The sequence below is a fragment of the Panthera leo genome, chromosome D3 (assembly GCF_018350215.1).
Source record: "Panthera leo isolate Ple1 chromosome D3, P.leo_Ple1_pat1.1, whole genome shotgun sequence".
Taxonomy (NCBI): domain Eukaryota; kingdom Metazoa; phylum Chordata; class Mammalia; order Carnivora; family Felidae; genus Panthera; species Panthera leo.
The window spans coordinates 71916808-73070240 of record NC_056690.1 but is presented as its reverse complement, the minus strand read 5'-3'; the positions used below and the strand labels follow the sequence as shown (position 1 = coordinate 73070240).

The 1153433-nt window shown below is 37.0% G+C and overlaps 1 protein-coding gene, 1 long non-coding RNA gene, 3 other non-coding genes and 1 pseudogene across 5 annotated transcripts; 3 read left to right on the top strand and 3 right to left on the bottom strand.

Moving 5' to 3' along the window:
* Positions 1–55741: 55741 nt before the first annotated feature.
* On the bottom strand, positions 55742–55872 carry LOC122204307. The gene has a single exon (XR_006195603.1). It is a non-coding gene; the product is annotated as a small nucleolar RNA SNORA44 (small nucleolar RNA).
* Positions 55873–164196: 108324 nt separating this feature from the next.
* Positions 164197–164538, top strand: LOC122203881 (annotated as a pseudogene).
* Positions 164539–222934: 58396 nt separating this feature from the next.
* LOC122203983 lies at positions 222935–295052 on the top strand. The gene is made up of 4 exons (XR_006195422.1): positions 222935–223069; positions 255074–255201; positions 286028–286084; positions 294939–295052. It is a non-coding gene; the product is annotated as an uncharacterized LOC122203983 (long non-coding RNA).
* A 16318-nt stretch (positions 295053–311370) lies between these two features.
* On the bottom strand, positions 311371–1077722 carry DCC (DCC netrin 1 receptor). The gene is made up of 29 exons (XM_042909706.1): positions 1077698–1077722; positions 1046345–1046665; positions 925078–925362; positions 907205–907355; positions 905537–905673; positions 752312–752466; positions 749617–749737; positions 652906–653062; positions 634215–634369; positions 607201–607349; positions 605392–605530; positions 598227–598276; positions 508962–509103; positions 497051–497161; positions 474521–474715; positions 438765–438860; positions 433080–433252; positions 428197–428335; positions 423206–423313; positions 416481–416675; positions 411561–411593; positions 388699–388764; positions 376462–376624; positions 368878–369104; positions 364515–364631; positions 350546–350701; positions 340758–340970; positions 314490–314632; positions 311371–312068 (listed from the first exon to the last, which is right to left on the bottom strand). Exons 1-29 carry the CDS (start codon positions 1077720–1077722, stop codon positions 311979–311981), a joined length of 4212 nt encoding a protein of 1403 aa, XP_042765640.1. The 3' UTR covers positions 311371–311978.
* Positions 506503–506606, top strand: LOC122204285. The gene has a single exon (XR_006195588.1). It is a non-coding gene; the product is annotated as a U6 spliceosomal RNA (small nuclear RNA).
* On the bottom strand, positions 655357–655460 carry LOC122204318. The gene has a single exon (XR_006195613.1). It is a non-coding gene; the product is annotated as a small nucleolar RNA U13 (small nucleolar RNA).
* Positions 1077723–1153433: the final 75711 nt, after the last annotated feature.

Genomic DNA, 1153433 nt, shown 5'->3' with positions numbered 1-1153433 from the left:
CCCTTCACTGTTTTCATCTGTTTTATTTCTTGAATTCTACATATGAGTGAAATCATTTGTCTTTCTCTGACTGACTTACTTCACTTAGCGTAGTACACTCTAGCTCCATCCATATCATTACAAGTGGCAAGATTTCATTCTTTTTGATGGATGAGTAATATTTCATTGTGTATATATACTGCATCTTCTTTATCCATTCATCAGTCAGTGGACCTTTGGGCTCTTTCCATAATTTGGCTATTGTTGATAATGTTGCTATAAACATTGGGGTGCATGTGCCCCTTTGAATCAGTATGTTTGTATTCTCTGGGTAAATACCTAGTAGTGCAATTGCTGGGTCATAAGGTAGTTCTATTTTTAACTTTTTGAGGAAACTCCATACTGTTTTCCAGGGTGGCTGTACCAGTTTGCATTCCGACAAACAGTGTAAGAGGGTCCCCCATTCTCTGCAGCCTCACCAACATCTGTTGTTTCTGGTGGTGTTAATTTTACCATTCTGATAGGTGTGAGGTGGTGTCTCATCTTGGTATCTCATCTTTTCATGTGTTCGTTAGCCATCTGGAAGTCTTCTTTGAATAAGTGTCTATTCATGTCTTCTGCCCATTTCTTAACTAGGTTATTTGTTTTTTAGGTGTTGAATTTGAGAAGTTCTTTACAGATTTTGGATACTAACCGTTTGTGAGAGATGTCACTTGCAAATATCTTCTCCCATTCTATAGGTTGCCTTTTAGTTTTGTTGATCGCTTCCTTCACTGTGCAGAAGCTTTTTATCTTCACGAGATCCCAATAGTTCATTTTTGCTTTTGTTTCCCTTGCTTCCAGAGATGTGTCTAGTAGGGAGTTGCTATGGCCAATGCCAAAGAGGTTGCTGCCTGTGTTCTCCTCTAGGATATTGATGGTTTCCTACCTTGCATTTAGGCCTTTCATCCATTTTGGGTTTATTTTTGTATATGGTTAAGAAAGTGGTCCAGTTTCATTCTTCTGCATGTTGCTGTCTGGTTTTCCCATTTATTGAAGAGACTGTGTTTTTTCCATTGGATATTCTTTCCTGCTTTGTCGAAGATTAGTTGGCCATGTAGTTGTGGGTCCATTTCTGAGTTTTGTATTCTGTTCCATTGATCTGAGTGTCTGTTTTTGTGCCAATAGCATACTCTCTTGCTGGGTACAGCTTTGTAATACAGCTTTAAGTCTGGAATTGTGGTGCCTCCAGCTTTGTTTTTCTTTTTCAAGATTGCTTTGGCTATTTGGGGGTCTTTTGTGGTTCCATACAAATTTTAAGATGTTCTAGCTCTGTGAAAAATGCTGGTTGTATTTTAATAGGGATTGCATTAAATGTGTAGATTGCTTTGGGTAATATAAACATTGTAACAATGTTTGTTCTTCCAATCCATGAAAATGGAATATTTTCTATTTCTTTGTGTCATCTTCAATTTCTTTCACAGTATCCTATAGTTTTCAGAGTACAGCTCTTTTTCCTCTTTGGTTAGGTTTATTCCTAGGTATCTTATGGTTTTTGGTGCAATTGTAAATGGGATCACTTCCTTGATTTCTCTTTCTGCTGCTTCATTATTGATGTATAGAAATGCACCAGATCTCTGTATGTTAATTTTGTATAATGTGACTTTACTGAATTCGTGTAACAATTCTAGCAATTTTTTTAATGGAGTCTTTTGGGTTTCCTACTTAGAATATCATGTCATCTGCAAATAGTGAAGGTTTGACTTCTTCCTTGCCAATTTGAATGCCTTTTGTTATTTTCATCCTCTGATGGCTGAGGCTAAGACTTCCAGTACTATATTAAATAGTGATGGTGAGAGTGGATATCCTTGTGTTGTTCCTGACTGTAGGAGAAAGGCTCTCAGTTTTTCCCCATTGAGGATGATATTAGCTGTGGGTCTTTCGTATATGGCCTTTTGATGTTTAGGTATGTTCCCTCTATCGCTACTTTGTTGGGGGTTTTTATCAAAAATGAATGCTGTAGTTTGTCAGATGCTCTTTCTGCATTTACTGAGAGGATCATATAGTTTTTATCCTTTATTTGATTAAGGTTGTATATCATATTGATTAATTTGCAAATATTGAGCCACCCCTGCAACCCAGGAATAAGTCCCACTTAATTGTGGTGAATAATTCTTTTACTGTACTATTGGATTTGATTTGCTAGTATCTTGTTGAGAATTTTTGCCTCCATGTTCATCAGGGATATTGGCCTGTAACTCCCCTTCTTAGTGGGGTCTTTGTCTGGTTTTGGATCCAAGGTAACGTTGGCACCTAATGAGTTTGGAAGTTGTCCTTCCACTTCTGCTTTTTGGAAGAGTTTGAAAAGAATAGGTATTAACTCTTCTTTAAATGTTTGGTAGAATTCCCCTGGGAAGTCATGTGGCCCTGGACTTTTGTTTGTCGGGAGATTTTTGATAATTGATTCAATTTCTTTATTTGTTATCAGTCCATTTAAATTTTCTATTTCTTCTTTTTTCAGTTTTGTTAGTTTATTATATGTTTCTAGTAAGTTATCCATTTCTTCTAGATTGCCCAATTTATTGGCATTTAATTCATCATAATATTCTCTTATAATTGTTTGTATTTCTATGGTGTTTGTTGTGATCTCTCTTTCATTTGTGATTTTATTTATTTGGGTCTTTTTTCTTTTTTTATAAGTCTGGCTAGGGGTTTATCAATTTTATTCTCTCAAAGAACTAGGTCCTATTTTCATTAATCTGTTCTACTGTTTGTTTCTGTATCATTTATTTCTACTCTAATCTTTATTATGTCCCTTCTTCTTCTGGCTTTAGGCTTTATTTGCTATTCCTTTTCTAGCTCCTCTGGGTGTAAGTTTAGGTCACGTGTTTGAGAGTTTTCTTGCTTCTTGAGGTAGCTCTTGATTGCTATATAGTTCTCTCGTATGACTTCTTTTGCTGCACCCCAAAGGCTTTTTACTATTGTGTTTTCATTTTCATTTGCTTCCATGTATTATTTTAAGTTTCTTTTTAAATTTCCTGTTTAACTCACTCATTCTTTAACCTCCATGTATTTGTGGTGTTTCCATTTTTTTTTTTTTTGTGGTTGACTTCAAGTTTCGTAGTGTTGCGGTCAGAAAATATGCCTAGTTTGATCTCAAATATTTTGTATTTGTTGAGGTCTGATCTGTGACCCAGTATGTTATCTGTTCTGGAAAATGTTTCATATGCACTTGAAAAGAACGTATATTCTGCTGCTTTAGGATGAAATGTTCTGAATTTATCTGTTAAGTCCATCTGGGCCAGTGTGTCATTCAAAGCCATTGTTACCTTATTGATTTTCCACTTAGATGATCTGTCCATTGTTGTAAGCGGAGCATTAAAGTTCCCTACTGTTATTGTATTATTATCAATGAGTTTCTTTATGTTTGTCATTAATTGATTTATATATTTGAGTTCCTCCAAGTTGGAGGCATAATTATTTGCCATTGTTAGATCTTCTTGTTAGCTAGACCCCTTTATTATGGTATAGTGCCCTTCTTCATCTCTTGTTACAGTCTTTGGTTTAAAATCTAGTTTGTCTGATGTAAGTATGGTTACTCCAGGTTTCTTTTGCTACCCATTAGCATCATAGATGGTTTTTCATCCCCTCACTTTCAGTCCATAGGTGTCTTTACATCTAAAGTGAGTCTCTTGTAGGCCACATAGAGATGGGTCTTTTTTTTTTTTTTTTTTTTACCATTTTGATAACCTATGTTTTTTTTGATTGGAGCAATTTAGTCCATTTGCATTCAGAGTGATTATTGATAGGTATGAGTTTAGTGCCATTGTAGTACTTTCAAAGTCATTGTTTCTGGAGATTTTCTCTGTTCCCTTCTAATATTTGTTGCTCTTGTCTTTCCCACTCAAAGAGTCCCTTTTAATATTTCTTGCATGGAGGGTTTAATAGTCATAGACTCCTTTAGTTTTTGTTTTTGTGTTTTTTTGGAACTCTTTATTTCTCCTTCTAATCTGAATGACAGCCTTGCTAAAGAAAGTATTCTTGGCTGCATATTTTTCCCATTCAGCACGTTGAATATATCATGCCACTCCCTCTGGCCTGCCAAGTTTCTGTGGATAGATCTGCTGGTAACCTTATTTGTCTTCCTTTATAGGTCAGGGGTTTCTTTTTCCTTGCTGCTTTCAGGATGTTTTCCTTCTCTCTATATTTCGCAAATTTTACTGTGATATGTCTTGGTGTTGGCCTGCTTTGGTTGATTTTGATGGGAGTTCTCTGTGCCTCATGGGTTTGGATGTCAGTTTCCTTCCATAGATTAGGGAAGTTTTCAGCTATAGTATTCTCAATTAAACCTTCTCCCTTTTCCCCCTCTCTTCTTCTGGGACCCCTAGGCATCATTTCCTTTAGAAATTCTTTTCATTCCTCCCAAAGTTAAGTACCCTCCCCCATGTTTTCAGTGTGATATTGTAGGAAACTGTGCACAGAGTTGGCACCAGACTGTTATTGTAATTATTTGTTTAAATACATGCTCATGAAATCATATGAAAGCAGAGACTATACTTAAAAAAAATACTTATACCCCACAGTTCCTAGATCAATACTCAGTGGATAGTAACCCAACATAAAGTAAGCACTTTTAAAAGTGAGTACAGCATAAGGCCATTGTTTTTATTTTATGGAGAAGGAAGCTGTGGCTCAAACAGTTTAAGTAACTTGTAATGGGTATTTTGTGTTGCTTCCCTCTGTGTGCTAGAAGCTGGAAGCCTAGAAACTACATTTCTTAGATGTACTTGCTAAGAAGTATGGCTTCAGTTTAGGTTCTTTCAACAGGAGGCTCTTGCTTGGGATGGGAAGGCAGAAGGAGAGGGGAAGCTATTCTTTTGACTTTGGCAATAGCCGTGGCAGAACACTAATGCAGACTTCCATGAAACTTTTAGGGATGGCAGTGAGCAATGTGGGTTCCTGCAACAGGGGTAAGGTGGAAGGGGCCCCTTGGCAGAAGCTTGGCTTGAGGGCTCTGGCAGCAGCTGTAGTTGTGCAGAGGTGAGTGGCATGGGCAATGGTGTCAGGCTTCCCACTGTTCTCGAGGGCTGGATAGTACCAGCTTCCCTCCCCTCTCTTCTACTACTCTAGCCCTTTTAATAATTTTTAAACCTAATTTTTTCCTGCTTAAATGCTTAGAATGGTTTTGCTTTTCCTCATTAAACTCTGATGATATACTTTTGCTTAAAGTCATACAGTAATTAAGCGGTAAAGCAGTAATAGACATTAGCTGGACTGATTGCGAGGTCCATGTCCATAGCCTTTGAGCACAGTGCCTTCCTCTACTTGCAGGAGGAAACTGTCCTCTGGGAAGAATTCTTCTTTGTGCTCTTTGTAAGGAGACTTAGGTTTCAGTAAAGAGGTGAAAACGTTATATTGTAGAAGGAAGGACCCTTCTTGCAGATGGTAGCTTAATCTTCACATACACAAAGTCAGTCCTGTGTAGTTTTCTCATATTTTGGGGGGAAGAAAAGTTTACATGCTCTTTTGGGGAATCAACACAGAACTGGTCTCTGGTGAATTACCAGGTGAAGACCTTCTCTGCCCAGCAAGAAAATCATATGAAAACAAATCAAGGTAAGTGAGCAACTTAGACATCTGATACGAGAAAGAACCTCAAATGGAATGTTTTTTACACATCAACTTACACATGAATATGGCACTTCATTCACAGAGGCAAAGCCAAAGCCAAAGCCAAAGGCAAGGAGAAACCAGGCTGCGCAACTTAAGAGGCCTCCCTTAATAGTCAGAGCAGAACTTTATCCACTCACCTCCAGGTAGATCAAAAAGGGAACTTAAGAAGGAATGTATAACACAATTAGTAGATGGTATAGTGAGTGCTTCTGAGCTGTTTTCTGTGGTTGTAGCGTGTGTAAATGGGAGGGGATGGTGGTGACCTGAATTTGTTATCTAACTTGTCTTAGTTTCAATCTCCTTATTACAGAATGCATACCTTACCAGATTGTTTGGAAGAATAAAATGCTTAGTTGGTGTCGGCATATAGTAGATGCTTAATTAATTTGTCCACCTAGAGTCAGTTACAGTATTTGTTATTTCCTTATTGCGAAAGATTGTACTAACTGCTGTGAGCAAGACAGAGTATCTGCCATCTAAAAACTGACATCTAGACTACACTGCTTCCATTTTTAAAAAATTACCCTTCCCTTTCTTCTACAAAACTTTCTAGATCCTGAATTGTCTTAGATCCTTCAGCAAATTAAATATCAGTAGAATGGAGGAGAATCAGATTATGAGTTGTGATATCTAGTATAAAGGACCTTTAAAACACACAAGAAAGAAGATATTAACAAGGGGGCCGTTTGTGGCCTCTTTTCTAGAATTTGTAGAAAGCAAGCTGAGTGAATCATGAAATATGAGGATATGAGAAAAAAAGTTATCTTAAAAATTCTTAATTATTTTGTTTTACATGTGTCTTTACCTTGGAGTCTGTATGTGGGAGCATCTCCTGACACCAAGGATTGAAGTGATTTTTGTGGTATTCAAGAGGTATTTTGGAATACGGTGATGCCGGGCAGGTGCATTGAGAATTGCCTTTCTGGTGCACTGAGGCAGAGATTACAGCCGACATGTCTGAGTTGAACATGTTTCTTACTTTAGAGGGAAGTAGAGAAATCTTCCATTTTTCCAGGCAGGATGTTTTTGGTTTTCATACTTTGGCAAGAGTGACCAGGTGTTTGCTAATGAACTGCCAAGCTGGATTACACTTAACTCCAAGTCCTTTCTTTTCCTTATTATCAAATAGCATTTACTGTGGTTTCCTTCACACTTCCAGGCTGCACTATATCACACATCCAATTTAACCTGATTCAGGGCAGTGAGAGGCCTGTTGGCACCCACTGTAGTGGAGGTTGCTATCAGCTTCTCATGTAAACGAGGACTTCCCCAAATTATGTCATTTAGAAGCTGGCTAGATATTAAGTTTTCCAATGTCTACATTTTACAGCAAATGAAACATGTCTACAGAGTTAAGGGGCTAGCTCATTCCTTTGTTTTATATTTGAATTGGTTATGCATTTGAAGAAATTTAGATACAGCTAGCTACCCTTTAGGTAGGCATAAGAAAATGGAATTATTTTTATTCTCCATTAAACACTGGCTTTCAGGAAGTATGTATGAAATCCATAAATCTCTGCTTCTGTGGATATCAAAACTGAGCCCTAGCATCACCAAAATTGCACATCTTGGTGTTTTTCTTTTTTGTTTTTAAGTTCACTTATTTTGAGAGAGAAAGCATGAGTGGGGAGAGGCAGAGAAAGAGGGAGAGAGAGAATCCCAAGCAGGCTCTGCGCTGACAGTGGATGTGGGACTCCATTCGGAGTTTGATATGAGGCTTGACATGGGGCTAGATCCCATGAACCTATGAACCATGAACTCAGGTCAAAATATAGAGTCTGATGCTTAACCGAATGAGCCACCCAGGTGCCCCATCTCATTGTTTTTTAAACTGCCTGTGAAGATTGTATTTCTAATATCTTAGAATGATAACTTTGTAAAATTATTTATAAAATGCATTAAAGAAATTAAATAAGAAAATGCAAAGACATACAAAACACAAATTTAAAAATGATGTTAAATTCAACAAACGTAAAATTGATCTGTCAAACTGTATAAAAGTTTCTAAAGATGGCCCCTCAATTTCTCTACTTGCCATGGACCAGTGACAATTTGCAGGTTGATGTTCTCCTGTGGGTCACACTGGGAATAGCACTATGCAACTAGTTCTATCCCTCAGCTTTTATCTGGTTGTGCAGACCAGATCAGCAATCGCATGTCTGCGATTCTGTTCCTTCTTGGTTTATATTAACCTCATAGCTCTACCCATCCCAAGCATCCTAGAGAGCAGTGCTTCCCAATAGAAATACATGAGGCAGGCCACATATATAATTTTAAATTAAGGTGGCCACATTGAAAAACAGAAATGGCTAAAATTAATTTTAATAATATATTTTATTTGAGCTGACATGTCCAAACTATTAGCATTTCAACATGTAATCAATATAAAATATTTTGAGATGTTTTACATTCTTTCTCTCATAGTAAGTCTTGGAAATTTGGTGAGCAGATTTGCTTACCGCACATTTCAATCTGGACTAGTCACACTGTAAGAGCTCAATAGCCACATGTGACTAGTGGCCGCCATACAGAACAGTAAAGCCATAGGCCTTCCTCTGAGCTGTCCTCAAGCAAGTAAGACACATCTAAAACATCATCTTGGAAGAAACTACCTCCCTGAAAAGGAAATGCCAAACTCTTTTTGGGGGATATGAAGGTATGCTGGACACATTTAGGAGACATCTGTGGCAAAGGACCCACGCTTTTCCTCATCTGTCTGTGGTAAAGTCATCTTGAAGTAGCTTCAGCTCAGCATTTCTGGAATCTCAGTTTTAAATATTCTGATTTCTTGTCTAGGATTTTTCAGCTCTGTTATACTCAGCCTCTCTGGGCCATATTCCAAGTCAGGATCAGAGTTTGTCTCTTACATGTCTCACAGTTATTTGAAAATCATAAAAGAGATTTTCAGAGATATTAGTGTATTTTTAAAGTATTCTTGTGGGCTTGGTCTTACCTTTGGTCTTCTCCCTCCTTCAGGTTTGCTCTACAGGGATGATGTCCTTAAAAATCTGCCACTTCCGTATTGATTGTTGTTGTTGTTGTTCTGGAAAAATAATGACCAAGCGGTCTGATCTGGCTGTGAATTATGTGGGAGAAAATCTCTGCTGCCCAGTGGAAATGCATTCATGTGCATTTCATCTCCTTAATGACATTCACAGTGACAGTTTCAGCTCAGTTCCTCATCATCAATCCTCTTGACTCTGTTTCAAGTTATGTCCATGGGGGCAGAGGATAGGAAAATACCTCTAATCACTCATTCATAACATTTTGAGAGCCAAATATTTATAGTTAACCTGTTAGCTTTTTCTTTACAGTAAGACATAAACAACCATGAAGTGAGCTCTACTTTCTTCCAATTTAGTTACATTCTGGGGGGGAAAAAAAGACAGATCCAAATTATACTTGGTCAGAGAAAGATGATGGGTTAGATGATCCACCTTTATTTCATGAGCTCTGAGCAGAGAGCAAGGTGCTGAGTACGATAGCTGGATTTTCTATATCCTGTCTCTCCAACCTTAGTCTATCTTGAATATATCTCTGGATCATATTGTCATAAGGGGGTCTTTAGAAGAAGATGAATTTTGCCAATGCTAAATCTAGGGTGCTTAATAAAAGGATTTAAGTTTTATAAGAATGTAGTCAAAGTGAGAGTTTCAGTGCAAGACAGTTGTGAACATGAAGAACTCAGGGAAAAATGAAATCTCAGTCTGTTAAGGAAGGCCAAAGTTTGAACATGGGACACCAAGAGCCCAGACTAAGTATAAAGGCTAGAGGAGGATGGGAGTCTCGGGTGGGGAATAAGGAAGGTAAAAGTGTGGTCTTAGGTGATTGCCACAGACACTGGTAGGTGTTGTGCTTCACCTTTATGAAGGATGGTATCTAGTGCAAGGACAGGGCTACCGACTCAAAGGGCCAAGAACCTGAGGCAGGCCTGGTATCATTCCTACATGAGCCTTCTGTCTAGGCAAAGTGGAGTCAAAGTCTCCTGGGACTCTGATGGTAGCTTCTGGTTTTAGTGGAGTGTTACCAAGGTTAGAGAGAAGATCCTAGGATTACTCCTCCATCCAGCACCGTTCAACGCATCAGAGAGAGATTGATAGTGACATGGTGTCCTTTGAAACATGATATTTACAACCCCCCATTTTAGGGAGATATGTGTCAGGGGAAGATGCAGCAGGAAGTGAAAAGGTTCTGTATATCTACATGACGTAGGACACTTAGAGAAGGAATTTTGTGGCATTATGTTAAGGGTTTCATTTTATTAGATGGGGAAAAAGGGAATTATTGTTAAAAGCAAACTATAAGTCATTGTTCTTGGTATTGTTGGCACGCATATTGCTAGGGCTATGAGAAGCGATAAAATATAAGTAACATAGACCCAGCTTTAAGAAACTTACAGGTAAGAAGGGGGGCAAGTACATATAAACATCTGCACATCTTCTGGAGTAGGTACGATGATAAAAATACCCACGAGACAGGTGATGATCATTATTTTACTTGTGGTAGGAAGTGACACTGGAGCAGCATGGTCAAGGGGCATGTGTGAACCAGCCTGCTGTGTTAGGAAATACCGCATAGTGTATTGGTGCTAGAGTGGAGAAAGCAAGTCGTGGAGAATGGTGAGATGTTACTTCCAAATTATCTCAACCCTACCTTCTGTTTATCTCCAATGGCACCATTGTAATGAAGGTATTCTTTACTGTTACATGTACTATTCCAGTAACTGGTGTTTGGGTATCTAGAGGCAGAGAGGCATACCTTGGAGATATTAGGCATTTGGTTCCAGACCACCTCAATAGAAGCAAATGTCACAACATAGTGAGTCAAATGAATGTTTTGGTTTCCCAGTGCATCTAAAAATTATGTTTACGGGGCGCCTGGGTGGCTCGGTCGGTTGAGCGTCTGACTTCGGCTCAGGTCATGATCTCACGGTCAGTGAGTTCGAGCCCCGCGTCAGGCTCTGTGCTGACCGCTCAGAGCCTGGAGCCTGTTTCGGATTCTGTGTCTCCCTCTCTCTCTGCCCCTCCCCTGTTCATGCTCTGTCTCTCTCTGTCTCAAAAATAAATAAACGTTTAAAAAAAAATTAAAAAAAAAATAAAAATTATGTTTACACTACACTGTAGTCTAGTAAGTGCCTTATGTCTAAAAAAGTACATACTTTCATTAACAAATATTGCTAAAAAGTGCTCACCATCATCAGAGCTTTTGCGAGTCATAATTACTGATTGCAGATCACTGTAGCCAATATAGTAATAATGAAAAAAATTGAAATACTGTGAGAGTCACCAAATTCTCTTTGACACAAGAGACACGAAGTGAACATATGGTGTTGGAACAACGAGGCTGGTAGTCTTGCTTGACGCAGGGTTGCCACAAACGTTTAATTTGTAAAGAACACGGTACCTGCTATTGTTTTATAGAACTTCATTTTATTGTGCTTTGCTAGTCTCTGGATTTTGTGTACAAAGTACCTGTGGCTTTTGCAAATCTTCAGTAGGGTTTGCAAGGGTGGTCATTTAGGATTGGCCTGGGCTGCGGCTCCTCGCTTGCCCCTGAACTATTTCTACACATCAATTTATCCTTGTCTAAACTGACCAGAAGAGAAATGAGGAAGACAGAGGCATGTGAAAGGAAAACCAAAAAGAAAATCAGTATGTATGCTATTTTTGGCACTTTAAGAAGGTTAATAACCCAAGGGATATATTTATAATCTCAATAATAATAATAATAATAATAATAATAATAATAATAAAGATTGAACAGACTTCTGTATTCTATCCTCAATACCCCTAAAATCCGGATGCAAGTTTGTCTCTCTGAGTGCATGTTTATCTGAGAAAGGACCAAGAAAGTGTAGAAAGTGCAAAAAACCATCATCTCCCGCAGGTCCCTCAGGGCCCACATAATAGATGTTGCTGAGATTTGAAAAATGCCATGCATCTGCCATTTAAAAGTCACATCTAAATATACTTGCTACCTTCTAAGTAATCTTTTATTTTTAATTGTAATATTATTTATGAGTTTTTACTCACTAGGAATTCTGTGTTGCTTGAAAAGCGTTGGTATGAAACACAATACATCAGGAGAAAGACATGTGCGGATGAAATATGGTCCTGAATGTCATCATTCCGGTGATGTATATTAGAATAGGAATGGAAGAGCGAAGTTGAGGGATGAGTCTGTGTGCTGTGCATTCTTGAATAATCCCCATGAAAACTGTAATAGAATTATTATCCGTGTTTAGCATCATGTAATCAGAAAGTATTTGCCTGCAGAGGGAACCATTTTGCAAGGTAACTAGGTACGTACCCCACCAACACACTGGGCCACATCCATTTTAAAGGACGAAAACCAAACAAAGCATGAGGGGAAAAAAATCAAATACATTGAGTTTGAATAAAAGCAATCCAAATCCCATCTTTATAACTCAAGTAATTTCTGACTACCTAGATTTGATGGGCTGGTAGGGATAGGTTGTGTGTGCAGTACTAGTCGTTTAGAAAATTCTGTAGGTAAAGTTGAATTCTTAGCTCTGAGAAAGCTGGCTATAATGTTTCTGTAATTATGCAGTGGATTTCTCACACATCTTCGTATTCATAATTACCTGGTATTTAACTTCCAATAACGACATTATTAAATCTGAGGTGACAGCCCTTCACTTGTGACATTTAATTTGCTTTTCAATTTTCCTCTCTTCTTGGTCCTTTAAATGGTTCTTAAAGGCAAACAACTGAAGAGGAACTGTCAATACCTCAGAACATCAGCCATGATGATTTTCTTGATAAATATCTTCCAAATAAATCTCCAAATCTAAGTTTCAGTGAATGCCTTCATAGGCAATATACAGTTATTTCGAAATAGCACAAAATAACAGTGATCTTTCTCTGAGTTGTTTAGGAGAGAGTGCTTTTAGGGTACGCTTGCAGCTGGTCATGCCAAAGGCCATTATTTACACAGCAAATGTCCTTACTTTCTGCTCTTTCCTGATGGTAAAGCCACAAAAGTTTACCATTTTCCATGAAGGTGAGCTGAAGAGCAAATCTCACGTACTTATTTACTTTACCACAGATAAATCTTTTCTTCTGGCTCTTTTGCACACACTTAACAATTAAGAATGCCCACTATTATTTTTCAAATCATGAAAATATATTTTTTATGTTTATTTATTTATTTTGAGAGAAAGAGAGAGGCAGAGAGAGAATCCCATGCAGGCTCTGCACCATCAGTGCAGAACCTGATGTGGGGCTCGATCTCATGAACCATGAGATTATAACCTGAGCCCAGATCAAGAATCGGACCCTTAACTGATTGAACCATCGATGTACCCTAAATAATGAAAATATTTTTTTAAGAACTGTATAAAATGAGTATGGGAACATAATTTATGAGACTTTGGGGACTTGCAAAGTGGGAAATTGTATTTGGGAAGTCATTAAATTCTAGTGAAATCAAAGCTGGATATAGAAACAAGTATATTTCATGATTTTATGAAATGTATAAAATACTCAGTGGTAAACATTATTGATGAGCACCCAGGTAATATCTTTTGCACAAACAATAACCCTCTGTGATGCCCTCTAGAAGTTTTCTTTCTGCCAGGAAAGTTGTAAATGTTCATGCAGTTGGCACCATTCCTTTAATTAGCATATTGTTCAATGTGTCTTTATAAGCCACTTATCTCCTATTGTACAGAACTCATTTTAAGGTGGAAGAAGGAGAATGTTACTTTGGGGACTCAATGCCAATGACTTTTTATTTTTCTACTGGTTAATATAATAGAATATTGTTGTTGAAAGGACAATTAGAGGGCATGCTCCTCATATCAAACATAATGTAGGGATCCAGTTTGCATTATTAACTCCTAGCTCACTTGGCTTCCAGGAAATCACCCTCTCTTCATTTTCTCCCCTCTTTCTGACCAGTCTGTCCTGCGATAGAGGCTGCTCCCTTGCCCTTATGGCCTACGCACACTGCATCAGGTCATGTGCCCCAGCAAACCTTCAACTGTCAACATGGGAGCTTTCACTGGCTACGGGAACCCACTCAGACCACAATCATGGGAGGCTCCAAGTATCACAGAATTAACGCCTCCTGGGAGCTGCTCCCACTTAAGACAGATGGCAGCTGGTATCTACATATCCTAGTTTCCTTTGTTTTTGGAAGGATACTTTGAGGCATGCATTCTCCATTGGTCTACAGAGTTCTCCAAGGGAATTAAGCTCCAATTGTGCATGATGACAAACTTGCTTGATAATGCACGCTTTCCTGACTGCCTCTCCTCTGTCTTGTGTTCTGATTCCACTATCATGTTTCCCGGGGTCACCTTCCAAATAAACTATTATATTCAAATACCTTCTTCAGCGTCTACTTTTGGGGAAACTCAAAGTAAGATACTTCTCTGTCGCTTTTTCTTGATCCTTATTTTCTGGACATCAAAATGTTAAAATAAGGTGAGGGCTTAGTCCTTGGAGCACTTCTCTTAACTAAACTTATTTCCTAGAAGAATTAATCCAAACCTAAGATTTCAAATATCATCCAAAATAATGCCTCAAGCTTTGCCTTCTTTTCAGAACCTGAACTATTTTTTTTAAAACTTATTTAAATTCAAGTTAGTTAACATACACTGAGTGTAGTATTGGTTTCAGGAGTAGAATTCTGTGATTCATCACCTACAAATAACACCCAGGGCTCATCCCAACAAGTGCCCTCCTTAATGTCCATCACCCATTTAGCCCGTCCCCCCCCAGTTTACATTTCCCAAACTAAACTCTTGAATTTCTTCTTCAAGTGATTGGGAACTGAATATCCTATGTGATATTTAGGTTTTTATGTTGAATACATTGGTCCTAGATTTGTCATAGGAGACATCTTAAAATATTTAAAGAAAATATGGGGTGCCTTTGTGGCTCAGTCGGTTAAGCATCCGACTTCGGCTCAGGTCATGATCTGTGGTCCATGATTTCGAGCCCCGCGTCGGACTCTGTGCTGACAGCTCAGAGCCTAGAGCCTGTTTCAGATTCTGTGTCTCCCTCTCTCTGACCCTCCCCTGTTCATGCTGTCTCTCCCTGTCTCAAAAATAAATAGACGTTAAAAAAAAATTAAAAAAAAAAAAAAGAAAATAGACATGCCTCTTCCTCTAGTGTTCTCTAGGCTCCAGGTTCAATAAACCTACTTCACTCAGATGTCCTCACATAACAGCTTTCTTAGGTTTGTCACATTCTTCTCTGTAAATATTCAAGTTTTTTGTTCCTCTCAAAATACAACAACTAAAATTAAGTCTGACAATTCTAATATGGTATAGCAGATAAGGAATATTTCTCTCCTTTCTTCCCTCTCTCTGACACACACACACACACACACACACACACACACACACACACACACACACACACTTTATCAGGTTATATGCATCTCTTGCAAGTTCTTGTATTGAACTTCTTTGTACATGTCAGTAGTGTTATTGTTTTGTTGTTTTTCATATAACTGGACAATCATAACTAGAAAAAACCCAACACATCTTGACAGATTTTCACAGAGCAGTCTGAATTTTAAAATGTAATTTTAAGATACTTTCTAAATTCAGGAAAGGCATTGTGAGAGGATCACAAGAGCAGTATCAAGCTATATGAAGACAAAGAATGCTGTGGTATGTATTTTGAGTAGTTTTATTCTTTGTGCCATTTGTCTCCATGGCCCATTGGCCTGTTCAACGTTTATGTGGGGGAATCTGCAAGTCTGAGTGAGGTGTGAAATTTCAAAGAAAACAGAGACTACTTTTTTGTTGTTAGAATGGAGAAACTCTTTATTCCCCTGTCAACTAGACTTAGGTAAGCAACAATTGTTCTTTTTACTTAAGAAGATGGATTTATTTGGGTTTGGGAATTGTCAGGCTTTAACAGAGGAAAGTTAATTCAGTCCTACTGAGAGAATAAGAGATATAAGGAAGACATGCCGTTAAGTACAGATAATCATGTTGTTAGATCAGCCACTTTCCAGTGTTAGTGAAAACAATAATAATCTTGGGTTTTTATATATGTGCGGCATTTATAGTTTTCAAAGCACTTTCGCATACTATCTCTTCCCTCCCTTCCTTCCTCTTTCCCCTCTTTCCTCTCTCTCTCCCTTGCTTCCTTTCTTCCTTCTTCTCAAGTGCTTAACACGTGCAAGGAGCTGTGCTGGAAACAAAATAATAAGATATTCTCCTAACTACCAGGGGAAGAAAATACAAGACCGCCTTTATTACAGCCCTGATGACATGGCAGTGTGAGCATTAGCTCACTCATAAGGTGACTGCTGTAAACTCCATGAGAACTCACCCATGTGCACAACAAAGCTGTTTTCTTGACATCTCCCTGCAAGTCAATAGGTATATAGACAATCCAAAGTGCCTTTCAGATATAAACCAGTTATTCCTCAACTGTCTCAGAAAATGACTGAAAGCAATGATCCTCATCACAATTAAAATCAGAAAGATGGTATAAAAACTAAACTAAACTCCAAACACACAATACAGAAACTCACCTCAGCATTCCAGGGATTGAAACTGATGTTTTAGGCAAAATTCAATTCTCAATGAGAATTCAGTTAGAAGAGACTCTGTCTCAATGCTTACCATGAAGATAGTTGCCCAACGTGGAATAAGACTAGCAATGAGAAATTGGTTTGTAAAATTAGCTTTGTAAGGCAAAGAGTTTTAATATGATGATATTGACAGAATATGAGTGTTGGTTATAAGTTCAAAGGGCGCTAAAATTACTAATGATGTCTGAACTTTTTAAAATCTGTGCAATTCACTGACTCCAGTCCTATGATGTGGCCAGCTGAAAATCGAGCTTTCACCATTATTAATTTTTAAAAACTGCAGAAGAATAAGATAATAACTTTTTCATGTATATTTGAGGACTTTAACATTGAGATGGCAAGAGCTGATATAACATAATTTCAAAATTAATGAATGAGGCCACATTTGAATGAGGCTTTTTAGATTGAATTGTGAACCCAGCTGTTTCAGGGAACTGTTATTTTTATCTCAGTCTGACCAAAAAAAAAAAAAAAAAGGCAGAAGGATAATATCAATAACCCAAGGCAAGGGTGGAAGTCCTGTCCACTAGTATATCTTGGGGCTATTTATTTGGGGCTTTATGGGTCACTTAATGAGAAAAGAGGCCATTATTTTCAAATTCTAAGACGAATGGAATTTTTGAGTTTCTAAGGCTCATTTCATGGTGTGAACATTTATAACCTTTAGCTGCAGAAATATGGGACTTAGCAGGATCAGCATCATTTTAAGGAAATCATAGCCAAGCATTAGTAGCCAGATTTATTTTCCTCATCTAACGATGTGAGAATCGAAATGGGTTTTAATATCCTCTTTTCAGTGCTAACATGCTGTATTACCTGTTTCTGTGGGCGGTGTAGGAGAGCATGTCATGTCTATTTGATGTATGATCACTGTCTCTGGGAGCTTGGCTTATTAATTACTAGACAGTGAAGATGTAGAGATAATTGAAATGTGATGGGCTGTGATGTTCTTTCAATGGGCGATCCCTACTATATCAGGCTTCCAAATGTCTTAAAGCTTGAAAGAAATGCGAAGGGTTTGGGTCAATTCATTATGATGCCTTTTTGTTGTTTTTCAAAACTATCAACCAATTTGGATTTGTGGAGAGAAGCACTGTTGAAAGCATTCGATGTAATTCAACAAATATTCGCTATGCCTCCTGTGCTATTTCTAGCATTAACTAACCAGGATTGTGAAAGCAGAAACCTTGAGTCCCTCCACTGCTTTGAATTGACCATGTGCAAATAGTTAAAAATAATTTTAAGCTGACTACCAAAATCAAAATGTAGGAAATGCTTTATTAAAGCAAATATGTTCAATCAGAGAAGAATTTGTTTGTATAATATGACCACTGTCTAGGTATGGGCAGCCTGGCATGGTTTTTATAGGTCCCATGCACTGGATTCTGACTGCCCAGGCTTAAATCCCTCATCTGCATTGACTAGCTCTGTGGCTTTTGCCAAGTGCCTAGTGGTTGAATTGCAACACTGGGTGGTCATGTGGATTAATAGGTGAATTCTTTTAAAGCACTTAGAGCAGTGGTCAGTGTAGTGATTACCTTTATTGCATCCCATTCTGGGATGTTGCCATCACAATTGGCTTGTTCCTTATTTACTCTCCTTTTGCAAAATATATCAAAACGCCATGTCTGGCAGACGATATATGAAGTCAAGTTTAGCTTTCTTGGAGGCTGGGGGTGGGGGCCATACCACATCTGATCTTAGAGTTTTCAAAGATAATATTTATATTTGTCTTTATAATTTTTTCTGAATGTAAAAGTAATATTTGTTATTGAAAAAAATGTTCAAACAGTCTAGAAATATCCTAAAGGCAGATCTTTGTGGAAATGTAAATATTACCATACTGATCAGGATTTTGCCTTTCATAAAAAGCAGCTTTATTGAGATATAATTTATATATCATAAAGTTCGTGAAGTGAATTCCATGATTTTCAGTAAATTGATAGAGTTAACTGCACTACCATCACCACAATTGACTTTTAGGATTTTTCCATCACCTTAGACAGATTCCTTAAGCGCGTTTGCAGACAACCTCTGTTCCCACCCCAGCCCCAGGCACCATTGATCTGTCCGTCTCTATAGATTTGCTTCTTGTGAATATTTCATATAAATAGAATCCTACAATGTTTTTTTGCAGCTGTCTTTTTAAACTTAGTATAATATTTTTGAAGTTCAAATGTGTAGTATGTATTAAAATTTTACTTCAGTAGCTTAATATGTCATTGACATCTTTCTATTTTGATATATATGATTTAACTCATTCTTTTTAGTAGTGACAGATTATTGTATTTTATCAGTTTGTAGTTTTAGGTCAGTCTCTTAAAATGTTTTCAAGTTGTTTAGATTATTTCCAAATCTTCACCGTAAATAGGTCTACACAAACATTTTTGGGTAAATGTCCTAGTGAACTTGTATTAACACTTCTGCAGGATGAATTCCTTAAAGAGGAATTTCTGAGTCAAAGGGTACAATAAATTTTAGATTTTGGAAAACATTTCTTTCAAGAGATTGTAACAATTTACTTGCTGACTGATAATATGTGAGTACCTATTTCCCAACGTTTTCACATAGACATATTATTATTTAAAAAATCTTTGTTTATATGATATGTAAAAGTGACATCTTTGTTTTACTTAAATTACATTAATATTCATTTGACTTTTAGTAAAGCTAAGCATCTTTTCATGTTTGAATGAGCCAGATGTTTTTATGATTCAGTGAATTACCCACTCATGGTTTTTTGTTTGTTACCATTTTCTTTTTCTTTTTTAGTTTTTTTTTTTTTTCATGGAAGCATATTTTGTTGATGTGTTACATGTTTGAAACCATTTTTTTCTATCATTATGTTGTTCTACCTTATCTATTGTATTTGTCAAGTTAGTTTTGTTTTGTTTTTTAGGGCTGTTAGACCTGTTAGTCATTTCTTTAGCTTCTGTTGGTGACATTAGGCATCTCCCCAGCCTAATATTTATAATACATTTATCTGTATTTTCTTTTAGTAATTTTTTTGCATTAAATCTGTGTAATTCGTATGAATTTAATTGGCAGTTTAAAAATATTTTTTAAACATTTCATTTTTGCATTCTTTAGGTGAAGTAATCTGGCTTTCTTTTTTCTTTGATCTCTCTCTCTAGTTGTTTGGAAGTTTTACATCTTTTCCTATGCTTATTTAAAGAAACCCACATTTTAACATTTAGAGATAATTTTATAGTTTTTACACAACCTTCCCCAAATACAACCTTTAGCTTTATTTTGCTTTTTTCCTGCTTTATTTATCCAATCTACCCCTACTAAATCTCGTTTTATCTAAATAATTTGGAATTTTAGTGTTTATTGGTTTACTTACTACTATTTTCTGATTGTTAACTCTCTTTTTCTTGTAGCTATTTTTGTTGGTCTCGTTTCTTTTTATTTTGGCTGGAAGTTTTCCGTGAGTATTGTTCCCATAGGAAATTGATTTTTTATCATATCGTTTCTGAGTGGTATGTGTTTCAAAACTTCACACTATACTCTCTCACACAGCAAATAGCAAGTCCAAAATCCCGAAGAGAGCTTATTACTAGAGGATTAGAAAGGTTCACAGGACCCGTGTGTAGTGAGGGAGCTGGAAAGCAAGGCAGGTGTGGACGGACAATCATGTGGATGTGGAGGCCCTAATGAGAGTGTTTGAGTTGTATTCTCCGCCAATGGGGAGCAGAGACGGTGCCAAGCTTCTCTGTCCCCTTGGCCTCCTTGACCACTTTGGGCTTTTTCACTCCCAGCAGCTAGCACCTGTGTCTGTTTTCAAGGGTTGTCTCACCTTCCAGAGCCTGTCTGGACTGCTTGTTCTTAGAGCAGGAGGGGCCTGGGAATCTTTGTCCCCCTGGATGTACTCTTAACTAATGACAGGCACAGGAGTATGAGTACCCCAGCTCTCCTGTTCTTTTTTAATAAAAATTTTAAACTTTATTATATATATATATATATATATATATATATATGTGTGTGTGTGTGTGTGTGTGTGTGTGTGTGTATATATATATATATATATATACATATATATATATATATTTTTTTTTAGAGACAGTGCATGTATGTGGGGGAGGGGCAGAGATAGAGGGAGAGAGAGAACATCTCAAGCAGGTTCTGCACTGTCAGTGTGGAGCCTGATGTGGGGCTTGAACTCATGAACCATAAGATCATGACCGGAACCGAAACCAAAAGTCGAACACTCACCTGACTGAACCACTCAGGCACCCCTCCTGCTCTCCTGTTTTAACAGGGGTGCCTCTGAGGAGTGGCCAGCACTGGTTCTCCAGCCTCCCTGTGGGGTTGCAATAAAGTTACCATCTGTGGGACTTGATATTATACTCTTGTTTGGCTTTCATTTCTTCCCAGTGCCATTTTCTTACTCTCCCCATGTTTTCCTGGGGATACTTTCAAATAAATCTGTTTTACATGAATTCTCATCTTGGAGTCTAAGGAACCCAAACCTAAACCCACTGAAGGACTGAAGCGGAAGACTGGCATATTTGTTGGTGTTAGTTGAACTGAACCCCATTGACTTTTTTCTTTTTTGTGTATATTTCAGTGTTACAACAGGATTTTTCTGTTTTGCCTTTTTTTTTTTAAGCCAGCGCTTGAAACCAAGCCAGTCGGTTGGTCTCTTAAGATATGTGCATGCACATACCAGATTATATACCCTTGGGATACTGGTCTTGGAGAAGATCATTTTGATGTTGATTAGTGGAGTTGGTGAGAAGTGGTCAGATCCAAAATAAATTTTGGATTTGCTGCTGGATCTGCAACTTTGTGAGAAAGAACAAAAGGAATTACAAATAACTTCTAGATTTTTTTTGTTGTTGTGCGGTTAAGTGGATAGTGTTGCTGACTTTTGACAAATTGGATTTGGAACAGATATTAAGAGTGAGAAGAGAGATCAAGACTTTTAGCTAGGCTTTGTTAAGTTTGAGGTGTCTATTAGACATCCAAGCATGTAGGTCCTATAGGCAATTGGATCCATAGGTCCATAGGATCTTTGGTCTAGAGGGAGATCAGGCTGGTGATATAAATTTAGAAGTCATCAGGATATGAGTAAATTTGAGGTCACAGGAAATAAGGAAATTATCTAGGGAGAGGTTGCATATGGAAAAAAATGAGGCACAGAACTGAGTCTTAAATGTAGAAGACAGACAGAGACTAGGATCCAGCAAATTGGTGTGAAGAAGAAATCAGAAGAACATTTCCCAGAATTGAAAAAAATACAATTGTTCAGATTGAAAAATCTCAGGAAGTGCCAAGCAGAACAAACATGTAAAGGGACACCTACAGACATAATTGTGAAATTTTATATCACAAAAGATAAGGAAAACATCCCAAAAACTGGGTCATGGAGAACTTAAAACAGAAGTTGCCTGCAAAGGAGGGAGGTTAGATTTCTTACTAACAGCACTATATACTTAAAGATAATAGCCAATAAGTCAAAGGTGATAGTAGAGTAAAAACATTTTCGACCCACTAAGATGCTGAAATACCCTTTCACTGAAAGTTTCTTGAGAATATGCTCCAGAAAAATAAGACAGCAAATAACAATAACAATAAGAAGAAGAATCATAAAAAGATTCCAAAATGCAGGAAACAGGGTATCCAAAGCAGAGTGCAGTGAAGGGAATCCTGTAGGCCAGGCCTAGAAAGCAACTGATCCATATTATGGAAAGAGAAGGAAGACCCCAAAAGAGAGGTCTTGGAAAGGGCAAAAAAGGAAAAAAAAGAAAGGATAGATAATATTATATGAATCTAGAAATGTTTGAGAATATGCTAAAGAAGTTGGCAAACTGTAAAAAGTAGAATCCAATGGAACCAATTCTAAGTTATCTCCTACTTTAAGTGGCCATCCTGATACTGGAAAAAGAAATGGAATCATAGCTGATCACATAGCTCATTGTTGACATGGCCACAGTAAACGAAGTATCACTTAGTGGTTTTTATCTTTTAGAATCAGTATTTGGACCAATCATGGAAAACTGTACTAAGACTATAGAACAGATTGTAACCAGTAGCCACCTTGTTATTAAAAGTATAGATAAAGTAGACAGAGATGGGAGATGCTCCGGAAAAATAAGATAGCAAATTATTATTATTATTATTATTATTATTATTATTAGGAGGGGAGAGAGGAGAAGGATAGGAACTTTATGTCTTATCGTCTTATGAAGTGGGTAACTAAGATGCATTGTTCATAATTTATAGACCAAGAAATGGAGTTTTAACAAATTTTGTTGTTATTTCAGAGACCTGCAGAGGACAAACTATGGTAACAAGTTGTATAGTTTTATATACAGTTGTGGAGGTAGGGAGTTGTGTTAGTGAGCAAAATCCTCATTGACCACAGCAGGAGGCCAATAGCAAAGAAGCAGAGGTGCTAATTAAGTATCTGGAGGTGAGCCCCAGAAAAACAAAAAGTAAGCGGTTAAAAGTGTTAGCCTGTGGGGCTCCAGACTCTGTGGGTAGGGAAGCATGGAGAGAATTCTTAGTTTTCTTTATAAATTCTTCTGTTCTTTTTGCTTTTTAAACCATTTGCATTTATGACTTTGAATAAAAAATGAAGAAAGTTAAATGAAAATTTAAATTATAAATAGGGCATTGTTATAAAATAAAGACATTAATTAGGAAGATATTGGAAAGAAAATTTAACATGAAAAATGCACAGGAAGCCCAGAGTCCCTGTTCAAAACTATCACAATGGGAAGCTTAGATCTAGACAAGTTCTTTAAATGGAAATCCTACAGGACTAATTTGCAACGAGACAATTGTAAGCAAAAAAAGAAAAAAAAAAAGGGGTTTGAAAATGAAATGAGGAAGACGGAAATATGGCAAAGTTGAAGACCAGAATTTAGCATATTGGCAGACTCCTCCCCACCCCATCTCCAATGCCAAAGCCAAAGACTTCAGAACCGATACGAGTATCCCTACTTTTCGAATTTGCATTAGGCCACTTCACTTTTACTAACTGAAAGAAATCTGGAGAGGAGTTTTGCTTTTACCAAAAAGGTGAAAAGCAAAGATATTATTCAGCATTTGGTTGCGGCGAGCTGTCTAGGGGCAGCACACAGTGGACCAGTGAGAGTGGCGCCACCCGGCTCCTTCCCAGGGAACCACATTTGGCATCTCAGCATCCAGCCGCCAGAGCTTTGAACTATCTAGGAGCATCTGTGCTTTATCTTGATTTATATTGTGCATCTGTTAGCGAGGAACCTAAAAGAGGTTATTTTTTGGGTTTAAGAATGCTCAAAAAATTTTCACTATAAATTAATGGCAATTGCTTCTTGGCTTTGTGTCATTTTGGCTTTTCTGGGAACGCTCTACTTTGGGATACCAGGGGAAAACTGTATTAAAAAATAATTGAAACATGAAAGGCAAAAAAAAAAAAAAAAAAAAAAAGAAACCACCAAAGAATTAGTGGAACTAACTGTAGGTCATGGATAAAAAAAGAGATAATATACTAGATAAAGTGTTTCTTGGGTCTTTATTGAAGAGGTGATTAAAGAGATTCTCACTCTTTAATTGTCTTTTGAAGCAGTTAGATGAAAAGGAATGGATCAAATAGCAGCAAATAAGGAGGGGAAATTCAGATCACGGATGGAAATATTTGGCACAAGTTCTACCTAATCTCTCCTCCTGTCCCCATATGGCTACAGGCTCAGAAATTTCTTATACAGTTTTCTAGAATCTTCACTATGATTGCTATGTGAAATGAAAACTATGATCTAGGTTAACCTAACTGGAAACAAGCTGTAACTAAATCACTTGGCTGCTGTTGAATTTATTTAAAAATCAGACCAAAACTTGACAGATTTAAGAGAAAGAACATTTCTTTGTATTTGGGTGGTTCAAACAAGGAATATCTTCTAAAAGAGGCAAGAAGGGCCTGGAGCATTAGTGGAACTACTGACCTTTGAGCCAGGGGCTTATCCAATGACCTAGATTCACCTCGGGTTACTAGACCACGGTCAGTGGCTGGGTTCAAGTGAAACTTGAGATAGATAGAAAAAGCATTAATAATTCATTATACAGAATAAATAAATTGAGGTTAAAAGATGTTAAGTGATATATCCAAGATCAGAAGTTGAGTTAATAGAAAATCTGACCCTAGATCTCAGGTGCCTGGTGTTCTAGTCTAGAGCCCTCACACTAAATTACACAGCATTCATATTATAACACATGAAATCCATTTGAGATCTAATGCTAGAGGCATTTATTTATTATTATTATTATTATTATTATTATTTATTTTTTATTTTTTAAAAAATTTTATTTTTAACATTTATTTTTGACACAGAGAGAGAGAGAGCGAGAGAGAGCGAGCTAGGGAGGGGAAGAGAGAGAGGGAGACACAGAATCCAAAGCAGGCACCAAGCTGTCAGCATAGAGCCTGATGCGGGGCTTGAAACTCAAAAACAGTGAGATCATGACCTGTACCAAAATCAGATGCTTACCCGACTGAGCCACCCCAGCACCCCTAGAGGCATTTATTTTAAGGAACCAATTGTGATAACTGAAAAATGTCTACATTGGACACTGTTATCTTTATATGCATCCAATCCCTAAAGAACTGGTGGCCTTTATATTATTCCGTCAGATGGCACATACTACAGAATTAGAAAATGGAGCAGAGATTGTTAAGTATCCGCCGATATTAAGATGAACCCATGTCCTGGTTTCTCTGGAAAAGTCCTCATTCGTGCTTGCCCCAGTATGATTAGTAATAGCCTCCTGTGTCTTTAATAGTGTCCTATGTTGGGAGACAATCTGCTATGTGTCTCTCATATTTCTGAACATCCCACGAGTGAGGCAATAGCTTCTTTGTTCTGGACTATCTTTTTAAGGATGTTTATATAGTTAATAGCCTCGGAAGACAGAAAATGTGCCTCTCTCCAGAGCAAGAGGCAGACAGACATGTAAGGCTCTTTTAGGATTTGGGTTCAAATTTCCTCTTCTGTAACACAGCTGGTTCTGTGTGTAGGTATCGATCCAAGCCCCTCAGCATTGCCCTTGTGGGACTTCAGAGGCCAAGGTAAACTGATGCAAATATGGTGATGCACATGCTATCTGCAGAGCCATGTGTAGTAAATCTTTGTCCCTGACCCAGGGGTCCTGTGTCTTTTGCCAGTATCTGTGAGCCTGTGCCAGGTAAACTTGTTATTTTGCAAGTGGCATAAAATCTCAGACTCTTCAGAGTTCTTAACATTCTAGTTAGTGCCATAAATTCTGTGGTCTACTGGATTAAACATTCTTTCTTTAAGGAAAGTGCACCTGAGTTTTGGTTGGTCACTGTGGTAAGAGACTACATTTTTCATCATCCTTTTCATGGCCTTGTGATCAAGTTCTGGCCAATGGAAGGTGAGCCAATACTTCCAGATCATGATCATAAAAGGAATGGATATGGACTGCCCTTGACCTTTTCTCCTTCCATCTGCCTAGGATACAGACGTAATGGTGGCAGCTTGAAAAGACACTGTAGACTCAGAATAGAAGCCATCTGTTAGGTACAGCAGGACATCCTACTAGCCTTAGGCTGGCTACCTCTGGACTGTAAGGGGGATATAAACTTTTATTTAAATCAACATATTTTTGGCTCTGTTGAACGGCAGCTTGAATGAAGAAGTGAATTTAGAAATCCGTTATTATTTTTAATAAGTGGAGAAATTGAGACCTAAAATCAAAAAATGACTTGCTCATAATTACAGAGTTAATAAAACTAAAGCTAAAACATGAAGTCGATTCTCTTCTCTCTTGTTCCTCACATTGCCCGCATCCAGTATTACCAGATAATATTGAATATACAAACACAAGGTGTCCAGAGAATTAGGGGCCTGGGGAAATTTTTACAGTGAGTAAATGTATGATAACTGATATCAATTATCCAGCTACAGATGAAAAAATGCATATAGAGATGTAATTTGAGTTTCATGAGCTGACAATCAAGGTAAGACTGACAAATTGCAAGGGTAAAAAGTACCCGGTGGAGGATAAATGATTTATACTAAAGTGATGTGGTCGGCAGCTTCTTTCAATTTTCATTGTTATGTCCCTGAAGTCCAATTCACTGCCTTTTTGGAATGGCTTCATTAAGCAAGTGAAATTTGGAGAGGGATCTGAGAGAGTTGAAATAGTTCTCGTGGCAAATGGGCGAGGGAAAACTGGCTAGGAACTGACTTCATAAATCAAGCGGTATCTATACATAGGACACTTCGTGAAATGCTTGAGGGTGTGGTGGAGACACAATGATTTTTTTAAGGCAATGTCTGTAACCTAGAAGAATGTACAATTTTGTAGGGCTTACAATACCAGCATTAAACAAAGCAACACAGTTTTGTAGGGAGGAAGGAAATAGGCAGTTTCATAGAGAATATGAGGCTTGAGGCGTGCCTTGAAAAGATAGAATGTTGGGAAATTGAAGTTTTGTTAATAGATGAATAATTGCCAAGTGGTTCCTCATTTAATTAGAATGTCTTAATAACAAGTGTTTTGTTATTACTGTTGTTTTTAAAAATTTCTTGATGAGATTACTAAAACTCCTTCCCTAATCTTTTCTCCTTGGAATCTTATTGTTTTATAGATTGGTGCTGGGGTGTTCTTAAGGCATGAAAGTGAAATGGCAAAACTTTGATACAGAAGGTTGGATTTGGGATGGGCATCATTCAAAATTCTTAGGTGCCATATATATTGAATATTAAAATGGGAAAGATTATTATGGGCTGGGATACATTAGATATGTCCGTCCTCTTGGAGCAAATGGGGAATTAGATAAGTCTTTAAAGGAACTGAGAATAAACATGGCACAAAGAAGCCTACACCTCTGCTACTGTGCATTTTTTAAACAAAATTTAACTGTGGTAAAATATACATAAGATTTACATCTTAACCTGTTTTAAGTGTACAGTTCAGTAGTGTTAAGCAAATTCACAGTTGTGCAATCCCCAGTTTTTTTATCTTGCAAAACTGAAATTCTATATACATTAAATAACAACTCCTCCTCCCTCCCCCTTCCCCTGGCAACCACCATTCCACTTCCATAAATTTGACTACTCTAAACACCTCATACACATAGAATCATACAGTATTCGTCTTTTTGTGACTCATTTATTTCACTTAGCATGATGTCCTTAAAGTTCATCCATGTTGCAGCATGTGTTAGAATTTCCTTCCTTTTAAAAGACAGAATAATATTTCACTGTATGTGTATAGGACATTGTTTATCCTTTGATCCACGATGAACACTCAGGCTACCTTTTGGCTATTATAAATACTGCTGTTCTGAACATGGGCATACAAATATCTCTTTGGGACCCTGTTTTCCATTCTTTTGGATATATATCCAGAAGTGATTTCTGTAGCTTTGTAGTAAGTTTTGAAATCAGGAAGTATGAGCCATCCAACTTCATACTGCTTTGGCTATTTAGTGTCTCTTAAAATTCCATATTAATTTTAGGATTGATTTATCAATTTCTGTAAAAAAATGCCATTGGGATTTTGGTAAGTATTGACGTAAGTATGTAGATCATTTAGACTAGTATTGACATCTTAATTTTAAATCTTCCAATCTATGAACACAGTATATCTTTCTGCTTATTCATGTCTTTACTTTCTTTCAGCAGTGTTTTGAAGATCAGTGTGAAACCCTTCCACCTTTTCATGAAGTTTATTTGTATTTATTTTTTAAATGCTATTGTAAATGGAATTTTTTTGTTTCCTTTTTCAGATTAAAAAAGTTTTCGGGGCGCCTGGGTGGCGCAGTCGGTTAAGCGTCCGACTTCAGCCAGGTCACGATCTCGCGGTCTGTGAGTTCGAGCCCCGCGTCAGGCTCTGGGCTGATGGCTCAGAGCCTGGAGCCTGTTTCCGATTCTGTGTCTCCCTCTCTCTGCCCCTCCCCCGTTCATGCTCTGTCTGTCTCTCTCTGTCCCCAAAAAAATAAATAAAAAACGTTGAAAAAAAAAAAATTAAAAAAAAAAAAAGTTTTCTTATGTTTATTTATGTTTGAGAGACAGAGAGACAGAACACAAGCAGGGGAGGGGCAGAGAGAGAAGGAGACACAGAATCTGAAGAAGGCTTCAGGCTCTGAGTACAGAACCTGACATGGGGCTTGAACTCACAAACCGTGAGATCATGACCTGAGACAAAGTGGGATGCTCAACTGACTGAGCCACTCAGGCTCAGGTTTTTTATTGTTAGTGTATACAAATGCAACTGATTTTTACCTTTTGACTTTGTATTCTGCAACTTTGTCAAATTTGTTTATTTCTAACAATTTTCTAAATGCAATTTTTAGGGCTTTCTGGGGATAAGATCATGTCTGCACTTAGACTTATGTTAAAAGAGAGTCTGCACTGATAAAAAAAAAATAGTCTTATCTTTTGATGCAGTTAAGAGGAATGTTGTATAATTTGCCAAGGAAAATTTTATATTTTATTTTCTTCAACTTAATCTACCCACTTAATAGTTAAAGAAAGGCCCAGAAGATAGGCATGGCTACATCATAGTTAATGAATTGATGATAATGAGAAGTGGCCAGAGTCTCTAACTCTTGGGGCAATCGTCTTTCAATAACCCTTAAGTACTTCTACATTTCTAAGAGTCTGTTGTAATTGTCAACTGAATTTTGTTGTAAGCAACCCTTACACTAGATGGATTAGACTTAGCGCTCTCCCTCACTTCTTGCAGTGAATTCTTTTTTCTCTCTGACTCTGATATACTGATGTCTTCTTTATGTTACTATCTCTTCTTTTTTGTTAAAGTTTATTTATTTATTTTGAGAGAGAGAAAGATAGCTCAAGAGGGGGAGCAGAGGAGAGAGAGGGAAAGAAAGAAACCCAAGCAGATTCCATGCTGCCAGCACAGAGCCTGATGCAAAGCTCAATTCCACAAACTGTGAGATTGTGACCTGAGCCACAACCAAAGGTCAGACACTTAACTAACTGAGTCACCCAGGTACCCCAAACTATCTTCTCTTTAAAGCCTTTTCGACTCAAGACAAGGATGACCACTCTTATCACTTTTATTCAACATAGTACTGGAAGTCCTGGCCACAGCAATCAGACAAGAAAAACAAATAAAAGGCATCTAAATTGGTAAGAAAAAAGTGAAACTTTCACTCTTTGTAGATGACATGATACTGTATATAGAAAACCCTAAAGACTCCACCAAAAAACTACTAAAAGTAATAAATGAATTCAGTAAAGTCACAGGATACAAAATTTATACACAGAAATCTGTAGCATTTCTATACATTAATAATGAAGTAACAGAAAGAGAAATTAAGAGAACAATTCCATTTACAATTGCACCAAAAATAATAAAATACCTAGGAATAAACTTAAACAAGAAGGTAGGGTGCCTGGGTGGCTCAATCCATTAAGCATCTGACTCTTGATTTCTGCTCAGGTAATGATCTCATGGTTGTGAAATCGAGCCCCACATTGGGCTCTGTCCTGGGTGTGAAGCATTCTTAAGATTCTCTCTCTCCCTCTCCCTCTCCCTCTCCCTCTCCCTCTCCCTCTCCCTCTCCCTCTCCCTCTCCCTCTCCCTCTCTCTCTCTCTCTCTCTCCCTCCCTCCCTTTCCCTTCTTCCCTCCCTCCCTCTACCCCTCTCCTGCTTATGCACATGCTCTCTCACTTCCTCTCTCTCTCTCAAAAAAAGAAAGAAGGTAAAAAACCTGTACTCTGAAAACTATGACATTGATGAAAGAAATTAAAGGCAACAGAAACAAATGGAAAGATATTTCATGCTCATGGAACCAGTATTGTTAAAATGTCAATAGTAGCCAAAAAAATCTACATTTAATAGTAGCCAAAAAAATCTACAAAAAAATTACATTTAATGTAATTCCTACCAAATTCCAACAACATTTTTCACAGAACTGAAACAATCCCAAAATTCCTATGGAACCACAAAGACCCCAAATAGCCAAAGCAATATTGAGGAAGAAAAACAAAGCTGGAGGTATCACAATCCCAGACTTTAAGATATACTACAAAGCTGTGGTAATCAAAACAGTACGGTACTGGCACAAAAATGGACACATAGATCAATGGATCAGAATTCCAATGGACATATTTTCTAGAGCTGAATTTATGTTATATCACAAAAGTTCTAAACTGTATAGTCTTTAGTCTCAAGAACTACTTATCTCACATGATTGTTCCCCTACATTTCTTAACTACAGCTTTATATTGGTGGATTAAAAATCTGAAGTTAACATACAAAAACATCAAGAGAACAAAGTATCAAATTAATCAAAACTGGTATTTCCACACTCCATTTTATTTTTCCTTTTCTGTTTCAATTTTTAATTTAAATTCTGGTTAGTTAATATATAGTGTAATAATAGTTTCAGGAGTAGAATTTACATATAACATATACATATAACACCCAGTGCTCATCACTACAAGTGACCTCCTTAATATCCATCACCCATTTAACCCATCCCCTATCCACCTCCCCTCCATCAACCCTCAGTTTGTTCTCTAAAGTCTCTTGTGGTTTGCCTTCCTCTCTCTCTTTTTTTCTCCTTCTCTTATGTTCATCTGTTTTGTTTCTTAAATTCCACATATGAGTGCAATCATATGGTATTTGCCTTTCTCTGGATGACTTATTTTGCTTAACATAATACACTCTAGCTCCATCCACATCGTTGCAAGATTTCATTCTTTTTGATGGCTGAGTAATACTCCATTGCATGTATATATACCATCTCTTCTTTATCCATTCTTCAGTCAGCGGACATTTGGGATCCTTCCATAATTTGGCTATTGTTGGTAGTGTTGCTATAAAGATCAGCGTGCATGTGCCCTTTGAATTAGTATGTTTGTATCCTTTGGGTAAATACCTAGTAATGTAATTGCTGGGTCGTAGAGTAGTTCTACTTTTAACTTTTTGAGGAATCTCCATACTGTTTTCCAGGGTGGCTGCACCAATTTACAATTCCACGAACAGTGTAAGAGAGTTCCCCATTCTCCACATCCTTGCCAATATTTGCTGTTTCCTGTGTTGTTGATTTTAGCCATTCTGATAGGTGTGAGGCGGTATCTCATCTTGGTTTTAATTGGTATTTTCCTGATGAGTGATGTTGAGCATCTTTTCCTGTGTTTGTTAGTCATCTGTATTATTTCTTTGGAAAAATGTTCATGTCTTCTGCCTATTTCTTTACTGGATTATTTGCTTTTTGGGTGTTGAGCTTAAGAAGTTCTTTATAGATTTGGGATACTAACCATTTATCAGAGATTTCATTTGCAAATATCTTCTCCCATTCTGTAGGTTGCCTTTTGGTTTTGTTGCTTATTTCCTTCATTGTGCAGAAGTTTTTATCTTGATGAGGTCCCAATAGTTCATTTGTGCTTTTATTTCCGTTGCCTCTGGAGACATGTCTAGTAAGCAGTTGCTATGGCAAATGCCAGAGAGGTTGCTGCCTGTGTTCTCCTCTAGGATTTTGATGGTTTCCTATCTCACATTCAGGTTGTTAATCCATTTTGAATTTATTTTGTGTATGGTGTAAGAAAGTGGTCGAGGTTCATTATTCTGCATCTTGCTGCCCAGTTTTCCCAAAACCATTTGTTGAAGAGACTGTCTTTATTCCATTGGATATTCTTTCCTGCTTTGCAAAGATTAGTTGACCATTATGGGTACGCCTCTGGGTTTTCTATTCTTTTCCATTGATTTATGTGTCTGTTTTAGTGCCAGTAGCATACTGTCTTGATGACTACAGCTTTGTAATATAGCTTGAAGTCTAGAATTGTGATGCCTCCAGATTTGCTTTTCTTTTTTAGGATTGTTTTGGCTATTTGGGGTCTTTCATGGTTCTATACAAAATTTAGGATTGTTCTAGCTCTGTGAAGGATGCTGGTGTTATTTTGGTAGGGATTGCATTAAATGTGTAGATTGCTTTGGGTAGTATAGACATTTAACAATATTTGCTTCTTCTAATTCATGAACATGGAATGTTTTTCCATTTCTCAGAGTCATTTTCAATTTCTCTCATTAGTGTTCTATAATTTTCAGAGTACAGATATTTTTCCTCTTTGGTTAGGTTTATTCCTAGGTATTTTATGGTTTTGGTGCAATTATAAATGGGATCAATTCCTCAATTTCTCTTTCTGCTGCTTCATTATTGGTGTATAGGAATGCAACAGATTTATGTACATTGATTTTGTATCCTGTGACTCTGCTGGATTCGTGTATCAGTTCTAGCAATTTTTTTTGGTGGAGTCTTTCAGGTTTTCTACATAGAGTATCACGTCATGAAGATTTGACTTCCTCCTTGCAGATTTGGATGCTTCTTGTTTCTTTTCATTGTCTTATTGGTGAGGCCAGGACTTCCAGTACTATGTTAAGTAATAATGGTAAGAGTCTTGTTCCTGACCTTAGGGGGAAAGCTCTCAGTTTTTTCCCATGGAGGATGATATTAGTGGCAGGTCTTTCATATATGGCCTTTATGATGTTGAGGTATGTTCCCTCTATCCCTATTTTGTTGAGGGATTTTTATAAAAAATGAATGGTGTATGTAGTTTGTCAGATGCTTTTTCTGCATCTACTGAGAGGATCATATAGTTCTTATCCTTTTTTTAATTAATGTGGTGTACCACATTGATAGATTTGCAAGTAGTGAACCACCTTTGCAGCCCAGGAATAAATCCCACTTGATTGTGGTGAATAATTCTTTTACTGTACTGTTGGATTCGATTTGCTAGTATCATATTGAGAATTTTTACATCCATTTTCATTAGGGATATTGGCCTGTAACTCCCCTTTTTGGTGGGGTCTTTGTCTGATTTTGGAATCAAGGTAATGCTCACCTCTTAGAATGAGTTTGGAAGTTGTCCTTCCCCTTCTATTTTTTGGAAGAGTTTGAGAAGAATAAGTACTAACTCTTTAAATGTTTGGTAGAATTCCCCTGGGAAGCCATGTGGCCCTGGACTTTTTGTTTGTTGGGAGATTTTTGGTAACTGATTCAATTTCTTTGTTGGTTATGGGCCTGTTCAAATTTTTAAATTTATTTCCGTTTGGGTCTTGGTAGTTTATATGTTTCTAGGAATTTATCCATTTCTTCCAGATTGCCTGATTTATTGGCATTTAATTGCTCATGATATTCTCATAATTGTTTGTACTTCTATGGTATTGGTTGTGATCTCTCCTCTTTCATTCATGATTTTATTTATTTGGGCCCTTTCTTTTCTTTTGATAAGTCTGGCTATGAGTTTATCAATTTTGTTAATTTTCTCAACTGCCACCTATATTCATGGATCTGTTCTACCATTTTTTCTTGTTGTTGTTTCTATTTTTATTTCTGTTCTTTTTAATTATTTCCTTTCTGCTGGCTTTAGGTGTCATTTGCTCTTCTTTATCTAGATCCTTTAGGTGTAAGGTTTGGTTGTGTATTTAAGATTTTTCTTTCGTCTTGAAGTAGTCCTATATTGCCATATATTTCCTTCTTAAGACTGCCTGAGGTTTTAGACAATTGTCTTTTCCATGTATTTTGTATGTTTTTCCATGTGCTTTCCATTAATTTTTCCATGTATTTTTAAAATGTCTTCTTTAGGGGCACCTGGGTGGCTCAGTCGGTTAAGCGTCCAACTTCGGCTCAGGTCATGATCTCACAGTTCGTGAGTTCGAGCCCCACATCGTACTCTGTGCTGACAGCTCAGAGCCTGGAGCCTGCTTCACATTCTGTGTCTCCCTCTCTCTCTGCCCCTTCCCTGCTCATGCTGTGTCTCTCTCTGTCTCAAAAATAAACATTAAAAATTTTTTTTAAATGTCTTCTTTAATACTCATTTATTTTTTGGGGCACCTGGGTAGCTCAGTCTGTTGGGTGTCCGACTTCGGCTCAGGTCATGTTCTCACGGTTTGTGGTTCGAGCCCCATGTCGGGCTCTGTGCTGACAGCTCAGAGCCTGGAGCCCCCTTCTGATTCTGTGCCTCCCTCTCTCTGGCCCTCCCCCGTTCATGCTCTGTCTCACTCTCTCTCTCAAAAATAAATAAACATTAAAAAAATAAAAACAATCCATTTATTTTTTAGTAGTATGTTCTTCAACCTCTGTGTATTTGTGGTTTTTCCAAATTTCTTCTTGTGGTTGACTTCAAGTGTCATAGCATCTTGGTTGGAAAATATGCATGGTATGATCTCAATCTTTTTATATTTGTTGAATCCTTATTTGTAACCCAGTATATGGTCTATTCTGGAGAATACCCCATATGCACCCCATATGGAAAAAATGTGTATTCTGCTGCTTGAGGATGAAATATTCTGATTATATTGCTGGTGTCAGGGGGCTGTAGCATTCAGAAGGAAGGGGGTGGGCCCACCCTTCAGACAGGATGAAACCCCCGAGTCACCTTCTCTGCAGACCTTCCCATTTTATTCTTTAGTAATGGTTTTGAGAACATATTAGCAAGAGTATTTTCTTTATTGTGTATGTTTCTTAATTTTTTAATTATATATATAAAGTTTTTTTATATATTTGACTATAGTAAAAGTTATCAGCTATCTCAGTGAACATGCTGCCCAAGCAAACACTGTTGTTTTGCTCAAAGTTTGTATGCACCAAATTTAAGTTCTACAAGATGAAAAGAGTTATGGAGATGGATAGTGGTGATATTTGCACAATAATGCGAATGTAGGTAATACCACCGAACTATACACTGAAAAATGGTTAAGATGGTACATTTTATGTGTATTTTACCACAATTAAAAAAAAACGTGGAAAAAAAACTTGCATGCTATTTCTGATCCTCAGCCTAACCTCTTTGTTTTTGTCTAGCAGTGGTAGTAAAGGCCCAGGATGCTGTGCAGGTCACCTGGTTTCCAAAATAAAAGAAGGAGGAGGAGGAGGAGGAGAAGGAGGAGGAGGAGGAGGAGGAGGAGGAGGAGGAGGAGGAGGAGGAGGAGGAGGAGGAGGACGACGAGGAGGACGAGGAGGACGAGGAGGACGAGGAGGACGAGGAGGAGGAGGAGGAGGAGGAGGAGGAGGAGGAGGAGAAGGAGGAGGAGAAGGAGGAGGAGGAAGAGGAGGAGGAGGAGGAATTGTCATTTTTCTTTTTAGGGCAAAATGCTCATGTTCACACATATGCAGTTTGCCTTATTTAGGGCAAGTCAGGATGTTATAAGAAGTACATGAGCAAAATACTCTTTAATAAAGAGTATTTGAAAGGAAAATATGCCAATTTCATGCCCTAAGCTGCTTTTGATTAGGAAACAAATAACAAGTAACAAATTGCATTTATTTAACACCCATTACTTAGCCCCCACCAGGGATCTCTAAAAGAGGCTGGTTTGTGCTACAGGAGGATTGTCCCACTGCATATGGTCTTCTGGAAATGTTAGAAGAATGTCCTAAACAGCTACTTTGAATAACTGGGATCATCTCTAGGCCTCTCTCTGAAAATTTTCTTTTGCTGAGAGGTGAAAAGTGCTAGTGGGGAGATTTCTCTTGACAGGTTTCAAATTTATCATGAGTCGAGGACCTTAAAACAAGGAGGTCTTTCATGGTCCTTATTGGAGGAACAAAGCTGGAAAGTGGAGATTTATTAGCTAACACTTATACTGTGAGGATGCAGAAATGTTTTGGATTTCCAACAGACCCACATTTCTTTGCCCCAAACACACCCTCTGTACTTATATTCGGTAGTAAACTATGTGAGCAGAGTGCTGTGGAAGACACACAGTTTCCTACCCATCTGTGCTGTGCTACCAATCACTGCCTGCAAGCACAGAGAGTGCCCCCTCAAAGATGAAGAGTGCTTCATCTTAGAAAGGCTGCCACAAGCACTGTTGCATGTGGGCATTTGAATAGGAACAGAGTGGTAAAATTGTAATTTAGGAAAGGGGCTAGGGAATCGGTTTTATGGGCTCCATAGGTAGAAAACAGAAGAGAACTCACTGGGATTCCCAAATAATTTTTAACCAGCAGCCCAATTTTATGTATTGGGCCCTCGGAATTGGCCATGAATCACCCGGCCTTCTTTATTTCCTGCCATTAGTGAGATTATGTGTATTCTGATATCATGTGGCCTAAGCTTCTGCAATTTCCAAAAGGGAAAGAGGGGGGTTATACCTTTCCTTTTTTTAAAAATGAAATTTATTGTCAAATTGATTTCCACACAACACCCAGTGCTCATCCCAACAGGTGCCCTCCTCAATGCCCATCACCCACTTTCTCCTCCCTCCCACCCCCCCCCCATCAACCCTCAGTTTATTCTCAATTTTTAAGAATCTCTTATGGTTTGCCTCCTTCCCTCTCTGTAACTTGTTTTTTCCCCTTTCCCTCCCCCATGGTCTTCTGTTAAGTTTCTCAGGATCCACATAAGAGTGAAAACATATGGTAGCTGTCTTTCTCTGTATGACTTATTTCACTTAGCATAACACTCTTCAGTTCTATCAAAAGGCCAGATTTCATTCTTTCTCATTGCCACGTAGTATTCCATTGTGTATATAAACCACAATTTCTTTATCCATTCATCAGTTGATGGACATTTAGGCTCTTTCCTAGCTCTTTTCCTAGCAGTGCTATCTCTGGGTCATAGGATAGATCTATTTTAAATTTTTTGAGGAACCTCCACACTGTTTTCCAGAGTGGCTGTACCAGTTTGCATTCCCACCAACAGTGCAAGAGGGTTCCTGTTTCTCCACATCCTCTCCAGCATCTATAGTCTCTTGATTTGTTCATTTTAGCCACTCTGACCTGTGTAAGGTGATATCTCCGTGTGGTTTTGATTTGCATTCCCAGATGAGGAATGACATTGAGCATCTTTTCATGTGCCTGTTGGCTATCTGGATGTCTTCTTTAGAGAAGTGTCTATTCATGTTTTCTGCCCATTTCTTCACTGGATTATTTGTTTTTCGGGTGTGGAGTTTGGTGAACTCTATAGATTTTGGGATACTAACCCTTTGTCCGATATGTCATTTGCAAATATCTTTTCCCATTCTGTCAGTTGCCTTTTAGTTTTGTTGATTTTTTCCTTTGCAGTGCAGAAGCTTTTTATCTTGATGAAGTCCCAATAGTTCGTTTTTGCTTTTAATTCCCTTGCCTTTGGAGATATGTCAGGTAAGAAATTGCTGCGGCTGAGGCGAGAGAGATTTTTTCCTGCTTTCTCCTCTAGGGTTTTGATAGTTTCCTGTCTCACATTCATGTCTTTCATCCATTTTGAGTTTATTTTTGTGACTGGTGTAAGACAGTGGTCTAGTTTCATTCTTCTGCATGTTGCTGTCCAGTTCTCCCAGCACCATTTGTTAAAGAGACTATCTTTTTTCCATTGGATATCCTTTCCTGCTTTGTCAAAGATTAGTTGGCCATACTTTTGTGGGTCCAATTATATGCCTTTCCAATATGTTGGAGAGGGATGGTCCCAAGGAGTTGTAAGTGTACTGATATAACTGATGTTTATTAAGTTATGGTAAAATCAAGCATCAGTGGAAATGTCATATTGAGATCATAATGGCATGGATCTGAATAAAGGCAATTTAGGGTTTTGGGTTTTTGGGTTCATCCCCACCCTCTCACATCCACAGGGTCATGGGTCTCTCCTGGATGCACTTAAGATTAAAACACTTATACAAGGGAACTATAAAAATGTTATAACTTATAACTTGTTACAGTACGATATTATATAACTCAACAATTGGTAGTTCAGATTTCAGCTAATCTAGATTTTTATTGTTTGATAAAAGTGAAGTCTCTTCAAGACTGGACTTTCCTAAGAGGGTCCTTTGTGGATATACCCTTTACCAGTTAATGAATTTTTCCCCAGAATCTTTAGTGACTTCTTCAAGTCACTCTCTGGTAAAGTCCAGCTGTACGCAGATAGAGTTTCTAGGCTCCTCTCTGAATCTTTATGTCAAGTGCAGCCCTGGGCTGTGGTCAGATAAGCCCCAGGGTCCACTCTAAACACTTCCAAAGGCTTTGGATAGAGGATAGGATCCAGTCAAGAAATGATGGTACAGGTAGGCCCTCAAATTCTTTTCACATATTTCTACCCATTATTGGGGTGAGGCTGCTGTTCATCTTTCTAGGGAACCTGACAACTAACCATGTCACTAGGAACTTTAATTTTTCTCATAAGCTTCACAGCCTAATTTTGTATTATTGGGGTAATATTTCCCCTATTAGCAGGACTATGACACTGTCTTATAGGATGATGTGTTTTCCTGTTGCAACAAGGACAGTTGGTTTTTTTTCTGCTCCAGCTGAATTCTGGTGGCACAAGGGAAAAAACACTGTTTTTTACTAGATTTTCTTCTTATTTCTTAAGGCTTGACTCCAACTTCTATAAGCCTATTTGGATTGAGAGTCTCCCTTCTGGAGGGGGTTTCTCTCAGTAGCATCTGTGACGTGGAATTGTCTTTCCTCTTAACAACCAACTGTCTGCCAAGTATTCGTTGTGCTATTGCTCAGTTGGAGGCAATCTTTTAAAGATCTCTTTAAAAGATTTAATGCTATTGTGAAGTTTTAGAGAGTCTTGGAGGCAATATCTTGTCCCTCCAGTTGGAGGGGTTCTGGTTTTCTTGACTTTAGGTGGAAAAACCTAGAAGCAACGCCCAGGTGGCTTCTCCTCTAATGGAGTGGGAACCTACCTATCAGGGGCCAACCTGACAACTGCAACATAGTGGTGTTCTCACCGCTTATGCGTCAGTGGTTTAAAAATAAATTTACAATTCCCACAATGACTTTCTGTTGGCAGCCGTGCTAAGGTATGAGTGACAGGGGACTCATTCCTCCAAGTAGCCTGGTCCTAGAATAGGGGTCAGATAGATCTCTCTTGTTCTTACCTATTCTGAACACCTCAGCCTCTCCATGGACAGTGGGACAACACTAAAAAGTCCACTGGGAGACTGAAACATACTTACCTATCTACAACAACTTAAGTCTATCTCTAGTCTTAGATAAGATGTAAACATGGGAACATTTCCTCTCAGTTTTGGCTGAGTTACAGGCCTGATTGCTCCCCACATTCCAAAATGAGACTCCAGCGTATCCTTACGTGGGATGTGACCCTTGTCTCCTCATCTGCCTATGACTCTAAATTGGTTAACGTTGTAGAGGCTGAGAGTGCTGAAGATTAGAGAAATTTAGTTATTTGTGCTGTTCCCTAACCTCAAGGCTAATTAGAGGGGCTTCAAGGACAGCATTTGAAGGCCTATCAGGAGACAACTTGGAGAGCTTTTGTGTAATCCCCTGTGCTGGAGAATGGTAGATTACAGTCTGACTCTTGCCTGAGGAATCTAAAGAGCAAAGGTGGGCTGCGGCCAGAGTGCAGAACCCAACTGCACCACATTCCTACCAATCCTGGGCTACAGATGTGTGTTTCCCAGGGACCAGTTTCAGTCACGGAGAGAGAGCCAGCATGCCAGGGGTCTATGGTCATCTTGCATGGACTCTTCAAAGAAGGCTTCCTGGAAGGGAATGGAACCCATGGAGAAAGAATCTGTGAGAAAGAGGGCTACAGAGAGCCAGGAGCCTAGAAGGGGTAAGTGGGGCCAGCAAGAATTCTATCACGTGGAAGGAAATGGCCGGTGAGAGACCACAGCCCTGAGGCTCAGCAAAATGCCCAAAGGTGTCGAAGAGAGAGAGAGTCTTAAAGTCATAGCCAGACAGATGTAAGTCCAGATAATTCTAATTAGGAAAGACATTCTCCGTACTCTTATCTCTTTACCCCTTTCTCCCCATATCTGCTAGAGAGGGATTTTCAGACACTTCAGTTAGAAAGAGTTCCAAACTAACTATTTCTTCCAGCTGCCAGCAGGCTTGAGATAAACCTGGAATCAAGTTTGGAGTTTTGATATGGCATTGCACAAAAACTTTTATTATTCAACTGTGACTACTCAGGGACTAAAGTTAAGGACAGCAGTTAGTTATCAGAATGTATGCACATAAGTTGAGGAGCTTGCCTGGGTTCTTAAGCAGGGGTAAGGGAAGAACGAGGCCTGCAGATTGGGTTTGAGAAGGTCATAAAGAAAGAGAATGCAGGAGTCTCTATTATATACCAAGTCTAACTTATTCCCTGTGTTGATTACAAAAGGGTGGGAGCTAAGTAAGAAATCTGAGCTTATTATTCAATCACAGCCTCTGTCCCCACACTAACAGATGCTGCTTGAGCCTAAACCCCTCCTAAATGCAAAGACCAGAATGCTACAGGCACCCTCCCATGTTCTTCTGCAGTGTAGGCTAAACACCTAAAAGGAGGAACTCTTTGATGTGAAACCTATTAAGTGACACCTGCTGTTTTGGAGGTGGCCAAAATGTTCCTGTTTATAAGCTCTGGCTTCTTCTTCAGTCTCCACGCTCTTACTCTGGTCCCTCTTATTTCAAGCTCTTATTCTGGTCATTGCCTGTTCTTTCAAGACCTGACCTTGCTGGTTCAAGTGAACTGATCCCTATTGCCTGCCCAGGCCTCAAATTCTATGGCCAGTAGGTAGCAGATCTCCTGAGAGCTAACCCTGACTCTTAGGAATCACCCACACTAAGGAATTGCAAAGAACCCTCTTCCTTTTCAAGTCCAGTCACCGTGACCTTTTGCTTTTCCTTGGACGTCTGCTTGCTAACACTTATCTGACCATGACTGGCATTGCTCTGCTGCTTGGAATTGATACACCAGTGGCCTGCCTGAAACTATTGCCCGCGAATCTACCAACCCTATAACTTGTCACACCACAGGGCAGTTGTTAGCTTTCTCTTTGGGTAAAATAAATGTATGTAGAAAATTAAATTCAGAGAATATCCTTGGATTAGTATAAAATCAGCCCAACATCCATACCTTCTTCATTTCTCAATGATGTTGGGCCATCAAATAGACCTCAAAGATGATCTTGAGGTTGGCAGTGAGATTTCACTGTTTAATGGGTTTCATTTGCTAATAATAAAACAACGACTCCTTTTTTTTTTTTTAATATATGAAATTTACTGTCAAATTGGTTTCCATACAACACCCAGTGCTCATCCCAAAAGGTGCCCTCCTCAATACCCATCACCCACCCTGCCCTCCCTCCCACCCCCCATCAACCCTCAGTTTGTTCTCAGTTTTTCACAGTCTCTTATGCTTTGGCTCTCTCCCACTCTAACCTCTTTTTTTTTTTTTTTTCCTTCCCCTCCCCCATGGGTTTCTGTTATGTTTCTCAGGATCCACATAACAGCGACTCCTTTTTAAATAATAATATGCTTCAGACACCTTGCTAGTACTTTGCATATATTACCTTTCAGATACCTGCAAAGGCAAGGTTTATTTCCGGCTTTGTACAACTGAGGAAATTGTAAACCTTCGTGGGCTGATTCTAAACCCATGCATTCACTTTACCTATGACCCTACTATGTCACACTTTCTTCTTGGGAGTTGTGCAGTACTATATATCTATCTATATCTATATATCTATATCTATATCTATATCTATATCTATATCTATATCTATATCTATATCTATATCTATATCTATATCGGCAGTGGTTTAAAGTGGTTTAAGGCAGTGGTTCTCAACCAGGGGTGAGTTTTGTCTGCTAGGGGAATTTTGCAATGCCTAGAAACAATTTTGGTTGCCATGCTTTGGGGAGAGCCCTAGTGGCATCTAATGAGTAGAGACCAGTGATGCTGTAAACAGCCGACAGGGCACACAAGAGCCCCTAAAGCAAAGATTTATCCAGCCCCAAGTGTCAGTAGGGCTGAGGTAGAAAACTCTGGTTTAAAGCAATTTTCAAAAGCAGTGTATATGACTGAATAGAACATTTGGTTGTGTAGTTTTAGCTGACTATGCTGCCAGATCATTGAGTGCCTGGTGTAGGATTTTATAAGAGAAAATACAAAATTAATCTTACCTTGTGAGACTCCAAGTCCCCAGATGTGTTACAGATTTTTAAATGTTGGTAAATATGGGGCCCTGTGCAAGAAAGATCCTCCAGGAACCCCTACAATCTGGAAAGGATTTAGGTAAGAATGGTCATGTTCAGTGGGCTCTGATTCTTTCTGGCTCATACAGAATGTTGGTGGGTCAAAGAATCTGCCATGAGGAGCCTAGCAGATTACACAGCACAATAACCAAACCCTCTGCTAGTTGAGATTCCATCAGGTGCTCCTGGATTATTTTCCAGAGTTTTTACCTCCCTACTTTTCTTAAGGTCTTTTAAAATCCCAAACAAACCTCATAGTACAGTCCTGAAAAGCCAGGTGAGTATCTTACTGCATTTATTTTTATAATAGGAAAGTCATCCAAGTTTGCTCACTGGAACAAATTACCCACTTATTGAGTCAGGAAAGTACAATATTACTTACAAACTGTTCTCTGCTGGTCCTCTAGCAGAGGATCGACTGTTCTAGCATAATGTAATGGCATCCAAAATATTATAGCATTAATTCAAGTAACCAGACAGTAAGGAAAAAAATAGCAGACCCTGAACAGCAGTAATGTTCTGCTCCTGCAGCTGATTAGCTATTTGAAACACAAAATAGCAGAGAAACCTAGAGACCAGAATGTGAAAGCAGATATAGTAACGATTTAGAAAAAGAGGTTGGAAAGGGCGAGGTGGTCACCTATTGGCCAACTTAGATCTTGACTTTTAAAATCAATTGCAAGTGGGAAGAAACAAATTTCCTTTTAATGTAACAAAGTGAGCCCAAGTCTAATTCTTAATGATACCGTCCAAACTGCAATCATATTGTTGCTGCTGCCCTGAGAAGTATAAATGAATGCAAACATCTGTGCATGCCCCATGCATTTGTGCACAACATGCTCATGCTGTAAAGAGCCCCATAAAACAAAGCAGCCTGAATATTACCCAGACTTATTTTATAATGCTGCCTGGATTTGAAAATGTATAGAGAGGGTTATTATGTACTCGTAAATTCAGGCCAATTAGGCAGAGAAACATTCCAAGCATAATGCCACATGTTCCTGCATTCTATCACCTCCTTTAGGTGCTATTCTGTGGGAAGAGGAAGCCTCAGAAGAACTTTACACATAACTTGTTTTCCTGGCAAGTAGAGAACGCACATTTGTAGGATTTGGGCTGACATAAATCTACTCTTTCCTATGGGATGATGCCCATTAGCTCCTAGGTTAGCTCTGTTTCCAACGGGTGGAAAATAGTGCAATCATAGCTTGGGCGCGTAGTTACAGAGACTGAATTAAATGATGAGTAATTGGTGAGGGACAGACTATTCAAATGTGGAAATTAAAAATGTTAGAGGTAGAGTAAATGTGAACATCCCATCATTCTGGAATTTAAAGCTCTATCTTTGAAGCTTCAAAAAGTTAAAAACTGATTTCAGGAAGTATCAACTCACAAGGAGTTCGTAAACCTTAGTTCAGCAACTATTTAGTTATTAAGAGTGGAACTCAACTTACTAAGCACCCATTATGTGCCAAGTATTATGCAAGGTGCTCAGAACATAAACTTAAGAGGACACACACCTAGCTAGAGTTGATGGGAAATTCAATTTACCAAGGGTAAACACAAACACACACACACACATACACACACACACACACACCACGCACGCACACACACAAACACCCCTTAAAAACAAATATCTTGATGCAAGATGATAAATGCAACTAATTAAATCTATGAAGGAGATGAAGATTAAAGATTTATTAAGACAGTGGCTGAATCAGTTATTGACTGATTCAGAGTAGGTGTTGAAGGAGAGGTACCCCTCAAACATGTCTACTAGCCCCCCAACACATGGAATTAGATGGATAAAGTGGCATGAACCAAGATGCTGGTTGGTGGTGCAGGAAAAGAACAGAAACTAGTTTTGAAGTGATGCTGTCCAAGAGTTAAGTTTTTGAGAGATTTAATTTAAGGTTTCTGAATATTCAGGTGGAAATTTCCAATAACTAGGAAGAAATATGTGTTTGGCTATTAGGAGAGAGTTCAGAGTTGGATTCAACTCAACCCAAATATAGATTCAAGGAACGTTTAGTTTAAGTAAACCGTCACATTTTGCTGCCTTTTTATGGGCACCGAGATGGCTTCTGGTTTTGTACCATTTCCTTTCTGGACTGCAAGCTTCTCGAAAAGCACCATGCTGGAAAAAAAAAAAAAAAAAAAGAAAAAGAAAAAGAAAAGCACCATGCTGAATATGTGGAATATATTTTTGTTGTTAACTTAAAAAGTATCTATGGCTGAAGATCAATTGCTGAATGAGTTGTTGTATAAGAACATATCTCGGAGCACCTGTGAAGCTCAGTCTGTTAAGCACCTGACTCTTGATTTGGGTTCAGGTCATGAAATTACAGTTGTGAGATTGAGCCTCATGTCCAGCTCTGTGCTGGGTGTGGAGACGGCTTAAGATTCTCTCTTCCCCTCTCCCTCTGCCCCTCCCCTGCTGGTGTGCTCTCTCTCTCTCTCTCTCAAAAAAAGAATGTATCTCAATAATGCTGTTATAAAAATGATAGGAAAAAACTAACTGATGCAATTTTTATCCAAAGTATTTCCCATAAGAAGGAAGAAAGGAAAGGAAGAGGGAGGGAAGAGAGGAAGGAAGGAAAGAGGGAAGGAAGAGAGGAAAGAATGGAAGGGAGGGCAGGAGGCAGGCAGGAGGGAGAGAGGGGGGGAGGGAGGAAGTCAGACAAATTTACAAATGGAATTCATGGAATGAATGAGCTGGAAGTATCTAAAAGATCATTTAATTCAATCTCTTGCTTTTGCTGATGAGGAAACATAGACCAAAAGAGTGAAATGTGTTAATTTAGAGTCATTCACTCAGCTACCTCTGGCACTCAGGCCTTCTCTGGGTCTCTTGTGTTTTGTTTGTTTTGCTGTTGTTGTTTGTAAAATAGGTTGTCAGTAAAAGCAAACAGAATAAAGCAGGGACCTTCCCTTCAGGAAGAGATTCAGAATGAGACATAAGGAATGAGCAGGCTGGGCCTAGACCACCATGGAGAATCATATATTCAGGGAGGCTGATTTTCTCTGTTTCTATTTTTAATAAAGCCCTTGAGTTCTGGCAGCAAGTGTTCAATAAGTCCACTCAGTATTTGTCAAAAACTTAAGGTACTTAACTAATTAAACATTCCTATCTTTTTGCATTTGACATTTTCATCAGCTAGAAACTTTCCAGGCTAAATTACTGAGTTTGAAATAAAATTTTATGTGATTAAACATTTAAAAGTGAATACTAATGCATTTCAAGTAGAGAGCCAGCCTTAAGGAACAGAGCATAACCTCATTTTAAAGTGGACCAATTAACAATTGAGAGCTTCAAGAGCAACTTGTTTATGATGCCTAAAATGAAATAAAAACTTCTAAGTGGCTGAGTTGTCAAACTGAGGAGCCTATGAAATTTACATGTGCCACAGGATTTCCATTTTTCATTACCCTGCCTTCAAACTCAGTTTTCCTACGTAGGCATCTTACTGCCATCACGTTGCTTGTAACTGTGAGAGTCTGTCTTTGGTCACTTGAAAAATAGTAGCTCTAAAAAGTAAAGTTGTAGACCGGTGGTGTCTTCAAGAACTAAGAGGATAGTCTCCTCTCTTTCATCTTTTCCCTTTTTTTCCCGATGAAGTACACTTTTAAAAATTGACCCCATCTATGTGTCATTTACTCTTTTAAGTGACCATTTCTTTTTCTTAGTCTGTGTTCAGGGAGATATCTGATTTCAGGGGAATAATTCTGAGCCTGCACCTTTCTTAGCTTAGGGTATAATGTCTCGTAGAGAAATTTTTAGCTACCATGCTAGGCATCACAGTTCAATGACTATCCAATAAATAAATGAATCAGTGAAGGAGATTCTTGGCTGCTGCTTTGGTAAATAAGCATGTGTAGGCAAATGGACTTTTTCTTTTTCAGTTAAAATGTCTAGACCAGTTGACATTCTCTTTTACAATTTGTATAGCGCCTAAAAAAGATATCATGGGTCATTGGTTAGCCCATATGGCAATTTGGTGGATAAGTCAGTCCGTTGCTAAGGAGACAGCTGTGATTAGCTGCATATTTGACTCCAAAGTGTTCCATGCATTTTACAAGTCTGTGCCTTTGGAAGACAGGGCAAAACAGTTTTATTGTATTATACTGGATATGAAACGGTTAGAGCAATGAAATTCTGATTTCTACAACCAGAAAAAAATGTTTCATAATATTAACATATGAAGTAAAATTCTGATGTTTCTGACTGCCAGAGGATGGCATTTTAAGTTTGGATTTTAATCTGGAACTTTAAAATGAGAGAAAGTTGGAAACTGGATCAACGGTAAATCAAGTAATGAATGCAGAGATGTGTAGAGCAGGTGATGTCTGACTATAGAAGAGAATACGTGAATATAATGGAAACATCTTCAGGAAGCAAAGATGACATCAGTATGAAGGCTCATGAAAACCCTAACTGCTGCAGGGCAGACAGAATTGTGAGGCAAGTTGATTAACAGGCAGAGTATTGCAATCAGAAAACTGAATTTGCAGAAGCACAGAAAGTTCAAGAGAAGCCCTTCCCCACTAAGAGACTTTGCAATGGATGTTGAAGGAAAGCTCTGTTTTCTTACCAATAAAATTAACACTCTATCTAAAGACGGTTTTGTGCACATGCGGTGACTTCTATAGCATATGGCATAAAAGCATATGGAGGAAGCTTAAGAACAGTACGTAGATAAGAGAAATCTGGGCCGAACAAAATTCCTTGCCTTAGGCATACCATTTCACCCCTGTGGGTGAAGAATTGCAAATTGCTTGACATTATTTTCAGTCTGGTTGATCCAAGTGTGCTTCATAACTACATCATAATTGCTAGTTATCATTTTGTGGGTTCAGTCATTTACCACCTGTTAGAGACACAGAGACATTGTCTCTATAAATCCCCAAGTCAAAGAACCACTGCCAGTATTGCAATAGATACGGATTTGAAGTGGGCAAAGAGTCACTGATTTGCACCCAAGATAGCAGTGAATATGTGGGCATCCCTGGGTAAGAGTGTTGCCATAAGCAGACTTGCTTTTACCTGGGGGTACTACAAATACATCTCCTTACTTGAAAATAACCCATAGCTTGTATTCTACTAATGATGTTCCAGCAATATTATCGTTCGGCAAAAAGCTTATCTGTGGTTTGACCCTAATGCTATTCTCAGGCCTTGAGAATATTATGATTTCATCCAGTTCGTACAATGCCACCCTGACGAGATCAAGAGTACAATTCAGAGCTTTGAAAAATCTGTCTCTGAGGCTTAGCATCCTTTATCAATGCTTTTATCATGGCATTCCCTCCCTTGATAACCTACAACTGTTTCACACAGTCGTTGTGCCAGGCCTAAACTAACTGGGCGGTTTTCACGACCTTCCCTAATCTGACACCAGCTTTGCTTTCTGAAGAGGTTTCTGCTTTATTCACATATTCTCTCCTCTGGGAGACCTCCCCTGCTCTGCACGCGTCTGCATGCATTACTCTATTTACTCTGATCTTTTTACCAGGAAGTCCTTTTGCTCATCTCTGCCTCACAAACAATGGTTTCCCACATCTTAAAGCACTACTGTGCCCACAGGTCTTCCCCGTTCTCAGCATGCACACTATGAATTTGAGATACCACATAGTTTATCATAGAACTATATACTACCTTTCACATCTTCTAAATTTAATTTTGTTACTCTCCTCTTTCCAACTGAAATTGATTTTCTTAAAAAATTTTTTTAGTGTTTTTATTTATTTTTGAGACAGAGAGAGACAGAGCATGAACGGGGGAGGGTCAGAGAGGGAGGGAGACACAGAATCCAAAGCAAGCTCCAGGCTCTGAGCTGTCAGTGCAGAACCCAACATGGGGCTTGAACCCACAGACTGTGAGATCACGACCTGAGTTGAAGTCAGACGCTTAACTGACTGAGCCACCCAGGTACCCCTGGAATTGAATTTCTTGAAGGCAGATGCTTTCTCGGTGGCTCCATGGCACTCAGGTCAGGGATGAATAAATGATCAGCCTCAAATGATTTTAATCCTATCTTTTTTTAGTTCTGTTTAAAAAAATCTCCTCGATGGAAATGCGCTTCTACAGAATTGCGATGCTCTGGTGTTTAGTGATCCTGAGCCTTTTCATTTGTTCACGTTGTAGCCACTTTTTTTCATCCCTTACACTACAATGGCAGGCCTGAAAGTAGCATATGGATTCACTTTGAAAATTAGGATGAATTTTGTTTTGAGAACTTGCAGCATCCCTTAGAATATAATTAGCATTTTTTCTTTTTTTTTTTAAATTTTTTTTAACATTTATTTTTGAGACAGAGAGAGACAGAGCATGAATGGGGGAGGGGCAGAGAGAGAGGGAGACACAGAATCGGAAGCAGGCTCCAGGCTCTGAGCCATCAGCCCAGAGCCCGATGCGGGGCTTGAATTTACAGACCGCAAGATCGTGACCTGAGCTGAAGTCAGACACTTAACCAACTGAGCCACCCAGGCGCCCCAAATTAGCATTTTTGCAAGTCATTGCACAGCTTGATTTGGGAAACATTCTTGAAATGACCAGCAGAGCTCGTGTGATACATCGACATCAACCAGTGTGCATGAAACTCATTGGCAGCTATGGTCACAAAGTGCCATAAATGTCACAGTTTAGGAGAACAAGGGGTCTGGGTACAATTAATGGTTTGAGGCACCTGGAGAAAGCCAAAATGAAAGACATTTGACAATGGTGAGGCACCACACAAATGTTAAACGGTGCTAAGATCATTACTAGTATTTTAGTAGTCTGATCATTATGGTATCGGGAGCTCAGTAATAGTCAAAAGCCACCATTTGTCGGCTTTTGGAAGTGATATCTCCTATGTTCTATTGCTTGTCATGAACGTGATTTGAGAGTGGGAAAAATTTTGCCGCATTTAATTAGTTAATTGATGTTTAAAAATTACCTGTTTTATTTCCCCATACTGTCATAATGAGTGTAATGTTTTTTAACTGTAAGAACATTTAACATGATATTTACCCTCTTGACAAATTTTTGAGGGCACAATACAGTATTGTTCACTCTAGGCATGATGTTACACAGCAGATTTCTAGAATTTATTCACCTTGCATGACAGAAACTTTATATCCTTTCAACAGCAGCTCCCATTTTGCCCTCCCCTCAAAGTGTAATTTTTATTAACGCTCCAGATAGTCCCCAGATGGTTATATTATACCAGAATATCAATTTTATTTATTATCTTTTTCTACTAATTCATGAAGTCTTATGTTGCTAAATTATTCACTGGCTTAACATTTCATTAATCTAACATTTAAGTCTACAATCTTGTCACATTATTAAAAAAAATCTCTCTCCAAATTCTGGCTCATTCAAATCCTCATCCCTTCTTTTTTTTTTTTTTTTTTTTAAAGATGGCAATCTGCACTTTCTAAAAGAGTTCTGGGGCGCCTGGATGGCTTAACGGGTTGAGTGTCTGACTCTTGGTTTTGGCTCGGTCAAGACCTCATGGTTTGTGAGACTGAGCCCTGCATGGGGCTCTGAACTCACACTGTACAGCCTGCTTGGGATTCTCTCTCTCCCTCTCTCTCCACCCCTCCCCCTGCTCTTGTGTATACATTTGCTGTCTTTCTCTCTCTCAAAATAAATAAATAAACTTAAAAAAAAGAGTTATATTGGTCACCAGTCACTGTTTCCACAGGCAGAAACTCAAAATGCTTGTTAAACTTTCCTGCTTCAGAGGTTTTCAGTTCCAATACTTAAAAAATTCTTTTTTGTTCTCTTTATCCTGAATGCCTTTCATGCTTAGAGTCCTTTCAATATGTTTTTGGGATATTGTTTTGGAAACAGTGTCTATAATATCCAAAAACATCATTATGTATGTGGAGCTGTCATGTTTCTATTTGTACTACTTATCAAAGGCATTTGCCTTTTAAGAGTAGGAGAAAGGCAACATTCCAGATTGATCTTCATTGATTGCAGTCTGAATGAGTCATTATATTTGAGACCATGACTTAGCAAAACTGTTCCATATGATTGTTTATTTTGGATCTTTGCTGTATTCTGTATTCTTTCTCATTTGACCTTCATTGTATTGATTTCACACCATTTCTCCAATTTACCAACATGGTATTATATTATAAACCAGTCTTTTGTAGCTTTTTGAAATCTTTCCCAGGCATGAAATGCCTGCATACTTTAATGGTGGTTTTAAAGCAGCCTTTGGATAAAGCTGACACCTTCGCAGGTTCTCTGTCACAAGTCCCTTCTCTTTTATTGTAACACCATGTGATTCAAATTGTACTTTAATTATAGATACGTTAATTAGGAGTTCATTTTGGATTACTTATTAATCATACTTTACTTCCTGTTTGAGTGTGCTATGTGCAACTTTTGTTTTTCTGGTATGTCACTTGAAATCAGGACTTGAAATAATAAACTGTCCAGGGGGCAAGGCTTCTCCTAACATGGAATGTCTGGTGAAGAAAAAATTGCCTGTTCGTATAATTTTAGAATCCTAAGAAGACTCTTGGGTCTAAAATATGTTTATTCAGGGGGTAACTGATGCTGAAAATTCTATTACTGCAGATTTGGGTTTTATTTATAGCTCAAGTGTTTGATTACTATTAAAATGCAAATCACTTGGAAGGATTGGTGCTCAAGCCTTTTCAGTGACTTGCACTTAAAGGTCAGCTAAGGTAGGAGAATCTTGCTCTAAAGAAGTTTTTGCTAGAAGGCAAGATCATGAAGGTACATGCACTTGGGAAAGATTAGGGCCAAGTAGGACAAATGAGAAAGATGTGGGGGGAGGGGGAACCCTGAAGATAAACATTGTAGGTGTTTTATTTGTGGCAGAATGAATGATAGTTTGATATGAAACTACGTGGTTTTCTTACTCTTTGTTTTATTTGTACTTCTGATGAGATATCAGGGAGAGCCACCAGCAGAATTTTATTATAGAAAATACAAAGTGTGAGAAGCAAGAAAATGTTCAACTTTAGTATTTTAAGGCTGATCAAATAGTTTGGAGTGCTGAGGCATCTGATTTGTACAGGTTGGGTTTTTAAAGAAGACTTTGTAATTTTTAAAAGCTTGGAGGATCAAAATGAAAGCCCTAAGGGAATCAATTCAGAAAATCTGTGATATGTGTGTGCAGTACCAGCACTGGGAAGAAATCATACTAGTGAAAGCAGTACTTTTCCTCACCCTTGACTTGATATAGACTGAGGGATGGGGAGAGGAGGAGGCTGAATAGGGTGCATATCCCTGGTGTAGGGAGCCTGAATGTACCATTCAGCCAAGTCTTTGGGGAAGAGCATGAGAAGACTCTCTAGATATATTTTGGACATCTAAGAATAGGAGGGTCCCTTGTGAAGAACCTGGGGGATATTAGTAGAAGTCTCCAGTGTCATTATAGAGCAAAAACAGAGAAGACGGCTGCAGAGAATGGGGAATCCCAAGGGAAAGGAGGATCTGAGGCAGTTCATCATGTTTCCCTCAACAGCAAGTGAGGGAAGCTGCAAGAAATTTATTTGCTTCTCACAGGGGAATTTCTCAGAGAGGTCTCTCAAGCTGGAGGTTCGCAAGTGGGGAGAAGGAGGTTTCAGTGAGCATAAAAGTATGATTGGAATTGAGTTTGTGTTTCGATATCAAGTCCATCCATGAGAAGGGACCCGAAGGTGGGTGGGACACCTCAGCTACTCTATTGAACTGAGGTCACTCTCAGGTTGTGGTACATCCTTCTAGCAGCTTCAGGATCCACTTCTGATTAGTTTTGTAGTGCAACTACGTAATCACAAGCTATTTCCTCCTATCCTTCTGCAGTTATTTTGAAGACCTTATTAACCTGAAGCACAGTTCAGGGCACATTGAAGGGTTCATGGAAATGCTTGTCACACATCTGGATCTCTCTTCTCTCCCTAGACCCTACATACTCTTAGGAGTTGTTTACTACATAAGAGATCTATATAGTAGGGGCATCTAATTGGATGGCTCAGTTTGTTAAGCGTCTGACTCTTGATTTCAGCTCAGGTCATGATCTCAATGTCATGAGATCAAGCCCTGCATCAGTCGGACTCTGTGCTGGGCTTGGATTGTGCTTAAGATTCTCTCTCTCCCTTTCCCTCTGCCCTTCCCCTCCACATGCGCACTCTCTCTCTCAAAACAGAAAGAAAGAGAAAGAAAGAAAGAAAGAAAGGAACCTACATATTAAAGTAATTCTACATCACTTAAACAAGCTTAATTTTTCAATTAATGTTGTTTTTTTTTTAAATGCCACACACACCTACCTTACTTCACTTTAATCTTCTTATTGGCACTGTGGGTAAATTTATTGAGATCATTGTACATATAAAGAAAATGAAGCTTAGCGAGTGTATTAGCCAAGGTTCTCTAGGGAAACAGAACCAATCAAATGCTGGTATATAATATGTACATATTATATACTCATGTAATATATTTACTATAAGGAATTGGCTCATGTGATTATGGAGGCTGAGAAGTCCTGAGATCTGCACTTGGCAAGCTGGAGATCCAGGAGAGCCGATGTGTAGTTCTCGTGTGAAAACTTGCAGGCTCTGTTCAAATCTGAAGGCTAGAAAAAAAACCAGTCTTCCAGCTCAAGGCAGTCAGGCAGGAGGAGTTCACTCTTCCCTGGCTGTTTTATTCTATTTAGGCTTTTAATTGATTGGAAGAGGCACACCTACATTAAGGAGAACAGTGTCTTTTCTGAGTCTACAGATAAATATCAAGTATTCATCTTCTCCAGGAACGCCCTCACAGGCAACCCAGTTGTTTGGACACCCCATGGCCCAGTGAAGTTGATACATAAAAGGAATCATTACGGGGAGTTTTAAGTAAATGTTTGTGATCACACAGCTAGATGGTGGTGGGAACTGGAATTTGATCCTGATCTGTAAAATGGGAAAGTCGTTGCTTTTAATAACTATGCTACATTAGTGGTATTTCCATTCATGTCCAGTCAGATATCAGGATCTTCCTTTGCAATGCTTCTTGCTTCCTTTACATTTCTACGACCATCTGCATTTAGGGCTTCTATGTCTCACACCCACACCATTGAAATGATCTGCACACTGGTAACCCTTCTTCCAGCCTACCCCCCCCAACTTCACCTTTCCAGCACATCTCTTTCAAAGTCACCAGGCTAATTTTCTTAAAACACATTTTGCCACATCACTCACTTGCTCAACAATCTCCACAATTCCCCCAAATTATAGACAAAATGTGAACACCTCCATCTGTGTCATGCTTCCACATTTCCAGCTCTTGCTTCACCTGCACAGCTGATGGAGATGCATTTTACCTGCAGCAGAGATTTCAAAGTCTAAGGTGTAAGGCAAAAATTGCAAGTGGTCAAAATTGCCCTTGAAAATCCTAAATTTTTCTGTAAGGTATGGTATACATAGTTTTATATTTGTAATGCATTTTAAAGTTTATAGCAAGTAATTCTTATGTGTACTAACATTTGACACACCCTGACCTAGACTGAAGAGATGAACTAAAGAAGAGTCTGCAACGGAAGTTTGGGTATGCCAACAAATGTGTTTTGAAATTATTGTTAAGTCCCTGGTAGTGAATTGGGTATCAATGGAGAATTCTGAAGTATTCCTACTTGCTTCATGGGTATATTCAACTTGTTATATTTTCAGTCTCTTTAACATTAATACATGTGAAAAGACTTATTTGTTATTGTGAATATTAAATGATACAGTGGAGTTCCGTGTGTGTGTGTGCGCATGCGTGCATGCGCAAATGTGTGTGTTTTGGGGGGAGAAGGGGGGCTTCTTTAAAGTCATATGTGGGGCACCTGGGGGGCTCAGTCAGTTGAGCGTCCGACTTCGGCTCAGGTCACGATCTCACAGCTTGTGGGTTCAAGCCCCGCATCGGGCTCTGTGCTGACAGCTCAGAGCCTGGAGCCTGCTTCGGATTCTGTGTCTCCCTCTCTCTCTGCCCCAACCCACTCACATTCTGTCTCTGTCTCTCTCAAAAATAAATAAAGATAAAAAAAATAAAAAAAAAGTCATATGTAAGTGCAATATACTTAGGACATGATCCCATTCTGCTGCTTCATTTTAGCTATTTTTGTGTACAGATAGTATATATCCTTTCTCAATTGCTCAAGAGAACAGTGACACAGTGCTGCCTCATGACCCTCCTGATTCCTGTGAATCTCTCTGCCCATAAGAAAGTATTTTGATTTTGGTATGAACTAAATATCTCAAAGGAGCCATTAATAGTGGGATTTCTACTTCAGTAGACAAGCCGGTTCAGAGGTGATGTCCAGGGACTTTCCAGAAACTCTGCATGTATAATCTCAAAATTGCTCATATATATATTTTTATCATCAGAAGTCATTGATCACATTTCATCTTTCCTCATCAACTGACACTTATTAGCACACCTCATTGTTTCCTTATTGGTGATAAGGAAATCTAAGTCTAAATAAATCTGAATAGTTTGACAAAATAATATTTTTTGAGAATGATCTTAGTAAGGTAGGAAAAAATCCTTGGACGATATTAACATTACTTAAGGAAGATAGAGCACGTTTTTAGTTACAACTAAAAGCTAGTTAGCCATTGTACTTTGTGCTACAAAAGAGCCATTGAGTAGAGACATTCTGTTTCATGCTCTGCCACTAACTTCCTGGGGAGACCTTGGGAAAATCATCCACTCCCATTTACCTTTAATTTTCCAGTTTTCATGGAAGAAATAGTCATTCTCCAAGGTTCTTTCCCATTGTTATGTTCTGTGATGGCAACACATTCATTAACAAGTGCAGCAGATGGTAGGGTGTATCTTTTGCCTCTCTTACATTCAGAGAATCACCAGCATCATTCTTGTTAGAGAAAGCAGTGGAAAAAGATGTGATGTTCTCATACGCCTTTTTAGAGCATTGGAATGTCTATATCACAGTGTTGGCAAGATTGGCAATATAGTACGGTTCTAAATGGAATTACAAATGTGAATATCTTGTGAATATGTGCACAAAGTGGTGTGTGTGCGTGTATAAAATGAATTTCTGGATTTTGACTCATCTCACCGATGATCTCCAGCTGGGAAAGATTAGTCTATATTTCCCTGCTTTAGCCCATCCAAAACACACTGAACACAATAAAACCAGAGTAAGAGCCTTCTGCTCCTGTCCTTGGCTCTGGACTTAAAATGGCTCCTCAAGAATGGATAAAGTAACCATCCTGAGTTTATTTTTAGAGTATCTGAATGAAACCTTCTTCTTGTTCAATGTAAACAGGTCTTTTCCGCAAACTCACAAATGCCTTTTTTTGAGTTCTTCTATCTATGACTTTAAGAAATACAGGGAAAGAAAAGAGAATAAGGATACGGAAGGCCCAGAGATGATATCCTGACACCCATTCCATTTAATTAACAAAAAAATTAATTCAGGAAATGAAAAAAAAGTGGATCAGATAGAAACAAGGTCATTCATGAGTAAGCCAACTATCTATTTGAAGGAGGATGATGTAAGTAAAATAGAACTTTATTTTATTTATTTATTTATTTTTCTCTAATCCAAAAAGTTGATTCAATACACCCATCTACTTGGAAGTTTATGGAAATGACTGGACTCAGGTAGGCGGCATCCAGCCCAGGTCCTGAGTTGTTATAAGAAAGGGGAGTGACAGCTGTAGGTATCATGCTGACCTGTGTTGTCAGAGTCTCTTCAAGTTGCTCTTGCATGCAGGTGGAGATCCCATGGCCACAACTGGCCGCAGCTCTTGGAACCATGCTGAATAGAATTTTATTTTTATTTAATTTTTTTTAATGTTTATTCATTTTTGAGACAGAGAGAGACAGAGCATGAACAGGAGAGGTCAGAGAGAGAGGGAGACACAGTATCCGAAGCAGGCTCCAGGCTCCGAGCTGTCAGCACAGAGCCTGACGCGGGGCTCGAACTCACAGACTGTGAGATGGTGACCTGAGCTGAAGTCAGCCGCTTAACCGACTGAGCCACCCAGGCGCCCCTAGAATTTTATTTTTAAGATTAAAGAGTTTTCATGTTCAGGGAGAGGTTTAGAATTTCAAGAAATTTTAGTCTTAATTTGTATACTATTTTTAAAGTGATAGATAAGGAAGGGACTATTATATGAAAGTAATATAGTACCTTATAATGCCTTATAACGTCCTTCAGAAGTTCAAACATCTTACAATCTAATCCACAAATATAAGGGAAAGTTAAAGTCTAAATATAAAGGAAAATGATAGTAATTTACCCGTGCTAATCCTTTCTTTCTCTTTAGAGCCATGAATTTGCTCAATATATTTTTCAGTTAGAAACAAAAATCATTTCATTTCTTACTCTCATATTTATTGTACTTTTCAATGTTAAAACAATACAACCTTCAAAATGCCAAGCTGTGCAAAGAAATATTGCTCCAAAATAATTAGAAAATATGTATGAGATACTAAAACATCTGGATGAAAAAAAGAAACATTAAATCAACTGTCAAACAACTGTTTTATTTCTCCAATGTTAAATATCTGTTTTTTTGAAACATCTGGATGTTTCCTGGATGAAAAAAGTTGCTAGTGGTGGAAGGATCTTTTATGTTGTATCTAAATGCATCAGGATGGCTTCTGTCTAGGATCAGGATTAAAAGACAATGACTGCTCTGATAATGAGGTTCATCTCTGAGCAAAGAAGTTAGGCAAGAAGGGCTTTCTAGGTGGTTTGAGATAATTAGAAACACCTTGACAATCATGCACATATATCTGTTCATTGACTTCTTGCTTTTCCAGTCAATTCATTCTACTCCTTATCCCCCAACCCCAATCCAAACACACACCTTTAACTTTGTTCTCACTGCTGGGCCTTAAATGAGAAAGCTAATTGGTGTATGGAATCCATTTTAATCCCAAAGAAGGAATCTGTCTGCGGGGGTGTCAATGGTATTCACCAGGAAGCCTCCCAGGGGAGGGGGATGGTATTCAATTTCCTGGGAAACCATCACCAGGATTCTGTCACCAGGAAGACACAGTATGAAACCAGCAGGACACATCATAGACCTCACCTTCAGAGAGCCAGGGGGCCTGTAAATTGTTCTTCTGTAGGCAGTTACCTTCAGGAGACTCATTAGGGGTGAGTTTCACTGGGCGTCCTGACTACCAGCCCAGTGCAGCAGGAGTAGGAAAAATTAACACACCAGAACCAGGAGGAAAAAACCTTCCTCCTCCCAGCTCCCTCACATGTCCTCTATTGACAAAGATTAGCATTGTGCCAGCTGGCAGGGGAGAAATGTTTCAGTATCGCAGTAGACAAGGAAAGGTGGATTTGGGACTGAGAGGCAATGAGCTGATAACTAGCACATTTTTGCTCCTGGTAGGTGCTGGAATCAGGTTTGAATGTAATGGAATCAAAGAAAGGTAAATCACAAACCAGGGTCATGCAGCCTTACAACAGTGTTATTCAAAAGATCATCCAATCTTTACTGCTTCTGTTATTTAGGTTATAAGATGTTTATAGGTTTTCTGTATCTTTGGATATCAGATATCACCAACCCAAGGACAAACCACTAAGGACCATTATGGTACCATCTTGATAGAAAATCAATGTCAATTAGACTAAGACATGGCATTGATTGGAATTTGCATCCTAGTTTCTGAGACACTCAAATGTAAAATAAGATCTTAGGAATTTAAGGCCTTTATTGTCTTAGAATCAATAAAATACAACTTAAAAAGATTATAGTTTTGGGCAGTAACCTCAGCAAACGGTCTCTCATCTCCCTTTTTCCTTGCCCTTCTGATTCAAATCTTTTTTTAATTTTTTTTAATGTTTATTTTTGAGAGAGTGAGAGACAGAGCATGAGCAGGGAAGGGGCAGAGAGAGAGGGAGACACAGAATCTGAAGCAGGCTCCAGGGTCCCAGCCGTCAGCACTGGGCGAGCCCGTGCTCGACGCGGGGCTCGAACTCACAAACTGCAAGATCATGACCTGAGCTGCAGTTGGACGCCTAATGGACTGAGCCACCCAGGCGCCCCATCTACTAATTCAAATCTTAATAATCTTTCTATATGTAGTATTTCTTTCACCTCCATGAAGACTTTGATAGTTTGTCTTTCATTTTTCTCATTCCCTATAAAGTTGTCTTCTGAGTATACTTAATTATACTAACTCATATTATTCCCTAATCATTTCATGTGTATTAGACTCATCTCACCACTTCCATTGTTAATTCCTTGAGGAATATTATTTGCAACTTTTATACATTTGTATAAAAAGTTTGATTCAATCCATAGCTGTGGTCAGCAAGGTAGAAACATTCTCAATCTGGGGATCTGGGGATTAAAAATAAATAACCCAATCATGTCAACATTTGTGAAGATACCTATTTCTACTTGACTTCATACTTCAAAGTGTGTTTGGTTGAGAAATTTTCATCATCAAAAATATTTATGTTTAATTTGCACGGAATTAAACTTTGGTTAATATTTAAAAAAAAAAGCCAGAGCATGATAGTATAAGATGAACATATGTTTGAACTTGGGCTAAATTTAGTAGCTCCTTTAGATCTCCCACATACACTTTTGCTCGTCTCTGGAATGTGTATTGGTACCTTTGAAATAAATTCAAGCTCATTGCATCTCCCTCTTCCTGAGATGCAGGTCAAAGGTAATTTTCATCAGCCAGCAGGTACTACTTGATTGACACCAAGGTCATTTTGAGCATCTCTGTTAGCAAAGACATTTCCAAAGGCAAGGAAAGGAACTGATATGTGACTTTTCTCACTAGAGAAATTACTTGCAACAAGTCACATTGGATGAAATTATATTTAAAAAGATATCATTTTGTAAGAACAAATTTCAAGCATTTGCAGGGGTGACGGGGGGAAGGTTGTTTTGCAATTTAATTTCCAACTATAAGAGTACAGCTTAAAATCTGACAACTGTACATAAACCTTAGAAAAGGTCTTTTGGACCGCAAAAGATAGTAAGGGAGCAAAAGAGGGAGAAAAAAATCATCAAGTTTTTCATCTCAGTAGTGAATTAATCTCTTGAATTACCTTCCTGCAGAGGCAGATCGTAACTCTGGGGTAAAGCTGGTATTCTTGTGTTGCTCTCCTATTTCCCCCCATTTAATGTGTTGTTAATAAGGGTGGTGAATTCGAAGAATTAGGGGTGGGTATGGTACCCATCTTCCTTCTTTCTGATCATGTTGTTGGCAGCCCTATCTATATCCTGAGAGAAGAGGGCTAGGAAGTATAAGCACGTCTAATGCTATTTTGATTCCTTTAGACTGGGGATTTAAAGAAAAAAATTTTTAATGTTTATTTATTTTTAAGAGAGACAGAGACAGAGTGTGAGTGGGGGAGGGGCAGAGAGAGAGGGAGACACAGAATCCAAAGCAGGCTCCAGGCTCTGAGCTGTCAGCACAGAGCCTGATGTGAGGCTGGGGCTCACAAACCATGAGATCATGACCTGAGCTGAAGTCAGACACTTAAGTGACTGAGCCACCCAGGCTCCCCATAGCCTGGGGAGTTTTTTAAATAAGTAATTTGAACAAGCTTTATTAGAATTTAATTTGGGGGATACAAGATTAAGGATGGTGAGAAGCTACCAAAGCAAAAATGATCCCTTCATTTCCTTCCAACTTGAATTATATGAAAATGTTAGCTTTGAAATTTAAGGAAAAGTTGTTGGTAGAAGATTGGATTGTGAGAGAAAGCTCATTGAGAAATTTTTCCAGGTTGTTTATTCTAGTTCAACAAAATTTTATTTTTTAAACTTGTGGTTATATTCTGGGCTACAGAGTGGCCACAGATGATGTGATTGTTGCGAACTATGATAGATCTTTGAGTCCTTATTAATATTTTAACTAGTATATCTATGCCTGAGATGGCCAATGTCTGACACCTATGTGATCATTCTCCATTCATAATGTCTTCACATAAGGGCTATTACTGTATTTTCCCTCAGTGCCTGGGTGTAGTCTCAGAAACTTTCTCCACACAGAGTCCCAGCAAGCCACTCCTGATTGAATGGAGCTGGTGGGCAAGATGACACTTGTTAGCTACTTTTATAGTATATAGTGAGGGATCTTGGGCAGGGTGGCTGTGGCTGTGGTCGTACTGGTCACTGTAAACACTGCAGAGTATAATGTACTCTCACAGATACTATTACATTTAATGAAGCCAGTCTCTAAAAGATGTACAAATGAAGAGCTGAAGTATGTATGCTTTGTTTAAATTTACTCAAACACAGGACTTTAATCCCCCCCCCCCCCCCATTTTTACACCTTTTTCTGGTACTTTTGGAAACTGAGAGACAAAGCAATCTTTCCCAGAGCTGCATGTTCAGGCCTCTCCCTAATAGGCTGGAGAAAGAAGGGGAAATTTCTGAAAAAAATAGAACCACTGTGTCTCCTCCTTTCTGCTCCTCAACATGTATTTGACCAACACCAAATAAATATTGCTTTAGGAAACAACACAGCCTATCAAAAAGGTCATTGAACAAATTGGTAAGATGTAGAAATGCCAGGACACACTGGGGACCTTCAAAAGTTGAGGGCCAAAAAGTATTTCCCTTTTCCAGTTCGTTTAAATCGATGGGGGCAATCGCTGTGTTCAGTGGCAGGCAAGAAGGATCCAGAATCAGAAGCTCTGGCCTGCAGAACATCCACCTCTCACTGAATCTCTCTCAGAACTCGTAGATTGCAGTGCACAGAAGTGGATATCGTTCCTCATTTATATTATTCAATGAAACAATATTTTGTTAAAAAAGGAAACCTTCTTTGTAAGCTCTAAATTGCTATGAAAATGTTAATTATGCTTTTTGTGTGGTTTGTTTGGAAGCATCAGTAAATTATGCTTTTCTGCTTTGTACTCCATCTCTTGCAAATAATTCTCAAAACCTAGTAAGAAAACTATTGTCACAAGATCTAGCATCAGTTAAAATATAGTGTCATCTATATTTACATGAGAAAAGAAGATTTTTCCTATTAATTTCTCATTTTCAAAGAAAGACAATTCCCTTTCAATCTACCCTCTTCTCAAAAAATCCCCCCTCCCATTTCTAAATATGTCACTTATGCTGTCTCATGTATCACGTAGTGGCTCTAAAACATCTTCACTTAGATTAATGGTGCCTATAGTGTTTTCCCGAAGAACACTTGGTTGGATAGATAACCCATACTTCCAGAGAGCTGGCTTAGAGCAAACTAACAGTAAGTCTCAAAGAAATCTCCATTCTAGAATATGGAAAACTTTGTTGCTTCAAATGATAGGCTTTTAAAGTTTCTACAGATTAAGGTTTCATACCCTGAGTATTTCAGTTTTGAGTAGAATATTCTGGTATTTAGTCGCCTATCTTTTGCTTTCATACCATCCACTTTACTGAGTTAAAAACATTGACCTTAATTTACACCCTTTTATGTAAACAAACTCCAGTGTAAGGAGCATAGGGCTTAGAATAAAAAAATGTGGATTTAAATCTCATCTTTATTGTCTAAGAGGAGTTTATTGAGAGAAGTGAATAGGTTATGGGACAAAGCTCTCTCTACATGCTAAAACTCCTTAATTCTTAGTTATTATTATCTGTGATAGGTAGATTAGAAAATTACTGTAAATGAAAAATTAGAGAGGTCTTTCAAAGCACTTATATGGAAAGACTCTCTATATTCCTACCCATTACAGGAAATACAATTCGGAGCTTGTAAGGGCAGCTATCAATGTGAGCAATTTTGCATTTGACCTTTAAAGATATAGCACATTCTCACAGAGAAGTTGGGGCATAAAATATCCAACCCTGAAATAGGAAATTATATGGGTGATGATGCTCAAGTATAATCTATGTAAAGTTCAAAAAGATACAACACACGTGTGGTGCATATGAAGCTATTTTCATGCTTTCTAAATCTCATTGCAGTATTTGGGCTTGTTGACTATTTGTAAGGCTGTATCCTTCAGGGATAAATAGGGAAGTACTATGAGGCAGTGTTAAATAATCCTTCTTGGTTTTGTTATTCATAATCATCAAATGGTAGTGGAATCTGCTACTCAAAACGTAAGTAAGATCAATCCACTGAGTGTGCTGCCAAAGTGCTTTCTAGAACCATAGGACACAAAGACAATGTCATGCAGAATTGTGAACAGCCATTAAATTAATTTCCCCAGTGATGAAATCAAATGAGTCACCAGCAGCAGAAAGACAAATCATTTTGGAAAGAAAAACAATGTTAGCTTCACAATGAATATCCCTTTGAAAGCCATCTTTAGGTTATTTCAAGACAGGTATATCTGAAAACATATCCGTGTGTGTGTGTGTGTGTGTGTGTGTGTGTGTGTGTGTGTGTGTGTGTACACAGTAAGAAAAAGGGGAGAGAGAGAGAAATGGGGGGGGGGGATGGAGGGAGAAAGAAAGAATGATTTCTCCCAATGTGTAACCATATACACGCGTGCACACACACACACACACACACACCTTTTGTCAGCAGTCCTCCTAAATTTCTACATTAAAACTATGTTCCTCCAATTACTCATATATTCTGCTTAAATTACGGTTTCAGAAGTGGAGGTTTTTAGGAGATAATGTGATGTACTAATTCATGGTAACATTATCCATTTCTGTCTCAACCCCTTTCCTTCTTGTTTCAGAGGTTAACATCTCATAATAGAAGGAATCATCAGAAGGTTTAATATTAACATGTCTAGAGAGTATCCAGATTGTCTAATGAATATTTTTCAAGGGTTATTATTTTTCTCCATGATAATAAGCCTACCAGGAGCCAAGTAGCTTAAAGAATAAAACCCCATGATGATCAACTTCATGTTCAAGACCCCAAGGTATCAAGATTCCAAATAAATAATCTTATAGAGGCCAAGGGCTGGTTTTAAGCATCAAAATGGCATTATCTGGTATACATTTAAGAGATCAGTGTGCCCTTTGACCAACATCTTGTCAGTTTTCCCACTCCCCAGTTCCTGGTAACCATCATTCTATTCTTTATTTCTATGGTATTGGCTTTTTCAGATTCCACTTACAGGTGATATCATATAGTGTTTGTCTTTCTTTGACTTATTTCACTTAGCCCTCAAGGTCCATCCATGTTATGACAAATGGCAAGATTTCCTTCTTTTTCATGACCAAATAATATCATATATGTATGTGATATTATCATATTATGGTATTATGTGTATGAGATGATATTTTATATATATATATCACATCACATCTTGTTTATCCATTCATCCACTGATGGAAATTTAGCATTTAGCTATTTCCATTTTTGGCTAAACATGAGAATGCAGATATCTCTTTGATATTCTGTTTTCATTTCCTTTGGCTCTATACCTAGAAATGGGAAAGGGGGATCATATGCTAATTCTATTTTTAATTTTTTAAGTAACTGTTTTCCGCAGTATGTGTACCAACTTACATTCCCACCAACAGTACAAAAAGTTTTCCTTTCTCCACACCTTTGCCAGTACTTTTCATTTCTTGTCTTATTTATTATAGCCATTCTAACAGCATTTTACTGATAATTAGTGATGCTGATCACGTTTTTGTGTAACTGTTGTCCATTTGTGTACCTTCCTTGGAGAAATGTATATGCAATTCCTCTGCCCATGTTTTAATGATTGTCTTTTTGCTATTGAGTTGTTTGAATTCTTTATATATTTTGAATATTAACCCCCTATCAGATACATGATTTGTAAGTATGTTCTCTCATTCCATTGGCTATCATTTCATTTTGTTGATGGTTTCCTTTGCTGTATAGAAGTTTTCAAATTTGATGTAGTCCTACTTGTTTATTTTTGCTTTTGTTGACTTGACTTTTTGTGTCATATCCAAAAAAATTGTTGCTGAGACTAATGTTAAGGAGCTTATCTCCTATGTTTTCTTCTAGCAGTTTTATGGTTTCAGGTCTTATATTCAAATACTTAATCCATTTTGTCTTGATTTTTTGTATGGTGTAAGATAGGCAGTTTCATTATTTTGCACGTCACTGTCCAGTTTTTCCACCATCATTTATTGAAGAGACCATTTCTTCCCCATGGTGTATTCTTGTCCCCCTTGTTAAATATTAGTTGATTGTTATGTGAGGGTATTTTTGGGCTCTTGATTCTCTTCTATTGGTCTATGTATCTGTTTTTGTGTCAACATCATACTGTTTCGATTACTATAGCTTTGTAGTGTAGTTTGAAATCAGGAGCTATGATACCTCCAGCTTTGTTTTGCTTTCTCAGGATTGCCTTGACTCTTCAGCATCATTTGTGGTTCCATACAAATTTTAGGATTGTTTGATTGTTTTTTCTATTTCTATTTCTATTTTTCTATTTCAAATACAATTGGAATTTTGATAGGATTGCATTGGATCTGTAGATGGCTTTGGGTTAGTAAGGACATTTTAACAATATTAAGTCTTACAATCCATGAGAATGGGATATCTTTCCATTTTTGTATGCTTGTGTGTCTTATTCAACTTCTTTCATCAAATAGTTGTAGTTTCCAGTGTGTAGCTCTTTCACCTCCTTGATTACATTTATTCCTCTTTTATTGTTTTTGATACTATCATGAATAGGATTGTTTTCTTTCTCTTTTGGTTATTTCATTGTAGTTAGAAGAGGAATCAGTTTTGTGTATTTAGTGCAACGCATTGTGATTGTAGTTAATGATAATGTATTATATATTTGAAAGTTGTTTAGAGAGTAGCTCTTAAATGTCCATATCATAAAAAGGAAATGATAATTATGTGACATGATGGAGGTGTTAGCTAACACATGGTGTTAAGCATATTGTGATGTGGAAATGAATCAATTCAACACATTGTACAACTTAAACTTACACAATGTTATATGTCAATTACATCTCAATAAATCTGAAAGAAAAAGATCATTGTGGCCGCTTTGTGGAGAGTAAGCATTAGAGGGAAAGAGGCATGGCAAAGAGAACAGCTAGGAGGTTTTTGTATTCTAGTTGGGAGACTCAGACTTGAATTGAGTGATGCACATGAAACTGATGTGAAATCATTGGATCCTGAATAATTGTTGGAGGTAGTGCTGTCAGGACTTGCTGATGCGTTGGAAGTGGAAAATAAGGGAAAGGGAAGAATCAAGATTGACGCTTAAGGTTTGGGATTAAACAACTGGATGGATGGTGGTGCCATTTATTGAGATGGGAAGAGCTTTATGGAGAGGGATGGATTGGGTAGGGTAAGCGGTTCTGTTTGGTGACATTAAATTTCAGGTGTTTTTAGACAGCAAATGGAAATGGCAGTAGGCAGTTTTATATCTGATTTCAGTGTCTCTTAGAATTCTGAACTTTCACTCATTGCTTTATAAAAATAGTGTTAATTAAATTGGGATCTGGAAAATAGAAAGTAGTTCACAGCTGGGTAAATTCAAGTTCTTAGATTAGCATTCAAGACTTCTCTTTGTCTACTTTCTTAGACTCTTCTATCTATATTTTTCTTTCATAATTGATCCTATAACCATATCAAGCCATTTGTAGTTCCCTGGATACATTATGAAGGCATATATTTCCATGACTTTGCTTGTGTTCCAAATTGCAATTCCCTTTTCCCCTCTTTCTATTTGGCCAACTCCTAACTCATCCTTTAAGACTATTTTGGTGCCATGTCCACCTTGAAAATTTCCCTAACCATCCTAGAGGTTGATAGATTCTTTTGCTACATATTGGCATTCAAGACTTCCTTCAACTATAACATTTGTTATGTAGTACAATGATCATTCAACTATCTGCCTTCTAGACTAAACTGAGAACTCTTTATAGTCAAAGTTGTCTTTATTTTTGTACCCCTAGCAATCAGAGTGATTGGAATTAATAGATGATCAAACTGGTTGTTGAATGAGTAAATATTTCTTTAAGAATCTTAAGCCTCTCTGAGAAAACTGTAGTGTAGAAAAATCTACACAGTTTAGGTTCTTGGAAATTCTTTATGAGTAGACAGGACCAGGGAAGGACAGTTAGGAAGACTACCTCTTACAGAGAATGATTTAATTGTCCAGAATGTCTCCTAGTACAACCTTTAGTGATTCATTTCTTGAGGGTTATACATTTCCCTCTTACTTAGGTTCTTTTGAAAAAATGTGCATTTGGGGGAGAGAGAGTAATTTATTAAATTATTACATAAAAGGTAAGGTCTTACAGTAGAAAGAAGAGAGCCAGGAGTCTAGAGTTGTGGGCTATGTTTAGTCCCAGTTCTCTCCCTACCTTGATGTAGGAACTCAGCCTAAGTGAGTGGCAAATGTGGGGAATACTGTACCTCTGCAATGTCAGCAAGGAAATTAATTGCTCAGAGAGACAAAGCATATGATAAGTGGCAGAATTATAAAATATTCCTGAAAGATGTGAGGTAACAGTAAGAAGGCATGCAAAAATAGGCTGAGAGGAAACAATTACTATTGAGAAAGGGAAAGATGGTACAAGTGATTCTACTGGAGAATTGTGTTTGAAGAAAAACAATAGTTCCATTCCAAGCAGCAAGCCATAGAATAGAGGACATTATGCTGTGAAAAAGGCAGTCATGATGATGAGAATTTCCCGTGTTCCATGCTCTTTGGTTTTCAAGGGAAACCTAGCCAAATGTGAGGTACAGTTTCCAATCCCCATGCCTAATTGATAACTTTGACATGGATTGTATTCTGAGTTTCCTAATAATCTCAGGGAGGATTTGTTCAAATCATTCAAATTTCCATGCCCAAACTGATCTCCAGATGCCGAAAGCTTAACAGCCAGCCCATTCCTGTGCATTTTGAGACAAAGTTGAGTATTATTAGTAGTAATACCATATAATGGAACCATTAAGAGTCTTGGCACCAACCTCTCATTCATTTTTAATGTCACAGGAGGGAGATTTATTTGAATGCCTGCAGAGCTGCCTAAACCCTGCATCTTTCTGAGGGAGGCAGACAGATTGCTCTAATGCTCTACTCTATAGTGAGTCTGTGGTGATCTCATGAGCAAGACCTTAGCAAAGCCTTTTAGCCTGGGCACTTGAACCTGTGTTATAAGACTATTCATGTTTCTTAGTTCTAGTAGCACTGGGGAGCTTATATGTGTCAAAATATAATGACTGGAGCCTTATCCCCAGGGGAATGAAGAGGGAGCAAAGATAAGCCCTTTCTGGGATGCAGAGGCTGAAAGAAGGAAAGAGAATTGTTTGTTTTGCCTGGTATCCAAGATCTTGCCTATATTCCAAGTCTGGTCTCATTTAATAGCTTTTTCCTCTTATTGCCTTCCTACATGAATTCTCTACTTTAGCCAGGTTGGTCTCCTCATTGTCTCTCAAATATAAATTTTCAGTTCTCATCTTTTAGCTTTCCAAATGCTATCCCACTTACCTGAAATGTATTTCTCTTTTCTCTCCATTTATTTAAAATCACTAAATCATTTAAGAGCTGGCTCTTATTCCATCTTTTTTTTTTTTTTAACGTTTATTTATTTTTGAGACAGACAGAGAGACAGAGCATGAACGGGGGAGGGTCAGAGAGAGAGGGAGACACAGAATCTGAAACAGGCGCCAGGCTCTGAGCAGTCAGCACAGAGCCCGACGCGGGGCTCGAACTCACATACGGCGAGATCGTGACCTGAGCCGAAGTCGGATGCTTAACCGACTGAGCCACCCAGGTGCCCCCATCTTTTTTTTTATAAGTTTATTTATTTATTTTAAGTTTATTTATTTATTTATTTTATTATTTAAGTTTATTTATTTTAAGTTTATTTATTTATTTAAGTTTATTTATTTATTTATTTATTTATCCCTCCCCCAGTGCAAGTCGGGGAGGGGCAGAAAGAGAGGGAGGGAGGGAGGGAGGGAGGGAGGGAGGGAGAGAGAGAGAGAGAGAGAGAGAGAGAGAGAGAGAGAGAATCCCAAGCAGGCTCTACACTGCCAGTGCAGAGCCCGATGAGGGCCTTGAACCCATGAAGCTGTGAGATCATTACTTGAGCTGAAACCGAGAGTTGGATGCTCAACTGACTGAGTCACCCAGGTGCCCCTCATTCTATCTTCTATGGAAAGTTCTCGTTTCCTGAATTTAACAATCTACCAAACCCCTCCTCTCTGCTACCTGGAATCTTTTTAAGATAGTGTTTACTGAGAGCTTACTCTGTGCTAGACTAGTGATAAAACTGAACAAGTCAGACAGGCCTTTCTCTGCCCTTAAGGAACTCTCAATCTAGTGTGTTGCGAAGCTGTTAATTAGTTATCAAATGATAGCTAACATTTATAGTGTTTACTATGTTCCAGGAGCTTCTTCTGGTCGGATTTTGGTTAATCCTTAAAACATCTTAATCCTTAAAACATCTTTAAGGATCTTGTGTTAGAGTTTATGAGATAGCACCTTTTACTTTTTCCCATTTAACTGATAGGAAAATGGAGGCTTAAGGGGATTAAATACCTTGCCCAAGGCCATCCAAATGTTGGAGTGGTTTCTGAGCTCAGGAAGCCTTACCCACTAAGCAATTCTTCCAGGCCCCCAAGTATTTTACCTTTACCTTTACTTTTCTTGACTGCCTCGTGTCGTAATGGTCTCCTATGTATACGTACATTACCTCCTCAACTACATTACAACCCAATGCCTGTGGGGAAACTGACGGTGGCTTAGGGACCAGTTAGAAACACAGGCTTTAGAAACAGACCTGTATTTAAAACCCTGATTCCCTGGCTAAGTGTGACCAAGCAAGATTAATCTCTCTGATCTTATATTGTCTTATTTGTAAAATGGGCAAAATAACAACCATGAGGAGGTGGTGAAGGATTAGCTGAGATCACATTTGTAGAGCCTTTGCACAGTGCCTTGAACATGTGTAGCCTCAGTAACTGGTGGCTAATATTATTCTTTGGAGACTCCACCCTTTGACTGTCGGCACCATTGTTGACATGGCACGTAAACATTTTTCTTAAATAATTGAATGTAGTGGAAACTTGAGAACATACTTTGATATAAAGTTAGTGGTCAATAACCATTTATTCTTAGTGCATAATACGTTTGAATATGTAGCATGGAAAAAAAGATTCTATAAAGTAATTTTCAGTTTGTATTCCATTGATACAGAATTATTTTTTGAGCACATAGTATGTGCGATATGCTTGGGAAACTTACAATTAAGCATATATATATATATTTATATATATAAATATATTTATATTTATATATATATTTATAAATATAAATATATATAAAAATATATAAATATATAAAATATATGAAATATATAAAAAATATTATATGTGTGTGTGTGTGTGTGTGTGTATTTATTTATTCTGGTCGATTTAAAGTTCCCAGGTTACTAAATTCTGAGCTGAGCTTGAATTTTATTCTGACTCTGGTTGCCTTCAGATTTCTCTGCCGTTATTTTGTCCTTCTTTATCATTATCTTATGCTTAGGCTGGGGACTCATTTGCTGGGAATTTTTTCTAAGTCTGTTTCATCCTCATCTTTAGGCCTTCTCTTTATATCTGCCCCTTGGAGAGTTTTTTTTTTTTTTTTTTTTTTTTTTCTTCCAGGCTCATGATCCTCTCTTAGCAACAGACTGCTGCTGGTGGTGACTCAGTGCTTGTGGCCTGGTAGGGAAGGGGGATTGGCTTCCATTGTCCCAGCCTAGCCTCAGTGTTCAGCAGACCCTATGTCGCTGGTATCTGGCATGGGACTTTTTCAGTGATCTTGTCCTTCTCCGTCTTTCTCCGGGGTAAGGAAATTTTCCGTTTTCCCTTCCCACAGCCACTGTGGGTCTTCATTTGGTCCTGGCAGCAAAAAGCTTTGAAGTCCTTCCTCCAGCAACTTAAGGCTTTTGTATCCTAATGGAAAAGGATCCAGACAGGGCTTTGTGCATTTTCTAGAGACAGCCACTCCCCAGACCCAGGCCTGCACTACAGTGGAGGCTTTCTCTTGCTCCTGATCTTTCTTGAGATCACTGGTGCTGGTCCTGCCAGTAGGTTTGCAGCTTCCAGATATTCTGTAATCTCACACTAGCTCACATTCAGTCTTCAGCCATTAGCTAAAGCTTCTTACTCTCCTGGGGGGAAGCCCCATTTTCCTTCTGTGCTGCGAGTCAGTGCCTGTCTCCCAGTTTTCTGTCTATGGAGGTACCTGTCTAACTTAGAATTCAGGTGTGACTTTACCTGCCTGGTGGGTTCAAGAAAAGTTAAGATTTTGAAGATTATCCATATTTTTCTTGCTGTCAGAGTGAGAGTGATACTCTTTTAAGTTTACCTACATCCTAAGGGGAATGTCACATTATTTAATTAAAAGAAACATAAAATTATGCAGCCTTGATGGAAGGATTCCAGTTTAATAAGTTCTATGAGGTAAAGAAATATCTTAGAATTAGAGTACCGGGTGAATTTGGTTGCAAAATCTGTAAGAGGAATGACAGAAAATAAAACTATGCTTTGAAGATGAGCCAAATAATAAGAAACAAGCATCAAGAAACCTGAAGGGGGTGGGGCATAGGGCTATTGTAAGATGTCCTATTGTCCAAGTGAGTCAGCAGTGGTGAATGGGGGGAGGAAAGATTAAGAATATTTTTAAATGGCACATCCATGTGTTTAAGTACATTGATGCCCATAAGGAAAAAACACTATGTTTCAAGTGTGAGGAGACTAAAAATAAGGGATTTAAGAGACTCTCAGGAAGGAAATTCCTATTGCTATTCCTGTACAACTCAGACTTGGTACTTAGAATGTACGGATATGAAAGTAGAAAACAAAAATCAAACAAAGCAAACCTCTTTGTAGTTCAAAAAAGAATCAAATACTATATCTGGCTGGTGACAGCATGCATGAATGATAAAACTGCCTCTTATAATAATCACATAGTTAATACTATTATGTCAAATGAGATACTATATGAAAACTACTCCATCAAGTGTAGAGTAGCATAAAAATGTACAGTATTAGGATTATAGATATTACTTTGTTGAGGGATAACCACAACCTGGTATATGTCTCAGAATGAACTCAGGAAATGTCCACATCTGAACAGATATGGATAATATGGGCTTTATGAAAATCCTGATCATGCTGATTCTAGTTTTGGTAATTTAAATTATTCCCAATTGACTGGTTGATGTTCTGCCTCCTCCACGAAGCTTTCCCTGACTCCTTTGACCAGTAGTGATGATGTCCAGTTTCTCTGAATTCTTCTTGAGCTGGCACCCCTTCACAGAGCAGTAAACCGTATGCCATGTGAGAGGACAAGGGTTTGAATATTATGTTCTCTCTGTTCTCCGTTGCATTTCTCCCCTCTGTCCGGACAGACATTAATCATCCACTGCCTTAGGGAAAGTCTGTCACAGGAGACACGCAGAACAGAAGTGTCAAATTCTTTGAGCTTTAAAGTTAGTTTTAGAAAGTATTTGGAGCAATACCTGAACTAGTTGTCCGTCCCTTATGAGAGCTTAGTCTGATCCTGGAGTTCGTCTTGTCTGCACTTGGGTGAACCAGTCTTTACTTGAGTGAACACTGTTATGTCAGCTGTGTCGGTGGCCTATGTTGTCATTGTCATTGTCATTGCTGATCAGTAAGGACTGCAGCCAGGCCGTTCAGTGATTATCCAGCAGGAGGCACACACACGTTGGCCTCAGGATTGCTCAGCTTACTTTTTAAACTTCTCCAAGTGGACAACTGTGTTTTCAAGTGACCAGAGTCCTTGGAAGACCCAGGAAAGCAGAATGTGCTTTGGACACCCAAAATGGTAACAGTGTTATGAGAATTTAGATGATCTAAGCCTCTCCTCCAGCCCACATTTCCTGATCTATATGTCTGGGCAAGTTGGAGCCAGAGAGAATGAGCTCTAGATCCATTCCCTCCTTCCCACCCGCTCAAGCCAGAAAAGCAATCACCACTGTTGATTATAACTTTGCTTCATACCAATTAATGATCCCTCCCATTTATTTTCTTGAGGTTAGTATCTTATATTTTGTTTGACCAAATAAGTACATTGTATAATGCGGGGCATTCAAGTACTTAATAAATATTTGGCACACTGATACTGCTATAACTAGTGTGGTAAATATACCGGAAAGAACACAGTGTTTCATTGAGGATTAAATCAAGGTGGATATATTTCAGTCATCTGTGACTGTGTGCAACCCACCCCCAAATTTAGTAGCCTAAAACAAAAATCATTTTTCTGCTTATGATATCTGCTGACATCTAGTGGCTCAACTGGGGGCGATATGGTCCAAGATGGCCTCATTTTTATGTCAGGTTGTTGTTACCTATTTTTCTCTTTCTTTTTCAGTCTGTCACTCTCTCTCTGTCTCTCTCTCTGTCTCTGTCACTGTCTCTATCTCCCATCCTTCACTTGGTATTTTTTTTTCTGCCAAGAAACTAGCCTTGGCTTGCTTGCTTTTTCTTTCTTTCTTTCTTTCTTTCTTTTTAAATTTTTTAATGTTTGTTTATTTTTGAGAGAGAGAGAGAGAGAGCACATGAGCGGGAGAGGGGCAGAGAGAGAGGGAGACACAGAATCTGAAGCAGGCTCCAGGCTCTGAGCTGTCAGCACAGACCCTGATGTGGTGCTCGAACTCACGAACCGTGACATCATGACCTGAGCTCAAGTTGGACGCTTAACTGACTGAGCCACCTAGGTATCCCACCCTGGCTTTATGCGTGGTGGTCTCAGGGTAGCAGCACTGAATAATGGTAGCTACAAAAGTTGTAAGACCTCATGCGACTGAGCCTCAGGAATCACAGAAAGTCACTTTTCTCACATTCTATTGTCTAAAACAATACAACATCAGACTAGATTCACAAAGAGGAGAAAATAACTCTGCTTTTGATGGGAAGAGTGGCAAAGTCACACTGCAAAAGGATGTTGTGCTCATAGATACTATGTTTTGCAAACAAACAATAGTATGCATATAAAAGCATTTAGAATAGTGCTTACCTTTATCTTCGTAAGCAATGAATAAATGGCGATGATGATGGTGATAATTTTAATAATGAATTAATACTGGTAGCTTCAGCAGTTGAAGATTCAATCCTTGTCTTCAATATCAAAATCAGCCTCCATAAGACCAAGAAAAAATCATTCACTCTTTCATTATGTTACATTGTTGCCTTGCTATTAATCTAATACTCCGAAGGTTTTCTGAGCAGTCAGCAGTATGATTTAAGATCCTAAATTCATTGCTAGAGGGTCAAGAGGGTAAGAAACAACAATAACTTAAAGTCCTTATTGTTTCTGAGGTTGTAGTACAGTCCTAACAACTTCAAGACTTAAATGCACACATGTACCAAATATTGGATTAAGGAGTTCAAGGATATTTTATTGAAATATCTCTTTAAATATATTGAGGATAAGGCAGTGCAGTAATCAGTTTTCTTCCAAAACTCAACCTATTAGCAAATCCTCAGAGAATATCTCTGGTTTTGGTGTTTGAGGCAATAGAATCTTACACTTTCAGTGTTAATGCTATATGCCCAGACCAGCTTTTATGAAGGCAATTATCTGTAAAATGTGCCATTTTAAAACAGATTAGAATATTCATTTGTTTTGATGGTGAGAAATGGAAATGTAGGAGGTGACACAAATATGTGAGTTGCTTTGTTGTTGTAACTATAACTGAGAATTCTCTTAGTGGAAAACAAAACACAACAAAGACAAACTTAGCTTTGCGGGAGTGATGGGAGATAAAAACTGCCAAGGGCCAATGAGCAGCATGGCGCACTGAATTAAACAACATCCCAAATTACTCAGGGCTGGGGTGCCCACCGCTCCAGGTGGGCAGTGAAAGGTCTGCATTTGTGACCCACCTGTATCAATAGACCCATCAGGGTCCAAGTGAGACCCACTGATTTTGGTGTGTCACAAGAAATGGTTATTAATAGGGGGTGGGAGGAGCTACTTTTGGGAAAGACATATTCTTGGCACAAGGAAGGTAGTGGTTGAGTGATCATTTATGAGGAGGAGAGACCCGTCTTGCTCGAAATTAGTTGAATTTTTGGTCCACGGTGAGGCAGCGTATATCTGACAATATCAGTTTGCAAAAATGGAATGTTGCTCAGGGTGAAGAGCGCTTCATTTGTCATCTGAATTCCTTAGGGAAGCGTTTCTTTTTCTGTATTTGAACAGTAAACCTTTTATAAAACAGGCCCTGAAATTCCAAATTGGAAGCTGTTTGCTTCTAAATATTCACACCTTGTTATATGCAGGCTTTATTCAGATTCTCTATTTGAGCCAAGATAGGCTGATTACAGAATTAATCTTGAGGCAACTATATTAATTGACATTTAACTGACGGACCTGTTAGGTGCACATCAGACTGAATTGTTCTAAACCCAATTGATTAAGTACAGCCAGTTTTACATGGTCTATGTCTACACAGGCAATGAGCAGTGAAGAGTTAAGCGGAAAACCTAAATTACCCCTCCATGAAATATCACATCACCCGCTCTCTTACTGCTATTACCAATAGCAATAAACTTAATAAGTCTATCTCAATTGAACTGATTGGTTATATGTGTTGTTTTAAAATTAGAAGTCATTAATTCCCCATCAACCACTTCCTTAACTATAGAGGATTGCTTTCAATATTATCCCTATTAGCTGAGGTTATTTTCCAGTGTTTTCAGAGAAAGATATTAAGAAACCACAGGGATTGTCTAAACTAACACTCTCATTTGACAGGAAAAGACTTGCTGAAAACTATTTTAATATTTTACTCAAAGTTACACAGCCAGTTAGTAGTGGAGCCATGACAAATTCTAGTCTGAAGTCCTTGCCAATACTCTATGATGTTATTTAAAAAAATTTTTTTAATATCTGTTTATTTTTGAGAGCAGTCATGAGTAGGGGAAGGGCAGAGACAGAGGGAGACACAGAATCTGTAACAGGCTCCGGGCTCTGAATTGTCAGCACACAGCCCAACATGGGGCTTGAACTCATGAACTGTGAGATCGTGACCTGAGCCGAAGTCAGATGCTTAGCTGACTGAGCCACCCAGGCGCCCCATCTATGATGTTATTTTAAAGTACATTCCATCATTTTACTATGATTGCATTTCAATGCTTAGCAATCCTCATTGGGTAAAGTGTTTCGTCACACATTTGTTTGAATGAATTCACTACGGACTTCTTTAGTTCATTTCCCATTGGCCTTTGAGGATTCCAACCTAAAGCCAAACCTTAAATCATGACCCTAAAGCTGAATTATATAAAATTCATGTCATAGTTTAATTCTTCAATTTCCTTAAGGACATATTTGATTTCTCAATTATTTCTTTTCGAGTCCACATGTAATGAGTGACGTGTCCTGCCTACTAAAAAAGTGCTTTTTTGTACATTGTTATTCTAAAGCCTACTTCTACACTCTACTAAGTGAAAAAGTAAAGGCAGACGAAGTCAATCTACTTTTACAGTTGAGTCATTAGAGGGTCACATGGTCTTAGGGGATTTGGGTTGTAGTACTGAAAAGAAATGCAAAACCAGAAAACATTCCTGCTCTCATCACGATGATATTCTAAGATAGAAGACAGAAAATAAACTAATTTTTAAATATATAATATGTCAAGTGGTGACAAGGACTATGAAAACATAGAAGACAGGACAAAGGAACTGATGGTAGCAGGAAGGTGTGAATTAGGGCCATCAGGGAAAGTCTCTTTAAGGAGATCTGAGCAAAGGTACAAAGGCAATGAGGCAGTAAGCTATGCAAATATCTGGGAAAAAGGTGGGTATAAAATGATATAGCTACTTTGGAATGTAGTCTGGAAGTCCTTCAAATGTTTAAACATAGATTGGTCATATGACTCAGCAAATCCACTCTGAGGTATATACCTTAGAAAAACTAAAACATGTTCATGCAAAAACTTTTAGTCACATGTTTATAGTGACATTATTCATAATAGCCAATTGGTGAAAACAACCCAATGTCACTTAGTGGATGAATGGGTAAATATAATGTAGTTTTTATTACTTGCCCGTAAAAAGAAATAGAGTACTGATAGATGTTAAAATATAGATGAAATTTGAAAACATTACACTAAATGAAAGAAACTATTTACAAAAGACCACATATTATATGATTCCATTTTTATGAAATGCCCAGAAAGGCAGTTCTATAGAGACAGAAACTAGATTAGTGGTTGCTTAAGGCTGGGGTGGATGGGGGTATGTAGGGAGGGATTATGGGGTTTCTTTTAAAGGTGACAAAAATATTCTAAAACTTACTGTGGAACACAAAGAAATAAAAGGCATCCAAATAGGTAAGAAGGAGTCAAACTATCACTCTTGCAGATGCCATGGTATTCCAAAAGATTCCATCAAAAAACCGCTGGAATTCATCCATGAATTCAGCAAAGTCACAGGATATAAAATCAATGCACAGGAATTGGTTGCATTTCTATACACCAATAATGAAGCAGCAGAAACAGAAATCAAGGAATCGATCACATTTACAATTGCACCAAAAAGCATAAAATACCTAGGAATAAATCTAAACAAAGAGGTGAAAAATCTATACACTGAAAACTATAGAAAGCTTATGAAAGAAATTGAAGAAGACACACACAAAACAATGGAAAAAGATTCCATGCTCCTGGATTGGAAGAGCAAATATTGTTCAAATGTTGATACTACCCAAAGCAATCTACATATTCAGTGCATTCCCTATGAAAATAACACCAGCATTCTTCACAGAGCTAGAACGAACAATCTTAAAATTTGTGTGGAACCAGAAAAGACCCTGAATAGCCAAAGCAATCCTGAAAAAGTAAACCAAAGCTGGAGGCATCACAATTCCAGACTTTAAGCTGTATTACAAAGCTGTAATCATCAAGACAGTATGGTACCGGCACAAAAACAGACACATAGATCAATGGAACAGAAAAGAGAACCCAGAAATGGACCCACAAACGTATGGCCAACTAATCTTTGACAAAGCAGGAAAGAATATCCAATGAAATAAAGACAGTGTCTTCAGCAAATGCTGTTGGGAAAACTGGACAGCAACATGGAGAAAAATGAACCTGGACCACTTTCTTATACAGAAAAATAAACTCAAGATGGATGAAAGACCTGAAGGTAAGACAGGAAGCCATCAAAATCCTAGAGGAGAAAGTAGGAAAAAACCTCTTTGACCTTGGCTGTAGCAACTTCTTACTCAACACTTTTCTGGAGGCAAGGGAAACAAAAGCAAAAATGAACTATTGGGACCTCATCGAGATAAAAATCTTCTGTACAGCAAAGGAAACAGTCAGCAAATCTAAAAGGCAACAATGGAATGGGAGAAGATATTTGCAAATGACATATCAGATAAAGCATTAGTATCCAAACTCTATGAAGAACTTACAAACTCAACACCCAAAAAACAAATAATCCAGTGAAGAAATGGGCAAAAGACATGATTAGACACTTTTCCAAAGAAGGCATCCAGATGGCCAACCGACACATGAAAAAATGCTCAACATCATTCATCATTTGAGAAATACAAATCAAAACCACAATGAGATACCATCTCATACCTGTCAGAATGGCTAACATTAACAACTCTGGACATGACAGATGTTGGCAAGGTTGTGAAGAAAGAGGAACCCTTTGCACTGCTGGTGGGAATGCAAAGTGGTGCAGCCATTTTGGAAAACAGTATGGAGCTTCCTCAAAAAATTAAAAATAGAGCTACCCTATGACCCAGCAACTGCACTACTAGGTATTTATCCAAAGGACACAGGTGTGCTATTTTGAAGGGTCACATGCACTCCAATGTTTATAGCAGTGCTATCAACAATAGCCAAAATGTCCATTGACAGATGAATGGATAAAGAGGATGTGGAATATATATACACACACACACACACACACACACACACACACACACACACACACAATGGGGTATTACTCAGCAATCAAAAAGAATGAAACTTGCCATTTGCAACAACGTGGATAGAAACTAAAGGGCATTATGCTAGGTGAAATTAGTAAGAGAAAGACAAATATATATGACTTCACTCATATGTGGAATTTAAGATATAAAACAGATGAGCATAAGGGAAAGGAAGCAAAAATAATATAAAAAGAGGGAGGAAGACAAAACTTAAGAGACTCTTAAATATAGAGAACAAACTGAGGGTTGCTAGAGGGGTTGTGGGTGGGGGTATGGGCTAAATGGGCAAGGGGCATTAAGGAGGACCCTTGTTGGGATGAATCACTGGATTCTGCTCCTGAAATCATTATTGCACTATATGCTAACTAACTTGAATGTAAATTTAAATACATAAATAATAAAATGAATAAATGAATGAATAAATGAATAAATAAAATTGACTGTAGAGATGGGTGCATATAATCTGTGAATATACTAAAAACCATTGCACATTGGTTTAATAATAAATAGATTTGATCTTTGTCTCCAGATCCTGACCCAGAGCTTCTAAATCTTGAATTTCCGGAGTGATAGGAGTGTTATTCATAAGGAACCCCTTTTTATCACACCTGAGTTTATGCTAATGAGGTGAATTAGGGTGGGGCTTCTGGATAGCGTCAAGATAAGGCTGATCACCAGAAAGTCCAAGTGATTGGAATTCTGGAACTTTCTACGCTATCCACTGACTGCTAGGAAGTGAAGTAAGCTCTGAGATGAAAGCTCTCTAAAAATTCTTGAATGAGATTTGATGAGCTTCTGGGTTGGTGAATGCATCCACATAATGGGAGGGTGGCATACTTTAACTCCATGGAAGGGCAGAAGCTTCTATACCTGGGACATTTCTGGGCCTCATCCTAGGCACCTCTTCATCTGGTTCTTCATCTATATCCTTTATACTATCCTTTATTATAGACCAGTAAATGTCTATTCCCTGAGTTTTGTGAACCACTCTAGCAAATTATCAAACCCAAGGAGGGAGTTTTGGAAACCTCTGGTTTGTAGCTGGTCAGTCAGAAGTATAGATGGTAATCTGGACTTGCACCGACATCGGAAGTTGGGGAGCAGTCTTATGGGACTCAATACTTAACTTGTGGGATCTAATGCTATCTCTAGGAAGATAGTAGAAGAGTTGAATTGAAATGTTGGACACCTAGTTGGTGTTTGGAGACCTGAGAATTGTTGGTGGCGATGCATATCACCCTAGACATTGTATACATTAAATGAGTGAGTTGTACTATATGAATTACGTACTATATGAATTACATCTGAATAAAACTGTTTTTTAAAAAAGAAAAAAAACTAGAGAAGTTTGGTGCCATGGTCTCGATTCCTGCTCAGGCGCCCATATTTTACTCACAGTTATTTTTGTACCACCAATACAAACGTGAACACAGTGAAAATAAATAATTTGATATTATCATGAAAATGGTTTTGACCTCTTGGGACACCTGGAAAGGTCTCAGGATTCCCTATCCATCTAGAGACTAGGTGGTATAAGGGAATAAAGGTGTTATGCAGAATAATACTCACATCATGCCATATCACACTTCCCCTGGAGAGAGCTTCATAAGCAAGTTTTCACTTGGATCTCATTCAAGGATTTGAATCTCTCAAGGAGCCAAATGCCATTTTTATAAATTGTTTTCACCTATAGTACTGTTGAGTGTCATGGGTCCCAAGAGAGGAAGACAAACAGATCTCTGGTGTATTTCATTTTCAGTGTGGAATTGTACCAGTAACAATAAATATTTGTTGTGAGTGAATCCATAACCCCTTACAAATTACTCTTTGGTTGCATTTCTGATTGTTTGTTACAGGCAATAAACACTGCCATACAGAAGACCTCTAATGCTTTTTAATCAAATAACAGAATCCTAAAAAGGTCAGAACTATAACTTAAAAAAGCACTTTTCACTGGCTGTCCCCAAAGGAATTAAAGATCAAAATGTGAGTGATTCCCTAAGCAGAAATGCCATCCAAACATGAGAATCAAAAATGCATTGCTTCAAAGTAGGACAGCATCGACAATAAGTTGGAAAAAGACAAATAAATTTCTCCTGGGCCCTGGACCACCTTCTTCCATTTCTCTCTTTCATCTAGGTTTGAGAAATTAAATTATTTTCATGGATTTGAGAAATCCAATCCTCATATCAGCAAATGGAAGGAACCATTGTGTTACCAATCAGTTTAATAAAACAATTTGGCCCATGCTGTATGGAATTTATTTACTTTTGTCAGTAATTTCCCTCAGGATAGTTATAACTCTGACCATTCATTGCATGCAATTTTATCTGGGAAATAGAATCAAAGACAGGGCGGTAACTTCGCTTGATCTTGAGGTCTGGAGCAGTTGCCAAGGTATATAGTTTTATTGGTGTGCTGTTTGGCCTTATCAGCCAGCTTCCCTATTTAAATATAATTTGTCACTTCACATTCATTTATTTTCTGACACCTTATACAATATTTGAGCACTGATTGTCTGGGAATAAATACATATAGAGAAGAGAAATTGGCAAACTAAGTATAAATGTTCAAGAATTTAATGGCCACAAAAGAATGAATAGAGATAGTTTAAAGCCTTACGTACCACACTAGCAACAATCTCTACAACTAGAAAGGAAGTAAAGGTAGAATACGTGTGCAATAAGAATTTCCAAAGATAACTATTTGTTTTTTTTTATTCAAACCTATACATTTAAATAGTTATGTAGTTCTGTAAGGTTTGATATGAAAATAATCACTGCCCCACCATTTCCCACTTCTCAAAGCAATTACTTTCAGTTTTTTCAGTGGATTTGTTTGATATGTACCTGTGTATTTATGAATAGCATGCACACATTACTACTTTTGATTTATCAATTTTAAGCATCACCTGTTTGCTCCTTATGATGGAAGATGAAAATTTAACTTACTTTTACCCTTTTACACTCCCTAGGCTACATGTGTGTATTTCCTGTCCGTGGCCCCCTACTCCCAGGATATTTATACCATGATTTTAGTATAAATATTGAGAATATTATTCAGTGTTTATGTAGGTAAACACTATACCTGGCTGAGCAGGTAGTATATTATGCTTATTGTTTCTTTACTATGCAACATCCTTCTGTTTTTCAAGGTTAATAATTGTTTGTTTACCTAATTCTCTATATAATGTGAACTTTCTGCCAGTATATTAGAACACATTAGATATTTTATCAATTTTATTGTACTGGAAAAAAATGTCTTGTAGGGCCTTCAGATCTGTTCCTGTTTAAATTAATTGATTTCCAGATATGTTACATAGCTGCCATCTTGAGAGGTGGTTTTTGTTGTTGTTGTTGTTGTTGTTGTTGTTGTTGTTGTTGTTGTTTTAACCATCAGCCTAGAGATTCCCTTCATGTATCTTTAGTGATAGAAACTTTATTTCCTGGGTCCCAGTTCTTCATATTTGGTTTACTTCCTCATTTTGGTAGAGCATGCCTTCTAATATCTTCCTAAACATTCATGCACGGGAAATATATTTTAAAAGATCTTTATTCTATCCTCCTTCATAATTAAGTTTGTCTGGGCAAACATTGTAGATTGTAAGTTATTTTTCTCAGAACCTTGAAGCTGTTTCTCAATTTTCATAACTTTTAGGAGAAGGTTTTAGAGAAATCTGATGATATTTTGAAACTTATCCTTGTGTAGTATCTGTTTTATCTGTTTTCCAAAGCTTGTGTGATCTTTTCTTTGTCCCCAGTATTCTGAAATTTCACAATGATGTACCTTTGTGTACATTTTGTCCATTGTGTAATTTTATCCATTGTTCTGAGGACTTTGTAGGCTTATTCATTTTGGAAATTTTGGGATTTATTTTTTGCTAGTATTTCTTTGATGATATCTTTTTTTTCCAATTTTATCTTTAACATTTATTTCTGGGACCCCAGTATTTGGATTTTCAACCTCTTGGGCTGGTCCTCTAATTTTCTGATTTATTTTCTTCCTTTAACCTTAGGAACTTTTTCTGGGATATTTCTTGACTTTGCCTTCTAAACTTCCTATAGAGTTCATTAGTTCTTAAAACAATGTTTCTTAGAATATTTATCTTTTAAGATGGAACTCTGCTTTTTTAACTCTGAGGATAGTGATAATTTTATATCTATGTTTGTTTTTTTTCCCTCTCTTTCTGTATCATCTATGACTCCTCCAAGTTGATTTTTTTTCTGTTTTGTTTTGGTTCCTGACTTTCACATTAGATGGTTATCTCGAGTGCCTGGTGCTCCAGGGTAATCTGATCATATTTAACAGCAAGATGCTAAAAAGACAATTGAAGCTTGTGTATGTGAGTGCCATTAAGTAAAGGAAGGCCTAGGTCTTAAGTTTTCAGCTTCTCCTTTCTTCCTCTTGGAGTTCCAAACTATCTTTTAAAGAGTTTGTGTTACCATGGTGGAGACAGAGGTGGGAGGGAGTGGGGGAGATGGCTAGCAAGGCTTCAACTGTTCCAGCCTTCCTACCAGCTGAGGTCAGATGTGTGAGTGAAGCCATCACGGAGTTCCAGCTCGGGTCCAGCCTCTAGATAACTGGAACTGCATGCGTGACTCCAGGTAATGCATGCAGAAGAATCACCCAGTTGAGCCCAGCCCAGATTGCAGAACCATGAGAAAATGCATAGTTATTTTCAGCCACGAGGTATTGGAGTAGTTTGCTGGCTGGAAAAGTCCAATAGAGAGGAAAAAAATGTATGATACGAAATGAAAATCACTGAAACAATAAAAAATGGGGGAGGAACTATTAGAAGAGACAGATGAGGACAATATAGGGAATGCCACAGGTGGGATGTCATTTCACAACCTTTCTTGCTTATCATACCACCATGGACCTTCTTTGTCCATTAACAGGGCTAATGTGTTCATAGCCATGGTGACAGTGAAGTTGAACGTGGGGGCTCTGCTGGTGCTCTAGTTATGAAAATTCATGGTAATCCTACAGCAGCAAGTCCCAAGTAATAGAACATTTCTGGCCCTCAAGTGTCCCTCTATTCATACAGAGGAAAAGTATATGAATAGTTGTCCAGCAGCAAAGACACTACTAAAATGCTTCATGGAGAAAATATGAAAAAGGACTGAACCAAGACAATGATGCTGGAATAGAGAGCTGTGAAAAATAGTTGTGAGGTGTCATTTAGAGAAATCAGTGACTGATTAGATTCATAGATAGAGAGGGAGAAACAAAGGATGATGCACAGATTTCTGATTTGTGCAGATAAGTGGAAGGCATTTTTCTCTGGGATGGAGCAGGGAAGTCCATTAATCCAGTTTGGAAAATTTTGAATCCCAGGTGCAATTTTTTTCTAATTAGTATTATCATATCTGGTACTAGTATGCACAATATTATCTAAAATCGACTCATTTTGAATGTGAAAAATGTATAAGAGCCTACACAATGACCACCTTGGAGAGGACTTGGTCTTTCACAGAGTGAGTAGTGTTGCTCTTTTGGGGAAACAGAAAGGGCAAGGAATTCAAGTGAAGACAGAGCTCTAACATTTGAGGGCCAGCAGGTTGCTCAAAAGGAAAGCTCTCCGCCTTGGTCCTTCACCATTTCTGTTAGCACAAATGATGGAGTGACCATGTCAACCTGAGTCTAGTTTTCCTTGACTGGAGAAGAAAGTTATGAAATGATGACAAATCGAAGTTTTAAGCAGTGAAACACTGTTTATTATAATAAAAAAACGAGAATTTTTAGTATGTTTCTTGATTCATTTTAGACATATATTTTTCATTTGATCCCCGCCCCATTCTGCATCAAAAACATTTGGATGGAAATCTCTGTTCTGCTGTTCACATTATTCCTCTGTAACTTTCTTTCCTTTTTTTTTCCAGCCAGAGGGCTAGTAGCACAGCTGTCCCTCTGTGGGTGCCAGGATCTGTCTCCTGTAGTTTGATGATGTTCTCTGGACAGGGGATGCATCTTCTCACTCGCTGGAGGAAATTCATTCCATACCTGTCCTGTGCCTAGCATGATGGGTCCAATGTGGCTCCATAGAAGTGCTAACACACCTTTTTCCTAAGTCTTGCTGTTACTGGGCAGGGGGTAGGGGAGCAACTTGCCTTGTCTTTCTCTGTATTTCAAAACCTTGGGCCACTACCTAGAGAGCTATAGGATTAGTAGAAACAAAACCAAAAAAACCTCATAATTCTAGGACCTACAAAAAATGTTAACACTGAATTTGGGTATATTGGAAAAATGTTTCAATAATGATGGCCAGCGAGCTTCCCTGTGGACCTGCTGACAGCTCTCTCGGTAACAGATGGGCCGTTCTACAACTTTGATTCTGCATTGACAACACAGCCCACCCAGTAACAGCAGTGTGCCCTGTTAGAAGTGAAAGTACAAAGCTTAGAGAGTATTTACACCCAGTTGGTAGCTCTTTCTTGCTATAAATGTAAAATAATTGGATATTTTGTCATGCTACTTTTTCCGCTTTTTTTTTTTTTTTTTTTTTTTACGGGCAAATATGGTAATGATGTGAATGACTTTAAAATCAGTCAGCATGTACTAATGACCTGATGCTCTGGAAAATAGAATCCATCTAGATGGTCAGATAAAAGACAATAGATGAATAGATATGAAATCTCAAAAAAAATTAGAAACAGGTTAAAACATTTGGCCATTCCAAAGTTGCATTCAGATCCATCTTTTTATTGGCAAGATCACCTGTTTGCATTTTCTATCTCATGGGATATTTTTCCTTCTCAGTCTGACAATATTAGCATGTGGTGCTGATGCTGAGATAATTATGTTTGTAACATCTTTTGGTCCTTCAGGATGCCAAGTTATTTTCTCTGTCAACATATAATTTGATATTCTTATCCTGGGCCAAATTCATCAAGAAAAATAAAGGGCAGAGAGGTTTCTCCTTCTTCTAGTTCTATCCACCAAATATAATTTCTATTTACTGCCAGATGAAAGTAGCTAAAATAAAGGATAGTTCTGGTGATGAATTGTTGAATTTCAATATTTATTATAGCTGGCCCACAATTCATGGAGAGAATAGCACTGTTTATTATTTGTGAAGTCTCAATTTTCTGCAAATATTGACATTTTGTTATTTAAAATGACTATCAATCCTTGTTTTGAAGCCATAGCTTCTCTTCAACCTAATTACTTTCTTTTGCAGCTTTAAATTGAGGATAACTTCAGAATTCTGGTAGCTTCCTTTATGACCTGCATGGTTAAAGTTCCATTATGAGTGGAGGATGCTATTTATCTGTATTTGAATTTTAATGAGTAAGAATGCCATTCATTTGTGAACACTTGAATAATAAGAAATACCTTAGCATTATCTCTTTGATTAATCCTGTTTATCACTTACAAATATACTGCATATACAATATGCATGTAAATATATTGCATTTTAGTTTAATTGGAATTTGTTCGAAGACACATTTCTTCTAGATGACTTTAAAGGTGCTATTAGAACCTTTTGGTACTAGCTTCTAGGTTTTCAGATCACAAACTTGGGTCTGAGGAATAGTCCTTTCATATTCCTGGAAGCCAATGGAAGTTGATGGGAATTATAAATCATTTGGAGGAAAAAGGAAAAGCTATAGAAGGAAAGAGAAGCAAGGGGGATTGAATTATGTTTTTTCACCAAGGTTAGAAAGGGTATCAGTGACAAGGGAGCCATAGGTCAAGAGTATGTAACATGAGTTAAGCAGGCTGCAGGGGTTTTGTGATCATAACTTACTGGAAACAGAAAGTAAAAAGATTCAGGGACATCCAGGAGTTGTGGGGAGAGGTGGCTGAGAAGAGAAGTGGCTGTTCACTTAGTTCTGAGATTTCCTGGCTGCGTTTGTGTTGTGTGTTAGGGCTCATCCTAGGTAAGAGGAACTCTGTCTTAGTGGCTTGGTAATGTATTCCATATGGGTGTTGTTGAGTGTAAAAGTTTATGTAAACAGCAATCCCAGAAAAGTGTTCTCTGAAGAATGAAAATTGTGCCCTTAAAATACTTCCATTCCAGCTATAGAAAGGGACAAATGTCAAGGATGGCAGGTGAAAGATGTGGGTTTTTAGACTGGGATCACTCAGGTCTTTTTAGGGTTTCCTTGTACTTTGCTCACTTAAAGTTTGATATGATAATTTTACAGTAATTAAATTCTTTATAAAATTGAGTTCAGAATGTTTGTCTGCCATTAATAAAAGGTAAGAAGAATGGAGACAATGATTCTGGTCATGTGGGGGAATCCTTTAATGTTGTGGAGGATGGTGATGGTAGCTGTTGACCTCTAGGGGAAGGAAATTTCTGGATTTTCTTTACCTCTCATGCTTTCCCTGACTCCTCTCTGGCTTTTTCTGAGACTGGTCCAGGAGCATGTCCTACCTCCTGAGTTCTCTTGGCATTCTCTTTAGTGTGTCAATCTTACAGTCTCAGCAACCTGGAGAGCTGAAGCCAAGCCCCAGTTTGCCCTTTCTCCCTTCCAATTTCTGTCTCTTTGTATGTACTATCTACTACATTACTGCCAATATGCTCATGAAATTTATGTTTCCATTTTCTGATGCTTATTTTCAAGTAACGTCTTTGTAATCCTTTGAAATGAAAATGTGAAATTTGATATATGCTGGGAATTGGACCTGCCTCACCCTGATCACTTGATATTATATTTTGTTCTATGAAGAGCTCCTGGGTGAGTAATACATAATGAATAATGCTTATGACTCCACCTTGACTTTGGAGTTGACAGTTCATCATTATCTCCTACTGAGTGAATCTAAGTCCTAAGTGTAACCTCCCTTCCTAACATATATCCTATATGTATATGTATGTTGCATACAGAACTCTCTTTCTCACACACACACACACACACACACACACACATGTTTCTAACTGAATACAAATATGTAACAAATGTAATTATGTTTTTATTCTAGATTTCACTGAGCCATAAAATTAGTGATCATGCATATTATGAAACTCTTAAATTACCGATATACTTACATCATCTTAATTTCATTTAATTTGGATATCCTTGAAAAAGCCCACAGAAACTCCTCCTTTGTCTTTATCTTCATTATTTAGATGATTCAATAATTTGAGTACTTGTCTTCATTTTGCTGTTGACCTTTATCTCAATACTCCTTTCTTACACGGGTTACTATGAGAAGTATTGAATGAGAAAGTTTATACTCTGATTCTCCTTTCCTACTACATTTTTGTGACTTTGATGAAATTAAATTAACCAATACACATAATCACACATTTCATTTTTTAAAATGCTTTCTTGGGCATGATTTTTATCATGAGCTTATTCCTCAAACTATGACACATCTCAAGATAAACAGATTTACATAAGGAGCTTGGTGGGGAATAGGATAGGCCAGACCATGGAAGACAGCAAGGTTGGACCTTCCATAGAACCAACAGTGGATAGGGTCTGGAAAAAGAGAGGTATCTAAAGATAGATTTGCATCCAGGATATTTTTGAGTGGAAAAACTAATTAATATATCTAGAAAGCTGATAGAAGTTCAGCAGTTCAGTCCCGAAAAAATTAAAAAAATTAAAAAAAACAGGGACAAGTGGGATGGACCTGAAAGAGCTAAATGTGTAACAAAATTTGTGCCTTCCTTTTCTTAGTAGAGAATGGTTGCTAAGAAACAGGTTACCAGCCAGGAGCTGTGCTTCCCAGCTTTCTTTCATCTAGGTAGGGTCATGTGACTAGTTCTCACCAATGGCGTATGACTGGAAGCAAAGAATGTCACTTCTAGGCCAAGAAGCTTTAGAAGCAGGTGGGTTTCTCCACTTTCTTCTTTCTGAAGAATTGTTTCAGATGAGCACAGCACACTTCGAAGGGTCCATAAGGTGGAGGAAGCTTGGTCTCCAAATATCTCTTTCACTAATCACTAGTCATTAATCACTGTGTACTGATTAGGAGCAGCTGTTTTTTAATTTCATAAGTGAGAAATAAATATAAATAATATATAATAAATATAATAAACATATGTTTATAGTAGTTAATATTACAGAATAATATAGTAAATGTGGGAAAATGAATGGTAGAAGTCTAATAAATACCACTTTGTCCAGTTCCAAGTGGTCAGGTGGAAGAATTAGTAATGTCTGGGGAGGAGCTGCCGGGAACCAGAGGTTAAGGGCTAGACCCCAGGAGTCTGGGAAAGTAGGACAGGGTCTTGACCAAAAGGAAAGTTGAGCTCTACCCTATCAAAATTTTCTCCTAATGCTGAAAGAGAGAATTTCAAAAATTTTCCTATACTAAATGGAGGGCTGGCTTCAGAGATTGGTGTGAGTTGAATATAATAATGGGTTTTACAAGGTTTAATTACCACAGTTAGATGGTTTGGGAGGGGAAATCAGATAGATCATCTCAAAACATAGTTAAAAATCTACTGAGAAAGCAATGGGTAAAACATTCTATTAGCAATAAATATCAGAGTCTATGTAGTTGCTGAAATGTTCTGTAAAGAGTTCAAATGTGACCATGGCAAACAGGAGAAACAATTTTCATTTTGGCCTTTGGATAAATTACAACTTAGAACATTTTGTAAGAGATGGTACACTTAGTGAGAATGTCTCCGTGGATTATATGCCTTAGTTGTCCCAAGAAATTGAGTCATATTGTTAGTGATAAAAAGTCGATTTTCCCTTAATTAATTAGATTTTATTCTAATTTTATTCTAATTCTCTGATGTCTTAATGATTAAATTAAGTTTAACATCACAGGAGACACTGGATCTCATATTAGGCTTACACTCTTCTTTGTCCTTCTCTAGAGAATCCCAAAGAAACTTAGTCCCATCACTGACCTTGCTAGAGAGAGATTATAATTATTACTGGGAGCATAACTTCAACTTTTGGAACATTCTATTGCAGTCTATATTAGAAATAAGTGTTATGTTATTTGAAATTTACATTTCTATTAGACATGACTTTGTTCCTTGGTTATTAAAGTGATATTGAAGATAAGTTTAAAGAGATATGACAGAAGTTGAACGAAGCCATACATTCTGAGTTAAGGGTACTTATTATCTCTTTAATTTCAGAGATATTGTCTCCTACTATACATCCTGTGTGTATAAATTATCTAATATTCTAATGAGAAGATTAAAAATAAGGAGATAATTTATTCAAAGATGAATAGAGAGAGACTATGTCTGTATTATGTTACATAAATAAATCTGCATGGGTAATACTTGCCCAATGACTAATATGTGATAAATTGAGCTGTCGACTAAAGCTTAGATGATGTATCTATGCCAGTTGACTTAAGGAGTGACTTGAAATTATTATTCAGATTATCTGAACCAAAAGAATTATTCACTTAAAATTCCCAGATCATTGACATTGTGGATTTTTTTTTTTTTTTGGTTTTGTTTTGTTTTTAATTTTAATGTGGAAGGTTACAGAGCAACATGGATAACAGTACAAGAGGTATGGTCAGGCAGTATGTGTTTGATAGTCAAAGAAGGTAGTGAATACTATCAGTTCAGAAGAGGGAAGACCACTGTGGTCTGAGAGTATTTCATAAAAGGAAGGACTTATACTAGAAATTATAGTTCAAGGAGAAGGGGCTTTGGGTAGGCAGACAAAAGGAGGGATCGGTGTTCTACAGAAGAAAATAGAATATGAAAACAAAGGTAGGGTTATTAAGGCATATTTGGGTGACAGTGAGCAGAGAGCAGAGAGGTTATAAAGTTTCAGCAGGAGATGAGGTTGAGAATGTAGATAGAAGACTGCTTGTGGAGGCTCTTAGTTATCAGCATAGGAGGTTTAGATTTTCTTCTAAGGGCAATTAGAGATTTTGCAGATTTTGAAACAGAGAATGATCTTTGGAGAAGGCATATATCGCCTGTGGAAAAGGCTAGAAGCAGGGAGTCCTTGAAGAGAAAAATGTAAGATGATACAACAGCATGAATGAGGAAATCGCTAGCTGAGATTAGAAAAATAAGATAAATGGATAGAGGTCTCATCTAGGACAATGTCAGAAGGCTTGGATCAGAATATGGAAAGCCTTAAATAGAACTGAACTTTTAGGCCATTGAAAAATGTTATGGCCAGAAGGAAAAGATCAGAGCTCCTCTGTGAGCAAGTTGATCTGGTGATTACCAAGAGTAGCATGAGTGTAAGTAGCCTGTAGGTAAAGGACTTCTGACTCCCTTAGCCTTAAAGGTAAAGAGGGCATTTCAGTAGTCAAAGGTTAAGGTCTAGAACTTGAATAGGTCTAGAGGGAATAGAAACAACAAAAGGCAAGTGAGCAAAAACTTGGTGTTGATGGGATAGGGAAGTAAAGGGGAGGAGATGAAGGTATGCATTGCATTTATCAGTGTGTGGTCATCAGGTAATCTGCATTAGAATTGGTTGGATATTAAACAAAGGAAATCCCTACTGAATCAGAATCTGGGAGGGAGGAGTGTCCTGGGAATATGAATGGCAAGGAAACTTCCAAGAGGATCCATATACAAACACTTAAATTGAAAACTGGCATAAAAGAAATAACATGGATTTGTAAGTCGGTGAGGTCTAATTCATACACTCTTTATTGCTTAATCATTTGTTTTAAAGTTTATTTACTTATTTTGAGAGAGAGACAATGCCTAGCCATTGTCAGAGACCAAGGGTTGGAAGGCAAAACAATTGATTCACACTTAGGGAGTTTTCAAATGCTTTATTGTCTTTGTGGCTCCTCTCCTTGATTTAAGTAAATCAGACCACACCACACTTCAGCATCACTGGATTCCGTGCAGAAGCATGGGCCACGATGCCCTAAGACTCCTCACAGCCCTCTGAGAAGTCCATAGACAAAGCAGCCCCACTCACACAGCATTCTCTGGTGACAACAGCAAGAAAGAGCCTGGCAAATTTTCCTCAGCCGAGACTAGGCCTAAGAAAGCAGACTAAGGGAATGCAGGAAATAGCATTCAACGTCCAAAGGGGCAGGATGGTATATGACCCCTGGCTGCCATAACTGAAAGGGCGGGCCTACGCCGGCCGACTCCATCTTGTTCTGTGTCCTCCACCGTGAGTGACTATGTCCCCGACATGACCCCTTTTCCGGGAAAATCGCAGAAACCTCAGACCGTGCCTCCTCCCCTTGAGTAACCTCCCGCTCACCCGTTCAAACTTCCTGATCAAAACAGCCCAGCGACCTGCGTAAGAGGACTCCAATCCTTCCCCAGCCAATCGGCCGAGGCCACGACCCTTCCCCAGCCAATCGGCTGAGGCCACAGCCATTACCTCACCAACTGCCCCTAGACCCCTATAAAACCTTTGTGCTTTTGAAACTCGCTCTCTCTCCCTGGTATCTCACCCTGTGTCGGTGCAGGTAGGGGATTGAGCTCGAGCTAGCTGGAATAAAGGCTCTTTTGCTTTTGCATCGGACTCAGCTCCCTAGTGGTCTTTGGGGATCACGAATTCTGGGCATAACAATAACAAAGCACCACAGGTTGGGTGGCTTACACAATGGAAATTAATTTTGTCACAGTTCTGAAGGCTGAGATGTCCCAGATCAAGGTCAGGAAGGGTCAAATTCGGGTTAGAGTGCTCTTCCTGGCTTGCAACGGCCACCTTCTCACTGTGTCTTTATGTAGCTTTTCCTCTGTGTGTATGTGCGTACAAGCACAGAGAACTTTCTTCCTCTTGTTAGAAGGTCACCAATCTTATTATGAAGGCCCTACCCTCAGGACCTAATCCAACTCAGATTACCTCCCAATGGCCCTATGTCCACCACCCTGGGGGTTAGGGCTTCAACCTGTGAATTTGAGGGGGACACAAACATTCAGTCCATAACAGGCAGGGATCAGACAATCTACTTGGCACGTCTCTTGTATTTGGTGTATTTGAGTCATATAATGAGAAGGTTATTTCAAGGAGACTTAAGGAACACATATGCAAACCGTCTTCCCAGACAAATGAGAACCAGAGGTTCTCGGGTCTGGTCCCAGGCTGGGTTGTACTATCTCAGGAATTTGGACCAGAGTGGGGCAAGGTGCCCATAAACTTCATTTCAGTAGAAGAGGTGACTACATATGTGACAATATCCTGGGAATAAAGTGGAGATGAAAGCCTAAAAGACTATATAACTAGACATTGGTTAGAAAGGACTTGGTAGTGAGCATGCTTCTCTAAGTGAGACAAAAGACCTGAAACCTGGGAAAGCATTTGAGAATGGGGTTTCAAATTTGTAGTGGAAAGAGGAATATGGAGAAATTACTTGTTAACAGGTGGAGAATTTATATCTATGCCCAGGGCTGTGAGGGGGCTATTGTGGGTGCACAGCCCACCAGATACAATCGGAACAGGAAAGACGCACTGGCTCTGGGGACAGAAATCAGCAAGAATATGGCGGAAGGCGATGAAGCAGGCTGTATCCCACGACCAGTGTTCGGCCCACGGAGCCATTAAAATAGGAACTAGGTACTAGCGAATGTGACTGGGTACCTGTGGTAGGGATTTGCTAAGCAGGATACAAGACTAGTGTTCACAGTGCTTGGAGTTCAGCTTACTCTTGACAAAGCCAACTTCTGAAAGGGGAGCAACAGGCAGTATTTCCATCCCAGGCTCCGTGAGCCCGCAGGGACAAAATGTGAGGAATAAAATGTGAGGTACCGAGGACAAAAAGCACTGTTGGCCATTTCCCTTGGGGTGGTCTTTGCAGCTCCTACAAACATTTACAATGACAGAACTAGAGGCCCAATTTTGTCTAAATTCATGAGCATTCATTTTAGAAATGCATTTATTTGCCTTTGTGAACAGCTGGCTCCCTTTTGCTGTTTTTTCTGGGCATGTAGTCCAGTTTGATTAAACCCTTATTTGTTACCACACGCAACAATCTGCATCTTTCCATTCCCTTCTCTTCTCCTCACTCCTGCTTGCTTCTTTTAGCATTGGCCTCTTTGTTTGGGATTATTATTAAATGAAACAGAGTGTGCAGGTAATTAGTATGTGGATATGACACTGAAGAAGGAGGCGTAAATGGGAAATTCAGAGGCAGCAAGCTGTGATAATTCCATTATAGGCTTTGCTTCAGTGGGGCCTTTGGATTCCAAGGACATAATGAGACAGTAGGGGGTCTGCCATTTCACTGACTGAGGGTCTCTCTATGATGTGCCAGGCTTAGTGAATTAGGTTTGAGATCCATCATTTTATTAGTAACATTTTATCAGAGTAAATTAGTGCCCAGACACACAGTTCCGCAGGTTAAATCGATGAGCTCACCCGGAATGGCTTTACCATCCCTAATCAGCAGTACTTTTCCACAGAGTTCTAATTTAGTTGAATAATATTGTGTTCCTGTTAACTTCTCCTTGCCTTCACCTCCTTTTCTCCCAGTAGCATTAGAAACAGGCATGATTTAAATATAGAGGCAAATTTAAAGTAAACTAAGCCACTAAATGTAAAATGCAGTGATTGCGATTTCTCCTAACAGGAGTACAGGCATAATTACTGTACTTTTCCCCCTGTGGTAAAGTCCCCGGTTCATATTCCAGCTCGAACAAACTGGAGCTGAGAAGTGGAAAGTTCCTTAGGATTAGAGATACAGGATAGAAAAAAAAAGTATTTTCAGAGAATTTTATTAAGTCAACAAATGCACTGGCTTAGCCAGTAAGTATTCGTAAATTGCCCTCGATGTGCTCAGTGCCGTGTAAGTGTGTTCTTTCAGCTGAAGTAATATATGGACTGGTTTGGGAGCACTTCAATGTGAACTTTCCCCCTTGGAGACTATGTCTGTTATTCTGTCGGGAGGATTGGGAGAAAACTTGCTCTTCTCATTTTGTCTGAAGATCAGCACTTGCTCTGCGGTTCCTTGCTTAGCCCAAGGTTGTGTTTATAATGAATATAAGAGAGGCAGGATCAGGAATCTGGCAGGGGAACAGATGGAAAGATTGGAAGACAATTAATTATTGAAAGGCCAGGGTACTCTGCAAGAAGGTTCGATAAGCCAGGTGACAGTAGGTGGATTGTAGGCACATAGAGGGGCAGTTCAATAGGAATGGTCTGGTTTCTTGTGTCGGGAACTCGAGAGGCAACGCAGCCCAGTGAAAGGGCAGGAGCTGAGATGGAAGTTTTTTTTGGTAAACATTACTGTTGAATATAACATACACTGAATAAAATGTAGTGATCTTAAAGGCACTGCTTGATGAAGCTTTGCAAGCCAATACATCTGTGAATCCACTACCCGGATCAAAATGTGGGATATTATCAGCACCCCAGAAGACTCCCTTCTGCTGCCTGCCCCCTCAACATCCCTCACATGTAACCACTATCCTTTCATTTCTATAGAATCAGCCGAGTTTTGAATGATATTTAAAGGGAATCATATTGTTTTAATGTTTATTTTGGTTTTGAGAGAGAGAGAGAGACAGACAGACAGGGAGAGAGACAGGGAGAGAGGGAGACAGAGGATCCAAAGCAGGCTCCAGGCTCTGAGCTCTCAGCTCAGAGCTCGACGTGGGACTTCAACCAGCGAACCATGAGATCATGACCTGAGTCAAAGTCGGTGCTTAATCGACTGAACCACCCAGGCACCCCTAAAGACAATCATATTTTATGTGGTCATTTGTGTGTGGCTTCTTTTGCTGCTGCTGAGATTTCATCCATCTTGTTGTGTGTGTAGTAGGATTTCCTTTTTTCACTGCTTATTGTATGGTTCCACTGTAGTTCTTTTATTGTCTTCTGTTGGTGGATGTTTGAGTTGTTTCCAGTTTGACTATCACAAATAGTGCTGCTATGGGCATTCTTGGTGCATGTATGTATTCATTTCTGAGGAGTGTATACCTGGGAGAGAAATTGCTATATCATAGGGTTTGTCTGTTTTTAACTTCAGCAGATACTGCCCAACTGTTTCCTACCAAAAGTATATGTATGTTTCAACTGGTTCATAACTGAATTGATATTTGATGTTATCAGTTTTTCTTTTACTTTTTTATTATTAGCTATTCTAGTTGGTGCATCGTGGTACCTTATTATAGTTTTAATTAGCATTCCCCTGATGACTAATGATGTTGAGGCTATTTTAGTATTCTAATTGGCCATTTGAATATTCTTTCTTGTGAAGTGCCTATTCAAGTCTTTGACACAGTTTAAATGGGATCATCTGATTTTATCTTACTGACCTGTTAGATGTCCTTATATGTATTGAAGACATGAGTTATTTGTAAGGTTTATGCATTCCAAGTATCATTTTCCACACTATGGTCTGCTTTTTTACTCTTCCTCTGAGTCTTTTGATGAACAGCAGTTCTTGAGTTTAAGGAAGTCTAATTTTCTATTCTTTTCCATATGGTTAGTTATTTTTTTATGCCTTACATATACAATTTTTCCTTATCTAAATGTCATATAGGTATTTTCTGATGTTTTCTTCTAGACACTTACCTTATCCATCTGGAATTTTGTTAGGGTGCATGGGGACATAGAGGCTAAAATTCCTTTTTTTCTCTCACACATGTAGATTGATGTGATCCAATATCACTTAGCAAAAAGATCTTTCTCCTTTTTCTGTTTTAGTGGCATCTTTGTCATGAAGTAGGTGACATTATATGAGCTGGTCTGTTCTGGTCTCTCTGTTTTGTTCTGTTGGTCTATTTATCTATACTTGTGACAAAATACACTAAATAATGTTTGTAGTTTTATAATAAGCATTGATATATAGTAGTGTTGTTATGCAACTTTGTTGTTGACGATTGTTTTTTATCTTCCTGGCTGTTGGCATTTTTATATATTTTTAGACTCAGTAGCCATACATACTCACACACACACACACACAGATCTTGCTACTGTGTGTGGATTGGATTTTGATCTGTCTATAAATCAATTTGGAGAAAATTGACATCTTTACAATATTGAGTATTACAATCCATGAATATGGTATATTCCTCCATTTATTTGGGTCTTTTAAAGTTTATATCAGTACTTTTTACAATTTTTTCAATAGACATCTTATACATATTTCATTAGATTATTTATAGATATGTAAGAGCTTTTTATTCCTATAAATGCTATTATTTTCATTATTTTTATTTGAGAGAGAGAGAGAGAGAGAGAGAGAGAGAGAGAGAGAACACCAGCAGGGGTGGGGAGGGGCAGTGGGAGAGAGAGAATCTTAAGCAGGCTCACACTCAGTGCAGAGCCCAACACGGAGCCTGATCCCACGACCCTGGGATTATGACCTGAGCTGAAACCGAGAGTTGGATACTCAATGGACTGAATCACCCAGGTGCCCTAATACTATTATTTTTAATGAAACATTTAAAGTGTTTTTTGCCAGTATATAGAAATATAATTTTATTTTCATAAATTGGTATTTTATTCAGAGATCTTGATAAAGGCATGTATTAATTCTAGCAGTTGATCTCTAAAATCTTTTGGATTTGCTCATACACAATCATTTTATCCTCAAATAATGAGAGCATTTTTTCTTTCATTTTAAATCTTCACATTTTATTTGTTCTTTTCATTTTCCTCCCTCTCATCCTCTCTTCCTCCCTGCATTTCTTCCTGTCTATTCTTTTGTTGCTTTTTTATTTTTGCAAAGGGTAGGTCTTCCAATATAATGTTGGATGGATTTGGTGATAATTGACATCCTTGTCCTTTTTCTGGTCTCAATATTTCAAGGCCAGCCTCACCATTTCCAGTAACTATTTAGATATTTCTTATTCTCTGCTCTTTTTTGCAACTCCAATTTCATTTTTTTTTATTTTAAAAATTTTTTTTTAACGTTTATTTATTTTTGAAACCGAGAGAGACACAGCATGAATGGGGGAGGGGCAGAGAGAGAGGGAAACACAGAATCGGAAGCAGGATCCAGGCTCTGAGCCATCAGCCCAGAGCCCGACGCGGGGCTCGAACTCGCGGACTGTGAGATCGTGACCTGAGCTGAAGTCGGACGCTTAACCGACTGAGCCACCCAGGCGCCCCTCTCCAATTTCATTTTTATTAGACCTTTATACTATGTCCCATATTTCTCTTGCCCTATATTCGCTATATTTTATCCTTTTTATCTCTGTACTTCAGTTTGACCTATTTTCTAGCTAATTAATACTCTTTTCAGGGCACCTGGGTGGCTCAATCGGTTAAGCATCTGACTTTGACCCAGGTCATGATCTTAGAGTTCATGAGTTTGAGCCCTGCATCAGGCTCTGTACTGACAGCTCAGAGTTTGGAGCCTGCTTCAGATTCTGTGTCTCCCTCTCTCTCTGCAGCTCCCCTGTTCATGCACACACACACAATCTCTCTCTCAAAAATAAATTAAAAAAAAATTCTTCTCTTGTGTCTACTTTGCTGTTAAATCCATCTATCAAATGCTTAATTTGTTATTTTATTTTTTAGTTTTAGGACTCCCACTGATTTTAAAGATATATTCCAATTCTTGAGTGAAATTTCCATTCTTTCATTTATTTTCTTTAGCATTTAATCCATAGTTATTTCAGTGCCCACATATAACTGAATCACTGTGACCTTCTTTCTTTTATCTGTGTTATTTTTTCTCTCATATTTTGCTCATTTGGTGTTTTCTGGCATGCCTGTGGATATTTTGACCAATTGCCTGAATTGGGTGTGAGAATTTGTAGAGGATCTGGATGGTATTATTTATTCCAGAAAGGATTTAATTTTTACTTATTTATATTTTATTTTATTAATTAAGTAATTAATTTTCTGGCAGGTAGTTAGACTCTAGGTCATTTTGATCTAATCAATATGCATCTATTTTAGGCTTTCCCTGATTCCTTGAGGGTGGCCCTCAGTGGTACAACTGAAAAGCTGGGACTGTTTTTAGCATTCCTCCTTTTTGGCAAATTCTGTATTCCAGTTTTGTTTCCCCAGAACTGTGATGCTGAGAAATATCTACTTAGTTCTTCAGCCTCTTAGCAGCTATGCTTTGTTTGGTTTTTTATATATTGTGCCAGAATCATTCTCTGCCATGAGTTGGCAGATATCTCAAGGGGAAACTGTGCCCAGTATGTCAAGCTTGCTTCCCTGGAGTTCTCTTTTCTCCAGAGGTTGGCCCCTTAAGTCCTGGAAGCCTGGATAATCCTGATTTTCAGTTTTTGCTTTCACAGCCCAGCAAGACTACCAGAATCTCTTAGCTTCCATGCCCTGCTGTGATATTGGCATAAGACCTGAGGGGTAAAAATAACAGCATTCTTTTTACCTTGTTTTGTGGGTGTGTTTGTGGTGAGAATATTTAAGATTTACTTTCTTAGCGAATGCTGAGTGTATGATACAATATTATTAAGTATAGTCACCTAGATCCTATTCATCTTTAAAACTAAAGGTACTTTTCAGCACCCCCAACCTCTGAAAACCAACATTTTACACTCTAAAATAGCATATTTTGGACTTGTCTCAATGTCTGAATATCTTGGTTGCTCTCCAATGCCTTCATTTAGCTGGTCTGAATTTCACTCAGCTTTTACAGTTGTTATGACAGGAGATTTTTTATGATACCAGGCATTCCATCATAGCCAAAAGTAGAAGTCTGGGATAGGGATTTGTCTTTTCTACCGCTTGGCTTTCATACTGGGCAACTTGTTGAGCTTTATGAAATGGAGTTTGTTCATTTCAAAATGGATTGAATACAAACTACCTAAATGTTAGATGGAGTAAATACAATATGCACATAGAGTTGGCATAGTTCCTCACATTTCATAAACCAAATATTTTCATATTCTTTTTACTAATGATAACGTTATTCAAATAATCATCTGTCTTACACACTTGTTCCAGACAGGGTTGCAAGAATGTTCAAGGTATTGGGTATAGTACAATGTCCAAGAGGTTTTATATTAATATTGCTCAGGCAGGTAGTAAATAATGGAGATTCAAATAGACTACAATATAGTACAATTGTAGGAAAACACAGTTGAGGATGCAGTGGTTAGGAGTCTTAGCAGATAGGTAGGTGGCCTGTCTACATGAAAAAGTCATTTATCCAAGCTTCTCTGCTGGCCATAGGGTATGGCAAAATGTCATAATACAGGGCTCTTATTTCTAGATGTGGACTGGCATGGCCAAATGAGGCCATGAGCTTAACAAGTAATGTTTAAATAGAGAGGATATAGAATTTTTTAAAAAACGCTCAAGCACATTATTTATAGCAGCCAACTTATGGAAAAAATAGCCCAAGTGTGTATCAATTGATGAATGGATGAAGATGTGAGATTATCTCTCTCTCTCTCTCTATCATCTCTATCTCTATCTCTATCTCTATCTCTATCTCTATCTCTATCTCTATCTCTATCTCTATCTCTATCTCTATAATGGAATATTACTCAGCCATAAAAAGAATGACATCTTGCCATTTGCAGTGGTGAGGGTGGAGCCAGAGATAATATGCTAAGTGAAAGAAGCCAGTCAGAGAAAGACTAATACCGTATGATTTCACTCATGTGTGGAATTTAAGAAACAAAACAAATGAGCAAAAGGGAAAGAGACAGAGAGAAACACAGAGAGACAGAGAGAGAGAGAGAGAGAGAGAGAGAGAGAGAGAGGCAAACCAAACTAAGAAACAGACTCTTAACTATTGAGAACAAACTGATGGTTACCAGAATGGAGGTGGGGATGGGGATGGACTAAATAGGTGATGTGGATTAAGGAGTGCCCTTGTTGTGATGAGCGTTGGGTGATACATGGAATTATTGAATCACTATATTATACACGTGAAACTAATATTACACTGTGGGGCACCTGGGTGGCTCAGCTGGTTAAGTGTTTGACTTCAGCCAGGTCATGATCTCATGGTTCATGAGTTTGAGCCCTGTGTCGGACACTGTGCTAACAGCTCAGAGCCTGGAGTCTGCTTCAGATTCTCTCTCTCTCTCTCTCTCTCTCTCTCTCTCTCTCTCTCTCTGCTCCTCCCCCACTCATGGTCTGTCTCTCTGTCTCAAAATGAATAAACATTAAAAAAATTTAATATTATACTGTTTGTTAACTAACTGGAATTTAAATAAAAACTTTCAAAAACAAAGGGGAAGAAAAGCTCAATCCATTATTAAAGGTAACCAGAGAGAGTGAAAGCCTTGGAATTTGGGCAGAGGCCAATTGCAAGGCTCTAGCTCATGTTTAATTGGGCTTTGACAACTAACCATGATGATAGGCCCAAGTACATGGAGTCAGAACTTCCTCAAACATCCTGGCTCAAAATCAAGATGGGGAGCTGGTAAGGGACTGAACTTGTAAGGGGCATTGTGAATCCCAAACAATGGAAAGATAAAGGATGCAGAAACTGAAAGATCAAGGAGGGAGCAGCGGTCGAGGAGTCATGGAAGTAATGTTGTCTTCAGCCCCATACTCTTATGCCATGGCTCCACGTCTACAGACAGGTGTAGTAAATGACAGGGACTATTGGATCTCTGGCCTGTTTTGTATCACTTTTTGGGGATGGGGGATCATGATCCCAGAGTATTAACCATGGAGAGAAGAAAACCAGAAACCTCACATGCATGAACACTATATTAAAAGAGGCATAGTAAGCAAGTGTTCGTGGGGATAATCTACTTCCCCCAGGTCTGCTACCATTGAATATAAATAATAGAACTTGTCTTTTGTTCTCTCTTATTGTCATTTTTTTTGGACATGAACATGTTGAATCAATTAATTATTCAACATAGATTCAGTGGTACATATATATGCTAGACCCTGTATTTAGACATTCTTTGATATAACCCCAAGGACTCCATTTATAAGCCAGATGAGCCTCACCTGGCTATCTTACATCTTTGTAGTCCTGTTTCCTAAATACATAAAAGGATGATAATGACAGTACTTATTTTATGGGGTTGTTGTGAAAAACAAATGGTATGCAGAGTGCTTAGCACCTTCTCTCATGCATATTAAACATTCCTTGTGATATGTTTCAGTTATCTATTGCTGTGTAACAATAAGTCACAATAACAAAAATGTTATTCTAAAACTTGAAGGCTAAAGACAGTAGCATTTATTCTGGGGCAGGGTATGTGGGTCAGGTTTTCAGATGCAGCTTAGCCAAAGGTTCCTCCCTCCTGGGGTCTCTTGTGAGGCTTTAGTCAAGGTGTCAGCCAGAGCTGCTGTCATCTCAAGGCTCAACCTGGGGGATCTGCTTCTGAGCTCACTCACCTGGCTGTTGGCAGTGTTCTCCTCCTTGTGGCCTCGTGGTATGGCAGCTAGCTTCTGATGCAGCAACACAATCCAAGAGAGTGAGGGGAGAGAGCATCGAAGACAGAGGACAATCTTTTTATAACTTCATCTCAGAAATGACATCCTATCACTTCTGCTGTATTCTGTTCGTTAGAAGTGAGTCACAAGGTCCAGCCCACACTCAAAGGAAGAGAATTACACAAAAGTGTGAATGCAAGGAGGCAGCTATCATTCGGGCCACCTTAGAGGCTGAAAGCCACATAATTTTATATATTTGTGAAATTTGTGGTGAGCTACATGTTGGCCAGAAGAAGGCACACACACTGTAGATGTCACTTCAATTTCATCAGGCAAGACTGACATGAAATATACAAAACAGAAGCCTATGTCATTGTCAGATAGCTTCTTTGGTCCCAAGTTCCTGATTGAGGGTGGGGGACTCCAGTTGTATAAAAAGGTGAGTATGAAGGGGTGGTCAGCTGCTGGTGACACTGTGCATGTGATCAGTCTTATCAGATCTGAGAAGCTCAATTTCTCCCTACCTGACAGCCATTCAATACCAGGGATTTACATTGGGATCCAAGGGTGGTGGTTAGTTGCCAGGGTTCTAGATCCATGCTGATCATATTTAAATTCTCCACCACTCACCAGCCAGGAGATCTTGGAGGAGTTAGCTAACCTTGATGCATGTTAGTTTCCTTAAATGAAAATGGGAACAAAAATAGTGACTACTTACGTGGTTGTTGCGGGAATGAAATAAGACAGTCATGTAAAGTACTTTAGAATAGTGCCTGCCCCACAGAAAGTACTCAATAAATGCTGGTTATTAGTATTTCTATAAACATAAAGGAAGACATTGCATTATCAGTTTATCCACTTCCCTTTGTGGGCATGTTAATACAAGTTGCAATTTCCAGGTGCTTGGACTAGACTCAGAGTCACAGAGGCCTCATCCGTCTACAGGGAGAAATCAGAGTTACTGTCCGGGTACCTTTGAGCAGGGTGTTACTACTGCTCACTTTCTGGGGTTAGACTGCCTTAAGGAAATCCGTTTCCCACATCCTAAAAGTGCTTGAGCCATACTAGCCACTCAAAAACTATCAGTTACCTTCCCATTTCTCCAGTTATTCCTATTTACAGTGAAGTAGAAGTGAAAAGATATCTCTATATAAAATGGAACTGGCAGTAGAAAGCCACAACCTGCTGAGTGAGTGGTTCAGGTGGTATGTGTTCTAAGAACCCAGAGGAGGAAATGATTTCAGGGTAAGGTACTCAAGAAACGGATTGGTAATTATCAAGGGAATTGAGACAGTGACACCAACCAGAAAAGATAGTTGAGGGTTGGTGCCAATTTTCTCTCAATTACCTAACAACCTAAGGTGAAATCTGGCCGTTTGAAATGTTCTCATATTGGAAACTCTGTCCTCCTATTGCCTCATATATCTTTGACCGTTTGGATTTTCTCTTGGGGAAAATGGTGTTAACTAAACCTATTTTCTCCCTCAGGCTGATGATCAGTATCATTTACATCTTTGCAGAGTTTTCAGGTCCTCAGAGGCAAGCTCTTGACAAATAAAAGGAAGTTCGCCATTTTAATGATCATGTGAATTAACCAGGAAGGGAAATTATTCATTGCTGTGGTAACTGCTAGTCAACTTGAGGCAGTCCCTATTGCATTTCCATGAGAAATAATTCTGTTAAAATAGGTAACCTGCTGTATTAGATGTGAGAATAGGTGAAGGTGGAATTATGTGTATTTCACAATTATGCCACTTAAAGAGATAGAGATCACTAGAACATTAATGTTTCCTCTCAATTTATTAAGCATTGAATGAGAGAAAGTAAGAAATGGGGATAGGATTTTACCTTTTCAGGAAAAACCTTAGCAGAATGGAAAAGGATAGATTTTCAATTCAGAACAAAAAAAACTTGAAGTGAAACAAACTAATGGAAGGTTCCCAGCTCAACAATTAAAACTATTAACTAGATAAAATCTTTACAAATTAGATACTGGGGATGTAATATACAGCATGATGACTACAATTAATATTGCTGTATGGTGTATTTGAAAGTTGCTAAGAGAATAGATACTAAAAGTTGCCACGAGGAAAAAAAATTGGGCGTAGTATAATCATATGAGGTGATAGATGTTAACTAAACTTATTGAGGTAATCATCTTGCAATATATGTACGTCAAGTCATTATGGTGTATACCTTAAACTCACACAGCGCTACGTCGTAATTATACCTCATAAAACTGGAAAAGAAGTATTTAATAAATTATAGAACTTAATTATAATTTGTAATGCCCTTCAGTATTCAAAATATCTGTTGTGAGCTGTTTTTGGTATGGGTTTTTAACTGAATTGTTGTGTCTTCAAAGAGGTACAAAAACTGTTAATTATATGTTATTTGTAACTTGTTTTGTAAAACTGTGTTACATAGAAAATACTTATTAGCCACAAAACATACTATTAAGGGATATGAGTTCCTTTTAAAAAAATTTTTTTTATAGCAATCGTGACTGTAATCCTAGTTTCCAAAAACAGTTTTCTGTGGCTGAGACATGAGTCGGTTGACAGTTTGGAGCAATGTTCTCTAGTGCAATGGACACTCACATTTTTCTGGAGAGATAATGGGCAAATTTTGGTAGCTATCAAATAATCTAAACCTAAAACAAATTACTTACACAAAATAATAAAAAAAAGGTTTTATTCTTTTCCCAGCTCCACTTCAAAATTGCAACATATCACAGAAAACAGATTTGCAATAGCATCTCCTCTCCTCCCCAAACTATCCTGATTTTCTCTGATGAGGGAAAAATGCTCAAATTAAGAATGATATGTTGCATTGATCTCTGAGTAGCAATCTTCTGGACTCTGCCAATAAGTGGTTATTATTTAGTATAAATTTTTCATCAAATTTTATTTTAAATTGAAAGGAAGATTATTATTTCACAAGAAAGACTAAGGAAATGTGTCTCTTCCCTGGCTTTTGTATTTTGATTTAAAGCACCACCATTTTCCCAGGCTTATAAAACCTTGATTCACTGTATGGGTTTTCTATTGCTGCTGTAACAAATCACCACAAACTTAGTGGTGGCTTAAAACAACACCTGTTGATTATCTTACCGTCTCCATGGATCAGAAGTCTGGGCACACACAGTGTGGCTCGACCGTTTCTCTGCGTAGGGTCTCAGGAGGCCAAAATCAAGATGTTGACAGAGCTCTATTCACAACTAGGGACTCTGAGGCAGAATCTGCTTCAAAGCTTGTTCAGGATGTCGTCAGAATTTAGTTCTTTCTCATGCTTTCCATGTGGCCACTCCAGGTTTAAGCCAGCAACAGCAAGTTGAGTCCTTCTCGTATTTCTGATATCTCTGGCTTCCGCCTCTGCTGTGTCTCACTGCTTTTAAGGGCTGCTATGACTATATTGGCCCCAGACGGATAATCCAGGGTAATCTTTCTATTTTATGGTCAACAGGTACCAAGGATGGAGTTCTAAAATCTAACCCTCATGCTATAATTTTGAGTGAATATATTAATTCCTGAACCAATAACTGCCTATGGGGGATGGAATATTCTGCAAGCTTCTGCTAATCAAGGCCCATTCCTGGAGTTGGGGTAACTCAGTTCAGCCTAAACCACCTGGTAGAAAACCCAGGGACCTGTAGGAATGGGGAACAGGGGCTAGCGTGGCGATTAACAAGTATCTTCTAACAATTTGCAAATAACTTTATAAAAAAAGGAAAAAAGTGCAGCACTTTACCATCCTAGCACCAGTACTGTAAATATTTAAGTTTGTTTTTGCTTTGATTTGTGTCTTTTTCCCTGAGACAAGAGCTTCATTTAACATAGTTGTAAAAATAGTGTATTTATAATTTTATGTCGTGTCTTTTTCATTTGATAGTATTTCATATCCTTGATAAATTCTTGAAACTACACAACATCTCATGGAGTAGAACACACCATACTTACTTAACCAAACTTCTAGTACTGAACATTTAGTTTACTCCTTCCCCATTATTTTTTGCTTCTTTTGTTTGTTTTGGTTTATTTGTTTATTTTCTATTATGTATTCTATAAAGGAAATCTTCATGCTATTTTAAGTTTTCATCTAAACATGTCTAAAAAATTATTTAGTCTCAATGCCTATATTTATTCCACTATATCAACAAGATAAGAGATGGCATTTACATATCTAAAGTATCTAACTCTCTCATTGACTTCAATACCTTTTTCTATCTGCTAATTTATTTAGTCAATCAAATTAAGTGCTTAATGTTGTCCATGCATAAGAACATGCTGTAGCCTCCCCTAAAAACTTAGAGATGTGGGAAATTAGGTTGCCTTCTTCAGATTAAAGTAGGGAAATCTCTAGGCACATTTTCTGCAAATATTTATTGATGCCCAATTTATGCCAAGCACAGTTATAAGCACTAAGTGATAGACAAAATAGACAGAGTTCTTGCTCTCATGGATGGATATGATTAATCATCCATGAAATTAATTAAAGATATTACTTACTGATGATTGAGTCTGGCATTTGGGACAATGCTAAGCTTCAATCAAGACAACTTGGTTATCATTTTAGGGATTAAGTATCTGAATGAATAAATTAGAAATTGGAAACCTAAATGATTATATTGCATCCATTTTGAAAATTGAATACGAGAGGCATAGAATTGAGATAATCAAAGAGATAAAATGATCATTGTCCATCTAGTAGTGTAAGGAAGAGACTCCCCAACTCTGTGGATTCATGAGATCTGGTACCTATGAAAAAGTCATCTGTGCTTGATCATGGAGCCATTTTATTTTGTTCTGATTTCACACTATTAACTGATATTTATCTTTTAACTGATATTTATCTTTTTTTAAGTTTACGTATTTATTTTTAGAAAGAGAGCAAGCGAGGGAGAGGTAGAGAGAGAGGGAGAGAGAGAATCCTAAGCAGGCTCTGTGCTGTCAGCACAGAGCCCAACACGGGGCTCCATTCCATGAATTATGAGATCATGACCTGAGCTGAAATCAAGAGTTGAATGCTCAACCAACTGAGCCACCCAGGAGCCCCTACATGACTAACTGATATTTCTACAATAGATTGATCTCCTCTGGTTTGACCACCATCTGGTTTGGGGTGTATCTTTCAGGCACACCAGATTCCCTGAAGAGACTTAAAAATTAGACCTGCCAGGCAGTACCTGGATCCCACTAGAGCAGAATCTTGGAGAATCTTCTGGCTTTTCTCTTTTTGTTTGAATTTAACACTGATCAATGCAGTCAGACAATTAGTTAATTAAAAACTATCAAGCTAAGGACAGGTGGGTGGCTCAGTATGTTGACTGTTGATTTTAGCTCAGGTCATGATCCCAGGGTCTTGGGATCGAGACCCATGTTGGTCTCCACACTGAGCATGGAGGAGCCTCTTCAAGAATCTCTCTGTCTCTTTCCCCCTCTGCCCCTCTCACTTTTTCACCTACTTATACTCTCATTCTCTCTCTAAAATAGAAAAAGAATAAATAACTATCAAGTCAGTTTTGTGAATGATTTAATAATTAATTTTCCAAATTAGCTATGCACAGATATCAACTAGAGTACTTCTTAAAAATTCATATTTCATGCATCTACTCTTAAAAATTCAGGTATTTTGGAGTGAGACCTGGGACTCAGAGAGTTAACCAAGGGCCCCAAATGACTTTGATATAATCAATCCAATAAGTCTTGAGTTTGGAAACCATGGTTTGGATGACAAACTCATCACAGGGAGGAACTCTTTTGTCTACTCATTTGAGGCACTGGGATATCTGCACCGTCAATACTTAGGTGTTTTAGGTATACCCATAAAACTAGTGGAAGATAACTTGCAGAGTATGTGAAATTTCTCAAGGGATGTAGAACAAATGCTGTGCTGTAGAGAACAAAATGATGTCTTTTCCTTAAGGATATCCTTAAGGATACAAGACCGATTTTTCTCAGAACTTGACATGGTTAACATTATGTTGTTTCTCATCTTTTATCAACAACAACTTGGGGACTTAGAAGAATATGTGATTCTCTAAAGATAAATATCTAGGTTGAATATAACTGAGATGCTAAGCCAAGGAATTGATATACAACAGGCACTCCCATTTATTTAATTTTTTTTTCTGCTTATGTGATCAGGTTGCCATGGGAAACTAAAGACTAAAGGCTGATTTCCTACATATGAATGCACAATGCTATCAATTTTTAAATGAACACAAAAAACTTGCAAAAGATCTGTTCAGTTTACCTTGCCTTCAGAATGATAGCACTTTATAAAAACTAACAAATTATTTAACTGTCGACAAGTGTTTTAATGTAAATTGATAAAACTCTAAACTGGTAAATAACTTTTGGTTTTGGAAACTTAAAATGATCTTTCTTCATTTGAATGTTTTCCTCTAATAATTTAGATGCTGCTGTATATAGTTTTTCAAAGAACGGTGACATTTAAAATATGTAATCATGTAATTTGAAGAGATACTGGCAGTAGCTTTGCAGGACCTTGTGGTGGGTCTAGGCAATACCCCACTTTTTGACTGGGATATGGGGAAGTTCTGTGAATGTCAGAAGAGCTGGTATGACTAGAGGGGGCAAGGGACATAGAGAATTCAAACAGAAGACATTTTCCAACTAGTTAAAAAAAATCAGTATTTTAACACATTTACAGTCAGTGTATACTGTCTGTCTGATTTCCAGTCCTGCTTCAAAGGGACTTTTGAGCTTTTGATTCCAGACTGAAGCTGAGGCCAGTAAGGTAGCAATTAAGTGTTGCTAGAAGACTGTAGGTGCAGTTTAGAATAAGAAAATATAAAACTGCATAAGATAATCAGCGTGATTTTTCCTACAAGCAAAAAAATTGGGTTTGCATTAAGCAAACTGATGATTTGCTCATTTAGGACCCCACTGATATATGCATAGAAACACACACAGTTTCACATGTTTGCACATATATAGATACGAAAATATACTCATGTGTGGGTAAAAAGTTGGAGGAGTCTCAAATGAGAATGAATAACTCAGGTTTCTTTTTGTTTTGTTTTGTTTTCAAATAAATAGGTCTAACTTTGCTTTGTCCAAACCCCTTCACCAGCAGACGGACATTAGCAATATGTCAGTCCAATCATGGTAACTATAACCTCATTTCTCACCATTACCTCCATTAGAATAGGTGTGTTTTGCTTGTTCCCAGGAGCTGCCTGTGGAGTTAAAGGGTCAGGCAGGTGTTGTCTTTGTCTTTCTTTTTGAAGGCTACAGGCTATGGTCCACAAACACCCCAACAGGGAGAAGGTCACAATCATCCCTTCTGGCCCCAACACAAACAATCAAAATAACAAGAGGGCCCTCTCCTCCTGCCCTCCTGCTGCAGTGAGGAGAGAGATGGCTGCCTAGTCACAAACTCTGTGAACCCCCAAAAGCGAATCCCTCTCCCCCTCTCTAGGACGTTTTACATTAAGTGGGGAGGGAGATGTTCTACAAAATTTGAACAGGTAGCTGATAAAAAAAATAGGCTTTCCCCAAAATACAATGAATAAATTACAAATCATAACAAGGAGATATTATTTTGGCAAAAATTACAATCAGATACGACTGAGTGTGGGTTACCAGACACATTTGTGCACTCTTATGACAGTGAAAATTGGTCTAATCTCTTTGGAGAAACTTTTTGGCAATACCTTTTGCAATTATATACTCAAACATACTCAAATAGATTTCTTTTAAAATTAATTTTAAAAGATGCACATATCTTTTAACCCTTGATTTTAATTGGTAGGAATTTACCATTCATTCACATTGCACAAATCCAAAGGTGATTATTGCAGCATTAATGTAATAAGAGAGAAGGACCGAAAACAATGTAAACACCCTTAAAAGAGCACTCCTCTATTATGTTGTATTATGCATATAACAAAATACTATAGAATTTAAACAAGTTGAAATAAATCTATACATGCTGATATAAAAAGATCTGGGAGAATATGTTCCCCAAAATTCCAAGGCACAGAAGTGAGTAATACATAATATGGGGACATTTTTGTAAGTGATAACTACGTATACAATTTGTTCCTTTATGTGTCCTTTTTACCAAATCTATTTATTTTGTGCATGTCTATACAAATTCTGAAAGTGTGTATAAGAAAATATAAACAGTGCTTATCCCTGTGAGTGGCACTGACGATTGCTGGGTGTGGAGGTACTTTTACTACTCAATTTATATACTCTCTATTGTTTGAATGTTTTTAAACTATTTGCCTGCATCACTATTATAATGACAATAAAATAGTAGAAAACGAAAATAATTCCAGTGTGAAGAATGGAGGTTGTAACTCAAGCATTAGTTTTTCTTGCTCCTCTAATGGTCATCAAACTTAGCACATTGAGAAAAGGGACTCCGGTTGGAGGTGGGGAACCTGTTTTCTGGCCCCCTCCCCTGTTGTTCATTTGGCAGTTGCTGTACCTTGTTAGGAGGCCTGTGCTGTTGTCCCTGGTGCTGATACTCCCCTACTCCCTGCAAAGCCTCCCTACCTCCTGCTCATATTACTGCTGGTCACTGTTGTAGCTCCTGGACAGCACAGTCCCCTTGAATTAAGGCCGTGTCCAGGTGCCGTGTTGCAGGGAGGATGGGAATAGAGTTTGTGAAATAGCATCTGTGTCTCTCACACTGACTCTAGCCAGAGTTGGCTATGTATTTTCCTTTATTCTTTAAATGCCACTGTAAAAACTACATGATGAAAGGGAATTATAATTGTAGGGTAGAGAAAAATGCCTAGAGCTGGAAGCCATACATGGCTTTTCCTCCAGTGCAAGGGAAGCACAGCCAAGAATTTAAACCCTTCTCTGGGTATCCCTTGTGTACATCCACTGTTCCAAAATTGGCTCTGTTGCCTGCTTTGCACGATCCCTCCTTCCTCTTGTGCATGGTGCCAGCTTCTACCAACCCTTGGGAAAACTCAGTCTCTGTTCAGTGTGCCCGAGAATACTAATTGTTAAGCAATAATCATCCCCTCTTTCTTCCTTAGTGATACAACCCCGAATTTATTTCATGTGGTATTTTGTCCAGCTGAAGAATTTATATTTCCTATACATCCACCACCTAGAATGGCCAAGGAGAGAGGCATGTTGGATGGGACTTTGGGTAAATATTTTTAGGGATGACTTAGATAGGTGGTATGTGAGTTTTGGCTTTCTTCCCTTCTGCTACTACTTGTGTAGTGCTCAGCTGTGATGGCTGGAACTTGAGCAGTCATTTTGGACCATTGTGGGGACATGAGGAAGAAAGCTGACATTGAGAATAGTAGATTACAAGATTGAAAGCACCAGATACTGTGAGGCTACCCTATCAGTATGGCAACCTGCCTCTAGTTCATTTTACTTGAGGGAAAAATAAACTCTTCTGTATTTAAACTGTGATAATTCTCTCTATTGCAAGTAAAACGTAATTCTAATTACCTGAATCCACCTAACAAGTTCCAGTGTATTTTCCAAGTGTGAGTTATTTAGCAGCGAAAAGCACGAATACCTTGGGTAGGTCGACAACTGGTAAAGAAATAGAGCCACGGGCCTGCTTTGGTTTTCCAATTTCTATAGATAATATAGGTGAGCATAGTTTGGTTCCCTTTGAAAATCTCTCTTCTGGAATTTGTTGGAGACACATTATTTTTTCCTATTATAAAGCAGTACCTTAAAATATTTGTTATGGCTACTGTCTTAATGGGATGCTTTTGGGTTACATGCATTTTGCTCACATTAGCTCAGTTCATCCTCACACCAGCCTTATGAATAACTTATGAATAACAGTGGAGATTGTTTCACCTTGCTATGCAAAGCAGTACTGATTTCTTTCGTTTGCAATTCTTCCCTCCTACTTTTTAAATTATGTGATTCATGAATTGATGGCGTTTAAAAATATGCCCAGTCCTGACCCAAGTGATAATGATCACTCACCAGACCTAGTGATAAAATTATCTGTTTTAAAAGAACTTGTTTCAGTTCTTAGGCAAGGTTGATGGCTTGTCCATAATCTCTGATAGTGGTGGGGCAGGGTGAGTGGATGAATTTCATACTTTCAATTGCAGATAAAAGAAACAGTATTTCAAGAATGGGGTGAGTCATTTGCCTTTACCCTTACCAAGCACATACAGATGTTAAATATGTGTGGCAAATGTTCAAAACCCCCTTCAAGCATCCAATAAAAAGACAGTTCTCTATGACCACAGGAAACTCCTTGTCTCTCTTTTTTTAAGTTTATTTACTTATTTTGAGAGAGAGTGTGTGAGAGAGAGAGAGAGAGAGTCCATGTGCACAGGAGGGGAATAGAGAGAGGGAAAAAGAATCCTAAGCAGGCTCCACTCAGTGTGGGCCCCTACATGTCACCTGATGCAGGGCTTGAACTTATGACAAAATTGTGACCTGAGCTGATATCAAGAGTTGGGCGTCTTGGGTGGCTCAGTGGGTTGAGTGTCTGACTTGGGCTCAGGTCACGATCTCAAGGTTCATGGGTTCGAGCCCCGCATTGGGCTCTGTGCTGACAGCTCAGCACCTGGAGCCTGCTTCAGATTCTGTGTCTCCCTCTCGCTGTTCCTCCCATGCTCATGCTCTGTCTCTCTCTGCCTCTCAAAAAGAAAGAAACGTAATAAAAAAAAAAGAAAAAAGTCAGACGTCTAACCCACTGAGCTACTCATGTGCCCCAGAACCTCCCTGTCTTTGAATGTCTTTCTACCAGTTATACCCTGTAATCCGAGATTTCCACAGGACACATTAATTTGAGTTAATTAAAGCTTTGAGACCTCTATAAATAATTACATGTCATAGGAAAGATATTAAAATGTTAAATACTTTGATCCATAAACTGGACATTAAAAGTCGAGCTGTCAAGGGGCACTTGGGTGGCTCTGGCGGGTAAGCATCCTGACTTCGGCTCAGGTCATGATCTCACATTTCGCGGGTGTGAGCCCCACATCAGGCTCTGTGCTGACAGCACAGAGACTGCTTGGGATTCTCTCTCTCTCCCTCTCTCCCTGCCCCTACCCTGCTCATGTGCTCTGTTTCTGTCTCAAAATAAATAAATTTAATTTTTTTTTTAAAGTCGAGCTATTGATTTCTTTACAGAAGATAGGTGTCCATGGGAATGGCCGGGTAAACTTTTATTTTGGTTTGTAGTAGTGAGAACATTTGGTACTTGCAATAGGTCTAAAGGGTAATGGCATATAAAATTCATGATTTATCTATAAATTGGCCCTACGTATACTTGTATGGACTATGTTTTCAGGAGGTTTGAGCCCTGTGTTTCTTTAGACTCCAAACAGGGTTATGTAATTTGACAAAGAAAGTATTTTATTAATAATTTCAGAATGCATGCCCATTGATACTTATTCTTTAATATTTTTTATTTCCTTTAATATTAGAAATTATTTTTTAAAAGCCATAAGATCCAACTTTAGGAATAAAGATTTTTTAAAAATGTGTAAGCTATTGTCTTCCCTTACTGTGCAGGATGAATAAATATTCCCAAATTCACTTTATATGTTTAATGTTTTAAATGCATACAATTCAATCTTGAGTTACCTGTTAGGGCATTATTTCTGGGTAAAAGACTTAAAATTGGATGTTACAGGTCACAGATCTGTATTTATATAGCAATTTCATGCTTCAGAAAAATAGCTTCTTATAATACTTGATTACCAAATTATGTTGTGTATAAAAATACATAAATGTGAGTGCTAGTGTTGTTTCAATGCCTGGAGAAAAGAAATTGGACAGCCTAGAAATGAGACACAAAAAGCACAATCAGTATCAATTTTTTAAGGAGAATCATTTGCCTATTTTAAACCATATTGATAACTAAGCCAACAAGTGAAACTTCTAAATTATGAGTCATATAATAGTCACACGGAGAGTTGATTTCTCTAATCCAGAGCCTTTTAAATAAGTGATTTGTAAAATGATTGCGACAGGGAGGAGGCTTCAGTGGCGTCACTGCTGGTATCTGTGTGGGTGGGATGCTGAGAACATCTTTTGTGGACGTAAGTTACAGGGTTTAAGTACAGTCACGGAAGAACAAAAGGACCACAGATAACAATGAAACTGACTTGAACTGGAAGAAACAACAGAAAACGAAATAAAATTGCTTCCTGATTTCAGTTTGCTTTGAAAAATGGTTGTCTATGGCTAGTTGCACCGAATGTATAATAAAATAACTTGTTTTTCCTGATGAAGAGTGTTTTATGCTTCTGGGAACTGTGTTGGACAATCCACAGGCCTGTTAAAATAGAGCCTGGTGCACCCTCGATCTTAAATTATTTTGGTCATATTTTGCTGACATGATCCTTGAAGCTTTTGCTGCCAGAATCTATTAGAAGAATAAAATAAGTTTAGTGAGTACCCAAAGAGAAAAACAAACAAACAGACACATATGCATATCAAAATCAATATCATAAAATGGCAAGCACCCCCATTTGCCCTGAAGTTTCTCTAGGTTTTATCACATGCTATACCAGAGAGCTATAAAGTGGTTTACTCTGCTCTCATTTGGGGAGATTGGGGAGAGAGCTATGGATCAGATACTCATGGAACAAAGGGAAAATGGTTCAAAAGTGAGGGAAGAATGAAGAGCTGAAAGAATTTGAAGAGAGTGTTTGGGGTATATGTATTTGAAAACAGAGCCCAAGGCAAGCTTTATATTTGCTCTGTCAGAAAGTTCTGGTCTCATGGAAGGGATTGGTGTTAATCCTGGATTCTACTCTAAGGAGTTTAGTGCTCTCTTTGTTCCTCTGTTTCCTCCTTTCTGAAAGTGTGACCCACTTTGACCACAAAGTGTGACCTTGTGAACTGGTTTGAACAGTGTTTACCCCCAACTTGGAGTCCACTCAGGACCTAGGCATGTGACCTTATTTGGAAATAGAACCTTTGCCAATGTGATCAAGCTAAAATAAGGTCATGCTTGGTTGGAGTGGGTTTTTTTTTCTCATTTCTTCTAAGATTCTTATATTTACAAAAATTACAAGAGCACAGGGTTTCCTGCAATTGTTTTAAGATGCATTTTCCTATATTTTAATTTTGTTTTTTTCAACCACTTTATTGAGATATAATTGACATACAAAAAGCTATACATATTTAATGTTCACAAACTTGAGGGGTTTCAAGATAAATATACATTTTGAAGCCATTACCACAATGTAAGCCATAAACATATTCATCACCTGCAGTTTCCTCGTGGCTTCCTTCTTGTTCTTCGTTTTTTGTTGTTGTTGTTGTTGTTGTTGTTGTTTTTGTAACAAGAACACTTAACCTAAGATCTACTGTCTTAATAATACCATATTGTATACTTAGAAATTTGCTAATTATAGGCACTATGCTGTATTTCTAGGACTTATTTATCTTGTAGGACTAAATTTTATGCGGTTTGGCTAATACTCTCCTTTTCCCCTCTCCTCAGCCCCAGGCAACAACTACTCTACTCTCTGCCTCCATGATTTTTACTCTTTTAGATTCCTCATATAAGTTGTATTATGAACTAATTGTCCTGTACCTGGCCTATTTCACTTAGCCTCCTGGTTTATCTATGTTGTCCCAAATGAAAGGATTTTCTTTTTTTTCTTTTTAAGGCTAATATTCCATTGTATGTATGTACCATATTTTCTTCATCTATTCATCCATCACGGACATTTGGGTTGCTTCCATGACTTGGCTATTGTGAATCATGCTGCGGTGAACAGGGGAATACAGATAGCTCTTTGATTCTGATTTCAGTTCCTTTGGATATATACCCAAGAGTGGAAAAGCTGGATTATTTCATAGTTCAGTTTTTTAATGTTTTGAGGAATCTCCATATGGTTTTCCATAGTGGCTGCACTAATTTGTATTTCTACTGACAGTGTATGAGGGTCCCCTTTTCTCTGTATCCTCGCCAGTACTCATTATTTTTTCTTTTTTGTAATAGCCATCCTAACAGGTGTGATGTAATATATCATTATAGGTTTGATTTGCATTTCCCTGATGATTAATGATGTTGAACATGTTTTTATATACCTGTTGGCCATTTGTATGTCTTCTTAGGAAAAATGTCTGTTCAGTTTCTTTGCTCATTTTTTTAATTGGATTTTTTGCCCTTGAGTTATTCAAGTTACTTGCATATTTTGGATATTAACCATTTACCATTTATATGGTTTACAAATGTTGTCTCTGATTCCTTAGGTTGCCTTTTGATTTTGGTGATTGTTTCCTTTGCTGTGCAGAAGCTTTTTAGTTTGATATAATACCTCTTGTCCATCTTTGCTTTTGTTGCCTGTGCTTTTGGTATTACATCCAAAAAACTATTGCCAAGACAAATGTCAAGAGCTTTTACCTTATGCTTCTTGAAGGAATTTTATAGCTCTAAGTATCAGTTCTAGGCAGAGATTCCTTGCAAGCCAAGGAATCCAAGAATTGCCAGCAACCACTGGAAGCTAGGAGAGAGGCATGGAACCTGCTCTCCCTCAGAGCCTCCAGAATGAACTAACCTTGCCAACACTTTGATTTGAGACTTCTAGCCTCCAGAACCATGACACAATAAATATCTGTTGGGTTAAGCCACCTAGTTGATGCCACTTTGTAAATGGCATAAGAAATTCATACACCAATGTTACACAAAGAGTAGAAAATTAGAGTGAGATTTAAGAGTCCAACATAGGGATGCTAGCTAATGTATATAGAAGATTATCTAATGAGATTCAATGAGAAAAAAGGGGAAGAAGGGATACGCTTTTAATTTGTAAAATCATTAAGTTAAGATTAAGATTCCCCAATGTTTTGCAAGTCTGATTTCAGAAGGAGGCTCTGATGTAGCTTCCACTCACCACAAGCCTTTATGGGAATCCTAAAACCTGGAAGAGACTACTATGGTAGCAGTAACCAGTTTAAAGACCTAGTAGGTGAGCCTGTGAAATGTATAAAAATATCCAATGCTTGGGCGCCTGGGTGGCTCAGTTGGTTAAGCATCCGACTTCGGCTCAGGTCACGATCTCGCGGTCCGTGAGTTCAAGCCCCACGTCAGGCTCTGGGCTGATGGCTCGGAACCTGGAGCCTGCTTCTGATTCTGTGTCTCCCTCTCTCTCTGCCCCTCCCCCATTCATGCTCCGTCTCTCTCTGTCCCAAAAATAAATAAACGTTAAAAAAAAAATTTAAAAAAATCCAATGCTTATGTATCTCTTTTACATGAGGATTAATGTCTTAGATGAAAAATATCTTAATTATCTGATGCAAATGTTAATTAGAGTGGAAAAGAGAAAAGAGATCTAAGTAGAGCTTTGATCTAGGCAATGGAGTATTTACAATAAAGGTATTCATAAAATTTCCTTTGTACTCCTTAGCATTGTGATGCAAACCTCGAAAATCTTACCATAGTGTGATTTTTCTTAGCTTCACTTCCATTCAGAAAAGAAAATAACAACACATTGCTTGTTAATATGTGTGATATAATATAAAGCAACAGATTAATCAAATTAATGTCCTGACGCTTTTCTGGCATATGTTTAAATTTGGATGCATGGGAAACATCAACATTTTTTGTTTTCTGCTTTGCAATTAAAAAGTTGATGTCTGGTCTTAACAATTATACTTAAAGATCTTGTGTCAGAATCACTTTGCAGAGAACACTGCAAAGCTGCGGAAGACTTGGAAATGGTTTAATCTCTGAGGGAAGGATACCAGGGAATAAACAAACTGAAGGGAATAGATGATTTCCAGGCAAAGACTAGATCTATTCAACCATGTTAAATTTGGAAGCAGAAATGAAGTATTTAATGAGGCTGGTTTTCTGGGCATCAACTTCATAGGAATGATAAATATGCTTCTGTATCCTGCCATGCTTCACGATGAGCCAAGTCAAAGAGATTTACTCAGCCCCATTCATGGAGCCTTTGGGTGCTCAGTTTGTTTGGTCTGACAAAACTAACAGTTCTCTGTTGCCCAGCCTCTAAACCTAACCTCAGATTGCAATTTAAAGCCATTCTTTAAATGTTATTGTCTGATGCAGGGTGGATGACCTGGCCCTTTGAGATAAACCAGTTCTGTACCCACAGACCGGTTCAGACAGGTACAGACCTGCACACCAACTGTTGTTTATGTGTATCTTAGGAATCCTATGGCTAAGTACAGTAAAACCTTGGTTTGTGAGCATAATTCATTCTGGAAATATGCTTGTAATCCAAAGCACTTGTATACCAAAGCGAATTTCCCCATAAGAAATAATGGAAATTCAGATGATTTGTTCCACAATCCAAAAATATTCATATAAAAATGATTATAATACTGTAATTAATATAAAATAATAAAGAAAACACAAAATATAATGAAAATAAACAAATTAACCCGGACTTACCTTTGAAAACCTTTGTGGCTGGTGCAAGGGAGACAAGAGACAGGAGGGTTATGGTATAGGATCACTTTCACTATCACTAACAGAATCACTACTATCTTATTGGCTCAATGGAATCTTTTTCTGCATCAGGGTCATTGTATATGCTCGCATGGATGTTGACTACAGTATGGTATTAATAAACTCTTGTCATATACTGTATTTAATGGAACTGACAATAAGGCAGCAGAGGAAAGGATCTATATCTGCAGGTAGCCTGACCTAGAATGAAGCAAAGCATTCTTAAGCTTACTCTTGTATGGAAAAGCAAAGGACTGTCCATAGGTGCTTTGAAGTGACAAAAAATACACTAGTGCCAGTTGTGGGTACTTTCCAGTGTTCTGAAAAATCATGGATTTCTTCCAAACACCGCAGCCTGAGACCAAGCATCCAAACAGAGGAGATGATGATCCACAATCCTGCAGCTAGAGAGATAGAGAGAGAACCATTGGATCAGTTGTGATCCTGTGACATTCAGTATTATGCACTACTCATATTGCAAGACATCACTCATTTATCAAGTTAAAATTTATTAGAAATTTTTGCTCATCTTGCAGAACACCTGCAGAACAAGTTACTTGCAGTCCAAGGTTTTACAGTAATTCTCTTTTTCTTCTCATTCTCTTGTTACTCGGTTGCAAAATAAAGAAAGAAAATTAACCAGCAAATGTCAACATTTTGGTCCCAGATATCTAAATGTCTGGCTGTTCTGCTTTCTTCCTGCCTTGTTGCCTAAAGAGGAAACATATACCTAGAATTCGATGGTGTTTGCAAAGACCTACAGAGGTTAGGGATTGAGAACTTTGATCCTTTCAGGACGATTTAGAAGAGTCCTAAATGCCTGAGATCATTGATACAGATATAGAAAAGAAAGGGCTCTGGATAGGATAGGTATGTAGTTTCTGGTACCTGAAAATAGGGCAGAAAAGAGCAACCTGAAGAGATTTCCTCTTTCAATGAACGAATCTGGCCTTTTAATTAAGGATGGCGTGGAAGGGGTAAAAACTTCTACTTATGAACTATTTGTGTTGTTTTCTAGTTTGACTTTAAGTCAGGCCTTGTCTTAATATTGACACAATTTGAATGTTTCCTCTGGACCAAGTTACCTTAAGCCAATACTTGACTAGCTGGTCATTACTGACGCTTTTGCTAACATTGGATGTAGTTACAAAAATTAAATGGAAGTTTTTTCAAACTTCAAATGTCTACCTTTTTTTTTTGGCAAAATATTAACTGAAATACAGCTGAATCAATTAATCTTAATAGCCAAAAGAATTCCTGTCTCACATAATTTAGTGTTTCCACAAACATAGATTTGTGCTTTTAAATTCCCCAGTCAACAGTAATTGAGTGAATAAATCAATGAATGAATGAATGAATCAATGGATGAAGAAATTAGGAAGATTTTATGGATATGTGTATTCCAAATGCATTTTAGGATACATGAGAAGAAAAATTGTAAATGACATAAAAATAGACCTTTGGGGGGGTTGCCTGGTGGTTCAGCCAGTTAAGCCTCTGACTTTGGCTCAGGTCATGATCTCACAGTCCATGAGTTTGAGTCCCACGTTAGACTCTGTGCTGACAGCTTAGAGCATGGAGCTTCGGATTCTGTGTCTCCTTTTCTCTCTGCCTCTCCCCTGCTTGTATTCTGTCTCTCTGTCTCTGTCTCTCAAAAGTAAATAAACATTTTAAAAAATAGACTTTTTGGAAGTTTTTATGCCCTTAAAATTGAGCTTAGGTCAGAATATTTGAGTATTCACCACATAAAATCATCAAAAGGAAGATAAGTATAGTCTCAAAAGATTTCATCTAATTAATTGGTCAAAGAGTAAAAAGGAGATTCAAGCAATTTATAAAATACATATTAAGAAAATATCCAAGGAGAGTAAGTGGTACAAACTCAGAAAGTTACAAACCAAATTTTACTGGGAATAAAAGAATGTTTTGATACATAAGGTCTATTGAACACATAAGAAAAAAATTTCTCTTTTGCTTGTCAAACTCACTTAAATTTTCCATTTGCCTAATTTGATAAAATACAATAATCCAAGTGAAAATATAGTATGGTAGAATACAGAATTTAAAAGAATTAAAAGTTTATTTAAGGCATTCATTTTCAGTAATATTCTGGATTATGTACCTAGGTAGACCTCCATCTCAGGAAGAATCATCTTGGATAAATATTAAATGGACTGATGAATTGCACAAAAGTTTTAAAAAACTAATCAAAGGCAGGAACCCAAAGAATTAAAGGAAACAGTGACACTGGATTTCACATAAAGGCATTTGCTGGGCCTCTGAACCTTGGCTGTATTTCGTGGAACTCTCAAAGTTTGGGAAAAAGAGGCAAAATCCAGGACCTGTGTAAGGTGGAGGATGTAATGTGAAAGCTTTATGTCTTAAAGCTGGTACCCTAATGGGTATATAATAGTCTAGAAATCATCTTCTCTGCCACAGTCAGAGTGGCAGTGGGACCACAAGAGAAATTAGTTATCTAAAATATGGCACTGAGATGGGGAGGTGGATATCATTAGTAAACATTTGGAAACACCAGACTGACCCCATGCAGCTTGGAAGCCTAAATTTATGTTGCCTTTAAGATATAAAAATATAAGTTAAAATGATTGCTGACTGATAATTTCCCCAGGTACTTGGCAGACACGAATGCATAACTTAAAGGAACTCATTTTCCTCTTAATCATCTCAAAAGTTTCCCACAATAATCACCAAGGACAGAAAGAAACAAAATTCTATGGGTAAGAACCTTCAGAATATCCTCAGGGCACCTGATGGCTCAATTGGTTAAGCATCGGAGTCTTGATTTGGGCTCAGGTCATGATCTCATGGTTGGTGAGTTCGAGCTCCACGTTGGGATCTGCACTGTCAGTGAGGAGCTTGCTTGGGATTCTGTCTCCCTCTCTCTCTGCCCCTCCCCTGCTTGCTCTCTCTCTCTCTCTCTCTTAAAATAAAAATAAATAAATAAATAAAACTTAAAAAAAACCCAAGGTCCATAAGCATCAGATATTGTAATTTTCAGATGCAGAATATGAAATATGTATGCTTACTATAGTTAAAAATTTTTTAATGTTTATTTTTGAGAAAGAGACAGAGAATGAGCAGAGGAGGGGCAGAGAAAGAGGGAGACACAGAATCCAAAGCAGACTCCAGGGTCTGGGTTGTCAGCACAGAGCCTGACACTGGGCTCAAACTCATGAACCCTAAGATCATGACCTGAGCCAAAGTCAGACTCTTAACCGACTGAATCACCCAGGCTATGTTTACAATACTTAAAGAAATAAAAGACACGCTTAACATTATGTGCATCACACACACACACACACAAAACAATAAAGAATTATCAAACATTTTATAAAGAATAAAGCAGAACTATTAGAAATAAAAACAGTAATATTAAAAATAAAAATCCATTGGAACAAGGGAACATTATAGAACAGAAACAAAAAAAAAGTACACTGAGAAATTATCAACTAAAATCATGCAAGATTTAGCAAAGAGAGATAAAGGTCTGGAAAAAATAAAAATTAAGTTAGGGGATTTGGAGGATAGAGTGTGGATATCTATCAAATGTCTAAATGGGGTTCCAAAGGGGAAAAGATAAAGAATGAGCTGAGACAGTATTTGAAAAGATAATGACAGGAAATTCTTCAATAACTGGGAAGACACCAATCTTTAATATCTAGGAGTAGCCCAAATCTTAGGCAGATAAATTAAAAAAAAATGGTAACCAGACAAAACAGCAAATGTAAGATGATTTTAGAAGCAAGCATTGAGGAGAGACTGAGAAATACATCTAACTTTTTCTTAGCAACAAGGGAAGGCAAAAGACCATGAAATGATGTGCTAAGGGAAAGTACCTATTGATATAAAATTGCATAACCAGCAAACAATGTCTTTAAAATATGGTAGTGCAATAAACGCATTTGCCAACTAGAAAGAAACTGGAGATAGTTTTTCACCATCAGACTTCCAGTAAAAGAAACCCCAAAGGATATACTGGGGGCAGAAGGAAAGTGATATAAGATGGAAAGTCAGAGATTCAAGAATAAAGAGCACAGAAAATAGCAAACATGTGTGCAAATCTATATAAACATCTATCACATAAAACAGAAGTAATAATGTCTGCTCCAAGTGAATTATAGACCTTTTGTAAAATCCAAAGCTATTAAAGTTTTCAGAAGTTGATATCCAAGAATATCTTCATGACTGCAAGACAGGAAAATTTCTTTTTAAGTCACAAACCCCACTAACCGTTAAAAAAAAGATTACTAAAATTATTATGTTAAAATTATGATTTTCAAAACTTCTTTTAAACTAAAGGTACTATAGAGGGGAAACAACAATCACAAGAGGAAAAAAAGCCAGAAACTGGGAAAAGATAGATAACCGAGGAATACAAATACCCAGAATATATAAGGAATTCCAAAAAAAATCAATAGAGAATGGCAAAACTCAACAGAACAAACTCAACAGAAGACTTAGGTACTTCACACACGAATAAATCCAAATGGTCATTAAACTTACAAAATGACGTTCAAGCAGGCATGCACAGAAATGTTTATAGCCACTTTTTATTAACCAAAAAAAAAAAAAGGAAATATCTGTCCATTATGAGTAGGTTAGATGTACCTTGTGATATATTTACACAACAAATATTAGGTATCTATAAGAAAGAAAGTTCTAGCTGTGGGCATCATCATGGATCTTAGACATGTAATTTTGAGTAAAAGAGGTAGGTCGTGGTTTTATTTATACAGATTCAAAAAGTTGTAAAACTAAAAAGTGTATTGTTTGGGAAATCTACGTTGAGAAAACTATAAGCAAAACCCTGATAATTAATATACAAGTCAAGATGTCAATTACTTCTGGCGCAGAGGCAGAGAGATTAGCTAGAGGAGGTTACACAATTTTTTAAGTTAGTGGCAATTTTCAATTTCTTATCCTGAAAATGCTGGTTAAATGGGTGCCTGTTTGTCTGGTGCTGAGCACAGTACCCGGCTCAGAGCAGGAGCCCAGTGAATGCTGTGGAATAAATGATGGATCAGTCTCTCCTTCTTTGTAGTCAATCCTTTATCTTTCTTTTTAAATGGTTTGTAAAAAGTCTTCCTTTATATATCTTTCTCAGTCACCTTGGCCTGCTATAATGGCATACTGTGGACCCAGTGGCTTAAACAACAGTTTATTTCTCACTGTTCTGGAGGCTAGAAAGTCCAAGATCAGGACCCCTGCAGATTTGGTTCCTAGTTCTTTTCCTGGTTTGCAGGCTGCTGCCCTCTTGCTGTTGCCCTTACATGGTGGAGAGAGGGAGAGCAAGTTCTACAATGTCTACTTACATGGGCATTCATTCCAGCATGGAAGCTCCACCCCTATGACCCCATCTAACCCTAATTCACCCCCAGGGGCCTCACTTCCTAATATCCTCACATTGGGGGGTGGGGTTTCAACAAACGAATTTTGTGAAAGCACAAACATTCAACAAAGTTAAAAACTTTGAATTAAGATTCCTCTTGAAAAAAGACACTTGAAGCTGATTTTAAGGACCATTTTCCAAATGCTGACTTTGGGTAAGGACTATATCTTATTTTCTTCTTTATTGCAGTGTCTAACATAAGGTCTGGTATCTGCTAAGTCTCAAAAACGATTAACTCGCCAAAATAAATGAAAAAATTATTTTGGTCAAGATATTGCCCTTTTAATATAATGAAGTGAAAATTCAACAGCTGTTTTTTTGAAAACCGGGTCCCTAATTACAAACCTCTGTTATCTTCACTGTAGTGTGTGGGTGTTTGCTAAGTAACCATCGCTAGGATTAGCAGTTCATCTGGGGTAACAAGCTAGTTCCAACCCCCAAACAGCCCATCTCTAGAGAGTTTGTAATGGTGATATTCAACAGTCGTTTCCACCTTAGCATGCATTAATATAACTAGATAATTAATCAGCTGATGATAGGGACTAGAGAGAAAGGAAAGGGACAGTGAGCTTTCAAAAATGATTGAGTTATGCCATCACCTTTAATTTTCCCTGTCTGTTCCAGGGATATGGGTGTCTTTGGTGGGTGATTAGAAGCTCAGGGCCACTAGTGTGGACCCAGGTAAGCACAGAAGCTTACACTTTATGTGGACACACATCTCTTGACCATCACAGTGGTTTTCTAAGGGCTCTGAACCTAATGTATTTATCATTTTCTCACACTCTCCTTTCCCACCTCTTGGATTTTAATAATTTGTCCTTTGAGGGGGCCTGATGAGGTTTACTGTCTTACTGCCTCACCAAAGTAACCATCTGAAGAGATCTCTGTTGTCATCAGATAAAAAGGAAGTGAACTTGTGCCAGTAACAAGGCTGGGACTGAGTTAGCTGGATGTGGCCCTGGAACTTGAAGTTAACAACATTTTCACTTTGAACATGTTGTTGGCATAAGAAGATGTTAGGCTTCTAGAAATGCCATAAAGAGGCTTAGTCACTGCTCAAAAGTACTGGTGCATTCAATAGTCTCAGAATATCAATGAGGATTTTTTTTTACCATGTATAATATTAATGAGCTCATGTATAAATTGTTGCTTAATAAGATAATTTTTATTTTGATGCTCATTCATTAATCCTTGAAATCATGATGAAAGTGTAACACTTTAGAAAAATTTAATGTTTATTTTTGAGGGAGCGAGAGAGAGCGAGAGAGAGCGAGAGCATGAGTGGGAGAGGGGCAGAGAGAGGGAGACACAGAATCCGAAGCAGGCTCCAGGCTCTGAGCTGTCAGCACAGAGCCCAACGTGGGGCTCGAGGCCACGAACTGTGAGATCATGACCTGAGCAGAAGTCAGAGGCCCAACCAACTGAGCCACGCAGGTACCCCTGAAAGTGTATTTAGGCTTCCTATAAGTGTAACACATATATGTTATATATATAATTGTATACATACATGTGCGAGTGTCTGAGTGTGGCTCCCTGTAAGATAAACATAGATGTACAGATGTAGATGCAGATGTACATGTAGGTGTGAATGTATCTCCCTGGGCAGGATTAGAAGGAACAGATACTTTTTGCCAGGTGTGTCTAGGGTTTCCTTAGGATGACTTTTTGGTGGAAAGGAGAGATGTTCAATGACTGTGTGTAACCTCAAACAAGAGTTTGTCAACTTCCCTAGTGTCCCAGAACTATCAGCTCTGTTTTAAATGTTTTGTGGCGTTTTAGGAGGACCAGGATCCACTTTTTACTAAGTAGGCTGCTGTGGGCTTCTAAGGCCACATTAAGGAAGGCAAAGTCTGGCTTGAATTACAATCTTAGGAGAATGTGTTAGTTGCGTCTTGTTTGTGGGGAAATTATGGAAATGAAAGTGTGAACATTTACAACTTAGTAAAAAAAACCTTCAAATTAGGCCTTGGAGCCTATTGGTAGGTCTCCTGGTAAGACTCTTGGAAAGGTACAGGTAACTGACCACTGCTGTACTTGTGCCGTATAGTGATGAGAGGTGTACTCGCAGTCAACTGTGCTGAGCTAATAAGGCTGAGGATGATAAATGTGAACGTTGATTATGCTGAGTGAACTGTACTGAGCTTTGTAATCCATTCAGGTATTGATCACGCAATTCTGAGATCGATGCGATAGATGCACCAGCTCAGACGGGCTGATTGTGGTTCCAACCCAGATCAGCCTGTGTGCAATTTTGGTCTGGACTTAATGAAAAATGGTTGGGCATCAAAAAACCTGAAATGGACCTTAATCACACAGACAGTAACCTTTACAGATGTGTATGCCAGGGGATCTGTATGTGTATACTTGGGGATATGTATACCTCCTGGTCCTAGAAGCTAACATGCCCACATGTCTCTTCCATAGGTCCTGATTACATTAACCTTCCTCCATATTTTTACATATGTAAATTTTATTTAATTTTTTCTGTTTAATTTATTTGGAGTCTATGTAGTCATTCTATCAATCCAAGTCCAATATTGTTATTATTTATATGGTGGTCATGTTTTTCACTCCTTACAATCCCTTTCTAATTTTGGCTCTTTCCTAAATAAAAAACTCATTTTATATGATAGATATTACGGGACATAATGTCAAGAAAAATGGAAAAAATCAGCTTACCATCGGGGTCTCTGTTTGTGATGTTTGATCATCATCCCCTTCCTGTTTCTCTTTGAGGACTCTCAACATCTAGGTATACTTAGCTGTAAATCTGGCCTTTTAATTCTTACTCTGTGTTCTTCATCAATAGATGAGGGGGACAGAATGACATACACGTTACCTATCTAATGGGGGAAAAGTGACAATTATAAGAAAGTGGAGGTTTAAAAAGGACTATTTATTTAAAAGATAAGGGAATGCAGGAAAGATAGTTAAATTAATGCTTAACCTTAACATCAACCTCAAAGCTATGGTAAATAAGGGCAGATGAGATTATTACCTCCAAATTAATCTTTAATAGAAATTATACATTAGCTATACAAAACAGAGGCAAAACACCAAGGGGGGAAACAGGAAAAATAAAAAAGAAAATCACCACCAATCTTACTTAAACCAGATGAATTTCCCTTAGATTTCCTTTAATTCCCTTAAAATATTCCAAATAACCAGTTTTCTTTTTCCTTTTAGCCTCCAGGGGTGCCCACCAAGTCTGTGCCATTGTCTAGGACCACAGAATTTTCCATCAGCCTTCTCTTCCCCAGTACCCCCTAGATTAGGTATAGAAGGTGTTTTCTCATCCTTTCTGATAACTCTGGAATGAAAGGGATCATAGTCATAAGCATCACAGTCTTTAAATATCCACATGACAGAACCATAAAGTTTGGGCACTTTGTCAAAATAAATTTATAACCCTTAGAAATGCTTTATTTTTCTTCACTCTCTAAAGCATTGGTATCATTTTGCAAGGTTCAGTAGCAGGCCTGAAAGATTAGGAAAATGAGCTTATGGCCCTAACATAGCTCTTAGTTCCTGGGTATCTTGGAATCATGGTGATACCAATGCCTTCTTGAAACAAGGCTGTAAATCTTTGGCACAACTAATATTTTTATTGTTGGGTGCTATAGATTCGTAGAGATTGCTTAGTTATGACTGATCCACTTGCTTATCACATAAAACATCTTGAAAATACAGCATCTAAAATGTGAGAACCTTTAGGGTTTCTGGAGGTAAAATCCCCTAAAACTGACGCCCCCATGAATTTCTTGCTCTCAAGCCAGTCTGCACTCTGCCTCCAAAAATTCTTGAAAGCTGTCATGTAACTGTTTCTGTCAGTTTATGGCTCCAGGTAAGCTGATCTCAGCTGTGACTCTCTGTATTCATCTATCTCTCCAGATTGAAGGATGGCGGTTTGCCCTAGTAGTTTGCCTCAATTCTCTGTGGAGTCCAAGAGAAATCATTGATTTTCAGTTTGTTCAGCTATTTTCTTATTATAAATATGGGAGTGATAACCTGCAAGCTCTCTACTTGTCAAAGCTGAAATTGGAATAGCTTCCTGCATGGTTTGTAGAAAGGAAAACATCATTACTGTATCTTGCATGTGAGTTGTTGCTAGATAATTATTAATTTCTGAACTCCATCATATTGCATTTGCTTTTATTGAGCCCAGTTTTCCCCATTTTGTACTTCTACGGTTAGAGTTTTAAACCCTGGAGCAGGATTTTACATAGATATCTTAAACTATAGATATTCTAGGTACATATGAAGCAGTAGTCATTACTATAGGTAATGAAATACAGATCCGCATGGAGCTTTATGCCATAACTCAGATTTGGCAAATGGTACATCAGGGAGTTAGGGGGCTGAGATCCAAAGGGAAGAACAGTGCCTGATAGAGCCAGAGTATGGAGAACCAACATGAAGATTAAGTCAGATGCAAATTAGAGGCTTCCAGAAGAGATGGGTTAATGATAATATTTCTTGAAACCAAGGAACAGTGGAAGGACTAGGGGAAAGAAATTATGACAACTATTTTAAAATATTACAAGAATGTTAAATAAAGAAGAGATTGAATTTGTTTTTGTGTCTATAGAAGTTAATCCCAGAGCTCATTGGATGGAAATTTAGAAGCAGACATGTTTTAACCCAATACAGGAAATAACTTTCTAATAGTCAATATTCTCTGAATATGAGCATAATAGACTATTGAGGCCTTCTAAGTTATTTATAAAAAGAATATGGCCACAAACTGGGAATTAGTCTAGATGATTTTAAGCCATAGGCTTTTGTTATTATAGGCAATACTTACATATGGTCTTACATGTTGTTTTATGGATGTTTTCAGGATTAATCATGAGCCCAGACTTAAGTAGTTCTCATGTTATATCACAAATAAATTTTATCTCCCAGCTTTTCAATTTACCTAATTTTGATTTTTGTATGTATGCTTGTGTTTAATATAAATTCCTGTTAAGAAAGTTTCAACAGATAAGAATGGATTATAAAAAGAAAACAACAACAACAACAACAACAAAAGAACAAAGGCTCTGAACTGTCACATAGCACCCATATTTGCCATTGGAACCAAAGATAAATGATGGTTTAGAATAAGTCTTTGTGTATTTTTGCTCAAGCACCTCTTTAAAAAATTTTGAAAAATTCTCTGTATAAATGACACCTACAATTTTTCACTGTAAGCTTAAATAGTTGCAAAAGATATGGGTGAATTCAGATGAAGAGAAAATATCAACATTTTTATTTTTTATTTCATTAAAATTTTTTTTTTTAATATTTATTTGTTTTTGAGAGAGAGACAGACAGAGCACGAATGGGGAGGGGCAGAGTGAGAGTGAGACACAGAATTAGAAGCAGGCTCCAGACTCTGAGCTGTCAGCACAGAACCCCATGTAAGTCTCAAACTCACGAACTGAGAGATCATGACCCGAGCCGAAGTCGGACACTTAACCAACCGAGCAACTTAGGCACCACTCAACATTTTTTAAATTAAACTATTTGTGGGCAGAGTTTTCAGAATAGTGGAATAAGAAACACAGAAAATCCTTTTGCCAGAAGATAATGATAAAATTCAACAAAATTGTTAAAAACAACCTCTTTAACATGCTGAAATTGATCATAGGCTTTATATAAGAGCCAAAACTATTAAATTTAGAAGAAACAATAGGAGAACATATTTTTTTATTACGAAATTTATTGTCAAACTGGTTTCCATGTAACACCCAGTGCTCATTCCAACAGGTGCCCTCCTCAATGCCCATCACCCACTTTCCCCTCCCTCCCACCCCCATCAACCCTCAGTTTATTCTCAGTTTTTAAGAGTCTCTTATGGTTTGCCTCCTTCCCTCTCTGTAACTTTTTTCCCCCTTCCCTGCCCCCATGGTCTTCTGTTAAGTTTCTCAGGATCTACATAAAAGTGAAAACATCTGGTATCTGTCTTTCTCTGTATGACTTATTTCACTTAGCATAACACTCTCCCGTTCCATCCACGTTGCTACAAAAGGCCGTATTTCATTCTTTCTCATTGCCAAGTAGTATTCCACTGTGTATATAAACCACAATTTCTTTAGTTCATCAGTTGATGGACATTTAGGCTCTTTCCATAATTTGGCTATTGTTGAAAGTGCTGCTATAAACATTGGGATACAAGTGCCCCTATGCATCAGCACTCCTGTATCCCTTGGGTAAATTCCTAGCAGTGCTATTGCTGGGTCATAGGGTAGATCTATTTTTAATGTTTTGAGGAACCTCCACACTGTTTTCCAGAGTGGCTGCACCAGTTTGCATTCCCATCAACAGTGCAAGAGGGTGCCCGTTTCTCCACATCTTCTCCAGCATCTATAGTCTCCTGATTTGTTTATTTTAGTCACTTTGACTGGCATCAGGTGGTATCTGAGTGTGGTTTTGATTTGTATTTCCCTGATGAGGAGCGACGTTGAGCATCTTTTCATGTGCCTGTTGGCTATCTGGATGTCTTCTTTTGAGAAGTGTCTATTCACGTTTTCTGCCCATTTCTTCAGTGCATTATTTGTTTTTCAGGTGTGGAGTTTGGTGAGTTCGTTATAGATTTTGGGATACTAGCCCTTTGTCCGATATGTCATTTGCGAATATCTTTTCCCATTCCGTTGGTTGCCTTTTAGTTTTGTTGATTGTTTCCTTTGCAGTGCAGTAGCTTTTTGTCTTGATGAGGTCCCAATAGTTCATTTTGCTTTTAATTCCCTTGCCTTTGGAGATATGTCAAGTAAGACATTGCTACGGCTGAGGTCAGAGAGGTTTTTTCCTGCTTTAGGAGGACATCTTTGTGTCATTGGGTTAGGCAAAAATTCCTTAAATAAGATGTGAAAAGCATAAACTATAGAAGAATAATTGGCAAAATGGACTTCATCAAAATTAAAATTTTGCTCTTCAAAATTCATGGTTAAGAACATAAAAAGACAAGCCATAACTTGGAAGAATATTTGCAAAACATATTAGATAATGGGCTTGTATTTAAGATACATAGAAGACTCCAACAACTCAATAATACAAAGACAAACCAATGTAAGAAGGGCAAAAGGATTTGAACAGACTCTCATAAAATAGAATACACAGATCATCAGGAAAAAAAGAAAGATGGTCAGCATCACTAGGCATCAAGGAAATTCAAATTAAAACCAAAAACAGATGCTACTACATGCCTGCTAGAATGGCTAGAGTTAAAAATGCTGTCAATGCCAAGTATTGGTGAGAACGTGAAGCAACAGGAAATCCCATTATTGGTGGGAATGCAAAATGGCAGAACTATTTTGGAAAATGATATGGCAATATCTAATAAAGTTAAACATACACTTAATATTGGACCTAGCAATACTACTCCTAGGTATCTACCTAAGAGAAATGAAAGCATATATTCACCCAAAGATTTGAAAATGAATACTGCAGCACTGCCCATTATATCCTGGTTGGAAACAGTTCAAATGGTCTTCAGTTGGGGAATGGAGAAACATACTGGTATTCTACTTAGAATTGCAAAGGAGCGATAAAACATGGCTGGATCTAAAAACATTATGTTAAGTTAAAAAGTCAAACACAAGAACTACATTCCATTGAAGATTCATTTATATTAAGTCCAAGAGAGTATAAAACCAGAGCGAGTAAAGCAGACCAGAGGTTGTCTGGGTCCGGGGATAGGGGAGATAATGGACTGAAAATCAAAGAAGAACACCTTTTCCTGTGATGAAGTCTTCTATACCTTAATTAGAATGGTGGATATATGTTTGTGCACAATTACCTGTATACTTTAAGTGAGTGCGTTTTATTATATGTAAGTTAAAACAATAAAACTAAAACTAAAAAAAACCCGAAGTATTCTTTAATAATATAAAATATTCATTTTTTTCCATTTCTCTTGAAATTGTTTATTCATCCTACTACACACAGAGAATTTTATCCTAGTGTAAAATATATTTATGCTTGTAAGTCTTTTACTAATCATCCTAACATATTTCTCAACAAGGCAAACAGGAAAATACATTGAAATATATATTTCTTATATATTACTAATACTGCTACACAAGTCTTTAAGTGTTATTTTTCTTCTTGATTGAGTGATCTCTATAACTATAATTAGTATACAATTGATCAAATTGGTATAAATATATTTCAAATTTTGAAAAATAATTATCTAAATTTAATAACTAAGGATATCTCTTAATGAGCTGGATGGAGGTTATACTCCTTAGGACAGTGCATCATAGCTAGAAGATTCTGGATGGGTATGAGGGGAGCCTTTGAGAAGGTGGCTGTGAAAGAAAATATGAAAGAAGTTCATCCTTATGCCTCAACCCCCATCATATTCTCAGGCATTCAGTTTTCAAAGAGAGTATAAATGGGCATTGTGCATCTGGGAAATGAAAGACAGTTCTTTTAAAACTCTCCATGACTGCCTTCCCTTCTTCCTTCCTGAGTGTGAAAACCAAGGTCTAGGGTGGTGATTACCAGTCCTGGCTGCTTAAAAAATATATTGATACTTAGGCTCTACAATGGACCAACTTGATCAGAATCTCTGAAGAAGTGCCCCTGGCACAATATTTTTTTCAAAACTCTGGTTAATAAAATGTGCAGCAGCCATGATTGGGAATCTCTGGTCTAGGACCTAGTTTGAGAAATCCACTTTTTATTTTGGAGGGCAACTGGCAAGGATTTACCTATTTTCTGAATTTTATAGAGAAAAAAGTGAAAACTAACAATACCAAGAGTCTCATCTGGTGGTTTGGATTTCCTGTCTTCAGAAGAAGAAAAAGAAAAAAATATAAAACAGGAAAGAAAAGAAAATGGGATTGTCCCAAGTATTTCTAAAACTTAAAAAAAAAGTAGTCATAATCCACAAATGTAATTAATACAGTTTCATAAAAATCTTTTTTTGCTTTTCATTTCCAGGGATTTGAAAATTAGAAAACAACTCTACTGTAGAGTAGTCAAAGCCAAGTAAGGTAATTAATACTCTTAAGCAATATATTATACTTCTGATTAGTTGCTTGCCAAAATATAGGACTCATATCCAAATAAACTTTTTTTCCCCTCATTTACTGTTTTGTTCCCATTCCCATTTATCTACTCTAGAAAACAATTTTTTTTAAAGGTCACCTATTCTTGTCATACAGGTTTTACTAGAAATTAACAAAATATGCTTCCTAAAAACATTGGCTATTACTATCTATCCCAGAACTTAAACTTATTAATACATATAGCTTATGCCACTGTAGTTATTTTATGCATTACTGGCACTCTCCTAGAACTTACATGTGTGTTGTAAAGTCATAATTGGTAGCAGATTCTAATTTTAAGACCTCAGAATTTATAGGTGTAAATGTTTCTGGGATGTCAAGGCAGATTTCTTCAAATAGATGGATTTTCTTCCATGATTTGGAGCAGTTTCCAGTAGAGCACAAGTCGAATGTTAGAGGGAAGGGATTATTCGTCATGAAGCTGCGGCTGTCTTTGAACAGACAAGTAGAAATATCAGCAGACTCCATCTTTTGTAAAGGTATCTTCTGGTATTCTGGGAAAGCTATAATCTGTGCCACGTAGCAATTGGATCCCATCAATGCAATTTTTTTTTTGTCTGTTAAAGAGGAAATAAAAATGATTTGCTGCAGACTTGGTTTCCTAAGTGTATTACCCATCTTCTTATTTACCTATGTATCTATCCATATCTTAAATTTTCTGTACAGTATTTCTACCAACACTTCATTAATCTTCAATTATTAATCTAATTTTTCTATTATGTATAGTAGACATACATGTTCACCTATCATCCATTGATTTATTCTTTTTTCGTCTCTTTTAATATGCTATCTAAACTCTCTGCTTATCTGAACTCTATCCATGAAAACTATCTAAATTATCCCTCCCTTTCCTTCTCTTCCTTTTTATAAGTATCTTCTGTATTTGGCTTAAAAGTAACTAGCAATGTTATGTGGTCAAGATTGCTAAATTGCTTATCTCAACATGCTTTATTTTCCTCCATCTCAAAGTTAATAGCCCTCAAAATCTTATATATATCCTCCCATCTCTTATCAATTGTCAGACTTTTCCGTCTGACTATCGATGTAAGTAAAATATCCTTATTGGAGGTCATATTGTGAATGGGCATTGTAATACTCTGAATACACTGCAGCTTACTTTGGATGGACCAGAAGAACTTGATCCTTTGTTTTCTTGTTTCTCCATTTTCACGTGCCAAGGAGACATCTCATAAAGGCTTATTTTTGAGTGTTAGTGAGATAAGTGAGGTACCTGAAAGTGTCTTGTCATCAAGATATAATTCCCTTCTGATGTTTCTATTACAATCCCAACCCAATGTGGAGAGTGAAGCCCACACACCTAGTCTTGCAGGAGAGATACTTGGGAGATGTGTATGATTTTTGCTTTTCCTTCACTCTATATCTGATTTCTGATACTATCTGTAAGTTTCAAAGTTTCTTTTCTTGAGGCATCTATAAGATTTAATTCTTGCTTCTCATCTACATTGGTACCTTCCTAAATTCAGATAAACTGTTCACTACATGAAAATGCCCAACAAATGTGTGAAAATAATACATTGTTGTATATAGACACAATACATTATTCTATGATGATATAGTTGTATAATTTGTTTGCATGCATTTATATATTTATATGTGAAATACATGAACAAGTGGAATCAAGTAAAAATAACACTATGCTAATATTTAATGATGATTAACGTATGGTAATTAAGCAATACATTATCACAATAAGCATAATATTGCAAATAGTATATTATCACTTTTACATGGACAAACAACATTTTGAGTTTTTCTGGTCTATGTTATTCCTATAATACATGTAATTTCTGCTACTACTGACTGTTCTCCTATAAATGGTACTCAATGGTACTCAATGTACCATTTATACTCCTCTTTGCTACCCAGCACCCCTAACACACACACATACACATTACAGTGTAAAGAGCCTCACCTTAATTTTCTCCACCTGGAGCCTTCTTGCTCAGTACTTCTCTGTTTTGCCCTTACAGTTCTCATTTCTCACTTGAGGGATTTTTGAGTAATTGAGTCCTTCCCCACCTGGTGCCTGTAGTTTAGGAGACCAGAGAGATGGAAACAGTGACCTGTTTGCAGTGGCAATGACTCTGGAAGTGGCTGGAGGAGGGAGGGAAAATGGACCAGCCTGGAAGAAGAGATAAAACAATAACTGTTTTTGAAAAGGGAATAGAGGGAGGAGAAGAGAAAATTCAGGGTTGAAAGGAGAGAGAATGAAAGAGAGAAAGGGGCCTACCTGAGCCATTCCTGCTGGCAATTCTAACCCATTTCCCAGAATTAACTCTAGAGCTAGCTAGGGCTAATAGCAGAAGTTCAAAGACAATCACGCTCAACAGGTATTTTCGGGGCACCCTTCACTTGCCAAGCACTGTGCTAGGTACCTGCCATAAACAGTGATGGAGATATAGGTCTCACTGTTAAAATTAGGTCGCTCAAGGAGAGAAGGAAATGAGCGTTGAAAAAAGATGTGGTTAGTATCCAAATGGGGGAAATTACTTCTGTGCTATTGGAAAGAATAGGACGGGAGGGGATCTAACTCAGACTTGGGGGCTTCAGGAAGGCATCCCAGAAGAAATGATGTTTTCACAGAGACCTACAGTGTGGGTTGAAATGAGCTGGGCAATGGTGAGGTCTGTACCATGGAGGGTGCAGGAGAGAAGCAGGAATGCAGCAGCTGTAAGAGCCAGTGCCAGCTCCTGGGCATCCAATCAGAGCACAGATGGAGTCGGAGGCGAAGTGTCCCTCTGCACTCTTCCCATCCTCCTCTTCTCCCAGGCCTCATCCCTGGCCCCCAAACACATCAAATCTGTTCCTGCTGATATTGCCTGAACTTGCCGAAACAGTTGATAAGTTACTAAGAGATCAAAGGTTTTAAAAAGCAAATCTCATGGAGAGTTTGTGCTGGCGGTACTGAGTTTTAGTCAAAGTATAAATTGCAATGTAAGATTCCTTCCCATCTTAATGTAGAAAGTGCCTAACAAAGTCGCCCGATGCTTAAATTCAGACAGAAACAGAAGTGAGTATAGACAGTTACACACACTCAGCTTATTCTTGGACTGAATGCATCTTAGAAGCTGCTTAAAAACAAAAAGGAAATACTGTGATTTATTCTTTTTATAGGATATAAGATATCAGTGGGTGTTAAATAAGAGCATATTTGGTTTTGTAGACAAATGATTTTCAAAATTCTAGAATTAAAAGGCATTGAGAGAGAGAGAGAGAGAGAGAGAGAGAATTTCTTCACTGTAGAGTTTCCCAAAGCTTTAGTATGCCAATAGTTTGTGACTCTCTCAGTGGGGATGACTGGGCCCCCTTTCCCAAACTTACTGTCTATGTAGCCCTTTTATCATAGAATCCCTGTTAACTTCTTACTGAATTTGTGTTTTTCAACCGGGAAGAAACACCGCATATTTGGATTTTTCCCTCAGTGATGTACTACGTTGAGAATTGTTTTAACTTGACATGTAGTCAGTCAATGTGTATATTTCTGTAAAACTTTGTAATTCCCCTTTGAGGATGAAGAATCCTTTTCGTGTGCAACTCTTCTAGGAATAGAGAATGAACTATTTCTAGAGTCTGATAGGTCCTCTTAAGATTGTGGGTCACTCCTTGTTATTTAAGAAAAAATAGGTTGAGATAGTGTTCTGAAGTCCAAGTGTGTTTTGTGTAATATTATAGACATGAGAAGTTTCCCAATATGACAATCCTTTCTCTTGCAACTTTCTCTCACAAAAAAATTTATTTTTTATTTCCCATCAACTAAGTATAATCCAAAAACCTTTGGGATAATATATTCTAAACTTGTACCTAAAAGGCCCAGCAAAGATTACTGAACAAGGACATTTTTTATGAAGACATTTTTTCCCCCCAGGGCCAAGACATTGCAGTAACATGTTGTCTGGTATAAATAAAATCTACCAGGTAGTGAGAAATTTCTCCTACTCCCCCATCCACCCATTAGTTGAGCATATTAAGCGAACTTGTAATTAATCATGTTGGATCAGTTTACTTTAATGAGGAAGGCACTGATGATATCTGTCCTCAAATTCTGGCACAAACTATTTCAGGCACTGAGATAATTATGTTTGTGAGGCCTTTAATGAGGAAACTGTCCCAGCTCAAGACTTAGTTTAGGCAAAGGGATTATTCTGAAGGCTTAGACATGGTAGTTATGCAGATCTCAGCTCCTGGAATCTTAAATGAATGTGAAAGAACTAGCTAATAATCAGGACAACTCACATGCATGCTCCTTCCCTTCTCCTGTCTTACAAAAGCCAAAAGGCTCTTATTCTTAGCTAGATTTGTATACATACATACCTCAACTACTATTAAAAAGGAAGCATTTGTAAATATTACATTTTCATATGGTATTTCTAAGAATGTTTCACATTTACTAGGGGGAGACACTCGGTCCCGTGTTTAGGGATTGAATAAACTCGGCCGCTGAGCCCGAGCCTGGCAGCAAAAAAAAAAAAAAAAAAAAAAAAAAAAAAAAGAGAATGTTTCACATTTAAATGCAGTTTTCAATATTTTAAAAAAGAAAAATCATATTTATTAGAAGGAAGGCAGCTGTTATGGGTGAATTTTATCTCTTCCAAGAAGATATGTTAAGATCCTAATCCCTAGTACCTCTGAATATAATCTTATTTGGTGATAGGATCTTTTACAGAGGTAAACAAGTTAAAATGAGGTCATTAGGTTGGGTCTTAATGTCATACATCTGGAATAAAGAAAAAAAGGAGAGAAACAGAGACAGACATGCATACATGAAGACACCCAGGGAGCAGATAGTCATGTGACTGGAGTGATACATCTCAGAGCCAGGGAAAGCCAAGCGTTGCTGGAAGAGACACGGTGAGATTTTTTTTCTGAGAGCCATCAGAAAGAGACTGTGTGGTCCTGCTGACACCTTGATGTCAGATGTCTAGTCACCAGAGATGTGAGATGATGAATTTCTGTGGTTCTGAGCCACTGAGTTTTCTGTACTTTGTTTCTGCAGCCCTAGAAAATGAATATGATGACTCTGTGGTTGAAAGCACAGGCTTTAGGATGTTGGCTTCCTAAAATTATACTGAAGAAACTTCTGAAAGGGGAGTTCCAAAAATATTTATGAATTTGACAGTTTCAGTGGGTTGGGGTTTTTCAGCCATCCCATATAACAAGATGAAAGAACTAATATTATTTTACAAAATTTTATATACTCATTGTGTGTGTGTTTGTGTGTGTGTGTGTGTGTGTGTGTGTGTGTGTATGCTGTTCTTCTCTGCTTCTCAGTAAAACTACAATCTTAATGGGAACCTCAGGAGAAGAGATGAGAGAGGAATCAAGGGAAGAAAGTAATTGATAATGCCTTGTGGGAAAAATAAATTTATTTTAAAACAAAATGTGAAAGTTGTGGGGAAATCGGTCATTTAATCATCTCCTTGAAGAAGTTAGCGTTTTAAAAAATACGTTAGCAAGGTACTGTCACTTGATCACAGTTAATCTAGATTTGTGAGGTATAATCTGCCTTTTGCTGCATGGAAAGATCTTTGTGTCCAGTGGCAGTCAAGCTGTCAAAAGCAATGAAAGTGACCTCTGAATTAGTAAACATTCATTTACTAAAGGAAATGGGTATTCTTCATTTGTTCATTTGTTTCAGTGACCTCCCCACTGCCTCAACCACAAAGTATGCAATTTCATGAAGAAATCTATATTTAATGACCAAGACTTTTGCTAAATATGACAGACCGTATACAGATAGCATAGCTTCTAATGATTCTCTTTATGAATCATGTCTTGATGAAGGAAGATTTGGCCTCAACCTAACTGTGTTACCAGTGACTAAGCAGAAAAAATGTGCATTGAGTATTTTCTGTGTGCCAAGCAGTACACTACGTTTCTAATATAGGTATCTTATTTAATCCTCATGTAACTTTCTGAAGTGGATGTCTAGGTTTTACAGGTACAGAAATTGAAGATGAGAGGTGAGAAAATTGCCCAAACTTCTGGTTCTGATAGGAGCCGGATAGCGACTCCATTCCTACCTCTTACCACTTACTACTACCGAAGCAAAAAAAAGAAAGAAAAACCCGTAGAATTCATATCTATGGAAGGTAAGAGAAAAAGGAAAACTCATAAACCCCAAATTTTATATAAGTATGGCCAAAAGATCATAACAAACAGAATATGCTTACCACTCAATGCCAGAACACAATGGAAAAACACTAATAAGGTACTCATGAGAGTGTGAACTAATCATTTTAGATTCCACCAAGCTGTCCCTTAAATAAAAGACTATAGATAAATAATTTTAAACATAGATTAACTGAGGAAACATCCCCATGGATCCTTTATGAGAAATCTACTAACAGGTAAGGGATAGTCATCAAGAGATAATCAGTCAAATTTTAGCAAAAAGACTAGGGGTAAATCTTGACTATATTTATCTTTAAACTAAAACAAAGATGGAAATTACCAAGAGAAAGCAGAGCTCAGGATGTTGATATTAGACCAGACAGCCAAGCCAAGAAAGTATTAAGTAAGACAAAGCATGGTCCTTTGTAATTGTTAAATTCACATTAAAAATATAAGATTTGTGAGCAAATATTCTTCATATTCTTCAGGTCTGGCCATAATACTCTTAAAGCTTCTGTAAACAAAGAAAAAAATGATTTCTACAAACTAAGAACAACTGCTCTTCAAGTGCCCCTAGATGTTTATAAAAATCGACTCACAAAGAAAATGCCAACAAATTTCAAAAACCAGATTGTAGACTATAATTTGTGACCACGAAATAATAGACTAGAAACTGTCATATAAAATAAATACAAGAGAAACTCCAACCTCGTGAAAACATCTTTGGAATTTTAACATTTTATTTGAAAACAACCTGAAACTTACAAAAAAGCTGCAAAAGTAAGAACACATAGAATATTCATGCATTTTTCTACCCAGATTCATCTACAGTGAAGATATTCCCTATTTGCTTTATTTTTCATTTGTGTTTGTTCTGCATGTGTGCGCATGTGTAGGTATATATATATATTTTTTCCTGATCATTTGAGAGTTAGTTCATATATCGAGGCTCTTTACTTTTTTACATGACCATCAAATACCTCAGTATTTCCTAAGAATAAGCAAATTCTCAGATGTATCCACAGTACGATTATCACCTTCAGTGTCATATTAACACAATGTTTTTATCTAATCTACCATCCATATTTCCATTTTGTCAAGTATCTAAATATTATCCTTTACAGCATGTTTTTCCCTCCAGTGGAGGATTCATTCTAGGATCCAACATTGTTTTTGTTTGGGATGTCTCCTTTGCCTCCTTTAATCTGAAATGTTTCCACAGTCTTTGTCACTGATGACATTGCTGCTTTTGAAGGGTAGTCTCTCTCCACCTTTGCTTTTAATGTGATGATCTTTATTGGCCTGCCTGATGTTTCCTCATGGTTAGATTCAGATTATACATTCCAGGACCGAATAATACATTAGCGATGCGGTCTCCTTCTCAGGACATCTGCATCCCGATGCACGCCAGTGTCCACTTGCTCTTCGTTAGTGATATTAATTTTAATCACCTGATTAAGGTCTACATTTTCCCACTATTTACTGTTTATTTTTTTCCATTGTAATTTAAAAAAAATTAAAAAAAAATTTTTTTTAACGTTTATTTTTAAGACAGAGACAGAGCATGAATGGGGGAGGGTTGGAGACAGGGAGACACAGAATCTGAAACAGGCTCCAGGCTTTGAGCTGTCAGCACAGAGCCTGACGCAGGGCTCGAACTCACGGACCCTGCAATCATGACCTGAGCCTAAGTCGGCCGCTTAACCGACTGAGCCACCCAGGCACCCCTAAAAATTTTTTTGGGGGGGATCCTGGGAAGATGGCGGCATAGGAGGATGCTGGGTTCACCTTGTCCTGCTGATCACTTAGATTCCACCCACACCTGCCTAAATAACCCAGAAAACCGCCAGAAGACTAGCAGAAAGAGTCTCCAGGGTCAAGTGCAGACAAGAGGCCCATGGAAGAGGATAGGAAGGGTGGAGAGGCAGTGTGCGCTCCACGGACTGGCAGGAGGTAGCCAGGGCGGAGGGGCGGCCCGCCGGCCAAGCAGAGCCTCCGAGTCTGGCTTGCAAAAGCGGAGGGGCCGGACGAGTGTGTTCTGACAGCAAGGGGGACTTGACATCTGGAAGGTTATAAGCTAACAGCTCTGCTGAGAGAACGGGAAGGCTGAGGACAACGGGAGGGTGAGTTGTTGAGCCCCGGAGGACAGAGCTCAGCTTGGCGGGGAACAAAGGCGCTCGCCAGCGCCATCTCCCTCGCCCATCCCCCAGCCAAAATCCCAAAGGGAACCAGTTCCTGCCAGGGAACTTGCTCGCACCACGCAAACAGTGCTTCTGCAGATCCATCCCTCTGGTGGGTCTGACTCCCTCCCGGTGCTGCAGGGCCCCTCCCGAAGTAGATCTCTGAAGGAAAAGCGAGCTGAGCCTGCCCCTCCTGCCCCTGTGCACTTTGCCGATCCACCCCAGCTAATACGCCAGATCCCCAGCACCACAAGTCTGGCAGTGTGCAAGTAGCCCAGACAGGGGCCACACCACCCCACAGTGAGTCCCGCCCCTAGGAGAGGGGAAGATAAGGTACACACCAGTCTGACTATGGCCCCAGTGGTGGGCTGGAGACAGACATCAGGTCTGACTGCGGCCCCACCCACCAACACAAGTTACTCCAGACAGCACAGGGGAAGTGCCCTGCAGTTTTGAGCCACCCCAGGGACTATCCAAAATAACAAAATGGAATAATTCTCCTCAAAAGAAACTCCAGGAAGTAGCAACAACTAACAAATTGATCAAAAATGATTTAAGCAATATAACAGAACAGGAATTTAGAATAATAGTCATAAAATTAATCGCTGGGCTTGAAAAAAGTATAGAGGACAGCAGAGAATCTATTAATACAGAGATCAAGGGACTAAGAAAGAGTCATGAGCAGCTAAAAAATTCTATAATGAAGTCCAAAATAAAATGGAGGTGACCACAGCTCGGATTGAAGAGGCAGAGGAGAGAATAGGTGAACTAGAAGATAAAATTATGGAAAAAGAAGAAGCTGAGAAAAAGAGAGATAAAAAAATCCAGGAGTATGAGGGGAAAGTTAGAGAACTAAGTGATGCACTAAAGAGAAATAATATACACATAATTGGTATTCCAGAGGAGGAAGAGAGAGGGAAAGGTGCTGAAGGTGTACTTGAAGAAATAATAGCTGAGAACTTCCCTGATCTGGGGAAGGAAAAAGGCACTGAAATCCAAGAGGCACAGAGAACTCCCTTCAGACGTAACTTGAATCGATCTTCTGCACGACATATCATAGTGAAACTGGAAAAATACAAGGATAAAGAGAAAATTCTGAAAGCAGCTAGAGATACATGTGCTCTAACATATAAAGGGAGACCTATAAGACTCGTGACCGATCTCTCTACTGAAACTTGGCAGGCCAGAAAGGAATGGCAGGAGATCTTCAATGTGATGAACAGAAAAAATATGCAGTTGAGAATCCTTTATCCAGCAAGTCTGTCATTTAGAATAGAAGGAGAGATAAAGGTCTTCCCAAACAAACAAAAACTGAAGGAAATCGTCACCACTAAACCAGCCCTACAAGAGATCCTAAGGGGGATCCTGTGAGACAAAGTGCCAGAGACCTCGCTACAAGCATGAAACCTACGGATATCACAATGACTCTAAACCCATATCTTTCTATAATAACACTGAATGTAAATGGACTAAATGCGCCAACCAAAAGACATAGGGTATCAGAATGGATAAAAAAAACAAGACCCATCTATTTGCAGTCTACAAGAGACTCATTTTAGACCTGAGGACACCTTGAGATCGAAAGTGAGGGGATGGAGATCTATCGTGCTACTGGAAGTCAAAAGAAAGATGGAGTAGCCATACTTATATCAGACAAACTAGACTTTAAATTGAAGGCTGTAAAAAGAGATGAAGAAGGGCATTATATAATAATCACAGGGTCTATCCTTCAGGAAGAGCTAACAATTATAAATGTCTATGCGCCGAATACAGGAGCCCCCAAATATATAAAACAATTACTCATAAACTTAAGCAACCTTATTGATAAGAATGTGGTAATTGCAGGGGACTTTAACACTCCACTTACAGAAATGGATAGATCATCTAGACACATGGTCAATAAAGAAACAAGGGCCCTGAATGATACATTGGATCAGATGGACTTGATAGATATATTTAGAACTCTGCATCCCAAAGCAACAGAATATACTTTCTTCTTGAGTACACATGGAACATTCTCCAAGATAGATCACATACTGGGTCACAAAACAGCCCTTCATAAGTATACAAGAATTGAAATCATACCATGTATACTTTCAGACCACAATGCTATGAAGCTTGAAATCAACCACAGGAAAAAGTCTGGAAAACCTCCAAAAGCATGGAGGTTAAAGAACACCCTGCTAAAGAATGAATGGGTCAACCAGGCAATTAGAGAAGAAATTAAAAAAATATATGGAAACAAACGAAAATGAAAATAGAACAATCCAAACGCTTTGGGATGCAGCGAAGGCAGTCCTGAGAGGAAAATACATTGCAATCCAGGCCTATCTCAAGAAACAAGAAAAATCCCAAATACAAAATCTAACAGCACACCTAAAGGAAATAGAAGCAGAACAGCAAAGACAGCCTAAACCCAGCAGAAGAAGAGAAATAATAAAGATCAGAGCAGAAATAAACAATATAGAATCTAAAAAAACTGTAGAGCAGATCAACGAAACCAAGAGTTGGTTTTTTGAAAAAATAAAATTGATAAACCTCTAGCCAGGCTTCTCAAAAAGAAAAGGGAGATGACCCAAATAGATAAAATCATGAATGAAAATGGAATGATTACAACCAATCCCTCAGAGATACAAGCAATTATCAGGGAATACTATGAAAAATTATATGCCAACAAACTGGACAACCTGGAAGAAATGGACAAATTCCATTTAAACACCCACACGCTCCCAAAACTCAATCAGGAGGAAATAGAAAGCTTGAACAGACCCATAACCAGCAAGGAAATTGAATCAGTCATTAAAAATCTTCCAACAAATAAGAGTCCAGGACCAGATGGCTTCCCAGGGGAGTTCTACCAGACGTTTAAAGCAGAGATAATACCTATCCTTCTCAAGCTATTCCAAAAAATAGAAAGGGAAGGAAAACTTCCAGACTGATTCTATGAAGCCAATATTACTTTGATTCCTAAACCAGACAGAGACCCAGTAAAAAAAGAGAACTACAGGCCAATATCCCTGATGAATATGGATGCAAAAATTCTCAATAAGATACTAGCAAATAGAATTCAACAGCATATAAAAAGAATTATTCACCATGATCAAGTGGGATTCATTCCTGGGATGCAGGTCTGGTTCAACATTTGCAAATCAATCAACGTGATACATCACATTAATAAAAGATAAGAACCATATGATCCTGTCAATCGATGCAGAAAAGACATTTGACAAAATTCAGCAACGTTTCTTATTAAAAACCCTCGAGAAAGTTGCGATAGAAGGAACATACTTAAAGACCATAAAAGCCATTTATGAAAAGCCCATAGCTAACATCATTCTCAATGGGGAAAAACTGAGAGCTTTTTCCCTGAGATCAGGAACACGACAGGGATGTCCACCCTCACCGCTGTTATTTAACGTAGTGTTGGAAGTTCTAGCATCAGCAATCAGACAACAAAAGGAAATCAAAGGCATCCAAATTGGCAAAGATGAAGTCAAGCTTTCACTTTTTGCAGATGACATGATACTATACATGGAAAATCCGATAGACTCCACCAAAAGTCTGCTAGAACTGATACATGAATTCAGCAAAGTTGCAGGATACAAAATCAATGTACAGAAATCAGTTGCATTCTTATACACTAACAATGAAGCAACAGAAAGACAAATAAAGAAACTGATCCCATTCACAATTGCACCAAGAAGCATAATATACCTAGGAATAAATCTAACCAAAGATGTAAAAGATCTGTATGCTGAAAACTATAGAAAGATTATGAAAGAAATTGAAGAAGATATAAAGAAATGGAAAGACATTCCGTGTTCATGGATTGGAAGAATAAATATTGTCAAAATGTCAATAATACCCAAAGCTATCTACACATTCAATGCAATCCCAATCAAAATTGCACCAGCATTCTTCTCGAAACTAGAACAAGCAATCCTAAAATTCACGTGGAACCACAAAAGGTCCCAAATAGCCAAAGTAATTTTGAAGAAGACCAAAGCAGGAGGCATCACAATCCCAGACTTTAGCTTCTACTACAAAGCTGTCATCATCAAGACAGCATGGTATTGGCACAAAAACAGACACATAGACCAATGGAATAGAATAGAAACCCCAGAACTAGACCCACAAACATATGGCCAACTAATCTTTGACAAAGCAGGAAAGAATATCCAATGGAAAAAAGACAGTCTCTTTAACAAATGGTGCTGGGAGAACTGGACAGCAACATGCAGAAGATTGAAACTAGACCACTTTCTCACACCATTCACAAAAATAAACTTAAAATGGATAAAGGACCTGAATGTGAGACAGGAAACCATCAAAACCCTAGAGGAGAATGCAGGAAAAGACCTCTCTGACCTCAGCTGTAGCAATGTCTTACTTGACACATCCCCAAAGGCAAGGGAATTAAAAGCAAAAATGAACTGCTGGGACCTTTTGAAGATAAAAAGCTTCTGCACAGCAAAGGAAACAACCAACAAAACTAAAAGGCAGCCAACAGAGTGGGAAAAGATATTTGCAAATGACATATCGGACAAAGGGCTAGTATCTAAAATCTATAAAGAGCTCACCAAACTCCACACCCAAAAAACAAATAATGCATTGAACAAATGGGCAGAAAACATGAATAGACACTTCTCTAAAGAAGACATCCGGATGGCCAACAGGCACATGAAAAGATGCTCAACGTTGCTCCTCATCAGGGAAATACAAATCAAAACCACACTCAGATATTACCTCACGCCAGTGTGAGTGGCCAAAATGAACAAATCAGGAGACTATAGATGCTGGCGAGGATGTGGAGAAACGGGAACCCTCTTGCACTGTTGGTGGGAATGCAAATTGGTGCAGCCACTCTGGAAAACAGTGTGGAGGTTCCTCAAAAAATTAAAAATAGACCTACCCTATGACCCAGCAATAGCACTGCTAGGAATTTACCCAAGGGATACAGGAGTACTGATGCATAGGGGCACTTGTACCCTAATGTTTATAGCAGCACTCTCAACAATAGCCAAATTATGGAAAGAGGCTCAATGTCCATCAAGTGATGAATGGATAAAGAAATTGTTGTTTATATACACAATGGAGTACTATGTGGCAATGAGAAAGAATGAAATATGGCCCTTTGTAGGAACATGGATGGAACGGGAGAGTGTTATGCTAAGTGAAATAAGCCATACAGAGAAAGACAGATACCATATGGTTTCACTCTTATGTGGATCCTGAGAAACTTAACAGAAACCCATGGGGGAGGGGAAGGGGAAAAAAAAGGAGTTTAGAGTGGGAGAGAGCCAAAGCATAAGAGACTGTTAAAAACTGAGAACAAACTGAGGGTTGATGGGGGGTGGGAAGAAGGGGAGGGTGGGTGATGGGTATTGAGGAGGGCACCTTTTGGGATGAGCACTGGGTGTTGTATGGAAACCAATTTGACAATAAACTTCATATATTGGAAAAAAATAAAAATAAAAAAATAAATAAAAAATAAAAAAAAATTAATGTTTATTTATTTTTGAGAGAGACACACACACAGAGTGTGAGTGTGAGAGGGTCAGAGGGAGGGAGACACAGAATCCAAAGCAGGCTCCAGGCTCTGAGCTGTCAGCACAGTGCCTGAGGCAGGGCTTGAACTCACGAATGGAGAGATTAGAACTGAGCTGAAGCCAGACGCTTGATCCACTGAGCCTCCCAGGCACCCCTATTTTTTCCATTGTAGATAATAAGTAATCTTTGGGGAGATTTACTTTAAAATGGTGTACATGTCCTATGCTCATCAGAATTCCCCCCTACACTTAGCATAAATTGATGAATCATCTCATAACTAATTTTTACTATGATGGCTACAAAATGAAGATTTTCCATTTCCAGTATTCTCTTCGTATTTACCAGTCAGTAATTGGCATTCTACTATAAGCAAGGCCGTCCCTTTGTTCCTCCTCATTCATTTACTTACCTGCTGTAAATGAAGTCAAGGATTCCAATTTTTAAAAATATCTTTAATCAATTATTGCACATTAACTGGGTCCTCAAATTGTCCCAGATTTGGACAGTAGGAACCCCGTTATTAAACTGGCTCTTGTCACTTTGGGACATGCCTCCATCTTTTTTTTTTTTTTTTCCTTCCTTCCTCTCTTTCTGGCACAATATGTCCTCGGCTCATTGCGTTCTCCTCTAGAATCAGCCATTTCTTCAGGGGTCTCTGGTTCTCTTCATTATATCTCCACATTGAGCATATTCATTCCTACTGGTGTCTTTGCTTCTTAGACCTTTTGCACACAGTGCTCATGAAAGTGTAGGAGAAAAATACTTACATGTCACTCTTTCATCAAAAATAACCCCAAAGCCTACTGACTTGAACTTCAAGGTATGTTTAAAAAGAAAACAAAAACTCCATCTAAAGAAAACCTACTTGTCAAAACTTATGGAACACAAAATATTATTTGAAATCAAATGTCTAGCCTTACGTGATTTCATTAGTAATAATGAAAGAATGAAAATAGAGGAACAAACCATTAATGTTCACCATAATAAACAATAATCACAGAGACCTATGGACAGCCAAAGGAAAGCAAAGCAGAATTTATGACTTAGAAAACAAAGGTTAGAAATGTTTGAAATATACATACAAACAATAAAATGTAGATAATTCTGGCAAGTCCATAATTTAAAGAAAATATATTTGGATACATTTTCCTTTATGGGCCTGAAGATTCCTTTAATACTTATATATATTCTAATTATTTACTTTCTCTATCTTCTTGGAAAAATATGAAAATAAAAATTGTGACTGTTCACTCCTTTTTTAAGTTGTACAAGTTCTACCATGACTTGCATGACTTGCATAAGTGATTCACATTACTGCAACCAAAGATACGTGCAATATTTATAATTTCCTAGAGGAAATTTTGTATAAGATGCATACTAATTTACTCTTTAATGTTGGTGCTAAAGAAGAGAGAAAGACCTGCCAATTAAATCTACTTTGCCATGGAAATGCTGCTAGGATAAGTAATTTCTGACCTGAGAGTGGTCATATGGGGTCTGGGATCCTCCTGCGAAGAGGGTACTTGAATGCAAACAAACTCCTCTTCTCTCTGCTTGCTGAAAAGCTGGGTGATCTGTTTTGGCAGATGATGGTTTTGTGGGGCTTTTATATAATTCGGAGGGATTCAGTTAAGGAAAGAGGATGCAAAATGATGTAAACGCAATTTGGGAAAAGAATAATTGTTTACTTAGAATGAGAGAGGAAATCATGACCTCCCACTGAAGGCTTAGAGACTGAAGTCTCATCTGACCCTCCTTCAGGCCCTTTTCCACTCATGCTATGTAATTTCATTATTCTCACCTGGCCTCCCTCTCAGCACCTAGAATACTGAACACTTTCCAACAATTCCCAGTACTTGCAAGGGATCCACGTCAAGTGAGGGGAGTGAAGGTTATGCCCCATTAACTTCACAATCAATCTTCCTCTGGCTCCGACTTGTGAAAAACATCTACCACCTGCCAGGCATTATTGTAGGTGTGAGGATACAACCCTGAATAAAGGTGCTGTGTTTATAGACTTTATAGTCTAGTGGTGGGATGGGATAGAGAAAGTCAGTAAGGCAAATATGAATATAAATATGCCAAGATGGTGATAAGGGCTATGGGGAAAAAGTTGGTAAAGGGAGAGGGTTCTGGGGAGAATTTCTAGATACAGTAGTCAGGGGGACTTCGCTGAAAGGATGAATTTGAAGTTGAGATCTGAAGGAAGTGAAGGAGTCAGTTACACATGTAGGGACACGATTTCCCCCCCCCCCCCCCCCCCCCGGAAAGAAAACAGGAAGTAAATGGCTCTGGCATGGAAGGGTATTTGCCTTACCAGTCTGACTGGAATAGAGTGAATCAGGAGAGTTGTGGAAGATGAAGTCAGAAGTTAAGGAGGGAAAAATCACGCAGGATCTTGTAAAGTTTTTGGCTTTGATGCTGACTGAAATGCTTTTTGGTCAGAGGAGTGTTGTGATCTAGCATGTGTTTAGAATGGAGGGAGGGCAGGGGTGGATAAAGGGAGACAAACTAGGAAGCTTTTAAGTAGTGGTGATTTGGACTACTCAGGTAGGGAAAGATGTAGTGACAAGTGGTAAAGGTTTCAGTGTATTTTGAAGGTGGAGCTGGTAAGATTTGCTGGTAGATTGAGTCATGGGAGAGAAATAGAGGAGTCAATGATGAAATCAGTGTCTTTGGCTTGAGTAACTGGAAGAAAGAAGTTTCATTTCCTAAGAACAAGAAGTCCCTTCCTAAGAACAGGAATTCCTTGGGGGTGTTCCAGGGGCTATGGCAAAGTGTGCTGATGGTTGAGATCTGGAGTTCAAATTTGAGCTTATTGACGCCCAGGTGGCTGTTGGACATCCAAATGGAGATGTTGGTGCTATTTAATGATCTGGTGCCTGAGGTTCAAAGGAAGCATTAGGACTGCAAATGCAAATTTGTGTCACTGCATATAGATAGGCTTTGCAGCCATGGATTTATTAGATTACCTAAGGAATGAATTTATAATGAGCCTGGGGCACTCAAAATTTTATAGTTTGAGAAGATGAGGAAAACCAGCAGAGCTTGAAGAAGAACCGAGTGAATGGGTATCATAAAAACCATGAGAAGTGTTTGAAGAAGGAGGAAATAACTTTGTCAAGTTCTGTAGATAGGTGGAGTGATATTAAGATTATCTAAATGTTTTGTAATGTATTTGTAGAGAATATAGGGCCAGTAGAATAGCAATTTAACTGGTCTCTGGGTCCCTTGGTATCTTGAAACTGCTGCCACATTGCTGACATTAAATATCCTAAAATTCAAGTCTAGTCTAGAGAAAGTAGTCAGCTGTCCACAATGTGGTAACAAGGCAGGAACAGGTAGAGTATAGTTTGGGGGCCTCAGCAGATTTTATAGCATTGAGCTGCCCAGATAACAGTCCAGGACTTTCTGGGGAGGCAAAAAACAGGGAATAATATTAAATCGAAGCCTTCTCCTTCTCCTCCCTCTCCTGGGGTTTGTGGAACCTTGCGTACAATTGCTGGCAGACAAAGGCAGGGAGAAAAACCTGGCTAGCTTTTCTCCCTCTCTTTGTTTTCTTTCATTTTGCTTTTAGCTGAGGAAGAACGTATGTTTTAGGAAAGGTAATTCTTTTTTAAGTGGAATTATTAATTTTTTTAATGCACTAATGGCCAAAACTTGTTCCAGCAAAAATGTAAAACCTTCTTTAACTTTTTTTTTAAAATGCAAAAATATTACTGTTCTGAATGAATACATGTATAAAGGTGACTAAGCAAATTTTTGAAGGATTGTTACCTTTATTTTAGATAGATTCCAATCAGTCAACTTGAATGGAGTCAAGAAATTAAACTGTGTTTTAAACCAGTAATTTTGTTTTTCACTATAACTTTACACTCCAAATGAAATTTAATTTCTGAATAGCTAGTCTGGAAATTGACAGTCACTTTGAATTGGTTAGTATACATACTATGACAGCGTGCTTAGAATATAGATGATGCCTGACTTTAACGCTTTTTCCACCCATTCCCAAGATTAAAATGTTAGGAAGCGGGGGCGCCTGGGTGGCTCAGTCGTTTGAGCGTGGCACTTTGGCTCAGGTCATGATCTCGTGGTTTGTGAGTTCAAGCCCCATGTCGGGCCCTGTGCCGACAGCTCAGAGCCTGGAGCCTGTTTCAGATTCTGTGTCTCCCTCTCTCTCTGCCTCTCCCCCGCTCATGCTCTGTCTCTCTCTGTCAAAAATAAAATAAACATTAAAAAAGTTTTTTTTAAATGTAAGGAAGGAAACCAAAGTTTAGGTGTAACTTTAGTTGTATTTGAGCCCTAAGTGAGAGACTCCACTGTCAAACCACTTCTTTGGTAAATACAATGGAAATTTATGTTGAAAAGTTCTGGTTCCAAACTTTTGGAAATTGACATTAAAATGAATATTAAAAATATATGTATTTAACAAATTTGAAAAATTTGTTTCTTATTGATTTGAAGATTTCCTTAACTCAGGCTTCTAGAATAAAACAATAACATTTCCATTGGTAATTTAATTTTTTTGGAGGACTCTTAATTTTTCCAGATTATCTGCATTTCATTATTGAAGGGGCATTTGTCACTGAATGCAAAACCAATATGACATATTTTAATCCTTGAAGACTCAGACTGTTACATAAAAACTAAAGTTATCAAAGATGCTATGGTTGTCACTTTGAAATTTCCCTAAACTAGCCTTTATACCAAAATTCTGAAATTTACCATTTCCTTAATTGGTTGAAGTATTGGGTGTGTGTGTGTGTGTGTGTGTGTGTGTGTGTGTGTAAAATGGACTGATTTTACAATTGATATGTGTTCTAAATCACACATACACACTAACATATGCATCCTAGTCTATATTTTGTGGCAAAGTGAAAACTTAATGGAAGATGTAGGTATATCAAAGAACTGAATACACTTACTCTCCCTTTTATTTCTTTTCTCTATTAAGAGTATGCTGATGCTGTCTAAAATGTCATGTCTTTGTATTTTCCGATGTATTCCTGAGAGAGGATTTCTTTTTCTTACTGAAGGATACAATAGTTAGATGAGAATAATAGCAATTGATTTCCTACCTATGTTCATGTGAAACAATACGAAGTGAACCCCTATCACTCAAATTTTGATTTTTAATATTATTTTCCAGTAATTAAAACTAGAGCTTTTCAGGGTATACTTCAATTCAAGAAGAATTTTTATTTTCCTGGCCAAATGCTTTTGAAAGTATCTGAGGGTAATATAAAAGGGAGAGAAACAGAATTCAGATTTCAAGTGACCAAGCAGTAATTATTAGATCTGTAGATAAAGGAAACAGATGGAATCTGTAAAGGCTGTTTGCCCACTATGATACTCTAAAAGGACAAGTATTATAAAAGGTCCTAAAAGAAACTCATATGTGAGCTTCTGGCAGTATTTACTAAAATGCTACATGTCGTTCCATAAGTCATACGCTAAAATTTGTGTAACACCTAGGGTAACACACACAGAAGATATATACAAATCTTTTAAAAATGTTATACTGGGGGCACCTGGGTGGCTCAGTAGGTTGAGCATCTGACTTCAGCTCAGGTCATGATCTTGCTCATGGTTTCGAGCCCCATGTTGGGCTCTGTGCTGACAGCTTAAGCCTGGAGCCTGCTTGGGATTCTGTGTCTCCCTCTCTCTCTGACCCTCCCCTGCTCATGCTCTGTCTCTCTTAAATAAGCATTAAAAAAAATAAAAATGCTATACTTATTGTTAGTTTCATCACTTTTATATTAAAAGTATTATGTTAGTGTTATGTAATAATGAATTTAAAATACATTGCCTACCCAGAAATTAAAACCTGTAAAAGCCAGGTAAAGTCATCAGATTTGTAGCATTGGTAAAATAAAAAAGATATGACAGTTTCATTCACTGAACACTAAGGCTATTCTTCACATGTAAAAGTTGACTATTTGAGCATATAAATTCCTCCCATCTACAAAAAATAAAGCTTTGAAAAATAGGATAGGATAGGATAACCCAGATATAATAGTAGATTAAAACAACAATTTGAGAGAAATAGTCACTTCTGACTAGAGATAGTGTGGCTGTGGGGACCGTGTACAGGCTTGTGGCTTTGACTTATGCTGCTCAGGCTGTTGAAAACCAGACAGGCTATCCTCCATGCTACCCATGCCCCATATCTAGGTGGGAAATTGAATAAAAATAACAAAATAATTTATAATCACCTTGGCAAATCTAGAAAGCTAAGAAAATTTAAAATTATAGCATAGAGTTAAATAACCATGTATGTTCATTTAAGTGAATCAAGATCGGTAACTGTTAGAAGAAAGGGAGTCTCAGAACACAGGATACAAAGATCCTAATTAGTAGTAACACTTATTACTTAAAACACACACACACACACACACACACGCACACACACACACACACACACACACAGTCACTCCTTTTGTGAGTCAAGTGTCATGAGGGCCAAGAATATCTTTCCTGGGCCCAGCAAACAGAAACATTTAAACATGTTGGACTTTTAAACATTTAAAATGTTGGGCACCTGGGTGGCTCAGTCAGTTAAGCATCCAACTCTTGATTTTGGCTCAGGTCATGCATGATCTCATGCTTAGTGAGTTCGAGTTTCACATCGGCTCTGCACTGACAATGTGGAGTCTGCTTGGGATTCTCTCTCTCCCTCTCTCTCTGCCTTTCCCCTCCTTGTGTGCTTGCTCTCTCTCTCTCTCTCTCTCTCTGTCTCTCTCAAAATAAATAAACTTAAAATATTAAAAAAAATAAAATGTTGGACTTTATATTAAAATGTGAGCACAAAAAGAGACTCAAAATTATAGGTCAAAGTTACGAAGTATCATTTACACAAGATGAGTAAGTTATAGAGATCTAATATACAGCATGATGAGTGAGAGTAGTTAATGATGTTGTCAGATACTTGAAATCTTTATGGAAATATTTTGATTATAGATTTCCAATGGATCTTAAATGGAATCTTCTCTATACACCATGTGAAGGTGACAGATATGTTATTTAGCTTGATTGTACCGGTCTTTTCCCAATGTATACATATACCAAAATATCAAGTTGTATACCTTAAATGTATACAATTTTTATATGTCAAAAAGCCACCAATAAGGCAAATGTATATTATACTATTAATGATCACTTTTTACTTTTAAATGGTGACATACAAGTTGTAAAAGTAAAAGGTAGCTTCATTTCACAGCTTGAATTTCTTTTTCTTGTGAAATCATATCTTACTATTTCAGCAGATTATTTACCATCCAACCAAACTCTTTCAAAAAAGCAGTAACCGGTCACCATTCTTTTTTGGTTTTAGTTTGCTTGTTTATTTATTTGTTCATGCACGCATTCATTCACACAACGCATTCTTATTGAGTGCCATATGCCAAGCACAGTACTATTAAGTGGGGATCCATTACTGAACAAAGCTCCCCTAATCCCTGCCTTCACAGAGCATTCATTTCAGAACATAGAGGCAGACAATAATCATCAAACTTATTAAATAAGTGTACTGTTGGCTATATTAAAAGATAACAAGGGTTTTGGGGAAAATACATCAAGGTAAGGCAGATTGGGAATTCTGGGTACCAGGTAAATTTTCATGGTGTGGTCAGTTTGGACTTTATTAAAAGGTGACATTTGAGCAAGGAAGTTAAAGAGGAGGGTAGGTTAGAGAAGATATATATAGTGGAAAAGTGTTCCAGATAGAAAAAAAAATAGCCAGAACAAAGAAAATGCTATCACTATGAAATATATTAATAATTGATTCCCAATTAATAAGAAAAATATTGATGTGGAGTTTTTCAATAAACGTTATTTAAATTGCCCTTAAGGCCTGAAGAATCCCTAATATTTCTAGCACATTTAGTAATAAATTTGTTTCTCTTGGGAAGATGATAGCAATAAAAAGCAATGATAAACTTTTGTCCTCAAGCAGGTTTGACAGTGATCTGTGTGAATGCTTCTGAAAAAAAAATGACTTTTATGGTATTGAAACAACTGAAGTTATAAAATGTTTGCAAAGTCCTGATGACAAATCTATATGCAAAATCTGTGCCAGATTAGTGTTTACTGCTGCAGCTGAAGAATGGCCTGTCCATTCTTTTCTCCTCAAAGGCGGTAATGAAGTTACTATCGGAAGTCATCACCACAATCACTGCCATCATAGGACAAGCCTGAAGAAGGGTCTGGAAGCTACACGCTCTTGAATCAGATGGCCTAACAGGAGGCAAGAACTCCTCAAGGGTCTGACTCACAGACTGGGGGAGGTCTAGTTTATATTATACATGTGGAGAAAATTTCAATCCACAAACAGAGTTGAAAACATATGAGAAATGCAGACAGCAGAAGCAGTTTGCCCAACAATGTGTTGTATGATATTTGGTGTAAGCAAATAGAGAGTATCAAAAGAATCCTTTGAATAGAGGTGACCTATGTGCCTTTTGCCTATTAAAAAAGCCTGAAAATTTAATCTAGCCTTAGTATTTTATTTGTTATTATTTTTTAATGCTATTTGTTTTTGAGAGAGAACGAGAGAGCATGAATAGGGGAGGGACAGAGAAATTGAGGAGACAGAAGATCTGAAGCTCGTTCTGTGCTGATAAGTGGCTAGTCCTATGTGGGGCTTGAACTCACTAACTGTGAGATCATGACCTGAGCCAAAGTCTGGCACTCAGTTGATTGAGCCATCCAGGCGCCCTAACCTAGCCTTGAGTATTTTAACTCAACCAGCCATTCAGCAGTGCTCAAAATATTTTCCTCTCCCTAATCAGTTCTGTCTCCCATTTTGCGCGCACGCGCGTGTATGCGTGTGTGTGTGTGTGTGTGTGTGTGTGTGTGTGTGAGAGATAGAGAGAGAGAGAGAGAGACCTAGCACTTAGTCATTAGGTGCTTAGAAAGGTAAGCCTGTTTTCACTAGAATTTAGCTACTGAGTTTCCATTTGACAGTTTCCAGACCATTTGTTTCTATGTTGGTGATATCAACACATTGAAGGAATTATTATTTTCACTTGGAAAAAACTCTCAAGTTTCATTTCAGTATTGAGATGAGCCCAGGTTTTGGAGGAAAAGGTACCAGATCATTTTTTTCCTGATGACTAGGGACAATCCCCTCCTTATACCTTGGTGTGTGGAGCTCAAAGGCTGCTGGGAAAGAGGGTAGGTGAGTTTTCACAATAAACCAAGAGGACTGTGGGAAGAAAAGGATTAAGACCTTGACACAATTTTTTGAGGGAGGTGGGGGTGGTGGAGACTGAATGTTGGAATATTCCGAGCACAGTAAACCCTTAGAGACCAGCAGATGGGAAAGGCCACCCAGCAAAATCACCTAGACCCAAAGAGAAACTAACTATGAAATCAGGGCTTAGGTTATCCTACGAAAGAGCTGGTTGTGGGCATGACGTGAAGCCAGTGGAGAGACACCCTCTGCCCACTCAACCCTGGAACTTTGGTCTAAGCCTATGCATGTATTCCACACCACAGATCAGAGAACACACGATTCGATCTGCCGGTGAAGCAGATTGAATGTCAAGACTTGTAAGGGAGCTTTTAGAAGAAATTGCTCTCTTGCTGGTGGTGTTGAGATACCGTGAGCCTGAAGGTAAAAAGGTACGTGATCAGCCAGCCAGCCTTGTGGAAGCAGAACTGAGAAATGTTTTCTACCGTTCTTTCATCCCTTTCTTGGTGCCTTCTCAAATATCATTTGCCCAGGGCATCTGCAGACTTGATGGAAAAGGAATTCTCAGTACGAGTGACCATGTAAGTGTGTTTGGTGTGGCTCCAGTAACTCATGAGCCGCATCTGTTTCAGGAAATAAGGTTTCATTCATAGGTCACTTTTTGTAGTTCCATTTTGATCTTATTCACATCTTCTTATATGTTTTGTTTGATGAAAACTGTGCCCAAGCCAGTGGAGACTTAAAACTGATGTTGTTCAGACCTGGTTCTACTGACTTGTCACTCCCGATAGTGCTGTACACAGTTGGTTGGCTACCATCGTTTAGTGGCAGTGATGATGGCCTTGGTAGTGGTGGCTATAGGTTTCTTGTGGAGACCGGAAGCAGAAAGTTGGAAATGCATTATTGGGTGATGCTTTATTTTTAAAAGTAGCTGAAATACGTTTTTGTTTTCAAGGTGCCTGAGACCAAAAGAAATGTCCCTAGCATCAAATCCCATATACATGCAAAGAAATCCTGCTAATGCTTTCTGGTAAATAAGTCAAACAACACTGAAACTTCCAATGTGTTCTCCACTAGAATGCCTCACCTTCTCCATTAGTTTTCATTTCACCTGTGGACTCAAATTTCTCCCATTCATTTTGAGAATTCTGGAGAGAAGTTTGTGGCTTGATAACAAGCAAATAGGCAGCAGTGCTCTGAACCTTCAACTTCACAGGATGAAGAGGTCCCGATGCTCCAGGGATAGCAAATGTTTCATGGGATATGCTGTTTGATCTAATTCTTCTTTTTTTTTAAGCAAAGGCTCTCTGAGGTGAAAACAAATTTGTAATTGGTGATACACATGGTGGCAAGTTGACTCTTACCATTGTGAATAGTAGGGAAAATTAAGAATTTAACCAAGAGCTGGTGTTAAAGAGAACTCAGAGGTGAAAGCATTTCTGTCTCTCTCTCTCTCTCTCTCTCTCTCTCTCTCTCTCTCTCTCTCAACTTCTCTTCCCTTCAATATACACTGAACAACCAAGACTTTACGCTGCCTCTTAGCTCATTAGGATGCCATGCTGAGCCGTCTTCATTTTCACACTTTTGCTGTGATTTCTCTTTTCTGCCTTTTCTTTTTTTAAATCTTCTTTCCTACTATGCCCAAAACCAACCATTCTTGTCCTATATTCCATTCTCTCAGAGTGTTTCTGGGGTCCAGAATGAATCTCATAAACTAAGGTATTGCTGGATAATTGCTATAGTTTCCATATCACAAAAAACATTTGCATCTTAAAGGAGTAATTCTGGAGGTGGCATGCCATATCCTAAATTAGAATTTTCAATTCTGGGATATTCAGTTCTGGAATAAAGGTTTTCGTAGTCCTTCTTGGATAATATTGCCTGGGTACTCTGCTTATATTGTGCATATATAAATGGGCATGGAATGTGTAGCTATAAAACTCTGGGCCACTGAGCCAAGTTTCAAAGTGTAGCTATACAGTGAGTAATACAGATAATGACTTTTACACAGTGCATAGACTTCTTCATATGGCCCTCAATCTTGAACACTTTCCGTACGAAAAGTTGAGAAATATGTACTATTTCAGCAACAGCAACAACAATAAAACCTGCATGGGGCTTCCTAACTTTTGTGTTGGGAATAGATTGCAGATGTTCCCTGAAATATTGATCCCTTTATCCTGTTGACTCTCAAACTTTAGCATGAATCAGAAAGCCTAGAAAGCTTGTTAATATACAGAGTTTCTGTCTCAAGCAGAGCCTGAGAATGTACATTTCTTGTAAGTTTTTAGGTGCTGTTGCTGCTGCTGTTGTTTTGGGGACCACATTTACAGAATTGCTTTAGCCTTCGGGGCACTTAAATTGAGTCATCAAACAAGGGCTCAAGGAGCCCGATCTGGCTTGCTCTCACATGCCTGCTTAAGCACTGAGGAGATGCTCTACCTTGTGGAAATCTACTTTAGAATCCAGTCCAGGCTGCTGCTGGAAGAGTTTACATTCAGAACACAGCATACAACTCAAGGTGAATTGCACAGGGGTGAGGGTCAGAGAGGCCACAAGAAAGGTCCTGGAGGGTGTTATTTTAGGACTGGGCTCCTCAAGCTGTTTGTGACATGTTTCATTAGTGCATACAATCTAGCTTCAGTATGACCATTCTAAAAATGGATGCATTTTCTGCAAATTAGATGTTCTCCCTTATTTTGGAATATCTCATCTACAAAAGTTTATTTGGATTTGAAATCCATTTGCATTGCTATAAGAAATTTCAACATTACATTGGTAAAGGAGAGTAAAGGAAGTGCTTTTAGATTTTTTTAAATATAACTTCATTTGGCTAGTTTTTAAGCAGCTATAAAATGGGAAAATGGTTTTAAAATTTTTTATTATCTATATGTGAACAAAGTTTTTTACTTGATGTGACTCTTAAGGATTTGAAGAAAGATCACCATAAAAATCACGATTAGGAAATGCTTGTAGTCAGCTTAATCATAAAATCAAACATAAAATTCTATTTTCATAAAAGGAAGCTCAAGTTTCTCATTAAAGAAAAAAATGAAAAGTCTTTATTTTGAAGTTTTATATAAATTCAATAGTTAATTCTCTTTCTATCACTTTTATTTGACTTTTCTAACATTGTTATCTTACATCAAGAATGTAATTTTTTCCCCACCAAGCGCTATATAGATATTCCCAAATCCATTCCAGTTTATCCCAGTTCTGATACAAATATAATAATTTTGTATGTCTACTCTAACTGGAAAATGGTTGGGAGACACTGCCATGGTCCCCACTGAATGTGAATCAGCCAAGTAGTATTTAAAATGATGTCCCCAGGGTGCCTGGGTTGCTCAGTTGGTTAAGCATTTGACTTCGGCTCAGGTCCTAATCTCAGTTTGTGGGTTTGAGCCCCATATCGGGCTCTGTGCTGACAGCTCAGAGCCTGGATCCTGCTTTGGATTCCGTGTCTCCCTCTCTCTCTGCCTCTCTCTTTCTTTCTCAAAAATAAACATAAAAAATTAAAACTAAAATAAAATAAAATTATGCTCCCCACTTCTATGTCTAGAACTGTAGAGTAAACCCCCTTAGAGCAGATTTGTGCTATTATGGGACAATCAATTGCATTATCCCTCTTATAAATAATTTTAAGGTATGTAGGTACCCATTGCTTTAGGGAAAATATGAAGCAGCATCTATTTATGGTTTGACAAAGACACCAGTTTTCCTCAATTATACAGAAATGAGCATGGGAATGAAGTAGATAAATCTGCACAAATGACAAGGATCTTCCTGGGAAGCAAGTGATAAAGACACCAACCATTTTCCTTTTGAGATTCACTGTTATCACAATGAAGCTCTGTGGTAGATTAGAATGGCTCCAACTAAGGCCCCCAGGGATCCCCAGAAAAGAATTCATCTTATAAGAAATGAAAAATTCTGATTGGTAGCTTGGATTTATGGCTGTCTATGTCATGAAAGGAAGAATTATTTAGGAATAGCATTTTTCAAAAGTGAGAGATCTCTTTCTAATTCAGATACTCTGACATGGAAGCCAGAATAATGAATACATTTTGTGAATAAAACTAAGTATGATTTCAAATTTATCTGTAGTTTATGTGGCTATTTTGGGGCTAAGTGGAATAGTGCATATAAAATACTTAGAAGAGTTAATGGCCCATGGTAAGTGCTTAATAAATGCTAGTCACTGCTAATGTCAAAACAAATTAAGTATGAATCCTTACTTAGGAACTGAATATTTGGGAGCCCAAGTAGAATACTCCCTTAACTGATCATAATATTGAAAGCAATGAGGTTATTTTTCCTCAAAACAAAACAAACACAACACACACCAGGTTCAGAAAGAACCTCTTCAAATCTTTGTGAGATTAGTTTTCAATGACAATAATTGTAGCCTAAAATGGGGCCCAGTGGTGATGGATCGGATTCTTCATTTGTTTCCTTGGCATTTAGAAACAAGGATGATTTTTGTTGTTGTTTGTTGTTGTTGTTGTTGTTGTTGTTGTTATAAATAAGTTTCTTTGTCCTTCAATAATTTCAGTGGGCAAAGGAAAGATAGAAATAGAGAGGAGGGAGGAGGTGGGAGGAAGAAGGGGAAGAAAAAGAGACAGACTGAGAGAGAGAGAGAGAGATTGCTGTCAGATAACTAACTTGGCCACGTAGAGGCTTGAGTAATGAATTAAGATATTATAAGGAGGTTTGACCACAAGGTGGTGAAAGGTGTCAACTGGATGTTATAATAATAGACCTATATGAGAAGCATTTTTAGAATTAGAGAGCATTGTGGAGGAGAGTGGACATCTTTACATTTTTTCATTACAGGAATTTCTAGCTTGAGAGGCAATTTAGGAAATCAATAACTAGAACTTTAGAAGAATATTTGAAGGACACTGAGAATAATGTATGAACTTTAAACAGTTGTACACAAAAAGATTTAGGATAGAAATGCCTAGAATGAATCCACATACTTAAATGCATGAAGGTGAACATGTAGATGCAGAATGATAAGGATTAGTGGAGTTGACACACTTAATACACAGTGCAAAAGGTGGATGATGTACCAAAAAAAACCCCAAAAAATAAAAAAACAGGGAAAATCCACAACAGAGATACTTCCTACAACCATTCCTAAAGATGGATTAGAATTAATACTGTCACTACCAGTTTAATTTTCTTTTTGCCGTTTCAGATATTTATCTCTCTCTGTCTCTGTCTCTCTGCATACAGACCCATGTACACACATATACACAGGCATGTGGTTGTACCTTTTTACATATGTGCACATGTATGGTATCTATGTTTACCCTTAGTTTTATTGGTAAATAGAATGTGGCTTATTTTACAACAGGTTAATTACTTCCCAGTGAATTTTTTGCCCATTTGTTTGTTTGTATTAATCACATGATATCGAGGTAAGAAAACATCTTACTGGATCCCAAGATCCAGAGAATCAGCACCTTTCAAATAGTGTCGCCTTTGCCATTCCTCTCACTATCACTAGGTCATATTTTATATTTATGCCAACAATAATGCCAAATGTAGCCACGCTTGACTATATTCTCCTTATCCCTGCATATTTCAGGGAAGAAAAAATGATAGAGATGTTGTACATGCAAATTTTGCACTTGGGTTGTAAAGGATGGGTTCTTTTCTCTGAGAACTTCTTAAAACCACAAGTATCAATTGCACATAACTACTGCACTCAAGGGGAATTTGGAAGTATGTGAGTTCATTACAGTGTAGACTTGGACATAAAGTCTTCATCATCAACATACCCAGTTTTGGCCTAGGGTGGGAAACTGTGTGAAAATATTCTTAACATTCTTAATCAAGGTCAACCCTGTAGCTATGACCACACAAAAAATTGAACTCAAAACTTTAGCACTTATCCTTACCAATTTCATCAATACAAATGGCTCTGAATGATTTAGAAATGGACCTTTTCTTTTTCCTTCAAAGGCACATTTTTAAGGAATGCCACGAACACTTATCAATCATTCCAGCTTGGATTTGGAATTAATAATCAATAAAGTATTCATAATTTTCTCAGTTGTTTTTCCTTCTAGATTTACTACTAAATGTATCCTCCCTATTTTCATTTTGAAATGGGAAGAGCCCAGCCTTAATCTTTCCAGGATACTAGTATAGCATACATCAAAATGATGCATGAGAATATTTGGACTTATTTTTGAGTTTATATATTTATTTTGAGAGAGAGAGAGCAAGTAGGGGAGGGGCAAGCAAAGAGAGCAGGAGAGAGAGAATCCCAAGCAGACTCCACGCTATCAGCGCAGAGCCTAACGTGGGGCTCAATCCCACAAACCATGAGATCATGACCTGAGCCAAAACCAAGAGTAGGATGCTTAACCATTTGGACTTTTAACAACAAATCTTCCATTATTAACAGAGATTACTTAGATTTTCAGAAGAACACAAACGGTTAGCAACCTATTAGATGAGTCTGGCAATGGGAAATAGCAATGCAATAATTTAGCCTAGAATTCCCTTCTTCCCTTGATTGTTGCCATTTCCATCTTGAGTTGTATAAAACATTGTAGATATGTTTACCTGGTCTAATAAATAGGGAATGTAATAGAGTTGTGCCAAATTGTCAGTGTAAATTGTAATGCACATGTTTTCTAAATCTGGGAGAGTTCTAATGTGAGGTGGGAGTGGGGAAGGGTCTCCCTCTGACTCACACATAGACTCTCAATTCTTCCATGTTTACCGCTTGCACACTACAGGTTTTATTTTAAGGACAGGCATCTTCCAATGCACTTCCATCAAACATACTTGGCAAAATTATGTTTTCTGAGATATCCCAGCTCAAATTTATCATAACTTACTTCCCGCCTCCATGTGAACATAATTTATAGTAGAGAAGAACAACAGGAGAGATAGATGGGATCATTGTTCTTTCTTTCGAAGTCTTAGAGTCATGGGTAAATTATTCCTGGAGTCTTTCACTATTACCTGAAGCCCTGGTGTTTTGTTAATATAACCAATATTTGAAATAACACTCAGAAATGAAAGACAAATTCTGAAAATAGGCTAATCCCTAGGTTTTATTATTTACAAATATAAAAAATACAAAAACATCTCTCTATCTACCGATCATCTATCAATCATCTATCATCTCTCAGTCCGTCTCCATTCTAACAATCTTCATCAGCTGTTAAAACTTTTATTTTTATTTAATTTTTACCATTTAAACTCTATGGTTCATATTCTTGACTATCAAATTGTTTCATTCTGGCAACTATAGAAACATTAATATACCTTATAGTATTCTGCTGGTTATTATCTTTAGCAGCCATTAACTCCCACAGGAAGTGAGGAAGTTATGAGTTTCTTTTTTCTTGCACATTTCTAATATGAAAAAAATTGAAAATAATCCTAAAAGAGGAATAAAAATAAAATTATAATATGGTAACTTGCTGTATTATGTTCATGTACCAAAGCTGAAGGAACATGGGGAAACCTAAGTGACAAGTAATTTTGCATTTTTATAGCTTGAGAAAAGAACATTTTACCAATTTTATTGGAATATGAGCAACAAGGAGGGTTAATAAAGAATTTTAAATAGAAAATTATGTTAATCTTAATTCACATTACAAAATAGTAAAGTCAGTAGACAGACAAGCAGTCACACATACATACAGTTTTTTTTTTTTAATGTAACAGAAGCTATAGGACTGTAGTCTTTTCTGTAAATGGATTTGAACACCACAAGTACCAAATACTGCATTCAAGGGAATATAATTAGAGCTGAAGAGTTGAGAACTCTCAAAATACAGATGAAACTCGATACTCCCAAAAGATTGTACTGGCTGAAAGTTTAAATGGGTTAAATAAGGGTTTAGATAAATCCCTGGATGACTGAGCCATAACCAGTCATTTAAAGGCAATTAGAGATTTAAAGGTGAAGGTCTTGGGAGGATTATGTCACAGCAAAGGCAAAAGTCCCGGAGGGCACTTTAAGAGCCAGGATTCTGCCCAATTCTTTCACTCTTAAACAGAAGCCTTAGATACCTCATTCTCTGGGACTTTATATATATTTGAGTGTTTGGTCTGGTCCCCAGGAAACACAGTAGCTACTCCAGGTTAAACCTAAAGTAGTACTAGGTGATCTCATCCTAACTAATGAATTCCATTATCTATCTAGGAAGATAGAAAATCATTCCTAGAGTTCCTTTTGTAAAAAGAAATGTAGGTTTGAGATTACCTCTCCATTCTTGTTTGCATATTTTTTCTCCCTAATTTCCTCCATTAATATTATACTTAATTGTAGAAGTAATTCAGATATAATTACATTTTACAAGTAAGAATAAAGGGGAAGGAATCATGTAACATGACTGAAAAGAAATAATTTTGACCATTTCCATTTCTGTTACATTTCAAGTCCCCAAAGATTTGAGTATGTGATCAACTGTTTGCAAAACTGTCCCAAGTTCTTTATCTTTACCTCTACTTCTACCCTTTGCAATGTAATTTGCAGTTCTTCCAATCAAAGGGTGGTCTATTTCCCTAACTCTTGTTTAGTCTGGTCTTGTTACTAGCTTTGGCCAATAAATTCAACAGAAATGATGGTGTGCCAATTCCAGCTGTGGAATGGCACTATTTCAAGCTTCTTTTTGAACCTCAGCCACTGACACAAGAACAAGCCTGCTGGAACATGAGAGGCCGCATAGAGAGAAACTGATCATCTTCAAGGCTAACTAGCTCACAGATGATCAGCCAGCTGATAGTAGATGCATGAGTTAGCCCATCTGAAATCTTAATAATTGTGCACATGATTTACATATCCATAATTAATAACAGATGCTTATTTTATGATAGTGCATTTTGCTGTGGATTGTTATATAGTAATAACTAAATAATAAAGGGATGAAGCATGTAATTGAGTTACTTGTTAGCTATATATTATCATAATAAGTATGTGGCTTTGTACTCTCTTCCCTCAGTATTTCCTTGGTGATATTAAATGATTTTGAAACATGTGGCCACATATTAAATCCAGGAGAATAAGGAGAAAGCTAGACACCAAACCTAAGGAAGTGAATCTGACAAAAAATATTATTCTTTCATTTAATGGATTATCAGAAAAATACAACTGTGTACTTATATGTACTAAATAACATGTCCTTAAAATATATAAAAAACAGGGGTTTGAAGCATGGCGGACGACGTGGACCAGCAACAAACCACCAACACCGTAGAGGAGCCCCTGGATCTCATCAGGCTCAGCCTGGATGAGCGAATTTATGTGAAAATGAGGAATGACAGCTTCGAGGCAGATTACATGCTTATGATCAGCATTTAAATATGATATTGGGAGATGTGGAAGAGACTGTGACTACCATAGAAATTGATGAGGAAACCTATGAGGAGATATATAAATCAACAAAACGGAATATTCTGATGCTCTTTGTCCGGGGAGATGGTGTTGTTCTAGTTGCCCCTCCATTAAGAGTTGGCTGAAACAAAGAATTTATCATGTTATGGAATATAGGAGACTTTGTATGATTGCCTCTTTAAATGTAGAAGACATTCAAAAGAGAAACCTGCGTTAATTTCGACATTAAGAAATGACCAAGGATTCTTGCACTCCTGAAATGAGTTGATTTGCAGATAACTCAAAAATTCTTAAGCTAAAGAGTATTTTTATTTTTTCCAACCCTTTCAATAAATGTGATCACCAAGAAAAAAATATATATATAAAAAACAAAAATGGTAGTAAATTAATTATAATGAGTTGCTTTAAACACTCTACTTTCAATAGTTAAAAGTTACTTATCATTTGAAGAACAAAATTACCAAAAAAATGATTATCAAAACCAACTTACTAGAATATTCCACTCAACTGCAGAAGGCTGGTTTTTTCCCCCCCAAGCACCCAGAGGATATTTATAAAAACTGACCACAGATTGGGTGATAAAGCAAATCTCAACAGACTTCCAAGAATTAGAATCATATGGAATAGTATATTCCTTGATCACATGGATGAATTCATGCGCACACATATATATAGGATAAAGTAGGGCATTACATAATGATAAAGTGGTCAATTCTTCAAGAAGGCATAATATGCATGTGCCTAAAAGAAGCATCAAAATATGTGAATAAAAATGCATTAGAACTACAAGGAGAAACAGATGAATCCAGTATTATTTCTGGATATGTCAACACCCTTTCAGATATGGAGAGATCTAACAGGTAGAACATAGTTTAACTTAACAATACCATCAATCAACTGAATATAATGGCCACTTATAGGCTAATTCATCCAACAACAGCAAAATACACATTCTTCTCAAGCTAACATGGAGAATTTACCAAAATAGACCACATCGTGGGCCATAAAACACACCATAACAAATTAAAAAGAATAGAAATCATACAATGTCTTCTCTCAGACAACAGTGGAATTTAGATCTCAATAAAAGAAAGATATCTAGAAAATACAAAAATATTTGGATATTAAACAACATATTAATTTTTTTTAATGTTTATTCATTTTTGAGAGAGAGGGAGAGAGAAACAGTGTGAGTGGGGGAGGGGCAGAAAGAGAGGGAGACAGAATCTGAAGCAGTTTCCAGGCTCTGAGCTGTCGGCACAGAGCCTGAGACAGGGCTCGAACCCACAAACCATGAGATCATGACCTTAGCTGAAGTCAGACGCTTAACCCACTGTGCCATCCAGGTGCCCCTAAAGAACACATTTTTAAATAATGCATGAATCAAAGGAGAAATCTCAAATTAAAAAAAATATTTTAAATAAAATGAAAATGTAACATCAATATTTGTGGGATTTGAATACATATAAAGTAAAACCTTGGATTGTTAGTAACTTGTTCTGTGAGTGTTCCACAAGACAAGCAAACATTTCCAATACATTTTAACTTGATAAATGAGCAATGTCATGAAATACAAGTAGTACCTGATGCTGAATGTCACATAGTCAGAATTGAGCCAATGGTTCTTGAAATTCACTTTGATATACAAGTAGTTTGAACTAGAAGCATGTTTCTAAAACAAATTATTCCCGTACACCAAGGTTTTACTGTATTCAAAAGAATAAAGATCTAAAATCAATAAGCAAGATTCTACCTTAGGAACTAGGAGAGCAAATTGCATTCAAAGTAAGTGAAAGAAGAAGAGGAAGAGAAAGAAGGCAGAATAAAAAGTGGAGCAGAAATGAATGAAATTAAAAATAGGAAATCAATAGAGAAAATCAATAAAACCAAAAGCTGGTTCTTTGAAAAGGCCAATAAATTGATAAGCCTCTAGACACATCTGATAAAAAAGAGAGGACACAAATAACTAATATTAGAAATGAAAGAAAGAATATCATTGCAGATTTCATGTACATGGAAATGATAATAAAGTGGTACTCTGAACAACACCCACAAATTTGATAACCTTCAACCTAACATCTACAATTATAATGTTTCTAGAATAAAACATAGAAGATTATCTCTGTAAACATGAAATAGGCAAATATTTATTAGACTTGACTAAAAATGCACGAAACATAAAAATGGATAGGTGGTTTTTAGTGGAGATCGACAATGATGCTTTTTGAAAGACATTTAAAAAATGAAAAGGCAAGTGAAGAACTAGGAGAAATATTTACAGTACATATATCTGATAAAGCATTTATATCCTCAAAAATTATAATAATATGGAGTTCTATGTTTATAGTCCATGCACTATTCCGTCTGAGAATTCAAGTTCCTAATGAAAGGTTAAAACAAACAAAAAAAAAAAAATGGCAAAAATCTTACAAGTTTCCAGCACATGTTTACCCTGGCAAATATTAAAAAAAATTTTTTTTTTATTTATTTTTGAGAGAGAGAGAGAGACACACAGCACGAGCAGGAGAGGGGCAGAGAGGGAGACACAGAATCCGAAGTAGGCTCCAGGCTGTGAGCTGTCAGCACAGAGCCCAATACAGGGCTCGAACCCATGGACTGCAAGATCATGACCTGAGCCAAAGTCAGATGCTTAACCAGCTGAGCCACCCAGGTGCCCCCTAAACTAGCAAATACTTTAAAGAGAGCTTCTGGCATGATACACAAATGTGTTTCTGCACAAAAACAGTACCCTTTCACGCTGGATTCATCAGCTGTTTGCCTTCATACCTACTATATAAACACAGCCTCCCTTTACAAAACAGTAGAATAAAATAGAAATTTCCCAGAGAAATTTTTTCATAGAAAATAATCAGGGAGCATAGAACAAGCTGGAAATATATATTCATTCTTATATACATATACACAGGCATACAGATTTTTTTTTTTTTTTAAGTTCCAATCTTTGTGTTACTTTTTATGAAGACGTTGTTGTCGTAACTCCTTCTCAGAACATGATAAGCCTACGGGATGTCTGAGATGCATCACTGGTGAGGTGCCCACAATTTTCTTGCATCCTCCATAACCCTGGAGGAGAAGGCCATTACTGTGTCCAGTCATTTAAGACTCAGGAGAGCCTTGTTTCATGGCATACTGTTTAAAGGTTTCTTGATTATAAGTGAATTCTATGGATGTTTCATTGGCAGTTTAAAAGGAAAATTTAATAGATATCCCTGTATACATAAGGTTTTGGCTGATAACCATATTGAGCATCCTGTACACTCCTATGTTTTTTCTGAGTCCTTTTTGCTTCCAAAGATTGTGCTAACTGCTGTTGATGAAACAGAGGCCATTCTCACCATGGAACAACCTACTGCTTTTACCTTCATTGATTTTTGAATTGTGCTGCTCACCAGAGAGTAATTGTTAGAGTCTCTTGTGGACCGGGGAAATTCAAGCCCAGTTCACACAGCTTCTATTGCCCAAGTAACTTGCAGAAACTTTTTATAACCTAATTGTACTCATTTTCAAGGAAAGAAGATATTTTGTTCTTTTGGTAAGAAAGGAAAATTTACCTAAATAGACTCCAAAATTGCAACACCGAAATGTTTATATATTCTTTTAGTTTAGTGTTTCTTTAATTGAAGAGAGCTATATTGATATGGTAAACAACTCGAACAGTATAAGAATATGCACAATGAAAATCAAAACTCTCCCACACCGTGGGACCTCTAATCTTTAGTGGTCCTCTCTGAACAGTTTCTTGCATACTGCTGGAAATGGTTCATATACATGTATAAGCATGTGTAAATTTTATGATCTATATATTTTACAGGTATCATATATGTATAAATAAAACACTAAGGGAAACATATGATATATATACTCCTCTGCATAATATGTTTTAAATTTATTTTTAATTTCCATGTGATAAAATTCACTCTTTTTGATGTACGGTTCTATGACTTTTGACAAATGCATAGAGCCATGCAAACAACATAATTTAAGTACAGAACAATTCTATTATTCTTCTCCCCAAAAATGATCCCCTAAGATCTCTCTCTGTCTTTATTGTAATTTTCAGTAGAGTTAACATACAGTGCTGTATTAGTTTCAGGTGTACAGTCCAGTGATTCAACAATTCCATATACCAGTGCTCATCAGGGTAAGTGTCCTCTTAAACCCCACCACCTGTTTCATCCATCCACCATCCACCTCCCCTCTGGTAACCATCGGTTTGTTCTCTATAGTTTAAGAGTCTGTTTTGTGGTTTGTCTCCCTCTTTTTTTCCCCCTTTGTTTGTCAAGTTCTCCCTCAACCTTTCTTTAACTTGTGGAGTTCACTAATTTGTTTTCCTCTCTAGTTTTGCCTTTTCCAGAATATCATATAAATGGAATCATAGCATGTAACCTTTTTAGTCTGACTTCTTTCACTTAGCAATATATATTTGAGATTCCTCTGTGTTGTATATGTTGATAGTTCGCTTCATTTGATTGCTAAATAGTATTCCATTGTATGGATGTATCACAGTTTTTCTATTTCCCAGCTGAGGGACAGCTGGGCTGTTTCCAGATTTGGTGATTAAGAACAAAGCTACTGTAAATATTTCATGAATAAATTTTTGTGGGAACCTGGGTTTTTATGTCACATGGGCAAATACCTAGGAGTGGGTGCATATGACTTTTAACCTAATATATTTTGAGTATTATTTAATATTAGCATCAAAAGCACACACAAACACACTCCACAAACATACTTCTCCAGAGAGGATGTAACTCAGACTCTAGTACCTCTGTCAATGCCCAGAAATATTCCATGGTGTTAAGAGAGGTGTGAGTTTAATTTCTGTTCCTTTCTTTGTTATAATTTTCTAAAATGAATTATGTATTATCTATCTACTAAAGAAGAAAACAATAGCAAACATTAATCAGCTCCAATTAAAAAATGACTCTAATTTAAGTAGCTCACTTAATTACTTTAATACTTTTTAGATTTTGTAACTAATTTCAAGTAGCAGTTTCTCAAGTCTGTTTTGAGTTTATAGACACAAACTGCCTAACTGTTGGAACATTTTGCTCATTAAAGCTTTCTGCTAATGCTATTGTCCCATGTTTATATCTGAAGAATTCACTTATTAACCAGGTTTGCCAACGTCTCTGACTTGACTGGTTACAGAAATTTGAAAGCATTTAAGTCAGTTAAATAATTGGTTATATGGACCAATGACAGGAAAGCACTCTTTAGATGTTTAAGCATCGTGTAAATAGCCATTGGGTGATTTCCCCAAGGAAAAAAAATAATTATGAACAGAAATGGAAGTTCAAGTTCAGAGAACTTAAATAGAAGTTGATAAAGTTTTTCAGCACCCAACTCTGTCAGATTGCTTCTCCTGTAAATATACGTGTGGGAGGGGATCTCAAGGCACCTGGCCCCTTTGATTTATAGATACTATAGTAATAAGGTTAATTTAAGACATTTACCTTATGTATTCCCACCACATTTTTACTTTTAGGGAGTAGGGGGGTCCTTGTTAAAGAAAATTCCTGACATACATTGCCTTCTTGGGTTTTTCCAAAATTCATATGTTGAAAACCTAGCCCTCAGTTTCTCAGAATGTGATGGTATTTGGAGATAGGGACTTTAAAGGGGTATTTAAAATTTAATGAGATCATAGGGCAGGTCCTAGTCTAATATGACCGGTGTCTATATAAATAGAGGAGATTAGGATATACATGTAGAAATTAGGTGACCATGAGAGGACACAGCTGGAAGGTGGTTATAAGCAAGCCAAGGAGAAAGGCTTCAGAAGAAACCAAACCTGCCAACATTTGATCTTGGACTTCTGGCCTCTATAACAGTGAGATGTAACCTCTACTGCTCAAGCTACCCAGTCTGTGGCATTTTGTTATGGCGGCCCTAGCAAAGTAATACATTTGTCACCATGGAGGACTGTTTCCACTTCCTGGTAGAAAGTGAAATATCACAGCCTGAGCTTTTGCTATGAAGACTTTGCTTAGAAAGAAATAGGAAAATAACAGTTACTTCCATGGTTACAAATAATGCTAAGCAAGTACAAATAGATTTGAAAGTTCTACTTTTTTTGAAGACTTATAAACAGATGATTACAATAGGATTTGGTAGTAAATAAACCTTTGTTCTCTCCTTTCCTCATTTCCTGTCTTCCAGAAATGCTTATTTCTCACTATGAAATATTTTTTTTGCCTCTTGACCTCCTTTACCCATTTTCCATCCCTAGCCCTTCACCTCTGGCAACCACCAATCTGTTCTCTGTATTTATGAGTTTGTTTGTTTGTTGTTGTTGTTATTTTTTGCTTTTTAGACTGCACGCATAGGAGAGATATGGTATTTGTCTTTCTCTGTCTGAATTATTTCAGTTAGCGTAACGCCCTCAAGGTCCATCTATGTTATCACAAATGGCAAGGTTTCCTTCTTTTTTTTTTATGCCTGAGTAATTTATTTTTTAAAAGTTATTTTTATTTAGGTGTAGTCAACACACAATGTTATATTACTTTCAGATGTACAACATAGTGATTCACCAAGTATATACGTTATGCTGTGCTCACCACAAGTGCAGCCACTATCTGTCATCATACAACACTATTACAATATCACTGACTAAATTTTTATGTTGTACCTTTTATTCCTGTGACTTACTTATTCCATAACTGGAAGCCTGTCTCTCCCACTCCCTTTCAACCATGTTTCCCATTCCCCCACTCTGCCTCCCCTCTGGCAACCATCAGCTTGTTCTATGTATTTATTTATAGGTGTGATTCTGTTTTTTGTTTGTTTATTCCTTTTTTTTTTAGATTCAACATATGAGTGGAATAATGTGTTCCTCTTTCTCAGTTTGCTTTATTTCACTTAACATAATACCCTCTAGGTCCATCCATATTGTTGCAAATGGCCTGATCTCATCCTTTTTTATGGCTGTACAATATTCCATATTGCATATAACACATCTTTCTTATCCAGTCTATTGAATACTTTCTTTTTTAGAAAAATATGTTTGTTTATTTGTTTGGAGAGAGAGAGAGACAGCGCGAGAGAGCGTGCACAAGTGGGGGAGGGTCAGAGAGAGAGGGAGAATCCCAAGCAGGATCTGAGCTGTCAGCACAGAGCAGAGGTCAAACCCATGAACCGTGACATCATGACCTGAGCTGAAATCAAGAGTTGGACACTTAGCTGATTTAGCCACCCAGGCATCACTTGAATAATTTCTATGCAGGCAACCTCTACATGGGAAGAATACATAGGTCAGCTTCCACCCTATTTACTTCAACAAACATTTATTGGGTCCATGATAAATAGACTCTGGTGATTTATAGATTCAAAAGTCCATATGCACTCATCATTATTCTTATGAGGCCAGCCAGGGAGATATCAATACTAAGAAAATAACCACAGAAACATATTTTCAGTGCCGTGACAGAAGCACGAATGGGTATAATAGAAGCACACACAGAAGGTCCCAATCTAAAAGCAGTGAGCACATGAGTGAGGGAGTACAAAGCATCAGAGACTGATTTTATGAGAAATCAATGTTTTAGTTGAGATTTAAAGGTAAAGAAAGTAAATTTTTAAGAGCAAAAAGGATCTTTCTGGCAATAGGAAATGCACAAGAAGAGGCATGATGGGAGAAGCAGCATGAAAAAGTTAAGGTATTGAAAATAGTTTGGTTTCACTAAAACATTACAGGAAGAATGCAGGAAGTTGTGAGTTTGGGAATGAGCAGGTAGGCATATGCAGGATATGAAGAACTTTGTAAACTGTGCTAAAGGCTTTAAGTTATTATTTAAATTCTAGTTAGTTAACATACAGAGTAATATTAGTTTCAGGTGTACAATGTAGTGATTCACACTTCCATACAATACCCGGGGCCCATCACAAGTGCCCTTAATCCCCATCACCCACTTAACCCATCCTCCCACCTGCAACCAAAGACTTTAAATTCTACAAATGAGAAATGAGGGATAGGGATTTTTTTTTTTTTTTGAGGAAACTGGCACAGACATATTTGCATTTGTAGAAGGATCCTTCTGGCTGCAGGACTGAGAGAAAATCATACAGGGTTGAGACCAGGAGCAGGAAGAACAACAAAGAGGTCATTGAGTTTGTTCAGAAAAGAAATAAGGTAATCCAGAAGTGAGGAAGTCATGTCGGAGAGGAAGAAACAGAAATTCAAGGACTGGGAAGACAAATAAGTTTCGTCTCGTGTATCAACTCCAGTCACCTGGTGGTTGATGAGGGACATTGTTTTGAGGAATTATGTGGAGGTGAATTCAGGATTAGCTGGAATGGGTATTGTGATTATTTAATTATGTCTGCACAGGCTTAGCAGAGGAGTGTATGTGGTAGGATGCTTTTCATGCATTTGCCGGCCATGATTTCAAGGGAAAAACTAGGAAGCCTAGAGAGAAATTGGATGTTGGAGAGTGTGGGAAAGGAAGCCAGAGGTGAAGGTGACTTAGATTTCTGGCTTGACTGGATGGATGTCCTATTGGTAACCCTATTGATAAAGGAGATATAAAGGTTTTGCAGTGTGTGTGTGTGTGTGTGTGTGTGTGTGAGAGAGAGAGAGAGAGAGAGAGAGAGAGAGAGAGAGACAGAGAGAGAGGACATTTGTGCCCTAATGTATCTATTTTGGGGGACAGTTCCAGTTTGAGTATAGTGAGGTAGAATTTCCTACACAACATTTAGGTAGAGTTAGGTAGAGATGTCAATTAGAAAATTGACTGCATTGGGGTGCCTGGGTGGCTCAGTCGGTTAAGCGTCCAACTTCGTCTCAGGTCATGATCTCACGGTTGGTGAGTTTGAGCCCCACATCAGGCTCTGTGCTGACAGCTCAGAGCCTGGAGCCTACTTTGGATTCTGTGTCTCCCTCTCTCTCTGCCCCTCCCCTGCTCACGCTTTGTCTCTCTCTCTCTCTCTAAAAAATAAATAAACATTAAAAAAAAAAAAGAAAAGAAAATTGGCTGCATAAATTAATCTGAAGCTAAGGGAGAGCTGGAGAATCATTATTTAAGAGTGATTAGCTCTTCAGTTTAAAAAAAATCAGGAAATGTAGAATGAAACACAATGTGAAAGATTTTCTCAATATGTCTGTTACCTTAAATTTCTTAAAATAGCAAAGGGCAGAAGTCAAATCTGTAGTCTATTTTAATTCTCTGGCATCCTCCAGGGAAGATAATTAATTTTCCTTGGGCTCAACATTTGTACATCCGAAATAGAAATGATATGACTTGTCTTTTACTTTTATCTCAGCAATCTTGAGCCAGATCATTCCAGTTCCTAATCTTCTCATTAATCCCCCTTGCTATTGGGTTAATTCTTCCTAGATGCTTAGTGAATGTTGTCTTAACAATTCACAGCCCTAATTGATGACATATTTATAAAAGTTCCTACAGGCATGCCTGGGTGGCTTAATCAGTCAAGCATCAGACTTTGATTTCATCCCAGGTCATGATCTCATGGGATCTTGTGGGTTCAAGCCCTGTATCAGCACAGAGCCTGCTTGGGATTCTCTCTCTCTCTTTCTCTGCACCTCCCCTGCTCACTTGCACTCTCTCTCTCTCTCTCTCAAAATAAATTAAAAAAATAATTAGGGGCATTTGAGTGGCTCAGTCTGGTAAGCATCTGACTTTGGCTCAGGTCATGGTCTTGAGGTTCGTGGGTTTGAGCCCCTCATCAGGCTCTGTACTGACATCTCAGAGCATGGAGCCTACTTCAGATTCTGTGTACCCCTCTCGCTCTGACTCTCTCTCTCCCTCTCAAAAATAAACAAACATTTAAAAAATTCATAAAAAAGAAATAAAAAAAGATCCTACAAACCCTAACTTTGTTTAGAGAGTAAATGTACCTCTCATAATCAACAATCTGATCAGACAAACCAGACATTAAGGATAAGAATTGGCTCTCCCTGCCTCCAGTCTACTTCTCAGTTTCCCAGGATTCTCCTTAAGACAGAACATTTTCTCCTTTGCTCTCATTAGATATCTTCACATCAGGGATCATTTTCAAAACTTCTTGGACCACATATAGGATTCTCATCTGTCTTATGTATCCTGCGCATGCTGGTCTATGTTTCCAGAACTTGCTCTCTTTTCAGAATTTTGATAAACTTTCCCATTGATCAGCTCACTCTCATTTTCTCAGAATATGTCTTTTATTAGCAAATACGAGGTGGAAAATAAAACCTTTTGTTGTGACAATAATGGCTTGATCTTATATTTTGTTTTTTATTTTGTATTTGTAGATTTTTTTTTCTTAATAAGCACTTCTCTCAACTATTGGAAACTCTAATGTCTACAAAATGTTATAATTATTAAGGTACATGGAAGCAGTGTATTTGTCTAATGCTTTTAATATTGTTATGGTTTTCTAGAATATCAATGTAAGAATTAATTATATTGTCCAGATATTACAGACCTGGGCAGGGAATGGGGTCAGATAAATACTTAGGTGATCAAGTCTAAGAATGAATAATAAATTGATAAACAGGAATCAGTGTGATTTGAGGTTTAAATTTAAGGGAAAAAATGCCTTGCACCTACCACTGGAATTAAACATAAAAATGTTAATGATGGTGTTCTTAATGATCTAATTCTAGGATATTCATGTGTGTGTCCTGTAAACCAGGGGGATTAATCATTTCAGTGGAGAAAGACTAAATGACTCTGACAGGTGACACATTTAGTCTGTAAATTTAGTTCCTTGAGTGACTACCTGATAATTTATCAGTGAAAAAATATATCTCTTTTACAATCAGAAGAAAAATAAACATGGCCCTTAAAATTAAAAAGAAAAAGCCTTATCAGTAACAGCTGGCATTTCAATATGGATCCTCAGTTGTGATTATAGGTAAAACCTAAATAATCCTTTGTTTTTGGATTGCAATTGGCCATAAAGAGCTGTAAAATAAAAAATCCATTAAATAATAATGGATTCAAATATGTAGATTTTTCTATTCCAAGAGAAGATCCAAAATCTCGATGATGGTGACATTAGAATTATGAGACAATGGGCCATTTAACAATAGAGTTAGGTTTTATGTTCTCAGAGAAATCACTAATATTTTTGTAAACGTGTAAATAGTATTTCTGAAACCAGTTAACTTGTCTTATCTCAAATTTATGTTGCCCTTTTAAACTATAATTTTAAGTGTAATCAAGGAGATAGTTGAAAAGCAACAATCCAATGTGGCCCTGACAGGTCCAGATCATAGGTTCTCGTTTTAGCCTAGTCTTCATTCATACAGACAGATATCAGCCATGACTGTGGTTGCCAATGGTCAAAGACATTGCCATAGTGATATGAGCATGAAACATGGGAAATGAAAAACATAATCTAAGAGAGGAGGCAGCCAATTCAGGACATTTGTGAGATACCTCAGGGGACTCCCAGGACTATTTGGGAAGAATGTTTGAGAGGCTGGAATTAGAAAGCAGAAGAAGCTGAGACAGAGGAATATCCTTATTGTCACTTTTCTCTTACTGCCACCAATGTCAATTTCCACTCCTTTCTTAATTTCCTATTTTTAAAATTGTATTTTCATTGTCATCATAATCTCAGGCCACCCTCTTTGCTTAATTTAGTTTTGTCATTCTAGCAAATGTTTTCTACTCTGGCTACATATAAAAATCACCTGGGTAGCTTTATAAAACCACAATACACAGGCCCAACCTTAAACTAATCAAAATAGAATCTCTGGAACTGGGGCCTGGGCATCAACATTTTTAAAAGCTTCTTAAGCGATTCCAACATGAGGCCAAGGTTAAGAACTATGTCAGTAAACGGGGACAAATTATGGTTGGTTTATGGGCCTGTGTCATATAAGGAAACACTGGCTTTGAAACTGGAGTTTGAATCTTATCTGACATTTACTAGCTATAGGACTTCAGACAAGACACTCTAGTGCCTAGATTTATTGTAAATTAATATAGATTTATATATGTGTATGTGTATATATACACATATATTTATCTATAATATGCTTAACACTTACGCATATTCATTTATAATATAAATTGGATAATATTTGTTAAATGAATACATGAATGTCAGGAACTATACTAAATGTGACACCATGTTAAATGATAGTGATAAAATAAAGAGGAAAGCAAACATATTTGCTGCCCATGTGCAACTTCTACAGTGGGGAAAAAAGACATTAATCAAACAAAGTCTCCCAAAATGTGATATTGAGGAGAAAGAGTGCTATAAAATTCTATAATGTTTTTACTCAGTCAGAAATGTTCTGAACCACTTCTCTAACGAAGTGATAAACACTGTGATAAAGAGCTGAGATCAGAAGGATGAGCAAGAGTTATTGAAGGAAGGTGAAGAAGGAAAAACACTCTGGAAAAAGAAACGGGCATATGCAAACCCCAGACTGTGAGAGAGCACAGGAATCCTGTACTGAGGAATCCTGCCTTCATTCTGAACACAGTGGAAAGCCACCCAAGAGTTTTGATCAGAGATAGTCAGGAAATGAGGCTGGTATGTTACCTTGGGACTTGGAGAGGTGCCAGAGTAGATGCAGATAAATGAGTGAGTGTGCTATTTGCAGTCACGTAAAAGACTATGGTGGTTTCCTTCAGAGTGATGATGACAACATGGAAAGGTATGGCTAGATTAAAGAAATGGGTGATAAAACTCATAGGGCTTGGTGAGGGAGAGTGTGAAGGAAACCAGTGATGACTCCTATGCTTCTGGTTTGTACAGTTGGGTGAATGGTGAACTATTTACTGTGATGGAAAACTCCAGAAGATAATCATGTTCAGAGAGGAAGATCAGGAGATTTGGTGTTGACCTTGTTTACTTTGACATTTCTATGAGTTATTGAAGAGGAGTCACAAGATGGCATTCGGATATGCAGGTCTACAGTTGAGGAAAAAAACTTAGGATCAAGATAGATATTTGGGAATTATGTGCAAATGAGCAGTAATTAAAGTTGCAGTTATAGATGAGATTTCTCAGGGACAGAACATTGGGTGAGAAGATATGAGAAGTCAAGGCTGACTCCTGAAAAACTCCTAGCCTAGGCAGAAGAAGACAAACTTGAAAATTTGGCAGATTATCAGAGCAGTAGGGAAAATATCTACAGAGTATTTATCAAGGAACCCCCCCCCCCCAAAAAAAAGGTAATTATACTTAACAAGAGTGTACTCAACAAATTTGAATGTTGATTATAAGTAAGGTGAGATCCATAGGCTTTAATGACATGTAGGTCATTGGTGATCCATGGAAGAACACTACAGGGAAATAAAAAAAAAAAAAACACATAAAACCGGATTGAATTACTGAAGAGTGCATGGAGAATAAGAAATTAAAATGTAGGGTGTAGATGAGTGTTTTGAGAAATACAGTTGTGAAAGGAGACTGTTTCCAAATGACATTGAAAGATTGAGGGATTTTTGCTGTACTTTCTGTTTGTTTTAATGGGACAAATTGAAGTCATTTAACAACAGTGAAAAGGAACTCCATGGGAAGGAGAGGGTGAATTATAAGAGTAGCAGTGCGTGTTTCTGAGAAGAAACTAGATTGGTCTTGGGTAGGAGCTAGTTCTCATCTGAAACAGGAGAGAGACTAGAATGAATGCAGATGAAGTAAGTTCGCATGCTTGGTCTCAGGGAAAGTTTCTATTTTCCTTACAAATCATCTCCTGAATGGGTAGTAGAAAGAAAATGGTCAGAATTTTGAGAAGAGGGGGAGATTTGCAACAGGCATGTGGAGAGTTTAAAAGGAGAGACTGAGTCAACCAGAACCGGACAAACACAATAGGACTTCTAGGTATCATGAAGGCCTCAAGTAAGGTTGCTGTTTTATCAGAAGTTCTAATCTTGTACTGTGTAATGTCCACAAAGCTCAGCTGTTCAGGGCAGAGTTAAACTCACCCAGGGTTGGAGGGGAAAAGGAATGAGCTTTGAGGAAATTGTGCTTATACAAGAAATTATGCTTATTTCAGAATTTCCCCTCCCCACAAAGTTCTAATCCATCTCTTCCTTCCACTACCAGCTCAGAAGATGAAAGCCCCTCCTACTAAGAGACATTTCCCATTTCCCTGAGACCAAACATTCGAGTTAGTGATTCCCATGGAATATGAACTTCATAAAGAGAAGAGTGAGGAAATGAGAGGGACTGATGGATTGCAGTTCCCATTGTCCAATTTGTTTTACATAAATATTCATAACCTCATCAAATTTCTATAAATTGTTTTTAATATAAATATCCCATTGCCATAAATAATTAGAAAATTCCTCTACTATTATTTCTATTTGTTTTATTTGATCTTTCACTGACTTCTTGTAATGAATTTTCATGGTGAATAAAGAATGCTTCCCAATAGCTACTATGTGGTTTGGACCCCCCCCCCCCCCCCCATTGTCCTAGAGTCATGACAGTGGCTGCATAGCTCACATGTTTACAGAATGATGCTAATGAGGTTTGCTTAGTGTCTTCCTCCCTGGCTTCAAACTGACCTCTACTTTCTGCTGTTCTACTCGACAATCTCACAGAAAGAGATCATTAGTCCCACAAAGTGAATGGGGGTGGGGGGGGAGAGTGGAACAAATGTGACCATAATCACATCAACAGTAGGGTAAGAAAAATACAGTTCTCATGCTTTCTTGATGGACTGTTCCTTATAAAAGAATAAAATATCTTCATAAATGGATTTATTGTTTTCAAAGTGCCTTCACATCTATTATCTGCCAAAATTTTTAGGTTTATTTATTTATTTTGAGAAAGCAAGAGAGAGAGAGAGAGTGCATGAGTGAGGGAGGGGCAAATAGAAAGGAAGAGGGAGAATCACAAGCAGGCTTTGCAGCATCAGTGTAGAGCCTGATGTGGGGCTCGAACCCACAAACCATGAGATCATGACCTGTGCTGAAATCAAAAGTCAGACACTTAACCGACTGAGCCATCCAGACGTCCTGAGAAAAGAACATTATTATCTCCATTTTTCAGAAGTGAAATCTGAGATTCAGTGATGTCAAGGGCTTACCATCAAAGCAGCTGAATTAACCATGTGTTTCATTTTCTGTATTGCTGATGCTTTGAAATCTGGGGCCTTGCTGACCTTGGAGGCCCTCCAAGGTATTAACAATTCCTAGAGACAGGAAATAACTCACTTGTGAGTGTGCCCTTCAAATACAAACCAGCCCATCCAGAGCCCACACCCCAGGCACCACCTCTATCAGGCTCTCATACTCAATGCTACTATCCTCCAGCCCTAATGACCCCAGGGCCAGGTACCAGAAAACTAGAAATAGCCCCTATGTTCCAGGGCCTGTTGAAATTGTTCACATTAACCAGTCGTAAGCCTGTGTACCCTATCTCCCCATTCCTTCCGGCAGAAACCACAATAAAGGGTCCTGCCCACAGTTTTTCCTTCTCCTCGTACCTCCTCACCAACCTTGGTGCATCCCAATGTGGCTCCCCATGGCATGTCTTGCCTCTCCCCTCGGGAACTTTGAGTAATAAGCAATCTTTTAATGGCTATCATCTTCTGATCTGTTGGCTTTACAATACCTCAAGTTTTTTTTATATCAATGCACTATTTCAGAATAGTAGTTTGGCTTGAAAGTGGTGAAACCAGGTTTAGAATCCAGGTTTGGATTCTTTCCATTTTACCACTCTACTACACTGTGGGTGGTGGGGCAAGAAAGTCACATCTACTGCTAACTGAATTCATTCATACATCAAATATGTATATTTGGAGCACCCATACCATGCTAAGCAATTGCAAGCACTGGGTATATATGTTGATAAAATAAGTTATAATAGACAAAGTGTGGAGACAGAAAATAAACAAGTAAATAAACATATGGGTATATAATTACAAATAGTGACAATGCTGTGGGTGAAAACCAGAGCATACAACTCTAACGTACGGCTTCAGATTGGAGGTCTGAAGAGATTTTCCGAAGAGGTTATATCTGAACTATGACCTGAAGGAAATGAAGGATCCAATCAAGTAAAAAGCTCAAAAGCCCTTAGACAGGAGTCATCTTGGTTTCTAAGAGAATGGAAAGAAAACTACAGTAGATAAAATGTAGGAGAGATTGGTACAACGTGAAATTGAAGAAGGAAGGAGAAGTCAGATTATTTCAAGGTTCTGTGGGTTATGGAGTTTGAATCATTTTTCCAGGACAATGGAAAGATATTGAAGGGTTTTAAGCAAGGGAGTGACATGATTCCTTTCATGTATGTAAAATTCACTTTGGCAGCTGTGGAGAATGGATATAAGATGGATAATAATAAAGGAAGGAGTTAAGAGGTTATTTTAATAGATCAAAAAAGATATGTTGACGGTGGCTAGGTCTAGGGTGATGGCTGTAAAGATGGAGAAAACCAGGCAGGTTTAAGATATATTTTGGTGATGGATTGATTATATGTGTAAGGGTGAAGTGAGAGAATCAGAAAAGCAACTTGAAGGACTTTGGCTTAAATAATTAGTCAGATGATGATGATGCCATGTGCTCACATGGGGAAGTCTGAGGGAGGAACATGTGTGTGTGCATGTGTGTGTGTTTATGCACGTAATAGGGGTGGATGAGGTGGAAATTGAGGATCCCATATAAAAACCACATGACAAGTTTGTCATGTCTCCGAACTCTTTCAGTGGAGTAGCAATAGATGGTTGCCTATGAATCTGAATTTCAGATCTCAGAAGGCTGAAGATATATTTAGGAAGAAAATGCACAGAATTAATATTTTACAATTCATGACAGAATGAGTTCATTTGGGGCTGTATATATAAGAGAGAAGTAGAAACGTCCATAACCCATTTCTGAGAAGTTATGGCACTTATAGGTTTAGGGGAAAAATACTGGAGAACGATAACCAGAAGTGGCCAGAGAAAAATGAAACCAAAACATGTGGACCACTATTTAATAGACTCAGAAGCTAATCAGCTAACAAATGGTAGAATTGAGATTCAAACTCAATTTGTCTGACTTGGACATTTCTATTCTTATTGCTCTACAAGCTTTCTTTCTGAAAACAGTGAGAATAATTGAGCACCACATACTCTCAAGGTTTTCCAAATTGACAGGTTAGAAGTGTCTCCTGGCATTTTTATTAAAAAGCAGATTTTCTAATCCTTCTTCTGATTAAATAAAATTCCTTTTTTTTTAAATCTCGTAGCTACAAGCTAAATATAGGTTGATATAAAAATTAAAGTAGATAATGTAGTTTTACCCAAACTTGCTAGAATCAGTGGTTAAATGACCTGCCCAAGGTCACACAGCTAGAAAGAGTTGATGTATTACTTAGGGCCATTTGTCTTCTGTGTTCTACTTTCTTGCTCTGCCTCCCCAGTATGCATATAAACACTAATCAATTCCCATGAATGTGTAATGGCTCCCTTGGCTGTGTTGAAAACCCATCTAACCTCCTTTAGATTACATACATTTTTTTTCTATGAAGCTTTAACTTTGATGCTTTTCCCTTCCTTTGGATGCCTATAGTATTTATTATCTCTAATGTTAAATTATTGCTCAGCATATGTTCCTTTGTGTTGCTGTATTCTGTCTCCCCTGGATTGTAAATTCCTTGTGGTCATGACTTAACATTTTGTGACGGTCTCTTAGCTAACCACCAAAATCCATTTTCTCTTTCTTCCTAGTTACTGAGACTAAATTCTCAGCTGCCCTTGCACTTCAGTGTGACTTTGAACCAAAAGTTCTTCTAATGGACTGGAAGTTTAATATGCCTCTTCCAGGGCTAAGCCATAATAATTTCCACGAGTGCTTCACCATGATCTCTCCCCCTCTCTATGTGCCAAAATGGTAGTAGTAGTGTTAAGTATGGTGGAGACACTACCAGCCCGGTTCCCTGAAAGACTGCATGGAGCATAACTACTTGCCAACCTGAGATGCTCTAAAATGTATGTGGAGAGAAGATAAGCGTAATAGTATTTGAACCCTCACACTGAGGGGTTGATATATCTTTGATAGTTTACCATACCCTAATACACAGTATCATGTCTTTTGTGCTCTATCACATTATACAATATTCAAGATGTGACAAATGCTTAATGACAATGGTGATGAATAGATTAAAAGCTGACTAATGTGAAAACAGGCAATTCTTGTCCAAGTTGTATACCTCATCAAATACTGCTAAGTTTTAGTTTCAAGTTTATTATGATCATTCACTTGATGTCCAGTTTTTGAAAAAAATCCTGTCTTCTCATATTCTTTTTTATTTTAGGTCAGTATTTTGATTATAAATCAATATACTGATATTTTATCATCTGATAAAAATGTTCTATTTCTAGTTTAGCTCAGGTGGGTCATCAGAGCTAAAAATTATTGGGTAATGTCAGCTTCACAGAACATATCAGTTGCAATAGAAATGGTGGGTTTAAATATTGTTTTATAAGAATCAGGGGAAATATTACTTTCTATCATTTATATAATTTATTTACAAGTCCATTTTTTTAAAGATTAGAGTATCTACAGACCGAGCACTCAGATCCCTCTCATGAATAATAGATCATCCTCATTAATACTTTCAATAATATATTAATAGTAGCATATTAATACATTAGTGATTTATTACTGGTTACAGCTTTGAAACAAAAGTAAATCTTGAATTACAAGATATATATTACAACAAGCATAATATTTTTATAAGGCAGTTAGGGGAAAAATATACTTAAGCTATAGAATCAACCAACCAAAAAAAGAAAAAAAAAAGATTTTCAAGTTTTAATGACATTATTTGGAGAAATAATTAAATAAGATATAGAAAAGGCATTGGAGTAAATGTTTTTGTCATTTTTCTTTGAGATGTAAAGTGTGTTAATTAATAGGGAATAAACTAGAAAAAGAATAAACAATTTTGTTCTGTTGACTATCAACTAAAACTTGATTTAACTGAAAGAGTGATTATTTTGATTTGTATTGTGTATTGTAGTATGAAAACAGTAGGTGATTGAGTTGACTGCTAGAGCTTAATGTGATGAGTATATACATTATCCCTTGTGTAATTTGTAAGATCTCAGAAAGTGGCTGAGGGAAAGAAGGATTCAAAGATTCTTCTCCCTTCTGTTCCCATCTAATTCTGATTTATTGCTCCTTCAGAGGCAAATATCTTCTGGGACCTATAGATAACTGGGTACAAGTGGGACCTTGGACTGTTGTAGGAAGTTCCCACCAGAAGCACTGGCTCACAGCTTTCTAATCCAAAGGCTGGATGAGTATCTTCACCCTTCTTTCAGAAACCCCAGGAGCAAAGGTGATTGGATTCTAGAGCTTTATCCACATATAACTGAGGCTCTCTGGGAGAAGATTGACAATGGATAAATATATGATCTTTCTGGATCCCAAGTGTCCAGACAAGCAAACTGGACAAGCCAAATTCTTTTCTCTTGGAAACTGAGACAAAAATTAATTATCTGAAATTGGAGAAAATTCTTTTAGGTAGTTTAGCAAGGAGGTGGCTGGCTATTTGTTTCTATACTGCCAGCCTTCTAGAATAACATACAAGTTTATTTTCCCCTATTTGTAGGGCAACCACCACTCAGAAAACTTTTATTAATCAACCTGAGATCTAATGACCAGAAAAGAAAAAGAAAGAAAAAGCTGCTTGCATAGTATCCACAATAGCGAAATGTAATTGCTGAAAAAGACCACAATCTGAATAAGAAAATAACAAGAACACTTAGGTAGAACCTTAAGTGAAGCAATCACACACACATATAAACAACTTTGTTAGCTTATTCTTAAAAATCCTCAAGTTGTCCATGAGAATATTTAAGTTTTGAATGTTTAGATCAATAATCAGACTCAATACAAGCATATACACAATCACATGGGAAACTATCTTAAAAGAGAATACAGCTCAAAGTGTCTGTATTTTCATTTGTATTTATGATCATGATGAAACTTTTAATGGATTAATTTATTATCACCTGCCAGTAAGACAAAATTAAAGGGTAGGTCTGATAATATTTAATGGTTCACTAAATGAATTCTATATGAAAAAGTTTTGCAATAAATTAAATGGGAAATACCACTTTTAAAAATGAGTCATCAAATGATGCAGTGTAGAATAGATCAAACCCAAAATATTCTGTACAATTTCCTACTCAATACAATATTTACATTGTAGATGGTAATGTAGATATAGCAAAGTATTGCATATAACATTAAATTGTTATTTATTTGATTTTTATTTGTTTTGTTGCTCTGTTTTTAACTTATAAATTTATGTTTACAATTGCATAGGAATTAAAAATATAAGTTTAGTTTTATGTTTGTGTATATTTAATTTATACTACCAATATTAGTCTACTATATTTTCCCTTTATAAGGGGTGTGTATATACTCAGATTTGAGAAATATTGTTTTATATATATGTGTGTGTGTGTGTGTGTGTGTGTGTGTGTGTGTGTGTGTATAAAGTATTTTATTTCTCATCCTTGGTTCAAAATATCTTGTTTTCTATTTTATATTTATATAATATCTCACTCAAGATATTTCCTAAATTGCATTTTCCTACATTTAATCTGTAGGCTTTAGAGACTTTTTTTTTTTTTTGGTAGATAAGGCAAAAAAAAAAAAAAAAAAAGGTAAAAATTTCTTGGATTCTACATCCCGGGATTCAGAATTGTGATGTCAAATCAATATATCATGTGGCTATTAGCTTTTATTCCACATGCAGACACACTGTCACATGTTCCAACAACCCATAATACAATAGGCAATTCAAGAAATGGAAAAGCATTTTCTGGAGTCCAGCTACTGTGGGATCAAAAAAATCTCAGTTACAACCAAATTTGTGATTGTTGACAAAATACAATGAAAGGTAATTCTTTAGAGATGAGGTTTACTGTCATCTATTCAAATAAAAATATCAGGAGACTATTATATTTAAATGAGAGGTGAAGGAAAAGCAAGCAGTGCTTAAAATGGTGTCTTTAATCAGACTTCTTCTCATGCCTACATTGTCCCTTAATAATAGATTACAAAAATGTGCTTTTCCAATTCTTTATTATTCCTCTAATAAACAAATAATGTTATTATGTGTTTGTTTTCCATTATTATTTGTATTTCTATTCTTGGCCTCTGCCTTCCTCAAAAGTCCTGAAGATTCTTCTTGAATGGTTATCAAGAGTCTCAAATGTGGGTCTAAAGCAGACCTAATCCTAGTGGCAGTAACTGCAAATGTGCCCTTTTCAATATATTTACCTTTATTGAGACCAGCTGGGAGGGAGGAGAGCCTAATTTTGACCATAATTGCAGGATTATATCCTAATACCTTGCTCATCAAACATCGGCCCACTGAATGTTAGATTGACAGGAAGCAATATATGCTCTCTTTTAAGAAATACTTTTGAGTGGTTGCCATAATAGACTTGAAAATAGAATTCCTAAAAACAACAGCAAAGAAATCATCTCAAAGGAGCGCATCCGAGCTGTCACTCCAGCTCCCAAAAGCTTGATTCTCCGTTGACAATGTTAACTTAGGCCATCTGTAACTTGTTCCTATCTCTTCTCAGTCTCATCTGGCCACTTAATATGTCTTGGGTCTGACGCTTCAAGAGTCTTTGTTGTGTATAAAAAAATTGATACATCTTGATTCAGCTGATGGGGCATAAGATTGCTCTTATAGATATACTGCAAGTTTTCAAAAAAAATTTATGGGACTTCAACAGAATAGAAGACACTATAAATTTTACACAATGAAGGAAACATGTTTTCTCAGCTCTTTTCATTTGGTAGAAAATTATGTATAACGCATTTCAGAAGGTGCCCACACTTCACGCGTCTATTTGATAGCTGGTTTCATTTAGCTGGTGGGGAAGGGATAGAGGAGAGCAGAAATGCCACTCATTTGTTCATCTTTCACAAGAAAATCTGAGACACTTACAAAAAGCAATTTAGTTCTTTTTTTTCTTCTTCTTTATATGAGGTTTTGACTTATGGCTTAAAGTAAGAACCCCGTCAGAACCCAGCAATTCACAGGGACTTATCCTTGGGCACTTTTTGATTGCCACCTACTTAGAGTAAATAAGTGGATACTTCCAGGAAATCTATTTCCTTTCAGTGCTATAGGATTCACACTATATTATGAGATAAAGAGGAATACTGTGGGAAATACAAACTACAATGACAAAGAAGAATTGCTCAATTTAGTAGAGGAGAAAGATTCTTCTTCAAAAATGTAAAAGTAGACAATATACTGTTCCGGTGTGGTTTCAATTTTCATTTATATGCAGCTTTCAAATGGAATTATTTCAAAAAGAATTAAAATATGAGGCTATTCTCTCATATCTTAAATGAGCTGGTTCTGAATTTTTTTTTTTCCTGCAGGAATTTTTCTTATTTAATCCTACCTGACTTGCCTCACTTTCATGCTCATAATACTGATGGAGATAAGATTGTTGGCTTTTGTTGGGTCCCTGCTGAATGAGTTACTTGCTTTCCAAGGATTTCGGCTTGATTTCTTCCACTAGATTGGCAGCTCTTGGAGGATCAGTGTGTTGTTTTATGATTGTCACTAATCTGTTTAGCCCCTCTTTACATGTCAAAGAATTCAGAAAATGTTAGGGCATGATCACCTGGATTGGTTTACAGGTAGTCTTTGTCCTGTCGTGCATGCTCAGTGCTGCCTACAAGAAGCTACTACTCACTCCTCATTGTCTTTTACCCCAGTTTTCTGTTCATGAGAGTGGAGCGTGTCCCTTTGGTTACAGGCAATAGTGCATAGCTGATGGGCATTTTTTGAACCAATATCTTGGTATTATCAAGTGAAGAAATTTGGTCTTTATGAATGTCAAGAGCACTTCAGGATTATGACCTCAGAGAAGTAGCACTGTCTGTTTCACTACTACCCATCAGGTAACACTGCAAAACATTGGATGGTAAAAATGGAACAACCTGTGTACATGCTAGGTAAGTCCCTAAGATTAAAACAAACAAACAAACAAACAAACCAACAACCTGAAAAGTTGCTTCTATAAGGTGTATTCTGGACTTGATAGAAGCTTCTTTGGTATATTTAGATAAGACATTTTGGTTTTGAGGAGTTTAATAGAGAAATGATCACTTGTTACTCTTTCAGAGAAATGTCTTAGGGATTGATGCGTTGATTTGGGTGTGGGGATTTGAAATGCTCAGTAGTAAAGCAAAGCTCTTATAGAATAGTAACTACATATTATGTGACACGAGGATCTAGAAATGAGATGAGTTACAAGTGACTGAGTGTATCTGCCCTATTCTCTTCCCATTTTTGCTTCTTGGATTTACTTACGGCGATTGTTAATTTATATGTCAACCTGACTGGGACACAGGGTGCCCAGATAATTGGCTAACTCATTTCTGTGTGTGTGTGTCTCTTTCTAGGTGAAATTAGCATTTGAATCAGTGAACTAAAAAAAGCAAATTGCCCTCCCCAGTGTGGGTGGACCTCACCTGATCCCCTGAGAGTGTGAATAGAACAAAAATAAGGAGGAAGGATTGGCTCTTTGCCTGACTAGTTGAGCTAGGCCATTGATTTTTCTCTTGCCCTTGGTGCTGCTAGTTCTAGAGCCTTCAAATTCAGACCGGAATCTGTACCATGGGCTCTCTCTGCTCTCAGGTCTTCTTAATACACCATGGGATTTTCTGGGTCTCTACTTTGTAGACAACAGAGTGTGGGACTTCGAAAAGCTCCATAATCACATGAGTGTGAGTGTGTGTGTGTGTATGTGTGTGTACTCTATTGGTTCCGTTGAACCCCAACTAGCACCCTTATGTAGCAAATATTAATCAATGTTTATCCTCATTTAAAATTTAGAAATCAAAAGCATTTTTAAATTCTCAACTCTTATGAGATAAATATAAAATGTGCTTAAGCCAGAGAGAATATATTGGAGAATATAAAATCATTCTCAGGGCGGCTGGGTGGCTCAGTTGGTTGCACATCCGACATCAGCTCAGGTCATGATCTCACAGTTTGTGAGTTCAAGCCCCGCGTCAGTCTCTGCTGACAGCTTAGAGCCTAGAGTCTGCTTCGGATTCTGTGTCTCCCTCTCTCTGACCCTCCCCTGCCTCTCTCTCTCTCTCAAGAATAAATAAACATTAAAAAAAATTTAAATCATTCTCAAGGCTATAATGAGTGAAATAAGGACTTGAATGAACACGACTGAGAATTGGAATAACTATAATATACTCCTGGCTCTGCTTCTAACTATAGGTACAAATGTGGTGATGGCCCCTTCTGTTTCTGGATTTTAGACACTTTATCTTCAGATGAGGAGTCTGGTCTGTATCAGTCGGTCTCAACTTGGAGCAGTTTTCCTCTTAGGGTACTGTTGGCAATGTCTGCAGACACTTTGGTTGTCACAAGTGGGAGTGGTGGCAATGTTTCCAGATGATCTATCATCTTCCTGAGCTGCTAACTCAGGAAACCAACAGGTGAGCCCTGGCACTTTTGTGGCCAACTGTTCCATTCTGGGGAATCCTGCTGGGGTCTGGACAAACCCAGAGCACAGCTCCTGGCTGGGTTGGCCAACACTGTTGCCAAACAAGCTTGGATAAACTCATTGCAAGAGAAGCCAGTAGCTCAGGAGATGAGAGTTTGGAAAAGGGAAAGGGATAAATTTCGGATGTTGGCAACCAGGGGAGGGGGTAGACTCAAGACTTAACTGCCTTCTCTACCTGCAAGATGGAGACCTAGAGTTGTATAGGGAGGGGTTGGGGAAGAAAGCAGCAGGGAGTGCATGATCATGTGTTGGTGGGGGGTTGGTACGTGTTCAGCTTAAGATCAGAGACAGGGGAGGGGATTTGTGTTGTGTGGTCTTCTAGGAATTCTATTGCTATCAGACTGGCAGTTGGAATGTTCCAGTCATTGTCAAAGCCTCAAGAAAGTTCAATAAGAAATAATTGTTGGGGTCTATAATCGATCAAGAAGGCTTGCTGACAGTAATACTGGCATCTCATTAGTAAAGGCTAGGGATGCTGCCAAACATCCTACCATGCACAAGACAGAATTATCCATCTCCAAATGTCATTAGTGTCAAGGTGGAAAAATCCCCACTTGAGATTCTTTCTCTTACAGTCCTAATCTTTTGAATCTATCACTCTGCTCTGATTGTTTCAGTTAAAGTAACAAACCACAAGAGACTCCTGATAGAGAAAAAACTGAGGGCTGATGGGGGGAGATGGGCGTGAGATGGCTGGATGGGTGATGGGTATTAAGGAGGGCACTTATGGTAATGAGCACTGGGTGTTGTATGTAAGTAATGAATCACTGAATTCTACTCTTGAAATCAGTATTGCATTGTATGTTAATGAACTAAATTTAAATAAAATTAAAAAAAATATTTGAACTTTTGAGGTTTTTTTTAATAAAAAGAGCAAATCATGGTGCATAATTAACATGAAAGGAAATTTTATTAGTAAGAAATATAGTCTCATTTATGAAATTCTCCCATGGATTTTTTAATATAAAGGAGAGGATCAATACCAACCACCTTCCCCCAAGAAATACCTTCTTTCATGGATCTCTATTCACACAAATTTTTAGCAAAACTAAGTTAAGGAGGAGACTGAGTTCTCTTTGTCTGTTAAGCTCTTTTTGTATTTGTTACTGGTGACACACACTGTCAGAAAAAATTTGAAGAGTAGAGAGAGGCTCAAAATGACTAAATGTCTGAAAATCCCCTTGCTTAAAAATCTTTTCCAAACTACCTCTAATTGAGAAGTGTAGTCTGATTAGCAAGCTCTTCTTGGAAATGCAGATGGTCCCTGAGAATGAATGAATGTTATTCTCTGTTAGTAGGAATCTCCATAGTCAGAAAGAGGCCTCAAGGGCTCAAGAGTTTTGTTTGGAAATAAGGAAATTCAGAGGTGGTGCCTGCAGGGGTGAGGCTGTTTGAGAATGTGACTCTCTGGTGGGCAGGAAAGAGAAGGCAATGGATTGAGGGTGATGGGAAGAGGGAGAATGAAAGAATACTTGGGTCTTTGTGTTTCTGCTTTTGGGAATCATCCAGTGGTGTATGAGTGCTTTAGGAAAGATAAAGAGGAAGAAACCCTGAAATTTCCAGTTTGGACATCCCTTCTCCATAGCAGATTTTTCTCTAGTTGTTTCCACCAAATGTTCCAGACAAGAAAAGGTATGAAACTTACTGTGAATTCTTTCTTTCCTTTTTGTTTTCTTTTTATTAGTAGTAGATTTTCATTTTCAGAGGGCCTTAGAAAATGTTATCCAGGAATGCAGGAGGTTTATGTTTGAATTTATGTAACAATCAAAGGTGACTTACCTGTCTTTCTGTTAGTTTAGTGAGTCACCTGACTTCCTTCAGCTTATGGCTCATTATCCTCAGCTCATGGGGGTGGGGATACTGTTTCCAACTCAAGGGTTCACCTGTGAATATAAATTATTCTTTAAATATAATATTAATATTAATGATTTTACATATTGTGTATAATTTATTTATAATTAATAATTGTATTGTAATTATAACAATTATAATTATAGCATAATTATATAATTATACTATAAATATATGTATATATACATATATACACACACACACACATATACATATATATGTGTACATATATATGTATATATACATATACATATATATGTACACATATATATGTATATGTGTGTGTGTGTGTGTATGTATATATATATATATATATATATATATGTTTTAACATGTAAAATTCTGATCAGAACAAGGTCAAGTGGGCATTGTTTTGATTGCCTGGGACAGATCTACCGGTCCTCAGCTGGTAGGATGACCTGGCTTCCCCTTTCAGCAGTGGATTTACTTTTGAATGCCTCTCCTTTTTGAAACTTACATTAAGGTGTCAGTGATCTATGGGCTTTCAAAGTTTCCTTTCTATGGCATTTAGAGTCTGTTTACTAGCAGGCAAAATTAAAATAAATTAAGCATGAGTTAAATTTGTCGAATTTCAGATATTAAGAATGAACAGTTGAGGGGTACCTGAGTGGCTCAGTTGGTTAAGCGTTCAACTTTGGCTCAGATCATGATCTTGTGGTTCATGAGTTTGAGCTCCATGTAGGGCTCTGTGCTGACAGCTCAGAGCCTGGATTCTGCGTCTTCCTCTCTGTCTGCCCCTCCCCCACTCATCTCTGCCTCTCTTTCTCTCAAAAATAAATAAAAACATATAAAAAAATTTAAAAAAAAGAATGGATAGTTGAGCTATAAGGGGCTTTCTAAGGCTCCTATTACTGACCTTTTGTTCCTAAATTTAGCTAACCAGTGAGTCTTTTCCCTTTTCATTCCAGAGACTTCTAGCTCTGTATTCCATAGAATATACAGGTCTACTATACCTTATCTGAAACCTTAGAGCTTGATGTTTTTCAGAATTCATTTTTTTGGAAGAGATAATACAATGAACAGGTGGAACACAGAGGATTTTTAAGGCAGTGAAACTACTCTGCATGATCATTTCATGGTGGATACCTGTCATTATGTATTTGTCCAAACTAATAGAATGTACAATGCCAAGAGTAAACGCTCATAAAACTACAGACGTTGGTAACAATGATGTGTCAGTGCAGGTTCATTGATTGTACCACTCTGGTGCTGGATGTTGATAACAGGGGAAACTATAAATGTGTGGAGATAGGGAATATATGGAAAATCTCTACCTTCTACTCAATTTTGCCATGAACCTAAAGCTGTTCTAAAAAATAAAGTCTATTTTTTAAAAAGGTAATACAGTATAATAGCCATATCTATTATAACATCACTAGTAGAGTCTGAAGCAATACCCAGGAAGCAAAATAATATTTATAGTGAAAATTATGCTCATTTATGCTAAGTGGGATAAACATAGTATCTAAATAGTATATAAATAGCCTCAAGTCAATTCAGGTCAGATTTTGCCTCCAAATGAGTTTGCATCAAACTTGCAAAAAAGAAAAATAGCAATAATCGTTTTTCTGAGATCTTTGGATTCTGACATTATGGATAAGAAAATTCTCCACTACTCTACCCTATTTGTATTGGCCTCAGATAATCAGCCAGTCCTTAATAGCAGCTGCTCTTGTCTGGTGACAAGGCTTGTAACTGCCATCTTGGGAAAGTTATTCCATGTTCTGGTTCCCCTGTGCCAGTGTTCTCCATGTCCCAGGCCCCTGGGGAATGCAGAGCTGCAGGTGGTGGCCAGGGGACAGTAGGTGTAACAGAAGAGGATGACCTTCTCCTACCCAGGCCCTCTCTCTTATAAATCATCATAAAGCTGCCACTGGATTTCAGAGACAGCAGTTCACTGTTGTTCTTCCTCGGTCTCTGCTCTCAGAAAAGGGCAGCTTTATCCACACGTTTTTTGGCAAATAAATGTGCTTTGCTCTTGGGCAATCCTGAACTTTTCAAAAAGACAAAAATCACAGTTGAGTTTTTGCTGATCACCAAATGACTCAGAAATTAAAACGCCAACTTTCTGTATTTTTATATTCTTACTTCCAAGTCCTGATCTATTTCTTTTGAAAGTGAATACCTACAAGTGTCCCTTCTTTTACGAAGCTTGTTTCACCAAGAGCAAGTTTTTAAAATGTAAACATACCTGAGGAGTATGCTACTCACATAAATCCCTCAGTGATTTTTTTTAAATAACAAGTCTCAATTTAACATTTATGTTCATTGTAGCAGAAATATTTTAGACTGGAAATTCAGGGGCAGGTCTGATTTCTAGTCCAATTTCTGCTGGTAACTACCCATTTCACTTGAGACAGTTCCCTCTGATTCCTCATTCATAAAATGGGGATGTTGAATGTAAGACCATCTCAAAAGTTTATGTCCATAAACTTTTTCAGATGGGCTTCAGAAGGTCTGTGAAACCACTGTTAAGCAAAAATGCATATGTGTGTGTGTGTGTGTGTGTGTGTGTGTGCGCGCTCGTGTGTGTGTGCACGCGCGTGCATACGCATGCATGCTTGTACATAGGAGCTTCGGATGAAAGCAGCATAGCTTTCATGAAATTCTAAAAAGGATGCATTCATTTTGCCTTTAAAGTTTTATGATTTGATAAGTATAAATTTTCATATATCAGGTTGGCTTAAATCAGGTTATATTTGCAAACATATAGCAGCCTTAGGTGGACATTTATTGAGTCAGTAGGGCTCCAGAAAGAAACAGGTGGCATACTCTGGAATGTGTAACAAGGAACTATTTACAAACGTATAGGTAGAGTTGAGGAAAGTAAAAAAAGTAATGCAGCACCCAGGGACTAGTAATAGGTAAGGAGGAGTTGTTACCTCTATTAAGCCTGAAGAGGCAATGGGAGAAAGCTGTTACTAAAATCCCAAGGAGAAAGTCATGACCTTGAAAGGAGTGGTGAATTTTGGTCCGGGGTTGCAGCTATTCTTACGTGACCTCTAGAAAGAGAACTGGGAAAATAAATGCTTCAACCATCATCTCCTCCATCCCTTGGGTTTCTCTCTATTGCTCTGCAATAGCCAAATTCAAATGTAAGACCGAGGCAAAGGAATCCGCTGATGTAGGTCAGCATCCTCAGATAGAGGAGAATGGATCCAGACAGGCAAAATGAGGCTACCCAATCAAGCAATGCAGAGTAGATTAGGTGGAAGCAGCCGAATCGGTCTTATCCCTGCTCTGTGACCCAGACCTTCCATGTGGTTCTGTTTCTTCAACTGTCATCTAAGGTGATAACATGAATGTACCCTGGAGAATTGTTTTCAGAAATGACCAATAAAAATGAATATTAAACATGGTGCAGATATAAAGTCCCATATGGATGCTCAGCATTTGTGGTAATAGGTTTTAAATTCCATAGGAGGCATGCCAAAAGGAGAGGTGGCATGTGCACTGGTCTGAATGGCCCTGAGGCTCCATCTGGGACTGGGCCAGCTGTGGAGAAGGACACACTGGCAGCTTTATGGACATTTCTGCAGGGTGAGATCTGTCCTTTATATAGTTCAGTCAATGCATAATATGGCTATGGGATACTAGAACAACTAGTGGATTCGATGACAATATCAATAAAATACTGGTCAAGTCAGCCATTTATGTCTCCCAATTTAAAAACTTCCGGTTTTAACCAATTGTGTGTAGTACTGGTGATTGGCAAGCCAAAATACAGATTCCTAGGCCATGGGTCTGGAGATTCCGACTCTGCTCATGGGGCATAGATCCTGGTAGTTCTACAACAAGCTTCCCCTGGAGATTTTTATGACTGGGTTGGTTGGGGGACACATTACACAAATGTGGGAGGCCTTACTATGTCCATTCATTCCTTTGTCACAAAAATGAATGATTGGGAAAAAAGAAGGGAGGGGTGGGGGGTTTATTTATTCTTTATTAAGGTAGCTTGGCTTCCTAATCCAGACTATTGGCAGAAGTCAGTAGATGTTTTGTATTATCTGGAGGTGCTAAAAGCCTGCTCAAAAATGCCTCCCTCACTTCTCACCGCCCCCCCCCCCCAAATCTCACATCACTCATCCTTTTGCATTAGCCATTAAAGCTTCATGTTCAAATGCAATCATTATCTATGAGCCAACATGGCAGACTGGAAAGGTCATTGAACTGGGAGTCAGAAAACCTGGTACTGTGATTTATTTCTCACCTCTTATTATCTGTCTCTAAGACTTTTGGAGCCTTAGGTTGCTTCTTTATGAAGAGGGAACAGATGAGATTAGTGGCTTTCTGGAATATTTACTTATTAGTGGAAATCTTTTGTCAAACTAAAGCTTGCAAAAGGTCATGATATGTCAAATAAGCAAAAATTGAGTCATTTTAATGAGAAAGAGGGCAGAGAACTTAGAAAGAAGCCTGTTCTCCTTTTCTCTTGCCCCCTCACTGTTTCCATTGTCATGTTTCCCGAGAACCCTAGGATTCTACCACCCACATTTAGAAAATTACTGGAAAAAATGGAATCTAGACTTTCTTCATGTCTAAAAAATTGTATTCCAGTTGGATTCATATTAAACTATTAATAACAATTATATTTTGAGCCGTCAATTCAAAGAAGTTTCTCAGAAAACGTAATCATCTAAAAATATCCACAGAAACTAGAACATTTAATAAATATATTACGATGAAGCACAGAAAGTAGGAAAGGAGGGCCAGGCTCTAAAGAGAAGGACCTGAGCAAGGAGCAGGGTAGAAGAGGCTGAGACCTTCTGCAAAGTGTAAAATATGAAGGCTGAGGCATTCTGCAAAGGGTAAAATATGAAAGCTGTGGCCTCTTTGTCAAGGGAAGGAATTCTAAGGGGAAATGGGAATAAATAACATGATAATAATAATACCATAAATTATATAGTTTTATGGATTCTCAAAATATTCACATTCTTTTCCCTTTTATCTTCTAGTAAATCCTTAATACAAGTAAGGCTGGTTGAACCCCTCCAACCTCCATATTAGGGTTTCTCAGTCTTGGTACAATAGAAATGTTGGCTTAGATAATTTTCTTTGTTGTAGGGACTGTCCTGTTCATTGTAGGATGTTTAGCAGCATCCCTAGTCTCTACCCACTAGACACCGGTAGTAACTTCTCTTCCCAGTTGTGACAACCAAGAATGTCTTCAAACATTTTACTCCACTCCCAGGTAAGAACCATTGGTCTACATGAAATAATTGAGATGGAGAGAAACTATGAGGCTGGACTGCAATGACACAGCTGTTGAGTTAGGACCTTTGTTCCCATCCCGGTTCTTTACCTGTGCAGTGCTATTTGAAAAGGACCATTTCTTTTCTCTATATTTTACTTAATTTTATATCTGATCCTGGCAATAATTTTATCTCCCAACGTTCCATACCTTTTTCAAGAAATATGCTTCTAACACATGTTTTTTCTAAAAAGAGAAAGTCCTGAGAGTGGGGAGCAAATTTAGGAAAAGGAGAGAATGAGGCAGCACTCCTTGCTTGAAGGAACATCTGCTTTAGAATCGAGCCCAAGGCTTTTAGGGGATGTTGGTCTTAACAGTGGATGTGTTTATAAGAGACATCCTTGGTCCATTATTAATTCAGCTGTCTATAAGACATGATGCTTTCTGTATGTTCCCTCTTTAACATTTTCTGTTGAATCTTTAATAGCCATTTAGAAAAATTAGCCATTAGTTTTCAAAAAGCTCATCAGGCTAATGAATTTCTATACTCAGAAACTGATATCATGGTCTATAATTTTAAGCCTTGATTGGACTGGTATTAGAAAAGGAATTTATTGCTTTGAAGAGTTAAAGAATCAATGCACTCAGAATAATGTGTTGGGTAACCATGCCAACACAACTTATATACAAGGCTGGAGGGCAAAGTGGTTTTAAAATAATTGACAGAAAGATAATTAAGTCTAGTTGTGACAAGACATAAGATAAATGATGATTCACTTGAAGCCCTCTGGTATTTCTTTAGCTGGAGAAAAAATAAGGCTAGCATAGCAAACATGAAATCTAATAAATGATTCTCTAAACAAGGTTTCCAGAGTACTTCCCTAACAGAATTTTCCCTTATTTTGTGTTTCCCCTTTCACATTTGGGCTTATTCCATTTAATCTCTTCTCAGAGACTGCAAGGAACTCATTTGTTTCCTGTTTAGGAGCACAAAATGGATAAACACGCAGGGAAGTCATGGCAATTAGGGTCATATGTGATCAAATCGTGATGATGGTTGAGTTCTTTGTTGGTAGACCTTCTTCCTGTTCAGCACCACTCTCCTTTCTCAATCTTTTTGTATTTAACATAGTCTTCCCTTGCTATCAAATATTCCCAACAACAAAAAAATCTCCAGAATGCTTTCCTAGACTGCAGGCTATGCCAACAGTTCAAACTGAGGTATTCTTATCTCTGGGAGTGCATAAAAACTCTCTTAGAGGTACTCTGGCATGAATAATATTAAGTCAATCAATTTCCAGAATTTCAGTTTCCATATGATTTGCCCAAAGTATCTGGAATTGAGATGTCAATCAATTCTTCTCCACATTCCGTCTTACTTTTCCCCTTTCATCTCACCTGTCCAGAATCTTACTATGGTTCATTGCCCAAAGATACTTAAAAAAAAAAAGTACAAAATAAAGGGATAATTTAACCCTCCCCCCTTAATCTAATCTCTACTTCCACTCACACCATTAAGAAAAGCATTTCTGATTCTATTTTTGGCTTAAAAAGTATGTATCATTTATTTGTTTTGAATAATTGTATACTAACAATAATTATAATAAAACTCAATCCAGATGAAATTTTTATAACATCACAGAGCCTCCGGTCACAGGAAAAAAAGATATATATATATAGTTGTTGTTGCAAAGAAAAATGATATTGTAGGTGCCCCAAACACTTTCAAGTATAAATAGTATATTAGAACAGAATTTTGTGGAAGAAGTAAAATGAAAATATGATTTTTAAAAAATGTTTATTTATTTATTTTGAGAGAGAGAGAGAGAGAGAGAGAGAGAGCAAGAAGAGAGTGGGAGAGAGAGCCAGAGGGAGAGGGCCAGAGGGAGAGAAAGAGAGAATCCCAAGCAGGCTCCATACTATCAGCACAGAGCCTGACACAGGGCTCCATCTCATCGACAGTGAGATATGACTTGAGCTGAAATCAGGGGTTGGACGCTTAACTGACTGAACCACCCAGGCACCCCCAAAAATATGATTTTGAAATGTACAAATAAAATATAAAATTGTTCCTGCATTTATTTAAAATGGTTGATGGTGAGTATCAAGTTCCTGCATTTATTTAAAATGGTTGATTGTGAGTATCAAGTTACTATGCTATTTCCATTCTATTGAATACATTTAGAGAAGTGATACAATGACTTCAAAGCCTTAATACATAGAATATGCTGGAAGTTACATTCTCAAGACGATGTATAGGGGCAAAATGTTTCAAGCTTATTACTATATGCCATGAACCACTTCTCCTTTCAAAGCCTGCCTGCCTGATCGCTTCTCGGCCTTTTGGCTAAGATCAAGTGCAAAGCCTGCCTGCCTGCCTTGTGACCTCCTACTATATTTGATAGATACAACTGTTTTCTTAATTAATGTCAACTAAAATATTAATTACAGGTGAAATGTAACATACATTTGCCTTATAATAGTGCTTTAACTTGAACCTTTGAAATCTTATAACACTTTTTTCACTGGTAGGAAGGGTGAGCATTTTGTTTTTCTTCATATCATGTATAATTAGCTCACTACACTGTCAATCCTTGAAATGTCCTATGAAGGATCAAACAACTCTTCAGAAAATGTGTCGACCCTAATTTTTATTTTTAATTTTAGATGCCGATGTTTTAACTTTACAGTATTACATTTGTTTTAATTTTTAGAATTTCCCATATCTGTAGACTGTATTAATTGACTGAAGTAAGGTAAAAAGACATCCTACGATACTGTGTTTTCTGTTTCTTCAGTTCTTGAGGGAACTGTGCAATTAATAGAACTTCTACAGCAGAGTAAAGACGGGGGGGGTTATGAATTAACATATTTTTGGGAAATGTATATTGAATTTCAGTTGTCTTAAACGTGTCCAGGTAACTTGGAAGACATTGATCCTATCCAAGCATAACTAGTGGTTCTAAGTCATTTCTTTTCTTTTTTTTAATTTTTTTTTAACGTTTATTTATTTTTGAGACAGAGAGAGACAGAGCATGAACGGGGGAGGGTCAGAGAGAGAGGGAGACACAGAATCTGAAACAGGCTCCAGGCTCTGAGCTGTCAGCGCAGAGCCCGACGTGGGGCTCGAACTCACGGACCGTGAGATCATGACCTGAGCCGAAGTCGGACGCTTAACCGACCAAGCCACCCAGGTGCCCCAGTCATTTCTTAACTGTAGCTAGGGCTTTGTTTATTTAATGATGCATTCAAGTACCTGATATAATGAACATGGCAATAAACATTTTTCTTCTATCTTTTCAAGATATTTTTATTTCTGTAGAGAAAGGAATAGAAGAAAAGAATGTCTATACGTGCAGCAATACATTTTCCCTCTTCTCTTTAATCCATGTCCCTGAACAATTAAGACAGTTACTGTCTTTAAATCACATGTCTCTATGACTTCTCTAAACATTTACTCTTGGATATACAGATGCTCCCCAGCTTAAAACAATTAAACTTACGAATTTTCGACTTCACAATGGTGCAAAAGTGGTGTACATTCAGTACACCATACTTTGGTGTACTTTGAATTTTGGATGAGGGTCTTTTTTCTGAACTAGGGATATGTGGGAGGGTCCTCTCCTGTGATGCGGGGCAGAGGCAGTGGCTGCAAAACCCAGTTAGCCACAAGCATGAGGGTAAAAACCTGGTAAACTAACAACCATCTGTACCCACACACCATTCCATTTTTCACTTTCAGTGCAGTGGTCAATACATTACATGAGATAGTCAATGCTTTATTTTAAAACAGGCTTTGTGTTAGGTGATTGTTTCCAACAGTAGGTTAATGTAAGTGCTCTGAGCTGTTTAAGGTAGACTAAGCTATGATGTTTGGTAGGTTAGTATACTGACTGCGTTTTCAACTTACAGTATTTCAACTTATGATGAGTTTATTAGGGCATAACACCATTGTAAGTCAAGGAAGATCTGTCTACAAAATATGGAATTGAGGACTTATACAAATAACCCAGTAGACACTGAGCTACTTGGAGAAAGGCAACATCTTACAAATCTTTGTATTCCTTGTGCTTCACTCATTAACAATTTCATAGTAGGCAATAAATAAAGTTGTGTTCAAAGCAATCCTAAAATTCATATGGAACCACAAAAGGCCCCGAATAGCCAAAGTAATTTTGAAGAAGAAGACCAAAGCAGGAGGCATCACAATCCCAGACTTTAGCCTCTACTACAAAGCTGTCATCATCAAGACAGCATGGTATTGGCATAAAAACAGACACATAGACCAATGGAATAGAATAGAAACCCCAGAACTAGACCCACAAACGTATGGCCAACTCATCTTTGACAAAGCAGGAAAGAACATCCAATGGAAAAAAGACAGTCTCTTTAACAAATGGTGCTGGGAGAACTGGACGGCAACATGCAGAAGGTTGAAACTAGACCACTTTCTCACACCATTCACAAAAATAAACTCAAAATGGATAAAGGACCTGAATGTGAGACAGGAAACCATCAAAACCTTAGAGGAGAAAGCAGGAAAAGACCTCTCTGACCTCAGCCGTAGCAATCTCTTACTCGGCACATCCCCAAAGGCAAGGGAATTAAAAGCAAAAGTGAATTACTGGGACCTTATGAAGATAAAAAGCTTCTGCACAGCAAAGGAAACAACCAACAAAACTAAAAGGCAACCAACGGAATGGGAAAAGATATTTGCAAATGACACATCGGACAAAGGGCTAGTATCCAAAATCTATAAAGAGCTCATCAAACTCCACACCCGAAAAACAAATAACCCAGTGAAGAAATGGGCAGAAAACATGAATAGACACTTCTCTAAAGAAGACATCCGGATGGCCAACAGGCACATGAAAAGATGTTCAACGTCGCTCCTTATCAGGGAAATACAAATCAAAACCACACTCAGATACCACCTCACGCCAGTCAGAGTGGCCAAAATGAAGAAATCAGGAGACTATAGATGCTGGAGAGGATGTGGAGAAACAGGAACCCTCTTGCACTGTTGGTGGGAATGCAAATTGGTGCAGCCGCTCTGGAAAGCAGTGTGGAGGTTCCTCAGAAAATTAAAAATAGACCTACCCTATGACCCAGCAATAGCACTGCTAGGAATTTATCCAAGGGATACAGGAGTACTGATGCATAGGGGCACCTGTACCCCAATGTTTATAGCGGCACTCTCAACAATAGCCAAATTATGGAAAGAGCCTAAATGTCCATCAACTGATGAATGGATAAAGAAATTGTGGTTTATATACACAATGGAATACTACGTGGCAATGAGAAAAAATGAAATATGGCCTTTTGTAGCAACATGGATGGAACTGGAGAGTGTGATGCTAAGTGAAATAAGCCATACAGAGAAAGACAGATACCATATGGTTTCACTCTTATGTGGATCCTGAGAAACATAACAGAAACCCATGGGGGAGGGGAAGGAAAAAAAAAAAAAAAAAAGAGGTTAGAGTGGGAGAGAGCCAAAGCATTAGAGACTGTTAAAAACTGAGAACAAACTGAGGGTTGATGGGGGGTGGGAGGGAGGGCAGGGTGGGTGATGGGTATTGAGGAGGGCACCTTTTGGGATGAGCACTGGGTGTTGTATGGAAACCAATTTGACAGTAAATTTCATATATTAAAAAATAAAAAAATTAAAAAAAAAAAACAAAAAAAAAAACAAAGAGTTCCCATAAAAAAAAAAAAAAAAAAAAAAAAAAAAAAAAAAAAAAATAAAGTTGTGTTCAATTTCCTAAAGCAGTATTTTCACTTCCAGGACCAGTTTTAAAATATTGAATGCATGTCTACCAATGTATGAACTACCCAAATAATTGATAAAAAAAAAAACCTATCAGAACCATTCGTATAATTGCTCTAGGATCCATTTCCAGTTTTCCTAGATAGCCTCACCTCTAAGTTCAAGATTATTGCAAATACAATTTATAGCTTCTTAAAACAAAGTACTTAGTGACATGTATACAGTTCAGCTGCCTAAATAAATTCTATTTATCCAAGCTGGCAAATAATTCACAGCCAAGGACAATGGAAAACAATCAAGGTTTTAATCCTTAACATTCTACCTGGACCATTTAAAATGAGGCTGTAGTTCCCAGAAAGATTGAAGCAATTATATATATATTTATATAATTATAAATATATAATTTAAATATATAATTATATATAATGCAATAATGGTGACATAATTATTATAATATATACTCCATATATAGGGAGGGAAATATCTTCTATTTGTCTAAGTATAAGTCTATAATATATATGAGATATATATATCTCATATAGAGATATATATATATAGAGAGAGAGAGAGGGAGAGGGAGAGATCTATTTGTCTAAGTCCTGCTTGTTCCTAGTAAAGAAAACCACTATCTACTCTGAGAAAATCTAAACTGAGATGGTTGGAAGAGGGGAAGAAGCATTGTAGAATGCGTGCTACTGAGAAGAGAGATCTTGTTTGCACCTGCTTATTTTTTTAAGAAGACCTTTGTTTGTCAAAACATATTTTCTTGAGTTGTCATAAGGTATACTGTATAATGGTTTTGGTCCCAGGTTCAATCTGTAAACAGTATGCTCACAGCTGGCAAAGCTGTTACATTTTGCTTCTGGCTTGTAGTTTTCATTTTATTCAAGAATAACATCAGCTCAGAGCTGGCACTGGGGCACACACTTGAGAAACTCGGTACACTTGAATCCATAAACCTATAATCTGAACTTGCAAACTAGATGTGCTGAGTTCTGAGTTTTGCTGCACACCCCTGTCCCCAGCCCTGAGGATGTGGGTGTGTGTGCACACACACTTATTCTCTCAAATGGCCATATGGGCCGAGTTAGCTATTACAACTTAATGGTAGTCAATAACACAATAAAGTCTGAGTTTGATTTATGTTCTCCTTACTTAAAGAAAGCACACTGTGTTCTGTATAATACTTATGTTGTAAATAATAATTGCAACCACAACAAGAAAATCCTCTATAAGGAAGTTCTCATTTATTGTCTGGGAGCAAAATGAAGGTCTGGAAGACAAGAGTTTCAGTCCTCAAGAACTGGGATCTGGAAGCTCAAAGCCATTTCTGAGGATCCAAGATGAGCCGATGTCCTGAAAAGAATGGGGTTGTGAGTTAGTTCTCAAATTATACCAAAACAGGCCCAGAAGTGAAGAAACTCTCTTCGGTGGTGTCATAAAAGGTGCTGCTAGAAAACATGAATAGACACTTCTCTAAAGAAGACATCCAGATGGCCAACAGGCACATGAAAAGATGCTCAACGTCGCTCCTCATCAGGGAAATACAAATCAAAACCACACTCAGATGTCACCTCACGCCAGTCAGAGTTGCCAAAATGAACAAATCAGGAGACTATAGATGCTGGAGAGGTTGTGGAGAAACGGGAACCCTCTTGCACTGTTGGTGGGAATGCAAATTGGTGCAGCCACTCTGGAAAACAGTGTGGAGGTTCCTCAGAAAATTAAAAATAGACCTACCCTATGACCCAGCAATAGCACTGCTAGGAATTTACCCAAGGGATACAGGAGTGCTGATGCATAGGGGCACTTGTACCCCAATGTTTATAGCGGCACTCTCAACAATAGCCAAATTATGGAAAGAGCCTAAATGTCCATCAACTGATGAATGGATAAAGAAATTGTGGTTTATATACACAATGGAATACTACGTGGCAATGAGAAAGAATGAAATATGGCCCTTTGTAGCAACGTGGATGGAACTGGAGAGTGTGATGCTAAGTGAAATAAGCCATACAGAGAAAGACAGATACCATATGTTTTCACTCTTATGTGGATCCTGAGAAACTTGACAGAAACCCATGGGGGAGGGGAAGGAAAAAAAAAAAAGAGGTTAGAGTGGGAGAGAGCCAAAGCATGAGAGACTCTTAAAAACTGAGAACAAACTGAGGGTTGATGGGGGGTGGGAGGGAGGGGAGGGTGGGTGATGGGTATTGGGGAGGGCATCTTTTGGGATGAGCACTGGGTGTTGTATGGAAACCATTTTGACAATAAATTTCATATATTGAAAAAAGAAAGGTGCTGCTAAACACCATCACCCTGTGGGTTTTGCAGAAAATCTCAGACTGCCTTTTTAGAGGGCATGCACATCTGTCAGCCTCACATGTCACACTTAAACTGCAAAACGGCAAAGGGGCTGAGCTCAGTCTAATACGAAGACATTAGCAGGGCTAGCTGAGTACCAGATTTCCAAGCTTTTTCTGATTCCATTCAAACTAGAAAGAAAAAGAACAAATAAATATCACTTAGCAAACACCCACAAGTATGTGGCATTTTACCCCTGCTGCAGGGACTGTAAACAAGTTTGCTGTGTCTGACCTCATAGTTTACTGTTCAGATGCAGAGAAGAGATGTGCATACATGAAATGGTAGCAGAAATATATGCACACATAAAGTAAAAAAGATGAAAAAGGCCGGAGAATGTGTTATTAAATTCTAGACCACATACAACAAATTCTGAGAGTAGGCATTGCAGGGCAGAGAGATCAACGAGGGCACCACGATGATGGAAAATGTCATGGGTCTTGAGCAAAGTCTGTAAACATACACAGCGTATAACAGGCAAAATGAAGAAAGCAGGACTCTCTGGTTGGGAAAAAAGAGCCAGGGGCTGGTATGTTTGAGGTTTGGTAATGAGACACTGCTGACCTTAGCAGAGTGTACTTGAAATGTTTCTTTTTCTGTTTAAGTTTCACAACTTTCCCTTGGCAGGACACAGCAGGATTTAAGGGGATGTGGATGTCTGGACAATGAAACCAAAGATGGAAGTAAGTTTAATGTGGAGTAGGCATCCTGATGAACTGAATGTCCTCCAGAAACAATGGTAGTTACCACCTACTGTTTACTGTGCACCAGTTATATTTCTAAGTGTTTTACGTGTATTAACTCCTTCAATTTCTCAATAAATCTATATGATAAATCCTCCCATTTTATGCTTTACAGATAGGGGAACTCAGGCACAGAGAATTTAAGCAACTTGCCCAGAGGCAAACTGGGTGAAACTAGAACTCTGGATAGACTCTCTTTCAGCCACAACCTTTGCACTCTAATACAGCTCCCAAAAAGACCCTGGAAAATCTCACATGGGCCTCATAGAACTGTCTTATAATATCATCTTATGATATCATCTTATAATACCTTTGTACCCAAATCATTGAAGATAATTTTTTTTAATTCTTTTTAATATTTACTTATTTTTGGGAGAGAGAGAGACAGCGTGTGAGCAGGGGAGGAGCAGAGAGAGAGGGAGACACAGAATCTGAAGCAGGCTCCAGGCCCTGAGCTGTCAGCACAGAGCCTGACTCAGGGCTTGAACTCACGCACTGTGAGATCATGACCTGATCTCTGAAGTCAGATGTTTAACTGACTGAGCCACCCAGGCACCCCTATTTCTTTTTATTTATTAATGCAGCTACTAGAAAAATTTTTTATAATTTTTTTAAGTTTATTTATTTATTTTGAGAGAACGAGTGAGCAGGGGAGGGGCAGAGAGAGAGGGAGAGAGAGGAAATCCCAAGCAGGCTCCATGCTGTCAGCAGGAAGCCTGATGCAGGGCTCAAACCCACAAACTGTGAGATCATGACCTGAGCTGAAGTTGGACACTCAACCGACTGAGCCACCCAGGTGCCCCACATTAAAGATAATTTTTTTAAAGATGTATACTAATATATATGTGAGGCCGACAGTTTGCTCACCTAAATCAGATGGGTATATGTCTGTTATATTCTTCCCTTCTCAGTACACATCATATCCTGAAAGAGTGATTTGTAATCCTTGTGTAACAATGATAATGTTATGATGAAGGAGTCCATGCCAGTGTTTAAGGTGGGAAGAGTTATAAAATCACAGTGCCTACAATTAAATCTTGCCCCATTCCTCCCATTTAACTTTCTGTATAACCTTGCACAAATTACATAACTTTTCTGTGCTTCAGAGCTTTTTTTTTAAATTTAGTAAATGATGTAATATAACCTATTTGACAGAGGTGTTAGGAATATATTTATAAAGGAGTTGGATAGGCGTGGCACCAATGGTAGTCACCACCACCACCACCAATAACAAGGACAAATGATAACAATGAATGTTAGCTACTATTATTTTGTATTTTTATTAGAAAGCTGCTGCCAAAATTATCTCAAACAGAACTGACTCCTCTCGAGATTTAGACTATATTTATAACAAACACTTTTATGCAAAAGTTGAGATCTGAAGACATAGCTGTAAATGGGACCACAACCAAAAAAAAAAAAATTGCTAAGCTGCAGGACCCCTGGGTGGCTCAGTTGGTTAAGCGTCTGATTTCGACCCAGGTTATGCTCTCATGGTTTGTGAGTTTGAGCCCCATATCAGGCTCTCTGCTGTCAGTGAGGATCTGCTCAGTGAGGACCCTCTGTCTCCCTCTCTCTCTGCCACTCCCCTGCTTACACACTCTCTCTCTTGAAAATAAATAAACATTAAAAGTACATAAAAGTGAAGGAATTTGTTTTTTGGTATGAGTAAGATATAAGAGAGAAGATGTGAAGTTATTAATAAAGTGAGATGAAGGGCCCTAAGAAATTTTCTTATTTGATTCAGAAGGAAGCCAAACAAAACAATAAAAACAATCAAATCAATCCATCAGGTATTTGCATTCTTCATGACAGTTGTTCTGGTTTCTTCAACAGATGAATGCTGTCGTAAAAAAAAAAGGAGGGGCTCCTGGGTGGCTCAGACGGTTAAACATCTGACTTCAACTTAGGTCATGATCTCCTGGTTCAAGCCCACATTGGGCTCTGTGCTGACAGCTCAGAGCCTGGAGCCTGCTTCAGATTCTTTGTCTCCTCTCTCTGCCCCTCCCTGCTCATGCTCATGCTCATGCTCATGCTCATGCTCATGCTCATGCTCATGCTCAGTCTCTCTCTCAAAAATAAATGAACAACAACAACAACAACAAAAAACTTAAAAAAAGGTTTTTTTAAAAAAGGAGGGGAGTTGGAGCTACGTTAAAAGAGACTTGAGAGTATGGAACTATTAATATGATGGCTGAAGACTAAATTATAATCGCTCCATATAATTTCAATAAAGCCATACTCCATGACTACACTGTAACTAAGAGAAGAGAATACTGGGAAATTAAATTCACATGTTGGAAGAAAACCGAGTGTCCTAAACCAGGAGAATGATCTCTGCAGCACGTTTGGCAAAGAGGCAGCAACTGTGTTGAAGACAGGAAAGTTTGGTGAGGTTCTAATACAACACAGATAACACCAACCAGAGTTCATTCCTAGGAAAAAAAGGACCTACCCTGAATCTGAAAAACTTCAAGAACAATTCTGAGATCCAGTAAAACAGTGTACTGGTTCCTAAGGAGAGCAATAGAAAGGGGTTTGGAATTATTGAGCAGACTGAGTGGTCCTGAAAAATACCGCTTCTGGCGAAAAGGGAGACATCTTAGAAAAAGGAGGTGTCTCTTGAAGGGAAGGAAGAAAGTAATGGTAGTCAAAATCCATAGTAAAAGAAGACACTAAGAATCAGAAGAATGCAGAAAGAAATAAAAGAAGATACTATTTTTAATAAAATAAGTTTTACTTTATAGAAACAGAAGATGCTCTTAAACAAAGAAATCAAATAAGTCATACCAACCCCTCCCTTTGAAATGCCTACTATTCCAATAAAAGGTAATTATGAATTTAAATGAAGAGAATTCAATACACATATGGAATTTATATAAGAAGAAAATACATTATGAAACTCAAAATTTGCAGGAGACAAAAACACTAATAATAACAACCACCAAAGGAAGGCATGAAAAAAAAGCTGTAACTCAACACTATTAACTAAATATAATTAGATAAATCATAATAGAAATAAAAAAACAGAAAGATATAAGCAGGGAGATAATCAAATTAAAAAAAAGCCATAGGAATATATTACAATATACACTAACTTATATTAATTTTATTGTATTAAATGACCAGGGGAGAATAGCTATGATTAAATTATAATTAGTAGCATAGACAATAGCAATGCAATAAAGTATATACAATTCCAATAAAAAGAGCTTAAGTTTAACATAAAAGAAAAGATAGCAAGGATCACATTAAAAGTTATTAAGAAAACAGGCAAAGATCGAATGTGTATATAATTGGAGAGGCTGAAGACTAAAACAACAATGACAACTAATATTTAAAAGGATAGTTAAACTCTTTTAATACAATTAAAGGATATAAAATAAGATCTGAATAGATACATTCAGATAGATAAGACCTATTGGTCAATTCTTTTTATTTTTAAATTTTTAAAAAAATTTTTAATGTGTTTTTTTATTTATTTTTGAGACAGAGTGCAAGTGGGGGAGGGGCAGAAAGAGAAGGAGACACAGAATCTGCAACAGGCTCCAGGTTCTGAGCTGTCAGCACAGAGACTGACATGGGGCTTGAACTCAGGAAATGTGAGATCATGACCTGAGCCAAAGCTGGAGGCCTAACCAGCTGAGCACCCAGGAGTCCCCCCATTGATCAATTCTGAGATATATTCCAGTAAAATCAAAACTAAGTAAAATAAATTTAAATACAATTTAAAGATAAAATGAAGAAAATATTCCTCTGTGCATCAAAGATAAAAACAAGCAAAAAATAAAAATCCAAGTAACTTACAAATGAAATCATCTACCTATTTGACATAAGACTTCTCAACAGGAACATACAATAAAGGGCATAAAAGGGCAACATTTTAAATCTAGGAAAGAAAATAAAGAGCCAGGGATTTTAAATCCAGACAAGTTCACCTTACAGTATCAAGGCTATTGAAAAATCAGTTTAAAATTGGCAAGAATATTGTAATCATAAGCCTTTCCCAAGGAGTTAACTGGAAGGTGAGGCTGATTCAACCAAATGATTATTGGGTAAATTGGCAAGAGAACTGTGGGGTATTGAATATGTTCTGCAAGAAAGCTAAGCCTAAAGCAGAAGTGGTTCTAAGGATGGAATAGATGCCACATGCTCTTGAAGAAAGGAAAATAACACAACTTAAAACTGGGAAAAGAAAGGAAAGAGGAAAAGGGAAAGCATAAGAAACTCAGTGATTGCTGGATGGGTGGTGCAAGAGGATAAAAATACCATTTAATTGCTAACAAATGGAGTAATACAGGACTAAATAAGAAAAAAGGTGAGTAGGAATGTTATATACAGTGACTAGTAAAATATTATTTAAACAAACATATATATGTTTTAAGATACCAAGCAAAAAAATTTTAAAAAACAGAAAAAAAACCTGTAGTGAAAAAAGTAACAAATATAATGCACTCAAAATATCCAAAATAGAATAATATAATAGAGATGAGGCTAAATGTATGAATTCTATCAATACAAATGGGCTTAATTCACTTAATTAAATGATAAGATTTTTAGAAAACTCCCCAAAGCTCAATTCATTGCAATCTACATGAGGGATACCTAACACACATTCGTTCAGAAAGATTAAAAATTTTATAAATTCACCTTTACAGGGGTTGTATATCTTTGCATTCTTACTATCAAGGTATGAAAGTCTCTTTTTTCACATCTGCTCCAAAAAATGTATTGTCAAACTTATACATTTTAATCTTCATTTCTTTTATCATAAGGGAAATTGGACATTTTAAAATATGTTTAAGTAGAGAGGGAGAAAAATGAGCAATGTTTTATATATTCAAAATATGAATAAATTCAAACAGGAGGAAGCAGAACACATAACTTAAAAGAAACAAAAATAACAAAACTATATATAAATTTGGTAACATAATCACAGAGGAAAAAATAATTCTGAGTTACCTTTAACTCTAATAGTAGTTTCTTACTGGGATATATTCTAAGGGGAAAAGTTGAACTCACTAGTTTCATTGCTACTGGTTTTATTTGTCTAGTTAATTTGAAACCATTTTATAAATACTTTAGGGTAAAAATGTAAACATGATTATGTTATCAGGATCCAAAAATTTGGGGACAAAATATTTGGAAGAAGATAAAAGTGATTAGAAATTTTAATATGAATTTGTAATTTTTAACATATGTTTCCTAGGTCTGCCCTCTGAAATGGCCTATGAAAGAATGACACTCCAGTAGTGATGACCACATCTAATTCCTACCAGAAGGAACTAGGACTTCTTGGAGAAGTAGGCAATCGTCAGTCTGGTGCAGGTGAGCCTAGGATCTCTCATTTCAAAACAACATTGAAAGCACTCAAAGACTGAACTTGCGGGATTCCCACTAGCCAAATTTGTGATAATTCGGATATCAAAAAGAATAATGACTCTAATTGATTGTAAAGCATTGAGCAAATTCAAATCTATGAACCCAATAATGCTAATCAAAAGAATAAAACTCATTTACCACCCTTGGAGTTAAATCTTCCACTGAATCTTTACTGTGAAAATTGCTAATTAAAGGGAAGGAATGAATCATTTACTTTGTCTTTTTGGCGAGGAAAGAAATTTCAGCTCAAATTGATAATAGAAAGCTCTTTTTTTTTTGTACAGGAAAAAAAAAGACAGTTAACAAATACAGAAAAAAGAAGGGAATTAGAAATCAACATTTATGCAACCCTCCATGATGTGATTGGCTGAGGCAAGAGATTATTGGAGTATGCATAAAGTAGTATGGAAGAAGTTGTTGGAAGGTACAATATTTACATCATACAATTATGGCTTTACAGGTTACTCACTGCAAAGAAGAAAATGTACCTTTTACAGGAGAACTATCAGGAGATTACCACCTTAACCAAGGGATCAGCCTTAAATTACTTAGAATGGAATAACTTGTCCTAATGTGCCCCTGTTGTAATGCAAATATGAAATATAGCACAGCATCACTCTTGAAGTAATCTTGCCAAAATATCTGAATCTAAAGAAATCTTTTGACCTTACCTTCAGTTTACAGGAAATGCAGGGGCTAAGCATTCTATAAGAACACCTGGACTGAACTTTTCAAGAAGCCAATGTTATTAAAATAAAAAGTAGGGAGAAGGCAGCTGTTCTAAAGTAAAAGAAACTAAAAAAACATAGCAACCAAAACCAAATGCAATATGTAAACCCTGGTTGGATCCTTTTTTTTTAAAGTATAAAAAGTATAATTCTATGCAAAATTAGGATTGCAAAAAAAGATATAAAAGGAATTTTGTGTTTAATTGAGGAAATGTGAGTACAGAGTATTAGGAAATATTCGGAAAAATGTTCGTTTTCTTAGCTGATAATGAAGTTACAGTTGAGGAGGAAAAATTTTTTTTAGGTGATGCATGCTGAAGTATTCAGGGATAAAACATCATGGTGTCTAAAGTTTACTTTCAAATAGTTTATCAAAAAAATGTGGTACATAATCTATACATGATAAACACAGCAAAATATAAACAAATATTGAATCTAAGTGGTGTGTATACTGGTGACCACTGAACTATCCTTTCGACTTTTCTGTATATTTGAACTTCATGATGAAAAATTGAGGGGGAATGACTTAAGAGATGTCACAATTCTATGGTATATGCTAGATAGCTAGTTTGTGCAAACATACCCTGAGTGACCCTGTTAATCACTTTCTTGAAAGTGTAAAGACCCTGTCCTCCCTCCATATTCCCATCAAGCATCATGTGCAGAGGAATGTGTTGTTCAGTGTTCAAGGTCAGGGGCCCCAAGGATGGCAAACCCAGAGCATCTCCCTTTTAATGAAAAGTGTCCAGGTGCCTGGCTTTAATCACCTTGGAAATGCTGGCCATGCAAACGGGTGGAAGTGTTGCAGGATTTTTTACCTCGGTACCAGGGTTTGTTGTCTCATCACTCTGAAGAATGAAGAAGTGGACACAAAATGAGCAGGAGGCAAAACTTTATTCGAGTATAAGATCAGAAAGGAAGAATAGTATGAAAGCTCTCTTTATAGAGAGGGGACATTCAAAAGTGAATGCCCTTGACCTATAGTCAATAACTATATACATATAGTCTATAATTAGGGTCTTTGTTTTATAAGCTTCTGGTCAGCCCATCCTTCACCCTTGCCTTCCTTCCTTCCCAGGGCCTACCCTTATAGGCTTGATAACTCTAGGTGCTGGGTTGTCCATTCTGATTGGCTCGATTTCATTGTACGAGGGGTGGTCTATGGCCATATCATTCTTTGTGGGTCATACATGTTATGGCCTACTACTTGGTTTTAGTCTTTAGTAAAATTCTTGCAGGAAACCTGAAGGGGAGTAGGTGGTATCTGTTACATTCTTAAGGGGAACTTTATGCCTGAGAGGGTTTGCCGTGGTCAGACACTCCCAGCCTTGGTGTTTTTCCCCACCCAGGAATCTCAGGTCCTAATCTTTCCCTCTCTGTCTACTGAAGCCTATCTTTTCCTATCATAGAAGGGCCACTGATAGTTACTTGGTTAAGTTGCTATGCTATAAAAACTGGCTGCAGAGGATTCTTTGTCAGGTCAGCTGCTCCCAGAGTCCCTGTATATAAGTTCCCCCTAATTGTCCTATGTCTTGATTACTGTCTGGGGGTCTTTTCTTTGGCCTCTCTGGACCATCACTCACCTGAGGCTTAGAGTCTGCTGGGCTGTGTCTCTCCAATATATGGCCCTAAAATGTATACTGAATTAGATAAAACATTTGTTTATTAATTTATCATTTGGGGAAGGTTAATGATGACAAAAATTAGTTTTTAAATTATTTTATCTATAATGAAGTTTAAATTCCCTTATAGTTCCAAAGGGTCATGATAATTCAAGACCTACAGTATTGGTGAAGTTTTGGGGTAATGGGGGGTTTGTAGAGTCCGGAGCCAATGGCCAAGAAAGAATTCTTGAAGACATCTGTAGTGCAAAATGGTGATTTTAATAAAGCATGGGGACAGGACCCTTGGGCAGGAAGAGCTGCACTGGGGTCATGATAGGTAACTCATTATATACTCTCAGGTTGGGAGGGGGTCAGGGATTGAGTAAATCTCTAAGGTTTTTTGGAAGCAAGATTTCCAGGACCTTGAGGGGCTAGCTGTTGGTAGGGAAACATCGTTTATCACCATTTAATCAAACCTGTCATGGGACCCTTCAGATGCATGTGGTGGTGGAGGGACATAAACTTGGAGCATGATTCTGGGGCAGTTGAGATAAAGGAAGTAGACTTACAGGATCCTCAAGATTGGGACAATGTTAAGCTAAGTTTCTCTTTTGCCCCTAGCAAAGTGTCATCCTTGAGGTAGCTGAGCTCCTAGAGGGAGGTCACTCTGCTGGCCTCAAGGACTTGTCAATAGGCTATAGGCAGTAAGAGAATTTAATTTTTCATTTGCCTTAGTTTCCCACATTACCATGGCAAGCACTTAAACCCCTTTCTTTTGTTCTTGGGTAGCTAGGAGTGTCCAAGGAATATCACACAGATCCCACCTGGGGTGCGGTGGGGTGCTAGCTTCTGTTTTTGCCCCTCAGTCTGCCTCATGCTCCCTTATCAGTATGGTATGGTCAGTTTGGCCTGAGTGGACATCTGGTTAGAGATAAAACATCCAGAGTGGTTGGCTCACATCTGCCAACTGAATGTAATAAGTCTCTGCTAAAGGGTTTCACTTAAGGTGGACACTTGAAAGATATCACGCATGGACATCCTATGAGTGCTACAAGAGAACAGTAAAAGATAAGATATCCTTTAGGCATTATTAAAAGGCCTATAGGAGGTGAGGGTGCACTTTTGTGATATGCTAGGATGATAACTAGATCACTAGGTAATAACTCAAGAAATCTTTGTTTACCTAGCCTTGTGATAGCTATCTGTATAGAAATATGAAACTTGATATATTTAGTATATTTGGTGTAATGTATTTCTCCTGTAAACCCAAATAATCTGATTTTATTTTCATAAATTACATATAATAAGAAAACTGTCAATTCTGTAGAATCAACCAGTTTACAACATACTTTTATATACAGTGAAGAAGGCAATGAAATAGTTTTTAATCTCATTTTATACATGAAGCAACAGGTACAGAGACTAAATTATTTGCCTAAAGCCAATGGCTAATAAATACAGAAGCTGAAACTTGGGTAAGCCCTACAAATTCCCCCTCTTCCTTCTCTTAAACAACTGGATCCCATCAAACTCATGTGTACTTGACAATCCAGGCTAGGGTTCAGGTTGACTAGTGATGAGGGGAGAACCTACACTTCACAATAATGAATTCTCTTAGCCTGATGTGCTTTACAGGGTAAGACATGGCCAAGTGTATGTTACAGGTTGCAAGTGGCTGTTTGCTCATGGAGATATATTTTTAGCTTCTTTTTATTTTAATGATGCTGGATGACTCAATTTCTTTTCATTTCACATGAGAAGCGTGGTGATATTTTCCTGTTTTACTTCACTTGAATATAAAACACCTTAATGAGCTGTGATGCTGGGTGGGCTAGTCTGCCTTTGTTTGCTTCTGAACTTCCATGGAATGCTTGGCCCCAGTAGAGCTTTCTCAGTTCATCGCTCTTTTTAAGGAATTGTTAGAGGAGCCTGAGGGCTCTTGAACTTTTGATGCCAATGGGTAGTGAGACACTCTCTTGGCTTAATAGGTTCTTTCCATAATTGCTAGACTGTATTTGTTTTTCAATACCGGCAGGCAGAGATATCTGGGGCTGGGGGGTGGGGATCTTTGGGTATAATGCAGAAAACAGTTTTTTCTTGCTTGTTTTAGTTCTGTTGCTTTGTCATTGTTGTTGTTTTTCCATTTCAATTTACTATCTGTGCATAAAACACTTAGTGTGTTTAGCTAATGTATTAGAATGGAAGCTGAATGAGTATTTTCAATTTTTTCTTTCCTTAACAGACCATGATTTTCCAGACCAAGAATTCTGTAACAGATTAAGTCAGGGGTGCATCTTTGTACCTGCTTTATTTACAGATTGGACACATTCACCCCATTGTAATATCCACCTATGACTCACTTGTAGTTTATGTGTGTGTGTGTGTGTGTGTGTGTGTGCGCGCGCACCCACACACACTCATGTGCACATGTACTATCTAGTTTACTTCATAGACTAAGATCTTTGATTCACTTGTGGTTTTTAGTTTTAATTTTTTTTAACATTTATTTAACAGAGCGCAAGTGGGGAAGGGTAGTGAGAGAAGGAGACACAGAATCTGAAGCAGGATCCAGGCTCTGAGCTGTCAGCACAGAGCCCAAAGTTGGGCTCAAACCCACGAACCATGAGGTCAGGACCTGAGCCAAACTCAGATACTTAACCGACTGAGCCACCCAGGCGCCCCTGGTTTTTAGTTTTAAAAGAGTAGCTGCTCAAGTATAATTTCTCTTTTAAAAGTAAACAAATTAAGTTTAAAAGCCTATCGGTATATGTAATATTTTTTACTTGTTTTTGCCAAAAGAGATAATTTCTTCTCTAATTGTTCTAACAAACAGTGTGAAGACTGCTCTTACAAAGGAAGTAGTTGACAAGAATTACATGTGTGTGTGTGAAGAGAGCCAATTTTTTGATAGCAGACTTTTAAAAAAATTATAGTCTATATTAACAAAGTGAAATTATGATAGGGAAAGATAGGATAAAATAGTCAGAGAGGGAAAGTTAGGACCTGAGATCTCTGGGTGGGGAAAAACACATATTTTAAAACAATGCTGGGAGCATCTGACTAGGAGCAAACTTCCTCAGGCTTAAGGTTCCTCTTAAAAATCTAATGAACACCACCTACTCCTCCTCAGGTTCCCCTCAGGATTTTGACAATCAAAATACCTAACTAAAATACATAAACCATAAAACTCATGTTGTAAAAGGGACAGTATGACCATAGTCTGATTCCTCACGCAATGAAATCAGCCACTCAGGAATGGACAACCCAGAACCTAGAGTTATCAAACCAATAAGGGTAGGACCTGAGAAGGAATGAGGGGGAAGGGAAGGGAGGGTGACCAAAATCCTATAAAACAAAGTCCCTTGCCTATTGTCCACGGATATTCACTTTCGAATGCCCCCACTCTGCAAAGAGTGTTTCCATACTATTCTTCCTTTCTGATCTTATACTCTAATAAACTTTCGCCTGCTGCTCATTTTATTCTGTGTCCACCTCTTCATTTTTCGAAGTGGTGAGACAATGAACCCTGGGTGTTGAGGTAAAAAATCCTGCAACAAATTGGAGAGGACAGGATGTAGGAGGGGGAGGGAGAATGGGAGAGAGGAAGTGTTATAAAAGATCATTTATTAGTAGAAACTTGAGCTATAGTTGGACCAATAGATTAGAAAACTACTGCCATTGAAAAGATAGTTTCTCGTTCAAAGGTCCCAAGAGGTAAGAACACACCAGGTCATGGAGGTATCTACACAGGGAAGTATCGCTATCAGTTAGGAGATGGAAGGAGAGGGAAAACTGTGGGCAAGAACTTTGTTATGGTTTCTTCAGTAGAGTGTGCAAGGCAGGATAGGCAGGTTTAGGACTGACCAGTTTGAACAATTTCAGTGTATAAGGTCTGTCCTTACTTGTCTGGCACCTAGCCTATGGTGATTAGGGTAGAGAGTTAGCGTCCCAGAATGTGGCAGTGTGATAGAGCGGGTAGTTGAGCTCTGGATTGGTTGATTTGTATTTGCAAAGTGCACTCTTGGGTGAGTTGTTTCTTATTTCTGGGAATTGGCTCCCCTTGGAAGGGGTGATCCCCCTGGGGTCAGCAAGTCTCCAGATGTCAAAATATCAGAATGTGTACAATAGAAGATATGGTTAATACAGAGAGAAAGAGAAGGAAGGGGGACTGGAGATAAATTAAGAAGAAAGACACATAAAATAGGCTTGAAACTAAAATGATGTTTCAGAAATTTAATATCATAGTATAGGTGAAGAAAACAAGGTTTTCTCTGATGTATTCATGTTGTGTGTAAGTATTCTCTCCACTTGGCCTTCCACAGAGCATTTTAAAGTTTCTACTACAACAATATTTATCACAGTGCTTCAATTCTTTTTTTTTTTTTTTAATTTTTAAAACATTTATTTATTTATTTTCGAGAGACAGAGAGAGACAGAGCACAAGCAGGGGAGGGGCAGAGAGAGAGCGAGACACAGAATCAAAGCAGGCTCCAGGCTCAGCACAGAGCCTGACACAGGAGTCAAACCCATGAACCATGACCTGAGCCGAAGTTGAATGTTCAACCAACTGAGCTGCTCAGGAACACCCTCAGTGCTTCAATTCTAATTATTTTGTGATATCTGTTTTCTCCACAGGACTAAGGAGTCCTGGAAGTCAGTACTTTATTATCTCCTCTATGTACCAGCTCTAGCACATTCCAAACCCTTACAAACCTTTGAAGAAGGCAGGGAAAAGAAGACAAGAAAAATGGAAAGGAAGACAGGAAGTGCTAGAGTTTCAAGGACTGCTAGCATAAGAAGGGGATTTGAATACTCAAATCATAAAATTGAAAATAAAAAAAGAAGGGGACTTGAGGCTAATCTCCAGGGAAACACCAATGACAGAATTATTTTGTAGGGAGGAGGCTAGCAACGTATGTCTTATGCAGTAAAATACATAATTCAAACCACTGGCGCCATCCAGCTTGGATGATGCCTGTGTCACTACCCTCACCTTATGACTCACCTGCAGATTAATACCTGACTATAATTGTTGGGGAGCAGCAAAATGGAAAATGAACATGAAAAGAAAGCCATCATGAGCCAAAATGCTCAAATCATGTATAAGATGTAGGAATAATGAGCCTACATTTTGAACCTGGGTGACTCAGTCAGTTAAGCATCTGACTCTTGATTTTGGCTCAGGGCATGATCTCATCGTTGGTGGGACTGAGCCCCATATTGGGCTCTGTGCTGACAGAGCAGAACCTGCTTGGGATTCTCTCTCTCCCTTTCTCTCTGCCCTCCCCCATTCATGTGCGCTCTCTCTCTCTTTCTCTCTCTTAAATAAATAAATAAACAAACACTTTAACGTTTATTTATTTATTTTTGAGAGAGAGAGAGAGAGAGAGAGAGAGAGCGAGCAGGGGAGGGGCAGAGAGAGGGAGACAGAATCCCAGTCAGGCTCCATGCTGTCAGCACAGAGCCTGACGTGGGGCTCGAACCCATGAACCATGAGATCATGACCTGAGCCGAAACCAAGAGTTGGACGCTCAACCAACTGACCACCCAGGAGCCCCAACAAACAAACACTTTAAAAGAAGATATAGGAATAGTGATACTTAGGAATGAAAAATGAAGATAAGATCATAATTATGAGTTGAGTGCTATGCAATAATATCAAGAAAGAAGTTTATAAAAGTAGGTACCAGCAAGTCAGGATAGATATTTATGTTTCTCACAGTTCAAGAGATATGCTGGTGTGCTGGGGTGCCCTGTGCTTCGGGGAGAACTTATCAGCAAAACGGTGATACAAGGCTGATCTTCAGCAATATCTGTCAACATCAGACACAGTCTGACTGTAGTTTGAAAGAAAAATACATATGAAGGGAAAATACTAAATTTGAAATTGAGTGGTTGTAGAGGAGGTGGTCTCCCACTGTGAAAAGCTAAATATAGATGTTGACCGATTAGGAGTTTTCAAATTTACCCACTTAACCATCACTTGAGTTCTTCCTATTTCAAGTTTCCTAGGATACTACTCAAAGACCCCTGCAGAAGCCTCTGTGGGATCGGTAATAATTGTTAGAACACCAAACAGGCCTTAAACCAAAGGTGATGTGAAACCAGTAAAAAGCTGTTTGTGAAAACAGAGAAAATAGAACTCATATTCTTTCCCAGTCAGGTGTTTGATTTACTGGTTCTTCTAGCTTCTGATCTCTGTGGTATACAATCAATTATTGATAATCTAAGTCAGTGGTTGCAAATAGGTTTAAACTTGCCTGTCAACTCCAATGGCTTAGTAGAAACTGACTGGAGCCTTGTATTTAATAATTAAATAATTCAGAGAACACATACCAGCTGAGTAGTAAAGAATGCTGAGCTCAGTTAGCAATGCCTGCCGTGGACATAGCCATTTGTGATTTGTGAGCCATTCCACGCACCCTCCCCACTTTATTGGGTAGTTTAAGATTATATTTGCAGGCCAAGAAATGGATATAATGGTTTCCTATGCAAGTCCATTTGATAATAGTAAAATAAAATATATTAAATTTGCCCAGACCTCTTTATATATATTTTAAGTCACAGATTTAAAGGATCTATGAGCTACATGAGAAATACTAAAAGGTCACTGTAGCCCCACGCAAAATCTGAAAATCCATGTGAGCAACCACATTATCTCTAATCCTGATTTTGTTGCCCCTCACCTTCTGCCTTACTCCACTGACACAAAATGTTCAAATCAATTCTATACCAATATAAATCAGCCATTTAAAAAGGCAGATCATTTGTCATTCATCAAGATAATCTGTGTGTGTTTTTCTGCATAAAATGAGATTTCAAAATACATTATGGTCTTTTTCTAAATCACTCAAGCTTCCACTCATTTTCATTTCCTTAAATTTTATCCTTGAAAGTATTGGGTAATGTAGGAGTCCCTGGAGTCCTTTATAAAAGTAGAACAAAACAAACATCTAATCAACCAACCAAATAAACCAATACATAGCCCAAGCCAGTCTAGTGTTACTTAATATTGGGTTCCTTTATAGCTCACGATGGCCAATTTGTAATGGATCACTGACCTCCAGTAACACTTTTCTTGATTTAATTTATTCCATTTTCTTTCTGTAGTTAGTAAAGGCTATTTTAGATAAAGCTTATTCCCCCAAAGTAGAATATTTTTAGTACAGAACATTTTCATAACTGTATTTGTTTTTATTCTTTTCTTATTGCTATGTATTCACTCTTTTTGATTTTATACCAGATTGCCTGTCTGTCCCTTAGTCTTCTTTTGCATATGTTATAGAGAAAGAAGTAATTAAAACTGAAATTGGGAGCATGGAGGTTGTGCTAAAAGTAAAACAAAGAGTAGATCAGTAAAACATCACTTTCTTTTGGTGTTCATTGCAAATATCAAAAAAAAAGTGACATTTAATACAATGTACTCCCCTTTAATAGTGATTGGGTATCACCAGCTGGTATCACCAGCTACTCTCTGTACATTTCTCTACATTCTCTACATTCTACAGTGGAAGGGAATCACTCTAGAATTTTTTGTATGTGTTTCAATAGAAAACTGTGCATTATCTACAACATATTCTTCTAGGTTATTAACTCTGGCCCTGCTTGTTGTCTTTGAAATGGTTTGCAGTTAGTTATCAGTTATAGGTAACTAATGGATAGGTAAATAATGTCTTGTTTGGTAGTGATTTTCATGATTTCATCCCTTCTGGAAAATCCAGTTTTGTTCCTATTTGCAATTTATCTTGACATTCCTTCACATCATAGAATTTTGTGCTCTTTTGGTTTCTCTTTTGAATCAGTAATAACATGTTTGGTTCCCTCATATCAAATAAGTAAAGTCTTTAACACATGATTATTATTATTATTTTTTTAAATTTATTTGAGAGAGAGCATGAGTTGGGAAGCGGGGCAGAGGGAGAGAGAGAGACTGAGACAGAGACAGAGAATCTTAAGCATGATCCATGCTCAGCATGGAGCACAATGCAGGGCTCGATCTCATGACCACGAGATCATGACCTGAGCCAAAATCAAGAGTTGGATGCTCAACTGACTGAGTCACCCAGGCACCCCAACACATGATTATTTTTATATCTGCAGGAAACATGATTTACCATTTCCTTAAACTAAGGGAAATAATTAATCTAAAGACAAGACAAGTTGGGGGTGCCTGGGTGGCTCAGTTAGTTGAGTGTCTGACTCTTGATTTCATCTCAAGTCATGATCCCAGCATCATAAGATTGACCCCCCCCCATCAAGCCGTGCATTGAGCTTCATGCTGAGCATAGAGCCTGCTTGAGATTCTTTCTCTCTTTCTCTCTCTCTCTCTTTCTCTCCTTCTACCCCTCTCTCCTACTCTCTCTTGTTCTCTAAAATAAACAAAAAAAATTTAAAAATGAAAGTAAGACAAGTAATTTTTGAAGCAGTTTAGACATTTACAAATTTTCAAATAGACTATTACTCCTTTCTCCTCTTCTTCTTTATTAACAGGATCAATTACGTTGGGCAGATGCCTTCTAGTGTAGTGACAGTGTTAGAATCAAAGAAAATATTTTGTTTAAAGTAAGAGCACTATAAATATTCAAAAAGTGTTAAGTTGCTGCTGATTTACTTCAGTAAACAAGGGATTTTTACATCGTAAAGTTGGCTATAATTTACGTGATAGAGTAAAATGCTAAATTACCTTGACAGGCAAATGGTCTGCCAGTTTTGTGTCTTGGGTCCCTTTCCAGACTTCCAATGCCTGCTCATCTCTCTAGGGAGAAACTAAACAGATTTCTCTAAGAGAGAGAAAAAAAATTTGGGGTTTAATTTTAAAATATTACTAGGGAAAAAAATAAAATGGAATGCCTATTCAGAAGCCGAGAATAGACAGAAGGACATAACTTAACAAAAATACCAACACAAGAAAAGGGCCAAGCCATCTTTTTCTTCTCACATCTCCTCACAAGAGAAATACAGGATCATTCTTGCCATTTGAATTTCATGGTTCTGCTTCAATGGTGAGAAAACACTAGCTAGGTTTGTTTTTGTTCTTGTTTTTAATAAGCTTTGCTATTTATCTCCCAACTCCTTCCCCTTTAAATGTTAGGGAACTAGGTAGTCCTGACTTTTCTCAAAGTTTGATTTTTTTTAAGTTAATGTTGCTTTATATAGTTTTTTTTCATTGAACTTGTTATTTGTTTTTCCTGCCTTCCCATATCTAATATGATAAAAATTAGGCTTGAACATTTTAGTTTAACTGACCAATTTTTTTTAAGTTATGTATAGTAGAAAACTACTTTTAAAATGTATATTCATAATTAAATTTACCAAACATTATTAAACACATGTTATGAATTGTTTAGGGGCTGAGAACATATCCGTGAAAGTTTAAGGCCCTTAGAGCATAAATCATTAGCAACAATTTCCACAAAAGACTGGAGGCACAGGGGATTTACATTTTTTTTTTTCAGTTCTAATTGTATTCAAGATTTCTTGATTTGTGGTCCATGTACTCACAAAGTAGTATCTTCTTTAAGATAAAGAATCTTCTGATAAATAAAAATGCTGAGGTTACTTTAAGGCTGACCCAGTAAAAAGCTCAGAAAAGTGATATTGGCGACAGAGAATAATGTTCATGAAAAGACAAAATCATGATTCATATAGATATAAAATATTGTACTCGTATGACATGATATTTTACTCAGGGAACTAAGAAAATGTTTAAACTGTTCAAAGGAAAAGTCAAAAGAGCACACATTTATGTAGAATAAAGGAATGTTGCAATAAATTGCAAATAGAGACGAAACTGGATTTTCCACAGGATAGAGAAAGTCAATTAAAATTGCCATCAGTTGCCTATAACTTATAAAGATTTGACAAATGAACAATGAATGAAAACAATCAACATGGCTAGAACCTAATAACTGAGAATGGTGTGCTATAGATGAGGCATAGTTTTCCATAGAAACACAATTTTTTTTTTAAAATAAGGAAAAAGTAGAACACCAGATAAGCTCATTAAAACTAGTTAATTTCTTCAACTCATTTCTCCTACTAACTCAGAGTGCCATGTCCATGCCAAAATGGATACAAAGAGACATGGTCAAAGGCAACACAAAGTATAAGAAACATCTTGGTACATCTGCCCTGCCCCCTCCCCACAGGGTACCACCCTGAACCATGACCCTGGCACGTTGACCACAGATGGTAGACCAGAGGTCAAGTGCTGACCCAAACTAAGTCAATTAGATCCTCTCTCAAGAATTACAAACTTTGAACTTGATTCCAGTCCCTGTCTGGGTTATCACCTGCTTGTGAGAAACTTGTGGGCTCAATTGTGACAATGTTTAACCATGTGCATTGTGAAGCAAGCAAAAGTAATCTCAGAGAAAAAGAAGGAGGGAAATGAGTAGAGAGAAGCAGAGCCTAGGGACAGGTCTGGGTTCCTGATGAACTCCCTGTTCTGAGTTCCAGTTCATCATGAAGTCTGGTGTTGGTACCTGTTCAAACAAATAATAGAAGGCCCCTCTTCGAAGAAAAATAATGTGTAATCAGAATGGTGAGTCAACTTGAAGAAGGAAATTAGACTTCAAGTAAGGGAAGCTAGCATCAATTTTCTGAGATCTCAAAGTAATTTGTTTATTCATATACTGTGCTGTACACGTTTCCTTTCTGATACAAATGTGAATTTATGACCAAGTAATCTATAGTGTGTAGGGCCATCAGGTTAAAATAAAGGTTTTAAGTAAAGTCATATTTGGCTATGCTATATTATTATAGTTATGGATTGCTGTAGCAGTTTCCTTCATTCTTTGTAAAGAAACAAAAGATGTTCTTGTTGAAAAACTGTTTTACTCAGAATGTTTTGACCCATTTAAGGTAGTAAATCTGCAAGAAGTCAGAGTTTGTGAGACATTCTTAGTTAATTGTGAAACATCACAATGCGTGGATAGTGTGAGGGGTAGTGATAGTCCACGAGTTATTTTCAATGTCAGTCATGTCAGACTGAACTGATCTTAAATTCAACTGCAAAGATTTTGATGATCTTTAAAATTTTTCCATTTCATTTATCATGACTCTTAGCTATGTACCCAAAGAGTTGACCTTGGCTGATAAAGCAAAAAAGAAATGTACTAAAAACATACTGACATCTCTGGCTTCCACCGAAGGTGTAGAAAGCTGGAAAGAGCATAGCCTCCACCTAATCACATAAAACCAGCCAGATAATGTACAAAATCATAACTTTTCTTGAACCCATTAAAAAGCTGAGTTTTCTGTGCATCCAACTAGCCTGAATTCTTAAGATGTGCACCATCAAAGACAGGTGGGATGTGAGTACCATTTCTCCTGTGGGGGTGGGAAGCAGACAATGACTCCACAGAATGTGTAAGAAGATAAAAAGGTTTTCAAATAGATAAAGTCAGAGTGTGGGCTACCATGAGGGCACAGAACTGTTTGGACATTAACTCCTGAAGGAAATCTATACCTGACCCCAGGTTTTTCTGGAAGTTTCTGGCATTCAAGAGCGAGAAGGAAGGTGAGCAGGAGAAGACAAAGCCTCCAAGCAGAAGTGCACTTGGCTCCTTTTTCCTGGAGGAACAAAAACCTTAGTTGCTAGGGGAAGGGCAGTATACCTGTAGCCACCCATCCACCCCCTGGGGAGGGGTGGGCACAAGTAAAAACTCATTGCACCTGGGGCAAGAGTGTAAGAAAGTCATCCTATACTCCTGGGGAAGGGTTGGAAAGGGCTCTCAAAACACTAGAGAAGGGACTGGATCTCTGAGAATCCCCACCCTCTAAGATGCAGCATTCAGTGCCAACAAAAATGGGGGTGGATGTCAATTACATGATGCTTTGTGAAAGAATCCAGACTCAAAAGGCTAAACAAACTGTAGGGCAGAAAACAAATCAGTGGTTTCAAAGGGCTGGGGTCCCGGGAAGAGGACACTAAAGGGGCATAGTTATGAAGAAATTATTGGAAGTGATGGATCTGTTCTATGTTTTCACTGTGGTGGTGGCTACATAACTGTACGCATTTGTCAAAAATTATAGATTGGTGTACTGTATAAATTGCGTGTGAATTATATCTCAGTAAACTTACTTAAAAAGATTAATGTAGGATTCTTGGACTGTTACAAGATAATCACAACAGTATAGATTTTGAATCTCCCCAAATTCCTCTTCTTATAAAAACATGCAGAGAAACTTGATTAGCAAATCAAAACTCCACAGATAACATATGTATCCTCATTAATCCCCAATTTTCAGTAGATGGAGACAAATCAATGACAGCTACAAGACATGCATGGTGTCAGTATCTGTATAGAAGAAGCACCAGGGTAGCTATAGCCCAGAAAATCCTAAAACAGCCATCAGATCCTCACTGAAATGCTAAGAGACTCAGTTTGAGAACAATAGCTAAAACTGAGAGAGCTTCTGCACACTGAATAAATGCAAGTCTTCAGAAATGTCAGAATGGGCTTGCATAGTTTCTGCCCTATGAGTTCTCAGAATGAACCAGCAAAAGCCCCCTTTCAGGACAAAGCCCACACTAAGAGAAACTCGAGGGAATAGAATTTAAATTAAGTAGCTCAGGGAAAATGGAGACAAAGTGGGAGAGAATGTCCAGGTCAAAGTTGGGGAGGTAAACCAAGTCAAAATGTCAGCTGCCGTATTTTGTTTTTTTTTCTCAACGTTTTTTTTTTTTTTTTTTTTTTTTTAATTTATTTTTGGGACAGAGAGAGACAGAGCATGAACGGGGGAGGGGCAGAGAGAGAGGGAGACACAGAATCGGAAACAGGCTCCAGGCTCCGAGCCATCAGCCCAGAGCCTGACGCGGGGCTCAAACTCACGGACCGCGAGATCGTGACCTGGCTGAAGTCGGACGCTTAACCGACTGCGCCACCCAGGCGCCCCACGTATTTTGTGACACTTTGGGAAAACATGACCAAAGAGAACTATACAGCTGTGAGTTTTGAAATGCTATCTAGAACCAAGTTTTCACTGTAGTTCAAGAAAACTAAGGTCACATAAGAAGAGCAACAAAAAGGATTGAGGTCACATTCCTTGGAATGTGATTAAAAGAAGATGGTGTAGCTGGGGTGTAGCGGTACAAGAGCACCTGGCTCCGGGGTCCCAAACACACCGGATTCGACCACTCCCCGCTGACAAAATCCAAAGCTGAGAAATGAGCGGAGGTGAAACAATTTATTTCTTTTAGGTCAACACCAGGAAGACAAACGTCTCCAAAACTGTCTCCCAAGTGCTAAAAATACCTCTATGTTTACCTAAGGAAACTGTTGGACAAAGGTCGGTGGGTGCATGCACGTGGGCAGTAAAGGTCTGGTCGAACATTGTCTTGGGTTAGTCATGTGGGGTCTTGCTGGCATCAGGGCGGAGTCCTTATTTCTTGATGGGTTAGTTTTGGTTTCTAGCTGGGGATGCTTTGCCCTCAGGGTCTTTTGCCTGAGTTAAGAGATAAGCTGGGAAGAATTTAATTGGAAAGTACAGACAGAGGTCAAGATGGAGGTAGCTGATGTTCTCTTTCAAGAAGACTAGCATCCCTAGTCAATGTAAAAGCATGCCATAAAGACGTTCACATAAAGATAACAGTACAAACTATCATTTCAGAATTACTTAAAAGATATTAAAATGAAACCACATGTGAAAAAAACAACGTAAATCAGAATTAGAAAATTTAAAAAATGAGATGATAATTATTAACAGAAAATAGATACATAATAACTAAAAATTAAAATAATTGAAGCCTAAGTTGGGACATCTGAATAAATGAACTCAAAGATAGTGAAAGAAAAAATTGAAAATAAGATTTCAAAAAAGCAAGGTAATAAAAATATTTGAGAGAGAAAAGATAAGCCCAAAAGATCCCAGAGTGTGTATGATAGTAATTCTCCAGCTCTCACTGTCCCCAGAATGGAAGAAAATGGAACAGTTACATTTAGTAACTGTTACATCAGCTATATTTAAAACAAAATCCTAAAATTAAAAAAGAAAAAAATTAAAATTACAGTTAGAATGGATACATTAGTACTGGAGAAAACTGACCAAGAACAACCAATATCTGGATATATTCTAGTAAAATTATGGCACATTAAAGAAAAAGGAAAAATAATTATTAAACATCCAGAAAAAATACCCAGCTACTTACAAGGAAAAGAAACTCAGATTGTCATCAGCTTTTAAATAGCAAAACTTTATACCAAACTAATTGGAGTATCATATTCGAGATAGTTATGTAAAGGGCATCTGGGTGGCTCAGTCAGTTAAACATCCTACCCTTGATTTCAGTTCAGGTCATGATCAATTGGGTTCTGCACTGACATCTCAGATCTTCGAGCCTGCTTGGGATTCTCTCTCTTTCCTTATTTCTCTGTCCCTTCCCTGTTCATGCACACATATGCTCTCTTTCTCTCAAAATAAATAAATAAACTTGAAAAAAAAGGCATTTAAAAAGATATTCATGTAAAGAAAATGTAAGACAATCATTAAACCAAGGCAATTTGACTTTCCAGTATAAACGCCACAGGCAAACTCTTACCTTTATGCAAGAATTCAGGAAATACCTGTTTGCTAAGCTCCTCCTATGGAATTTAAACCAAATGTCCTGAGACATTAATATAAAGACTGGGGTAAATATTCATTATATATTTGCTTACACAACTAATACAAAATAAGGACTATAAAGGAAAGAATATACTATGTAATGTGTATATGTTCTGACAATGTAAATAAGCAGAAATGGAGAGAGAGTGGGGAAAATATAAGCAAAAATGTCCAACTCCTTTCAATAGTAGCTTTGATTATGTTAATATTAGCATTGTTATTCTTCTTTTTTAATGTTTATTTTGAGGGAGAGGAGAGAGAGAGCGAGCGAGCAGGGGAGGGACACAGAGAGAGGGAGAGAGAATCCCAAGCAGTCTTGATGCTGTCAGAGCAGAGTGCATGGGGCATAGTCTCACCAACTGTGAGATCATGACCTGAGCCTGAGCCAAGAGCGAGAGTCTGATGCTTAACTAAGTCACCCAGGTGCCCCCTGGCATTGTTGTTCTGAGGTTGCTGTGAATGTAATGTGGGATTAAACAAATACGGTTGACCCTTGAACAACAGAGATTTTAACTGCATGGGTCCACTTATATGCAAATTTTTATAATTCTGTAAATGTATTTTCTTTATGATTTTCTTAATAACATTTTTCTCTTGTCTAGCTTACTTATTCTAAGAATCCGTAATATAATTCATATAACATACAAAATATGTGTTAACTGACTGTTTAAGTTATTGGTAAGGCTTCTGGTCAACATTTGGCTATTAGTAGTTAAGTTTTGGGGGATTCAGAAGTTATACTTGGATTTTCAACTGTGCAGGGAATCAACGCCCCTAACCCCTGCATTGTTCAAGAGTCAACTGTATATAATTATGTAACAGTTTACTTTACTTTCCCAGTGATCTTGAAAACCAGCTTCTCAGGGAAGAGACATGAGATACAGATATATGGTAGACAAGTATAAGTCAATATCCTGACATTCTAAATTAAATTAAAAGTATTATGGTGAAATCACAAGATGCTTTATCTTTAAAAGTGTATGTGTGTGTGCGTGCGTGTGTGTGTGTGTGTTCTAGTAATGACCACTAAAAGATAAAAATAATGACTAGTCTAATAGCAATGAACATTCCTGGAGCTCAGATGGTACTTAGTATACATGATTTCCTTCTTAAAAGAAGCAAGCAAACAAAAGTGTTTGGGGAGTAATGTCTGATTCTAGGGGCCTGGGTCAAAAGTGTTGAAGATAATTATCAGAGATCGTGTCACTGCAGACATGAACAGAGTTATCAGAGACTACAAGGGTCAAAGCCAACTTAAAGAGGCTCCTAGTGCCTATAAGATGTGGAAATTTATATGTCAATAAATGTAATAACTATAATAGTTTGAAGACATCAAATATATTTAAATATATGAATGAGTTCAAAGTACTACTTTATAAAGAAATTAATTGTTCAGTTTTGGAAGGTAGGAAAACAACTCAATATTTTAGAGCCTGGTAAAGGAAGGAAAAGGTCTAAGTATTATCCTTTATGAGTTTTTTTACTGGGTAACTACAAAGTACATGCAGAGAAATGTCTCTTTATAGATGTATTCCAGCTAATAATGGAAGAAGCAATGGGTGAATTAGAATAACACCATTTGCAAAGCCTAACAGGCTTTGGAAGAACATGACACAAACTCTGAGGAAATTCTTTTTTAAAAAAATCATAGAATATGACCAATTCTTTATATGTAACATGACTTTATAGGAACTATAGGGAAAAGTGCAGCATGTGAAACTACACCATGGAGATAGAATCAGCAAAACCCATACTGTGTTTTGTGAAACTCGAAGGGCTTAAATAAGCCAGCTATGTAACATACAAATTGTAGGGAGGGAGGAGAGAGAGAGAGAGAGAGAGAGGGAAAGAGAGAGATGGATGGAAAAAGGAAGGGGTGGGAAGATTTAGAAGATATATTTGTCAAAACGGGTACCTGTATTATTTCGGGGGTGCACATTCCAGTAATAAAACTATAAAGAATGCAAAGAAATAATAATAATTATTTTTTAATGTTTATTTATTTTGAGAGAGAGAGCATGCTCGTGAGCAAGGGGAGGGGTAGAGAGAGGGAGAGAGAGAATCCCAAACAGACTCCATGCTGTCAGCACAGAGCCAGTAGTGGGGCTCGATACCATGAACTATGAGATCATGACCTGAGCCAAAATCAAGAGTTGGGCACTTAACCAACTGAGCCACCCAGGCACCCCATAGGAAATAATTATTTTAAAAGTCAGATTAGTGGCTCCTTTGAGGCGGAAGGAGGGCTGGTAATTGGTTTTTAGGGAAAATGATAAGTTCTATTTCTTATCCTGGGTAGTGATTACAAAGGTTATCCTTGTAATAATTCACTAAGTTATGCCTTGATATGAATTTTTAAGAATCTATGTTACATTTCACAAAAGAAAAGTTTAAAAAAAAAGATAGTAAGTGCCTCCCAGAATTTTGAGAATAGTAGAGGACTAACTGGAAGTGAAATTCCCTACTCCCCACCCCACCAAAAATGTTAAAAGCACACCACGGAATCCTCTGATAGGGAAACTGGTGTTGCTACTGCTTCTTACACAACCACAGGCTAGATGCAATAGTTTGTTCTGCTGCTTGTGAGTCTACTTTATGGCAACTATAAATCCCGCCAGCACTGATGCTACTTCGCATCAGACCCCTGGCCTTGACAGACCATTTCTTGCTTCCCAAACTAAAGCAAGCAGAATGGATTCTGTGAGATTCTCCTTCCTTGTGTTGTTTACTTCCATGTTGGAGTCTCAGGGTATGTGAATAGTGGAGCCTAATATCAGAGAGGTGGGCATAATCTTTGGGAAATGATTGGCAGGTTATGTGACAAAATACCTTTTTATCTTATTTTTAAAGTGTAAGGCTTATGCTCTATTTTCATGTTTATTTTTATTATAAAGCTTATACAATATAGACATACATGACAAGTATGTTAATAATCTTATGTTCTCCACCCAGAGTTAATGAATATTCATATTTTGTGACTTTATATTCAAATATGTTACATACAAAAGAGATAAAATGGGAGTCCCTCTCTCAACAAGGAGTACAGGGTCCTCCTCTGTTCCTGTCTCAGAGGGCTCTTCTTCAGCAGCATACAGTGACTCTGAACTATACTATACTTCTCTGTGACTTCAAGCATGGCCATATGAGTTGATCTGGGCAATGGAGTATTGTGCTGGGCCAAGATGGCAGAGCAGCATGGAAGTTTTCTGCTTCTCTTGTCCCTGAAATGCAGCTAGATCAACACCTAACCATCTTGCACACCTGGAAAATTGGTCTGAGGATTAACACAACAATCTGCATTACTTGAGCCACAGAAAGCAGCAGGTACATGGCACAGAGAGGTGAACTGGGGGAGAGAGAAGTCACGGAGGGTAGGGTGCTGTTTTTGCTTATGGAGAGAGGACAGAGACAGGGTGGGGAGTACAGGAAAAGCACTCCCCCCAAAAGCAGCTGGAGAGAAAGAGGAAGAGTGGAAACACCCATAAGGGACTGAACAAGAAAGGGAGAAAGGAGAAAGGAGAGGGTTTCAGTACCATTAGGACTCTATAAGCAGAGGACTGCAGAGTCTGAGACTCCACAACTTGATACCTGGCAGAGCTCTGGTGGGAAGGATGAATCCTCAGGAGCAGGCAGTGAGGTCTGAGGGGTCCGAGAGGCAGTTCCCCTGCTGAGAGGATATTTGGTAGAGGCTGTACAGCCTCCTGACTGGCAAAGGTCTCAGTGGACCCTGGAGAACAGCAATGTTTGCTGGTATTGGAACAAGGACTTTAGGGAAATGGTGAAGCCTAGGGTGAGATGTGTGTTGTGATTTACCACACTCCCTGAAATGCTGCTGCTACATGATTGCATGAAACTTTTCTGGGGTGGGCTGGCATCTGACCCCAGTCTCTGGGCATCTGTAGCAGCATGGTCACACCAATGTTCCTGGGGGTGGGCCTGCACCTGGCCATTGTTCTTTGAGACCCTCACCCAAGGATTGGAGTGGGTCAAAGGCACAGGGCCCTCAGATGTGAGGGTTTTGAAAACATAGCCCCATCTGAGATAAAACTTGGGAGGGAGGTGCCGCCTGAGAGGCTGACTACTCAATCCTGGACAGTGTAGAAGTGTGGAGTGGATGGAGAAAAAGGAGGAGTGCTTGATTGTTGGTGAGTGAGAACACAGAGTCCTGAGGCTAGAGACTGGGTAACACCAATTTTCACCTCTCTGGCCCATGTGCATACACGCACACATGCCACAACGATCCACCCCAGTAAACTAAACAGTGCCATCTAGTGGAGAACAGAGCTGTTACACCAAGCCCCATCTAACTGTGCCAACCGCGTTCTAGAGGAACACCACAAGTCTCTGCCTGCTTAGTTTATGGACTATAAAGTGCTTCATAGTTTAACTTCTAGGGGAAACTGGATGTAATTTCAATCACATTTAATTCTGTTTGCTGGTAGATCTATTCAATTTTTTTTTCTTTTTCTTTTTTTATTTTTGAATACAGAAAGAGAAAAATATTTTTATTTTCCGTTTTTATAAAGAAGATATTTCTTTAATTTTATACTATATTCTTTATATTTTTTGTAAAATTTTTAATTCTATTTTACCTTCATCATTTCATTTTATTCTATTTTATTGTGATCATTTTTTAAAATTTTCAAACTTTTTCCTGCATTTTTTTCCTTTTCTTTTCTTTCCCTTTTGTTCTATGTTCTATCAAGCTTATTTCAACAACCAGACCAAAACACACCAAGGATCTATCATCCTTTATTTGATATTTTTGTGTTGTTTTTAATTTAAAATTTTTATTTTATTAATTTTTTTCCCCTCCAAAATGACAAAATGAAGAATTTCATCCCAAAAGAAAAAAAACAGGAAGAAATGAAAGCCAGGGACTTAATCAACACAGATATAAGAAAGATGGCTGAACCAGAATTTAGAATCATGATAATAAGAATACTAGCTGGGGTTGAAAAAAGCATAGAATCCCTTTCTGCAGAGATGAAAGAAGTAAAATCTAATTGGGACAAAATTAAAAATGCTATAACTGAAGTGCAATCTCAAATGAATGCCACAGAGCAAGGATCGATGAAGCAGAGCAGCGAATCAGCGATGTACAGGACAAACTTATGTAGAATAATGAAGCAGAAAAAAGGAGGGAAACTAAGGCACAAGAGCACAATATAAGAATTAGAGAACTCAGTGACTCATTAAGAAAGAATAGCATCCGAATCATAGGGGTCCCAGAAGATGAAGAGAGAAAAAAAGGGGTAGAAGTTTTATGTGAGCAAATCGTAGTGGAAAACTTTCCTCAACTGGAGAAAGACACAGACATAAAAATCCAGGAAGCACAGAGAACTCCCATTAGATTCAACAAAAACCAACCACCAACAGGCATATAATAGTCAAATTCACAAAATACACAGACAAGGAAAGAATCATGAAATCAGCAAGGGGAAAAAAAATCCTTAACCTACAAGGGAAGACAGATCAGTTTTGCAGCAGACTTATCCACAGAAACTTGGCAGGCCAGAAAGGAGTGGCAGGATATATTCAATGTGCTGAATTGGAAAAATATACAGCCTAGAATTCTTTATACAGCAAGGCTGTCATTCAAAATAGAAAGAGAGATAAAGAGTTTCCCAGACAAACAAAAACTGAGAGTTTATGACCACTAAACCAGCCCTGCAAGAAATTTTAAAGGGAACCCTCTGAGGGGAGAAAAGACAAAAAAATAAAAATAAAAAATACCAAAAGTCACAAAGACCAGAAAGGACCAGAGAATGCCACCTGAAACACCAACTCTACAGGGAACACAATGATAATAAATTCATATATTTCAGTACTCACTCTAAATGTCAATGGACTAAACGTTCCAATCAAAAGACATTGGTAACAGAATGGATAAGAAAACAAGATCCATCTATATGTTGTTTACAAGAGACCCATTTTAGACCTAAAGACACCTTCAGATTGAAAGTAAGGGGATGGCGAACCATCTATCATGCTAATGGTAGCCAAAAGAAAGCCGGAGTAGCCATACTTATATCAGACAATCTAGATTTTAAAATAAAGACTGTAACAAGATGAAGAAGGGCATTATATCATAATTAAGGTGTCTATCCACCAAGCAGACCTAACAATTGTAAACATTTATGCCCCCAACATGTAAGAAGATGAATATTTAAATCAATTAATCACAAACATAAACTCATTGACAATAGTACCATTATAGTAGGGGACTTCAACACTCCACTTACAGCAATGGGCAGATCATCTAAGCAGAAAACCAACAAGGAAACAGTGGTTTTGAATGACACACCGGACCGGATGGACTTAAAAGTTATATTCAGAACATTTCATCCTAAAGCAGCAGAATACACAGTCTTCTCAAGTGCACATGGAACATTCTCCAGAATAGATCACATACTGGGACACAAATCAGCCCTCAACAAGTACAAAAAGATTGAGATCATACTGTGCATAATTTCAGACCACAACACTATGAAACTTGAAATAAACCACAAGAAAAAATTAGAAAGATAACAAATACTTGGAGTTTAAAGAACATGATACTAAAGAATAAATGGGCTAACCAAGAAGTTAGAGGGGAAATTAAAAAGCACATGGAAGCCAATGAAAATGATAACAACACAGTTCCAAACCTCTGGAACACAGCAAAGGTGGTCATAAGAGAGAAATATATAGCAATCCAGGCCTTCCTAAAGAAGGAAGAAAGGTCTCAGATACAAAAACTAACCTTACACCTTAAAGAGCTGGAAAAAGAATAGCAAATAAAACCCCAAACCAGAAGAAGATGGGAAATAATAAAGAATAGAGCAAAAATCAATGCTATTGGAATAAAAAAAAACAGTAAACAGATCAATGAAATGAGGAGATGGTTCTTTGAAAGAATTAACAAAATTGAGAACCCCCTAGCCTGTTTGATCAAAAAGAAAAAGGAAAGGACCCAAGTAAATAAAATCAAGAATGAAAGAGAGATCATAACCAACACCATAGATATACAAACAATAATAAGAGAATATTATGAGCAATTAGATGTCAATAAACTGGGCAATCTGGAAGAAATGGACAAATTCCTAGAAACATATAAACTATCAAAACTGAAACAAGAAGAAATAGAAAATATGAACACATCCATAACCAGTAAAGAAATTGAATTAGTAATCAAGAACCTCCCATAACACAAGTCCAGTGCCAGATGGCTCTCCAGAGGAATTCTACCAAACATTTAAGGAAGAGTTAACACCTATTCTTTTGAAGATGTTCCAAAAAATAGAAATGGAAGGAAAACTTCCAAACTCATTCTATGAAGCCAGCATTACATTGATTCCAAAACCAGACAAAGACCCCACTAAAAAGGAGAATACAGACCAATTTCCCTGTTGAACATTGTATTTCAACAAGATATTAGCCAACTAGATCCAACAATACATTAAAAAAATTATTCACCACGACCAACTGGGATTTATACCTGGGATGCAGGGCTTTCCATGTCTGCAAAGCAATTAACGTGATTCATCACATCAATAAAAGAAAGGACAAGAACCATATGATCCTCTCAATAGATGCAGAGAAAGCATTTGACAAAATACAGCATCCTTTCTTGATAAAAACCATCAAGAAAGTAGAGATAGAAGGATCATAACTCAAGATCATAAAGCCATTTATGAAAGACCCACTGCTAATATCACCCTCAATGGGGAAAAACTGAGGTCTTTCCCCCTAATGTCAGGAACAACACAGTGTTGTCTACTCTCACCACTGCTATTCAACATAGTATTGGAAGTCCTAGCCTCAGCAATCAGAAAACACAAAGGAATAAAAATCATCCAAAGCGGCAAGGAGGAAGTCAAACTTTCACTCTTTGCATTCGACATGACACTATATATGAAAAACCCAAAAGATTCCACCAAAAAACTGCTAGAACTGTTTCATGAATTCAGCAAAGTTGCAGGATATAAAATCAATGCACAGAAATCAGTTGCATTTCTATACATCAATAATATGCAACAGAAAGAGAAATCAAGGAATTGATCCCATTTACAATTGCACCAAAATACATAAAATACCTAGGAAAAAACTTAACCAAAGAGGTGAAAAATCTATACACTGAAAACTATAGAAAGCTTATGAAAGAAATTGAAGAAGAGACACACAAAAAAGGAAAAAAAGATTCCATGCTCCTGGATTGGAAGAACAAATATTGTTAAAATCTCGATATTACCCAAATCAATCTACATATTCAATGAAATCCCTATCAAAATAACATTAGCTTTCTTCACAGAGCTAGAACAAATAATCCTAAAATTTGTATGGAACCAGAAAAGACCCAGAATAGCCAAAGCAATTCTGAAAAAGAAAACTAAAGCTGGAGGCATCACAATCCCAGACTTCAAGATGTATTACAAAGCTGTAATCATCAAGACAGTATGGTACTGGCCAACACCAGACACTTAGATCAATGGAACAGAATAGAGAATCCAGAAATGGACCCACAAACATAAGCCCAACTGATCTTTGACAAAGCAGGAAAGAATATCCAATGGAATAAAGAGAGTCTCTTCAGCAAATGGTGCTGGGAAACCTGGACAGTGACTTGCCAAAAAATGAACCTGGACCACTTTCTTACACCATACACAAAAGTAATCTCAAAGTGGATGAAAGACCTAAATGTAAGACAGGAAGCTATCAAAATCCTCGAGGAGAAAGCAAGCAAAAACCTCTTTGACCTTGGCCACAGCAACTTCTTACTCAACACATCTCTGGAGACAAGGGAAACAAAAGCAAAAACGAACTATTGGGACCTCATCAAGATAAAAATCTTTTGCACAGCAAAGGAAACAATCAGCAACACTAAAAGGCAACCAATGGAATGGCAGAAGATTATTTGCAAATGGCATATCAGATAAAGCATTAATATTTAAATCTATAAAGAACTTATCAAACCCAATACCCACAAAACAAATAATCCAGTGAAGAAATGGGCAAGACATAAATAGACACTTTCCCAAAGAAGACGTCCAGATGGCTAATAGATGCATGAAAAAATGTTCAACATCACTCATGATCAGGGAAATACAAACCCAAACCACAATGAGATACCACCTCACACCAGTCAGAATGGCTAAAATAAAAACTCAGGCAACAACAGATGTTGGTGAGGATGCAGAGAAAGAGGATCTCTTTTGCACTGCTGGTGGGAATAAAAACTGGTGCAGCTACTCTGGAAAACAGTATGGAGGTTCCTCAAAAAGTTAAAAATAGAACTACCCTACGACCCAGCAATTGTACTATAAGGTATTTATTCAAAGGGATACAGGTGTGCTGTTTGGAAGGGGCACATGCACCCCGATGTTTATAGCAGTGCTATTGACAATAGTCAAAGTATGGAAAGAGCCCAAAGGTCAATTGACAGAAGAATAAAGATATGGTATATATATACAATGGAGTATTACTCGTCAATCAAAAAGAATAAAGTCTTGTCATTTGCAACAATGTGGATAGAACTAGAGGGTATTATGCTAAGTGAAATAAGTCAGAGAAAGACAAATATCACATGACTTCACTCATATGTGGAATTTAAGATACAAAGCAGATAAACATAAGGGAAGGGAAGCAAAAATAATATAAAAACAGGGAGGGGGACAAAACATAAGAGACTCTTAAATATAAAGAACAAACTGAGGGTTGCCGGAGGGGTTGTGGGTTGGGGGATGGGCTTGATGGATATGAGGCATTAAGGAACACATTTGTTGGATGAGCACTTGGTGTTATATATAGGGGATGAATCACTGGAATCTACTTCTGAAATTATTGCACCATATGCTAACTAACTTGGGCGTAAATTAAAAAAAAATAATAGTAATAGAAAAGAAAAAAAAAGATATAAAATGTAATCCTCCGTAGTCTCCCTTGTTACTTTCACAAGTTCCAAAGTTCTGTGTTCCTTCCAGAGGTACCACTATGACACATTTTATATGTATTCTTCTAATTCATGTGTACTGTTCATGAGCAAGAGTTTGCTAAGGAACTACAATTGGTAGCATTTTAAAAATCATACTGAAGCACAGTGTCTACTTCTATAGATACAGCCAAATTTTCCACTAATATGGGTGGACCAACATTTAAGATTTCTTTTTTACCATCTCTTTGCCTGCTTGATATTTTTAGACTTCTCAATTTTTGCCAATTTGACGACTGTTAATTAGAATTTCACTTTTAATTGCATTTTCCTGATGTTCATTATAGTGCCATTTGTAACAGTGAATTATCGGATTTTTTATTTTATTTTTTAAGTGCAAACCATACTGTGATCTAAAGGGATACACAGATGCTGAACTAGGCCAATAGCACAGAAGGCATGCTGATTTTGTTCACTTGCCAAAGAGTAAAGTATCCACTCAGATCATTATAGCAGATGCACACCAAATCAATGGTAGAAGCTTGACCTGTGCTGATTTTCTGGATTTTCATTTGCTGGATTTCTCTCTGTTGGAAATTGAGAATTTGAACTCATGGGCCTCCGATTTGAGAACTATATTTGGAAGTTGATGTCAGAAGTGCAGCTGCATATTTGAGCAGCCATTTTGGGAGTTGGGGAGAATAGAGCATGGTGGTACAGAAACGATCAGGAAAATTGAACATGCTATGACCCCAGAGTCAGGAGAGGCAACTTCAGGTTTCGCTCCTGCTTTCCAATTCCAGATCCAGGTCAAAGTGAGACCCAGCTGCAGTGCTTGCCTTTATAAGCTCTGGAAAATCTCCCCTGAGTGTTTTATAATAAATCACCTTTTGTTCATGGTATGTCAAGTGAGCACTTACCTACATCCAGCAAATGCCTTGTTATTTTATTGGTTTAGATATAGCAATCGTTTTTGTCAGTGGAGACATTTTTTCCATTATGGCAAATAAATGATCAACACTAAGGATCAGATACTTTTGTACCTATTGGGAAAAGTTAGACAAAGACTAAGTCAGCAGATGTTACCAGGCAGAGTGGAAAGTAAAGTGGACTTGGAGTTGAAAGGTAGGAGGCAGACTCTATGCCACTTTCTAGCTGTTTGAATTCAGGCAAGGAACTCTTCTGAATATAAATTACCTGTGAGTAAAGACAATACTATCTCAGGATTGTGGTAAAGAGCTAATGAGAGTAACTAAGATAAAAGATGCAAATGGGCTTTATAAAACTTGTCCCATAAAATAGAGTACAACTTGAGAACAATCAGAGTAAGACAGTCAGCAGAATAGCCCAATTTTCTTACCTATTTGTGTTCCTTTTACCTTTTCTGGGTTAGATACACACAGCTAAATTCCCCAGGGCAGTTTAAACTCTGTAGGAGATGTAAACTTTTTAGCAAGGCTTCTTTCTTGGCTAAGCCTAATCTCAGGAAGTAAAGAAGCAAGTCTGAAGCACAAATCATGCTTAGTGGCATTTTATTAAAACTGTCTTCTTCTCTCCCACTCTCCTTTCTCATCGCTACTTGTTTTTTATTCAACGATAACGTTGCTATTCAATGATAGCAGCTTCACATAGAACAGTAAGAATTTCCTAAAGGAAGAGACATTCTTTGCTGATCTAGATGAAAAGTAGCTTTGCCCCTGATTGCTGGGAAACCTGGAAATGTTAGTATGATAGTGCATTTGGTAGGAGATTGGAAATGAGGTTTAAAAATTCTTTTTTCTTTTCTTTTCTTTTCTTTTCTTTTCTTTTCTTTTCTTTTCTTTTCTTTTCTTTTCTTTTCAAGTTTGTTTATTTATTTGGGGGTGTGGGGAGAGAGAGAGAGGAGAGAGAGCGAGAGCGAGAGAGAGAGAGAGAGAGAGAGAGAGAATCCCAAGCAGGCTCTGCCCTGATAGTGCAACAACTGTGAGATCATGATCTGAACTGAAATCAAGAGTCAGATGCCACCCAGGTGCCCCAAAGGTGATTTTCAAGTTTAATGAAACACCAGCAATAGACTTGGATTCGATGGGCTCAATGTACACATGGAGGGGGAAGGGCATAATCAGGGACTTTAGTGAGCTAGTAGTTATTAAATAATTCATTCTGTTTAAAAATATTTTTAAATTATGATAAAAAGTCCAAAGTATAAAATTTACCATTTTAAGCATTTTTATGTGTACAGTTCAGCAATTTTAAGTACATTCACATTGTTGTGCAAGCACCAATCTCCAGAATACTGTTCATCTTGTGGAAGTGAAACTCTATACCCATTAAACAATAACCATTCTAATTATTATAGAACTTCTTTCTCTTGAATTGTTTGGTAAAGTACATATTAGATCAGAAGCAATATACCCTGTGCCTTGTGTTCATGTAAGTATGTCATTCTTAGATAACAAAGGCCTAGAGAACTGGCACAGGTTCAAAGCGTTTGTATACATTTTAAAGCAACATGGTTAATAACTAAAAGGACTCTGGTGATAACAGTGATGTACTTCCAAATATCAAAATCTGACCTCGGATTTGATCTAAGGACCATATTTGATTTGATTTAGTTCCTTTTGCTGGATGATGAAACTGTTTCTTAACGATGATAAAAAAAATTGGAGGTACCTAGGTGGCTCAGTCACTTACGCATTTAACTTCAGCTCAGGTAATGATCTCGCGGTTTGTGAGTTTAAGCCTCACATTGGGCTCTGTGCTGACTGCTCAGAGCCTGGAGCCTGCTTTGGATTCTGTCTCTCTCTGCCCCTCTCCTGCTTTGCTCTGTCTCTGTCTCTCAAAAACAAACATTAAATTTAAAAAAAAAATGATAAGAAAAATCATCCTCATTAGGATTTTAATTTCATGGGAAAACTGATTTGGATAGGAGCCTTACTCGGCTAAGGTTCATGAGCACTGGCCTCCTCAACTTATTTTTGGGTGGTAAATGTGGACTCTCAGACCTATCTAGAGCTGCACATTTGCACATTATTGATTTTTCTCTGCAGGAGACTTTAGCTGACATTTCCTCCATGACATATGCTTATATGGCAATAGAAAATTGTCCACGTTCATTTTTATGCCTACTTCAAGCAATTGTCCAAAAATGTCTCTCTGACTCTCCAACCTTAACACTCAAAACAAGTTGGGGTTAAATCAATTTCACAATACAGCAGCCTGTTTGGAAGGAAATCAACTGGAAGTGCAAATGACAAAGGCTTTTCATTGTCGTTTTTCTTAGATCTAGAAAAACAACTGAAATTTAAAAAATCAAATATAATTGATAATATAACATTTCTTATCTGTAATCAACTTATTAGATTTTAAAGTTTTAATAGAGGTAAACGAGGTCCTGAATTACTTGCAAGATGAAAATGAGCCCATGATAACCGATGTACATATTCCTCTCATGCTAGAGCTGCAGAAAAGCTGGAGGGGTTTTAACAGATGCCGCTTGTCCTAGCATGACATGGATTATTATTCCTATTATCATTTACTCTTCCATCTGAGGGGAACGGGCAGAACTGTCACAGCAGGAGAAAAAGAAGGAAGCAATAAAAATGAATGTTCTTCCCCAGATGACAAGAATTTATCTTGCAATGTTTGAAATACTATTTAGGTGGAGTAAAAAACAGAATAGGTCTGAAACTGTTCAACCAAGGCACTTCCTGGAGATTACCATAAATTAGTTAAGTCTTCCATAGACACCTTTATGAAGAAGAGTTGAATGCAAAGTGTTTGGAGGTTTAGTAGAAATGATTTAAACTAACCTTTTTTTTTTCTTAATTAAATCATATTAATCTTCTGAAAATAAGATGCCATAATGTAGTGTCAATTTCACTACATTGAAAGTAGTGAAAAATGTACTGTTATGAGTAAGAAAAGAGCTCCTGCCAAACACTTATTGGAAATAAAAAATTATATGCAATGACATGGATGGAGCTACAGAGTGTAATGCTAAGTGAAACAAGTCAGTCAGAGAAAGACAAATGCCATATGATTTCATTCATATGTGGAATGTAAGAAACATGATCAAAGGGAAGGGGAGAGGGGGAGAGAGAGAGAGAGAGAGAGACAGAGAGAGAAAGAGAGACAGAGAGAGAAACAGAGAGAGGGGGAAAGAGGGAAACCAAGAAACAGACACTTAACTGTAGAGGACAAACTGATGGGTATCAGAGGGGGGGTGGGTGGGGGAAGAGTGAAATAGGTGATGGGGATCAAGGAGTTACAATTGTCATGATGAGCACTGGGTGATGTATAGAATATTGATGAATCACTATATTGTACACCTGAAACCAATATAGCACCGTATGTTAACTAATGAATTAAAATAAAAACTGGAAAAAAGAAAAAAATATTACATGGCAGTAAATATTGGAAATAAGAGAATAAAGGAAATTAGCTACTGGTTCCAATACCCATTTATTACCCATCATATTTAAGGCACTCATTTTATATCCTTAAAGGCAATGCATTAAAATAAAGGTACTTTAAAAACATATATTGCAAAAGAGCAGGATCACATACTTGACCATTTATGGAAGGTTGCAGTGAAATAATTTTGATAGTAGTCATGCTTTGTGACGTTATTATTCATGCAAAAAGATTTAGAAACTAGTATAATTCTGTCAAGCCATGGAAATAAATGAAGACCAACCAAATGCGAACAAGCATAGGCTATTTATTCTGAGCGTGCTGGATCAAGAGAGCCAGCCACAGTCACTTGCCTTTTGGCAAAGACTCAGAGACAAGCAGAGGAGTAGGAAAGCTTTCTAGTGGAAAAAGGAAAAGCTTCAAGTATGTTCTGATTGGAGGCTGTTGCCATGAGGAGAGTGGGCCACCTAGAGGCAGGGCATCCTGCATGACAAATTAGGGATGCATATTTGGCTTTCTCTTGTTGGTCCTATACAGGAAAAAGGAACAAAAAAAAACCGACAGGAAAGCTGTCAGTTATTAATCAAGTGCTAGCCATTTGGAGCTGGTTCTTACAGGGGGTTATTGTTTGGCTTCCTGAATTGTTGCTAGCGATAACAGTCTGACTTCTTACACGTCTGCCTTAGAGCAGGCTGGCTTCCTGGGCATACTATTGCAGAGAACAGGTCGGTTCCTGGGACAGGTTGCTGCAGGTTATGGATCTGAGGTCTATTTTTGTGTAGGGTTTGGTCATGACCCTTTTTTATATTCAATCTCTCAAAACAAACCAGTGTGAAAGATAAAATGCACGTAGAGTTGGGTCTGCCTTTGCATTACTCATATTTACTGAATGGAGATTGGACTTTATAGGGAAGGGGTCTTTTGCTGTTAGCTCCCATAATGTAAGGGAGTGGGGTTATTTCTCAACATGTGTTGCCTTCTAGGAGCACAGGGCTGTTTAATATTGTCACAGGGGATTGTTTGAAACAAGTCAAATGCTTAGAAATAATTAGTTGTTTGATCTGATGTTCCTTCTTGGCATTGTCTATCTACATGCTGGCTCTAGCCTGAACACATTCCATGATGTGTTTGTATGAGAAGTCTGTATAAGCACCATCACTTCTGACAGGAGCAATTTAAGAAGACTTCGTGGATATGTATTCACATTTGAACTGGACTTTGAAGGATGGCTAGGATGGGAATAAGCATTGCAGGTGGATAAAATGGAATGCAACATGATCCAAATCATGAAAGTAGGAAAGCCTCAAAGCTTCTTGGGTGGATTGGCAAGCTGTCATGCCCTTTTAAGGGCACTGTGTGTGGAAATCTGGCCATGTTAATCTGCAAAAGTAAAGGGGGAAGACAGATCACAAAAGGTCTGAGGAATTTGGATATGATTTTGCAGACAATAGGGGGCTAGGGAAGATCTGGGCCAAGGTAGTAATGTGTCAGGATGATACTTTAGGAAGAGCAACATCTTAAATGCAGTCTCTTCATCAGGCAACGTAAAGGCTGTATTCTTAGAAAGATACTAATGAGAAATTGAGGAAATGTCAAAAAATAAAGCACTGAACTAGAGGGTGACAGTGGTTTTTGAGAGGAACATGAGGACTACTGCTTGTCCAGTTTGTATTTCACCTTCCTCCAGTCACTGCACATCGGATTTCCTTTCTCTTCAGCTGAATCTTCCTCTCACACTGTCTTGTGAAGTTTAGACTTGTTTATTTTGAGATGCCGGTGGGATAACCACATGGGGATGTGCAGAACATAGTTTATTATTTATGTTGAAAAGTTAACTCATGTTTTTGGCCCCAAACTTCCTCTTTTTCTGGCTTGCCCTGTTGGTGAAAGTGGTCAGCTTCCATCAAGATATCCATAGAATCCTGGAAGGTTTTTTGACTCCTTTCTCTCCTTGATCTCACAAATTCAATCAACAATGGAATCTTATCCATTTTACTTAGTAAATCAGATCCAAATCCATCCTCTATGCTCTCTTTCCCCACTACTACATTATCTTAGCCTGACCTTCTCATCACCTTTGAATGGGCTTCTGAATACCTCCCCAAATGCTCCACATTCCTCCCATTTTTCCTGGATCCAAGCCCTGCATTAATACTGAGATTTTTATAAAAAATGCAAATATTGTCATGTAATGCCTTTGATTGCTCCTATTTTCTATTACCTTTAAAACAAAGTTCCAATCGCTTCTCGGCCTTTTGGCTAAGATCAAGTGTAAAACAAAGTTCCAAACTCTTTCACATGGATTACAAAGCGTCATGTGACCAAACTCTTCTATATCATCATCTTTTTTTCTCAAATCTACCCTTTGTCCAGCTATGCTTCAGTGAGATCGATCTTTATTTAATTCTTTGGATATACCTTTTTTATTTTGATACCCCAGTTTTTAAAATACGCTTTTATATCTTCTTGTAATTTTCTTTCCTTCCCAGATACTCTTCCGCCCACAACTCTTCACTAATTATTACTTATCCTTTAGATATTATCTCATATTTTGTTCCCTTCATGGGGACCAATGAGCCTGAATCTGGTCAGGAATAAATGTATGTAGTCCATAGTGAAAACTGAAAGCAGATGGGATTTTTTAGGGAGAGCACATGAAGCAAAAGAGAAAATTGTCTAAGGTGGTTCCTTGGGAAGTACTAACACTTAATAGAGAGGCAGACCAAAATGAAAAGTTGAAGGTAGATAGAATAGGCTCTGAGGAATGGGATTCAAGACAAAGCTAGCAATCAGCAGAATTAGGTGCATCATTGAGATCTGTTAGGGTTAAGATCCTAAAAATGTTTTTTGGATTTGCCATTTAGGAATTGGCTGGTGATTTTTAAAAGAGTAGTATTAGCACAGTAGTCGGGATAAAAGTCAGGTGGCAGTGAGTGAGTTAGAGTGCCAATGAAGTAGACAAAGCAAGAGTAAAATAGTCTTCTGAGAATTAAGGATGACAGAGAATGGAAAGGAAAGAAATTTTTAGCATTGTAGCTTTAGGGGAATGAAAATGGAACAAGGGCTTGTGCAGGTATTATGAACTGGAGGTAACTAAGAGGCCAAGGAAAAAAGAGAAGATTAATTTCTTACTATGTGCTCATGCTTTGTCTTGGAGGTGATATCTTAAGGCATGTAGAAAATGGCAGTATGAGACTACAATATGGCCAATCACAGGTAGAGTCTATAATAATCTTTTAATTGGTTTTGGAAAAGAAGTTTTATTACTATTAGTACATGGTTGTTTACAATATGATGAACATTTTATTTACTCTGTGATTGTTTTGAAGGTTTGGGCCTGTATTTGTCAAAACAATCTGAATAGAAACCATGTATTTTCTTCCTTAAGTGACCTCAACTCCTTCCTGCAACCTACTCTAGGCTAGGGAAGGAGAGTTTGTGAATCCGACTGGCATGAAAATGTAGCTTAATGCAACCATCATTTTCCTTCTTCCTACAGCAAAGATTTGGTGCAAAGATAGAATAGGTTGCCTCAGGGAGTAGTGAATTCCACATCACTGGGATTGTTTAAGCTTTTAAGAGTCATTCAGATTGATGACAGGCCTAGATGATTTTTAAAGGCCCTTCCATCCACAATAGTCTATGAATTTCACATTTCTAAATGACTCTAGAGTTTGAATGTAAGCTACAGTCAAGTTAAGAATAAATAGATGTGAGCTGTTAACAAAGTAAGCAGTGAAGTGGAATATTGTTTTTGCTGGTGAGATTTGCCAAAGATAATCTTCTTTAAGAGAACTGAGAGTTTATTCTATTAATGTTCATTGTTGCTCTTTTTAGACAAACTTCCATTTGTGCTTAACTTCCAAGTTGTATTTTCAAGAAGAATATGAAAATAGGATGAGAACCTGGTGATAGGATATCTGTCTAGATCCTGAATAGTAAATAAAGCTTTGCATTCATAGAGAGCTCTGAGGAAATTGGCGTAGTTTACTTTCCTCCCATTTAAGTGTGGTTATCATCTTTTTGCATCATTTCCTTGTCCCTTTTATCATCCACCCCCTTTCAGATGAGGAAACTGAACGAGAGCCATTGCACATGGTCCAAGGTCATGGAGGGAAATGATGGAGAGAAATCACCATGTACGTTAAGAGAAAACATCAATAACGGAACAATCAATGATAATTCATCAAGATCCTGTCTTGATGCTGACATTTGGCCTTATGCTTAGCATTTCTGCATTCCCAGTTCTCCGGGCATGTTTTTCACTCAGTACAAATTGAATTACTGCTGATGCCGACACATTATTACTTGCAGAACAACTCAACAAATATTAGAAATAGCAAAAGTCAAATTTGTATTAGAAGGCTGATGTCTCCTGCCAAAATATCTGAACATTGTCTTTACTAAAAATGAATTCCTTAATATTTTTGTTATTCAGAAAAAGAAGTATGATAATGGACACAGAACCATGAATTTGAAAAAAAAATTACCTCAAATATTTTCTAAGCTTTGTGCTTCATTAAAGTCTGCAAGAGAAGAAGCCACTACAAAGAGACACAATCTTTCTGTGAGTTTTATATATTTGACAGGAAAAAGAATTAATAAAACTATTCAAAAATGTATTTCATGAATGCAAATGGTGGAAAACCTATGCTAATTTGACTTAGGTTTTATTCAGATAATTCTATTTTTTACTTCTTTTTCTGAAGGAAGAATAGTTTTAAATTTTTATTCTAGGCAACTCTTATTTTGTTTGAAAAAATTTTAATGTTTATTTATTTTTGAGAGAGAAAGAGAGAGAGACAGACAGACAGAGCATGAGTGGGGGAGGGGCGGGGAGAGAGGGGGACACAGAATCCAAAGCGGGCTCTAGGCTCTGAGATGTCAACACAGCCAGACACGGGGCTTGAACTCGCAAACCATGAAAACATGATCTGAGATGAAGTCAGAGGCTTAACTGATTGAGCCACCCAGGCGCTGCTAGGCAACTCTTATTTTAAAATGAGATAGAGGGTGCCTGGGTAGCTCAGTCAGTTGCGTGTCTGACTCTTGGTTTTAGCTCAAGCCATGATTTCAGGGAGGTGGGATCAAGCCCCCCTCCACACTCAGCGTGGATCCCGCATGGGATCCTCTCTCTCTCTCTCTCTCTCTCTCTCTCTCTCTTTATCCCACTGACCCTCTTCCTCACTTAAAAATGAGATACTTGAACATAATCAAATGCTCAATTAAATGTAATATATTTGTCTCAGGTAAACATCCATGAGAGAATAGAAAGTCCTTTTCTCTTTCCCATCCTTCACCTGAGAGGATTTCAATGGAATTTAATCTAACAAATATTTATTGAATGTCTACTGTTTCAAACACTAGTATAGGCATTTGACACAGGGAAATGGAAGATATAGTCACTGTCTTCAAGGACACATGACTCATGGAGGAATTCACAGCCCTATGAGACCATGTTTCTTAAGATACTGAGTCCCATAGATTCCCATTGGTAAAGCCATTTCTGTTTTCAAAATTGCGTTCATTCTTATTAGTTTGGTTGAAGCATCTCAACCAGTTCTGCCCTCTCAATTTTCATAGAATGATATGATGGATCAGATCTGAAAATGTCTTGATGAAAGGCCCTGGCAATATCCTTAAATACACAATGTCTATCTTACACTTTGAGACTTGTTAGTGGAACGGACGCTTTCCCAGGCTCCAGCTTTTCTCAACTTGCTTAATGTATTTGCATGCATTTTGATGGAAGCCTTATTTTTTAGTTAGTCTGCATCTTTTCCTATAAAGAAAATGCAACAGAATATCAGAAAAATCAATAATAAAATGAGAACAAAGACTTCAGATTTAGAGTTTCTAGTTACCTTCTCACTAGTCCTTATGAAAATTGGCTGTGCATGTGGGAACAACAACAAAAATAACTGATTAATTTGTAGGAAACAAAAAAAAAATTAGAGAGTTTCAGAAATCCAAGGTAGTGTGTTTTTCCTACTATTAGAACAGGTAATTAGAAGTAATTGAGTATGCCTTTCTCATAAATCTCAGACATCAGTATTTCACTATACTGCATATCAGCTCAGTGGTTTTTTTTTAAATATTTTTTAAATTTTTATTTATTTTTGAAAGAGAAAGAGACAGAGTGCAAGTGGGGGAAGGGCAGAGAGAGGGAGACACTGAATCCGAAGCAGACTCCAGGTTCTGAGCTGTCAGCACAGAGCCCGACATGGGGCATGAACTCAACGAATGGTAAGATCATGACCTGAGCTGAAGTCAGATGCTTAACCGACTGAGCCACCCAGGAGCCCCTCAGTTCAGTGTTTTATACTGCATGATTGTGAAGCCAACGACAAATAACAGGTTAGGCAGTACTTTTCAAATTTTAAGTTACAGCTGACCCAGAGGATTTTGTTAAAATGCAAATTCTGATTCAGAGTTTGGGATGGGAACTGTTCTATATCTGCTTTGTCCAATACTGTAGCCACTAGGCATATGTGGCTACTGACCACTTGATATATGGCTAGTATGATGAAATTTTTAATTTAATTTGAACAGCCGTAAGTGGTGAGTGGTCTCTATTGCACAGTGCATGATCAGTGTATCAAGAAAAGTCAGACGATTGACAGATCATTAACAATCTTTATGATCTCTCTGACAGTTTTTTCCACTTTTTTTCTTTTTCCTATTTTCTAGATAGTGGTCTGTTTTGCTTATTTGATTACCTTGAATTTCCTGGTAGAATCTTTGGAAAGCATATGGTACTTTTTTTGGTAAACCTATAGAGCTCTGGCTGAGGAAAGAAAAATCAGTGAAGTACGACATTTTTTTGGCTTTTCCATCAGAAGTATACCCCACAAAACACAGGATGCAGAGCACATTAAAATGCTCAGTGAGAGCTAATACACTACATTCACTCATGGCAAAATCACTTCGGGTGCCGGATATTAGAATAAGGAGATTTACTTTGAATATATTTTATATTTTCATTTAAATTAAAAGATTCTTTATGTCTCTTTGTCTTCTATAAAAATGAAAGTGTAAGATACTTTGAAAAATACTGGTTAGCAAACACAATCAGTAGGTAAATCATCTAATTAATACTTACTCTGAATCAACTTTTAAAGCCCATTCCTTTGAGTGATTTATCCTGAAAAATAAATCTTCCCTAGGTGCATAAACAAAATTTGTCAACTTAGCACATTAAATAGGCTCTGACTGAGTTGACCACACTCCCATAAACTTTTCAAATAATTACTATTAATACATATTTACATAGTATTTATTATATGACAGGCCTATTTTAAGTGATTCTAACTAATATTTATTGAAACTTCATGACAATTCTATTAGGTAGTAGTATCTCTCCCATTTTATAGACAAGGAAACTGGAGCACAGATAAGTGGAATAATTTGTTGAAGGTCAAATGGCTAACAAATAGGAAGCAGGTCTGAGAACTCCCAGAGCCCATGCTCTAAATTCCTGTACCATGCTGGGTGAATCATTCAGTATTGGCTTAGTATTAACGGATAGGCTTGCTCGTGTAAGACTTTTTATTTTCAGAATATTTCAGGAAGCACTAATTAATATGCAGTCTTTAAAAGATAAATATGTTGTAACCATTTTTATTTCTGTTTTTCCTTATGGTCAAGCAGTTGAATTTTGTATTTGAATATGGGAAAGCTCTGGAATTTAATGCCCATCTCTGTCTCATGGCACTTGTGTCACTTGGGACAAAATTCTTCATCTCTAAACTCTGACTTTCTCACCCCTCATTGTAGTCAATCATAAAGCTTATTTCACAATGTTTTTGTTAGAATAAAATGAGAAATATGTAATCCACACCAAATACCTTGATTAAAATGTTAATCAATTCCCCAGGAAAAGTTAAAGCAAATAGAAATTTAAACCAAACTTATTTATGTGAGTAAGTAGTATTGACTGAGCCTGGTTCCATATAATAAAAACAAATACAAAAATTGCCTGAAAGTTGATGAAGTTTAAACTTTTAAATCATACCTGTGCACTAAAGTAGAACACTTTACTAAAACTGTCTCTTGGAGAGGTGCCTGGGTGGCTCAGTCAGTTAAGCATCTGACTCTTGACTTTGGCTCAGGTCATGATCTCATAGTTTGTGGGATTGAGTCCTGTGTTGGGCTCTCCACTGACAGCATGGAACCTGCTTGGGATTCTCTCTCCCTCTCTCTCTGCCCCTCCACTGCTCATATTCTCTCTCTTCTCTCAAAATAAATAAATAAACCTAAAAAAATTTAAAACTATTTGGAGGGGCGCCTGGGTGGCGCAGTCGGTTAAGCGTCCGACTTCAGCCAGGTCACGATCTCGCGGTCCGTGAGTTCGAGCGCCGCGTCAGGCTCTGGGCTGATGGCTCGGAGCCTGGAGCCTGTTTCTGATTCTGTGTCTCCTTCTCTCTCTGCCCCTCCCCCGTTCATGCTCTGTCTCTCTGTCCCAAAAATAAATTAAAAAAATGTTGAAAAAAAAAATTAAAAAAAAAAACTATTTGGAAAATAGAAAAAAAGCAAATGGATAAAATGCTTAGTTTCTTCATTCCCTATATGAATATTATATAATGTAGAAGATATAATCTTAAGTTTTACTTGTGTTTGATTAATACACATTTTAATGGAGACTTGCATATAAAAACGGGTTCATCATACTCATTCCTTTTAAAAAACATTTAGCACTTTTGACATCAAAATATTACCATGAATAATTGAGTCTACAAAATAAATCATGTGGTTGAAGGGTACTTGGGACAAACATTTCAATTGATTATACTGTATATAGTTAACTTTCAATGTATGTTTTTTGCTTTTTCCTTCTCTTTAAAAGCTTAGTGGGGAGTACCTGGGTGGCTCAGTTGGCTGGGCATGTGACTCTTGATTTCAGTTCAAGTCAAGATCCCAGGGCTGTGGGATCAAGCCACACATCTTTCGGGCTCCACTCAGCATGGAGCCTTCTTGGGATTCTCTTTCTTTGTCCCTGTCTCCCACTCATGTGCACTCTCTCTCTAAAATAAAAGAATAGAATAGAATAGAATAGAATAGAATAGAATCTTGATGGTAAAGGTTGAAGTATGGTTATAAGGAAATATGATTTATTCTTTATGTTTATTTTTATTATTATTTTTAAAGTAGGCTTCATGGATCAGCATGGAGCCCAGTGCAGGGCTTGTACTCATGACCCTGAGATTAAGACCTGAACTGAGATCAAGAATCAGGCACTTAACATTCTCAGCCACCCAGGTACCCCTATTCTATTTTTTAAAATATTGTTTTACATGTCAGTTATCTTTAGCCTTTAAAAGAGGTCATTTGGAAATTTTATTTTTGTTGCAACAATGCTGCCAGGATCCAAAGTATTTTTGAACTCCTTTTTGAGACTTTCTTTATATTCTTTGATACATTCCTAAGAATTTAGCCACTGTGTTCATTCTTCACCTGTTTGAAAATGGATTTGAGTATTAGCACTCAAAGTCATTCAGAACAAAATCTATAGAATAAGGTGAATGGTTAAAAACGCATAATATTTTGATGACAAAAAATAGAGTTGACATACAATTATAACACACAATTATAAAGAAATGAGATGTTGCCAACACACCTAGGCTAATAACACTAGTGTCAACAAGAACTTGCTAAAGTTCTAGACTTTTCCAGCCACTCTATTAGGTACTTACTTCATACTACTTTATTTAATTTTCACAGAAACTCTGTATTATGTTTTCCGTAATTCAAATGAAAATAATGAGAGTCAAAGCTTTTGTAACATTCTCAAGGTCACATAGCAAGAAGTAATACAACATTTCGAATTTAAGATTGCATAAATCTAAAACTCATGCTCTCTCCACTACTTACATATTTCTGAAGTCATATTTTCCAAAGGTTTTAATCATCATGAATAAGGGCAACATTAAGGACCAAGTGGATAATTTATCTAGGTAATGAAATTAAGGGCAATATTTATTTGGATGATATATTTATAAAAGTAACTTCCATTACTTTTAGGACACAGTACTATATTCTGGTAATTTTACAAATTCAAGTGCAAATCATTAAGTAGTGATTTTATCTAATATTATGTTGCGTCAAATATTTGTTCATCTAAGTGGAACTGGACTAGGAGCTATTGGATTGGTTAAAATGTAATGTATTTTAATATATATATAGTTTGTGCAATGATTAAGTTAATGAAAATCTTGTAGAAACCTTAATATTTATTATTTCACTTACAATTTCAATGACTTAAAGAAAGCAGTCTTTTAAACATGCTTTATTAAGTATGTATTTATTTTTATCACTCCCTTTTCTCTAAAATTCTCAACTGCCTTTGCTTAATAATACAAAAAGCTACTGATTTCCCTTCTGCTTTTTAAAAATGTTTATTTATTTTTGAAAGAGAGAGCATGAGCAGGGAAAGGGCAGAGAGGGGGTGGGGGACAGGTGATCTGAAGCAGGCTCTGTGCTGACAGAAGCAAGCCTGATGTGGGGCTCAAACTCAAGAACCATGAGATCATGGCCTGAGTCAAATTCAGATGCTCAACAGCTTGTGCCACTCAGGTGCCCCTCCCTTCTGCTTTTCTTAATGCTTATTCTCTAACTCCTTTGCTAATCTTTTTTTTCCCCTCAATTTGGCTCTTTAAAATCGATAATGCTTGGTTCTGGTATTGAATCATCTTTTCTTATTCTTCTTGTCATCGGATTCACGCAGGTACCCGCAAATATCCTGCAGGCACCTCAAAGTAATTCAGCTTGCCCTAACCTGAAGCTCCTTTCTTCTCAAACTCGCCCCTGTACAGCACTTGCTTTCTTGGTGAATGCTGTTATCATACAGCAAATCATTCAGAATAAAAAAAACAACCACACTCAACCAGGAAAACCCAGAAAACCAAAACTCAGAGTCATCTTTGATTTCTGATTTGGAAGTCACTGTGCCACTCTCATTAGACCCAGCTCCATGTTCATCATTTACCAGGACAGCATTTCTTATTGGCATTGCATATGTGGGTAAACTTTCTCTAGGTATTATGTTTCAGCTGTCCACTTAACAAAGAATAAGGGGAAGACTCTACCCACTGTGTGGATAAAATAGAAAAGTTTCTCCCTTCGATGCTTTGTTCTCCCCTAGCTTGGTGTTTGCTCTTCTCTGTGCTCACTGTCATTTTGGCAAGCAACTTGATGAACCAATCCTTGCTAGGCTAATAATAATAATAATAATAATAATAATAGTAATAATAGTAATAATAATATAATTAATAATAACAAAAATTATAGCTGATGTGTTTGGCTAACATATACTAGTCATTTGCTGAGCACACTCTCTATATAATAATCTTTAGCTTTATCAACTTCTCTGCAAAAAGAATTCTTCCTGGATTGAGATCAGGAGATAGAGGCTTAGAGGGTCACAGTGACATGTCCAGGGACATGCAAATGATGAGACGCAAGGCAAAATCTAGTCTATATCAGGAATATTTCAAAGTTGGGGCTCTCTTCCCTATCTCATGTTGCTATGGCTTAATGTTTGTCTCTTCCAGAATTATTTCCATTTAAACAGAGAGTCTGTGGAAGCAATGTCTTCAAGCCAATGAGAATATCTCTAAGGCCAGACTTTCAGAATACAGAGGTTTTATTTTATTTTTTTTAAGTTTATTTAATTGTTTTGAGAGAGAGTGAGTGTGTGCATGTGCACGTGCTCAGGGGCTGGAGAGGGGCAGACAGGGTGGGAGAAAGAGAATCCCAAGCAGGCTTCATGCTGCCAGTAGAGCTGACATAGGGCTTGATCTCCTGAACCATGAGATCATGACCTGAATCGAAATCAAGAGTCCAGCATTTAACCAACTGAGCCACCCATGCGTCCCCTAGACTACAGATTTAATTTGCGTTGTTGCAATTATCCATTCTCCCAACTAGATGTCACTTCTTGCTTTCCTCTTTTCCAAGAATTCTCAGATTTGTTGGGGCAGATGAGAGACCCAATGGACTCCTTGCAAACTGTCAGCTCTCCCCTGTACTAAACATCATCATGCTCCACATGACCTAACTTGCCACCACATCGACTTGCTATGAAGTTTTTTAAAGATGCAATTATGAGAGAAAGCTATTTGCAAATAGTTTAAATAAACACAAGTTTATTCTCAGAAAATTTTTGAGTGTAGGCAGAGATATGGCTGGTTTCACAGGCTCACTACATTCAATGAAGGGCCCAGACTGTTTTCTGGTCCTCAGTTCCCTCCATCCTTAGGACCTGAATTTTCACCTCATGGTTGAAATAAACTGTTGCAGTTTCAGACATCAAAACTTCACTCAGGAAGAAGGAGGAAGGAAAGACTCTGGCTACATCTATTTTCTTTTATCAAAAACACAACAGCTTTAGGGGCCCCTGGGTGGTTCAGTCGGTTAAGCTGCCAACTTCGGCTCAGGTCATGATCTCGCAGTCTGTGAGTTAGAGCGCCACATAGGGCTCTGTGTTGACAGCTCAGAGCCTGGAGCCTGCTTCGGATTCTGTGTCTCCCTCTCTCTCTGACCCTCCCCCACTCATGCTCTGTCTCTCTCGCTCTCAAAAATAAACAAAAAAAAAAATTTAAAAACAAAAAAACAAAAGCAAAAAAACCAGAAGCTTTCCCAGAACCCCCCAGCAGACTTTCATGCACGATTCTCTGGTCAGACTGTGTCACATGGCCACTGCCTGGTGTTAGGAGATGCCAGGCCAGCAGAGGTGTTGTGCAAGCCTGCACATTTGGCTGTTGGACTCGATTCATCAGGTAGAAGGGGATGGTGGATCTGAGATGGGCGGCTTGTGGCACCTGGCACACCTTGTCAGTTACACACATTACCTTCTTATAACCCCAGGCATGAGTCACTCCCTTGTATGTTGGCAGAACCTTTGTCTTTATCATCTTTCTATTTCCATTAAGTCTCACAACACCTGGCCTTTTATAAGTGTTTAATAATTTCTTGCTTATTGAATACCAATGTGAAAATAAAAATGCATTCATGTATTCTCCCCAAATCATCCTTAAAAAAAAGAGCCTTGAATGGGAATTGGAAGAACGAGAAAAGAATGAAAGGAAGCAGAAGAGGAGTGAGGGAAAATGGGGAGAAGAAATGAAGAACATTAAGTGGCTAGGCATCCTGGAAAGAAAAAAATTAAAACTCTGAGCTAAAGAATCCTAGTTCAAAGAGAAAAAAAGTCATCTTGACTTTGTAGCCCTCGGGTCTCTGCCATGACTGTGGGGACCACTCAGGGGTCGCCCACACAGGCCTGTGCTGCACTCAGTGTTGGGATGGGCATGGGGGAGTGCCATGGATTCTGTCAGGGTTCTTTTCTAAGCTTTGTTCTGGAAGCCTGCAAAAGTCAGGAAGCTTGAAGGTCAGTTGTTACTTCTCCAGTGAGGAAGTACGCCGTATGTTATGTGTGTTCTTCCCCCCAAATACAGAAGGTTTGCCTGTTTCCCTACTAGTTTAATTTATGCCATGCCTTTTAGGAAAGAACTAGGTAACCTAGCGCTCCTAAGAAAAAATAAATTTCTGGACGGAACCGGCATGAATATCCAAAGTGAAGATTATTTTGGCTTTGCAGCTCAAATTCTCTTCCCCTTTGTTTTCTTGCTTTTTCCACAGGTGGTAATCAAGGCACTCTGTATAATCCAGCAGAGTGTTCAAAAGCGGGAGGTGCCTGACAACAGGGTGGCAGAGAACACGGTTTGTATTTGTGCGTCACAGGAGCCAGACTGCTGCCAGCACTTCAGGTGAGGACGGTAGGCTGGCCTGGCTAGTCCCTTGACTGCTCTGCCACAGTTCCCACAACCACTAAGCCTATTAAAGTGTAAATAGCAATATGACAAGTCTCCATTCAATTTATAGTGTTTTTATTGCAGGCTGTGGCAGCAAGGGATTTATCTAAGGTGGAATTCTCTAATGACCACAACCAGCCCCAATGTACAGGCCAATTTAAAACCAGTGCTTACAAATTGCAAAATACTTGAAAACAAAATCAAGAAAGATTGATTCTTTGGTTGTAAATTTAGTTAGTTCCCAGACACTAAATATATGGATTTTTAAATAGCCATATGGCTTAAACAAAATAAAGCAAGAAAATGCTCTCCCAGTAAATCACATAGTAGAGAAATGCCTTGGCTTGAATTATCTTCCTTAGGGCTTGATCAAATAGTAAGTTTCCAAGTCTATTGTTTTCCAATAAGACTCTTTTCCTGCAAACTTCTATTTGAAATATTTATGCCAATGCTCTAGTGGTTTCTTTAATGGGGTTTCAACATTGAGAAGTGGGGAGTGAGTACTGCAGATGGTGTCTGAATTTTGAGCTATGATCTTTGAACAAAACCAGCTGATTCACCCTACTCATCCTGCCTTGAGAATTCCTTTTCTCTCATTACCAGCCATGGCAGAGCATACCTGTAGCCAGGCAATACCTATGGCCAGAAATTGTTCCACATTCAGGGGCCACTGGGGAAAGAGTTCCCATTAAGTCATGGCCCAGAAAAGTAAAAGTTAGTTATTACTGAATCACATTTAAGCTTCTTGCATAGCTACATACCTGCCCTAGAATTAGGGGATCTCAGAATTTCGGGGCTGGAAAAAAACCCATGAAGCACACAAAATCACAAAACTGCCTCTTGAAAGAGACTCATATTGAGAGCTTGGTAGCAATTTGCATTATGGGAAAAAATATATCCATGGGTCTGGAATACCTAAATTTAAGGATGAAAGAATGGTTCAACTTGACTAGGCAGAATTATCCTGCAACTAGATTCTAGCTTGTGCCTTTCATAGGTCAGCTGCTACCTGGAGGCCACATGGGATATTTATATTTTAAAGTTGAGACAAAGTAAATTGGGAGAAACATCAGAATATTACTCTCTAGAAATGCCTGTGGTCTTTTGGGAATAAGGGCCATTTTTAGCTTTCCCTTACGTTAAACTTTTCGCAGGCATGGAACAAACCTGACTTAGGTTTTAGCTCTAGAGTCTCACACATTCATTCTTTAACAAATATTATTGAATGCCTGTTATATGTTAAGCCTGTTTAGTCACTGGGAACATAGCAGTTAACAAAAGAGACAACAATCCCTGTTCCATGGAACTTCTATTCCAGTGAGAGAAGACAGATAAGAAAGAAAACAAACAGTAAATCATGTAATGTATTAGAAGGTGAAGTGTACCAGGTTAAAAAAAAATACAGGAACGGCAGAAAGGTAATTGCAGTTTTAAAAATGGTGGTCTAGAAAGGCATCCCTGAAAAGGTGACATCTCAGTAGATTGAAGGAAGAGTAGGAATGGGATATCTGAAGGAAGGCCATTTCTGGCACAGGGTGTACAGATGGCAAAGGGCCTGAAGTGGGAACGTGCTGATCCACTGAAGGAACAGCAAGGATGCTAATGTCACTTAGTTCAGTTTGGAGAGAGTGTAGGAGAGAGGTCAGGGAGGCTAAGGAGTCTGGATCACAGAGAGACTTGTGGGCTACTATAAGGTCTTGAGTTTGTATTCTCAGTGAGAAGCTGTTGTAAAGTTCTGAGAATAGGTGTTTTAAGATCTCACTCGTGATTCTCTGAAAGTGGACTGCAGGTGGACAAGAATGAATGCAAGGAGACCAGGTAGGAGGTCATTGTAACAATACAGGTGAGAACCCATGATGGCTTGGAAAATGATGAGAAATTGTCAAATTTGGATATATTTTAAGGTGGTTATAAGGAACTTTGCTGATGCATTAAATGCTGTAGATAGTTGATAAGAGTCAAAGATGATACCAAGATTTTGGTCTTGGCAATTGTATAGATGTGTGTGTGTGTGTGTGTGTGTGCGCACGTGCGCATATGTAATTGCCAGTACAGAGGTGGGAAAGACTACAGGTAAATTAGAGTTGTGGGATAACCATAAAATATTTTCTTGGATATGTTCAGTTTGAAATTAGACATCCAGTTGAAAATGTTGAAGAATAACTTGGATGTATACATTCAAGACAAAAATGAGTGCTGGAGATTTAGGTCTAATTTTATGTTTCAGATGTTAACTTAAAAAGGGGGAATTTTTGGTTTCAATTGAGAAGTTTAAGTATTTTAAGAGATTTTTATCTTTTGGAAATCAAATCTCTTCCTAACTTCATATCTACTCACATTTTCACTTATTAAATAATAATTAAGCATTGTTTATGTACCTGGCAATGTCCTTGTATGTTCATTGATTAATGTGATAGGCTTGGTCTGTGCTCCTACAGGGTTCATGGGTAAGAAAGGAATGAGGGAAGACCCAGACCATCACAATACTTGGTATCAAGTGCAAGTTATGGGCTGTGGAGTGTTGTATGTGAGTAGAGTGTGGTGGCACCTCACATAGTTAATGTTAATGACTCAGGGAAAGCTTCTTGGAAGAAATTATGTATTAAGTAGATCTTAAGGAAATAGAAATGTAAAGACAAAGGGGAAAACTATTTTAGGCAGATCAAAACAATCTATGGAAGGGCTTAGAATTGAGAGAGAGCACATTGTATTTATAAAATGTAAGAGTTCAATTTGCTTGGACATAAGGTACAAGGTTGGAGTGGGGTGAGTTAAGAAGGACTGAAAATGTAGAGAATCTTTTAAAAGATTGTGAACTTTATCTTAAGAGCAAAATAATAATAACAGTAATAAAAACATTAACAAGTATTTGTTTTACCCATTCAATGTTCAACAATCAAATATTTCTTTTCTCACTAAAACTGGGTCCACCATGTTTCTCATTTTGAAAGAATTTTCCTATCAGATCAATACCAATTTACTATTTTATTATACTTGATGTGCATATTTATTTTTATTAAAGTATCTGGTTGTTTCACTCAATTGCTAATTTTTTGTTCAGGTTTTGATGCACATACAGAGATAATTTTGACTATCTGAACAAGTCACACTCATGCTTCTTCAGATTGCTGAGAAATCAATCCTATGTGTTTCAGATAGTTATAAATATTGAAAAAAGAAACAGACCTAGGAACTGAATGGTAGAGATACAGGTATTGTTCATATGGAGTTTGAAAATAAAAAAGGGTTTAAATATTCAAGACATCCCAGTTTCCTACCATCTGTTGGTGGCAATTATTGGAATACACAGTCAAAATTGAGTGTCCAGTAACTTAATGACCATCCATGGTGACTCCGGAAGTCTTTGCCAGAAATATGTTGAATGGCATCACTCAAGAGGCCAAAAAGTGGGATGAATGAGAAGACATGACAGAGAAGAAAGCCATGAATAGAGGCAAACATGGATATTAATGCCATGTATCTGTTGTAGAAAAGAAGGCAAGAAGAGAAGTTGAGACATAGCCTTTAATCCAAGGTCAAGATAGTGAAATTTGCTCTCAAAAGGAATGCTGGTCCCAGAAGGGAGGTTGCCAAGGTGAAATGAAATAGTTCAGACTACCTTTCAAAGCAAATTTATCAGGACCCCTTCACTCAGCCATGTACATAGGCAAATGCCACACACAATGACAAGCTACTAATGTCCTTTTAGATAACCCAAAAGTTTCAGGCAATTTGTAGTTAGTGAAACTTAGGGAATAAAATTCTATTCTTCCTGAATTCATTGAGCATCATTGTAAGGTCAAAACTGGCTATGGGTGAAAAATGGCATAATCTCATTCAACTTAAGAGTGAGCTTTCTTCCCAATATGAAAGATAGTTAATATCAGCATATAACTTTTATGTTATAACATTAAAGTGGATAAATGGTGTTACAGAGCAATTAAGAAATTCACTTATTTGGTGAAGACTACTTGTTCTATCTTCTAAGTTTTAACACCCTATCTTTATATTAGTTTCCATTGCACAGTTCAACAAATGGTCTCAAGAGAATTTCAGGGGACTATAAGGAAGTAATAGTCTAAAGTGATGGATTCTTTCTGTGGATCAAGGTGGTCAGAAGTTTGCAATTTCCCATAAGAATTGTGAAGTTTCTTATCAAGGCCACAGAGGCCCCAAATACCCATTTACTTAAGAAGGTCAAAATAGCTATCTAATAAGGACATAACACATAAAATTTGGGAAGTTTTACATTTTAAACAAAATATTGTGTCTATGTGTGTTCTTATTTTTTGGATTCCCAAACTAGCAAAGAGGATTGAATGGATTATAGTCAGCACAGCCTTAGGAAGGAGAAATGTCAGACCAATCTAATTTTCTTTTATGATGGAGGGACCAGTTTTGTAGATGGAAAAAGCAATAGGTATAATATATCTTTCTTTCAGGAAGGCTTTGACTTTGCTCCCCAACATATGCTCATAAACAAGCCAGAAAAAATATTGTTGTTTATTTATGTCAGATGTCAGATGTTTGGAGGTCCCAGAGACTACTTATCAATGATTCAGAGTCAATATACCAGAACCCATTGAGAAGCTCTCTAAGTGTGGCTAAAGTTCAAATTTTAGAACAATGTCACATCACAGTCACTTAGAATTTAGGAAAATTTGCTGATGACTTAGCAAAATGATTGACCTGAAACTCAATTGATGAAGTTTAAGTAGGATAGAGTCAATTATTTTTGGAATAATAGTTTTACAAAGTTAAAGAGGAACAATTGTTTTAGGGAGGAAAATAGAGAAGAATCTAGATTACTCTTATGAGTTGAATTGTGTACCCAAAATGATGAGTTGATGTCCCAAACCTCAGTACCTGTGAATGTGACCTTATTTGGAAATAGTCTTTGCATATGTAATCAAGTTAAGATCAGATTATAAGAGTGGGTCCTAATCCAATAAAAGTATCATCCATATAAGAAGAGAAAAATGTCCTGTGAAGACAGAGACACATAGGGAAAATGCCTGTATGGAAAGAGGGAGAGATCTAATTGAAGCCAAAGAATGTCAAAGATTGATGGTCACCCCCAGAAGCTAAGATGAGCAAAGAAGGATTCTACCAAAAGTCTCAAAGGAAGCATGGCCCTGTTAACACCTTGATTTCAGACTTTTGGGCTCCAGAACTGTGGAAAAATAATTCTTATGTTTTAACTGACCAAGCTTGTGGTATTTTGTTACAGCAGTCCTAAGAAACTAATAAAATGACCAACAGCAAATGTTCCACCAAAGGAAGTTGTGAATATGAGGCTACAGAGCACCAAAGAGACCAAAGGACTCTAGAAATAATGCAAGAACAGTTACTCACTAGCTTTGACAACAGATATACAATTTCACTCATTGCGATCTTGGCTCCCTAAACTTTTATAAAGGAGAGACACTGGTGTAGAATGGAATTAGACCAGACTTTCCTGAATAGTATTCTGTCAGACACATCTTTCCATGGGGTAAAAAAAAATTATTTAAAAAAATTTTGCATAACATTTTAGGGATTTCATAGACATCTTTCAGCCCAGCACATGGTCCTCAGTTTAGATCCTCTGCCTTTATTTTATTTTTTTTAATTTTTTTAACGTTTATTTATTTTTGAGACAGAGAGAGACACAGCATGAACGGGGGAGGGGCAGAGAGAGAGGGAAACACAGAATTGGAAGCAGGCTCCAAGCTCTGAGCCATCAGCCCAGAGCCCAACGCGGGGCTCGAACTCGCGGACCGCGAGATCGTGATCTGAGCCGAAGTCGGACGCTTAACCAACTGAGCCACCCAGGCGCCCCTAGATCCTCTGCCTTTAAACAATGCTTGCCTCTCTAAAAGCAAGCCACTGTAAGATGATATTCTTCATTGCCTTATCATGGCAGTAGGGCAATTTCAGTCAGCCAACTATCTAAAGGGAAGAAAGAGTCCTTAATGTATTTCGTCTTATGCCCTCTGCCATCCGTCTACCTACTCTTTTTCCCAGTACCTGCACAAGGTGTATTACCTCCATAAAACTTCTTGTCTACCTTCTTTCACTGCCTTCTCCCCAACAGCCATCATCTGAGGTTCATGGCATAACACTTGATCACTTGTATATTCAGTGACTGTTTAATGGCTTCCATGACTTTTCAAATAGATTATAAAATAGTGCTCCTGGTTAGGAAAGGATGAAAAAACGACAACAACAAAGTGCAAGTAATCCTCAGCACCCATAGTCATTCACCATGAGAACTGCAGTGAGGATTTACATTTCAGCCTCAGTGGTGGTGAGGGGTGGTGAATCAAGTCAAGTGTAGTGACAGAGATAGAAAAAAGAAAGGAGGAGAAGAAGGAACTTGTATATTGTGATCAGTTGTTATCTATAACCTCCAAAAAAACAATAAGAGGACATGGGGTAAAATTTTTTTTGGGGAATTTGGAAGGTTATAAATACCATCCTCGCTATTCATGGCTTAACATTTTTAAGTAGATTTCTGGTTGGATGTCACACATGAGCTTTAACAGCAGGCTTGATAACTATCAGTGAAGAAGATGAGAACACAGGCTTCACCCCTGAAGTCCTTCCAAACCAGCACTGCATGAGAAAAATCATTACACACTCAAAAGTCACAAAGCCAAAACAAAAGTCTCAAAGATTGAGCAGATAATTCCATGGAGGCCCATTTAGAGCACCTTCCTCAGTTACAGTCAATTTCCTTCCACATGATGTTTATTCCGTTGTCAGATATTTATAGTCCTAATACCAAAAGTCCATTGAACATCAACCATTGATACAGTAACATAAAGCAGATTTATATATTCAGCTTGTCTAATTCTCCATTGGGAAGAGAAGGCATTGCTCAACCTAATAGCCTCCTTTCTTAAGAGGTATTCATTTTAAAATGTTGTCTTATAAATACAAGATGGGTTGAGACTTGTGTGCTCTAAATATTTTAAGGGATTTATGTTTGCATTAACTGTCCTTTTAATCAAACTTCAATGCATTGCTGGCACTGCAGAGGTTTCAAGGAGAAAAATACTACTTGCCGCTTCAAAGTTAAAAGTTTCCTAGTAAAAAAAAGAAATCCAAAAAGTTCTTAAAAGAAAATATTATGGACATATTGTCAGACTCATTATATATAGAAAATATTCCTACATAAATCAGAGTTGTGGATTCAAAAAAAACCAACTTTCCTATTCTTTTTTATCAAATAATACCTTATAAAAATGCTCCAGACTTGTTTGTCTGCATTTTTGTGGTGTTAAAAAATACGCAATATCTCTACCTACTCAATCTCAAAATGCACAAATTTCCTCTTTAATTTGGTGTATTTTAGTTTCTGAAATATCAGTAGTGTCTTTAAGGCTCTGTCTTCAATGACTAGAATATCTGGAATTCATTGATGTTGGACCTCACTCCATTGGTTATTTCCTCCCTCTGGAACCATCCCTTTTTTCCATTCACTGTATTTGCCCCTCAACCTAGAAACTCAGCACAGAGCCCAACACAGGGCTTGATCTTGTGAACTGTGATGTCATCACCTGAGCCGAAATAAAAAATGGGACACTTAAACCTACTGAGCCACCCAGGAGCCCCTGGCTACTTATACTTCTTGAACCTTTTCTAATAACTCATCAAAAAGAAGTAATTAACATTCTTTTCTCTTCTTTACTGCTTCTGTTGTGAAACTTGTGAAATGTGAGATCATGACTTGAGTCGAAGTTGATCACTTAACTGACGGAGCCACCCCAGGCACCACAAGTTGTTGTTGTTTTTTTTAACAAAGCCAACAAACTCAAACTCTTCTTATTCTTAGTATCTACCTACCATGTGGCCCAGAGAATACCTGAGCGACCAAGCCAATGATGTCAAGACAAATAACAAGGTGGGTTTTAAGAAAGAAGTTTGAGAACCGGGAGAACTATGTAGAAGCCAGAAAATCATTAAGTGTCTACACGCTAAAGCCAATTTTCTGGAATACGTGTAAGGAGGAAGTAAGCAAAAAAATGAGGAAGCTGGTTTTATGTGCCCAGTAGGGCATTGTCAGAAGTTATGATGGCAGTTCATTTCATACTACCTACTTCGGTGTTTTTCTTCCTTCCTCATTCAAACCCTTCAATCAACTGAAGTCTCACCTAGATCATGCAGTTCAAACAGGCTGCATTATGATTTAATGGACGTCTTCTTCCACCCAAAAATATCAAAAATTATATTTCATTCATGCATGTTCTGTGTTTTCACAGATTCTGTACTTACCTATTTGGCATCCATTCATCACAGAGCCAATATAAGCACACCTCAGATACAGGGGTTCAGTTCCAGATCACTGCAGCGAAGCAAATATCTCAATAAAGTGAGTCAAATGAATGTTTTGGTTTTCCAGTGCATGTGAAAGTCATGTTTATACTATCATATGGTCCATTAAGTGTGTGATAGCATTATGTCTAAAATACAACGTGCAAACTTGAATTTAAAAATATTGCTATAAAGCGCTAGCCATCATCTGAGCTTTCAGTGAGACATAATCACTGATCACAGATCCACCATAACAAATAAAATAATAATGAAAAATTTGATGTATTATGAGAATTACCAAAATGTGACACAGAGACACAAAGTGAGCAAATGATGTTGGAAAAATAGTGCTAATGCTCGCTAGATGCAAGGTTGCCACAAACCTTCAATTTGTAGAAAATGTAATATCCGAAAAGCACAATAAGGCAAAGTGCAATAAAGTGAGATGTGTATTATTATATTAACTACCCTTTCTTATTTACTCTTGGTGCTCTGGCATTTGGGAGACTTACAGACCCAAAGAGACACTGCTTCTCCCAGAGCCAGCCGATTCCTAAAACTAATAGCAACAAACCGGCCAATCCCGAATCTCTACACCCAACTACTTCCTTATCTAACTTTCATACACCAAACCAACATTTCTCTAGTCTTAGATAACCCAAGGGCCGGGGATCAGGCAACTAGAGACCACCCCTACAGCCCAAAGCCTGCCAGCATTTCAAACAGGCCAATCCTAAACTGTTCACCCTGCCTTGCCTTGCCTTGCCTTGCCTTGCCTTGCCTTTTTCCCCCCTTCAGAAACCCCAGTAAAGGCACTGGCCCAGACTTTCTCCTTGCTCCTTTCTGCTTCCTGACCAACACTGCCGCTTTCCCCTTTGACCCTTCATAGTACGAAGGGACCCCCCCCCCCCCCCCCCCCCCCCCGCCAACCCGGGACCTATTATATAATCAACTTCTTCCAAGCTTTGTTCTTATTTCTGCCTGTGCCATTTTACCATATTCAACATTTACATTCTTAGAACACTGAGTTAGCATAAAGACAAATGTATTGATATTATACATTAAAATTATTCAAAAGCTCCTTTTTTTCCGATTTCAAAAGAAATTAAAACATTTTTGTATGCTCCTAAAAGTATCATGGACCCTTGTTAGATACAGTATATCTGGTAGATTATTTAGCCCTAAAGCCAGAGACTGCCTGCTCTGACTGACACCCTTGTAAGCTCCTGAGAAATTGAGTTATAAATAGACATGGCTAGTTCATATATAATCAATAGAACTGTGACCCACAACCTCACAAGGTATCAGTTAAAACCTCTTCAGCAATTGGCCCCAAATGGTTATGAGTTGGTCAATGACTATCAGCTTCCCTATCTTTTATCCTTGCTTCTAATTCAGAACCAACCAGAGAAAGTTAGATATGCTCCCCAAATCAATCACATGAGATGTGTCATTTCTAGTTAGCCCACTTCCAGTGACTCCAGCAATGCATGCCAGTGACCTGGATCAGAGCCTTCCTACAAATCTTCTCTTCTGTCCACTAAAAAGCTTTCCCACTGCCTTGTCTGCCTTTCAGTTTCTGCCAAACACAAGTGGTAGTGACTGACTCTCTTGTGAGAGCAGTCTCTTAATAAATAGCCTCTGTTTGTTCTCGTTTGGGTGGTTTTTGCTTATTTTTACACATCCCATCTTCCTTGTAGTTTTTAGATAAGATGCTTTCTTCTCACCAAAAGCTACCTGTCCAGTACATCTTCTAAGAAAAAGGTTCGTTGTGCTTTCCAAGATGACAAGCAGATAATTTGATGAATTAATCTATGCACATATGAAGACAGAAGATTCATAAATGCCTTTGCCACTTTCTCAGATAGAATGCTTATATTGAAACCAGAAACTCTTGAATCTCATTTTCTAAAGATTTTCTTTATCCCCAAGGAAATATGAAAAAAAGCTAAATAGATTTAAATTTGAGCTAGCACCAGCATCACCTGGAATCACATTTGAAATGCAAGTTTCTGGGCCTCATCCCAGACTACTTTGAGTGATCTTGCTGCACTCTGAAGTTTGAAAGCCATTGGTCTAAACCATGCTCTCCTGGACAAATTCTCTGAACGTTACTTTCTTCCTATATAAAATGTACTTATGGTCTCCTTTCTTCCAATTTTAAAGGATTATTGTGAGGATCAAGCTTTTAATGGACTTGACAATTTAATATTTTCAAGATGCTTTCTCTGAAGAAAAGAAAAATGAACTCTGCTATGTAATACTTGAGAAGTCTTTAAGAGAGGAGTTGTTTCTACTTTAGACAAGAAATGGGGATAGCTAAGAATTATGTAATGTAAAAAAAAGGGGAAATGAAATTTTAGGCCAGGAGAGTAGAGGTTGTCACTCACTACACTTCCTTTACAGCTTTACTTAATACTGGTTCTGGGCTACATTTGACAATGATCCTGAGTTTAGTCCCATTCATCAAGGGATGAGTCATTTACTGATAGGACTTATTTGATCAGCCACTTAATAGCTGTGCTTCAATGAACATGTTCCCTGTCCTGTTTGAGATAGTTTTCTTATCTGTCAAATGATAATGGGAGTGAAAATATTTACCTTAGAGTATAATAGAAAGCAGTAATTAAGATAATGTACATAACATATTCTTTCCCAAGAAATATCAACTGGAAATATAAGAGTAAGATATTAAATCCATATTTTCCTACTTCACTACCATGCTTTGAGAACTATAATTTGCCTTGAGGTCCTTCCAGAGAGTATTCTGAGAATATTCTGTAATATTTGAGTTGTGCACCAATAATTAGTCCCCAGGTTTAACTCTGAATCATCTGTCACTTTTCTCTCCTCTTAGGTTGTTTTGTTTTTGATAAATGTCCAGGCTAAACAGTAGTGAGTGAAACATGAGTCCACAATAATCAAGCTCTTATCCTGGTTGGTGTTTGATGTCTACATGGGCGCTGATTACACCTAAGACCAAGGGAAAAAATGTCTGTCCAAAGGCCCTCATCCCTAATGTGGAGGTGCCACTGGTGGCTCTCAGTGTAGTCACCAGTCTAATGCTCTTGTTCCAGTGGCACCTTTATTGGCGCTTCTATTATTGTCATTGCTGATGCTTCACATTCTAAATGTCCCGTAGAGATTTAAAAAAATAGCTTTCATTTTTTCTTCACTCTTTTACTGAGATTCCTTAAGACTTTTATTAGGTTCTGAAGCAATGGACTAGTTTGAATGACATTGCTATGGTATTTTTATTTTTTATGAAAAATTTAAAAAAATATTTATTTATTTTTGAGAGAGAGAGAAGCAGAGCATGAACAGGGGAAGGGAAGAGAGAGAGGGAGACCCAGAATATGAAGCAGGCTCCAGGCTCTGAGCCTGATGTGGGGCTGGAACCCACGGACCACAAGATCATGATCTGAGCTGAAGTCCAGTGCTTAACCAACTGAGCCACCCAGGCGCCCTGCTATGGTATTTTTAAAAATCATCAGTGCTGTCTAGTTGTCCTTGGGCCAAACTCAGAAGGCTCCTTCATCCTTCATATAAATGGCTCCTTGAAGGTTCTGTCCTGCTAATTCTCTGAGTATACTCAGAACTTCCTGAGTCCTAGACTAAACATAACTTAAGCTTGTGTTGGCTCCTCTAATATATGTATTCATAGAAACAAATGTGTATGTGAAGAAATTTTAGAAACATAAAGCACTGTCAGAACTATGTAATAATAATCCATCATTATTGTCATTACTACAACCTTGGTATGGTGGACAGACTTTAAGGTGAGCCCCATGACCATCACTTCTTAGTATTCATGCCCTGTACAATCCCCTCCCTTATGACTTGATTTTAAACAATAGAATATCAAAGGTTATGGATGTCACTTCCATGATTGTTACATTACATAAAACTCCATCTTTCTAGAAGACCCACAATAGCAGTCTCCTTTCACTCACTTTGAAGAAGCTGTCATGAAGTAAGTGGCCATATTGGAGAAGCCTTTGTAGCAAAAACTTCAGAATTCTCTATAAGCTAAAAGAGACATCCAGCAAGAAATTAAAGCCCTCAGTTATATGACCTCAAGGAAATGAATTTTGCCACAAACCTGTGGGAGTTTGGAGGTATAACCTTCCCTAGTTGAGTCTCTGATGAAACTGCAGCCCCAGAAGACACGTGAATTGTAGCTTTGTGAGATCCTCAGGTAGAGGACTCAACTAAACATGGTCAAATATCTGACCCGCAGCAACTGTGAATTAATAAATGTGTGTTGTTTTAAGTTGCTAAGTTTATGGTAATTTATTGTGCAACAATAAAAACCTAATATACCAGGTTAAAGGAACAAAATCCAAAGGGAGTCATTTTATTATGAGCTCCCTAAAATATATTAGGTAAAAATGTATTTACATGATTTTTTTACACACATCAATTATTATGACTATGAAGTAGTACAGTTTGCTTTATTACTATTTCTATTACAGAAACAATTAACAGTTTATGCCTAATGAAATTATGATGATATAGTCTAAGACATGCAGCTCTCATAGTAAAGATTTAAGGACTTCTAGTCAAACATGATTAAATGAACATATGTTTTAATGTTTGCTTACTGAAGAAACTCACTAAAATAATAATTTTTAAAAAACAGGCATAAATTCCAAGGGGAGCTAGAAAATGAAACAAGTGACAGTACTAGATCAAATATTCCAGTAAAATTTTTTATATTGGGAATGCAAATGGACAAGTATCAAGGTAACTCACATGAGAGAGTAGTGAAGAAAGTTCATATCTAACTGCCAATGGAACCTCAGAAAAGCTAAGGAATTCAACATAGCAGTAACCTGTAAAGTTGGCAGTGTAGGATGGAATTAAAAACAGGAGATTCTAAGTCTCAGTAGGAACCATTAAGTCTTTATATATCTTCATTTCTCCCAGGCAACTAACCTGTCAACAGAAATAGAAGTTTGCTTTGTAAGAGAGTGTACCTTAGGGGTTCTGGGCTTGGAGTAGATAGGAAGCACGGTAGAACAATAGTTGGATATTGATATGTGGGCGTTTTAGAATTCCTCACTATCCCCCAGCTTCCTCCAACTCAGCTCCCACAACAGAATATAGATTATGACTTTCTGGGAAAACTTGTAAGTCCAAAAGAGAAGCTCTCTAAACAGTTTGGGTATTTAATAATAAAATATCCCAGCCAGATATTTTTTCCTGAGAAATAGCCCCCTCTTTCACATTTGCATATACAGAGTTTCCACTGAGGTTCATTTTCTCTTTTTTAAGTTTGTTTGTTTGTTTGTTTATGTATTTATTTATTTATTTAGAGAGAATCCCAAGCAGGCTCCACACTGGCATTACAGAGTCCATCAACATAGTGGCTTGAACTCATGAACTGAGAGATCATGACCTAAGCTAAAATTAAGAGTAGGCACTTAACTGACTGAGCTACCCAGGCACCCCTCCACTGAGGTTTTTAATGCACTAAACTTAAATACAGATTCGAAGGTTTCCTATTTCTAGTAGTGATGGGCTACATGTCTTTCACTTAATACAACTGCAAAATCCTGGAAAAATGTTTTTAAAATTCTATTTGAATGCATGAGAGACCCATAAGATAATAAGATATTATGGGTCAAAATCTAATATAAGGAGGTTTTCAGCATTTTGGGTCCTGTTTCCTCTAGAACAGAAGTTGGCTACCTTTTTCTGTAAAGGTCCAGATAGTAAATATTTTTGGTTTCGTGGTTTATATGGTCACTGCTTCAACTAATCAACTCTGCTCTTGCAGCATAAAAACAGCCATATGTAAATAAATAGGCATTATTATGCTTCAATAAAATTTCATTTACAAAAGCAGATATGACTCCTGGACCATAGTGGCCTGACCTCTGCTCTAAGTATTTGTGAATTATGGAAGAAGTAGCTGACAAATCAAGGAGACTTTCCAATATATCCATGCTAGAACAAAATGTAGAGTTAAAGGTCCATGAAGAAGGGTAATAAATTTTTGAGGCTTGGGTTTGGACCCTAAGTGGCTGTATCTTATAAATAAGGGTAAAGTAGATGGGGTACCTGGGTGAGTCTCAGTCTGTTGAGGGTCCGACTTTGGCTCAGGTCATGATCTCACAGTTGGTGAGATTGGGCTCTGCGCTGGCAGCTTGGAGCCTGGATCCTGCTTCAGATTCTGTGTCTCCCTCTCTTTGCCCCTCCCCCATTCACACTCTGTCTTTGTCTCTCTCAAAAATAAATAAAGATTAAAAATTAAAAAAAAAGAAAGAAGGGTAAAGTAGAAATAGACTAGTTCTCAAATAGACTAAACTCCAGCTTCAAACCATCTCTACCCCAATTGGATTAAGTTGATCTGTCATAGCTCCTGCCATTAGCCTAGCTTTCTTGAAGCAAACATAAATTCTATCAGGAGGATAATATGATCATTCACAGCCTCAAATTAATGCTTTAAAAAATAAATATAAAGTTTCCTGAACTGCAGAAAGGGACAAGGCTAAATGGTGCAAAATCAAGAGAAACTAATGACAATATAAACAGACCTGCAAAAAATATAATAGAATAATAATAAATCAGTTTTAAAATATGTTCCAAAAAATAAATGTTGCAGAAAAATAGGATATACATTGAGAATTTTAGGTTGAGAATGGTAAGTTATATAAAAAAGTTATAGAACTGAGAAATGAAATAACTGAAATTGAGAACTCATAGAATGGATTCAACAATAAAATATACACAGCTGAAGACATGATTAAGACTCAAAAACAATTGGCGGACAGTAGATACAAATGCGTATAAGATGTATGACATAGTAGAAAGGTCTAACATGTGGTTAAGAGGAGTCTAAGAAGAAAAGGAGAGAGAGATAAAGAGCAGAGTTGTTACTTGAAGAGGTAATGGCTAAAAATGTTCCAAAAGGACAAAATGATATCAAATCATAAACTTCAGAATAACTACATACTCCAAATAGTTGAAGAAGAAAATAAGACAAAAAGAAAAATGATAGTAAAATTGCAGAAGTCAATGTGGTGGAGGTCTAACAGCAGCTAGAGAGAAAAAAGAAAAAAGCTTACCTTAAAAGAAATAGTGGTGAGACTAATAGCTACTTCTCAAAAGAAACAGTGTAAGCTTAAAGACAATAGAACGGTATTTTTAAAGTGCTCAAATACACACACACACACTCACACACACACACACACACACACAACAAAACAAAATAAACAAAAACACAAAAAAACCAAAAACCACCTCTAACCTAAAATTGGGTAAATTTATTATTCTAACAAAGTGGTAAGTGGGGGATTTCCAGCTTATTGTTCTTTTTAAGCAAAGTTTGTTGTTGTTGTTGTTGTTAACAGCCAAGCTCATTCATTAATCTATTATCTATGAATGTTTTCACACTACAAAAAGAGTATTGAAGATATGGGATATTATAAGTCAAACCTAAAAAAAGAATTCTATTTGGCTCTTTATAGAAGAATGCTGGTCTTTCTTCTAGAATAAAGATAAAATGAGGCATAATTTGTTAAACAAAAAGTAAGAGAATTTTTTTGCCAATAAACCAGTTAAAAAAGGAAGTTTGAAGCTTAAAAACAAGAAAGTGAGCAGTAGAACAAGCTAATAAATTAGTTACAGTAAATAAATTATATAATGTCATCATCATATTTTATGGGTTTAAAATGTGTTTAGAATGAAACTACACTACAACAAAAGCATATGATTCAAGATAGAGATACTTGGAATTAAATGTTCTAATATCTATGCATTGTTTGGTAAGTGGCAAAAGTACTAATTTATATCACATTTGATACATCAAAATGACATTTAGAAAAATCTGGAGTAAACATTAAGAGAATAGATTTAAAAAAATACTACCAAACTAGTAAAGTGAGAAAAAATGGAAGAAGAGGAAACCAAATCCAAAGGGAACAACAACAACAACAAAAAGACCATAATGTTATCAAGCAAATGAGAAGCAAATAGTAAGATGGAAGTCTTAATCACAAACATATCTTTTTTTTATTTATAAATTTTATTTAAAATGAAGACACAATATTTAAAATATTTTTAATCACAATAAAATTATATTTGGTTCTTTTTTTGAAATTCAAACTTGTCTTTTTTTGTTTTAATATGAAATTTATTGTCAAATTGGTTTCCATACAACACCCAGTGCTCATCCCAACAGGTGCCCTCCTCAGTGCCCATCACCCATTTTCCCCTCTCTTCTATCCCCCACCAACCCTCAGTTTATTCTGTTTTTAAGAGTCTCTTATACAAACATATCTTTAACTACATTACATTATATATGAATAGAATAACTACTCCAATTAAAAGTTTGAGTGTTAGAGAAGATTACAAAATAAGAAGATCCAACTATATTCTGACTCTAAGAGCCACACTTCAAATATAAGCATATAGAAAAATTGTAATTAAGTACATGAAAAATATTATATCAAACACTATCCAAAATAAAGCTGCAGCTCTATTAATATCAGACAAATATCAGCGGGCTTGAAGGCAAAAACATTTGAAGTTAGAGGAATATTTCATAATGATAAAAGGCTTATTCCATGAGGAAAGCGTAACACCATTACAAAACAGAGAACTAAGAGGAGAAATAGTGGGAAATGTTAGCCCATTTTACTTAGTACATGAAAGAGCAAATGGACAAAACAGTTCTTAAAGATATAAATTTGTATGACATCATTAACAAACTGGGCCTGATTTACATTTAAAGAACACTACACACAGTAACAGCAGAATACATATTGGTCCTAAGCACACAAGGAGCATTTACAAAATTAACCAGAGACTGGGCTCTCTGGTTTCAAGTTTCAAAGGATTCAAGTTTCAAAGGATTAAAACCATACAGAGTAGTGTACTCCTTGAACATACCAAAATTAAAATGGAAATTAATAACAAAAAACTATAAAATCTTCACGAGTTTGAAATTTAAGAAGGTTACTTCTAGATAATCCATGTGTGAATAAAAAAATAAAAACGAAAACAAAATATTTGTCATTTGGTTATAATAAAAATACTATATATTGAAACTTGGGGGGATAGAGCAAAAGCCAAGGCTAGAGGGAATTTATAACAAATGCAGATATTAAAAAAGAAAAAGGCTGGCGATCAATGATCTAATTTTTCATTTCAGTAAGTTAGAAAAATAACAACAAAACCAATAGAAAAGAGAAGACAACATAATGTAAGTACAGCAGATGTTAGTAACAAAACACAAACCTACAATAGGGTATACAAAACTGAAAATTAATTCTTAGGAAGAAAAACCAAATTAACACCATCCATGAAACCTTACTGAGGGGGAAAAAGAGAAACACACACACAAAATCAGTAACACTAATGAAGCAGAGAATATGATACCAACTGTACAGATTTTGAATACATTAAATATTATAAATAAAATTGAAAATATAGAAGTGGACACACACACACACACACAACTTACCAAAACTTAAGCTAGAAGAAATCAAAATTTATATGAAGTTCTAGTTCTTTAAGAAATTATATCTATAGCTTAAAAACAAAGCATAAAGTGGCTTCATCATAAGCATCAAATTAATACAAACACTTCCAGGGAGTAGAAAAAAGGGGGCATATTTCCTAACTGCTTTTAACCTAGTAGAGAAATGGACATGGGACTTGGAAAATATTTCACAAAAGAAGATATCAAAATGGCCAATAAATATATTAAAAAGTTTCCAAATTATTAACAATAAAGAAAATATAAATCAAAGTCACATAACATAAAGACTTTTAATGCCAAATTTGTTGAGGATGTAGAAAATTTAGAACTCTTATAAATAGCTTGTGAAAGTACAACTTTGGAAAACTCTTAATCTCTCTTTACTGAGGTTGAACATTTGCATATCCAGTAATCAATTATTTTTACTCTGGATGTATAGCCACAGAAATGCATGCTTATACACAACAACATTTGGTATAAAATTGTTCACATTTGCATTATTCATAAAACCTCCACACTAGAAGCCAAATGCAAATTAGCAATAGAATTAAATACTATTGAGTAATTAAATGAAGAACTATAGTTACATGATATAGTGTGGATAAATACTACAAATTGAGAAAAAAGCTGGACATAAAATAATACCTACTGCATGATTCCATTATACACAGATTTTTTTTTTAAGCAAAAGTAATCAACACTGTTAAAAAACTAAGTAGTGATTTCCTCCAGACAAAAAGAAAAGGTATAGTGATTGCAAACAGGCAAAGTGGGGGTTTTGGGGTGCTGATAATGATCTATTTCTTGACCATAATAGTTATATAAAGGTATTCTATTATAATATTTGTTGTTATAAGTTTATGCATTTTCTGATGATATGCTTCAATAAAATATATAGAAGTTAAAAATGCTAAAAATATAAACAAAAAACAATGATTATCAGATATTATAACAAAGCTTCTAATAAGGAAGATTTAGACCAAAACAAAGTGATAAGAGAAAAAAAAACGGCGTAAATAGACGATGCAGCAAACAGAAGAAAACTCCAATAAAATTCACTAATCTCTTAAGAGTGTAAAATAGTCTATTGCATTCACAAAATCAAAAGACTATAAAAAGTGAACTTGCAGGGATTAATAAGATATTTTCCAATTAAAAAGTTCTAGCAGAAAATTTTTTAAAAATGTGGAAGATGAGTTTGAGAAAATATCTTCAAAATAAGAACAAAAAAATAAAAAGCTCAAGAGAATGAGAAAAAAAGTAAGCTATTTTTTTTTTTCTATGATATCCAACATACAAGTTAGCCTTTTACTATTTTGAGTCTCTTATTTTGAGGCTCCATGCTTTCTCTTCTTATAAAACAGGAAAGGTAAAATGGAGAGCCCGATTAGTTTTAACCTGCCCAGTAAACTTTGGGATTTGGTGAAAGTCCACACCAATCAACATCTCTTCACCTAGCCCTATGTTTTTACTGCCTATGGCAGAGTTTTCTAAACTTTTCCAAATTAAGTATTGATTTTAAAATGTTACTCATAGGTATTTTATGTAGTGAAATTTGGAACCCCTCTGTATTTACTCAGTGAAAAAAATGAAAATTGCAAAATCTGTTTAAATTCATATACAATTGTCAAAAAGCTTCTGATGAGTCATTTTTCCAAAAAATACATATAGTATTAAGGCTTAAATATTTGGATCAAGAGTATTAAAATCATATGCAAATAATAAAGGACAATCAAGTTTCAGGTATTACACCCATAAAATGAGGATGTTCTAACTCATAGCATCACTGCAAATATTTCACATTGAATTGAGCTGATATAATTCTATTACAAAACAGAAAAATTTAACAGTTTATCTGACAGAGGCTTATTTTGGCTAACTGCTCGATTTCTGTTCTACTTTTTCAAATAATGAAAATAGATTCACTGACTCATGTTACCACTTTTGTAATTCACTCCTAGTCTGAATAACCCAGCTTGGGAATTATTTGCTTAATTAAGGAAATCTTAAAACCTACTTTTACATTTATGATGAATAGAGTTAGAATAGTTCCTCTGTTTTTCGTCTTTCTGTTATTTAAACAAAATACAATATGCTTTTATTTTCCAATTTAATTTATGTTTTTTTTAGAGAGACAGAGAGAGAGATAGTGCAAGCCAGGGAGAGAGGTAGAGGAAGAGAGAGAGAGAATCTTAAGTAGACTCCATGCTCAGCGTGGAGCCTGATGTGGGGCTTGGTCCCACAACCCTGGGATCATGCTAATCTGAAAGCAAGAGTAGGACGCTCAACTGACTAAGCAACCCAAACACCCCTCCAATGTTTTTTTGAAGCTAAAATTAAACATATTCAAAAAGAATCTTGAATAATAGTAAAATTATTTAGACTATGATTTAAATTATAAGTGATTTACAGAGATGTGTAGAATCATTTCTCTGGCCCCTAAAATTATATACATAAAATATGACTAAGTTAATGCATCTGATATGTAAAGTGGCATGCTAGGTGTTCTACCAAGATCCTTGTGAATAATTTTTTAACATTCATTTATTTTTGAGAGACAGAGACAGAGCGTGAGCAGGGGAGGTGCAGAGAGAGAGGAAGACGCAGAATCTGAAGCAGGCTCCAGGCTCTGAGCTTTCAGCACAGAGCCCCACGAGGGGCTCAAACTCATGGAACCATGAGATCATGACTTGAGCCACACTGAGCCACCTAGGAGCCCCGCTTGTAAATAATTTTTAAAGAGATTATTTTTCGGGGCGCCTGGGTGGCTCAGTCGGTTGAATGACCTACTTTGGCTTAGGTCCAGATTTTGAAGTTCGTGAGTTTGAGCCCTGCATCGGGCTCCGTGCTGACAGCTCAGAGCCTGGACCTGCTTGGGATTTGGTGTCTCCCTCTCTCTCTGTTCCTCCCCTGCTCTTGTTCTGTCTGTCTCTCTTTCAAAAATAAACATTAAAAAAATAAATAAAAAAGAGATTATTTTTCAAAGACTTCAAGGAAATGGGGGAAAGGAGGAGGGATAGAGGCTTAAGCTGTAATTAGATTTTAAATTAGTTATGAAGATAAATGCTCAAATGAGAATGATTTAACACAGAAATGGGATTTTCGAGGAACCATCTTTTCTAGAGATTTTAAGCAATGCTTTCCCAGGGGCTGGAGATTTCTATATTCTATTCTTCACTACCTAACCCACTCTTGAGCCTTCCAGATACCAACTTAAGTCATTTTCTAACATTCCGGATGCTGTCACCATACCCTTTCCAATCATTCTGTATGAAGGAGTTGTTCAAAACTCTGGTTTATGTTACTGAGATGACCTCACCTGAGAACCTTTGGAATACATTCCTGGAATGGTTTAGGGCCAAAGTCTGACCATTGCAAGGACCAGCCAACGTCTTACGGTCCCACCCATCCAGGCAGTCCTAGGCTAAGTTGTTTTTGCTGATGTTTATTTTTATAATGAAAAGAAAGAAGCTCTCAAAGGAAGGAAGACCCTTTTGTTGTCTAGATTCATGTAATTTTGCCATTTGCCACCTAGTGGATTTCCACCATAACTGCAACCATTAGACAAATTCTTAGTGGACAAGAATATAATTTCACCACAGACTTTCAAAGAAGTCTTGTGATTTTGATGAAAAGGAGGCAAACATATATAGTTCTCTCTCTCTTGTATCTATCTTTCCTATGTGAGGGATTTAAACATCTAAGGACAATCTTAATATTGACAGGATGTTTTATGATACCAAGGGTCCTACAGGAAATCTAAAAAACTGAAGCAGACAGAGGTTACCATATCAACAGATGTCATAAAGACATTGCTACCTGATGGTGTGTGTGTGTGTGGTGTGTGTGCGTTTGTGTGTGTGTGTGTATGCAATGGATATTTTTGCATCAAAAAAACCTAGCCTGTGAAAGTGTTCTGACCTACTCTAGGAACAAATTAAATAATTGACATAATTAGGAATATCTCTTTATGGATAAAAAAAATGAATATTTATATCAAAATGCCTACTATCTGAGCAATGACTCTAAGATATTTAGTAAGACACAGACATTATCTATTTCTCAGCAGGGATCCTGAAATATCTAAGTTATGGTTAAAAAGGAGGCTTAGCTAACTTGAGATCTTTAGAAATTCATGGATTAAGTGATCTTTTGTTTCACCTTATTAACTGCAGTATAATACCATAGAAATAACCTAGACCATTTGAATTCAGTAAATTAGAAACCTCCATTATCTCCTGGTGTCTTATAATTTTAAGTTCCTGTTCATGGGGGCTAATGATTTTACACAGAGTGAAAAAATGCAGCTTTGAAACCTGGAATTCCTCTGGGCTTCTTCAAAGTGATTCTTTCTTTTAACCTGTGAATCCCTCATTAGTAGGGCCATCCTTCAATATTTGAAATGCCTGATAATATACCACCTACAGTGCCTAAAATCCCACCATTTGCAATTCAGACAAACATTCTGTTTGTCTGGAAGAGGAGAGAGAGAGAGAGTCTTGGAGGTAGTAAGGGGAGAGAGGAATATGAAGATAAATTTTGTTGTAGAACCTGCAAATAACTACTTATGACTGTGGGATGCCCTGGAGAGCAGAGGATCATGGGTGGTACCTCCCATTTATATGTTCAAGTATTTGCACCTACATAGGCTAGTATCAATTTTTATGTCTGAAAAACACTTTATGCCTGAAATACATTTCTTATTGATTCATTTGTTCACAAGAATGATTTTAATAGGAAAAACCAAGGAATGCATGTGCTGAGTGGGGCCTTAAGTGTCTGTTTTGACATTGTCTGTCACTTGGAGAATCTTCAAAACCTCTAAGCTAACCTATTATTCCATCCTACTGACTCCAGAGATGCTTGTCTCCAGTTTTCCAGGCCAGTGAATGAATTCCCTACTGATTGAATGCATTAGGCTCTATCACACATTTCACTCAGGAATTGGTGATATGTTCTCTCTTATTTTCTAACTTTGACTTGTATTTCAAGATTATTTTTAATTTTTCTGTGCTATAGGGCCTTGTATAATTGTATTTGTTCAGTGCACCTGCCAAAGACCAGCAGAGAATTTTTTGAGTAAATATTCCCAGTGTCTCATCTTCTAACCCAATCATGGTGGACAAAATGGTGGATGCTGCGTTCTTGCAGCCTTCATATTAGGCCATTGTTGATGGTGCAAAGGTAAGTATCTGATACAATAGGACCAGTCATAGTTGCTCCTTGGAATATTTGAGCTTGGGAATATGAAGAGAATATAAATCAGTTCCTCTCAGGTGATGAGCACTGTGGGAAGTCATATTTGGGAACTGTCAGTCATCATATTCTCTAGCACATGAAGGAAACCAGTTTGCAACATGAGAATATAAGGTTGATCTGTGGAGACAAAAGAGATGAGAATTTTTCAGCAGTTAAGTCCTGGATTTCAGTAGATGTTGAGGTAACTAACCGTGCTGTCACAAAACATACCTCTAGTATATTACATATAAATCCTTCAAATATATTTTCTCTTCTATGTAACAATTTAAGTTGATGTCACTTGGAGCCAAGAGTTCTGAGTGACACATAGAGCTCTTTCCAAGTGTGGTATGTTTCTACTCTAGCAGTTTTCTCATCCACATACATTGTAGAGAAGTCTTTCTAAGTCTATGGCTTCTGACCACGGAAATGTAGCCCCTTGTTTCCTCTCAAGGAGACTAACAAAGACAGAAGAAAGTTGGAGACTGAGCGCATAAAAGGAGAAAGAAAATAATGACATAAGACAGTTTTGAGGACGATGGTCAGGACTAGTTCCCTAGGACTTCCCAAAGACTAATTATGCTATGATAATCAGTACTAATGTCCCCCTAGGATCTCTTGTCTAAACTGACTTAAGAATGCAGAGTTGGGGCATCTGGGTGGCTCCTCTGGTTAAGCCACCAACTCTTGATTTTGGCTCAGGTAGTGATTTCAGGAGGTCATGAGATGGAGCCTGCTTAAGATTCTCTCCCTCCTTTCCCTCTGTGTGTCTCAGAGGGACCGCATGTATTCATTACCTTTAATTATTGAAAGTTTATTTCTGGGGCGCCCGGGTGGCTCGGCCGGTTAAGCGTCCGACTTCGGCTCAGGTCATGATCTCACGGTCCGTGAGTTCGAGCTCCGCGTCGGGCTCTGTGCTGACAGCTCAGAGCCTGAAGCCTGCTTCAGATTCTGTGTCTCCCTCTCTCTCTGCCCTTCCCCTGTTCATGCTCTGTCTCTTTCTGTCTCAAAAATAAATAAACGTTAAAAAAATTTAAAAAAAAGAAAGTTTATTTCTGTTTGTTAAGTACACACAAACATAAACCTTACTAGGACTTCTCTTCTCATCAGACAGCAATGATACCCAGCTCAAGGGGTCCAGAATAATTCTTATTTGACATCTATGCTGGAATCAAAATGTAAATTTGTAGTGAACCTATGCAATTTTTTTATTTCTTTGTATTAAAAACAAATTGAGCCCAAATTACTCACTTTTAACATTTAGTACTAAATGCTGTGACTTCACTGTTATTCGTGATGACTCAATACCTTTTCTTTCTTTTTTTTTTTTAATTTTTTTTTCAATGTTTTTTACTTATTTTTTGGGACAGAGAGAGACAGAGCATGAACGGGGGAGGGGCAGAGAGAGAGGGAGACACAGAATCGGAAACAGGCTCCAGGCTCCAAGCCATCAGCCCAGAGCCTGACGCGGGGCTCGAACTCACGGACCGCGAGATCGTGACCTGGCTGAAGTCGGACGCTTAACCGACTGCGCCACCCAGGCGCCCCGACTCAATACCTTTTCAAGGAAAGATTGCTTTCAGTAAAGAAGGTGGTTGAACTTCTTAACGTGAGCAATTCAATTGGTGGCAGAGTATATTCTGTAATTAGGAAAAAATGCAAGAAAGAACTCCCGCGAGTCCCATATATATTGGGGGAACTGAATATCTCTGTGAATTTATAAGAAAGTCTCATAAACACCATTGTAGAAATGAATGGATCAGGTGAAATAAGTGCATTTGAAACATTTTTTTCTCCACTCAGTAGAGGTGAACATGCTCATGTTTCTCACCAGCTCTTTGACCACTTCTCCCAAGAGCCTCTGCAGGATGCCCAGGCCCAGAAAGGACAGCAGGCCTTGATGTCAACAGATTCTTCACAGTGAGATTTCTTTCCTAAGTATTCTGATAGTTGGAGTCCATTTTCTCTCTGAAACCTCATATTTCTGTAACTCTGACATATTTCTCAGTGTCATTTATGGCAGCTCTACTGACTTTCAAGTCACTGCTATAAGATCACTTTATGTATTTAATGATTTATTTACATACAGTTGCAATGGGAAGGAGTCATGTTACATATCGGTCTACTTAACCAGTTTATCAACAATATCATTCTCTTCTAATAAAGAGGGATTTATTTGATTTGGTAAATATCTGCCACACCTATGTTTATCACCCAAACTGTGGTAGTATTGAGTGAAAGAGAATACTATTTATCATTACGCTAGAGCAACAGGTGTAAATTATAAATTTCTTAGGAGAGCAGGACATATGGTTTCCCAAATTCAGTGATTATGATTTTATTCATACTTCTATTGGATAGAATCTTTTGGGTTACCCATCTAGCTCGCATGTTTTTCTCTGAAAACTACTCTTTCCACATTCTTTTCTGTGGTTTATTCTTGGAAAATCCTGAGTCATGGCCCCTGCCCTTTCCAGCCAAACCTACACATTGAAGTGGACTCAACTAGAGGTAGATTTGGACCCAAAGTGGGCCAATCAGATAATTTATTTACAAAGCAATTTAAAATTGGGATTCAGAGATTCTGGCTAGAATCTGTTGGCATTTTAAACTGAAAGGTTGTGTAAAGCAAGACAATGATGATCATGTCACACAGGTAGACACAAGGAATGGTGCTCTGCTGATGAAGAAAAGAAGACACGTAGAGCAAGACAGAATAGTAATTCCATCGGCTCTACCTGGTGACAGAGATTGGCTAGGCTTTGGACTCCTTCTGCTTCTGGGTTTTATGATGTACCTGGGATCCCTGATGTATTTGAATACCCTTATAATGAAGACATCTTTTTGCTTATGATGGTGTGTGTTTCTTTTGCTTATAACCCAATATTCTCTGACATAGGTATATATTTGCTTAAGAGGTTCTCTTTCTCTAAATCTATGAATTTCAACAAAGTTAGCTAAGCTTTGGTCTCTGCAATGAATTGTAATGTAAGAAAATTAAAATTACTTATTAAAAGTAAATATGCTTTAGTTTCCTTATAGTCTCTAAAGACCAATTAAAATATGTCTTATTTTTGAATCGACATATAATTAGTGTTGATGGAAGAAACAGTAACAGAAATCTAATTTTCTGCTTGTTCCACCTTGCTTCAGAGTTTAGCTACTATTTGCCTTCAACAGACAAGAAATACTAATGAGGTAGGAAGGCAATTGGCATATTCTCTCTACTTCTTTGGCCTCTTTTTATGTTTTCAAGCCTGAATTGCCTATTCCAGTTTCATCAATCTCCTTTAACATTTGAAACATTCGCTTTCAAGGCGCTGCAGGTGCAACATTCAAACAAGCCAGGTTCTCAAGATTTAAGTAACAAAATGAAAGAGAGTAAAAAAGCTCACTGGCCAAATTCTAGATGAGGGGTGAAAATGAAGGAAAATACACTTGTTTACATAGACACAGACCATCAGTATTAATGGGACCATCTAAAGATCTGCTTACCTTGTGGGGCCATAGTGGACAGATGAGCTTTGTCAGATAGCAGTGTAATACGCTTTCATTCTTGGGGGGATGTCTTGCTACAATCAGAAAGAAAATCAGCCATGGAAATTTAGTGTTGATTTTTAAAAATTCAAAAACTCTTGTACTGTTAAGTGATTACTATTCCCTTCCAGCTTCAAGCTAATAATTACAGAAATTAGAATGATTTGTAAATACTGGAACCGGTCCTGCCTAAAGGAAGCCTAGTATGTCAGTGGCGATGGGTCACCTGAATTTCTTTTCTCAGTTTACAATTATAAATATACCCCACATTTATTAACTGATCTATTCATGCTACCAAAGGGTATCAAATAATGGAGTCTGAGCTTAAACCTCAATATTTTGGTTAAATCAGAGGGCTATAACAACCACATAGTTAGAAAGTTTATGTATCAGGTTACTATCTCCTAGGCATTAACAGACATAACCGTGGTTAAAAAAAAGAAGGTTTCATCTATCTTCATAAGGTCACATTTTTCCCATAATTAGAGAAATATGTTAGTTGGCTGGATTCAGAAATACTGAATTTAATAGATTTAAATATTCAGCAGATTGCAGGTAATCAATCATTTCTAAGATTTTTTTTTTTCAAAGTATGCTAAATAAGCGGTTTTTTATACTTCAGGCCCCATATTAGTGTAATAAACTGGACCAACCTCAAGTTTGATTTTTAAATAGGGATTTTTAAAAAAGATATGGGATCAGTCAGCATTCAATCAGAGAAGCAGAATCAGTAGGAGATATATATTAAGAGATTTATTGCAATGAATTGGCTTACACGACTGTGGGGCTGGCTGGGCAAGTTGGAAATTGGTAGGTTAGGCCATCAAGAACAGGCTGGAATTCTCAGGCACAGGTTGAAGGTGCTGTCCACAGGCCCAATTTGTTTCCTTTCCAGAGAGGCCTCGGCTTGGCTTTTAAGACTTTTCAATTGATTGAGTCAGGTTCACCCTTAACAGAGTGTAATCCTATCTACAGAATACCTTTACAGCAATCCCTGGATTAGTGCTCAGTTGAATGAGTGGGGGCTGAATGACTGGGGACTGCAGCCTAGCCAGGCTGATACATGAAAAAGATCATCACAGATGTCTAAACCGTGGACCAAGCCTTAAGGTAAATTTCAGGTGTAATTATATTCCTCAGTGTTGTACCAAATTTGATTAACTCCTTCATGAATCAAACAAATGGTGATTCCAAGAGATCAAGTTGGAAGAGAAAACTTTTTTGTTCAACTATCCATGGAATTTATGAAAAAGAAATGAAGTGTGAGTGGTAGAGAGAATATTCTAGACAAACATGATTTCCACTTTGAAAATAAACATCACTGCTTTCCCTTTTTTGATTTGAAAAAATTCTCTATTTCAGTATTACTGTAACAGGAGGTAACCATTATCCTGCACAAACGTTGCATTTCCCTGACATTATCTCTAAAGGATGATCCAAGGATAGATCTGAGAATGAGTTCCAAACTACCACTTTTCTCTCTGTGTTTCTAAGACCTTGGGAATTTTACTGGAGTATGTCAGAAGGGATTAATGAAAGCATTTTCTATTATATCACATTTAAACACAGAGAGATATGATGTGAGAATAAACTAACTAGTGATAAATAGCATGTGCTAAAGCTTTAGCCTGAATTTAAAATGGTGGTTTCCTAATAAATTTATCTTGGGTTGGTGTTTTATTGGTCAAGAGAGGATATTATATTTTATATACAAAAAGATGGCATTTCTCCTCAGCGCTAATAAATTTTATTCATTTCAGACATTCATGTAGCCAAATGATGTGAATTTTGTTTGAGTAAATCAGCTCAGAGATAAAGATGACAACAAGATAGTGCTTGTTACTATCTTCTGAAATCTGACTGGCTTCAAGGGTGGGGAGTTTGTTCAGGCCTGGTCGCTCTGCAGTTTCTCAGCCGTTTCATGTATTATTTTTCTAATAACTTGCATAAAATTTTCATTTTTATTCATGTGCGTGGCTTGACAAATTTGTATATTCCACATAATTTCTTTCCTATTTTAGAGCAAACGTTAGAACTGCATGTTAGAAGTGTTCAATGCCTCTGCCTGGCAGGGAAGGCATGGCTTCATGGCTTCATGGCTGGAAGAACTTTGGCATCAGAGTTCTTTTTCTTTTGTTTGTTTTTGTTTTTTCTTATTCCATAGTACAACCACAAAACCAACAATTTAAGAGCATTAGCTATCATTTACTATCTATTATCTGCTACTTATCATGCTAGGAGCTTTATAATCATCTCTTTTCATCCTGTGTAAACATTTCTGCATGGTGGTTTCCATATTGTAGATGAGGAAACTAAGGCTTATGGAAGTTAAATACCCGGCTTATGATCTCAGAGCTTCTTGGTACTATGCTGGTGTCTGCCTGTTTCCAAACCTCAATTCTACTCTACTATCTTATCTGTCAATTTAATTTGTTATTTGGCCACATGTAAAAATGTGTATTCCAAAGAAATGGTAGCTCCGAAAGGGTGAAACTTTGTCATCTTTTCCAGATTGACAGCTATCTATAGAAACTGTCTTCATACAACTTATGTGGAAATATCAACAATAGTCAGAATCACCATGAACCTCCTTAATTCTGACCATTATGAAACCTGGACCTATTGGGTATTGGTGTAGAGAATTTATTTAAATTATACAGAATTCACTTTTATGCTATGTGTGCATTTAAAATCAAATGATATCTAAGCAAATTAATTGTACAATTAAGATTGTAGGGCAAATGTTTAGCCTATTTTGTAGGACTGGCTGATTTAAAGGACTTTAGAAGTACCATTAACATACATATAATTGCTGTGCTCCTTTGAAAGTAGTCTATTTATTATCCATTCATTAGGCCGATCATCAAAGAATTCTGCTTGACAACAATTTGTTAACCTTCTTCAAGTTACTATATTTACTTAAAAGTCATTAACCTGCACTTTTTTAAAAACATTACATAACTGCTTTGGTTTTATACTAATCATGATGGTTTCTTCCCAGTGATTTCAATCAGTGAATTTTTTCTATATATAGAATATACTTAGGTCATATGCATATGCATTTTTTTCTTCTCAAAAAAAAACCTTATTCATGTTTTTAGGGAGAAATAAAATGTTTAACTATATTCAGAACTGACCGTGGGTGAATGTTTTGATTAATTTCTCTTAATAACACAAGGACTTAGGGTTGTAATGGCCCTTGGGAGCCTTGGGACTACTTATAGACATCACAAAACAATCAATAATAGTTATTTTGGAGTATTGTAATTATTACCCCATGTAGGGACGTTCATAGAGTGAGAGCTCACACCCATCTCAAAAGTCTTCATTAACACAGAAAAAAAAAAACTTAATTGCTACATTAGGAGCCCTCTCACTTCAGCCCAAATTATTATCATGTTTCCAAATCCTGTCTTGCCACTTCAAAACAGATATACATCTCATCACATGGTATCAGAAGGTGCAGAAGTAGAAAGAGGAATGTTATTAGAAGAAGGAAGAGTAGTAAGAAAACGTCCCCATAGATTAGGTAATATTTGTTCTCAGAAGACACATTTTATTTTCTTTGTAATCTCTAAGAATTCCTCCATAGACAAGGAAGGATATCTCAGTTACAAAGGTATGGTTTAGGACCTTCCTCATGCCAGATACACTCCAAAATTATGTAGATTCTATACATTAACTAGTGGAAAGATGAAAATCATTTTGAGGCAGTAGAACAGGGATGGCACCCAGTTTAATAGGTAGGGAAACACAAGATTTACAATACTGCTTAATGTAATTGTCAGAAAACTGAAATAGTGCCTCGTGAGAAGAATATGGAAAAGGAGATTTTAACCAGAGGATAGTCAATACCATTTAGGCACAGAAGCCAGAATAACTACCTAATTCTACATTATTTTTCTCTCATAGAATAAACTTTCTATTCTCTCCCATACTAGTATTTTTATGTAGATATTTCCACAAGCATGCAGGTGTTTGTTACACTCATGTGTGTCCTGTGGCAAATTAGTCCCTAATGATACCCTGTTTTGATCTGCACCACAATGAGATGAAAGAGAGATTGCTGTCTTGCACTGTAGCTTCTATGCTTTTTGTTTCTTAGGTAAATAATGTTGAACTTGTTACTGCTAATTTTCTCTCGACATCAATTAAGTACCCATATTGTGGGTTTGTTTTTGACATGAGAATTTAGGTTGGTTTCCTTTTATGTTTCAGAAATATGTCAACATAAGATTAGCTCAGAAAAAATACGTCATGAGCCAGAGAAGACAGGTAAGTGTGTACGTTGACTAGAAACTTCTCATCTATAGAATTATTTAAAAGAAATGAAATCAGATTACCTGTCTATAAGTGAAAAACCTTTTGTTTAAAGTCCATAAAATGGCAAATATATATATATATATATATATATATATATATATATATATATATATATATATTTTAGTCAGTGAACTGATTTTTTAAAGAAAAAAAACAACACATTAACTGGTTTTCTGCCATTCATAATTCTGCTTTTCCTAATTCTGCCATTATGCTTCTTGAGAGACATGACAGCAACATTTTTTTGATGCTTTGCAGTAGATTTATTTCAGGATAGGTTGTTCTTCTGGGTACAGTTTCCCCCACTCCTTTAAAAATCTAACAAAAGGCACTCAGGCACACATATAGCAGATTGTGAATAAAGTTTCAATGGATCATAAACCCATTTCCTGACACCACCAGCCCCAACCCCACATAAATATAATCATCAATACCTGTATTCTGGACTCTGTTCTAAAAGTATACCATTCTCAAGAACTGTGATATCATCTTAATCAGGTTTATATACTTCAGAGAGCCTGATATAATGCCTTGAATATAAGGTGGTTCTTAAATATTTGTAGAATTGATGAGCATACAAATAAAGGAGGGTCATTTTAACATGTTCATTGTCAAGACCAATTACATTAAAAAAAAAAAAAAAGAAGAAAGATATCCTGACCACTGACACAGAATAGAGAGTCCAAAATGGCCTGCACATATGTAGTGGATTGATTTCTTAACAAAGGTATCAAGGTTAATTAATGAAGAAAGTATATTTTTAAGGTAAGTGTTGCTTTAAGAATTGAATATCCATATGGAAAAAAAAGCAAATCTTGAACATAACTCATACCACACATAAAAAATAAATTTAAGTGGATCATAGAACTAAATATAAAGCTAAAACTATGAAACTTTTAGAAGAAAACAGGGCTTAATAGCCTTGGGGTAGAAAAATTTTCTTAGGGCATGTATTAGAAACACTACTGGAGGTGGGGGTGTGTGTGTGCCTGGGTGGCTCAGACAGTATCCAACGTGGGCTCAGGTTCAGGATCTTGTGTTCTAGGGCCACCTTGGGCTTGGAGACAGCAGGGAGCCTGCTTCGGATCCTCAGTCCCCCTCTTTCTCTGCCCCTCCCCCACTCACATGCATGTTCTTGCTCTCAAAAATAAATAAGCATAAAAAAAGAGAACACTACCTAATTTTCCCCTCTTGAATTAGACAAAACCTCAGTCCCTACCTCTTGTGTGTCTCTCCTTTATTTTTACACATAATACTTCTGACACTTCTGTTCACCACATGGATGTGGGTTTATGCCATACCAAGCAATTCTGCATGACACCAGCTGAGTGTCCTACAATTTGACTCAATTCTGACACCATCTACTTGGAGATAGCACCAGATCTCCAGGTTAAGGGCTCAGTCCCACAAGACCACCCTCACCCTCATCCTCATCAGATGCAAGTCACAAGTCCAGACTGTCACCTCTGCTTCCGACTGGCTAGAAGCTAGAGGTCCCAACAACCCTCTCCTGGTTCAATTAATTTTCTAGAGCAGCACACAGAACTCAGGAAAACAATTTATTGGTGTGTACTGGTTTATTATAAAAGGATATAAAGGATACATACAGATGAACATTTAAACAGAAGAGATGCGTAGGGCAAGGTACTTGGGAAGGGGCACAGAGATTCTCACTCCAGCTACTCGCCTCTCCAGCACCTCCACGTGTACCCAGAAGCTTTCTAAACCCTGTACTTTTGTGATTTTTATGGAGGCTTCATCACCAGGTGGGATCAATCATTAATTCCATTTCAGCCTTTCTTCCTTCTTAAGATAAAAAGGCATGGGGTTGAAAATTCTACACTTCTAATGGTGGCTTGGTCTTCTGGTGACCAACACTTACCCAGGAGCTGTCCAGGAGCCTACTCAGAGATACCACATTAGAGCAAAAGACACTCTTATCACCCAGGAAATTATAAGGGCTTCAGGAGTTCTGTGAAAGAAACTGGAAGCAAAGACTAAATATTACAACAAAAGATCCTCCCAGTGCTCTTATTAGGAAATTCCAAGCGTTTCAGAAGCTTTGTGCCGGGAAATAATTTTATTTCCCATTTTATTCCCATTATTACTGGGAATAATGATTAATATATATATATATATTTTCTATTACCTCACAGAACATGAAATGCATAAACAATAAATGAAAAGCATTGATAAATTAGTTTTATCAAAATTTAAATCTTTTGATTTTTGAAATACACAATTAAGAAAATAAAGGGAAAGCCAGATGTTGAGAAAGTATCCCAGTACAGATCTTTCTTGATTTATGATGGGATTATGTCCCAATAACTGAAAATATCTTAAGTTGAAAATTTATATGATATATTTAGCCTACCCAAAATCATAGCTTAGCCTAGCCTGCCTTAAACAAGGTCAGAACACTTACATTCACCTATAGTTGAGAAAAATCATCTCACACAAAACCTGTTTTATACTAGAGCATTGACTATTTCATGTAATGTATTGAATACAACACTGAAAGTGAAGAACAGAATGGTGTATGGATACAGAATGGTTGCCCATGTGTCAGTTGTTGTCATGTTACACCATAGTAAAGCCAAAAACCTGTAAGTCAAACCATTGTAAATCAGGGACCATCTGTACATATATCTCTGACAAAGTACTTGATGCAGAATTTATAAAGAACACTCACAACTCAATAAAAAAAGATAGCCCAATTAAATAAATGAGGAAAAGATTGGACAGGGACTTCAAAACAGAAGACGTGCAAATGGCACATAAAAGATATTCAACCATCAAAACATGAATATTAAAACCACAGTGATATACCATTACATATCCAATGGAATGGCTCAAATTAAAGAGGCTGGCAATATCAAGTATATATAAGGAGGTGAACAACCAGAACTCTCAGACATTGCTGATGGCAATATAAAATAGTACATCCATTTTGGAAAACAGTTCACCAGTTTCTTATAAAATTAAACATGTAAGTACCATATGACCCATATGATTTTATTTTCCTAGAGATCTAGGAAATATCTTCCTAGATTCCTAGACATCTGAATTTCCTAAGAGAAATGAAAACACATGTACACCCCAAAAATTTGTGTTCAAATATTTATAGCAGCTTTATTCATAATAGTCCAGACAGGAAGAACCAAAATTGTCTACCAACAGGTGAATAGATAAGCAAATTGTAGTATTTCCATGCAATGGAATGCTACTCAGCAATAAAAAGGAACAAAATACTGCGACATGCAATAGGGATGGACCTCAAAACCACTGGGCTGAATGAAAGAAGCTAGACAGAAAAAAGTACACACTATGTGATTCCATTGATATAACATTCTAGAATAGACCTAATGACATGAATGCAGCCAGAAGTTTTCTGAGGCTGGGTGTGTGTCCGGAGGGCTTTGGAGGGATAGCTTTAGAAGGGACAAAGGAGAACTCTTTAGGCTCCTGAAGATATTCTATATCTTTATTTTGGTAGGGATTACATGGTGTATATATTTGTCAAAACTCATTGGACTGTACACTTAAAACTGGTGCTTATTATTTTATGTAATTATATTAGTTTCCTAAGGCTGCCATAACAAAGGACCACCAACTGAGTGGCTTAAAGCAACAGAAATTTATTCTTTCATAGTTCTGGAGGCTTGAAGTTCCAAAGCAAAGTGTTGTAGGACCCCACTCTCTCTGAAGGCTGTAGGGAAGGATCTTTCCTTGGCTCTTACAGCTCTAGTGTCCATAGGCAATCTTAGGGATTCCTTAGCTGATGGCCACATAACTCCATTCTGCTCCATTGATACATGGCATTTTCCTCTCTGTGTCTCTGTGTCCAAACTTACCTCTTCTTAAAAGGATACCAACCATTGGGTTAAGACCCATTTCACTTTAACTTGATTATGCCTACAAGGACGTTATTTCCAAATAAGGTCATATTCTGGGGTTTTGGGTAGACATAAATTTTTGGGGGGATACTACTTTTGGGACAGTACTCAACCCAGAATAGCAATATACCTCATCAAAGTTGATTAACAATAAGTGGGAAAATAAAAGCTATCATCTTGAAATCTATTAGTACTTTCAGAAAAGTCATGCATGTTTTCAGAATATATTACCTCAGAATTGCAGACAATGCCACATCTACATACCAACTTCCATAGTGGAAGCATTTCCTTTTTTTAAGGTCTACATGCCAGTTCTCACAGGAAAATCAAATTTAGATTCTTTTTTTAAGTGTTATTTATTTTTTGAGAGAGCGTGAGTCGGGGAGGGGCAGAAAGAGAGGGAGACAGAGGATCGAAAGTGGGTTCTGTGCTGACAGGCTGATAGCAGTGAGCCTGATGTGGGGCTCAAACACACGAACCATAAGATCATGACCTGAGCCGATGTCAGATGCTCAGCAGACCAAGCCACCCAGGTGCCCCCATATTTGGGCTCTTGAATTGCTAATTGCACTGCCCAATTAAGAGCAATAACTTGAATTTAGTTACTAACAAAAATTATATTTAATAATAGCCACAGGGTTGCTGAAAGCACAGTAGCTTTTTGGGTTCAAATGTGCCTTATTAGTGCATGTGAATGGCCACTCTGGTACCCAGCAGACCTCCTGGTAACATGCCAGCCTACAGTGCACAGGTGGTCAGAGTCGTTGGGAGACCCAGCAGCCTTTATGTCGGCTGAGGGGGCACAGGGAGACACAGCCATGGAAAGGTCAAGTAGGGCCCTATCAACAAAGTTAACAAGATATTTAACAGAGCCCTATGTTTACTTGCTTTGCTTCCTGGCGTTGGCTGAGCCCTTTCCCTCTTCACACTGTATATGTGACCCCACAGGGAAGTTCTGCCCAAGTAACACACATACGCTTAACAGAAGGCAAGAGGCTGGAGCACATGGTTACTCAAATCCCATGACGCAGGTTACTAGTGTGATAGGCTAAGTGGGGCTGATAAAGTTGGTAGATCAGAATGACCTACTGTGAGGAGAATGGTTGGGGAACCTTTTGGTTCACGAAGGGATAGAAGATTGACCTTTTATGAACAAGCACCATGCAGAAGAAAGGGAAGAAAAATTAAATACTTCAGAGGTATAAAATGGTATATTGATAATAACAGTAACACACCCATGATGTGTATAGCATTTTATAGCTTGAAAATTGTTGGTTTTTTTGTGTTTTTTTTTTTTTTAAGAGATCCTTGCAATAAACCCACCTGGTAAGCAGGGGTTATTGGCTGCATTTTATGGAGAAGGGAGGTGGGCTAAGTAACTTGCCCAAATTATTGAATGAAATACCTGGCACTCAATGTAATGCTTCTGGAATGCCTGTTACTGCTGTTACTATGATTGCTAAGATGACGGTAGTGTTTCCACTGCTTCCTGTGGTGCCTCACACAGAGAAGCTGCTCAACAAATATTAAGTGAATGAATGCACTGTCAGCAATAGTCACCATATTTTATTTCCATCTTGAACCAAACAGCATTTTGGTCTAGGAAATCCTGATCAGATAAACCAAGCTTCATTCATAAGTGCCATATATATGGGACTCATGTTGGAGGTTGAACAAATGCTTGTTAAATGAATGGCCACGTCTCAAGTACCCTTCTCTTAGCCACATTTAGAGGATGAAGAGTATAGAAATGGTGCCCTATGTGTGTTATCATGCTTTCCTCTTAAGCCAACTCAAACCTAGTACTGAAAATTTGCCAAAGTGACAAATAGTTACATGTTTCAGTATCCCTTTCGTCTCCTATGCGAGATAAAGCTACGTTTAACACAGAACTCATCATATAGTTTCGGTTTACGTGTAACATTTTATGCAATGCCTTCCATGACTCTAAGTCTGGGCCCAGTAAACAGAAGCTCCATGCATTCAGGACAGTGTCTGTCTCAGGTAATCAAGCACTCCCAGAGCACACAGTGGATAATCAGGAATGAATTCCCCAAAGGATGTTATGTCGAAAGGCTCATGGGGTTAGAATAGTGAATACAGCACTTTTGGCAGTAGCATACATGCAATGACTGGAAATTCTGAAATCAAACTGTTCCTCTACTGGCATTTACCATTCAAGTACTGAAGAAAAATTCATGAACACAAAGCATCAATAAATTTTTTATTCTTTCATGACAGTTGATGCTCATTTTGAATGAGATTTGATTGTTCTTAACACTCTGGGGAATGCCAACCCCTAACAGGGAAATTTACTAGAAAAACAAAAGGACCTCTTCCGGACACATTTCCCTGACTGTTTAAGACCCCTTTGTCACTTCCATGATGCAGAAAAATAAATTCTAAATGGAAACATTTTCTCTCTCCTTTATATTAAATGTGTGGTTCAACACACAAATCTATGTTTTATGATTTTTTCTCATTTATTTTCACAATTTATTTAGGTATTTTTCTAGTCTAAATTAGACTTGAACATGTAGAATGCTGAAGTGGACAGTGTTGAATTTTTCTACTCCAGAACACTTTCTTCTAGAAAGAGGACTGTCTTGGAGGAAGGGCGTGTTGTACAAAGGGCACCTCTCTGTCCCTTCACCCACGCGGTTTCCCCTTCCTCCCCTCCTCATCAGTGACCCCGCCTGCCCATGTTGCTTTGGTTGCAGGTGCCAAGCCACAAGGCCTTCTCCCCAGGCACAGGTGTGGTCACTTGGCCCAGACGAGGCCACCTGCCCACAGTGCTCGGTCCGAGTAAAAGTACATCCCTCAAAGTAGATCAAAGAGCTCTTCCCGCAGATTGTTAGCTACAGCTGGTGCAAGCCTCCAAGGGTGCAGTCCAATAGCAGCTGCAGATGTAGTCCAGTCTTGTTGGAATGGCTAATTTGGGGGAGCACTTTTTGTGCCTGGTTTGTATATGTGGTTGCTAATGCTTTTGTAGTTTGATTATATGAACCAATAAACTTCCCATTTTTATTCAGGTTCAGCTTTAGTCCCTAGAAACTGAAAGAGACACCATTAGACTACCAGAAGCCTTAGCATTCTAATCACATGTTGGACATTCTTTTTTATAAATTAAATTAAATTCGGGGCACCTGGGTGGCTCATAGGTTAAGGGTCCGACTTTAGCTCAGGTCATGATCTCGCGGTTTGTGGATTCGAGCTCCGCATTGGGCTCTGTTTTGACAGCTCAGAGCCTGGAGTCTGCTTCGGATTCTGTGTCTCCCTCTCTCTCTGCCCCTCCCCAGCTCTCACTCCGCGTCTCTCTCTCTCTCTCTCTCTCTCTCTCTCTCTCTCTCAAAAATAAACATTGGGGCACCTAGGTGGCTCAGGTCATGATCTCACAGTTCTTGAGTCTGAGCCCTGCATGGGAATCTGTGCTGACAGCTCAGAGCCTGGAGCCCGTTTCAGATTCTGTGTCTCCCTCTCTCTGCCCCTCCCCTATTCATGCTCTGTCTCTCTCTAAAAACAAACATTTAGTATGGAAACCAATTTGACAGTAAATTTCATATATTAAAAAATAAAAAAAAAATAGATTTAAAAAAATAAACAAAATAAAAAAAAAAATAAAAACAAACATTTAAAAAAAATAAACATAAAATTTAATTTAATGATTTTTTAAACCTCAGATTAATTTATTTTTTCTTAAAGTATAATTAACATAGTGTTATATTAATTTTAGGTGTACAATACGATGCTTCAACAATTCTATGCATTTCTCAGTGCTCATCAGTGTGTGTACTCCTAAACCCCTCTATTTTACCCAAATTTTATACATTCTTGAAGATTGGTCTAGAATAGCTCAAAGTCACTTCCTATTTATTCCATTTTATGGTCCTTCTTGTGTTTTGAGGAGAAAAGTGTTACTTTTCTCATTTCTTTTTTCATATTTGGATGATAAAATTATTTTGTATAATTCTGTATTAAGATGCAGTATTTGTCAGTATCAGAAGGAGCAAAACTGAAAGATGTTTAGAAAGTGTGGAATGAGTATTCTGAGGTGTGGGCACATTTATAGATCTAAAGTTCAAAAGTAGCTGGCAAATAGCTGTCATTTTCCAACTTTTACACATAAAGAAACATGTTCAGGGGCCCTTTTTTTAGTGGCTTAAACTCTGAGGTTCATCTGTGTTCAAAGTAATCACCTGAAACAGTCTTTCTATTCACTCCTTCATCTAGTATTAACATTAAAATATAAGCTAGAAAGGAAGGAAAATTATTTAACTGGGGTGCTTTACATATCCATAGATATTTATAGTTATTTATAACTCATGTTTGTAGCATAGTCTTAGCTACTATCCTTTAAATCACACTTATCAACATTGAATTAAATGCCTATCTCAAAAGATGCTTATGGAGGGGTGCCAGGTTGGCTCAGTCAGTTAAGCATCCAACTCTTTTTTTTTTAATGTATGAAATTTATTGTCAAATTGGTTTCCATACAACACCCAGTGCTCATCCCAAAAGAAGCATCCAACTTTTGATTTTGGCTCAAATCATGATCTCACAGTTTGGGGGTTCAAGCCCTGCATCGGACTCTGTGCTGACAGCACAGAGCCTCTTTGGGATTCTCTCTCTCCCTCTCTCTCTGCCTCTCTCCCACTCACACATGTTCTCTCTCTCTGTCTCTCTCTCTCTCAATAAATAAATCAACATTAAAAAATTAAAAGGTAATAAAAATAAGACATTTATAGAGAAAAGTAATGTAAGATTTTGTCTTATATAAGAAATCTTGAGATGTCTTTAGAGAACTGTATTCTAGATCTGCTTTCTTTATGACTTGAAGAAAAATATTATTCGATAGCTTTGTTCAATATGTGAAAATTATTATTTCTTCAGTGTTTTCTGTACCTCCACAGGTGCAAAGTAGAGTTGAAGAACAAGGAACAGATGAGACAACAGCCATTTCAAAAAGAAGACGAGAACAATGAAGGAGAGCAATATATATCATATATACAATAATGAAGAACAATAATATTGGCTATGGTTTTTCTCGGGATTCAGAACTTCTGAGAAAAATACTCTGATATCCCTAAAGTTTTGAAATGCAATTATAGCTAAAGAAGCTGCAGAAATCAAATGGGTTCTTTTTGGGTTATCTAAACATGAAATTTTGGAGTCTAATACATCCTTTGCGATTAAAAGAGTCATTAAGAAACCATTTATCTACAAAAGTATCAGGAAGAAAGCACTGAATCCAGATGGTTATCAAGTTATATTTTGGGAAATATTCAGTGATAAAGTATATCCAATTTTAAACAAGAATTGCAAATAGGCAGTAAAGCTATTTTATCTTAATTTAGTAAACATTTTCCTTCTTCACACTGAAGCAAAAAACTCCAAGATATGAATTTCCAAAAAATTGGCTTTATAATTTAACATGAATTCAGTAAACTTTACTCCAAAACTATAGGATTATTATTATTTTTTTACTATTTAAGCAAAAAAGAGTTGAGAAAGACTTGTTTTGCAAAATGAGAGGACGTATTTTGGTCAATTTCCTTTCTCCCTGCATTGGATAATACAATAAGGTCATCTCCTTCAGACATGAAGATGATATGAATCATGCTGATGGTTTTGTTGTAATCTGTCTGAATGTACAGGTTTGGAGGACAAAACCTTAGCGATTAAGATACCCTGGCTATGATAAGGAAAACTTGCCAGTCATATGATTTTGATAGTTTCTTAAAGCAGTTGACAGTCTATTCTTATAACTTTTAATTCTACCTAGGGAAACCTAGTGTACATTTGTTATTTTTGCCACCTAGCATCCACTTCTTCCTTCTGATAGTGATCAATTGTACCCTCCCCTATTCTCTCTCACTTCATGGGCTTCAATTGACCACCCCCCCCCCCCACCCCGGGCCTTGAAGAAGGAGTAAATAAACAGTATTAAGAAAAGAGCAAATTCTATCCACTTGATCACAATGCTTGGTTCAGGAATGGACCTATAGGATCGATATCCCAGCCAGAACCAAGAAAAGTCAATTATGGAACTATTGGTACAATCTGACAATAAAGACGTGTCTAAAGTTAGTCTACCCTAAGTTGTTCAGGTATCTAAGCCAATATGCTTTCTTTTTTAAAATTTAAGTTAGGAGTTCATATTGGATTTTCTATTGAGAGAAGCAGAGTTCTTATTAATATGTGATATGAGAATAGAAATCAATTGGGGAGGTGGTTAAAGTTACAGACTCTCAGACCTAACCCAGACCAACTGAATCAGTATCTCTAGAACAGGGCTCTAGGATTTATTATTTTAACAAGAGCTCCAGGTAGATTTTACAATCACTACAGTTTATGAAACACTCCATTAAGGAATTTCTTAGAACTAGCCATTGAATGTTATTCAATTTGGTGATAAAAAGCACATATTTTAGAGCTGACAGAAGTGTGTTTAAGACCCAGCTTTTCACTAAATAGATGACTTATGGCAAGATACATCATTACCCTAGTTTCAATTTTCTCATCAATAAAGTAGCAATAATAGTGTTTCAGACATCAGAGTGTTGTTTTGCATAGTAAATGAGATAAAGTATAAAAGGTTCTTGATATAGCATGTTGTACATATAAGGTGTTTAATTTCATTAGTGTTTATTATATTATTGAATTTATTATTGGCATAAGTCAAACTCTTGTGAAACATTGAGAAAAAGCTCAAATTGAGGAAACTTTACTATTGAATGTAAATCAGATAGAATTGAACAAGAGTTCTACCCAACATTGATAAATATGTTAATTATGTTATTTAAAAAATATTTGGCTCTTAATTTTATACAGTACTTTATTTTTCATAGTCAATGAAACAACAAATTAAATTAAGTCCATTCATTCATTCCATAGATTCGTTCATTCAGTCAGTTTGACTTCTCTGTGCATGCTCATAATGAAGAGGCCTTTGGTCTACAAAATACATTTGAGAAGGGTAAAAAGTTTGAAAGGAATCGCCTTTCATAACTTCAGCTTCAAGGAGGGTCCCAATTTGATCCAAGATAATCCAGAGGAAGAGCAAATATTGTTTCTTGCTCTGAAGTCTGGCCTAGAATTCTTCCCTCACACTTAGATAACTGCAAGAAAACTGGGGTAAAGTTTCCATTTTATTTTACCATATTGCGGGGTAAGCAAATCAAACCCAGAGAAATTAGGCATCTATTCAAAGCCCCGTGGCCAACAACCCTGAAGTTAATGCTTTTGACTGGGATCTCATTCCAGATTCATCTTCCCAGTTGCTGAACCTGGAAGGTCCATAAAATCCACCATAACTGTGAGCTGATCTTCTGGACGATCGTCAAGGACCCTCATTTACACCATACTTTTATACAGTAAACCCAACCTGTCTGTGTGGTAACATTGAAACTCTAGATTCCATCTCCTTTTCTCCACCAAGGTATCTCCTCTAATCTCTTTGGACTTGGCATTTGTCTTTTCAATAATTTATTTGTTGCATTTTAGACTTCATGGTCTTGCGTGGACTGAGCTTTACTCAGTCCTATCATATCAGTTTCTTCTGGCTACTATAACAAGTTACCACAAAGTTAGCGGCTTAAAACAACAGAAACGTATTCACCCACAGTTCTGCAAACCAGAGTCTGAAATGGCGATTGCAATCAAGGTGTTGGCAGGCATGCAGTCCCTCCAAAGCCGCTAGGGGAGAATCCATTCTCTACAGCTTCCAGCTTTTAGTGGTCGCCAACATTTCCTGGTTTGTGGCTACATCATTGCAATTTCTGCCTCTGTGGTCACATTGTTTCCTCCTCCTCTGTTTCTGTGTCTAAACTCCTTCTGTTTCCTTTATAGGGACGCTTGTGATTGCATTTAAAGCCCATCCAAATAATCTAAAATAATCTCCCCATCTCAAAATCCTTAAATTAATCACATTGACAAAGACCCTTTTCCATTTCATATAAAGTAAAATTTTCAGGTTATAGGTGTTAGGATCTGGTATAGGATCTGGTGGTGTATTAGTTACCATTCTATCAGCTTATTACACTCTATCCTCTTGTATAAAGATACTGCATGCCCCTTTGCTTTTGGTTCTGGAGAGTCCCATTTCTGACTCTAAACCAGGGCAACCCTTCACTGTTATGCAACACTCTCTGGAGTGTTTAATTATTGTACCTCGCCTGAAGTTCTTTTTCTTAAATCATACTGCTATTCATTCTGAGAATTTATGACACAGATGAATTTGATTTGGAAATTGCTCAGTTTTCTAGAAGAATCTTTCTGAGTGATTTTATAGTTCATTTTTGAAAGCACATAAGATCCAGTTACCCTTCTAATTATTTCCCATGTTTCTTCTGTTCTTCATAATACAACTTTATCACAGTTATTGCACATGCATTATATTTACTTCATATGTTCTCATTCCATCTATGATCCATTATAATCTGACTTCTACCTCCATCCCTTCACTGAAACTGCTCCTGCTTTAGTCACGGGTAACTAGTATGACCATAAAAACTATCATCCAAATGAGGATATTTTGAAAGTGAAAGTAGATACTATATTATGGTAACTACTATTCTAGAAACTACACGAGGGCATGGGACATAAACTAGGGTTATCCCAGGAAAACTAGGGGACTTAGTTACCCTTTGTATGATCTTCACATTGACAAATTCAATACACACGATTTTGTCTTTGTCTTACTCCGAATGCCACCAAGTTCTTAACACAACTGAGCCCTTCCTCTGTTTACAATGCTTTTTCTCTTCTGTCATACCAATGTTTTCCCTAATTTTTCCCTCAGACAGAAAACTCCTGTATTTTTTCCCCATTTTTGCCTGACATTGGCCACCCTTCCTAAGCCTGCTTACTTGGTTGCTCCTTCTCTACCAATTATCTATATTCTAGATTCTCTCAGGGTTCAATTTAGGCCCAACTTTTCTCTCTGTCATGTATATTCTTGTGGCTTTAGATGCCACTATATGTTGGAAACTTGAATTTATGTCTCCAGGCAAGACCTTTCATACGTGTTCTCAGATTCAAATGTTCATCTACATTTTGATGTCTCCTTTTAGATATCACACACCTCTTTAAATGTTATATACTTTTATTTCCCTATACATACCATACCAAAACTGTTTCTCTCCCAGTCTACTGTATCAGAGAAAAAGTTACCACCAACTTGAAAGTGTAAACCAGAAACCCACTCCATCCTATCCATTTGCATCTGTGCTTATTTCTACCTCTAAAACACAGTTCAAACGTAACCCATTCATTTCCATCTCTTCACCACAGTTGAATCAACTATCAAACTTTTCCTGCAGCTTTTTTTTTTTTTTTCATTTTTGCTACTTGGAATTCATTCTCTACACAATAGCCAGAGTGATTTTTAATGCACACACATACACACACACACACAGACACATCTGGTATATTATTTTTATAAATATTAAATTAATAAAATGTCTATTCTTTTTAAACTTTAATGCCTTGTGGCTTCATAACCATTGACCAAATGGTTTCAGGGAAATTAAGATATTAATATAATGCACAAATAGTGAAGATTTCTAAGATATGACATGAGGAGAATTTTTGCCAGACCTCAAAAGTAAGCAGAAAGTTTCTCTTGGACAAAACATGGCATATCAACAGACACAAGTGTGCAAGGAGAAATGAAAATATTTCTAAGTTAGATATAAGGCTTCTGGCACATCTCCATGGAGTAAAACCCTGGGGTGAAGAGGCAAAGGATGATAGAGAATCTAGCTAGGTAAGGAATGAGGCCCAAACCAGGGGACTCTGATTTGTTGTGGCCTACAGCATTCTTGGAAAGGAACATCCTAGAAGGATGAAAAGAGAGAAAAGTGGTGTCGTGTTGTCCTCAACATAAAGAGCACTGGAAATACCACCTGTATATGGCAAGTAAGGGATCCAGTTATTCCCGCATACTCTCAGCAGGGCATTTGGGAGAGACCTAAGTTGAGAGTTGAGTCTACCTTAGGATTATCATGGCAAAGGAGAAGTGACTTTTAAATAGAGGTTGCATAGTAGACGGACTAGTTGGGGGTCAGGTGTAAAACAAGGCTGAGACTCAGGGATTTAATAGTGAAAAAAAAAAGCTCAGATTGGGCCAAATCAGTGAGGGGATGAAGGGGATGGAATGAAGGGTCATTTGCTGAAAGCAGAGAGGATCCACATTTGGTGAAGCATGACATGAGAACATTTGTGCTTCCCCAGAGCCATCTTGAGGACTGGCAATGATAGGGAACTTTGGGAAGAGAAAAAAAAGCTGTAGTGGGGAGTTAGAACTCGATTTTAGTGACTTTATCCAAAGAGTTAAATAGACAGAAGCTGCTCTAAATGAAATGACAGATTCCTTTTATTGAAAAGATTGAGATTTGACTCACTACCCAATAAGAATTGGGAATTGTGAGCAAGACAGAAGCAATTATAGAAGATAAAGAATGATACATAGTCTTGCACATCTGAGGTAGTGTGCACACTTTTCAAAAATCTTGATACACACAAATCAGATTTTAACTCTCTTTTTGCCTTCAATTGGCTATTTACTTTTGAATCTAAACTCAGTAGCAAGTACTGCAGTGTGTAGCAGGATATGGCCAATTCTAAATCCTTAATTTCTTCATTCTATTTTTCCTCCTGCTCAATGAAATGCAACTGCACTAACCATCTGTCCAGTCCTTTGATAAGCCAGGCTCTTTTCCCAACCTGGGACTTTGCCAGTTTTCCCCTCCTTCTGGAATGTTCTATAGTGCCAACATTCACATGGATGGATTGTTAGTATTCTGTGGTTTTAGTTTAAATGTTACCTCTATGAAGAAGCATTCCCCACCTAAAATAAGTGTCTCTACTGCCCCTCAATAATTGTGGATAATTCCTAAAGATGCAATATTTCCATATCATAATCTTAGTTTATAGCACTCATTACAATTATTGTACCTATCTGTTCTTTGTCCCCACAAGTGAATTATGAACTCCATAAAGGCAGAAATATTCATACTGGTCACTGCTGTTTTTCCAGTGCCAGCTCAATCATTTGTACGTGGTAAATATTCAACAGACATTTGTGAATGAAGAAATAAAACTTGCATATTCAATGGTTCCTTATTAGTAACCAAATTAAATTAAATATCTTAGATCACCATTATATAACTTTGTAATACAACAGTCACTTTCCACTGACTATAAAGTCAGTGGAAATATACTTCCTACTTTCTTCCACAATCCACATACTTTAAAAAAAGTCCCAAGATAATTATTAGTTCCATTTTTTGTCCTGTAAATCCTTGCCATTGTATCTTTTTGATCATATAACTTCTTTGAGCTGACTAGCCCTTTTCAATCTCTAAATATTTTAGTCTTATTATTTAAAGCTCTTCTCACACAATAAAAAGAGGTTAGAGTGGGAGAGAGCCAAAGCATAAGACTCTTAAAAACTGAGAACAAACTGAGGGCTGATGGGGGGTGGGAGGGAGGGGAGGGTGGGTGATGGGTATTGAAGAGGGCATCTTTTGGGATGAGCACTGGGTGTTGTATGGAAACCAATTTGACAATAAATTTCATGTATGAAAAAAAAGCTCTTCTCACATACCACCTTTCCTATGAGGCTTCCATCAACCTTAGTTTGATGCTCTGTAGTCTAGTGGAATTTTGTCTTTACCTATGTAAAGCTACCTGTCTCATCCAAACTATCCTCACATAAATACATATACATGTATACACACACTTATCTGTTAGTGTCTAAATAGATAAAATGTATGGCTTTATCCTTTGATTCATTGGTTCCCTTAGTACTATGTCTTTCATGTGAATAAAGGCACTAAATAAATACTGGATGTATATGTTAAGGAAAAAAAACTATTTTACAATAGTACCATGCTTTTGAAAACTTCTTTCTACATCTGCATGCATGTTACAAATAATATCTATAAAGTTAGAATCACTCCCAAACCACAAATTTGCTAAATTTCCATCTATACTTTTTAAAACATGAAAATATTCATAAATGTTAAGGGGAAAGATTGAGTGCAGAAATGGTGCAGAAGTAGCATTCGTTAGGCTTTTGCCAAGTACTAGAAATTATACTAAGAGGTTTATTTACATTGTCTAATTTAAATTTACTATCTACAATATCCCTATGAAGTAAATGTGCTGATTTTTCAAAACATCAGACTTAGGGAAGCAATGGGAATAATCCATGACAAATAAGGACTCACATCTACAAAATTAAAATGCTACCATTACTAAAAGAGTTCCACACCAAAGGACAGTTTTTAGTTGAATAAAAAGAAAAGTAGCAGAGGGAATCCACCACAGATTCAAAGAGTAGTTTAAGAATTAAATCCTTAAGAAATATTAAGAAGGTGAAAAATTGTTCTACTAAAGGGTATTTTGTCAAACTTACATAAAGAGTCAGAATAGATATTAGCAAAGACAGGGAAATTAATTTATAAAGAATGTTAATTAAAACGTGAAAGAAATCTGGGAAAAATTACTTCTCTTATTTATTTCAAGAAATCTTTTGAACTGCTAATGAGAACATTTGGATTATCTCAGGAATAATTGCCTTAGTATTTATTGTATCAAATTATGAGTTTCTAAAATTAAGGTGAAGGAGAGAGCTTAGTTGCAGATGAAAGAGAAAATAATGTAGCAACACAGAAATAAGAAATTGGTAAACAAAATATAAGTTAAGCTTTGACTTGTGCAAATCGAAAGTAGGATAAATCTTCAGTGCTTTAAAAAAAATATCTAGGGTTCAACAATTACAATGGCATCTGGAAAGTTGCCCCTAGCAGTCCATCCCACTTTCCCATTATTATATCTAGGGATTCAGAAAACAGATATTTGAAAGAGAGAGGAAGACGACAGAATCCAGAAAGTTTTTTTTTTTTTCCACCAACTGTAAGGTCAATAAATCATTAAGAAAGCATAATTGAAGGCCCATCCTCACCATGTTGCCCATGATCTCATGCAAAGGATCTTCAGGACACAAGTGAAAAGTTTATACCCACCAGAAATCCAGGCCAGTATCACTCTGGCTGCCTCAAAAAAGCATCACGCACACAGCAGTTATGTATTCCTCCCTCGGCTCTCTCTCTCTCCACTACATTCATTTGTTTAGTACAAACTGTCAGAGCAGGACTGGGCAGAAAGGATAAGAGAGGAACGAATGAACTTGGGTACATCTCACCTCTCTACAGCATTCTAAGTAGATGTAGAAGTAGAGATAGGAGATGGGGCATGTTTCTTCTTGAGTTTTGCTGATTTTCATGTGTTCTGGTTGGCAATCTAAGAGCCAGAGAGATGAAAAGGAAGACACTGCATCAATCCAGCAGATTTAGACTAGATGAAAGCCAATGAGATAGTGGAGCCTCTGCTGGGATCTGTGGAGAACAACCAGTTGGCCATGTGTGCCTCAGGAAGCAGTCTCACAGAACACAAGGGGTCATAAAATGGGGCCGTGAGCAATTCACATGGACAGAGGGTTGACACACAGTGACCTGGATGAATTTTCCTTCATTTCAGAAGAAATGCATATATTAAAGACACTTAAGTCTAAAATTAAGAATAGGCTAAAGTGGGTGCCTGGGTCGATGAGTTGGTTAAGCGTCCTACTCTTGACTTTGGTTCAGGTCTTGGTCTCTTGGTTTGTGAGTTTGAGCCCTGCATCAGGCTCTACACTGACAGCACAAAGCCTGCTTGGGATTCTCTCTCTCTCTCTCTCTCTGCCCCTCCGCCACTCATGCCCATGTGTGCTCTCTCTCTCTTTCCCTCCCTCTCTCTCTCTCAAAATAAATAAACATTAAAAAAATAAAAAAAATACATTAAAAAGAAGACTAGGTGAAGTAATGAGACATAACAGGCTTACAAGATAATTCTTTTACAAAAGCAGAAGGAGTTTCAAAGAAAACTGGCATTTTCCAAGTGTATAAAGAAATATCGACTCTATGAAACAGAATTGGAATATAAAGAAGAGAGAATGGGATGGGATAAAAAGACAACATAATGCAATAAAGGAGATGGGTAAGAAAAGGAAAAGTCACAAGGAAATTACAAGTGCAATTGCAGAATTAAAACCGTTAGTGGAGGAAAGACAGATTTAGCTTTACAAGCATAGAGGTGGTATGTGAATGCAAATGAGAGACTGCAAACAATGTTTAGGAAAAGAGTGATGCATAAAAGAAATGAGGAAGTGGAATGATGGGCTGGAGATCAAGATGTATTAATAATTTTACGTACACCTTTAAAACACATAAATCTAAATGAACTGATGAGTGATCAATGAATTGAAGAAAATTTCCATGAAAGAGAGGTGATGTCCACCTTTCTGGATTTCGGCTCTGGGTAGACCTCTCTTTCCACTTTCCATCAGACCTATTAAATTCACCTGCATGCATATTAATACAATTTTGTATCTACCCAATTCTAGCATCATAGGGTATTTAAGATAGCAACTATCTCATTCTTCGAACAGTCCAAAATCTCTTCCATAACAATATTTGCAATGGAGAGAGTAAATTTTTTAGTCTTCTCCTCTCTAGGTCAGACACCAGCAACCTATTTTACTTTTCTTCAAATAACCAGTTTTCCGTGGAAATGATCATCTGTGACAGCCTTTTCTGGTAGCACAACATTCTTTTGTTAAGATATGGTTACATCAGTTGAATATGGTAGTGTAAAATGTGTGAAATAAAATAGACTGTGGTAAATATGTTGTTTCTATTTCTTGCATATCAATCTCCTTTAACATTTTGGTGTTAACATAGTTACATTTCATAAATTATAGAATAAATATTAGCATTTACAGAAGATGGCTCTGGAATATCCTTATTTGGAGATGTTTAAAAATTGTGCTAAAATATACATAACACAAAAATTTCCTTTTAAATCATTTTTAAGTTCAGTAGCATTAAGTATATTCGTGTTGTGCAGCCATCATCACTATCTATCCCCAGAACCCCTTTCATCTTCTAAAACTGAATCTCTATACCAATTAAACAATTATTCTCCATTGCTGTATTTTCCTAGCTACTGGCACCCACCATTCTACTCTCTGTCGCCATGAATTTGACTCTTCTAGGTACCTCACATAAATGGAATTATATACTATTTGCTCTTTAGTGACAGACTTATTTTACTTAGCATAACGTCTCCAAGTTTCATCCATGTTGCAGCATGTGTCAGAATGTCCCTCATTTTTAAGGTTGAATAATATTCCACTGTATACATACACCACATTTTATTTATTCATCTGTTGATGCATCCGCAGATTGCTTTCATCTTTTGGCTATTGTGAATAATGCTGCTGTGAACATAGGCATCCAAATATCTGTCCAAGTCTCTGCTTTCCATTCTTTTGGGTATATGCTCAGAGTCAATTTGCTGGATCATATGGTAATCTGTGTTTAATTTTTGAGGAACCATCATGCTGTTTTCCACAGTGGCTGCATTAGTTTACATTCCTACTGATCAGGCACAAGGATTCCAATTTCTCCAGGTTCTTGGTGATTTCTTTTCTCTAGATGGAATGAGTATGAGTTGAGGAAGACAGGGAGATCTAGGTGATCTTTAAAGCCCAACCTATCTTGTCACCTGTGATGCATTGCCTTCAAGAAAGAATTTAGGTGGTTCTCTACTTGCCCCAAAGGGTTAATAACACTTTTATTAGCACATGACTTTCTCTTAGAGAAGAGATTACATGCCCAACTTAATCTTTCAATACTCACAGCAATATATTGTTGAATGCATATGCATCCCCATGTTCTACTATTGATAAGAATGAAATATCTGGAGGATGGAGAGAGCATTACATTTATTTGGTATTGGTGTGCTGAAATGGAAATAAAAATAGAGGGGACTTGCCTCGGGGTATATTCCCCCAAAACAGACCCTGACATGAGAATCTGTGTAAAAGTGATTAAGAAGTGCTCCCAGGAGAGACCATTAGGAGAATGGGGAAGGAAGGAAAGAGAAATGACACAAGCCAAATAAGGTACTATGTCTAGGGTACAATATTTTGGAGCACTGTCACTCCTCAGAGTCACTTTGGCTAGGTCCTGTAGGGGAACTTTAGAGATGACTTGGGTTACACCTCAACATTGTTCCAGTTGGGGAAAACAGGCCAAATTACTGACCAGCTATTGGTGAGGTGTGGTCAGGGATTTCCAGCTCTCCTTTGCATACAAAGTGAGTTCTGGCAGCTGGGGGCAGCCCTCCAACAAAAAGACATGGGTGTTTGCTGTTGGGATTGAAGCCACACTGGGCATGTGCATGAACATAGTATAAGGATCCGAAGGGATATGGCAGAGCACTCCAGCCTCCGCCACAGAGGTCAAAATAAGGCAGTATGTATCCTGAGTATAATAGACAGGCAGGGATTAGAGTTGGGTGCATTTAGTGTCAGCCATTTAATATAAATAGCTTGGAGCGCCTGGGTGTCTCACTCGGGTGAGCATCCGACTCTTGATTTTGGCTCAGGTTGTGATCCCAGGGTTGTGGAATTGAGCCCTGTGTGTCGAGCAAGGAGCCTGCTTAAGATTCTCCCTCCCTCCCCCTCCCCCTCTGCCCAACTCCCCCGCTCACATGCTCTCTCTCTAAAATAATTATATATATATATACATATATATATATATATATACACATAAATAACTTGAAGAAAGAACTTTGTATCAAAACTTTATTTATTAAACAAAAAATGCACCATTGGAATAACATTTCTATAAAAAATGAATATGAGACTGTTCTACAGTGATTACAAAACCCCCTTTTTCCTCGTGTGGTAGTATACAAGATCGAGTGTAGAAACAGTCATTGTTTTAAACTGTAAGCAAGTATCCTTTCTCATAGAACAAGATTTACACTTAAATATTGCAATCACTAGTCTAATTTGGTTAACAATGCTAGAGTCTTGACAATTTAAAGAAACTCTTTGTAGGCTCAAAATACCTTTGTTTGTTTAAAGGTGTTTTGTAGCAACAAAAAATTTCTTTTTCCACTAAGGCTAGTTAAAGCTGTAGTATACCCATTTCTACCAAATAAACCTACCACTAGCACACTAACAATTTGAATTGCAAAGCCCTTTGAGAGAATGAGTAGCACTGATCTGCAAAATGCTGTCAGAATATTTTAGATTTGGTGTTATCTTGTTTGAATGACCCTGGAAAGGGAGAAGGTGGTAACGATGAAGCTTCAGTGGAGGCTTTGCCTGGACTTATCCTCATACTCAGCAATGGACAGTTCATTTCCAAAGTGGTCCCTCTGAGATATGGAACACTGCAGCTTTAATAGCCGTATCTAGATTCCCAACCAGATCTCCCTTTTTATCATAAATTATCCAAAAAGAAGCCACTCTAAATAATAAATTAAATATTACTTATAAAAAGTACACCCCAGACCCACCCACCCATCCCCCAAACAAGCTGACAATTCACAAAGTTCAGAATTGTCAGGTTTACCCTACAATAATAAAAAACAGCATTTCTCCTCCTCTCCAACATTCCTTTCTTGCATCTGAAAATACGCTTTCAGCACACAGTGAGATCCCTTGGCCCATGCATCTGTGACATCTTGCAGAGTTTTGCTGTTGCTCTCCAACCAACAAAAAATTATAGGATGGCAATGTACAAAGGCTCTCTACTGAGAGCAGGAGAAGAAATCCTTCAGAGTGCAGCCAGAAGTCGCCAAGTGAACGTTACCCAACAGTGGCAATGCAGAGCGCAGGAGTAAGATGTATTTGTGGATGTGGGCGTGGTATTTGGTCTCCTATATAACCTCACTGACCAGGAAATACTCAGGCATTTATTTTCATCGTTACCTTTTGGACGTAGGTATTTGGATAGCAAAGGACACTGAAACATGGGAATGTGTCTTTTTTTCATTGGAATGGAATATCACACAAAATGTCTATGATTTTCTAAGTATCTACAGTAATTTAAAACATTGGAATCAAGCGAAAAGCTTTTCTCTGCAAGATTTAAGTGATTTCTGAAATTCATGAAATAGACATTGAGTAAAATGTTGCTCTCAAAGAAATTTTTAAAAGAGAGAGAAATGGTAGATGTGAGTATATGCCTGCTTCTGCAGCTCTAGAATGTTGTGGGATCTGTGTTGTATACATGGTAATGAACGGGCTAGGATACTAGCCTCTGGCCTTAGGACAGCGTGCAATTGCATGAAGTAAACTAGTTGATTGAGGGAAGGAAAACAACCTTGTTCCACATCTATTTTAAGGTTCAGATGATTTTGTTTTCTGTAAGCATAACTAAAACTAGGGAATTTTTTCTATTTGTCTCTGTCTCATGGACTAGAGATGGAAATTCTAAAACCACAAGTTTGAGTCTGGGATCCAATTTCATCTGAAATGGCACGGTGATTTCTTTAGAGGTGACATTTTTTTGTTGGAGTTATAGTTCAGCTGCCATATATGAAACCCTCTATTAAATTTGGAGGAGATTTTAGTTATTTCTCTAAACAAAATCAAAAGACGGATGTATCAAAAGGGTGGATAAGAATGAGTAATCATCTTCCAATACAGACTATGAAGGTTTCCAGAAAAACCTACTTAGACATGCTTTATTGGAAAAGCCGGTGAGTGCCAAACTTTAAAGTTTCCAAATATTGTTTGGAGCAACACACTAATGCAGGGTATCTCTCCGTTTGTAGCTCCTACCAAGGCAGAGGACGAAACTTACATGTCGTTTTGACCACTCCTTATTTTGAAGAGAATAATGTTACATCCAATCTCTCGTATGAAGTTTTAATAAGTTCACCTCTTATATCCCTGGCTTGATCTGTTTTTTCTCTCTCCCTCTCTCTTTTTTTTCCCCCCAGATTATTCAATTGAGTGTGCATTTTATAATACCCAAATGTAAAGTTCCATTATTTAAATATTCTAGAAGCTTATAGCCCTATTCTACAAAGAGGTAGCTATGAGTGTTTTTTTATTGAATACGAATCACTAAGAAACATTTAACTTTTGGCTACAGCATCCTCCAAATACGCTTTATGCATTTTGAGCTATCTGCATTTTTGTGCATTTAACAAGTGCAGAAATTTCTAGAGGAAAGAAAAAGAGCTTTCTTATCGGTATGAAATACAAAAGAAAAGTACCAAACTTTTTCAAGAGGAGTTTCTGGCCTGACAGTTCAGTGCAGTGTAGAGGAGGACTGAGCAGGCCCTGCCAAGTTTTATTTTCTTCTTTTTCAGGGAGAAATGAGCCCTGGTGGCAGAGCTGCTGGTTGGCTGTCAAACATCACCCTATGGGAGTCAGAGAGATTTATGAGCTTAAAGAGCCCTGGATGTTATGAACTAGGCTCGAAGTAGGAACAAAATAGAGGGCATCTTGCAGTGTTCACAGATTGCTTCTTGTCAAGAGATCAGAAGACTGGGAAATTAAAAAGTGACCTGAAAACTTGAGCAGGCAGTTGTATACATAGGTGAACTCTTTGAGATAGTGGGGAGCAGAGTTTTACAAAAGCTGTGGTGAAGTCACTGCGCACTAAAACCATTGGGTAAAGGGCACGAGAGTCTCTTAAGAGGATTTAAATGGATTCTACTATATCTTCAAGGCATGAAGCAAAGCCTTATTAGCATTACGAATTACTAAAACAAACCATTGTATTTCTTTAATGAAGAAAGTTTTAAGAGCATGCACCAGAAATATACCTCTCACCGAAAACAGATAATGCATATGTTCGTGTAGTTTTACAAATTTTTATTTGTTAAGGTCAGTGACTTTGACTAGAGTCAACTAGAATTTTGTGAAATTCTAGTTCTCTTGATTGTCCAGATACAGTCTATAGATTGAAGATGTGACTCTATCTGAAATTTGAGACTTGCAGCCTGTTTCAAACAGAGCACTCAGGATGTATTCTTTGGGTAGAGAATGCTTTCAGAGAATGTTCCTTGTTTATGAGTATTAGAAAGGGGGGGCATTCTAGGACCTCGAGTGGTAAAGCTAGCCTAATGAACATTTTCTGAAGTAATGAATTATTTCTGCAATATTCGGGATTATGTTAGGAAATGCCTTGTTCCCGGTCAGCGGAAGGTTGTCTACCTAAGTGCCCAGATTTTGAACAAGAATAATCTGCCCTATAGAATAACGTCACATAGCTCTTCAGAAGAACTTCAAGAAAATCTTAGTATATTGAAGAAGCACTCTTGTTGAAGGAACAATTTCACAAATGGACCGGACTTTCTAATGAACCATTTGAACAAGCCCTCTCTTTGACATCAGATTTCCTTCCCGACATAAAACTGTAAAAAAATAATCTGAATTATTACTTCTGTTACAGTGCCATTTTGCTCAAAATATTTTATTCAGGGATTCATATATAATTACCCACCTAATAAAAGGAGCTATTAGGTTGTAAAGATCCTATCCCTTCCATGCTCTTTTAAAATTATGACCTACTCAAGCTTGAAATCAAAGACAGAGCTGAAAGGAATAATTCAGCTGAAACTCTCTTATTGGGTTTTCAAGTCGCCTAACTGATAAATATGCAAATTAGCTCCCTTTTGGCGATTCAGCTGCATAAACAGGGATTAACTCCAAATGCAGCTGAAAATTCAGAAATGAAAAGGGTGCACGCAAAATGTTCTTAATTTCACCTAGTTCCAAGCTGTAGATAAACATGGTGATAGGAATTTAAAATTCTAGTTCACAATGAAGATGCAGCTCTGAAAAGCATCCACTGGATTTATAATGTGTCAGAAGCATCAAGAGGCACCTTCCTCTCTGCATCTCAGGCAGAGTGTAGGTTCCCTTGACAACAGGGCTTGGTGGTGGCCACTGACCAAAACTGCCCCCTCTGAGTCAGTGAGGAGCCTGTCGTGGGAAGTGACATCACTCAAAGGCAGGTACTGTGTGCAACTGCCTTCCATTTTACTTCCCTTCCTCAGGGCCTGTTCTCAGGGAGTCTGCCATTTCCACAGAGGGTGACAGGGATGTTGGTCAGGAGGCCAAGCAGTGTGTAGGAGCTGGCCACCTCAGCCAAGGCTGGCAGCCATGGAGAACTCAGGAAGGGACAGGACGGAGGGGGGGAAACACTTCCGTCCAGACTTCTGAGGAAGATGGCCTTGGTGAAGCTTTGAAATGTCATCACAGTGTGATATGGCACAAAAGCCACCCAAATTGAAACGTGTCCTATTACAAGCTTAAGCACGTAATTACCGTGTGTCTGAGAAGATTGCATATTGTATCCTCTTTCAGGAAACAGACTGCTACTGGCAAGACACCACTAGTTGCAGATTTTTACATTCCCGCTCTTCAGACACAAATATTAACCAAATACTTGCAAAGATGGGTGAATTTTATAGCCGCTTGCTAATACCCACCACTGGTGCAAGATGAATGTCTGAGTTACAAAACATAAGCCTTCGCTGCCTTTTGTTTGTTGACTTATTTACTTTTTGTGCTGTCAAGAAAACATCCAATCCTTTGGTGCTATGTAGTAAGAGAATTTCCGTGGGCGCTTTGTACTTTGAAGTTGAAAACGAAATAATGAGCTCGCACTGATTTGCCACAGGATGGGACAGGCTTCAATAATGCACTTGCATTTTGTGAGACTAGACCTACAGGAAAAGGAAATGACAGGCCTCGATGAAGGAAAACATAAGCATTAGTTATGACGGTGTGGTCACTGCAGTGGCAAAGACCCAGGACTAGTCTAGCAGCTTCAGCTTTGACACTGCAGTGAAGACGTTTATTTACTTTTGTTTAGGGACCCCATAGTAATCATTGTGAAATTCCTGATGCCTATGAAAGAAGGGACACTTATTCCTTCTGAACCGCTTCAGGATCCTCCGTGAGTGGTCCTGATTGTTGACCTGTACACTGGTTAAGAGTTCTTGGACACAGGTGTGCTGTTTATGGGTAATTGGTATGCTGCAAAGTTCCCGGAAAATACACCTCATCAATTGGGTAATACGTGTTAAAAGGCCGAGCCTGTGATGGCATTAAGTTGCTTCATTAGCCCTTCCAAACTTGCCATTTGTTCACTCAAATCATCCTGTTCATACACCTACAGAAAGAATAAAAACAAAAGTTAGGACAGGTGAACATCAATACATTCCCTTTATGAAGGCAGTGGCCATGTCTAGTTGGTTTCCTCTGTATTCTCAAGCATGACACAGTGGCTCATAGCCATAGCGAGAGGCTGTGCTCAGAATAGAAGCATTGAATGAAGATGTCAATAAAAGAGGTGGTGAGGAGAGCAATGATTGTATACTGTTTCACTAACTTCATCCCTGTGTTCAGGAAAAAGCTTTAGAGTGAAAAGAAAAAAAAATCTCATTTCACACTGTCTAGCTGTGTGGTCTCAGTTAAGTTAGTGAGCCTCTCGGATATACAGTTCTTCTCAGCTACAAAATGATGATTTCTATTTCATAGGCTAAGTATCTTGTAGCATGTTTAGTGACTATCACAGTGGCCAGGACATGGTTCATATTCAATATGTTCTCCTTTTTCCTTCCCATCTCATCCAGCAGGATATGAACACAATGTATATCACGTTTCTCTTCTGCATAACACAACATAGGTACATTTTTGTGTGGGAGTTTGATGGGCTTTGCCTTGATCAGTGAAAGGTCTGAAGATTATGGCTTTGTTTTGCGGGTGGAAACAAAATTCTCGCCCCAAACCAGAGTTGGCTATGTGCATGCACAGCACAGTAGTAAAGGCAATCTTATAGCCACCAATATGATTGGTGGGTAAAATGAAGAGGTCAACCTGCAGAAGTCTTAATGAACATATTCTCTATAACAGCTTTTTTCTTTCTTGTCTCAACATACCCTTTATTTTGACTAATGCAGATCTGCCCTACTTGATCATTCTTGGCCATTCATTTGATTAAGTTATTGGGCTAATGAGGCCTGAGTCATGATTTCTAGTTCTGTATAGGACAGAAAGCATTACTCACTACCTGGTCAGAATGTGTATCTAATCCTGCCAAATACTGTTGATCCCAAGAGAACACTGGTGGAGCTTATATGGGGGGTAGGTCCTCACTCACTCTAGCGCCAAGGAAACAGCTGAAAATGCATGGTATTAAACTAGTTGAAAATGGTATGTCTTACAGAAATCTCAGCATGTCAGTGAATGATTTGGTCATATACCATATAATCTCCAGAGCTGAATGGGAATTGAAAAGTGGACAATTTGGCTCAAAAGACTGGTCTACATATGAAGAGTGAGGTTGAAGGGAGGTGATTAGTTGATAACTCATTTCCTAACATGTTTGTTGATAACTCATTTCCTAACATGTTTGTTGGTTGTTTTTCTTGAATTATCTAGGTATCATTGTGTAGCACAGCAATCACTAGCCACATGCAGCTATTGGATTTTTGAAATGTGACTAGTCTGATTTGGAATGTGTTATACGTATAAAATACACACCAGATACTGAACACTTAGTACAAAAAATGTAAAATATCTTTTTAACATCTTTTTAATATTTATTACACGATGGTAACATTTTGGAAATATTGGGTCAAATGAAAGATATTGTTAAAATTAATTTCATTTATTTTTACATCTTTTAATGTGGCTTCTAGGAAATTTAAAATTACACATGTAGTTCATATTATATGTCTATAGGACAGTGCTGATCTAGATTATTTGCCCTGTGTCTCTATATCCTTTAATGTGTAATTTTACTGCTTTTAATATTATACCTTTGGCTATCACTCCTTAGAATCAAACTTAAATGCATATTGGTTCATCTGACATTACAAGATGAGCTATATTACATAAATTTAGGAATCTGATCTGACTTGAGATATGGCCAACCAACCCCGAGACTAAACAAATATCGTACTAAACAGCCAAATCCTGAAAAGTAGTGCAATGGATTCCTATATATTTGAATCTTTTTAAAGCATACAAAAAGGTATGTTAATCATATAATATACTTGTGCCATTCACACACATACACATATTCAGTAGTTTCCAAGTAGTTAAAATATCTTATTGTTTGCAGTACCGAAAACAATAAAGTTAAGAAAAAAAATGTACATTCAAATGAGATGATTCTAACCTGTTATTTCATCTTTTTTCCCCCTTTCACTGTGATTTTTCAAGGCACATATGTCAGTTTTTTGCTCTCCTTTCAAATGCTTTCCCTTGAATTATATTCAGAAACACTCCAGAGTTTTCTAAATTTCTGCTTTTAGGTAGCATCTTTTCAAATCTCCCTTACAATGCATTTGGGGAGAACTGTTCTGCTCTCAAAATTTAGATTTTTGGTCTCCACTGATTTTCTTTCTGAGTTTTCTAATGTGATCACTTTCTAGCTTTTTCCTCTAGCTACAAACTTTTCCTCTCAAATAACTAAATAAAGTCACACATTCTGTAGTCATCTGCTTGTGTTTTTAAGATTGCTTTTTGAGTACAGCAGTAGTCACTGCTTCACCTGATGCAGCATAAATTTCAAGGATGGCCTTACGTTGGCTGGATCCTCTGTTGCTTTGTGGCTTTCCTCAGATACTTCAGGAGCTGTTGGCACAGATACAGGAAGCAAAGGAGATCTTGCCTTACCAGCCAACCCAAGAGAGGCTGTTTTAACATGAGTCTTGGGAAGAGCAGGCCCTGAAATAGAAAACACAGAGTGATGAAAGTAATGTATAAAACATTCTGGGGAAAAATCTCTCAAGTGTGTAAGCCAATTCCAGTGGGTTGGCATTGATTCTAGGTTATTGTTCATTCTGTAGTATAGAGATGGATTATGACACAATAAATGGGCTCATTTTATTTCTATTGAATGGAAGACAAATTCTGATTAGGTCTCTTCAGATGAATCTTCACCAGTCACATGTAATTTCAAGTGGATTCCGAATCATGCTGTGAAAAGGTTGCCTGGGCATTCCAGACTGTTCATCACACCCTACAAAGTGTCAGTGGAACTCATTTGGTGCCGGTCTCAGCTTTGGGCCAGAAAGCCCTGTGTTAGCCCACCTAAATGAAGCCTAAATTGTTGAACAGTACCGAGGGATATTTGTGCAATTAAAAGGTATGGTCACTCTTGGTCTCCAAAGAGTATTAGATGTTATAGTAAAACAAAATCCTTCATGGCTAAACTGATAGAATCTCATTATTAATTCTCTTTTGGGGGGGGAAAAAGTTATTCTGTCTTTACCAGTATAGCTTCTCTCAATAAAAGAAATTCTAATGTTCATGAAAATCATTTGTGGGAACTGCTGAGTTTCTACTAGATGACATTTCTGTTATAAACAATGGCTATCTTTTCTTGGGGGATCTGAAATTTGCCTTATAAATCCTGCTTAGCTTATAGCAGTGATATAATTTGTCCTTAGAGCCTAAAATAAAAGTTTTATGAAGGCTTACTGAATCAGCTAGTATACCTCACATACCTAAGGACTTTGTCATTCTTAGCTTTGTAACCAAAACCTCAGCATAGAAGGTATTGAATTAAACCATGGAAAGAAGTTTGCCCAAGTTGTCTTGTATCATCAATAATGACATTTGAGTTCTAATGATCCTAACAGTGTACTAATGCAAAATCTGGGGGGAAATTTTTTGTTTTGATCATACTTTGGTACACATAATCCTAGTTAATAAAACTCAGAGGTTATTCTACAATCAAAGAAATAGCGCACATTAGCTTATTGGGAAAAAATAATGCAAACAGTCTAATAGGCCAGCACTTGGGTATATGCTAGGCAAAATAGCATGATAAATCATAACAAAGAACCTTTTCTCATCCCTTCATATTTATATGGCTTGACATGAATTCCTTCATACTTGTTTTCTTTCACTCTTAAACTTCAGGGATCAAAAGTTTGCAGTTGGAGTGATTTATCACTAGAGGGTGATCTTAAGTTTTTGGTAGCTCAGATGAAAAGAAGTACAGAGACAGGAGTATGAATCATTTTCTTTAAGAGAGAATATAATATTAACTGAATGTCTACTAAACTCTAGACCTATGCTAAGTACTTTGTCATTTTAGGGAAAATAACATAGTGGGGAGAATTTGGGATTTATCAGTCTAATCTACATTCAGATCCTAGAAAGCTCAGCTGTGTACTAGCCATGTAATCCCTTGGTTAACTGACTTAACTTCCCTTGCCTGTTTAGTCTTCTGTAAAAGGGGAATGATAATTTGTGAGGATTAAATAAGATGAGGTAATTCAAGTGGTTGGTGCCTATAACTTGTTCAAAGAGGGCAAGCTATTATTAATATTTAATTTTGAAAACAATTCTACCAAATGCCATTATTGTCAGTTCATATATGAGAATGCCAAAGTGGAGAGAAATTAACTTACCCAAGCTCACGCATTTAGAGAAGGGCAGGCAGAGGAAAGGTTTGTACCAAGATATAACTAACTCCACTGAACAAATTAAGGTTCTATCATTAATGTGTTGATCTAGCCCATCCAATATAACTAACTTGAGGGTAGAAACTATTTACTGTATTATGGTTTCTCATGGTTGAATTGAGTTTTAACATAAAGGGGCAAACAAAATTCTAATAAACCTCTGCATGAATTTAAACTACTTTTATTACAATTCTATTTAAATATATATAAACATAACACACAGCATAGCTTTTATAAACTTGTAGTTCTTACACTGTGCTATTAAACCAAAACACATTTGAAATCAAATAGCAAAGTCCTATAAAAATAGCACAATTTAAAGTTACATCATTTATTTAATATGACGGATGAGGTAGTTTGGATAAAACAAAACAGCCATATAAATGTGGTACTGACTGCTATGTCAAAAGTCATTTTGGATTTGTCTTATATGCTCAGTTTTCACTACCAATTTCCTCTGGTTGAACAAGAGGCAAACCTTCTTTCTTCTGCAGAATGTAATGCCAGTTAGTCTCCATTGGATATGAACAAAATATTTGTACATTAAATCTACCTCTTTCATTTTTCTCTTTAGACTATGACTATAAATGCAGTGTTCTTGGAGCCAACTTAGTTGTAAACTCAAAGGCAGGAACTAAAACCCCTGGCAAAATGATGCTATAAAATGGCTCTCCAGATGCTCCAATATGTGTGGTCGACAATAACATTGTAGATAATTAAGTGAAAGCACAAAGTTTAAAGAGGAATTTTCATAGAGGGCTGGTGAACCTTGAGAAGGTAGCTATTGAACCCCTACTTTGAGTTACAGTTTCTGGATTATGTTTATCTTCCCTTCTAGAATGTTCACCATGCTTTGCTTAAATCTGAGTTTAGCTTTATTGCCACAGAAAGCTGCTTCTCTTAGAACATCCCACCTCTTCCTTCCCTATATTTAAGAAGAGCCACCTCTTCCTTCCCTATATTTAATAGAGTAGGTGCACTTTAAAAACTAACACGGATTTCTGTACATATCCTTATTTATCTTTTATTTTTATGTCTAATTTTGACTTAGGTTTTCTTGATTATGAAATCTACTTATTTATTTTTAACTTTTAGCTTTAAAATTTTTAATAAACTAAACTATGTCTGAAAAATTTACACTTCAACTCTTAAACATATGCAGTGTGTGTCTAATGCATATTGGAAATCAATTCACTTTAACATAGATATCTGCAAAGAGAATGACACAAGAAAAAGTAACAAAAGCATAGCTTATTGTGTAGGAAATTCAAACAAGCTGTGCCTGTTTCATCCTAGGAAAGATACAAGAATAAAGATTATTTTAGAATTTATTAGATCGTTCTATAGAATTCCCTAATATTTATTTGAGTACTTTTTTTTTTTTTGGTAGTTTTGCATGTGGGGAAATTATAGTTCTCACTATAAAAGTATATTTTGATGGTGTATTTTCTGCCCTGGATCCTAAACACTTGGGGAGATCCACAGTGTATTATACTGCATCTAAAATACTTATATTACAATATGATGCAAGTATGCCTAAAGAGTACCATAATTCAGACCTATTATAAAGATCATTATAATAATTGATTTTCTCTAGTGTCCAGGCAACAGTTATACATTCAGAACCTACTGAGTGTTGAACAATATACAAGACACTGCATTTTACAAAAGGAACTAAAGACATTGTTTCAGCTTCAAAGACCACACAGAGTGTTTAAACCTCAAGTGACTGCCTTTTCTCAAGTAATATTCACAGATTCAAAGAAATTCAGAATGCTGGCCCCTTGAGGGCTCTTGGAGTTTATCTAGTGACCTTCCCTTTATTTTGCTGAACAGAACACTGAGGTCCCTGGAGATCAAAAGATCAAGGTTGAATTAAATTCCATGAAATTCCAGTGTAGGTGAAGAATCTGAACCCTTGTTTAGAGTTCACTGTTAATAGGGTTTGTCTGATGTAGTTTATGGCCTTAAATATTTTTCTTTCCCTTTCCTGGATGGGAATTAAGAAAAGACTACAAGGGAGATTTCTCAGGAGAGATTTTCCAATATCCAAAAAGACAACTTGGGTCCCAAAACTGCCCTTTAGTAAAGGGGAGCAGATATTGTAAGACAAAGACTCCTATGAAAACATGCTATATTTGAAAGCGGATGCTCATGTTCTTACATGTGCACTAGCTCTGTTGCTATGTTATATTTGCATTTGGATAGATTCAGCATTTTCTACTCTGAACCACCGCTGTTTTAAGCCTGGACACTGGTGAAACTTGGGTCCTTACAAGCTCACCAAGTTGAACCTCTTCCCTTATTTATGTACTCATAGTTCACCATGTGTTACAGGTTCCTGTCTGGATTTTCTAGTGTGCATCCTTATCCTTCCACAGGGCCATGAGACATGCCTTTAATCCTTTACCTTGTGGCTTACTCCAATGGTTAAATTCTGAATTCATTTTCTACACCATTCAAACCAAACAAACATCTTTATATGAAATCACCAGTCTCATGGCATCAACTGTGTTCAAGTGAGAAAGCGGCATAATCATTTAGCATTTGTATTAGAAAGTGATGGCTGGGAGCTCAGTCCAATCTGAAGAGGACACTGGGAGCCATCTTGCTGCTTCTTACCTACTGAGGAATTCCAGTTGTTGAGGGACCATTCCTTCATACTGAAGCTTCCTAGATTTCAGTAACGGGGGGGGGGGGGGGGGGGGGGGTGTCGCCACACTTCCTCCACTGGGGTTTGGCCTTTTCTACACTGCCCTCAGAAACCAGTTTAAAAGCCAGCTTTGTTCTTGCAGCCCTGGTCCCCCCTATTCTCTACTCATTCTTCACCCTCGGCTGCCTTTGCGGTACCTGGGGGTATTTGGACACACTGAAAGAGAACCACAATCCTACTCTCCCAAAGAACTCATGGAAACAGTAGCAATTAGAGAAACCATTTACATTAGGGTATTGAACTTCTGTTCTTCAACGTTGAGAATGACAGAATTTTTTTTAAATTTTTTACTTATTTTTGAGACAGGGAGAGACAGAGCATGAACAGGGGAGGGTCAGAGAGAGGGAGACACAGAATCTGAAACAGGCTCCAGGCTCTGAGCTGTCAGCACAGAGCCCGACGTGGGGCTCGAACCCATGGACCGCAAGATCATGACCTGAGCCGAAGTCAGCCGCTTAACCAATTGAGCCACCCATGTGCCCCGAGAAATGACAGAATTTTTGATAGCTTTTCCTACTTTTTGTAGATCTAGGGAGTAACCAAAAGAAAGACAAAAATTAAAAGAATTCTTTTTATGGCTCTCAGCTACTAATCTAATATAACCTTAACCTGGTAGTCAAGATTCTCTGTGATCACTCCCAAATATGAAGGTTGACTTTCAGATGTGAACAAGAAAACCCATGTCACTTTCAGAGAGGATGTGAACAAAGCTGAGGGGGGCAGAAGTGATAAGAGGGCTGGCACTGGTGCTCTGAAGAACTGTCTCCCTACAGACTGGCCTCTGAGAGATGAGAGGTTCCCAATCCTGAAGACCAACCTGGTCTTCATGACAAAAGGTTTCTGATTTCTTGTATGACTTACTTTTTTTCTTCTCATGAGAGTAAAATATGTATGATCTATACAATAAATTCCCAAAACAGAATGTGTGTTCAAAGAAATAAATATTGAAATTGAGTCCTAACTTGGGACTTAGGAGTCCCAATTATATAGTTTTGTGACTGTCGCTCCACAGCCTACTCTTTTGGTCTCAATTTCTTTGTTATCTATAAAGGTCTAACGATCTAATCTTAAGCGATTAACTAAAAAGTATACAAGGAAGGAGAACACAGCTGTTCTACCTGTACTTAACTTTACATTTGGATTTCTTTGCTCTCCATAAGATTCAGGAAGCATTAGTTAATCCAAGGTGAAAAATGAATCCAAAGAAATCTCTGGCAAGTATATCCTTAAAATTCAATTACTATAATGTAGGAGTTGAACTGGTGCCTTCCACAAGAAAATGTTCTATTATTTTCTCTTAAAATTATTAATGAGAAACCATAACAATTCTGGTTGTTTCGCTGTTTTATTTCAAATAAACAATGGACAATTCAACTAAAAATAGGCAATGTTAAATTACTGTGAGTTTACATTACCCATGATTAATTGAAAAATTTAAATTTACAAATGCTCAATCTGAAACCACTATAGATTTCCCCCTACCCAGGGTGCATGTTGAAGAAGTGTTTCAGGCGACCCTTAGGTAGAACACATGATGCTGATGTGCTAAATAAATGGGCCTACAACGATATACAACTAATTAAGTGAGCACTGCTTTGGTTTTAATGTTACTTTCCTCAGCAGGACCCACTAAGGGGATAAAATACAAATGAAGCTGAAGATCTCAGATGGGCCAGCCGTGTGCATCAGGTGTAGATAAGCAGCCTCAGCAGGAATTTACTGTTTTAAGCTTTATTGTCACAGTACAGTTATTAAACATTTCATTTGCTCATTAAGTACATAATGTATGACTGCCAGGTGCAAACTCCTGCTAGCATCTTTCTGCAGAGGGTTCTCCCAACTCAAATGATTCTTGGTGAGAAATGTGAAATTAGGCTGCAGCAGGAATGGAGTGAGCAGAGTCCCATGAGTCAAATCAGAGGCCAGTGGGGAGCATGATTTTGATTTCAATATTAATTTTCACATCTTTGCCTACTTTTCCCCATTTTCTGTCTCATTTTCCACTTCCTCACCCTTAAGAATACAGACAAAATGGGTAGTTTTGAAGAGGCTTGGGTTCACATCTCCACTTGGTTTCTGACCCATTCTGTGATGCCTGACAAATGAAATGGCCTGTCTTGGTCTAGTTTCTACGTGAACCATAATTTCATTCTCACATATATTTACTATTAAGTAACTACTTTGTTCTTTGGGGGAAAATGGACGTATCATACAGTCATACACACGTCTCACATGCAAAGAGCTTTTGAGGCTTTGGAAGAAATAAGAAACATGTACACAGGAAATGTGTAATATTCTCTAGCTTTTCATGTTGACAATATATTGAACAAAAAGTGAGTGGCTGTATTAATCTCGATACAATAGCCTCAGGCATTCCTCCTGAGTGATCGAATTTCAAGCATGTAAGCTTTGGCATCAATCTTAAAGCATTTAGTCTACCATGTGTATTCTATTTTAAAGGTGAGAAACATACCTAAAAGTCACTTCTGGGCACAGAAGCTTTGTGCTCTTCTAACCTCCTCTCTCTTGAAAAATAAGGGAAACACCAAGGGTGTGTTAATGAGGTGCTTCTGCCTACCTCTCTACCCCTTTGTAACCCCCCCCCCATGTAAGTTGCAAAGGAGGGGCTACTGTGAATAACAAGTAAGGTGGCTTTCATTGAGCTACCTCTCTGTGGAAGGTGAGAGGGTGGGACTAATATGCTAATGGTCACCTCTCAAGTTCTTAAACCTGCCTGTGCTCTGACTCCTAATTCTTTGGCCTTGAACTTTCTGAAGGCTGCATTCCTTAAGCAAAGAAGGAAAGGCCCTAACTTCAGCAGGGCAAGTAGGTCTCTACTGTCTGTTCTAGCTCACAGCTCATGGGTCCAATAGTACTGCAGCCAGGGAGGGAGGAAGAAGTCTCCCAGCCACTACTACCCAGTTATTCCAGAGTTATTACATGATTTGCTAGGATCCCTGATTTCCATTTGGTTATCAGCATTTTTTTGTCTATTATATCCATGAACTAGAACCCAGAGAAAGAAAGGGTAAAACTCAGGGGTCCTCTCCCTGTCCCAGAGGTACATAAACTCCAGTAACACATCTTCACCTACATCGTCTTATATACTCTTTAAAAATAGGCCTTTTAAATAATATCTTCATTACTCATGTCTTGGAGATGGGAAAGTCAAAGTTCAAAGAAGATAAGGGACTTGCTCAAAGCTATTCAACTGGTAAGTGGGGGTTGACTACTATATTCTTAAAGTATATGCTTTTTCTTAGACAAAAAGAAAAAATAAAATTCTACAAAGTAGGCTTTGAAGAAAAGCAGAGTGAAGTGGACAAGAGATTGTTATGCTGGAAAGAGAAGGAGAGTGTGGGCAGGAGAAAAAGAGAGAGAAGACAAGTTACAGTGTGAAATGGTGGTGGTGGTGGTGATGGAGAGAGTAGCAGAAGGAATAAATCAGCATATTCCTGCTCTCTTCCCTATCTTGATCCCAGTTAGACTCATTTCCAGCTAAGCAGTGAAACAGTGTGAACATAAACATCATAGCATCATATAACTGAAATCTCCTGATGCCTTGGAGAAGAATCATAAATATGGTTTATTATTAAGTAGATAGTTTGAGTTTGCCTTTGTTTGAATAATGCAAGGGTGAAAAATGTCTTTGAATATCTTTCCTCTTTTGTACCCCTTTTTCCTTTTGGGATGCCACTCCCCTACACACTGCCCCTATACCCTTCTTCCTGGATACCCAAAATGAAACACCAAGAGTCATCATACAGCACTACATCCTTCCCCATAAGAGAAAATGATCCAATAATTTAACTATTGACAAACTGTTAGTAGCTTATCATCTTTCCCTTCTTGGGTTTATTTATATTTTTTACAGTTAAATATTAGAAAGGGCAACATTTTGGATGCTTTTATTTTACTAATGAGTTTTCTTTCACCATTGCACCAGGGTAGAAGAGATGCTCTTGCTTCCTAGGAAATCCCTCAAATCTGATGTTAATATTTTTCTGTCTTTTTTCTCTAGGTGACAGGTGTCTAACTTATGCTTGAAGTACTAAATAATAATCCAACAGGTATGTTAATTCCTTCTCTGAGGTAATACCAAGATCTAATAGCCCCAATTAAGAAGACATGCTTTCTTAGTTCTACCTATTTGTGTTCTGTTGCACATTGGAATCTAAGTCCTGAATTCACTGGGCCAACAGTAACTGAAGAAAATAGCAAAGTTTCCAAAATACTGGAGGGAAGAAAGTGATCAACTGTGTTGAAGACATGAGTTAAATATTGTCCCAGATGGCTCTGAATCCATTAAAAACCCTGTATACAAGGGAGGTGTTTATTTTACATTTATAATGGGTAACGGAGAGCTTTCCAGAACGATTTAAAGGGATCTAGAAATAGTCGTTCTATAAAGTTTATGTTGGAAAATAGTTACTAAGGATGAATAAAAAGCCCTCAAGGACAAAAACACTATCTAATGTGTCTTTTTGTCCTTAGGACCTACAGCAGTGCCTAATCAATACAGAGTAGAGCTGACATCATACTTTGTGGAATTTATTCCTGAAAACAAGCTAACAATAAGCAGAGGAGGCTGCAGAGATTCTGCACTCATAATTCAGTTTGTTTCTGCTTCTTCTTGATTTAGGTACATTCTAGAATAAGAAAGGTTTCAGGAAAATCATCAATGATCATGAGAAATAAATTCACCAGAACACTTCTAGATCTCCCCCTTTCTTTTGATGCTTTTCTGAGGTTTCCTGATCACTTATTAACAAGAAAGAAACTACAAAATCAAAACTAAACACCTGAGTTGTTTATTGGCAGGCTCCCACAACTCAAGTTATATAGGTCTACTCTGACTTCCTATGTTATTTTGCATATAATGCCCAAGTCAAGAGGCCTCTCAGTTAATTTCCTGGATATTTCAGATCATTTTTAGTTTGCTATTAAAGGGATATTTGTAGCTTCCTCCCAAATTGATAGTTTATTTTTTTCTAACTTTTTCTAACTCTATTTTCAAGAAGAAACAACAGGTTTGAGCTCTTTGTTTATGTCAATTCATCAATTCAGATAGTTTATGCTCATAGGAGAAAAATTGTCAATTATATTTTTTATGAAAAATAGGTTTAAAAACTTTTCTGTATTACCTCATTTTTGCTATTCTAGTGATCAAACTTCAGAGAAGCCACATTTTGACTTCATAAAGAAATAAGTGACTCTGCATAAAATTTCCATATGGTTTCATGAAAACCTCAGAAAAATGCAGAAACAATGCAGAAATCCAGACATCAGTCTCATACAACTTTTATAATTATGTACTCTGTGGGGAATGCCATCATTCTAAATTCATCCGCATTAGTATGCAATAGATTAAATTTCTGGTATATTTCACATGATGTATAAATAGAATGATTTTTACTCTCCAAAAATCAATTTATTTTGTAAATATTGGAAATATCTCCTTTTATAAAGACAATTAGCCATAGAGGATTCTGTTTTTATAGTATAACCTTGATTATTCAGAACAAGATTTCTTAATATCCTGTAATACTTGATTTTTAAAATCTGGTTTTGTTCTTTAATAGAAGTCACCAAATCTCTCTTTGTCTCTGTCTCTGTCTCTCTGCCTCTCTGCCTCTCTGCCTCTCTGTCTCTCTCTCTCACACACACACCCATACACACACACACACACACACACACACACACACACACACACAAATGGATATCTAGACACTGTGACCATAAATATAACTTCCAGATTATATTTTGGGGTTAGTGAACTATCATATTAACCCAATCTCTTCCAACTTTTACAAGTATACCTCTCAGACTGACCAAAGCACAACATGAATAGTATTCATGTCACAAGAACATTTTAAAACCTTAGAGAAACTTAATTAGTTAATGAGGCGATCATATAAGTCAATGACCATATAATTTAAAAATATTTTTGGGGCGCCTGGGTGGCTCAGTCGGTTGAGCGTCCGACTTCGGCTCAGGTCATGATCTCGCGTTCGTGAGTTCAAGCCCTGGGTCGGGCTCTGTGCTGACAGCTCAGAGCCGGGAGCCTGTTTCAGATTCTGTGTCTCCCTGTTTCTCTGACCCTCCCCTGTTCATGCTCTCTCTCTCTCTGTCTCAAAAATAAATAAATGTTAAAAAATTTTTTTAAAAAAATAAAAATATTTTCAACTGTCAGAGTTAAACGTCATCACTGCTTCCACCCAAAAGAACATGTGTACCATTAAGGAAACCAGCTAAAGCGAGCATTTCCATTTTCTCCATCAAGAAATCAACTTCTTTTCTGTATTTTGCTGCCATATTTTTAGGGGTGGTCTATCTTGCACATTACCTATTTATTTATTCACCATGGCTCTCTCAGACATCTGGCTTTTGACCTCACCAATCTATAGAAATGTCAGATATAAAGGTCATAAATACTATCATAATTTTTCAGCCTAATAGGTATCTTGCCTTGTAAACCTTTCTACAGGATTTGTTGGTATTATGTTTTCTCAGTTCTAAGATTCATAGAAATATTCCTGAAACCAGGATACTTCTTACAATTGATTCTGTACAAATACTATAGTTTTTATTTTTTCCCTTATGATTATACAATCAAATCAATGGAATACTCCAAACACAATAGCATCTTATACACTTGCTGAAGTATTTAGGGGTAAAGTGAATGGATGTCTGCAATGTCCTTTGAAATGAGTCAAAAATTAAGGTGGATGGATAGATGAATAGATATATAAGAGGCAAAAATAGAAAAAAACATGTTAATGATAGAATCTAGGTAGTGGGTGTAGGGAAGTTCACTGTAAAATTTTTCTGAGCATTTAATATTTTTATAATAAAATATTAGAAGGGAAAAAGAACTATGGGAACTTTGCATCAAGGAACCATTGTATTTAAAACTGCCTTGTCCTTGAAATTCTTTCCCTTCCTGGCTTCTAAAAATTATACCACCATTGTTATCCTACCTGTGGTACCTCTTTCTTTATTCCCTCATAAAATGCAGATTTACTTTAAATTTCATTTTTCAAATTTCTTCTTTTCCTTCAAATTCTTTTTCTGGGAGTTGTCATCTATCTATGAGGCACTAAAACTTTCACCTCTCTGAAAATGATTCTAGGATCCACTTTTCAGTTGTGACTCCATCTTGAATTCCTACCACTTCCCCACATCCACAGTATATCTGCATTTAGATGTCTCCTGCCCCTTCGTGCTCAGCAAACCCTACTCTCTGACTCTCCCTTTCCTCTCAGAGAGTACCGTCTCACTCACTTCCCTCTTTCCATTTGTTTATAAGTGTGGTCCTCAAAACATAGGATTCAGACAACTGAGCCACCTTGGACTTCACTTTCTCCCTCATTCTTCATAGCCAATTATTCACTCAATTGCCTGTTTGTTCTTTTGGAAGATAAGTCCAGCCACTGTCTCTTTCATCTATTTTCACTTCCATCAATCCACATTACACACTTTCCATCTTAATCTCAGTTTTCCATTTGATCCTCCTAAGTCACTACTCTGCCCTTTTCTAGCTTATTATCTTGTGATTACTCTAGGAATCATCTTCTTTAGCAAAAGAGATTTACCTGTAGATTCTGAAAACATGTTGTACTTTCTCATCCCTGGGATTTTTTTACTCACTTTGGTCCTCCTTCCTGGTATACTTTTGTGATCCTCCAGCAATCAGGGAAAGAATATTACTGCCATGCAGCCGTACATCCTGTCCCTGCACATTAGTAACTGTGACCTTGGAGATGTCATTCAACTCTTCTACACTCTGGGTTCATTCCATAGAAAAGACATGGCTACTTTACAGAGATGGTGTGGGATTTACGGACAAGGCCTGTGCAGAATGGCATCTCCACAGTCCTGAGTTTATAGCTATCATAGAATTTCTAACTGATAAACATTTTTTTATTATAAAATAATTTGTATTTTACCCTGAGCCATCCAGAAATGCAATTTCCCGAGAACAGTCTATTCCCCAAAGCTACTAGTTAATTGAGATTTTATTCTTTATTTATAGTGGAACAAAATGTCAATGAAAAATTCTGATGAATCTTTGTCATGCTGGGCCAAAAAGAAGATCTCTTCAAGCCCATATATGGGAAATTATTTATAAGGAAAATATGTTCCTAAGCAATGTTTCATAAAGTTTTCAATATGTGACATGTTCTACAGCATGAAGTTTCCGAATATCTCATATCTAGAAAATGATTAGAAGCTAGTTCCAAAAAATGGGCTATAGGATATCTTGTAATAGGCTAAGAAATAAGCCCATAGCAGTATCTCTGGGTTTTGACATCTATATAAATATTTATTTTAGTCTCCAATGAGAAATAAACTTTCTCTGGTTGGATGTGTTGGGCCAATTCAAGTATGAAAAATATGTAATCAATACATAATTGGAAAGGAAAATGAAAAAAATGTGACAAATGCCAACGGAAATATAAATAATACACAGAGAAAACAGAAATTTAAAAGGTCCTTTTTTTTTCTTTTCCTCCTGTGAACATATCTGGAGTATTGTGTCATCGAATAGTATTAGCATATCTCTGGAGAAAATAACCTTTCTCTCTCTTTACATGTTAAAGAAGATGCTAAAATTGTTGAGTGTGTATATTTGTGACATTACTAATCATATAATCATTGGCCCTTTATGTATATGATTATAATATAGTTGTTCAGGAAAATAGGCTTTGGTTTCAGAAAGTCCTAGGTTCAAATCGTGGTCCTGCCATTTTAATACAATGTAACATGCAATTAACTATTTTATCTTCTTTGATCCCAAGGTTCCTCATAAGTCACCATGTTCCTCTTTGTGTTTCTGTGAAGATTATATGACATAGCAAATTCATGACTAAGTGCTTGCTAATGGTCACTGTCAGACATATCACCACGCAAACATATCACCATGGTTAGAATCAGTTCATTTTCTTCTTGAGTATCTACTGACTGGGTCCCAGCACTTATTAGGCTTTATGGTGCTAGTAAAGAATACTGAAAAGTGGTGTCTATTATGATCTTAAATGTCGGTTTGCATGTGTGAAATATTTTGTTAGAATCATACTACATATAGAATAAATAAAGAGATCAAATCTGAGATTAAATGCATTAATTTAATTAGGAAGGGACTGACTGTATGGCATCTGGAAGACAGTGAGAGCAGAGGAGCTGGAGCAGGAGAGTGGGACAGAGCCTGCGTAGCAGATGTAGCCCTCACCTGGCAGGGGGTTAGTTCTCAGGAACTGGGTCCTGCACCATCTGTCTAACCCGGGAGCACAAGGAGAAAGGTAAATATGTGCGGAAAATTCTAAAACATTAAAAATTTTTAAGCACTTTTCTCATGGTACTTCTCAATATTCTATCATTATTCCTCTCTCTGATCTGCAATTTCTCAAATACTCACGAACTGGTAGGTGCTTGTATAGGACCTGTTACCATTTAAATTAAGAAGCTGTGATGGGGGTGGGGCGGACACACCACCAGAACCTTCTAATACAAAAGAAAGAGAAAGAAAGAGGCCAGGAAGAGAGGAAAATGAGAAAGAGGGGGCACAGAGGGATGAGACTAATTGCTCATTTATTGGAGAAACGGGTTCTTTTTCTTTAAAAACTCCCCTCTTTCCCACCTGCTCTGTACTATCATAAAGCCTTCTCAAACATATATTTACTCCTTAGAATTATTTAGTACCCAAGAAATGATTTGTGATGATATTTTTCAGGATATCATATAATACATCCTCGCTACTCAAATAAACATTTCTTTTATTACCTCCCATTCTCTGTGATTTATATTACCACTGTTTATAGGTTCGCTTACCCTACTACCACCAAAAAATTTTGTAAAACATTTTTTATAGGTTTCATATGCTAGTCATCCTGGTATGACACTGGCTGAATCTGAAATCTTTATTGAACGACGAGTCACCGTTTGAGGAAATGTGTGTGTAATCATTCGGTCTCTGCTGAAGTGCTTTCTGTGGCACAGCAGAAATGTGGGATGCCACGGACAGATTACGATGACCTCCTTAAAAGACAACACACTACGGTTTCCCACAGAACCTCCGCTTCTGGAGAAAATTCATCACAGACAGTTATGAATCTTATCTACCAGTCTTCATTTAAATAACGACAAAAGAAGAGAGAGTTTCAGAAGCGGGATCTCTTTTAAGATAGTAAAATATTAATCTAATTCCTCATTAGGCACTGACAGATATGCACTAAGGCCCCAGGTGTTTGTACAAGAAAGTGAATCACTTAATTTTGCAGAATTTCATTTGAGCAGGGCCAAAACGTTCAGCTCCTGGCCTGAGACTCCACAAAGTTACTCCACTAAAGGCTTTTGGATTGGTCTAAAACACAAAATGAAGCAAAACAATAACACTTTGTGGTTTACATCGAACAGCTGAGCCTAAATGCAAGATGATGACACAGTGGCGGGTTAAGTGGCCCTTAACTTATTGTAGATCATGAACAGTTTGAGACTAACAAAAGCTATAAACCCACTCAATGGGAAAAATGTATGTGCACGTGCGAGGGCACACACACACACACACACACACACACACACAGGTGAATTTAATTTCATGTGTGCTACCAGACCCAGGAGTTCTTCCATGAACTGCAGGTGAAGGACACAAGATATGTTCTAGAACCTCAGTACTCAAAATGTGAGCTACAGAGGGGAAGCATCAGCATCTTCTGAAACCTTCTTAGAAACGCAGAATTGCAGGCTCTCCTTCAGAGTCACTCAGTCAGAAACTGCATTGTAGTAAGATCTGCAGGTGATTCCCAGGCATATAAAATTTGAGAAGTACTTTTAGATAGTCATGTTTATGGAGAGTTTACAATTAAAAACTGACATGTCAAATCACATTTAAAATGGAATCCCACTACAGTGTTCCTAATAAGATGAAATATATTATTTGTAAATAAGAAGACAAAGGTGTCAGTAATGTTTTACATATGTTCAGTGAGAAATAACTTCTTTTTCCCACTTTCAATAGCTCAGCTCCTGCTCATTTCTTTTATTTATTTATTTATTTATTTGGAGAGAGAGCGAGTGCGAGCAGGGGAGGGGCAGAGAGAGAGAGGGAGAGAATCCCAAGCTGGCTCTGTGCTAATGAGGGTTTTGAACCCACAAACTGTGAGATCATGACCTGAGCCAAAACAAAAACTCAGACACTTAACTGACTGACCCACCCAGGCACCCAGCTCATCCTCATTTCTTACCCTTCCTTGTCCTGTTTTCTCTTTACAGAGGGTTAGTGCAGGGAATAGCGAAGTCAGATATTAATAGCTGGGATCTGGGAAATTCCATAGGCTTTAGTCACATTAAACTGGGAAGGAATTCAGGAAGTGTAGTGTTTCTAAGAGAGAAAGTCAGGCACATGACCATCAAATCTACCTTTTGGACATAAATCCTTACTGGGTTTGAGGAATGGGCCTTCATAAGAGTTGGTGGAGACACAGATTAAGAAATTGGAGGGGGAATGCTATTTGATGCAGTTTCATCATTTAAAGGGGCTGGTGGGAGCTTCCTGGATGTCAGATATATTTATAATTTGAGAACAAGACCTGTGCAACTGGAAAGGCCGTGCTTCTCTCTAGACTCAGGAAATGCTATTCAGGCAGCTCTGAGATGCCACTCTGCTCTTTTTTTTTATTAATGTTTATTTTTGAGAGAGAGAGAGAGAGAGAGAGTGAGTGGCAGAGGGGCAGAGAGAGAGACACACACACAGAATGTGAAGCAGACTCCAGGTTCTGAGCTGTCAGCACAGAGCCTAATGCGGGCCTCAAACTCACGGACCGCAAGATCATGACCTAGGCTGAAGTCAGACGCTTAACCAACTGAGCCACCCAGGTGCCCCTATGCCACTCTTGTTTGTTCACCATTCTGTCTTCATGCAAGGGCTCTCAGTTCACTGGCTGCCCTTTCTCTGTTGCACACACTTGTGGTGAAATATAACATTCAGGAGTTAGATCTTGTTTCACCAGCCACGAAACCATTAAAATTTACTTTTAACCCCGCTTCCACATGATCCTACAGCTTCTGAATTTAAGTTGTTGGCAACTTCACAGGCCCAATTTATAAGGCAATGTGGTCTCCAGCTCATATCAAATCAGAAGCTGCTGGATTCAGTGCTAACATTTTTAACTAGTGTAATTCATGTTTACATGAACAAACCCTTTCCAGAATAGATCTTATTTCAGCCATTTATAGTTGTGAAAAATGGAAGCATAAAGAGGTTAAGTTACTTATTTGAAGCTAACCCAGCCAATGAGCAAGGAAGCTGGGTCCTAGAGTTTTCTTATTTTCTTCCTGTAAATGCTTTTTCAGTTGCATTTGGCTCCAGCCAGAGAAGAGACCTGGAAGACTGGAGTACACTCCTCATCACATGACACCACTGTCCTGCCTTTTGTCCTGCACTAAGCAGCCTATTTCTATGAACTTACTGACGCACCATTCCAGAGAGCTGAAAAGAGAATAAACAAAGAACTACAATTTTACATGCAACACCAACTGAAACTCAAGTTTAAACTGGCAATCTCAGCCTTGAAAGGTAGACTAGGTCAAGACATTACTATAGTTTGAAATATGCTGTTTCTACTAAAAATCATGGCTCAGGTGACCATAGAAGTACAGAGATACAAACAAGTGGGTAAGAGAATGGGGAATGTGGAAGAAGAATGTTTAAGGAGGGCACTTTGGAGTAGGTGTGAAAAGAGCATCCTTGTAATTATCATTACTCCTAATTCCTATAAGCCTCTGTGCAATTATGTCATAATATGTCTCTTGGTTTCAAATCAATAGGGCTTGCTTATCATTGTTTTTCACAAGAAGAAGAAGGAGGAGGAGGAGGAGGACGACGAGGGCAAGGGGAAGGGGGAGAAAGAGGGCAAAGAGAAGAAGGAAGAGGAGGAGGAAGAGTACAAAGAGGAAGAGGAAAGGGGAAGAAGAGGAAGCAGTGGCAGCAGCTTGTTAGAATTCCTTTACCACAAAAGATAAGGGCATTCTTTACTGAGAGTCTTGACGTTCCAGTAGATAAACAGACTGGCAATAAGAACATCCACCCTAGCTATGAAATACACAGGCTGTTTAACAGGCCACTTGAATTCTGTTAAGTTCCTGCCAGTAAGATAAACATTATAAACATTCAGAAGGAGTAGAGCTCTAGATGATTTTAACAATGGTTTTCTCACTTTATTTTAATATCACAGAGCTTTTGCTTTCAGCGTGCTAGATTTTTCACAGCACATTTTCAGTCGTCCATCAACACAGAGGTTTATGTGAACACTTTTCATTTGTTTCAAAATTTCCCCTGGCTCCTGAACAAAGCAACTGGAAGCTGGTATTAATTGATGAACTATAAGGAACTCTGTCAAATAACTTAGAATACTTACAATGCACACTATGCAGTTCAGAATCCATTTGAGTGAAAAACTTTCTCTTACTCATACTTTTTCACAAAGCAAAGAAAAAGAAAATACAGAGAGAATATCCATCCTTATGTCTGCAGTAATTAAGACTTATTAGAATTTTGTATGTTTCATTCTTCTTTAAAGATGAAAGCCTATCAAATTTCACAGATGAGAATAAATAGGATTCAGGGGAGCAAAATTATACCCAAACTGACATAATGGAAAGACTCAGGACTCTATTTCCACTGATCTGCACTCCTGCTTTTTAGGAACAAAGCAGACGTTATTCTCCACCGTGTATGGATGTTAAATTAATGAATACTTTCCAGGGGTGGTGCCTTCATTATTGTTTTCTCTACTCTATGCGATTTAATTCAGTGTTAGAATAAGATGTTATTCAGAGTTCAGAACATAATGTTTTATGAACAAATGACTGTGATTTTGGAAATGATTTCAACTTACCTAATCCTTAGGTAAGGATTATGCCAATTCTCAAGTTGCTTTGCTTCACCTACAGTCATCATTCGACTTGAAAATGAAGACCTGAAATCACTTTCTGGCTCTTACCTTTATTGTTCTATTCTGATCAACTCAATAAATATTTATTGAGGGCTCACGGTGGTTTATGTAAAGGTCCCAAGGATAATGACACATGAGCCTCGAGAAGTTACAAGTTATTCAACCTCTCTGAATGTCTATCTCTTCAATAATGGTGATTATAGTTACTTCTCCGGTAGGCATGAATTCACTTGGAAATGTGAAACTATAAAGTATAAAAGGTGGCAAAATCTAAAGCATTAACTTTTTAATTTCACATAAGCTTATTTAATTTTTTAATTTTTGAGAGAGAGAGGGTGCAAGTGAATGAGGGGCAGAGAGAGAGGGAGACAGAAAGAGAGAATCCCATGAGGGGCAAGATAGAGATGAGAGAGAGAGAGAGAGAGAGAGAGAGAGAAGCAGGGCTCACCCAACACGGGGCTTGAGCTCACCCAATGTGGGCTTTGAACTCAGGAACCATGGGATCATGACCTGAGCCAAAGTCAGATGCTTAACTGACTGAGCCATCAAGGTGCCCCTCACATAAGCTTATTTAACAAATCACTTTGATCCTCAAGATATTTCATAAATAACAAAATTTATACAGTAGTAGTTAACCATGTGACCTCTGATGTTCTTAGGAAATCTGAAAGGTATGTTTCCTGCTTTGAAAACAACCTATTGCTATCCTTTCCCTTGTCATTCTCTGGCACTCATGAGGCCACCCACTCCCAGCAAAATTCCAAGGACATTCTTAAATTATGTGTTTCAAATTATGTAGTGTACTTGGTAACAAAGTTTTGAAAATAGATTTTTTTCATTTTGTCTTATGATTATGTAGGTGGTAACTCAATATTTTAACCCCAGAGTTTAATTGTATTAGGTTTATAATTAACCTCAATTTTATATATGATATAACCACTTCTGGTGCAATATTTTATTTTTTTTTAAGAGAGCAAAAGTTTGATCGAATGAACTCAAATTTTGACTCAGCTGCGGTCATTCACCCCCTCCTGCCAATAGATTTTTGCAATTCTAAAGAAATGCCAACTGTTTGTTTTTCATTCTCATGGATGCTCACATTCTCTAACCCCCATTCTGAGTAATATTCTCATGTGTTTTAACTTTTATCTTCATGTTACACTTCCTTTTATTGTTCTTTATTTTTATCACTGGACTCCAAAGTCCTGGCTATCTGTGATGTGTGGTACAGAAAACAACAGATATCAGCTCCCTGGTTCCTTACCTCCCTGAAAAGGGACACTGACAGGTTGGACAGGTGAGTTTGAGCAGAGAGGAACTAGTCCTCCGTCTCTGGTGGACACTACTCTTGCTAGAACTTCTTTCCTCCCTCTAGCCTACATGAAGGAATAAAACATTTATTCAAATGCTAAGCTAAATAACTCAAACTACCTTCTATAAAACAGTTCTTTCTTCAGGATATTTAATAACTAGCATCATCCTAAAGGCCCTCTTATAGGGAAAAAAGAAGTTGACCTAAGAATAACTATTCTTAGTTAAATAAAGTTAAGTAAAATCCTTTGTTTCCCTTCAATGTTCTATTTCTCTGAATTCTTTAAACTTGGCCACTAGCTCAATTGTTGACCTTGGGCAAACTGCTTAACCTTTTAGGACACGGTTTTGCCATTTATAAATGAGACACCAGTCACGTGACTTACTCCTAGTGTTTCCTCTAGCAACCATTTTCCTCCCTTGGAGGCAATTAAAAAAGCTCTTTCCTATTTAAATAGTGGAACCCCATTCTAGAATAAATAGTACTTTATTAAAACACCAACTAGGCTCCAGAGTCACAAACATTAGTGATACATAAGGCAAATTTGACTTACATTTTACTAAGGGATAATTAAGGATGACTAGACCAAATCAAATCTGATTTCATCTATTAAAAAACAAAATCTGTTAGGAATGAGGACAGGGCAATTTCAAGGAGCTACCTGCAAAAACAAGCAAACAGAAACAAACACAGATGAGTTTACATACGAGATGAAGTTTAACAGGAGTGAGTGTAATTTTCCTCTCTAAAATGGACTGGTATTGACTCCAATAACTTCAAATCAACACATCTCTCCTACTTAGCTGTGCAAATGATTTATTTGACCTGACCGGCCTGAAAAGTGACCCTCTTGTTTCACCTGTTTAAGAGTGTCTGATCTCCCATGACCTCTGCCTGTGACCAATTCCAGCAGAATGGAACACTCATGTGGTATCCTTGATGAACACCCCCAATGGTGGCCTACAAGTGGCTCAGGGAATGCAATTGTATTAAGGTATTACAGTAATTTATTGGCAGTTTTGTGTGATAGCATATTTACTGAAATGAGGCCTGTCAAAAAGATCAGGTTATGGCAGGAACACATGATTTCCCAACCAGCCATAAAATATAAATCAAATGCCTTTTCTGTCCACTGTCAGCCACCTCCACCCACTCCTTGTCCTCTGTCCTCAGACAAATTGAAGCACATGCCACAATTTGCAGAGGAAAAATCAAACTCAATTTCGTAGTACAATGAAGTGAGTTTTGGTCTTGTCATGTCCACTGACATATTGATTCCTAGAAGATTGAAAAGATCAGAATGTTCTAGGTTTTTGCTTTGTAAATAAAAGTGTGTAGAAATGCAATGTGTAAATAGGGGCCAATAAAGTACATGTACCCCTTTATGAAGATACAAGAACTCCAGGGGGCTAATGTTGGAAAACAGTTACTGTTTAGTATAAAAGTCACTATTTAAGAGGTCAGATTTTCTTTCTCTTTAGAATTACAGCCTCAGAAGACAAATGGTCTAATCCAGGTTCATTTAAAGTGCAGCTGATCACTTCACAGCTAAAAGGCATTTTTAACTAGTGAAGAAAAAAAAAAAAAAAACAACCCTATCTTGGCCCTTTGTAGAATTTATGTCAGATCTATAATGCCATAAGCACAACACTCCATCAAACATTTTCTATTTAACCTGAAAGGGGATGAAGCCAAATCACTTATATGTCCACATCTGTGATTTGCAAAGTGCAGTGATTGTAGCCTTCCTGAAATGTGTAAAGACCGCACAGTTATTCACTGTGGAGCATTAAAAAAACGGAACCACTTTATCACGAGGTGATGATGAAATTGTAAGAAATGCCATAAAATACTCTAGCCTAGTAAGCTAAATTTCTAACACGGCAGGTGGAAAGGAAAAATAAATGAAGGAATGAATCGGTGTTTTCAGGTAGGCAGAATTTCAGTCGTTATGACAAGATGACTTTCTAATTACCACTCACTATAAAAATACTGCAAAAGTCTCCCCAACTCCGTGGAGATGGTTACTCATAGTATGTGCTGCTGTATCCTTCACATCCTGCAACCACAACTCTGTGTGCCTTACTGGAAGTCAAACTGAGGCACAGATCAACCATGCTGCCCTTTAGAAAACACACACAGGAATATGAGTAGGGAATGAGTTTCTTCCTTGATCCTAATTTCAATGGTTTCAAAGCAGAAGGAGCTTCTCATTTGGTGTGATCTTTAAAAATTATGGCAATGCCTCACATTATCATATTCTGAAGTAATTACTCGCAGTGAGTAAAGATAAATTCATTAGAAATTACACAGTCCTTTATTGTGAAATCCAGAGTAAAATTATTTCAGGTATTTTTTTTTTTAAGCCGACAAGAGAATGACTTTACTTCATCAATCAGTTTGACTAAAGTAATGATTTTCTTAGAATTAAAATTTGTTGAAAGCTCTAAGTATTTCATCTTTTAGGCTAAGAAGCATGTAGTTAATGTCACAGCTAATACATTTGTCAGTCTGCTAATTTTCTTTTTCTATTAGAATAAGTAAACATCAGCCCTTTCTTAAAAGCATACTATTTACCATGTGTCAGGAGCAATGCAGGAAGAACTTATTTGAAAATCATGAGGTAAGACATTATGAAATGAACAGGAATCACAGGGAGACAATGAAGGAGAAACATGAAAAGGAAAGGCATTTAATAATTCCAAAGTGATGGCAGGGTATGCCTCGAGGTGAGGGGGCGGGGAGGGTGACATTTAAAGGAGAACCATGAAAATATAAAATCAACCAAAAACTCCAAGATATAGGAAAGTATGAAAGAAGAGATGGTTTTTAAGAAATCATCTAAATAAAAACAAGAACAATGGTTTAAGAAAAAAGAAGGCTCTTAAGTGTACAATGGAAATAAAAGAAAACGAGTTCTTGCCCGCATGGCATTAGATCAGAGAATGGTTCTCAGATATGCTTATTATTTGAGAGAAGAGGTGTAGAGAAAGCAGAAAGGACTCTATTTCCCATCTTTTAAAGACATAATACACTTATTTATCCTTCATTGTGTCAGACTTTGTTTAAGGTCGCTTTGGTAATATTGTAACTGGAAGAAAACAATAAAGAGTAAATAACAATGCCATTGCTTTATTCTGTCTGTTGTCAGATGTTCTTTCTAAAATTAGGGTTCTTTGTCACCATATCTCTGGAGCATGGGTTGTTTCCCAAACATTGTATTCCAAGCCAAATATTTCTGCCACAGTAAATTTTCATGTGAAATAGACTTCAGAATTTTATTTTCGTCTTCTTTTCAACGTGAATCTTTACTTAATTGATCTTTACTTCCAACTAGAGAGAATAGTTAACAGTATAAAGTGCTTTGGCACATTAGTTTTTTTGTGTTATAAAACTGGTGTTCTTTTGCATAAAACAGTTAAACCTCTTATGTTTCCTCATTAAAATGTGAGTGAAGAAGGCTTGTGAGGAATTGGTATTCCTCAACTCAAAATTATTTCAGATTTTTTTTTTTTTCTGTTTAGCAGTTTTGGCCTGATTTGATGTAATAAGTTTTTTTAAAAAAATTACCTTTGCTGTTGTCATTAAATAAGTTAGACACAAGCTAAGACGTACAAATGAGTTCCTAAAATTTCAGAACTCATGCTTTCTGTAGTCAGAAAAAAAAAAAAAAAAAAACGAATGGGAGAAGATTCATCACTCAGTAGTTGTGCACACTTAACTATGCTACTTAAATTATCTGTGTCACAAATTCTGTATCCATGAAATGCGGTTAAGAAAGTAGCTACCTCACAAAGTTTTTCTGAGGATCAAATGTACTGTTACAAGTCTTCAGAAGCATGCCAGCCATATAGCACATGTTCACTAAAGAGTTAGTTATTGTTAATAGTTGCAGTTTACCTGCTATCTATCCTGAATACCAGTCCTTCCAAGGTCTATTCTCTTGGTTGGTATTGCAGTGGGGAACATGCAATCAGAAATCACCAGTCAGTGTGCTCTTGATGCAGGAATTTCATTAAATGAATTCACTTCCTTTATACTTGTCCTTGTCTCAATTAGCTAAGACCTCGTAGTTTCAGGGCACTATAAAGTAGAAGACTCTCCCCATAATGTGCATGGAGTGCATAGATGTGGGGGATGGGAGAGGGGATTGGGCAATACAAATCTGCTTTTAATCCTAGTGTGGGCTTCGTTTGGATTTGAAGAGCTATTTCCTGTGAAATGAAGTCATGACCTCCATTGAGCCTATGTATCAGAGAAGACCTCATCCATACATCCCAAGGGATTGAATCCTTCCTGTGCTCCAACCCACCTCTCAGGGTCTGGTAGCTGAGCATCCACACCACATATCACAGGGAAGGAAGAACACCAGAGGGCATGAACACAAATCAATTTATATGGTACCAGGAACACAATATGTTCTTAATACTAAGATAACAGTCATAATCACAATAGTATTTTTTTCTAGTTTTGCAGTCATCATGAGGCTTATAAACTAATGTAGTGACTACAACTACTGTAGGTATGGATCTGAGTAACTGAAACTTAAACATACTTGCCAAATAGCAGGTTGACCAATCCAATTGTGTCTATTAAGGGGGCCACCTCTAATTACTTGGAACCATTAAACTTTATTCTCTTATGCTTGATATATTGGGGCTGTTAAGAATTATTCCAATAGCTCAAATACTTTTAAGCACTACATAGTTCTTTATCTTTATGTATCTACGTATCTATTTATTGGCCTATCTTTCATCCTGTCTGTTGATCTTCTTCTTTCTTCTCCTTCTCCTCCTCTTCCTCCTTCCTCTTCCTCCTTCCTCTTCTTCTTTCCCTCTCTGCCATCCCTTATCCCCCTTAATCCCTAACAGAAACAAAAAAGAGCTCTGGATTAGCACCACTGGATGCCAGACGAAGTGATAAACTGAATACTGCATTGGGAATTGGGGGCTCTGGTTATCATCTATGCTGATTGATTTTATTAGAAAGGCATTCTTTAAGGTTGGTGTTCCCTAATTCCAGTGTTGGGTGTGTGTGTGTGTGGGGGGGGGGTCCCCCCACCAACACTAACCAATTCTTAGGCACCAATAGAGTATCTAAGAATTCTACTCAGTTCTGACATGATCTATCCAGAAATAGTATCAGATTTCACAGGTTAAGAATTCAGCCAGACAGGACTGCCTCCCACTCCTGACTTCAGATGCCAGTCACAAGCTCCAGGCTGCTATCTGTGCTTCTGAGCTACAGGCTACAGGTGGTTCCAACGACCTCCTCTTTAGGTGTGATTAATTTTCTAGAGTGGCTCACAGAATTCAGGCAAACACGTTTGCCAGTGTATTAAAGGGTATGATAAAGCCAGATGAAGAGATACATAGAGCGAAGAATGGAGAAAGGGCATGGAAGTTCTATGCCCTCTCCAGTCACATCATTCTCCCCAAATCTCCACATATAAACTAACACAGAAGCTCTCCAAACCTTGCCCTCTTAGGTTTTTATTCAGGTTTCATTGCACAGTCATGATTGACTAAGTCATTGGTCATTGGTAGATTCCACCTCAGCCCCTCTCTCCTCCCAGGAGGTTGGGAGGGGGACTGAAGTTCCAACCCTCTAATTATGTGGTTGGTCCTCCTGGCAACCAGCCCCCACCCTGGGGGGTATCCAAAAGTCATGTTCACAAAAAAAATGTCATGTTCATCAACATAATAAAAGACACCTTTACCCCCTTATCAGTAAGGAAATTCTAAGGGTTTGGGGAGCTATGAGCTCCAGAGTGCCCAGAAACTGTGGAGGAAGACCCAATATATATGAGAAATATATTTTGGCCATCTGAATGACCACATGTGTATTTCTCATAAAGCACAATATCATAGGCACCACAGAGATGCTACTTGCTACCTAAGTTTTTCGGGTTTTTTTATTCGTAAAATTAAGAAGTTGGACTCTACCCTCGTTCTGATACTCCTTTCTGGCCCTGGAACAGTGATATAAGAACTTCCAGAAGATGACTACTGAAAGGCACAAAGCAGAATAATGGGATTACATGCCTATCTCTAAAAAAGTGGCTTTTCAGACCTTTGTACCTTTACCTCTAGTCTTGGAGTCTAGCCTTAAATTCTAGGATCCATGTGGCAGACTAATGAACCAGAAAATTGTCCAGCAGGGTTCAGGATCAATGAACAACTTTTCAAAGGAATGAAGGGCACCTACAACCATCCAGTTGCTTGCCAAGGCAGGTACTTAAGAGCTGTTCCATAAACATCAGTAACAGACAGGAGCATACTGGGCATGCAATCAGTGGTGAACAGATATATTGCACCCGGCCTTCTCAGGAACCCTCATGCACTTAAGTAGAGGCACCAAGGATAACAACTACTTAAATATGAACAAATGAGCATTTTACCTGGCTGAGACAACAGTGGTGTGTAAGGGACTTTCGGTTCTATTGCACTCATTGGTGGAGGTAGCAAAGGGTTAGCAAAGCTGCGGAGTGGGTGGGTTGGTCGAACACAGGCCGTGGGGATGGTTCTGCTTGGTGCCTCTTCACTGCTGGGATGCTCAGGCTGTGCTGGGGGCAACATGGGTGGCTGCTGGGTGGTTGGTCCTTCACTCACCGCTGCAATGGAAACAAGAAAAGCCATTCATTATTCCAGGACAGAGCTTGCTTCCCCTAAGTCAGCTGATGGGCCTCTGAATGAATTCAGAGAAAGAAGTCAGGATCTGGACAATCTTTTCTTTTAGTTATGAACATTCTCATTCTCTCCCTTCATACATTTCTGGGATATAGCAGCCCCACCCCTTTAAACAGTGGCTATAGATCCAGCAGGACAGGGATCTATCTTGCAGGAAGAATAGTAAAATATACACAGCATTGACTCTATTGCCTGAACTGGTGGGGCCCTGTAATCATAAGTGATGAAGCAAGAAAAAAGAGTTATTTCTCCTTTCACAAGGAGCAATGCCAGTGAAATTCAATATCCCAAACCCAGCTACAGCTGCATTATTATCTGCCAGCCAATATGCCAATTTTTTCTGCGATTTAAACATGCCATGTCAACTGTCAAACAAATCAGAGTTACCAGGTGTTCAAGGCATTGCTAATAAAATGATACAAATAATAGCCACTATCATTGTCTTCCAAAACAAAAAAGAAGCACATCCAGCTAAAAAGTTATATGAGAGATGACTTTGCTGGAACAAGTTGCCTGAATGCAGGATTGTAATTTTTCCTCTTTGGCAGCAAACCTCGCAATTTTCAGTCAGATTACTATAGTTGAAGACGTTTCACATAGTCATTTGCGACTGCCGTTGGGTATTTGGACACTTTTTTATACAGAGACACACCTTTTCTCCAGAGACCACAGTTGAGTCAGACTAACATATTGGCAAGACAGTTTCTTATGCTAGGGACACTGTGACTTGACTTTATCATTCATGTTCAAAATCACCAGGTCCAGGTGAAACTGTAAATGAAAAGAGCTGGATAGGAGGTATAAGGTTGATGAAATAAGAGTATTTCTGATGACTTTTTTTTTTAAAGAAAGCTCTATTGGGTAAGTGGGAAAAATGCAATGATAGGAGATAATATCTCACTTTGAAAGAGAATTTTTAACCAGGAAATATTTCAAGATAATTAGTTTGCAAGATAATTTTGAGACAACTCTCTGGGAGGCTCAGTGAGGTCAGCAAAGGGCAGAGGAGCTAGAAAGAAAACTTGATAATGCTGAAGGGAGTAGAGATTAAAGATGCCAAAGATCAAGACATTATATTAAAGATATGCAGAAGTGAAATGTGCCTTCAGAGGGTATTTGATATTAAAACTCATTTTTCTATATTCGGAAAGGTTAGAGGTCTTCTGGGTCACTGAGAAGCCTCCAGGCTTACCCCATTCAAAGATGGAGGCAGGGAGACATAGGGTTGGCTGAGGACAGGATGTAGCCATAAAGCAACCAGAGCTAGTAAACAGGCAAAGTTGACAAAAGATTTCTTCAAAGAAAATGTAATCAAGACAGCAAACTGGAGAGAACTCTGGGGGTAAGAGGAGTTTGAGGAGAAGTGCTTCCTCTTTAAGCTAGGAAGTCCTATCATGGAGAGGAGGGGTGCATGCATCCAAAATATCAAGATTAAAAGGTGGGGCTGCAAGGAAAACATTAAGGCAAATCCTTGGTGATGTGGATTCTCACAAAAGGGCAGAAGGGATGGAGACTTCAGGCAGGTGTTTATTAGGAGCTAAATTGTTTGTAGGAACATAAAGGAGAAAAGGGCACCTGCCTGGTTTAGTCAGTAGAGTATGTGACTCTTGATCTCAGGATTGTGAGTTTGAGTCCTATATTGGATATAGAGATTACTTAAAATCTTAAAAAATATATATAAAGGAGAGAGAAACAGGTGTTCTTGTATTCAAATTACACAGTCTTGATTGAATACAAGAACACCTGTTTCTCTTTCCTTCATATTCTTAGGAACCCCTGGCTGGCTCAGTTGGAAGAGTATGTGACTCGATCTCAGGGTCCCGAGTTTGAGTCCCACGTTGGGCAAAGAGATTACAAACAAACAAATAAATGAAAACTTTAAAAACTGTGTAATTAGATGGTTGACAGTATAGAGACAAAGAAAATTATGCTTGTTTTACTCTGGACTCATTTAATCTAAAGGAGAAAATGACCAATGGTCAATATCTGAATAAAAATATAGTATCTCTTAGCTTTAGATCAGAGAGAAGCAGACGTAGGAGCCCAGACCTGGGTCCATCTTCATCACCAATGGGCTGGTTTTTATTACAGGTCCATATCTTCCAGGGAAAGAAATTTCATAATTTTCCTTAGAAATCTGCCTTAAGTAATTCTATTGAAGATGGATTGTAATAAATCCATATATTTTATTTTTTTAATTTCTTTTTTTTTAACATTTATTTATTTTTGAGACAGAGAGAGACAAAGCATGAACAGGGGAGGGGCAGAGAGAGAGGGAGACACAGAATCTGAAACAGGCTCCAGGCTCTGAGCTGTCAGCACAGAGCCCGACGTGGGGCTCGAACTCACGGACCGTGAGATCATGACCCGAGCCGAAGTCGGACGCTTAACCGACCAAGCCACCCAGGCACCCCAAATCCATATATTTTAAAAACTGCTTTAACCATTAGAGAAATAATAATATATTGTGTGATATGCTTCTATATTCCATCCTTCATATTTTCCTGTTCTATTGCTTCTACATTTTTGAAATAAAAAAGATCTATGTTAAAATATTATTGTGACATTAAGTTTAATAAAATTTGCATGCACTTTTTTAGTCTTCTAAAATTTAGTTTCTCAAAATCCTCAGGCTTCACAGGAATTTTGGTGACATCGCGGAATGTTCTGTGGCCACTCCCATTCCTATTCTCTTTAGTGCCATTGCTCATTGGCATCTCTAAAATTGCAGATTCTCCACAGGCCCCATCCTCCATCCCAGGTCTTCAGGTGGCCACCACGATTTGCACCTGGAAGATACCTGAGGGAAGTAGTGGGAGCTCCACACAGATAGAGAAGAACTTGGGGAAATCAATCTCCAGCACCAACCATTATGAAAAGGAAAGTGCCTAATCTAGTGCTAGGTGGAAATGGGAGAAAGAACGCATCACTAATCCACAAGGGACTATTTCTGTTTTGTTCGAAAATGGCAAGTTTGCTTAATACCTAGTACAATGGGCAAGGTACAGATTGTCCATAGACAATTCATAATTATTTTACGTGGAGCAAAAGAAATGCTTTCAGAACTGGTTGACGTTTGAGGCAGTCCAAACTCTTGATGCAATAGCAATGGCTCCATAGGAGAAAAGCCCTCATGTCAGATGAACCCATTTGGCCAGTTCAGGCGCCAGCTTCAAGACACCTGTGTGAAACAAACTGGCTCAGTGATATGATATGGAGATGTGCGAAGAGCTCTGAAAGCAAAGAAAACCTCTCTTTTCCCAGGAAAGTATAGCCACCTTGCAATTCAGAAAGTAAAGTGAGACTCAAATATGTGCTGGCAAGGCACTGGTTTTCAAATGATGAAGTAGTGGGAATGCATTGTACACATAGCATACAATTACACAGTAGAGTCAAATTTCAAGGCACTTTATAATAATTAATGTCAACACAGAAATAATTGCTACAGAGTATCTGGCAAAAATATTGCAAAAATGGAAATGAGGATTTTTCTTCTATCTAAAATTGCAATATTTGAAGGAAATGTAGCACACCAATAACTCTACACAAAGACTTTGAGACACGAATGCTTAAGGAACCCAAGTCCCTCATTAATCTCAGAGCAACATCATGCAAAATTCCTTAGTAACCCCAGTTCCTTCCTCACAGGGTGGATTCTTGCAAAGACCCTAGAGAAAAAGTCATTAGCTCCATTGTGTCTGTGATTTTATCTAGGTCAAGTCCCATTATATGATTTCCAATTTGGGGGAGAGCTGCCACAGAAAAATAACATGGGTGAAGGTGACCAGCCTTCTCATTAACAATGACAATACACAAACTAAAAGGAATGGTAAAAAAATCATCTAATCTCTAGTATCTACCTGTTTCAAAGATGAGAAAATAGTGGTGCCGATTTTATAGTGACTTGCAGAAATGGGGCCTGAAGACTATCTACTGGTTGAAGTTTTCAAAATATAGCACTGTTTCTTCTTTCCCAGGGACAGTTTGCCTATTGAAGCTAAGAACAGGACTACAATTTATTAGTAGGAAGAGGAGATATTTGTCTGTCACAACTATATATAAATCTTTATCAGTGGATCACCAAATGTGTGTAATGCAAATGTACTATATCCTGTATTTTTCTTTTCCTTGTGGTAGGAGAGAAATTCAGCTTCATTTTTTGAGTTCAGAAAGCAGCAGATCTTTGAGGGCAGAGTTTTAGTGATTCATTTCTTGTGCAACTCGAAGGTCTTTCAGAAAACTTTGGAGGAAGGAGAGTCTCCACATTTGGCACAGATTTTTCTTTTCCTATGTGTGACTTGTTGTTTCTCAAGGTGACTAATAAGACATCTCCAGCCAGAGTCATGAAATGTTTTCTGCTTGAGAAAGAACACGGGTGTTTAGTGTTCTCCAAGGCATTTAGAAGCCGATACTGAATGGCTGGAAGTTAACTGGTTCTGACAGTGATTTAGAGAATATTTAGTTTCCTACAAAAGAGGGTGCTTATTTTTTTTTCTTTTCTAAGTAATCACTTGGAAACACAGATCTGTTCCTATTCCTTTGGCACTGCACATTCCTTTTGCTCCAAAACCACTTGATGTATGACTGAATGTGTATTTTATTTTATTTTATTTTATTTTTTTTAATTTTTTTTCAACGTTTTTTTATTTATTTTTGGGACAGAGAGAGACAGAGCATGAACGGGGGAGGGGCAGAGAGAGAGGGAGACACAGAATCGGAAACAGGCTCCAGGCTCCGAGCCATCAGCCCAGAGCCTGACGTGGGGCTCGAACTCACGGACCGCGAGATCGTGACCTGGCTGAAGTCGGACGCTTAACCGACTGCGCCACCCAGGCGCCCCTGAATGTGTATTTTAAAAACCTGTAAAATCTTGCCCAGGAGTGGTATGTCCATGCCTTTTGATTTTAGATCAAGTTCAAAAATTACTATGCTAAGCACTCTGTTAGGAATCCTTTTTTTTATATAACTTAATATAATAGTTATATGTTTTATATTTATATTATATATTATAGTTATCTAATCACCCTTATTTAATAATACTTACTTTAAAATAAATTAATAAAATTTTAAAAATTATTGAAGAGACTAAATGTTTCTTTATTTCATTCATTTATTTACTCATTCATTCATTCATTCATTCCTTTATATCTAGTAGACTTTATTTTGTAAAAGCATTTTTGGTTCACAGCAAAACTGAGTAAAAGGTACAGTGATTTCCAATATGCCCTCTGCCCCACATATACAGCCTGCTCCACTATCAAAGTCCTGAACCAGAGTGGTACATGAGACTGTAACCACAGATATAAACCAATCTGTAGTCCCTAAGCACAAATAAAAACATATTTTGTCGTAGTTCACTTAATGTTCTTTGGATTGGCATGCATCACTCCAATCTCTGCCTCTGTTGTCACATAGCCATCTTCTCCCTGTGTGTCTGAGTCCCTTCTCTTGTAAGGATACAAGCCATATTAGATTAGGACTCACCCTAATTCAGCATGACCTTACCTTAACTTGATAACATCTGAAAAGATCCTATTTCTAAATAACATCTCATTCACAAGTATTGGAGGTTAGAACTGCAACATATCTTTTTGGGAGACACAATTCTATTCATAAAAGTCTGCCCTCTGGCCCCCAAATATTCATGCCCTTAGAGGTCTGGGTCTATACAATCTCTTCAGGCAGACGGAAGACAGCCATGTGAGGGAGGCAGATATTGGAGTTACAGAAGCCAAGGGACACCTGGGACTACCAGAAACTGGAAGAGGCAAAGATGGATCCACCCCTAGAGACTTGGGAGGGAACATAACCTTGACAACACCTTGATTTTGGAATTCTAGCTCCGGAACTATGAGAGAATAAATTGCTATCATTTTAAGCCACCTGGTGGCTTTAAGCCATCTCTATCCCATTGGTATTGCGTTTCTCTGCGTAACTTATTTTGGCTGGTGGGGAAAGAGGAGAAAATTATACTAGATTATTTATTATTTTTGCTTTCATTGACATTTAACTTTTGGAATGATTATCCCTGTGATTCAATGAGGCAGTTTTGCATGTTGCACCAAATCAAGAGAAAACACAAAGAATAAATGGGATGCTGAATTCTCAGAAAGAACTATGTCTTTAAAAGAGAAAAAGAAACTACAGGAACACATCATGAATCAAATAAAATAGTTAACTTCTTAAAAATAAATGAAGTGAACTTTGGCTTGTCTTGGTCTTGCTATGGTGGAGAGAGAAAGGTCATTTTACACATTCTTCTCATGCTTCATTTTAAAGTCAGAGAATATAGATGAAATCAAAAGAAAACACTAGACAGTGATATGATGAGGGAAAAGCTAGACTAAAATTATAATCCCCTCTTTCTTTCTGGGGAGAGTACATTTCAGAAGCAGAAGAAGGGCCTTGTGGCTTCTGAGTTATTTGACTGGAATTCTTTTCCTAGTTGTCCTGGGATTTGGAAATTTTTGCTTCCTAGACTTCCCATATCTTCCTCGTTTAGTCCCCTTTGATATGGTTTGGGGAATTATTTTTCCTTGAGTTTTTGCACACAACTCTATTACGTAGACATGATGTGCAGTGAGAAAAGGGAAAATAAATCTAATTCTCTCTTGGCAGATTTTTGATGCCTTTTAATTCTAACCTTGCTACATCTAGACGATTTATGATTTCTTAGCGCTGTCCCTGTTGGGTTGGAAAAAATATAGCTTACCTCACAAATATATTTTATTGCTGTTACCATCTTATCTATTACAAAACATCCTATCTCACATGAGCTGCTGAGTCACCTGTTCCTAACTAAGGGAAGAAAGCCATAAAATCGATTTTAAACTGCTGTGCTTGAAGAAAAAAAGAAAAACAGTCAAATGGTATAGGAGAAACCACCAGGGTGTATACAATAGATTGAGAATCTCTCTCCATACCTACTTTCCTTAAAACAAATGAAATACTATCCTTAGGATATAAAATCAATATACAAAAATCAGTTGCATTTCTATATGCTAACAATGAGCTATCAGAAAGAGAAATTAAGAAAACAATCTCATTTACAGTTGTATCAAAAAGAAAAAAAAGCACTTAGGAATAAATTTAACCAAGCAGGTTACAGATCTGTACATTGAAAACTATAAGACATTGACAAAAGAAATTTCAGAAGACATAAATAAAAGGAAAGATAGTCATGGGTAGAAATGACTATGCTCGTGGGTAGAAAGAACTAATATTGTTAAAAATTTCTGTACTACCCAAAGTGATCTCAGATTCAATGCAATTCTAGCAAAATTCCAATGGCATTTTTCACGGAAATAGAACAAACAATCCCAAATGTGAATGGAACTAGAAAAGATCCCAAAACAATATTGTTAAAGAAGAGCAAGCTGGAGGTATCACACTTTCTGATTTCAAACTACATTACAAGGATAAGATAGTCAAACAGTATGGTACAGGCATAAAAACGGGCACACAGATTAATGGAACAGAATGAAGAGCCTGGAAATAAATCTATGCATATATGGTCAATTAATTTATGCCAAAGAGCTAAGGATATATGGTGGGACAACAATCTTCAATAAATGACGCTGAGAAAACTGAATTGCCACATGCAAAAGAATGAAACTAGATTTCTTATGCTGTACACAAAAATGAACTCAAATGTTTTAAACACTTGACCTTAAGACCTAAAACTGTAAAATTCCTAGAAGAAAACAAAGGGCGTGAGCTCCTTGACATTGATTTTGGCAATGACTTTTTGGATTTGACACCAAAAAGCAAAGGCAACAAAAGCAAAAATAAACTGATGAGATTGCATCAAATTAAAAAGCTTCTGTACAGCAAAGAAAACCATCAACAAAAGAAAAGTCAACCTATGGGATGGGAGAAAATATTTGCAAACCACATTTCTGATAAGGGGTTAATGTCTGAAATATATAACAAATTCATGCAATATAATAGCAAAAAATTAGATTAAAATGAGCAGAAGCATTGAATACACATTTTTCCAAAGAAGACATGTGAATGGTCAACAAATATGTGAAAATACACATATATGTGTATTCACACATATGTCAAAATATGTGACCTTACTAATCATCAGGGAAATGCAAATCAAAACCACAATGAGATATCACCTCATACCTGTTACAATGGCTATTGTCAAAAAGACAAGAGATCATTGTTGGAAAGGATGTGGAGAATAGAGAACCCTTGTGCACTGTTGGTGAAAAGGTAATTGGTGCAGCTACTATGGAAAACAGTATAAACGTTCCTAAAAAAATTAAAAATAGAACTACTATATGATCCAGCAATCTCACTTCTGGGTATATATCCAAAGGAAATGAAAACAAGATCTCAAAAAGATGTACATACTCCCATGCTCATTGTAGAATTATTCACAATAGCCAAGATATGGAAACAACCTAAGTGTCCATCAGTGGATGAATGGTTAAAGAAGATGTGGCCTATATACAACGGAATATTACTCAGCCTCGAGAAACAAGGACACTTTTTTGCAGCAATCTGGATGGACCTTGCAGGCATTATCCTAAGTGAAATAAATCAGGCACAGAAAGACAAATACTAAATGATATCACTTACATGTAGAGTCTAAAAAAGACAAACTCATAAAAAAAAAGACTAGAATGGTGGTTACCTGGGGCTGGGGGGATAGAGAGAAAAAGAGAGATGTTGGTCAAAGAGTACAAACTTCCAGTCATAAGATGATTAAGTTCTGGGCATCTAATGTACAGCATAGTGATTATAACTAATAATACTGTATTATATACCTGAAAGCAAGAAAGTAGATTTAAAACATTCTCATTACAAAAGGGAACCATTCTTATGTGACATGAGGGGGGTATTAGCTAACTTTATGGTGGTAATCATTTTGCAATAAATAAGTATCTCAAATCAACACAATGTATTCCTTAAATTTACATAATGTTATATGTCAACTCTATCTTATTAAAACCAGAAAAACAAACAAACAAAAACAAATGAAATTCTACTCTGGAAATCTTTTTCTCCAACAATCATTACTTAAACATGAAACGCTATTGCTTAACCGATTTAACCAAAGAAAGCTAAAGCATTCATCTAAGTACTGGTTCATCAGGAATCAGTGAGACACCTTTAAATACATCCAACAGACACTTACACATAACATGTTGGAATATAGTCACTCGATTATTAACTTCCTAGTTGACAGCAAGTATTAATTTCAAGCACCTGGCACTTCATTGTTTTACTGAACTGGTTAACCTTTGTTTCCACACAACTTCCCATATTGTCTGCGGAGCGTACTGTGGAAAGACTCCTAGAGAATCAGTTTAAAAGCATGTGGTAGGATCCGAAGGACTGACTGTGCTCTGATTCTGGCCCAGGGCAGAGGAAAGTCAATTTTTCCAAGGGATGATAATGTCAGAATGCTATACATTTAACAAGACATCCTTGGTTATTATTCATTCGTTCTTCATAAAAAGAAAGGAAAATGCATCACACTGACTTTTTCCTGCTCCAAAACCTCGGTCCACAGACAATGTTGGGAATGGCACAGGCCGGAGGGTGAACTGTGGGTGGGGGTATCCACACGTGGGAGATGGAAGGATTCCTGGGTACTGGGCGCTTTCCAGGGTTGGCACAGGGATGGCACTCACGACAGCTGCAAAAACAAAGATGTTGTTTTTATTATTATTTATCTTATGTTGTCACCTACGAAGCAGAAAGGAAATGGCTAAACTTTCCCATCTTCAAATCCATGCATGCTCTTCATAGTATCTTGTAGGTTCCTTTACTTACCTCTCTTTCCACAAAGTCTCTCTTTTAAAAAGCTCACGCCTCCAGCACCTTACTATAGAACATTACTCTGAGATGTCAAACTTCCCACGGTATCAGTTAAAATTTTTTTTTTTTTTTTCAGAGAGTGAGGGAACAGGGGAGCGGCAGAGGTAGAGGGAGAAAGAATCTCAAGCAGGCTCCGCACTTAGCGTAGAGCCTGACTCGGGGCAAGATCTCACGACTACGAGATCATAACCTGAGCTGAAATCAGTAATCAGATGCTCAACTGACTGAGCCACCCAGGCGCCCCCCAAATTTCCTATGGTTTCAAAGAAAGAAACAATGAATCAAGTTACTATAAAAGCACATTAAGGCTTCCTGGTGATTTTTTTTTTTTTTTTTTTTTTTTGCCTTTTATTTTCTCCTAAGCAAGAACCCAAGAAATGTTCGGTTGTTCAGAACTGAATATATTGGGTAAAGTGGGCTAAGGAAATGGGAATTTTATGTTAATTCTGTGAAAGATGTAATGCTCTTGAGAGATGATCAGGTATTGATAGGTATAATCTCATAATCATACTTAGGATTTTTATTTAAATAGAAAATGTCTTCAAATAGCAAAACGGTACAGCTTAATGACAGATTAATTTAAATATAACTGAATGTTGTCTGGGAACACCAATCATTTTTTACTTATACTGGCTTAAACCCACAGATCAATATCTTACACAATATCTCCTAGGTGTATTAAGTGTTATTCAATTCCATTATTCAATATCTATTAAATTATATCACATTATAAAATATTTATTCTAATTGTAGTCAATCTTCATCTTACATTATCTTAGAAAATGTTTTGTATTTTCTACCTCTTTTTAATAAAAAATAAAATTTTAAGCTAGCTCCTGGAATGATCTTCAGCAGTATATTTTTGTCTATTACATTACTCAAGTTGTTTCTACTATATGCATTAGTTTTATTTAATTACACCCTAATGCCAATCCTGGAGTTCAACATGCATGCGCATACATATTTACCAAAGAAAAAGCTTTCTCTTTATCATATTCCTCTTACATAAGTAACTTCATAATCATTGATACAGATTACTTTGTATTATTTTAAGTTAGTTACAAACAACATGTAGATTTAAAGCATATTTTTTAACCTAAAATGCAGATTAATTATATTAAATACACAGAATTTTAAATCAAAAGGGCTGCTTCTAGTAAAATAGCTTTTAAAATTACACTCTGGAATTTATTTCTCAGGGTATTTATAATGCTCCTTGAAATGCATATTAACAGGCTTATTTGAATTGAAAAATAAAAAAAAATTGGTTTCACAATAAGACTAATTCTTTTAAGTAGGTGAAGTGATGGGTGTTTTCCACAAATTGAATTAAAAGCTGTATAGATTTTAATAAAAACATTTTTCAAAGAATTATATTGTGATGGTATAAGTGATATTTCAATGCTTCAAATCCTGTCTTAATATATTGTTTTATGTAAAGTACCTCCTAGTGAAAAAAGTTTGCAGATGTATCTTATAATTACTCTGTAAGACTTGGTAAAGCTTTTTATAGGTGCATCTCTTAAAAATGATGAAGTAAGTAACTTGAATGAGTAACAAATACTTTTGAAAGTCAGGCAGTTTCTAAAATTTATACTTGCAGTATAATTGGAGGACAATATCTAGTTGTTACTTGAAACATTATAAAAAATAACTTCAGGTGAGAAGTAAAAGTATGGGATTCTGACATATAATTTGAAAGTTCAAATCATTGAGTGACTGCTATAAAAATCTCATTGTGACAGCCACCCACACATAAATGCAAACAAAGTTTCGTAGTGTTTAGATAAATTAAAAAAATATTGGAATAGAGTTTATGCAAAAAGCAACATCAATCCACAGATCTATGCAGTAAGTGTATGGAAAAAGCCTCATTCATGTCATTAAGTGATAGAATTCTAATCAAATCTTTCTTTACACACAATTGTACAGAAATACTAAGTGTAGTGTTAACTCAATTCAGAAGAAAAAAACCCAGCAGTTGAAAACTTATGCTCACATACGTCGATAAAATAACATATAATTTCAGTTTATAGAAATACTATGTTGCAAAGAAATAAGATAGGTGATCAATAAAAGACATAAAGATACGTGACATTTGTATATTATTCTGTAGGGAAATTAAATCGCAGGTACTAGTTCAAGGAGAAACAAGTGTAAATTTTTGTCAGTGAAAGAGAAGCTTCCTCACATATTTTGTAAATGGATGGTGGTGGATATCAAATTGTATAATTTTTATGCATTTGAATTTATTTAAGAGAGTGGTATATGAAAAAAGTACATTTTTCACAGGTATTTATAACAGCTCTTTTAAACGTTAAATTCAGAATGTTTCAGGTGATACAAAGTTTTCAAATTAGTTTTGGGACGCACTGAATGAAAATTTGAGAATAAGTGGTTTACAGCGCAATGTCTTATAAAGATACTTTAGAAAGAGTAAATTGGGATATACAAACACATGAACAGACTCGAAAAGAAGAAAAAGAAAAAAAAGGACAGAGAAAATGGTAAAAAGAATCAGAGATTCAAGCCAGATATCAGCTAAAATGACTATAAATTCCTCAAAGAAAAGAGGTTATAATTTTGTAATCTTTGTGTCTCTCACACTATGCTGATAGAGATACTTCTGATTTTTCAAGTGAGTTAATAAGAAGGATTTTCTAGAATATTTAAAAATCTGCCATTTCAACCCACTGCAGACTTTTTAAGTGGTTTGATGTATTATTTAGTTTCTTACGGTTTATAGTTACTATAGGAATAATGGTAGTGATAATAGACTTAAATACATTTGTAAATAAGAACCATACAATAATATAAAGTCTATTTTCAGAAAACTTAAACTCTCAGTCTCCCAGGTAGTCAATTTAATGATATCATCTATCTTACTGATCAAATGGGATCACTGCATAGTCATTAATATAGATTGCCAGGTTGTAAAGCTATCCCTGTGTTGACAATTTTTACCCATAAATAAATGTGACAATGATAGTTTCGCTTAGATACATAGAAGGTACCCACTCCACAAATTGTGCACATTTCCTTATCAATATTATTATTTGAACTTAACCAATATCTTATAATACACTTAGAAAAAGAATTTCATACATATCTCTTGGTTGGAGCTGAATAAATTTGAATGGAGAAACAAAAAATAATTTGGCAAGCCACAGAATATAAAATCAGAGAGCTGAGAGAACCCAAGAGATTAAATTTATATTGCAGTTCCAAGTCTTTCATTATTGAAGAAAGAAATTTTCCTTTCTAAGAGTTTTGCATTTTCACTACTGACCTGGGTACAAATGGCTTGCAAATAATAATTCTTTAAAAAATAATAAACCTATTGTATGTTTCTGCATTTCAGCAATTCCCATAGTTCTATTCCCTGACATAGAATAGTCTGTATTCCAAAGCTTTGGTTCTGAAGTATTTTGATTCATGATTCATTTCTAAAAGGGCACAGAAGTCTACACCTACTTGTAACATAGTTGTTGCAGAAATGATCATTCTAAAGTAAGTTGGATACAACACAATGTATTGAAATGCTTTTTAGTATTTTTCTGCTACGTGTCAGTTTTTTTTTTTTTTTAATATATGAAATTTACTGTCAAATTGGTTTCCATACAACACCCAGTGCTCATCCCAAAAGGTGCCCTCCTCAATACCCATCACCCACCCTGCCCTCCCTCCCACCCCCCATCAACCCTCAGTTTGTTCTCAGTTTTTAACAGTCTCTTATGCTTTGGCTCTCTCCCACTCTAGCCTCTTTTTTTTTTTTTCCTTCCCCTCCCCCATGGGTTTCTGTTTTAAAAGCCAGAAACACACATCCACATCCACACACACATTCTCTGTCTCTGCCTCTGTCTCTCTCTCTCTCTCTTATTCACACTATAGTTCAAAGCATTTGCTGCACTATGTTTATGTAAAACAACTCGGAGAGCGATATCATCAAGAATTTTCAATAAATCTCTGCTCTGTGGCCAAAGATGACAAGAAATCTGCTCTGACACAGCTTGCTGACAAGTGAATTTATATCTCACACTGATGCACAAAGAATTTTCAAGTTGAAATTTCCTCACCAAATTACTTAGCTCTCTGAACAGGGCACACTGATATCTGAAAGCTTTTACAACATTCTTAAAAATGTTAGCAATAAACACAACCTATAGGAAATCTGAAGTAGAGATTTTTTTAAGCTATAATTTTAATAAATAAAGCCCTCTGTAGGTATTTTTCAACATGGTACTTGACATAGTTGAGAGAGGTGCTGAAGAGGAGAGGCAGAAAAATAAGAGTAAAGATAATATTTCGAAGTGGAAAGAATTTATGTGAAATGATTTCTCATTCTGCCTCTCCTTACCACATCTTTTCTGCAATGACCGATATATCAGCTGGACTACTTGGAAATTTAGTGCCTATGGCCCTTGATAAATATGTTTTTTATCTCCTTCATATTTTCAGGTGTCCATTGGCAAACACTTTTCATGGAATATACACGAAAAAGTCCACCAAAAGTCCACCAAAGTCCTCTTTAGGAAAAGTGTGAACATTCACAAATATGTGTTCTGTCGTTATTCTCCATATCATGCTAAAGAGCCCAAGCACTGAGGTCAAACTGCCTGGGTTCATTATCTAGTTCTGCCACTTTAGCACTGAGTAGGTGTCACAGCCAGTATCTAAGATGCCTCCCATTGAGTATCACTGTGATATTCACATCTTTGGGGAGTTCCCTGCCACATTTCACCAGGGTTGGTCTGGTGACCAATGGAATGTTATAGAAATGCAGAAGAAATTCCACTTCCCAAATCAGGTTTAAAAAGATTGTCCTGGAGGGCACTTGGGTGGCTCAGGTGGTTAAGCATCCAACTCTTGATCTCGGCTCAGGCCGTGATCTCATGGTTTATGAGATCGAGCCCTGTGTCAGGCTCTGTGCTGACAGTGTGGAGCCTGCTTGGGATTTTCTCTCCCTCTCTCTCTGCCCCCCTGGTTGCTCTCTCTCTCTCTCAATAAATAAATAAACTAAAAAAAAAAAAGATTATCCTCTCTCTTTTAGATCACTCCCTCTGGGGGAAGCCAGGAGTCACGTCTTGAGGACATGCTGGAAAACCTGTGGACGTGATAGAAGCTGTTGAGAAAATGAGTGCTTGTTTTATGTTGCTTCATTTTGGAGGTAAAGTGTTATGTAGTAATGGATAATTGCTCATTAGCTTGGCAAGTGATTTAAGGTCACTATTTCTTAGTTTTCTCTTCGTAAAGTGGAGGTGAGAATAATACCAACTTTGTGGAGTGGCTATGAGGATTTGAGAGATCTTCCTTAGTACAGAAGAGAGGAGCGTCAGGGGTCAGCCCTTCGAAAAAGCTGGTTATTGTTATCAATCTCCAGGGATCCAACAGATCTTAAGATTGTTTGTTTGTTTGCACTCAGTAATCCTAGGAAAGCATTCTTGGTCGGATGTAGGCATTCACAGGGGCTACAGGGTGATAGAATGAATGCCCAGTTCTAGAACCTGTTAAGCTGGGATCAGTCTTAGGATACTGGCTTCTTACACCATGAATGCAAGGTTCAGGCAAGGATTCTGAATTGGAATCAAATGTTTTAGGGGTTGGAATGATCTTCATATCAGTAAAAGATGGAATTCTGGTAGTACAGCACCTCAAGCCAACAGAATTCTAGTTTTTAAAATCTGCTTCTTCACTTCTCAATAGCTTCTCCAACCCATTGTTTGAGTTCTGCAGTCAAGTTACTAAAGCAGATGGTGGGAGTGGGGAAAAAAAGAGTTGGCTTTCACAGTGAATGTTCTAGAAAGCCCCAAACCAGTGGTCATAAGCAGCTTCTAAGCTATCACAAAAGCAAAACTGTATGCCTTCCTTTGCCTTAGTCTTTTTACTAGATACTTTCAGGCCACTTTTTCAGACTTCTTTTTTTCCCTTAAAAGCTGGGATTGCATTTTTTTCCCCTTAAAGATGTACAGGGAAACAGAAAAAAATGAAATTCAGGAGGCTCCTGCCCAATAAACTCTCATACATTTAATTATCAGAATTTTATAACTAATGTAATCTTAGAGGTCACCTGCTTCGATCTATATCCCTCCCATTTCTGCTTCCTCGCCTTTCCTCTAGCATTTTACAGAAGAAAACACAGGTTGAAAATGGAAGGGGGAAACAAGGTCAAACAAATACTTATGTTCCATCAGGTAATAAAATACTAGAAATGTAAGTAAATCTTTATCCTTCCAGGAATTGCCCTCAGCCAAAGAAGTTGCTTGCCCAAGATTACACCCCACTTTGCAGGGGCAGCCTGCATCATACTTGAGACAAAGTCCAGAAACCCACCTCCCTTGCCTCCTTTGGGAAAACGCTAAGGGCAAGCCCAGCACCAGAGCAACCCATAGGGTCAGCTGCAGCTCCCATTAAACTATGTCACCAGTTCAATTTCTCCCTCCTCCCAGTCCTGCATCCCTTACCCTCACAAGTGTTATTCCAGAAAGCACTTGTTAATAAATTGCCTGTATTCTAAATTCTGTCTCAGAGTCTGATTCCTGAAAACCCAGCATATGACCCTTAAATACCCTTTAAAAATTCAGGAAAGTTATACTTGATGCTTCTGATTTCTTTTTTTTTTAAGTGTATTTATTTTGAGAGAGAGAGAAAACAAAACATAGTGGGGGAGGAGCAGAAAGAGAGACAGAGAGAATCCAAAGCAGACTCTACACCATCAGCACAGAGCCCAACTGGGGCTCCATCTCATGAACTGAAAGATTATGACCTGAGCTGAAACCAAGAGTCAGATGCTTAACTGACTTAGCCACCCAGGTGCCCTGTTGCTTCTGATTTTTCATAAATAATTTCACTTATAATAAGAAAAAACATTTAAAATAATTCTTTGGTCATTCTAAAAATAGTCAGCCTTTGCTACCATTTTAAAACAAAGTGCTCGGGATTGGAAAATCAAAATACGTGGGTATTTTTGCCTGTGCTTTCAGCTAGTGTGTTTCTCATGAGCATTAGTTTACTTTGTTGTGAAATGTGTTCAGGGATAGGAGCAACAGAGGCCACATAATGTTTTCAACCAATAAGTTGACAAACCTTAGACAAATAAACAGATGTTGCACTCCAATGAAATTAAATGCATTTCCCCATGGATTTTAAGAACAAAAAGCCACTTCAGATAGTCTATATTTGATCTGCTAATTTACATTTTATAAAGCATGCTGAGAAATGTCAAGGAAAAGGGGAAAAGACAGTCTAACAAAAATAGCGATTCTTAAGTGGAACAGCAAACATCTTCATACATGTGACTAGAAATCAGTGCGATGCTACGATGTAGTTTATAAGACTCAGTAGATGAAAGACTTGATAAATCTAAATAATACTGCAAGTGGGCCATCAGAAAATGTATCTACTCTTCTGAATGAAATCATAGCTCTGCCAAGATACAGATTTACAATTTGTTCAGCAGAGTTATCGAAGACCTATCAATCATGTCAATTGCAAAGAGTTTATTTTATTTATCAGAAAGCTTAAGAATTTATTTTAAAATCAAATTTGATTATATGTTGAAGTCATTTCCTTTCGTTAGATAGAGTTTTACCAACACAGAGCTTGGAGGTAACAAAGAATATGATATGACAAAGTTACTTCAAAGATATATTTTCTATTGAGTCTTCATTTCTCATAGAAATTTTATTTAGGTATAATATATATCTTGAAAATTGGAATATCCAAAGTAGTGCTCAGTGATTTTCCAAAGTGAAATGCCTTGCAACTATCATCGAGGGCATGAAATAGAACATTATCAGAAGTTGCCCTATGGTCTCTTCTGGTCACTGATCATCTCCCATCAAGAGTAACTGCTCTTCAGAATTCTGACCCAATAGATTATTTTGCCTGTTTTTAATTTTACATAAATTGAGGGGCACCTGGGTAGATCAGTCGGTTAAGCGTCTGACTCTTGATTTCAGCTCAGGTCATGATCTCAGTCTCCTGAGTTCGAGCCCTGCGTGGGGTTAGGTGCTCACAGCACAGAGCCTGCTTGGAATTCTCCATCTCTCTGCCCCTCTCCCACTCACACTCTGTCTCTCCTAAATAGTGTTAGAAACTTAAAATAATAATAAAATTTATATAAGTTGAATCTCATAAATGTGTTAGGTTTCTGTCTTACAACATTTTATCTGTGAGATTCTCCCTATTGTTTATGGCATTTTAGTTTGTTCAATTTCATTGCTGCATTATATTCCACAGAATATAATGAATATGTTACGGTGTAATAAAGATATGATATGGGGAACGGTACTGCCACACATATTCTTGTTTGGGTCTTTTGGCGAATACATTATGTATCTCTGCTGGGTAATTTTACCCAAGGTTAAAACTGGTATAAGATTGGGATTGCTGTTGGGGTGCCTGGGTGGCTCAGTCGGTTAAGCGTCCGACTTCAGCTCAGGTCACGATCTCGTGGTCCGTGAGTTTGAGCCCTGCGTCGGGCTCTGGGCTGATGGCTCAGAGCCTGGAGCCTGCTTCCGATTCTGTGTCTCCCTCTTTCTCTGCCCCTCCCCCGTTCATGCTCTGTCTCTCTCTGTCTCAAAAATAAATAAACATTAAAAAAATATATATAAATAAAAAGATTGGGATTGCTGGGTCAGAATATTCTTATACATTTTATAAAACTATTTAACTATTTAAAATAATGTACCTGCATTATATGATAATTTTTAAGATAGCAACAAAATTAGTTGCTGGTCATTTTACGGCCCCCATTCATGTAGAGTAGGACACCAGGAATAAGGAAAGGTTTGCTGTTTTAGGCAAAGAGCAAGTTGGAGCTCCAGGTGACAACCTGAGGTGACACAATGCAGTGGACGGATCTAGCACAGGTTTTGGGTTCCTACGCTCACATTCCTAGTTTCCATAATTGTAAATTGGATGGGCTACTGTCAAAAATCTTTTTTAAAAGTATATAAATAATATAAGGCATGCAAATCATCTTAGCCCTTGGAGAAGCAGAATACCAGAGGTTCAGAGGTTGTCCAGGTGTGTCCTGAGGTAAGTCAGTAAGCTGAGTCTCTTATCTTATCTGAGTCTCGCTATCTGTAAAATCAGGATAATCTCACCACATGATAATATTATGAGGATTCACTGAAATAGTAATTAGCAAGGCATTTAGCAAGTGAATAATATTCAGAAATTCTCAGTATTTGTTAGGTTTCATTTCATTTTTCATTCTTTCTAAGCTCATTATTTCCTTTCCTATTTAGTAAAAACAATTTTAACTGCCCTTAATACATCATAAAATCTTATTAGAAGATATTCTAACTATAACTGATTTTAAGAAAGGTCCTTAAACACTGGTGTGTTACAAACACAAGGCAGTCTTATACTGCATTTACTTATTCATTCATTCATATGACAGACGTTTAGCAAGCACCAGTTTTGTGCTAGTATTGAGCTATACAATGTATGAATGCAAAGACGAATTAGATGCATTCCCTCCCTATCATGAAGTAATTCACAACCTGTTAGAAAAGGACAGATTTGGACTGGAATACCTAAACATATGAGGCAGTACATAATTAATGCCACGAATATAGTAGAATGAAATGCTATTCAAACATGAGAAAGGAAGCCATCATTTTCTGGATACAACATTCAGAAAAGAAAGAATTTATGAGAGCATCACTATCTGCTCTGGTCTGTGAAAAATGCATACAACTTTGTTAGGTAGAGATAGCCACTGAGTCATTCCAAAAAGAAAGAAATGTTCAGAGGGAAAAAACAAAGAAAAGACCATGTATTTTTATGGACAGGCAATTTAGTCTAGCCTTGCAGGAATCTACAATATATCTCTCTCTATCTCTATATCTATCTACCTACCTACTTACCTACCTAACTACCTACTATATCTATCTAGGCATAGGAACAGGATACTAGAAATGTAGACTTAAATGTGAGATGCTCAGCGGTTTGTAGGTGTTTTTTTCTTGGCAGGCAACGGGGAGCCTTTGGAGAAATTTATAGAATGGAATGCCATATTTAAGTTGTTTTAGGAACACACCTGTCAGGCAGGATACATATGAATCTGGAAGATGCTAGAAGGGGGGAAGACTCCTTATGAAGCTGTTTCGACAGTTCAGGTGTGAGGTCATAAAGAAGAGAATTAACATATGACTCCAGGGAATGGGAAGGTAGCCAGGGATTCAAGATATTGTGGAAGGAAAATCAACAAGATATGAGAACTTATTGCATAAGATGGTTGTACATGGAACACAAGGGTCCACAAAGGATTTTTTTTGGGTATAGTTGACACAGAAGAAACTATAGAAGACTGGCACCACTAGAACTTTGTTACAAGAGGAAAGTAGCCGGAGGGGAAAAGTGAAACAGCTCAGCGTAAATGTCTCTGTATGTAATGAAAGAAATGAAAGAAGGACAATGGCTTCACAGGGCACCTCTGTAGGGAGCTTAGTGATTAGGAGCTCAGAACTCTGAAGCCAGACCTTGTGAGTCCAAATTCTGGTTCTGCCACTTAGATGCTGTGTGACTAAAAGCTAGGTACTTAAACTCTGCAACACTCAGTTTCCTTATTAGAGAAAGAGGCATAATAATTGTATCTATCCCATGAGTTGAAGAGCTAGAATCCATTATAAATTCCATAAAAGCTTTTGTACTTATTAGAGTAACACTGAAAGCTGCAATGGAGCATGGAGGAAACATGACATATAGTAAAGTAGAGAGAAGCAACTGTTAATTCATTCACCTAAATTATCTTGATTGAAGCCTCCCAGGCTCTGTTCTGAGTATTGAGGATATGAACTGATCACAGAGACAAAATCTCTACCCTCATAGAAATTACATTAAAATACAGGAAACAAATAAACAAATACAAAAATGTGAACAGGATGGTCATACACATTAATAAAGAAAAACAAAGCACAATATATAGAGCAGAGAGTGAGCACAGATGCTATGTGTGACATTTGTCAGGGAAGACCTATAGTGGGAGCTGTTGAACACAGAATTGAATGAAATTAAGGAAAAGCCATGTAAATATCTATGAAAAGAGATTCTAGGGAAAGAGAAGAGCAAGTGAAAAGTCCTTGCATTTGAACGTGTGTTATTATCCAAAGAACAGAGGGGAAGGCTATGAGGCTGAAAAGGATTAGAGTAGTAGCAGGAGATGAAATGAGAAATGAGTCCAGAGGTTTTATCACATGGGGCCTTGTAGGACATGGTAAAATCATGGATTTCACTCTATATGTTACGGGAAGTTAAGAGGAATACCATCATCTAATTCATACAATTGAATGGCTGCTCTACAGACAACTCGCTACAGGGGCAAGAGCTAAAGAAAAGAGACTAGTTACAGGTTTAGAACTGTGGTCAAGAATCTGTAACAGATGGTGGTGGCATGGGTTAGGACAGAGCAGTTGAGATGGGAAGGAGTGGTCAGATTTGGGACCAAATCAGGTATTGTAAGCAAGAACTGTAGTACTGATGAAAGACTGAATTTGGGGTGTGATGAAATTTGGATTAAAGAGTATGAAACTAGAGTTTTCAACAAGAGTAAATGGATGAACTGTGGTAACATTTATTGAAATAGGGAAAGAAGTAGGAGGACCAAGTTTGGAGGTGGGAAAGAGAATCATGAAAAGTAGGATCTCCATAGCTGAATTGCCTATTAGACAGCCATATGGAAGTATTGAGTCAATGGTTGATATGAAAGTTGATATGGGTTATAAGAGATTAACTTAGAGATAAAATTTGGAATTTAGTAAGATTTAGATGGCGTTAAGGCTCTCAGAACAAAATGACATCATAGAAAGATCTAGGTAGGGAGAAGAGAAAAGGCTGAAGACTGAGCTGTGGGGCATTCTCTGACTTAGAGACTGGGCATAAAAGGAGGAATAAGTAAAAGATACTCAAAAGGAGCAGCGATGGGAAAGAAAGAAAACCAGGATCATTTAGTATACCATAAGGCAAGTGAAGATAGTGTTTCATGAAAAAAAAAAAAGGGAGAAGCTATGTCAAATTTTGCTGAGCATCTGAGACTTGACCATTTATTTTCACAATGTGGAGATTATTGATAACCTTGAAACTCTGGTTTCAGTGGACAGAAACTGTCTCATTAAAACTAATAAGGAAGATTACAAAGAGGGAAAAGCCAGTATAGACAACTTTTAAAGGAGTTTTTCGGGAAGGGAGAGGAATAGGCTGTCATTGGCGGGGAAAGTAGTACCCAAAGATGGTATTTAAAACAGCAGTTGTGACAGAATGTTTGTATGCCAGTTGGAATTATCTATGAAGAGAGAAAATGGATGATACCAGAAATGGAAGGGATACTTACAAGATTCCCCAAGTAAGTGAGAAGGGATGGCAACAGGGGAAAGACTTGGCTTGAGACAGGAGCACAAACACATTAACTAGATTTGATGGAAGGATAAGGATACCAATTCTCAATGCTTCTCTCTTCTTGGTAATGTAAGAAGCCAAATTATTGGCTGAGCATGGGGAAAAAAGAGAGATTTGGGGAGTCTGAGAAGAATAGATATAAGACATTCATTTTATAACCCGAAATAATGAATGAATGGAGAAATGAGTGGCATTACCAAACACCACTATTTGGTGGTATTTGACTGCTAATACCTGGCAAGGAAGTCATGTGTTTTCTCCAGATAAATCAGCTGTTAGTAGAGTGGAGCCAATTAAACAGGGCTGAGTTTTTTTCTGGTGAATATGATGGGGAAGGAGGACCAACAGAGATGAGGGTGTTTGCAAGGGACTGAGGATGATAAATGACTATGACTTCTCAGTTGAGTTTGGAGGCTAATCAGGACAGGAAGCAGATGAGGGACAGTGGGAAGGTGTCAGAGTTAATGCACTGGAGGTCTTAGTGGGATTGAAGAATTGTTGGCAAGGGGGGAATAAAATAAGTGAGCAGGAAAGCAACAAATAGAAAAAGGGATGATAGAAACTGGAGATTATAAGGGTTACAATGATTGGTTTAGTGCATGACACAGACTTGATGAATTGAGGTGGGAAGGAGCCAGCATCATTGTAGGCACCATAAAGGGACCAACATTCTACTGTCATTGGATGAATTACCTACATGGAAATTATAATTACCAAGATTAATCACAGAGGTAACTAGAAGGGCGGCGATCCCCAGGTGTGCTAATATCTTCAGTAAATGTGGGAATATGACAGAAAACTTCAAAAATAAGAGGGTAGTAACTGGATATCTGTTAACACTTGCTTCAAGGGTGCTAGATTATTTAAAACTGGAAATGGGACCCATTAAAAAAGTAAAAAAAGAAGAAACCCAACTATGAATGTGATCATTAGAATAAGATCAATAATAGTGACAGAAATTTCCATTCTTTTTATATGAATTCATATTTTTTTTTACAATTCCTTAACACTGTAGCCATATGTTTTGCAATTGGATTATATACAAGAGAAACCACAATAGCAGTGTATGTTTGACTTCAAATTATAAATTAGGGTTTTAGTCATTCTTCATTTTGTCCAGATGCCCAGAAAATTCAGGGGAAACTCTAAATATTTTTGATAATTTGATATAGAAAAGATGAAAACAGAAAACCCTTCATTTCTTCATTGTGGTTCCAATCTTTACCCACCAGGATTGTTGGACTGAGCATCCATAGGAATCATAAGCTTGGCCCGAGGGGCTCGGCGGGCAGCCAGTGACCTTTCCAGAGTAGACATGGAACTCCCTGCTTCTTCAGTGTCTTGACCTACAAGAAAAACAATACTGAGAGATACACCTTTTTCAATGATGCAACACTTTGCATAATTTCCAGCCAGGCATGCCAATGCCTTTTTTATTTTATTGATATTTAAATAATAATACCTACTTTTTTGTTACCCAATCAATATACTCCCATTGCACAAACATTAATAAAATGTATCATAACCTCATTACTCAGAAAGAACTATTGTTTATATTTTGTTCCTTATCAGGTTTGCTTACGTGTTTATATGTGAAAGTGAGAAGGTATATATTAACATACATATATATATATTTACTAAAGTTGCATTATACCATATATATCATTTTGTAAACTTCTCAGTAATATGAATGTCTTTCTCTGTCAAGTCAGTGTTATTTATTTATGTATTTAAAAATGCTCATGTTTCTAAGTTTATGAGCACCATCCATTTTATTTTATTTTATTTTATTTTATTTTATTTTATTTTATTAAGTACACTGTATGCCCAATGTGGGACTTGAATTCCTGACCCTGAGATCAAGAGTCACATGCCCTACTGACTGAGACAATCAGGTGCCCCGGTTTTATCATTCTTTAACAGTTCCATTAACATCCCATTGTATGAATTTACCATAATTTATGCAACTAGTACTTAGAACCCAAAGACATTACATCTTATTATAAAAACTCAGAAAATAAACTACATTTTTTAAAAGTAAGTCTAGGCATAGTTATATACATCTATTATAATGCCACAAAATGTCATTCTAAAGAGTCATTAAAAGTGGTAAGAATGGTTTGTGTAGATTTAAAATGTATATAAAAAATACATTTGAAAGGCACCTGGGTGGTTCAGTCGGTTGTGTCCAACTTCGGCTCAGGTCATGATCTCACAGTTCATGGGTTCTAGCCCCACGTGGGCTCTGTGCTGTCAGCCCAGAGCCTGAAGCCTGCTTCGGATTCTTTGTCTCCTCTCTCTCTGCCCCTCCCCTGCTCGCTCTCTGTCTCTGTCTCTCTTTCTCCAAAACAAATAAACATTTAAAAAAAAATACATGTTGAGAACAATAAAACTGAAGTTTTGAATAGTATGTGTATCATTTGTGTAATATACATATGAAAGCATATTATATATACATACACATTTGTATGTGTATAAATATATAAATGTAAATATATCTGTATATTATATATTATATATGTTGTATGTGTGTGTGTGTGTGTATATATATGTATATATATATATATTTGTATACAAAGGTTACACACAAAATTCTTAACATTGCCTTCCTTTCATGAAAGGGATAAGGAATTTGGGGATGGGGAAAGGCACTCATACTTTTTACTTCCTTTGGATATTATTTTCACAACTTTTTGTACTATTTTTTTTCTTTTAAAATTACATGCACATATTCTTTTTTCAAATTAAAATAGTAGTTAATAAAATTTAAAATACTGATGGGGGAAATTTCTATGCAGCCCAGATAATGGCAGCTGCCTAGATTTGTATCTGTCCACACATCCTCCAAAAATCTATACAGAACTATACAAGACAATAAAGCTATGCAAGATGTACCCTTTTGAAACGACTAAAGGAGAAAGAACAAACAAACTCTGGATTTCCTACAGGCACAAAAATAAATAATATTTTCCAGCAAAGCTATGACTCAAAGTTGAATATTTGAAAAAACTACACAAAAGACAGAAGAGGGGAATAAGACTCCTAAGACTGACCTAAAATCATTCAGAAAAGTCTACCCCACGGAAAATGTTTTAAAAGTTTCCTAGTAGACCAGAGCACTTAAAAGTATACTATTTATTGACATGGAGTTTTGTTCTTTTAACCAGGAGAGTACAGAGAATGCTTACTATAATGGAAAATATAACCAGCAGGATTTTGAGTTCTACTTTCCTTTTACAATAGAGTTGGCAAGTAGGTCCTCAAATTAAAAACAAATAGGCACAAGAACCCTCTCATTCTAAAAAAAAAAAACAAAAACAAAAGAAAAAAAACAAAAAAACAAAACAGCCATCACTTGAAGTTAAGCTTCTTCCAGGACTTACTAAATGATCAAAAGTAGTCTGGCTGTCCCCACTCCAAATGCCATTTTAGTATATAAATGAGAAAGGGAAAAATAAAGAAGGAGGAATCCTAGAAATAATTGGCAAAATCTTCTGCAGGCTGAGAAGCAATTCTGTCCCCTCCAGTGGGAGGCAGAGGTATGCTCTCTTCCTAATGCCCCACTAGGAACCAAAGCTGCCAGAATAAACACCTGTAAAGTGTGGAGGTTCCTGCAAAAGAGGTCTACCTTTCATTCACTCTCCAGATAGTAGTCTCTTCAGGCAGCTGGCTTGCTGGTCTACCCTGTGTATATTTAATCGGAAGAGGTTATTGAAGAGAGCAAGACTGAAAGAGTGACAGCAGTGGAGTATAAGCTCTCTCATCATTTGGCCTGGAAAAGAAGTAGGAGCTTCTTCTGGGTCAAGTGGGCACTTGAAAAGTTGCTCAAGCTTGAGTCTTCTTGCTGGAATTCACCCAAGTGCACCTGACCCACCTAAAACAGTGAGGGTGACAGAGCTGTTCTTGGTAGGAGTGGGGTAAGCCCTGACTTGATATCTCACATGGTGTAATGAGCCAGGGGAAGAATCCCACAGGATCTCATAAAGAATTCGTACTTGTGTTTCACAAGAGACCCAGAATTTGGATGTTGCATGAGGACAGTCCATGTGCTCACAAAGCAGCACAGCCCTTCAAACTGTCCTTTCTGCCCTCTCTCCTTGCCTCTCTCCTCATCTCCCTTCCCCATCCTCCTACAAAGCCAGGAAGAACAAACAAGTAGGAGGAATAAGTAAAGGTGTTTCTGAAACAGACTGTGCCCCCTCCTTCTGTCCCATCCCCACCTCTCCTCCAAGGTGCTGGAAGCTTTAAAGAACAAATTACAGCCCTAGTCCTCAGAGTCAAAAGTCTAGCTGGCCATAAGGAAAGGAGAACCTTTAATTTAGATTTCAGGTGGCAGTTTTGGACAGAACCTGAATGCAGTTTAACCAAATGAAAATGATGGGAAAGTTAAGGAATCTGCTTGATATATTCTTCAAGAGCTAGAAAAAGTATACTCAACAACTCATGGTTAAAAATCAGTAAGCGAATTCCTTGTTTAAACAATTCTAAGCTGAAAAAGTCTAGTAAGCCAGTTACATATTCCAATACCTAAAATATTTTAATTCAGTTTTAAAACAACGGCTACTCATTCTGCAAACACATGAGTAGACCAAGAGTTTTGTTTTGTTTTGTTTTTTTTGATGAGAGTACTTGGTTTATTTTTCTGTTTTCCATAAGCAGTTCAAAAATATGATGACTAACAGAAAGTGAAATATCTTACAACCAATTTTTAGATTTTCTTAGTTATTCCTAGACATGGATTGTTCTGTGCCTATTTATTAAACAGTAGGCTTTTTTCTTCTGATCACGTTGTATGTCAACATTGCCTGCAGACAGACTCGATCAAACTAGGCTAGTGATCATATAATGTGAATACACAGGGACAAAAGTTGATCTTTACAGTAACCAAGGCTGAAATAACAGGAGATGTTATGTTATTATCTTCACATGCCATGTGACCCTAGTGTGATTTTTTTAATGCAATGAATTGAGAGCAAATTTAATTTTTTAAAAACATTTTATTAGTTTTTGAGAGACAGAGAGCATGAACAAGGGGGGGGGGGGCGCAGAGAGAGGGGGAAACACAGAATCTGAAGCAGGCTCCAGGCTTTGAGCTGTCAGCACAGAGCCCGACACAGGGCTGGAACTCACGAACTGTGAGATCATGACCTGAGCCAAAATCCGATGCTTAACAGACTGAGCCACCCAGGTGCTGTGAGAGCAAATTTAAAATCAACTTTCAATTATCCATAGACATAAGGAATGAAAAAAATGTACAAATACCTTCACATTTTGACAAAACTCTCATTCAAGATTTAACAAAAAGCAGTAAGTTCATTTGGCTTTCACATTTTAGTATTTCCCAAATGTACCACCTGTTACCTCTTAGAAGTTTTAAGTAACGTTGCAATTATAAAAGGCACGTAATAGGATGCTGGAAAAGAAACTAGTTAATCAACCAAATTTACATCAGATTATTTTAACTATTGGTAAATGACCCACAGATTGAAGGGAAAGATGTCTCCATCAAAGAGGAGACAAAGAGGAAACTTTTTGTAAATAAAGTTTCAGAATGGTGGGGGGTTGTCCTGATGCCTGAGATGAGAGATTTACCTGAATGAGAGGTGCTTTTGCTCCCCAGCTGGGTTTCTGACTGGCTGTGGCTGACTGGCGTGAGGTCTTGGCAACTTTGGATGGGGGAGTCCCTTCCCGTAGGGTCAGTACCTGATGGCTTCTCAATATTTTTCATCTCCATTTCTTCATGATGTATCCAAAGATCAGGGGGCCTGAGGTCCTTCTGGCTGCCCTTCCTTTTGCCAACACTGTGGGTGGCCCGTTTCCTATGGAAGAAAAATTAGAGAGCAAATGTGAATGCTTCTATTCAGTGGTCCTTCCTCTCTTTTCTCAGTCAATTCAAGTTAGAAGCAGAGAAGGATAGAAGAGGGCTCCCAGGAGGAAACCTGTGAAATCCAGGAATTGGCAGGCATGTCTTGGCTGCCTTTCCTCGTCTCCCCTGGAGATTCACCACATTATAGGAGCAGTGGTGCTGAATCCCCAAGGCCTCGGCTGCCTGCCAGAGAGTGCCTGACTCTAGCTTCACCAGCTACAAATTCCCCACAAGGTGACAATGGGTGAGATGGAGCCATATGCCAATCTTTGGAGCCAGTCATAAGATACTTCACTGCAACATCTGTTTAGGAGATAAATGAAGGAGTCGTGTTGAAAGGGCAAATGGAAATAAAAAGGCCAGAATTTGTGCCAGCCAAGACTGGGGTTTAGAAGAAAGTCTATAGCTCAGCTGTATAATTTAATGTGCTATTTGAAGACAAAAGGCCGAATGAGGACACTCTAAGGAGAATAAAAGCACTTTTGCCTTGGAGTTACTAAGTATCTGGATGAAAACACAGTAGGATCCATCCTTTGAAAAGAGAAGAATACAGTTCAGAAGTATGCTTCAATTATCTCCTATTTTCCTCAATAAGAATTTAGCAACCATAAATTCATTTTTCAGTGGTAGTCTGTTTTTGGGGCTAGTCAGATTCAAATGCTCCCCTTAGGCTAAGTAAAGTAGCATGATACTCGTGGCTAGTCATTCTCTACAGTAGGCATCAGTAAAGTATGGCCTGCAGACCAAATCTGCCCACTGCCTGATTTTGTAAATAAAGTTTTATTGGAATCCTACTGAACCCATTTATTTTCACACTGCAGTGTGTCGAGTGGTTGCAACAAAGAATGTATGACCCACATGTCTCACAAAACCTCAAACATTTACTATTTGTCCCTTTTCAGAAAGTTTTCAACCTCTGCTTTACAGTTCTAGTTTTTAAAATCTCTGCTTGTATCTTCTATTGGTAATAATGTCTCTTCTAAGACAGAATTCAGATGGTTTAAATCCAACATTTTATAGAGCCCCAGAGAGAAGTAACTCCCGCTCACTTCCTCCCTTGCAACAAATGGTTTATGAGGATAGCTGTTTTCATGGTTGCTAAATGACTCAAACAAACCACTTCAGTGAAAACTCTTTGTAACCTGTACAGGCCACTGAGAGCGGCTTCATTTTCCAATGCTGAAAATAACCTTTGCATTCGTCAATTAATACATGTTTAGTGATGTGACTTGCTGAATTTTAATATATTTTTATCTTTTTTGAAGTGTGCTGATAAGGACAGGAGACAAAGAATGCCAGACTTAATATTTATCAAGTAGTTTAGTACAGAAATAATGCAGTATTTTCTGTTCTAATATTTTCCCTACAGCTCCCGCATTTTGCTGATTTCTTGGCAACAGTCCCACACTGACTCTGACAATGGTCTGTAATAACCTTTAGATCATTTTCTTATATCTAAGATAATAACTCTCTGCTAACCATCCATTCCCTGAATTCATTTCCTTATACTTCACCTGCCCAAATGTACTAGTCCGCAAATGACACACAGCTCGCTATGTAATCTACCCCTGGTCACTTCTTAGAACAATCTAATGTCATTTTCAGACTTGGAGATTTCACCCTGTTATCTTTCTAACAAATCAAAATGCTAAACCACTTTTTAATCCCAGTGTCTATCAGACTGAATACAGAGAAGTACCAGTTCCCAAATCCAGGATAAGATGGCCAATGTTTTCATAATAACTCAATATTTAAATAGGTATGGGAGGGAAATGTGTCAAATAATTTTTTAAACTAAAAATAAGTTATGAATTCTGGTTTACTCTTGCTTACACACATGCCTCATTCATTCATTCATTCATTCATTCATTCATTCATTCATTCATTCTTCATTCACCAGCCCCTATAATCTCAGTACCAAGCATCCACAAACATAGTTTACTTAAAAAAAAAAAAAAATTCCAAATCTGACTGAGGTAGAGCTTTTTTGTACGGTGTGATTTATAGCCTCCGTCTGGGAAAAAATTATCATTCTTCATAAAATGCATACACATTTTTCTGATGGATTTTAGTTAGATTAAGGCCTTTTCTGAGAAGCTACTCATCCACTTAGCTGTCAGCCAAGAATCTAAAGACTCTAGGGGAGCCTGGGTGGTTTAGTCGGTTAAGCATCTGACTCTTGATTTTGGCTTAGCTGGCAATCTTGCAGTTGGTGAGTTCGAGCCCCAGGGCTGGCTCTGCACTGATGGCACTGAGCCTGCTTGCGATTCTCTGTCTCCCTCTCTCTCTGTCCCTCCCCTGCTTGTGATCTCTCTCTCTCCCCCCCACCTCTCTGTCAGAAAAACATAAAAAATAAACATTTAAAAAAAACTTTAAAAAAGAATCTAAAGATTAAATAAACTTTATTTCCTTTTTGTATATATTCTATGAAAGGCCATCTACTAACTACTTTTGTTTTCTATCATGTCTCTTATCAAGAAAGATCTTTGACCTTGGAAAGGCCTCCCTTCCCTGCGGGTGGTAGTAGCCCAGCCACCAGGTACAGCAGGTTTTGTAATAAAACTAACATCTGCTCATAACTGAACTGTCTGAGATTTGTCTTAAAACCTGCAGGAACAGTTGTCATCTCAGCCTTCTGTCCATCTGCTGGTTCTCTGATACAGGACCCACTGTGGTCCCCTCGATCCTCTGTCTCATCATTGGAATCTTCAAAATTTGTATGCAGATGAACCTGTGCAATGGGTCCTGAGGTGTGGTCCTTGGACCAGCAGCATCAGCATCACTTGGAAACCTGTTAGAAATGCACGTTCTCAAGCTCCACTGTAGTTCAGAAACTTGCAGATGGGGGGTGAGAGGGTGCAAGTGGGCAGGAGAGGGTGGGGCCCAGCAGTCTGTGATTTAACAGCTCTCAAGGGAAATCAGATGCACTTCAAGTTTGAGAAACACCACCTTAGTGAATTTTTTTTTTTGTTTTTATTTTAAACCTAGTTTTTGCATTAGATATACAATATGTCACATGTTTGTCCCTCCCTACATGCACCCTTTCTCACAGGTACCAGTAATCTTCCAGTTTCCAAAAATAGCCATAGGATGCCAGGGTCTCTTCTCACCCCATGGGCTATTGAATAAAGGCAAAGCAAGCATTCTTTCAAGGCTCTCTGCTGTCTCTTTCTCATACTGGGGAACAAAGTTTTCACAGCATAATCAAGTGTTAGTGTTTTTTGTTCTCTCTCTCCATCTCCCTCCCTCTCTCATTGTACTTTTGCCCAGAATGCCTTCACAATCCTGTTTACTTACAAACTACTGACTCTTGAAGATTTTCTTCAAGCCTCTCTTCTTCAGGAAGCCTTCCTGACCATGCTAGGTCAGTGTCATCTTAACATACCTAAAGCATTTCCCTTGTCTCTTTACCACTCACCTTGCATTGATGACCGTCTGTCTTACTGAGCTGGCCAGATGCTCCCAGTGTGTGTATTGATTTCCTCCCGTGAGACTACAGCAAATTCTGTTTCTTTCACTTATCCAACATCATCCGTTGTTTTGCAACATGTATTCATTTATTTATTCAGTGACCATTTACAGAATACTGAGTATGTGCCCCAAAAATGTGCTAAGTACTAGAAATGCAAAAGATAGGCGAGACATTGGGAGCTTGATAAATGAATGGGAAATGGCATGGCTACTCTGAACTTCTGCATTGTTGGAGTCATGAGCAGGCAATGGATCATGGCAGTTGGTAAAGCTGAAAAAGTGGAGGGACCAAATCACAGGAGGCCTTGCCTCCAACAGAAATATTTTTAATAGTATCAGGAAGTCAGTGGGGAATTGCAGGAAGATCTTTAGCTCAAGAGTTAACATTAATCAGATCTGTTATTTTCTGTAATGCAGATTACTAACTGAACACATAGTAATTACTTGAATTAAATAATAAGAATTTTTCATTATTGACTTGGAAGTATTTTTTTTGGCAAGATTCTCTGATTTTTTATTGGCTTCTGTGTTTCTTACTTTGCACGTAACCTAGTACTGTAAGAGAAGTTTGTTTCCTCAATCACTTTTAATCAGTATGCTTAGGATGTGAAAGGGTAAAAGCCAACATTGGTTTAGTATTTTAATGTAGTCAGACAAGCTGTTGATAATCTACCCAGGTAACTGCCTTTAAAATGTGATAACCATGCGTCCTGGATTTCCAGCGTATTCTCAATGTCAAATCTTTTGTCTTTAGTATCTACAGATACATTCTAACTTATCATAATCCATATTCTATGGCTTGGCCAGGAAAATGTCATTACTTTATTAAAAGGCACAAAGCCCCTCGCCTACTCCCCATTAATTTAAGCTTTCACAGACACATTTTTTCCATCTTAGGATATTCTACTATGATTTCACTAATTCAAAATGTGTAAGGGGAGTCCCTCTTCAAAGTAGTAAGCAATTTTAAATTAATAACCAAAAAGAAATACAAAATTATTTTTTTATTTCATATTAATTTGATGCCACATGTTACCATGTGATTCTACAACTTGATAGCATTCCATGGGGAGTTTCAGGGTTCTGAGGTAGAGAACATGACAGAATGTATTTATCCCTGTTTCTCATTTGAGGAAACTGACATTCAGGGATTAGGTTTCATTAACCACCACTAATTTAATTCAAGAAGTGGGGAATCAGAACTAGAACTTGGGTTCTACCTTCTGTTATTTTATATCGTAAAAACAAAACGTTACCAACTAGAATGTGAATCAATCAGATAACTACCTCATTATTAAATATATATGTGTATACAAAAAACCGTACAATAAAATATATGGACATTAACTTGAATGATGTACTGTGAACAGTGCACATAAATATGCTTCAAATCCGTTGGATGCAATTCAAGAGCCCCAATAAAACACAAAGACAATTTACAGTCTCCAGCAACAACAGGTAAAGAGATATTGAAGCAGCCCATGAATGTGTTTCCTATTTCACTTTATTAATTACATGAAACTCTCATTTTTCTGAGGGTTCTGTAAGGGACATTACTCCTGTTTTAGATTGGAATTGATTTTGCTTTCATCTGCATCATTTAATTTGTTCAAAAAGTCTCAGTGATGGTGGTATCAGGAGGAAGGATCCTCAGTAAAATCAAGAAAAGTTAAATTAAAACTCAGGAATATCTTGAAGGAGAAATTTTTATTTTTCACATTTTCTCTGTTAATATATACAAACAGAGAGGCCAGGATGAAAGGCAATGGGTCTGTTACAGAAGAAATATAGATGAGGAAAAACTGTGAAAATATGCCAAGTAAATATTAAGAGATTTTGAGTGAAGGCTGAGGAAAAACCAAAGTGGCAGTAGGACAGAAGCTATAAATTCACCTTCTTTGGTTTTCAGTCATTCATGGAGTGATTTATTCTTTCATTCATCTCCTAATTTAAAAATGAGTTCTATCGAGGGCTCAGCCTCTACTCTTTCTAAATAAAACCTTCAAGCTCTTAAGAAGTGCTTAGCATGGGATTTAAGACAATTTAAGAGTTTCTAAAAATAGCATGAAATGCCACTTTTGCACATGGAGAAGACTGGCATTTTCTCTGTGAGGAAACAAAATATGTCCAAGAATCCAATTCATCAGGTCCATATAATCCGCCAACATTCTTCTCAAAAGGATGAAAATGAAAAAACCAAAACACCCCACTACAGGTGGTTCCGATGATTAAACTTAGTTTAGTGAACACATTCATGTTTTTCAAGCCATCATGAAATAGGCCAAGCTTGGTTTTGGTGCCTTCCCCACTTCCCTTCACGTGAATATTTCTCAGCTCTACTTCAGCGGCCTGTCACATAGATGTCTTCCCATTCTATGTCTCTGCACAGCCCCATTCCTGGGATTATTCCACCAAGAGACTGTCGAATGCCTCACCCCATTACAGTTCTTTTTTCTCCAGAGCCTCACTAAATGTCCAGCACACTGGAAGTTCTGTGTAATTATGATTTCCTAGAATGCTCACACATGAGAGTAAGTTAAGCTCAGTCTGCCTGGCTTCTTGTTTAAGCACAATGGATTAGCACATCAGCTGTCACTAACTCGAAGATAGCCCAATTTCACACATGCGGCCAAATATAAAATTTGTCCTGCCATATAAATAAATTAAATACAAAGACTGCATCTACACTCATATGTCACTTTCTTTAGCTTGTACGTCTTCCTGTATCCTATTTCTAAATACCTCATTTCAAAAGGTTGGAAGATACAATACAGATCAACAAATGGGTCATAGGATTTTTAAAAAGAGAAACTAAGGTATTAGCAAGGGAAGAGAAACAATGATTTGTTAGAGAATCTTCCTCTGACACTGTGTGTAGCATATAGTTGTCAAATCAGCCACCTATAGGCCCAATGCCTCAGGCTTTCAGAGCCGGCACTATGCCTGAGGCCAAAGGGAAAAAAAAATCAAGGGAAGATCTTATCAGAGCCAATTCAGTGAGAGAGTACAGCTGAAAGGGACATATCAGGCTGGATTTGAAAAGTGCTAGACAGGCAGAGAATAACCAGGAGATTATTGCTGATTCCCACAACTTCTGACACAAGGTTAATATGCTGGTTATGGATGTTGCTAGAAGGGGATAAACTGAATTAAAACCATCTTTCCATTCTAAACTTTGACTTTGATGTACCATCCTCTGCATGGGCTATAACCTAGAATTGCATAATATGGAAAAATTTTTTAAATCCCTCAAAACGTTGAATTTCTGAGAATCAACCACAGCTGGGAAATCCGAACATTGTGAATTTCTAGGATCTCTCTTCTATCCTAAGTACTGTCTCCAAACTAAATACTCCACTGTATTATAACTACATTGAGTTTGGTAGTCATTCGTGCAACAAGCATTGGTTAAATGCCTACAGGCCTCCTTGCCAGAATTGATAAATACTTTCAAAGGAACACACATCTCCAACATTTTACACATAATTGCAGACAGGGCCATGAATTGGGACATGGTGAAGTCCATTTTCTAAATGTTGCTAAAGGAACATGTGCCCTCCTCTGAAAGGAAGGATCTGGCCCAGAGAAGTCAAGTCGAGCAGAAATGCCACGTGGGTCTCCAGGTGGATTCTATTATTAAGTCTGCAAGCCTAGCCCTCACTCACTCAAGTTATGGGCCTGAAATGAACCAAAGGCAAGGTTTTGCTCAGGTCAGAGGCTAAGGAATATGTGGTAAATTATGAAAAAGAACACCGGAAGAGATTTCTCAAAAATATAACTCAAGAAGGTGATAGGTCAAACCGTGACCTCTCTCCTCTCAGGAACCAGCCGTTACCTACTTTCTCTGCTGGGCTGAAGAGCGCCGGGTGCAAATCACAGCCACGATCACTACCACCAGCACTGTGATGACGCCAACGGTGACCACAATGATTACAAGCAGGTTGCTGTTCTTTTGAGGAGTGACACTGCCGTGTGGGGGGTGCATCTGGCCAATGGGTGGCTCTGGGAAAAGACAGGCAAATGGAGATCAGATTTAGGGGTTGTGACAGCTCTGCGTTCATCAAGCTGTTAAGGATGTGAATGTTCCTATTGTTCTGGGCATTCTTGAAGCTGGGGAAAAAAGCAATGAAAAATGAGAGGAAAGATCTATGTTACCTCCCCAAGAAGAAAATTAAATATATGTCCACACAAAATCCTATACGGAAACATTCATAGCAACATTATTTAGAATAGCCCAAAGTGGAAGCAACCCAAATGCCCATTGACTGAATGATGGATAAACAAAATGTGGGGCTTCCATACAGTGGAATATTACCCAGCCATAAAAGGGAATGAGGAACTGATACATGCTATGGCATGCATATGCCTTAAAAGTGTTACTCTAAGTGAAAGAAGCCAGACACAAAAGGTTAATATTGTATGATTCCACTTATACAAAATATCCAGAATAGACAAATCTGTAGAGACAGAATGTAGATTAGTGTTTGCCAGTGGATGGGAGGAGTGAATGGGGAAGGACAGCGAATGGGTACAGGGTCTCCCTTGGGGATGGTGAAAATGTTCTGGAATTAGACAGTGGTGCTGGTGGCACAACCTTGTGGATGTAACTAAAAACCACTGACATCGTACACCTTCAGAGGGTGAATCTGTAGCACGTGAATTATTTCTCTCTCTCTCTCTTTTTTTTTAAAGAATTAACCTGTCATATTGAGTAGAAAGTGGGGACAGGAAAGGCTACTTTGTACTACGAATATTCCAGGGTTATGAGAACCACAGGAGGCTATGCTTTATGAGAAAACACTATTTATTTGAGGGTGTGAAAGACAAACTATTTGACTCTAATCACTTACAGTTTATTTCCATTTTTTAAGGAAGCTATCTATAAAGTTTTAATTTTACATTTAATTTTCAACCTATTAAAAGTGCATGAATCCCACTTAAAAGCTGTCACTTGGTTCAAAAGAGTGTCATAAAATCCTGATATGAATGTTCTCTTGTCTTGCAGTAGTACCTCATGGTAGACAATATTTAGGTGAAAATAACAGACAAGACATTTTTTGTTATAATTTGCTTAGGTAAACAAGAATGGCTAATGACACCTTAAATTGCTTTCTTTAAATATTCAGTAATCAATTAGAAATATTATGTCCTATGTTATGTTATTCATTAGAAGTAACAACGTTTTAAAAGGTAAACAGTAGCTTGTTTTATTTATAAATTAATTTAAAGGGGTGCCTGGGTGGCTCAGTCGGTTAAGTATCTGACTTTGGGTCTGGTTGTGATCTCACCGTTCATGAGTTTGAGCCCCACATCAGGCTCTCTGCTGTCAGCACAGAGCCAGGTTGGGATGCTCTGCACCCCCACCCCCACCCCCCGGCCCCTGCCCCAACCCCCTCTCTCTCCCACTCTCTCTCAAAAATAAACAATTAAAAAAAAAGAAGGGTGCCTGGGTGGCTCAGTTGGTTAAGTTGTCTGACTTCAGCTCAGGTCATGATCTCACCGTTCATGAATTTGAGTCCTGCATTGGGCTCTCTGCTGTCAGCGCAGGGCCCAGTTTGGATCCTTTGTCCCCCTTTCTCTGTCCCTCCCCACCTCATTCGTTCTCTCCTTCTCTCTCTCTCTAAAATATAAACATTTAAAATATACACATATAGGGGCGCCTGGGTGGTTCAGTCGGTTAAGTGTCCATCCGACTTCAGCTCAGGTCATGATCTCACAGTCCGTAGGTTCGAGCCCCAAGTCAAGTTCTGTGCTGACAGCTTGGAGCCTGGAGCCTGCAGCCTGCTTCAGATTCTGTGTCTCCCTCTCTCTGCCCCCTCCCCGCTTGTGCTCTCTCTCTCTCTCTCTCTCTCTCTCTGTCTCTCTCAAAAATAAATAAAAACATTTAAAATATATACTTAAAAATTAATGTAAAAAGTCACAGAAAGCACTGATTTTGGATATTTTCCTAGACCTAAGTTTGAATGTGCTTCTTTAACAAGCTATGTTAGCTTTTTATACCTCCTGAGTGAAGTATTTAGGCCTTTTACACCCTCAGTGACTTTGTCTGCAAAATGGAAATAAGAATACTTATTTTTACAGGTATTGTCAGAATTAGAGAAAATACATACAAAATGACCATCTCAGCACCTGACAGGGAATAAATCAAAATCAAAACCAAAACACTATCTTTTGACAAGTTATCTAAGAATCATTGTTTTTTTGAAACAATTATTGCTGATTCATTGTTATTGGAAAAATATTAAGCACTTCGGATATAACTTGAATCTCAGGGGAGGAACTCATCAAAAGTGTTTAAATAGCACTTTCTGTTAAACATTCTCTTATAAGTGAAAGAAATAAGATATCCTTGAAGTAATTTTTACATTTACTACAAAGGAATGAGGCAAGTAATAAAAGGTCAGAACTTTCTGTATCATAGTTTCACTTACAATTTAAAAAGTCATTTTACAGTAGTATCTCAATATGCCCTTTCTGTGCTTAATAAATTAATTGATTGGAATAAATTAACCTTTTATGTGAGAACTTACAGTGAAGACAGTTGGAGATATCGTGGATTTTTATTAGCATGACTTCAATTTAACAGTTCACCATTTCTGACAAACTTAGTTTCAGTCATACAGAGCAGTACACCTAATGAACATTTTTAAAACCTTGTAAACTAGAATTTTTCAAATTTCTACTCATTTCTTTTTCCTCCCCACCCAGAAAGGCATCATGTTTCAAGTCTGAAAGTAATGACTCTGGACTTTGCTGAACATGAATGAGATTATATCGATGCCATTTGCCTTAGAGAGTTAGGAATCATGAGGACTCCCATTATAAATCTTTGATACCAGGCCTTTACGCCTTCCTCATAAAAGTTCCCATCAGTTTGAAAGTTGATATTCAAGGTCTTTCATTAATTTCCCAATCTCAATTCAAAGGCTGAACAATCAGAATATTTGACATCAATGGGCAGTTAAGAAAGTCAAGTGGAATGGAATCTTTTGATGTCGCTGACCCTCATTATCTGCAGTGATTTGTTCTGTAGAGTTGCTGTAAACACTGAATTAAGGAATACTAAGTATTGCTGCTGGAGGCAATGCAGTGTTAGGTTCCTGGGAGCCTCTGGTTACAACATTTTTATCAATCAATATATAACCTTGTTTTATGTGTGTTTCTTTTTAAACACACTTTATTTAATACATAATGTTCATTCATTGACATTGAACTCACAGTCAACAACATCATAACTCATGCTTGAGTGAAGCTTAATTAACACACACATTTTCTCCATAAGCTACAGCATACAGCCTTTTGCGTGTAGGAACAGTAAACAGCACTTCAGCACTACATTGAAGGCCACTTTAAACCCTGAAACCACCACTAAAAAATGCACAAAAATGTAAAAAAAAATGGCACTACATACACTGTAGAAAGGACGCTTGTTTACACTGTGAGAGCTGAAACAATAAGGCAGAGGGTCATCTTGTTTATTTCAGCTGAGTTCGTGAGCACTGGGCTACTCAAACTTTTGGCTGCTCTGCGCATGTCCACAATGACCATAAAAGCACTACAGGTATTGATTTTGGTGGTTAAAAATAAATTCTAGCAGTAAGTGAATTCACAATAACAATCTGCAAATAATGACAATCAACCATATATTTGAACACATCAAAAGACTGTTGCAAATTAGGAAAAATGTTAGAGCTCATCAATCTAGATCACTACAGATAAAAGTTCTGGAAGACAGCCTGACTCCAGAAGAGGCAAGATGACATTTACTATCTTTTGGGCTTCAGAGGGGAAACTTCATGATGTAATTCAGAGATTTGCAAATATCCTTCTGGACACTGTGATTATTTCATGAGATAATGGATGCAACACACTGGCCACAGGCCCTGACACAGGGTTGGCTCTCAATAGACATTATGAAGCGCTTCAATATTCATTCTATGTGATCTTTCCAACTTAAAGAAAAATATAGTGTCCTGATACATCTGTTCCTGTTGTTACTACAATAGCTTGGGTATCCAGTGTCTTGGTAATCAAAGACTTAGATGTGTTTCATTAAAATTGGTGAGAAGAGAATTAAGTTTTGAAAAGTCACATGGGCATTCCATCCACTTTTTATTTTCATAACATTTGATTGCCATAAAATGTTTCAACCTTTTTATACTACATTTAATAAAAATAAATATATACTTCATAATCTTATGGGCCTAAAGTCTCAAGTAATAATTGGAAAATTGGTTTCATGAAATAATAATGTCTTTAATTTTTAGAGTATTTGGGAGAGAACAGATCCAATGATTGCTTGGGACTAAGCTTCTTTCCTACATTTGCAGTCTTCCCTGATAACAATTTTGTTATTATAACACTTTGAGCTCAACATATGTCTCAATAATTTTACAGGTCTTTGAATTTGAACAGAAATTCCTATGGCATTGAATATTTCAAAGCATCTCCCCCTGAAATAAAGTGCTATATAGTCAACCAGCTGGAAGAAACTTTACAGATAATCTAGCCCAATGTTCCCTAAAATGAAATATTAATCAGCATTATGGGGTTGGGAGGAAGTTCCTTTGGTCAATTAAGTTGGAAAACATATTTCCTTTCTCAAATCTCAGAATTTTGAACATGCTAATGTGAACTGTGAATTGCTAGGAGAGATAGGGCAGGCACAGTAAAGAATATACCCAATTATTCTAGAAAAATGTACTGAAGATCCAGTTAGGTGCTGGGGATATGATGCTGTGATCCGAACATGGATGGACCTTGAGGGCATTATGCTAATGAAATAAGTCAGATATAGAAAGACAAATCTACATGATATCACTTGTATGTGGAATCTGAAAAAGCTGAACTGATAGAAACAGACAGTAGTAGAATGGTGGCTACCAAGACTGGGGGTTGGGGGAAATGGGGAGATGTTGGTCAAAAGGTATAAATTTCCAGTTATCAGATGAACAAATTCTGGGGTGACAATGTACATCATGGTGATTATGGTTAATAATACTGTACTATATACTTGAAAGTTGCATGGATTATAAATCTTAAATTTTCTCATTACAAAAAAATAAATGGTAATTATGTGATGTGATGGGGATGTCAGCTAACACTATGGTGGTGATTGTTTTACAGTCTATAAGTTAGCAAATTAACACATTGTACACCTTAAATTTATACAGTGTTATATGTCTATTATACCTCAGTAAAGCTGGAGAGGGGGATGGTGATGGGCAGAGAAAATTCATGAAAGGATTCAAGCAGCCTAAAAGAAAACTATAAGAGGTATATACATACAGTTGTGATGTAGCCTTCAGCCTGCCCAACTAGTTAGAACAGAGGAAAAAATCAATATATATTAAATGGCCTATCTTTTCCATTCCTAAAACATGTACCTTGTCTGGGTCATTTCTCACCTGGGATCAACCCATAGCTCTTACAAGGAAGAATGAAAACTCCATTTCTGAGCTATTTTTCTGGAAGAACAGAGAGGGAGCAATAGCCAGGCTATCGAACCACTAAAACGTATTTATAGGGCCATGCTTATATTGTTTCATAATAGTTTGTATGTCATTGTCTTATATATTGTGTGGTCTGAGAACAGTTTCCAAATTAGAATTGGAAACTACTGGGGAGGCGCCCGAGTAGGAGGATCCTAGGCTTGCCTCCTCCCAAGAACACAACTAGGTAAGTATCAAATTAGAATATTGTGATTGCTCCCCCTCACACCCCTCAAAGAGGCATGATTGTTGACTTCATGGAGGTTACAACTTACTGGAAAAGATGTATGAAACAGATCATGAAACAAATATAAAATTAAAACTATAATTGGTATTTTTAAAAAGTAGAGTTCAAAAGAAAGATGCAATATGAGAACATAACAGTCCTTGGAGGAGAAGAGAGGTCATGAAAGGCCTCATTACAGAAGTAACATGGAGGCAGAATCATGGAGGATCCTAGGAGTTAGCTCCTCTTTCTTTACAAAGGAACTGAGAGAAGATCATATGTCTGGAACATTGGGAGCAAAAGGGAAATGGCACAAAATGAGGTTGGAAAGAGAAACAAGACCCAGTTCATTCAAGAGCCCTGTAGGTCACATTCAGTTATTTTCAGTACAATCACAGACCATTTAAGGGCTTTCAGGAAGGAAGATGTTGCTGGTGGAAGCAGAGAGACCAGCTAAGAAGATGTTAACAGTCTCCAGGTGAGAAGGAGTGATAACTTCAACTGAAATGGTGGCCATGGCAGTCAAGCAAAGTAGACAGGTGCAAAACACAATCTGAGAATGAATAATCAAAAGCAGATTGCATATGGAGGAGGAAAAAAGGAAGCATCGGGCAGGTTTAGACTTAAGTGATTGTCCTATGTCTGAGATGAGGGAGAGGGTGAAAGACCAAGAAAGGAAAAACAAAAGCTCAGTCTTGACTATCTCAGGGTTGAGATCTTATGATAAATTATAAAGAGGCAGCTAGAAGGTCTGGGTTAGAAATATAAATTTCGGAGCTGGCACACAGATGGGAGTGGACAAGGTCACCGAATCAAGAGTATAGAGTTAGTGGAGATGCTTTCTCAAGACTAACACCTCTAGTATTCAGGTAAAAGGGGAGAACCAGGCAAAAGAGAAGTGAGTGGCCAAAGTTCCCAATACTTATGTGACCATGGACCATTTTTTCTCAGAGCTTCTCATGGGACCCATTTACCTTGGAACAACCTTTGGGGAATTGGTGATCTAGATCAGTGGTTTTTAACTGAGGAGATTTTGCTCCCTAAGGGGAAATTTGGCAAAGTGTAGAGGTATTTTTGGTTCTTAAAACATGGTAGAGGGGAAATACCCTTGGCATGTAGTGCGTAAAAGCCAGGGATGCATAGGAGAAGCCCCACAACAAAAAATTATCCAGTCTCAAATAACAATAGCTCTGAGGTAGAGGAATCCTGATCTAGCTTAACATTTTCTATGTTCAGATGAAAAACTAAGATCCCAAGAGTTTAAGTGACTTGATTCACACAGTTCTAATCCTTGGCAAAGTCGTATTAGAACCTGGGGGTTGGTATTAGTCTGGGATCTTTAAAATCATTTGTGATAGATAATGGTTGGACGGCAGGTAGGCAGAGCCCCTTATAGACTAAAACTTGAGACCCTGGACCACTCCAATTACCTTTCTATGAATGATGTAAAGTTTTATTTCTGGACCTTTCCTTTGGCATTAAGGTGTCTGTTGAGTGCTCACCAACCTCAGAATGATCATTTCATGCAAATATGGAAGAGCTTTTATGTCTATTTTATTTATATTAGTTAAAATATTACTGCATTCTGAAAATAATAAAACAAAAGTTTTTAAGAGTAAGGGTCAAATCATGATCTTTTCTCCCAAACACACAGTGTAAGGCATATTTTACAGAACACCTAATATGATTCTGAATATCTAAAAATTAATGATATTGATTTTTAGAAATATTTCACCAAAGCATCAACCTATCAAAGTTAATTTGGGTTTTAAAGGTTGAGATCAATACAACCACATATTTGTAGGGATTATAGATCTCTTAACCAAAATTACTAATTTTATAAATTACACACAGATCCATCAACAAAAAAAAAATTGCTGATTTATCTTTCCCAATGAGAACAGCAAGATTGAAGTGATTTTCAGTGTTGTATTCATACAAATATAAACTACAAAATCACATTTTCAGAAGTTGAAGATTTTCCTGCTTTGAGAATGTGGACCACAAAATTGAATACACCATAAAAGTAAAATACTGCCATATCAGTACCTATTAGCTTTGATTCTACCTGTCATAAGAAAATAATTTAGGAAGCCTCTTCAGTTTCCTCAATTTAATTAAGGGCTTACAACTACAAGAGTAAACATGAACTATAGCTTTGTTTTTATTTGAATTCCAAGAGTGCATTTTTAAAGAGTGGCATGCTGTAAGAGAAAGTAAGTGACTAGTGAGGTCTAAATTTATTTGCAACTAGCTTGAGGATCCCGACAATAAGCCATTATTCTATTATAATTCTTTGAAGGATGAATACAGGAAGTGTAGAGAGAGATAGGAAAACTCTAATTCAGTCATTCTAAGAGGAGATATATGAAAATTTCCTGGTGTATGAGGTTTAAAAGCTCAGATTTTAAAATGTTTTTGTTGACTCAGCCTAGGTTGGGTGGGTTTGGAGTTTTATCAGTCAAGGTTTTTCATTTGTACATTGGATTGGAAATTATAACCCTTCTTAAGGCATAATAAGACATTAGCAGAACTTTAATTAGAAAGGTAGGGTTTTTCAGATGCCTTTGCTGATTTGCTCGTAATAACCTAAGCTAAAGTCAAATTACATATTTACCATCATTTATCAGTTAGAAAAATAGAATGGGAAACAGATTGAGTTTGCTCTCCACCATCCATGTCTCTTAGAGGTTATCAATTCAATCAAGTAGCCTGTAATAATTTGTGATTCCAGTAAAGATTCTAGAAATGATTCAGGTGCTTTGTTCATCCCATTCATTTAACATGAAACACCTAAAACATCATTATGTGTTGCAGAAAATTGAGAAGGGGTGATGGGCAATGATCTATCTAAGCTGGTTCAAAGTCACTGGCTATTGTTCCTCTATTTTATCTTCATGACTTTCTCTAGTGAGATAATGTATATCAGACTAAATTTAATTGCAATTATTTTTCTGACTAGGAATCTTAAATGGCAAAAAAAAAAAAAAAGAATACAATAACATGCATTCCCATCAATTACTATAATTCTCTTCATCTGAGATCTGACTCCTGTGAAAAGTTCTTGTTGACTTAACCTGTTAGCATCGAATTTGGTGGTCTGGGGTTTCTTTTCAGAAATCTCACTTTATTTTGAAGGGCAAATTCAAATAGTCAATACCAAACTTTCAAACTTGATCCAAAATTAGGACTGCTATATTGGCTCAATCAAATTTCAGTTATTTGTAGTCACTTGTACATGTGCACCTTGAGATGCATACATACTTTGAAATGGAAATTTCGTGCAATAGTTTCCTTTATCTCATATATATAGGTGATTAGAAACGATTCAAATTTTCTGGCCTCCTGTATTTTTACTTGCTAAACTTGAAAATTCTATTCAAACTTAGAGTTCTTTAGGACATGTCGTTTAAGAGAATGCCTAGTTTTATGTTTGTGGCTTACACTGGCTCCACCCTTAACATGCATGACCACTGCTTATTAGAGGGTAGAAACAGTGAAGGGACAATTGTTCCTTCTCAATTAACTGTTCCGGCTCTTTCTTAATTTCTTGGCACTCTGTCTCTTCAAAAAACACCATCCTGTGCCAGTATAGATAGTCAGCCCTTAGCTGCGGATGAATTCCATTTTGAAACTCTCTGTAGAAACCATATCTGAAAATCAGCTCTGCAGGATCACTCTAAAAAGGGGATCATGCTAATTCTTGGCATGGACTCTAAACCTAGAACCCATCTCAGGGCAAAAAACACTACAATGTTATTTCCCCACACGATTTCAATGATGACCTTCTTTTACCCTCCCTCATATCCCTGGGATTTTTCTCACTCTCTTTCATCTTCCTGAAGTGTATTCCTCTGCCTTATCCACCTGGGTAATTCCCCCTCTTCATTTGTTGTTCCTGTGGAGGTCTAGTTTTCAATCTGTGTGCATAGTATAGCAAGCACCCTGCACACAGTGATGGCTTAGGGGCATTTCTAACTGATTACTTGAATGCATGAAGTGTGTTTGGCATATTGTTGACTCTTGACATAAAATTTGAAGCAAAAGAATGAGTTGATGAAACTTGCACAGTTTTGGGAAGGGAACCATCATTATCTAAACCTATTGAAGGAACATGCCCTTTGTCTGTTTTCAGTCCCAACACATCCCTCCTCTCAACTTTCTGTTGTGAGCTTCCTAAAGTGTCCCTTGTGTGTCTGAGAGCCTGGAAACTATCAGATCCAGACACCAGCTATAGAAGGTGTCTAATTTTCAAATACCTATAGGAGATAATAATGTTACTTGATGTGGGTAGAGGATGTGTGTACAAGACAATAGGACGTGGTGAGGACTGTAGCAACCTGGAGAGAGCATTCTGGGTATAACCTTAGACAGGTATGATTGGAATATATTTAGGAAGCTTAAATGTAAGAATTTATACTTATCTGGTTAAGTAAACTGCATTAATAGCAGAAGAGGGTATGCCTGGTAATTAGAAAAGAAGTCAACAGGTAAATATATGTTCCTGAATCCAATACTGGACAGAGGAGGGGAGGCTGAGCCTTTAAATGGAGCATCTGGTCTACTGCACATACATATATGTCCTCGTTGAGAAAATAGATGCATTAGGTTATCATTACCTATAATAGGAAATAATCACTTAGCTGAACCCCTTATTTCAATTTCTCACTCAGTAAGCAACTTTTAGATTGCAATTTGGCTTCCCATATGGATTTTTATTTTTATTAAAAAATTTTTTTAAATTTTTATTTATTCTTGAGAGAGAGACAGAGCATGAGTGGGGGAGGGGCAGCGAGTGAGGGAGACACAGAATCTGAAGCAGGCTCCAGGCTCTGAGCCATCAGCACAGAGCACGATGTGGGGCTCAAACTCACAAGCTGTGAGATCATGACCTGAGCCAAAGTTGGAAGCTTAACCGACGAAACCACCCAGGTGTCCCAACCCATATGGATTTTTAAATAGAAGACCATTCAAATGAATATTTATCTATTCAGAAATCAAATTTTTCATGAAAACCTGCTAAAATTGTTGCATAAACATATTGTGTTATTTTCATAAAATAAAATACTAGGAGTATTTGTAAACACACAGATGAATCTTAAAAACAAAATTAAAGATGAATGCAAGATGCAACAAGATACGTATCCTATGATGCCATTTTTATAAAGTGATAAACATGTATAGTAATATTATAACGTTTAGGGATATATATCTATATAGTAAAAACCATATTTGGGAGAGTGGTTACATCAATGGGGAATGGAGGAAATGGTGGAGAAGCATGTGATGAGGCAGAGATATATAACAGATTTCAATTATATGTTGAATATTTTATATTTTAACCTTGCTGATGAGTACACAAGTTTTCATATTTGTGTTTTAACTATATGAACTATATATCTAGCAAACCAAACGAAACAACAGCAACTGAACAAATGTTTAAAAACCTATGAAAGGAACTTATCATATATACATCAGTCCCTTAGAAGTTTGGCTTGTATTAATCCATTCTCCCAAAGTTTCTATTTCAGCAAAACTGAGGACAAGATCTTAGAAGACAGCTCCAACACTAACACCAACTGCTTCTTCTGTGCAGTGCTAGAAATTATTTCTGGCCGACCCCAAAGCATATGAATGGTCCATCAGGATGAGCAGAAATAAACATTTAATCCTTAGAGTGTGAAGAAAAATTAGCAATAAGTTGCTAAAGGATTCTGAAGAGTAAATTCTCTAAGCAAAAATTCTTAGTGACTTCAGTTTAGGAAACTAAGTGGGTTTCAGTTCAATCTCCCTTAGAGATCACCTTTCTCTAATAATATTAAATTTTTGGAGACATTTTATTCCTTTATTTTTTTAATGTGAGAGAGAGAGAGAGTGGGAGAGGGACAGAGGGGAGGGGACAGAGGATCTGAAGCAGGCTCTGTGCTGACACAGTGAGCCTGATGTGGGGTTCGAACTCGCAACTCGTGAGATCATGACCTGAGCTGAAGTCTCAACTGACTGAGCCACCCAGGAGCCCCTGGAAACCTTTGAAATACATATAACACTTTAAAATGTAGGTATTATATTAGTAACAACTCTGAATCATTTATAAAATTTTCCATGCTTGAACTTTTCAACTGACTATTTTGTGCACTCAACTCTCATTGGCATTATCTCCTGGTAGAATGTACTACAGGTTTGCTAATAACTTCATATTTGTTTTTTTTATATATAATTTAATACTTCTATTACCCCACTAAAATCCTAGGTCTGGGATTCTTAACACTTTCAGTAAGTAAAAATATTGCCTCAGACACTCTAGAATTAACCATTTAATTAATATAACTAATCCAATAGAATCTAATTGATAGACTTACCATTGAGAGTGCTTCTATCAATCAAATTAGTATCAACTGGCCAATAACCTCCATCTCCATGACGACCTATTTGTTGGGAAAACATATCAGCATGTTAGTGGATATACACCATGAAAGCATAATGAAACAGACAAAAATAATAAATATTTTAAAACACACACACAATTGAACAAGGCATTTTGGCTACTTCAAAGAAAGTCTGAGACTATTAATACCATTATGTTTTGTGAAAAAATGTTATTTTCTATGTGTCAAAAAATCTGTCATGAAAATAGACTCTTTTTTACAAAAAGCTAAATTCAATTCCTCTTTGAAAAGTTGTCCCCACTTTTTTTTCCTTCCAATCTCCTTATAAAAGTGTCCCCAGAAGGTACAGCAGTGGTTTGAGTCCCAGTGTAACATCTCAGAATAGAAAGGGTGCCAGCCATGGCTCCTAGAGAGGCAGACGCCCACCTCTTTCATGCTGCAAGAGGTCCATCCATCTGACACGACTTTGTGGCAAATTATCATTATTACCCTACAAGGGGACTGCACATTTTGTCTTATAACTGGGTTTTGAGCAGTCCTTGTGGTATGTGCAAAATAGGTGCCTGGGAATGAGAGATACAGAGTCAAGAATGGGGTTATGGCACAGCTCACATACCTGTTCTGAATTTTTCTTAAAAACACAGCAGGGAAGAAAGAAGGCTTCTTTAACACCACATTATTGGAAGCACTGCTTTCCAGTAGGTGTGCAACAGTTGTAAAAGCAGTATTGAAGAGAATTGAGCCAGAAATAACCAGAATTGTGCTATAATTGAAATTTAAGTAATGATATTTCACCACAGGTGATACCTTTTTCTATTGGTACATTTGTGGAACTGTAATTAGTTTTTTCAGATTTTGAATTCTAGAATGTCTATTAAGTAGAAAATTTATAAGAACACATTTGGGAGTTGAATTTATATGCAAACACATAGAAGAATACAGCTAATATTCCATTTCTTCACTTCAGAGTTATTTCTGTGAGCAGTTAGAATCAGTGGATGACGTAGAGGAAGCCACCTGAGGCACTCAGCTACAATAACATAGGATGTTTTCTCACATTGCTTAGATTTTATTTTTCTTCTTTTAAGTCCTGCTCTTGTGACATTCTTTGGCATCCCAGACACTCCTCTTGCTAAAGCTTTCTCAAGATCCCATCATTTTATTTGCAAAACAGTTGTGAGCAACAAACCCAAATCTTGTTAACAGACTATACGTTCAGAATTTTAAAAATTCCTTTCATATCAAGTCCGAGCTGAAGTTAGGATATCAAGCTTCCAACAAGCAGTGCATAAATTAATCCAATCACACCATAATCTGTTTTCAGCATCAATCGGTAAATTTCAAATCTGCTGGCCAGTGACTGTGGTCTCCCGTAAGGGTAGGCAGGAGAGAAGCAAATGAAATAAGCAGCCATTGGGAACATTTTGGTGGGCTGACTAAAATGTGCACAAGCCTTTTCCCAAACACCTTCCTTGTGTGACTCTGATACATTTGGGTTTCAATAAGCAGAGGATAAACTTTGCCCATGGGACACGGTAAGATCAATGTTGGAAGAAATGAAGCGAGACAGAAGTTCTGTATGAATATTAAGGTAGCTTTTCTCACAGCTGAAAGCAACTAGATTGCAAAGCAATCAGCCAAAGTGCCATCACTTAGGCCAGTAAAGCAATAAATGATTCCTGGTGGGAGTAATCCTGTATTGGCTGGAAATTAGGTAAATAGTCTGTGGAGGATTTTCCTTTTCCTCTAGCATCCTGACAAATGTCTTTTTAATGAAGTTTCTCAGACTCCCAGCTAGTTTGTGGGAAGATGCAGAAACAAGCCCACAAGCACATCCATATATTACTCAGACATAAAGCTCTATGGGTACAGCACCCCCTGGATTTAGCGAGGCTATTGATTACACTGTGAATTTCAAACAGGTAGGAGAAAACCAGATGTTCTATGGTTAGGCTCCATGTCAGATAAAGGAATTCAGGACATCTTTCTAAATAAGAGAGGGCAGCTTAAAACTTGAGCATTCTACCCACACAATCTAGTATATTGACATTGCTTAACTTTTTGTTGGTTATAATTAGATTGATACCAGAAAAGAAAATTAAGTAACTCTTAACAAACCCAACAGAAAGTACTTTAAAGAAACTTGATATCATCAACAAGCAAGATTGGATTTATGGTAATGTAAAGTCTTAGAACCACTTCACTAAGGAAACACAAAACTCATTTCTGGGATATTGGTGAGTCTGGGGATCTCTTCATCTAAAGACGTGAGAATCAAATTTTAACTTTGTGTGCGGGTATGCTTCTCCTTTCTAAAATATGTCTTTTAACTTCCAGAAAGGCTTCCTTTATGGATAAATAATAAGCTAAAACAAAAAAGATTCTCCCACTTCTTTAAGGCAAGAACCACAAAGTTGTCAAATGAGGGGACACTGAAGACCAAGAGGACCCTGAGTGCTATTGCTTGCACATCAAAGCATTTTTAAGGGCTTTTTGATGTGGATCAAATGCTAAATGTGTTTATTTTACTTGGTTAATTTCATAAGCACCGATCTAGGGAAACAGAAGATGAATGGGAATCTTCAAGATGGAAAGTCAGTTGATGCAAAAGTATAAAGTACTGTCTGATCCCAGAGGTCTTAGTTTTATTAATGGAGCATAAAACAGGTAACAGTTCATTCAGAATTTATTAAGGGCCTACTAAACATAAGGCACAGTCCTAGGTCCTTGAGGAAGTGGTAATATAAAAAAAAAAACATGTATTAGGTAAGGATCCTGCCATGACAGATCAAGTTGGGTCACTGTATCCAGATCCTATATAGAATCTAAAAACTAACTGCAGATGGTTTTAATTCGTACTGGCCTTAAAGATTTAAGAACAAGTTATCCCATCTTTTGCTATAACAATACTATTAGGTCTAATTTAAAATGGTTTTTTGTCTAATATTATTAAAAGAACTACATGCAAATAAAAATAATGTATTATTTTCAGTCTTACATGTTCTGTACTTATATTTTCCATAAAAGTTCTAAGTTTCTTTTTTTTTCCATACTGCCCTAAATCTCTAACATTTCTCACAATTAAAAATTGCAAGTAAGTAAATAAATACATGAAATTTAAATATAACATTTATAAAAATAATGTTAGTAAATAGCAATGTATAAAGGCTTTTTGTATTCAAATGAGGCTTAACATGGTTCAAAAGTTGGAAATGGGTAGTTTCTTCTTTCTTTTTTATAGAATTAGTAGTATCATGACTTTATGTGACACAGTAATCAGAATGTGCTTTATGAAGAAAATATACATTCTACAGAATCTAAAGAATTCTTGTGTGACTCTGTACCCATATTTTCTTTGTAATAGAAATGAGGGGGAGGAAAGGAATTGAGATGCTGAAGAGTAATGAATTTATACACCATTTAACCAAGTAGGCATTTTATCCAGATAATTTTATCCAAAAATCACTTCTTCCAGAAATTTTTGATAATTAAAACAAATGTTTTCTACTTTTCCTTAGGTTTTGAAACCAGGAAATGGTGCTTTCACAAAGAACGATAAAACAAAACAAATGAGCCCATGGTTAACTTTTAAAAAAGGAAGTGTATGGCTATTTTAGAGTTATTCAAAATTATTTATATATTTTAAAATTTATTTTATTTAGGTACTTATTAAGTAGGTCCAAACCAGAAATTTCTTATTCCTCCCCTTGAGGAGGAATTTTTACAATATGATACGCTATGAAGTCATTTAAAGAGCGAACATAAGCAATAAAGTCACTTAAAGAGTAAATAAAGTTTATTTATTTTTGAGAGAGAGAGAGAAAGAGAGAAAGAGAGAGAGAGAGAGAGAGAGAGAATAAACAGGGGAGGGGCAGAGAGAGAGGGAGACCCAGAAACTGAAGCTGGCTCCAGGCTCTGAGCTGTTAGCACAAAGCTGGATGGCAGGGCTCAAACTCATGAACCACAGGATCATGACCTGAGCTGAAGTCAGATGCTTACCTGGCACCCCAAGAGTAAACTTTTATATTTTATTCAAAGGATTGATCTTCTCTTCCTCTTTTTTTTTTTTTTTTTTTTTTTTTTTTGCAAGAGACAAATTCCTCCTTGGGCAAAAGCTAAAGTCTCCATGATATTCCTGTTGTTTGCTCTCTGGATTGAGGGGGAAAGTGAACAGAGGCAGTATGACTTCCTGTAGGAAGTGTGCTTATTGTTATATTCCTTGGTGCTTACTAAAATGACATGTATACTGTGTTCTCAATGCCTGATGAGTGACTAATGTGAGTTAGAATGCTCAATGATGTATTGTTAATATGAACAAAAGTTTAAGTTATTATACAAGTTATTTTCTATGTTCTTATTCTTACATATCACTTAAAATATTACTTTTATATTTTTATTGTGGTGTGTGTGTGTGTATGTGCGTGTGTGTGCATGTGTGTGCGTGTGTGTGCAGGATGAAACATTAATGTTTACGTTATGTCCCTACTTTTAGCAGACATGGGCAGATGGAGAATATTTCCAAGATAAAACATTTTTCAGCCCCTACCAAAGATTAATTCAACTGGGATTTCTAGAGTCTGGCTTTTTTCAGAGTAGATGTTTCTAAGTTTACAGAGGAGTTAATGGAAAATTAATCTGCAGAGGACATGGAGAAAACTGGATGTGGTAGTTCTGATCTATTCATTAATCTACCTTCTCCGAGTGAGGACAACAGAGAGTCCTCCAGAATGGCACCCATGCCATTCAATCAATTTGAAGAAAAACATATGGCCCATAATCTAAATCGAATGAATAGATTGGTCATCTAACAAATGTTTAATACACATCCTCCCAAGGATGCAGAGCACTGAGGTATCTTCTTGATCTTAGAGTTGATTTTCTGAAAATAATTCTGGTGATAATGATGGAAATTGAATTGATTTTGTGTCTTATATACCAGTGGATAAAGGATATCTATTAATGACACCTGAATAGAGTGTTACAGTCCAATACACAGATCATATGGAGACCTATTTTAAAGCAGATGATTTTTCAGAGGCTGGAAAAGTGTCTAAGAGATCAATTTATCATGCAGTTGATAATACTGCTGACTTTGAACAAAGGCATCAGGGTATCTAAAAACCAGGAAGTGAAATCATAACTCATGCCTAGGATATTTCAAAAATATATTAATGGAAAAGAATTAATCAACACATTGTTTGCAAGTAAACATGAAAGAAAGCTCACTGATTGAATGTTACTACTTCAGATGTAAGGAAAGCTAACATGCCTGCCACATATTCAGACTTGGTGCTCAACAAATCCTTCTTACTTTCCTTCCTTCAAAACATCTCCTTATATTTATGAGCTGTGGCAAGTCTAAGAGCAGTAATTTGTGGCAATGGGAATGTATTTGATGACCTATTCTGAGTCAGACACAGTGCACGAGAACCAAATATGCAATTGTCCATCTTTTCCTTGACTAGGAGAGGCACTATTTTTTTGAAGTTCCAATTTCTGATCATATGCAATAAAATATGAACAGAGTAGACTACAATAAAAGCAAATTCATTTTAAAACAATCTTTAGAAGTGAATCTAAAATCTAAGATTATTTTTTATATACAAATATTATGAATTGGGTGATCATATAATTTTGAAAATCAGGACACTTTAAGATGGAAGAGGGTGCTATTGTCAATTTTTCCTGGATCTGCATATTAATCAGGACACTCCTGGACAAAATAGAAATTATAGTCATCACAGACATGAACAATTTAAGTAAATGGCTCTTGGTTGACATTTCAGTGTGATTTGGGGTCCTAAATTCCTGAGGCATATGTGTAGTCTTTTGCAGTTTGGCAACAGACAGGTGAAGAGTTGCCTGACAAATGTTCTAAGGTAGAAAAAAATTACAAACACTGCATTCTTTTTCTTTTGCCAGCACCAGAGTAAAACAGCCCTATGCTAGACTAACTGGTATCTGGATTTCTGAACATGATGATACATGTCAGCCAATGAGAAGAAAAGAAAAAAAATACATACATACATATTAATAATATGGTGATTATGGGATTTTCTCCTCTCACCAGAATCTCCTTGTATGAATCCTTGCTGTAGTATATCTGCATTAATGGCCAGTATATGGGTCTAAGACAACACTTTCAGATGCAGCCTTGTCTTTATTAGAATCTAAAAACCCTCCTGTTCCTCTAAATATGGGCCCTCTCCTGGATGACTAGATCTCCCCAAGAGCTAGCTCATTTACCAGACTAAAACATGGAGAATGAGGAAGAATTTCTTGTGGATTATAAAGGAGCAGCTGTTCTTAAAAGCCACTGAATGATCATGAAATTCTCCCCTACCTCGATGGTCCACAAGCTTATCCCAAAGGCAGTGTGAGATATGTTTGTGTCTGAATGAAAGTTACCAAGCAGTGCAAGAAGTAACAAAAGAGCATGGAAGCTCTTTCTTCTCCAAGTGACTGCATGTTAGCAAGCTGCAACTACAGTATGAAAACACTAGAACATAAGTATCACACTGACTTCAGTGCAAGTATATATAAACAATGACACTGTTGGGGCACAACCTTTTTTTCATTCATGTATCAGCCCATGTTCCATTCATCTAGTCAACAACTGTATTGAATGGACCCATTATTTAAGTATTAGGGATATAAAGTCACTACTGCAAAGGCTCATAAATTAGCGAGGGGGAAAATGTTAAGGGAGTATTACAAACTACATTGTATATTCAAAGTTTTAAGAGTATTATAAGTAGGTGCCACAATGGAAAAATAGGATGATTGACTATGCCTAGTAAAATGATGGAAATCTTTTCAGGGTGACATCTGAGTTGAGAATTAAAAGATGAGTAGATCAGGTAAAGAGTGAGGTGGGTAAGCTTATAAAGACAGGAAGACACGAAATAATAAAAGTCCCTATATGTTCTACCAAACACTCTAAAGTTTCTCTTGCAGAAGACAGGGGACCATTACAGATATTTATGCAGAAAAGTGACTTAATTGAATATGTATTTTAGACAGAGTATTGTGGCTGAGTGTGAAGAAAAAATGACAAGAGACTGTTGTAATAAGTAGCATGAGGATAATATTAATTATGAATCTACAAGGCAGATATTATCAGCTCCATTTTATAGGTGAGTAAACTGTGGGTCAGAAAGACTAACTAATATACTCATTTTAACCAGCTGAATAGGCTTGACTCTGACGACGATTTTACCATTAGTAGGTGAATTAAAGGAAGGATGGGAGAGAGAGTTGGACAGAAATTAGAGCATCTCTCAGAGTTGATCCTGGTGTGTGAGTGTGAAAGTTCAGATGTGGGAGTGTGACTTGAGGCGGTAACTCCATTTTCAATAGGACACACAGAATACCACAGACTTAGGAAGACAAAGGAAATAGTCCAGTTTGTAACCATGCTGAGCAATGGGGCCAGTAAAGGTGACAGTTCGGAAAACACATAGCAGAAGTGGACAAATAAGGCTAGGGAAACTCTTCAAACATGAGGGATACTTAGGCCCTATTCCTACTCCTACTCCTATGCCTGTTCCTATTCCCATTCCATGTCTTCCTTTCCTTTCCTGCCCCATGGTCTCGCACCCCTCTCCCCAAGAAAGAAATAACTGGCATCAGCAGGCAAGAGTGAATGGGGTTTGCAGGGATCTGCATACAAGCTAGCATGCTGATCTTCAGTGGACAGTGTAGACAGTAGATACTTGGTGTGTAGAAAAATAGGAAAGCCAGAGAACTACTGTGTTAGAATGCAGAGAAAGAACAAAATCCTCACCAATTTCTCTCTCTCTCTCTCTCCCCCCCCATGGTGCACTATTCTGCATAATGGTTCCCTAACTGTCCCTTGAATGTGGCTTGCAATCCTCATTCTTTGAGCAGCTTCTTGGCATCCTGATATTCCCATTCTAGGATTTCTCTAAATAAAGGTTCAAGTAATCTTTCCCTCTGCAATCATTTGTGTCAAATCAAGTTCTACTCATATATTAAAAGTTCAATCTTGGGTTTAAGGAGTCTTTTCTGCTACTATAGATAGTGATTTCTGATCTAAAACCCTATCATATGATATACATACAAGATGATACCACTTTTTTAAATGTTTCTTTCTTATCTTTTTTTTTTGAGGGGGGGGGGTTTGGGGCAGAGAGAGAGGGAAACACAGAATCCGAAGCAGGCTCCAGGCTCTGAGCTGTCAGCACAGAGCCCGGTGCAGGGCTCAAACTTGCAAACCGTGAGATCATAGCCTGAGCTGAAGCCGGATGCTTAACAGACTGAGCCACTCAGGCACCCCACAAGATGGTACCACTTGATTTCACATTTCATATTTTTCATGTTGGGCTGGGAGTATTTACATACCCTTCCTAACTATATTTCATGCTTCTTAAAAACTGACTCATGGAACTGTATTCCTTTCTTATGCTTCACCACACCCAGCACAGTGCTAGGAACATAGTTACCAGCAAGCTGTCAAAAGTGAGTCCAGTCCTTATCATACTGCACGTTTGAAATTTCAAAAACTCATCAACACCCATTAGTTTTTATTTTTCTCCTTTCTATACTCAGAATTACAAGCAGCAGGGGAAATGCAAGAAAAACAAATTTTCTGCTAACAAGAAATGACAGGTAGGGTAGAGATCAAGACAAGTGCACAGGAGGTCAGAATCGTCTACAAATGTAACCACCATTTCCTAAATCAGAAAGAATGTGTTGTTTTCCTGTTTGGCTTTAACTTCATAGATGAATATTAAAGATATTTTTGTCTTATTGGAAAAATATTTTCACAATGTTTTCATCTTCCCCAAGATCAGTAACATACACTAATTACCCACAGCCTTGAGTATTATTTGGGTCTCCAAACTATACTTTTGATCAGATGGTAAAGTCTTTCTTTCCAGATTATTCTGTGACTGTTTCCCTAAAGATGTGTGTCATAAGTCAGTTCAATAGACACTTTCCAGGCAACTCTAACATGATAGAGAATGGGAGGTGGGGATGAAGAGTGTCAATCAGACCAGTCTTCTGCCATCAAGGAGTTTACAACCTGGCCCAGAGGATGGGAATATAAATAGAAAACTATAAGAAATGCAGAACAGGGCAAGGGATAAGTTGGGTGTGATGGACATGCAGAAGAACCAAAGCCTAGAAAGGTGGGAATGTCTTCTTGGAAGAAAAGCAGAATTGCAATGGGAGTCTTAAAAGATGAGGACCTACCATGGAAGTTTTTTGTGTGTCTTCTGTCCGTGAAATACAGCCAGACCAACACTAAACCATCCTACACACCTAGAAAACTGATCTGAGGATTAACATAACAATCTGCACAACCTGAACCACAGAATTCAGCAGGTATGTGGCACAGAGAGGTGAACTTAGGGAGTGAGAAGCCATGACGGGCAGGGAGGTGTTTTTGCGTGTAGAGAGAGGATGGAGATGGTGGGGAGAATATGGGAAAAGCACCCCTCCCCAGAAGCAGCTGGGGAGAAGGTGGAAAATTGGAAACAGCTGCAGGGACTGAACTAAAAAGGGAGAAAGGAGAAAGAAGAGGGTTTAAATTCCATTACGACTATAAACAGGGGGAGTGCAGAGTTTGCAACTCCACAACTCGATAACTGGCGGTGCTCTGGTGGGAAGGGCGAATCCCCAGGAGCAGAGTGGGGTCCAGCAGATTCTCAGGCCACACAGGGAGAGGTGGTTTCACTGCTGGAAGGACATTTGGTAGAGGCTGTGAGGCAGCCTGGGCCAAGCAGACCCCAGAGAATGGCTGCATTCACTGATGCTGGAACAAGGTCCTTGAGGGTGAAGCCTGGTGCCAGATGTGTGTTGTGATTTTCCATAATCCCTGAAATGCTGCTGCTACACTATCACAAACTTTTTCAGGTGCGGGCTGGCACCTGGCTGCAGTCTCTGGGCATCGGCAGCAGCACAGTGACATGAACTTTCCTGGGTGCGGCCAGCATTCGACCATTGCTTGGTGAGACCCTCCACAGAGGGGTGGAATGGGTCAAAGCCGCAGTCCTTCAGAAGTAAGGAGTTGGGGAAAACAGCTACATCTGAGACAAAGCTCAGGAGAGGGGTACTACCTGGGACTCGGTCGCAGACAGTGTGGAAGTGGGGAGTGGACGAAGGCTGAAGACAAAGGATGGGTGCACGATTGCTGATCAGGGAGAACAGAGTTCGGATACTAGAGACTGCGTAGCTGGGTGATGCCATTTTCACTGCTCCAGTGTATGTGCATAGGCACCTACAAATGCCACAACAATACACCCCAGTAGGCTAGCAGCGCCATCTAGTGCAGAACAGAGGCATTACACTAAGCCCCGCCGAACTGGGTAAACCTCGCTCTTCTAGAACAGAAGTCTCACCGCCTGCTTTGTCTATGGACTATAAAGCACTTCATAGTCTTACTTCTAGGGAAAACTGAAGTAATTTCAGTTGTATTTCAGTCTGTTAGCAGTTCCAAATATCCAATTTTCTTTTTCTTTTTACTTTTTTCTTTTTAATTTCTTTTTCTTGAGTACAGAAAGAGAAAAAATAATTTTTATTTTCAATTTTTATTAAAATATTTTTAATTTTTTACTATATTTTCTACTTTTGTGTAAATTTTTTCAAATTCTATTTTGCTTCCATCATTTTATTTTAGTCTACTTCTGTGTATTCATTTTTTCAAATTTTCAAATGATTTATTTTTTTTCTTTTTCATTTCTTTTCTTTTTCTTGAATATAGAAAGAGAAAAAATTCATTTTTATTATTAATTTTTATTAAAATACTTTAATTTTTTCTACTATATGTTTTACTTTTGTGTAAATTTTTTTCAAATTATAGTTTACTTTAATCATTTCATTTTAGTCTACTTCAGTGTATTCATTTTTTCAAATTTTCAAATGATTTCCTTTTTTTCTCTTCTTTCCCCTTTTTTCTCTAATCTGTCAAGCCACTTTCAACACCCAGACCAAAACACACCTAGGATCTAGCATCATTTATTCAATTTTGTGTGTGTGTGTTTAATTTTTTAATTTTAACATTTTTTAAATTTTAATTGTTTTAAATTTTAATTGTTTTTAATTTTAATTATTTATACCTCATTAATTCCTTTTATCCCTTCAAAATAATAAAACAAAGGGATTCACCCCCAAAAAAAGAGCAGGAAGAAACGACAGCCAGGGACTTAACCAACACAGATACAAGCAAGATGTCTGAACCAGAATTTAGAATCACAATAATAAGAATACTAGCTGGAGTTGAAAATAGAATTGCTTTATGCGGAGATAAAAGAAGTAAAAACCAGTCATAATGAAATAAAAAATACTATAACTGAGCTGCAATCATGAATGGATGCCGCAGCGGCAAGGATGGATGAGGCAGAACAGAGAATCAGCAACATAGAGGGCAAACTTATGGAGAATAACGAAGCAGAAAAAAAAGAGGGAGATTAAGGCAAAAGAGCATGATCTAAAAATTAGAGAAATCAGTGACTCATTAAAAAAGGAACAACATCAGAATCATAGGGTTCCAGAAGAGGAAGAGAGAGACATAGGGGTAGAAGGATTATGTGAGCAAATCATAGTGGAAAACTTTCCTAAGCTGGGGAAAGACACAGCCATCAAAATCCAAGAAGCACAGAGGACCCCTGTTAGATTCAACAAAAACCGACCACCAACAAGGCGCATCATAGTCAAATTCACAAAATACTCAGGCAAGGAGAGAATCATGAAAGCAGCAAGGGAAAGAAAAGTTCCTAACTTACAAGGGAAGACAAATCAGGTTTGTAGCAGACCTATCCACAGAAACTTGGCAGGACAGAAAGGAGTGGCAGGAGATATTCAATGTTGAATCAGAAAAATATGCAGGCAAGAATTCTCTACCTAGCAAGGTTGTCATTCAAAATAGAAGGAGAGATAAAAAGTTTCCTAGACAAACAAAAATTAAAGGAGTTTGTGACCACTAAACCAGCCCTGCAAGAAATTTTAAGGTGGACTCTCTAAGGGGAGAAAAGATGAAAATATAAATAAATAAATAAATAAATAAATAAATAAATAAATAAATACCAAAAGCAACAAAGATTAGAAAGGACCAGAGAACACCACCAGATACTCCAACTCTACAAGCAACATAATGGCAATAAATTCATATCTTTCAGTACTCACTCTAAACATCTAAGGACTCAATGCTCTAATCAAAAGACATAGGGTAACAGAATGGATAAGAAAACAACATCCATCTATATGCTGTTTACAAGAGACCCACTTTAGAGGTAAAGACTCCTTCAGATTGAAAGTAAGGGGATGGAAACCATCTATCATGCTAATGGTCAACAGAAGAAAGCCGGAGTAGCCACACTTATATCAGACAATCTAGACTTTAAAATAAAGACTGTATCAAGAGATGCAAAAGGGCATTATTCCAAAATTAAGGGGTCTATCCACCAAGAAGACCTAACAACTGTAAACATTTATGTGCCAAATGTGGAAGCACCCAAATATATAAATCAATTAATCAGAAACATTAAGAAACTCATCGGTAGTAATACCATAATACTAGGAGACTTCAACACCTCACTCACAGCAATGGACAGATAATCTAATAAAAAAATCAACAAGGAAACAATGGCTTTGAATGACACACTGGACCAGATGGACTTAACAGTATATTCAGAACATTTCATCCTAAAGCAGTGGAATATAGATTCTTCTCCAGTGCACATGGAACGTTCTCCAGAATAGACCACATACTGGGACACAAATCAGCCCTCAGCAAGTACAAAAAGATTGAGATCATACCATGCATATTTTCGAGACCACAATGCTATGAAACTCAAAATCAACCACAAGAAAAAATTTGGAAAGGTAACAAATACTTGGAGACTGAAGAACATCCTACTAAAGAATGAATGGTCTAACTAAGAAGTGAAAGAGGAAATTAAAAGTATATAGAAGCCAATGAAAATGATAATACCACAACCCAAAACCTCTGGGACGCAGCAAAGGTGGTCGTAAGAGGAAAGTATACAGCAATCCAGGCCTTCCTAAAGAAGGAAGAAAGATCTCAGATACAAAACCTAACCTTATGCCTTAAAGAGTTGGAAAAAGAACAGCAAATAAAACCCAAAAACAGCATAAGACAGGAAATAATAAAGATTAGAGTAGAAATTAATGCTATCGAAACCAAAAAACAAACAAACAAACAAACAAACAAACAACAGTAGAACAGATTAATTAAACCAGAAGCTGGTTCTTTGAAAGAATTAACAAAATTGATAAACAACCAGCCAGTTTGATCAAAAAGAAAAAGGAAAGGACCCAAATAAATAAAACCAAGAAGGAAAGAGGAGAGATCACAACCAACACAGCAGAAATAAAAACAATAATAAGAGAATATTATGAGCAATTATATGCCAATAAAATGGGCATTCTAGAAGAAATGGACAAATTCCTAGAAACATATACACTACCAAAACTGAAACAGGAAGAAATAAAGAATTTGAACAGACCCATAACCAGTAAGGAAATCAAATTAGTAATCAAAAATCTCCCAAAAAACAAGAGTCCAGTGCCAGATGGCTTTCCAGGGGAATTCTACCAAACATATAAGGAAGAGTTAGCACCTATTCTCTTGAAGCTGTTCCAAAAAATAGAAATGAAAGGAAAACTTCTGAACTCTTTCTATGAAGCCAGCATTACCTTGATTCCAAAACCAGACAGAGACCCTACTAAAAAGGAGAACTATAGACCAATTTCCCTGATGAACATGGATGCAAAAACCCTCAACAAGATATTAGCCCACCAGATCCAACAATACATTAAAAAAATTATTCACCACGACCAAGTGGGATTTATACCTGGTACACAGGGCTTGTTCAATATCTGCAAAACAATTAACGTGATTCATCACATCAATAAAAGAAAGGATAAGAACCATATGATACTCTCAATAGATGCAGAGAAAGCATTTGACAACATATGGCATCCTTTCTTGATAAAAACCCTCAAGAAAGTAGGGATAGAAGGACCATACCTCGAAATCATAAAAGCCATATATGAACAACCCAAAGCTAATATCATCCTCATTGGGGAAAAAATGAGAGCTTTCCCCCTAAGGTCAGAAACAAGACAGGGACGTCCACTTTCACCACTGTTATTCAACATTGTATTGGAAGTCTTAGCCTCTGCAATCAGATAGCACAAAGAAATAAAAGGCATCCGAATTGTCCAGGAGGAGGTCAAACTTTCACTCTTCACAGATGACATGATACTCTATATGGAAAACCCTAAAGATTCCACCAAAAAACTAGAACTGATTCATGAATTCAGCAAAGTTGCAGGATATAAAATCAACGCACAAAAATCGGTTGCATCCCTATACACCAACAATGAAGCAACAGAAAGAGAAATCAAGGAATCAATCCCATTTATAGTTGCACCAAAAACCATAAAATACCTAGGAAAAAATCCAACCAAAGAGGTGGAAAAATCTATACACTGAAAACTATTGAAATCTTCTGAAAGAAATTGAAGAAGACACACACAAAACAATGGGAAAAGATTCCATGCTCCTAAATAGGAAGAACAAATACTGTTAAAATGTCAATACTACCCAAAGCAATCTACATATTCAATGCAATCCCTATCAAAATAACACCAGCATTCTTCACAGACCTTGAACAAATAATCCTAAAATTTGTATGCAACCAGAAAAGACCCCGAATAGCCAAAGCAATCTTGAAAAAGAAAACCAAAGCAGGAGGCATCACAATCCTGGACTTCAAACTATACTACAAAGCTGTAATCATCAAGACAGTATGGTACTGGCACAAGAACAGACATTCAGATCAATGGAATGGAATACAAACCCCAAAATGGACCTAAAAACATATGGCCAACTAATCTTTGACAAAGCGGGAAAGAATATCCAATGGAATAAAGACAGTCTCTTCAGCAAGTGGTGCTGGGAAAACTGGACAGCGACATGCAGAAGAATGAAGCTGGACCACTTTCTTACACCATACACAGAAATAAACTCAAAATGGATGAAAGACCTAAATGTAAGACAGGAAGCCATCAAAACCCTGGAGGAGAAAGCAGGCAAAACCTCTTTGATCTTGGCTGCAACAACTTCTTACTCAACACATCTCTGGAGGCAAGGGAAACAAAAGCAAAAATGAACTACTAGGACCTCATCAAAATAAAAAGCTTCTGCACAGCGAAGGAAACAATCAGCAAAACTAAAAGGCAACAGACAATGGGAGAAAATATTTACAAATGATATAGCAAATAAAGGGTTAGTATTCAAAATCTGTAAAGAACTTATCAAACTCAACACCCACAAAACAGATAATCCAGGGAAGAAATGGGCAAAAGACATGATTAGACCCTTCTCCAAAGAAGACATCCAGATGGCAAACTGACACATGAAAAAATGCTCAACATCACTCATCATCAGGGAAATACAAATCAAAACCACCTTGAGACACGACCTTACACCTGTCAGAATGGCTAACATGAACAACTCAGGCAATGACAGATGTTGGCGAGGATGCAGAGAAAGAGGATCTCTTTTGCATTGGTGGGAATGCAAGCTGGTGCAGCCACTCTGGAAAACAGTATGGAAGTTCCTCAAAAAACTAAAAATAGAACTACCCTAAGACCCAGCAATTGCACTACTAGGTATTTATCCAAGGGATACAGGTGTGCTGTTTTGAAGGGGTACATGCACCCCAATGTTTATAGCAGTGCTATCAAGAATAGCCAAAGTATGGAAAGAACTCAAATGTCCACTGACGGATGAATGGATAAAGATGTGGTATATATATACAATGGAGTATTACTCGACAATCAAAAACAATGAAATCTTGCCATTTGCAACTATGTGGATGGAACTGGAGGGTATTAGGCTAAGTGAAATTAGTCAGAGAAAGACAAATGTCATATGACTTCACTCATATGAGGACTGTAAGAGACAAAACAGATGAACATAAGCGAAGGGAAACAAAAATAATATAAAAACAGAGAGGGGGACAAAGCATAAGACATTCATAAATATGGAGAACAAACAGAAGGTTACTGGAGGAGGTGTGGGGGAGGGATGGGCTAAATGGGTAAGGGGTATTAAGGAATCTACTCCTGAAATCATTGTTGCACTATATGCTAACTAATTTGGATGTAAATTTAAAAATAAAATTTAAAAAAAATCTTTCAATGGACAATAACTATCAAGTATGAAAAGATACCTAATAAACCTAAATTCCTTTGCTAAAAAAAAAAAGAAAAAGGATGAGGACCTGACTCGCTAGAGAAAGGAGCAAGTCTTGCTAAAGGTAAGAGGATGGTACCAGTTAGCAAACAGAGTTGGAAAAATGCACCTTTCCCAGAGTGATTTGTGCATTTTTGCTAATTGGCTGTGGCATATGTGGAGGGATGTACTAGTTGTGAAGCTAGGAAAGGGCAGCTGGTGTCAGGCAGCCAGAGTCTGGATGTCAAAGAACTGACTTTATTTCATAAGCATCAGTGAGCCATCTGAGTTTTGGGAAGAGAATTGAGGAGGCAGAGTCCAGGACTAACAGAAGTGGGCAAAAAATGAAGCCAGGAGCCTGGTATTTGGCTACTGTCTATAGCAAAGAAGAACTTGTTTAAGAAATCGTTTTGAGGGCTTGTTAACAAACAGGTCTATCTTTTGGGTCTGAGAAACTTAGAATTATGCCATGAATCACATCAATTCTTAAGAGTACTGAGTATGTGTTTTCTTTTGGAGTTACCTACTGAAACATAAAAGCTCTTGAGAGGTTTTTAGGCAGCTACTTGACTGCTTGCTGGGAACATGAGAAGCACCTCAACACTTTATCAAAAGCTCACTACTCATTTCTCACCCCTACTTTTACACCAGAATCATAATTTCTAGAATTGCAAAATTTGGACCTGAGAAAAGCACAGGTGAGAATAGCTCTTTCAAGAGGGTGTAGCAAGCAACTGAATAATAAAGTAGTTGAAACTACACACAATAATAAGGTAAAAAGAGGTTATAATTTTCAATTAAATAGCTCCCATCAAAAGGTGCTAAAGGCTTCAATTTTTTAAACGGCACCCTGGCTGCTGTAATCCAAACCCTGCAAAGTCTGGATTACATTAACTAAATTCCAAGCTTGACTAGACTGCCTTGAAAACCCTACTTCCTTGAAATTGGAAACAATTAATGTTCTGTTTATTCATGATATTAAACCTACTGAGGTGTAAAATGGCAGGTGTAGTGTTAAGTACTTTGCCTGAATACCCTACTGAGGAAAGACAAAGAACTTTCAACTAGGTGAATGTATGGTGATGCCATTTAGGCTTCACTTTTTGGATAACAGAGTAGGAACCAATTAACGCACTGCATTTCCAGAAATGATACAGTGGTTAAGAGCAGAGACTCTAGATTTAGTTAACCTGGGTATATATCTTAGCCTAACCACTTACCTACTGTGAGTGTTTTCTGGCAAGTTTTAGCATCTCGGTGTCTCATTTTCTACATCTGGAATGTTATGAGGATAAAATATGATAGTACATGGACAGTGCACAGATACCTACTGGTATCAATCATTCTTCTAAATGTGAATTTAGAAGAATGTGAAGTGGTACACTGTGTGAAGATGCTATGCTTGGGTATTTTATCCCAATACCAATCTTTAAGTTCAATCATCTGAAATCATGAAAGAAAATAAAAGATAATTTGGGCTAAAGTCATCATTTCGCAGGTGAGGATGCTGAGAGATGTCAGTCACATGCCCAAAGTCACACAGGAGGTCACGGTGGCAAGATGGTACTAGAATTTGAGGTATCTGATCCCATTCTTGGAGCACACACTAAGTGCTGATGGGAAAGCCAGAGCTTTATCTGCCATTACCATAATTCAGAGGAGAATAATTCTCCCTCCTGGTGGGAGGGCAGTACTCAGCACCAGGATCTATAAACTGGCCTATGAATTTCCGCCTCCTTTGTTGATGTGGTGTTTTAGATCACCTCTCTGCAGGCTACGGAGAGTGAAAAGACACTTGAGAGTGCTCAAAGCAAGCATTTTCTTCCTGATTCATCTCAGCAATGACACAGATCATTTCATGAAGAGTCCTACTCTCTTTAATGCACTGTGACATGGCCCTAGCACCTCAAAATGCCCCAATGGGCAGACAGGGAAACACACATGACATTGTAAGCATTTGTAGTCATGCTAAGAATGATCACTTTTTACACATAGACACCTCAAGGTGGAGAACAATATTTGGGGGTTAAACAAATATGAGGATGTAAAAACAACCCTTTAAGATTAGAAGTTTGATCTGATAATCGCTTCTGAGAATTGGTCATATTTTATAGTTACAGCTACCCTCCATTGCAACCCCAAGCAGAGGCTTTTATAAATGTTTCCAGGAGAAGCTCTAAATGGTTTAAGCTCATTATAGAAAATCAAAGAGCCAAATTTTTCATACACAGAGCAATAGCCTATAGTGGACAGGCTACACTCTGGGAGACAGAGAGAAATGTGTCTGCCCAATACTGCCCACAACTGCCTTCTGCCTCCTCCTCTGAAAAACTGGGGAGATAATCTGTGGGAGTGGAAGAACAGCTTTCTTTTTGAAAGTGGATGCTGTGAAGTTCATTGTGCCCCCCACCCCTGTGCCCCAGATTCATATGCTGAATTCCTAACATCCAACGTTAACCTTTACGGAAGCAACTAAGGCTAAATGAGGTCACAAGGGTAGGGCGTTGTTGTTCTGTTGGGAAGAGACAGGAGAGAGCTGGCCCTCCCTCTGCCCTGAGAGGACATGGCAAGCAGGCACCTGTCTGCAAGCCAGGAAGAGAGCTCTCACCAGAAACCAAACTGCCGGACCTTGATCTGGGACTTCCAACCTCCAGAACTGTGTGAAACAGATTTGTGTTGTTTAATCCACCCAGTCTGTTGCATTTGGTATTAGCAGCCTGAGCTGACTAAGACGGTGGAATTAGTACCATCCCTGTGTTTCCTGAGATAAAGGACTGTCAGTATCACATAGTTAGTGCTGTGACATCCCACTAACAAGATGACCCCAGACTGAAAGCTGCTTTATGCTTTGTTCTTTGTGGACTATTCACAGAGATGGGGAAAGGGAGGCTGATATTGGCGAGATATCCATACACAAACTTTAGATACAGCAACCTTATTGACATATGTTGAACACATGGTGTGGGGTTGTGAATATATACATATGCAGGATGAACATACTCTGTGGTTAAGAACAGGGTTTGAATCATGGACTTGCTACTTACTAGCTGTGTGTCTATGGGCGAGCACTTAAGCTCTGAGATTCAGCTTCTTCTTGCTAAAGTGGGAACAATAGTTGTATCTCACAGTATTGCAGGGAGGGTTAAATGAAAATTCTCAGAACAGTGACTGGTGGTAGAGCCTCACGAGAGTTCGTTTTACCCTCACAATGGTCCATATACACACAAACACATTCACAGGGTTCTTACAAAAATATGAAATATAAAAAAAGGAAAAAATAAAGCACAGCATTTCTATGCCCTCTGCACTCACTTCACATAGCCCATAGAATTTCCCTATCCTACCTGACCTTCCTAAATATTAAACTCTGTGGTTAATCTGTAAAATCTCATGATTACCTTCAAACTTATTGGCCACTTGTGCTTGGCAGAGACTAGAGGAAAAAATTAGGATGTGTAATAAGAGATAAGGGGCTGCAAAAACGGGGAATTACAGAGTAGGCTTAGATTAGAGGGATAAGAAAATGCTAGATATAATCATTTTATAACTACACAAGCTAAAAAAAAAGAGTTCCATGTAAATTGTAAATTGAAATTTAATTTTCAAACTACTGCTATTACTCAGAAGAAAATATTTTCCTCAAATCACAGCTGATTCAAATAAATAACTGAATTTTTGTTTTCACATTTATGCACTGCAAGGCGTACATTAGACTCCAAGAAAAAGTAACTGTGACAGAAGTCTGCAAAGATACTTCATTAAACTAAATCAAAACTTTTCTTACTCTCTCTCTCATAAGTCAAATTTGACCCCATGCTTTTCCATTTAGGATTCATGTTTGTAAGGTTAACTCTGACCCAAGGTGTTGAATTTCCTCTCAACAGAAATTCAGCTCCTGCCATAGATGTTACTGTGGCATCACTTCACCATGGGAAAGAACAAGTGGGTCTGACAGTGGGCACAATAAAACATATTAAACTGATGTGCTTTGTGCTGAGAGTGGGAAGATTCAGAACAGCTTTCTCCTCTTACTTTGATCAATCTTTGAAGAATCTTCAACCTTGGTTATTTTTCTTCTATGTGGTCATGGACTCAGAAGACTAATTTTGTTTACAAAGAAATTTTGATGGCCAGTAAATTTCATATGCTTTCTTTGTAAGAATTTAAAGATCTTATTTATAACCACTAAATCATATGCTGTCAGTTCCTCTCAATTTTACAAGTGATTTGAGTTTGATGTAAAATTTAGAACAGTCTGAACAACTCTATACCAGCTGTGATTGAATAAGGCATCAAGTAGCATAATATGTGGCAGAATCTTTCTAAGTAGCATTAGATGAAGAAAAAGAACAATTGCCCAAATATGTTAATAGACTCAACCACTGGCAATAATTCTTGGGAATTCCTTTCTTCCCCTGATAATGTATTTGATTTCATTATTGATATGACAATCTGAGAAAAATCCATGGAAAGTATGTAGTCAGAGACACTGGGGAATCATTTATTCTGTTTTCTTTTATAAAAGGACCAGTTTACAAAATATTTTTTGGTAGCTTACAGTAATATTAAACAGGGGTGCCTGGGTGGCTCAGTCGGTTAAGCGTCCGACTTCGGCTCAGGTCATGATCTCGCGATCCATGAGCTCAAGCCCCACGTCGGGCTCTGTGCTGACAGCTCAGAGCCTGGAGCCTGTTTCAGATTCTGTGTCTCCCTCTCTCTCTGACCCTCCCGCATTCATGCTATGTCTCTCTCTGTCTCAAAAACAAATAAACGTTAAAAAAAATTAAAAAAATAATATTAAACAAAGCAGTTAAGTGAAAAATAACAGCAAAATCCATTTATTAGAAAACTTAGGCATGTCATCACCTAAGTTTCTAACAATGTAAGATTTCATCTGGTTCACTTAAAAATTTTTTGGAGGGCGCCTGGGTGGCTCAGCCGGTTAAGCGTCCAACTTCGGCTTAGGTCATATCTCATGGCTAGGCTCGTGAGTTTGAGCACCGCATCAGGCTCTGTGCTGACAGCTCAGAGCCTGAAGCCTGCTTTGGATTCTGTATCTCCCTCTCTCTCTGCTCCTCCCCCACTTGTTCTCTCTCTCTCTCAAATATAAACATTAAATTTTTTTTTAAATTTTGGTGTGTTTTCTGTCTATTTTTCTAAATATAATTTCAAAAATTAGGAATTATCTGCCTATTTATTTTATAAAACCGCTTCTGCTAATCAATTATTCCAGCTTTGGATCTGGCCAGCACTAATATTTAATTTACCTGAGTAAATGTATGCTAACTGATCAGTGTTCATCATTAGTAGTTTACAAATATTACCATTTAGTAGATATTGATCTTTCAAAAATATTTTAAGTGGAAATAAGCAGAAGTAAGTTTAGGTGATTAATGGAAATGTTAACTCTAGGTAGACATTTTTATATATTGCTTCATTTTTATTCCTCCATGTGTGTAATGTCCAGAGCCATGTTCTCTGAAGCAGAGGCATGGTGGGAAGACTCAGAAGAGAGAAACCTGAAGACCGAATCATGAAATAAAATACTACTATGTGGACAATCTTATGTTAATGTTAACATTCAGATGCTCAATACGCAAACATTAAAAAGCATTCTTGTCGAAAGAATGTTTTCCTCCAATCTTACGAGATGGTGCCTTCTGAGACATGATGCCTGCACGCAGGTTCTGCTGACAGTAGACATCCAAAGCAAGACACAGAATATACAAACTGTAGACTCTAAGCCAGCAAATACTAACATCACTGACAACCAGTTGCAAAAACTTCTAAACTCCCCCTTTCTTTAAAGAATATAACATGCTAAAGAAAATACAACACATAAACTATTCTTGTTCTCCTCTAGAATTCTACTAATTACCTTTGGGGTAAAAATAACGGAATCCTAATTTATCAGTCTGAAAATCATGGTAATAGCAAATTCATATCTACCTGGGAATTGATGGATAACTCTTATTTATCTCCATTTTCCTTTGTGTAAAAACCATGCCTGTTTCTCTACATGAATCAGCTTTTAGCAAAAGAATGGAAGGAGAATAAAATACTCTGAATCAAACCAGCATCTGATTCATGGAATGAAAGCTTTCTGACTTCAAAAAGAACAATAGTAATGCTCTAAGAAAGTTGTCCTAACTTTGTTTTTATTTATTAAATGAAGCTTACCGTAGAGAAAAAGCTCACATGATTTATGGTTTTTCTCTGTAGAGCTACAGAACTTTAATCCATAGCTCATGAAAGGGTGTAAGAGCAGCTTGAAAATTATGCTGAGCTTAATTATACTTAATGTGAATTATTCAGAAGTGCAGACAGAGACTAAAAATTTATTTCATACAAAGAAGCTTGACATTTTAATTGGTCCTTCAGAATAGAGACAAAACAATTTCCTCTCAAGAAAATTTACATCTTCCCCAACAGACCTGCAGCTTCAGCCAAACAGAACTTCATTAACAAGATTAATTATCACGCCAGTGTCTGCTTCATCAGGTGTATGGCCCAGGTGATAAAAGGAATACAAAATAATGACTGACATTCCTAACAGATAGAATTGATTCAAGGAGAGAAAGGATGACAGATTGAGCCACCATACCTTGGTCATTAGCCATTTTGTCAGGGTGTTCTACTGCGGGGGAGAAAGAAATATTATTAGACATTGACACTTCCTAGCAAGAAAGCTGACACTTCAAATCAACAGTTTTGTTAGCAAGTTTTCGTATCAAGGCCAAAGCCCTGTTGAAATAAAGTTGATAAGGAACCATGGTTGATGTGATTATTTCTATTAAATAGTAGAGGAAAATAATGAAAACACTGGTTTTGCTAGGCGTGTTCTTAAAAATATGTGATTTGTTTTATTCCTCTACACCTCAACTCAAGAATGATTATCATGTGAGCTTAATTAAAATACAATACATACAAAAAAATGCATGCAATTACCAAATACTTATCACCCATATGTTTTAAATAAGCTAAAGAAGCTATTTTTTGTCTTCAATTTTTTTTCAACAAGAGAACTTAACTAATTTCCACATGGATGGAGTAAAATAACAGAATATAATAAATATGTTTTAATCTAAATGATTTGATAAGTTTTTAGACCTTGTGGAGAAAACTCCTACTGCTCACAACTTCTGGCACATTATGAATACCGTTCTTGAAAATGATTTTTTTTTTCAATTTAAAAATATCCCTAAATTTTTTAAGGTGGCTTCTTTTCTATTAATAAAAGATAACTGTGTAGGAGGTAAGTCCATGGTATCATTACTTTAATAAAATTGTGATGTGACATTTTGACCAATGTCAATCATTGTCAGTCTCCATCAATTAGAAGTATTTCCCCTATCCTGGAGTTTCTTTGAGCTTCCAGTCTTCTGGGTTTATTGAGCTCAACTGTACTAAAACTTGACATGTAGGCTACTACCCTTGCTGTTTGCTTCTTTATATGTCTCAGTTAAACTCACACAGAGAGAAATACGATAGTGTTCCTAGGGCAGCAACCTATAACCCAAGCACCCTAGTTCTCACATTCTGGGTAGCTAGCAGTCTCCAGCAATTCCATCATCGTTGCTTGAAAAATAACTTAAAGCAAATATCTTAGAAGTGGTGGCCCTTCCTTTCCTGACTGAAGGTACACAAATCATTGACCAAAAGAATATATAGAATGGAAATACTTAAAAGCCCCTTTCAGATGAATAGGGTTTATGAATGTCACATCATAGAAGGACAAATTCCTAAACTCAGTTACAAATTTCTATCACTTTTAAAATAATTTCCTTTCTTTTATTTAAAATTAATATGTAGACAAATTCTATGAAAAAAGGATAGACCGAGAAACATATCTTAATCTGTAATAGACTTTGAACGCTGAATGACTCTTTGGAAAATGTACACACACAAGAGTGCTTACTATATTAAGATTCTACCAGCTTTAAATAAATTTTATAAATGTCATTGTAGCTCCTCAAGATTTAACAAACATTTTTTTTTAATTCACCAGGTTGTCTAACCTAATCTTTCCTAGTCTAATCATCACAACTTAATTTTTTTCTTAATTTTCTCTCCAATTTCCCATTAAAGACTAATAACCTCTAAGGATACATTTTATTATAGTATTAGGAGACTGTTGATGAAAAGTGCTTTCGATAGGCAACTGCATTATCTAGTTTATAGACAGGGATAGGATTTTTACCGAGATCCTAATGTAGTTTTTGAGACACGACACTATGTTGTAGGAAGTGCCACACCAGGTCTCTGGTAAGAATGAGGAGGGATGTGTCAGGATCATATGTGACCACGCAATCCAGAAAGGGTGAAAGTCTGGCATCCAGAACAGGACACACTTGAGACACTACCCTAGTCAGCATCTCATATTTAGGGGACATATGTTTGGGATAACATCAATAAAAGGGAAAAAAACCAATTTCATCTCATTTTCTTCATTTCTCCCCTTTCTTACATATGTATTACCTAGTTTAAGGAAATTTTTATCAAGTGACAAGTAAATATATGTTATGGGCAACAATGTCATCCTATTCTTATCTTCTGGATTTGTTTTACTTTTAGTAATTTGGATTGGATATAACTTGAGAAATTTGAATGTCTCAAGAAAAATTATCAACTAGAGTATTTCCCAACAGTGATAAAATATATCCTAATAGTTACCTTTTATTAAAGACAAATAATGGCTTAAAAGTGTCATAATTTGTGTCTTGACTTTTTATTTGCCCCTGTCACTTGTCAAGAAAACCATGTATTTCGTCAAAAATAATTTGTAGACTAAAACTTTTTTGTATTCTGGTATGGAACTTTCAGTTCTATATCCTTAGATGGGAAAGATGCTCACTTCAGTATGATGATTAGGGATGCCCAGAGAATAGACCATACTTTAGTGCTGTTTCATTGCCAAAGACTCGGCTTTTTTGTGTGTAGGTGACTCCACCTCTTCACAGAATCCCACTTTGGTCTGTTTTGGAAGAAGCATCCTGTCTTCCTATTTCTTGACAGGCCAACACGGAGAAGCTTAGTTTACTGGAGAGGACAACACATGTGATAGGCAGAGATTGACATGCATCTTGTACCTCTTCCAAGGGTTTAACAGGGTATGGGTACCCTAATGGAGAGTATTTGGGGAAGCAAGGGGTATAACTGCAGAGTCCTATGTGGTTAGAGAATCAAGTTCAAGGTTCTTTTAATTAACATTCCAAAGAAACAGTCAGATGCACCACATACATGCATGTACACAAGGGTATTATAATTTAATCCCTTTTTAATTATAGATGCCATTTTCATTAGTGATTACTGATTGAGTTTCTTATACCTCTCTTGCTGGTGGCTAAAACCAAAGACAAAATTCTAGTCTCTCATAGGAAATGCTACTCTCATTGCAAAGACTGTGTATGAAAGAATGAAGTTTGTAGACACCTGCCTGGGGCATGATTTGCAATGAAACACTTGCCTGTTACCCAGTAGACTACTGAGAGCTTTCTCAGCTTCAGGACAACATGTGAGCCTTTCTTGCTGTCAAACAAAGTTACATTCTGATGAACAGAGACCTTATGTTTTGAAGCAGCTTTGGAAACTAAAAATCTTAAATCAGAGAGCAGAAGCATGATTTGATGTCTTTAGGATAGATTTGGTTCATTGTGGCTTTAAATCTCTTATGAGTAATTTATTTGATGTAGAATATTTGTCATTGTAACATGTAGGATACATGCATGTACAATGTCAATTATTGATAAAGATAGGCAAGATCCATATTTCTAAATAATTTAGAATGCAATCAAGACACCTAAACCTTAGTTTACTATGTGACCAAGATTTGTTTTAAAATTGAATTGACTATTAATTGAGCATGACCTATTGAGGACAGACAATATTAAACATTCAAATCAAGATATTAGAAATAATGCTTGTGGACAATTATAACAAATTCCTGAATCTGTTCTCAGTTCTGAACATCATTTCATAGATGAATTTAAGGCACTTAAGGTAAATGGTACCAAATGAGATACAGATTTCATTAAATAATCTACAGGACGGTTATCAGTGTGGGTCTGTAAATCCTGTGATCACTCATCACTCTGCTGTTTAATACACTTGGATGCCTTAAATCATCTTAAAGCCTCCCTGAGATCTCTAGTTGGCACACGATGTGAGCATGAAATTAATTTGGCACTTGTCTATAGATAAAGACGAAGCATTTGTGAAACAGTATCTAGTTACATTTCATGCTCCCACAAAATGAAGAACCAGTTTCCTTTCAGTTGCTCATTTGGAGTGAAACCTGATTTAGACATGAAGTCCTAAAAACCCAGAGAGATGAAGATTAACTCATTTCCTCCTGCCTCCCTCCCTCCCCAACTTCTCCTCTGTCGCTAAGAACTGTCACTAAGGCTTAGTCTGAATGCTTGTTTGTGTATTCTTGGCAAACTTTCAGATTTAGCTGTTACCAAGTCCAGCTTTGAAAGGCTAGCTCCTTCACCAGAATTCAAAAGTCTACTATTTTATTAGGGTACCTTTCCTAGGGGAATTGAATGACTATACAATTATTCTAAGACTCTTCTTTCAATATGTCAACCAACTGAGTGAAAATGTCAACCATCCTCATGTTTCTAATTTTTCAGTTGTTTTCCATCATGTATTACCAAGTTTTCAGCCACATGTACAGACATAATGTGGTCACAGGTTTAAAAGAGAGTACCTGGCTTTAGAACAACACACATCATACCTAAATGTACATCTTTAAATATCAGCTATGAAGCATTCCATTTTTTTTCAATTGCTAAATTACAGAGGCTCTTGAAACCATTTGTCTCCCAGAAAAAATAATACTGTTCTAAAATAGTAAGGACTAACATGAAGTTTATTTTGATGTAGTCACTGTTCTTGGGCCTTACCATTTTTCTTTATGAAGATATAACTATGCTTGAATTGAGTAGCTATTTTTACTCTTGCAAGCATGGGGAGTTTTCTTCTAGTAATCATACTGTAAGATTTTTTTTTTCTTGTTGCTACCCTAGGTCTTAAAATAAACACATTCATTTTGTTTGAGATTTTCTGTCTTGCCATATCAACTTTTCTTTTTATATATAAGGATAATAGTTCCTCAAAGAAAACATTTAAAAGGGCAGTAGTATGGCATTCACATAATTCAGTGCTTTTTAATTTTTACTTCCTTACATAAAATGGCAAAAAAGTTTCATTATATTTTGAATAGAACCACTATACATGAAATCAATACAAAATTCCAAAAGGATTGTAAATGAAAAAAAAAAAGTCAAGCTAAATATTCCTGCCTTGTGCCAATGGCAGAAAATGTGATAACAAAATAGACCTTTCTTTGACATGCTGGCTTTCAGCATAAAAATGTACATTTAAATTTATTTTTAATGTCCATTGTAGTCATGCTGCCAACAGACATGGCAAAGACAGTTCCTAACTCAGACTCCATAACTATTTTACAACAATCCCACAGAAAAAGAAAGGCTATACTGTACTAGAAAATGATTCAAACCTTTCAGAGTCCTGAAGAGGATGGGATCAGACAGGGGCCCAACTCCTTTTGCATTTCGTGCTTGAATTCGAAAGTAATACATAGTGTCAAGGTTGAGATCCATGATTTGATGAGTAAGCCGATCACCACTGATTGTTTCCATAACCCAGTCATCAATTGGTATGTTCTTATCCAAGGTATAAAACAAGATGTAAGCTGCATAAATAGATGAATTTAACTTTGTTTAGTATACTGACTGCATGCTATACTTCTGTTTCTAAACACTCATGTTTCCCAAATATAATTTGCAATGATTTTTTTTACATTCACAATCTATAACCTACAGTATTCACTTTGGCAAGTAATGATTTTTTTTGATATTGCAAAGATCAGACAAATAATTGCTTCAATGTACAGAATCTGAAAACTGAATAGACCATTTGAAACAAAAATATCTGCCATATTTAAAAATACAAGGTTTCTGCTGCCTATAAGTCCTGTGCATGGATTCCTGACTGACAGAAACACTGAGATAACAAATGTGTGTTGTTTGTGGTGATACCGTTACGCAGCAATAGACAACAAAATAGGCTAATGGTGACCTTGGCAATCTGCACTCCAGGTGATTTCTGTATTCAAACAAGTTCAGGAATCACTGCTTTAGTTGATATGTGGAATCTGTGCATTTTTGGCATCTGTTGAGATGTTGATGAGCAGATATGAATGTCTTATCATGCAGAGAGCTCAGTAAAAGATGAAAGACCCAGGTAAAGAATTCTGAAAAACTTAGAAAGACTATCTGAAACCTCCTTCTGGTTCATATTAAAATTGGAAGACCATAATTCAAAAGGGATTGGGAAATATCACTGGGCAAAGAAGTTGTTTCTGACTCATTTATAACAACCCCCATGATCAATATCAATACAATCTTCTAATATTTCTTGAGTCAGAATAGTCTCCATTCTTGTCCTGAATAGAAGACTCTGGTATTTTATTTATTTATTTGTTTGTTTGTTTGTTTGCTTGTTTTTAGCTTTTATTATGTGCATGTCTTATCTTTTCAAAGGGATACGAACATTCCTTTAGTTCAGGAGCCATATCCTATATTGCTTTTTATTCTTCAGAGAAACCAATAAAATCAACTTCACATAATAGGTATTGAAACTCAGTTATTGAATGAAATCTTCTGGCCAGTCAGCACATAATGTTTTACATTCATGACATTTAATGCAATTGTAGAGGTATTGTGGGCTGTTGTAAGTGTTCAATGACACTGAAAACTTGGAAAATTGTATTCTCATCTCAGGTCAGCCATATTTATTCCTGATTTTGTTTACTTATCAAATGAGAATAAAATGTTTGCCTTCCTTGTGTTTTGGGGATTTTTTTTTTCGTTCGTAAAAAGGATTCAAGCAAGCATTTAAAAATGACAATTCTGGCATCAAATAAGTAGGATTAAGTGTGTAAGCATCAGCTTTTGACAATTCCCAATTTTATTTGAAGTGATTCCCTGATACGTATGGGGAAGTCTTTTTTTTTTTTTTTTTTTTTTTTTTTTTGTAAATTTGAGACCTGAGATGGAGAATAGAAACTTACTGCTACATCATTCTCTAATCATCAACTCTAAATTTCGGCCTTAGAGAAACCATATAATTTCATTTGGATGTATGAGTTTGGTGTGGGACTGAAGTCTTAGCATACGGATTTCCACACAGGTTAGAACGAATCCGTTTGTTTCCCAGAACCTTTTTGTACCTATATGTTCATTTCTCTGTGTCCAAGTTTTTTTCTTCATCCTTTTTATTACTTAAAAAAAGTCATTTTAGAGAGAGACAGAACATGAATGAGGGAGAGGGGCAGAAAGAAAGAGAGAGAGACTCTCAAGCAGGCTGCATGCTCAGCGTAGAGCCTGACACAGGGCTTGATCCAACGACCCTGGAATCATGATCTGAGCTGAAATCAAGAGTCAGACGGTCAACTGACTGAGCCAGCCAGGTGCCCCTCTCTTACTTTTTTCTACTTTCTTTTTGTCTCTTACCCACCATAACCAGCCAAATAATGAAAACTATATCCTGTGTTGGGTGATAAGACCTGGGATTGTTAACACAAGTGGGCACTCCTGCTAGAATCACATTTGTCTAAATACATATAAAATGTAACATCATACATCTGTCATTTTGACTAGTTATACAAATAGGTAGTTGTAATTCCAAAAGGAAAGTGTCAGAAAATGTGCAATTCCACCTTTCTCCTCTCTTCTGTCTTTTTCTGTACTTATTCCTACAGACCAATGATTCCCTTCCATGGGTCACCTGCTAAGTATCAGGAAGACCAAGATGATTCCTACTAGCAAGGAGCTCAGCCCAGTATGAGCTCTTCCTCTTTCAAAAACTGATTCTGATAATCATGTATATCAATAGATATATAATGGTGGACTCACTTCTTCCTTCTTTGTGGTAAAAAAAAAAAAATACTAAAAAAACAAAAACAAAAATAAAAAAAACCACCAGGCTATGGATTCAGGAAGACCTGACTTCAAGGTCTATCATTTCCTGGCTTTGCAACCTTGACCAACTTGCTTAATCTAAGTATGTCTCAATATTCTCATCTGAAAATAAGTTGCTATGAGGTAATGCATTGTAGGAATCTAATATAGGTGGGTATTCATATTATAATATCTTATATATAGTGACTACGTAGTAAATGCTCCATCAATTCATTTTTTTCTCTCCTTCCTTCCTTCCTTTCTTTTTTCTTTTTTTCTTAATATTAGTAAAGCTTAAGGAAGTGTCATATTTGGAAGAGCTAGAACTTTGACTTCGAGTCAAACAATAGATTTAATAGCAATTCAATGATTATTCTACTCGATAAATATTTATTAATTAACTACTAAGTGTCAAGAATATTGCTACTGAAGACAAAGTATTGATCAAAATCTGAAACCTGTTTTTATGGAATTTTCAGCCACATAATAAGCGTTTAGATTTTTCTCTCCTGATTATATGAGAAGGGGAGGTGGAGGAAGAAGTCAAGATGGCTAAATTTCCAACTTTGCAATGGGGTGAGCCTGAAAATTTTTTAAATGATGGGAGTTAGAATATTTAGACACGTCTGACTGTAATGAGTGCTCAGTGGGGCCACAATCCTGGACGGTCTTACAACCTATTACAGAATATAAGAATGCATTATTTGGCTGGTTATGGTGGGCGGTAGACAAAAAAAAAAAAAAAAAGAACAAAAAGAGAAAGAAGGGAGAGAGAGAAGGATTGGGGAATAGTAGGAGGTGCCAATAAAACAGGCAAGTGGAAATGTATAATATGAAGTAGGATATGCATGTTTAGAATTCCTTGGATGGAGATGCAGATTTCAGAGACATGAGTTTGTATTCACTGAAGCCCTGGCTATACTATACACACTTTTTCAGATAAAGTAACAAAGAGAACGAAAAGATCTATTTAAGAAACGGCAAATAAAATGTCTGCTAATAAGACTGAGAAGCTCTAGCCTGAAATTGGAAAGAAAAGTGGGTAGGTGATCTTACAAAAGTCAAGAGGAAAGAGAATTTAAGAAAGAGGAAAACAGGACTAGAACATCAAATGACACACAAAAAAGATAACGTAGTCTTATCCATTGGATAGTACTGATAAGGAAACAATCTCTGAAGACCTAACTTTTTTTTTTTTTTTTAACTATGTTGGTCTCTGATGTTAATGTTGGATGCTGCATTTATTTAGATCAATGTTTCAAAACTCTAGCTGTACATTAAAATCACTTGGGGAGCTTTTAAAATATAGCATGCTCAATCCTTTCTCAAATAAATTAAAACATAAATCAGTTGAGAATCACTGATTTGAACCAGTTGAATACTAATAAGCTGGAGCAAAACGTAGTGTAATAGTGAAAAGTATGAACATGAGTTTTAAATCCTAGCTCTGCTACTTCTTGGTTACTTGACTCTGGGAAAGTTATTTCCCCTAGAAATCTCTCGTCTCCTTATTTTGAGGTGGAATAATAGGAAGATGGAATCCCTTATAATACTAAAGTGCTTAGCATGATGCCAAGCATATAATAAATTCTCTCCATTCTCTCCTGAAAATCTCAGCACAAATTCCTAAGCTGCCAGTTTATGATCAAGGAATCTAGGCATTGGCATTATCTAGATCTCCTTCTTTGTCCTCTTTTTTTGTTTAATCTTTTTGAAGTATATATATTTACAAATTGATGCTCGGTTCTATGCAGAGTACATGAGTAAAGCCACACCCTAGAATGGATTTCAAATGGGAATAATAACAGCTGATTTGTTTTAGTTCTCACTGGACATCAGAGACGTTTCTCAGCAGTTTATTATTACATTCTACAAAAGAAGTTATATTACTATCCTTATTTTTATGGATGAGAAAGTGACCTTAGGAAAGTTAACTTACCCAGGTATCTCCCTCAGAAGCTTAGGGTCCTAACCACCCTGCTCTACTGCTGTGTGCATGCAAGGACTTGGGAAACAAAAGAAACATAAAGGTAGGATGTGAGCACATTCTGCCACATTGGCACATACACGCTCTGACACTTTGGAAAAGAGCTCACATTTCCTTTGTACTTTAGAGAAAAACACAGCGTAGTAAATCTGGGCCCTCTGCTATATGGTGTTTTGGATATTTCGGCATCCTGTTTCCTGGAAGTAATTTCACTGAAAGAATCAATATGTATGGAATAGAAACTATCTTAAGGGTTTTGCTCCCTGTTGAGTTGAGTCCAATTATCTCAACTTGATCATAACAATTTTGTTTCAATAAATAAACTAGGCTTTTGACGGTAAAAAGTATTTCCTCCCATACTTTTATCTTACCATTGTGAGAGATTGGATACCGAACATACAACTTTTTTTTTTTTTTAATTTTTAACGTTTATTTATTTTTGAGACAGAGAGAGATAGAGCATGAACGGGGGAGGGTCAGAGAGAGAGGGAGACACAGAATCCGAAACAGGCTCCAGGCTCTGAGCGGTCAGCACAGAGCCTGACGCTGGGCTCGAATTCATGGACTGTGAGATCATGACCTCAGCCGAAGTCGGATGCTTAACCGACTGAGCCACCCAGGCGCCCCAGAACATACAACTTTTAGTAACATATGTGGAGAAGGTTTCTTATACATGCACTGTCACTTTGGCACACAGAATTTTATTGCTTAGATTAATTTGCATTTCTTAATATGGAGCAGACTTCCATTTTTTCCCTGAAAAAGCAAAATTAAGCTTCCTTTCAGAGTTGAAAACACATTCCATTGTTTACATTGACTATTTGATGAGATTCATTTCAATAAGAGTGGAGAATTTGGGTAGTATATGACTTATTTTATCCCTTACCAAAAAATATGTACTTTTTCCATCAGAACTTGTTTTTACTTAGACAACTTCTATTCTGTTTTTTTCTTCTTAAGCTTATTATCTATTGATTTACCATATGCTTATAAATAACTGTTTATAACATAATAAAAAAGTCATCATGTAAACAAATCAAAATCTAAAAAAAGCACTGAAATAGAACCAATGAAAATATATCATAACACTGAGGGGAAACAGAAAGAGAAAATTAGAATGAGCCAGGCTCAGTTTTAGAAAGTCAGGCAGAGTGACAACTCAGCATATAAGATTTTGGGGAGATTTAATATCCCTCTTCTTTTTCTGTATTTGTCAGCTCAAATGAAAATTCTGTTTGCTATTGCACTAAGAGCAATTTCCTAGAGAAAACAAGTCTTCAACTTAAATTTAAATCTCATTTGGAATTTTCACATTATCTTTTCATTTTGGAAAATTCAGAAAGTAACTCACACAAAGTAAGTGTGCCATCTGAACTGTAATTTCCAAGCTTATCTCTGTTATCACAGAATGACTGAATTACTTTGCTAATTTATAATAGTGCTATCCACTTGTATGAAAAAAAAAGAAGAAAAAGGAGTGACTCTTACATGTGCCTAACCCAATGGTTCAAGTTAATTAGACTATAATGTGCACATTTTTAGTTATACAATATTTTTCATAATAATTATATGCTATGGAGACATCTATTAAAAGCCTAAAGTGATCATTTAAATGCAAAATCCCTGATAGAACTCCATTATATTTTTCATACTAAATTAACATTACAGGCTTCTAATGGATGCTTTAATTAGGCATTGATGTTATCAGCAATATTTGGCAAAATAAAATGTGTCACTGTGAAATATTCATTAAGTTCAATTTCTGTCAGTCAATATTAAGTATTTTATGAACCTTATGATTTAAGTAAGAAGCTAAAAGCTAAAGTGAGGAACTAAAAACCTCTTTTGTATGTGCCATTCAAAAATACATGGTCATTAGGTGTCTTTTGTATTTTATAACTGCCAAACAACCAGCTTCTTGTTAGTCATTTATGCTCAGAGACATTCCATTAGAAGGTTGTCCTAATGCTCCACAAGATGAAAGACAAAAGGTCTATACTAATTAAAATACACATCCTTCAAGAAGCAACTCAAGTGAAATGTGTGTGTGTGTGTGTGTGTGTGTGTGTGTGTGTGTGTGTGCATATTTGTAGGCACCTTTAGAAGAAATTCCATGGTCAGTGGGGGGCAAGAAGAGACAACCAGAAAGCATCAGGGAGTACACTGAAATTCTGGGACGGAAAACAAATACACAAAAGGCATGGACAGTACACACGAGGTAAGCAATCGCAGGGCAAGCAGAGCAATGCTGGGAATGTAAGCAGAGATGCTTACCGGTAATTTTCCCATTGGCTTCCAAGGGAGGCTGCCAACTCACAATGACAGCACGAGGCTTCCCTTCTCGAGTAATGACTGTCAAATCCTTGGGAGCAGAGGTCGGGGCTACGAGAAGAAACAAAGACAAGGCCTTGTCATTGGATGTGAAAGAAAACAGACGTTTATGAGACTTCTAATCATGATGTTGACACTCAGAATCCGTCGTGCAGTATATCATGTTTATCCTACCAGTTTCGATTTATTTCAAGTGTTTTAATTAAACAAGCAAACAAAAATACAGAAATTAATGTTTTTTCCATGGAAGTCAAATGACTTCCAATATGGAAAAGAGAACAGAGTATGTGTGAATACAGAGAAGAAAAGTATAACGGATATTTCCAAGTGAGCACCACACTAAACATTTAAGAATTATTATAAGAACAAAGAAATTCACACATACTTAGTGAGACTGATGGCTACCTGTCTCCAAGAGACAGAATTCTGTACCAACTGTAGGATTTATAAATACAAATGTCACCTAATTCTATATTTTCTTAAAAGCAAGAAGAAGAAAAAAGAAAAGAATGTACTTAAATGCATTAAGATGTTTTAACCATCTTGCCTAGGTAAACATACTAGGTTATCTCCTAACAAGAGGGCAAAAAAAATATTTGAAAATAGAAGAGGTATGGAATCTATGAAGGTCTTAGTATCAGCCTGGCGTGGAATAGGAAGGCACGAAACTCTGTCTTTCTTAGAGTTACTTTTCCTACATGTTGTTGAGGGGGGGCAGAATTTATCACCCCAAAATATGCCTCTTTGGCCTAAAGACTATTTTAGGCTGATTATTTCAAGACCACAATAGACATCGGAAAAGCTCTGCAAATTTAGTAGATGTTACCCTTTTATAAGAGAAATTTTATTTGTAAGAGTGTCTCCCTCTAGGTACCAAGAAGAGAATGACAAAATCTCTAGAAACTTTTATTAAGGAGAAGGTAGGAACTTAATTCTGCATTACAATGACACTCTTGTTTCTTGTGATTTGCCTGAAAACCTCCCATAACTGGCTTCCCACCCCACAACATACTCTTTTGTTTTTAGTTGGAGATTGTATATAAAGTGACGGCTTGGGACATTTTAGGGAGTAACACAGTTTTCCTGGGCATCCTCCATGTATACAGGAGGTATACAAGTTTTTAAACTCCTGTTTGTTTTTCTCCTATTAATCTATCTTTTATTATGGAGGAGTCTCAGCCAAAGACCTAGAAGAATAAAAGGAAAATTATTTTCCTCTCACATTGTGCTCAACAAAATTTTAAATATATTTTATTTTATTTTTAACGTTTATTTTTTTATTTTTGAGACAGAAGGAGACAGAGCATGGGGGGAGGGTCAGAGAGAGAGGGAGACACAGAATCTGAAACAGGCTCCAGGCCCTGAGCTGTCAGCACAGAGCCCGATGGGCTCGAACTCACGGGCCGGCGCAAGATCATGACCTGAGCCGAAGTCGGATGCTTAACCGACTGAACCACCAAGGCGCCCCTGAATATATTTTAAAGGTGGCAGTACACTGGCCAAGCCAGTCCACTGTCTTCCAGGCTTCTTTAGACCTGCTTTTTCACTGTCTATGCTTTGAAATGCAGTGAGTTTTCCTTCTAGGCAATGCACAATGCTCCAAGTCGATTATTGATAGTCTCTTTTAGTCACCCTCAGTTTGACCTGGGAAATTTCGGAACATATCTTAAGTTCTATGAATGGGTTCTAGAGGTATTTCCAGATCTCTGCATAAGAATGCTTGTGTATTACAAGAGAGGTACAGTGTGGTCCTAATTCTGAATTCTTCGCTTTTACCATTCTCTTTGGCACTTCTGTTGGCCCTGTCATGGGGAATCTGAGTTACTGTACTTCCAGTTTCTCTTCCCGAATATAATTTCAAGTGAAGGAGACGCCAAACATTTCCATCTAGCATAACATTTATTTCCAATGCCCTAGTTCTCAAAGCCACTAGTATTCCAGGTTAACCAAAGCTGCACCTTATTATAATATCCTGACAAGGTACTTAATATATTTAAATTAAAAAAAATGAAAACAGGAAGAGAATACATAGGTCTAGTGTAGTTGAACCCTGAGTAAAGAAACTACATATGTATATGGTTTAATGAACCAAGAATGAGGCCATTCTTGCAAGAAAAGTTCTGTTACAGCAAAATATCAAAGAGGCAATACTCTCTTAAAGATGGATTAGTCTCATAAAGAGTTCATTGAAGATATTTTCTAAGCCAGAGATAGGAAGGTAACATATAGTCACAAATTGACTTAGAGTATTATACCAAGCATAATAAGGAATTTTCTGATTATGGAAGCAATTAAAAGATCTGTCTTTCTAACTACTCAGAATAGTGTGTGTTTTCTTAACTGGGTTAAAATTCAACTTGATGGCTATTTAGAAAACAGTTAAATGGTGATGATTAGACTGCTTTACTGAATCTGTTACTATTTTCAAAAAAGATAAAAATGACTTCAACTTTACCTAACAAAATAATACACTGAAGAGGTGGTTATTTTTCAAAAAAAAAAAAAAAAAAAAAAAAAAACAACCCAATAAAACTTTTCTAACAGCCAATCTATTTCAGGTGTTGTGCAAGTTTTTCTTTTTCCTCAAGCCATGTGAATGTTGGTGAATAGCGATTCTGGTATTGCGATCAAGAGCTTAAATGTTTAGGATTATCATATAAGCTGCACACTGTTTGGACAGGAATGTGGCTCTAACAACTTCAGGGATGTGTACTGAATCCAGCAGAACATCTCTGGTCTGTTCCTCTCCAATCTCACAGGTTCCGCCCAGAGGAGACCTTTTAGAAATTCTTCACTGACTACCCATCTTCTTTGGATTAAATGTAAATAAATAACAAATAATAAATACCAGGCCCTGATATTTACACTTCACTTTCTTTTACAGCCTCATTTCCCCTTGTTGCCCCATGAATCTTGTGGTCCAGTCGCTCTGAACCATTCACAAGTGTCTCTAGAAGACATCTTTCTGATACTTGCTCATGTATTTTTGTACATGCTGCTCCTTTCCTTGGAAGTTCCTGGAATAGGTACCTGATGATCCTCCCTGGCCATAGTTCAATTATTATTTCTTTTGTGAAACTCTCCTTTATTTCTCTAGACAGAATTTATATTTGGCTCTGTTTGTTCAGATTCTAACTTGCCCAACACTCTATGGTTGTATTTCTTATATTATTTCAGTTTATTTTTTTGCATTATTTCATTATTTCAGATGTCCTTCCAATTATTTATATTTTACTTAACTAGAATAAAATTAAGGATTTATCACCTGGACAGAATGAAATGTTTTATTTCAAGGATTTACCAACCACTCTTACCTTTGTCATAAACAATTCCAGCACAAGAACATAACTATGTGGCCCTATACAGTCTTTAATGTTACTACAGAATTAGAAGCAAACGTAGTGTTATTTCATTCAGTTCATTTCCTTCTCACAGTTCTAAAGGTCTGAAGACACTTGTGAATTATTTCTTGCTTCTCATCATCACCCAGAGATCTCATCCACATGCTATTTACACTTTTGTCCAGATCATTATCTGTTTTGACAATCACCCTGCCTAAAACCACTCTCTAGCAGTTAATATCTTTTTGTCAGAAATGGGTCTCACTGCTAGTACCCCTACAAGGCTATGCAGTTGATGAAAAATCAAGAGAATACATTTATCAATTCAGATTTTAGGGTGTATTTTATGAAAGGGAAAAATGAATGAATTTGCTTGCTTTAAGAGGAAATTACTACTCCTTCTCTTTCATTCAGGGAAGACCTAATGTCTTACTGGTTTATGTTTAACTCCTTTCATTTCCTTTTAAGTAAAAAGGAAGAGCAGGGCCTTTATTCTCCCCATGGTACATAATTCATTCAGCATGTCTCATTCTTCCTTTGAAGCTGTGAACATTGGCATCTAGGGCAGAATTCTAGGAGAAAGAGTTAATATACGTAAACATGTAAAACAGAAGAAGATGAAAAAAAAAGAAGGATGTTGAAATTAAATCCGACAAACTAGAAAACTTCTTATAGAAAGAAGTATCCTCAAAAATGTAACAATATTAACAGCAGACTCTCTGAGTTAAAGTAGTAGCTTGGAATAAGGGTCACAATTGCAATGCCACGGGACAAATTCTAATGGAAAAAGAAATTCAACTTACCTGAGAGTTTTATTGGTACAGCTTTATTTTTAATTTGGAAATGTGTGGTGTAGTTTACCCCTAACTAGAATACCATGAAACCAATCCAAAAGCATGTTGATTCCCTATTCTTCAGATGTTGGATTTCTGTGAACTATAAAAGCCAAGTGTACTGCATGTCTGTTAAGGTTATGAATTCAACGTTTATGATCCATAGTAAATGTGACTGGTAAAAATTTACAGTGAGTTACATTTTCCTGCGATTTGAACTATTTCAAATTGCATGAAGGTTTTTCCATTGTGTTGTCTTATTGCCAAGGAGTGAACATAACCACAAGGAAACTTCTTCCCATACCCAGTTGTGGTTATTTATGGTAAACATTACAATGTGATCATGGCTGTAATGCAATGTTTTATTTTGTATCTAATTTCTTTCCAAAAAAGTAAATGCCCACCATGACTACTAATCAAAGACTCAAGTGTTTTGGACAGAGTTCAGTGCATGGATTTCTGCTTTCACTTAAAGGAATTGAGAAAAAAGATTTATATTCATTTAGATCCCTGGAGTTAACACCCAGATTAAAACCAGATTATTCAATGTATTGAGGACTCATTTTCTTCTTTTGTAGAGTGGAGAGGATAATACTAGATATGAAAGTACTTTGAACTACAAAGAATAAACTATTTCCTGCGGGACGAGGTGGGACTTAGACATCATAGTGCACATATATTCTGATACCCACAAAACCTGGGAAATACCGTTACCAAATGCCAAGAGTCAAAATTTCGAAGCAAGCCTTTCTTCACATACCTGCTTCATATGTGGTGGCATGGGCAGTCATGCTCCATGTACTTGACCTTCTGTTTTTTGTTACCATGACCGAGAACTCATACATCGTGTTGGGTTTGAGGCCTGTTGCTGTGTAACTCAGAGATGTTGTGTCTTCTGACTGTACAAGTGGGACATAAGCAAAGAGAAAAAAGATGAACTCTATCAACTTGGTAAATCAAAACATGTACAGAGACTACCAAATAACCAAAAAAGAGTCTATTTCCAAACAGCATAAAAGCTGTGACACAGAACTGGCTCTACTTCCCTTCTGTCAACCAGTTTACACTGGCTGATTATATATCTAAAACACGGTGGATAAAATCAGATGTGACGTTGTCCAGAGGGGCGGCCAGCTGATCGATTTTCCAAGGAGGGCAATAACCAGGAGGGCAAAAACTGTCAGGACCAGTTCTGTTTGCTTCTCAGTTCCGTTTTTAAGGCAATCTTCACTGACTTTAACTGTAATTTGTTTGTAATAATCAAAATCTTTTTTTTCCAGAAATTTTAATTTATGTATTTTAAGTAGCTCACCATGATTGTTTTTCACAGTAATAAAATTAGTTTTTAGAGTTCTACTACTTGTGATTTAAAAAAAAATCTTTAGAGGACAAACTTTTAGTGATCCCAGAATCTATTTTAGTATTATAAAGAAAAAAGACAAAAGCGATGTTGTATTATGTGGTTTTCTTTTGTCCAGTGTTCACATTAAACACACATTTAAGTATGGTCACTGGAGCAACTGATTAGGAAGGGAATGACAAATTGGGTAAGTATTAAAAGATTATATTAGTGTTAATATTATTTGTCTCTTGAAACCATTCTTTTTCAATTAAATAGCAGGTTAAAGATATTTTAGTAGAAAGTAAATTATCTATTTTTATTGCTTACTCAAGAAATCAAGATGGTAATGAAAAAAATACGTTAATCTTCCAGGTTAATGCATATTTTCCACATGATCAGGCAAATTTAGCCCATTTATGCCTCTATGATACTTGTAAGTATCAGGTTATGCTTGGTATTTAAATCTTGACCCTCCTCCAAAGTTTCATATTTATTTCTACTTTTATATTCACTATCTTTGTTATATATCTATGTCTAGAAAATCAAGGAAAGATCTTTTTCCCCACCTATGTCACACCTATCTCCTCCCATACTACTGTAGTGTGGTATATCTTTTTTATTGTACTATGAATCCTTAGATTATAGCTATGAAAATCCTACATTTCATTACAAAACCAAATAAATATTTAACTGTACTAATAACATTTTGATGATGTGCCCATCCATCCTATTAAAGTGATAACCTCATAAACATCTATCAGAAGCTCTTCTTTAAAAAAGCTATAAAAACATGGGCCCTAAGTAAATGTAAAAATACATTGTAGACTCAGGAAGATGGAATCCCATCAAATAAAACACAACATAGGCAGCTAGTATCTGACATGCTGAAATATAACTTCCAATCCTGTCTTCTTCACTATCATGAACACTTGTCTTACAAATGGAAATAAGGGGCGAAATGGGATGATGATGATGAAATACTTCAGTTGGGACAAAAGGATCATACTTTTTATAAAACTAGTCTCTCTGACAATAAAACTCACTGGTGTTTGGGAGACCACTAAGTAATATTGTCCTTGTTTGCGTTTTAGAATGACATACTTGCATTCTGTAAATACCATGAATTCACTGTTTTCTCGGGAACTTCATGGAAGGTCGTTGCTCAGAATAAATCATTAGCCTAGAAGTACTTTGGAAATTCACGGTCAGCTATTTTTGTGAGCATAGACTACCCAGGTACTACCTCTCTGAGCCTCAGTTTGCTCATCCATAAAATGGAGATAACTGTAGCACTGACCTCCTGGCATTATTTAAAGTGTAAAGTAAAACATAGTATCCAACCCAGGGAAGCTTTAGATAAATGTTAGCTACAGTATTTCATGCATTGTCTAATGTGATATTTAACTTTACAAATGCATTAGGTTCCCTATTGGGAGGGATATCTTGAGGGTGAAACTGAGTCTTGAAAAACTCTGTACCTTCTGTAATCCCCATGTTATATCTGGTAAGCACTGGTCAATACTCAATGAATGGGTTTTGAATAGAAATTTGTATAAAACATCATGTGATTAATCATTTTAGTAGAAACTAAATTACAGAACATTGTTCCTTCTGATAAGGAAAATCAAAACAGAGCTTTAGACAATCAAAATATAAATGTCTGGATTATGGCTTGATATGGGATTACATGAAGTAGAAGGGTACTCCCGTGGAGATAGCCTAGAATAATGCCATAAGGTCATGCAAACTCTAGCTGTAGTTTCATGGGAAATTGTTTTTCAAGTTATACAACCTATCTGTGTCTTCATAAAGGGATCTACATACATGCTTAATTACGGAGGAGCTTATTTTTTTTACAGTAGGTGTGAATAATCTAGTCATATAGATGACAATGAGATTGAGTAAATTCAGTGACATGACAGGACACAGCAAAACCAATGCTTGTGCCCGTGGCATCTGACTCCATGTACTGATTTTTCTCCCTCTATCTTGTGCATGCTCTGCCTACCTTCTAAAGCTGCACTGGGGAGTGAAATGAAGTAATGGGCAGGAAAGTAGTTTGAAAAGCTCACAATGTAAAATCAAAGCATTCCATTACCATTATTTGTAAAACTTAAGTTTATTGTACTACTTTCTAGGGGACGAGATACGTTCTGTATTTATCTTTGCTACCCAACGTACTCCACTCTGTCCTCTAACTCTCTTTTTCACAGGGTGTAGATGTAGAGCATGGGTGCGTAAGAAGGGGGACGGAATGTTAGTAACTAAAAGCCTTAGGTCAGGGAAGATGGTGGGAAGAGGAACATTTAAAATCTTTGTTTTCTATTCCCAGATATCAATCCATGAGAGAAATCAGCCTCCACTTACAAAATAGCTTTTGGGTTGAGTCTGACTTTGCAGGCATTCTTTGTGAGACTCAATAATTCTGTGTCTGCTGTATTAACTATTCAACTGAAATAATTTGCCTCCAGAAATTTTGGAACTTAAGCCATTATGCAGAGAACACTCATTGTCCCTCAGAACATTTCACATACTGGCAAAGTACCCATTGCCATTCTGTGAAATGAAGGTATCGAGAAAGTACAGCCATTATGAACATAAAAATTTTAAGGTAGTCTTTTAAAAGCAAACTTAGAATCGGGCAATCTGTATATAAAGAGAGACTTAAAAAAATGTTCTCATGTATTTCATTGGTTGTCCTATCTGATAATGTTATCTTTATTTATAGTTCTGCTGAGTCTTAAATCTAATACTGCAAGGAGATGGATAGGGTACTTACAACATATGTTATATCAATGATACTATTTGGACTTGCCTGGAGAGTGTTTCCAAATACCTGACCTAGCAGGGCAGCAGTAACAAAGAAAGCTTTTTAAAATGTTTTCACCTAAAAACTGATATATGATGAAATGTGAGTTTTATGCCACTTAAAATTTCAAAAGAGACTAGAAGGAGATCCAGCATGGCTACAGGAAGAGAGAGGCAGATTTAGAATATTATTGGTGGGATTTTGCTTTATCTCCAGGTTCTTTAGAGTCTGACACTCCCAAAGGATACTGTCATCCCTGAAATCACCACTGGCTAGAGGCAGGATTAAGCAAGATGGCAGTTTAGTGGAAAGAACACTGGATAAAATATCAGGAGGTTCAAATTCTGAGAGCTATTGCAGTAGAGTGGTAAAGAGAAGGCACCTAAGGGTCATATGAAGAAGCAGGAGGACCAGGATTGAACTATTGGTTCCTTGGTTATTTGGTTATTGGGTACCATGTATGATCTTATTTTTAAAGCTACCTTCTTGATCCCAAATCCTCATCTTGTAAAGCTTTATATTTTAAAGGAGCATTCATATATTATCTCACATGAGTAGCTTATGAATTTGAAGTGTAGCAATGGAACTGAGTGTCTCACCCATTGCAAAGTTATAAATTATATGTTAAGTAGCGACAGCTAAGCTGTGTTTAACTGCCTCTATAATCTAGTGCAGTTCTAGGAGCACAGTAGGTACCTGATAGTCACCTGTTGCTTTTCTCATTTGTGTCTACATTTTGTGTACTGTTTGTATATACTAATATTGTGGCAAGCTTAGGAGGTAACAAAGTTGTGCCCATATGTAACTATTTGTTGGAGTTACTTAGGCCGGCTGACAGAGATTTAAAAGTAGTGAAGAAAATGCCTCAAATATCTATCTCTACAGAGCTCTTAACAGAGTTATGGGATGAGTCAGTGAAAGGGGTTGGTCTCACTCATATTAGTCAAACGGGAGTGTGCACTGTGGTTTTCTTTACCACATGAGGGTGTTTCAAGGCTAACTGAGGAAGTAGATGCCAATGGCTTCGAGTGCTTTCTAAAGACCTTGTTACAAAATCTTCTGTGTTCCCAGTCATATTCGCTGTCAAATGAGTCTCTGTAGCATTAATAGGGTTGCCTTTGGTGTCAATCTAGAGTCCAAATAAAAAGAAAGACACCAAAATCTATCCAGAAAACTGATGTGGAGCCCTGCTATTTTCAAAGAAAAATGGCATTCCCCTGTACAGAATCAAATTATTTATACAGACGCAGCATCTGGTGGAACTCAAATAACATTTTGCATTTCTTAATGTTTTTCTACCTTGCCTTAGAATTGTTTCCTAAGATACAATTATTCCCATTCTAATTTTAGATATTGAGTTATTAAAATGCCTTGTCTTCCACTTAGTGCCACTGTAGCAAAATGACTCATGACAGCCCAGGAAGCATTTAAAACAATGTATTAAGCAAATGACAGTTCACTTCAAATTTTACACTATCAATTAGAACTTCACCTTGTATTTCGCATTCGCAGAAAAGCTGGTCCTCCACCGGACAGTGTAAAGTCGCACTTCAGATGTTTTTTGGTTCTTAGGGACAGAGTTGTCTGCCCAGCTGACCCTCACAGCATCGTGGGTAAGAGCCACAGCCTGTACACCTACTGGTGGGAGCATGGGGGTGGAGACATCTGGGACCGAGGTGGGGAAATCATCAAGCAAAGGATAATAATCAACTGGGTCAGTGGGATCTGGGTTTAAAAACCCGCCAAATGAAACAAACAAATAAATACATAAATAAAAGAGTTAAAAAAATAAATATCAGTGGTAACACATCACAATGAGTTAAATGCATGGCAATAATGATGAAAGGGAACATGAGAAGAACAGAAAAAAATACAATTAATTCAATCGGAAAACTCATTAGAAACAGTATTGCTATATTATAAAAATAACTGACTATTTTCTATAATTCACTCATTTCCTTACAGTGGTTTTATCAACTCCACTTTTGGTGGTCACTTCTAGTTATATGTTTTAAAAGTTCATTTTTTCTTGGAGTGTTGCACATTGCTTCTTAAAATGTTTAGCATAGAACTTAACAGTTTTATAAATACACAGATAAAATAACAAGATCCAAAGGAGCATTTGGTTTATTTCCTGCCGTAAAGGAAATAAATGCCTATCTAATACCTGTTTGCTTATGTTTGTTTATTTTTCTCCCTTTCTAACTTGATTTGGTTTCCCTAACGCTTTCATTACTGCTTAGCTTATATCTGCATAAGTATTGTTTAAGCAAGAAACAAACAATAAAGACCAAAGGACCCTGCAGTCCTTAGCACTCTGTCTATGGCTATGATTGCATAAAACTAAACTGGCCAAGTCCATGGTCCACATGGTCCAATGATATGTTTGATAACTAGGTTTCTTGTAGCACTTGGTACAGCAGGTTTTCTCAGATCGAAATCCTTAAAGAAAGCATGGAAGTGTCCGTTTTACCCACATTCTCACAGAGTAATTAGATAAGTTTTTAGACTTTTAAGGCATACCTAGATTCTATATTACTTGTTCCAAAGTGTCAGGTTCCACGGAAAGACTTTATGTTATTGACGGGGAGACAGAACGAACTGTGTGAGATACACACATGCTTTGATCCATTAACATAATCAGAACCTGCATAATGCTGTGTGTGGTTTTATAAAATCCTCTAGAAAAATGTTGTACTCTTTTTACGGTGGGGGTATCAGAATCAGAGGAGCTTATTTTCTGACTGTAGTAAGGGTCCAATTTTGAGTCTTTGATTTTATACCTAGGACTTTTACATTTTTGAAATTTTACCTTTAAATCATGTAATATTGTATTCTCACTAAGAAAAAAGAGCCTTCAGGCTGGGCCTATGATGACCTGGTAAAATGTGGAATATCTGAAGCAGTATACATACAGAGCTTATATTTTTAAATAGCCTAGTTCCAAGCACAGCAGCTGCTGGCTGGTTTTGTTGATTACTTCACTTTGTCCACTGTATTTCAAATGCCTATCCCCTACTCATTGCTCTGTTTTCCAATGAATTATTTAGTAGTTTACTGGGCTGTGGTCTTTGGAGCAAAATATAAAACCCGAAAACAAAAACAGAACAAAAGGAAAGGGGAAAAAAAAAGAGAAAGAGAGAGAAAGAAAAATGTGTGTTTAAAATTTAATGACAGAGCCCAGGCTTTCCATATTTCCTTTGATGTGTCTTTTTATTAAGGGCTCCTTTAAACCCAAATGGATTTATGAAATGATGAAAGGGGAGCTGAAGAGCATCAAGGAGGATCCTGATCAGTCATCAGGTTGGTGCCCTGGTGGCAGGTGTTTTGGCCAAACTGAGGCTGGTGCTGCCTCACTTGTTTCTATTCTTAGCCGACTTTCCAAGAAGAAGGTTATACACACAGGAAGACTGCTCTGAATCACAAACTTCTTTGTTGACCGACCGATATAATGTGTTATACCTGATTTGTTGTTTCTTTGCTTAATCTGGCTCTTAAACCTATATGAATAATAATAATCTTCCACAGGTGCCATATATGAGGTTTTGAAAAGTAGCAATTCTACTAAAAGAAATGTTAGCATTCAGCCTGGCTGTTTTTGGATTGTAGAATACTATATTTTTCATGACTTGTGGAGTTTCTTGGAGTCTCAGTTCCAGAATGCGTTCCCTAAATTTCAAGTAATGTTGTTTATTGGAATTTATCTATGGACTTACATAATTTAAGAATTTCTATCTCTGGCCAAGTTTTTCTTGACTTTTTTAAGGCAATTTGTTTTCAGGCATGGCTTGTCACTTATCTCCTTTAAGTTGGAAATTTGTACCATCAAATACAAGAGCCACTAATTACATGGGCAATTTAAGTTTGAATTAATTAAAATTAAATACAATTAAAAAATCACTTCTGTTGCACTAGCCAATTTTAAGTGTTCCATGGCCATAGAAGCCAATCTATCATCTTGGATAGTATAGGTATGGAAATTTTCCAATAAAGCAGAATGTTCTAGTGGATGGCAAGCCCTACACTAAACACATAAATGCCACATACACTGCTAATTTTCTTTCTCTCAGGAGAGAAACTGCTTGAGTAGTTAAGTTAAAAATATTCTTTTGTTGCTGAACAACTTTTTCCGGTTTTCAGGTGCCTTATATGCTACTGATTTGCAGTGGTTATATTCAAGAGTAAAAACTAAATAAATCAAAAATTAAAAGGGCAAAACATAGCCTCAAAACTTTTGCTAAAAAGAGAAGCCTATTTGGTTCCTAATAGATGTTTTGGTAAGAGTTCATGAATTTTTGGCTAACACGCCAAAGTTCAAAGCAAGCTTTGAAAATAATAACATAATTTTGCATCTGGATTGTACTTCATTCAGACATTGATGAAACAGTTGAGAATAAACAAGTTCAAACGACACACCTCTTTATTCCTTTGCCCTCTTCCCTTATCCAGGCCCAAAATGTCTTGTTCTTGCAACAATAAGAAATAAAAAGCTCTACTGAAAACTAAAAACTCTTCACATACCCATTTGAAACTTTCCTCAGCTCTAATACTAATATATTCAGGATGAAATGAGGCTCCAGAGTGTGCCAACATCTAAGAGCATATACTTGTAGAAAGCACCATGGCCTGATACTTACTCCAGCCTGATGCATTTATTGCCTGTGATTTTTTACTTACTTTATGCTGTCCTCTTCCAAGTCTTCCCAAGGGAATACTTGGGAGAAGCTCAAAGACAGAGAATGTCTTCTCTGTGGCATTATGACACATTTATTGACAGAATTTCTCCCAGAGCCTTAACCTTTGATTCCATTTATTTGTCCTTTGTTCTCCATGATGTGGGGAAACACAATAAGTCTGCCACATCCAAGAAAATTGTATACTTTTCCTCTGGAAAGAACTGGTTTTATTCATTCCTCTTCAACCCCTTACTGACTCTGCTTCATTTAGAAAATGCCTCACACAATTTCTAAGTTTTGGTATCCATTTACTTCCCAGATCCATTAGGATTAGAGTCCAATCAGGAAAAAAAATAGTCTTATGGATCACTGGTATTTTAGAAACCACTCTGGGAATGCCATATGCTGAGGATTAAACAATGACAATAAATGTGAAGGCAGAAGTTAATGTCCCAAATGGTTCTTTTTGAGCAACTTATCTTCAGTTTATCTAAACTCTATTTTTACTACTACTACTACTACTTTCTGCTCAAAAATTGATTTTTTGGGGGGTGGTCATCTAAGTGTCCCTTCTTTGTGGGCTCTACTTTTGATACGAAAATAGTTTGAAACGACTAGTGACAGTATAATTTGTGTGGCCTGACCACAAGCTCAAAGTCCTGTTGATGAGCCGGTGCTCAACATCTTTCACCAGAGGCAGGAAAAAGATGGACTAAAAAAAAAATTATGGGAAGGACAAGTACAGCTAAAGTAGCTCGTTATTTCCCAAAGAGTCCTGCTGCTGGCAGAATAAGAACATAAGGGGAAATGAAAATTCTAGATACCTCCATCACATTATGTTTCCATTCTGGACCTCCACATGCTTCATCTCTCTGTGTTTAGAGATCGTATGTTTGACAGTAAAGATTCTCTAAGGTAATACTTCTTATGTGCCCTTCTGGGGAGACATGAGTCCCTTGGGTAACACAATTAGAGACCTAAACGGTCTCCCCAGATAAATGAATCTATTGACACATACCCCAAATTTTGCATACCACGTTAGGCAGGTCATAGACCTTGAAAGATTCAAGGAGACTGTGGAATAACAACTTTGCCTTACAAGAAAATCTGGTTGAAATCAAAAAAGTGATGGTATATTCTGGGAACCATCATATGAATTCATTTTACAACTGTGTATTCTTAAGATAGTCTATGAAAGGAGATCGTGAGTTTGGAAAATAAACTGTACAAAGTTTACATACATTTAGGGGGTAGCAAAGAATCCCACTATTTATTCTATTTTGATTTATTTCTCCTTGTCAGGAGGCATCTAGTAATTTTCCACGTCCTCCAGTTCTTGCTATGAAATCCTGCTCTCAGATCCTTTATTCTCATTAAGGTGAAGATAGCTGATGAGTTAAATGAGGTCTGAGGCTCGTGAGTTTTGAAAGGGGGCAGGATCGAAGTGTTCATTAAAAAGATGGACCTCTTGAGTTTTACTTTCAGATTTTAGACATAAGGCTCTTGGAGGTGCTTGTGTGACTTTCTAGTGACTCTGAACAGCTCCCCCCAGAATCTAGTGATTCTGAACAGAATAAGGGGGTACTTAATTCTATTTTTTTAAAGCAGGTTTCATGTCCAACATGGAGCCCAATGTGGGGCTTGAACTTACAACCCTGAGATCAAGACATGAGCTGAGATCAAGAGTTGGACACTTAACCCACTGAGCCACCCTGGTGCCTTGTACTTATTCTATTTTTGAGTAAGTCCAGCCTTACTCCACAAATAGTCTCCATAAATGTCCTGGATCTCACTCCTTTCTGAGTTCCCTGGGCTCTTTTTCTCTTGTGTGCTGCCTTTACACTCCAACTCACATAAGAATTCCCAGAGGTGTTAAACCTCAGAAGCAGCGAGTACTTCCAATGTCATGATGCTCTGGGCACTGTTAGAGTGACCTGTAGTTCCTGGTTCAGGGAAAGGCCACCTGTATGACTCAGCCTAGTCCAAACCAGTCCCAGGAGGTCAGTCCTTCCTTGTCATATTGGCTTGAAGGATCCTCTGTAGAGAAGCATGTGGCCATCTGGGCATTTGGTGGCTTTTATGTGGAAACTTTCCTGCCTAAATTGTGCTGATCTGCAAGATGAAACAAAATGCTCAGGAGAATGAAGAGTGGTATTGGGGAATCAAAGTATGAGCTATTGAAGAAGACAGAGAAGAAGAGATCCCTATTCTCGAAGCCCACATACTAATTTATAGACTGACTTCCTCTCAATTTTGAAAACCAAGAAAATAATGAAATATGTGTGTGTATATGTGTATACATGCATATCCAGACACACACACACACACACACACACACACACACACATACATACTCATAAGGCTCAGAACATGACTACATACATTTTGGTTTTTTTCTTTGTATTTTGTTTTATTTTGCTTTAGGCGTTTGGTTTTGTTTTTGCCACCACAACTCAAACACTGACTACCTTGTCACGAGAGGATTAACTATTTTAGCTTACCTGTTATAGATCTGGTGGTGGCACTTTCATAAAGAGGAACTCCTTCTCCTGCATTGTTAAAAGCTTTTAGGGAGATGACATAATGGGAACTTGACTCTGAAGAAAAACAGAAAGAAAATAAACATGTTGATTTATTTAGTGTACTGAAATATCCAGGATAAACATTTTCCCCCAATACAATTTAATATGATCTATTAAGTAAATTGTTGCTTAAAAATGAGTGAGTTTGCTTCTGGGAACTAGGTGGCAGTGGTGACAATACAGTTTTTGATCTTCCTGAATCTCCACAAAAAAAGAGACTGAATGGGGGTGCCTGGGTGGTTCAGTCAATTAAGCATCTGATTTCTGCTTAGATCATGATCTCACGTTTCATGAGTTTGAGCCCCACATCCGGCTTTGTGCTGACAGCTCAGAGCGTGAAGCCTGCTTTGGATTCTGTGTCTCCCTCTCTCTGCTCTCTCTCTCTCTCTCTCTCTCTCTCTCTCTCTCTCTCTCTCTCTCAAAAATAAATAAACATAAGAAAAAGAGAGAGAGAGACTGAATGACTAGATAGAAAACCAAAAGCATCTGGATAATTACAGCAAAAGTAGGTGATATGCTGTATATACTCTCAAACTCTGAAATACAACTGGATGTGGACAAACCACTACCAACCTTAGGACTTGCATGTTATCAGCAGCTATGTAGGAGAAATCAGAGGGAAGCATCAAACCTGAAAACAGGGTAATTCTAAAATAACCATCACCTAATGCTAGAAAATGCAGAAGACCAATCTGATAACATAACCAATCTGATAACCAATCTGAGTAAATACAAATACTCAAAAGTAGCTTGGAATATCTCCTCTCCAGAACAGGACTTATGCTGGAGACAAAGTACTGGGTACAGAGTTACAATCTGAGCAGACAGAAGTAACAGAAATGAAAGGGAAGAGAAAGTCTAGATAAAAGTAGGGGAGAGGAATAATCATGAAAACTTAGAAAGCAAGTTGCCATACAGTTTTCAGTGTGTATCAGGGGTTGGCCAACTTGTCTCATAAAGGGCCCAGATAGCAAATTTTTAGCTTTACAGATCGCATTGTCTCTGTCATGTATTCACCTGTGTTTGTTTGTTTGGTTGGTTGTTTACAACTCTTCAAAAATGTAAAAACCATTGTTAGTTCAGTGGGGTCCAAACAAAAATAGGACCTGGGCCAGATGTGACCTACAGGCTCCAATTTACAGAGTCCTGAGCTCTGGCCCAATGAAAGCAACAGAAGAAGGAGCTGTGTGGATTTAGAAAAGCACATTAAACAGGAACATAGGGAACATAGGAAAACAGGTCACATGAAAGCAAGCAAGCAACAAAAGTCTGTTGAGGTTAAATGCCTTACAAAATAAAATGAGGAGAATGCCACTTCTATAGACAAGCACACTCCCAAAAAGGGATTGAAAATACACAAGGAAAGTAGGTCACACCTGTGATTGACTATTTCAAAATGAGCTAAACCACATTAAGAAAATTAGATGCCAGATATTCAAGAGTAACATAAATTAGAATTAGAAAAAAAATAGAAGTGAGGTGGCATAACTCAAGAAAGAATAGGTAAGTAAAAACACAATTTTCAAAATAAAGCGTGACTGATGAACAAACAAGCTCAAGGAAAAACAAACACAAAACAAAAAGAAACGAAGAGAGAGTAAAATAGAATTCAGGAGAGAGTGATGCACAGAAGGAAGTTCTAACTGATGAGTAATGCAGTTCTAACTGATGAAAAAGAAAACCAAAGAAAGACAATGGAGCAAATACAAAAGAGTGGAATTCAAGAAATGTTTGGGGAGTTAAAAAAAATCTTTTAGGCATCTGGACAGAAAGAATACATGACCTATCAGAGGACAATTAAATTATGATCAGACTTTTGCACAGTCCCATTTTATGCCAGAGGGAATTGAAGTAATTTAGTTGAGATATTCAAGGTAATAAAATGTAATTCAAGGATTTTATAGTTAGCAAAAGTTAACTTTAAACATGATGGCACACCCAAGCTGGTATCAACATATATGCAACCAGGGAATGTTGCTTCCTTGATCCTGAGAGCTACTAGAAAATGAGCTTTCGACATCCTAAATGACCAAGGGAGATGCAACCCAATAGTTAACTGGTGAACGACAAATGCTAGGAACGAAGACGAGGTGAGAGTTAAAAGGAGAAGATTTTATTTTTGTAATGGCTACATGTTCTGACACTGTAGCTAGTCTATAATCATAAGTCAAAAATAAGAGAGAATAGGGGTACTGTATGCAAAAATAAATGTTTTGATAATTATTATTCCTGATGATACCATTATTCTTGTTAAGCTGAGACTAATGCAATATTGGATAAAGCAAATGAATAATCATGAGAAATTATAATCCTATCATCCCGTGTCCTTAAGAACCAGAAAATTAGTGTGGATTAAAGGACACACTGATGTAAAATAGAAGAAGTCTATAAAGTCTTATGTTTCTAAAATTTAATTGGAAAAACTCAGTTTAAACTCAAAAGGCATTTTCTCTCTGTTGTAGTTCTACCCACTGAAGAAGTCTAGAGATATTGTCAGTAGGGGTGCTTGTTAGCACCCCTAATGTCCCGATTAGGATTTTGAGAAAAATACTTTTTTGCACTTCAAGAAACAAGGGGTCCTTGAAAACCTGGTTGATTCCTGGACTGAGGTAGGATGCATATCAATTAAGCCTGAAACATGTTGATGTAACCAAATAGGAAGCAACCAAAGACTAATAGGCTCATGTCAAATGGATTCAGGAATCAAATTGAAGAGCCTCCAGCAGACCAAAGATGAAGACAATCTGAGATTCAATAAAGGTAAGAGTTTCAGTGAATTGAAACCCAGCAAATACATGTGAATGTATGAATTCATAAAGATATTTTAAAAAGTAACAAAAGTGGGGCACCTCAGTCGGTTAAGCATCTGACTCTTGGTTTCGGCTCATGTCACGATCTCATAGTTCATGAGCTTGAGCCCCCTGACAGGCTCTGTGCTGACTTTGCAGAGCTTGCTTGGAATTTTCTCTCTCTCCCTTTCTCTCTGCATCTCCCCTGCATGTGCACGCTCTCTCTCTCTCTCATAATAAATCAACTTAAATAAATAAATAATAAATAATAAAAGTTGGTGACTTCTGAGGTTGACAGAGAACCAAATTGTTGTCTTGAAAATTAGGTAAAGGATCAAATATTATGTGTTTCTTAAATAAACTCTATGACTGTGTAACCAACAGAGTGTGAGGGGAAGCATCCACTTATAATCTCATTCCAACTAACAAGTAAAAACCCAATGATAGAATTCAAATATTACTATTTTGCAGCTCTAATGAACAAAAGGATATGGGCATTAAGTATTTGTGATGGCTAAGATAAAATACAGATATCTAGGCACTATGTATCTCCGAATAAAAGAACTCCCTCCCTCTAGAGTCTTGCCAAAGGATGGAATCTACTTAGTCTGATCAAACCTCTAGATTCAAATGCCAGTTTGCAGGAATAGAGCAAAGAAACAGTTTAAGTCTAACTAATGATAATTCACTAAGCTATATATTTGTTGCATGTAGTTTTCTTTATCTGTCTTTTATTTAACGATTAAAAAAAGCTTTAAAAATGAGTGAATTTAGGGGCACCCAGGTGATTCATTCAGTTGAGTGTCTGACTCTTGGTTTCGGCTCAGGTCATCATCTCATGGTTTGGTTCCTGAGTTTGAGCCCTGCATTGGGCTCTCGGCTGACAGAGGAGAGCCTGCTTGAGGTTCTATCTCTCTCCCTCTCTCTCTGCCCTTTCCCAGCTCATGTTCTCTCTCAAGATAAATAAACATTTTAAAAAAATAAGTGAATTTATCTCTGACAGTGTTCTTTGAAAATTGATTAGATGACTTTTTCTTCATGAAATTTTATGTAACCTAAATATTAGCATTCAAGATATTGACATTCCAAACCACAATGAGCCACAATATAGCAAGAGGGATAGAATAAAATTATGTTTAATGTAGTCAAAAGTCTTCAATTAAGTGAATTGCTTCCCCTACAAAAGAGGATATTTATTTATTAATTTTTGCTGTGAACCTAGTTTACTAATAAGAAAGTAATCGGTCAACAGTGATAAATACTCTTGGAGATACAAGATTATTTACAAAAGATAGACTTCTGTTGTCAGTTTGCAACCATAATTCTGGGCAGAGAAAACAATGAACAATGAAAGATTGCATAAAATTAAGCAGTACAGTATATGACACTACTTGTGAATGCTATGTGAGTTTAGAGGACTGGAAAATTAGTGATGGACTGGGTCATCAAAGACTTCTTGGCAGATAATGGACTTGGAACTAGGGCTTGAGGATATGGGTAGGATTTAGAGATAGAAGGATAATAGAAAATAGAAAAAAATCTCAGGAAAAAGGCGTATGTTAAAAATGCAGTTAGATGTGTCAGCAAAAATACTTTTCTAGTAGGAAAAGCATCCTTTATGGTTATTGAAATGGAGACGACGTCTGATTTCATACACATGACTTATCTGCACAATTACAATGTAAACAATTACATTATGTTCAAACCCTATATAATTGCCTTTTTGTGGGTAAAATTGCATTTGGTTTTACATTATACACATATAGTATATATTTGCATTTATCTATGTATTTATCAAGAGAGTGAGGAAGAGGTTAACAATTCCAAAACTCATGTGCTTGGGAATTAGGGTTTTGATTCTTGTTTGGTTTGGCTTGGTTTGACTTTTTAAATCTGAGGGAGAGAGAAAAGGAGAAAGGCAGAGAGAGGAGAGAGAGAGAGAGAGATTTAGTCACAAGGTGTGAGATACAATAGGGCAGAGAGGATGCTTGACAGTAATACATCTAAGTAATTCACCTAAGGAATGGAGCCACCACTCTAAGCTGTTATTAGCATGTGGAAGGCAGTCTTCTAGCCTATCAGCGTATGAAAGGTAGGCCACAAATCTATAAACTCAGATTCCTATATATACAACTACATGCAAATCTACACCTATTCATGGAAAAATAAATGATGAAGTCTGGGCTTCCTTAGTTAACATGTCAACCATAAGATCAACAGCAACAAAGTAGAAACTATACTAAGGAAGTAAGGAGTGTGAAATAAAATAATAAAGCAAATCTCATTTATGCAAAGTGATTAGGTATGATTGTTTTATGTTGACTTCTCCATTTGGAATTCAGAGTGAAGGCTGTCTGACTTGATCAGAGGCTGTTCACTTCCTGCTCAGAGTTAACAGCTGAAGCTGTTAGCATGGTTTTTGGGACATTGCATTCATGCCTTCACCTCTCGGTCCCCACCTCCCAACTACCCAGTTAATACCTCCTTAGAAAACATACTCCGAAAGCCTCCATAGCTTTTGGGCACCATTGGCTTTCTGCCTTTTGGAGTGCATATGATGTCTCATTTAAGAGAAAAAAATGCATCTTACTTGGTTCATTCTCAAGTTTACTGGTTTGGATTTTTATCTCAATCTGAATTATAACAATACCAGTACCTCATCTAGCTGCTATCTGGCTTTTGAGCAGTACTCATCATTTCTTAACCTCCCCCATAGTAAATGTGACATAACTGTCATTTCAATACTGACACTTGCTTACAAGTCTCTGGTAATCTGAGTAATGGCAACTTCCCCACTTAATGTCTAGCCATGGATATGCCAGCAAAGAGTCTGAACTTTTATAATTTCCTAGCTGTTGGATTAATGAATTACAAAATTGCCAATTTCCACAGATCCCAACTATGCTGTGCACATCCTAGGGGATAGCTAGCTTAAATTTAAGTAAAATGTGGTAATGGCTTAGCCTTGGGAGAGGTAAACAGATTTGCAATGGAGTTGTCACTGGCATAAGAATATAGTTCAGAGCCAGCAGTCCTGGAGAGGATTTGGTCTGGTCTTTTCCTGTTTTCAGTTAGCAATTTAAGGACCAGGTAAGTTCACTGACTTTTATAAAGTAACAAAGAAATAAAAGACCTAGGTCAACTCCACAATCCTTTTTGTCTACTTTTTTTTCTTTTAATGAAAAAACCAATATTTCCTTTATTTTCCTCATATTCTACCTGCTCATTTACATCTTTTGGACTGTCTCTGGTCTCTGTATAGTGCTTTTATGAAACTGCACCTGGATCTCCTCAGGATGCAATAGGAAATTTTCATGCCCCCACAAATCTTGATCCAAAACTGAATTAGCCTGAACACCAATAACAAAAATATTCAGTTATTGTTTAATAGTGGATAGTGGGATATAATGCCTTGATCCCCTTTTCCATTGTGATACTGGCATCTCCTTTGAGTTTGTGTTGAGGAGAAAAGATGCTGGGAGCAACAGAGAAGGGTTTTCTCCCCATGCAAAAGGAGAGTGCCATTTACTAGTGCACCACTAGAGGGCAATGTGGAGCTATTTTTCTGCACATGCTCAGAGCTCTTACACTTTAAAACCAGTAAATCACAAAAGAATTGCCTAGAATTGCTCCCTCTACAGAAGAATGAAATGAGTTAAACACATTTAATACCATAATGAATTGCAAATGAATTAACCATTAATTGTGGTCAGACCCCATTGTTAAGGAATACATTTAATGACAATTATGACAGCAAATTTATTTTTTGGCTTTATTGAAATGATGCAGATACATGGCTTGAAAATGTATCAGTTGCCTCTGGAAAATAAAGTATAGTAGTATTTTCTCATTTCAATTCACTTTGATCGAATCATACTAAAATAACTTGGATTTTGGTGGATATCCATGGGAATTATTTTTAATTATGGAAAATTTGAACGGTTACACAGATTTCAAATTGTTGATCAGATTTTTATCACTATTTGGCCAACTTTTCTTACAGAATACATTGGATTGGGAAAAAGAAGGCTGAAAAATACTTAATAACTCTTTGAGAATCTAAAACACATGGCTACTAACCAGTGTCTTCGTTGTGGCTTCAAAAAAAAAGTGAATAAATGCACATTTACTGATTATAAGGGTTGTAAAGAAAAGGGATGGGTAATAGAGAGGATTCTTGGTTCTCCTTCCCTACACACTTGGTAGGTGAGAGACCCATTATTCTAAGACCTTTTGTTGAGGCCTTCCTGAAGGTAGTGAGATGAATGGCTCTCTGGGGCTGAGGGACTGAATCAAAAGATCTGTGGAAAGCTCCTCAGGGACTAAACCAAGATGCTGTACTTGGTAACAAAAGCCAGTGAGAAGAACATCATTATTTTTAATTAATATTTGGTGTGAATTAAATGCCACTGGCACGTGCCAGATTGACAGGTTGCAGTCCTTCATTCATTATAGATTATGTACTTCATCAGTGGACCTATCCATGCCAAGTGCTTGTCGGGGCCCACTCTTCATGTTCCTGCATCTTTTGCCCTCCCATTAGCACTGCCAACAAGTCAATTAGAGAAAATTAGAGTGGTAGCTGTTTTCCTAATGCAGAAGCCTGCTCACTGCCGTGAACCAGGCTACCACATGCATAGAGTACAGGCCACTGGATTGCTGTCAGATGGTAAATGTTATTGGACACCTTTGACCCCACTGGACCGGAACCATTTAATTAAGTATAATGGGTGTATAGCAAATAGAGCTGATTGCATTGATCTGTTAAAAGGATGAGTAATTCATATTCGAGAAAGATGCAATTTATATAATATATTCAATACTCAATTCTACTTCATTACATAAACTTCTTTGCAAATTTAATTAATAGCTAATCTAACCAGCACCCTTATGAAGATTTTGGTTTGTTTCATTTTGTTTTTCCTTTTCTAGTAACATTGTCCAAAGAATGGTCAGATTATACTATGACTTGCTTATTAACCAGTCTTGTAATACCAGATACTCAGCTAGTCTGTGTGAGTATTTGAGTCCAAAAAGAAGAGTTAAGAGAATTTTTTTTTTAACCTACCAAAGTCTATCACCAGGAAAGAAGTTAGGTAAAAACAAACTTTGTAGGAAATGTTTTCTTGCTTGGCAGATAGAAGATGCTTAACAAAAATTTGTTGAATTGATGAATGTATGAGACACAGCAAGGTTACATTACTTCATGAAGTCTAAACAGCAAGCCCTTAATCAATCTCAATGTAGAATTCAGATTTCTTGATTCCAACTTGCATTTTCTGATACTTGCAGGTTTATGAAAAACTAGTCCAAAGAGATTGTGCAACAATTCCCCTTCTCACTTGCAAATTCATATTCAATTATTCTTCATTCATTCATTTATTCATTTATGAATTATCACTGAGCATCTTCTGTGTTTAAGAGACAGTTTTAAGTTTTCTAGGTATACCCTAGAAAGATTATGGAAAGATGATGGAAAAAAAGCCCTTATTTGCATTGATGACTTTTCTTCTTTTTTCCCATTTTATTAAGAAGTAATTGATACATATTATTGTATAAATTGAAGCCATATAGCATGATGACATGACTTATACATATTGTGAAATGATTAACATATAGGTTCAGCTAACATCCATCTCATATATATACAAAAAAAAAAAAAAAGAAAAAAAGGAAAATAAAATCTCCTTGTGATGAGAGCTCTTAGGGTTTATTCTCTTAACGACTTTCCTGGATATCCTACAGCAGCCTTAGTTCTAGTCATCATGTGGTATGTAACATCCCTAGTACATATTTATCCTATAACTAGAAGTTTATACCTTTTGACCATCTTCTTCCAATGCCTCCTCCCCTACTCTTTTCCTATGGTGACCACAAGTCTGATCTCTTTTTTAAAATTTTTGTTTAATGTTTATTTTTGAGAGAGAGAGAGAGAGAGAACGAGTGGGAGAGGGGCAGAAAGACAGAGAGAGGGATACACAGACTTGGAAGCAGGATCCAGGCTCTGAGCTGTCAGCACAGAGCCCAACGTGGGGCTCAAGCTCATGAATGGTGAGATCATGACCTGAGCCGAAGTTGGACGCTTATCCAACGGAGCCACCCAGGTGCGCCATCTTTTTCATGAGCTTTTTTTAAGGTTCCAAATATAAATGAGATCATACAATATTTGTCTTTGTCAGACTTCTTTCATCTAGCATGTCTCAAGGGCCATCCATGTTGTTGCAAATGGTAGAATTTCCTCATTTTTTATGGCTGAATAATAATATGGGCACTTAGATTATTTCCCTGTCTTGGCTATGGTAAATAATGCCATTATGAACATGGCAGGAGGGGGCAGTAAGTAATGCTATTACATAGATTGTTTTGAGTTAGCGTTTTCATTTCTTTTGGGTCTATTCCAGAAGTAGGACTGCTGGATAATATGGTAATTCTATTTTTAATGTCTTGAAGATCCTCCATTCTGTTTTTCATTGTGGCTGTACAACTGACAGTCCTACCAACATTGCAGAAGTATTCCCTTCTCACCACATCCATGCCAGCATTTGGTATCTCTCGTCTTTCTGACACTGGCCATTTGAGGAATATTGTAATGAAGAAGCTGTGTTGGAAGCTTAAAAACCATCACAGTAAAGTGTTCTAGAATCAGAGAGGCTTTGCGGAGAAGACGACAGTCTTGCTGAATCTTCTGGTGACGAAAGGTTGAGAAGAAAGAGTGGGATAAACAAGTGCAAGCTCATAGTGGTTGTAGCATCACACACTCTAGGAGCAAAGCTTAAAGACAGCAACGGTTTCTTCTCTTCCTGGTACTAACATTTATTGGGTGCCTAATTAGATGCTTTCTTGACTGACCCACATCCCTTGTTTTATGTAATCTGTACCTTAATCCAGTGTCTGACATGTAGTAAGTACTCAATTAATATTTGTTGAAAGGAAGAATAATTATCCCCCTTTTATAAGTATAGGGGAGAATTTTTAATTCCAAAGTTCAGCCTCTTACACTCTGCACTACTTGTCTTTTACAAGAAGAGGTGGCAGCTTGAACATTTTTTACACATTTTGAATTGGGCCGTTAGGGATATTAAATCCTTAGAACCATGTGGTCCAGAAAAGATGAAAAGAGGTTGAAAGTGGGTATACCTCAGACGCTACTGTAATTGTCCAGACAAAAATCACAAGGGCCTGGCCTGGAGTGGTTTAGTACAAATGAAGAGAAAAAAGATGGGTGTGAAGAATATACTTTGTAGCTGTGTTTGGAGGGGTAGTGGGGAAAGGGAAAAATCAAGAATGACTCCAAGATTTTGAGTCTGACAGTGAGATGAACTTATTGCTGGGACTAAGAAGTCAAGGAGGGAGAGAAAAATTGCTGTTTCTGTCTTGTTTGGTATAGGGAGGAAGTGGCATCACTGATAAAACAGATTGGATTTGGTCTTCGTGTAAGAATTGTATATAAATAACCTGTGGTATGGTGAACTCTTACCTTAAGTCTTGGGAAAGCAGTGCATCTACTCCTCCAGATACTCTCCCAAATAACTGGTTTCCTATTTTTTCCCCACTGAATTAACTAGTTGTCTTGAGGTTAATTAGGCTCATACTAGACTTTATCTTCTTAGAGTTATTGGCTGGCTCTACCTTGGTGAATCATAGCAAAGTTATGCAGTATCTTGCATCACACTGAAGAAAAGCAAGCTGTTTCATGTATACAGTGCTTTGATTTTAAAAATATTTTTTTTAATCAAGTAGTCAGCAATATCCCAAAGTGGATAGGGCAGGGGCAATCATTTCCATTTTAGAAATGGTGAGGCTGGCGTCCATTTGCTTTCATCTCAACCAGAGACGATACAGGTGGAGCTGCATGTCTTCCACGTGCTCAGGCGTGCTCCTCCATAGTGCTCGGGCAACGAGGTCTGAGGTTTTCTGTGACCATTCTGCAGGGCAACTTCCAGTCACCAACCAGAGCAGAATAAACATTTTTCACCTGCTCTAGTTAGCGAGGTCTGCTTTGGCAGAGAGCACTCAGAGTTGGAGAGATGATGGAGCAAATGCTTAGGTTATGAAGCTCTACCAGCAGCTTACTAATGGAGGACTTAATGAAATAGTTTCTCAACAAAGCTTTACATTAGGAAATTTCCAGAGACAACATAGTCAAACACATAAAAGTTTTCTTCTTGGTGTTCATATTTCTTGAAGAAAAGAATGAAGTAGATAAAAGACAAGTAGTTAATATTGTATGACCACCTAAGGACTTAAAAAAACAAAAATACTGTTCACCTATTAGTTAATTCAAGGAAACAAATCATTACTTTGGTTTAAAAGTCAAACTGATTCCCTAGCATAAATAAAGAATAAAATACATTAAAGTTGTTTTTTGGTTAGGAACTGAAAGAGGAAGCGTATCTTTCCCTTTTACAAGTGCTTGCCATTCCTTCCTCTCTTCCTACTTCCTTTCTCCTTTTTCTTTACTTTCTGGGCTCATTCTCTTCTGACTCTCCTGATTCATTCCTTTGAGTTCCAAGGAAGGGTGAAGGGAATAAGGAAGTAGAAAAAAATAGAAAACAGAAGATATGAAGAGAAAGGCTGATAAGCATATGAATACACAGGTGCTGGGGAAAAAGAGTAGGTGTTACAATAATGCCTTGAGTCCTGGTTTGTGAGCATTTGGTGCAGGGGATACCAACCTACCATGCTCTATCATGCTTATCTTCACAGGAACCCTAAGAGATGGATACAGTGATGTCCCCACTCTAGAGATGAGAAAGTTCAGGTTTAGTGATGGTCATAGAACTCATTAAGAAACAGTGCTTAAATTCAAAGCCAGGTCTGTCCTACTGTCCATGGGTCACTGCAGGATAAAGACTGAATAAGACAGGATGGGCAAGAGGCTCCAAATAGTTCGCACTCTCTTTGAAATGGAAAAGTAGAAATAAAGACACAACCAGAAGTAATTTTGGGACTTCACCATGCATCATTTTAAGTAGAGCCCAAATTAAAATTTTTACTTTTTAGTGAGGCACATCAATATCATATAAATACCATTTGATTTTCCCCTAACATGGTACACTAGCATATGTCATGGGGACTGTTATTTTATATTTTGATTTTGCTTTTTCATTCAATAAGTGTCTAAGACTGTGTGTGTGTGTGTGTGTGTGTGTGTGTGTGTGTGTGTGTGTGTGTCAAAGTAGCCTGCTCAATCTGTCAGGTTTTATATTCACTCAAGTTTCTGCCTTCATCTGGGTAATGTCTTTTGTTATCTGAATGCTGCCCTTTAATTACCCAGTATACCAAATAGATGATACTCAAACACTTAAGTGACATGCAGCCTACATGCATTAGTGAAGTATTTAGTTACAACCACAGTTATCATTTCTCCACGTACTGTTGCTTCTGGTTTCTTCATTATCTCAGACCAAGTGCCATTTAAGGTAACACACAAAGTACTATAAAACAGCATTGTCCAATAGCACTTTCTTTAATGATGTAACTGTTTCCTACCTATACTATCCAGGATGGTAGTTACCAGTCACATTTGGCTATTGAGCACTTAAAATGTAAGAGACTGAGGAACGGACTTTTCTCATTTTATTTAATTTTGATTAATTTAAGTTGAAAGAGTCATACATGGTTATTGCTTTCCATGTTGGACAATATACCTATGTAGTAGCTCTGTTTACCCTCCTCTCCAGTGGTGTTGCCATGGTTACCAGGGGCTTGTGGGCAATGTAAAGAGCAGATGGAGCAGATTCATCGCGAGCGCTCCTGCTGCTATTTTTCTCTTCAAATACGAAATAACACTACCTATACATACTCTGATTTTATAGTCTGGGCTGAACTTTAATTTAATAGGTTGCACACAAACATTACACTTAAAGGTAAGTATAAAGCGTTGTTTTGTATATGACTCAATATCTCATATACATCTTAATTAATTTCTATGCCCATGGTACTAAAATTACCATAACTAAGAAACTCTTAAGTCCTCATAATTTTCAGTTCTGTCCTCTAAAATTTGGACTTGTTGCTCATTTCGTTACATACTCAACTCAAGAAAATATGACTAGATGGAAAATAACTTTGTTAATAATAGAAAGGAACATTAAATTAATGATAATTCTAAGGTAACTGTAAAATTGAACTAATTTTTTAACCTCTTGCTTTAATAAAACATAAAGGAATAAAGTCAGAATAACTAGGTAAGAATAAAGACCTGGTAAATATAATAACTACCAATGGTAAATGGTACAAGGAATGCAGCATTAGACCCTTTGATCACAAATAGAGTTTCTGACCTAAGTTCCCAAGAAAATCAACTAGTGTTTTAGTTACCCACTTGGATTGTCTTGGGGTGAGTGGGTAGGAGAGGGAAGGAAACAAATTAGACAAAATCAAATGGATTTACAATGAGCTGAGCCAAGAGTCAACTGAATGTCAGCATTAATGGTAATATTCAGTAGATAGATGGGAAAAGTAAAATAATGCTGTCACTATCAAGAAGGCAATGAAATAGGAAACGAAATAGACTCTTTAGTCCCAGCAAAATATATTAAATTATATTACTGATATAGAAATGGAGCATAATTGACAGTTTTATACATGATTGCTTTAAATGGACCTTGATTGTAATACAACTTCATGTTCGGAAAATTCTGAAAGATGGTAGGCAAAGGGAAATAGTGAGTAACAACCTATCCACTTGTGGGGAGACAAGCATGTGGTTAAGCTGCTTTCTTTGACATCTTGTTTAGTGACACCCAGGAAGAGGGTAACTATGTATAGGAGAACATTTAGACATGTAAACTCTAAAGGGGCTACAGACCTAGAACGCGGCTGGATATAACCTTACTGAATTCACAGAGCCCCTAGCTTTCAGTGAGAACCACTGAACTCAGAGTTAAGGCTAAGGACAGAGTTCTTCCTTCTAGGTCAGATTTCACCCTAAAAAGTGAAATTCAGAGTGGTAAGCTCATGGCAGTCGGATTAGGCATACCTGAGTTTAAAATGAGTTTGATTACTTAAACGGTACATATTCTTGACCAATTTTCTAAGCTCCATTTTTGTTTTTTTAATCTGTAAATGTCAAGTGTAATATCTTTATTTTACATATGTATTATTGATACTGTATTTTAAAATTACTAGATACTGGTTTGACATTCAATCAATGGTGTTTGTTTCATTATTTTAACCTGTATTGATTGCCACCTCTTATAACTATTTATTATATATTTAATTAAAACTTTGTTCATGTTTTTTTGGGTCATAACTTTCTCTTTGATGCCTATTCTGTCTCTTAAAAGTCTGCAAGATCATCCTGATGGTATAGCTGTGAGCAAAAGCATTTCTATTTCACCGCTTCTAGGACTATGCAAAAACATTGAGAATAAAAACTAATCTGACTCTGTAGATTAAAAAAGAAACACAAGCATTCTTCCAGGACTGGTCACTTTCTCTCCTTCTGACACCCATCAGTGCCATTTCCTTTGAAAATCGTAGACTGGGATTATACTTCAGACAAGGTGGCCTAACCCCGAGGTGACTTATAAGGCAAGAGATATCTCTGGTCTTTGCTCCTGGATATTTGAATATACCATTTATGGGAGAAACAAAACTTAAAATAGAATGCAAGTACAAGAATAATCTCACCATTTTCAAGCTTTTCTTTATTCATCTGAAATATTGCTTTATAATTTATTGTTCATCTTATATATAAGATTTGGCCTTGAGTCACTGTTAATTGGTATATTAAATTATATCTTCCAATAAAATTTTCTATCAGTGAAGAAATTCAAGAGGACATGCTGTACTTTCTAAAAGAGATTTCAAAAGATACTTCTAAAAGACACTGTCAACATCAATATCACTATCTAAGTGTTTAAAATCCTAAGGAGTCACCCAGATAAGGAAGCACTCACTTCTTTCTATAAATTTGATTCTGTTGGTTAAACATCATAATATGCTGTGTACTCCTATCAATGCTACACAGCTAAAAGGAATATTCTCATTTTTATGTTATATTTATTTCAGCCTATTACATTTAGAAGTTTTTATGCATTGTGGAGAAGGCAAAGATCAAATCTAGAAAATTAATTTAGAAATATATATAGGTTTCTCATTAAACTGAGGGTTGATGGGGAGTGGGAGGGAGGGGAAAGTGGATGATGGGCACTGAGGAGGGTACCTGTTGGAATGAGCACTGGGTGTTGTATGGAAACCAGTTTGACAATAAATTTCATATTAAAAAAAAAGAAATAGATATAGGACTTGTTTAAATACTATTTCTCGATTTTGTCAAATATCAAAACTGTCTGGGTGTTTTGAAGACTACATAAATTTTAAAAAATTATAAAAATATAATAAAGAGTTCAGATTTCAAAAGATTGCTCTAATTATTTTGTTGTTCATGAATTTTACTTTATTAGGTATTACTTAAAATAGAAGGGACACCAACAAAGACTAAGATTTTTTTTTCCTTTGTGAGTATAAGCAATATTTCTTGTACTGTAATTATTATAAGATAATTTGACTAAAAGAAAAAATTAGTAAAGTAGGGAAGTAGAATTAGATATTTAATAACACAGTATTAGTTTGAAAGATGAATCAAGAAATATTTTTTAAAAAAGTATTTTTCAGTGATGAAGGTTAACATGTTGATGTCCTTTCTAGCATTCAAGATAACATATATTTAGGTATTAACTGTATATGTCACAGATATATTGTGTTAGTTAGGATACAACCAAGCTGTTATAATTAAGAAAGACCAAAATAGAGCAGTGCTGGTCATGTGACTTTGCCATCCTCTGTGACTTCCGTCTCTAATTCCTGGTCATCTTGTGGATAGCAAGAAAAAGAAAGGGGTCTGAGTACTCACATGTGCTCATGCATTCTGGGAGGGGACAAAGCCTGAGCATGGCAATGTCACATTTACTTCCTTCATTGGCCAGAACTTAGTCATGCAGCCATCCACAACTGTAAAGAAGGTCACACATGAAACTTATCTTTGGCTAGATGACAAAGTGTCTTGCTGAAGTCAAGTAGTTGGGTATATTGCTAAAGTTGCTGCCTTTGGATGAAATTAGAAGAGACAACCCATGGAAAGTTCTTTTCAAAAGAGAATAAGATAATTACCAGGATGATTCAGAACAGTGATAATTATTTATACATGCTCCCTCTTTTAATGCACACACATTTAATGCTCATCATAAGAGATGAGCATTCTGATTCATTCTGAAGGCAGGGGACATTTTTCTCTATTTTTATATCCTTAGTGCCCACCATAGTTTCTGGCATGTGGTAAGCACTTAAAAAGTGTTTGTTGAATGAAAAATTAATGGGTAAATGAAGAAATTTAAAGGTAAAAAATTGGTACTCAAAAAGATTAAATATCTTTGCCAAGGTCAAACCGCTTATATCTGGTAGACTCAGGATTCAACCCGAATCTATTTGAAGTTTTTCTCCTAAGCGATTCTCCTGTGAGAAAGTTCCTGTGATAAAACAAGCCATCTGCTTGAGAGAAGCTCTTCCTCCGTAAACTGAAATATAAAATCTGTAATGACTACAGCTTTGTCAGCAAAAGATTTGTTGTATTTCTTTTGTGGAATGTGAAAGATACTCATGTTGGTGTCATAAATTTCCTAAGCAATCACCCAGTGTTCTTTCAGCCTTTTTGATGTCAGGAAAGTCTGTGGTTGACTGATTTTCAAATGAATAATTCTAACAAGTAGGCTCATTTCTAATGTGCTGCATTTTTGCTTATGATTATAAATAGTAAGGTTAACACCTGATTAATGGCTGTTTTAACAAATGCTCAATACTAGAACACTCACATATTCCTGGTCTCATCCTTTACCCATCAACTATAATGATTTCTAACTGATCCCTTCAAAAACCATTAAATCTGGTAATGGACTAACTGGGCTCCCATCCATGGTTTTAAGTATTAATCCTCACTCGGGAAATGAAAAGTTTGCTGCTTTTTCTTTATCCTTGAAGGTAGAATTCAGAAAGAGTGCTGAATATTTAGCATAGGACAAAATTTCCAACAATGTGAGAAACATCATGATGAGGGTGTGTGTGTGTGTGTGTGTGTGTGTGTATGTGTGTGTGTGTACACATGTGGGGAGGGCTACAAAAGTGTTCAAAGACTATGTCTAACATTTACAAATTTGAAACTTATGAAGCAATGTATATAGGAAAACAAGTTGGTAAATGTGATATCTGGATATCATCACATTATCCACACATATGAAAGAGTAAAAGACAATTTGAAAAAATACAAAAATATTTCCCCCCAAGTTATTTTTGCCTTATTAATGTGGAAATGTTTCATAAAAGTTGGGATTTTAGAATTCTCCAAGTTCCTTTGCATTTTGTAATATGGTATAGTAGGAAAAACCCTTAGTGTTTGTGATGGTTAATTTTATGTGTCAACTTGACTGGTCACAAGGTGCTCAGATTAAACATAATTTCTGGATGTGTGTGTGTGTGTGTGTGTGTGTGTGTGTGTGTGTGTGTGTGTGATATTAGCATTCAAACTGTTGGACTGAGCAAAACATATTACTCTCTGCAATGTGTGTGGGCATCATCCAATCCATTGAGTGCCTGAATAGAACAAAAGGTAGAGGAAAGAGGAATTCACTCCCCTTCTTTTTCCTGCCTCACTGGTTGAGTTAGGACATTTCAGCTCATCTTTTCTTACTCTTGGACTAGGATTTATGGCATTGGCTGCCCTGATTTTCAGGCCTTTGAAGATGGACTGAATTCTGTATCACTAGCTCGCCAACCTTCCTAGGTCTCTAGCTTGAGTGTATGTGTGTGTGTGAGTGTGTGTGTGTACGCATTATATATAATATACACCTCCTATTCATTCTGTTCCTCTAAAAAACTCTGACTAATGTAATGTTCTCCTTCTGTCCATTCTCCACTTTTTCTTCAATCAGAAAATCCATGAACATGTGCTGGGACAATGTTTTGGCAAAATAAAGATTACATTTCCCAGCCAAACTTGCAGTTATGTTCTCATGAGAAAATGGGGATGATTTTTCTCTAATTGTGAAAGCAGAAAAAGAAAAAAAAAGACTTTATAAAAATATATGGTAAGTGGTTTTACATACATTACTTTTTAATCCTCCAAATAATCTCAAGAAACCTGTGTTTTGCTTTTTTTTTATTTGGCAGTGTGGAAATTGAGGCTTAGAAAAACTCTATTATTTGTCATTGCTCTTCTGGATACCATAAAAAGGACCAGATTCTAAATTAAGTCTCTGATTCCAAGTTTAGTATTCCTTCTATTCAGCCATAATTGGCAATATTGCTTCTCTCTTTGGCACTTGATATATGTTGATAGAATTGCTGATTTACAGCATTAAACTCTAAACACACAAATGCTCCAATAACTCTATCTAATTAGCTGAACAGACTTATCCAAGTAATTTTATTTTGCTGTTATTATAATGTTAATGATCTTGAACAATTTATTTATTATGATTTTTGTACCTCTAAATGTATCTCACTGATAACAACCAATTCTCATCTGTTCACTGACTCTTAGGGAATCAGGCAAAGCACTGGAGGCCCACACTTCCATATGAGGCAACTTATTTTCAGAGAAAATAAATTGTTCTACTGACAATTTACTATAGAAGTCATCACTGTTCAATTCAATATATTTTTTAAATAAAATACAAATTATATATATTCTCTCCATATTATGGGCAACTTTGGATAGCTGAGGTGGGAGACTTCAGTTGAGGAGAAAAAACACATAGAAGAGACAATGGACAAAGAAGCATAAAGAGACTTTGTGTGTGTGTATGTGAGGGAGAGAGACACACAAAAAGAGAAAGAGAGATAAGTTGGGCGGGGGGAAGTAGACTTTAAACTTCTGTAATATTCATGAAAAACAACAACAAAAAATGCCTGAAGAATTCATCAGGTACTAACTGCCTATGAAAAATGACAAGACTTCAGAAAATTACTCTAGAACTTCCGATGGATTGGCTCCACCTGCTAGGTACATTTCAAAGCTGTACTTGACTTTCACAAGATAGCTGTAGAAGATACTGAAGCTAATGTAATATGATAGCATAGTTAAGAAATGCTTTGAGTCAAGCCGTTTGAGTCCTGGTTCTGTCACTTACTTGCTAAGACATTTGGTGCAAGTCATTTAAGCTTTCTTTGCCTTATTAACCCATCTATAAGATGGTGTCAGTCAGAGCACTCTTCTTCAGGGATTATTGTTGAGGATCCAGTAAGGCAGGGCATATTTTATTGCTTGGAAGATATTAAGTGTTCAATAAATGCTATTCTTTGCCATTATTATGGGCTGTGCACGCCCTCTAATCTTTGTAAGGCACATATTAAGTAAATTTCTTAAGATTTTAATATATAGCAATATAAACAATGTTTGTTTTATTGAACATTATTAGTATCAGTTTCCCTCTTGTTTTCTCCTCAAATACTATAAAAACTCAAAATAACTATAAAAACTACTATACAAACTTCATCAACTATAAAATATAGTTTACAGAAAATAATAGTCTTTGCATAAAAAAAGTTTCAAATGTTTATAGTAATAGCCTATTCAGAAAAGAGAAAAAAAATCTTAAACCAAATTTAATTCCTGAAGACACATGATACTTGTTTCAAAAATAACTTCATCCTCCACCACGCCACCGGGACCTATTTTCTCCTCCCACACTTGTTCTTCTGAAGACCAGGAGTGCTTGTTACGCTCATTTGACAGATTGAGGAAACCAGGACACAAAGTCTAAGTAACCTGACCAACAACAGAAAAAAATCATTGCAACGTATACACTGGCATTTTGAAACTTAAAAACATTTCCCACTGTCATTCAGACAAGTAAAGGACCAAGAAAGAAATGGACATTTTCAACCTGTTATTGTCAAGAGATGGAATATCATACTACTTTTATAAAAATCTATAACTACTCGTTATAAAATATTCTTTAAATACATTTCACTTGACATTGACAATACATATGTCCATGCTTTTGGTTTCTGTATGTCATCAGACACATATCCCACAGTTGTGGTCAAAATAATAGCTTCTAAAAATTCACAGCAAGTTCAAATAATAAAAGATGGTGTGGCAATAATATCAGAGATTTGGAAAAAATAGAAAGTAACAATTAAGAACTGAATTGTTACTCACAATTGTGAGATAACATAGTAGTAAAGGACTTTAATAGGATTAAGGTCAAGCATAAGAAGAAAATCTTTCTGCCCCAATCCTACATCCTCTCCATAAATATAGATTTGTCTAGTAGTGTTCTCTGATTTCTGCTCAGAGATGACTAATTGATGTGTAATACTTGTGAATTAGATTACCATAAAGATAAGTCATTTACTTTCATTCTGGTGGGTATAATTCCTGGCTCTGCTTTTATTTATTTATTTAGAAATAATTTGATTTCTTTACTGTAAATACGCTTTGCTCTTAGCTTGGAAAAACCCCAAAACCAAACAAACAAAAACCCTCTGTGCAGTATTCATTGTATTCCATCCAAGTGTCTTTTCTGTCTCTTCTTGAAAAACAAAGGCCTTGGTAGACAGGAATAAATGCAAGGTTGGTATTCACTTCCTAATTTGCTTCCAGACATTAGCATAAGAGGTGTGGCTGACTAGCCAGAAGAACACAATTCCTTTGGATAATTGAGATAATATTCCCTTGACTGCAAAGTGAGAACCATCCTTCTTCTGCATCTAATGCCACCACCAAGAATCTTCTTACATGGTCATTTCCTGCTACTCTAATGCTTTCTTTTGCCAATGTTGCCTTTTGGGTTGAGCTCTTTCTTAACTTTTCATTATTATTATTATTATTTTTTTTTTTTTTTTTTGAGACAGAGAGAGAGCATGAACGGGGGAGGGGCAGAGAGAGAGGGAGACACAGAATCGGAAGCAGGCTCCAGGCTCTGAGCCATCAGCCCAGAGCCTGACGCGGGGCTCGAACTCACGGACCGCGAGATCGTGACCTGAGCTGAAGTCAGACGCTTAACCGACTGAGCCACCCAGGCGCCCCTTTAATTATTATTATTAATATTGGTCATGCTGCTTTAGAAAGTAGATGGGACCTGATTCAGGACTTAAAAAAAAAAAGGAGGTTAAAAAAGAAGTTATTTTTATTATTGCTTTCCCAGGGCTGTTTTAACAATGTATATCAACTTGGTGGCTTAAGTTGAAAATCTATTCTCTCACGGTTCTGAAGGCTAGAGTCCAAATCACAGTGTCTTCAGGGCCACATGCCCTGGAGGCTCTAAAGGAAAATCCTTCCTTGCCTTTTCCAGCCTCTGGTGGCTCCCAGCATTCTTCCTGGCTACACTGTCCCAGTCTCTGTTTCTGTCTTCACACGATCTTCTCTTCCTCCCTCTGTGTGTCTCTTATAAGGATATGTCCTTGGATTTAGGGCCGTCCTAATAATCTGGGAGAATCTTATCCAGAGATCCTTAACTTAATTATATCTGCAAAAACCCCTTTTTCAGAGAAGGTGGAAAAAGCCCTTTTTCTAACTCACAGGTTCTGTGGTTTAGGAAGTGGACATATTTTTGGTGGGGCCTCTATTCAAACCATTATACTTTATAAAGAGGCATATCTAAAAAACCAGTGACTTCTAAAATGTCACTTGTCTGCTAATTGTTAAGAAAACTATGTTGACAGTCACTCAAATACTTCTAGAAAAAAAATGATCCCTTGCCTGAGAACACTATGACTTCTCAGAAATACTCTAGACTATCAACACAGATATTTAATCTCTACTAATGAAATAAGTGGTTTTCACAAGAGATTTAAGGGGGTGAAAAACTTGTTGTAGTTCTGCTTTACTTACTGTTTACATAAATTAACATATAATACAACAGTAGAAATACAACCCAACTTGCTGTCTTTTAATGATTTATAACAGAATCTGTTATTTGTGAATGATATGGCCATTTTTTTCTTATTCTAAAGACATAGTAAAATGTTTAGTTTAGGAAACAGCCATTCTCACTGAGTAGAATTTAAGATAACATATTTCCAAGTATGATTACAATGTTTTTCTAAAATCTGGGCTATGCATCACCAATGGCCCCTCCAAAGCGACAGTGTTATTTAAAAAAATATGAAAGTAATTTATATATTAGATATTATATCTGATTACTTGAACCAATTAATATGTTTCAGAATAGACATTGTCAGAGATAATAGATTCTGTTAAATTACTGTCCTTAATTTGTTAATTTACCTGTACTAGTCTCATGACTAGTATATGTCTTATCCTCCACATATGTCCAATGGAATACTGATCACTAAAACACATATACCCACACACCTACACCCATATGCACAGAATATCTAGAAAACATACACATTTTTGACGCATTATCTAATGAAATAATTTGCCACTTTTTAAACGTAGATTTCTTTAAATTCTTAGCTATATAAATCTTAATTATCTAAATCTCAGCTATCTGTCCCATATCCTGTTCTCCCCTTACCACTACCCCCAAAGCAATTAAAAGCCCAGGCATAGTCTTAAGAAAGATAACAAAGTTTTTATTATCACTAGCACCCTTGGATATCCAGGGAGGAAGCCAGGATATAATGTCAAGATGGCAGGGTAAGTCAGGAACCACTCAACTGTGTACTGATTAAGGACTCTCCGAAGTAAGTAAGGGTGTCAGAAATTAGACTCCAAATGTCCTTATAAGAATGTCAAGTGCTCCACCTTGAGAATTCTGGATACTGAACAGAGCATTTAAAGAGAATGACCAATGCATAGGGCACAAATGGCCAGTGCTAGCTAAGATTAATTTACTAGGCCTACACCTCCTTTGCTTTCTCTTGACTTTGTAATCTTGTACATACCACACTGTATCTTCTCCTATGAGAATGAATCCTATCCATCCTTTAAATAAAAATTTTCAAGCCAGTATTTCTACCAAAACTCTTCTAACAACCTCATATCCAAGTAAGTTTCCAACCAACCAATGCAATTACTATTCTCATAGAAACCTTAGACCTCACTTATTTTTTTAAGGAAATTATGTTCTGCTTATCATATAAGTCTTTGGGAGCCTGTAATATGTCAGAGAATATGTCCTACATTTCTTAGTACCCTTCACTAACCTCAACATAGTATCTTATGCTTAACACTCAATAAATAATCATATGCAATAACGTTGGTGACAAATAATAAGCCATTTTTCTAATATATATGTCTAATATATATATATATACATATATATATATATATGAAGGATATATTTCCAATGTATATATATTAGAAATATATATTTCCAATATATAATACATATTTCTAATATATATATTAACTATATATAAAACAATTCAATTTCTAATATTATAACATATTAGAATATATTTCTATATACATATTTCTAATTAACTGCCTGCACTGTGGAAAATTCATCCATTTAATGCTTTTATTAATGTCAAATAAATGGTCAACATACGAAAATGAAATTATGATTTAGAGAATATACATCATGTTATATTGAATTCATCTACATAAAATGAAAGCATTGAAACCCATTAAGGTGAATTTCAAAGAGATTATAACTGCCAAGAAAATAAGAAGATATATTGTTCTTTAGATTTATTAGAGTCATATCCCATTCACAAATTTAAAATATAGATATTGGGTAAATAGTATTGACAGGGAGAAATAATCCACAGCAAAGATAAGAGACATCTACAATCAAACCTGACATCAACAATAGGCAGTCACATGTTCCTATAGAAACTCCATCTTAGAGCCCATTCATTAAAATTGTCAGAATGATATTGTATTATAAAATTACTAATATTAATTTGAAAATAAGGAGGAATTCCCTGTGTAAATAACAAAATTACAAAATAATAACAACCAGGTAAGTTGACCTCCTTCTGAAATAGCTTATACAGCATACCATGTATGAATTTCAATGATCTATTCTGATCCTCCAGTCTGAAACACTGCTGGAGTTATGTTCACTATTGCTTTAGTGTACGTAAATGCTCTGAATAAGATAATTAGGGACAAATAAGGGGGCAAATCTACCTCCTTTTTTACTTTCTTTACCATTAAATGACTTATTTCAATGGGTTTTATGTAATCAAGCTTTTCAGACTTTGGGTCAGAAATCACTTTCCACAATTCTTCTTATACTCTGCTTCAAAAAATACAAAACAGAATTTTGTTAACCAACCCCGATAATGGACTTCATTTCAAAATAATAAAATGTTCTCCATATTGTGCTTATTCATTCTTTATTCATGTATGTCAACTATTTTTGAAGTTGCTATAGTGCATTGATTTTTCTGATTTAAAATGTTTGCATGTCATAAACTCAAAACTTCTATATTCCATGCATGAAGGGATTTTTTTGATGGGGGGGTGAAGCTGAGGTTAACATTATAATTTACATTGTATTCACTGAACTCAGAATGCACTCTGGGAGTTATAAAGGTTCATTTCTCCACAGGCTAAGAGACCCATTTCTAAAAGCACTCAAGTTGAATTTATTCTCCAAAAAATACAATATGACAGTTAGGATTCATTTTTTATTAGATTTGTGACAGAAATCAGGAAACAGAAATGATATAGTTTGGCATCTTTGGCATTCTTGAAAAGCTGAAAGTTTTGGCATACCTAAATTATTAAATGATTGTTTAACTGTGTATTAAAGGACTTCTACTTCTGATCAAAATAGGTTAATAAGAACTGATCTACCTTCCTACCTGGATCAACATCAAACAAAACAAAATAAAACAGACAAAATATAGGAAAGAACAGTTTTTAGATATTTGACATCAAACAGATCAGGTCAGCAATCTCTGAGAAAAGAGAAACAAAATGAGCCCTTTGACTTCCCCAGCTTATTGCTTTGAGAAAGTTTCCAAGCTCCAGAAGAGAAAGGGAAATACTAGAAGGAGACCAGTGGTCTCCCTGAATTAAGAACATGGGGTTTGAAGTTTGAGATGACCCAAGCAATTGGAGTTTGTAAGGAAAGGAAGAGGGAAATGCACAGAAGAAGCATTTTAGAGGTCTACTGACCATCTCTCTTGAGTCTTCATCTGAGTACTTATCAGTGCATATTTATGAGAAAATTTCCCATGGGTGGAAAAAAAACACCCAACAGAAGCAAAGAAAAAAAAAAAAAAAACCTTTAGTGCTCACTCAGGGCCAAGAAAAAGTGGAATTCCACCAGTCAGATGGACAAACACACAATTCATAGAATTTTGGGTACAGTATTCAGAAGATATTACCTCAGAATCAAGGTAAATTAGACTGATGCTATTAGCTGGTGTAATAGCTTAAACACCAGCCTCAACAGGGTTCAAGATTTTCTAAGTATCTGCATCCTAGAACAAAACTCAAGAATATATTTAAAAACAAAAAAAATCTCGGGGCATAGGGTGGCTCTGTCAGTTGAGGGTCAATTCTTGGTTTTGGCTCATGATCTCATGGTTTCTGAGTTTGAGCCCTGCATCAGGCTATGCACTGACAGTGTGGAACCTCCTTGGGTTTCTCCCTCTCTCTCTCTCTCTCTCTCTCTCTCTGCCCCTCCCCTGCTCAGACTCTTTTTCTGTCTCTCTCTCAAAACAAATAAAAATAAACATTTAAAAAACTTCTCCATCATCCAGTAAGATAAATACAATTTGTAAGAAGCACACAAAAATTATCAAACATGCAAAAAGCAGGAAAATACAATCAATAATGAGGGGAAAAATTAATCAATGGAAGCAGACCCAGAAATGACACAAATAAAAGAAACTTTAGATGAAATATTTAAAGGGTTACCATGACTATACTCCATATGTTCAAGAAGGAAGAGGAAAGATTAAGCAGATTCATGTGGAATACATAGAAAAGGCCCAAACCAACCATCTGAAGATGCACACTACCATGTGTAACATGAAAAAAATACCCTACATGGAATTAAGATCATATCAGTCAGGAAAAAAATAGTGGTTTTAAGGACATAGTAATAGGAACTATCCAAAATGAAACAAAGACAAAAGACTGGAAAAAAATAAACAAAAAATGTGTGAACCATGGTACAACCTAAAGAACCATTTCATATGTATAATTGGAGCACCTGGTTGAGAGGTGCGAGAGTAGGAGAAAGAAAAAAACTATTTGAGGAGCACCTGGTGGCTCAGTGAGTTAAGCATCTGCCTTCAGCTCAGGTCATGATCTCAGGGTTTATGAGTTCGAGCCCTGCAGCAGGCACTCTGCTGACAGCTCAGAGTCTGGAGCCTGTCCAGATTCTGTGTGTCCATCTCTCTCTGCCTCTCCTCTGCTTGCTCATGTGTGGTCACTCTCTCTCTCAAAGATAAATAAACATTAAAACATTTTTTGAAAAAAGAAAAAACTATTTGAAGAAATAATGGCCAAAATATTTCCAAATTTGATGAAACAAATAAATCCACATATCCGAGTCTCAGCAAGTACCAAGCAGAAGAAATTTAAAGAAAACTACACAGATACATAACAATAAAATTGTGTAAATTAGTGGCAAAGAAAAATATCTTCAAAGCATCCAGAGAAGAAAGACACACTGTGTACAGAAGTATAAAGATAATAATGAGTGCAGTAGTCTTGTTAAAAACAAGGCAATATAGGAGATGGTAAAGGGGTATCATTGAATATACAAAAAATAATTGTTGGCCTAGATTCCATCTCTAGTGCAAATGTATTTAAAGAACAAAGACAAAATAAAATCTTTCCAGATGTACAAAGGTTTAAAAAAACATCACCAGCATAATTCCATTCTGAGAAATATTAAGGAAGTCCTTCAGGAACAAAGAAAAATAATGCCAGTTGAACATATGGGTTAATAAATAACACTAAAATGGTAATTGTGTAGTTAAGATATAAAATACATCTTCTTATTTTTAACCTTTAAAGGATATTTTGTTGTTTAAAGAAAAAAATAAAAATTTATTGTGAACTGATATAATATTTTTGTAAGGTCAATAGTAATAAATTAAAGATACACACCATAAATTCTAAAGTAATCACTAAAGAAGCAAAAGAGTTACAGATAATGAGCCCACAAAGGATGTAAGATAAATTATTAAAAATACTCAACTAACCTAAAAAGATATAGAAATGAAAAAGGGCACAAATAGTAGATGGTACAACAGAGCAACAAATGAAACAAAAGTAGCAGGATGGTAGATATAAACCCAATCATGGCAATATTCTCATTAAATATAAATGGCCCAAACACTTCAATTAAGAGTCAGAGATTGTCATATTATATAAAAGAGCAAGACCCAACTATAAGCTGCCTACAAAAAAAACCACTACTTTAAATTTAAGATGCAAATAGTTTGAAAGTAAAATAATGAAAAAATAAGTCATGCTAATACACAAACAAAAATTAGACTGCAATTGTTATATGAATATCAGACACAAAGTTGACTTTGGATCAAAGAATATTACCTCTGATAAAGAGGAATAGTTCATGAATAATAAAGTGGCTAATTTATCAAGTGGACATAATAATCCTCGAAAATTTTGCAACTAAAAATGGAATTTCAAATTACATGGGCGAAAACACTGATAGAAGTAAAAGGATAAATATTAACCCAGGAGTATAACTGCTTAATAAAGAAAAATGTCCAGACATCCATTTTTCTCTCTTCTCTCCATGTTAGCTCTGACCCTAGCTCATAGGACAATAATTCACAGAACTCCATGGTGAAACTCTGATACTCATACCTGAAGTAGGACTTGTTTTTTGATCATAAATTTTAGAAATGTGTCTCTAGATTGTATTATTCTCTTGTTGAATTAAAGGGATTTAATTTTACCAGAACACCTTGTTTTTCCCTATAGAAAGTAAAACTTCCCTGAAGTAATGTGTTCTAGTACAAGCCCTCATCAAGGTGGAATTTGGTCCTACCCTCCCTCTCCATACTAAAGTGCCAGGTCTTTGCATTGATGACAATATTTATTTGAGTGTGTTAATGTAACATTTTAACTTTTTTCCTTAAAAAATTAGCTTTGAGTTTTTTTTTTAGTTCTCTTGCTATCATAGTCCTTTATTTTACCAGTTTGATTTACAACTAATAACTCAGATTGTAAAATACAAGGTAAAATGTGAAAGCGTTATTTAAAAAAAGGAGAACAAAGAGGGGGAGATTTGGAGACTTCTAATATGTAGTGTATATATATATATATATATATATATATATATATGTACTATATATATGTATAGTGAGGTAGTATTATATTATTAAGGAGATATATATATCTATATATAGATATATATATAGATATATATATAACCCCAATGAGATATTTTTCTGTTCTAGTTCAATAATGGTATTCGTCTTTTGTAACAGATTCTTCCAAATAGCCATAGAAAATTTACCAGGTATAAGACAATGCATCTGCTTTGGACCTCAGGGAGTAGAAGTGAGAAAAGAGTTACAAATAGAATGATATATATTATTAATGAATCACCCTAAGCCTGCCTTTAAAGATTGCTAGAAAATGTCTATAGGTTTAGAAGACACTAACCTCAGAAAAAAAAAATCATAAAAGATAAAATCCATTCTTCCTGATATATTCTAAATAATCAACTCATGGAATGACCTTTTCTCTTCCCCTTCCCTCACCACTCCTCTCTGAGCAACCAGTGCTCATGTTGAATGAATCTAACTCTCCCACTCAGGATTTTTGAATCAGTATTCTATTATTGCTGAAAACAGGAGTTTACACTTTTGTCTTTCACACTGAATTGAATGTCACTGTGTTGTTTAGATTTTTGATTCATATTAATTTCAGTAAATAAATATGTTTTATATAACATTATACAGTTGGTGAATTATTAGGGTTTAAAACCCTGGGATCCTCAACTATTTTTTAAATTGTATTTGATACAGATTACTTTTAGGTAGAGACAAACTAAAACACTATAAACTTCAAAGTTTATATAAGCACACAATTCAAAGCTTATGTAACTGTATTATTTATATTTGCTAAACCATCGATGTATCAAATGATAATAGGACAATGCCTTATTCACATGTGCTAACTTGTGCTAACATTTTTCTAACTTTTTAAAGAATTGCAAATGGCATTACTTTATTATCTCAATTGAATCTCACAGAAAGTTTGTAAGGTATCATAGTATCCTGCTTCACAGATGAAAAAATTGAGGCTTCAAGAATCCCACACTGTGGTTACTGAAAAGACTCCTGTGCACACATGACCTATAATCCATCATTAAAGACAGACTTTAAACCCACATTTGATACCACTGGATTATGAACAAATGTAATCAAAAATGGAACACCCATTTTCTTTTTTTCTTTTTTCTTTTCTTTTATTAATTTAATTTAATAACTTTATTTTATTTTATCTTTTAATTTAATTTTGTTTTGTTTTTTACTAAACAGTCCAAAGTAAAATATTTTCAATCACTGTTATAAAAAAGGATTTTGATAGTTAGAAACAGGAAATAAATTTACCTTTAAAACCTGAATATTTTTAATTAAGGCAAAACTGATATTTTTGCAACAATTACAATAAAAGTTTGAAATTTATATCTCTTACAAAGACCAATTTTTCCACTTCTATTATTTTTTTTCAAAATCTGTTAACTCTCTGACACTGTAAAATTGGGAATGAAAGACTCTTATTCTCCATTTTCACTGAAATACTATACAGCTAGAGTTCAAATAATTTTCCCAAGATTAAACACTGTGACAGAGAGAAAAATATGGAATTGATCCCATATCCAGAATGCCATTAATTTTTTTTTTACTTTTTAGTATGCTTAGACTATGTTTTTTAAAATAGGAGTCTATTAAAACCATATCATCTAATAAACATCAGTGAAAGGATAATAATAAAAGCAAATAATAACTCAACATTCTTAAAAAAAACCTAAAACTATCTTTTTGTACTGGGGTTGTAACACTTCAAAACAAGTAACAGTGATCATTAAAACTCTAAAGTTATAATTCTTCCTTTCATAGGGTGATACCAAAGGTTTATGAATATTAGTTCCCTGTAGATCTCTGCTAATCCACGTCGATGGTGGTGAAAGGGTTCTGCCAGTTCTGTTTAAAATATGTAATAGTTTTAAATGGGCTAATTAGATGAGGATGAACAAAAGTCCTTGTAGAAATAATCTCAGTTGGAAAAGCAATGACTGCATCTGGACATTTATAAATAATCACTTTTGTTTTCTGAGCTAGGGAGTTCATAAAGATAAATGAAAAGGAGATGGGAGAAACAGAAAATAAAAGTAAAATAACAGACCTAAATTCAACCATTCATGTATTTTACATTAACATTAAATTTTACATTAAATACTAATGGCCTAAAAACTCCAATTAAAATAGCAAGACTCAACTATAAACTGCCTACAAGACGCAGAATAACTTTAAATACAAAGATATAGGCTGAAAGTAATAGATGAAAAAGATACACCATGTAAACTGTAAGTATAAGAAGGCATAAATAATGTTAACATTAAGTCTAGCGACAGGCATCTGTAGTGTAAATGAGGTGATTTACTAAGAAAAAAGAACAATTATAAATGTGTATTGGCTTAATAACAGACTCCCAAAATAAATGAAGCAATCAAATCAACAGAATTAGAGGGAGACAAAAATGGTTCCATGTTTATAAAAGGCGATTTGACACACCATCTTAGCTATTGACAAACTATTGATCAAAAACTTTAGTAAGAAACACAGATGATTGAGGAAATCATATCAAAGACCTTGATCTAATTGACATTTATAGAACTCTATATCTAATAATTGAAAACTACACATGATTTTCAAGTTCACATAGTACATTCAACAAAATTAAAACAGGTCACAATAAGTTTAAAGATATTAAAGTCAGAGTGTATTTCCTAATCATGATAAAATAAAATTAAAAATTGATAATAACAGGGCACCTGGGTGGCTCAGTCGGTTAAGCGTCCAACTTTGGCTCAGGTCATGATCTCACGGCTTGTAAGTTCAAGCCCTGCATCAGGCTCTGTGCCAACAGCTCAGAGCCTAGAACCTGCTTCAGATTCATTCCCTCTCTCTCTCTCTCTCTCTCTCTCCCTCTCTCTGCCCCTCCCCTGCTCATGCTCTGTCTCTCTCTGTCTCTCAAAAATAAATAAACATTAAAAAAATTAAAAAGAAATTTATGAATCAATAATAACAAGATGTCTAGGAAAAAACAAAATTTGAAAAGTAAGCAATGCACTTAATAAAGGGAAAAATAAATCAAGGGAAATTAGAAAATATTTTTAACGAAATGATAATGAAGAGACAACATATCAACATTTGTGGGATGTAAGGGAAGGGTGCTTAGAGAACACAAATAACTTTAAAAACCTACTTCATGAGGTCGCACCTTAAGAAATTAGAAATAGAGAGAAATTGTACAATAAGTACAAGAAGGAAAATAAAAGCAGATATGAAAGAAACAAAATGGAGACAGCCAGTAATTAGTAATGTTAAAGCCTCAAAGATCAGCAAAATTGATAAGCCCCTACACCTAGACTGATCACAAAAAATAGAAGGGACATAAATGATCAACATCATAAATGAAACAGCAGTTATCACTGCAGATAATAAAAGACCATTATGAATGAGCAATTCTATGCCAACAAACATGACAAAATGAAGTAAACAAATGTCATGAAAATTGTAACTTACCAAAATCAGCACAAGAAAAAAATACAAAATACAAAAATATCTATATGTGTTAAAGAAGCTAAATTCATTATCAAAAGCCTTCTTAAAAAGGAAATCTTGGATCCAGGTGGTTTTGTTAGTGAATTCTATCAAATATTCCAGGAATAAGAAATATAAATTCTACACACACTTTTTCAGTGACAGAAGAACAAATTGTCCAACTGATTTTAGGAGACCAGTATGACTTTAATTAAAAAAAATGGATAAAGTCACTACATGAAAAGAAAATTGTAGACAAATATACCTTATTAATATAATAGACAAATATATCTAATGAATATGAGTAGACAAATACATCTCATGAATATAGGCACAAAAATCCTTAATAAATATTAACAAATCAAATCCAACAAGATAAGAAAAGGGTAATATATCATGCATTGATCTGTATGAGAAATTCAAGATTAGCTACCCCTCAAAAATCAATCAATATAATTCACCATATTAAAAAAATAATAATAAAGGAGGAAAAAGAGCTAGAAACCTACTACACAAAAATTCAACAAATATTCATGATAAAAATTCCTAGAAAGCTAGAAAAGTAGAAAGCTTCCTCAATCTGATAAGACACCTATGAATAACCTATACCTAATATCCCATTTCATGCCTCCCCTAAGATCAGGAACAAGACAAAAATACCTGCTTCCATTTCTATTCAATATTTTACTAAAGATCTTAACCAAGAGAAAGCGAGAGAAATAAGTTAAAGGCAGGAGATCAGAAATTAACTGTAAAGCTGTTCCTCCTTACATATGATACGCTTGTTTACATGGGAATTTCCAGAGCATTCTACTACTGGAACTAATACGTGAATGTAACATGTCTTGGGATACTAGATTGGTGCTTAAAAACAGTTGTATTCTCCTATACCAACAGCAAACAGCTAGAAAATGAACTTGAACAATCCCATTTAAAATAGTTAATATACACACATATACATAGGGACTAAATTTAATAAACACACACAGACATACACATAGATATAGATATAGATATAGATATCCATATACATATCCATATACATATATAGATATATAGATATTGGCCTAATATATATATTTTGACTAAATCTAACAAAAACTTTCAAGATTTCCTATACTGAATACTGTAAAATATTACTGAGAGAAATTAAAGAAGAAATTTGAAAAACACAGTTTATTATCAGTTATGTCACAATAAAGCCCTTTTAAAACTTAACAAATTGTACGCTTTAGATATGTACAGTTTATACACTTACAAATACCTCCATAAAGATGTAGAGGTAGGTAAATTGATCAATTGATAGACTGATGAATAGGTTAGTAGGTAAATAGTGAGTTTTTGAAAGAGGAGCTTGGTTTCAAATTAATGTTGCCAAACATGGCTAGAATTCAGATCTTATGAATCTATACCATGCATATACATCAAAACTGGCATTTAGGGCTCTTAAACTAAAAGGAATACGATGTCAAAAGATTAATTATAAATATCTAACAGTACAAACATTGGCTAATGAAACTCTATGTCTACACTAGGTAAGCTTTGTTTTAAATCAGGCAACATTAGATGTTGTTCAAAACAGTCTTATATTTGTTGTCCTGAAGCAGGTCACAGTGCCTGGTGTCTAAATATTAAATTATTATGCCTGATAAACAAAATGCTGTTTGAAAGTTCTGGTCTCCTATCAAAGAGAAGAGGAAGTTTATTGGTCAATTATAAACCAAATCGCTTTTTTATAGACTAAAATACAACCATGACACTTGAAGTTATAGCTGACGCTATGCTTTAACAGATTATAACTTTCTTTAATTCGTTTTTAATTGTATAACTGTTATACAGTCCTTAAAATATATATTCCACTATTTAGCCAAAGTTTATGTCAGACATCTTAAGTTCTAACTTTTAAGAGGATAAAGGATTCACTCAAGTCCACATTCAAACTTTGCAAAGAAACCACTGATTGCTTTGTTTATTCTTTTAAACATTAAAGAAGCAGACTAGTTTCATAGCATCTTGTGATATATAGATATGGATATGGATATATAGATATAGATATGTTTAATATACACTCTGGGTAAATAGTGATACACATGTTGAAAAAATACCAGTTTCTCTGTTTAACTATGCAGATACTTGAACAATAAGAATATAACACTTCTATTTCTTATTTTATGTTAAGACATAGGACTATATTAGAAAAGTATCAGCTGGTAGAACTTAAATACTTATGTATATATCCACATGTGTATGTGCGTATGTGTGTGTAAATGTATGTGTGTAACTTATCTTTTTCCAGATAAGCTTTACAGTGTAATAAACACATGATTATCTATCATTGAGATAGGTTCATATCCATTTTATCTTTAACAGTTTTCTTAGCTCTCTAAACAACGAGAGCTTGTTTCCTTTGTAAGCATGTGGAGAGATTTGCCTGGAGAGATCTCCCAAAAGCCTCAACTTGGCTAGCCTAGGAGACTCCTGGAAAGTCTGCTTGTAGAAAAGAACATCACTACCAAAGGGATACAGCAAGACAATGTGGTTTTCCTTTATGACTTCATTCTGACTTTGCACCGCACTCTCATGGCAGCAGAGCCTGGGACCGGCCATGGGGATCTCTCCTTCTGTTGGGTGGCATCATGATCAACTGTCAGAGGTGATGCCCACTGAATAGTGGACAAATGGCAGTCCTTCAACATAGATCTGACGGTCATAGAGTATGTTCTGTGATTGCCTTAACATTCAAACTCGGGGACTGACTGAGAATGTTATTTCTAAATGCCGAGCTAACTAGAATTGTGGAGATTTTCAGTAGGTACTTTTCTTATTAGTGTTTGAGGCAATTATAGAGAGAACGTGTCAGTGTAATTTTCCTCCTGCAGTGAGAAAATCTTTTCTTGCTACTGCAAGGAAAGGTATTTAAATTCAAATCAAGTTACTCATCACAAATGTTCTGTTTGTGAAAGAAATTACAAGTAAGTAGCATCCCCTACCTCCACCAATCAGGTAATATTCCCAGTGAGGAGGTCAATGTGCTTCACTGCAAATAATACGGAGTTAAATCAACAGGTAGAATCAACTTGCTTTGTGCTTTATGAGACTAGTTTAACTTCTTAGCAGCCTATGTATGACATATATTCCTTTGATTTCTCTCTGTCAATGATATAATCTCTAATTATACTATGGAAAATCATATATAAAATGGATGTGAACCCTTTCATTACACATTAGCCCTGTCTAAATGAACAAATTTTCAATGGATTAGGAAATGTCATAAGTCAAGTATTGTATTTAGTCAAGTGAGGTTGAAGATGATAAGAGGTTGGAATGCATGCAGAGAGGAGTTTGACAACTAAGTTTACAGGCTTGACTGAAAATTCCTTGTTTCGGGGCACCTGGGTGGCTCAGTCAGTTAAGCATCTGACTCTTGATTTCAGCTCAGGTCAGGAGCTTGTGGTTTATGAGTTCAAGCCCCAAATTGGTCTCCCTGATAATGGTGTGGAGCCTGCTTGGGATTCTCTCTCTCCCTGTCTTTACCCCTCCCCTGCTTTGTTCTCTCTCTCTCTCTCTCTCTCTCTCTCTCTCAGAATAATAAACATGAAACAAATAAGAAAATTCCTTGTTTCACCTTTTGTTTTATGGTCATAATGGCATAGTCACAACGTTTTGCCTATAAATACTAAAGGACAAGAGGGCAATGTGACTAGATAATTCAGTGTTAAAGAAAATTTGACAGAATATTCTCCTAGTGAGAAAAAAATGACAAAAAAGTGTAGAGTTTCTTTTTATAAGAATTATTAAGATTAGAAGTTTCTGTTGACCAGGGAAAAAGAAAATTAATACAATTATCTTTTTGTATCCTCTGGCACATAAACAAGAGTACACAGCAGAGCACCCACTGTTGTGAATGTCTCTAAATAGAATTCCCCAATGCAAAATTCAGAGAAGAAAAACATGGGTGTGTGTGTATACATGTGTGTGCATGCAAACGTGTGTGTGTGTGTGTGTGTGTGTGTGTGTGTGTGTGTGTGTGTAGACTGACAGGAGATAGAAAAAGAGAGAGACTCGTTTTAAGAATTAATATGTGCTACAAATTAAAATCAAATTCTGAAGAACAAGTTTCCAAGAAAGAAAATAATTTCACATAAATCATTTACTTCCTTTAATAGAATAAAAAACATTTCTACTCACCTAACCTCTCAATAGAATAATATCGCTGTTTACTATCCACACGCACTGTCTCGGCATAAGGGCTCCCAACGCCATAACCAATTATGTAACCTCGCACCACGATGTTTGGGTTCAAGGGAGGAGTCCAACTCATGATGATGCAATTGGTCTGGGGCCTCACGTGAAGAGAGCTTGGCTGGTCAGGGACTTGAGACTCTAGAATTCAAAGAGGGGTAAACATCAGCCTGTCTCATAATAGAACATAGAGCATGGTAAACCTCCCCATTTAAAGAACATTTGATACCATATTCCATGAATTCTCAAATAGTGCATCACTTATTGCCCAAGTTCTCCCTAGTGTCAGCGTGTTGATTCCATTTTCCATGTTTCACAGAATTCCTTAAGCATGAGAGGGCACTGAGTTCCTTCCACAGGCATGTAGCATCATGCATCCTTATTCTAATAGCTTTTTTTCCCCTTTCAGCTGTTTTCCCCCCATATAATTCTTCTTAGGTATCATCACTAATGGGTGAAATCAAAGAGGATGTAAGAACAATAGGAAGGGAAATGAAATGTCAAAAATGGTCTTGCCCAAGGATTATTTTATTCTCATTTAACTAAATAGGAAAATCAAGCAGTTTTTTCTCAAAATGTCAGGTGAAACAGTTTAGGGCAAATCAGCATGATTGAGACTGTACCTGACCCATAATTTAGTGCATCTCTGAAAAGTGCACTCATTATTGAAGAAAAAGAAACAGTGGCCGAGATGGTAGACACACAGACTTCGGAGTGTGCAAATTTCATTTAATACCAGGCTCTGTCACTTCCTAGCTGTGCACCCTCATGAAGTTATTTATCTTCTCTGAGATTACCTTTTAATTAAAGTGGCATTCCAAATTTTGATTGCTTCAAAGCCTGAGCTCTGAAAATAAGAATTCCAACTTATACTGTATACTTACCATCTCAGAGAGACCTTAAGACCTAAGCCTCAGTTTCCTCACATGCAGAATGAGGCTAAGGATAGTAATATTCTCATAGGGTGCTGAGAAGATTTAATGAGATAAAGTATAAAAGCACTCATTACGAGTAGCACCAACTCATGTTAGCTGTTAGGGAGTAAATGTACGTGCTACCCTGACATAAATTTTCTCTGAAGGAAATTGTGTGTTGAAAATTACTAAATTGGCATTCTGACTTTTACATTATCTTTCTTCCCTCTGGTCCCATGGTTAAAGAAATGATGCATTTTCTGGATGATTCTCGTCATTCAACTAATAAATATTTATGAGCACCTACTATGTTGGTGGAATGGGTCAAGGTATCCCATGATGATCAGGATACAGGTCAAGAGTGAATATGGCAAACATAAAACATATACTTTTGGAGTTCACAGTTTAATGGGAAAGACAAGTAAAAAGGCAGTTATAATATACCATGATAAATATTTTGATAGGGTTAATACAGGCATATGTAGCCTATTTTTTGAAAATCATGTAAGTATTCTGGGAAGAAATTTAAGCAAGAATGTGCCCATCTAAACTTTAATAGTCCATTAAGTGCTTAGCACAGTTTCTGGCAATTAATGGGTACTCAAAATATTAGTGATTCGAACTTTATTCAAACTATTTGTGTTCATTCATTCATTCTTTTTTTAATAATGTTTTTATTCATTTTTCAGAGAGAAAGAGAGACAGAGTGAAAGCAAGGGAGGTGCAGAGAGAGAGAGAGAGAGAGAGAGAGAGAGAGAGAGAGGGAGACACAGAATCTGAAGCAGGCTCCAGGCTTTGAGCTGTCAGCACAGAGCCTGACATGGGGCTTGAACCCATGAACTGTGAGATCATGACCTGAGCTGAAGTTGGACGCTTAACTGACTGACCTACCCAGGAGCCCCCATTATTTCTTTCTTAACTGGTAATCTCTAAAGGTAACAAATGTCAGATTATGCAAAATAATTTGATGATTACAGGTAATGTTACAACATATTTGTTTCCTTGATGTAATTGCAAAAGGTGATATAATCTCTATTACCAACTTTATCCGCTTTCAACATGCATACTTCTAGCTTAAGTGATATATGGGAACATGTCTTTTAAAAGTTTTTAAAGTAGGTCCCATAATAACAGCTTTTTAAAAGATGCTACATCCTAAAGATGTTACATCAGCAGCATTTTCTAAAGGAGCTCCCCCACCCCTCTAGCCCCCACCCTGCCCAAAGATGCCCATTAGTGACAGAAAGGGCAGAAGTTTTATTTGTCTGCTCTGAGGAAGCCTGTGACATAATATGCAAAGGTGTCATAAAAAAATTATCTCAAAATGTGGACATAAACCTTAACAACAGAAACACAACGTAAGGGACTTTCCACTAGAAACCCTAAGTAAAAGTAATAAAAGAGATAAAAGGAATGGATTAATACTTTTCAACTCTATTGCCACAGAGGCTGTCCAGTGTCCTCGAAATGTAATGGGTTCTACAAAGAATTATTTAACACTTTTGAGGTTTTGCAGTAATTATTGAAAACAGCAAGACAATCTGCCTAACCTTACATTTAGAAAATGAATTCAGTGCTATGACTTTTTAAAGACAATATGAAAACCTAATGATTTTAATGACAATACTCAACATCTTTTAGAATAAAAGGAAAAAAAAATATTTAAAATGTTTGAAAACAATAACTTTCTCCATCTTTCTGCAAACCATAGAGTAGTTCCCTTGCAGGTTAGTAAGGTTCATACCCACAGAAGTACATAACTTGGAGCGTTATAAAGGGGCTATGGTAATGAGTGTACAAACTGGCTCTTGAAGAAGAGGGGCTCTTGGTACACAGGACTTGTCTTTTTTGTTTGTTTGTTTTTCACTGTATGAAAGGAATTTTAATCCTAGATCCAAACTGGGAACAATTTTAACATGATAAAAAATAAGGGTGTATATACATAAGAATACATGTTGGCTCCTCCTCTAAACACTTAATGCGCTTTACTACCCTTAAGATCATAGGGCCATAAGAAAAGTTGCCTATCAAGGCAGTGTAGACATAACCCATTTATAATATATGGCCTCATCATAAAGATAACTGTGCTAAGAGATTCATAATCCAGAATAGCCCCTTTGTACCCACGTACTCACTTCTTAATATAAAAACAGAAATGACATTTTCCTTTTATGCTACCTGAATCAGTTTTCTCTAACATAGATGACCTTATGGATTAGGAAAATGGTTACTATTGGAATGAATTATAAAACATCAATTCAGAAAATTTGCCATGAAAGTATGTGACATGAGACCTCTTGGTTTGAAGGCTGAAACTGAAATTCACTACTCAGAAGTACATGAAAGATTTTACAAGTACCTCTAGGACAATATTGAGTATATAAAGCATAGAGAAGTATTAAGGTAATTATTTAAATAATTTGAAACCAAAGAACACATTTTGCCTGAAATATCCAAATTAATGAACCTCAAATTTCTACTGAAATCTGAATTATCAGAGTAACTAGGTCAACGGCCATTCTTGGTTATACTCTGGAATTATGGATCCTATCTTGGTTTAATTTGTTCCTAAAGAAGAGTTATTATTTTGGGGGGTTGGGTGCAGCGTGCCTGGATGGCTCAGTCAGTTAAGCGTCCAACTTCAGCTCAGGACATGATTTCACGGTTCTTGGGTTTGAGCCTCGTGTTGGGCTCTGTGCTGATAGCTCAGAGCCTGGAGCCTGCTTCGGATTCTGTCTCTCTCTTTCTGCTCCTCCTCCACTCATGCTCTCTCTCTTTCAAAAATAAACATTAACAAAATTTAAAAAAAGAATAGTTATGATGTTTTGAGTGACGACCAATTTCCACTAATGAGTAGTGTTCACATATAGCACATTAGGAAATTTACCATATTAATCCCCATGACATTTCAACAATTACTGTACATCTCCTATGTGCCAGTCATAGTTCTAAGTACTGGGGACATAGTTTTTTGGGGAAGTAAAACCAATAAAATAAGAGGAAAGAGGAAACAAACAAGGAAATCAGAAGATTTTGTAAGTGCCATGCTGATAGAATAGTAACTGACACTGACTCAAGGAAGGTATGATCAGAAAGAGTCAGTCAAGCAAATACCAGGGTGGAAAACTTTACAAGAAGAGGGAATGACTGCTACAAAGCCCCTGTAAGCAAGGATGAGCTTCGTATATGGAGATATCAAAGAAGGTCATTGTGCCTAGACCACGGAAGGAAAATAAAGAAAATAAAAAGAAAGTTACCCAGTGGGAATTTAAAATGGTACAAATGCTATGAAAAACAGTATTGCAGTTTTTTTTTAATTAGAATTACCATAAGATCCAGTAATTCCACTTCTGGGTATCATCTCCCAAGAACTGAAAGCAGGGACTCAAACAGATATCTGTACACCTGCACTCACAGTATAATTATTCAGAAGAGCCAAAAAGTAAGTAAAGTTCAGGTGTCCATCGACAGATGAATGGATAAACAAACTGGGGTATATATACAAAATGGGATATTTTTCAGCTTTAAAGAGGAAGGAAATTCTGATTCATGCCTTTAGGCATGAGCCTTTAGGACATTATGGTAAGTGAAACAAACCAGTTCACAAAAGGACAAAAACTGCATGAATCTACTTCTATGACATACCCAGAGAGTCCAAATTCATAGAGAGAGAAAGTAGATGGTGATTGCTAGGAACTGAGAGGAGGGTGGAGTAGGGAGTTATTGCTTAATGGGTACAGAGTTTCAGTTTTGCAAGACGAAGAGTTTTGGAAGAGGGTGGTTTTGATGATTGTCACACAACAACGTAGATGTACTTAAAGACACTGAACTGTACACTTAAAACTAGTTAAGGTGGTTACTATTATGTTATGCTCAGTTTAAAATAATTTTTTTAATTAAAAAATTAGAAAAGCCTAAAATGTTTTTGTGCTTGTCTGGGTGGCTATTGTGGAAGTGATGTGTGCATATTTGGGACATTTGGGCGATAAAATCAACAGAGCTATAAACCGGATGTAAATGGTTTGGGAAAGAAGGGACTCAATGATAACTCATATATCTTTGGCTTGGGCAACTGGTGTATGACCTACTGAGATAAAGAAAAATAAGTGAGTTCTTAGGTCATGTTAAATTGAGATACCTATTGGTTATAGCTATGGAGATCTCAAGGATGTAGGTGGATATATAAATTTGGGGTTTTAGTGAAAGGCCATGGTCAGATACACAGATGTGAAAACTGCCAATATACAGATGGCATTGAAAATAAATGTGTATGAATATAGATACAGTGTGAGCATGTGTGTAAACACAAACAAATAAGATCATGTCAAATAAGTAACATCACTCAAAACTCCTTAAAGTCTGATAGCACACTGTAAAGTCAGGTTCTACCATGGCCTAAAAGGTTGTATATGCTCTACCTGAGTCCTCCTTAGCTCTCTATCTTCATCTCCTACCACTTTCCCCTTTGCTTACCTTACCCCAGCCATCTATTACACAGTGGACACTTTATTGTTCCTCAAACATGCCAGGCATGCTCTGGCCTCAGGGCATTTGCATCTGTTGTATGCTTTGCCTGGGAAGCACTCCCTCAGATATGCCTTTCTCCCTTATGTCCTTCAGGTTTCTGTTATTTGCTTTTCAACTTCAGCCTTGCCTGGCTACCATATTTAAATTTGCAATCTTTCCCTAATCTCTAATCTAATAATCACCTATCTTATTTTTCCCCCCTAGGATTTATTGCCATTTATTCTGCTTTCTATTTAATGTGATTATTTCATTATTCTTTGTCTCATCTCCTTCCATAAATTCTGGAATACATAAAACTATCACTAACTATACAATTATCAAAATTTTATACAGCTCTCTCTTTAAGACAAGGATTTTAAGAAAAAAGGAAATAATAAAGAAATGAAACAAGATGAAAATACAGTTATTAATGGCATTTTCTCCAAGTGGCCAGAAAGATTTGTTTCTGCTGGCCCCTGCTAATGACAATGATCGCTGCTGTGTACTGTCTTCTGTGGACGGCCCGCCAAGTGGCGTCAGGCAGCTGGTACTTTTGACAAATACTCACATATCTGTTCTCGATTTAGTGTGCTGCATTTTATGGGTCATTTTGTTAGAGATTTGTTCCGGTCCCTAATAGCCTATATGTCTTTACAGAGAATTACATAAGGCAGTTGGTACAGCCATCTTCTATCTTTCCAGACAGTTCTGATACATACTAATGTGTTCATTTCTATTGGCGAGGACTATTCTCACCAACGGACATCATCTTCCTAATGCCACTCATGTCTATAAACTTTGAATGTTATTTGTGTATTTATTGTAGTGAACAATCACTTCTATTTACCAATGAACTATACCTTGTTTTTATTTTATTTTTATTATATATTTATTTTTGCTTTCCTCCTACAATCTTCTTAGTATTAACCTTTTACTATATTTTTCACTTAGAGGTATACAAGTGTAGTCATGTGTCCAGCACTCCCATCATGGGACACAACAGTTCCATCCCCCTCAAACTCTCCTTATATTGTCACCTTGGCAGTCATTCCCTTCCCCGATCCTTCAATATTAACTTGACTAATGGATTTTAAAATTTCATTCCTCTATGAATATGCTCTTATGAATAATCTTACTTATTTATTTTCAGCATTAATTCTTTTAAAAAAACATCTACGTTTTTGCTCTTGTTCCTTAATAACAATGGGTAACATGTATGGAGGACTATTATGAATAAGCTCCATATTCAACATTTAAATAAATGTTTGAACGTTTCGTACATACTTTGTGCTCTTAGCTATTCTACAAATGTCCTGTTTATCATAATGTTTGAATTTTCAAATTAGGATTCATAATTTTAATTGAATTGTATCTTTTTGTTTACTTTTATATATTTTTCCACAATCTTAATTGTCTCAGGTCAAATAATCTTATTATTCTACTATTTCATGTTATTTTTAGGTACTTTTGTTTGTAGTATTCATTTTCATCTTAATGAAATTTTTACTCTATCACTGCTCTTGAAATTGAAAATAAATATAAGTATAAATAATATATTTATAATTTATAAATTTATAAATTATAAATTATAAATTTATTTATAAATAAATATAAGTATAAACACCACTTTGTGTTGTGGTTGCCAGGGGTTAAGGGGTGAGGGAAATGGGGAGATGTTGGTCACAGGGTACAAACTTCCAGTTATAAGATAAGTTATAAGTTCTGGATCTGATGTGCAGCATGGTGACTATACTTAACAATACTGAATTACTGTATTATGTACTTGAAAATTGCTAAGAGAGCGGACCTTCCATGCTCTTACCTCACATATACACAAAAAGGTAATTATGTGAAGTGATAGATGAGGCTACTAACTTTATTGTGGTAATAATCATGTTGTACATACTGTATATCTTAAACTTACACAATATTTTATGTCAATGGTATCTCAATAAAGCTGGAGAAATTAAAAAGAAAACAGAAAATTAAAGACAAAAAATTAGCATAAAACTAGAAAAAGAAAAGAAAAAGCATGTAGAAAATTAAGGGGAGCAGGTAGATACACAGTGTTCTAAAAAGGAACTTTTGACAGATTCATTCCTTTAACACCAAAATTCTAATTCTGAAAAAAATATGCCTCTTGAGGGTATTTGTTTGTGTCCTCCAATTTCCGACACTGACAGCCTTACTCCTATTGACAATCAAGGTAGACTACTGGAATGGGGTTGTCTGCCTAGGCCTAGGAAACGATATGATGTCTTTCTGAAGAGATAACTGATCAGAATCTAGATCCTGTAGCCTCTGCACTGTTACCACTGATCAAGTCTCACAATGATGATAACTCAATGGGAAAAAAGTAGTGGGGGGAGTAAGATATTCCTCAGGGAAGAGACATTCAATGTCATGTCCAAGTTTAATCTTAAAATAATCAAGATGGTTCCTTCTTTGGTTCTCTCTTGCCTAGAGAAACTGCAGAATCCCAACTCCAGATCATCAGTAGGGTGAAACTAGTCCTTTTTTGTTCCAATGTTGGGAAAAAAATGGCCTAAATCTGTTGAGTTCTTGATTTGACAAGGAGAAAATTAAGGTAACTGTCTAGGGAGGAGGTTGGCGTGTCAAATGGAACACAAGAAGAAACACAATCAAGTTCAATTTTATTTACGAACTCCTGGCTTTTTGAGTGGCAAAACCAAAACTTGACAGTTACAGGCAACACCTTTGATGTAGCTTTCTAAGAGCACTGTGGGATCAGAGCCTATCAATATCCATGATATCAATATTTGTTTTCTCAATTTAGAGTTCAGGGACCCCAACTTCAAAAATCATAGAATCTCACTAGAATCTTATGTCTTGCCATGATAAATTTTATCAGCTACTTCATATTGAATAATCTCCAGGTTTTGGGCCATGCAAATGATAAATCCTATTCTTTAAAAGGGCATGGGGAGTAGGGTCTCAGGATGTACTTCCATCCCAAAGGATGGAAGGATGTATTTCCTAAAGGATGTACTTCCATGAACTTTTCAGGTTCATTTTCCTCTAACTGGATTAAAACCCTAGTCTCTCAAAACTATAGATCTATTTGCCCTAAAAGAAAATCACTATCTCTAAAATCTTATGGCAAGCTTCTCTCTAGAAAACTTGGGTTTTTATTTTAACATCTTACTTGAGGAAAAGGTAATATAATTCTCCATTTAAATAAAAGTATACCAAGGAGGGCCAAGGGGGATGTTTCTAGCTCTCATTTAACTATAATTGTTTTTTATGACTATAATAGTATGAGTTTAACATAAATAATACCTGGCTATGAATGTTTATATATTGACCCATCTATTCAATATTAATAAAGCATCTACCATGCATCAGGCACCACGAAAAGCACTGAGAAATTCAAATCAAATAAAGCACGGTCTTTGCTTGTAGTCAGCTGAGAAGAGTGTGATAGTTGCTGATATTGTGCCCAAGAGAGCAGGCTTAGAGGAAAGACATCTGGATGCAGCTCAGATGAAAGAAGCCTCCTAGAAGCAAAACATTCAGTGAGTTTTGAAGTAGAAGTAGGTGTGAAGTCATGTGAAAGGGCACTCTGGCAGAGGAAACACTAAGTGTTAAAAAGTATGAGATATAATGGAGTGCATCTGGAGGGATGCATACATATGCAAAGATGTGATAGAATGTCAAACTTGAGGTTATGGGCAGGGCCACAACAAGGAGAATTTGAATAGAGAAATAACCTCATCATATCTGGTTAAGAAAAATCACTCTGACAGCATGATGGAGTCCAGAGAGGAGCAAACTGGTGTCTTCCCACAGAAGACCAGGTGGGAGGCTATTTGCAGGTGACAAAGGCTGACAGGCTGACATAAACTAGAGTGGTGGATCAGAGGAGGGCATGAATTCCAGGCGTGTTAGGGAGGTAGAAATTGCAGGTACTGGGTATATTGGTAGGAAGTGATAATGGAGGAGTTGAGGATGGGGAACCTGCTGGCTTAGATGACTGGTGGATATGGGTACCAGTCCCAATGTGAAGAACACAAGAGGGAGAACACAATCTCCTATAGTAGGAATGATACCTTGAGAGATCAGCTCACCTCATCTCACCACCTCCAGGTGCATATAGGATGTGTGTTTGAGCCCTCCATCTTTATTATACTTGAAAATACCAAAGGAAGAAAGCAACAACAAAATTTTTAAAACCATCCTTGACCTTTCTATTTTTGATTTATATGAGAAGTGATAGCTTTGCTTTCCTTTGCCTTCAAGTCCATCACTAGAATCAACCACTGCCAACTAGTTTGGTATAGGGGAAAGACAACTTTATGCTCTACTAGGAGTACTGGCAATAGTCTCAATGCCATTTATTGAATAATCTGCTCATTGAAATGCCAAATTCATTTTAAAGTTTATTTCTCAAATATAGCAAGAAATATTTCTGTCCTCTATATTCTGTTACATGGATCTACTTGTCTATTTCGTTGCCAGACAGTACTATATTGATTTTTAAATCATGTTTTATTGTAAATGTTAATGTTTATTCTACTTTTCAAATTTTCTCGGAATTCTTTTACATTTATTCTTCCATATGAAGTACATTCTGATTGGAGTTGTATTTATTAACTTAATCATTAATTTGGGAAGAAGCATTGATATGGTAACATTTTGTATCAAGGAATATATTTCTATTATTCATGTCTTATTTTATATCTTTTAATAAAATGTTATTTTCTTCATATACATTTAGTTTGTTAAATTTAGGCTTAGATATCATATTTTAGGTTTCCATATGAATCCATTTCTTTTCTTTTTAATGTTTGAACTAATTATTGCCAAGTATAAAAAAACTATTTTTTTGTGTGTATACATAGATATGTATATGTATATAAGTATATATACATATAATTTTAATATTAAATTTTCTTATTAATTCTAATAGTTTTTTAATGTAGTTTCTTGGAATTTCCAAATATGCAATCACACTGTTCATAAAAATAACATTTCTTTCCTTCTGTAATGACATATAGCTTTTTAAGTTTTTTTGTGTGTTTATTTCTTATCAAAACCTCTACACTGTTGAATAATAAAAATAGTAGGAAACTTCCCTGGTTTATTTGGATTTTAAGGACAATGTATTTAGTATTTTACTATTTAGCAGAATGCTTGCTTTTAGTTTCTTACAAAATAATAACATTTTGAAAGTTTCCTTATACTCACATATTAACACAAATTTTTAAGAAACTGGTAATGACTGACTAATTTTACAAAATGCCCTCTTGCATATGACATATGATGATGTCCCATTAAATTATACTTGAATTAGATGGTGGGATTTTAAGACACAGTGAGTGTATGCCCTGCTTTTGCATCAGAAGAAATACATCTATTCCCTAATGCAGACAACAGAGTTTTATCATCATGAACAAGAAAAAGATTCATAGGACCAATGGTATTAGTATTTCATACCACTGTTAAAGTTTGAGATCTAATATATGAAAATCAGTAACAATAAGCATTTGTTGAGTGCTTAATATATATCAGATACATTTCTGAGTACTTTATTTCCATTATCATTGTTAATTCTTACAGAGATCCGTTGAGATAGATACTGTTGTTACACCCTATTTACAGATGAGAAAACTCAGGTCTTAGGGAAGTTAAGTTACTTGTGCATGATAATACAGTGAGTGGAGCAGAAGTCAAACCTAGTTATTAAGATTTCAAACCCCACCACCTTATATACTACATTATACTTAGAAAAAGTCAAGGAAGTCATAAGGGGATTAAACATTTCATGAGGATACTAAAAAGTGTGCTATGGCTAAGGAAAGGACTTAAAACTTTTTCGAACATTTATCCAAATCTAAATAATTTGTACATCGTTTGTATGGTGGAGTGCTGAGATTTTGAACAACCACTTGCCCAAGAACAAAAGCAGATTTTAAATTGATTTCAAACTCAATTTGGCTTTGCCTACAACACTCCTTATATGTAAGATGAATTCTACTTGAATGAGAATAAGGGGCTGGATTCTTCAATTTCATGATGGATTGGCTGTTATACCAATGGCTCATCTCATTTGCAAGTCTTTTTGTCAACTAATAACCCAGCATATCATGGATGGCTCCTATCAAAAGCCCATGTGAAAGAAATACTTTTTCATGACATGCCACCTACAACCTACGTTCCTCTGTGCATAAAATCATATACTAACATTGTTATATCACCAGAGGACCGCATTTGCGAGCTCATTGGTGTAGACCCCACTTCTTACCCTCGAATTGGTATCTTTAACTTGAATGCATTTTAAATGGCATGTTATTGATTTTAACCAAGAATTTTATCAAATAATAGCCAAACAAAAATAATTTCTGCATTTGTTGAAAGTGAAAAAAATCAATTTTATAAAATTTTCACTGTATTTTTAATCTAATAGGTACACAAATAAACAAGATTGCTTAGATATCAGGTGCTAAAAGTTACATTCTAGATATAATATGGTTTCTTTTGGACCAACGAATTACTTGGAAGAATATTTTTGTATTTCCAAACATATTGGATATCATATTATTATTGACTATTAGTCTCATTACACTGTGATCAATGAATGAATTTAGTATTATCCAAGAACTTTAATACCCATTTTCTTACAGCCAAATACTAAATATTTTTTGGATGCTTAGGAAAAAATATGCAATTCTGTAACTGTGCATATTTCAATTATGAAAGGTAAATCTTCCACATTCCTTGCTTTTTCATTTTTTTCCTATTCTGAGAGATGTGTAAAAATCTCCAAATATAACACTGGTCTTTATATATAGCTTTCAGTTTACAAAGCTACAGACCTTAGAGGAAAAAATTAAATGAAACAAGAAATAATTAGAAAAAAACAAATATTAGGGTTGTTTAAAATAGAGGACCAAAAGCTTGTCTTTTCAATAAATCATAGTAGGAGAAAAGGAATTATGGTAGATTGAGCGCCTTAAGGGATATAAAAACTGTATATAGTGTGTAATCCTAGATTCAATTCTAGTTTGCACAAATGATCTGTAAAAAATGTTTTTTGGGGTTCACTGAAGAAATTTGAATATGATCAGGATTTTAGGTAAAATCATAATCTGCAAAGATAACAATGAAAATAATTGAAAACAGAAGTTTGAAGAACAGTAAGCATCATATATTCTCATTTTAGTTACATCTATATATTTTTAATTATATAAATATTTTATGCATGTATGTGTATACTGACATGTGTATAATGAAAGAAATTAAAGGATATGTATTAGAGTGTTAAGGTGATAATCTGATCATCTTTAGATGGTGAGACTTGTGTTGGTTTGTTGTATTTTCTAGCTACAACTGTATACATTTACTGATTCTATACTGATGAATGTGTACTAAAATGTTTGTAAATTTTTTCATAAAGATCTGTCAAGATTTGCTTTAATAGTATAAATTTGTTATAAAAGCCATATATTTATAAGTAATACATATTTCTTCAACAATTTACATATTTTCAATAACTCAATCCTTTTACCATTAATAGTGACTCTACCCCTAAAGATGTTTTTGGCCTTAAGAAAATTACCAGAGAAAAACCTACACATGTTTTTTGTTAGGATGACTGGTATTTTGTCTCATCTCTTTATTTTCAACTTTTTCATGTTTTAATATTTATAAATTTTGCCAACTGAAAGTACTATAGACATAGATGTTTTCAAAATTCCATTAAGTAATGGAATCCTTGAACTGGTGAGTCTGATACACTTATTGTTGTTACTACATTAAAGTTTATTTCTATGACTTTATTATGCACTTTTAATTTTCCATTTGTTCATAATAAATTATTATTTTTCATTTTTATGACCTCATTTGTATAACCTAAAGAGCCCCTTCCTCTATTTTATTTTTTCTCTACCTGATACAAAATGATATACTCTATATCCTTCCGGTTGTAAGATTTTCAATTTTGAGATCACATATAACTTGTAGTCTGAAGTTAATTATATCATTTCTTTTCATGAGAACATCATAAAAACAATTTCAAAACTGTTTAACCTCCACGATCTCCCTCTTCTTTGTTACCTAATATTCACCAACTTTTTAAACTCTCCAAAACATAATTTTTCTTTTAGATGGCCATGATTTGCTCAGATGTACCCATATGTCACATGATTTTGTTAATCACTTTTCTAATAATCCCTCTAGTCATTTTCTTTATCTTTTTAAAAAAATGTACATTCTTTATAAAAAGGATGGTGGTGGTTGTCTATTTTTCTTTATGCCTCCTTTCCTTGAATAGTTGTTTAGTTGGATATACAATTCTTTAATGACAGTAACTTTTTTTTTTTTTTTTAATTTTTTTTTTTTCAACGTTTTTTTTATTTTATTTTTGGGACAGAGAGAGACAGAGCATGAACCGGGGAGGGGCAGAGAGAGAGGGAGACACAGAATCGGAAACAGGCTCCAGGCTCCGAGCCATCAGCCCAGAGCCTGACGCGGGGCTCGAACTCACGGACCGCGAGATCGTGACCTGGCTGAAGTCGGACGCTTAACCGACTGCGCCACCCAGGCGCCCCAATGACAGTAACTTTTTTATCAGCACTTTGAAGATATTTCATTGTTTTCTGCTTTAATTGTTGCTATAGGGGAATCTTCATCAGTATAATTATAGTCCCTAAAGAAGTAATCTCTCCTTGGGCATTTTAAGCTATTCTTTTGTCTTTATCTTTGGTATTGTACAATGTATCAAAGGTAAAGCATTATTCCTGAATCTGATAATCCATATACTTCATCAATTCTGGAAAATTATCACTTATCTCTTCAAAATTTATTTTTCCTCCATTCTTTATTTTCCTTTGGAATTATGATTGAAGCATGTTAAGTTTTCTCATTCCATGTTTTGTTTTTCAAGTTCTCTTTTATTTTTTCTATCAGTATGTATTTTTATGTTGTTCCAAGCATTTATTATTTTTTTAAAATTTTTTAACGTTTATTTATTTTTGAGACAGAGAGAGAGAGAGTATGAACAGGGGAGGGTCAGAGAAAGAGGGAGACACAGAATCTGAAACAGGCTCCAGGCTCTGAACTGTCAGCACAGAGCCTGACGTGGGGCTCAAACTCAAGGACCGCGAGATCATGACCTGAGCCGAAGTCGGATGCTTAACCGACTGAGCCACCCAGGTGCCCCTTTGTTGTTCCAAGCATTTAAAAAAAAACTTTCTCAGATGGAGCTTGGTGTTTTGAATTTTTTGGAAAATATATTGTTTATGTACTTTAAGAGTTGCATATTTGGGACTTGAAGTTTTGTGACTTATATATTTATTTGTAGTTGTCAATATAAAATTATACATCCATTCCATGCATGTATGTGTGCATGTGGGTGTTTGTGTACATATGTCTGTGTGTATGTCTGTGTGCATGTGCATCTATATGCCTGTGTATACATATGTCTGTGTCTCTGTGTGCACGTATGCATGTGTGTACGTTTGCATGCATACATGTATATGCACATGTGTATGTATGCCTGTTGTATGTATGTGATGTCATCATTACCCTGGAATCCTATCAACTTGTGTCCTGTTAATTCTTTGCCCAATTTTCCTTTAATATTTTTGCCTTTGTCTTAAAAATATATAATTTCATTTTGTTTTTAACAGGATCTGAAAGTCCCTTTTACAAAGGGAAGTCAGTTCAGTTTTATTAAATTTTAGAATTTCTCTCATCTAAGAGCGTTTTCCATTTTTCCTTACTAACAACTTTATTTTCTGTACTTTGCTACATAACACATTATTTATTCTTATTTTTCCAATAATTTAGAATATATATATATATATTTATTTTTATTTTATTTTATTAAATTTGAGAGAGAAAGAGAGCAAGCTTATAGGGGAGGGTCAGAGAGAGAGGGAGAGAATCCCAAGCAGGCTCTGTGCTATCAGTGCAGAGTGTGACGTGGGGCTCGAATTCACAAATGGTGAGATCACGATCGGAGCAGAAATTAAGAGTTGGATCCTTAATCAACTGAGCTATTCAGATGCCCTTAAAAATACATATTTTAAAGTATTTTTTAAAAACCAATTCTTGGGTGGATATGCAATTTGCCATGGTGTTTATCTTCTATCAAATCTTAGACAATTTTGGGCCTTAGCTTATTTCTTTAGCTATCTATTAGGTAAGAGTATCATCATAGACCATACTGTTTATCTCTGGTCCTTGCTCAATTTCGGCTTTCATTAAATGTTCAGACTCTGAAATTCTAGATTTTTGAGCCTCTCATTTATATATATTGTGTTTCCCTTTTCTTTACCTATTTTTCTATTTCAAGCTTAGTGCTTATTGTTGCATACCTTTTGGCTAATAGGAAACTAAAAACACAAACTGATTTATAATATTTGATGCAAACTTTTATTTTGATACAAGCATACAGTTGGGCCTTGAACAATGTGGGTTTGAACTGTACAGGTCCACTTACATGCAGATACTTTTTCAATAAATACAGTAATATAAGTGTATTTTGTCTTTCTTTTGATTTTCTTAATAACATTTTTTCTCTAGCTTACTTTATTCTAAGAATGCAGTATATAATACATACACCATAGAGAATATGTGTTAACTGACTCTGTTAACTAAGTCTTACAGTCAACAGTAAACTTTTAGTAGTTAAGTTTTGGAGAAACTAAAGTTATATGTGAATTTTCAACTGCACGGGGGGCAGTGTGCTTAACCTTGGCATTTTTCAAGGGTCTACTGTACTTATCTTTTTCAGTTACCCAAATGACACCAAAATATTTTTTTTTCTGGCAAATACTATTACTGCTATACTTAGTGGTTTAAATTACCACAAGTTTAGAGGCTTAAAACAACACAAATTCTGTATGTCACATTTCTAGAAGTTAGAACTCCAGTATTGGTCTCAGGGAGGTAATATATAGATGTCAACCCAGGAGAATGTTCCTTCTCGGGGCATCAGGAATGACTGCTTTCTTGCCTTCTCCAACTTCTAGAGATTTCCCACCTTCCTTGGCCCCTGGCTTTACATCACTCCAACTTTTGCTTCTGTTGTGACATCAACCTTTGATACTCTTCTTACTTCCCTGTTAGAATGACCTTTGTGAGTACATCGGGCCCACCTGGATAATCCTGAATAATCTCTTGTCTCACAATCCTTAATTTACTAACATCTACAAAATCTTTCTTGCCATGTAAACTAACATATTCACAGATTCCAGGAATTAGGACATGGACATTTTGGAGAGGGAGCCTATTTATTATTCAGCCTACCACAATTCACACATATATTTTACTGGCCTTCCTTCCATCTTTCCTTCCTTTTTCCTTTCCTTCTTCCTTTCTTTTTCTATTCTTCAAGTTCTTCCATTTAGCCCAAAATTTATTTTTCTCATTTCTCATTCTTCTACCTAGAGATTTTCCACTTCTCATACCCTGTTTTTTGTTTTTGTTTTTGTTTTTTTTTTAATGAAGATGACAACTTTAATAGGTGGTGTTCTTTCTTTCACAGTGGTCTCATCATTTTAGATTTTATTATTATTCTGGAAGTAAGCTTTCATGTGTTCCTGCTCAAAACCATGTTCTTGAAGAATAACATATATCACGCAGGTACGAAAACACAGGAATTGCTTCGTGGCTGACTTCTCAAATGAAATGCATTTGCAGTAACCTCCTTTTACCCTCACTCAATCAGGCTAATAGGGCTAATTATCTCTTTCCTGAGGGCAGGAAATTAGAGCCTGCTCCCAGGTTCACAGTTTTTGCTACATCACCTAGTTGCACTTTCAGGAGTCCCTCTGTATGGATAATTTTTGCTGGCCAACCTCCTCCATTTTAGGGTAGAAGTTTAATTTTAAATTACATCATTATTGATTGCAAATCACGATTTCTACCTGTTCACTTCAAAATTAGGCGGGGAGTGGGGGGAAGCAGCACAAACTGATCCCCACGCTCAATTTCCTGGAGGATACCTTGCTGAACTTCATCACAAATTCTCTCATATCCTTATGCAAGACATTTACATAAGAACTTTGGGGAATTCTAATGATCTTGTTTCTTTAAGTTGAAAATTTGAGGCACAAAATAAATATTTTAAAACTTTCCAGCTGTTGGTAACAACAGCAAACATGCTTTCAGGGAGCCTGGAACAGTGAGGTTTGGCTCTATAATTTCTTTAGCAAAACATCCTAATTAAAAGGACAATCCCATAAGGAATTGGAGTTTTTCTACAAGTTACTGTTGATCCTCACAAGGATTAAGCCGAGTGGAGGATGCAAGAGGAATTACAGAAGTCACGGAAGAAGAAGGGATTGCTTTGAACTGTCTGTACTTCCTACTGTCTCTCCTGAGTGACTGGCAGGGCTCAGCTACCACCCTAACAAGTAGAACATCTCCTTGGAGTTCACCAGGAGACTCTAAGGCAAGAGGGAAAAATTTTATGTAACAGGATGCACCTAGGGAGGGCTAACACTGCACTTCCCTCCCAATAGAAATTTCCTTGACTACCACAAAGAATGCTTCCCATTTCTGGTGGTTTCCAAAATGGCTGCTTCCCCCTTATCTATTATTGAAGGGAAATCAAAGCAATTCTATACGGAAATATCTGATTTTAGGACTCAAAACTTTCTTACATTAGCCATGAAAGCTATATAGTAGAAGCTGTTTATATCTTATTTTATGATTTAAACACTTACATGAATGAGTTGAAATGAGATGACTATTTAAAGAAAATTCCCTTAGCTTAAATATATTTACATATATTTATATTTCTGCATTTACATATGGAAATAGAACAAGCCATCAGGCTGTGTATTCTTTGGAGCTATTTATGACCACTTCTGAGCTTGTCCATTTGTCCAAATACTGATTCCTACCAAGGGTAACACTTTTTAAGATTTGAATGATGCATTCAAGATAAGAAAAACAGGAGGAAGGAAGAGAAATTGAAATCAGTTTAGAGGAGTATCAGTGAAAAGAGGTTATGGGTCAATAAATTACAAAGGCCTTAGGAGCAAATATATATGATCCTATTAATTTCTTACAGCCAACGAAACACCGTTTGACAAAGTAGGTGAACCATATCTGTTGCACACTCATATAGTTAGTGCCCTAAAATGGCTGTTTCTATCATGTTTTAAGAGTGAACAATTTCAAGTCATAATCCAGAACAGTATTATGTATAAGAAGCGTCAATTCCATTAGTTTTCTTCTATTAATTTTTTATTTACCTTTTTGGATTGCTAACATGTACACTACGGACAAGGACAAGGATTGTCTAAGTAATTATAATCCAAATAAAGAAGTAAAAGAATAAGAAAAGGGGTATTATTTGAAATATGTTAAGATAATTGACTGGTAAATGAGTAGCACTTGGATGAGTGAGGATGCATTTTAAACTAATCATGGCAGAAATAATTTTCCTAAAGGCCTTTTTGAAGAATATCTACTATGCTGTCCTACACACCCTCCTTGTAATCTTTTTTTTAATGTTTATTTTTTTGAGAGAGAGAGAGAGAGACAGAGTGTGAGCAGGGGAGGGGCAGAGAGAGAGAGAAGCAGAATCCCAAGCAGGCTCCAGGCTCTGAGCTGTCAGCAGAGAGTCCGACGTGGGGCTCGAGCCCACAAGCTGTGAGATCATGACCTGAGCCGAAGTCAGAAGCTTAACTGACTGAGCCATCCAGGTGCTCCTACACTCCTTGTAATCTTAGTCAACCTCCTTTTCCTGAAGTTTTTAGTTCAAGCACTTTTTGTTTTCATGAAGTCTTTTCAATCAGTGCAGCCATCACCTGTTTATCTCTCAAGATAACTGTTCCTATCTCTTCCATGTTTGTACTCCCCATGATGGGGCACACTATAAGTTCTTAATTATATTTCATAATAAATGCATCAATACTCAAGAAAGGAAAAAAAGTAAGCAAGAATGTTGCATGCAGAAGAGGGGCATTATTAAGCCAAGAGTATAGAGATGTTAAAAAATCCAATTAGGCAGTATTTATTAAGACTCTATTCATGAACAAAGCATAGAGATTCTCGATTAAAACAGATGTATGGATTGGAGTATATTAAGATTGCATGGATATAAAAAGCAGACAGTTAAATAGAAGTTTTGCGCTATCCCAGAGGCTGTGATTTTACATTTTGGTTCCACTAGATTGTGAGTCATTTGGAGTGAGAAGAAAGAGCACATAAGTCAAGTGGAGAGCCCCATCCATCCTGGATATTTTATAGGACCTTCGGCACCTCTGCTCCATTTATTTTCACTCCTTCCAGTAAGAGATATAGTCCCTTAGGTTTGGGTAAATGATATGACCTCATTTCTTAGAATCTTCTGCCTTGAATCACTGTCTTTTATTGTCACTGGGTCAGTTCTAGAGGATTAGTGGAGGCTTTCCTACGATGGTCTGTATTGGACATTTGGCTTACAAAACTAGGTCCTGAGTTTCAGATCCACAATTTCTACCTTAATGACTTGATTAAGTTAGTTTAACTTTCTTAGCTTAAGTTACTGTCCTTTAAAAGTAAGGCTAATAATATATACCTCATAAAGGTAAATGAGAGGATAAAGGACAAGTATATAAACTTTCAAAGTTATTTCTCAAGTAAATAGAAAAGTAAGGTATTATGTAGTTTATCAGAATTGTCCTTTTATTCCTTAAATAAAGCAGAGCACATCCTCATGTCTTTATACCAAGCCATCCTGACCTCCTCCCCATACTTCAGCCAACAATTGGGCTCTAGCCTCAGGATGTCTGTTTTTGCTATTCTACCTGGGGGACTCTTGTCTGACCTATTCCTATGGCTGCCTCCCTCACTGCCTTAAGGTCTGTGATCATATTTTACCTCATCAGAGAGATTGTCTCAGTACCCTACATAAAACAGTACTCCCTAATCTTTTGCTATTCCCTCTACCATGCTTTATTTTTCTTCAGAACATTTATCACTATCCACCTCTATCTCAATAAATTTATACCCCTCGAGAGTAGGGACCTTATTTATCGCTTAACCTCTGGTACCTAAAATAATGCCTGATATATATAAGAAATATATGTTGAATAAGTAAATACATGAATGTTCTCTAATATATTAGTGAAGGATATAAGCTTTATGAAGTGTGACTTTGTGCAGCTCCACAACTTTTCAATTTATAAAGATGAAGACAAATCTTCTAAGCCCCGAGTTTCTTTCCCAATAAAATCTAACTTTACCTCCAAGGTTGTCCTGAGTTGGCCCATGGTTGTCTAATCGAATACAATTGTTTATGCTTCAGCCACAGTAATCTCTTCAAAATGAAAACATAATTAAGTCACTATTTTAAAAAAGTCCTGTAATGACTTGCTTAGGATAAAGCACATTATTGCTTTAATGACATTCTTAGGACAAAGTTCAAGATCCTTAATTTGGTCTTGCCCAATTTAGAACCTGCTATCTTACAAACCTCAACATGTGTCATCCTTGTGTTTCAGTCTTGATAGTCTTTTTTCAGGCCTCAAATAGTATCTTGGTCCATCTTGACTTCAGAACTGCATTCAACTTGCCCTCCACACTTCCTCCCTCAGTTTGTAATGTATGCTTTTGCACTCCAAACTCCTCTTCCTCCCTCCAGTCTCAGTTTAAATGCAAGCCTTCTATATGTCTGTTTGCCTATCAATTTATCTATTCATTCTATGTTGATAGATAGGATATTTCCACTACTCAACAAAGTTTGAACTATGAAATGGCAATTTCCTATGACTTCACCTGGGATGTCTGTTTTTCTTTGCTATACTTTAAACTCCACAAGGAGAAGGTCATGCCTTCTATCTACTATTATACCCTCAAAGCTACTTAGTTTCCTACGAATATTCTTTAATGTGCTGTCACGTGGTAGGAATTACCATTATTGTGGAAATGGCATTTATTGATTGTTTCACTGCCACATTAATTATTTTGTAAAGTGGAATCTATGATTACATGAAACTCATGAGTGATAGTGAATTACTTAGAGAAGGGAAAGATCAAGAAAGAGAAAAATAAGAAGGAGGAGTTCAAGGAACAAGGGGAGACAAACTGGAGAGAGGACAATGCAAGAACGGGGACGAGAATAAAAGTGAGGGAAGGAGCAAGAGAGCAAAAGGAGACAAAGGGAAGGGACATAGAAATGTTCATCTTGCAGTAACTTGGATGCTTTCAGGTCTGCCAGTGAAGGAGTAAGAGTATTTCATTGTCAGTGATTTAGACAGTCTCATTTGCAATACATATGTGGTTTGTTTTTTTTGGTCTTGGTTTTAATCCCTTAGCTTAAGTGTACTGATCATAACTAATTTCTTTTTCAAGTACCTCTTCTTTTCATAAATTTCTACTTCTTCAATTTGTAATTCTAATTCTTCATCATATATTTCTGCTTTATTATTTACACTTTCTTTCTGTTGCTTGTATTACCCATTCCTCTTAATTTTTTTCCTATCAGTCATGATGTTTTCATTTCAAACACTATTTCTCATCTTCTAATTTTGAAGATTTTGCTTATATTTAAATTACTGATACATGACTTTTATAAAAATCTCAGTATCTCATCCACAAATGTCTTAAGACAACTAGGCAGATGATTAAGCAAACAAGGCAGATTATTCCTTGTTTTAAAAAGATGAAATGTCAAATATTAACGACCATACCACAAGCAAACAAAAAATACATATTGCTATTTTGCAGAAGCATCATAAAAGGGCAAGGGTAAAGTAATTGTATTTCATGATTATTATTAGGAATTGTAGCAATTCCTATGAAGAAAATTTTAAGGTTGATTATTCAATAAGATAAATTTAAAAAACATAATTTCAAATTATCTTGAAAAAAATAACTCATGAAGAATGTAATTAATACATAATTTTATATGGTATTGTTGAAGAATCTACTGAGGATTTTGTATTTTATATTTTGTTTTGTCTTGCATTGAATGATATAGAAGGAATAAACATCCCCAGTATTGGAGTTCATCAACTTCTAATAAGGGAGCCTTTGAAGCTGAAGTAACAAAGAAAATAGAAATCAAAGTGACAGTGATTGGGATCGGTCTTACCATCCAGATCATTCTCAGGAGTCTCTGCTGTATACCAGTTGGAAGGTGGTCCAGTGCCATTAACTGTCATGGCTGACACTTGGAAACTATACTGACTTCCTTTCTCCAGTCCTATAAGAGAATGTTCCAGAAAGGGGAAAAAAAGTTATTGAATAAAAAGTATTTCTAGCTTATTTTCAAGAGTTTTCAAAACAGTAGACATCTTTACATGGTTTGTGATTGTTGTGGTGATTATTATTTTGGTCAAAAGGGCAGAAATAGTACAGCAAGAAATCAAATTATTTTTCACATATTCTCATTTATTTTTTCCTAGTTTATAAAAATGTATCCCTGAAAATAGCTTCAGGGCAGATGCAGAATATAAAATATGAACGATGAAGAAATAATCAAAAATAGCAAGGATCATTTTTTCTCACAGTCTAGAAGAGGCCTGTCTATAAATCAAGAACAGTCATCCTAAAAATTTATGTCTCCATCATTTATTCAAGGTCAGTGATTATGTTTTCTTTGAGCCAAGAAAGAAGAATCCAAAGCCACTGCACTTAAGCAGAAAATACTAGGCCTTTTATCACAAGGCATACTTTATTTTGCATCACTGTCCATACTAGAAGCATGAAGAAAGTCTATCTCCATGATAACTTGGGCATATAATATTGTACATCAGGGCTTATTTTTTAGAGAGCACACAGAATACAGGTTGATAAGAGATGGCCCATGGATCATTAGTGTGATATGTATAAATTTTTATGTAAGTAATAGTCCTTTTAGCTAAATCTCAAAGCAGCTCATTACCATGACAAATTATTGTAAAACAAATTACACTTGCTAAAAAACCATGTGACTTTCTTCAGACAATGAGGACTTGGCTTAAACTGACAAGTCCTTAAATCTCCAAAGTTGAACAACCCTGGTAAATTTAAATTACAATCTATATTTTGTTAATCTAAAATGGCACAAATATTTGGTAACAAGAAAAATTCATAAAGAAAATAAACTATTGGAGAAATGATGCTTATCATGTACACAGTTACAAATTTGTATATCTTTGCATAGGCAGATGAGTAAATCTTGGTCTTTAGGGGAATTCTAATTTATTATTAATTGGAGATAATGTTTTAAGTGATGGTTAGATGGACTTGTTAACGTCCATAGCAGTTACCTTCAATAAATTGTACTATTAGAGAAGACAATTTGATAAATTCACCCACACAAAAGTATCTATGACACAAAATGCTGTCTCTTTAAGAGGCTTCTAATTTCATAAGATAGACTAGAAGCTCCATAAAGAAATAGACTGAGAATAGTTAGAACTGTTGCTGTTTTTGTTATTACTGGTATTTTATCTATATACCCATAGATTCCATTACACCGACACATGGAATGCACACACAGAAAGCAGCTGTTGAAAGATCCACTAAGGAAGCACTTAACATACCCAAAAATACTAGGTTAAAATATAATATCTAACATCATTAGGAAGGCAGCAAATGGATGCTTTTGAACAAAAGGCCTTTGTCATGGCTCAATAGGTTTGTGCTCACTTTGATTTGTCCCTTAGTTCACATGATGTTGATCTGAATTTGTTAACATTTTGCACCTTTTCATAGGCACCATTGTTAATTACTAAGGCAAAGGGATTGTGGATTGATTGTAGTTTCCAGGACATGGAAAATAATAGGGAGAGAATTCTGGGAACAAATGCTTACCTAATCATTGTACCTCATGGCTCTCATAATGGTCTTATCTGACATAGTTTTAGACCATCAAGAATATATTCTTTTATATTAAGTAAAATTTAATTTTATTTTTCTTTGAAAAGGATGGGCAATTGTATTAATACCATCTCCACTAGTGATTAGGAATACCATCTGTAATGATCAGTTTTATTCAACTTGGTTAGACTGAAGTCCTCAGTTTTCAAACACTAATTTGAGGTGTTATATTATAGATGTGACTAAAGTCCATATTCAGTTGATTTTAAGCAAAGGATATTATCTTAGATAATTGGGGAGGGGGCAGCTTCAAACCAGTGAAAGTTCTTAAGAGCAGAAGTAAGGCTTCCCTGAAGAAGAAATTTCACCTGCAGACAGCAACTTCAGCCCGAGAATTTCAGCCTGCCTTTCTTATGGCCTGCTCTGTGGACTGGGAATGGCCTAGCCAGGCATCACAATCATTTAAGTCAATTCCTTGTAATAAACGCCTTAGTACACATCTCCACAGGTTCTGATTCTCTGGTTGAACCCTGAATGACCTGCCATCTTATCATATGCAATGTTTTGACATATAAATGGAAATCTTTTTTGAATGCCCTATATTCTGTTCCATTCATTTGACTAAATCAAGTTACTTTTTGTGTGCAGAATATATCAATTTTTAGTAGGAATTTATTAAATCATCTCACTAGAAAGTAGATATGAGTAGTAAAATACCTCACTAGAAGAGAGAAAGATTTCTTTATAATTTTGCCAAATTTTTATTTATATATATTGCATTGAGGATCTGTCAGTATCACTAATTCAGTCTTGAGTAAAACAAAAACCTACTAACAGTTCTTTGAAGTGAAATCATAGGTCAATTTAGAGACCATCCATTAAGTATTTCCCCACTGGAGTCTTGCCTAACCAGCCTAACCTACTGATCAAAATACCTCTTCCAAGGAGGGAAGATGAGCTATTTATGTGATCCTCTCTGATATCCAGTGAAGGTTTAATATGCTGTATACATTACTGCCCAGGTCCCTTTGAAAATCCTGCCTAATTTCTTTGAACTATTATATTTTAGCTTAAATGTTTTTTTAATTTTAATTTTATTCTAAAATATAGCTGTGGAATCTTTCTCATTAGAAACACCTAAGAAATTCTAGATTAAGTATAAAAAAGTTTAAATATATACATACAATCCGAATATCAAAAAGGATCTTAATTAATGTCTATTCAAATGACCCATCTAGAGCTATTTGGATATACATCTAACAAAGTGATCCTGTAAATAAAGCAGGAATACCTTTGGAATGAGAAGTTCACCAAGGGAGGGAATGTACTCAACCGTTTCTCTTGTTGGAAAAGTTCTTCCTTATATTGCACTGATCTGCTTTACTACAATATTATCTACAAATAAGCCCTAGTTTTACATTGTAGGGATAAACCAAAACTAAATCTTCTTTTAAAATATCTTTATCCAAGTCTTCTGATTCTGTCTTCTGAAACCTTTACCAACGGAATTAAACCTCGACCCTCTTCTATGTCTAGATAAGTGAAGGAAGTGGTGAGAAGTGGAATGAGATATTTCAGCTTTTCAGAGAGACATTCCATGTATGACCTTCAGAAATCTAGGTTGCAAGTTTAGCTGGGCAAGTTTAGATGTACTGAAAGCTCTTTTAATTGCCATTTCCCATATAAGTTAGGTAATAATACCTGCTTTTCCATCTTATAATGTTCTTTTGAGAATCAAATGCCAGACTGCTTTTAGAATAGTTTATATAATTAAGCATTTAATAGATAACATTTGCAAATTGCTTTCTGACTTGATTTTCACACACTCTATAATTTTGCCATAAATACATTATTACTCCCACTTCAGAGATAAGGATAATAAGGTTGACATAAATTAAGCCAAGTGACTATGTGGAGCTTTAATCACAACTTGGAGTGCTTTTGGGAGAAGACTCTTGGTTCTGCCCTATCTCCTGCTGAGGCGCCAGAGACCATTCTCTTCAGAGACCCACCTGGCCAAGGCTGGGACCTAAGAGGGACATCAGTAGCAAGTATAAAGCACTGGGCAAATATGCAAGAAATTTTTGTCTAAAATGATTACATCCAGAACTAAAATATGAGCGGGAAGGCAGGAAAGAACTGATAATTCTATGATTTTTACAATGTATCAACCTAAGAGTTCAATTAAACTTCAAATTCAGTATAAGGTTTTTCTCTTAATTAAAAAAAATCACATTTGTGGGTTATTTATTTATTTATTTATTTTCTTAATTATTATTTTTTTTTAACGTTTACTTATTTTTGAGACAGAGAGAGACAGAGCATGAACGGGGGAGGGTCAGAGAGAGGGAGACAGAATCTGAAACAGGCTCCAGTCTCTGAGCTGTCAGCACAAAGCCCGACGCAGGGCTCGAACTCACTGACTACGAGATCATGACCTGAGCCGAAGTCAGCCGCTTAACTGACTGAGCCACCCAGGCGCCCCCTTAATTATTTTTTTTAATATATGAAATTTATTTTCAGATTGGTTTCCATACAACACCCAGTGCTCAGCCCAAAAGATGCTCTCTTCAATACCCATCACCTGCACTCTCCTCCCTCCCACCCCCCATCAACCCTCAGTTTGTTCTCAGTTTTTAAGAGTCTCTTATGCTTTGGCTGTCTCCCAAAATGTTCACATTTGAAAGAAGAGGTATCTTCAAAAGTTATAACAACAATCAACAAGAACAAGCAATTTTTTGAGCCCCAATCCTGAGAGCTGATACCTAAAGAACTTTCAAAACATTATCTGTCTATCTCCCTATCTATCTATCTATTCATTTATTCACTGAAGATAGGGTAGAGACAAGCCTGTCTGGAATCTAAAGCTTTTTTGTGTGAATATTTCTAAACATTGTTTTCTAGGATGTGTTTCCTGAGTTGGGCCAGTAGAAATTTTAAATAGCATTTTTTAAAAGAAGTAGGTAGGAAAGCTTTGATTTAATTTCTCCTAGAGTTAAGCAGCTCCTTTAGCTGCTAAGCTAATATTCAATTTTTATTATCCAACAGAAACCTTTTTCCATTGTGCATTATTCCACTTTATGTATCCCTTTATACACACAAAATCACACATTCATTATCTGTGGTTGGCAACACATTACCTACAGTTTAAGAGCTAGGAGTATAGGTACTCTGTTCAGGCAGTATTAGATTTGAAGTTTTACCTCACTGCTCATTAGGTATGTGACCTTGAAAAACTTGTTTGCCCTCCTTCTTTGTCTAAGTTTTCTCATCAGTAAAATGAGAATATATGCATAAAAATTGTTACAAAGACTAAATTTGAAATATATATATGGATATATGTATATATACAGTGTTTTTATAGAGGGTTTTCAGCTTCATTGAAGCATATACTTAATACACCAAAAACGGGACATATTTAATGTATACATTTTGATGAGTTTGGACATAGGCCTACATCCATGAGACCATCACCACAATCAAGGTAATAAATATATCCACTATTTCCAAAAGATTCCTTGTGTCCTCTTTTTTTTAATGGTTGAAATATTTGGCATTAGGTCTACTTTCTTAAAAATTTTTAAGTGCACAATACTGTTAACTATAGGTGCTATGTTGTATAAAAGATTTCTAGAATTTATTCCTGTTGTGTAACTGTCACTTTATACCCACTGAACAACTCCCCATTTCACCCTCATCTTCTACCCTTGCAATCACCATTCTGTTCTCTGCTTCCATGAGTTTGACTATTTTAGATACCTCATACAAAAGGAATCATGAAGTATTTGTTCTTCTGTGACTGACTTATTTCACTTAGCATAATGTCTTCCAGATCCATCTATGTTGGTGCAAATGGCAGGATTTCCTTATTTTTTTTCAGGCTGCATAATATTCCACGGTCTATTGATATTTACCACATCTTTATCCATTTGTCTGTCAATGGACACTTGAGGGGCGCCGAGGTGGCTAAGTCAGTTAAGCGTCTGACTTTGGCTCAAGTCATGATCTCATGGTTCTTGGGCTCAAGCCCCGCATCGGGCTCCGTGCTGACAGTTCAGAGCCTGGAGCCTGCTTCAGATTCTGTGTCTCCCTCTCTCTCTGGGCTCACACTGTGTCTCTCTTTCTCTCTTTCAAAAATAAATAAACATTAAAAAAATTGTTTTAGGTGGACATTTGAATTGTTTGTCTACCTTGGCTCTTGTGAATAATGCTACAGTGAACATACGAGTGCAGTTATCTCTTCCAGATCCTGATTTTAATTCTTTTGGATATGTTCCCAGGAGTGGGATAGCAGGATCATATGGTAGTTCTAGTTTTTAATTTTTTGAAGAAACTCCATACTGTTTTCAGCACAGTGGCTGTTGTCAAAGTTAATGCTGGTATTATTATTGTTATAAATGTTAAATTATTTTTAATGCCAATGATCTATTACAGATTCATATGATAGCCAGAGTCATTTACAATACAGTGAGCTAAAGAAGACAATATTACATAGTATAAGGAGTATATAACTAGGAGTTGAAATGCCTACAATCGAGTTGGGATTATCTCCCTAACTAGTGGTAGATCTTAGCAATGTCACTCTTTAGATCTCAGTTAACTCTTCTATAAAATTAGGACTGTGCATAAGATGAATGGTCTGGTTTGTCAGGGACCCATAGTTCAATCTCATTGTGTTTGTGAGGGTGGGCATGTGTTTGTGTATGCTGTGCCTATGTGTGGCATGCCCATGCATGTGTATTTCCTACCTGCTTCTAAGTATAATTTTATTCTACAAAAAGTATGGTGTAAGTAGCAATGCATTCCTCAACTATAAAAAAAAATACATTGTTGAAAAAAGATCATCTGCCTGTTTCTATCCCCAATACTAAGTGCCTTCAAGCTCTGTAATTCTGTTCTATTTCTAATTTTACAGGACTTATGTTAAGAGATGGTACATTATTCAAACAATATAATTTCCCTTTATTCCCCTAATGCTAACCTTGTTATAAAATTCTATGCTATTGTTTCATTTTTCAGTCCATAAAATACCAATGCATGTTAATCATTATGTTTATTCTATATTGGCCATGAAACACAAGAAAACTCTTCAATTCAATTCAAAACAACTTTCTCTGAAGAGCACTCAAAAATTAAAAACAACGCTTTAAAATTTAGTTGACATGGGATCCCACAATGAAACTGATAACAATGATTTAAAATCCTTGTTATAACTCTGAATTACTATGTTATTGCAGATGTCTCATTATCCTAGTAAAAAACACACACAACAAAAAAACACCTGTCTAACAGAGGATTGTAAAAAACAAGTTTGAGTCTCTACACCTGAATATTTATGTCATCCAAATGAAGCATTCTAGCATTTCCAAGTTTTTAACAGACAAATCAATATATCCATGTACCATATAGGTATTGGAAACATAGGGTCAAGCCTTGTACATTCTAAAGTGCCGCAGATTCATACAGAAAATCAATTATTTTTGTAAACTAGAAATTGCATACATTACTAAATAAATATATTCTGGGAACAAGTCAAAACCTGTGCTCTCTACCACTGAAAACACTCCCGCAATATCTAGCAATGCAACAGGCATTACTGAAGTCGGGTCACAGATCAGGGGATAGGAAGGCAGAGACTCTGTACAACTTGTTTTTAATGTTTTACAGATATGAGGCTATTCTCTGGCAGTTTTTATTTCTTCATTTCAATTTAAGAATGGAGTCTGTGTGACTTTTGTTTTTACCATAAATATCAGGTACACTTACAAATATAACTGCCCAGATTGTTTGTCTTCCCACATTCATTTTGTAATTGTTGAAATTAAGAAAGAACAGTATGAATGAGGAATTCAAATTTGAGTCCAGATTCCTAGAAATGTATAAAGATGGGAAGGGGCATTTGTGAGCTATTCCAATAACAAGCTAATTAATTCATCCTATTTCTTTGCTTTTGGCCTGAATGGTATTAAACCAGAATGGTAAGGGGTTATAGCTCATGCTGATTAGAAGATCTAATTGTCCCATATATTTTAGATGAATAAAAATGTAGGACTGAATTATTTATTTTTGAATAAAGTTCATCAGAGAATACAATTAAAAATGATTGTTCTTGAGAGGGAAAATAAAAGGTATCTGTCAGCAAGTTTAATAGTGTCTACTTCAAAACTCCTGAATACCTGGAACTTCAGAACACGGCCTCACTTGGAAATAGGATCTTTATAAATATGAATAGTTAAGGATCTTGAGATGAAACCATCCTGGATTTAGAGTGGGGTTTATCCAATGACGCGTGTCCTTATAAGAAGAAGAGAGAACACAGACAGGCAACAGAAGAAGGTGGTGTAGAGATAGGAGCAGCATAACTACAGGCCAAGGAATGTCAAGGATTGCCAGCAAATTCCAGAGGTTAGGAGAGAAACATGGATGAGTTTTCTCTCAGGACCTCCACAAGGAACCAATGTTGCCAACACCTTTATTTCAGACTTCTGGCTTTTTTTTTCTTCTTTAATAATTTCACTTCTTTAGAGAGAGAATCCTAAAAGTTCGTCTATTTAGAGAGCCAGAATCTTGGTTTGATACTACTGAGGTGAATGTGTTAAATCCCATTTGCCAAAAATACCGTAAATACTAAAGAATTCACAGCAGCAGTTTCTTTTGGCCAGGTGGCTACGATTCTTCATTTATTTTCTGGGCCACTTGCCTTTTAGCTGTTCAGAGGCCATGGAGTTAGCTTTAGTGGTAGGAATTTTCAATTTTGGTGACCAAAAGTCATAATATGACATTAGGGTCTTGCCTTTTTGTTCTTCATGTTATATACATAATTTTAAAATACATATTTTATTGTTGTTACAAATGTAAATAACAATCACCATCAATATTCTGGTATATATATTACTCTAAATATTTTCCTACAAATTCATATTTTATTTATAAATATCAACTTCACACACTAATATTGATTTAAAGTTGAGTTATTCATTGAATCACGTTTGAAATAATTAACATATGATTTAGTATTTATCATTTTCATTAGGTAAACAGTATTCCTTGATATGATTTTTGACAAAATTTTCTAAGTAGCTGCCTATATTTGGATGCTTGGGGTATTTTTTTTCCTTAAAATTTTCTATTAAAGGAACAGTGCAATGAACATGTTTATAGTGAAAAAATTTGCAGAAAATATGGCTGCATAATTGGAATAAATTCCTAGTAGAAAACATAGATCATATATCTGTAAAGATCCGTCCCTCTTTCTCTCTCTCTCTTGCTCTCTCTCTCTCTCTCTCTCTCACACACACACACACACACACACACACACGTATATACACCTGTGTATAACAAATATCTACACATTGCTTTCCAGAGAGATTCTAGAATCATCTGGCCCACAGCAGTATATGAATATTAATTATGTCTCCCATATGCTTTCCAGAACAGGGTATCATCATTTACTTATATCTTTATTACTTTAATCCAAAGAAAATGTTAACTCATTTTTGTTTTAATTTGCATTTCTCTACTAATGAGCTTGAACATTGTTTCATGCATCTTGGCTATTTATAGTTTCATAAATTGAATATCCAATCCTGAGCTCTTCCATTGGAACACTCATCTTTTAATGAATTATTGTATAAAAAGGTTATTTTATATTTTTAACCTTTTCATCTGAGAAGGAAATAACTTAAAAAAAAGATTTCAGGGCTTCAAATACCATCATCTATTTTAAAAAAATAAGGCTTGGTGCTTGTTCCCACAGCACATATACTAAAATCAGAGTGGTAAAGAGATCAGCAGGACCCATGCAGAAGGATGGCTTGCAAATTCGTGAAGCATTCCATATTTTGTATGATATAGATGAAAATTTTAAGAAAGTGGATCCTGAGTTCTCATCATAAGGACTTTTTTTTTTCTTTTTTTAAATTGTATCTATATGAGATCATGGCTGCTGACTAAACTGTCAGCGTTAATCATCTCACAGTGAACACAAGTGAGGCCATTAAGTTGTAGACCTTAAACTTCTACGGTGGTATGTGACAATAATACCTCAGTAAAACCAGGGGTGAAAAAGTCTTGGATATAATTATCCTTAGAGACTCTTCATCTATTACGTCTTAGGAATTCTATTAAAATTTTTTCAGCAAGACTTTTTTTCCAATGTTGGTGATTTCTGTCAAAATAAACTACAGGTTACACCAACTATCACACTGAGCACATATGCCTCACTTCATTTATTTTTACCTTCTTCCCATAATTTCATCAGGAAAGAAGACATAAGATCTAGGCTTTTCTTAAGCTTTTTAAATGATGTGGTAGAGTGCCATAACTTCCTCTTAGAGGCAATAATACTTGTCTGAGAGATTTTTGTCCAGATATAAAACGAGTAATGTGATTTTTGACAACCTACTTGGAAGCACTTTCACCATTATGCTAAAATTTTATAGGCACAAGAGACAAGAAAAACACATCGAAAACCAAAAACCAAACACCAATAGCAGCAGCAGCAGCAGCAACAACAACAACAACAAACCTGAGGGGGAAACAGGTTTTGATCAAGTTGCAGAATGCGGACTTAAATGTAGCTTAAAATGTGTGTGTGTGTGTGTGTGTGTGTGTGTGTGTGTGTGTGTGTGTAACAAACTATGATTTCAAATGGAAATTTACTGAGCACATGATATAGAGAAAGAAATAAATAAGGGGTTTCTTTCTTCTTTCCTCATTTGCAGTGATAGTTTATATTATCCATTAGGTGTAAGTTAAGAGTTTCAGTTTGTATATTTTCCAGGACCCTTTTTATGTGCCACTCCAGATTTGCTCAACTTTGCCTCCCAATCCTTACCAAGAGCCTCTGCTATATTATGCTTTGCCTCCCAAGCCCCAGGCAATAGTTTACACTCTCCTTAGAGCTATAAAGCCCTCCTAAGTACTTACTGGTGCAACCCTAGACCAAGCTACCACTTCATAAAGGACTTACTGACACAGAGAGAATTCTATATTTGCATACTCGCCAGATGCTCTGGCTTCTCAGGTGCTGTCTGCAGGTATAGAGTGGATAACAGCCTATCGACAGATTTAGACCAATGATAGGCAAGAGAGGAACTGCTCATACTTCCTATCCAGCCACTGACTATGATACATAGTACTTCATGCGGCCTCTCAGGAGACACCTCATGAGGCTGAACAAACTCTGTGTTTGCTCTAAACTTGTAGCCAGCTCAATGATAGCCACTGTGAAAGATTTCTCTCCTTCCTTGGTCCCTTTCTTTGTTTCCTCATGCGTGCTTTCTTGGGCTTGCACCCCCAGAGGCATTGCCTTGAAAGCATATCTCAGACTGTTTTCCAGGAACCTGGATGGGCATGATAGTTCCAATAGTTAAAAAAAAAAAATATGATTATTCATTTTGTAAAATAAAACACATTCTCTAAATATTGCATGGAAAACTGCATGGAATATTCCAGTTTTCATAACGAAGCTTGACCTACTATGAATTCCACCAATATTGCTACAAAAGTGAATTTACTTTTATGTTTATGGAAAGTAGAGCAATCTGTTTATTTCCTAAACTACCCTCTCCACATTTTCCAGCCCCATTCTCACCACTGGAGATTCGGGGGAAAGGGATCAAAGTGACTTAAACTTGGAACCATTTGATTAGATGGCTTTTTAAAAATGTTTATTTATTTTTGAGAGAGAGAGAAAGAGAGAGAGAGTGAGTGGGGAGTGGCAGAGACAGGGAGACAGAGGATCCAAAGTGGGCTTCAGGCTGATAGCAGAGAGCCTGATGGAGGGCTCAAACTCACCAACAAAGAGATCATGACCTGAGCTGAAGTAGGATGCTTAGCCTACTGAGGCACGCAGGAACCCCTGATTAGATAGCTTTTTAAAGTTACTAGTTAAAAAGTTAAAAGTTATTTGACAGAGGGGCTGTTGTTGAATAAGCAATGCTGAGAAACTAATACGGATTAAAAGATCTACGATACATTTATAAGAGTATGATCCAGGACCATAATATGTACTGAAAGCATTACAAAGATATCAAGTTAAAAATATAAAGGTTATTCTTGTTCAGACCAATAGATGTCACCTGTCAGGAAAAAACAAACAAACAAAAAAGAATGTTTCCTTGAAGTGAGAGCATATTTTATTCCTAAAGCATTTAACTCATAAAAACCTTGCAAGACTGCACTATGTGAACACTGACCTGTGAACAGGTACCAGAGGTTGTTTGGCTCCAATGTTTCCATCTCACCCCTGCGGGTCGTCTTTCTGTGTCGAATTTTATAGCCGGTAATAAATCCATTTTGTGTTCCTGATGGAGGAGGCAGCCAGCTTACTTTGATACTCTGCAAAATAAAAGATGTAAATTAAAACATTGGAGAAAGTAAGGGCAACAGAGCAGGGTCAAAGAAATGACCCCAACTTAAGTAGGAATAAAACAGAGAGGCAAGAAGTGCTAGGGATTAGCCCCTATAACCAAATTAAATCCATTTTTACAATTTGACAGTGTCCCTTTTTGTATGATTTTGACAAAAATACACAATTCATTTGATTGATTATGTGCATGATCACCTCTCCTTTGTAAATGCCACTAAAATGACAGTAAAATGTTCTCAAGAGTAAAAAACCATAAGGAAATAGAGACTAGTAGTCTTAAGGATGAGAGATGTTAACAAATATTTAAGAGATGCAAACCAAGGGAAGTGTGGTGGCTGAGCCAAAGGAGAAAGATGAAACCTAAATTACTCCCTAAGAGATACTAAAGAATAACAAGGTGATTTCCATGACAAAATTCAGGGAGGGCTAGAAATTGTTGCGTCCTAAATACCTTGAAAGACAAGACTAAAGCATGGTGCTGAAATAAAAGATGGGTTGAAAGTCATACCCACATCTAGGAAAGTCAATCTACTAACCCTCAGTGTCCTTGGAGTCACTGGGAGTTTTATCCTTTAGGGACTCTGAAACAGAGTCCACAGATTCAGAGATATCAGGCACAGAAGAGAGTACAGATGAGGGCAAGGGTTATTAAGTCGAAGAGAATAAGTCTTCTTTCATCATCTGTGTTCAATACAATGACAACCAGATGTATTTTGCCCAGGCAAATACCAAGTAATAATTCTCTAGAGAAAATTGTAAGTTTGGCCCTAGAGAAAACAGTAGCCAGGTTTCTAATTAATGCCCCAATAATGAGGCTCCCACTTAATCCACTCATGCACTTTGGAATCAGCTTTTTAGTACATATTTCATTTTAATGTTAACCAACATTGTAAGACTACAAGACATTTTGTTTTAAAAAGCTTTTAGTATAAAATAGGAAAAAATACAATCAAGCCCCAGAACCTGCTTGGGATTCTCTCTATCTCTCTCTGTGCCTCCTTGTTTGTGCACTCTCTCTCTCTCCCTCTGTCAAAATAAATACATACACTTAAAAAAAAAAAACACAATATTATGGTCCTTGAAGGAGACAACATTATGCTTAGAGTAGAAAAAGTATCCCCAAAACTGTCATTAATATTTAGATAATCTAAGATAAGATATTACATCTGTGAAAGGAATAGAAATACAGGAAAAATGAAAGATTTTTTAAAAATATTATGACATTTATAGTTTGGTTTAACCAGTTAAATATTCAATAAATTATCTGAAAGATGCATGGAAAGAAATCTTCTAAAATTCCGGGGGCGGGGGGAAGATGATCATAGAAAGATGATCATAGAAATTTGGGGGAAAAAAGATAAGAAATTGGAAGTTTAGTCTATAATTTCCAATATCCAACTAATAAGATGAAATAATGAAAATAAAAAAAAAAAATAGAAGGCAGAAAATTAGCAAGGAACCAAAACAAAAACCAGAATTCCTTCCTGCAGTAAAAACCTTGCAGAACTGGAAGATTTGAGACTTTAGTCTGAAAGGGATTATGGATTTTCTGACATAATACATGAACAAGAACTACATTAAGGTACATTACTGTGAAATACTAGAGCCTCCTGGGGGAGAGAGGATAGGAAAGCTTCCAGAATGGAAGAAAGAAAGCAAGTCACATAAAAAGTAAAAATGGTAAGGAGAAAGATTTCTCAACAACATTCAAAGTTAGAAAACAATAGAAGAGTTCTTATAAAATTCTATTCCTAAAGTATTTTAAACCTATAATTCCAAGGCTATACAAATGTTATCAAGCATAAGGAAGAATAACTCAAGTATAAGAATATATGCTTATATAAGTATAGGGATGTTTCAGAAATACATGGTTTCAAAGACATCTCTCCATATTCCCTTTATCAGGAGTCTAATGAGGGTAAATTTCAGGAAAAGAAGAGTGCAAACTGAGAGAAAAAGATTTGAAATCCAAGAAACAGAGATTCCAAAACAGAAAAAAAAAATGGAATTCTCAGAAATATGATAAGGAAAAATTGAAAAGATTTAAGATTATACAAGGTGAGACACAAATCCAAAAGAGCACATACTATATAATTCCACTTAGATGAAGTCCAAGAAGAGTCAAAATGGGTTTATAGTAAAAGAAAGCAGTCTAGCAGTTGCCTACAGCAGTTGTACTGGGGAACTGATTGGCTATGGAAAGAGGGAGACTTTTTGGTGTGATGGGAACATTCTGCATCTTCCTTTCACATTTGTTACATGGGTAGATAAAATTGTCAAAATGTATTGCTAAGGTTTGAATTGGGCCCCCACTTGAAATTCACATGCTGAAATACTAATTCCCAGTACCTCAGAATGTGAGTGTTTTGGAGGTAGGGGGTTTGAAGAAATCAAAAGGTTAAATGAGGTCATCAGTGTGGGACCTAATCCAGTATGACTGGTGTCACTCTGAGAAAAGGAAATACGGAGACACAGAAGAAGTCCATGTGAAGATGGTGGAGGAAGGGAGCCATTTGCAAGTTAAGGAGAGAGGACTCAGAAGAAACAAGCTTGCTGACACCTTGATCTTGGACTCCAGCCTCCAGAACTGTGAGAAAGCAACTATCTGTGGTTCATTTAGGTTTCCTCCTCTGTGGTGTTTGCTGTGGCAGCCCTAGTGAAATAATACAACCAGAGAAGTAAACACTGAAGATTTGTGCATTTCACGTTAATTAATTACGCCTCAGGGAAGAAGAGAAGAAGGATCACAATGAAAATGCAGAGGAGGAGAAGGAAGAGTAGGAGGAGAAAAGCAGGAAGATGATTGGGCGTAGGGCTGGAGTGTACCAGAGTGCTAACTCCTGACCTAGGAATAAATCAGTAGGTGATACCTAAACCTGTGAATTAAAACTAAGGAATTAAAGGACAGCTACCTAAGCACAATTGCTGAAAAACATTAAGGTAAATTCCAGAAAAGAAAGGATAGTGAAAAGCGATGAACAGGGGAGTCTGGAGGGAGTAGGAACTCCCTCCAGTTCCTCCAGGTTGGGGAGGAAGAGTCTTGGTTTTAGTTATACACCTATTTGGAAAATGAATGTGCATATAACACTACCATGAACATTTAAATCAATTAAAAAAAATTTTTTTTAATCTTTATTTATTTGTGAGAGAGAGAGACAGAGTGTGAACAGGGGAGGGGCAGAGAGAGAGGGAGACACAGAATCCGAAGCAGGCTCCAGGCTCTGAGCGGTCAACACAGAGCCTGACATGGGGCTTGAACCCACGGACCCCAAGATCATGACCTGTGCCACAGTCAGAGTCGGACGTTTAACTGACTGAGCCACCCAGGTGCCCCTTAAATTAATTTTTAAAAATAAACATACAAAATTGTTCTTTTGAGGTGGTAGAAATAAACAACTGTCAGAAAGAGGCCAGGCACAAAGTCACAGAATGGATTTCCCGACTCCTCCAGCCCCCTACAACCCCAGGGCAACTTTGATACTGTTTCAATCATGTGGAAATGCAGCAGAGGTGTGGCAATATATTCTCCAGGGAGACCCCAGTCTGAGCCTCTTCTTTTAGATCACTACAGATTAGCTATTGCTCTACAAATAAGTGTCTTTGTAAAAGGATTTAAAAAATTGGGTAAAGTCAGTTACTTGCTAAACATTTTTAACATGTCAATGACATGCAAACTACAGTCAGTTCTCATCATTTGAGGCAGCAGCCATGTTCTATAAAGTTGCCACAAACACTGAATTTGCAAATATTGTAACATTGCTCTTGGGGAAAATGCAGGTGCAGGTTCTTATGAGCCTTTCATTACAACATTTTTGTCAACTTGTCAATATATAACCTTGTTTTATGTGTGTTTCTGTTTAAAGACATCCTATTTATTATTATTGTTGATACATTAACATTGAACTTATGGCCAATAGCACTGTAACTCATGCCAGAATGAAGTTTATCTAACACATGTATTTTCTCCCTAAGGCACATCACAGCCTCTTGGAATAAGCGATACTAAACAGCACTTCAGCATTACAGTTGGAGAGCATTTCAAATACCAAACTCACAGACAGAAAGCAAAAATAAACAAATGCCCATCCCCCCCCCCCAAAGTGGCACTTATTTGACCACAAAAAGAACACTTGGTTACAATATGAGAACTGAAACAAAAAGACAGAGTGTCTCCTTGTTCAACCTCAGCTGAGAATGTGTGCCTCATCTGTTTCATGGTCGTAGGTGTAACTGTAAAGGCAACGGGGGTATTGATTTGGGGTTACAAATACATTTTAGCAGGTAGGTGAATCTGCAAATACAGACTCTCAAAATAATAAAGATCAACTGTAACTATATAATAAGCACATTTTAATAATTTTAGAGGAACTTAGCTAAATAGAATTATTTAGAATAATCAGAATCTGATTATTTAAGTCAGAATATATCTGAAAGTGTACAGCACTACTAAGATTATTTATTTCACCCTCATTACCCTTTAAATGTGACAAACTAAATGCCACTCTTAAAAATATTTCTTAACACTATTTTTTTCCTTACTATAGACGTACCAATGGTCTAAGCACCTATGAGTTATGGTTTTTTATCCACACAATGACTCTATGAATTCAAGTCTATTGTTACAATTTTTGTACAACCATGTAAATTAGGACACAGATGGTTAAGTACCTTAAACTGATGGAGCCATCAAGTGATAGAGGCAGCATTTGAACCGAGATTATATAACTTTGAAGTTGGCATTCTTTACTATTTAATACAGCCTCCCATGAGAGTTCAAGAGGCTGAGACTAATTCATTCAGTGATAATTCACTCAAAATAGATTAGCTGCACCTCTGCTGTGTAGAAAGCACCATCTTTAGGACTATGGAAATACCCAGATAAGTCATGGTATATCCATTCTGGCTGAGGAAATTAGACACAAAAACTCATAATGAAAACACAAAGTGTCAAATGCTAAAAGAGGTAGTCCCAGAAAATAGAATGGAATATAATAGACAGAGAGATTAATTCTATTTTACATGGTCAAGACTTCAAATATGAGTAGAACTTTACCTAGGGGATAGAAAAGGCATTTAAAATAAAGAGGATATCAAAAGCAAGCTCAATTTATCATGACAATGTATAGCACCTTCACCTGGGACAAATAGGAACAAATGGGACATATAGGACAATGTAATGGTAAGGTAGATTGGAAAAAAGTTAAAAGTCTTTTGGGACATGCAAAGGAGACATGTTAGATCAATACACTCATTTAAGGCATTTGGCTAATTCTTTGGGAGACAAACTAATAAATAAAATAGTAATATAATGTCCTTGGACCTCAAAGAATGCATAGCCTTAAATACACATACACTCACCTACTCCTTCTCTCCACTCCACACACATACATGCACATATGTGGATGTGTTCTTTACTCTCAAGTATCTTAGAAACTAGCAAAGAAAACTGGATTTGATGAATAGTTATACCTTATATTTATATTCCACAATTATCTTATTTTTATTTTTCAATACTTCAAGATAGCCATGAAAGATGTTATTACCATTTTACAAGTTTACCAAAGAGGAAATTGAGGCACAGAGTTAAGTGATTGGCAGAAGTCATCTCATACTATCACAGAAAGATTATCTAATGTTTGAGCCTAATGTTTTTTTATTATTTTATGCTAAAATAATCATAGAACTTATACCTGGCAATTCTACTCAAAGTGTCCTACAAAACATTCTCGAAAGGAATAAAAACTGAATTTAAATAATTAATTTTTAATACACCCAATCAGCCTTCCCATAAGTAGCCCTTGGCAAATCACGAAGGGTTATTTTCTAAGGTCTACAAGCTTGTTTTTTTTTTTTTTTTTTTTTTTAATTTTTTTAATGTTTATTTATTTTTGAGACAGAGAGAGACAGCATGAACGGGGGAGGGTCAGAGAGAGAGGGAGACACAGAATCTGAAACAGGCTCCAGGCTCTGAGCCGTCAGCACAGAGCCCGACGCGGGGCTCGAACTCACGGACCGTGAGATCATGACCTGAGCCGAAGTCGGACACTTAACCGACTGAGCCACCCAGGCGCCCCTACAAGCTTGTTTTTTAAAGTCAAAAGTAAATTCAAATAGAAAACAAAAATACAAATGAAGACATTAAACTTTGACCAAGAGGTAGAACCTTATGTTTTCCAGTTAGTGCTTTGCCTTGTCTTTGACGAGTGACCTCTCGTAAGTCTAATAAATGACTCTAATCTTAATGCACATATTGAGAAATGGAGAATAATTGTGCTTAGTATGTCTACCAGATGATTGTAAATCACGTGTTAAGCCTGGAAAACTTAATTATACTAATGATTACATGAGCAATATTTAGTTTTTGACAGATAATAATTTTTCTTGATCACATTTGAGGATTTTCAGTGATCGTATAAATTATTCCCACATAGCCAATACCTTACTATCAATGTCTAACAGCAATTAATTAATAGAATCAGTTATACACTCTACATGCCAGGAGGCAAACCCCCTCAATGGTTATCATTCATCTTTGGAAGTAATTTCATCATTTGTATTCATCCTCATATATGGGCAGCGGCTAAGTTTATTAGCATCTTTTATGCTTTCTCATCGATTTCAAGCAAACACCAGCAGATGGCTAATGGTTCTGGTCGTCAAATTCTTTCCTTGTAGGTTCTGCAGACATGGCTAGATGTCCCAAATTATATTGGTTTGGGAAGTTAATTGAAAGTGTTCAGTAAATTTTTCTAATTCTATGGCATAATGTATCTTATTTTCTGTATGAGACCTGTTCTGTCAGTGCTTAGCAGCTTAGACTTCATTGGCCATCCCCCCACAAAGCCACCAAAAGCTATCACTGTTAGGGAACATTCTTGTACCTAGTCTTCATGGGTAAGCCTAGTAATTATTTTTATTAAAAATACTTAACACATGACCTTCGACTTTTGAAAAATCAATTCTAGTAGCTGTGACTTGACTTTTGGTTCTTTCATTACTTGAGAGGTTGAAATTAATCCTTTTCAAGCTGTTGAAGTGTTCTATCTTGAATCAAGGATTAATTTAACTTTTTTTCCCCCAGTTTTGAAATAAAAGAAGAACTGTAAAATTTGGCTTCCTCAAATCCTTCCATCTCCTCTTTGATTATCATAAAAATGAATTAGTTTTCAAGTCAGCACGGTGGGAGCAGTTAGGTTTAGTGATCGAAAAGAAAAGATCTTCCTGGCCATTATTTTCTAACTTTTTTGAGATAACCCTGTTGAGTTTGTTGATGTGGTATTCTCCTTTTGATGGGCTCCATTAATTCATTTCTTTATTTTTCCTTTACTCTAGCATATGAGTAGTAAATAACAAAACAGAAAACAAAACCTGGTAAGTCCATCACCCCAAATTTTTCTCAGAAGCCACATTTCACAAGCTTCTATTTTTAAGTCCACATATCCCACTGTACAGTGACATTTTGCTTTACTCTCGATAGAGTGGACTGCCGAGAAAGACAAGCCCCATTCCAAACATGGTCAGTGGCTGTAGAATGAGCCTTTTTTTTTTTTAAGTGGTTTCATCTGGATAGCATTCCCATAGAAGGGAATTAAAGGGCACCATTTGAAAGAAGGTCCTAGCAGGAAAGAAGAATGCTTTGGCCAGCACAGCAGGAATCTAAGGATCTTGAAACTTACTTGAATATAAGTTTTGAACTCTGCTCCTTATTTCTGTTCTGTACTTCTGGTAACTTGTTGAATCTCACATGAACTTGCTTGAAGAATGAAGTATGCTTTCAGTACTCATGACACCCTGTGACTTTTCATGAGAGTACCCATAGGCATTTTTAAAGAATCTCTTTTTATTGTATCCCTCATCTTACTTACATTCCCTTATTTACATTCTCTCTGCTACTGCTGTAATTCAGACCTTAATTTACCATTGCCCAGAATATTGCCACAGCTAACCGATTGATACCCACGCCTCCAGGTACTACCCTTCTCACACCCAACCCATATCAGTTACCTTCCTTATCAGTGAGTGGGACATTTAAGTTCTCTGCCTTGGTTTGCTCATCTGCAATATGGGAGGTACCTACCTCAAAAGGATTGTGGTGTGGATTAAAGGAGAGGAAGGGAACTTTCTTGAACTTCAAGGGAGGGAAGGAGTAAAGAGAAAAAGAGTGAGGCAAGAGGGTCAAGAGATTAAGAGATGGAGAGGGAGAGAATAAAGGAAAAAGTAAACAAGGGTCAGAGAGAAAGAAGCAAGACCCCATACAGCAGCAATGCTCAACAACTTTTCTTCTACACATCAGGAGGAGCACTGAGAGATAAATTACCTAGTAACACCTTTTAAACTCCTTTTCTTCGATGAATACTTACCGAGCAATTTACTCTGTAGATTACTATTGACATTTCTTGTTGTAGCCTATAGACCCTTCTGGCATGGGTGGTAAAGAAGAGACGTTGGAATACAATGGAGACTAGAGGAATGTGAAAAAATGAAGAAATTCTGGGACACCTGGGTGGCTCAGTTGGTTCAGCATCCGACTCTTGATTTAGGCTCAGATCATGGTCCCAGGGTGTGAGATTGAGCCCCACATTGGGCTCCATGCTGAGCCTGCTTGGGATTCTCTCTCTCCCTCTCCTTCTGCCCCTCCCTAGCTCATGCTATCTTACTCTCAAAGTAAACACATGAACTTAAAAAAAAGTGAAGAAATGCTATAAATACTTTTGTAGGTAGATTTGACAGGACACAGTGATTTGTTGAATGTCACACATAAGGAAGGAAAAGTCATCAATATTGACTCTCAGGTTTCTGGAAAAAGCAACTTGGTAGATGATAATACATTTTCTGGGATAAGGCTGTCTGAAAAACAATCTACTTTCAAAAGAAAAAAAAAAGTTTACTGGACCTGCCAGTAGTATCAATAAATGACACTTCACAGAGGATGCAGAACTAAAGGCTACCCATATTAATAATATTCCAGTTAATGTTGGGAAGGGTATTTTCTAATTTTATCATTTAGAATAAATGATACTGGGAAGGGTATTTTCTAATTTTATCATTTAGAATAAATGATACCTCAATAATATCAAAATTATACAATAACAAAATTTAATGATTAAATTTGATATTTATCTAAATACTTGGTAAATATTTCATTGGTGCTGAAATAAACTAAATTGAATTTTGAACTGGAATAGAACTTAATTCACTAATTCAACAGTATTTAAAATTTTATTATGTGTATAATTGTGTGGACAATTTCCAAAAAAGTGTTGCCTTTTTCTGAACCACTTTATGGGATTTTAAGGGACTAACCAAGTATGGATTTGATAAAATGTTGATAAAATATTAGTAAGTGCTATATATATTTTTCCTGCAGATATATACTATTCCTGCAGATTTGACATGTTTTTTACTTCACTATCATAAATATGCAATCTCTTGTGATAAGTGAAGTCAGAAAGCTGGATAGCATACTAAAATTGGCATTCTTCAGTTCATGTAGGCAGCTATTATCCAAAATGACATAAAGCCATATTTGCAAATAACTTTGTGTGACACATTTCCAGAGTGAAGTCTGTTAGTACCACTCAGGTCTAAGTTACACATTTGTGCAATAATAAAAGTATGTTTATATACAAATTGAAAAATACTTGACTTTAAATAAAATTTTGTGTCCTAAATTCAGGTAAGAAACATTGCTTTGTTTTATTTAAAAATGATGAAATCTAGCCTGTTGTGATCTTGTTTAACGACTTTGAAATAATACAAAGGTTTCCACATCAATAGGTTAGTTTAGTTGTAAAATAGTGTTCCTTTGATCTCTGTCCTGGTGGCCCCTAGGTCCTCATAGTGCCAGTGGGAGTCCTACCTGGAGATTAAACCCTACTTATGGCTACTCTGGAAAAATCCCCTTCCTGGTTATGTTGTGCTAAGCCACATTGGGACAATTTCTCAGGTTGCTCAACTTCAAATCATATACTGCAAACCCACCTTGATTTGGGTCTTAGTTTTAGTGACTGGGTTTCTCTGATGAGAATGCTGCCATGCATCTTGTTCAATGTTGTTTTACCTTGGTAATCTGCCTAGTTCTTCCAAAACGCCCAAGACTGAGTCCTCCAGGAGCTCCTATCTCCTTGGTGAATCTGAGGCTGGCAGACTTCCCTGACAATAGTTACTCACCTTTCTGAATCTCTGCATTACCTGCTTTCACATTCTGAACTCCCCAAACCTACTTGGTCTCCTGATTTACCACCTGAAAATCCTTGTCAGCCCTTTCTGACTCCACCCACTAGGTACAGCGGCTCTCTACCACTCTGGATACTATGACTAGTCTTCCTGAAGGAACATCCCTCATCACCTTCCTCACTCCTGATTGAGGGGAACAGCCCTCCTGATATTGGCTCTGAATTCCACACCCATTCATCCCACATCACTGTCTTTTTCAGGTGTAGACAGTGAGCACATATGAGATTAAAAAAAAAAAAACACACACACAGTGAGAAATGGCATCTGGAATATGCTCTATTTATTATATGCACATTTTTATATTTCTTGGAGTAAACTGGGCTAAATTTAATTTGATGCTGGGAAATTGACATGCCACCACTTTCCCTGCTCCTGTAATCAAATTCTAAGAGCTCAACCTTGACAATTCCAAGGAAAAAAGGGGAAACTAATCCCTTACCTAACTCACTTCAGTTTAGTAGCATAGGGGAATTGAACCAGTAAATTAAGGTCAAATAGGTTTCCAAACCTACACTGTAAGAACATCAATCCATCACTGTCCATAAAGACATAGGGCATCCCATGTATACCATTAACTGGGCAGTCTGTTAAGTTAGTACTTTGCATACTTTCAAAGCAATATTTAAAAAATATTTCTGTGTAATTTAAAGATGAGGCTCAAAATTCTATCAGGAGGAAATGGGACAATAGTTGAGTGTGGTCCATAGCTTTTCCAGTGGTGTCCCCAACTCAACTGTGGCTCCTAATTTGCATATGTATGCTACACAGTAAATACTAGTCATCTATTTAAGAATTAACTCTAAATGTTAAATAAATTTAAATCCTAGGCACAGGTAGATGGAAATATACTTTGGACTGCCTTAATTCTTTTTTTTTAATGTTTATTTGTTTTTGAGAGGCAGAGACAGAGCATGAGCAGGGGAGGGACAGACGGAGACACAGAATCCAAGTGGGCTTCAGGCTCTGATCTGTCAGCACAGAGCCTGACGCAGGTATCAAACCCACAAACCATGAGATCAACTTGATCATGAGATCAAGTTGGACGCTTAACTGACTGATCCACCTAGGCACCCTTGGGACCTCCTTAATTCTTATAGCCTCTGCTTAAAAAATCTTACTGGATGTTCTGTCTAGCATGCAGTTCTGAATTGTTTAGAGAAAGATAGAATAGTATTTTCCAAATAAAAGATATTCAGTAGGTATAAGATGGATGACAGAAAGCATCTCAGCTTTTCATTAATTTGCTAAGTGATGTTAGAAACCATTGAGGTAGTTGTATCAATCGTACATCACAAGACCATCTCTTTCTCTCACCTTGTTGAGAGATAACCAGTTAGTTTAGAAACATAAAAACACTGTAAAACACAAAGTTCTACTCTTTTGTATTTTATTTTATTTTACTTTATTTTATTTTCATTTTAGAATTGTTAGTGGTAATAGTGGTAGTAGCATGTATGTCTGTTTTGAAAACACAAAAGGACATTGAAAACTGAAGAAAGGTCTCAAAAAGTATAGTTATCAGGTCACTTTGACCTCATATGATTGTGTATTGAAGACATAAAAATATATAAATGAATGAATGATCCTCATTGAGGTAGGTTATCTTCATAAACACTTCATCTGATCACAACTAGATTACATTTCCCTGGAAAACAAATTTCTTTGCCACTCAAACACCATTCAGTGCAATGTGCAAAGAGGTGGTTTTGTTATGGTAGATTTTACCATATTCTGTTGAGTGGGGCATAGAAACGATGCTTTCTCTGTTGATTATGGAAACCCTGTTGGAGTTGATTCTCAGGTATGTAACTATGCGTGGCCTCTATTATGGGAAGAAATGGAAGAAAAATCAATTAATTTTTCCTGCTAGCCAGGCTTTCTTGGCTAACTATATAAAATTAACTGAATACTCCTAAATCAACCAGGAAAATCACTCCCTAATACAGACTACAGTTCATACTACTGGGAATAAAAAAAAGAAAGGGAGAACTGGTATGTATCTGGCTTTTTTTTTTTTTTTTTTTGTAAACCCCTGGATTTAAAATAGCATTTTTTTCACGTGATAATTTGCTATGCATAGCCTAGTAGCCAGGCCTATTTTATTCTAGGTCCTAGAAACTGGGAATGTAATTTCTAGGAGGTATTCACATTTGACAAAATTCCATTACGATAAAGCAATTTGGTTGTTCCCTGGAGTTCATGATAAAGCGATCTTAGGAGTAATACATTTCAGAATTTGTCAGTATCAATAGACTTTATTCTCCAGTACCCAAGTCATTCCCTGGAAGTAAGCCGGATGTTTAGGGAGGCTCATTAACTCTTTCAGATCACTAGGTCCTTTCTCAGACTATTCATTTCTACTAAATAAAACTACTAAAAGCAATGTAATAGCTTTGATGCAGGAACTGGAGTTAGGAAAGCCAGAACACAAATACATCAGCAGAGTTATATGTAAAATTATACCCTTCAAAGGCACAAGAAAATAGACCAATATATAATTTAAGGCAGAAAATACAGTGTCCACTTATTTCCCATTTCTTTTGTTTGTTTTAGAACATGGAAACCAAGATACTCTTTAAGCAGTAAGGTGAATGGCCTAACTACAGACTAATTGATTTCACCAGATATTTAAGCAATTGAGGCAAAGAGATAAGAGTTTAAATATTTATTTATACCATATGAATTTTTTTAAAGTCTATTTATTTATTTTAAGAGAAAGAGAGAGACAGCACATGAGCATGGGGGAGAGGCAGGGAGAGAGAGGGCAAGAGAGAGAGAAAATCTTAAGCAGGCTCCACCCTGTCAGCACAGAGTCCTACGTGGGGCTCGATCCCACAAATCGTGAGATCATGACCTGTGCCGAAATCAATAGTCGGGAGCTCAACTGATTGAGCCACCCAGGCACCCTGAAAATTTTTTCACATATGGGATAAAATGTATTTATCAAGAATAACCAGTAGGAGGGTGCCTGGGTAGCTCAGTCGGTTAAAGTGTCCGACTTCTGCTCAGGTCATGATCTTGCAGTTTGTGAGTTCCAGCCCCACATTGGGCTCTGCGCTGATGGCTGAGTGACTGAAGCCTGCTTTGGATTCTGTGTCTCCCCTACTCGTGCTCTGTTTCTCTCTCTCTCTCAAAAATAAATATACATTAAAAAAAAAAAAAAAAGAAGAAGAAGAATGACCAGTAGGAACTCAGAGAATTCCAGTAGGGCACTCATGTTAAAATGATCATGATACACCAATAGGTCTCCTAAAAAATGAAATATTAGTTTAAGGGTGGTACAATGGTCAATAAAAGAATAAAAACCAAAATTTTTACAATACTATATACTAAAAATTGTTTTAGAGTGATAAGACCAGAGGCTTTAAAATTATTGTCACAAAACAATTTCTAATGTTTGGTAGAAGAAATATGATTACACATGAATCTCATCCTATACAGAACAATGCCCTTTTTTGCTTTAATGTACATCAAAATTTAAGCATGTCCAATATTTAGGTATAAACATATACGCCTGGATCTATATTAAATAAGGGAACATGTTGCTATGAAACAATTTTCTCAAAAAAAATGCAGATGTGGCTATTTAACAGAGGCATATCTTCAAGCAAACTGTCAAATTAAGCCCTAAGTAATTAATCTCTGAAACCAGCAGGCTTTCAATCTCAGAGCAGTCATCTCAAAGACATGACTTACCATGTAATTACACGGGACATTACAATGTATTTATGAGGTCATTTGTTACAATGTACAGTAATTACAGAGTACTTACATAGCTATTTATGTCTCATAAAATGAAGTGAGACTAAATATTTTAATTGTGTTGGAGAAATAAGGGAAAATATTTGAGTTCCAAATGTCAGGTGAGATTATAGGTCAGATTCACATAACTCATATTAACAGCTGGCTGCTTCCAGAATCACAAGTGTTTTGTGGTATTCTCTTACTGGAAATGAAGGTTTGAGAAATATTCCTTCTATGAATGAGTAAGTGGAATTGTTCTCAAATTCAATGCTCAGGTAATGCCAGAAGACCGACCAATAACATAACTTACTATTTATACTTTACATCCAAACCATAAATGTACAGATGTCAACAGAATAGTTGGATTAAAAACAATGTCATATACAACGTGTTAATAAATGATACATCACACAACTAGACAGAGTGATAACACAGCAGTTCTCAGGTTTTCTATTTCTATTACCTTGAATGAGAATGGTATTTGTACCGATTTTCACGCATCCTTAAATATGCAGTAAAATTTCAAAGTTGTGTTTTTTTCCAAGTTTCAGCCCTTATCCCAGACTTTACTTGGAAATTCATTTTTAGCCTAATAAGTGAATTATGGCAGCAGACAGAAGAGGATGCTGTGCTTGTCTCATCTCAAACATTGACATCATGAATAAGAGCTCAGTGGTCGCATTACTACATTGCTGCTTTAAAAAAAAAATTAAAATTAAAAATCTTTTTGGACTGCTAATGATCTGTTCTGTTTGGATTAATGCCCAAGGAAAATCTTGCCATTATTTACATGCATTTCTTTATTAGTTTATTCAACAAACATCCCGAATGCCTGCTATGTTCCAGGTGTGGTGTTATAACAGAGTCATATTCACTTAAAACACTTTCCTTGAAGAGCATGATCCTTTCTAGCGACAGAGTCTATGATGCTGTTAGTGGATTGGCCTTCCTAAGTCTATTAAGCATAATGACATATGCTCTCCTTCTGGGAAAATAAATTCTGGCTTTATATTCAGAGTTTATGCCTTTAAATTAGAATGGTCATTATTTGATGAATCATGAAGTGCAAACAATATTGCTCTGCCTTTGCTTATTCTTGCTAAGCTTCCTCCATTCACATGACTCAATGCAAGTACAAAATAATGTTTAATTATGATGGTATAGACAAAATGTTCTTTTCCAAGCTTTAGCCTGTCTTGTGAACTTCAACAATCATTTTTCAAAAGGAATAAATGACAAATCTTTTTTGGTCATGCAGATATCATAACTACTAAATTGTTATAAATATGTGAGCTAATTAATTCCCGTAAAGACTGATCAGCAGGTTGACAGTGATACCAACTGGAGCCTCCTGGCAAAACAGGGATTCCATCAGTGTTTGATGACTGTTACATTCCTATATAATGGTCCCCAAATTTGCCAAATTCAGATACTCAGGGCCCACAGAACCATCTGCAGAATGCTGCCTGTTAATATGCAAATGAACCAATTAAAATTTACAGACTTATTCAACAGCCAGTCAGGTCAATTCTGATCAACTGTACCAATTTTATTTATACATGCAGAAAGAACAGGTCCATTGCTCACCAAAGTTCCAAGAAGCTACTCAGAGTAGTTAGGAACATAATCTCAACAACTCATTCTAAGAACAAGAAGAGATAGTTTACTTTTGAAAAAAAAATCATGAGTAACTATCAATACTTCAATCAGTATTTCAATTAGATATGCAATCATTATGTGTCTAATTGATTAACAATTAGCAGCACCTGTAGTTGGCTACAATTTTAATTACTGATTACACTATGGCTGATTACTGAAAATGATATCTGCATGAGCACCACTGGGTTATAAAGAAAAGAATAAAACAATTCCAGAATAATTAGTCTATTAAAAATGAGATTAAAACCAGTTCAATAAAATATTTAAAAAAATTTTTATTTTAAGCAATGTTAACAGATTTTCCTTAAATTATACAACATGGAGAAAAGCTAACCAGTGATTTTTTAAAGGTAACTAATCTGCCATTTCCTTGGAAGATGTGGAAGTAATATAGAATAAACCATTGTCTATCAGAACAAGAAGCCTGAGAAAGAAGATCCTAAATAACAATAGATAACAATAGAGCCCCATTTCTAATCTGTTTTTTTAAATATTCACCTTTTAGAAATGGAAAAGTATGTTGATCCTTTGTCACAAATGTGACAGACCCTTCAACAATCATCTTCAAAAGAGATCTTGGACTGGATCTTTGTTTTTTAGACACATAAAAACCTAAATAATTATTTCGAAAAGATTTTTAAGAGGAGAAAGTCATTTTTAAAAATTTTTTTTAACGTTTATTTATTTTTGAGACAGAGAGAGACATAGCATGAACAGGGGAGGGGCAGAGAGAGAGGGAAACACAGAATCTGAAACAGGCTCCAGGCTCTCAGCTGTCAGCACAGAGCCAGACGCGGGGCTCAAACTCACGGACCTTGAGATCATGACCTGAGCTGAAGTCGGACGCTCAACCGACCAAGCCACCCAGGCGCCCCAAGAAAGTCATTTTTTAACTAAGATACCTTAAAACTAAGTTATAGCTGCAAACATTCTGGTGTGCAAACCACCATGAGTTTTAAAGTTTATTTACTTATTGTGAGAGAGAGTGTGCACATAAACATGGGGGAGGGGCAGAAAGACAGGGAGAAAGAAAGAATCCCAGGCAGGCTCTGCACTGTCAGCACAGAGCCCAAGTCAGGGCTTGAACTCACAAACCATGAGATCATGACCTGAGCGGCAGTCAGATGCTTCACCAACTGAGACACACAGATGCCCCTACCATTTTTGGTATAAATGAAATATTTGTGCAAATGACTGTTTTAAACATACGGAGTTTGATATTTATTTCCTTTTTGAAGCTCTATTATAAAATGTTTCAAGCAAATACAACATCAGAATAGTATAAAATATCATTTCTCAATCACCAGGATGGCTATGATCAAAAAGACAGATAATAACAATATTGGTCAGGATGCGGAGAAATTAGAATCTTCATTCAGTGCTGATAGGGATGTAAACTTGTGCGGCTTCCTTGAAAAATACTCTGTCAGTTCCTCAAAAGGCTAAGTGTAGAATTAACTATGACTCAGCAATTTTTTTCTAGGTATTCTCCAGAAAAATGAAAACATACAATCACAGAAAAACGCATGCACAAATGTTCATAGAAGAATTATTTGTATGGTGAAAAACAGAAGTAGAAACAACCCAACATCTGATAAATGGATAAACAAAATGTGGCATATTCACACAATGGAATATTATTTGACGATAGGAAGCAATGAAGTATTGATAGATGCTACAACATGGATGGACCATGAAAACATTACCCTAATTGAAAGAAGCCACTCACAAGAGACCACATGGTGTATAATATAATTCCATTTGTATGAAATGTGCATTATAGAGACAAAAATTAGATTAGAGATTGCCTAAATCTGATGGAAAAAGGGGATAGGAGGGAAATGAGGAGTGACTGCTAAAGCACAGAGGATATCTACCAAGTCCTCTGGACTGAGATTGTAGTTAAAGAAGTCCTATAAAGTGCAGAAATGCACTACATGTGTGGGTCTCACTGTAAGTGAGAAGTACGTTCCAGAAGGACCTGAATACAATCTGTTTTTCTCCTGCATCACTGATACAATGCCCTGTACATTTGGTATTCACAAATGTTTGCAGATGGCAATGGTAAAAGACTGGAGTAAATTCGGCTTCCACAAGGAGGAAGTTTACAAGAGCAATTGAGTCACACTCCATTGCTTTTCAAGTGCTTCTTCTGAGGACATTTAGAAAGTAAGGTATGATTAGGGGCTAACTCATCTGCAGAGAGCTCAGTTGGCTAAGAGCTCTAATAAAGCCCATGTGAAATTTGTTAAGGCTCCAATCCAAATCCTTTTAAAAACGGTTCTTGTATAACAAAACTAGATGCCAAAACATGGTTCCAGACGACACAGGGTGTTCTTTAGGGGGTGGAGGTTGCTGAGCTATTGCATATAAGTGAATGGATGGTTGAATTAGGCATGAAGTTTATGAAAGGTCTCATAAAAATCTTTTATATAGCTTTTATTTACTTAAGCCCCCCAAATTCAATGAGAACATATGTACTATTTTCATGGACTATGTACTTTTTCTGATACTGATCATCACAGTTCTGAGTTTCTATGTATTTATTTGATTAATGTCTTTTTTTTCCTGAGAACTTAAGTTCATAAACTTTTCTGCTGTTTCTTACCCTAGGATCCTTGGTGCCAACCATAATGTCTAAAACTTAGAATGCATTCAATAAATAGTTGTTGAATTAATTAATAAACAAGTATTTTAAAGGACTTAGTTCCTCATTTAGTCAAATTTCATTTCAAGTCATAGTAGTTATGCTGGGTGCTGATGAAGCAGGGCACACCATAATTAGCGTTGGCAAACTCATAGTGGAGTTAATGAAAAGTTAATTTAAGTAAATGCCAAACAAGTAACAATCATGGCATATATATATATATATATATATATATATATATATATATATATATATACATACATAGGCATTGAATTACACACGATTGTAATACTGGCCCATGGTTTAATTTTCCTTTTCAATTTCTGTGTCTCAGTATAAAGGAAGAAGTCTAGGGGAACAACAGAAGAAGCATAACCAAAAAGTTACCTTTGGACATTCTACTCTTAATTTTTTTTATCTTCACTTACTATCTTTTCTTTGTTTTCAAAATTACATTGAAATATATGAAATATTACGAAAATATCTTTAAAATAACATGGATCAAATTAGCAATTTCTTTCTAAAGCAATCTCTTAAATGAAGAGACTGAGTCTGAAATGAAAGAACAAATGAGGGGTGCCTGGGTGGCTCAGTTGGTTGAGCGTCCGACTTCAGCTCAGGTCACGATCTCGTGGTCTATGAGTTCGAGCCCCGCATTGGGCTCTGGGCTGATGGCTCAGAGCCTGGAGCCTACTTCCGATTCTGTGTCTCCCTCCCTCTCTGCCCCTCCCCTGTTCATGCTCTGTCTCTCTCTGTCTCAAAAATAAATAAATGTTAAAAAAAAATTAAAAAAAAAAAAGAAAGAACAAATGAAAGACAGAAAGACAGACAGAAAAGAAAAGAAAAAGAAAGAAAGAAAGAAAGAAAGAAAGAAAGAAAGAAAGAAAGAAAGAAAAAGTTCTTTTTTCTTCCCTGGAGTAAATCAGAATTCACTTGTCAGTAACCAAGCAGATGGCAACTTCATCTTCTCTGTCCCACTTTATCATGTTATAGGCAACCTACAGCTAAACATCTCTACCCTTTGAACTCACGTTTTACCTTATTCATGAATTGTGGCTGAACTCTTCTTTTCTTTTTGCTGTGAGTTTTATGATTCATATGAAATATTGAAATGCTTGGACAAAACTATTTCCCCACTCGTAAGTTGCCTGCAGTTCAGTTGTAAAAACATTCACTGTGCAATAATTAGGTCAGCGCTGATTTGCTGATTTCTTCTTTTATGTCTCCTACTCTTTTGTTTATTAGCAAGTTATGTAAAGATCATGGGAGATAGCCACTGAATATTCTGGAAAAGGTAACCCAGGAGAAGTCACCAGACAACATTCTTCACACATCGATTTTCTTTTTTTAGAATTAATGACTAGGGTCATTCAGTGCAGGCCTTTCAATTTTGTCCTCAGTAGCATTGTTTAATTAGACGTCTTTTTCGCTCCCTGCACAAATTCAATAACATGAGGCTAAGTATTATCATCTGTGATCTTATATCTTAATTTCGAGATGAAAATAGAGTCCCTATTTTGTTGTTTCTCACTTTAAAGACAGAAATATTTTTTAAAAATTCGTCTGAAAGTGGGGAATAGCAGGAAGGGTGTGAGATGTTAACACGCAGAAATGATTAACTTCTAATGTCCCACACTTATATAACACTTTAGTACCATAATAAATTTAAAAGATATTAAATAGCTTTTCCTATTCAGTTTCCTTTATTGCAGATATTTTGCAAATGAGGATACAGAAGCAAAGTTACTCTTGGTTTGTTGGGTGTGAATTATAAAAGTCATTAACTTTCTAGATCTCTAAGAAACTTTGTAAAATTCTTGCCTCTTTAATGTGTGCTATCTTATCTGGGGCAGATGTTATAAGGGATAAGAGAGGAGATGCCATTCGGGTTATTGGTTCTACTCATCAGGTGCTCTTGTTTAAGTAACAGTGAGGTAGAGAGAGGACAGCATGAAGTCAACGGGGCCTGTGTTTTAATTACTACCGATTACTGACACTTTACCAGCCATGTGACACAACTGTGCTTTATCTTTGTTTTGTAAGTGGGATATGTAAGCACGCACACAAAAACAAACAGAAATCATAATCTAAGAAAAAAATCATAATCTAACAGGATGCCTGTTAGAATTCATACATGAAATGCTTATCAAAATGAGCCGTGTCATACATCGAAAAGAGCCATCTCTTCCCTGAAGTTATCTGTGTCCCCAAAAAGACTGGCAAAAAGAAATGGAGCCAACTCTCTAAACTGAGAGCATTTGTTTTCATTTTGAAAGTGTTTTGTCCAGGGGCGCCTAGGTGACTCAGATGTTAAGCGTCCAACTCTTGATTTCAGCTCAGGTCATGATCTCATGGTTTGTGAGATTGAGCCTGACATCAGGCTCTGTGTTGACAGCGTGGAGCCTGCTTGGGATTCTCTCTCTCTCCCTCTCTACCCCATCCCCTGCTTGTGCTCTCTTATTCTGAGAGAGAGCATGAGCAAGGGAGGGGCAGAGAGAGAGGGAGACACAGAATCTGAAGCAGGTTGCAAATTCTGGGCTGTTAGCTCAGAGTCCAACACAGAGCTCGAATCTACAAACCTCAAGATCATGACCTGAGCTGAAGTCAGATGCAACTGAGCCACCCAGGTGCCCCAATAAATAAACTTAAAAGAATAGAAAAGAAGAGAAGAGAAAAGTAAAGAAAAGGAAAAAAAAGGAAAGAGTTTTGTCCAAATTACACTTCTCCAACTTCTCTTTATTCAACACCAACCAGTTGTGCACAACTGTTCAGAGTTCTGTTTTGGACTTTTAATTAACTGTCCGTGTGTAATAATCAGATATAAAGCTTGCTAAGAATTCTACTATACCTGCCAGCCATGTGAGTTCCAGAAGCAGACTGGGAAATTGGCTTTCTGACCAAAAAAAAAGCCCTCTTAGGTAGTGTTTGCTAATTTCTGTGGGCTAATACTTCTACCGTGGCCCATTTCAAGCTGGCAATGGTTTCACGATCACCTTAAATATTCAAATTCTTGAATATTTAACTAGTTGGCTCTGTGAGGCAGTCCCAGCTGGCTCCAACACATATCAAAAAGGAATATTATGCCAGGTGTCAACAAATAGCCACAGGTCCACAAGTCCAAATGGGACAAGCGTGCATGGAAGACTACTCTAAAACCTAATGCAAAGTCCTTGGGGACAAAGTCTTTGTCTGAGACAAAGTTTTTTTTAATCTCCTCTATTACTTAGCAATCAAGAAGTATTTACAGATATAGAGGGACTGAGACTCAGATCACCACATGATATTTTAATCTTAATTTCTATTAAAAATCAGAAAGAATGATAGGGCTATTAAATTTAGAGCAAAGTCATAAATACAACCTTAATCGTAGCCCTAGTTTATTGGTCCTCAAAAACGACGAAGATCTTTATAAATACATATAAATATTTAACATCATATAATGAAATAGTTGATCTCTTAGGTTAAGCCATATGAAATGGCAAATAATCAATTTTTTTCTGACCTAAAAATGGTGATTTCATATAGTTCATATGAATACAATAGTTTTTATTCTTAATCTAGTCCAACTTTTTTCAGGTTTTGATTAAGAAAATAGAGGCTTCAGGGACATTTTAGGTGTTTTAGCTGAGATGTCTTGGAAATTTTTCGTAATGGCAACATTATGAACCAAAATAATCAAGTTTGTTCAGTTTTTTTCAACAGGTTAACTTATATTGATTTTGAGAGAAAGAAAAAAAATATCTCATACCAGAGGACATCTGTAAAAGATGAAGGCACTTGTGCTAAAAGCTTGGTAATAACATAAATAAAATAGGGGAGGTTCATAAAAAATGAGCAAAATTCCTGGTAAGTCCAGAGCATGCCCCAATGTTCATCCTACTCAAAACTCTTCACAAAGAAATTTAAATCAGATGGATATTCGAAGGTTCGAGGCTAGGAAGAAGATTTGGTATTGCAATGTGAAATGACCCTCTTTGCAACTTTATGAATATTTTTTGAGCAGGGGGAGGGGCAGAGAAAAAGAGAGAATTTTAAGCAGGCTCCACACTCAGCATGGAGCCCAATGTGGGCTTTGAACTCTAGACCCTGGGACCATGACCTGAACAGAAATAAAGAGCTGGACACTTAACCAACTGAGCCACCCAGGCACCCCTAACATTTTATTTTCTCGATATACTGTTCTAAAACAAGCAAACAAACAAACAACAAAACCCATAAAAATCTCTGAAATGTAAACAGTAATGAGACTCTAGGCTATCATAAAATAAATCCAATACTGGGAAAACAAAAACAAATATTGAATCTGAATGCTTGCAGAAAAGAAAAATAGCACTTTGTATATGACTAGATTGCATCTCCTGTGATGGAACTTCTAGGTTTCATATTCATTCATCAACAATCAAGGCCAGTGTCATGAAGAGATTAATCCACAAGCTTGTAAAATAGCCTAGATTTGAATTTCAGATTTAACACTCAACAGCTGGGAGTTCTTGGGTGCAAGTTATTTACCCTCTCTGTCCCTCACTTCCCCCATCTGCACAACGGGAATAGCAACACCAGCTTCGTCATGCGAGGATCAAAGGGGCAGCAGATGTAAAGCATTTATGAGTACCCTAACCCAAGTGCTGTGTAAGGCTAAACATCGAGTCAAAAAGTGAGTTCTCAACACAAGACAGTGAAAGTAATTATGTTAAGAAATGAGAGAGTCACAGGCACCATGAGATCAGGTCACGATCTCATGGTTGATGAGCTCGAGCCCCACGTCGGGCTCTGGGCTGACAGCTCAGAGCCTGGATCCTGCTTCAGATTCTGTGTCTCCCTCTCTCTCTGCCCTTCGTCCATTCACGCTCTGTCTCTCTGTGTCTCTCAAAGACAAATAAACGTTAAAAAATAAAATAAAAAAAAGAAAAAGAAATGAGACAGTCACATCACTAGGCAATTTTTTTTTCTTTTAATCTAGAAGGACTTTTGAAAGCTAACAACAGATTTAAAGGTGAGGGAGTGGAAGGACCACAGAAAGCCAGGAAAGAGAACTTGCTTAAGCTCTACCATATCCATACAGAAACAGTAAATATTAATCCTGTCAACTAAAGGAATTAACACAGGCCTTTATAATAAAGTCTGTTATTGCACAGAATAGATAGAGACATTATGGTGCATTGAATTATTATTTTGCCCATCTAAGAATCATGTAGAAACTTTGTATGGCAGTGTTACCTCACAAAGTGAATATTAGTTCCAAACTGAATGAAAGTTTTTCTCTCTAGGTAAAGGAAAATTCCAGTCTTTTCATGAAAATGAGACCAGTACACATTCCCACATCTTGGGCCCATATAAGTCCCAAGTACGTCAGTGAAAGAGCCATGAGATGAATTATTCAGATGGTTTATATAAATAATGTCAAATATCTGCAAGTTTGTACTTTTGCTCATATCTTAAGAATCATATACACACTATTTGTCCAGTCACGTGACTGTGCATATTTTTAAATTTTTGTTATTTATTGAGATCAACATACTTAAAAGAAAGGCATGTTATTCTCTGTTCTTCTTTAAAAGAAAAAGAAAAAAACAAAATTCCTGTTGCAGTTCCAGTTATTTATCTAAGTGCAGGATATCTAACTGGAAAGAAAAAAAAAGACATAGTCCCCATTATTTCTCAAAAGAAGCAAAAAAATATTACAGCCAGGATCCTGGAATATGCCATTCTCTCTCTCTGAATGCCTCTGTGGGACCTTTTCAGCAGCAGAAAATTGCCATCACATGGACTATCATAGCTGGTGGCTTTACAAATGTGTGGAGTAACCCGGAGTCCCACTGGCTATAAATATGCCAGCATGGCCGCTGATGTGCTCGGGGAGCAGAGGCCCTGTGGAGCTGAGGTTTCCTGTAGAGTGAGGGCCATCCTTCTTCAGATGATCAAAGGATCACCTGGGCAGTCCATTGGAAAAGAGAAGATTTCACTGGGAAACTAGCTCCCTGATTTGCTGCTCCACAGTGTCATCTAGATTGCAAAGAGGGGAGCTGGGGGCAGGGAAACAATTCTTTAACATCTCTGTCAGAAATTGAATGAGACAAACCCATTCCACAAGATTTTCTAATTTTGTCAAAATTATATCTGCTGTCAAGTCAACTATTGGAATGTTGAAGCAGTAGTAAAATTGACAGTGTTGGATGAATTCTCAGGTCGTGTGCACACTTGGCAAGCAAATGTGGGGAGTGAACAGAATAACAAGCAACCCGGGATCATCCTCATTCAACCCGAAGACAAAGTAAAGGAACAGTGTGAGATTAGTGAGTGAGCTGACTAGCTAGGAGTCTCACTCTGTAGGAGATGTAGGCCACCAGGCATCCAGCAGTTGCTTGGCAAATAGTCTTAGGATTCTATTCTTGCCTATGGCATCTGCTGACATTTAAGGTGGAGAGGAAGGTTTTTGGTGCCTTGAGCTATTATCTCTAGTTAAATACACCTGGTAAAATAATGCTCTACCTAGAATTTCCAGGGCTCCCAACAGTCAATTCAAATAGGATACACTATGAAGCCAAATCCACTCAAAGTACATCAAATACAGGGCCCAAAGCCCCAAAAGACTGACTGGTGTTGACTCTACGGCTACCTGTACCCCTCAGATTTCATGTTTACCTTCATTTCCCAGCTCTTTAAGACAGATAAACCTTGGGGCGCCTGGGTGGCTCAGTCGGTTGAGCGTCCAACTTCCCGCTCAGGTCATAATCTCACGGTTCGTGAGTTCCAGCCCCGCGTCGGGCTCTGAGCTGACAGCTTAGAGCCTGGAGCCCGCTTCCAATTCTGTGTCTCCTTCTCTCTCTGCCCCTGACCCACTCGCATTCTGTCTCTGTCTCTCTCAAAATTAATAAACATTAAAAAAATTAAAAAAAAAAAGACAGATAAATCTTGATTAGCTCTTGCTTTAAAGGAAAATCACAAATCTGTGCACCTCATTTCCACTCTAACCATCTATGGACCTACTAGAAATGCTAAAATAACTTACAAAATTTAGAAAGAAGCAGGAAATACTAATTTGGGGAAATTAAAATTAATTTTGTATGTGTGTTGAAAGTACTATATTTCTTTGTTTATATGTTCAAAGTAGGCTGCATGCATTTAGATTGCCACATTCTAATTATCTTAGTATATGACTGCCCTTTCTTCATTGCCTCTTCTTTTTCTAGCACTGATGAAGTTGGGTTTGGTCTTAGGTCCTGTATTCCTATCAGTCACCTCTGTAGGTGCCTATTTTTAAATCAATTCACATGGTTTCAGCTATCACCAACAATGGGTGACTCCAATATTAACCCAAATATGTCAAAGATCATATTCATTCCTAGTATAATCCCACCATCAGTTTTGGCTCTTTCCTCCTGCAGACTTGTTTGTGGTCAAGCAGACATGTGGTCCTTCTAATTTCATTTTCTAGGTATATATCAGGCCCATTTTCATGATCATAGGCCAATCATTTCTCACTTGAGCCACATAAATAAACTGCAGTGGGTCCAAATTTTATGGAGTCATACGGGATAGGGAATACTCTAACATGGAAAGACCTCTGATAGGAGGAGGATGTTTAGAGTAAAGGGATTGCTCTTATCTTCCAAGCAATTCTGAAGAACCAAATTACTGTTCATTGACTCTGGTCAAAATAAAGCAAAGGGAATAAACAGTGAACAAGATTTAACTTGTGATCTATCTAAAAGCCAATAATGATATTTAAAAAATATTTAAAACTTGAAAACAAGAAAAAAAGACAGGTGACATTTTCCGTGATGCTTTAACAGTCTTAAACAAGGATTATTTTATTATCTAGGGAATGTGCTTTATTAAACATATTGTTTAATACTGATTAAAGAAGCTTAGCTTAGTGAAGTTATAGGTTAATTTGTAGATTTCCTGTCCAGTATAAATGCAAATAATTTCTGTCCAGCAGGGAATAAAATACCAGTTTATAGTTTATTACTTCAATGGACACTAACCAATTTCATAACTATCATAGTGATTTTATTCTGACATCCTTTTATTAAAGTGCCCATAAATACTGGCCTTGCCATCTTCCTAACTCTGTCATTAATTAATGAGATGGATAAAATGTTTGATATGTTCATTTTATATTTATATGGGAGTCATATTTTTAATTTTTTGAAAGTTAGGCTTTACCAATGGCTTAAAAGTAATTTTTTTTTGAGAGAGAGAGAGAGAGAGGGAGGGGGAGGGAGAGAGAGGGAGAGAGAAAAAAAACAAGTGTGGGAGAGGGGCAGAGGGATAGGGAGAGAGAGAGAATCCTAAGCAGGCTCTATGCTCAGCATGGAGCCCAACCTGGGGCTTGATCCTATGACTTTGGGATCACTACCTGAGCCAAAAGCAAGAGTCAGATGCTCAACTGACTGAGCCACCCAGGTGCCCCCAAAGTAACTGATTCTTAAGAAAACTTGCTTTATCTCATAAAGAGTGTTTTGTTTGCATTGCTGATATGATATAAAGGGAGGAAAGCTATTATCAAAACTTGATTTAAAAAACTTAAAGTCAATAAAATTTGGTCATTCACATTGCCAGTGATAACCCTGTTGAATCTACTATCACATTAGGTGTGGAAATAGAAGAACTACCAGAAAAGCAAAACAGACAGGAAATTAAACAGAAAAGAACTTTACTACTGCTGGTTCATTTTTTGGTGATTTTTGCTCATGGTAGTATCATGACCAATTTCTCAAAATAGCAGTGTCTTTTCTTTTCTTTTTTTTTTTTACTTGACTCCAATGACAGTCTTTGGCAAAACCTTTTTGCTCCTCTATGTAATACAATGAAATAAAGGAAGCCAGTAAAGGAGCTGAATGAAAGGACTATCAATTTAAAAACAATTAAAGAGAATTCTTTCTCTGTGACATATTTAGTCAGAGTATAAAATTTAGGGCCAAGGGAGATCAAATAGTTCACTGCCTTTTCCAAAGGTCAGTATAATTTTGTAGCAATTGCAGTGGTGACAGAGAGAAAAACAAAACAAAAGTCAAGCTCTCTCCAGCTCCACTGCACAAAAATCTGTACCTTCTCAAGACTTGTATAACAGTGATAGCCTAAAGCTCAGAATCTAGCAGTGGACTACATATGGGCTTATCTTGTTCTCTAATTGTTTGTAGAATGCATCTTCTGTAATGGGAAGGCAATCACAGTCAACTAATTCCACTGTTCTGCAAAGCTGAGATCTTTCCTCACTATCCTGATCATGCACTAGAGGCATCAAAATACTAATTATCTTCATTTGAGTTGATTGGCAATTCGACATTTTCACTGAAGTTAGATTTTACAACCAGAGGACAAGATTTCAGAGTTTCAGCCTTGAAGCAGAAACAGTTCTCTTCTGCCCTTTAGAATGCACCCTAACCAAGATGTAATTTTCTAGGGCTCAATGCTTTGTGCACTGTAATGAAAGCACAAGAATCATCTGGAGAATCTTGTTAAATGCAGATTTGGATTCAGTTGGATGAATCTGAAACCTGAGACTGCATTTCTAACAAGATCCTAGGTCATGCTGGGGCTGAGGCTGTTGGCCAAGAGACAATGCCTTGACCAAAGACACTTAGGTACTTTGTCTTAAAAGCAAAGGTCAGTCCGTTTTAGGCCTCTAGTTTCTGAATAAAATCAGGAAGCATAGACATCTAAAATATGGATAGGAGTTCAGTTGGGCTTTTCAAACTGATCTCTCCTTATTTCAGTAAGAATAATATGCTTCTAAAAATCCAAATTAATTCTAGGAGTTGATCTATTTAGTCTTCTATACAACTTGCAGTGATATCTTTGCCCACAGAAAACCATTTCATCTTAGCTTGGCATCTAAGGCTCTTTGTAAACTGTACCTAAACTACTGTTAAATTATATTTCTTCCTTTGTACAAGATGTCCTTACTCACTTGCCACACGTATTTACTTGGTTTAAGTTAATAATTTCCCCATACCTGGAAAACATTTCTTCGACTTCTCCACTGTTCCTTTTCCTTCTTTAATATCAGTTCAAATGTTACATTCTCCTTGAAGCTTCCCTTAATCTTCCTCTTCCTCCAAATTCTTACTTAGAGGTAACTGTTCCTTCTCTTGTATTCCTACAGAAATGTGGGCTATGCACACAATTATACTGAAGCAATTAGTATTGAGACAGAGAAACCGAAGGGACCCCATGAGAGAAAGAGATTGTTTTTGTTTTTTTTTATTCCTTTGCTTCTTATACAGCTTCTATTCTTGCTAGGGCCAGCATCCCTATCCAATTGTACACACGCCTCAGAATGCAAATAAAGTATGTCCTCTTGTAAGCAACATGGAGTTAATGATTTCTCTAGAACACAGAACACTTAAGGAAGGACTAAGTGAGAATGATCGGATGAAGATATCGTAAGTGTATTCCAGAATACTTGCTCTTGCCGTCTCAATGCAATGACCCCTGGCTTCAGGGAATAAGTTATTTATGATGGACACCTGGACCTTGTCCTCATTATGACCAGTTCCTGGATGCCTGAGAGGACATATGCACTAGGCCAGTTCGTCAATAAAACCCCCGGATCCTGAACAAAGACAAGACTCCCTCTTTTCCTGTCTGTATCTCTCTCTACATCCTCAGTAAACTTCGCTTTCACCTCCTGTTGGCTCATGTTTGATTTCTATTCTGTGTGAAGCCAAGGACCCTCTTGGGCTGGTCCTATGGGGACCACCCCACACACAAACTGTATACATGGACCCAGACTGCTTGCATCAGTATTGTAATTAAAACTACAGTCTCTGGAGACAGCTATGCATTAATTCATTCAAGTGGTCCTATTGTGACTTCTGTGGCTTATAAAGGTTGCCAATACAAAGCCCATGCTTTAAGCAACCTGCAGGCTGGTATGGAGAAACAAACACATAGATACAAAAGACAATTTCAACTACTGATATATTCTGTGAAGATAATAGATCAGGGGAATGTGGTTGAGAGTAATGGTTGGGAGACAGATGCTGTTAGCTAGGAGGTTTGGCAAGATATTTCTGAGAAAGTGATATTCGTGTTATCTGAAACCTGGATGATAAGATGGAGGTACACATCTAAAGATCTGGAGGAAGGTTTTCAAAACTGAAGGCACACCAAGTGCAAATATCCTTAGCACTAAAAAGGCATTTTTGGTTTCTGACATGTCAGATGCTGAGGACAATGCATGAGGCAGATGAGGAACAAAGAGAGGAGAACTTGAGTAAAAAAAAAAAAAACAACACCAAAAAGATGTGATTCTATCAGTGCCAGCAACATGACTCAAGATCATCAGAAAGTATTAAAAAAAAGAAAAAGATCCATAACCGCTCCACAAAAAAGCTTTGAGATTCTTTCCACCTGCCTGTCTCCGCCACAGAAGAGAATGTGTTACCAAGAACAGCAAATACTCAAGTACACTTTGGGTTTCCCCCAGAAGTTGTGTAATGGGTCTGGTCTAGAAGGCCAAAAGAAAATCTAGTCTACACTGACAACCATACCTAGAAATCATATGTAATGAAAGCATATTGAAATCTACGCCACCGAAAATCTTTACAAACATAACACTGCCCACCATAGCAAGTTTGTTCCAAATAACATGAAAAAGAAACTTTGAGAGGTAGAACTGTCACCTGATTATGAGATGCTGGATAACGTAGAAACAATCATGACTCCTTCAATTTAGCCTCTACACACAATCCATGATGGATATCACATGCTATGATTCTTCTGTAAAATCAATAATGTCCCTCACACACATTGTCCTCACAGAATCATCAGGGGACTTTAAATTCATTAATATCAGTTTACATACCTATAATTTCTTTAAAAATTAAATATATGACAGTGTCTTTGAAAAGTTAGAGCATGGTTTCCTCCCACTGTGCCTCATCCTCCCTCCATCCCCTAACTCATTTTAAAAACATTTGGAAACATTCCTTTTAAACTTATCTTGCAGCTTGTCAATGATGCTTCTCTTTTCCACATCCCTTAATTAACTCTTTTCCTCAGGCTTGCCTGGGGCCCTATTGATTTCTTTCGCCTGCACAATGTTACCAGTGGAAAGGAGCTGCTTTGTTACGACTGTGGAGCACATGTGCTGGCATCTCACAGATGTGCCAGGGCCACATGTGTGATATGTGGACTCACTTGAAATAACTCACTTGGACAAGAGAAGTGAGCCCCTAAATTGCTGCTGAGTTGAAAGGAAGATTCATATTGAAGTGAGTAGGGTGAAAAAAAAAAACAAACCAGAGTAACAGAAATAGATGCAACCCAAGGAGATGAATTATGGGGGGAACAGGATGCAATGTGTAGAAGAACAATCATTTTGATGGCACAGGAGCCCAGTGAAACAAATCCAGAATTTATTTGCAAATAGTCAGCTCTCAGACAACACTTGTAGAATTTAACATTTAATTTTTAAAGTGGAATGCAGCACCAAATGATGTTCTTGACAGAAAGGACTGTCAATTGAATGATTTGAGGGTTTTTAGAAATATATATATTTTAATGACATTTGCTCTTAAAATTCTAACAAGTGCACAATTTGCTAATTCTACCCATCAGGCTTCATTTGACTACCACACAATATAGCCATTTAGCCATCTCTCTCTCTCTCTCTCTCTCTCTATCTCTATCTCTATCTCTATCTCTCTCTCTATTATCTGTAAAGGTGAATCAGGTCAGATGTTGCGGTTCATGTACAGGCAACTATATCAACTACAAATAGTAAGAGCACAAAAAGGACAATTCTTACCCACCTTAAGAGATTCAGAGGCTCATGTATAATTTCTTATTAGGAAAAAAAACCATCATAAGGTGATTATTATTCACAAGAGCTCATACTTTCGGCTCTGTGTGACTAAATGAGATTATGATATCTTAAATATAATCGCAACATCACTACATTTAATTTACAACTCTGTACCACTTGTCTGCATGTGGCTGATCTTGCTGCACTTGAAAATGCAGAAATAATCAAGCTAAATTATTTTCATTTAGTAATGGATCATTATCCCTCTTTTACTATTTGCTACTGACTCATAATCAAGATTCGGATCCAATCAATAATTGTGTTCTTTTCTCACTAGAGTAATTTATATTTCTAGATCTGTGTTGAGCTTTTTATTTATCGCCATGTGAAGCATCATTCTTAGAGAATCATATAGTAATTTTTGATGACATTTAAAATACTCTTTAAGAGAACTGCTTTTCTGAAACAATAGAAAAGATCACATAATTATTTGAAATTCATTTGCTAATGAAAATATTAAGAAGTGAGTATCACTACCTCAATCCAGTGCAAGGCTTGAAAAGGTTTCTTAAAAAAGACTCAAAAGCTAGAGTTGAACCAAAGTGTTTAGAACTGTGTTTGGCCCCAAGTAGGCATCCAATAAACAAGTGCTGAATCAATAAATGGGCAAATTAATGAATCCTTGAATTCTACAAAGAATAAAAAAATATCTGAGATATGAAGAAATGTGACATCAGCAGATCCATACCAATTCATCATTCGAATCAGGACCATTGTGTAATGATAACTAGAAAAAAATTGTGTGTATCATTGAAAGAACATTTTGGAAAAGAGTACCAATTGACAATTCCTTGAGAAAGGATGCATTTCAAAACTCAAATCTGATATCATTCTATGATGGGAATAATCATTCATCAAAAATAATCTTACATAGAAATATGTAATTTATAATATAGTATATTCCTGGAATTTTTATTAGTTAATCCTATATTTCCCCTTATTTTGGATCTGAAAAATAGGTTAAGGAAAACCCACTCTACTTCTCAGACCTTTTCGACCTAAAGCTAAATGAGCATGCCATCTGATTAACTCAGGCAAATAGGCATTACTAAATGGATTCAGATCAGTCAAGTCAGTTGCTTGCCTGAATTAACTACTTGTATAAACAAATTAACCAGTCAATTCTGCCAAAAGACTAAGTTCTCCTATCTCTGCAAAGAAGACCAGCCACTCTGAAGCAGAAAACATACAATTAAAACATCTTACCATAGCCCAGCCAACTGAGCAAAATTGGTGTGAAGTTAATGGAGGGTACACAATAGCCTTTTCCTTAAAAGAAGAAGCTTTAAATAGAAAATTGCTGTGTCTATTAACTATATCAACAGGCAAGGAGACAATAGATTCGCTGGTCTTTCATTACCCCATAGCAATTCTAAATTAACTTAAGCTGACAAGAGGAGGCACATTGTCAGGCAGCCTCAAAAATAGAGCCAGTGACTCTCAACTCTTGATACTTATGCCCTATGTAACCCTCTCCCCTAGACTCTCGATGAGATTTACTGACGTGCTTCCAATAAGTGAAATACAGCAAGACTGATGGTCACAGGAAAACTGTGTCTTCTGTCTTGAGTTGCCATTTCTCGCTGGCTTGCTCTGAGGGAAGGAAGCTGCCATGCTGTAAGCTACCTATGGAGAAGTCCATGTGAAAAAGAATTGGTGTGCCTGGCCAGTGGCCAGCAGTACCTGGGCACTGCCGACTGTGACATATGTGAGCTTTGAAGCAGATCCTCCCCAGTCAAGCTTGGAGATGAGACCACAGCTCCAGTCTACACCTTGATGACAAATCCTAGTTAGAGACCTTGAGCTAGAGACACTGAGCTAAACTATGCCTGGCTTCCTGACTCACAGAAACTGGGAGATAACACATGTTTGTTGCTTTAAGTCACGAAGTTTAGGGATAATTTGCTATGCAGCAATAGATAACTCTCTCACATGGCTTCCTTCACTTCACAGGTAGTGATACAGTTAAAAACCACCTTCAGATATCTCATCGGTATCGATGATGGTAGCCTGTTTAGAAAAATTGCATTCAGTGGTGCTTATCTAGATTGTGGACAAACAAGTACTCATAAATACCAAGTAAAATACTCCAGCATCATATACGCTTGGCATACAGATGGAAACTTAGCCTTGGAGGATAGTAGAATGGTAAGCGGCAAAGTCTTGAGGCCAAATTGCCTGGATTCAACACTCGTCTCTAATATGTAATAGCTGTGCTCCACTGTGCTAGTTATCAAAGCTTTTATGTTTCATCTCTCTCTCAGTAAAATGGGAAACAGTACTTACCTCAGAGGGTACTGTAAGAATGAAATGAATTAAACAAATTTAGTGTACTTAGAATAGTACCTGAGATATAGTAAGCATTATGTAGGTTTTACTTGCTTATGTTGGAAAAGAAATCCTGAAATTATTACATCGAAACTCTGGAAGCATGCTCATAACAGGAGGAAAAACTTTGGGTAAATCTGAAAAGTTCAAATCTGTAGAAATTAGGGTGATTAAACACAATTCTCAAAGGCTAACAATTGGTACCAATGTGCCATTTGGTATTTTGGAGGTAATTACATTTTCTGCATCATGAGGCATACAGTGAAATTGTAAGAAGTTGTGAATCTTTTATTTCAAAGTTTATTCTAATCATTTTAGGGTAAAGCCTCCCAGTATATGAATCCCAGGAAACAGGTTGACATTCATACCTTTAAACAAGCCTTCAAATCAGCCATTTCAATTATAAGGTCTGCCTAATTTCTGGGATTGAGACCATGTAACTGATCACATATAATTAAGTTTTTAAGGTGATTTTGAATATCTTGCTCTTTCTATAGAATAATCTTCAGCACTTTGCCCCCTCTACAAATAAAAAAAAAGGCAAGGTATTACAAAAACTTCTAACTGGGTAGCCTTTATTATAGTTAAAGTATTTGAACCAACATTTTCAAAGCAACTTGCGTTAGCTTAAAAAGATTTCTCAAATCCTCACTATGTTTGAACCAAAGTACCTTGGAGCCAAGAACTTATGGATAGTACTCTGAGGCGAGTGGGTGAACTATTGATATTTTGTGTCTGTGTTAAAAAATGAAAAGACAAAACTCTCAGGGATCATCTCTTTTGCTCTCCTCCGTGGCTAGAACAAGGTTGTCTGTTACATGCTTCACTACTACTGGTCCCTGCCCAGTGTGAACAGTGGGCTTGATCAGCCTGGGTTCTCCATCATCTCATGAATGTTCCGCACTCCTTCCCTACCCACTGCTTCAAACATTATTCCTGTTATATGTCAATTACACCTCAATAAAGCTGAGGGAGAAAAGAATGCTATACCCTCCCAGAAGTCTCATTCTCTCCTTCAACATCCCAAGCCTTAATCTACTCGAATGCCATCCATTCTCCAGGCCAAATTCCAGGAGGTCCATCTGTAGAAAGCACTCAGCTTACATGAGATATGGACACTAAACTCAAGTTATGCATGTATGACTTCTGGGTTTGCAGCCAGCTGTGCAGTTGAAGACTGTTTCTAAAAATGTTTTTGCCTAAGCTTCCTCAACTATAAAATGAGGTTAATAACAGAACTGGCCATGTGGAGCTCTTAAGAGAACCAATAATATAATATGCATCGACCACGCATTGTGCCTAGCAAAAAAAAGGTTCTCAGAAGACGTTAATAGTTAAAGTTATTGTCATTAGTATTATCACTGCTGCTATTGTTAATGTTCTACAGCTTTCTCTTCTCCTATTTCTTGTATACAAGAGAAAATTTTTCTCTTCTTTTTTTTTTTTTTCTCCTAGGACCTGAGTTGACATGCTGAGGAGAGGAAAGTATAGTTGAAACAATCACCTGCAGTGGAACTTTGTGCCCAAGGATGAGGATTAGGTTTTGGTGTAAAATAGAACATTGCTACTAAATTTAGGACATCAGAATTAAACCTCTTTCAATCTGGCAAATGCAAGAATAATTAATATATGTGTGTTGTTAAAGTGCAATAGAGAAAACAAAAACTTACATTTTTGTTAAAATTACATTTTTTTTCATTTTGTAACAAATAAATAGAGACACGCTAATTATTTCATCAAACTGATCAAGCAAAATAAAACGTTAACCCCATGTGCACATTCACAAGCATGCATATATACACACAGCATGCACACCTCTATCAGAATAATGAACTAGGTATGTGTGTTCTGAACTCTAAACTTGAGCAAAACTTGTCCCTGAGATGCTTTTCCTACTGAAGCCATCAGCTCACTAATGAACAGTGTTCTCTCCTCTGAAAACACATTTCTAGTGTAAATGACCTGGAGACTACGGTCTATAAAGAGCAATTGCCCTCTATCCCAAAGGTATTTTTTGTAATCCTACTTCCCCCTCTGCTCAGCCATCCTCACTCTGTACAACTCCTCTCCACGGGCCAAGTCTGGTCCTCTGCTCTTTGGCTGACACAGAGTAACAGCATCTGTGGCCGCTCATCCTGTTCAACTTGTCATCTTAAAGACAGGGAAAACAGAATGGAATGGGGCCTCCTGAAATCAATGTGATAGCACCACGATTCCCCTATAAGAACATTGCTGTCTTACACTTGTGAGAGTTCGGCAGTTGGACAGAGATATGAATCCTGTCATTGTTGTAAGGCCAAATAACAAAGGGAAGGAAGAAAGGAAGATGAGAATGACATTGCAAATGAGAAAATTGAAGGCTGAGAAATCCTGATTAGACACATTCTTGAGAAGAGCTTATTGAATATGTAAGAAGGCATTTTATATCTTAACATTTTCCTGGGTAAAAGAAAAAAAGACATTTCTTAATTTTAATCCAATATGCCTAATAAAGTGATAATGCTTTTGATTTTAAATTGTAGTAAGTTGGAAGCACATGTTTTTCTGCCTCATATAATCTATGTGAGTCTACCTAATAAATTCAACCTATTTACCACATGTTCTATTTACACTGGTATATGTAAATCATATTATTCTCACTTGAATTGTTAAAATCTTTTTTTTTTTTTTTGACAAATCTAAAAAAAAATCATGATGCTTCAGGGCACAGAAGAAATGACCCCCTAGTGGAAAAAATATCCTTTGAAAGAAAGCCAGCAACAACACTTAATATTAATCTTGTTTCAGACTAAATTTACTTCAGAGGCCTTCTACAAACTCATTTTTGCTGTCTGTGTTCAAGTGGAAATCAAATATTATAGATACAATGGAAGCTCTCAGCTACCCCAAAAGTAATAAGTTTGCAATACAGTTTTCTCACAGGGGAATCTCAGAATGCTTTGAAGTTCTTACCTTTTTATGCCTACAAAATAATTTTATCTGTGGTTATAATATAAATGAATCTTCTTCAGATGTGGCGAATCTGTGCCAGGTTTGGATTTTATTTAGTATTATACTTTGCAAATCTTGCTATTCACAGAGCTAAATGTGTTTGAATTATGTCCCCTCAGTCTGAAACATAGAGTATTGCCCATTCCTCATTAACAATATTGCAGATATGCTTGGAAGTAAGCATTTAAAAATACAAGATCCCAACTCTCACAGCTCTGAAAGTAGGGGACAAATTTCAGGCAAGTGTCAAGATATAGAGTGAGAAAAAGTGACCAGGAATCTTATCCAGCCGAAACCAACATATGAGGAAACTATGTAGTTATGTTTAGCAATGACATAGCTGCTTTGTAGTTTAAGTGGTGCTTAACAGTTTGAACATGACAGTTTAAAATTTTTGGTCAAGGGTTTTACTCTAGCCAATGTTCTCTGATTGAGGAATAGAAGCAATAATGGTAAATAAAGGAAACTATTTCATTATTCCTTTCCAAAGGGGCCCAAGATAGACATTTGGCTCTCCTGGGGGATACATTCACTTTAGAGTATTAAAATAAAAAATACACAATCAGTCAGGAAAGAGAAAAGTTAGTCTCAAGAAAAAGAGTACAGATATTACCTCACACCTGTCAGCATGGCTAGAATAAAAAACTCAAGAAACAACAAATGTTGGCAAGGATGAGAAAAAGGAACCCTCCTGCACCGTTAGTGGGAATGCAAACTGATTCAGTCACTGTGGAAGACAGTATGGAGGTTCCTCAAAAAATTAAACATGGAACTAACCTATCATCTAGTAATCACACTATTGGGTATTTACCCAAAGAATATGAAAACCTGATTCAAAAGGATGTCTGCACCTCTGTGCTTATGGCAGCATTATTTATAATAGCCCAGTTATGGAAGCCTCCCTATCTATCATCGATAGATAAACGGCTAAAGAAGAGGTGGTATGTACATACAAGGGAATTGTATTCTTCAGCCATTTGCAATGATATAGATGGAGCTAGAGAGAGTCTTCTGCTAAGCGAAAGAAGCCAGTCAGAGAAAGACAAATACCACATGATTTCACTCATATGTGGAATTTCAGAAACAAAACAAATGGGCAAGGAGGGAAAAAGACAAGCCACGAAACAGATTCTTAACTACTGAGAGCAAACTAACAGTTACCAGAGGGGAGATGGGTGGGGGATGGGTGAAATAGATGATAGGGATTAAGGAGTACACTTGTCATGATGAGCACTGGCTAATATATGGAATTGTTGAATCACTAATATAACACATGTATGTTAAAAAAAAAAAAAGAAAAAAAAGAAGTAGAACTTCATAGAAATTCTAGACTGGTATGAATTTGAGGTCACTGATCTGATGGTTGGTTTAGATTTTGATGGGTAGGAAGAAGTAGGGAAAATGAGCCACAGTAGGAAAGAGAGCAAGCAAAGCTCAGAGGTAGAAAATTGCATGGAATGACTATGGAAGGAAGAACACTACAGTAGAGTTCAAGTCAGAGAATGGCAGGAGACTAGAGTTTTGGAAAGGTGGCATGAACCTCCATCCTGAATGATGAGTCCAATGTATTTAACAGAGGAACCTGTAAGAGCAGAGGTATCGTCATCAGAAAATGGATTCTTGGGAATTGAGTCAAAGGAAGTGGGGAGGGTAATTGCTTCTGGGTCTGAATTTCTGGGTTTGATGTGATGGGGAGGAGCCCTGTAAACCTCTGAAAGGCCCACGTAAGAGGTCAGAGGTAAGGATTACTATTAAGAGTCATTAGTATGTGTAACTTTGACATTCTTAGTGATTAAATCTACTTCTGGAACTAAGTAGCATGTGAGCAACTTTACTTTCTCATTTCCCATTATTATTGGAAGGTCAAGGAAGTAGAACAATTAAACCTGACTACACTGATTCCAAAAAACAAAAGAGGCTATGGTCAGTTAGGGAAAGAGAAGATTAAAATGGTCTCCAAATTCCTGAAACGTTCTCTTTAGCAGAAGCAAATTTCTTCTGCTGTCAATCATCACATCTATTTTGAATCGGATAATGATCAGTCAACCATTTTCTAGGTCCCCTTTATACTAGCATATTTCTTCAAAGCACAGTACACTCTTAGGACTGAAATTCATCACCCAGAAATTATTTATGACATGCAAAAATTCACCTTTCCCCTCTAATTTCTCATAGGCTGTCACTTCTATTAGGAATATTGAGCCAGGTTAAAGCTCAGAAAACTTAGTGCTAATGAGGCCAAGGACCTAGGTTCTCATTAGTTAGCATTAGGGAAGAAAAGAAAAACACATTACTTTCCATAGACTGTATCCCTAATGCCATCCAGTTAGTTCTGCCAAGGAGTGTGCTTAGTTTAGGAAAGATCCACTTCCTTACGAATAAAAGCATAGGCTGGCTTTCACGGTTCACTTCTGGGCACATACTGGGGAACAGAAAGCCCTTAACAAATATTTGCTGAATGGTGATACAATACTCTTTAAATAAGAAATCATGAAATAAAAATTATAAGGTTCCCTTTTCCTCAAAATATTACACAATAGTGTTCAAGCATGTTCTCTGAGAATAGCTACGACTTCTTTTTCAGGATATGAAAGATGTTCCTATCACGTTACTTGACTTTATGGCATGTTGCTCTATCTGTGATGATTTTTTCATCCTCATTCTGTTCAACAAAAAATGATGAGAATTATTGAGCTAAAGGGAGAGCCATCTGACAACGACTTTATAATGAGTTAAGTGTTGAACAGCAGGCCTTTCTGCTGCTGAACTTGAAAGACTGATACCAGCTTTTCCAAATTTAGAAGAGAATCAGAGGTGCCACCAACACCATCTATGAGATGGACCATTCATTATAGCTAAATGCATTCAGTGGAGATTGCCCACAAGGCACTAAAAAGATGGGGGTTCTTTTTAATACGACTTCCCTATGTTCTGTGTAAAAGAGTTTCATGGTGAAAGGGATTTACAAACTTAGGAAAATTTAAAGAGGTTTTACCAGCATAAGACTCTTCAGAATGTTTCCTATGCTGATGGGATTTGTTAATTTTAGGAGCAAAATATAGGAAATAGGACTTGTGAATTTTAGGAACAAAAGAGAGAAAATTTCCCAAATACATTTATCCCTTATTTAAGAATACACTTTGGGGGCACCTGGCTGGCTCAGTCGGTTAAGCGTCCGACTTTGGCTCAGGTCATGATCTTGTGGTTTGTGAGTTCGAGCCCCGCTTCAGGCTCTGTGCTGACAGCTCAGAGTCTGGAGCCTGCTTTGGATTCTGTGTCTCCCTCTCTCTCTGCCCCTCCTCTGTTCACACTCTGTCTCTTAACAATAAATGTTAAAAACAAATTAAAAGAAACACTTTGTGAATCATTATATTCCACTTAAAATCAGAGAATGAGCCTTGTGGAAAGTTTAAATCATTGTCAACTCTGTGTGCCTTCCCCTTAAAAAAGAACAATAATTTAAAAGTTCCTAAAAAGAATAGTTGCACATTGAGGAAAAAAATACCAGTAGAGCCAGAGTTTATTATGAAATTATTAAAACATTAAAGATACCATGTAATTATAAAAAATATAAAAAGTAACATTTAAAGCTACTGATAGCGTGTGTAATCCAGTAAATACGTGATTGGCCATATTAAAAAAAAAAAAAAAAACCAAAACATAAGGCCAAATAAAAACTATATGCACATCTAGTACAAAACTTCTTTGTCTTTTATGTTGAAGATGTCTAGAACATACACTGGATGCTCCATCATTATTATTTCATTTTATTTTTTATTTATTTTTCATCATTAATATTTTAAATGCAGTATTAAGAGTGGTCACAATCCTTTCCATCCTAATATATACTTCTGTTCCTAAAGCAAACTTAATGAAAACATTTTTTAAACTTTTTTAATGTTTATTTCAAGAAAGAGAGAGAAAAGGGGGAGGGGGTAAGAAAGAGAGGGAGAGAGTACTACAAGCAAGTTCCACACCCAGTGCAAAGCCTCATGCAGGGATTGATTCCATGGCCATGAGATCATGACCTGAGCTAAAATCAAGAGTCAGACACATAAAACTGACTGAACCACCCAGGCACCCCGAATGAAAACCTTTTTAAATTAAACATGTCTTAAAATTTCAATTATCCAAAAATAAGATATAAAAGTTAAACTATTAAGACATATAAATACATTTGTAAAGTAGGTGTTCTATATAATATCGAACTCATTCAAAGTAACAGAGATTAATTTTATTTAATGTTCAAATATACGTTCACAATCATTTTGTTAGAATGGCCATAAGCTGATAAGCTGATTCCTCCACATACCTACCCAGTTCTCAATGGAAGTTTTCATTTTCAATGCTTATCAATGAAAGACCAAGAAATACACAGATATGCATGTTGTATTCCTAAAAACTAAAAAAAAAGGTCACCATCTAATATTTGCAATCTTCTGTTATAAATAAACAAGTCTCCTCATTTTATGGAAATATCATGAAATATGTTCTAGGCATAAATGGAGTTCTATATTTCAGAGAAATGAATTTACTGACCTCTTAAAGATACTTGGGATTGTTTGCCATTTTTGCACCCTTCTTTAAAGTTCAGAACACCTAGTAAACCTCTGATCAAGGACTAAGGAAGGATGTCTATGCAGCAGAGTGTTTTTATTTATCTTTCAGAATTTATCACTGTTTTTCATTATATAAAAGAGAACGAGACTATCTATTAAATTATGTAACCCTTTGAGTTGCATGCAGTATCTCCCTGGGGAACCATTCTCAGTACACATTTGAATGTATGCATGAAAATTTAGCATGCATCACCTCTTCTGAAAGTATTATGAGATGTTCAGAATCAGACAGGATGTTAGCTTTAAATGTCTGGCCAGGAAGACCCAGGGACAATGAATTACAAAAAACTCATTGCATCTATACATCATAGTGAAAGACAGAAATTATGTCAGGGTGTTATACACTGCCATGGAATGGATTCTTGAATATCATAGTTTGCAAAAGAGAGGGCTCATTCTATAGGCCTGTACCTACAGTTGTTTGATTTGATTTTAGGTTCTTACAAAGAAGAAAAACACATGAATAGGAGATAGGTTCCTGCACTGGACTAGAAGTGGGTGTAGGGGCTGGGCACGTGTATTTTAAAAGAGCATTATACCACTGACTTAAAACCTCTTGGGGACAGGGGAGAAGCAAGGATAGCCAGGAACAGAAATCCCATTTGATTCTGATTCACTTGGACTAGAAGGGGCACTGAATTTACATTTTAATGGTGATGCAGATGCTGGTGGCTCTCGAATCTCTCTTTTGGCCATGATGCTAGCTAAGAAGTGCAGTACAACTGGGGGGGGATGCCATTCCAGAGGTGGACTTTGCTACCTTAGTTTGGGCTGCTATAACAAAAGGTGATAGACTGTGTGGCTTAAACAACTAACATTTATTTCTCATAGTTTTGGAGGCTGGGAGAGTAAGTTCAGGGTGCCAGCACGGTTGGGTTCTGGTGAGAGCCCTCCTCTGGGCTGCAGGCTTCCAGCTTCTCATTTCATCCTCACATGGCAGAGAGCAGAGAGGAAGCAAGCTCTCTCATGACTTTTATATAAGGGCACTAATCCCATTTGGGAGGCTTTCACCCTCATCTAATGCTAATTACACCCTTCTCTAATTCTCTACCTTCTAGTACCATCACATCAGAAGCATAATGTTTCAACATTTGAATTTTGGGGGGACACGTTCAGTCTGTAACACTTACTCAGGGATTCTTTACCACTTTAGTAATGGGTAAATCTGAGCCCGTTTTCTTCTCTCATGTTTGCTGACTGGGTTCCCTACTTCTAGAAGGAAGTACTCATTTCAGAGCAAAAAGCCACAGCAGCAATGAGTAAATCCTTTTGTGCATCTCAGAGATGAATATTTTTAATGCTCAGGGTGAAGACATTTGCCTGATAAAAGAAATAAATCTGATTGTTCTCCCCACACTAAGTAATCACTCATTTTTATAGTGAGGGAACCCTGGAAATATCCCTTCACTTATTAGCTTTGAAAACTGCCTGAATGTTTTTGACTTCTGAGGCTATTTGACACTTTATGCTAATACATGTTTGAAGGAAAACACATTTCATCTAATCAGGCATTGTTTAGACACCTGCCACCTAACTCTGATTCCTATATATCTTTCATTGCCCTGTCTCAGATGAAGCATCAGTTCTTAAATTAACTCATTAGTCATGTAGAATAGCATTGGGTGGGGGAGGGGGGAGGGATGATTTCTTATACCAAAGTAAATAAAAATGTCATGGATTTATAATTAGCTTCCATCTAACTCCTTAAATCTGTGTGAGACAATTCTTAGTTTGAGAAATTTGTTCCATATTTTCTTTTTGACACTCCCACTAAGCTGGCTTTGAGAAAGCTCATGATCCTTTTTATTAAAAGAACAGTAATACAATATAATTGACATGATGGTTAATTAGCTAATTTCTTCAGAGTACTTGTCAACTCCTCAGAGAGGGTAATATTAATACAGAGAATTGTTATAATGAGACCAAACTGCTCTACACCTCATTTGAAGCAACGTGGCACCGGGTCTGGAGGTAGACATTTCCTAACTGACGATGACATTCAAAATCACCTCTAATTTAAACCCAGATTCTGATATCTATTATATGAGTAGCCTTGGACAAGTTCTTCCATCTTGCTCTGTTTCCTCATCTGCAACATAAAGATAGTAAGTGCTACCTCTTAGGGTTTTTGAGATTGAAGTGAAATAATAAAGTGCTTACAATACTGCTTTAAGGGGCGCCTGGGTGGCTCAGTCGGTTAAGCGGCCGACTTCAGCTCAGGTCATGATCTCGCGGTCCGTGGGTTCAAGCCCCGCGTCGGGCTCTGTGCTGACAGCTCAGAGCCTGGAGCCTGTTTCAGATTCTGTGTCTCCCTCTCTCTGACCCTCCCCCATTCATGCTCTGTCTCTCTCTGTCTCAAAAATAAATAAATGTTAAAAAAAATTAAAAACAAAAAAATACTGCTTTAAATAAGATTTCAGTAAATATCGGCCATTCATTTAGGAAGATGGATAAATGGGAACCTTAACAGCTTCAAAAAATATAGCAATCCCCCTCATCCTGTTTCACTTTCTTGCATTTCCATTACCTGTGGTCAACTGCAGTCTGGAGGCAGATGATTCTCCCTCTGATAAACCCAGAAGGTGAAGAGTAGCCTAATGGTATGTCACAATGTCTACGTCATTTACCCCACTTCATCTCATCAAGTAAGCATTTTATAATCACAAGAAGAAAAGAGGAGTAAGCATAGTATAATAAAATATTTAGAGAGAGACCACATTCACATAGCTTATATTATAGTCTATCGTTAGAACTGTTCTATTTTATTATTGTTAATCAGTTACTGTGCCTAATTTACAAGTTAAACCTTATTATAGGTAAGTACGCATGGGTAAAAAGCATACTATACATGCTCTATATAGAGTTCATTACTGTGGGTGGTTTCAAATATGCACTGGGGATCTTAGCTGTAGCCTCTGCTGAGAAAGGGGGACTACTGTATAGGTAATAGACAGCTATGGTAGATTATCAAAAGGTTTCAGACTCACCTGGCTGTCTGAGTTCTGGTCATTTATATCCGTGGTTGAATTAAGCTAATTTTTTTTCATATCTATTTACTAGCTACATGCTATTTGCTGGTATATGATGGTATTCTCAATCAACTAACAGAGAACAAAATGTGAATGAGTATAAATAAATGAGTGAATGAGACAATTGGTTAGGAATCAGGAAAATTAAGTGCTAATCCCATTATCGTCATTAGCTACATGGCTCAATCCCTTAATTTCCAACACCTCATTTTACAAAAGCAATGTGAGAGGACTGGATAGAGTAAAAAATACTATACAAACGAAAACTATCATGAAAAAATTGAGGTTTTAAAATATAAGATTTCTTTCCAAACTGTTTATTTAACCCAATTTAATCTGTTCTATTTTGTTCAATATCAACTCTTCTGTGTGCCTTTCTCCCTAAATGAATGGATAAGTCAATCTCCTGAACTCAGTGATCATGCCTTCCACTTCTTCAATGTTGCACAGCCCTTCTCCTAATTGTGAGCGTAGAAGAGGACCCGATTTCTATGATGGATTGTACCTCATGTTGCTATTGCTGGGTCTAGCAATACTTCAATTTTTCTCATAGAATTTTTGAATCCTTTAAGATTATGCTGATTTGTTGACTTACAGACATTTACTTTACCTCTTGGGGTCTGCAAAATAGGTGTTATTTTAAAAATAAATTTCACATTTAAGACATTTTTGTGAGACCTGATTTTACAACAATTATTCTTCTTTCTGTGAATATACTAGTACACCATTCACTTGAAACCCTGAGAGTGACTAAGTCTCAGTCTTCCCTTGTCATTCTTTCTCTTGTAGTAACTTTTTATTTTTATCATGCCATAATACATTTTTATTTTTTTATAAAATAAAATGTAGACCATCTCATCCTATGCAGCATATAAATAAACACCTGCAAATATACATAAATCACAGATGCCATATAGCATCTGAAGAGATTTCTTGCAAAAAGCATAGGTCAAATACAATGAAGAAGGGTCTGAATCTGCATGTTTGATTTTTATTCTATCTCATCTCATCTCATCTCATCTTATCATGAGAGACAGAGCAGAGGAGAGACAGAAAGGGAGAGGGAGAGAGACAGAATCCCAAGCAGGCTCCAAACTGTCAGCACAGAGCCCCACATGGGGCTCAGTCTCACAACTATGAGATCATGACCTGAGCCAAAATCAACAGTCAGAAGCTTAACCAACTAAGCAATCCGGTGCCCCCGTTTGATGTTTTTCTTTTTTTATTAGATAAAATCATTTGGTTTAAATCAAACAACTTTTTTCTTGACTCCTATTTTGATTGCTTTTGTGGGAAAATATATTCACCAATAGGATATTAGAAATCTATAAAGGTAATTGCATATATTTACACATAATTCTGCAGCAATGATTGCCAACTTTTAGCATGGAGCTCGTTTTTCTTATCGTATTCTGCCTTATTTGTATGCTCAATGTTTTTTTTTTTAACAAAATGAAAGATTTTGTTAAAAGATCTTTTGTTAAAAGACATTTTATCATTTTCTTTGTTTTATCCAGAGTTTCAGAATAGAGGGCTGCCCTCCCTATTTGGCAGTCCAAACATACATGTTTCTTGTGGAGGATTTGGGTCATGTCAGGTAACATCTTCCTGGGGTTATTCTAGACCAAGAATAGTGATCTGAGATGATGAAAACTCAACAGAAAGAAGCATTTGGTGACACCCCTGAACAGACAGTGTCATGGGTACCTAAGGTCGGAGGGAGAATTTTGAAGTAATAGGGGAAAACATGTGTTTATCACCAACTTCAATGCACTGAAGGTAACAAATTACAAATGCTGATGAGATTCAGTGCTTCATCAGCGAACCCACTTCCCTAGTGATTAATGATATTGAGCATCCTTTCTTACTGTTATTGGTTATTCCTATATCTCTTTGTTAAAGTATCTGTACACACACACACACACACACACACACACACCATGGATAGTACTATATCATGCCCATATATACTGTATACTGCCTGATCAGTACTGTATTATGTATGTTACTGTAAATACTTTCAAAATATATGTGATTTCAGAGAAAATCCATATTTATTCTAGACAGAAATTAGGATTATGTAAAGGGTAGGAAGTTTCCATTTGAGCCAGGATTTCAGTTTATAGGTATGATTTGGACAAGTTCTTGATTATTTAGTACATGAATTCAGGATCCATATTCATGCTATTGTTAGTTACAATGCTCATTTCCATGTAAGTGAGTTAATCCTAATTAAAATTGTGGAAATGCAAAAGTGAGGGGAATTTAATGTGAAATAGGAAAGAAGGCACATTACAAAGAAAAGAGGTTTTGTGTAGTAGGATAAAAGCTGATTATGGCAAATCTGACTATCAGGCTAAAATCAGGCTGTTTGCTGCCAATAAAGAAAATTTATGGACAATTTTCAAGCAGGAAGCTGATATAATCAGAGATGTTTTAGTCACATCAGTCAGAAAGCAGGAAGAAAAGGGATGGAGTCTAATAAAAAGACCATAGGATGAGACCGGATACAACTCTATAAGAGGCCAAGTAGTCCCTATTGAAGGGGTAGATAAAGGGAAGGAAGGCCACAAAGCAAATGCAGGAGGATGAACAGAAGGACAAGAAGCCAAAGACAGAGATGCATTCCAAGAAAAGGGAATGATAAAGCCTGCAAGATGAGGCTTGATGATTAAGAAAGAACAACACACGGGCACCTGGGTGGCACTCTTGGTTTCAGTCCAGGTCATCATCTCGTGACTTCATGGGTTTGAGCCCTACGTCGGGCTCTGCACTGATAGTGCTGAGCCTGCTTGGGATTCTCTTTATCCATCTATCTCTGCCCCTCCCCCTGCTGGTGCTCTCTCTGTCTCTCTCAAAATAAACTTAAAAAAAGAACACACAGGAGGTTCCAGAAGATGGCGGCGTAGGAGGACACTGGGCTCACCGCGCATCCTGCTGATCACTTAGATTCCACCTACACCTGCCTAAATAACCCAGAAAACTGCCAGAGGATTAGCAGAACGGAGTCTCCGGAGCCAAGCGCAGACGAGAGGCCCACGGAAGAGGGTAGGAAGGGCGGCGAGGCGGTGCGCGCTCCACGGACTGGCGGGAGGGAGCCGGGGCGGAGGGGCGGCTCGCCGGCCAAGCAGAGCCCCCGAGTCTGGCTGGCAAAAGCGGAGGGGCCGGACAGACTGTGTTCCGACAGCAAGCGCGACTTAGCGTCTGGGAGGTCATAAGTTAACAGCTCTGCTCGGAAAGCGGGAAGGCTGGAGGACAAAGGGAGGGAGAGCTGCCGAGCCCCCGGACGGCAGAGCTCAGCTTGGCGGGGAACAAAGGCGCTCACAAGCCCATCTCCCCCGCCCATCCCCCAGCCAAAATCCCAAAGGGAACCAGTTCCTGCCAGGGAACTTGCTCGCTCCGGGCAAACACCCAACTCTGTGCTTCTGCGGAGCCAAACCTCCGGCAGCGGATCGGACTCCCTCCCGCTGCCACAGGGCCCCTCCTGAAGTGGATCACCTAAGGAGAAGCGAGCTAAGCCTGCCCCTCCAGCCCCCGTGCACCTTGCCTACCCACCCCAGCTAATACGCCAGATCCCCAGCAACACAAGGCTGGCAGTGTGCAAGTAGCCCAGACGGGCCACGCCACTCCACAGTGAATCCCGCCCCTAGGAGAGGGGAAGAGAAGGCACACGCCAGTCTGACTGTGGCCCCAGCGGTGGGCTGGGGGCAGACATCAGGTCGGACTGCGGCCCCGCCCACCAACTCCAGTTATACACCACAGCACAGGGGAAGTGCCCTGCAGGTCCTCACCACTCCAGGGACTATCCAAAATGACCAAACGGAAGAATTCCCCTCAGAAGAATCTCCAGGAAATAACAACAGCTAATGAACTGATCAAAAAGGATTTAAATAATATAACAGAAAGTGAATTTAGAATAATAGTCATAAAGTTAATTGCTGGGCTTGAAAACAGTATACAGGACAGCAGAGAATCTCTTGCCACAGAGATCAAGGGACTAAGGACCAGTCACGAGGAGCTGAAAAACGCTTTAAACGAAATGCAAAACAAAATGGAAACCACGACGGCTCGGCTTGAAGAGGCAGAGGAGAGAATAGGTGAACTAGAAGATAAAGTTATGGAGAAAGAGGAAGCTGAAAGAAAGAGAGATAAAAAAATCCAGGAGTATGAGGGGAAAATTAGAGAACTAAGTGATACACTAAAAAGAAATAATATACGCATAATTGGTATCCCAGAGGAGGAAGAGAGAGGGAAAGGTGCTGAAGGGGTACTTGAAGAAATTATAGCTGAGAACTTCCCTGAACTGGGGAAGGAAAAAGGCATTGAAATCCAAGAGGCACAGAGAACTCCCTTCAGACGTAACTTGAATCGATCTTCTGCACGACATATCATAGTGAAACTGGCAAAATACAAGGACAAAGAGAAAATTCTGAAAGCAGCAAGGGATAAACGTGCCCTCACATATAAAGGGAGACCTATAAGACTCGTGACTGATCTCTCCTTTGAAACTTGGCAGGCCAGAAAGGCTTGGCACGATATCTACAGTGCGCTAAACAGAAAAAATATGCAGCCGAGAATCCTTTATCCAGCAAGTCTGTCATTTAGAATAGAAGGAGAGATAAAGGTCTTCCCAAACAAACAAAAACTGAAGGAATTTGTCACCACGAAACCAGCCCTACAAGAGATCCTAAGGGGGATCCTGTGAGACAAAGTACCAGAGACATCACTACAAGCATAAAACATACAGACATCACAATGACTCTAAACCCGTATCTTTCTATAATAACACTGAATGTAAATGGATTAAATGCGCCAACTAAAAGACATAGGGTATCAGAATGGATAAAAAAACAAGACCCATCTATTTGCTGTCTACAAGAGACTCATTTTAGATCTGAGGACACCTTTAGATTGAGAGTGAGGGGATGGAGAACTATTTATCATGCTACTGGAAGCCAAAAGAAAGCTGGAGTAGCCATACTTATATCAGACAAACTAGACTTTAAATTAAAGGCTGTAACAAGAGATGAAGAAGGGCATTATATAATAATCACAGGGTCTATCCATCAGGAAGAGCTAACAATTATAAACGTCTCTGCGCCGAATACCGGAGCCCCCAGATATATAAAACAATTACTCATAAACATAAGCAACCTTATTGATAAGAATGTGGTCATTGCAGGGGACTTTAACACCCCACTTACAGAAAGGGATAGATCATCTAGACACACAGTCAATAAAGAAACAAGGGCCCTGAATGATACATTGGATCAGATGGACTTGACAGATATATTTAGAACTCTGCATCCCAAAGCAACAGAATATACTTTCTTCTCGAGTGCACATGGAACATTCTCCAAGATAGATCATATACTGGGTCACAAAACAGACCTTCATAAGTTTACAAGAATTGAAATTATACCATGCATACTTTCAGACCACAATGCTATGAAGCTTGAAATCAACCACAGGAAAAAGTCTGGAAAACCTCCAAAAGCATGGAGGTTAAAGAACACCCTACTAACGAATGAGTGGGTCAACCAGGCAATTAGAGAAGAAATTAAAAAATATATGGAAACAAACAAAAATGAAAATACAAAAATCCAAACACTTTGGGACGCAGCGAAGGCAGTCCTGAGAGGAAAATACATTGCAATCCAGGCCTATCTCAAGAAACAAGAAAAATCCCAAATACAAAATCTAACAGCACACCTAAAGGCAATAGAAGCAGAAGAGCAAAGGCAGCCTAAACCCAGCAGAAGAAGAGAAATAATAAAGATCAGAGCAGAAATAAACAATATAGAATCTAAAAAAACTGTAGAGCAGATCAACGAAACCAAGAGTTGGTTTTTTGAAAAAATAAACAAAATTGACAAACCTCTAGCCAGGCTTCTCAAAAAGAAAAGGGAGATGACCCAAATAGATAAAATCATGAATGAAAATGGAATGATTACAACCAATCCCTCAGAGATACAAACAATTATCAGGGAATACTATGAAAAATTATATGCCAACAAATTGGACAACCTGGAAGAAATGGACAAATTCCTAAACACCCACACTCTTCCAAAACTCAATCAGGAGGAAATAGAAAGCTTGAACAGACCCATAACCAGCGAAGAAATTGAATCGGTTACCAAAAATCTCCCAACAAATAAGAGTCCAGGACCAGATGGCTTCCCAGGGGAGTTCTACCAGACGTTTAAAGCAGAGATAATACCTATCCTTCTCAAGCTATTCCAAGAAATAGAAAGGGAAGGAAAACTTGCAGACTCATTCTATGAAGCCAGTATTACTTTGATTCCTAAACCAGACAGAGACCCAGTAAAAAAAGACAACTACAGGCCAATATCTCTGATGAATATGGATGCAAAAATTCTCAATAAGATACTAGCAAATCGAATTCAACAACATATAAAAAGAATTATTCACCATGATCAAGTGGGATTCATTCCTGGGATGCAGGGCTGGTTCAACATTCGCAAATCGATCAACGTGATACATCACATTAACAAAAAAAAAGAGAAGAACCATATGATCCTGTCAAAAGATGCAGAAAAGGCCTTTGACAAAATCCAGCACCCTTTCTTAATAAAAACCCTTGAGAAAGTCGGGATAGAAGGAACATACTTAAAGATCATAAAGGCCATTTATGAAAAGCCCACAGCTAACATCATCCTCAACGGGGAAAAACTGAGAGCTTTTTCCCTGAGATCAGGAACACGACAGGGATGCCCACTCTCACCGCTGTTGTTTAATATAGTGCTGGAAGTTCTAGCATCAGCAATCAGACAACAAAAGGAAATCAAAGGCATCAAAATTGGCAAAGATGAAGTCAAGCTTTCGCTTTTTGCAGATGACATGATATTATACATGGAAAATCCGATAGACTCCACCAAAAGTCTGCTAGAACTGATACATGAATTCAGCAAAGTTGCAGGATACAAAATCAATGTGCAGAAATCAGTTGCATTCTTATACACTAACAATGAAGCAACAGAAAGACAAATGAAGAAACTGATCCCATTCACAGTGGCACCAAGAAGCATAAAATACCTAGGAATAAATCTAACCAAAGATGTAAAAGATCTGTATGCTGAAAACTATAGAAAGCTTATGCAGGTAATTGAAGAAGATATAAAGAAATGGAAAGACATTCCCTGCTCATGGATTGGAAGAATAAATATTGTCAAAATGTCAATACTACCCAAAGCTATCTACACATTCAATGCAATCCCAATCAAAATTGCACCAGCATTCTTCTCGAAACTAGAACAAGCAATCCTAAAATTCATATGGAACCACAAAAGGCCCCGAATAGCCAAAGTAATTTTGAAGAAGAAGACCAAAGCAGGAGGCATCACAATCCCAGACTTTAGCCTCTACTACAAAGCTGTAATCATCAAGACAGCATGGTATTGGCATAAAAACAGACACATAGACCAATGGAATAGAATCGAAACCCCAGAACTAGACCCACAAACGTATGGCCAACTCATCTTTGACAAAGCAGGAAAGAACATCCAATGGAAAAAAGACAGTCTCTTTAACAAATGGTGCTGGGAGAACTGGACAGCAACATGCAGAAGGTTGAAACTAGACCGCTTTCTCACACCATTCACAAAAATAAACTCAAAATGGATAAAGGACCTGAATGTGAGACAGGAAACCATCAAAACCTTAGAGGAGAAAGCAGGAAAAGACCTCTCTGACCTCAGCCGTAGCAATCTCTTACTCGGCACATCCCCAAAGGCAAGGGAATTAAAAGCAAAAGTGAATTACTGGGACCTTATGAAGATAAAAAGCTTCTGCACAGCAAAGGAAACAACCAACAAAACTAAAAGGCAACCAACAGAATGGGAAAAGATATTTGCAAATGACACATCGGACAAAGGGCTAGTATCCAAAATCTATAAAGAGCTCATCAAACTCTACACCCGAAAAACAAATAACCCAGTGAAGAAATGGGCAGAAAACATGAATAGACACTTCTCTAAAGAAGACATCCGGATGGCCAACAGGCACATGAAAAGATGTTCAACATCGCTCCTTATCAGGGAAATACAAATCAAAACCACACTCAGATACCACCTCACGCCAGTCAGAGTGGCCAAAATGAAGAAATCAGGAGACTATAGATGCTGGAGAGGATGTGGAGAAACGGGAACCCTCTTGCACTGTTGGTGGGAATGCAAATTGGTGCAGCCGCTCTGGAAAGCAGTGTGGAGGTTCCTCAGAAAATTAAAAATAGACCTACCCTATGACCCAGCAATATCACTGCTAGGAATTTATCCAAGGGATACAGGAGTACTGATGCATAGGGGCACTTGTACCCCAATGTTTATAGCAGCACTCTCAACAATAGCCAAATTATGGAAAGAGCCTAAATGTCCATCAACTGATGAATGGATAAAGAAATTGTGGTTTATATACACAATGGAATACTACGTGGCAATGAGAAAAAATGAAATATGGCCTTTTGTAGCAACGTGGATGGAACTGGAGAGTGTGATGCTAAGTGAAATAAGCCATACAGAGAAAGACAGATACCATATGGTTTCACTCTTATGTGGATCCTGAGAAACGTAACAGAAACCCATGGGGGAGGGGAAGGAAAGAAAAAAAAAAAGAGGTTAGAGTGGGAGAGAGCCAAAGCATAAGAGACTGTTAAAAACTGAGAACAAACTGAGGGTTGATGGGGGGTGGGAGGGAGGGCAGGGTGGGTGATGGGTATTGAGGAGGGCACCTTTTGGGATGAGCACTGGGTGTTGTATGGAAACCAATTTGACAGTAAATTTCATATATTAAAAAATAAAAAAAATAAAAAATAAAAAAAAAGAGAGAAAAAAAAAATAAAGTTACTACAAATAATCTCCAAAAAAAAAAAAAAAAAAGAAAGAAAAAAAAAAGAACACACAGAAGTCATAGACGATCTTCATGAAATTAGTTTCAGGAAAATAATGCAGCAGAAGCAGATGGCAGCGTTTGCAGAGTCAGGAGAGGTACAAGAATTAGAGACACTAAATGTGATTCTACTTTTAAAAACACTGCCATGAAGGGAAGAACAGAGAACAAGAAGTTAAAACACGCTTTGTTACTACATTAGTAAATTGATTGTGTCAAATGCAAATGAGGAGGCCACTAAGGGAGAGGTTGAAGATATAAGAGGGAAAGAGAGGATAATGAGTGAGACCCTTGAGAAATCTGGAGGCTATGGAACACAGGGAGAGGGATGGACACTAGAAAGGATGGGTCTTCCCAGAAGCCTGGGGAAGGAAGGAGAGGAGAATAGGGACCATGCTGCTTAACCTGTAGGTCTGGGAGCAAGGTAGGCACCAAGCCAGGTTGGAAGGACATAATGCAGAAGGACCTGAAGTTTAGTAAGGATGGCTGGTTCAGCTAGAAATAGCTGATTGCCAAGGTACTTGTCCCAAGGCATAACTACTATTAGCAATGGAGCTGAACTCCAAACACCAACCCTCAGGATGGAGTAATTTATTTCATAGCATTCGGCATTCATTATTTACTCTGAATTTTTTTTATTAATTTGTTTTTAATACAAAAGTAGACACTTTTACAGCATAACCTTATTATTTCTTTTGTGGAGTACAGAATGCAATATTCTATACAGTGAATTTTTAGCCATTAATATAGTAATAGAAACCCTTAATCTGATCATCAATGTATGTCAAAAACTACTTCCTGAGGGAAGTACAACTTCATCCCATTTTCTTTATACATGGAATGATTAAAAAAATTTTTTTTAATGTTTATTTTTGAGAGAGAGAGAGAGAGAGAGAGAGAGAGACAGAGTGTGAGTGAGAGAGGGGCAGAGAGAGAGGGAGACACAGAATCCAAAGCAGGCTCCAGGCTCTGAGCTGTCAGCACAGAGACTGATGTGGGGTTCAAACTCACAAACCATGAGATCATGACCTGAGCCAAGGTAGATGCTTAACCTACTGAGCCACACAGGTACCCCTATATGGAATAATTCTTAGACAGAATTCCATCATAAGTCTGATTTTTAAAATCTGTTATTGACTTGTCAGCACCCTAGAAGATCTGTACTTCAGATCTCTGTGAGGAGTTTTATTTTCAAATTATCTTTCTCTAGCTCTTATCAAAAACCCAATTATACTTTAGAGTATTCCATGATGGAAAAAAAATTGATTTAATGCCTATAAAAATCTGAACATAAGAGAATAATATACCTGGAAGATATTATTTTAGCTTCCTTATCAATGTCATTAGAAATTTGTAATTAATTATGATGCCATTAATTTTTATTGAAGATTGATATAAATACTAACCACATGGTTATATTTTTGGTAAAATCTACCCAGAAAGAAACTATCCATATAATAAGTTCCTTTTAAAATTTGGTACTTGTGAAAAATATATATTTCAACTGTCATGCTTCCTATTACAACAAACATAAGAAAAATATGTGTACTATGTTCCCTTTGTTTACTTTTTGCCTTGGACAGTAAGAAGCTCAGAGTCAAATTTGGTACGATATGCAAGTAGTTAACTCCAGTACCCATTTCTAGGACAACGATTTCCACTTTATCTTCATTAATTTGCACATATATTTTTTATTCTTTCTTTCATAAAACAGACTCCAAATACCCCAAACTTACATCTAAAGCCCTTGCTATGTCATAAAATGCTAATTACGAAAAATGTCAAAAACAAATGACTCGATAGAACCTTCTGTCAACATTTAGTATTGAGACTTCTCTCAGAGTCGTATCCATCCTGGTTACTTTAGGATAGAATATACACGTTGACAATTTATATTTGATTTGTTAAAAGCTAATTATAATATAATAAGAACTGTCTCTTCAAATAAAAGAAAAACAGATTTTTTAAAAACTATATGATGTAACAGAACAGAAAATGTAATGAGCCAACTCTGCAAATTATGTAAATTCACAAAGCTCATTATAAACTATCGCAATTCAAAGCACACATTCACACCGGGCCTGATCCAGCTGTCCTAAAGCAAGTGAAACTCGGCAGGAGACCAGAGAAATCTCTGTGTTGAAATTTTTTATGTTAAAGTTATACAAACTAACTCCTGAAGGTGCCAAACAGAAGCAAGAGCAGTCATCCTTTTTGCTACCCACGGAGGATAAAACGGGATCTTTCAAGAAAGGATATTTGTTCTGGACTGCCAAAAAGTATCTTCCCCTGAGACACATACCTAGTTGTCAATTGACATTGAATTACTCAAATATCTGTATTTTTTTAGTATATATGTGCTGCCGAAGCGAGCACAAATATCTGTATTTTTTATTTAGTGGTCATACCCAAAAAAGTATATTCTCAATCCCTGTAGGGCAGTAAGAGAGGGAAGCTTTATTTTCTTCTTTTAAAATCAGCATCTAATGTTTCTAGTTGGCTAGGAATTCTGTAACATGATGGTAGTTTTGATACTAAGTAATCCTCAACATTATTCAAACTGGCATAAGCAATAGAATTGGCTTACACCACTGGAGGTGCAGAGGTAGGATGGGGGGCGGAAACTTCTCACATGGTAGAACCCCAGCTCTGGCTTTGTTTCTTGGGTATATTCCAGGCTTGATTGTCCTCCATGGAGAGACTTTGTCCTCAATGTGGCTTCCTTCAGGGTCACAATTAGCTGCTACCAGCAAGCAACTAGGACAACATGTTTTCTTAATCACTCCCAGTGGAAGAAAGTAAAAGTGGTTTCTTGTTGCTCCTCTAAGAACAAAGAAAAACTTGCTTAAGATGCCCTCATAATCCTTTCCTCAAGTCTCATTGGCCAGAATTTGTTCATGGCATTATTCTGAGGCCAATCATTGACAAGGGTTACCAAAATCGTCACAGACTGATCTGGACCAATCTCTGAAACTTGTGCTGGGGTCTCCCCTAAATGACACAAAGAGTGCTGGGGAGGACTGGATTTTCAGTCAAAATCGAGGTACTATTAGGAAAGACAAATAGTGGGGTGGATACTGGTCGATAGTCAACAACCCATATGTATTTATTCTGTATTTATGGAGCACCTAATATTAATCCATTTATTCATCCATTGAATGTTTACTGAGCATCTACTATGTTCCTGGCAGTCTACTAAGCCAAAAGATAAAAGGCAGTAGCAGCAGAACAGTTAATGGGCTGAAAGCCCATTAGATTTGAGAAAGTCAAGAAATTATTTAACTAGAATATTAAGTAGGGTGTCCACATTTAGCCTCTGGTCTAGGGCTAACATGTGGGAAAAGAATTCTGTGACGGATTTAAGAACAACGGCATTATTTTTGAAGTTCAATAGACGTTAAAGGAAACCCTGTTGAGGGTAACCAAATCAAACGTGACTAATTCCCAAGCAAGAGTAGTCTTAAATGTCAGACTCCATTAAGTAATCGGGCACATAGCTTCAAACAATATGATTAAAAAAACTGACAGCTTATAAAATGAGTTTAATTTAATGGCTGTATCAAATCAAGACTGACCAACCATCATCTTTTACATGACCCCCACTCGAAATAAAACAAGTAGTGCTAGTGTCCATGTTACTACTTTTTTTCACTTTAATTATACATCTATTTTGTAACATTGGTGAGGCCAAAGTAAGTAAGTAGTTGAATTTAATATCAGCTTGCAAAAATTATCTTTGCTATTTATAAGCACATATGATCTTCCTAGAAATAGACATATTTGCACCAAAAAAAAAAAATACACCTTTTCTTTGAAATGTTTTTCCTTGTCCTCTTCTCAGAGAGCATTATTTTACATATAATAGTTCATGAGAAATGCACATGATATTACTCACCACTCTGCTTCTTCTTCCTGGGTGCCCAGAAAGACCACATTTCCCAACATCCCTTACAGTAAGACTGAGGGCCATTTGATTACATTTCAGCCTACATAATGTGGGCAAAAGAGATAGCCACGTCTAGGTCTGTTCCTAAAAGTAACCGGTGCCTCTGTCCAATTTCTAAGGAATCTAAGGCGTTTCTGGTTCAGGCACAAACTACATAGCTTCATGATCCCTGTAGTCTTTACTGTAGTAAAAGTCGAACACTCTCTATTCTCTGAATCTTCATAAACTCTTATCGCTTCTGTGCCTATATCCCCAATATTTCCTTTACTTAGAACACGGAAGTTCCCTGGCTTTATCACCTTAGGGAAGTCACTCATCTCTTATAGGATACGTTAAATTTCATCTTCTTTTCTAACCTTCTTTAGAATTCCATCTTTGAGCTCTGTAAATTTGCAACTGCAAGCAGCTGTTCACCTTTGTGGCCGTCCAAACACACTTGATAATATCCAGGATTTAAGGGATTATTCTGGCTATTCCTTCACTAGACATGTATCGTGAGAGATCATCTATTCTCCTTCAACACCTACTCATTGTTCATGACCCAGATAAAAATCCCGCTGTCACCATAAGGCCTTCCTTAACCATTTAGCCCTGAAGTAAATCCTGAATTATTATAGCAACTGTCTGCAACTCTTTGAGTTAATAATAAATAGGTTTGAGGTATCTTCGATATTGTTGTCCTGATATATTTTTAATTCTTCTATTTATTTTCCTCTGCACTATAAGTGATTGCATTAGTTGGTCCAGATAAAATTAGGAAATACTAGTTGCGATGTTTATTATTTCATTTCCTTATTGTATTACCCTTGCCTACATCCAAGTAACCATCTTCTCACAACTCCCCCCCTCATACACACAAAGAAAGCTGAGCATTTTCATATGAAAAAGACAAAACCCTAAAGGAAACTAGTTTGTAGTTGGGGCTGTAAATATAAGACTAGAAATAAGTTAAATGAAAAGGCAGATAACCCCTGCTTGACCATATAGATCACCTGGGTGGAGCTGAAACAGGTTAGATTTGAATCATCCCAGAGAAGGATCCTGGAGCCTGGCCCCTGGGCCAAATCTGGGAAGAGTGGTGGCAAATGACAGAGACTCTAGAGGTTCAGGGGAAATCTGAAAGATGGGGGGACTTATTCTTTCCCATGTGGGTGAAGGCCATGGTGTTAAAAAGCCTCATGGAGGATGACTCAACACCACCAGCATGCTACATGGTGTAACAGGGTGGTAGACCAAGACCTGGGAACGCGTTGCAGGCCCAGACAGACCTGGGCGTGGGCATCGGAACACCATACAGCTCTGGGAGTTACAGTGAGCGGCTTACACACTTGAATAAGCCAAGGAGTTGGGATGAAGTAGATGCAAAGTGACCTATGGAAGCCTACAAACAGGAAGTCAAGGCATGGCTATGACTTTGGGTTTTACCCCGGGACAGCAGACAAGATATTTCTTTACCTTTTGAGGCTACTGAATAGGGTTCTGAGTTACCTAAAGTCTATGGCACCCTAACTGAAAATTAAGGCTATGAAGTATTTTACTATTAGTAGGGGCAGCTGGTAATTTTTAAGATAGTTCTGCTGCTTAAGGAGACTGCCTTAATGGCTAAAAACACAGTATCATTGGGGCGCCTGGGTGGCGCAGTCGGTTAAGCGTCCGACTTCAGCCAGGTCACGATCTCGCGGTCCGTGAGTTCGAGCCCCGCGTCAGGCTCTGGGCTGATGGCTCGGAGCCTGGAGCCTGTTTCCGATTCTGCGTCTCCCTCTCTCTCTGCCCCTCCCCCGTTCATGCTCTGTCTCTCTCTGTCCCAAAAATAAATAAACGTTGAAAAAAAAAAAAAAAAAAAAATTAAAAACACAGTATCATTAGGGGAAACAGGTCACTACTAGAGCCTGAATTTAAACAATAAGATGACATGTCTGACATGTTGTGTTTTTTTTTTGTTTGTTTTTTTTGCATTTTCCTTTATCTCCAGTGCCAAGCATTTATTTCCCTAACATTTACATGTTATTCATGTGCCAGGAGCAGTTCTAAGCACTTTATCAACACAAACTCATGCAATCCCCATAAAAGCTCTATAAGGCAGGTACTGCTATTTTCCCTTATGAAACAAATGAGGAAACTGAGGCACAGAATTTAAGTCATAGCCTCAGGCAGCCTGGCTCCAGAGCCTGTGCCCTTATCCACTTTCTATGTTGCCTCTTTTTCAAACTTTATTTTATTGGACTTGGATTCCAAATAAAATCATACCTGAGCCACATAAATAAAAGCAAATGACAGAGAAGCAGCATTGACAGAAGCAGGGAAGAGGTATTTGAGCAAATTATAACCTCACAGGTCTAAGCTTTTTTTTTTCTGCAGAAACATGGGAGGTGACTTAGATGGAGTCTAAAATTTCTTGTAGCCTGGGCTACGGTAAGATGACATTTTTGACATCCTAAGGCATAGCTCTAATTACATTTTCTCAGTATACTGAGGTTCAGGCACAAGTGGGAAACTATTAAATATCATAAGTAAACTGCCACTGCTGTTAATTCACATTTTCGAATGAAATTATGGAAATGTTCAACTAATCATTTAAAATAATAGGATATCTTCCTTAGCTCCCAAAGGTGCGGCACGTTAGCGAATGTTGGAGAGGCAGTCTCAATCTGGGTATCTTGTGTACCGTACCACACACAGTGACTCTGGAATATAGACAGAGTGGGTATATGTAAGCCAGATCCAACTTGTGTTTGCTAGTCTACACATACGGGCCCCGATGAACCAAACCCTTGTGTAGTCCCGTTCCACCTGGTATGTTTCCTCTTGAAACCCAGTGGCTACCCTGTGAGAAGCTCAAGCTTCATGGACAGGACACACTGGGAGAACAGAAGCATTGAAATCAACAATCCCCACTGAGTTCCCAGAAAAGCCAAAACCAGCAGGCAACAGTGCAAGTAAGCCACATTGGATGATTCTGTCAGATGCAGTGGAGCAGAGAAACTGTCCACATCACATTGAGCAGAAACACTATGCAGAGGACCACAGTAAACCCACAGAATCACAAGAGATAACCAAATAGTTATTGTTTTATGTTACTAAGTTTTGGGATGCCTTGTTGCACAATATAGAGCAAAAACATATCTGTATCTGTATTGGCTCAAGTTCTGTAAAGTTATTCTGAGGATCACACGGCAGTAATTGGTCATGGGTACCTCACCAAGGATTTTAAGTCTAAGACTGTGTAATAGATACTAGAATTAGAACATCTACTATTCTGTAGGTGGTTTATATTTTGAAGGGGCATATTTTCCAAGTGCACAAAATTAAACTGGAGTAATGAAATATCAAACTTCCTATGAAGAACCTTCAGTTTCCTATGTGGAAAGAGTAACGTTCAGTGTGCCAGGAGAAAGTGGATTAAAACTGGTTACATCTGCAGCAGCAAAACAAGCTGACTGTTCAGTGATACAAAAACTGTGTATAACATGCAGAAGCCAACTCATATTTTTTTGTAATCAGAAGGGAGACTATTTTGTGCCTTGTGATGTTTTGCTGAGAAAGTTAGGGCACTGCACTTGACAAATTAACCCTAGAACAACTCATATCTTGTTCTCTTTTTCCTAATGACCTTGCTTGAGTGTTGAATCTACTGTAGATTTCATTTTTTTTAAAGAAGATTTTTTTTAAAAAAGAAAGAGGGGTACCTGGGGGGCTCAGTCAGTTGAGCATCCCACCTTGGCTCAGGTCATGATCTCAGGACTCCTAGGTTGAGCCCTTTATCAGGCTTGCTGTTTGCAGCATGGAGCCTGCTTCAGATCCTCTGTTCCCCTCTCTCTTTGCCCTCCCTCCCCCCACCCAATCATGCTCTCTCTCAAAAGTAAGTAAACATTTAAAAAACAAAGAGAAAAAAAATTTTAGGAGTAGACTTCTTCAGAAAAAGTGGCTGATCTGTGGAGTCAGAATAGTTATTCTCACCCCTTCACTACAGCTGAGGGGTGTAGTGAACAATTCACATGTCGTATACGTGAATATTATGTGGCTAACACTCCATGAAAATCTACTTAAAGGTAGAGCCCGAATCCTACTTTTCCATAGTTCACAATCTTCCCAGAATCCAAAATTTCCTTGTGGCTTCTTAACACCACATGGTTGCCAGTAAATTATTCTACTCCTTTCTGAGAGTACCCTGAAGCATCATTCCGCCAGTCTACCAAGTTTGCATCTTTTGATTCCATTGATAGGGAAGCTACTGTGAGTGGTTCGGAAACAAAGTGACAATTGGTTCCTGCCTCATCTCATTTGTTACCCTCTGGTTGCTCAGAGCATAATACATGTCTCCTTAGTAGACACCGGAAATGACTTTCAGCATCTGGTACAAGGAGATCCTTAGACGTGACTGCTAAAGATAGCAGCCAAGTACCAATGTCATCCTGAACTCTCAGGTTTTGGATTGATTTGTTTCCCTGTGGTCACTGTTGAAGTGTCTTCCCCCAGCTGTACTGCATGCTAATTCTTTAAAGGAGTGTTTTCCCCCCAGAAAATCTACCATACGGACCCAGCTTCTTGACAGCTCAAGTGACATTTCCTTAGTGCCGGCTTCTGTGCCACAGTCACCAAAGTAAGACTGCTTTTCTCATCATTCTGCTTCTCTTTTGAATCCAGAAATACCTACAGCTTAGAGTCATATCAGTTCAACATATTGAAAATGTTCCTTATTAAATCACAGTCATAGCTTTGGGGTCCCCTCCCTTACCACTTACAGTACTGTCATATCTCAAAACGAGGGATGCAAAGTATGTACTTGAACCTTGCAAGCTCACTGGCCAGATTTCAGGAGGTCAGGGACACACACACACACACCCCTCACCATTCTCTTCTATACCAAAGGACAGGTCTGGATATCTTTAGGGAATAAAGGGGATTTCATTTAGTGACTAAGAAAAATCTGTGTTTTGTTGAGACACTGGAGAATGTGATACTGGCCCATTTAAAAGCACCAACAGGGCGCCTGGGTGGCGCAGTCGGTTGAGCGTCCGACTTCAGCCAGGTCACGATCTCGCGGTCTGTGAGTTCGAGCCCCGCGTCAGGCTCTGGGCTGATGGCTCGGAGCCTGGAGCCTGTTTCCGATTCTGTGTCTCCCTCTCTCTCTGCCCCTCCCCCGTTCATGCTCTGTCTCTCTCTGTCCCAAAAATAAATAAAAAAAAAAAAAAAAAAAAAAAAAAAAAAATAAAAGCACCAACAACAATAAAATAAATACAAAAAAGAAAAAAGCAGAAACCATAAACCTGACCAGTAGTCTGAATGAGGGCCTATTAGACATATTTTGTAAAGTCATTTAAACTCTTAACCCCAACAATAACATGTCATTGACAAAGGTATCATACCACTTTCTTGAATTCATTTGGTTCTTAAATACTACCACGATGGAGTTAAACTTCACTTTCTATCTCCTTGAAAAGAGTAACTAGTCTCTACAGGCAAGAGACTGTGTGCTTGTGTGCTTGTTTTTATCAAGAACAAATTTTGCAGTACTAAGTTTCTAATACATATTTGTTGATTAAGCATTTTTACATCCACTTCTCTTCCACTTTCTGGGAAAATGGAACAGATATTGATTGAGCAAATACTATGTTTCTGATAATGTATGAGGTGCTCTTTACAAGTCATTTTATTTAATCCTAAATGCAATTTAGAACAACAAACTGCAGTGTCCTGCCTTCCCCATTGGAAACATGTCTTATTAAGCCTAACGGTCTTTTTGAAGGCTCCAAGGCAGCTGATTCACTCTCTTTTGCTGTCTAAATCAAAGATTTCACATCTCTTGCTCTGAAATTTGCAGCCACTGTAGTTTCCTCCTCATTTCTGGCTATGCACTGGACCTCAGTCTTCCTAATGTTCTTTCATTTCTTCTTCGATATAAATCCACAGTTCCTTTTCTGATTTATAAGTTTTACTGCAAGCCAAGAGAAGAGGGAAAACAAAGCGATGGGCCAGTTGTAGGAGGTTCCTATTTTCTGCTGTTAGTGGATGTCTACAGGACTGCTCCTCATTGAGGTGTCTGGCTTCTGGTTAAAACCCTAGGTGATTTTTTTTCAGGCTTGACTATAGTTGATTCCAAAGGCTTTAACCTGGCAGGCCCCTGGGGGGAAGCTGGCCTCCTACACCTGAGTTGGCACAGCCAATGCACTGTAGCCTCTGAAGGAAGTTGCCATCAAGGCCTCAGGCGACATTGCCCTCGCTGGCAATGGCAGGCCTCCTATGCGTATCTGCATTTCCAGCCCAGACACCTCCATTCTGAGGCTTCATTTTCTGAGGCCTCAAGCAGAGATGTTTTCCTCAGGCACCACGTCCGGGCCTCCATCTGGGAGAGGAGGGAAACCATGCAGACACTTTTCTCCAGTCTGACTCGCTACTCAGCACTGTTCTTCTCCTAGCCCTTTCTCCCCACTTCCAGCCCCAGGGTCCACAAAACTGCAGAAATCTGTTCAGGGCTCCCTTGGCAGTGTGACAACCCCACTGTCTGTGCTGGTCAAACCGACCCTCCACTGGTGACATTTCCTGGGGAAAACGGAACAGGGAGACTCAAGTGCTTTTTCTAGTTTGCCTCTTGCTTATATTGCTGTGAAGTGACGGAAGATTTGAGTATTACTTTCATTTTGGCCTCTTTTCTTCACGGCACACAATGACACTTAGTAGCTCAGTTCTCTCCAGCTCAGCCAAGACCTTGACACTCATGCATTTAAGGTGCCAGGCGACCTTTCTGAACCCCAGATTTAGACTTCACCACACCTTGCCCTCCTTCTGCCCTGGGTCACTCAGACATGTCCTACTGGATAGAATGCTCCTACTTCCTCGTCACTGGGCCTAATAATATGTAGGAACTGAGATCCTTTCAGAAGCTCAAAAGTCTCTGCTGCCAGAGGCAACATTTCTGAGGTCTTCCCAACCCCATGAAACCTTTAAATGCGTCTTCTGCATTAAGAACACAGGCTAATGAGGCTCGTAAGACATATCTTCTGTGCATGTAAGCAATAGGCACACAACGCAACAAGACTGCAGAAGTGAAAATCTCTGTCATAATTACAAATATCTTAAAAACGAGTTAACAAAATTGCAAGCTTTTAAAACAATGACTTTAATAAACGGGTTTGTGAGAGATGATAGAGCCTCAGAGACAAATTAAAATACTAATAATGAAAATGATAACAGCCTTTGCTATGGCCTGTGCTTTCATGGGCATTATTTTAAGTTGAACAACAGTCTTATGAGAGTGAGGACCCGGTGTTAGTCTCATTTACACACAGATGGCTAATTAGCTACAAAATGTGTCACAACTGGAAAGAGGAACTTAGAGTCAGGTCTGTTTGACACCCAAGACTTTTATGCCTTGAAGATCATTGTCTAACACATTTTCTACACATATTCCTACCTATGTACAATTGATTGCTCTATTTCTGATCCTGTTTCAATGACAGAACCAGGATTGGTAGCTTGTGTTTCTTTGCTTTTCGTATATAAAATTGACTCTAACCGTGGCAATCACAGAGATGATTGTTGATCCCACAGCAGTTGTAGCAGATTTCTGATATGACTCAGGATGGGCTGAGGCCACCTCAGAAATGCAAAAATAATCGGTATAAGGACCACTCAAAGATGGGAGCTTTCAGCACACTTGTTCCTGTTGTTTTAATTTATTTCTTAAATACTAGCATTCGTCTATAATATTATCTGACATGTCTTCCCTTTAAAAAATTCCCCAGGGGGAAAAAATGTCTACTATAAAAATAATTAAAACTATGTTATTTATTCCTCTGGAAAACAGTGGAGGCGTGACTTTTTCTTGATTGTATATTATACATTGATGAGAAAATAGTGTTTTTCTGATTCTAAAACTAAAATTTCGGATGTCTAAATATTTTTCCTTCTTTTGTTACCATTCTTCTTTAACAAAAGTAAAATTATAAGCATAGTCTTTATTGCTCTGTCCTAGTTCTTATTAAAATGTGTATTATGTCACCATTTTGCTTATGCAGCACTGTCACCCACTAAGACAAAAACCGTAAATTATAGTATTATATCAGCCCTTGGGTATTCAAAATAAAGGAGTTCTGTAATAGACCATCTGAAATTCTGCAGATCATATTAACATTTCCACCCCCCCCCCCCACCCCCTGCTGCCCCTGAAGCAAAACCAAGAAAAATCAGAGGTCTTTCCCCATAACTCTCTAATTCCTGGGGTAGAATATTGTGTTTAAAACACTTGAATTCATCTACTCAAGGCAGGAAATCTATGAGGTACTGTTTGACATTCTAAAGCATTTTTGTTGGTAATCATGTCAAAAACTCCAATCAAAGGGCCCGATGACATAGTAATCCAGGGTGGGCCTTTCTGTAGGTATATTTCCCCCTTGCTACTAGCTCTGCTTGTGAGTTCACTCATTTATCAGGACACCAGTCATCTCTGGCTCATGGCCTCTTTCAACATGAACCACCACTAAAGAGTTTAGAGCAGAGAACATTAATAACTGGAAACAAGGAAGAAAACTACAGTGATTCATGGCTATTGGAAGTTCAAAGAACAACAAAATGATACACGTGGGAGAAACTTTGAAGGGTCATTTCATATTTTCTCTTCTTTGGGCTTTTCTTTCCTCCCCTTTCTGCAACTATGAAATGGGAACAGTAATGGGCTTTGCTGGATTTTTGTGAAGGTTAAAGAAGATAGGGTATATTGAATGTGCATGGCACATAACAGACATTTGAAGGGCCTTTCAATAAATATTAGCCAAGTTCTCAGAGTTCACCTTCTGTAGGTTAATGTCCCCCACACTGTGGGTCAGGTTCTCTCCTCTTAGCATGCCTCTATCATAGCGTTTTCCAAATTCAAGATTACATGTTTGGCTGCATGTCACATCTTCCTCCAGGCTGTGAGTTCCTTAGTTGCAGTGACACACATTATATATCATTTTTAGTGTGTGCTACAATTATAAGGCTCATAAGGAAAACAGGGCCCCCTGCAATGTGTGTGAGCTTGGACCAATAAATCGTCAATGTCTCTGATTCTCTATTTCCTTGTCTTTCATGGAAATAGTAATATTTTAGTAATATTTTAGTTCTGTCTATGTCATAGAGTTTTTGCAAGGATTAAGATGTATGCTTACAAGTTTACTGTTTTAGTGTTTATCATACTTGTGAAACTTTCCTAGAATATTTATAATCTTATGTAATACAACCTCAATGCATCAGTTTAATACTTAACCTCAAAAGGCATTCACACTGCATAATCCTAGGAGCATTCACACTGCATAATCCTAGGTACCCAGATTCACCCAAAGTACCCAGAACCCAGCACAATATATCCTCTAAGTATAACTTAGAAGATTGGTTAGAAGAGTAAAAATCAAAATTTTCCTATATAAGGTACATTTCTCTATATCATGAGTAAAAATAGCTGATATGAAGAAAATCATCAGCAGTATATACTAAATTCGAAGAATATAAGAATCACAGAGTTTCCCACGTGAAGGTCAAGCGCAGTGCTTCATTGGGCTCTTTCAGAAAGTAATTGATTTAAACGTCTTAGGGAACTTATTTTCCTAAGGCTTCTCAGTAAGAGATTTAAAAGTTAAACCCAATTGTGTGTGAAGGGCTTTCTCAAGGGTAGCTAATCATCTAGCTGTTTATTTAAATTCATTATGTGAATAATATCTAATTTTGCAACGATTAATGTTTAAAGCTGTCAGGTCAGTTTGTCACATAATTTTGGCAGAGAAAAAGGCTATTATTTTACTTTTAATAGGGAATAATGATTTTGAAAAACAATGAGAATCAGAATTTGACTTTTCTGGCAACCACTCACCTCACTGTTATCTATCTATCTATCTATCTATCTATCTATCTATCTATCTATCATCTACTTACTTATTTTTATTGTCCTTTTTAGTCTTAATACCTGGAGGATGAATCTGTTATGTAATTCAGTTATTGATATATTTTTATCTTGGCTTTTTAAAAACTTTAATCCCAGGGGCACCTGGGTGACTCATTTACTTAAGCCTCTGACTTTGGCTTAGGTCATGATCTCAGGACTCATGAATTTGAGCCCCGCACTGGCTCCCTGCTGACAGCTCAGAGCCTGGGGCCTGCTTCAGATTCTGTCTCAGGCTCTCTCTGCCCCTCCCCCCTTGGCGCACTGTCTCTTTCTCTCTCTCTCTCTCTCTCTCAAATATAAATAAACATTAAACAAATTAAAAGTCTTAATTCCAATATAATTAACACAGTGTTCTATTCATTTCAGGTGTACAATATAGTGATCCAACAATTCCATACATCATCTGGTATCCCCATCACCTATTTCACCAATCACCCCATCCACCTCCCTTCTGGGAAGTTTGTTATCTATTGTTAAGAGTCTGTTTCTCGGTCTCTCTCTCTTCTTTTTCCTTTGCTCTTTTTTTTTGTCTTGTTTTGTTTTTTTGCTTGTTAAATTCCACAGATGAGTGAATCATATGGTATTTGTCTTCATTTGACTGAGTTATTTTGCTTAGCATAATACTCTTTAGTTCCATTCCTGTCATTGCAAATGGCAAGATGTCATCCTTTCTTCATGGCTGAATACTATTACACTGTACTTATATACCACTCACTTTTAAATCAGTTACTTTGGGATATAATATAATGGAAGAGCCACTAAGTTGTTATAGATTTATTAAAACTACTCTCTAAATTATCTGTTTACTCAATGTTACAACTGGTTAGGAAGTATAGGCACACCTATCTCAAGCTGAAAATCCAGCTGTCAACTGTAATGCAGGCACCCTACGTGATCATTTAGGATGACTTCTGATTGGCCATTATTGTCAAGCATGAAAGGATATCCAGCTGAATCTTTTGAACAACTTACTTCTCTCTCACTTTATTCATCTACTAATGGAAATAATAGGAACTACCTCAGAGAGTTTACTGTGAGAGTTAATTTTAAATATGACAAGATCTGGAAAGAACTTTTTCAGATTGCCTGGTTATAAAAGGCACTCCAAAAAGCATTAGCCCTCTTCTTTAAAGACAGTTCTTTAATGGGCTTTACCTTATTAAATTATGAAGGAGAATCTAGTGATCTAGACCCTACTGGGAATCTAGAACATTTTCCTACTAAATAATATACTCTCTGTATAGAATAATGGTCTAAAAAGGCATATAAATAGTAATAGTCTATCGGAAGAAGAGCAATATTGGTGGACTTATGCTACTTGATGTCAAGACCAGCTATAAATGTAAAATAATTGAGACAAAATGGTATTAGCATGGGAATAAACAAAGAGATCAATGGAACAGAATAAGGTCCTGAAATAGACATAAACATATATGTCAATTGTCTTCAACAAAGGCACTAAATAATTCAATGAGGAAAGAAGAGTCTTTTAACAAATGATGCTAATAAAACTGAATATCTATACAAAAAAAAGTCTGGCCTCTTCCTCAATCTGCATACAAAAATTAATTCAAGATGTGTCACAGAACTAAGTGGAAAAGCTAGCAAAACATAGAAGATGAGCTCCATTCCTTGGGTAAACAAAGCTCCTTTAGGTCATAAGTGGTATCAATACTAAAAGACGGATGCCTAGATGGCTCAATCGGTTGGGTTTCTGACTCTTGATTTCAGCTCAGGTCACGATCTCACAGTTTGTGGGTTCAAGCCCTGTGTTGGGCTCTGTGTCATATCAGTACAGAGCCTGCTTAGAGTTCTCTCTCTCTCTCTCCGTCTCTCTGTCTCTCTCTCTCACTGCCCCTGCCCCATTCATACACTCTATCTCAAAATAAATAAATAAAGTTAAAAAAATAAAAATATATATTAAAAAAATACCTTGGACTTCATCAAAATTAGAAAATTCTGCTCATCAAGAGACCCCATTAAGAAGTTGAAAAGGCAAGCCTCAGATTGGAACAAACATTTATAATACAAAATATGATTGGCTTGTTTCCAGAATTTTTTAAAGTGTTTATTTATTTTTGAGACACACACACACACACACACACACACACACAGAGCATTTGCACAAGCAGGGGAGGGCAGAGAGAGAGAAAGAGAATCCCAAGCAGGCTCCACTCTGTCAGTGCAGAGTCTGATGCCAGGCTCAAACTCACGAACCATGAGATCATGACCTAATCTGAAGTCAAGAGCTGGACATTCACCCCACTGAGCCACCCAGGCACCCCTGTTTCCAGATGTTAAAGAATTCTGAGAAATCAATAATTTAAAAGATTAATAACCTAACTTTTGAAAAAAAAATGGGAAAAATAAAATGTTCAAATGGCCAAGAAACGTATGAAATGATGTTCAACATCTTTAGTTATAAGAGAAACACGCATTAAAGACACAACAACCTATGACTACATACCCCTTAGACTTGCTAAATTAATGAGTCTAACAATACATGTGCAGATTAGGATTGGACAACTGGAACTTTCATACACCGCTGCCAGGAACTTAAATTGGCAAAAACATTTTGGAAAACTGTTTCAAATCCAGTAAGACATTTATCTAAGGTCTTTTTTTAAAAAAATTTTTTTAAATGTTTATTTATTTTTGAGAGAGACAGAAAGGCAGAGCATGAGCAGGGGAGGGGCAGAGAGAGAGGGAGACACAGAATCCAAAGCAGCCTCCAGGCTCTGAGCTGTCAGCACAGAGCTTGACATGGGGCTTGAACTCACAGACTGCGAGATCATGACCTGAGCTGAAAGTCTGACACTTAACTGACAGAGCTACCCAGGTGCCCCAATATTTATTTAAATTCTGATCCACATCTTCTACCTCCAGATACTTATCCAAGAGGAAGTTTGTGTCAACAAAAGGCTGGTTTAGAATTAGTGTACCAGTTTTCTTTATAATAGCCCAAACTGAACACAATCTAATATTCATAAATAGGAGAATGGACAAACACATTAAGTATACCTTTGCAATGATATTGTACTTAGCAATAAAAAAGAACAAATGACTGTAACGTACAACATATAGATGGATCGCAAAAACATTATGCTAAGTGAAACAGGCTAGATACAAAAGGGCAAATATGGTATGATTCCATTTATAAGAGATATCTTACAATAGACAAAATCATAGAGACACAAAGTAGAATAGTAGTTACCAGGACCTAAGGAAAAAGGGAATGGGGAGCAATTGCTTAATGGGGATAGAGTTTTTTTTTGCAGGGGATGATGAAAAGTTCTGGAGACAGAGAGTGGTGGTAATTATACAACCATATGAATGGGCTTAGTGCCAGTGAGTTGTACACGTAAGAATGGTTAAATGGAGAAACTTATGTTATGTGTATTTTACCATGATTAAAAAATGCCAAATAAATCTGTGTTGAAAGTGGAAGTCCAGTTGTTTCGTTTCAGCATCACTAACTTATCTTACAGCATTGTATAGATACCGTCCTCATCATTCCTTTCAAAAGCAGAAAATGGAAGTCTGCAAGACAAGAATCCACTGAAAGGAACAGGGACTTATTTTTCTAGGGGATCTTTCCCTTTGTAACTCTGTTCAGACAAAAGAAAAATAATTCTAGGTCCTGCATGCCATTCTAAGAGGTTTAAATTTTCATTAAAGTGAGACAGCAGACAGGCTTTCACAGAAATAATGTGAATCTGTGCCCACATCCAGCAGAGATAATGATTCTTTTAATTATAAGTTAGTGGGCCAAATTCAAAAAGACATGATGGGCAGGCATTAGGTAACTAAATAATAAATAGTAATTGCATTTCTTCCTTTGCATTTTAAAGAGAAAAACACCTGAGAACTTCTACTTGATATTCCTTACACAATGTACCCTCTGTGTCATGAAGTCACTTGAAATAATGTCATTTGATGCCGCACATTGAATAACTTTAAATAACGTCATTAACATTAGGATGAAAAGAATGGAAATTGGCTATCTAGAGGTCATCCTTCCTCATACTTATGAGGTTTGTCAAACAAAAATTATGTGACTCTATCTTTGTTACACATATTTGTCTTATTTAACTAATAAAGTGAATATATTTATAAGGAAGAAGAGAGGAAGAAAGGATCAAGCCATATGATTATCAAAAGCTTCAGCTTTAAACCAATCATTATTAAGCACATTGTGTTTTTTCAAGAGATTTATTAAAAGACACCATCAGCTCATTGAGAATTGCTGAGTGTGCTTCCTTTCAGTACAGGACAGAGTAAGTACTAGTTTATTTAGGTAGACAGCTGGACTTTGGGTTCCAGGTCTGTTACTAAATTGTTGAGAGATTTAGACTTGTCCATACTTACAAAATGAAGGCCTTGTATTATTTTATCTCTAAAGTTCTTCCAAATATTTCATTAAGTCACTGTTAAAGGGAATAATGGCTTTGTGTAGGGTGTATCTAGATTTGTGTGGTACATCTGACTGAGCTTTTTGAAGACATAAAGGGGAAAAAAAAGGCTTACTGGCCAAAATTACACTTTGAGACTAAAAAGAATGGGAAGAATATTTACTTCACATCTGTGTCTTCTTGCTTTTGTGTTGACACCTGAACTATTCCATATAAAACAATATTTATACTAATCATGCACTTGTAATTTTTTGAAATATTTTTTTAAGTTGTAAGTAAAATCAGATACGATTAGTAGAAAAACTAGGAGGTGAAGCAGGAGAACCATTTTCCTTTTTATCAACTCATTTTGTTGTGACTTTGAGTGAGAATATGATACGATAAATGCATTAACCTTGAAGCTACAGGAAATGAGATAAAATGAGAACCTATAATATTTATCTAAATAAATCAGCTTCAAATAGTTTCTAAAAAGTATATAGAAAAACTGTTTCTTGGTATAATTTTAGTTTGGAAACCCCTGCATGGTAATTGACCTTTTGGATATGGGCAACAATGTGGGCTTTGGTTAAAGTAGAATATCTGAATTTATGCATGACATAGAGAAATATAGGGAAAATTAAAGGAGAATTCAACTAATAACTGATACGATAACTAAATTAAAAGAACTGGAGATTAAAAAAAAAAAAAAGAACTGGAGACTATCAACCTAAGGTGAAAAAAATAGTGGCTTAATTACGATCCTTTAGATATGGTATTTCAGCCATTCTAGGATTTCCTCCCATTGTGCTCATTAGCTTGACTTTAGGAACAGGCAAGGGAGTTGACATAAGTAATACAAAATAAATGACAATAGTGTTAAAGCAAAACAAAACAAAATGAAATGAATTCTGAGGGTGCTGAATATGGTTAGTGACGTGATCAACCACAAGGTCCAATTTAACAATGAGAGTGAGATACTGCAGAAAATGATAAATGAATTTGAAAAGATAGGGATCAAGGTGGAAGTATTTGTGAGGTTCATCAGTTTATTGAGAGTGAAGACAGCAGAGATCAGAAAGGAAAAAGTAACCATTATGTAGGATAGTTTTGAAGTTGAAGGTTTTTAATGAAAGTCCTTTTGAGGGGAAGAAAACAAAGTTATGACATGGTCTGCGGTAGTGGATGAATTAACGTGGGAGGGAAAATCACAGAGAGGGGAGAAGCCAATTGAAGTTGGGTGGTATACCAAATAAACGGACCACAAAATTAACATCTTGCACATTGCCTGACATGTGCCGGGTGTACAACCAGTATTTATTTATTTATTCAACCAGTTGAATAAGTGCATGAAGATTCCAAGCACCTTGAGAGGTTGTTGTAGTGGATTTAACCTGAGATGGAATGTAATAAAAATAAATAAAGAGGTCTTGGATGCAATAAGACAAAGGCTGGCATGAACAGAGTGAGGTAGATGCAGTTTCTGAGCAACATTCATGAAACGCTTAAAGGTTTCAGTGGCGAACCGACTCTATAATCAGTCCACAAGATAGGCCGACCACCCACAACATCAGTGTGACTGTAGATTATGTAAATAATAATGTATGATTGAAGACGAGGAAGGTACCCAAAGGGGATGTTTAATCATCACATGCCATCTGTAAACTGTGCAGAGGAGGATAACTTATCAAGTGCAGAGCTGACAAGCAAATGAGAAATATTTGTAGAAACTAAGGATATTTAGCTTGGAGAAGAATCAGGGGAGGAAAGGGGGACTTGACTGACATCTTCAAATGTTTAGAGTCATGCCATAAGAGAAAGTCACTAGATTCACTTGATTTGTTCTTTATAGTCCCAGGGGAAATAATTATGAAAAATGAGTGGAAGTTATAGGGAGATAGAGCAATTCATTTTGAATATAAATTTCTGAAAGTTAGACCTACATATGACAAAAATGCCTGCTTAGAGAGAGGGGAAAATAAGTTCCCTGTCAGCGGAACAGTTCAGGCATGAGCTAGAAGAGGGTTTTATAAACGGGATTTGGATATCAGATGGAAACGGGAGAAGCTGGCTTTTCAGAAACTTTCAGGGTTTATTTTGTGAATCACTAAAATTAAAATTATAGGTTCTAGATAAATTCTTGGTGATCCTGTTGGTTGTTGTTGTTGTGTATGTGGTAGAGAAGAGTATAGATCAGTGAGAGTGGAATGTGACATCCACCTAACATCCTGAGGATTAAATAGAATTTGTGTAAGACATACATTTAAAAGTCTGACTCCAGTTAATACTAACATAAATGTTATTTGCTGGGCTTTGAAAATCAGTCCATCAACTATAAAATTCAGAATTCAAATAAGTCTCAAGTTCATTAAAAAAATGGCTCCTCAAACCAGTTACATCATTAGTCACAATTCTCTGCAAAGTCAGGCAAAGGAGCACTGATTGTTGGCATTGGGTGAAGACAGGATGTGCTGCATTGCTGAGATACTTCCTTCCTAGTGTATTTCATGGGTGCAGCTATTGATAGTTATAATAAGTATAGATTTCTTTTATCATGTTCCTGTTATGACAGGTACTATTTGATGCACTTTAAAGTTATTATCATTTCTCATCCAAAGAGCTGAGAGCATATTCAGAAGTATATTTCCCAAGAATAGCATCATAACAAAATATTTACTTTAGTTTGAACTAAATCTAATGTGACAGCATGATAGATATATTTCCCTTTGGCTAAAGAGCATCGCTTCCCATCAATGTCAGTTCCTCACAAGACCCACATGTCAGAGAATAAGTGTATTTTCTTATTGATAACATCTGACTCCTGTGCGTGTCACTCTGTCAAGTTGTATCCCATAGTAAAGTTCTTGACATACATGTCCTCCTCGGTATGGAGGAAAAAAGATCAATTCTAAAATCAAAATAGGATTCTAGCAAACACTCTCAGAAAAAGGGACACTTAGTTTTACTCAAGCCAAATCTACATATCTACATACACTTCAAAGAAAATAAGACTTCAAACTACAGGTTGTCACACATGCAGACATCTCCCCAAATCAAGGTTTTTAACTATCAATTATAGAGAGAAGTCACACAAATGACTGATTGAAACAAAATTTTCCTCTGGTGTTCTAAACTGAATATATGGAATTTTTAAATATTTTGTAATCTTTAAGTGAAGATTTTTAAGGCAAGCATTGCTCCCTTTATATATAATCCAAAATAAGGGGAAAATTTCACATGTGTGTATTTAGCTTATCATACTACAATTCAGATGGTTTACCTAAATGATCTAAATTTCAGGTTATTTATTGATAAGACCTCTGAAGGCATGCCAGTATCTACTTGTTAAATAACAGGTGCATAACTCTTTGTTGAATAAATGAATCAATAAAATTAATCAATTAGTTAATTAATTAATTAATTAATGGGTAAATGGCTGAATAACAGACACAAGATTACATGTTATTAGTAAAATTAGATACTGAGGTCCCCTAAGGAAAAAACAACAACAGTGTTCTATAAATCTATTAAAAAATATGATCATTTCATTTTTAAGAGGTTCAAATAATCCATTACTAAGGAAATGACATATTTATTATAAAGATATTATTAAAGGAAGTGTAATTCTTCTACTTTGGGGGCATCTTCAATTATAAATTAGTGTTAAAGACAAAAGTGTCCATAATAGAGAGTAGGGGAAAGTCTCTAAATTTGCTAAATACTCAGCATGGCTTTACTAGGCAAGATGGTCATATTTTAAAGAAGGTGTTTAACATTCATCATAATCATTTCAAATGGATGGACTGCTTTCTGGATTACACACTGAAACAGTAATCTGCTATACAAGTTTCCTGGACAGGAGACCTACTGAATCAGAAGTGTGTGTGGCAGGAGGTGGGGAAGGGATTCTTCATTCTAAACAAGTACCTGCTTTATAAGAATTTTTTTTTAAGTTTATTTACTTATTTTGAGAGAGAGAGAGAGAGAGAGAGGGAGAGAGAGAGAGAGACAGGAGGGGCAGATAGAGGGCAGGAGAGAGAGAATCCCAAGCAGGCTCCCCACTGTCAGCGCAGAGTCCGATGTGGGGCTCAAACTCAAGAACTGTGAGACCATGCCCTAAGCCGAAACCAAGAGTAGGACACTTGACTGACTAAGCCACTCAGGCACCCCTAGGACTTTTATGCTCCTTAAAGAGCATAAAGTTTGAGAACTTTAACTCTGAGCCTTCCACTTTTTTCTCCAAGCTGCAACTGTTAGCCTCCACCTTCTGATTCTGTCACACTCAGCTTCCGCTCCAGGACAGCAGGGCAATGAGCAGATGCAGTCCCATTTGTAGCTCACGTTCAGCTTCACAGACCTGGCCTCTTGTCCATCAACCCAGAACATCTCTGACTATATCAAAGCTAAGTATAGTCTAAAAATGTCCCAATCATCCCTATACAATAGGTAAGGGGCAAGCATCCGCCATTATCACAGGTGGAGAAGTTAATTTCTTGTATAAGAACAGAAACTCTATTCGATGTCAGATGCTGTCACTTGTCAGAGTTTCTCATTCATTGCCACTGCTCATGGAGGTGTTGAGGTTTCCTGACTGACAAGCAACCAGGGAGGCCTCTTTTTAAACTGGCAGAGCATAAGCGTCTAGCTAGTCTGTCACGTGGTATATACCCAATGAATATTTATTATTAAGCAAATATATGAATAAATGCATGCACAAATGAATAAACACACACACAAAAATAACACAGGATTATGGAAGAAACAATTTTTAAAATTTTTGTTCCCTTTTCTCTAATAAAACTCCCAAACTAAGAAAGCGTTTGGATTTTTTTTGAACTGGAATGTTTCCTTTCAATGTCATTATATTTGACTTCATCAAGAGAATTATGTACATTAGCATCTAAATGAAAAACAAATATGTTTTTTCTTTCTTTGAGGTACAAAAATATCCCTCTCAACTTGGAAATGTTGAAATATAGACATCTCTGTAGAAGTACATGTTGATACTGCAGTCAGGGACATCGACATATATATTCTTTGCAACATTTACATTCATCTATGCATAAAAGATAAAAATCTACAGTCAGCTTCATATTTTAAAATATGAATTTTATTTAAAGTCAGTATGGGGCATTTCTTCACATATAAATCCCTTTTGTGTGTGTCTCTTCAACTTTATCCATGTAAAAATAAAATGGACAACTATCTAGTTAATAGATACTGCCTCTCAGCTAAAACACAAAATGGTTTGCCAAATATATTTCTCTGAAGTATGAGAAATGCTTAGATAGGAGGAACTTGAGTTATTACCAAAAAAAAAAAAAAAAGAATTTCTTGTTTGCTTTGGAACAAAGGAATTTGTAGAAGACATAAGCAATTTCTCCTAGTTCTATGAAGATTAGATATGTAATATGATCATAAGTTAATTTCCTGAAAATATTAAATTGTTCTACACTTTTTAACCTACTATTACATACTTCTCAATGTATTTGAAAAGTCCATCTCTATTCAATACAATATGTAGAGTATTTTCTTAAAATGTTTAGGAAACACAAGGATAATTACCCTTTTAGATTGTCAACTTCTCGTGGAGAGTTTTCCAGTGGACTGAGTGATGTTTTGGACAGCTTTGGACAATTAATGGAAGCTATCATTTTCTATTTGAAAAAGCAACATAATAAATGTATAAATAAATAGATTTCAGTGTTCAGTGTTATTGAGAGTATATATTCAAATTATGTAATGTTAGTGGGCTTTCTAATGAGAGTAAAGTAAAATGACTTCAGGGCAATGATAGAAAAGACTTAGTTTGGTTGCTAAAGCAGCTATATCTGAAAATAATACTCTTATTTAGATAGTTGCACTATTACCTGGGAACATTTGCTCTTGCTCTAGGTTTCTCATCTAATTTATGCCCTTTTGGTTTAGTTTTGTTTATTTTTAAAATTAACATGTTTGCTATAAAATGTATGGCAAGTGTTCTGATCTGCATTTTCTCTGAGTCTAACATACATCTCCTAATGGTTCTAGACCATTGTTGCTAAAAATCAATCAATCAATCACAAGTTTTATTTTATTGCTAACGAACCTTGAGAGCTGAGGTAAAGCTCTTCTCTGTGATCTCATTTTTTTTTTCCCTTTCAAAGTTTTATTAATAAGTACACTCTAGAACTTGGAATTCCGGAAAAACCAGAATTACATTTGGAAATTCCAGAAGTCTTTAAGATTGTATAAATAATTTGGAGAGGTATACAGCTGGGGTGACTACACCTTTATGCACATAAATTTCTATACTAATTTGTAGAAAATACTTGCTTTACATATTTCCTTATCATAAGGTGCTTTTGCTCATCAGGAAAATATTGCTGTGTGTATTGGGAAGAAAGACATCTTTAGAATTTCTTTTCAAGAGATTTAGAAATTCTTTTTAAGAATTTCTTTTTAAGATCAACTTCTAGTTGATAAGTTTATAAATGTTACACTTATTTTCAGAGTTCTTTTTAGATCTCAGGAAATCAGTTAAAAAATGGATATCATCAGTGTGAGAAGAACGTCTGAGTAGTTAGTAGATATTATGTATAGCACCTCTTTTTAGTATTTCCATTCTCATCTCCAGTGTATCAGTTGATCTCACACTACGAAAGTTTAAGGACTGGATATTGGAAATAAATGCTCTTTTCAAACGATTAGATTTTTAAGGGAAATTGAGATCATTGTTTTGTGATTTCATCTACGATGTGAAAAAAATATTTATTATATTGGTGCTTTTTTATCCCCTAGTGCACAAATAATTATAAACCACTTGAATGACTTAAACTGTAAACCAAACAGTACAACCTGGTAAGAATTCCATGCATTGCCAGCCAGGTAACTTAACTTGCTAAAGCTTTACTTTGAAGCTTGTATTTAGGAAATTATTGAATTCTCATATGAACACAACTATTAAAACTCTTCAGGAGGCTCTCCTACCTTTAAATCATTATCTATGAATTGACACTTAGAAAATAAGCATATTATGTGTTAGTTTTAAAAGGTAGCAGATGCAAGGTCACACAGCTCCTCAGGTGTTTTTTTAGGCTCATCAGGGAGAAATACATGGTTGCAAGAAATAGAATCTTGCAGGTAGGTTCAGCCCAGGAGAAAGTGGGAATCCAGGGGCATGTCTTTTTGAATCCCCTTCTTAAAAGGTCTCCTGTCTTGACACTTACACCCACCTCTTTCCATGGTTTCCACACCTAGTTCTGTTGTTCACTGGATGGGTGAACTCATCTTCCAGCTTCTGATCTAGACCTTACCTTCTTCATGGGAACTAATCCCATTGAGAAACTAAACTATTTGAAGTCAAAGCTTATTTTGAATTCCTTCTCTTACAAGGCCCTATATATAGGAGGAAGTGGCCAAATGACCAACAACCCTAGCCAAGGTTCAAATCTTAGTGCTGTCACTTCCTCCCTGTGTGGCAACATGGCTCATTACCGAGCCTCTCTAAATCTCTGGTCTCTCTGGAAAAATGGAGATATTGATACAGTCCACTGACTTAAACCACTTTTTCATTATCCATCACCCCTGCTCCTATACCCTCTTTTTCTGCCTTAGCTTTGAAGAAGTGAGTTTTCTTTTTAATGACTCCCTGGCAAAACCTCTTAAGTCACTCTCTCTCTTCTCCCGAGGCAAACTCCAAACAAAATAAAACCCAACTATCTGCCTACCCCAGGCCAGCAACCAAGCAACCACCCTGGAGAGAGGAAAACAAACACAATTGTGTTGGCTAATTTCACTTTAAATTCATGACAACAAATCTCAAATGGTCAGGCCACACACACTGCTCAGCAATTATAATTTCATGTACTTTATGATTCTCTTTTCTACAGCCTGAAATAACTATTTCTCATCGTGTCCCCCATCTTCAAACTCTCAATACTTGATCCTTCAAGACTTCACACGTTGGTGAAGACCTTTTGTTCTACTTCTCCTCTTGCCTCCAAAATGATACAATCGCATCCACATCCACTCCCTCTGCCTTCGCTCACCTTACCAACACTGAAGCATTGACTCCCCTCCGCCTACATGCTGGATCCTCTACCTTCTTGCCTACATGAAAGATTGCAGTCTTGCAATTTTCCACTCTTTCCGTTGCATCACTAATTTTCCCCTCTATGCTGCATTACTTGCAAAAGTTGCAGTATCCCTTATGTTGAAAAAGGAAACAACAACAACAGTAAATAAATAAAACAAGCAGTGAAACCTCTTTCAAGCCTACCATGCCCTAAAGTTACCATTCATTTCCTGTTGCACTGCAGAACAAAACTCCACAAAAACATCATCTGCGGTCACGCTCTGCAGTACCCTCGCCTTTCTCTCCATTTTCATGTTCCCTCCCAAGTGGTCGCATTGCCGTCATTATTTTACTGTATTTTTCATCAGCACTGACATAGTTGGCAGCACTCTATCTTCTGTGACACCATCCCTCTTTGTTTTCTCTTACCACTCTTGCTCCTTCTCATCTGTCCAATCACTAAATGTGCAGTGTTCCAAGATTCAGCCATTTGGTTTTCTAACTATAATCTCTCTCTAGGTGTCATTGATATGACAGTGACTCCTAAATTTATATATCCTGTCATGACCTGTCATCAGACCTCTGGTCTCATATGCCTGATTGTCTACATGATTGACATCCCTAATTGTATGTCCAGTACTTATCTCAAATTCAAAATGTCCAAAAACTAATTGATTGTTCCCTCTAAACCAATCTTTTTCTGCACTCATCCTTATCTCATTAAACAGCCCCACAGTGCACTCATTTCCTGTAGCAAAGATCTAGTCTCTATCTTTGATCCTTCTCTTTCCCCTGCCCTTTATATCCAATCCATTAGCCAATCTTATTGGTTCTAAATGCAACACACATCATGATTTTTCCCATTTCTCTCTTCATCGGCTGTAATGACTCCCAGGTCCCAGCTACAATCATCTCATACAGATTACTCAATTGTCTCCTAAACGGTGTCCCTGCTTCTACTCTGCCCATCCTCAATAATTTTCCTCACAGCAGCCAATGTGATCTTTTAAAAAGAGATCCCTCCCCTTTCAAAACTCTTTTCATCATCCACAGAATGAAATTCTAATTTTCACCATGCCCTATAAAGCCCCACACGATCTGGCTGTGACCCAGAGATCTGTGATCCATGCGTATGACTGTTATTTCAATCATGCACGGACGGTTCCCCTGCCAAGGCTTTTGAACTAGCTATGAGCTTTATGTGGAATGCCTTATCCTAAATGTGCAACAAACAAACAAACAAAAAAACTGGCCGTTTTCATATTCTTGAATTCAACACGTGTCACTTTCTTAAAAGGCTTTTCCTTGAAATCTGATTTAAATTTGGTGCTTCTCTATCATATTATTGTGTTTAGTTTTCTTCACATAACTTATTCTTGTGTTAATTGTTCAATCCTTTGTTTGCTTATTAACCTGCCTCCTTGTATTTGAATTTACGCAAGCTCCAGGAAAAGAGGAGATTGGCTGCCTTCGTTGTAGCTTTTCCAGTAATAAGCTCAGTTCAAAGTTAATATTCCAGTAATAAGTTTAACAACTAGAACTTATAGGGTTATTATAAAAGAAGTAAATAAAATAGTATTTTAAGTGGTTAGCGCCTTGCCAGGCACAGAATACCTGCTGAAAAGTTAGTTACCGGCATTATTATTGTTAGAATTAGGTGCTCCTTAAATATGTATCAAAATGTTAATTAAAATAACTCATGCTAATGTCTTAAATATTTCAGATGAAGGATTTGTATTTTAACAGTTGTTTTCTAAGGTAATCAATATTTTAAGCTAGACAAGTAAATTAAGTTTTTTGCATGTAAGTGAATGTTTCAACATCTCTAAATTCAAATCACTACTGGTAGGACTGAATCTATTCATGTCCTCTAACTAATCAACCATTCCAACCATAAGGGCAACTTCCTTGAACTAAATTAAAATCAGAGATCTTATCACTAGACCTAGGTTCATTTAATTTAGGCCCATTATTAAACCTCCCACTTTTCAAAAATGTATGACTTGAGGGAAATCTCATTAAACTTCATGGGGAGGCTAAAGTGAGCTTTGCCTTCAGAGTCAACCAGAAATGGAGCCATTAGAAATGTGTGTGATGAAGTACAAATTACAAGGTGATATTAAAGTGGGGCTAGAACTCCCAAGAGGGTGGTATTTTACCATATGTTTTAGTCTGTTTCTCCAAATCCTTTCTGCAGGTATCCTAGATGGCAGTAATGAGAATAAATTTGGAAAGAACAAAATACAATAACTCCCAAACACACAACAAAAAATGATACATGTAAGTATTTGAAACATTCTAGAAAATGTTTTTGTAATCCTGTTTACATTATAAAAAGTTTATATAGATGTGGAGATTTTTTTGAGAGAGAGAGAGACAGAGACAGAGAGAGAGAAAAAGAGAACAAGTGCATGTGTGTGGTATGGAGGGGCAGAGAGAGAGAGGGAGAGAGACAGAGAATCCCAAGTAGGCTGTCAGCCTGGAGTCCAATATGGGGCTTGAACCTTATGAACCCTGAGATCATGATCTGAGCTGAAATCAAGAGTCAGATGCTTAACCAACTGAGCCACCCAGGCACCCCTAGATATGGAGATTTAATCATGCCTCTAATTTATTCAAATCCTGTCAGAGAAGTCATGGGTCACTCTCAACTCCATATTCCATAGTTATGCACATAGGCACTTTGTAAAGACTCTTCCTAGATTTGCTTCTAGTTTTTTTTTATAAATTTAGTTTTTCTTCTTTTTATACTTAATTTATAGTTTTACTTTATTTTATTTTTTAAGTGTATTTATTTTTGAGAGAGACAGTGACACCACAAGTGGGGAAGGGACAAAGAGCAAGAGAGAAAGAAAATCTCCACTCTGAATTGGAGCCCAACACAGGGCTGAATCTCCTGACCGTGAGATCATGACCTGAGTCAAAATCAAGAGTCAGTTGCCTAACCAACCAAGCCACCTGGCACCCCTATATTTTTATTTTAAATTAATTTTGTGGGGATGAGTTAGCTCAACTTATGGACTACATAGTTATTTGGAATGTGTATGATATTACCAAGATAAGTAACATGGAAAAGTTTTAAAGATAGTATTTAGTATAAAAGGCATCTATAAAGAAATCATTTGACCAAAACAGAGTTAAATACTTTTCACAGCCTTTAGTATCTCTAATAGGGGACTTATATTTCACACAACATTTAAACCATACAACATCATTGCTGGGGAAAGTATCATGAGTCAGTACTCTCCAAGAACAGCTCTGAGAGAATGAGTGATAGTGTGATACGAAGATATGTTTTGAGTTTATGGTGTATTCTCTTATTCAGCTTATTTACAGAATGTATTTAAATTGGCATGGTGCATTTAAATTATTTAAAAATTGGCTATTTATTTATTTTTACTCTCCTAATATCCTTCCCATCAGAGTTTATCCATTCACTGTGTTTTCACTAGGGAAAAAAAAAAAGATGGAAACTGTTGATTTATTGGAACTCCAAAAGAAAATCAAAGAATCAATTTAGCTACTGGTTTACTAGCTAAATTGTGATGGGATATGAAATTGATCCTGGTGACCAAATCATGTTTTCAGAGTCATTCCAGAACAATCCCATGCACCTATTTCCGGTTCCTTATTATTAACTATGCCAGTTGGTTTTGTTAGTACATTTTAAAAAAATTATTCATAAACGTGGGACCTTGGAAACAGAAGTATTCTGAAAGCAGTATCAATAGTGGAAGTGAGGTATTTCTTCCCAGCCAATTAAAGCATCTGCCTATATTCTTCACTACTATGATTCATTAGATCCTTCATTTCCCTGCGAAGATATAAAACTTTAAGAGTGTTCTCATTTCTCTATTAAGATAAAGTAAAAGGCAATCACATTTCTTTTCATGAATCAGTCCTCTCATTTTTTTATAAAACAAGTCAGGTGGCAGAAAGTAGTATGGTAGTTGGCAGGGCCTTGGAGAAAGGGGAGAAATGGGCCATTATTATTTAATGGGGAAAGTTTCAATTTGAGGAGATAAAAAGTATTCTGGGAGTGGATGGTGGTGATGGTCTCACATTGATATAAATGTACTTATGTCACTTACCATACACTTAAAAATTGTTAAAATGGTAAATTTTATGTTATATGTATTTTACTACAATAAAATGTATCTTTTTTTAATGTAAGCAGGATAACAGATATCTGAAGATGGGTTCCTTCCAAATTACAGACCAAATAGTTATATTCTTGAGGGATTTCTCATGAATTATTTCATGTTGTCTGATTTTAACACAACATTAAAACTTATAGTGAGTATATTCTACAAATTCTAGGCAAAAACAGAAAGGCTAGACTATAAGAAATACTAGAAAACATTGTCTTCCTTATAGTTAGGCTCCTACCCTCATACCCTTCCCAAGACCATTTCAGTCACATTATCTATGCTCAAAGAACACTCGTGTAATGCATCAGTGAAGAATAACTGAAATAAATATAAGAGATCTATATCCATTTGAATTGAATTGATGAATAACTGGACCACACACTATAATCAAGCAGAAATTCTCTGTGTATTATGATTAAAAACCCCAGTGTGAAGTTTGGAATGTAAACATTATTGTAAATACCAGCTTCTAATTTATCTTTGCATGGTATGAATCACCTAAGGTCTCCTATGTGTCCTCTGTCTCCACATTAAATGCATTTCAGAAACCAACTGTATTTGTTGGAGGAGGACTCAGAGCTCTGGCTCCAAATAACTCAGTGGCCAAAGTGTATTTTATGAAGGATTTAGGATGACAGGGAGAGAAACAAACAAAAAGTTTGTGTTCATGAGATATCTGAGACTTATGCCTATGTGCAACATACAAGGGGGAGATCAGCATTCACAGGAAGCATGGTCAGACTGAAGAACAGGATCTAGAACAGCTGTGTGAGCAGTATGTTTTCAGGGGAGATGAGATACAGCAGAGAGTGGTACGAATTTAAGTGCCCTGTGGACAGCCAAGAGAAGAAACCTTAAATCGGGGCCGGGGTGGGGGTGGGGGCGCACAGAGGATCTGCAAATAAATATTATAACTCACACCAGCTCTTTGTTTTTCATTCTTCCTCTTTCCCCTTTCCTAACTTTTACAATTTCCATCACAGTCCCTAACAAGTGGGTATCCCAGTTGGGAGTCAAACGCAAATGACTCATTCAGCTGTCCACCTAACTATCAAGTTCTGTTGTTAAGAGAACCAGTCCAATGGCAGGAGACAGAGACCTTAGTCAAACTCATTCTGTCACAGCACATCTTCAGAAGCAGACCCCTCTGAGGTTACCCAGTGACACAGCACTTAGATTATCTCCACGTCACTTTTTGTTTTGTTTTTCAAGAAAGAAAAGAAAGGAAGAAAAAGAGAAAAGAAAGAAAAAAGATGTTAAAATATCTGGGGCAAAAATGATCAGTATATTTTCTGGAGTTGGGAATTGCTGTTTTAATTCTCCCTTTGGGTAGTGTTTAAGTAAAGGGATTTGAATGATCAGTAAACTAATTTTCAAGTTACTTAAGCATGCCAAAATATGCTGACACACAGGGGACTGAGGAACTAAGACACAAGAAGACACCAGTCCCTTTTCTACTGTTGCAATTAAGACATCACACACATTATCAAACAGTGAGTGACTAACTGGGTATTAGCTTTTGGAATGCAAAAAAAAAAAAATTACATCCACATAGATGTATCTGGTATCCAAGGATAAGAATTTCAACACTAGAGAGGTGCAATGATATAATGAGAGGAAATCACTATTACACATTAAAAAAAAACCTCAACCTGAACAAGAATCCATGCCTGATGATATACTGGATTTTGCTTATTTTTTTATTTCATTCTTTGTAACCAGCCTATAGTCTCAGTCAATAAATATCTGAACACATGTGAATTGAGTCCAGTATACTTTAATCAATATACTTGTGCAATTTTCTCTAATTCTGTAAAGATAAAATGATTGAGAAAAGGCCTAACAAGTGATATTTCAGTAATAGATGTTTGGAGCCATACAAGATTTTAGAGATTGTCTCGCCAACCCACTCATGTTAACAGTGAGAAAATAATGTCAACTTTGAGGAGTTACAACAGATCAAATTTGGTTAGATTAAAAGTGAATTTTCTCTCATATGTTTCCCTATTTAAACTATGAATTCCATGAAGGCAGAGACTGGATATGTATAGTAGGTGTATATGCAGTGTGTATGTATACAGTATATTGTAGATATATCATAAGTACACAGTAAATGTTGAATGAATAGATGAAACTAATCTTGACTTTCTAAGATCTCAAAGAGCTAGCACCAGAGCCCAGGATCCTGAATCCTAGCATTCTCTAAATGTTCTTATTCTCAGAACTTTTGTATTGGAACATAGGAAAATGGTTAAGTACCAACATAAGCCCTTCCAAGACTATACAAATTTAGGCTTTATATTCTAGCCAACTAATTAAGTTGTAATATTTATTTCTTCAGGGGCTCCTGGGTGGCTCAGTCATTTGGGCGTCTGGCTTCAGCTGAGGTCATGATCTCATGGTTTGTGAGTTTGAGCCCCGCGTTGGGCTCTGTGCTGACAGCTCAGAGCCTGGAGCCTGTTTCGGATTCTGTGTCTCCCTCTCTCTCTGCTCCTCCCCCACTCATGCTCGCGCTCTCTCTCTCTCTCTCTCTCTCTCTCTCAAAAATAAATAAGCATTAAAAAATTTTTAAAAAAATTTACTTCTTCAAATAATAATTGAATTTCAAAGTAAAATCTTAAGAAAATTATTATAAAGTTTTCCCAATAAAACAGTTACATTTTAAAGTTCATAGTGTAAACCATTATTTTCTCTTTTTTAATGAAGATGTTATTTCTTGTAAAGAAATTTTAGTATGAGAAGTAACCACACAATCATGACTCATTATTACCTAAAATCTAGTATCTATAGGTAAAGCCATTTCTTCAGAACAAAATTTGTGTTCATTGTTAGCTTGCAGAAAGAGAATTAAATCTGTTCTATGATTATAGCTTTATAAAGGTAATCTGCTGTATGGGGGTTTTAAGGACAATAAAGTAACATAATTTCTTTTGGTTCTTTTATCTAAATGTGTAAGAACCTTACTATTAACATAACCTAAAACAGGATTTCTCAGTCCTATTGGCTTACTGGGAGCCAGAACCTTAACAAGTACCTCTAAATGGTAATTTTATAACTATAGTGAATTTTCAGTTTTATGTACAGAAATGCTAACCATCAGGGCACCTAGGTGGCTCAGTCAGTTAAGCATCTGACTTCATCTCAGGTCATGATCTCATGATTTGTGAGTTTGAGTCCCACGTGTGCAGAGGCTGCCTGGGATTCTCTCTCTCCCTCTCTTTGCCTCTCCCCCACACATGTGTACATGTTCTCTATCTCTCTCAAAATAAATAAACCTAAGAAGGAAAGAAATCCTAGCCATCTGTGTGCACAGATATTAACACCACCAGTCAATTCTCATTGACTGTCAGTAAAAAAATGAGTTATGTTCAGTAATTGCAATGTTATATAGAATAAAAAATTTTAAATATGGCTCTGTTCCTTCTATATTAAATAGAAATCTCAAGTAAAATGAATGACATTAATGTTTAATTCTTTTAGTTTAAAGATAATAATACTACTTACATAACTAAAATATTCCTTTTTAAATAAATTTTGTTTCTTAAAATGGCAATAGTCAGGGGTAAATATTAATATATTTGAGAACTTTTCTTTTGTTTCAAACATAAGAACATCAAAATATAATATTGTTTTTGCCTTTTTCCTCATCATCATCGGGAATAAAAACAAAAGTGTTTTTGCCATCTAGTTTCTTTCTCCTTGGTAACAATCCAAGAATAATCCAAATTCATAATTTATATTTCCATAAAAGCTAGGAAATAAGATAACAAAGAGAAGGAGAGGCTTTCCAGTGCCTGGGCCTGCTGTATTCATTCTAAAAAGCTAATGAACAAGTTAAGTTTTCTAGCAGTGCAATGTTCCAGATATAACCACAAGAGGATAGAAACAGGAGTGCTTATATTTGGTCATTGCAAGCATTGCATATTATAGAAAAGGACAGGTTGGGATATTTGTATACACATATAGAAATCAGTTGAAAATCCAATTTTGTGAAACAGGAATTCCCCTTTGAGGGAGGTAAAAAAAAATCCATATTTAAATGTAGTCAGCATCCAAGGTCATTCAATAATGCCTTCTTCACATTTCAGAAGAAAACATTCATCTTTTACTAGAGTAGACTGTATGGAATAAGAGCACACATACATACACATAAATAGCTTGTATCAATTTCTATGTTCTGTCTTGGAGGAAAGATGTGAGGCAGGTGAGAACTCTGATAAAAATAAGTAATTAAAACAATAGAATCAAAATGTGCTTTCCAAATTTCACTCATTAACAACCTACAATAATTGTAAAAATCTACTTGACTATGATTTGGCATTCTCTTAATTTGAATGGTGCATCTGTAAAACATTTAATGTTGGTGCCAATAAAAATATAGTTTTTAGGGAATACTTATCTCTGGTTATTTTCCTTTAGCTTTTTTTTTTCTAAGTTACTTATTTTACTCCTTCTAATTTTAAACTTGTTTTACTAGTTCTTATCCAATATAGGGACTAAAAATAAAAGAGGCTAACAATTTTAGAGACATTTCACCTGTTCCAAAAGACAAATTTATTTGACAGAGGCAAATCTGCTCAAAGTCACAAAACAGGGCTTCATCAGAGATTTCTGCAAAATTTGGCAAGGAATTGTATGTTGAGGGAAGTAATAGCTACCGACACAAAGTTAGATCCTATGTATATATTACTACTTCCTCATGATAAATCAATAAGGAAAGCATTAACATTCAAATTACATGAGTATAGAAACTGAGGTTTGTTGAGGTTAGAGACTTTTCTAAGATCACATACAGGTATTAAAAGAGAAAGCTAGGATAAAAACTAGAGTATGACTTTCTCTAAGACTCCTATAATTTCCCTGCTGTCTTCCAGAGCTTAGACACCAGTTAGGCTGCCCCCCCCCCACCCCGCCTCCACTCAGTGAGGTTCAGGGATAGTGAAATTATTTCCCTGAGAGCACACAACCAAGCGATGAAAGAGTCAAGCCAAACCAATCCTTGTTTGCTTCACTGTACTATATGCCTTTAGCTGATTTTCAAACCCAAGGCACACTTGAAATAAGGAGATGTTTCTAGCAAACTGATTTCTGGCATTAGGTTCCTTATCTTCAGCTATACCTAGCTTACTTTAAGTCCATTTGAAAGTTATATCAACTTTCCAGGCCAGGAAAACACTAACCAATGGATAACACTGTTTCATAAATATAACCTTATTGGACCTCAAGAAGGGCCTTCAATGTATATATTTACAAGTAAAAAATAGAGATTATGATAAAATATTCCATTCTAACTAATATGTCAGGAAACAAAGTCTCTATTCCACCTCTCTCAATGTGAAGACGTTCATTTCTTCATTCAAGTGCTCTAACACATTATGTCCTATGTAGTCACTATAGGTAAATGGACATCTTTGTTTCCTGATGGAATAGACTTTAATCACTGTCACATTCATAAAACTGTGTGCTGTTAGTAAACAAATGTTTCCTTTAATTAATTCAAGTGTGGTTGAAGAAGAGGCGGAATCAATGCCACTCACTCCCTGTGCTGTTCTGGAACATTTCTTCACATGGAAACCACCCTGCCTCCCAAGAAGGTGAATGAATGGGTAAGTGAAAATTACACATGTAAGTACTGAAATAGTGAAACTTTCCATGACTTACCCTTGAATTAACTACTTCCAGGGAGACGTTCTGAGGCGGGGCACTTGGCACTAAAAGGAATAAAACAAGGTGAGATGGTTACTGCCAAAGTCATAAAAGAGAAACAACAACCCTCTGTGAAAAGAGAAAGCATGACTTTCACAGTTCATGATGATAATTAGGTAGGCTGATCCAGGTGGCACTTCAAAATTTTCCTGGAGAGATGGAAAATAACTGCATCTGTTTATTTGTTCTCACTTGGTAGGCCAGTTATCCATATAGGGAGCCCCCAAAACTGTTTGGTAAGAGAGCACCTGCCGTGATACCAAAGACTGCCATTTAATTACAGCTTTCTTATTATTACCTTCCCAGAGAAGCCAATAAAAACACACCGGAGATTTCCTGGAGTGGTTTTAAAGGCTTAAGATGTTGTGCATTTCAGGATCTGCATGGTTTTATTATAAAATATGTCATTCTAATGGTCACTCTTGTTGCTTAATCCCCTTAATGCAATCTTTATTATCTCTTAAAAAGAGAAAAGATGAAATACATCCCTCTTTTTATCTGTATGTAATTAAACCTATGTGTCACAGATGCAAGCAAGTTATCAAATAACATTCGGTGAGTCAATTCCAGGAACAAAAAAAGCAGTTTATTTTTCTTTGCAGATTTTCTGTTTTTTTTTCTCTTGCTTGCATTTTGATTGCCCGATTCCTTCATGGGAAAAGGAAGAATATATACAAATTTCTTTATAATACTTGTAATAAATATTTACTATGTCAAAAAGTGAATATTCTATCGTGTGAAAAATTCAAAGACAACCATTCGCTGAACAGCTATTATGTGTAAGACACTATCCTAGATGTCTTGGATAAATCATAAACAATGTTTTTTGCCCCCCAAAAGAAATAGAAGTAGCATTCAATAAATGCTTAACATATGTTAATCTGTAAAATATAGTCCCTATTTGTTCATGACAAATTGATTAACAGAGAAGAATTGCTCTTAGCATTTTCAAGAATTTAAAGGCCATTTTCTGTCACATTGCCCCTTCTTTAACTTGAACTTGGACAATATCTATATTTCTATAGGGTACTTGTATTTTCCCCTGAATTCATTATGCCCTACTCTGAGTTTACTTTCTGAAAGTATTCACCATGAGGGTATATGTGTCATTAATCTTTACAGCCTTCAAACTGACATTCAACTAATATTTACTGACTCAATGATTATATGAAAAAACAAATACTTAAATATTAGCTCTTGGACCTTCCTGGACACCATAAGAATTTTAATCACTTTGTTTTGATTTTGAACTTCTTATCTTAGTACTTGATAAAAGCTGTGGCCAATGTAGTTTGTGATAAATAACACTCACTGGTCTTATTTTCATGAATTAGGTCAATAATCCTTTCAAAAAATATTTTATAATTTAATAAATAGATTTTATTATTCAACTTACTTTAGTTCACATTATATTTCTTTTCAAATAAGGAATATAATTCCTCACAGGGACCAGGATTTTTGCCTCTTTGGATGCTGAATCCTCAGTATCAATAAAAGTGTCACATTCAGCAAATATGCGTTGAATTAATTAATTAACAGAGAGATTATAAGAAATAATAAAACTTTTTATCACACTTAGAGTTTTAGTCATAACAAGCTTTCTTTTTGCAGTTTTATTTTTTTTAATTAAGGTATAACATACATATAGTATAATGCACAAATCTTGTATGCATGATTGGATACAGTTGTATGTGTGTGGGTGTGTTCGCATTTAAACACCACCTAGATGAAGACTTAGAATATATAGTATCCTGGAAAGTTCATTTGAGTCCTCTGCCAATCAATACCCTTCTAAGAGTAACCACTATTCTGACTTCTAACACCATCGATTAGTTTAGCTTGCTTTTAAGCTTACTAAAAATGAAATCAGTTATTATTTCTAGGCTGGTTTCTCTTACTCGTTATTATTTCTTGAGATTCATTCATCTGTTGCATCTAGCAGTAGTTTTGGTGCTTCTGTTTGTCTTTTATTGCTCCTACGTATTATATTATATGACTATTCTATTTTATATTTACTCATTCTGTTGATGAATGGCCTTCGACTACTTTAGATTTAGGACTGTGAGACTAAATCTCCTATGAAAATTTTTGTACATGTCTTTTGACAAACAACTACACTCATTTTCTTCTTTATATACCTTTATATACCTAGCAGTGGAAATCCTGGTAGAAGTAAAACCTCTATGGGGGTTATACATATGTAAACAAGGAAAAATATACATATGATAAAATTTTCCAAAGTGGTCCCACCAATTTACACTCCCACTAAGAATGTAGCAAATGTCCAGAATCTCTGTATCCTTGCCAACGTTTGTTTTTTCTGAATCTCTTCCATTTTAGTCATTTTGTAGGTATGTAGTGTTTTTATTTGCTTTTTCTTGAGGCTCAGTAATGTGAAGCATCTTTTCACATGTTTGTTGACATTTGGATGCCCTTTATCGTGGAGTTTTAAGAGTCTTTTTTTTTTACAGCTAAATTTCCTTTAAAACTCATCTCTAAAATTTTCATTCCTTTATCTTATATTCTATGTTCATGTTACTATGATTAAAATATTAAGATTTTTTTTTCTCTATAGCTAAAATAGTCAGAAGGGCTCTTCTGCATTTGGCAAACTTCCTATCTTCTCGACTCTTCTCAAATGTTATAATAATGAAATGGACTTCCCTAAACTACCTTCACAGACCTGTGGACATTCCCAGTCTTCAGGAAAGGGAAGAATGCAGAGGCTTTAATAAGACCGTCTCTACATTCTGTTTCTGTAAAAGACGAAGTATTAGAGTAGGCTGGAAATAATAACAATGTGTGTGATCAGAAAAACTAAACAGACTGACATCCTCACAATGAGAAAGAATTTAATATGATCCATATTTAAATTATGCTGTAAAGCATTGAAAATTAAAATAGGCACCAACTGAAAAATGCTAAGTGCTCCATCATATAATTTCACAAACTTCTAGCACATGGGCTGTTCTTGACTTATGTAATCAGGAAAAAAGTAGAGTTTATTCTACAGCATTTTTAGTTGTCAATCCCCACTCCCTCCCTCTATCAATTCCCATATTCCTGAGACATAAATAGATAAAGTAGATAGGATTATATGCTTGGTGGAAGGAAGTAGGATCTACATTTATTTGAGCTTTTCTTTATTTGACTTCCCAAGATGTTTCATTGTCTCATGAAGCAAAGAGGAAAGCCATGGTTCATTGTTTTCTCTTCAAAATGTCAAGCAATTTATCATTTATAATAGGTTGGTTAAGGCTGATCAGAGATATTCAGTCTAGAAACTCCCTCAATATGGCGAAACATGCTGGTTTGATACATATGATGATGATATATTCTGTATAGTAGATAAAGTTCCCACATTTGTAAATCAATCTCCATAGAGTCAGGTACTTGAGTTCCTCCCCTTACCAAATGTGTGCTGTCCTGTACACATAATTTATGGATTGAAATAATTCATATATAATTATGAGCTTTGTACTTTCAGCAATTGATATAAGAACTTCATTATAGAATAAGAGAAACTCAAGATTTTTCACATTAAATCTTGCCTCTTTTCCTACTAGCTTGCGATCTGACTCTGCTGCTTACCAGGCTAGCTTTTGTGACCTCTTTCTAATATTAGTTTTGTCATCTGTAAAGTAGAAAAAATCATAGCATCATAAGGATTAAAGATTATTAATGCAAAGTGATTAGAACAGGGCCTTGTACTAATAAGTACTCAATAAATACCAGTGATAACAGTAAAAAGCACATTCTTATAGTTAAGCTTGTCTATGAAATTGGGTCCCTCTGCTTATGGGCAGAGAGCAAGCTGACATGGAAGCTCATAAATATTAATTGATTCATAAAATCTTTTAATGACCTACACTCATCAACTGGTTCAAGAGAAAATATTTGGGAACAAATTGGTAAAACTAGTTACATTCCGTGCTATTAGACTGCCTAAATCTGATGTCCATCTCAAAGGGTTTAAAGAAGCACATCGTTATATACAAATGATACAGTAAGTGGAGGGATTTGAATGAAAAACAATTTTTCTTCCCAGAAACACAATTAAAGCAGGCTAAGCTAGAGATGAGAGCTTATCAGGACAGAAATCTTTATAAGCATTTTAGCATAACAGGAAGACCATTGGGATAATTAATTCAGAAAAAAACCCATTATTTGTATTTCATTTTTGCTTTTATTTAATTTTTCTCTGGTCCCGATATCAATTTTATGCTATCCTCTGACCTGATAAGAAACATGGTGCCCTCAATAACATGCATGTATTTAGGCACAGTCATCTATTAAATTAGCCACATAAATGGAAAGTTCTAAAGATAAGTCTACACATAAAAAAAATTATATTGTTTGGCTTAGCTATCTGATTAATTCAGTAAATATTTACTGAGATGATGAATGCAGAGATGGACATAACAGCATTCTTCACATTAAAGAACGTGTAGTATACAGAGAAAAAGTGACACGTACATTGTCATAGATAATATTTATTGAACACTTAAATATATGCCATGTTCATATTTTTGGTGCTTACATGGATTAGCTCATCTAATTTCCACAACATCTCCCTTTTATAACACCCAGAAAGTCAAGGAGAAGACAGCTTCACAACTGAGGACTAGAAAGTAGCAGACTATGAAAAGTGATTAAACATATATCTTTGTAGGATGTGTGACTACAGCATGGGCAGCTTCAACAGAGAGAAGACGTCAGCATGAGCAAAAAGAAGGGGACTGGATAATAAGAGAGAGAAAGTCAAGAGTGCAGGGGTTTTTGTTGGAAATCCAAAGAGATGAATTGATTGTGAAGGAGATTGCAGACGAGTTTCAGGAGCCCACTCTAAGGGGCCATTCAGTTCCTGCTTTCTCCTATCAAATGCATCGATAAAGAGAAGTTGGCATCCTTTGTACAATGATGCTTGCTGGGTTAGGGTCATGAAATCCTTTTATTTAGTGACAGGCATTTTCTAAGTCCTAACTGTTACAACACTTAGAGATAATCATTCTTGGACTAATGAGTAATAATCTATCTCTCTCACTTATGACATTTAAAACCAAAGTGGAGAATAAGGCCACAGTATTACAGTTCAGAGTGTGAATGAAATCTACATAAATTATGTAAAATATTCATTTTCATTTGTTTTCCTTTTATTTTTATAATTATAAGTTGTGAAGTAATTTATTCTGCCAATAAATATTCTATTCCGTCTTCAATAACGGAATAGAATCAGATGGATGGGCATTAAAAACGATGTTGAAGTGGTGTTACATAAAAATTTTTTTAAGTTGAAATTGCAAATGAGCATCACTCCTGTGTCTTCACTGCACTGTCCTTAATAACATGCATGACCTTCCTCATTCCACTGATATTGTGTGAAATATCCGCCCAGATACTTTTCTAGATTAAAGAATGATGGATTGGTTAAGGAATCACAAGGTAAAGTCTTTTTTTCCCTTGAAATTCAGCAGATCAATAATTTATAGAATTATATACAACAACATGGAAACCACTGCTGAAAAGAGATAGCTTGTTGCCTTTTTAATATTCATAGAGGCCATCTCTGCATCTCTACACCTGCTTGAATTTCCACTAGCCCCACATCATATACTCTGCTGTCCTTTATTTTCACTTGTCATTAAATTTCCCAACATTTCATTATCCTTTTCTTAGATGTCTAGTTTCCTCTGCTACTGCTTTGCCAAATCCATCTTTTTCATTAAGAGTTCTTCCTCTCTTTTATGACATTTAAGAAAATATGTCTAATATTTCATTTGTTGGGCAAGGTACAGCTAAAATTATGCACTTTCATATTTAGTTTTAATACCTGAAATAATGGATTATTTGGCCTAAATCTTATGACATATTTTCAAATTAAGAGGTATACATAGGAGGGCTGTCCATCATTTACACCTTTAGTCACCCACTCCTCTTTAGAATGAGAAATAAAAAGAAGCATACCAATGTAAATCAGTCCACACACATGCACAAATGTGTCAGTGTTTACAGACATTAAGAAATCACCCCCCAAAAATAATTTGAACTCTTAGGAGTAGTCCCACGTTTGAAGATAACCTACTAATATGATAGGAAAAGACAGGATAAAATTGGCAGAGAGGGAAAGGATAGGACCTGAGGTCCCTGGGTGGAGAAAAACACATATTTTGGAACAATGCTGGGAGGAGTGTCTGACCACAGCACACCCCCTCAGGCATAAGGTTCCTCTTAAGAATGTAACAGATTCCACCCATTCTGGATTTCAGGTTTTCCCTTCAGGTTTCCCTCAGGAATTTGACAAAAGACCGAAGTATGGCCTAGCTACCCCTCATACAATGGAAACCAGACAATCAGGAATTGACAACCTAGCATCTAGAGCTATCAAGCCAATAAGGGTAGAGCCTGAGAAGAAACAAGGGGGAAGGCTGGGGGAGGGTTGACCAGAACTTTATAAAAGCAGGACCCTTGCCTACAGTTCTTGGGCATTCACTTTCAAATGCCCCTCTCTGTAAAGAGAGCTTTCCTACTATTCCTCCTTTCTTTTTTTTTTTTTTTTTTAATTTTTTTTAACCTTTATTTATTTTTGAGACAGAGAGAGACAGAGCATGAACGGGGTAGGGGCAGAGAGAGAGGGAGACACAGAATCGGAAGCAGGCTCCAGGCTCTGAGCCATCAGCCCAGAGCCCGACGCGGGGCTCGAACTCACAGACCGCGAGATCGTGACCTGAGCTGAAGTCGGACGCTTAACCGACTGAGCCACCCAGGCGCCCCACTATTCCTCCTTTCTAATCTTATACTCTAATAAACTTTTGCCTGTTGCTCATTTTGTGTCCACCTCTTCATTCTTTGAAGCAGCAAGACAACGAATCCTGGGTATTGTGGTAAAGAATCCTGCAACACTAGGAAATCCTGACACAGAGCATATAATATACCTTTTGAAAGAAAGTTTAAATTTAACTATAATAGATAGTTTGAGTGAAGTAGCCAAATTTTTAATTAATGCTAATATATGCCATTAAATTTTACTTCAAAGGCCTTAAACACGCAATCCATGGCATACACGCAGTATTATTTCATTACTATCAAATATGTGAGTCAAGTTTCACCATTTAACACTTACCATCAGAAAGTGTAACCACTGTTATGTCATCAGTAGATACTCCTGGCCCATAGCGATTATAAGCTAGGAATCGAAGAGTATATTCCGTGAATTTTTTCAGGCCTTCCAGCTTATAAGATAGTCCATCAACCTCTATATTCTGGAGACATAAAATGTCAAACTGTTATTCAGGGGGCACATTAAAGCAGAAATGGCAGCCATTCTGTGCAATCAGTGAATTGGATATTAGACTCTTACTCACAGAACCACGCTCTAGCCTTATAATGAGTTGTTGTAAAACCTAACTTGTGACACACACTCCCCCACTAAATTCCAAACCACTCTGTAGACTCCTAGTTAAAATAGCACCATGCTATTTTTACAGTCATTAAGTTCCAATGTGTTTAACACCACCCAATACATTGAATGGTATGCAATATTCCACCCACACTGATACTGACGGGCAGAAGGCAACCTGTGAATCCATGGGAACAGATCGTTACTCCTCTCCCCTAAATGGAATAATTCACTAAGAAACAGTGGATTTCTTCCTTCCCTTGCTGAAATATACCCATGGCTCTTGAAACTGACAGATACTTTGCCATAATCTTTATCTCTCACAATGCTGTGAGGTGGGTTGGAACTGTTTTCAGTACGTCACAGCAGCAGAAATGAGGTACTGGAGGTGAAGGTCATTGAAAAATCAGAGCCAGTTTGCTGTAGAAGACCCATTATTAGCTCTCCACAATGATGCTCACACTCACATTTGTCTCAGGTAGCATCACTTCTGAATTTTTTTAAGTGGATTGGTGAAATGCATCATGGGAAAGACAAAAATGTATAGAAAATGGAGAGAATGGAAAGCTGAAAACAAGGGCTAAATAGCATGGGGACAGAAAACAAACAAACAAAAAAACCTTGATGAATGATTGTGTAGAAGGAGCTCTTAGTAATTCCTATTGCTCAATATAACTTAGGACTTGAACTATTTCTGAATAGGGCTGTTGCAAAACATCTTTAAAAAGCAAAATCCCTATCATGCAGTTTATGTGCAAGCAGGAAGGCCACAGTATGCTTGGCAAGCTTCACAACATATCCTGAGAACTCTGGTATCCCAAGGTAGGCTCTTGATTTTTCTTATTTACCTATGCACTTGACTATATATCTTTTCCCACATGAGGTTGAGAAGCCGGAAGTAAACATCTCAACAGTCATATATATGTCACAGAATAGAATTGCTGACTTTCATGTGTCTCCCCCTAAATCTAATTTGCCTATTTTCAAGTATCTGCGCAAACCACAGATTACAAGCAACTTGAAAGGAGGCAAGTAGCCTTCTGGAGTGAGGCTTATTGAAAACAATGAAAAGTGATAGGTGACTACAACCTAATGGTGAGGAAAGGACAGAAATAACTCGGATATATAGAATGAAAGCAGCAAGCTGACTGAGGCCTTTGAATAAGAGATCAGTCATCCTTAAGACAAGGACTGACAATGCAAATGGTTTCTAGGACCAGATAAGTTAATATAAATGTGGCTATGCTGGCCCAGGCCACTAGCTATTACAACTAAAAAACAAAACAAAACAAAAACAAAAACAAACAAACAAAAACCATTCTTTGTAGTGACTTCATTTCATTGTCCATTTGCCTCTCTTACAACCAGAATTCAATTAAATTTCAATTAAATTGCTTAACGTTTCTAATAATCAGTATTTAAAAATTATCAGCTGTCCAATTAACATCGTGGACTGGACCAAGAGTTTGCAGATCTCCTCTGGTCCTAGGACCATCCAATAGGTGGCAGCACTGGGCCCATTCCCTTGCCTACCTGTTCTTTTCCCGTGGACACCTCAGTGCAGAACAATCTGTAACCTTGGACTGGACCATTTGCATAGGCAGGGGGTTCCCAGGTAATAAGAATTGAGGTAGGTGAGGTAGATACAGCTTGCAGGTTTTCTACTGGCCCTGGAACTTGCACTGTGTACAAAAGAAATTGATTAGTATGAGAGGGTTCTCTTCCTCAAAACAAACAAAATTACATCTTTTACAGTTTAGGGATATTATAGCCCTATGTACTATTTTAAGAACCAAATGGGATGAAAAAATAAAATATAAAGTAATGAATTTTAGAATCATTTCACTTTGAAATTCAGGAGAGGGTTTATATTAATCTAAATTACGTATTTCATTTTACAGTTGAGGGAATTGGTCAAGGAGTCTAAATTACTAGGAAAATGATGGAAAAGGAGTGGGATTGTTAATCTAAGTTCTTAGTATGGAAAAATTTCCACTGTGCCAGCCTGGCTTTGCTTGTGTATGAATAATAACTACAGAAGGAAAAGAGAAAATACAATTAGAATACTTGTATATCATGATTCTACTTATAATTCAAATGAACAGCACAGCTATGGATAATTTGCCACATCTTTATTTAAGTCAGCATTTTAAAATCTTGCCCAATTCTATGTCCTTTAAATTAATATTGAGATTTAATTTTCAGTTTTACTTTCTAGTATTCTATTTCCTCTCATAACTGCTACTTTACTTAATCAAGAATAAGTAGCTTGTTCATTAAATAAATTATATAGCACAGGTCCACAATTGCTTAACCAAAACACTTGTGTCCAGATTTGTTTTGAGATCTGGAAATTTTCAGATTTTAGAAAGACAATATGATGTATGTACAATGTTACATTTAACATCCCAAGTGGGGTCTCTGTTTGCACCCTGTTATCAAATCATACATTTGCAGCAAAATATATGATATTCACATCAGACAAAATTATTAAAGGCTATGCTTAGCATAGCATAAGGGCAGATCAGTTTTGGGTATGTCAGGAGTCAAGAAATTCCTTCAAATTCCAGATTTGCAAATTTTGAATTTGTGCATAATTTTTTATTTATAGACCTGAACACATAAATATATGGTTTGTAAATTGTAAGTGCCATACATCGTAATCTAAATTAAATAGTTTCATCATCACAAATATGATGACAATTTTAACAAAGATGCTGTATATTTTCCCCAGCCTTAGATCCCACCTACCTTTGAACAGATGCACCTTTTAGGCCTCTAAATAGAATTTTGTGAGCTTAACATCCACAGTAAAAGTCTGAAACTGTGGCCGACAGATATCTGATAACACAACTCCTTAGATCAGTGCTGCACCTGTGTCCCTGGATCAGTCATTTTTCAGAATTGATTCCATGGAGCCCAGGCTCCTTAAGGCATCATGGCTCACGCATTGTAGAAAAATGCGTGGAAAAATATGTATATATTTATATATCAGAAACATGTGTTTTATGTCACATTCACATATTTCCCACCAGTCCCCAAAGCTTGAGCATCCTTGTTATTGACATTTGCCTTCTTTCATCTTAACAAATGATTGCTGACAACTTCTCACAAACTTACTTGAAAATCATTTTAAACTTACAGAAAAATTTAAGAATGCAAATAGTATGTTGAACACCTGTATTCCCTTTACCCAGATATACATATATTCTCAGGGCACCTGCGTGGCTCAGTTGGTTAAGTGTCTGACACTTGATTTTGGCTCAGATCATGATCTTGTGGTCTTGAGTTTGAGCCCCACATGGGGCTTGGCCCTGACTGTGGAATCTACTTAGGATTCACTCACTTCTGCCCCTCCCCCACTTGTGTGTGCATGCTCTCTCTGTCTCAAATAAACTTTACCAAAAGAGATACACATATATACATATGTGTATACATATACACATATATACATACATACAAAAGAGATACACATATATACATATCTCTTTACCAAAAGAGATACACATATATACATATGTATGTACATATATACATACATACATATACACTTATATATATATATATACACATATATGTATATATACTCTTTCTCCCTATATACATATATATTACATATTTATTGTATAGAAAGAGACAGAGGCAGACAGAGAATCTGAATCCATTGTTACACACACCATAGCTCTTTACTCCCAAATATTTTAGTGCATATTTCCTAAGCATTAATTTGTACATAAATAATATTAACTTCAGTACATTTCATATTAATACAACACTTTAATCTTCATCTGCATTCCAATTGTGTCAACTGACTCAATAATGTAACTTATATAGCATTTCCTTCTCCAGTTCAGGATCCAGTCTAGGGTCAAGTTTGCATTTCAGTGCCATAACCTCTTTAGCTGGCTTTAAGCTGAAACAGTTCCAAAATCCATCTTTATCTTTTAGGTCATTTATACTTTTGAAGGTTATGCCCCTTTTTTTAAATTAATTAATTTTTTTATTAAAAACAATTTTTTTAACATTTATTCATTTTTGAGAGACAGGGAGAAACACAGTGTGAGTAGGGGAGGGGCAGAGAGAGAGACACACACAGAATCCAAAGCAGGCTCCAGGCTCTGAGCTGTCAGCAGATCCCGACTTGGGGCTTGAACTCACAGACTGTGAGATCATGACCTGAGCCGAAGTCAGAGGCTTAACTGACTGAGCCACCCAGGTGCCCCTAACCCTTTTTTAAATTCATAGAATATTCTTTATTTGGGTTTTGTTTTTGTTTCTTCATGTTGGATTTAGGTTATGCATTCCAGACCCAAATGAGACACGAGTGATGTCTATACCTCAGGGCATCATGTCCAGAGGCATAAGACCTCTTTCTCTCCATGGTTGGTTATGTTAGTTCTGAATACCTGGTCAAGGTGCTGCCAGATTTCTCCACTGTAGCATTAACTGGTCCCTCTGTATCCCCCCACCCCAAGCCCCTCTCCATTGCTTATAGCCAATAAGCAATTTGTGGGGAGATACTATGTCAGGACCATATAAATATCATGCTATTTATCAAATTCTCTTAGAATTAGCATCTATTAATAGTTTTGATATAACAATTTTTAGCATGGTGGTTACAAAATGTTTTGTTTTGTTTTGTTTTCTATTCAAGCACTTCCTCCAAATTAGCCACTTGGCATACTACATTCTATTATAAGCAAGAACCCATATGTCTATTTATGTTATCTCTTATTGGTATGGGCACATGGATTTCTATTTTTTATGGTCTATAATTCATAATTGTCTTAAAGACATTTTGGTGTTCAAATTGTCAAGTTCAAATCTGGCCAGTGGGGTCCTCTTTAAGTTGGTCCTCTGTCCTTGTAATATGACATATCATTTATTGAAGAACTTTTTGTCTTCCTGGCATAATATATTCCAGGCTCATCTTGGTCCTGCCTCAGTTCTGGAATCAAACCTGTCTCTAAATATTTCTCATTCCTTTTAGTGGGGAATGGTATTCAAGACAAAGATCTGGATGTCAGCTCTGTTCACTGTTGCTTAGTTGTCTTACTGCTAGATCCTTCTGGTGAATGAGAAACAAGAATGTATATATACTTATGCATACACAAATGCATTCACACACACACACACACACACACACACACACACACACACATATATATATATATATATATATATATATATATATATATATATATTTAAATATATAGGTACACAGGTGCATTTTTCATGACTTGACAGAGATGCCTCCCATTCTAATCCATCTCTCCAGAGTTTGTTTTTGTCTTCTCCATTCCTCTTTTATGTCCTTTCTTCCATAGGGAAGATTCTGGCTTCCAAAGAGTTGTATTCTGACAGACACTTTATGAGAGTGCCTTCATCTTGGTACTCTTCCAGGAAGGGGTAGTTTTTCTATGAAAAATTCCCTATTACACAAAGAAGACTTCAGTAGATAATACTGAACAAAGTTCACATTGATAGAATTAGAACTGTATTATGTTGACCCAGACATTTTGTTTCATGGGGGGAAAAAAGAAAAAAAAAATTGCTCACTGACATTGTTCAACTGGATTTTCAAAATAGGATGTTTTAAAGAACAGTGACAAAAAAAACCACTAGAATTTGCATGCTTCTATGATTACTGATATATTCACAATGACAATGTAAACATTTCTAGAAGGAAGGTTTTCTGATTTGGAATCTATTATTTTTCTAAAGAAGAAAGACAAAGAAAGAGCAAAAGAAAGAATTGAGACTGAGTGATCTGCTTAAGTTATATGTTAAATGTGACATAACCAGGATTTTGAAATTTCATAGAGCATATATCCCTGTGGCCCAGTGATGTATAAAGTTTTAACTGAATGTGTCTCTTCTTGGTCTCCTATGGCTAAACTGAAAAGGCATTACCTATTAAAAAAAATGGCTCATTATGGAATCCAAGACTAAGATTTAAAAATGGCCAACATCCATTGGGATGTTGGGAGCTATTACTCCTGCTGTGAGATGTTACCTTCAAGGAAAGTTTCCCATCTCCAAAAGGCTCAGGAGATGAGTGGGTTTCCCTTTCTTGGAGAAAGGAAGGGAAGGCAATGTTTGGGAAGTTTCCGCTCTTCTGTTCCACTGGAATACAAAGGGGTAATGGGAAGAAGAGCCAGACACCTGTGAATCTGGAAGGCTAAGCTGAGGGTGCCACCTAGCATAATGGGGGTGGGAGTGAACAGCCTGGCAGACTAGACTCTTTGAGTATGTCACAATCAGATATGACAACCTCATAGCCACTTTCATCAGGCATTGTGAGGAGAATAGACAGGCTACATGGATGTCCACAGCTCCAGGCAGCATCCCCACAAAAGCTACCAATAGGCCACACTCCTCCCCTGCTGAGCCCACCAAGGGCTGCTTAGCGTCTAGGTTCCTGGTCAGGAGAATGGTCAAAACTCTCCCCTTAGGTTTCCAAATAATAATAGCAGTTGTCTTTTTCACGGGGATATGCACAATGTTAGGCATATACAACATATTCAATAAGTGTGTGTCAAATGAATGACTTTATACACAATTACCAAATGTAACCCTCAATAGCAAGCCTAAAATAAAAACAGCTACTCTAACAGTCTAACTCATTTGATTTTGTTAATTCAGGATTGTTACTACAAGTGATCACAAAACAGTGTTTTTCTAACATACTTGGTAAGAACTAAGGTTGGTATATTTATGTTTGTTGTATGCATGTGAACCTAGGTACACTTTGCCCACTGTGTAATTTGTTTATATGCATATATAATATGGTTACCTACAGGACACCATCAGGTGGTTAAGTACCAAAATTTGGTCAGTTCTCACTGGTAGTGCCTACTCTGATTGTCTGCTCACCAACTGAATTATTCTCCCTTCCTATTGGTCATCAGACAGTATCAGGGAAAAACATGTGCTTGGGATTCCAGGAGAATTTTAAACAGAGATAATAGACACAGGAAGTAAAAAAGAGCATTCAGAGCATTTAGTGTAAGCATGCACAAACAAGAGTATATGTTTTCACCAATTCCAGCCAAATGATAACATTCTCTTTGTTTTTATAAAGTTTCCACTTGTCTACTTCCACTTTCTACTTCCAAGGATTGCATCTTAGTACCAAACTGTTTGCTACTTTAACTTGTGAATTTTTGTTGTTGTTGTGTGTTTTTAATTTTTTTACTTATTTATTTATTTAGAGAGCATGAGGAGGGGAAATGGGCAGAGGGAGAGAGACAGAATCTTAAGCAGGCTTCATACTCAGCACGGAGCCCAACGCAGGGCTCAATCCCATGACCCTGGGATCATAACCTAAGCAGAAAACAAGAGTCCGATGCTTAACTGACTGAGCCATCCAAGTGCCCCTAACTTTATGTTTTAAAACAGAATTTATTTTATGATCTGATTGCATTGTTCTTTAACATTATCATATATTAAAATTAAAATACCATAATGTTGTTATTGTTCCAAGTAAATATAACATCAAAACATCAAAAAAAGTACTAGCAAATGATATATTAATCATATCATCAGACCAAAACACTGCTTGCATATGGGATATTTTTCTTTACAACATTCCTGGCTAGTGTCAAGACTGTTTCACATAAGCTATTAAACGCTTACTTTTCTTCACAACAGTGCTATAAATTCAAATTTGTGAATTCCCTGATATTTTCCTTTTGAATTACAGCCCAAACATAGGTCTGTGGATAATATACTGTGTTTATGTTAATTGTGGATGTACACATTTTTGTACATCCACACAAATTTGTGTATTTATTCAGGTCTGTATCTATATATTTAAGCATAGCTTACCTGGTTTTACATATGTGATTTATTATATAAATATTAGAAGGAGAGAAAGAGAAAAAGAGAGACAAAAATGTTCAACAATGGGAATTATATGAGAAATCAATACTGTTAACAGCTTCAGCCTTCCATTTCATTACGTTTTAGCATGTCAGTCAAGAAACTTAATGGCCTTAACTGCTCATCATTTCCAAGATGTCTTTAATAATCCTCGCTGATCCCCTCAGTTGGACAATAATTTTGTGGCAAAATGCATCTAATTTCTCTTCATCTCTATTCGAGCTACCTATTTCTTCAAAGAATGGCAAGATTTCAGAATAGATGCATAATCTATGCAAGTAACTCATCAATCAATGTCAGCTTAACCAACCACCTTTTTAAATTTCAATATTGCATTCCAGTAGAAATTCATTATAACACCTGTACCTAAGAACAAATTAAATACTTATGTTGGAGTAAAATGATATATATTACATGTCACTATTTGCACTGGGGACTGTAATTGCTGACTATATAGATAGATTTATAGCATAACAGAGAACTCTATCATGAGATATTATTGGATATTAACCCCCAAAATGGCACATAAAAGTTAGCTGAATCTTAATACATCATTTATCATATATAATCATATTGAAGACAGGATGTGTGTTTGTACTGTATGTGAGAGACTGTGTGTGCATGCACACAAGCGAGTGAGAAGGGAGGAGAGAGAGAGAGAGAGAGAGAGAGAGAGAGAGAGAGAGAGAAGAGTGGAGAAAGTATCAGTTTAATGAGCTATAGTTTGTTAAGATGGGGGTATAGTTTCTTGTCCCTACTCTACTTATGATAAAGATCAGTCATTGGCATCAAGGAGTCCATAGAGTGCTTGAAAGTGTATGTACACTTTCAAGAATGTACCATGTACATTTTTTAGGTGTAGGGTCCATAAGTTTCCATCATTAGGATCTATGATTCCCCAAGAAGTAGCTCCCAATGGATCAGATAATGGAACAGATATCTCTTGTTTCTTTTGGCTTTGAAAACCAATGGTTCTTTATTATTAACTCATTTGTAATGATTATGAATTACTTTCTGATGGGAAATATAGCAATAATTTTACTTTAAAAAGACATCTTCAACTTTTAATAAAATTCTAAAGCTGAAAAATATTTACGAAATAGACTGTCCATCTCATTTTCCAAATCATGGGCAATTTAAAGGCATTTGAATCAATCTGGTTTAATTTGTCAAATATTTTAGGTTTTACAAGATGTTAGAGCTTTTGCTGATCAAGAAGTTACATAGCATATATGAATTAACACTCTGGTTTTCTTTTTCTTCTTTTTTTCTTGCTGTTTATATTCCAAAATCTATCTACCCGTCTACCTTTCTGACTTCTCTTTACTATATGTAATTTGATATTTGCATTAATCAGACTAAAATCTAAATTATGATTTATCAACTATAAGGTTCTAAAAATATTTTGGGAGTTTAAATAATCCCTTCTAAAAAAGAATGTAAATATAAGATTTTCATAGAAAAAGCTTTAGAAGGATCAAGACATGCCACTGTCTTCATAATACTGAATGAGGCTGATGTCTCATCATCATTATACTGATGTTTCTCAGCTGGAAGTCCAAAATGAAGACAAATGTTAGTGTCAGAGAACATGTAGTTGAACATTTGAATATTTAAAGTATTTTCAAAATGACTGTATAGTACAATGTGTCCTACTCTTCCTAAATCATCAATTTAACAGCTACCAAACCTCTTTTTTTCTTAAGAACTAAAGTACTAGTGCATTTGAAAAAAAATCACATGTTATCATTCAGATAATGACCTATCATTCACATGTCCTCAATTCAGGCCAAAATTCTGAGCCTGATTTGCTTATTCATTTGCTAATTTAAAAATGATTCTTGAGTTCATTGTTTAAAATGGGCAGCAAAAGATCTAAGTAATTGTCTGTAGTGATCTAAATGGATTTAGACCACAATGCTCTTATTTAAGCAGTGGCTTCCATTGCCAATCTCACTGAACTTGTTTCAAATGCAAGTCATTTCTGAAACAATTTGCATTTATTGATAATAAAGTGCATGCTTTGATTGCCTCTTTGATTTTTTTTCCTCCTGTAGTTAACAGCTTTAATGATATTTCTATGAAATCTGTTTCTATTTTGTATGGGGAATGCAACATCAAAAAGCCTGCAGGCAATGTAATTATTAACATAATGAAACCCCTTCTTGACTGAACTATCCATAGTTAGGAGATATGACAGTAATTTGGCAAGAAGGAAGCACAAACTATGGGGTAGGTTTCTATTACAAAACCACAGAAGTCTGACTAGACTTGGTTAGAGGAAGTGGTTATTACCTGAGCATTTTATTTAGGGTTTTAATAGGTGGTATCTGCTAAGTCACAATATACTCAACTATGTCATTGTGTGTATATAGAGAAATATATGTAGATATCTATGCACACATATAACATGTGATATATATGATTTACATATTCCTTATATATATACACATGTATACACATATATGCTAACATATTAAATGATGGATGTTTCTGACAGTGTAGTAGAAAAAACTTTAATGGTTCTCTCTGAAAAAAAAAAAAAAATAGTACTGAAAGTAATCTTGTGATTCATCCTAGAACTAGAAGCAGTTTGATAACAAAAGTGATTTCAGAAATTGACTTCAAGATAAGGTCTTTTCAGTGGGGTAGCTCAGGCTTTTCCTTGACATAGTCAAGTAGTAATAGCCTTGGTGAAGTATGCCAAGTATTTTGAACTTCACTTTAGAAAACAGGCAATGCGTAGAAATGTAAAGTGTAGTGGAAAATGTAGATTCCTGATGGCACAACTGAGGTCTCAAACCTAAGTTCTCAAACCATTTAAACTGGAGGTTTCTAAGTAATGTCAAAAGCAATTGTTTTTATGATCTAGAAAAGTTGCCTGAAAGATACCAAACATTGAAACTAAAAACCTAAGTTTTTAGCCAAATGTGTTTAAGTTTCCATGTTACTGAAGGCTAGATGTAATATAAATTCAATCATACATTTTTCTCCTCCCTTATAATTTTTTTCAGAATAGCTTGGGTTGGGTTACTTTCCATTATGTTACATTTCATTTTAGATAAAAGTACCAGCTGGTTTTAAAGTCTATTCATAGGTTTTATGTGTTTAGGATAGAGTGCTGCCTCTAGTATTATGAAATATTTTATTATGATAGAAATTTTCAAGGAATTTAGTAGGACAGAGAAAACACACACACAGGAAACACCTAGATGTGAACAACAGACCACATATAACCAAGATTAAAACCTCTCTGGGCAGACAATGAATTATATAAGAATTCTAGAAATTATAATCAGAAATGGTTATGGTAATTTGGTCAAGAATATTTCTGGAAGAACAATTAAGAGATGAACTGATGGAAAAAGGACAAGGAAGTTCAGGTGTGAAGAAAGAATCTGATGAGTCAGCAAAAATGAGTTTGATGGGTAATGGCCTTGAAATTAGCTTTTTCAGAATAGAATTTACAAGCTGGTAAAGAGAGAAGAACCATATAGCTTGGGGAAGGCTTCCAACAGTGAGGCCTCTAAGTAAAGATAATGAGAAGAATTCCAAAATAAACTAAATTAAAGATGGCACCACTGATCTCATATTGAGGAAACAACCAGAAGCATAGAATTTTCAATTATTCACTTCTTTTTCTATTTTGCTAGCATTATCCACAAATCAAATAATATTCTACCAGTTTTTTAAAAATATGGTGTGTTTCAAGATACTTGATGAAAGTTAAAAAATTCATCCATTTTATTTGAAGATCCCCACACTAAAACTTCAGTGTGGGAATAAGTATTCAGAAAAGAAAAAACAAAACAAAACAGGTGAATATTCCAAGAAATTGCCAGGAACTTTTAAGAAATTCTAGACAGAAATAATGGAAAGGTGAAAACTAGCTCTGAGATAACTAGTGAAAAAGAAAATACCACAAATGGAAATAAAGCACCTTAATTCTGAATCCTTGATCAACTCCCCTCCCCTCCCGCCATTCCATAACACTGTATGCTTAGGCCAAATTATTTAAACACCCTGCACATCATTTTCTACACAACATTTCTACACAACAGGGCTATTGCCAGGATTATATGAGGCTATATAGAGAAGCAAGTGTTCCAAATAACATGGTAGATGATATTGCTATCTGGACTCAAGTCCTCTAAACTATTCCATAGTTTGGTTCCCTCAACAGACAGTTGGACGAACGAGTATTTGATCTTCTTAATTCTCAAGATTGTTGGGGGCAACCGGGTGGCTCAGTCAGTTGGGCATCCAACTCTTGATTTCTGCTCAGGTCATGGATCCCAGGGTCATGGGATCCAGCCCCGCATCAGGCTCTGCACTGAGCATGGAGCCTGCTTGGGATGTGTACAGCAGGAGCCCTGAATTAGGATTACATTTACAAACCAAATGTGGCCAAAAGAGTGGAGGTTTGCCTGCTTTGTCATAATAACACATAGAAGTTAAGCCTTTCATCTTCCTTATAAATACTCCACATAGACTTATTTTTACTGTTCTTATGTAGATCATACGTTTATGTTTAATTCTTACGGAAGATCTGCAAGCAGAAATTCCCAGCAAGGGCATGCACAGACCTCTTGCTTGTTTCACACTTATTTGTGGCTCACATATACTTCAGGATTGTATTTCTGCACACAAAAATGTCAGTTCTCTATAAATAGATATGCATCAGAGAAGCAGGTGTCTTCAGCTTATGTGCAACCCGGAGTGTTTCCCATGGTGATAATGTAACTAAATCCCAGCAACCTTTCTCAGAGTTGCTTTGTGTTATGGTCAGTATGGGAAGAATCAATATTTGATGTTTGTAGTTTTAATAGAGCAATAAATGACTTGTATAGATTGCTTTTATAAAAGACCCCTGCTGCCATTTATTAGAGAAGAAGGAAGTGGCAATCTTTTTCAGATCCTCAAGTGAGTAGGTTTTTCCACATTATGACAAAAAGATCCTATCTTAAAAAGATACTATCTCTTTGGGAAAGAAATTTATTGTTTATCTATTTCCAGGCTTTAAAAGATAAGGAACTGCCTTGGGTAAACTGGTTCTTTTGGGAGGGACCATAAGTTAAAGAAGAAATTTCGAACTTTATTCTCCTAACACATAGTTTTCACAGAAATGGGAGATCTGGGCTTCTCTTTGAGGCAGAAAATGCCAAAAAACAGATCCCATCTAATAAGCTTTGGTGAGAGAGACTAATGGTAAAGAATATGGGCTCCAGAATGAGAGACTCTGCGTTCAAATCCAGTACCATTGCTCAGGCTATGTGGCCAGCTCATGCTACTTAGTACCTATGAGTTTAATTTTTCTTATCTTAAAAATGGGGTTAATACTAATACCTACCCCATGGGTTTGTTGTGGAGATTCATAATAAACAATTTATGAACAGCATCTGGCACACAATATTTATGCTCAATAAATATTAATTAAGTTTTTACAGTGTACCAGGCTTTGGGAGAATTGGTGGGGCAAACAATGAAAACTTCCATAGAACTTATAGTCTAAGATGGCAGGACACAAGGAGCCAAGAGATGAGGGATTCAGATGAGGTGGGAGAGGTTGCCAGGGCAAGACCATACTGGGTCTTAAAGGCCTTGGAATGATTTTGATCTTTTATTCTTTTTAAATGTTTATTTATTTTTAAGAGAGAGAGAGAGAGAGAGAGAGAACGTGAGTGTGTGTGTGGGGGGGAGGTGCAGAGAGAGAGGGAGACACAGAATCCGAAGCAGGCTCCAGGCTCTGAGCTGTCAGCACAGAGCCCCATGCGGGGCTCAAACTCACGAACCGTGAGATCATGACTGGAGCTGAAGTCAGCCACTCAACCAACTAAGCAACCCAGGAGCCCCTGATAAGGAATTGATGAGTTTAAGCATGTTGTATTTTGTTAGTTACATAATGAGTGAATTGAAGGCGGTGAATGTAGGTTGGGAGACCAGTTGGGAGAATATTCCATAGTAGCTAAGACAGTTGTTAATAGCTGGAATAAGAACAATGGCAGTGGGCAGGGATTCAAGAGATACATGGAAGATAAAATCAGCAGCATTTGAGGTATCAGAGGTAGGGCAGTGAGGAGGATGGAAGCACCAAGAATGACTCCTGTATTTCTGACTTGCACTGCTGAGTGTTTCTGGTGTTGTTCACTAAGACAGTCAATACTCCACTAAAACTAGACCCGGCAGGTGTGCGGGTATGGGTGTATTAGCAGGTGAATATCACAGCACTGCTACCCACTGTTGGGTCTGAGGTAATTCACTACATACAGACATGTCCAGTGGCTTATTTATCCCCAGAGGGACAGTCATAACCTAATACTTTTCTTCATCTTTATTTCTCTTTTAATTTCTTGAGGTTCTAGCCATTAATTTCATACCCTACTTCAATGAATGGCCTCAAATCACAGACTTTTATTTTCTTCTTTATTTATTTCTCCTGGATTTTTGTCTTTCTTTTTCTATATATAGTTAGCCACGTTTCAGGAACATCAACAAGTCTCCAGATTTTGTGATCATCTGTTTGTTTTATCCCCACCTTACTTAGATCCTCTAAACCCATACTTTGATCTTTCTTAAAGCACTCAAAATAATTACCCCAGTTAATGGATCAAGCTGTGCTAAGGCACTTTTTTCTGAGTAATGTATACGCATGTTAAGAAATTTTGTTCCCCTTTTCCCCTGATTCTTGAAAAAAGAGCCCAAGATAAAATATCTTTCCTAACAGTAGCAACAATAAAAACTCCACTAACAATGAACTTGGGTACACATCTGACCTTGACAATACTGAAATTAATATTCACTTTGTGATTCCACTGACATTTATCACTGAGAAGCACCTTTAACGCCCTTACACATACATGCATGCAAGGGGAAGATTGATAATCGCACAGGGCAGAAAACCTAGTTGTCCTCTATCTCTAAGAAGCATCTAAAAGGCTCCCGGTCTGCTGACTGAACCACCCTGAGGATTAAGTTTATTTTATTTTCAGTATTCAAAAGATAAGAAGTTTATTAACCACATGGAAGATTTAGGCTTGCTCAGAGATAGCAGCAGGAAGACAAATAGACTACTGCAGTAAATCATCTCACAGAAGTTGGACGACGACTTTACACAGGGACACTGGTGCGCAACTCTGGATCCAAGGCTTCCTTTCTTTCTCCAAGCCCAAGTCCATTGCTTCTATTTGCATTGGTGCCACAAAGTGTCAGACCAGTAGGAAGAAAATACCTTCAACTCAAACATTCAAAGGCTATTGATTATGATATCTAGTAAATGCAGAGTAAAATAAGGAAGATAATGACTAAATATGAATGCTATTAAGGCAAGACTTTAATTACTATTTCTTTGAGAAGGGTTAAGTTTACCTATTATATTTGTAACTCCCAAACTCAATTTAACACCAGATTGGCGATCTTCTTGGCTTATTCCTGGTTGAATGTAAGACAGAAGGGTATACATGTAGATCATCACTGTTTAGTATAAATGTGAGCCATGAATGTTCATAGTAGTTTTAAAAAGCCACATTAAAAAAGTAAAAATCAAGTAAGTAAAATTAATTTTAATAATATATATTTAACACAATAAACTTAAATTTTATCATTTCAAAATATAATCAATGTAAGATTTGTTACTGTGACATTTTACATTCTTTCCATACTAACTCTTTAACATCGTGTGTTTATTTTACATTTACACCTTAAATTGGGCAAGCCATAGTTCAAGTGCTAAAAGCCACTTGTGGCTAGTAGCTACCATACTGAACATTGCAGATATAGGCAATGCCACCAGGCTAATTCAAGAACTCATGCATTGAAATGGGGGAAAATTCAATATTACCAAAGACAGTGGTAAAATTACTATAAGAACATTAAATAACAGAGAGGATATAGAACAAATCACATTCAAAGTGATAAAATTAATCAAGCTGTTGGTATAATCTAAGTCAGTAATATGTTAAGTCTATTATTACATTGTTATTTGTGATTAAATAGTATATTAAATGATGAAACATACCACCAGAAGTAGCAGCAAGTTATTTCTAGGAGTATTAAGAATTTTTGTGAAGAGCTTGGATGAACTACAAGCCAACTAGCCCCCCTGAAAAATGGAAGTAATAATAGTTTTTATGTCATTGCAAAGTTGTAGGATAAGACTTTGAACAAAGACCATAGATGAAGGGTTAAGATCAAGTAAGTGATTTATAACATAAAGTAGAAATTATATATCTAGCATGTTCCTCAGCAGTAGAGTTAGCATAACTCATTCAGACTGGCTTAAGCACAATAATGTTGGACGTTTTTATTTTTATTTTTTTTAACGTTTTTATTTATTTTTGAGACAGGGAGAGATAGAGCATGAACAGGGGAGGGTCAGAGAGAGGGAGACACAGAATCTGAAACAGGCTCCAGGCTCTGAGCTGTCAGCACAGAGACTGACGCGGGGCTTGAACTCACGGACTGCGAGATCATGACCTGAGCCAAAGTTGGCTGCTTAACCGACTGAGCCACCCAGGTGCCCCAAGGACGTTTTTAAAACATTATCCTGTCATGGCTGTTTTTTCTGAAGTAAAAAGAATCTTAACTCATTAAAGAACTGCTAAAATGCAGTTAACTTTCAATTAACTATTTTTTCTATTTATTTAAAATTATTATGGCTAATCTTAGTTTGTACACACACACACACACACACACACACACACACACACACACACATACACGTACGCACATTGTGGCAGGAATGTTATATTAGATTCAAATCCAGGCTCTGACAATGTTAATTTTGACACATTTAATTTTATAATTTCTACCTTGGGAGTTGGGTTGGGCCAGAACTCTTGCTCACAGGATATTTCACAGGTATAGGGGGTTGCTAGGGGCTGAACTTATAAGGTTTCAAGGTGATGACACACCATTACTACTTTAGGTTGTAGCTGTTAAAATCAGAGTCAACTTGCTCCCATCAACATTCAGGAAGAAATGCTCATAGGATTTTTATCAAGTGAAGATAAAACCGTGGAAATCTAAGTGTGTAGTTGGTGTCAGTAACAGTCCTCACTGACAGCTTCTGCAAACTTCGTTATCCAGATGATTCCTTTCACTTGTTAGTCCCCTTAGGGCCACCTGAGCAGTTTGTAGTCTTTAATATACAGAAAGCACTATGTCCTACAGCCTACAAGGCAGGGTTAGAATTGTGGAGAGAGGAAGAAGGTAGGGGCATATCAAGTATGCTTTTAAGAAAACGAAGGATGTTTCTCAACACTTCTCTGCTCGAGGGACAATGGTTGAGATTATTTTTTAAATGAAAAAGGTAGTTTGACTAATAAAAGTATATATACACACCTCATAGTTTGCTTAGTCCTTGCGCAGATTACTTGGAATCTTACTAACAAATCTTTGTGATTTGTAGGGCAGGGCATGTGTTCTGGACTGGATGGCATCCCCCAAAATTCATGCATACCCAGAAAGGCCTTCGCAGATATGATCAGTTAAGTTAAATGAAGTCATACTGCATTGGGGCATGCTCTAAATCCAATATGATGGGTGTTCTTATACAAAGAGGCAAAGAGACACAGAGACGTGGACCCGGGAGAAGGACTGCCAGAAACCACCAGAAACCAGGAAGCAGCAAAGAAGGATTTTTCTCTAGAGCTTACAGAGGGAGCGTGGCTCTGCTAACACCTTTGTTTCAGACTCCTCGTCTCCTGAACTGTCAGAGAATACATTTCTGTTGTTTTAAACTGCTTAATGTGTTGCACTTCATAGAGCAGCCCTTGGATGTTAATACAAGCAGTATGATCCCTATTTTATGAGAGGAAATTGAGAATTAGAAAAGGTAACTGACTTCCTCAAAAATATATAGCAGAATATAGAGAACACCACAATCTTGAACCCCTGTCTTTTGCTTTTGGTTCAGTGTTGTATCTGTTTTCAGAAACAAAAACAAACAAAAGTAAACACAATTTTTGCAAGCATAGCAGTTTAGACATAGGTCTGCTGATGCCACCAGTATGCTGACCCACCCTAAGTCACTTAACTCTCTGATCCCAAAGTTTACTCTTTGCAAAATTCCAAAATTGGGATCCACCATGTCAAAGCTATTCTATGGATTCAACATTATGTTTCAGATCATTGGGTAAATACGTTAGACTCTGAGGTAATGAGGGATAGAAGACCCTTCAAGATAGAGAAAAGGGTAAAGAAATGTTGGAAGACAAAAGGCAAATTCCTCCTTAATTCTGTGGCCTCCACTTGGGCCTAAACCAGGCTTCCGCTGGTAAAATTCCTATGTAGTCTCAGAGCGAACAGGTGATTCAACCTCTGGATCTTTTGTGAACAGACATCCCACTAGAATTCAATCTCCTGTTTAATGAACACAGGCAAAGTACATGTCAGAAAACAAGCTGGTTCCGGGCTAACATTTATTTTGGCAGTAAGTTGCCCCTTTTGGATAGGTTCCTTAGAAAATCTCGGCAGCTGGAAGACTGGGCTGCAGATCAGAGCTCCTTTTAGGCACTTCTTGCTGGTAGCAGCCACATCAAATTACATTTCACTGTTCTATAGGGAGGTTTTCCGGGAAGGAAGCTTCTCTATGATGGACAAATTTATGAGTGTCGGCTGTGCACAGCAGTGTGCATATCTCTGTAGTGCATTCATTAGGGACATTTGGGCACAGAAGTTTTACAGTTTACAACATGGAGAATTCTTCCACGTTTTTCCAATTGTTCAGCTTTTCCACTATTAGAAGCTAAACACCACATTTCATTTGGCCATCGACCCAGCAGAATGTGACATTTTCTTTTATTTTTATATTCAAAATATTAGACACATTCCTCAAGCACAGTCTGCTTAGAAAATAAAATGGATTTGGGGCACCTGGGTGGCTCAGTTGGTTAAGCGTTGGCCTCTTGATTTCCACTTAGGTCATGACCTCACAGTTTGTGTGATTGAGCCCCACATCAGGCTCTGTGCTGAGCCTGCTTGGGATTCTCTCTCTCCCTCTCTCTCTGCCTCTGCCTGGCTTATGTTCACTCTCTCTCTCTCTCTCTCTCTCTCTCTTTGTCTCTCAAAATAAATAAATATAGAAAAAAAAGAAAAGAAAATGAATTTAACAGTTAAAATTAATGTGTCAAAAATTAATTCTTGATTTTTCCACACACCCTTCAAGCTAGCTCCCACCCTAGTCTTCTGATTACAACAACAGGCCCCATGATTCACCTAGCTTCTGAGGCCAAAAACCTAATGGTAAATTGGACTCCTGTCTTTTCTCCATCCCATACCGTGAAGCCAGTCTTGTCCCTACCTTCTAAAGATATCTTGAATCCTAACACCAAAACTTGAGCTACCAACATCTCTTGACTAAACCACTGCATTAGCCTCCTTTCTATTCTCCTCACTCTCACTTTAAATGTGAAAATTAGGGTATGTTACTCCCTCTTATATATATGTCTCTTCACTGAGTATGAAATCTACCTTCCTTACTGTGGCTTCCAAGGCTTTTCATGGCCTGGCCCAGTCACCTGTCGACCTCTGTCTCCACTTCTCCCTCTCCCTCTCTCCTCTCCACTCTCCTGTAGCATGGTGGTCTTCTTGTGCTTCCTTTCCAGGGCCTTGGCTCTTGCTACTCTCTTTGGCTCAAATGTCTCCACCCAAGATCTTTGACGGCACCCTCCCCCCAGATTCATTCAGATATCCCCTTAAATGCCCCTTCTCCAGAAAGGCTTTCCTGACTTTCCTTTCTAGAATCACCTCTATTCTCCTCATTCTATACCCCCTTAAGCTGTTTTATTCTTCTGCATGCTTTATTTTTATTGGTTTATTGTACATCCCTATCACTAAAATAAACACCCCATGAGGATAAGTACTTTGTCTTTTTACTGCTGAATTCCCAGTGCTGGAAAATACAGGGTAGCTCTTTGGAGGTACAAGATGAATACTTGTTGAATGAATAAATGAATGGCCTGATAGGGTTCAAACAAATATGGGGAGTGAAAAATGAGCTTATGCAGACTAAGAGACTGATCCATGTGGTGACTTAGTGAGAGTCGGCTTTCTGCTCTCTGCTCTTAAAAATCTTAAGATCTTTTTATTTTTTTTAATGTTTATTTATTTTTGAGACAGAGAGAGACAGAGCATGAGCAGGGAAGGGGAAGAGAGAGAGGGAGACACAGAATGTGAAGCAGGCTCCAGGCTCTGAGCTGTCAGCACAGAGCCCGACGTGGGGCTCAAACCCACGAACTGTGAGATCATGACCTGAGCCGAAGTTGGATGCTTAACCGACGGAGCCACCCAGGCGCCCCACATAAGATCTTAAAATAGAAATAGAAGAGACTTATGAAATAACCCAAAGAAAAAGGAGATCATTTCAAACACATGTGAAAAGTACAGAGATAGAGATGAACCAATTATGCGCAGTGTTAAGGAACATGATTACATGAGGAATAATGAGAATCCAGAATGGAGGAATGCATGATTAGAGGAGCGCCCATTATTGAGGGTTTGGCAAAGTACCAGGTAGCAGGCTAAGTCTTTTACACTAATCATCTCATTTAATTCTCTGAATAATCATGTGAGGATGTATTGTTGTGATCCATTTTATAGACGCTCTTTTAAATTTACAACATTCCTGAAAGATGTTTTTCTTTTATACACAAGGAAACTGTGCCTTAGCATAACTAGCTTACCCCAGTTAGCTAGTAAATGAAAAAGCCAGAATTCAAAACCAGTCTGACTTCTGAATCACTGTTCTTAACCATCTTCCACTTTTCTTCCACTTGGAACTTGGAACACCAATTATAGCTTTAATTAGGTGGTAATTAGTAACTTACGTGTGCAACCATGGGCTCAGAGTTCTACTGTTTGACTTTCAGTTGATAAAAACCTCACAATCATTTTCTCCTGAGCATTGACGGCAACATCCTGACTCTGGTTTTAACAGCTGCGATCCAAGGCAGTAACTGCATATCATCACCTTAAAATCTTTCGATTTCAACCCATGGCAACCCCTTGTACCTGTCAAATATCCCATAATTAGAAATGATGGCCCAACTCAATTTCTATACTGGGGATGATTTGAGGCTTCCCAAGGTGGAAAGTTTGGGCTGAGAAAGAAAAGAGTTTTTCATAGAATAGACCTGTTATGGGTTTCTTTTGCCTAGATATCTTCCTACAGAGTAGAAATAATATCTGTATTAAAACAATATAATTCAGGAACATTGGAGTTAGAGCACAATAGTCCCATTATTGCCCTTTTGTATAGCATGTAAGATTTATCATATATTATAGCAGGCAGAATACCAGCTGTGGTTAAAAGAATCCATAAAAAAATGAAGTGATTTAATTTTGGTTAGGTATCATATTAGGTTAAGTCAACTGTAAGTTTCTTGACATGATCCTTTCTAAATTACACTAATATTTCACACGAAAACACTATATCTATAACATTATGTGTATTAAACAGCATCTATGTGATTGTGCTAATGATATTGTGTTATATAATTTTATGTTAAGTGTTATAATACCATAACCTGATATATATGCGTTAAATTATATAGTACTTATACACTAATGCCTTGTAACTGTAACTTTAGGTTAAAAAAAAGAGGAAACAATTTGATCTCACAGTATGATTTAGAACAATGTATCTTACAGATATATTTTCATCAAAAATTTCATCCCTAACTTTTTTGGTAATATTTTGTTCATCTTTTTTTACTTTCTATCCTCAGCACCTATAGAGGCCTTGACACTTGGTAGGTAGGTGCTCAATAAATGTTTATAGACTGCATAGATTAACAAAGCTTCTCAAGAGAGGGTATAAATACAGATGTATAAATATGAGGTATATTTACATGTATAAATACCATACTCTCTTTCTGTATTTTTCACTAGTCATGTTCACCAGCTCTCCACAGAATCGAATATAATTGAAGGAGTTCCATAAAAAAACTCAGCTCAGCTGTTTTATCTTTAGAGTAGATTTTTATTTGGCTGTGCCAGCATAATGACAATATCCCTAAAGATGCTCAAGCTCCATTTTGCTCTACTTCAGTTTAGCCAGCAACCTACTTTCATTTTTAATAGGGTATATAACCAAACTATGCAATTAAACCTAAAATCAATCTATTCTGGGGGGAAACATCTTTATCCCAGACTGGATACCCATACTTCCTCAAAACGTCTTACTATTATTATATTTCCATGTCCTCTTTCTTCAAAGTCTCTAATACATCTATACATATGTGTGTGTATACACATATATATATACATACCAGCATACATACATAATAATTTCTGTTTAATTTTTCACCAAGCAGATAACTTCTCTAAATGTTTGATTCCACCAATGGAAGAAGCTTAAATTATGCTTTATGCTCAGAGTAAAAGAGAATAACAGTGAGCCAAGAGAAGCCTTTGGGGAAATGGAACTTAGACTGTCCCACTGCTGAATCAAGCAACACATCATCTTTGTCCTTCATCTTTAAAGGTACTTACATTTTTTACCCTGAGAAAATATTTAGAGACCTTTAAGTAACTAACTGAAGAAGATGTTGAAATCTAGATTCTCTGGTCTTTGAAAAATAAATCTTTTATATTAATTCAATGTATAATTCACTTTTCAACATTCAAAGAGCACTAATCTGTTAAATGTTTTTAAAGTTCTGCTTAAAATGGTTGCCACTAGACTACTAGTTCTTGAGAGTCAGAACAATGTCTGACTCGCTTTTGTATTTTCATGCACTAAATTAGTGTCTAGATTGATAGTGTCCAATAGAATTATTTGCAATAATGGAAATGTTCTCTATGCCATCCCACATAGTAGCCAATAGTCATATATAAGCCACTGAAATGTGACTAATTAGGCTGAGGAACTGAATTTTTAGTTCTCAATTTTATGTAAGTTTTAAGTGCTATTTAACAACTGAAATATGGCTACTGTGTCTGAATTTAAATTTTATTTTACTCCAATGCACTTAAATAAACACATGTGACTAATAGTTACTGTACTGGAGAGTGAAGTTCTCGAACTTAACATGAAAAACAATTTTTGATTGAATGAATAAATGAATGAATGAACTACAGAGTGATTCACACTTGCTCTGAACTCTTCTAGTATGATTAAACAACCCATCCTTCCAAGCCTACCTCGAATTGTCATTATAAAAGACATAATACCTCACCTAACTGACCATTATATACAAATGGATTCCTTAAGGCTTCTCTCACTAAGGATGCCAAACCATAAGTCTTTAATGTCTCCCACCTTGTATTTGTAAAACCTAAAAGCATGTTTTGCAATGAGAGACTTTTAAATTGCATCAGCATTTGTATACTACCAAAAAAAGATGGAATGTCAATGCTTATCATTATTTCTTTCCATGATTAACCTACAGTCATGCACATGACCATGCATTGTTCATTGGTTCATGGTCAACTTTGCCACCACAGTCATCCCAAATATTCACTCAAATCACCATGCAGTACAGTTAATAATTGAAAAGCAGCTCGAGTTATAAAATAAATGAGCTAGACAGAACTATGATTTACTTGATTTTCTTAATTTACAGAATCATGATGAAGTAAAAATATAATTGGAATTTAATACCTTGGCCATATAATAAGTATGGCTCAGATTTTACCAGCAAATTTTAAGTAACCAGTTATTCATAAGACGGCAATGTTGTGACACATTTAATGGGATGATGGTATGTTTTCTGATAATAGACCTCAAAGTTCAGTTAGGGATACAAAGATATACATTAGGCAAGATGAGATGACAACCTAGTCTATAATGGCCTGATAAATTATAGGCAGATGATAATTAGGGGAAAAGTAATAAAATATATAAATGGCTGATTTGTATAGTAATCAAGCTAGTTCCAAACTATCAAAAAGGTATTATATGAACTTTATTACCTACTGAGTGTCCCACTTTGTTTGTTAAGTGCAGGGCAGTTGGGATTATGTTTCCATTTGATCCTGTCAGGGGCAGGGAGTTTCTCTCTATTGACTGTCTACTTGATGCCAGGGAAGACTCAGGAGCTTCTCATATGTTATCACATTTCTTCTAGAAAGAAGAGGAATAAACCATATCTTCAATTTATAGTTAGGGAAACTGAGGTCTCAAGGATTAAGAAACTTGCCCTAGGATTCAGGTACTAATATTGAACAAATGATGTTCAGAAATTTCTCATTTCCCTCATAACAACTGTACAAGTAGAGCCCTATTCGAATGAATGAATGAATGAGTTTATAAATGAATGAATATCCATGGAAGGAGGGAAAAAAGAAAATATGCCTATGCTTCTGGATAATATATTCTAAAGTGACTCAACCTGGGGGGGGTGGATTTCACTCATCTTTTCAGTGTAAATATAATGGACTAAGAATATTACTCACAACTCAAGTATAAAAGGGTTTTGTGGATAATTGGGTTGTGGTCTAGCAAATAGGCTTCCCATTCTAACTGAAGCCCTAGGCCAGTATGTGGTCCATTTTAACATTCTTCACGATTAAACTGCCTTAACAGCATCTTAAAGGACCCCAAATAATAATTCAAAAACTCTCCACATGTGGTATGAAAAGATTAGACAAGTCTTAAGCAGGCAGGGACTTAAATCCAGCTGATAATACAGTGGAGAAATTACACACCATAAAGGCAGGGGGAAGAAGCAAGGGTTTAGCAAAAGGAAGATATAATCAGGGGACATAAACCTTCCTTTAAATCAAGCTTTTCTATTCTGGGTGATTATTTCATAAACTGGATCTGGGGCTGTTGATCTCTTTAAATGATTACTACAAAATGTATGCAGTTTTAGAAACAGTTGCTGGCTGATTTATATTTCAGACATATTTTCCATTAGTGTTTATTCCTTGAGAATATGGTTTTCATAATAGAGTTAATATTTTCAAATATTATGGAAAACTTGAAATTCAATTTGTATAAAAGCTATGTAATTTTAGTGTACAATTACTACATCATATTTGGAAAAACAGTGATAAAAGGAGCAACCAAATGCATACCCAGATGAAGCCCATTTTCAAAAGATGAGATCATTTTGTCAGGGAAAGTAATAATGATAGAATTGCCCACCTCCCTTGCCTCTAAATTCTGAATTTTAGCCAAATAATAAAATCAGCCTTTGAACTTCCTCTAAAAAAAATAACAGTAGGCTCATAAGCTGAGGAGGGGGGGGGGTGTGGGGCTAGAAGGGGAGGAAAGGAGAGAGAGAGACAAAGGAGAAATAAGAGAGGAGAGGAGAGGAAATGAAGCACAGGATCTCTAGAATGTTCCATCTTCCTCAGCAATTGGTACACTATCAAGCAGGCTTGAAGAAGATGAAGTGTTCCTTATCCTAGACATATTTTTAAATTGCCAAAATGGCATTTTGTGTTAACAACAGAAGATAAAATACACATATAGTACCTATTAGTCATGATAACATAATTTATTTATTCTAATGTCTGTAATAAAGACAGCAAGTGAGCTACACAGTATTCTTAATGTAAATGAATTGAAGGAGTTGGCTAACTGTTTTGTACATCTAAAGGATATTCTGAATGTACTGTTTATCTAGCTTGATTTATTCTTATCTATGTATCTACTAAGTAAGAGGGGAATTATCTAAGGCAATTCTCAACAAAACAGAATCAGGTCACTCCCCACCCCCATTCAAGTAAACAACTGCCTATAAAGGAAAGAATTCTTACTCCATGCAGCAGTAAGAACAGAAGTGATTTAATAATGATGCTGTTATTAAAGGCCAACACATGGTTAGAATTCTAAGGTCATTATTATGCCCTTGGTGAAAAAATTCTAAGCTCCTTCATGTTACCAAAGCAGAAAGATTCTACATTTCATTTTCTGGGGAAAAGATCACTTATATCAGACAACAGTTCTAACAAGCAACATACTTTATTCAGTCAGGCATTTAGTTTTATCATCATTTATGCTAATTTCTAAGCAAAGTAAATGCTTACTGAAACCAGCACACACATAAGGTCCTCTGCACAAATTCTCAGACTACTTACTGAATGAGGAGGAATGGAAGACATACAAAAGGGCTAAGGCAGCTGTCTTTGAAATACAGCACTTGCTTGAGGAAGCAGGCATGATGTAATTTAAAAATACAAAAATAACTAGACACTATGCCTCAACCATCCCAGGTAATGGGCCCACATGCAAACCCATGATTGAAATGGTAATATTTCACTTAACAACTTCCTACAAGTTCCCTTACTTTGTTTTGTTATTGTTACACATTTGGAATATTTGCCTCCTTAAGAATCTTCTGAAATCCATAAGTGCTATTATTTCATTACACACATATGCTTTTCTAACATGCTTCAGATGGCTGGAAACAGTATTAGGAACATAGCAGATGTTCATTAAACATATTTATAAATTGAATTATGTTACTGTTTTTGTTTTATAAGCTAAGGCCATATGTGTGATACAAATAATCACTGTCTGATTTTCTTTTTATTAATGATATTGAATATGGTAGAAAATATTATATCATTAGTAGTATTTTCATGAAATGAGTCAGGGTCAAATGAAAAATACTTTCTTGTCCCTTGGCTTTGAAAAGTTGGCATAAGAGAAAGTAAGTTAAAAATAAAACTCTATAAATTGATATTTTTAGTTGGATACTTAGAAACAATGGAATTGATAGAAGAAAAAATAATGTTGCTCAGTCTTAAAAAAACAAGGCTGTCTCCCTATGGTTTTTATCAGAAACATAATATAATCATGGCCAGTCAGCCTTGAAATGTACACTAAAACAAATTCTTAGGATACCATTAAGATTAGGAAGTAAAGAATTCAGATAATTCACAGAAATTGGATCTTTTGAAAATAAATAAGCTTTTAACATTTATGTTCTACCATTACAAAATTAAATGAGGTTTTCCTTTAGAGAGTTTCTGATGAGTTTTTAAATTGTTGGTCTGCATACAACATGGCATGCACCATTTAAAAAAATTATATATATATGTGTGTGTGTGTGTGTATATATATATATATATGTATATATATATATATGTACACATATTACCTAATTTGTTTTTATTCAACTTTGTTGATTATAAATATCATATATTCATAAAAGTTATTGATTCTCTTTATATATGATCTATAAAGAATAAGTTAATAAAGAAACTGATGACTAAAACATAGACATTGTGAAATGGAAGTTGGCATTATTTAGTGATTTAAATACAAACACTAAAAACATTCTCAAGAACATATACTTAGAGATAGAACTGGCTTCATTTATGGGCATAACAACCAGTGATGTCACCTAATGTACTGCATGGAATGTGGCTTAGTGCCCTGCTGTAGCTTCTGGATTCTGTGTTGGAGCCTGTATTTCCTAAACATTATCTGATACCTGTACATACTATGCCTTTAAAGATGCTGTTTGGCATTTTATTTCTATGAGGCAAATATTTCTAAGATTTGTACAGTTCAGCCCTCTCTCCAACCACTAACACATTTTTTATTCCAATTTCTTAACATTTAGTCTTTGTGACCTTGTCTGAGTAGAAAAAAGAAGCATGTAGATTTTGCCAAGTATAGAGCATAAAACCAGCACTACACTACATATCAGAGGGTTACTGCTCCCTCTTCATCAACATGCTAATTTAAAATACCCAAAAATTGACATGCAAAGATTATTTCCTCATATTTATCAATTAAAAGATTTCTAATTTCTACTTCACCATCTTCCAAAAGCATGTGAGATGATTCTAAAATGAAACATAGGTTTTTTTTAAAAACAAAATGAACAGGAACCCAAACAGAATAGTATCATGAATGAAAAGAAAAAGGAGTAGATACAACTAGGTGTCTAAATAATGTAGTTTGTTACAAGTAGTCATTCATTTCATTTAGACTTTTGATTATAATTTTTAAAAATTTTAACAAGATAAAGCTGGCAAACTGCTCATCAGTAATCAATCTTTCCAAATAACATTAGAAGTTTAATAGAAAAAAAACGACAAAATTTTATAAGATTGACATCTTTCAACTGTTTAGCTTTGGAGCTATTCCATTTTAAAAGTAGAAATCCGTGAATTATAACATGGTCAAAGAACATTCAACTGTTTTACTTTGTGAAGATGTGGTTTAATGTAGTGATTTTAGTTAGAGGATCATGAGATTGCCCAATAGTGATTATCTCTTTTTATTTCTTGAGCTGTGGCTTGCTTTTGGAATCTCCTTAAGGGCATTCAGTGCATGTTTAAGTTATTTGATAAGTCCCTGTATTTGGAAGTCCTATATGGTTGTTCTTTCACCTTTGATGGTACATTCTTGATAGACAAACTTGTCTAACCCCATAAAAAATCAGTGGAGGAGACCGATACCCAATGTGGATGATAAAGGCCTGGCTGGCAGAGTTAGTCAGTTACTTACTTAAGAAGTGAACATGTAGATTGTGTGGATGGATTAGGCCTTTACAGTTGTCAATTTGCCATTATGGCCTAAATGGGGAGGCCATTTGGTTAAAAAGTTATCTTACCTTTAAAAATCCTCGAGTTTAATGGGTTGCTTCAGAAATATTCCTTCCATCTTGTTACCTTAAGAAATTTCTATGACAGGATTCAAGGATATTGCCAGCAAGAAGAAATAGTTTCTAAATGTGCCCTTCTATTTTCATACTCACACTCTGGCTGAGTGGCCACTTTGATGGGTTGAGAACTCTCTCCTGGTCCCCACTCATTGTAGGCCACAACTCGGAAGGTATACATGGCTTCTGGCTTCAGGTTTCCCACAGTAAGCTGAAGGGACCCAGGCTGGGATGTATTCAATGCTCGTTCCCTGGGAAATAGAAGTTTCAGGGAAAGATTATTTTAACATGAGTACTTTTAGCCAAACATTTACTTAATGTGCCAAAGCAGTGAGATGGACCGAAGTCTGCTTTCTCATTTAGTGTTGACTCTGCTGTAAATCAAGGCCTCTGGCTTACTATGGGAAATAGATTGGAAGGGCCTACAAATAAATATTACAGGGTTCTGGGGGAGTTCAAGTTTATGCCATTCCCATGAAACTTGCAAACTAAAGTCTTTTCCCTTGACATTTTACAATTTAGAATTCACAACTCATGACAAAGAGCTATTAAAATAAGAAGAAACATCTGGAATGTAGACAGGAAGATGCATTTTGTAAACATCCGGCTAATGACAGAAATCAAGGTTTCAATTATTCCACAAATCGGTCTTTGTCAGTATTGCCAACAAATGCATTTATGCATTTTCTCTCATTGTATGAAAGGAAAAGGCAGATGCTAAGTGTTGATGTGCATGGAGCTTGAGTTCCTGTGGTTACGTTAAGTGCAATTAGTGAAGGAGGGTAGATTCCTTTCTACGTGAGGAGAAATTGCAACGTGTCTACTTGCCTTGTTCATCAAGCCACAGCTATGTGTGTCGAATTCATTTCCCAATCAAAAACTGCCTCAGTGATTCCAGACAAATGAATTAATCTGATCATGGTGCAAGGTGTAGTACATATTAAGAGAGGACAAGCCCTATGAATATAGATGCTAACATATAAGAAACAATAACTACTAAAGTATTCTTTAAGAACACACATTATTGTAGACATTTGTATCCTCGTTGGTCTCTTATAATTTACTGACAGGTGAAGAAGAAACTCCTTCTAAACTAGACAACAGTTTCCTCCTCCTCCTCCTTTTTTTTTTTTTTTTTTTTAAGAGAGAGTGAGAGAGAGAATGTGCATAAGTAGGGGAGAAGGGCAGAGGGAGAGGATCCTAAGCAGGCTCCACGCTCAGTGCAGAGCCCAATGCGGGGCTCGATTCCACAGCCCTGGGATCATGACCTGAGCCAAAACCAAGAGTCTGATGCTCAACCTACTGAGCATCCCACCCAGGTGTCCCTACTCAACTGATACTTAAGTCTTCTATTTCTAGATACTGTCTCTTGCATTTCAGTGGAATTATATGTGCATTTTAATTTTGCCATGTGGTTTTATTATGTTTGGGGAAATATTTAAAATGTCTGTCAGGGCAAATTAGGTCTCCAAAGAGAGAAAAAAAACCCACAAAGTTCTAAGGGAATTAATGGTGATTCTTGAGCATGTATACAATCTTAATTTGACTGATATAGCAGAGACTGGCTGGTTCATCCTCAAACTCATTTCTTCTTCATGTGCTTGCCTGTATTTCCCAGCCCCTGTGGGAGCGAGACAAGGTCATGTGACCAAGCACACCCAGTGAGTTTGAGGTTACACAACATGTGCTGATTCTAGGTCTGGCCTAGAAAATCTGCACACGTGGTCACCTCTGTGTTCTCTTCCTTCACCTGTGGGCCTGGGGTAGTCAAGCATGGGAACCTTGGGAGCCATATATGGATGATGGAGCAGTCCAGATTTGCAAGAATTCTGGAGAAGAGCTGGGAGAACTGCTTGCCAATCAGGAACATCCTTTTTCTACTTTATAGAGTCAAACAGTTTTGAACCATTATAAATATTAGGGCTTGTTCATTATAGCAGGTAGTGTTATTTTATCCATTACTGCTAATAATTAAAGTATGTACCCAGAGTAGTTACCAGGGTCTAGGGGGAGAGAGGAAGAGGAAGTTATTTAATGGGTAGAGAGTTTCAGTTGAGGAAGATGAAAAAGTTCTGGAGATAGAGGGTGGGGATAGTGCTGATACAGGTGAATGAACTTAATGCCACAGAACTCCATACTTAAAGATGGTTAAACCTATAAATATTATATGATGTATATTTACCACAATAAAAAACAAACACCCTGTATGAATCTACATATAGCCTAAGGTTTAGGTATTCCTTTAGGAGTGCTGTGTTAAGTTGCTGCAAGGCTGAAGTGTGACTTATAGGAGGGGAGGGAGCTGGGTGGGATTCAATAGTAATGGAAAGTAGGTAAGGCTAAGACATCAGATAATGCTCCCACATACCATGTATCACACTACTCTCTTCTACCCACCTAAGATTACGGAGGCCAACAAGTTGCTTTATAAAAGAAGACCCTTACAATCAGAACATATGCCTTGTGGATATAAGGGTTTTTGCATCTTATTTAGTTTTCTTTAGCAGAACTTTTAGATACATTGCCTCATGCAGCTCTTTTATATAGATAGTATGATTTTATCATTATACAGATGCAAAAGTGTAATTTGGAAAAGTAATGTTTTTGTTTTTGTTTTTTTATTTCCAAAGGGCTGACAGTTAGTAGATAACAGAGTTAAAAATGAAAGCTGGGGATTCATCCTTTAAACCCAGTATTGATATCATTTAACAACTGTGGGGAAATGAGGGGCTTATTTGGATCATGGGCACTTTGGGTAGAAGATATAAGGCCATAAAGGAGAAGGGATGTTAGGCATTCAGAAACCACTGTGAGATGAATCTGTCAACTGCTGTGATATGTTTCCTAGAATCCAAGTAACATAGTTGTCATGAATGTCAGATTTGCATACCAAACTTCTTGGGTATCTATAAGGAAAAATGGCTTTCATAATCAACTTTATTCTGATACTACTAAAGAATTCAGCGGAAAGATCTGTGTTCTGGGACATGCTGGCATAATCTCTTGAACAGACATTCTTCAAAGGAAAAAGAGGCAAGAAAATCTGGGCACGTAAGAATGTCAAAGATCATCACTCACATACAAAAGTGGATGCTGGTTTTTATTATGAAGAGAAGAGTTTTAGGCTCCCATAATCTGTATCAGCCTTGAAAAAGTATCCCAAATTAATAACAGTCATGAAGAAAAGTATACTCATTAAGTATACTCAATATTATACAAAGTGTGAATAAAGCATCTTTAGAAAATATTTCTATGGTAGCAATCTGGAGAAAAATACAATTTAAGCAAATAAAGGGTGCTTTCTCCACAAATAACTTCAACACAACTCTACCCCCCTACTCTAACCACATGCTAGCACTGCCCCAGGTTGACCACCAGTTTCTTCAATGTACACTCTTTTTTAAACGTTTTTAATGTTCATTCATTTTTGAGAGAGAGACAGAGCATGAGCGGGAGGGCCAGAGAGGGAGACACAGAATCCGAAGCAGGCTGCAACCTCTGAGCTGTCAGCACAGAGCTTGACGTGGGGCTCGAACCCACAACGTGTGAAATCGTGACCTGAGCTGAATTGAAGTCAGATGCTTAACCGATTGAGCCACCCAGGCACCCATTCAATGTACACGCTTAATGGTTTAATAATCATTTAATCGAAACACTTCAATTTATGTGCCACTTTTCAGAAATCTGCTCATGTAATCAAAGTGAGGTCACAATGAAAATGTTTTTTAGACTGGAGTGGCTTCAGCATTCTTAAGTCTGGGGTTGTTCTTTCGGCTCTCTCAGTTTAGCTGAGCCTGAGTCCTCAAGTGCTAATTGGTGCCGTAAAAATGTTTACCTCATAGGGTTTCTAGAGAATTGAATGAGATGCTGGAACCACATAAAGCAGTAGGCATGTGCCTGGTCGTCAACATGAAGTCTCACATCCATGATAGTAACTGCTGTTATTTTTATTATTATAACAAAATGCCACCATAATCTCATAGGAAATAAGTATTCTTGAGTCCAAGAAGAGGACTTTTCCACAAAGTATTCAGAACTAGAATATGAGGAGAGAAATTAATAAGAGGTACAACCCAGAAGAAGAAAAAAAATACATAAATGGGTTTCACTGAACTGTATGGGCTTGCTCCCCCCGCCCCCACCCAACCACCTCCCTCAAAAAAAAAAAATAAACACCACTTTTAAAATATTTACTGTAAAGTTAATTTTGTTTTCTGAGATAAGTTAAATTTTAAAGGTGGTCATAACTAGGGGTACTGAACAAATTCTGATAATGAAAATAATATTTTGGGGGCGCCTGGGTGGCCTAGTCGGTTAAGTGTCCGACTGTGGCTCAGGTCACGATCTCACGGTTCATGAGTTTGAGCCCGGCATTGAGCTCTGTGTTGACAGCTCAGAGCCCGGAGCCTGCTTCGGATTCTGTGTCTCCCTCTCTCTCTGCCCCTCCCCCACTCACACTCTGTCTGTCTCTCTCTCTCTCTCAAAAAGAAGCAAACATTAAAAAAAATAGTATTATTTTTAAAAGGTGTAGGCTTCACGGACAGCACACTGAGAAGGAATCGGTGTTCCCTGAATTCACAACAGAGCCCTGTGAAATGTGACGTCCACACTGCTGGTGTCTGGCCTGTGTTGCCAGGCTGCTCTGGTGGTTCCTTGGGCCCTAGTGGAGGGACTTCAAACTGCTGAAGGCAGACAAATGTATTCTGGGAACCTGGTATTTCCTGCCTGTTGTCCCTCACAGATTGGTTCAGTTGTAAGCCCCAAAGACTTTCAGGCACTTTTGATCATTCCTTTCATGCTTTAATAGTTGAAAAATAAAATACCACAAATCATTCCCAACAAGTAAGTAAAACTCTTGAGTTTGGAAGGGCCATTTATTACTGGTCTCTGGTCTCACAATAAGCCATTGGCAGCCACCTGAAGTAGTCACACTCTCCAGAGTCTCCACGTTGGACCAGTTGGCAATTACAATTTACTCTCTGAACACTCTGGTCCACATTCCTCTGTGAATGGGCAAATAAACCAACTAGGTATTGAAGAACAAAGAATAATAGATGTTAGGAGTTTACCCAACCATTGTGTTTGTGGTGTTATGCCTGTCACTGTACCAACTATCTTCGGGAAAGTAGCAGGGGCTCAGACCAGCTGTCTCTTGGTGAAGTTCTCTCCTATGACTCTAAAGACGTAACTGCCCTTCAAATCCACAGAGCTCAGAATCATGGCTGTGGCATCAGCTGTATTATTGACAAAGTTTCATTCCTTCACTTCCGTTCCACCTGACTCTGAGTTGGCAGTGTGGAGCTCAGGCAGGTTCAAGATCAGTTGACTGAAGTAAAGGGAACAAGTCACTTGTGCCTTCTAGAATTCATTCACTATAAATTCATTCAGTGAAAATTCACACCAAATATAAATATAAAAAGTCTCTCTCCTCATGCTGGCTGAAACAACTGTAGGCAACTTGCCCTCCTCTTTTATATGGAGACCAAGAAGGGTTCACAAATAGGAGACATTCCTTTCTTGTAAATTCTACTTTTAGGTGCTGTGGGTTACCTGGTGGAGGTTTCTTAGGAAATAACTGCTATGTTCTTTTTTTTTTTTTAATTTTTTTTAACGTTTATTTATTTTTGAGACAGAGAGAGACAGAGCATGAACGGGGGAGGGTCAGAGAGAGGGAGACACAGAATCAGAAACAGGCTCCAGGCTCTGAGCTGTCAGCACAGAGCCCGACGCGGGGCTTGAACTCACGGACCGCGAGATCATGACCTGAGCCGAAGTCGGCCGCTTAACCAACTGAGCCACCCAGGCGCCCCATAACTGCTATGTTCTAAAAGCACACACTTTGACCTAATAACGACAATGCTGCTGCTTTTCAGAAATCAGATGGCAAAGTCTTGGGTGCTGACACATTGTGAGTCATGAAGTCCAAGCTGGTAGTTGCACAAATTGCATTAAGACCTAACTCTGGGGGCACTTGGGTGGCTCAGACAGCTAAGCATCTGACTTTGCCTCAGGTCATGATGTCACAGTTCATAAGATTGAGCCCCACGTTGAGCTCTGTACTGACAGCTCAGAGCCCAGACCCTGCTTCGGATTCTCTGTCTCCCTCTCTTTCCGTGCCTCTCCCGCTTATGCTCTGTCTCTGTTTCTCTCAAAAATAAATAATAAACATTAAAAAAAAATTCTTAAACACCTAACTCCGGTTAGGCTGTATTCTCCTGAGCCTGAAACCAATTCCTTCTCTGGTTTGTACTTACAATGTATTACAATGTAATAGCTTTTCCTTTTTTTTTTTTTTTTTTTTGTCATTAGTTTTCCTCATTCTTTCTTTCCATTGATAAGAGATACTCTTCTAACAAATGTAATCTGTCAACTCCATGCCCCAAACATTGTGCTCGCTGCCATTTTATGGCTAATACATCTCAACTCCTTGTGGCAAGATCCAAAGACCTTCAAGATGTGGCCCAAACCTTTTCACACTTACCTACAATGAGTGACCAGGCTCTACAACACCATAGCCATCTCTGCCTCCCCGGCTATTGCCATTCTGCCTTTCATTAGTTTAGTTTAGTTTAGTTTAGTTTAGTTTAGTTTAGTTTAGTTTAGTTTCATTTATTCTGGAGTTATATTCTCCTGACTCATAGTTCCTTCTCACTTTGGTAAAAGCTTGTTCATTCTTCAAATCCAATTCAAATGAAATCACTTGCTGGACATTTCCTACCATCATGTCCTCTGATTCCAGAAGCATTAAATCTCTCCCTTTCATGCTTTTGCTGCTCTTGGTTTATAGATCTATTATAGCACATATCACATGGTATTAATAGACATGCCTGTCTTTAACTCAATTGTGAATTACTTTAGAAGAGAAGCCACATTCCATTCACATTTTGTTGGCACTCAGCATATATTATACCCACTAAAAACTAGCTATGTTGCTGGGGCTCACAAATTTTTAAATGAATGCATAAATAAATGTAAAAAATTAATAGAATAACTGCATAACATTCCCACACAGTGTGATCTCCAGAATGTTTAGAGAGCTGGATTCAATTCCATTTTTCCACCTCAACTTAGTTGTGTGGCCTTTGGCATGCCACCTCACCTTCCTAGTTCTTGTTTTCATTATTTGAAAACAGGGTGGGATCTACTCAAAGGAGACTTTCTAATCTAATATTCTTTGTTGGGAATAGAAAATTGTGTGTGTGTGTGTGTGTGTGTGTGTGTGTGTGTGTGTGTTTTCATTGCATTCAGCACTTCTGCATTTACATTTCAGAAGTGCAATTTAAGCATAACACTGTTTCTTACTGGATCATTTATAACATATCCCTAGTGTACATATTAAGTAAACATATATTGTCTTGCCCAAGTGCACCAGGATGTTAACATTTAGTTACAGGTGTGAGGTGAGCAAACAATGCTGTCTTGAGGTATCAGACACCTAATTAGTTGCTTCAACGGGATGAGTGACACTAATGGTGATTTATAGGGAAGGAACTATGCTATTTCTAATGGAAAGATTTTTAGCAACCCCTTTTTATCCATTCCATTTTCACATTCATTTCTTTAGTGAGGACAAGAATGGTACAATGATGAGAAGATTTCAAAACTGAAATATGGTGTTTACTAGAATAGGACTCAAAGCAATAGCAGCAACAGTTACCCAATGCTATACTCCTTATGATTTCAGAACCAGAGAGTTTGGAATCAAGTGCTATCTTGAAGGAAAAGCAGTTTCAGAGATGACTTACCACCAGATAAAGCATAATGGAAAATGGAGATCATCTATTGGGTCAGAGGGAGTTTTGACTAAACTTTGGCTAAGAATTCTGTTTCTTGTTGAATTTTTAAACAGCATAGTGCAAGGAACAGACTTGTGAAAAGTTTACTTTAATATATCTCTGTTTCAGTGCCTGCTAAGTGCCCAAGACACTAGTGACATAACAAATAGCTGCTGCAACAAAACATAAAAAAAATCTATCTTTTCATGGAAAAAAAAAAGCTTTTTGTTTCAAGTTGTTTATTTTGTTTAGTTTCAGCCTCTGCCCCTTAATAAATATGACTCAGTTCTGAGACCTCTTCTTGGTTTTATTTCTCTTTGGGGTGGGGGGATGACCCATTTCTCCTTTTCTAGCTTCAGTCTACATCCACATGCTGACAAATTCCTGACACAGATACATATTTCTGGCCCAAACTTCTTCTCTGAGCTCCAGCCAGTTTCCTTCTTCTGAAGGCTCTACTTGACATACCCACTTGAATGTACGTAAAAACCAACACGTCTGAAGCTGAATTTATCACCTGCGCTTTCAAATCTGGGTCTTTTCCGGCATCCTAATGTCAGCGAGTTACCCTCCCATCCTTCCATTTAAATAAGCCAGAACAGTAGGAACTGTCCTTGAACACATCTGTTGTCTCACCATGAATGTCAATCTGTCACCTGCTCCTATCAATTTCACTTCCTAAATATCTCTAGAATGATATGTTTCTATTGCTCCATCTCTAGTGATCGAGCCTCAGTTTGATCCACCATCATTTATTGCCTGGACTTCAGCTATAGCCTCAGTGGCTTTCTGACATCCACTCAGCCGACCACACTGGTCTAACTTCCGCTCTGCAGCAACAGCCATCTTTTTAAAATACAGATCTGACCATGGCATAGACACCATGCACTTTCCATCTCTCCTAAAGCACATTCCTTTCCTTCAGGCTCTTAATTCAGTGTGCAGTTATATATGTTTCAGTGGAACAATCCTCTCAACGTTGCTCACCTGCCACCAAAAAGACTGTTGGCTTCTCTATTCTTCCCAACACGGAGCTGGACACACAGGCAACGCACAAGTGAATAAAGGGTCATTCATTTGTATATGGCATTTATACAGAGCATGTTATATTTTTCAGTATACCCTAAGTCCATTGGAGGAATTAAATCACCATTTTCTTATTTAATGATCTCAGAACATTTTGACGTAGAAAGGGCAGGGTTTTACATTCTACAGAGAAGCAGAGTGAAAGGGGGACTAACTTTGCCAGCCTTTAGGCCAGGACCAGAACACGGAGCTTTGGAATCTGAGTCTTGCTGTCTTTCCTTCACAGCACCCTCCCTTCATAAGCAGTTTCATCAGCTGCACAGTCGTCAGCACTGGGGAGCAGGGAAAGAATACGTAAATGCCATGGTGAGAATGTAATGCGCGATGAATTCTAAAATGAATCCTCTGTGTCAATCATGAAAAGGTGGCCTCTAATCCTGAGCGGTGAGCAGAGGTTTTCTGAGGCAGCATAAAGCAATGTAAACCATACAGGTCTGCAAGTTGGAAGACCCAGTCCAGCCTTTGTTCTGCCACAGAATGGGCGTGTGACCTTGAGCAAGTCAGGGGCTATCTTGGAGTCTTCCCTACTTCATTTGCAAAAAGAAGATGCCGGTCCCTGGTCCCTTATCTGCCTACCTCACAGGGTCATTGTGAGGATTAAATTGAATGATGCTCATGAAAATGTTTTAATTCTCTCATCTGAACTCCCGCAGTGCTTCCCGTGTGCCTCTTTTAGGAAATATCTTTTATTTTGTATGGTACAGTAACAAGATCGCTGGACTAGAAACCTTGCATTTAAATCTTTCTTCTAATATTTACTAGTTGTGTGGCTTCTTAGGCAATGTTTTTTAGATTTTCTGAACAGAGCAAGGCATGGAGATCTATAAAATGGAAATTATCATACCTGCCTTACCTGAGGATCAAATGGGCAAATGTGTGTAAAGCGATAAGGTCCCCTTTATATATAAATTGGGGAGCACTTATATTTCATTGATTTTATTTCTTTTTTTCAATGTTTATTTATTTTTCAGGGAGAGAGAGAGAGAGAGCGAGCGAGCAGGGGAGGGACAGAGATAGATGGAGACATAGAATCTGAAGCAGGCTCCAGGCTCTAAGCTGTCAGCACAGAGCCCGATGCAGGGCTCTAACCCACGGACAGTGAGCTCATGACCTGAGCCAAAGTCAGAGGCTTAACCAATGGAGTCACCCAGGCACCCCACACTGATTTTTATTTCTAACGCACACAATAATTTGCACGGAGAACTGGCTAACAAGAATTGAGTGCTTTTGGACACCAGGCAATAAGCAAATGTTTTAGGTACTAGCAGTTTTTAAAGTCGTCATAACTTTACATGTCAGTTACTATTATTATCCCATGTGAGCAATCTAAAGCACCAGTAATTATCCCAGGGCCACGATGCCAGTAAAAGTCTGAGCCAGGACTAAAATCCATGCAGTTGAATTCCATAGCCACATTACTTTAACCTTTTGGCTACACTGTTGTCACACTCCATAAGTAATTTTAGATTAGTGAATGGGAACTATAATGTTCTATACATGCATAAAAAGTTTGCTACTGCATTTATAACTGGTAAATAAATGATGGAAATCAACTTAGCCATTAAGTCATTAAACTACTGGGAAGAAGCCTATAGAGTAAATTCTTGTCATAATTCTGAAAATATCAAGAAAGCCAGATTCTCTTCCAGGTTAATCCAGCAACTATGTTAGGAGCAAGTTGGTGTAATGATTCACAGAACACCTGTTTTGGAATCAGGTCGGCATTACATCCTGGTTCTACAACTTACTATCTGTATACCAGAAATGTAAGTGGTCTTCTTTAAGACTCATGTGGATAATGTTTTGTTGTGAGGATGAAATAAATTAATTTATGTAAGATGCTTAGCCTGGCATCTGCCACAGTAAGTATTATTGAATACTCAATAATGCTCGCTCTCATCACGGATGCTTACTCTGTGGCCTTAGGCATGTGACTTACCCCTCCTCTATCAGTTTCTAAATGTCTAAGTAGCAAGAAGTTGTACTATGATTTCAACAATCACTTTCAATTCTAACAAGTTTTAGGTACAAGGAGGGGATAGTTGGATATCTGTGAAGCAATCGAATCTCTGTGAATCCTGGCTTTCAGGTTCTGGAATTTATGCTGCTCTCTCACTTATGAAATGAAAGCACCCAAGGGGCTGAATAAAAAAAAAGTGTTAACTATGGTACTTGCGTTATTGACACCATTAACCAGTCAGACAGATTAATGATAATCTGAGCTAGAGTAATTTGCCTGACAAACTCATTGCTAGTCTGAGGCAAATGTTAAATCCACCACCTTTTAAAAAGCTATTGTGTTAAGGAGCTAAATAAACCTCTATGAGCAGATAAGCACCACGGCTAACCATTCAGAGACATATGGCATATATTCACTCTAGTTGAGAGCGAGAAAATGAACAGTGATATTGGAATCAAATTTCAAAATCAACTTTTATTTTCTCTCAATTAAAAAAAAGGTTTTTATTGAACTGCATCAGCTTATTCATCTTCCTCAGTAAAATAACTTGTTTTAGGGGCGCCTGGGTGGCTCAGTCGGTTAAGCGTCTGACTTCGGCTCAGGTTATGATCTCATGGTTTGTGAGTTCGAGTCCCACGTTGGGCTCTGTGCTGACAGCTCGGAGCCTGGAGCCTGCTTCAGATACTGTTTCTCCCTCTCTCTCTGCCCTTCCCCCGCTCACACTCTGTCTCCGTATCAAAAATAAATTAAAAAATAATAATTTGTTTTACTTGTTAAAAAACTGTCTATTAAGAACCACATCTGTCTCTCTGCCACCTTTATTGTATTAGTCCCAATCAGTAAGTGTCTACAGAAGTCATGATACTAGACACTGGGGATGGAATTATAAATAAGATCTAGTTTTAGTCATCAGAGGGGGAACAGGCAGGTACTCAAACACAAAACTGGACAAAAGGTAGGAATAATCTAATAGTAATCAAAGTATGAGGGGAGGATAAAGGAGAAATTAATGACTTCTGAGCCTGAGAACTGTGGAGAGTTTCACATAGTAGCTGACATTTCAGTTAGGGTTTCAATTCAACAAAGATTTTGTGAGTGTTTATTATGGGTTACATATCGACCTAGGTACTAAGAATAGCTCAGTGAATAAAGGAGGTAAGAACATCCCTGCCCACAGGAAGCTTATATTCTGGAGTTAAAAAAGGGGAAACATGAAAAAATAAGTAGGAGGTGATAAAGCTGTGGATTAAGAAAATATATATGAATTAAAAAGGGCATAGGGAATGATAAGGGTCAGGTAAGGCATCCAGGAGAAGGTGCCACTTCACCAAAGACTAAGTGGAAGTTACAGATGATCCACATGGATGTCAAAGGGAGGAGCATTCTAGGCAAGCTGAACAAAATCTTGAGGGAGGAGGATTCTTGGTATATTTAGGAACTACAAGGAAGTCAGTGAGGCTGGAGAGAAGTGAACAAAAAGGTAAATAGCAAGAATAAGTGATGAGACCAGGAAGTGACAATGGCCCAGATCAGGAAGGATTTCTGCTTATTCTATGAATGAGATAGAGAGTTACTGGAGGGTTTTGAAGCATAAAGATAACAGGATCTAAGGTATGTTTTAAAAGATTTACTCCAAGTGTTGTGGTGAGAACAGTTTTGAAAGGTTATTGCAATAGTTTAGATGAGGCTTGATGGTAATAAAAGAGGGAAAGAAGTGATAAGATTCAGTATATATTTTATTTTTATTTATTTGTTTGACTTTAATTTTTTACTATGAAAAATTTTAAGTAACACAAAACTAGACAGAATAATATGATGACCCACTTTATTCCCATAACTCAGCTCAAAACTGAAAATCATAGTCAGTCTTTATTATTATTTTGTAGCAAATACCAAGTATTATATTGTTTCGTGGATTCAGGATGTATTTTGACAGTGCTGCAAAGACTTGAGGTTGTTTTTGGTTATAGAATATAAGAAAAAGAAAAGAATTAACAATTACTCCAAGGTTTTTTGCTTGAGTTATGAGAAATACGTAGATTTCACTGAGATGGAGAAATCTCTGAAATAATAAAGTCTTTGGAGGGGGATTGAAGGAAACCAGGTATTTGGTTTTGTTGATAAGTTGTAGATGCTCATAAGAAATCAAGAGAAATCAAAAGAAGGAATCTGGATGTATGATTCAGGACTACAGGTAAAATTTTAATACCAAAGATACAATTTGGAAGATATCGGCATACTGACAAAATATAAAGTCACAAATGGGGAAAAAAGAGATCTTCAAAACCTAGGATCTGGAGTAATCCAATATTCACAGGTCAGGGAGATTTGAGGTAAATCTTAGATTACTTAGATTAGAGTAGAACCAGGAAAGTGTGTGTAATAGAACCCAAGGGGACAATAAATGTCACTAAAGGGGTAGTGATCAAATATGACAAAATTTGCTTACTGACCAAGTAATGTCAGAACTGGGAATTAACTATTGAGTTTAGCAACATGGAGGTCATTGGTGAATCTAGAAAAGAGCAGTTGCAGTGAAATGCTAAGGACAGAACCATGATTGGAATATGAAAGAAGGTAGTGGAATGATGTTAGACAAATCAAGGAATGTTGCTATTAAAGGGAATAAAGAACAGAGTGGTAGAGGAGGGAAAAATAGAATTGAGGGAAAATTTGTTGAGATGGAAAATACAACTGCATGCATGTATGATGATGGACATGATCTACCAGAGAGGGACAAACTGATAATGGGGGGGAGAGGAAGAATAGCTTAAACTTTGAGGTTTTGTTTTAAGAAAGGATGGAATCCAGAGCATGGCCAGTTTTTTTAATAGAAATTTGAGGAGATGAATTATATGCTTAAAGACAAGCGTGGGTATGTAACTCAGACATGGAAGCTTGTACAACTCTCCTTCTGATTGCTACTATTTCTAGGAAATTAGAAGCAAGGTCAACTAAGAGTAAGGGAAAGAGTAAAAATGTTGGAGATTTGAGAAGAAAGAAAAGGTATGAAATATAAGTAGGAGCATGTTGTGAGAAAGACTGCCTGATATATGTAATATAATCTCTAGCATCATTAAGGGGCAACTTAATATGAGTAGTTTTGAATTTAAAAACTAGTCAGCATAATTATACATTTTCTTCTAGTTACATTCAGCTACAAGAGACAAGTAGAGAGTAGGTAGAAAATAACATTTACTTGAGTTGGCTTTTGCCAAGAAATTAATATGAAATTAAAAAACAGCAAGCAAAACTTTGGGGTGTATCAGTGTTTATAATAATAAGGCAGGGGTTTTAGCTGTTTAATAAGTGAAGGGAAACATAAAGGATGAGGGACCAAGAAAACACTGCAGAATCAACAAATTGTAGTTCCCTGTGTAATCAAAGGTTTGTTGTAACCAGAGTCCTAAATGGAAGACAGGAAAATAAGAGTCTAGAGAGTGACATCAGAGAAAGATGTGTGAACATGAGATCATGAAGAGGTTGCAGGGATTGGTGTTAACAAGGGCCATGACTAGCCAAGGGGTATGGAGGACTGATCCATGGGCTTGAAAGATAAGAAATATTTCAATAGAAAGGGAAATAACTAAATGGTCTATAAGTAGGAAACAGTGAGCAGCTATGAAATGGTTCATACAAAATAGCAATTTATTATTGTTGTTGTTGCTATCATTATTATTATTACCACTGTTTGAGCTTCATTTTTGGCCTCTTTTCCGTATTTTCTCTGAGCTCACACTATTCTGGGTCCCCCTATTCTGCCTAGGTACAGTGACTTCCCTGGATGCTTTGCTTAAATTTCTTCAATTAATTCTCATAGAAATTCTCATAGAGAGGTATAATTCATCTTCCTTTTGGTCAGCATAGCAGACAGATGTTATTCCTGTCTTTAACATAATTAAATGTTCAAAAGTCACACATCTGGTAAACAATAGTACCATTTTTAAATCTAGCCATTTAGACTTAAGTGATATATATAAATGTTTATTTATTTTTGAGAGAGAGAGAGCATACGAGCAGGGTAGGGACAGAAAAAGAGGGAGACACAGAACCTGAAGCAGGTTCCAGGCTCCAAGCTGTCAGCATAGAGCTTGATGTGGGGCTCGAACCCATGAGCTTCAAGATCATGACCTGAGCTGAAATTGGACACTTAACTGACTGAGCCACCCAGGTATCCATAGATTTAAGTGACATATTTATAACCATTATAGGTTATAGGAACTACACTCTACCTATATATAGATTGGATATAGACTTCCATTCAAAGGACTTGGTAAATTACTATGTGCATGTCTTTATCTAGAAATTTTGCAATATTTAAATTTAAGAACATTCACATTTTTTTCATAGTAGAGGAAGTGATCCAAACTGTATTTCAGACAAATAACTAGAGACAATGAGAAGGATGGATTAGAAGGCAAGAAGCTATTGTCAGAGATCAGATCAGTGGTGATGGAGATAATACAGGGGGCATGGCTGAGATGTGGCCAAGGTAGATGTGACAAGACAGGATGACTAATGGCAGAGCTGAGAGGCCGGGAGGAGTAAAATATGACATGGGTTTTTTGCTTAGCCAACAGGATGGAAGGTACTAACATAAACGAATAAAAAAGAGGAAAATATACTTAAGGAGGAGACAATGAGTATAGTTTGGGGAAGGGTAAATTTAAGGTGACTCCAGGAAATCCATGTGGCAACATATAGACAACCGGGCAAGAATTATTACCTGTGGTTTTGGGCAGCTGTGCACACTGAGATCCAAAGACTCATCATAAAGCCACAGAGTTAAAGAGCTGGAGATAAGACTAAAACAAATGCCTACTTCTTTGTGGTAATAAGCAATCTTAGGAAACATAGGCTATATGTGTAGTACATATATTTCTTTCATTTTAAAGTCAGGTCAAATTATAAGAGAAAATAGAAACTTTAACATGATATACTTTATTGCTGTGGACTAGAAAAGAGAGCATTTTGAGACACAGCATGAGAGAAGTTGTACTGTTCTTTCTGATTATCATGCTATACTAAATACCACTCTGGCTAAACCAAGCTATATTGTCCCTTTTGAATCTTGAGTTTAAAGCACTCACGCATTTGAGAGACTAGACTAAGCCTCACGCTTAAATCCTGGCTTCTCCCCTCTAGTTTATTCCTCTACAGAAGAATGAATGGTGGGGCACCTGGGTGGGTCAGTCAGTTGAACGTCCATCTTCGGCTCAGGTCATGATCTCAGTTGGTGGGTTTGAGCCCTGCGTTGGGCTCTGTGCTGCTAGCTCAGAACCTGGAGCCTGCTTTGGATTCTGTCTCCGTCTCTCTGTCCCTCACCTGCTTGCATTCTCTCTCTCTCTCTCTCTCTCAAAAATAAATTAAAAAAAACATTTTAAAAAATGAATGAATGAATGAGTGAATATGGTGAAAGCCAGGATTACTGTGAGCTCAGCCCTGCGAACAAGAGGATCCCTCTAGGACACTTGTCATTTCTGCCTGTCTTTCATTCTACTTCTCTCTGTTCCTTTCTTTTTCACTCTCCCTCTCTAGTTCCCCCATGCTGCCACCACACCCAAAATATTCCATTCTATGTAGAAGTATCATACAGGTTACAATTCCCTTGGCTGGTAAACTTTACAGAAAGTGAACGTAGTTCTCATTCAAGGATGAAAGAAGCTGCCACATTCCAGAAACCCCTGTCTCCCGTTTAGTGTCCAGTTTAGACTGGTTATATATAAGAGGAAGTTTAATGTGGAAGGGAAGACTTGGAACTCAGGACTTAGCCAAATCAACAGATAGACATTTATATAGACCCTAGTTGCCCTACCCAAATCCTCATCTGTTTAAGGACATAATGATGATGTTCCACACTTATGTGAGAGGCACAGCAGATCTGCAGAGTGCATTTGTCAATAGATGCTCTTCTGTACAGAATCTTGGGATTTGGCAACACAATGTTTCTCTGAAACAAATTGAGTTTTAACATGCTGATCTCTTCGATTGCCTTTAATTGGCAATCCAGAAAACCCAATAGTTGATGAAGTAGAGAGAAAGTAAAAAATGCCCAAAGAATAGAATGGAAAGGTCTATTCCAAAAGCTTCCTTGCTTTTCTGATTCCTTTTTTTAAAAATGTTTTATTTCAATCTCAGTTAGAAATACAATGTAATATTAGTTTCTGGTGTCTGATTCCTTCTAAGTGAAATGCTTATGGAGTGGCTTTATGCTTTAGTCTTAAATAAAATTCCCCAAAGACCGAACATGTTTATATTCAAATGCACTTGCTCAAATGTCAATAATTAATAATATATAATAATGATACCAATTATATAGGCATTCAAGTAAATATTACAAAGTGCCATTTAAAACAGTATGGCAAACTAAGTATTATGTGAAAAACCTTTCTGTTATGGCACACTTAAAATGTTGGGTAAATTATTCAAAATCTTTTTTTATTTAAAAAAGTGGGTTTTTTTTTAATCCGTAATATACAGGCAGCAAAATAAGAGAATTATCATAGTGAGTAAGCAGACTTATGGAGCTGGTATTTGCCTGATGGTATGTGCCTATCAATAGAAGTCTAGAGCTAGGAGTTTTAGTAACCAATGGGAGAAAAGAATAGGAAATGAAGCTTGCAGATAAAGTAGGGTATATGGTTTGATTAGAGAGCCTCACATACAGCAAAGATCCTGAAAGAGCAAATCTCAGAGGGTGAAGTAGAAAAGGAAATTAGCCTCCTGAGAGAACTGGCGAATGTACAATCTCAGCCTTAGCTTAGTTGAAACAGAACAACCACAAAAAAATCTGAGAATTCCTTATCACAAGTCTGCATTTACTCATGTGAGTTGATGTGTTAAAAATAGCAGAAAAACAAATGTTATCCTATTTAATGGACTTTCTCATAAGCAATAAAATATCAGCATGAGACCCATATGGAGCAAGTAAACTTTAACAAAATTCTGGTTTATCATGCTTTCATTTTGGTAAAGCACATCGTCCCATAAGATTGTTCTTTAATACTTGGTCTCAAAAATTCCCTCAGAAAAATTTCTAAGGATTAGAGTTAACAATCAAGAATCACCTATACATGAAAAGAAACAAGCTACTATGAGGAAGAGTAAGCAGAAACAAATAGCTGAATTAGACTCACAAGGACTGCAGATATTAGAGTAATCAAACATGGAATATAAACTAAGTAAGTTTAATAATTTAAAGAAATATAAAGAGATATTACACAGTTTACTCCTATAGAAGTGATTGGAATTTATCCAATATCTACATTACGCTTACAAATAAAACTTCAAAATCTTAAAATCATGAAATATTTCAAGGAGAAAATGTTGAGAAAAATCAAGAATGGTAATCTTAAAACTAGACATATACAGATCACATTTGCCTACAAGTGACAAGTGAAAAGAGGAACAACATTTCTACCAAATACTAGACACTCTTGTATGACATTACATATGTATAATCCTAACAAAAACTTTGTAAGCTAAAGTATTATTTACTCTTTATTACACAGTAAAGTCAGGCTCGAAGAAGTTATGTGGTTTTCTTGAGATCACGTGATGTCAATGACAGAATTGGGATTACAACCTGGCCACTGTGGTTCTCTCATACCCTGTTCTATCAATATACAGCCAAATTCTGTTCTCTGTTTATTACTTTGAAAACCAAGGACATAAAAAACCTAATTACCATAAATTCATATGCTTGTCTTTTTTCAAGGAAGTTTCTGATAAATGATTTCATTTGATTCTATAAACAATCCCATTAGAACACACACACACACACACACACACACACACACACACACACACAGGCAATGGAGATATATCATCTCCACTTACTAATGAGTGATGGGCAGAGCTGAGATACCACATGGTATCCAAAGTCCCTTCTCAAGATCCCCTGCAGGTGACTTTATGTCACAGTATACATCTAAAGAGGTGGCAGATTGATACTGGTATGACCTACCTGTTGTCACCTTCTCTGGAGAAAAAGACCGTGAAGGTTTGAATGTTCCCTTTTGCTTCTGCAGGTGGGCGCCAGCTGAGACGGACAAACCGACTGGAAACCAACACGGGGACCACATCTCTGGGAGCAGAAGGGAGGACACTGGAGCTTGGGATAGCTAGGAAGGAAGGAGAGGAGGTGGTCAGAGATGTTGGTACCGTGGGTGGGAGATACGCAGGAAGGCAGAGCAGACCCATTAGCAAACATAGAATGATCCATTCATAGATTATAAAGGAAGGAAGAAAACCAAGGAAAGCAAACAAACAGTAAATGGAATCAAAGCTCTATTAGAATTTCTTGGAGCTTATGAAAGGGTGGGTAATTAATAACATATATGGTTCTACTGAATATTTGTCCAGTTTCCATTACTCATGGGATCCAGGACCATTAGCAAGTGTTCTGTTCAGGCATGATGCGGAGGAACATAGCCATGGACAAGTGCCTCAGGTAACCAAGCAGTTATTACAAAAACCTCATTCCACTCAGAGCCTGTTCACCCTGTTTTAGATACAGTTTGAAGGAATATCAAATCAAAGTCTTGGAAGCTAACAAAAAGTAGAAAGAGTTCTTATAGACTACCTGCTAGAAAGGAAATTACAGGAAAAAAAATTCTACCAGACATAAAGACATACAATTGTCCAATGCTTGTAGGGTACTACTGCATGTATAGCAAAATTTGGCAAATTGTTATTCACAGGAATAAATCATCCACAATTGGAGAACTCATTTTTTAAATATTTGGGGCATTTACAATCTGTAAAGAAATTTTCTATCAGATGTGTGTTTGTATGTGTATGAATTCATAATTCATTCTTTTATTTTTTCAAGTCTCCAAGGGGAGGAAACGTGTTTCACCCTGACAGGGGATGTCTATCCCTAAAACACAATGACACATTTGCCTACTTTTAATCTTCAGACTGGATTGTGTGGGCTGCTTTCTTCAGTTCTTTTCAAAGTTAGTCTCCATCCTTGCATTCACTTTCTCCAAGGGCTGGCTGAATCACTATTCCTGCTGTGCACTACACTCCTATTAGCTGGAAAATCTACTGGGGTGAGGGAGCCTATCTTCATTCCCAGTGGTTCCAGAAATATTATCAATTGACAATGCATACCAGTTATATAGAAGAAGAAGTTTTCAAGAGCTGCAGAAAGCTTTCAAAGTTATTCCTGGCCCCGTAGATACTTAGCACTTCTTTATAGGTGAAAGTCCCCCTTACTTTTTTGGTCAACATAGTATTTGAAACAAATGGTAGACTGGTAGCAAGTTAGTCAATCTTTTGTGGCAGAGTGGTAAGGGGAGGGAGAAGATTGATGCCTGGACATGTAGCATCTGTCTCAAAAATGTGGGTGCTATGAAGCTTCCTGATAAAAACCTACACTTCCCCACAACACGGACATCTCAAACTAGCACACTGAAGTGAATTTATCCTCCCCACCACCTTCACTGCCCACTCAGCCTGCTTCTCCCCACTGGGCCACTCAACTCAGTTGTGTCTACACTGTTCTCTCAACTGTACAGCCCAGAAACCGAACAGGTATCCCCACCCTTGACTCTCTCTCACTCATTCCTTCTAGGATTCCCCCTGTTGGACATCAGGTAAATCTACTCTGTGTTAGCTCCACTTACACACTTAGAGCCCCACCGTCATTTTGTCTTGTCAGAACTGCCACAGCTGTCTTCAAGCATCTCTGCTCTCCTTGCTCTCATCTCTCTCAAATGTATTCTCTGGACAGCCTCCTGAATAAGCTTGTAAAAAGACACATCTGGTCATATCCATCTACTATTAATTTATCCTCCGTGTCTACTCTTTACCTCAGGGAATCTCCAAACTTCAAAATCAGCCTACTGGCCTGGCTCCTGTTTATCACTTTTCTTAGTTTGGCTTCCTCCACAAAGAGGTCCTAAGAAAAGGATTTAAAACAAATCGTTTATTTGGAAGCTGATCCAAGGAACCACCGGGAAGTTGGGAAGTGAGACAGCAGGGAGTGAAGGCTAGAAAAAGTGAATTATCTGGCAGTCAGCATACTAGGAAACTGAACGGCAACTCCACTAGGGACTCTGGGGGCCAGTGTGGCATAGGCCTCAAAGTTATCTGTTCTGAGGCAAACAAGCCGAGATATTTATCTACCACTCTCCCACCACTGATTGAGGGTGATTCCAAGGGCATTAGCTTTCCTGCACAATAGCTTAGTGTGTTCCTATTGCCAGAAAAATACCATTTTGGGGAAAGGCTTGCAAGGTTTCCACAGTAAGCAGCATCCGTTAGCTCTACTCATCCAAAAAGTATTCACAGAGTGCTTATCCAATGCCAGCCCTTCTAGGCCCAGAGGGGACAGTAGTGAACAATAGATGAAGGCATTCCTCATGCAGTTCACATGGAGGTTCCCTGGCTCCCCCCCCCCCCCCACACACCTCATTTGGGTAATGTGCCGAGGTCATAACAAAGTTTGAGGGAAGCACATGTCACACGACAACGTGAACACCCAGTTGTCACATCTGTAAACGACAAGAGGATCTGAAGGCTCCCTGGCTTTTTGCTGCTTGCACTAAGCAGGCTCTCTCCATGAGGATACACGGGTGATTCCCCAAAGCCTTCACACAGTAGCTCCCACTCTACCAGACCCATCTTGTCCACCTAACTCCTGCTATCCCCTGTCACTTAGTTTAGTGTCGTTTCCTCTGGAAAGACTGATCCAAAGTATTTGCAAAATATCTAACAGATGATAGTTAATATCTATTATATAACAGGCATGTCCAAAGATCAATAAAATAATACAGAAACTTATTTGAAAGTAGGGTTCAACCTGACAGTAAACGAAATGTGCATTAAAATAAAATCTAAAAAAGTCTGTCAGGATAAAGCGCCTTTAAAAAAAATCTGTCACAGTAGCAAGACTTTAAAGAATGTTAGTATCTACAGTTGGCCAGGATGTGACACTCTCTTACACTGTCAGTTGAAGTTTGTAAGAGTACAGTCTTTTTAGCAGTTCACTTGGCAAAATCCTTTAAAGTGAAAAATATTCATACCATCTGACCAAACATTCTCAGGTCTATAAATTTATCATTTTAAAAAACCTTAAGTAACCCCTGCATCCTTGTGAAATCATAGCTCATTTTCTCCAAATGTAATACCTATACATCTTACCAGTTTAAAGTAAATGGGATCCTTACACGACTTTTTTTTACAAAAGATTTTCTAAAAAGCAAATGTGATCAATGGTGACTTGCAAAAACCTTTTGAGAACTCTCAAGAAGTTAAGACAAATGACTTGGAAGAGAAAAGGGGACAAATCTTCAGTTCCTTTTTCCTCAAAAGCACCTCACGTAGAGACGGTATCACATCAGAAATGAGTTGACTTCCCCACCCACTCAGGGGCTGCCTAGAAGCCGAGCAATGAGAGCCTGCACACAGATGCCGTTCTCCTCAGGCCTCCAGGAGTGCCTTCTCACAGAGCTAGTCTAGATGCAGATGACACAGATAAAGCTCAGAATAGAATGAATCGCGGACTCTTTTACCCCAGTGTAAACAGTCCTAGTCTGAAAAGGAACGGACACATTTTGTAACAAAGAGATGGCTTCTTTCTTTATACAGGGAATTAATTTTGTTCGTACTAATCCTCCAGGCTTTCTCTCAACAGTCACTCATCTTCACATAAGGTCTCAATAAGGAACCAATCAGGACTTTTTTTCTTTGCTCTTGGAGGCCTAATCTCCAGTCTGGGCCTAATCTCCCTGGCCCATTACTGTTGCCATGGTTACGGCTTCTTTATCTGTTGTCATGGAGAAGAAGAGGTGCATTTGCCACTCTATAACATAGTCTTACTATTTTTTTTTTGTTTTTGTAAGAATCTCTTTTTAAAAAATTATCATAGTACAATCCAGGGAAAGGAAGTGATTTCTGAAAATAATATAAATCAAAAGAACAGTTTTAAAACTTTGGTTTCTAAATTACTAATTACTATTTCTACTACTAGTATTACTACTAACGACGACTACTACTATTTTATGATGTTATTGCAATAGCCTTGGTAACAATTATATCGTTGGGTTAATTTTTCTATAAAGCCATGTTCCGTCTAGATATCAAAGAGGGTTTTTTTCTCTCAGGATTTTACTATATATTTACAGACATTAGTTTTCCTCTGAGCTTATTAACTGTCTGACCTCCACTCGCTATGAGGCACATGAAAGATAAGATGTATCACAAAAACACAAAAATATTTAATTTGTGTTAAGCATCAAACACCGATAGGCTTATTTCCTTATCATTCCCCATACTGTTAACTGAAATCCTATAAATGTGGCTGCCAGAACAACTAGATTTTTTTTTCACGGCATCTCCTTATTAGCTTGAAGATTTAAGTAAAATATAAATAGATAACATTAATGAAATGACAGGAACATTTAATTGTCCTCAGGGCAAACTCTATCTCTTTTCCTTTTGTATTCTTTTCTTATCATTGCTCCCTTGACTCCAAACTCTAGATTTAATTGTCCAAATAGAGAAGTAGATAAAATTTAAGTTTTGGTTTAAAGTTTTTGTAGTTCACAAAGTAATTTCACAAACCTACCAAAAATAAGGTCAGCTGTATATGTGAAATTACAAAGACTAACATTTTTTTCTAAAGTTTCATGTTATTTTCAAAATTCAAAGAATCATGGCTTTTGAGCTAGTGTATTCAGAACTTTAGTAAAACTAAGAAATGTGAATTTAAAAAAATAGTGATTTGAAGCCACTTTTTATTTTAAGTTAATATGAGATAGAAGTTAATGATCTCTATAACATTTCATTAAATCTTAATCTTTTTTTAAAATTTTTTTTTTAACGTTTATTTATTTTTGAGACAGAGAGAGACAGAGCATGAATGGGGGAGGGGCAGAGAGAGTGGGAGACACAGAATCAGAAGCAGGCTCCAGGCTCTGAGCCATCAGCCCAGAGCCCGACGCGGGGCTCGAACTCACGGACCGTGAGATCGTGACCTGAGCCGAAGTCGGACGCTTAACCGACTGAGCCACCCAGGCGCCCCAAATCTTAATCTTTACATAAAATAATTTATTGGGTTAGTATCTAAAATTGAATAATCAACATTTATTGAATGTCTATCAAGCTCCTACCGCTATTCTTGAAATGAAGAATTATTTATTTTTAAACTGTGGATTTCTCCCTAAGAGAATAGGGAACTAATTTTAAGACATAAGGTGGATACATGTAAGATAATTACTAAGTTTGAGATAGTCTCTTATTTTTTTTTAATATTTATTTATTTTTGAGAGAGAGAGAGAGAGAGAGGGAGAGAGAGAGAAGCAGGGAAGGGGCAGAGAGAGAGAGAGGGAGACACAGAATCTGAAGCAGGCTCCAGGCTCTAAGATGTCAGCACAGAGCCTGAAGTAGGGCTTGAACTCATGAACTGTGAGATCATGACCTAGGCTGAAGTCAGACACTTAACTGACTGAGCCACCCAGGCAAGATAATCTCTTATTTTTAAACAAATTCCATGCTAAATTTTCAGTAAGGTGGTTGTTTATAAATCAGAACACTTTCTCACTAAGCCATTTCTATTCTGTTCCCAGAAACATATTATTTTGCAGACCTCTTATTTTACAAACTATCATAGCAGTAGTGCTATGGAATTGGATCATGCATGTATGGACTTTCTTTGCTAAAATCAATTTATGTGTCCAATCATTAATCCATTCAATATTCATGGAGGGATTACTATGTGTAAGGCACTGCATGAAGGGCTGTTTTAATCCATCTTCCAATTCCAGGGAGGAAAGCCAGCTCAGTAATGGGTAATTCTCCCTGCCCCAGCTTCACTGTAAGGACCTATCTACTCTCACCTCTCATATTGCTCCTCTCATCTCAAGCTCTATGTTCTCAGTTGTCTTGGGCAGGGGTAAACCTGAGAAGGATACAGTGGAAGGTCTCTGGGGTCACTGACCTTAATTAGTTTCATGAAGACCCCATGCTTTCACCTCTCCTACTTTTCTGTGCCACAGCCTGAGCTAGAATACTTCCCTCCAACTTCTCTCCTGCTCTGGCCTGGGCTTCTCCTTCAGATTTCTGCTCAGGTATCACCTCACTGATTCCCACCTTGGCTTAGGACCCTCTAAATCTAGACTCTCACAGGCTTGGGTGAAGTCCCCTATAGGCACTTCCTACTCTGAACTGCAATGGCCTAGTCATTTTTTTTTTTTTTTTTTTTTTGGTATCCTATACCAAATTATATTCTCTGTAAGAGGAAAAACCAAGTCTAAACTGTTCATCACTCTAATCCTTAAATCTAGCACCATACATTTAGTGACATCCTAGGCATCCAATACATTCTTGCAGTGTTAGCTAAATGAAAGGCATTGCAAAATTGTGAAATTATAATGTTGAGACTTATCAGAAAATTCCCTTTCAGACCCTCAAAAATGGGTATTTGAGATTATGTACTGGGAAGGAAGTGAGCTATTATTACAAGCTGGTCATACTAATCATGATTACTCTGCTAATAAATTACAAAGTAGATTAAAAAACTGAACTCACAGGAAGCTTCCAAGGGAATGTAGATTTACAAAGAGACTATTTCATTTTGTACCAAATGAGAGGTGAACACATTCCTAAAATCCAACTATGTGCCAAACAATGTAGAAGATGTGCTTGTACAGGAGGAATGCCTAAGAGAAATAATGTTTTCATTAAGAAGCAGATCAGATGCCTAAAAAGTTAATTTGAGTTAACTTGTACATCTAGAAAAGAACCTGGGGATCTGTTATAGGAACTGTGATTTTTATCCCAAAGCCATATATCAAAGAGAATTGACAGGCCAGTGTTGCATGGTAAGATGGATCACCTATGGCCACACAAAGATATATGATGAAGAAAAAAAAAAAAAAAACCTGTAAGGTGGTATTATATCAGCAGAGATAACTACATCTCTCAGAGTTTGAAGCCTTTTCAAAAGACAAAATGAGAAGAAAATACTATCTGGTAAACTGGTCAACCTACACATGTGTGAATGAATTGTATTCTTTATTTTCACTTTGTTTATTTAATAAAGTACCTTTTAAAAGGGTTTATCCAAAATAGAGTGGATCTCAGGCAGCTTGGGAAGGTGGCTAGTCCATCATTTATGTAAACTAATGCACTATACTAGAAAATTACAATTAAATAGAAGGGGCGTTGGATCCCTGCTCTGCTACTTTGTGACTACATAACTTGGAAAATTATTTAGCTTCTCTGATACTTACCCTCCACATTTGAAAACTGATCCAATTTATCTGACATGCAGGCCTATGTGCTGATATAAACTAGGTTTAAGGGCTGCTCACAGAACCTGGCATATGATATGTATTCAAGGAATTGTTATTATTATTTAATCTGTCTTCAGATCCAGAAAGCAGAAAGTCTGCCTCTGCTGGCCTAGTTTCGTGATATCCTGTTGGAAATCTAGGATCCTTACCAGAAAGGCTTTGGGAAGGATTTGGGCTAAGTCTGATAGGTCAAGTGAGTTGGGGACAAGAGTGCTTCCTCCATGTAAGGATAAGATGTGGTCAGCTCAATCTCTCTCCCTATTTCATTTATCAGGTTGCAAAGAAAATTCATCCTTTGTTTTCCCCTTTTTGTCAACCCACATGTCTACTTCAAGAAAAATGTACTTCATTTCAGGTCTCTTCATTCTCTGTATTTTCTTACTAATCATTGTACCCTTTCCAGCTGTCTCTATTCCAAGGCTTTGTAAGGCTAACTTTAATCATCTCTCTCATCAATGTCTCTTCCTGGCATCTTTCACCAACTGTAGGAAAACTCCATTTCTACCCTGTCCCCAGCTCCTTTTGTTTCCATCCTTTCCCTTGAGTTTATGTCACTGAATTCCTAGTCATTATTTATCCCTTCTCCACGTCTAGGGACCTGGAATATGCCATTTCAATCATTCCCCTGTCACCAGAGCTTCCTCTAGGGATAAAGACTGACAAGCTGTGACATCTCCCCTCCCATCTCTCATGTGCCTTTATCAATGTTCACCTTATCCCAGCCATCTGGTGCTTTGTCCCAGGCTGCCATGTGATCCTTTTCTCCAGCCGTGAAGAACATCTAAAGAACACATGCATCGCTGATACAAATCAGTATGGTAGGCTTTAAGAGGCAGCGTTTTCCCATGCAATTTCCTTTGATAATAAGACACTACCAAAGTGAAATAGCTAACAAGCTGTGTTGTTAAGAAAAAAATAATTGAATCAGTGCTAGGTAGTCTTAATTTTTTTTTTTTTAAGTAACTGATTTTTTTCAGTAAGAAATTCAAGTTAAAGTAAGTTGAAAATAATACAAATTAAATAGGAAGAACTAAAAGTTCAAGCTATCCTCTTTAGTATTATAAATACTATTAAGAACTTTTACTGTTTCTGGATACCCAGTGACCAAAAAACAAAACAAAACAAAACAAAACAACTGCAATCACATTTGATGGCTCATTGATTTCTACTAATGGCAAATTTCCAACTTTGTCCATGGGATTTAAAAACAAATTTTAAAAGACTTTATTTAAAGTTACTGTCTAAGTGTAGCTGTAGAAATGGTCATTGCCAGGATGGGCTAGTTTCAATGCTCTGAAATGTCTCGGAGCGTGAGAGTTTCAGAATATGACACACTCACCAACTGCTATGTTTCTGATAGACGAGAAGAGAACGGGTGTGGGAGGCAGCATCTTAGGCCAGGAGCGCATTGGCAGGGCATGGAGGTTTATTAAGCATCTTGGCTCTAACCCCTAGGTACTCATCCTTGAATTTTATAGCCACCAAAACAAATTAAAGGGAAATAAAAAGAATAAAAGAGGATATAAAACTAAGATAAATTATTACTTATTCCAATTAAGTTTATAGAAGTAGAGCCTTATATCACCACTATGAAGCTGCTGCAAAATTACAGGGGTGCACAGAATGCATATGAAAGACATTTCCTTAGAACCCTGTTTCCTTTTGAGTTTGTCCTTCTAGGCCTACACATATCAGAGAAAGAGAAAGAGACATAGAGAAAGAGAAAGAGAAAGACGGAAAGAAAGAGAGAAAGAGAGCATGCAAGAGTGAGAGAGGCTGTCCAATTCTGTTCTAGTCCCCTTTCTGGGAAGTCAGATGGGAAGCATGGAGAAATTGCAACCACAGGTGAATGACCACTCATGTAAGCTCATCTTTTTTTTTTTTTTTTTCCTTTTTTGATGTATTACAGTAAGGGAGACGACAAACTGTAAACCATAAAAAAGGCTTATCAGGATACTTTCAACAACAGCCAAATTATGGAAAGAGCCTAAATGTCCATCAACTGATGAATGGATAAAGAAGATGTGGTTTATATATACAATGGAATACTACTTGGCAATGAGGAAGAATGAAATCATGCCATTTGCAGCAATGTGGATGGATCTGGAAGGTATTATGCTGAGTGAAATAAGTGAGTCAGAAAAAGACAGATATCATATGTTTTCACTCATGTGGATCTTCAAAAACTTAAAAGACCATGTGGGAGGGGGAGGGGAAAAATAGTTACAAACAGAGAGGGAGGGAGGCAAATCATAAGAGACTTAAATACGGACAACAAACTGAGGCTTGATGGGGACGTAGGAGAGAGGGGAAAATGGGTGATGGGCATTGAGAAGGGCACTTGTTGGGATGAACACTGGTTGTATGTAAGCAATGAACCACAGGAATCTACCCCAAAAGCCAAGAGCACACTTTACACACTGTATGTTAGCCAATTTGACAATAAATTATATTTAAAAAAAAAGAAGAGGTTTACTGGCCTGAACCTAGCAGTCATACTTCGAATCTATTAAATAGGCAAACAAAAAGAACAACAATCAGAGATGGTTAAGTAATAAAAATATATTATATAATCATAAATTGTGGCTGTGCATCAAATTCCAGTATTCTTTCTGGTCAGTCTAAATAGAACAGTATTAATTCCTACAAAAAAAGATGGGTCTTTTTAAAAGTCCTTTTTGGTTTTTTAAATAATCAATAAATGTGTTGATTTACCCAAAGACCCACATCAAATCGAATTAAGGTTGGTAAATTTATTGAATAATTCCAAATATAACATAGGGCATGTGAAAATTCTGAAATACAGGATACAGGGATTCAACTATAATAATAAATATTTGTTTTAAGTTTGATTCTTGGTTGCTATTATAACTAAAGCAAAAAATATATTTTTGGCCTAAATTGACATGTTTATCATCATCAAGAGGCATGATGGATGATATTTTTTTTTTCTGGAGTAAAGTGAAAAGAATCAAGGGATTAAATAGGAGGCAGAAATTAGGAGGCAGACTATTTTGTCTTTCAGGCAGTAGCTAGACAGTTTATCTTCTAGGGTGCAGATAGGTTGTCAGATTGCCACTACTAAGGTTCTATCACACTGGGACAACAACAATATCTTTGTCCCTTTTCCTGTTTGTTTTTCTACTTCTTTCTTTCTCTCTTTTTTCTTCAAAGCCGATTCATCCAAATTCAAGACAGTATTTGGAACTCAGTGGTAGCCACACTGTTCACTTTGTGGGTAATAGCTGTGTTTAAAGATAATATAATACAAAAAAAAAAAGTTTGGAATTAGGATATTAAAACAATGGAAGTCTGTGCTAGAGTCACTACTGATTATATGACTTTATTATCATGCCTTCTGTCTCCGAGTTTTTTTCTATTGTCAAAATGTATGGGGAGGCAGTTGTAAGAGTATGACATAATAAAAGAACCCACAAAGAAAGTATCTATAAATATTACTATATTGAAACTAAAACTTATATATAGAAAAGCATAATAAATGAGACTGAAAAATGCATGACAAACTGGAATAATATTTTTACTAATATTACAAAAGATTGCCTTTTCCAATATGCAAACAGCTGTCACAAATTAATTAAATTAAGAAAAGTAAGAAAAAGTGAGAAAAGATGGGGAAACAGTATGAACGCATGCAACTTTCATTTCAATATGTTTGAAAATTCCTATTATCTCATCCTTACAATAATTACTGAATCCACCAAAAATAATTCTTTCACTATAAGGGTTGTCAACATAAAAATACAAAGTACTGTGGCCTTCACCTTCAATAATGAAAACATTTGTTAGGTTTCAAAAGAGAAGGAAACCATCATTTCTGCAACCTTTGGTTATGTAATGCCAAGAGTAAATTGTATTCTATATCCACAGGAATATTTTGACAAAAGAGAAAAAAATGACCTGTACAAAGTTGAGAGCTTAATGCCACACTTACTGAAACATTCCTAAATTACTCAATTTAGTTTGGGATTCTGAAGCTAATTCTGTAATAAGCATGAAGAGATGGTTATGAAAGTTAACTAAATGGCCTCCAGTTCCCTCCATATTATAGTTGTGTCTGAACAGAGATCAAAATACGGTATTTAAATAAATTCACTTAGGGATAACTAGAAAATAAAACAAACAATCAAAGTAAGAGGTATTAAGTGAGACTTCTGCCCTCTCTGCTGCTCTGCTGTATCACAATCCAAACATGTAAAGTATCTCCCCTGGGGTCCAATTCTCTTCCATACAGATAAGGCACGGGAAATTTTGTGACTGTATGAGTTTTACTGTTGAACTCCCTCTGAGCAATTAACCCAGGTTTTCAAGGGAGGAGGTATTCTTCCACAGGCAGCAGCATATAGCTATACTGCCTTCTAAAGCTATCTACATGTGTGCTAGAGAATTAACAAAGAATATGTTATAAACTTACTAGATCTTGGTCAGATTGCTGATTGCAGCCATTAAAGAGAGGTAGGGAAGCTACAAAGTGGACTAGATGTAGTAACTTGTTCCCAAAGAAAAAGAGTAGGAAAAGGGAAAAATAGTAACTTGATGGTAAGACCCTGGCAAACTTCGTTCTGCTTAACTAAGTGGTGAACGTGACCATGCCCAGTGATGTCATATGGCTATCACATATCCTTGAGTACTTCACCTCTGCAGTAGTTTTTCCAAAAACCCATAAACCCAGTTGAAATTATGAGGAAAACTCAACACAAACCCAGACTGGGAGATACTCTACAGGATAACTGGCCAATATTCTTCAAGATAGTCAAGGTCAAGAAAAACAAGGAGCACCAGGAATTGCTACAGGAAAAGAATACTAATGAAGCATGACAACTAAATATAAGGTAGTACACTGGATTGTATCTTGAGAAGGAAAATGATATTAATGAAAAAAACTGAAGAAATCCAAAGAAAGTCCAGAGTCTAGGTCACAGTAATGTAACAATGTTGGTGTCTTAGTTTTTTATTTTTATTTTCCATTTTAATTTAATTCAGTATAGCTAACATACAGTGTTACAGGTGTACAACATAGTAATCCAACAATTCTATATGTGCCTCAGTGCTCATCACAAATGCACTCCCTAACCTCGTTCACCTATTTGACCCATTCCCCACCCACCTCCCCTCTGATAGCCCTCAGTTTGTTTTCTATAGTTCAGAGTCTGTTTCTTGCTTTCTCTCTCTTTCCTACTTTGTTTTGTTTCTTAATTTCCACATAGGAGTGAAATCATCTGGTATTTGTCTTTCTCTGAGTGACAAATTTCACTCAGCATTATAATCTCTAGATCCATCCATGTTGTTGCAAATAGAAAGATTTCATTCTTTTTTATGGCTGAGTAATTTTCCATTATGTAGACTATTACACCCACCCAACCACACACACACACACACACACACACACACACACACACACTCCAGATCTTATTTATCTATTCATCTATCGATGGACCCTTGGCTGCTTCCATAATTTAGCTATTGTAAATAATGCTGCAATAAACATAAGGGTGCACGTGTCCTTTAAATTAGTGTTTAACTGTGTTAAAATTAAAATTGTGTTAAAAAAATCCTAGTGTTTTTGTCTTCTTTGGGTACAGAATTATTGGATCATATGGGAATTCTATTTTTAGTTTTTTGAGAAATCTCCATAGAGTTTCCCACAGTGGCTGCACTAGCTTGCAATCCTACCAACACTGCACAAGCGTTCCTTTTCCTCCACATCATCACCAACATGTTGTTTCTTGTGCTTTTCTTTTAGCCATTCCAACAGGTGTGAGGTCATAACTCATTGTGATTTGATTTGTATTTCCCTGATGATGAGTGATGTTGAGCATCTTTTCTTATGTCTGTTGGCCATCTGTATGTATTGAATAAATGCCTGTTCATGTCTTTTGTCAATTTTGATCGGACTATTTGTTTTTTGGGTATTATGCTGTGTGATTATTTTATATATTTTGGATACTAACCCTCTTTGGACATGTCATTTGCAAATATCTTCTTCCATCCAGTAGGTTGTCTTTTAGTTTTGTTGATTGTTTCTTTTGCTGTGAAGAAACTTTTTATTTTGATGTAATCCTAATAATTTTTTTTGCTTTTGTTTCCCATGCTTCTGGAGACATACCTAGAAAAAAATGTTGCTATGGCCCATGTCAGAGAAATTACTGCCTGTGTTTTCTTCTAGGATTTTTATGGTTTCAGGTCTCACATTTAAGTCCTTAATCTATTTTGAGTTTATTTTTGTGTATGATGTGAGAAAGTGGTCCCATTTCATTCTTTTGCATGTTGCTGTCCAGTTATCCCAACACCATTTACTGAGGAGACTGTCTTTTCCCCATTGCATATTCTTTTTTTTTTCAATATATGAAATTTATTGTCAAATTGGTTTCCATACAACACCCAGTGCTCATTCCAAAAGGTGCCCTCCTCAATAACCATCACCCACCCTCCCCTCCCTCCCACTCCCCTCCCCATTGCATATTCTTGCCTTGTTTGTCGAATACTGATTGGCCACATAATTGTAGCTTTATTTCTGGGATCTCTATTCTGTTCTATTGATGTAATTGTCTATTTTTGTTCTAGAACATACTGGCTTTTTAGTACATCTCAAAATCGGGAATTGTGATACCTCCAGTTTTGTCTTTTCTTCTCAAGATTGCTTTGGCTATTCGAAGTCTTTTGTGGTTCCATAAGAGTTTTAGGATTTTTTTTGGTTCTGTGAAGAATGCTGGTGTTATTTTGATAGGGATTGCACTGAATGTGCATATTGCTTTGGGTAGTATAGACATTTTAACAATATTTGTTCTAATCTGTGAGCATGGGATGTCTTTCCATTTCTTTGTGTCATCTTCAATTTCTTTCATCAGTGTTTTATAATTTTCAGAGTACAGGTGTTTCATCTCTTTAGTTAGGTTTATTCCTAGGTATCTTATTTTTGGTGCAATTGTAACTGGAATGGTTTTTTTTTTATTTCTCTTTCTGCTGCTTCATTATTAGTGTATAGAAATGCTACAGATTTCTGTACATTTATTTTGTATCCTGTGATTTTACTAAATTCATTTAGCAGTTGTAGCAATTTTTTTGGTAAAGTCTTTTGGGTTTTCTATATATAGTGTCATGTCATCTGCAACTAGTTAAAGTTTAACTTCTTGCTTACTAATTTGGATGTCTTTTATTTCTTTTTGTTGTCTGATTGCTATAGCTAGAACTTCCAGTACTATATTGAATAAAAGTGGTGAGAGTAGTACATCCTTGTGTTGTTCCTGACGTTAGGGGAAACATTCTTTGTTTTTCCTCATTAAAGATGATGTTAGCTGTGAGTTTTCCATATATGGCCTTTATTATGTTGAGGTATGTTCCCTCTAAACCTACTTTGTTGAGGGTTTTTATCATGAATTGATGTTGGTCTTCGCCATGTGGTTTTTCTGCGTCTATTGAAATTATCATATGGTTTTTATCCTTTCTCTTGATGTGATGTATAACATTGATTGATTTTCAACAATTGAACCACCCTTGCATCCTGGAAATAAATCCTGCTTGATTGTGATAAATGACTTTTTTAATGTATTGTTGGATTAAGTCAGTTGATATTTTATTGAGGATTTTTGTGTCTGTGTTCATCAGAGATATTGGCCTGTAGTTCTCTCTCTCTCTCTCTCTCTCTCTCTCTCTCTCTCGGTGTTTTCATCTGGTTTTGATGTCATGGTAATGCTGGCCTTATTTAATGAACTTGGAAGTTTTCCTTCCTCTCTATTTTTTGGAGGTGTTCTGAAAAGAACAGGTATTAACTCTTCTTTAAATGTTTGGTAGAATTCACCTGTGAAATCCATCTTACCCTGGACTTTTGTTTGTTGATAGTTTTTTTTTTAATGTTTTATTTATTTTTGAGAGAGATTGAAACAGAGCAAGAGTGAGGGAGTGGCAGAGAGAGAGAGGGAGACACAGAATCTGAAGCAAGCTCCAGGCTCTGAGCTGTCAGCACAGAGCCCAACAGTGGGCTTGAACCCACAAACCGTGAGCTCATAACTTGAGCTGAGCCACCCAGGTGTCCCTGTTAGAAGGTTTTGATTACTGATTCAATTTCATTACTGGTAATCAGTCTGTTCAAATTTTCTATTTCTTCTTGGTTCAGTTTTGGGAAGTTTTATGTTTCTAGGAACTTACCAATTTATTCTAGCGTTTTCAATATGTTGGCAAAGAAGTTTTCATGTTATTCTCCTATACTCCCTTATATTTCTGTGGTGTCAGTTGTTTTTTCTCCTCTTCCATTTCTGGTTTTGTTTATTTATGTGTTCTCTCTCTCTTTATCTCTCTCTCTTAATGAGTCTGGCTAAAAGTTTATCAATTTTGTTGTTCTTTTCAAAGAACCAGCTCCTGTTTCATTGGTCTGTTCTACTGGTTGTTTTTGGTTTTGTTTTTTAGTTTCTATTTCATTAATATTTGTTCTAATCATTATTATTTCCTTCCTTTTACTGGTTTGAAATTTTGTTTGTTCTTGTTTATCCAGTTCTTGTAGGTGTAAGGTTAGGTTGTTTACTTGAGACTTTTCTTGCTTCCTAAGGTATGCTTGTATTGCTATATACTTCCCTCTTAGAATAGCTTTTGCTACATCTCAAAGATTTGGACTATTTCATTTTCATTTGTCTCCATGTATTTTTTGACTTCCACTTCAATTTCTTGGCTGACCCATTCATTGTTTAATAGCTTGTTATTTAACCTCCATGTATTTGTGTTCTTTCCGGATTTCTTTCTTGTGGTTGCCTTCTAGTTTCATAGTTTTGTGGTCAGAAAAGATATATCATATGATTCAAATCTTTTTGAATTTAATGAGACTTGTTTTGTGGCCTAACATGTGATCTATTCAGGAGAATGTTCCATGTACACTTGTAAAGAATGTGTATTCTGCTGTTTTAGGATGGAATGTTCTGAATATATCTGTTACATTCATCCGGTACAATGTGTCATTCAAAACCACAGTTTCCTTGTTGATTTTCTGTTTGGATGATCCATCCACTAATGTAAGTGAGGTGTTAAAGTGCCCTATACTATCATTGCATTACTATCAATTAGTTCCTTTATATTTGTTATAAGCTGTTTTATATATTTGAGTACTCCCATGTTGGATGCATAAGTATTTGCAATCGTTATATTTTCTTGTTGGATTTTTCCCTTTATTATTATATAGTGCCCTTCTTTGCCTCTTGTTACAGTCTTTGTTTTAAAGTCTATTTTGTCATCAGATATTAGTATTGCTACCCTACCTTTCTCTTTATTGCCATTTGCATGGTCAATGCTGCTCCATCCCTTCACTTTCAATCTGCATGTGCCTTTAAGTCTGAAAGGAGTCTCTTGTAGGCAGCATATAAATGTGTCTTGTTTTTTTATTCATTCTGTCATCCTATGTCTTTTTATTGTAGTGTTTAGTCCATTTACATTTAAAGTATTCATAGGTTTGTACTTATTGCTATTACTTTTTTTATAGCTGATTTTGTAGCTTTCCTCTGTTCCTTTCTTTTCTTATTCCTCTCTCATGGTTTGCTGCCTTTCTTCAATGAAACACTTGGATTCCTTTCTCTTTATTTTTTGCATATCTATTACTGGTTTTTGATTTGTAGGTCCCATTAGGTTTACATATAACGTCTTAAACATATAGCAGTCTATATTAAGTTGATGGCTGCTTACGTCTAACACATTCTTTACTGATCTCCCCTCACCTTTTAGGTATATGGTATTATACTTCATGTCCTTTTATTTTGTGAATCCCTTGACTGATTTTTATTTATTTTTTAAATTTTTTTAGCTCTTATTTATTATTGAGAGACCGAGAGGGACAGAACATGAGCATGGAACAGGCAGAGAGAGAGGGAGACACAGAATCTGAAGCAAGCTCCAGGCTCCGAGTTGTCAGCACAGAGACTGACGTGGGGCTCGAACCCACAAAATGTGAGATCATGACCTGAGCTGAAGTCGGACACTTACCCAACTGAGCCATCCAAACCTCATGTTGACTCATTTTTATAGCTTAATTCTACTTAATTATACTGCATTTGTGCTTCTTACTTCTCTTGTTTCTGCTTATCATTTTTCTTTTCCACTCAAAGAGTCTCCTTTAACATTTCTTGTAGAGCTGGCTTAGTGGTCATGAATTATTTTAACTTTTGTTTGTCTTAGAAACTCTATTTCTCCTATTCTGAAAGACAGCCTTGCTGGATAGAGTATTTCTGGTTGCAGGTTATTTTCTTTCAGCATTTTGAATATATCATGCCACTCACTTCCAGACTGCAAGCTTTCTGCCAAAAAAATCAGCTGATAGCCTTTTGGGATTTTCCTTGCATATAACTGTTTTATTTTCTCTTGCTGCTTTTAAAATTCTCTCTTCATTAGTACTTTTTGCCATTTAAATTACTATGTCTTCTTGTGGCCTACTTGGGTTGCTTTCATTGGGAGCTCTCTGTGCATCCTGGATCTAGATTTCTGTTTCCTTCCCCAGATTTGGGAATTTTCAGCTATTATTTCTTCAAATACATTTTCTGCCCCCCTTTCTCTCTCTTCTCCTTCCAGGATCCCTATAATGCAAATGTTATTGCACTTCATGGTGTTGGTTACTTTTCTATTTCTATTTTCATTTTTTTTTCTTTCTCCGTTCAGCTTGATTGTTTTCCATTACTCTGTCCTCCAGGTTGCTGATCAATTCTTCTGCTTTCTCTAGATACTGTTTATTATATCTAGTGTATTTTTAATTTCAGTTATGGACTTCTTCATCTCTGATTGGTTTTTATGTTTTCTATTTCCTTAGAGCATATCAGTGAAATCCTTTATGCTTCGCAAGTCCAGTGAATGTCTGTATGACCATTACTTTAAATTCTCTATCAGGCATATTATTTATCTTCATTTTGTTTAGCTCTCTTGCTGTGATTTTGTTCTGCTCTTTCATTTGGGACATATTCCTATGTCTCTTCGTTTTGTTTAACTCTCTGTGTCTGTTTTTCTGTTAGGAAAGTCAGCTATGTCTTCTGCTCTTGAAAGTAGTGGCCTTATGAAGATTTGGTCCTGTAGTACCCTACAATGTCCCCTGTTCACCAGAACCTGGCACTTTAGGAGTGTCTCCTGTGTGTGTTGTGTGTGTCCTACTGTTGTATCTGAGCTGCTTTTGTCTTCAGTACAGTCATCTTCAATGGTTCTTTTGTCAGTTGTGGGAAGAGTGTGGTCCCCATAGGGGTGAGTCTGGGGCCACCTTGGGCTTCAATTGAGTTAGACCAGGCATTTGACAGAGATGCAGCAGCACTGAATTACAGGACATTCTCCCTGTGTTGTCCCCTGAGAAGCTTCACTCGAGGCCTGTAGTCAGACCTGATGTCTGCCCCTAGTCTACTGCAGGGCTGCATTGGGACTGGTATGTGTGGTTATCTTCCCCACTCCTGAGGACATGAGTCAACTCTGGAGTTGTGGTGGCCCATTGGGGCTACTTGCACATAGCCAAAGTTGCAGACTGCTTTGGAGGGGCTCTGGTCAAGGATGTATTGGACAGGACAGGCCTGCGCAGGGGTGGGGAGTCCAGTACCAGCAAGTTCTGCATAGGTCTACTATGGTAGCGGGCCTACAATTACCAGAGAAAACTCGTGCTCAGACTGGGATTGAGGCAGTGTGTCTGCAGAACAGGGGGGTGGGTCATGCTGTCAGCAAGTTAGGTGGAGAGCATTTCTGCTGTGCTGGTTCCTGTAATTACCTGTATATCTAAGCTGAGGACTGGGGAGGGAAATGGTGCCACCAGGTCTTTTGTTCTTGGAGAAGTCACCCAAAGATGACCCTCCAGCACATGCTCTGAGATTAGTAAATAAACCATCTTCATGTTTACTCCAGGCATTTTTTCCACTGCAGCTTTTATGCTCCATCTCAGCAGGGCTGTTTGTTGTGCTCTCTCTTTAAGGGTGGGACTCTGCCTTCCTAGCTCTGCCTGATGATTTGTAAGGTTCCTTGTGTTAAGCCCCACTGGTTAGGCCGCTCTGGTTTTCAAAGCCAGATGTTATGGGGATTCATCTCTCCCATGTGAGTCCTCTGTGCCTGGGATGCCTGGCCGGGGGTGTGGTCCTCTGTCCTCCCTATGCCCTCAGCATCCCTCCTTTCCATGGACAGTCCCACATGTCCATTTGGCTCCTGAATGCATTTCCTCCTTTCCCACCTTCTTTAATGTGGCCTCTTCTCTACATTTAGCTATGGAACGTCTGTTCTGCCAGTCTTCGGGTCATTTTCTGGGTTATTACATTGACGTGGGTGTTATCTATTTGTGTTCATAGGAGGCAGTGAGCTTTGGATGCCCTCACTCCACCATCTTCCCCAGAAGTCCTTGTCCCAATGTTGGTTTCTTAGTTTTGAAAAATATAACATAGTAATGAGAGATGTTAACAGTGGCGAAACTGGGTGAAGGGTATATAGGAATTCTGTAATATTATAACAACTTTTCTATAAGTCAAAAGTTATTCCACAATATATATATAAATAATTTAGAAAACAGGAGGAGCTGTGTCTTTAATTTTAGTTGATAAGTCAACTCTAATGCTCTTAGCACTGTTTGTTTTTAGTTAAGAGTAGACTTCAAAAAGACATGTGACAAAAGGAAGGTTATCTATTAGGAGTGAATCATTTCATTCTGAGTGAAGAATTAGAAAAACAACAAGGACAGTGCTAAGTTTTAGGATTCTTAGTAGTGTGGTCAGACCCAACATCTGTCAGCCAATGAGAAAAGATTAATTCTGGTGGGTTGAAAGGGATGTGTACCATACTGACTTCTAAACACAGACCTGACAAAGTATTCAGACTGTGGCCATCAGTCTGGGAATTGTCTTCCCATTCCGAGTGCTTATGATTCATGCTGATGCTTCTGAATCATCTGGTGCCAGTTTAGCTTTGTGTCCACTTTGTATTTCATTCTAGGAGTAATGCATTGGACTCGAACTAGATTCTTATTTCATTTCATTGCATTGCATTGCATTGCATTTTTCACCTATTTAGCAGCAATTAGCTAATAAAATTGAAGGTGACAGAATGGAAATAAGTTGCTTAAGTTGACACAATAAATTTTGAGAAAGCACAGACCTAGCTAATCACCATATTTGCTGGTCTCATGGGGAATTCTCACGTATGAAGTTTGACATCTACACTCATTTGGTGTTATAGCATATGACCATAACTTGGGTGACTTGGTGTTCTATGTGCTTCCCTGAGAAAGACTGAACATTGTATTAAGGATGGTAAGAAAAAGAAATAACCAAAGCAACAAAATTCAAAGTCATGGGTGGGAAGCTTTTCTTTTTATAAATGTATAACCATGGAGAGAAGGGAAGGGAGAAGGAATGTGGAGAACGATTTGCTGAAGGAAGTCTAGAAAACTGAAATTTACTGAAGGGAACATTTACATACCAATGACTCACATGAAAAGTTTGAATAACCAGAAGAATTTGTAAAATGTAGGCAATTAAAACAATGTTTCTAAAAGCTTACATGTCACAGATCATGATAGTCCAGAGTAAGAATATCACACACCACTAAAATCGAGGATGAACTTCCAGATAATTTAATATACCCTTTACATATGGCAATTTATGATTCCAGCAAATCTATAAAGCCCATTTTAGTTAGCAATTTCAACTTCTTTCCCCTCCATGGCTGTTTCCCATTTCTGACTATTAGCAGTTATGATGAATAATTTTAAATTTCACTTCACATTTACTCATGTTTGCCCTCTGCTTCATGCATCGTGGCTCAAAAACATAGCCCAGTTTGTTTTGTTTTTTTTTAAAGATACCTACCCATGCATACTGCTATTCTCTTTCCATCCCTTATATTCAGATAATTTCACCATTTTTACCTGCTTAAAAACCACAAAATAGGTCACTAGGCAAATTCAGTATAATTTTGTCTCCATAAAAATCTCCCCTAAAGATAGCTTTGGTCATCAACTCAATATCAATGAGTCTGGCAGGTTGTTCTCTGATGGAGGTTTCACCAGGGACCATGCTATGTAAATATCTGACTGACTTTCATGGTTCTGATTATGAAATTTAGGGATGTGTATTAAAAATGTCATGTTATCTTAATGTGTTATTAGGGAGCTTCATGTGCCATTTTCAGTCTGAAGATTCATTATCTGCTATGAAATATATTTATCATTCATACTGAAACAACCACTTCTAAATTTTGAGCAGATCTGTGGGGTGTAGAATACTGGGATCTGTTGAATAAATCAATGACCACATTTCATGTCCTCCTTAGTTTTATACATTTTTATAAAACTCCCTTCTCAGACCTTGTCTTTCCAATCTTAAAACCATAACCCCATCCCCCTCTAATACTGCACACTGACAATTTCTTCCTCTTTTCCCTTAGCATATATTAGTCTTTATACAAAAACCCATTCTCCTCTCTTGATTATATTAGCTTCCCTTCTTAAACATATCTACCTTTATCCCCCTTTTTGAGCAAATTGAATTCGACCACAATTTAAAAAAAAAATTTTAATGTTTATTTATTTTTGAGACGGAGAGAGACAGAGCATGAATGGGGGAGGGTCAGAGAGAGAGGGAGACACAGAATCTGAAGCTGGCTCCAGGCTCTGAGCAGTCAGCACAGAGCCCGACGCAGGGCTCGAACTCACGGACCGCGAGATCATGACCTGAGCTGAAGTCGGCCGCTTAACTGACTGAGCCACCCAGGCGCCCCTGGACCACAATTTTTAAAATATAAACATGCCACTATTTTTTATAATGATAAGGCGATGGAAACTCGTCTACCAAATCCTTTCTATTAACCTCTACATGTTATTGATCTCTTTAGATACTGGTATATTAGGGGTATATTTAAGACAAAGTCACCTTCAACATCCTCTTTTCCCATTTTTAGTTCTGCTTCTCAGTTTCCTCTCAAAAAATGTCACCCATATGGAAATGCCATGCTAAGATATGGCAAGATAATTTCTGTGAAAAAATTCATTTTCACCTCTACCAAATTAATCTGGATTGAGAATGAGCCATGCAGATAAAAGCTTGTTTAATTTGGATTTTACCATATGTTTTTCTAATATTTATTTTAAAACTGAGCAAGTCTGTCTCACCCAGACTGGAATAATTTTATATATGGAAAGATTCTTTGAACAATCTGAAGAGAATAAAAAAATATAAAACCTTTTATCCATCTGAATTTTGGTTTGTTTTTCCTAAACTAAAAACTCCCTTATAACAAGGTTCATATTTAATTTGTACATTTATCCATTCACTCGTCTATTTGTGTGATCATTTATTCATTCAAAATATTTTTGCTGAGCATCTTCTGTGTAATAGGCACCATTCTAAGGTAATGGAAATGAAGTAAAAAAGATAACCCCTTGGCCTCTTGGAGCTCACATTCTTCATTTGTACCTTCCTTGGTGACTGATTCAATATGTTAAATAAAGTTGAGGTTCTAGTGATCACAGGGAACAAAGGTATTATTTGATATGTTTTTGGCCTAGAGAAAAGAAAAAGTTACATCTAAAAGGTAAAGGCAGCACAGAACAGTGGTTAAGTACAGATTCCAGAGCCAATTTGCTTTTGTTACATACCACATATGCACCCTTAAGTTATTTCACGTCTCAGGACCTCAGTTTTCTCACCTATAAAATGTAGACAACAGCAGTACCTAACCTCTAAAACTGTTTTAAGAGTAAGCCGAGTGCAAATTTATAAAGCGCATATAAGAATGCCCAACTCGGGATGCCTGGGTGGCTCAGTGGGTTAAGCGTCTGACTTAGGCTCAGGTCATGATCTCAGAGTCTGTGGGCCCGATCCCCATGTTGGGCTTTGTGCTGACAGCTCAGGGCCTGGAGCCTGCTTTGCATTCTGTGTTTCTCCCTCTCTTTGTCCCTACCCCATTCACACTCTGTCTCTTCCTCAAATATAAATAAACATAAAAAAATTAAAAAAATAAGAATGCCCAACTCAAAGGAAGCACTTCATAAACTTCTTCTAAATAAAGGAGATGTCCAAGAGGAAAAAAAAAAAAGGAACAGCTAGGAATTAGATCACGGGATAGTGCCTACTGCTTCCAATTCCACCATTACACCACACTGGGCAAACACTTTAATCTTGCTTTGCTTCTGCTTCCTCATTTTAAAGACAAATATAATAACATAAACTGCCACTGCCTCTTTCACTTGGGTAGAGTGAATCCAAATGACTTCTTGATCTCAGAAGAAAGTAGTGTAATTAGAAATAACCTACTCTGCTGCTTTTTGCCCCATTAGTTGCTAGTCCCAGGGAAGTGGTTTATGCTGGGAAAAAATCCATGGTTTATTTTGATAAGGAATTGTATCATCATTGTTTTTTGAGTGATCCCTATGTACCAGGTATTGGGCAAATCAGTTCATACACATTCAGCAACGTCTACTGCAATTTTGCATCATGCTAGGCTTTGGGCAGTTCAGGAATGCACCTAAGGTCACTGATAAAGTGGCATACAATGTCTGTAAACCTCAGCCTTTGGCTTCAAAAAAACCATACAGTTTACATAAGAACAGACGATATTACAAACTTCTGCTGACACCATCTGTAGCTGCCTTCCTGATATGCAAAAATGAATATTAAGTGCCGAGTGTTGTCATGAAAAAATATATCAGATAGAAAAAATATTAAAAGTCATATTTCTCAGGTTAAAATTATTGATGCATTTGCAGTATTTAGTAGCTTGTCAGAGTTGCAACCTTATTTTGCTGTAAACCCACAGGCATATCGTTAGTGTCATCTTTGAAATATTCACTAATTCAATGACAGAATTGTAAATTCTTTTCAGTCTAGAAGGTATAGAGCCACCTGTTATTTTGAAAACCTAAACAACGTGTATTTAGTACATGATAAAATTAAGAAAGCTACCACTGTATGAATCACAGATGCTAATTTGCTGGCATAAATGTAGAATGATATATTGTTCAATCCTGGCAATTATGTCAGAAATCAGTCTAGAGTAATTCATTAACACCTTTTCTTCAGGAAAAAAGGAAGAAGCTGACATCTGTAACTAATATTATGATGTATGTTATTTTACATTATGTTTTTGATTTTATGAACAGTAGGCAACCATAAGATAATTGAATAGCTAATTATTAAAATACTCCATTTTTTTATTCAGTCGCTGTTCAAGAATGTACATTCATTTTGCAAATTATAGGTCTTATTTTACTGATGAGGAGGAAGGAAATTGACAACTTTAGAGAAGCGCATTAACTCCTTCAGGGCCTGATGCAGCCTGTAAGGACATGTCTGATTCTGTACAATAGCTAGGGTCCTGGAATTTTGTTTAAAAAGCAAACCAGTATAAATTAACCCCAAAATTAAGTGTACTAATAACACTATTATTTAAAATTGAATCACACTCTGCTTAAGCTGTTTTGAAATATATACTTATGAATTTACTTAAAGATATATTAATTTAAATATACTATTAGATAATTTTTCCTTTAGGGTTCCTCTACTAAACAACTGTGATGGATATGTCCTAAGGTGACCCAAATGACCTAAGGTGACTGTACTTCCACTGAGTACAGTTAGATTTGTTGTCAATAGGATATGGCAAAAATGGAAAGACAGGTATGCTCTTATATTGTATGGCAAAGGTGATGGAGTACTCACTCTCATGTTTGGTAATATCTTATAAACCTCTGTCTTAGTAGACTAAAAAAAGAGCTTCTTCTGCTGGCATTGAGGAAATGAGCTGCCATGTTATGAACTGTCTATGAAATGGGCCACATGACAGGGAACTGTGAATAGTCTCTATGATCTAAGGGTAGCCATTGGGTAATGGCCAGGAAGAAAGTGGGGATATTTATTCTGTAGCCGCAGACAGATAAATTCTGCCAACAACCTAGGAGCTTGGAGGTGGGTCATACCCCAGTCAAGTTCTGATGAAACCTGACCCCTGACTAATATCTGGATTGTACCCTGGTGAGATCCTGACCCAGAGAATTTAACAAAGTTGTGCTTGGGCTCCTGACCCATGGAAACTGAGAGATAATAAATGTACATCATGTTAAATTGCTAAGGTTATGATAATTTGCTATACAGCAATGCAAAACTAATATAGCAACCTATTATGTAGGTCAATATAAGAAACTTCTCAAAGGTCAGTTATGCCTATCCTCTTTCTAGGACAGTAGAAATTATCAAGCCCACTAGAGAAAATTTCAATTGTCCTTAGAATGGCCCTTTGGAGCCTGAATATTCAATATATATCAAGGATATTATCAATTCAATTTCTCCTAAGAGTACATTCTGAGCAATAGGAAGTTTTCATTCATATGCACAAATGGTTTAATATTATCAGAGACATGGTAAATCTATGGTAATTCTCCAAATACTGGTTAAATGATGAGAAATAGATCTTTTCATTTCTTAAAACAACTTTTATTGAGGTATGACTTCTGTTTAATGGACTGTACCCACCTGAAGTACAGAATTTGATGAGTTCTGACAGGGGTATAAACCTATAGAATTACAACCTGAATCAAGAAACAGATTCTACTAGTCAACCCCAAAAGTTTCCTCCTGTCCCTTGTAGCTATCCCTTCTGCCACCTCCAGTTCCTGGAAACCTGTGATCTGCTTTCTGTCACCACAGACTCAGTTAGCATTTTTTAGAATTTCATATATGTGGACTCATACAGATGTATTCTGTGTGTGTGTCTGGCCTCTTTCACTCGGTACAGTGTGGATCTTCTAAATTTTTTCATCATGTTGTGAAACTGGAGAAGCAGTGAGCTTAAAACTCAGCATCTTAGCAATCTGTGTGCTGTTCCTTCGGCACTCGCTCAAACACACCCATGTATATAGTGTAGGGGGTTTACTCTTTATGGAATATGGTATTCACCATTATCTGGTCTTTATATATATTTTACAACCATAGATATGTTTCAATTTATGTCTCATTAAAAATGAACAAATCACTGATCATGTTTGCAGGGGATAAAATCAATTGAAAATAAGGTCATAATGAGTGCTTACATTTATGCAGTGAATGGCTCTCAGTAATTAACTGACATCATATACTAGAAAAATCAATAAGAAAAATGCCCACGCACAGCCTTCTCTATTTCATCAACAGAGGTTGTTTGCTCTGCCTCTGTCTTAGCATCATGCCAGGCTAAGCTGCAGAGCTTGGGTGACACCTGTCATAATCAATTAGTCAAGTAGAAACATGGTGTAAAACATGGCTTGTAGATGGAGAGCAATTCAATCACCCTCAAATGTTCCCTCAGGAAATGAAAGGCTGTTATTCCATTCAGCCACCTTTGATTTGCTGAACACTATTTTCTACCCCCCCCCTTCATGCAAACTAAAATACTTAAATAAATACAAGAGACTTGGGATCTTTTGGAGAGAAGAGAAAAACACAAAACCTGGCCCAGCTGAAAGCAGCTCTCAGCTCCAGGTGGCAGTACCCCCAACTGCAACTACATTCCAAGAGGAAGAATGGATTAAAACTCACCAGCAGCACTTGCAAAGAAATGATTCCTACAATGCTAGAGACTTTTCATCCAGGCAGAGAATGAGGGGTGTAAAGAGCAAAATGTCATATTTCATTGTCATTTCTTTATAAAATAAGATTTTTTAGCTCACATTCTTGTCTTAGGATCCTTAATCCACAAACCTTAATGAAAATATATTTGAATGATGAATCCTGACTTAATAAGTTCTTATTTCATCTTTCTCCCACCCTCATCTCATGAGTGTAAGGTTGCCAAGTTACATCATCTTCGGTAGGAACCTTTTTTCTTACCTGGCCCCTCCCCCAATCCCCCCACTACCACCAAACTTCAGCTCTAGGAACTCAGACAGTACCACAGTTTTTGCTTCAGTCACCCCAATACACTGCGAAGCAGAGGTTCAGGGAATGCCTGCTGAGAAGATTCGGAGAACACATTAGGCAAATGTTTCATCAAAAAGCAAAAACAAATGAATGAGAATTTCTAGCAATTACGGGTTCCTGGTGGTGTTTTTCTTGCCAGATACAATGCCTAACCACAGAAGTGCTAACAACCTAGTACTAATACCACAGAGGCACTCAAAAGGGTGACAGCAGTTACAACACTGGCATAAGAAGTAAAACTACACTTCCATGGAATGGGGAAATAGAATTTCCAGTTTTGACTCTGATGTTTGCAAACCTCACCTGTATTTGCTGATGGAGAATATGACTCTTCTGCAAATCCCTCATTTGGCAACAAGAGTCAGAAACTGGGTTAAATATGTCTTTCCTTTGAAATCTCTAGATGCAATCAAATGTGCAAAGTAAATCACTGTAAGGAAATAACACTGTGACGAAATATTAAATAATTTCTTTTAACTATAGTCTTTCCACCCTAGAGTCAAATTCTGAACTGAGATAAGCCATTCATTAGGCCCTTAGGTTTTGACCTACCAACAGGCTAAGTGAAATCCACATTTGTGAATAAAAAATGTGTCACTCAGCATTGCTCTGTGGATCTCTGTATATTCAATGATCAGCAAAGAAATCTTGTTTATATTTAAGAAAAGTGTGAACCTCTAGTAATGTGATATTTTTGAAAAGCATGTATGTTATTTATATATGCTTATACATTTAGACTGAGAGTGTAATTCATAAGCATACAGGGTCCAAAACCTTCTTCATACACAACATATAAATGCTACTTCATTATCATTCAGCTAAATCAAGTATAGATTATATAAAACTATAATTAAAGTAGAAAAGCTACTGTCAAATGACTATAATTAAGTGTATGTCCTGCTTTATTAGGATTGACTAGCCATAAAGATATTTAACACACCTTTGCCTTGTCAACACATATGCTGATGTTCTAACAAACTTGAAGTACAGCAAAATGTAGATATATCTTTAAAATGCAGATGCTCTAAAAAGAGAGGCAGCCTCAACCTGTCCCAACTGGCTGGTAATAAATACTTGTGTATAGCTCACACATCCCACCCTGCCCAGCCCCATTAACCTAGCAGGAACTCCATAAAAATGGTCTCTTGCTCTCTGAAAATAGTCTTGGCTTCTCCTCTTTTTTTTTTTTTTTAATTTATTTATTTTGAGAGGGTCAAGCGGGAGACGTGCAGAGCAAGAGAATCCCATACAGCCTCCCCAGAGCCTGACATGGGGCTTGAACTCACAAAATGCAAGATCATAACCTGAGCCAAAATCAAGAATTGGCCACTTAACCAACTGAGCCACCCAGAGCCCTTCATGGTTTCTCCTTTTAACCACTCTTGTCATCCCAACTCACATTGATTTGTGACTCCAACATCTGAACTCTGAATTTTATTCTTTGTATGCCCTCCCTCTCCCCATTCTTCATAACTGGCAATATTGCTACATACCTGGCTCTGACCCTTAGCTTTATCTAAACTTCTCTTGAATAAGTGGTTTCCTATTTGAAGATTTTTAAAGACTCAAAGACAAGTCTTTTAGGGCAATGGCTCTCAAGCCAATGTACCCTTCTGTTCAGTATTTTCAGTGACAAAGAAGACGGTTAAGTAGTTAATGCACCAGGCATCGCTTTCTGTCTCATCTCTTCTACAATCTCTATAAAATCTGTGTGGCCTGTGAAAGGAGGGGAAGAGAATCTCAGAGAAGGAATACTATCTCAAGAGAAGGTTTAAGACATGTATGCATACTTCGAGGGAAGTATCACGTTCCAGAAGAGGTACAGATTCTTCTACGCACAGTACTCAGCCCAACCCTGTGGACTCATTGCTGAATCTTTAGAAAGGGTTTTCAGCAAAAGAAAAGAAAAAAAAAAGAAAAGAATTAAAATAGTCTTTGGATTCTCCACTAAACTCTCAGGGATATTGTTAATTTACAGCATTTGCATTAAATTCCATCATGCTAGGTGGATGGTTTACATCTGACATTGCTTTCGGGCACCATCCGGCTCTTCCTAGGAGCTTCCTGGGCATCAGCAAGACCAGTAAGAGCAACTGCACTTTGGCACTGGCTCTGTCATATTTTGGTGACATTATAGTGGCAGCCAAGGCAGAAAGCAGGAAAATGGTAAATGTTGTGTGGTAGCCGAAAGGACTATAGATGCCCACAAATGTGTGGAAACTTAGAGGAAGAAAGTCAGCACTTCCTTAATAGTACAGGTGAGTACTGGCCTTTGTCAAAACAAGCTCTAACTGGATTGTTACTCACCGTTTGATTACTCTGCTTCACATAGTTCTGGGTAAACACCTGATTATGGTACAGGCACTCATGGCTTCTGAACATCTCTGCAAGGTTTCTCTCAGACCCATGAAGGAAATGAAGCCTCACGTAAAATATTTGACTTTGGCATGGCCTTCGGAATTACACAGTTTTGGGTTCTTACCCACAAATCTGTGGAGTGATTACTGACCCAAATTTTGAAGAACCCCAGAGTGACAAGCTTGTCTCAGAAGAAAGTTCATAATACACAGATGTACCACACCTGCACTGCACTTCACATCCTGACACCTCTCTCTTCTGCTGTTCACATCCCTGCCACGGGTCTGCTCAGGCAGCAAGACACTGCTGCCATCAATAACAAACTAAATTACATTTGACAGCCTAAATGAACAAGCTACATATTAGGATAAAGTATTTTTGACTTCTATAACATTGTTACCAGAGCCATCTACCTGAAAAGGAAGAATGATAGGAAGACCAGGTAAAGATTAGACTGGAAAAAGAATGGCTAAAATGTTGGATGCCATCCCTACCCACATTTCACTGGATGGATTCTGAAAGTCTGATAGCTTCGGCAGTGGAGCTAGAGGGAGCTTGCACCAGTTCGGGACAGCTAACTGTGCTTAACTGTTCCCAAGTCAGGATTCAGTAACCTCCAGTTGGAAACTTGAAATTGACATGGTGGGAATATTCACACCACACAAATCAGTCAATGCTACACATCATGGATGTCTTCCTTATCCTCAGATCACTAGTGGATCCCCCTCCATTCTGAATTCTCCCGGGGAAATTTGCTAATAAAAAATATACCAAGCGGTGCCAAGGGTGGCTCAGTTGGTTAAGCATCCAACTCTTCGTTTCACATCAGGTCATGATCTGAGTTTTGTGAGTTGGAGCCCCATGTTAGGCTCTTTGCTGACAGTGCGTGGCTTGCTTGGGATTCTTTCTCTCTCCCTCTCTCTCTCTCTCTCTGTCCCTCCCTCACTTGCACTGTCTATGTTTCTCTCAAATAAATAAATAAATAAATAAACTTAAAAAAAATGAATATAACATTGCATCTCTCTGCCAAAGTCTTCAGATTTGGCAGCTTGTGATCACACTGCCAAAGATGATCACACAAGTATATAAATAGAACAAAAAGACATATTTTCACTATAAAAGTATCTAAACAACTTACTACCTACTAGACAATGATAAATTACATGAATTTTTATTTCAGCCAAAATATAAGGTAGCTACAAAATAAAGAAAAAAAAAAAAGAACTCGGAGACACTGATACCATGTTTTCTAAGTTCTTTTATAAACTACAGAATTTAGAACACCCATTTTGATTCACGCTGATTTGTTTTTAAGACCAATGGCAAATTCTGCCTCTCTTGCGCAGACTCCATTCTCTGCCCCTTCTGAACTAGGGTAGTGTTTACTGTCTGTATCACTTAATAGACACTCCTTGTCTGTTCCTTTATGACTTCTCTTTATCTGAATATGCCTCTATAACAGACTACTTTTTTTTTGAAATCATGGGTGTGCTCATATTTCTTGATAGCCTACACAGTGACTAGCATGTCGTAAGTTCTTGATTATATATGTTGATTAGTGTAGTAGGGATATCTTCCCTCTGAAAATACACATCAATAGTCACACATGCAGCCAGATCATCAAAATGTCATTTTAGCACATCCTTCTTTGGTTGTCTCCTGCAATGTCAATAATTTGTCAGCCCTTACCCTCCCTGTTGTTTCCAACATGCTTAATTTATAACGGCTTTATCTTGTGTCAGCGAGCAACAACTTCAGCATCCTTCTGAATTCATTCTAAAAATGGAGACATTTTGCCCAGCAATCCTTAAACCTTTGAGCATTCTTCTCCAACATATTTATTAGTTATTTTTTTCCTCAATAAATTCTATAATTATGGGTTTTCAAAACCCTTCTTGAGACAATAAAGAAAAACTGTGAATGTGTGTACTTTTATTTTTTTCAAAGATAGGACAAGAAAATTATGCTGATGTTGCAGTTCATTTACATTTTAAAAGGTGAATATATCTTTTGTTTGAACTTTTACCCTCAAAACCCTTATGGTGATGAAGAGAGACTGGGTGCCACCCCTATTCTGGGGTTCTGAAGTTCTTTTGTTTCATTTTCTAAAGAAGTCTGTTTAGCATTCTTGAAAATAAACTGAGTGGCCCCATTAGATTTAGCTCTTTAGAAACACTAAATTTGCTCTTCATCAGCAAATACTACAGCTTTCCTCTAATTCAATCTCCCTCATGCTTCTAGGAAAATGTAATCTGAACATCTTGCATGGATCCATGTACAACTAAAAATTAAAAACACATGGAAATCAAGGAACAAACACAAATGACAATATTCAGGAAAGCAGGACTCCTCTATAACCAAAGATAAAGAGAAGTTGAGCGGAGGATGGTGCAGGACTTAGCAGGGCAGAGGAACAGTAAACCTAAGTGCATGTGATGGTAAGAAGATGATTCACCCCACAGCTCCCATGATAGCCTAGTATTATAGAAGATCATGGTGACATAGGGCTGAAAACAGAAGAGTTGTTTACAGTTCTGTGTTAAGAAGACCCAAACCTCTCTATTCTCCCTCCCACATAGTATAGTCAAGTTACTGGTTCTCCTCTACCTGAGCAGGAGAAAAGAAGTACAGCCTATGGAAACACTTAATGAAAAAACCTCTAGACTTGGGGATACCAAATAGATACAAGTAGAAGAGCAAAGCATGAAATGGGAAACAGAAAGGTTAAATAACATCTGCATAGTGAACAGAAGTCTCACACCTCTTCATCCACTTGACCCTAGAACCTGGGAGCCAAATTTATAAACCCAGAGTAGAAGATCAGAGGATCTGGATAATGTGAACCACTACAAAGTAAAGACTTCAAGAAGCTACTATTTAAGAAAGCACTCCCGGAAGACAGACGGCCACCTGATTGTCCTAAAGTGAGGTCTATCATTTGATTATCCTTCCTACAAATCTAATGTTTTCAATAAATTTTTAGTGTTTCATTTTTCAATGTGAATTGGCAGCCTGGGATTTGTAGAATCTGAGGAACCCTTCTGGCATGAAAGAGACAGACAAAAAGTAAAGGGGAACCTGGGAAAAATATAGATAACACAAGAAACAGAAGAAACATGGAAGAAATCAGGAATAATGGCGAAAATTAAACATCAAATGTTGAAGAATATGGATAGAACCCTCACACACTTCTGGAGGTATTATAAGATGGTATATGATTTTAACAATTTTGGACAACTACTTTGGAGTTTTTTATAAAGTTAAATATGCATTTTCCATATGACCCAGCAACTCTATTCCACAGTATTTTCCAAGAGAAATGAAAATTTATGTATTAATGGAGACCTATTAGTGAATGTTTGTAAGCAGCTTTATTGATAATAGTTACAAGCTGGAAATGGTCCGGATATCCATCAACAAGCCAATAGAAAAAAATGTAACTTATGTATACATTGAAATACTACTTAGCAATAAAATAAGAGTGAATTACTGATATACATAACAACATGGATAAACTTCAAAAACTTAAGGTAAGGGGAAAAAGTCAGATCAAAAGAAGCAATGCTATTTGATTCCATTTATATGAAATCCAACACAGGCAAAAAAAACTCCTATTGTATGGTATCAGAAACCAGATAATGGTGCCTGTGTGTATGAAGGGGAAGGGATAGAAAACTGACTGGGTGAGACCTTGAGAGAAAATCCTGGAGGGATAAAATCTTCCATAACCTGTTTTGAGTCATGGTTACATAGGTGTATAAAAATGCACTGTATTACAGGTTAATTATGCACTAATTTTTTTAAAAAAGCAAAGTAATGGACAAGAGAAAGGGTGAGGTGTAGGATAATTAAATATTTATCTGCCATAATAGGAAATCAGTATTATCTAGGAATATAGAGGCAAATATTAGAAGAAACAACTAAAACTTTGAAAAAGATTATTTTGGAGAGGCAAGTTGTCTAGGTTAAAAGAAGCATGGTTTTTCTATATTACCCTCTTCCATTTCTTTTTCCTTCCTTCTGACTTCAATAACCTTTCAAAAATGTTTTTTATCTTTTCTTTTATAAAATACAACTCATTTTTAAAAATTAAGGCAACAGAAGACATGAACAGACATTTCTCCAAAGAAGACATATACATGGCCAAGAGACACATGAAAAAATTCCCAACATCACTCATCATCAGGGAAATGCAAATCAAAACCACAATGAGATATCATCTCACACCTGTCAGAAAGGTTAAATCAACAACACAAGAAACAAGAGTGTTGGCAAAGATGTGGAGAAAAAGAAACCCCTGTGCACTGTTGCTGGGAATGCAAACTGGTGCAGCCACCACCAGTGGTGGTGGAAAACAGTATGGAGTTTCCTCAAAAATTTAAAAATAGAACCACTCTATGATCCAGTAATCATACTATTGGGTATTAACCCAAAGAATACAAAAACACTAATTCAAAAGGATATATGCACCCTTGTGTTTACTGCAGCATTACTTACAACAGCAAAATTATAGAGGCAGCCCAAGTGTCCACTGACAGATAAACAGATAAAGAAGAGGTAGTATATATATACACACAGTGAAATACTATTTAATCATAAAAAAGAATGAAATCTTGCCATTTACAATGACAGGGAAAGATCTAGAGAAAATAATGCTAAGCAAAATAAGTCAGAGAAAGACAAATACCTTATGATTTCACTTACATGTGGAATTTAAGAAACAATACAAATGAAAAAAAAAAAAAGAGAGACAAACCAAGAAACAGGGAAACTTTTAACCATAGAGAACAAACTGATATTTACCAGAGGGGAGGTGCATGGGAGGATGGGTAAAATAGGTGATAGAAATTAAGGAGTACATTTGTAATTAACACTGAATAATGTATTGAGTTGTTGAATCCTATATTGTACACCTGAAACTAATATAACACTGTATGTTAACTATACTGGAATTAAAATTAAAAAACTTAATAAAATCAAGAAAAAGTGTTAATGAAACTAAGAGCAAAACAAACAAAGCTTAAAATGGAAAACTGGCATTCATTGAGAGCAGTAAGTGTTGAGAGCTTCATAAGAAATGGTGTGTAAATGCTAACAGTTGATAACAATCTATCTTTAGAAGTCACTATTGTCATTAGGATAAGACAGATGCAAGGATGAGAAAAGGGAGCTGTAAAATGTCTCCATGTTACCATGAAATGTTAGAAGGAAAGACATGTTTCTGAGCCAAGTTGAGCTGCATCCGTACGTTCATTTTCTATGTTATATCTCTCTTCCAGTTTGGCCATATTATTTTTAGTAAAAAACTATCAATAAAAAACTTAGGGGCAAATGAATATATTTATGTAAAATCAGCAAAGTTCATGGTATAGATCTGATGTTAAAAAAAAAAAGTAAGCTACCTTCCTTACTAAGGTAAATTAGAAAAGAGGTTAAGTCCAGTACCATCAGGACATATAACTGATGTGACCTTAGGTTTATATTACTCATATGTTAACAAAATTGATCACTGCTGGGCTGCCTGAGTGGCTCGGTCAATTAAATGTCTGACTCTTGATTTCAGCTCGGGTCATGATCTTGCTCTTCGTGAGCTCGAGCCCCACCTGGGGCTCCATGCTGACAGAGCCTACCTGGGAGTCTCTCTCTTTCCAAACAATTTTTGGAACTTTTCTTGAAAATCGTGTTTAGAGTTTGTGGTATATAAATAAATTATGAGAGATTTTGGTGCTTTTAAGATTTTAAGAGGAAAAACAACAAAAAATAACCAGGTGCTGTATATGTTGAATAATTTGGTGTTCCAATTGAATGGCTCACTTTTTGCATTTATGGGGAAAATAAGGCCTAACTATAAAGCAATGACAGAGTTTTACTATGCGCTTGTGCACTAACTCTGGAGCTACTTTTAAAGGCAGAGTTCCAGGGATGCCTGAGTGGCTCAGTTGGTTAAGCATCTGACTTCAGCTCAGGTCATGATCTTACCTTCAGTGAGTCTGAGCCCTGCATCAGGCTCTGGGCTGATAGCTCAGAGCCTGGAGCCTGCTTCAAACTCTGTGTCTCGCTCTCTCTCTGCTCCTACCCCATTTGCTCTCTGTCTCTCAAAAATGAACAAATGTAAACAAAATTTTTTTTTAAAAGGCAGAGTTCCAAAAACATTCAAAGTAATTTTCCAAAGTAACTACTTGGAAGGAAAATGTTCACGTAGACACTGAAGTTAATCAATGTTTTTGGTGGTAAAGTTCTCATTAGTTCAAAGTCACATTTTATTTCTGCCAAGCATCAGGAGATCCAAATGATGCAAATTAAAAATAAAAATCCTTACATGGTACTGGTGACAGTAGAGATCAGAGTTGTTCTCTAGCATTTGCTATATTCAGCACCATTGAATGTGGGCTTCCAAGGCCCCTGTAGACTGAGAAAACTGTGTTAAGATTTAGAACCTAGTTTAACAGAGAGTACCAAGGCAAACTGTAGGGCTTCCAAGTTTGGCCATTTCCAGGAAAGTAGGAGAAAAAGTTTGAGCAGGTTCAATCTGAATGATTAACAACTAGAAGCCAGTCTAGTCTTGTGAGGAGGATATCTTATCTAAGTAAATCCTTCCAAAAATCATTGCTAAGACTGATCTCTATCTAGCACATATTGAGTCTGAAAGAGATGAGTTACCCCCTACCAGACTTTGGTTCCTGGGACACCTCCAAGTAGTCACTTGTTTTCTTTTGTGTCCTCAATTCTTTAAAGGCAGGCATATTTGGCAAAAAATAGTGAGTATATAATAAAATAATTCTGAAATAGACAGCATGATCCTCATTTTAAGCTCTCATTTGTGATTTTCAATTTTTGTTTTCCTGCCCAGTGATTTCTACATTTCAGAACTATGCCTGTCAACTCAAATGTCACAGCTATTTCTTTCTTTCTTAGGCTCTCATTTGACCCAAGCATCTGGATGATGCCAGCATTACAAGAAAACAGTGACAACAAAGAACATGAACTTCAAAATGAACAATTCTCAGTGATTGGTATCAGTCTGTGCTCCTTTTTATTCTGCACATATTTTGTTATTTATCTGGAACAAACAGTTGGGCAAATAACATCAATAGGGAAATCAATGAATAGCCCAGAATATGTGTGCTGCTCCAAAATATCTGTGTTTCCCCCCAGCTGTTTCTTATGTTTTAAGGCCTGAAAAGATAACACTAACTGCTCCTAGCAATGGCTCAACACAGTGCCTCAAGTAACTTTAACAATGAATAACCTAACTTCATAATAAAATAAAAGGAAAGTACTTTCAAGCTTATAAAAGTTGCATCATCTATTAGACTGTCTTACTCTTGTTAAGCAATATGTTAGTTTAAGAGAGTTGGGGACAATGTAGAAATGTTTTCTTGCTTTCCCAAAAATTCTAGGCACAAATAAGGTCTCAGAGGTAAAAAGAAAGTAGTGGTCTACAAAAAAGATACCTTCATGTTAAAACGAAAATAAATTCAAGAATTGTGAATTAAAAATCCCCATTTTGTACAGAATGCTTTTTGAACAGTGTAGTCATTTGGAATTTACCCAGACAATTGTCTTTATCTCTAACCCACTCCTGTACCTTCCCCATACCCCCCAGTCCCTTTATCTAGTTGACTAGTATTTCCGCCTCAGGTCTCGTTGAAACATTTCTTCCTGTTGAAAATGCATTGCTAGGTAAGGCCCCTTTCTTATAAGTTTATATATTATCATGCATTTCTTCTTAATACACACAATTACTCACTATTACTTATTCAATGTGTCTGATCCCCCTATGGCAAGATCTCTGCCAGCAGATGCATCCATTCCTTCCTGTATGCAATGTGATATCCTCTGAGAACTCCTGTGTCAACTTATATAATAATAGTATAAAAGGACCATCACGTCTGTATGTGCATTTGGGGGCTGTGGTCCAAGTTGCTCTGGGTTGGCCTAGTTACAGATGTGCTGCTTGGTGTGCCAAGAACCAGTTAAGAATAAAGGCAGTTTTAGTACCATGAGAGCGTATTCTACTAAACTAACTGCTTGGAATTATTTGGCATAGAAAATCACTGGTGGTCACTTATTTGGTAACCATTTTGGGTCAATCATCAAACCCAGCAAATGTTAGAAGGACCTATAAGAGTGAGTACTAATATACAAAAATTGCTAGGAGAAATAATATTGAGAACATGTAATTTAAGAGGATAGGAAGATGTCACAAGGGAGCCCAATGCAAGAACTTTTGAAGCAAAGAGAATGCAAGTTGTATTTGGCAGAGTAAGAGCCAAGATGATGCTTCATGGTGTCCTTAGGGCTTTGACAGAGCGGTGACAGTTATCACAAACTGAGTTACCTGCCACAATATTAATGAGAGAAGACATGCTCCATAAAAAAAGTGGAATTTTGCAAAAGGGATAATGAAATAAAGCTCTTAACACCCACCATGGGGACTACTGTTTCAGCAAAATCCATCTATCTTTGGTAGATCAGCAAATTATTATGCACTAGATGTTTGATAAAATAATATTTCTCTAAATAATTTTAGGTGCTGCTTAAAATAAGGTGGCTTACCATTAATGTAAACTTCCAGGTTTAAAAAATGTTTCAAGATAAGAGTATAATTGATGAAAATTAGTTAAAACTTCCAGGATATTTCATGTGTTTGGACGGATTATTTAAAAAATTAAAATGATTATGATGAAAACGCCGTATTATTCTGGACCTACAAGCCACCCAGAATGAGCACTCACCTCCTCTTCCACAATCAATCTATATTTCTTTTTCTTTCTTTCTTTCTTTCTTTCTTTCTTTCTTTCTTTCTTTCTTTCTTATAGAAAAAGAGAGTGAACATCAGAGAAGAGTGAGAGAGAGAGAGAGAGAGAGAGAGAGAGAAAGCCAAGCAGTCTCCATGGTCAGCATAGAGTATGATGTAGGGTTCAATCCCATGACCCTAGGACCATGACCTGAGCCAAGATCAAGATGTTCAGCCAACTGAGCTATTTAGGCACCCTCTTCCCACTCTCTTTGGACTGTCTTATAGGGAGATGGATCCCCTGAACAAGTAACCTACAATCTTAAATAACACCACAAATGATATCATGAGAATGTATAGAGCTCAAAAAGTGTGGCAGAGATGGGGTATAAGGCTTTTCATTACTTCCCCTTACCATAGAAAAAAATCTTGCAAATTTAACAAAAGATTTTGAGGAACTCTAAAAGACAGACATTGATGACTATGAATCTAACAGTATTTGAAACTGACTGGTATTTGAGTATGTACATATTATGTACATTTTTTCATTCTTTACTTGGAAATGATTTTCAGAAAATATTACATATCTACAAAATTATAGTTTTAACTTGTTAGTCTTGCTTTTAATCACTGCATTAATTTGGAATGATTAACTACAGCATTCTAAAGATGGAATATGCATTGGACGATAACGTTAAGCCTAAAAAGTTAAAAAAAGGAGCAATGATTGGGTATCCTTAGCAGCACATTTTTATCCTTATCACCATCATCTTCAATAATACACTGTATTGATTAGTTATCCATCAACTCCTATCTTAATTACTCTGGGCAAATAATTACAATTCTCACCCCATCAGGCACTCTGATAGAGATGCCTTGCTTTCCTCACAGGGTTAATGTCCTCTGGTCCTTGTACGTCTTATTCTTGGTTTTCTCCCATCATTCCAAATACTAGCCATTTAATGTTTAATTTAAGCCTCACAGCATAGCCAAGCCCTCACTGAACACAAAAGAATATGCAGAATTTAAAAGAAATCTACCAACTTTAGGAAAGAGAGCAGGGGATAAAGCAACTGGTTGAGAAGAGAAGAAAAAGAAACAAAAGTGTTTACACAAGAATAGAATAAAAACCAACAGCGTGGGTGAAAACTTTGGGCCAACCTTTTCTGTAATATATTCTAAAATGCCACACACAGAAGGCAGTCCAGGTAGGGAAGCTTCAATTACCTGTGCATCTGCGGGAATTATAATTCAGCTGAGAGCCAATCATCTTATATGTTCTTGATGTGCCTCACTGGCGATTTCATCATCCAGAAAGTAAAGAAAGTTATGAGCAAAATGGCTACTTGGGACTTCGTTCCAGCCAAGAAGAAAGATCAGGAAGATGAAATGGGTGTAAGAGGAATGCTTGGAGAAAAGGGCCATATCCTACTGGTGTATTATGATGGATGAGAGGAATGGAGACATTTTACTAGACATGAAAATGATTTTAAAAAAGCAGGAAAGATGGAAGAATGTGATAAAAGAATTAAATGAAAAGAAACAAAGATCGTAGACATGACCATGACATATGTGTGTGTGTGTGTGTGTGTGTGTGTGTGTGTGTGTGTGTGTGTACAGCTTTGGAACATATTCTCTTTAAATCTGAGCTCACTGAAAATGCTATCTGCATCCAGCCCTATTAAGGTTCTTTTATATATACGCGTGTGTGTGTATACACACACACACACACACACACACACACACACACACATACACACACATACACATAACTATGAATCTTTAAATTATCTCAAGAGGAAAAAAATAAGAAGGTATTAAAAGAACCTTAATAGGGCTGGATGCAGATAGCACTTCCAGTGAGCTCAGATTTAAAGAGAATATGTTCCAAAGCCGTAGAGCAACATGCAGGGTCTCTGGATATGGCTACTAATCATCTCTCCATCTCCTTCAGACCCCCACACCCACCACCATCCTGCCTACTGCTCCCCACTCAATGTCTCTTAGTTTTTGAAGATTCTGCTTCTTCCCCCCCTTAGGTCTTGGTCCATATTGGTCCCCAGTCCTGAATCACCAGCACCTCACCAATTATTCCCTCTACTTCACCCAAGTACATTTTGTGCCTCTTTGAGATCTCAGCAAGAGGGTAGCTCCCCAGAAAAGTCTGTGTCCAATACCCTTTACATAATTCTCCCAACATTCTCCAATTTATTTATATATTATGATATATTCTTCCAACACTTTCCACTGTGTGTGTGTGTGTGTGTGTGTGTGTGTGTGTGTGTGTGTGTGTAGTAATTACAACAGCTCCTAATATTATATGTAAAGAGTTTGTTGACTGATATCTGTCCCCCACACTAGAATATAAGGTCTATAAGTCCAGATACAAATTCTGTTTTGCTCATCAGAGTTCCTGTGTCTAATATAGGCCTTAGCCCATATTATGCATGCAATAATTATGTTTTGTTGTTTTTGCTATATTCACAAGGAAATGACTAAATATCAAAGACAGGAGAAGGGGCATTTGACAAGGATGTGCACTCAAAAGGGAAATAAAACTGTTAGAATAATCACAGGAAGCTAATGGTCAGAAATAGCTGGTCTTTGCAAACATGGGGAATAATCAAGATAGGGCTTTTGTAGTAACCAGATTTTAAAATTTTCCATTCTCTTCTATCAGCTTCAAAAATAACCATGATGTTAATACCTGAGAAGTCCTGTGACATTCCCTCTTCAAGGTCAGATCATAGGGCAATTTAATTAAACCCTGAATTGATTCTGGCAGCTAAAGGGTCCAGTCTAATGGCCTAATGTTAGAGCAAAGCTAATATGGTCAATCATGTTTACTACATGTTTTCTAAGATAAAGTTTTTTCTAGACTATTGAATTTTACAGAAATAAGGGAGAACTGGCAGCGCAAATCTGTATCCTAATGAAATGCTGTGTTCCCCATTAAGACAACAGTTTTTCACAGATGAGAAGAAATGCAATTGTGAGAGAAATGTACACCCGCCTTAATTCTTTCTCATTTTTTCAAGAGATGATAATGTATTTGCTTACATTGTTATCAGACACCACAAATCTGAAATAAAAAAAGTTCTTTAGTAATAAAAGAGTGAAAAAGACTTGAATTTCTAATATCTACTACAGTAAATTCATTGCTTAGTGTCACAACTGTGATCAAATACAGACATTTTAGGCCACCAGGTCTTCAGTTACACAAATAACCTCTTGGATTTCATTTACATATAAGTCAGCTTGAAAATTGAAAAGTATGAAATCTTTCACTCAGCTGGTCAAAACCTGCATAGCAATTGGATAAAAACAATTAGAGAAGGAACAATTGAATAAGTTCATTTATTAATTCTAAAACATAAGGTTGCCGTGGGGAATTTAGAAGGGGATTTTTGAACTTTTCTCTTTCTCAAAATAGTTTCTGCATAGAGCCTCAAAGTGTTCAGCACCAGGTGGATCCTCAAAGCATCCAATAAATCATTTTATAAAAATCTAACAGCTTTTCATTAATAGAATCACCCAGAGTGAGATTTAGGGGCCAACAAGCATTCAGCATAAAGTTTGTACCTCAAGGCAAGTTTCTTAGGTCTCTGGCTTATAGATTTTCCATCAGTAAAATTTGTATGAATTAAAGATTTATTACTAATATTATAAAAGATAATGTATATGAAACTACTAACCACAGTATTGAACATAATAGATGATCAGCTGGTATTATTTATATTGCATTATATTTGAAAAAAATTGCAAAAATGTAAAATTTTAAAAAGACAGTTCTGACTTCTCTCCCAAAATTTAAAAATAGGTATGTACTATTTTAGCAGGTAAAACACTCATAAAAAATAGGGATGATGTTAGTATTAACTCAAAACAAAATGTAGTTTGTTGAAATAATATTTTGTATTAAAAGGGGCTTAAATGGCCCTTCACTTTGGAAAGATACATCCCTAAAAATTTGCTTTTGTTTCCAATCTCTCATTTTTCATGTCTAACCAACTCTGGCTCTTCATTGGTTCTTTTCTAATTTTCTAACTTTATCATATATGAAACAAATGAAATGTGTGTGGGAAGATGGCTTTATGGCATCTCACTATCCTTAACTTTCTCACCAGATTTCACAGCAATCTACATATTTAATGAAGTGTTAAATATGCAATTCATATTTTGTTTCCTTAATGATAGAATGTATTTCCTCCCTCAATACTTTCCTTTCCATGTGGTAAGGAACAATTCCAGTAATCATGATGGTCTTACTTCAATGTATTTATAAAATTTTAGTAATCCTTGCCCTGGCCTAACACTTGCCCCAAACAAACATCTATTAATTTAAATATAGTTTCCCTTTAAACATTTTAACTGTAAAACATATTTTCTATCAAGACCATTTTCCTCCCACCCGACCAAGAAGAAAAAAAGGGTGCTGATTAGAAACTGTGATTCCAGCTTTAACATGTACAGATGTAGACTTAAAACAAGTCTATAATTATCAGGCAGCATTTTAAATAATTTAGCAGCAAGATACATCATTGCTTGTGGCTTTATTCTATAATAGCATTCCAATATCCATTATTCATAATCATTACTCTCCTTATTAGCAGAGCAATTTTTCCTCTGACTTCCTTGCAAATTCAGTTTTGCCAAGCATGAAGGTAAGCAGAACACAGAGTTAAACTGCATTATATAACCTTTTAATTAGTGTACATACAGCTTCTGATTACTAAGTAAGAGTTGATTCTTACCTGTGCTAAAGAATGAACCTATAACTTTTATTTAGCTAAAGATAGTCTTCTCCACTTGCAAATTGCCTGATGCATTTCTTTAAAAAAAATCTATACGTTCCCCTTTTAAGATTTTATTCTAAATTTCAAGTGCGTTTTAATTATATTCTAGGCTAAATGAGGGAAATTGATAGTATTCTGTAAAATAAAATTCTTATTTTTAAGTTTATTTATTTGTTTTGAGGGGGGAGGGCAAGCGAGGAAGGGGCGGAAAGAGAAAGGGAGAGAGAGAATCCCAAGCAGACTCCACGCTGTCAGCTCAAAGCCAGATGCCGGGCTCTATGTCACAAACTGTGAGATCATGACCTGAGCCAAAATGAAAAGAGTCGGACTCTCAACCAACTGAACCACCCAGGCACCTCGAAAAACAAAATTCTTTATGTATGCACACACACATGACCATAAAACAAAACATGCAAAGATTTCAGATATGATACACAGTATTCACTTCAGAATTTGTAGAAACTACTAAAGTTATATTTTCTTAATTTTTTTTAAATTTATTTTTAGAGAAAGAGAGAGGGAGAGCACAGGTTGGGGAGAGGCAAAGACAGAGGGAAACAAAGAATCCCAAGCAGGCTCCACACTGTCAGCGCAGAGCCAGATGTAGGGCTTAGTCTCATGAATCGTGAGATCATGACCTGAGCCGAAATTGAGAGTTGGACGCTTAACTGACTGAGCCACCAGATGCCCCTACTTTATATAAAATTGACCTGTTGAAGTTTATGCTTAGAGATTTACAGAATTTGAAGAGTGCAGTTATTGTTGAAATATAGCTAGATATGTAGCATGATATGTACCTGGCTTAAATTTCTGATAAAACTCAATTCATCAAAAGTTTCAGGGTACTGAAGTTGCTTGGGATGCAATTTTCAATACAATATTTTAAACCAAAGTTGAATTATTAAAAGTTGTCATTTAACATTAGATTTTTCAATTCCTGTATCATATGGGTGTAATTTGGACCTTTCTTTTCTGTTTCATCCTATCCAAGATATTTAGGATGTAGATGCTAGAGAGAACAGAGAAAACAATACAGAATATGTAGAAAGGTAAAAATGGCGTACATTAGGTTACACCAACTTTGATGATGATGCAACCCACCTATTCAACTGCCTAAGTAAGAGGTTACTGTACAGTTTACATTAACATGACGATGATGACAAGACAATGACAATGGAGCAGATCAAGAACAGTGATGATGGATGCATGAAACTCTCCACAGGGACATTGATGGACTCAGAACCCAAACACTGAAATGTATTTATCACGTACTTTTCCAAAGCAATTCTGACTCAAATGATAACTGTTAGTATTTCAGGATGTTTCAATAACAATGTGGAAGGTAAAATCTGTGCTATCTGTGGTCTGCTACAGTTCTGATGTCTACAGGGGTAACTCTGATCTTCCTCCACTCTTCCTGAGCAGACCATAGCCTGAGACTGAAGACAGAGGCCTTTGTCAGTCACATACTACCTGCTGATGAAGGAGCTGGTCCAGGACATATCCCAAGGGAAGCTGAGCACACAGAGATAAGGTTGTCAGAACAATATAGGGGTGAGGAGTTGAGTAAGCACCTGAAAAGTAGGCAAACATAATAAACCAAAAATAAGACCAAAGTGTTTGATATAATATACTTCTCCTTGTAGCAGAGACAGAGGATCTGAACCAATGGGAAGAAGTTTCCAAAAGCAGATCATGACCCATTATACTTACGTTAAATGGATATTTATTGATCTCTGACTTTGTGTGATGCTTTGTGATGGATAACTCAAGGGCTACTGCGTAAATACACTGCAGTTCCTCCCTCAAGATGCTAAAAATAATACATTGTGTTAAGTCTTTGGAAGTGCAGGATGAATGACACATTCTGCCTCATGGAATGTGGAGAAATAATCATGGAAGATTTAACATTGAAATAAGACCTGAAGGCTAAGAAGAATTTTACCTGATAGAAAAAGAGAGGAAAAAAACAACAAGTAAAAATACCATTCTGTCATGTAGGCACATGGGCACTGCACATATATAAGTTGATAAGAGGCAGTAAAATGCCTCAATACAGGCTGTGGTGTCATACAAACCTAAGTCCTAATTTGGACTCTGTCAATACCAGTCATGGTTCTTCTTTTCTATAAACTGGGAAAATGGCATTTATTTCAGAGTGTTTTGATGGGATTCATTGAGATAATATATGGACAGTGCTCATTGCACAGTCTGCCACATAGAAAGGATTTGATGTACCATACCCATTAACATAAGCACCATAACCTTTTAGTAAATTCAACAATTATAATGATCATTCACTCAGACTCAGTAATCCCACTTCTGGAAATCTTCCGAAAGGAATTAATCTAAACACTGAAAAATTTAACAATAGGCACAAAGGCAATCATCTTAGTAAAAAAGCTGAAAGCAACTGAAGTGGCCAAAATTTGGTAAAAGCCAAGTATGGCATCGAATTGTCACTCAAATGAGGTTTCTTTAGTCAAGACATTTAAAATTACAGTTATAAAATTATGCACTTTATAGAAAATACTTATGATACAGTGTTATATGACAAAAGTAGTATGCAAAATATACACATTAGAATTGCTTTAATCTAAAAATACACATAGGAAATGACTTGGAAGAAAATAGTGCCAAACATTAATGATATCTATGTTACTAAGATAATATTATTAGAGGTATTCTCTTCTTTTGCTTGATTCAAATATGCTTTATAATATGGTTACACTATATTTATAATACATTCAAATTGGGACAGAGCAGGGACTGGACTCGGGTCCCCTCACCCCTAACCACAAAATCCACCATTCTTTGGCTAGGTCTATAGAAGGAAAAGCCAAACCACTTGCCTCCTGAGTATTATAGTATACATATTCGGAGGTAGGATATTCACCTCAAAAGGAGGCTCCACTGCCAGAACCAGACCAAACCAGTCTGCACCAAGATGGATCCCAGCACCAGTCTTTCATGAACTTTCTCCTTCATTTTAATACTACAACTCACACCCAGGGATGGAGATTTAACATACTAATTAGACATGTGACACAGGAAACAGGTTAACCTTTATGTGAGCAAGCACCAAAAAATCCCCACCCTTGCATGTTTAGCCATCAGCCTTTTCCTACAGAAGTCTCTTTAAAACTCTCCCCAACCTCTCCTCGGGGAGCTGGCCTGGGGATTCTTCCTTTTGTGCAGTCTCCTTTGTGCTCCAGCATAAGTCCCAATAAAGCCTTGCCTGGAACTGCTCTTTGGCCTCTTCTCAATTTCTATTCTTTACAGGGCCCAAGGGCCCCATTCAATATCAAAAATTAAGCATTTGGAATGTGCTCACTTGTGTCCTCTTCCAATCAAGAGAGGCGTTTATGGTGATATTGAATGACCCATGTCAGAGATGCTGTGAACCAGGGTTTGGTGAAAGATGGTCTACAGATGAAATCTTTCTGACGGCCTCTCTATGAAGCCTGTGAGTTAGGAAGGATTTTGAAAGACAGAGGACTAGCAGGGGAGGGGCAGAGATAGAGGGGGACAGAGGATCTGAAGCAGGCTCTGTCCTGACAGCAGTGAGTCCAATGTAGAGCTCAAACCCACGAACTGCAAGAACATGACCTGAGACGAAGTTGGACGCTTAACAGACTGAACCACCCAGGCACCCCAAAAATAAGATTCTTAACTAGCGAACAGATTGTTACAAAAGAAAACGAGGGGATGAGGGAAGGGGTAAAATAGGTGAAGGCGATTAAAAGTACACCTATCTTGATGAGCACTGAGTAATGTATAGAATTGTTGAATCACTATATTGTACACCTGAAACTAATATAACACCGAATGTTAACTACACTGGAATTAAACAAAACAAAACAAACTGGCCAAATTTGAATACCCTTAATTCAATCTTTAGGTTCCTTCAAGCCTCAAAGTTCTCATTCTCTGATGGCTGTCTGCATATAAGAACTAGATGAAAAAACCATGGACTTTGAAATAGCAATACACATTGGAACTGAAGGGGCACCTGGTTGGCTCAGTCAGTTAAATATCTGACTCTTGCTTTTGGCTCAGGTCATGATCTAAAGGTTCCTGGGCTCAAGCCCCGAGCAGTATCAGTGCAGAACCCGGTTAGGATTCTGTCTCTCCCCCTTTCTGTCTGCCCCTCCCCTGCTCACTCTCTCTCTCTATCTCACTCTCTCTCTTTCCCTCCCTCCCTCTCTCTCTCTCCCTCCTCTCAAAATAAATAAATAAACTTTAAAAAAGAAAACAACAAATTGGACACCCAAAAGAGCCCCAAATTGCCAGCAACAACAATATTGGCTATAAATAAGGTGGGGAGTGTGAGGAGAGAGATGTTTCATTTTCAGAAATACCAATTAAAAGCTGTGCTCTCTAGTTAACAACAGGCTTACAAACTATTGGAAATATGTACCAAACACCCCCTACCCCCAACAATGGAATCCCAAACCCTTAGACACTTTACTTCCTGGTTCTTGTTCCCCTCTGCATTTCGTAGGCTTATTTTCACCAGCTTTGCAATGAACATGTGCCAAAGAACAAAGGGACTAAAAGTCTCTGCATCACCTCAGGGAATGTACATTTGTTCCAATGAGCCTACTTTTTGCTTTGCATGGGCATAGGCCACTCTGGATGAGGCTGTAACCTCTAGTACTCAGCCAATGAGGAATCAGGGGAAGGACTTGCACTTGAAGAGGTAAATTGTCTGCTGTAACTTCCCAGAGTGTGCCTGTCCATCACACCCTTGCTTGCAAGAACACTGACTAAAGCCTGGCTTCACTGTGCTCAGGTCTCTGCATCCCTCCTTTGATAGGGTCAGTGGGCTTATTTCTCACAGGAAGACACAAGAAAGGTAGGAGAACCAATAGCAAAGTAGACTTTAACCCTGAAGCTTCTTTCTGTCCCATCTTCCTCCACTTGTATTCTTTTTTTTTTTTTTAATGTTTTTTTGACGTTTATTTATTTTTGAGACAGAGAGAGACAGAGCATGAATGGGGGAGGGTCAGAGAGAGAGGGAGGCACAGAATCTGAAACAGGCTCCAGGCTCTGAGCCATCAGCACGGAGCCTGACGCGGGGCTCGAACTCACGAACTGTGAGATCATGACCTGAGCCGAAGTCAGCCGCTTAACCGACTGAGCACCCAGGCACCTCCCTCCACTTGTATTCTTAAATGGAGCTTACAGAGGGGTAGTTTTAATTTGATCCAAATGGAATTACTATTTTTGTAGGTCAAAAACCATCCAACAAGGGCAATTTTATATAGCACAAGTAAACTTGTGGAACAAAATTGCTAGAGTGGACCTGATTTTGCCACCTCAAAATATGTCTCTTTGGCATAAATGATGAGGGAACATAAGGTAGCTGAGGGCAAAGTGCAAGCTAGAACCTTACCCCCCACCCCCACCAGGGTGGGATATGTGTAATATTCCTTGGACACTCCTGCTACCCCAAAACAGGAAAGGACAAACAGACAAACAAAGAAACAAAACACATGGTTAAAGGGATGAGTCTCCACCAGTTTACAAGAAAAAGGCAATCCCATCAATGGCTAAAGTCCAGGAACTCCCTACTGTCTCAATGAAAATTTAGCATATGAAAATCTCTTTGGAAACTTCCCTTTTGACTTTACCTCCCCAGCCCCATATTATATAACTAGCCACTCTTTACATCCCCAGTGCAGTTCTTCTTGCCCACGGGTCCTGTCCCTGTGCTTTAATAAAATCACCTTTTTGCACCAAAGACGTCTTCAATAATTCTTTCTTTACCATCAGCTACAAACCACACCATCACCCCAAAACCTCCTCATTAAGGTTATTTTGAGCTAAAGCCAGTCAAAACTCAGCTAATTTAGGAAAACCTCTTGTCAGTCCCCCTCTAGTGCCTAAATTTACATTAGAAAGGGGGTCTATACCAGGAAGAGAGCTAATACCAGAGAAACTTTTTACCTAAAAAATTTTCCTGCATAAGAGGGCAATCTTTGTTTTCCAAACATTTCCTTTTGGTGAATGACCTTCCTTTCTTTTGTATCCCCAGGACCCTACCCCTTTCCTCAGCTTGGGATGTTATATAAGCCTCAATTACCTGGCTGTCCTTTGGTTCTCATGTTTTTATGGGGCTCCTGTACTTATGAAAGTTGTTTTTTTTTTCCTTTTAATATGTTTTATATCAATTTAATTATTAGACCAGACAAAGAGCCTAGAGGAAGGGAAATTTCAGCTCCTACACCAAAAAGGCAGTTTCTGACTATCCAGCCAAAATAACTCCCAATTTAGAAATGAATTAAATTATCCCATATAAGTAAATTTTAATGAAAGGTAGGTGCCTTACATTCAGAATGTTTAAAATGTTTTGTATTCCAAAGCTTAGATCAGATACTTTCTTTTGACATTTGAAGGATTTATATATGCATTTGACTGGATTTTCATTGATTATAACTTTCCATCTCACAAATAGTTCAATGTGAATTTGGTTATTTAAAAGTTCACTTGATGGGTTGGTTGAAAAATTAAACTATTCCAGTCACAAGAAAAAATAAATTTATTTTATTTTTTCAAAACTAACTTAATATAGGGGATCTGCCCTTTAGGTCCAGACATAGGAATGAGGGAAGTGGGTGAGATAAATGTGGACTGTTTTTTAAAGGTTAGCAACATATATTATAAATTAAGAAGAGGTGAGAAATCTTGAATTGCAATTGACAGAAAGATTACATTTTTTAAAGTTTATTTATTTTAGGGGAAGGGGAAAGAGAGAGGAATGGAGAGAGGGAATCCCAAGCAGGCTCTGCAATATCAGTGCAGAGCCTGATGTGGGGCTCAAACCCATAAGCCACGAGATCATGACCTGAGCCAGATGATTAAAACTGAGCCACCCAGGTGCCCTATAGAAAGATTAATTTTTAGTAAGAACAAATGAGCAATATATGATATTGAGTAAAATACAAAACACACTCCTTTGTTGCAAATCATTTTAGATAATTCTTGACCTGAAACTCATTATGTTAAAAATTAAATAATGAATATCTGAAACCATGTATAACATATCAAAAAATGAATCTATCTTAGTTAAGACAGAATTAACTCTACAAAACAGAGACAAAACCACTGAACTAAACTCAAAATCATTCCATTTGTTGCAAAATTGGTTCTATCTGGGTTTTTTACTAAGTAACAAGTCTGCAGAATGTAAAGTTATGTGATATGTTCCTTCAGACCATGGTGAGGACTCAGCTGAGTCATCAGCTGATCATTTCTGACTTGCTTTTCCTGGTCCATCTTTCTACATTTCCTACAGACTCACAGTTTATATTCCTGAGTTTACCAATCTGGAAGAAACTGTCACTAAAGAATAAAAAGTAGTGAGAGAAAAATTTTCTTCAAAGAAAAATGTTAATCTTACCGATCAGATATCCCTTAATGATGTCTTAGCAAACACACAATAATTTGTTTCAATTTCAAGTTGATGTTACTTTTAATGTTGAAGAACTAAAGGTACACATTAAGTGAACAAGAATCCTAATATGGGTTTTATTGCCAAAGAAAATACCTATTGTCTTTATGACCAAAGGAGTTATGTAAACTCTTTTGTAAGTCAAAAACAAACTTTTTGTAAGTCATACCTTGTTATGAAAATACAACCATTGCACTGTTTATATTTTTCACAACTACTGGTGGCCAAACCTAATGGTAGAGAGAGATTCAACAGCCCGGTTTTGAAATAGAACTTAGAAAGATGGCTGCTGGTCATTTCATTAAGTTAGGCCACTAACACTTTCCATTCTCCCCCCATCCCTTAACTAAATACCTCTGCACATGCGCGTGCGCACGCACACACACACACACACACACACACACACACACACACCGACTTTAATATGTTGGGTAAAAATGCAAAACTACTTCTTGGAAGACTTCATAGATACCTAGGCCTAGAAGGAAATCCATTAAATATTGTTGTGGAAATGTTGCCTTTTAATTTTATTTTATGCATATTTCTTGTTAATCCTCTTTTTTTTTTTTTTTTGATAGAAAGATTTCAGCACATTTTACATATCTCAGAAAACCGCCATTTGCTTACAACCACTAAACTAGTTTGCTCTACTGGGCCCTACAACACATTACGTATTCAATGATACCACCAGTAATCCATTAGTGTACCGTTATCCCCTCCTACTTGAAAAGTCTATTTTTTTCCAAATCACTGGTTAGATAATAAATATTAAGTATTTTTTTTAAGAAATAAAACTTGAAAATTCTAGTGTTTGCTTGAAGTCAAGGAGAGTCTTAAAGAGTTCATTTCAAACAGGAGCTTAGCTCGCCAGGCAGAGAGAATGCCACGGTTCATGCCTTGACATTGATGGCAGTGGGCCTTGCTTTCAAAGTTCAAAACAATAATTGCATTTGCACACATTTCTTTCATGAAGTGTATAAAGATTTCTTCATCTGTATTCCATTTGGCCCCAAATAAGTGAACTGGCTCATTTTTATAAATTTGTGAATCCAACCATAAATGTAATCAAGAAACAAGGGCCCACAGAAATCTATAGCCCTGGCCTGGTCTTTTCAAAGTGATTTGAGGTCCTGAGCTATTCTATGTGGGGGCTACTCAGCCCAGCGTGGCTGATCTGCATGTAAAAAACCCACCACATTGCTTGCCTGTGGTTCCCCTTTGCAGTCCTTTGGCTCAGTGTGTTCACTGCATAACTCATGACTTTTTGAAAACTAGCTTCCATTAAAAAAAATAATAACATCAAAACCCATTTCTCAATGGTATACCAGATTTTAACATATGCTGGAACTAAAGTAGAAGAAAAACACCTTTTGAATTTGTTTCATACACAAAATTACTTTTTAATGTGATTTCTGTTAGCATATGCAAGTTTTGAATCTCTGGAGAGAGTGCAGTATGCAGTTGGCAGGCTGTCATTTTTATTTTGAATGCTAAATATCTTTTTTTTTTAAGATTTTATTTTTAAGTAATCTCTCCACCCAACGTGGGGCTCAAACCCCACGTTGAGATCAAGAGTTGCATGTGCCACCGAGACAACCAACCAGGCACTTCTTGAATGTTAAATATCTTACAAGGAAACCTCAACTATTTTGAGTTAATTTACATTCTTGACATTGTCTTTTAAAGGCATTAGAGAGGGGGATTATTTAAGAAATGGGTAAACTTTAGAAATAAAGCATTACCAAGATTCAATACAAATACTACCAACTACATGACTGTTCGATAGGACATCATTTGCATACACATAACTATATTAGTGTAAAAGTGATGATGACAAAGAGCCATAGGATACCACTTTCTAGAGGGCTATTTACCTTTCTTTGATAATTAGGAGGTCCACAATTTTAATTTTGAAAAGAAGAAGAAAACACATTTGAAACTTAGAGAAAATAATGTTTCAGAAAATTCAGAAATGTAGAGCAACAGAGAAAATGTGAGCCTAATATAATAATGAAGGTACAATAAACACATCATTAAAAAAAAAAAAACTGGAAAGATTTAGTTAAGATCACATAAGAAAGTGACAGAAATGAAGCTACATGGCTCATAATCTCATCAATTAAATATAAAAGAAAGGCAAAAGACCCAGAATAGACTCAGAACTTTATTGTTTTTTTTTTTTAATTTACTTATTTAGGGGCATCTGGGTGGCTCAGTTGGTTAAGTGTCTGCTTCTTGATTTCAGCTCAGATCATGACCTCATGATTGTGAGACTGAGCCCTGCATCAGGCTGTGTGCTAACAGCGTGGAGCCTGCTTGGGATTCTCTCTCTCTGCCCTTCCTCTGCTCTTGGGCAGCTCCCTCTCCTTCTCTCAAAATAAATAAATAAACTTTATTTATTTATAAATTATAATAAACTCTGTAAATACAGAGGAATTAATAAACTCTGTAAATACAGAAGGATAAATGAAGTTTATTTATTTATTTTGAAAGAGAGAGAGAGCCAATGTGTGAGTGAGGAAAAGGCAGAAAGAGAGGGAGAGAATCTGCTGAAACCATGGAACCCATGTGGGGCTCGATCTCATACACCCATGAGATCATGACCTGAGGTGAAGTCAAGAGTCAGATGTTCAACCTACTGAGTCACCCAGGCACCCCTAGACACAGAAGTTTAAAAGTCAACAAACATTAAAGGAGAAGGATAAAGTTAGACTTATATACCCGATTTCAAGACTTACTATAAAGCTATCATAATCAAGACAGTGTGGTATTGGTGAAAGAACCATCAAATAGATTAGTGAAACAGAGTAGATAGCCCAAAAATAGACCCACATACTTACAGTCAGCTGTTCGTCAGCAAAAGAACAAAGGCAATACAATGCAGTGAAGGCAGTTTTTTCCAACAAGTGGTGCTGGAATAACTGGACATCTACATGCAAAACAATGAATCTAGACACACAGCTTATATAATTTACAAAAATTAACTCAAGATGGATCACAGACCTAAATATAAAGTGCAAAACTAACTATATCTTAGAAGATAGCATAGGAGAAAACCTAGGTGACTATGGGCATGCCAGTGACTTTTTTTAATTTTTTTTTTTAACGTTTATTTATTTTTGAGACGGAGAGACAGAGCATGAACTGGGGAGGGTCAGAGAGAGGGAGACACAGTATTTGAAACAGGCTCCAGGCTCTGAGCTGTCAGCACAGAGCCCGACGCGGGGCTCAGACTCAGGGACCGCGAGATCACGACCTGAGCCGAAGTCGGCCGCTTAACCGACTGAGCCACCCAGGTACCCCGTCCAGTGACTTTTTAAGAAACACTAGAGAGACAATCCTTGAAAGAAATAATTTAAAAGCTGGACTTCATTAAAATTTAAACTTCCACTTTGTAAGAGACAATGTCAAGAGAATGAGAATACCAGCCACTGACTAGATGAAAATATTTTCAAAAGACACATATGTTAAAGGGCTCTTAAAACACAACAAGAAAAAAAAAAAATAAACGGATCAAATTAATGTCCAAAGACCTTAACAGACACCTTATCAAAGAAGATCTACAGATGGCAAATAAGCGTATGAAAAGATGCTCCACATCGTAAGTCATCAGGGAAATAAAAATTAAAACAGGGATGAGATATCATTATATAGCTATTTGAACATTCACAGTCCAAAACACTAACAACACCAAATCTTGATGAGGATGCAAAAAGACAAGAACTCTCATTCATTGATGGTGGGAATGCAAAATGGTACAGCCACTTTGGACAAGTCTGGCAGTTTCTTATAAAACTAAACATACTGGTACCATATGATCCAGCCATCTCAACCCTTGCTGTTTACCAAAAAAAAAAAAAAAAGTGAAAAACTTATGTCTGCACAAAAATGTGCACATAATATTTGTATCAGCTTTATTTATAATTGTCAAAACTTGGAAGCAACCGACATGTCCTTCAGTAGCCAAATGACTAAATACTCTGTGATATATCCAGATGTTGGAATATTATCCAGTGCTATACATAAATGAGCTATCAAGCCACGAACAAACCTGAAGAAACCCTATATGCATATTACTAAGTGAAAGAAGCCAATCTGAAAGGGCTATGTACTATACGGTTACAACTACAAAACATTCTAGAAAAGGCAAAACTAGGGAGGCAGTAAATAGATTAGTGGTGGCCAGGGGCTGGTGGGTAGGGATGAATAGGCAGAACACAGAGAATTTTTAGGGCAGTCAAACTACTCTGTATGATACTATAGTGATGACTGAATGTCATGATACATCTGTCCAAAACCACAGAATATATAGTACCAAGAGTGAATCCTAATGTAAACTATGACGTTGGTTGATTATGATGCTCAATGTAGGTTCATCAATTCTAACAAATATAAGACTCTGGTAGGGGATGTTGGTAATAAGGCAGGCTGTGCATGTGTAAGGGAAGGGGGAGTATATGGAAAATCTCAGTACATTTCTCTCAATTTTTCAGACAGTCTCTTTAGCAAATGATGCTGGGAGAACTGGACAGCAACATGCAGAAGAATGAAACTGGACCACTTTCTAACACCATATACAAAAGTAAATTCAAAATGGATGAAAGACCTAAATGTGAGACAGGAAACCATCAAAACTAGAGGAGAAAACAGGCAACAACCTCTTTGACGTCAGCCACAGTAATTTCGTGCTTGGCACATCTCCAAAGGCAAGGGAAATCAAAACAAAAATGAACTATTGGGACCTCATCAAGATAAAAACCTTCAGCACTGAAAAGACAAATCAACAAAACTAAAAGGCAACTGATGGAATGGGAGAAGGTATTTGCAAATGGCATATCAAATAAAGGGTCAGTATCCGAAATGTATAAAGAACTTACCAAACTCAACACCTGAAAAAAAAATAATCAAGTGAAGACATGGGAAAAAGACATGAATAGGTACTTTATCAAAGGAGACATCTAGATGGCTAACACATGAAATGATGCTCAACATTGCTCACCATCGGGGAAATAAAAATCAAAACCACATTGAGATACCACCTCACACTGGTCAGAGTGGCTAAAATTAACAACTCAGGAAACAACAGATGTTGGTGAGGATGTGGAGAAAGGGGAACCCTTTTGCACTGTTGGTGAGAATGTAAACTGCTGCAGCCGCTCTGGAAAACAGTGTGGAGCCTCCTCAAAAAATTAAAAATAAAACTACCCTATGACCCAGCAATAGTGCTACTAGGAATTTATCCAAAGGACACGGGAGTGCTGATTCATAGGGGCACATGTACCCCAATGTTTATAGCAGCACTTTCAACAATAGCCAAATTAGGAAAGAGCCCAAATGACCATCAACTGCTGAATGGATAGAGAAGATGTGGTTTATATATACAATGGAATACTACTCGGCAATGAGAAAGAATGAAATCTTGCCATTCCCAACAATGTAGATGGAACTGGAGGTTATTATGCTAAGTGAAATAGGTCAGTCAGAGAGACAGATGTCATGTATTTTCACTCATATGTGGAATTTGAGAAACTTAACAGAAGACCATGGGGGAACTGAAGGGAGAAAACTAGTTTCAAACAGAGAGGGAGGCAAACCATAAGAGACTCTTAAATACGGAAAACAAACTGAGGGTTGATGAAGTGGTGAGAGGGGAAAATGGGTGATGGGCATTGAGGAGGGCACTTGTTGGGATGAGCACTGGGTGTTGTATGTAAGCGATGAATCATGGGAATCTACTCCCAAAGCCAAAAGCACATTGTATACACTGTATGTTAGCTAATTTGACAATAAATTATATTTAAAAATAATAAAAAAATAAACTACTCTAAAAAAAGTCTTCAAAATTTAAGAAATAAAGAAAATAAAGTTGTTAGATTAGATTAAGTAAGCTTAACACCTGGGATTTACTATTAGTTTGTTGTGAAGAAATGCATCTATTATACCTAAATGAGATACAGGCTTTGATAAAAAATAAACGCCTTTGCTTAGATAATTCTAAAAATGACTTACATTCCAAACTTTTCTTATTACAACAAGGGTCCATCTGACATAAGGTCAACTCTTACTTCCATGTACATAAACAAATAGGATCTATGGTATGCAAATTATATCTCAAGAAAGCTGTTGCTAAAGAAATAAGCAAACAAACACAGGAGAAGAAGAATAACGGTATCTGTGTGTTTTTTATTTTTTTTGTTTTTTGTTTTTTTTAAAAAAAATAGATTAAGGCTAATGAAAATCATTATGTAGGGGTAAGTTTATGAAAGTTCCAAAAGGGAAGTAAATGAGGAAAATACATGTATTATGATTTATTATATTAATCATCAAACTACTCTAAGCTTCTCTCTGGTATTGGAATGGAATTAATAAATTCTATCTAACTATGTAAAAATGAATCTTACACATTCTGTAGTTTATTTACTGAGCAGTCTCTGAATAAAGGATTCCAACTCAGTGAATTTTTGTCCCATATAAATATTTTAAAAAGAATAAGATATACATCAACTTCTTTAGCCTCTCTTTTATATTGTTTTCAAATAAGCATTCCGGGATGTATTATTTGGTGGGTTCAGTTTAATTTTTAAAATATATTTTAATGGGATTTTTTTTGAATCATTGGAGCCCTAGAAACTCATTTAAAAGAAAATCTCTTAAAATACTGGTCCTACAAATTATTGATTCTATGAATCAGTCATAAGCAAAAATCCAAGTGAAAGAGGATAATTTTTAGGGGCTTTTTGAGATGTAACTATTCTAATTTCAATTTTGAAATTAAGTAACAAGTCCTATAAGTAATAATGACAAATAAAATGCATAGCAGTTACATAGTTGGATGCTGAAGGCTAAAATAATTTCGTGATAGTAAAGTCACCATATCTGTTGCTTTATTCTATTTTGACTGCCCAGTGATCTTTGAATGTGACTAACACCCAATTCTACCAGAAGAATCCTGTCAATGTGGGATCTATAATGGGAAATGAAACAAATTTTCTTCCTATACTTTCAAGGATGTCCCCCAGAGTCTAATAAATATGTTTCAAATTCCTTCTCCTTATCTGAGGACAGCTAAAAATCTTACAGTTTATACATTACTCTCTTATATATCTGTTTCATTGTTCAGATTCCCATGATTCAGTCACTGTATAGCCCCCCAATACATGATGTAGCAGCACTGTGGTTGATAATAAAGTGAGATCTGGGTTCAAATTCAGATGTTGCCATTTATTGTCGGTAAACTGGCAAGTTATTTCACTATTTTAAGCATAATTTTCTTTGTGCAGCAGAACATCTCTCATAGTAGTGTTGTGAGGATTAAAAAGCGGGAAAACTGAACAATAAGTAATTAGAATGAACATCCACTAAACGTTTTTTTTTAATTTTAATTTTTATTATTATGTCAAGGTGTTGATGGCTATAAGGAAATGAGCTATTAGTGTAAAGCCAACACTACTTTCCTTCCTCCAAAGTTGGCAGTATTTTAATGTTCTAAAATTATTTCAAATAAATGTTGGTATCACACTACCTAGATAGATCACAAGGTTTTACTTATTTTAGGAGAATTATTTTGTATAGTGGCTTCTAAATACATGGCTAGAGTCACTCAGTGCAGGAGGAAAGCAACAATGAAAACAATATCCAGTATCCAGTCAGACCAATATTCAGGCCACAATGAAATGGATGTTTTCTGCTCTCCATTCCCACCCCAACCCCCATCCCCACCATCCCCTTAACACTGCTCTCATTTCCTGGTAGATCAGTGAGGCAATGAAGCATTCAAGAGAATTTTAGCAATTGAAACAACAAATTGCAATACAACTAAATGTCTAAAGTGACTGGCACTAGGTTGAATTTCCATTTTTCTCATTTCTCTTCAGATTCATTATCCTTAGAGGTTCTACTATATATGCAGTTATTCAATTAATTCCAACAGGGTCACAGATTTGCAGAGAAAATTTGGAAAATGGACATATATTCATCCTGTCAGTGTAAGTGCTTAGAATAAGATCAAGGGCCTAAACATCCTAAGAGTCATTTTTTCTTCCTCCTTTAAAGAAATTTAAATAAGCTTTTGTGCTGTCAAAAGGCACACTAACAAACCCGGACTGTAAAATCCCTGTTTGTGAGGAAAGCAGGGATACCAGAGTGGATGCTTTTCTGAGTTGCTGTATATAACTAGGATAGAGAAGTGAAATAAAATTGGAGGCCCCTTAGATTTACCTTTCTCTTAAACCTGATCCAAAGTGGCAAAAATCTGATTGTGGCTCCCTGGTCATTCTTGGAAGTCCCCAAAAGTTGAAAACTTGCTGACTGCTTAATTATCTGATTTCACTTCATCTCCAATCTACTTTTAAGATACAATCTACTTTTAGTGTATCTGCATAATACAGAGAAGACAGAAAATGCCAACAGTGGGCTTTGCGTATCTGTCTACACATCTTGTTGATGATATTGACATGCCAATTAATGAAGTTGTGCTAAATCGGCTGAAAAATGGGGGAGCTACAAGTCACCTCACTTTATTTCAGAATTACTTTTTAATCAATTTAATTATTCCAATTCAGGGATAAGCAAAGGTGGACATGTCTTCTGCTTAAATATGTGAATTGTGATTATAGCAATTAAAGGAAAGAATGGTTCAAAGTTTTCATTCGAATAAGAATGATTTTGTGTGTGTGTGTGTGTGTGTGTGTGTGTGTGTGTGTGTGTGTGAAATATGAGCATCATATGTCAACATTTTCAATAGTTTACAGATGAATATGCACTACTTCCTACAAAAAATGTCTTCAAAGTGGTCAATTCCTAGTTAAGGTTTTAACTAGGAATAACGAATATTCAATGAAAACAAGACTTCTGCTTTCTCTAATGGTAGAAAAGGTAATTCAGAATATTCCCATTGAGAACATGCAGGAAAAAAAAAGGGGGGGGGGGGTGAGTGGCAAAACAAACAAAAAACATAGTCTGTCTAAAGGCACTGGAGAGCTAAAACACAGAGTGAAGTTACCGAGAAATGGGAAAATATTACTGAGAAATGGGAAAATAGAGGCAGAGGGAAATCACCCCAGAGTTTAGGACCCATTTTACTCCAGGAGACGTGTTGTTTCCAGTGGAAAGAGAGTAGGAGGCCTGAGGATAGTGCTGCTTCAGACAGTCTTGATGAATTAAGGCTATGAGGATTTGTGTCTAGGACCAGTGAATGGGCTGTTGGAGGAGCCCTGCTGAGCCTTCCTAATTTCAGCTTATAGGCAAAGAGATATAGATATAGATATGCATACTATACCCAGTGAGCAAACATAAACCAGAAATATACAGAAATGTGGATTGAAGTTCAGTTTTTAGTTATCTCAATCTCTGCAGAAGGGGGTCTTGTGGCAGAAGCAATGAAAATTTTTGTTAGAGAACAAGAACATCTCCTTAGGTCTCATTTTGCTTTCTTAAACGTTTTTGAAGATATGATGCCTGTCACACAATAAAAGCTCTCACTCAGCAAGGTAGGAATAGAAGGAAATGTCCTTTATTTAATAAAAGTTATTAACTAAAAGCCTGTAATATACATTATACTGATTGGTTAAATATTAAAAGCTTTTACTTTGCTATCAAAACAAGGCAACCATGGCCACTACTGTCATTCCTATACAACACTATACCACAGAGTTCCTGGATTTGGGCATTAATGGCATTTGAGACTAGACTTTTTTCTGGTGGGGGTTGTTCCTGTACATTGTGGATATCAGGCAGCATACTTAGCCTCTATCCACAAGGGGCCGGTAGCACTCTTTGAATTGTGACATCAAAAATGTCTACACATTGTCAGATGTCTGCAGGGGGACAAAATTGCACTGGGTTGAGAACCAGTTCTCTACTGGAATATCCAGATGATGAAATAAGAGATAGGAAGGAAGGAGAGATGGAGGGAGGAAAGCAAGACACTCCATCATGAATCTCATGTAAAATGGATAAGACATCTATTTAGAAAACTACAAAATATTTGGGAAATGTGAACAAGGTCTAGTAAATACTAAAGTTTTAGAGCAACTTAAGTATTCAATATTGCAAAGAATAAGCATACTAGATATTGTATCAACTATTGGAACATTGGAATACTGAATATTGTAAAGTATCAAAATGCTCAGTATTGTAATTATATGATGTCTCCTCAAACGGATCAATAGAACGGATCAATAGATTCAATACAAAAAGACAACTAATCCATGTAAAAAAAAAAAAAGGATCTGAATATGCATCTCTTAAGAGAATACCCAATGGTCAATACATATGTAAAATGGTAGCCACGTTCATTAGTTTTCAAGCAAATGCAGACTGAAAGTACAATGAAATAAAATCAGTACCTACCCACATAAAAGGCTACAACTCAAATGAAAGTGTTTATGAAAATGTGGAGTAACAGCGACTCTCATAGACACTGGGCAGGAGTATCAATTGATAAAACCACTTTGGCAAACAGGTTAACATTATCTACTGAGGTTGAAAATATGCAATTCCACAACTAGATGCACACTCTATAGAAAAGCTTGCACTTGAGAATCGAGGGAGATATGTTCAAATATGTTCAGACCAGTCACAAACTGGAAACAATCCAAGGATCCATCATTGGTAAAATGGATAAGTAAATTAAGGTACACTGATACTTTGGAATACTAAATAGCAATAAAATGAGCAAACTCCAGCTATGCAAAAGTGTGGGTGACTCTCATAAACAAAATGCCCAGAGAAAAAGCTGGAGACAAAAGAATGCACACTTTGTGGACTATTTTGTGATTTCATTTACAGATAACTAGAAAACAAGAACAACTAAACTATAATGTTTGGAGATGCTTGCTTAGGAAGTATGACTTTGATGAAAAGTAAGGAAGTACTCTCAATCCAATTCAGCATTGTGTCTGCCTTTAGTGGGAAACAGAGGTAAGCAATAGTAAAGTCATGATGGTAACTTGGGCAGCTGGCAATGTTCTAACAGAAAAGACATAAAAGGAAGCAAACAAACAAAAAATCTGCTGCTATAAATTTAAAGTTTCTAAATCTCTGAGATCTACTTATTTGAGTTTTATACTTAGTTTCTTTTGTTCTGATGCATTACTACTCTAGTGATAATGTACTGGAGGATAGTAAAGGGAAAAATAATAAACAGATAAGTGAGAGAGAACAGGAAGATTAATATAAATATGCAACACCCAAAAAAGTAAAAAAAGATAAAACCTAGAAACAAAAGATGAAATAAAACCATAGATTAAACATACATTGAGCACAAAGAAATCATAGGAAAATCATAACCTTCATGCTTACTTATTTTCTTCAAAGTATACATACTGAGCATGAGCCACCATTTCAAACTTTATGGCAGCATGAGGCAGAAAGTCTCTCGTGGTACCTTTAGGAAGTAACATGTGGTCACTGACAAATAGCTAAATTTCTTTATCAGATTAGCTAGTCATCTGGAAATACCTTCCAGGTAAGTTCTAACTGAAGAGGAAAGACAACTTTAGTATAAACTCTTTGGGTTAGGAATCAGGTCTTTTTTTTTTTTTTTTTTTTTTGTATTTTCATTTGGGGAAGCAAAGATTATAAGAATAAAAGAATATCAAATCCAATTCTGCTCTCTCTAGGGTAGTCCTTTATACTTTTCCAGACTAGAACTCAGTGTTGAACAAAAGTTTTCTTTAGAAAGTCCAGGACAATGAAGCCAATTTAAGAACACACAAGATGGTAGACGTGAGATAAAAGATTCTTCGTTGTGGACGTGTAGGACATGCAGAGGGTAAAGTGGCTCTCTGTGGTTAGTCCTCAACATGCCTCAGTATTTCCTTCTGTTCTTGGTATAATCTTTGGTCGTTATTCAAAGTTTGAGACTTTTTCTTCTATCAGAGTAGGGCCTGAGGTCTTCTGTTAGATCTTTGATTGTTGAGCATTAACTAGAAGTCTAGAGTGAGTTACCTCTTCTTTGCTACATCATGGCTACCAGGCAGCCAAGCCAAATCAGACCTATATCCAAGAATCTGGATTCTTAAGGCAAGTAAAAAGACATCCCAGCCCTGGAGAGTATAATGCATCCAGACTTTCAGCATACAATGAAATGCCCTATATAACCTGACAGGCCCAGGCAAGCAGATTGTGTTCTGTGAGCAAGCAAGAACCGGGCACATGACAGAAAGCCAGGAGCAGGACATTCCACTTTGCATTTTACACATGGCAAAATGTGCTAAAAAGTCATCTCTGTCCTTAGCTAAGAATCTAATTTGGTAGCAATGGGAAATGAGACACCTCCTTTGAGTTTTAACCCATCAAGCCCAATTGCCAAAAAGTCCAATAGAAAGAAACAGAAAACAATCTGATCTGTCAGGGATTTTATTAGCTTCCCTAAGTGATATCTGAGAGCGCTGATATACCCATGAAACTGCCACAGTCAAATAAAATAAAAAATGACAGAAATCAAGTAAAGCCAGGCTAGGGTTTCAAACAGCCTCGTCTGCTTCTGCTTCTCAGATTACTCTCTCATCTCAGGTCAGAGGGAGGTGTGAAAGAAGGCTAGCAGACAAAATGCCTGGGGCAGCCCTCGAAAATATACTAAAAGAGGACATTCAAAAGTTGGTCACACTAGAATGATTCTTTCCAGCAGGCATGATGGCAGAAAGCAAGGGTGTGAGACTACAAATTGTCAGAGACTGATAAGAAAATAACCTATTACCTACAAAAAATGCATTCTATTTCCCAGGCCCTAAAAGCATCTTATATAAATGGGATACGCTGAGGGGAGGGGACCAGAGTGGGTGAGTGAAATCAGGTAACTTACTTTATATGATGCAGAGCTTGTCACAGTTGGGATGAAGTTAGAGTATGAATAAAATTGCAACAGTATCAGAACAATCCACTTATGAATATGAGTATTTATCTCTTTTAAATTCAATCCTATGTGTATAGTCTGAATTTAACAATATACAAGCAAATATACATACACACCCTTTCCTGTACTAGGGCCCATGATAAAGCAAGGGCTATGAGATGAAATAAAATTTGTGGATTTTGAGCTGGATGCTCTGGCAAGAGGATCTTTAAAGAGAGATAATCTCAGAAAACAAATGGTCCTTGGGGTGGCATGAGAACTTGTACATTTATTGAATGATTGATTAAAAAAATTTGTTTTAATGTGTATTCATTTTTGAGACAGAGAGAGACAGAGCATGAACGGGGAAGGGTCAGAAAGAAAGGGAGACACAGCATCTGAAACAGGCTCCAGGCTCTGAGCTGTCAGCACAGAACCTTACGCGGGGCTCGAACTCACGGACCACGAGATCATGACCTGAGCTGAAGTTGGATGCTTAACTGACTGAGCCACGTAGGTGCCCCTGATTTATTTATTTTTAATGTTTATTGTTTTTTGAGAGACAGACACAGAGTGTGAGCAGGGGAGGGGCAGAGAGAGAGGAAAACACAGAATCTGAAGCTGGCTCCAGGCTCTGAGCTGTCAACACAGAACCCAATGCGGTGCTCGAACTCAGGGACCAGAGATCATGATATGAGCTGAAGTTGGACGCTTAATCGACTGAGCCACCCAGGCGCCCCCCAGAACTTGTACATTTTTAGATGTCAACAAGAGCAGCTTCTTGTTCCCAATATCTCATCTAACCATCCCCAGAAAGGGCCGGGCTTTCTCTACTGAAGAAACCCAAACTGCTTGCTAAAGAATATCTGTGGCAAGAAATGGCATCAGAGAGACCACATTCTCCTCACACATAAGGCATTTTTGTTACAGCTTCTTCTCATCCTATTTGTCCAAGATCTGAAATTCTATGAATGCCAGTTAATACATGAACACATTTAATTAACAAATCTCCAAATGATGCCATTTCTTAGTGCAGTATTTAAAATAAAGATTGCTAACCCATTAAATGCATGCATGAAAACCAGAGTGCATTTACATAATCACAGATGGGAATTAATTTATCTGTTCTTTGTCTACTCCCATGTGGTATATTCATTTTGTGTTAGAAGGTTAAATTGAATTTCCATAGAACGTCTCTAGGAGATTTCACAGACAGAAGCTCTAAGTGATAAATAACCTACTTCTACCTCATAAACATGCAGGCACCAGGTGGTATGATCACTTAGCAAGAATACTGGCCTAGAGATGGGAGAGAAGGTTCTAGACCAAACTCTGTGGCTTATTCACTTATTCGTAAGTCCATATTTCCAGACTGCCATTTGACCTCCAGGGGCACTTCTACTTCTAAAATACTTAAATTCCATGTCTATTAGTAGAAACATTCCAGTGCTATATGACCTCTTTTGTAGGGTCACTAGAAATTCAAGAAGGCAGGTCTTTTAAAAAATCTGACAGATGATATAACCTAGAGTTAAAAAGCTATAGCTGCATCTATATCACAGATCTGCAACTATTCTAGACTGGTATCATGTTAAGCCACATGAAGCAAGAGGAAAATCTGGTGATACAAATTCTGTCTTTATTTAAAATCTTGATTATTTTGCTTGTCATGGATTTTTGCATTAATTTTTATTTTTAAAAACTATTACAATTAAAATGTTGCCTTGAATACTGAGTGCTTTGGCACAACCTTAAATTTTGCACCTAGACAAGAGCCTCATTTGCCTGACGCTAGTCCCAGCCTTATTTCTAGATCACCTCTCTAAACCCACATGCATTGGTCCAGTTGACACAGAGGCAAAGAAATCAATACACACACTTTTAACCTTTCCCTATTTGAGAATATTTGTGTTCAAATTGTGGCAGAGAAAACAAACTACTTCATAAGCAGGGTTTTTTAAGAAACTACTGTTTTTTTTAACACTGTTGTAGGAATAGTAGAGACCAAGTTTCCTAATGTGGAAGGAAGATAAACCTTTCATTCTATGAAAGCACACCACAAGTGATTTTGGGGACAGCTGATCTGTGATTAGTTAGAACACAAGTTTACCACAATTACTGGCTTCTGATTTTCATAGAGTCATAGCATATTACTTTAATTATGTGTGACTATTTTATGCTATTTCAACAAAAACAAAATACATTGCTTTATAACACACACCCTTCTCATCCTCTCATGGTCTCTTCTTCTCTGAATCCTTTTGAACCCCCTCAAGCTTCTGCTGTCAGAAACAAGGTGTGTACCCTGGTCTCATGTCTCACTGGGAGAAGCTGGGTCTGGATTTCTAGCTCAGGTTATGATTACATTCTTACTTCAGGTTCTATGTCTCTTGTTTCATAGAATTTAGCATGAAGATATGCCCAGTTGATTACTCAGTAACTCAGTAAGAAGTCACTGAATGAATGAATAAATGAATAAGTGAGTGAATAGAGTGAATGAACAAATAAATAAATGATAATTTGCAAAACTGTGAGCTAACCATCCCTAAATAACTAGTCCTAAGAATTACGTGTTTTTCAAAATTCTCCCTGAAATTTAATTTTCTTCTTGAGTAGTAAGAACAAAACAAAATAATCCAGCCAATTTGTGAGATATGTAGATGGCTTGGGGGCATATTGCAGAAAGGCTGCCTTATATTTTATGATTTGAAATTTCTAAGAGGGTCTTCATGGAATTCTTGGGTGGTATGCACTATAACAATCCATTCTGAAGACCCTAAAGCAGGCTAAAGATTCTAGAAACCTAGACAGGAAATAGGTTAAAGTGTACAGGAAAGTTGTTAGTTGGGTCAGCAGTGAAGGGATTTATCTAGTGCCCATATGCCCATAGCATTGAGCAAACCAGGAAAATAGACATGGGATGACCTTTAAATTTCACTGCACCATAATTAACTTTAAAAATCAGCTAACCAGACTATCTGTTTGAGGGAGCAAAGCTCATTCACTCACAGGAATATAGCCTGAACATTAGGCTGGAAATACACATGCTTTTAAAAATTAGGCAGAGGTCTTTTCATATAATGTATACAGAGCCTTATAGAGTTTGGAAATGGGTTTTATACAATTATAAAATCTTCTAGATCTCACATGCTGTAAGGAATAAAAATATGTGGAATGATCACTCATATTGCTTAAAAATGCTTTTTTAAAAATCAATGTCTCTAAAAATCACTTGTGAACAACCAGCTCACTTTAAAATATACCATGAACATTTTATCATATTTTTTTCGAAGGAAGTAGGAAAGTAAAGTGCTAGTAAACAGGGGTATTCTGAATATGGGATGCTAGTTAGTTATAATAATTACATTTTTTGTGTGTCTGCGTTTCAAATATGGACATTAGGATCTGTCTTTATGATGAAGCAGTTTCAGAGTCATATGCCAACTCTACAACTTCTGTTGCCTTCAGTGATAATGAGCATGGCCTCTATTGATGCAAAAATGCATGAATCATGGCTCTGGAGTCCTTAAATTCTCCTGAGAGATTTGCCTTAATGCAGGGCCTGCTTATATGCCTGAGTCTGTCATTCCCTGAAAGCAGAGGAGATATGCCCTTTTCATTCCCTGCTCCTGGAATAATTACAGTCTCAGGTAATGGGTCAGTGGGGCACCTGGGACTTCTACATGCCAAGAGGAGAGAAATCAATGTCAACACTTTAAAGAAAACAGCCCAGTGGTAGTGTCAGGAAGCAATGCCACTTGTCCTAGGGAATCACCAGGAGCTTGATGGCATCTCTTGTATAAACAAAGTGTCTTAGAATTAAGACTCCGCATTTTATTCCCATCCTGGGAGGACGACTATGGAACAAAAGACAACAAACATGTCAGTAAAAAAGTGAGCTGTCTCCTATGTTTTCTTAGCTAAGTAGCCATACGGGAAATCAAATATTTCGAACAAATACCTCTGTGTACTTATTGTTCCCCGTATGCTGTTGTGTGACTCACAGTCTGGAGAATTCTTTATGTAAAGATCACCTTGCCCATTTTTTCAGGGCTAATAAGATTTGGGGTTAGCACTGTGTTAAAGGGTCCCATGAAGGTCTGTGGATTTAGCACCAATCCCACTTCTCATTCTGTCCCATGCAGCAATTTCATGGCTCAGTCCCCAAGGGTTAATATAACCAACTTTTGGAGTCAGCTCCTACTCGTCTCCTTGGCTTTGTGATATCACAGTTTCCTTTGGCATCATGAATGATCCTACTGCCAAATGCACGAATGAGTGTGTGTGCCCACCAACACACCCTCAGGGAGAGGGCAGATACGTCATCCATCCTTAAACATTTGGAATCTACCTTGGGCTCTGACATTTTGATACTAGCTGGAAGAAGATGTCTCTTTAAGGCAAATTCAAGATTCCAATTGTTTCCAGTTTAATTCGTTTCTGCTATCTCTAACCTGTAAAGCAAAATTGTACTGTTGGTAGAAAAGTCAGGAAGGCAGTTACCCAAACAAATTTTAATTGTATAGAACAGGATCATGGTGAAGGGGCTTTGGGATCAAAGGGTACAACTCCTCCACCCCCAGGGTCTGAATACTACTGACATCTGGGTCAAAAGTGAATCCTCAAAACGTTCTCCTTGTGGACAATGCTTCATAATACCAGAGATAAAAGGACGGTAGCTATCTCCCTATTTTAAAATAGGCATTCTCCCACTCCCCCTGCTTTTGTTTGCAAATCTCTTCTTGGAAGCTAAGTATTGGAATTATATTATTTACTGCACAGGTGATCTGAGTTCTCAGAGTTTGTCATGAGATGACACTGGTACCACCAGGCATGTGATCCCTGAGACAACTATGTTCTTCGCTCATAAGCAGTTGGCTGTTCTCTCCCTGCCTCCCTCCTCACCTATGTTCTTCTGTCTCTCTCCTCTGATTCTACTACAATACCTAAAACAGTTTCTCTCCTTTCTTCTTCTTTCCCGTGACCGGTATGGCATTTGACACTAAAAGATTGCCAAACATTCTTATTTAATTAGAACTGAGATTTTAGAAAATGTAAATGAATATGCATCTCTCCTGATACTCAGCTGAATCACAGACACACTTGTCTTATTCTCTTCCAACCTTATGCTTAAGGGGTGGAGTGGGGGTGGCTGAAGGGTCCTAAGCTAGTGCCATTCATATTCCCATACCTTCTAACTGTAACTAGGCAGCTCACTGCTATTTCATAGATAAAGGTAAGCCTTAGTTATTTCCATTTTTATTAAAATAAAAATAACATTTAATAATACCATACTTTACATTTTTTACCTTCTTGCTTTGCCCCTAAAGCCACTTTTCTGGATTCCACATCTGGATTCCAAATCTGGATTCCAAATTCCAAATTTCTTCAGGAAATTACTATTTTTATGTATAAGAAAAAGTTACTTAATTCCTATCTATCTTGCAGGGTTAAAGGACACATATATAGTACTCAATAAATATTAGCTATTATTATTAATATTATTATTGTTATTATTATTTTAAGCACTAGGTTACTCTGCTTTATATAGGCTTTCTCATTAATCCTCATTTCCAATTCTTAGATTAGAACACCAGGACTCAGGTTTTACTTGCTAAACCTGCACAGCTAGGAATTAGCAATGCCAGAATTGAAACTCATTTCTATGTGACTTCATGTACTTTTCACTGCACTATTTGGAGCTTTGTGGTTAAGTATTTTAGAAATTATTCAGGTTACAATGTAATTGGAACATGTCAAAAGGACATAGTAAGTAGCTAGAAGGACTCTTTCTGGCCAAATATGAAATGTGAATATCAAAATGTTATGGTCTGAATGTGTATGTGTTACTCACATTACATGTGTTGAAAACCTAATGACCAATGTGATGCTATTAGGAGGTAGGGACTTTGGAAGTTGATTAGGTCATGAGGACAGGACATTCATAAATAGGATTAGCACCCTTATAAAGGACTCCTTAGGGAGATCCCTCACCTTTTCCCCATATGATGATAACACAACAAGTCTGCAACCCAGAAGAGGGTCCTCACCAGTCCATGCTAGCACCCTGATCTAGGACCTCTAGCCTCCAAGACTGTGAGAAGTAAACTTCTGTTGCTTATAAGCCACCTAATCTGTGTGATTTTGTTATGGTAGCCCAAGAAGGCTAATTCAGCATTGCAATACAGACTAGATATACTCGGAGCCTTAAAAGATGCATAAAAAGTGAACTTGTATGTTTTCATCTGGTTTCTCTAATTTTTGATGCCTTTATTGATCTCCCTCAGTCAAGTCTATGCTCCTTGCAAGTAGGTATTTCTTTCATATGACCTCATACCAGGCATATAGTTGGAAGACACTCTTCATCTTTCTCTATCTAAATGTCTTTATGGTTGGTCAAGGTGAGGAGAAAAAACTTGTAGGCAGCAGGATGTGGTGTGAGCAGAATGATGGCCCATGCGGACCAGATAAGTAAAAGGACACAGGGAATGGCCAGCTCACTTCTTCATTGACTGACAAGTGACTCTACATTTTTAAATGTATTCAGGATGGAGAAAACAATGCAGAAGGTGTATAAATCTAAACGAATGATTGTCTACGTTAATCAACCACTTGAACATAAAACTGAATATATCAAGCAATTTATTATTGAATGGACAAATTAATATATATTATAACTCCCTTTTTTGTCATACTAGGTTTTTTTTTCCCTTCAAACATTTTGGTATTATTCCCTAAAAACTCTTTTCAAATATCATAAAAGCTACCTTCCCCGTGCTTCAGCTTTTTTTTTTTTTTTTTTTTTACTTTTCCTCTTCTTTCTCTTGATATGTGTTTCAAACTATATTATGTAGCTTTGTAAACCTTTTGAGAATGTATTTTGTGTAAAATGCACTACACTAAATATTAATACATTTTACTTCATTATAGAGTAGTTATGATATTTTTAGCATAGTAATTATGGTAATGTTATCACAGACAAGGATCATAATAATAATTATCATATCATAAACTGTAAGCTGATTTTTAAACAATTGCTTGGGCTCTCTGCTTAATCTCTCTTCTTTTCTTCTCCTGCCTCCTTCTATCCTTATTGATATATCCTGGAATAAAGTTAAAGGGGGTCTAGAACCCACCATAAAGCTATGTAAATTCCAGTAAAAAGTACAACCCCTTCATTATATCTCTTTTAATGTCTTTAATTTTCCTATATATAGCCTATACCTTCTCTACTTTTTAATTTTGGGTTTCCCATGAAAACAGTAGAAATATTAAAGATCTAAATAATAATAATACAATTACATAATTATAATTATAATAATAAATTAGATGCCAGAACTAACCAAACAACTGTAAATTGAAAGTCTGCTTTCCATCACCTGCTACACTCAACTGGAGATCTGACCACATGATTATTAGGTTATTCTTGCATGAAAACTGTGCTTTTCTTCTTTTTTTTTTTAATGCTTATTCATTTTTCAGAGAGAGGGAGAGAGCGTGTGAGCAGGGGAAAGGAAGAGAGGGAGGGGTACAGAGGATCCGGAGCAGGCTCTACACTGACAGCAGGGAGCCTGATGTGGGGCTCAAACTCACAAACTGTGAGATGATGACCTGAGCTGAGGTCAGACACTCAACGGACTGAGCCACCCAGGTGCCCTGTGCTTCTATTTTGGATATAAATCACAAACTCATTTTCATTTTCATAATATTATTTCTTTTACATCTCTATTCATTCTCACGTACTCATTTGGGAAATATTTGTTGAGTGCCTACTCTGCATGCCTTTTAGAAGACTAAGTTGTTTGTGTTTCCGGTAAACTGAATAAGCCTCCTCTTCCCCCAGATAAAGGTATGTGTCTGAACTGTAATTCCTGCAAAATGTGAATATGTTAATTTACATGGGAAAAGAGACTTTATACATGTGACTAGATTAAGGATTTTGAGATGGGGTGATTACTCTGGATTACTCAGTTGAGCCCAATGCAATCACAAGGGTCTGGGACAAAGTGAGTAGTACAGTGACAACAGGAGCAAGAATTTGACATGAGGAGGGGGCCAAGGAATGTTGACAACCACTTCAAGCTGAAAAAAGACAATAAAACTGATTCTCCCTAAGGTTCCAGAAGGAATCATTCCCACCAACACCTTGATTTTAGCCTAGTTAGACTGACTTTGACTTCTAATCTCTAGAACTGTAAGATAATACATTTGTGTTGGCTTAAGCCACTTCATGTGTAGTAATGTTATAGCAGCAGTAGGAAACTAATAGAGTTTTGTTCCATTTTCTTAGAACTGAAAAATACTATCTGAAAGTCTCTCTCTTATCAATTCTACCAGTAAAGACAGCTGTTTCCTCTGTGATAGACAGAGGATACCCACGGGAAGATGGACCATCCAATCCCGTGTTTTTCTGAAGATGGGTTAGCAGTCATGTCTACATTTTGACATGGCACTCAGGGGTGTTCATCTCCTTCATACTTTATTTTGTGAGTAATCAGAGCTCCTAAAAAGAGTGCCACCAATGACAATTGGGATATACTTATATTTAACCTTTATGAAAGACTGCAAAGCAAAATGTCCATTCTAATCAGGAGAATTACACATGAATAGAAGAGTCTATATTTTAATAAGAAAACAGATAAATAAGCTTTGTTAAATCCTGTTGCCAACTGTAATTATGACTTATATTATAGAAGTTAACTGCACTCTCAGAATTTGTAGTAACAGCACTACACAACCATAGTACAAATAATGCTAAGCTTTACTATAGGGTTCTAGAATAGGAGAGTAACTAAATTAGTGTTATTATATTATTACTATCCTCTACGACTTATCAGACCTAGTTAAGTACAACTAGATGTTAAGTAGCCTTAATAAATATTAAATATCAGTAGATAAGTTTAGAATAACAGCAAAATGGATTTTTAGAAATCATTTAAAATTTCTCTGCACCCAAGACAAAAGTAATAAAGAATGATGGAATCACTGGGGATGTCCAGAATGAAAAGTATCCTATCCATATATCCTACAATCTCTGCTGGGTCTCTCTATAATGGATCTCTTAGTTGCATTCATTCTTATTAAGACATAAAGTCACTGGGAATTGTTTGATAAAATTCCGTCAAAGTTTCACCAATTTAGGAGTTTAGTTTTCAGCTGATGCTATGAGTGTCACTGCAAATTTAAGAATTCCACAGGGATTCTTAGACTTTTGACAATCTTGTGATGTGTTGTCAAAAAAGTAATACAAAGCAAGAATGCTGATGAATCTTTCAGATAGCAAGAATTGGGGCTAAAAGTGACAGAATCCTAAAGGAAAATGAAACTTGCAGGTTTATTATCTTTCAGGCTTAATACCTTAAAAAGGCATATTGCCTTCAGAAAAAGGAGAAAAAGAGATAGTGCATATTCCATCGCACAGTCCTCCAATCAAGACACTTGTCTGTACACATCTTCCACCCCCTCATTCTACATCTAAAACAATACAAGTTTTATTTCAAAAGTAACCTGTTTTCATCATATAACTCAAATGGATACTAAAAGCTTAAATACTCTGTTCTCAGGCTAGAATACCTTGGGGAAAATCTGTATTACCACAAAGTGAAACAGGTTAATAATAAAATCATAATTTCGCTGATGGCTATTTTTTTTTAATCTCAGTTTTACGCATTCCTCATTTATAATTCTGAGGGTGATGTGGTTTTTAAAATTTATTTTTTTATTTTAGCACTTAATCCCACTACCAGGGTATTCTATTAGTTATTCTCTCAGATTGACTCAGTTATCGTTGCCACGGAAACAGCCAGGAAGCAGGAGTTCAGCAGACTCTTTCATCTGGCGAGAGGATGATGGGAATGGATGAGGCAGTAGTGCAAGGTCAGGCGTTTACCGCTGAATACAAATCTGTCATGCCTAATAGATGAAGCTCTTTAGTTTCTGCGCTGCTCAGGCTACTCCCAGCAGCCAAGGAGAAAATAAAAAAGACACTCAAGCATGAATGCCAATCAGCCTGTGCTGGCAACAGTGATGTATTTACATGTGCCATAGCAGCTGTACTAGGCTTGGCTACGGATGAAAAGATAAATTAAATAGGTGTCAATAATTATAGAAGGTCAGAACCTAAATCCTGAGGATATCCTAATAAGATCAGACAGATGGGATTTGGCTGATCTATCCTGTTAACGTGCCGAAACCTTCCTTCTCTGAGGTCAGGGTTCAAAATATGTCATGGGCTCAAATACATTGAGCTGAGAAAACCCTCAGTCAGTCTTCTGACGATTATTTGCCAGGGCTGACAATCTTTTGATATTTGTTGACAGATGCTGTATATCTAGCTCTTACTTTGAGTGATAAGATGTGTGATATAACTGTAATAGTTCTTCACAATGTTTTGTTATCAATATTAAAGCCCTGTGTAAGCACGTTATTTTCATGTTAATGTTCACAATGACAATAATAGTAATATAACAGTAATATAGTAATGTCATAGTACATACATTTACCAGTAATGGAGCTGTTCATATTAGAGAAATAATGTATCTTTGAATCTATTTATGTGATTCAGTTGCTGGCATTAAAAAGACTAGATTGTGTGTGCACATTTATTTATATATAAATGAGTAGTAATTCATTTCCTCAACAAGTGTTCCAGGGTCTATGACATATCAGATTCTGTGACGAGTACTGGCATGGGTATATGGAAGAAAATTAAGGACTCTTACCTCAAAGAGAGATAGATAGGTAGACTGATAATTGTAAGTAAAATAAGTATTTGAAATATAATCCCTCCAAATGCTATCAGTTAATGCCACATCTAAGATAGTTTCATACATGTTAGATCGTGAGTTTCATGAATTCCAACATATTCACAGACTAGTTACAGATTCAATTTCTTTCTTACTCTGTCAAAATATCTACCTAGGAAATTTTTATTCCTAAAATAGATTCTTGCAAAACAGTGAAAAATTGATATTACAATAGATTTATGAGTTTTAAGAAAACATTGTTACGGATATAAGTGTATGAGGGTGTGCTTGGTTAAAAATGTCAATTTTCTACTCATGGACTAATTGTTAATTCCTCTAATAATTTATTATCCATTTACATCTCTGAGAAGGAAGGGAATCAGAAGCAAAGCAGAAATTAAGAGACAGAATACAATATTTATGGAATTCACTTGCTTAAAGCATTGACTCCAAAACTTGTTTGATTTTAAGAGTCACCTGGGTTACTTATTAACAATGCAAGTTCCTGGGCACATTAAACTTAAAAAAAAAATCACTAGGTATTCTAATGAAAAATAATTCTTAAAAACCCTTTTAAATGTATTCTACTTAAGATTAACACTAACATCTTCTCCAAATTTTGAAGTCTAAGAAATCACTTTGATCACCAGAATAATGAATCTATGAATAACAAAAAGAGTTATTCTATAGCAATCTACTATTGTATTAAATCTCTTAGAATTTTCAAAATTTTCATGATAGAGATAGTTCAGAGTTCTTAATGACCTCAAAGTCTAAAATGAGAAATCAGTGAAAATTTCAGTCCAATAGAGTTTTGTTAATCAGTGGTATTTAGAATTCACCGAATTTTAGACTATTAAAAAGGAAAGAGGTTTCTGTGTTAGTTTGGTTTGGGTGTGGTTTTTGTTGTTTTGTGAAAGGGCCAAAGTAAATACATAATTTTATAATTTATGTAATATATAAATGACATAATTTTTTGTTATTCCCTTGCATAACATCACTCCCAGTATTTTAGAGATGAATAGCTAACTGAAGCTGCTTGCATTTATAATGGCTATACAAGTTCTAAGTACACAGGGCATCAAACTTATCGGAAGTCTTTGATTTACAGTTTCCAACTTAGCATGCACCCACTAAGATAGCCCAGCTCTCTTATATTCACATGCTGTAGGTACTTGGGGCTCAACTCCTGCTGAGACTGACACCCTGAGGAATGAATTACTGGTTCAGGATGTGAAAATGATGCCGGAATTCTGCACCAACTCCTGACATTCTATTAAGATGCAGCTGTCCATAGGCGCTGTGGACAGGATGACGCCAGGGCACATCTGGTCAACTAAACAAGGCTGTAAGTTAACGGGGAAGCATGCCACCAGTGTTTACCACCCAAATTTTCCTAAACTGTAAGACATTCTAGAAAAGCTATGAAAAACTATTAATATTAGTAACTTGGTTGAACTGGTTAGGATAGTCTTAGCATCAAAAACCACTGCACATTCCTTAAACACCCCTCAAAACATCATTTCTGGAATATTTGTCTGCATAGCACTTAGTATTGAACAAAATTCTAGCAGACTGAAAAGACAGTTTTAATTATCAGACAGCAAGAAGCATGCACTACCCTCGTGAACTGGTATTTAGAGATCTATTTGCTCCTTAAATAATGTAGATAATTATTTGCCTCTAAAGAGTAATATTAAGAATATTAAAAATATTTTCTTATATTTATTTAAGAAAAAAGCAGATATGCTAGTATAACAGGTGACATCACATATAAGTTAGGAATAACCATTTTCATTAGTAAAAGATTTTCTAAACTTTAACACCTTTCACAAACATGAGTACATGTGACAGAACAGGAGCTCTAGTACAAAATCATATGTCAACAGTAGGAGAGATAAGAAATTAGAAGTCAAAATTCTCAAAGCTTAAATGATAGATGCTATTTGAATTGGGAATTGATAGGAAATAAAAATTTAATTCCTTTGTGGTAATACAGAGATTAATGAAAAAGAATGATTCCATTGATTAAAAAATTAATTGGCACAACCTTACAGAATATACCTATGACATAAAAATGATTTTAAGATAAAATGATTTATTGAACAAGATGAAAATTGGGCTAATGAAACAATTGATTAACTGTCATGTATCCAGACTTCAGAGCACTTAAAAAGGTAGGCCGAATTTGCTAAAAGCGTAACCATTGTGTTGCTATAACAGGGCTGACATATCTATTGGCTCCAGTGGGTACAGTATTGAGGGTCCATGGGACTTTTAGGGACCAATAAGATGCTTTATTCATTATTTTTTTAATCAGCAGGGAATATAACCCAGCCTAAATTATAGTAGTCTTTAGATGAACACAGTTATAAAATAAAACTCTTAAAAAATTTTTGTTTCATGGATAAAGAGACTAACAAAGCCCCAAGTGCCCTGCGCCATGAAAGCTGTGTGCAGCCCCAGCTGTAAAAAGGCTTGAGTTTAGTGAAGAAGGGGATGGTACCAAGAATGGTATTTTTCATGTTTTCATATCCTTTCATATCTCACACATTTTCTTCTCCCCTTTTCCAGAGACAATAAAATAAAGAAGAGCAGAGGCATGAAAGGAAAAAAGCATTATTAAAAAAAAATGATAAAAATACGAGCATTGCATTGCTTTATAAAACTAACGATTATGTTGGTCATATTATTATGAGGAAAGTCTGGCCATATTTATTATAAAGGACATATGACTGGATACAGTTCTTCTTAGAGTATATTCATATTGTCAAGCATCATAAACTTTTCAAGTGTTAGATTCATGTTCATTGCTGGCCAATCTTATTTAATATTCAAAATGAGAGCTATATAATTGTTAACTTTGTTCTTAAGAAAACCAATTCAAATACAATGCGAAGGAACAGAAAACGATTGCTGGAAATGATAATAGCATCATTGTTAAGAGGTACTAGGTAGCAGTGATGTAAGAAAACATGCTATCAGAAGCTAAGGAGGCATAGATAACGGATTTGGTGCAAAAAATAAAGTGCTTACTTTATCCTGCTTGAATGGCTGATTCTGTTTGTTCTTTCATCATCGAGTCCAGAAAGATAATTTTTTAGAGGAGAACCATTTCGGCAAACATCTGAAAGTGAATCACTTTGTACTTATCTGAGCTTAAGAACCAGCAAAGAGAGCAACATGGTTTTAGAGGGAGATGTGGTGATTGTTCTACTTTTTAAAAAGTTAGCTTCATATTTCTGTTTCATTGAAAAGAAATGTAGAAGGCAGCCAGGTTGCACAGAATGTTCTAAGAGGAACATTTTAATGGCTTCTCTACTCCTGACACCAGAATTTGATTGTGCTGAGTAGGTAGGGTTTAAATAATCCAGGTAAATCCTGATAACCGTATCTTGCAGGGTCTTTAAGAAAGAAACTTAAGAAGGTGACTAGGTGATTTGGGGAACTTACTTAAGTTAACAAATTGTAATGAGAACTTGACACTGTGGAACCAGTTATTTTATTATTTTACTTTATTTCATTTTATTTTAATTTTGTTATTTTATTTATTTATTTATTTACTTATAGCAAGCATGAGTGGGGGAGAGGGGAAGAGGGAGAGAGAGAATCCTAAGCAGGCTCCAGTCTCAGCACAGAGACCAACGTGGGGCTCAATCCCAGGACTCTGGGATCGTGACCTGAGCCAAAATCAAAAGTCAGATGCTCAACTGACTGAGCCACCCAGGTGCCCCCAAATAAGGTGATTTTAAATAAGTTTATTTTCTCTATATGTTCATACACCTTTGTTAGTAGCTCTTTTATTAAACCTTTCTTGAATTAAGCATGCTATTCCTTTCTTTCTGGGATCTTTGTATATTCACACTTGAATTTTGAAGCTTATGATTCGAGTAGATAAGGATAGTTTTGAAACAATTTTTAAAGAAAAAAAGAGTAAATATTATTAGAGTATATCTTAGCAAAACCATCCAAGCATCTCTCTCTTCGGTAGGCTTTTACCCATTTCCCAAATTTCTTGGGCACTTATTGCTTCTACCATTTCTCCACTGTAGCAATCACATTTTGATAAGAGTATTACAGTCAAAGGGTGGGAGGGGGGGTTCTATTGCTTGATTAAATAATACACAGTTTTAAGGGCTGGTTACACAGTGTATGTAAGGCTGTTATTTCTGAGTCTGGTCCTTGAGCTTGAAGTTATCAGGGCAGGAAGTTGAGAAGGGAAGATGGATGTGAACCAGAGAAAGCAAGGATAAGACAAAATCTGCTAAGCTTAGATGGAACTCATGAGGACAGACTAGAATCCATATCAATCCTTCACCATCTCTATCTCATACCTAAACACGCACCTAGCCCAAGAGTTGGAGAAGCCGAAGCTGAAGGTAAGGCACAAAGAAGGTAAGACTGCTGCCTTGTACCAACAGGTGAGCCAAGAGACAAGCAGCAACATGTGCCCTGCAACAACCCCCAAAACGTAAAGAAGTGTGGCTATGTCTTTGTGTCTGCTTGCCAAATCTTATACAAAATTTATCTTTGGGCCTACACTACACTAACTTAGAACCATTCAGGGAGGCAACCCTGAGAAATTCTGCTTTAGCTTGACTAAACTGAGGCATTGATATCCACCACATCCATGTTTACCCTTTGATATTCAGATGTCTGTGCCACAGAAAAAGGATTTCTGCTGCTATCACTACAGCCATTCATTTTTTTCCCCCAAAGCCTTAAATACCTGGAAACATTGTAGGTGAATTGGACTACCGACATGAATACTCCAAAATTTTCATGAAGTCTTTACACATAGGTGTAAAAACAAACAAACAAATAAACAAACAAAAACTAGATTTTCCACATGATTCTCTCTAAATAATGGCATATTATCATAAACTCTTGGTATCTTTATGTCTTTAAATTTATTGTGAATAGCAAAGGAAGTTAAAATGCAGTCATTCTAACAACTAGTGTGCAAGGAATCTTGGTATTTATGGATAACACATTTGAGTCAGTAGTATTTGTTAGAACACAAAACGTTCCCTGGATGATTCTAACAAATAGTCAACAAAAAGGAGTCTTATATATTCCTCCAGTTTTAGTACTCTTGACAGCATCATAAACTGTAGGAGAAACTGGTCCAACATGCAGTATTCACTTTTAATATCATCAGTGCTCATCCATGTTGTTAACCATCTAACGTATACCTGTGCTACGCTTCAGGCCTCGAGGGTCTCACGTATCAGAAATCAAGTCATTTCCAAGGCAACTTGGATATATGCCCTCTCTTAGAGTAAGAATGTATGGAATTTATATCCATGTATATTTCATCCACAGTCATCAATATGCCATCTCCAGCCTACTAAGTGTCACTCCCATTTGGGATAATTGGAAAACAGAGGAACTGAGTTTTGGGAGAGAACACTGTGTTAAAACACAGAAGAGAAAAATAAATGTTGTGATGATGATGATGTGGAGGAGGAGGAGGAGGAGGAGGAGGAGGAGGAGGAGGAGGAGGAGATGATGATGATGATGATGGTGATGATGATGTGATAATGATGGGTTTATTTCGTTTTGTTGGTCCATGATGGTTTGGGTAAGTTAGTAGAGGAAAAAGTAAAGGCGAAAACGATTTCAGAATTAAATGTTCCCTAGTAAAATCTGTTATGAAGCAAGGAATGAGTCAGTGTTGCAGGGGTACAAAGATGTAGAAATCAGTTAGGTGTAGAATTTAGGGATCCACAGAAGCAGGTTTAAATATGATAAATAAGGAATGAGAGAATGGAAACCCAGTGAGGCAGGACTCATAAGCCAGATATTGCTAGTTAACTAATCCTAGGCCAGAAAACCAGCAGCAATAAAATTAGGATACGTGTTTGCTGAAGCAAAACAAACCATTTTGTATACACCACATGGAAACTATGACACTGTCAAAGGTTTCTAAAAAAAACAAGGGTTGATACATAGAGTTAAAGCAAAATACCATTATAACTAATTTAAAATGTCATTAGGGATGCCTGGGTGGCTATGTCTGTTGAGCATCCGACTTCAGTTCAAGTCATGATCTTGTGGTTTGTGGGTTCCAGCCTTGCATTGGGCTCTGGGCTGACAGCTCAGAGCTTGGAGCCTGCTTCAGATTCTGTGTCTCCCTCTCTCTGCCCCTTCCCTGCTCGTGCTCTATCTCTCTCTCTCTCTCTCTCAAAAATAAACATTAAAAAATTCATTGATACTGAGTTTATTTTAGCATGTTGTTTAGTGATTTGTTAGAAAAAAAATGGTTATACAGATTTTATGTATTTATTTTAATTCTTGGCTACCTGATACAATTTTTAAAATATTCTATTCCCCAACTACAATTTTTTTGAACAGCCTTGGTAGGCAAAACTCTAATGTATATGAAAGTGGAAATTAAGGAAACGAATTTTAGAATATAAAGTGGTTACAGTGAGAGTCAAGTCTGTTGCAGAAGAAGGTCTCTTTGGAGAATTATATTTTAATCACCAGAAGAAATGGTTAATAATAAAGCTAGATTCAGTCAAAACTATATAACATTTTGTAGTTGTTGTTTTGTTTACAGCCAGTTTACAAGGTTAGTTTATACATTTTCAATGTGGATTAGACTATTTACTACATTCAGTGTTTTCTATTTTAAAAGTAGTATGAGGTTAAAGACCCACAAGGCCTGTACATTGCATAAATTGATAAGGATGGGTAGTTTAAAAAATACAATTGAAAGCCTACATTGAATCTTATGCTAAAATAAAATTCCCATTACTGCTGCATGGGGACCAATGTGTTCTCCTTTGACAAGGACAGATTTTAGATTAAGTACTCTTAGATTGTAAATTACCATTCTTGATAGAAGGCCTCCCCTGTCTATGGTGCCTTAGAGAGCTGGGGCAGACAGAAAAAGTGTAGATTTCAAGGAAGCAAAATCCTGTCTCTTAATGACCCCCAACCCCCACACCCAAATTTCCATGTTTCAAGAGAAAGAATAGTAATGCGAAGATACTGTTGAATTTAAATAGGAATAAAGAACATTATAATTACAAATCTTAGTAGCCATTCTGAGAATAGTTGGCTGACATGTCCCATCACCAATTACAATTACATCAAATTTGGCCACCAGAGGTAGGGAAGGTGGGGGCCTGGCTCAGAGAGGCACTTCTCTGGATTCATCTTCAAACTTGAAAGGATTTTATTTTACAAATTCGTTGCATACAGTTCAGGTTAAATAATTAATATTTAAATAAGGTGGATATGACTTTCTTGAACAAGGGAAAAGATGAAGTGGAAGCTTCACAAACACAGGGTCAAAGTCTTTTTTTTTTTTTTTAATCCTGTCACTCAGAGATAAGACATTAGCATCAGCACCCAATAGAGAGACTGCTTCCCCTAGGAGATAACTGAAGCTTCTAAATCAGTTTTGTTTTGGTTTTGACTCTGCATTTTAAAAAGAAGGGGATGACAAAATGATCATGGAGTAGATTTCTTATTTTTTTAAGAAAATCCATATTCATCATATCAAAGTGAGTCCACACACAGGTATGCCTTTCAAGCCATAGTAAGCAGATGTTTATTTCCTAGAGCAAATACATACCGCAAAATCAATTTGTGAACTCATTACATAAATCCATATTAAACTACTTAGTCTATATTTAATACTATAACAAGGATAGTCAGGGTAAATTAAATGGATTTTATTTCCAGATGGCAGAGAGCTCAAGTTAGTCCTTTTATTTCTGATTTATTTCTTGGTTCTAATCTGTGTCTGCCACAGACAGAGGAGAGACAAAGAAGAGAGAGAGAGTAAAAAGAAGTGATCACTTTTGCTCTTCTGATAGTTAAGGGCTAATCAAATCAATATGTCCCAGTCCTGGCAGTGACAGTACTCAATGATTATCTTATGTTCATGCATAACCCTTTAACTCATTCTTCCAACATGGCAGCAGGATGAGTCCCTTCTTCAAAGCTGGGTAAAATACATTCAGCAAGGAGGAGTCATCTCATCAGTGGGAGAATGATTCACTTATATTCTATCAAAGAACTTAGGATACATAATAAGGCCCCGTCAACGCTCCCTTAAGCTTTTCATTACCATCAGCAATGCCAATAACTTACAGGATTTCAGGTCAGCATCAAACGCTCCTTTTCAATTCAAATGCAAACTGCTAACCATTTCCTCTTCCGTATTATTCTTTGAATTTCTCTTTCTCTCTAGGGGCAGAGTGGCCACTCAGTTCACACCACAACTATTTCCTTCTGGGGATATTACAAAATATCTGCATTTATTATTTTCTTCTGCTCCAGTCTTTCGAATTTACATGACAGAATATTGTTTTCCAGTCAGACTATTAACTGTGTCTATTTCAATTATATTGCTTTGAGATTTTAAAAATATTTACCTTTTTTTGGGGCGCCTGGGTGGCTCAGTCGGTTAAGCGTCCGACTTTGGCCCAGGTCATGATCTCACGTCCGTGAGTTCAAGCCCCGCGTCGGGCTCTGTGCTGACAGTGCAGAGCCTGGAGCCTGTTTCAGATTCTGTGTCTCCCTCTCTCTCTCTGACCCTCCCGCATTCATGCTCTGTCTCTCTCTGTCTCAAAAATAAATAAACATTAAAAAAAATTAAAAAAAAAATAAAATAAAAATATTTACCTTTTTTGCTTCATCTTCTAATCTATAATAGTTTGCGCTACTCAGCATTATCAATTAACTAGTAATCAGTAATTGAGTGTCTGCCCTTTACCAGGTGCTTGAAATGCAGAGATGATCAAGACAGGGGCTCTCACGGAACTCAGAATCTAGACTCTTTCTGTCAAAAAACACTTAGGTCACTCTTTGTGATGTTCCACCTTTGGAAGTAATGGCTTTGCCATTTATTCAGTTAAATTAAGAATCTAGGAATCATCCCAGGTTCTTAAACATTCTTTATATATTAGTAGATCATCTCCACGTATTGAAGATCTAATATATCTGCTCACTCTTTCTGTATTGTTGTGGTAGGTGACCTTGTTCTGTCTTGCCCAGCTTCACACTGATATACTTTCCCTATTAGTTTTGCTATTTCCAGTCCATTTCCACCACTGCCAATGTAGCCATCATCCTCTCTACTTCCAGAGTTCTCTTTTGAAAACACCAATAGCATCCTTTACATTCTAGCCATCAATATCCCACATAGCCTAGACAAAAAGCCCAATTTTCTTTGCATATTCAAAAAAGATACTCTGTGATCCATCCTGCATATCTCTCCAGTTTCACTAAGCTACACATACTTCACTGAAAATATACTTCTGCTTCTATGCTATTTCTCTAGGCTTTAGGTGTAACATTTCTTCTATCAGCCGTTTCTTTGCCCTTATTTGACAGCTTGGCAAAATCGTATTTCTACTTCAAAGTCCATCTCAGCTCAGATGTCACATCCTCAGCAATGAGTTTCTCTGATTCCCATAGAAAGAGTTGCTTAAGCTCTCCATTGTGTTACCCCTACATCGTGTATTTACATACTCTAGGGACTCATGGTAATGATTTGTTCTGCTTCCAACTTCTCTATTAGACTAGAAGCTTGAACAATTTTACTTAGCATCTGCATTCAGAATAGGAATAACTTCTAGGATAACATTTTATGTGCAAGAAATTACATACTTGGTATGAGGTTTTATTGCTGTTGTTATTGTTCTTGATATAAAAAGCAAAAGGTATTTACCACTTCACTCAGTTGAATTTCCCCGAGGGTCATGTTATCCTTTCTAGGCAAGTGTGTTCAAGACCTAAAATGTCTGATCAGAATTGGGCTCAAAGGCTCATGTTAAATAATGAGAAGTAAGGCTCGTGTACAAAAAGAAAGCAGGTGGTCTGTATGTCAGAAATCAGACATGGCATTCATGAGATCCAAAGGCTTATGTATGGACGACCAATTCTGTTATCTCTTGCTTCTTTCTATTTACGAAAACAAGAAGACAAGGCAAGAGTAAAATACAAAATAAGCTACATGGTATTTTCATTTCTTTCTTCTTCCAAGTAACTGCTATGCCGTTAGGAAACGATCACTTAGAGAATCGTTCTTCTCCACTCAAAATAGTCTATTCTGCTTTTGTACATTTTCATGTACATAAACTTAGTTGACATCTTTCAGAACTGAAGAATATATTACCTGATTATCAGGTAGCTCTTCATTTAAATAGAAACTAGAACTGAAAAGTATCAGGAAATATGGAAAGATGGCTTTTCTACTTGATTTTTCTTGGTTTGCAATACATGCTTTACTATGAGGATGGATTGTTTTTTTATTTCAAGTGAATTTTCTTACATTCTACAATATATCACACTCAGACATAATCCAAATAAAAGAAATATGTTTTGTCAATATTGTCAGGGAAAGTTAAGGTTATCTAGGGATCTTGGTGGATATTTGTCAATACAAAATAACAAAGATGGCTATACATAGCACATACTAGTCATTTAGGCTTATTAACTAATTTTTTGGTTTTCAATGGAACTACATTATAGGTTAAAGACCTATGAGTAAAGCAAACTGTTCCCCTCCCTCCTTTAAAGATAAAAAAAAAAAAAAACTATTTTGGAACCTGGAACTTCTCTCTTAAAGCGGGGAACAAAATAAAACAAGTGAAGGCACTTTTCTAAACAACAGAAACCTTGTCGGTCTGCATCACAAGTGATACCAATATCCTCCTCAAATAGGGTTTAGACACAAACATAGTAGATGAAGCACTAGCTGTATTAGAATTTAAGAATTTGCCTTAATATACAAAGAATGAAGCTCTCTTTTAAGGATATCTACCATCCCTAATGCTCCTTTCAGTTTTGTAAGCCTTTGGTATTCTGAGTATTTGGTAAATGTTAAATAATCAATATACCATTATAGGTCACGCTGCACTAATTACATTTAACAATTAAGGTTAGTCGTGCTAAATTTTTATTTTTGGTTAAACTACAGATTCCTGGGTAACAGGAGTTACGTAATATTTACCTTTAAGACTCAAGACACATTCTACAACTGGCCCACCCTCAGCAATGACTTTTAGCACACGGGGAATTTGGGCAGATATCATTTCTGTGGCAGAATCTCAGGAATTTTAATTAATTTCAAGCTCCTCTCCTTTATTAGTAATTCACAAACTAGTCTGACTAAACTCAAATAAATATTAACAATCCTCCATTTCCCTGTCCAGGCTCCATGTGGTAGACTGAGTGTTGGGGGGGAAAGTCACATTATGGGCAAAGTGGCTGAGACAGCAGGTGTGAAAGTCAAACTGTGCTAGCTGAGTGGCCTTGATAAATTAGCTACCTTCCTTGAGCAGGATGTTTCTCACCCACAAAGTAAAAGGAAAAGAACTGTATTTCCTTCATAGGATTCTTGAGAAGAATCAATTAGTATGGTATTATAAAGCCCTGACTCAACATGGTGCCCACTAATAAAGATTTAACAGTGTTTTTCAAATCCAGCCCCACCCCTTTAGAGCTGTTCAAATTACCATGCTATCTGACCTCTCTGACGCATAATCTTCTAGTCTGTGGAATGAGAAGAGTAATATATTCTGGACCAGATTATCATAGAAGAAAATGGAATGATGCTTATGAAGTGCTTAGCACACAAAACCTGACACAAGTAGGTTTTTGAAAACGCCATTCTCTTCTGTATTTCCCTTTTTCTTCTGTATTTATATAAATCTTACTCTAAGCAGGGCTGACCAGAGCCCTATTGGCATATTCTTCTCCATAATTAAAATGGTGTTTATTTTCTTATGTTTCTAAGTTTCTCATTAAATTTAAAATAACAAAATACAAAAGCCTTGTCTACTAGGGACCTTTTTGGTGTTCTGAGAGGCAGAGAATACTCCAAGTAGTTTATTTGGGGGCTGAAGTCACAGACAAAATCACACTCACATTTCTAAAACTCTTGGCATACTTTAGTATATATTGCTTGTTGTTTGATGCTTTCTTTGCACCCATGTATTTTGATTTCTAAAATAAAAATAATATAGTAGTTTTCTGAAATTATAAATATAGATATGGAGATGATTTAGATTTAAACTTATTTTAAAGGTTCATACCCATATTGTATAAAAATAATTATATTCTACTTTTTTATACTTTATTACACCATTTATATATTACATAAATTTATTCCACTATACAGTAATATTCCACTTATCACTGTAGCATATCCTGGAAGAAAGAGGTTAGTGTTACTCTTAGAGCCCTAAGGAATAATAATTCAATCTGATCCCTACAAAAACCAGAGCAAACCTAGAGAATGACAGTAGACAGCTACGTAAGTAGTGGTTCCTATTCTATCTGCTATGCCAGATCCTATACCTCTGTGTGAGCAGATTAACACAACCTCTAGTACAATATATTTAGCCATAGTGATGTGTTCTTTTACAATCAGAACATTTTTTTTCTCATTTACTAGGAATAAGAAGTCATCATTCATTTTCAGTCATGTCTCAGGGCTATGTTAACTCTCCCATGTTCTGTCATAAAATAGTCCAGTGGGACCTGGACCATGCAGATGTTTTGTAGCATATTTCATTTGTCAATTGCATTAATACAATCATGTTAATCAGACAAGTTGAGTGTGAAATGGCAAACATATGGAGGGTTTTGGTAAAACACATATCCTTCAGCGGTGGCAGACAAATCCTATAAAGGTACAGTGGCCCATAACATCAGTGAAGTTTTTAGGGGCACATGGTTTGGAACATGGCAAGACAAGTCCTATAAATAGGAACAGATTATTGTATTTCATACGTCTAAGTACTGAGGAAGAAGCAAAGAAACACTAAGAAAACACTAAGAAAGAAGTGCCTATAATTGCTCATCATAAATTGGGCTTTCAGAAATGCATCAAGTCAAAAGGTCAGTTGGCACCATCATCAACGTGTAGCAAGATTAAAGATTAAACAACTGATATAAGGCACAAACATGACCAGAGGGCATAAGAGCAGCTAACCCCAACAACCATATTTCCACTGTTATATAGGTATCTTCCCCTCAACTCACACTTATGGCCAAGTGACTGAGGAGGAAAAAGACCAAGCTTTGTCAGTTTGGTATGTAGATATGTAGGTGTACTCAAAATAGATGACTATTATACCACAGCCTCAGTCAGATATAACCCTGAAAGAAGGCAGTGAGAGAACATTCCCCGGAAGGCAGAATGTTGAGTACACCAGGGCATCTACCTTATGTGAAAAGAAAAATGGAGCAAAGTAAGAATATACATATGGACTATGAGCAAAGTCAGATGGTTTGGCTGATTGACTATAGTTCTGAAGAGAGAGTGAAAGTTCAGGGTCAAGGAGGTTTGGAAAAGAGGGATGTGGGTGGGCCTATGAGAGTGAACACCAGATGCAAAGATTCTTGAATCTAAACACCAGATTATATCCTCCAAAAAAGAGGCACTAAACTATCAAATAGATGGAACAGTTCAGCCAGGTGGCATCAGCCAGGCTCTGGTGGTGGCACAAAAATATGTGAATGAAGAGGCTATAGTGGTCATGATGGAGTCTACACATTGCCCAATAGCATGGGCTCAAACTCAACAAAGCTGCTACTGCTTACCAGCAACTACTGCTACTGCCATATATGAAATATACAAGCAAGCAAGACAAATGCTGAGCACTCAATAAAACACCATTCTTTGATGAAACCAACTAGCCTATCGGTGACATATTGTTTATATTGAACTCCTTCTGCTCTGGAAGGGGCAGAAATTCATCTTGACTGGAGTATACACATGTTCTTCCTTTCCTGTTCTCGTTCTCAGGGCTTCAGCCTGCAGCACTATCTGAGAGCTCACCAAGTATCTGAGCCATCAACATGGGATTCTACATATCACTGTGAAAGATCAAAGAACTCATTTAATAGCAAAAGAGGTGTGGGATGAACATATGACCATAGAATCTCCTGATCCTCTCAAATACCAACCACTGAGAAGCTGCTGACTTGACTTATGACAAAGGTACAGTTTTTTGGAGGAGCAATTGAGGAAAGAAATGAGAGATGATATTCTAAGACGGGGTACCTTCCTCTAGGGTGCAGTGTATTCTCTAAACCGATGACCAGTATATGTTTCCATGTCCTCAACAGTAGAGTACATGGACACAAGAGATTGAAGTAGGTATGATCCTGCTTACTTACCATTACTCCCAGTCACCCAGTTGGAATATGTGTGTTTCTTATTCCTGCAATTCTAGACTCTATGGACTTAATAGTCCTAATCTCAGAGCAGACATCATTGAACTTGAGGGATCATTGCTGCCTGGTCCTTTCAGGCTTCTTATGCCAAAATGCCAGTATGCAAGGCAAGAATTATTACCCAGGTCATCAGGAGGAGGAGGGAACAGGGAAGAATTATTGGCACTCAGGTGATCTACTGGAGGTGTCTCTTGGTAGTCTTTCCCCCAACTTTGATGGTAAGTGGACTAGTACAGTTTCAATGTTTTTTATTTATTTTTGGGACAGAGAGAGACAGAGCATGAAAGGGGGAGGGGCAGAGAGAGAGGGAGACACAGAATCGGAAACAGGCTCCAGGCTCTGAGCCATCAGCCCAGAGCCCGACGCGGGGCTCGAACTCACGGACCGCGAGATCGTGACCTGGCTGAAGTCGGAGGCTTAACCGACTGCGCCACCCAGGCGCCCCACTAGTACAGTTTCTATGACCTGTGAAGGGATAGGGGTTTGAGTCTTCCCACATGATGAGCCACATGGACCAGCAGAGATGATAGCTGGGGGTGAGAGGAATACCTAATGGGTAGGAGGAGAGAAACAATACATACCAGTTGTAGCCCTGAGACCAGTGCAGTTGCACTGGAGGGAGATTTAATTCACACCTCTAAACTTCCTGTTTTCTCCAGGGAAAGAGAGCAACTCATATTCTGAAATAGTTATTTCCAAAATTTTATTACATGAAGGAAATAGATCTGAGTGGTGCAAGGGAGGACCGCAGTAGATAGAGTGGTACACCATCCAGCTCTCTCAGGACTGCAACACTCATTCCTCCTGCTGGAGGGAGTGGTAGTGCCTGATGGCTCCCTACTGAAGCCATCTCAGGTGATAGCCTTTAGCTAAAAAGAACACCACTCAAGGGCACACCCATTTCTGGGGATAGAAATGAGAGGACAGCCTGAGGAGATTTCCCAGTTTCAAAGCTTCTACAGGGATCATTTGAAGTCTTTGTTCTGACTGTATTGTAATTGTAATGCATTCCTTCAACCTGTGTATATGAATGTCATTTCATTATAGTTCTATCAATATTGATATTATCACCTAATAATTAAAAATTATACCTATATAATTTTAACTATTCAATTCTATATACCTCCTACTATCACATTGGTAAGTTAACATTTTCTAATAATAATATATAAGAAAGTATATATATAAGAAAGAAAAACCATACATATTTGCATGTGTGTGTATACATACTCCTGTTATCAAGGGGTGATTTACCTGTAAAATACAGAAGTATAACAAGCACATGATCATTTGAATTCCCCATAAAAATCAAGATTCTTATCTACTTCCTCCCTATAGAGGTAAGAAAAAAAAAAGATCTAGAATACCACTTTTTGGTGTGTTTACCACAAATGTATGATATGATCAATATTTATGAAGCTATCAAGTCTTCCATATTGTATGGATTTACAATTATCACTGGTATCAGGATACTTCACATTACCGCAGGACTCATTTCTAATTTCAAAGTCTGCCATACAGCCATATCCTCCTGATTAGCACTGAGCTAGCTTCCTACTTGAAGCACATGCTGAACCAAGGACAAGGTGAATGACAAGCCTTTATTTGCTGAGAAACCTCTGCCAACATAAAACTGGAATGAGAAGTCATTAAACTGATACTGCAAACCTTGCAGCAAACCTTTCCACTAGCAGTCATTTTGAAACAAACCTTTCCCCTTAACCTTGTCCACCGCGCTAAAAACCTAAACTCAAATGGATGTTGTTGTTGAAATATTTGTTTATTAATTCTTTTCTTGGAGGATGAAGAACGTGCCAGAAGAAAGCTGTCATTGTACCCACCCTATTAAATGTCTGCTATTTTTCTTGAGAACAAACAAACTAGCAGAAGACTAACATTTGGGTAACATTTGGGTAGCAATTTAGAGCCTACAAACCTCTTTTACATACCTTTATTGTAATAAATTTTTGAGATGATTATCTACTGCATTTTATAGCTGAGAAGATAAAGACTCCGAAAGGTTAGGCAACATTGTCTGTGATTCTGTCCATACATATATTCTATATTCCATCAGGTTTTAAATCTCTATAGGTAAACTAGAAAAGGATGTGGGGATGAAATGTAGACATATCTCATCTACTATATGAATGCTATATGATAAAAGATTAAATGATTGCTTTATTCCAATCTTAGGCCATCACTAAACCCCTCAGGAAAGTATTAGTTTGAGTGTCAATGCTCTAAGGAAAGGGTACTTTGAGGTAGAAAATAAAATAGCATGGACAACCATCTCTTATTTTATCTCTACCTTGGCAAGCAAAAATAACATTTCAGCAGATTGAACACATTCATGGCCATATATGCTGACACTGGAAGCTACCTTGAAAATTCTGGTTGTGTATCCTATTAGCTACAGTTAATTACCAAGGTTTATAAGGAAAAATGCTCATGGAAAACTTATGAGCTTATAATACCACAACATTGGTAATATGTTCCAAAAACGTTAAGTTAACTTTTATTTGTTCAGACTCAATGATGGAAAAATAAAGAGAATGTTTTAATGAGCATCTCACTTTGTAGGAGGAAACTGTCTAATGACTTAGTTTCTAGCTTGGATCCACAAACATGTTAGTCTAGTACATGGAATTGGCCCATCTAAATTATCTACAGAATTCTAGGAACAATTTGATCCCACACTAAATAAAACTGAGCATTTAAGTCATGGTAACCCTTGTCATATAAGAGACAAAAATTTAATTTAATTGACCAGTGACTGATATGAGACTGAGAAGTACTTCTTATTAGCTTTGGTTACATTGTTTTACATAGTTGCTTAAGTGCTATTACACTCACAAATTCTAACAGATTTTGAAGTGTTAAGACTAATTGTAAAATTATTCATTGCTTCATATAATACTACTGAATTTACTATGAAAGAGTCAATATTTAGTAAGAAACACTATAATTAGTTGCAGTTAATATACAATTATATGGATGAGCATCCAGATATTCCTCTTGTCTGTTTGGATTTCAAGGTATTCTTTTCACATCAATAGGGAATAAGTCACAAAAACAGATCCAAACAAAACAAAACAAAATAAAACAAAGCTTCTGATTTTATGCCTTAGTGATTATGACCAGACTTAAATACTTCTGCTAATTTTATGCTATATGATATACTGCCTTAATATTTTTGAAAATTCAATGTTATTTGTATCAGTAGACTTTTCCAAGAAAGGACAGGGAATTGATAAAAGCACACATTTTCCTAAATGCTTAACCAATATATTTTGCCTCCTACAGGGAGGGAATTCTATTTTGTTATAAGTGTTGGCAGAAAAAAAACAAAACAAAACAAAATAAACAAAACCAGCACTAGAAAACATTCAATATTAACATGGGACACATAGTCCATATTACTTTATGTAATACTTCCATATTACATGGAAGACATGATATGGTGCCTTTCCTAAACAAACCTATGCTTAGGGAATGTTTATAATGACATGCATTCATTTTGGCCATGTAGCTTTTTTTGTGTGTGCACATTAGAATATGAAGAATATATTACTTCTTCCCATGGTAACTTCATTCTATCTTTACCCATTTCTGCCATTAAATTAAAAATATTCCAGACTGCATATGGCCCAATCATCACTGCATTTATTCCCTGGCCCTCAACTCTCCTGGACAACAGTTATGTATTTTCAATGTCCTTCACTGCAGACCACTGCCAGGAAAATGAATGTCAACCAGCAGCTGGAAGAAGTATAATCAGCTTAGAGATAATGGATACCTTATATCTATCTTATCTTTCCAGCCTTGTTCTCTATCCTGCATCCCCTCAGCAAAAGAAAATTGCTAACTTTCCCACCCAGCTATCAAATAGTTTTATTAATTTAATTACTACCTGCCCACACTCCAATTTACTGGATAACTTGAGGATAAGTAATTCATCAACATCAGCTATGCCAACTGGATCCTAATTTAACTGCTTACAGGTTTGCAAATCTGGCTACTGAAACCTTGTTCTTGTGACACCTAACACATTGATTCTTGATACTTTCTGGCTGGTGTGTTCACTGACTGGTGGCCTTGGAGCTATAGTTGGCCTCCTCCATTTGGAAAGGCAGCTTCTTAACCAATGTGCCCCGCCCCCCACCACATAAGTAAGCAAATAAATTAAAACAAACAACAATAAAACTTTTCCTTAGCTATTATAAGAGATAAAGAATACAAATTCAGCAAAAGTATTTTAATTTCCATTCACCACCACTTACATAATATGGCTAAATCTTTCTGATGCATGTGTAAAATCTTAAGAAAGCAGAACATTTTCTGTGCTTTCATACATTATGTGAGTGTGCATGTGAGAGAGAGGGGGAGGCAGGGAGGCAGCAGTCTAGCACTGTGTATATGGCATTACAGTATTACATATATACTGTTATTGATAGGACTTCCTATAGTAAGATGATTTTTTTTTTTAATGCCTTTAATCCTCTTGACCTGTGTATATATTTCACCTGTTAGAGTACACACATCTCAATATTTTTCCCAAATTTATTTTCTGGAGAGCAAAACAAGTCATTAACTCAGTTTAATTTAGTAGATTATGTTTACTCTATTTCCTAAGTCACTAATTGCTAGAGTGGGAATAGCTAACTGTATATAAAAGACTATGTGGAAACTTCATTAGGCTTATGTAAATATCCATTAACAATGGACACTGGCTGGAATAGGCCATTGTGTGTGCTTCAGTGAGAAGCAGATTGTTATGGCTGCCAAGAGTAACTCTCAGTCGCAAGCTTGTGGACAGACCAAAGCTGAACAGCTGGCCATATGAGCCCAAAATGTGCCTCAAAATATATGGTAGCCATTTATTGTTGAAACTTAAACAGAGAGGGCTATGTTCTTCCCACCGTGGTCAGCCTCATTGCTGAATTTATATTTATAGCTGGCCTCTCCACCATCTGTGCATGTGGACTACACTGCATCTCCAAGGAGTTGGAGAAGCATTATATGAAGACCCGACTGAATAGCTGGGAAAAAGCAGTCCATCATTTATAAGGGTGTGTGTGTGTGTGTGTGTGTGTGTGTGTGTGTGTGTACAGCAGTCACAACAGTGTCCTGCCATGCTTTCAGATTTTTATCTTCATTTTCTTTTACTTTCTGTTCTAATCTGTTGCCAAATACATTAAACACTGACCAAGAGTGCAGAATCTACTGACAATACTTTACCATCTACATGGAAGAATGAATTATCCAGATTCACAGAGGCTCGTCCCAGTGAGGAGGGAAACGACTCACCTGCCTAGGGGAGGCTTGCTCTACGTGGTAACTTAGACCTAAACGAATCAGGGCCCGGATGGAATACAAGATGCTGGTAATAAATGGCTACCTGTTGAAGTCAGAGCTTGCTGGGATAAGTGAAGCTGGAGGCTTATAACTGGTTTATCGAATGAGCTGAACTGCTAGAATATTAAGAGGAAACAGTTTCATTTTAGTCTGTGGTCCACTTTCATACACACCTTGTCAGATCTATTTCCTATCCCTGATAGCAATGGGCCATTCCTCTGGTCCTGGGGTCAGCTTACAATATCTTAAAAGCCTTATCTTCAGGTAATAAAAACAACAAACAATAACCACACACACACACACACACACACACACACACACACACACACAGAGTAAGACAGTAAGATCTAAATCAAAACACCAATCTAATGTTCAATTTAAAGTTTCTTCCCACTTATCAGAGTAGACCTGAGACCAAAAGTGAGGAAGAGCTAGTGGGACTGTCAGTGGTTTTTACAGTCTCTTAGATCTATTGTTTTCTCCTCCATTTAGATCTATTATTTTTTCCTCCTCTGTCTCCCCCTGTCTCCAGGGTCAGACATCTAGGAGAGGATGGATTTGCTCAAAATCCATTGAAATCCATGCTTTCCTCAAAAGAGGAAGGCATCCACAAGCCTCTTTTTTGTGAGGCAGCTCTGTGGGTTCTTGAGAGACTGCCACCCTTCCCTTAGGAATGCCCTCACTGGACTCTTTGCATGGTCTAGCTGGCCAATGCACCAGCTCCCCAGATCAGCTCCCTCTCAGGTGGTGTCTCTCTTCTGGTTTGGGTAGCCTCAGCAGGCAGGACCTCTCAGGCATAATCTTTTCAAAATGACTCCAGCCCTGCTATCTTCAAGTGCAACTCACATCTTTGTTCGTTCCCAAGCTGGAAATAGAGCTTCTCCCCACAGTCGCCTTCCCCTTTCTCTTTCCCAGCATTCTTGTGGACAGTTCCAGACAATTTCCAGCTTCTAGCTTGTGTAATTTTCCCATTTCTCACTTTTACAAGCAATTCCTAGTGAAAGATAGACATATACACACACTTGCGCACGCACGCACACACAACCTGTTCAAGAGGTTTTCTTGGTGTCTCCACAACTTGACTTGTGTGGAAGGGAAAGTGCCCTGATTATCTCTAATCCTATGAATTCTGGAACTTCAGAGAATCCTCCATTCCTATGGGCAATTGTAGGGAATGGTCACTGGGTGTGTTTGGTCAGTGTCAACAAGTTTTAGGACAAACTATTTCACGCCTCTTTTTAGAAATATAGAAATGCTTATCCAGCATTTTCCTCAGCTTTATGGCCATAGCTGAAAATCAAGTTTAACTAGAATTCTCTTATTCTGTGACTTGTGATAGCACCCATTACTAGCATAACTGTGGCCATACTGTCATTACTAATGAGATGGTGCACAGTTCTTAAAGCCTGGCTCACATTAGAGACTGATTTTAGATGTTTCTTTTCTCCTACTTATCCCTTACTATTTCAGCATAAGAGAATGTACTTTGTCACACAAATAATGTTACACTAACACTTAAAGCACATTAAATGGAGGGAAAATAAATAGTCCGTCAGTGAAATCGGCAATCTTGAATGAGAGTTAATTGTCCCTTTTAATTCCTAGATAATTCCTTTAGTTCCTTTACTCATCTGGGACTGTTGCTATATGGTTGCTTTTTTGGTTTCAATCAAGGAAGAAAGGGAAAGTCATCATCGAGCATTATTATGAGAGTCCAAGAGCCTTCAGATGATTGGTTAGGGATGCACAAAATATAAGGCCTTCCAAGACATATTTTAAATGATAGAGGCCAACGAAAGCCTTTGTCTCATACATTTGAGTTACTTTCTATTAAACTTACTGCAGGGAAAGAGTGAGACAAGAGTGGTGAGTCATGTCAAGAGGGAGGAAATTGGTCTTGAAGAGTTGAAAGCAACATAATCAACAGGTGGTATGAAAACTTCCATAGAAGATATTAATATTTTAAAGTATTTGGATCTATATAAACAAATTTTCCATTTCTGCTTTTTTAAACAAATGAATACTTTCGACTTTCTTTAGTGATAGAACATTTCAGAGCAGCTGACCGGTTTGTTTTTCTTTCTCTTTTCTTTTCTTTTTTCCTGACAGAATTTTTGTTGTTTGGGGGATAAGAAATATGTCTTATCATAGAGTTATGATAGTTTTGAATGCACCACCACATTAAACTTTCAAAAGACTTTAGGACAAAATAAAATTAAAAAAAAAAACCTTTACAAATCATAGACAAAAGACATTTCATCAAAATCTATTTATAAAAAAATAGAAAAATCGTCAAGTGATTATTTCTACTATTTCCACTGGTTCAAGACCATATATATATATATATATATATACACACCATATATGGTGTGTATATATATATACACACACACACACACACACGGCATTTATATATATATATATATGGTATTTATATATATATATATATATATATATATATATATATATATCGAGAGAAATATATATATATTATACATATATATATATATCGAGAGAGAGAAGAATATATATAAATACACACATATATATCGAGAGAGAGAGAAGTGTATATATATATATATATATATATATATATATATATATATACAGAGAGAAGTATTCTATATATAGAATATAGAGATACTATATTCTATATTCTATATATATATACATATATGTGTGTGTGTGTATTCTATATTTACCTGAAATATTAGAAGAAAGCAGGCCACAAGAGGGAATAAGGTAGTAATTTAGTGGTTATTATCTTGACAACCAGAGGCACATACTGTTCATGACTATCTCATTGGATGGAGATACATACCTAGTTTTCTAGAAAGAATATGCCATCAAAACATAAATACACACCTTGATAAACTAAATAATTAAATAATTTCCAAATGACTTTGAGAGATAGGGAAAACAATGTGGATTTTACAAGTGGACTATGCATAATGGCAGCTACCAGTCACAGAGCAAAGTTCCCCTCATCTTACCAGGCTTAGGGACAATGAGCTGCGCACTGGTCTGGGCATTTCCAGCCTCGTTTTCAGCTACACATTGATAGAAGCCTTCATCTGACTTTACCACTCCAAGGATTCGTAAGTTGCTTCCTCCCTAGGGAGAAGAAAGAAGCAGGTGAAATATTTTACAAAGCAAAAACAAACAAACAAACAAACAAACAAAACTCAAAGAGACAAAATGAATATAAAATTTTAATAAAACTTCATAGGAGAAGCAACAAGGTAGGCCATGAGAGTTCTCAGCCTCATAGATATGTCTTATGCCACTTGGAAAATGTCACAGATTCCCAATACTCTGTCGAATCTATGTGTATCCATTTAAGCTAGTTCTGCAATAAAAACTATTCTCACAAAAATACACATCATCCTCAATATCTAAATTAGCAGCAGAGAGCTCTTTTATTAAATAGGCAAGAAAAAAGTTTAGCTCAAAAGAAATTTCATTTCTTCCCTTGTTATTGAAGGAAATTTGGGTTCAGCAGCTGCTGGGGAAAAAGAAAAGAAATCAAAACACTGATTTTTGCAGCTTCTAAAAGACAAGAAATCTAGGTGGGATATTTTCTGGAAGTGTTTACCGAGAAAATAAAAGTCCGAAAATCCTTTTAAAATTGTAATTGCTTTGACATGTGCCCTTTTGGGGGATTTGGAGTGGTGGTATGGTGGATATTTTATACCATGTCCTTCTTGTTATATGGCTGGAATGCTTCACCTTCAGAAATCCATAAATTAAACACAGCAATGTTAACTCCTATTTTATATAAATTGAGCCACCATCTTTTTCAAGGATGGATGATAAAATGATCTGGAAATAGCATTTAATTATACTAACTCAGTTTTTCTTCAATATTAGTGTAAGAATTAGTTCAGTAAGTGAGACGTGTTAAATCACTTCCCCTGAAGTCATTAAGAGATAAATATTACCTCATGGGGAATTCTTAATTGTTTTTAGTGTCTTGTAGTCAATTCTCTGCTGATGTAAAATTCTTAGATAAAGCTGACTAACTTCTAATTAACAATTCTCATATAAGTTACTATTTGCGCTAAATGTTACTTTGTGACAGACAATGGCTCTCAGATTTCTGCAGCTATTGGGGAAATATTTTTAAGCACAATTTAATGTGAACAGAGCTCACACTGTACATTTTCTTTTTACCTTAAGAAAAGAAACATTTAAATAGGTTGGCTGTAATGAGTCATTCTGGGAGAAAGATTATTCAAACTGTAGAAAAAAATAAATGTTGCATTTTATCATGTGTCCTTAAGGGCACTCAACAATTTCCTTTCTATGCAAGTAGCATATATTCTAGGCAGACACAACACATTTCAAGTTGCCCCATGGCAGGTCATTTTTAATTCAGTGGTATTACACTTAAAGGAAATAATGGATTGGTGTGGCACTGAAAAGTTACATTTTCTCTCTTTCTTACTCCATTCCCAACCAATTAAACAAATGCAACTAAAAGGGGAAAATACTAACTGGTGATAAAAGTAATAAAGATATGCTTTATGGATATATTCCCTAAGAACCCTCGTGGCGTGACAAAATGCATGCATAAAGAGGTTATGGAAGTTTCTGAAAGTCAACTGATCCAGCAACAAAGAGGTGGATCCACAAATGAGCACCAGTGCAAGGTCAAGTGGAGCACCTGCCTGGATTGGCAGGGCACCTGTGGTCTATTACCCTTCTGCCAGAAGACCTGGCTTAGACACTCTTCTTCGACAGGTCATATCTGCATCTCAACCTAAGAGAAGTAGGCCTAAACACTCCTTCTTTAGCTACAAAGTTCTCTGATATTTGGAAAGTGCTTTTCATATTTCTCATATATTCATATCCTTGAATTCAGAACCTCCCAGGCCAACCTACACCTAAAGGAGAGCTTTCATAGAGAGTTTTTTTACATGAACAAAGAATTCTGCTGGTAACAGCAAAAGCAAAGCTAATAATGATAGGTATTGAGTGCTCACTGTGTACCAGGAAAACAACGTAGTCTATATAATACATCATCCCTATTATCCCCCAGAGGGGATAGAATGCACTAGAACTTAGAGAAACTATAAGAACTGTTATTCTCAGCTTCAATTCTTTCCAATGTTCAGAAGTGCAATGCCATGTGAACTCTGGATCTCCATGGCTTTGCTACCAAGGCAACTACCACTGTCATTGTTACTGTCACTACATCCTTTTCTACTGCTCTAGTAGGATCAGCTGTCCTATTTGGAACGGTAGCAAAAAAAAAATGCCTGTATTATGGAAGTAAGACTACAATAATCATAAGTTGAAACAAATAATCTTGTTGAAACTTTATTATAAAGGGTAAAAGTCAAAGAAGTAAGATATTCTTGGCTTCATATAGTTTAGGAGTAGGTTCTAAACTCTGTTCTCCTAAGAACCAGCAATGAGAATAGTTGGAAACATAGTCTCAGGTCCTCTGTATTTTCCATTGTTTGTTTATTTAAAACCTTGTCTGTAAAACAAGGGGGCTGGGCTGTTTGATCATTCTTTTTCAACTCAATTTTAAACTCTAGAAAATCATTTACTTTACTAGAAAAATTTTAACACATCATAAAAATTCCAAACAGGAACACTCTTCCCAGGAAAGAAAAATGACTGAAAAGATAGGAAACGATGAATGGGATTGTAAAGCTAATATGAAAAGAAGATAGTTACCACTATTTGAAAATAATCACTAGGAATGACCACATCTCCATTCTTCATCCAATTCACAGTGGGCACAGGCTTTCCAGAGACGGAACATTCAAACTCAATATCCATGCTTTCATAGGCATACAGGTTGGAAGGGTGATTTAAAAACCATGGCGGAACTGCAAAGACAGAAAACAAAAGTAAGCGGATGAGAATATGAACCAGCATGCTAAGGTCTTTGCCCAGTAAGATGCACTGGACAGGAATGGAGAATATTTGTAATTCAAATAATTCCCTGAAACCCTTAGTTTGTTATACAGAAACCACTGTAGAATGAATCTTCCCTCTTCCAAACACAGTTAAACAGTTGTAGTTAGTGGTGTTTTGCTGCAGGAAAGAACAACAACAACAAAAAAACGCTTTTGGAGAAAATATTATATAGGTAGTAAACATTCTGAATACCTAAGTATTTGTATCCAATTGACTTACATAAAGGATACTGAACAGTGCATAAAGCTATGGAAACAACCTGATAAAGTAAATAAAGGGAAGCTGATAAATCTGAGAAAACCCAGACCACGAGAGAAGAAAGCCTGGTGTCTGTAATTCTAGAATTTCACTGGGATTTAGTTAATGTGATGGACTCATTCCCTGTTGAAACTGGCTGTGATGATAGGCACAAAGAAATGACTATCACCTTTACTGTGGACACATTCCTATTGTCTTAGCAATTATCTATTGTGGCACATAACTGCACTGCATTATTATTTTCCCAGCATGATACGTGATATAATAATTTAATTTAATGTCTTAATTGCCATAATACTAGTTACTCTATGATGGAAATTTGTAATTGAAAGAAATTACAAATAAAATATAACACACCTTTGCTAATGAATCTCTCAGGCTTGGTCCATCAAAACCCTGCCTAAGAGAGGTAAATTGTAAAAAGAAATGTTCATTCTCTTCCATTGGGAGTCTTAAAGTGATGTTAGATTTGAATATTCATATTGCCTTGAGACTCAGGTTAAATTCACAGTGAAATAGCAGCCTTGATCCTGTTTTCACATAAGACATGGACATGCATTTTTAGTAGCCATTTTTAAAGTTAGATTGCATTTCTATCATTGCTGTTGCTATGCTCAGTGAGTAAGGAGTGCCTAATTTTTGCTCATTTAACAGTATATTTTGCTCTCTCTGACTGCCATCAGCTCTTTCAAACCACCACTGACTTCACAGTCAACTTGCAAACATTGATGATGGTTCTGGAAAAATGGGAGAGCCAGTGGAAAGTGTCCCAGGTTCAAGTCCTAGTTTTTCTACTGAAGATCTTGGAAATCTCAGTCTCTCTCTCCCTCCTTTTCTCTCTCTCTCCCTTTCTCTCTCTCTCTTCCTCCTCCCTCTCTCTCTACCTTATTTTCCTGATTTTTAACTAAATATTTGGACCTCTAGTACTACACAACTTTAAAATTCTTTAATCTTTCACATGCGCAAATTGATTTGTATGACTCAGCTGGGATGCATTAATATTCACAGACTAAAGATATGGAAAAAATGTGTCAGAGCTTTTCTAAAAAGAACATATCCCCATTATATACAGAGCTGAAATTATTTATTTATAATTGATAATATTAGTAAGAGACTGTTTTTATCCCTTAACCAAACTCATTGACAATGAACCAAAAGGCATCAGAAACATTTATTGAATGACGCTCTAAGCAAATATGTCAGTTGTCTGTTGGATTCTGTTCTCAATTTTATTATAGATTTTGATCAACTATTTATTTACTTGCAAATAGCCAATATTTATTGTAGGCTGACTGTTTATAATTTATTAGGCTAAGAACTTTATATTTATTATATTCACCACACCTCTCTAAGGCTTTGTGATTCCCATTTTACAAAGATGCTGAGGTACAAGGAGTTGAACTAACTTTCTCCAAATCATGCTACTTGTAGACCACAGAGCCAGACAGGCTGACTCCCCTGCCTACATTATGAACTACTTTGTAATAATTGTCTCTTTTGCCACTTGAAAATGCAGGTGGAAGAATAACTCATTAACATTCCTGAAGCCTCAAAGATAATGGAGATAAATAATTAGAGCTATTAAAAAATATATAATACCATGTTGTCTATTCCTCTTCCCCCTTGAAGACCTTCTAACCTGGGGCCATGAAAACTTCCTGAATCCTCCCATTCTTAGTGTTCACTTTCATCAGAATTCCTGATATCACTTAGGCCTATTTCAGAGTTTTGAAACTGTGAGTGACATCCATTCGTGGAATGGCAAATTCATTTTTGGAGTTGAGACTAAAATTTAAATATATATGCATGTAAATATGTACATATACATAAACATATACAGATACATACATATATATCCAGTTACACTTCATTTTATTGTACTTCATTTAATTGACCTCTATTGTGCTTCCCTGACCCCAGATTTTTTTACAAATTGAAGGTTTTGTGGCCACCCAGCATTGAGGAAGCCTATTGGCACCAGTTTTCCAACAACATCTACTCCCTGTCTTTGTGTCACGTTTTGGTAATTCTTGCAATATTTCAAATGTTTTCATTATTATTATGTTTGTTAATACAAACTGGTCATCTATGAGCAGTGATCTCTGATGTTACTACTGTAATTATTTTGGGGTACCATGAACCACATGCATGTAAGATGGTGAAATTAATGAATAAATGTTGTATGCGTTTTGACTGTTCCACAGACCAGCCACCCCCCCTATATTTCTCCTTCCTCTTGGGCTTCTCTATTCCCTAAGACATAGAAGTATTGAAATTAGGTCAGTTAATAATCCTATAATGGCCTGTGAGTGTTCATGTGAAAGGAAGAGTCACACATGTCTCTTCCTTTAAATCAACAGCTAGCAGTGATTAAGCTTAACGAAGAAGGCATGCTGAAAGATGAGACAGCCTAAAAGCTAGGTCTCTTGTGTCAAACATTCAACTTGTGGATGCAAATCAAAAGTTCTCAATGGAAATTAAAAGCTTTACTTCAGTGAACACACATTTGATAATAAAGTGATAAAGTCTTATCACTGATATAAAGTTTTAGAGATCTGGATAGAAGATCAAACCAGCCACAGCATTCCCTTAAACCAAAGGCTAATATAGAGAAAGGCCCTAACTCTCTTCAGTTCTGTGAAGGCTGAGAGAGGTGATGAAGCTACAGAAGAAAACTTTGAAGCTAGCAGAGGTTGTTTCATGAGGTTTAAAGAAAGAAGCCATCTCCACAACATAAAGGTGCAAGGTGAAACAGCAGGTGGTGATGTAGAAGCTACAGCAAGTTATCCAGAATATCTAGCTAAAATCATTAATGAAGGTATCTACATTAAACAACAGATTTTCAATGTAGACAAAATGGCTTTATATTGGAAGATGCCACCTACAACTTTAATAGCTAGTGAGGAGAAGTCAATGCCTGGCTTCAAAGCTTCAAAAGACAGGCTGACTCTCTTTTTAGGGGCTGATGCAGCTGGTACCTTGAAGTTGAAGCCAGTCCTCATTGCCATTCTAAGAATCCTAGAACACTTAAGAATTATTCAATCTAATCTGCCTGTGCTCTATAAATAAATAGTCCGGATGACAGCACATCTGTTAACAACTTGGTTTACTGAATATTTTAAACCTTCTGTTGAGAGAAAAAAGATTTCTCTCAAAAGATCACTACTCTTTGACAATGCACCTGGTCACCCAAGAGCTCTGATGGAGATACACAATCAGATTAATGTTTTCAAGCCTGCTAATCTAATATCCATTCTGCAGTCCATGGATCAATGAGTAATTTTAACTTTCAAGTCTTATTTAAGAAATACATTTTGTAAGGCTATAACTACCATAGATAGTGCCTCCTCTGAAGGATCTGGGAAAAGTCAATTGAAACTCTTTTGGAAAGTATTCATCATTCTAGATTGCCATTAAGAAAATTTGTGCTTCATGGGAAAATGTCAAAATAACAAAACTAATAAGAGTGTGGAAGAATTTGATTCCAATCTTCATGGATGACTTGGAGGGGCTCAAGACCTTAGTGGAGAAAGTAACTGTAAATGTGGTGGAAACAGCAAGAGAAATAGAATTGGAAATGGAGCTTGAAAATGTGACTAACTGCACAATATTATGATAAAATTTGAGTGGAAGAGAAGTTGCTTCTTATGGATGAGCAAACAAAGTGGTTTCTTGAGATGGAATCTACTCCTAGTGAGGATGCTATGAAGACTGTTGAAATGACAATACAGAGTTTAGAATATTACATGAACTTAGCTGACAAAGCAGCCTGAGGGTTTGAAGGGACTGACTCCAATTTTGAAAGAAGTTCCTCTGTGGGTAAAATGCTATCAATTAGCATCACATGCTACAGAGAAATTATGCGTGAAAGGAAAAATCAACTGTTGCAGCAAACTTTGTCATATTTGAAGAAATTTCCACAGCCACTGTAGCCTTCAGCAACCACCATCCCAATCACTAGGTAGCCATCAACATCAAGGCAAGACCCTCCACCAGCAAAAAGATTATAACCCACTGAAAGCTCAGGTGATGGTTACCATTAAAGATTAAGGTAGGTAGCACATCATTTTTTTAGACTTAATGCTATTTTATACTTAATAAACTATAGCATTGTGTAAACAAACCTTTCACATGCAGTAGGAAACCAAAAGATTCATTTGACTCACTTTATGGCACTACCGATTTTATTATGGGACCTGGGAGAAAATATATACATACACAGAGAGATATGCATATGTATGTGTTTGTACACATATATATTTAGGTATGCATGTTTGTATGTGTGTATATATATATATATATATATATATATATATATATATATACACATACATACACACACAAATATTTGTATATATATGTATATGTTTGTATATATCTATCTAGGGAGTGGGGGTGGAAGGAAGAGTAGAATAGGAATCAAACAGTGTAGAAGAAGAGAAAAGGAAGATAGGAGAATTTTAAATCTATACTCAACAAAAGCAAAGGAAAGAGAAGTTTCAAGAACCCACATGATGGGACCAGATCTTCCAAAGCGGATCATAGCGAATCTTCAAAACCTTCTGTTTTATTGATTAATAAAATACAGTGACTCTGATTAGTTAATGGAATAATTTGACTTAAGTATATAATTATAATTGTAAAACAATAAACACCAAGGATGCCTCAATGTTTTTTTCCTACTTCCAAATATGTACATGAGTCACGATCTATAATCTGTGATTTTCTCTTATTCCTTAGGCTTTCAGCATTACACTGGATACCTCGTCCTCCCTGGCTGTCTTAATACCTTGATTTCTATACCAGGTTTTCCAACTTTCACCATATACCAGACAGTAAATGAGGAAGAAAAAGTAGCTGCCCTCATTTAGATGGGAAAGTTGAAACATGAAACAATACCACACCATCAGAAATGGGTCTAACTTTCACATTTTCTGAAAATATACTGTCTAACTTGGGCAGTGTTGCCAGTCATGAGTAATTTTGTGGTAAGAACAAGGGCTAATGATTTCTTTTCATATCTCAATGCCTGTCACAGAGCCTCATCCCCAGCACACACTCAGCAAAGATCTGCTGACGATGCTTATAAGAACTCAAACAATAAAATACACACTTTCCCTTTTGCTGTGGCAATATTGGTATAAGATGATGAGGAGGAGTTTTGACAATGTCATGGAAACTACATAACTAACAAAATATTATTTTATTGTCGTGGAAAATAAAACATCAATGAATCATGAGAAAAAAAATAAAGAACAAAGAATTGGCTAACTGGAGAAAGGACTAAGTATTTGTTATATTGGATACCTTTTCAAAATATTCCTAAAATTCTTCCTCGTTTGGGCAAAAGGAATTAAAATAAATATAGAATTCAGGAGACAGTTTTGAAAAGGTCTAAATAAAAAAGCCTAGGTTGGATTAGAAATTACATAAAAGTTTTTCAATCTTGCTTTAAATAATGCATAACCAAACTGCTACCTGTTTTCCTGAAGCTACTGTCCACATATCCCTTACAAAAATCCTCGGTTTTAATTTAACAATCCTATCTGGTCCTTTTCTAATCCGTCTTTGTTCATTCTGTTTTCTCTTCCTGAACTGTTTTTCATTTTGTCTTAGAGTGCAGACATCCTACCTATCCGTGAACCCACTTCTCCAAAAGCGTCACCTTAATTTTTCTTTTTGTAAAATTTTATCTCCTTTTAGAAACCCCAGTGGTATTTATTTTGGCTGATTTTATGGCACTTTGATATGGTTACTTAGCAACAGTTTGTAACTTGTTAGGGGAAGACGCTCTGTCATGCTAACATCAATTCAACCTATTGTTTAATATATTTTTGATGATGACACTATTCTGGGAGAGAGTGAACAAAAGAAGTTTACCCACTTTTTTCTCTTCTTATTTGATCCCTTTGTCTTTCTCTGTTGATGAACAAACTAGAATCTGCTGCCTGGAATTTAGGATCACAGCACTGGAGTTGTATATTCTCAACATAAAGTGCAACTGGGACGAAAGAAGGAATATGAATTATCAGTCGCTGTGGGTATGTGTCATCAGCATTTTCTGATCATGGATCCTTGCCTGGAATTACATTCCTCAGAGCATACGATTTCTGTTTATTCTCTAAAGGGCAACTCAAATACTCCTTTTCCCATGACATTTTGTCTTTTGTGAATCGGACAATGGATTTTCCTGCTTCTTGTAGTGCTCTCTCTCTGTGCCCAGTTTTTATACCACTTATTGTTTTAAGATATATTTCACATATATCATTATTTACCAACCACAAAATGGATTCTTAAAGATGGTATCTGAAGCATATGCAATCTCTTTTAATGTCAATATTACACAATAACCCCTCCCTTCCACCCTCGTGGAAGGAATAATTTTACTTTAAACTATTTGGTGGGTAGCAATTTCTTAATGATTAATAAAAATGGAGTACTGTGAATTTGCAAGTTTATCAAATAGTGCCATTTACATAGTACTAATCTATTAATCCATTAATTATTAATCCATTAATCCTGAGAATTGCATACAATGCTACAAGAATTTCAGGCAAGATACTGATTTTAGTTATACTGTCTTTGAGTAGAATAAAAATTCATGACCAGAAATAAATTACTCAAATTTCCCTCAGATGTTAGTTTCTCAGGATTTTCTAAAGTACTTACAGTACATATATAAAAAATTATTTTTATTAGGTGGCTGAGGGAATAAGGAATAATGACCCAAATTGTCTAATAAGCAACAGAAATATGGAAAAAATATGATTTGTTCTTGAAAGTGTTTATCATACTTCGAAATGACTAATACTTGAGAAAATCCTCTATCCTGAAATCGTTAGAGTTGTATAACTAAATTTTATATTTTGAAAATGTTTTTGTTTATTTATTTTTGAAAGAGAGACAGAGTGTGAGCAGGGGAGGGGCAGAGAGAGACATAGATACAGAATCCAAAGCAGGCTTGGGGCTCCAAACCATCAGCACAGAGCCTGATGAGGGGCTCAAACACATGAACTGCGAGATCATCACCTGAGCCAAAGTTGGACGCTTAACTGACTGAACCACCCAGGAGACCCTATAAGTAGATCTTAAATTTGAGTAAAAGTTTTCTGTAAATTTACTTGGTTTCCTCCTAACAGTTTCTATGCTATGACTTGTCATTTAAATTTTGTAGAGGAAAATTTCTTTTATAGTATCAACCTCAAAGTCATCAGCAATAAACTAAACAGCATTTTGATTTTTATTTCATATAATAGATGCCTCATAAGTATTTTCGGGAATGTCCCATATCACTCCTTAATCTTTAGCCTTGGCTTCTAGTATTTTTATTTTTAGATAAGTCATTTGGCTATTCTTTTTCCGTTGTTTAGGTATGTAATAAAATTACCTTGATTTTGAGAAGATTCTCTACATTCTAAAGATTTATCATAACTCTGAAATTGCAGATAATGCATTTTCAAAGTTTGTTTTGAGAGAGAGAGAGACAGACAGACAGGCAGACAGAGAGGGGTTGAGCTGGGGAGAGGCAGAGGGAGAGAGAGAATCCCAAGTCAGCTCCATGCTGTCAGCACAGAGCCTCATCCCAGCAGGGCTCATCCCAGGAACTGTGAGATTATGAGCTGAGCTAAACTCAAGATTAGGACACTTAAATGACGGAGCCACCCAGGTGCCCCAAGAATGCATTTGTAAAGCCAGGCAGGTGGTTTAAACAAACACTACACAGCACAAATTACTTTGGTAAATGACAAAAAATAATCGAGGAAAAAAACAGATCGGTGAGATTTTATTAGGAGGAAAATAAAAATGAGCATGATCCTTGAGTGGCTGCATTTCCACTCTGAGAACACTGGACAGTCAGCTAAGTTTCCCTGGAGCCAAACAGCTCTCTCCAGTGTTCCCAGGCCCTTTGAAGTTAGTTAATTAGTCCTTGAAATAGTGGGCATAACCCCTTCAGTCTTCTCATAAATGCAAATATCTGAAGAGGCAGACCACACCAAATGTCTAACAACAAATCAGACTACTTCAGTATCCAAAACAAATAGGCTCTTTGAAGTGCCTATTACAATTGTATCAACAGATAATTTCACTTTAAGGACCCATACTTTCTTATGTAATTACATTCAGATTACTACAAAAGAGGTAGATTACTACAAAAGAGGCCAGATTGAATGCAGGTTTAGAGATAACATATCCTAGCAGGGGAGGGGAAATAATCTTTATCAATTCAGGCTTTCTTGTTAACCGTCCCTCAGAAAAATCCCAGTTTTATAGAATAATGTTTCTAAAAGGACTGCCCAATTTATAGATTAGAAATTGTTCTCCTATTCCATAGTTTTAATTCTTCTTGCACTAACTTTTGTTGCCAGTAACTTTCTTTCAGCTAACTTGATCTTTAAATGCATAATCCTCCTTCTCCTTTTTTAACAAGGAGCTATGTGATGTATCTTGGCCCAATTCAACACTTCTATCCAGGTCTTTTCTTATGTGACAAGAGACTTGAAATCTGCTGAATATTGCTCTCTAGTTTGCGTTTTCCTTCCTACACATCTGTCCTCCCCCGTAGGACTGGGTGTTGAGATTTGCATTTCATTTTCTATTTAAGTTGTGTCTCACACATACCTGTCTGTACTCTCCTAAAAAATTTAGGTTGGTTTCTAACCTTAAATGACTAGAATGTTTTCTGCATTGGAAACAAAAGCACACTTGAGCTTTAACTATTAATATTGACTGGGGTTCCCACTCTGGAAAAAAAGGGTTTTTAAGCTATGGATTTTCTTCTTAGCATTTTCCATTTTAAGAAATATTTCAATCTAGTGCATCAGTGTTCATTTCCACAGAGAGACAGAGAGAAAGGGTGGCAGGGAATGGAGAGATAGGTAGGCAGGTTTGGGTTCTTTTAACAACTGCTAGAATGAACATTACCTTTTTTATTTTTCTGACTAAGCCTAAGTGGTATATTTAATTATACATATGGTGTGTTTAATTATATATATATATATATATATATATATATATATATATTTTATATATAATATATAAATATTATAAATATATATAAAATAAAAATATATATAATATATAATATATATTTATATAATATAAAATTATATAAAAATATATAAAATCTATATATATAGATATATATAAATGATATATTTACTTATATTTACTTATATTTATATTTACTTATAAATATATACATATACATATATAAATATAGATGATATATTTACTTCTGTGTGACACTATATATGTATGTATATCTATATCTATATCTATATCTATATATATCTATATATATATCTATACACTAAACACTAAACACTAACTGACCAAAAACAACCAGCAGATGAAACAACAATTTCTTCCATTGTGGCATAAATCTGAATGTGAATCCACTAAGCTACTAGCTTCTTAAGAATGGGGACTGCGTTACCAACTCTGTGTCCTCAAGGACAAGCATGGGATAGGTGCAAATAAGCATTATTTAGGCTTGGGTGTGGCTCAGGCTTAATAGGACAACCCCCTGGCATTCATTCATTTTCTGGCTGCAACTGAGTAATAGCTATGAAAAATCTAGACATTTAAGACATGAGTATACTTTTCTTCAAAGTTTATTACAATAGGACATTAGAAGCACCAACTATAAGCTATTCTGCTGTAGCTGGCAAAGACACTATTTTCATCACCTTAGAGAAATGAAAACTTAGACCTTTTGCTTTCATTTTCTACACCATCAGTACTTCTCATTGTGAACACAATACACCAAAAAATTCCTCCTCCTACCTAAAAATTCTGGTCTGCGTGCTGTGGGGGATGAAGAACACCTTATCTTCAACCTTTACTTTAGAGTCCTTTATATATGCTTGGCAATTATTTTCTCTCTCTCCTCACAATTTTCTTTATCCAGACAAATAATCCCATTACCCTTCCTCCGTTCCAGCTCTTTCTGCAATCATGGTTCCTTCTCTATAAATCCAGACTGAGTTTTCCATTTCTTCTTTAGTTGTGGAGCCTACGACCAAATTGGTAGATGATGTTGTGAGGCTCAAACCAATGCTGAAAATAATACGAGGATTACCTCAAGGTCCCAATCTATATGCTTACTGATGTTACTGCCATGCCTTTGGAATGATTTGTGTGCTATCAATCAAGCCTTCAGTAGATACTGGCAACTCTCCAACAATTAAGTTTGCGTGCATAGACACACACACATAAAAACGTGTATGTGTATGTATATGTAAATATAAATATATATTTTAATATATGTATTTCTATATATTCATATATTTGTGTTCCCAGAAACTTCTACATAAACAATATCATCACAGAGAATACCATTTTAAAATGTCTTGTATATACATAAACACATAAAATTATACATCTACATATATATAATTTATAAACATCCTTGTCAATTTTTAACTTTAGTTATGAAGGAAATGAAAACATGTTGACAAGATAAAATGTTAATTCACATGTGTTGTATGATGACAGAAGTAATAAATATATAAAATAGGTTATCCAGTTCCAACACTGCATCCTGACAGGAATTTTAGAGCTATCATTTTTCCCTCGGTTAAATGTTTTCTAGCTTTCTTGGTATCTGAGAGTAAAAGATGTAGGTATTTTAAAAGTCTAAAAAAATGTTTCTGACATGCATGAGAACTATTTCTATGTATTTTCAAATGTACTCTGAAGAGTTACAATAAATTACAGAAGAAAAATTATTTTTCAAGTTGCTTGTTAGTTGTAGATATTCAGTGAGGGAATCTTTCAACACCTTCAACTGAAAAAATGATGGATTCTGACACATAACTAATTTCTTGCCCCCAAAACCTAATGAAATAAGCTTAAGTCCCAGAGCATACTCGTGCACGTACATAAATATCAACAACAAATTAAAAAAAAAAGAAAGCATAGTTAAATGAAAAAAAAAAAAAATCAAAACAGACATTTCTGGAACAGAGCAGAAAGGCAGATTAGGATTGAATTCCTTATCTGTTTTTAAGCCCCAGAAACAACTCTGAAGTTTGGGGAAAAGCCTAAGAATTCTCAATAATACCTCCAAACCCGAATCAGTGCAAAACCTGTGAATACAGCCTTATGCTTCTCCTTTTCTGAGAGAGGAGGGTTGTCCTCCTGGAGGACAGCTGGAGGGCTGCTGAAGTGATACACAGGAGATGGAGGTGACTTAGGTGAAGACTCTTGGGATAACAGTGAGCTGAAGACTTGGCCGGAAACCTGAGGACCAGACCTTCCACGTTGTAAGGGAACAGGAACAGCATCAGCCATAGTATGTTGCTTCAATTGCACTCACTCCCTAATCATTCCCCTTGGTTCTTAAAAAGAGCACAAAGCCTCAAATCTCCAGCCTTCAAACTGGAGTCCAGAGGGGTAAGGCAGGGTGGTAAATAAGTCTACATGTAATTTGTACTGTATTAGAGCAAATAGTTTCTGGACAGAGCTACCCATGTATGAGCTTGCACATAAGAAATATGGAAATGCTACAGCCAACAATAATGCGAGACAGACACAGAGACATAGACATAGACATAGACATAGAGATAGAGAGAAAGGTGGTTGGGTAAAAGGAGAGAGAAAAACAAAGCTCCCTATTGAGAAGAGAATATAAGGACAGGAATGGAAGGAAATTGCTCAAGTTGCTTTATACAATGGCTTCATGGAATATGAAAATTAATTCAATATAACTAGAGGCCAAAGACTGGATGATAAAATGGCAGAACAAAACAAAAAGGGAGATAGTGGAACTAAAGAAACAAATCAAGGACCAAATAACATCATTAGAGACTGGCGCCAATACATACATTAAAAAGTACAAATAACATAATAAACACTACTAAAAATCAAGTTACCAACATACAGGAGATCTGAGATAATCACAGTGAATGTAGATGAAAAAAGCCAAGGGTCTAAAATAACACAAAGCTCGTATAGAAAGAGGAGAAGCAGAAATGATCCAATAAGGTAACTGGAATTCTGATGTAGCAAGCCCAAAAATGTATACATTCAAAGCCCACAAAATATATATTTAAAGATAAAATAATAGAACATGTTCCTTGAAAAATAAATCTGAATTTTCAGATTCAAAGTCTTTACCATGTTCCTAGGAAATTAAATACATGATTCCTGATAGTGAGACATCTCATTTGGGCTATTGAATCTGGAGGATAAAGTAATATCTGAACATCCAGACAGAAAAATAAAAATCAAATCATTCTATATGAGGTAGGGCGGAATCAGACTCCCATATATCCAATGTAGCAGAAGACAACAGAGCAATATTACCCAAGAGTATTATACATGAGCCTTTCTATATAAAGCCACATTCTCAGTTATGAAGGTACTCAGAAAATATAGCACTTTCTAAAGTAAGTCTGACAACAAAATCCAGGCAATTAAAAGTACCATCAAAATAAAAAGTTAGACAACCATGATGAGTGTGATGAGTATTGACAACATCTCTATACAGAAATAAAATAGACACAATGAAAATATGGTTACTGACGAGAATTCAATTGTTATAACCTGAACAGGAGACAGCTAACACTGTAACAACCAAAATCAGAGGGTGGGGAATGAGATGGATGAGTGAGGATGCTAACCCCGCTGTGAAGAAGTGCTGTCTTGATGGCAGGAATTTAAACTGTTCGCACTGAAATAAAACATGAACTTACAAAGACTAAAAACAGTATCTACAGCTGCATCACACTGTCATAAATGTATTTCTACCTAGCAACTATTCCTGTACATAGAAGGATATATGGGGTACTGAGAGTTAGGGAGATTTTTTAATTCAGATAGGTTATTTTCACAAAGTTTAAAAAGTGAATTTTTTTTCCAAAACAATTTTTTTTTAAAAGACTCTGGAAGAAAAATTTTAAGACATTACAGTGGTTATGGAGGTATGTATATATCTTCTTTCCTTGTTAAAAATTTCTCTTCCTTCCTTCCTTCCTTCCTTCCTTCCTTCCTTCCTTCCTTCTTTCCTTCCTTCATTTATTTCTTTTTTTAGTAGGTTTCAGCCCAGTGCAGAGTCCAATGTGGGGCTTGAACTCATGACCCTGAGATCAAGACATGAACTGAGATAAAAAGAGTCAGACACTTAACTGACTGACTCACCCAGGCACCTGTAATTGTTAAAAATTCCTAATGATTAAAAAAGGTGACTCAAAATCTATTTTCAGGAGGTGCCTAGGTGGCTCATGTCAGCTAAGCATCCAGTTCTTGATTTCAGCTCAGGTCATGAGCCTACCATCCTGGGATCAGCCCTGCATCAGGCTCTGCACTTGGGGTGAAGTCTGCTTGGGTCCTCTTTCTCTCCCTCTACCCCTGTCTGTCTTTCCCCCTCATGCATACTCTCTATCTTTCTCTCAAAATAAATAAATAAATAAGCATTAAAAACATTCTATCTTCAGAAGGACTCACTACTATCGCTTTAAATAGAAGAACCCACTGGCAATTCTCTTTTTCTTAAGTTTATTTTTATTTATTTTGAGAAAGATACAGAGGGAAAGTAGGGGAGGGGCAGAGAGAGAAGGAGAGAGAATCCTCCACAGTGCCAACAAAGAGCCCGATGCCAGGCTTGAACTCACGAACCGTGAGATCATGACAAAATCAAGAGTCAGTTGCTTAACCAACTGAGCCACCCAGGCACCCCCCATTGGAAATTCTAAGAGCTTTCATAAATAGTACACATGATAATCACATTTACTCTCTGTCTTTTTTTTTTTTTTTTTTTTCTTTAAAGTCGTACTTCTCCACTGGGGCTTAGAAGAACTTCAGAGGAACTTGTTGCTGGTGACAAGACCACATCAACTAACTCTTGAGGAAATCATATGGAGGAAAGAGCAATGCAAAGTTTTCTACCACAAATTTGCTGAAGGGAGACTATTTACAGGATGACCCATGAAAACTGCTGTATGACAGCAAGAACAGTCAGGAACTCTGACTCCTGGCTCTGGTCCTACTGTAGGGACATATGGACACTCATCAATTAACTGAACTTTTGTTGACTTCAGTTTCTTAGTCTGAAAATTTAGAGGATTGAATGGAATCTCTATTTTCAAATTCTCTGAAATTCCTTCAAGTGTTACTGGGGAGGGGATGGTTGTGAAGTTACTCCCCACCCCTGTAATACCTTCAAGGAAAAGACTTCCATGTTGACCAACAGTAAATGTGGAGCTTCTGTATTGACTGAAAGCTGCATGAGAATATTCTCTGCTGCTAAAACAAAGTAAATTATCCCCAAGCTTTTCTTCCAGCCTTAAAATTTTGTGAGTCTAACATGAGAGTATATACGGCTAGTCCAATGCTGTTCAGCATGAACGGTTTATATAGAGTTGATTTAGCAAAGAAAGAACAAGGAAAATAAAGTTGTCAGTTTGCTTTTTATTCTGCCACTAAAATAATATTTGGCTAGCATTAATGCATTGCTTGAAACAATAAATACCAACCTAAGCGTCTCATAAAAATCACAGGAAGTGACTCAAAGGCAGGTCAAGGGTAATTAGTTCAATGCCTTGCTGCAAAATGACAGTATTCCTTTCATACTAACACTTAGAAATGACTTACTTTTAAGATTACTTGGTAAAAGAGTACTTCCAGCATTGATTATATTCTAATTTTGAGACTCTATCTGCTTTTTCATTCCTGCATTTTGGCCTCAAGAGACAGCTATCTCCCTACAGATAAGACCAAACTTCATGGTAATTTCATTTATAAAGATAAGCGTGGATATCAGAAACCATGGAAAAAGCATGTGTGTGTGTGTGTGTGTGTGTGTGTGTGTGTGTGTTTTAAGATGTATAAAATCCTTCCACAGACAACCCATGTAAACTGGAATGCCTTCTTGCACAGTGAATGGAAATATTCTGTTTGAACATTTTGCCTGATACTTAAATAACAAAGAAGGAGTGCTTACTAAAGTCTGTGTACAATTCCTAGTGCTAAGTTGGATTTAAAAACTTGGATTTCATAAAATTCATCTTAGTTGGAAAGAACTGTTATCAAATATTAAAATACAATGTATTAAGGGCAAATGATAAAGGCATGCATTAGAATAAAAACAGCAAAATCTACTACATATTTAACAGCAGTTTACATTAAAGGGATCTAGGAATTTTGTTGACTGGCAAGAATTCTAATCTTAGGAACCCTGCCCTGGGTCTTAACACTTTATGCAAGTTACCCTGCATACTATAAACAAATACACATATGCATGTGCACATGTATGTGAATGTGCATATTAAAGAATATTTACCAGCTTTGTCACTGGGATCTGGCAGTCAGTGCTGGCACAGAACAATTCATTACCCTAAACATCCTCTCCTGTGACTAATATTTTTCAAACCTCAGGAAAATACTTCTTCATTGCCTCCCCTCTGCTCACCAAATATAAGGGCCAAATGTAAGGCTAAGAAGTGCTGTGCTTCTACATTTTTGTCCTTGCATTTCATAGTAAAATCTTGTTGCACACAAAAGCTCACTGGGAAATGGCTGAAAAGCAAAGCTTGAGAAAATATTTTATGGTATTTTTCAAATATTACAGAATCCTTCCTATCTCTTCTCATTCCCAGAAGTATTTGCATTTCTTACTTACCATATGATTCATTAATTAAAAGCAAAATGGTTATTAGAAAGGTTATAATTCGGGGCGCCTGGGTGGCTCAGTCGGTTAAGCGTCCGACTTCAGCTCAGGTCACGATCTCGCGGTCCGTGAGTTCGAGCCCCGCGTCGGGCTCTGGGCTGACGGCTCAGAGCCTGGAGCCTGTTTCCGATTCTGTGTCTCCCTCTCTCTGCCCCTCCCCCGTTCATGCTCTGTCTCTCTCTGTCTCAAAAATAAATAAACGTTAAAAAAAATAAAAAAAAAGATGTTATAATCCATCCATTGATTCTGATTACTATATATATATATATATATATGTGTGTGTGTGTGTGTGTGTGTGTGTGTGTGTGTGCGCGCATGCACTTTTCAGAAGCTTTTAAAAAAAGTTCTTGGTATATTTTCATGGTTCTCATTTTATTTTTGTATATACATTTAATTCCTGTTCATATGACAAACACAGAAAGTCATATAAATAAACACAAGCCTTTACTTCATGATTTTTTGTATATATGTGTATATATGTATAAACATAATAACATATATATAACGTATAAAATAACATATATCTCACATATATAGTAACACACACACACACACACACACACACACACACACACACACACAACCAGCTACAAATGCCTATGTACTATAGCCAGATACATGGCCTTGAATGTTTTTACACTTATTGATATGCCTATAACAAAAGTACAACCTGAAATCTGAACATTCTGCTTTTATGTGCATATTTTTAAAAAGTGGATACAAAATCTCTGCATTGTGCTGAAAGCAAACATACCAAGTTACAAGTCAAGTTATAAGTTACATAGAAGGAGCCATTTTTTAATTTGCTTTTGCTTTTTCAATAAACCCAAACTTCAGATAGAGTAGAAATGTAGGCTATGAGTACCTTGAGAATAGAACTGCGCTTAATTATTTACTAATTTATATTCTAAAACTTAATGAGTTCTGAATAAATGCTGATTTAATTGATTGATTGACTGATTGATGGGAGCTATAAAGTATCTTAGAGATCTAATTCCAATTCCTTATATTTTACAGAGGAGAAATTAAGGATAAATGAAATTTCTATGGCATAACACAGCTCACGAGTACCAAAATCAATATTAGAACCCAAGCTTCCTCAATTCTAACTAATGGCCTTTCCTTTTCCCAAACTACATCTAAAAATACATATGAATTGCTAACTCAGTTTCATTGCTGGCAGTAAGTCTGTTCAAACTTTCTATTTCTTCCTGCTTCCGTTTTGGTAGGCAACATTTCTAGGAATTTATAGGTTATCCACTTTGTTGGCATGGCATGTGATTTTTATAATCTCATCATATTCTGTATTTCTGTGGTGACAGTTGTTATTTCTCCTCTTTCATTTGTGATTTTATTTGAGTCCTCTTTCTCTATCTCTCTCTCTTTTTCTGTGTTTGGATGAGACTGGCTGGAGGTTTATCAATTTTTTTGATCTTTTCAAAGAACAAAGTCTGGGTTTCATTGAACTATTTTATTTTTTGTTTTTGGTTTCTATATCATTTATTTTTTTAAATTTGTTTTTAACATTTATTCATTTTTGAGAGACAGAGAGAGACAGAGAGTGAGTAGGAGTGGGGCAGAGAGAGAGGGAGACACAGGATCCAAGGTAGGTCCAGGCTCTGAGCTGTCAGCACAGAGCCCAATGCAGGGCTCGAACTCACTGATCATGAGATCATGACTTGAGCTGAAGTTGGATGCCTGAGCCATCCAGGCACCCCAGTTTCTATACCAGTTATTTCTGCTCTAATCTTTATTATGTCCTTTCTTCCTTCTGCTGGTTTTGGGTTTTGTTTGTCTTTTTTGTTTGTTTGTTTTTTGTCTAGCTCCTTTAGGTGTAAGGTTAGGTTGTTTATTTGACATTTTTCTTCCTTCTTGAGGTAGCTCTGTATTGCTATACACTTCCCTCTTAGAACTACTTTTGCTGCATCTCAGGGATTCTGTAGCCTTGTATTTTAATTTTCATTTGTCTCCATGTAATTTTTTTTCTTCTTTGCTGTTTTGGTTGTTCCATTCATTGTTTAACAGCATGTTATTTAACTTCCATGTAATTTTGGGTTTTTTTCCCCCAGATTTTTTCTTTTTTCTTCTTCTTCTTTTTTTTAACATTTATTTATTTCTGAGAGAGAGTCAGAGCATGAGCAGGGGAGGGGCAGAGAGAGAGGGAGGCACAGAATCTGAATCACTTCAGGCTCCGAGCTATCAGCACAGAGCCTGATGCAGGGCTTGAACTCAGGAACTGTGAGATCATGACCTGAGCTGAAGTTGGACGCTCAACCGACTGAGCCACCCAGGTACCCCCCAGATTTTTGTCTTGTGATGAATTTCTAGTTTCATAGCTTTGGGGTCAGAAAAGATGTATGGTATGACACTGATCTTGAATTTGTTGAGACTTGTTTTGTGATACAATATGTGATCTATCCTGGAAAATGTTTCATAGGCACTTGAATAGAATGTGTAACCTTTTCTTTCAGAATTGAATGTTCTGAATATATTTGTTAAATCCATCTGATCTAGTATGTCAAAGTCTTTGTTTCCTGTTGGTATTCTGTTTGGATGATCTGTCCATTGATGTGAGGTATTAAAGTCCCCTACTATTAGCTCCTTTAAGCTTTATTAGTTCCTGTTGTGCTTATTATTAACTGTGTTATGTATTTGGGTGTTCTCATGTTGCGTGCATAAATATTTGCAGTTGTGTCTTCTTGTTGGGTTGACCACATTATTATTAAATAGTACTCTTCTTTTTTTTTTTTTGTTACAGTCTTTGTTTTAAAGTCTATTTTATCTGATATAAGTACTGCTACCCCTGTTTTCTTTTGACATCCATCTTCAATGATAAATGTTTCCCTATCCCTTCAGCTTCAGTCCAGATGTGTGTTTAGGTCTGACATGCATCTCTTGTAGATAGCATGATAAGTCTTATTTTTAAATCTATTTTGTAACCCTATGTCATCAAAAAAATCCCAACAAACAAAATCTAAAACCAGACTGCTTCACAGGTGAATTCTACCAAATGTTTAAAGAACAGTTAATACCCATTATTCTCAAACTGTTTCAAAAAATAGAAGATGAGGGAAAACTTCCAAATTCATTTTATGAGGGCAGCATTACACTGACACCAAAACTAGATAAAAGCACCACAAAAAAAAAAAAAAAAGAGGACTACAGGCCAATATCTCTGATAAACATGTATATGAAAATACTTAACAAAACATTAGCAAAGCAAATCCAACAATACATTGAGAAATCATTGAACAGAATCAAGTGCGATTTATATCCAGGATGCAAGGGTGGTTCTATAGTTGCAAATCAATGTTATACATCATCACATCAACAAGAGACAGGATAAAACCATATGATAATTTCAATAGATGCAGAAACAGCATAAGACAAAGACCAACATCCAATCATGATAAAAATCCTCAACAAAGTACTTTTAGAGAGAACATACCCCAACATAATAAAGGTCATATATGAAAAACTCACAGCTAACATCATCATTTTTAATGTTTTTATTTATTTTTGAGACAGAGAGAGACAGAGCATGAGCAGGGGAGGGGCAGAGAGAGAGGGAGACACAGAATCCGAAGCAGGCTCCAGGCTCTGAGCTGTCAGCACAGAGCCCGACGTGGGGCTCGAACTCACGGACCGTGAGATCATGACCTGAGCCAAAGTCGGATGTTTAACTGACTGAGCCACCCAGGTGCCCCCTAACATCATCTTTAATGGGAAAAAACCAGAGAATTTTTCCCCTAAGGTCAGGAACAAGACAAGGATGTCTTACTCTCACCACTTTTATTCAGCATAGAACTGGAAGTCCTAGCTACAGCAATTAGCCAACAAAAATAAATAAAAGCCATCCAAGTAAGTAAGCAAAAAGTAAAACTTTCACTGTGTGCAGATGACATGAATGTGTGTGTGTGTGTGTGTGTGTGTGTGTATCTCCATCCCAAAAGACTCCACCAAAAAAAAAAAAAAAAAAAAAAAACCTACTAGAACTGATACATGGATTCAGTAAAGTCACAGGATACAAAAATAAATGTACAGAAATCTGTAGCATTTCTATACATTAATAATAAAGCAGCAGGGACAGAAATTAAGAAAACAATCCTATTTATAACTGCAACAAAAATAATAAAATATTTGGTAATAAACTTAACCAAAGAGTGAAAGACCTTTACTGTGAAAGCTGTAAGACATTGTTGAAAGAAATTAAAGATGACAGACAGAAATGGATTGAAGAACAAATATTAAAATGTCCATACTATCCAAAGCAATCTACACATTTAATGCAATCCCTACCAAAATACCAACAGCCTTTACCACAGAACTAGAACAAATAATCCTAAAATCTGCACGGAACCAAAACATAAGCTGAATAGTCAAAGCAATCCTGTAAAAGAAAAACAAAACTGCAGGTATCACAATTCCAAACTTCAAGTTATATTACAAAGCTGTAGCAATCAAAACAGTATGGTACTGGCACAAAAATAAACACATAGAAAGTTGAACACAATAGAGAGCATAGAAATAAGCCCCCAATTATACAATCAATCTTTGATAAAGGAGGCAAGACTGTGCAATGGGAAAAAGATAATCTCTTCAACAATTAATGTTGAGGAAACTGGACAGTGGCATGCAATAGAATGAAAGTGAATCCCTTTTTACACCATATACAAAAATAAACTCAAAAATTAAGGACCTAAATGTGAGACCTGAAATAAAAATCCCAGAAGACAGGGAAGCTAGTAATTTCTCTGATATTGGCCAGAGCAATGTCTTTCTAGATATGTCTCTGGAGGCAAGTAAAACAAAATCAGAAATAAAGTATTGGGACTACATCAAAATAAAGAACTTCTGCAGAGCAGAAGAAACAAACAACAAAACTAAGAGAACCTACTGAGTGGAAGATGATATGGGAGATATATTTGCAAATGACATATTTGATAAAGGGTTAGTATCCAAAATATATAAAGAACTGATACAACTCAACACTCAAAAACCAAATAATCTCATTAAAAATGGACAGAAGAGGGGCACCTAGCTGGCTCAGCCAGTTAAGTGTCCAACTTCATCTCAGGTCATGATCCTGCGGTTCATGGGTTTGAGCCCTGTGTTGGGCTCTGTGCTGACAGCTCAGAGCCTACTCTTTCAGATTCTGTGTCTCTCTGCCCCTACCCTGCTCATGCTCTATCTCTCTCTGTCTCAAAAATAAATAAACATTAAAAAAATTTAAAAATGGGCAGAATATATGAACAGACATTTCTCTAGAGACAAACAAATGGCTAACAGACACATGAAAAGATGCTCAACACCACTTATCATCAGGGAAATACAAATTAATACCACAATGAGATATCACCTCACACCTATCAGAATGGCTAAAATCAAAAACACAAGAAACAAGTGTTGGTAAGGATGTGGAGAAAAAGGAACCCCTTTACACACTGTTGGTGAGAAGTCAAACTGGTACAACCACTGTGGAAAACAGTATGGCAGGTCCTCAAAAATTTAAAAATAGAACTACCATATGATCCAGTAATTCCACTACTGGGTATTTACTCAAAGAATACAAAAACACTGATTTGGAAAAAAATATATATACACGTACTCCTATGTTATTGCAACATTACTCACAATAGCTAAATCATGGAAGCAAGCCCAAGTGTCCATTGATAGATGAATGGATACAGAAGATATGGTGTGTATACATATATATTATACACATATACATACATATGTACATATAAATACATACATATATATGTATACATATACACACATATACAATTAAATACTACTCAGCCATAAAAAAGAATAAAATCTTGCCATTTGCAACAATAGGAATGGAGCTACAGAGTGTAATGTCAAGTGAAACAAGTCAGTCAGAGAGAGACCAATGCCATATGATTTCACGTATATGTAGAATTTAAGAAACAAAACAAATGAAGAAAAAAGAGACAAACTGAAAAACAGATTCTTAGCTATAGAGAACAAAGTGATGGTTATCAGAGGGAAGGGGAGGGCAAAATAGGTGAAAGAAGTGAAGGGAACTAAGAGTACAACTATTTTTATGAGCACTAACATAGAATTGTTGAATCATTATACTGTACATCTGAAACTGATATAACACTGTATGTTAATTATTCTGGAATTAAAATAAAATAAACCTAAAAATACATGTCAAATAAGCTATGAAAGTATTTCAATGGCCTATACAATCACTTCAGGTTTTCAGGACAGGGAAACTGTTCATTTTCCATTGTTTTCCTAAGAAACAGACTATCTTGCTTTGCCTTACACAGTAAGCAGACATGGAAGGCAAGGGATATCAAGTCCAAAATTCTCCACTGTCATGTTTTTAAGATACATGCTTCCAGCAATTTTACCTACTTTTGTTTCTTTGAAAGGATTCCCAACAATCTTACTTGTTATGTCTCTAGTTGTTGTTCTTAAATACAATTCCTTTTTTATTAATTCTTCAATATGTACTAATATGAATAGATGAGAACAATAATACTGAGCTCTTTATGCAACATATTTGAAGATGTCAGTACTATTCTCTATTCTGTTCAGAAAAACTTCAGAATTTGTTAGTTCAGTTCAAGTGTGTCCTGCCTTCAGCTAGGCAATCAGGAGCATAGGAGCTGCACTGTGATGGAGGGGTTAAATGGCATCATAGAATTGAGTAGATGAGGGTAATATAGAGGAATAGCAGGGGTAAAATCTTAGTTATCCACATTGATTGTTTACTAGAACTTGACAGTGCAAAATCATCTAGTATCAAGTTACATTAGGATAATGAAACTGTTAATGCACACAATTTGGGAATAAACCATCTAAAATGTAACTTTGTCATTCAGTGGTATATTCTTCTTAAGGAAAGTCAGCTTGAATGTTAAGTTAGGTACATTACTTTCAAAATTCTCCTTTGGCAAGGAAAACTCACAAAGTAATTCTGAAGTTTCTAGGCCATTCAAAAGTGTAATTTCACTGGTTATGTGAATAACTGGTTTGCTTATTGAGAGAACTATGCTTTAAAGAAGAACACGTCAGATGAAAACTAGTCTCCAAAGATTTGTTTCTGGTTTTCCTGCTTTTTAAATCTTTTCCTGGGCATTCTCACCTCCTGAACCTTTCTATTTTCATTGCTAAATAGACGACCACCATATTTAATCCTGGTTTATCTCATGAGTCCCACATTTACAACTAACTGGTTGCTGTTTCCAATTTGTGTTTCTGTCTGTTACCTTAAACATAATTATGGCCAGCATTACTAGTTCCCCTACTAGGTGCTCCCATAGCATTTTTCACAATGTTTTTTCATGATCTGTCTTCTTTTCCTCCCCTTCTCCTCCTCTTTCTCCCTTCCTCCCTCCCTCCCTCCGTCCCTTCCTCCCTCCCTTCTTTCTTCCTTCTTCCCTCACTTCCTCCCTCCCTCTCCCTCTCCACCTCTCTCTCTCTCTCTCATTAGTTTAGTAGTTCCCAGAGGGAATTATGTTGTTTCTGTATCTGTAGAGTCTGGGCCAAGTTTTACATTATAGCAGCTACCTAAATGTGTACCGAATTGAATAAAATACAATATTTGTAAAGCTTTAGCTGCCATAAGAATTGCTTGGTGTGCTTTTAAGCATGCGTGTTCCTTAGCTCCTTGACACTAACAGTGGCATGTTTGCAGTGAGATCCAGGAATATTTCTGAACAACTGCCTCTATATGATTTTTGATTTGGTGAGTTCTTAGATCACACTTCAGGAAGCTCTGGTTTCGTGAAATACAGAGGACTAGGCCTTCATTCAAATTCTGGCCTTACCAATTACTTAGCATTTTGATTGATTTCCTCATTAGCAAAACAGGCTTTTGCATCAAGATTTAGTGAGATAATACATGTAAGGCACTTAGCAGGGTGTCTAGCACATAGTAATTATTTAGTAAACTGTAGCTATTATATCTTATTAAATCTACTGGTGTGTTTGATCTTTGTCATCCAGCTTACCTATATTTTTTATACTTTTTTCTTTCTTTCATACCCTACATTGAATCATTGTCAAGCTTTACCATTCCATCTCAGTAATATCTGCGTCTTTTTGCTGTTTCTATTGTTATTGTCATTACTTTGGCAATACAATTTAACTTACTTTAGCAAATGCTCCCTGAGCACCTACATGTTAGGAATTGTGTTAGGGACTGAGGATGCAAAGAGAACAGATATGCCCTCAAGGAATGGACAGTCCAGTGGAAAAGAGGAGGAATATATTTTTAAAATCCACATGGTGTGATCATTGCTAGAACAGAAGAGTGGTACGTACTCTTGAACATTAAAAAAAAAATGATCCATAGAATTCGACAATTTTGATGTTCGCCCATGATTAGGATTTGACATTCTCTGAGTTCCCACCAAATAAGAGAAGACAGAATGACTGATAATCCATACCTAAGATAGGAAAATGTGGAGGTGAGACCAAAGGGGACACAGCAAAAAAAGCCTGCATTGTGGCATGGGCACAAGTGGGGTCAGAAAGACCCTTTCCAATCTTTACCACAATAAATAGTTTGGGACCCCAGTCCAACTCCCAAAAAACAAAAATCACAAATATGAACTACATATCATCTCCACTCCCTCTAAAAAAATAATTCGTTGGGAAAGCACACTATGGATCTTCCTCTTGCCAATATTCCTTATTGAGTAACACAGAAAATTCAGAGATGGAGCCTTGTGATTCCTCTTTTGAAGCCATAAAAACTAGCAGAGTTTGAATAAATATTCCCATTTTTATGGAAAATTAGTAACTGGAGAATACATATGTGAGAACAAAATTTATAAGTTAATTCCTTAGAAACGCACAGTCTTGGTATTATCCAGAGACCTGAATGTTAAAATATGATACACTAGTAAAAGTATAAATGAAGAGTTTGATCAATGGACTTTGGAAGAAAAAAAAAGTCCACATTTCTGGAAGCTACAGACATAGACATTCTGTAATAAATCTATCAAAAAGCCTATATGACTAATGGGATGCATGCAGGATGAAATGGATCAGTTACAATGGATCTGTTTTAGTGACCTCAACATTTCTTCAAGATATTTTTTTCCCTGAAGTGAAAGCTGATTGGGCGAGAAACAACTGTGTCCTCAGAAATGCCATATTTTCTAATACAAACTGTCCTTTTTATATGTTTGGATTTTTAAAAGTGTGTTTCTATTGATGCAAAAAATTGTCCTGCTTTCACCAATTGACCTCTGTCAACATCTCATCTGGATGATGCTTTGTGAATCTTACTTTAATGGTACTTAAAGGCACAGTATTGGATGGTTCAAAGAGGCCAAGCCGAGTAATCACGCAGGCAAATGTAGGTCAGAATTCTGCCCTGCCACTTAGTGGCTATGGGACTTTGGGTCAATTAATTCACCTCTCTGAGTCTCAGCTCCTTTTTTTTTTTTTTTTAATTTTTTAATGTTTATTTAGTTTTTGAGAGAGATTGAGAGAGAGAGAGAGAGAGCGAGCACAAGTAGAGGAGTGGCAGGGAGAGAGGGAGATACAGAATTGGAAGCAGGCTCCAGGCTCTGAGCTGGCAGCACAGAGCCTGATACAGGGTTCAAACTCACGGATCGTGAGATCATGACCTGAGCTGAAACTGGACACTCAACAGACTGAGCCACACAGGTGCTCCTGAGTCTCAGCTTCTATCTGTAAAATGAGCGTACTAATAGCTATCTAATGGAAGTTATTTTGAGGGTAAGAGAAAATCCTATAAAACTTCTGCCCTAATTATAGTATATAGGTGTTATGCACTGAATGTTTTTGTACCCTCTCAAATTCATATTTTAGACGCCCTAACCCCCAAAGTGATGGTTCTTAAAGATGGGAACTTTGGGAGGTAATTACATTTATTTTATTTTTATTTTTTATTAAAAAAATTTAACATTTATTTATTTTTGAGAGACAGAGAGAGACAGAGCATAAATAGGAGAAGGGCAGAGAGAGAGAGAGAGAGAGAGAGAGAGAGAATCAGAAGCAGGCTCCAGGCCTTGAGCTGTCAGCACAGAGCCCAATGTGGGGCTTGAACCCATGAACTGTGAGATCATGACTGAGCCAAAGTTGGAAGCTTAACCAACTGAGCCACCCAGGTGCCCTGTAATTAGGTTTAGATTAGGTCCTGAGAATGAAATAGTCATGATGGGATTAGCAGCCTTCTAAGAAGAGGAAGACAGAGAGATCTTCTCTACACACACACACACACACACACACACACACACACACACAAAAGGTCATTTGAACACACAGGAAGATGTGACCATCTGGAAGCTAGGAAGAGAGCTGCACCAAGAACCAAAACTGATGACACCTTGATCTTGAACCTTCTTAGCTTCCAAAACTATGAGAAATAAATGTTTACTATTTAATCCACTCATTCTATGGCATTTTGTTACAGTCTGTCAAGATAAGACAATAGGAATTATTATATACATATTATTAATACCAGTAATAATCAGAATCCTAAAATATCAAAAATGAAAGAGAACTATTTGATCACTTGTCCCAATTTCCTAACATTACAAATGAGAATATGGAGAACAAGGTCTTGTCTATTACCTTGTTTTATCCCTTGGAACCTAGCTTAGTGCCTTATATTCACTGAAATACTTATTGACAAGTAAATGAGTGCATGCACAAATCAAAATATAATAGTGCTAAATGTTGAGAATGATCTCTAATTTGTTTGTTTGTTTTTGCTTTGGGATTGCACCACCTGCCCATCTCTGGAGACAGATCTGTTTCCAGAGGTAGGATGCTGAGAATATATATTTTTAATTATTCATTGTTAGCCTCTATTTCTTACCCTAAGTGCCAAACATTATAGAATATTTGAACACAACTTTGTTTCATTTAATCTTTCAAAAAATCCTTCCAGTGTTCTTATCAATTCTAATCTACAGATGAAGAAAATAAGGCTCATGATGGCTGAATTATTTCCTCCATATTGTGAACCCATAAGTGGGGAGCTGGGATGAGGCCCAGGTTTTGACTTCAAAGATCATGCTTTGAAATAGCACCAGGTGGTTTTCTTACTTTATCAGACATTACATTTGTTGCTACTTACTCTTTGTCGTTACTTACTCATTCTTTCTGAGTTGGTAAATTTTAGTTTAGCCTTTTAAGTAACACCTTCCTCTACTCTTCAACTCAAGGCATATGATAAAGACTCTTAAGAAACCAGGAGGGGAAGACACAAAGTAATAATAGAACAAGACTGTGTAAATACTGTTCATGATCAAAAAAACAAAGTCATCTCAGGTTTCATATTTTTCTGGCATCCTCATGCAGATATAGTGCTATATTAAAGGGCAGATCAAGGTCTGCTGGTTAAGTGGGCAATATTTGTTGTTTCTTTCTGTATTCAATGGAATCCCTGTCAGCTTTTTTCTTCAACTCAATGCCATTCCCTTATCCTCAAAATATTCCTCAGTGGACTTGCCAGGTACATCTGAATCTAAATAGGAGTGCAAATAGATCAAGCCTAAGGATGGCTGCACTTGGAGTTAAGCTCTAACTATAGCATGGGAATATTTAGACATCATTGATTGGGTTGGCAATGCTTCTTTGAGCAAAGGGTCTTTTCTGATGTCCCCCAAATCATGTACTCCATCTAAACAGAATGTCAGCTCTGTTGCTTAAAACTGGTAAAAATAACCCTGTTTGCTGAGTCTTGAAGGACTGATATGAACCCTGCTCTACTACCTGCTTGAAAAATACTCATGTTCCTGCTACCTTGAAAATGCATTCAAGTTTGGACTAATCTTTATCTTTCCAAGGAGCCGAAGGATTCAATTGTACCCAAGATGGGAAGCAATGCTTGAAAGAACTCATCTCCCAGACTCTAAAGCATATTTTTCAAATGGAGATATTCAGTTCTAATATTGCTTACACCAAATGCTCTGAACATTTCTTTTTGCATTTCAATTTCTGCTGTTTCAAGTTTTCCTTCTCCACGCACAATTAAGGAGCAGATAGGAGGCTAGGGACACATACTGAATAACAGATTCAACAATGTCTTCACCAGTGATCCAGAATGTTTCTAAAATAGAATACTACTTACGTAGGCTATTAACAAACACAAATAACACCAATGTAGATGTAACTTCTGATATATGTTGAATTTATATATAGTCAGTTTTGCTATAATGAGACATAAGTGCTCATAAAAAATTGCCACTCTGTAATGAAGGGATAGAAGGAGCGTTACCTGAAATCATATAGAAAAAATTATTTTAAGTTTATTTATCTATTTTGAGAGAGAGAGAAGGGGAGGAGCAGAAAGAGTGGGAAGGAGAGAAAATTGCAAGGAGGCTTTGCACTGTCAGCATGGAGCCCGATGTGGGCTCGAACTTACAAACTGTGAGATCATGACCTGAGCCAAAACCAAGAGCAGGACCCTCAACTGACTGAGCTATCCAGGTACCCCATGGATAGAAGATTGTAAAATCAGACATGGGTAGATGTGGCTGATAACACATGTGGTGAACTAAGATAGGAGGAACTTGCTGAATTTTGCATTCCTGGATCAGATTGGTTCAGCTGGGCACAGTTTTCTCTATTTACCTATTGTCTTTTGCAGATGAAATCACATATGGGAAAACAAAAAATCTTTATACTCAGATTGCCTCCCAATATATCGACTACCTTGGATAAAGCTTACATTTTTGAAGTAAGCATTATAGCACAACTATGCCAGAAATTAGGTAGATATATTTCCTGATTGATTTGGGTAAAGACTTTTGGATTCTTCAATATCTTCTTAAAAACATGTTTTTCTTTTGTAAAGATAACATGAAGTGTTTGTAAGGTTGAAATGAAACAGACCCATTATATAATTCTGAAAGAAAGATACTTTGATACTATTTTCTTATAAGGTGATTTTGTAAGGTGTATAAAGAGTCCTTTTTAGGACTAGATATATGTGCATTCTCTTTCACTAAGTAATCCAGCATCTAGGAAGGTAGGCTATGGAAATAAGCAGAGTGGAGACAATGATTTATGAACATGTGTGTTCACTGAGGTATTATTTGTAACAGTGAAAAGCCTGTAAGTAAAGCATGACTAAACTAGGACAAAAAAAAAAAAAAAAGATTTACAGGAAAAAGTTCAGGCTAATGATATATTTTTTCTAAAAGCTTGGATACAATTGTGGCAAAATCTCTAGGAATGGATACCATGGAAGTGATTAAGTCAATGCAAGGAAAACTATGTATAGGAGTGTTCATTACTATCACTCATAGAGGTGTAACACTGAATCAAATATATGTTACAATGACTAGATTACTTAAATCAATTACAGATGAATATAAAGCCACTAAAAATTATAGTGTTGTCTATAAAGGCTGCCTAATATCCCATTATACAAATGTACCAAAGAATGGAGGCAGCCCCATTGTTGTTCATTTATGTTGTTTCCAGCTTCCCCTATATTATCAGAATGTTTCTCTTTGAGAAAGAATACAAGCATATTTAAGAGACAAATCTTGAGCTTTTGATATCCCTAAATTATAACTATACTGAATTTTGAATTATAAGATATGTTTCATTCCATTTTCCATATAGTATTGGAAAGTCTAATTATATCAATATTGACCAGATAACACTGCAGAAAGTGCAATCAAGAATCTTCAGAGCAGATCTTAATGCTTTGCTCTCATCACTGTTCTAGCTACTGGAGATGCAATAGAAAACAAAATAACAGGGGCGCCTGGGTGGCTCAGTTGGTTAAATGTCCGACTTCCGCTCAGGTAATGATTTCGCGGTCTGTGAGTTCAAGCCCTGCGTCCAGCTCTGTGCTGACAACTCAGAGCCCTGAGCCTGTTTCAGATTCTGTGTCTCTCTCTCTCTCTCTGACCCTCCCCCGTTCATGCTCTGTCTCTCTCTGTCTCAAAAATAAATAAACATTAAGAAAAAAGAAAAAAAGAAAAAAATAACAAAGTTCCTGTCAGGAAGCTTACATTCTACTTCAGTGAGATAGAAAATAAAATGAATGATGGTTAAGTTTTACAAAACAAAACAGAATAGTATGTAAATAAGGAAAGGTAGTTTGGAGAGTCTTGTGGGAGAATGGGAAAGACTAGCTAGTTTAGCGAGAAGGGGGTTTTTACAGGGTATAACGCTTGACATAAAGGGAACAGCAAAGACTGAGCACAGGCATGTGCTTGACAGTGAAGGTGGCCAGTGTGACTGGAACAGCATGAGCAAGGGGGAGGAGAACAGGAGATGAGCTCACAGAGATGAGATCTCTCAGGCCTTGCTGAGTATTTTAAGAACTTTGGCTTCCACTGATAGACTGAGAAAAGTATCAAAGAAGTTCAAGCAGAGGAGTAACCAAATATGTCTTAGAAATTACAACAATTTCTGAGTTAGGAATGGAATGTAAAGGACTAGGGGTAAAAATAAGAAAGCCAGTTAGGAGCTGATGCAGCAGACCAGGTAGGCACAGTGGCAGTGGTGGCTCTAGATTCTGACTACATTTCCAAGTTAGCAGTAACAGGATTTGTGGATAAATTGGAGGGAAGACACACAAAACCAATATTGCAAGTGACTGTGGTTTTTTGGCCGATACAACTGGAGTGATACATTTGCTATAAACAGAGATGGGAAGATTTCCAGATAGGCAGGCTGTGGGGAGAAGTGAGAAATGTGGTCAACATGTTACCTACAAGATGTCTGTTACATATGTAAGGGGAGTATGTGTAAGTCTGAAGCTTAGGGAAGAGTCCTGGGACAGAAATAAACATTTAAAAAGCTATCGATACCTAGATAGTATCTAAAGCCAAGAGACTGGCAGATATCATCCAGGTAGCAAAAAAAGAGAAGAGGAGTGATAACAGAGAGGTGGAAAAATTCATCATTTGGCATCAGGGAGATGAGCTGAAACTAAGATTGAAAGGGAGTGGCCGGTGAGGTGTCCCAAAAGAGATATGGAGATTGAGTTTTAGGAAGGAGTGTGTATCAGCCATGTTTTATGGTAAAACAAAGCAACAGAGGAATGTGGTGATACCTGAAGGTAATGTGGGTTCACTGAGTTTTTTGTTTTTTGTTTTTTTTTTTAAGGTAGAGAAACTTACAGAATATTTACGTGTTAGAAATATTGTTGGAAATGATCTAGCAGAGAGGGTACAAAATAGATGATGCAGAAAAGAGGGAGGACAATTGCTGAAGCAATCCCTTAGGTACCCAAGAAGGGATGGAGCCAATGTATGGATGGAAAGGTGAGTGTTAGGTCTGCTCATATAGAAGGAACGCCAAGGATGGAGTATAAATGCTGGGCTGATAAATATAGAATGCATGGATGCTCTCTTCTGGTCACTTCTGTTTTATTAGTGAAATGGAAAGCAACATCATTAAATGAGATTGAGGATGGGGAAGAGATAGTGGATGAATAAGGATAAAGGCTGCATTATGAAATAGTTTTACAGACACATTGGAGATCAAATGTAGGCAGATTGCCAAGCACCATTAAAGTCCACTTGAAGCTGGCAGTCACCTTAATTAAGACGGATGAGTCAACAAGGTCCTGTGTTTTTCCCCAGTCATGTTTGGCTTCAGGAATTTAGAGTGTTTCGGTAAAAATCAGGTTTAACTGGGGTTGTTTTGCCAGTTAAGCTCCTTCACCATGCTGCACTTGGAGCTTTCCCCACCCATCATCTTTTTATTTCTATAAGGCATTAAATTCCCTTCTGGGTAACAGTTTGGGAATCTTCACTTTCTTGCTACAGAATGAGTCCTAACTTTCATGGAGACTCTCTTTTATAACTGGTATATAAGACATACTAAAGGAGAGAGTTCTCAACTCATTAAGAGGCCTTGTGTGAAGAGCTGGGTATGCCACTATACATTTTAAGATTTTTATGTGGGTTGCCAAAAAAAAAATCAGACTTAGAGCCAGAGGAAGTTTTCTGGAAGAGTCACCATTTCCTCCTCAATTCTGACTTGAACTGCAAGTTTGCTTTGTTATTATTAACTTCCTTCCCCAGCATTCAGCTTCAATACTCAAAATTCTGCTCAGAAAAGAATCCTGTATGTTCTGTGCACTCTGTACCCTGAAGCTCCTTCAACAGCCCATGGAACACTAGATCTTAGTCTGTAAAGGGTGACTATGAGCACATTTTTCTGACCTATTTTTCCATATGAATGCAAAAGTATTATATGTGGGAGCTTGAGATTTCCCTATTTCCATCAATATAAAATAGGACTATAGATTCCTAACTCCTAGAAATATTTTTGCATCAAAGACAATGTACCTATAAATTCAACTATTCTTCAAAATGAATTCATGCCATGCATGCAAAATGTTTCTCAAAACACAAATAACCCCCTACATCATGAGCAAAAGGTTAGATCAATAAGCACCTGTATCACATCCAAAAAACTGACAACAGGGAAATCAAATGGGAAAAATATACACTTGGTCTAACTATTGGCCAGGAAATTATGTCTCTTAAGTAAAAGGGCTTCTAATATATTTTCTTTTCTTTCTATTCCTCCTGAAAAGGAATTTATACAAAAAAAATCAAAAGCAATTATGTCTTTCTATTTCTTTCTCTCTCTGGCTGTTTTCTTTTTAATATCATTTCTCTATGATAATATTTTCTTCTGGTATCCAAACAATAGGAAAGTCTGTGGCTGATCTCCAGAGCAGGATGTATGTATTTTACAAAATACCACTGTATGCCATCAGTTTGTATATTTAGTAGAATACCACATTCTTATATCCCCAAAGCAGTTCCACAAAGAACATTGAATTGTCCTTTTTTGAAAAAACAGCTTAACAGAAAATTAAAATTAGTTAAATCTTCACACACACACACACACACACACACACACACACACACACACACACACCTATATACTGATTTACAATTTTCAACAGAAGTAAAACACATACTCTGAACAGTCTAAGACCCTTTAAGAGTCCTTTTCAGGAAAATATTTCCAGAATAATTTAACCTATTGAAAAACTCAAATTCTTTAAAAGTAATTTTAGTTTGATACCCAGAGCACATAATTTTGGCAAATCTCAACTTTGTCTTATTTTACCCTAAAACTCTGTTTTAAATATTTATTCTATAAATCTTATCTTTTTCTTAATTCAAACTTTATTATGTATGCAAAATGTGAACAAGCCAAATGCTTGGGGGTCTAAAGATATACAGCAAATCAGTCGTCACTTTTACAACATTAACAAAATGGAACTTCATCTCTAATACTCTAGAGATTTGCACTTTTAAAACTTTTGACTCCCCAAGTAATGACATTTCAGGGTGAAACAAAACTACTTTAATCATAAAATTTGGGAAACCCTAATATAATATACCACACAAAAATACGTTCACAGTGTTTCTAGCCTAGGAAATAATTCTATCAAGATTCTAAAAGATAACATGTCAGAAGGGATTTCAAGAGAGACCCATGATCCAATACATGGGTCATGTAGCTTAATTTGTGGATGTGATACCATTGCTCAAGGGGGTGATAGATTAAATCCAGGTCACCTGGTTTCTAGTATGCTAATACATGTATCCTACTTCATACATTTCAACAGAGTTGCTATTGGTAGGTTCAATGGAGAGATGGAATGGAGCAATAATATTGGGCTTTGCTACAAAATATCCTTTCCATTCCTATAATGACTAAAAGTCCCACAGGAATATTTTTTCCTTGAGTTACAATGTAACTTCATCCAGAAAGAAAATACATATATTAATTTGAGGACAGTTATTATAAAATAGTCTCTGGCTATTACTAAGAGAGGGTAGGGGCCCATAAAATTGGTCCAAGCATTGCTAAGTTTTGACATGATTAAGAGAATAATATTCCCAGGTAAAAAAAAAAAAAAAAAAAAAAAAAAAAAAAGAGTGCTTCCTGTCAACTATACATGATATTAATCCTGACTATACAGAATATTAAAATGGAAATGAAAATGGAAGTGCCCTTGTTCTTTACATCAAAAAGAGTCCCATTCATTTACTCAGCCATGCAACATTCTTTATTGAGTATCTATTATGTAGAAGAATCTTCTTTGTACTAGAGACACTAAGATGGTTAGGAAATATATTGAGATATCAGTGTGTGCTTATTTCTCTTCTATTTTTGTCTGTCCTCCCCTAGAAGGCAGCCAGAACTTTGTGGTCACTGCTTCAATGAAGGTAGAGAGGGGGCATAATTACTGGCTGAAAGTATAAATGTTCTAAAGACTACCTCTTTTCTTGTCTTCTGTTTTAAAACCTAAACCTGACTGAATTGTCCTAGACATTCTAAGAGGATTGAGGAAGAAGGATTTAAGATTCATTAATATCAGAAAGTCCTTCCTCTGTTCTGGGAAGATGGAAATATCTGAGAAGTGAATGGCTGCATAAAATAATTAGATACGCTATATTCTAGATGTCAGGTTTCCCAACTTCAGAAAATATTCCAGTATGAAATTTAGCACAAAATCAAAGGGGGCACACACCTTTAAGAGTCTAGGCAATCATAAGCCACAGTGATCAGGATGGGGCAAATAATGGGACTCTGTCTAAATATTCAGTCTTACCAAGTTCCTTGGAGCTGTTGAGTCACCCTGGAAGAGGGAAGGAGGCCCATTAATGGCATAGATTAAACATCTCCTCCTCAATCTAACAGAAGAGGGTTTTAAAGTTAATTTTACTTGAGCAAAATAAATATCATATTTGTTGTACCTTTGACTTTGTGTAGGTACACAAAGATGAAGAAGACACAGACATACTACCTGCCTTCACATTATTCACAATCTAATGACAGTAACTGATTAGAGATAGATAATTCCCACTGAGTATGATACAGGCTACAAATTAGGCATTTCCAGGCTGCTCTAGGTTAATGGAGGAGGTATGATACACTCTGTCCAATGATTATTCCTATGGCAAGTGTACCTAGAAAAAGTCTCAGCTAAATTCTTTTTTTTTTTTTTTTTTCAACGTTTATTTATTTTTGGGACAGAGAGAGACAGAGCATGAACGGGGGAGGGACAGAGAGAGAGGGAGACACAGAATCGGAAACAGGCTCCAGGCTCTGAGCCATCAGCCCAGAGCCTGACGCGGGGCTCGAACTCACGGACCGTGAGATCGTGACCTGGCTGAAGTCGGACGCTTAACCGACTGCGCCACCCAGGCGCCCCTCAGCTAAATTCTTTACGTATGACAGACAAATAATAAATATTTATTTTGTGCCATTGTGTTAAATTAAGGCAAGTTTCAGGATCTTATTGACAGGTGACTATTATAACAAAGCATCAGCAGAAGCTTATTTTATGCTTACTCCATCCAGGAAATTTTCTATTACACACAAATCCATATCTGCATCTCTTTCCTCAACCAAGTACTAATATCTGCTAATTATTTACAGCTATCTAAAAGTCCACATTTGGGGGAATTTTGGTATATTTCTTTTTATTTTAATATTTATTTATTTTGAGAGGGAGAGTGAGTGTGAGTGGAAGAGGGGTGGAGAGAGTGTGAGAGAGAGAATTCCAAGCAGGCTCCATGCTGTCAGGGTAGAGCCCTATATGGGCTCAGTCCCATGAACCATGAGATCATGATCTTAGCCAAGATCAAGAGTCAGACACTTAACCAACTGAGCCACCCAGGTGCTCCAGTTTATTTCTTTATAAATTAATTGAAAAAGATACAGTGTGGCTCATATACATTTCCCCTTCCTAGTACTCAACTGAGTTATAACCCAAATGATAGAGAGCAAAAATATGTGAAACTCTTTCCAGGATAAGTTATTTTTTCTAATTCCAAAAATTCCACACTAAATGGCTCAATAGAATGTGGTATAATGAGAGCCATTTTGGGATTTAATTGCAGGGTAGTAATTGTTTTCATCATTGCTACACACTGCAATCACAACAGTAGGAATGCAGGCACAGTGGGTCACCAGGGGCACTTGGATATCACAGAACCTCCCTTGGAATTATTTTCTGTTGTTTAATATGGAGACCTAGCATTGTTGGGAGTTTTCATATGTAACTGCAATGAGAAGGGTTAAAAATCAACTTTATACGTGATTAATAAAAGAACTTGTAGGCTTAGAGGTTATGGAAGATTTAAGTCAGCCTAAATTGGAATAATCGTTTAAGGATTTTGAGTATTAACCACTACCTTACATGATTGATAACAGTACAGCTATATTGTTTCTGGCAAAGGTCTTTGAATATTATGCATGCATAGAATAATTTTATGCAGTGAAAAAGCTATTTGTATGATTTTGTTCTACTTTTACCAATTAAGTAAGGAAAAGAGCCAAGGGCATTTAGTTGGGGGACAGGGGTATCATTAACTGACTAGCAGAAAAATGTGGTTATTAGATATTTTTTAATGCAAGACTAATCTTAATAAAAATAATGTAAATTCTAAAGTTGAGAAAGCAAAATAACAAAACAAAACAAAGCAAAAAGTGCTGTTGTTAATTGTACATCAGGCATACTACTATTTGGCTGATAACATTTCCAATGATCATTTACAGCATTATTTGTCAGAGCTGAACTTGGCTGTGTAGACAACATGGGCAATGCATTTTATGTAATGTTATTACTTGGGCACAATGTATTTCAGACTGGCTACCTGGGACTTTGATAAAAATGTCCATTTCCCTTACTTACCGTTACTAAGAGATTACCTTTAAATGTTCCTTCATATATCTTTATCAGTATTCTTAAGTATACCACTATGCTGCTCTCCATGGTTTCCCTTGATAATGTTAAACTCTGTCTTCACCTCAACTCTAAGACCACCTTACTCTCTCATACAAAGTCAATGATTCCTCACTTTATAATGCTTGCTATCTCCTTGACCAGATTCCTGTAGGAGACTGAATGGAAAAATACAAACTGCTTTTGCCATGAGTCAAAGCTATATGCAGTTTAATGCTAACATCAGTAAGAAAGGAAGAAGTACAGTTATATAAAAAAAATTAGAGACTGGAACTGAAGGAGAGAAAAAAAGGAGGGGAGTGGGGAGAAGAAAAGTTGACAGAAGAGAAGAGGAAAGAATGAAAAAGGCTCTTATGTGGGACTCCCTTGGATGTCCCCAAATATCTATAACCCTTAAACTTTTGCAGAACATTGATTTTTCCTGTGTTTTCTTTCCTAATGCTCTTGAAGCCTCATTTCCTCTAAGGTCCTCTTGGTATGCAGCCATTTCCAGTAGATGGGCATCTACTGTGCCTGTTCAGTGCTGGTCCTCCATTCTCTGGACATTACTCCTTTCTTACTATAAACCTCCTGCCTTCAAAAGGAAATTACCACCTGTCTACAGACCAAATCATGCAAATTTCTCCTTCAAAGTGTAGTTGAGTATCTCACTAGTACTGAGCAAAGATCACTTTAATTATTTCAGATGTCATCACATTTAAGTTTTAAATGTTACTTTGGGATATACAGTGATATCTTGGGTTTGGGGTATGCTGTGTGTGTGTGTAAGGAGTAAAAGTAAGAGAACATTCTATATAAACTACATTCTTGAAATGTTTTCTCAGAGAACATGCCATGTAAAATTCTACAATATCAACATCAGAACAAACATCTCAATCGAAATTCCTTATGAGTCAATGTGAAACACTCCTACAAGTAAGGAATTATAATGAAAGTGCAGAAGAATAGTACTTTGTAACATTAATTGATTTCCCTCACCCCCCCCCATCCATTATCTTTTGATCCTCTCCAAGTTTGCCTAGCTAGAGAGTAAAACATTCATTATTTCAGGGAAGGGATGTTTCAAGAAAAGCAAAGAAAAGGCTTTGGAGTTTCAACAGACGAGAAACTCATGGGATTCTGAACAGAGGAAACACACGCAGACACACACACAGACACACACACACACACACACACACACACACACACAACCATGATGAGTCTCTTTCTCACACTGACTACTGGATAACGACTCTCCATTCGGGTGGGAAGAAAAGAAAGTTAGAGGGCAAGTGAGGTTATCTTCCATCCTCGTCTACCTGTCCTAAGTACATTGGTCAAGGCTGCATAGTCACTAGACCTGAAGAGGCCATTAGGATATTAAAGAAGGATAACGCAGCAGTTGCCTTTAGAGATCACAGTCAGACAAACAGCTAGAAACAAGGCAATTTCTGTGAATGTTGGAACACAGAGAAGACAACACCGAGATGATTATCCCACCTTCTAACCCTGGCCTTGGCATTACATAAACCTTTCCGTGTTTCCACCCCCAGGGTGAAGAGAGATTACATGTCCGTATTCAATAAGATGAAGCTTATTTCAAAAGAGTAATTGAGGTCAGAAATAAGAAAGCAAGCTTCATTTTCGTAAACCTGTGGTTGTAGAGTGAGCTTTGCACACAGTACTTTGTAATGATTAAAATTAATAAGTTAATAATTAAAATTAATAATTTCTGTGGCATGTGTAATTTGTGTGGCACATGGCATCTCTATGAGATGAAAACTATTACTACTTTACCAATGTGATTGGGAACATTGGGGAGTTATAACAACAATATTTCTGGGTTCATGGAGAAATGGTAAGTGTCTTTATGAATAAGAAGGTAAGGAGAATGAACAGAGGAAAAGATCCATTTTGAAAATCCTGAGAGCTCAGCCCAAACACTGGGTTCCAATGCAATGTTTTGACTGGGGTGTAATTTAGAATATAGAGCTTGCTTAAAGCAAACATTGCACATGAAAATCTGTGTCCAAAAGAATGATAAAAATGTGTCTTTATTTTGCAGAAAGATTTATGGTATAAATATGTTAAATAACATGACAGTCTAGCAAATTTAAACCATCTAATATTTTGAAAAGGATTAATCTGCCTATAACTTTCTGGATTAAAATTTATCATACAAAGAGAACTATACCTGTATTCAAGCTAAGACCAAGCATTATTAAATAGTTCTGATGCGTGGTATTATAATAAAATATTTATAATATTTAATTAGTAATCAGTGATTTTATCCCAGGATTTAAAGCCTGGGTCTATCACTGCCCATTGGAGATGTTCAGTTGTTCCCATGATCATACACTGTCCATTAGCATTGATATGTAAAATGTGGATGGTCTTACTATTAGGCAGAGTCATGAGGTTAAAATTAAATTATAAACTTACAAGTACTTGAGGAAAAAAAAAAGGTGTTTTATCAGCCAGAGTATTACTATGTTGTAATTATAGATCTACTTTCTGTTTGACAATATTTACTCATCCAGGCTACACAATTTGCTTACCTTGGGGCTAATTATAAAGTCTCCAGGATTTAGCACATTGTCATTTTCCCTTTGCTAGAAGAACAGACTCATCAGCTTTCTCTATATTTTTATTTTGCAGTCATCACTATGATTAGGGGAGGAAGTAGAATATTGGAGGCCTAGCAGCCAGAAACAGTGTAGCAACAGAAAACACACAAAAAGTATCAATTCATTTTGAACATTTGCTAACTAGGTGTGAATAACTTTGTGCAGGATCATTCTCCCAATGAATGTTTTTTGTAGGATGGGGAAAATCATGGTATTTTCTTTTTTCCTAAATACCTAGGGAAATGCTGGCTTCAAAGATGCTGAATCAATTTCCTTTTTCTTTACAACAAAACCATCAAAGCTTATCTCTCAAGAACTGGTTTAAAATACATCAAGACAAATCACAAGGAATCAGAAAGTTTAACAAATCCATTTAGGTGCTGTGTAGATAAACATCAACTATGTACCTGAAATGACAGAACCACAAAAAAATTTGTTAATAATTGTAGAGTGCCTATGATGTGTTGAACGCTTTGATGCATTACTTACTCATACCAAAGAGGTGTCACTAATATTGCCAGTATATGGATGAAAAAGCTGCATTTGTATAACTTGCAAAGGTCACTTAGGCCACGCGTGGGAGAAACCAGAGTCAGACCCCCTGAACATAATCCCAGAACTAATCTCATAAATGCTATGCCATACTGCCTCAGTTTTCTTCCCACTTTCCAGAATGAGAGGAAATCCTGTTACAGAGATCTTGCAGAGTGATGGGTGTATCTTTGGGTGTGGAGGGGGTGACAAGGAATGTTAGAATAGCACCAACTATACAGTTCAGGATTCAACAAATGGTAATTTTATCAGGGGGCATAGGTTAACTATCATGGAATTAGAAGTTATTCTTGGCATGCAGAAATAACTAATTGCTCACAAGAGATACTTTTTAATTTAAGAAAAAACAGAAAGACAAAGAACAAATAAGAGAGAGGTGATGCTACACTAATTACTTTTTGTCTCTGTCTCTCTTATCATGATTATCTGATTCTAAATAAGACTACAACCATTTATAAAGACTACTCCACATTGTTGCCATATTTAGAGTATACATATGGGTTTTACAACACTGAATAATCTCTTATTTCAAAGAAAATAAATCTTATACTGCAGCTTAGAAAGAGAGGAGACTCAAAATAGTATTATAAGAGAAAGCCTATAAAAAACAAAAAAGATGGGGGCACCTGGGTGGCTCAGTCAGTTGAGTGTCCGACTACAGCTCAGGTCATGATCTCACAGTCTATGAGTTCGAGCCCTGTGTCAGGCTCTGTGCTGACAGCTCAGAGCCTGGAGCCTGTTTAGGATTCTGTGTCTCCTCCTCTCTCTCTGCCCCTCCCCTAGGCATGCTCGGTCTTTCTTGCTCTCAAAAAAAAAAAAGAAAAAAAAATTAAAAAACAAAAAAGAAATATTAGTTTGGGGAAAATGAGACACAATGAGGAAATCATGATGCATCTAAATATTTGAAGGGAGGATAGCGTCTGGATGACCACAAAATGCAGAATAAATTCAGTCCCTAGAAGACATGAAAGTAAGCCTTTATTTTGTCAACTTAAAGAATTTCCTAAAGTTAGTGCCACTTCAAAAACTTAAACAAAGATAAAAATATACAGGATACATTCTAGGGATATAATTTAATTTGATCATAAAAAAAATACCTGGAGATTAAAATTCACTCTCCTAAACAAACATTGTATTCAAGATTATCGAAGATATAATTATGTATATTAGAGTTTAAATACAGTCAGAATAACACATCTCAAAATGTATGGAAATCTATCAGAGTTGCACTTAGAAAAAAGCATTCATAGTTTCAAATGTCTACCTTTTATAGGAAAGCATAAAGATAAATTAACCATCTTTAAGTTTAATTCAAGTTAAAAATAACCATCAAGAGGACTGAAGGAAACCGTGAAGAAACATGACAGTTGTAGAAAAATTAATTAACTAGACTATAAGAAAAAAAAAAATAAGGAGGCACACCTGGGTGCTCAGTCAGTTAAGCATCTTACTCTTGATTTTGGCTCAAGTCATGATCTCATGGTTTGTGGGTTCCAGTCCCGCATGAGGCTCTGCACTGAGAGTGTAGAGACTGCTTGGGATTCTCTCACTCTCTCTCTCTCTCTCTCTCTGTCCCTCCCCCACTTGCATGCTGTTTCTCTCTCTCCCTCAATATAAATAAATAAACATTAAAAAAAAAGGAAAGAAACTGAAGAATGAATAGTTGAATCAAGAGAGAGAACATGGAATATAGAAGCACATTGGATGAGGCATGAGGGAATAAATAATGCTGCTAAAACATTTTTAGAACTCTCTACAAAATTTGTGTTTAGACACAAAAATATAAATCATAAAACTGCCGTAAGAAGTGCAAAACTAAAGAAATTGAGAAAATTATCAATGTTTACCTACAAAATGCCACTTAGTCCAACCATCACTATCTCTACAAGTGACTTACTTTCAATTTTCATGAAACAGTTTTCATATAAAAATTGTTCTAGGGTAAGAAAAAAATGGAAATCTTCCTAATTTATCTAATTAAAGCATAAACTTGAAATTAAAATGGAAAGACAATGATAAAAATGATGAAATTAAAATTATGTATGAAAACCAAAATACAAGGATGGTTTCTTATTAAGAAAAAAGCATATGACCATTTCAGAAGATATAAAAATGTATTTTAAGTAATTTCTAAGGAATTAAAAACTATCATGATTGAAAAAAAATTTTTTTTCTTAAGCGAATAGACAAAATTCTTTAAAGAGAGAATATTAGAAGCAACCTCATTCAAATCACACAAAGGGAAAAAACCACAGATAGTTTGTTTGTTCCCAGTCTAATCAATACCATAAAGCATTAACCAGAGCTAAGGTGCTTGGTTGCTGTCAAAGACTGGAGGGATTCAAGCATAGACCTGGGAGTCTAGCTGTTGGAAAACTCAGTATCAGATTGGTGTGGAGGAGGAGAATGGCATCAAACATAAAGAGAAAATGTGATCTGGCATAAAGTGATGTGGTTTTCTGCCCCAAGTTTACAGCTGTGTGACTTCAGGCAGAACACTGATACTCTCTGAACCCCAGCTTTCCTGTCCAGAAATTTGTTTATACATTATACACAATGTCAGAGTGGTTTTGAAAATAACATTACTTAATACACTTAGAGCTTTTTACAAACAATAATGGACTATATCATTGTCTTTTGATGCTAATGTTGTTATTGAACTAGATGGGTCTTTACAATATTTCTCATCAGTATGGATTCTCTGAGGCCTATTCATGGCTGAGCTGTGACAGTCTTCCACATCCATTATATACAGTGGATTCATTCCAGTGTCCTTACACTTACTCCAGGTAAGTTCATTACAGTTTATTGACTTCTGTATGTGGTTTGCTAGAAAAAGAAGCTGTATGTGGTTTGCTAGAAAAAGGGGAGAACCTAATCACCCTGGAGGACAGTATGTTTTTCTAGGCTGTTATGTTCAAGAACAAGATACAGACGAAAGACAAACAGCACTCTATTAGCTTAGAAATGCCAAGATAAGCATGATTTGTTGTTGATTTTTTTTCAGTGAGTAATACAGGATTTGGATAATTACAATCTTTTAGATAAGCTCTGGTGACTGAAAGAGATAAGAACAATTCTTTCAAGGATGGGATGTCATTAGAAAGAGAAAAAACCTTACACATTTTTATAAGACTTCTTCAAAATTTGTCTTTAAGAAAGAGTGGGCTAGGGTAGAATGGAATGAAGATTGCCCAGATGTAAGTTAGAAATCCAGACTACATTTTATAAAATTAAAGGGGATTTTATTAAGATATAACCAAGTGTTGAATTGTAGGACTGGGGGGAAAATTGATTCCCAGCAAAGAGATGAAAAGTTGATCATGTTTCTTTTGTTTTATATACCATACAGTTTTTAAGTGATGTCTAAGAAGACTGCATCCTTAAAGGGAACATGGATGAAATATAAAAGACTAAACAAGTGCCTTTATACATTATAAAAATAAAATGCAATAAAATAAAATAGTATTGGTGTTACTGGGCTATTTTTTTTCTCTTCTTTCTTCTCCAATTTTCTCACTTATGTTTAAGAGTCCATCTTAAAATAATTAGTCAATAACTTCATCCACCTTTTATAATAATTTAATGTATGTCCTCCATAGGCTGTGGGTGGAGGGTGACTTCAGGGTTTCAAAATCCCTGGGTATTATTCAATTAACCCATATGAATCTTATGGCCAATCACTCTGAAAAGTTATCTTCCAAAGCTGAGCTGGATCTCGTGTGATGAGAAAATTGTTCCCTAATAAGAGAACTATTTTAGTTCTGAAAGTTATAAAGATTTTTTTCCTTATATTAAGCAAACAAATAAGCTATTTATATCCTATACTCAGTCTTAATTTATTTCACCAAGAAGGATATATTTTATAGTTTAATACTCTTCAATATAGAAGTTCTTTATATATAAGATACCTTTTCCCTACTTAATCTCCAATTCTCCAATCTAAACATCCTTAATTATTTCCCTCAAACCAAAAGCATGGTTTTGGTTTATATCCACTATCATAGGCAAAACATCCTAAATATATTATGGAGTAAAACATCCTAAAGTTTGGCATCAGAGTCAAATATTTGAACCTTATTTTGGAATAGAAATGCCATAAATAAGGATTGGCTTTCCCCCACTACTGGGAACTATACTTCCTTTACCACCAGTTCAGTCTTATGTGTAGTAGTTGACTGCTGCCTAAGTGACATCATACCAGCCATTAACAAATGTGTTAAACAGAGAAGGGCCAAGATAAGAGCTCTGAAGCAAACAATGATTCCATTTGATATCAATTCATCACTCTTCCCTTTCAGGTTATAGTGATGTATTATTAAATGTTCACCATATTAGCCCATTGTCTTCATTTTTTCCTAAACGATAGCATGAGGAATTTTGGAGGGCTGGGAGTTAGGGGGAGATTTCTAAAGAATCTTCTAGATCTTCTAGCCTAGTGATATCATTTTAAAAATGACAGAAGACTAGTTTTAAATAGCTTGTTTTTCATGAAACTTCATCTGCTCCAGATGATCCCTTAGTAAATTTTCACACATTATTTGTTGATTATGTCTTTCCAAAAGTGCTAACCGGACTAAAGCCAAACTCATAGGTCACAGATTGAAGCTCTTTTTAGAGAAATCAAGACATTTTTAAGAATGTCTTAAGACCTTCTCTGTAATGTTTATTTTTTTACTACAAGTTGAATATGTCCACATATTATATAAATAAAAACACACTTAAAGGGAGAAAAAAACCATAATGATAATTTTTCCTTACTTCTATGAAGATGGTGGATAAAAGGAAGGAGATAAGAGTGTCTAGTGGTTTATTTTTGCATTGTAAACTACAGCAAGTTGTGTTATTAACCACAAAAGACACACCAAGCTTATATCTATTAAGAAACAACAACTGCAGTCCCTTTACACATCGCTGATAAAAATTTAACATTTAACACTTACATATTTCACAAGGCTTAGGAGTTTTAAATTAGACTGGTAGTGACAGTGGTGTTATTACTCAAAAGCTAATCAAAGGACTAGAAACCCATTGGAGACCAGTTGTAATGGAATAGTTCTTGGTTTAGCTGCCAGGGACTCCTGGGTTTCCTTTGCTGAATTCCTCATTATTCAGTAGATGATACTTCTGCTTATCTTCCTCCTTTATTTCTTTGATGAGCTCTTTGGCTCATGGACAATTTCCCTTGGCTAATGTAGGTGAAAAGCATTTGAAAGGTGCTAAGAGCTATGCAAATGCAGTATATTAACAGTGACTTCACAGATTATCCTTATAAGACAATTCTTTGGAATTTCAGAATGGAAATGCACTTTCAAGATTATGAAGGAGGTCCAGATTGGTGAAGTGGCCTGCACAAAGTTGTGCCCCAACAGATCCATTTCTCCTAATTCCTAAGAGTTTTCTTACTATTATGTGATCCTCATCTTTTATATATCTTTTATAAAACTCTTTGGAGTTAAATCTTTTAAGAAAAAAAAATAGCCTGTTTCTTTATTAAAAATATTTAAACATGATGGGCTCAAGGCACAAATGATGAATTTTACTCACAGAAATCTTTTCTGAGGGTCTATCGTGTCCAACCTCAGTATGTTTTCACTCAATTCCCTACCTTCTCCCCAATCAGCTTATGGAAGTTTTGATTTCACCTATTTAATAATCAAAACAACCTTTTAAATGTATTCATCTGAACTATAACTGATACATAACATAAAATACACACTACTGACTGAATTTACAGGTTAGCAGATGTAAAATAATTCCATTAACTAGATGATCAAGTGGAATTTGGGGCATTTGTAGTCAGAATAGTAAATGTTGACCCAGCCATGTACAACCCTGCGTTTTCTATTATATAGCTGTTGGCAAATCAATCTACAAATAAGTGAGGCTTTTGAAGTGCCAGTCTCTGTGCTAAACTCTACAGGTATTATTGCCTTAATGTCTCATAAGCTCTATATTGTTATTACACATCCAATGTAAACACAAAAATATCAGAAAGGACTAAAAGTTGGTGAAAGTCACTCAGCTGGTCAATGCAAATCACACTTCAAAAAGAGTTTTGAGGAGCACCTGGGTGGCTCCGTCAGTTGAGCGTCTGGCTTCGGCTCAGGTCATAATCTCACAATTTGTGGGTTCGAGCCCCACATTGGGCTCTGTGCTGACAGCTCAGAGCCTGGAGCCTGCTTCTGATCGGGCAACTCCCTCTCTCTCTGTCCCTTCCCCGCTTGCACTCTGTCTCTCTCTCTCTCTCAAAAAAAAAATATTAACACAATTTTTTTATAAAATAAAAAAAAGAGAGTTTTGACTAGCTCCAGGTTCCAAATTTTTAACTTTGGAAACATATTGCCAAAGTCTGGAATGCATTAGCAGAATCCTATAAACTTTTCTTTAGAAACAATCTACTATAAAAGATCAACTGTAAGACTGTAAATTTTTTGAAAAATCCTGAAATTATTTTCCCAAAGGTTTTCTTTTTGTGGTTATGTCGACAGCTTTCTCATTAACCAGTAAAAACTTCTGTATTGTGTTGTAGTAATTAATACAGTGCATTAATTATTTAAAAAACTAGAACAAAGGATAAAAACAGAGTGGGATTCAACCAGACTCTTCAAGTGTGAGGAATGTGTTGATAAAGTTGAGGTATGTTGATAAAATGTATAATGACTAGCTCTCAAAAATAACCCAGATGGATAACATTAGCCAATTTATGTTATATAAATACTCCCCTCATTGCCTACTTTAAATTTTTGGGGCGATGCCATTGAACATGGACTTTGGAAGAGAGGTGCAAATTCAGCTCTCATGTGCTGGAACAGCCAATTATGTAAAATTTTCATCATTTGAATTGTTTATGAAAAACTAAGAGGAGATTTTAGTGAAACTATTATAAAAATACTAAATATAAAAATTCTTTTAACTCGATTGTGTTTTCATAGCAGAAGAAGTATTATTTTCTTTTGATTGTTGTAATGATTTCTTCCTACAAAATATGTTTGCTTTCACTCTGTTTTATTGATTTAACAAATTCTTGAATTTTTTAAATATATTTTTTAAAGGGGCACCTGGGTGGCTCAGTCGGTTAAGTGTCTGACTTCAGCTCAGGTCATGATCTCACAGTTCATGTGTTTAAGCCCCACGTTGGGCTCTGTGCTGACAGCTCAGAGCCTGGAGCCTGCTTTGGATTCTGTGTCTCCTCCTCTCTCTGCCCCGCTCATGCTCTGTCTCTGTTTCTCAATAATAAATAAACGTTAAAAAATATAACGTTTTTTATATTATTATATATATTTTTCATATATTTTTTAATGTTTATTTATTTATTTTGAGAGAGAGAGAGTGAGAGCAGGGGAGGGACAGAGAGAGGGTGAGAGAGAGAAAATCCCAAGCAGTCTCCACATTATCAGTGCAGAGCGCCATGCAGAGCTCAAACTCACAAACCACGAGATCATGACCTGAGCCAAGATCAAGAATAAGATGAATAACCACCTGAGCCACTGAGGCACCCCTTTCTTGAACTTTTTAAAATAAAAGGCAGGTCTCTGAAAGTTAGCACGCTGCAGTCATTGGTATGCAATTTCATGGGATGCACCTCTAAGAATATCTGTCTTTCATATCTGTTCTCAAAATTATATAATAACTGAAATATTCATAATTTTTCTTGGCGTGGGCAAAGATAAACAATGAATCTGAGAATTTAAAATATACTTATCTTTTATTATTTTTTTCTTATATAAAATTTTAACACTTTTTAGGTAGAATAAATATTGTTCTTGCAACAAGTTGTTTGAAAGGTAGATGGTGATTTCCTTTAAACCCTCTTTGCTGAACTTTGATATAGGACATTACAATCCAATATACATTTAAAATAATTTACTCTTTGGGGCACCTGGGTGGCTTAGTTGGTTAAGCATTAGACTCTTGATTTCAGCTCAGGTCATGATCTTGCAGTTTGTGGGTTTGAGCCCTGTGTCAGGCTCCAGGCTGACAGTGCAGAGCCTGCTTGGGATTCTCTCTCTCCCTCTCTCTCTGTCCTTCCCCTGCTCTCTCTCTCTCTCTCTCTCTCTCAAAATAAATAAATGAACTTTAAAATATTAGGAAACATTTACTCTTTAATATTTAACTTAGGTAGTCTTTATTAATATAAAGTTTGTCCAGTTAAATTTAAATATTGGGACAAGCAATTTATGTTTTTGAGTTTTGAAAAAAGAATTAAATTTATTATTGGGTTTTCTTTTCCATGCTCAGGATTTCCTATAGTTCTCAAATTTGAATTTTACAAATTCAGCACACCAGAAAAGACTTATCAATAAATATTCAGCTTACTAACAATTTTTACAAATCTCTAATAATAGAGTTGGATGGTTCTACCAACAGTGCAAAGAAACCAAACAAAACTAAAAACCAAAGTAATCTGCATCCTAGTGACACTTCCTCATATTTTCACTCATATCACTATAATACTTTTTAAATAAATTTATAGTTCCCGGTTTTCACAATTGTGTTATTGTCCCTTCCTCGTGAACATATAATCGTGGCTAAGATTTACTGAATGAATGTTCCCTATGTTCCAGGCACTGTTCTAAGCACTTAGTAATTATTAACAGCAATCTCAGGAGAGAGGTAGTATTATCAGCTTCATTTTACAGATAAGAAAAGTGAGACAAGTTCGTAGAACTAATAAGTGGCAGATCAGGGATCAAGCCTAGATATTGTGACTCTAAAGCTATGTTCTTAACCCATCTTTTAATAAGAATATCCAATTTTAGGTTAACCCTTTTCAAAAACTATTATTATAAATTTATATTCATGCCAAATCCTTTATATTTGGGTTTATTTTCCTTAAAAGATATTCTTAAATGTATGTATTACAATAAATAAAAAGAGATTTTGAACAAAAACAGCATTCAGATAAATTGATATGCTGGAATGCACTAATGCACATAAAAGAAGACCAAAATATCATTCATATTAATATAACCTGGAAACAACTGGAAAAAAATATAGCTTTCCCACTATTTCAATTGCAGCTTAATTACCAAAACCAATTTTGAGAATTTTAGCCAAATATTCCATGTACTTATCTGTAGGTTAGGCCAGGGCTGTTAACTAAAATCCCGATAAAGCCAAACGTAGCCAAATGCTTGCTTTTCCCAAAACACTAATTAAGGTTTTCCAGAATTGTGCAACATCCATCAAGTCATCCAAGTTTATTTTCCTTATCAAGCCAGCCTACAACTAGAAGTAATGGTGAAGTGCTTTATTTCCCTGGATTATAGTAACACCTGCAACAACATGGTCTGATTAAAGCAATTAATTGAACTTCAAAATTAGTCAGTTGAGTTCGGCAATGGGGAATGCTCCAATATATAACCACACAACTTCTTATGCTACTCTCCATGGAAATCCTTCCTTCAAAGCATACACATGTAAGCTCATTTAGAATAGCAATTGTCTGCTCAATACTTCCCCACAGAGGATGCTAGAAGAGGTACGGCATTTCAATTTTCACTGTGTCTGTCACCCTCATTTGACTTCTCAGCTCGCCAGACACATAATAGAACAAGATATAATAATAGTCATTAACAGACACATTTGATGCTCTCTGTACAAGTATTCACTCACAGCTCATTCACTTCAATTGCTTTATAGAAACCTCCAATTCATGTTCTACGTTACTATGTTTTCAGCTTTAGAAGACTTAACAATTTTCAAAGGTTAGAGAGAACACCATGCAACAAGAAAGGAAGACCACTGAGCTGAGTATCCTTCTTTGCCCCTCATGGCCAATCTTAGCCTTCTTCACTCTAATCTGTATTGCAGGTGGCTGACCTTTATGGACTGTATCTATAGGCTGCCTTGCCATCAGGCTTCCAGTGAGTTCAGCAATGGGAAGAACAAGAGGGAGGCGGAAGTAAGGAATGTTTTTCTCCCTGTTCCCTGGCGTCTAAGCCACAGCTGGTTGGTTATGCCCCTCAACCAAAATCTCTCATTAGGTAGACAGAGAACTACATGGTCCTCCTACCTCCACTGCCTTAGAGGTGGTAATGAACTAAGTCCATGGCCTCTTTCTCTCTCATACCCCAAACAACTTCCCATTTTTTTAAAACAGCCCCTTTATTAAATTTCACTCAATTCCCAGCTAAAAGTGTTAGGATCTTGACTTATCTCTAGATATCTCTTACCCTCTAGATCTCATATCCTTCTAAATGGAAATTTTGTTGTCCTGAAAAGTTAAAAAAAATGTTTAATGTTTACTTAATTTTGAGAGACAGAGAGAGAGAGAGCGAGCTTGCAAGCAGCGGAGGGGCAGAGAGAGAGGGAGACATGGAATCCAAAGCAGGCTCTAGGCTCTGAGCTGTCAGCACAGAGCCCCACATGGGGCCCAAGCTCACAGCTGTGAGATCATGACCTGAGCCAAAGTCGGATGATTAACCAACTGAACCACCCAGGTACCCCATGTTGTCCTGAAAAGTTTTTTTAAAGCAAAGATGCAAGACACAATTAAGGTATTTGTTACAGTTTTCTCTTTGCCTCAATAGATATTGGCAGGTGTTCACCCAGGGCTAATTAGATTTCATTAACATTTACACTGAGGGTTAAGAACTAATAAGGTGTGGGGAGCATACCACATTGATTAGGAATAGTATGTGACCTTTCTTTTTTTGATTATTGCTGGTTCTAAATAACTTTTTGTGTAGGTTTCAATTTTGACGAAAACCCTCATAACCTTGATCAATAACACTTCTATTAGTTTATAAACATGTTAAATTAAGTGTTGGAAATTCTATTATAAATTTTTAAGGGTGATTCATAAAAATATTTATAATTCACTAATATCTCACTGGTGCTGTAATATAGTTCAATCTTAGATTTATAGGGGAAAATTTGAATTTTTTAAAGCTGTGATTACAACTGATGATCTATAGCCAAATTCAAGTTTTATCATGTTTTTCACACAAATTGTCCTAAAATATTTACTCAGGTTATTTTGTTTTATTTTATTTTATTTTATTTTATTTTATTTTAAGTTTTCACATAAGAATATAAATGTCTGGTATCTCTTGAAAAATTAGGTTTGGTGATACATGGTCCACAACCCAGTAGGGCAAATTGATGTGGGGCTGGGATAGCTGCATTTCTTTCTTTCTTTCTTTCTTTCTTTCTTTCTTTCTTTCTTTCTTTCTTTCTTTCTTTCTTTCTTTCTTTCTTTCTTTCTTTCTTTCTTTTTTAAATGTTATTTATGTATTTATTTGTTTTTGAAAGAGAGAGCATGAGAGGGAGAGGGGCAGACATAGAGGGAGACAGAGAATCCCAAGCAGGCTCCATGCTGTCAGCACAGATGTCAGCAGGGCTTAAACTGATGACCCATGAGATTATGACCTAAGCCAAAATCAAGAGACAGATGCTCAACCGACTGAGTCATCCAGGCTCCCCAGAGGTTGCATTTCTTAAGCAAAGTGTGCACCTAACAATTTCCAAGTCTCTATCATTGTCTGTTACTTACAAGTCTGATTCACTTTTAGTTTACCTGCATGCAGCCACAGTTTTTGTAGTTTGTGACTCCTAGGACCCAGGAAATTTTATTCTAATATGTTATAGAAAACTGCACTTAATATTTCCCTGTGTCCAAACTAGGGATCAGTAAAGGCTCTTTTCTGTAAAGGGCCAGATAGTAAATATTTTAAGCTTTGTAAGCCATAAGGTTTCTGCTTTGCTATTGTAGCACAAAAGCAGCCATAGATAATATGTAAACAAATGGGCATGGCTGAAATCCAATAACACTTATTTTACAAAATGAGTGGTGGGCTAAATTTGATCCATAGTCATAGTTTGCCAACCCCTCATGTAAGGAATCAGATAATCTGTAGTATATCATGGCACCAGGTATTATAATGTGTCCTAGGAATTTCATTTGGGGATCTGATGTTTTATTAACATCAGGGGAAGGAGGCTTAAGGATAAAGGAAGTGGCAGATGCCGGGATAAGGCTAGTAGGAGTAATTATTAAGAGTATATAGATCCCAAGAACAAAGAAATGACAGATTAGAAGCATAGATACATACAACTGTAACTGTTCTAGAGATTACAACTCAGGGAAGGTGGTTCATAACAAAGTCACCAGCTTCTCTTGAATTTTTAAAATATAAACTTTCCTATCCCAGGACTTACTCTCAAATCACAAAGCTAATTCCAACATTTTCTGCAAAATTAGGAGGTATTGAATTTTTTTAATTTAGTTTATTTTTTCATTTACATCCAAGTTAGTTAGCATACAGTGCAACAATGATTTCAGGAGTAGATTCCTTCACACCCCTTACCCATTTAGTCCATCCCCCCTCCCACAACCCCTCCAGTAACTCTGTTTGTCCTCCATATTTAAGAGTCTCTTATGTTTTGTCCCTCTCCCTGTTTTTATATTATTTTTGCTTCCCTTCCCTTATGTTCATCTGTTTTGTATCTTAAAGTGCTCATATGAGTGGAGTCATATATTTGTCTTTCTCTACTTTTACTTAGCATAATACCCTCTAGTTCCATCCACGTGGTTTCAAATGGCAAGATTTCATTCTTTTTGATTGCCGAGTAATAATCCATTGTATATATATATACCACATCTTCTTTATGTATTCGTCCATCGATGGACATTTGGGCTCTTTCCATACTTTGGCTATTGTCGATAGTGCTGCTATAAACATTGCGGTGCATGTGTCCTTTTGAAACAGCTTACCTGTATCCCTTGGATAAATACTTAGTAGTGCAATTGCTGGGTCATAAGGTAGTTTTATTTTTAATTTTTTGAGGAACCTCCATACTGTTTTCCAGAGTGGCTGCACCAGTGTGCATTCCCACCAGAAGTGCAAAAGAGATCCTCTTTCTCCGCATCCTCGCCAACATCCGTTGTTGCCTGAGTTAATGTTAGCCATTCTGATAAGTGTGAGGTGATACCTCATTATAGTTTTGATTTGTATTTCCCTGATGATGAGTGATGTTCAGCATTTTTTCATGTGTTGGTTGGCCATCTGGATGTCTTCTTTGGAGAAGTGTCTATTCATGTCTTTTGCTCATTTCTTCACTGGATTATTTTTTTTGGAGGGGGGTGTTGAGTTTGGTAAGTTCTTTATAGATTTTGGATACTAACCCTTTATCTGATATGTCATTTGCAAATATCTTCTCCCGTTCCATTGGTTGCCTTTTAGTTTTGCTGATTGTTCCCTTCGCTATGCAGAAGCTTTTTATTTTGATGAGGTCCCAATAGTTCATTTTTGCTTTTGTTTCCCTTGCTTCTGGAGATGTGCTGAGTAAGAAGTTGCTGCAACCAAGGTCAAAGACGTTTTTTCCTGCTTTTTCCTCTAGGATTTTAATGGCTTTCTTTCCTACATTTAGGTCTTTCATCCATTTTGAGTTTATTTTTGTGTATGGTGTAAGAAAGTGGTCCAAGTTCATTTTTCTGCATGTTGCTGTCCAGTTTTCCTAGCACCACTTGCTGAAGAGATGGTCTTTATTCCATTGGATATTCTTTCCTGCTTTGTCAAAGATTAGTTGACCATAGATCTGTGGGTCCATTTCTGGGTTTTATATCCCATTCCATTGATCTCAGTGTCTGTTTTTGTGCCAAGGATGTATTGAATTTTTAAAAAATTATTTATTTAAATTCAAGTTAGCTTCAGGAGTAGAACCCACTGATTCATCTCTTACATATGACACCCAGCGCTCATCCCAACAAGTACTCTCCTTAATGCCCATCATCCATTTAGCCCATTCCCCCATCCTCCTCCCCTCTAGCAACTCTCAGTTTGTTCTCTGTATTTAAGAGTCTCTCATGGTTTGTCTCCCTCTCTTTTTTATCTTCTTTTTCCTTCCCTTCTCCTATGTTCATTTGTTTTGTTTCTTAAATTCCACACATGAGTGAAATCATGATATTTGTCTTTCTCTGACTGACTTATTTTGCTTAGCATAATATTGTAAGTATTGACAATTTAAATGGCAATGAGCCATACAGGCAAAAAAAGAGAAATTTAGCCTTGATACCAGTTATAGGAGCTATAGATTCAGATAGGTGTCAAAGAGTTAATGACTTACGGGAAAAGATCCTGAATTTTGAAGTCTGTTCTTGGATTATTGAAAGATTTCAACTATCTTATTTGTAAAAATTAAACTATTTGGAAGATTTGTTCTAGATAGTGTAAGATATACTTAAGGCCAAGAACAGTGCTTTTTAATACACTGATTACAGTAAGTTACTAGTTTTCACATAGAAAAATTCAGGCATCAGGTTCTTTGTTGGTTCAAATCAACTTGAGATTCTTCATGAGTCTGAATTCTAGTCTTAAATGTTTGTAAGAAGGAAGGAGATTAAATAAAGAAAATAAATTAAAAGACACTGTATAAAAATATACAACTATGATTTGGTAGAATATAACATGACTTATAACATGACTTGTAACTAATTGGACAAAAGTCCAAATTCAATTATTTCAGTTTTTGACGTGAACATCTCTAAAATCAAAAGTGAAAGACATTATTCACTTATCAAGCAAGTATATTTTGAATATACACTATGGTATAGGTATTCATTCATTCATTCATTCATTCATTCATTCACCCACACATACATACACATAATGTTCAGCAACATTTAATGAGCCCACAAAATATTCTAGGCATCATACTACTCTGTTCTCTTGAATTTTATGGGAACAATGAATTTCATGCTATGATAAAAAAAGGACGTGTTCAGAAAAAGTGACTCTGAGGAATAAATGTTTATGTTGAGGTAGCAAGGATAAATTGAAGCAAGTCACACAAAATTATGGTTGGCAAGATATGAGTGTTCCTTATGGAGAGAATAGAACATGTAAACACCCTGGAAAAAATAAATTGAGAAGGCAAAGAAGTTAGTGAAAAATGCTTATCCCTTAAAGCCAGGTTAGGAACAACTAAGTTAATTCTTGTATCCAGAGGTTGGGTAAGGCCAATGTAGTTGAAAGCTTGATGCTGTGGTGTACTCAACACTGTAATGTCAATATTTATTTGTGTGTATGTGTTCTTTAGCCAAGAGTTGGTATCATTGCGTTTAGGTAGGATAATATAATGATACCTTTCAATCCCTTGGATACTCTTAAACAATTTTATTGAGACCTAAAAGTCAGATTTAACATTAAAGATCAAGACAGGAATATGCACACATAAGAGGAATACAGATTGTGTCTCTGGGTGCATAAATGCATGTTGCAACTCAAATATGCTAAACACAGGATTAAGAACAGGTAAAGCCAACAGACTGAAACACTGCCGTGCAGGCATTAACATGAGGTAACTCAAGCAACATGAAACTAAAAAAGTCCTGTAAGTGCATTACGAACAACTTTGGGGAACCTATAGTATTGGAAAAAATATTACAATTGGTTTTGTTGCACACTAAGAGTCCATGGTATTACATCTAACAGCAATGGATGAATTTATGTTAAACGATTATATTAACTATTATATTAAGCTTTATTTTTAATGTATATATACGCATGTGTATATTTTTGCTGGGATGGGGTGGTGATGAGCCTAGTTTTATCAGTTCCCTATAAGTTTATGAACCATTGCTCTTAATACACCTTGAATATATCATCAATGGAGGTACTAATTTTAGGTTGTTAACTGTACCCAGTATCTGGAGATTGAGTATTTACTCTGGATATCGAAGTAATTCTAAAACTTCTAAGGTTGGATTTATCTATTCCTAAACTATACTGAGTTATAATGACAATTAGATAACTGGAGACAAAACCACTGGAAAAAATTACACTTTAATAAATATTGAAATAAAGAGTTAGGCTTCCTGCTTAAATCTTTTAGAATGGCTAATGGCATTATTAATTTGAATTTTTATTGGAAGCAGTTGATGCATAACATTATATATAAGTAAAATATATTTGCATGCTATGAACTCTAATAGTAAAGCGAACATTTGTAAACTTCCCACTAATCTTAAAAAAATGAACATTTAACACCATAGTGTTGAATGCCACATTGCCTTTCGTAAAACTAAAGTAAGAACTGCTATAAACCTCTTTTCAAAGGAATCCACTGCACACTGACATAAAAAATACCTTTGGCTGAAGAGGGCTAACTACTTTTTAGCCTCTTGTACAGGAAGTCCTTATCAACAAGCAAACATACTTCAGTAAAACCCAGTTTACCATAAATACTTGACTCAATTTTTTAGTTGCTGATAAGCTCCAAATATTAAAGAGCACACATGTGAAAAATAGTTGGAAAACAAACATTCTTTGCTCATTGCTTCTATAATTTGACACAGTTGCAAAACTGACTTTACAGCATTTTCCCATATAATATTTCTCTGGTCTCAATAAGCCAAATACTCTGACTCCTTTATGCAATTAAGCAAATGGAAGAATTAAGTTTTCACTATATATTTGCCCCATTTTGCCAGGTCATGACTTTTATGTGAGGCCACATATTTTATTCCATTATTTCTCATGGGTAATACAATGGAAATTTATATAACAAATGGTTGCCGTTTTTGTTCTTATTTAAAATCTGACCACAATTATTAAAATTACATAACTTTTAAAGATATAGACAAAGCAAAGGCAACAATTTTCTTTTTTTTAATAAAAAAATTTTTAATCTTTTAATCTTTTTAATCTTTAATCTTTTCTATTGTAATTTTTTAATATTTATTTTTGAGAGAGAGAGAGAGACAGAGAGACAGAGTGTAAACTGGGGAAGGGGCAGAGAGAGGGAGACACAGAATCGAAAGCAGGTTCCAGGCTCTGAGCCACCAGCATAGAGCCCAACGCACGGCTTGAACTTACAAGGTGCAAGACCATGACCTGAGCTGAAGTCAGGACACCCAACTGACTGAGCCACCCAGGTGCTCCACGGGAACAATTTTCAAATGCATTTTCTAGCTATAATAGAAGATCTACTTTTTCAAAAACATATTCTATTGTTTTTTTTTTTTTTTATGTTTCAAAAGTTTTTATTTAAATTATAGTTAGTTCATCTATAGTGTAATATTAGTTTTGGGAGTAGAATTTAGTGATTCATCACTTACATATAATATCCAATGCTCATCACAAGGGCCCTCCTTCATACCTATCACCCATTTAGCCCACTTCCCATCCAGAAACCCTCAATTTGTTCTCTATAGTTCAGAGTCTCTTATGGTTTGCCTCCCTTCCTTTTTTTTTTCTTTCCCCTGTGTTCACCTGTTCTGTTTCTTGAATTCCATACATTAGTGAAAACACATAGTATTTATCTTTCTCTGATTGACATATTTCACTTAGCATAATACATTCTAGCTCCATCCATGCCATCTCAAATAGCAAGATTTCACTCTTTTTGAGGGCTGAGTAATATTCCATCGTGTGTGTGTGTGTGTGTGTGTGTGTGTGTGTGTGTGTGTGACCTCTTCTTTATCCATTCATCAGTCAATGGATATTTGGGCTCTTTCCATAATTTGGCTATTATTGATAGTGCTGCTATAAACATCAGGGTGCATGTGCCCCTTCGAATCAGCATTTTTGTATCCTTTGGGTAAATATGTAGTAGTTAAATTGCTGGGTCATAGAGTAGTTCTATTTTTAACTTTTTGAGGAACCTCCATATTTTTTTCCAGAATGGCTGTACCAGTTTGCATTCCCACCAACAGTGAAAGAGGGTTCCCCTTTCTCCGCATCCTTGCCAACATCTGTTTTTTCTTGTGTTTTTAACTTTAGACATTCTGACAGGGATGAGGTGGTATCTCATTGTGGTTTTGATTTGTATTTGCCTGATGATGAGTGATGTTGAGCATCTTTGTATGTGTCTGTTAGCCATCTGGATGTCTTCTTTGGAAAAATGACTATTCATATCTTCTGCCCATTTGTTCATTGGATTATTTGTTTTTTGGGTGTTGAGTTTGATATGCTCTTTATAGATTTTGGGTACTAACCCTTTATCTTACATGTCATTTGCAAATATCTTCTCCAATTCTGAAGGCTTCCTTTTAGTTTTGTTGATTGTTTCTTTCCCCATGCAGAAGCTTTTTATCTTGATGAAGTCCCAGTTTTTGCTTTTGTTTCCCTTGCTTCCAGAGACATGTCTAGTAAGAAGTTGCTACAACCAATGTCAATGAGGTTACTGCCTATATTCTCCTCTAGGATTTTGATAGTTTCTTGTCTCATATTTAGGTCTTTCAATCATTTTGAATTTATTTTTGTGTATGGCATAAAAAAGTGGTCCAGGTTCATTCTTCTGCATGTTGATGTCCAATTTTCCCAACACCATTTGTTGAAGAGACTGTCTTTTTTCCATTCGATATTCTTTCCTGCTTTGTCAAAGATTAGTTGGCCATAGAGTTGTGGGTCCACTTCTGGGTTTTGTATTCCATTCCATTGACTATGTATCTGTTTTTGTGCCTGTATCATACTGTCTTGATCACTACAGCTTTGTAATTTAGCTTAAAGTAGAGAATTGTGATTTTTTTTCTTTTGCTGCTTTTCTTTTTCAAGATTGTTTTGGCTATTTGGATCTGTTGTGGTCCAATATAAATTTTAGGATTATTTGTTCTAGCTCTATGAAAAAATTCTATTGGAATTTTCATACAGATTGCATTAAATGTGTAGATTGCTTTGGGTAGTGTATACATTTTAATGATACTTGTTTTCTAATCTATGAGCATGGAATGTTTTTCCATTTCTTTATGTCCTCTTCAATTTCTTTCATAAGTCTTCTATACTTTTCAGAGTATAGATCTTTTACATCTTTGGTTAGGTTATTCCTAGGATGATTTTTGGTGCAATTATAAATGGGATCAATTCCTTGATAACTTTATGCTGCTTCATTATTGATATAGATAAATGCAAGTGATTTCTTTACATTAATTTTGTATCCTGCGACTTGACTGAATTCATGCATCAGTTCTAGCAATTTTTTGGTGGAGTCTTCTGGGTTTCCTACATAGAGTATCATGTTATCTGCAAATATAGTAGTCCTATTTTGCTTTGTAGGGGTGCAGCATCTTTATCAATGTTTTCACTGAGAAATGTTTGCCTCTCTGGTTGAATAGTTTTAAACACTGAATTGAAATCTGAACAAGATCTGAATTAAGAACTTATTTGCAACTACACAAAAGGAGTAGTTTGACCTCAAATTCTCACTCACCTCCATATATTCTCTCCTTTAATGGAGCTTGAGAAGATGAAAAAAAGATAAGGAGAAATTGAATTGACTTTTTTTTTTGAAGAGATATTCTTACGAGTGACAATTTTTTTGGTTCAATTATTTCCACTATCCAAACATAGACTGAAATTAAACAGTGACAAATTTGATTCTGTGGATCCCCATACTCAACTAATTCTACAAGTTTTAGACAATTATGCCCCATACATTTTCATGTGTTTTGGTGAAGGAGACATGCCTCAGTAAGTTTTTAAAACATATGCTAATGAATGAAATAACTTTATCTATAGAGTATAATGGAACTTTCTTCATCTGTGACTATGTCTAGGTTTGTGTAAAGTGAAGTTCTTAAACTTGTGATACCTTCACAAGTAATAATTTTAGGTTGTGTCTGTCATATGATAGAGTAAGTTTCTGTATCTCCATTAATGGTACTGTTTAAAAAAATAAATATTTTCTTAAAAAAACACTGTAAACACAATGCTTGTATAAGTATATAATCTCTTCTCTTTTGCAGGGAAAAAATAGGTCTATCTAAGGTAGCTGATAAAACATTACAAACCTCCTCCCTTCACATGCATGCACACACCCTAAATATGACTCTGACATAAGAGACACCTAAATCCATCCAACAGCAACTCAGCACAACCAAATAAGTAAGGTCAATTGGCAGAGAAAAAATGTCAATAAGTTTGGGTTAGAGAAAATCTGAAATTGTGTTTGTACTTAAAAGAGCCTAAGATTAATCACATTTATCCAAGTTGAATGTTGTTTGATTCAGCTAAACAAATGAAATTTATGTTCGTCCTAAAACTCTATGTTCTCAGGTTTGGCTAGCTGACAGATCAGAAAGTTTCCAGTTCTTTCCACATTTGCGGTTCACTGTACATGATTTTATAAATGAATTTAAAAATTTAAAAATTTAAAAATGAATTAAAAAAATTTGTAGGGGCGCCTGGGTGGCTCAGTCAGTTAAGCTCCGACTTCAGCTGAGGTCATGATCTCACGGTTTGTGAGTTCAAGCCCCGCATCAGGCCCTGTGTTGATAGCTCAGTGCTTGGAGCTTGCTTAAGATTGTATGTCTTCCTCTCTCTCTGCCCCTCCCCTGCTTGCACTCTCTCTCTCTCTCTGCCTCTCAAAAATAAATAAATGTTAAAAAGAATTTTAAACTCACTTTGTTAAATTTATCATCAATCATTATCCCGGAATTCAGGAAAATTACAGAGAGAAGAAATCTAGCGATACTCTAGAATCTGAGTGTAATTGTTGACATTCCTTCTCTTCATTCAAACTTCCAAGGGAATTGAAAGAATGATAATTTTACATATGAGTTTTCCTTCCCTTAGAAGAGGATTTGTTACATTCTAACTTAATTATTTTGGGGAAAAACAATTTAAATAAGATCTATAAGGTAACTTTTTTTTTTATATTCCCTGGGGAATTTAATTAAATGGAGAAATCCATTCCTTCACAATTCTGCATCATACAGATTTCACCAGAAAGTACTTTCTGGGCCACCTTCACTTTGATCTTCCAAGTATTTCCTCTTTCCAACCTCATATGCTTATGCAGCACCTCAGCAGTTCTTTTTAAGATCTCCCTTGGTAATTTCAAATTCAAATCCAATGATCTTTTCTCCAAAATCTGAGAATATATTACCCATTTTATATGTGCCTTCTTGCATCTTCCATTTATATCCTATAATGCTAATCTACTTCATTTAAAAATAAACATTCTACTTAATGCATCTGTATCTGTATCTGTATCTATATCTTAAAGTATGTAGAGCATAAAAAATCATCTACATTTCCTAAATAACTGGTTAAACTTCAAATGTATGCTTCAGAAATTGCGATAGTTGACCTGGTAATAAGCAATGAGATCCATCTCATTCCTTACAATGGTCCAAACGTAGAGTGACTCACAAAGGACCGGCTATTTTGGTCATATAATCATCACACTTAGGATATCCAGTATAAAAATAATGCATTGTTCAGGATAGGTTCTCTAAACTCACTGTGCCCAGGTTTGAGGTACAGAACTAGGACTCACTAAGATTAAGCAGCAGTACCCTTTTCATCAATCGTCCTATGAGGGATAGTGAAATGGTACATGTTAGATACTTGGCACAGTCTTGGCATATACAAGTATGTATCTATGATTATTGTTCTAGTCATTAACCCTTGTACCATTTTTCAAATACAATAACTCAGTTATAGAGGTAAGTAATTTCTGACTTATAGACTGTTCCCTTTTCCCCCTATGATATTGGTGGATTTTTGAGCTTTGATTAAGGGCATGGTGTGACAAAAACAATTCTTAAAAAAGCTATGGATAAGGGTTTGGTAGAAAACAAGGGTAGTCAGGCTGAAGAGGACTTAAATTCAGATTTTAAGGCCTTTATGTATTTTTGTTTTAATCTAATCAATACTAGTGGAAACATCCTAAGTTCTTCTATATAGCAATAATCAATAGCACCATGTTTCTTTTCTTTCTTAAGGTATAGTTTACATTTGGTAAAATGTACAGAACTTAACTGTATAGCTTGATCAATATTTATGTGTGCACAAATATATTTACATGTGCATATACTTATATTTATACTCTAGCAAAATTAAGATATAAAACATTTCCTTTTACCAAAACTTCTGTTGGACTCCTTTTTAATCAAAATCTGCCCTCCAGAGATAACTTCTACTCTGACTTCTATCATGATCAAGAAGTTTGCCTTTTCTTGAATTTCATTTGAAGAAACTCATACACTATATGCTTTTTAAATTTCTTTTTCTCAAAATAATGGATTTGAGATTTATCCACATTGTTGTGTGTAACAGTTTGTACATTATTTTTTAATGCTGTTCAATATTCTGCTATTGGACTCTAAAACAAGTATTTGTTTATTTTCCTTTTTATGCACACTTGGGTTGTTTCTAGTTTTGTGCTACTATGAATAAAGCTTCTATGGATACTCTTTTGTGAATCATTTTGTGAGCATATAAATTCATATCTCTTGGATATATAACAGGAAGTGGAATTGCTGGACCATAACAAAGGCATATGTTTGTTAGAAATTGCCAAACGATTTTCCATATTGTTAGTTCCATGTTTGTTTTTCCACCAACAATGGGTGAGTATATCAGTTGTTCCACATCCTTGCCAACACTTTGTATTGTCAGTCTTTTTAATTTAAGCATTCTGGTGTGGATGGAAGGGGATTTCATTGTTGTTTAATTTGCATTTCCATGACTAATGATGTTGAACAGTTTTCCATATTTTTTTTTCCATAGCATCAAGAGTCCACATTATTTTTTAAACTTTAAAAAATAGTTATTATACATATTTATATTTATCCTAATAGGAATATATGACATTGTCAAGGAGAGAGTAAATCTGTGTATATAAGTTAATGTGCAAAATATGTGAAAGTTGGAATATCTCAGAAAAAAGTCAAGGTAGTCTCCATGAGCTTAATTAGTAGGAAAGGAGGGTTTCATCCATTCCTACTAAGCTGCAGAATGCCTTTAATTCAAATTAATCTAAATTTTGTCCTAAACATATGTAATTAGGAAATGTATTTATTCATCAAAAATGCTTTTCCATAGAAATTTTATCTCATTATTACAAGTTTTTCTCTTCATGTAATTTATTATGAATAAAATTTTCATTAAAAGCATTTAACGGGACTGATTTTTAACAGTCTTTAGTCATGCAAGGCTTGTTTTTGAGCTGAAGATATAACCTGCTTTGCAAAATTAAAAATATACATATATCCTTGGGAAATAAAATTAAAATACTGAATTTAGATATCAAAGGAGGAAAATATAGTCAAAGCCGAAAACATATGGAGAATAGATTATGTTTTTAGAAAAGGAGTATTTTAAGCATTGAAATACATGACAAAAATGTGCAAAATTAATTTAAAACAGAATCGTTTTTAAATATAATGTTTATAAAGAGTTTTCATGAGATGCAAGCATCTCTGAGTATCATAATACCAGCTTCTTTTGATTATATGCAAACAATCAAAGCAATCTATTAAAATGTTTTAGTATCAACAACGGACATATTGAGGAACTATTATTTATATACTCTTACATACGCTTTCAGTCAGAGTACTAGCAAAATGAGGTTGGGGATATTTTTTTAAAGCATAGTTTCATCAGCATATTAATATGTAGCGTGAATTTAATATTACTACGAGTCTTCTAATTAAATTTAGACTTTTAATGTAAGTGCAACTATTTAATATCAGATTTGAACATACACAAAGTAATAATCAGGCCAATTTTCTTTGAAGACAGTAGAGCTACATTCTAATGTTGCTTAATGGACTTTGCCTTTTTAGTTTCATTACTAAATCATTTCATTAACAAATCTAATGTGACTTACTCGCTTAAAAAAACCACCTCTTTTAATTCTAATTTCTGTGTTGTCTGTTTCTAAAAATAATGTTTGCCATATGCTAGAAGACAGAAATTCTGATTTGCACAATGTATCACTAAGAGAAAAATTCTGAGGAAATTATTCATGGTTTTCTAAAACCTTCACTCTTCCTATTTTTTATTAATATAAAGGATAATTTGAGGTTTAAAACTTCTAGGTGCATGTCTACCTATGAATATATCTCTCTTTCTCTGAATACTGAATCTGATTTTTTTCCTAGAAATATTTATAATAAATATCCCATTATCCCATTGCTAATTTTACTTGCAAATTTTATGAATTATTTATATAAGCAATTGTAATGAAGACTTAATACACAACTCCTTTTTCCTGTTTGCAGTCTTACACTCTAAAATAATTTTGATGAAATGTGAACATTCCTTTTTTTATTTCTAAAAATTAGTCATGAGCTATAATAACCATTAACATATTCAAAATAAAGTGGCCATTTACAAATTTGGCTACCTGAGATGTGTATTTATTTTTTGTCTGTTGTCTCATTATAATGTTCAGTATACAGTGTGCTTATTTGCTTATCTAGAATATAACAGATAATATTATAAGTATTATAAATAATTATTTAGGGTATATATATATATATATATATATATATATATATATACACACCCTAAATATATCATTATATACATTGTATTATTTAAGATCATGCGTTAAATGTATTATATACACATTATATTACCTAACCCTAATTATATCTATTAGGCTTCATATTATAAATATATAGATACATACAATAGGCTAAATATAAATAAGTATATAACTACAAATTATATAGTGTTAGTTATTATCATATATCATACTTTAAGCATTGTTAAAAATAATTCTTGGGAGTAATACTACTTAGCAAGTGATGGATCGTATTTGACAAAGAAGTCTGGCTCAGTTTAAAGTCTGAATATGCAAATAAACATTGGGTGTTTCAAACTTGGTAAAATTAATTCTCTTGACTAATGACAGAGATAAGAAAGAAAAACAATGCATTATGTTCTATTAGGATATCTAATAGCCAAAGCAATTTTAGATTAGATTAATTAGAAAAGCGTGGGCATCTTAATTATATCAATGTAGAAACAAAGCAATATCAGCCTACTATTTTCAGTCATGACAACAGATCAAATTAGACAGGGTATTTTGTTTCAGAAGATTTACACAAACAGATCATAGCATGAAAGAAGCTTGGGGATGAATTAGATTTTTGCAAAGATTAATTGCAGCATTAAGTAAACTAAACAAAATCAGTGTGAGGCAAGATCACACAAGTGGGTCTAATCAATTTTGAGTGAATTTAAAGTAGTAATATTTGATGGATTTGATTTTTAGAACATCTGTCACATATATTTCCCAGAGTTACTCTTGCTGCTTCATTGCCTCTACCTAGAGAAGCCACTCTGGGTGTTCAACAATAAAGTTTAAGACATGATTAGACCAGTGACAGTGCCATTGACTCTGAGAGCCAACAGGGCAGATGATTTCAAATGGGTTAGCCTTGTTACCAGTACATGTGAAGAACTTACTCCACCATCCAAGAACTATACGATGGAGAAATATTCAGAGGTACAAATCTTTAACATATGATCTAAAAATTAGTCACCTAATTGCCAAATCTGAATTCAGAGTTTTTAAAGATTTATTATATTGATTTCCACTCTTTTTTGCCTTTTACCCTACCTATGGAATCACCAGCACCACTTCCCTAACCACACAATCAACATAATGAATATACTGTTTTGGTGTCTTATATATCCTACCATATACATAGCAGATCCCAAAGCCTCCAATGGTAATGTCAAGGACAATTTAATATAGTGACCAAGGACTGGATTTGAGGAATATCCTGAATTTTTTTTTTTATTATATCACCACCATCTTTTACTTAAAACAATGGGTTTAAACAATCACACAATAAGGGTGCCTTGGGTGGCTTGGTCAGTTAAGCATCCAACTCTTGATTTCAGCTCATGTCATGATCTTGTGATTCATGAGTTACAGCCCCACAGCAGGTTCTGTACTGACAGTGCAGAGCCTGCTTGGGATTCTCTCTCTCCCTCTCCCTCTGTCCCATCCCACTCACACACTCTCTTTCTCTCTCTCTCAAAATAAATAAATAAACTTAAAAAGAAAAAGAATCACAGAGTAATATCTTGTACCTTGTATTTTATTTTCTGGCTCAGTTCTAAATAAATAAGAATGCTTCAGTAAATGGGCTCAAAAATATGGTCAGTTCAGATATAAATAATTTCTCTTAGTACCTACAAATTATATGAGATGATAAGAATCCAGACTGGCAAAAGGATTATTAGGGGACTCCAGCATTCTACTTCTACTACCCTAACCTATATGTTATGATCTAATCTATTCAGGTCTGTTAAAATTCCTTCAATGTAATTCTGAATTTGAGGGTTAGGAATATGAGATGTGAGTTCTAATATACACCACTTATTATAATCATTACTTCTGGTATTACTGGTGCAAGTAAAGATTCATTTGTAACCTGTTCATTTAAGAGTTACCAGTGTTATTTGAAATTGCTTTCGCCTTTGCCCATATCAAAGTCAATGCTATGTCTTCAGTACTAATAGTGTTTATTGAAAAATTTCTTCTAAACTTATACTTTACAATTTTTGTTAATAATAGCTGTAAGTATAATATATTCATCCATTCATCCATTTACTTATAAATATTTATTGAGTAATAATAGCACATTCCAGAAATGTAGACAATGGTAGTAAAATGGCTAATTTAGAAAAAAATGTGACATAGCTTAAAATATGTTACAATTATGCAATGAGTTTATTACCAATTTAATTAATATGGATATATTTCAAATCCCGAGAACTCAGAACTAAATTAAAGTTTTGTATTCCAAGTACTCATTAGGTTGAATAGGAAAGAATTCTAATTATTCTTCCTATAGAACATATTCTCTTTTGAAAATAGATAAATAGTATCAGACAGAAGCACATCCTAGAGCAATAGAAATAGTTAAAGGCTTCAGTTTCCAAATACTTCCTTGGAAGCAAATTAAGTAGAAATTACTGAGATATCAACAGAAGTATAATTAAGCAGAATAGATACTAATGATCAATGGTAAAAATGGCCCACGAGTCAGCCAAAAAAACCAAGCAAAGTGAAGTGCTAGCTATCAATAAACATAAAAGTGTGATCTAAGTTAATTGAGTGAAATGTGTTAGTCAAGCAACTTTAACCAAGAAATTCAATGCACGTTGCTAAAATGTTAATATTATCACCTGAATTCTTAGGTGAGAACTCAAAACCGCTTCTACATATGTGATTCGGATGTATTTTAAATAGTATTCTGCACAAAGTCTGGGGCTACTTCATATTTTCAATCTTGGAATAGTAAAATCCATCATCTTAACATAATATATCTTTAAGTAAATTTGGTTGAGGTAATTACTTAATAGTCTCAGAATGAGTTCCCACATCTGGAGTTATACTGGTCAAAATTACCAGCATTTGAATTGGTCAAAAAGGTATCTAAATCAGAAAACCGAATGGAAATGACTTTAAATAAGTCACGAGCTCCCTAGTTGGTCATGGTCCCTAAAATTCACTACTAATGACATTGGGCACTTTATGTTAATATGCATGTTAATTTCCTGGTCCTATGAGTACTTTAATTTACAACTTCTAGAGTTAAATTTTGCCATACAGGGAACCAATAATTACCTTACTTTGTGTATGTGTGTATAAAATATTATATATGCATATGTATATATTAAGAAAAAATAATATGATGTGAGATGTGAGATGCAGTTTCTACTTTCAAGCCTCTAACTTGCCTTTGACTTTCAGCATATTTTACTTAAAACTTAATAGTTGATGTTGATTCCAAATTAGGTTTATTTTCCCTATAACACAGTTGCTACCTCAGCTCTTGTTTAGTTCCAGACAATATATTTTGATGGATTTCTTCTATAAGTTGTCTGTTTTTGCCAAGTAATAGGGCTCTCCATGGAGTTGGCAGTTCAAAGGAAAGTAATTTTATTTGGATTCTGATTGCTCATTTAATTGGCTAACACCCACATCCAAACTTTCCATAAATTTATTATGAAATCTATCATTGTCAACTTGGGTTTCTCCACAAGTAACCACAACTCTCTAAATTATCATAGCCATTATAATTCAACCTCAGTGAATTTTTCAACTGAGGCTAGACAGTTAAGTTCTATAATGCCAGATGTACCTAATTTTGTTCTAACTATGAAGCTTGGAACACATACAAACAACTTAATCAGTTGCTTCACCTCAGCTAGAGATTTTTGTTTTTGTTTTGTTTTTGTTTCTAAATCTCCTTGGCATTCCTACAGACCTGGGTGTATCATCTGCTTCAAATCAGCCTAAAGTGATTAACAAGTTCCAGTCGAATACACCATTCTGATGGTAACATCACATGTTGTAAAGCTATCTCTTTGGAATCCATGGACATCACTGTCTGTAGGAAGAGTAGACTGCAAAACATCATGACCTTGTAATGCCCTGTTGGAAGTGGATCAGCTGCCAGATATTTATTGACAGGCCTCAAGACTTAAGTGCTCTACTCACCAGAATTGACAAGGTCAGAACAGCTCACAGGTAATAATGAAACTAATTTAAACAGCTGTGCTTACATGATGGTTTGACATCTGTTTCTGCCTCCTGCCTGGCTTATATGCATGACCAACCTCTGTACAGGCCCAGATGAACAATGTACCATGGCACAGTTTCATTTTATCAGACTACTATATTGATATCAGCATACAGCCTACATCCATCTGGTATTCTTGAATTCAACATCTCTGTCTTGAAGGTAGAGCCTATGTTTTCCTGTGAAATATCTTTATCATGTCCAATATCTATAGGACACCCAGGTGGCTCAGTTGGTTGAGTGTTCAGCTCTTGACTTGGCTCAGGTCATGATCTCATGGTTCATGGGTTCGAGGCCCAAGTCGGGCTCTGCACTAACAGCATGGAGCTTGCTTGATATTCTCTCTCCCTCTCTCTCTGCCCCTACCCCCCCTCTCTCATAAATAAATAAATAAATAAATAAATAAATAAATAAATAAATAAATAAATAGTATTTTTAAAAAATGTGTTTCTATGACATCATCCAGATGGCAATATAGGCCACTCTTCCTTTCAGTTCCCTTAACAACAAGACCAATTACCAACTATCCATAGATAAAACACCATTGCGAAAATCCCAGAAACCTGTGGTGAGGCTGAAGAACCCCTTGGACCACAGAGAATGAGGAGGTAATGCTTTAGAAAGGTAAGAGAAGCGACCACATTCTGACCATATTGCCCCTTCCTCAGGCCAACATAGTGCCACACTGAAAGGGCTCCTGGGTCTATAGTTTCCCCAGGGAGGGAAAAAGAAGCCCAAGGTGAATATCCAGTTCCCTTGTCATTAGCATGTTTTCTGGGAAGCCCAGTTGGGTCTCACCTCACAGAAATCACTGGAGGAATCTGTGGGACTCAAACACAAGGCATTATGTAGAGATGTAGAAGGGGACTAGGCTAATAGAAACCAACACTCAGATCTTAGAAGACTGCATTTATGCTTTCAGGATTACCCACTCTGAGATCCCGGCCAGTGAATATGCCCATCTGCAGAGCTGAGTCAGTGGCCCCATGTGGCCAGGAAATTCAGCTGGCAGTTCTAATTTGAGTCCCCAGCCAAGGAACCTTACTGACTATGGAGCCTGTTCTATAGCCTGACGTAGGCAGGGAAGGTCATTCCAGCCCTAACAAATTGCTGAATATAGCCTCTGGTCCCACCCAACCTAGAAGCCTACCCAGAGAACCCTGGAAGCCATAGAACCCATCCTATAGACCTGCTAGACAAACTAGAAGCCCTGCCCAAATGTTCAGTATAACCTCTGACCCCACATAACCAGAAAGCCTAAACAGAGCCCCTGGATAGCCTAGGAACCCAGCCTACAGGCCTGCTCAACTGCGAACACAGCTGTGGCTTTACCCAGGCATGAAACCCAGGTAGGACTCCTCCTAATCACAGAGCATACCCTGTGGTCCTACCTGATAAAGAAACCCTAATAGCAACCCTGCCTGACCACAAAGTACTGACCCCCGTCAACTGTAGGATATAATTGAAGGATGCTCCCAATGAGACAGTCTGACCAGTGTCCTTGCCTACTCTGAGTATAGCCTATAGTCTTGCCAGCTCAGAGAGCACAGACAGAGGCCACATCAGACCACAAAGCTCTGCCTGTGCCCCCACCTGAATATGGAATGCAGCCAGTGGCACTATCCCGCTGGGGAGCCTGACACCCCACCCAACCAGAAGTAATTGTGGAGCCCAGGCTGCAGCCTTGCTCAGTCATGGAGTCCAACCAGTGGCACCACACTGCCAAGAAACACAGCCTATGACTTTGCCTGACCAGAGGTTATTGCAAAGTCCAACTCAACACCAAAAATAATAATGATAATAATAATAAATGATTCAATTAAAAATAGACAAATCAACAAAAAATGAATAGCCATTTTTTACAAGGAAGATATTCAAATAGCCAACAGTTACATGAAAAGGGGGCTTAACATCACTAATCATCAGTGAAATGCAAATCAAAACCACAGGAGGTATTGCTTCATACCTGTTAGAGTGGCTACTATCAAAATAAGAAGAGATAACAAATGCTGGTGTGGACATAGCAAAAATGGAATCCTTGTGCACTGCTGATGGGAATGTAAGCTGGTACAGCTATTACTGAAAACAGTATGGAGGTTACTCAAAAACTAAAGATAGAACTGCCATATTATCCAGCAATTCTACTTCTGGAAATGAAATCACAATTTTGAAGAGATATCTGCACCCCATGTTTATGGTAACGTGTGTGTGTGTGTGTGTGCGTGTGTGTGTGTGTAATGAAATACTATTCAGCCATAAAAAGAAGGAAACTGACATTTCTGGCAACATGAATGAACCTTGAGAGTACAATGCTAAGTGAAATAAGCCAGATAGAGAAAGACATACACTGTATGATCTTACTTATATGTAGATTCTAAAAACAACAACAATAAAAAAGCAAATTAGTGGTTGCCAGGGATTGGGTAGGGGAGCAAGAGCAGAAAAACTGAGTGAAGGTGGTAAAAATGGAAACAAACTTTCCATTTTAAGATGTATAAACACTGGGGATATAATATGCTACATAGGGACTATAGTTAACAGTACTGTACTTTATATTTGAAAACTGCTAAGAAAAGAGATCTTAAATGTTCTCATAAGAAATAATAAGAAGAAAGGTAACTATCCAGTGATGGATGTGCTAACCAACCTTATTGTGGTAATCATTTGTAATAGACACACATATCAAATCATTACAGGATCCACCTTAAATTTACATAATGTTATATGCAAATTATATCTTAACAAAGCTGGAAAAAAATAAAAATTATATATGTATATGTGTCTATGTATACACACAAACACACACACCCAAAGTCATTCTTATTTTGCTGGTCCATCCATTTCTGCCATCGTTTTTCATTTTCCTAGATAGCATTTTCACTGGTTAAAATGTATACCCTTGCTTCCTAGTTAACATCAACTCAGAGGACAGGGATAGATTTGAGATAAGCATTGCCATGCCTAATAAGAATTACTCTTTTTTAAAAAGTGTTTATTTATGAGACAGTGAGAGAGAGTATGTGTGAGACAGGGTAGGGGCAGAGAGAGAGGGAGACAGAGGATCTGAAGCTTATGCACTGATAGCAGAAAGCCCAACGTGAACCTCAAATTCACAAACCACGAGATCATGACCTGAGCCCAAGTCAGATGCTTAACCGAGCCACCCAAGCATCCCTAAAAATTACTCTTTAATGATCAACTTACACAGAAGACACCTGATTGAACACTTTAAATCTGGTTTATTTATACCATTTACAAATCTCATTTTAGAAAGTTGAAAAGACAACTCTACTTGTTTATCATGAGACACGTAGCCAGTTTGGATTTTCATTGCTTTTTGCATCAGCAAAAGTATTTTTGGATGTCCACATAAGAACACAAAGAAAATGGGCATAAAAACGCTATGGCTATTCTTTTTGCATAATGACTGAAGGTATATACATGTGGGCTGATAAAACGCCAAAACTACAACCAGAGATAAGCTTTTCTGAGTGGTCTTCCTTGATTTCATTATTGTTTCATCCAGCATACAGGACTCATCCTTAATAAACTGCCACTAGAGAGGAAGATGCCATGGAATTCACTGATCTAGTTCTATGTTCCAGCAAAAAGATGCACCAGGCTTTGTTAGTAAGGGTTGACCCTAGAAAGTGAAGCAAAGGTATGAAGTGTTGTGTGTGTATTAATATGCACCAGACCTAAATGGTGATTGGGGTGGCTGACCAAAAAGCAATTATAACACACAGAGGTAAAGGTACTTTATAAGCAGTCAGCTTCCAAACACATCCTTTATTACTCATAATTATAAGCTCAATCAGAGAGGCATCCATGTAGGAAAATTTGGAGACAACTGATTTACTTACCTATAGTATAATTAAAGTTAAAAGTTGAGAAGGTGGGGATGAATCATTCCTTAAAAAAAAAAATCCCAGTATCAACAGAATCATATTCTTCAATTAAATAGATAAGTGTTGCAATTATTTGTTAGTGGACATACTGTGAAATATTAATCTCTCTAATGCACTTTCTCCCTAATTTGCTACAAAAAGGAGCAAGCAGATCATGCACATACAGGCATCTGTTGGCACCAGTATAGGGAACTACCTTTTAGGGAAGGAACACATTAAACAGACCTCAGGGGATAATTTGAAAAGCCAGACTATACAAGTTCATATGCAATACAGACTACTTCACCTTACAAATTTCTAAATTACGAGGTGGTTAACTGAAGAGTGCACCATGTTCTGCCATAAAACTTCTAAACTCGGTTGCATTTTTAAAAATCTTTCATACTACAAAAGAAATATACATTTAAAAAATGAATCTGCCACCCAAAGAAGTGGCTTGAATAGAGTGTGACAAGCTGAGCTACCTCATAAATGCCCCCCCCCCCCAAACCAATTTTGGAGACACACACACACACACACACACACACACACACACACACACAGGTTAATTCATTTAAAGAGAATAATGGATTACCTAACTGAATGTGTATTATATTCCAGTGCTAACTAATATGTGAAAGATCTTCTGAAAATATGATAAAAGCTTCATATAAAATGTACTTTGGACATGCATATCATACATATATTTTCAGAGGCTTCACCAACCTCCTAAACCACAGGATAGATCCTTGAAAATAGCACTTAAAATGAGTCAAAGACATTTTAAAATACTTTGTCAAGTCATTTCATTTTTATACGACACAATGTATGATTAGTTCCATTTTATGAGGAAACTGAGGCTGAAGTTAAGTGATTAACTGATGAAATTAAGTGACATTTCTAAGTAGTAAGTAACTAAGACAAACATTGATTCAGTGCTGACACCATAGTCCTAGTCTCAATCACCATACTCTGCTATGTCCCCAAGAGTCTGCCCTTCAAATCCCATTAAAATAACTTTAATGTGTAATCGTTAACATTCTATATTTCTAATATTTAGATATAGATCAGTAATATTTGATATATCATTTTTGGTGTGTGCAGAAAAAAAAAGGAAGGAAGAAAGGAAAAGAAGTAAGGGAGGGGAGAGGAAGACAGGAAGGAAGGAAGAAAAGGCAAAGGACAATTTCTATATATATATATTTAAGTGAAATGTGTATGTATCTATAAATATACATATCAGTTATATAAAATATATGTATTACCATGTTTATATAGAAGAATTAAAGCTGAGACAAATATACTTTTAGAGCTTTGATACAAACATTGGAGTGAAGCCGACATTGAACGGATTTAATATGGACACTAATAACTCATAAATTACTAATAGGAGGTAAATATCAGAAGTATGTATGTGTGTGTGTGTGTGTGTGTGTGTGTGTGTGTGTGTGTTCTTACAGGTGACTTTTGTGATTCTTTTCTTATAGCTTTTTAAAGCCATTCATGAAAAAAATTACCTCCCCCCATGCCTTGGACTATCACTATTAATTGGAGCCTGAAGTCCAATGTCTACAACAAGCAGAGTTAGAGACAGAAATTCTTAGTGATGGCTACTCTCTTCTTTCTCTTTCTGAGAAAATGAAGAATAGTGTGTCCATGATTTCCCAGTGCTTTACAGCTTGCATAACTAATAATACCTAGAACCTATGAACAGCACTGAACGATCCTAAAGAGAGCATGTACATCACAAGAGAGATAGCATTTGATCTATTTTATTGTACCCACAGAGTTCTCCCGTCACATACACATGAGCTCTACCACTGAGCCCCGGGGTGTATTATTGGAATCAATGTGTATTACAGATCTGAGAGGAAGAGATCTCTTAGTTTACCAGCATTTTCAATCATGTATTCAATGTTTTGTCGTCAATAATCAATTATTTAATTAACGAATAATGACTTCTTCCAGCATTTTAATTAGTTATCTGAGGTCTGACCATCAAGACACAAAGTTGCTGAGGAAACAGGAAAGGAAAACACAGTGGGGAGCATGCTGCCATATCAGCTCTCACACCTGCACCTTTGACAGCATTCCCTATACTTAAATCTAGTCACGGTCTGGTTATACAGCTTTGTTTCCAGCCTATGCCAATTTTCTTGTCCCTAAGGCTATGTACCTTTTTTCTCCTGTAAAACACAAGATGTATCCGAAGGGCAGAGTTTCATTTCTCTGCCAAGAGGGCTTGACACACAGCCTTTCTATATGTTGGTGCCATACAAAGAAAGAAAAACAAAGGAAAGTTGACCACTTCCATTCCTAGTTTTTATAAAGACTATGTGCTAACATAGTTCTTCACTGGACAGTCTTCAGTTTTGTTTGTGAATACATCAGGGGCAAATGTATCCTTCTATCCTCCCAGTCCCTCCCATTGTATTTTCAAGGGTAACACCACTTCAAAAATAAATGCTTTTTAAACATCTATCATGTTATCAAGTTCTGAGAAAAACAACAAGAAAGGTATGTAATTAAAGAAATAATGAGCAGATGTGTGGTGTTTCATTAGAAATAAGTTGATTTTGAATCTCACCAAAAGCCAAAAGTAATCATTGGTCTATTGTGATTTATGTACTCATCCCTGATTGCCTGGTCTCTGCCTACAACAAGCAAAAGCAATAGAGTGAAGCCATCTTGACCACAAAAGAAGGCAAGCTGGACGATCTAAAGAGTAAATCCATAATTCTTGGCAATGTCAATTGAATGTGAGCAAAAGTATTTCATTTTAAAATGTAATATTTCATCATGATAATGATATGACTTATGTCCCCGACACTGCCGTTTGTCTATCATGCAGAAGAAGCATTCATTCATGTTTCATGAAAACACTCTGTTATATCGGGTACTACAGAAGGCTTGAGTACAGGAATAGTGTCAAAATGTGTATGAGCTGGGCAACTAAACATTTACACAGGAATAGATGAGCAAAATTAGCTGTGGCATCGATAGTTCTGCCAACTCTGGACTTTAGGCATTAATAAGAAAATAACTGCACCTCAGAAAATCTGCTCATCTGCTTTTCTCTTTGGATGGCACCATGAAAATAAAAGAAGTATATTTTCAAAAACTGCTTCTCATTGGATAAAAGCTATATATATATATATATATATATATATATATATATATACACACACACACACACACACACACATAAATATACACATATTTATGATGACTCTGGTAAGTTTTTCAGATTGTGATACACAATTGTTGGACACTACAGGTTAATGAAATTACAGAAAAACAATTTGGAAAGAGCTGCACTAGGTGACCAGGGTGAATTTTTTTTTATCATGTGGTCACATTCATGGACAATCCCAGGAAAAATAACTAAAGAAAACTTAAAATTAAAGGAGGACTTCCCCCAGATCTTGCCCAGATAAGGGGAGTGGAAGACACTAAAAAAAAATAACAAAACAAAATATAAAAAAAAACAAGCATATAGTCTATTTCAAATAACCTAGAGAAATTTATCAGTGTAACATAATGAATCAAGAAATAATCTCTTGTAGGTTAGAGATAGTATTGAAAGTTTTTAGAAAGGTCACCCAAGAAAAAAGGGTCATATTTCAAAGGTAAAGTGTGATTCATTGTTTTCATAAGTTGCTACTCAATCATGCAAAATTTGGGATCCAGAATGGAAAAAGTCTTCAGAACGTTATAAACATTTTTATTCTTATCTCTTAGGAGAACACGTGGTCATGATAAGTCATAAGAAAGATGGTGGCGTCTCATTCCCTGAAAAATTTGTATTGGAAAACTGACAAATCCTTTATATTCATAAAGGTCACGTCTAAACTAAATGCACTGTTGTCAAATCTTCTGTGAACTGTCTTATTTAAAAAAGGCCCTATTCATCTTTTGGGATGAGCACTGGGTGTTGTATGGAAACCAATTTGACAATAAATTCCATATGTTTAAAAAAAAAAGGCCCTATTTAACCTTTTTCAAGGTCCCTCTCTTATAGTTTAGCTCAAATTTCTTATATAATGTCCAAAGTAATAAAAACTCCAGAGATATAAGAAATGGACATCCAGGCAATTCTGAACCAGTGGCAATCTGGTAAATATTATTCACTACCTTGGTTTGGGGTTGGGAAGGTGAAAGCTCCCATCAGTAGCATTTGCCAATTTCCTTGGTGATGTCCTACTATGATTAATTTCAATTTACCAACTTTGTGACACACGGAATTAGGAAGAGATATACAGGAACACATCTTATATGTCTATCATAGAGATTTAATATTTGTAAGTAACCTTAAGAACATAAGTAATAGCACAATATAGCAAAAATAATTAGAAAATAATGAGTTGTAAGTATTTATTTCCCTGATTTTAAGATAATGAATTGAGGTGTAAGTTTATGTAATTTAATTTTATAATGGCTGTGTTTAACTACCAGCTTGCAAAAATCCTGAAAATTTACCAGTTGGCTTTCACGAGCTGTTATCAGATGGCTGTGGCACGATGCTGGCTCTGACTGAGTTCCTGTGCCTCAGCTATTGGTCTGGTGGATTCTAGATGTTAAAATCGATTCAGGCAGCTTACCACCAACAAGATGAGTGTTTCTGGATCTGCAGTGTTAAAAGAGAGGATGGTTCCTAGTTCTTAGACTCTCCTTGGAGAGTCTGATAAAAACTATTGAACTTCAGCCCCAGAAACTTGTACATATGAAAATATTTACCAAATTTTGCTTAATGTTTGGAAGGAATTGTTGCCCTCCCCTCTCCTACTCCCACTGTGTTTCGAGCAGGCAAGTGATGAAATGGCTGACACAGCCATCAGAGGAAAAAGGGAGAAGGGGGAGCCTCATCAAAGGACATTGCTACATGATCTTACAAAATTTACAAAATTAGTTCCACTCAATTAGTTTTTCAGTATCTGACTGACTGGCTAATCCATTTGGATGTGGAATTAGTTTCCTAGGGCTGCCAACAGATAGTACCACAAATTGGATGGTTCAAAACAATAGGAATGCATTTCTCAAAGTTCTGAAGGAAAGTCTTAAATGAAGGTGGATGACAGGGTCATGCTCCTTCTGAGACTCTTGGTAGAATCCTTCCTGGCCTCTCCCTAGCTCCTGCTGATGGCCATTGATCCTCAGCATTTCCTGGCTTAAAGCTTCATCACTTTAATCAGTCTCTGTCTCTGTCATCATGGCATTCTCCTTATATGTCTGTTTGTCCTCTTAACTAGATACAAGTTAGGCTGGATTAGGAGCTCCTCTTACTGCAGTATGACCTCATTTTAACTAAAATCACATCTGCAATAACCCTATTTTCAAACAAGGTCACATTCTGACATACTGGGCATTAGGCTTCCACATATCTTTTTTTGGATGACACAATTTATACCTTAACAGATGTTAAAGTTAATAGTTTAATAAATTATGGATGATAATGATTGCTCCTACATTTGAGGCCTTTTTCCCCAAAAGAATTTTTAGGTCAATGTCACCATTTCGTTGTTTTGAAAGGGAAGAGATTTTTATTCCCATATAAGACAGAAAGAAACCGACTTAATGATAGAAGAAAAAAATGCCCCAAATTATTCAGCGTAGCAATAGAAGAGGCTAGCATTTTGCTAGATTTAAAGCTACGATTCTTTTTAAAGCCCACGTTCACTTTCTTCCTCACTGAAGCCCTTTGTTCAATTCCATTCTTGGTATGTTCTCTTAGCGCAGAAGCCCCTTCTAAATACAAGAAAGTACATACATCCCCTAACAAATGAGGTGAAATGTTCTTACCCTAAAGATCACTTAACCTCATGCATAAAAAAGTTCACTTTGCCTGATGCCTTCAGTGACACAAATAGTTTTAATCTACAAAACATCCACTGTTTCTCAGTTAACTTTTTAAGATTTTAAGCCTATTTTATAGTTAGAAGCATGCTATTTTTGAAGCCAAAAAAATAAAAATGCAAAAAAAAAAAAAATGCTGCTGCTCCAAAAAAGGAAACAAGTTTTTTTAAATGGATCAATTAATCGGTAGGGCTTTCACCCCCCACATCCTAATGGGCTTGAAAACTCAGACCAGTTACACTCTCATCACACCGAATAGCTATTGAGCATCCCCTATGTGCAAGGTCCCCAAATGCAGCTGAGTTCAAATATTTGGAAAATTCAAATGACTTGTCTGTCCCCCGTCCACTTTTAGCCAATGATGCAGAAGTCTGACATGATACTGTTTTCTCAATTATCCTTTGTATCGCAGTTAGTGTTTGTGACAAACATTTAATTCCTAATTCAGATTTCCTTAAAACAAGAAAAGCTAGGAAAATTTTAGAGCTACGTTAGTTTAGTAGTAAACACTGTCATAGGAAAAGGGAATGTGTTCCTTTAGTTTACTCTAAATCAGGGATCATTGCTGACAGTCAGGGACTGCAGTGTGACAGGTAATCAAAGTTTCTGAAGAGTTTCACAAAACTTTCTCAAAATGTTGTTCGTGACAATGACTGAAACTCAATTATTCTCTTCTGGTGACAATTCCCACCCCTCAAAGCAAGAATCTGTTGTACTGGAGTCCTGAAAAATAATCACCAGTTTTATTGGAATGACTTTTGGGCCTGAGCTAAATGTCTAACAAGGAAGCCTATTTCATTTTCCAATAGGTTTATGGAGAGAAAGCTGCTTTTCAATCTGAACTCAAATCTGCCTCCACGATACCTCCATATATTAGAAATCCTATCCTTCTGTCTTGAGCAATACAAACTCAGTCTGATTCCATTTTCTACATTAGCACACCCACTATTTCTCAGTTCAGTTGAATTCAGTAGTTTGCTAGTGGATATCTTCCATGTACCAAATACCACCCCACATGATAAGGATATAGAGATCAGGGAGAGAAAGTCTCTTCTAAGGAATTCAGTCTAGCAAGGTCCTGCCCAATAGAATTTTCTACAATAATGGAAAAGTTCCATACCTGCACTGGCTAATATAGCTACCTCTAGCTACACGTGGCCACTGAACATGTGAGATGTGATAGGACAACTGGGAAACTGAATTTTTAATTTTTTGTAATCTTATTTAATTTAAATTGCCACATATGGCAATGGCTACTGTACTGGACAGTGCAAGTTTGATAAAATAGCCAGATTCAGACATGAACTATTCCTGGCAGAAAACAGCTGAACTGAGAGACCAGGTGGTATCCAAGTTAGTTATCCTGAGGAGCTGATATCTGAGCTGTCTTGTGTGTGTTGGTGCTGAAATTAGCCGAGTGATGAATGGAAGAAAGAGTTCAAGAAAAAAAGCAAACAAAACATCATGACACACAAGCACAGAGGAACCTCCTGAGAACAAAGAATTCAAATACCAGTTTGTACACAAAATCTGGCTGTTTGGCATTGGGTATAAAATCCATTTTCCTCATGGCCTTCATAAAATTAGTTTTTAAAGCACACTGTGTACACAATTTGTTTTGATCTGTAGAAAAAAATGTGAGACTATTTCTTTCCTTATTTGAATACTATACTTCAAAATGTGCCTCTGAAATTCCTACGGACATTCTTGGCAGAAAAAAAAAAATGGCTGAATTTAAGTTTACATCTAACTAAAAGAATTCTATAAGTACTCAGCCTAACTGCTAACAAGTCAAGCTTCTCCTATAGTAATTGGAAATGTGAGTTTCTGAACTGAGATGTAGGATTTTATGTGCCTATTACAGTTTGTCTAGATAATAATAACAAAAAACCACATAGTTTAGCCTTCTAAGATTTTTTCAAATGTTGTGTAAGTCTTTGGATGAACTCTTTGGATTAAATTTTCTATCCAACTCTGTGTTGTATTCACATATTTGAAGTATGCAAAACTGTCCACATCAGTGTTAACAGACAAAAATATAATTAGGATGGGAAAGGGCTGGAGCCCTGCTGAGAGCTGTCAGAGATGGCTGAGTATCAAGGTGAATATCACGGTGAGTCGTCAAGACAAAGATTCCTGGGCTTCCTTCTCAAGTATACAGATTTGGTCTGTGTCTTCCTTACATACTCAATGAGCACACTGTGTATTTGTTTTAGTTCAGCAGAACACATATTTCCTGATGCTTTTCTTTTGGTTTGGCTTTTGGCTTCTCTATTTTTTAACCAGGTGCTACCACAGGCTCTGGGATACAGAAGTGTAAAGATGAGACTTGGTTCATCTTCTGAACAGCCTAAGAGACTGGTATACATGGACAAATGGACAGCCTCGTTCATAGTTGAATGCTACGTGTCTTCCTCAAAATTTGTTGTCTAGAGGGTGCCTGGGCGGCTCAGGTGGTTTTAGCATTTGACTCTTGATTTCCACTCAGGTCATGATCTCATGGTTTGTGAGATCGAGCCCTGCGTCGGGCTCTGCTCTGACAGTGTGGAGCCTGCTTGGGATACTCTCTCTCCCACTTTCTCTGCCCCTACCCCTCTCTCTCTTCTCTGAATAAATAAATAAATAAATAAATAAATAAATGATAAAACATTTGTTTTCTACTGACATGTTCACAGCTTAGAACACCATGAGACAAATAAATTTTGATTTCAGAAGAATGGAGAGATATACAAGGAAAAAGAAGGGTGTGTGTGTGTGTGTGTGTGTGTGTGTGTGTGTGTGTGTGTGTGTGTTTCTAACTTCAGAGAGTCAAAACAAGAAAAAGGTGATTGTATTTGAAAAGAAAATAAAGTGGAGAATGTGGCAGATGGTGATGGGACAGGACTTACCTTTTCAAAATATGAAATTATTGGCAAGATTTTATTTTGTTTCCTAAATATTTGACTCTGACAGTATTTAATCAACTTATATATGGTTCTTTTAGCAACTATTAGTGCCCGCATTAGTATCTTCATGAAATAACATGAAGGTGTCAAGAAAAATAATGGAAGATTATTAAATTTTAAGTATTAAAATTTTCTCGAATTTGAATTATCAGTTAAGAATAACTGCTTGCATACAATTTCTCAAACATACATAATGGAGGTACCTGGTTGGCTCAGTCAGTTGAATATCCAACTTTGACTCACGTCATGATCTTGGGATTCATGGGTTCAAACCGCATCAGGCTTGCTGCTATCAGCACAGAGCCTGCTTCAGATACTCTGTCTCCATCTCTCTCTGCCCCTCCCCCATTTGTGCTCTCTCAAAAATAAACAAGCATCTATAAAAAAAATATTTAATGAACATGAAGTTAAGTTGGGTTGATAAATATCCCCAAAAAAGTCATCTAAACAATTGTCAGCTTACTTCAAAACCCCAGTTTCCTTAAACCAAAATGTAAACCCCCAAAAGTTCATGAAGCCTTTCTTCGAACATGCAATTTATGGCAAGTGCTGCCAGAATCATTCTTTTAAATAAAAATGTGACTAAAATATAATTATGGAAAACAATCCAGTTATTAATTACAATAAAATTTCTTAAAGTACAGATTTAAAATACTGAGGTCTTTTAATGGTGTTGTATGGAACATGTGTTTTGTGAGTTTTAAGTGGAGACACATGGCTATACAGTAGTAACTTGTGTTCCCCTAACAATACAATCTCTCTGACTATTCCTCTGCCCAACTAGCTTCCATTTGACATGGGGACAAAAATGACATGGAAAATATTTTTGGGCAGTGTAATCAAAGTTAGACACTAAAGTGCTATGTACAAACTCTACCCAGTAATAACTATTGCAATAAGGAAGAGGGTCCAGTGTGAAATCAACTCAACTTCATTAAAAAAAACTTTAAAAGGCTGGGATATGCTTGGGGAAAGACAGTGGAGGACAAAAGGCAATTTGGTCCCTGTGGCTAGGCCATTTGGATTTGTTAACCAAAGTTAAGCTCCCATCCTCCCACACGGACTGGGAGACAGGGGACCTATCTTCGCCTGTTGACTGCAATAGACAGGTTCTGGACCTTGAGCTGTTAGAGACTATGCTAGTGTTTAAGGTTCTTAGTACAAGAATCTGGACAAAGTCATTATATTCCAAGTGTTCTTTTGTAGTCCTCAGTGGAAGAATGAATATATATATATATATATATAGATATATAGATATAGATATAGATATATGTATATATGTATATATCTAGATATAGATACAGATATATGTATATATGTATATATCTATATCTATATCTATATATCTATATATCTATTCATCTATATATCTATATCTATATCTATATATCTATATCTATATATCTATCTATATGTATATATCTATATATCTATATCTATATCTGCATCTATATCTATATCTATATCTATATCTATATCTATATCTGTATCTGTATCTATATCTATATCTATATATCTATATATGGCAGCAGAGGAAGAACGGTATAGCTTAAGTAGTGGATGTGAATTCTCTAGAAGCTGATCAGTCTCTATAGAGAAGGGTTCAGAGCTAAGTGGATAGAGAAACTGGGCTCTGCTTGTCCAAATTGTCTTCTGATCTTCACTAGGTGATAAGGAGACGAAGTTGAAGGGGAAGGCAATAGAGAGAGAATATTAACTGAACAAAGTGAGCACTGTGTTAGAAGCTTTGCAAAAACAAGTTCTCAGCAATTATGCAAAGTAGATATTACTTTCAACACATTATGGAAGAAGAAATGGAAATGCAACAAAGTTAAATTTCTTCTGAAGATTAAGCTGTTAGTAGTTTAAGCTGAGATAAAAGTCAGGTCCAAGGTTACTACCTCTTGCTACTTTCTCTAACCCTCCTATCTTGACTTTTGGTTAAGAAAGAGCCTGAAGTGTGCCATAAAAGACCAAGGAGTTCTCTACCATATATTCACTTAAGGAGTTCTGGGTCCACATTAGATGCTGAGTAACCAATAGCTGACAATGGAGGTGTTTGTCTTCTTAAACAATATTTTCATAGATAGCTAATTAAATTCATATTAATTCTGTTTCTACTTAAAAGCCATTTTGTTTATAGGAGGCCAATGTCTCAATATGTTACCATTTTAAAATACATTTGGGAAGCAGGTTTAGGACATGGATATTTGCTATGGGAATATCTATTATAATTTTCTGTTAGTGTGACTATTAATGAAAAAATGACAAGGCCTGGGACCCTCCCAAAAAAATCTCAAAACCTTTTTCAACTAGTCCCAATTCTAGAAAGAACTCATTTGCCAATGAATGATAAAAACAAAACAAACAAACAAATAAAGGCCTGCATGGAGTAATTAGGTTTGCAATGAGAAATCTGATCCGTTGAAACCTTTCTTAAAATAAATTTGGTACCCTGCCTACCAGAAGTGTGCTGGTTCTTAAATTACAGAATAGCAAAAAAGGTTTCTAATTAAAACATTTAATTACAATTATTTTTCCAACTAAATCTAATTTCTTTTATGTAAAGCAAAAGCTATATCTACCATCAATTTTATATTAATTGCCACTAAGGTCATGCTTATGTAATGCAACTTTGAGTATCATGAGTTCATGCCTCACCAGAAAGCTAAGCATAAAATATATAGTATGCCCAGGATATTCCAATTTTTTTAATGTATGGATTCTTTTTTCTTCTTCATTCAAAAAATAATTTTAAAAAGGACATTTTAATCTCGAGGGAAGCAAGTAATTGAAGTAAAAACTACCTTTCCTCTCCCCCTTCCCTCATATCTGTGGAAATTTTGAGAATGATTTGCCAAGAATCCACTATTTTATTCATTTTTTTCAAAGATAGTCTTAAAAAAAGAATATTCTGTCAATAAATCCAAGTAAGAAGAAGAAAGCAATGAAACCACATGGTTGCATTTTATAGAAAATCTGATGGGCAATGTTACTTTTAGCATTTTGAAAGACATGGGAGCGGTATGACTACTCCTGGTACATACTGGCTACATGCGCCCAGGTTAAGATTTCTTTTTCGTTTACACACGAAGCTGACTAGTTTTGCCAGTGTGGAGAACTGTCAACTTGGCCACCTGTGTGACAATACATTTTTCATGTTGCAATTCCTGTTCAAAGAAAAGTAAGTGAAGGTCTTTAAAAACTTCACCTGTTTCAACAAGGCAAACTCCTCATTTATCCTAATTCAAACATTACACAAACTGGAAGGAATGTCCCTCTGACAGGCAGCATGGAAAATGGTAGGAAATTCTCAGAACTTATAACAATGAGAGCTACCACTTACTTGTTTCTGCAAGGTAGTGATTTTAATTTTGTCACTGTAACAACAGAAAAATGCACCCAGGAAAATGGTACTGTAGACCCTCAATCCATATTATTTCTTGGGTACCCTGAGAACTCACCTAATCTATCCCTTTATCTCTTCACATTTGACCTTGAAACTTGCCAGATTGTAGCCCTTTCCATCCCAAATTCCTTAGAAAATTCAGACACTTATATTAAGATTCATTACTACATGAGACAATGATAGAACCTCGGATTCTTATTCAAATTTGACATTAAGAGACAGTATATTAACATTACAGGTTGCCACTGTTTTTATGAAAGAGAATACTCCTATTCCATCGTATTCAGGAGTTAGAATATTTTAGACTTACACTGTGCTCCTCTTTTACTTCTTCCATTGCTAAGCATATTCTTGCACATGTGCCAAATGTTCTTATACATTGGAGTCAGAACCTACTTAAAACTCCTTATAGAAAATGAAATCAGTGAAGAACTTTTCATATCCTTCTTGCCTCTGACAAGGCCTTCTTGCCTCATATCCATCAAGCCTCACAGCAACTCTTCAAAGTTTTATGGGTCTCGTTAGATATTATAAAATAATTGTCCTTTTCTGCCGGGGATGTTTTCTAATTTTAGCTTTATTTAACTTACCTTTATGGAAACTGGCATAATCATTAGGAAAAAAGACACTGATTTCCAGGTTCAATCCTCTAACAAGATACTGCACCATGCCAAGGATGGTAATGAACTCATTTCACTCAAGATGTCCTAAATTAAGTTGTCAGAGGGAGGGTTCAAGAACATCATGTACTCTGAGTTGTATTGATTGATGATGAGTTTGCACAATTGTCTTAAATAGCAATTCTTTTTCTCTTGAGATTAGTGGCTGAGGGAAGAGGTATTAGGCATCTTTTTAAAAAAAGACAAAACAAATCTCAGTCTATAGAGGCAGAGGCATTAGATTAAGAAATAAACCATAGAAATGCAGAGTTGGAAGGAATCTTAGAAGTCATATATTCAAGTACCTTACCATATGCATAAATCCTGTCCACCTTCCCTAAAAGGGTTCATCCAGAACCTAGTTAAGACTTCTACAGAGGAGGCAATCCATTCTACTTCTTGATGAGGTAGCTGAAAATTCTCATGTAAAACAAACTGTAATCTGTCCTCAGTTTCAACACACTGAATTTAATTTTGTTTCTAAAATAACAAACACTGGGGGAGGGGAACTCATATGCACCAGCCTGTACGGAGTATTGTAGTGGTATTCAAAAACATATGAAACATGTCTTCTCCTTCTTTCATGTTGTGGAGGAGTAAAGGGAGCACCCAGGAAACAGAGAATCCCTGAGAGGTAGGTGAGTGTCATGTTTCTACCATTCACTGAGGAAGTGTTACATACTCTATATTTAGTCCTCCCAAATTGATGTGTTGAAATCCTAATCCTCAGGGCAAGGGTATTACGAAGGAGGGCTTTTGGGAGGTGATTAGGTCATGAGGGTGGGGCCCTCACAAATGGGATCCATGCCCTTATAAAAGATGTTCCAGAGGCTCCGTCCTCCCTTTCACCAGGTGAGGATCCAACAAGCAGGTCTTATCAGATACCAAATCCGCTGGCATCTCTATCTTGGGCTTCTCAGCCTCCAGAACTGTGAGAAATAAATTTCTGTTGTTTATAAGCCATCTGGTCAATGGTATTTTTGTTATAGCAGCCTGAATAGACTAAGACTGGGGAGCACTTAGGCAAGTCACTTGGTTCCTCAGAATGTATAGACAGTTATAGTACCTCAAAGGGTCGCTTCAAGGATTAAACTTGCTGACACAATTGTTTAGCAAATTGTGGGATTTAAACAAATGTAAATGGTGATTGTTATGAATCTCTATGCAGATTTCTAGGGCAAAACATCTCACCCTGGGCTATAACAATCACCTTATTTACCTGCTGTTTATGCAGGAAATGGTGACATATTTCCCCTTTTGTTCTGAACATTTACTATAGTTCCTGGTATATAGTATTTGGTAAATTAATCCAAATGAGTACTACTGTGGGACCTCACAAATTGTGATACTAGTAAACAGCACAGGTAGTTTAGAAGCAGGAATGCTTTACTTTAAAGATAAATAATGGGGGTGCCTGGGTGGCTCAGTCGGTTAAGCGTCCGACTTCGGCTCAGGTCATGATCTCACGGTTCGTGAGTTCGAGCCCCGTGTCGGGCTCTGTGCTGACAGCTCAGAGCTTGGAGCCTGCTTCACATTCTGTGTCTCCCTCTCTCTCTGCCCCTTCCCTTCTCATGCTCTGTCTCTCTCTGTCTCAAAAATAAATAAACATTAAAAAAATGATAAATAATGAATTCACTTTCCATATTATAAGTTTAAGTATTAAGCATCCTGCAGAAGTGATCTAAAGGTAAATGAAAAGACAGGGCTGGATGTAAAGTTTTGGAAGTCTCCACAAAGAAAGAATGGGTGAAATGTAGGGAAAGAAACAAGAGGCGTCCTTTAGAGAGAAAAGAGAAGAAGTTCAACTTAAAACCTGGGGCAACGCTAAGGGTTGGCATTGGCAGAAGAAACATCTAGAAAGCCCTAACAAGTACAACCTTATTTAACTGGATCTGTTATTACTTGAACTTTACTCTCCTAAAATGCCCTTCAAACAATCAATAGGTATGTGGTAACATCTACTGTCTGTCCAATGTAACTTGGTATTTTTACGATGTATAGAAGAAAAAAATAAACAAAATCCATATTTTTAAAAATAAATCCATATTCTTAAAGAAGTTTTTAGGGATGCCTGGGTGGCTCAGTGGGTTGAGCGACCGACTTCACGATCAGGTCACGATCTCACAGTTTGTGGGTTTGAGCCCCATGTTGGACTCTGTGCTGACAGCTCGGAGCCTGGAGCCTGCTTTGGATTCTGTGTCTCCCTCTCTCTCTGCCCCTCCCCATTCATGCTCTGTCTCTCTCTCTCTGTCTCAGATATAAATAAACATTAAAAAAAAAGAAGTTTTTAGTTTCCTGAATAAACAACACTTGGTTAAAACAAGAAACAAAGAATATAGGAGACGAGGATAAGTAAGCCACATGATTGTATGTTTAAACTCTGCTACTATATGCCACAGGCTCTGGAATTGCAATTGAAACAATAGAACAGTGTAGAACTAAGAAATCAAGAAAGATTTATGGATGAGATGGGTCTACAATGGAGCCATAGATAGATAAGCTTTGACATGTAAATTTCACCTTTACAAATGTTAATCACTGAATCCTGTTTCCTCCTCTTGGGGGCAACATAACTGGTCTAGGCATCAAAACCTTCATCAATACACTAGGAGAGATAACAATACCTATGAAAGAGCTGTTATAAGAATTAGTTGAATTAAATATGAATGCTTAAAGGAGCACATGGTATGTTAAACTGTGTAATGATGGTAGTTATGCTTATTAGTATTCTCCTATTGGCTTCAAATAATTGTTTTGCTATGAATCAGGCATATTTTGGCCTGTTTCATATTTACTCCATGTGAGTTTCTAAAAGAACTCTCTTGTATACATAATTTAACACAAATAAATAAGCAGTTTTTCCAATTATGGCCTTCAAATAGCACCATGTGTATGGGTAGATAAGATAGACATTGGGCATCACATGTAGGTGGGAAAATAAAAACAATATTTTTATTATTAACATAATCTCTTTGATAATTTTTGTAGTTGAGGACACAAGAGGAGTTTTTTGGATTCTAAATGCACTGATTTGTTCTGCAATTTTATTTTAATTACCACATAGGGGATGAGGTGGTGTTGAGAAAAGATTGATAGACTAAGAATTAGGATCTCTGGATGTTACTCAGGTCTCCACAATTAACTTGCTGTGAGACTTTGGACAAATAGATAAAATTCTCAGCTTTAATTTTCTAACCATAAAATGAGGGATTGTAGTTTCTTTTCTTCTTATCCAAGCAACTTGTATTATGGATACAATGATGATTCACTGTTACAAAGTGTAAGTATTGGTCAATGTCTAGGCAATATCTTTCAATATTTCAGGTGCTATATGATCATAGACAACTGGCTACAGACTTGTCTCTACCTGTAGGATGAATGGGCACTTGGGCGCTGGTGCTGTGAACACAGCCTACATCTCTGATCCTTATGTGTCTCCGATAGTCTGAAATTTTTCTGCTACTCCCCAGTCATGGTAATAGTCATGAAAAGGTTTCCATCATTGAATTTAATAATTTGTGGAGAATACAAACCACCTCATTGTAGTTTTATCATTCCTGTTACTCTTTATGCCAGGGATGGGAGAAGAGATACTCATCCAAATCACATCAGAAAAACCATTTTGTTGGTCATAATTTTTAATAAATAAAATTAAGGTCAAAATTCTGAAGATTAAAACAATATATTTCAATCAAAAGTATAATAATTTTGAGAGAGAGAAATTATATGAATGAAACTCTTCTCTATGTCTCTGTACCCACTCTAATTCAAGAAAAATATTTCTAAAATTTAGGACCACATTATTTTAAGAGAATCCTGAAAGAGGGGCACCCGGTTGGCTCAGTTCGTTAAGCATCTGACTCAGTTTAGTTTCAAGTCATGATCTCACAGTGTCATGTGTTCAAGCCTGGCGTCAGGCTCTGCACTGGCAGCATGGAGCCTGCTTGGGATTCTCTCTCTCCCTCTCTCTCTGCCCCTTTCCAACTCATGTTGTCTCTATCTCTCAAAATACATAAATAAACTTTAAAAAATAAAAAAAGAGGTCCCAAAAAGAATGTTCTTTTTTGTGTGGTCTCTTAAAAAAGTCAATTTTCTAGGTAGTCAACATTATATAACCCTATGAATGATAAAGGGATGCCTGCTTGAATTTTTTAAAATAGTCATGTGAAAACAAAAAAAAAACCACTACCACCACCAATAAAAAACTCATGTTTTGTCATTTATAAGTAAACTCAAACCTAACAGTGAATAGTAAGTTGCTATGAGGATAGAACATGACCCACACAAGTGTGTATGTATGTATGTGTATAGAAGAACTCATAGAAATATTATTGGGAATTTCTTCACATGCAACTCATATGTATCTTCTTCCTAACAGAAAGATTAAACTTTTACATGCACAATATGTAAGTAGGAATAACAATTTTTAAGCTAATAAAAACATAAACATTTGAGTACAAAATGCTTTATCATCTCCAATGTTTATATCATGTTTTGTTTTATTTTTTTTGTAAGACAGAGAGTGTGAGAGCACTAATAGGGGAGGGCCAAAGGGAGAGAGGGAACTTAAGCAAGCTCCACGCTCAATGTGGAGCCAGAGGGAGGGGATCAATCTCATGACCCTGAGCTGAAATCAAGAGTCGGATGCTTTCTGACTGAGCCACCCACGTGCCCCATATCATGTTTTGTTTTTTTTAAATAAGAATCTTAATTTATTATAGACTTTCAGTTGAATGTGTAATAATCAAAGACTGAATAAAAACGAGACTAAGATAATTTCATTTATAGTTTTCATTTAATTTCAAGTTTTTCATTTTTTTAAGTATGTGTGTATTTTTCTCATAGGACGTCTCTCACATGATTTTAGTTATGTCTACAGAGGAGCAATCCTTTCATAAATAGAATAAAAAATGTCGATCATCTGAATGTTTCAAGTATAAACTAGATAGACCTACAGTATAGAAACTTTCTGTTTTATCTTTCTTTAATTGTATAAGAAAAAGGAAGGATTGATTTTTTTAAAGTAATACCCAGAACTTTAAAACATGTATAACATTATATAAACCTCCAGGGTTTACCTATTTGGTAAACTAATTTTGGTCAAATTTGCTTTCATTATACAGTGCTCAGATTCTAATTCTTTACATTTTATATGCTGCAATGTGCAAGACACTTCAAATTATTTTTGGAATGAGGTAAAGTATAAATAAATAAAACCCTGAGCACAATATTCATTAAGTAACCAGTAAACACTAAAAAACAAATTACCTAAATTCCTCTACTGACTTAAAAGGTTGTAAATATTGGCAGTTTGGCTGGTTAAATAGCCTGAGCTTTCTTGCTGCACAATATTGATAAGAAGGGAAAACTATTATATCGGCAGAAAGAAATGCATTAGTGTAAGTAATAATTATATGAAATGCATTTGTTCACACAGTTTAGAAATATTTTGCATGCTATGTACATGGAGACAGAATGTGGTAAGTCAAGGAATTTGGAATGAACAGTGGGGAAAATGGAAACACCAATGAGGACTGCACTGTCTAGATGAGTGTGAACCCAGGAGTGTGGTGGGCTTGGAGTTAACCAACTGGAATGCAGAACTATTAAAACTGGATCATTTGGGCCCCAATGCCCATTTCCTCAGGTTTATACCCCACTGTGCTTTACATTAACAGTGTTACAATGAGAAACCTACATGGAAATGGATGAAACTAATTAAGAACCAAGAAACAAACGTTTCCTAAGTTACACCTTGTTTGAGGTAGAGTTTGGCCACAATTATGCAGTCAACAAATTATGCAGACAGCACTCCTTGATGGTCTGGAACCTCTACATTGTTTTGCCATTTTGCCTTAAGTATTCTATCTGGTAGCCACTGCGCATAGACAAATGCACCAGAACTGAAAAACATAGAGGTCACTCTCTGCGGAAAATCCTGATTGCCTGCACTGCTTCTTAATTGGAGGGTCAGCATAGATGGAAAGGAGGGTGAACAGTCCTTGGACTTTGTTTTTACCTTGAAAATATTGCTTCTGGTACAAAATACCAGAATTAAGATTTTTTTTTATTGCCTTCCAAAAATCCTACTGAAATTAGAGGAGATAAATCAAAACATAATAAACCCACAGAAGCACTGAAAAAAAAAAGGTTAAGGAGATGGTTGGGTTTAAATGGAGCAGCTTTTTTGGATAAATATCTGGAAGAGATAAAATGAGTAAGATGATATTGATGTTTTAAACAAAACAAGTGAAACCAAGACTTGAAACATTTATAAGACAAACCCTACAAGGATGTGGGAGCTATTTTTTTTTAATGTTTATTTTTGAGAGAGAGAGAGAGGCAGAACATGAGCAGGGGAGGGGCAGAGAGAGGGAGACAAAATCTGAAGCAGGCTCTGCGCTGTCAGCACATAGCCCCATGTGGGGCTCGAACTCACAGACTGTGAGATCATGACCTGAGATGAAGTCAGACGCTTAACCGACTGAGCCACCCAGGCGCCCCGTGGGAGCTATTTTTTTTATAAAAAAGACTCAAATACACAGAGTAAGTATAGAAAGTGAGGCAAGAAAATGAGGCAAGTGTGTCTAAGGAATATCTATGCCATTTGCCACCTACCACTGTCTGGTATCTGCTGAAGGACCATTAGCAGTAAGATGTCCTCGAATTTCTAAAATTATAAGACTAATCTCTAAAGAAATTTAATGATTTTCATAATTAGGGTTGAGGCTTAAACCATTCTCATTTTGTGAGCTTTCTAACATCTCTTTCTGTTAGCTCTCCTTCCAATCTGTAGTGACACCAGCCAGGTCATTACCCGACTTGGTCAGCCCTACTTTGGAGGGGACAGACCTTTGAGGATCAAAATTTATGTAATGATAGAAACATTACTCAACATCCATTCATATATCTTTTATAAATATGAATGAACAATCAATGATTAGCAAATACATTGAGAAAACTAACAACACAATGTAAAAGATCCAAAATGAGCCAAGGTAACAGCTGACCTTACAAAGCAATGAATTAATGCAAGGAACAGAAAAGAACTTTACTATATTCCTATCAATACTTTGAGACACTGTTACATCTATAAATTAGAACAAAGTGATATGAAAAAGAAATCCAAGAGTAGAGAGTTCTTAAAACATTAGAAATCTGTAAATTGGGAAATCTCATTTTTGCACTGAGCAAAAAAGTGAATAAATGGAAACTATTAGAAAAAAAAGAAAGAGACATAAAGACATAGAGAATTAACCCAGCATGCCTACATCCATCTAATAACAATTTTAAGAGAAGGGCATAGAAAGTGGAAGGACTGAAATCAATAGGGGGAAAAACCATCAGAAGTACAAAACTACAACACTCTTCAGAATAAAGTGGTTGTTATGTGGTTAAGTGCCCAGCAAGACCCACACCTATTCAATGAAATGTCAAGTCTCCAAAGATTCAGAGGTTATAAAAGCCTTCAGAAGCAAAAGCTGCCCATCTACAAGGGAATGGAGATCAAATTGGCATTATATTTCTCATCAGCAATGCTGAATGTTGTAAGACAATAAAGGAATGTTTTCAAAATTCTGAGGAAAAATAATTATGAACTTCAAAATCTACTTTCAGCCATACTATTATATAAAACTACACTTATGATGGCAAACTAATGACATGTCATATATACAAGGACTTAAAACATTCACTTTCCAAATCCCTTCTAAAACACTGCTTATGGATATCCAAAAGAAAGAAAGGCAACAAACTGAAAAGGGAACCCAAACATGGAAGGGACAAACATACATCAAAGCATAACAGGCATAACCAGACAACAAAGGAGTAGGTGTTAAAGGGGAAAAAAATCCTGAGAGAACAGTTATGGGGTAGAACTAAAAGAAATATCAATACAAATTAGAATAGTGATCCAGATAGTTTCAAGGGGGGAAAAATGGTGTCCTTAAGAAAAATGTCTTTTCTACTTTAAGAATAGTACATGATTAATGAGTGATCTTAGCAACAAGATGGAAGCATGCTATTATTTTTTTAAAGACTACAAAGTGTCATTTTAAAATTTCAGGAAAAGGAAAAAGGAAATTTATAGTCAAAATAGAAGGCAAATGAAGAAGAGTTGCTGGCTAAAAGTAGAGCATTCATTTGACTTCCATGCTTGAGAGACACATGCTTGGGGACAAAGAATTACATTTCCTTTTTATGGGTCCAGTTACATTATTTAGCTCATAAGCATGATACAATACTGTGTCATTTATTGGTTTCCAATTTTATAATTAATACATAATCTGTAATTAAACCAAAATTATAATTATGGTTTAAAAAGAGAATATAAGAATGTAAAAATACATGTGCAGTTGATGGAAAATACCATAAAAATGATGAAGGTTTAAGGAAATGTGTGAATATGCTTAATTACAGCAATTTTCTGAAAATTATTGACAATAAATCACTTTTAAAAAGCCATTATAACATGACTTTTAAGTACAGGTTGTTTTTCCTTTATGAGAACTGCATGCTTAAACTCATTTTCTACGAATGAGTCAAACGTATGACGAGCGTGGGAAAAAAAAAATTAACTGGGCATTTTCTGAAGGGGACTGCTAAACAGAGGTAAATCTTCAAGGTTGAAAACCTGAGTCCTCCCACTGTTCAGACAGACTTTCACACTGATCACAAGACAAAAAGTTCTCATGGAGAAAAATTCTATAAATTTCTATAAAACTTATTAACAACATATCAAATTATAGTACTTAACAAATCAATTATAGTTGTCAATATTCTGAGTTATATCCCACACTTTAAAACATTTCCTATGTAGTTTATTGAGATGTTATTTATATTTACAGATATCTGAAATATTTTTTTATAGACATCACCATATAAACTGGCACACACACACCCACGTCTGTTTGAGTATTTGCATATTACTCCACGGTGTGAAGATATTTCAATGCAAAGGAAACTCTGAAATGGTAAACATTTTGACTGGAAAAACTGTCTTTGCAGAACAAGCCTAACTCAGCTCGCTGCCATATGAAAAAAAAAATTAAGTGCAGGAGGCAGTGAAAAACGACCAGCCATTTCTTTTCTCCCAGCTGATACATATCTTATTTATTCTTCCTTGTAATGTGTGAATACTGCACCATACCCTATTTTGTCTTCTGCCTCAATTAAAATGTAAATTTCTGCAGCCCATCTCTATAATTCCAAACTGCTCTAGGCAGGGGAATTTAAACTGCTTTTAATAAAACCAACTACAGATGCTGAAATAAGATTTCTTCCCAAGTCTTTGAAATCTATATGTGTCATGTATGCTGGATCCTCTGTAGTTATGTCTCAGCTACATTCAGAAGAAAGAAAGAAAGAAAGAAAGAAAGAAAGAAAGAAAGAAAGAAAGAAAGAAAGAAAGAAAAGAAAGAAGGAAAAGGTGATGGGTGCATTATCATCACATACACAAACCCACAGCAAGGAGACTGACCCTCCACTCCTTTTGGACAATTCCTAGCAATCAATCCTTTTTTCTTTCCTAAAAGATAAATGTTTGTTACATTTAGAATTTATAGCCTCAAAATGCCACTGCCCACTTTTTCGGATAGGATAACAGTTTGGTAGGTAGATGCAAAATGGAAGTGAAGTCTGCAAAGTGAAATTTGGATTTTCATATTAGCCTGTTGGTCTAACTCTTCAATTGATCCAGGTCAGTGGATCAACCCTATAAAACTTACTGTTGCCTCTGCCTCGTAAGCCTCTTTGCTCCTTTTCCTGGTTCATTCCTAATGCCCTTTCAAGCCTTAACTTCAGTGCCTTCTCCAGGAGACATTACCTGGAGCAGCCAGAGGGTCCATTTGCCTCTTTGCCTCCCCTACCCTCAGTGGCCCCTGCTTGCTCCTTCACAGTTCTAGTAACTTCTATATTAGGATGACCATATAATTTACCATCCAAAAAACAAAACAGCTGTAAAGCCAGACTCTTTCAGGAAAACCAGGACATACAGTCAATCCATTAGTTACTTGGACAGCTTGACGTTATTGTTGTATGGTGGGAGAAGAGGGTACGTTGGGATATGCTAGTGGGGAAGCCATATCAAACTACATGGCTGACATTTGTGGTTCTCAGACGCCTCCGGTCCACACAAAACCCACAGCCTGGTAATGTTGGCAAAGGGATAAAGTTTCTTTTCCTGCCACAGATGCTTATCATTTAACAATATAATCTGTGTTTCTCTAAACCTGTGGTTCCCAATAGGGGGTGATTTTGTCCCCTGGGAGATGTCTCGCAATGTCTGGAGATGATTTTGGTTGTTATAATTAGGGAAGGCAAGAGAGGATGCTATTGGCATCTAGTGGGTAGAGGCCAGGGATAGGACACCCTCTCAGAACAAAGAGTCAACCAAGCCCAAATGTGAATAGTGCCAATGCTGAGAAATCATTGCCCCAAGCAAGTGATGTAATGAGCAGGCAAGAGGGCAAAGAACAAAGGCAGCGGAGACGTGAAGCGTTTAGACTTACAGTGTCAACCACGCAGCCCCGTGTGGAGAAGCAAGGCTTTGGTAAGGAAAGCAGAATTTCACAGTCATCCTCGATTTGGTGTTTCATGAGCATGCTGCTCTCATGAGTACTTGTTATTGAATAAATGGCTACAAATGAGGTATGACTCTATGTCTACACCATTTTACTGTAGAATAAGCAAAAATAAGCAAATACTCTGAATGGAATTTCCCAGTTCCTTCCATTTTTTTTACATCCTTCTTGCCAAGTTAATTCATTTCACTTCATTACACTGCCCTGCTCAAACACCTCCAGCATCTAAGTGTTGAGACCTTCTGAAGCTGTCTTGGAAAGTTCTTTCTAGGAGCACCTCACTTTAGCCATATTGTTCTAATTTCTTTCTTCCAAATATAATTCCGCCTCTAACTCTTTGGTGGGTCCTGCCTGGAAGAACCTTCCTGATTCCATTTTGTCTATCCCATTCCTACTTTTCTTCCATGTCCTTGCTTAAAGTTCAGTTTCATCAAAAGCATCTCTCTTGTACCCTCATGCTATCTGTTGACTTCATTATTCATTTACTCGCATTGATCATTATATTTTGATCTGCATAATCCTAATCTTCTAATCGATATAGAAAATGCTTCAGGACAAATATGAATTTACATTTTACAAAGTATCTTCTTATAGTAAACTAACTTGTGGTAAGTCATTCACAAAGATGTTCAAAAAATATTATTCACTGCTCACCTAGAACAGTAATTGTGCCACCCCACTCACATTAACTGATATTTAATAAATGCATGTTGTGGATAACACACACAGAGACTTATCTGTGACTAAATAAGCTCATAATGAGATCAGTTTTCAAAGGAGACACTTTCTCCCCCCAGTATGAATTGGAGGAAAAAAAAAGAAAAGAGGCTCAACAACCCCTTGGGGAAAGAATTTCAGAAGATATTCATTTTTGTTGCCAACCCTTTCATTATTGTTCAGATCCTACAAGGCTGGGGAAAGTTTGGGAGCAGGATTCAGACTTCATTAGATATAAAGCTCAGAGAAAGTTGGCGATTTAACACATATATGAAAAAGAAAATCCTTAGAAAGTTTCAAGTTTTGGTTAAATAGTGATTCAGGTAGTGTTTTTCAAACTGAGTCTGCAGGCATAAACTTGAAGGGCCACAGGGTTTTATGTTTTATGGTTGCTTTGTTTTTTTTAGTTTTCATTGCAATTGGAATCCAAAATGAATTTTACCATTATAAAGATAAATGTTATATTTTGCTATGATTCTTTGCAGTTAAAACATATTTTCATGGACTAACGCTTAGACTCCTTAGCCAACATTTCTTAAAACTGTGAGAGCACATGTTACTGAGGATCTGAGAAGTTATTTTAAGAGGTTGGTTCTATATAGCCTCAAATTGGGGAACACTGGCATATGATACATCTTCATGACAATTACTGGTCTATCTTAACCAAAAATATTAGCAGGTATTTGAACTCTGAAACAATTAGAATGTCTACTGACTTGTTAATGCTAAAACCAGCTTAGCCCAGCTTTCTTCAGTTGATGGTATTTCATATGTCCTATTCATTCTTTTTCTTCACTTCCAGTTACCTGTCATATGACATGGAAAGGCAATTGTCTTAACCAACCAACCAGTTTTGATTAGCTTAGTCAAGAGAAGTTTAACCACTGATCGACTCATTTCTTGCCAAGGGTGTGCATTCATTACTCTGAGAAAACACAAAAGTTTACAAATTTTAAAAGACTTATTTTGCTTTATAACAATTTTTGCAATTTTAACCTCACTGATTTTTTTAATTGCGTTGTTTCATTGGAATCATTGTTAAAATAAAATCAACACAGTTGGGCAAATGGCAAATTCTTTTTCTCCTCTTTCTCAACTTCTGGTAGAGATTCGAATGTAAATAGTCCCTTGGAGTGGGTAAACAGGAAGACAGACAAGACAAAAACAGGAAGAAAAGAAAATCGCAAGACCTAATTATAGCTCCACCTGGATAACTAGATTCTGGACATTCTAGAACTGAATCGGATTCTGTGGTTGTTTTCATACCCAGAAACATGACATTTTTATGTGTAGTTGAAATACGCCATCTTTTTTAAAAAGACAACTGGCTGAATCCAATCTAAAAAAAAAAAAAATCAATTCATTGCATAGACCTGGTCATCTTCCTGCTTCAGGCAGCTGGAGCCCCATGACAACTTCCCAGAAGAAGCAGCTGGGTGAGTAAGAGCTCATCCTTTATTGAATTCCCTAATAAAGAATGCACATCTTTTGGGACTTACAGAAGCATCAAGCATCACTCTCTTCCCAACCTTCCTTGTAAGGCAGACAGTTGGGGGTGGCGGGGGCAGATAATTGAATTAAATACAGTGATTGAACACGAAAGCTGTGCCTATGTCTCCGGGGACATGTGCTTTCTGGAGAACTGACATCCCCTTTCCTTTTCGAGTTAGATTGACAGTGACTGGGCTGCCCGTGCAAAGTCGTTGCAGTTGCCCTTTGCAACCACTCTGCCTGTTCAGTGAGAGGGGGAGAAAGTCTGCGTTTGGGATTTCATTTGAAGACATCCTTTCTCCAAGGTTCTTTCTGCTTAAGTTTGAAACATTATTAATTCAGTCCACATCCTTTCCACAGGCAGGCCGATCACTGCCAATCTAACTGGATGTGTTACCCGTTGGTACTCCTCTAATTCAGTTCACTGTGAGGTAGCAGTAAAGTGCAAATCATTCTCAGACTCCTTGGGTCACTCCAGAGAGAAGCAACACAAGATCCTCTCCTTTGCTATTCTTTGATTGAGAGGTATTTTTTGTTTGGTATTGCCTTTCCTCTGCACTGAGAAGAGGAAATATTAACTGAGTTCAATAATAAAACTTGAAGAATGTGCTGACTGAGAAAGATGGCTCTGTGCTGAGTGGGTGAGTTAGCAACATCGATGCCCATCAAGAAGACAGAGCACGGCAATGTATACAGTCAAAGGGCTGGCACCCACTCTGAGCAGACCCCTACTTCTTGTTCCTTGGGTGTCAAATGACAGTGGTCCTTGAGTAAATACTCCTTCACCACTTTCCTGCCCTTACGTGTTATTACTTCTCACACCCTCTCCTCTCTTCCTCTCTCACAGGAAGAGATAGTTTGCAGTGATTCTTTCCCTCATAGTATTCTGTTCCTCTGTCCACCTTCACCTTCATGTGAAACTTCATTATTTATCTTCTATATCTCTGTCTTTTCCATTTTTCTTGGCTATTTCTTAACAGAACATAAGGAAATCCCACTTCTCCCATCTTTCAATACAATCATTCTTTTACACTAAGTCACCCTCAGGTATTACCTTTTCGTGTGCCTTCCTTCATACATGAGGAATTTAAAAAGCACGTATTTCCTTACCCCTAACTCTCTCTTCCATCCCCACAGTGTGAGATCCACACCATTTACCGAACGTTGATCTTGCCAATCTCACTGCCAAGGTTCTAATGGATACTGTGCGGTCCTCACTCTTCCTTCTACCACCAGTTGAGCAGGGTCATTCAGAGCTTGACTTCTGGAATCAGACTGCTCAGATTCGCACCCTCACAGTGCTATTTATTAACTGTGTGGTCTTTGGCAAAATACTACGTGCACTTTGCATTCCTCATCTAGAAAATGAGGTGATAATAATACCTACCTCCCAGAATTATTAGGAGGATGAAGTGAATCAACACACACAAAGCAAACAGAAAACTGGCACCCAAAGCATGTAGCCATTATGACTCAGCTGCTCTGCTGAGTTTGACCCTGCTGATCACCTCCTCCTTGTTGAAATTCTCTTCTTGTTCAACCTCCAGGATATCACTTAGCTCAAGATTGTGCTTACCTTTTTGCTTTTGATGTCTATTTCTTATTTCCCCCCCATACCTCTCTAGAACTAGGGATTTGTCCATGCCTTCCTCCTGAACTACACATTCTCTGGAAGCAATTTCATCCATCTTCTTTGTTTCCAATATGACTACAACACCACATTTTTTCTCTGTAGCTTAAACCTCTTTCCCTAAGGGTCTGACTATACTAAATAACTTTTCTTGAATGCCTTACAAGTTCAGCAGGTTTTAAAATCATTACCCAGATCTGCCCCTCCTATCTTCTTCTGCCATTTCTTTTTTTTTTTTGTCAACAAAGTTTCATCAAACCACCCATTTGCCAAAATTGAAGGCAGAGATCACTTTATTTGTCATAAATTCTATCAATTCTTTCAAAATTTCTCTTAATACAAATTCAATCTTTCTGTCTCCATCCTGCCACTATAGTTTAGGCCCTCATCATTTCTTCTCTGGATTGCTGTCATGGCCCTCTGATTTTTTACTGTCTTGCCTTTTGCCAATTTCCATACATTTCTCTCCACTTGTTTTCTCTTCTGATCTTTCTAAATCACTGACCTTTTTAGTTCTATCCACTGCTTGATATTTTCTCAATGACAAAACGTCACTTTCAAGGCAAACTTATTAGCAAACTGGACAAGGTCCTCTCTACCTGTCCAGTTTAATATTATTTCACTTTCTCTGTGGTCTCCACACTTAAACTACATTTAAACAACTTGAATTTACACAAAATTAATTCAATCTGAGAGCAGAGGTTTGGTCACAGAAGCATCAACAGCCCCTTCCATATGCAAATGCTGAGGAATATAAATAACTTTCCCAACTTATTCCAGAGCATAATTGTAGATTTGGGCAGAAAAATCTGAGAATCCATGGAGATATAACATTTTACATCAGTGAGGAGTCTTAGCAATCATCTAGTTCAGATGGCTACACATAAGAATCACTTGGAGATATTTTTAAACGTATCAATGGTCAGGAGCCATTACAGACCAAATAGATAAAAATCTCTGGGGTCCATATTTTTTAACTCCCTGGGCAATTATAATGGATAGACAAGGTTGAAAACCATTGATCTAGTCTAACCCATCATTTTACACATGAACATATTATAAGACTATTGAAATTATTTTCTCCTCAGTATTTTTGCCTCAGGAAAAATGACTGAGGTTAGCAATGAGTGCTAAGCAAAAAGATGGCATAAAGCATGAACCATGGGCAAACAGAAAAGTTTATTCTGTCTGAGAAAGAATGACCATGCATTTAATTATCCAGTCGAGGGTACTTTGAGCTTCTTCAGGGGACAAATTTTGTTCTCCATTGTCATGCTAATGTCTAGATTAGAAATTGACACATGGTAAATATTTATTTAAAATGTATCAGAATGAATTAATAAATCAAAGTTTACTAAACCTCAAAGGGTAACCTCCAAGAACACCTAAGAGTAATATGAAAAATTGTATCTCTTTGTATAGCTTTCATATGAAGAACTTTATAATATAGATTCAGAGGTGAACTTACATTTGGGGGTCCTGGGTGGCTCAAGGTTATTATGCATCTGACTCTTGTTTTTCTTCGGCTCAGGTCATGATCTCACAGGTTCCTGAGTTTCAGCCCCACATCTGAGCTCACACTATACTATCAGTGTGGAGCCTGCTTGGGATTCTCTCTCCCTTTCTCTCTGTCCCTCCCCTGCTTGCACTCTCTCTGTCTCTCTCAGAATTAAGTAAATAAACAAAAAAAAAAATTTAAAAAAAGAGGTGAACTTACATTTAAAATTTCAATACCACAATAGGATTCCCTCAGGAAAAAATATAATAAATTCTCTTGTGTTATGTTTTATTTTTCAATTAGAGTCAGATTAAAAAAGAAAATGTGGAAAATACCTTCAGTCACTGAACTAAGAGATTTTCAGGAGAGTGAGGATTGTAACTGAAATATAAAGTTTTTTTATAAGCTGGATTGTGTCCCTCTCCCCTCCCCAATTCACACACTGAAGTCCTAATTCAGTGTGACTGTACTTGGAGACAAGATATTTAAGGAAGTAACTAAAGTTACATGATGTCAGAAGTCATATAAAGTTATATGGGCATTCTTAGAGGATGAGACACGGGGACACCAGGACACCAGAATCCCTCCTCCCCACTCTCCCCCAAACTCCACACACAAGACCAGCCAACACCTTAATATTAGACTGCAACCTCAAGAACTATGAGAAAATAAATGCCTGTGGGTGCCTGGGTGGCTCAGTCGGTTAAGCCTCTGACTTCAGCTTAGGTCATAATCCTGCTGTTCATGGGTTCAAGCCCCATGTCAGAATCTGTGCTCTGTTTATATATTCTGTTATGGCAACCTTAGCAGACTAATATAAAGGTGAACTTTTGTTTTGTTTTGTTTTGTTTTTAAGGTCAACAATGAGACAGCATGAAGGAAGCAGAGAATTCCAAACAATTCCCAAGACTCTTCCTCTGCTTCCAACAGAGACTGTTCCAGAGGCAGAATATGACCTAGGTTAGAAATATGTTAAAAGGAATTACCTGGAAATAAAACCCAACAAACTTTTCACACACCCGTGGTAAACACCTGGAGTATTGTGTAGTGATCTCACTCACAGCAAAATATCACTTAACATAAAATTACTGCAATTCAATTATCCTTTTTAAAGTTAAAGACGAGATGCCACACTGTAATCCCCTCCCAACAGCCGTGGGCCCTTCTCCTGCAGCCATCACTTCTCAGTTTGGTTTTAAAATGAAAACTGAAAAATAAAAATTAGCTGTCTCCATTGCAAGTGGAAAATGACAGGGGAACATATTGGATCATTTGGATTCTCCTTACAACGTAGGCTCAGATAACACCATGCGTGTTGATTCTCATATATTCTCCAAGCCTCCCTGCATTAGATTCTACAGGACACCCTGTGGCTTTTCAAGTAAAATAATTATTCTTTTTCTCATAAATTCATTTTAGCAGCACTTGGGTTTTGATTTGCCACAAGTCCTCTGGCACTTATTAACATTCAGAGTGGTTCCGGGCAGCCTCATGCAAATGTAGCTCCTTCAAAAAACAAAACGTACATTTTCTGTTTGACAATCAACATTTCATTAATAGCTTGTTAAACCTGGAACAGACCTTAATGACCACCTATTTTGCACCCCCCATCTCCTCCCCAGTTAGCGTTAGCAACAGATAAAAGACCTGGGTGTCTTGATTTTCAAGACATCATGCTACTACCGAAATGAACAAAATTAGAAGATGCTTTCTTCATGTCCAAATCTGCACACTGCCAGATTCTACTAAGGATTTCTAAGTGGACCAGAATCTCAAGCTGCATTAAAATTCGCATCAGACTTGTCCTTAATTGAATACATCTTAGTATCTCAAATGTTTACTTTATTATTGAAATAAAAATAAAACCCTTTCTATATACGTAAATATCCCTTAGAATGTAGCATATTTTTTAACGTAAAAATATTTTCATAGGCATAAAACGTTTTAGCACACTAAACTTAGTATTTCTCTATCTTCTGTATCGATTATAAAGGGTCATCTGCTGTTATTTAAAGTACACATGACAGCACATGAATGCACGGACACTTAAACCAGGAGAAGACACTCAACAAGTTTTTGAACCACTGAATGAATTTTTAAACACTTGGTTTTGTCACTTACAGAAATGAAAAACAAAGAGGGCTTAAAACACATGTGTTGTTAAAATAATAATTACAGTGATAAAAGTCCTGAAATTCCAGCTTCCTCTCCTTTCCACTCCTAGGAGCTTCTGAATCCCACACATTTTCTCTCTAGGCCTCCTAAGGATTTCTTCTATAAACTAGTGAAAATCATACCTTCCTCACTACTGTTCTCAAGCCACACTACAGATTGCAACATCTGTTGGGACAGTAGGATGTGTCTCTCTGTGAACTCAGAGAACACAATACATGTGAGAAGAAAGGAAATCCTACATTTGCCTAACCAGAGATGAGCACAGAGTTGGAGCTCTGGAAAGGAAAGGTACAGAGAAGTAACTTTTTTATTTAGAGAGCACAAAGATGGGAGAGGAAGAACAAAGGCCTACTTTCCGAGGCCACGTGTAAATGGAGAAGTAGGATAGAGAGTCTGTATTTTTGCATGCCGTAATTTGGAAAAAATATATAAAATGCAGATACTATTATGTAATCCAAATTTAATATGCTTCAATAGTGACTTAAAAATTCACACTATTGAGGAGGGCACCAGCTGGGATGAGCACTGAGTATTGTATGGAAACCAATTTGACAATAAATTATATCTAATATAAAAAAATCACACATTAGTGTGTGTTAAAAAGCTAAAATAAAACTTTACCTTTTATTAACTTGAAGATTTTGTTACTCCTTTAACTGAAAGTGTTAAGCATTTGCAATTAAGAAAAATGTCTGTTGCATACCCTCTATCCTATGTAGACCACATTATATTGAAGATCCAGGTAAAGAAATACCCAACTGAGGACACATAATTCATCTACTCATCACTCATTGACCCACTCAACATTTATTGAACATCTACTAGGTTCCAGCACTGTGTCAGCATGAAGATTCCGGCAAAGTGGCCAAGCAACACATGGATGTTAAACCTGCCCTGTTTCGTTGGCACCAAGCCTATTTCTTTGGCTGGGTTCTAGTTGGAGTGCAGTGGCCCCATGCTGCACAGCCCAGTGCACCCACATAAAGATGATGTAGAGCAGAGAACCATTCAAAACTCCATTCAGTGATGTGTCTGAGGGTAATGCAGCAGCGGATACCAAGCAAGCCTAACCCTGAGCACCAAGTACGTAGTATGTCTGCTCTCCAACATCATCAAGTACTACTGAGAAAAGACGGCAGCTGGCCCACCATGTACCCTCAAACAGAAGGCACATTTGTGCTAACAGACCACTGAAGGGTGTGGAAAACACATACAGGCAGACCTTCTTTCTTAGGGTTGGAATTCCAGTTTTTTTGGCCCAGTATTTACATACGTGTATAGGCTAATGTATCAATATGCTTTGCATGGCACAGTCATGGCCATCTTGATGTGTACATGAAATGAAATCTATCACAGGATTGCTTTTAAAGGAAACACAGGGACGTCTTCATGTGCACATACGTATGTATCCCATAATTCAGTAATACGTTTAAAACTGCTGATGAAACGTTCACTTCTTGATTTGGGGGATGTGGGACTTATCTGCCTATAGGTCTGTTTTATCCTAAAATGGAGCAGCGATTTAAGGCAAGTAAGAGTTTTAGCCTCTTTATGTTTACTTAATTGTATTTTAATTAGCGCCATGTTACAAGCATCCACCCAAGGCAACTTATTTGTGAAGGCACAACTGAACAGCTTAATTTAGAAATATAACTTATTTATTATAAATAAATTATAAATGCTATTTATAAATATTATATATATTTATATATATATATAATATATATATACTCTTGATTTTGGCTCAGGTCATGATCCCAGGGTCATGAGATTGAATCCCACATTGGACTCCATGCTGAGCATGGAGACTGCTTAAGATTCTCTCTCTCTCTCTCTCTCTCTCTCTCTCTCTTTCTGTCTCTCTCTTCCCTCCCCCTCCTCTCTTTCTAAAATAAAAAATTAAAACTATATCCATATCATTTAACATTGTTTTAAATGTTTATTTACTTTTGAGAGAGAGACACATAGAGCATGAACGGAGGAGGACAGAGAGAAAGAGAGACACAGAACCCGAAGCAGCCTCCAGGCTCTGAGCTGTCAGCAGAGCCCCACGCGGGTCTCAAACCCATGAACCATGAGATCATGACCTGTGCCAAAGTCAGATGCTTAACCGACTGAGCCACCCAGGTGCCCCTCCACAATACTTTGAGGGAGGTCACATATTAACTTCAAATTAGCCATCAGTACCTTAATGTGAATTACTTTCTGAGCTCACCTTCTATCCACGTACAGAGGGCAATGGGTTTCTGACATTGTTGGGGAGACGCAGGCATTTTTAGAAACTTGTGCAGGACACTAAAGTTTGTGGATATGGGGATTGCATACCTGGAAAAGGTACTACAGGGATAAAAGAGGAGACAAACGTTTCATCTGCAACTGATCAACTGATCATGACTGCCAAGTGTCAGTTCTCAGGATCACCTGACTTCTCTCTGCCTAAGGAGCTTTTCGTAAGAGTGAGATCTGAGGGTATGACCCCTACTCCCTCCAGTAAGTAAGCTCCCTTGCTATTGGTCTGGAAGAGTGTGTGTTTCCCTGCATCTTGTGATAGTACTGTAAACTTTGGGAAGACGTTCAGACTCCTTTCTGAAGTCATTACATTCCTATCACTCTGATGCCAATTCTACTAACTAGAGTCCTAGGGAATTAGACATCCATTGCTAAACAGGTCACAATCCCAATGGTGCTGAGCAAGCTGATTTTCTGGGCCCAGTTAATAATGTTCAATTGGTAGCAAGGGAGCTACAAAGTGGTAAGCTCTGATATGATGACTAATCAATCAGAAAGTGAGAGCTCCTGTTCAGAGAATTCTGGGAAAATTCAGCGAGAATTTAGACTCTCTGCCAAAGAAGAAAAAGGCCAAGGAAAAAGCTGTGTTTTCTTTCTCCCCTGGGCTTGAACAGCTGTCATCTGTCTCAGAGTGGGAATGCTTTTTCTAAGTAAAAATCTCATTTACATACTATAGAAAGTGGTGGGAAATCAGTGAATAAACAAATTTAGCATCAATTCCTAGCTAATAATTATGACCCTTTCTTATTCCCTGGAGTCTCAATTCAAAAGAACTGAAGCTTCACAACATTAGTTTTAGAAGCCAGACTTTTAAAGATGCTACTTAGAGGAAATGCCCTGATCTTTCTCTGCACAGCAGTGCACTGCTATTGTAATTTTGCCTAATAATACCCCAAGCTCCACTTGTTACTAACTAAATAGAAATAATTCTACAGAGGCTTCCAATGGAAGTGTGTTATCCAACATGAATTCCACCAGTGCTTAGGCTACTGCATGCCAAAAGGAATTCACTTATTAATGGCAAGTAATCCTTCCTAGTCCATTTACAATTTCTTTTCATTCACACACATTATCTTGAAGGTTATCTTAAATTTGCCACACGTGTTTAGAGATATCAATGCTTTGAGCAGTCCCGAAACTTTACAAGAGGCATTTATTTCCATCATACTCTAAATAAAATGTTTTTGGCTTACCACTGGGTAAAATATATATATTAGTTAAAATCATTGAGAATAATATTGACATATGTACTTTAGAAATTAATTTATGTATTGTATGGTATCTTTGAGTTTGGGGGACACCGAATGAACACCTTAGTCTGAAAACAGGTTTCTCTGTTTTCTCATAAATAAAAATAATTATCACAGATAAATAAAATGTACAGTCCTCTAAACTGTGGGTAGGATGATGTAACAAAAGTTTCATTAAGCTCCACAAAATCAGAGTGTGGTTTGTATGCCAATCTATTTTAAATGTTATAAAAGTGGTGATTAATTATTCAGATGACCAAACAATCAGAATGTCAATGTTTCTTGACTACCAAATAGTAAAGCAGGTTCAATGTATTTAATATTTATTTAAACATATGCCTTCTTAGGGACATTAAATGCTTATATGTGTTTAAATATTTATATGTATAGACATTCATACATATATGAATAGACATTCATAACACAAAATCCTGATTCCCTATTGTATAATTTTTTGAAATACCATGTGTCATATAAAGTCCCTCAAATGTAAAAAATACCTCATTAGTGCACACTGAATATTCTCTTCCCTGACAATATTAGAAACAGATTTCACTCTGAAAATTCTATCATTTTCTCATTCAGACAATAAACACATTGGATGGTTACTACACACTAGTCATGAAGCAATGGAGAAGCCAGACCATATGTGTTCTTTATCCCTCAGAGCTAAGACTTAAAAGAGGTTGGGAGGGGTCAGAATCTGGAGAGTATGGTCCAGATTTAAAGTCTCAAGCCTATGTTCTTACAGAACATAGTAAGTCACTGAAGAACATTAGGCAATAAAAATACATTCAAATTTGAAGTTTTAGAGATATCAGGTGAGTTTAGGTAGGTGTGTGTGTGTGTGTGTGTGTGCGTGTGCGTGTGCGTGTGTGTGTGTGTGTACACATAAAACAGGGGTTTGCACTGTAGGCTACTCTAATATTCTGGTTGACCAGGAAGTAAACTAGGAAGGTTCCAGGATCTTACACAAGATGGTGCAAATTAAGCTTTGTTAAGGAAAACTATAATGAGTCATTGTTGGCAATGGAAGTGGGAGGGAAGAGAGAGTCTAGAACGATACCCAGATTTCTCCTTTGGAATTGGGTTGGTGGGGGTGCCCTTTGTTGTCATGAAGCATTCATGGAAGAAGCAGTTCGGGGATAAAGGTGACATGCTTACTTTGGGTTTGTGGAGTTTAGATGCCTTTAGGATATCCACAAGAAAATGGCCAGTAGGTATACAGATCTAAAAGTCAAAGAAGAGGTCTTGGCTGAGTCTCTTGGCAGAGACTAGGAATCATAGGTGTATGGTAATTAACACCAAGAAAGGACACCAGATTGCCTAGGAAAATTGTGTTGGAATAAAGGAAGGACAAAGAATAGAGCCCTAGGTAATGATAACAATTCAGGAAGAGTAGTGGACAGATCAGACAAGCATCACAGATAGATATGGGGAACTATGAACCAAGGAAAGAGAGGGTTGAGTGGCTCACAGTCTCATCTGCACAGAGGGAAATTTTAAGGTTGCCAGATTTAGTTAAGTTAAAATATAGGACTCCCAGCTAAACTGGAATTTCAGATAAACAGCAAATAATTTTAGCATATCTCAAATAGTACACTGAATGTGGTTACACTAAAAAAATTATATCAATTTTTATCTGAAATTTAAATTGTACTAATTAAAGTTAAATTAACTAATTAAAGTACAGGGTATCCTGTACTTTGTCTGGCAACCCTAGTCAAAATACATGAGAACTGTACAGATTTCATTGCCTCTGGCAAGATCAACCTTCATTAACATATTTACAAAATAATTTTGTTGGATTTTTAAAATCTAGTTGCTATGGGATGAGCAGTGGATGGGTGAAGAGTAAATAATTGAATCCTAAATTCAAAATATTCTTTTGAAGTCTTTGCTGTGATGGGAAGGGGGAAATTATTGCGCAACACCTAGAGTGGGACCCAGAGCCTCTTTAGGGAATACAAGAGGGAAAGAGGGAAAGGGTAGAACCAATGGAACAGGAAATGGTAGGGTGCTGAGTGAGGAACACAACTGCTCCTACCTACCCACAGCCAAGCCCTGGCAAGTCTCTTTGCTGTCTGTATGTCTTCTTAAGCTTGGGCCCCTTTACAATGTAACTCTTTCCCTTCATCACTGATGAGCTGCCATTCATCCTTCCTCACCCACATCATTTGTAGGAAACACACCTGTCAGTCTTCATCATTTTGTCACTCTAACTTCTATGATGCTTTCAACTTCATGTGATTATTTTATATGGTAATTATATATTGTATATATTGTAATTATTTTAGATATCTCTGACTCCTCAGGGGGCTGAGAGAGGACAGGATCCTGCTGTATCAAACTTTATAATCCTGAAGCCTAACCCAATTCTTGGACCAGTGTGGATGCTTAATAAATGATAGATGAATAATGTATCCCCCACAAGCTTCCTTTATTTTATTTATGCTGGCCACCATAACCACACATAGAAGAACATCAGGAATCTAATGCCTACTAGACAAAATAAATTTAAGATCTATTCAAACCCCAAGTACAAACACATTAAATAGCTATACAAACATATAGACATATATTGTATCAGACATCATTCATAATTGACATTGCCTAGTTTTTACTTTCATAAAAGATAGGGAATAGTACCTCAGTTATATTGCTGAAAACTCCAGTCTCCTGCATTTCCCTTTTGTTGTTGTTACTTATGGGATACACCTTCACAAATACACCAGGTGAATTTTTTGAAGTTGTCAGGGGGTGAACATATGGAATGAAAAGATTGTTTAAAGGAATATCTAATATATAAGAAGAGGGGAATGCAGCAGAAAATTAAGGTGGTAAATGTAGGAGAAATTATAGATCCACTAGAACTTGAAGAGAGAGGCCTTGTAGAAAGAGATATACAATATGAAGAGGATGTTTTTTTAAGGCAAAACCTTGGAATGGTATGAATTCTTTTCGCTGCAAGAATTATTTATTATCAAGAGGACTGAAAAACAATCACAAATTGAGTCAAAGTCCTGTTCAAAACTTTACTGTGAATATTCCACACTTAGTTGCCTTGGCAAAAACCTGCCAACATTTGAGTAATCACATTGTCATCAAGAAAACCACTTGCAAATCAAATAAGCAACACTGAAAGCAGGGCTAACTGTGTTCAGGGAAGATGTGTAGAGCAGTTTGGGTTGGGTTTTCTCCCTAGAAAAAGAATGAGGCCATGAAAGGAGACAATAGGATTGATGTTAAAAGGATTAAAATATGGCCAGGGTTGCCCACCTGCTCTCTATCCTGGTGACTCTGGTCTTCTGGTCTAAACAGCCAAATTAATAAATTATGCTATTTCCACACCGCCTGTGCTATTATTCTATTCACCAGATCTTAAAACCATAGAAATGTGGGATCCTGGACTAGGGAAAAAACAGTGACTCAACTAATCTCAGAGAGATTTTGTGATCCTCTCCCTGCCCACCATCACTGCAAGCTGAGCCAGTCAGAGACCAGAGTAGACTCGTAACAGAGCACAGGTGGGCTATAAAGATGTTCAGATGGCAACTGAGTTTCCCTGCATGCAGAGGGAAAAATGCTCATCAATGACTTAGGTTTATTAGAAACAAAACACAATTAAGGTGATTTAAAAGTAAAGGTTTAATAAAGAGACTAATTACAGATGTGAGGGCTGCATCAAGGGACATACCTGGAGATTAGAAACAGAGCAGTCATAAAACTGTTAAGCTTGAAGGAACAAAGGGAGGAAAAGTAGTTCCCATCTTGAGACCACCAAGAGCAATAACAAAGTCTCTCTTTAATCAAACTTTAGTCAGGGGCCTCTGAACTCACTTCTCAACGAGGCCCTGATTTTGGGGCTCCCAACTTAGTCTCAGCAGTGTAAAAATAGGAAGAATCCAGTTTAGCCAGAATCCTTACTCTCCATATCTGATTAGGTTCCTCATCCTCCACCAGCTCCCAGGTGAGCTGTCTTACCACGAAGCCTGTGAAGGCAGGTTAGCCAGAATTCCCTCACCACTTTTGTTCCCATTCATAATTTTCTAACTGCTTGGGCCTGACTCTGCTCCTTGGCTATAAAATCCTCACTTTTCCTTGTTGCATTCAAAGTTAAGACTGATCTCTCCCCCTTAATACAAGCTCCATTGTAGCAGCCCCTACCCCCTTTAATAAAGTCTTTATGATTTTTAACAAGTGTCAGAATGAATCATTACTTCTTTCACAGTGAGAGACATGAGGATTGGGTCTTGGAACAGCTGTACTCATGGAGGGTACAGCCCAATAGGAAGTGCAAAAGAAAAGCTCCAACAATCTTTCCATCTAGCTCCCTGCTTATTTTTCCTACCGTTGCCTCTCATTGGACAAACACACGAGAAGCTAGCTGACAAGAGCACCTGTTTGATGCAGTTCCAAGGGGTCAACCTCCTGGGACATGCTGCATGGCAGAGATGAACAAAGAATGGCTTTGAGGTGGGGTAGACGGACAATAAATTGAGATTGTTCAGGATATTAGCCAGTTCTCGAAAGTGTATGGAATGCCTGAGCAATTCAAAAACAGTACAAAAACTAGTTTTTGCTCTCTTGGGTGTTTTAAAGCATAAATAAATAAATGCTCTCCTTCTGCTCCTCACTTTTGGAAAGTAAATCGTTCAAGTTGTCAGAGTATATAAGCAATGTCTCTTTATTCGTGGCCATGGAATAACCCCCTGCTTAAACAACTTTTTGCTTTAGGGCAAATTTTAGCTTCATAATAGCAAGGGAAACAAGTTAGATAGGCTTCCTTGTTTACTATGGGAAATGATCTGTGGATTTTTTTTTTTTTTTTGGAAAGAATTCCTAACAGTCTATCTCGGGTATTTTGAAGTTCTTTAGCAATGGAAAGAAGCACTTCTGTATGACGAGCATGATCTTCCTTTATGACTCCCCACAGATCTGAGCCCATCAATATATTTTATTGAATGTACTAAAAAATGCTCCTAGCTCACAGATTAACTGGTTTATGAAAGGAAGAGACTCATGGGTAGTTTGCACGTTGCAGTAAGATCTAAACTCAAATGCAAATCACTGAGCTAATAGATTTAGTGGAAAGAGAACTGAATTAGAAGACAGGAAACCTGGGTTTGGTAAACAAGGTTTGGGTCTACCACTAAACTAGTAATATGATCTCAGGCTAGAAACATAAATCCTTTGTAACACACTGTTTTTTTTTCTGTAAAAGTCTGCGTTCATTTATTTCCAATGTCCTTCTCAAAATAACTTTTAAAAATTAGATCTAAATTCAAAAGGCATTCACTGAAACAATCAGATACCCTTCTGAAGAATAAGCAATGAAGGACGAACAAATAAATAAAATAAATAAAATAATTACCTTTCTCTGGCTATGTGTTTTTTCTGGCCATAGTTTGAAATCTGACTTTGGAAGTCACAGCTATATGGCCATAACCATTAAATACATAAAGTGTACAGAGAGCATCAGCTAAAGAAAAACAGTGGAGCTTTGGTCCTGTCAATGCTATTGGACTTTTCCTCTGACACATTTGTATAGTGTGGATTTTTTTATTTTAGAGGGAGATCTTCCTTTTAGCCTTTTGTAGTGGTTTCCTGTTTCTCTTTCTTTAAACATTCAAGCATTTTCTGTCTAATCGTTTTTGTTTCTTCTTTCTCAATCTATAACTATTGGGTCTGTCTGGGAAACTTTTTCCTTATAAAGATCTTCTACAAGGTAATATCCACAGATTACAGTAGAGTATAAACATTACCTTTTGTGACAGGCTGAATAATGGCTTCCCCCAAAGATATTCACCTTCTAATCCCTGGAACCGCTGACTATGTGAATGAAATTTTGCATATGTTTAAGCTAAGGATTTTTTTTAAATTTTTTTTTTTAATGTTTATTTATTTTTGAGACAGAGAGAGACAGAGCATGAATGGGAGAGGGTCAGAGAGAGGGAGACACAGAATCTGAAACAGGCTCCGGGGTCTGAGCTGTCAGCACAGGGGCCCGATGCAGGGCTCGAACTCACGGACCGCGAGATCGTGACCTGAGGCGAAGTCGGCGCTCAACCGACTGAGCCACCCAGGCGCCCCAAAGCTAAGGATTTTGAGATGGAGAGGTTAGCCTGAATTCCCCAGGTGGGAAAATGTAACCACAATGATTTTTATAAGGATACAGGAGGATCCCAGCCAGAGAAAGAGATGATGTAGAGACGGAAGCAGAGGTCAGAGAACAGAGAAGATGTACACTGTTGCCTTTCAAGATGGAGAAGACCATTAGCAAAGGAATATAGGCAGCCTCTAGAAGCTGGAACAGTCAATTAAGATTCTCTTTTAGAGTCTCCAAAAAGAAGGCAATCCTGCTGATACCTTAATTTTAGTCCAGTGAAACTTGCTTCTGACTTCTGTTCTCTAGAACTATAAAATAATACAATTACTTTGTCTCAAGACATTAATTTTATGGCAGTTTGTTTACAGCAGTAGTAGTGAGTAGAAATTCTAAGAGTATTTTAAATAGGGTCTTCTGGAAAGACCTAAAAATCTTCATTAACCAAAGTAATAAACATATAATTATGTAATACTGCTCTGATAATTTCATATCCTATCATAGCAAGTTGTGAAGTGTTTAGATAGGAAATCATATTCACAGTCCCCCACATATTACTAAGTCATCTGTTCATTGACTTGTAAAGTAGTAAGCACAACAATATGATTTTTTTAAAACTCTGAAATTAAAAAAATCATAGTCTCAAACAGACAGGCAAAACAATATACAGAGGTTTCTATCACCATCTGCAGACACCCTGTTGAATTAATAAGAATGCCGTACTCTTTCTGTTGAATTTTGTATCATTCCATTTTTTTCTATTAACAAATATCAGTGGACAAGGCAGAAATTAATTTTTAGATTCAATATCATTAACTGTCTTTGTTGTTGTTGCTAACTATGATATTGATAAACCATTTCTGACTTTCCCCCTTTTTTGGACATCCTTCCTGAATTGAAGTACGCTCATGATAGATTAGAAGGCATTCTTGTCCCTCTTTCCAATTCTCCTTAAGTTGGCTCCTAAAAAAGTAATGTGGAATCTGCTATTGATGAAAATGACTATTTCCTCTATGCTCTGTAGTTTCTAAATAGACATCTTTCTCTAATTTGTACTTGCCATATTATATTATAATTATCTACTTACAAGGCTATTTCTGTACATTAGAGCCTACTTAGACTATGAGTTTTTTAAGGTTGGGAATCATTTTATCCCTTTTATCTCCCAAGACTTATGCCAGGTAAGCACTGAATACATGTTTTTAGAATTAATAAATCTTTGCATAGGCTAAGATTATAATGTAACTGAGAGTACTCAGGGAATCTTAAAAAAAAATTAAAAAACTAAAGACAATCAGACATAGCTGTCATTATGCACTAGATAAGCAATGGTTCCAAGGCAAAAATATCATGATTGAAATTAGAGGCGTTTACGCTGGCTCACTGGGTTAAGTGTTGAGCATCTTCCCTCGTGCATTTCCACATTGCCCCTTTCAACCTGCCTTCACAAGATCCTCCTACTCGAGAGGTGCCCTAATGCCCTCATTCTGCTCCATTATTTCCTGGGACACATTCCCTGTATACCTAGGCCTGCCTTCTTCAGACTGCTCTGCTTTTTTGGGCAGTTCCACCTCTCTTTCATTCATCAGATTGTACTTCAAGTGCAGGGCTTTGTTCCACAGTCTTGCATTCTTCTTGTATATTTTAAAGAAATCTGTGCTGACTTAATACTTGTGTCAACTTGATGTCATTCTCCTAGGGAATCTCTTTCACACTGAGGCTTTCTTAAGAAATAACTTCTTTGCACACAACAAAATTTCATATGCATGTTAGTGTGCTCTCACACTTTATTTTAGCAGATTTTTTAAGTGTCCTTGATTAATATAAACATATGTTTATGCGTAGCATTGTTTCTCACTGTAGGAATTCATGAAATTTCACTGTTCTCTGTGGAGGGTCGTCAAATTCAGCTTTTGTCCTACTTTAGTCTTACCACTAAAATATGACTTTTATAAAATATTATCACTGTGAGACAAAAATACTTTTAAGCCTGTCATTCACTTACTTCCAACATCAGTCAATCAATACATGTTTGATTTTGAACAATCCCTTAGAGTTCCCAAAACGTGAATTGACTTGTCTTGCAAGAGTAACTGTGTTGGAGGGATAAAACGGGGTAAGTAAAGAAGCCACAATACAAAATTCACTTTGTCAATAAAGACACTTAAGAGTATTAGATAATGTCATAAAGCTGGGTATACTTCAATCCTCTATGAGTGTTTTCCAAGGGTGGCTGAAACGTGATATCATTTACACTGGACATGCCATTTTGATTTTGGAGTAGCTGGATAACGAACTGTGCTACACCATGGTGAGTTTGTTGAAAGAGGATTGAAGAAAAACAGATGAGCTTATCAAGTGGATAAAAGAAAAAAGAAAAATTAAAGTATGCCGATTAGTAAAGAGGAGACAAGAAAGCCTAAAGCACCATTAAAAATGTAGAAGTTAAAATATGGGACAGACCTAGAAGTTGGAAGCTGTAAAACTCTAAACCTATTTCTGCTGGCAATATATAAAGTGTGATGATTTATGTAATTTATTACAAATGTTAAAAATTGTTAATTACAGAAAAAGGCTTCAGGGATATTCATTTGATAAAAGTTTTCCCTCCTTAATTGGCCATTCTGTAGCACTATGGGAGAAATGTTATATGCAAAAACTAGAGACATTCAGGAGTACCTGGCTGGCTCAGTCAGAAGAGCATGTGACTCTTGACCTTTGGGTCATGAGTTTGAGCCCATGTTGGGTATAGAGATTACTTAAATGTATATATCTATATCTATATCTATATCTATATCTGTATCTGTATCTGTATCTATATCTATCTATATACATATATATAGATATAGATAGATATATAGTTTAAAACACCCTAGAAACACTCAAAGATCTATGGGTGTAGGAGCACTTACATTATGTATAAGGACATGGTAAATAAAGATTGAGTTGAGGATGTGGATGTGGAAAAAAGAGGTAGATTAGGATTGGACAACACAGCTAGTCTCTAACTATGCATTGTTTGAAACATCTGCTGAGTCTTGAATCATCAAATAGGGAAAACTCCCTTGAATGACTGATGTCTTCTCATCAATATTACATTTTACCCATACATCCTGGCCTGAGTAAAGTCCTTGATAGCAGAGGAAATGCCTTCCATTTGGTTGTTTTTGGTAACTTCTTCAGAGTTAAGCCTGAAGTCAGTGAGACCAGGTAAGGCTCAATAATCTGTGCACATAAAACTCGAAGTTTCAGAGAAGGTATATAGCTGCAGCCAGGATTGAGAATCACCACCCAAGCAGCTTAGCTAAACTTTTTCATCACTCAACGAATGCCAATGATGTTCTGAACCCATGCTAATCTTCTAATAGCATATTAATTTCCTTAGTAAACCAGATGCTTAGAGAAGCCAACAGACATATCCTGTTCTGCTTGGCAGTTATTTTATCATTAGTACTATTATTAATAACAGCATTTATTTTGTACCTCCCATGTGATAGGCATTATGAAAAATAAATTATAATAAGTGCTTGCAAATAGTTACACACATAATTTTATTTTCTACATTTAAAAGCTAAAAACACTTAAGTTTAGAGTGCTCAATATCCCATCCAGGAGCACAGAGCTAGTGAATTTATTAGTTTAAGTGACTTTCAATCTCCTGTGAAGTTGGGTTAAAACAAGGCATTTTTATGGGGATGGCTTAACCATGAGTGTTCAGAAAAGCAAACCAGCTTCTACCTACTTACTTCTCCATGATTTGTCAGATCAAATACAGTCAACCAAACTCCTTTAACACTCTGTTTTTACTTTAATTCTTAGTATTCCATTCTCAACCCTCTCAGCAACATAGTCTTTTCCAGGCAAATAATATTTATTCTTATGAATTAAACAAAACTGAAGACCTCTAAACCCTTATTTCTAATTTTTTTTAACGTTTATTTATTTTTGAGACAGAGAGAGACAGAGCATGAACGGGGGAGGGTCAGAGAGAGGGAGACACAGAATCTGAAACAGGCTCCAGGCTCTGAGCTGTCAGCACAGAGCCCGTCGCGGGGCTTGAACTCACGGACCGTGAGATCATGACCTGAGCCGAAGCTAGCTGCTCAACTGACTGAGCCACCCAGGCGCCCCTAAACCCTTATTTCTACCTTCAACCTCTTTCTGAAACTCTGAAGCTAATACTGAGTGTGAACAAATGAACTTGTTACTGTCTGTTCATGCCCATGTATCTCTCCTCCTGTTCTCCAGCAGATTACATCATCCCTCTTCTGTCACGTAAGTGCATCATCTGTAAATCTTCATCCTCATTCATCCTGAAGGCCTATGGTCACCACATCCTGTTAATTATGTCTTTGATATGTTTCTTTGTCTCCATTTTTTATCATCACTGCCCAGTTTAGGTCATCAGTTATAGATTCCTACATGGAATTTCCCCTAACTTCTCCTCCCTTCTGCATCCTAATAACCAACCTGTATCTTAGCCATTCTTCAAAGCTGTCTTTTGAAAATATGTTAATTATTAAAACTATTATTGATTCTTTTTTACCTTTATGGTCCTGCCCTCACTACAGAGGTCTCTCTCACAATGCCTGCCCAAGTACATATTTCCAAGTTACACAGTTCACAAATGAATAATGTTAATTTAAAAAACTTACATGTATTGAATGTATTTCTACATTCCAACACAGAGGATGTACCTAACAATAAAGAAAAGCCATGGTTCCAACCCAGTAGGTATCTTCCTGATAATATAGTAAATTCTGCTGATGCAGAGAGGTCATGTCAAATGCTTACTGCTTCCAGCTGTTGAACATACATAACGCTATTAGATAAAATATATCTGCAGGAATGAATACATATATGCATATACTTCGAAAAAAAATATCAGGTACTAGAAAGAAAAGAAATCTGAATAATAGTATAGTTGTTAGCAAGGTGCCAAAGAAGTGGGCAATCTGTCCTAAGATTTTTAACTTGGCAAATATATTCGGAAAAAACATTGTATTTGTGAAATACAAAAACCAGAAACTGAGAAATTAATATAAAATTATTCAAAGCCCATTGAATCCCTAGGGCCTATAAAATAAAACACCACTCTCTATGAAACTTTCACAACTTAGGACATAGGACATTACCACAGAAGAAAATATTTCCCATTGAAGACGACCTCACTATTAAGGAACATTATACGAGTGTTAACAAACTCAACAAACCGGAGAGTAGCACCATAAAAACTGCAGAACATAGAAAACCTAAAAGACCCTGTAAAATAAAGAAGGGCTAAATAACAAAAGGATAAAAGAAATATAAACTATAACTTTAAAAGACAACAAAACAACAATAACAAAAAGAACAAGCTGATTTGACAAAGAATTAAACCAAGCTTTCTGACACTAGATCCTGTGCTTCTAAAAATCACACTTTTTCCTGCCTGCCTTTGTACCAAACTCAATTTCCCACACCGCTATTCTAATTCAAAAAATCATGACATCTTGAATCAAGGCAACAGCCTTATTGGCGTCCATGCTCCCATCTGCGCTTGTCTTGTCTCCTCTCCCAATCTGCGCTTCATTATAAAGTAAGTGTCCTCATGTTAAATGCTCATCTGAGCACATTACTTCCTTGATATAACTATCCCGAAGCATCCTGTTGTTTTTAATGTAGTTTGCAAGGCTCTGCGTGGTGCCCCATCTTGCCTGTTCAGCCTCATTTCCTATCATTTATCCCCTTCACATTCTATTGAGCCCCTAGCTTCTGGAACACATAGCGCTCTCCACACCTCCTGGCCTTTGCTCTTCTTGTTCCCACAGACATTAGCCTGGAAACCAATTTCCAATTTCTCAGAGGGTCCTGCAAGCCCACATTAAAATGAGATAGCTTTCCTCTGTGCACAATTACTTCTATGCTCTTCTCTTATAATCACATTTGCCATATTTAATTGTGAAGGGTGAGATCACTAGATAATACCTCTATAAAATCTGAGATAGTATGAACCTGTTAATTATATAAGTGATATTTAGCAGATGTTCCATAAATATTTGTTGAGAACATTAAACTATCACCTTGCATCTCCTTAGCTTCTTCACTCTGCTGATAAAAAACCTTGGTCATATTGTAAGGGTGAGCTGTCACATGACCACTTTTATTTTTTTTGAAATACCAACTATTCTGGCTCCAGTGTTCTCACATTATCTTAAATTATAAATGGCTATCTCTCCAGCAAAGTCATAATCTACTACATTGGTGACATGTAATAAGTTCTTAATACATGTCTAATGACTAGATATATGATCCAATGACTATAAACAACCAAATGACTGATATTAGGTCCTTGCTAGGATGCCCAAAAAGAAGATCCTTAAAAAAAACCCTACATTTTCCCAATTTTATTGCAGAAATAAACCTTTACATTTCAATTTGAATAACATATCCTCTTATAAATCTTCACCACTGGATTGTTCTTTTTCTCTTTTCTCCATGCTTACATCAACACCTTTACAAACTACATCTCAAAAGAAAAAAAAAAATAGTATACTCCTCTGTTGAGAAACTTATCTGCATCCAGGAATGATTCCAACAATCCTTGGGCACTGAAGTCACAAGAGATTCAAAAGCATATGGCTGTTTTCGCCTTGTTAAAGATAAGCTGAATTCAACTGGGAAAACCAACATATTACAGTCCACTAATACCTATTTCTTTCATTGAAGTCCATTCTAATTCTGATCATTTTATAATCAAATTTAAGTTTTATAGAGGAAACATCACCTATTAACTAAAACATAACTTTATAAATAAATATTTTATGCATGAAATTATAATTTAAAATATGGTAAAAGATATCAAGCAAGAACTAAATAAGTAGAGAGATATCCCATGGTCATGGATAAAAGAGTCAATATTGTCAAGATGTAAGGTTGTCCCAACTTGATCTGTAGATTCAACACAATCCAAAACAAAATCTCAGCAAGTTATTTTGCAGATATTGACAAAGTGATTCTAAAGTTTATATCAAGAGACAAAAGACCCAGATTAGCAAACTCAGTATTGAAGAACAGAGTTGGAATATTGACAACTACCTGAATTTAAGACATACTACAAAATTACATTAATGAAGACAGTGCGGTATTGGTGAAAGAACAAATAGATCAGTGGAACAGAATGGAGTCCAAAAATAAAGCCACAAAAATATAGTCAACTGATCTTTGCAAAGGTACAAAGGTAATATATTGGAGTAAAGACAATCTTTTCAACAAATGGTGCTGAAGAAACTGGGCATGTAAAGAAAAAAAAAAAAAGGAAGAATCTAGATGTAGCTCTTAGAACCGTCACAAGAATTGACTCAAATGCAATCATTGACTTTAATGTAAAACACAAAACTATGAAACTCTTCCGAGATAACATGTGATAAAATCTAGATGATCTTGGTTATAGCAATGACTTCTTTGATATAACACCAAGGGCATAATCCATAAAAGAAATAATTAATATGCGGGACTACATTAAAATTAAAAACTGTTCTATGAAAGACAGTATCAAGAAAATGAGAAAGACAGGTCATAGATTGAGAGAAATCATAAGCAAAAGACACTTAAGATAAAATAATTTTATATACACAATAGGTCTAGAACCTTAACAATAAGAAAATGAATAACTTGATTTGAAAATGGGCAAAAGACTTAAGACACCTCACCCAAAAATGATATACAGACAGCAAGCAAGCATATGAAAAGATGTTCAACATGCTATGTCATTAGGAATTTGCAAGCTAAAACCACAAGATACCACTACATCTATTTGAACAGCCAAAATCCAAAACGTTGACAACGCCAAATGCTAGTGGGGATGTGGAATAACATGAATAATCATCCACTGCTGATGGGAATGCAAAGTGGCACAGACACTTTGGACGACAGCTCGACAGTTTCTTAGAAAAATGAACTTACTATTACCATGTGATCCAGCAACTGTGTTCCTTGATATTTACCCACAGGAACTGAAAACTTGTCCACACAAAACCCTGCAGAAGGATATTTAAAGCAGATCTATTCACAATTACCCAAACTCGGAAGCAACAAATCTGTCCTTCAGTAGGCGAATGGATAAATAAACTGTGGTACATTTAGACAATGGAATATTAATTATCACTTAAAGGAAATGAGCCATCCAGCCAAGAAAAGACATGGAGGAAATTTAAATACATATTATTAAGTGAAAGAATACAATGTGAAAAGATTGCACACTGTGTGACTCCAACTATAGGACATTCTACAAAAGGCAAAACTATGGAGACAGTAAAAAGATGAGTGGTTACCAGGAGTCAGAGAGGACAGACGGATGGATATGCAGAGCACAGAGGAATTTCAGGGCCTTGAAATTTTTCTGTATAATACTATAATGATGGCTACAAATCATCATACATTTTTTTTAAATTCACAGAATGTACAACACCAAGAATGATATTAATATATACCATGGACCTTGATGATTTTGATGTTATCACTGTATGTTCGTCAGCTATAACAAATGCATCACCCTGGTAGAAGATGTCCATAATGAGAACGTTATGTGCATGTGTGGGGCCGGGGGTCAATGAAAACCCTCTGTGCTTTGTGCTCAACTTTTCTGTGAACCTAAAACTGCTCCAAGACATGAAGTGTATTAATTGAAAACAATGTAGTTAAAACATGCAGGCTTAACTTAAGTGGCTCTTCAGTTATAGCTTAGAGAAATTGCAATTAAAATATTTATACAGCTCTTCTCTGTACATAATGAATAAACTACAATAGATTTATAGAAGATTAAGAAAAGAACAAACTCCATTTGCTGCTTTTATACTGTTATTAAAGTAATGTAGCTTTAAAGATTGTTTCTTGAGTGATCAGATATATAAAATTTGGCAATAGTCCCTTGGAAAAAATTGGGCCATTATTCTGCCTTGTAGATTGCAAAATCCATGAGAGAACATCAGACCTTCCTCAAATATGTCCCCACTTTTCTCTGAGAGTGTCCCCAGACCCACCTGCAAGATAAAGGTTAATTACCTGAATACAGTTTTAAATGTTTGAAAATTGTTTTACTTATTTAATTTCTTCCCCAAAAGACTACTGACAGAATGAAAGAAGTCAGAGTAAATTAAACTACATGTGTAGGAAAAAGTGAAATGACAAGTTACATAAAGCAAGTAACTGCTTTATGTAATTTGTGTAACATACCATTACAACCAGTATGATGATCTTATCTCTAAAAGATACTAACAAAATAACTAGTGATATGATATTTTTTCAGCATATCAGAATTGTGATATCTTCTTGAATGAGCAGTTTTTGCTACATTTATTAGGTTTACAGCCCTAGATGTAGGAGGTTCTTGTGGCATTGAGTTGTGAAGATTTTTGTTGCAAGCCTAATGTTAAATTATGAAAATACTGTGAATGCAGTATGACAAAAAAAAGTGATTCCCATTTTACAGAAAGAGAAGTTAAATACAGACACATGCAAGATGGACGTGATATTAAAGCTGAAAATAAGAATTCAAGGACCACTGTATACCTTCATTTTGCTCAGGGTTTATAATCCCATTTTTGCTGTGTAATTTAAGCACTTATGACATCTCCAGATTGCTGCTAACACCACCATTGTGTTTTGGCCTAAACACGCCAACACTCACGGAAGTTCCTAATTGCTCTTGCGAACCCAGCATGCTGCTGCTGGTGGGGGGGGGGGGGGCAGTGGCAATAGCACAATTTCTCTGAGAAACAACGTTTTGCTGGTGCTCATTGTGGAGTCATGCAGATCCTTATATAGTCTGATACACCTGCATCTCTTTCCTAGTGTTGGAGCCCTTTAGATCAATCAGCTCACATTTCTGCTTCTAACACATTGGAATGTTTGGTTAAGCTGACAAATTTGTGTAGTAAATATAACTGCCTGGCAAGAAGCTTTCTGTCTGCTTCAGTCAATGCTTTGAAATAAGTCCAGCCAGAAACATTTGTTTAGGCAGCTTTGAAAGTCAGTGACACAAATGGATAAGCTAGATGTCCTGTCTTCAGTGCTATACCAGAATGGCTCAGTGGGCACAGAGAGGCCACTGCTCTGGAAAGGCCAAAGGACTCCGCTAGCAAATGCAACTGCCAGATAGAGGCTGAACACAACAGGGATCACTCAGCATATTATGTGTGAGAATTTGGGCCCGGTCACAGAGGCAGCAAACTCAGAGGAGGTGGTCAGTCGATGCTGTGCCCCAATGTCCCACTCTGACTGTTCTAGCACAAGCAGTGGCAACTGGTAGGGTGGGCTAAGAAGATGTATAGACAACTTCAGCTCCTGTCATTAAGGCTTGTCATCTAAGTGATGAGAATGAATAGCCATATTATTAAAACTTAAGTATTGGGGAAACCTGGGTGGCTCAGTTGGTTGAGCATCTCAGGTCATGATCTCATGGTTCAGGAATTTGAGCCCCGCATCGGGCTTGCTGCTGTCAGCAGGGAATGTGCCTCATATCCTCTGCCTCCCCGACCCTCCCCCACCGCCCCTGCCCTGCTCGTGCTCTCTCTCTCTCTCTCAAAAATAAATAAACATTTACAAAAAACTTAAGTATTTGACGAGCATATTGTCTTTGAAAAGAATGTTGGGAGCTGCTGGACGTGTGTCAAACCAGAGATCTAAATAAGTGAGAAACTACTTCCAGTTGATTAAAAGTGATTGTTAATATACAGGGTACATTGGCTCAGTTTATGAGGATGAAAGAGACTAAGCTCAACAAAGGTTAAAGCTATACAGAGTAAAAGGGCTATGTGAGCTGAGGATGGTTTTTATACAATGAATGCAGTAACATTTGTATGGATTTTTTACTTCCCCATCAATTTTATATACCCATTTTATGTGATTATCACAACAGACAGGGCACAATTGTGTAGGGGGGAAATTATAACCAATTTTACAACTAAAAACTGACTTTCCTGGAGATATCTAATGATGGTATTAAGGAAAATGATATTTTGAACTAGGGTCTTCCTTCAGGTACAACAGGGGCTTTTTCCTAATCATGCAGTCTCTAGAAAAGATTGTTAAAGATGTGAGAAACTTGTGAGGGTGTTTGTCTCTAGCCAGTGGGAACAGGACATTATTAGAGGGAACGAATTTACACTTCACTTTACATAGTGATGAAATATTTGAAGTTTTTTTTTTTTTTTTTTTAGTGATTATATACTACTTTTCTAATTAAAAACAACTAAGAGAAACTATCCAGGGGGGAAAAGGCATAAAATAGGGAAAATAAGGATATAGACAATTTAAGATATAGAGAAAAGGAAAAGGTATATTCCCTCTGGAATATAAAAGGACTACATTATATGAAAAATTATCTCAGGTTCAGGGAGACATGATGAAGAAATCACTTGATTAGAATACATAGGTTTGATCTACTTCAAAGGTAAATCACCCTCAATGCAGAATTGAATAACCCTCCAAATAATATTCATCTAAATCTACAGTCCAAGCAAATACGCATATACTCATGGAAAATTCTACCCTATATCATGTGCACTAGCTGGGTATACTTAACCAATTCACTGAAAATTCCCCCACTTGGATATTTTCTCTTTATCATGGGAATAAGCACATGTGCCTCTCTGCACATATTAGTAATATTAAGACTAATTAATATTAGTGATAATATTAATATAATTATTAGTAATTAGAATAACCTATTAGTGTAATAATTACAAAAGTTATTATTACAACTATGAGTAGTAATACAGTGTAATAACACAAATTGTAATAGTATTTTCCAATTTAAGTAAAATGATATAACATTGAACATAATACTATGGAAATGTAATGACATGTTTGGACAATAATAAAACATTTTAATAACTATGTTCAAAACTAGTAATTAGTAATAATAACAAATTGTAAAATATTTTGCAATTTAAGTAAAATGATGTAACATTGAGCAATGGAAACACTACTATGGAAATGCAATGACACATTTGGAGAATAATGAAGCATTTTAATCAACGTATTCAAAATTCTCAGAGTTATCTTCAACTTGAATGATAGTTTCCCCTCTGGAGTCTACATACTGCTGTGAAAATATAGATTTATTTTCATACAACTTGTAAAGTAAATATGCCCTATGGAGGCAGCTTAGTATGCAAGCAAGTCTCGGGCTGGCCCTCTGAAAACAGAGGTTCCCATCTTGGTGGCAGACCCACCCACTGCGATTGAGGACCAACTACTTAACCCCTCTAAGTCCATGCACGTTCACCTGCAGCAATGATGCACACTGTCCTCTAGTTCACTGGCAATGGAGGCATGAGCAACAAACAAGGTAATAGTTTGACATAAAAAACTGAAATTTTAAGCAAAAAAAGCTAGTTATCCATTTCAAGGTAGCCATAGCTACGGGAATGGATTTGATCTTGATATGCCAATATCCACAGAGTGAAAGAGAAGTTTTTAAGTAACTGATGTAAACTTTCTCCACTTTGTGGATTCAGTGTCATGACCACACATTTTGCCTTAAACATCTTTGGGTATAAGTTATGTAAGCTATATATCTCTTAGCCAAAAGGAACTTGATTAGAGCCTTCTGCAATTAAATTATATTTGGTGGTCAGAAAGCTGATACTGAGATATTACAATGTGGCAACTGTTTTCAAAGAGTTGATTTATTAAAAGGAAAGATCAGTTAGCCCAGGTGTATGACATGGGCCAGGACAACAGAAAGACTATTATTTGTAAGCTTATGCAGACATAGCCAGAGTGTAACACCAGAAACAAGATAATTTGTTTGCAAATAAAAGAGTATTTGACAGCATGAATAAAGCTTGAGTAGATCATAGTAAGGGAAATAGGCCAGCCACAGAAAGACAAATACTGCACAATTCCATTTACTTGAGTCATCTAAAATAGTTAAATTCATGGAATGAAAGGATGGAATGGTGACCGGCAGGGGCTGGGGGGAGGGGTTAGAATGGGGAGTTAATACTCAATGAGCATAAAGTTTCAGCAAGATGAGTAGGCACTAGAGATCCGCTGGATAACATTGTACCTATAGGCAACAATAATACATTGTACACTTGAACATTTGTGAAGAGGACAGATCTCATGTTAAGTGTTTTGACCATAATAAGTTTTTTTTTTTTAAATATAATACAAAGAGAGTAGGAAATTCAACTTCCTGTGAAATTTCCCTTAAAGCCTGTAATTCAGGGGATAACTTGATGGAACAGGATGGGTGAAGTGAGAAATGCAAAATGATTGATGGGGGAAAATATCAAGTATTGTGTAGATTAATGTGAAGATAACTATTTGCCTCTGAACAATACAAGGTAAGCCAGCAAACTGAAGATTTCAAGGACAGAAACCAGCAAATTGTTCCCCCAATACTTGGCAGAGTATCTATGCTAGTCGTTTTGCAAGAAATACCTATCAAATGGAGGAAATGTCCGTAACTATTACTGATGGGGCTTTAGACTTCTATATCTTGTTTCTATCAGAAGAAATAAGTCTAAATTGAGACTAAGGAGACAGGAGAAGGAGTTTGAAAAAGCAAAGCCAGAAATATCTGTATATGTTTGTGTATCTGAAAGTTCTGAAATCATTAAATGAAGCATTTTGGAATAAGAAAGGCAAAATCTATTACTACCAAGATGTTATAGAATCTTAGATTCTTGCCTCCTTAACATACACGTTGCCACCGACTACTCAGCAGGCAGGTTCAATAAACCTTGGGCCAGCACTGTGCTGAAAACCACCATGAAGGCAGAGGAAAACTGTCATCTGAACTTTGGTGTTAGCCACTGGTATTACTTGCTTCCTTTTCACTCTAAGAAACAACATATTTAGGAGGAAAATGGAAAAAAACATAAACTAAAACATATAATAGGAAACATATTAGTGAGGAATAATTTCCTGAATATCCTATCTGTTCTTCTTCAGAACCTTCTTAATTATATTTTGGGCTGACTCTGCCCCTAAGAAGAGCAGGAAAGAGGCACCTTTGCTCACTTCTAAGAAATGCCCTTGACTCCTCTCTTTTTAGAACAGCTTATGTTCATTTGCTTTCTGTCCAGGTCCTGAAAAGCTTCAGAGTCAAGGAGTTCTTCTAGGCTTGTGTGAAATACAACACACATCATTAATGGAAGTTTCAGTCTCTCAGGTTGCTAGAAGTATCGGAGCAGTAACTTGCAGTTAGAATGTGGCCCTCGCACACAGCAGAGCTATGACTTATATGGGGCAGGGAACTATTCATCATAGTTTCATAGATGAAGAAACAGGACTGGACAATAGCCACATCTGGTATAGAAACCTGAGGTCTGTGACTCTTAAGTAATCTAGTGGTTTTCCCACTGTGGAAATGTTTTTCCCATCACAGTGGAAGCGTGGTGTGATACGAGTCTGTTTTGCATAATGATTAACAGCAGGACCTCAAAGGTGGACTGATGTGGATTTGAAACTTGGTTCAGCCATTTCCTGGACATGTGCCGAAGGTGATTTACTTAAGCTCTCAGACCTTAGTTTTCATCCTGTACAATGGGGGCAACAATAATACCTCATCTCATGTGAGGATTAGAGGAGATAGGTTTCTGTTAAATACAGGTCTAGTATCAATCATCCCTCAATGGACATAGTTTGTTAGTTTGCTGATAAGAGGAGAGCTGCTCAGCATCTGGACAGACTCATGAGGCTGAACGCAGTGGCAGGAAGGTCTGTCCCGTATGGGCTTCATGTGGGGGAGAGGAAAGACCATGGATGTGCATTCTGATTTGGCCAGCTATTAGCTATGTGGGCAGGCCACTTAGTCTTTCCTCAACTTCAGCTTGCTCATTTGTAAAATAAGGATAAGGATGCATACTTTATTGAGTTGTAGTCAAGAGAAGCATGAATTCGTGTGAAATACACAGCACGATGCCTGGTGTGCAGAAGGTGCTTGATAAAGGGCAGCTACCGCTCAATATCAGTCACAATTGTAGAAATGCTCTCCCAAGTCATTCCATGTCCTAATTGCTCAGAATGTTATGCACGCACACACACACACGATAGAAGAATTAAAGGGTGAGAAACTAACCTAAGACTTTGTTAAATACAATGGTTTTGGTGAAAGATATGGATCAGGAATGATTTCTAAGGAGATTTTTCTAAGTTATTGTGCACTAAAACAGAACAGTCATGATAGCACATAAAATCACAGCACAGCAAAAACATTTTGTATATCCTGAATCAATAATAATATTAATCATAATCTATTAGAACTTACTCTCCTCCTTTTAAAGACTTTCTTGCTAGCAATATTATTTTACTTAATTTAGCTAGAATATCTACAGATATAGAGTTCTATGTCTGCTCCTTAATAATCGTTTAAAAAAGAAAATTAGATGCTTTTCTACTTGCAAGAAATTGGAATTGCTGACTCTTATTTTACAGGTCTTACCTTTATCAATCTCTTTTAAATATGTCCCAATTATCTCCTTACAACCATTACCACAATACACTCTGAATTTGAAATGTAGTAGGAATACTTTACAGATTTGTGAACAGTGACTTCAGCCAAAATGTTGTCCCAAACTGGACATGGGATTCCTGGGACCCAGGTAACCAGACATACCATGACAGCATAGCATTGGATGGCCTCTTCCAAAAGATAAATTCCGTAAGTATCCTCCCATAAGCGGGCCTGAGCTCAGTTTCCAACTCCAGGTTGAAAGGTAATAAAACGTTTGAAGACTCATATTAGATAATTGTTATTTTTTTATTTGTCTCCCTCACCTGAGGGACAAATATCTGTGGTTGTACCTCCACTTAATGAGGTCAGTTACATTCTGAAAAGCTTAATAAAAAATCCCTAAGTGGACCATAAAATTGTTATTGTATTAGCTCTCTTATTACTCCCATAACCTCCAAAAAATGGAGGGTTTTCAGTTGCTTGTATCATTCTGCAGTCTGATGCCAAGGTGCTCCTGATTAGACAACCCAATTCAAGATTTGGACAGTATAAGGAGTTAACTAATATAAACTTGCAGACATGTTGCATTATTTAATAGCAAAGCATGTTGTTCTACTAAACTAATATAAAAGGTTTCTGATGGAATTTGTTATTTTACATAATTTTCTTTCCAATTAAAGATGTTTTATGTTAAAAGCTACTTGCCCTAAATTCTCCTTTTCTGGGGATAAGTTTTATATCTATCTATCTATCTATCTATCTATCTATCTATCTAATCTATCTATCTCCTAGAGACTTGAATTTCTCATATATTTCAATACAAATATTCATGCCTATGAAGACAGCCAACAGACAAGCAACAGTCAGATAACTGCTGCCAAGGTGAGTGTTTTTGATGGGCTCAATGGTGGGAATAAGATCCAATGGGACCTGGACCAAGGTGAGGCAAGTGAGGTAAGGCATGCAAATGTGACATACTGTCTTTTCCTAATATTTTGCTATTTTGTTTATCATAGATTTTTGCATTAACTTGATCCCTTAAAATATAGTATTATATTATTATTTATTTTGATTATTGAATTTTTTGGCTTCCCCTTAAATTTTATACCCGAGCAAGTGCCTCATTTGCCTGATCCTAATTTTGGCCCTGGGTTGGATTATTGGCTGCAATTCTTCACATGCCCAGATCAACATTTCTGCTATTTTAAGTTGAGCAAAAGGTATTTGGCACCACTGGACTTTGGGCTCAGCCACGGGACTTGCTTTGGCCAACATGGATGTTAGCAGACAGGATGTAAGCAGAGGTTAAAATTGTAGGACAGGGCTTTCCTTCTTGCATTTCTGCCATCATCGTCAGACATCAACAGAGAATGTCTTATGTAGCTGCAACCCATGATAACTACACCCAAAATATGTGGAGCAAACTTGAACCCAACCTGCAATTTGAATCCACCAACCTATAGGCCTATGATTTTAAGGCATTATTACTATTGTTTTAAACCAGTGAGGTTTTCAGGTAGTTTGCTATATAGCATTACTGTAGCAACCCTGAGTAGTAGAGAGGGAGGGTAGGAAATATGCTTTACTACCTCTCATACTTCTTAATAACTAATAATCCATTTGATTTATTAACAAACATTCATTATGCAACTACAATGTGATAGGCACTGGAATTACAGAGATGGATTAAGATGCTGGTTCTTCAGAAGTTTATTGTCTACTAGGAGAAAGACTATGAACAGGTTAAGTGCAATTACTTGCTAAAAATTCTGAAAGTGCAATTACTTGCTAAAAATTCTGAGCCTGGCTGGCTCAGCTGGCTGATCATCTGACTCTTCGTTTCAGCTTGGGTCATGTTTCCAGGGTCATGGGATCAAGCCTTGCTTCAGGATCTGTGCTGAGCATGGAGGTGCTTAAGATTCTCTCTCTTTCTCTCTCTGCCCCTTTCCCTAGCTCATGTTCTCTCTCTTTCAAATTAAAAAAAAAAAATGCTAAAAGGCAAATATGCATTTGGTACAGTAGGCAAAGAGTTACATAAATTATCAAGCCTACTAAGAGAGAAAAGATTTAATGGAAGAGCTAATCATTACATGGAATTAAACCCAGATGCTCACCCAGCAGTACTACTACCGACCACATGTTACCTACAAAGACAGAAGTGCCTTAGCTCTAGCTAATTGTTATTAGGGAAAAAAATGGAAGCTCAATGTATCCCTGTCTTCAAGCTATCAAGAGAAATCTAGATTATTCTAAAAAAATCTTATAATTCAAAAATAGCGGCCATTAATTCAAGCTGTTCCTACCTACTACACAGCTAAAGAAGTCCCCGGCTGTTCCTATACAGGCAAAGAAGCCCCTGAACCAAAGAAATAATCAGACCATAGGCTATATTTAAACCTTGGATGCCTAGTTTGAGGTGGACTGAGCAGGTGGGTATTAGGAGACTGCCAGCTTGGACACAGGCACAGCTTGGACACAGGAGGAGGGACGGGCAGGGCTGAGATTTTGCTTTCAGCTCAGCTCTCCAAGCCAATGCTCTTGGCATTCTGGCTGCAGCTCTGAGGAATAGGCACTATTTTTCTTTCCTCTTTCTTCCCTTTTTGTTTTTTGTTTGTTTGTTTGTTTGTTTTGTTTTTCAATTTGCTCAAAGTCACTGAAGGGCACGGTTTCTTCATCAATTTCTGTCTCTTAACAACAACAAAGTAATAATAGACATAATGAAAACATCTAAAGTTATAGAAAATGCACTATTAATTATCTGCAATTTGAAACATTATCTCTCTCTAATATGCCAGATAGCACGTCTCCCTTACCAACTATGCACATTTCAGTCTAGGAATAATAACAACTCATAATATTTTTTTAGGAAAGCAGATTATGTTCATATATTTTCACTCTAAAATCTGGGTAATAGAGGAAAAATATTTTAAAACTACAACAGAAGTACTGTTGTATAAAAATCATCTATCTTCAGTATTATTTGTATAAATCTTAGAAAGGTATTTTTTTTCTTGTCAAAATCTAAATTCCTATTTATAGATAATAGCATCAACAGAGGAAGGTGGTTTGGGGGTTAGGAGGATAAATGTCAAATTTAGCAGGATTGTGTAAGTCATCTTCATTTATAAATAATACATTACAATATGGTAACATGATATTTATCTAGCATTGCAGAGAAATTTTGTATTCTAGGAACACAAATGTTTTTGATAGCTGGAGGTTACAACTTCAAATGCCCCTAAGAAAAGTTGATGAGAAGCTATCTAAGATCTATTACATAATTTATCTGCCTTCTTAAACAGACTAGACTAAAATAAACAGACAAGCAAAGTAAAACCTTGAATTCTTTAAGTTTATCCTCATGAATAGCATATTTTACTATATTGCAATGCTGCTTTCCATGTCTAGGGTAGGAGATGGGGCTGTTGAGCCATATATGAAATGGCCCATATTCTAGTCTGCAAGCCAGTAATTCTCCAATATCAGAATCACCCATGGGAACACAGATTATTGGTTTCCTTCCTGTACAGTTTCTTTTTAAGTAGGTTTGGACTGGAGAACAAGATTTTGAATTTCTAACATACTCCCAGGTGATGTTGCTGTTGATGGCCCAGAATTCATATTTTAATTAGCACTGCTACAGGCCTTTTCTCCTTCCTTCCTAGCTGCCTGCCATTCATCCATCCATCCATCCATTCATCCATCTATTTTTTATAATGGTGTTCCTAACTCCCACTCCTTCACCTATGACTTATCAATGTTTTCCATGTGCTCTTACTTATAAAACTCTCACAGAAAAAAACAAGTCTTTGTCTCTCTCTCTCTCTCTCTCTCAAAATGAACATTAAAACATAAATAAAAATAAAAAAAATAAAACCCAGCCTTGATGTCAAACTTTGATATTCTCTAACCGTCACATCCTAGTCCTTTAAAAAAATTACCAATAACAATGTAGACAAAGTCCCCTGTTTTGCTGAATGCTAAGAAAATAAAAACAAATAAGAAACATTCATTTCTTTTCTCAAATAATTTAAATTTTAACTAAAAATATATATGGGTAATTTGTGTAAGTGACACAGAAATATATGGGTATATTGTGTAAGTGACACAGAAAATGCTTTCACACATCAATTAAAAGATCATGATGATATAAACATAGATTACTAACGTTTTTATTAATTGTACCCTGAACTTTCAGCCACACTTCCCATGTATTTCACTACACATCAGTCATTGCCTTCACATGTCACTTCTGTGTCTGCCACTGAACAATTAAAACACTTACATGGATATAGTTAAATATGCACAATTATTATAGCAGATAGGATTAAAAATCAAAGGCAAATGTCCAAAACAATTTTAGATACATAAAGTTTATGTGGCACCAAAATACCAGTATCAATCAGATCCAAAGGGGGAAAGAGGCAATAAAGGTGATGGCTTTCTAAATTCCCCCTCAGACATTCATATTTTGGAAGTCTAGATTAATATAACTATTTTTATCAATTTAGTCAATCGCCTGTAAAATGTGCAATGTTTCTACCTTCTGAATCACTACAAAAATTAAATCAAACCACAAATCTACACAGCAGAATATATAAGCAAAGAAAACACCAAAATGGCATTAAAATGAAAGTCAGAGGTATAAAATAAGACAGAGGAGATAATCATAACAGTAATAATTAAATGCTTACTCTGTGCCAGGAATTATACTGTTTTAAATCTACTATCTAATTCAGTATTCATACAATTTTGTAATATAGCTAGCAAACAATGCCAATATTCAAATTCAGATTGTATTTGTTTCAATTATCTCATGATGATAATTTAAATTGTGTGTAATATGAATAAATGAAACCCTCTTTGGAAAAAGCAAAATATTTCAAACTGGGTAGATATGAACAAACACAGGAGACACCCCCATGACATTAAAAGACACACCTAAAAAGCTCTATATACTAAAGAGAATAGTATTAAAACACATAAAATACATTAGAAATAAAATGGGTTATTAATGGAAATAATGTAGAATTAGAAAACTATTTAATTTCATGAGTGTAATAAACTTGAATACTAAAACCAAATTTAACAAGAAAACAAAAAGTTCATATTCTAAATTCCTTTTGCATATAAAGCAAAAATTCTACACACTGGTCAACTGAATTTCGCAGAATATTAGTATTTTCACGTCTACATAGTGGCAAATCCTACAGTCAGTAAATACAGTAAAAATCAGAAAAAACAACCCAAAAAAGTATAAACCTACATAGAGAATTAGAACAGTAAAATATTAATAGTAGTTATCTATGGATAATAAAGTTATGTTGGGATTTTTGTCTACTATTCTGTATTTTCAAATATACCTGTAATTAATATGTACCTGTGTCTTTCATAATGACCAGATTTTATTTTAAAAGAAAGCAAGTATAAATGCATTCATGTGTATGTATATATGTGTGCATGAGTGTATTTGCATATATACATACACATATACACATATGCTAAAGAATATTTTAAAACTATAATACTGTAGCAGTCATCTATTCCTGGACTTTGTTTCATGAGGTTGGATAATGCCTTTTTTAAACATCAAGGAGATATCCTAAATAATCTAGGAGTTTCCTTCTTATAAACCACTTTGAATCTCATCTTCCATAAATATTAATTTGTGTTTGTTATTATCTTTCCAGTTTGTGAACTCTTTTGTGGGGAACAACACCAATAAATTTACCACCAGGGTATATAATTTTTATTTCTTTATACCTAAATCCTATACTTCCTTTTTTTTTCTTTTTTGTCCTAAAATTACCTTCAAGCTTCAAGAGAGTTCTCCTAGGCATAGTATTCTTGAATTTGTCGAATATGTCCACATTCCACTTAGTAATATCCTTCATGGATATGAATTTGATTGTGTCCCTTTTCACCCATAATTTTTCTGAACAGAAAATTTCCCATCCAGTCTTGCTATTTCATTCCTTTGATCATTGCCATTAACCTTTCAGGCTTTTCTAACTGTTTTATGGCCTTAATGGGATACACTGAATCAAACTATGAACTCTACTCCAAGTACAAAAATATTATTAGTTCTGTTCAAAGACTTAACAAAATTATATAGTACTGTTTTTTTTTTTTTTCAATTTTATCATGGTTATCTATGGCATTTGGTTGAACTTTTGAACTGCTACTCTATACTGGACTGTTTTCAAGAAATAGTTGACATAGATTCAGTTATTGTTTTTTCTAGACACAATAGAGAGAGAGTAATCCATTTTATCAACATCGCTTGGATTATACTTCCCCAAATATATTACCTTTTACCTTCCACACCTGAAGATCGTCCACTATTATTTTGCCTATTCACACAGCATTACAAAATGATCTGGCAGGGCCCATCCCTGCAAGCTGTTCACCAGTTTTGAACAGCTTCATAATCATCTGCAAACTTACAGATCCGTCTCAGTACAGTCATACAGCCCACCTTTCTCCTCAGGCCCACATTCTTCCAGTCTATATAACTGGAGCCATTTTTACTTGACTGTTGGTTTAGTCCAACCTCATGTGCCGATACTAGTCCTGTATACCAGTGGGGAATTTCAAGAACTTGAACAAATGCTATGGGTGAGAAGATCATGTTTACCTGGATGCTTTCTAATCCCAGTTGTACTTCCCATCCTGTTCCCTACCTTGACTGTTCTTCCTTATGGCCAAGCCCCTCCATTATATTCCACTTATAATAATAGGTCTCTGTATGCAGCCTGCTCACCCTACTTTTGTTTGGTCTGGTTTTTAAATAGGATGTCTTGCCTTACTCTTGTTAATATCCTGCTTCCTTTGCTAACTGCCAGGTCAGTCTTCCTTCTCCAAAAACAGTGCTTAAGAATCACCTGGAAGGCTTATCAGGCTACAGCTTCCAGGCTGCAACCCTAGCAGTTCTGATTCAGTAGACCATGGCAAGGCCAAAAATCTGCATTTCTAACATGCTTACAGATGATGCCAATAACTGCTGGCCTGGAGATTACACTTGGAGAATCACACAACTTCCATGATTTCCATCTGTTTTTTGTCTGCCAGGAGCATCCCTCGATGATCCATCCCATTAGATAGCTCATTTGGATTGTCCTGAGGGGCTTTCCTACGTCAAAGGGCGCTGTTCCTTCCTCTGACCATGTATTAGGAAGGTAAACAATACCAATTCTATATTTCTGCTTCCTGAAATGACGATGCCAGTGAGGATGATGGCAACGACAATGGCAATGAAAATGAGCCTGCATTTCCTCATCTTTAAGGTGGAGATAAAAATAGTAGCTCCTTTATAGATTTCTGAAACTGTTAAATGAGAAAGCACAGCACTTTGCATGGTGCTTGGCATGTAATAGGTCCCCCATAAATGTGGGTTATGAAGCCATCAACGTAGATGATGATGGCAACATGTCATTAACTCAAGAGATTGACCGATTGATTAGTTTGGGGGAACATAACAGTGAACAAAACAGGTAAGGATTCTGCTCTGGTGGAGACAGAAACAGTGAATGAGCACACAGATAACAACAGATTACAATAAGTACTACAAAGAAAAGAGAAAAAGAAACAGAATAACTTGGAGAGGTTGATTTTGTCAGAATGCACAAGGGCAAACCCCATAAGAAGATAGCATTTGCAATACGATCTAAGTGAGGAGTGGCTATGTGAAGAGCTAAAAGAAGAGAACTGCAGACATGAGTAACTACCTAAGCAAATGTTTTGAGACAGGAAATTGTTCGGTTTGTTCAATGAAAAGGCCAGAGGCCACATTGGTGGAACCTAATAAACAGAGGTAGAATGTGCTGAAGTCAGAAGAGAAATAAACACAAGCTAAATCCCACAGAGGTTGGTAGGATGTGGTAGGGAGTTTTTAGTTTAGTCTAAGAAAAACAGAAAGACTCTGAAGGTTTTAATTTCTAAGAAGGGCACCCTATGTTCTGATTACATGTTAACAAGATCATCCAGGTAAGAATGGGTTGCAGTAAGGCAAAACTGCAAGAGAGATGGTTAGGAGGTTCTAGGTCTGGTCCAGGTAACAGGTAAGAGGGGTTGGACTTAGAGTGAGGGAGGTCAGCATGGACAGAAGTTGGTAAGTTTTCTGGAGGTTGAACTGCTATGAATTTAATGCAAGGTATAAGGAAAACAGGGCTCAAAGCTAATGAATGGGTTTGATATATCACAACACTAAGACTATATTCAGTAAATCAAAATCTCTCTACTTATTTTGACAGTTTTAAAAAAAATTTTTAATTACATTTCTTTATTTTTGAGAGGTAGAGAGGGACAGAGCATGAATGGGGTAGGGGCAGAGAGAGAGGGAGACACAGAATCCAAAGCAGGCTCCAGGCTCTGAGCTGTCAGCACAGAGCCTGACGTGGGGCTCGAACTCACAAACTGTGAGATCATGACCTGAGCCGAAGTCGGACGCTTAACTGACTGAGCCACCCAGGCGCCCCTGACAGTTTTAATTTGTATTGTATATGTAAATGATAAATATTCATTCTTATCTGAAGCCAATCTAATTATGAATACTTATTTTCTGCATGATTTTCCTAATAACTTACGTTGTTGACATTTTTTCATAGTCTTTGGTAAAATGTAAATAATGGTAGCATACTTCTTAAGCTTTCTCCAGAAACCTTGTAATATTTTTAGCTCAACTTATCTTTTTAAATAATAATAGCTAATATTTATTTAATGCTTCATATGTACCAGACCCTGGTTCATGCCCAAATCATTAGACTTTGCAGCCCACCCAAACCAACAAAACTTACTCCTCTTCTCTTGCTGATATCTCTCAAAGTCCCACTTCTACAACTTCCATTCCGTGCTCCTATGTGTTATGATAAATTGTCCTGCTTTAAGTTCTACTATTCTCAGAGTCAACTCTAGTGTGCCTCTTTAACAGTTTCTTTCTCCTTGAGCTTCTCTGAAATGTCAGGAGATGGTAAGAACTGTCAAACTTACAATGTAAGATCTTAATGAGACTTACTGGTCTGAGTTTGAGTAATCATGGAGATTGCATGTTAACATACAGACACCTGTTAATAACAGTAACAATGACAATGCCACTTACCAAGGGTCTGCTATGTTCCAGACACTGTCCCGGAGCTGCATAGAACATGCATCATTTTTGCTTAGTCTAATTTCTAACAACTCTTCAGGCTAGATGCCACTGACCCATTGCACAGACAATGCTTAGAGGTGGAGTGATGTGTTCATAACCACTCCCCCAGTGGTGTCCTCAAGCCTAGACTGGAGCAGGTTGGAGGAGCAGAAAGGGGAACAAAATGGTAGAAGGAAGAGGTGTGTATAAAAGGAAAGATGATGGGAATGCAAGCTGGTGCAGCCATCTGGAAAACAGTATGGAGGTTCCTCAAAAAACTAAAGATAGAACTACCCTATGACCCAGAAATTGAACTAGTAGGCATTTATCCAAGGGATACAGGTGTGCTGTTTCGAAGGCACACATGCACCCCCATGTTTATAGCAGCGCTATCAACAATAGCCAAAGTATGGAAAGAGCCCACATGTCGATTGATGGATGAATGGATAAAGAAGATGTGGTATGTGTGTGTGTATATATATATATATATATATATATATATATATATATATATATGTGTGTGTGTGTGTGTGTATATATGTGTATATGTATATATGTGTGTTTATATGTATATGTATATATATGTGTATATGTATATATGTGTGTGTTTGTATGTATATGTATATATGTGTGTATATATGTATATGTATATATGTGTGTGTATATATATAGATATATATATATACATACATACACACACACACAATGGAGTATCACTTGGCAATCAAAAAGAATGAAATCTTGCCATTTGCAACTATGTGGATAGAACTGGAGGGTATTATGCTAAGTGCAATTAATCAGAGAAAGACAAAAATCATATGACTTCACTCATATGAGGACTTTAAGAGACAAAACAGATGAACATAAGGGAAGGGAAGCAAAATAATATAAAAACGGGAAGGGGGACAAAAACATAAGAGGCTCTTAAATATGGAGAACAAACAGAGGGTTGATGGAGGGGTTGTGGGAGGGGGGATGGGATAAATGGGTAAGGGGCATTAAGGAATCTACTCCTGAAATCATGGTTGCACTATATGCTAACTAATTTGGGTGTAAATTTAAAAAAAATAAAAATAAAACACGTTAAAAAAAAAGGAAAGATAAGAGTCATAATCACACAAATGCCCCTGCTTTTAGGGCAGGTGCTATAAATTGTCTATACAATGTTCATCCAAAAAGAAGAAAAATGCAGTTTGCAGTGGAAGTGAAAAATGAGAACTAATTTGCTCCTTTGTTTACATGGAAGAGAGTAAAGAGGTGATGAGGAGAAAAACTCGCTCACCGATATCTTCTTCTGAGGCCAGAATTTCATTTATTATTTTATTATTGTCTTAAAAATCAAACAAGGAAAATGTCCCTGCTGACACTTTTCCTTCCTACATATATCTACATAATGACCCTGTGTCGTCTTAGTTCCCTAGATATTTTGCAAGCTAAATTATCATTCCAAAGGAGAAACAGTATTATGTGCACAATCCCCACATCTATCTGGCTAACCACCATTTAAGAATCAATCTCTCTCTCTCTCTCTCTCTCTCTCTCTCTCTCTCTCTCTCTCTCTCACACACACACACACACACACACACACACACACACACACACACACATACCACAATCCCCCAGCTCATTTAAAATTTCTTTTGTTTTCATGCACTGTAAATTGGTGATAAAGTGTTATTACTGAGCATTTGGCAGTTGGATTCACTAACTACTTTTTGAATGTCAGTAAGAACATACCAAGGGAAAATTGAATTATATAATGTAATCACTTGGGCTAATTATTTTCTTTGCTGGTCCTTTAAAGAAGCAGTGGATGCAAACTCACTAATATCACATTTATTTTTCTTAGCAGGAGAGAAGCATTGGCTGTGATTAAAGTGGCATCATCATGTTGCTTTTTACAGAATGTGTAATGGGTCTGAACTGCAAGAATAAAAAATCAGGTACACCCATTAATCATGGTAAAAATCCTCTTATAATAGGGTAGGCAGTCTCCATAAAAATGTATACAGTAAGTGGCCACTACCTATAGGCCAAAGTGGAATAGCTTTTCTGCTGATAGCAGGACATTCTTCACCTGAAGCTCTCTTTTAGTCTCCAAATACAGGGGGAAAAAAAACAACTTTCAACCTTACACTCCTTCCTAATTGCACATAGTATTTCTCAAAAATTAGCCTGTTAGAGATTCTGACAAGTCCTGAAGTATATACCTATTTAATTCAACTCTGTTTGAGCCAACACTTTCCAAACTCAGGTAATCACAGATGATTTTTTTTTGTTTCATCTTATTTTGCTTATTTTTTTCGTTTTTATTAGGAATACCTAACAATAATACACATACGGCTCTGGGAATGTTGGTGAACAGGACTTTTTAGCCTTCATCTGTATTAGATGCCTCACTTAACTGTATCGTTGCTGCAACTTTAACTTTGTCCATTTTATTCATTCTGAACTTGTACCCAAAATGTGTTTCACAGGGATTAAATACTGACATATTGCTATTGCTGTTTAGAAAAGCAAAATTTTTATTACTATTGCATAGCAACAGCTTTTCTGAACAACAAGAATATAGATAAAATGAGAAAGAACACCTGCAGTCTGAGCATTGTGTACAAAGATTTTCTTTTTTGGTCACAAGAAGAACTAAATGAATGAGAATTGTTTGTTTGCTTTTTTTTCCCCACATACTGAAGCTCGACATTCAGGATGAAAATCCAGATTCAATTCTAGAAGAAACAAAATGTACATTTCTTACATATTCTTAAATGTTTAATTCATGCCAACTAATATGTAAGGCATTGGGGACATGACAATGGCTAAGATACAACCCTTCTCCCTTGAGAAACTGCCTAACCAGTGTGTTGTATGGTAACAGTGGAATTAACAGGAAAATATGGAAGCACAGGGAAGGGAGAAGGGTCGCTGCATGGGTGCACATGATCCAAAGATCAAAAAGCATTGTGCATACGTGATACAGCATCAGTTTAAAAGAACAACAAAACACACACACACAAAATTAGTCTTTCTGAACTCAAATGTTTTCACCCAGATAGCTGGTGACTTCATGTTGCCCTCAGCACTTTCTCTGTGTGGCATTCCATTTAGCCTGTTCCTATGATAGTGGTATACCTCACCCCACACACATATGCACAGAAAGAAGCCATTATAACTCAATAATAAAAAGACAAACAACCCAATCTAAAATGGGCAAAGGTGGGGGCAACTGGGTGGCTCAGCCGGCTAAGCCTCCGACTCTTGGTTTCAGCTCAGGTCATGATTTCATGGTTCATGGGATGGAGCCCCAGGTTGGGCTCTGCACTGATAGTGCAGCGGCTGCTTGGAATTCTCTTCCTCTCTCTCTCTCTCTGCCCCTCCCCCAGGTGTGCGTGCACTCTCCCTCTCTCTCATAAATAAACTTAAAAAAATAAAATGGACAAAGGATCTGAAAAGGCATTTCTTTAAGAAAGATATATAAATGGCCAATAAATCCATGAAAAGATACTCAACATCAGGGGAATGCAAATCATACCCACAATGAGATACCACTTGACACTCATGACGCCAGCTAGAATTAAAAAAAAAAAAAGAAAGAAAAGTTAGCTAATAACAAGTATTGATGAGGATGTAGAGAAATAGAAATGTTCATGCATTGCTAGTAGGAATGCAAAATGGTATAGTCTCTTTGGAAAACATCAGCAGTTCCTCAAATGATTAAGCATGGAGTTACCATATGACACAGTGGTTCCACTCCTAGGTATATACTCAAGAGAACTGAAACCATCGGTCCACACAAAAACTTTCTGTTTATACAGAATTATTAACAATAGGCAAAAGTGGACATGATCCTAATGCCCATCAACTAATGAGTAAATAAAACATGGTATATCTACACAATGGAATATCATTTGGCCATAAGAAGGAATGAACTACTCATACACACTATAACAAAGTTGACCCTTGAAAATGTTTTACTGAGTTAAAGAAACAAGTCACTAAACGCAATATATTCTATGATTCCATTATTGTAAAATTTCCAAAATAGAGAAATCTACAGAGATGGAAAGTAGACTTATGGTTGCTTGAGGGTGTTGGTAAGGTAGAGGGAAAAGAGAGAACAGGAGGATGGGGGATGACAGAGTACCGTGTTTCTTTCTGAGGTGATGAAGGTGTTCTAAAATTTACTGTGGTCAGACAGGGTCGTAAACATCTATAATTATGTTGAAACCATTAAATTGTAGACTTTAAATGTGAAGTTGTCTAGTATGCGAGTTACAATGAATGGTATCTCTATAAAGCTGTTTTAAAGCATTAGGCAAGAAACTTATCACACTTTACATATTTGTTGAACAAGTGGATAAATAAGTCAACAAATGTATAGATAGAACTCCAAATGTTTTACTTTAATAGAGTCTACCATTTAAAGACATGTTTTCAAGTTGGTGCATTTTGCCTTTAGGCACACTCACTGCCACCAAGTGGTAGTAGAAGTTGAAAGTACAGAAAGAAATGTCTTTTGCTCTCCAGCCTTTCAAAATTGGCAGGCACGACTGATGCTAACTCTTGCTAACTTTAGTGAAAGCACTCCTGTCTTAATGCAGTTTGAGTCCTATCACAGTCCAACCCTTTCTGGAATAATCTGTACATGTGGTACCTCAGGACAACTTTGGCATGGAATGCCCTTTGGGCAGCTTTTTGCCACTATTAGCAGCCCTCCCTCTAAATCACAGATGGTCAATTCACCTTGCTTAGACTGTTAGGGCTAATTAAAATCATAGCCTTAGACTGCCTTTTTAATGCTCTGAATTACTACATCACCTTAGCCTTTCTCCTGGAGCCTCTACTAACTTCCTCCTTTTTCTAAGAAAGAAAAAAAATTAGATTCATAGCCATCTCAAGGATAAATGCAAAAAACTGTTCAAATTGTTTTTCCAGTGAAAGAGGGAAGGAAGTAGAGATCACATAGTAGGTCTTTAAACAAATATCGGCATGATGAAAAATAAATCCTGTCACAAATGCAACCAGTATTTCCACAGATGGTAGAACTGCAATTTAAATACCGAATCACTTTACACTAACAGCCTGGACATACCATGTTTCTTCTAATACATTCAACAGGATCTCCTAAACACTATTTTGGATAGAATTTTTGCACACTAATAATGGCTATGATTTCAGGTTAACAAAAGTAACTATAATAAGAAATCAACATAGTATAGGAAGAAACAGCAAATAGATTATTTTGATTTTTTTTAATTTAATTCTTCCTTATGTTATGCATTTTTATCATGTACATTTGGGATCATATCCCTACATGAAAAAGAAAAAAAAGCCTCTTAACTAATTTCATTAGGATCCATTTGGCAATTACCCTATGAAAGATAATCAATAGAAACTTACCTAAGACACTGCTTTTATGACTATAACCATTAAATGCATATGGGTGAGGGGGTCACTGCTCATAAAGGCCAATTATAGATAGACATGAAATTTAAGCACTGCTACTTGGGAAGAAGCAGTGATGTTCTAAATTCAGAAGAACTCCATTCAAACAAAGAGTTATACACTATAATAGAGGGGTAAATATTATCTTTATTAATATATTCTATAACTACTTTCTGTTTATAGCTAAGAACATAAGCCCAAAACCCAACATTGGTGATCCAACAGCAAGTTTAGAAAGGCAGCAACTGAACACGTGACTGGAGGTGGATGTCCCAGTTACTCTCCAAACAAAGGAATGGGTCAGTTCTCTCTTTGACCAATTGTACGTGCTCATAAAGTAGCAACACATCACGTTTGTTTCAGTAAAAAATTATAAAACTAAAGCATAAGCAAAAAAATAAAAGGACACAGCTTCATATCCATTTTTAATTACGATATTTCCTTCCATTACCAGACATATCTGAGAGTTGATGGAGTGTGAACATCTGCATGCTTGCTGTAGCAAATTGAATTTATAGAGCATATCTAAGAATTGAGTTAAAAAAGAGAAAACAGAGTTTCTTCATAGTTAGTGATGTATTTGTTATTAAAATTGGGACATATCATTCGAAATTATAGGATCTAAAATGTTAGTAATACCTTATGTTTATAAATTACTAAATAAAAAGATGATGATACTAAAGAAAAAATAAGCCAGGGGATATTTAGGTCTTTGAACTACACATAACCTAGTATATAAACAGAGAAATAGCTTTTGATTCATTGCTCTTTTTTCACACTCTTGGAAATTTAAGATCTTTGGTATTAACAGTATATAAGTGTTGGTAATATACTTCTTTGTTGTAGTTTATGCTTCTATAAAACTAATCAAGAATCTTTTTAGCAGTATAATGCACAGTACAACTACTCTTTCTGTGGTTATATTCACCCGCTGTGGCTGCTATAACAAAATATCACCACAGACTGGGTGGCTTAGACAACATAAACTTATTTTTTCACAGTTCTGAAGTCTAGGAGTTTAAGATCAAGGTGGCAGCAGGGTTGATTTCTGGTGAGACATCACTCCTTGGCTTGGAGATGGTACCCACTCTGTGTCCCCACATGCCCCATTTTCTGTGTGTTTGCACTGGGAGAGAGAGAGAGAGAGAGAGAGCTCTGATGCCTCATGTTCTTATAAAGATGTCATTCCTATTGGATTAGGGCTCCATTCTTAGGACTCCATTTAACCTTAATTACCTGCTTAATAAAAGGTCTGTCTCCAAATACAGTCACATTGGTGATTAAGGCTTCAACCTATGGATTTGGGGGAAAAGAATTCAGTCTATAGCAATGTCCTATAAAAGCACATGAGTCGCCATAAAGAGCTTAAAAAATATTTTCATAGAAAGTTATATAACTTATATACAACGCATATATAATTATATTCCTTATGTTTATGTTTAAAGCTCAGATGGGTCAGAGAACAAACCAAGGTTTTGAGTGGCCAAGATGAACAAGACACAGTGTCTGTTTATTCTCACAATATAGCTGGGAAGAAAGCATGGATAGTAGGCTGTAGGGACACAGAGGAAGCTAAAAAAGATAAAATGCTTTACAGATTTGGATACCGTCCTTGTGCCACAAGGAAACTCCAGGATTCATGAGAATTATATAGGGACCCGTTGTTGCTTTGTACATTTTTGTAGGTGAGGAAAAATTGGTATGGAGGTTTGCATAAGATGTTTTAATATTTGTGGCATTTCGTTTTTGTTTTGTTTTGTTTTTGTTTAATTTTTGCAACTATGATTTAGGATTCTGCTGAGGGCTGGAAGAACATCTTATTTTTCTTTTATTTCCCACAGCTCCCCAAACCATGCCTCCTATTCCAGAATCCTTCTCTCTCAAATTTCATACTTAAGCAATCATTAAGCCCTACAAGGAAATAATTATCATCCTTTATAAATGAAGGAATTGAGGATTAGGGAATTAAATAATGGCCAATATGAAATAACCAATAAGGCACAACCCAAAAATCAATTTGTGTCTTTCCACTGCCCTCAAGATAAAAACCTAACCATAGGAGCAAACCATTCACTATCTATACCACTTTCCCCTTCCACTATCAGACTCCCTTTGGACCCACAATTTTCAGTCATATTAGATGACTTCCTCTTCCCCATCCCTGGTTTATCTCCATACCTTTGCTGGCTTACTTCCTCTGCTCAGAATCTCTCCCCTCATCCTTCCTCCCAACCCCCAACTCCCTTCCTTCATTGTTGTTGAACCGTTTTTTGAGGTCCCTTACCTCCCTCTTTTCCAACTTTTCTTTGGTTTTTCTGGTAATTGCCTACTTCTTGTCTGTTTACCTAACTAGTCTTTGAGGCCAGGACTGGTGTCATATGCATGTTTCTATGCCCAAAGAGTGCCTGACAGAGCACGAAAGATGCACTCAACTGTCAGTGGCCATGTCACTACAGATGCCGTGGTTTAGTTGTATATCTGGGCCTATTAGTCATGCTTGGTTAGGTCATTATACACCTAGCCATCATTTTTATTATTCTTAAGCATTTTCAGAAGAAAGCAAGCTACTGTTGGCATTTTCCTGTCCCACCATGTTACAAAATGATAGTTTTTAAGAAGGGTTTTTAACTTCTACTGGAAATATTAATCTGCTGTCTTCTTAACTCACTTTTAAGATGACTTTTCTAAACCTTTCTGAGTAGATTGGTCTATTATCTATTTGCAGAATCAGTACATTGTGTAATGGTTGAGATAATCATATGCATTTGAAAGAATATGGGACGGGATTTTGAAGAAAAGTTTTCTTAGAAATAGTAAATATATATGTATTATATATGTATATTGCATGTCTATATATGCATATACACATGTATATGTATGTACAAGGTAAATGTATGTATATGTACTATATACATTAAAATATAATTTAATATGTTTAATCCAGTGCCATTGAGCTTAAAGGAATTATCTGTGTGACATTCTTCTCGCGTGCACATGGAACATTCTCCACATGGGTCACAAATCAGCCCTCAACAAGTACAAAAAGATGAAGATCATACCTTGCATATTTTCAGACCACAACACTATGAAACCCAAAGTCAACCACAGGAAGAAAATTGGAAAGACCATAAATACTTGGAGACTAAAGAATGAATGGGTTAACCAAGAAATTAAAGACAAAATTAAAAAGTCAACGGAAGCCAATGAAAATGAAAATATGACAGGCCCAAATCTCTGGGATGCAGCAAAGGCAGTCATAAGAGGGAAGTATACAGCAATCCAGGCCTTCATAAAGAAGGAAGAAAGGTCTCAAATACACCACCTAACTTTACACCTAAAAGAGCTGGAAGAAGAACAGCAAAAAAGCCCAAAACCAGCAGAGGAAGGGAAATAATGATTAGAGCAGAAATCAGTGATATCAAAATTAAAACAAAACAAAACAAAAAACAGTAGAATAGATCAATGAAACCAGGAGCTGATTCTTTAAATGAATTAACAAAACTAATAAGCCCCTAGCCAGATTAATCAAAAAGGAAAAGAAAAGGACCCAAATAAATAAAATCATGAAGGAAAGAGGAGAGATCACAACCAACACCACTGAAATACAAACAGTAATCAGAGAATATTATGAGCAATTATATGTCAACAAATTTGGCAATCTGAAAGAAATGGACAAATTCCTAGAAACATATAAACTACCAAAACAGAAACAGGAAGAAATAGAAAATTTAAACAGATCCATAACTAGTAAATAAATTGAATCAGCAATCAAAAATCTTCTAACAAACAAGAGTCCAGACCCTGATGGCTTTCCAAGGGAAGTCTACCAAACTTTTAAAGAAGAGTTAATACCTATTCTTTTGAAGCTGTTCCAAAAAATAGAAATGGAAGGAAAACTGCCAAACTCATTCTACCATGCCAGCATTTCCTTGATTCCAAAACCAAAGACCCCAATAAAAAAGAGAACTACAGACCAATTTCCCTGATGAACACAAATGCAAAAATTCTCAACAAGATACTCACAAACTGGATCCAACAATACATTAAAAGAATCATTCACCACAATCAAGTGGGATTTATTCCTGGGATGTAAGGCTGGTTCAATATCCACAAATCAATAAATGTGAACATCACATTAATAAAAGAAAGGATAAGAACCACATGATCCTATCAATAGATGCAGAGAAAGCATTTGACAAAACACAGCCTCATTTCTTAAAAACAAAACAAAAAACCAAAACTGTCAAGAAAATAGGGATAGAAGGATCATACCTCAAGATCATAACGACCATATACTAAAGACCCACAGCTAATATACTCAATGGGGAAAAAAGGTGCAATATTACTCAGTGATCAAAAGAATGAAATCTTGCCATTTGCAACAATGTGGATAGAACTAGAGTATATTATGCTAAGTGCAATAAGTCAGTCAAATAAGACAAATATCTTATGATTTCACTCATATGTGGAACTTAAGAAACAAAACATAAACATAAGGGAAAGGAAGCAAAAATAATATAAAAGCAGAGAGGAAGACAAACCATAAGAGACTCTGAACTACAGGCAACAAACTGAGGGTTGGGGTAGAGGGATGGAGTAAATGGGCAAGGGGCATTAAGGAGGACACTTGTTGGGATGAGCACTGGGTTTTGTAACCAATAAATCACTAAATTTTATTCCTGAAATCATTATTACACTATATGTTAATTAACTTGGATTTAAATTTAAAAAAAAATACAAAAAAATGAAGGAAAAAAAAAGAAAAAAGAAAATAAATGGTATAAAGCAAAAAATTGTGAAGGTCGGGGTCCCTGGGTGGCTCAGTTAGTTACACATATGACTTTGGCTCAGGTCATAATCTCACAGTTTGTGAGTTTGAGCCCCACGTCGGGCTGTGCTGACAGCTCAGAGCCTGGAGCCTGCTTCAGATTCTGTCTCCCTCTCTCTGCCCCTCCCCCACTCACACTCTGTCTCTCTGTCTCTCAAAAATGAATAAACGTTAAAAATATTTTTTTAATTCTTTTTTTTTTTAATTTTTTTTTTCAACGTTTTTTATTGGTTTTTGGGACAGAGAGAGACAGAGCATGAACGGGGGAGGGGCAGAGAGAGAGGGAGACACAGAATCGGAAACAGGCTCCGAGCCATCAGCCCAGAGCCCGACGCGGGGCTCGAACTCACGGACCGCGAGATCGTGACCTGGCCGAAGTCGGACGCTTAACCGACTGCGCCACCCAGACGCCCCTATTTTTTTAATTCTAAAGGTCATAAACATTGTTTATTTCATTTCAGTAGCCCATAATTTCTTACCAATGACTATTATTTAATGTCTGATCAATATAAATATACAAAACGTTATGACTTATGTAATTTAGGGAATAAAAATGTGAATGCCTTTATAATGATACTGTAGAATAACTTTTTGTTCATCAGCTTTTTGACTATAGGATACTAATAAATTTATTATCATCATGGCATTTAAAAAAAAGTACAGGGGTGTCTGGGTGACTCAGTCAGTTGAGCATCCGACTTCAGCTCAGGTCATGGTCTCACGGTTCGTGGGTTCGAGCCCCATGTCTGGGGATTTGTGCTGACAACTCAGAGCCTGGATCTACTTCAGATTTTGTGTCTCCTCCTCTCTATGTTCCTCCCCTGCTCACAGTCTGTCTGTCTGTCTCTCAAAAATAAATAAACATTTAAAAAATTTTTAAAAAAAGAACATATCTGTGTGAGCTTAGCATGCTGTATGTCAGTAGAGAACCATTCTGAACACATTCCTAGAGGATGAACCCATAGGTTTCTGTCTCCAAAGCAAAAGTCTTAGGCAGGCAAAACACCTGCCCCAAAGGATTTCTTTTCAGAGGTGTTTTCTTGGGAGAAGTATAAAGTCAAGCACCACATGGAGTGATATGTATTACTTACAGTGGCAGGGAAGAGGATATGAGAACTCTTAGATCTGGTTACAGGTTATCAATTATGTGCAAAGGACTGACCTAACAGACTTTTTTGTGTTCTACAAAGCCAGATTATGCTAATTCTAACCAACATTTCTCTAGAAAGTTGATAAGGCAAATAATTGAGAAAACCTGTACACAAAGGTCAACTTTTAATAGTGTATATTGTTTATATTGCTGCAAACAGCTTTAAAAAGAATTCTAGAATCCTTTTGAGAAAGCTCAAGACTGTTTTCATTTTGTCACCAATGTTAGATCCCATGGCTTCTCCTCAAGAGTGAATTTTCTACCCATCTCCTTCTGCATGTATATGGACAATGCACAGGGTTTGTCCAAGGCCAGACACTTCATTGGTTAAAGATCCCATATCTTTTTAAAGTATGCATTTCTGCATTGATTCAGACATTGAATCAATCTAGACATAAGGTAAAGCTTAGAAAATAAATCAGGCAAATCTCCTGAATGTTTATTAAAGGTGATTATAATTCTTGAGCCAGAAAGCTAGTTATCTGGGAAATAATAATGGAAAGAATACCATTCTTTAGTTCTTTTCTGAAAAACAAAGTTTAAAAAAATAATCATAGCACTAGTGCTTTAAACAGAATATAACACTGTTCAGAATTCCTCCCTCTGCAATCTCCTTTTTAAGACTTTGCCTGCCACCACTTACTCAGGTTCTGTCTTTTATGAGAGCAAAGACTATCAACTCTTCATATCTTCACAGATTCCATGTAAACATACAAAATTGAGGGAAAAAAAACATACTCAAAAGGCAGGCAATTCACTGGGGGCAATTAGGGCAATTAATTGTATGAATTTGTAATTACACTACAAACCTAATGAAGCCAGACCTCAAACCTTTTGTAGGTTTCCCAGAACCTAGTGCAGTCCATGTACTCAAAATGCATCCACCAATGCTAATTGATGAATATTCTAATAGATCATAAGCATTAACATAAATGGTTATTATTAGGAATTTATTTATTTATTTATCTGTTTGTTTGTTTATTTATTTATTTAATTTATTCATATGCACTTCAAATAAGTTGTCCTTAATCCTGTCTAATACAGATTTCCCCAAGAGGTTTAACTATTATGGAACTCTTTAAAAAATGTTTATTTTTTATTTTTGAGAGAGAGAGAGAGAGAGAGAGAGAGAGAGAGAAAGAGAGAGAGAGATGGAGAGTGCACAAGCCAGGGAGGGGCAGAGAGAGAGAGAGAGAGGGAAACAGAGAATCCAAAGCAGGTTCTATGCTTTCAGTGCAGAGCCTGATGCAGGGCTCAAACCCCCAAACTGTGAGATCATGACCTGAGCTGAAGTCCAAGACTTAACTGACTGAGCCACCCAGGCCCCCCTATTATGGAACTTTTAATATCCACTTTATAGTGTAAATTCTTTAAATATATTTAATGTTTATTAACTCTGAAACTCTTGAGGAAGACCACAGAGTTTCTCTTGTTGTGTACAAAATGATATCATACTTAAATAGTCTTAGTTCAAGCAGGTTCACATTCAAAGCCAGTCTAAGTGCAAAAAAGAACCATGATTTGAAAGGCAAAACAAAAGCCTGATAAAATGCATTATTAAAGCTTATAAGCACAAGCTTGGATTTCTTGCGGGATTTTATCCTGTGAATAATTTACATTATGGTTAAATTCTTAAAACTGATGAAAACTATTTGGATAACACTGATAATGAAGTTCATTTCTTTTCATCTTTTACTTAAAAAAGGAAAGTAATAAATTACATTTTCTATATAAACTTAGTCCTGCAGGATGAGCTTAACTTTGTATCAGAATAGTCAATGACTATATCAAAGGTTTTATTATATCAACATTTATTTTTAGCCTGGGTAGATGAGTTAAATAGAATTATGATTATCTCCTGAATTAAGGCATGCCTTCTATAATAGTTATAGATCATACTAGGTCTGTGGGAGATCTTTAAAATTTATACCCTGGGGCATCTGGATGGCTCATTGGTTAAGCGTCTGACTCTTGATTTTATCTCAGGTCATAATCTCAAGGTTCATGAGATTAAGCCCCATGTTGTGCTCTGACAGTGTGGATGCTTGGGATTCTCTCTCTCCCCCACTCTCTGCCCTTTCTCCATTCACGTTCTCTCTCTTTCAGAATAAATAAACATTTAAAATGAATGCCCATTACCAAGAAAATTAAAAAAAAATTCCCAAGACATAAACACAACTGCATTTTTTAAATTAATAATGCTTCTAATTTATAGATTCAACATGTAATCTATAATGTGATTTTTGGAACTAGAGTGATTTATTTAGAATAAAAATTTGAGTCTAATAGCAACAAAGCCAGCATCCATAAAGAAAACTATGTGATACCCTATACAAAATGTAAAATAAAAACAAAAAAAACAGAAACAACAAAATATATACACAAAGAGACTACACAGCACAGTTACTCTTCTTCCTATATAAAGAGTTCCTGCAAATAAACAAAATAAAGATGAATATTTTAATAAATATATGAAGGTCAAAAAGATTGATAGGTAACTCACAAAATGCAAAATGCAAATGTCCAGTAAAACTATAAAAAGAAACAAATTTAATACGGATGCAAATTAGAACAAAGAGACTCCATTTTATAAAGTTGTTAGGCAAATATTGGGGCATGGAGAGAAATGTATTCTTTCAGAGACAGGCAATTCTTGCACTGCTGGTGTGGGTATGAACATTTTTTGTGATAATTTTCCTTAGGATATAAGCAAATAACTGACAAAGATACAGAAGAATAATCATCAAAGTGTTTTTGGTGTTGGGGTGTGTGTGTGTGTGTGTGTGTGTGTGTGTGTGTGTGTGTATGTGTGTGTCTGTGCGTCTACGGGTGTTTAAATAGAACATGGAAACAAGATAATGCTCAACAATATAGAACTGGAGAACATACACATATACATAGGAACACACAAAAGAAGAAGCTATGAATGTCAGTGTGTGTGTATATATGTATGACCCTACATATATTCTTTGGCTAATTTCTCACAAATCCTAATTTATATGCATTTGGCTTAGATATCAATATGAAGCATCATGTGTCTAAATACTGTGTATTAATTTGATATAAAATCTGATCTCATATATTTGCAATTATAAGTTTACCTATAATCGTTATAAATTCTATGACTGCATTTGCCTTATGATCAGCAGTATATGTTACAATATAATTTCTATATAGCCATCATGTGTTGCTATACTTTGATGTTACAAATGTAAAAGTTCTTTGTTTCACCAAAAAACTTCCACATGAAATGACTACATTAAATTGCTACCATTTTAAAGACAAGCTGATATTTCAGTTAGAATAATGCTATCTCTAAAACCAAAGAATTAAAGTCCTTTGCTTATTCTTAGTTTAATATTTACAGTTTGATCAAAGAACAAACAACTCCATTGTCTCACTCTCACATACATCATTACCCTATCTGAAGATGAAAGCACTTTCTGAATAAACTTTAAAGCCAAAAAGTAAAATGGATAGAATAATATTATGATGCAGGTTAGCAGATGCACTAGGCATACCATATCTTTTCATTTCTACTGAATAACTTTTAAAAAGTCTGTGATTTTTCCTAGGCTTTTTACAAGGTAAAAAGATTTATTCCAGAGGCAAAAATCCAAAGACTGGTAAACAATTTTTGCTGTTGTTGTTACAGGAAAAAGCATTGGAATTCCAATGGTAAAGCACTTTCTCCAAATTACATGATTCAAATGAAACTGACTAAAAACAATCTGGGGTAGATGATAAAAGAGGTGTTTGAGTACGTACCCTATATAACAATTATTAATTTGCAATGGTATGACGTAACCCTATCTTTCTGAATAATATGTAACATCCGTGCCTCTTAAATTTCTTTAAAGATTCTTTCTATGCAAATTTTCCTTAGATGCATTTGATTTTAATGGTTCACTTTCAACATCACATCTACAGTATTTCCATATTAACAAAACAATCTTACCAAGACATTTGAATTTAATATCAGGGACCCTGTCATCTCAAGTGATATCTGACTTTTCCACTCCAGTGCATATTGTTTATACAATTTCTCTCATTCATCCCTTCATTTACTTTCCCCAGATAAAATATTTGGGAATCTCCCCTTTTATATTTAACTCCTTTGTTGCTTAAGACATTTGTTTATTAATAATTTTCCATAGGTTTCAGTTGTATCATTGGAATAATTGGACTAAAGAGTGATGCATCTGGATTTTAGTCAATGAGCAAGTATTCAAACACTGCATTTAATCCCTATGCAATTAATCAAAGTAGAGAAAGGACATGTGTGAAACCCAGGGACTTCATAATTTCATACTAATAAGCACAAGAGGTAATTCAGGAATAAGCATTTAAAGTGTCACAGTGATGCATTTTGAAAAGGGCAGTGTAAATGAATCTTGAGCCATTGACTTACCCAAGACCGTGAGCTCTGCAGAGGCACTAATATTCTCATTTTTATATGTAACAACACAGGTGTAAGTTCCACTATCATCATCTGTCACATTGGAGATAAGCAGATTGCTTCCACCCAGTAAAGAATACTTTTTGGACCTGAAAGACATAGGCATATAAAATTAGAGAGCAGATTAATGTAGGGATATATAGGTGTATACCAGGCAATGTACTCAGAGGTTTAAATAAACTCCACAAAAGATCAAATTATCAAATTAGAAAGAGAGTCTATTTTATGAGGCTTTGATAACATCACATTTATTGATCAAAAATTGATTCAAGGTAAACCAATCCCACTGGAAGGCAGTGATCAAAGAAATTAAACAGATTAAACTTGGAACCAAGCTTAATACTGAAAAGAAATTTACAGATAATCTGGCCCAATTCTCTTATTTTGGATTTGAGGACCACAAGTACCAGAAAAGTGATTCCCCACAGTGGAAGGCAATGTGTTGTGTCCTGACATCCAATTTAGTAATCTTTGTACAAAGCCACATTTCACTGTGTACCAGGAATATCTGGCTACATTCAGAGAACACATTTGACATACTAAAGCTACAAACAGATTTCTCACATGCTTTCATATTCTCAGAAGTATAGTGACACCACACCATACAGTGTTGTTATAATATAGGTGGGAGGTGAAAGTTATGGTCTATGAACCTCTCTCATCATAGAAAACAGAAGTGTTAAAAAGGAGTACACCATACCTCCAAATCAATAAAATTAATTTCTTAAGTGAAATCCATTTAATCAAAACGTTTCAGACTAAGCGCTCCATTCTATTAAGAGTTTACTTTCTAACTACGCTTTAATATGAACGTCTACTAATTCAAAGCCAGCCATGTTCTCCTTTTGTTTTATTTTAAATATTTGTTACATCTGGAATATGAAAGGTATAACTGGACCTGAAAAAAATTTCACAGACCCTATAATGACATGCTATATATTTCAAATCAGAAAATTTTAATTTCTTAATAAATATTTCACTATACCACTTCCTTAGGATGAGATTCTCCAAGGTATCTTCGCTGAATATTTTTTGGACAGTGTTATTTTAACAGCAACACTGGCTTTCTGAACTTCTTTTCTGAATTGATCTCATGGATTTTGACTCTGTCCTCCATCTCTTTATCCCAGTGGATAAAAATCTTCCGTATAGGGGGGCCTGGGTGGCGCAGTCGGTTAAGCGTCCGACTTCAGCCAGGTCACGATCTCGCGGTCCGTGAGTTCGAGCCCCGCGTCACGCTCTGGGCTGATGGCTCGGAGCCTGGAGCCTGTTTCCGATTCTGTGTCTCCCTCTCTCTCTGCCCCTCCCCCGTTCATGCTCTGTCTCTCTCTGTCCCAAAAATAAATAAAAAAAAAAAAAAAACGTTGAAAAAAAAAATTAAAAAAAAAAAAAAGAATCCATCATTAACCGGGACCAATAACTTCGCTAATTAGGAAATGACGATCATAGGTCCCTTTTAGAAAAAAAAAAAAAAAAAAAATCTTCCGTATATTGTATAATGTCAAGGAATGTGGGAGGAAATCAATTATCATTAAAAACCCTAGTATTTCTAGGTACCTTTAGCAAATGAGAAAGATAAACAGTGACATATACTTCACAGAAGTCTTCAATGTGTAGTACCTGAGTTGGACGACTTCCTCTCCTCGTAACCAGGTAAAACTCGGGGGAGGATAGCCAGAAACACAACACTCCAGGATGGCATCTTTTCCTTCAATGGCTACTACATTGGATGGTCTTTGCAAAAAATACAGCTGCCTATGTAGTCCTGGATCTGTGGAAAGAAAACACAGGATCACATCTTTTTATGAAAAGCACTGTAAAGATAAATGATGTAGCTTGAACCAATTTTTTCCTAATAAACACTCTGATAGGGAGGAAGAAAAGAAAACAATGAAAAGATGTGAATGAAACTTATAAACTGGAATCTTAAAAGGCTTTTCCATCCCCAGTTTCTAGGATCATGCTAGTAGAATATTCTTAGCAGTTGATGACATCACAGTATAAGGCAAAAGGCAAAAGCTTGAGGTTACTAGTCAGTCGTGTGGGCTGCAGAATTTCTCAGTTTCTCATTAGAGAACAAGACTATATTACCAGTAACTTTTCTAAATGTTATCACTTGAAACTTTCTGATATGTTCAGTTTGTCTGCCACTAATATCTATTCCACTTCTGCTTTGTCCATTGCTTCCATGGCTGTCAGGATGATGTTAAATAACACACAAGCATTAAGAAGATAGAATGTAGAAGGTACTAAAAAAAAATCTGCTGTCTTCAAAACAGAGCTTACATTAAATTTTGTTTTGTATAACAATAAGTTTGGCTGTTTCTAAGCCTTCTGCTTATTTTTAATTTCTAACAACATCCCAAAGCATTTGTCCCTAGAGCTGAGACTCTGCATAAAGAGTTCTTTATCTTTCTACCTAGCCCAAAGCATTTTCTAGCTCTATATATCCAACGTTATCCATTTGTTCTAGCAGGTAACTAAAAAAAGTATCTATTCAACCTACAAACTCATTCCACTCACCTTAGAACTCATTTGTTCCAAAGTTGCTAAAATTATGTCAGATGGAATAAGAAAAAAAATTACAAAATCCTAAGCACAAGGTTCAACGCAGTTAAGAGAAAACTCTGAGAGTTAACAGCTTCTCTTCCATCTCCCCTCATATTCCACTCCTAATCCCCAGGACACACCAACAGCAGCCTATGGTTAGGTGAGCTTAGAGGAAATCCTCCTTGCCATGGTGATACATCCTCTGACCTGACCTGCTGACTAAATTTCTATCACTCAAAGTTTATTTAAGATAAGATGTATTTCCACATCACTATTAAAATCCACATCCCCCTGTGGAGATTTGGTTTAGGCTATTTTCAACTACTAATGCATTAAATTGAATTAGCACGTAATCTGTCATTTTTCAAACTCAAAGCACAGTCTTGAAGCAAAGAAAATGAGGCCATGAAATCTTAAAAACTAGGATTGGGGCAGATGGAGAATTGCCAGGGGAGATTAGAACCAACTGTGTCATAGTGTGAGCCATGGAGGAGCAGAGGGGAAGTGAGGTAGGAGGAGACCTGCGGAACATTTTAACATCACTGTTAGTCTTCCTTGGCCTGACCCAACTCCATGCAGCTTGATCACAGGTTAATAAAAGAATATCAACTCTGTAGTTAAAGGTTGGAATAGTAATTGTCATCTAAAGTACTGTGTGTGAAGAAAGAGAAACACTATCTGTCTTCTCACATCAGTTTCTGGTTGTTACAGCAACAAAAATAAATACTCTCACAATGAAAATATTGAAAGAATTTTTGAAATGTGTTAATCCTTATTAAATCAATATTGTAGAAAAAATGTCTCAAAACTTTAAAAAGATTGCTGGTGGGATATGTCATTTCCATTTTTGAAAATGACTTTTCAAATCAAATGAAAATAGTTGGAAGGATAATGTTGCTTAACAATAGATTTCCTGAAATAGAAGTTTCCTAAAATGTATATTATAAATAGCTATCTTAATAATGGAGTCCTATCTATCAAATGCTTTACTTCTATCACCTGTACCTCAGTAGAAATGTTTCAGCTGCATATACTGTATAATACTATATACTGTTATGCACACACACACACACACACACACACACACACACTAATGTTATAATACTATAGCATCAAGTAAGATCTACTTAATTTGATCTTATAGCTAAAAGAAAAATTTAGTTAGAGCCTATGTGCAATACTATTTATACATTAAAGAACCAAAATTCAACTCAGCTATTATACTTTATTTTATTAGAAAACAAAATCACTCAATACAAAATGTTTTTATTTTTTTATTTTAATTTATTTAAAAAATGGAATAGTAGGGAGTTTCCATATACCAGTTCCCCATTCCCAATAGTCGCCCCTATAATTAACAACTTGCATGAAGATGGTACATTTATTACAACTAGTTAAGTGATATTGGCATATTATTATAAACTAAAGTCAATAATACACCTTAGGCTGACTCTTTTTGTTGTATAGTTGTATGGGTTTTGACAAATGTGCAATGTCAGTATTCAGCATTACAGTATCATATAGCTTCACCACCCTAAAAATCCCCTAACCTTCATGTATTCATTCATTTCCCACCACCCCTATTTCAAATCCCAGGAAATCACTGGATTTTCTACTATTTCTCCAGTTTTATCTTTTCCAGAGTATCCTGTAGTTGGAACTCTATAGTATATAGATTTCTCACATTGATTTCTTTCACTTAGTAATATCCACTTAGGGTTTCTCTATGTCTTTTGAGTGCTCAATAGTTCATTTACTCTTCTTGCTGCATAATATTCCATTATATGGATCTACCACAGTTTGTTCATCCATTCACCTATTGAAGGAAAACTTGATTGCTTGGTGATTATGAACATATCTGCCATAAATGTGTATTTGCAGATTTTTTCTGGCCATAACTTTTCAACTTAATTGGGTAAATGGCTTGAAGAGTGATTGTTATAGTGTATGGTAAAACAATGTTTATCTTTGTAAGAGACTCCCAAACTGTCTTCCAAAGTGGCTCTGCAATTTTGCATTCCCACTGGCAATGAATGAAAGTTCCTATTGCTTCTATCCTCAAAAGCATTTGGTGTGGCCATTTTTTTTTTTTCATTTTAACAGGTGCCTAGTATTATAACTGTTCCAACTTGCAATTCCCCGATGACACATAATATTGAACATATTGCATGTGCTTGGTCTCCATCTTTTAGTTCCTCTTCGGAAGGTGTCTGCCTATTTTTAAAATTGATTTGTTTGTTTTCTTATCATTGAGTTTCCACTGCTTGTATATTTCAGACACGAGTCATTTTATCAAATTGTGTTTTGCATATATTTTCTGTATGTGGCTTGTTTCTACTTTCTCTTAACATTGTATTTTGCAGAGCAGAAATGATTAATATTATAACTTGTCAATCTTTCCTTTCATGGGTCATTTTATAGGTCTAAAAATTCATTGTTGAACCTAAGTTCACCTAGATTTTCTCCTATGTTGTCTCCTAGAAGTTTTTATAATTTTGCACTTTACATGTAGGTCTATGATCTGTTTTGAGTTAATTTTTTGCAAAAATGTATAATAAGGTCTGGGCCTGGAGGTTTTGTTTTATTTTGTTTTGCAAATGAATATCCAATTGTTCCAGAACCATTTGTTGAAAAGACTATCCTTTCTCCGTTGGCTTGATTTTGTACCTTTGTGAAAGATCAGTTGACTTTATGTGGGTCTATTTCTGGGTGCTCTGTTTTGTTCTATTGATCTGTTTGCCTGTTATTTGGCCAATATCACACCATCTTGACTATTGTACCTTTACAATGAGTCTGATGTCAAACAGTGTGCATCCTCAGACTTTCTTCTTCAGTATTGTTGTCACTATTCTATGTCTCCTGTCTTTCCATAAAAACTTTTGAATCAATTTATTGAGATACACAAAATAACTTTAACTCACTGCGATTTTGTCTTTATCCTAAAATATCAATAGTTCAGGCATCACTGGGCTCATATTGCCACAAAATAACTGCTATTACCTTTTTAGACAGAGCTTGTATATTCCAGATGACTTCAATCTCTGCCTGCCCCATTTCAATTATGTTTATTACCTTTGTAGCTTCATTGGAGGCATTAGTGTTTGTGACCTGATGATAGGTATAAAAATGTCAGCTATTGCCTGATAAATTTGGTTTTATTTTTTTCATTCTCTATAAATGTAAAACCCAATAAAGTCTAAGATTATGGAAGTTTCCAAAAAAAGCAAGTAGAATTTTTTTAATTTTTTTTTAATGTTTGTTTATTTTTGAGACAGAGAGAGAGAGAAAAAAAAAAGCATGGGTAGGGGAGGGACAGAGAGAGAGGGAGACACAGAATCTGAAGCAGGCTCCAGGCTCTGAGCTGTCAGCACAAAGCTGGATGCGGGGCTCAAATCCACAAGCAGCGAGATCATGACCTGAGCCAAAGTTGGACACTTAACTGACTGAGCCACCCAGGCGCCTCAGCAAAGAGAAATTTTTTAATAGTAAATAGCTTCCTATGTTTCCCAACATTGTGATGAATTAAATATGATCACCAATTTTTTTTAGTTCCTTCAATCCAGAATGGAGGGTCTAGTTCCCTATAGTTTAATTCTGGCCTGGCCCTATGTTGTGCTTTGATCCAAAGATTATAAACCCATAGATTATGTCATACTATATGAACTCTGGAGCTAAGGCCTCAAGAGGTATTACAGTTTCTTCCATGACTCTTTCTGAGACTGGCATCTTAGTCTAGCCACCTGAAGAAGACACATGACAGATAACTGGGTTAAGTTCCCCCAAGTCAAAAATGAGTACCAACTGACAGATGTTTGAGTTAGGCCAACTTGAATCTTCCACTTCTGCCAAATGTACACAAGGGAGCCAAAGTGAAACCAGCAGAGGAACTGCTGAGATATACCACAGGATTATACAAGAAAATAAATTGTTTCAAGTCACTAAATTTTAGACTGGCTTCTTATGTAGCAACAGATATTTGCCTTATTTTTTTCTCTAAAATTTGATTTTTTTTAAAAAAGGGTGTCAAGAAAGTAGATTTACATTTTTAAATTAGGGAGGATAGGGGCACTGGGGTGGCTTAGTCGGTTAAGCATCTGACTTCAGCTCAGGTCATGATCTACGGTTCATGGGTTTGAGCCCCACATCGAGCTCCGTGTTGACAGTGCGGAGCCTGCTTGGGATTCTCTCTCTCCCTCTCTCTCTGTCCCTCCCTCACTCATGCTGTCTCTGTCTTTCTCAAAATAAATAAACTTAAATAAATAAAAGAATGTTTAATATAAAATAAAATAAAATAAAATAAAATAAAATAAAATAAAATAAAATAAAATAGGGATGATGGGACACCTGTATGCTTCAGTTGGTTAAACCTCTGATTCTTGCTTCAGCTCAGGTCATGATCTCATGGTTTGTGAGATCAAGCCCCATGTCAGGCTCCATGCTCTTAGCATGGAGCCTGCTTGGGATTCTTTCTCTCCCTCTCTCTCTCTGTTCCTCTCCAACTTGTGCATGCACATGGGCTCTCTGTGTCTCTTTCCTTCTCAAAGTAAATAAACTTGAAATGAAATGAAATGAAATGAAATGAAATGAAATGAAATGAAATGAAATGAAAGAGGATAGAGGTACAATTGTCAATACTATTTTTGTGTGATAGAATCATAGGTGATTTTTATTTATATCTTTGGATTTCCAAAGCTTTTTATAAGAACATATGTTAGTTTGAGTGTACACAGTTATGTTAAATTCTGTTGTTGTAAGGTGGATGACAATTACACGAGGAACAAAGAAATTATAAAAGTAAATGATTAAGACACAAGGCACATATTTAAGAGCAGATGAAAGTTTTCTCTCTAGGCTCTACAATAGTATGGATAGAAAAGCCCTGGAAAGAATAAACTTGAAATTCTAGGTCATGACTTTAGTTGACTAAATTGATTTTAAGGGGCTATGATAGAATTCAGAACTATTCATAAAAATCATTTTTGTTCTTGCTATATGGGCACTGACTATTCATACCCAAATGGAATTATTCAGCTAATAGAACATGGCAAATTTTTCCAGTTAATTAATGAGCATGATTTAATCACATGAAATGGAATCAGAATTCCAGTTTGTAATACTATATTTAATTAACTGGGTGATGGGTACACAAATGGTCATTTTATTTTTATTCTTTAAACTGCACAAATGTTTCATATGCTTCTATATATGTGCTATATGTTTTAAAATGAAAAAGAGAGGAGAATGCAAGGGTAGAGACAAGAAAACATATTTGGCAATAGCTTTAAAATCAAACCAGCAAAAATTGATTTTTTCTGTCAATTTATATATTAAAAATAAACAAACAAAAAAAAGAAGCAGACCGCTTTAATATGATGTTCATGGAAGTTAATGCAAAAAAAAATTATGCAGCCATTTTTCTAAATTGATTATAAGCAGTCTGATTTGCTTAGACTAAAACCCACTTTAACTTTTTCCTGTTGGTAAGGGGGTGGGAAATGTTCGCCTGATTCTCAAACCTGATCTTATTCTCATCCTGGTGGCAATAAAGCTAATCCTCTTCAGAGGGCCAGAGGGTAGTATGTAACTAAAGGGAGAAGAATCGTGACAGTGATACTGCTCTCTGACATACACATTTAGATTGCATTTAAAGTGTAACATCTTAGCGTAACATGCTGCTTTTGCTTATGCTTCCTTCCTTCCTGCCTGCCTGCCTTCCTGCCTGCCGGCCTGCCTACCTTCCGGCCTTCCTGCCTGCCTGTCTGCCTGCCTGCTTTCCTGCCTACCTCTCTGCCTTCCTGCCTGCCTGCCTGCCTTCCTGCCTGCCTGCCTACCTTCCGGCCTTCCTGCCTACCTGCCTGCCTGCCTGCCTGCCTGCCTACCTACCTACCTGCCTGCCTGCCTGCCTTCCTGTCTGCCTACCTGCCTGCCTGCCTGCCTGCCTTCCTGCCTGCCTGTCTGCCTTCCTGCCTGCCTGCCTTCCCGCCTGCCTGTCTGCCTTCCTGCCTGTCTTCCTGCCTGCCTGCCTTCCTGCCTACCTCTCTGCCTTCCTGCCTGCCTTCCTTCCTGCCTGCCTACCTACCTGCCTACCTGCCTGCCTTCCTGCCTTCCTGTCTGCCTTCCCTCCTGTCTGCCTACCTACCTACCTGCTTGCCTGCCTGCCTGCCTACCTACCTGCCTACCTGCATGCCTGCCTGCCTATCTGCCTACCTACCTACCTTCCTGCCTGCCTGCCTGCCTGCCTACCTGCTTGCCTGTCTGCCTATCTACCTGACTGCCTGCCTGCCTTTCCCACCTTTCTAACTTTTTAAATGAAAAATCTGGCCGATATATTTGGCTTAAACTGTTATCTGAGTTGGAGAGGACTGATCCATAATCATTAGGAAAATGAATAATTATGTAGACAGTGGATCTCACAACTATGTGGTTTCGGGAACCACTGTACTCTTAAAAACTACTGAGGACCCCAAGGAGATTTTATTTATGTAGGTTATAGCCATAAATATTTACCATATTGAAAGTCAAAATTGAGAGACTTTAAAAAAATATGTATTCATTGAATATTTATTCACAATTTACCATAATATATGTATTTTTAACTGTATTAACTGTATTTTGTTTTTCCAAAACAAAAAAATTATTAGTGAGAAGATGGGTAGTACTTTACATTTTTCTAAAATTTTTAATGAGTAGTTTAATAGAGAATAACTAGACTGTTATGTTGAATAATGCATTTGCTTTGTTCTGGTATGTTTATCTGGTTGAATTACATGAAAATAACTAACCTCCAACAGATATGTAGTTGGAAAAGGAAAGGTATGTTTTAACTGCCTTTTCAAATAATTGTAGATTTTATCCTTTAACACTACTCCAGTAAGTAGTTTCTTGAAAGTTACTTGTAACATGGAATCCGATGCCATATTAATAAACATTCTCCACTGCTATATAAAAATCCATTGCTCTGTCTTGGACTGTGAATAGATCTTTTTTACCCATGAGGGATTCTTGTCACATCAAGCTGTGGTCATTCCGGATGGCACAGTGAATTAGACAGATCTTCCCACTGTTGACACATTTCATTACACAGTATCAAAAATCCCCATTTGTTACTATTGCCACCAATCCCATCAGAAAGGCCTTTTAATGTTGTGATGCTGTCATGCTCAAGTGGCAGATACAAGTTTTCCAAATTTCTAATTTTAACTTAAAAGCTTGAATTTCATCCTTGGCAGCAGATACTATTTTCCTTAAACTGACTGGCTCACTTTTCTCATTTCTGAGAAAATGTCTAACCAGTACCCAAGTCTGAATAGCTATAGTTTTTCCGTTGATTGCCCTTTCAAGCGAAAATGGTGTTCTATAAAAAAAAAAAAAGCTAATTCAGCTTGAAACTCAAATGATCGTGAAAATAAAAAAAAATCAATGTACTTAGACATCCTTCATATGCATTTCCTCTTTTTATATGCTGAATATTAAAAATATATGCACTTAAGGATTAAGAATTAATAAACTTAATAATTTTTACTGCATCATGAAAGGTATTCTTAGTCAACATAGGGAAACAATACAAAAAGACCCCCAAAACTGTATGATCATTAAAATAGGTTTGACCCTGCAGATTCCCTAAAAGTGTCTCGAGAAACAGTAAGAGTCCATGGAACATACTTTGAGAACCAGTGTAGACACAGCTTCAACAAATTAGCTCATCTTCTGAGAAGAAGCCCATTTCCTTTCAACACGGGAATAGTTTTGCATCCTTGAAGTAGAAACTGATAAGAGTAATGATTACTCTTCCTCTTCCTTATTATTATTGTTATTACTATTATTTCTGTTATTATCATTATTATTTATTTGCATTTGTGAGGGCGGTAAAAATCTTAACTATTTCCAATCACTGTCTTTCAGCAGTCGATTAAAAATCAACAGGACAAATGGGTGGCTCAGTTGGTTAAGGGTCTGAATTTGGCTCAGGTCATGATGTCACAGTTGATAGATTCGAGCCCTGCATTGGGCTCTGTGCTGACAGCTCAGAGCCTGGAGCCTGCTTCGGATTCTGTGTTTCCCTCTCTCTCTGCCCTTCCCCTGCTTGTGTTCTGTCTCTCTCTCTCTTTCAAAAATTAAATAAACATTTAAAAAATTTAAAAAATTAAATTAAAAAAAATAAAAATCAAGAAGCATCTTGGACCATATAACCTGACACATTTACCTACATTTCACATATTTGGAAATAAAAACTCCACTGTCTTCAGAGCTCATTACCCAAAGAGACATGGGGAGGCACACTAGTGAAAGTAGGGAGAGTATTTTCTATTTAAGGGCATTTCAATAAAAAAAAATTCTATCAGACACTAATGTGGCCAAATTGAGTCTCTGAGGCCAGCTAGAAGCTAAATTGGACTCTGCATTTGCAGGCCCAAATGTGTCAGGGCCACATGATTTTGTCTTACCTCATGATAGAAAACTGGACTGATTACATATGTCATCCAATGCTGGATACATTTTATAGTGAAAGGTGACTCTCTTTATTACTATTCTAGGACATTTGATGTAACCAATGAGTGGAATGCATGCTCACCCTGCGATGACAATGACTTTCTTTTAATGGGGCCATTTTCCTCAATTATTGTTTATGGATCTCAACACTAAACCTGCATAGCTGAATCTCAAGAATAACTGAGGCAGAGAGAAATTTAATTATGGACTGTTGGTGTCTGGGCCACCAGACAAAAATACCGGTGTTCACAATTTAATAACTATCTTCCTCAAAATAACCAGCGCTTGCTTTTAATTTTGATGCTTCCTGAATACAGAATTTTTCCCCCTGCCCTTATTGTATACTCTTTGGTTTTCTTTATTAAATGACTGACTCAATGGAATATCAAACACTTTTCCAATTGGAAATGAAAGGACACTGCAGGCGACAGTGGGGTATTGTCTTTGATTTCTTCCCAGGCATAAGAGTTACAAATTAATTTAACTTCACAGAACTGGTTTCCTGACTACATCCTCAATTTCAAGCTAACATACTGTTTACCTGCTGGCTCTGTAGCCATCCCCCATCTAGTTCTGTTTCAGGAAATTCAGCAGGTACCGTGTGCCTTCAAACCAAAGCAGATATAATAATATGTGCTCTGAGTGAAAAATTCCATGGAACTCCTTCTAACTCTGTGTTTAGAGTGTATTTTATTAAAAACTGGCTTAATCCAAGGTGATCACAGGAAAATCAAAATTTATTTAATAAAAAAAGAAAAGAAAACTCCATCTGGCTGAAAGCCAAAGAGCTTTGAACAGGGTAGGAGAAAGAAACCATTTCTCAGGAGCTAGTATTCATCCCTCTATGATTCTATTACTTCCCTTCCTCATTTACACCAATTCAGTACTAAAAATGACATTCCCTCTCTGTAAATATTCCTACATCTGTTCATATTTCCTCTTTCTTTCTCCATGTACACACACATACTGCTATTTGTAGATAGAGTTTGGAAGAAGAAAGCAGAGTGTCTATTCTTACCATTGGCATATGGCTGTATCCCTGTGTCTCACGGGCAAATTTTGAGTCTATCAGTTTCATTTTGTAGCAGGGTTGAAGGAAGTGGTTTTATATTTATAGAATGATTTTTTTTTTGTAGTTTTACAGCTGATGGTAGAGTCCCAGAAAACAAATGTTGCCATTATGATGTGTCAAAGTTAGTTTAGGGAACCCAGAAATCTTCATAATTTATATACATGCGTAAAGCAGAATTTAAAATTTTCTAGAAAAGTAATGGATTATTTACTCCAACTTTTGTTTTTGATAAAGAACCAAAAAAGTACTTGTGTTATTTCCTATTTGGTCAATGTTGAATAATAAAGGTATGCTCATTAACTCATGACTAAATATGTGTTTTTTATGCTCCAGGAATAAACTGATATCAAGCAGGACCAGAAAAGGGAGCTCCACTCATCCTTTCACTGATTTTTTGTGACTTTTACACTAATAGGATATAGGTTGGGCTTCCACATATGCTCAGAAAAAGTGTCTTGTTTATGAGTCAAGGCAGACTGCTGCTCTCTTCAGTCAACTACCCTAGGGAGGATAAGTGTCATAATCCTAGTAAATGCAGAGCTGACTATATATCAGCCCCAAAAGACTCTTGGGAAAGAAATACTCTCTCTTTGTCAAGAAATCTTCATTCCTCCTTACAGAGAACAATCTCAAGTATATCGTTTTTGCTTTTGACCTTGTATGAAATAGCAACACATCAGGGGATGGAAGTTTAGAGGAGATCATATAAATAGTATCTAATATCACTCAAGGTCCAGAATGAAAATTGAAAAATTAGTGGATCTAGTGAGGGAGAGATCACTAGTAACATTAGAATGACAGACATGGCAAGAAAAAATGTAACCAATCCCCCAGTATTTCAAGTACTTTTAACTTGGAGTCCTGGAGTAGGTGGATATCCCCAAAACAGCACTGAGGGATGAAGACTTTTTTTTTTAACAAATTCAAGAATCAAACACATATTGTCTACTTATCCACTGTAAGTCAGCTTAGGCTTACTAACATATAAACTTTAGGCTTACTAGCATATAAACTTGGTTGCATCTAAATGGAATTTCATCAACTCTTTAGGAAATACTGATTATCTCTACTGTCTTTCATTTGTTAAAAGACCTGACCTGCAAAACTAATTCTAATATAGCATGACTTTTCACTGGTTTCCATGCTCTGTCCAGCCCCTGTTCTCAAAGAGGGCAAGCCAAAGCTATTATGGTTGGGGGTAAAGGGGTGGAGCACATCATGATATGCAACTTGGTCATTTCACTGTATGGTCAGTGGTATACAATAGAAGTTATCTTATTTTCCTTTGGTGTGCTTTTTATGACAATATAAACCACCTCAAAACCATTGTTTTTTAAATTAATTTAAAAGTAAGACAGTCTCATAGTTTATGAGATTGATTTTTGACCATTATTATTGTGTTTTAGCATGGCCTCATAGTTTTTAACAATTAGAGTCTGTCTAGAAAACTTGAACTTTTAAACACTGTGATTGCAATGGCAGAGTTGGAGATGAATGTGGAATGAAATAATAAATGAGAGTCTTGGTAGTGAGAAAATTTGGAAAGACTGCTCTAGACCAACCTCTTCTCTTAAAAGACAAGGAAAATAAGGATTTTATAAGATTCAGTGAATTGGTAATACCTAATAAAGATCAAATACCAGAAGTCTTATTTATCTTCTAACTCATTCCTAAGCCAGTGCCTCTTGCAATATTTTAGATAGTAAACAAAATAATGTTGACAGCAAGTTGGGGTGAAAATCATGTAGCAATGTATTACTAAAGAAACAGTTGAATTATAGTCTGCCTTTTAATAGACATGAAAAGCAAATGCAGAAACAGATGATACTATGGATAAATAGCGTTAAGTATGTGTAATTAACTACCACCAAACAAATGAACACTTAGATATCCAGAATCAAAATCAGGTAATTTACAATCAGATAAATAATATTGACATGAGAATCAAACTGCTTAAGACTGGAATTTCTAAAATGCCAAAGTAATTACAATAGTTAATAAGGACTTAGCAATTACAGGCATTGTATTTGGCCTCTTAAGTTAAAACCTCAGAACCACTCTAATAAATAAGTAACATTACTCTCTACATTTTGCAAAATAAACAAAGATTTAGATAAGTAACCTGTGCTAAATTGCACCACTAGTAAGTGATAGGACTGAGATTAGTACTTAGTCTGGTGTCATACTCTATGCTCTTAGCAATTTATTATAATAATATTTCAATTGATTGATAGTAACTCAATATGAAGTAGATCGCGGTAATCCACATGCTGACTCCTTCATGCAATCTGAATTAAATCTGATTTACTATTTAGGAAACATGGTTCAAATATAATATAGTCATATTTCATTCTTTTCTAAGTACATGTAAGAGAGAAGCAGAAAAATCCATTTTATCCAACTTAGATCTATGAAAGGCGAATAGCATTCTGTTTATAGCACAGCATAAGAAATAGTTTTATTCAAAACTAACCTAAATAAAAAGGCAGACTATGGGAAAATCCTTTAGTGCAATGAAAAACATTAAGTATGGTACAAAAATACCAGGTTATAAGTTAATTCAATTTGCTCTTCACTTTCTTATTCCTACTTTTCTGTGAGTGTACTTATATCATGATACATATTACTGAAAAACCTTCAAGGATGCCAACCATGAGTAAAGTGAATAGAATCAAGTCTAAATTTCTAGACACGGGATTCAATGTTCTCCGTAAAAGAAATTCAACTTCTCATTCCAGATTTATCATCTGCTATCATTCTACAAATGGTTACCATCTGAATATCTAGAAAAGGAATAATCTCTACAAACAGTCTGCAAATTTTCCACCTAAAATTGACTTATCCCTTGTCTGTGCTGATTTGGAACTAGATATGTTTACCTGAATTTACAACTCCTTCCCTTATGTTAGTAATATGGTTACATGAATTAACTGTCTGGCTCAATGGTAAATTTAAAAAACAAAGATGGGGCGCCTGGGTGGCTCAGTCGGTTGAGTGTCCGACTTCGGCTCAGGTCATGATCTCGCGGTCTGTGAGTTTGAGCCCTGTGTCAGGCTCTGTGCTGACAGCTCAGCCTGGAGCCTGCTTCGGATTCTGTGTCTCCCTCTCTCTCTGCCCCTCCCCCGCTCATGCTCTGTCTCTCTCTCTCTCTCTGTCTCTGTCAAAAATAAATAAACATTAAAAAAATTAAAAAAAAACAAAGAATGTGTCTTCTTTGTTTTCTCTTATAGACTACTATTCTGGGAAATTATAAAAACTAATGGTAGCAAAAGGTAATTAATTTTGAAATACAAGCAATATTCAGTCAAACCAAAAAGTTTTATGTATCCATCAGTAATAGATTCTTGGTGATAAACACAGTTCTGAAACTATTTTGTTTTAAAACTATATATATATATTTTTTTCCTTTAAATAATATGAATTTTGAAATGGTTTTTGTTAAAATGCATTTCAATGAAAATAAATATTAGAGAGAAAAATCATTCAAAATATACTTTAGTCCAATGTATTCCATTAAAAGCCAATGCTTCTAATTGTATAGATATTTAGAGTTCAGGTCTTTCCAAGACCCAGAGTCATTTAATTGCAGCTAAACGAATGAACAATAGATTGGATTACCAATTGATCAATTCAATTAGGCCATTAAGAAAACTGAAATAAGAGCTCCAATGTATGGGTCAGTTATTTCACTCAACCTAGTACCCAAAGCAGATTTATAATTCATCAATTCAATCTACTGCTTGGCACTCAGATGTCATGAGAACTAAATAAACTGAACCTGACAATCCCAGTGGCCCCTCAATACCTCATACATTCTCCATCACGAAATGCTTTAAACCATCGCAACCTTATTCAGTACTGTATTGTCAGTATTTCAAAACAAAACCCCTTTACAACAATTTAATACTAATTTACTCTGTTACATTATTCTGTTAAAAATGTACAAGTCCTCACAAGCAAGAATTCAATTTCTGCCTTAAAACATTAGTCAACACATTAGTTACCAATTTCCCTAACTTTGAATGAAATAAGTAATTATTCATTTAATCTGGAAAGTGTAAAATGTTACGGGGAAATCTCATTTAAAAGTTTATAATTTTTCTTGAACACAATAGCACCAATTCCATCGCCAATCTCACAGAAAAGTGTGACTATCTAGATTTTACTGAGCCCAGACTCCATTCTCTCCCTCATAATCGGTATGTTTCTAAGACCTCACCTTAAGATCTCCTCTCTCATCTTCATTTCTCAATCCTGCCTGATAGCCTTTTAGTAGCCACTGTTGGTCAATTCTCTCCAGGTTAATGCCCCACATTCTACCTTAACTTCATTCTTCCAGTTTATCTTCCTTACTTCCAGTTTGTCCCCTCCAACACATCTGTGCCCTATGATCCAGTTAAAACAACTAAGTGCAGGTCCCCTGAAAAGCTATTATATCTCCTTTCTCTATGCTGTGCTGATGCTGTACTTTTGTCCTGGTGTACACTTCTTTGCTCTTCATAACTGGCACCTGGTGTTTCTCTCTATGTAAGGGAATACCACTGTTACGTCCTTCACAGCACAATCCACTTTCATTGTCTATTTTCCCCACTACACTATTGCTGTCTTAGGGCACAGTCTCCCAAGTTTGTATTCCTAGCAACCAGCATGATAGCAGGTCTATAAAATTCACTGGAGAGTTTGTTGAATAAGGTACTCATTTAGTTAGTTAGTAAATAAACTGAAATTTCTCGTTGAAAGGCAACATTTCAAAACAACTCTTTGATTCTTAAAATCTGAATTTAATAGAACTCAGTTAACTTGGTGATATCGGGCATCTGATATATAAAAGGGGTGACTTTTATTTTATATAAACTTGAATAAGAACATCAAATTATATATGAATTAGTACTAGATAACTTTCTACACACATTAGTGTTTATGTTTAAAGCTAATCCAAAAATAAATAACTTCATCAGTCAAGATGGTACTTAAATGACCACGAAGAATATATTATTTTAAAGAGTGGTGACCATTCAGAAACCACTTTAATGCTTCTAAGTCATGGTAATACTTTGATGGTTTTCTATTTTAATTGACTCCATCTTACCTGATTAAATAAGCATTAGAAGAGAGAGTGGGTCATCTATGTATCTAATTTATTACTTCCTCAGATTGGTACTTATAGAAAACAGAAATTCATTCAGAAGGGATTAGCATGATTTTAAAAATGAGAAAACCATAAGCAGCAATTAAAAGAGGCTGGGATTGACCATTCATTCATTCATTCATTCATTCTCTCATTCAATTTTGCACTCACAGTGGATTTGTGTATTTGACCTCTAAAGCAACTTGCAAACTCAGGGATAAGTGAAACAAACATATGCTCCTTCAGCAGAGCCTTTATGTGGTCAATAGCATGCGAGACAGGCTTAACCAAGTATGAAAACTGTGTGTGTGTGTGTGTGTGTGTGTGTGTGTGTGTGTGTGTATTACCTCAGGTCATAAATCCTTTTGGAAGCTTATATTTGAAATGATAGAACTCGGAGAAAATTTCTCATTGTATGTAATGATTTTTAAAAAATACAATTTCCATTCACATAAAAAATGCCCACACACCTCCAAAGTATACCAACATATTCTTGATTTTCACCAAATTAACAAGATGAAATTTGGCTTTAAATAAATCTCCATGGATTAGAATGCAAATGTGTTTTACAAGGTGAATAAATAAATGTAAAGGGTTATCTGATGCTTATGTCTCTGTGTCTTTCAAAACTTTCCAGTTCAGATTTAATATTTAATTAGTCCAACTTTATCCCTTAATACCACTGGAAAACAGACTTTTCACTCATATTAAGATAGCCTAACATAGTCTTGCCAATTTTCTGTGTGACTTACCTAGGCTTCCCATCTGATTGACTTAGATGCATTATTAAGGACATATGAATATAAATATTTAAAATTTTTGTGTATCTAATGGATGCCTAAATAAATGCATGTATGTGTTGGGAATAAATGCTACATTAGCATCTGTCACTGCCTAGCGGATGAAAGGAAGCAGTGGTGCTGATGGTTATTGACATGTATAAGTCAGTATCCCTGTGACTGATGGAGGAGAGAATACACAAAAGAATTAGAAGAGGTTTCAGAGATGTCCTTATCGTAGTACCTAGATATGTTCAAATTGCCAGTTTGCTTTTGAAGTGGACTTAGGAATATTACCCTCTCTGTAGCTGAAGGACTTGTGATAACTGCACACAGCATGTGGAGACAAAAGCCAACATCAGTGCTTTGATAGGAAGTCTGTCACAATTACTCAAGTGTGTGTCTTCTTTGTGATTCTCACAAGTAAGTATCTGTAAACCCTATAGTGTGATTAAATGGGAAAATAGATACTACATAGATAGAAGATAGTAGCAGTTATTGGAAGAGAGAGATGTTAGAAAATATCCAGTCTAACCTCTGGTTATGTAGGAGAAGAAAAGGAGCCCAAAGTCTTAGATGTGCCAGATAAGAGAAAGGAAGATAAGAGGTAGAGACCAACAACTTCCTTTATCATAAAATCAGTCACACTTTATTGTAATGACTTACATGTCCGTATTCATCCAGCACTCTAATAAGCAAGACTCTGTGTCAGTCTTAATCATTGCCATATCCCTGTACTTAGTCCAATGTTTCTCAGAAATGAGTATATGAATTGACGAGCAAATGAATGTTCAGTATTAACCTGGGGAAGGTTCTTGCTGAACCTCACTCTCATCCTCTGAAAATGGGGATAATAATAACTACCTCTTAGAATGTTATCACAGGAAAATAAAATAATACATTAAAAGTGCTTAGCAGTGGGATTACCTGGGTGACTTAGGCAGTTAAGCATCCAACTCTTGATTTTGGTTCAGGTCATGATCTCAGGGTTCAAGGGGTGAAATCCATGTTGGACTCTGTGCTCACAGCTCAGAGCCTAGAACCTACTTCAGATTCTCTCTCTCTCTCTCTCTCTCTCTCTGCCCCTCCCCTACTTGTGCACATTCATTCATTCATTCATTCTCTCTCTCTCTCTCAAAAATAAATAAATAAACTTTTAAAAATGCTTAGCAGTGAACTTTATGCAAAGATTTGTATATTAATAGGATGAGTGAATACATACGAAAATGAAGCCAAATATAAGGAAAATACCTGTTTCTCCACAAACTTCAACTACAACACTGGGAAGAATAAGGAATGCTTTTGACTTACCCTCATCTAATGACTCACTTAGAAAGAAAGAAAGGAATATGAAACAAAACTCCCGAACAGTACAGAACTTAAAAAACAATTACAAAGTATTTGTTAAAGGGAAAATCGTTGTTCAAACTACTTCAAAGAATATAATTCTGCTCTTTATTGAGCACAGCAGTACCTGACAAAATCCTAACTTCTGCTTCGTTTCCTGTTCTTGAGCTGGCTGGATTCCGGGCTAAGCATCGATAGATTCCAGTGTCCCCAGGTTGAAGTCTGCTGATCTGCAAGGCTCCAGAGGGCAACACCACCACTCGGGAATCACCTGGGATAGGAATCAGGTCTTGTTGGTTTTTTTGCCAATGTATTGTTGGCATAGGCTCCCCAATAACCTCACACTTGAGTAGCACTGTGTCTCCCATAAAGGCCGTGACAGATTCTGTCTGCGATAGGAACCTCAGTGGTCCTAGGGGAAAAACAAAGAAGGAAGGACAAATCTTTCAGATAAGGTACAATAATCACTAATAAAAATAATCACACCTGTACTCTTTGTAGAAAATTGTATTTTATATTTTGTCCAATTTCATCTCCTTTGCTCTTTATATTTTATGCATCCGACATTACAATAGTTTCTGTGGCTAAAAAATTGATAAAGATGTTGCCATTAATCTCTAGAAGCTTACTATTTTGTTATTATTCATTCATAAAACAGTCTTGTAAAATAAACACAGCAGGCAAGGTCATCTTAACTTTAGACATGAGGGAACTGAGGTTCAGAGACATAAAATTCCACAATTCTGCAAATAAGACCTGGTTTTTTTGAATCCTGGTCCTTTGTGCTTCCTAGTACATGGCTTTGGACAAAGGACTATGAAGTTATGGGGATTCATGAAGGACTGGCCATCCTGCTTAGCCTAGAGCAATTTCAAGAAAGATGGGGGACATTAACCACCAATTGCAATAACAGAAAACACTCTCATAGGAGTTGACTGCTTAAGGTAAATGATCATCAGTATTTTCAAGTTATGGTTGTGTTATACTGAGAAAATGAATTAGACTAGTTTGTGTTTCTAGCTTGGCTGGGCCACCTACTCTGTACGAGTTCTTTGGTAACTTGTTTCATTTCTATGGGCTATAATATGGGATAAGAGCCAACTCAACTCACACAACCACTGTGATGTCCATATTCAATAACAGGTGAAAAAGATGCAGTCATATGGATGATTAAGCAAATGTAGGGGAAAAAAGAAATGACAAAAGTAAAATTAATTAATCATTACTGAGCATGAACGCAGTGAAAGGAGCCTCCTCCATCATGATGTACATGAGAAGGGTAGGAAATATTTTGATTCTGCCCTCTTGAATCCCCTTCTTGTGAACAGATGGATATTTATGACCACAGTGCTTTGACCATGAAAACTTTTAAAAAATGATTACAAACACATTTGAATGAATTATGCCATCACTGATATAACATTGGAGATTTTATTTTGCAGTTAATTTCATTAAATAATTTTAAATTCTTTGACTCAGGTTTCGTTCATTACAGTTATATTCTAATATTTTTATTTTCCTTTTAATCTTACTGGAATTGTTTTCATTGTGTGTGTATTTCACAATAAAATTTAACTCATTCATCATTTACCTCAAGTTTTTCTGATCATATTTTATGTTACCATGATTTTTGTAATTTTATAGATTTGTTTTAACCAAGTCAAAATTTTCTAGGTCCAGGTCCAAATTTTAACAATAAATTTTCCATCAATATGTAGTCAGTAGCCAATTCTACTTGTGCTCAGTTTGAACTATTAGTTTTATTTTTTGGTCTATTAATTCTTACAAACTAACTTTCCCTACAATATGATAAAATTTTTGTTTCAGTCAAAAGGGGAAAGGCAAGATGACTTACTTAAAACATCATAATTTAATATGGGAAACAATCAGAAAGGCTGTAGAGAAGTCACCTTCCCTAGGTGACAGTGGAATTTCATATTTCTTTCAGGGATTAGAATATTTGAACTGCCAGATAACTGAATCTAGGAAATAGGAAATTACATCAATATTGCATGTGGAATAGGTAGAAGCTGCCAAAGGTGGTTTATCACTCATTATATCTCCACTCACATTAACAGGCCTGCAGATCTATAGAGGAAATATTAAGTTTGTTCTTTAGTAAGAATGATTAATCCTAGACCATACAGAACCATTCATACTTGTGGAAATATTAATTTATCAGTCAAAATGTATCCCACACATAAGGTACTAAAATTACTCATCTGGATCCCCAGTTAGGGCTCTGAAATCTGGATGCCTGGATTTAGTTACCTCAACACTACAAATATATCTACAGGGGGTGCCAGCTGCATGCATAATTCTATTTTTATTTAGTATTCAGAATTAATCTAGAACTATGCTGGATTAACCGCTGAGTAAAGACACCAAAAGGATTCTGCTAACTTGTGTCCTGGCTAAAGAAATTGTTCAAAGTCCAATTTCTATACTCCTTGTAGTGTAGTGTCTAAAGTCTATTCAAAAGACGTACATTAACCTATAACCAATTGGCTAAAATGTAGATTTAAAGCATGTAATTAAACAGAGAATGGCTTGTATACACTACACAAGGCAAAACTGCAATGAATAGTTAGCCAGATGTTGTGAGGGTTTTTTTTTTTTTTTTAATTTAATCATTTTCTTCTTGGCCTCTACTTCTAGTATTTTGTTTTGTAGTTAAGGAAATATGGTTGGGAATAATTTATCTACACATACAAATTATATTATTTATGCAACACGGGTAAGAATAAAATATTTTGAATAAGTTGATAAAAATATCTGGATACTTATGTATATTCAACTATATGGTCTTGTATAAGTTATATACATTAGATAAAATTCGCAATACTTATTTTACATCTAAATGTCTGTAGTGATCCAAAAACCCATTTACTAAATTCTCAAGTATAGAATAAAATATTAAATGAAAGGGCATAAGCATACCTTAGGGATATGGTGGGTTCAATTCTAGAACACCATAATAAAGTGAATATTGCAATAAAGTAAGTAAAATGAACTTTTTGTTTTGCTGGCTCATATAAAAGCTATGTTTACACTATACTGTAATCTATTTAGTGTGCAATATTATTATGTAAGATGCTTTAATTGAAAAGTACTTTATTGATAAAAAAAAATGCTAAGCATCAACTGGCCTTTCACCAAGTTGAAATCTTTTTCCAGTAGGAGGGTCTTGCCTCGATGTTGATGGATGCTGACTGATCAAGGTGGTGGCTGCTGAAAGCTGGGGTGGCCGTGGCAATTTCTTAAAATAAAACAGCAATGAAGTTCATTGCATTGATCAATTGTTAGTTTCACAAACAATTTCTCTGTAGCATGTGACGCTGTTTGATAGCATTTTACCCAGAGTAGAACTTCTTTCAAAATTGGAGTCTGCCCTCTCAAATTTTGCTGCTACTTTTTCAACTAAGTTTATGTAATATCCCAAATCCTTGATTTTCATTTCAACAATCTTCATAGCAGTGAAGACCAGGAGTAGAATGCATCTCAAGAAACTACTTTCTTTGCTCATCCATAAGAAGCAACTCCTCATCTGTTGAGTTTTATCATCAGATTGAAGCAATTCAGTCATATCTTCTGGCTCCACTTCCAAATCTTGTTCTCTTGCTATTTCCATCAACATCTACAGTTACTTCCTCCACTGAAGTCTTGAACCCCTCCAAGTCATCCATGAGGGTTGGAATCAACTTCTTCCAAACTCCTATTAATGTTAGTATTTTGACTTCTCCCCATGAATCATAAATGTGCTTAGTGGCATCTAGAATGGTGAATCTCTTGTAGAAGAGATTGACTCTGCCCTATTGTATCAGAGGAGTCACTATCTATGGCAGATTTGGCCTTACAAAATGTATTTCTTAAATAATAAGACTGGGAGGTCAAAATTACTCTTGATCCATGAGTTGCAGAATGGATGTTGCGCTAGCAGGCATGAAAACATTAATCATATTGTGGATCTCCACCAGGGCTGTTAGGTGACCAAGTGCATTGTCAAAGGGTAGTAATATTTTGAAAGGAGTTTTTTTTTTTTTTCTGTGCAGAATGTCTCAACAATAGGCTTAAAATATTTAGTAAACCATGTTGCAAACAGATATGCTGTTATCTAGGCTTTGTTGTTGCATTTACAGAGCATAGGCAAACTAGATTTAGCACGATTCTTAAGAGCCCTATGATTTTCAGAATGGCAAATGAGCACTGGCTTCAACTTAAAGTCACCAGTTACATTAGCCCCTAACAAGAGAGTTAGCCTGTCCTTTGAAGCTTTGACTTCCCCTCTCTAGCCATGGAAGTCCTAGATGGCATCTTCTTTCAATAGAAGGTTTTTTTTTTGTCTACATTGAAAATCTGTTGTCTGGTGTAGCCTTCATTAATTATCTTAGCTAGACCTTTTGGATAACTTGCTGCAGCTCCTGTATCATCATTTGCTGTTTCTCCTTGCATTTTGATATCATAAGAAAGGATTCTTTCCTTAAACTTCATCAACCAACCACTGCTAGCTCCAAACATTCCTTCTGCAGCTTCTTCACCTCTCTCAGTCTTCACAGAATTGAAGAGACTTAGGGTCTTGCTCTGGATTAGGCTTTGACTAAAGAGAATGTTGTGGCTGGTTTGACCTTCTATCCAACTGCTAAAACTTTCTCCCTGTTGGCAGTCAGGCTGTTTCACTTTCTTATCATTTGTGTATTAACTAAAGAAGTACTTTCAGTTTCCTTTAAGAACTTTTCCTCTACATTCACAATCTGGCTGATTGTTTGGGGCAAGAAGCCTTGCTTTTGGCCTGTCTTAGATTTTGATATACCTAACTTACTAAACTTAGTAACTTCTAGCTTTGGTTTTAAAATGAGACATGAATGACTTTCCCTTTAACTTCAACACTTAGAGGCCACTAGAGGGTTATTCATCATCTAATTTCAATATCTTTGTGTCTCAGGGAAAAGGGAAGCCCAAGGAGAGGGAGAGGATGTGGGAATGGCCTGATGGTGCAGCAGTCAGAACACACAGCATATTTATAGATCAATGTTTGATGAGCGTGGTTTATGGCACCCCAAAATAATTACAATAGTAACATCAAAGATCACTGATCACAGATAAGCATAACAAATATAATGATAATGAAAAAAGTTTGTAACATTGTAAAATTACCAAAATGTGACACAGAGACACAAAGTGACCAAATGCTGTTGGGAAAATAGGGCCAAAAGACGTGGGTGACACAGGATTGCCACAAACCTTCAATTTGTAAAAAAAATATACAGTATCTATAAAGCCCAATAAAGCAAATTACAATAAAACAAGGTATACCTGTACTCAAACTTATACTCAACAACAGGTTCCTTTATGTAAACTTCAACTAGCTGGAAGAATCATACACAGGACATAAAATTGTATGTTAATATAATTAGACTTAATGAAATTGGCTAATATTCCACATGTTTTTTCAGTATGCACTCTATGATGATTTCAGATTTTAATAAACAAGGTCAGAATCGCATCCGATTTAAAATTTAATGATGTAATAATGTTTGAAACTTTCAAATAGTTGATTATTTGACACAGTGAGAAATTATAAACCTAATTTGTAGCTTTTTCTTTTTGTCTCTGCAAAGCAAACCCAGCACATCAAAAAGCAATTGTAAGTTTACAAGGCTCTCTATGGCTTAAACTAATGCTCCCAATATTGTACCGAATTCTAGCACTCACATCTCTTGGTGCTGTAACAACCCAGCAACAGTATTAAGAGAAGAAGTTATAGGCCATCACCTCAGTACTATATTTTCAAGGCATGAGTATGAGCACGTAGTAATGAACATTAAACTCACTGTAACTCGTAAGAATGAAATACAGTATTTTTGGAAGAGCCATTTAATGCTCTAAGGCAATACAAATGATTCCCATGTTTCATTCATAGAGAGATACAAGTATAATTTTAACTACATTCTCATGAAAAATAGCTACCTGATCCACAAGAGCCTTTTTTTGAAAAAAAAAAAAAAAAAAAAAAAAAAAAAAGCTTGGCTTAGACACATCTGATCCACTGTAATCAAAGCACAAGTGGTCTTCTTACCTCTACTCTTTTCTTGTCTTAATACATTCCAAACATAGTAAAAGGTCAGTGTTCCCACATCACCAAAGTTTTTGCTTTACTTAAGAAACTCCAATCTCCTCCAAATTTTCCAGTATATTCTTATACCCCAGAAGCTGGTACCCAAGAATATAGCACAAGGCACCTTTTGGGCTCAACTTCCACAACTCCTATAAAACAATTCCTGATCTATTGAACTGGTCTACTCCCTAAAGCTGGCTTCCTTTTAATTGTGTTTCTCATATCTCCTCTAAAAACCAAAACCAAAACCAAAACAAAACAAAACAAAAACCTCTATCCTTACATCCACCTATCAAAATTGTGGTTATTCTTAAGGTACTGATTCAAGGAGCACCTGGGTGGCTCATTCTGCTAAGCATCCAACTCTTGGTTTCGGCTCAAGTCACAATTTCACGGATCATGAGACTGAGCCCCGCTTTGGGCTCTGCACTGTTGGCATAGTTGGAGCATGATTGGGACTCTCTCTCTCTCTCTCTCTCTCTCTCTCTCTCTCTCTGCCCTTCCTCTACTCATCCGAGTGCACTCTCTGTCTTTCTAAATAAATAAATAAATATTTAAAAAGTTAAAAAGCACTGACTAAAAAATTTTCCTTTTCTCTAGTCTTGCTTACGGGAAATCATCTCACAAATCTTTGGAATTTTTACAGCACTGATAACTTACAGATAATATGACAATATCAGTTGTACCAATAAAAGCCCAAAAAGTGTTTACATATTTGTATATGTGAGGGTTTTCTTTGAGGGAGGATATTTTATTTTACATCTCCAGAGTATGTCAAATATCTACAAAATACACAAATATTTGTTGAGGTTCTATGTGACTCTAAATGTTTAAAAAGAGCATTGCAGACATCCAGATGTTGATAACTACATTTGAGTGTTGGTTCTATCACAATCTAACATACTCAGTGGCAGTCTGGGATGGTAAAGAACACACATGGGTGCCAGATTACCTAGGGTCACTTTATGCTTCACCATTTAACCAGCTCACCATTTAACCCGACTTCCGACAAGGTGTCAGCGTTACCATTTGCACTATCATAAATCACCTTACCTAATCCTCACAATAGCCCTATAACTGTGTCCCTACTTTACAGACAGAAGTAGAATAGGAGCAAAACTCATTCAAATGTTTACATTATGTACATTAATTTTTAGTATTGAATTATTATACTTCTTAACACACCTTATTTTCCCAACCCATGGTAATGTCTCAAGGGGAGTTTCTTCTATAGATCAGTACCCCTGCACTCCTCAACCCCCAAAGAGCCACGTAGTGCTGGGTAAACTCTGTTGTTTAGTAAGTACATTCTACCCTGGGTTGAATTCTCAGAGAGCAACTTTGGCCTGAAATACTACACTATTAAAAATAGCATACAAACTTTTTTCAAAAAAACAAACGTATTTTTGGTACTTTCATGGAAGGCTTCCACTGTTAGCCTTGGTTCTGGGAAAGGCTGTTTCCAAGAATGAATTGCACTCAAGCTTTCAACCTTCCTACTTAGTCTGGCCCAGGATGCTTCAGCAGTTTTAAATCATCTAGCCACACTGGACTCGCTGGAAGTGTTCCCTACCAGTGAACTTGCAGGTTCACATAATATTTGTACCTATGTGCATTAACAAAGGCCACCACTTATTCCGGAGGGATTCATTTGGGAACTGTTAAAAGGAGAGAACATACTGCTTTGAATTTGGAAAAGTCAGACACGTATGGGAGCTTCATTTTATCCCCTGTCCTAGAAATGAGAAATACAGCACTTATAATTCAAATTTTATCAGTTCCTAATAGTCAGCAAAAGTGGCTGGGCTTCAGTATCGGAAATTTTACTGATGTCAACTACCCTAATTATAGTTGTACAGTAAGCCTTAAGTGTTGTTAGCAAGAGATACACAACCACTATGCAAGAACCGTGGTGAGATGGATTTCACCCTGTTTATTGTGGTTTTTGTACAAGATCCTTCAGTTTTCCTTTAGTACGAATTTTAACACTAAAAGGATTCATTAGGGGTTCACTTATATATGTTACTTTGTAATGTTGCTCAAGGCCTTTAAACAGCCATAACTACAATTCTTTTCTAAAATGTTTACTACCTACCCATGCAAGGAGTGAAGGTTTTACTCTTTTAAGCCCTTCAGTAACGCAGCACTTGAATACCTGGGATTTAACAATGCCAGTTCAGTACCAGAATTCTCAGTTCCTCAGAGAGGCCTCCCCCAAGCCTAGATAGACCCAATCATCTCTAGATGACTTTTTTGCACCATTTACTTCAATTGTAATTAATTAACTATGGAATTGATGTAATAACCATCTTCCCGGCTAATCCATAAATTCCACAAAAGCAGGGCTAGGCCTATTATATTGTGCACTCTGAGCACTTAGCACAGTGCATCGCATATGGTTGTCCATCAAATATTTCTGAATGAAAGAAAGATGCATTATCCACAAAATAATTTGTTTAGGCAAATATCATAGGGTCTAACCATTGGGAAGTCTAGGAAGGACATCAATGGCTAAGGAGGCATAAAGAGAAGGAGAAAGTATCTCTTCAGGGGGCATGATAAAGAGGAAAGTCTTATAAACATACATGAAGCCAAACCATAAAGGCTTTCATTTGAAAAGGGATTATGTTTGGGCAGCGGCAGGGGGTGGGTGGAGAGAAAAGAAGCTATGCCTAGTTCATCCATGAACTTTTTTACCTAGCCTCATAAGTTTAAACTGTAGACCAATGATATACATTTTAAATGAGATTTCCCCATCATCCTTCCTTCCAAATCAAGTCCTTGGGAACAATGTTATCAGTGGTCCCCGGGCCAGCCCCTACCCAGCTGGGACAGCCTGGGCTATGGCTGCTGCCATCAATCAGATTCCAGCCAATACCTATTTCCTCAGGAGCTAGGCACACCAGTAACTGCTGGCTGTCACTGAGGCAGTAGAAATGTTAATAGCAAAAGCAGCAAACATTTTTCATTTAGGCTTTTCCTTTGTGATGCTAAAAAAATGAGGTAAAATATCACCATGGCAATGAATGAAAAGCTGCTAAATCTGCAGGGACATCAAAAGTGTTAGGCTCCCAGAATTAAAATAATGAGAACAATAGTCTCTCTGGACCCTTCCACCCATGCATACACACACCACACAGGCTAGGAGAAATCTTTCCATCGGATCCAGTCAGAAAGTTTGAATATCTTAGACATGCACTTTCATTCACTGAATTCTAAACTACTTTGGTTTTTAAGCAAAAGTAGAAATAAAGCATTTCACAGTCCAGGTTTATGCCAAGACTCTCTGCCTCTAGGGAGGCCTCCCTCCACCCGCACACCCCTAGACTGGGCCTATTCCTTTTTAAAAATTCTAATCTGAAAATGGCACATTCTTCTGATTTGCCCTCTAGCCTCTTTGGCAGACTATCAGGATCCCCATCTCCTCCTATGGAAGGTCTAATTATTAAGTAATTAAAATTCATTTAATAAAAAGAGACTTATCAATTGGGGGACAGACTTTGGGGTTGGAAACATGCCTCGCTTTTAAATATTCAGCAATGTGGTGATATTCTACACCTGCCAGAGAGCTGCTATAAATGCTTTGTTTGCTCCAAATTAAAGCCTCAAGGCTGTGTCCCTTCAAAGCCAGGACCTTGTTTGCCCTAGTTTAATTCGCAAATTAGCTGAGGGGAAGAAAATAGAGGTAATCCAAAGAGAAGTTCTCTAAATTTGGTCCTTCTGAGAAGCCCAAAGACCAAGAAAGGATTCTTAGAATTTGTTAAAAGCATATTTCTCCTGGTATGTCCCTCTGAGAGCTATCATTTTCCTTCCTCATTTTTGTCCCAGATTTTTGTTTCAGCTTCATTTTCATTGGCAGCATTACAGACTTCTAGGTAGTTGGCTAAAGAGCAGTTGGATACATGTGGCATTGCAACACAAACCTAGTGAATATGTCTGGTGAGTGCCAGTCATACTCACCCAGTGTGTGATCTTATAAGAAATATCCATGTGGCTAATTAGTTGAACCTCAGAAGGTTGTTACAGAAGAAATATGAAAGGAAAAGGAAAATCATATAGGTGAATTACACAGTCAGTTTATCTGTCCAGGTCTGCAAGATCAGCACACAATAAACTCATCCTCTAGGTAAAAAATAGTTAAGGAGAAATGTCATAAAGTAAGTGTTTCTCAGAATCAGCTTTGAAGTCTGTCCACCATAAATGCTCTGAAGGATTGGTACTCTCCCTATCCTTGAAGACTAATTACACATAAGGCTTGGAAATAGATGGTCATTTTGGGTGTCCTGTAATCAAGAGCCAGTTTGAATGATGATCTATGATAATCTCACCAAGAGGCCCTGCTGGACTCTTGGCCTTCAAATCCATGGAGTATTTCAGGATTCTCCAAACCATGCTTCCTATTAACATCCCTAGGGCCTCTGGTAGCCTACATGGTGCCTTTATAAGAACCGGGAAAGTGTGATTTTTGAAGGAATTATGTTTAAAAATGTATTCCGTAGGATCAGCCAACAATCCAGAGCTGGATTTCAGCTCCACACCCCAACTTTTCTCTAGAGACTGTTCTCAGCTATGAATTACACCCATGTACCCTCCGCCCTGCTCTTCCTGATCTCATTATCAGCAATCAATACATGTATGATTCAGCCCCTATATGTCTTTTGTTAACTTCAGGGTCAACAGCGGTAGATTTGGGAAGCATTTGTCTAGGTAGCATTTAATAGCTTTTCTTTCATCCACCTGAGTTATTATATAATATCTATTTCTCAGTACAAGGTTAAATAATGAAGAAAGCTTTACCACCTTTCCTCAAACTTGCATGTTATTGTCTTCTTGGATATAGATCCTTCATAAAATCTAATCAAATTATATTGAATATCAATGTCATTATTCCACATGAAGATTAGAAATAATCCATTTTTATAGAAAGAGCTATAGAGCAACCCCTGTATAGTAGTGGCTACTTTTCCTCTTAGCTGTACTGTCGTATCTTTGATGACTGAAACTGGTCTTTTATACATTATATATATATATATATATATATATATATACACACACACACACATATATATATATATATACATACAATTATATACATACAATTATATACTATATATATATATACATACAATTATATACATATATATGTATATATACATATATGTATAGTACATGTATATATATGTATATATACAATTATACATTTATATGTATATACATTTACATGGATATACAATTATATACTATATACATACATACAATTATATACACATATATGTATATATACACATATGTATATGTATATGTATGTGTATATATACCTACAATTATATACATACAATTATATACAATACAATATATATATACATACAATATATATATACATATTATATATGTATATTATGTATATTGTATATACATAATATACATATTATATACATATGTATGTATACATACATATGTGTATATATATATAAATATTATAGCACTTTAATCCATTAATCTTGTAAAGATTTCAAAGTGACAACTAACAATCCTTCTGAGAGTATGAATTACCTTTTTTTTTTTTTTTAATATATGAAATTTATTGTCAAATTGGTTTCCATACGACACCCAGTGCTCATCCCAAAAGGTGCCCTCCTCAATACCCATCACCCACCCTCCCCTCCCTCCCACCCCCCATCAACCCTCAGTTTGTTCTCAGTTTTTAACAGTCTCTTATGCTTTGGCTCTCTCCCACTCTAACCTCTTTTTTTTTTTTTCCTTCCCCTCCCCCATGGGTTTCTGTTAAGTTTCTCAGGATCCACATAAGAGTGAAACCATATGGTATCTGTCTTTCTCTGTATGGCTTATTTCACTTAGCATCACACTCTCCAGTTCCATCCACATTGCTACAAAAGGCCATATTTCATTTTTTCTCATTGCCACGTAGTATTCCATTGTGTATATTAATTACCTTTGAACAGTAATATGGTTTTGTGCATCATAACAATTTAATCCAAGAACTCTGCTTCTAGCAATCTATCCATAAATATATGAAGGAAAAAGTTAGTTATGTAAAATGATTCAGTATATCATTATTTAAATGGTGAAGGATAGAAAATGGGCTAATTGTACAACTAATAATTGCTTAAGCAAATTATTGCGTATCCACTGTTCTTAAAATTATACAACCATGTAAAATTATATTAATACACATTTTTAAAGGTGAGAGAAAATTATTTTTCTTTTTTCCTAAAATAAGCATATCTTAAATATACAAAACAAAATTTTGCTAATGATTCTAATGCTCTCTTCAGTGTATTATATTCAATTGCAAGCTACTATTCAAAAACATATTTCATGAAGAAATGTTTCCCTCCACAGGCATTGACAATAACTTTATTTTCATTCTCTACTTTGTAGATAAAATTCTTATTATAAAACCTGAGATTGGTTTATAATCAATAGTGAAAAATGAATAATTTTACAAAATTCAGGCTTAGGCTTCCCATCAAGCTTAAATCTCATTATGCATGGTTAATGAACGGTTACAACATTCATGAAAGTCGATTATGAATGTGGCTGATATTCGTTGTAACTACTTATAAATTGTACTTAATTGAAAGTAGGCAAATCATTCAAATAACAAAAAAAGCTCTAAAAGTTGTATAGTTTGTTTCATATCATGTCATTGTCATCATCCCTTTCTCTACTTTATTTAGATTCCCCTGATAACCCTGCCATGAACCCCTTCTACCACTGATTATATCACCTTATGGAGATTTCCAAATTATTCATTCATGCAGTCAATGTGATGACTAATTTTATATATGAACTTGGCTGGGCCACGGGATGCCAGCGTATTTGGTTAAAAAATACTCTGGGTGTATATCTGAGGATGTTCCTTGGGATGGGTTAACACTTGAATTGGTAGACTGAGTAAAACAGATTGGCCTCCCCAATGTGAGTTGGCCTCAACCAATCCACTGAAGCCCTAGATAGAACCAAAAGGTAGAGTAAGAGAGAATTCACTCTCTGCCTGTCTTCAAGCTGAACGTTAGTCTCCTCATGCCTTCAAACTGAGACTCAGACTGGAACTTACTCCATCTGCTCTTTTGGTTCTCAGATTTTTGGACTCAAATTCAACCTACACCATTTGCTCTCCACGGTCTCTAGGTTGCCAAGTGTGGGTTCCTGGACTTCTTAGCCTCCTTAATCACATGAGCCAATCCTTTACAATAAGGAAACAGATAATCCTTGAAGAACATGGGGGTTAGGGGCACCAACTCCCTGCATAATCAAAACTTCATTTATAACTTTTGACTCCCCCAAAACATAATTACTAGTAACCTACTGTTGACCAGAAACCTTACTGATAACATAAACAGTTAATGAACATATATTTTACATCTTATACGTATTATATACCATAGTCTTAAAATCAAGTAAGGTGTAGAAAAGAAAATGTTACCAAGATAATTATAAGGAAGAGAAAATACATTTACAGTACTGCACTTCATTTATATATAAAAAAACAATCTGTGCATAAATGGATCCACAGAGTTCAAACTTACGATGTTCAAAAGTCATATATTCTACTGGTTCTGTTTCTCTGGAAAACTCAGACTAATATAATCTGTTCACATTCACTGGACACCTAATGTGTAGCAGGCATCATCCTACTTGCCTAAAGCATGAAATGACAAAATGAACATTAATACTAGCTTTTTCCTCAAACAGCTCATAGTCTGGTAAGGAGAGCAAACACATAAGAACAATCAATACTATATAAGTACACTGCACTGTGGAAGCAGAGATGAAGTAAGTCTTAGTAATGCCTGTTAGAAAAGGAATACTAAGAAAAGAGATCCAGAAATGGTGGAATATGAGCTGGGTCTTGAATAATGAATGACTTTTCAACAGGTACCCAAGATCCAAAAGGACATTCTCAACAGAGAAACAATATGGGGGAAAACAAAACAAAACAAAACAAAACAAAAAACAAAACAAAACAAAACAAAACACAGTGAATCTGAAGATGACAATATTTTTTAGAGATGGTAGGTAATTCAGTAAATAATGGAAAAGCGCTAACGCATCTCTCTAACTGGTTTTTTCTAACGTATAGAAGAGACTAGTATTAAAGACAGCTTCTTTAATTTTATCATAGGTCATGTGTATTTGACTACAAAAGTACTATAAGCTCCATGAGAGCGGAATCAGTAACTCCTATGTCTGGTATTACTCCCCTGGTACACAGTGGCACTCAATAAATATTGATTTATCTCCATATTAATGAACAAAAAATAACAGTGGTGTTATATTAACACGTTATGTTATATAATAAATTATACTATTTTTTTTTTAATTTTTTTTCAACGTTTTTTATTTATTTTTGGGACAGAGAGAGACAGAGCATGAACGGGGGAGGGGCAGAGAGAGAGGGAGACACAGAATCGGAAACAAGCTCCAGGCTCCGAGCCATCAGCCCAGAGCCTGACGCGGGGCTCGAACTCACGGGCCGCGAGATCGTGACCTGGCTGAAGTCGGACGCTTAACCGACTGCGCCACCCAGGCGCCCCTAAATTATACTATTTTATATTTATGTTAACATACAGTCACTCCTCTGGATTATGGAAATTTAGAGAAGTATGAGATTCACATTCAGCATACCTCATGAGTGAAACATGACAAAGCCCCAGTAAGAGTGAATAAGTAGAAAAGCTTAGGAAAAGATGATCTTATCAGTTTCAAAGGTTATTGAAACAAGAGTCTATCTGGTTATGAGTGTTTCAAACTTTCAATTGAGCATATTATACAGGGGATTAAATAACCTTTTACTTGTCAATCTAGTAACTCACTTACTGTTGTTAGCACCAGTAGCATTTACAGAGTGTTTACTAGATACTGTATTAGTCATAGTAATATAAAATAGAGACTTCGCATGGCTGTAAAGGGCCCTATGGAAGTTCCCTGACAATCTAGTTTTACTTGCTTGCTTGGACTTGGTAGGACCACCTTCCTCTCAGTAAAAATGATTTTTTTTCCTGTCAAAAATATGCAGCTGAGTCCTATATTCAGAACTTGTAGATACAGACCAAAAAAAAGGAGAAACCAAAATGAAATAAGTTTTCAATTCAAATAGGCAGCAGAGAGAGTAATGTTGCTTGATACCTTTATTTCAGTACATAACTGATTAAAATTAACTTGATAATCGCTAAGATTCACATCAAATATATCAAAATGATTCCCTTTTTTTCTCTCATAATTTAATAACTTTGTTTTTCCTCTCCACAAAATCTATCAGTAACATGAGAATCAAGAAACCCCAGCAAAAATAATAATTTAGATTAAAGGCTTCTGATAAATTTATGTAATTTTTATTTTGATTTGGAAGTACCTCCTGGGAGAAAATTGGAGCTAATGAAATACCTGTGCATGCCAGACATTTGCACAATGAAATATAAAGCCAAAGTATTTCAACTTAACTGCTGAATTTGTGTGAATTTCTACCTTCTCTACTGAGACCCTGAGCAAATAAAAACTTTTTAAAGAACAATCAAATTTTTGGTGGCTTAGCCCAGAGTAACCAAATATATCTGATACAATGAGTCATTCAAAAGGGAAAAAAAATGGAATATTTGACACCTACATTCATAGTTTGGGATATATCTCAGATTCATCTAAATCAAAGTCCACTACAAGTGTCTGAAATAATCATTTATTCAGACTTAACTGTTTTGCACTTATTCCCCAGTAATCATTTGGCTGTGAGAGAATTTCAGTAAATGAGAGAATGTTAAATCATCCTTCCTGAAAATCTTTCGGTTGTGGACTCATTCTCCTGGCCCCACATGTGTCATATTGCTTGGACTAAGGAGTAAGATGAAAAAAGGGGCATGCATGAGTAGTCACAGGCACATTTTCCTCCTGATTCTAAGGGGCCCAGAGGTGGGGTCCAGGTGTATGTGGTAGGAAGTAAAATGTTCCTTCAGAATAGCTTTAAGCCTCGGACGCCTGGGCAGCTTAGTCGGTTAAGCGACCTACCAACTCTTGACTTCAGCTCAGGTTACGATCTCACTATATGTGAATTCAAGTCCCGCATCTGGCTTTGCACTGACAATACAAAGCCTACGTGGGATTCTCTCTTTCCCTCTCTCTCTGCCCTTCCCCTGATCTCTTTCTCTCTCTCAAAAATAAATAAATGTTAAAAAAAAAGAATAGCTTTAAGCTTCAAGTATTAGCATACTTGCACAATTTTTATAGAATCAGCAATGATACTACTTCTAAGCTTGTGTATTGATCTTGCCAGATCTTAGGAACTATGAATGTAAAAAGAAGCATTAAAGTACTAAAAATATTTGTAAGAAACCAAACCAAAACCAAAACAACAACAACAAAAACATGGCTCTTTAATAGAGCATGATTTTGAAGAATGCTAGGCAAGAAGGAGCCTAGCAAAAGATTAGACTGGAGATGTAGGCAGGGGTAGATAATTCAGCTGTCTTATACCATCTCAGTAAGTTTGGACTTTATTTCAATGACATTCAGAAATTATTAAGAGATTCTGAACAAGGAAAATGCATGATTGCATATACATTTTTTTGAAGATCATTCTGGCTGTTCAGAGAATATTAGTAGGTGTAGGGTATTAGAGAAGGAAAAAGTAGAATCTGGAATCTTAGATAGAAATGTAATAGTAGGGGCATCTGGGTGGCTCAGTTGGTTAAGCACCCAATTCTTGATTTCAGCTCAGGTCATGATTGCCCAGATCATGGAATCCAGCCCCACCCAGGTTCTGCATTGACAGTGTGAAGCCCACTTGGGATTCTCTCTCTCCCTCTCTCTCTGCCACTCTCCAGTTCATGCTCTCTCTCAAAATAAACAAACATTAAAAAAAAGAGAAAGAAAAGAAATGCAACAGTCGTCTATGTGAAAGAAAATACGACTTGTGTTGGGAAAGGCAGAGCCCAGCATGCAGTCTCTTGACCCCACCAGGCTACATGAGAATGGGCCTAGGACCTTGAACACTTCCTTACCAAGAGATAAAGAGCCCATACAATTTGTGCTGAGTTTACAGCCTAGAATGAGAATAGTTTTCCCTTTTTCAGGCGCAAGGAATACTCCTTTGTTCTGCTTAAGTGTGTATGTAAGTGGCCTTCAGACACACTCGCAGCTCTGAATATCTAAGACTCCACAGACAAGGGATTAGCTTGCTGTGCAAGAGGGGTGTGAGTAGGCCAACTTCCCTGCATCAGCTGCCAGGGGACCCACAGGCCATGGGGTCTGACACCCAGGACTGGAGCTGAAATCCGTGTCTTCTCTATGTGACCACAGCATTGTTCTAACCACTGCTTGACTGTGTTGTGATTTCCTTGGCATCTCTGATACCAAGATGCAGTTGGCAGAGTATCTGGAGTCCTCCCCTGGGATTGATGACCAGTGCACAGTGTTCTGCTCCACAGCTTGGACAAATGAGGTAGCAGTGGGAATGGAGAAAAAGAAAGAGCAGGTATATTTTGAGTCATGATTAAAAGGGCCTGTTGAAGCCGGAGTGTGGTTTATAAGGGAAAGGGATAAGTCAAAATGAGCTCAGGTCTCATAAAACATTTAGGTTGTGATGGGAGGAATTTTGCTTGGGTTAAAGTGAGTCAACTGTGGTGGTTTGGAAGAAAGTAACAACAACAACAAAAAGATACTTGAATAAGAGATGCTGTACTAAAAACTGAACTAAAGTAAGAGATAAGCTCAGTTACTGAACATAAATCTTGGAATCTCAAGAATGAAAAATCTAGAAAATGTGATCATCAAAGTTCCTTGCATTTATAAATTTATATAACTTTGTGATTTTATATTTAAACAACCTAATATCTAGTCAGACCTTACATTCATGCACCAACATTTAACAGAATTAATCTAATAGACACACTAGACACCGTTAAACATTAAAGATACAGAGGCAAAATAAGACATTTCTCATCATTGTCCAAATGGAGCTGCCAATCTAGTAACAGACGCAACACTCATGGTGTTTACCATGAATGTTTACCATGAATAGTCATAATAGAGGGCCTAAAAATAAGTTTGGAGATTTATGGTTGAGAGGAGACAATAAAATTTGTCCAAAGTTATAAAAAGCGACCAACTCAAGTTAATTTGAACTATAATAACAAGTAAACTATCTTATAATATATTGAGCTTTTTCATTAATTTAGATCACTTACCCTAATTTATTTTGACCTTGTAGACAGAACTCTTGTTCTTACTGGCTATCTAAAATACCACTATCTTAAAGTCATACAGCTTTCAACAGAAAGAAGATCAAAAGTATAAGTTTAAAACCGCTAGATTTGTTCTAAATGTTGCCAAGTTCTTTCAGTTCACTTTGAATTTTACTTTGTTTTGCCTGGGTGGCTCAGTCGGTTAAGTGAATTTTACTTTGTTTGAAGTAAACCCATTTTATGTATTTTACTCTGCCCTTGGCCTCAGCATTTGAGAATTTGAGACAGTCTTTAGAGTGATTTACAGATACTCCTACATCAGAATGGTGTCTAAGACACATATTGACATTTTACAGTAATCTCCATTTGTCCCTTCCAGAAATATGCAATTGAACTGAGTCTTAGATCTGGAGCCATCTAGGAAGATGCCATGAAGTCCATCAATCTGATGTCATCATCTGATGACTGATGTGTGAGGTACATCTTTAAGACAATGTCTCACCTGTAAATTTACCAAGGATTAACCTGATAAAACTTAAATTGGGGGAATCTCAGAGCATAGGTTATTTCCAAAATTTCTTATCAGATATGTACACAGGGAATATATTTTTCTTGGGTTTATGATATCATTTACTCTCATTTTAAGTCTGATCATATTGGTGAATGATTATTTTTGTTTTGTCCATTTAGGTAAAGAGCCATCAATTATCTTTATCTCCTATAACTTTCCTTTAATAACCATGTGTTATATTCTAAATGGTCTTCCCACTGAGCTCCTGAATATGGCTTTGTACTTTCGATCTACCTCCTCAGTTTTGTCACTCTCTGCTCTCCCCCTTCTTGTCTTATTTCTTTACATTTTTACACCTCATGAGGGCTGAGCCTTGGCTGTATTTGTTTACTGTTGTATTCTCAGTGTCTGGTACTTAGGCACCCAAATATTTGCTGAATGTTCAAGTAAAATATCTGAACCTAACTCAACTTTCTATATCCAAAACAAAACCATTTTTCCCTTTTCTCTTCTGATATCTCATTGATTTATTCTCAGTGGCACTCATTTCAACTACTTATGGGTATTGTTATTATATTTTTATGCATCCCTTTTTTTTAACTTTTTTTAATCTTTATTTATTTTTGTGAAAGAGAGAAAGAACATGCAAGCAGGGGAGGGGCAGAGAGAGAGGGAGACACAAAATCCGAAGCAGGCTCCAGGCTCTGGGCTGGCAGCACAGAGACCGATGTGGGGCTCGAACCCATGAAACACGAGTTCATGACCTGAGCCGAAGTCAGATGCTCAACCAACTGAGCCATCTAAGCACCCCTATGCATTCCTTCTTATATCCAATTAAATTTTAGATTGCTCAAGAATAGATATATTGCACTATTTTTTGTGAACATTCATGGCACAGTGTGTTACATACTGAAGACACTGAATAGTACTCTCCTTTCAAGTCTGATCATATTAAGAAGTGATTATTTTTGTTTTTCCCATTTAGGTAAAGAGCCATCAATTAAGGAAATTCTAAAACAGCTGGCTTCAAAAAATAATAAAATAAAATAAAATAAAATAAAATAAAATAAAATAAAATAAAAAGTAAGCTTCAGTTGATTCATTTCATCTTAAAGTTATGATGACTGGTCCTTTTCATTGCTGTGTATTTTAGTGGTGACTTCCATTTATGGGAAATTCTTATTATTATAGTGTAGAATTTATAACTTGTAATAATTTAGACCCTAAAGAATTATATTATCTATCTATCTACCTATCTACCTACTTATTTATCTATAAAACCTAAAAGAATTGGGTTATCTTTGAAAGAGCTATCAAGAAAAAGTTATGTGAGCAAATTAATTGTGTACACCAGATTTATAGTAATGTCTACCTTTTTTTAAAGTAACCATTCCTGATTCAGAAATGTAGAAATTGGTTATGCATTTCTAACCTACTTAATAATCCCTGCTCTATACTGATGGCTTTGATGTCAATGGCTTTTTACTCTACAAATATTCTACAAGATTCTTGAAAGTAAAAATAAAACTTCAATTCCTTTGTATTCTCGTCTACCCAGCACAGTACCTTTGTAGTAGGTAGTCAATGGCTATTGGTTGATTGAATATTGAAAAACTGATCTTTCATCTGTATTACTTCTACAGAATTTCTATCTTCCAATAATCATCTACCATCATTTCCAGAATTTTTAAGTGGTTTTAGGAAAGGGAGTAAGAAGATAAATCTTAGATTCATCACTTAAAGGTGGAAGAGGTTTTAGAACCCAAATAAATCCAATTATTTCATTTTATGGAAAAATATGCAAATATAAGCAATTACACAAAATTAATATTTTTTACACAAATATATAAAATTAATAGTTATACCCCATCCCCAATTTTCCCCCAATTTTTATCTATGAGAGTTTCTCTACATCTGAATGCGTGTCTATATCTGATATATTGACATATGTATATATGCGTATTTATTTGCATGCTTAATAAATGTGCATGTTTGTGTACGTATGTGTCTATATATGTATGTTGCATAGATACAGATACAGATATATAGAGAGGTGTGTGTGCATACCTATATACACACAACTATATTCAAATATACACATAGTCCCCCTATATTTCATGTGATTTTATGCCTACATATGCACTTACTTTATATTATATTCATGCAAAAATGTAAGTTAATCATTGAAATGAGCAGAGAATTAATTAGGCAAAGCAATCATATTATAATAGTACATTGTTCTTAGTTGTTACAAATCAATTCTATCTTACATAACTGAAATGATTAATAGCTATTTCACTATTAATATATATCTATGTATGTGCCCTTTAAAAAACATAACACTTTCCCTAAGTGTTCCTTTCCACTAGCATTTTGTTATCAGAACTAAAATCTAAAAAATAAGCTTACTCCAATAATATCATTTAGAGATATGGCAATAATCTTATAAATCATGAACTTGTCTATAATACAGATTTTTTAATATGATTCAAACTCATGAGAGAAGATGACTTATTATTCACACTAAGCTGAACTGCTAATTTTCAGAGACAAATGCACCTGTGGAAAAAGAAATCATATCTTTAAATTGTATTATCCACTGACAAGACCACATACTGTTTTGTCCTTGTTGTTAATGCAGAAATCAGAGGGTGTAAATCTCTTCATCTTCCTGTCAGCACTTCTGGCCAGGGTGTTAATGGCCTGCAGCCAGGAAGTTGTATAGGTTTCCAGCCAATCAGCAACGAAACCATTTAATAGGCTTTCCAAACAGGAAGCACAAGTTGGGGAGGTGGGGGAGCTCATTGCTAATGCATTTAGATGAAAACATATTTTAAATCTGCAATTAAAACAAGGGACAAGAAATCTTCATCCTTTTTTGACATAAAGTGGATAGAAAATGCTTCATTTAAGCGAAAGGCTAATTTTACACTGAAAACACATTATCAGCATCTTAACAGATTTCTTTTCAAAGGCTAAACCAAGTCTTCCCCTACCAAGATGAAAGGACTCTCCTTTCTCCAGAAGGAAGCATCAGAAAGTTCTCCTGCTTGCAAAAACCAACACATCTAAGGGCAGATGGTTTGGTCTAGTACAGAGGCTGTAAACTGTCTAATTCTGAGATAAATTGCATTGAACAGTCATGACCACATTAATAATGGCCAGTAACAGTTGGAGGAACTATACAATGAGGTTGTGGAAATGCATCTTTTGACATTCTTGGAGAAAAAAAATCAGAAAGTTGAGACAAAGAATTGCCTAAAATGTCTTGGCAGAGACATTCTCTGGTATCCACAAGGATTGTATTATAAAAGCACTGGAGATTATATAAGTTTTCAGTAATTTATTTTAACATTTGTCAAAGATGAGAGAAGAAATGATCATTGTGGGCAAGATATAAAAATAAACGTTTACACAACTAGTGTCTTTACTTCTTAATTGCACAGTATTAAACTCTGAACATCTTTTCTTTGCCTTTTGATGGAACTATCTTCACAGTTAAAATGACCCAGGTTGAAAAAATACAATCTAAAGCCGTACACAACACAAAAGGTAGAAAATAACATGCTTGACTTTCCATTTCCACAAATAGATATTAATGCTAACTTTAAAATGTTAGCAGGGGGGTGCCTGGGTGGTTCAGTCAGTAAAGAGTCCAACTCTTGATTTCAGCTCAAGTCATGATCTCATGGTTCAGGAGATTGAGCCCCGCATTGGGCTCTGCTCTGACAGAGCGGAGCCTGCTTGTTATCTTCTCTTTCTCTTTCTCTCTCTACCATTCCCCCCACTCACACTCTCTCTTTCTCTATCAAAATAAATAAATAAACATTTTAAAAATTAGTAAAAAAAATACTAGAGGAAAAGGTAACACAAGGGTAGGTGAGCCTGCATTGATTAGACCTACAAGTTCCAGAGTAAGAACAGGATTTAGATAAAAGCACAGAGAATCTATAAAGGGTTAACTAAATTTTAAACTCAGAGTTGGTTTTGGGGCATCTGGGTGGTTCAGTCAGTTCAGGGTCCAACTTTGGCTCAGGTCATGATGCTTCATAAGTTCAAGCTCCGTGTAGGGCTCTGTGCTGACAGCTCAGAGCCTGGAGCCTGCTTTGGATTCTGTGTTTCTCCCTCTCTCTGCCCTTCCCCCATTCACTCTCTGTCTCTCTGTCTCTTTCTCTCTCTAAAGTAAATAAATATTAAAGAATATTTTAACTAGAGTCAGTTTTGCAATGCCTGTTGCAAATTGCTGTCTGACTCATAATCTTGGTTTTTTGTTTTTTTTTTCATTTAACATGGGTGTGGCCTCACATATATTTACCATGGTCCCTCCTCTCCAATCTAGTCCCACTCAGATTGTGCTAGAATAGCCTAGGAGTATATCTTGAAACAGAAAGTTTCTGGCAGGGGTCAGCAAACTATACCCTGCAAGCCAAATCTGGCCAACCATCTGTTTTTGTGAAGCCCTCACGATAAGAATGATTGAACAAAATAGTAAGGGAATATTTTCTGACATGTGAAAATTACATGAAATTCAAATATCCGTATCCATAAAACAAAGTTTAATTGGAACATAGCCATGGCCATTTGTGTACCTATTGTCTACGACTTCTTTTAAGCTACAGTGAGAGTTGAGTAATTGTAGCAGTGACTGGATGGCCTGCAAATCCAGAAATATTTACTATTTGGTCTTTTAGAAAAAAAGTTTGATTCCTATCTATGGTAATGTTGGCTCAGGAGTGCTAAATGAATTAGTCAATTTCATGTACAGTTGGTCAATGTGGTTGGGGAGGATAATCCACCGATATGGAACAGTTAATGTGTGTGATCAATTGCACAAAAATGATCACTTAATACCTTAACATTCCATGTAGACACAGCCACAGAGGGCACCTGCTCATTTTAAATGCAACTTTTATGAAGACAATAAAAAAGGTAGAAGGAAAAGGGAGCAAAACTTTGTGAAACAGCTTTCTTGCACTTTCTTTTAGGTCCAATTTGATTTCTACAGATACTTAGCTGGCAACAAGTAATATAGTATTTATGTCAGGGATCGTAGAATTTTGTAGAACCTGATATTAGAGAAGGGTAAAGTAAGGGAGCCCTTTTCAGGACCTTTCCCTCAAAATTTCAGCAGCTTTTCCTCCTAAGTCTTCCGTGTGACATAAATGCAAGATAGAATTCTAACGTGATGAGTTTGTGCCTTGGTGGGTGTTATAAGTTCTATAGCTAAAATTGTTTGTCTCTACTTACATTCCCATATATCCACTTCCTTTTGAAGTGCTTTCAGATGTTCCAGTACATTAATTTATGTATCTAACCAGTATTTATCTACTGGTAAATGTATCACATCTACTATGTGTTAGATATTGCTCTAGGCCCCAAGAAAAGAGTAATAAACAAAAGAGATAAAAATATCCTTAGTAAAAGTTATACATTTATGAAGGGAATCAGATAATAAACAAATAAAAAATAAAACTTAAGTATACGAGAAGGTAAAGACTATAATAGGAAAAAATAAATCGGGAAAAGGAGTAAAGTGAGTGGAAGCTAGGAGCCCTGGTGATTGTATATAGGGAGTTCAGGAAAAGCCTGATGGAGAAAAGACCTCAAAGAGGTGAGGGGCTAGGTCATGAGGCTTTGTAGGACAAAACACAGTAAGCAAAGGCTCTGAGGTGGGGCACCTGGGGGACTGCACATGAACAGTCCTATGGAGGATATAACACTGAATCAGCCCCAATGCCTACTCTAAAGGTCTTTTCAGGTGAGGAAGAGGGATAAAGTCAACTGAGGTTTCTAATCCAAGGAAGAAAGTATGTTGTGCTGTATGAGAGAGAGACACAGATAGCAAAGTGCCAGACAAGAAAGTGATTCTTTCAGGTTCAGGAAACAGAAAGGGTTTTGTGACAGGTGGATTATACAGATTGCTTGAAATGGTGGCTATGAGACAGGTGGAAGGAGGCATGAGGAAAGCTTGTAATCAGAAAATGCTGTGCAACACCATAACCAGTGAGGGGTACAAGTCTGTGTGCATTGAAAAATGAAGGGAATGAGAGAGAAACATTAGGGAACAGAACGGAAAATCAAAGGGGAGAGGGAGGAGTGAGCTGGTGGAATCACGGAACTTGGGGGAGAGAGTGTGAGTTTAATCTCATAGACACTTGGCACAGATGTATATTCCATGGCTGTAAAACTGGGGTAAAATACTCAGGAAACAGAATAATTAACATTATGATTAATATGTCTTTTAAATGTTAAAATGGTGTGTGTGTTGGGGTGACAGGGCATGAGAAAACAGATTTATAAGTAAATATAAAACAATATTTGCCTCTAAATTTTTCAGTAATCTCATAATTTTTATTGACTTTACCTTGGAAAATCCTGCTATATGTCAGTCATATTGGACTATAAAGATGACCAAAACTTTCCTGGAATTTAATGTTTTGGCCAGAAACACATACACACAGATCTACACACGCACACACACACACACACAATCACTTCCTCTAGACCAGTGGATCTTACCTGAGGGTGATTTTGCTCCCCTGGGAGACACTGGAAATATCTGCAGACATCTCCCCACCTCACTCCCAGTTGTGACAAGCATGTACTGCTTGTGACATTTAGTGGGTGGAAGCCAAGAATGCTGCTAAATCTCCTACCATACACAAGGCTCCCATCCCCCACCCCCCCACACAACACAGAATTATCTGGCCCCAAAGTCAATAGTACTGAGGTTGATCTAGACCAATCCACATCAAGGCATTAGTTTTAAGGGTAAATTTACCAGATAAAATACATCCAGTTAACTTTGCGGTTAAATAAACAATAAGTGTTTCGTAGACTTATGTCCAACACAGTATTTGGGATGTTCTTATGTTAAAACATTATTCATTGTTTACCTGAAATTAAAATTTAACTGAACATCCTGGATTGTTGTTGTAGTTTAGTTTAGTTTTGTTTTGTTTTATCTGGCAATGCTGCTCCAGGGAGATGGAGAGTCTGAAGCAAGCGACAATAAACAGGCAGGTGAGTATTTTAGGGGACAGTCAAAAAGCAAAAGTAAGAAGCAGTTTTAGGGGAGATGCAAGGAAGGCCAGAATTTCTAAGGTAGCTCCTGAGAATTATGCATTTTGTCTCAGTACATTCCTGTTTTGTAGAATACTGCAGATTGACTCTCAAACCTCACCCCAGAATACTGGATCAAAATCTACATTTACAAAGATCCCCAAGGGATTCATAAGCACATTAAAATCTGAGAAGCAATGATCCAGAGGGTTCTTTCTGTTAGCCATTAAAATGCAGAATTAACCCTAGCAATTAAGGCCTATGATATGGAAATTGCTACCATAAAACTCAGTTCTACAGTTTGAAGAAATACACCTAAATGTTCTTTATAAACTCTGGCATCTCAGATAAATATAAGGCTTTCTTAATAAAATATAGTTCAATAATGTAGTCATTGGGTAAAAAATTATGCTTTTGTAGGCCAAATTTGTTAAAAAAAACTATTATTATAAATAATCCTAGCAGTAAAAAAAGATGATAATAGTCCTAGTAAATTAGTAATGCAACTCTAAATAACACTTAACACAGAGAAAAGGAGTGTAGACCAGTGCCAAAATGGATCTGAGAAAAGCTACCAGGAATATCAGATCAATAAACTATATGGATCATTAGTTTCATCAGGACACATACCAAGTCAGTAGAAAGAAATGTAAGAAAGGATGAAACGACTTTCTTTTCATTTTAATTTGTGCTTCATTTCACCCACATGGTCTAAAGTATTTCAAATAAGCCATTATGGGTTATGATTTCCTCATCCCTTGGCAGGTGTTCCAACAGAGCAAACTGATGAAAATGAGAGATTTTCCTTGCTTTTAGCTTCAATTTGGAGAGGAAAGTCTTCAGAAGACACTGCAGTCATCTCTGACAAGGCATAGCTGTATCTCCTTGAAAAACTGATAGCAATGGCAACAGAATCACAAGCCTGAAATATGCAGAAGCCTCCCCAGGTTTTTCAGGGCTGAGCAGCACAGCACTGTTAGGGACACCTTGCTACCAATTCCACATAAATCAGTGGTCCTTCGGCACCAGTAACGACATGAATATTTTATAGAATAGCATCTCTGACTGAGAGTTTAGCTTTTATCAACAGCTGAGATGATACCTGAGATCACAATTCACTTTGATTCCCTACTATTATATTTTCTGCATGTGTTTCTTGGTGTTTTAGGAGTGTACAGAGAACATTATATTCTATGTTTGCATTTCACATCTCTGTCTATCCAGAGGAAGACAGGCAGGTTGTAATGTTACCACATTTTCTTTAGTAAAAACTAAAACAAGCTACATTCAGCGCTGCTTGGATAGCTAGGTTGAAGTCATGAACTGCAGAGAACTTTTAAATACCTTGAAAAGAAATGTTTATTGGTTCTAGCAAAGAATAATAGCAAGTACCTTTTTTTTTCAGGGAAAAAATAGTTTCAAAGTCCAAAACAAAACTTTCTGTTTTTGTTGTTAAGAATTAAATATGTGTGTAGCAGCAACAGGAGCCCATAAAGGAGACAGAATATAGATAGATCTATATTAAATTTGAAAATTTCTGCTTGAAGGAAATTCACCATTTCCTAAGCATGGTTAGTTTGGTGTAAAGGATGACAACCCACCAATGACTGATCGATCATAAGCTCAAAAACAGTTTTACCTTTGTATTTAAATACCTATATAATATGCCAATGTTAACACTGGTCAATTTTGATTATAAGGAAGTTCCTGTGATTATTTTGCAGTGCTAGAATCCAGCTGTTCTGAAAATCATTTTAAGTAAGTTAAATGGGCCTTCATGATTATTTTAAACCATAAACACAGTTCTTATTTGATTAATAGTAATTGGCTTATAAGTTAAGAAGATACAATGTGATTCATCTCTTTGAATATTGCTAATTCGTAATAATGTCTTGGGTTTTAAGCTACAGGAGCATATTTGAATCCCGATCCACTGGAAAAATTGTAACCGGTTCATTTAAGTTGATGATATATGCTTAATCCCAGAGATATCTATAAGGACCTCATCTCCATCTCTCAATCAATGAAACAGGAGTTTCTGTCTGACACAGAAAGAAAATACAAGCAGTATACTCATTAATTCTGGTCATGGGAACAAAAACAAAGAAGCCTGGATAAGAGAGAGGGAAATAAATGAAAGTAATTTTAGATCAAATCCTTACATGAATCTTCATGAGTCACCTCAGTGTCGGTTAAGTGACCGAGTCCACATTTTGGCTCAGGTCATAATCTCATGATTCATGGGATCGAGCTCCACATCAGGCTCTGCAGTGATAGTATGGAGTCTGCTTGGGATCCTCACTCTCCCTCTTTCTGTGCCCTTCCCCCACACTCACTCACTCTCTCTCACTTTCTCTCAAACAATAAACATTAAAAAAAATTCAAATCCTTACACTGAACCTTCTTTTCCAAACCCTACATAGAAAAATGCTTCATCTCACCAACTTGATATCATAGGATTTTGAACTGAAGGACTACTCAATAGCAGATATTCATATTCTACTCACGGAACTGTCCCCTTTCCTTTCCTCCTCTAAACGTATGTTGCTCACATCAATATCATCCATCTGGCAAGTACAAATTTACTTATGCATCTACTATGTTCTTAACTTTGATTGACATACACCCATGAGGCAGCAATGCAGTTTAGAAAGAACAAGCCATTACCTATTCGGCATGTTGACTGGTCTATTACCCCTTGATAAATCAAAGGGCTTTCATAGACATGGCATATCTTAATTTTGGTAAAGCATTCAATAAATGATAGCATCTTACATCCATGAGTTTACTCACCCATTCAGGACTACACTTTTGGCAAGGCCAGAAGGTTTTAAGTGCTAAAGCTTTAATCCAGATTGAGTGGGGAAGTGGAAAAATACCCTAAAATAGGCCAGGTCATTGTACGCTCCTTCGGGAAGAGCTGGTCTACATGTCTGCTGATTGATATTTCTGTGTTTTCTGCATCTTGGCTCTATTTTCAAGACTAAGATAACCACCATGAATCCATGCATATCGCTGGGATTCAACAGCTTTATGGTGAATGAATGAAATGCTTTGTCTTGTCCTTCTACTATTAACTGTGCTGTGGAGAGCAGAGCAGATTTATTAAATGTTGAAGGAGGAAGTCCTAAGGGAAACTTGACTCTTGAAGACCAAGAGAATTATCTAATTGCTTCTGTTCACATTAAAATTGTGTGCTTATTTGAGGATGGATTTGGGTGAGACTTGTGAGAAGATGGAAATATTTTTGTAGGAATTTAAAAATCAGCGTGGCACTGATTCCAATGAACATCACAGTATTAATATGTTACAAGTAGGCTATCAATAGGATTAACACAGTTGATTTTGGATAAACTGAAATTTTCCAAAGACCTTCTTTTATCAGTCCTTCTTTAAATGTATAATAATTTACTTCTTTTTTGTAGTCCTGAGCTGAAGTCACCAGAGGAGCCCAAACAACTAATAAAAAGTAGTGGAGAATTTTTTTTTAAGTGTCATACAATCAATGAGCTCTCACAACTGAGCAAAGCCCTCTCTGTAAGAGCAGCAACTCCTGTTATAGCCATATATAATCACTAGATCAGTGCATTAATATTGCTTTATTTATCTCATAAATTGTCAGTATGACCAAAGTCTGCCTCAGAGGTTTTTACTTTATGACATTTCCCAGACATATTCAACTTTTTCAGTTATGTCTATCACAGGCCATGTAAAACAGCAAAGACCAGGATGGACCACCTGTTCCTTCTGTGAAGTGGTTAAGTATTTGACCAGTATCCAACTAGTTCTTAACAAAGGGTCAAACTCTCACACCAACCAGTTCTGTGATCTTGGGAACAACCACATCCCCACTATGGGATATTTTTGATGTCTCTAAATTGTGTAAAATAATATTGTTATTTCCCAGACTATGTTACTAGTTTGCTATGATGATTAATCACAATAATGCATAGGGATGCTCTTTTGAGAAAGGAAAGGGAGATACTTTAATTATGAGAAGTTTCTAGCTCTTGACCTTTGGCTTTCCAAAACCGCTGTGAGTGATACAAGCAAACAAACACTCCTGCCCTATTCCACTATCTAAGAGGCCTCTCCACAGTGACCCCCCATTTTTTAGTGTCTGGAGCTCTCGTCTGCCACGATATGCACTTCCACAAAAGCCTCCTGGGAGGGCTCACTTCCTCTACCTTCACTGTTTTTCCTTTCAGTTTGACTGCCCTTTCCAGAAGGGTTTTCCAAATGGCTATTAACCTCCAACTTGACTTCTAAACTGTCTGGTCTCAAGCCTCAGATAGGTCAGGTTTCAGAGGGTTAATGAACTTACAGACCTCAAAGGGCCTGAAGAAGCCAAAAAAAAAAAAAAAAAAAAAAGGAGCCTAGGAACCCTGGCAGAATTGTGAGCCTTTAATAAGTAATAAGTCACCTCATTACGGGTAGATCTGAGCACCCCAACAACAACCACATACACATATGCGTCTCTGTATTTTGAGTTATGAGCTCATAGGCCGAGTACTACTAGGGTTATTAAAATGGTTTCTCCTCCAAATTTTGCCACCATCACTGTTGCAACTGCCAGTGATGCTTATAATGGTCCATATATTGGACTTGGGAGCTGGCATTCCTGAACTCTAATTCCAATTCAAGAATTCATTTAAATCTTGAGCAAGCCATACTCCATTCTTCCATCTATGAAATGGGTATAGTAGCCTGCCTCCCACAGGGCCATCTTCAGAAAGACTGGAAGTGACGTTTTGAGCAGCAACCATCAGGTACTTCTTGAATAGACAACATATTGCTACCTAGACTACATAGAAAAGAACAATGATTGTCTTGACTAGAAAATCAGAAATAGATTCCAACAATGTACATGTTTATGAAAACAAGCCAAAGTCATTTTTAATTCCCTCTTTCCAGTAAGCTCTTTGGCATCAATTTACATATATTCTCTTAACCAAATAATAAAATGATTTTTCTTCCTTTGAAAAACTCATGGCCAATGTTTCGTCTAAAAAAGGAAGTTCTAATTACGAGGAGATTATTATTTTCTCATTTGCACAGATTTGGCTCATTAGAGCTATAATCCTTTTCCCCCAGCCTACAGACTGAAAGTAACCTTTTTCTATGATTCTGAGAGTAAAATTGACTATTTTAACAAAAGTTCAAATCCCTGTGACTGAAAGACCTGACCAGTGTGACCCTTAATAACAGCAGTGACCAGAGAAGAGATCAATTCTCAAATTCCAGTCGAGGGACTTCTTAGTAATTGTTCATGGAAGTCTCTGGGCTTAATCTTGGTGGCCTCATAAAAATATGATTTTAAATTCGAATTATGCTATCTAACATCATGGTGTCTAGCCAGCCAAATTCAAATGACATTCAGTTTATACTTCTCTAATCTCTCCAAGTGCTTCAGTAGGTCATTTATAGAATTGAGTCTTAATGGTTAGAAATTAAATTAGAAAGGAAATATGCATCATGCTTCTACTGCCTAAAATGAAAACTTTTTTTTTCCCAGTTAAGTGGACCATCTTTCTCTTTTGGATATTTAACAAGAAAAAAGAACTAATTTAATGGAGTGAGCTCATTAATGCTACTCTAGCCCATCCATTAGCATGTGTCTTTAGAGCAAAGATAGCAAGATGTTACTCAAACACATCTACAGCCTGAATTTACTAAAAGCACTTCCTCACAGATTCACCTCATTAGGCGTTTACTTAGTATTTGTTTTTGGCAGAGCATCCAATCTGTTTAAGAAGGAATATACATGATATCAATTTTTTTAACCTTTTTCTCCCCCAAATCCACGTGCAATGTTGATGGATCAGTTAAATAAGAAAATACTGTGACGCAGGAAAATTAAAAGAAGAGGATGTGAATCAGCTTAAACATGTGGAATGCAACCCACTGACTTATAGTTAAGATCCTAGTTAAGACCAGAATTTAATTTAATCCATACATAATTTGTTGTATAGCAGTTATTCATAATCTGTATGCCAAGGAACTCTGGGGTAAGTGTGGTGCATGCTTTTCGGTTATGGAAAGGAGCCCATGAACTGACATACATATTGATCATTATCTCAAAGCTACTAAAATCACTTTCAAAGTAGATTCGGAACTATTTTATAAGAATGCAAAGATACTATTATTACTAATAAAGCAAAATTTTATTTAGACTTTTTACCAAGTTCATAATAATGGATATTGCCACTTTGTTTGTTTTGCTTCTTAAATTTATGGCTAGCAAAAGAATAATTCTGTTATCTTAAGTTCCATAAAAATCTTAAAAAGAAGACTTTGTAAACAGAAAAAATCAAGTTATATATATATTTATATATATATATATACATACACATGCATACACATATGTATTTAAATTAACTGCTTAAGGCATCCAACTGATTTTGTAAAGTTGGCTCAACTATCTTAAACACTTTTGTGGCCCTGAGTTGAGTGATCATAAACATTTTAACACATTGTTAAAGCATGCTTCCTAGGAATTTAGACTCTAATGTCCTTAGTCCCCATCTTCATGACCATGAGGCCCTTTGACAATAACACCTTACTGAGGGCTTCTATATGCTTTCTCCAATCACAATAGCAATGCCATGACATACCAGGGATTATTCCCATTTTTACAGATAAGAAAACTGAGGTGTAGAGAGGTTCATGAGTCTTTGCCTTAGTCCATAACACAAAATTCCTGGTAGAACTGGAACTAAACCTGCCATTATTGATTCCAAAGTTTGTGTGTAATCTTTGTACCACATCCTGGACACATCCTTAATGACAAAGTAAGTCACTGAGAAGGTCATTGATTAAAATACTATTTCAAAACTTTATACAGTTATACACAAATACAGGGCAATATTACTCTGCTTACTATTATATCTGTGAATGTAGAAATTATAGGGAGGAAAGAAGTAATAACAAAAATATATATATACTCTTTTACTCTAAGTCTTGATCCTCATTCAGATCAAATTATTGGAACTGCCATTCATGTCAAGGATGCTCTGAGTGAAGATGAAAAGTTGGGATATGGAGGAAAGATAAACAGAACCTGGAAATGGCCTAGGGAGAGAGACTGGGGAGCAGGAGAGCACTAGCAGCTGGGAGAGAAGAGTTGAGAGCAGAATGGGATGGCTGGGCTACTTCACAGAGAAGAGTTCCATGCAGAGTGCAAAGGGAAACCCATAGACAGCCCCGAGCATGACCCTCCATGGTTTGCCTGATTTCCAGGCGGCAGATCACATCCTTGTGCAAACTACCTTTTCATTCCACTATCAGCATGAGTTGGGAGGCTGCCTGGATTGCAGGTCTGACCTGGGAAGCCATTTCTGACAGTTTCACTTAAGAAACCCAGGTCATGGCTTTCATTCCTGTGGGGGCCAATTATCTCTGCTCTGACAAACAGAAACGCAGCTAGTCCTTGGGAGGCCTCTCAAAAAGCATACCCATTGTTAATGAGTCGGTGGAAACACCTTTGGATACTAAGACACCAAAGATTTCTCTTCCAGAGTTACACATAGCCCCAAACCCTGCTGGTGGCCTTTATGTGAAGGATAACTAATAAACAGCTTTGATAAAAGTGAGGGTTGTGAGTATGATTCTGTGTTCTCAAGCTGATACTGTTAAAAACTGCAGAGAATTAATAGGTGCCTGTAGTATGTCGACCATGCTTGTGAGCCTAGCAAGTAAATCAACTGCTTTAGATGCAAGATGTCTAGTTTATGATGAAGTAATAGCATTTGACTCTAATTCGACTTACTTTCAATTATTTATTTATTTTTACTCTAAAAGTGAAGCATGAAAAGAGAATTCCACAAAATCTTAATGGTGGATTAAGATAGGTTTAGTCTTGATTTTAATTTTTAATAGGCTGAGAAATATTAATCCTCTACCTTCAGCTTTCTCACTCTACCTCACAGACACACCCATCCAAATATCACACCAGTCACTCCAAGAGTTTGAGAGGTATTTCAGAAACTGTCTCAGGTCACTGGATACAGATCTATGAGCACAGAATAAATAAGTAGTTGGAATTTGTCCTTATGATGCAAAACAGGATCAAAAGAAGTCAAACCAGCCTGTCTATTTAGAGTATTAACCATACTTTCCACTGGGATGTGAAATTAGAGGCAGTGAACACATAAAACAGCTTTGTGTCTACTTATAAAACCTATTAAAATTATTTTTGCCGTACAACCTAATGTTCAGCATTGCTACTTTACAGATGAGAAATCCAGTAAACTAAGGTCAAGGAATGCTATTTGCCCAAAACTGGACACCTAATGATTTGTGTATTGGGAACTGAGATCCAAACTCATTGCTGCTAGTGCTTTTTTACTATAATAACTCTTCCGTTTGCTCATTTACCAAAACAAAACAAAACAACAAAAACAAAAAACAACAACAAAACATGAAAACAAACAAACAAACAAAACAAAACTAAAGACTGGGACTCTTGCCCCTAAGTTCATCAGGCAGGCTGCATCTGTGGGTCTCCAACTTGCTCATAAACTGCAATGTTCAACTATGATCATTTTTGCATGTTAGCCCATCCGTATCTTGCCTGCTCATAAGACCTATGGCCTTGGTCTCTCACCCAGGAGCAGAGAGAGCCTGACATATTAAAATATTAGAATCTCTGCTTCCAGGCTCTGGAAATCAGGCAATCTACTACCGTTTCCTGTGTTGACCTGCTAAGTTTCTGAAGGTAAATGAAGCCCTGAGGAACAGTGATAGCCTCACTCCCAACCTATTCTCTACTATCCACTAAATCCATCCATTTGGCTTTCCTGCTGAAATGTGGAAATCCGGTTTCCCTGCTAGTTACACACACAGAAGGTGTACTCTTTCATAAAAAGGTTGTATAATTTACTGCAGTGTAATATGAAAAGTTTCTCAGTACAGTACTTGGTATGCAATCACTAGTGAGAAATTAATGCTGCTTGATCTTGATTTCCAACTATTTTGAGACCCGATGGTCTTAGATGAATTTCTTTTGCTCATTCAGTTAGTCATTTGAAATGCTTACAGAGGATGAATTCCTTGCTCAGCTCTCTGTTAGGCACCAAACTTCTGAACCTGAGCATGGGCTGCCTGGTCTGCAAAAGCAACATGAAATTCCCAAACCTCTGGGTGTATCAGCAGTTGCCCCAGTCCTGCTTAACTCCGGAGTCTCCTCCCTATGGATTTTGTCATTACTTTTGCCTATGCCCAAACTCCTTGTCACTATGTCACTATGTCTCAATCCCACAGCCTTGCCATTTGATCTTAGGAGAGGAATTGAAAAAGTGATATAAAATCAAGTTGAAGCGTACAATAAAATGAAGAATGCAAAGCCAGAAACTTTGGGGAAGAAATGAATGGAATATTTCAAAAGGTAGAATTTTTAAGTCTAGAAGAACCATCACTGTAAATTTTGACTCATTTTTATAATCACTTGCCAAATGAGATAACAAATATATAATTTCCATAGTAAGTATTCAATAAATGTTGACTTTTCAATCATAGCAACTATTATCCGTTGTAACTTATCTAAGTGTACATATGCTTGTTATTTATGTGACTTTCAAGAAAAGAACAAAAGCTTAAAAATTTTAAAGGAGTAGCCATCTAAGCACTGAAACTGAATAAAAATAAAAGCTCAGTGCCACTTGAGTTATTGGTTTAAAATAAATTTATATGTACCTCAAGGGTCTATTTAACATTAGTGGAACAACTGAGTTTGATATACTATCAACATTTGTAGAAATAAAGAAAATATGTTCACTTTATATTGATTTGCCTGTTTTCAAAGAACATTAGAAAATCATCCTACATAAAGTATACTAGGTGCCCAGAGATTTTGTTTTGTTTTGTTTTTGTTTTTAGGATTCCGAAATCTTGTAATTTTTGACTTGTTGAGCAAATATAATTAAAAAAACAGATGGATAAAAGATAAAAAGCAATCATCTCATATTTTTAAAGCCTACCTTTAAAAATTAATATGGAAAGGTAAAGATTATTGCTAGAGAGTACCTTGAAGCAATATGATTATATAAAAAGTACTACCAATCCTGAGTATTAAAAAAATAATCGTTTTGATTTCTTTTCTTGTATGTCTGTAAGCCTAGAGAGTTTGGACATTAGTTTTTATACTTTAGCCTTTTTTTTTTTTTGATAAAGGAGGACAATTTTTAGTTAAAACGTATTTCAATGGTGCTGACTGCTGTTGATATATGAAAAAAATGAAATCAATGCTATTTTGAATATAATGGCCAAAGAAGGGTATATGTTTGTGTGGTATGTATATTTTGCATTAAAAAAAAGCTATATTCGGGGCGCCTGCGTGGCTTGGTCGGTTAAGCGTCCAACTTCAGCTCAGGTCATGATCTCACGGTCCGTGAGTTCGAGCCCGGCGTCGGGCTCTGTGCCGACTGCTCAGAGCCTGGAGCCTGCTTCTGATTCTGTGTCTCCCTCTCTCTCTGACCCTCCCCCATTCATGCTCTGTCTCTCTCTTTCTCAAAAATAAATAAACGTTAAAAAAAAAAAAAGCTATATTCAATGTTTCAATTATTCTTATAGCATAGCATATAAGACAACCATGTGGTGTCTGGTTTAAACCTATTTATAAGGTTATAATTATAGTAAAGTATGTTGTTTAATGAATACTTCTATTATCATTGTCCATTTTTGATTATCTACGTTTCTTCCGATATCCAGAAGTTAGAGTAAGTGCTAGCAGAGAGAAGGTGCTCACTAAGTACATGTTGAATGGATGAATGTTGAAACTTCTGCTATTATTCCAACATATCCGTTTAGAATCAACTGACCTTCAGCATATTAGACTTGACATTGCCCATTTTCAGGTTCTCTCAACTCAATTTGCTATTTATTTGGAAAAGAGAAATAGGCTAGGTGGATTTAGGAAATTTTGGCTTATAGGAAATGGTAATTAGAATAACTCAAAGTGGAAAAAAAAACAAAAAAAAACCCTACAAAACTTATGACTAAATTTTTAACCAAACATCTTTCTGTGCTTCAGGGTTACAAACTCCATATAAAATGAAAGGAATAATCAAGATTGTTCCACCTGGAGTGGAAACAATCCACTGCCAGACAGAAGTGAGTGGGCTACTTGGAACTCTATGGCCCTGGAAGTTCTACTTTACGCAAAATATGATACTTTTGGGGGTGCCTGGGTTGCTCATCTGGCTGAGCATCTGACTCTGATTTCAGCTTGGGTTGTGATCCAGAGTCATGGGATTGAGCCCTGTGTCAGGCTCTGTGCTGAGCATGGAGCCTGCTTGGGATTCTCTCTCTTTCTCTCTCTATCTCTCTGTCTCTGGCTCTCTCTCTCTCTCTCTCTCTCTCTGTCTCTCTCCCTCACTCTCCTTCTCAAATAAAACAAAATAAAATAAAATAATAAAATAAAAATAAACATAATTTCTGGACTGAATTTTAAATATCTTAAGAAAATGTATACAGTATTTAATAAACCTGGGTAAAATTATATAAATTTCAAGGATAATCTATTAACAAAGTATATAAAAATGGGAAAAATACAAAAACATAGTTTTAAAGGGCTAGGTATATTGTAATAACTTTACGTTCCATTCTTTTTTTTTTTTAATTTTTTTTAACGTTTATTTATTTTTGAGACAGAGAGAGACAGAGCATGAACAGGGGAGGGGCAGAGAGAGAGAGGGAGACACAGAATCAGAAGCAGGCTCCTGGCTCTGAGCCATCAGCCCAGAGCCCGACGCGGGGCTCAAACTCACCGACCGTGAGATCATGACCTGAGCTGAAGTCAGATGCTTAACCGACTGAGCCACCCAGGCGCCCCTACGTTCCATTCTTAACCCACTGTGATAGACACTGGGGGAAGGGTCACCTCACTTTGAATAAAAAGACAGTACAGACTTTGAACTGACAGATTATAAATATATCACTAGTTGTAATAATCTACCTGTGGGCTTTCCCTTCTTAGTAGTTTTAAAATAATAAGAATAAAAATCCTGTTTAATTCCCTGTTCATTCACTACTAGAAGCATAAGAGATTTTAAAAAAAGAAAGAAAGAGAGGAAGAGAGATAATATTGAATCTATGAAACACTATGACTATGTTAATGTAGAAAAGACAAAGAGGCAAATGAAAGACATCTGTGGCAGCCATTAATTTATCTGGCGAAAACTGGCTAAACAGCCATCTGGATGTAGACTGTGTTCAATATCACAAAATGAAACCTGACCCTAGAAATTACTCTACATTTTCTAACTTGGGGGAAACAATAGTACTCAAAATTTATACTTATGATGACATATGTATACATATACAAAATTATACATATGATTTAAATTCCATTTCCTGAAAAACTTTTATTCAAGCTCTTTTGCCAAAATCATCACAACAGTGTGTGAGTGAAGATAAGACTCCAGTTAGACAACAGGCAGAGAAAGTGTTTTCTAAGGGATGGTTGAAAAAAAAAAAAAAACTTTCAAGGAAGCACTATTAATCCTTTTCTATTCAAGATGCTAAACAGTGTCATCCACACATCCTAGTTATACATTCATTAGAGCAAACAATAAGTTACAACCGATAATGTAGGTAAAGCAGAGCTTTACTGTACAGGCAGAGCCAATAATGGATTGTTCCCTCCACAACAACATCAACCAATGAGACAGCACATTTAACAACCAGCTGTAATATGCCAGTTAAAAATATGGTTATAAGGAAGAGGGGTAAGATTTTAATGCCTATTTTTGAGAAACGTTTCTGAAAAGTTAAAGCTAATTGCTGAACTAATTGCACTTCTCTTGAATTTCTTACACACAAATGATGTGCTTCCAGATTAATTAACTTTACTTCCGAAGAACTGGGAGTGATTCCAAATTTTAACTGTCTGATTACTCCACTTCCTTGGAAAATATTCCTTATAGCTCTGCCCTTGGGCACATGATGTGAGAGGTATTTCATGGGGTGTAAGTAAAAATGCAGAAATAATTCTCTGACTTAGCAGCTGATCTTCCATACTTTAGAATGGTAAATATATATATTTCTGACCGTCCAAATTGAAGATTCAGAAAACCAATAAACCCAAACAACTATCTAAATACCGTAATTTCTAGTCCTATTTTCTTCCAGTTCTATCCTACCCAAGAACAATAATGTTCTTTCATGACCTGGGTGTTGTGTTGTTTAGAAGACTTTATTCCTGGGCTTGGATATTTTTCTATTTTACCTCTCAAAACATATAAAGTTGAAAAGTCCATGTGGTCTCTCTGCTAAACCTTCTAAATATGAATGAAATCAAAAGTTCATTTCACTGATTGATACATAAGAAATCTATGTCTCTTTGGCTCCTTCTTCCGTTACAAAATTCTTTTTTAGATTTTCTGCCCTTAAAAAATGGAAAAAAAAAATGGAAAAACATACTAATAAATAATCAAGTTATAAAAGCTAGTTTTTGCGAGTTTTGCTGCTTGGGGACATATTTGGTTGCCAATGATGCTTTATTTAAAAAAAAATCTTGAGATTCCATTTTGGTAGTAAGTACAAATGATGCTACATTGCCTGTGAATTTTTGTGCCTTGATCTTTACAATGTTCTCCCCCTACACCAAGTTCATAGTTACTAGATTTAATTTCAGCTGCTCAGCTAAGGGCATTATTCCTATTCTTGATTTTAAGTAAAGTTTTCCCTGCAGAGTTAGAGAAAGAAAAAACAAACAAACAAACAAACAAACAAACAAAAACGGCCAGTTCTATCCATTGTTGGCAGGTTTTGTAAAATTGGGACCAGCAGGGAATCAATCTTTGTTTTAAACAGGAAAGTCACTCTAGCTTATTTTCAAGAGGGAAGAGCAACACATAATTAACTGAGGCAGGCCTGACTTAGGGCAGATGGCAACAGTAGACCAGCAGAGAGCATACCTTCTAGAACAAAGGTTCCTGCTGGGCAGTACCAACCCACAGAATTAGGAGGGAAAGCTTTCTCAAAAACTACATGAGTTTCAACTACCATAATTTGTCTAAAAACATCCTGGAAAACACACACACACACACACACACACACACACACACTGCATTGGAACTGAGTGCAAAATACAAATGAAATTCAGCAGCAGGAAGAAAACACAATAATGCTATGATTCAGTAATAACAGCAAATATTTTTGACAGTTTAGAATGGGCCAGATATTATGCTAACTTCTTTGAAGCATTATTCAACTCTGGATTTGCAACATCTCCGAGGTACACAGTATCATTGCTCCCCTTTAACAATAACTTTTAAAAAATCATTAAGAAGTTGTCAAATGTGCCTGACATTGTAAGGTGCCACACAAAGTATTTGGGTGTGTATATAAACACAGAAAATGGGACAGAATCGAAAGTCCAAAATTCACTTAACATAAATGGGAAAATATGTGTAATCTCAAACCATCAGGAAAAGATGGATAATTACATAAATGTTCTTGGGACAACTGGGTAGCCATCTGGAAAAATATTCATGAAATCAGAGCCTGACCGTAACTAATGAAACAGGATAAATTCCAATGGATAACATATATAAATGCAATTATAGATAAATACATTGCACAAGTACTAGATTAAACCGGGAATTTTTGTATAATCTTGGAATGGAGAATGCCACTGCAACTATTACACAAAAATCTGAAGCCATTAAAGACAACATTTATAAATCAAATTAAATGAAAAATTTTAAAACTGTTTACCATAAATTACCTGCTTTACCATGTCCAGGTAATTGATAGGATAGGGTAATCAGCAGGCACTAGTTAGTGTTAATTCACACAGTCAGATTCAAAATATCAAAACTGGAACAATCTTAGAGATTACCACCTCCTAGTCATGTCTTATGGATGAGAAAAAGTGGCAAGTGGCCTACTCAAAGTTACAGATCTAATTGATGCTTGCATCATTCAAAGGGGTATTTCTGGTGTTACGAGATTGCCTCACACTAGCAAAGCAAAGCAGAAGAAACAATTTTATGGTTGGGGTAATAAACCTTGCTCTAATGGTGAAACTGGGAAAATAATAATTATTAATAATGCCTGTTTCAAGCTTTCTCTACAAACCAGATCATTGTATATACTTTATATACATCAACCTACTAAATAAAGGGCTGTCATTATAATCCTATGTGAAAATGAAGACACTTATTCAAGGTCACAGCTAATATGGTGGATAAGCAGGTTCTGAACTCAAGAAGTCTTATCCCCACCCACTCCCTCTCTTGTTGTTACTCTCTTTTCAAAGATTGAACTAATAGATAAAGATTAGGTTCACCACTGGGAATTGCACCTGTTCCTTCTAATTTACCATTAACCCAGCATTTTTAGATTCACCTGAAGAATCTGTGCTTGGGAGTATATGTATGGGGGGGGGGGGAGGGAGTGGCACAAAGATGGATTGATGACAGCCTCTTTATATATTCACAGAATTGTCATTTAGTGAGTAATTTGATGCTCAGTTTGATGGCTTTATCATTTCCATCTGAAAAAGCTAAATTTCATGCATCATTATGACTATACTATTTGCTAAAATACTGAAATATATCTGTTCTGATAATCAAATGGTTTCTCGTCTGAGCCCTCAAGTGCTATGATGCCCACACACCCTAGGCCCTCCATGGGCCACCTCAATATACAGAAGCCAATAAGTCAAGACCATTTGAGTAGCGAGTTTCCAGATTCTGATTTAGCAATATGGTTGACATTAATTCTGACTGGTCAGTGCTTGTACTTCACAGAATGTCCAACACTGGACCATTCTTCCAAGTATATAAATTTCAAAGATAAGTCTAAAACATAGACATCAAGGCAGAAAGAATATGGAAAGGTAGCAAAACTTTCAAACCAAGTCTACATTAAGAACAAAACATTTCTGGATGTATTACAGTATTTCATATGCAGAATAGATGGAAAGAAAAATAATGATGAAAACATGTTCCAGAGTGAAAGCCCATCTCAGCTGAAAGTGTTCTATGGTAAAAAAAAAAAAATAATAATAAAATAAAATAAAATAAAATAAAATAAAATAAAATGGATACATTTTACCTATAATGTCAGGGCTCTATAACATAACACTCATTTGCTAAAGAGGTATAGATCTCCATCACATACACTTTTTTAATTGTTTTTTTTTATATTTTTTTAATCTTTATTTATTTTTGAGAGAGAAAGAGAGAGCACACGCAGGGAAGGGGCAGAGAGAGAGGGAAACACAGAATCCAAAGCAGGCTCCAGGCTCTAAGCTGTCAGCACAGAGCCCAACACGGGGCTTGAACTCACGAACCACGAGATCATGACCTGAGCTGAAGTCTGATGCTTAACCCACTGAGCCTCCCAGGTGCCCTCCATCACATACACTCTCAATCTCAATGATTGTTTAATTCTCACTGGAGGCCTCCCTCCCCCACTGCTTATTTTAATTGAAGCTCAACCATTAGCATTTTCCTACCTCTAGCTTTCCACAGTAGGGTCAAAGTATACCACTTCTAAAAGCTCTGCATGTGAGACTAAAAGAAGCATCCATCATTGTGTATGTGTTGGAAAGAGGTGGACAGTTAAAGCTTAATTCTTTGAAGCTCAGAGCCTCTTCATTAAACCCTTTCTTTCCATTATAGTCCATAAAGAAATCTAGTGGTACCTTTTCTTCAATGCATGCTTCCCGAGACAGAAGTGAGCCACATGGAGTAGTTTATTATCTGCTGGAAAATAATCACCTTCCTAAAAAAGATGACTGAAATGAATGTATAACTTATGCCATTTGCCATTGCTTCTGTTGAAGGTTATATTTTGTTGGGTCTATACTATGACCTATGAGGAGGACTAGCATTTTACACGGACCCTGAGGATTTTAACTGAGACCTCCCTGTGTTGTCAAGAAATTGTGCCTTACCTGATACAGGAGCCAGGCTTGCAGCCTCTAATTATTTACTCCAGAGTTTTGCGGGGTCTTTTTTCTGGGAGACCAGGGATGGACCCCTGTTGGAATCACAATACAATTTCAGTGGGACCATCGCTGCATTTGGTCCACTGCTACTTTGCATTATGATGGCTCTCTCTACTCTGTCAAAGAGAATTGCTGAGATCATCTATAGTGATTGTTACTTTTTACTATTCTTCACACTTAAAAGAAGTGTCAACACAAGGCTCTCTTTCAGAGTGCCTACAGGTCACAGGGAGGGGCTCAGTGAAGAAATGTAAGCTGACTGGGCAGCTCGGTCTACTTTAAGATGTATTGTCTTTTCCTGGTAACACATGAGAAATATTGTTGCAAATTGCTCTCAGTCCTCTCCTAAGGTCTGCTTTCAAGCTTATTCCCGTGTCCTCTCTGTCTTTCTTTCCCCAAGGGAGCTGGGATGCATCTCAGTGAGTTCATTTTTCACTGACATCTTCTCAAGAAGCAGGTCAGATGTTAGCACAGATGAATACTTCTTGGACAGATCTTTTCATTATGTTAGGCAGAAAACTGACTTTCTTTAATGGCAAATTCTTCTTTCCTTCACCAAAGATTTTTTTTGTAGTTACTTCATGGACTATACTGCCTATAAAGCACAAATCCTGAACTATTCATACAGAACTTCTTATTCAGAGACTTCTAATGACCAAAACCAGATCACCTTCTCTCACAGACATCACTGAGAGACAGGCATCAAGAAGACTTACCTTTCTCTGAGTTCACAAGGATGACACATGAATAAAAGAACCAACATAATATGTCTTCGGAGATGAATTCTAGTTTTAACTCTACATGGACCTGCTCTTTGTCCTTGAATTTGTTCATATTTATTTGTTCCACTTCTTCTATTTTGTGATACAGTGATATTAATACTGATCTAAATCCTCCAGCATGGTTCTTGGCAAATGGTATAACCTCAATACATATCAAATGAAGGAATCAATGAATAAAATGGTGAGTTAATATGAGGAAATGATTACAAACTGCTTTGTAATGTGCTACACAATAATGTGGGAGTTAGGGAGCAAACTATTATGTGTGCATGTAGAAAAAAATGTGAGGGGACTGTGTATTAGCTAGAGAAAACTAAATCTATTTAAATCTTAAAGAGGATGACTCCCACATTGAGAGACTACATGGTACCTTGGTTTAGTCCCAACCAGTAACCAAAAGGTTCTCAGGACTCATAGATCTCTCATCCACTTCTTCTCCCGAACACACACACTGAATGGGGAGACTAGAAAGAAGGACTGAATGGCATGTGTAAGATCAAATAACAATGTATACCAAAAATAAAACAAACAGAAAACACCCCATCAATCTTTACCCCTTACCCAATACATATCCTACATAGCATATTGCATGTTTATTTGTTAATGTGTTGATTTCTCTATAATGACAAAGTTCTAGTGCCATCAGATGGGTGATTTTTGTTTTTCCTACTACTGTATCACCTAGATTAGGGAATAGTATATATTCACATACTCAATAAATATGTGCTAAATAAATAGATGAACGAATGTAAACTAACAGAAGCCCAAAATGTACATTTCCTACTCACGAACCTACAGTTCATCTCAGTATACCACATTGACTCTCTGTAAAGCTAGTTTGCCATTTTATGCTTTGGCATGAAATATTACAAAACAAAGTCATAACATCAATCTTGGGTAAGCAATAATTTCTAGTTCTACTCTACCTGGTTAAGGAAAATGTAGCTTCTTGATTCACTTCTTTCTACCATTTCAGTAGAAGCAGAAATCACATTATTCTAATTAGAAAATGATAAAGATAAAAAGGTGAACATAGCTTGAGTGCTTGTTAAAAAAGATTATGACAAAATTTCCTTTACTCAAACAAAAAGCACTATATTATTCCACATCAATTAATAGCATACAAAGTCTTAACAGAAGTTTGTCTTTCTTAGCAGGCAGACAGACACCTGCTCATCTAATGATACATTTGACTAACTAGGCATTCTTGTAGCTCAGAGACTGTGGGCAACGGGTATGAAGTTAAGGATGTTACTGAGGACTCCTATATTCCAAGCAATGTCCTAAGTGCCTTACAACTGTTATACTGTTTAATCCTCATGATAGCCCTATGAGGTTGTCACTTTATAGACAAGAAAATTGAGCAAAGAGATCAATTCCCTTGTCCAGGGTCATAGAGGTGTTGGATCTAAGTTATTACACCTGACTTCAGAACCTATGCTTGTAAGCACCATGTTATATCATGCTAATGTTGTTCTAAAAAAGACTCAAGTTGCCTACAAAACAATCACTCCAGGAAGATGAGTCAGTCAGGAATGGTCCCTATGTTTCCAGCTCTGCCTTACCTGCACTAGTCCTAAAATAGTAGAATAATACTTGAAATCTGTTCCATCAATCTGCTTCTGACAACTAGGTTAAAGTTTACATCATAAGCAATTCACACAATGGAGACTAGCATGTGTGCAATGTAAGTGGTGTTTTAATAGCCACTGTGTAATGAAAAATCCTGGATATGACGTATAAATTAAAAAAAAAAACAAAACAAAACAAAAAAAAAAACCCACGAGATTTACTTTACATTACCAAACTCATGACTAAAGGAAAAATCAGAAATGATGTTAGAAAGTAAGTAATGATGTTTAAGGTATTCACAGATTTATATGCACACTTAAATTTAACTATTAATAAAAAATATAAAATATATATATTTTAATAAAAATAAAAAATATAAATATTCTTTGCAATGAAGCACTTTCCTTATAATCATTGAAACAGTGTCATCCTTGTACATGTTTGTGCAAAAACTGCCATTTCCAGGATGTCCCCCAGCTTCAATCTTTGTGTTTCTCTGCCTCACATTTCACATATGGATGCATGAATCAGACTTGCCTTCATGATATCTCACCAAGTTCTGCTTTTCTGACATCAAAATGTGTGTGTGTGTGTGTGTGTGTGTGTGTGTGTGTGTGTATGTGTGTGGTCTTCCATAAGAAGCCCTCTCCACCTAGCAGGTGATAAAATTTCTTACACATCCTTAAAGCCAAATCGACTTTGGATTCTTTAATTAGTAATTAGCAACCACTGTCAAATCCTTTGCATATACACATTATAGATAGCCATATTCTTAATATCTTTAGCTATTATTCTATATTTTTTTTCTGAAACTAATGTGATTATTTTACATAATCTTGGACAAAGAAGGCACATAGACCTATTGAGTATAATTTTCGATACATGCAAACATTGGAGGTTCTTGCTACCCTCTTTTCTTATGTCTCTAGGATGTATTCGTAGGTCTCATTATCCATATAGTGAAAACTCTGAAATTCAAGATCCCAGTCCTGACTTTACACACGAATTCTGGACTTGTATATTGATTACCTACCTGATACTACCTGATATTCCACTTGAATGTCTCATAAGCACCTCATTCTTAACTAAGTGCAAAGTAGAATGCTTGATTTCTCCAATCTTCCTCCCCTGCAAGTCTTTCTCAACTTAGCTAATCAAACTATAAGTCCGCTAGGACTCACAAACCTAGGACTCATTCTCATTTTACTTCATTCTTTGCATTTGGTTGCATTTCCCAGTAATGGAACCTGAAAAGAAATTTCTGTTCAAGTGATTTACTGAGGGACTGTTTTATTGCAGTAGTTCTCAACCTGAGAATGCATCAGAATCAAAATACACAATACTGGCGGACGCGTGGGTGGCTCAGACAGTTAAGCTATCGACTCTTTGATTTCATCTCAGCTCATGATCTCACAGTTCAGGTTCGTGAGTTAGAGCCCCGCATCAGGCTCTGCACTGACAGCGTGGAGCCTGCTTGTGATTCTGTCTCCCTCTCTCTTTCTGCCCTTCCTCTGCTCTCTACTCCTCCCCTACGTACTCCCTCTCTCTCTCAAAGTAAATAAAAATAAACTTAACACACACAATACTGGACTCTATCTCTAGAATTTCTAAGTAGGTCTAGGGTGGAATCTGAGAAGTTATAGTTCTAACACGTTACCAGGTGGTATTGATACTACTTTTCCCAAGATCATACTTTAAAAAACACTGCTGTAGGGAGAAGGGATGAGAGAAGTTGAATGGAGGGTGGGGAAAACAAAAATGTGGTCTTAGATAGAACTGAGTGATTGACAGGCATCTCGGTAGCCCACACTCCCAAAAGCTAGAGGATGATTCACCACCTATCAAAGGGTATCTGGAAAAGCCACAAATCACATCTACTCTACCCCCTAAATCCATTTGAATAAGCTTTTTCCAGATTCACCTCCAGAATAGGTACTGAATTTACCACTTCTCACTATATCCGCTGTTAAAACTCCAGTTCACTGTCATTTCTCAGCAGATGACAATTCCTTTCCCAGCCAGAATGGCTTTTACATTTCTTTTCTTTTTACAATGTTTTATATAGAGCAAGAGCCAAATTCCTGGTATGGTCAATCTAAGATCTTTGGAGACACAAAACTTAGAAACCTTTTAATTAAAGAATCTGCTGGTACAAGGTCAATGTTTGAAACAAAGCTCTGATGGAATCACCGCTTAACCAGTCTTGTATTATTCTCCTACAATGAATTTTCCATGCATCAGATTTAATTTTTTTAATACAAAGCAGACACTGCCACCTCTCCATGATTCTCCAGTGTACGTGAAAAGAAAATCAAACTCTCTTCCATAGCAACAAGGCCTCAGTTTTTTTCAAAGCATTTGCAACTTTCTGTTACATCTTCCTAAAGTTCTCCCTTCACCATCACTCCAAACCTCATTATTACCTTACCACACAGAGGTAAAGATGGATGGCTGCTTTGTATCAGGCAGGGCTCAGCCCAAGCCCATCTTCTCAGAAAGACTTGCACAGATCTTTCTATCTAAAATACTTCCCACCACCCAGTCTCTATATCATGTTACCCTGCTTTAATTAGTTCACATCTAAGCTATCTAAAGTTATCTGACTCATTAATCTATTTCCTTGTTTATTGTGTCTCTCCTCATGAGAATATGAGTTCTATGAATGCAGACTTTGTTCTTCAGTTCACTGATGTGTTCCTAGCACACTGAAGAGTGTTTGGCACATAGTAGGTGTTAAATAAAATATTTTTGAATACACATATGGATGGTGTACATAGTTTGAATGAAGGTGATATTTTACTTCTTCGTCTTCAATTTCTAGACTGGCTGTAGGCTGGGTGTTCAGTTATTTTCTTTAAGACCAGACATGGCCATTTTGGATTAGAAAGATCCTGAGAATCAATCTTATCATGGCTAATCAACATAATTCATATCTAAGATAGTTTCTTTAGGGGAATAAATATATCTGGGTTTTGACAGCTGGACCATCCATCAAAAAGACAGACTGAGCTGATTAGTTTGACCAAAGTTACATTTAGAATGGTTCTACAGATATTGGTACCACTGAGAATTTAGGCATAGTGTAATCACATCAGTGCCTGGATAAGAGAAAATCAGAAAATCAATCTAAGAAAACACAATGGGTAGAATTTTTTTAGTTAAAAAATTGCCTGTTGACTTCATGGAGAGGAAGACCATGAGGCATGGCTAGAAAATCAAAGCAAAGCAGGAAATAAAATATTATTCGGGTACAAGAGCAAAACTGCCCAGAAAGATGTCAGAATCGTGTCGGACTGGAACCCAGGAAAGCTTCCAGAGGAACATCCAGACACTGAACATCTGGACAATAGAATGCAGCCACCAAAAAAAGTCACTCCTTCAGGCATAATTTATTTTATAGTTTTTTTTTCTTCTTTTAGGGCAGTGGTTCTTGGTCTCCAGACCAGCAACATCACCATCAACATCAGCATTACCTGGTAACTTTTTCGAACTGCAAATAAATCAGGGCCCACCCCAGACCTACTAAAAGAGAAATTCCTGAGTATAGACCCCAGTGCTCTGTGTTTTAACATGTCCTGCAAGTGATTCTGATGCTGGCTCAAGTTTGAGAACCCCTTTCCCAGGGCAAGATTCAACTACCTGGTCGTGGAAAAAAGTGAACATTATTTTAGTTCAAGGTACCTGCAATTGAAAGTACATGGTTTGAAATAAAGTCTGAGTCTGGAATTCTGCTCTTAATTGACCAGGCAATCATCACTGAAGTGCTTTGCCCAACTATTAATGCATTTTCCGTGTATAAACAAAATGTGAAGCTTGCCCCTCAACATCACACACAGTGTTGCACAAAATGAAGGTGGAAAGCACTCCAGAAGAGTGCAGTGTTCTCAGAATGATGAGTATTATTACAATTCAGAGAGATATGTTAGATTTTGCTCTCAGCATAAATTTCTGAGCAATCATAACCTGTTTGCCAAGTGAAGACGCTTTACCTGAATTGCCTTAAATACATATTTGATAGTATTCGGCAATGTTGTCAAAAGGAGGCTGGTGGGGAGGAGCTCAGTTTCTGAGGAAACACCAATCAGCTCATCAATCTGCCTAGCTGTGCAGTCATTTCCTCTAATGAGAGGTCTGTAATTGTCACTCAGGATGACTTAGCATGTCACTGTTGATTAGCACAGGAGACGAAAATGTCTCAGGAGCAAAGTGAGACAAAGCTCACCTTACCCAGTCTTTGCTCTCCTCATGCCTAATTGGCTGGGTAGTTGCAAACTTTATTGTGATAAATGACAACTCCAAACTCACATGCAAACACATGTGCTTGAGCATACATGGATAGATGGATACACATACAATTTATCACTTTATTTAACAGGGAGAGAACTTTTGCATCAATTAAAAATTAGACATTTTATTTTCATATATTGTTGGGTAGGTCATTCATTTGTATATTTTTAAAATTTTTGTTTATGTTTATTTATTTTATTTTGAGAGAGACAGAGTGTGAGCAGGGGAGGGGCAGAAATAGAGGGGGAGAGAGAATCCCAAGCAGGCTCTGCACTGTCAGCAAAGAGCCCAATGTGGGGTCCAGAGACCCATGTGGGGCTCAAGCTCACAAAACCATGAGATCATGACCTGAGCTGAAACTGAGAATCAGACGCTTAATCAACTGAGCCACCCAGGTGCCCCTGTATATTTTCTCAGAGTAAATAAAAAGGTTTTTTTATAGGATCTAGTATATGGTTAAGGGCATTTCCAAGTTCTTTTGCCTTTTAACTAACCCCAAAAATGTAGCTTAATTCTACATAGCCAATATGTATATATTTTTTCTATGATTCTTCTATATGTCCTTTAATCAAGGCAAGATAATTTTGTCATTTTCTGACAAAATTATATATAAAGTTCATTTACATCTTTACTCAGGTTATTTCCTTTCATAGAACCCTCTTACCCATTCCTTGAATTTCCCCAAATTTGATCTACCTGCTAGGATTCTCTTCAAATTTGAACTCAAGTCCCACATTCTGATTTAAGTTTGTCTTTCCACATTTCTGAACTCTTATATAACTCAACCATCTTCCTGGCTTATTTGTCATTGATAAGATATGTTGCTTAGAATTATTATCTAATGTTTCCATATGATCAAAACACTAAGATTCTTTAGGTTAGGAACTATGTTTTATGTTTCATTCTTGTGTTCCAAATAACATCTGCTTCATAGTAGGAATTCAATAAATATTTGTTCAATCATTGTATTTGAGGCTTTAAATGAAACAATTGGTAGGATAATAATGATAATTTATCTCTTACCATAATAGTTAAGATGTTACCACTTTTCTCTGGAATCATCCACGAGAAAGACACAGCCAACACAATCACTGGCATGTACAATTAGAAGACTTGTTTTTCCCCCCTTTCTTACTAATACATGCTAGTAGTGTCTTGAACAACTCTACATATCCACTGATCACCAGAAAGGGATTCAAATAAGATCAGTAAATCTCACTCTCTAAGAAGTAGAACCATATTTTAAAATTATTTCAACAAAAATATCAAAGTGAAAATATTCTTGACGGATCAGAAGAAAATGCTCGATATCAAAATACAGTATCCCCTAAAACCTCAAATAAGAAAAAAAACAAAAAACAAAAACATATGATTTATAAATCCAAAACCAGGTGAACAATGTCCAAAACAAAGAAATGCAAACTTAGTGGCTCAGTCAGTTAAGCGTCTAACTCTGACATGTCATGATCTCATGGTTCTGTGAGTTCAAGCCCAAACTGGGCTCTGTGCTGACAACACGGAGCCTGCTTGGGATTCTGCCTCCCCATCTCTCTGTCCCTCTCCCATTGTCTGTCTGTCTGTCTCTCTCTCAAAAATAAATAAATAAACATTTAAAAAAAATGTAAACTTTATTTTACTTTTCCCATGGTGCCTGTCTAAATCCTCTTTGAAAAACCAAGACAAAAATATATATTTTTAATAAGAATCATATTGTAAAGATGTTTAACTTGAGTCACTAAAATGTGACTTTGAAAGAAGATCCATTTAAAGAGTCAGTTTTGAATGCGTTTAATTTTAAGGAATATATACATATGGTATGTATGGCAAAGGGTAATTTTTGAATAAACTTACTTTAAAATATTTCAATATGTTAAAGTGAAGATAAGTTTTTCTTTGAAGCTAATTATGGGTTGAATGCTTGTGTGCCCCCCAAGTTCATATGCTGAAATGCTAACTCCCATAGTGATGGGGTTAGGAGATGGGGCCTTTGGGACGTGATTTGGTCATGAGGATGGAACACATATGAATGGAGCAGGTACACTCATAAAAGAGATCCCAGAGAGCTCTCTTGTCCCTTCTTCCATGTAAGGACACAGCAAAAAGACAGCCATCTATGACCTAGGAACAGACCCTTGCCAGACATTGAATCTGTCAATACCTTGATTTTTGGAGGTTTCCAAGCCTCCAGAACCGTGAGGAATAAGTTTCTGTTGTTTATAAGTTTCCCAGTCTAAGAAATTTTGTTACAGCAGCATGAACTAACTGGCAAAGCCATAATTTTAGTTTCAGGGTCAAAATTACAGACTTGGAATAGGATCTTATGATATCATAACCAAAATCAAAACAAAATCTGTCACCCTGAAATATTCAGTCACACGATATCACCTGATACATTTCCAATGAAGTGAAATCAGCAGTAATTTATTATAACTTGTGATTGTAACAAATGTCTCTCAGCCACATTTTCCATACTTAAAAATCCACATTTGAAATTAAAAGAAAACAAGTTTGGAAAGCAGGGAAAAACTAGAAGGTAAATCATTTTGAAATACCATGGCATCCTCTGTGGTGCTTTAAAATTGAGTTATTCTTCTGTTTTAGCAACAAAAGAGACTGTAATATAAATTTTGTTTCTTTCATAATTTATGAAAACAACCAGTCAGTTCTTCCTGGCCATACATGATACTGTATTAAATAACCCACTATTCCAACTTTGTTGATTATAAAATATCCATAGAATGTTAAATAACCTGAATTCAGTCATCTATGTCAGTGAATCAATTCTCAATATGTTTAAAAGGCTGTTTCCCCATTAGGAAAATTAAACATCAAAATTTCAGAAACACAATGCAAATTATTCAGCTTCATAGAATTTACAAAGGACAAAATGTTTTAGCACTGGGCAGTCACACAAAAGGAACATGGAATTATATGTATGCATGTATGATATGTATGTATAGCTGTATATTATAGATAAACATATACATACACACATATATACTGTAAATGTGAGGGGTGTGTTTGTATGTATATATGTAATTGTATTATTACATATATATTAATAACTGTTATTTTAATTATAATTAAATTACATAATTTAATTAATTACATAATTATATATAATTGTATTAGTCAGGTTTTCCTAGTAAAAACATTTTGTTCTTTTTCTCTCTAAAATCTATTAAATGCAAAATGAAATAAAATAAAATCTATTAAGTGCAAAATGAAATAAAATAAAATATATTAAATGCACAAACGATAATTCGGTATCTTATCTAACCATAGTAAAGAACATGGAGAAGAAGAGATGAAACACGGTGTCTTTCAGAAGCATATTTATTTTGCAATTTCTCAAATAACAATTTTGGTGGTTTGGTTCAAAGCACTAAATTACTTTGTAAAAGTCATATAAATACTACACCAAACCTATTTTTCACAAATGTTTTGGTGTAGAAAGGATTCATCAGCTTGGGTGTTTGGTAAAATGTTATGAATAAAGACATTTGGCCACACCCTTGATGAGATCTTTGGACAATTCTTATGCATACAAAAATTTCAGAAACACTACCTGAGACCAAAGGTCCTCAACCTTCAGTGAGCGTTAGACTCACCCTGAGGACTTGTGAAAACACAAATAGCTAGGTTCCACCCCAAAAGTTTCTGATTCAGTAAGCCCAGAATGGAGCTTCTAGCAAGTTCCCAAGTAATTCTTATGCCTCTTGTCTATGCCTACACTGTAAGAACCACTGCTGCAATCTTACTTAAATATCATATTTTTAAACAAGAATATCAGGTAAACCAGACTTTAAACTATTGTAAAACCTCACTTCCTATGAAGGGGTCAGGAGTCCATGTCTGGTAATGCTGACTGAGAGTGGATCTGTAAGCTATAAACAGAAGAGAACATGGGGGCTAAGCTCCCACCATGAAGATTGCAAAGCCAACGTATTCCCACCGGTGTGAATCTTGGCCCTCGTCCACAGTTGTGAGCTACAGGTGAGATGCCTGTTTTCTCCAGAATCTGCTTTGTATCCACTTAAGTACATGGACTTTGAGACTTCTATGCTGGAGCTTGGCAGACCTGACCGTGGTGTTCTTCTTGGTGTATAAATGTCTTCAATGGCATTGGACAAGTGTGTGCTCACCATTCATGATAAACCTCACAATCACTTACCCACAGAAGGATTTGAGTTTAGAACCCTCTATAAAGTGTGGCAGAAATGTTTGGGTTTGGAATTTTCAAAACACCTGGCTACAAATCATCCCTTAAGGTTCTAAAAGAGCCTTATTAGCCCTCCAGTGGATCTTTGGATTTGAGGTCCATGGCATATCAGTGTAATAACCAGGAATAATTTGTTTTGAAAATGTGTCCCAAGTACCCAGAGAGACGGACTTGCTATATGAAGGTAATTAATGTAGATTAGGGGGATGTAAAAGCCATGCAACAATGAGTTTCATCTTAGTTTAATTAAAACTTAGGCACACTTTCTAGCAGCAGTTAGATTCCAGAATGTTCTATGTGTCTCATCCCTTGCCTAATTTTTTGATGGCAAAATTATATCATTATTAAACAAGAGACCATTCTCTTTTTGCTATGGCAGAAGGCTATGTATCTGGTTAATCTAAGAGTAGTTTCATATCATTAATGTAATGTTGAAAAAATTAGGAAAGAAATATAGCCTTGCTTAGAAATGTTTGGAATTACCATCTGTCTTTCAGGGGACCAATCCAGTTAGTCCTGCTTACTATGTTGGTAATGAAAGATTTTATAAGCACACAAACCCAGGAAACTAAATTACACATGAGCCACTCGGCCTGAGCTAGCTTCTGTTTACAAAGTCAATGGCCAATAAAAGGGCAATGAAGTTGCAAATAACTTTTAATTATTCTTGGCGAGTTTCTCCATGAAGTGATTATAACAATGATAGTAGTGGAATAACTGTATCTTATATCTATTTGCTACTCATGCTAAATATTATAGAGAGTACCAAGCTTAAAATCAATTAATACAGAAGCTGACAGGATTTTGAAAGAAAATTTGTTAATCTAGTAAGACTTTTTTTTGACTTAGTAGAGAAAAGGTTCTAGAACAACAGTCCATAGACGACTCCCCAAAGTTTGACTAAAATTGTGCATAAACATTTGGGGGTACATAGTTTTGGTTTTTGTTTGAGAGCACACAGGTAGATGCAGATTTCTTGGTAAGTTGTCTTTGTAATCCTAAGGAAAGTTTGACTCCAAAAGTAAGAGTCCTCAAATAGAATTTTCATCTATGAGATTTGCACAGACTAAGGTGGACCATCCCACGGCACATATGCCACACTTCTCCTGTTTTGCTCCCCTGGCAGAACTTACTATGTCATCATGGGGCTTCTTCCTCCATGAAACCCATGTCTAGCCTCCATATTTTCTGTAGCACTGAATTCCACATGGTTACCACCAAGTGACTGGAATTGTCATGTAAAGTGAGATTTTTTTTGAAAGTACACTTTGAATACATTAAAAAAGATCATGCTACAAGGGTAATTAAGGGGCAATTTCAATCTCAAATGAGTTTAAATTATTTAAATAATAAACCTTGACTGATATTCCAGAAGTTATTCCCTTTCCTTCCTTCTTTCCTTCCTTCCTTCCTTCCTTCCTTCCTTCCTTCCTCCCTCCCTCCCTCTCCCTCTCCCTCTCCCTCTCCCTCTCCCTCTCTTTCCCACTCCCTCTCCCTCTCGCTCTCCCTCTCCCTATCTTTCCCAAATCATTTAATGGCAATTTGTAGGGCTCAGTCATTGGCTTTCTCCTTTGTTCTAGCTTCAGACACTCCTTTGGAAACCTCATGCTGTCTCATGGCTTCCACACCACTCTAAGCTGATGACACTCATTTATATCTTTAGTATAGATCCTCCTTCCTACTTAGGACTTGTAGACTAACTGCCTACATAAACATCTCCACTTAGATGTCCAAGAGTATCCTGACCCAAGTAAGACAACTGATATTCCCATATGTTCTTCTGTTAGAACCTCCCATATCTTTGCTGGTAGCAACTCCCCACCTAGTCTCTTAGGCCACAAAATGGCCTAAGAGATATTCTAAAGATGGCCTAAAGATAAGATATTCTCTTATCTTTGTCTCAGACCCCACCTCCAGTATGTTAGCTAATCTTGTTGAATCTACCTTCAAACTATAACCAGAATACGACCACTTCTTACTGCCTCTCCTGTCACCATCCTCATCTCAGCCTTCACCATCTCTGACCTGCACTGTTGTTAACAGCTCCTTACCTGGCTTCTCTACTTTCATGACTGCCTTTCTGTGTCCTCATAGAGCACAACAAGCCAGAATGATATGTGTAAGTCAGATCATACTTCTTCTGCTCTTGACATCCCATTTCATGCAAAGCAAAATTCAAACTCTCTACAAGAGCTTTCAAGCAATTACATGATCTGGCTTTCACATCTACTCATAGCTTAAACCCTACTAATTCTCTACTGCTTACTCTGCTCTAGACATGTTGATCTGCTGCCTATATTTTGAAGATGGCAGTCATGTTTCTACCTTGGAGCTTTTATACTGCCTGTGCCTTGTCAGGGCTTGTTTCCTCTGCCTGAAATCTTCTTTCAGAAATCCCCAGGACTAACTTTCTGACCTCTTCCAAGTGTTGCTTAAATTTCATTTTATTTTCTTCTTTTAAAGATGTTACTTTTTAAGTAATTTCTATACCCAATGGGAGGCTCGAACTCACAACCCTGAGATCAAGAGTCACACAGTCTACCAAATGGGCCAGTCAGGTGCCCCAAATTTCATTTTGTAAATATTCAGAATATCTGATTAATACCAAGACTTGACCTATCCCCTTAGTTAGGTCTATAGTTTTATTTTATTTTTTTCAATTTCACTCATAATAATCTAATAGGCTTGATCAATTATTTATTGTGTCCATTAATTTTTACATTATTTTTCTGTTTTCTCCATTCTAAAATGCAACTCTATGAAGGCAGGGATGTTAGCCTCTTTTGTTCACTGATGTATCCCATGTATTAGGAATAGTTCCTGGTACAAAGTAGGTTTTCTTTTTTTTTTTTTTAATTTAAAAAAAAAAATTTTTTTAACGTTTATTTATTTTTGAGACAGAGAGAGACACAGCATGAACGGGGGAGGGGCAGAGAGAGAGGGAGACACAGAATCGGAAGCAAGCTCCAGGCTCTGAGCCATCAGCCCAGAGCCCGACGCGGGGCTCGAACTCGCGGACCGCGAGATGGTGACCTGAGCTGAAGTCGGACGCTTAACCGACTGAGCCACCCAGGCGCCCAAAGTAGGTTTTCAATACACCCTTGTCTGATTGAATTGGATTGTCCTGGGTTTATGAAGGTAGGGGAAATAGGCATCTCAGGTCATACGTACTTTAACAAGCAAAATCATATAACTTCAATCTCGAGCAACAACTGCAGCATTCTGTACCAGTCAACAATCATAATACAGCTATAAATGAGTGAATTCCATACTAGAATACCAGGATACGGGTAATGTAGGGTTTTATCTGCAATGGAGCCAGTCCACACGAAAAGATAGTATCTGACTGTGAAATATCATCCAATCACCTCCTAACATGTCTGCTGCTTCTGCTCTTGCTTAGACTGTTCTTAACCCAGTGGCCACAGGAATTCTATTAAATAGCAAGTCACCTGATGTTGTTGCTCACTCAGAATAAAAGCTGAACACCTCAAACTAGCCAACAAAATTTTACAGGGTTTGGTTTCCCATGATGTCTCGTTCTCATCCTCCTCTGACACAAACCACCCTAAAGCTGGTTTATTTGCTGTTTCTCAAACACAGCCCATGAGCTTCTGACTCCAGGTCTTTGTACTTCCTGTCCACTCTGCTTGGGGTACCCTTTCTCATGTATCTTTATGGCTTGCATCTTACTTCCTACAGATCTGTGCCATCTTCTCAGTCGGCACTTCTCTGGACACAATGTTTAAAGTAAAATTTTCCTTCCCTAGATCCCCACATGCAGTTGCTGCTTAACTTTTTGCTATAGATTTAATATAATATTATCACTTCATTATCTTATGCAGCACACAGTGTATTTTACCTCCTTATCTTGTTTGTTATCTGTCTTCTACCTCACTCACCCAGAATTTAAGCCCATAAAGGTAATTATTTGTCTGTAGTGCTCCCTACTGGAACCCCAACATCTACAACAGTATATGGCAACACTACATACATAATACTTTTTGACGAATGAATGACTAGATGTGTAGATATTCAGATACATACACATGTGAGCACAATTCCTTGTGCTTTTGTTAAGTATCATTTTAAGTGCTACCAAGTACTTCTTAAGATCTGTGTAGTGTCACTCCTTCAAACTATGGAGCCATAATAGAAAAATTATCATTTCTTTTTTAAATTTCTGAGCTTAGGCCTTCCACTTGCCAAGTAAATCAATAATATAAATCATTTATACTGTCCCATCTCTCTGGAGGCATTTCACTAATTTACAGATGTCTACAATGTTGGAGATTACAGAGACTTCAGTGAGGAGCCATGATATCTCCTTCACCTTAGAAATGATGGGTAAATAATAGATGTAAAGACAATTATCAAGTTATTCCAACACTGCAAACAGAACTAAGATGTTTCCTACCAGTGCAGTAATCTTACTGTAAACTCAGTCTTAAATCTGTTACTGCATGATATGAAACCTCAGAAAACACACTGGGTAACAGACTTCTCTAATGCATACAGCTTTCTGTGAGAAAAAAAAAAATTGGCCCAAATGTAAAGTAATGTTTCTTGGCTTATGAGGAGTTCACTCTCATATTTCTGAGGAAATGATCATTCAGATAAAATTGGGAAGTAGCTAAATTATCCAAATATTTTTAAAAATGTAATTAATCAGACTACAGCTCTTCTGACTAGTATTTAATTCAACATAATTGTTTTATTCATTAGATGAGCAAACTAATCCATATTTCATCACCTAACCATAAAGATGGCCAAGACAAAAAGTGACATCATCATACTTGGAAAAGTTTTACTTTTCTTAAAACTTACCATGGTGAACTTAGTACAAGAGTAAATAATTGTTTAATTCTGGGCACCTGGCTGGCTCAATCATAAGAACATGTGACTCTTGATCTCAGGGTCAAGAGTTTGAGCCCTATGTTGGGTTTAGAGATTACTTAAAATAAATAAATAAAATTTAAATAATAAATATAATTATTTAATTTGGAAATAGCTTATTAAAAGTGGTTTTGCATCTCTACATTTCATGTAACTTCCTCACTTGAGAATATCTTCTCTCACACAACCAAAGGACACTGAACACTAACCAAAGGAACTGGGTACCAGGAGGCTCCAACCAAGATGGACTTCATTGCCAAGGTAGACATAAACACAAGATTTTTAGTATTAACATTAAATAATTACAGTTCTGAGATGAATTTTAATAGATACAGTTTTAGGAACAGGGCCCTTCTTTAGCAGCAATCTCCATCACAACTGTAGTAATTTTACATCCCAATTCTCAATTATAAGAACTATCAAAGTATCTTTTGGCAAGAAGAAAAAAGATCATGCCCTTGCTACTGGAATTAGAGACATTAAATACCTTTAAACCAATCACGGTGATTCTATCACATTTATTGAAACTATTATTCCTCATATTTAAGAAAAATGTTCCCTACTAGGATACTGCCATCTCTTTATAAGACTGGATTACAAGTGTCTGTTGGTGTCATGCAATGAAGAGGGACACTGCTGGATGACACAATTGGAACATAATAAAGATCTCAATAACCTGGAACCATGGAACAAATCTCCAATGATCATGCTTAACTAGAATCAGTGCAACATCTTCTATTTGTTTCCATCAATAATTTCAAAAATCCAGCATGATGGAGACGTAGGTACATAGTAGAAAAAAAGATCTGAGTTGCATTTGGTGGTAAATAGAATATGAACTGAAGAGTAATGTGGCTGCTGAAATGCAGATGACATATATTCAGGCTACATTAGTTACAGAGTGTATAGGCAATGAATTGTTTGTACAACTGATCACACTAGAGCTGGGACACGGGACTGTCTACATAATTTGTGTGCCCTGCTGCAAAATGGAAATACAGGGGTTCTTATTCAAAAACCATTACAAATTTCAAGTCTGTGACATTAGAGCATTAAACTAGGCAGAGGGCCCTTCTAAGGATGTGAGGGTCCTGTGGGATTGCACAGGTTAGTTACATGCCCATGAAGTCATCCCTACTGGGACCTCTGTTGAGTCTGAACACTCACTACACTTCCTGGAAAATATCATAGGTAAATTCAGAGAAAGGCAAAGAAAATGTGCAGATTTTAAACCAAGTCACATAAAGAAATGCTCAAAGAACTAGGATATTTTCTAAATAAGAAATACCCTGTCATGACATACAACAGGTGAAGAGCCCCCAAGTAATAGAATTTATCCCAATGGATAAAGAGGCATATTTTCATTTAATATTGGTATCTTTGATTCAGGCAAGCCTATTCAAAAGAATATGAAGGACTTAGGCAAGTAATAATTTTGTAGTCACTGTAAGTATTCAAACATACTTTGGGTTATTAGTTAGACATGGCTCTAGGGAAGTTGCTTAGAAATTTTCTAGGGATATATTTCCCAAATTCAAACTCAAAAATTAATGCTAGATGTGTTACATTAAAATCACATGAAGCAGCTTGAAATGCTATTTCCTGCCCCTATACCCAAAGATGGGGCTCAGGAATGTGTGGGTTACTAAAAATTTTCACTAGGAGATTCCAGTAACCCACAATATTTAGGAACCTCTGATCAAGAAGGAATTTAAATACCAAAACACTATTTGAGATGGATGAACCTATAGGACCTATATAAATTCAAGATGTCTTCTCAACCTGACATTGACTAGCTTCTTCCTCCAGGCTCTGATTGCATGTGTTAAACTGACCACTGGCATGCACACACACACACACACACACACACACACACACACACACACACCACTGGTGTATTTTTAAAATCCATGCTGCATCTCACACATGAAAACTCATTCTGGCTTTTTCAAAAACCATCATCTTGGAATGATTAGCTTGATTATGTTGCCATGTGAATATATGGTTAACCACAAAAGAAGGTTAAATTCATTACATTATGGAATTACCTCATTTTCTAAAGTGAAAACCATATTGCTCAACATGATGATAACATACATGCAATGGACTATTTTTGAAGAAGATTCCTTGAAAGGGAGATGACTTACTCCCATAAAAAGAATTGAAAAAAAACAGAAACAAAAAACACAGATTCTGAATGTTCCCTTTCCAATCACCCAAGATAAGATTTCAAAATGTTTCAAGCTATGATTAGTCCCTAAGACAAAATTATATGCCTTTCCACAATGAATGACACTTCCCCAAACTGGCATTTCTTGACTTAAAATTCTTATACATTTTGTGAAGATAGCTTTGACTCACACACAGAAAAATCTCAGTATATGTTTTTCACATTTCTTAGAGATGCAAGGCTAATCATTTTCTACAACTAACATGCTAATTGTGTTTTGTGGCTTCACTTTCTACTTTTCTGACTTTTCTTAGTCTACGTATTGAAAACAGGTGGAAGGCCAGACACAAACACCGACATCTAAGACAGGAAAGACCAGTCAGTATCCCAGCTGAAATCACCTAGCCAAGATGCTAGTATGAGTTTGGATTTGAGGGTGTTTTACATGAGAAGAATAAAGCGTGTTATTGGATGGAAAGTAGGAGGGTGTTCCAGATATAAGAGCCATCTAGCAGCAGAAAAAACCTACATTTTCTCCTTGGGGGAAATGTAGGACCTATGTTCCTTGGGGTAGGCTCCCAAGAACCTATTTATACCCTTTTGCCTTTACTGCTCTTATAATACCTACCTGACACCATTTTCACATGACAAATGACATTTCAGTCCTTTTGGCAGAGAAATAGATGATCCATGCCAAAATGAAGGGGAAAAATTCTATTTGCTATTGTGTTGCACAACTGAATACCGATCATCTACAAACTAGTGGTAAATTTTTTGAAATAATAACTTACAATAGTCCCTTTAGTAAATGTTTTGAGTATAGTGGCAAGGAAAAAATAGAGCAATATCAACACATTTTATTATCTAAGTGCTCTTTAAAATCAAAAAGGAAAATTCAAGGACAAAAAAGAGTTGGGAGAAAGAGTAATTTGAAACTGTGGTTCAGTTTGTGGATTGTCTCTAACAATATTTATTATCATTATTATTGTTGTTGTTGTTTGTTGTAGAGGCAAATCTTCCAAACTCTAACTCATCACAACTTTCTCAGTATTTGAGCATACTGGGTTTGCATTTTTGACTATCCATATGTCAAATTGGAGGAATGTAAACATGGTACAATTTTGGTCTGAGATATATAAGAAAATTCTTGAAAGAAACATTGATTTTCACTCATAGGTGTGTGGGGCAGCACGACAGTTTACAGCTTGTTCACAATTCTCTTAAAACATACATTGGTTTTAAAAATATCAATTATGCGTCTGCAACTTAGCTGTTGAAAGTTTATCAGAAATTTCAAGAGCAGAGATACTTCTTCAGAGTACTATACTGTGCTGTTTCCACCCATTTTTACTAAATTAAAAAAAAATAACACAGGGGCGCCTGGGTGGCTCAGACGATTGAGCGTCCGACTTCGGCTCAGGTCATGATCTCACGGTCTGTGAGTTAGAGCCCCGCGTCGGGCTCTGGGCTGACAGCTCGAAGCCTGGAGCCTGTTTCAGATTCTGTGTCTCCTTCTCTCTCTGACCCTCCCCCATTCATGCTCTGTCTCTCTCTGTCCCAAAAATAAATAAACTTAAAAAAAATAACACATAGGTAATCTCCATTACACATTATATCCTGTAAATTATAATTATGAATATAATGTATAAATTATACAACATAACTTTATAAAATTAAGAGCATAACAACAATAAAAAAATAAGGCTCAAGCTGTTCCTTTCAATCTCCACAAGTCAGATGCAAGTTTATATGAACTATAAATTTAGGATTATGAATTGTTTAATTTTACTTCATAAGAACAATATTATAGCTGCTCTCCTCTAGCAGACACTGCACTATCACAGGCATATTTTTTTAGTGGGTTCCCACAGAGCTTTGATTCGGGAAACTGCAATTTGAATTTCATGAAATATTTTTTTTCAAACATTTCAAAATGTGAAAACAATTCTTACTGCAGGGCTGTGCAAAAACAGACAAGGGCAGAACCCAGATGAGGATGATAAGCTCTGCTTTTTAGTCCAGTGGGTCTTCCAAGCATCAAGAACACTTGCAGCACCAGGCACTTTCCTCCAAGTGGGGAAAGAGGGTGAAGAAGGAGAGACACTCAGAGACATGCCTGAATGATATCACCACTGTCATGCAGCTGGACACTGTGAGCCCCCGATATGACAGATGCCACAGAGGCAAAGACTGATGGGGGTGCACAGGGCTAGGAGACCATGGGAGGCCACAGAAGGGCACTGGGGCCATGGGGCATCCATGGAGCCCTAGGCTGCATATTTTAATTCTGTCTTTAGAAGAACCTTTTTAGTTAGGTGAAGTTGTGTCCATTTTAATAAGGAGGAAGCAAGAGAGAGATTAAGTTGATCAATATCTCCCAGGTGGACAGTTAAACTGTGATCCTAGGATGGTCTGCATCCATTCTGATTACTATACCATGCTCCCTTTCCAAAGATTAATCCTTAGAATATTTTAATGTAAATTTACCACAACAAATTGCTTATTCAAAAATCTCAACTCTAGGGGTGCCTGGGTCATCCAGTCAGTTGAGCGTCCAACTCTTGATTTCGGCTCAGGTCATGATCCCAGGGTCATGGGAAGGAACCCCTTGTCGGGCTCTGTGCTGAGTGTGGAGCTTGCTTGAGAGACTCTCTCCCTCTGCCCCTTCCCCCACTGGTCCTCTCTCTCTGCCTTTCTCTCACTCTCTAAAATAAAAAAGTAAAAGCCCCAAATCTTAACTTTAAAATACCATCTATCTAAGGGGTGAATGGAAAAATAGAGTTTCAAGTTTGATTTCCTTTCCCTAATTCTCCATCTTGCTCGTCTTCAGTTTTCAGTAGTCAGACCTTCAGTATGTCAGCAGTGAGAGATTACTGGTCTTAAAGTCAAGACACTGAGGAATGACTCAGCCACTAACTAGCTGGGTGCCACAGGCAAGTCTTCTAATATTCTGAGTCTTCCGTTGCTTACAGCTGAGATGGCGGGTTATATTATTTCTAAAATTACAGCTGCTCTACCAGGCTGAGCTAGTCTTCCTTCGTTCTTCCTTCAATGCTCAAGCATCAGAAAATCTATTTATTTTTTTCTTCAAGACTAATAATTTTGAAGTTCAACCACACACAAGAGACTAGCTATGAATACAGTTTTAAAGCAATCAAGAGAACATGCCCTGTAACTTCCTGTGTGAATGGAACCTGCCAGCCTCCCATGATGAACAGCCAGAGCGCATAGGTGAGACAGCTCTTGCAGGACATTTCTCGTGAACGGGCAGAATAAACGGACCACTCCATGTTTGTTAACCTCTGTTTATCTTCCTTCACAATTTTGAAATAGATCTGTCATCACTCACAAGGCATGAGGGAAGTAAAAGAAACAAAATCACTTTCTAGTTCTTTTAGAGAGTCTAGTGGAACTAAAGTTGAGAAATGACTTTGTCACTTTTCCCTTTATTGAAAACCCATGGTGTATTTCTCATCAAGATGTGGACGTGACCCACTTTTCCAGAGCGCCAAAATCTTGAGAATAAATCAAGCCAGCCAGAGAGATGATCTTAGATGGAGAGATCCCAAGTAGCCACGGAGTTGCAATTTCCCCTTTGTGAGAGAATGATCTCGCTATTTTCTGCTGACTTCCATTCTCAGGTTTAGCAAGAATGGCTCCTTATGGCATTTTGTTTCATGCTTCTCACTCACCGTCCAGATAGTGCGGGCTGTATAAATAACCCACAGGCATCCCACCTTTACCAGTACTACCCCCTCTATTGCTCTGTCACACCTGTTGCTCCCACCACTGCAACATTTCATGTTGCCTTTTCCCTCTCATTCTGGTGCCCTTTTATTCCTCCCTAGGCAGGATACCCCTTGAAAGTGCTTACGTAGGGCTTTCCTTGTTGTCAGGCCCATTCTCAGTAAACACATACCACCTATGAAAATCTTGCAGTCATCAACTACAATCAAAACGATCATTCTGACTCTTGAATTTTCTGATTAACATAATAAAAAGATTATTTTTATTTGAGTCTTGTTTTTAAAAAAAAATCCTTGTGAAATGTATGAGTTTACTGCATATCCTGCCTTAGTATGTAAAACAGAAGGTAGCCTCAAGACAGAATATTTCTTTCACTTTCTTTTTTAAATTTTTTTCCAACATTTATTTATTTTTGAGACAGAGAGAGACAGAGCATGAACAGGGAGGAGCAGAGAGAGAGGGAGACACAGAATCTGAAACAGGCTCCTGGCTCTGAAACAGGCTCAGCACAGAGCCCGACGCGGGGCTAGAACTCACGGACTGTGAGATCGCGACCTGAGCTGAAGTCGGATGCTTAACCGACCAAGCCACTCAGGCACCCCTATTTCTTTCACTTTCAAAGGACTCTGCAATCCTGGAAAATCTTTGTTTTTCAAAGATAACTGCCCAGGAAGCAGAGGAAATTGGGCTACCTATCTCTGATCATAATCCACACTATAAATACATTGCTTAACAATATATTCTTAATATATCTTTTCAATACACGAAGCAAAACACCCTAAGAATAAAGACTATGGCACCTACTTATAAATTCACCCTAATTTGGCAGAGTCTATAAGTTTTCAATAAATATTAATTCAATGTCATTAAAAGCAAATGGGGAGAGGGGAGCCTGGGTGGTTCAGCTGGTTAAGTGTCCAACTTTGGCTCAGGTCATGATCTTGTGGTTTGTGACTTCAAGCCCCACGTCAGGCTCTGTGCTGACAGCTTGGAGCCTGGAGCCTGCATCGGATTCCGTGTCTCCCTCTCTCTCTGCCCCTCCCTGCTCATGCTATGTGTTTCTCTCTCAAAACTAAATAAACACTAAAATAAAAAAAAATGGGGAGAAGAACTAAACACACACACACACACACACACACACACACACACACAAATATGATTACAAGCTCCAGTTATTTGAACTCATTTCATTCCCGTTCTGACATATTTTCTTGGGTAAAAAAAAACAAAACAAAACAAACACTTCTTCAACATCTCAACAATCTTCCCATAATGGCCTCAATGGTTCATTAATGCCAGAAAAAATCCTATACTTAGGCATCGATAAACATATATCTTAAAATTTTTTTAGTGTTTATTTATTTTTGAGACAGAGCATGAACGGGGGGGGGGGGTCGTCAGAGAGACAGGGAGACACAGAATCCGAAGCAGGCTCCAGGCTCTGAGCTGTCAGCACAGAGCCCGACGCGGGGCTTGAACTCACAAACTGTGAGATCATGACCTGAGCCGAAGTCGGAGGCTCAACCGACTGAGCCACCCAGGCGCCCCAATAAACATATATCTTAAACTCCTTGTAGCTCAATTCTTCAGACAAAACAACTCAAGAAAACCTCCAAGATCTCCCATCCACTTCACAGCTTTACCACTAAAGGCTAGCATTTTTATCTGCAGGGGAAAAAAAGTGCCATGTGGCTGCAGTGATTTCACTAAAACCCACTGATCCCACAAATCTCTCCCCACAGTCTCCACCTGAGGAAGTCTCTGACAGTCCTGAATGAACAGTTGATTTGAATGCATGTTCTCAATGCTCTGTTGCCTTTTTGTTCAGAGGAAAGCAACAGGGATGGGACGGGGGACACTTATTATTTCCATATATTAATTATACGCTAGATTGTGTTCTGAGAGGAAAATAATTAAAAAAAAAACCAGAAAAAGTCCTTTTGGCTCAGCTATCACTTTACTCTGAGCTATAAAAAGACCTCTAGGCTGCAGCCTAGACCCAGGTGGATTATTTAGGTCAATAGCTGGACAGAGACCTTTGGAATAAGCTGGGGACAGCAGGACATGGCGATGGTAATTGGCTATTTTGCACATTCTACTTGTTGACACTTATCCCAGCGTGGAGAGGGGCTACTGCATCTCAGAAGTGTTGCCTGTGGAATGAACACAAAAATATAGGGCTTACCCATTTTTAGCCATAGTTCTACAAAAGCAGCTGAGATTTAATCTTGTTTTCATGGGCTACTAACCCAGATTAATGGCTTCTTTGAATATGTTTATTTATCCTGAGTCAATTGAAAAGAGCCCATGCTAAGCTGTGTAGTTTAGTGGACATATTGGACGGATTCATTTTAAATGGAAATAAAGCTCAATTTTCAATTTAAACTAAGAGCCTGTTCTGTTGCTAGGGAAAAAAATAGCAGTGAGAATTCTGACTCTCCAAATCCTGGTTTTAGGTTTAAACTCTATGAATTCATGTGCCTGTTACTCCAATCCTGTGACTGCTTTAAAAATTGGTAAATGACTTAGTATTTGAGCACCTAGTATATGCCAGGTACTGTTCTGGACACTGGGGATACAACAGTCCCTAATCCCAGGGATACAACAAGATGATCAAGGACCAAGACCAATGTGCTTGCTCTTATATTGCAGTAATAAGGAAAGGCAATAAACAAGCACACAGGGTCAAATACAAATATTTAAATGCATTCCAGTAGAGAGAGAGTAATCAACTGGGTAGAAGTTTTCCAAGAAGTTGAGTAAAATGAGGACAGAGACAGACCTTTGAATTTGGTAAGATGTAGGTCATTGATGACTTTCAAGAGAATGGTCCCAATGGAGGGATGAGAGAAAAACCTCACTGAATGGAGTTGATGCCAGAATAAATAATAAAGAAGGGAGACAATGAGGAAATTGAGACAATACTATAGGAAACACTGTCAACAAAGTTTTCTGTAATGAGAAGTATAGGTATGGGGCAATACCTGGGGGGAAATATGCTGCCAATAGATTTTTTAATGGAAGCAACTACAACATACTTTGGGGCTGCTGAGATGATCCCATGCCTGGTAAAATCAATGGTGCATGAGGAAGAGAAGGGGATGCACCTAGGGAGGTAAGAGGGGAAAGGAGGTAGAGCATACATGGAAATGTTGGTTAGACAGAAGTGAGGATGGGTCACCCAAGTAATGATGGGAAATAGAGCACAGCAGCAGTGGCATGGATGCACGTAGGTTGATAAGTCTGGTGGTGAGAGAATAAGAGCATTCTTTCTGTATTGTTTTCCTTTTCTTGACAATTAAGAAGAGAATACAGCAGGTAATAATGAAGAATGAAGAAAGAGTATTGGAGTCTAGAGAGAAGCAGTTGTGAAGTAATCTCACAGAACCAGAAAGCAACTTTGCCAGGGAAACAGAGTGGGATTGCTTCTCTTAGTGTTGCCTATAGATCCAGGTCCCAGGTTTTGTGATTCTTCTTCAGGTAAGTTCAGCTCTTCAGATGCTAGCACAGACAAAGGAGGAGGTGGGGTGGGGGGTGGTTATTTACGAAAGGATTTTGCCATGGAGGTTCCAGACTCTTAAGTTTTTCTTTCCCTTCCTCCTCTGAACTGCTAACTTGCTGGGTGCATGGGTGGCTCAGTCAGTTAAGTGTCCACTCTTGATTTTGGCTCAGGTCATGATCTCACTATTTGTGAGATCAAGCCCTACATCGGGCTTTGCACTGACAGCACAGAGTCTGCTTGGGATTCTCTCTCTCCCTCTCTCTCTACTGCTCCCCCCACTGGTGTTCTCTCTTCCTGTCGGTCTGTCTGTCTGTCTCTATCCTTCCTTCTTTCAAAATAAATAAATAAACTTAAAGAAAAAAGAAAGAACTGAATTGCTAACTTGCAATCATTAGTACTCTGGTTCCAGACCAGAACAATGGCAATTGCTGACTGCTTTATGCCTTGGCTGAGGCACTCATAAAGGACTTTCTTCCTCCTTCTATATGCTATGCCTCTTCTGCTGTGGCTCCTGATCCCATGTGAATTTAACACTGCATTAGGAAATCAGAATTTCTGGCCAGCCCCAGCTTGGGCATATCATGTCGCTGCCTCATTCCTCCTGTTAGATCTTACAGTCCATCTGAATGGGCTCAATCATACTGTAGAATTCAGTATACCTTTGGAACAACTCATGGGCTTTAGAGATTTTGAGAAAACATATGAAAAATGTGGCTTGCTTGCAAAAATACTGAAAATATTTTATATTTCTGATTTAGGATCTTCCTAATTAAAGAAAAACTATTTCACATTTAAATTTTCTAAAAATACAATACCAGGGAAGTGTGTGTGGGTGTTTGCATTTGTGTGTGCATGTACATACACATTAGGCAAAGACATTTTAATCCTATTTTTAGTTCTGTGGAAAAGTATCATCATCATTGCTCATTTAAGGTGCTTCTGACTTATACATCCTTGGAGTTTGGAAACTATGACCACAAGTATTTAGTCTTCTAATCTGATTGTTATACCTTCACCAATATCCAGCTTATGGGATAAACTGCTGTATCTAAGTATCTTTTCACAGTGGAATGTCACATGGGGTGAAGAGAACTAAATGTCTATATACACAGCAGGGGATGCTTTACCAATATCCATCATCCCTCCCACAATGGCAACATAGTATGAAAGCTCCCAAGTCAATCTTTTTCTAAAAAAGGAAAATTAGGTTTACTCAGAAACATCCTGGGTGAGACAAGGTACCTCATTTATAACTGGCAGCTGGATCACTGGAGTAAGAGACAGGTTTTTCCATGGACATCGTGGGTTAACTTCACTAGCACTGTCGTCACTTTTATGCTTGTTTAGGTGTGAGGCCCCAGGAGGCACTATGTTCTTTGTAGACATCAGAAGATACATATATAATACAATTAAAATAATCTGATATACAATTTTGGGCTAACTCATGTAACATCTTGTATTTGATACTAATTTTGACCTGAAATCCCAGATACCAACACTTCAAGAAAAAATTGGGGCACAGATTTTAAAACTGAGAAAATGTTGTCAATTAATTTTTTTTGAAAATTAATATATACATATACATATATATATATATCTGTATATATACATATATGTATACACATATACACACATACATACACATATCTGTGTGTGTGTGTGTGTGTGTGTGTGTGTGTGTGTGTATACACTGCTGCTGGGTTTTATCAGCAAGACCATATTTTGGGATCTAAGGAGGCAAACAGATTTGAGAGGAGTAGAGTTATTAACGCTCTCGTAATCTTTTTTTTTTGTTGTTGTTGTTTCTGTGCTTCAATTTTGATACTGTAATTCACAAGGACCTTTCTACAGCTTTTATTGTATACACCAAAGTGCTTCATTGTACTATATTCATTTAGAAGATATTTCTGTATAAAGACTGTAAACTTCTCTGGGGGCAAGAGTTCTATCTCCCTGTCTCTTTGTACCTCTTCCATATTGGAATGTACACTTAACCAACTACTTCCCTAGTGTGACACTGGGAAGTCACAAGCCTCCAATTCTCACATGATACATCTTGGAATAATGTGAAGCACTGAGTAATGTGAATTCTAGATATAATTAGTCAAATGTTTCAAATCTCTACCCATCCTTTTGTATCTATTCTCAAAACAGGCACTGCTATGGAGGTGGCACTCTTTTATCATACCAGCTGGCTTTGGCATCCATTACCCTTTAAAGTCAGCTGTGTCATGCATTTCCTGGCAGGCTGTGCCCTGCTTGTCCTGGCAGCCAAGTATGTGGTTTGTACATGAAGAGTGGGGATACATAGTCTATTGTTAAGATGGTAAACAATAGGATCTCAGATACTAGCTAAATAAAATACTGGGTACATCACTGACCTAATGATCTTTCTCTACCACTTATTTTAGGCTCCTTGTCTCTTTTAGTTCTTTATCTTTTAGTATCTCAGAGCATCCATTCATATCCAAAAACTCAATGAGCAACATAAAGTTATCAATGACATTCACCACTTTTATACCTGGCTCTTCACTGTCAAAATGCCACATACTGGAAATAAGTACTTTCCACCCTCTTTTTCTTTTTCTTTATTTTTTCTATCTGTTGGAATAAATAACAACTCTAATTTCCTCCAGGAACATAAAATTGGACTGGGTCGAGAAACTATCATCACAGCCTTTTGAAAACAATGACATGTAGCATTTCATGCTTGCCTGTGACATTTAAAAACCATCAATAGCATAACAACCCATTTAGCATGGTATGCAAAGTACTTCACAAAGTGGCTTTAATGTGATTCCCTTCTTCCTCTTCCCAGCTGCCCCATTCTCCACTCGATTCTATTTTGGGACAAAGATACTGAAACATTCCAGGTGAGATTTATGACAGCAATTCAGGAAGGTTTGGTTATTGTATCAGATCTATTGAGCTGCTGTTCATACTTCCATGATAGTATCTGGGCAGAATTAATTTCTGAATAGCTGGGCTTCAGGGAAATGAAGATTTAATTCTTATGTATTAAGCATACTATGTGCTATAATGCTTTGCTTTAGCGTGGGCTGAGGTGTTTACAATTGGAACATGAGAACCAGTGACTCCAGTCCTTAAGGAGCCTTTAGTTTAGATAAAAATATGAATGGCTATGATACAACATGAAGTTGGCAATGGTGATTTAAACAATGCAAACAAGGGGCGCCTGGGTGGCTCAGTCAGTTAAGCCTCTCACTTCAGCTCAGGTCATGATCTCACAGCTCATGAGTTCGAGCCTGCTTCAGATTCTGTCTCTGTCTCTCTCTCAAAAATAAATAAAGATTAAAAATAAATAAATACACAATGCAGACAAAAAGCAAAAACTGACAAGTTCTGCCTGGTTATAAGAAAGCAGTGTTCCTTGAGAAGGGCTTCAAGTAATATAATTTTTTCTTTTTTCAGGGATACCAGAGTTTTCAGGCAACTGAAATAATCTGAAAAAGGCATGTAATAAAATTACATGTTATGTCTGAGGAAGAAGAAGTAGCACACTGTAGCCAGATTTTTCTAAAAACTAACACACAGGTATAGAAAGGAAAAAATCAGGCTCTTAAAAATATGAGTCACTACAGCTGATTATAAAACCAAGAACCAAAATCAACAGTATAAAAACATTGCTAAAACAAAGCAAAAAACTAGAGCCCATATGGCCATGCTAATTATTAGAAAGAATTCAGTTTAAAAAGTTGTTTCCAGGGGTGCCTGGGTGGCTCAGTAGGTCAAGCATCTGACTTCATCTCAGGTCATGATCTTGTGGTTTGTGGGTTCCAGCCCTGAGTCGGGCTCTGTGCTGACAGCTCAGAGTCTGGAGCTTGTTTCAGATTCTGTGTCTCCTCTCTCTGCCCCTCCCCCACTCACACTCTGTCTGTCTCTCTCAAAAATAAATAAACATTACCAACAAAAAAATTTTTAAGTTGTTTCCATAAATTGAATTTGGGAGAATAAATTATTAAAAATCCCTTGACAAGAGACTTAACCAAATTAAAAAATAAACATAAATATATCTGTGTGCACATATATGTGTATGTGCATGTGTGGATATGTGCATATGTGTGGAGAGGTTTAACATTTTAGTTTTCAAATACTCTTCAAGACAGAAATCTCACCTCTAAAAGTTTTCCTTAGAAAGTAACTTAAAATACAGGAGAAAGAAATATTGGCAAAGATTTTGCAAAGATATTGCAAAATATTTGCAAAGATTCTAATCACCAAATCATTTATAATTAATTTAATATTGTTCTATATAGATGGATACTAAAGGATTGGCAAAATGAAGCAAGATAATAATGGAATACCATGTAGTTATTAAAATCATGTCCACAAAAGTAAAAAATAAAATCATGTCCACAGTTTATGAGTATCTATAAAATGTGGATGTTATCAGTGCTAATAAAGGAAAGCAGGAGATACAAAAATTAATGTAGCATTACATGCAACCAATATAAAAATAAATTTTCATAGAAAATAAGTCAAAAGACATATTAATACAAAAATGGATTGATTCTGATCAGGAATACTAAAGAATTTATATCATTATCCTTTTTTTTTTTTTGCATTATAACATTACATAATAAGGACACTGTTTTTTTAATATAAAAAGTAATTTCTTTAACAATTAATGTCATCTTATGGGATAATTATAAAAATACAGTATTTGGATCCAGGGAGATAAGGGTCCAATGCGATACAACATCTGGATTGTTATTTCTAATTTTAGCTAATACAAGTGTAGCTAAACTAGAGAATTCAGGGAAGGACAACAAGGATGAAGTGGCTGTTGCAGTGGCCCCTGGACACCCATATTATGCATGACCAACCCACACGCTTTGAGTTACACGGTGCCTTCTTTTGTGTTTCAACCTTTCAGCTTCCCATTCTCCATCTGTAAAATGGGAATGCTTAACACATACTGGTGAGAATGGATAAGAAAATGGTAGAAAATACTCAGCCAGAAGGAAGCATAGCAGGGGTTCAAGGAAAGTTGGCTGTAAAATAGAAAAATGAACAAAAGTACAGAAGTTACAGATGGAGATCGGAGCTCAGCATCCTGAGGAATTCTGAAACACTGGGTGTGTTGCCACCTTGAAAAGAGCTCCTCTTATTTCCCTTACGGCTGTGTGACTGGGAACAAGTTGTGGATACTCACTGTGTCTCAGTTTTCTCATCTGTAAAGTGGGATTAATAACAGTACCTGCTTGGGGGTGACTGGGTGGCTCAGTCAGTTAAGTGTCTGACTCTTTGATTTCAGGTTGATCTCACAGTTCATGAGTTCGAGCCCCCATGTCCGGCTCTGCACTGTGTCAGCGCAGGGCCAGCTTGGAATTCTCTTTCCCTGTCCATCCCTACCCCACTCATATATTTTCTCTCACCCCCTCTCTCTCAAAATAAATAAATAAACTTTTTAAAAAATGTAAAAAAAATAAGTTATTTTTGTATTTGTATTTTGTATTTGCGTTTTGTATTTGTATCTGCACAACCCTAATAACTGCTTAATAGGGTTGTACAAAGATCATTTAAATGAATATATATGAGGTGCTCAGAAAACACCTGCCACAATGAAAGTGTTTAGCTGTTAGTCTCTATTATCAATATTATTATTCACTAATTGGTTGGTGTATCTTCATTTTGCTATCAGTACTCTAACAAAGTGGTTCTTGCTTGTAAATTGTGCAAACACCGGTGGCCTTTGGATACATCTACATTTCTATATAATTCTGAAGCAAAAAATGTCAAAGGCAAATCTGACTTAAGTTTTCAATGTCTTTTCCAAGATATTTACATTCAAGTACACTTGGAGATACAGCATAATTATCCAATAATGAATTACTGTTATTACTTTTGCTTCTCTGATGCTTACCTTCTTGTTTTGTGCCTTGAGTAACAGTAATTAGGCAGAGGAAAACATAATTGTTTTATTTTCTAAGCATGAAAATTACTGTGCTAGTTAGTTTAGGCTGCCATAACAAAATACCACAGAGGAAGTGGCTTAACGGAAATTTATCTTCTCACAGTTCTAGAGGCTCGAACGCATAAGGTCAAGCACCAGCTGATTCAGTGTCTAGCGAGAGTGCTCTTCCTTGCTTGCAGACTGCTGACTTTTCACTGTGTCTTCACATACACAGTGTGGAGACTTCAGTGGAGAGAGACAGAGCTCTAGGGTCTCTTTCTGTCCTTATAAGGGCACTAGCACTAATGTATAAGGGACTCACCCTTATGACCTCATTTAACTATTATCACCGTATACGCCCTTTCTCCAAGACAGTCACATTGGAGATTAGGGTTTCAATATATGAATTTGGGGAGGGCGACGCAATTCAGCCTATAGCAATTACCTAATCTACACTCAGTCTTAGCCAAATGCTAACCAGTCCCAAGTTTCGTTATAAGTATTAAGCCTGTATTTAGTTTTATTTGGATGTCACTCTCTCATCAAAGTCACTCATCTTCTATAGCCCACAGCAGATACCCCCATGTGATGTCCATAAGTGAAATCATATTTTCTTTTACTCTTTCAATTTTGAAGTTATCTTTATACTTTCTCCTTCATCATCCGTTTACAGTAAGTCACCTCGTTTTATTCACCTATCCTTTGAAGCAACTCTCAGCATCATCCCCTCACTTTTATTAACCCTGTCACCTCCTCATTCCAGGGCCCTAATCACTTGATGGATCATTGTGACAGCATCCCAACCAATTTCCAACTGTGTTCTCATCCCTCTAGAGAACATGTATAATTTCTCTTTCTAATGTAACCCTATTTTGATATTATGACTGACTGAAAAGTCTGCAATCCACACTGCCCATCATATTGAGTTAAAGAAAGTCTCCTTGGCATTCCAAAGCCTTTAAATTCGAATTAGTTTATATCTCCAACTACCTTTCAACACAAATCTTCCATAAACTAAAATTCGGAAGAATGCTATTAGAAATCTGGAGCAAGAATGTGTTCTTAACCTACTATTATTTACTAATCTTTATTTTTTATCCTGACTTCTTGAATGCAGCAACTCCCCAATAAGACTGAAATTTTCACAGTATCATTATTGTAAAGACCATCCAGCAATGTGTGATTCAAGGATCAAGACAGCACACAGAGGCCCTAATGCTCACTCCCTGTTATGCTCACTCTGACTGGGACCAAAGGTCCCATTATCTCAGAAGGCAGGTTGTACCCAAGCTCACCTGTCTGTGGCTTCTTCCCCACAAAAGAGGGGTTGGAAACTTCCTATGGGTTCCAAGGTCTCCAGGAACTGAGCTGCTAACATACCAGAAAAATTATATATACAAGTCCTAACCAGCCAAGAGATTTGTTTGTCCTTCCACTGATAAGACTATCCTCACACTTGGCTCATGGGGCTAGGATAGGTGTGGCAGGCAGGATTCCTGCACTGAAATACAAACCCAGGGATGCCTGGGTGGCTCAATGGGTTAAGCTTCTGACTCTTGACTTCAGCTCAGGTCCTGATCTCAGCTTGTGAGTTTGAGCCCTGCGTCAGGCTCCACACCATGTGGAGCCTGCTTGGGATTCTCTTCCTCTCTCTCTCTCTGCCCCACCCCTGTTTGCATGTGTTCGCTCCCTTCCTCTCTCTCTGTCTCTCCCTCATTCTTTCTCAAAATAAATAAACTAAAACAAAAAAAGAAATACAAACCCATGATGCTCTTACTGTAGCATACTTCCAGTATGCACACACACAGAACACACACACACACACACTCACACACACACACACTCTCTCTCTCTCTTTCTCTCTCTCTCTCTCTTTCTTTCTATAAGGAATGGGCTTATGTGATTAAGGAGGCTGAGAAGTACCAAGATCTACAGCTGGCAAGCTGGAGACCCAGGGAAGCTGATGTGTAGTTGCAATCCAAAAGCTGCCTGCCTCTGGATCCAAGAAGAACAAATATTTCAGTCTGAATCCAAAGACCAGCAAAGATCAATGGCTCAGCCAAATCAATCAAGCAAGCAGAGTTCTCTTACTCATCCTTTTTGTTCTATTCAGATCATCAATTGATTGAATGGGGACCACCCATAGTTAGGAAGGGAAATCTGCTTTATTCAGTCTACTGATTCAAACGTTAATCTCACCAAGAAACATCCTCACAGATGCACCCAGAATAATATTTGGCCAAATAGCTGGGCACCCTGTGGCCCAGTTAAATTGACACATAAAAGTAACCATCACACTGCACCTTCTTTTCTCTTTACTGACCCTGTTAAAGTATATCCCTTAATCCATGCCATGTGATGCTGGGGATCCATTCTGATCCCCCGTTTCTGACAGTTGGTGGCCCAGTTGGACCCATCTTGCACAGCGGATGCCCATTATACATTGCCTCTCTTCCTTGCTAACCATCATCTTTTTGCCCTTCATGCACCTTACTATATTTACATTTCAACTGATGTTTTCACAGCAGTTGCTGACCTGCTTCTTCTGAAGTTTCAGTAACTGTTCCATGATTAATGGCTTTTAAAAAAGTGTTATGTCTTAAAATATACAACAAACATTTTCATAGAATTAGTAAGACACTTTATATCACCTACACTGAACACTTAATTCCTATCCCTTTCTTTGTCTCAGTATCCGTATTAAATCTCTCATCTTGCTCTGCTATAAATCTGTTTGGCTCCAGGACTCAAACAGAATCTCCATGATGCCTCTTTGGTTTGGCAACTAATACATAGCACCTAGGATTTGCGGTCACAGAAAAACTACGGATTTTATATGATAGATACCAGAAAAATCTTCTCTGGATATGACTGTCTACTAGATATTCAACTTGTAAAGTTCAATTTTATCCAAACTCTCAAAGGTCAGTTTCCTCAGCTTTGAAAAACAAATGGCATGTAGAGTATTATTCCTTGCAATGAAATGCATTCACCTTTAATAACTTGTTAATTGGCAGCACTGCTTTTTGTTTACTTGGTGCTTACAGGCAGTAAGTGCTTTTATTTAAAAGAAGAAAAAAAAAGTCTTGGTGCACCTGGGTGGCTCAGTCAACTTCAACTCAGGTCATGACCTTGCAATTCATGGGTTTGAGCCCCACGTCAGGCTCTGTGCTGACAGCTCAGAGCCTGGAGCCTGCTTCAGATTCTGTGTCTCCCTCTCTCTCTGCCCCTGTCTCTCAAAAAATATATATAGTAAAAAATATTGTTAGAAAAAGTCTCTGTCATTCTGCCATTTTATAAAATATTTTCAGATAATACCCTCCAATTTATTGTCTCTCAAACATATCTTTTGTCCAGAGACATTTTATATTTCACTGTGAGTGAACACTTTATTTCCTGATGTATTTTCATCAAGAATTTTCTAGATTATATGATTTTTGCTGTTGGGAAAACGATAAACATACCTAAAACATCTGTGAGTGCTACCAAATTCCTTCCAGAATATAAGCATTCATATTTATGTGGCATGAAACATTTTTTAAGATTAAGCAATTGATGGGTTTCAGAACATGGTACCCCCAAAATGGCATATTGTCATATTAAATACTTTAAGTTAAAGGAATTTGAGGAAATAGCAGAAGCAGGAAGATCAACTTTTATCTCTCCCCTTCTCCCTTCTTCCCTGAAACAGGTCATAAAACTCCCATATGAAAGGTGCATTCCCTGGACCAAGGGGAGGGAAGACATTCTTATTACCAGAGATGGGCAACGTGGGAAAAAGAAATCTGTACCAAACTTGTTAAACTCTTCCTTATCTTCTTAGTGACTTCATCATTCATTACCTCCAGCCCAAGCACCTTTGTCCCCTTAATTCTTCACAAATGTATTTTTTCTTTGTCTAAAAGGTACAAAAGCTTCCTGCCCTAGTCACTTCTTTTGGTCTTCATTCTCTTGTGAGGGTTCTCATGTACATAAAAATTCAATAGAATTTGATTGCTTTCCTCCTGTTAATCTGCCCTTATCAGTTTAATTTTCAGACCTCACCAGGAACACTAACAGGGTTCAGGGAAAATTTTTCCTCCCCTACACAAGCTAATGTCTGCTGAAGGGTAACAGCAACCAAGATTAGACACCAGTGCCTAGTCACGTTAGGAAACGTTAGGATTAAGAAGCAATATTATCCTGGAATCATTATGTCTTACAGGGAAAATCTTTAGAAGTCATTAAGTTCAACTTCATCACAGGGAACCAAGGAAAGCTTACATTAGTTTCTTTAAAACATACATATCTTGGGATGCCTGGGTAGGTCAGTCTGTTAAACATCTGACTCTTGGTTTCAGCTCAGGTTATGATCTCACAGTTCATGAGTTTGACCCCACACTGCGCTCTGTGCTGACAGTGCAGAGCCTGCTTGGGATACTCTTTCTCTCTCCTTCCTCTCTGCCTCTCCCATGCTCGCTCTCACTCTCTCTCTCTCTCAAAATATATAAATAAACTTTTAAAAAAAAGTTGCTTGGGGCACCTGGGTGGCTCAGACGGTGGAGGATCCAACTTCTGCTCAGGTCATGATCTCAAGGTTTGTGCGTTCTAGCCCCATGACAGATTCTGTGCTGACAGCTCAGAGCCTGGAGCCTGTGCTTCAGATTCTGTGTCTCCCTCTCTCTCTGCCCCTCCCCAGCTCAAAAATAAATAAATAAAACGTTTTTTTAAAGTTGCTTTTAAAAAAAACATACTTATCTTAAGCCCATGTATTGTCTTCACTGAAGTCTCCTAAGTTATATATTTTTGTTTTCTACAAAAACCCACTGGAGCAGCAGCTCAGTGAAGACCCATCCTGCTGTGTAATTTCAGGAGACTAGAGTTTCCGCCTGCTGATTGCTGGTGATCACTGCTAACACCCACAGAATTCTGGCCCGTCTTTACCCAGAGGCTGAAGTTCCTGACCTGACACACTATCAAACTCTGAGCCCAAGAGTGTTCAGCAGTTGTTAAGATCTGTTGAATTTTAATGGAGTTTTGCCTTCGAGCACCAGAACAGCAAGTATGCAGCACAAGACCGCTCAGACCTAGACCAAGATTATCTGCATCCACTTTAATTAAATGGAAACTCTTAAGCACTATTTAAGCCTCTGAGTTTTTTTGGAAATGCATGTCCTTAGGCTTTGAAAATAAACATGATCTTGGGTCCTTCTGAGGTTTTGACCATCCAACTAAATCGTTATTTTTTAAGATGAAAGAACTGCATTTGGGTGATACTTTTTTGCTAGTTTCTCTCTTCTCTGGGATTTAAGACCTTAGGTGAGTACACTGTATGAATTTCCGTCTTTCTGGTGTACTTCTTATCATCTCCTTGGACACAAATGTTAATAAAATGACTTATTAGTTGTACTAGAGGTAGTTGTCTTCCCTCTTGCCTGAAATAACAATTAACTTGTCAACCTCAATTTATAGACATAAGTGTGTGTGTGTGTATACATATATATATTTAACGTACTGCATACACATTGATCATTGGGAAGGCAAACTAATTTTCCAAGGAAAGAGATATATTAAGAAAAATTTAAGTGAAATACATGTAAAATATATAATAAAAATAATATCAGGAAGGGTATCTGAGATGAGTTACAAACACCCTATTTTGTAATCCTATGTATTGAAAAGAAAAAAAAATGCTCTAAACTGAATTCAATCATTATCAGTCAATCTCTAAAATATTAAGTGATTTTCTCCTAACACAGCAAGCCCTCTACTTATGATAACCAGATTATTTTTCCTCTCAAACCACCTTCATAGATCTCATTGGTGCTGAGTCCTAATCCAATTTACTAGTGGCAAATTCTTAAAAGTTGCTGTTTGAAAGAATTCCAGTTTTGCTGATTTCCCAAAATACAAAAATATAAATTAAGATTTCAGAAAGAACACTCAGATGGCATAATTTGGAATTCTGGTTGGCATGCAGGTTTTTTTCCCCCTTTTCTCAGATTCACCAAATGTCTTTTGTGGATAAGATAAAGATGATAGAAAGTATGATTGATGTAAATCACATAAAAGAGGTAGAGCTAGGATTGAAGCAAAAGCATGTTTTAAAAAGAAAATCTGTCTATTCAGATCTTAGATAAAAATAATGAAAAGCTATGAAGAAACATGTTCTCTTGTTGTAATTTACCATATTGATTCTTGTTCTTTTATGTTTAATAAGAGTATGATTATGCTGTAGTGCTAGAATTATTTACTTTTCTAATATATAAAAAAAAAGAATTCCAATAGCTACACAATTTAATGTATGAAAATGAATTTATCTGTAACCTAGAGGAAAACATTTGTTTTCATAGCAGTTTTAGTAAGTTATCAGCACCTCCCCAATATAAAGGGATTTCATTTTCCAACATTGATTTCTAGAAGAAAGGTCACTTACCCAACTTTATTCCTTTTAACCAAACCAATGATGTTGGCATGGACATTTTCTCTTAAATTACTTCATGATAGTTTCTTTTAAAATTAATTAGCTCATCCATGTGGTTAAAATTAATTAGCTCATCCATTGGTAATGGATATCACCAATAAAACCTGATCTGGTATTTATCAGCTCTTCAATACAATCAAAAGTGGTAAGAAAAGAGTCACGTGAATCTAGATAATATGTAGAAATAATCTTATGTCACATGATTCAAAAGTCATCATTTTTATTCAGAAAATGTGCATAAAACTACAGAGGATAATTTGTCAGTTTACAGATTCATCTGTATGGTATATGCTAATCCTTTGTGGGGACTGGTGGTGGTGGTATTGTTTTCTAGCAACACATGCCTTTTTTTTAAATGAAGGTCACACTCTGAATTCTATGACTTTTCACGTTTTTCAGTTGATCAATTACTTGTGTGTTGCCTCCTCCTCAGTACCCACCACTGTACTGCCACTTGGGATTAGAGAGAGCCCCTGCCGATTGGTCTTTACATACACTCATCCACCTGCTGATTCAGATGCTGAAACAACATGCCTCTCCAGGCACCATCCACAAGATTCAGCACCCATTCACAGAACAGTCTCCCATCTGCCAGCTGGTCTTGATTCCCTTTCTACTCTAGACCTTTTTATCTACATCTCACACCCACCCTCTCATTTCTCCTTTTTCTTCAGAAGCTTTCTGAAGAAATTTTTTTTAAAAAAATTGGTAATTTTTGGTAAACTAAATGCATCCAATTTGTTTCATTTTAATTTAAGTGAATATCTTTTTTTTGAGAATATATTTCTTTTACCTCTTTTGGTTTTTAAAAAGCCCTTTTTAAATGAAATAATGATGACAACATGTGGCAACTTTGATTCATTTTATGTAACTGTATTTTAGGGTCTTTCCTTGGCAAAATTTTTTAAAATGGTAGCCATAATCATAATCATTTTTATTAATAATTATTGTTTTTACTACAATAGTGCCACTTTTACTACAAAGTGCCAAACTTTGAATGTTTCAGAAATCCCCTCAGACTCCTAGCTGTCATTTTCGGCAGCTCTTTTTGGATCCTGCTGCACCTGAACCAGTGGGATAGGAGGTAACTGGCCAATAATGCCAAGAGAAATACAATTATTGATTGTTTAAGATGTGGTATCCACTAGAAATGAGGATTTTGCAGGCATAAGGTTTTGTGGACACAAATCTAGAGCTGAAAGAAGCGGATACATTTTTACTTAATATCATCATGCCAAACCTACAGCTCAAAATACTCTCATTGGTCAGTGAGTCAAGTGAAAAGCTCTAAACTCCCGTGGGTCCAGACCATCTAGAAAAACATTTAGAAAATTAAAGGGAACAAAGAAGAACAAAGGAAACTCTCCATCAAAAGAAAGAGGAGGTAAGTAAAAACAGGGATGCATTTAAGTATACCCTCACTGGGTTGATGGGGGGTGGGAGGGAGGGGAGGGTAGGTGATGGGTATTGAAGAGGGCATCTTTTGGGATGAGCACTGGGTGTTGTATGGAAACCAATTTGACAATAAATTAAAAAAAAAAAAGTACACCCTCACTTAACCAGCTGAATCCTCCTAAGAGCTTTCACAGTGTAGTTCAGCAAGGTCTCCACACAACAAAGCCAACCACCAGCAGGTGGTAGTAGACACTCTCTTGGTGATAATTACTTTGATTTATGGATTTGGGGATGGGTGTTCTTCCTTGTCCCTTCCAAAATAGGGAACGATCTTCCAGGCCTTTCTCTGACCATGCTGGTTCTATTTTTCCTTTTTAAAATAATGATATGAAGGATCATTATTTTTATTTTTGGATATGATATGAAATAATTTATGAAATCATTTTCTATTTCCTATTTAATAATGATATATTCATGAAATTATTCCCTATTTTGCATTTTGTGATTCTTGACAAATGTTATAGTTCAATCTAGGCTTCTCAAACATTTGGGGGGGTTGGTGCAAAAAACACCACATCTTCTTAAGTGAGTCTGTCACTGTCAGAATTATAAACTGTCCACTAAAACGTTACATATGAAACTTCCCAGCAGCTTAGGTAAATGCCAAATGGCACCATTTGGTAAAAGTCTGACATGAAGAGACAAAATTAACATCAAACTAATATTCTGATTAAAAAATCCAGAATAAAACCTTCAGATACAGCAATACATTCCAGTGAATAGTGACTAAAACCCAAGGTTCCTGACGCGTTGTGTGTTTCTACCAGTTCTCATTCAGGCATCTAAGCTTCCGAAATCTCATACATAAAGGGAAGCTTGCTAGGGAATAACTGTGAAATGACAGCATCAGAATTGAAGTTAAGTGTGGGGGTTTTAGCAACACAAAGCATTAGTGGTCATAGCAACAGTGGAGCCAAGCCCCCTAGCCATATAAGGTGGCAACAGTCAGAATTAACACATGAAAGGGGACTGGGATTGTCCCTGACCAAACCACCATTGAATGAAATATTTCCCAAACGTTCCCTGGGAAGACTGAGAAAGGAGGTGTGTAATTGGATATTCCTCATTCATAATAGGAAAACACAAAATCACGTTAAACTCCTAAATCTGCACCTATGTTAAAACAGCATTTTGCAAGAAGGATAAACACCTGTTTACAGTAGAGTGGGTAAAAATACCAAGCGTTATAAGATTATTATGGATCTTGTAAAAACCAGTCCAGGGGCAAAAAAAGAAGAATATGATGGAATTGATTTATTTCAGGCTGATATTTAATGAAAAGCCAGATCCTGAGGACAAAGTTGTAATAATGTTTCTCCTTCCTTTAAAGCCTCCAGCATCCTCTTTCTGTGACCTGTTAGGAAACTAATAGCTGTGCTTTGGATATTGCTGTCATTTTTTAAAACAATCAAGTATGTATGTGTGTATTTATATATTTGGCTTTCTCTTTGACAAAATGTATAAAACAAATGAATGTATTAATATTATCACAGCCAAGTCAGTTTACCTGTCTGTGAAATTTTATACCTGGTCATCAGCAACCTAGCCAGACATACCCTGAGGCATCTCACCATGCAACAGAGCAGGTGTCTCAGTGGACCACGGGATGTGAATGAAGTTTGCAGTTTAAAAATAAGGGAGATTCACCAAGAGTGAACTCTAATGTAAACTAGGGACTTAGGCTGATAATGATGTGTCAGTACAGGTTGAACACTCAAACGTACCATTCGGATGGAGGATACGGATAGTAGAGGAGGCTGGGAGAAGCGAGGAGGGAGAAGGATAAGGGATTTATGTGAACTCTCTGCTCAATTGTGCAGTAAATTTAAAACTTTATTTAAAAGTATTTATTAAATACTTCTAATAATACTTATTAATAAAAGTATTTATTAAAAATTTAAAACTTTATAAAAAATAAAGTATATTGAAGAATTAAAGGAGTCAGAAATGAAGTCTTCATTACTTCCTTCTATGTCACAACACTTCAAGGGTATGTTTCAAATATGCCTAAAACTGATTATTAACCTGCATCTTGATGTCTTTAGTTTGTACTTTCTAAATGTATCTAAACCATGCTGAAATTGGAACCATCTGTTGGTACACTAACTTTTTTTCAAGTTTATTTACATTTGAGAGAGAGAGAGAGCGCTTGCAGGAGGGAAGGGTAGAGAGACAGGGAGGGAGAGAATCCCAAGCAGGCTCCGGCTGTCAGCACAGAGCTGACACAGGGCACAATCTCACAAAATGTGAGATCGTGACCTGAGCCAAAATCAAAAGTCAGATGTTCAAAGGACTGAGCCACCAGGCACCCCTGGTCCACTGACTTTAAGTGGGCTTTCAGTTAACTGCATAGCCCATGTGCCCCCTGAGGCTGCCTGTCTCCTGAGAACACCCCGAAATTGTGTTGGATCCTCAGGATCCCAGATTTCTGAGGATGCCAAGATGTCTTATATAATTAGGGTCTCTTCTATTTCCAACCATGCATTTTTGCTCTTCTGCGTAGTAATCCAGATGGGACATAAAACATGCTTGCAAGTATGGAAGGCTTTACTGAAATTTGATTGTTTCGTAGAATCTTAATCCAATCAATGAAAAGGATTTTAAATTGAACAACAGGCTTCCCATTTTAATTTTTTTTTTTTTCAACGTTTTTTATTTTATTTTTGGGACAGAGAGAGACAGAGCATGAACGGGGGAGGGGCAGAGAGAGAGGGAGACACAGAATCGGAAACAGGCTCCAGGCTCCGAGCCATCAGCCCAGAGCCTGACGCGGGGCTCGAACTCACAGACCGCGAGATCGTGACCTGGCTGAAGTCGGACGCTTAACCGACTGCGCCACCCAGGCGCCCGTCCATTTTAAAAATGTCCTTGTAGAACCTTCCAGGGGAGAATATTCCCTATCTGCTCAGCTCATGTGTCCTTACTTCACCCTGGTTCTCTATTCTTCCCTCTCCTCCCCACCTTCTCCATCTTTCTCTTCTCTCCTCCCATTTTGGGAACAAAACATAAATTCCTATAATTTTCTTATCCAGAAAAATCTAACCTTTTTATAGCTAGGTTTCCTGCTGATATCTATGCCCTCCAAATCACACCTTGCACAAATGCTTATTAAGATATTTTGACAAAGTTCCCTTCCTAACACAAATTTTGGTGCCAGCTGTTAATACATCTTTTACTGGGTTGTATGAGTTGCATCTGTATCTGTCCTGAAACTACCCGATTTGAGTTGAAAGGAACGCATAAAGGAAAGCAAGAGTTCAAAAATTGAGTGCGTACAATATGTCAGGTATTTGGCTAGATCTGTTTGCTGATGATTTAATGTAAATCATGCCTATACTGTTATACTTTACTTAGAAATAAAGAAGAACACAGACTCAGAGAGGTTAAGTAATTTGCTTAAGTTATACAACGGTTTAGTAGCAAAAGCTAGATTTGAAAAATCCTATGCTGAAAAAATACAACATTTGTGTATTGCATCCATTGTCATAATAAAGAAATATGGCAATTTAAAAAAAGGACTTAAAAAATGTCAGGTTTGAGCTAACAAACATAGCTATGTGACCTTGAGGAAAATAACCAAACCTCTCGGATTCTCATCTTTACTGTCTGTTTAGTCTCTGATTCTTCTGATACAGCTGAGTTGTTGTACGGATTAGATGAGTTAATTTATAGAAAAGTATTTTGTAAATGGGAGAGTTTTGTTCAATGAAGAAGAACACGGATTTGGGCATGGATGGCCTGGGATTAAGTCATGGCCCATCTATCAGTTACAAATGGTGTGACCTTGATCAAGTGCCACACCTCTCTAAACCTCTGCTCTGTTTTTAAGAAGAATAGTAAGTACTAATTTCCAAAGCTTTGGGCACTAAAAGAGATAAAGAATACAGGATATTTAACATGCTCTGGTGAGATGTGAATAACACTTGATGGGATGTAAATAAATGTAATGATCGGTATTGTTAAGTTGTTACCTTTTGTAAGTGTTGGGGGTAACAGCTGCTCACCTCTCTGCAATCAAAGTTGCCATGTAAGAAGATGCAGGGCGTGCCTACATGTCATTCGCATAGTCTCAGACAGGAATAATGCCACTTGGGTTTGTGACATTCTGTAGTGCTGCCTTCACCAGGGTCCTTCAGAATCATGAATGAAAACACCAGCTAGGAATGGCTGAGTTATTGAGGAATTCAGGAGCAGTGCTAACTCCCATCCTAAGCTTCCACCTTGAAATTCTCTCCTCTCCCCTACCCCTTAGGGAAAACTTGGTTTGGAAAATAGATTTTGGGTTTTCAGTCATTTACATGGTGTCATTTATGTGGCCAGATGGAGAGTAAGAGGCATCTGCAGGTCCTTTTTTTGTTTCTCCTACAGCTTAATCTCTCTTATGATATGGGAAGATAAGCAGGTGCGACACCTACTTTCATTAGCTTTAAAGTATATGAACTATAAATGATTTCACTTTTATCATTATCCATGGTTTTCATAAAGGTGTAGTGCCTATCTCCCAATGTGTGCTGCTTTGTAGATCCGATTCCTGATCACTTGATCTGTCCTGAGACAATCACTGTGGTTCCTCACCTGTACTTCTTGAAGAACCACGATGACCTTCTAGAGAAACATTATAATAGCACTCACCAACCTTTAACTTGGCCACACTCAGGTGTTCTCCTAATCAATGATCTAAGACTTTAAAAGCATTCATTAAAAAATTTAAAAAAAAAAGTAAAATTGTTTGCTTGTAGAAATGCAGAATAAGTGTAAATGAACAAATGTGTCTTTTTACTCATTTCTCTAATGCTTAAAAAACAGAACAGAGATTCTAGCACATAGTATAAAGCTCCTAAACTGTGTGTGAATGATAAACAATTTGGAAACAGAGAATAATTTAGGAGAATGCAATGTAATTATGTTGTTGGGGAAGGACATCAGTCTCAATGAATTAACTCTGGTTCTTCAGGAAACAAACCGAGCACTTCATTAGGTTCCTTGGCTCATCAGGTTCTTTTGTTTATCTACATCCCCTGGAATAACCAAAAAGGAATATTTCCTCCCACATTTCTAAGAAAAGCTGCTGATTTATGTAGAGTGGAAAGGTGTTGGCCCTAATTATACTCTTTTTTTTCATTTATTTATTTTATCTTGAGAGAGAGATTGGAAAGAGGGTGAGAACCCCAAGTAGGCTCTGTACTGTCAGTGCAGAGCCCAATGTGGGGCTCAAACCCTCAAACTATGAGGCCATGACCTGAACTGAACTCAAGAGTTGGATGCTCAAGCAACTGTGCAACCCAGGTGCCTCAAACCGAGATTATACTCTGATTATGACTCTACCATCTTGAGAAACAGAATTTTCTATCCTTGAGCTATTAATGGATTACCTGAGTCCATGCAGGTGAAGAGAACTATTAACTGTCTTTAAATTCTAATTGTATAGATGACTGCTTAGAAATTGGCCTCATATACATCTCTTGCCAATCGAGTGCATAAATATATATAAATACAAATAGATATATCCTATTTCATTCATACATTCATTTAGAGAACATGTACTGAATTCCAATAAAATGTTAAATAGGAATCGAGATGAGTAGATATAAGTCTCTGAACTCAAATAGGATAGATGAAAGTTAAAAATAATCGGTGTTAGGCTTAGTGATGACATAAGAGGGAGGTAATACAGATGCATATATGAGTGTATCAGTGCTTAACAACAGTGTGGCCTACTCAGCCTATGGACACAATTGTGGTCACTCCTATGTGAGTAGCCACCACTCCTCACATGCGGTCCAGGTGCCTTATGTGTGTGTTGGGTCACTTCCCAAAGATTTCTGGGAGTCCCAGAACCTGCCTGTGCTGCCCACACACCTCTACCTGTGGCTGTTGCTGTTGCTCAAGTTTTATTCAAATTCCACTGAATTTCCAACTCCACTTCACCTCCAGGCTGAAGTACCGAGAGATGCACATTTTTCTCTGAATTAAGAAGTTTAAGCTTTTCTCTTAGGGTTAGACTTAACTGGGGTTCTCTCTCAGCAGATGTCCCAGCTTTCCAAGTTTTGTAGGAGTTCCTTCTGGTCATATGTCCAGTGTTAAAATTGTGTGTGTGTGTGTGTGTGTGTGTGTGCGCACGTGTGTGTGTTAATCTCTGGATGGCTGGGTCAAAATGGGCTCAAGTTAAAGGACCCCTTCCATTCCTCTCAGCCACAAACCTCTTCCATGTACCCATATGCCAATCTCTCTTGCCAAAGGGATTCGGGCCCAGGAAAGCAGACTGTACAAACATGTTTGAAATGGTCACCTAAGTCCCATGCCCACCTGGGACTCTGACTACTCCATCCATCGTATATACTCAGGTAGTTCAGCACTGCATGATGAACATGCTGTATATTGCTCTTTATTATCCTGCACACTCCTTAAATTCCAGGTTCTTTAGTTAAACAGACTTGGTTTCAAATCCCATCTCCCTCTTACTCCCTGTGTGACTATGACTAATTTATATTATCTTTCTAATCTCCTAGTTTTTAACTATAAAAATGAGGATAGAAGTACCTATTTTGGGGTTGTTTTGAAGATTAAGTAAAATATTGACATTTACTTAGTCATTATGTATTCTTTAATAAAATCCCAATGAGTATGTGAGTTGAATAAATGTGGTGGGTCTCTCTCTACACACACACACACACACACACACACACACACACACAAGCACACTATTTTTGTTTGTTTGTTTGTTTGTTTGTTTTTAATGGAGATTTGGATGCTAAGATCTAACCTCCTCTACCCAGATATTTAAATTCCCATATATAGCCTAATCTTGATTCCAGAACTCCCCTCCTCAAGGCTGTTACTCTGGCAAAAGGTGAGAGATAACTTTCCCCAAGCTACTGCCTCATCTGTATGGCTGTGGAGGTGGGGGGTGGGGGTGGGGGGTTAGGTCTTTCTCGTTTGACTTCTTGAAGCTAATGATTCAGAAGCAGTTTGACACAGGTATAATTTTCCCTCAATATCTCACTGCCATGCTATACCACTATTTGCCAACTGTCAGCTCAGTTAATCCTGCTACTGCTCAGGGGGATGTCGATACAAAAAGAAGAGGCGTGCTTTAAAAGAAGGAGGCAGAGGAAGGGGAAGGAGAAGGTGATAGAACACTAACAAGCAAATAAACTCAGATCAAAAACCTAGAGGTGATTCAGAGATCTAACTGACTTAATTTTTATAGGTCTATAGGATCTAAGTTTTTTATACCGACAAGCAGACTGAGGACGAAAAATAAGGTATTTTGCATACATCTTTATACTCTCAGTAACAGAACTACATTGACTGTAAATTCAGGGTGATTTGGCTCCCAGTTTCAAGCCTAAGTACAGTATTATATAATTTTCCAAACTGGATTCCACAGGATGCCACTGTCTTGTAACATGTTAATAGATATTCCATAAAAAGAAGAGTTCCTAAGTTCCACATTTAGAAATGTGGCTTATAATTCCCCCAACCATAAGATTCACAATACATATTATTACATTCAAAACTTTGAGAAGTCTTACAGGATGGATGGATGGATGGATGGATGGATGGATGGATAGAAAGATCCTTCTTCATTGTTTAACTTTGCATTTCCCAAATTTATCTGGCCAGAGAAATCTTGTTTTGGAGGACTTTTACATCTCGTAAAATAGTTAACTCCTCTGTGACAAAGTTTTCTTATCGATGAAGAAAAAGTAGCATCCATCTAAATTGTTACTGTAAAAATTGATTGAGTGAATCCCGGGAACACACTTAGCACAGCGCCTGGCACGCAGAGAGTCCTCCATTGCTATTGTTGTGGTTATGATTATCATCAAAAGACATTAACGTCTTGAGGAGGATGGTGTAAGAACTGCAATATTAGCTGTCATAAATTGCAAAATCCACCACAGTCCCTCCTTCTCATCAAAGAGAGGGGTTTATTTCTCTACTTCCTGAATCTCACCTGGTTTTATGATGGATTTTGACCAATAGGATGTGACAGAAGCTGTGCTGTGAGTTCCAGCCTAGGGCTCAAGAGACAGACCATATACTCTTGGACTCTCAACTCTTGGAACCCTGTGATCTCCATGGGTCCTTCACGTGGACATCTCCAAGCTATCCTACTCAGGGATAAAATCACTTGGAAAGGAGTGCCTGTCTTTCCAGCCAAGCCTATCATAAACAAGCCACTCCCTCCGATATACTAGCGGATCACAGGTGCATGAGTGAGACCAGTCCAGCTGACCCAGACCAAGACCACCCAGCTGATCTAATGAATCACAAATTAAATAAACAGTTGTTTTCAGCCACTGATTTCTGAGATGGTTTGCTATACAGCAAAAGCTAACTGACACATTAGGGAAAAAAATAAAAACAAACAAAAAACCAACTTTGGTGCCTTATTCTGCTTTCAGTCTCTCAAGGGCAAAATGCACTTCTGAATACAATATGATATGTTAATAAAATGTATGTTTTGCTATTTATGAGCAATCACTGATCTGTAGAAGTATGAAACATCTGTTTGCAGATGAAAATGCTATCACACAAAGATTTTTTCAAACTTGCTTATACATGCATCTAATCACACCATCAACACATTTTTCAACTGAGAAAGACAGAAATTTATTTACCTACCATATTGTCATTTCATATTCACCTATATACTTTAAGAACAATACTTTGAGTCAAGCAATAAAAGATACATTGCAAAGATAAGACGCTGCTCAAACAATGCTGGAGATGTCTTTTTTGTAGAGCATCTCCTAATATTTCTCATTTAAAAAAAAACCCTACATTTTACCCTATCATTGTCCTTAAAAACTGAACAGAAAAGTCAAAATATTGGAATATATTGTTTCATGATTCATTTAAAATATCACATGCCATATTGCATAACTGCAGGCATTTGGATCACAGTATTAGCTAGGGAACACTTAGAATTTCATAACAAATTTTGCTAAAGGTACATATTGAGTAGGACCATGGATGCCTTTTCTCATCAGGAGCTGCAACACTAATTTTGTTAATTCACTGAACACTACATAAAAATGAATAATATTAGCATATATTATAATAAAAGCATAATCCAGGAATATTTTTTAAAGTAATTCAACAAATGTTCATTGACATATATCATGTCTTAGAGCGTTGATAGCCATTAATGATTCCAAATGAAGAACATTACCTGTGCCCTCAAAGAGCTCCCAGTCAAGTGGAAAAAGAAAATTATTTACCTGAGGAACAATCAGAATCAAAAATATCCATACCTGACAACAAGTTTAACCTTGTAATTAGCCATGCTAGCCATTAATTCTATCACTGATTCAATGATAATAATAGGCATTATTTGTCATATCACTAGTTATTAACTAAGACAAAACAAAGCAACAGTGATTAAGTTGTATTGATAACCTGGAGATTTTTTTCTATCCACTGTTAAGAAATGAATATGATGCTATGATCCTTGCAATAGCCATCCTAGTACATGGAAACCAGGGCATTTAAAATAGTTTCTCAAAAGTTGACCAGTGGGTACCAGGTGGTTTCCATAGGAGTATTTCTAAGTGTATTTTTATTCATTTTTGAGAGAGAGAGAGAAAGAGAGAGAGAAAGAGAGACAGAAAGAGAGAGAGCACTTGTGGGGGAGGGGCAGAAAGAGAGGAAGAGAGAGAATCCCAAGCAGGCTCTGTGCTATCAGTGCAGAGCCCGATGCAGGGTTCAAACTCACCAACCATGAGATCACAAACTGAGCTGAAATCAAGAGTTAGATGTGTAACTGACAGAGCCACCCAGGTGCCCTTCCATAGGAGTATTTTGAAAGTGGAGTTAACTTTAGGTATTTGGATAAAATTGCTGAGGTCACTGGATTATAACCTACCATGGTTATAAATAAACATGTGCCTTGACATGAGACTGACATAGGTTCAAATTCTGACTTTTTCCCAATGTACTCCATAGATCATAGGAAGAATGAGGACTTGTGCTTTGCTGAATGTTTGCAAATTAATTAAAGTACCAAGTAGCCATGGAGTAGCTAGCTGGCTTCTGATTTCAAGATCTTTAGAAATACCTATATATTTATCCAGCTTCAAAACACAAAAATATTTTATGTTAATTTGTAATAGCAGTTCCTGAACATTAAGAAGGAAGGAAGGAAGGAAGGAAGGAAGGAAGGAAGGAAGGAAAGAAGAAAAAAGAAAACTTCATATCAGTGGTTTTTGACTTTCATTATTAGTCTTTCCTTCTCACTTCCTCCTCCTTTCCTTTATCTCTTCCCCCTTCTTACTCAACTTCATTTCTTCCCCCATTATAAAAAAGGCTCAAGGACACACATGCACACAAATCCTTGATCAATTATAATAGCTTCCTCCCAACTCAGAAGGCATTTGGAGTTTCTGCAAAGGACAGAACCATTAATTGTACTTAGGAAGTTTTTCTGAGGTCTCTGAACTAGCCAAAGCCTAGTCAGCTACTTTCTCTAGCCAGGATAAAGACATTTACCAAGACTTTGCCATAGTCTGATACACAGTCACTTTAACAACAACAACAACAACAACAACAAAAACAAAAAACAAAAAACAAAGAAACCCCAAAAAAACTGTATTGCCCTATAAGGCAAAGTGAAATGGAACTTTTAAGGAATTTCAATAAAGTCCCATATTTGGAAAGGTTGGGCATGAGGACTCTAGTTAAATGACTATTTACCAAATGCCTGGCGGCAAGGTTTGTATCAAGAACATCTTTTGGAACACTACATTGCCTTTTACAGAAAATACAATAAAATGCACTCAGCATTATAATGCATACAAGTTAATTTTTAGAAGGATTCAGAAAGAATTATAGGATCTTGTCAGGCCTCAAGTCACATTATTAACATTACTCTTTATCATACATGCCTGAGGATACCAACACTAAAACTAGGCTGCCCTGTGAGAAGTCACAGAATTTTTATGCACTTTGATTTTTCTTTGTGTGATAAAAGTAGAAGCAGAGTGAAAATAAATTATTTTGGGCTCTGGATAAACATATGCTTATGGTGCTCAAAGAGTTTAAATAGATGTTAAAACCACCTTCCAGAGCAGCTCTTTCAAAAGGAACAAATAGGGATGCCCAACTCCGTCAAAATGACAGACTATATAAACTGAATTTCCTGCATGATTTTCATTCTTCACTTAAATGCAAAACAGAGTTTAAAGCTATGCTTATTTTCTGAAAGTGTCTGTAGTGCAGGTCTGTTTTTCATCATGACATGCAACATATTTTTAGAAACATCTGCACACTGGGAATCAGTATGGTCTCCTGTTTTCAGCTTCCCTGAATCTCACAGGGCACCATCTGTCCAAAGACATTTAAGCCTTTCACCAGTGTTATGTGATCTAATAAAATAGTGATGATTTACCTTCCTGGGCAAGTCTGGCACCTAATTCTTCTAGGTAAGTGTCAGGTTTTCAAATTGAAATGTTTATAAGAGGAGCATAATGGGGAATAAATTCCCCTAAACTATTCTGAAATTTACTTCTCTCTTAACAGAGTATCAGGGATAAAATCAAAACTTTGCAAATGTTTGTTTATTTTGCAAGTGATTTAGAGGGGAGCAAAGGAGGATCAAATAAAGCCATGACGGAGAGAGCCAGTAGTCCAGGGTCTAGGAAGTCACATTCATAAGAGGTCAGATCCAGAGGTCAGTAAGCCAGAAAGCTGCAGCAGAGAGGAACACATGGAAAGAGGCCAAGAATCCAGGGTTCTGTGTATTTGAGATTAAAGTGTGAGGACAAAACAAGGGTGAGGGAGTAGTTCCAGAAGTAGGATCAAAGTAGGGCTTAAGAATAGACATAGGGCACTAGAGGGTCCAACATCAGAAGCTATCTTGGGGAAGGGCTGAGATGAGGAATACAGCAGACCAGAGGAACTTGAAGGAACAAGATATAAAAACTCAAATTTCCTCTCCTGACTTCTAAATACCATAAGCTCCTCTCTCAGAATCACGAAAGGTTAGTTCAAAGCAGGATGCTATGTACCTGTGTTACCTGTGGTCAAAGCAGGATGCTATGCTTTACCAAACTTTCATGATAAAACTAAACGCCAGGTTCTAGAGATAGTATCCTTACTTTCCAAGCCTTTAAAATGCATTGCATTTGAAGGAGCCTGTTGAACTAAATAGGGGTCCTTTGAAAAGATTCTCTCTAAAGTGCACCCTCATTCGGAAAGGTCCCTTTGTTTAGAAAGCATCTTTGTGCTTAGTTCTGGAAATGCATTAACTGAAGAGGCCTTTTACTTTCCTACTTCTACTCAATTGTATTTTACCTTGACTGTCTTTACGGAAAATGGTCCTTTTCATCATTCAGAAATTATTTTCTTTAAAAAAAAACCACACATTGTTTCTTAGTGCTAAAGTCTCTCCTTGTATATTCAATCCGTAATGAAAAAAGTCATTCTCTTCAACTATCAATTCTTTAAAGGACAAAGTAATGTAAGCTTTCTTTACTCTTTTCACATATAAATAGATTTTCACAACGTCCATCTCAAATTGATGAGGACTTTGTAAAAAATTATTATCTTTCCATGACACTCCTTCCATCCCTCCTGCTACAATGTGAGCTTCTTGAAAGGAGGTGCCTCTTCAGTGTGGTTATTATGATACTTTCGTAAAACAGGTATTCACTATATTAACTATAAAATTCAGTTCTCTACAATGATTTGCATTCATCCAGAACAGATAGCACAGTTTGGTGGACCCCAACCTTTCTATCACCTAGGACTTATTTCCTTGTATTTCTCTCTATAGACTATGTATTTTGAAAGATATTTTCTAACAAACAACCTGCACTAATATTTTTCAAGATGGCCATGAATTTTATTAATTTTCAAACTGTAATGTCCAAAATAATGTCGAGGTAAACAACTGAAATGAAAAAGAATTGAGCTAGGTTTTTGGATTCTTGATCGACCTACCTACCTCATCTATCTATCTTATCAATCTATTGAATCCTATGCTAAAAAAAAAAAAAAAGAATAAAATTTAAAATGCTATTTAAAGTATCAGCAATAATAAACATGAGGTACTAGGAATGTATCTATAAAATATATGAAAGACATCTATGATTAAAGAGACTTCAAAATAGAATTTGAAAGACCAAAATGAAAAAAGAAAGAAATCATATTCAAGATTAGAAATCCCAGAACTATAAAGATGTAAACTGTAGAGATGATCCCTCTTCCCCCTCCCAAATTACACTTCAGTACATTCTAATCAAAATCTCAACTTGCATCTTGGGGGAAACTTTGAAAGTCAACTAAAATTTCATGCAAATGTGAAGAGCCAACAAAAGCCAAAATACACTTTAATAAACAACAAAACAGGAAGATAGGCTTCCAGATTCATTTTTAGTGCTATAGTAATCAAAATGACACATGGATACAAGGATAGAAATATAGAACACTGACAGAGAACATAGAGCTACAAACACAGCCTACATTAATGGACTCTTGATATTTAACAGGATGCTATGTAGCGCTGCACAGCCACCAGGAGAAAAGGTGCATCCTGCCAATACACAGGCAGAAGACAACCAATGAGGGAAAAATTGAAAGGGATATTGATAATAATGAACTTTAAAGCCTACATCCCACCATATCCAACAGTCAGGCCTATTCAGTGGCTAAGTGTAGAAAGTAAAATGATAAAACTTTTATAAAATAACAAAACAGTATCTTGACAATCTTGGGGTGGGGTACGATTTGTTAAGCAAGATAGGAAAAAGCAACACTAAAAAGGGAAGAAGGAAGGAAGGAAGGAAGGAAGGAAGGAAGGAAGGAAGGAAGGAAGGAAATGGAAAGGAACAAAGGTAGGAAGGATGGAAAACTTTTTAAAAAGAAGAAGAAAGAAACAGGTAAAACTAGGTCATTGCTCAAATTGTGGTTCTTGGAATTGTCCCAAGTCTTCCAATTATTTCACCAGTATGCCACATGGCATGTCACATTGAGAGGAAATTTTTAGAGACTTACATAAACATTTGATGTATGTCTATTGGGGCTAATTAAAAAACAAAAAACAAAAAACAACTATGTTTGTATATAAAATGTCTTTATTTTTATTTATTTTATATTATTTCATTTCATTGTATTTTACTAAAGTAGTAGCTAATGTCTAGGGAAAAAAATGATCTGCAGAGTTTGAGAAGGGGTGAAACAGTAATGAAATTAACTTAAAATTAATTTAAAAACACTAATTCTATTCATGAAAAGATGCTCCATGATTCATTAAAAGACACTTTCAAACCACAAAATGCAAGAAAATGTTATAGGTTCTTTCATTGTTTCTTTGATGCATTAAATGTATATGTTTAAACACCTAAGAAAAGGCCTTAATATTAAATGCAATAGTCTCATTCCATAACAAACTTTAAAACAACCCTGCTTGTAGCTTCTTTCATATCTCTACATGGTGTGTTTGTTTCTTGATCTATCAACTTGAGACATTATTTATTGACTTCTCACAATGATAGATGCAGATTTAGCTCCCACCCCCTTTCCAGTATATCTCTATTGAAATTATGCATATTGGTTATCATTGAAACAGCTGTCCTTATAAAAGAAAGGAAGAGAGGATTTTGAGACAGACATATGAAGAAGACCCCCAACTAAGGAGGAGGCGGGACCACCACAGATTCAGGAAGTGGACTGATACAACCACAAGCCAAGCAATGAATGGTTGAAGCAGGAAAAGGCAAATAAGAGATTCTACCCTAGAGCCTCCAGAGGGAAGACTAGTCTGCTGACACCTTGATTCAAACTTCTGGCCTCCAAAACCATAAGAGAATAAATGTCTGTTAACATAAGCTACCCAGTTTATGGTACTTTCCTACAGCAGCCTCAGGAAACACACCAGTCAAGGCCAAGACTGATGAGGTTAGTGAGGCAGGTGCCTTAGGTACAAAATTTAATGGGGCACCAAAAAACTCAATTTGAAGATAAAATTATGTTTTAAATGCATTTTTTATTATTTGATTTTATTTTTTAATGTTTCTTTATTTTTGAAAGAGAGAGACAGAGACAGAGACAGGGAGAGATGGAAACAGAATCTGAAGTAGGCTCCAGGCTCTGAGCCGTCAGCACCGAGTCCTATGTGGGATTCAAACTCAGTGAACCACAAGATCATGACCCGAGCTGAAGTCAGACACTTAATCAACTGAGACATGCAGGTGCCCCTAAATTCATTTTTAAATTAAATGAATGCAGGGCGCCTGGATGGCTTTAGTCGAGTATCCGACTTTGGCTCAGGTCATGATCTCACAGTTCGTGAGCTTGAGTACCACATTGGTGAGTTTGAGCCCTGCATCTGGTGGGCATGAGTCCCGCTTCAGGTGACCCTGCTTTCTCTCCCTCTCTCTCTCTCTGCCCCTACTGGATTCTCTCTCTGTCCCTAGCTCACTTATACCCTTCTCTAAATAAATAAATGCACACATACATAAATATTGGAATGCAAAAACCCAGGATGAAAAAAACTATCAATATTTTTTAAAACAGGAGAATCTGAGCCTGAACTCGTAGGGCACATTTTGGAACTCACCCTAGTTCAGCTGTGCTACAAGTCAACTACTTTCTAGTTCTTGGCTCCCTCGGTTACAAGTACCTTTGTAGGAAAGGTATGCGATATGTAATTTTTGAGCCCTTGAGTATCGAATAACTTCTTTATTTTATTCTTACATCTGATCAACAGTCTGTATGTTTGAGGATTCCTAGGTTGAAAAAAATTTGCCCAAAGAAATAAGAAACTTTGCTTTGGTGTCTTCTTGCATCCAGTTTGCTGAGTCGGGTGGTAACTGGCTTGAGGAGGGTATGTCTCTTTGTCTGTGTGTGTGTGTGTGTGTGTGTGTGTGTGTGTGTGTGTCTGTGTGTGTGTGTGCCTGTGTGTGTGTGTGTGTGTGTGTGTCTTTCTCTTTGGAGACTTTCTCAAACTGTATAACAGATTATAAGCCTTTTTCTTTCATCTAAGTCAACACTTGTCAGGCCTTTTCAATTAGAAGACATATCAGGGAAACCATTTTATATATTTTATAAAATATATACAATTTTATCTCTTCTCTCTTCTGGTATTCCTATTAGCCAGATATTAGAAATCATGACCAGATATTAGAAATGGTTTTACCTTTGCTTTCCCTCCAGCTTTCTTTTGAAGAGAACAAATCTCAGAGATTCTCTCTTCCATCTTCCAACCCTTTTATTGATTTAATTTTTTCCATTGAAATATATACATTTAATTTTAAGAGATTGGTTTTCTTGTCCAATTGTTTCTTTTTTAGAGTTACTGTTATTAGTTTATGAATACATTATTTTTCTTAAGTTTCTCTAAGATTATGCATTAGTAGTTGCTTAAAACCCCTTTGTTTCCCTGCATTAACTTGAAATTATTTTTCTAATTTTTAAAATTTATTCATCATTGCCTTTGTCATGTTGCAAGAATTCATAAAATGGCTGGTGACCTTTTCTGTGAATTTATATTTAAGTGTGAACCAAAAGAAACATTTCCCTGGGTCTCTATAAGTGGGTGAGACTATGAGAGTGAAAATACTTTATTGTGAGTGACTGAGGAGCTCCCCATTGTGCTGGGAAAATCTACTGCCAAAATGCAGGGTTCTTTGCTGTTCTTGATCTCCCCAGACAGTACACTCATATTTCCCGAGAAGATCCTTCCTGTTTGACTGAAAGTAGTGACTATTTGTTAGGTATTCTGCACAAATAGGGAAGGCAGAAGATAGCCATTGAACATTGTGTTAATATCTCCTTCCCCCTCTCCCCTCTTTCTCCTTTTTTCCCCTCTCTCCTACCTTGGGGATTTCCTTGGCACTCAAAGTTCTGCCAGGCAGTGATTAACATTATCTTTAGCTATAATCCACCCAGGGCACTCTGGACCAGTGGTTACAAACTGAAGGTGCATTAGAAGGCTTGTTAAAATACAGATCCCTAGGCACCATCCAGAGCCTCTGTCAATAGGTCTGAAGTAGGGCTCATAATCTTCATTTCTAACAAGCTCCCACGTGATGCTTATGATGCTGATCGGGACAACTTGGTGAACCACTGCTCAAAGCTCACCTAACTTGCCTGAACATACAAATATCAGGGGTTCTCATTTCAGAACTGCTCTCCAGGTCCCACATCACTTTATTTCAAATTAGTACACTTACCCCTGGAGATGATCATCAGGGAAATTTGGTTGGCTGCAGCCTCTTCAGCTTTGTTTTATCTCTCTCCTCCTGCATCTGACTTTTGCTTTCTACAGATTGTTGCAATCTGTTGTGTACATATGTCCCACATTTTTTCCTTTATTAATTTGGGGTTAAAACTTTCAATTCTTTTTGTTAAAAGATAGAGAGAACAAGCAGGGGAGAGAGGCAGAGGGAGAGAGACAGAGAGAATCTTGAGCAAGCTCCAAGCTCAGCATGGAACCTAATGCAGGGCTCAATCTCACAACTGTGAGGATGTGACCTGAGCCTAAATCAAAAGTTGGTCGCTTAACCAACTGAGCCACCTAGGCACCTCTCCCACATTTATTTTGTAACTTTCAATTCTTGTAAACTTTTTCTATTAGTGCCTCAAGTGTTGTTGGGAAGAGAAATCAACTTATTTGGTAAGTAAGTCATCTTTAAACAGAACTCATAGCTAAAGATACAAAATATAAAAATGACCCCCTCCCTTCAGCTACTAACTTAACTGACAGATCATGAAATTGCTAGAATATGGTCCTCAGGTAAGAGGAAAGATCTTCAATATTAGGCACTGAAAGCCCAACATCCTAGTTTTAGAGGTCTAACTGAAAGCTTAAACCCTAATACAAAAGTTGTCAGTTTCTGGTATCTAATAATTTAAATCCAGGCTCTTACATTGAAATGATTTATTTTTGCAAAGGCTTTCCCAGTTACTATCATTCTTTCCAGCAGCCCCCAGAGGATTTAGTAGGGTCGCTACCCCTATTAAAAGTATGAGAAGTTCTAAGTACCATGACATGATATCCATAGCCATATAGTCAATCCACCTTTGAGGAATCACACGTAAAACACTCTGAATACCAGTCAACTGACCAATTCAAAAAGTTTGTTTTCCTGGCCATGAAAATATTTGTATAAACTTGGATATGTATTAAAGCAGTAAATCTCCAGGAGAAGCAAGACAGAGACAGATCTGTATTATAATATAATGACTTTACTTTAAAGGCAAGACATTAGAGATATAATGCTACATCATCCCTTGAAGAGTTTTTGCTTCGACCATCTTTATCATGAAACAACTCTCCCACTCCAAAAATAAAATTAAATTAAAACACTGTGTTGGATCATATGCTCGACTGGACTAAACCTCCTTGAAGGGAGGGCATTATCCAATCTGAGCTCTTATGTCTTTGGAGAATACAGCCAGCTCTGATATTGACCCTAGAGACTTCTTCTACTCTTTGGATGACAGCTGCTTCTTAGTCCACTTCTGCGGTATTTTCTCTGATGAAGTGCCTTAGACAGTAACTATCAGCCAAAGGGAAGAGAATGAAAGCAGAATAAATTTTCAACTCTAAACTTGTTAAACCATTAACACAAATCATCGCATCACTTCTGCCATAAACCATGGCAATCCACAGAGATGCATTTAATCAGGCTCTCTCAAAAATAAACTGCTGGTGCCCACAATGCACACTTATAAACCTCTTGCTATCATTCTCCTGATATTCATGGTTTACTGACTGTTTTTAATCACAGTACAATGGGATATTCTTGAAAGAATAACTATTAACATGAAGTTCCTTAACCAAGAAGTGTTCAGCATGAATTGATAAAATTACCATCTCCCCATTATTTGTCATTACAATACCATTTAATAAAGGGGATATGATAATTAATAGCTTCAAATAATCAAATCAAATAAGATTCAGCTATAATAAGTAAAAAGAAGATACTACAGAATAAATAACTACATTAATAAATAAAAGGGTGGGGTATCATAGACGAACAAGGCATGGTGACATTTTGCATAAACTTGAAATAATATACACATTACACTTCGGTATATATCAGAGTCACCTGGGGAGCTAATAAAGAAAACAGCCTCATTGAGGAATGACAAGACCTCGACCTGGTATTTTTACCAAGTTCCTTGAAAAGTACTGCATTTAGGAATTAATTAAAATATGGGAGAGGTAAGGAGAAGGGCAATGGGTGGGGAAAAAAGAGATCAATATTACAGGAGGCTTTTGATATTGAAGAAACTCACACCTCCCATTTTAAATAAATAAAACTTCCTAGCTATCTATCTGATATAACATCTCCAACTATATCCCCATGTTTGTGAGAAAATAATGCTCTAAAATGTCTTTGGGTCTGGACACTGACTCACTAGCGTTTCTATGCATTGGAAGTTTCCAGCCTCTCCGTCCACCTCTGGTGTACAAGGTAGAAAAGAGAGATTACACCCATCATCTGGAAAAAGCCTAGTGGCTGTCAAACAGAGAAAGTACTAGAGAAATCAGCAATGCCAGCTAACAAGGGGCTTGTGGACATTCTTTTTTGATTTGAATAAATTATTTTCAAAATTGAACAGAACTGAAAAATAGTTATCAATTTTATCCATTTAGTTTAAACACTGAATTCTTTTTTGTGAATAAGAATTTTTCTTTACTGAAAACAAAATAAAACAAAGGAAAACATAGATTCTCCATCTCATACCTTCTTGAAGGTTTGTGTGTGAGGTCTGTTGCTCATGAACCAGCTTTGATGTTGGCCATCCCAGGGCTCAATTCTTCCCAGACAACACTGAATAAAAGGCCTACTGAGGCTTGAAAGTAACCTGGGAAACATTTGAAAACTGCTTTCTGAAAGGAAAAGCAGTTATTCCTTAAGAATAGAAAAGATGAAAGCCCCAAGTTTCCTGAAGGCCTGAAGGGAGGAAAGGCCAAGAACACTTACTGTCCTATCCTTCTTGGCATGTTAGAGACAATCTAAAGAAACCAAAATGATCTCTGGACTATGGGGCCCTGAAGAATGTGAAAGGAAGATGAACTGTGAATACTTTAATGCTCTCAGTTTATGACCATTAACAAATATTTTGACTACTACATGAAGACTTTGATCTTTTCCCAATTCAAGATCCTGTGGTTCTCTGCATCCCCATTCTCTGGGTTGTTTCTATATACCGCTAATAAAATCTTCTGACTCATGATGTGTTACTTGGCTCCCAGATAAACAGAGAAATCCTGGGATCCAAGAATTAGGGCCTTAACCCTCAGTTCCCTGGCTCTGCAGTTCCCACCCTTTGCTGATGATTCACATTTGGTTATTGCCCACAACCCTGGTTGGACACTAAGACACTGTAATATAGTGCCCACTGTGAATACATCAGCAAAGATAACAGACATGGTTCCCCCTGCACTCAGGAAGCTTCCATTTTAGTGTGGTAGGCAGATGCTAAAGAAATAATAATACAATTATAATCAGCAATCATTATGAAGGAGACTTGAGGCATGGTGCTCTGATAACAGTTAGTAGTGAGCCCTAAAAAAAAAAAAAAAAAAAAAAAAAAAGACAACATATATCCCAGAAAAAGTGACATGAAAACAGAACTCTGAAGAATGAAAAGGAATGAGCTTAAGCAAGAGGAACTGAAAAAGGGGTCTCCAGGAGATTACTCTGTATTCTAAGTCTCAGTGTGAGAGGAAACATGGCTTACTCAAAGAACTGAAAAAGATTCTAATGGTTAGAGCAAAGCATGGAAACTAGTGAGAATGAAGCTGGTTGTGGAGGAAGGAGAGGGAAATGGGGGGAAAGGATGTAAGGAGGAGGGCTTTTAGGTCATTATGGAGTTTAGAGTTGATCCTAGAAATGGAAATGATTGAACAACTTCAAATGTTTTTAAAAGACAACTTTAGCCTCTGTGTATAAAATAGATTGCCATGTAATTAACAGTCAGTTGTAGGAGAAGCAGTCAGGGATGATGGTGGCTTCTGTTCAGATGGTGCCAGCACACATAGAAATAAATAAACACAACAAGAAATAAACAGTTGTAAATAAGCAGTCAACTAATCTCTGCCAAAGGAGCAAAGGCAAAATTATGGAGAGAAGATAGTCTTTTCAACAAATGATGCTGTAACAGCTACATGAAAAATAAGGAATCTACGCACACCTTACACTGTTTACCAAAAAAGAAAAAGTACTCAGAATAGATCATATACCTAAATGTCAAACAAAAAATCATAAAAATCCTAAAGGTAACATGGGAGAATACATAAATGAGTTTCGATATGGTGGTGACTTTTCAGACACAACACCAAAAGTATAATCCATGAAAAAAAATGATAAACTAGACTTTGTTGAAATAAAAAGCTTCTACTCTACAAAGGACACTGTCAAGAGAATGAAGACAGAACACAGACTGAGACAAAATATTTACAGAAAACATAGCTGATAAAGCACTGTCATCCCAAACTTAAAAGAACTTTTAAAACAAACAATATGAAAATGAGCAACTCAATTAAAAAATGAGCAAAAGAGCTGAACAGACACCTCACCAAAGGAGATCTAACGATGGCAACTGAGCATATAAAAAGATGCCGCACATCTTATGTCATCAGAAAAATGCAAATTAAAATGAGATACCACTACATGCCTATTAGCATGCCAAAATCCACAACACTGACAACACCAAATGCTGGCAAGCATGTGGAGCAACAGGAACTCTCATTCATTGCTGGTGGGAATGCAAAATGGTACAGCCACTCTGGAAGACATTTTTCACTTCCTTATAAAACTAAAAATACCTTTACCATACAATCTAATAATCCCATTCCTTGGTATTCACCCAAATGAACCAAAACATGTCCACACAAAACCTTCACATGAATGTTCATAGCAGCTTTATTCAGTTACCAAAACTTAGAGGTAACCAAGAGGTCCTTTGATAGGTGAAGGGATAAATGAACACAGAATGGCATATCATTCAGCACTAAAAATAAATAAGCTATTAAGCCATCAAAAGACATGGAAGGATATTAAATGGATATTGTTAAGTAAAAGAAGCCATCTGAAAAGAATACATACTATATGCTTCCAACTATATGACATTCTGAACAAAGCAAAATTAAGAAGACAGTAAAAAAAGATCAGTGGTTGCCAGTGCTTATACATTTCTTTATATATTTGTCAAAACCGGTAGAATATGCAACACCAAGGGTGAACCCTGAGGTAAACTATGGACTTGGAGTGATACTTATGCATCAGTGTAGTCTCATCAATTATAATAAAGTACTACTCTCATGTGGAATGTTAGTAATGGGGGAGGCTGTGTATATGTGGGAAATGGGAAATATGGGAACTCTCTGTCTCTTCTGCTCAATTTTGCTATGAAGTTAACATTGCTCTAAAAAATTAAGTCTATTTAAAAGGGGAAAAAAAGGGGGGCACATGGGTGGCTCAGTCAGTTAAGCATCCAACTTCTTCTGGTACCGGCTCAGATCGTGGTCTCATAGTTCACGGGTTTGAGCGCTATGTTGGGCTCTGTGCTGACAGTGCAGCGCCTGCTTGGCTTAGTTGGGATTCTCTCTCTCTCTCTCTCTCTCTCTCTCTCTCTCTCTCTCCTTCTCTCTCTGCTTCTCCACTCTCTCTCTCTCTGTCTCAAAAAAAAAAAAAAGGAAAAATAACATTTCTTAGAAAAACCACACATGGCTTGCTATTTGATTAGAATGTTGCTGGTGTGTGAGAGAAAACTAAATTTCACAGATTTCTGTCTTGAACAACTCAATAGGTGGGATGTCATTCACTGCAGTGGGACTTAAAGGAAAGAAAGAGGAAGAGGGAAGAAAGAGAAGACAATGAGGTGAGAGAAATTGAAAACAGAATTAGATTCCTAGTTGAAGCTAATTCAAGTCCTGGAGCGCCTGGGTGGCTCAGTTGGTTAGGAGGTGATCTCATCATTCCCAAGTTCGAGCCCCATGTCAGGCTCTGTGCTGACAGCTCAGAGCCTGGAGTCTGTTTCAGATTCTGTGCCTCCCTCTATCTCTCTGCCCCTCCCCTGCTCATGCTCTATCTCTCTCTAAAATAAATAAATAGATAGATAGATAGATAGATAGATAGATAGATAAAATCAAACTAATTCAAGTCCTTTCATCCTTAACCCCCACTCTCACTTATTATTATTATTTTTTAATCTGGAGTCTAGCCTGATTACCCTAATAGGTTTCACTGGAAAATGTCAGCCACTTATGAGTTAGGCATAGCTTGATTCCGATAAAAAAAAATGCAAACAGAAACAGATGTCCAGGTACACAGTAAGAAAAGTACGGTGGCTTAGAGGAAAGAGTGTGATTTTGAGGTCTAAAAGACCTGGGTTTCAAACTTGCTTTGCATATTCATTAGTTGTGGGGTAAATTATTTAAATTGTCCTTCAGTCTTCTCCTAAGGGATATGGCTTGAGGGTGGTTTTGAGGGACATAAATTATGTTGCTGTTTTTTAGGTGAAGTGTCACAAAATTGGTCTTTACACCATAAAAGCAAGTGTTGGGATTATACACTCGGTGTTTCTCACATTTTAACATAAATCTGACAGCTGTATAAAAATACAATGCAAATAGGTGGGAGTGAAATCAGGATGAATACACAGGAAGAAAGGGTGGTTTCTTGGAACTCTCCTGAACAACCTACAACTGAAGACTTGATACCACACTTTTTAAAAAAAAAATGTTTATTTATTTATTTTTGAGAGTGTGGGGAGGGGGGAGTAGGGGAGGGGTAGAGAGAGAGAGACAGAGAGTCCAAAGCAGGCTCCGAGCTGTCGGCGCAGAGCCTGACATGGGGTTCGAACCCACGAGCCGTGAGATCATGATTTGAGCCAAAGTCAGATGCTCAAAAAACTGAGCCACCCAGGCACCACAATACCTCACCTTTTATTGAAGATACTCTATTCTCTTCTAGGGAGCTTATGTTTGTTCTTTTGTGGAAGCCATAGGAGGTTCTCAGGACATTTTGAAGCCCCATTCCAAACAGCAACATGTAGATTTCTCTTCCATTGCTTCCTTGTTCTTTCCTTCCCCAAAAGTAATTCTTTCAAAGATTTAACTGTAGACATTCCAAAGTATAGAAAGAGTGCTTCGATTATTCAATAATTAAATAATATAGACTCAGTACCTACTGAGTGCTAAATATGATAGAGGGGAAAGCAAACTAAAAAACACAACCACAAAGAAGACTTAACAACAACCAACAAGATTTGAAAAAATGAAGTAAAGCTTTAGGGAAAAGGTCTTATGCCATCCACAGAATAATAAAAATGTGGAAATAAACATACTGGGGACTAAGAATTCCCCAATCAATCTGGGTCTCCTCGGCAGGGATCTGGCATAGCGTGCCCCTGGGTAGCACAGTTTAGTCTAAAATGTTGAGGGCTGTGTAGTAGAGCTCTTTCTGCGACAGAGCAACTAGGACAGGCAGAGAAACTAGTATGCCCGTGAGTCTTCATAACGAAAATCAGCATCCCTGACCTGTGTTGACTACATTTGTAGCATTTTTCCCCCTCCATTGGGTGACCTACCACATGTAAGCCTTCTTTCTGCCTCTAATTTCTGAGGCCCAGCAGCCATGCGAAAAAGTATGAAAAGGTGACTCATTATAAACTGAAAAAAGGATAAACTCATAATTTTTCAAACATGTGAAACACATTTTCCCCAGGTAAGACCTTGCACTCCAAATGTCAGGCCAGAGTGAATTCTTTTTTTTTTTTTTTTTTTTTTTTTCTTTTTTTTCTTTTTTAATATATGAAATTTACTGTCAAATTGGTTTCCATACAACACCCAGTGCTCATCCCAAAAGGTGCCCTCCTCAATACCCATCACCCACCCTGCCCTCCCTCCCCAGAGTGAATTCTTAAAGCTGAGTTATAAAGCTCTGAAAATGGAGTTTATAATGAAAATGTTGACAGGCTCTTGGAGTCACTGTAGTATAGAAAATTTAATATGTCACCTTGTTTTACAAGATTTTACTGGCAGAGAAGAAAATTAAAACATTTAGCATCTTTCACTTCACCAAATTGCTTTCCTCCTCCAAAGTGTGGTGCCATTTGTAGCACTATTTCATTCATAAACATCCTTTTTATTGTCACAGGCCTAGCATGGGCGTGTTCAGCTCTGTATTCAATGTTTCCTTTCCAAAGCACTGAAATGCTTATTGGGGCAGCATTACCTTGTAATTGCATTCACATTTTCTGAGGGTATGTTAAGTTGTAAGAGTTCTGGTGGAGAAAGGATGGAATTATTTACATAGCTGCATAGGCAACATGAATAATGCTGATCACTGAAATATTTTCCAAGAGCCTTTCAAAAGGCCTTTTTTAAAAAAGAAACATTTGTACTGTAGATACTTAGGCAAATCCAAGGGGAAAAAAGAAAGGATAGCTTAGTGTTGGAGGAAATGAATTTAAACTCTCTGGCAAAATAGGATGACCGCCTGCATTTCTGAACACAAGTAGACAATGAACATCAAAATGAGGGATGGTGCACCCAGCTGGCTCGGTCAGGACAGTGTGCAGCTTTTGATCTCAGGGTGAGGTGGAGCCCTACACTGGGTGTAAAGATTACTTAAATAAGTAAATAAACTTCAAAAAATGAGGGATCATTTTCTAAGTCAGTGAAAATCAAGATTCATATGAAAACACAGCTGTTAATCCAAGTCAGATAGTCCATGTGAATCTCCTCTAACCACGCAATATTTTGATATCCCTAATGACCATTTACTTTCATTATATGTCAAATACCAACTGGGGTAACAGGCCAATTTCCAATTCACATGCTTTCCCAGAAGGAGAAGGAAGAGTCCCCACATTTGCTAGACTACAGAAAGCTCTTCAAAGCCATGGCAAGCTTTACTTCAGACCACTGATACATGAGCATTAATGGGTGTTGCATTTCAATATCATGAAAGAATGAAGTCAAAACCTGAATACTGCCCAAGTACTTTCTAGTGCAGTCATTATTTTATTAACCACGATTACTCAGGAAGATGTACTGATCCCACAGCATTGGTGCTAACAGTTTTAAAGGGGCACATATAACCTTACATGTTTGTACTGGGCCTGTGTAGATAGGGAAAGACAAGCTCTGCCTGGGAAACAGGCCAGATAGTTGAGAATGCAGGACATATACATAGGTGTCCCCATAGAGGAGAAGAAGGCTTCTTCACAAGGCTTCTCTATTCCCATCTGTTGCAGCCTACTTAGGGAATTTTCAGTAACACCCCAGTTTTGTTGTTCATAAAGCTTCATTTATCGAGTCCTTATGAAGTCCCAGGCCCACTACTGAGCATCACTTGGTCATTGTCACAGCAACCTTATTATGCTAGGCCCATTTTGTAGATACAGAACTAACCCCAGAATATTTCCATAGGTGGCCAAGTTTACAGAACTAGTGAAGCAGTAGAGACAGGATCCAAAGTCTTGGCTGGCTGTCTCCAAAGCCCAATGCTCCTAACCACCAGGCTATGCCATAAAACTAACCAGGTTCTAAAGAGTCTGTTCACCCAGGGAAGTTAAGATATAATACGATCTGCATCTTCACAAAGTCACTGACCAGTAAAGGAATTGGGGTATATATGTATATTGTAAATATATGGTATGGCATGTTCCATTCTATGACAAGAAGCAACCCAGGTCACTGTGAGCTCACAGAAGATGGGCCTCTCCTAGTCTAAGGGGCTAGTTAGAGATTCCTAAAGATAGGCTGCATGAACTGAGTCTTGTAAAAAAGAAAAGAAAAGAAAACAAAACAAAACAAGAGTTAGCACAGTGGATGAGAAAGACATATGGAATAAAGTGTGCAAAGCCATAAGCACCAGAATATGCACATTGAAGAAGCTGCTATAAAAACTGAAGAAAAGAGTGTGGATGGCGTTTTACCTGGAACTAGAGAAGCAAGCAGGGGCCAGAATCTAAAGGGTCTCTAGGACACTAGAGAGAATTCCCATTCTTCTATGGTGTGTGGATATGACCAAATGCCATTTTGACAGTACATATAAAAGCTTAGGAAATACTGTTTCCTAAGGGTGACCTCAATCCCAAGTCATGGAGTGACACCTACTAGAACACAGGAAAAACACGTATCGGGAAAATCTTAGGACACAGGTGAGATGCATTCTCCCAAGTTGCTCTACATAAGTTCTCTCTGTTTCTCTCTCTTTTTTTTTCTTTTTAAGTGAGGCAAACATTGGTGTCTGTTTCTTAATGGTGTCATCACCACGCATGATAGAGTAAGCAGTAGATTTCAGTGATATTTAAAAGTTAAGAAGAAACCAGCTCTATTTGTTCAATGGCAGTAAAGCAAACAATGACCGTAAAGCAAACAATGACCTGTGAAGTTTTAGGTCCAGGCTAACAAAGGGAATCTACTAGTATCTATTAACATGCAGGTACCCTTTGACTTAGCAATTGTATTGCTAAAAGTGGGTCTTAAGAGACTTGCAAAATATATGCACAAAAGAGTATCTCCTGGATACATTATTAACAAAACTAAAAAATTAGAAATATACCAACATCAATATATGGATGGAAACTATAAAATATTATGAGGAATTTAATAATGTGACTCCTCTATTAGAGTAAATACAGAAAAAATGTTAAACTGTATCTCTGTACCAAAGACAAATTACAGAATATTTACAGGATAATCAGATAATCTCATTTATGTTAAAAACAGACAATAAAGAGATTAAGGCATACATCTGTTGTGATGAGCACTGGGTGATCATGGAAGAGTTAAATCACTATACCAGAAACTAACATAACACTGCATGTTAACTACATTGGAATTAAAAAGAAAAAAAGACAATAAAGTTAGAAAGTAGATTCATGGTTGCCAGGGCAGGAGGGGAGGAATGAAGATGTTCCAGAGTTAGAAAGTGAAGATGATTGCACAGCTTTATGAATATATTAATAATGTGTGTATCATCTGCTCTCAAAGGTAAAATGTTATGGTTTGTGAACTATTCCATAATAAAAACAAACAGACCCCAGATAGACGCAAAGTGCATGTGTTGTGGGGGTTGTGGAGTACTTAAAGGAGACATTTACTTTATCTACAACTACATCCTCCCAACTTAGGTACGTACCTCCAGGGCTGAGACTCAACTGGAAATAACCTGAGAGAAATAGCCACAGTGTTAGCTCATGAAGTGTCCAATGCCTTATGGGATGGACCCAAAGGATGTCCTGGAAGCAATGCTTAGATCAAAGAAATACGGATTTTTTAATGTCATGTTTCAGCCTTTGGAGATGAATTCTTCTTGTAAGAGGGGCCACAAAACTCCAGTCCAATAAAATCAACGAGCACTGAAACAGAGTGTTGAAACTATATATACACTTTATTAATCTTTAACACACTTTCTTAAATAGACTCCTAGTTGCTGAAATGTTCCAAGTGAAATTTCAGCAAATGAAATCGCATGAGCAGCCCTTTTTTATTTTTAACTTTTTAATGTTTTTTTGAAATTTATTATTGAGAGAGAGAGAGAGACACAGAGAGAGAGAGACAGAGAGAATGAGCGGGGGAGGGGCAGAGAGAGAAGGAGACAGAATCCAATGCAGGCTCCAGGCTCTGAGCTGTCAGCACAAAGCCTGACGGGGCAAGAACCCATAAGCCTTGAGATCATGACTTAAGTTGAAGTCAGAGGCTTAACAGACTGAGACACCCAGGTGCCCCATGAACAGCCCGTTTTTTAAAGGTGGTAGAGTTTCAGGGTTACAATGAAAATGACTTTTATTTTTTTGGTAAAATACTATTTTTAACAATGTGCATAATGGAACAACAAAAGTAGAGGGGTTATAAATCAAACAGTAGGTTTTATGACTATGGTGTTCATCAATAGATTCAAAACACAGAGGCTTAGATAGGAAGAGTCATCTAAATGGAAAGATGTGAGAGTGTGATGTGGAGAACAAAGGTAAAAGTAATATAGAAAAAAAGTTAAATTTCCTTCACAGACCATTGACAAGTACTGAGACAGGCAGATGACCTTCCTCAAGTAGCTTAGCTGTCTCAATGTAAATACTTTGCTAGAGGCAAAAGGCAACCTTAGCTTGACATTAGCCAGACCTCCAAGATCCTGTAAAAATCCCTTTGGAAACTTCCTTTATCTCTCCCCACCCCCACCCCCTCCTCCCAGCAAGATATATGTTAGCAATCATCCTCCAAACGTATGGCCCACTGATATACATCTAAAGGGTCTCATGACTAAGGTTTTACTCGACAGTAGTAAATGACCTTATCCTAATAATATGTAGCAAGGTCCTCAAGGTCCTAGAAACCCTGCTTACAAATCCCTTAGAAACTTAAGCTATCCCTAAGCCCCTCCCAACTTAAAAGTATATAATCAGCTACTCCTCACAACCCCAGTGCAGCTCCTTCTGCCTAGAGGTCCCATCCCAGTGATTTAAATAAAACCACCTTTTCTGCATCAAAGATGTTTCTTCAAGAATTCTTTCTTGACCATTTGCTCCTGAACCCCAACATTTCACATTAAGTGTATACATATGTTGTCTCTATGTTCTCTATGTCTAAATATCTCTGGATGGAGGTGCCTGGGTGGCTCAGCTGGTTAAGCTTCCCACTCCAGCTCAGGTCATGATTCCGCGGTTCATAGGTTCAAGCCCCACATCAGTCTCTGTGCTGACATCTCAAAGCCTGGAGCCTGCTTTAGATTCTGTCTCTGTCTCTCTGTGCCCCTCCCCCACTCCCCACTCATGCTCTGTCCCTGTCCTTCAAAAATAAATAAACATTAAAAAATTATAAATAAATAAATAAATAAATCTATCTGGATGACCTAGGTTAGAATATAGATAGAATATAGAATCTATATAGATAGACAGAATATATAGATAGAATATAGAATCTATATATAGAATATAGATTAAACCTAACTGTTTGAAAATCATAATGGAGGGGTGCCTGTGTGGCTCAGCCGGTTGAGCTTCCAACTTCGGCTCAGGTCATGGTCTCAGGATTTGCAAGTTTGAGCCTACATCAAGCTCTGTGCTGACAGCTCAGAGCCTGGAGCCTGTTTTGGATTCTGTGTCTCCCTTTCTCTTTGCCCCTCCCCTGTGCATGCTCTGTCTCTTTCTCTCTCAAAAATAAACATTAAAAAAAAATTAAAGAGCATAATGGAAAACATGTAGACAATACAATACAGATTCTCTCTCTCACACTCATATCCCTCACCAGCACTGATATTTATCAAACTATTTACAGCAATTTTTGACCTCTGCTCACTAGAATCTGAATGAGTCATACTCCCCGGGGGCTTCACTGCCATAAAGAAATTAAAGTCCTTATTTTGGGTTCTTGAACACTATTTCAAAGTGTAGAGGAGGTTTTCCTATGGTACCAACAATTCTCTGGAAAACAGCTGGGTGTTCTTGCAATTCAACTCCGTTCTGACGTCTATCTACCAGGAGACAGATCTGATTCACAGGTTAAGGGTTCATTCCTACTGCCCCCCACTCTCCACTTCAGTTATTACCTGTGCTTCTGACCTACTGGCTATAGTCTGCAGGTTCCAACCACCTCCTCCTCAGGTTAGATCAATTTACGAGACAGCTCACAGACCTCAGAGAAATATTTTACTTACTAGATCACGGGTTTATCATTAACGGATATAACTCAGGGACAGGCAGAAAGAAGAGCTACAAGGACAAGGTGTGGGGAAATGGCTGGGAGCTTCCGTGCCCTTCCCAGGTGTCATTCTCTCAGCAACTCTGCATGTTCACCAAATGAGAAATTCTGAGAACCTTCTCCTTTGGATTTTTATGGAGGATTCAATATATAGGCATGATTGATTAAATCACTGACCATTAGCTACTGATTTGACCTCCAGCCCCTCTTCTCTCCTAGAAGGTCAAGGGGGTGGGACTGAAAGTTCCAACCCTCTAATCACAGGGTTCTTTCTCCTGCTAACCCGGTGCTAACCAGGTCCCATCCTTGAGTGGGGTCCTATTGTCAACCTCATTAACATAGCAAAAGACATTAATAGCTCTCTGGAGTAAGGACATTCCCAGGGTTTTAGGAGCTTAGTGCCAGAAACTGGATGAAGGCCACATATATATATTTCTCATTATCAATCATGATATCACAGCCCCCACAGCTCTATATGGTCCAGTGAAAGCAGGTACATCCATACCTGAGTGGAATTTAGAGACAAGCTCTCGTTAAGAACTTGTAATGAATTGTGTGGACAAAAAGGCAGCTTCTCAAATGCTTTCAGAGGGTTTCCAACCTGCCTTCCCGTGGAAAACACTGAAATCTGGGGATAAGGCAATAGCTTTTGTCTTATAATAGAAAGCCTCTAAAGAAAGAACTTACCACTGTAGCACTGGGAGCGGCAGTTTTAAATATATTAATCCTATATTATATACTTATTGTGTGTGTGTGTGTGTGTGTGTGTGTGTGTGTGTGTGTGTGTGTATTTGCAGTGTATTGTGAAATGAGAAGACAGATTTGGGACTTACCCTGTTATTTATTTGCTATCAAAAATATCTGTCATTGTTTTATTGTTGTTGTTGTTTTAATTTTTTTTTAACATTTATTTATTTTTGAGACAGAGAGATACAGAGCATGAACAGGGCAGGGTCACGGAGAGAGGGAGACACAGAATCTGAAACAGGCTCCAGGATCTGAGCTGTCAGCACAGAGCCTGACGCGGGGCTCAAACTCAGGGACCTCGAGACCACGACCTGAACGAAGTTGGACGCTTAACCAACTGAGCCACCCAGGTGCCCCATTGTTGTTTTATGCTAAACTCAGGATTCAAGGTCCAAAACAATTTATTTGCTGCATCAAGAATGTGTGGTTCCTTCATGTATTCCAGTGGCTTCCTACTACCTAGGAATCAACTTTTCTGATTTATTCTATTTCTTACAACTACCAAATAAATAGGCTTTTCAACAATTATGGGAGAAATCGCCAATGTGTTAGAATGCGTATTACAGAATATATATAGATTATAAGTGTAAAATTAGACTATTAAAAAACAATAATTTCACAAGGGAGATAAGTAAGTGCTTTCACTAACGGTACTTTACATCCTAACAGGAAAAGTTTAAAATGATTTAGTGACCACATACACTGAGATTTTCCATGATTTCTTTTAGCTATCATAGTTTCCAGAACATCCCCTAAGTTTAAATGTTTCCTTACCTTGTAGAAAAACTTTGTATCTAATAGAAACATCTCAATTCAAAGGTCTTTATATAAATTACATTTAAATAATAAATTTTACCATGGACATAAAAAAATATAATAGAAAAAGAAAGCCAGTACCAGCAATAGGTTTATAAAAGTAAAAATGCTTTATTAAGTTTATTACCGGTTATAATTTCATCAGAAATTTACAAGGATGCCACCTGAGCTATCTACTTACTCTGATTTAAGTCTTTGTTAGCCTGACATTTGTCAAAAAAAAAAAAAAAAATCAATCTTTTGTATTCCAAATGGGTCTTTTAGAATGCAAGAGTTTTCCCTTACTATCACTGGGTTATTTTAAATATCACTCCTTCATTTTTATTATAGTACCAGCAAATATCACACTGTAGGTAGTTTAAGGTCTGATTTTTTTTAAAGTGCTCTTAAGATAATGATTTTTAAAATGAATAATTAGCTCTTTCCATTGTCATATGAATTAGAATTCATAAGAAAGGAAATGAAAGGACGATTTTTAAAATTTATTTTGTTGATGTTTCTATTATAAAAAGCCCTGTCAAGTTCTCTGTTGTAATTTTTATAATGTAGAAGATGTCCTTCCACTGTGCATGTTTTTCAGGAATATATTTCTATTTTAATTTTATTGCAGAGTTAATTGACTTAGTAAGGAGGTAACTAAAAACCTATTCTTTAACATGCAATTATTTGAGTTGAGGGTGTGGGAGTGTGCGGGTAAGGAGGCATTGGGGCAACATTGGTGATTATCCCAGTTTTATTTAGCAATAAAATTAAAAGAAAAGAAAATTATAAGATTAGCACACATACAATGATTACTTACAACACCACATTTCTTCCTTAGATATATATTTTTTCTTTCTCTCCTGTTTTAACCACAAAACAATAAAAACATTTAGCTATGTATATATAAAATAGAGACCATTAAGACCATAAAGAATTATGGAGTCTGAACAGTTTACTTTCCTACTTATTGTTTTAAAATAAACACTATTCCTATTGGTTAAAAAAACAAAACAAAACAAAACAAAACAAAAAATTCTTTGCTCTGTTACTGAACCTTCCCAAAATAGAATTTTGAGAGTATTCAAGGGCCTTGGGATACATTTCCCAAACTGCCTGACCAGATGAACTTGACCTTCCAGGCAAGATTCTTATATTTGTTCCTGCAGAGAAAAGGAATATGAGCATTTTTCTTGCTGGTTCCCTTATATAACATTTGAGTGACCTGAGGCAATATAGTTTATTCTCCCTTCTCTTAAGACAAGCTCCTTTTTCTGTTGCCTTTTAAGTAAAAACGTAAAGGTCAGATTATCATTTCACAAAATGCTCCATTCTGCTGAGACCATTCTAGCTTCTCTCACCATAATATGTGTTCACTAATTATTTCATAACTCATTTAAATGGGAGGCATTCTGGAAGGGAATTCACCGCAACAACTCCTCAAGTAACTAATTATTTTTTTTTAAACACAGGGGAATTTTAATTATAATGCCTGTGTTATTTAAAAGCAGTGTGTGACAATTTGCATCTTGAAACATCTATTGTAATAGGGAAGAAAAAAAATATATGCTCCTGAATGAAATAACAATTCAAGTACAGGCAATTTAGTTGCCCTTTTATTTCCTTGATTTTCAAGAAACGGGAAAAAAAAAAAAAAAAGCAAACTGAGCCTGAATTATAAAACCGCTTACAAAGATGAAAAGATAACAAAAATCTTGCCCCTAGAAAGAATATATACAAGCTTATTTTTAAAGTTACATGTTCTATCTCAGGAGAGATTTATCATGTGTCATCATTTAATGTATAGCTATGGTAGCAAAATCTCTCATTTTAGAAGAAAACATCCAAATCACAGTGTTTTCCCACAGGGAATTGATATTTTTAAGAGATTAAATGGATAAATAAAACCTATTATTATTATGTTATTATTATTATGACAATGACTACTACTTTCCCTCAGTTTATATTTTGGAGAGTTTTATTGGTTAACAATAAATGACTAGGTGGGTAACTAGTCACAGTTTCCTTACATCTAGTCCTTAGATTGAGAAGCAAAGTGATAAGGGACTAGGTATGCACTAGAGAATCTGGGTTCCAGACTCTGACTGTAGAAAGTTACTACTTTTTTTTTTTTAAAACCCATTTTGTTCTCTATCAGTTTGCATATCTGTTATCACAGAGCCTTTTTGAGCTTTATGAGGTAATGGGCATTATGCCTATGAATACGTGTGCAAAGAGCAAAGTATTATAAAAAATAGGTCAGTGGTTTTAATAGTCAAGATGTAAGTACTTAAAAATTAACAAAGGAAGAATCTACCTGGATACAAATTCTCTATAATGTATCTTGCTGTTAGTGTCCCTTCAGCTGAGGAGGAGGGGCTGATCCCACTGCATCCCTAAGAGTGTTTACAAGCAGAGGTGACATGTAGGTTCCAACTGTGATCCTCCTAGCCCTGCAAGAGAAGTGGGTGGGCAAGGGGCTTCGTGGTTGGGGGAGTGTTTGGGGTGCCGAGGTGTGGTGGTGGTGTCAGGGAAAATAAACAAGACGTTACTTCACGATTATTCAGAGAAGCTCTGCAGTGATAAGGTTTTCTTACACATTGGCATAGACTTCACCCGACAATGGCTGCACCCTGCACCCCCCCACACCCCCAACCCCCCCAGAGGGGAGAGGGTTATGTTAAACTCTCAGTCTAGGCCAACTAACTCCTATGAACTCAGCTTCAGTGAATCTTTTTTCAGTTGGAAGGACATGATAGAGGCTCCGTGGAGTAGATTGGCCACCATCTTTTCTCTATAATGGTAACAGCAGTTGCATGATCTAGAACTCCTGGTCTGACCAGCACAAATTATGTTGGCTTCATTGACAGAATACTAGATCAAGTTGTGAAAAATGAATCTTGTAGTCAAACAGATTTTGGCACAGCTTGCCAACAAACTGCATAGATTCAACTTTTTTTGAAAACTCAATTCAGGCTTGCCAATTTGTGCTTGTAGATTGCAAAAGCAGATATCTGATCCAAGATGACAATATTTATAGCTCAGGATTTGTAGCCTATATTTCTTCCTCCCCCAAACCTCTCCAAAAAAATGTTTTATATCATCACAGGAGAAAACTCAAAGTTGTCATTTCCTAATAATAATAATTGTAATAACATAATAATATCCATCTTTACACAAGAATCTACTCTGCACTAGGCCTTTACATGCTAAATGTTATTGAAAAGCCACCACAGCCTTAGGAGTTAGGTTGTTATTATGTTGATTTTACAGAAGACAATCCAGAGTCTCAGATAGCTGGCAATAAATGGAGTAGGGAAGATGTGCTTGGCCTAATGCAAGCTCATATTGATGTTATGGGTTTCAGAAGGAATGAGGGATTGGCATGTGCCTTTTATTTTCAAAGCAGCATATGGTATTCCAGTACAGTCTACCTTCTAATTCCATAGTCCTCAATAGTTTAGGAATTTATAGACAAGTAAGATATAAATCAGATTATCCCATTCTGTCCATCAAGGAGGTAAGTTTAATCTCATCAAGAAAAAAAAAAAAAGTGGAGGAGGAGAAGGAAAACAAAGGTGACAATGATGGTGTAGGGTCCAAGGGCAGGCTGCTCCATGATGGACCATTATGGCTCAAGAGAAACTTCTGACCCTCCCTTAATTGTATAGAAGAATCTAAATTGGAAGTCCTTCCCAGAACAAGGATTATTAGCAGAAACAAATTTTGTCTGAAAAATTTTGCCATTTGTATGGGAGGCCAAACCTCTAGTTACCAAACATCTGTTCTTCTTATTGCCCTGTGAAGCGCATTCTTTTCCTCTGAAATCCCAGACCCCTACCCCCTTCTCTTTAGTTCAGAATGACATATATGACTCATTTTGTCTGTCTTTGGAATCTCCATGTCTGTGTGGATTCCCTGTATGCACTCAATTAAATTCTATTTTCTCCTAGTAATCCATCTTACGTTAATATGATTCTTCAGCCAGCTGGATGGACCTGTGAAGAAGACAGGAATTCTTGCTCCCTGACAATGGAAACCTCTCTCTATATGGCATAAAGCTCCCTGTCTTCACTGGCAAAACAAAGGCTTAATGAATAATTACTAAACATGCCTGACACTGTGACAGGTATAGAGTGGTAAGCGAAGCTCTGCAGATGAAGTTGGGCTCTGCTTCTCTCTTTACAAGTCTCAATCTAAGGGCTCCTGGGTGGCTAAGTCTTTTAAGCATTCGACTTCAGCTCAGGTCATGATCTCATGTTTTGTGGGTTCCAGCCTCATGTCAGGCTCTGCACTGCCAGAGCCTGGGATTCTCTCTCTCTTCCTTTCTCTCTGCCCCTCCCACATTCTCTCTCTCTCTCTCTCTCTCTCTCTCTCTCGTAAATAAACCTAAAACAAAAAGTCTCAATCTAGAAGTCTGAACAGGAGTATCCATGACAGAGAAGTATTGCACCATTTTAGACTAGAGCTAACTGAGTATAAACAAAATTCCTAAGTTTCACCAGGACTGGCCAAGTTACTTTCAAATAGAGCAATAGCCCTTCCTGATAGAACTCACAATTACAGGATATGCCAATGGTCAGTAGCTTGTTACACAGAGATTTTTTAAAAAGTGTTTTAATGTTCATTTATTTTTGAGAGAGCGAGGGAGAGAGACGGAGCATGAGTGGGGGAGGGGCAGAGAGAGGGAGACCCAGAATCTGAAGCAGGTTCCAGGCTCTGAGCTGTCAGCACAGAGCTGGTCGTGGGGCTTGAACTCACAAATCACGAGATCATGACCTGAGCCAAAGTCAGATGCTTAACCAACTGAGCCACCCAGGCACCCAATGCACTGAGACTTCTAATAAAATGTTGGATGGGACGGTAGCCCTTGGTTTATCTTTCCAACTCCCCTCCCCTCTTCAGCTAAGTGTGTACTTAGGTTTAAGAGGTTGAAGAGTATGTGAGAAGTTCCTAGAAAATAGGATGAATGGTATGTGGCAAGACCATTGCATAAAATGTGCTGATTGGTTAAAGACAGATTTCATTTGCCACATTTCTTTTTACCAAAAGGTACTTTGAGAAAGCAAAAATGGAAGAGGGACAGTATTATTTTAAATGGACTCTACACCACACCTGAGAGTGCAAAACAGGTTTTTTGTTCCTTTCTTTCTTTTTCCTTTTTTTTTTTTTTTAAACTGAAGCAAAGCTGACTCTTACCTTTTAGTGGTGACTGGTTTATTGACTGCTAATGCTTTAAAAATGAGATTAAATCAGGCCCATGGTCTTTATTACAAGGAAGATATATGCCCCTCGTGCATTCCAGTGGTTTGGCAATCTTAACCTCGACAGACATAACATTGATGTATGCTGTGTTGCCCAACAGCATGGTAAGTGTTTAAAATGCTGTGAACAGCCTTATTGCCCTGAAATGATACAATCTAATATTAGATTGTAACTCAGTGACTGAATCTGCCAGCTCAACCTTCTACAGAATACCAAAGTTGAAGCCACTTTAATATCTCATAGGGAAGGAATCATTCTTCATTTCCCCATTGAAACACAGCACGTAAAAGTGAATCTAGATTGCAGGAAAGCTGAAACCACAACAAATCAGGCCATTTTCATTAACAGCACATATGCACCTGCCTTCTGGAATAGGGTGTTGAAACACCAGCCTAGCTCATTCAAATTGGCAGAACTACCTTAGCACCATGGGCAATTGACGGGTGGGATCTGAGTGTCCAGAAATTCTTAAGCTAGAGAAAATCAAACCATACCCTCTCCACTTTGTTTGAACATTCTGGGAAAGCAGTTTTTACCTTAATCCTCAGCACTTCTTCCACTTGTTCCTTTTGATCAATCATAATTAACATAGACTTTCAATCCTCTCTACACTTCATGCTCATCAATCAAATTTCAGACACCCATCAGTCAAAGGAGCCAGAGGGTTGAGAGCCTTGGTTTGCATGATCGGAATGCCACCTCACGTGTTTCCTGAGTTAAGGGGACTTTCTGAAACCATGCTTCAGTCTGTCAGTGTTAAAGCAGGTGGGTTCTCAGGACACAGTACTTTCGAATGCTAAAACCAGGTCAGTCCTGGTTAAAGCAGGATGGTTGACCACTTTATCTCTAGGTGAGGCCAGGGCTCACCAGGACATCTTTGCTCAGGCACAATCTGGTTTGTGATACTCTTTTGTGGCATGACACTGGATTTAAACAGATTGCATATCAATAAAATCTAACTTTTATATCATCACCTGACCAGAACATCTCTTGGAGATTTTAACTTCCTCACTGCCTCAGTAGAAGTCCTGCCCAACTGTCCTAGTAAATGTTATTGCTGAAAATGAATCTTCATTCTCATCAGTATTCTGGATTTAGACTGAATGGGACCTGGGAAAAGAAGCCCATACCAAATGGCTAAATGATGGCCTACTAGCTTAATTTTATACTGAGACCTAAAGATTAAGTTTGAAAGTAGCCCTTCCAACCTGTTTACCCATTTGAAAGCCTAAACTTATTTCATGTTGGATCCATGTGCCTTGTACTGTACCTCATGTCAAAATTAAAAGAAAAAAAAAATCAAAGCCTAATTTGTAGCCAAGTCATCATAGAAACAAGTAAAATTTTTATTCTTCCCCTTGCATGTCCAACATTTCAGAGGCCAGAAATTAATAATGATTATTAGCTGCCCTCTAACTAAATTAAGTGGATCAAAGAGAACAATGTCCATGGATTCCAGAACATCTAATACTATTTTTTTCAGGGTCTCTACCACCTGAAAATATTCAGATGGAAAGGAAAAACTATTCATCTTATTACTTAATTATTGAGTCAACATATTACCAAGCATATTTGGAAGCACGACTGCAATTGCAAACTTTTATTTCTCATTTGAAAGCTATATGTTGCGATCAAGCCATTATAATCAAAATAAAATTTATGACTCTGAAGGCAAAAGAAAAAAAATAGCTCTGCAAAATTTCAGCATTAGTGATTCTGTAAAATGGAATTAATCAGGAAATCATTTTTCTAGTATTTTTCTACCAATGAAGAGTCCTCCCCCAGACATAAGCAGTAGATCAATTTGAGGCAGTCTTTGTAAAAATCTCACAATACTATGTTAGTCCTTGAGATCCTACTACTGTTTTTCAAGCAATTAAGGAGAAAAGTCAGTGAAAACTATGAGGGGGTACACATACAGCTTTTTTTCCGTTGGTCCTTTATCTTAAAAATGGATACTGTTTCTGCGGAGATGATTTTCTTATTCTCAAAAAAGGAATAAGAAGGATGGAGAAGGAAAAGGAGAAAAAGGAAGATTCCATCCACTTACCCGCTACTGCAACTTTCGCCGTCCGGCTAATAATTGACCCAGAATCTCCCAAAGATGCCTCGCATTGGTAAAGTCCCTCATCTGGCTTATGGTGCCTGGAGTGGAGTATGTTTTGTATCAACAGAGAGCCGTTTGGAAGTTGCTGCTTCCTTTCGTCCATTCCCAAGGCCAGGTGGACGCCATCTTTCTTCCACTTGATAACCGGGACGCCTCGGTCAGACTCAGCAGAGCAGTTCAGGAGGACATTTCCTCCCCGCATCGTGACAGCATCGGAAGGCTCTGACAGGAAGCGCAGGGATGTGAAAGCCTTAATCTGGAAACCTGCGCCAAGGAAACACAGGGAAATAAGTATGTTTACTGATTCAAAGAAATCACAGGCTCCAATCCCCTGCTTTTTCTTTATAAAACTTTTTCAAAAATGCTGGGGTCTTTGGAAAGCATCCAAGAATAAATGATATTGTGTTAAAGAAGCAAAAAAAAAAAAAAAAAAAAAAAAAAGTGTCCAATTGGGCTAACCAAATTAAGGAAACGATTGACCCAAAAAGTAATAATTGACAAATTAAAAAACCATACAAATCTAGGCATGGTCATCATCACTTATAGTATAAGTCAATCTTTAAAAATTGAGAGAGAAAAAATATTTTCCAAATAAAACTAGATATATTTTTTAAACTTTTATTTGTGTGTGTGTGTGTGTGTGTGTGTGTGAGAGAGAGAGAGAGAGAGAGAGAGAGAGAGAGAGAGAGAGAGAGCATGAGCAGGGGAGGGGTAGAGAGAGATGGAGAGAGGGAACCCCAGAAAGGCTCTGCACTCTCTGTGTAGAGCCTGATGTGGGGCTTGCTGGCACTCATGAACCACGAGATCATGACCTGAGTTGAAGTCAGATGTTTAATAGACTGAGCCACCCAGGGACTCCAATAAAACTACATATTTTATTTTGAAAACAGTTACTTTTTAAAAAATTTTTTCAATTACAGACAGACACACACATAGAGGGTGAGTGGGGGAGGGGGAGAAAGAGAGGGAGATACAGAATCCAAAGCAGACTCCAGGCTCTGCACTGTCAGCACAGAACCTGATGTGGGGCTTGAACCCCAAACCACGAGATCATGACCTGAGCTGAAGTCAGATGCTTAACCATCTGAGCCACCCAGATGCCCCTAAAACTAGATATTTTAAAGTAACAGTAATTAGTAGTGGGGCAGTAGTCATAGTGCCCCTAAGATTTGGGAGACTTTTTCTATCTCTGCATTTTGATTATAGTATCCATTAAATTAAAAAAAAAAAAAAAATCTACTCAGACATGTTGTTTCATCATCAACAACAACAACAAAAATCAACTCTGAACAGTGTGGGGGAGTTATTTAGAACAAAGCTCAGGTGAATTTTAAAATAGGTAAGAAATCCCACTTGCAGAAGCAAGTCAATAATGCTACTACCTAAAATCACAAATCCCTGAAGTGTCTTCATTTCCATCCAAATGTTGCTCCTGAGCCAGGAAATCTAAGTGAATATTATATTTGGTCTCTCTTTTTTCTATAAACATAAATGAACATAAGAAATCAACAGGAGGAAGAGAAAGTCATTTAAGGATCCTGAGGGGGTGAAACCGGTATAATTAGTTAAAGTATATTATATTCAGAGCTACCAGCACAGCATTTAGCAGAGTGCTTGACTGTTGAGTCACAGACTATACCAAGGTCTTTAGGAGGTCAACGGGTGCACCTTTTCTCAAACAGGTGTGCACCTAAAGCATTCGAGTCAAATTACTTTTAATTTCATTTTTAACCATCTCTGGGGGTAGGGATTCTATAATGCCTCTTGGTATCTTGTTTTTAACATTTAATCATTCTTCAAGTATAACTGAATTTTCTAGCTTCTATTTAACCTCCTATTTTTTTCTTGAATTGCTTTGTGTGAACAAAGGGAGGAGATGGACATTTCTTTGTAAGAACCCTTTATTCTTTTGAAGCAGCATTTAATTTCTTTACAAATACCCCCTAAATTATGTTTTAGCCTTCATGTGTTTTAGGATAATGACCCCAATTTCATTAGCTTCCTTAATTTTCCGTAGTGGAAACTTTTGTTTGTTTGTTTTTTGTTTTTACTTTTGTAAACTTTCTAGCTTTCTATCATTTAAAAGTCAGGCATCTAAATTGTTTATCATCAATATTCTCATAAAGGATTGATCCAGACTAGGTCCAATGGATAGAATTTTTCTCAACTTTGTATATACCTTGCTTTCCAGTAAAGATAAAAGCTGGATAGCTTTTCACTGTTTCTCTGTAATGTTACCTGTCATACCCAATTTTTCTAAGCCTTCTATTTGAAGTCTGTTACTTTTGCAACTCCGTTGAACTTTGCCCAGTGAACTGTATCATTCATTGTCATACACTCATTTCATCCAATGAGACCACTCACCCAAAGAAAGCAGCCAGAACTTTGCTCAAATTAATATATATTATAAAATAGCGGTGAGAATTTAAGTCTACCATAAGTGATATTGGTAAAAATCTCAAAAGATGCAGCTGGGCCCTCTCACTGCCCAGTAAGCTCCCTCCTACCCCTGGATCATTTTAGTGTAGCCAACTTAATTATTACTTCTCATTCTTACATTAAATCGGGAGTCTGGATATTTAGCTCTTCGTCCTGGCTTTATGACTTAAAGATCAATGACTCAAACAAGTCTTTCAAGTCCTCAGAACCTCAGGTCCTCCATCTGTAAAGTGAGGGCACTGACCCAAACAATGTCTAAGTTCAACATTTAGTTTGGATACTTTTAGAATTAGTATGGGTTGAAGGCATCCATCAAGTGGATCCTGCTCTAAGCTTACTGAGATATAGACTGATTTTGCTATAAGTGTCTCCCCCATGTGTACATGATATCCTCCATTACAAGAAAAGAAACACATGCCAATGAACACTTAGCTCAAGATACCAAGGATGGGAAAGCACAGAGAAGTTCCTATGTCCTTGAATGTCAAGATATGTCACTAGAGTAACACTGGCAATTTCCATACAAGTGGCATTAATAAGGTAGAAATAAATTTAGAATTCAAGACCAGGCAACTATATGAAACAGCATTTATTGCTTTTTGGTTCTTCCTGCAGCCCATATTTTAAACAACAATCTCATGTTGAACACCTTATTTATGTCACAGAACACATAATACACCGAACGCAGCTGTTTATGACAGCATGTTAATGAGCATATGTGCCCATTATCACAAATAAATAATCCACTTAATCTGAAACAAGGAGTTTATGACAGTTTTCAGTGCTGTGAGTACATAATGTAGGAAAGTTAAATAAAGATTAACTTTTATTCAATACGATTACCCTTGCATTTTGCTGGCAGTTTGAGCTTCTGTGCTCCCGATACCAATTACATTTTGAATATATGGCTGTGGAATACAGGTACCTCACTGCTTTAAGTAACTTGCATTAGTTACTTAGTGTTTCGAAAAGATGTACGCGAGCCAATAGAATCTATGGAGGATTAATAGATATGTCTCCAGTGTGCCTCATTTCAAAGTTCCAAGTCTATGTTAGGCACACGCTGCTTGCACTCCCTTGGGAGATATTTCACAAAGGCATAAGAAATGTCCCACTAACACAGTATACTGACTTCAATTTAGGTTGTCCCCCTCCCTCTTCTCTTAGAATGCTAGTTGCCTTGGGAGGGATTTCACCTACCAGTACACCATATTTTAATACGAAATAATTTTTATCAACTACACTGATTTATGTTTGTACAGAGAAAGAGAGATGATAAGGCTGAAGAAGACAAAGAAGTAGAAATAGCCTTTGGAGCCTGTAGTTCAAAAATTTGTGGCTAGCATTTGGGCAGGCAGTTTGATGGGGGATAGAACACCTGGGAAATGAGTAAAAGAAATAATGAGAAAGCAAAAGAAGAATGCTTTTCAAAAGTCAACACGAAACTACCTACTTTACAATTTTACAAAGGATTTTACACTGGAATGACTATTGTGGGGATTTCATCCAGAAGAAAGCCATTTGGAGAAGTTTTTGTTTGTTTTGTTTTGGTTTTATTTTTTAGATGCCAGTGATTATTCTGTTGAACCCCTCAATAGTAGCATTTCTCAGTCTTGCTTCATAAAAGAGGTGGTCTTTTGGCCTGCTGTAAAATTACATACATTAATTAAATATATTTTGAAGAAACATATTTGAAAATACCTGAATCCCATCCACTAACGAAATGAATGGCTGAGTCTGATAGCAGAGTTCATGATTAGAACGAGTGAGCCTCCCGGCATCTTCTCCCTCTACATATTGGCTTGTGAAGATCTCTAGATCTTTTCCGGGTAGGATTTAGGCACAGAGCCATAGGTGCATTTAACAAATTGGTCTTTTCTTATCTGTGTTTATCCGAGAAAAAGTAATAAAGTGTCATATTGTTCTTGGATGTTATTCTTAATTTTCATCTTCTTCTGAGAGACCATAATTTATAAGCAGATAAAAACACTGCAAAATCCTTAATGTTGTCCCCATACAGGTAGAGAGGAGGCCTTACTCTTGAGGGTGACCCAAAGAAGAAATATTAACATCTATTTGCTTTGGTTTTGTCAGACATAAATATGTACCAGAGATAACACTTCCAGGGATATTCTAAGTTTATATTAATTGGGTATCTAGTAACTAATGTATTTTAGAAACTCACCAAAATAATCAAACAAATAGTAAAAATCTTTCCATGAGTTTAAGTCCCTTTGTGCATGACCTCCTCATATCCTTGTCAATTTCAAAGACCAGTCAGTCACAGAGGCAAACAACTTAGAATGGGGTTTTTGAGGTATGACACTGTATCTACAATATCAAACACTGTTAAGTGTGAAAACTGATTCTTCATAGAGTCAGATATTCCTTCCAAGTTCAAAATGTAAAAGCTTCTAGTGAAGCAATAAAAGCTAAAAAAAAGAAGAAGAAAAAGAAAAAAGAAAATTATGAAAAGTAGCATAAAAGTAAAAAGCAGCTCCTGAAAATATTTTAAGATTAGAAAATGTCATACAAGTCCCCACAGAACTTGCTATGCATAATTTTATCTCTTTCAAAGCACAAAAACTTTCATTTTGGGATGCTTGGAGATTCAGATGATCCCCAAATTCTTGTAATCAACCCAGAAAACTCTGCCATCGTTATCTCTTCTTAGAAATATATGCTACTGCATCTGCTTCTCTTGTGTTAAGAAAAGGAGATAGAGCCCCACTGAAGAAAGTAAAATTATTTTATGAATGATGGAATACTTTTTAAGTCATCAAACACCAATTAATTACAGGTGCATTGTAACTCTGGACTTCAGTCCAAAAAAAAGTTTATAATGCTTGTGAGCCTTTGGGATGGAAAGGGGGATTTAAGAAGCAAAGCAAAGCAAAGCAACGCAAAGCAAAACAAAAAAACGCGAATGAAAAGAACCCCTAACTATATGTGAACTTTACTGGATTTAGGATATCAGAATATAAATTCTGAAACAGTGGTTCTCAAACCATGGTTCCCAGACTAGCAACAGCCACACTGGGAACTTGTTAGAAATGCAAAATCTCAGACCCCGCCCCAGACCTACTCAAGCAGCAACTTTGGGGGATAGAGTCCCACAGGATTTAATTAGCTTTCCAGGGGGTTTGCACATTCACCAAATCTTGACAGTCACTTCTCCAAAACATCTGGTGGCCTGGACTAGTGCACAGAGGTCCTTGTGTTCTTTGGAGTGTCCTTGTTATACTTTTCTGTATTTTGGAAATGTGCATAATTTGGGTCAATTATTTTTTCTAAGCAGGGATATGAAGTTATGGGGATGATTCAGGAAGGCACATAACTGAACAGATTATCAACACATATTTCATTAATATTTGCAGCATATTTCTCTTTGAAAGGTTAAAAATAGAGAAAAGGCTAAGAAAGAGGGCTATTGTTGCCAATACCTCATCCTTCTACTTTGCAACCAGCAATCTGTTTGGGCCCCAAATGGCCATACTCCATCAAACAAAATTTAAATTCCAGTTGACTGAACAGTTAGAATGCTCCTTGGAATATCATTGGTTCTTCCTACAAGGAGCTGTCAAAAGATTTCTTTCGATCAACTTCAACAGCCACAATCCTCTCCTGAAAGAAGTTTTGGTAAATATAGTATTCTTTATCAGATTCTTTATTTTGAAATTTTGAAATAAATTTTTCAAAATTTATTTGAAAGAATAAATTTTCTTTATTCTTTTGAATATTTTGAAAGCGAAAGGTATTTTGAAAGAGAGAGTGAGCAGGAGACGGGGACAGAGAAAGGGAGAGAGGGAATCCTAAATAGGTTCCATGCTGTCAGCACAGAGCCCAATGTGGGGCTCAATCCCAGGACCCTGAGATCATGACCTGAGGCAAAATCAAGAGTCATTCTCTTAACCTACTGAGTCACCCAGGCACCATGCCTTTTAAAATATTGGAATTCTAGACACTTGCTTGGCTGACCTACTCCTCACTTCAGTTTAGTATCTAGATGAGCAAAACTTAACAGCACTCACTCAGAGTCCCACGATGATCTCTGTGCTGACAGCATGGAGCCTGCTTGGGATTCTCTCTCTGCCCCTCCCCCACTCTTGTGCGTGTGCAGGTGCACACGTGCACTCTCTCTCTCATTCTCTTTCTCAAAATAAATAAAAATAGCCTGGGGATGTCCTTTATGCTCCATCCTAATGTATGACTTAAACTTCAGACAGCCCAGAGCAAGACAGTGTATCTCACCAACAGAACAGAACCAATGACCACAGGGGTTTCTGTGGAGTATCTGTGCTTTTTTTTCTACTTTGATAAGAGACAAAGTAAAAATAATTGTCAGAAAATGTGGTTGTATCTTTAAAAGACTGTATGCATTCCAGTCATTGTTAGAGACTAACATATTTTAAAGCTGTTCAACTTCAACACAAGTTTTTATCACTAACAAATGGAAATTAGAAATGAATTAGATTATGCAGAATTTATTCCTTAATTTAAATAATGCAAAGGAAGACTTACCAGGAAGAAATGCAGGTACATTTTACTATGGGGATTTATTAAGTATCATTAAAATGTAGGGAAATGATGGATGAAAATTTAAATTAAAAATTTTTAAAGGACACTTCAAGTTCCTCCCTCATTATAATTGCCAGATTTAGCAAGTAAAAATGTAAAGATATCAGTTATATTTGAATTTTAGATAAAAAACAAATAATATTTTAGTATAAATATGTCCTAAATACTTATATTAAATAAACGCTACATAGGGCATAGTTATACTAAAACATTATTTGTTGCTTACCCAAAATCCACATTTAACTGGGCATCCTGTATTTTCTCTAGCAGTCACATCCCCATGAATTCACTTCCTTGAAATCATGGCAAAAGTAAGCAAATAGTGTATGAATTCATATTACTCCACTCAGTTCTCACATGTCTGAAGAGAAGACTGAACTCTTGGAAAGCTACCATGATTGAATCAGGAAAAGTGATTTTTAGTGGCAGGACATTTGCTGACCTAGTCCAACACCACCAAATATCCATGTAGAAAGGTTGTTGAACTCGATTTGTTCTTGATACAGTGATTCTTCTTTTCTCTTCCCTTTACAAGACAGGGAGCAAAAATCAGAAATATAAATACAGGATATGAAGTTCAAGAAGCAACTGTCCCAGCAGAAATTGCTTAGTGAGCCCACACAGAGGCTCCACATCAGACATGCTGAGCACATGGCATCTTCCACGAGGCAGAGGAAGCTTTGCTGAGATCTGAGGTTTTTATAGGGTGAGAAGAGTGTGCCCCAGGCAACTGTCTGAGTGTCCTCTGGCTAAATCCGATAGTAAAGAAAAAGGATAAGGGCCAAGATAGAGTGGGAAAGTAGCTTCAAGAGCTAAATCTCTAAACTAGAGCTTGATTTTGCTGTATGATACTGGGCAAATTGTAATGGGATTTTTTCAGCTCAACAGGTAACACAGTCTGACATCTAGGTTATCATTCCCTAGGCCTTCTGCAAAATTAACATTTAAAAGAGAAACTTTGATGTGCTGCTTAATCTGCCCTGGGTTTGAACCTTTAACTCCCCTCATTTTGGTTAAATGTAAACTGGCTTTCTCTTCCCCTTGTGTTTTTCATCAGTCTTGCTCAAAGTAGAAGGATGGTCAGCTTTTTATGAAGGCACAACTGTCAAATAGAATAATAAGGAAGATAATTCAGAGTATTTAGAAAAAGCAGCAGTTAATGGGTACCCAGCACATAGGAATATCTCCATGTGGATAGCAGTGAAGTGTGGACAAGCTTTGGAGACACTGCCAATTTTGAGGGCACTGACTTTTAATCAAGTTACTTATATTTACTGTACACAAATAAAAAAAATGTGGATATAAAATCAAATATAATAATTGCCTATAATCCTGCTCACCTGGTAACAACCACTATTAAAATTTGTGTGCATTTCCTTCCAAGAAATTATTTATTTTTGATTCATAGTGATTTGCTTTATTATTCACAGAATTGCAATAATATGTGAGAAAAGAAGAGACAGAAAGAGAGAGATAGAGACAGGGAGACAGAGTGCTCTCATACACAAAAGCGTGCACGCATTCTGGTCTCTCCCCTATAAGGCTCTCATCATAGGGTCTCCACCCTTATGATCTCATATAAACACAATTATCTCTCAAAGGTACACACTCTAAATACACACAGGGGGTTAGGGCTTCAATATATGAATTTTGGGGAAACACAAACATTCAGTCCATAACAGATATAGAGCAGGAACCTAGGGGAAGAACTCTGGATGGAGAGTGAAGAGTGAGCGCTAAGGTCCTGAGGTGGGATTGTGACTGCATTTTCCCAGGAACAGTAGAGAGATCTACAAGACAGGATTGATTAGACTGAGGGAGAAGGAGAGTTCAAGGGGATTAGATTGAAAGGCCATTGGGAGCTTGAAAGGCCACTGGGAGGTTGAAAGGCCACTGGGATGCACATAGGACCTTGTAGGCAAGCAAAAGAACTTTGCTTTAATTTTCACAAAGATGGAAACCTAGTGGAGTTTGTTTTCATTTTTATTTTATTTTTAATTTATTTATACTTTTAAATGTTTATTCCTGAGAGAGAGAGACAGACAGAGACAGAGAGAGAAGAGAGCAAGTGGGGGAGGGGCAGAGACAGAGGGAGACAGAGAATCTGAAGCAGGCTCTAGGCTCCGAACTGTCGAGGCAGAGCCTGATGTAGGGCTCAAACCCATGAACTGTGAGATCATGACCTGAGACAAAGTGGGACACTTAACCAGTTAAGCCACCCAGGCATCCTGTGGAGGTTTTGTTTTTTTTTTAATGTTTATTTACTTATTTTGAGAGAGAGAGAGAGAGAGAGAGAGAGAGAGAGAGAGAATGAGCAGGAGAGGTACAGAAAGAGAGGGAGAGAGAAAATCCCAAACAGGCTCCATGCCTGACATGGGGCTCCACCTCACGAACTGTGATCGTGACCTGAGCCCAAACCAAGAGTCAGATGCTTAACTGACTGAGCCACCCAGGAGGGTTTTGACCAAAAAGTGAAAAGGTCCAACTCATATTTTAAAGCAGCAATTTTCAACAGGGAAAGATTTTGCCAAGTAGACATCTGGAAAATGTCCGGAGACATTTTTAGTTGTCACAACTGGGAGGGTGCTACTGGCATCTAGTGGGGAGAGGCCAGGGATGCTGTTACGGAGGCTATAGTGCACAGAACAGCCCCACAAAGAGAATTCTCCAGTCCCAAACATCGCTATGTTAACGATGACAAACCCTATTGTAAAAGGTCACCCTGGTTGCCGTGTTAAGAACAGGAGTCATTAGAAGAAGTTGGGAAACCAGTTAGCAAGTTACTTCCATCATCCAAATGAGAAATGATGGAATTTGGATGAAAGCCTGCAGTGGAAGTGATAAGAAATTGTCAGATTCGGGATCCATATTAAAGGTAGAGCCATGGTGTTGTTGAGGAATTAAACGTGGGTTGCTCAAAAAAAGAAGAGTCCCAGATGACTCCAAGTAGATCAATAGAACAATTTATGTAATTTATATGCAAAAAAGGCATACTGTCTGTTGCAAAGGAAACCTCTCAGCAAAAGGGGTCAGGAGACCTGAGTTCTTTGTCTAATTCTTTCACTCACCAAGAATGGGCCATGCCACTGGGAATCAACATACTGACCAATAAAACAAGGACGTTTGATTAGCTAACTTCTAGGTATATTTGGCTCTAATGTAAACAGTATATGAGTTCATACCTATTAACTTTGCTACTTACAAAAATTTACTCTTGGGGCGCCTGGGTGGCGCAGTCGGTTAAGCGTCCGACTTCAGCCAGGTCACGATCTCGCGGTCCGTGAGTTCGAGCCCCGCGTCAGGCTCTGTGCTGACGGCTCGGAGCCTGGAGCCTGTTTCCGATTCTGTGTCTCCCTCTCTCTCTGCCCCTCCCCCGTTCATGCTCTGTCTCTCTCTGTCCCAAAAATAAATAAAAAAAAAAAAAACGTTGGAAAAAAAAAAAAATTAAAAAAAAAATTTACTCTTAAATTTAGGAGGAAATTTGTTATATGAAGAGATTTGCTATAATCACCCTGTGATCAGTTTATCACAGACTTATATGAGTCCACAAAGAGGTGCAGTTACTGAAGGTGTCAAGAGACCAACAACCCACCTCATTATCCATAAAATAGAGGGAGACTCTAATCTTTTCTCTTGAAGATAAAAGACTGCACAGGTCACTCTGCCAACAAAGCACAGCAGCTTTATTATGATTCATGAGAAATGAAGTATTCATCTTGTGGAAACTGCTGTTGCAAATATAAAGGATTAATTCCATAAAGGTCTGACAGGTCCAGAGAAAGCCTTAAAAATTCAGCAAACCTCATGGTTGACATTGTGCTGTAAAGTCTGATGTGGGACCCATATTGATAAAACATTTGTGTTATAATGAGTTCCATTTTCTCAAAATGGAGGCCAAGCAGTGGTTTTCATTAAAATGCTGTCATTCATTTTGTCGTGATATTTACTGTATCTTGTCTCAGCAGAAAAGTGATATTTCCCTGCTTAGTTCATGAATGACATCAAGAAGGAAAAGCTATAATGATAAGAGAAATATCAACTTTGGAAGAGAGAGCCAATGAGCTTTAAACTGTCCAGGTCAGTGTTCATTAAACGACATGTGTTATTAAATGGTGATTTAGGTTCAATGGGAGATGACTTGGAGAAGAAAGATGAAGTCTCTTTAGGAGATCAGAACCATAAGAGGATTTCTGAACCCTAAATTTGCAACATATGCATGATCTATGTGAACTTCAAGGATGAAGGAATTATTCACGTGTCCTTTCACTTAAAGGAACTAAAAGATGAAGAAATAAGTGTGTTTCTTACCTAAAAAAGACTTATTATGTGAATGAATCAGTTGCTGCAATTTCTTGAAATATTCTTTTTAAAGAATATTTGTTTATTTTGAGAGAGAGAGAGAGAGAGAGAGAGAGAGAGAGAGAGAGAGAGAAAACACATTTGCAAGAAGGGTAGGGGCAGAGAGAGAGAGAATACCAAGGAGGCTCCCTCCTATCAGTGCAGAGGTTGACGCAGGCTCAGTCCCATGAACCATGAGATCATGACCTGAGCCAAAGTCAAGAGTTGGAAACTCAGCCAACTGAGCTACCCAGGTGCCCCAATTTCTTAAAATGTTCTAATTAGAGCCTTCCCTAGAATCCAGCGGCTATTGCCTTGAACCTGCCCTACTACCAGGAGGGGGCCAGTTTTGAAAGTTCTGTGTGCCTGAACAGTGGTTCAGGGTTGAACATGGGGACCAAGGAATGATTGGTCCTTCCATATCAATATTTTTAAAAATGTATTATTCAAATGTATAAAATCGAGTTAAGACCTGAATGTCTAGAACACGACTACTGGATAGAATCTTGAAAATACTCTAGACTGAATCTTTCATAAATTCTTTGCTGGCCAAATCCTACTAAAGACACCAAAGAAAGCATATGACAAAGACTTCTCTAGGAGCTATATTCATTACATTACAAGTGACTCTCAGTTCACTTGATTGCCAATACGGTGTGTCTTCCAATAGTATCTTAGAACTAGTTATACATCTTAAGCAATTAAGTAATAAACATTAATTCTCATTAGGTTCCCATCTTACAAAATGGAAAAGTTAGATACAGGCCTGTGTAGAGATGGAAAGTCTCACTGAACAGCAGTAACAGTCCCAGTTCTCAGAAGAGATGGTACTTTATTCTGCCTCTCTTGAAGCGCTATTCATTCTATCACATACCATATTTATAAGAATTTCATCCTTATTATACTGAAAGCTTCAAGTGAGCAGAAATGAACTGTTTGTTTCTCTAGCTCACATAACTCTTGGTAGTCTTTACCTATCTCAGAGGTATTTAATAAATATTTATTCAATAAACTTGTATAAACAAAAATATGACTAATTTAGGAAAATTACTTAAATCGGTAAAAGAAAATCATAACATACATAGCCTAATTCTCCTAGGTTAGCTGTGAATGACAGAGATTACTTGATATTACTGTCAAAACCAAAAACCATCAATATCCATACTGATAACATTTCCTTGCATATTCTGAGGCAGAGTTGGACAACTTTTTCTATCTAGAGGCAGATGGGTAAATGCTTTTCAGCTTCCTGAGCCAGGAGGCACCCTTGAGGATATTATACAGATAATTATATGATGATTTAAAAGGTAACTAAAAATGTGTAGAGGAGCTTAAGTGACTCAGTTCGTCGAGTGTCCAACTCGATTTCGGCTGAGGTCACAACCCCAGGGTCATGGGATCGAGCCCCACGTTGAGCTCCATGCTTAGTGTGGGGCCGGCTTGAGATTCTCCCTTCCTCTTGTCTCTCTCTCTCTCTTTCCCCCTCTGCCCCTCTCCCCTGCTTACTCTGTCTAAAAAAACAAAACAAAAAACAATAAAAATGAAAATAAAAAATAAATTAAAAAATAAAAATGTATAAACCATTATTGAAAACAAAGAAACAAACAAACAAAATAAGCAGAGGGCCAAGTCTGGTCCTCTCTCTCAGGGGGGTAGTCTTTGATCCCTGTTCTGGGAAGATGCCTCTGCTGATTCACAGTTACAAGGGATTCAAGCTTGGAGCTGCCACCTTATGCTAAACTCAGAACCTTCAACACTGCATTCCTCTTGGTAATGGATTTGCCATTTACAAGAGCTTTAACAAGAATATTTGGTCTGGAGCCTGTGCACACAAATGAACTTTTTCATTATAGTAATTTATTCATTTACACATATTATTAAATATCTATTAAATGCCTATATAGCTCCCCAGCTACCTCATTCCTTCCAACAGCCCTCCAGTTCTGGGACACAGACCATGTGTCCATCCCCTCTCTTCTTGTCCCTCCCCCTGCTGCCTTTGTGCATTCCCTGGCCTGTCTAACATCCCTGTTGCCCGCTGTACTTATTCCAGGAGCTTAACAGACAGAGCAGTTGGGGAATTCTATGGAAAATATATTTTTCTAATTGCTGACAATTTATAAAACACATGCTATTATCATTTCATCATTTACTAAAAAGCCTCAGAGAAAGGCAAAACAGTCTTGTTAGCTTTTTTCATCTTGCATTAATAAATATTCAAGGTGAAGGGAAAACTGCGTTTTTTGTGTTTGTTTTCTTATCGCAATTAAGCTGGTAGAGTCTAGCCTACTGTCGCAGTACAGTTGAGTTTTTTTTATTAGCTTTAAAAAGGCTACAAAATTTCAATTATACTTGACGAGTAAATCCTAGAGATCTGTTGAATACCACAGTGCCTACATTGTGCCTACAGTTAACAATACTGGATTGTATACCTAAGCATTTGCTAAGAGGGCATTTCTAATGTTAAGTGTTTTTAATATACCCCCCCCTCCGCCCCAAGTAAAAATAATAAAGAAGCAGCAACAACAACAACAAAAAGAGGGTAACAGGAAATTGTGGGAGGTGATGGATACGCTTATGGCATTGATTGTGGGGATGGCTTCATAGGTTTATGGTTATCTCCAAAATCATCTAGTATATATTAACATGTACAGCTTTTTGTATATCAAGTCTGCCTCACTAAAGTGGCTTAAAACAATAAATTCTGTCTAGGTAACTCAGAGCTAGGGAATCGTCACAGTATCGCCAACAGTGCCTTGTGGCTTCCTGTGGTTGTTTATCTGCTTTTTATCATTTCTGAATAAGCTTCTGTCCAGATGGTTTTCATGTATTTATCTTATTTGGCCTTTAACAAATAAGAAACATCTTATTTGACAAATATGAAATGCCTTTCATATTGTCTCTAACTAAAAAAAAAATCATAAGAATCAAAGCAACGATTGTCTGTGCTACCATTTAGGGAGTGTAAAAGCCTAAAATTTTTCTAAGTAATAAACAACAGGTTCCCTTGAATGATAGAAACTGCAATTCCATCAAAGAATCCAAGGGTTATCATAAAACACTCAGAAGTAAACTTATACACAATTCTCAGCTGACAAGCAAAATTTGGCTGAGTTTACAGAGTGAGTGTAGCATACAGGTCTCTATCTCCGATGTGGGCCTCCCCATAATTTATCAGCTGTAGACACTTGCCCCCCAATACCCACTATCCCAGACAAACACAGTTGGTTCCTCTCTTATTCTGCCCCACACACAGGGTTCTCTCCTAATGCCCTCAGCTCTTTTATCCTCAGTTTACCTCCAGCTCAGAAAAGCCCGGGACTTAATAGATGTCACTGGAACATTAAAAGGTCTTTGTTACGTAACATTTTGATTTTTATGCTATATACCAGGACTGTAATTTTAAAAGCCATAATTATTGCACATGGTACATCATATTGCCAAACATGTTACTATTTTTTAACGTAATTAAATGAAATCTCTCTCACCTTTCTAATCCTTTTTCTTTCCACTTAAAAAATACATATGTAAATGTATGAAAAATATGTTGTTGCCATTGTGTAGCCAGAGGAATAAGTAATAGAGACGTGAGAAGAAACGGTAACCATCAACATCACTTGTATACAGCCATATCCATTCTTTTGTGCATAGGGTGGTCTGGGAGTTGGGGCTGGGCTTATTTACCATTTTAGTCATGGGTCAGTGTTGCATGAAGACTTGTTGAAGGTTTATATTGCAGTTTACAAACAATGTTTTCTTTATGTTTATTTTTTCTTATATTTCTAGTAACTTACATAGAGTTTACCTGGCAGCCTCATTTGATCCTGTTGAGCAGGAAGAAATTGTTAACTTTATTTTGTAGGTAGGAAAAAAAAAGCCTCAGAGAGGTTAACTGTCTTGGACAAGGTCACATGGCTCAAAAACATCTAGTGTCTTGTCTTAATTCTATCTAGGATTCATTCTTCCTGCTTTCTATCTAAGTCCTTCCTTTTTCTCGAATTATATAAAAGTAGAATAAACAGCCAAGTTGGGCCAAACAAGCTCAGTGGTGGAATAGAAAAAAACACATGGTATCAATTGAAATATTTGATACAGACTGTGCCTAAGCTACTCTGATTCTAGAAAATCCAGGGCGCCTGGGTGGCTCAGTCGGTTAAGTGGCCGGCTTCGGCTCAGGTCATGATCTCGCGGTCCATGAGTTCGAGCCCCGCGTCAGGCTCTGTGCTGACAGCTCAGAGCCTGGAGCCTGTTTCAGATTCTGTGTCTCCCTCTCTCTGACCCTGCTGTCTCTCCCTGTCTCAAAAAGAAATAAATGTTAAAAAAAAATTAAAAAAAAAAAGAAAATCCATCAAAAGGATTTAGGTACTGAAACCTTTTGTCCATATGACTATGTAATATGGAAGAGGGATACAGTCAATGATTCTGATATCCAAAATCACTTGGTATAAAACAGCTTCTCAAAGTATAGACTTTGTCACCCAGTTCAGTCCTAGAAGGAGGAGCCTAGGATTAACACAGTGAACATTGGCAGGATAAGGGTAAGGGTCTGGGATTGCCTGGGAAGGGTCTATTGGCATGCAGTCACTCTGCATTTCTAGCAACAAGCAGAAGAACCTGAGTGTCACATGGTGGTGGTGGGAAAGTAGGCTACTGTAGCAATACCAAATTAGAAAACCTTTGTCTATTTTCTCTTTGAGGTTGTCCCTTAATCACACACACACACACAAAGCCTGGATTTGTCCCACATAACTATATCTATGAAGAGCCAATGCATTTGATCATTAGAGTTTATTAATATCAGATTTCTCAAATTTTGATACTGTTCAGAAAATCGTATTGATCTGCCACATATATTAACACCCGATTTACGACCTCCAAAATCAAGAACTAAGCCTAAAATCTTGTTCGAATCTTCTTTCCCATTTGCATTTACCACTGATGAAAACACAATAGAACACACACACACACACACACACACACACATACATACACCACAAAACAAAACAAAACAAAACAAACAAAACAAAACAAAAACCATGAAAAAACACTGAATGATATTGGTCACAGGGAAGAAGAATCTCTTGCCACTTTGACATGAACCAAAGAGGAATGAAGGAAAATGAATGAATATCTTGAGCCTCCTTTAGTAATTACTCTCTGCTAGGTCTAAAGTATAGTTCACTGGCTGCAGGCCTCAACTGTGGTTTCTCACTTATGAGCAAGCAGGACCCGAAGAAGCTCCTAACCAGGTCCATACATTAAAGGCATCTCCAAAATATAGAGATAGGAACCCAGCTGGTGAGGGTTTTAAAAGGAGCTTTTAAATGGGACTGATACTGAACCATCAGTGTGTCAATTATTTTTATCTTCAATGTAAAATAAAGTAAAATCTCACCAAAAAATGTATATCATATATGGACAGGCTAATTACTGACATTGTGCCTTTTGCTCTGGGCCAATTTCAAACTAAATCACTAGCGCGATGACTCAGATAATCACATAAGACAACTCTGAGACTGAAAGGAGACTCAATTTATAATTATTCCAGGACAACATATATAAATTAGGATTATTTTAGGCAATCTGTGATGTGTGGTCTTCAACCTATCACTGCTTTAAAGATGATACGGATGTTCATACTGGCACTCTTTTTCAAAATCCATATTTTTATCTGATAGTGAGAAATCCTGTCAGGCACTAGAAGCACTCAGAATTAACTGTATTCAAAATTTAGTGTATAGACTTCTATTTCTGAAATGCATAATATACTGTCATGCTTTGGAGATTTAGCTAAATTTGGGATGAAAGAGAATTATCGCCCCATTCTCCTCTAAATGTTGGTTACTTATTAATGGAAACTTCTTTCGGTGGGTATAAAAGGCCAATATGTATTGGAATACTTCCTGGTGGTAACTGGAAAGGGATGGCTATCGGCTCATCAAACTGGCATGTAGCTGGAAATAAACTGAAAACAAATGATTAAAAATGTGATAAATCTGAGTGAAGAGGACTGTGAACCAAGAGGTATCACACCTCCCTGTCCGTCTGCAAAGTGACTGTGAAAAATGACATATGAGTCACGGTAGAAGGAACTGTGCCATTTAGATACTGTTAACTCCACTGGCTTTGACCATGAAGAATAAAGGCAGAATGAAACATGAAAGTTGGGATCAGAGGGGAGAGCCCTGCTCCATCACATTCAATGACTCACAACTCTATGCCTTTTTGCTTAATAGTGGTGGGTTCAGTGCTTTGACATGGATAAATATGTTCAGAAAACCTTTCTAGTCAATGCTGACATCAGCAACTAACAGTTTAGCAGGACCATAGCTAAAAGCAGAGGAAAGTTACAGAAGATTGAGTTGGTATTTTTGGTTGCATTAATTATTCATTCATAGACAATACTTTTTTTTTTTTAATTTAGGTAATATTAATGGATCTTCAATTGACCACATCAAGACAATGTACAAGTAACTACTAGATAATGTAAACACTAATCATGTTTTTGAAATTTTTTCTTTGTAGATGGGAAGAACAAAGGGACTAATACTGAAACCCATCACATGATTTAAGTTTGAACTACTCAAGGAAATTATTGTTATGCTGATTTTGGGGAGGAGAAAATAGAGACTGAAGTCTGTGACAAATGATAATTTGTCCAATGGATGAGTTTGACTTTGAAATAATGTCTTTCACTGCAAACTCCACTTCTCACTATCAGATTTATTTCTCTAGGAGTTTCTGTTTCTCTCCTGTTTCATAGGAATCTGCTTTTTATTTTTATTTCTTTTTTATTTTTCCTTTCTGTAAAGAGCTAGATAGTAAATACTTTTGGCTTTATAGAACAACTACTCTACCATCGTAGCAGGGAAGCAGCCATAGAGTATGACAAGAAATGGGCATGGCCACAGATTCCCACCCCACCCCCTGTTCCAAAGTATCCATCAGAAATGAAAGCAAATAAACTAAACAAAAGAAATAAAATTGTGTAACACTCTAATAGTTAAGTATATCTTATAATGATGCCCCTATAATACCTCCAGTATATAAAACCTGGATAGGAAACAATCGTATTTATTCTGGCACTCTCTAACCTTCCGCTTCCAGGCCTTCCATCCCCTGGGCACCCAATGCTTCCTACAGGAATTAAAGCTCTCCTCTCAAAATGCCATCCACCCCTGCCTTTTTTGACTCTTACATTCTGAATGCTTCATTCTTCAGTTTCCCATCTTTCAAACCTGTTCAAAATAGCATCACCTGGTGGAAGGGAAGATTCAATAACTTTTATCCACATTAAGGTATGATTATTTTAAAAACTTAATGTGGCAATCTTTAAAATGATTACAGTTTAGTAATATGCTTAATTAATTTCAGCAGCAATTTATTAAGTCTCTATGCTAGATACTATGAGTGGGAATGTTTCTAAAGAAAGCAATGGATGTGTAAAGTCATAAAAAAAATATTTAGGCTCTAGTAAATCCACTCCTAAGAACCTACCTTAAGAAAATAATTCAATAGTACAGGAATTCCTACACATAAAAAAAAAAAAGCTCATTACAGTGTTTGATATTGCAAATCCAGCTAAATGGAAACATATTAACTACCTAAAATTATGGAAATAGATAAGTAAATCACAGAACATAAAATAATGATATATTAGAAAATAATCAAAATGATCACTGTGAAGAATAGGAAGAAACATGTGATAGTAAGCAAATAATTGGGACGGACCTGTGGATGATTGGTTTGGAGTGACATTTCCTTCTGGCTATACCTCAAATAACATCATGAAGTCAACCATTGATTGCATAAGAAAGATCACTATGCTTTCATTATTCATTCATTAATAATGAATTCATTAATACATTAATGAATTAATAATGTATTAATAATAATTAATAATGTATTCATTAATACATTAGTATTTCAGTATGGTTCTAATGTAGTCTGTATATGTGTAAATGCTTGTATATGTAAAGAGTAAATAATCTGTGACTTCCTCATACTAAGAAGGAGATACAGACTGCTGAAATCATCGCACACATAAGGCTTCTGTCATATGACTGAATATTCTTTTTTGTACTTGTTAACTATACCACTGCTAAAAAACACAGACATGCAACAGTTTTTTTCTTTTTGTGCATTTTTTTTCTTTCATTTTGAAGTCTACTCCCTGGTTCCTCAGAGGCCAGTTAGCAATGCAATAAATTAATTTGTACTTTGGAGTGAACTCTTTAATCCCTTTTTGTTCTCTCACCTCCCAATCAAACACACACTCTCACATTTGCATGTATTAACATAATGAAACATTAATTACACACTGTCTAGGATAGGCAAGCAAAGCGCTTCAATCAATCTCAATAACTCGCATCAGGAAGGTGAACAACGCTGCCCAGCCTTATCAGGACCACATAATAGACACAAACACAGGCTCAGTGCCTGTTGTGAGTATGATTTATAACCAACATCTAAAAACAAAAAGCAGAAAATTACAAGGAGACTAATCAATAACAATTATCTTAATGATAGATGGACAAATTTTATTCTTTTGTTGGGTGGTATTGCCAGTCTAGTGATTTGTTTGCAACAGGGGATAAAGATTAAGCAGACTGCTCTTGAAAACCAATGAGGTCTGAAAATGCCTAATTCCTGGGTGCAAAGAGTTATAGCATTATCTGATTTCCCTCAAGAAACCGTGAGAATTTATCTGAAAAAGAAAAGGTGACGACCAAGGCCACACACAGCTGTCTCCTATCTTCCAGATTTCAGTTGGTCTTCCTGCTCTTATATGGTGCTCATCTGCTAAAGGTCTGAATTCTGCTGGTGTCAGCCTGCAGGACCATAGTGCATGCTTACTGCCAGCATCAGCTTTGATTGACTGTTGCTGAGCTGTGCCTGCTGTTAATTATGTAAAAGGTGATACACAAGGGTACCATGTTTGGAACCCACTACTTATAAACATCTTCAATATTTCACATACTTCTAAAGAGTTTTTTTTTTCCACATATCAATCGTGGAGACATATTTGTATTTGGGTTCACAGAAACCCAGTTCTTATTGGATTTCTTCTTAGAACCATGATAGCAGAGGGGAGGGAAAAAAAGAGGATGTTGTGGCATTTCTCAAAGGGCATGCCTCTGTATCATGGTTTCTCAATGTTGGCACTATTGACATTTGGAGCTGGATAACTGGATAATTCTTTGTTGCAGAAAGCAACTGTATGTTGTAAGAAGTTTGTTAGTATTCCTAGCCTCTATTTGCTAAGTGCCAGTACTCTTTCCTCTCCTCTTCCAGTCAGTCATGACAGTCAAAAACATCTCCAGACATTGTCAATGCCCCTCCCATGAGGGAGAGGCAAAATCATCTCCAGTTGAGAACCACTGCCTTATACCCTTCCATAGAAGAACCATATTCATTTAAAGAAAAACTAGTTAATTAAAACAAACTGCCAAAGATTAGATTATGTGAAAAAAATTGTTATCCAATATTCTTTGAAATAAATGGATTTCACTCAGCTTTTAAGTCAATACCTCAAGGCATTTATAAAACATTGAAAGCCAAGAAACCTAAATTCTGTTCCTGATGATCCCATCCTGACTGAGTGGCCTTGGGCAATTAATCTTCTTTTTTCTATACATCACTTTCTTTCTCTGAGAAGTGAAGAGCTTGAACAAAGTGATTTCCAAGTCCCTTTCAGGTCTAACATTCTGTGGTTCTACCTTTAGAAGAATTGACTCATATGGCTTAGTTCTTTATCCAGGATAGTCCACATGCCCCCCACACATCCCAGCCCATGTGGGCCACTGTTCTCCACTCAGCCCTTCCCTCTCAGTGCAGTGTTTCTCAGTGACCCTAGCATAACCAAAAATTCTAAACCTACAAGAAAAGAAAACTGTAAGCTTTAAAATCTGAATATGTAACTCATAAATGTAGGGATAGTTCCTGTTTCTGTGTTTCTTTACGAGACAGAAACATCAGGGAGCAAGGATCAGTTAGGGCTTCTTTAATGACTTGGGAATGATCAGAAAGTAAGCAAATAAACAAACAACAACCAAAGAGACCATTTAACCAAACTTATACACTGCCTGTTGTGCTAAACCTTTCATTTTTTCCCCATTATAATAGTTTTTATTCAAGCTAAAAACTATACTTAGGGGAAAAATGCAATTGTTAAAAATCCAATTTTCCTGAATTTGACCCTATGAGCAGTGAGGTCTTGGAAGCATATGCTTTCTGATTTGTAGTTCTCAGAGCCCATTAATATTTGTAATCACTTCTCCAAATACACACACTCTTCCATACATCCCTAGAGATTCTAGAGACCAATCTGCTCTTTTGACAGCTGTCGAATCCTTGTTTGCATGAAAGACGCAACAAGTCAATGAAATCATCCTTCAGGACTCTCAGCACTGTCAGCTATTGGCTATTGAGACTCATCCATCCGTAGGCCCTCATTTGGGCCCTCTCATAACTGATATGTTAGCTTGTGCATTCCTGCAATTGCTCATGTGAGTACAAAATAAAATGACATGACAGAGACACAACAATATAATTCTCTACATCCAAAGACTTGAAAGACCCGCCTGCCAATATACCACGGTGTGTTCCCATTTACAGTGCATTTATCTCAACAATGTGTTCAGGAAATCATCTTTCATATAGGTTGTACCTGTCTCTTTTCATTGCCTCTCAACATTCTAGAAGATGCATCAAAATACAATGATCCTTATATTTTCATGTGTAACAATCTTGGGAGAAAGCAACTACCTTGCCCTAAGAAATGGAGTGCATGGCAGTAATACTACACAGAGAAATCTTTAGTCTGCACACTTGATAAGATACCTCCTAAGTGTCACTGCACTTTAGCTGCCTCTGGTAAGATAAAGAACTTTATTTCTAAGGCCAAAGGCACCAAATAAGTTATATCAGTAACACCTACTGAATTTTTGTCAGCAGCTTATGATCTCCTCATAATAGTTCTCTATTTTATTCATTAAGAAAGAGGGAGAGAGACACAGGGCACACAGTCATAATTACACAGGGAAAGTACTAAATCCCAGAAACCACATCCTTGTCAATAGAAAAGCTACACTGTTTTATGGCTACACACAAACACTCTGAAAATGCAACCCTCTAGTTTGAGCCAAGCACTGACCAGAAATTGGGGGGAAAAATGTTTACCATTAGGTAAAAAAATCGCATTACTCTAATGAAGTGGGAGAGTTGGAAAAGCAAATAGCCAATTCATTGCAAATGCAAAACCACTCTTCCTCTATAAAATGAAAGCCACAATAAAACTGATGGGCCATGGGTTATGAATACATTGTTCTGGGTTTTCAAAACCCAAAGATATTTTAAAAACCATAATCCAAACATAACCAAACTATAAAGCATTCAATAACAAATGTGTACATCTCAGCCTTGCTGTTCCTGCCAGCACCACCAGCAAAATCCCCCTTCCCTGCTCTCCTGAACAGCTGTATCTGGTTACACTTCATGAAAAGTCACAGCTTCCAGAGCTCATTTTCTTTCAATTCAGTGGATTTGGCAATTTCAACATAAAGAAATTAAAATTTAAAAATAAATAAATAAAAGTGTCTGTGGGTCATAAACCTGCAAGCTCAGCAGTTTTAATGTTTAAAATAAATGTTTAATGTCCAACAGCAGGATTAGGTGATATTACAAATGTGGATCATTTTCTTCTCTGAGATGAACAAAGCAAATAGGAGGAGGAAAAGCAATCAAAGTTGCAGGATCCTGAAACTCTGTTATTCATTACACTGTCAGCTTCATGTCGAAACTGGTTGTCACATTTTGTAAGTCCTTATCCCAATAATTTATTAACCCAAAGCAGTTTCAGACAAATCAGAGATGTTCCTGTTGACTATATTAAAAATGTTGATCAGCTATAGTTGTTTTCAAAAGAATAGCACTATTTTTATAATCCAATGAAGGTAAAAGACTAGAAAATAGATCACCTGCCCACACACAATGGAGAAAAGAAAATTTTAATTGACATAAGTAATCACTGTGTATTTCCATTCCTTACTGCTTTCTCATGGATTGTGAAAATTATTGCTGCAACAATATCATACCTAGGGATGGCTTCTATCAAAATAGATGAACATACTTTTTATCCTGAGTTATATGAGAGAGATGCTTATTTATTAAACTCTTAGGAAACACCCAGGGATTTCCTAAGCAAAGGAAACTTTGAGTGTGGGGTGTTTCCCAAAGCTGGTATCTTTCTTTTTGTAATTATGACGAATAATGATGATAACATTAATAACAGCCTTTATTATTGAGTCATTTTTTTTAAATATTGTTTAATGTTTATTTATTTTTGAGAGAGAGAGAGATGGAAAGAGAGAGAGGTGGAGAGAAAGAGAGCGCGAGAGCAGGGGAGGGGCAGGGAGATAGGGAAACACAGAATCTGAAGCAGGCTCCAGGCTCTGAGCTGTCAGCACAGAGCCCAATACAGGGCTCGAACCCACAAGCTGTGAGATTATGACCTGAGCTGAAGTCAGATGCCTACCACCCAGGCTCCCCTATTATTGAGTCATGTTTAATCTGCTACTCACTGTTAAAAATTTCTCACACATTATCTAGAACATTCCTCCCATTTGACCTTTAATATAGGTACTACCATTATCTCCATTTTATAGATGAGTAAATGATGGCCCAGAGAGGCAACATAACTGGGCCACTGTCATCCCGCTAATTAGAGGCAGAGACAGGACTTGAACTTGAGTCTTCCTTATGCTGGAGACCGCTTTTGATCAGAAGATTGTATTTAGAGTTGGGAGACATCAGTTCCAGGGGAAAACATTTAAATATAAAATTTATTTAAAAATGTCCGTGTCTTAAAGTATTTCCAAATAACTGGGGGAAAGACAGACAGATATACACAGACAATGCTGAAGAGTCCAGTCTGTTGGCAGACCAGGCAAGTGAGGTATATGGAAGATGAGGTATGAAAGAAGAGACATATATAGACCAACAGAGAAGAAATGAGATGATACTATAAAAGGTGAAGTCAACTAAAATGAAGGTACTATGGTGGGGAGAGATGGGATTCAACAAGAAAGTGACCATAGTATGAAAGACTCACTAGACAACATGAGAAGGAGAAAGCCCTCAAGTAGTGGTTAAGATAGCGGACTCTGAAGGCAAGCATATCTAGATTTAAACTCAATTTCTGGCACCAACCAGCTATGTGACCTCTGCAAATTACTCACCCTCTCTTTTCTCTTCTGTGCAGCAAGAATAAATGTCACCACCCATTTCCTAAAGCTGTTGGTATTTTTTTTTTTTTTTTTTTAGCTAAAGCATTTAATTTATTTCCTGGAGTGAGTGTTCAATAGTTGATCATTTATTATGATCAACACAGGTCAGAATTTGGTGACTCACTATTGGTGTGACCTTGAGTAAGTTACTTTGTTTCTCTGTCATTCTGTGTACTTATTTTAAAATGAAAATGAGAGGAAACTGGTTATCTCAGTCATTTGCGCATCTGACTTTTGATTTTGGCTCAGGTCATGATCCCAGGGTCATGGGATCAAGCTCCACATCAGCCCCATGCTGAGCATGGAGCCTTTTTGAGATTCTTTCTTTCTTTCCCTCTCTCTCTCTCTCTCTCTCCCCCTCTGCCCCTCTCCCCTGTTCACACTCTCCTTCTCTCTCCAAAATAAAATACAATTCATTTAAATTAATTAAATTAAATTTAACTTAATTTACAAGACTATATTAGAAGCTCATCATGTTCTACCTTATTAAATGAGATAACTCATGTAAAAAGACATTGAAGAGTATAAAACTGTTATTACAAGTGTGTATAGAGGTGGCCTAGAGGATCAAGACCTACTGGTGTTAGATTCACCACGAATATTTGATCTAAACAATGGTGGGCCATTGTCTGGACTGATTTCTACTGAGGAAAGGAAGGAGTAAGGTGGGGAGCTGGTGTGCATTTCATTTCTAATGAACAATTTTCATCTCTATTGCCCCAGTCTCTTTCTTCCCTCTCTATATTTTAGATATGTCATCTTAGTCAAAACTATTGCATTTAAGACATTAACCACCTGGGTGGTTCAGTTGGTTAAGTGTCTGACCCTTGATTTTGGCTTAGGTCATGACCTCATGGTTCATGAGTTTGAGCCGCATATTGGGCTCTGCACTGCCAGTGTGGAGCTTGCTTGAGATTCTGTCTCTCCCTCTCTCTCTGCCCTTCACTGTGCACTTTTTCTATCTCTCTGAAAATAAATAAACTTCAAAAAAAACCCATAATTCTTCACTCTAGTAAGACGAAACACCCTCTCTCATTGTTAGATAACAAAACACACATACAACACATATGTACACACATATACATACTACACACAAGCATATATGCACATATATATATATATATATATATATATATATATATATATATATACATACACATATGTATATATCTGCCCTCAATTCCTGGCAAAGAGCTCCTTGTAATTTTCTAAATAATATGAGTATTGGGAGCATTTTTTGCTTTCATATTGGTCTTTGATCCCTATTCCTAACACAGAGCTCCTAAAACTCTTGTAAATTCTTGTAAATATCAATGTCTTTTATTTTAATGAGGTGACTCTTCATGGGAGCTCCTGGATAGAGGCTGGTCACGGAAAGATCAAGCCATGATTGGAAGCTTGGAATTTTCAGCCCCAACCCCCATTCTCCAGAGAGGCAAGGAGAGTTAGAAGTGAAGTTAATGATCACTAGTGCCTACATCCAAAGGCAGAGCAGAGACTTTAGGAGGCAATGCCATGCATAGCAGAGAATGAGGTAGGCTCTTATCACCTAGGCTCTCAGCTTCATTCAGACTCTGGCATGGGCTGCCTTTGGTCTGCTGCTCTGACCCTGCGTCTAATAATTATTCCATCCTGCAAAAGAGGACTCAGCCTCAGGGAAAGTGTGGTCACTCATGAGCAGGCATTTCCTGGTTAATCAATCACAGTCTATACCAGAGACTGCTGTTTATGTAGCTGGTGGACATCTGCCTACAGTGAAGGCTTTGGAAGCGATTGGCAAGAATCTCTGGCAACCAAAACAGTTCTTAGTTTGTAGTTTGATTTTCTTCTCTTTGGTGATTTTATGTGGTATCAAGATGAGGTTTCAAATACAAACATTTCTGGGAGAGGTAACAGCTTTATTAAGGTTTGTACTCTGATTCTTTCCGGAAATTAGTCTTTTACTGGCAGATAAAGGAAGGCTGAGAGTCCACTCAAGTTTGTGGAAAGGGCCAGACAGGGCCAGGGCATACTCACTGTGCTGGTGTACCTATGCTGATTCTGTGTGTGTACGTATTTGAGTGGCATAATAAAGAGAAGATAGCCTTTGTTTCAAGAAGACTTTAGGGACACCTGGGTGGCTCAGTTGGTTAAGTGTCTGACCCTTGATTTTGGCTCAGGTCATGATCTCATGGTTTGTGAGTTCAAGCTCCACACTGGGTGCTGTGCTGACAGTGCAAAGCCTGCTTGGGATTCTGTCTCTCTCCCTCTCTCTACCCCTTCCCCTCTCCTTCTCTCTCTCAAAATAAATAAAAATAAACTAAATAAAAAAGAAGACTTTAGGCTACTATGGAAAAAGGGAGACAATGTTTAATAGGCATGCATGTGATTTCTAAAAACAGGATTTGCTGATCGAGATATTCTCTTGGTAATCTTGGAAAGATTTCTGGATTAAGTTACAATTTCAAGGTGAGGAAAGCTGAGGAGTTCTGGTATACCACAGGAAACTCAGGCAAGGTTTGCTAAATAAGAGAAAAAAATATGAAGTGCAGGTGAACTAAACTGGCTATTTAGGTCAGATAAAAAAAAATAGAGTAGAAGAGGACAATCTACGAAAACAAGGGAATGGGTTAAGTTAAAGGGAAGATGAAGTTGATATTTGGTGGAGAAAGTGAAGGGTAGTCACGAAGATCTGAAATATTCACAGCTGTTCCTCTCTGTCTCTTCCCAGCCCACTCAGCTGTGGCTTTGACTATAGTGAACTCACAAAATCAACTTTTCCCAGTCCTGAGACAAGGCTGACCAGGCAAATTAAAGGGTTTAGGCTTACAAGATAATGGGTCTGGAATTAGTCGTGTTGCCATAAATCAAGGAGTTAGGGTATCTGAGTGTGAGGTTTACGACCACCCATGCCCTTATTTCTAGGATTTGTCTTGTCTGTGTGATTTAGGCTTCTAGGACTACATTCTTGATTTACACAATAATTCCTTACTCTGATATATAAAGTCCTTAACGTTAGCTTACTTGGCTACACCCTTAATCCAAACAAGCCCTTATGAGCCTGGCTCACCAGTCAGATAGATGCCCCCTCCCAAGCCATGATGAGTAATTTGTCTGATCTCAAGTATGCCAGCTGTAGGGACCTCCTATGCCCAAGTCTCACCCTCCAGAACTTAGAGTCTTTTAAGTATGGTCTTCATGTCTTTTGGAGATGATAATTTGGTATGAAGGACTACTAAAGCCATACCTGCTCTTTTCTAGGTTTTCCTCCTTTACATTTCAGCCTACTACTGAGATTATACAATGGCTCAGTATTCTCCTACCCTCTGACCTGCAATAATTATCTCACTCATGGTGAAAATAGACAGATTTTGTGCTATCCATAATGGCACAATCACTGGTAGATATTCTGAATTGTATTTGTGTTGAATTCCAGATCTAATTCATTATGGCTACATATTGGATTTTTACAATTATTTATTGATAATAAAAATATTCCATTTTAATTTAAAAATATAGACTACAAATTAAAGTAAAAAGACAAAAACATGGAAAATATGATAGGGAGATCAGTTCCAGAATTTCAATCACTGAATAAAAAGAGTCCTGGAAACAGTTGATGGAGATACTGGAAGAAAGGACATTATCAATGAAGTAATTCAAGAAAATCTCCCAGAATTGAAGGGTACACAAGTCCAGATTAAACAGGTCTATATCCACATCATGACTAACACCCATAACAAGGTATATCATGAGAATTTAGATCACTGTGGACAAAAGGCATATCCTGTAAGTATCCACAAAGAGAAACAAAGAGAAAGAGAACCTAATAGGATCACGTATCAGAATGCATCAGATGTTTCAAAAGCAATTCTAGAAGCTAGAGAATAATAGAGCCATACCCTCAAATTATGGAGGAAAACATTCCTTAAATAAGACTTCTATACCCAACCAAAATACCAATGAAGTAAGAGTAAAGAATAAAACCTTTTTCTGACATGCAAAGTTTCAATCTAACTCCCCCCTTTGCCCCATGAATCCTTTCTTAGGAAACTACTGAAAAATATAATCCATAGAAAGGGAGAGATAAAGAGGACACACGCTTCAAGAAGTGAGTGTTGCAATACAGAAGGAAAGTGGAAAGAATTCTCAGAACAATAGAGAAAGAGGGTCCTGGTTAGGGTAGTGCCCATGGTGTAGCAGTGAACCATTCCACACTGGAACAGGTCAAGGATTTCTGGGAGAGAGTGCCTCTGAAAACAATTGACAGATAGACCTGAAGACTTGGGAGAAGATTTATGCTCATAATGAAGAGATAAGTCCATGAAAACTAGGAAAATAAAACCATACAGATAACAAAAAAGCAACTATAGGATACTCTGATACCATACTGTAAACACTTAATACTGACCTAAACAAAATTAAAGCAGAACTCTACTGGGCATCTAAGAATGAGAACAGGGCACGTATATTGTAGAGGAGAATGGGTGAAGAGGTATTAAAGAAAGTTCTGTATTTGTCACAGCAATCAAATGGAAAACAATCAAAAAGGAGTAATATAAGCATTTACTTAGATATGGGGAAAAATCATAATAATCAGGAATTCAATGTGGTTACTTCTGGAAAGGGGAGAAGAGCTGGGGGTTACGTGGCAAGGAAATATTTTTTTGTAACAAGCCCTGCAGAACTCTAGAGCTCTTTAAACCATGTACATGCATAGCTTGAAAATAATCATTGCAAAATGTATTTTGCTTAATTCTAAAAAGTGACTTGAGGTACTTCTTGGCCAGGAGACCCCATACCTGGAGAAGAATCTGGGGTTAAGAAGCATGAATGAGGAGGATCACTGGGACTTTAATAATAGTGGCGTTTTCCTTAGTGAATTCCTCCCCACTTTGCCTTTGGACAAAGGCCAGTTGTATGTTCACAGATAATCTAGTTCTTCTCTCTTGAGGCAAGATATAACCTGAGTTAAAAGTTGGCTTCACAAAATGACGACTTGCTTCATAAAATCCAGTGTCATACTGATCAAGTTAAATCTGACCTGATCTTTCATATTTAGAGCAAATAGTACTGTAAACCCCTCACTGTCCTGTTAAGCACAAAGTTTGTTTCATAATAACATTATTTTTAGAATTTTGTGAGCTTGACAGAAAAACAGAAGGAACAACCCAACATTAAATTATTCACTTGAACGACTTTCCAAATTGAAATCACAAAGATTGCAAAGTACAGAGTTGTAACTACACAGGAACCCATTTGAAATAATTTCAGATCTGAACATTGCCATACGGTCCTATTGATTTCAGTGGAGGCAGCCTACTCATGTGGATAATGCTATGCAGATGGGGCACTGGCATTGGGGCCCTCTGCCAAGGCCACGTCTGCCCCAGCCCACCTCTGGCACCCAGATTCTTTTCATGTAATCTGTAAGGATTATGTATCTTTTCAAGGGGGCCAGAGGAGCTCAGGCTGGAACAGAAGATGTGTTCATAACATTAGTTATACTTCAGATGAGAGGACTTCTGCTGTGAGGACCATGTGGTTGTCTGCCAGGGAAATGAACTCATTTGCCATAGTCAAATGCTAGCCTTCTCTCAGCCAGGTGCCTAGGGAGCAGGATGAGGTAGCATGTTAGGGAATCTTGCAGGAGAGGCCCAGAAACATTTACCAGGTCAAATAGATTCCATGCACGTGGTTTCTAATAACAAGTTAAATGGCTGTATTATTTTATGGTTAGGAGATATCTTGCCTTACATCTAATCTCATCTCAATTTTCCCTTCTTTCCACCCAAAACCCAGGTCTTCCAGACATGGAAAACAAAGGCTGTTGGCAAAGGCTGCCTCAACTGAGATGTAAATGGAATGTGCCACACCACTTTCTGGTACGATATGGGGTGCCCTGCTGGTTCAGAGGCACCACAAGCCAGTATTTCTAGGTCTCAGAGACTCCCTCTTCTCTACAGAAGGCCTTCCTATCCTCTGTGACAGTAATTCCAAGTCCCAATTAGCTGACACTAGTCATCTCAGTAATCAATGTCATCTGCATAAACCAATTCTGGACCTATATAATTCAAAATATAATTCAAAAATTATATATAATTCAAAAATTTAGTAGCAAATGAGGAGAGATACATGGTAAAATCACCTTCATTAATTTTAGATAATTCAAAGATTATTTTCATTTCATCTTTTTAAAAAGTCAACTCTATACAGATGATGGAGCTGTACAAATCTCTATTGTGCCAGGCTTGCCTTCACCCTGGGAGATAATCCTTTGGGATTCCTCCTGATCACTTGGCAGCCACAGGAATACATTTCCTGGGTAGCAAGGTCTCTGCCCAAGCTACCTGTGTCACCTTATTGTATTCAGCCCGTGGGTGTTATTTTTCTTTCCCTATCTCTCCTCTACAACATCAACTCGAAATCACCTTAAAATGAAATTCAGAGCTTGCTATTCCTCTACTTAAACATTTCTGAAAGTCCTGTTGCAGGGATCCTCAGGTCCTGAATGTGAACCACAAGTTCATGATCAAGCTTTCTGGCATCCTGCTCTGCATCCTATGCCTTGATCATCATGCTGAGCCACAGGAGCCCCCTTTCTGCCTTTTGAACTCACCACTCTACCTACCTGGAATGGTCTTCCAAAATTTGTACCTGATTAATTCCTACTCACCTTTTGGTTTCAGCTTAAATATCATTTCCTCTGAGAAAATTTTCCTGACAGATCTGCAAATGAAAAGCAGACCTCCTCCCAATACAATTCTCTCTCATGGCATGCTGCATCGCTTCCTTAACAATTTGTAGTAATAGATTTGCTTGTGCGTTTTGATGGTTATATTGATCTCCCCCACGGGACCATAAATGCCATGAGGATGGTTTCTGTTCCTTTATGGTCACCACTTTACACAGTGCCTAGTAGAGGCCTGGCACATTTCAGGAACATAATAATAATTTGCTGTCCAAATGGACGGATGTATAATCTCCCTCCCTGAGCCCTAATGCTTCTTGGGAACTGTCACAAAACTTCCTTCTCTCAATCACTCACTTTGCGTCTATTGTAGGCCCCAGCAAGTACTTTTAACGTTGATTTTTTTTTCCATTTTTCTTTTCAGGAAGGTGTCTATAGTGGGTTGAGTAGTGTACCCACCAAAATTTATATCATCTTATAACCTCAGACTGTGACCTTATTTGGAAATAAGGTCTTTGCAAATGTAATTAAGGATCATGAGATGAAATCATCCTGTTCAGGTGGACCCTAAATCCAATGACTGATGTCCTTACAAAAAGAGTAGAGGACACAGAAAGACACAGACTCACAAGGGAGAAGACATTTGAAGACAAACGCCGAGACTGCAGAGAGGCGGCTACAAGCCAAGAAATGCTAAGGATTGCCAGGAGCCACCAGAAGTTGGAAGACGAGCAAGTTTTCTCTCCTACAGGTTTCTGGGCCAAGTGGGCCTGCTGGCATCTTGACTTTGGACTTCTGGCTTCTACAACTGTGAGCGAATAAATTGTTTTGTTTTGTTTTTAATTTTTTTAATGTTTATTTTTGAGAGAGAGAAAGACACAGAGCATGAGCAACAGAGGGGCTGAGAAAGAAAGGGAGACACAGAATCCAAAGCAGGCTCCAGGCTCTGAGCTGACAGCACAGAGCCCAATGCGGGGCTCGAACCCACAAACCTAGGGATCATGACCTGAGTTAAAGTTGGACACTTAACTGACTGAACCACCCAGGTACCCCAATTTCTGTTTTTTAAGCCACCTAATCTGTGGTAATTTGTTATGGTAAGGCTAGAAAATGAATATAGTGTTCTAAGAGCACTGGTATTATTGTGTAACCACTATGACTTCCTTTCACAAAATTACTGAACAAGAAACCAATCCAAAGATAAGGACCCATATTAATAAGTCAGTTCAAAAATTCATTTACAAGTACATAGAGGAAAAACAGAATCAGAATCTTGGAATGAAAGGGAGCATTACAGGTTATTTTGTTCAGCCTTCCTACAATACCAATGCTCTCTGCAGAGCATCCCTCACAGATGGTTCCCTGGCCTCTGCTAGATGACAGGACACTCACTATTCCACAGCACTGCACAGATACAGAACTCTTAAGGAAAATGGTATATATGCCCTGTAACTCAGCTGATAGACTAATACCACATTGATTGCTGCAGCTGTAAAGTGCTTTACAGTTTCACGGAAGAAAAGCAGCTACAAAGAGTGGTGACTTTGTTTTTAAATGCTGACAAAATCTTGCCTTATTTTTCTTAAAACTAATTCAATTTTTTCAATAAAGAAATAAGAGAAATATCATTCGGTGATATAATTTTATTCAATTATCTCTGTCCAAATCCCTGCAGCAACTGGAGAATAGAGTTAAATTTCATACTTGTGACCAACACTCCAGTCAAATTAAATCAGATCAACTATGACTTATTGAGCACTTTGTTGGGTTTTTTTGGTAAATTTTTTGTTGTTGTTAATTTTTTTTAAAGCTTATTTATTTATTTATTTATGTTGAGAGAGAGAGAGAGAGAGAGAGAGAGAGTGCACGTGTGAGCAGGAGGGGGCGGGGGGGGGGCGGAGAGAGAGACTCCCAAGCAGGCTCTACTTGGTCAGCACAGAACCCCACAAAGGGCTCGAACTCACCAACCATGAGATCATGACCCCAACGGAAATCAAGAGTTAGCTGTTTAACCTACTGAGCCACCCAGGTACCCTGGTAAATGTCTTCTTGAAGCAAAACACAGAGCTAGAAAAGTATGTCAGGCATAGTGTACAGTTCAGTGAATCTTCACAAAGTGAACAACTTGTGTAGCCGACACCCGAATGAGAGACAGGGAAACGTACCAGCATCTCCAGGGCCCTTCCTTCCTCCTCGCAGTCACTGATGCCACCAAGGGCAGAGAGCCCCTCTCGTGACTTTGAACTCACTACATTAAACCGTGCTGGGTTTTGTTTGTTTTTTGTCCCTTTTTTGTGTGAGTATGGTAAAATATACATACTATAAAAGTTACCATGTTAATCACTTTTAAATGCTCAATTCGGTAGCATCAGAAGTTCTGCCTGATTTTGAATCTGTTGTAAGCTGAGCCCTACAGAATATACTTTTATGTATGACTTCTTCCATTTAGCATCTGTTTAAATCAAGTCATGTCTCTGAAGAGACAATAAATAATTGCCTTTTAAGGTATGTTATCCATTGAAGAATGGCACCAATGAAAACTCTAAAACGGGTGGTTTTATGGGTTCAGAGACCCCTGGAAACATGTATTACATTCGTGTCCATTACACATAAATGCAGATTTAAGTCTCTCAAATCACTCCCTTGGTGACCACCTGCACTCTGTGGGCAAAGTTTCACTGTGTGTGGTTTCCGAGCATTCAAATTCTAGGGTATGTGACCACTGTGAGAGGTGTCATGGCTGATCTCTGGGCTGGATGTTACAGAAGCCCTTAAGTAGATGCACCTTTCCCTTTTGGAACAAGATGTGGAAATTCTCTTAATTTAAACCAGAAAGAGGCAAGGAGTGACCTGAGCCTCAGATGCCATAATAGTGTCGATTAAATGAAGGCGACCCTATAAACCTGAACTTATGATTTATAATGTGTGCTGTTTTAAAGGTTCTATGACATACAGTTTAATGACCTAATATAAAACATTTTTATTTAGCTTTATGGGCCTTGTTCCACTAAATATCACATTCCCCTCTGCACCAAAGGTTGTGGAATAGTATTGCTCATCTTGTTTACAGATCTAGACCACTCTTGGCCAATCTGTGGGAGCTCCATTGACTGATGCTCCCTGGGCCCTCTTGCGGTCAGTTCTCATCAGAGAGATTCATCTATGTGCTCGGCTACTTCTTAGTTTGTGTACACAGATGAATAGGCAGATGGCACCTACAGTGGGGAAAAATATAATGTGCTGGTTCACTGTCACTTGTTACCACATTTAGATTCCTACCTAGGAGTCTGTTCTCTGCCCTGTTTTTAATACCCTAGAATCTTCATTAAAGAATGATCAGAAAGTTTTAAAATTAAGAACAGTTTCAGAATGGAGAAATAGTTGCCCATAGTCATAGGCAGAATAGTCACAGGCAGAAAACAGGAGAATTCTCAGAGAAACTGAAGGGAAGTAAAATCACATGCACACATAAGGAGGGCAGCAGGGAACTAGGACATATTCTTTAAAGAGTTATGAAATCATATGGAAGACAGTGTTTGTTTTTTTCTTCCATGACAGCCCAATACAAAATCCTATCTTTATCCCTCTTGCAGGTGAAACCTTTATCTGACAGCCATGCCTCCAGTATGGACAAGGGTAATTGTATGGTGTTCCTAATTGGGAATCATACTTATTTATCTTCACCATCCGTCACACAAAGGACCCTGCCAAGCACAACATTCTGACCCTCAATCATAAGCCACATGTGAGACTACAGAGGTTTCAGTGAGCAGCTGCCACCGCCATATCCTATTACGTCTTCAAGAGCTTCCTTGCTGCCCACCAGTGAGGTCAGGAGTACTGCCCTTCCCCCCACTGTCCATCATTGGTGACAGGTGAGGGAGAGGACAGCCTCCGAATGGTAGTGCCCAAGGAAGCCCAGGGTTCACAAGGTGTAACTGATTGCCAACATGACAGATTGTCTGTTTCATATGCAAAAGAGGAGCCCCTTGGGATCACTGTGCTCTGCAGCAGGCAGGCACAGCCTGCAGGCATGGGGCAGGCAAGCCAGGGCCTGGCAAGGGCCCTGAGGTGGGCTGAATCAGTAAACAGTGAGCTGAGAGCAGCGAAGCCCCCAGCGCTGCATCTGCTCCCTAGTCCTGAGCCACAGAGTGGGAAAGGACTTTGAGAGGTCTATGCCATTCCTTCTTCTTACAGATGAGGAAACAAAGGCACTGAAGGGTGACTACCTGGTTTAGGTCACGTACCTGATTAGTGCCATGGCCAGAAGGAGAACCCAGTTCACCTGACTCCTAAGCTAGAGCTCCTTCTACTGTATTTATGGCCTCCAAACCCAGAAAAAAAAGCAGCTTCCTCAAGAACAAATCAGTACAGTGTCAGTGGGTGACTGGGGGTGCGGATGTCAGATTACACAGACTCTATATGAAGGGGCAAGAAACCTATGCACAGCATGCATATTGGCCTAAGTAATTCAAGGTCAGGAGGGATATTTTAATTAGGAGTAGAGGACTGCAGGGACTTTCAGTAGGCCTCCAAAGTGAGCCTTCATGCAGAATTATTCCATAATAGTAGGAGTTTCCTATAATGGTAATGATTTGTAACACCCATTTGCATGTTCAAATGCCTTAACAAAATGAAGAATTGGAAAATTTTATGTTAAAAATAATTCTTACTCTAAAGAAAGGAAAATTAAAGCTGAAGGGAGAAGAGGGTAAGTGGCATCTTCCCCCTCCAAGCCACCCACTTCCCCAAAACAGCATTTCCGAGAAAGAGAAAGTTTGGGAGGAGGAGGGAGAAATGGAATTACCAGTACACATAGTAACAATTTAATCCTTAATTAACATGTAACCATTGGATACCATTAATGGAATAACCAGTATCTAATAAATAGTCAAAATGTAATAGGAGATGAGTGTATCTATAAATAATCAGAACTCAAATGGATGAGATGTTTATCCAAATTATCAAGAAGTCTTAACTCACTCACCATCCAGATAGGATCATTCTATCTCCCAATATAGCACATTCCTTCCAGTTCAGTACACAACACTACCATTTCTAAACCTTTTTAAAACAAAACAAAAACATTGGTGATATTTAAAAAAAAATGTTATGGAGCTAATTTAACAAAGTTACTACTCTACATCAACTGCTTCCATTCTTGCCTGCTCCCTCTCTTGCTTTGTCTATTTAGCTGATTTTATATAGTTATAAACAAAATGCTTACTGAAATTTTCAAATAATAATGCAATACAATTGAAGTCTGTCCCGAAGGTGCACTTCCTATGAAATGTTACAGTGATTCCTCAGGGTTTAAATGCTACCTTGCCGTGCACCCTAAGGCCAGACAGACTGGTTTAGCATCTATGCTCTACATCCTACTAACAGTATGTACTCACCTGCTAAATGGGATGGGCATTCGCATGGCATTTATCATGTAAGTCTGTTGCAATGAGTTTATATATGACACATATAAAGTACTTAGGACTGTGTCAGGAACATAGTAGTAGTTTAGTGGTAGCACTTAACTAGACTAAAAGTCCCCAGATGATAGTTTGTAGTCTTAAATCAGAGTCCAGGCAGTTAAATACTCCTAAGCCCTGCTCTCTTTACTCAGTGTTTTCATCTTCCTTTCTTTCAAGTTCCTGCATGAACTCATAACAGTGGTCTGCTCCGGTATGGAATATGTTTTGATTATGCACATCCGGCCAGCAAGAACCAAGGACCTCCTTGTATTGCACTTAGCGCAGTGCCACATGCAATTACAAGCTTACCACTCCCATTCTGATGATAATGACAATGACAGTAATGGCACCATTGATAATGGCTAAGAGATGACAAATAACCTGAAATTCAAAACTTGCCCGAGGAGGGGCCACCTCTCCCTAGCTCTGGGCTGAACACAATGAAAATGATCATCTCAATCATGGATGCAATTAAACACTTCCCTGCAGGAAGCTGAAAGTAAAAGATCCATTAAGTACATGGGGGCTGCCCTGGGGAGTATTTTGTGTCTTTTCATGCTGCAGACTGTGATTCAAAATATTAACAGGCCATTAAGCACCCAAGATCCCAACGGGTGCCCAGGTGACCAGAGTGGTGCCTTAAACCTTTGCCCTAATTTTGCTTTTGGTGTTTCTATTTTTTGTTCTCTCTCCATTTTTCTCTCTTCCTTGTAGAAACAAAAGTTCAGTTTTGAACAGTTCACTGGTTTCCACTGTTTTATTGAACTCCGTGACTGCTTGATATGAGTCCTTGGTCTTGTTTTGCACAACCATGTAAGCACACATTAACTACTGTCCTTTCTCCCTTACCTAGTTTGTGACAGTATCTGAATATGAGAAATTAAAGACAAGGTGTGCAGGAGGAAAGGCCTGACCTAGAGAAACTGAAAGAATGGTACATCTGTGTCCTCATGGCTTTCGGTGTTCTCCATTGCCAGAGCTTTCGCAAACATTCTGGCTAGACACCGAAGTGACTGTATGTCCCAAATGGCCTCTCTCTACCACTTAGGAAAATTAATTCAAAAGTCCAAAAGATAGACTGGAGTGTGCCCAGTGTCCCTTGGAGGACAAGCATAAAGGATGAGAGTCAGGCCGACTCAAGAGCAGCAATGGAAATATGTTTCAGTGGGTAACAGGCTCACATAAATTCAGCAACTCATGATGCCCTGAGCCTTTGAAACAAAATTCTCTTTATGGATCTCCCCTCTGCCTCTGCCAAGCAGTCTGCCCACAGGTTTAAAGCAGACCAATTAGGATATCAAATAACATATGGATAAAATAACATTGATAACTATATAACACTGGATTATGAAAATGAAGAGAACCAGCATGAATGTTTCAGAAAATCAAGCTTCTCCATGGGACCTGATTATTTTCTATGAACTGTTGATACTCGTTTCAGCTCCAAGTATATGTGTAATATTGAGGATACTTAATATTTCAGGATTCTTACTTGGAATATGAACAGAATTATACCTTATGATAAATCACTCCTGTATTGTAATAGACTCATTTTTCTCATCTGTAAATTGGGGCATAACATATACCTCATAGGGTTATGATGAAGACTCAGTAGGTAATCCATGTAAATGATTTAATGTAGTGTTGACATCATAGTGTCATAATTATAAGAATGACAATAAGATAAAAATTACATAGGGGTGTGTGTGTGTGTGTGTGTGTGTGTGTGTGTGTGTGTGTGTGTGTGTGAGAGAGAGAGAGAGAGAGAAACTGTGCTGCCTAACATGGAGAATTTTGAAACTAAATTTAAAATTATTCGGTGGGGAAGTACTTATTTGACTTTGATGCCCTTGTTGGTCTTCCTAGTTGTGTGCAAGACTTGTTGGTTCAGTGAAATTTAAATACATAGAACAGGCTTGTACTTATCAGACATGTAGAAAAGTGAGCAATTTCCCTAAGCAGGTATGAAGAAAATAGTAGTGCATGGGACACATGCTATGCCATTGCCACAACAGACCCAAAACATGGCATCTTTTCCCATGCCTGCTTGCTGGGTGAGAAGGACAAATTGAGCCTGTGGTAGGACAGCAGCACCTCCATCATCTCCTAAATAAAGGCAGCAAAATCAAAGGTGCTGTGATTCTTACAGACATCTAAATCTATAGCCAACTTAAAGTCTGAGGGCATACCAACAGCCTTTGTGAGTAAAGATTAAACTTCAAAGACTAGAGGTGAACCCTTATGACAGATCTATAGTGAATTAATTATTTCAGTTATCATTCAAAAAAAGTTTATCGAAGGCCTTCTATGTATCAGGCCATGTTCTCAGCATTGAGCATACAGCAATGAGACAGATAAGGCATTCACCCTATGTTCCTTATTGTCCAAAGAAGGGAACCAGTCAACAACAAATAGAGTTATAATATAACAGCAACCACTGTGTTATACACATTTATACAAGATCACAGTATAGAATGACTCCAGCAGGGGTAGGCAGTGCTTATTTTAGGTAGGATGATTTTCCATCCGGCATACAATTAAGTCTTAGCTTTCCTGTGCTCACTGGCAGAATAAAGTTATTCTGTTGGATACCAAAGATCTCTTTCTGAACAATCACACAAACTCTTCTAGAGACCAGCTTCTCTCCTCTGTAAGCCTTTATTCCCAACCAACATCCTTTCTCCCCTCTTTCTATTCAGGATGTGTACGTTAGGGGTGGAACAGGAAAGGCTCATTCGGGAATACAAAGCAGTGAAATCTAAGGTTAGTTAAATCAGAGTAATGTCTCTTTTCTATATTCTAAAAGAAATACTTGCTTCATATAGAGACTTTGGAAAATACAGTGAAGTATAAAAAAGAAAATTAAAATTACAGTCTCATGCACCAAGAAGATTACAAATAACACGTTGGTGTGCTCCCTGCATATTTTGGTGGCGCTCTCTCTCTCTCTTTCTCTGTCCATCTCTCTTTTGCATGCACACTCACACACACAAGTCACACTGCATATTCCAATTTTTATCTTACATTTTCTTTCAACATTACATCATGAGTATATTCTCATGTATAATAAAATTCTTTGAAGATATTTTAATAGCTGCATAATATTCTGTCCTATGATTATGCCATACTCTAATCAGCCATTTCCATATGGATGGCAAAGTAGACTATTTCTAATTTTTCACTGTTATTAAAAATAGAGCTGCAATCAGCATCTCTCTCTATATATAGATGTCCACATCTCTAATTATTTCCTAAAAATAGATTCCAATGAGAAATACGGGATCAAGTAAAAGGATATCAAACATGGTTAAGGCCTTTGATACAATTGCCAAGTTCATTTCCAGAAACTGGGCCAGTGAATAATCTTACCGACAGTGTCTGAGAATGCCTGTTCCACCATATTCTCAAGAGAGCAAAAATACATTCTTCTTCTTTAATTCTGTTATTCAACAGCACAAAAATCTATCCCCCTGCTATTAAAAATCTTATCGTTTATTCACTAAATTGAAAAAGCTTCTTTAAAAGGATATGTGACCTTGGACTACTTATTTAAACTCTGAGGATGAGGTTTCTCACCTGTAAAATGGAGATAATTATAGGTATCTTGGTGCCTCTCCAAGGTGCCTCTCCAAGTTTAACAACAACAAAGTATCTTGCAGGCATTGTTGTAGGAAGGTAGGGCTGGACAGAGAAAGAATAGAGCAGAATGCCAGAAACAGACTGAACACCAAGTGAAACTTTCTTATGTGAGCTTGTTCAGCACTGGAATTCCTAAGAGTATAACAAGTAGCAGTGGACAAGGGGATAGTTTTGGTACTCAGCTGTACTTTAAAGGTTCCCCAGACCACGGTTTTTGGCCCATTTAACCCAGGACCCTTTTCCTCTAGCTTAATTGAGACCTCAATTACTTTGTAGGTTTGCTGCAATTCTGTGGCAACATAGAATTTTACTGAAAATAGCAAATCATGGGGCACCTGAGTGGCTCAGTTGGTTGAGCATCTGACTCTTGGTTTCAGCTCAGGTCATGATCTTACAGTTTGTGAGACTGAGCCCTGTATGGGCTCTATGCTCACAGCACAGAGCCTGCTTGAGGTTCTCTCTCTCTCTCCCTCTCTGCCCCTCCCCTGTTTGTGATCTCTATCAAAATAAACCAAAAAAAAAAAAATTAAAAACAGCAAATCAAGTTTTTTCTCTCATATATACTGTGTTTCTTTCTAGCTTTTTTATCTTTAGAACACTGTTGTTGTTTTATTTATCCTTAGAACATTGTTGATTCATCTTTAGAATATTGTAGAACATGATCTTTAGAACTGTCATATGAGCCAGAAACAAATTCTTGACCTTTTTCTAAAGCTGAGTTACCTACAGACTCAGATGCAATGACCGTGACTGTGGCTGGGACAGTTCATGGCTGAGACTTGGAACATTTCAGAAAATGTAACAGGGCCTTTTTCTGAAGCACCTTCCCCAACTACTCTGCAGGTTGTCTATGCAAATGAGTGTTGACCTCTTTAGACTCTGGTTTCTGTATTGGATGTGATCCTGTCTCCCAGGGCTCTGAGTTAGGGTTTTTCAAATATCTTAAAGCTATGGAAATTTTACATGTAGAAAGGTATGAGATAGATTTTTTTTGCCAATTCAAGAGTAAGTTAGAGAGATAAGAAGATGAAAAGAGGGCCAGTTATCCCAAATTTTACTTAGTGTCACTCTCTGGGAAATTGTCAAAGCTAGCACCAAAATACAGGACCATTGTCTCTCTATCAAAGGAATGGCTATTAAGCAAATATGTAGTAATAATAATAAATCATATAGATAGGAAATTTAACATTAAATATCACAGCAGAAATAGGGAAGCATTAGTAAGTAACAGTATTATTTCTCCCCCACCCCACCTTTTTTTTCTTGTTTCTCTCCTGGGTCACAGTAAAATAAAGTCCTGCTACTCCCATATCCAGTTTGCTAAAGGACATGACTTTTATGTCTTTCATGCCTGACACCTGCTGTTCATGCAGCCTAGAGACCTTCACTTTCCATTCCCTCCCTCCCGCCCCATCATTTCTCTCCTGTTTAATTCCCCTCCTCATTTGTACCTCAGATCAGACACTATCTCTCCATGACACTTCCTTTGATCCCCTGTCCTCACCTCAAACTCAGGAAGGTATGTATTTAATATCTTGCTCTTCTCAGAGCACTTTTCTCACCACAATTTTATATTTGTTTACTGTGGGTATTTGTTTGTGAGCTCCTTATGGGCAATGCCTCGTATTTTTCATTTCTTCCTCCCAGTGTGTATCATGGTACCCGGTACGAGGCTTGGTGCTTGCGGATGGAGAATGAATGAGTAAACAAATAAACAGATGTACATACAAAAGTACTGAGCCTTTTCGGGCAATGCTTAAACAGAGCTGGCAGCATCCTGAATTGTTCTTGATTAACAAATAATCTACTTTGAGGTAAAGGTTAGACTGGAACTTAGTGATAGTGAAGAGAAATGAACAGGATTCAAAAATAGACTTCCAGAAACTTAAAATGTCAGAGGAAACAATGTTCACAAATAGCTATCAAGAAATAATGGAAGCCTCATTATACTTGCAAAATATTTCACAAAATCCTGAAATATTACCATCATGCCCTAGGTTTTCATAATAAATATAATCATCAAGCGTTGGTCTGTGGGACTCTTCTTGAGAGAAAAATTAGAGTACAGTGAGGAACCCAGGACTATTTTCTAAGACCTGGACCTGGAGTAGAGGCCTGTGAACACATCGGATTATCTGACCAAGACCTTTGTCCCAAGAGTTCAAAATTCCAATGACTCTTTTTTTTAAATACAAGTGTAATTATTTCCACTTTGGGATTCTATTGTTGTTGCTTATATGCCAATGTTACCTTATAACATCTACACTTTAATGAATGACACAAGTTCATCAGAATGGACTTCTAATTGAGACGTCTCTGCAATGTTGTAGCATCCTAAAACTTAGCAGTCAGCTAATGGGGAATCCTTCCTGTCCAGAGGTTACTCAGTGTCCATAGGTTCTTTGTCACAATGATACACTGGAACATACAGTCATTTTAGCCTAGTATGCAAAGAAAGACTAAACTTTGGAGCCCAGTTGTCAAATCCTATGACAGATTTTTAATAAATCAGTGATTAATTCATTTATCATTCAGCAAAATTTTTTGAGTACCTTTCATGTGTCAGGGCACATTCTAAGCAGGGCCCTCAGCTAAGATATCTGTGCACAGACACGCAGCTCAGTATGATACATGTCATAACAACATCTGCTTTTTTAGAACCTTAGTCTAGTGCTCTTTCCACTGGACGCATTCCAGAGAGGCTCTGTGCTTCCTTTAGGCCCCATTTTCTCTTTCAGGCCAATTATCTGCCGAAGGGAAACACTGAACAGAAACCCCACCCTTCTGTGTAAAGACACCAACATGTGCATCAAAAGGACTGTTGTGTCTACAAATGGAATACAGCATATCGGAAAGGATTTTCACAGAAACACTAATATATCTTTCTGTCCATGTCAGCTTCCTTTCAAATACAAAATTCCAAACACCTATACGTAAGAAGCATCAGAATTCCTAATATTCCTGTAGCTAGCTAACCTCCTTCCCTTTTCCCAAAAATTTGTTTTGGGGTTGCTGCCACTTTTATTTAAACCAGTCTGAAAGCCAGGAATTTTCAGGGATCGAAATTCCTATTAGGATAGCCATCTTCATCTGAGCAATTGATAATTACCCACTTCTGTCCCTAAGAGACAGGTAGGTATAAAATATACTTAGAAAGAAATGAGACGAGTATTTATATTGCTGTATGAAAACCAGCCTTATTACTTTATAGTCACACTCAGCATAGCATAATTCCTTAAGGGGATCCTTAGAGACGATGCCAGAGACACAGCTGTGGACACAATGCCCAGGATAATTTCACCACCTGGGAACCAAGTGCCCCAAAGCTTCATATTAAGATGCATGAAGGGTACCAGAGGCATGATTAGTCATAAATTAGGGCCAGAATGTAAATGGCCAGGCTGCAACATATCCTCCAGCTCAAAGAAAAGACATGAGTGAGGCTAAGAAAAAAAAAGATTAAGAGAAAATCCTAAAAGTCCCCTACACCAATAGATACAAAGGTTGAAAAGCCATCACTAAAAGCAAGAAACCATGTGCACAGGGCATTCTGAATCCACAGAATAAGATATAATTTACATGTGTGACACAAAAAAGATAAAGGCCAGCCTGTTTCATACCACTGTGATCCTGACTTGACGGCTGATAGTCCGCGTGTTGTTTATATCAAGAGGGCATGCCGTTTATTTCATTTGCAATGTGGGATTCAGCGCCCAGGTACTTCCAAGGTTCTTGAGCAGAAGCCTTCAATCACCATCTTTGTTTAATAAAGCTTGAACTTCGAGGGTATGAGGAGAACGTCTCTCATAAATGCTAAATATAATTGGAAAGTCTTTATATAATTTTCCTTAAAAAAATTACTGTGCCTCCCTTTGAAAGCCTCAAGTATTTATTTATTAAGTCAGGATCCTAATTTGTAAATAAATAAATCACCAGCTGTCATTTTTTTTAAAACAAATGGTCTATCTATATTATAAGGGCATAGGGCAGATAATAAATTGTGTCTTATAAAAACAGAATATTTTCCTTCAATGTGAGATGACAGATAATGATTACATTTGAATTTCATCATGGACAAGGGTTGCGAGTTTTAAGTGTAGAGGGACAGAGTCTCAAAATAGTATATTTATAAAGCTTTATCCTATCTGTGAACTACTTCAGACCTACTTTTATAGAAACATAGAATGTTAGCCTTACAAGGGGACCCTCAAATAACAGGAAACTTAACTAATGGCATACAACTACCTAGTCTTAGACCTAGTATAAGGATATAGATCAACTATTTCCTACATAGCTCCTTGGTTATAAGTTTATACTGGAAAGGGGAACATGGGAGAGAATATCAGATCCTGTGGATCCAATTAGAGACCCCTGGGCCCTAGTGACTTTCCATCTCTGTCCACAACCTAATCATGAGAAACAGAAACTTTTGTTGTTGTTGTCCAATTGTTTTATCTGTCTAGTTTTTTTCTCTTTCCATTTGATTTCATTTCCTTTTAGTTTTAAGACAAGTCATGTCATCTGAGCACATTTTCCAAAAAGAAGTCTTTGTAACAATCTTAAGGTAACAAATGGACCTGACATTATATATATATACACATATATATACATACATATATATATACATATATATACATATATGTGTACATATATATGTATGTATATATATGTGTATATATATATATATATATATATATGTATATATATATATGACATTAGAAGAAGCAGTGTGAAAACAAAATGACAAAATCCATAAGATATAACCCACATTCCCAGATACATTTTCATGAGCTACCCCACATCTCCCTATCATTTACTTGTCCTCCCTGATGCTCAAACCTGGCTTTGCTTTGATAACTTTGTGTAGAGTTACAGGAGAATGAAGAGGTTAAATAAAAAAGGTCATTTTCATATTGGCAATAAAAATAAATGGTCAATGTTGTAAAATGTCATTAGATAGCCTGTAAGATTAGGTCTGTGAAGAGAGCACCAAATTTGACAACTGGAAGATCAGTAATGATATTTTCTAGAAAAGAATCAGTGGGATGGTAGGGTCACCCAATTATAGGGGGATGAAGAGGGGTAGACTTTTCTGTATAAGAAGGAAAAAAAGAAAGACGAGAGATAGGCAGTAAATAAAGGAGAGGCTAGAGCCAAGAAAGGTTTTTGTTCTGTTTTGTTTTTGAGTAGAAGTGACATAGGTAAAGCCTGTGGGAAAGGAGCCTGTAGAGAATGAGATATCAGAAATTCAAAAGATTAAAAGGCTAAAAACAAACCAAAAAGAGTGAATAATTGATGAAACACTGCAGAAGAGAGAGGAAGGGTATAGTGAGAGTGACTGGCCTTGAATTAGAGAAAGAAAAAATCTCTCTCCAATCTTGGAGGAAAGATAGTGAATGTGGGTGATGATATATATAAGTGTCCATGTATGGAGATAGGTAGATGAAATAGCTTACCACCAAGAACCTCAGTTTTCACTAGAAAGTAGGCAGAAAGTTCCTGTGAGATTTTATGACAGTTGTTACAAAAAAGGGGGAAGGTGAAAATGCCCAGTGTTTTGTAAATGCATCGTCCAATATTGGGGAAGCCCAAGAAAGATGGTGACAATAGATTTGTGGTAGCAAAGATCCTGATAAGCACCTCAATATATGTGGAAGGTAGGATATACACCCTAGAAAACAGATGTTTGCCTTGACTGAAGAATGACAGTTTGCAATGTGAATGCCCCCACAAGGCCAAAGGAGAAAGAATTTTAGGATGACAACACAAAGGGGCTGAGGTGGGTCATATCAGGTCTGGACTAGATGGAAAGAAAAACTTACGAGATTATTTTGAAAAAGTAGAGGAACTTAAGTACTTAGAAACGATAAGACTATTAAACAGAAATATGACAGAAAAAGTAACATGTTCAAGAATTAGAGTGTTATTAATAATCATGTTGTCATGACAACAAGCATAAATAGGGCTAACCTAGAAAAACTAGAACATATAAGAACCATACTCAAGGGTATGAAGAAGACAGTCATTGGACTTGGAAAGATCAAGGAACTTGATGCTGAGGATCAGCATGAGCTGTCCTGCAAACGCTCAGTGAATTCTGGAGAGGAATGACGAGGTGGGTTGACAACTATAAGTAGAGTTGCAGGATGTATGACAGTATGGCAGGAACATCAAAGAAAGGATAATGGATTGAGCTGAAAAGGTAGTGATCAGAACAAGACAATAAACATCTAAAAATAATAAGGACTATTTAATAATTTTGTGTCTCATGGTATAGGAGCATGAGCAGCAGCCATTCAGAAGGGGCACTCTTTCACTACATAAAAATTAAGAGGAGTAAACAAGCATTGATCTCAGGAATATTTTATGACGATCAGCCTCTTCTATCTCTTCTTAAGGGAAAACATGTAACCTGGTATGAAGGGGCAAAATATACTTATCACAGATTGTATTACCATAGTTTATTACAGCATCTTACATTTTCATTATATGTAGGGAGAAGGGAAACTCCCACAGCTTATGTGTGTATTTCCGTATGCTGATAGTTGTCCTGTTGAGCTCACAGAGAAAGAAGCTCCAGGCTATGGCCTTTTAGCACAGTTAAGGAGAACACAGCCATTTTCTGGGTTGTTATCACTATACTCTTAAAGGATAGGTAACATTTCAAGCATCAACGTTACTGTAGTTATAACATCAATAAGAAGCACCAGACCTTGTTAAATTAAAAAAAAAAAAATCTAACTATATTAGCAGTGTTAAGGTGAAAATACTTAAAAAGATTTTTTTAATACAATATAGATATACTTGATGTATTGAAAAATGGATTTCTGCCATCTAAGTCCTTATCAGAAGTCACCATGTGTTGCTTAACTAGAAAATCTCCCAAACAATATTAGTCATTGATCAGAGGCTATCATAGATACAACTTACCATGTCCAACGAAATTTACCATGACAATATAGTTGTTACACAGAGCTTTGTACAGGTTTAATTATTAACTCCCATTGGGGCGGTATGTAATTGTGCACTTGCAACGCTAGTCAATCAGTATCATGTGCTGCTACTCAGGGCACTAATGCCTGTATCTTAAGAGATCGTCACAACAATGATCTCTGCCCTGGCAATTCCTAAAGTGCTTCCATTTTCAAAATATTTGAGACTTTATTAAGCTGACTGTGGCAGTTGGCACAGGAAGAACTCATCAACATGTTAAGATTCCATGTGTATTCCTGAGTAATTATATACAAGAGACTCAACAACTATTCATTGAGTATGAGTGGAAAATGACATGTGGGACAAAAAGAGTCAGGTTTATAGTCTTGCCCAAGGAAAAATTATACCTATAAAACTATGTTAGACAGCCCATATCTGTGAGACAATTTTTGTACATGATAGAAAAAATATAGCAGACACTCATGAGAAGGGGTCTATGGAGAAAAAGTTCAGTTAGTAAGTAAAGATGTGGGACATAAAGTGGATGTGGAATGACAGAGGAAATCTGAGGAGACCATAGAGGGAAGAATTCTGCGTGTGTAAAGGAGAGAAGGAGAGAGAGAGAGAGAAGGAAATCTTCCAAAATGGTAATTTATAAAACATTTAGTGTATTTTATGATGTGTGTACTTTTTACATAAATAGATTATGGTGAGGCTTGAAATTATAGACTCTTCACTCAAAAGAAGAGTAAAAGATATATTGACCTACTCTTAATTTACATGAGGAAACTCAGATTCAGATTTATCCAAAGTGATATAGACACTTCAATGAACAGAATTAACACAACTTTGTGAATATATTCAACACTGGTGAATTTAGCATATTAAATGAATAAATTAAATGTTGAATTGTATGGGATGTGAATTATATATCAATAAAGCTGTTATGCCAAAAAAACAACAACACAGAATTGGGGAGATGAGACTAAAGTTCATATCTGTTGACTTCTAATTCAGAGAAAAAAAAAAGTCATGGTATCTGAATCATCCTAATAGAATCAGGATACAAAGTAGCAAAAGATTAAAACATATGAAATTTTCTGCTGCCTCAAACCTCAAGGTGCCTATCTTTCTTATCCCTCATGTAACACCAAATGCGACTATTTTGCCATATTGAGTGTGATCACAGGGTTTGGGGAATTCACCAACAAAAGGCTACATTCCACTTGTCATTTTCCCTGAACCACTGATATTCTGAGTAGAAAATTCATGAATGATAGAAAACATCTGAAATGAGCAACAATTATTTTGCAGTTCTTCCTCCTAAAGGCACTTAGACAGTGGTAGTGATATGATGAAACTTGTCGTCGGTGCTGCCATTACAGTCAAAGCTTGGATGGGGAGAGGGTAGAGACTGGATACAGTCTACTCACTATCTCAGAGAAAATTACTGAACAAACCCCTTCAGCTGCCATGGCAATATCCATGGCTGCATGGGATTTCTAAACTAGATACCCCCAGCATGAAGCCACCCCTAACCTGATGGCTGCACAGTTGGTTAAGGGGTAAGGTATCAGGGCATGCTTCCAGCCAGCTTGTGTTCTAAAAGCTCTGAGGCTCATGGCTATAAAGTTAGCCTATAAATCATATACCCTGCCCTCCTCACCAAATTCTAGAACTGACATTTCCTGATTCCATATATGCATGGAAGATTTTACTCATGCCATATTGTAATTCTGTGAATTCTTTTTCCCTTAAAGTGGATACTAGGGGAAAAACATTACATTCATTCTGTTATTTATTTATGCATTTATTCAAGCACATGTAACAAACTCCACATGATTTTATGCCATCCTAAACATGGACATGGACATGTCATCATATTTTCCATGTCCTGGAAGGGTCCCTTTTTAAGACCCTCATCTTTCATATGCTTGATAACATATTTTCAAGACCGATGCGGGGCATGATAGAACAAGCAGGAGTGAGAGATGTCAATGAGGTTGAAAAAAAGACTGACTCTATAGACCATCTTCTGATAATCAAGGTACTCAGAGAGAGTTGAGACTCTCATTACATCAGAAAAAAAGAAGAGGGAAAACCCCAGCAGTTCGTTCTCTCTCTCAATTATGTATTGTTTTGTACAACAGGTCAGCTCTGATGCAGACACATTTAATGAGGCAGAAATAAGTTAATATTTTTTCCAAAGTTAAAGGATGAAAGAGAGTCACAGCAAGCAATTTTTAGGAAGCTCAGCATTACTGGATCAAGTAAAAATTCTGGGTCTTTTTGGAACACTGAGAGCATTTCAGATTGTTCAGAAGCTGGCCGTTGTAAGGAGGCTGAAGGACTTTGCATTATTTAGATGGTTTTAGAGAGTAAGGAAATATAGTCATTCCCTAAAATCAGTGTGTTTTTTGTTTGTTTGTTTTCAAATGTTTATTTGGCTTTGGGATTTGGAGAGAGCTTTGCTAAAATTCTGTCTTAAGATAAAACTTCAAAGAGTCCATCTTGTTTCTCTCAAAACACATGCATACACTAGGGCAACAATTAGAGCCATTCATGGCTTGTTGTTGCTTAGAGATGCCTCCTATTTGTCAGCTGATCCTTTCCCTTAATTTCTAATTGTGTTATCACTTTCTAAAGGATTTTATTGGATTAAAGGAATCATTTCTTGGTAGTAGAAGTGGAATAACACAAGACACCCAATTCAACCTAGGCCTTCTTAAACTTGATGAGTGGTACCTGGGCCTTGATTTCTACCTTTATTCCAAAATTAGATTAAATTTCACAGAGCTAAGTAAGGTAGGTGACCTTATTGTACGAGTATAAATTCAAATTAAATAGAAAACTGAAAGCAGATGATACCCTTTAATGATAATGAAGAAAAATACAGAAAAATATAAGAAGGTGCCTGTTGCATTCAAAATAGATTCGCAAGCATACTTCCAAAAATGTCTTCCAGAGGTTTACACAGCTGTTCTCCAATGGAATCTCTTGGATCAACAATTATATTTCATATTCAATTTTATGTTTAGTGGCATGGCATTTGCCATTTCTCTACTTAACAATGTACTTCTGTCTTTCATCTTATATGTTTTAAACTGTGTCTCAAAATCCTTATTCTGAACACTAAATTAATATATTTGTGGCAGTGTGAAGTTACTTTCAGACAAAAGCTTCAAACAAATAAAAAACAACAAAAAAATTATTTCTTGATAAGTGCATACACTAAAGTATGTCCACACATATGTTTTAAAATAATTGTCACTACTTAATGAATATAGTCTTCAGAGTGTGAAGCATTCTTCAAATTATACACATATATGTAATAAAGAATCAAAAAGTGGGATCGTGCAGGACATTGAAGCCTTTTTATCTCACTATTCATCTACTAATCTAAACAAGACAGCTGCCCAGATAATTCCTTAATAAATGTGATCTATTTCTTTTCCTTCCCTCCTTCACTTCTTTCCTTCAACCAAACACTAGGCTGTCAGGTAGTAGCTCAAGCTTAACAGGACACCTAGAGCAGAGTCATGGAGCTAAATGAAATCCATAACAGCTAATCCCAAACTCTGAGACTGAATGTAAAGCAAAAAGACCTGATCAGTCTTGCTCCCTGTCCAGAATGAAGTAGCATCGGAACCTCTGCGCTCTGAAGTTACCCATACACTTAGATTCAGCACTCTGTGAGCCCTTACTGGACTATGTGTTAAGTGTGGCTTTTGTGGCTGAGTCTACCCCTTCTTTCTGGAGGGGAAAAAAGACAAAGATAAACAACTAGAGCTAAATAGAAGCACACAGATATATTCTAAGATGGTAAAGTAGGAAGAATTAACTGCAGTAGAAAGAATTAAACAAAACATCATGAATTCCAGGTCATTTGGCCTGGGTCTTGAAATAGAAGTTTTTTGGGGGGAGATAAGATCAGGCATGGTAGTAGCATCAAGTTCTGCAAACAGAGGCTGTAAAGCAGATCATGTGGGGCTGGAAGGGTCCACCAATGTCCACTCACAAGCTCACTGCCTCAGAAATACTTGGGGAGCTGGTTGAAAATTTAGATTCTGTATTTTTCTCAATCTGTAAGTGTGAAGATGGGGCCAGGAATCTGCCGCACAGTCCAGTTTGAGAGTAACCCGATGGGGGTAGGGAATATGATAAAGCAACTTCAACAAGTCCATTTGTATCAGCTCAAGAAGAGTATTAGAAGTCTAAGGACGTCGAGTTTTATTCTGTAGGTACAGTACAGGTTCTTGATTACACTAGTACATGATATTTTGACCTTAATAAAAATTTTTGGTAAAGTCAGAATACTTCTACTTCAAGATACATGAAGTATTTTTAGAAGATCCTTATCATCAACAGCACTTAAATACCACTTGTGAACCTAGGGATGAAAACTTCTGAGTAAAAGGCTACAGTTACGGGGCCATGCACACATACACAAGCAGGTCGTTTACTACATTAGCAGCAATATTTATAGGACTATCTCCATAGTAATGGCTTTCCATCACCGATATGCAATGATACGGCCACTCCAGAGGTATAGGATGAATTATCTACCTAGAGATTTAAGGACCCTGGAGAGTTCTTGTCTCTTCACTAACTTGGGCAAATTAAACCTCTCTGTGCTTCAGTCCCCTGCTAGTGAGAACACAGTAATAATATCTGAGAAATTATCAAATGATCTGGCAAAAATCACAAGAAAAAGTAGGTATAATAACTTCATAATATTAAACTGGGATATGTAAAACCCAGTATTATATGGAGAGGCATAATGCAGTTACATGTTTCCAGAGAATAATTTCTCACTCCTGAGTTCTAATAACCCCATTTTCATTCCTTCTTCAAAATATATATTTTTAAGAAATGTACAAATGGGACCAGAGGCTTCCTGAGACCAGTTGTTCTGCCAGAAGCCTGAGTCCCCGGGGCACCTTGCAGCTGATCCCTCCCTTCCCATGGCCACAAAGAGAAGAACAGATGCACAGAAGAAAGAATTGAGCAGCTTATCACTGAAAATCTAATTTACAATAAAATAAGAACATGTGCCAACGTAAAGCCTGGGCTGGAGAAGAAACTTTCTCCAAAACCTACTTAACACAAATCTGCACATGTTGAAAATATTCCCAAGTTATCAATCTTCCACTAAGGCTCCCACTGGATGTTGGCTGCCCCCATAACTGTGCCTCTCCCCTGATGCTCAGGTCCCCCCAGGAGAAAAAGTGCCAGTGACTTGCACATTGCTGATTTATTATCATAACCATAAATCATGTGCTGCTAAATACTACTTAAAAGCTATCTCTTCAAATATTTTAAGTTTACATTAGGAAAAATTAAATCTATCTTCTTGACATAATTCAGGTTTTTTTTTTCAAAGACACAAGCAGCCAGGATTCTGCTCTTTGACCCTCTCTATCATTTGACCTGAACAGACTACTGTCATTTAATACTTGATAACTATCAGAGGCCAGAAGAGTCCAAATATTATCCACCTAAAGAATTACATAACGAAATCATAGCCTTGGAATTGGATTTGCTCAGTTCATTCTCATAAAACAATACAAAGTAGTTATTTTTAATTCACATTTTATAACTGAAGAAATTCAGGCCCAAAGAGGTTAAGTAATTTGCTTAAGATGTCATAGTTAATCTTTGGCATTGCCAGAACTATGCTAGATAATGCCTGAAAGGAGGCAATAAAGAGAACAGCAAAAGTCATTCCTTTCAACCTGCTTTATCTAAGTTACAGCTGATGTCCAGACTGAGTCTACATGGTTTTCTCTCACACGAGATCTGATTTTCCAAGCTACCCAACCCAGGGAGATAACTCCATTCCCCCAGCAGGTGTCGCTGTGGTGTGTGAAAGAGCCTCATACACCTGCCCCAGAAACGATATTCTATATTTCTCAGATTCCACTGCTCGTACGTATAGAGAGCTAGTAGACAGCTGGAACTTTAGATGTTTTTTAATCTAATTCCTCAGTTTACAAATAAAAAAAAGGAATAAAAATGTAAGTTGTCCAAGATCGCATATCCATAGGTAGTCAGGATTAGAATATGATTCCCCTGAATTCCCCTTTTGAGGCCGCCCTTTACTTAGCTCTCAGTTCTGCCTCCTCTAATTCTTGTTCTAGCTGGTCACTTGGTGACCAGTTCTAACGTGTCTAGGGTTCCTTTATCTGCAGGAAAGCCTTTTGCAACTCTTTCTCTTTTTCTTTTTTTAAAGAATTGGAAGAAGCATTTTTAACAAAGAAAAAAATTAGGGGCTCCTGGGTGGCTCAGTCAATTAAATCCAGCTCCTGATTTCAGTTCAGGTCATGATCTCATGGTTCGTGAGACCGAGCCCCAAGTTGAGTTTTGCGCTGACAGCAAGGAGCCTGCTTGGGACTCTCTCTTTCTCTCTGTCTGCCCCTCCCTTACACTTGTGCCCACATCCACGCTCTCTCTCTTTCTCTCTCAAAAAATAAACATTTAAAAAATAAAATAGAAAAAATAGCACTGAGACCTTAAGTTCCTTCTCTATTTCCTCAATTAACCTCATATATAGAATATTAAGGAATTCTACAGCTAGAGGATAGTGATCCATCTGACCCAAGTCTTTCTTTTCCTTTTTTTTTTTTAAACTACTAACTATAGATTTTATTTGGATTAATCAGTTTTTACATGAATGTCCTTCTTCTATCAGGACTCAATTAAGGATTCCACACTGCATTTAGTTGGCATGCCTCCTTAGTCTCCACTGGTCTATGATAGGTTCTTAGTCTTTCTCTTCTATGACCTTGACAGTTTTGAAAAGTACTGGTTAGGTATTTTGTAGAATACCCTTCAATTCATCTGCTGTATTTCTTGTGACTAGATATATTTGGGGAAAAATACCACAGAGGTGAAGTTCTGTCTTCCTCACATCATATCAGGGGTATATACTATTAACACAACTTATTATTGGTGATGTTAGCCTTTGTCACTTCTATTAAGATAGTGGCTCCCAGGGTTTTCCACAGTGAAGTTATTAACATTCATTCCCCTTTCCATACTCTACTGTTTGGATGAGCATGACTAAGTCCAGCCCACACTTACATTATTTGGGATATTTTATAAGAAGGATCTTTGACTCCCACCCCCACATTTATTTATTGTTAATTTATATCACTAGTACCTGTGTACACATTTTTATATAATTTGGGTTATACACCCAATTTGAGTTATAATGCAATACCAAATCATTTGTTTCATTGCCCAAATGTTCTTAGGTCTGGCAGTTGGGAGCTCTTTCACATTGTCTCCAGTGTCCCTTTGACAACCTTTTTTTTTTTTTTTTTTTTTAAGCACTTCTTGGCTTTCTGGCACTATTAGGTGCTCCAGGCTTATCTTCTACTTTCCTTGTCCCAGCTTTAAAAATCAGTTATTTCTAAAAGAAGCTCTGGTTCTTTTCATTATATAATGGTTTTTAGAAGCCAAAATCAAGGTGCTGGATGTGCTTGCTGCTCCTGGTATGTCACTGCTTCTGGACCCTCACAATGGAATGAACTAGGACATATATGAATGCACAACTGCCATGTACAGACACTTACACAATTATTTATGAATCTATCTTTATCTATGTTAAACTAATCAAAAATTTATAGCAATAGCTCTGATTCTAATACAATACTACAGGGTTCTTTCCAGCCTAGTCTCCTTTATTATCTGTAACTTCTCTAACAGTAGGAAATACGACTCTCACTACAACACCATCCAGTTATTTAGCAATATCCTCCTGTTAAGGCCTGAATTGTATTCCCTACCCCCATTCACATGTTGATGTCTTAACCCTCAGTACCTCAGAATGTGACTTTATTTGGAAATATGGTCTTTAAAGAGATGATTAACTTAAATGAGATTATTAGGGTAGACTCTAATCCAATATGATTGGTGTCCTCATAATAAGAGGAAATTCTGACATAGGCACTCACAGAGGAAAGGCCATGTGAAGACACAGGGAAAATAGCCAAGGGGAGAGGCGCCAAAGAAACCAACCTGCTGACATCTTGATCTCAGACTTATATTCTCCAGAACTGTGAGAAAAAAAAAATTTGTGGTTGTTTAAGCCACCTAGACTGTGGTACTTTGTCACTGACAGCCCTAGTGAACAAACACAGAGACCCTGTATAGAAAGGAAAGTTGACACAACAGAAAGAGAATGTCACTTGTACAACAAGGTCACAACTAACAGGAGTACTAAAGTCTTCTGGCTTCTAGGCCAGAGGATTTTTTTCTAAAAAGGCACATTTCTATCTAATAGTCCCCCCCTAGCCCCCCAAGCACCACCCCCCCCCCTTGCCCACCACACTTAGCATTTTTGGGCTTTGGTTTTATAAACTTCATTTACTCACCTGAAAATGCATGTGGTATAACTATAGGTACCTTTCCATTGTGAATTTAGAAATGGGGTAAATCAAAATGGCCTCTAAAAAGTAAACTATAAGTCACCTCAGAATCCAGCTATTTAACAGTAGAAGCTGTTCTGGAACTTCTGTATGGCAGAGGTTTATAAGGCACCAGTCTGTTTACTGGGGAGGTGAGGGAGCTTCCAAGGAAGTTTTATTTGCAGCAACTTACATTATACAGAAAAAAAAAATGTAGTGCTTTTGTCTACATTTGATGTACGATTGAAAAATAAAACAGCATTACCTGTCAAAGAATGTTATTGTTTTCTGTTTGGATTACTTGAAGGAGGGGCTGATACCCTCCTCCCAAGCTCCCTCCCTATTGGCACTGGCATTGCTTCCCAAATTACTTTCTGTACCACAAGCTCCCATCACTAACAGTGGATTCTTGATAGTGTAACAATTGCAGGAATTTTTAATCTGTACATTTAGGAATAGAGGAAAGATTTAATGTTTGGAATAAAAATAATCACTAAAAAAACAAGTTATTTAAGGGAGAATTAATCCTTCCATTCTTCTTCTCCCTAAAGTAAATAATGTAAAAGGTGAGGTCAGTTATAAACAAAGACACCTTAAAGAGGTAGAAAGGTACACTTGAATGCAAAAAGAATCTATCCTAGATAGGGTGGCAGTGAGGTTGGTCAAAAATGGAAGCATAGGACAAGAGGGTGTAGTGCGTTAAACTGTGTCCCCCAGAAAATGATATGTCCAAATCCTAACTCTGGTACCTGTGAATGTAACCTTATTTGGAAATAGAGTCTACATACGTAATCAAGTTATGATGAATCATAGTGGATTAGGGTGGGCCCTGAATCAAGGACTAGTGTCCTTATACAAAGAGGAGAGGATTCACATGGAAGGTAAAAAGTTCTGTTGACTATACAGTCCGAGGTAATGATTTGGCTACAAACCAAGAAATGCCAAAGATTGATGGGAGCCACTGGAATTGAAAAGAAGGAAGAAACGTTTCTTTTCTAGAGACTTCAGAGGGAGCATGGCCTTGATGACACCTTTCATCTTTCTAACTTCCAGAACTAAGAGAACACATTTCTGCCTCCTTTTAGCCACTTAGTTTTCAGTATTTTATAAAACTAGCCCTAGGAAACTGGTACGAGAGTTTTGGAAGTAAATTTCTACTGAGAGAGGAAGTGACTTTTGGCCAGGGCACTGATACTCCTGGCAAGGTGATCTCTGCAGAGGAAAAATTGCCTCAAGACCCACCCTTGCTAGCTAAGTCAGGTGCTAGCTAAGTCAGGTTTGACAGCTTACAAAACTGATTTCTGACATCAGTAAATTCATCTCCCTGAGAAGTCTTTTAGGAGACAACTGCCAGGCTTTCTGACTAAGGCACCATGCTGCCATTTAGCTCCTTTTTTTTTTTTTTTTTTTTTTTAGAACTTCTGTAGAAGTGATTTCACCTCCTTCTGACTCCTTCTACTTCTAGTACTTTTTCTTTAATTAATTGAGTTTGTTTCATTGTATACATTGATTTATACTTCCTACTTATTTTCAAAGAACCTAAGCTTCATCTCTGTCACTTAACTACTTGCCTTATCTTGAACATAAGATTGAGTCTTTCAGAATCTTAACTCCTCTGTTGATAAAATGGGTTCAAAAATGACTGCTCTGCCCATATCACTTGGTACTTATGGGGATCAATAAATTACTATATATGGAAATACTGTTAAAGTAAAAAAAAAATAAAGAATGAAATATATTGTAGTATTATTGTTATAATTATTACCATCATTAACTTGATTTTTCAACCACTCTATTTTTGCAATTTTTTTAATCTCATCACCAAGTAGAACAGTTTAGGCAATATAGCCTCAGCCTCTTTATATGTGTAAATCATGTTCATCCTTCAGGCCCCAACTCAACCTCTGCCATGAAGCCCCCACTACCTCCTCAATCCTCTCCTCACAGGACAGAAGTCCTAAGGTAGGTATTTGGACATGTGTTATTTTTTGCACTCAGCTATTAAGTCCTTAAGGGCAGAATCCAAGTCTTATCTCTCTATAGCCCCACAACATTCAATGCCTCTCACATAGTATTCCCAGATATGTTGACTGACTTAAAGCAATAAACATTTATTATCTCACACAGTTTATGAGAGTCAGGAATCTGAGTATGGTTTATCCCACTATTTGTGGCACATGGTATTTCATGAGGCTGCAGTCAAGATGTCAGTTGGAACGATAGTCGTCTAAAGGCTTGACAGGGCTAGAAGATCTGTTTCCAAGCTCACTCACATGGTTGTTGGCAGAAAGTCTCGGTTCCTTGTCATATGGGTCTCTCCATAGGGCAACCCACACATGGAACCTGGAGTCCCCCAGAGAGAGTAATTCCAGGGATTGAAAGAGAGAGAGAGAGAGAGAGAAAGAGACATCACACTGCTTTTTATAACCTAATCTCTGAGTCACATACTATCATTTCTGCATTATTCTATTCATTAGGCGTGAGTTATAAAGTCCAACCCATACTCAGCAGGAAAAAATTATACAAGAGTGTCAATACCAGGAGGCAGAGATAATTGGGGGTCATCTTGGAGACTGGCTACCAGAATGACTGACTGTCTGAATGAATATGTCATGTTTATCTTTAATTTACTCTCCACTCAGGGCTTTTTTCACCTTCCGGTTAAAACAGACTTAATTTTACTTTTGCTAAAATATGCTCAGGAATGGGAATGCAAACCAATCAGTAACCTTTATCTGATTCAGAAAACATGACACAATAAAGAAGTCTGAAGCAAAATGAATTATCCAATCATTGTTCATTCTACCCTCACCTCTACTATTATATATATATATATATATATATACATATCTGAATAAACTTTTACCCACAGTTAGCAAAATCTTTTTTAGCAAACTGATAACAATAAAACCAGTAAGTATATGCAAACTGAAATAAGACAGCAATTTGTGTTTATATTCTCTAATTTATATTTTCCATTTCCTATATCAAATCCAGACTCCTCAGTCTTCTCACAGTCAAGAGCCACACTGTATTTATTAGGTCCCCTACAACATGCTAGGCACTGTCTTTTTTTGTATGTTTATTTATTTTTGACAGAGAGAGAGACAGACAGAGAGTGAGTGGGGGAGGGGCAAAGAGAGAGGGAGATACAGAATCTGAAGCAGGTTCCGGGCTCTGAGCTGTCAGCCCATATCCTGATGCAAGGCTCGAACTCATGAACAGTGAGATCATGACCTGAGCCAAAGTCAGACTCTTAACCAACTGAGTCACCCAGGTGCCCCTAGGCACTGTCTTGAGGTAGAAGGTGAGGAAGAGGCACAAGGTACCTATTCTTATTCAGTTTATAGGAGGACAGATAATATGTGCAGTACAAGCATTCTCTGGAATCTGATACATCAATTTATCTGACCTCATTCCACCTTTATACTCATTGACTATGAATTCCTTCATGCTTCTCTCCATTTACCCAAATCTTCTCCACGTTTTTTGAAGACTACTCAAAATGAAAAGTCTTCCACAAAATTTTCAATGAATCCAGGTGCTTTCAATAACCTTCTGCTTCCTTGAATTTCTGTAGCACATTAGCACTTAATTATGAACTATCTTGTTTCTTTTTCAAATGGCTTCAAGTGATTTAGTCATACTGCCCCAACAGATGGCAATTTCTTTGAGGTTCAGGTTCCTCCCCAATACTTAGAAGGTACTCAATAAATGCTTGCCACTTTATGGCTAATAAAGATAAAGTGTTTGCTTCAATGTCCTTGGCCAAAACTCTGTGCATGTGAATCTGGACTAATAAAGACTAGTTTCTGAATTAATATTCTAGGTGCCTAAGGCTGAGCCTAATTTGAATTAAAATTTACATAAATTATTTTAATCAAAATAAATGCACAGTGCCTTAATCTTTTCTGTACTTAGGATTTATTGGAGAGATTAATAAGTTACTGTTGCTTAGTGTGGAAGCTTATCAATTGGAATGTTAAATATTCCATAGTTTTTCATAACTATACAAAAGAGCAACTGTTATTTGCAGCATTTTAGATAGAATACCAGAAACAGCCTAAAGTCTTGGAAATAATTTTGGGCTTAGAGTCACACAGACCTGGGTAAGACAAATTCTAATATTTGGCAAATTGCAATCACTCTAAACTTCCATTTCCTCGTCCACATGATGAGGATATAACTCTTTGCTTTCCAGAACTAGTTGTGCCTATACCACTTCTACTCTTTCTGGCATTTTTCTAAAGAATTATTGGAACTATATTGTTTTGCCTGTGGGAAAAACTTATTGCTAATCATCCAACATGCCAAAACAAACAGCGATAAAAAAAAGTCACTGAATATTTTCAAAAAATTCATTATCACAAAGGTCCCACAGATGGTCCCATCTGACAGTGCACTCAGGAAATGGTGGAAAACTTAGACCAGTGGTTTCCTCAGATTTCAGTGGATCATGAAACAGCCTTGGGTCAAAGACCCCTAAAAAACAGAAAAGGTAAGAAAAAAGTATGGCCAAAGGCAACTGAGGAGTCATGAAAATAAAAGCACTGTTTTCCGGATTTTGTCTGTGTACCATTTTTCCTTGAGTGCAATAATTCATTGGTATTCTGGATTGACAGACTTCACTTGAACAGTCACATGTTTCAACACTGGATGTCTGTGTCCCATCCATAATGCCTATAGACTCATGATTTCTAAAGACATTTAGATTCTAGTTGTCAGTGCCAATTCCCATGAAATATTTTAGTAACAATAGTTGACTTTGAGTTTTATTATTATTTTTGTTTTGTTTTGTTTTGTTTTATTCTGCTTGTTAACTATCCATACTATCAAGAAATAGTCTTAGGATACGTAATTAACTTGTGTATATATACATTACCTAAATTGATTTGCAAAAATATCCATATACTTTAAAAGTATGTATCCAATATCCTAAGAGAAATTCAAGCTGTCTCTATATTGCTTGAGCAAATTGGACTACATTGAAGTCTTTTTAGAATAAATATTTACAATAGATTTGGGAAGTAGATTAATTTATAGAGTAAAAATTGCTGAGCTGAGGGTCAGGAAACATAGGTCTTAATCTGAATTACTTATAGCATGTGTCTAAGAAAAGTGACAGAAGCGGCACCTGGGTGGCTCAGTTGGTTAAGCGGCCGACTTCGGCTCAGGTCATGATCTCGCGGTCCGTGAGTTCTAGCCCCGCGTCAGGCTCTGTGCTGACAGCTCAGAGCCTGGAGCCTGCTTCGGATTCTGTGTCTCCCTCTCTCTGACCCTCCTCTGTTCATGCTCTGTCTCTCCCTGTCTCAAAAATAAATAAACGTTAAAAAAAAAATTAAAAAAAAATACTTAAAAAAAAAAAAAAAAGAAAAGTGAAAGAAGAAGGTGGCCCCGCTAATGAGTAGAACCACCACAGGAAAGAATCTTGGAAGAATATTATACAGAGGGGCACGATGATTTATGTTCTGAGTATGACAAGAATGGCATTGAGTCAGATTCCACAGATTAGCTCAAACTTTCATGTTCTCAGTGGGAAATTATAGAGAAAGACTTGAGCATTGGCAAAAATATGATTAAGGAAAGTTCTCACTAAGGAAGATTAGTGCTAGGACCTCAGCCCTGAACAGTGGTTGATTTATCTTCAATCCTCCTAATTCTACCTCAGAGAGACTTATGTCATTCTTAGAATTATGTGCAAAGGAGATCATGGATCATGCTGAACTTATTTGTTCTACTGAAGAAACTCTGATACAGTTGACAGGAAATAGGAAAGGCTGCCCCGTGATGACAACTTGCTTATCTAATGGGGTTCTAGATCTTATGGATTCTGATAGGATTTTCCTCTGGGATCTTAATTAGGTGTTTTTGGGTTTGGGACACTGTTCTTGGAAATGTGGGCTGACAAAGTAGAGGAATATTAACTCCATCCTCAACAATGGTTTGAAAAAACCCACTCCTCCTGTGTGTTTCTCCTTTATGACTCACAAAGAACATTTCACTTCTGACACTTCTGGTCACCAACATATGGAGGTTTTTCCCACACAAACAATTCTCTGTGATGCTAACTAGGTCTCCTACATTTTAATCAAATTCTGACACTATTTACGTGAACAGAACATCAGATTTCACAGATTAAGGGCTCAGTCCCACAAGACTATGCCCACCAATCTCCACCTTCAGACCTCAATCTTAAATTCAGTTTGTTATCTATGCTCCTGACTTACTGGCTATAAATTAGAGGTTTCCATGACCCCCTCCTCAGGTTTGATTAATTTTCTGGAGTAGCTCACAGAACTCAAGAAAGGTTTATTTCTTAGATTACCAGTTTATTATAAAAGGATATAGCTCAGGAACAGCCAGATGGAAGAGATACATAGGGCAAGTTATGTAGAAAGGGAGTGTAGAGCTTCCATACTCGAGTCACTCTCCCAGCACCTCTACATGTCCACCAACCTAGATGCTCTCTGAACACCATACTTTTTGGATTATTTTTTTTTATGGCAGCTTCATCATTTAGTCATGATCAATCATTAACTCCAATTCTAGCTCCTCTCCTCTTTCTGGAGAATGAGGGAGGTGGGTGGATATGAATATTCCAAGCTTCGAATCATGGCTTGGCCTTTCTGGTGACTGACCCCCATCCAGGACCCAAGAGTTGCTTCATTAGAACAAAAGATATTCCTATATCTCAGGAAATGCCAAGGGATTTAGGAACTCCGTGCAAGGAATTGAGGCAAAGAATAAATATTAGAACAAAAGATGCTTCTACTATTTTATCACTTAGAAAATTACAAGGGTTTTAGAAGGTCTCTGCCACAAGCCAGGGAAAGATACATATACATTTTCTATGATCTCACAACGTCTCACTTGGACTATCCAAACACTGTCAGCTACTACATTATTTCCTTAATAAGAAAAGGGAGTTTATTAGTATACCAAAATAGGAAAATCTTTCTTTCTTATTTTTCTTTCTTTTCTTTCTTTCTTTCTTTCTTTCTTTCTTTCTTTCTTTCTTTCTTTCTTTCCCTTTCTTTCTTTCTTTCTCTCTTTCTTTCTTTCTATGAGAGAGAGAGAGAGAGAGAGAGAAGGGGAGGAAGAGAGAGAGAATCATAAGCAGGTCCCATGCTAAGCATGGAGCCCAACACAGGGCTTGATCTCATGACACTGGGATTACGACCTGAGCCAAAATCAAAAGTCAGATGCTCAACCGACTGAGCCATCAAGCCCATCCTAGGAAACTCTTTTTAAAGCTCAGACTTGATGTGTTATGAATAGTTGTACAGAGTTAGGCCAGTATAAAAGGAATTCTGGTAGGTATGTAACAAAGCCCCTATTAAGTTTCAGCCCAAGTAGCCATGATGAGATGTAGTCAGTTGGAGGATAAACCTAACAGGAATGAGTGCATCCTGACTATTAGGAAGGAAGGAAATGAAGAGATTAGCACCCAATACCATTTTTAGAAAGAAATGAAAGAGAAGCCTCAGGAGTAAAATTCCTAAGATTTGAGGAGTAGCTAAGCTGAATGATATTGGTGGCACTGAGTGCAAAGTCATCCTGGGTGGGGGCACAGAGGCCTGGCCTGTGTCCCTGAGGATTCAGGCAAGACTTTCTCCAGTGTTGATGCTGGTATAGACATTTTTAGTTGGCCCTTGAGAAGTAGGCTTGGAATGTATCTGCTTCCATTATAGCAGCTTTCTAATATGACTTTGTGCTATTACTAGCTATCCATGTGCACCTCTTATTTTGTTCCCCTAACAAGAAGGGCTTTGTAAGTGTGACTGCAGGAACATTTTCCAATTTACCTTGGAATTCCTTCCACCTGATCCAGTCATGATTTGAAAATAGTGCCTGAAAAAGAAATATTTAAGAAATGAAGGGCAGAGAAGGAAGAGAGGAAGGTGAGATCATGGGGGAAGCAAACACTATTATTCCAATAGTGCCCTGACTTCTCTTTCAAACTTGACTAAAGATTCTCTCAGAAGGAAAGTTTCTTTTGAGTCTGTTCCTATTTCCAACTTACATCATCTAATATGTGCAGTATTAATTGTTACCCTAAGGGTCTATCCATTTAGTCAACAAATATTTATTGCTGTTATTCTGTGTTCTACATGCATTTCTACATACTGGTCATAATTAATAAACACAAGAGTTAAGGTCCCTGTTCTCTTGAAGATTACATTCTAATGGAAGAAGACATCAGTCAATCAATCAAGAAAAAAAAAAAAAAAAGATCTGCAGAAATTTAACAAAGGGCGTATGATAGAAGGTGACCTGGGATCAGAGAAGACCTCTCTCCGAGGATATAGGAGATGGGCATTCCAGGAAAGGCAGTGCTAAAGCCTTAAGGCAAGAACAGCTTTTTTAATTTTTTTTTCTTTTTTTAATGTTTTTTTAAAATTTATTTTTGAGACAGAGAGAGACAGAGCATGAACGGGGGAGGGGCAGAGAGAGAGGGAGACACAGAATTGGAAGCAGTCTCCAGGCTCTGAGCCATCAACCCAGAGCCCGATGCGGGGCTCGAACTCACAGACCGCGAGATCGTGACCCGAGCTGAAGTCGGAGGCTTAACCGACTGAGCCACCCAGGAGCCCCAAGGCAAGAACAGCTTTGAGGTGTTCAAAAAAGGACATCCAAAACAGGCCAATATGGCTGGAGAGAAGTCAAGAATGTAGACAGTGGAACAAGATGCACCAGCAGAGTAAGATGGAATGGTTTACAAGGAGCTTTAAAAGATCGTTTGAGGCATTTGGATTTTATTCCAAGCTTACAACAGGAAAAGGCACGATAAATTATGTTTTTAACAATTAATGTGAGCTGACTGTAAGGGAAAGATAAAGTCAAAGACATCAATTACAGGATCATTTCAGTAGATGAGGGGAGAGACGCTCGTGGCATGGAGGTGGTGGAGGTAGAGCAAAGGTGGGAAGCAGTGGAGGACATGTGTTCAATGTCATGCTTCTAGGACTTGGCAATGGTTGGGACGGGGAGATGTAGAAAAAAGAGGATGAGGGAGAGCTCTAATGATTTGTTTGTTTGCTTACTTGCTTGTTTGATTGTAGCCAGTTGTACATAGTGGTTTCTGTTTACAGATATGAGCAAGAGTCAGGAAGATTAAATCTGAGAGGGAAAATTAAGGGCTTTCCATTTGGTTAACTTAAAGCCCATTGACAGATGCTAATGAGTCAGCTGATATCAATATAACAAAAAGTGTGTTTCAGAATTAGAGAGAAAATCTATTTAGAGGAACTAAAGGGGATTTTAAAAAAGAAAAAAAAAACATTTTAGACTGTGAGCTCACACACTGCCACCCATACCACACTGTATTGACACCAATCTTTAAAAACATTATAATAAACCAAATTTAATGGGTCAGGGGACAATGATGAATTGTAAATATTTCCTGGAGGCCAGAGAAGTCCTGGTATTTATCCTGAGAGAAGGAGATTTAAAAAAAGAAAGAAAAATAGTTTACACATGGAATACATAGTAGGCTAGTACCTTAAAGCTACCTGCATATTTCATGATTTAATTCTTAGAAGACATAGGTATGTTCCATTCCACTGTATCAGAACATATAGAACATAGTAAGTCTTAAGTGAACGAGACTAAGTGTTAAAACCTGTCTTCAGAACTTGGACAAAATTGCATTTACATAGCACAAAAACAAAAAGAAATGGGAGCACAAATCCGCTTCATAGTACTCTGATGAATAGGTTAATGATAAATGATAGCTGGTAGTAACATTAGCTGTGAGTTTTAGGAAAACAGATTTAAAATTTTTGAAATAGGAGTGCCTGGGTGCCTCAGGTCATGATCTCATGGTTCGTGTGTTGGAGCCCGCAGAGCCTGCTTTGGGTCCTCTGTTTCCCTCTCTCTCTGCCCCTCCTACACATTCTCTCTCTCTCTCTCAAAAATAAACTAAAATTTTTTTTTAAATTTTTTTAAAAAAATTTTAAATTTTTGAAATATTCGCTTTGCACAAAAACATAATAAATTCATTTAGATTATGATTTGTGTCATTAGTAGTTAAAGCAGATAAGCCACGTGCACACTTGAATGTCTTTTTCAAAGTTCTTGATCTTAAATATATGTATGTTTTTCTGAATAGTTTAAGTGCTTTGGATTCTTTGTAAACAGAAAGATCTGCTTAGACTGCCTCATGTCTTCACCCATGGCTTCAACTAGCACCAGCCAGATGGATGAGTTTGCCCAGTCACTACAAGGGACAGTTGGAACACCCGTCTTGACTGATGTTATGCAAAATGTCAGAGACTTTTCAATCTGATCTTGGCAAGACATGATGGAAACTTTCCAAATCCAAAGATTGTAGAGAGCTATACAATCACTACATAAAGGGACTGATATGTTGCATACTGAATTCAGGCAATGATTACATATAATTGTATCATTACCATCATTACCTAAAGTGAGATTAATGGAAGCAACTATTCAGAAAAAACAAGAAAGAAATTAGCTTTGAAGTAGCATAATGAAAGACTTTAAATGTAGGAAGAATTCAGTCACATTTTAAAATTACTGGTTGTGATTCCATCAAACTCACTAACCCCAAATCTTATGCACTGCTTCAATGCATGTGCTTTATTTCATTTGGCCACACAATGATTAAAAAAGGTCAGATATCTGTGGAATATAACCTCACAGAAAGCTAATAAACTACACTGTCCAAGATGTTTATTTTTAATAAATGGGAAGAGGGAGTTAGAAGAACACTATTAACAAAGCAAATAAATGAAATGCTTGTTTTGTTTTGAGCACCATCAAAATCAAATCATCCGTGGCATAATCTCTTTTAGAAGCAAAGCAACATGGTAGAGATGAGGACCATAATGTTTCATCTCAAGTTGGAGGTTAGAGATTTCTAACATCTAAAGTAAGCTGACAGCCCAATTTTATTCAAATGAATTCATATAATCTATAAACAAGATTTCCATTAGTTGTTTTTTTTTTTTTTTTTTTTTTTTTTTTTTTTTTTTTTTTTTTTTTTTTTTTTTTTCCCATTAGGGGTTGCATGGATGTTCCAGCTGGAAATATATACAAGACAAAGGCTTTTGTGAGTTCCTGACTCAGAGTAAGATGTTCTGAACCACGGGTTCTGCAAAGCGATGGTACTGGGATTCTAAACCAGGGAAGTCTTGACATCCCTTCTTGTTTCTCCCCTTCTTGTTAGAGACATTTTTTTTGAGACTCTCAAAAGCGTGCTCCTAGAGGGTTATGCACAAGCTCAGCAATCTGACATCAGAAAGAATGAAATCTTGCCATTTGCAACGATGTGGATGGAGCTAGAATGTAATTTGCTAAGAGAAATAAGTCAATCAGAGAAAGAAAAATACATGATTTCACTTATATGTGGAACTTAAGAAACAAAAGAGATGAACATATGGGGAGGGGGCAAAGAGAAGAGAGGGAAACAAAACATAAGAGACTCTGAATGATAGAGAACAAACTGAGGGTTGATGAAGGGAGTTGGGTGGAGGATGGGCTAGATGGGTAATGGGTACTAAGGAGGGCACTTGGTATGATGAGCACTGGGTGTTTTACGTAAGTGATGAATCACTGAATTCTACTTCTGAAACCAATATTGCACTGCATATTAACTAGTTAAATTTTAAATTAAAAAAAGAGAGACCTGGGAATGAATCCAAACACTTAGCTCTATACATAAACTTAAATTTGGACAAGGACCATGGTTTAGAAATTGTTGCAATATAGACATTTTATCAGTTGAGCTCAATCAATATGTCAATTAATATTAAGTCATATGCATATACTATCTAAATTGCAATATTCATAATTTATTTGGTGGGTTTCTTTGTATCACCTTTGTGTTCACTCTGGAAACTCAAAACAATAAACAGCTGTATATATGTTAGTCTAAAAAAACCAATATTTATAGCATTATAGTATTTATAGTGAATAACTGCTTACCCCTCGATGGTATAGCACTTTGCACATTTTAAGCCTTTCTTATGTATCTATTCTTTATAAAAGCTTAAGAGCTAGAACAACCAAGCATCATTACCTCCTTTTATAGAGAAGGTATAAAACAGGAAAGTAGCTCAAGGTGAATCAGTTAAAGACTTAAAATCATTTCTTCCTACTCCTAGCTCAGAACTCTTTTCAAAGACAGCACTGTCCCTTAGAATGACATGGAATTAAGAACCAACTCCCGTGATGAAATTTGTCCACATTCAGCCATATCCCTTACACCTAGATGGTCTGAACCACTATCACCTCCTTCCAGGCAACTGCAAAATTTCTCTTACAGTCCTCTGCTTCTATCCTTTCCTATTCTCATCATTTCTGTAGCCTACTGCAAGGTTGATCCTTCTAGAATGCTATTCTGATCACGTCGCCTCTCTACTTAAAACCGTTCATGCCATTTGCAACTACGTGGATAGAACTAGAGGGTATTATGCTAAGTGAAATTAGTCAGTCAGAAAAAGACAAATATCATATGACTTCACTCAGATGAGGACTTTAAGACACAGAACAGATGAACATAAGGGAAGGGAAGCAAAAATAATATAAAAAACAGGGAGGGGGACAAAACATAAGAGACTCTTAAGTATGGAGAACAAACAGAGGGCTCCTGGAAGGGTTGTGGGAGGGGGGATGGGCTAAATGGGTAAGGGGCATTAAGGACTCTACTCCTGAAATCATTGTTGCACTATATGCTAACTAATTTGGATGTAAATTTAAAAAAATTAAAAAAAAACAACAACATCAGGACAGTCAGGAATTCCCTAAGAGAGGGCATTTTTGGAAAAGGCATAGTGGTGGGGTTTAAAATGGGTAGTGCTGTGGAAAGTTTCTGTTTGGTTCATTTATCATAGCTAAAGAAACTCTTCGGGGGAATTTCTCTCCCATGCCAGTGACAGAGTCTTCAGAACTTTCCCCAGTTAAGGGAAATTTCTTTCATTCCTGTAGCCAGTAGAGGTCTTGTGACAGCTACTATACAATGTGACAACTCAGAGATAGAAGCCATTATGCTTTCCTCAGATATGAATTTATAAACAAAGAAATGCAGCCACCTTCCAGAAGATCACAAATATTATTAAAAGCACATTTCTCCTCATTTCCCCAAGTGACAGTATTCATTGTTATCAGAAAAACAGAGTGAACAAATGTACATCTTTCCATTTCTACACTATGAAGCTCACTATCTTAACACTGTTAAAGAAAAGGAATTCTAACCCAAATTTAGCATGTTTTCTATTCACAAAAAATTGACAAGTTGTACAAAGCACTGTCATTGTAAAGATTATTTGACCCCATAATTATAGGGATGAATGTTGGAGTGCAATGTTTTTTTATTAATGTTGATTCTGATAGGTTTACAGACTTTGCCATAACCGTTCTGGAAAATAATACGTAGTTGCTTGTGGGGAAATTATAACAAATGAAAAGCATTCCAAATTCCGGATTTTGTCAAAAGATGTATATTGTCACATCATCTCCCAAAATGTAGAAAGCTATATGTGGACTCAGAAGACCTAAATTCAAATTCTGGTTCTGCCACAAAATTGTCACACAATACTGGAAGTCACTTGACTTCTCTAAGTCTCTGTTTCCTCCCGTCTAAAATGAGATGATCTTAAATGAGGGGTTAGCATAACAAGGTTCTGTTTTTCCCCACTGTAGCTCCTGAGTCTGATGGAGTGAGTGGTCTGTGCTTATTATTTAATAAATATTTATTACCTGAAAACAAAACAAACAAAAAAAAATTTGATGACTTAGCACTTGTTCTTAGAAAGACTAAAATCCTTAATATGGCCTACTTTCTTTAGATCCTCTATCCCAATGCCAACTTATTATTCCAGCTGATCTTTACAAACTAGTAACTCTTCTCCTGGCCCCCCAATGCAACTCTCTGCCCCCCCTCACCTGCTTAATTTTCTTCATAATATTTCCTATCCAACAGATTCTCTATTTATGAGTTTGGTTGTTAGTTATGTCTTCTTGGGGATTCATCAGTTTTATTCACTTCTTTATCCCCAGAATAGCACTTCATAGCAGATGCTTGGTGTTAATTGAAAAAAATAAAATAAATGCATAAATTCTGTCTTAGTTCATTTGGGCTGCTATAACAAAATACCAAAGATTGGTGGCTTATAAACAACAGAAATTTACTTCCTATAGTTCTGGAGGCTGGAAATGCAAGATCAGATTGCTGACATGTTTGAGTTCTGGTGAAGAACCTCTTCCAGGTTGTTAGACTGCTGACTTCTTGCTGTGGTGGAAGGGGCTAGGGAGCTCTGTACTCTCTTTTATTAAGAGCACTAACCCCACTCATGAGGGCTTCACCCTCATGACATGAGCATCTCTCAAGGACCTCTACCTCTACCTTCTCCTAATATGACCATGTTGAGCATTAGGACTTCAACATATGAATTTGGGGAGGGGGGCACAAACATTCAGACTGAAGCAATTCCTGCAATGTCCTGCATGATCCAGCTCCTGCTTACCTTCCAGCCTCTACTCCCACAGCATACCCTCTTGCCCGTGGTTCTCTAAAACTCATTACCCTTCTTCATGTTCCTTGAATTAACACTTGTTTCTCCGGAAAGATGATATGTTTCATCATAGTCAGACTTGTTGCTCTGCTCACTCTTGTGTCACCAGTAACTGGTCTACAGAGTGAATGTCACTTTGATATGATGTCCCTATTTATTTATATCTAAATAGGTAAGTGTTTTATTGAATTAAAAGCCATTCAATGTTTCACATCGACTGGTTCATATTTGGAAGTGCCTTGGTGAGTAAACTGGGTAGCTAGTCGATAAACTGCCACAAATGGAACCCCATTAGCAAATTGCCCTCTCTATTTGTGCAGTTAGTAATGGCAAGTTTGGTATGGCTTTCACAAAATTAAGTGCTTTTAGTGCAAATTAAGTTACCAGATTCTCAAAGCTCCTATTATAAACGATATTGAAAACATTTATTAACTCCCTAGATTTAAGTGAGATATATCTAGGCATGAAATATTTAAAGTATATAATTACAGTGTTTTCTTAGAAGAGAAAGGATGCTATTTACAAATTGTGAGGGGTTGAACTTTTCATGTTTTAAGCTACAAAAAAGAGGCACTTAACCCTACATTTTTGTCATGGAGGGAACATTCTCACATTGTTCCTCATATTGCCCACCACTCACATTGCTGAACAAGCAGACTGAAAAGACAACTCGATTCTAATTCAACCCAGTAGGGCATTCACTGTGGACCCACCTGACAGACCCTGAACTAAGTCAAAGTTAGCACCAACTCCTCAATATTTAACATATGCTGACAAAGGAAAAATTGAAAAGGCTCCTTGACTTAAAGAGGCAAAAACAGAGAGAAAGAGAGAGAGAGAGGGCACAAAAGAGAGGCAAACCAAGAAAGAGACTCTTAACTGTAAAGAAATTGATGGTCACCAGAGGCGAAATGGGTGGGGGTATGGTTAAATAGGTGTTGGGGGTTAAGGAGTGTACTTGTGATGAGCACTGGGTGATATATGGAATTGTTGAATCACTAAATTGTACACCTGAAACTAATATTACACAATATGTTAACTAACTGGAATTTAAATAAAAGCTTTAAAAACACAAAGAGGCAAGAAAGCATGATTTCTCATAAGTAAGTGAATAACAATTTTTCTACTTCTGAAAAATTTTACCTAATGAAAAATTTTCCTATTGAGAGCTTGAGTTCTGAAAATTGTGTGTGTGTGTGTGTGTGGAGAGAGAGAGAGAGAGAGAGAGAGAGAGAGAGAGAGAGAGAAAGAGGGTTCTCAGGATTCAGATAGTAAAGACTAATGGCAAAAAGAGTAGGAAGTAATGAAAAGAAAATAGCTTTAGGGTCAAACTGACCTGGAGTTGACATTCAGTTCTCTTATTTGTTTACTGTGAGCTTAGGAAATACCATTTAACTTGTCTAGACTTCAGAGTCCTTCTATGTACAATGGGGTTAACAAAATATCTAAATCATATGGTGGCTGGGGATATGTTCCAAAACCCCCAGCGAATGCCTGAAACTATGGATAGTACTGAACCCATATATACTATGTTTTTTCCTATACATGCATACTCTGATAAAGTTTAATTTATATACTAGGCATAGTAAGAGATTAGTAATAAAAATAAAACAGAACATTTATAGCAATATACTTTGATAAAAGTTATGTGAATGTGGTCTCTCAAAACATCTTGCTGTATTGTACTTGGCCTTCTTCCTGTGATGATGTGAGATGATAAAATGGCTACACCATGGCATGGAATGAGGCGAATGATGTAGGCACTGTGACACAGTGTCAGACCACGGATAAGCTTCTCATGTATTGTCAGGATGATCTGCTTCCAGACCATGGTTGACTGCGGGTAACTGAAATCAGGGAAAATGAAAGTGTGGATAATGGGGGACTACTGTATAGACTGAGGGAATAATCTGAGGTCTGACATAAAGTGAGTACTTAGCAAATGTTAATCCTCACTCCCATCCCCACCCCCAACAGTAATTTATTAATGGACTCTGGGGGGATTACTGTAGATACTGTAGTTGGGACAATGAAGAACTGACCAGTATTTTTTTTTTTTTACCTGTATTTGAAGTATCTGTAGAATTCATCTAAAAGTGTTCTCCTTCATGTTTTATATACTAGGCAAAAGGCTAAAGCTATGGAATATATTTGGTAGATTTAGCTTTACGAAAGAATATATAGAGTACACTTAAGAAAAGTTGTGTAGTAACAATAGTTTTTTTCTTTTTTCTTTTAGGAATATCAAAGACAGGGAATATGAGCTTGGCCACTCAAACCATTAAATCAGGGAAGGCAGCTACCTAAATGACATGATTTGTGAGTCTGCCTACTCATTCATTCAACATTCATTATGTTCTACTATATGCAAGGCACTGTGATATTCCATGGGGATAATGTAAGGAAACAGCTATGTCCCTTTCCTTTATGGAGAAAGGTAATAATCTCCATTAAAGTATTAAATAATACTGTTCAATATATAACTAAAACCTGAGATAAGCCCACTCAAGAAAGGGAGGAAGAGGCTGAGAGAGTATATGATGAATGAATCCCATGTGGATAAAGAAATCGAGGAAGGCATCCCTATGTAATAGTGTTTTGTATTGATGGATGAGTGTCCTAAGAAAGCCAAGAAAGGTCACTTGCCTTTTTCTCTCTGGGAAACCTCTCATCTTTCAAGACACAGTTCCTTGAAGCCTCTTGACTCCCCAAAGCCTAGCTGATTGCTGCTGCTTCTGTCCTCCCCAAAATCTCCTTATGCCCTGCTTTGAAGTTTCCCACAATGTGATTATCTGTGTATATCTCTCCCCACATGTATGCAGAGGCCAGGATGCTGTCTCATTTTCTGTAATATCAGTGTTCAGCTCATAAGCACACAGTGGGCACCCAGGAACCCAAGAATGAACTGACCCTAGGGGCACCTGGGTGGCTCAGTCAATTGAGCATCTAATTCTTGATTTCGGCTCAGGTCATGATCTCATGGTCATGGGATTGAGTCTTGAGTCGGGCTCCTGTGTTGAGTGTGGAGCCTGTTTAAGATTCTCTCCTCTCCTTCTGCCCCTCCCCTGTTCTTTCTCTCTCTCTGTCTCTCTCTTTCTCTGTCTCTCTCAAATAAAAACAAAATGAACTGACCCATCCCTGACTCTTACTTGATGCCTAATAACCCATGGGTTCCATGTAACCCATTTGTTTTAATTGAGAATTAAGGTTTTAGAAGAGGAGTTTTTATTTTTCTTTTAGACAGTGGGGGAATTCTGAGCAATTTTCCCCAATTGTATGACTTTATACCCTAGCTACAGTTTTGTTTATACAAGATATAAGGACTTTCTTAAAATTCTATCAGAATGGAAGACATTGGAAACTAGCAAGTCAATTCAAGTACCCAGTGACAGAACTTTAATAACCTAGAGGGAACCAAAGGGAACAGGAATGTGGACAAGAAAGTTGTGACTCAGTAAGCTTACCATATAGTCTTAGAGAAATAACCAAGCAAGACTTATGGATTCTTCACAGCAGTGATTAAAGTGAAACTGCCAGGAAGTTTCATAAGGCTAAGTGGTACTTTGTCATGCAATAATAATTCTGTCTGGTTCAGCAAAAATGCAAGGAAACGCAGAAAACTTCCCTCCTGTGGTGGTTTCTGCATTTCTGCTAGATCAGAGATATACACTATGAGCCCTGCTTCTCTCATAGTATTCTGTTACCTAGCAACCAACATGTCTAGGCATTGCAAGCATGGGGGTTCTATGAATATACACCCTCACTCTCCTTTAACAATAGATAGGAGGAAATGCAGCGGAGAAAAACAGCTACACATCATCATCAACAACAACAAAAAGATAACTTTTAAAAGTTTCCTTGAGAATGAGGACATTATCAAAAATGTAATGCTTATTTGCATGTCATTTAAATATCTTCCTCAGTGCTTCCTTGTTTACGGAGTCTATTTTAATATCTAAAACTCAAAACAAAAAATGTAAAATTAGTAAAATTAAGATAATTATAATGATAAATTCCTTCATATAGCATTCAATAAATGGTCTGTGTGTGTGGGAGTGTGTGTTTGGAGTGGATTTCCTTTGATTTTATTTCCATAAATGACATTCATTTAAGACAAATTGTTATGCCTTGTGGGAAAAATAATATTTCAAAGCTTTATTCCTTGTAGACTGTCAAACTCTTCAGCTGACCTTATACTCCTGGGTTGGTATGGCTGTTTCAATTAAAAAATTGAGAAAGAGGAGAGGACGTAATAAAGCAGGTAACCACAAAAGCTCAAGTATGGAAGTAAGGTTGTTCAAGTAGGAAATGGAGAGGAATAAGGGACTCCAACACCAGCTGGCAGATTTAACAATGGGATCATTGATGAAAGAATGGGCCAAAGGATAGGGGGAATAAAAGAAGAGGAAAGAAATAAAGTGTGAGAGCCATGGGGTGGAAGCAGAAGGAAGGGATAATGAAGGCAGCAAGCAAAATTGGTTTCCTAGTGAAAAGGTTAATTAAATCTTTCGTGGCATGGAATTCTTAAAGAACTACTTTTTTGACTATGTGTGTATATATTCATGTGTGTTCTTTGTAAACACACAGAGATGATAATGATTCCTTCCTAACATCCTTTCACACTTATGCTTGAGCACATTCTTTTTAAAGGACAATATATTTTTAAAGCTTCTTACATGTTGAATGGAAAGAAATTTAACATTACTGACCTGCAAATACATTTTAGGAGCCAGAGGGTTTTTTTTTGTTTTGTTTTGTTTTGTTTTGTTTTGTTTGTTTTTCCCTTTTCACTGTTTGCTTTATTTTCTCCAAAATTTAAACCTGATAATGAAAAAGCGAACCATATGCCTCTATTAAAATTAATGGCAAAATGAATGAACTCTTATAAACAATAGAAGAGACAAAACCCACAGAGCTTGAGAGCTTCAATAATACTCCAAAGACCACAAGGCTGATTTCTCAGCTGAAGAAATGATTACAGATCATCCCAGGAGCACGCCAGCCAATAAGATGGCAGCAGCACTATTTGTTTTCTGCCTTTTGTGTGTTTCTTAACGTTAATCTTGCCAGACTGTCACACAGATTCCAGCAGCCCGGGGCAGGTTGGGGGTGGAGTTTCTGATGCCAATGAAAAGGGCAAATGCTGATCAGTATAATCAAGAACACACAGTCCATTCAAGGTGTGACATGGTGTTTCCATCATTGTTACTCTTTTATGTCTGTCTGTGTAGTTTATAAACACTTACACGGGCAGGGAATGCATGCAGTAAACACCTTCCTATTGTTTGTACTGTATTTAGCCTTAGTGTTGACTTTAAAAAGCATTTGATGTATTCGTTTTCAGAATCCTGGGTTATTCTGGCTACTGAAATAATTGCAGTTGATCAGGCTACAAGTTGTAGGAGGAAAAGTATTAATATATTTGTTCAACAAGAAGCCAGCCTTCCTAGACCCTCCTGTGCTTAAATAGAATCCTTTCATGTGGAAAATCAAAAACAACAGAGTGCAGCAGTTTCTTGAGAAGGGCATCTTTTTTTCTTTTCTATTTTGTCAGAAAGCAAATAACAGAGAGAGAGAAACAGAAAGACAGAGTCTGTCATAGACATTTCATGCTGCCCTGAAGTCTTAGGAGAAGTTGCCAATGGTTTCATCTCTAAAAAAAGAAGGCATTTCCTCCTTCACCAATGAGAGAGGAGTTCAGTTTACCACAACTGGGCAGGATGGATGTTTTTACAAACTGAACTATTTTGTAATTATTATCTTTGTAAAATTAATTATTATTAACAACAACAACAACAACAGGAACAGTAACAACAGTCACAGAGCCAGCAATAGCAGAGCAATGCAATAACGTTTGCCACCGTGTGGCTCAGGAAGACTCTTCCAAGTACATTGAGCCTCACTCAACACAAGCTCACTCATAGGCATTTTAAGTCTTTACTTCCTCTTCTTCAATGTATGCATGCTTACCCTCTCATAATTATAGGGCAAAGATAGTTTAAACATTAATGAAACAGGTCTAGTGATACTCATGTATGCCACCTGGTTGAAAGGATGGACAATACTTGTGATTAAAGAATTTATTCAAAGACAAAAAATTTAAAACCCTCATAAGAATTAAAGAAACTCGTCTAAGAATTAAAGCCTATCCCATAAATTAAATGCATTATATTCTATCACAGAATGTCGGCTGAACTTATTTGCTATTGAATTTCACTGCTTCTCAGAGCTCTTTGGGTTACGTTAAAAACCTATTAGAGGATGTATGGTGTTCATGTTTCTGTATTAAGTGCATGGGGAAAAACAAAGGTATCCAAAATGCTTCCTCTACCCTCAAGGCATCCACAATCTAGTTCAGAAGATAAAATTTATAACCCCAAAATGACTTCAATTCAAGGCAGAAGGAAATCAACCTCTACAAAAAGATCATTGAGTGAGAAAATACGTCAGTTTCTATATTCTGAGCTGTGTGAATTAAGGCCTAACATCTCCTAAAAGAAAACAAACGCAAGACAAGAAAGAAAGAAAGAAAGAAAGAAAGAAAGAAAGAAAGAAAGAAAGAAACTAAAAAGACAAAACAAAACAAAAACAACCTGCCACTACATCTAACATTAGACTTTGGACAGAGCCCTGGGCATGTCTAATTTGACTCTGTCTCTAGGTGCCCACCACAGAAATAAGACACCATAGAAAGACTTGGCCTCAGTTCAGTCATCTGTAACATGGACTAAAAACCCCTGCACAAATCCATCTGCCAGGAGCAAAGTCTGGTTTGTGAAAATTTTCTCAGATACAACTCAGGCGCTTTGGGTACTAGTCATTTACACATATATATTGGTTAGTAGAGGACAAAATTTAACATACTATAAGATAAAACCTTGTCTGATTTGCTATTACTATCAATAGTAGTTATCCTAAAAATAGTGGTAGACACCATTTCTTGAGCACTTACTATATGACACATGACTTAATGAATTACTGAGTGTCTAACTCAATGTAACGAACTCAATGTAATCCTCTCAAAACTGTATGAGGTAAATATAACTATTACCACTTATAGCCAAACTCTTAATGGTTAAACCCAAGAACTTAAAGTTTACAAGTAATAGAATCTGGATTTGAAACTATTTCTGCCTCTATGAAGGTCCCCTGCTGTTAACCACCAACCTAGACTATGTCTGCTAACTATTCCATTCCTGGACCTAGCTAGACTTAGGTGTCTAACTTGGTCTAATAAACAATAAGAGTTAAAGAAGGAAAATGTATGAATTAAAAATAAAGAACACATCACAGGACTTTCTAGAGCTGAATAATCTTTAAAGGCTATTGAACATCCTCATTTTACAGATAATTAAACTAAGGCCATAAAAGGGTAAATCATTTGTTAAAGGTTACCCACCTACATACTCAAAACTAGATACGGCCCACCAGCTATTTGATTTCTATAATAGCCCTCTTTCAGTGCCTTAAAATAGTAAAAATGCCGAGGAAACAATATGGCCCACCCAATGTGCTAATTATCTAAAAGGTTAAACAGAAAGCTCTCTGTCAACCTTTATTACTGAAAACCTAAAGTATGAGCTGGATTCCCTGCTTTAATAAACATAATAGAAGAGAAAAATATATTTCTTGACTTCAATATGCTACAGTGGAGATGGGTGCTGAGGTAGGACTGATTTGGGTTCATTCTCAACTAGTTATTTGCTACACAAATGTGTAGATTGTTATATGAAGGCTTCCCATTGAATCACACTGATATGTGTTCACCCCACTGTATGGTGCCTCCAGCATCATCTCTGGACTTGGTCACGTGATAGTGTGACACAGCAAGGCTTGCACAGCTGTGTTAGTAATGTCAAACAGCACATTCTAATCTCCTTGAACATGAAAGACTGTAGAAGAGAGATGCCCAGCCAGTTCAGCCATTGCAACTGAGCTCAGTTCTCAGAAGTGGGCCCAGAACCTAATGGATGCACTACCAGTTATAACTAATATTAATAACCTAAGGTAGAATAGTTTGCCCCATCATGGTCTATACACTTCAAGAGGAGAGTGTGCCCTCTTGCATGTCTTGAGTCTTCAGAGAAAGATTAACAATGGGATCCGAACCTACCGATAGTTTTTATCCATCCATTCCATTCCACCCCATCAGAGGGTATATCCCATGTTTCAAAAAGGGCCTTCTTTCCTCTTTGAGTATGAGCTAGACTTAGTGAATCACTCCCCAAAAAAGTAGAGTATGCAAAGAAGAAGCTTGGCAAATACTATCTTATCCAAGTTGTGAAGGTTAATATCATCAATGAAAAGTCATATGGATCAATATATCTTCCTACATGAAGTTGTAGGAAGGACACTTTATGTCTATGACATCCTTCAGAAAACAGAACATCAGTCTACACATAGGATAAATATCAGACAATCCCAAACTATGAGGTATTCTACAAAATCCCCAACTAGCACTCCTGAAGAGTGCCAAGATGATGACAACTTTAAAGAAGAATGAGAAAAACAAAAACAAATAAAGAAGAATGAGAAACCATTACTGAACAGAGAAGACCAAAGAGAAAGAGACATAAGAACTGAATACAAGGTGGGCTTCTAGATTGCATTTAAAAATAGTTCTTTATTTCTGAGAGAGGGAGAGAGAGAGAGCATGCGAGCATGAGTGGGGAAGGGGCAGAGAGAGCGGGGTGGACACAGGATCCAAAGAAGGCTCTGGGCTGACAGCAGCAAGCTGGAGGTGGGCTCAAACTCACAAACTGTGAGATCATGACCTGAGCTGAACTCAGGTGCTTAACCAGTGAGCCACCCAGGCACCCCTAGATTGCATTTTAAACAGGGAGAGAACAATAATGAAAAAAAAAAAAAAAAACAACTGGTGAAATCCAAATGAAGTTTGCAGTTTAGTCTAAAAATGATAGAGACATATAACAAATGCCACTACCTCCTTCCAACCCACAGGATAAATTAAAAAATAAAAGATATTATCTACTTAGAGGAGTATTTCTTTTCATTGCCCACACTAAATAGCAAGATTTCATTATGTATCCAGACACAGAATGCAATAGGTTCAGTGGAATTGTTACAAAATCTAAGGTCTTCAAAGCTAAGGCAAAAAAGTAAAAAGGTAAGGAAACAAGGAAGGAAGGAAGGAAGGAAGGAAGGAAGGAAGGGAGGGAGGGAGGGAGGGAGGAAGGAAACGGGGAGAATGGGAAGAAATAAAGTGATTTTGTGGTTATATCATCTTGTTCTATCTTCCCCCTGTGCTGTATATCTTCCATAAAAATTGTAGTACCCAGAAAAAAAAAATACTGAATAGTTGAAAGATTCAGAATCGGATTCTAGTTAATTGAATTTACCCACTGACATCTTTTAAGTTACTAGCCTATTAAAAAGTATATACACACATACATCACTTTTAATAAAACTGTTTTAAATAAATACTAATTTTTAAATGTTCTTATTAAATATGCTTAGGTCAGTTTTTAGAAGTCACAGTTCTTCTTATATCAATATTCTGTACTTTTTGTTACCCTGAAGCACAAACTTAATTGAATTGTAAGTTTTCTTTTGTACAGAGACTAACATAGGTTAGTGGACACTATTCTTACTGGTTTATGTAAATTGATTTTGTATGACAATATGGTCTATGATGGAGATGAGGAGAATCTAAAAATGTGTACAGGTCTACATAAATAAAAGCTTACACTTTGACAAAAGTGCATCTGGCTCTTTAAATATTCATGAAAATAATACTATAAGGCCTCTGCTCTGTGGGGTGTTTACTCCCTTTTGAGGAGTTTAGTTCTGCAAATGTGATGGTAAAAAGGTTGGCATATGATGTTGAGTCATGCTATTGTGATGGGGGAAAAAAGATTCTGATGGAAAACGACATCATCTGTGCCTTTTGATTTTTTTTTAAAGCATATTGGAAACAGATCAAAAAGTGCCACTTGGTGAATAAAATAAAATAAAATAGACCTAGCAACGTGAGGGAACAGAGACAGACAATCTGGAAGAATGTGCTAATTTCAAATGTGTCACTTTTAGAATTGGTCACACTCTCAGTTATATGACAAGGGCTAGTCCCTTCACTGAATGATCAGCTTTCAGGGATAGGCATAATGATCAATTTGCAAAATCAGTTATCCTGGATCATAAAGAACTCATGTTTGAGGTCCAAGTACCTATGTTGCTGAGAACCCAACTTTGAATTTCAGCAAGGCTATCTTAAGACTCCCAGCAGGGGTCACTAAGCTAATGATAAATATAAGCTCTATTATAATATAAAACAACCGTTTCCATTGATAATATGAGAAAATTATATACATGATGTCAAAGAACCAGCCAGGGAAGTTTTGGATAAAAACACAAAATATTTCTCAGCAATATTTGGTATATATTCCTTGATGCTTAAAGAACACATCAAGCACAATTCCTCAGAGCCTTGGGGCTTCCTCATTCCTCTATGGAATCTCTCTTCCACCAGACATTTGGGTAGGTGGTGCCTTCACCTCATTTAATTGTGTCTCCAACTGCTATTTTCTCAGAGAGGCCCTGTCCTTCTTGACCGCTCAAGAGCACACACATCACTCTCTACTTCCTTATCATAATTGTTTCTTCAAAGCATTTTGAATATTTCTGTTATCTTCTTGGTTTATGTATCCGCTATATATCATCTGGCATGCCCCACTCCCCTCACTAGAATAATGAGCCCCTGGAGGTGGAACTTTTATCTATTTTTTTTCCTCCTAAATGACCAACATTGGGTCATGTACTGACTGGTACAGTAGGAACTTAATATTTCCAAATACGTGGATAACATACAAACCAACATATGTACCATGTAGTTCCCACCTTGGAACACTACAAAAGACAGACAAGACACAAATCAGGACTATAAGACTGTAGAAGAGACAAGAGTTGACTACAAAATAATCGGTCACAGTTCTACATCTGATTCAAACCAAACTGACGGATAGCAGAAAGACAAGATGTTCTTCATTTACAGAAACATAAGTGTTTAGTAGGAAACTTCAGTGAATTGATCAGATACTGGAAATATTAGTTTTAATCAAATCTCCCATTATTTGAGAAGTCCCCAAGGAAAAAGTCATACTGTGCTCCACTGTCAAAGACAGAATGTGAGGCTGAGTAGCTCACTGTCACAAACTCATATGGAATTTCTAGAGGCTGATGGTCTTATTACATTTTCATATTTATTCCTTCATCTCTAAATTCAGAGCATAGACTAGCACATCAGATACTTTCAAGATGAGAAATCATTTGTGAACTAACAGCACTTAATTAAATTTTTATTTTGCTTTTTTTCTTTTCCAATTATCACAAAAACATGGATGTGAAAATGCCCCGTTTTTTCTTTGCCTCCTGTTCATGAATCATAGCTTTAAAATATGAAATCTCCTTATGTTTTTTTAATTCTCCCAAACTTCAAATTAAGTATTTGATCTTGTTTTATTTTGTATATAGCTGAAAATAAAAACAAGCTGGGCAGGCGGGGGGACCTTACTCTCTAAAATTTTCAAACGTGTGAGATTACTTGAAATCATCAAGAATTTTACCTGTTTTCCATTTTCTACACAACCTCTATCCTAATAATAAATATTTAATTAATTCAAATATTTCTGCTTGACTTTCCAGAAAGTTGGTAACCATACATCTCCCTCCTGCTTTGACAGACTCATTCATTTTTTGCACCTGCTTGGGAAGGAGAAATAGTGGGAAAAACTAAAGAGTTAAAAAAAAAAAAAGGACACCCTTTAATGAATGTGTTCAATAGCTGACATGTCTTCTTTCTTTTTGTTCGATTAAACTGGCACATACCCAGCATGGCATTGTTCACTTTGAAGTGGCTTTCCATTGTTCCAGCCTCTATCAAGGCCTACTGACAGATGACCTATCAAATGCTTCCTCTTTTGTCTTCCAACCTCCTTACCACCCCTAATTTCTTTCTTTCTTTCTTTTTTTCTTTTTTTTTTTTTTTTTTGAAAAGGCACAATCTGTTCACCCTGTGGCTCTTCCTTGTGAGGAGTAGCAGTTGGTAAGCCAGGGCCCTCCCAAAGCCAGGGGCTGTTATGCAGAACATGTCTGGATCCCAATTATCCAAGGAGAAATAGTGCATAAATTAGTAGACAGTGTTTCTAAAGCTGTCAGGGATAAATTGTTCTTATTTCCTGACACTGTCATAGGAAAGAAGGGCGATTCTAAGATAAGCTCTGACACCCCTGTTGCTCTTGAAGACGAAGAGACCCTCAAGTCTCCTGTGAGGTCTGAGCCAGGAATAGGCTTACAACAGACTTCCAATAGAGCTTTAGGAAACTGAACTGGCTATGTGGTTGGAAGGCAAGTCTCAGTTCAAAACTCCTAAGATGACACCTGTCAATAATAACAATTATTTCATTAATCGCCTGTAATATTGAAGCTGAAGCTGCCTGTATGACATATAAGTCTACCTGGCAGGATCTCCATTAGGGAGTGGTAGCAGGGATGAACTAACCCCTACTACGACTAAGTTACCTTTAGCTCTGGGAAGGCTGGTAGGCTGTAGCGACTTAACCAGGACTTCAGATCTTCCTGCTCACAAGCCTTCTGAAGGTCCCTGTCTTCATTCAGCTTGATCTTCAGTCTGGACAGGTAACTGCTCCTTCCATACTCTACCTTGTGACTGTAATCCTTCTTTTTGCCCCCCACCCCCAATTTGAGCCTCATCTTATACCTTTTGGTCTAATTAACACCAACAATTTATACAGAATTCCGTTATTTTCCTATTAGATGATCCACCACAACACCACATTCCTACACACCTATCTGTACATAATTATTTGAGATATAAAGACTTCCCATCAAAATACTTGGGGGGTATCTTAAAAAAAAGTTTTCTTTTACATGTTAGCTCTTTAAATTATAAGCATATGTCATCCTGAAAATGAACTTCTGTGGAAAAGATCCTCTCGAAAGACAGTGGAAATGATGTGTCACAATTGGAAACTGGTGTGGTACTAATGAGTTATTTTCTTTTCCCAAATTTTGTGAAGTTTTGTTGAAACATGTTGAATGAGTAAAGGTACTATTTTTTTAATGTTTATTTTTTGAGAGAGAGAGAGAGAGACAGAGACAGACAGAGTGCTAGTGGGAGAGGGGCAGAGACAGAGGGAGACATGGAATCTGAAGCAGGCTCCAGGCTGTGAGCTGTCAGCACAGAGCCTAATGCGGGGCTAGAACCCACGAGCTGTGAGATCATGACCTGAGCCGAAGTCAGATGCTCAACCGACTAAGCCACCCAGGCGCCCCACGAGTAAAGGTACTATTAACAGCAGACAGTATCTGCATAGACAAAAATAAAATAAAATTTTGAATTGTACTAAATATTCAATTGGCAGAAACACAAGTCACAAATAATATCTCCTTTCTGCATTTCTCTTTAAAGGCTGCTTCTCTGCTTTGTCATATTCCAAATGGATGTAATGGGAAAGTAAGCCCCTTAAAAGAGCAAATTCCAGGACTGCTGTGTGTTTACCAACACTGAAGATCAATCATTTCATTTAGTATCAGATCTAATAAGTACCAGTCACATACTGGGAAAGCAAAACCTATTGTTAGTTTCTATGACTGTTCTTTTATTCTCCTTTTATGGAAACTTCACCATGCTTTCAAACAAATTGGAGAACTGAATATAAGTGCAGTATATAAATATTTTCAAACTAATGCTGGATTAATTTGAGTAAGTGAATGTCTGAGGAACAAAGTATGTGATTTAATTCTTCTTTTGATAATTTTGGCATCCTAAATCAAATGTCAGTTTCATAGCAGGGTAAGGAATGGCTCTCTCCCAATATAAACAAGAAATGCTTGTTTGGTTGCTGTTGATTTACACGAGAAATTAGACTTGGGACTTCCTTATGTTTGGCTGACTAAACTTCGAGTTTGTACTGAGCTCTAATTATCAAATATCACCTAGGCATAAGTTACTTTATCCTTACCCCTGATATTGCCACATCACTGAAAATACGTAGCTATTGTTTTTCAGTGGCTGGTATAAATCAGGCTCTGATTATCTAAACAGTTACAATTCACTAACTTCTGGATGACATCCAAACTCTTCAAGCACATCTGCTCCACACACCAGAAAAAATGTACAGCAACTAGTGCAGCACAATTCAACATAACAATTTAAATATTTTATATAATTAATGATATGTAATTAAACTTAATGTAATTACATTTGGGTTCTCTGAGGTAACTATTTTACAATTAGTGTTTCATCAACAAATAGCTTTCTGAGGCATAGCACAGCTCCTCCTATAGCAGAAAACCATACCCAGAAGTGTCCCTGTTATAGTAAATAAATTGTGAAGAAATACAAAACATTGTAGCTCATCAGCCACCAGCTTTTGATGACGTTAGAAACAAGACGGCTTTGCATGCCAAAACCACATATCAACCTAAATGTTAACAGCCTGGCCTTCAGGTTTCTGGCAGTTGGAAAAGGGACAGAAAGGTCCAACCACTAGCTGGCCTTTCTCTAACTTTACATGCACAGTCAATTACCTAGAGGCCCATAAAGAGAAGTCAACATCCTACAGTCATGTCCCAAGAGCTCCAATAAAACTTGCCACTGGTCTGCCTTACTTACTTGGGTCAGGAGTTTGATGGGTCAGGAATTTGTGGAAGAGCAGCATCTGAGAGGCTGTCCTGTCTTCTGTGATGGAGGAAGGACACTTGCAGAGCATTCGGGTAAGGGGACTATCTGAAGGGAGTCACTCCATGTCCCTGGTTCAATTATACTAATGCCCACATCTTATGGCCATGATGACAACAAGGAGATAGTGCCCTTAGGATTTTTCCTTTGAAACATTTGAACCACTGAACTGATTTATAGAGCATATATATGACTTTAAAATACATCCTTTCCCCAAATTTGTTTGAGTTCAAAGAATACTAACAAATAGGCTCTTCCTCTTATATAGAGGGCTCGAGTCTGTAGCAGTCTAGAATAGCCCCCCAGACTTCCTCCTCTGAGACCCACTGCATCTCTGGGAGGAACTGATTTCTCTTCCACCCACTACTTCTTCCCAGTCTTCTCTGGCTTGTCCATGCTCAAGATTGAGTTTCTTTTATTTCTTTCCTTTAAGAATTTTTATTAACAGCAAAACAATACATGTCTATAGCAAGAATGCCAAATTAAACTTCCAGGCTGTAATGATAAAATAACCATCTACTGACAGCCCTACTCAGATAAAAATTATACTTTCAGGAGTGACCTCATTCAACTTTTATTGGTTCTTCTCTTATTCTAAATAAAATTATGATTTCTTGATTTTTCCTCCATTTTAAATATTATTTAATGACTTTCTACTATGGAAAGTAAGAATGTAGTTGTAGTTTTATGAATATTGTGTCCCCCCCATCTAAAACATACTTCCCCTCTTACTTTCTTGCAAGATTAATGTAGCATAATAAAAATATATATTAACTAGTATGATTATGCCCATTGTAGGGTCCCATAGTATGCAATGATTAAATATGCTTTCTTACACAAATTTTAATTTTAGCCAGGACTAATGTACTTTTCATTTGCCTAATTTCCTATGAAATGTTCATTAATTAACCCTCTAAACTCTTCTTTTTTTTTTTTTAATTTTTTTTTTAACGTTTATTTATTTTTGAGACAGAGAGAGACAGAGCGTGAACGGGGGAGGGGCAGAGAGAGAGGGAGACACAGAATCGGAAGCAGGCTCCAGGCTCTGAGCCGTCAGCCCAGAGCCCGATGCGGGGCTCGAACTCGCGGACCACGAGATCGTGACCTGAGCTGAAGTCGGACACTTAACCGACTGAGCCACCCAGGCGCCCCCCCTCTAAACTCTTCTAGAGAACTAGAGCCTTATTTTCCAATAAAAGTAAACACATCAGGCTCCATTCAGGGGTGCCACCATTACCTACTCCAGCCTTAACTGCCTGCCACTCAGCTGCCACCTGAAAGCTCTCCTTCTAGCATCATCCAGAGAATTCCCTTTGCCTCTTTCCTGGATCCTGAGGCTTCTTTACTGTCTCCCCACCCCCACCCTCACTCCCACCCCAGCACACACACCACCCCCTTTTGGTAGAAGCACATTCTCAAGTAGCTTCATGAGGAACAATATAGAGGAGGTAAATTTTTTGAGAAATGAATGTTAAAAAACACCTTAAGTCTATTTGAAATTTGGCTGTACATAGAATTCTAGTTCGAAAATCATTTCTCCTAATACATTGAATGCATTCCTTCAGTGTTTTATCAGTGTTGCTATTGAGAAGTATGAGTCCACTCTGATTTCTTATTCTTGGTATGTGAACATTTTTTTCTTTCTCTCTGGACATTTTTATCCCTGAAATATTTATCCCCAAAGTTCTGAAATGTCCCTCGGAGTGACTCTTTTCTCATTTATTGTGCTGGGCACTCAATGTGCCCTTTCAATCTGGAAATTCATGTCCTTCTTGAATTACTTATTTTATCGTTCCCTCCCCCTCTGCTCTCTGGATTTCTTTGTCTAGAACTGCTGTTGTTTAGATGTTGACTCTCCTAGAACAGGGGTTCTCAAACTCTAGTCCACAGACCACTGCATCTGCATCAACTGCGAACTTGGTGGAAATGTGCCTTCTCAGGCAGCACTCCAGACCTTCTGAATCAGAAACTCTATGGGAGGGACCCAGCAATCTGTTTTATTAAATCCTTCAGGTGATTCTCATGCAAGTTATAGAAATCAGTGTTTCAGACTGATTCTCTAGTATTTTTATTGTTGTTCCTACCTTCCATCTTTTTTGGTCTTTTTATCTGTTGGTGAGGGACATCTTCAACATCCTCCTCCAATTCTTCCATTGTTTTTCATCCCTTATTTTTTTAATGTTTACTTATTTTGGAGAGAACGAGTGAACATGAGTGGAGGAGGGACGGGGTGGGGCAGAGAATCTGAAGCAGGCTCTTCATTGACAGCCACGAGCCCAAAGTGGGTCTCGAACTCACGAACCGTGAGATCACGACCTGAGCCGAAGTCAGATGCTCAACTGACTCAGCCACCCAGGTGCCCGGCATTTTTTATCCCTTCTATCAGGAAGACCAGGTTTTAATTTCTGAACACTTTGTCTTATTGTTTCAAAGTTTCCCTTCTTATTTTATAGCTGGGGGTTCTTGTTTTATGGTTGCTTTATATATAACCTCTCTCAGAATATTAATTTAAATTGTATTGCAGTCATTTTAAGGATTCTTCTGCTTCCTCAATGGTTCCTGATTCTTTTGTATTCCTCTCCATTTGCTGCTTTTGCATTCTTTATTTTAGAAGATTTTACAAGTATTTGGTGATCCTTAGATGTCCATATCTATTTAAAAGTGAATAACTGGATCAATCAGTCGATCAGTCTTCTGAAAATCTTGTGCACAGATGGGGCTTGTTGACTGCATGCTTCACACTTGCTGTTTGGTAGGCAATTCCTAAGGTCAACACTGTGGGTCCTTTCCTTTGGGCAGAGCAATTTCTCAGACAGGAATTCTCCAATCTCCTGGGCGGGGACTGAGAAAACATTGCCAGCATGAGAAGAGCCAACAGGATGGAGAGAGTTGTGGGATATCAGCATCCACTTTGCACACCTTTCACTAAGTTCTCCATTTTCTGTACAATCTCCCATCCTCACTCCATCTGTTTTGGGGGTCCCTAAATGTTGATCCCCTCTTATTTAAATCTCTCTAGAAACTGTGTATTCTCTCTTTTGCTGCACTTGAGGAAATATGATTGGTTACCTCTGTGGGATTATGGAATCTGTAGGTCTAATGTTCAATATTCAGTCCCACTCATTCTACTTGTGTTCTGTTTTCTTCTGCATCTCCACCATCAAAACAACCTGTTGCCTTGATTCCTGAGCCTTCCTGAGGTTCTGAGGCCACTGTGCCTTGTTTAGCATTAAGTTGCTATTTGCTCCCCCACAAGACTTGTTCCAATAATGTTGGCCTGATGGTCAAAGGAGAGAGCCTTGCTCCCTCAGCCTGAGTGAATGCCCAGTACAGAAACTCAAATCTGAAATTTGATGGTTAAGAAAGACCCTATAGATAATGCTGTTTTTTTTCTCATTTATTGTGTGACTGCAGTCACAAGTTTGGCCACCTTGACCCCAGGTGATCCTCAGATTCACTTTAGTCTCTTTTAGTTTGATTCCAAGGTGCTGTAAACTTGAACCAGAACAATGCAGTAACATGGGTGATTTGACAGTCAATATTTGTTCAGATGCCTCCCAGAAGCAGGCACTCATATAGTGTTTCTGCTTAACCTTCCTGTCCTGGGGACTTCATTACCACTTAGTCCTTTCAGGCAGTCTCCCTTTCACATTTAGTTACAGAAGGAAAGAAATAAAGAGGGAATAGGATAGAAGCATGTTTGTAAAAGCAATACATTTATGGAACTCTCTTTTGTTGCCAGGTAAATGTATATCAATTGAGCAACAGTGGGGAGAGATAGGGCAAAATAATTGGTGAGAACCTCCTTCATTTCTTCTTTAAAACACAAGTCTACCAATAGATTTTCCAATCAAGTAAAGGTGTGATATGGTGGAGAGGAAAGAACGCTGAGGTGGGACTCAGGAGATGTGGGTCCCAGATCTTCTCTGCCACTGACTGGCTAGCCAAGATTTAGCAGGCAAGAACTTCTGGATCACTTCCAAGTTCTAATACAACCTGAAAAGGTTAGACTCAGGCAAATAACTTAATCTGTGGATTTCAGGGATCAAATCTGTAAAATGGGAATGACAGACTATAAAGCACCAAATAAGTTTTCCGTATATTCTTTATAAGCTTATGTCAAAATTTTTTAGTATATACATACATTTATTATCAGTGGTTCTGTTGGTTGGGATGAAACTGTATTGTAAGTCTTGGAGAATCCCTTCCCATTCCATTTTTGTCTTTTTAGATTATAATTTAACTTTAAGAAATTTATTCTAAAACAAGAAATATATTGGGTTCAGTGGTTCAAAAGCATGTGTGGAGTTTTAGTGAAAGCATAAGTGGAACATAATTGGGAAGCTAAATTATTTAATGCATTCCAAAGCTCAGGGCATCTGCACATGTTCAACAGTTGCACTTGTTTTGGCCTGCTTCATTTGGTCCCTGACCATATGAGTTCTTATCAGAATGACTTTTTAGATTAAGAATTTAAAGAGTTTAAGTCAGTGATGCATTGCATAAACACAAATAATAAGAGGTGCATTAGAGAATGCAAGGGAGCTTTGCCACCACTAGGCTAAGAGATTCACTTAGAGTCACTGATGGAATATTCTATAGGCCTGATCTAGGGAAGGTAATGAGCAGCTTCCTCCAGGCAGTAACATTTTTGGGTTACTTGGTCCCATTTCTTTTCTTTATGCAGTATCCTGGAGGATAGCATTATGGTCTTTTAGACTGTCATTCACTCCATAAGTGGGAGGCTTATTTCCACACCTTGAACATAAGTTCATTAATTTGTAGTTACTGTATGGAAAAAGCAAGTATCTGGCTATGGTCTAAACCAGAGATTCATTTTTTCTAGCTTTATCTGCTTGTCCTGGCAGTAAAGGTAGTTAGAAAGGTAGATTCTAGCAAATATTAAAATGCCAGGAAGTTTATCATGTGTGGACAATTGCCAAAGGGTAAAACTTTCTTCATTTCAGAGAGAGCTCTTTTAGTTTGTCGATCATCGTCAAGGTACTTTTGAAGAACTAGTAATACATTATATTGAATAATTAATGCTGATTTAACCTCCATAATGATTAAAGCTGTTGGTGAAAACAATTTGTAGGACCGTCGAGTCAATAAACTTCACTTGAGTGTTCAAATACAAACAGAAATATACTCTGAAGCAATAATTAGTCTTGTCCAGAATGGATGATCCAGGTAACCTTTTTTCACCTTTTCCACTCTCAATTACTATACAGAAAAACACTTGTAAAGATAAAACAAAAACAAAAACAAACTCTGCTACATTTACTTCTCGTTGAATGGAGTCTGCTGACTTTAAGTTGTGCAGCACTGAAGTGATGGGAAGTGACCTTTTAACCATGTCATGCTTCTCAGACTAATTAGAAAATAGCATTTTGTAATCATGATAGTGTAGAATGGGAAGGTGAGAAGAAGATCACCTTCAAGTTCTGGGTCACTGACACAAATGGAAAATATTTAACCTTTAGGTGTGACCACTTATATGCTTCTGTATCGGAAATGGTGAATGGGGTCCCTGATGTGCCAGGGTCATTGAGTTAAAAGGTTTTATGTAAAGATAAAAAGTGTTTTGTACAAGGGTCTGGTTATTGGATCCTCTCCTCAAAAACATAAGCCAATGACTTTGCATGAACCAAAGCCCTTTTGAGAATTAATTGCAACTTGAATGAAAACTCTGAGGATGAACCTTGTCACTGTGTCTACCTCTGAGTGAGGAGAGGAGACACATTGGCAGGGAAAACAATCACCGGTGTCTCAGCTGAATTAATACTCCTACCTCGCCCATAAATCTGTTTTGTGACACTGAAGAATATTCAGTTTTATTCTCCTCTGTAATGGATAACTCAAAATCAAACTCATCACATCCTGAATATAGGAACCATCCAGTGCCTGGGTGCTCTCTTTTTTGGCTGAGAGTTAGACAGATCCACCTCTAGTCAAAGAGAATCAGAAGCACAGAATTATGGGGTGATCACGCTGGAAGTGTGATAATTAATCAATTCATCATTTTACACTGTAAACATTAAGACCTGGAGAATTTATGTGATATGCAAGGGATTACAGCTAGTACAATCCAGTTCATCAAACATAATATTTATGATTCCTGGCAATAATGAAAAAGAAGACACAGTCCCTGCCCATGAGGTGGTCTCTATACCATGCAGAAATAGGTGTATAAACATAGGATTACAATGCAATCTCTCCAGCCAACATGGGATTAGGACATGCATCTCTTGGCTTATCAGTGGCATTTACATCTACCCAGCTGTCTTTAACACACTGAAACTTGGCCTTAAGTGAAACAGATCTGTTTGAAGCAAGGCAGGCGGACTGTAGGGAAGGAAAACTTAACATCACTTCAGGCACATTGCAGGTATCCGTGAAAAATGCTGGAGCCCTGCTGGTTAAAATCAAATCCAGACTATTAATGTAAGATAGCGATCATCTGCACTGAGAAAACCTTGACCTTTGCCTAGGGGGCCCTCAGAAAATTCTTTCTAGTACAGAATGCCAGGAAATGATTCCAGTTAACACTGAAATGTAGCCACTGCCATGTGGTGAAGTCCAGCAGCATAATCTCCGTGAGCGATCCTCAGACCAAAAGAAGCCAGGAGGAAAAAGGATGCGGCCAATTGGAGCCTTCATGCAGAATGGGAAACTGCATTTGGCACTTGCTTCACGGACACTGTGGGGAACATCAGAGAGACTGTGGCACAGGGAATCGAGTGCTAGTCTCAGAACAGGTTGGTTTTTGTCTGAGCACGGACTTGATCCTGCTCCATAATGCCGGGTCACTCATTTTATTCTGCTCCACTACATTTTCTCTATCAGTACATAAGGGCAAAAAACAAAAACAAATTCTGATGGCTCTCAGACCCAGCCAGCCTGCATCAACTGCATTTTACCTTCTACAAGTGTGTTGGGCACAGAGTACAGAGTTTCCAGGTGTCTCCTCAGAAGACAGTCACCATAGGACAGTGTGCTGAGAGATCTGAAGAGGACATTTCTGACTCATCATGGGTGGGGACATGCATTTTGATTTATTTTTTCTAGTAGTAAGGATGGATTTTTACTTAGTATGTTAATCTCTTAACACCATCCTCTTGGGGTAAACGATGGTGTTTACAATTAATAACAGGAATAAAAGAAAAGACAAAGGAAAAATAACAGACTATATGTGTAACAAAGTGTAACAAAGGCCTTTACCTTATTCTTAGTGTGTTCTTATCACAAAGATTCAACTGAGCAAGTGTCTCGAGCCCAGGATCACGATAAGTCTCCTTGCAGACCCAAGTTAGAGGGTAGTACTGGAAACCACTTCTGCTTCTCTTTTCATAGGCATGGAAGCTGTTTTATGTGTTTGGCAAGAGGCAGCAGGAGAATCAAGACGGAGACAGTGTTCTCTGCGGGGACAATGTATGGGGCCGTTTATGGGGGAGGGTCTTTCAACTGTTATGTCTTTGAGGCCCTAGAGGATGGAAGTATAGCAGTGATACTATCTTCTCCGAATAGTAGTCTCACCAGGTGAGGAGAGATCACAGTAGGCACCACGGAAGATGGTGGAGAGATGCCTCCCTCCAATGGTCTGGGGATGTCTAGGAGAAAGCCACACCACAAGGACATGAAGGACTTTGTTTCTGAAGGTCTATGAGGTCTTTCTTGGGAATGACAAAAACTGGTGTCTTAGGATCCTTCAGTTATTATTATTAAGGAACTATGTGCTCCTAGAAACACAAATGTCCCAGAGGTATAAAATGAGATATGATAAAGTGGAATTTTGCCCTGACATCATTTGTACCACAAATGTATGTGTGTATACATATAACACACATGGCCATGTGTGGTATGGCCATGTCCCTCTGTATTACATTAGTAAACATGCAAATGCCCGGTGCATGGGAGGGATGACATGGTGTTAGAATGTTTAAACTGAGACAGTCTGAAAAAGCCTCATGGAGAAAGTGGTTCTTGAATCACAGCTTAAGTTTGAATATAGTTTAAACAAATGGGAGAGAAGAAAGGAATTTCAGAACAACAACAAAAACAGAGTAAGTAAAGACACAGATGTGTCTGAAAGAAAGGGAATTAAATGTGTGGATATATCTGTCCTGAGTAAAGGCTACATACCGGATAACTGGGGGATGACAGCACACTGTTAGAATAATAGAATACTTAAAGCTGCTCAACGGGGCACACCCTAACTGCACTCCTGCCCTCCGGGGTATCTTAATGTATTGTTTATATGGAAATCCCGAATAACATCCCTGTAGACATGAGTGGAGACAGCACATATTTATTCTTTTTTGTGAGTGGGAAAGTTCAGATACAAAGAAAATCATTCACCTATAAGAACTAGGACAAGACACAACTCAAGATTAGAACCCAAGTCACTCACCTGACATTTTTACAATAAATTCTTGCCACCTACGTATGAGAAATGTACTCTGTCTCAAAGTCTGTTGTAAAGAATTGTGTGGCTTGACATCCACTTACTTGTTCACTTCATTATCTTATGAAAGTAAGCTACTAATTGTATTAACTTTAAACATTACATTTTACTATGTATATGTATATTGTATAATCTTTACTACATAATGCATTATATATATTATAATTATATATTGATATAATTGATATAATTATATATATCAAGACCCTCTGTGCTGGGCATGGAGCCTGCTTCAGATTCTCTCTTTCTCCCTCTGCTCCTTCCCTGCTTGCGCTCACTCTGTTTCTAAAAAAATTGTATGTATGTATGTATGTATGTATGTGTGTGTATATGTATATTTATATTTATATGTATACACACATACACACGTGTATAAGTAAAATGTCTAAAATAGCACATTATATTGAAATATTATATATATTAACATATATTATATATCAATGTATTATATGTTCTATATATTTTCTATATGTATTCTTCAAATTTACATATATTATAAAATGTATAATATATTGATGCATAATGTTTTATACAGATAAAATATATAATACATTGATATATATATATATATATAATTAAATACATATGTATATATATTTAATGGAGGGAACAGCAGGGGAAGAAGTCTATTTAGCACTTCCAAAAAGTCTATTTATGGAAAGAATTTCAGGGATATAGCCTATTCACGTTGGAATTTAAGGGACTAAGTAGAAGTGTATCATTGAAACTTCTTGAAGAAGTGTGTTTTGTTTTTAAGAACTATTTTAATTTTCCTCCAAGACATAATTTAGATAATTTTGTTAAGTTCTCATTGGAGATAAAAATGTACTGCTTTTATTTGTAATACAGTGCCTATGCTTTTGAAAAATAATCATTATTTAATGAATCTGTATATAAAACAGAGTCTATAGGCTCTTTTTAACACTGCCTTAAATAAAGATAAACATTTTTTTTTTTTGTTATATTTGGATGTTATCAGTAACAGGCAAGGTAAAACAATATCATTCCTTCCATGGCTCAGAGAAAACACTGAATCAAACTGTAGAAACTATTGTCCATTTTTTCAAGGTCACAGGAAAGGAAACTTAATCTTTTTTGTTTCAAAGGTTCCACTTGGATCCTGCCATTTTCAATGAAGGTAAGAAACACTACAGCTCAATTGTTCATTTGCCAATGCATTAAATAAGATAGGTTTCACCTCCTCTTAAGACTGCCTGACTCAATGTTCACTCATGACAGGTAGGCTCGCCAAGTCTCTTGTGTCTCACTTCAACCAAGCAGAACTGTGTTTTTCATCCAAAACAACTGTGCTTGAATAAATTTTAATTTACTGTTCTCGGTATATGTTTCCCACCTTCTCTTTAAAAATATTATATATAAATAAAGGCAGGGTGGTTGCTTAAAGGTGCAGGTGATTAATGAGTTAATGTGAAAAGATACAGATTTAACAATCCAATATGGCACAGTCACCTTTAGGAACACTTCAGTTCCATAACTCAGTAGGGACAAATTTATTTTTGTAGTATTATATGGAGCATTGAAGGCAGGGTGGTTTGTATTTATAGCAGCTGCAGATAAACAATAAAAGCAATTGAGTGAAGCAGGTGGAACAGACTCCATTGCTAAAAAGATGAGTTCCTAGTCTTAACACAATATGAAACATGTTCAAGTTATTGCAGAAACTTTCATGCCTGGAGCGTAAAGCTTGGAGTCTCTCACAATTTAGGTTCACAATTTAACCCCGAAGAGACAAGGAAGTATGTTATGGGTTGCATTGTGTCCCCCCTTCCCAAATTCCCATGTTGAAGTCCTAACCTCTAGAATCTCAGAATATGACTCTATTTGGAGACAGGTATTTAAACAGGTATTAAGTAAAAATGGGTTGCTTGGGGTGGGCCCTAATTAGATCTGGTGTCTGTATAAGAAGATAAAATTTCGACAGCAGGACGTGTGAGTTTGTGTAGGGTTGTGTGGGCACAGAGAAAAGACCATGTAAGGCATTCCAAGAAGGAAGCCGGAGCAAGGAGAGGGCACTCAAAAGAAACCACACTGTCAATATATTGTTCTTGGACTTCTAGCCTTCAGAACCATAAGAGAATGGATCTCTGCTGTTTGAGGCATCCAGTGCATGGTATTTTGTCGTGGGGGACCTTGCACACTATGATGGGGTGAAATGTGATGCTTCCTGCTCAGCCATGCACTGCTGTTTCCTAGTCTATGCTTCATTAGTCCTTTGTGTATATTTCAAATATGATATTTGTCACATTGTGTCATACTTTCCATTCTATTTAAATGAAAAACATTAACTTAAGATGGTAACAATTTTATATAACACTAAGAGAGAGAGATAATTGAAGCATGGCACAATCCTTTCCTGTCACATAGAGTTTTAGTTTATACTTACTCAGGAGTTCTTTTGGACTTGTTTAAATAGAAATGTTTGTATTACATGTCACTCTGGTCATACATAAAAAGGAAAATACAAGCAAAATTATGAGTAAATTATTCCTAAAACTTTATATTTGAAGGCTGACAATCACTTTTTGAGTCAGAATTGTGGATACCTGTGATTTTTCCATATAGTTGTACTAACTCTCTGACATTAGAAACATCGGTGATATTATATTCCTTAAAACAGTGCTTCTGTATTCTGTCCAGAGCTGTTCTCCAAATCTCTGAAGTTAATCACTAAGGCTGTGTGCATGTGCATAGGCTATCATCATTATGTCATACCTTCTTCCTGCCCAACAATGACTGTATTTAAAGATGGCAAAATATGAAAATTTGTGTGCCTTAGAAGCAATGAAATATGATAACTCTATTCACTTTCCTCTTCTTCATTATCTTTCTATTTCATTATTCTTTGTGTCATCAGAACCTAGGCTAGGTCTTTGCTGGAGGAAAGTTCTGGATACTTGTGGATCACAGCCCCCCGGGGAAGTTTGCCTATGCTCCCATACTCAGTGCCCTAATGATCATTTTCTAAAAGGAGGACATGAAACAAATTCAAAAGAATTGTCCCACCACAGATTTTCATACCACCTTCTAACCAAACTATTATTGCTGTAGCTGGTGCTGCTAACACACACACACACACACACACACACACACACACACACACATTCTTTACTGATCTTGTTGTAAGTCATTCTGGTTCCCTGTGACTCACTAAGGTAAGTAGGTATAAGACAAATGGCACAGCCAAACCCAGTGTTATGGACTCAATATCTCTCTCCCCCCAAATTCCTATGCTGAAATTCTAACCCTCAATGGAATAATAATAAGATGTGGAGTCTTTGCAGGTGATGGAGTCATGAGAGTAGAGCCCTCATGAGTGGAACTAGCACCCTTATAAAAGAGGTCCCAGAGAGTTCTCTCACATCTGCCATGCAGGAACAGTCAGAAGATGGCCATCCATGAGCCAGGAAGCGGGTTCTCACTAGACAGTAATCTGCTGGCACCCTGCTCTTACATTTCCCAGCCTCAAGCCTGGTAAGAAATACATTTCTGTTGTTTAAGTCACCCAGTCTATGGTATTTTTTATATAACAGCCTAAATGAACTCAGACACGCAGTGACGGGGAAGTGCAGTGAGGTGAAACACTCCCGTAGGAAGAGCCATGCAGAGCCGCACAAGTACCTTTGTTCCACTGTCCCACATTCCCAAAATCTTGCTTGACTCACTTGTGACTGTGTCCAAAAGAGAGCATGACATGGTTGGGTTCTTGAACCAATGAAAGGAACTACAGTGAGTGTACTGGAAAATCCAGAGAAATGAAAATACTCAGAAACAGGATCCTTCTTGGAACAAAATGGAGTGGGAGAAGGGCTGAGATTTTTGTTCTTTGCATTTGGAGGGAGATGAAAGGCATTTCTTTATCCTGATAAGACACCTGCCCTCAACCTGTACACAGCAACCTTGTCACACAGCTGCTCATGCGTATGTCCACTTTTACTCCAGTGTGGATGCTGTTAGCACCCTCCCTCCAGCTTTCTTCTGAGGGCTTTTCTTTCTTGGGCAATGAACATATGACTCTAAGGATAAAACCTGCACTGACTGACAAATTAGGTCTGAGTAAGACTCAGCCAGGTGTGTCAGGACCTCCTTCTTGCCTCTTTTGCACTTTCCCCACTCTTCTTAATTGAGTCAACTGAAGCACTTGTCTCCTGTGGTTTCACTGCACCTTCCAACCCAACCTTGCCCATACTGTGACCCCTCCTCCAATTCTTTTGAGTGCCATTTTTCAGGCTTCCTTCTCTGCAAAGCCTTTATTTCTCTCCCCATTTCAGTTCTCCCAATGTGAAGCCAGCTAATTCCTCCACCTCTTCTTGATGTCTCTACCTCATAGAACAGTGGTAGGGAGTGTCCATGTATCTTGTCATCCCTGATCCTATAGTCAGTTACTGGGTCAGCTTCGTCGTTGTATTTCACACCAGCCAAGGGCTGGAACAGAATGGACACTCGATAAGCACTAACTGAATGCTGCTGAAATGAATAAATGATGCATTTCCTTCACCATTTAGGAGTGGATAAATAACATGTATATGATATGATTTAGGAGCACACAACAGATAAAAGAAGTAAACAGACTTCAAATACTTATGATATAAATATAATATCTATTGAATAAATGAAACATTATATTGACCCTCCTGTGTATCTAAGCAACCTTTTAAAGATATTATCTAATCAATATAGTATTGGGAATTAAATTAATCTTTAGTCAAAGTGCCTTCACTTATTTTATTATGAACAGATTACAAATGCATTCCTGGAATTACATGCAGATTTGTTGTGTAGACAGAAATGTACATTTTTCTGCATAGAGAAGTGGAAACAATAAAAAGGGTGCTGAGAACTGGAGATGGTGACATTTTTCAGAGGATGCTGGTAATGGCTGGGACGAGGAAACAGGACAAAGAGATAAGGTAATAGAAGGCAGGGGAGGAAAAAGGAGGGGTAGAAGGGAGGAAGGTAGGGGGTCTGGACAGACAACTGAGAGAGGCAAGGGAGCTCATCATGATGATGATCATGTTTATTATCACCAAACATTAATTCTAGAACCCTAACTATTGCCATTTCGTAAATATTTCTAAGAGTCAAGAACGGTGCTGGATACTTTACATATGGTAACTCCTTTTTATTTTAGTCCTTATATCAATAAATACCCTAACACCATTCTTGTGCATAAACCTCAGAGGGATCTTTTACTTAAGATTAGAGAGTGTCGGGGTAGCTCAGTTGATTAAGCATCTAACTTCAGCTCAGGTCATGATCTCATGGTTCTTGAGTTGGATCCCTGTGGTGGCCTCTGAGCTGACAGCTCGAAACCTAGAGCCTGCTTCAAACTCTGTGTCTCCCTCTGTCTCTGCTCCTCCCCCACTTGCACTCTGTGCCTCTCTCTCCAAAATAAATAGACATTAAAAAAAATTTAAAAAAAAAGTTTAGAGAGCGTCAAACCGTGATCTGTTGCCCTCCAAAGTCCCAATTATGAGCCACTGTGTGACTATTACATTTAATTGTCTTTTCCTTCTCTCTGATCATCAGGAACATTTCAGTGATGCTTTACTCCATCAGCTTTATTGGATTCTCAAGCCAAATTTATAGAGCTAAAGATGTAGAGGGTCAGTGGGGTCTTATTGGTCAATATCCTTTCATTGTGATATATGACCAGACATTTGCATTTAAAAGTCTACTCCAGAGCAACTACTGTTTTGTTTTGTTTTGTTTTGTTTTTCCAGAAGCTTTGTGGAAGATGCAGTTCTGAGGAGGCAGTACACTTTCCTAAGTGCCTACAAGAGTTGTGTTACTACCAGGAAAAGTCTTCCTACTGTGGATTAAAAACCCAAGCTGGTAATCTTGAACCTTCCTTTGGGAGTGCTATTAAGAATTCATCCCCCTCTCTCCCCATGACACACTCCATTCCCCACCTCACTGATTATTAAGCTATTATCCACATTCCAACAATGCCAGAAACAATCAACACAGAGATAAAAGGTATACATTTCCAGGACATGGAATAGAGTTTCATTTACATGTGTAAGCTGAAGTTTCTATTTTGGCAACTTCAGGTATAGAGAGAAGTCAATTGGTCTATCCCTCCCTCCCCAATGTCTCTGCTTTATTACTAATGTCTTGCTCATCATAAATCAAAATCAAAATATAACAAAAACAGAGGAAAGTAAACGAATAACAAGAAAAGAAAAACAGGAAGTAAGGTCTTCATGAATTCTGCCATGTCTGTGAGGATTTCTACAATGAGAACCCCTTGTGGGATGAAGTGGCATCATCCCTCATCTAATACAGAAAGATACTTTAAAAAAAGGAAATTTGAGGGGTGCCTGGGTGGCTCAGTCTGCTGAGCATCCAACTTTGGCTCAGGTCATGATCTCACGGTCTGTGAGTTCGAGCCCCCATCGGGCTCTGTGCTGACAGCTCAGAGCCTTCTTCAAATTCTGTGTCTCCCTCTCTCTGCTCCTCCCCCACTCATGCTCTGTGTCTCTGTCAAAAACAAACATTAAAAAAAAAAAGGAAACTTGATTGTTTTCCAGATTGAAACAGATACAAATCCATTAGTTTGTTCCCTTTGTCATTTTGTTGTTGTTGTTGTTTTATTTCATTTTTTAATTAAAAGGCCATATCCAACATATGAAATACTTAGGAAAGATACAGAATCAGAAAAGGAATGCTTCAAAGCAACTATCTAGACACCCGCTCCTTTTCAGGACACTGAATCCTAGACAGATTAACAACTGTATGCTAAAGGTCTCCCAATCCCAAGGCATTTTTGTAATTATAGACTCTTGAAGTAATCTTCCCAGATGTTTTTCTTTTTTTTTTCTATTAAAGTGTCCTTTATTTGTCCTCAGTGTTATTAATTTCCAAATTTTCCCCCTCTTCTTTCTTGTTTCTTTTCCTTCAACTCTAGGAAAAGCCAAAAATAGACATGAGAGGTTGGGGACACAATTCAGTCTCAAGTGCAGGTATATGAATGGAAACTTGGGACAACCAGATTTTGACACGGCCATTAAGAATTTTAGGATATGATGTCTTCCTTCTCTAGCATCTGTACAAAGTGGTACATATGTAGAATCACAAAGCTCACTGGTATTAAATTCCTACAGAAGAATGTTATTTGCATAGGTTCCAGGTCTGCCTCTATACTTAGCTATGTGATACTGGACAGGTCATTGAACCGAACTGAGCCACAGAGTTCTCAACTACTAAATGACAGAAACTGCAGTTTTATCTGAGTGTTTCTTTGAGGAAAAGGTCATTCTAGTCAAAGGTTTAACGACTGATTCTCTTGGGAGAAAGAGCCTTGATTGGCAGCGCTTACCAATTTCTGGGGTGTAAATACTCCATCAAATCTGTTGTCAAGCTACAAACATGATGTCACTGAACACCAAGTCAGAGGAGATGTGCACAGCTGAGTCTTGAGTGCTCGCAGGAGCTATTCCAGCACACCCTAACTCCCATCTATCTGTAAATAACACCACAGATGTTCTTGCCTTTAAACTTTTACTCACACATTTTACTTAAGCTGGAAAGTATTTTTTTTCTTTTCTCTGCACATCTAATTCCTACTCATAATTCAAGATTCAGCCTGAATACCAACTCTTCCATAAACATTTCCAGGATCTTTTACATCAGAATCAATTCTCTCTGATATCTCTAATTAGCTCGTACTCCATATTTTCTTGTAGTTATTAATTGCTTATAAGGCTATGTTTGTCCCATTTCCCTTTCCCCTGCACATGTTATCCTCTCCAGTGCACAGCAAAATCCCCTGAACATAGCAGGGGTTCAATCAGTGTCCACTGAATAAAATACTGACTAAAAGTACTTTGAAAAACATTACGAAGTCTTATCAAAAAGTGCTCCCCCCAACCCCTAAACTGAGATCTCTTTAAAGACAGAACACTAGTTTAATTCACATTTATATTCTTAGTATTCTGTTTGTGCTGGATAAAAGTTTAGAACTAGAGAAAACCGAACCAAAGAAATGATGTTTTCAAAGTGGCTGATTCAGGTGTTAATGGTGGAATCTCTGTGGGAGAGGCCCAGGTAGCATCGGGTTCTAGACCTACCCAAAGGATTTCAGTGTGTTGGGATTCTCCTGCTTCAGGCCTGCCCATGAAAGCAGGCTGACCACGGAGTATTAGATCAGCAACACCAATGAGCCTTAGTTATCACTAGATGGCAAGACAGGACTAACAACACAGCTGTGAGATACACCTAGTCTCCTAGCAGGGAAGCTAGACACAAGGGAACAAGGGGCAACATCTTTCCTCAGCACCGTAGTTGTGAACAGAAGTAATCAGGCTGCAAGCTGGACCAGCAGAAGGAGTCCCCAACACACACATGAAATGTTAGCCTAGATGCAAAAGGCTGAAAAGGTGCAGCTGAAGCCTATAAGCCTGGAAGAATTAGGACTGAGGCCTGACATTCCCAGGAGGCAGAGAAGTAAAGCAGAAAAAGAGTCTGGCCTTATCATAAATGACAAACTCTCTACCAGCATGTTCAAGAGAGAAGGTCAATATTGAAGTTGCTATTCTGACTATATATGGAATAACATTTTTTTTAAACGAGCACTTGTAAAATGTTAATGTAAATGATAATTTCATGAAAACTTCAAAGGCACTTCAGAATGAATACAAAGCTCATTTGTGATTGTACTACAGGGATAAAACAGTGCCTGCCATTTTACTATGCGCTCAGTTAGGAAACTGAGGCTCAGAGAGGTTAATGACTTGCCCAAGGCCAGACTAGTTAGTGCATGACAGATCAAACCCACGACTGTCTGAATCCAAACCCTTTGCTCCTTTCCACTAGGTCAGCCTGTGAACTGAAGCAGAATTATAGCTCCAAAACAATGTTTTACCCTTTTCATACATGGCTTACCTAAATCTGAAAGCAATTCCAAAAGCAAAAAATACCTAGCTTCCAAATATTAATACTTTGAATAACATTCATGTGGAAGTAGAAGCACTTGATTAATTAAGATAAAAAGGAAGGTCTGTTGTAGTCAAGCCTCATATATTTTAAAATAGTGTTGTTCTGTCAGTCAAGTCCAAAATGGTGAATTTAGGTAAGTTTTCCTCGTTAGAGCTCATTCTCTGTCAGGAACTCACTGAACATTTGATCTGCCTGCTATAAATCTCCTAAGGCCACCTGGTAGATATAAACTTAGGACTGGGGCACCTGGGTGGCTCAGTTGGTTAAGCATCCGACTTCGGCTCGGTCATGATCTCGCGGTTTGTGCTGACAGCTCAGAGCCTGGAGCCTGCTTCAGATTCTGTGTCTCCCTCTGTCTCTGCCCGCCCTCCACCCCAACTCACACTCTGTCTCTCTCTCCTTCAAAAACAGATATAAACTTAGGATAGAAGAATTAAAACATGCCAATACGCTTTTGTTTTTATTCTTTGTGAGTCCCATGATGCACCTGGAATTCACCTTCCAGGTTCTTTGAAATGGAGTGTGGTAGAAACGTTATCCCGTGAGGACAACCTTTTACTCCATAACTTTCCTATTTCTTTTGCTTATATGTTTGTTGGCTTTTTTTTTTTTAATTTTTAAATCCAGTAAATATATCATTATGCCATCTTTGAGAAATAGTTAAACTTTATAGTACTCTTCTGGGCATAATAATTGTGGAAGTAAAAATTTGTCATGAATACAGAACTAGTTGGTTAATTTATGTGAATGGGAGAAGACAATTTAATAACCCTAGAACATTTCACATCCTTTCTAGGGTGAGAGTTATTGTGATTTCTTCCACAGAAATCTAGGTTATTTGCATGTTCCTGTCTTATCGGCTGCAATGAACTACTCGGGTTTAAAGCACTCTGTTTTTCGGCACACCAGTGCCCATTTGAATCTTGCCCATTTGAATCTAAGTCAAAACCTGATCAACCCAGGTTTCAGTGGTGCATACCAGAAAGCAAAACTCAAATACAAGGTCTCAAGAAAATGCAAGTGTAAAATTGATGGGTAAATCGTCTTCTTACAAAAACAAACACACAAACAACAGCCACAACAATGCACTAAAGAACGTGTATTCTTTTGTTTGTTTGTTTTTCCTAAATGGAAGATAAAATAGCATTCAAAGGAGATGCAGCCTCCTATGCAAATCTTCCACAGGGGGGGGTCAATGCTCCGGAGTGTGGTTTTCAGAGCAGACTGTCAACCAACTCTCAACCAAATTCCACTAACATTTATACTAATTTTCAGTTGACATGGCCACTTAACCAGTTCACTGCCTCTAGCTGTACATACAAGCCCATGGAATTGATATTGATTGAACCCAAAGGGGTTCAGGGATGCTTACATGTTCAGTTGTGTAACAGATAGAAGGCTTGGGGCTTCTACTCCTGTTTTCTTATATCTCCAAACCTCAACCAGTTACTAAACTAAGGAGTGGACATCCCTCTGTAGGAGGACTGGGAAACCAGGGACCACAATTAACTGCTGATGAGGAGTTTAGCAATTATCACTTCAGGAAGAAAAAAAAATAGAACAAAAATCATGTAAGCTGGTTTTAATTAATGTTGCCAAGGATGATGAATTATTGCAAACTCTAATATTCCACGATTTCTTCTACCCTTCTTCTCTAACTCTTTGAGAATAGAAATACAACGAGAATGTAAGTGTGGCATTTTCAGACTAAAACCCATGAAAATGTCCTTGAGAAGGTCAGCTATAAAGCATCCCAGGGCACCTGTGGTAACTGGGTCAACGGCTTGAAAATTTGGCAGGTAGAAAATCTTCCTGTCTAATCCTTTTCAGCGCAGGCATTCCTTCCTCAGATCACAACCCAACACTGGGACTGTATCAAATGGTCTGGAGACATTGATTCCCCCCACCTTTTAAGTGGCTTTCTGTCCATCCATAAAACATGTCTCTTTCTCTTTACATTGAAGTTTCCTTCAGCTCTTTATAAAACACACTAATGTGAGGAGTTTGCCATTTTCCATTTCTGACTGAATAATCCAACTTCCCTTTTTCTCAGAGGAAAATAGTTTGAGGAGGAAAACACCCAGAAATTTTCTTAAAATTCAGAATTTTTTTACAGCGAATACAAAAATTGAGAACAAAAGGAACAAGAAATATTTGGTAAGTGCCATATTTGTACCTAGTGTATTACTTTGAGTTTGAGGGAAAGCAGCATAGGATAGAAATGGTCTTTGCCCAGAGGGAGTTTAATTCTAGTTAAGAATTAGCACATACAACATGGGAGCAGCAAGGTCAAGGTCTCATTGATTTTTTTTTTTTTTTTTTTTGTCATCAGAATGGGACATGAGTCAAGAAGGAGGATCTATGTAGAAATATTGAAGAAAAATTTGCACTGGTTCTGCTGCTGTGAATGGCATGGAATGAAAACTCAATTCTTATGGTCTACAGAAATGTGGATAACTCTGTTATATTTAAAAACAGAATAACTGCCCTTTTAAATGTGTTAAATCTCTGCTTAAAAAGACTTAATTTTTCTTCTAATTTAAATCATAGCAATTTTATATTATGCTGAAGAGTGGGTGCATTTTATCTGTCTATTGAAATAGGATGCCTTTGGGTTTCTATTTCCAGAGGGTAAATTGGGTTTTCTTTCAGTCACTTGTTGCCTAGCACAGTGCTGTGTTGGGAGATGATTGTTCATTTTTTTAATAGCAGTGAGAACAAATTGCCCTACATCAAAGGGTTCATGGGTTGTTGGGAAGAAATGGAAAGCAATACTTGCAGAGATTTTTGAGCTTCTTGGAGAGAGGTGTTATCTGAATCAAAACCTGTGAAAAGAAGAATAGCTATAACATTTTCTGTCAGTGAGAAAGTATTGTGTTGTAAAGTAGTTTCTAAAGGGAAGAGTGCTCTAGACATTATTTGTCAAATTTAGAGGAACAAGACAAATCAAGGTGCTAGGAACCACTGGAAATAATATAATCTCCAGCAATGTAGAGAAAATAATTTATCACTAATTTCTATGGCCCCATCTTATAAGAATAGTAAGAGTAACGCCAGGAGACATTTAATAGAGCTAAATCCTACACTTCACTGGAGAATTGAATTACTGGGGTAGTTTCCAGTCCAGACAGATAATTTTACCACGGTGTATGTTTTCCCATTCTAAGCATATGGCAAGAAAAAGAGTTAAACAAGTTTCAAAGCCCCTAATGCCCTCCACAGTGCAGGGAAGGCTAGAAACAGGAGGGAAGAGAAGAGAGAAAACATTATTTAGCAGATCAGGATATCAAAGAAATAAGACATGGAGAAGTTAAATAAATTTTCCAGGTCTCCACCACTAAATCATGCTGTTAAATAAAACTAATCCCTCACTATAATTTAATCTGTAATAATGACTGTCATTACAATTCTGAAATTGAGCATTCAGTCTTCAAGGAACCATCAAAGCCATTCAGGTTTTTAATTTTTTTTCATGTTTGCTGTGTACCTTCATAAGTTATTTTTCCTATACACATGCTAATATTTTTTTCTGAAATTCAAACGATCATAGATTTTTCCCATTTCCCCATTCTATGATGCACACTCACTATGAATATTAATATTTTTCTAATACTTTCTTAACCAGAGTCATTAATATGATAATACTTTGGTAATGAATTTACAAAAATTCCATACAAATACTACATGTGCTAATACAATGAAATACTGTGGAAATAATATGCATAATGCATTAGGCTTTGTTACAGATGCCTGCCAAAAATAGTGTTTGGCAAACAGTAGCATGCTCGAAGAGTGCCTAACCGATTAAAATTTATTGCTGCTGATAGACCCAGGGCAAACACGGAACAATCTATGCTATTCATGCCCTGGCAGACACATCAGTTCACTGACTGCTCAGATTATCTCTGAAAGCTTCTGGACATCACTAAAATTAAGGAAGACACTTAATGAGATGTTTAATGCCGGGAGGAGTGACTCACTCCTCCAAACAAAGGAATCCCCCTTATACCACAGTTCCATCTCCATGGATGTCGTGCCTGGCAAAGGGTCACAGCTCCATGGAGCTGCCACAGCCAGGAGTGCTCTGTGTACTCTCTCTGCCTCAGTCTAATCCTTGCATAGTTTCTTTGAATGTGAGGAGCTATACTAGCATTTAAGCACCGTCTTCCCTCCGTACTATTCCCAGGTTGATATCACCTAATGCTTTATTGTTTTGTGATTTCACCTTCCAACACATGTGGAATTTTCACCCCTGTGAGAAGAGGGGAGTGAGAACTATTCCATTCCCTGGAGCCACGTGGAAAGGAGATGGCGGGGGGGGGGGGGGGGGGGGGGGGGGGGACAACTTTCTAAAGACAGACTTTATCTTCTTGGGAAACTAGAATGTTTTCACTTTGACAGTGAAACCATTGAATATTATTGCAAGTGAACCAAGAGTCATTGGAAAATGTCAAAGTTTGCTAGTTTTCTTAGACCTTTAACTGTTGTGGGTCTTTGGAGGAATTTAATTTAGTCCCATCAATTTTGCAGATGGACAAATTAAGGTGCACAGAGGGGAACAGACTTGGCCAAGGACACAAGCTAATGAGTGGCAG

Coding starts and splice junctions, on each gene's coding strand:
- DCC (XM_042909706.1), bottom strand. CDS start 1,077,722: ATGATATTTAAGCTGAAACCAAAAG. Junction 905,674..907,204: donor GAGGAAGTCGTCCAACTCAG/GTACTACACATT, acceptor TATGTCTTTCAG/GTCCAAAAAGTATTCTTTAC. Junction 388,765..411,560: donor CAAAATGGCTAATGACCAAG/GTATGGTGGCTC, acceptor CCCAACAAATAG/GTCGTCATGGAGATGGAGGT.